This window comes from Thunnus maccoyii, chromosome 14 (genome assembly GCF_910596095.1).
Source record: "Thunnus maccoyii chromosome 14, fThuMac1.1, whole genome shotgun sequence".
NCBI lineage: Eukaryota > Metazoa > Chordata > Actinopteri > Scombriformes > Scombridae > Thunnus > Thunnus maccoyii.
In genome coordinates, this window is record NC_056546.1 from 20912417 (window position 1) to 22004976 (window position 1092560).

Genomic DNA, 1092560 nt, shown 5'->3' on the forward strand with positions numbered 1-1092560 from the left:
TGTACATGCATGGCCATAACAAAATGTCCCTACTGATATATCTTACAAAAATGTAATTTACAGCAAGTTGATAATGTCCTCAAATTAACGCGACACCTGAAAGCCATATGGACGGTTGCGTGGACACGCCCTCCCCAACCAGTCTGACCAATACCAGCTCAGTTGTTTGCAACGGTAGATGGCAATGTCTGTCTTTTGGATGGCCATTTTATACAGACATTCATGGTCCCTAGAGGATGAAGCCTTTGATGATCCCTTGACTTTTCCTCTAGCACTACCAGCAGGTTGACATTCTTGTTTTTTATTGAAATATCTCAACAACTATTGGATGGGTTGTCATAAAATTTGGTAGACATTCATGGTTCTGAGAATATATAGTGACTTTGATCCTCTGACATTTCATCTAGCACCATCATTAGGTCAAAGTTTGCAGGTATTTATGACCAAATACCTGCAAAACTCATGACATTCTCATGTGCCTCAGCTGTTGTGCTAATGAGCTGACTTATCTAGATTTCTTATTATTGACACCCTGCTTTGTTCACCTTCCGGTCTTTTTCTTTTTTTTTTCTTTTTCAGTAAGACAGTGTGAGCGATAAACAGATGACATCATGCGTGAATCCAAATGATGCATTTGAAAAAGCCCGCGAACTGTTTATACTATCTCGTAATGTACTTCCTGGTGTCTAACTGCTTCACTGTAACCACTGATGCAATCTAAACCTTTGTGTATAGTTTTAAGCAATGCAATGCCAAATGTTTAACAGGATAGGATAAATAGGTTGGAGCTTGTATAGAGTTTGAAATGTATAACCCTCCATTTTGTTGTCTGAGGATATAGTGTGAGAAAGTTGATGTGTAGTAATGCTTCCTGTCAGAAACCAAGAATGGCCTCTGAACAGTTAAGTTGTAACAGTTTTTTTTGCGAAGAGTTTTTTTTTTTACCCCTAACAGGAACAAAACTACTGCATAGTCATCACAAGACAGTCTTTGAAATGTTGTGTGGCAGATGTATAGTGCACATACTTGCAGATTTCCTGTTTAACATCAAATCTGAAACTAAGTTAAATATAACATACAATAAACAGCGTTTATCTTGTTTCCTGCCTGCATTCATTGCACATTTACAGAAACTACGACACAGACACAGACCAAGAATGACATAGAGCTACACTGTAGTTTATTCATTCATACAAATTCTAATTCGATGTGTGTTATTGGCAGCCAGCTATAGAGGGAAGCAGGCCCTAAAGGTACTGCATCGTTGAACCATAAAATGTTCCCATCATTCAACCACATAAAAAAACATACAAAGTAATTGCACAGGTTGATGTACGTTAGACGTACAATCGGTTTCCCTTTTAACACTGAACTATGGGGAAATGTTTGGAATATAAGGCAGGGGGATAAATATCTTCTGACATAGCCAGAATTGTTGATGGAATGTGGGTTTCAATAAAGACTGCAGCAGGATTTTCTCCTCTAATCTTTGAAATGTTCATAATATCAAACATTTGATTCCTACAGTTGCAGTAAATGCAATCAACTACAGTACAAGAAAGAAATAGTTTTGGAATGCATAACTATGGTAATCATAAGGCATATTTGGCAGTTTTGTGTAGTGTCCGCAGTAAACTTCCTCTTAGACGGACGTTCCCTCCTTCAGTTCCACGTATTCTCCCTTGACAACAGAAATAAGAAAAAGATCAGAGTCAAAATATACAAAAACAATGTGTGCTTAGAGGTGCATGTAAAGTCTTAGCAGTGTCAGTTGTCTCACCTTGCCGTCCAGGTGCTCCTGTAGTGTTCTCACTGTGTCTCTCTCTTTGGTCAGCTGCTCCTGAGTGGCTTTGAGAAGTTGCTGGAGCTTGGTAGCTGCCTGGCCCAGGTCTTTGGACAACTTCTTCTCCTTCTCCAGGCGCTCCTGTTCCGACAGCAGTAGCAAACATTACTTCAGAGCAGCTATATCTTTTGATAAATGAGCCCTAATCAGTATGGAGTCCCAAAAGGTTCAATATTAGATAAGTAAAACATAAAATAAATAATCATATGAATAAATACAAACTGACAACATAATTTAATCATTAAATTGTGAAATAATTCAGCTCATCATCATCATCATCATTTAACATCACTTCATTCTGATCCTCTTTTCACAATAGCTCATTACAGGGTCTTTTTTATTTCACGGCACCATTTCCCCCAACTGATTCATTTCATAATGCCACTTTTCATCACAGCCTTTGTCTGCAATCATGACAAACTCCGCTGAGCAAGTTATTTGATTGGTTGTTCACTGCTTCAGACCAAAGCAACAGCCAAGTGGCATTAGGAAATCAAACTGCCGTTGTAAGTAAAAATAGACTTTGAGAAAAAAGGTAATTTTGAAATAAAAACTGATAGTTTTAAATTAACCTGAAAGAAAATCTTATTGTAAAAAGAAGCAAGGTGAAATTACATTTATTCTATTGGGTTATTTCTCAAATTGTCTGTATATATTCATATAATTCTTTACTAATTTCTACTAATTTAATATTGAACGTTTTGGATCTCCATAAATCACATGAGGACAAGTGCTTCAGAGACTTTAAAGACTGCTGGTGAAGAAAATGAAAGCTGTGTTCTATGACATAGTTGAAATGAAGCTTTCAAGGTTGTCAATACAATTTAAAATATAATACTGAACCAAAATGATAAACTATGATGTTGATATGCATGTTTGATTCATGTTAGGAGTCTGTCTGCAACATTCTGCACCACATGTCACTTTAAGATACTCAGCAGTGTTATATATTCACAATAATCCAGGACTGAGACAAAAATTGATCTTTGGATTCAGCACGTTTGATTGTTATCACACCTTGAGCTGAGCAACATCTTCTGTGTCAGCTTGTGGTGACTCTGCAGAATCCTTCAGAAGATCCAGCTGAGCCTGAAGTTCTGTTATAGTCTTCTGAGCCTAGGGGTGGACAACACACACTGATGTTATTATCAGTACCACTCTAGTGTTGAAAAGCCTGAAAAGAACGAGTCGACGATGGCTGCTACCTGCTCAAACTCTTCAGAGAGCTGCAGTCTCTGAGCCGCCTCCCCGTGCAGCTGCTCGGTTGTCTGACTCAACTCGTGCTGGACCTAATGGCAGACACACACACACACACAAAAACAAACATTTAACACATGCATGTGTATGTAAACATTCTTGTTACCAAAGCAGCACTACGCATCCACACACAAAAGCTGCTCGACCTGTGTGCCAAGTTAGTTTCCTCTTAGACTATTTCATGTGAGAGGCTCAAGTCAAACAAAATATCTGTTGCTGTTAGGAATCAAACAAATATCTGGAAACAAAGGAGGAGAAGAAAGCATGCCGAAAAAAGGTGAGAAACAGCAGGGGTTAGTTATGTGCACTCAATAAACGCAAACAGTGGTTAGCATAAACAGCTGCTGTGTCGGAGGAGTACTGGACAGACTGGAAATACAGCACTTCCCTAGCAGAGTCATCTGTTGCTCAGTATCTGTGCACTGAAGCAACATCCTTGATTTAGGAAATAGGTTTGACAACAGTAATCAATAACACTAATTTTATTTAAGATTTTCTATTTAATTGAAACGTGCTCATCTGAGAATTTAGAACAACAAGGAAGATCGTTTGAGTTTGAAGCCTAGTCACTGTCCAGTACTCTCTGACAAGAAGTGAAGGGTGCCCTGTGACCTTTGCACCCTGACCTGACTGGGTTGAGCCTCAGTTGGGCCATTCTGTTCTCGCTGAGCCCGCATCGTGATCTCGCCCAGCTGCTCTGTGACCTGAAACAGGAAGCCGTCGCTTGTCACTGGTTACATAACCTCCATCCTTGAATTCCCTTTGCCTTACATTTTACTGACACCTAGCTGGCTGCAAAGGTTAAAGAGGGATTTCCACAAATTCCTCGCCATGTCATGTCTCATAAATAGCATGTATGTCTGTCACATCGCTTACACTGTCAAATGAATATGTAACTATTATTATGTGAAGGGCAGGAGAGCAGGTTAGTCAGGAACCTCACCTGTGCAAGCTCCTCCTTGTGTGCCTGCGCCTCCTTCTGGGCCAAATCCAGCTGGCTCTGACACTCTGACAGCTGCTGCTTCAGCTGAATACAAAGCACAATGTAGAGATGAACGGATCACATAGATATTTGTAAAATACAAGTAAATGCACCACAAGAGGTTGTTAGATTAAATATAGGAAATACCTTTCTAGTATTTCACAGAAAAGTACACACTGTTGTATTTCCAATTATCTATATTTAGCACAAGTTCTAAAATTAGAGCTGCAACGATTAACTGATCAACAGAAAATTAATCACCAACTGTTTTGATAATTGATTAATCACTTCGAGTTGTTTAGGAAAAAAAAAAAAGTATAAATTCCATAATTCCAGCATCTCAAATGTGAATATTTTCTGTTTTATTTTATCTTCTATGGTAGTAAACTAAACTTCTTTGGGTTGTGGACTGTTGGTTAGGACAAAACAAGACATTTGAGGTCACCTCAGGCTTTGGGAAACACTATTGGGCATTTTCCAGACATTTTTTAGACCAAACAATTGATGGAGAAAATAATCAAACAGATTAATCAATAATGAAAATAATCGTGAGTTGAGCCCCATCTAGAATATTGGACTGAATCTCAATATTTATGCCAGTAACCTGCTTACGTACCTGCTCCATCTCCTCAGAGTTCCCCTGGTTGTCTGACTGCTTCTCCAGCTGTGCCTCCAGAAGCATCATCTGCTCCTTCAACTACAGAAAAATCCAAAGAATCAGTTTCACATAGCAGAACACATCCCCCAACCTACCAAAACTACCTCAAGGGAAAATTTATACAGTGTGTAGAAAAATTCCCCACCTGCTCTACACTTTGGTTTTCTGCCTCCAGCTTGCGGGCCTTCTCCAAAGCCTGGTTGTGTGTGAGAGGGACTGTTGTTAGGTTTTAAAAAAAACAAACAATAGGGACCCATACACAGTGTTATGGATGATGGTGAAGAAGTGTCAAAGTCATAGGCTTTATTCAGACTGCAGGCAAATCAGATCTTTAAGACAGACTGTCCGTGCTGTTATTTACAGTTTGAAATCCGATTTGAGCTTCCAGAGTGTCTAGACTGAGATGCATCTGTAGAAATCCGATTGGAATCGCATTTCAATCCACCTCCAAGTTTTTTGCCGTCCAATATTTCTAAAATCAATCTGAATATAATCTGGATATGCCAAAAAACAGATTTGGGCTGGCAGTCTGAGCTAGGCCATAGTGATTTCACATGGGTATTACTTACTTCCCTCAGCTGTTCCTCTGAGTTAGCCATCTTGGACTTCCATACCAGCTCCTCCTCCTCCACACTCTTCTGCAGATGTTTCAGCATTCCTTCCTAAAGGGAAAGGGAAACAGGATAAAATGTACCTCGTATTCACACATGCACGTACAAATTCATACATGTATTCCACGCTATTCAGAGCAAGATTTGTTGAATGTATACTATGATTTCATAGCAGTCTGAACAGCCTTTACCGTTTCAGCCAAGACTGTCCTGTACTGTTCACATTCAGCTTGCAGGGTGCCATGGCTCTCCTCAGCCTCCTTCAGTTTCTCAAGCAACTCCTGAAATAAACAAACAAACAAACAATAAAAAATCAGAACTTCTGCCAGACTAAATCAAACCAGAATATGGTAACAGTATTAAATTTTGGCTTACAGGTGACGCTGTGCTTGACTGAGATTCCTGGCTCTGCTGGGTGAGAGCCTCCTGAGCTTTCTGTGTAAAAACTTGTGACCAGTTTGGCTAGATGACAACAAAAGCAGACACGAATGAGTCAGGGGACCAAAATCATCAGAATAAAAGCTCATTCAGCAACTGCTTTCTTGAAATCTCCTTTTCCTACCTGCTCTGTCTCTAAGGTAATCTGTGGAAAGAGTGCCTGGAGAGTTTCTTTGGCTTCAGTTTGAAAAGCTGTCAATTGTCCCATTACGCTCTGCAAAAAAAAAAAAGAAAAGAAAAAGGATGTCATGATCAGGAAGGTAATTAAAAGCAAAGCAAAATCTTAGTTGATAAACCACTAGAATGTAAAGAGTCTTACTCCATCAGCGGTTGCTTTTTCCCTCGCTTCTCTCAGCTCCTCTTGTAGTGATGTGACAAGGGCATCCTTCTCAGTCAGACTAGCCACACAACCAAAACAGAAAAAAGACAAGACTTAAATACCATATCTAACAATGCATGAGAGTGATCTTTTCATGCCAGACTCATTTACCTGTTCTGTAGTAGTCCGAGCTCTGCAGAGCTATCTGGCTTCTGAAACAGAGAGAGCATGCAAATGAGTCACTGAGATACGTTTTTGTACTGCAGGGCAGCTCTAGAAGAAGGTGCATGCAAAGCATAGAGAAGTATGCTTACTGGTGTGCTCTGAAGTTGCACCATCTCTTCTTTGAGGTTTTTAAGTTCATCCTGAAGGGACGTGATAAGGCTGGCATCCTCACTAAGAGACAAAAAAATTTTGGAGAAAGTCTAAATAATCAGAAAACAAACAAAAGGTGTGGCATAAACCTGAGCCAAATAGACAGCTAGTAAAAAGCACCTCACCTATTATTTCTTTGCTCAGCCTCAGCAATAGTGTTCTCCTGTTAGAACAGCGGTTTGTTTGTGATTAGTAGTTCCACTATTCACATCTTTGCGTGATAAAAAATTGTTTCCCCTGAATTACCGAGAAGTGATACTATGGTAACAGATTTAACAACATGTGTTTGCAACACTTACGGCAGCTTCCTGCTTCATCTGCAGTTGCTTCAGTTCCTCATGGAGAGTGTTCAACTGGCTGTCCCTCTCCTGAAGGCTGCAGAGAGAACATACATTTAATAAATGGGAGGCGCAGTATTTAAAGCAATAAGAGGAACAGCTATGGATATGATGTGGACTCTGATAAAAGGAGGATCAAAACACTTACCTGAGCTTTAGTTGTTCCAGCTCTTCAGCATTCACCTGCTGAATCAAAGATGATAAACATCATTAGGGGTGACTACGGGTGGTCTGGCCATTTCAGAGAAGTCAAACTGGCAAAGAATGTCTGACCTGATTGTTATCCTCCTCCTTTTTGTTCTGACTGGCCTCCAGCAGTGAGTTTATGGAGGCCACCTGCTGTACAAGCTGGCTTTTCTCTGCCTGTGTCTCCTCCAGCTGGGCAGTGAGGGCATCTACCTGAACAGAGCGCTCCTTGATTTCAGCCTCCAATTTACCCATACACACCTGAAATTCTGCAGGGAGAAAGAACACTGTCAATACACACCACTCAAAACTTGTTTAATATTCTGCAATGCACTCATTGTTTCTACAAAGATCCCATAGACATTTATGGCATTCTTGAGCTAAGATGTCATTTCTATTTCCCATTTTCATTCCTTCTTACTCTCATTTTCTGACCTGAGAGTGCGCTGCTATCCTGCTGGGCCTTGTCCAAAGTGGCCTGCAGGCTGCTGTTTTTACTCTGTGTTGTTCTGAGCTCCTCGCACACCTCTTCCAATTTCCTCTGTAACGCCTGCTCGCTCTCCTTTTGGCTGGCCTGATAAAGAAATTGGTGAAATGAGTTTAACAGCAGGGGGCAGCAAAGATTCACCATATTATCCTTCCTGGCAACATTGATTCACAAGGAAATATCAGTGCATGTACACTACATACGATTTCTGTGAAGTATACTTAAAACATAATCTTCAGATTCAGAGAAAGAGACATGATGGTATATTAATAGATGTACAAAAAGAATGAGGTTGAGGTTATGAAACAAAAAAAAGGGAAAAGAAATTTTAAATGGCATGCTGAGCAGTTTGTTTAGATTTTTTAAGGAAGTGTTTTGAAGGAAGTGCTTTGAACTTGAGGAGGTTTTGAGATGATTAGTCTGCCTACAGCTCTGAAAGTATGTGGTGCTAATGATTCTATGTTGATTATCACAGTCCAGCAACACATACACACGCAACAAGTCAAACTCATCTCAAGTAAAAGAAATTAGTTATGGGGGAAAAAACTCTGTCATTTCAACATATACGCTGTATATGGACTAGCTGTGTGAGCCATTGCATAACATGTTTAAAGGCCGTAAACTGCGGGAGTGGGTGTTAGTAGATGATTAAACAAACGGAACACTTGACGATCAGGAAGTGCTGACTCACTTGCTCCACATAACCCGTAATACTTCACACCAACAGCACTCCATCAGTAAATGAGTGTGCAGGCCAACAGTGTATAATTGAGTACCATAAATGAACAGATAACATTCTTCTTCATGTCTGAAGGTCACATGTGTTTGAAACAGCATAAGACTGTTCCTGCTTTTTTTTTTTTTTTTTCTTCTTCTTACAGCCAGGTACAGAAAACTAGAGCGGAGAGATGCTCGGACACGCACACATTCCAGCTGGTGCTGAGAAGCATTTTCCCTGCAGCCCCATTATTGTATGGCTGCATTCCAGCCCAGCCCTGGGCTCTGTGATTACAAGGCAATTAAACTTCACATAACATTACAGGATCGGGGGATAGGTGGGAAAGGTCTAGGCTTGCAGTTTGTAGATACTCTGTAACTAACTGGCTGTTCAAACAAGAAACTAAAACTTTTTAAAAAAAAAAAAAAAAGGCTAGAATAAATTTGTTTCCAAATGTCTATAATAATTTATAATAGAGATGATGTGGTGTTCCCACAGACTAGGCCAACCTGCAGCAGGGAGAGCTGCTTCTCAGTAGCGGAAACCTTGGCCTCCAGCCCTTTCCTGACGTGCTCATCAGCAAGCAGACTTTCTGTCTTCTCTCCAAGCTCCTTGGTTAGCTTTGTGCATTCCTGACGCAGTTTAGCCAGCTCCGCATTTTGTCTGAGGACAGAATGAAAGAGAGACAAGAGTCAGGACACATGCCTTACAAAAATAATAGCCAACCTTCAAGTCTGGTACTCCACATACCCTTAAAATTTGCACGCACTGTACTCAAATTGCACTTAAATCTTGGGATTAAGAGGTAAAATACTTATTATGGCTCACTGCTTCTCAGTTACCGTTAAAAACACTTACTTGCTCTCAGCCTGACTAGTGGCTTGATTGAGGGCGTCGCGGAGAATGGAGTTCTCCTGCTGTAGACGGGCCAGCTGAGCATTGGGACCTTTTTCCAACTGGTCCTGCAGGCTGAGGATCTGGAGGAGCGGTTTACAGTTTTCTTTTTAATAATAAACCAGCCATGTTGGACAATTGAAATCTTGAAAGCTGCTTAGCATTAAATCTATCTCAAGACCTCTGAATTTCAAAAGAGCTAAAACTTCTTAAAATGTACTAATCTCAACTGTACAATGAGAAACTGTAATACTTGTGTATAAGGACTGACCTTTGCATTGAGCCTCTGGGTCTGGGCTACATGGTCCTGGTAACTGGCCTGCATGCGAGCTTGCAGAGCAATCATTTCCTGCTCCCTCTTACTTAGCTGGGAACTCAGCCTAGTCTCCACGCTGGTCACCTTGGACTTCTCAGCAGAAAGCTCCTGATAAACAGACATCACAGTCAGATTCATTGCAATGCGTCTCTGGCCAAAGAGCAAAGAGCCCTTTCAGATGGTTTGAATATAGGGATGTCCCGATCAAGTTTCTTTTGGCCTCAATCCTGATCCGAGTCCTTTAATAACGGGTATCTGCAGATACCAAACTTATATTAACTTAAATGTTGATATAATGTGTGTGACATATTGAAATAACTGGAGCCAACTAAATCTGGCACACCTTATTTTTCACAAGCAACATTATCCGAATACTGGAGGTCCTACATCAAAACTATTACATGTATGAGCTTAAATAATAGATATGAATGAAAGTTTAAATGTGAAATTGATGTGATGCCATCGGCTCGTCGTTTTACTACAGAAGACACACTACATTTTGTTGGAGCAATGGGAACTATAAAAAACACTAAAGCCACTCGCAATAGTACAGTGGTTTTACAGAGTGGAATTTCTTCCCTCACAAACAATTTTTGGTCGAGTACAGACACCAGCTCGCAGAGAGCACTTTAACCATACCACAGCTAAATTTAATTTTGGTCAGAAGTTACTCGCATTGTAGAACCTAGCTATCATAAAGGCTTTGCAGCTTTGAAACACTGGCAGACTGAGGTGATTAAATCATAGTCTCTGTGAGTGTGTCGGTCTCACTACAGGGCCAATATTTCAGTGCAGAGTGAAATATCTCCACAAGTATTGTCATGAAATTTGGTACAGACAGACAGTCACCGTTCCCAAGGGGATACGTTTCCATTTTCTGAGGATTGCTTGGCTCTTCCTCTTGTGAAACAATGATGCTACAACACTTAGTTCAGGACAAGACATTATGAAAAACAACAAATGGGTTCCCGTGGAATTTGCTGATCATGGTCATCAGCAGATCTAACTTTAAGGATTTGATAACCTTGCGGCCTTTCCTTCAGCCCCACCCTTAGTGTCAACTTTGTATTTTGAGATAACATGTGTACAAAAGGACAATGCGATGGCATTTGCTGAACAAAATCATGCTACTCAGCGGATGGACTTTTCATGTACTGCCACTCATAGGCTGATAAATATTACATGAGATTTGTAGGATAACTCATGTAATATTCAAAAGTAATGGTTGGCTGAAATTATGTGAGCCATGTATGTTTCCTGAAGGATGTGGTCTCTGTATTGTGGTCACCTTATTACTCTTCCTCTAGTGCCACCTTGAGGACAAAAGATAAAAGAAGTCTGCAACTTTCATGCTCACTAGAGAATAAACCCTTTTAAACTTATGTAACATTGCTTTGTCCTCTAGTGCCACCCTAAGGCCAAACTTTTTAACTTTTAAGGCCACATTTCATCCTAATAAGAATTTTGTTTTCTGATGTAATGAGCATTAGTGTCGACAGGGATGCTTGCGTGATAATTGACACTTGAACAACTGACCTTGGTGAGTTCTCTCAGACGGTTCTTAGCTGCAGAGGCATCCTCTTGTTCTGCTGCCAGCTGTTTCTCCCTCTCCTCCAGTTGCTTCTTCAGCATGGCCACTGGGTCTCCTTTCTGAGTGGCCTGAACATGCACACAAACACAGAAAGAATAAATATAGTGAATCTTCTCTCATACATCTCACAAGTGTCACAAGTATCTTTCCCTTCATTGCTGACTGCTGTGTGTCATACCGTGTGCCAGGTGTCCTGAATGATGCCGGCTTTCTCAGACAGGATCTCGATGAGTCTATGAGCCTCTCCCTCACTGAACACCATGCTACTGATGGAGGACACCAGAGCCTTGTAGGGCAGGTACAGAGGAGCGTCGGCCGAATCCACCGCCACCACTGGAGAGGAAAACAACATTTAAATGAAACACATAATAACAAAGTAATACACAGTAAGAGAAAATATGAAATTCAGAATTTATTTCATGTTTAAAACCAAAAAGCCAGACACTTTTGAAGGCCTCATTAGACTGTCGCAGCTAAGACTGAATTCATACACTGCCTCAGGTAAAGGATAAGGTTGCTACTTCTCCTTTGGGTCTGGGGCCCTGGGCAGCTTCAAATGGCAAATGATGGGGCACTGTGGCACCAGGCAGAGACAAGCTTCAGGCAAGGGAGAACCCCACCCCCCTCCCTACCCATTGTCAGGGCACTGAGAGTCTTTGTTAGCTAACAAAACAGGGCAGCGGTGTTTGGACAAGCTGGCGTGCTCTATGCCCTCCCGAGCTGAGTGCCAGACATTACCCACCACTGCCCATTGGCAATACTTTCCACAGCTACACAGCTAGAGGTTCATCTGTACTGACAGGGCATTACTGCCTTAGATGTGTATGTGTGTGTGTGTGTGTCTCAAATGTACTGACATGCTCCCACTCCCACCTCCAAACACTCAGAGTCTGAGTACTATCACCAGTGTTATGGCTAATGTAGTTCCTGCCTAAACAACCATTTCCATCAATTCAGAGGAGAAGGCTAATTTTAACATTCATGGTTCTGGTGTAGCAACAATATTGATAGACTACATCTTTGATATGCAGAGAAGGGCAGAGGACACCATCAAGGTCCAAACTACACATCAAGCTTAACAGCAAACAACTGAAGACTGATGAACTATGTGTATTAATCTAATTCCAATGCTGAGATTTTCTGTAGATTCAAACATTTTGGAAACTGCATTATTTTAAATCACCAACTAAGAACTACAAAAATAAAAGATACAGTAACATTTGCCATTTTTTAACATAACATCATAAATTGCAGAGCTACAACTGCAAATTTTCTTGTAGATATCTCTCTTCTTACCAGTCTCAGTTTTCTTCTTAGAGGCCTTCTTCTTGGGCTCCTGTGATTTTGGTGCAGCAGCTGGAGTCTGCTGAGATCCCACAGGGGGCACTGCCATAACTGGGACTTCTTTAGTGACAGCCTCAAGCACCGGGGCAGACTTGGATGTGGCTGGTGACGACTTGGCTGGGGCAGCAGCAGACTTGGCTTGGACTGAGACGGCCTTAGCTGGGGCAGGAGCAGATTTGGCTGAGGCAGGGGCAGACTTAGCTGATGCGGGAGCAGTGGAAGGGGCAGATTTGGCTGATGCAGTAGACTTTGCTGATGCAGGGGCAGGGGCAGACTTAGTTGTTGCAGGGGAACCCTTTGCTGGGGCAGGTGCAGAGGCTGTGGTTACTGCTTTGGCAGGGGCAGACACAGGGGCCTGGGTTGGTGGGGGGGCAGCAGAGGACTTGACTGGTGCAGAGGCAGCCACAACTGGAGCTGACTGGGTAGAGGCTGGCTCCACCTTAGCCACCTTCTTCTTCTTTTTCTCTTTAGGTGAGGGTGCAGGTGAGGGATCAGCCAGAGCAGGGCTTGGTTCAGCAGCAGCTTTGGGTTGGGTGTCTGCTGGTGCTGGGGTTGCAGTTGGCACAACCTCAGAAGCAGGGGCAGGCTCGGGGGCAGGAGCAGCAGCTACAACAGGGGCAGCAGCGGGCTCAGCGACTGGATTAACTTCAGCGGCCTCTTCATCTTTTTCTGGCTCTGGGATCTTTCCATTGGGCTTTTCATCTTTCTTCTTTCCGCGGCTTTTCTTCTCAGATGTTTTGTCCTTCTTCTTTTTGTCAGAGCGAGACGACTGTATCTTACCTAACTCCCTGCGCTGTTTAGCCAAGGCCTCCTCATAAGAGGTCTCCTTCATGGAGAAGGTGGAGACAAGAGCAATCCCAAGAGCTGAGATCACCATGAATCCACCAAACACCATTATCCCAAGGGTCTGGGGGTCGTAGATATCCATTGTTCAATTTCAGTTCACCTATTAAAAAAAAAAAAAAAAAAAAAAGAGAGAGAGAGAGGCAGAGTTGTAAATACAAGTTAAATAAAAATATTAAAGCTTACTGCAGACAACCAAAGATCTCAGAGTAAAGGGGAGAAAGAAGTTCTTATACTGAAAGGGTAGTAAAAGTCTCTGTTCCTGAGCTTGTCCTAGTGTGCTTCTTAAACGCACACAAAATCAAAATAATCCATAGGAAACCGAAACCGTAATAATTTCTCTGTGCCTAGGCACAATGAAAGTGACTGCAGCTGTATTAACAGCAACTGATGAGGTAGACTTGTGATTAAAACTGTATGGAGAACTCCTCCAGCCTTTTACCCTCAACAGCCTCAAGATGTCAGTGTTATCCCCTTTCATAAACTCATTGCCTGAGGCTATCTACTTTGAGCAGAATTGCAATTCTTGTCAGATCACTGTATGGCAAAAAACAGCTGGTCAAAACCCACTAGTCATATAGCCATCCACCTTGAGTTTAACATATACATGTTTATTATACAGCTCAAATTCACCCTCATGATACCATCTAATATACTGAAGTGCAGCACTGAGCTTTCTGAGTAAGTGCAAGCACTGACACATACAAAGACAAACAAAGTAAAAACAAATAAATATCAGCACCAGGCAAAGACCCCCAACCCTGACACATTCAATAAAGAAAATATTCTAGGGAACATTTCCTTAAAATAATATGGTTTACAACTTGAAATGGTCAAATTCACAGTGTTTTAATAATTTAATAATTCTGGATTATTACACTGATGCAATGCTAGTCTCAGATGAAAAAAAGTTATTTTACTCATCAACAGAGAGACACATTATTTTTGGTTAGCTTGTATAACCAGCAATGCACAGAAAAACACTTTAGAAACAAAGTAAAACACTTGTTGAAACTTTTTTGTTTGTGTAAGGAGCAACATTACAGTTAACATAAAGATATTTTAATGTTTACACAAACATCATATTTCTGAGAATGTTGCTGCTATAATGTACATTCAACTATAGGTGGAGAGTTATGTAATTCCTGAGTAGGCAAATTGCCAGAGCATCTATTAGACAAAAATGTGACTTTTTCACATGTGTTTTAGATGCTCAAATTATCAGAGCAATTTTAAAGTTAAGACCATGTGTGACTGGGGCATAAGATAAATCAAACCCTTACACTGTTTCAAAACCTGAATATGAATTTACAACAGGGAAAGAACCCCAGGACCACAGATGCAAAAGTGGGTTACAGTCAAAAGTGGATAAATAGCACAAGAAGTTACCAGCAACTGCCAACATTTCCAGCAGTTGGCTGCTGCTTAGTGTTAATTTCCTGTCCTGTAAAAACTATCCCTTGAAGGGTCTTTTAACTCTCTTGTCACAAACCAGAATATTTAGCCTGCAGGGAAAGAAAGCTGACTGAGGGTAAGTAAAAGCGAACAGAGACACTTACACACCACTCTTTCATTTATTTTTGCAGCACTTATCAATCATATCTTACTTTACATTACAGATGGGGACAATACTGTTTTAGAAAATATAGAAATGCAAAAAAGAAAATAGGACAATGTGGGTCTTTATTGTTTTTAAATAAACCAACATTGTATGACAGGAGAGGAAAACTTCAGAACTACTTCGCTTGAATCGAAACAAGAGTCCAGAGTCCCAGATCATTACAGGCTCTTAAAGCTAGAGGTGAAAGGGGAGAGTTTGTACTGCCTCCTAATCTGAGATGTCACACGTCACTGCATCTCCACTCACAAAGAACTGAAAAAGATTGTAGGGAACTGGCTGAAGCTGAAAGTGCATCTCAAGGTCTAAAAGAGATATAACTACTATATAAGTGCATAAGATGAAGCTTACTAGGGTGTAAATGGTCTCAAAATATATAACTTTTAAGTCTAAAATATCTCTTTCAGTCATGTAAGTAGGGGGTGTATTAAGACATCGACTAATGTCTTCGGCTAGAAATGATACTTTACAAGAAGAAAACTATGTAAAGGCATTTTATTTATTCATCTAAAGACAGCGCTTGTCTTGCATTACGTTTGGTTTCGCGCACATTGTAACGATAAGACTTATTAAATCACACACTTTTTATTCGACACTTAACTCCAAGAACTTCCAAGATTTTTTATGAAGCAGTACACTTATTGTACTGACACCACAGAAAAGTCATCCAAGATTTATGAGCCATTACCATTCACTCAAACACGCCTTTCGATCAATAAAGAGTTCATGATTCGTTAATTATTCTTATGCGATATGCATTTAATGATTACTAGCTTTATGGCTAACACTGTGAATCAATGGACTTGGCCAGCGACCTGAACATTTATAGCTCTTAGAGTAAAGTCGGTTCACGTTACAAAAACATACACCGAAAGCTTTAATAAAAGTCTTAATAGCCACTGAGGAACACATCTACAATAAATGAAGTTTAATTGGCTCTCTTTCTGTAGCAGTACTTCGCTTAAAGAGTTAGCAGCAGATAGCTTTCCGAGCTAGCTAACGCTGGCTTTATGAATTAAAAAATGTCCAGTTCCCCTACTCACCTCCTGCTATGTCGATACGTCTGCTTGCTTCAAATGGACTGGAGAGAGGGCAGAAATCTGTGAATTGCAGAAGAAGTGACTTCTGTGTAAAGCTTATTTATCCAGCTATCTAGCTAACTTGATTTTTTTTCCAGAGCTCTCCCCCTCACTCACTCCGCTGGAGAATCCGTGGTCCGCTGTGAAGTCGTGGCACTCCGAGCTGGCTAGACGTGTTGGCCCCGTGCCCCAGATAGCTGCTGCGTCTTCTTCGTTGGTTTTAATTTCGGGCTACAATCCAACTTTAAAGGTACATACCGCCACCTAGAATACCGGAGTGTGTACATTCATGGCATTAGATCATCTGAATACTGACTTTTTCTCGTCAAGGACCCCTACACTGACACAAATTAGACCACGGACCCCCATCTGATAAGAGTTTTGCTTTTAGATGTTTTATAACAGAAAGTTTATGAAACACACATTCTGTCATTGTATTACTTATGAATGGAATTATAGTGAAAATAAATTATTCCCCTTTTTTGCTGGGGACCTCCAGGGGTCGTTGAGGTGGTTCCAGGGGGGTCACTACCTATTTCCTAACCCTGCCTGCATTATATAATCTATGAACCCCCTCCTAGTTTTCCTGAAGTCCTGTCCTATGCTCAGTAGTGATTTTAAACTCCATCCTGCCCTGCCTCATGGCAAGGCAAGTTTATTTGTATAGCACATTTCAACAACAAGGCAACTCAAAGTGCTCTACATAAAACATAAAAAGTGTCAAGACAAAATGTAAAAGCAACATGAGGCAATATAAAAAGACATTTAAATACAATTAAAAAGAGTTCAATTGAAAGTAAAAATAAGCTAAAATAGAATAAAACATATAAAACAGGAAAGAAAAAGTTACAGTGCAGCGTAAGATATAAATCAAAAGCCTCAAATTTGATTTAATAAAAGGCAGCTGCAAAATGAGAAGTCTTCTGCCTTGATTTAAAGGAACTGAGAGTTGCAGCAGACCTGCAGTTTTCTGGGAATTTGTTCCAGATGTGTGGTGCATAAAAACTGAACGCTGCTTCTCTGTATTTAGCTTTGACTTTGGGGACAGAAAGCAGACCAGTCCCAGATGATCTGAAAGGTCCGGAGGGTTCATAATGTAACAGAATATCATAAATGTATTTTGTCCCTAAACCATTCACTGCTTTATAAACCAACAGTAATATTTTAAAGTCAATTCTTTGACAGACAGGAAGCCAGTGTAAAGACCTCAGAACTTGAGTGATGTAATCTAAAGTCTCATGTACTATATTTCTTAATGTCTCCCTCTCTGAATATTTCCTACAATACATGATAATGTGTTCTGCATCTTCCAGAGTGTTACACCCCTGACACAGATTTGATTGAGTTTTCCCCATTAAATATAATGTGGAGTGAAAACCAGCATGCCTGAACCTTAATTATGTAATGATTACCTCTTCTACGATATCCTCCTTTTAACTGCGTAGCATGAACTGACTTTTGTATATCCCATTCCGTCTGCCAGGCGTTAATTATGCTGTTCCAATTAATGATTTTGCCTCTCTCCTACCTTTTATCACTTTGTTGTCATATACTTTAAGAGCCCTCTTTGCCAGTTTATCTGCTTGTTCATTATCTTTAAAGCCCATTTGAGCAGGGACCCAACAAAACTGCACTTCTATACCCATCCTTTGTAATCTTAAAAGCATAATGTGAATCTCTGTCATGAGATCTTCTCTGACTGTTTGCCGCCCCAGATAGCTAGCATTAAAGCCAGAAGGCCTCCGGATGGCTGGAACACATTCATGCCGGAAATGAGCATGCTGGGAGTTGTAGTCTTTTACTTAAATGAAAAGGCTCTTTGTTTAGTTGGGCCATTTTCTGTCAAACAAAGGTGGTTTGTTTGAAATGAAAAGTAACTAAGTACTCAAGTAAAGTGCAGAGTAAATGTTTCAAAGCAGGCGACCAGCGCTTTTCTTGAGTACTTATGTATATATATTCATACATTTCAGAGGGAACACTGTGTTTTAAAAAAAAAACAAAACTCAAAATTTAAGTGTCACAACAGCATCGTCCAACACATATCACACACAACAATAGAATAAATAATAAAAAATAAAAGGTTGTTGTTATATATGATGCAGTATTAAAAGTAATAAAGTCTGTGTAGTGAGATAGATAAAAAGTAGTATTATCCATGGTGCAATGATTATATACATACTATTTAATGAAATAGGAAAAATAAATAACGGTATAATTATTATTATTATACCGTGTGCAATGTGCATTAGAAAGATTGTTATTACTATGAATTGCGCAGATTTACACAAAACAAAGTTATGAGATATTTGTGAGAAGCCTAGAGGTATCTGAAAGCTACAGTTAATACAGTTTCTGGTTTCTTTAGTTTTCCCTGAATTGGCTTTAAAGCTGTTAAAACCACATTATTCCAAACCTTCTAGTATGTGTATCATAATGGCTACTTATAGTCTCTATTAGCTTGTTCTAGCTCTTCTTTGGAGCTATATGATGTTTACACTGAGTGAAATATTGAAACCTATAGCTGCACCACTTCATCAAATGGAAATATTTGAGACATCTTGGGCATCATTTTATACACACAAAATTCAGCCTAACATATCTGGTGTGTTTGGAAACTTTGGGATCTCCACTAGAATTATAAATAGAGTTCTGTGGGTTTGAACAATCCTTTGCTGCATGGCATGAGTAATAACTGGCCCACTATTGCATGTTAAGGGTTTGAGGGGGCATTCTTTGCAATGAGTAATTATACCTTTGATGCATCTTTGATGCCTAAGTGCATTGTAGTAAATATGAAAGCAACACTTCCATTTTTATTAGAGTTTTTTTCCCCATTATGGTGTCACTACTTGTTTCTGTTTCTGTTTTGCTGCTACCTGACAGACCAGAGTATCAGGATCCTTTTATATCCAAAAGTACTGAGGAATTATTATCATTAGCCACACCTGTTGAATGTGCAGGATAACATTGTTAGCACTTGTGACATTCAGGTTCTGGTAGTGCTTCCTGGAAGATTTGTTTACCACACCTTCCATTATTTTAACGCTCGAAAAAACTAATACAAAGAGCTCATAATTATATTGTATTAGTTAAAGCATTTATAATGTCAAGGCTTCAATTGTTACAGCATATATCTGTTTAAGTGTGTGACGTGTGGGACAACTGTCAATAAAACATGTAGCTTTCCTGCTCTATTACTGGAACATTTCCCTGTCCACACCCCATTTATAAATGGTTTAAGGCATCCTTGACACAACCTCTTCTAAAACTGCTCACTTAAACAGTTTTTAAAGGGCACACTTGTAACTCAAGTTTACAGATTGTTCAGCTTTCAATAAACTATAACAGTATTATAAAAAGCTGTATGAATCTCACAATGCATAACAAACACAAAATGTGACCTCAGATTACACTAATTTCTTTGTTTAAAAAAAAAGACTTATTTTCCATTTAAGATCTGTTTCCCATCACAAAAACAGAACATCTTATGGAGCGTTAAAATTTCACTGTGAATATTTTATTTAAATAAAAAAAATTTTAATTTTAGTGAAACATGGTGCAGTATACACAACGGTAAGGTTCACTGTTGTACCAAGTATGTGCGCCTGACAGCATGTACATCACAGTTCTACCTACTCATGCTCCTCAACACGTCAGACTGCTGCTTTTCTATTCCACAACATAACTAAAAACATTCACTTGGTGTCACAGATCAAATTATTTCTTGTTAGATGAAAACTGCTTGCACTCTAGGTTGAAACAGCCTTAGTTACAAACCAGTTTTATAACCATACAACCCTGTCTCGGCCCACTGATCTCTCAAAACCTACAGTCAGAGTTCCTCACTTGATGCACAAGAACCACAGTCAGTGATTTTATTTTAAGTTTGCATTGCTGTAACTCAGTGATGTGTGACATTTTCACTCCCTTTTCTCACACTGACTCTGTATTCTGCCCTTAGCAACACTCTCATTGCTGCAAGACGTTTAGCATTGGCCAAATTTGCTCTAGAGTTTATATAATGTAAGATTGGGACGATAACCTTTTACTCATATAAATGAGTATAAAACAGCTGTGAAATATAAACAATCAATTATTCTCAAAGTATATATGTTGTGTGATGAGATGAAAGTACTTGTCTTGTTGTTGTATGCATATCAATTATTGAGAATTTGAGATGACGTGTTTGTATTGTGTGCATATGATGACGAATGCATGATGACAGTCTGGGCAGGGCAGGGCAAACTAACCTAGAAAATGTTTGGCCAAAACATACAATTCACAAAACGCTTTGATCCATTAAACTTTTCAGTGTTGTGTTACTGACTGAAGTGAATTATTGCAGAAAGAAAACAAATTGTCCTTCAGACTGTTAATAACTCCTGAATGCAACAAGATTTAGTTTTGGAATGAATTCGCTGTGAAATTCACTGAGTATCTAAGAATGAAAGTGAGTTCCCTCAGTATTACATTCATTCTCATTAACTCTGTTCCCACATGTAATAGATCATAACTCACAGCTGTTCGGAAGCTGCTCTTTGGTCCCTTGATTGCTGAACCCTGAATACTGAAACTGCCAAACTACCCCAGTGGAAGCTGCTTAGTGATTAGTTTTCCTTAAGCTCAAACTTGCCTCTCTAATGTATCATACTGAAGAAGAAAAATGTTGTAAGAAACATGTGTGTTGTGTCTTTAGGCAGGAAACATGATGAAAAATATACTGCTGGTGCTGGTGGCCTGTCCTTGCATTTACTGTATAGTATGCAACTCAGGAGGTAGAAAGGCAAGTTTTTTTTTTTTAAAAATCTGTAGCTGTGTGCAAATTTGACCTGATGGGAGCCCGGAAGAAGCATCTTGTTCTGTTTCACTGAGGAAGAGCAGATAGTTCAGATACGTCATCAGGCCCTGCAGGTGCACCTTTTTTGAGTCCATTCAGAGGACACGGTTTCTATTTGAGAAGGCCTGTATGCTTCGTGCCTCCAGTCCTCCTCAAAGGCTTCTGAGTGCATTTTTTTATCTTGACTCAACAGCTGGACAGTGTAAAGCTGTGGGGTGTGAGACAGGTACTTCCCAGTGTAAGTATGTTGGTTCTTTGCAGTTTCACCTGTCCACAACCTCAACCAAAGTGGTAAAAACTCAAAAACACATATCTCATGACATGACACAGCAGGAAAAGTACATCTGAACTGATCTCATTTTTTACAGCCTACCATTACACATTCTCAAATTCCTGGGCCTAATTGTCTCAGAGCAGTGTGTCTGTGCGTGTGTGAGTGATTGAGGATTTTGACAAGATAGTGGAAAAAAACGATCACAAAGACGGTGTTGAATTCATCATTAATGGCCAATCACTGATAATGGCTCCAAAAGCTCTGAAACTGTGCATAATATTACTTCTTATCATACACTTACAGCCTGCAAATTATTCGAGTGTGCCTAATGGGAGATAAGGAAATAAGTCTTTGAAGATCAGTTTGTACAACCAAGTTTCACTGAGCATTGTTACCTCAGAAATTTTATTTGTGTGGTCAGAGCAACAACTGAGGAAATTCTTCATCATAGCATCACAGCAGCAGCAAAGCGAACATGAAGAAGACTAAATTTAGTGCTGATACTTCAGATCAGTGAAGTAAGCTCTTCACAGTAGAAGACACCTCAGGTCAATGTCTGGGCCTTATATCACATATTTGTTCTCTAGATCCACCACAGCAATATATCTTTAATGCCACCCTTTCAAATACTGTTTGCTTTGATCCCAGTTGGCAAACTAATCTGTTTGTACTGATAATGTGTTACAGTCTCATTGGCTCTAGCCTGTGGATTCAACCAATCGGTGAATCAACAAAAACCCTAGAGGTCACTGTGACAACATGGCTGGTGATGTCAATATTGACAAATCCGTCATGTACAGGTACAGTAGTGTCTACACACATGATCTTTACAACCTCTCCACTTCTCATTTAAGTACGATCTTTCACAGCTGTGTGTGTGTTGTGAAGAATTAAGCACTGTTCTTTTAAGGCCAATAATATTCCAGTAATCAACATGTAGAGTTAAAGTAAGTATTTTAAAGTATTTGCATGTACAGTCTATATGTCTTTAATAGTATAGATAAATATATATTAACAATAATGTGAACCCAAGCAGAAAGTGTTGCCCCAACAGAAGTACTACCATAAAAGAAATATTTAGAAATTCCACATGGGTGGCCACTTGTTTTTTTGTTTTTTTTACTGCAGATTATTTGTTTAGGTCATGTTGCTTAGTGCTGCTCAAAAAGCAGGACATGAAATGTGCATTTTGATGGTGGTGATTCCCATGAGCACTCTGGCATTTCCTCAAAGCTTACCCAATACACCACTGTACCATTCCAGGATCCACTGTGGTCAATAGATTTAACAGAAACATGCGTACAGCTGTGTTTAAAGTCAAGGGCCAACATACTAAAACTTAGTGTAAACAAGATGCAGTGGATAGATGGATACCACCACCTAGTGGCGTGATGGGTAGCTCTTTAAAATACAGATTCAGTATATTGTTCTTACATAACAAAAAACATGAACGGACTAAGGAGTAAGTTCCACAGACTCCATATGTGGAAAATATGCTACTAACCCTCAGAACAAATATGGAAAGGCACAGACCAATCTTGGGAAAGTAGGATTTATTCAATGCCATTATTACAAATTTATAAAATGCTAATGTTCTGTTAGAAAAGCATCATGTAAAGGAATTCACACAGTTGGAATCCATTAGAAATACATTCAATTTTTAAAAAAAAAACTATAATGCATTTTAACACTCCACTGAGCCTGGTCATGATTGTAAAGTATTTTTCATCTTCTTAGTGCATATCTTTTTTTTTTTTTTTAACTGTTTTAAATAAACAAACTCTTAAGATGTCAGGTAAATATATCAGGTCTGTTACATGAGACCTCATCAATAACAAAAGGAAATTCAGGGCAAAATAAAGAATAACACCAATAATTACACTCTGAATGGGAAAGAGTGAATCTGCAGAGTAGCTTGGGGGTTATGGAGCTGGTGAGGGCATAATACATGTAGTGCAGAGGTACTATGAGTGCAAATAAAACCAAAATGCAAACTCATGATCATTACTTAAGTCTATTTTTCTCTGATAAAAATGCTAGATGTTGAATAATCAATAGTTTGACGTATCTTATATCTTATAGGAATCTCTTAGGAATCATCTATATTTGCAAAACTTGTGTGAATATTTGAGAATTGTCGTATCTGACGCCGCTTCTTACAAACAAGAACGTGGACCACCAATCCAACTGTCCACTCCTGAGGTGAAGTGTGGCTATTTTTGAACACTCAAACATGTCAACTATGTCAGTGATAAGTTTCCTTACTAGAGCATTGTAGAAGTCTGGTTTTCTTGTACACTAACCTCAGAGTCCAGGAATGCAGAGCATGAGGATGTTTTTCCAGGCACAGATCTTGCCTCAACTGTTCCATTACCAAAACAAAAAAGCCCCAGCAGAATAAGCATATGAGTCATAAAACTTAGGTTATGGCTATGCGAAAAACATTCCCTAAACCTTAAAAAAAAAAGTATTTAAAACATACTTAAGGAAGCAAATTCTGATGGGTTAGGCTCTATGGCACCAGTATTTTGTGCTTGAGTGTACATGAGGAAGGAGTCAGGATTTGTGGAGCAAAAAAGTATGATCAAAGATGCAAGATTTCTATTGTGTGCATAATGCGAAAAGAAGAAATTACCAAAAAAAGAGAAAAGCCACCTCAACTGGTGCAGCAAAAATAAGGAAGACCTTAATGTTGGCAGCCTCATTCTCTGGAGGCAATCACATTGAATTAGACTTCAATCTAATGGATGGACCACGGACCAGAGCACAGGGACTGTGTAAACATGAAAACATTGTGCTTACAAGACAGTTGGTCTTTTGCAGGTAATTAAAGTAGCATCAGACCCATGGGTGGGGGCAGAGATTGGGCCTGAATTCATGTCCATGCAAGGCCGCAGGGATGCCAGGATTTCATTTACTATGACTGGTCACTTGGTGATGGTAGGACAGGAATACTTGAAAGCATGTCAGTTGCTCTTGAGCAGGTCAATGCATCCCTGCAATAGAGTCACATTGTTCTGTGGAGAAAGAAGAAAACAGCATTGTTATTCCTGAAGAATAGAGGCTGTTCTGTTATAAATCATGTGGGCTTTATGCATCTGTCTGCTAGTATATGCTGTTTATCCCTCGCCTGTAAACAAGTGCAAGTCCAGCCTGTCATTAATGTATCGCCTTTCAAATCAATTGTCAATCTTTCCTCATTTTAAAACGGGAAGAAACAAAAATCCTCTATTAACAACTCCTAACAATGTTCTTGGCATTGTGTGTCCATTTTGTTACCTCATGGTATCAAAAAATCCAACAAATAACTGAACAAACAGGACATTTAAATGCACACTTGTATCCCAGTTAAAATAGTGTTTCTGAGAATTCCATCTAATGTGTTTGCACATATAAACAACATATCTTACTCATGGAAACCTGGATGAACTGTTATCCTGATTTTGAGTGACCTGAGTGTGCTTTCTGGGTGATTTAAAAAAAGAAACAGGGATGGCGTGGCATGTAAACACAATGTCCAGGTTTCTGTTCACTATCTGGCATCTATCTACACAGAGTAAGTCTTCATCTCATGTGTGTTTCCCTCATTGTCAGCAGAAATTCATTCTTGAATATCAAAATGACTCACACTTCCTGAGACACAGAAGATTCGGAAAAAATGGGAAAATTGCAGTGACACAGAACATGCAAAAACATCTTGGACCAGATGTATAAACACATAAAACTGTGCATACACCATTTCCCACGCATAAACTGGAATTTATTTTTAAAAACATGTGGTGAGTATGTTAGCACCTCATGCAAACTTGAGGTCATTTGTACAAATGTTTTTGTAGAGCGAGATAAGTGTGAAGTGTGATATGGGTATGTGAAACAAGGTGACAGCATCTAATATGCAACATTTTTCTTTTAGTTTGGTAGCTAGTTTTGCTACTTTTTGCAGTATAAACGTATCTATAATGTGCCAATTAGGCACCGGCACATTTATAAACTTTGTTTTAATAAATTAATTTTGTGTGCTCAATTGTACATTTCTTTTTATCTTAAAAATAATATATATATTCTTATTTTTATAAATTATGTATATTATTTACCTTTCTGACATTTAATGATGATGATGATTGAGATATATAGTAATGACACACATGAAGTAATGACACTATGGTAGCTATAAATATGCACAGCCAGGCATAATGATCATTGATAATTATAATACTACATACACATTGTGTATGTTCCCATAAGAATGTTATTTTCCATTATTATTCATTATTTTCCGTTATTTTCCATATGCAGAAGTTGGCTGTGTTGTGCTACTCACCTTGGCATGTTTAATCTCAAGCTCAGCCATCTCTATGAGATTCTTCCTGAAGGCCACAACACGCCTGCCCTTGAAACTGACGAGTTCTACAAGGAAAACAGTTTAAAAAGTGTTTTACACACAAAGAAACTAGTACAGAATGGGCTTGAATCCATTATGCACGGCTGCACAAACCTTTCTTCCCAGACTCTGAGAGTTTGTCAAATTTCTGCAGGCACTGCTGCTGGTGTTCCTCTGCCTGAGGAATGTCCTTGCTCTTCAGCCGAGCCTTATCCAAAGCCTTGTTAGAGTTCTCATAGTCGACTAATGCCCGAGCTCGCCTGTACAGAAGGTCCTAAAAGACATATGGCAGTGGAACAGGAGAAATAAAAGAATGAATAGGGACTCTTAAGAAACTACACTTACAACATTTTTATTCCTTGGGTCCATTTAGTGCTTTATTTCACAAATAAACACATGCACTTCTGTGTAACAGTGTTCCTTACTGCTCCAAGTAAAGCAGATTACTTTAATATTTTACATCCAAGTCCTCATTTAAATTTACTTATAAAAAAGGAGAATGATGACTAATATTAAGCCTTGATCTATGATTAATAGAGTTTTACTATGATGAGCTTTGCTCTGTCTAATTGGGAAAAATGTCATTAAGTGTTTGAACTACAACAGTGTGCGTTTTGCATCATCAAGACACATAGTTGTGAATCTGTTAATCTTGTATGAAGGCAGAAGATAAACATGACTCACCTTGGCGGCCTGGATGTCTCTCATGTAATATCTTAGCAACTCTGTGAGTTTCAGCTCCTGGTCAGATGCTACTCTTCCCTCCACTTTCTGCAGAGGAATAAATAGATACCACAATGTATTTATAAGTCGGGATAGCAGTGTTTCCCCTGTATTCGGCGCACCGCCGCTGCAAAATTATGAACGCCGCTGCTAAAATTTCAGACGATCATTAATATCAACGGGCTACTTATGATTTTCACTCGCACACTGTACGAGCACAATAACACCCTTCGTTATTGTGGATTTTTTTGTCATCCTCCCTCCACGTGAAAGGTACAAGAGGAGCGTAGCTCCGTTAAGGCATAAGGCAGTGCGTGTGTGTGTGAATGTGCATGTGTGTAGTTGCGCGAGCGGCAGAAACGTGACGTGAACGCGAGTGGAGCAGAGGAAAAGTTTAGCAGTGACCCCTGGGACACACTGGATGCGTGAGCAGCGCGTGTGCGTCGCGGAACCTCAACCCCATGTTAACAGATAGGAGCGGCCACACTGCCCGCGTGAGACGCGCGAGGCTACTGCGTCGCTTCATCTAGAGATTCGAGGTCTCGTCTATTTTCTCCGCGTGACGCGCGCGGTTCTCAGCAGAAATAGACGGGGAAAACGAGAGAGGTAGGGCTGCCAGTGGCAGAAGCGCCGCAGCGGACACGCTTCCAGTGTGGACGCTACAAGCGTAAGAGACGCAGCAGTTCAGCGACGCACACGCACTGCTGAGGTTCACGCATCCAGTGTGTCCCAGGCGTAAGTTGTCGATCTGGCAGTAAATGTACAGTACAGGCTGTGTGTCAGTTAACAAATGCTGCAGCTCCTCAAGGCAAAGAAAATGTTCATCTATCGAAGGGGGGTAGCCCCGAAGTTAGCAACAACGCGTTAGCTTAACTTGACCAGGCTCACTTAAAGTGGACTGACTTTTAAGGTGGACCAGCATGGGGAAACACTGGACAGATATATAAAGGTTGTCTCAGTCTGTTGGTAGATACTTACTCTGAGCTTCTCAAACAGGTCTGACAACTTATCCAGGTGCCTGAAAAACATAACATGGAAAACTCTGGAATTACTGTGTGTCTTTGATAGAGATGTGAATTAATATAATTCGCATCTAACTGCCATTACAACGTAGCATCTTGAAAATGACTCATGCACGGACTGATTTGTTGCATTCCACAACAAGATACGCCAACAGAAAGAATCAATTAATCTTCAACACTCACTTCTTACTTGCTGTACTATCATCAGCAGAGATACTGTTCAGAGTGGCAGAGATGTGAATGTAATCATCCGCAATATCTGTAATGACAGAAATTAGCATGTAAAACTTAACAAATTAGATTAATTCCCATAGTGCAGATCCCATTTGAGTTAAGATTGGTTTGAAGAGTTCTGTAACACAATTTGATAATTCAAAAAACCCTCAATTACTTTTGTGCGAACGGGTCATTTTCTCTGCTTTGGCAGTAGAATCTTTTATCTTGCTGTAGTAATCGAGCAGGAACGTTTTCTCCTGCTCGAAAAAGTCGTCAACTTCCTGTGAAGGGAACAAAGGTAATTCAGGAAGTGGCTACAACAATGTGGCTGTAGCGCTGTCATCGATATAGGTAGATCATGCAGAAGCCCCACCTTTATTCCTGAGATAAGGACCTCATCGGCTGACTTCACCATGTTTTTAAAGAATCCTCCGAACATCTCCTTGGCATTCTTTCTTCTGACACTGAGCTAAAATGACAAAATTTAGAGAGGAAGTATATTAAATCTATGTGAGCAAATCTATTTGTTAGGGCACATTATATGATGTCGTGGGAACTAAGTAAGGAAGTAGTAATGTTTGTGATTGTATCAATATTTGACTGTATCAGAATTGAGTTTTCTGTGTCATTATGTGGCACAAAGACTGTCCAATACATGTAGCCATGCTGTTTTATCACACTTGTACCAAATTACTGTATATAAAGTGTTTCACTGCTCAGTTCTGTTAACAAACACCACTGCCACTGAGTACATAGATAAGCATAACTGCTGATGACAGCAGGATGTAAGCCATGTGTCACACGTCTCCAGTACACTCTACTTCCTCTCTGTCCAACTGACAACTCGGGAAGGGAAGTCAGCATTATGTGGAACTCACATCCTGGTCATACTCTAAGAAAATCTGAAAGTTTCTGTCTTTGCTTAAAATGGGATGGGAGGACAGTCTCTGCAGGAAGACTTCGTGCACTTGGACAGTTTTCTTGAACACAGCCAGGTACTCACTGAGAGAAAAGAAAAGAAAATGCATTACACTGACAATAGATACAGAAAGAACAACTTTAGTGCAACAATATTTCACTGCACTTTTGAAACATAATAAAAAGGATACAATTAATTCATGCAGTGTGTCACACTCACGCTTCCAACTCCTGCTTCATTTTAGTGTACTCTTCCTTGGTCATAGTGGCTTCACCTTCCCCTAATTTGTGCATCTTCTCTCTTGGGCTCTCAAAGTCAGGCTTTGGGGGCGCTGGAGGAATCTATAAATGATAAAGCAGGAAAGAAATGAATACCTTTGTTTTGAATTTCTTATTTTTTCACTGAATAAATAAACTCTAAAGGGAAATATACTGGTAATATTACAGCTTATGCGAGTCATGTCTGCAAATAGTTCAACTCACAATAAGGCCAGCGTAGTCCTCCGTCTCTACCAGAGTGTCATGTAGCCAGATGAAATCTTCATGCTGCCTGGGAACGGAGAATTCTGGCTTCTGGAAAGAGCTAAGTGTGGTCTGGGAATAGAGTTAATTAAATAGTATTTCATGCTGAAAATTTTCAACATATCAACAAATAGCGTCACTGAAAATCTTTCCTAATCTCAGAGGAATAGGAAAAGGTGTATTAACATCCAGGTACAAACAAGTTTTTACCTTTGTATGGACAGTAAACTTGACTTTGTCTCTTTCACAGAGTGCATCAGGAATGTCAATGAGAAGAGAGGCGTCATTGTTTAGGTCCACTGACACAGAGCGCATCTAAGGAGAAAGAATACACAAGTCATCGAACACATCTAGTTAGCTAATCTGTGATTATTCACCTTTGCATCTTATGTGTACTTGATTTACTTCATTTTGAAGCTTTTACCAAGCTTCAAAGTTAAGACTATTGACTACTTGACTATTTAAACTCTTGCTGGTGAAGGAATACTTAAGCACCTTACACTCAGCTGCCAATTTATTTTGTATATCCATCTAAATTTTCATGAAGATTATAATGCTCATTTTTTTGTAACTGTTTTAGTGAAGTGTGGATTCAACGTTAGGCTTAGAGGTTGTAGTTTGTGGTGCTGATGAATTGTATTGCGTTGTACTCTACTGTTGTACTATATTTTCTCTTACCGCATTGATGAAATTAATGATAAAAGGGATGCACAAAGTATTGGAATCTCATTTGACTATAACACAACATAATTTAATAGTACCACAAACTGCAGCCTACAAAAGGACCATAAAGTCGAAGCGCCTCTAAACACTTCTCAAATATGATAACGTACCTGCTCAATTAAAGTTATCTTGCCACCTGTCAGAATGCTAAATAATTTTAGCTCATTAAAGTTCACTGAGTTGTCACAGTAGGCCAGTGTGCTGCATTAGCTCCGCAATACCGTAGTTTAATATGGTAAAACGTAATGAAATAAACACTATAACGCCCTACAGGCCGTGTCACTTGACTGTAACGTTATATATTGCAGTCTACTAGCCTTTGCATGTTTTAACATGTTAACTAAGTTAGGTAACGTTAGCCAACGAGCTCATTCTTCCTGCATACATGCAGTCTAGCATGTTCACTCATTAAATGTTACTCAGTTAGATAAAACGTTAGCTGGCATTAGCCGGTGGCTCGTTTTGAGTACAGAGGACAACAAGTTAGCGGTAATAACTTCGCCAGACAACAACCGTTAACAGTTCATGTTAGCCACCTTCGTGCTACCGGGGCTGACTTTTGGTGCAATTTACATGCCACAACCCATTTAACTTACCTTTTCTTTACTGTTTTCGTCTATGGATGTCATAATATGACTGAAGTCGACGAAAAGACTAAACCAACAATCAAAATAATAAATCTATAACGTTATGCAGGAAGCGCTCTTTCTCTTTCTCTCTGTTGACTGGTTAGCAGCCTGACGAGCTGTCAGTTCGTTTTTTTCTTCCACATACTGATGATGAACGATTAAATCCCGCCTTAAAGTGAATTTAACTGGACAGCGTCAAGTTTACAAACATAACGATTGGCTTTTAACCTAATCAATCATATCACATATCTGTACCTGTAGTTTGACACAGGAATATGTCTGGTAATAACTTCTCTTTGAACAGCACTCGTCTGCTCGTTAACACACTGAGTAAGAACAACTGACGCGTAATGTATGAAAGTGGGAAAAAGTCAAAGAAAGTAACTGAAATGACAGTACCGCTGCGCATTGTGGGTAATGTAGTTTCTACCATTACAACTAAATACTAAAAATGGCTACGAAACTTTACCCGGAACTTCAATTCCCAGCGACGGAAGCTTGTGTAACCTAAAAGGCGCGTCGTTTGGAAACAACTGAGTGTTTGGACCATTCGGACAAGTTACTCTACGACATGTTGGGGCAAGTACCATCACTAAACGGACGACAGCTGTAAACATCTTAAATGTATTGTAAAAATATTGGAACCACATAAGTTATTGTCTTCAAAGCCAGTTTGAAAGTCGCCAAAATGTTCATTCTTAAACGTGTGGCGTCCGGTGGGGGTATAATCCCTCGATATACCTCCCTCTCTGTTAGCAATTTCTCTGCTTGTCATTGCTTAAACTCCCCAAAGAGACGCAGCCCATACAGCTCAGTGGACAGTGAGCGCTACTCTTCTCTTGTGAGGTCTGTCCTGTCCTCTAGGGTCAGCTCCCAAACGCCCGAGACCCTCCTAGCGGAGGACGAGCACGTTTATGGACCTGTTGTCAAATCTCAAACGCCATCCACAAAACCGGAGATGAAGGTGCCTAAAACCCTTCATCCCTTCTTACACTGTGAAGACCCTAGAGAAACAGAGGAGCCTGAGTCAGGACCCCCAGCCCGGATTTTGTTAAATCGGGGCCAAGGCAGGTCTGTTCTACCGAGTGTGACCCGCATTCTTCAGCAGACACTTTCCCCAGAGCAGATCTTTTACCTGGAGAGATGGAAGAGGAGGATGATCGCAGAGCTCGGAGAAGAAGGCTTTAAAGAATACAGTCAAAGTAGGTTTTGTAACATGCTATTTAATTATACTTCAAATTGTAAGTTATTTATTTGGTTAATGTACTGAAAAGTGACCCAAAGTTGTTGTTGTCATTCAGATTTATTTAGGCAAGGGAAGCTTTTCCATTCAGCTTTGGAGGATGTTCTGACATCAGGTGAAACACAGACAGACAAAAATCTTTCATCAGAGACACCAGAGCATCCACCTGATGTGCAGGGATACATGCAGAGCGTCTCTCACATACTGGAGGATGTGAGTGCCGTGAGAGCTATTGAGAGCGTTGTGAAACATGACACTCTGAGCTATCTGGGAATTGTGGACTGTGTTGCCCGCTACAGGTAAATATCCTGATTTGCAGACATGGGTTCACTGAACTTTTTCCACACCAGACTTTACTTTTCTATCCACCTTTACGTCCACTAACAGTCCAGTTTTGTCTGCAGGGGCGTTCTATGCGTTATTGACTGGAAGACTTCAGAGAAACCCAAACCATTCCTGGGCAACACATACGACAACCCTGTCCAGGTGGCTGCCTATGCAGGAGCTTTGAACAACGATGACAACTACAAATATCAGGTACTCTGTTGAGATAAGTGATGTGATGATCTTTTAATTCCCAGATACTCACCTACATTCTTTAACAGTCTCTCTGCTTGAAGTCAAATTCCCTATAAGATCATTTATAGAATCATAAAATCTTTATGATGGAAGCTGATCATTAATATCTGCACAGTCCAGAGTTGATGCAATGATGAAGTACACAATAATACCTTCTCAGAGTCTGTTTACTGTATGATGCCACAGTGACGCACACAGCAAACCTCATGCCCCACTGATTTCTTGTTATTTCTTCTCATTGCAGGTTGAAAGTGGACTGATTGTAATAGCCTACAAGGACGGCACACCTGCCCATGCTCACCAGCTGAGCCCAGAGCTAATGTTGGAGTACTGGAACAAGTGGCTGGTTCGCTTTGAAAAGTTCACAGAGCAGAGGTGAAGCAGTTGGAACATTTTTTTTTATTCCTGTAAAAATCGATTCCATTTAGAGTTTTATAAATAATTGATTTTATTCCAAAATAAATGCATAAATACCTTTTTGATTATGTATTTATTAGCTTGATCTCACCACTTGTATGTTAAGATATTTGCTTGCTTTTCTAAATTTCATTTAATTGTAAACTGAATACTTCAGGAGTCTGTCAAAAGCAGTGTTCTTAAGACATTACTTTGGGCTGTGGTTACTTGTGATAGGCATTTCTCATTATATTTGACATTTTTACTTGAAAGCCAACCACAGTTCTTGAACAAATTTACATCTAGCACTAAAAAATAAGTGAATATCAGGTGATTGACTAGAATTTGCCACGATTTCCTCTATTTCAAATAAATGCTCATGACTTAAATCAATATTTTTATCTTTTCATTTCAGATCCAGTCAAGCATCGAGTGCTTTTTCAGAAAAGAGATGAGATTTGGAGCTCTGTATTTCAGTCAAAGGCAACTTAACCTGACTAGCATTTTCAATTTATCTCACTTGTTTTCCATGCTACAAAAACAAAGTTCACATTCTGAAAGAAACTTATTTTAGTAGACTCAACAGTTCAATTGTAATATGTTACACTTGTATGTTACCCTTCGACCCTACCATCACTGAATCCAATCCAGGCTTCCCTGTATGAGGGATCTTCAGTAAAGCCCAGGTTTTTAAAGAGCTTGTAGGAGACCACATTCTCCTCCTCTATGAAGCAGTACACTGGGAAGCCTTGAGCGTGGAATCTCTTGGCCATGGTGCTGACCAGCACTTTGGCGTAGCCTTTTCCTCTGTGCTCTGGCAGAGTGTACAACATCCCCATGGCACACGAGGCATAGGTCAAGATCCAGGACACAGGCTGTCCCTCTGCATCCAGCACGCAACAGGAGGGGAAGTTCACGATCATGTTACGGATCATCCTGACAGAACCCTCGTCATTACCAAACTTCCATGTCTGATTCACCAAGCCGACGTGTGATTCATCCAGAGAGCTTAGTGAGATCCCTGAACTGATGCAGAACAGAGTAGAATCATGATTCTTCAATAGACAACTGAACCCAACATAAAGTTTTTGTTTCACCCTAGATATCACTGTATGGAAAGATTATACCTCTCTGTACTGGGAAGGTTGGTTACATCCTCCAGTATCATCATGTGACACACAGCCAGTTTCCTGTAGGGTTTATCCTTCTCTGCTGCAACTGCTTTGAATATCTCCACATGGTGACGACTGATTCCTGAAACAGATGTGATGAAGTTTTAATAACAGAAAAGTTCTTAAATGTATGAAACTTCATTTTGTATTTGTATTTATTTTGATATACTGAAAATAATCTTGGTTTTTCAACCATAAATGTGCAAATGTTGATGTTTTTGAAAGATGTCAAAAGGTTGCTGTGATCCTCTGCCTTTTTTCTGCCTTGTTTGGTTTTATTTTCTTTTGTAAAGCACTTCGTAACATTGTTAAGCAATGTGCTATTTAATTAAAGTTTATTATTGCTCTGACATTGTTGAGCAGGTTGTTCATAAGAAATGTGTTTAGTCACTTTAAAATGTATGAGATCTGTTCTCTTTTAAAACAATATGGTCCCTAATTTCTCTCTGCTATTACTTTTCTCTTACAGGATAGCACTACAGTAATGGCACTACTGATCTTTGCTTGCCTAGCGTTTTGTGGTGTAGGAATATGACATAAAATGGAGACATATCTTTTTCTGAACAGCAAAAATGCTAGAACAATGGGAGGACTTTGAACTCAACAAAGGCAATGATTATCAAATTCAAAATGAAGCCAATTTTGTAGAGGCACAAAAAGGTAGCACTGCAAAAATCATGTTTTACTAAATATCAGGTGTCTGGGTTTTGTTATTACATTACAAAACCAGCTGAATAACTGTAGCGCTAACATTACTGCGTTAATGCCATGATGTGAGAACAATGTGCTAGAAAAAGAAACAGAAGAAGAGATGACATTTATGGGAAAGAAAAGAGCAGAAGTGCTTATTATCGTTACCTAAACAAAGATACCTGGTCCAATCAAAAACAGAAGACTTCCTCACGGTTTCCTCTAGAAGACCTTCATCATTTGCAAAAACCAGTGTGTCTCTGAAGAGGTCTCCTTTCTGTAAGAATAAATATTTGTGAAGATATTGCATATGCAGAGATCGAATCGATTTCATAATCTGAATACACACACCTGTTCATAGTGTGGTTTGCAGACAATGACGGAGAACTTTGGCCATCTATCCACTAAAACCTTTACAGGGTCTGATCTGATTCTGTTTCTGAGGACCAAACACCCGTAAACCTTGAAATGAAACAAATGTTTACACTGTAATCCGAAGAAAAGTTTGAACAATTATTAATGAGTCATTGGGACGTCAAAAATGAAATGAGCAAATAAAACAGGCTGATATCGATCATGAACTTGCAACATGTTATAGAATTAACTGTAGCCTGTTAAACAGCGTTACAGCAGATCTGTCTGAACACACCTGATGTGATCGAGGTAAATATTTTTTCAGCTGAGTCTCAGCCATTTTCAGCTGCTCTCCGGTCAATTCCATGGCCACTTATTAATTTTATTATTATTATTATGATTATTACTCCAGTAACGTTACCGAAGACCAGACCAGCGTGTAGCCTGGAGGTCTATACAGTTGCTCAAGTACTGAATGGGCGTGTTTTTCCGGCTGGAGGTGGTTTCCGATCCGTACTTTCGACACACAAACTTATAGGGAGAGAAAAAAAATCTACCATATTCAGTATATGGGCTATTTGTTTTAATAACTTTTAAAACCCGGTATCCCACTTTTTGTTATTATATCTTTAAACAGCCAACAACATAATACACAGTGACAAACAAAACATAATAAAGCACATAAGGGGGGAAATCATACAAAGCTAAAGTAACAAGAATAAGTACAAATACCTACATACATACCCATATACTGACATATACATACATGCACTCGTACATACTGTATACTCTATATGGACAGTGCACATTGTAAGAAATACACACGATGGCCAGTATAACACAAGGATGCAGACAGATAAACAGATTTAAAATGCACAAAGGAACAAATACAAATACAATTCATTATGTTTGTATCTTGAGTTGTTTAATGAAAGTGTCCCACCTATTGATTATATCTTTATCTTGCTCTGTCTTTTTGCTGGCATTATTTCATAGGATGTAATCTAAATGAAGGCCTTTCACCAAGAGAGATAAAAATTTACTTAAAAATGTAACATGTACAAGCAAAGTAAAATGCTACAGCAATGGCAGCAGATGTTATTTATCATTTCAAACTTGGTTTAAAGCTATAAATAACAACTTGGTTCCTTTACATTTTAATCATATTCTATCCACAAGGAAACTTTACAAGTCATTTTTACCTGATAATAGGTCAACTATGCATTAATGAGATGTTAGAAATCACACTGGTTACAAAATCAAAAGTTGAACTCCAACCACCCTGCCCTGTATGAGGGATCCTCCGTGAAGCCCAGGTTTTTAAAAAATCCATAGGAGACTGTGTTATCTTCCTCTATGTAGCAGTACACCGGGTGTCCCTGAGCGTGCAGTCTCTTGGCCATGGTGCTGACCAACAATTTGGCGTAGCCTTTCCCTCTGTGCTCTGGCAGGGTGTACAACACCCCCAATGCATAGTAGTCATACACCAGAACCCAGGATACCGGCTGACCCTGCTCATCAGTGATGCAGCATGAAGGGAAGTTGCTGATGAGGTTCTTAACGATCCTGTACCCTAGCTCATTCCCTCCAAACTTCCAGGTTTTATTCACTAAGTCAACATGGGAAAGGTCAAGAGATGAAATCCTTGATTCCAGCTCACTGTAAAAACAAAGATTAAATATACAAGTCATCTTATTGGTGAAAAGCACTCGATTCACTCTTAGTCGATACTGAGGGACATTTAAGTGTGATGCAAATGCAAGTGAAACATAGCCTTTCAACTAAAGTTATATGACTATACCTGTCAAATGCTGGTGAAAGCAGATGGCTGCAGTCTGGCAAATACAGGAGATGCACCAAAGTATAGCATCTGTAGTCTACTTGTCTGTCAGAGGACACCTCTTTGAGCATGGAGTCGTGGGAATAGTCAAATCCTGTAGTGATTCACATGTTAAAACCACTCTGTTATTTCTCTTTCACTGCAACAACTGCAACAACATGGGGTGACAGAGCCTTCTCCATAGCTGCACCCTCCATCCGGAAGTCTCTCCCCAAACACATTTGAGACTGCACTGATCTGTCCATGTTAAAATCACTTATGTAAAGTGGCTTTGAGTACCCTGAAAAGCACTCTATGAATAAAATGGATTATTACTATTTATTAACTGACCTGCGTTGAGAAGAAGTCCATTCATGACTGCATAATAAAGCAATTTTTTACAAGACACCTTATCTTCAGTGCCCTGAACTCACCTCCAATTAGGAAGTAGGTGCTCCAGTCAATTGCATTCTCCTCTGTCAGCATTTTCCTTAAAATCTGCTCATCCATGCTGTAGTATGTCACCTTTTTCATGAACTCCAAAGCGCGCTTGTTCTGTGAAATAAACACAAAATGTTGCAGTCATGTGGCATAAAATAAATATGGTAAAGAAAATATGGTAAAAAAAAAATAAAAATGGTAAAGCTTTCAAGTATCAAATTCATCAGTTTGATGGGAACTCACCTTGGGGTCAGGTCGGCAAATTATTACCTTAAAATCAGGCCATGTATCAACAAGTACCTCCAGTGTGTTTGGTTTGTTCCTGTTAATACCATGAAGGAAACCATAGACCTGCAAACACAAACAATTGGACTTGAAACACCGCGTTTTATATGCTGACTCAACCAGGAGTGTGTTTTAAAGCTTTTGCAGCAGTCTGGTCTAAGTTACCTTAAAACTCTTGGGTAAGTGTTTTAGCAGAACTCCTTCAGCGATCAGCAGTTCGTCTTTATTCAGGACCTTCATGTTTGAGGAGTGGAGCTTCCTTACTGGTGCGGAATGTTGGTTTAAACTGCTCTTTTCAAATGGTTTCAAGAGTTCAGCTTTCGCTAATCATTAATAGCCAGTCATCACCGTTAGATTTTTTTCCTAGGACGGCGAAGTCACGACCCGCCCTACTTTGTCTCTGATTGGCTTACCCTGATATTTTTACCCTAGCTCTAACCAATAACACTCCTCATGTCTAAACTTAACCAACCCAACCAACGAAGGCAACGCGTACTAGCCAATCGGAAGTACAGTAGGGCGGGTCATGACTTCCCCTTCCTAGGAAAAATAAAACCTGGTTTACCGTTATATCACTCATGTCTCATACCGACAGCGTCTGCACCATGGCTGTATGTAAGATTGTAAGATGTATGTGTTTAATGTATGTATGTATTTAAAATGCACCAATAGTAGACTACTTGCTGTTTGAAATTTAGAAATGAAGGCCTTTCTTCTTTGTTTATTTATTTATTTATTGTCTGAATCTTATTTCATTTTATTCCGTTTTGTTTGTATAATTATTACAGACCGAGATAAACGTCAGTGCTAAAAAAAAAATCAAAGCGGTGAACACTGTACACTATGTATTGCTGTGGCAGTAACATCTGGATTCCAGATCTCGCCTGTCTATAAAGACTTACCACACATTTGGCTATTCAAAGGGCCACAGCTAACATCAGCATACTAGATGCTGCAGCTGTGTCACCCTGGATTTCCATTGATGCCATTATTCTGTTGGTGAACCTGCAATTTCAGCATGAAATATTTCTGCTCCAAGTTTATCTTACATACAAATAAATCAGTCTATTCACCATAAAGTATGTCAATGTTTTAGTATTAGTGAAGGAATAATTGGAATAATTATTGCAAGACGATTTTTCATATTATAAAATGAATAAAACATATTGGGAGCAGGGTTTTATAAATAAATTAAATAGTGCACAATATAGAATCTTAATATAATAGTGTAGAAAATAATACAAACACCATGGCCTTCAAGTATCACTAATATACTTGGATGGACTGTGTGGACAGCCATATTGAGTATTTTGTGGGCCCGCACCAACAAACAGGGCTCAGTCTGAGCAGGTTAGCACCATCACTGGCCTATGCTAAAGATTTCTACCTTATGACCAGCATTGTGTGATCTTTGCTGCTCGCTATCAGGACAGGCTGACTGCAGGGAGATTCATGTCTTCACGAAAGAAAAAAGTTCCCCCCATGTGTGGAGAGCCTGATGTGTCTCCCCTGCTCAATGGGCAGTTATTTTAGTTAGGCTCTGTGGGATTCATAAGAGTCCCAAGAATAAAGGAAAGGAGTCCCTGTCAAAGATGGTCTCTAATCCTGCAGGATCATAGAAGAATTTGACAGTTGGTTCACTGTAATGAGGAGATAATGCACCACAGTGCAACTATTGGAGCTAAACTCAGCTTGATTTATGCAGTGGTACAACAAGCAGGTGGCTGGAGGCTCTCGCACTGGTCTTGTAGGGGATTCAGTTGCCTCCTTCTTTCCCTGTGGCTGCTGCTAGGCTTCCTCCACATGTTAAAGTCAGCCCTGCTGTTGCCCATCAACCAGCAGGCATTCAGCATGTATATCAATGGCTACAGATTGGGCCAGGCAAAGACCAAAAAGAGAGCCATCACTGTGGGATTCGGTATCACATCAGCTGTGCCCGAGAAGCTGTCTGCCAAGAGGCAGCTCATCCAAAAGCCTAAAGCTGCAGGACTCATCTTTGTCCATCCTCATCTCTCAACTAGTATCCCAACAGCCCCATCCACATTCATCTCTCCCCAAGCACATTCCTCTGTCTCCCCTTCAACAGGAAATAGTTCATTTAAGATATAAAAAAAAACAACAGTTTGATTGCAAGTACTAAGATTTCCAGGCTGTCAGTGAACATATCAGTTTAGAAGCTGTGAAGCCTGTCAGTCACTCCCACTATGACAGTGATTTGTGTGAGATAACATACCTGTGACTGTGACAGTTATTCAACTGCTGCTACCAGGTGATATTATTATACTGAACAAAAAGCTCTCAGGATTTTTTTTTAAATATTTCAAACCATCTAGGAAGAACAGCTACATAAGTGATGAATATTTGAATTTGTTTGGTGACTACAGCAGGTCTTGAGACATTAGATCAAGCATGTGCTTATCTGAAATATGACTAACCACATATTTGACTGATGAAAAGGATAAAGCCAACAACTTTGTCAGCAAGCTATATATTTCCAGTGTGTGTCATCCTTGAATTTCCATTTGCTGCCATCTGTTAAGACTTGTTGACAGAGACCATTAAACTGTTGCTGAACCTGCAATTACAACATCGACCATTTGTAAGATTCATCTTCAAGTTTATCTGAAAGACGATAAATAAAACTAAACCATTAAACTAAAAGTAATTTAACTATAGAAGCATGACAATTTTTCAAAGAAGACCAATTAATCCAAAAATTTTTAGACTTAAAGCGGATAAGATTTGTTTCTTCCTCCTGCTCCTTTTCGATCATGGGAATGTGTATCTTTTTTTTTTTTTTTTTTTTTTTACAGACTGCCGGATATATTTTACATAAAAGTCTGTGTTGGTAGTGTTCACTGAGCAAAAAAATATACAAAATGTGAGTGAAATGAAACTTTGTTGATCCCCAGCAGGGAAATTCACGTTGACATTCACAAAGAAAGTATAAAAAAAAACAAAAAAACTTTGAATTTTATATTGAATTGAATATATATAGTTTTTCTTTCCTCTTTACTTTCATATCCTTATTGGCCAATGTCAGGTGACAAATACGAACACTGGAAAAAAAACCCTACAAAACAACCTTGCTGAACAACTTTTCTGTACTTCTCCCAAAATAATAGAATATAAAACTGAAGTGTACCTCTATACTGTATGTTTACCAGTGGAAGGTCTGAATGACTAATTCACACATGGACACAATTAATTAAGTTCAGGTGTTACTTTAATTTCAAATTAAAACAGAATGTGATTTTCAATAAGCTAAAATGCAGTACACAATTATTTGTTATTGGCAAGGTTCAATGATTATGTATTAAAAGTAGTTCCCGCTAATAGTTCCTCTAAAAGTTGATGTACGGTTGCCTCTACATTGTTATACTGCATAGCTTGACTGGAAGTCTGAAACCCTGACTTTCAATTCAGCATAAGCAGAAAATGCAAACCTTAATACTTGTGGGGTTAATCTAAAGAAAAATACACATCAAAGTATTGTGTGTGTGAAGGTTAATCTGCAAAGAAAGCCATCACTGAAGATCTCAGACGCTGCATTTCTCATCCAGCACACTGATATCGTTAATCCATGGGCGGCTCCACACTGTAAAGGTGCACAGGTAAGGCTGTGGGGAAAAAAAAGTTAAGAATACACATTATATATCTGAAATAAAACAGCATATATCAGTGAATCTTTGAGATTCTAACATTGTCAAAAAAATGACATTTTTGGTTTTTAATATGGTATAATGAAGTCTTCTCATGAAGCACTGTAAAAGATGCAACTCCCCATGCCCCACGTTCAATGAGAAAACAGTGATTCTAGCTTAAATATGTTACACATGATCATGGTTTTTTCATGATCAAATTTCATGACAGCAATTAAATATTTTCTCCTTTCACAGGAATATCATTATTTAAGGGCTATTGTCTCTTTATTTTGTTTAAATGAGTCATCTGGGTATGTTGGGATGGTGTTATTAGCACAGGGTGGTAGCTGATTCCTCTTGCTTCAGCCTGTCTAGCTCTAACTTCTCTTTATGGCAACAAAAACCAACAAAGCTCAGTGGATTAAAGAGGGGAAGTGTTTCACAATCTGATAGTTTGCTGTCTACTGTTAAACTTCAAGTCAACTGTACGCCATTTAAACATTGTGTTTAGTAAGTCCCACAGGCAAGAATAAATAGTATTTTATCCCCAGAAGCTGAGGTTGTCATTACCCGAGCCTTTGCAAGGTCTTGGTGGATGGCACACACTTCATTTACACTGTCCTTCCTGCAGGAGGTCTTTCCCATTCTCACAGTTATGACATACTTGGTGCCAGCAACAACCTGTAAAGAGAAATAGGTGAGACATGGTTATACAGATCAAGGTAAACCTTTATAATAAAGAACTGTAGCAGTCCTGCAAACGATTTCAGGACGCTACAAAATTAAAGAGAAACTGACAGGACTCATTGTCCGTCATGAAGTTTGTTTGGTGTCTTGGAAAAAGCCAGAGAGGACCTGCAGTTGAATCACTGTGATTTCAGGACACAGGAAATGATTTGATTGGATTATGGTGGCTGTCAAAGAGCCAGATTTTATTTCACTGATCCTATGCTACACGGTAAATAGGTAAACAGGCAGATTACTTCACATAGGAAAATTGTAGAGATTTCTCCCGGTTTGATGAGTAAAAACGAAACCTTTAACAGGCCTGTTCACAGCTGGTGATATCTCATATCACACCGCGGCCTATTTATAAACTGGATTGTTGATCATCAGTTTAGAAAAATCGTCTGTAGACATTGACAAATGCAAATCAGATGTTACTGACCTGACTCTGAACCTTCACCACTTCTGCCACTTGGCTGAGGTACAGATCGTTGGTGCCTCTGTTGTGTTTGACGACGGCGAAGTTGAGAGCATTTCGTGCCCCCTCGTCATTCACATCTATGTCTCTCAGCCCCCCCACCAAAGCTCCTAAACCGGCGGTGAAAACCGCAGCAAGAACAGGAACGACAAGTTTCCACATCATGTTTTTGAGGCTGTTGGAGACTCAAGACAACAAAACAACTCCCAATGTTTCTGCCCTATTATATAAATAGCGACGTCATAGCGGGGCAGTGCAAGGTGATTGGCACATCTCGCAGCCAATCAACAATCTGTGTCATTCAAACCCCGCCTCACCAAAAGAGCCAGTCGCGAGTGTGTTCGTTTTGCACACCAGTGAATCCCGCAATTGCTTCCTCCATTTGTGGACTTGGAAAAACTATTTGTCAATGTATATTTAAAGGGAAGCAAACAAGGTATGTTGAGACGCATGGTGGTTGCATTTTAGTATATTTGTACACAAGTCTGGAACCGCAGTGCGCATGATTAACAATTATTGAACTCTGTCCTGGTGCAGACCTAAAAAAAAAAAAAAAGCATCTGTGGACTTTCACCTTTGGAACAGTGACAATGCAAAGACTGCAGGTTTTGAAGTAAGTAGCCTTTTACTATTAATAACTGCTCTAATTTTTATAGAGGTATAAATATATGTAATGAGCTCATTGCTTTCTCTTTATATTTCCACACTTTGCAGGGAGGCTTTCTTTGGCTTGGATGCTGCCCAGCAGCAGCAGCTTCTGATAGGATCAGCTGTGGCAGCAGGGGGAGCACTGGCATACATGGTGCACAGGAGAAGACAAGTCAAAAGTATTCCTCTGGGTGAGGGATGGTGGGGTGCAGGGGAGAAGCCACTGTCAGAGGATGAGAACATCTATCCCTTTAAAGTACAAACCTCGGATGAAGAGATTAGGGTAATTTTTGGGCTATTGATTAACATGTTCATCACATTGAAGGAGACACAATAAACCGGTAACATGTTTATGTGAAGTAATCAACAATGTCCCCATTCAACAGGACCTTCATGAGCGAATTGACAGAACCCGCTACACTGATCCTTTAGAAGATAGCGGCTTTCAGTATGGATTCAACTGCACTTATCTCAAGAAAGTGGTTTCCTATTGGAGACATGAATTTGACTGGAAAAAGCAGGTGGAAGTGCTTAACAAGTATCCACACTTCAAAACTAAAATTGAAGGTACTCACAGCTAGGCATGGGATGATATGAAAATTTCACATCATGATTATCCGGGCCAAAATAATTGCGATTCATGATATCCCGATAATTATCAAAATATAGTTAAAACTCTTAAAATGGCACTAAAACATACTGTAATCACTTTACCTTACATTTCATTAAGAAACAAATATTTTTATTGCATCACAGTGACACTGACACTTTTTTTTTTAGTGAACATCCTTTTTAGTGAAAAACAAGCAATCAAACAATAACTGGAAAGATACATCTCTCTCTTGTAGCAATTCAAAATAAATCAGGAAATCAAGATAGGACTGTACATTAACAAGCTAGACAGCTTTTCCAAGTCACTTGTGGGGATTTTCACGATTATCCCGATAATGTAAATTCACCACAATCAACTTATCTTGAGTGTTTTTTTTTTTTTTATCGTGATCTGTGACAAAGTCTTTTATCGTCCCATCCCTACTGAATGGTTTGCTTTGCTTTACAGTCCCTAAAAATGTGTCTTTTTGGCCCAGAGTTAAGTACACCCACCATTTTTACTTTTCACACCAATGATTTGATACAGGACTGGACGTGCATTTCATCCATGTGCGGCCACCACATCGTGAGAACCAGAAGGTTCTGCCTCTTATGCTTGTTCACGGCTGGCCTGGCTCCTTCTTTGAGTTCTACAAGATTCTGCCACTTCTCACAGAGAACCAGAGTGGTCTTGTGTTCGAGGTCATATGCCCATCTATACCTGGCTACGGTTTCTCAGAAGCCCCTCATAAACAAGGTGGGTGTTGCTAAATAAAATCATACATTTCATCTTGAGCAGCAGATGTTTACAGATGTGCTTTACTGTATCTCTCCTGTTCAGGATTTGACAGTCTTGCCGCTGCCAGAATTTTCCTGACACTGATGGAGCGTTTAGGATTTTCCCAGTTCTATCTGCAGGGAGGAGACTGGGGCTCCCTCATCACCACCAACATGGCACAGATGAAGCCTCAGTAAGACAGTCAGCAAAACAAGCCCTTCCAGAAAACACGTGATGTGTTTTCACTGCACTGGAATTTCCACCTCCCACTTGTTGTTTTTTTTTTTAAATGGAGCATTGTGACATTTCTTAACAAAAGTGTGATACAGTGTTTGCGGTGTGCAAAGTGCAGAATTTACCAAAAAAACACTGACACTACACATTCCTAGATTAAGGATACTTTTACCAATACCCAAACATGATGAAACTAGCATTTATAGCTATAAACTGACACAGGTTACAATGTGTCAAGACCTTTTAATCTTAAGTGAAATTGTTAATTTTTATTTTTGCATGCTTTCTTTGTAATCTGTCTTCCAGGTGCGTGAAAGGTCTCCACTTAAACATGTTTACATCAAAAAATGGGCTCAATGTTCTGTTGTCCCTCCTGATTGGTCCTTATCTGCCCTTCTTGGTGGGCTTCAGTCGGGAAGATGTCCGCCGGCTGTTCCCTTACTTTGAGAAGAATGTCTGGGAGATCTTGAGGGAAACAGGCTACTTTCACATTCAGGCCACTAAACCTGACACTGCAGGTGGGAACACACACAAACAGGCTCGCTGATGATCACATTGACTCTGTTCACAGGTCAAAGACAAACTTAGATCAAAAAGCTAATTGTTCCACATGTTTTGTGATCTCAGTATACTAGTATTTCAGCTCCTAATATAGCTTACGTCATGTTAACAGGGTGTGGAGTGAATGACTCCCCTGTAGGCTTGGCTGCCTACATTCTAGAGAAGTTCTCCTCCTGGACTGATCTGAAGAACAGAGACCTGGTGGATGGTGGGCTGGAGAGGTACAAGAGGGCTCACCTTTTGACCTTTTTAGTATTTTCAGCAGTGGAATTATATGGAGATATGTTCAACAAAGTTTATGATTGTTGCTTGCTGTAAATATATATATATATATGTATTGGCTCTGTTTGTACAGAAAATTCAGCCTGAACGACCTCTTGACAAACGTCATGATCTACTGGACCACAGGGTCCATTGTCTCCTCCATGCGCTTCTACAAAGAGAACTTAAAGGGTAATCCTAATAAAAGAGTGGATTCAAGGTATGTAGCTCATAGCTCAAGTGCTCAAACTCTTAAAACTATGACGTTGCAGATTTGGCAAGTACACATATTAGTATCCTTTCATGTGATGACCCTTGCTTTGGTAGGCCTCTGATAAGTTTCCTTTTTTGTTTTAGGACAGCGATATTTGTGCCTACTGGACTGGCTGCCTTCCCAGGGGAGCTGATGCACTGCCCTCAATCATGGGCACAAATTCGCTATAAAAACATCTACTCCTACACTTTCATGCCTCGAGGTGGTCACTTTGCTGCCTTTGAGGAGCCCCAGCTGCTGGCCGACGATCTTGTCCAGTTTGTTAAAAAGGTGGAGAAGTTGTGAACCCATTGACGCACTCAGACCAACATAATTATCATGCATCCGTCCTTTATTATTGCTGTTGTGTTAGATTTTGATCATTCCAAATGAGACCTATATGCACATCTTTGTAATTAAGATGCTTCTCACACTACAATGCCTCTAATTGTTTGATTTGCATACAAAACTGCAGCACTGTTGAAATCGTATTCAGGTTTTAATAAATGTAAACATATACACAGATGATACTGGCACTCCTACGTGTTCAAGGATTGGTTTAAAGAGCAATATGATGCATTATACCTTTCAAGTTATGCTCATTAAAACTATATAGCACCAATGTTATGTGTGTTGTTGTGTTAAACATAAATATAAACAATAATACACATTGCCATAAAGAAGATTTCAAGACATGCCAACAAATCCTCTTGAGAAAACATTTTCTCAGTATTTCAGAAAACTATACAAATGATAACTATACTGATTGTGACAATAAACCCACTATTGTGTTAAACAACATAGTTTTAATCACAGGTAGAAACTCATCATTCTTTAAAATATGTACAGCTCAATTAAAGTTCAAAATTCACTTGAACCACCATTAAAATGTAAATGTAATATACAGGCTCCTCAAAGAGAGCCTCTCCTATCTCAGACTACACACTCCTCTTTTTGGGTCAGTTACTAAAGCCCTTAATAGTCATGGGTGCCTGGAACCACACATAATCCTGCCAGTCTGACCCCTCTGCCCTTGTTTCCGCACAGACGCTTGGATCAGTAGACAGAGCAATAATTTGGTTCTTTACACGAGTTGGCACTTTAAATTGTAGTTTAGGGCGGAACCAACCTACACCGCAATCCCTGTGAGCCAGCACTAAGACTGTGGTGGGCATTAAGCGAACAGGTCTGGTGTCAGACAAAAGGTCAGCCACAAAAAGAGTGCGGAAGAGCTGCCTTAAGCACGATGATACCCGAAGACATTGATCTCCAGCGGTCAGTATCAGTGTCTCCATGTTGATCTCATACAGCTCTTTGGGGAGGACGACGGAGCCACCCATTAGCAGCAGCACTCGGGGCACCTTGCTAAGAGAAAATAGCACCTCCAGCTGCTGCAGCACCTCCTCTAACTCCTGCAGGGTCTGCTGACACTTGCGCCAGTCCATGTCTGCAGACTGCACCGGCCTCCGGCTCACTACATCTTTATCCTAGAAAAGAAAACACTATCTTACTTAGTCTCAACAAACTCACAACTTTTCTTCATTTGTGAACATTTGATGTGCGCTACAATCATTTCTGTTATTCACCTGCATTGAAGCTTGCTGTTTCTTCTGGGAGTACACCAGCTGGTCGTACGTCATGGGTAGCTGCTGTCTCTGATACAGAATACACTTGAGGATTTCGCTGACAAAACGGCAGCAGCCTTCTTGTGTTACAGTGCCAGGGAAGACAACGTTCACACGGCCTTCCTCCTGCGCTCTTCTCATCGCTTCAACATCATTGTCCTCGGTGTTACTATGTTGTTTACTGGCAGGCAAGTTGGAATCCTGCAAACTTTTCTGACCCGAAGTATCCTCTTCTTGGGTGTTTTCTGTCCAAATAAGGAGGAGAATAATGTAATTAGGGTGAGCAATAGACCTGTCTTGCTCAATTTTAGCTTGTTAAATGTTAATGAAATCCAGCAAGACCAGTATTCTAATAAAGCCATTGTCCCCATTTTACCTACAATTCACACAGCTTCTGTCTGGCAGTGTTAGAGGAAATAGTCAGACCCATTGTTTAAGTATAAATAGCAAACAGTCAGTCAGAGGTAAAAGTCCTGCATTCAAAATTTAGATAAAGTAAAGAAGTATTATCAGCAAAAGCATCAAAATAAAAATACTGAAATCAGAATTGCCCCTTTCAGAGTGTTATATCAAGTTATACATATTACTGGATTATAAATATTTTAATGCAGCTGGTCAAGTTGGGGTTAATTTTGACTACTTTATATACTGCTGGATAGTTTCATGTAGAACGAGGAATCTGATTTTCTTTGTTGATCTTGTGTTTTGTAAGCAAAATTGGTATATGCAAAGTAATTGGAAAATACAAAAAAAACCAAAACAAAAAAACAAACAGTCCAACCATTAGTCCCAAACACAAAGACATTCAGCTTACAATTATATAAAACAGAAAAGCTGCAAAGACTTACAATTAAGACACTCAAACCAGAGGATGGTTGAGGTTTTTTTGCTACATAAATGACTTAAAATGATTAATCAATCATTAAAATAGTAGCTGATTAATTGATTGACAATTAATCAGCTACTATTGTAATGATGAGCTACTTGTTTCAGCTGTAGCTGTGTAAGGAATGTGGGAGGCAGTGGAGCAGAATAGTATGAAATAGCACAACATGAAAATGCTCAATTAAAGCACCACAAAAGTTTAGTACTGAAGTAAATATACTTAGTTACTCCACCACTGCTGAGTTAGAATATCATGTTCATGTCATATGAAGTGTCTGTTGCTAAACAGTTAAGTGAATTGTAATACAGTGTCAACATGTGAACTAGACTCCACCCAATAACTTAACATTGAGAGACCAGAGGCCTTTAAAGCCCTGTGATTTGTTCAATTCAATTCAACTCAATTCAGTGAGCTTTATTGCCATGAAAGTTTTGAGAACAATGTTGCCAAAGCATCAAAATATGATTTGTCCAAATATTTGGTCAAATAACAATAATATGAACATTGTAACAACATTAAGATATATAGATATATATAAAGTAAATTATATCCTATGCATGTACTTGTGTGAAATTAAATGAAGGTGTTAATATTTTGACAAGCTGTCACTTTTACACTGTTGGATGTCAGAAACGTTTGTTACCAGTGACTTTACGTTACTGTAATAATAATAATAGTAATAGTAATAATGATGATGATGCTCAGCATTGGGGAACATCGGGACACGTTACTTACCAGGAGTGGAGCTTGAGGACATGGCGGTGTTTTCCTTGTCTTCAGCACTATTCACACTATTTTGGTTGGCATTTAACTTTAATCGATGTTCAGAGGAGGCATCTATCAATTCAATGGCATTTCTCGCCTTTAGACCTGTGTTTACAGCCTGCGGGGCGAGTTTTCCGGCGATTTCCGCAGAAAGTCTGTATGAGTTGGAGTCGTCGGAAACAATCTGTAACGTTAAGACTTTACATGTCTTATTCGGTTCTTCGGCTGTGTTAATATCTTTTTCTGTCTCATTGTCTCCGCTGTTAACCGCCGCGGACGTGTTTTCCGTGTCCGTGTCTGATGTTAGTTTAATTAAATTTAAATCTGTTAGCTTAATTATATTTGAATCTTCTGCCATAGTTTTGAACGTCCGCGCCGGGTCTCTTCCGCACTGCATCATGGGAAACGTGGCTAGGCCTGAATGCTGCGTTCACGCGCATAGAAAATTTTCCACTTCCCTTTTGAAAATATTGCTCACTGGACTATTATGTGCTATTTAAATCAAAATTAATTGTTTCATGAATGTAACAAGTCGCTATTTAGGCCATTAAGTCGTTCTTTGACAGCATAAAATCAGTTTGAGTATTAGACCAAACATCATTAGTTTGGCGATTGATGCGTAGTCTTCGGTTTTCCGAATGTCACGAATGCAGCACTTTGACTCATGCATTCAAAATAAATGGTGGGTATATTATGAATTTTAATATCCTTATATTAATGAAAAATGTATAGTATTTCGGATACATATACTATTTGGAATACTAGAAGATAACTGAATTGAATTATCAGCTACATATTACAGATTTTATTGGCTAAATTTAATATTCATAAATGCAAAGTAAAAAGCCAAACTTCTTGTCTTTTTTTTTTTACAAAGGAGGTCAAACAGTACATTGATTCATCATTACATCACTACATCATTACATCATTACATTTTCCTCTAATCCAAAGGCTGTAAAAACTACAAATGCCTGTTTTTGTTTAAAATCTTTATATGAACTGTAACTCCCCCTAGGTCAGAGTTTGTTTGTTTGTTTATTTTTTTACTTTTCTTCTGCAAACCGTAAGATGAATATTTTGATATTATATATGACATATTTTTATGTCAATAAAGAAGAAAATGGAAAAAAACAAAAACAAAACATGAATGTTAATGTAATTAAACTGATTTATTGATTAGGATATAGAAGGAAGTAATGATAAGTAAAGTGTGTAAAGTCTGGCTGAGTCCATTTGCATGTGTTGATATATTTACCAAGTGACATATTTAAATTCATTAAACCAGCAACTTATTTTTGTAATTTATTCTAGTAGAAAGGAAAAACTGAGAATTTTAAAAACACAGATATCTCCTATTTTAAGAGATAGTCTGCCAAGTCTGTATAGGCTATCATCCAGCATAAGACATGAGTGAAAAAAGATGAACAGTTTCATCCACATTGGTACAAAATGTACAAGGAGTAGGATCAAAATTAAAGCAGAGTATTTATGGAAACTTTTAAAGATTTCTGTCACAGGACAAACAGTAGAAAGCTTTTTTGGTGTGGAGTTTAATTCCTTAAACCCCAGTGGCCAGTTTGTGTAGTGTGTTGAGAAAGTGAGAACAGGTCACAGGTGAGATAATTGGATGTGAAATATGCTGCAGGAGGGCAGCCTTCTTTCTAAACCAACAAAGAATTGAGGAGAAAACAGGCTCGGGGACTGCTGGGGAATACAGGCTGTTAGGTGTGCTCTGTTTGATTTTGATCAAGCAATGGCTTCAGTCCGTGTAGCTGTCCGAGTCCGTCCATTGAACAAAAGGTATGGGAGTTACAACAATTAGTTTTTGGTTTTAAAAATTTAATTGTCTCTAAGATGTCAAATATTCCACTACTTTTCCACAGAGAAAAGCAGTTATCATCGAAGGTCATAACCCACATAAAAGGGAACAGCTTATCTATTCATAAGGTATTTTTGCCCAAAATGAGATGCACTGTATTGAAGTAAATTATTTTTTTATTAAGATTGGGCTGTTCTTTTGATATTCTAGCCTTCACCTGTTCAAGAGGATGAGCTGAAGGACAGAGGGAAGATCTTTTCTTATGACTTCTCATATGATTCAACTGACAGAGGAAGCCCCACATTTGCATCCCAGGAGAAGGTATCTCAATTCTTCTCTTTACACCTTTTGCATAACTTTTTTGTATTGTAGTGTACAACAATGAATTGGTTCATGGTTTGAGTTATCTCTTCTTTTTTACCTCCTATTTTAACTAACTTTATCTGTTCTACTTCAGATTTTCCATGACTTGGGGTCTGATGTCCTGAAAGCTGCATTTGAGGGTTTCAATGCCTGTGTGTTAGCCTATGGCCAAACAGGCTCAGGAAAATCTTACACCATGATGGGTCATAAAGTAAGGCTTTCTTTCAGCTTTCTCAGCACTTTTACTAAGGTTTAAATGCATTTTTATCTTAAAAGGTAGCTCTCGTATGAACATTCCTAGATTAAACTGAATATTTCCAACTTGCATGCCTAATGTGCCCTATAATCAGCCCTTCAATCACCAGGGACGCCCCCAATGTCACATATTCTCACCACTGTGAGCTTACATTGCAAAAATCCCAGTAACGCTAACCTAGTGTGAACACAGCACTGACTCTTCACCACATTAGATACTGACTGATGGCAGCCTCAACAGACGTCCCTCCCAGTCTCTCCATTTATCTCCATGTTTCTCCCCACTAATCAGAAAATGTGATGAGGGCAGCAGCCTGCAGCTTTTCTCTCCTCACCTTGCACAGCAATGGAAATTTCACATTACCACTGAGGTTTCTGCTTGTCTACCAGGAGACGTGTGCAAGGTCATCGGCAGAGCTGCTGTCAACATCCTAGATAATTATATATGGCTCTTAATGCTTACTATCTGTTACTTTGTAATTAAAACAAGGGCATGCAGCTCAGAGTGGAATTGCTTTTATGCTTCAGTAACTCCATATCAGATGAGCTGTTGTTGTGTTGCTCAGCAGTCTTCACATGTGCTAAGTTGTGTTCACAGCATAGCGTAGACATCCAAATTAAGAGAACATATTGTAATGGGAGTGTGTATAACTAGCGTTTTGTGATAAGAGTTCTAAATGCAACATTTTCTCCCTTTTAATGTGCCAGGAAGATAAAGGTTTAATCCCACGGATCTGTGAAGGCTTGTTCTGTGAAATATCTCAGAGAAGCACGACTGATGCCGTGTCATTCCGTACAGAGGTCAGGTGAGTGGCTATCATACATACAGTGATGCTCCTCCTTATCTTAAAGTGATAGTGCATGACTGTTTGGATTGAACTGTTTGAACATGCTAAAAGTTTCCAGTTTACAGCATTTTTTTTTACTCATGAAAGTCTTAGAAATTGTCAGCAGGTGGTCATATTTGTTGCTCATAAGCTTTGAATTTGTAAGGAAAAATGGTGTTCTAGTAACAGCATTGAATCCATGTTGTATATGTTGTGGGGACTGTGCATCAGGATATTTGTTATTTGCAGCTTTAGTACAAAATAGTAAAAACAAAATCATGATACCATAGTAAAAAAGAATAAAGCAACACATGTTGATGATTGTATTGCCAACCCAGATCTTTTAATGTAAGGATTAAGAGCCTGCTACTGCAAGCCTTTTTTCAGTGCCTCTATTATTTTTGAGTGCATTTTTCCAAACTATTTTTAATGTAATGGTAAACCCTAAATGCATAGTAGTAGTAGTAGTAGTAGTTTCAGGTATATCTTGACTGAACCCATGCGGAGTCAGTTGTTCAAACAGGTTTGTTTCTTGCCGTTCGAGACCAAACAAATTCAAACTCAAAACATTTGTTTTAATGTGACAAGTTTTAAGGGACAATGTAACTTGAGATACCATATAGAGATGGTACATCACAAGTATTGTCACTTCAGTTGCATTAAGGCCTCAGTTTATCCCTCATATCCATGATGCTATAATAACAAAGCCTCAAGAAAAAAAAGTTGCAAAAATATTCAGAAACAAAAACGTCTTATTCTCATTATCTCAAAATCAAGCAGATAATCACAGCACTTTACACATAAAACCCAAAACCTCTTGAGTACAACCAAAGGCATTGTGGCCATCAAAAAGGAGTGTACACAAGTAAAAAACAAGTGTACCCTGCTCTACTTTCTGCTTCCTCAAGCTGACAGTGATGTAGACATCCAGTCAGAACTAAGAATGACAAAGCATGACAAAGCTAGTACACATGTCTTCCAGTTGATGCAATAATGTTCCCATTTCTAAATGTGTTTTTCACCTCATAGCTTCTGTTTTGTTTGTTTCTGTGGTGTTGATATATCACCCAAAAAACTTGAGCCCAATACCTCTATTGACTATTTGTTGGTTATGTTGTTTAAACTGTTTGTACTTTGATACAATATTTAACCTTTTGGTTATGGCCATCTCTCACTTCTCCCTTAAAACCTCTAACTGTTTTTTTTTTTGGTTTTTTTTGTCTTTGTTGTCCATCCCCACAATGTAAAAATACATTTTGTATACTGTTAGGAGATGGTGGTAGTTGGAATCATATGTAACTGGCTTAATGACCCTCCATGTTTTGTTATTATAATAATGGCAGCTATGCCTTTAGCCATTTATCTAATTTTGTGACATGTCTGAGTTCTCAACACTATGCCAGAAAACAACCTGCATGGCTATATCCAGAGGATATGGTCTCTGCCATTTCATTACTGTCACGCTCTCGTAAAGCCTAATTGCTCCATGCCTTGTATTGTTTTTGAATCAGCCACTTAGACTATTCCTTTTGCTTCTTGCAAACACCCACCACAGTAGTGATTGAAGTGTTCTGCCAAAGCCTACTTTGCATACCAGTATGTTTGTTTATTCACTGCTAATGTGAGCAGAACAATGCAAGCACAATAATTTGGCTTTAAACCTACTGTGTATTTATTTTCATGGTAGACTGTGAATAGCAACTTGTTTTGTTCTCATTTGGTGTTGTGCCTTCACATATCAACACTAAAACTCTTTATTAATTTGTACCTTTGTGGCCCTGTGTGCAATCTGTGATTAAATTTGAATTTTGTGTTTGTGACTTGGCACCAGCTTTTTGGAGATCTACAATGAACGTGTGCAGGATCTCCTTAAGAACAGAACAACACCCACAGATAATGGAGGCTTGAGAGTGAGAGAGCACCCCAGGGATGGGCCCTATGTCGAGAGTAAGGGTTTAATTCTGTATACCACATCCATCTCAGTTGAGTTGAAATGCAGAATATTTTATACAGAAAACTGTTGTTTTTAGATCTGTCCAAGCACTTGGTGCACACCCACAGTGACATAGAGGAGCAGATCATTCTTGGAAATGCCAACCGCACCACAGCCAGTACGGGGATGAATGACGTCAGCAGCCGCTCTCATGCAATCTTCACCATCAACTTCACTCAGGTTAACTGCAGTGTTTAGTATCCTTGCTGCCATGTCTCATGTTGTCAGTATGAAGTATTGGGTTAAACATTTCAAAGTTTCCCTAAAATCTATTTGGATGTCAGTAAAGTCCATCCCTCAAGAGCTTTAATTACCCCCGTTTATTCGTTTTTGTGTTCTGAACATTTTTAACATGTTTTTTTCATCTTCAAAGGATTTTTTCCATCTTGAGTAGCACTTTTGTCGTGATACCGCCTATATGCCCAAGTATTCCTCTGTGATCTGTGAATTGCCTCTTTTGAACTAAACGAGGATTGCTCAGTTATGTTTTTTTCATGCCACAGGCGTGGTTTGATGCAGAGTTGCCATGTGAAACGCTGAGTAAGATCCACCTGGTAGACCTGGCAGGCAGCGAGAGAGCTGATGCCACACGCACCACAGGCACCAGGCTGAAGGAAGGTGCCAACATCAACAAATCCCTGGTCACCCTTGGCAGTGTGATCTCAGCTTTGGGTAAATGCTGTTAACAGCATGACTGACACACCATGACATAACATCTCCATCTATTATTGAGCTGACTGGCTCAATAATAGACGAGGAGGAATAACAATGGCATTCTATACGGGAACAGTAATTTTGTTTGCTGTAATCACTCCAATTATTTCAAAATGAATCATAGTGCGGGATTACTTTCCTAGTTTGTTTTACCACTCAGAATTTTTTTTATCATAGATTTTGCTATTTTTTTAGGAAAAAATAACTTTTGCTCTGATTGTGGCTGGAATTAAACTAGCTATTAATTCTATTGAGGGTATTAGCAAACTCAAGATCGTTAGTGCAAAGTAGTTTTACACTTTTTGAGGATTAACATTTGGCAATGACCCTTTTTATCTCCAAAATAGATCTATAGAGCTCTGGGATGAAACACTACATATCTTATTGGAACCCTCATGTCTCTGAGTCAGTGTTGTTTTTCTGTGTGACCTCCCAGCTGACCTCAGCGTGAGAGGACAGAAAACAAAAAAGAAGAGGCAGATCTTCATTCCTTACCGAAACTCTGTGCTGACTTGGCTACTTAAAGATAGCCTGGGTGGGAACTCAAAGACCGCTATGATAGCAAGTATGTACTGTTAATCTGAACTCTTGACACCAAAACATTTCAGGAAATTTCCCTAAAGTTTTTGTGGCCTCTTTTTTTCTGCTCTTGAAGTTGTATTTAAAAAATGAACAATATAATGTTAACCACATAATACTCTTTTTGTTTTTCATGTTTTAACTCACTCCTGTGTACATTTCTCCCGGGTGATCTCTCACGACAGCCATTTCTCCTGCTGATGTGAACTATGGGGAGACCCTGAGCACATTGCGCTATGCCAGCCGCGCTAAAAACATAGTGAACTCTCCCACAGTGAATGAAGACAGCAGCGTGAAGGTGATCAGAGAGCTGCAAGAAGAGGTTACCAGGCTCAGGATGCTGCTAGAGGAAGCCAATCAGGTCCATGCTTATGTTCAATCTTGCATAAAAGACCATCAAGAATACTACAATATGTTAAATTGACGGATATTATTCAAAGGTTACGTTGAAGGTTTGGCTGTTTTTTCACTACTACTCCAGGTTTCCCGCGGGGAGCTGTCTTCCTCTGTGAACGTAGAGGAGGAGCTGCATCAGAATGAGGCAAAGGTGAGTCATCTGCCAAAAGGAGAACAGAGGTGTTTTGATGTGTTCCTCTGTAAATAATGCACATGCTGTTCCTGCAATGTCCCCCAGGTGCGAACACTGACCAAGGAGTGGACCAACAAATGGGGGGAAACTCAGAGTATTCTGCAGGTACAGAAATGATTCATGCATGTATTAATGTTTTTTTTTAAATGTAGTACTGAATGAAAATTTGAAAATCTTTTATATATCTGTGAAGTCTTTATGGCTTTTTCTTTGTCACATGCATGTATGACTAAGTCCAACAGATGGTCTAGGCTCGTGGCCTCAATCAGCCACCTCCACAGCAATTTTAGAGAATAATAGGGGCTTGAATCATCACTTTGTCAGTATCAGTCTGTTGTAAGAAAAGTGTATTTTCCCAGAGGCTAAGTGAGGCTTTGTGTAAATTTCCCAGTGCCAATACAAATTGTTAGTTTGATTCACAAAAACTTGGAATGTTTGACTTTTGGACATGAGCTAGAAGACAGTAACTGGAGATAATTGCCTGATGAACAGCTTTGTTCCAGCAATCCAGTTTTTTTTTTTTTTCATCTAATCAATAGTATCATAGAAGCATCTTAAGACTTACAGTAAGCCCCAATGTTTTGCCATCTGAAAGTTTTCTTTTTTCAGTTCTGCAAAGTTGGGATGAAGTGTTTTTTTTTTTAAAAAGAAAAAAAAAAAAAGTAAGGCACCCGATGTTCAAAGTTATATTTTTTGATCTTAGTTGTTTATAGACAGACAGTAGTTTGTTAGGTGCTCTTGTTGCTTATGATTTTTTTCCTACGTTGTTTTCTCAGCCTCCTTTTTCAACTTTGTAATATGTCATAACACATTTGTATCTCACTTTCAATCCCAAAATCCAAAGGTGTATTCAGTGAAATATTATGTAAAAATGACACTATTTTAAGCTTGGCGCAGAATGATATATGCAGGCAAAAGACAAGGCCACTGAGTACATAAAGTACGATGGTTTGCTTTATTAATTTTAACACTAACAATCATCAACCCAGGAAGCCTCCAGCAGCAGTTTTGACAGACATTACTGTTTGCAGTAAAGTCATCCTACCAGCTGGTGTCACTGCAAGTCTTGTGAACAGCCAGAGCCACTTATTGGACAGCAAAGGGTAATGAGAGTGGAGTCAACCTGGCATTTAAATTTAATTTTCCATCTATTTAGATTCAAATGGCACGCAAAAGCTGAGTTCTTATAATGATGCTGAAGTTAGTGTGTGACGGCATTCAGGGAGTCTTGAGAGAAACAGAACAGACATGCCTTCTCTGTAAGTGGCAGCATCCCCACAAAACCCCAAGCTGCCTCCAAAAAAGCCAGGGTTTGCCAACCTAGAGTTTACACCCAACGCTTTTCCTCTGTTGAATTTGTGCCCAACCTCCCAAATAACACCAAATGTCATCTGTTTGGGACTCATCGTATTCAGCCAAGTAGCCTGTTGCATTATGCATTGAACTGTGAAGCATGCCAGTCGTGAGAATTATGGATTGACTTCCTGTCTCTATCATACACACTAGAAGTATATTCTCTCTAGCAACTTTTGCATGGATTTAAGCTGTTGTGTTGATCTGGCTGTGCTGATTATTTTTTTTGAAAAATGTCTCAGAAAACATTTGTGTATTCTTGAGTTGTAGTAGCAACTAGTGATCCTGTACCAGAGTATATTTCCCACAATCTGACGGCTTTTTGTGAAGCTTTACATTTAAGAAGACTTTATGTAAGGACGTTGAATACCGGACACGTGAATGTCGTCTACCTGTGTGTGCTGAGTAATTAACATTCTATCTTGTATGGTGGTTAGCAGGTGACATTTAGTGGCTTGACAGCCCTTTATTCATGACAGTGTATTGAAACTCATTAGCAGCTGTCACTGCTCCTAATTAAGAGGTCTTGATTATTGACATATGGCACTTTCGTCTCTGACTGTCCGGCATATTAATTAAAGTTACAGTGTTGTAAATCTGTTTGCATGTTGAAGCGGTGATGACTTTATGCTCAGAGGCAAAATCGTCTGTTTACTGTCAGAGCTGAAAAATATGGCTTATTTACTGCAGGACTGTGCCCATCCATGTAAACACCTGTTATGATGCATGATACAACGTGACACCTAGGCGAAAAGGCCACTGTACTGGTGACCAGCAGGCACACGGATGTTGCTGAAGCTCTAAGTGTTTGATGAATGACTTTATGGATTTGACATTTGTCTTCCTGTGCATTTGCATTCTGCCCGGGTGAAAAATGGTAAGTGAGATTCCTGCATGGATTGCTGCACAGACATTAGAGAGGGTGTCTTTCCTCAGCTTAGTATAGAGAAGCACTTTCGCACCCTGTTTGAAGTCTGCCATTTCAAAATTCTGCACACGTACTTGACAAACAAAAGCTTAATCACTTTTGTGGAATTTAGTGAAAGTTTTTTTTTTTTTTTAAACTAATGCCTTCAACTTGATTTGTTTTAAGTAAACCGGATATGCTGATATAATCCAGCCTCCATGTTAAAGTTTAAAGTGCTGTATATGCTCACTTCATAAATTCAGAACAGTCTTCTCAGACTCTTCAAGTCTCATATATTTTTTGTGTTAATTTGCTGAGCGTTAGATGGAATTTCTGCTTGGGCCATTAGGAGACAAGTTGACCAAGAGCGGTGTAAACAGAGTTTTGAATTCTGTATTCAAAGCAGATTTAGAATGCAAAGTTATTCATCGTCAGCTTCCCAGATTGGTTACAGGGCATGTGGGAATGAGAAAGTAATTAATATAAGATGGATTCCAGAGCAGCCTCTTACCAGACAGAGACGGCAACAGATTGAGAGAACAAAAAAAAGCAGGAAGAGGGTAAAGTGAAATGTTGTCTACTGCAGGGGTGTGTATATATATACACACACACGCACGCACACACACAGATTTGTGAGTACTCCTACTGCACGAGTTGAGTTGCATTCTGCTCCCCCAGCCACCCTCTCAGGTCCCCTTGTAACACAGTGTGGTGGGAGGAACCTCCATTTCAGTAAGATAAAATGAACCACAATGTTTCTTTTGATCCTGGTAGTCTTTGTATTTCCCAAACATGCAACAATCAGCACAAAGACATAACTTAAGCCTTCAAATGCTCTGAGCCTTGCTCTGTTTAATGTCAGTTTACTTCATACTGTCAGCAGTTGTACATCATATTTTGTCATTATAGCTTTTCATGACCTCTACATATTCTTATCAGCAGCTTTCTTTTAATCCTTCACATTCTTTTCTTAATTTAATAAAAACCAATTACGCTGTTTGAAACATATGATGAATACATGTTTTGTAGGTGTCTTTCCTGCCTACAATGACAATCTTACTACTAAAAATCTTACTGCTAAAATCAGTTCACAAAGCACACATTAACCAATGTAAGTGGCAGTGAGATGCGTAGCAGGAGAATTTTTTTTGACTGATTAGGGGCCCAGAAGAGCTTTTCTCAGGATGATTCCCTCTTTAGTTAAGTTTTAAGTACATGCATGGCAACATGATGGCTGGAGCACATATCAGTCTAATTACACAACACATTTATATTACAACCAGAACAAGTTTCTGGTTGAGATTCTGCTTTTACATGTAGCACACACAGATAACATCAAGGGAAGGTTAAGAACCGGAAAGGCTTGCTAAAAAGATGCCAGTTCTTTTCTGTGAGTTAACATACTGGAATATAACCAATCACTGCAAACAAAGGGTGTCATGCCATTTTGAAAACTGTCCATGTAATTGCCTTTCCTTTTATGCGTCACTCATTGTAACTTTGTAAAGAATAGGGACATAAATACAGCTCATTTCCAGAAAATTAACCTTTATAATGTAACAGCAATTCAAATTTCTCTCTTGTTCTGACTTCAGTGCCTACTTATCTGTTCTGTTGGCAAGTTGCTCCACTTGACGAGTCTGATGGGAAGTCAGGAAAGAATGATTGGTTGGCCTGGTATGACAGTGTTTTGAAATGCATATTAACCAAGTCGGGAACCTGAACTGTCAAAGCACTGAGAAAAAATCCATTAAAAATTCAGCCCAACCACAGATGATGGATTTTAATGGAAGCCTAAATGCTGCCCGAGCCTGGCTGCTGGTCTAGGCCACAGTTAATTACAGTATGTTCACCAGCTGCCTCAGTCTGAAAGACTTTTTTTTTTTTTTTTTTTTTTTTTGTCCTCATAGCACACAGACAGACTGACTGACTGACTGACTGGGTGTGGTGTGAGGAGCAACTTTCTCTGGCATGTGTGCGAATGTGAGGAGAAAATAAGAGTATCTCTTCGGCTCTTGATGTCTAAGGAAAGTGACACAGTGCATTAATCTGCTGGGCTGCTCCTCACCTCTAATGAAGTCTGTGAAGAATCCCTTTTAATTAAGTACAGGGGCTGGGGTCGATGCCTCTCCTTCTTCATTAGAGAAAAGGATTTCTCCCATCTCACAACTGCCAATGAGTGAGGTGGTGGTGGACACGTCTCTCTCTTCATGGTCCAATCTATACGAAACAGAGTAGGAGGAGGTTGAAAGAGAGGAGAACTAGTTTATGCAGAGTGTTGCCTCTGAATCCTTCATATGTGAGATTTTCTGCTCTGCCTCTTGGGGAGGTACTTATGATAATCCATGGCAATGTGAGGCATTAGTCCACCAGCTTAACAGAAGAAGACTTCTGATAGGGCCACTCATACTTTGGTAGACTCTGGGTTATTGAACCACAGCCACTTCCCTGGGAGGAAAAGGTTATTGGCCTTAAACACTTGCTCAGAGAGTTAAGTTTCTCTTTATAGCTTAATTCAGTGTGTCTTTTGAACCTAGCAGGTCATCCGAGGCTAAACGTTTCATTTCTTGTTGAATAATTGCCAAATTAACTGCTCAACAAACTCACTCCGTCTGCAGCCTGTCTGGTCTTTTCTTAACTCCTTTTGTACCTCTTTAGTCAAGTTAGAAATTAAATAATACCAAATGACATTTCAAGTTAAATGAATATCACCCCTTGACAGACACATATGCTGTAAGGTGGTGTGACTCATGCTTTTACATTTCCTCAGCAACAATTGTTGGAGGCAGTGAAGCGATGTATGGAACAGATCAGAGGTTTAAGTGTAGCTGTCGTGTGCTCTAGAAATGGCTTTCAAGGATTAAATCAATTTCTCTACTACTTATCACGTTTCTGTAGAGAGGTGCTGTACTGCCATTAAATCCATATTTAGCAGGGATTTCTGGACAAGCTGAATGGATTTTTTTTTTTTTCATGTGGACATTAATTTCTGATTTTTGAATTGTGTAACTGTAATGTTGCTATATGTGTGAAATATGGACATTTAAGTGTTTCTTTTTTTTTCATTTGCATCCTGAGATCTGGCATTTATGCAAACACAGAACATGTCATACAGGGAAAAAAATTGAAAATGCCCCTATGAAATAATCTCTTATAATGATTCATTTTACCCCAGTTATTCACTTTGCTCAACAAGTAATGCACTATTGATGGCTGTGTAGCTTGATGCTTAAGCTACCGCATGGCAGGCTTCCACTTCACGTGAAGCTATAAGCCACATGAACTCACTTTGGTTTGACCTTTTCATACAATACTCCTTCAGACACATTGTAAATGACATGGAACTAGTTTGAAGAAGTTTGTTGCTGCTGCTATCTAAAGTTGATATACTTTACAAGCTTGGGAGTGTTTTTAGTAGCAACATACAGTGTTGATAGCCATGTGTCAATAAAGGCAACGATGCATGTTATACATCCCACCTGTGTGTATGTGTGCGTGGGCGGTGGCAGTGCGTCTGTTTCGCTCGGTGAGCACAATGTACAGTTTGACTCTCGCCATGATAATCTGAATGATTTATGGTGTCTCTCTTGCCGTTAGCCACTCTACTGCTTCATGGCGACACATGGTTGGAACGCCGCTATTCTGCTCGGCCTTCAGGCAAGGAAGAGCAGTCATAAAGAATTCAGTTTTCTGCTGGTTGCCATTAAATGTCTGTCAGCATTTTTTATTTTATATTGTGTGCCATTCCTGCTACAGGCTATTGAAAGAGGTTTTTTCACCCCCTCACAGAATATTTTCTTGTGTCCCGTAGGAGGAGACGGTGGCTCTGAGGAAGGAGGGGAGTGGAGTGGTCCTTGACTGCCAGTTACCTCATCTGATAGGCATCGATGAAGACCTGCTGAGCACTGGCATCATCCTCTATTATTTGAAAGTGAATAGAGCATTTAGACTTAGCATAATACACATTAATCTGTATTTTTCTTAGAAATCATTACCAGCCAAGGTCCACTGCTTACACTAATTGCCTCCAATTTCCAAACAAACATCTTACTTACTGTATCATGACCTTTGAATCTCCACGGTAGGATGGCAGAACCTTGATCGGGAGCAACAAAACATCATGCAGTCAGGATATTGGTGAGTCGGGGTCACTATAGTATAGTTACTATAGTACAGTTTCCATTTTATCCATTGGACTGAACATAAGCAGTATTTCTTTGTATGCTTTTATATTAAATTGTATTGCAGTCCTTCGTGGGCCTGGACTCTGCAGTGAACACTGTGTGTTTGAGAACCGTGCTGGGAGCGTGACTCTGATCCCTCAGGATGGTGCACTGTGTTCAGTGAATGGCTCTGTGGTAACTGAACCCTGCCAGCTGACTCAGGGTAAGCGTTCTGCAAAGCTAATATGCTCCTGATTATTCTTTAATGAACATAAAGGGGGTGGGGGGCTACCAAAAAAGATTTTGTTCTCAGATGTACAATTATTAAACTAGTGGGAGCCAATAATGCTTTCATCCATTTTGAATGCAGTGATATTAGATCACTGCATCACATCTGCAAATGAAAAAAACACTTTATGTCCCTGGCTCCCCTATGGCAGCACACTCAGGGCATGAGTGGATTGTGAACACAGCTCTCTACAGGGCAGATGCCATTTCTCTTACTAAACATTTTGAAGGGCGAGAGGCCCCGGACAAAGCTCCAGACAAAGCCCCAGGCCCTCCATTTAATTGGCAGATGGAGTTGATAGGGCCGACAGGTTTGAAGTGGGCCAGAGCATTAACCTTTCAAAGGACAGAGCCAAGCCAAGCTGAAACTCCTGCCCCCCTGAGCAGACCCTGCTTGCCGGGGCTGGGAGCTTTCACTGCTTACTGCCTCCTCATCCACACTGCTTTGCTTTTGAGAGATAAAAACTGCACACAGAATCAGGCAGCGCAGGGCCTGGCTATGCTAGTCTCTTTTTATAACCATTTCAAGTTATCCAATATCCCCTTCAGAAACGGCTGCATCTGAAGCTATTTTCTTGAACAAATGATAGTAATTTTCAGTCCAACAGCAGCTGGAATCCATCACAGGCTGCCCTCTCAGGTGCTTTGTCACTCGTCAGAAGTCATTAGTAGTAGCAAGATTAGTATTTTCTGTGCCGAGAGAGGAGGGGGAAAATGGGGAGGAGACCTCGAGAAAATCTGTGGATGTGGCCATATGAGCTTGAGTCTGATATATAAACCTTAATATCACTTCAATTCTATAGCTTTACAAGACTTCTCAAGTTTTCCTGGACCATTTTTCTCAAGTAAATCATCCCCCCTGGTCTAGGTCACTGCCAGTCATATTGGGAATTGTGTTCTTCATGGCAATTCATTCACACAACCACAGCAGAGAAAAATGTAGGCTAACTTTTGTGCCGTTTGTCAAGTTTTCCCCAAGTTCAGTGCAGAGACAGTTCACTGCAATCCCACAATAACAGGAAGATTCCCATGGCCAAAGTCTTTTGCTCCTTGTATGCATTATAGATGCTGTGCCACACCTCCAAAGGTTTTCTTGCAGACTCTCAGCACCATTGCTGTCACTGGCATCTCTTTTGAAATGCATCACATTTTCCTTGAACTGGTCTGTCTCAAATTGTAACGTCTGTCTCAGTGGATGGTACAGCCTTTGTACCAAGTAGTTTGAGCTTGTAAGTGAGTTGATGATTTTTCACTTTTCTCATGCTTTACCCCTTTGTTTTCCCCTCAGGTGCCATCATACATCTAGGGAGAGGAACCATATTTCGCTTTAACCACCCCACAGAAGCTGCCCAGCTCAGAGAAGAACGCCAGGTACAGACGGTACCCAAAACCGCTGCAGACATACTCTCTTATTGTGTTTTTAATATTCTGCTGTTTTTTATAAAGCTGAAGGAGCATCTTTTCTAAAAAGACGCTGCCTCGACTGCATTGTCTGCTGTTAATTTTGTAAAAGCAAGTCAGCATCATGCACAAGTTTGTTTCCATAACTACCAGCTGTGATACCTGCTACCTTCAGCAAACACAGCTCATGTTGAACTCTGATTCACACTGAACTCAGAAACTTGACAACAGCACCAGATTCTTTCTGATCAGAATAAAAACTACTGCTGCCACTGCTTTTTTCTGTCTATTTAGCATGAAACTCTACTCCTTTTGTTCTGATTAATTGGCGCTCAAAAAAGCGGCAGACCGGCACATCATCAACAATCTCTCCACAGTGCTAAATTAGAAAACCTCTTTGCTGACCCTAAGAGAAGGCCAGGTGCAGCGTCTTTCAAAACTGGCTGCTTTTCGTCCATCTCGCAATAGCTCCCACTTGGCTTTCATGCCTTTTTTTTTTTTTTTTTTTTTTTAAAGTAGCATTGTGTGAATTCACCCTTGTCTACCTAAGAAATTGCAACCAGTGTTTTCTCACCAATAATTTGTTGGTGTTAAAGTATTCTTGAGAAGTTTGGCTTTTGTAAGTTTGAGCGCTGAGTGGGTGTAAGAATAAAAACCCAGAAATGTGCTGGACCAATTAAATTATTTTAAATTTACTAAACAATCATGAAAAATGTCCTTTTATGAATGCATTAATACATAAACTTTGACAACATAACTTTGAGATTGGAAAGTCTTCTGCAAATTGCTCTGGAAAGGTATAACTGTTCTATTAATAGGAATAAATGTCAACAATTTGTGTAATTGTTCATTGTTACAGTTGTCTACCGCAATTGTAAATCATCACAGCCATTTGTCTTGTTGTTTAGATCATGTGTGTGCAATTGAAACATGATGTGTGATATTAGGATAAATACAGTTTAAGGAACATTCCAAACAAAATCTTACCAAATTTATTGAAAACTACCAATTAGTGGAAGGATGCAAGAAAAGTACATTTCGGTCAGTCATATAAAACAGAAGACATTTTTAGTGAAGTTGTAAGTCTGCTTTGAGCAAGTTGTTCTCACAAAACTGTCAGCACTAGTGAGGGAGGTCAGAAAGAGGCCTTTGGACACTCAGAGGGAGCTACAGGCTGCTGTGCTGTAGCTGAGACAGGGGACACTGTGCATACAAATACGGTTGCCTGGATGATTCACTACTCAAAGCTTTATGGCAGAGTAGCAAAGAGAAAGAAAGAAACCATAACATGCAACATACTTTTTACAGGCACTGTATATGTAGATTACAGATGATCAAGCCTGTTGCTTTTAGACCTTATGTTAATGAAGTGACTAGAATATGTTGAGGTTACAGGCCTCTCTCTGGAAACGAGCATTGATATTATGAAACTATGACAATTTTACTGTGATATTCACTCATAATGAATCTCAAAAAATGAGGTTCTGGTCTTTCTTCTCAGTTCAGTATTATCATTATACTGAAAATTACTTTTAGTATAATTATATTTAATTATACTTTTTAAGCATTCCCTCCTGTGTTTTAAACCATGTTATGGTGCAAAATGATTCATATGCCATTTTATACACACAGCTGTACTTCTAGTTTTTGACAGCTTTCTACTCGCTGCATTATTGAAAATTGCACACTATTACAGCCAAGTAAAGCACAGACATCCAGGTCCCACTGGGGTTCCAAGAGGAGTCTTTGCCATTCATTTTTAACATTGATTCCAAACGAGATGGTCTCAAGAGTTCCGCATTCGCTCAGTCTGAAATGTGCTAGCACACCCATAATGACGTGTGTGACTTGCTTTAAAATAGTCTACTTCAATAATAGCAAATTGTATAACATTCCCCTTTATTTCAGACAGTGTTTTTAACAGTGCTCAAGATAAACTGTAAAACAATATGGAATCACAAGGAGGAACCTGGTTGAACATTACAGCTGTTCTCTTGCCAGTCAAAATGTATGGCCCTTTCTTTTTAGGGGTACATGATCGTTTTAATCTTGTTTACCCTCATTTCGGATTAGATTTTAATATTTCTCCAAATACTGAATACATACGGTGTATACACTGCTCTAATTACACCACTGTATAATTGCAAATCTGCTGTAGGCTGCTCATTTCTCACAGATTTTCATTTCACAGTATTGTCTCATTCTGTTGTCCGCAGAGCAAGCTGCTGTCTGCCTCCAGCCTGTCCTTGACTGACATGTCCGAATCTACCGAGAGTCTGACCAAGGTGATGCTGCAAAATCCAGGGTGAGGCACGTGTAATAGCCCTCTACACTCTGTGACCCAGGCCTAACTGAACCCACTCCACCTCAATCTCTGCTATGTGCCTATTTATTGAACAGCATTCATCGGGCGCATAGACCAAATCAAAGCCATAAATTATGGCAGGATTGCTGTAAAGAGAAGAGGGACCATGCAAAAATCTACCCTGTAGTGTTTCATGCTGAGCCAGTGGAAATCACGGCAGGTGAACTGCTCTGTGTCCCATTTCTAAAATCATTGTAGTACACTGGAAGTTCAGCTTCCCAGCAAATTCCCAGAATGTAATGAAAAAAATAACAACAGGCTTTTCTTAATCTGTGTTCTCATCTGTACTTATTTTCTCGTGGACATGTGAAATGTCATCAGTCATGGCCCAAGTATTGTCCACATTTAGGAAAGCATGATCCAAATGCCTGGAAGTGTTCTTTCCCTTCCTGTTTTATCAATTATCCTGTGGGAGCTGACTTGTGTGAACTTGTGGTAAACGAGTATCCCAGCATGCATTTGCATCAACCTGAGGCAATGATGAAGGATATGAGCCTGTCTCAATGCTGTTTTCATTTTTGTTCTCTTCAGAAATAGATGTGAATATTTTATATACAAAATGTATACTAAACAGTTGGTAGAGTTTATTCTTATTTTTCACTTTTTTTACATATAGCCTACCAAACTCTGGAAGACATGTTAATGTGACATCTTTATCCCCCAAAATCCAATTCACTGTCTAGTGATTCACTTCCTGCTGAAGTAGTGAGCAATTTGAGACACTCCCCTTGTCTCTCATGATCTGATAACCTTGATGTTTTACAGCATGTGGAGCTGTTTGACATGTAATTTCCCTCACAGTGCAGTATCCTCAGAAAGCAGCGCTTCTGTGCAGGTGATTCATAGCTCGTTTAGTCTGATACTTGCACCCCCTTCTTGATCTTCTGGTTTTGCACTGCTTGGTTTGGATATGAAAGGGTGAACATGCATGTGCATACTAAATAGAGGATTACTTCAGGGCGACTATCAATTGACTACACAGCTAGAGTTTTCATTATCCTACGTCAGGAAAACTGGGTTTGTGCATGAAACTGGTAATATAGTGTGCAGAATATCAAGAATGGAAGTCAGTAGGAGTGAGTTGTGGACTGAGACATCTGTAAGTGTTGATTACGGATCAGCAGTAGGACTGTCAACTGTTTTTTCCAGCATAGAAAACATACAATACACACAGGCAAACGAGGGCGAACAGAACTTTAATTATTTGATTCCTCTCTTGCTCTCAATTTTCACTGACAATGCAGCATAAATATTAAATGTGCATACACCAGATATTTTTCAAGTGTTTTTCTCCCTCTCATTTGGCTTACTAAACCATCATCTGTTCAAGCTCTGAAGATGGGCATTAAGGGAAATGACCTTTTTCACCTGTTGCTAAGATATGTATGCCATCCTTATTCCACTTGCTGTTCGCATAACTCAAATTCCCTCACAGCAAGGACAGAAATGATTTTTCAGTTTGCCCAATCATCTTGGAAATAACCCTCAGTGGTAAATAAGAGAAAATTATTTGAATTCAGACAGTGGCTGTGGATATCCACGCAACTCAGGGTGACATGGGATATTAATGCAGTGACCTGCAGTTGCTTTAGGGGGTGCTCCATTCCACCAAAAGAAACCTGTCTATCATCAGATACATCTGTTGGATCACAGACTTTCTCACTTGAGAGTCCAGACAGGAAGAGGGTAAATGCATTAGTAAAAAGTCTCACCTGCTCCTACAGCACAGGGAATGCTTCACATTTTTGTATTTATTTAGATCTTTGGTTCATTTATCTATCTATATATATGGATTCATGATGTCATGATGAATGCTATTTTTTTCAAGTATGCACAAGTTGTAGAAATCCTCTTGCCATCTGCAAGTAACGTGGATGCAACATATCTGCATAATGTTGCAATAACATTTCATTTCAAATCATTTGTTCCCTCTGCATTTATCAGATGCATTTGGAGAAGTCTCTGAAATGTTGCGGTTTTACTAACTAGTTATGTAAGTATTGAGTCAAGAATTTCAGATTTTGGAGCTGTGTGTTCAGAGAAGCTTAGAAATTGGAATGGTGTGGTCACTGAAAGTGGCATTGTAGCTTCCCATAAGCTTGCTAATTGGTAGACTGACAGTCATTTTTTCTAATGGATTTGTTTATTTAGTTGATCATATAAACATTTGGGATATTTGGTTGGGGAAACATTAAAATAATGAATGTTCAAACCCTGTGCCTAGTTTGGAAACTTCCAAGATACAAAGGAAAGAAAGTGCTATGCTTGTCTGTTAGCATGGATACATGCTTTTTGTACTTCATATGAATTCATGACAGGACCCACTTCTTACCTTCTAGTCCAAGTAAAAGGTGGCCCACTGTGTTTGATTCAGTCTTTATTAAATGGACTGTGTAACAGAGACACTATGTCGTAGCCAAGCCCAAATTCAGTTCTTTCAAGCCAAACAAGTCTGGACTCTCAGTGATGGAACAGGCCAGCTGGTGTTTGACCCTCATGGCTTTTAATGGCCACCTTTAGCTCTGAAAGCCCCTCATCTGACAACCCTCTCAGTATCCTCCATCTCTAGCCAGAAGGCCAAGTGCCAGCTTTAATGTTTGCCTTCTCTGACCACCAACAGGCTGTTAGCAGCTTGCATCTCCTGAAATGGTGTTTTTACACTGGTTAACATCCATCACTCTAGGAGTTACTGTGCCACTTACCACCTCCTGCCACCAGCTTTAGTGCAGCTAGAACGATCTTACCTACAAACCTATCTATCTCTAAAGGTTGTGATTTTTCTTTTCTTTTTTTTGTTTGCCACTTTACTTTCATTTTAGTCAAAATTCTCTGTGCTTCTTTCAAATATCTGGGTTTGAGTTTCATCACAGTTCACAGCTATTAAATGAATTGGAAAAGTACAAGAAATGTGGTATGAGTGTGTTAAAGGGTGCATATGAAAGCATATAGGACTTTTGAATATCATGTGGACTGCTTACCTCACGAAAAAAAAAACTTTGTGGGTGTGCATGTATGATTGATGACTAGGCGGATGGAAGAGAAGCTCAACCAGCAGGAGGTGGAATGGCAGCAGGTCCAAGACAGCCTGAACAGACGCAACCGGGACATCAAAAGACTTTCAAAGGAAAACAGTGGGGCTCCCCATAAACACAGAGCAGATGAGAAGACAAAAGGAGATGAGATAGAAGTGACTGGCAATGGGTAAGTTGGGAGGGAGGTGAACTGTGCTCTCCCTGGGTTTGATAATGAATCTGTTGTTGTGTACCAATTTTGTTCAGTCATTCCACAGCAAGAAGACTGTAAACCTCAGCATATGAGAGGTGTGCGTGACAGGAAAAAAAAGTGTATGAACAAAATTTTGTCTGCTTCTTACACTGGGCATCCCTGATAAGTGTTTCTCAATTTACTCATGTGAGTAGACAAATATTACTGAGTACAGGACATCCTCTGTACTGATCCTCAGGATCTGCAAAAATCCTTTAATCATCACAAGGACCTGCACTGTGTCCCTCTTGTTGATGCTGTCAATGCATTAATGCTCCCACTTTTCCCCCTCGACAACCTGCCGCAACACACAAAGCTCCACCAAAGCCGCTGTTTACTGTCAGAAATCATTCTGAGCTGTATATTTGGTTTCTGCTCCCCCCTCTGGAGTGCTCAGTATTGTATGTAAATCCTCAAATCAACATGCACAAATTCTATTTAATTTCACAGTTAGTAGAGTGGCTCTAATCTCATCCAGCCATTTGGGCTGTTTGCTTTTCAAATCTAATGGATGGTTTTTCTCTGTGTGTGTGTGGAGGGGGGTTTATTGCAGTCTTGTCTTTTGCCTGCAAACTGTTTGAAGTCTCCAGTGTCACCCCACAGCAAATAATTAAATTTTCTATTGAAAACAAAGAGCCTGGCAGCATGTATACGAATATAAACACAGCTGTATTGTGCATACGCCTCCTCATATCAAGATGCAATTTTAGTTTTCTAAAATGTATTATTTTGTTCTTGTATCTTAACTGTGTCCCTTTTCAGCCAGATGGATGTGCTGGCTGCTGGGACACATGAATCCAAACTGCCAAGCAGCTCTCCTACATCTGTCACAACAGACAAGCTCACCACTACAGTATGTATTCATATTTTTGTGTACAGTTACAACAAATCACATTATTTATTAAATGTAATAGAAATAAGGATTTAAACAATAAACTATAGGTTGTTTCTGAATGGAGGAAATTGCTTTTAATAGTTTTTAAGGAATTTAATAGAGCTAAAGCACAATATGCAAATAGTGACTTTGTTCTGCAGTTTCTGTTTATCGAGACATTATACCGCCACTGTGCAGCTCAAGTACAAGTCCCTTTTTTCTTTGCAAAACAGAGCAAATGTCAATACCTATCCCCTCGCCAGCCAGGCCCAATACAGATTTTTATGAGGCATGAAATGCTTTTTTCCCTTGGCTTGTTCTGTTTGTTTATTATGCACATATTTAAACCCTATTACACTTTCCTGCAGGGGTTTCAAAGAAAATGACACTCATTTTGTGAAAGCACATTGCAATGAGAGCACTTTTGAAATATTTCTGCTTATACATGTACCTTGTTGTTCATCACTCCATTTTCCCCTGCATATCTTTATGTATTCATATATAATTGAATACATAAAGATGTTTGTGGGGGGCTAGGGGGAATTTTTTTTAATTTCTCAATATTGGCAGTAATTGTTTGTAGTAAATTGCATGCAACAAACATGATTCATGAATGACTGTACAGAATCTTTTAAAGTTTTATTTCTTCTCGTTTCTCCTCTTCTCATCTGCCTACACAATGTAAACTAGGCCATACCTGGAAAATATCCTGTTCCTCACACTAGTTTTGAGTTGGATGGAGACACACTACAGGGTGGGGTGACCACCAGAGATGGCCAGGAGCAGGAGAGGGACTTGTGTCATAAATCAGGGCCAGAGCTCATGTCTGAGCAGCTGCAGAGGAAAGCTGGGAGTGGGGCTGGAGTCGCATGTTATAAGGGAGAGGAGCTGTGGTCAGGGGATGCCAGCCTCCAGCAGACAAGTGTCCTGGGCCCGGGTGATGGATGTGGCATGAAGCCAGAGGGGAATGCTAACGAGATCCAAGGTGTTGTGACTGACTGGTACAAGGGGGGACCTGGCTCTGCTGGGAGCTCATTAGGCAGCATGTCCCACCTGCAGAGAATAGGAGGAACTCGCTCCACATCTGTCCTCCCACAGATCAGCACTCATTCTCAGCTCGACAAAAAGCCTCCCAGCAGTCAGGCAGCCCGCTGTCCACCTGACGAAACTGCTTTCGAGGGCCAGTTTGGCTGTGAAGAGATGGATGAATCTGCAGGTTTGGAGGAGATCCCGGACATGTGTGTGACAGAGACTGCAAGAGTTGCAGTTCAAAGCTCAGGGCTGGGTTCTTTGCTCAACAGAGTTTCTCGGATTGTCCAGGATGCAGGGCGTCACCTTTGGAGTTCTCCACAATCACAGCAAGTCAGAGAGGAGGGAAAATTGCCTGTTGGGGCCTGCTGGTCCAGTCATGTTGTCTCCCTAGTCAGGGAAAGCAAGGTCCTGTCTGTAGTGAAGAACAGCCCTGTCTTCTCCCTGGTTAAAGGGAGCTATGTCTTTTCACTGTTCAAGGATAGTCACATTTTTTCCATGGTGAAAGACCTACCACTCATACAGCACATCCAGACAGAGATAAATCAACACCTTCAGGCTGAGGAGGCAGCTAGAATTATTCAGGGCTGCATTAGTCCTCACGCCACACAACTCCCGGTCCTGTCCCCAACTCATTATTTTATCAAAGCAGAAGAATTGCCAGATGACCTGCAGCTAATCCCAGAAGGTATCTTGACAATGAATATGAGTATTGGGGATCTGCAGTTACCAAAAGAGCAGAGCATGGCTGATATTGACATAAAACAAGGAGACAAAACAGTTACAGTGCTGTCACCAGTGAAACACACTAGTGCACCTGCAGACAAGGATCAGGCATTGGAGAATTCAGTGACTGTGCAGAACAAAGATGACATCCAAATCTTCTGTCTAACATTGATAGAATTTCCTGATGACCTTGTGAACCTGCAAAATCTTCCGATGCAAGACCTGATGGTCTCTCTGCAGTCTGTTATTTCTACCTCAGTGCTCACTTCCCAGAAGATTGTAGCTCTCTCTTGGCTGAATGTCGCTAAATGTAGCCAACCTGAACCCTGTCCTGCGCTCTTGATCCTGATGGAGACAGGCCTTTATACGCTGACTACTGACTCTGGGCTCCTGGTGCTGTTCCATCATCTCCCCTTGTTGCAGCTGAAGGAGGTGCAGATAGGCTTAGCAGGTCACAGTCTGCGTTTGACGGGGACTACAGAGGAGAGCATCTTGGGTCTGTACACCAACAGCCAGGAGCATACCAAAGAGCTGTGTTGGGCCATACTTGGTGTCATCTGCCCCGATGACAAGAGGGTCTCTCAGCACCCACTGCTCTGCGGAGACTTAACGAGGATCTCTCTAGACTGGCAGGCTTATTTACCTGACCTGCTGCTGGATGCTGGTTTAAGGGTGTGCTGCCAGTTTCAGAAAAGTCTTACAGATCTGGTTTACCTCCTTCATTGTAACATGGATCAACAAACAGTCGCTCTGGGAGAGGTGCAGCTGCTACTGTACACAAGTGTAGGGGTGTGTGTTAGTTCCAGTAACCGCACTGCGGCTTTGGCCCAGCTTTTACTTACTGATACCCATCTCGGTCTGGTGCAGGAGGATATTGTCTTTCACCCGACCCCATGCTCTGTGATCATAGAGCCCTGCCGTCCCCAGTTCCACGATTTAACTCTTCGTCAGCGCTCAGATGTGCGCTGCGTGCTGGTGCATGATGAAGACAAGCGTGGAGCTGTCAGACTGGATGTAATCCTTGCAAATGTGAGGGCCAGGGGTCACCCTGAAAGTGCAGCTATCCCACCTGCACATGCTTCAAATTCATCTCTGCATGCAGAAGTGTGGAAATTAACTTTCAGTTGCTCCGCTGAGGCCACCTGCCTGATTAATCACTTGTCAAATGTCTGATCAAGGACTGAACAGCCGGTAATGAACAGCCCAGCTTGAAAACTCTGACTCACAGGGAGCAATGGCAAAAGTGCATCCCAACCAGACAGTGTTGTCACAGTTCACTGTGACCAATTTAGAAGTTTTTGTATTGATTTGTTTTTATATTAAATGACTTAAGTACTTGAGAATTTGTCTTTAAAACACTTTAATTTCTATGTTTTCACAATGTTAATGTTCTTTACCCAATACCTCACCAGTAATATTGTCATAGATGTTCTTAGTTTAATGTGGGATGTTTTAAATTAGGGGTTGAAGGTTCAACATTGAGGATTAAAATCATGTTTGTAACTTTGTTTCATGGGCATTATAATATATATTTTTAAAGATTTTACATTATGATCTCAATGTCATGGTTAAGTTGTATATATGTATGTCAAGTTGTGGTCAATATCAAATATATTTTATGTAAGAAAATAGATCTATTGAGGTGGATATGTGTGAATATGTTTTGTAAAAATAAACGGAAGGTAAATCCACTGCTCCTCTGGAGTTTGTTTACCACTTAGAATGCAGATAAGCTCTGATAGTTGAGCTTTTAACATGGGAAAACAAAGAATTCAGACTCTGATGCATTCCACTGCCTTCTCTAATGTCTAATATTTTGTCTTCCTTTCATCTCTGTCAGGCTTTCTTTTCCTCTCCTCTCTGATGTTAGCTTTAAGCCTCTTTCTTACTCTCTAGGACTGCACATGAATCAGTATTCCATTCTTAGTACTGAACTCACTATTATAAAGATATATTCTCAATATCTGGGGTCAAGATGAACCTCTGCTACAATTAAAACCTGCACAAATTTACCCCTGCCAGTCAACATTGTCCACTCCAGGACAATACTTGTTTATTGTATGAGAGCTGCTTTAAATTTTGGATAGTTTAAACATGCTCCATCACTGAGAAAGAAGAGCGTGAGAGAGAGAGAGAGAGAGAGAGAGAGAGAGTCTGATTCACATCTTGAGAGTTGGAGGCAAAGACTGTCTGCTCCTTTTCTTGGCTGAGTGACCCCATCCAGCATGGAAAATTACGGGGGCAATATAGTGCAATCAGTCCTCTTGTCTGCTCCAGCATGAAGGATGGAGATTTGGCCTCGAATGAAGAACCACATTGCACCTCATAGCGGTGAGGTTTGAGCCAGGATGAGCCTTTAGGGATGTGAAAGGGTTGTTTTTCTCTCTTTGCTCCAGACAGTTAATTAGCATTCAAGCCATCCACTGTGTATCATGCCTTCCTGTGAATAAAACACAAAAGGTAGACAAATCATAACCTGACGTATTGAAAATGAGGCTGGGAGTCTGGGAGTGAAGATTAGAATTGTGGGTTTAATTTTCCACAGGTTAATTTCCACATTTTCAGATTACATCAAAGCTAATGTTTTGCAAATATTTTTGCAAGTAAAAGTTCAATACAAACAGACAAAATGAGACACCGACTATTAGCGATTGAGAAGTTGTAATTGTTCGAGCTATTGCCATGTGCAGTGTGGGCTGGTGAGTTTGTTCCTTCTTGAGGCAGTTGGCTAACATCTCAACCTTTCTGCCTCTCCTGTACCATATGTGACGCCTTCAGTGTGTCGTTTTTTTGATGAAACTATACTTTGGGAATGTAAATTGAGGGGGAGTCTATAATCCTTAATGCCACCGGCATTAAATTGTATCTCAGTGAAAATAAGAATAATTAGTGGTTGTAAATCAAAGTTTAGGAATGTATCTCTCTGCTGAATTAGAAAAACACTGCTCATCTGCTATCCCATATCGTGTTAAGCTCACTGACTGGTTTGTGTCTGAAATAGACAAGAACTCTTGTTGGGCACAGACTGGTTAAGAGGAAGTGCTCATTCTCTGACACAGACACACAGACACACATACCCACTGGTAGGCTTTGAATCTCTAATCATTACTCTGTGTGATTTCCCACTGGGTTCTCCGGCCCTAATACGCACCGTCATTGACAGCACATAACAGGATAATTTGTTTACCTCCTCCTTTGGAAGCATGTGAACGTGACCTAGTCAGTTCTCTCATTGCTTAGCCGGTGATGGGCTAAATCTTTTTTTTTGCGCCTATCTTGATCATTCTGCCTGCCCGTAGTAGCCACAGAAATTTAATGATTCACTTTTTCTTCAGAGGTTTTGAGGGCTAATCCACGACCTTCTGTGTAGCTGTAAATTGGTCCTGATGATGTTTATATAATATTTTATAATTAAATCTGTTTTAGGCTGGCAAACATAAAACTTCCCCGTCTCCTGTAGTTTCTTTTGCCTGAAGAGTCAGTTTCCTGGATACAAATTAAGCTTTGCTCTAAAATAAAAACATCTTGTTAAACCAAGACTTCATCTTTCAGAGAGGCTTGCTTCCCAATTTAACCTGTCATACAGGGCCTTTGGAAAAGAGGCCAACAGATCAGCACAGATCATTTATAATGCTGGTGGTGAGTTTGCCCTATATTGCACACCCATGTGTGGATATAGGTAATCTGTAAAGCATTGGACTGAATATTTAAGTGCAAATGTCAGCCCGCAGCTTTACTGGTTTGGTTCATACTCAACCACTGTATATTACAAGTAAAGTCAAGTCAATTTTTACTTACATTATACTCAGCATTAGCATCTTGGAAAATGAAAAATCTACATAGTTTAATGGAGGGCAGTGTATACAAGCTAGTTCAGATAAACTACCCAAGTGCAATGCTCACGCCTGACTTTATTTTCTGCTACACCCCCTTCATAATCGGGCGGTGCATTCAAGCCGCTCTTCTCACTCAGACATTCCTGTTGTTGTGCATTATCTGCAAACAGCTAAAACAAACAAACCTGCCACTACCATATGCACACTTGGCTGTCAACAGCCCAATCAGAATACTTACCTAGATTGCTTTGTGGAGGAGATAATAGACCCTCACAGCAGACAGTTTGACTTGTCAAAGCAGAAAGAACACAGGTGGAATTAATAAAAATTAATCATGACTGCATTAGGTGAGTCAGTCTCATTACTGACATGGCTTTCTGGGACATTTAAATGAATGGAGCCATCATTACTGTTATTATTTACATCTGTACTGCTTTCCAAAATGTCTGCTGTGAAAAGGATCTATTGTGTTTGCTTACCTAGTCCACCTGCTGCTCCAGGTGTTATTTGCAGCCATTTGTCAAATCACATGCAGGCCACAAATGCCTGCATGTGATTAGGGAGGAAGCTGGAGTTGTCCTGTTCTTGATGTGGTGACAGGACAGATTTATTCTCCACTGAGATGTCAAACCACTGCATTACTTAAACAGGCTAAGTATTTTCTGCTTTTGCTAACATGTACTGTATGTTGCGAGGCAATGCCTTAGCCCGATTTAGGTAGTTGTGCTTAGCAGTGACTGTTGGTTTGAGTTGCTTGTAACCAGATTACATACAGGATGATGTCTTTATGGTGACTTTAAGCCATTTTAAAGGGGACATATTTTAGAAAGGGAGACTTCCATTTCTTTGTTGATTATAAAGCAGGTCTAGGTGCTAAATAAATACTGTGAAAGTATCAAAACGCTCGGTCCTTATTCAGAGACTTCCTTTAAAAAAAGTTGTTTGGCCTTCCTTATGTAGGAGTATTAATACTTTATTAATGAATTACTTCGTCATTAGGGCACCGCCTCCTTTTTGGTTAGGATTTGTTAGTGCCAGGAGGGAGCACTAACCCTTGTTCAGTTTAATCAATGAATCAGTCCCATAATCGTAAATTCTTGTCCCAAATAGTGACCTCTGTTTACTGCAGCTCAAAGAAACAACTAAACACTTTTTGGATAAATGAAGACATTTATTAATAGCTAAACGTCTTGAGGATACATGATAAGGCATAGATAATATAATATATACAGATAATATACAGAAAATTATAAATAAAAAGAGAGTAAAATAAATAAATAAGGCCTAAGAATGATAAAAAATTTAATAAAGAAAATTATTCCGCAAGAGTGGCTCGAAGTGCGTGACTCGAGGCTTAATGCTAAGGGAAAAGCTAATTCAATTTCTCTAAATAATTTTTTTAATTTTAACGTTATTCGACATCAACCCTTGATCACAAAGCCATGTTATGCCTTACTGTTGAGGTGTCTTGTTGTGGTAGAGGCGTCATCTTGGCAGGTCCAGCGTTGTTTGACGCAGCATCACCAGCGGTGTTGAAGTGGAAGAGCCCGGATCAGCTGTGGGCTGTAGCGCATCTCAGTGGATGCAGAGGCGTTGAATATCGGTGAAGAATCAAGCCGTCTCAGGCTGCTCTGGCAGAGTCTTCAGGCCGGCTTCACTTCTGGGTTGCAGTCTTGCTCTCAGAGAGCAGTTTCAAGCGCTCCTCTTTTTCTTCTTCTTCTTCTTCTTTTTCTTCTTCAAGGGTTTAAGTTGCAGATTCAGGCTTTTGGTTGGCTTGTAGTAACTTAAGTTGAGTGTCGAATAAAGTTTAGTCTGACTACGATCAAGTCTTCAGCGGCGTCTACTTCAAAATAAAATACTGTACGTGTTTACTTCAAATTAAATTACTGTACGTGGAAATACTTAAGACTAAATGTTACTAATGAAACAAATTAACTTGTTGCAATAAAAGATTCAATACGGATATATTTGGGTGAAAAACAAAAGAGACGTCTTAAGGGCTTTCTTGAGTTCTTGGAGGCCAGCTCTAAGAGGAATCTCTTTGAGGCTGTTTTTATAAGTTAGAATAAAACGGGAGGAGTTTGGGTGTCTTCTAAAGGGTCCCGCGCCGAATTATTGATGAATGTTCAGTTTCTTTGCTCTAGGGGCTTTAGGTGTGGCTGGTGGTTTGCAGCCTGCGTCTCCTGAAGTAAAGGAATTTGGTGAAATCTAATTCTGAGTTTTTACATGCAAAAACTCACCCTTCAAGTCAATGTTGCCTATTATTTCACATTAAAGCTGTAAACACATTCTTTTCATAGAGTCCAAGCATTCGTGATATTTCTGATTAATAACGGTCCTGTCAGCTTGTATCATATTTATAAAACCATTCAAAAACAGTTAAGCAATTTACATGATTCATGATAAGTCAATTCTTCTAATAACAAACATTAACCTTCATATTAACACTTCACGATGTCTAAGCATACAACCTTCATTAGTTCAACTTTCTCGAACTATTTACACAACTTAAACCATATTCACTTTCAGAAACATATTTAAATATAAGTTGACATAACTTACTTCATAATATAAAAGCATTCGACGTGACTATTGTTTAACAATAAAAGAAACTTTAAACTCAAATCCTTCAAATATTATCTTCACATTCCTATTATTTTAGAAGCTTCATTCTTTCAACCAAACTACTTGTCTAATTTAACTACTAAAATATGATTGTTTATGAAGCAAATGGATCACAAGTTAAACACTTAAAATACAGATACATGGTTATTAAACATTCATTAACTCTTCACATAAGGGAATTTAACTCTTGTCAATAGAGGAGCAGTATTGTTACCTGTTAGCATAAAAGGATAATACAATCTAAGTCTTCTATCTCTTTAGTAGATAGTCATACACCTATGAAAGTTATACTGTTTTTCATGTATTTACATGACAAATAACATGATATAAGTTACATGATGGTTAGACATTTAATTTACATGAATTTCAGGTTTGTCTCAGATTTGAAAGGGGCTTCATGAAGTCCTCAGGAATGTGGATTAGTTTATGGCTTTGGTGATAAGAGCCTGTCTTCCATCTATAAGGTGGGAGTTGTTTTCCTCTGGTCCAAGTGGCCTTTGGGGTCATTTCATGCTTTTCATGCTATTGTAATTCAACTTATCAAAATGGTTTATTAGGAGGTCTTTCTGAGTCTGTTGAGTCCGATCAAACCCCCACTTGGAGGGTTGCAAAGGTCAGTTCTGCAGGCTGAGGGTTTGCTCTTACAAACTTAGGAATCCAGGGAGTCTGTCTCTTATTTTCCTTAAGAATCAAAGATTAGTTAACAGAATTAAAGAACAAGCGGTTGTCCTCCTACACTTAAGATTGTGATGAACTATACATTCCTTGCCTTACCTTGGTGGGGCAGCCTGCCCCTCCAACGGGACCCCCTGCCCCTGAAAGAAACTAAATATGCACTTATGTGCACGTGTATCATTTCTGCTGTCATTTTGCTGTCATTTATGGTCATGCTAGTTTCTCTCTTCTCTTCTGCTCTGTGTGCTACAATCTGTTACCTGTGGTTGGCCTGGGTGTATGTCACTCATAAAACATTCAGCCAATCAGAAGAGAGGGGCAATGAGCAGACACAAAACAGCCTGTTTCAGGCTGAGTGAGACAGAGGGGCTGCATCCATGGCTTGTACAATTGTAACTAGGTGCCTTTGGACCATAAAAACATGCAAATGTTTGTAAATAGACAATTTAGTTAAGTATCCCTGCAAGTCATGCCAGTGAGCCAGCACAGTACACACACACAGTAGCACAGTAGCAGAGCTAGAACTGATAGTCGTTAGTGAAGGTGTTACTCACACCTGTGCGGCTCCTTCTCTGACATGTCAAAGTGTCTGCCATGAAGAAGCTCTGTTGATGTCTGGAATATAGTACCCTGTTGGCTACAATTCTCAGCTTGGTTATTTTAATCAGACACCTGTTATGAAAGGTGTCACAGGCATACATTTCTGTGCATTTAGACAGTATTATGCTCCAACTATATGCTGCTGTCTGTTTTATTGCTGCCCTGAATATTTGCTTGTGGGTAATGTCAAGGCGTATGCTGAGTGCTAGTTTCTTCTCTTATGCTGCTACTACTATACACATTTAGCTATGTGCAATATTTGCAATGGTATTAATTGTGAATTATCGTGTTTCTTCTGGTTAGGGTTAAGCATGTGCTTTGTGATGCCCTTTATGCTGTTAATTTATGTAGTGATTAAATATGTGCACTCATGATTGAGCGTCATGGCCTTCTGAATTGGTTTTGTGGCATGTTCCCTCTGAAGGTTGCTGCTGTTTTAAAGGGCATGATGCAATCTGAGGTCTCTAGTAAAGAATGATATTGTTTGTTGGCTTAAGAGACACCATTCAAATAAATATGTTTCTGTAATAGAGAGCTACGTGGTGGTTCACATACTTTAGTTTCATCTAAACTGCTGAGCTCCTGTTGCATTATGCTGCTACACTCAACTGCACTCATTGCCAGTTAAAGCTCATACCCATGCACTAATGGCCATCTGCTTATCACAGCACATAACCTTTCATAAAATGAGATTATCTTCTCCAACCCATAAATTTGTGATTTTAATATGTATAAGTAAATACTGTATCTGCTTCATGGCTAAATGCATATCAGGTGGATTGTTGGTTTTGGATTTAGCCTCAGTTAACTAGATAGCATACTTCTGTTGTGGTTGGTGGTGCTTAGGAGGGCAATGGTCACGAGACGTAGAGTCCACATATTGTTTGTCATTGGGCTCTACATCAATGCTATCAACTCCGCACATAGTCACATTATAATCTGTTCGTTGTTTGGTGACATTGGGTTTACAGTGAACACACTCGAGCGTGTGAGTTCAACATTGATGTTTACATGATTCAATAAACCATTCTGCATAGAGCTGAAACCTTGAACTGGTGACTGAAACATTGGTGCTAATTATGAATAAAGAGTGCAATATGTGTATGAGAAGCAGTAGGGTACCGAATATGTTAATTTGTAGATAAAACCAAAGTCACATCAGTACTCTTTTTGAAGGCTTTATGTCAAGGGCACTTTTTCAAGTTCAATTCCAGCTGAGTGCTGGTCTTTTGAACGTCCAGTATGTGCATCCCCACTGCTTTAAATTCATTTCAGTCAAAAGCAGCTCAATGTAATTAACTTCATCACTATACTCCCATCTAATGAGGGCTTGTGTTTGCCAGCAATGGCAGGTTTTTATCCAGGCCTCTGATGGAACGTGTTGGGGGTGAGTCTCAATGGAGACGGACACAATGGCGACCTGAATGTCACTGGCATCTTTGAGCCTCGCTCATTTGTGAATGTCTGTCCGCAGGCCAGAAAAAAACTCTCTGCCCTCTAGAAGGATGAGTTTGTCACACAGTGTCATTTTTAAATTGGACTCCATTTCTCCCTGCCCACCCCTGCTCAGTTTTGGATCTCACATGAGCTTCATTAGCATTTGCAGGAACTGCGAGACATTTACCACCATGGATTGTGACAGATTTCACAAGCTCAATTTTACTGTTGCCCTGGGGGGGGAGAGGCAGTATTCACCATCTGTTGATTGTGACTGTATCCGGCACTTCCATAAGAGGCTGCCTTTCCGCCAATGTTAACAGCCCTATGATAATTCTGGTATCTACACATGAACTGGAAAAATACTTTAAAGGTCCAGTGTGTAGAATTTAGTGTTATCTAGCAGAACAGACTTGGCAGAAATGGAATATAATATTCATAAGTATGTTTTAATAGTGTATAATCTCCTGAAAATAAGAATCGTTGTGTTTTGTTACCTTAGAATGAGCCCTTTATATCTACATAGGGAGTGGGTCCTCTTCCATGGAGGCCACCATGTTGCACTGCCATGTTTCTACATAGCCCAGAATGGACAAACCAAACACTGGCTCTAGAGAGGGCCTTTTGAGTTTTTCACGAGTTTCGTGGCTACCATAGGTTTTCCTACACACTGGTAAGGGGAGAGAGACGGGAGGGCTATTCATTTGGTTGCAATCTGCAACCTCACCACTAGATGCCACTAAATCTTACACATTGGTCCTTTGATTGTCCTGGAAGTTGAGGCTAATTAGGTTAATTATTTTTATTAATCTGTGTTTTCTTGAGCATATATTATAAAGTTATTAGATGTCAAAGTTTTAAAGTTCATTAGTTTTTAACAATTTGTCAGTATCCTTTCACTTTCAGATTAGCTTTAGTCCTCACTGGATTGCATAAACCTTGTTGTTAAAGTACTGTTATTTTAAGATTGGCAGGTACGTGAAGGTCTGTTCAATTTGTTTAGCAGTGTGTAAGGGGGCAATATTGTGGGAGTTGTGCTGTAGACTGATTATGCTAGCTGTCTTCTTTGCATGTAACCACCACCAACACGTCAATCAGTGGAATAGTGTGAAAGTCACTGCGGGAATATGATCTGCACTGTGTTGCAGTGATTGGGTGTTGTCCTCAGTCTCACCTCAGTGGAACTTGAGATGATGCAGCAATGGATCTTATTGGTTAAATAAAGAGCACATTGATAAATGATAAATGGTTCCTGCAGAAGTGAGAGTTTTTGGCTCACTAGATTTGCTGATATGAACCAAGATGTTTCTTAAATTTTATGTAATGGTATAAGAGAGAGAGATGGAAAAAGTATATAAAGCCAATAAGGGAATAGTTGGGTATTTGATCTGTAAACAGGACATCCACAGATTATAAAAACACACTTTTACATACACAAGGAACACTTGTGCAGGAGAGGTAGGAAGCTGAAAGCTTATGCAAAGACCTCTCCTAAAACCCCAAGACAGGATAAACAGAATTACATTAAATAAGAATGAGGGGTTGAAAGGCTACTACAAAATAAAGAAAAAAAGAAGACGAGGAGAAAAATGTTTACATGTATGTAAATATGAAGCTACAGCCAGTAACCTAGTTTAGCACAAAGACTGGAAACAGCTAGCCACTGTCCAAAGATTTTAAAAAAGTGCCAGTACCTCTAAAGCTCATTAATTAACATGTTATATCTCTCTATTTGTTTAAGCTGTGCAAAAGTGTTAAATACGATGTGGTTTTATGGGGTTTGCATGCAAGGCACAGTTTCGGGATTCTGACACATAACTCCCATAACATCGCAACTTACTGTTTTACACTTTGATTTCCCCCTCCTTTCTTCCATCCCTCCTCTCTAAGTTTAAACAAGTTATTCAGTTCCTTTCTTACATTGCTTGAGGGCTCATGTCTTTAGTTAACTTATTTTGTTTTAAAAACTCATGTAAAAGTTTGTTTCAGTGACATTCACTGGCAATTAGCTTTCAACTTAATGACTCACCTTGTGTGGCTTCCTTTGTGAAATACTTTTAATCATAAATTCAGTGCAGAGCTGACAAGCTAACACCTTGAAAAAGCATTTCATATTTGTGCGGCTGGCAGGGCACTGCAGCCCTTTGAGACCGCAAGTATTTCTGATTATGTTCTAATAAGAGGAGATAGAGGTGCTGTGCAGCAGGTTGCACAGATGAGTAGCTACTCTGAGTGGATGTGCTTTTACATGATTTTCTTTAGACTCCTGTGAAAGTTGGAGAAAGAGATGGAACTTCAAATATTCATGAATAGTGCTCAACCAAAAAGCTTTCCACATATTCCACAAAGTAAACTTGTAAAGGAGATAAGGACAGCATGTTCTCTAATTCAGGAACATACAGTGTGTTGGTTCAATGAATTTCACTGGTTTACAATAATCATAAAATGCATTACAAAAAAACACTTTTATATGTTAATGTGCTTGACTTCTTTGAGGGTTTTTTTTTCAAGAACATCACAAAACAATTTAAGAAAAAAGCGCAATTAATAAGGACACACGTGCAGACACATGCCCAAGATAAAAAAAAATTACCAGTGAATTAGTACAAAAACCATTCACTCTATTAAAAAACTGAAGTTCTAAGGCAAAAACATCTCAAACATACCCACCTTAGTAAATAAATCAAAAACAGACACATCTCACTATATGCTTACAAACAAGCATTGCTCGCATATACAAGTTGTTACTTGTATATACACCTCATGTCTGCATGGTTAGATCAGAAAGACTGGCACATTTCTATTTTAGTATCAGCTGTGTTTAAACTTCTTACTTTTTGAAGCAAATGATTGTGCCATGTAGTGCTGATTCAATCTGGGCTCAAGTCAGTGGAGTGCTGTTAAGTTAGATTAGTATATTGTCTGCAAGATTCTCAGAGGTTCCACTGTTGCGTCACATCTGAGGCTGGAAGCATGAAGTTAACATATGACATGGGGAATATAAATTGTGCACACAACACTGGATGTGGAGGGTTCACAGTGACTGCCAGTTGGAAGTGAACACAGAAAAAATTTCTCACATGGTAACAAGTGAGTAACCTGTACTAATGTGATTCAATACTGAAAAACATGTGAAAAACATTAATTACATATATGTGCACTGATGGAGAGAAAACATCTGTAACATGTTGGGAGCAACAACTGTAGTGTTATTGTATGGTCTCATATTCCAACAGTATACAAGATGTATTTCTGGAAAAATCAATGAGGGTCATCAAACACCAACCAACAAATTGCACCAGCACTGATAAATCTCTGCCACGCCTTATAGAGGCCTGTAATTGAAACAAATAATAAAGCCATATATTCACAATAGAGATGAGTAAGTACTTAATTAGTGATCCAACAGAAATAGAGGTAATGTATCACAAATGCAATATTCTGTAACAATAGTGCTTTATCATTCAGCTTCACACAATGCTGATTGTTTGCTTGTACTATAGCACTGTCCTCCATCGCTGAGCAGGTGAATTAGTTGGAATTTTTGTACCAAATCTAGAATCACAAAGTGAGTTATGAAAGCGTGAAATCCTAGAATCTAAAGTGATCATTCATAATTGCTATTACAATCCTATTAAAGCTCTGCTTATATACAGTATGGTCATTCGTGCAGTAGAACTGGAAAAAACAAACAAACTCATTGAAGCTTTAAGTAAATGCTTATCACCTTTCACTGCAGCGAATTAGCGCTATCTGAAACAATCCTTCGCACTAAGTGTGGCTGGCACCAGCAGATGAAGTGCTATGGTGGTGATGAGTGCTATCACCAAAGCTTTCTCTTCTGAGGCTTGACAAACACAATATTTACGACAAGCCCTCTGACAAACAGGACAAGGCTGTTTTCCAAACCTGCTGCATTTTACTTTTATGAGAGGCGGGTGAGAGCGGTGACAGAAGGAGCGAGTCCAGACTGCTGATGCTGGTGATGTTGAGCTCCTTCTCCACACCTCCTATTTCTAGGCTTCCAGCATGGTGCCATTAATCAAGCTCCAGAAGTTAAGTGTTACTGGAGGCATTGCTGTGTTATAAATTGCATGGGAAATGCATAATTAGTTAGCAACAAATCTATTTTACAGTCATACTATATTCAGTTGGGGATGCGTTTTGTTCTGATTGCTTTTCTGCAGGGATGATGATCACTGCTTATGGAACAGAAATAGTGCTGGCTCACCTGATGCAAGTGAGACCAAAGAATACTTTGGACACCTTGAGAATCACTGAAGAGCAGAGAGGAATCTTGTGAACATATCTGACTGTCCAGCATGTCATTGCCCTCTCAGGTGTCCGCCACGCGTGAAAATTACAGTAGAATAGAACAGGAAGGATGTTTACACCCAGTAAATCCCACTTGACAGGATACTGTAGGGATGTCTGTTCCTGCTCTCTTCCTCAGTGTCACAAAGCCATACTCAACTCCAACAAAAGCAATTTTCTCTAGGTCACGCACACACTCCGAGTTTCTCAATAACCTTCTGATTCCCTTCATAACTTGACAAGCTATGTCCACTTTTGCGAAGTTTTCATATATCCATGCTGGTTCACAAAGTTCTGGGTTCCATTTTTCATTCGCGTGCTACGAGATGCCTGTTCCGCTTAAAGCAAAAAGAAGGGAAAACAAAGAGTATTCGCTCATTATTCCCTGTATCTTTAGCCTATCCTCAGGACCTTAACCCAGATGGGGACTATTTCCATGTAATTGGTGCTGATGTTGCTCCTGTTGCCATTTAGTATTTTGATATGGCCCCACTTTCCGTGCGAAAGGAACAGGGTGCAAAGTGTCCCTCACTACAGGCGGCAAATTACTCCTCAGAACTCCACTAACACCCCTGTGCAGCGCAGAGCTGCTGTAAAGGCAAAACAATTTGTCCAACATGAATAGGCTCCCTGGAGACTGTCTTTAAGTGTTAAATGACCTGGGTGAACTCAATACTAATCCGCGCCTGGGAGTTTTTCAGGCTCGGATGGCTAGCACTTATACCCTCTGCGCAGCCATTTGAAGACTGTTTATGCAAATTCAAGGTGATCTGATTTTTCTCATGGCTTAGTTTACTGTCTCTCTCAGCCCCCTGGAGACTCCTGCAGTCACTCCAATCACTCTAACACCCCCCCATCCCCGCCTGTACAGTCGTCAGAAGTGGGCATGACTATATTGTAATACAGGTATTTTACATATAATTAAGCTTCATGAGTAATAGTTTAAATTTTGGGGGATTTATTGTCATTTATAAAATTCCAATGAAAATGTCAAACTGTTCAGCATCAGCTGCAGGATGTAGACAAAACAAACACCAAACCAGTGAGTGTTAAAGTTCAGTTAAAGCACTACTCTTAACAATGTATACTCTCTGAATGTGTGTTGATCTTCACACACACAGAAATTTAGGCCCCAGGCTATAAGAAAATATAAAGAAAACAACACTTTTTATTCTGGTTACAATATTAAACTTCTCTCTGTATATTGGATAACGTGTAGAATACTATTGTTAGTACAGTAGGGGGCAGCAGTGAGCCATGTGTTGTAGCTACATCAGGTTTGACTTCCTACCTTTCTCTTCTCCCTCTCTCTTTTCTCATAAACAGGATTGTGGTCTGCCCTCCAGACATCTGCTCGGTTGTAAAGGGAATGAATAAATAAAAACAAAGGCCTATGAATGACGCTCCAAGAATTTATGTTCCATGCAAACATATATTCTGCTTCAATATTATAATCCTTATTGGTACATTTATTGTTTGTGTCAGCGTTTATGTTTAAGCACATCCGTGTTGTTCTGTTATGTCTTTGTAAAATGAAAAGAGGACACGCGGGGAGGAAAGGAGAGGACTCAGGAGAGTTAGGCAAGTAAGGATGGAGTGAAGTTAGGAAAGAAAGTACTGCGTGACAGCCAGTCACTGTACAATACAGAGAACAGATCATTAATTAATGCTGCTGAGAGTGTGAAGTGAATCAATTCTCCCCCTGAGCACGACACGCACTAACACCCCCATCTAACAGGCATGGTGGGGGGTAGCTGGGGGGTTGGTGGTGATGGTGGTGGTGGTGGGGTAGTTGGATCACGCACTCCCCTTGTCAATTCACCTCCATTTTAATCACTTCTAATTGTTTCCAATGCTGTGCGGTAAATACCCGGCGGGTATGCAGTGTACTCCTACCCCCTGGTTCTCCTCATCAGGCCCCTTTCTGTCTTTCATGTTTTTTTTTTTTTTTGTTTTTTGGCCGATTCATTCCCTCCCTCAGTGAGTGCAGGATGCCTTGATTAAAGTAGTTGTTTCATAAGTGGCTTTTTGTTATGCTTCTGTTTTTGTGTGTTCACTGAGCCTGTGTTATCTGTACACATGGAGGAGTGTGTGTGCTCCTGTCAGGGGGTGACAGCTGGCTCTCTCTGCCCCCTGTCACAAAGAGGCTGTGACTGCTGGAGTGTGACCAGCTTCTAGCCCGCCTGCCCGCCTTACACCCCTCCCTTCACCCCCCCCCCCCCCCCCCCCCCCGCATCCTGGCCTACCCTGCTACTTTGCTTGTGGCCCTCTCTCTCTTTAGATCCACACTGCATATGGGTCTGGTCAGCCTTGGAAACCTGCTCAGCCCAATTAGAAGCAGCCGCCAGCTGGGCTTCCCCTCCATTCTTCTATCCCTCTTCTCTGGCCCTGCCACGTCCCCCTGTTCTCCTCCAGCAGCTTCACGCTCCAGCATCCCACAATCAGAGCCTCTCTCACGCCCATAATCATGCCAAAGCTGATGGGCACGCTGTCCCTGGCGTGTGGATGGAAGCAGCGATTTGTGACTCTTCTCCTCTCTGCGGACGCCATTGCACGCACATCCATGCTATTGCATCTGCACATACCAAGACAGAAAGACGCACATATGCATGCTGTGGCAAAGGGTCCACAGTATCCCCCGCCAGATGCTTTGTTTTGTCTCTGGCCCCACCAGCTGGTTTGGACCAAATGGCTGGAGAAAAGTGTATGTTATTAAGTTCATATCTCAGGGGCTGAACTGTAGTGGTGACAGCTTCGTTTAACTCTCACCCCTCAAAGCACATTCTGTCTTTATAGACAAGAAGATGGGAGGAATTTGTTATCATTCAAAATGTCTGGAGCAATCAGGGCTCGCCGGTAGCTGTGGATAAGAGTATTCACTTTTTCAATATGTATTTTTTGTTGTATTATTGAAATACTGCTGCATTCTGGCTTCATATCCAGTCACTTAGCATTCACCATCACTCATGGCAATATGATAGGGAAAAGTCTCTCAGTAAATACTGACAGCTGAGTCATTTCATGAGTCTGAGAGATTCTTTTCACTGAGAGATTAGTTATTTGAAGTGATCATTATTATTATTATTTTATTTTTCTCTTTAATGGCTTTTTATTTAAGGTCAACCTGCTTCACCTGTAGTTGAGGGGCTTGCAGAGACATATGGTTTTATATAATGCCAATAGAGAATCACTGATGACAATTTCCATACCATATGAAAAAGCACTCTCTGACTGACAAATAAAATGTCAAACCTCGCTCTAGAAGTTTGACTATATGTCATTACCGCTGAAACTAAACTGAATTATTGGCTCTCAGAAAGAGAAACAGGCCAAGGTTGTGACAGATATCATTGTATTGTAGCTTAAATAATTACACATAAGCTTGGTCATGTCAGAGAGGTCATGCACTCTATTCACACACACACCCATATGAGTTTCTCTCATGTCAGCATATTACTTTTATACCACAGTAGTTGTTGCAGTTTATTGTTCCACTCAACTGTATCAGAAAAAGTTTTGATGTTCACTGTTGTACTATCAGGCATCCTGAACTATAAGGGCTTTGTAAAGCTCACTACTTCAAATGGTTTCACTTTTTTTTGACTTGGCTGCTTCTCTGCTGTCTCTCCTCATATTCCTCTTTGTGGTCATCAATCACTGATGTAGGCCAGATTGCACATGAAGTGGCTGGATCCCATTTTGAGGTGTGACAGGGGCCTATTTTGTGCTGGTGGCAGTGATGGCTGCGTGTCAGAGCTCGTGACAGGATGCTCTCCGCCCCGTCTCCTGAGGTTTGAGAGTTTGAGGGGCCACCAGCCCCTTTTGTCCTCCCTTTGTAGATGGTCTCCGACATGGCTTGTTTTTGGCAGAGGCAAAGGCAGTAATTGATTTCTCTCTCCTCTGCCGATTCTGCCCGTGGCTCCCAGGCGCTGGCTGCATCTCTCCTCAGAGAAACAGATGAATAAAAAGACAGAGCGTGAAGTTTATAGCCAACAGTCACAGCGCTGACAGATGGTCAAACCTCACGTTATCAGGGCCTGATAGAAGTCCGGAATGTGGTGGTTAGCTTCTGAATTGGCTTCTGAAAGGATCGGTCATATATATTAGAGCATAGAGTATTGAGCCATGAAAAGCTGGAGAGATGGGAGATATTGAGGCGCACAGACGCTGAAGGTGAGAAGAACCTAAGCTTAGATCTGACAGGCTACATTAATAGATGGTGAACTGATAGATGCACAATGAAATGATGGGATGAATAACTGATTCAGCCCCAGAAACTGAATTTTCATTCCTTTTGCTACAGCCAGAGAAAAATGGATTATTGCTTGTTGATTGACCAATCTAATTATAAGCTCAACAAAAGAATATTAAGTCTTTTTTTTCCCTTTTCCCTCCATAATATCAAAAGAATCAACAGAGCATTCATCATAATTGTGACCTTGTGTCTTCCTGTCAGCAAGACTGACTTAATCAATTGCAGAAGTTGTCAGCTGTGACAAGAGGCGTTTAGCCTGGAGACAAGAGAGACGGGTGGCATGGACTGTCTGCAGACGCTCTAGCCTCTCTCCATTAATGTCAGTGTCTGTTCCAATCCAGACAGCTTGCCTCAGACATGCTCCAAAACTTTGTCAGCCAAGTTTGTTTAATTTCTGCTCTTTTTTTTTCTCCCTGCACAGAGGAATAAATGAGCCAATTAACAGTGAATAAGAAAATCTCTCAGTATATTGCAGTTTGAGGTGTTTTGTGAGTTGCATCTCGCAGGGAAGCTGTGGCGTTCTGTGACAGGGAAGCTTAAAAAGTGGTGTTTGGTGTAATTTTAATCATCTCTATCAGCTCGTTTGTATTGTTAGCACCTCACCACCAGGCTCAGGCAATTTGACAATGATGCTAAATGAATCATATATTTATTAATGGAGCTCATACTGCTATGAGAATGAATCAACACTAATGTTATGGATTCCTACTTACTGTCAAAGCCAACCAGAGTGAACATTTTCTGGTTTAATGAGTTGTGAGGAATATTCTGTGAGCTATTCAGCTTAATGAGGATGAAGGGTATAAGGAGGACAAAGTAAAAGGACTGATGACAGTCAAACAAGGAGAGGGACACTGACAAGTCTCCTTACACGTTGTCCTTTACCCTACACCAGCGCTACACTGGCTTGCAGGTATGATTAGTGTGCCTATCTGTAACCATCCACACTTCATCTCTGAATGATTGGTTGCGAAATGGCACATTTAAATTGCCTGCTGTGTTGAAGTGATTTTCCTGCCTACCTTGATGCCTATTTTGTTATGGAAATTCATGATACATTAACATAACCAGCAGGAGTTCGGAATAGAAAATAATGAATCCTGGTGGGAAGGAGCAGCGCTCTCCACCCTTATCTGTGAATTAATAAATACACATACAGTATGTATCTATGGTTCACACCGTGTGCACTCTAACATTATGCTTACCACACTAGATGGCTGCTCCTCATTGTTAACTGAAGGCTGTCCTCAGTGAGAAATGAATGCAATGGCACATATGTAATTGAGAAAGGTGGTTTGTGGGCAGATGCTTCTGAAACGAGCATGTCACCTTAACCACCTAATGGTCTCATATCCCTATTTTGCCTTTCGCAACGGGAGGACCAGCATATTTTAAGTAAAAAGACCACCAACCAGCAGCTACCATTACCGGGATCAGTTGGAGGAGTCATAACTACACTGTAGCTCACCTGTGAAATGCTTGTAGTGCATTGTAATGCATCGCAACAGTGTTTGCCTTTTTATCTTACGCTCTAAAATGTTTTATCATTAAATCAACTCATAACCTAACCTTTTGTACATTTCCTCAGCAAATGGGCCGAGCTAAATTGGACACAGAGGTTGCGACGGCCCATTCACTTTTCTGTGTTCAATAGCTAAACTCTGATTCTGAATGCAAACAGGGCCTCACTTACTACAGCCTGTTGCTACGGCAACAGATCTCAGAAACACTGGAGGACCCCAAAGGCTCCGTCAGTGCTGACAGGCAGGATGCCGAAATGCAAAAGCAATCAAGCTTATCTGTTTTCTTGTGATGTGATCTCAAATTTGTTGGGGAAAATAATCAACTTAATGTAATTCTTCACAGCGTTGTCAACAATCAAACAACAATAAAAAAAAGTAAACCTACCCGTAGATTATATGTGACAGACAGAAATCTCTGCAGATTTTTCACTTTTTAAGTTTGTGGCAACTTTTTTGGCAGCAGTGATCAGCGACGGTGGCCAAGAAGTTGCCCGGAGTGGTTAGGTTAATCACACGGGGAGAGGCTGCTGCCAGGACTCATTTGAATAGCTCTTAAGACAGTGACTCATTCTGTTGATTAGTGCTGTGAGTTTGCATATCAGCAGCAAAACACATCAAATCAACACAATAAACACACATAATTAGTGATATTTTTTAAAAAACTTTTTTTGGACAAACTATTTCAATGTAACACAGCCACTCTGCTGTGCATTACAGGGTGTTTAGGAATCATTACATCAGATTAATGCTGTATATAAAATACACGGATGTTTCTGTAAACACCAATTTAATCAAAAATACTGCAGGCTCAATTTCATGGAGCTCAGGAAAATATAAGCCATTCCTGGAAGGTTCCTGGCAAATTGTGCAGGTTTGTCAACTATATGATCCATTAAAATCCCATTTTTAAACTTGTGACAGATGAGAAACGCTAAGTGGAACACAGTGTTGCCAACATGATGGCATTAAATTCTCATGATGCCTGAGGTTCCTCTTTATCAAAGACTAGAGGTCACAATTATATTAATTAAATACACAAATAATTACAAAGATGAATTAACTTTCAATTGAATAAGTGAAATAAATTAAGAAATTGAATGAATAATTAAGTAAATCTCTCCCTAACTTAAACTAAAACGTAGGCAATTGAATAAATAAATAAGCAATTGAATATATACCCAATAAATCCGTATCCACGGAAATAAATAAATATCTGTTTATTATTTTAAAATTTCATCCCAATTTTAATGAATTCCCAGTATCTATTTGCAGACTGGCTTTTCATTTTCTTTTCTTTTTCTCCATCAAATGCCTCTTTTATTTCATGGAGTGTTAATTTCAGGATGACTCTTGCTTGTCAATCAACCTCTGGGGGACGGGATCAACAATTATGATTGTTGCTCTGTTGCTCAGCAGAGATTCGAACAAAAGCTATCGAGTCAGTCAGTCAGAAACCGAGTGAGAAACACTTTATCTCAGTGTCAATCTGAAATAAATGAATGCACACTGTGAAAATTTAACTTAAACTCAGCACAGATTTGGTATCTATAATGGAACCCAGTGTTGAACTGCCTCTGTGAATTATGTAACTGCAGTATCATTTATTTAGATTCTACTTTTATGATATGTTTATTCTGCAGGAAGGAAGGTCAAACTCCTCCTCAGGCTCAGAAGAGAGCAAATAGCTCAATTGAATACTAGTCGTACTTGAAACTTCTTTTCCCCTAAAGATGGGCAAATGCTGAGCAGATGTGCTGACAGTAGTCAGGTTGTTTTGTCTGATTGTTATAGAAAAGTCATCTGGACTCACCCTCTAAGATTACATCTCCTATCAAGGAGAGAAGCCTGTAACAAGGAATAATGATGGTTTCATATTTTACTTCCAGCTCTGCCATCACACACAGGTGAAGCTGATGCCAGAGTGGATGAGGATGAGGTGTTATTGCTGCCCTTTGACAGGTATGAGCTTGTGAAAGTACTGCACATGCAAATATCAGTGTGTTAAGAGGCAGAGATGAGTAGCGAAGTCGACAGAGTCCTTTCAGAGGGTCCTCTGTCTGTGATAATAGAACAAATTATATGAAAATTCACTCTAGCTCTCATTCACTTTCTCTGACACTGTGTGGCTGATGTGTTGATCTTTCCAGCTCAGGCAGATTCACCTTTAAACTCTCCAATGTCCAGACAATTAGTAAGAGTACCCTAACCCCTAACAGTTTATGATGTTTATATAACTGCATGGTGAGCATAGACAAGCAGCAGAGCAGGGAGGACGCTGGATGGCTGCAGTGAGCACTTGCACAGGGATAGACAAGTGTTTGATATAAAGGTGCAAGATTGTCAACTTGTCGATTGTTATACTTGGCCTGCTTATCAAATGAGTTTCAGCAGCTTGTGCTTACAATGCTGTCCACAATATTTCTGGTCCACTACTTTTTGTCACCACCAGCTTGTATGAACTGCAGTGATTGTCAGTCCTTGTCATTAAGACACAGAGTTAAGTAAGAGCAGGTGTCTGTTATAACATCTTAATTTACTCATATCAAAAAGTTCAAATGATGCCTGTCAGTTCTGCTCTGCATATCTCATTTGCACACCAAGAAGCATTTTTGACTTAAAATTTCAAGTCAAAAGGGTGTTTTTGAAGTACATTTTGTAATTTTTAAAATATTTTAAAAACTCACTGCAATTCTTGTCACAGCATTAACACTATTAGCTCATTATTAAACTGATGTGGTTAATGTGTTTTGGTTAGCTATAACACATGGACGTCCATGGCTGACACTGCGATGCGAGACAAAACTGAACCTGCTTAGAGAGAAGAAGAAGCTTCATCACAGGAGTGCAAACGGAGGTATTAGAGAGCAGTTTGTCTCTTTGATAACTAATTAATAAACTTGTTAATGAACATGTTCTCAAGTGGTAACTTACCAAAACTGTTGGCATGTCTTTCAACAACATATCATCATGTTGAGAGAAACACTGCAGACTCCCAGTAGGGAAAGTGTACTGTTCAGGCTTTAATTGTAAGTTTGTAAAACACAATTAAACATAATTTGACAGCTAATTGGGATCTAGTTAAAATAGCAGCAATTTAAAATGTTGATTAAAAATGTTGATAAAACAAATATACTGTATATTCCATACTGAAATGACAACTATTTGCATATATAAAAAACATATCATTGTGTCATTTATTAACAACTAAACTGACTTTTGAAATATTGGGAAACTGAAAAACAAGACTGACCCCAGCTCCCCTACTGCTCTGTTAGTTTTCTATCCTGTAAGTATTTGTTGTTAAGTGCATTCACAGCAGCTGGCTGGAGTGAAAAGCAGCACGGCTCCAGGAGGAGAAACCCCCCTACGCCTCCCCTCAGCTCGACATGTAACTTCCTGATCTTTAAATGCAGTGTTGAATCATTCCCAGAATCCCTGGAAACTCAGAGAAAGGTGACATTTAGCTTAAATGAGTTAGAGGACATCAACATAACCATGCTGCTTACAAAGTTACAGCTAAATAAGCCTGATGCATTTATTAATGTCCAGTTTAATTACTGTGCATTTCAGAGCCATTGCTTTTCATTTCCTTTCATTACGCTTTCTGAGTGTTTTTTTTTTGCCTGTTGAAAAAAACCTTGTGGAAGAAAAAAAATTAATGACTTCTGAAGTAAATTCATTAATAAGGGGAACAACACGTTGAGTCACTCCTTTCCTTTATTGGTGCTCTATAAAGAGATGTTATCATTTAAATCTCTTGTTTCAATTTATTTCTGTAAAAAGGAAGCATATTGCACACAAACATTTTTTTTATTTAGATGTAATCCAAAATGAAGCTTGTTCACTAACATAAAAGCTTTGACCTATCGGATAATGAGGACAGTTCTGAGCTAATGATGCCAATTTAACCGAGGATTATCAACAGATATTGTTAATGGGTCTTCAATTAAATTAAATACAGGACCTTATATTGGTCCCGGCTGCTCCTTATCAGTCATGCTTGTAAGCAGTTTAACCCGTAGAGTAGATAAATAACTTTACGGCTACACAGCCACTGCACACATATTTTGAATCAACAATGTTTTGTTTTGAGAACAGCAGTAAAATGAATTCAGGCGTGGATGTCACTCTTGTAGATTATCACTAAATTGTTATTCTAAGCAAGCTGGTCGGAAAAAAATCATCTCAGAAAACTCCAATGATTCCAGGGGCCAGATGCATAAAACTGTGTAGATTCATGACTAAAACTGTGCAGCACAAAGCCAGAAATGTACATACACATCCTTATTGTCAGATTTATAAAGCCGTGCATACGCATGGTTGTGTTTTACAAATCTCAGTCTATAGGTGCTTTCGGACCAGAGGAACTTTTTCATTGCTCTAAGAACTGTTGGAGGAACTATTCCCCTTTTATTGTGTCCGCACAGCAGGAACTGGGAATGATCGTAGTTCTTAGAACGCAGCTTTGAGGGAATTTTTACTACTACTTCAGGCTAAGTACTCCCCCAGCACAAGACGAACCTTGAGTGACGGTGTACAGTGATTGGTCCAGACATAAGTGTATGTTGATTGGTTGAACACATGAGCCAATGCAGCATTGGCAACTGCCATTTTTAAAAATGAAACCCACAACACACAACAAACACACAGCTCCGATCACGTCGTCCTCTATCTTGTTGTTGTTGTTGTTGTATCACACGCAGAAGTGACGTTGCTATACCAACCACTGGCCAGCTTATTTATTGATGGTGTGGGGAGGGGAACTACCCAGTGGATAGTTCCTCTCAGGGAGTCATCAGAACTGTTTGGTCCGAAAGTGCCTATTGTGGAACTGGGCACATGTGCACAAGCCTCATTTCCATTCCCACAATTATCCATAAATAGATGAAGACCCACCCTTAACCAGCTGTTTTCATATCAACATGCTGTCTGCTCCACCTGTCTGTACACCTGTCAATGAAACAAACAAGAAAGAAGACGTGAAGTTTCACAGATTGCACCAGTGAGGTTCTGCAACAGCAAAACAGCTGTCATTACACACAGCTGTGCAGTTCTTTATAGAGTCCATATCATTAATTCATCACATGGACCTGTAAACTATCATCAGCAGTGATATCTCAGAAATGAAATCAATGATTAGTTTGTAGTGCTCATATCTTAACTGACTTTACAAGGTGTGACACAACTAAGGATAAAATAAAGAGAATATTAACAGCAAACAACACTCCGGTGTAAACTAAAAGAATTATAAAAATTAATCACACAGAAATTATTAATCAGCATTACGTTTGTAAATATGTCTTTGATTGGCATTTTACAGATCTCTGTGTAAACGCAAAAAATCACACAATCAGTGCAGCTGATTATCAACCTAAACAAACAATGTTTTACTAAAAGATTGCATCTCTCACCTTATACTTCATCTCCACCTCATCACATCACCCTCAGATCGCTTTAGAAAAACATGTGTACTTGAAGTACGCACATTCTGTGCTTATAAATACTAGCCAGGGAATGGCATATGCATGGTTTTTGTGTACACGCATCATAATGGGCCCATGTCTTGTTAACCTTAAATTACTGCTCAGTGATTACAAAAGTAGGCTTTATAAAACTAAGAATACTGTGTGTTAGAGACACAATAGTTTCAGTCTGGCTTTATCTGTACAATAGCGACAATAATAGTGAGAATATGCCATATCACCTGAATAAGCACATTATCAAGTTGATAATTAAAGCAACAACAGAGAGCAGGGGAGAGATAAAAATTAGTTTATTTAATCCTCTTTCTCTTCAGTTCTCTTGTCATTAGGGGGCCATCAGCATGAGACAAACGTGCTCTTTCAGTCAGACAACAAATGTAATCTGCATAACCGTCTTGTGCTGGTGGAGTCTAATCGACGTATTCTCACTTGTTCAAAGCAAACTAGCAACGCGGCAAGTCAATTTCCTTTCAACATTTCAGTGGCTCTCCTTGCCTTTGAAGACAGGCATCCATAATGAATGGCGTCAATTTTCATCCCAATTAGAGTGTTTATCTCAGCTTAGTTCACCTATAGTGTTGCCTTTGCCTCTTGTGGGGGTGATGAATTTTCATGAAGGACAAACACTGTACTTCAGATAAAAAAACAGCTTATCTTGTGCTGGGATTTAAAGCTTTAGAGCTGGAATTATTTTTCTCCAATTTGTTTGCGCTGCGTTAACAGCCAGCGTGGCGCCGGGTCGCTGTAGTGTGGCGGGAAGGTGGGAGAAAGTGGGAGGAGTTAGCAGTGGGAGAGCAGTGGGGGAAGCTGAAAGAAGGAGAGAGAACATGTTAATGCATGTTTATATAAGAAGAGGTCCACCGTGCTTTCATCTGGAAAATGGAATAAACGGAGCACATCACATCATATCAGCTCACAGCACCTTGATAAGACCTGTCAAGATAGACGCTGACAAAAACATGGCTGCTACATAGGTCAATCAAAGCTACTACATGAATTCTCTATCATGTGCTCATGGTTTATTTTAATGTGTAGATACAGGTTAAGTGTCTGTGAGGTGTTTTGGCAGTGCTGATATGCAGTAAAAGATGAGAATGAACAATCTCAGCCTCACAATTCTAATGAAAGACTGAAAATCCAACATTTTTAGGCATAAACTAGGGCGGCAGCTTGTTTTTGTGGAATAGGCGGATTGTTATTTTAGCACTGAAGTGTTTTGTATGCTAAGGAGCCGGTGCGTAGCAGCAAGCCTGTGCGATGAAGCCGTTTCCCCTGACATTACCTACTGCTCAAGTCCAGGGAGCCCTCTGCTGTGACATGCAACATTTAAATGAAGTCATTAAAATTTAAACTGTCTCCGTTCCAGGGACAATCGCTCCTGACATCCCCTTGGCATGCGACAAGTTAATGGAACATAAACATGGTAGCTGCTAATGCGAGGTGAAACGTTTTTTTTCCATCAGCTTTTCACACCAACAGATGAGAAACCTGTTGTTAATCATTTTTCTGCTATTAATGTATATCATCCGATAACAATGGCTGAATATTGAAAGGCAAAAACCCGAGTCTGTATTGTTGTTTTTAACCCAATAATAAACAATTCTCTGAACAGGATAATGGTTAAAATACTATGTTCCTGTATCTGTGGTATAAAAACATGAGACATGTTTCTATGCCTTTGTTGGCATGCTTTTTGTTTATCTTGTCTGTGTTTGGCTGTATTTGCAGAGATCTAAATGGTTTTACTCCTGGATTGGCTCTGCAGAAGGCTCAGGAAAAAAGAAACTGACAGCATCTTTGAAGTTAAAGTGGAGACACTGATTGAACCAGGTTGGATCGAGTCTGTTCCAGTCTGTGCCAGTTGGTGTTGACAGTCTGGAAATAAAATCATACACTGACACTGACACTGTGACACAGACACTGGCCAGACATTTGATATGTGTTTCTGGCTGTGAAGTCTAAAAGAATCTGCGAATGTTGGTGGAAAAAGTTATTATATGCGGTTTGTCCAGTCTTTGTAGGTTTCATCAGGTCTGTCTCTATTTTTTATTTGGAGAATGATGAGACAAACCTGGTGGAAATTGGTGTTGGTCTGTTGTTTAACACTGGGGCACCAAAGTCAGGATTTTTCATGTACGTCACAGTGGTTATAATGACTAATACTTTAAGTCCTCTTCCACTTAAAAATGTGTTTTTGTTCCTGTTCCTTCAGTTGGATGTTTGAGCTTCACTGTGCAGAATGATGTATGTGCAGAGTTTGACACTAGAAGGCTGTTTTCACATTCATCTGCTGAAAGTGGAAAGTTTCTCTGTGCTCATTGAAAATCTGAGTTTAAGGTGTGTACCTATGAGCAGGATTTGTGACATCACAAATGGTTTGAAGCCAATTCTGGACCAGTAGCAATTTAAACAAATGCGATGTGGAAACTTGAAGTCTGCGGTGCACAAACACTGAGAATGGACTTTACAGTGGAGGCATCTAGGAGACATCTTGTGTCCAGCGGTTAAACATCTGAATTTATGTAATATTTGTGGGAAAACCACATTAGACACACATTATAATTATAACACTAGAGTGTTTTTACATGTCTAGGGATCTTTAAAATATGTAGTTTTATGACATGTGGGAGTTCCACCCATGAATTGTGAACTTTGGAATTGCATACTTCAGTGAACATTTATGAAAGATTTGAAAAATTACTAAGATAACATTTTCTTTTTATAGATACAGAGATTTTGCTCTGGAGAGCTGCTGAATCTTCGATAACAAACTCCTTGTGAGGTCTCTGGCCATTAGTGAGTTTCTCAGAGAGAGGGGGAGGGCTCTGGGGTGAGAGGGTCTGCCAGATATGTCTTCTCATTTGATACATGAGAGAGCCAAAGGGCCAGAGAGGCAGCATGCTGGAGATCACAGGACAGACTAATTGTTTCTGTCTACCCAGAGACAAACGACTGATCACTCTGTTACCGTTGTTCAATTTCATACGTATGAGCTGAGGAGGAAACCAACTGTACCAGCTGCAGTTGGAGTTAAATAAATATTAGCAACGATCATAAAGACACACAAGGTACACATAAAGCTGAGACATGGCTTCCACCTTAAACTTTATTAGTTGTTTCTGTTATAGTTTAGCAAAGCAAACATCAAAGTATGAAGGCATCATTTCATAGAACTGTAATTCATCTGATCTTTATTATGGCACCACTGAGAGTAATTCATGAATTATACCAACATTTAAAAGAAACCAAATTTTTTTTTTTTTTTTAAATCAACTGAGGAAAGAAAAAAACAAGAAACCATTTAACAACAGGTATTAGCCATTACATGATGTACTTAAAATTACAAATCATCTGCAAGCGTTACACAACCAAGAATTCATACTTGGACCACCTCCTTTAAGTCTGTGATTGTGATTTTTATAGTTTGATATGAAATAAGGCAGATTCCTTCGATACAATTAGACAATCTGGTAAGGAGACAAGCAAAAGCGAAGAGGACTGTAATTCCTGTTAATGTTGGTGAAGTTCAAAAGCAATTTTCTGGCATGCACTGGGAACGGCAAAGAAAAAGAGGCGTGGGCGGGGGCGGGGGGGTAGAGGGGGGGGAGAATAACTAATCGATTTGTTAAAAGACACTCACATCCTCTTTAGTGTGCGTGGGCGTTGATGAACAGTTTCCTGGTAAAACATGTTAAGCTGCAGTTACAGCGGTGGCGGAGATCAGACACTATCAGTGATGTTCATAGATGAAAGGCGTGGGAGTGGTTAACATCGCCTCAGAGACCTTGGTCTGAATCAAGGTATTGGCTGATTTGACTAAACAAGGGAGCTAGAGCTTGCAGTAGTGTGTGAGGAGACATGGCAGGTGTCTGTGTGTTGCACTCCAAAGAGGCTTACAAATGCAGGGATGTGTTGTCAGGTGTTCTGCTGTTGAATGTCATCATGACTGTGGTGGTGGTGGTATTTGAGTTGTAAGAAACAAAAAGATGGGTTGATGTTAAGCATCACCCAACCTGGAGTGTCAACATGTAGGAGCTGTGGCGGTTGTCCTCTGACAGCTTCACCATGCTCTCACAGTGGGTACAGATCAAATAAAGAGACTTGAACCTGATTTATCTCGTCGCACGCAGCTGGCAAAATGATGTATGACTCTAACACACAGTGAGGTATGGCTCATCTTTTCTGGTTGATATGTTCAAGTCCTATAGTAAGGTTTTGTACATACATACATATACATACATACATACATACTTCAGGAATGAAGGATTTCTTAACAAATAGAGGAAAAGGCTAAATAAAGTTGGGAATGTGAGCATCTTGTGAGTTACTGGTTGTCCTGGGCCAGTGTCAGAGCCCATACTGCCATGGGACAGTCTGACACCAGTGAAGTTGGCCTTCGCACAGTTTGCTGGCTGTCAGATGAGGTTGATTGTCCTTCCCTCAGCTGGTCATTCTTTCTTTTCAACAGTGTCTGGACAGAAAACAAATTTAAAGTCTGAATTTAGATTTTGCATTCACATTTAATATTCAATACAGTGTCTTCAATATTACTGTGTGATGCTGGACTTCATGTTTTATATCAGAGATGCAGAAAAGCAGCAGAAGAGGCGACTGTGAAACTAAGATTGGACACTTTCATTGAGAACAGTCTCTGCTAGGCTGAAATGATCATTGCACCGCACAAAATGGAAGAAAAAATCTAGAGCTGAAACAATTAGTCCGTTGTATGCATTAGTCTATCAACTGAAAATTAATAGGCAGCTTATTCATAATTGTTTAATGGTTTGAGACAGAAATGCCAAATATTCTTTAGTTACAGCTTCTCAGTCATGAGGAGTTACTGCTTTTCTTTGCCTTATCTGATAGTAAACTGAATAATAATTATTAATTACAGACCTAGAAGATGATCTTGCTATTCTTAGAGCCTTACTAGTAGTAAAGGTAAAATGTAGTTTATCCTAAAGTTGGCTTTAGAAGAAAGACCATGAGGTCATTAAAATCAAATGTTTTTTCCCCCCATTGAAAGCATGAATATGCTATAGATCAGAGGATAAGCTGTATTGTATGCAATAGAGTACAAGTGGACATTTTTTGTGTGAATAATTTACTGCAAATTTAATCAAAAGCCGGTAATTGCTTTTGTAGGATAGTCATGGATATGGACCAAAAAGATAAAGAGGAACATTTGACTTGATATTCCCACTAGACCAGAGGTCATGAGGTCACCCAAAATCATTAGATGTCTCCCTCTGGGGACCTGAAATATCTATACCAGATTTAATGGCAATCCGATCAGTTGTCTTTAAGATATCTTACTCTGGACCATAATACTGTTCAGACTATGAATGATGCAGCACCTCTTAGTAAATATCTAACAATAAACAAAAGCATCAAGCATCAATCTGTAAAAGCCAATAAAGAGCAATGACACTGATCATCACTCAAAGTTTTATCCAACTTCGATCTGTGATGTCCATGAAACAGTGTGTGACAGACAGAAGGAGAAACAGTCACTTGGACACTGAAGCTGATACATTGTCTCTGTGCTGTTTTCACTGTGAGGGATCACATGAATCCTCAGTAGAGATAAAATAACCCAGCAGCTTTGTTCAGAAAACAGCGCAGTCTGTTGTGATTGACCAGTGTCATCTGTTTTGATACTGTACTCTAATTTTAACTGCACACTATGTGCTACGCAGCTCCCTTATACGCCATCCCACCCTGATCCACACGGTTGTTCGACAACAAGCTTTTTTTTTCTCTGGTGCTGTGTCTGGCATTGTTTGAGCTGTCTCCTTTCTGCACCAACCCGTTTGTCTCTGCCAAGTTATTTCATATGCTGCTAGTCTGTCCTATTTATTCAACCCCGACAATCTGTTCACAACAGTTGCTTAATGATTTTTTTTCTACCTGGGAACTGTTCGATGCCTAAATCTGAATCCCATTCTTTGGCTCAACAACTATTTAGAGCCACACACAGTACAAATGCAGAAATTCACAGCACTCTCTACAGATGTCTAGATTCAAATTACATGCCGTCTTATTACCCCCGAATCTCAATGGAGACCTGAGAATAACAACAGTGTGGTATCCTTATCAAATATGATTTATTGGCATGATTATTGCCCCTATAGTCCGTGTTGGCTGCATGTTAAAATAATATGCATTGCACACTTGATTTATTAAATGTCTGAAAGTTGAGTTTGCGGGTAATTCATCACACTCAATCTCCAAAGACGTGCTGACACGTTTATACCAAAATATCAGGGTCATAGCTGTGGACCTGAAATGGGAAGAGAGGATTTACAAATGCATTTGGCCCTGGAGGAGCACGTACAAACTGCCTGGCTGACGCCTACCCCTACAGAGACAAGGAGATGGAGACAGACGGGGAGGAGTTGATGGGGTTTGCAGGAGGAAAAAAAAAAAAAAAGAAGAAACTGAGACAAGGAGGGTGAAGCTGGGTAACACTCGGCTGCACAGCGCTGAGGCTTCTCGGGATGAAGTGAATTTTAATTCAGCAGCTGTGGCCACTAATAAGAATCCGCTTATAAATAGAGACGTGAGCAAGTGTGAGTGCTTCCTCCGCGCCCTTACCTTTGGACTGAATGCTGTCAGTTAAAACTGAGTCAGGTTCCTCTGAGATCTCGACATGATCTTTTATCTCCTCTAGACATGAGAAGCGGAATGAAAAGAGAAGAATAGAGAGGGGAAGAGGGAAAATATGAAAGCCAATGATAAACAAGCAATATGTTGCCCTTCATTCTCTGCAGGCAAGCACCAATTTACCTAAACAATCTCTCAGTCAAGTTGTTTATAGGTACATTGTTGCTAACAGGAACTTTGTGACATCAGTACTGGACTGGATGTGAGCAACTCAGAGTCTAATAACAGTGTTTTTTGTTTTCAATCTCAACAAGAATCTACATTACAGCTCTGACTCTGACTCTGATGCTGGCTGGAACTGCTTACCACTGAAATTTCAGTGCATCCAACATATAATCACAGCACTAATTCGTTCTGTGATAATTTATGATTGTAGGCAGGTATGTTGACAGAAATATCCACCCGCAAGTAGCAGAAGCAGAAAAGCAGGAAATAGAGGAAGGGATGTGGGCAGCAGACAGCAGGGAGGTTTCTGTTAAGTGGCAGGATTTCTGTGATGCGTCACAGCACCGATAGGGGGTAGCTCAGTGGGTAAAAAAAAAGAATATTTACTCACCTCCATTGCTGGTGCCAGTCTTGTCAATCTCAGAGACATCTGTAATGTGGAGACACATAGATATTGACATGTTAGTCTTGATAAAAGGTTAAAGTATCAGTATATCATTTGTGCGGGAATATTAAGCCTTTTTTAAAGTCTACTAGTTGTTAATCAAAATACTTTTTTGCTCAAAAAAGTAGATCCTCAAACTAGTCCAAGAATTTAAGAGTGACCTCATACTCTTGGCCTCACATTTACATCATACAGATTGTACTCAACAGTCTCTCATGCCTGGAAATTCAGCACTTTCCTAAAGAGTTCTACTTTGAAAAAGAACAAAACAAATGCGAGAAGGGAGCGAGATGCATGCAAAATTAATTACAGACTGCCATCCCTGTAAGGCAGCCCGAGACCCCCTCCCCGCATCCTTCTCTCCCCCCCTCTGTCCCCCCTTCTATCCCCCCTGTTACCTCTGTAGTCACACAACTCCTTCTTCCTCACTCCCTGAGCAAACCTTGCCACTTCCTCCCTTTGCAACAACAATCAACCAAACAAAGCATGCCATAAAAATAGCCGTTCTCCCCAGGCAGTCTGGCGATGATGTAAACAAATACAACTGCTTAGGCCTGATAGAAGAGAATGTGTAGAATTCAAAGTGTTCTGTATGTTTACAGCAACAAGTCTGCAGTCAAGGTCATTTAATCTCTTATAGAAACGCAGGTTCCTTGGTTGTAATTGAAGATTTAGATATATGTGCCAGGTTGCAGAGTAAGTAGACAGCTTAAGCGTTCCATACTTCTTTTTCTTCTCTGGCAACCTGGACCAGTAGTGCTGCCCCCTACGGAGAACATACGATATAAAGGTTTTCCGACATAAAACTGATTTAATCTGATGCAACAATTTAGACTGAGGTTTCTCTTCCCTGACAGAGTAACGGTTCCCAAGGACCGATAAAAAGCAGGAAAGGATGAGGCAACAACAATCTCACCCTCATCTTTTTCTTCGTGTTCTGAGGCATGGAACCACCCAGGGAGTAAAAATAACATTATCAGCAATCAGCAATAATAGCATGATACACCCCAAGTTAATTGCTGAGATTTTAGGAATGTGACATCATTGCTAAAACAAAGAGTTAGATGGACCAAGAAATACAAGAACTGTCATCAATCACAGCAGTTGTACATCATTTTTCTGGGATGTGGGATTACTACCAGCATTTTGCAGGTACTCACATTGGGTTTTACCTCCAAATGAAAACCTGTGTAGATCATCTGTCTTACTTTTTGGCGTGTTGATAAACTCTGTGAACCTTGTGTTTCTTGCCCGTCTGTTGTAGCACTGTATTCCCAGATCTCAGCAATTATTTTGGTGAGTATAATGCTATTATAACCAATAGAAATAAAGGCCAAAACCATGAAAATCAAGACCAAGTGGTGATTATCTGGATTATCGTCTTCTGCTTTGTTATAAATTAATCAAAGAATAGATTCAAATCTTCAGTGTAATGGAATAAATTAACAGGAAATGTGCACACAGACATTGTACCACATATGTACGGAAGGAGCAGGCATATGGCGTCAATCGTGATGCAATAAATTATGCATAGTACACATGAAATTATATTCCATGCATTAACACTTCTTCACAGAATTGCGTTAAGGATATCAAGGATGATGTTGGAACATGTGTTGGAACAGAGTCTCCATCATAGCCAACCTAGCATAGCAATAGCCTCGCTCTCTAATTTGACTCTTGTGTGCTGACAGCAGAGGGGCTATCATTTAGGGGAGGATGTGAGTGTGCTGTGGTAAACACATAAACAAGATGGGGGGGAAGGAGAGAAAAATGGCCCTCTGTCAAGGTTCTGTTGAAGGAGAGGCACACAGGGCTGATAAGGAAAAGAGGAGAAAAACAGTAGACCGAACTGACTCCCTCAGCAGGAAACTAGACAGCTTACACCAGTGGTTCTTGAAGCCGGGACCAAAGACCCTGAGGGGTCCTTGACAATGTCTCCTGCTCTCCATTTTGTTTTGTAAATTACCAGTACGCACAGTAACTGAATTTGTGTATGGGTTATCGTGGGGGGTTTACAGAGAAAGGGCATAAAATATTTTGGGGATCTCACCATAACAACACCAATATGTGCATGAAATTGTGATTGCTAATGAAGGGTCTGATCTGCATTTTTCACACATATGAACTACAATCTGTTCATCATTTCATCATCTGTTCTGACATCTTGCTATATCAGTGAAGGTTCCACAAGACTGATTTACCAGTGAACGGAGGTCACCACAAGAGCCCAGAAACATTTCAAATTTGTCACTTGAGCCTTTCACAAGTTCAGTGAAAAACATGGAGAGAAAAAACCATCACCAGCTCAAAAGGGAGGATGTGAAAATTTGTGTGCGTGTGTGTGTGTGTGTGTGTGTGTGTGTGTGCTCACATTTGCACACACAAGGGAAGGGAGAGGAAGGAAGAGAATTGGGCATAAGTCACCCTCGTATGCAGACAAGCAGAAAATTACATCCCCCCACCTTCCATTCATTTATTAGACAAGAGGTAGTTAGCGTTTTGTTGGTCAGCATTAGTTGTACTGCACCACAATATTCAACCATGATAGACAATGTGTTTAAACTGGACAGCAATGGCGAGTGCATATTTTAAAATTTCCTATACATGAATTAGATATTTGACCAGCTGCAGCTATTAGGATACGTTTTCTCATTATTTTACATCATCCTCGAAATGCATTTGTCACGATCAGCAGTGGTTCTGCTTCCACACCACTTTTAATGTTCTTGTCATTCCAGCTCAGTCAGCCCACAGGGGAGACAGTCCCTGTGGGTCACCCACATGGCAGTATGGGAACCGTCTCTGCTTAATGTTCCAGACAGGAGCCTTGGGCAGAACAGGAGGTTCCTTTTGTCCCACAGCCACAGGACATCTCACTGTCTTTTATTCAACTCCTCTTTCTTGTGCAGTGGTAGAATAAAAATCGATGAGGAGGTGTGGAGGTGTAGAAGTGTCTTTGCCCTACAGTGTCAGTCCCCCAGGAGAATTTCTTCTGTTTATTTGATCCCCAAAGCGTGGTTTGGTGAGTCGGTCTGCTGTGTCTGCTGTGTCTGAACAGGTGCTGGAGCTTTGATCCCAGCCAGCTCACACAGGTGTCCAGCTGCTCCCAGTCAAACAATGGACATGACCCATCACAATCTCAGTGTAGGAGCTTCTGCAACCTATGAAAACCCTTTCATGTACAATAGTTGCTCAGTATCTTCTTCTAAAAGCATACTAAAGGACTGGATTAAATATATCACAAATGAAAAACATTTACTGACTGAATCTCTTTCATGGATTGCACAAAGTATTTCTATATTGTTTGAGTTGGTAAAATATCTGGGAGAGGTCTTCTGGTTTCTGCAGCTTTTATGAAGCAGACAGAGGGCTGCTGCTTGCTCAATAGCACTTCATCTTGAGAGAGTAAGATAGGAAAATGTCAAGGTCAATACCAGTATCCAATGAGAAGCTCCATTCCTTTCAGTGGATGAGAGCAGAATTGATTTCAGAACGCAAACTTGGTGGTCTGTGAGGGACTCAGGCCTGGTCTGCACTGGGCCATGTATATTAAACAAAAATCCAAGAGCCCCTCATTGAACTTTACATGGACTAATAGCTTTGGGCCTGATATGCCTACTGCAAAGATAATTAAAGACATCTCCCTGCTCAAGCAAAACAAGAGCGGGTGGACCTCAACAAGTGCCTGACCAAAAGAACTAATGAGCTGGTAAATGTGGAAAGCAGCCCATTTTCATATGTTAATGTTAAGTTTGTAGTGCAGGCTTGTGGAAATAGCTTAGCTGCATGAGCTGCCACACTCAAAACAGGAAAAAAAGGATTTTGTGCGGAAGGGGGGTCAGCATTTGATAGCCGGAATTTTCTTTGCTATGAGATGGAACACTGTTGGACAATCTGAGCCAATTAAAGAGCACTGAGCTGTGACCTGCAGGCTAGGGAGAAGAAAACAAGCCTGCTTGGTAAACACTTGACCGCCCCTCTCTACTGCTATCCTCCTGAAAAGCCAAGAGTCTTCATTAATATTCCGCCTTTCTTCTCCCTAAGAAAAGGCTGAGGGGTTGTGGACACTAAGTAGCATTGTGCTCCCCTGTGGGTTTGGGTAACCTTGCAGTGGTGGCTGTGGTGGGGCAGCTCCAAGTTGGGTCAGGGTCCTCTAAACAGACTGAAAAGGCCCAAGCTCATTACACAGGCTTGGGCCATGCTTGACAAGATGAGAAAACACAAAGTACTCTGAATGACTGAAAAGAGAACAGGACACCATCTGCTTTGGGGTTAAGCTACAACACAGAAAAAGAGAAGATGATTAGAAGGCAGCAGAGAGAGAGATGGCGAGAGAAAAGAGAAGGCGCAGTTGACAACATATGTTGCAAAAAAAATGAAGGAAAAATGACCACTGGCGACCCTTTGATAACACACAGCGTTGAAAGAAACAGAAAAGTCAGTAAAAATGTGGTCTCCACTGGCTATGTCTCTCACTCTTGATCTCTCTTTTTAGTCTTTTTCTATCCTCACTGCGTCCAGCGTAGTCTGAGACAGTCACAGCGGTCTGTCACGAGACAAAAAAGGAAATAAAAAGAGAGAGAGAGCGAGAACACGGAGATACACAGAGATGAAAGGAGTAAGTGAATAACTGATTAAGTGAAGAAGTGAGAGAGGGAGACAACACAAAAATAGACATGGAAGGGAAAAATGCAAAAGAGGCCTCCCCCTGTGCGACCTACATACCTGCTAAACCTGCTGTCAGGGTTGGCCTGCTCCTCTCTCATCACTTGGTGAATTACTTTACATAATCTTTAGACTCTCCCTGCACTGTTTAGTGGGCCTGCAGCAGGAAGCCGCCTGCTTCTGTCTTCAATACCTATTGTGGTTTACTATATCAAGGCACAGGCAGACAATCTTGCAGGGAACTGGTTAATTTGACACAAAGGCGATGTGGTGAACCCCTGCGATACATTAAAATGGGGACACATCATAGTTGAGGAATGTATAGAAGCAGCATGCTTATAGAGGAGGAGCCTGAATGTTTGCGTGTCACAGAGGACACGGCTCAGGCCAGTTGACTGATTTGCAGTTATGAAGTGATTCCTCTTCTGGACAGCTCAACGTTTTCCGCAGGAGATCATGGATCGGACTGGTCAATATAATCAAAGCGCTCGTCTAGACTGAAGTAAAAGTCAGGAGCCCTCGCAGAGCAGCTGTCTATCACTGAAAGGTCAGCAAGAGAGCAGCTTGATTGGTAAGCTTCAGTAGAGGAACTAAGTATGTGTGTCAGCAGAGCATAGAGGGACTGACAGAAGTATAAATAAAGACGGAGAGAATGTTGCATCAGATTATTGTGACACTCATTACATATGCTGCATTATTTCACTTCACCTCCGGTCGCTGTTTTTGTTCTGCACAGTATTTTCTGTGATTACTTATTATTGCTATGTTTCATTTAATAACCATAGCATATTATCATACAGTGAATTATATCATATCGTATCACACTGTGTCATACCCTGAGTGAATTTAGACTGAGAGACAGGGGTCAGTATGAGAAATACACTGTGGCATTTAAAATCCAAAGGGTTTAAGACTTTAAATCCCAACTGTCGTGTCTGTGTCCCAAAGACCATTGTTGTCAGTCAGTGTCTCAGTTGGGTTTACTTCTGTCTTTAACGAAAGTAGAGCTACCATCAAATCTTCCTCACTGCCTCCAGGAGACAGGCAACTCATACAGAGATCACTCATCACTCAGTGCTGTGTGTGTGTGTGTGTGTCTGACAGAAACTAAAATGTGTTCAAGACTTTTCACAAACACACATTTGTTGCATCTCTGCTGGCTGACAAATTCTCATTCTGCTCAGAGTTTATTCATTTGCCGTTTTTTGTGAACCAAACAGAGGGGTGGAGACAGGATAAGAGAAGCTGATCAAAAGAGAAGCCTCAAAGGAAAACAGAAAAAAGCGTGTCCATCGTAGCCTATTAGACGAGGCCCCCTCTCTTTGAAGCGGGCTTCTGGTCCAGAGGTGACCAACATAATGGACATCGTGCACATTGTTAGCCTATTCTACATCTCCAGCTAAATGACCAGTGTACTATGTTTCTCATCAACAAGAAGACAAAATGATGGAGGGCGATGCCATGCTGAAGAATGAAGGTGAAAAAACCAAATTCGATCACAATCACATTTGAAGTCATCAGGAAACAAGGTTTGATTTGATATCCAGTCCGCTAAAATTAACAAAGCAAGTCAAAACAAGGAGTCAAATGGAGTTTAAAAACGAGGAGCGAAGCCAAATGGAATTCAGTGATAAAAGCTGCATTAATACGAGTAAAGATAAGACTGCGGGTAGTCTCCTTACAGCGCTCACACACAATGCCTCAGCAGGGCTGTGAATGGTGTAGCTGCTGTTCCTGGACTTTCACAGTCAGTGCAAAAAGCTATAAAACACAAGCAAAGCCTAATGTCTTCAGCCAGTGGCAGCTTGTTCCCTGAGGAGTCACTCAGTGTTACAGTATACAATGTTATGCCAAAAGTTAATTGTGTGCTGACAACTCTAAGCCACAGGAAAGACCACATTGCTCTCCAGATTTAGATTTACATCACCAGTGTCCCATTATTCACGAAACACTAAGACAAAGGGGCACAAAACAACCACTTAAGCAAAGCTTTAATTTCTTTTTGCTGTTGTAGATGAAGGAATATAAATGCAAAGTGCACTTCAGCTACAACAAATTCTGAGAGGAATATAACGACAACTTCTGGGATAAATTATTCAAGCTGCTAAAAAGAGAGGAAGAGAAAAGCTCTTTTGATTTGCAATGGATTACTAAGAAATTTCAGTCTTTGCACTTGATGCTTTAACATAAAAGAGCGACCACACAGGGTCACTGTGCTCTGATAGTTTTGTGTATACCTTCACATTGCCCATGGCAAGTCTGCTGGATTTCAAATGAGTCATTTGTGTCGGCTTGTTGTTCCGTTACACTCAAGCTGTAACACTAGGGAAGTAAAATACATAGAAATCAATAACGTCCCCCAAATAACACTGGCAAACGAGAGTAAAACCAATTCTCATGACAGTTGTTAAAAGGGGATTCGTTGCGCCTCCGTTTTTGATGCATTTTTTATTGTTTGGATCTTACAAGGGAGAGACGTGGGTACAAGATGTGCATGTGGTTTTTGGGCACCATATGGCACTTGTGGATACAGCTGGGCTTTCTGCTCAGAGCTCCACGAACAGTTAGCTGTGAGCTGCTGTGGCAGAATCACAGCGCTAAATAAAGCAGTCGCAGTCATCGATACTTAACGCAGCTTGGCCACCAGGGGAAAAACATGGAGATGGAAAGCTGGGACAATATAGTAACCATAAACAAGTGAAAATGTCTGGATAATAAGAATGAAATGGAGTCTACTTGAGTTGCTGTGATGTTTTTTTTTTTAACAACACAACAGGTCTATGGAGAGAAAAGGAAATCAAGGGAGAGATGAGCAGTGGTAATGTCAGCTCCAGCAGCCTCTGGGCTGATGTAATGGTGCCTTGTATCTCTGCTGTGTTGAGACTGAGATTGTTGTGATGGCCTGCTGTGTCTGTCTGTCTCTCCATCCTCTCCCCTGCAGGGTCCCTCCTGCCTGGTTTTAGTATGCCATTACAGTCTGTCCCTTACTTGCCCAGCTGGCCTGCACCCAGCCACACTCAGGTAGAGGCCATTTCTCCATAGTGTTCTCTCATTCATAGTCTGGGAGCTGCTTTCAACCCACAGTCAGCCTCCAGCAGAGGCCAACTTTATCAAAGGCATAAAAACATTGATATACTGAAGATTCAGATCGCAAGGTTGTGGTTATATTCAGGTGTATATGAGGAGAGCAGGAAGAGCAGAATTTTAAAAACAGCAATGTTTTTTGGCCGCATTAAAAAAAAGGCTGTGTCCATAACAGGCATTAAACTGACTGGCAGCATAGAAGGAAACACTATCACACAACAGTCTAGCACACCACAAACCTTGTATACAGGTTTGTGTCAGTGCACTGTATAAGATGCAAATGCTTTACTTGCTCCAAGTTTGATTGGAAAGAAGGATGAGCCGCTGTGTACTCAGTGGCATTGAATCTGTGCATCCATTAAATCTTACCTTTGGAGCTAAGACAATAGCTATCGACTCCTGTAGGAGAATCACGCTGCATGAAGGAAAAACAATTTCTGTTCACAACTCAGATTTATTTATTCCTAGCTTTAGGCAAAGACAGTCTTATTTTAATTTATGGGTGTTCCACGAGCTTACTGAAGCGGCTGCCCACTCTCACAAGTCACCAGAACAAGGCTTGCTGGATAGATATTTCAAACACAATAACAATATAGCCTCCATTTCCATTTTAAAGTATGTTATGAATATTTATAAGGAGAGGACGCCTGAATTCTGATTCAATTTGGTGAGCCTTTATAACATTCCAAATATCAGACTGAGAATATCATTGCCTGTGCTGGGAGATATCTAATACATATAATTCATATGGTGGAGCATGCTGCCTTATTTAAAATACAAAATCTTCCCTCTGCCTAGCACCTAACACATCTCTACTCCACATGGATATTCCAGAGCGATAGATAAAATCCCCAGAATATAATATTTGTTGTATGTATTGTCTGGGTGTTATGGCTCTTTGGTTACTTATATTGTCTGGAAAAATTGAAGGTCTTTCTACTGTTGTCCTTTTGTAGAGCTATGAACAACAAGACTACATGCTTTAACATTTCTATTTACATGAACTGATAAGACGTCAGCGAAGAGCTGTGCCCTACATCTCTATAATATAAGCAAATATTTTATTAGAAATGGTTACATTAACAAGTTATAATGACGACTGGAGTGAAAATGAATAACACAGAGGGCTGTTTTCTTTAGCTTTGTATTATTTAGTGTGGGTGAACCGAGACTGAGATGCTTAGCTGCTATACACACTTCCAAATATGTGCAATACTGAGTTATGTGAGAACAGTGGGGTGTCAACAGACAGTGGTGACGACTGGGAGAATGCAGATATGAATGTGTAAATGCAAAGGATGATATTTGAGAACACTGTAGAGAAATGTCTGTTACACATCCAGCGATGTGGGATCACTAATGTGTACAGTGTGACCTGTTCATTACAAGGTAGATGAGTGAAGCCTCCTGCTATGACGATATTCAAACGACTAGAAGGTACCAAGCTGGTAATTTTGAGATCAAATGCATCCACAGCCAGTGGATAGTATAGCTGCTTGATGTCAGCTACAGTAGATTTTGCTCAAAGGCCTGTGAATCAATGTACACAACTAGACAATAAACCTAACAACAAATTAGAAAGCAATAGAATGGCAACTAATACTCTAATTGCATTAACTGTATGATCAAATATAAACAAGAGGCAGCACAATCCAGATTTATATTTCTTTTTGGCTACAGTTAGCAAGTTGGCAAAGGTGACTCATGTGTAGATGGTCAAGTCTGAGGTGACACTCTCACCTCGACACAGAAGGGACTGAGTTGAATAATTACATAAAAGTGTGGTTTATCCTCATGAGGAAATTCAGTTGCCAGAGCAGGAAATGTCAGTCAGGCTGCTGCAATATTTGTCTATTTATTGGCAACATTTTGCTCAAATATATGTATTTGTTTTATAAATTTGCCTTTGTTTTTCTGTCTAAACACAACATCAGGGAGCCAAGAGGGTTTGAGGGTGAACACAATTAAAGTACGAATTCAAAATAATATTGGTTATTTGTGCTGGCAAATTACTACTTGATCGTGAATATTAACGAGTGTCAAAAACATAAAATTCAGGTAGTAGGTAAGAGACACACACAAACACACACACACACACACAGTCTGACTCACATGAGTAGGTGTTTGCACATGTGTGTGTAGCAATATTCTGCTGTCCTCAAATTGTTTGATTCATTACTCATTCCTCCCATCATTATGAGCTATTTTATTACTCCTTTCAATGAAGCAATGAAGCAGATTTAACCTCTATGGCCATGAGCAGGCAGCCTGATTACAGTTATTATTTTTAATAAAGGGTATTGGCTCGGGAATCATTTGGTCTTGTCCTGTGAATAGCTGGTTACGCGTGGGTAAGCCGGGCTGCGTTGGCCTGCATGAGATTCAATATCTGAGACAGTTTGGGTCTGCGCTCTGTCCAAGGCCCTGCTCCTCCACACAAAATGCAATCTGCCTGCAATCAGGAGTGACACCACTGTTTACTGCTTGACAGTGCCACCACACAGCCAACCCACAGTAACCCCAGACAGTGACAGACACCGGCGGGCTCGGGCACGACACAATCAACAGGCTGGAGTGAAGCTTTCCAGTGATGGAAAACCTGTAGTGTTTGCAGGACGTATTCCAATGGCTTTTCAGAGAGGATGGAGAAGGCTATCTCAGATAGATCTATCTGGAATGCTCATTCTCACCCTAAATTAATTGAATGTCAGTCAAAGAGAAAGTGAAATGGAGGTGAGAGTGACTCAGACCTTTGTGTTAGTGCAGAGGTGAGAGAGGCTGGGGTTCACCATTCTATCCTCACACTTCTCCAGAGAATACGCTTAATCAGTTACTATGTCAGCCAAAGAAAAAGACTACTGCACTGAGAGAGCAGAGGTCCTAACAAAATGGCTGGTTTCACCATGGAGCTAAATTGGAACGAGTGAATGCAAATAAATGCTAAATATATGACAACCTGGCTACAACAGAGAGAAATGAGAAAAGATCTGGACACAATATTTTCATTTAAAGTAGACTGTCTTTAAAAAGTGTTTTTTCCTCCAAAATATGGTCTTTGCTTTTGTGCTTCTTTAGTTAAAATTTCAAGGAGAAGGCTGGCAGTGTTCTATATTTTTCTTACTATCAATAAATCCCATGACAAGACCAAAAACCACCAACAAATTAGTTAGTCTAAATTAGTCTCTAAATGTTTTCTGTCTTCCCTAACCTGTCTGTGGCATTGAGCTACAAGCTGTACTGCACTATTTAACAAACATCACTCAAAAAGGAGTAAATACTGCCTTTGATGGGACTACTATCACCTGCAGATTAACATTTGATGCTCTAGTGAGTATGTACTGCACTACGATAGTATATTCACGATAAACTACATTGATCATGAAGGAACATGTCAGCCAGTCCAACAGCATGGCTCATAACTGTTTTTGGACAACTATGGAGCTTTGTGGCACAGAGGAACAGGCTACATATACATACAGCATTTAATAGTAGGATTAATCATTGTTGATTTGGTCTTTCTATGGGATTTGTTGACAATATAAAAAAAGAATATTGCCAGCCTATTCCTTTAACAAAGCTACTGTTGTTCCTTTTTAGGCACACTACTAATGTTAGCTGCTAGCTATATTATTATTTTATCTTATTTTCTATGTTACAGTATTTTACCAACATGGCTTCCAAAGATGCCACCTAAGCATCTCTGCCATGAGTATTCCTTGTATAAAGTGATGTTACACAGTGATGTGACACAGTAGATATTGGTAGGCAGAGACTGATGCCAGCGGAAAAATAGTTTGACGTACAGCAAAACAAATCAAAACATATGCTGACCATACTAATTCGATACACAAGTATACAAATACAACAAACTGGACAGGCAAAAACACTTTGATGGAGAGTCGGTCAGTCAGTCAGACTCTTGATCTGATTAAATCAAATCAAATCCAAAAAAAAAAAAAAAAAAAAAAAAAAAATTGATCTTACCTTCCATCTCCACAGTGGACTTTCCTGTGTCATCCTCTTCTATCTTTGCAGCAGGCTGCTCTTCCTCTGCTGGAAAAAAGGAAGTACAGCTCTGACGTTTGTTACACTTCATTCACATTACATCAGTGTCTTTGCAGACAAGCGATCGCACCCACGTGCCTGCGAAAAGAGGCTTGACCTGTCATGTCTTCAATCAGATCAGCTTTGTGAGTGTGGTTTGCTTCGTGTGTGTGTGTGTGTATATATGTGTGTACTGTGAGGCTCCAGTGACAGAATATTCTATGTCCAATCTGTAATCCTCCTCACTTGGTTCTGCTTATTCTGTGTTGAGCGATACATTTGCATAGATTCATATGCTGACAGAAAGAAATAAAAAAAAACACTCTTATTGTGCATTTGTAGTGTTCCATCTCCCAACCATGTAATTTTAGACTGCTGGTAAACCAAAAATGTAAACATCTATGTTTTCATTTTGTTATGCTGTCATTATGTCAACCATCATAGTTTCATGTATTGAGCTGACTTCTTCATATATATCTGTCTGCCTCAGTGCCTCCATATTTTGCTACATACAGAGAAAATAGATTAACTCTCATGAAATCAGGCAATCAACAAAACCATTTTTTTCAATTTGGTGACTGACAACTTTTGCACCAAGTTTTTGACGTAAAAGGAAACAAACGCGTGTACCCTTATGTACATACGTACCTTTGTCTTCATCATTATCCTTTTCGACACCTTTGTCTTCATCTTTGTTGTTGTCCATGCCTATATCTTCATCTTTGTCTCGGTTTTCATTTTCATCTTTATCCTTTTCTTGATTTGGCTCCTCGTGGCCTGAATCGTCATCTGGAGGGAAACCAAGATCAAAATACAAAAAAAAAGTTTTGAAGGATTAATTTCCGGCTTGGCGAGTCAAAGTCTTCACATTAAAGCCTGTAAGACGTGGAAGAAAACAAGCCCGTACTTCATTATTGCTGACAGAAATCTTACAGAAACATTTTCACACCAACAGGTTGCTCTTTTCCAGTTTGAAGGCACGGCGGTTGACAGGTAAGAAGGAAAAACTGTCAGAAACTAAAAAAGACATTTTCTAAAGAAGCAGGTGTTAGCTTTAGGCAAAATAAGCTAGTTTTAATGTGGATTTCTAAAACAACTAATTTATGATTCTTGTGTTTGAAGCAGTTCGGGTCATAAAAGGAGTTTGCTAGGTTGTAGTTTTTAAAGTCTGGAGGGCAAGTATAGTTCTAGTCTTAAAATATGTGTATTATTAGTAGTTAAAAGACAAAATCTGAATGTAAAATGAAGATATGATACTCTCTCTAAGTGAGCTTGCTAATAAGATCTGTGCACAAAGGTTACTTTTTTACAAAGTAACCAAGACCACATAATTGAACAACATATTGATTTGTGGTCTCTGGCTGTCATCTGCAACACACACACTTACACACACAAACAAGAATGATGCAACTGCTCCATTTTTGGCTCAATTAGACTGCAGGTGTTATTTTAAACTGTATATCTTTGCTCATCCCAGCTTCTACCTCTCTGTTTGTGTCTCATGAGAAAGTAATTATATATCTCAGGTCTTGGAAAGTGTCCCAGGGCTGCATTTGCCATAACTCTCTCACAGAATATCTACAAAATTCATGTTCAGAGAGGCTCTATCTGTCAAATCTTTGTCAATGGGATGGGATTTGAATAAAACAAAAACAGACGAGAGGCGAGGCGCTGCTCACTGCCAGTATGCAAATGCAGAATGTTAATTATATACCAGCAGCACAGAGGATACGCAGAGAAAGAGAAATGGTTGTAGCTCAAAGTTAATGGTCGCTCCATTGTAACATGCACACACGCTAGCGCACACACTCTCTCAAGGCTCTCTCCCTGTCAGCACAACAAAGCACATCTGAGTCTCAGGGTCTGTTGGTCCAACCTATACACATGTGTTTAGAGCTGTGTGTATACTCCTCTGCTTCTAACAAGACTGATCAGGTTGGATCTTCAATCAAACGCTATTCATAAACAGACACAAGCCATAGTGAAAAACAGAGCAATGAGGTGCACGTCGGTCAGCTCGTACAATCCCCATCTCCTCTAGAGATAAGAGACAGATCAATGTGTGCTCCTTGCTTCTCAGTGAGTGATGTGTAGACAGAGTGTAGAGGCAACCTGACAATAACACATAATCTCACACCTCTTGTGAATGCTGAAGCCTAGATTATAACTGTACTGTACCTTGGTTTTGACTCTCCATCTCCACATCTTCATTTCCCACAGCATCTATAAAACAGAGGAATTCAAAGCGGAAAACATTTTGAGTTCAGTGCTAGTGCCTGGAGTTGAACTGACTTAGCTTTCGATATCACCTCAAACAGCCTTTTCATTCCATCTCTTTGTGTAGCTTTGTCTTTGTACTGCTGTATGAGAGCAATGGAACCACAAAGACATGCATAAATTAAGTGACAAAAAAGAAGGGAAAAAGAATGTCACTTCTAAAGCCATACATAATTGAGGGATTTCTTTGTTCCATGCGTCTGTGATAAGAGAACTTTTTTTTTTTTGTAAGAGTGGTGGCACACAGGATGGAAAGACTGAACTGGAGTGAATAGAAAATTCAATTTTTGATGACAAATGACATCAAGAAGCACTGGTAGAGCCGAAGGGGCTCAGAACATGTTAATGGTGCGTAGAGCTACATTACCATTGTCACCCTCCTCTTCATCGCCTGTTTCCTCTTTACCTGAAAAGGGAGCGAGAGGACTCATCAGCCAAACACAAACATGCAGGGGAATGATGCCAGTCATTCACTCTGGATAACAAAGCTACCAGTCACACTGATGATCACAAACTGTTCGTCCTCTCTAGGCAAAGGAGTCATATCGTACTTTTTACACCATTACATTTATCTGACAGCTGTAGTTAGTTTGATGATTAACAATGTGACACAAGAAACCTAAGATTGGCTTATAAAAAAATGACGCACTAAGAATAATATAATACAATGAACAACCCACAGCTCCAACATTAAAACACCACATACACATTAATTTTATAACATATGAGTTCTTTTGCTTTTGATGCTTTTTCTCAAGATTTAAATGCAATACTTCTACTTGTAATGGAGTATTTTTGCTACTTTTACTTAAGTAAAGGATCTCAATATTCGACTTATTTGATCACTGCCACCACTAGATTAAATGATGATTACAGAATACCAAAGTATCATGTTTAATCTTTTTATAAAGAGCCACGAAAAAAGAATTTGTATAAAAATACTTTCCAGAGGGGATACTAGTGCAACAGCCTGGAATGACACTCATCATATTGTTCATATAGACGTCATACTTGCTCATAAACCTCAAATTTAGAGTCATGAGAGCATTTTTTTCCCCAAAAAACTATGTGACTATCTTCAACACCATTGCAGATTACAGCCAATTTATGCCAAAAGTCAGATTTTAGTATTAACATAAAACAACTTAAATCCCTGCATCCACACCCTTTTCTCCCACACACACAGACCAGACACACACACACACACACACACACACACACACACACACACACACACACACACACACACACACACACACACAAACCAATGACATTTGGGACAAATTGAGTAAATGAAAGCCATGACACCAATAAGAGAACATGCTCCACAATGGCTATTGTGCAGCTTCTATAATTGCTTTTTTAACAAGCTGCAGAGAGAAACCATTTTTCCATATCTATGCAATTTTGCCCTGCACTCAGAACAATAAAAATGCCAGCCTCTATTAAATGGGGAAAAGGCCAGTTCTACCAGTGCTGCATGTTTGTCTCATGTGTCTCTGCCCATCATGTAGAATGCTGGTGACACACAGTAGATGGCAATCCTTTCTATTAATCATGACTGGCATTTTTGAGATGGAGCCTCAGACAGGGGTCTGGAAAGAATACTTCATTGGGAGAGCAGGTTAAGATGAATGCTTCATTGGCCATGAGGTCACTCTAAGCCTTTCTTTTGTATTTAAAAATTTTTTGCATGACTGTTCTGTATCTGTCTAAAGTGATCCCAAACAACAATATATCAGATATGACAAAAGGCTGAATGCAATTTCCTCCCTGTTATTTGATCATTCCTATTTGACTTATCGAATGGAACAGTATTCAATTTGTGATAAAGGATGCTAAGGGACAGATTGTGAATAAACATGCACATGCACACACAAACCAGACAACAAAAGATTCTATGTGGGGCAGATGTGATTTATAATGGCTCCAAGTTAAGTTCAATTAGAACACTGTCTCCCAACACAGTAAAAACCAAACCAGCACCTCCACCGCGCTGCTCACTCATCTAGTCCAAGCAGCAGGTGGCAGCATTGTCACAGCTTTCCTGCCTAATACTCACTATACTAAACTGTCTTCACTGTGAATCAGAGTCTGACATAGTACTTCACACAAAAGGGCTCCAGCCCAAGTCCACACCTCAAGACTCAAGTGTCAATTCTCTCCCGAGAATTCCACTTTAAGAAATATAGCGACTAAAAGGCAATTTTAGGCCTGCACTTGTGTTGAGTGTGCAACAGCACCGTGGCATTTTGTTGAAAAAAATATAGTCTCACAAACACTTAAATGATTTATTTATGTCAACAACAGATCCAGGGGTACAGTATCACAAGGATATAAACAATTTAGATGCTGATATGCCACCTTCCCTCAGTGTCCTACTTGCATGACCGTTGAGTAAACAACAACAACAACAACAACAACTAGGACGTAAAATCAGCATCTTATAATCAGGAATGAACAGAAATGTGACCAAGTTAACTCACATACATACTCACACACCCTAGCTATGCTCTATCTCTTCCCCCCAGCCCTGTCTTCTACTCCTTCCATTAAAGCCAACTGGAGCAAAGGACAAAAAAGATTAAAAAAAAAAAAAAAAAAAAAAACCTTGAAAAATTCATGAGACATGTGTAAAAAGGAAAAAAGGGCTCCGAGATGACCAAAAGCTATAATTCAAAGACCTTTTTTCATGTGGAATGAGTGTGCGTTTGTGGGCGATGCTTGACGGCTGCCACAGTGTAAAAGGCATCCCATGGAGAGGCTCGCTGTCTGTCCACGCAGATTTATTAATCTCCGTGTCCACACTCGGTGCCATCTCTCACCATCTCTCCTTCTCTTGCTCTGGTCTTTCCCAGAAGCTCAAGCATGCCAGGCAAACCATATCCAGCCAGGAATTGATTTCTGGCTCAATGTTCACATTTTACTGTGCCCTGTGACATCCACTAATCTCACTAATACCAATCTGATATCAAATAATAGATGCTGTGGGGCTGCTTGCCAACTCAGGTGTCCTCTAAAGAGACTCCTTTATACTCCGGTCTTGGACCTCTGTGCCAGCGTTCGCCTCTGTGTCTCCCCCTCCCACCTACCCTTCCCCTCTGCGTCTCTTTTTCTTTCTATAGCTCGCAGCCTCTGCATGCTGTGCTTCTGTTTCATGTGGATTACATCACAACATAGCTCATAACACGCACATACACACATAGTTAATCTGTGACCCTTTTTCACAAATACACTTCGGGGTTATTTGCAGTTGACGAGGGATTGTGTGTTCGATCCGTTTGAAGAGGAGCTGAAATACTGTTCAAATCTAAAAAAAATGTTCACCAGTTGGGTTGGTCTTTAAGTAAATATGATTTTAACTTAATTTATGTAGAGCTTAAACATAGACAGGAATGTATTGTCAATGGGAAATATTCATTAGACAGTCTTAGAAAAATATCACAATAACAAAGTAATAAAAGGAAAATGTAGTAAAAAAACATTAAACAACTAATAAGATAAAATAAGTGTAACATCATAATACATAGCAAGATACAATATAATATGTGTTTCGATGTTCAACAGAAAATGGAGAAGCTGCTGTGCTGAGTTTGAACAGTGGGTTGTTTCACAGTTTATGTGCTCTTTCATACAGTTCGGTGTTTGTGTTAATTGCATGCTTTTTACCGTTTTCTTCCCTCACTCCACCCAGGCTCAAGAAGCATTGTAAGTGTAGCAGTTGGGACAGAGCAGCCCTATAATTACCCTCAGTCCACTAACCAGTGTATTTATCATGGAACAACATTGGGAAAAGCCTTAATGTTTTCTCTTCATCAGTACTGTGGCTAAAAGCCCCTCATGCCTGACCCATGGACTGGGGAGAGTGAATCCCCCGAGGTGTGTGATGGATGTGATGGATCACACTGAGGCATATTGACAGGCACGCACTCCACCAACACTGCTGCAGAGTGTAATTTATTCTAAAAAGTGCTCCACATATCGACTGTACCAAATATGTGACCTGTTTTGCTGGCTCTATAGACAATATGGTGAATTTTTGTTTGTAAGAACATCTTACACAGGTGTGCAGACGTGGTATGAGATTCTCAAGCATCTTAAAACGTCTGTCTCACATAGCTGACACTCTGTTTTTGCAGCAAGCGTTTCCTCTGCTCTGTGCTATCTTGACATCTGAGTGTTTTCTATGATTAATCCTTCCTATGTGCTACATCGAACCAGACCTAACCTTTACAGTGCAGGCAGTACAAAATCATTTCAATCCCTTCCTGTGAGAGAGGTTGTCTCAAGGACTGAGTGTTCCCATGCTAGAAAGCTGTGCCAAGGCCTTTTGTGAATGGATTAGTTACTATTAAGCTGCCGGGCCTGATAAATTAGGATTTATAAAGATTATTACAAAATACTTATGCCCTCCTAATGCTGGTGATTGAATTTGTGAATCATATTGAATTACTGCTGTGGATTATGGAAAGGTATGTTGAATAGGCGGGAAGAAATTAGTTATTTTGCTTTGTTTAAAGACATAGAATGTATTGACGCCCTTGAAGTGACAGCGCTATCTAGTCCAGCCTCTCACAATCAGCGGAGAGGAATCGTTTCCCCAAAGAAAACAACCATGACTGCTATCTTCAAAAATTCCCTGCAACGTTAAGGCTTGAAGACAAATGGATGGTGTACCATTTTAATTGCCTACTAACACCCTCCAGTGTAAGAATCTAATTATCTTTGGTCCATCGTATCGGAGAAGCCTATAATTGTTTCAATATTACACATCCAAAGGGGCTGAAACTGCAGAATAGCCAGATAATGGCTTCTTAAACAAGTTTGCCTCTAAGAAAACATTCTTTTAAAAAAGACAAAGCTTCATCTTGTATTCATTTCCCCAAAGAGGAACCTTGCACCAGAGAGCAAGAGATTACTGACCAAAAATACACTCTATTACTCCACTGGCCCTGTTCACACCTGGCATTAAAATGTGTCTTGAGTGATCCACAAGTTGACAGCTCTAAGTACAGGTGTGAATGCACCCAAAACGCACTGAGGACGCATTGAGATCGCAGGAGGTAGAGTGGGTCGTCTAATCAGTAGGTTGGTGGTTCGATCCCTGGTTCTTCCGGTCAACATGTCGAAGTGTCCTTGGGCAAGATATTGAACCCCAAATATGTGTGTGTGAATGGGTAAGTGAGCATTAGAAACACTGTAAAGCCCTATATCACTCCTGATGAGCAGGTTGGCACCTTACATGGCAGCCTCTGCCATCAGTGTATGAATGTGTGTGTGAAAACGTGAATGTTGGCATGTGTTGTAAAGCATGTTGAGTGGCTGGTAGACTAGAAAAGTGCTATATTTGGTATATTTACCATGCTGCATATGGCCATATTCTGGACCACACTGAAGGACCGCCTACTCAACTGACGTCCTCTGCATAAGCAGAAGTACGTACTCATTCACACCCCAATGGTGTCATATCGAAGTGCAAAATAACAAGAATAAGCCACAACAATAGCGTGTTTCCTGTGTACCCCATCCACGAGAATCCATTTTGCCTGTTTGATTTCCATTGGGGCCAAAGAGTTTTGATTTTGCCCACGTGCCAAGATCTTTGCAAGCCTCTTCTTTTAATTTCTGGCAGACTAGGCACTTCCCCTGCCTATTCTGCCGGAAACCCCGCTGGTTAGAAACAGCAACACATTTGGTCTTTGCAAACAGAAATTATGTGATTATATGCATATAAAGCGGGGGAGTGAGATCTGATCACAAGTGGTCACTTGAGACGTATGCGGAGATGCATTCTAATGCCAGGTGTGAACTGACATACTTAGAGCTGTCCACTTGTGATTGGATCACCCAAGACGCATATTAATGCCAGGTGTGAACAGGGTGATACACACAAAATACATTTTTCTGTAAACATATATTAATGTTCTTTGTTTCCAATAATGCTACCTGGCATGTCCAAAACAAGCAACAACATTACAATACAAAATCAAGCATACCTCTGTTACTGTCTTCACTTTCTTCCTTGGTTGTGGATTTTGTAGATGGTGGTGTGGTATCTATAAATAAACAAAAATAAATGGCAATTCAGTGACGCAAGAGTGACACATTGTTATTATCCCCAACCATCAGGATCTTGTCAATTTTGGACTGTTGGATGAGAGATGGTGTGAGTAAGGATGACATTTGGCAAGCCAAGCTCCTCGCAACAATGATTATTCTAACTTGGCCATTCTGTCTCGGCTCACCACGCTACAAGAGCCTGAGGGAGAATGGCTCTTATGCTGTTTTGTTTTATACCTGCCTGACAAAAAAACGACTCCTGTGGGAGAAGAGGGAAGAATGTGAGGCTTTGAGACCAACTCCAGAGTATAGTCTTGGACAAAAGCACCATTCCATGTGAGAATGGCAGTCATTCGAACCTTTGAATAGGCTCCAGGCAGCACTGATTCAAACTCTGGCTGATGGAGCAGAATAAAAGGCCAGTCCTTGGCACCAGCGCAGAGGCCTATCAGACAAGGCCAAACTGGACCAGGGCAGGGCTGGCATGATGATACAACAGAGCTAGGAATTATCAGGGGTTATTTCAGTTGGCTTGATTTGGTCTGGTGCTGTGTTATTACACTGTATGCGGTGTTAAATAGCTGGTGAGGAACGCAACAGAAAACAACAGAGTCGCTCAGGCACTAACAATAGGACAAACTCTAAAATGCAGTTCCTCTCAGCCAAGTCTTTATGATTTAGCCATTACGTGCACATTGTTTCACTCTGGAATATCACATTTTACAGTGCACTTATAAAGCAGCCCTTTTATGTTCACCCAAAATGGAATCTCATTGAAAACACAGATGCGTGTAATTGGCAAATCATGAGGGTGACTTTGGGAGGAAAAACATTTTGATAGCACCCTGGGTCCTACATTACATCTACGGTAATCTGAACATTTCCTTTGACAGACACTAAAACTAACATTGTTCTCTGCTTAGTTGGTTGCACACATGCTATGACGTTGACAACAGAAACAGCAGTTAGACCTGGCAAGCCCCTGCCCTGAATCCCCTTGTACACTGAAAGAAAACTTGCCATCAGGTGCTTTCTAAGACCTACTTTACCTTGGAGAAAACTGCTTGAGGCTGTACATTTCATCAAACTTTTCATAAAAATTACTTTTTTTGTCTACCAAGAAGAAAAAAAACCAACTGCTGCTAAACTCTATTGGATCCATTGTTCCTGCTATTCAAAAAATATACACACCTCCATGAGGCTTTCTGTTGGTGCCATTGCTTATTTAGGACATCAGTACACAGACAAATGTCAATAGTTTATCCTGATAAGCAGTATCTGGGAGTTTCAGGCCGTGTGCCAAGATGGTGTGGTGATAAAAGTATTATGCGCTGACAGTTGTGTTTGTGCTATTGCCTGGCGCATGCTGCGGAGGGATGTTGCTCTGCTGTTTCTTTGTCATTCGTTGAGGTGGTCTGAAGGCATTGTGCCCGTAAGCTGGATGAAAAGAATGGTGTCGGGAATTAGCTGTGGATATAAGCTCTTGTAATGTAATGTACCTGACATGAAGTATTTTTAACTGCAATGTGTCAGGCCCGGGATTCAACTTGTCATCAAATGAATAAACATTCAATTTCATCTGCTGCATAAAACCTAGCAAATCACTGTCACGAGTTGAAGCTACGCCACTCACTCAGCCTCTGTGTGCTTTAATGGAGATGTTAAGGTGAAAAGGCAACCATGAAATATTCTGTCACTCACCTCCCTTCTGCTGCTCCTCCGTACCCTCCAAGTCATTGTCTGGCAGAGGGGGAAAAAAGAAAGCGTGTCAAACCATGCTATTTTATAATGTACGATACAGCAAGTCATCACAACTCGTCTCCTTGATTATAATGTTAGAGCACAGCATTTCAATGCCACACTGCTTTGTACTTTATGTCTGCTTGAACCAGTCAAACAATGAAACTATAATCTGCAGTGTTTTCCTCAGAATGTGATTGAAATATGATAGCTTTTCTATCCAACCCATTCACATGTCCAACAGCCGGCTGTTGAAACATTTTCACGTCCTCCTTCTTCATCACACCAGCTGCCATGCTGGGAAATCTTACCAGCAACCCCTCACAGCCTCCCTCAATTCCAGCACCAGACGGCCTTGGATCTAGTGAGTTATTACATTAAATGACTGTGTATGTGTGTGTGAGGGGGTCAAATTCATGAGACATTCTTTTTCAATTAAATCTATACCGGTAGGCTCAGCATTAATGACACAAAACCTCCTGTTTCCTCAAATTACAAGGATTGCAGGGTGGGGTGGACAACTGCGCCTTAAAAAAAACCTTTTGATTTTCTCTTCTTTTCTCCATGAGTCCATTGTGTGAGACAGACTGAGTGAACTAGAGGTGTTTCTGGGTGGATCAGTTGAGTTGCACAGTGGGAGATGAGAAGAAGGCTTTGGATGCTGCTTCAGGAGGGACTGCAGCGTGAGAGACAGAGAGAGAGTAAGTGTGGATGCCTGCTCACGGCTCCTGACTTCCATCATACAAACACACACACTCATACACACTCAGATCTCGCTCAGCTCAGCATGCCTCAAGATGCTTTGAGTCATGCCACTGTATGTATACAGTATGTGTGTGCTTGCCTTTCAATATGCGCGTGAATGGATACACAGTATGTGCGAGGGCACGTGTACAGTATGACTACATACAGTCTGTATGGCTGTGCGTGAATCTGTGCAACGATTGCACCGTGGTTAACAAGCAAAAGCAAGCATTAGCTTTGATGAAAGGCTGTTGTCATCTGTTCTGTAGAAGTGTAACCATCAGAGCTCCCTGTGGATCCAGCGACAGGCTTTTCTTTTGTATAACACTGAATAAAAGGGTACAGTGCATTAATCTAACCCTGCTTGGGGAAACAAAGGAAGGCCCAGTGATACAGTATAACAATGGTGCAAAAATGGAAACATGCTACTGCCACATACTACAATATAACCACTGCTCAACACTGCTGTCAACACTGGAACTTTATGTGTCATAGTCTACAATAACAATATATGACACCTTTCTTCATTTCCTTCTGTCTGGGGTGAAGACAAAACAATTGGACAGATTCACACTAGATGGCTTGCTTGATCTTCGAATGAATAGAAACTATTATGATATGAAACTGATGAGAATCAGCTGTTCAGTAATTAGACATTTTGGTAAATACATTAATTTGCTTTCTTTCCAAGACTTAATTGAGAAGTTTGACACATAAGATAGTTAACATGTCAATTAGTGAGATTTTAGAGGTGCTTGTAGAGAGTTTTTTTATCTACTTTTTGAACAGAGCCACACTAGCTGTGTCCCCCTGCTTCGAGTCTTTGTGCTAAGCTAAGCCAAGCTAACTGACTACTGGCTCTGGCTGTTGGATTTTAAGTTTTAAACTGATTGTATTACAACCAAGAAACCTCTGAGTTATCTAAAAGCACCCATGTCTAGCCAATACTGTACATGCTGATAAGCAGCTAGTCAGTATACGGATTTGTACCTTTTCTACATGTCTGTGATTCATGCACAAACATGGGAACTTTTTCACATATGATGAGCTAAAACTGAATCCTCATATCTGCCAAAGCTGACTGAGAAACTCTGAGCCAATGTGCTTTCTGGCAGTCATATCACTAACACACCATGGTCTCCTCATTTCCCTGCCCCGAGGGATAGCCTCATGAAACCAACGCAGTTCATTTTCAAACTTCACAGGGTTCCTGTAGCCCTCTGTATCCTCTGTCAACAAATTACATGTGTGTGATAGTAGTGTTTGCATACCACAGCTTTACCTCTTTCAAAGCAGTGGGGGGTTGAAGGGAAGCTTCGATTATGAACATTTGGGTGAAGGTGTGTGGGTTGTGGGATTGGGAGTATGGACTGTATCAAGAGCCATGTAAATAAATGTCAATTGGAAAGTCAGTGAAACAGTTGGAGAGAATGCAGCAGCCCCTGCAGATCTGTGGGCTGTGTTAATATTGTCAGCACTGTGGCTGATTGAGAAGAAGAAGAGATGGAGCCCAGCTTGTGGGCAGCCACCCGGATCATATTAGTGAAGGAGTGTAACCAGAATCAATTTCAACATGCTTTTACCCTCTACAACCAGAGCTGCCTCACGGCCTCAATGCTTGCAAATAATATGTGCCAAAGCAAGCATGTGGTCAATCAGGATCTATGAACTAATCTGAATATGTGATAGAATCATGTCATATGATTAATTGCTTTGATTACGCCCTGAATGTTAATCAATTAATGGTTTCACTTATTCATATTTTTAGCTTTAAGATTACAGATTTTTCTTCTAATGGAAGCATGGTACTTCTCTGAAATTTTCTGGTAACTCTAGGCAGAAGCATAGTGCCCATTCAACATGAGATTGGATTAGAAATCAGTGGTGAAAGTAGACACCACAATGGAAAAAACACTCAATTACAAGTACAGGTACATAAGTTTTGTCAGCAAAATGTACTTAAAATATCAAAAGTAAAAGTACTCACTATGCAAAATGGCCCAAATTAGAATGTTATATTTATCATACATGTATATACACTTACCAAGCACTTTATTAGGAACACCTGTACAGTTTATTGCAATCTAATACAACAGCACTACCATAAATTTTACTTTTACAAAGCTTACACAATTTCAGCTTTTTGTCGTAATGTTTATTACTGAGGTTGTAGTGGGTGGTGGTGTACCGGAGTGCAATAAATTGAAAAGTGTTCCTAATATTTTGCCCACCTCATGTATGTTAATGGGGTGGACAAAATATTAGGAATACTTTTTGAAAATGTATAAGCTTTGTATAAGTAGAATTTATGGGAGAGTTGTTGTATTGGATTGCATTAGATTGCTCAGTTGTTCCTAATAAAGTGCTTGATGAGTGTATTTTATTAGAATATTAAAATTGATTAATTGGTGTGTAGATGTAGGCAGCATTTTAATGTTGTCAAGGTAGAGCAAATTTAAACACATTATACTGTTAAATAGTCTAATCTGTAACGTATACATAAACTGATCATATGTCATACGTATAAAATATTGGTCTGAAAAGTAACTCGTGACTATAACTGTGAAATAAATGTAGTTAAGTAAAAAGTAGTCCCTCTGAAATGTAGTGGAGTAGAAGTATTAAGTCGCACAAAATGGAAATACTCAAGTAAAGTACAATTACCTCAAAACTGTACTTAAGGACAGTACTTCAGTAAATACACATGTACTGTGCATGTCCAAAATTTACTGCATGACACCCCTGACTCTTGGTGTGTGTATTCTCTCGAACAATATAAACACTGATTGTCCTTTTAGCCTCGCTGTGAGGCAGCACCTTTGAGATGTTTACAGTTTATGGCTTTTTGAAGTAATGAATAGGTCATTACATCATCGATTATGAGCTCAGTTGGCATAGTAGGTAATGGATGGTGAATGGTACTACAGAGGCAAAACTGTATATGTAGTTTCTGTGTTTATCAGCTTGTTTGTCTACTTGCATATTTCAGTATTTGTGTGTTTGAGAGGCCTCTTTTGCAAAAGGTATGACTCTAAACTTTAATGTAGCACCTTAAGCTGGTGCTACATTAAAAGGCCTTTGTCTGTTTGTGAGAACTCCATCATTTCTCATCAATCAGCTGTTCCATTGGTGGACCTGCTTGAACACTGGGCACATACCACTGCCAAAAAAAAAAAAAAAATCTGTAGTCATGTGTGCTGATCTTAATGTTCAAATATTCAATGTGTGACTAGGTCAATCCTGCTGTTTTATATATATATTTATATATATGTGCACAGGCTATTTCTCAGTTTCCTCCTTCTGCAGAGATGTAACCATATTTTAGCTCTCACATAATGACAGCTTGTGGGAATGCACATTGTAATAAAGCAATTTCCTGTATGCAAATGTCCTGTTTACACGTTCCTGCTCCAGTCATTGTCACTTGACAGATTGCTTGAATATGAGGAGAACAGCTATACGATGAAAAATGAGAATAGTAAGACTTCAATAAAAAATCTATTGTGCCTACTCTCAGCCCTAGACATGCTTGAGACTGATGTCACAGGGAAGTTTCACTTACACACGACCACACACACACACACATATACAAATTACAGAAAGATCAAGGCCACCATTCACAACCGCTTCATAACAGCTTGCTGATCGAGGAGGTGGCGGAGAAGCTCCTCCTCGATATAATGAGGAGGAATGACAGAAAGTGAAAGAATGAGGTATTGGGCGAGTGGCATGGGAACAAGGAGAGGTGCAAGTGAGAATGAGTGAGGGAGAGAGGGTGAGAGAACAGGGAGGGCCGATTTCACAGACGGTTATCGAAAGTGAGAGGATGTTGCGGGAGACAGTATGGTCTCAGGCTTCTGTATGATGCGTTCGGTGTTGCCGCGAGATCTACTGGACTGTCTGTCTCTAGCAGTGAGGATGATGAGATGTTCTGAAAGCCCTTCAGCACACCTGCAGAGCTAATTCACAGTCTCTGATTCACTACTGCCATTCTGCGCGGGCTAAATGCAAGTCTTTTCACACAACAAGGTTTTACATTCCCTACATGATACCAATCAGCATTTCTTTCTTTAAAGCACACCTATCAACTACTTCTAAACTCATTAACATGGTGCAGTCTGGCTGAAAGAAAAAACAAAACAACATATGAATTCACTCCCTTACACTCAACAAGAGTGTCTAGTCCACAATCACAGCACCAGTTATGATGTTATCTTTGAGTTTTTCCATAGCTAACATCTTAAAAGAGAGTATGGTGAAAGCTCTGCACATGCACACAAGGTGAAAGATCAGAGCAGGAGTAGACAAGTGTGTTGTAAAAAGCTTGCCTGCCTCACTCCAGACAGTGACCCTAAGTGGGAATGTCACACTGATTTAGCCACTTGGTCTATGATGAAATTAATGTCCTCTCCAGCCCTCACATGCACAGAGAGCAGTGATAAAGCTGGCCCTGACCCTAGAGGTCAAAGGGCATGTGACAGGCGAGATGCTGTGATGAGAAAGAGCACTTGGGCTGGCATCATATGTGCTGTGGTATCCTTTTGGAACAAACCCACATTTAATCAAAGACGGACCTCTGCCAGCCTCATTAGCAACTCAATGCATGTAGGTAAACAGTAGTTTTTAAGAGTTATCTTCTAATAATGTAACCCTAAAACTTTTCTGATTTCCCTTTGTGACACACACACACACAGAGTCTGTTGTTTTGTTTCTTCCCTGTTCCCAGTCATGGAGAGATATAGGGCATTTATCCACTGACAGCACTTGTAAATGGCGAGAGTGATAACTGGAGAACAACAACTCCAGATTCTCATCTCAGAGCACTAATATGATGAGACGGGTGCAGGGTGCATGGGGGCAGGCAATATAATTAAGGTCTCTCCCCAGAATGTAATCTTTCAGGAAAAAGCCTGGGCGGAGAGCAGGACAGATGACAGGAGCGCACGGGGAACAAAACACTCTCCATCTGGGAGCAGCGAGATGAAGGCCTGAGAGCTGGTATTCCATTGGGGAGGTGGGAAGGGAAAAGCGAGGTAAATGGGAGGTAATGCTAAGGCTGGTGAAGCCAGTCAGCCTCTTTCAGCTCCCCAGCTATTCAACTCAATCCTCAGTGGAGCCCCCATCAGGGCTGGTGACTGCTGCTGGCCCCCGAAAAAAAGATGATGGCGTGAAAGGGGGGAATTGAGAGAGAGACAGAGAAGAGAGTAGGGGTAGAAGATAATGGATGTTTGTTTATTTCACAGGACTGAGGAGCAGTAACCAAGGACTATCACTGGTTGCTATGCACCCCTGAATTTTTTAGTTCTCGAAGAAGACGTTCACTGCCGAGGATCATTATTACAGTCAATCAAATCTGACATTAAAGTGACATTAGAATATCAACAATTATGTAAAATATCAGCTTATGGCTTCATTGACAAGTAGTTGAATTTTTCTGATCCTATTAAGGCAATCTTTAGAGAACCAGATGCTTGTTTTACCAACTGTCAGCACAAATATTCACTATTAATCTTCTAAAAGGACGTGTGGGTGCATTGAATTTGTTTATATTTGAAGGTGTCACCCATGTGAAGGAATTTTTATATATATGTCATATATGAAAACACTATTTTCATATGTGTTGTGTATGAATTGCTCCTTAGACAAGCAGACAGTGAGGGGCAGACAGCTGTTTTATTCCTGGTCGAGCTGACCCATCTTTAAGATTGTTGCCATAGAAACAGTGCTAAAGTAAACAATCTTATAGAGATGTTGTGACTAGGGACAAGGTCGACTGGGCGCTGCCTGAATAACAGAGTGGTTCAGCTCTTTTTTTCAGACTTGATGTGGCACTTCACTGTGTCAACACCAGCACTTTGATATGTTTTTGTTTTTTTTTACTCCTTCAGGTTTGTGTTTGTCAATAAATCTCTTTGCTTAAAACATCCATATCTCCTGGAGTTTCTGTATTTATGAGTTATCCAGTTTTCAATATTTTCATTAACAAATTGGCGTTGTTGGCAGGATTCAGGATTCAGTTGCCACCATTATTGAGAGATCTTCTCCCATTGTACTAGGTCAAGACTGTATGGTGCACGGTCCTCATTCAGTATTGAAATTTTGTGGGGTTTTTTGTTTGTTTGTTTGTTTGTTTGTTTTACAATAAACACTTGGAATGATGAAGGCACTTGCAAATGACAGGGTGAAAGAAAATGTAAACCAGACTTTGGGGTTTCATTTGAATTCTTTAAGATGCTCTGCTACTCAGCATATGACAGCAGCACATCGCTCAGGATACGAGATGATCATTCTTTCCAGTTCCCACATATCTTTAAAGCGCTCACCTCCCTTAAATTCAGCCACTCTCCTTCTGCTGATTGAGGCAGAGAGTGAGCATGATTGCCTTGCTATTATTGAGACGAGCATGTGTCCAAGACCAGATTGGTTGCAGACACTGATACCTAATTCTGATCTGATTCTCTACACTGACCTTTCAGCATGTAGACCATCTGGTAACAAACACCTTGCTGGCTATGCCATAGTGAATGAAAGGGTAGTGATAGAAGCTTGAGTATTACCTAATGGTATCTCGGCATAGGCAGCTAAACTGTACGCACTTACAAGAGTGCGTATTCTAGCCAAAGATAAAGTTGCAATCTTGTGATCCTGTGACACTTGGAAATGGATTCACTGATTCTGCAGCCAAACAAGCTGACATTTTCTCTTGCTTCATGGTACGTCAATGTACCTCCTCACAACCCTCAAATCTAATGTGTACATTTGGTTGTGTTTCTTTTCTCTGTCTATCCACCATGTGCTGGTACATGTTGATCATGGGTGCACATATGTAGGAAAAGGGGGGGATAAATGGTTTGGACACAAAATAATTTAAAAAAAGAAAGAAAATAGAAGTAAATGAACAACACTATAAGTCTCCATAGACGATAGTGGATAGTTTATTGAAGCAATAAAACTTCTTCCAATGATGATTTTGTTTTCTTTCTCCATTTTAGTAGTTTTTGGAAGCATTAGGATTATGAAATCGAATAATTAACTGAAAGTTTTAAATTTCTCTTTTAATTTCTTCTACAAAATCCTACATTAGTGAGATTTCTCTATCCAATTTGCATTCCCTTTGTTCATGTCATTAAACTTGCACTTTTTAAACTTCAAATATTTCTTCCTGTTTTATTTTGGTTGAATTGACTAAACCAGGAGAGAGGATAGTGCAGGGAACTATGACGAACAGGAGGGAATAAACTTCGCAGGGAATAAACAGTAACTGCCTTTGTGGCCAAGATGACTCAGAGTCTTGTAACAGTGCTGGGATTTCAGTGTACTATAAAAGAGAGATTGCCCAAAACAATGAAGACAACAGGACTAAAATGGCCATTTTAAATTTTAAACTGATGCAATTGAGCCCGAGATGCTCTGAAAATAAAGTGTGACAATATTGTAAAGAGATTTTTGTCTTGTTCCTCTTTGTCAGAGTGATATTGCAAAATTGCCACGACAATCTGGGTTTGTTTTCGGGATCCTAACTTATACTGTTCTTCATCCAGCTTCTACACAAGTCTGCGCACAGCTGGCAAGGGTTAAAAAAACTGCCTAAAGACCTAAAAGTCTACCTCCCCTGGGCTGAGAAGAGGCTGCTTGTGGGATTGTGGGGGGGAGACTGTGTCAGACGGCATTCCCATGGGAACAGGACATAATACTGAAGAACATGAAAGATACTGTAGGGTAAAGATAAATATCAACAAAGGAAAAATAGATAAATTGATAAATGAATAATACCAACAAATGCCATATCTGGGAGACTGGAGAGTGTCTGCAGAATAACAAAATGGGAAGAGGTCATAGCAAACCTTTAATTGACAAGTCTGATATAATGAGATGTACAAATTGCATCCTCATGAAGTACTAGTGTGGAGTACCCCCCACAAAACAGCTCTGCTTTGGACTGATGAATACTTGACTGCGTATGTTAACTAACTACTAACTGAACTAATACTAACAGAAATGTTGAGAGAGTGTCATTCAAAGGGGCTTATTCATTTATTGCAGATTGCTGATTTTGTTTTAATCAAGTCTGTCTTAAAGTCTTTGTCTCTTAGATGGAACGGACCATTCCAGGTGCTGTTGACAAAAGCAGCTGCTGGGAGGGCACAGAGAGAGCCATGTGGGTCCATGCCATGCCAGCCATTGCTAGCGGGTGCTAGAACCAAGAAGAGGGATTTCCACACACTAAAACAGACCATAGCTGAGTAGTTTCACCTGGCCAAGCCCAAGCCTGGGAGAGACTCCACCATCCCCAAAATTCCCCAGATTTCTGAGAAAGAAGACATTGTGTGGAGGGAAGGCTACACTCAGGGCTGAGTGTGGCCCCCAGACTATGCAAAAGAAGAAGACCGATGAGCCACTGAAGTGCGTAGCAGGAAATCAGTGGTTTGAGAGCCCAGGGCAGAGTAGATATTTTTACCCAGGAGTACCAGTAACACTGAAAACATAAGAGGCGATGGGGTCATTACCACTCACTCTCCAAAGAACTGTGTTCCTGTCTGGTAACAGTGATTAAACGGATTTTTCGTAGAACGACAAAAGCTGCTACTCAAGCACTTCAATTGGTTGTAAGCAATAAAGACAATAATGTGAAGTTGATGTATTGTGACAACCAAGGTTTTGAAGAATGGATTCCACCAGGTCTACAGTTTGATGAAAAAAATGTCTGAAGATGAATGTGTTTGACAATCATGTTCTGATAAAGAAACCAGAGAGCCGGAAAGGGATTCAAAAGTATGTCTTTACTCAGTGGAATTAAGAGATACATGTCAGTTCCTATCCGCAGATGGAGATCTAACATGCTGCCACTTCTGTGTCTCTGCTTTATTTTACAGTTAGTTATAGTGTATGGTTAATGTGGCTTGCTAATGCAATAATCATTTAGTTAATCATATGTTTTACTAGACTGCAGGTAGTCTTAGGAATGCATATTGTTTGATTTTTATTTTGGGTCTTTACTATATATTCCATTCAATCTTATACAATCAGGTATTCGAATATGTTTTCAATTCATATGCATAGTAGTATGTACTCACATGGATGTACCTAACTTTTTGTGTCTCTAGTACTTATTTCAGACGATCACTACATATTCCAATTGCTAGAATCACTAGAATCATTAAATACTTTTGAATCTTATATGCTAAGTAAGCATGCATTTTTCCACACGGTTATTTTTGATTGATCATTCACTGCAACATATTTGATTTATGTGAATTATTTTAACTTTAATTGGCTATTCTCTGAGTCACGCAAAATGGGTGAGTTGAGATGTTTAATTTTATTCCTATGGTTTTTATTAAGATTAATTTTTCTTCTGTTTTGATTTGGTGAATTAAGAAAATATCTTCATGTCTGATTAGATGTGTATGGATTGGTGTTAACACATCTAAGGGTCAGATATTTGAGATTCACTATATTACACTACACTACATTCATTACATTTTTACATTACATTATTAATTCTTGATTGTTTTATAATCTATTCATATTAATCATTGTACATTTTGATTCACATGAAGTTTGACAAATGATGTTTGATTGATTGAGGCAGGTATATGTTAATCCAACTCTGAAGGATAATGTGGTTGGTCATTTTTGTTGATCTTTTTGGATCAAAAAGGAGGGAACTATGAAGGAATTTATATATATGTGTCATATATGAAAATGCTCCTATTTTCATATATGTGCCATGTATGAAATGCTCCTTAAACAAGCAGACAGTGAGGGACAGACAGCTGACAGCAGCCAACCTGGCTTTGTGATTGTTGCCATAGAGACAGTGCTTAAGTAAACAATCTTATAGCCATGTTGTGACTATGGATAAGGTTGCCTGAGTGCTGCCTGAATAACTGAGAGTGGTTCAACTCTTTTCCTTCACTTCACTGTGTCAACACCGGCACTTTGATATGTAACTGCTCCCTACTTGATCGATCAAGTTTGTGTTTGTCAATAAATCTCTTTGCTTAAGACATCCATATCTCCTAGAGTTTCTGTATTTACGAGTTAACCAGTTCTCAGTATTTTCATTCACAACCCAAGCCTGACAAATCCTTCTACTACTGCTTCCAGTCACAAGATATCTCTTGCTGCAGATTTTTCCTTGGCCACACAAGGTAGCAAAGCTGCCTAGCTCAACACAAATGGTCAATTAGGTAGATGGTGACATCACATGATACACAACATCTTTGAAAGGAGTCCTTGGAGAAAAATAGCGTATTAATTATTTATTAATCCATTTGCAAGTTAAAGTCAAAGCAGCAATGGGCAACAGAGGAGATGTAATTATATGGTATTAATGATATGCAGTCGTGTCAAGTGGTAATTAACACACATACCTTGAAAAATGACAGACATTTTCTTCTTGTAGATGGCAAAGTCAGTCTCAAGGAAGACGCAGAAAATGACCCGTGTGATCTGCACAAAAAGAATAACAGATGGAAAATCAATTAGTTGTAGATGCTCATTTCAAAAGGTCTCTGGTGAACTACATGACAGAAAAAACTAACTGGACAGGTTTAGATATGATGATAATAGTCAGCAGGACACAAATCCATTCAGAAATCTAATTTATTACCCTTCCAATCAAGACCACCCAACCTAGACCCTCTGAGACAGCTTTTAGCAAATATTACAGCGCATTACATCAGAATAAGTATTACTGAATGGGTGCATTGGTTAGAGCAGAGCAATATGCCTCAGTATCAGAGAAAGTGCAACGACATGAAATTGCAACATTAAAGATGAGCAATTGAGAAAGCTTTCAGTCAGAATGAAAATCACAAGAGAAAATGGCAAATAAATTATTCCACTCTACTCGTAAGGATAATAAAGCCTTAATTAAATATTGAAAAGAAAAACATTTGTTAAGTAAATCTGATATTGAAATCTCAAGCAAATATGAAAAGAGGCTATATATATATATATATATAGGCAGACAACAATAACTGATAATGTATAAGCTTTGTAAAAGTAGAATTTATGGCAGAGCTGTTGTATTGGATTGCATTAGATTACACAGGTGTTCCCAATAAGGTGCTCAGTGAGTGTATATATACAGTAGTTTTCAATGTATATGCTGGTGACAACTGTGGAACTCAAATTTGGCCAAAGACATCACAGAGGTGGAAGTTACAAAAGTTCACTTCTTAATAATGTTGAAAATAAATCTATGTACTGCAGTAGTGTAAACATTGGCTGCTAAGATGAATTAAAAGTCTGTTTGCTATGTGAAAAAGGTCCATTAGACAGACTCAAAAGGTGAAATCAGTCATATTACAGAGGCTTTGTACAAAGTAACCATAACAGATCAGAGGGTTTTGATGATCAATACCAGTCACTCCTTTGTGACCTCCCTATCTAGTCAGTTTCTAAGCTTTCTGGCCTGGCTTTTGGTATTTTGTGGAAAGGTGGAACCCAAACCCACTCCACTACCCACTGTCTGCACTGCACTTGGTTTAGTTTCTCAAAACCTGAGTAATCTTTGGCACATCATTTGAAAGCTGTAAGGAACTTCGAACTCAGAATTGACATGATATATTGAAAACCTACAGTATGATGTGGCTCACGTTAACCACAACTTTAGCTATGGTTTGCGGTTGACGTAGTACAGCGAAGGTTGTTATAAGATGTTAAGAGCCAAAGTTTACACGTCTGACCAACATGGCAAAGATTTAGAAACCAGAGAGGTTCCTCTCTATTTGATGAACAGAACAAACAGTGATGTAGAAGTAAAATAAAACTCAAAATCTATTAGACATGACAAGGAGTTTATAATGACAAACTACTACCTATTAATTAACCTCAAGCATATTTGAGTTATTTTACTTCTATTTGCTGGCTGTAAAAAATCGGATAAATATTTTGTCTGGGAAAATAAATCTCTTGCATACTAAACTGAATAATGGAATTTTTTTGGCCCCAATGCACACAAGGATTATAAAGTTGGATCACAAAACATAGTTGCTGGTGCTTTCAGTCATCAAGACATACATATGCTAAATAATTGAACATGTACATGATGCACAAACATGTCACTTATGCAATCACCAATTGAACAAATTCATCACATTCATGAAACTGTCCATTAACTTTGTATATTGTAATTCATCCTGTAAGTAGGTTTAAATAAACCTTTGGTTTTTGGTTTGTGATAATGTGTCTAAAAAGAATCGTACACTGAACTGTTGAAAGATTGCAGGGAAAGAGGTCACCCCTTTCACTTTCACCCTTCTCCATTGGAGTCTTAGATGTGCAGGCATCAGTCACAGTCACAGAGATGCATTACACACCGCGGCAGCAGGTAATCGCTTGACTGAATAATGGCAATTTTACACAACAGCCATAATGGTAGCTATCCGCCCCGCCTATCCTCCTTCATGTAGGATAGTGATGTTATGGGGGAATAAAAGGAGCTCACTAGCTTTAACCCCATTCCTGACCCTGCCCGACACAAGGATCTGATTCAAAGAGGCACCCTTCTGGTGTTCATACAGACATATATCTATTAATAGTTTATGATGCGTGCTTTGGAGTAAATGTTAGGGGCTGAATCCAGGATGGTAACATTTTATTTTGCTGGATGCCTGGGGGGGAGGGGGGGTGGGCTTTGTTCATAAAATGTAGACTCACTCTCTCAACCCCTCAACCCCGACAGAAAATGAAAGAAAGCTTTAAGTCTCCTTTGAAGTTGTGGGCTCACTGACAAACAGATTGTGCGAAAAGTGATAATACACCAAGATAGTGCATACCACTGGGTGCTGGAAGGCCACAGGACAGCAGCTCCCCAGGAGTTTCCATTACTCTTTTATGGAGCGCCATTCTTAAACTGACTGCCCACTGTGAAACAGGATGAATCATAAATTGACTCATAAATTCATGCCTTGCATTGAAACACACAGAAATGCACACACGTACGCATACAGACACACACACACACATGTTGTCCTAGGTCACTTTTGGGGACATGGCATAGACTTACATTAATTTACTGTAGACTCCCCCCCAAACACACACGCACTCACACTGAGTGCTGAGTGTATTTTGTATTCAATGAGATAAATATAAATATTGCTCTGAGTTAACTACCAACTTGTGCTAATACAAAAGCAAGCAGAAACTATTTGTATCCATGTCATGCAGACTCTTCTCCCTGGTTCTCTCTGCCTCTCTGTCAATCTCTTTGTCTAGTTTCTGTTACAGCATGTCCACATTCTGCAGAGGGCTTGTGCAAGCTCTTTTATTCTACAGATCAGAAACACATCGTATGGTCTTTGACAGACATCAGCCGGACCAAGATGCCAAATGAAACCAGAAATGCTGGTGTAGAGCATTGACATTCTGTCTGTATCCAAACAAACACTGTTGGCTGAGGCTTCTTAACAGTGTAAAATGAAACAAATACAACAAAGAAGTTGATCTAGGACTTTTTCTTTGTAGAAGTAAATTCCGCTAGCACGAGTGGGTAAACAGCCTGTTCTTTCAAAGTCAACTAGCTTATCCCCTGCATGCACACATACTGTATGGTCATAGAGGAGGAAACTATGAGTAATTGGAGAGCATATTCCTGGATACTCGCCTGAACCAAGATCACATGCAAAAACACTTTTAATTATATACATTTTACAATTTTACTTTTAATTATGCAGACTGGTGATGACATACAAAATCATCACTCTCTCTACAAACTGCTTTGATTTGTCACTGTTTGGTTAAGTGTGATATTGAGTCTTTTTTGGAGAGATTAGTTGATGAAACAAAATGTCATTACATGAGTGTAAATGTTCTTGAGGGTGGAATATATACAGAAGGAGAGCTTTTTCCTATATTGGCACTGGTATAAGTGAGCACTGTGGAGTAGAAAATGTTACTAAATACTTAATTTTAGATTTTCAATTTTGGAAAACAGGAACCAATACTTTGCTCAGAGGCTATGTGGTGTATGTGTATGTACTGTATGTGTGTGTGTGAGAATGTGTGTGTGTGTTGAGCGTGCACCCCGCAGCCGTCAAGGTTGAAAAAGTTAATGGAAGACTAATTAGAAAGCTGGGATCACTGCATGCTAGCCTGCCTAGTCATTACTCATCCCTGATTGGAGGGCCTTTGCCAAAGGGTGAGCACAATATGATTGGGTCCCCTGGTTGCATATGGGAGGGATGGTCATCCTGACAGAAATGTGTTCCTCACAGTGAGGTGTTGAGACTGTGTAGTTGGCTTGACCTGTAGGTCTTTGTGCTGTGCTTGGTGAAAACATCAGCCACCTCTGACATAAGCTGGGACGTCAATGGACTCAGATGTTTGATGAAAACAGTGCATTTCCTCAGAACAGCACATCAAATTGTTTAAACAACATCGTTTTGACATTGTGAATGAGTTTATTAATGTGAATTTTAGAAGAAAATTGCTAATTGCCTTAATTATAAAGTACAACTCACAGTAATATTACGTGAGCTTCATTGTTGAAAATATGTAAAAACCTGAGAGGAAGTTGAGCTTCTAGGTGACCAGCAGTACATTGAGGGCATACTTGGTTTTCTATTACACTGTACAAATGTTTATTTATGCTGCAGACATTACCTGTCAACACTGATACAGTATTGTGAAATATTTAATGATGCAGGTTAAAGATCTCATTTTAATTATTTCATTAAAATCCTCCGCAGAACACTTTATTCATGTACCCTAATCAATTCAAAACCAATGCCTCTTAGTTGTAATTGAGTTCTGAATATATGATAAGATGAGACTAATTAATATGATAATGCAAGAAGTTCAACCTACGCCTTTGTAACTCATTAGCATGGCACATGAAATGCAAAGAAAAAAAGATTCGTGAGTGGCTAGCTCTGTCATTTTGTGGCAGATGCATGTGCCTGTGTGTTAATGAGCAACATGAAATGACATGAAAGTGTCTTTTATTCACATTCCTTGTTTCATGAAACATTGTATGTGATTTTTAATTTGTGTGTATCTGCAGCTCATCATTCTGGCGCAGGGCTCACCAGGTGCCCCACACTCCTACTGGCTGGCTAACAGATGAGCTGTCATAGCTGGCCACCCATGCCCATAATTACATTGGGGGCACTGCCAGCAGAATCTGACGTGCAGGCACAACGGACGCACTTTTGCTACTTGCATTTCCTTCTTGATTCTGTCACAAACAATAATAGGGACAGGTTGCCCTAGCATGTCTGCTCCAGCTGGAGCCCCAACCCCAGGGAGAACTGTGTCTATGTCTCCTGTGCTGCCTCGTTACTGAGGTACCGGCTGATGCAGAATCCTGAATGGCTGCATCCAGATGGACAACAGCTACCAGAGACTGATACACAATATTAACACTGGCTGAAATAATTCATTCATTTGCTTTATTTGCTTATGTTCAAGGTCGTAGCGAGCAGGCATCAGCATGCACTGGATGGAAGAGAACCTGGGCAGGTCACCAATTCATCACAGTGGCTGGGCATAATGAACTGTGTACATCACACACTCACATATACACACAGTAACTGTATGTTATGTTTGTTTATGATTTACTCATCTTTGACATGATATATATATGACATGTGTTGAGTGTTGCGCAATAGTTGCGTGTGTGATCATACACAGATAGTACATGTCATTGTTTGAGATAGATTGAATAATTCCAGTGAATTATACCTGAGCCAGAAATATCTCTCCATAAAACACAGCCTTCTAGCTGCATCATCAAAGCCATAATCAGCGAGCTCTAGTCTCCTTTGTTGTCAGCAGCGCTGGATTGGATAGACGGTTCACTTTGAGGCAGGTGGACCATATCCAGGCCTTATTACTGATGTAATTACACACACCTGCGTCCCCCTTACCACTAGTACAGAGAGTGTGCAGCTTGAAAAAGCAGGGGAAAAACTCTGCTTGGTTCTGACAGGCATCTATAGTCGGAGCTGTGTAAACACTCAAACATACATAAACATTTCCATCTCCTTCATGACCATGACAGCACCGCTACTCAGTCCACGTTTTGCTGCTTAAAATCTGCTCATCACTGTAACATCCCTCATGTCCACTCGCTTTACCAGAGGTTGAGATTATGTCGGTGGCAGGGCTGACAGCGGCAGCCAAGCACTGGCACCGACTTCTCGGGTGAAGCGGTGAGCAGCACCTCCATTTGACTTTGATTGACCCTGTCTGCTGAGAGAGCTGCAGCTCCACCTGCAGCAAGCTGGTGAATTATCATTTCAAAGAAGTGCCCAGAAAAGGTTATCCCTTTGAACAAAACGCCTCCATCCATACATCAAAGGAGAAGCCTGACATTGGGCTTTGAGAAGCTATGGTTACGACCAAAGCCTGGAAGAAAGTGCTGAGCTCAAATTCCTACTTTCTAAAGCCGGTCGATGTTAGATGCCCACTTTATCACGATAAGGGCAATAGGATAGTCAATGGAGTCAGCTTAATATTGCTAAACAGACGATAGATTTTGGTAAATGCTTATGTACACAATTATGCATGAGTGCTCAGCACAGTGTGACTAAATAGAAGTGATAACATTCTGGTAGCTGTCTGGTTATTTCATCAGTGTAAAACATCACTATGCTGCTTCTAAAGCTGTATGCAGTGCAGAATATAAAACATTTTGACAGGAAAATGCTGTCTTGCTAGATTTGGAAAAATCCATAAGATAATATATCAGCAATTTGTATGTTAATTCAACAAATGCTGCATGTGCCTCACATTTTTTCTACATTAGAGCCGAACAAATAGTTCCTACTGTATTATTCAAGCCTCATTGCTGCACGGCACCGTAGACAAAAATTGGAGTACAGCATGCTTGAGGCCTCTAGCATTTTAGCTCACATTTTCAAAAATTGTTCTCTCAAACTGAAAGAGACAGCATTTGACTTTCACAGGCTTTGAGCAGTTTCTGCCAGCTCCCGCTGCCAACAGCAGTAGCACTGTGCTATCTGATTTAAGGAAAAAAAAAAAAATGACAGACATGATTTCAGACGGAAAAATACACAGTTCATCCACCATATTTTATTCTATAACATTTTCATATTTAATCTTTCTGAAAGAGCAGGGCAGTCTTTATGGATTTTAAATTCTCCAGTAAATGTTGCCAATAAGAACACAAAACATCATGCTGGAAATATTCTAAGGTGGCTGTTTTATCTCAGCAAGCCTTGTCCCACCAGAGTTAAAGAAAATGTCAATAGCCTCCCACAGTGACTGCAACAACTGTAACTGCCATCACTGAGCAGCAACTAAATGTTTAGTAGGACATTAGCAATGATAGTAATGAAAATCTTTCACCACCAGCAAAAGGACTTGTACATATCCTGGACAATCTAAGGGTCCTCCCGGGATTCACAATACTACAACATCTTTTGGAACTGTGCAATAGATTTCCGTGACAAAATTGTCAATTAATATGGATGGTCAAATAATTATAATGATGGAGTACTTGTGTTGAGTCTATGGGGAATAGTGTGAGTGTGAAGTAGAGGGATCGAGCCATTTTCAAATCATAAAGATGAGAGGTAGTGCAGCTGTGGACGAGGTCAGAGGGGAATGATGAAGGAAGGACTAATATGAGGGCTGTATCTATGATCCATGGCTGCATTGGTAATGATCTGACCCCTGGACAGCCACTGGCCTATAACAACCTCTGCTGATGAGGCAGAGTATGTGTGTGTGTGTGTGTGTGTGTGTGTGTGTGTGTGTGTGTGTGTGTGTGTGTGTGTGAAGGTGGAAGGAGGGTTCTTGTGATAACTTGTCTATATGTAAAAGCAGTGTATAAGGTCTAAGCCTTTCTATTGGGCCGAATAAGAGAAATGTAGTATTTTTCTCCTTACCTAGAGTTGGACAAACTCATTAATGCCTTTCGTGGGTGTGAGCAGTTTGAAAGAATACTGAACGCTGAGCTTAATGAGCTTATTATTCAACAGGTCAGTTCGTGGATGTCTGTAGAGCATGCAGCTCCTCTAAAAAAGCTGAGAAATACAACCTCTTCAATAATAATAGTATAATATGTTCCAATCTTAGCCTTGGCCCATATGAGGGACACAAACTTTCCTGAGCATGTGGTTAATCTACAAGTCTACAAGTTTGTCTGACTCTGGTTAAGGGAATCCTGTGAAGTTTTCAACAAACATGATTTTGTTTACATTCAACATATTTCTCACCAAAATGCATTATTGCCCTGAGGCAACAAACACGTTGAATGAATTTCTTGCCTCATACAACCTTTGTAAAACCTTTGTTTGAATGTTTTGAAACTTGCTTGTTTACATCAGCTTGCAGTCCTTTTCTGCTTTTATTGGTTCATTGCTAGCTTTTATGGCCCACCAACTGTTAATATATATGACATTACTGCCCACTGCATTTGGCAGAAATGTCATACTACATCCCCTCTGTGCTTATGGTGTGCATGTGCATCCTCGTGATACAAACAAATCGGGGACCCATAAAGCAAAAATAATGGTCTCTTTAGCACCACACACCACCATTCACTTCACAGGGTGATTTTAAGAAGGAAATAGCACAGTACAATATCCCACAAACTGAGCTAAGCCTTGAAGTTTATCTTCAAAATAAATTCTAATCAAAGCAAAAGTGCTATATGGTATTGCCCCACAATATTATCTGCTAGCTAGGATCTCGCAATGTTCCTCTGCATGAGTTCATCCCTCCTGCTGAGCTCCTTTAAAGCAATGACTGGTCTCTGATGCCTTTGCTGTGCTCCCAATCCCCATATTGACCACCAATAGGCAGTATTACATGTCAAGTTGAAGGATTGGTGCTTCATAGGGATGTGTCAGGCTCTGTGTCTGCTCATCTGCTCTCTAGCATCACGCAGGGGTTATCCTGCTCAGTTGTCAAATCCACTAAAGTTTTCATTTTTCCTGTTTCTATTTAGTCAATATCTGCTCCGTCTCTGAGAGAAGACCAATAAGAGCCAACTCAGCCTCTCTCTAAGGGAGCCTAGTGTGCAGCCAGGTATAGACATCCTCTAAGCTGAACCTGTTACGCCCAGCTCCTGTTGATAAAGTCATTACGTAATGTGTGTTTCTTGTCAGATAGAAACACTTCACACAACAAGTGCAAACCCTTCTGGGTCCAGCAGGGGAAATTGCAGGGAAAACACAGTCTCTTACAAATTAAATCTACTGATGTGCACTAAGGAAAAAAAAACAATACAAATATGTCTTTTCTCTTTCTCAGATAAATCATTTTTGATGTTTCCCCCTGGTGTATGCAGGATTTGGAGTAGACAGTATTTCTATGTGTGCTTGTCTGGCATGTCCAGCTTCTCCTTTCTGCTGCATGTTTGTCCTGTCTGGGCGCCACTGGTTCTGAGGGGGTTTCCTGGGAGGAAATATGTGGTGTGATTCAGCCAGGTCCTCTCCAGTTTGAGCATTATACAAAAGCTGCCAGACGAATGGGAATCCAATCACAGCTCCCCACGGCAAAATCAGCTGAACTGCATACAAGCCTGGATCTGACTGCCATATACGTATGTGGAGAAAGGAGCACAGGAACAGAATACCACTGGCAGAGTCATGGAGAGGCACATAGGTGGCACCAGTGACCTGCAATTTATCTAACAAAGATGTCCACCTTTTCTTCAGGAAATCGGATGTGCTACAGCCACCGGCAGTCAAACAGCGTCTCTGTCCTGTGCATTCTTATTAACCGTACTCTCTCCAGCCTTGAACATGATAATGCAGATGAGTGAGAGAGCGTGTGGGCTGTGCTATCCCTCGCTACATAGAAATGCTAATAACTTTGTCAGTTCTCTAAGGCTTTACCCACAGGTGGTGTTTTTTTTTCTCTTCCTGTAGAGTTTAATGCCATAAGGTCAGGAGGAACACTCATTAGAAAGTACTCCGCTTCACATACACTTTATCTAGCTAGAGCTATTACCCCTTTGTTACCATTATAACAGAGTCTATACAAGATGCCAACACAATATTCAGGCAGAAATATTAATATTTTTTCCTTTTGTTCCTGCTCATCCACCGTCTGTATTGGAGCTGGCACTGAACCCTCAAAGAAAAGGTTCATTAAAGCCCTTTTTGCTTTCTAACTAAACACTGACACAATGAGCTGAGTAGTACTCATTATTTTGTCTCAAGTTTAGAGATGAGCTTACTTTTTCAAACATTTGCCACCTATATGCAGACAGACTCACAAATCTAAATCCTCTCATTATGTTGGTAAAGCCATCCTGTGATACCAAGAATATACAACAGGTTTTAGGTCTCTAGAGATACCTTACAGGACGATACAAAAGATAATGAAATACGCCTAAATCTAAAGAAAATATTAACAAACATGTTTTACGACAAAAAGGTGATCTTTTCACATTAAATGCAATGCAATGATAGCCACTGTGGGGTTATGACAGATTTATACACTGCTGAATGGAACACAGGGTGAGTGTAATGGCAGGAAATAAAGAACAGAAAAACTGGTCCTGAGAGCGATACCATATGGCTGTGTGGGCGACATCAAACGGGGTAGTAAGCCTTAAAGCAGAGGTGCTGTTTGACACAACTTACAAAGTGGAATGAAGATCTGATCTGGACTTTGTCAGATGCATCAAGCAAATTTACAACCTCTCGTTCAATGTGAATTGCAGAGCGTGTCAGGGCAATGTATTTACAGTGACAGACTGGCAGAAGGTAAAATGCTTTTTGAGAGGCAGGCAGATTGGGATTACCATGAAAGTAGAGAAAACAGTTAAACATTACAAGATACAAAGGGGGCACTCCTGAGCAGCGACATGTGAAGATGCGTTAGCCCGATGCTCTGCAGAGAGTAACCATTTTCTACATAAGTAATGTACATTCCCCTCCTAATAACTACATGTCAACAGTTACAACACTAAAGTTGGCTGTGGAGAAATTTATCACCGTTTTCCCGTAATGTCTGTCTAGAGACCCAAGTGCTCCAGCGAAAGGACAAAGTGACCAAGCTCAACCAGAAAACTGAAGACCTGGAAGGAAGACAACGCCAGTGCAACATCCAAATTCAAGAGATAAAGGAAAAATTCGAGGCAGGTTCTCGCCCTACCCCCTCGGTGGCCAAGCTACTTCAAGAAACCCTGGGTCTGGACACAACACCGACACTAGACCAGGCAGATTGTAGTCTGCAACCAGAACCTGCGAGAGGACATCAGCCCATCTGAAAAATTTTATTACTACCAAGAGAAGCTGGAGGTTCTATGGAGAGCGGCGAGGGTCAGTCCACTGACCTACAATGACAATGATCTACCACCCACTGTTGTGAAACACAGAGCCACTTTCAAAGAAGAAAAGGAGCTTCTGCACCACGGCCAGGACGTGACATTCGGAATGCTTTATCCAGCATGAAATAAGGTCTCCTCTTCTCATGGAGAAACAATATTCACTGACCCAGATGCCACCAAAGACTATGTTATGAAAAACCTACTTCCAGACCAGAATCGTTTGGCTGACAGATAAGTGCTCTGTTAACTAACCCAATGCTAATCATAACATGAACCAGCACAGGCTGTGAGTCGTTGTGACTCATAATTATGAGGTTCAGGCCGGAAAATAGCGCAAACCTAAAACCACAATTCAATATACTGTATATGTTATGTACTATGTTTCCTTTGCAATCAGTATTACTAGAGGCAACTTTTGATTCTTCCTTTTGCATATAGGCCTATTTTATGTTTCCCTTCCCTTGTGGTAAACAATAGAGTTTCTAAGAAATTTAGAAGAGGGAGGGAAGGCTCTGATGTTTTCTATTATTTGTTTTCACCCTTGAAATGATATATAGGGTAAAACCTAAATAATACAAAGCAGGGGGTGGTGGTACATTTAAAACAATATACAGTAAAGACTGAATATATTTTCTTTCTTTTTTTTTTTCTTTATCGCTACATTGCACTAGATTCAGTGCTTTTTTCTTTTGTTTTTTTCTCTTTTTCTTTTGCCTCTCAACTGGCAACCAAATATGTGATTGCTTACAAACCTTTATATTTTCTACTCCTAAATGCTGTTTCTCTTCTGCAGCTATGTTAAAATTGTTAAAGTTGACATAATGCATGTCAACATTAATGTTTAGGGTCAAGACTTTGCTTTGACCCTACTTTGCTGCTCTCTGCGAGGAGCAGTGCAGAAAGTCAAGTTCAGTAAGGTTAGGTGTGAAGTTGCAAACCTTCATTCTGCATGTTAGGTTATAGCTCATTTAAAGGGTGAGTGGGGCCAGTGGGTACATGTTATACATATAGTCTATTTATGTCACTTTTTGTCCTTTTTTTTTCTCATGCTATGTTATGAATGAACGAATGAATGAAATTTTTATTATTGTGTCATGCATACAACTGTATGCCCAGCCTGCATGGGCTTACAAGTCACCATGAATTCCAACAAGCCAGGACGAAAATACAACATATATATTGTAAAAAGAAAATCTTTCATCTTCAGATCTAGAGGTCATCAGTAAATAGTACAGACATTCTGAATTACAGTTGGAAGCTTGCCATATATTACTGAAAAGTCTAAGTAAACACTAATTAAACAATCTATCTTGCCTTCTTTTCCAGGCTTTTGAGATAAAGTTAGCAAACTTACATCAAATCAATACATCAAAATTAAACAGCCATTCCAGTTTTTGCTCATCTGAACAACAAAATATTTCAGGGTTTAGTCGAGCAATTTCATGAAACAGTAACTCTCTTAAGTCATCATAATTTGTACAGTACAATAGAAAATGGGACTCACTTTCCACTTCACCCAAATCACAATTCCCACACAATCTATTTTCCTCTGGAATATTTTTGAATCGACCAATCTCAATGGCTAGAGGAAGAATACCAACTCTCAACTGTGCAATCAAAGATCTTTGGCCTCTAGATAAACGAGATGTTACATATAATTCAGGGCCAAAATTCTGTTTGATATGCATATATGTTCTTAATTTTGGCTTTAACAGAACATTTTCAAACCATTTTTCTTCAAATTTCAATAGAAGCTTGTTTTTAATAAAGTTAACATTACAGCACAGGTTATTCCTATAGATATACAGCATATCCACCTCCTCAAAGATTGAGTGAAGCTCTTTTGCCCATGGAGAACTATATAATTTACTCCACATAAATACTTTCTTATTTATTCTGTCCTCTGCCATTTTGATTAGACGGTTCCACAATCGGATCATTTCACATTTTCGTTGTATAGACCCTGGTACCCAGCCCATGTCTCCCTGAACTGCTGGGATCGGAGCAAATCTATGAGCCCCCAAAAAACATAGTATAGCTCTATTCTGTATAGAGTCTATAGTTTTAGATTATTTTAAACCCCGCACCCCTGCAGCATAATTCAATAAGGGGGAGACACATGCATCATAGAGTTTGGTATATGTACAATAACCAAGATCATTACATACTTTCAATTTGTTAATAACTGATCCCAAAGCTCTCCCAGCTGAGTGAGCAAGAGACCGAATTCCAGCCTCATGAGTCATAAATTCATCAAAAAAGAAACTCTAAGGTGACTGAACCAAAACTAATTATTTGTGTACTTCTTTCCATACCTTTCTTTCTGAAATGTATTATTTGTGTTTTACTCTTGTTTATTGCTAATCTCCATTTATTGATAAGTTCAACCAAAGCAAGGCAACACATATTAGAAGAAAGAAAATTTTCTGGAAATAATCTAGATCGTCTTTTAGTTGGAGAGACCCTAGTATTAACTTCCAAAAAGGACATCTCAGTAGTAGCAATCATTTTAAATTTAAGCATTAACAAAGAATGGTCTGGTAACCTGCACCTCTCCTCTATAAGGTCAATACATGCAGGGTTATTGTTCAAAAGCTCAGATGAGGTGATCACTTTAAAGTCAATACAAGTGTCCAGACAATCATGGGGGGTTATTATATAGTCCACAACAGCTTTTCCTTTTGATGATATAGATGTAAAGTTGTCATCAGCAGGATTTATTCTGCCATTTAGAACACAGCATTTTGCAGTCCCTGTGAAATTCAAGGAGTGATTCCCCATGGCTGTTTATGCTTAGGTATATGGCCACTCGAGATGGAACATCATCAACATCACTTAAACAATCATCTTTTTCTGAGATGTGACTATTAAAGTCTCCACATAAGTAAATAACATCAGCATCCAAAGAATAAACCTGAGCCAGCAAGTGACTGAAGAAAGTAACTGAGTCCCCTCCTCTTGTAGATCCCTCTGGTGGTAAATAGCAGGAAAAAATAATTAACCTATACTGCAGCTCCCGATGTTCCAGACGTATTCATATTATATCATCCATAGTTTTATCCATCACTTTATTCTAAAATGTTCCAACAAATAGTTTTTAATCAGGATACCAACTCCTCCTGAGGTTTTTTTGGCTCATACATGTAACTTCCTATTGTTAATGAACCAGGAGTAGCCTGATACATTATACATAGTACATAGTACATTATTACTACTCTCACTTATTTAGCAGTCACTCTCTTTTATGTGACTTATTTCCACCAAGTGACTGGTTATGGCTCCCAGTAATCTGACATCTTAGACTAAGACCTCCTCCACTACTTTCATTACCTGGAATGTTAAAGGGCTCAATAATGCAATGAAGTGCGACAGGGTGCTTACACATCTCCAAACCTTTAAACCAGATATTATATTCCTACAAAAAACACACCTTCGTATGACAGAACATTGCAAATTAAAGAAGAACTGGATAACCCAAATATATCATTCTATCATCATAATCATCATTCTATTCCGACTATAAACAAGCACTTCGCTTCGCTCCTATAACATTAAACCCTTTTTTCACCCCGGCCCAGAAAGAGCCAGCATTTAAATTGTGGTTCAGAAATGGTATAATTTTCTTGAAAGACCTCTTTGTAAATAACTCATTTATCTCATCTGATACCTAAAAATTATATCACTCAATCCCATTTTTTAAATACTCACAAGCTCGACGCTTTGTCATGAAACATTATACAATATTTCCACTTCTCCCACCAAACTGCCCTTTAGAGAACTGTTTAAGCCCTGACGTAAACCTTATTAAAGTAAACCATATTTCAAGGCTCTATGACACAATTCAACACATCAATCCTCCAACACTGACCAGTACAAAAGATGCTTGGGAACAAGACCTTAATGTGACTATCCCTGACACCATCAGGGATCTCATTATTAGTGGCATTTACTCCTCATTCATTTGCATTCGCCACTGTTTGCTACAGTTTAAAGTTACTCATCATCTCTACTTTACTAGAGATAAATAGTCAAAAATGTTCTCAAACTCTGATGCCAGCTGTCCTAGATATCACCAGTCACCGGCAACAATGGGTCATATGTTCTGGTCATGAAACTCATTAAACAATTTCTGGACCTCAATATTTGAAGCATACCCATATATCTGCAACAAAACAATAGATTCTAATCCATATAGGAGGATATTTGGTGATCCTTCAACAGAACATAGCATCAATTCATATCAGTCAAATGCTATAGCATTTACTTCACTGTTAGTGCGAGGGTTAGTTCTAATTAGATGGAAGGTTTCCTGTCCCCTCTCTTTTATAAAATGGATCAAGGACGTCATGAGGTTCAGATAGAGAAGCTGAGCTCCCTTCTGAATGGATCACTTAAAAAATATAACAGAACCTGGTTTCCCTTTATTGATTATGTGGAGAACCTATCCTTTCCAGCAGTCTGATGGCAAATTTTATACATGAGTTGATACTCGGATCTGATTCTAATTTCTGTTTGTTTTTTTTCTCAAGTGCTAATAACGTGTACACATTTCCTGTACTGTACAGCTGTTGCTGTTGTCCAACATTTATTCTTTCAATCTTTGCTCATGGATCCTGCCTTAGCGTCATTTTCTGTATGTTTATCTTGGCCTTGAGTTGTTTTTTTCCTGCCATACATTCCCATTACCTACTGTATGTATCTGTGACAGAAACAGTCCACTGCTATATGACAGGCTCGCTCTGTCATTAAAATATTCAAATGGACTTTATTCTGCCGGTAGCATGAGGGGGTTTCTTGTATTTATCTCTGTTTTTATTTTGGGGGTTTTTTTCAGCTTTTTAGTTTGTTTTGTTTTTTGCCTTTTTGTCTGTTGTTATTACTGTTAATGTTGTTTTATTTTATTGTATGGGGAAAATGAATAAAGTGTTCTCAAAAAATAAAATAAAAAATATTACAAGATGCATAATTTATTCATAAATTAAAGTAAATAGTAGAATATGTTAGATTGCTGTGACACTACTCAGGTTAAATGTAAATCAGCAAAACTATGTAAAAACCATGTCAACAGACATACAGGCACAGATGTTGATGTTGGTACTGGAATGGAAACAAAATACAGTTCTCACAGAGCGTGCCCCAAACAGTGTCTTTGAAAGTAGTGATTAAGATAAAATTGTCTGGTTTTGGTTTCCTTTGTGTTGCAGTAACTGGCAGCAGCGGACTGATAGGAGGTGCCAGAGGGTGTTTGCTCTGGAGATGGGAGGCTGATTATATATTGTACATGTAAGTGGCTCACAAGGTTTATAGCAGGTCAATCAACTAAAGGAGAGTCACACCATGGAGGTTTGTCTAAATGAGTGTCATCCACTGTAGCCTTTACTTTTTTGATGACAAACAGCTGTGTAATACTAGATCTAGTCACACAAAATCCCAGTTATGGGCTTTTATATTTTGATGGCAGAACCTTTACGACTGGCCTTAACATGCATCTTACATCTGGATATCTCGGCTATATTTGATGTACATCTTAAATAAAAAGTCTATTCCAGCATACGCATTGAAATCTGATATAGCTTTCCCTTAGTCTGCTGAAGGCTGATTTCTTCTGATATGTATTCCCTATGTCCTTTTTTCTTCTCTTCTTCTCCTCTTCTAGCATTACTGTCCAAGCTACCTGCCACCTTATTTATAAGTAAAACATAAGTGTGTTTACATAGGCACTTTTAAAAATCAATTAGAGATTACTGTCATGTATACTCAGGTGTTCATGTAACCAAATGTATCCCAGGTATAGGATTTATTGCATCTGTGCTCTGCTCAAATATAATCTGATTACTCTTTATGGTGTTCATTCTAGGTGCAACAAGGGTCAAAAATCTCACATTGGGAAGATCGTCTACAGTAAATCGAATCGGGATTTGGGTCTGTAGTGGGAGGAAGAAGACTTCTAGTTAGCCAAGCCCAGCTATGAGAGCAGTTATATTATATGCTGGGAGAAGACCAGAGTGCTGTCATGCTGAATTCCTAACAACTTATAAAAGAAGACCATGGGAATCACAAAGCTATTGGTTTAATGGGAGAAGAGGAACATGGAATTGGATGACCTTAGATTCAGATGAGTTTAACACAAAGTTTAATGTGAAGAAAACCTTACAGAGAATCTATGACTTAATCTGTGAGGAAGCCAAATGAAAGCAAGATTTTGTCATCATTGACACTCCAGCACAGTCATATCAATGCAGTGGGGGAAAGGGGGAAAAAGGTAATTCTCCCCAGACCCCCTGATTTGCATGATTTCTCTCAGAGCGAAAGTAATATATCTATATTAGTGTCAGTGTCCTTATGCAGGTTTGCTGTGCTGCACCTCAGGGTAGAGCCACATGCTACTAACCTACAGCTACTTAAAAACAAGAAGGGATCCTTCCAGGCCATTCATGCTAGACACACAATTCAGTCTGACTGATCAGAGAGCTCTAACTCTAAGTGTGGAGTGTTACTAAAATAGGCGGCACTGCGCTTTTCAAACACCACAACAAAATTCAAAAGACCCCCTGAGTAACAATAAAATAGATAAAGTGGGTCTAATTAGCATGGTTAGTGGAAGAAAGTGCTGTGCTCAACTCTTGAATATGAATCAAAACGTTTCACTTGTTGGCAGATTAAAAAAAAAACAACACACACATCAAAAAATGTAAAAATATCTAATGACTTGTTGACTTTAGCGGGATATCTGCAGGGTAATATGACATAAATAAACAAAGAGATCTGAACTGTTGCAGATATGTGCTGTGAGAGAGTGGGCAACAATATTAGCTAATATTGAAAGACTGCAGTCAGTTTGGTAGTTTTCAGCAGTTTCTCTTTGCTAAGGCCCCAATCAGACAGAGCTCTTTTTGCAGGTTGAAAAACATGAGGAGCACGGCACTGCCTTTTTGTTTATGCCTACAATTTAAAAAAAGAGCAGCTTCCTGCGTCTTTTTTTAATTGTTGCTAAGCAACCACAGAATCGCCTGTCCTAAACTCATTCCAGGTCTGCTGTTTTCTTTTCAGATCATGGTTGTTAAAGTCATATAGCTCTGGGTATCCAGCAACAGCCCCCACTAGTTTGTCCCAGACTGGTCTGGTTATCTCCACTTGTTGTCATCATCACCACAGTAGGCCCATCTCTCAATTCATCCGATTGGACAATGAGCACTTCTCCGCTCTATGTTTTCAACTCGAGGCATTCAGGGCGCTCCTGCAAAAACGCAAGGTACATAGAGTGGCAAAACGTGAGGTACTCAGCAACGCAAAAGCAGTGAGTAAAAAGCTTCACTTTCATTGAAAACAAAACAAAAAGCCACCCCAGGCTGCTAAAAAGCACTCTGTCTGATCAGGGCCTAAAGAGAAAAGATGGTCATTTGCAAAATTTACATGAACTGTAGCGAGGTGCTTTTATTGGAAGAAAAAGAGCTGTAGAGCAGAAGATGCTATATTTCTATGTGGCAACCACATTAGCCCAAGGTGCTGAGGTAGTCTGTGCCACGCATGATGGACGGTCATACAGCGCAGCTCCACAGACTAGTGTTTCCCAGCTCATGCACTCTCTCCAGCTTTTGACAACTATCCCAAGGAACTCTCCAATCAATACAGTATCTGTTTCGGACTGGTTGTCGCTTAGAAAATCAATGACCTCCACATTTCTTACACTGTTTTCTACACTGTCTCTTGTAAGCTCCCTTAAACCTGACTGAAAGCAAAGCAAAAGCTAGTTATCTCCCAGCCTCATACCTCAGAGATGAGATGGGTGACACTTTGTTAATACGACAACTGTGTAACACAGGCCACAGAGTGCTGCTGTAGTTAATAATGCTAATAAAACATCACTTTGTATATGCTCTTAGAAAAAGACAAACAAGGATAAGTAGGAGAAGAAAACACACTGCAGAAAATGTATGATGAATGAGCAGGGTCACTAAGTGACTAATACCCGGGGATAAGAGAGAGTATTTCCCCCCTGTTGTTAATACTTTAATAAACAAGGACATCCACTATTTTCAAAGTAATATATCCAGTTTAGGTACTAATTAATGTTCCTGATAAATATGGACCGTTAAAGATGTTTCGAGGGACTAATTAGATCAGTGGAGGAAGAGCCGCTAAGCATGCTGTGATATCACATGGGACTGTGGAGTAAAGAGGGAGAGTACTCATTTTGTCATGTGGCGGAGACCCGGTCGGCTCAGTCTTAAGGAAATCCTCCCTGCTCCATCAAGGGGGAATCATGCTCTAACATAATGGCTCAAGATTCATGAGTAACATCCAGTGGATAAACCGCTGGCAAAATAATAAATGTGATTCATCTTTTTGTGGCAAACGGCCACTTAAGACAGCATCTGAGCTGTAAAGAGGAGCATTGACGGGGCCTTTGAGAGAGTGATGAAAAACAACAGGGTGGTGTGTTGGGACAGACGAGCCCCCAGTAAGCCTGTCTTAACCACACCTCTAACCAGGTCCAGGTGGACACTCTCACTCTCTCTTCACTGCCAAGTCCTCCAAAATGGGTCAGCACAGCCACAGAGAGGAAAAAAAAAAAAAAAAAAAAGTTTTTAAGGAGATATGGTTTCATGCAATCGCTGAAAATGCTGTTATGTTTTTGACCATGTAACGCAGCACAAAAATTAAAGTCTTAACATACCCCATAAAGCCATCTCTCCAGGATCAGAGGACCAGGGAGGAATAAAGCCCATATTGACCCTGTAACCTCTGGAAGCGCACTCCTATATTACCATTCTGCATGCCTGTGCTTTGACCTTTTCAAATCCCTCTTTAAAGGTTGCATGTTCCTGTGTCTGTGGGCTGCGCAGGCTCTGCAGGAGCAGCCGGCTGAGTGAGCGCACCTCGCCTCTCCACAGAATGACCTACAAAGCTATTGTATTAAAAGAACTGTATTTATCACTGCTCTCCACACCACTCTGTTCTACCTGCTGCATGGAGAACATAACCCTTCCTCAAACTCAAGTGCTCCTCCACTCTGCACTTTGAAAAGCTTTTTAGGCACGATTGGTTAGAGGGATCTCTGAAAAGGAAGCCTATCGCTTGGCTGCTTTGAGAGGTGAAAATGGTATTCAGGAGCCACTGAAAGTTTAATCAGTCTGTGATATGTCTGTGCAGGGCCGTCTGAAACACAGGGCTTAGCTAGCGCAGGCCAAGACTGGTAAATGAATACAATGGGGCTGTGTCAGTTTTTTGTGCTGTCCCTGTTGATTCTATCTCCATTGGTAATAACTTTTCTCTACCAATTCTCTTGAATCTCTAAAATTAACGCACATTTAACTGATACTTGGCATTAAGACTTCTATATTCAAATGTCTGGTATAAATCACACTCCTCCGCTCCACATGTCAAGATCTTAAAACCTGTGTTGAAAAAATACTGACAAGTGCTGACAGCAAGGTATTTATTCAAGCCAGAGGGAAGGCCTGCGTACAAAGGGTTAACCTGAGGGTCCAAACTAGGAGCTTGGCCTTTCAGCTTTCAGTTTTTTCAGCTTTTCAGATTACAAGTGAAGCTGTCAAGATAGCAGATGATGAGGGTCTTTGGAATAACAGGTGCTTCAGGGAAGACTGTAAAGTAGAGGCAAAAATGAACTGTTAGCCATACGGACTAGAATTGTCTATCCTTACATGTGTAGTAATCATCACAAGTGACACCTCTGTGTCAGCTGTCAGCCCAATTTCCTGTGATGAACAAATATGGTCTTCTGCCAGTTTTTGATCCAATGCAACGGAGCACCAGTCTCTATGTTCTATATAACCTCATTCAATTTGAGTAGCAATTTAATGTGAGCAAAAAAGACTGTTAAAATACAAAAGCAATTTTGTTTTCAAGCTATATTTGACCAGAGACTGGGCCGCATCATATCAGGCAGCTCAGATTTAGTAACAAAACAAAACAATTAGCTGGAAATACACTGTAACCAAGAGTAAAGAACCCCAAGGCAAACAGAGCCACAAGTTCCCCATAATTCCTCCAATAATCTAATTAAGATACTTACTGGAACCATGGCAAGCTAATGAAAGGGCTATGACACATTTGTACTCTAAACACTCTCTTGCTTTATCTTGGTGCACTGGGAAAATGGAATTATTTCCACAAATGCATCTGCAGTCTGATATCCTTTCTCTCCTGGAATGGTTTTGTTTTGCCTGCCTTATCTCATCTGCTGATCTCCACTCCAATCTTATTGTTAATTCTTCCAAGACGGGAACACAACACAATTCCATTTTAATGATTAAAAATAGAGGTTTCTAGAAAACCTAAGTAGGTTAAATAAACAGTGGAACTCCGACGGGCATAACATGACAGCAGCACAGCTCTTTATCAGATATTTATAGCTTAGAGTAACAGTGGTATACTGTGATATGGCTCTCTCCACAGGGATGTGGCTGTGGCTCTGACATACAGTGTATCAGTGTCCTACTGTCTTTGTGACCTAAACATACAGAGGCACGTGTTGACAATAGTGAACACACACCGGTAACGTGCTGTCCTGTGAGCTAAAACTGAATATTTAAAGGTGGAATCAGCGATTCTGGAGAAAGATTGTTCAATACACTTTTTGTGAAAAAGCGAATATCTCCTCATGTCCATTCTGTGTATGTGCTGAAAAAAAATCCGGTGCTCATTCACATCCTTGGCTCTGTAAATAGGAAACAAACCAAAGTGGCTCGGACTGAGCCACACAACATTATTCCAGCCAATCAGCAGGGGGCATTCGTGCTCGAGCACAGGACGGGGGGAAGTCATCAGGGCAGCTGTCTGTGATGATATGACAGTCTCCCGTCTCCAGCACCCGTTGAGACGGGGAGAGCTGGCGAAGCGTTTTTAGAAGGGCAGCACGTCCATCACTCATGCGTCTCACAGAACATTTTATGAAATGTATCAGTCCACACTGAATCCAAGACACATGTGAGTGACGTCTCATGGAGACCATCTGCGTCTTTTTATGCTCCGACTCTGTTTCTGTCGCGTTTAGTGAAGCATAATCTAAGCAGGCAGCTGTTTAAATCACACAAATATCCTGCTATATATGTGATTTGAACTTATTAACCGTATCTACATTGATTGATCAAGGCTCCCAGTCTGTCAGTAAGCTTGCCTGTTTCACTACAGGCAGAGTTCCTTCACTCGCTACTGTGGGCAGGGGAATAAAATTAATGAATCAATAAATACAAACAATGTCAATTTCTTCCTGTGGAGCAGACATGTAAACTATTTTGGTTCAGTAAATTTCTGCTGTCAGTCAGCCTGTATGTCTGGCCGCTGTCCTCTCAGCTCCCCAGGAGCTGCCACTGACAGACGGCTGCTTCTGTGGACAGAGACACTGAACGCAGGTCGAGTGAGAAGTGGGGAGGCCACAGAGAGGGAGAGCGTGGATGGCCTGTTGTGCTCACATGAGAAGAATTTTTTTTTCCACTCGTGATAAAGTGCTATTTAGTACACTAAAACAGTATGTGAGATTTTTTAGTATGTCCGAAACTACATATATATACATAATACTGTTTATGGGGAAATATTACAGTATGCAAGCAGTGGACACTATGTCAGCATAAATATCCCACAATGCATTGCAGTAGTGACAAAAGCAACAAGACCATAACAGACAATGGTGGACAGCAACTGAGGCAGCTCTGGCGTAATGTTAATAACACTTCAATGTAAGTAAGGTTTCCCTTTCTAGGCATAATATATTTTTTAAATTAGTTCAGACTTTATGATTGGCACAAGCTACCATGGTTACGCGTCTCCAACCAGCAAGAAGGCTCTCAGGAAATGACGTGATACAGCTCAGTGCATCCGAAAAGATACATACTATACATGTTTATTCACACAAAAGTATGTTGAACGATAGTACACATATTGGGTATGTAGTACATAGTATGTGATTTCAGATGCAGCGTGACTCTAATTTAATTCATGTGCTGTGTCTGTGCCGAGTCCTCGCCATGTTTCAACCGATGGCTGCCTGTCTTGACAGGGGGATGGGGGTGTGGAGGTGCTGATATGGATGTGTAAGATGGTCGGGTGGGGGTAGGTGCATTTAAACATCGAGGCAGATGGCAGGATGTGAGAATTTCAAATGGAGACTTTACTTTCTACTTTGCGGTGACCGCAGGTCGGCAGGGTCGACAGACAGCTTTGCCGTTGCAGCCCATGCTGTGCACACAGGAAGAGAGTGGGTCACTCTTTTATCACTAAGACATATTGAAAAAGCAGCTGAGAAAAGATCACAGCAGCACAGGGGGAACACAGACCCGAGAGGTATATCTCTCCTGCTTTCACTTACCCAGATAAGGGGCTGAGAGCCTGACAGCACTTTCATTTCTGCCACTTGCTTATTTCATTTGATTGAGCTTTAATGGGTTTTTGTGGATAACATCCCTTTGTTTTTCACTGTATTTTTTTCTAATTAAGATTCAGTATGACATGTTGAAGCCCTCTTGTTTTTGTAGCACCAGTCTATTGTAAAATGAAACTGAGCTTTTTTGTGAACAGGAGGGCAACCATCAGGAAGGAATTTAGTTTCTCATTGATCTCGCAATGTCTCACTTCTACCTCTGTGCTTCTCAGCAGAGATTCAAAAAAAAACTTGTTTTCCTTAGAATATCCAGTTACCACTTTGAAGAGGTAAAACACAAAAAGTTGACAAAGAAATGGGTAAAAGGGTATTTGCATAACCAAGAAAAAAAGAAGGATAAAAGTAACCTCTTCAATGTTCTATAGAGTAGGCGCTGTGGGGGGCTGTGTGTGTAATCTGAACAGTGAGAGAGAGACAAACTGGAGTATGTCATTAACATGAAAATGCATTAGTGGTGAAGCAGTATAAATTGTCACTACCTAGAACACAGATTTACATTTCTTTACTTATTGAAATTCATCTTTCCTCAGTGTTATGCTATAATTGGCACAGTTTAGTAATCTGTGGCAACGGTATGAATATGAATGAACAAATCTAGCATAGGATATACTATATTTCAAATCAGCAGGCATATCTATCTTTTCAGCTCACTCCAATTAAATTTGACATTTTGTATGAGGCAGCTTTGAGCAGTCAGTGGTGTGTGTTTATGAATATGTATTCCTTTTCAATGTCAATTAAGCATTGGATAAATGTCCATGATATGCTTTTCATGAGCTTAAGCGTAGTCAAACTAATTCTAATTAGCTGGTTTATATGAGAGGCTCAGATTAAGTGTAAAGAGTTGTGGTTGTCCCATCGGCACAAGGCTACGAGCCCATATGTGAGACTGTGTGTGTTTTGTTGGAATAATAAATCGTCTCACATGTCTTACGCTTCAGAGTTGTTCAGCCTTGGCGCTTAGTGGATTCGCTTGCCAACATTCCCGAGAAAAAACACACATCTGTAAGACATTTCCAAAGTCGACGGTTGATGTGCTTTGGACAGTGTCATTAAAACATCCCAGGTTACGGCCTGTTATAGAAATGCCCAGCTCGCCAGGTGTCAGGAGACATTTACTGGACTCCCAGAGGCTTTGTGAGGGAAAAGAGGATTTAGAAGTTTCATGAAAAGACAAGAAAAACGTGCATAAAAACCTCTCCGCCTAAAACTGCAGGAAAGCATCCAAAATGAGGATTAAGGTTCAACTTCCATCTGTGTGACGGACAGACGAGTACTTAGCAGACAATTATAATCCGTTAAAAGCTAATAAAAGCACCATCATGCTGTTTCAGCATGAGGTGAAGCCAGACAGGGGCTGATGCCGACTCTTTCCCTCTGATTGGCTGTCTGCTGATGAAAGGTACACATCCTATCTACAGCCTCAGTCCACACAACAGCCTCAGGCTTAGAGGGTCAGAGGTCAGACCTGGGATCACATCAATCAGACGTCCACTGTGAACCTTACATGAGTTAATTTGGTAACTAATTTATTTGGGATGGACTTCTGCTTCATATCAGTTTATATGTCTCATGGATGTAACACAGGTCTTTATTGCTCTGTTGAAGAGAGACCAACTCCCTAGTGCCTGCTTCAACGACTTGCTGAAGTAGGCGTGAGATCAAAATGGGATTACTTTTTGATGTTTCTCAACAATCTGAGAAAAAAATACTAATAAGCTGAACATCCCCCCCCTCCTTCCAATATACAGAGAGCACCGAAAAATAAAACTCAAACTGTCAGTGTCAGTGTCAATTTGGGTATGTGTTACTCACTGCAGGACATCCCGCGGTGTCACCACTTTCATCTGCTTGGACACGAGTACATCAGGGAACTCATTAGGGTGCCAGTCTTTCAAACCAAAAACTCTGCATCCCTGTTATCCAGTCAGGGAAACATCTGTTTGATGCCCATCCCTCAAGCACCACCCATGCCTCGCCCACCAACCCGGGTTACTGGGCTAATTGGTATCCATGACACTCTAATGACAATGACGTCTCGTGTAATTAGTTGATGTATTAATTTAAGTGGTGTGTTTTGTAACATCCTGCTCTTTGTATGATTTAAGTAAGCAGCTATAATTCAAATTTCTATCTGTATAATTCAAGACAGAGTTGCAGAAAAACAGTATTTACTAGAGAATGTTTGAGTTTCGTGTTTATAAAGGCCCATGTGGCTCTAAAGCCTTTAGCACAGACCTGAGGATGCATTGGGAACAAAACCACAAAACACCTCCATAACCATGAATAATGTTAAAAGGTAAACGGAAATGAGACATCTTATCGCTACTCTCCAGTGAGGGAGGTAGGGAGAGCGGCTACAATGAGTCAAAGGTTCAAGATGCATTTAGAACATGCCAAATGTAAGTTTGTTTTATTATCAGTTTTAGTCTGAAGCTCTATAAACCTATCACAAATGTTATGACTTTATCTCTACTCTTTGAATACACACGTGAGCCCAGAGGATGAAAATATTTATTCTCTTGCTAGCAAAGGATAATAGGTTGTACCCTCGAGCCAATGGGATTTCAGGAGGAGTACAAAGACACACATTGGAGATGAATCAATACTGATGATAACATGAGCTGGATGCAGTGAATCGCCCTTGGTCCAGGCTTTGTGACCTGTCACATTCAGACATAAACCAGTGACTCTGAAGATTAGGGGGAGAATCTGGCTCTGCCTCTGTTCTGTAACTGAAATGTTTAATTTGTCCTTTAGATCCCTCTTGTATGGCACGAATCACAAACCGGTTCCTTGAGAGATGGCCGCAAGCGCAGTCCTTAGAAGTGGGGAAACCTGATGTAAATATGTGCAGCTGGCAGCTCATGTGGTTTTGTTCATTCTGCTGGGCTCGCGAGTCCTGTGCTGAGAGGTACAGTATGGATTTCTGTGAAAATAACCTTGCGTTACAGTTTTTTTTCCTCCCTCAGTTTGAAGGTTAACCTCTTGAAAAGTGCATTCACCATCTGAAAAACATTTAAACAAGTGCTCTTTATATGAACTCATAAGTGCTCTTCAACAAAACGAAGTGATTGGAATGGTGCAGGGTGTCGCTACATAAGACTTAATAATTACAACTTGTGTTTGGAATAAATTCATTTTCCTGAATGTAACAGTTAATGCTGTGTGATGGGTCGCGCCATATCTGCAATTCTAGACTACTTGAAGACTGATTGACATTCTTGACATCATTCAATCTGCCAACATTTGCAAATACTGTAGAGTATGAAATGAGCTGCAAAAGAAAATAATAAACGCCTTTCTTCATGAAAGCTGAATCCATGGTCTCTCCAGGCTAAAGCAGCCGTGCCAATTTTAAAATAACAAATACAGACATGGAGCCTGTAAGGACCTGAAACTTTTTACTGTAAACTCTAATACCTATAGCACGGATATCACACAGTGGATGGATACTTCCAAACAAGATATGAGACATGGTTTCTCTCCTGTGTTGCCTCATAACCTTTCATTTATCTATCCTGATAACATTCCGACTTTTATTGTCAGATATGATGCTGATAAATGTCAAATAAACTGCGAAGAGCATAATGGCTGCAGTCGTTCAGGCTCTGCTGAAACAACAGAACATTCTGACAAGATGAAGAAATGGTGCCAGTTAACTGAAGCGCTGCTACATGCATTTTTACAATCCACAGTTTAAATCCATATTTTTTAAATTGCCACACCACTGTCTCACTGCATATAAATTATGCATAGAGCAAATGCTATCTAGTTCAACTTTGACGCCTTCAATGCCTGTTTTCAATCAGATTCCAGCCTGGGATACTTAATGTGGAGATGAACTCTAATGAGCAAGACACACTTACATCCAGGCTATTCCATCCACTTTATGCTTTTGAAATTACATTAACCTTTTTAGATACAATTTTCTGAGGATTTTGAAGGCAGCGAAGTATTGCATCACTAACTGACTGCTTAGTAGAGGAAATGTGGTGGAAAATGACAAGATTATTAGATACAGAGTGAGAATGTAATGGAGTGCCAAAGAAAGGGCTTGCTGATAACACCTTCAAAATTGCCAACAAATAACAAGAACACTGCACTGGAAAGCCTTCTGTGTGAGGGCGAAAAAAAAACTTTGCTAACATAAAGTATGTTCACGCACGTTCAGACAAAAGGCAAAGTCGTAAACGCACAAGCAAACCCACATGAGGTAAGTCACGTTTCGCATGAAAATGTTAACAAAGATGACTATCTCAGAGGTTTGGCTAAATCCACGCTCGCACAAGCCGTTTATGTTGCCCCTACCATAAACATGTTAAATTCAATAAAAGCTTGATACTATTTTAATAAGAGGAAAGGCTTGCGGCTTAAATAACTTTGTTTTTCTTCCACAGAGCCCCCCGTATCACATTTCTCAATTTCAGGCTTTTTCTAATATCCCCCATCCCCTGCAGGAACACTTGTATGTTTCAGTCAGTGTTCAGTAGGCTGCATGGGTTCACTCCCTTTAACTCTTACCACATGTTCGCTGACTGGGGCAATCCTGCACGCCAGATAAAGCCTCTGAAAAACACGGCCATGCTTATCTCCCCGTTCAATTTTCCCAATTATTACTAAATAAAAGATCAATCCAAAAAGTATTACTGACATGCTGTATGACAGGCTTGACACAACACACTCTCACAACTTTAAAGAAAAATATAAATCAATTTAGATGTAGTACTGATAAGGATTGGGTTCTGGAAAAAAAAAGAGGTGACTGATACAGAGAGGGCCTAAGTATCACAGTAGATGACGAAGGAGAGATGTTTTTCATCCTCTGACACAAAGGAATCTATGAAAGTCTGCCGAGCCGCGTGACTGCCAGACGGAAAGATGCTGCATATGAATTCTTCATGAAGAAATTAATTGTTTTTGTCTATGGGATCTGGGTGTGCTAGATAGCCATACATTTCTCTCTATGCTTTACTATTATCGTTCACTATGTATCAAAAATAATTTCAGTGAAATCTGTTGGTCATGTTCTGACTTAAAAACTCTGCTGCTAATTTATACTTTATTCTCATTCTATTTCCTCTCATAGAATAGTGAGCCACCCAAATGTGACACACTAAAACGGCAAGGAACAAGTGTGATTACAAGTGCTCACAGCTCCAGCCTTATTGTTTTACATGGTACACTGCACAAAAACAGAAGGGCAACGCTTATTACACAGTGCAAACACTGCTGCAAGTGTAGATTGGCTTGAACATATAAAGATGCACTAATTCTGAAATGGGCCATGAAATACACAGGACTGCAGATTATTGCTGGTCACAGAGAGGAGCTAATCAGCTCGCCAAATGAATGATGAGGAGAGCAGGAGAGAGGACTCCCCCCTCGCTCTCCCCATTATCCGGCGGCGTGCAGAGAGGCTACCTGGTGTGAACACACAGACTTCATGCCTGTGCAGTGGGCAGTGGTTCACGCTGGGCGTCCCGCGCGCATCAGATAATTGGTAGAGCACCGCCACGTGAAGCAGTGTGCCAAGGGGACGGCGTGCGGAGAAAAACACACAACTTCAGCAGATGGTTTGTCTGATGAACAAACAGCATGCGGACAAACACGGAGCGGGAGGAGGAATCGAGAGAATCTCAAAATCTAAAAGGAAAAGTGAGGAAAAGTGAGGAGAAAGAGAGGAGGAGCGAATGTGTGTTTGTGCGTTTGTGTGTCTGCACGCATCATGACTGACATACAATACAACAAAAGTGGGAAGATCTAACACTGACTGACAGCAGATTCGTTCATTATCACACAACATTGGTTTCTATCAGTATTTCCTAACAATCCCAGGTGTCAGAAAATCAAAAGGCAGTTGAGCAGCCATGCAGGGAGGAGAAAATCAAATATGGCACAGTAATAACAAAACACCATATATTGGGCTTTTTACGACACAATAAACAAGCACGCTGAGCAAAATAGTGTGTAGAGACTGCAACAATACCAAAAAGGATATCATTACAGCCTTTCAGTCGCTTTTTTTCCACAGTATGGGTCAGAAAAAACAAGCTAAGAGAGCTGAATCAGTGTGACAGGGTTAATGACTGTTTCTCTCTTCTAAACACCGGCTGTGGAGCAGCTGGGCCTGAGGGACTCCAGGTGACAGTTAGACTTCCTGTCATATCCGCCCAGTCACACTCCATTTCTTCACCTCTCTTTACCACCATGATGCCATGACACTCCCTCCCCTGACACCAGCACTCAACCGCAACGCTTCAGCTCCTAACCTGCAGGCCTCGTAGGACCTCGGCATGCTTAAATAAAAAAAAACCCTGGTTAATTATTTACACCCACATCACTTTGTTGATGAAGAGACAATCAGGCTTGGATAAACTGTTTGGTTTGTTTAATCCTAATTATGTGCCAGATGGGTGAGGCTCGACACACAGAGAGGAATTTTTGGCTCATAATTCACATGTGAAAGATAATTTAGTATGTCTCTATGTGATTCACAGATGATCTGTCACTACCTGTATCCCGTGGTAAAGCTGTAGTCCATGAAAGTTTAACACTGTTCTATTTTACCCTATTAAGAAAAGGGGAAGGTGTATTACAGCAGTATATTAGTTCATACAGTAAGTAGTTTCAAGTCTTCATAGTATTTGAATATTCTTACTGATTTCAATACAGTACATAACCTACAGTCATGTGTTTCACTGGTTGATGTGCAGACACTATGTTTGAAGTGCCCTGATTTTAATTTCATTTCAGTGTTTACAGTTTTAATGCACCTTCCAACTAATCCGGATTATCTGTGTCCATAGTTGAGAATTTTGTTGAAAATTTATTTTTCAAGAAATTGGAGCCTGAAATTCACCTGGCAATATTCATAAAAGTATGAATAATCCAATTTCCAGAAAATAACTTAAAAATGTAAAGCAAATGTAACTTGTACTGTCAGTATTAACCTATAATGAGCAGCATTTTTAAATGCTGGGTATCTTATATAAAAATTAAACTCTCCAAATGTTGTCCAATAAAAAAAATGTCACTGTGTTTGTGATTATGAAAACATGATGAGATTCAGAAAGCCGAAGGCTGTAAGTCTGTGACTATGTGAGTGCATGCGTGAGCGTGTTGTTCAGGGGCACTTGATGTATGTGTATGGCTGTACATGATGTTGGGGGAACAAAGTGGAAGTGCGTTAGTGTGTGAATCAACTCCATGCGTGAGTATTTGACCACACTTTGGAAAAGTTGCTGATTTAGTGCAAAAGGCCATCTGTGCCATTTTCCCTGACCTTCATAGGGATGTGACTGTGACTGCGAGCGATTCCCTCTCTGTAGGATGGCTGTTTTTTTAATGTTCTGTATCTGACGTTTGTTTGTGAGTGTGTATACTGTATATTTGGGTGTGTGTGTGAAAGACAGTGAGGATCAGAAAGCTCTGTTTCGAGTGTACACATTTCATAATGATATGTTTCACTGTGGTTTGTTTGATTTTCTATTTATTTGCAAGCTGTGATCTTTACTCTGCTTTGTACAAGAGGCCACATTCATTGAATACCAGAAATAAACTGACTATATCAAAAAAAGGCTCATCAGATTGTGTTTCTCCCCAATAGGCAGAGGACTAGAATCCCCACACAGTGAGGGTGACCTCCTGATTTACTCCCTTTTGCCCTGGTCACAGCGCTTTGTCAATACAGCTTCCACCATTCAGGAACACATCAACACCCAAGGACGGTCCATAGGTCTGGCTGGTCAGCCTGAACCAAATCCAAACAAATAACCTTCCCTGCTGTCACAGATTTACAACCCTCTGACAGGACTGCCGCCAGAGGACGACAATAACACGGCACAACAGGAATGAATCATCTCTACCTTCTCCTCCTCACCTTTGAATCAGTGACGTGGTGAGGAGAGTATTGTGATTTCACAGAGCTTGAGCTATGGGAGATTGGCCCGATGTCTCTGAATTTTCTTTTCAAATTGGTACTGAATACCTGCCGTTTTATTCATTCCGTTTGACTTATCGTCCTGATACTGAGCTGCAATCAGCACTGCAGGAGAGGATAAACATGAGACATTAGCAGGCAGAGTGACTCTTGCAGATGTGACCAAGTTGCCCCACTTTCTACCACATGCTCCACAGAGCTTGTCCTGCCTGAGGAGCCTCTCTCTTCTCTCCTTCCCTTTTGAGGGTGAGGGCAGTGGCAGTCACTAGTTTAGGTTGTCCAGGGGATGTTGAGCAGACTGGTTCCCAGCTGGACTGCTGCTGAAGGGGCTGTAACCACTGCCATCTTGCCCTGAGCGCCGCAGCAGGACCAAGTTGCCGGTCTCTTGATCGCTGTGGTAAAAGCTCATCCGTAACTGTGCCGGGGCCATAGAAGTCACTCATATCTAACTGCCAACATGTAAACTGGATAGAGAAGACGGTTTAACTCTGCAGCCAGTAAAAAAGTAAAGAAAAAGAATATTTAAACATCTGTTGTTCATATACTGTATGACTTTTCACAGTATATTACTTGAAAAAGGTGCCTACAGCTTGGCTTGTTTATTCACCACGGTCACCTTACAGTATCTACTGGTATATTGTGCTGGTGTAATCAGGTGGAGTGTGGGACTTTTGTCTCTGCCTTCTGGCAGTGCGAGTAATTACAAAAACACTGTCGACACGTGCTTACGTCATAGGCTCCACAGTAGCCTACTCTGTCGCTACTGTTGCGGCTGTAAAATAGTGGATAAATTGTTTTGAGCGTCACACAAATGACTCGTTTCACTATCAGAATTTGATCCATTCAGTCCGATAATATTTGGATAGTCTAGAAGAGCCGCACGATTAAATTATTTTATCCCCATTCAAGATAACAGAGAGCTAACAGGAAGTTAGCCAGCTTGGTCAGCGCAAGTCTCTAGTATGCATTCATACAGCCAGCGCAGAAATGTCAAACTCGACATCAGATTAAAATCTGGTGGTGAAAGGCTTAATCAGCATTGTGTGAACTCGTTTGGCAAGGGCTTGAATGTAACGGATGTAGATTTAAGGCAGCCAAAAATGTTAGGAAGATTTGCACATTATTTGAACAAAGCCCCTAAAATTGTTGTTGTCCGAGCATTCATTTAGTGACTGAAAAACAGCTAAGTAAACATTTAGAGACACTGACAACACTTAAGAAAATGTTCGCATCTATTGTTACATAACAGCTCACAGTTACAAAGCTTATTCTCTTTATATTTTCTAATATTTGGATGCTTTATGTAGATTGATCAATCTCTAAACAGTGGTCATATATTATGTTTTTGCAAGACAATTACATTGTCCAGCAAAATTTACATTTGAGATTTTCTGTATCTAGAGATCCTTTTCCTTTTTCTCTGTAAGTGCAATTTACATAACAACTCCTTCTTTTCACAAAACTGACCTTCGAAAAACTCAAATTCCTCAAATACCTCCTCCACTAACATTTTTTGGTCAAGGTTAGTTCAGCATAGCCCACTTCTACATTTTATCACGACTATTTGAGACAGAAAAAAAGCATCTTAATGCACTGGGTTTTTCCAGGTTGCACATGGAGGACAATGTTCTTTGAAAATGTCATCAAGAACCAAAAAGTTTTGACGGATGTTTTTTGGAAGCTATAATTTCATATCTATCTATACAGAAATGGAAAAAACAACTGTATCCTGTCAGCTACAGCAGATGAGACTTGTCTATTCTATATCAGACATTCTGTCACTATAAAGCGGGGCAGTGAAAGATGTCATCTGTCACTCTATCTGATATTGCCGTGATTAAGCAGTTCTTGCAGCACTGATACAGTTATCAGCAGTAATACCGGAAGCTGACTGAACACACTCTCCAGCTAAGGGAGGAGTGTACTGACTGATGGAGTGGCTCGGCTCTCAAGGCAGTTGAACTGACATTACATTAACACTCTGTGCCAGGGCACGGAGTTACAGAGAAGAAAACAACAACAGTGCAAAATCAATTGCTTTGGTCAAGTCACACTAAGCGAAAGGCAAACTTTGGGAATAAAATGACATTCACAGGAAAAAGCACTTACTGTGATGAGGGCAGGAGATGATATTTCAAATCACATTTGTCACTCTTGACATTCAACTCAGTGACTGACTTTTATATGCATTCCATTTTGTCCATTAAATGGGGTGAAGGTAGAATAAAAATCAGGGTGCCTTTTTGCTAAAGTGACATCATTGTGAAGACATGTCTAAAGGCATGTTCAATTCATGTTCAAAGAGAAATGATTGGTAGAGCAGCACACATCTCAAGAATGCATGTTCAAGAGCATGTGTAGGTTGTACTCTAAACATAACATTGAATGTCACACACTCCATGCTTGGCTGGAAAACATGACTGCAAATCAAATGAATCATATAATGTATATCATATCATCAACTAAAGTTAACACAATAACTGCAAGAGAACTAACACTTTGCCCATTTAAGAACATTGATGAATACATCAAATCAAATTGTTTTCTGAAATGAAAACTTATTTCCAAAAAATAAATATTGCCAGCATTTGTCAGCTTTTGCTTTTATCTTTGTTATATACTCATAATATTCTACAACTTTTTATTTCAAGTAGTGATGCTAACTGCTTGTGCTCTATTTCTCATTAACGCTTTTACACTACCTTATTTTGTTTTATTTCAGATGTATATAAATGATTCATAACAGCCACAACATGTTAGATCTCTACGGTCAATAACAATACGGTTGTAAGGCTATTTTGGATGAGGCACAAAGGTTGGATGCTAACTGATTGGATCTCAGTCAGGACGGAGGGAAAGCTTTTACCAAACAGAAGGTTTCGTGAGAGATTCTTATAGTCTGTGCAGTACTGGTTTACCTGCCCAGGTCTATTCTGCACACTGTGTAAAATAACAGCATTCAAGTAGCATTATTCTGTACTCTGTCCTGAAGACAGTGCAAGTAAGAGTAAAGGACAAGACGAGCAGGCCTGCAGGTCCCACTGTCATGGTAGCCATCCTCTCTTTATCTCAGTCTCACCTGTGTCCTGGACAGTTTAATCCATCCAGCACCTTGTGGCTTTCCAGAGTGACATTCGATTAGTGGCCCAATTAGAAACAGCATTGCTTTAAGGTTTCTTTTCCCTCCTCTCATGTCAGGGTGAGAAATCAAGATGTAGTTTGAAGTTTAAGGCTTGTGAAAAGGAAACATGTAATCATGACCCCATTGCTAGGTTGATAAAGTACATTTGTTCTACGTGCACATGTACTCAAACACCCTGACTCTATACACTTAAAAACACACATGGGAATGACCTTGGTCAGAGCTTATTGTTTGGCTTACATTCACATTAAAAAGATGGATGTTTTTCACACCCAACACTCAGAAGAATCAGCGGTAAATGAGTCATTAGTAGATGTCCTTGGAGAGTCCATACACAGATGCTTCTGCTAGAACACAGAGAAAAAAAAAAGCTGATGCCACTCTATTGATGAAAGACATGTTTGCTTTAACCTGTTTCCTCTGATAGTTGTATAGATTTTCTTCAAAGAGGGGTTAATGCTTATGTTGGCTGGATCCTTGCCTTTTAACAATGCAATTAGCAAGGCAAAGGTAGCAACAAATCACTTTCATTTATGCTAATTGATTTCTAGTCGTTGTAATTATGACTATCAATTGTGAGACACATCAAGGAGGGCACTCCACCCTGGCTCCAGTTTTAATTTAGTCACGCTGATTGGGTGGGCGTCATGGTGGAAGAAGTGCCAACCCAAGATCTCTCTCACACTTACACACACACACATTTACCCAGACATACCTCCTGATTGGTTCAGTTTCTCACCAAATTTGCAGGGATGTGATTTGGCATATGTTCCTGCTACGGCCGGGTGTGTGAACAGGTGGAGGAGAAGATGGTGTGAATGGCTACATACACGGCAAGGTAGAGGCAGCACCTTCTGTCACCATCTTGGGACTTGAGTCTGATCAGCCCCGGGGCCACCGCTGACTTCTCGGTCATGTTGATGAGAAGCTGGGATTGGTTAATCACACAGCTTTCACTGACAGCTTGAGCTTCCACCGGCTCTTTCTCCTGCGACAGCTTTGTCTTTGAGGTGAAAAAAAAAGCAGAGCGCTGAGAGCTGCTAATATCATGCTAATGCAGTGATTCAACTCGGAAAGACAGGTTGGTTGATGCCAACTTTCCCTTGACTTTTTTCTTCTGCTAGAAAGATTTAATTGTGCAGTTGCCCTCTGCAGTTAGCTTCATTTCTAATATAAAATAGACCCTAAATTAGCATTAGCATGTGGAAATCCCTTCTTATGATGAGTGAAAATAGAAAAGAAAGCAGTGCTGAGGGCAGGATTCACCCATGAGTGTTCTCCTCCATCCAACATTTCAATGGCATGGTGAAGGACCTGTAAGAAGCAGGGGAATTGATCCTTTCCTTCCACGGCCAACACTAGCCGTCTCTAATTGTCTACCAGAGTGGAGGCAGGCCCTGGTGGAGGCTCTGCATGAGGAGGCTCCTGTGGACTGTAGGAGAGCACCTTGGGCTTTCATAGAGTGACAGGAGCTAACACACACTTATGCAGCATGCTCTGAATAATGGAAATTATGTCAGCCCTCACACAACTCTACCTAACAAGACTCTGGTGGTTTCACACGGCATCATCTGTAACAGTGACAAATCCCAGCATGATGCAAATTAATACAGCGTAAGAGATTATTTTCACTATAGTGTACCACCTTCATTGAATTATGAAGCAATAAATTTAGCTTAACAGAAATGGCTCCGAGCTACTGTACTGATAGATGCTTGGTGAGACGTCTATTAATAGGATTGTTGGTCTAATAGCAAACATTAGCACACGCTCTCTGACACTCCATCACAAATAAGTGACATCCTGATTTGAATTTGCAAACAGAGACACACACTCATACAAATGCATTTTATGCATTTTCTGGGCAGTCCCAGAATCCCAGCAGCAGGTCCAGAGCAACGTCTCTGGTCACTACTGAGGTCTGGGCACCCAGGCCTCATTCATCACAGCTGCTCCTGTCTGGAGCTCTGGATCAAAGCAGGGCTCTTTTTCTGCAGACTTTGCATTTTAAGTTGTCTGCAGGGAGGGGAGGCGATGATGGACGCACCAGTCAGGGCATCTACGGCAAACACACCGAGAGCACTGACAGCACCTCCTCTGACACACAAACTCCGTCGAATACATAGTGCAGCGGAGCGGTGCCAGAGGGGCCAGTAACACTCCTATCCCAAGACTGATGTATGTGAACAACTGATATTGTTCCTGCTAGAGAAAAGATTGGCCTGGCAAAAGACTGTCAAATAAATACCGAAGTGTAATTCCATCTCGTACAGCTACCTTTAAAAGAACTCCATGCCATAAATTCTTTGCGGTGACAGATATGTCCACGAATTTCCCATTATACTCCTGAATGTAGTGCTGGCTCGTCCCTAAAACTATACGCAGTGGTTGTGGGTGATACGTAAACATAACAAGATGATGTATTGTGTTGGACAGTAATTCTACTTCCTCTCCATCTCTCCTGGGGTAAATGGGAAGTCTAAACCACACTGCTGTGACTCACCCATGGCCATTTTTACACCTCGACACCTTGGCCTGATGAGACAAACCATGCATGATAATTACGTGTGACTCAACAAGCAGCAGGGACACTGTTAAGTAAGCACGGCTCTTACGCATGCCTATTGGTGCCTCCATGTTGATGCTTCTGTCATTACTCAATTCCCATTTAGCTGGCCGCTGACATCTTTGACCCCTGAAATAAGCATAGCAATGACAAACTGGGTGCTACTGGTATTAATAAAGTATGAAAAAAGGCAGCGTTTGAATCTAATTATTAGTCTAATGCATTAGATGTGATCACACGGGCTCTTCAGTGATGAGGAAATCATCTCCCGTAAGGCTCCACACTGATAATTACAATAACATTAACCTTTGCCTTGTTAATTCAGGCCCTCATAGCAATTCATCGCAGGTCACAGACCTCTTAGAGAATTTCTTCACACTAGTTTTGCAGGGTGCTGAAAACACTGATGTAGTGTGGACAGAAATCAAGCTGTAACAAGCATACGCTATTTCTTTAAAATGAATAAATGAAGAGTGGTGTATTTGCTGCCTGCTAGAGTTAATTTCTTTGTTACCCTGTCAACTGCGGATGAGTGCACGCGCGCACGCATGTGAAAAGAGTTTTGAGCGAGGACAGGTTTCAAACCGACACAATAATTAGAATACCTCAATGGCAAGTAAAAATGACTCATTAATCCATTCATGTCTCGCACTTAATGACTGTCTTTTCGGCACTCATGTTGTGCTATTTGGATGCTTCTAATGATGTGTGTGCCGTGAACAGACAGAACTTGATATGCGACCTACGCTTTCAAACACACACACACACACACACACCTGCACCTCTTCTCCTGCCACACACTCAATCTCAAATGAGCAGCAATAACAGCTACCAAAAGTTAATATGGATATGGCAGACAGTAAACACTTGATAAGGCAGACACTCACAAATAAAAATATGAAAAGATGCACGAACACAAATACACACCAGGGAAGATACAGATCACACAAACTCTAATATTCAGGTAACACAGTGACTATATTGGACTGTGAACACTGGTGAAGTTTCAAAGGTTCTAGGTTTTTGTTCCCCAGACTGAATTACAAGCAGGAAAATCAGTTACTTTTTTCTAGTGCTGTCAAAATTAACAAGTTGAATTTTGAATTAATTTGAGTTATTTAACATGTTAAAAAAATTAACGCGAGTAACGCATTACTGTCTCTCAGAGGCTGTATCGAGTTTTAAATCTAGAGTGAAGATTCTGGTATCATATCAAAATAGACAACCTAAGGCATCCATTGGCACCAACCTTGTCATGCTAGCTTGTCAGGAATGGGGATAGATAAAGCTCCAAATTTAGGCAAAATTTTGCAAGGGGTCCCTGTAAACTCTCTCTCTCTCTGTGTCTTCCATGTGCGAATCAGAATCTTTCCTTTTTTTTCATATTTGTATGGACTACTGTGGACCTTGTTGAAATTCAACTGGCACTAGAACACTGAACACATTTATTTTTGTTACTTATCATTTCATTAGTGCATATAAAGAAATCATTGCCTTCTAAGCTGATGTCTTATTTTAATGGCCTTGATGGTTTTGAAATTCATCTGGCACTTTAAACGCCTGGGTTTTGTTATTATTTCCATTAGTGCATATAAGAAATATGCCTTTCAAGCTGACAGTCAGAGGCCTTGATGGTTTTATTGGAAAACTGTAGTTCATAGAAGAGAGTCTGTGTTCAGAGGTAAAAAAAAAAGGCTATTAAACAAGAGCATTTGAATTTAAATATACTTCCTTAGTGTTGATTCTACATAATTCCATGATTTTACATTTTAATATCCATTATTACAAGCTTAAATATTAAGAAAAAAAGAAATTAATCACAATTAATCACAGCAAATTGCGTGATTAATTAGTTATTTTTTTTAATTGACTGACAGCCCTATTTTTTTTCTTTGTTACAAGATTAGCTTTCACATAAAAACATTAAACTAATCAAATTAGTTTGGTATTTTAAAATAGTATAAGTAGCCTTCTTAAATTTCTATGATGTGAGTGCTATAGGTTTGCATTGTTTGATACTGCTGTTTCCCATCAACATGTTGGTTGAGCATACATTGTTTTTCACTCATGTGGAAGCAGAAAACGGGGCTGTCACTTCACAAGGTGTAACATGACTGAAATGGCATATGCTTTCATGTGGGAAAAATACATTGAAATGGAGCTTGTGTTTGAAAGCTGAAGTGTGCAGCATGGCAATGTCTTATTATCCATTAGGCAGCCAGATAAAATTCTGGAAACGGTGTGAAACAGTGCGAAAGAGATGCACTTGTCAAAATAATCAATCACATTTGGGATTGACACAATTGCATGATTTGGCATGTGAGGTTATTACTTGCCAATCACACTTGGTTGACTTGTGGATTTTCGTTCATACTTCAGTGCACTGCACAATCTTGCATCTATAAACCAATGATGTAAGCTCTGCTACCAGCAAGAATGAATGTAGTGTCTTTTAAGCACGGAAAAACCTGATGTAACCCCCTGAGTATCAGAGAGTGCAGTACTTTCAAACATTTTAAACTTAGTTTGAAAACATAGTTGAAGGACACTCAGGTCTGTAGTCATTGAGCTAAGAGACCCTGGCCAGCACAGGTACTGAGTGTCTGGTTGGAAATTTCTTGTACTGTCTGTCTGTTTTTAATGGTATTGGGATTGCTGATGATGTGCTCCCTAGTGGGGATCTAGTGTTGTTTTTCTGTTTGTTGTTTTGAGGTAGTTATCATTTTTTGTTTGGGTCTTGGTTTTCGTATGCTGTCTCTTTTATTATTTTTACAAAGTGTAAGTTCATGATTTATTATAACTGATCTTTTATCTTTGTAACTTGCGCATCACAAGTGGCCTCCGCCCAGGGACCACAGATGAAAATGAGCTTTTAGCTATATCTGGTGCAATATATGTATTGTGCATTGTCCCTGCCAAATAAACGATAAACAACAATGTTTCTTTTACTTACTGTGCCTGTCTGTTCACATATACACCTGCTGAATTTGAGACCTTTTAGATGGCGGTGTCTAAACATTGACTAGCTGATATTGCAGTTTCCATTATATGTTATCTAATGTCAGTATAATCAGAATCAGAATCAGATTTATTGCCAAGTAAGTTTTCACATACAAGGAATTTGTATCAGTGTGGTGGTGCATAACAATAAAAAAAACAAGTATAAAGTTGGTATAAATATATAAATAAAATTTTACAATAAAGAATAAATAAAAAATATTTTCTATGTGAGTAGAGCTGTTAATATAAATAATAAAAATATAATGTACAAGATGTTGACTGGGAATGTGCAAATGTTCACAGTGTAAACAGAATGTGTAATGTGGAAGTGTAATAATACAAAGAATACAAACAGTTGCGTTAATGTAACGCGCCGTGTTAGATGTGATGAGTTCACAGTTGTGCAATATAAGATTATAGATCTCACATTAATAAGACGTGTAGTGACTACGCTTGGGATCGGTCTGTGTCAGTGGGGCCCTGGGCTTTGTTGATGAAGCCAGCTGCAGTCGGGTAGAAACTGTTTTTGTTGCGTGAGGTTTTGGTCAAGATAGATCTCAGCCTCTTGCCAGAGGGGAGTGTTCAAAAAGTTTATGTCTAGGGTGGGAGGGTTCAGCCAAGATCTTTCCTGCTTGCCTCAGTGTCCTTGAGGCGTGCAGGTCCTGGAGGGATGGCAGGTTGCAGCCAACCACCCTCTCAGTGGAGATATAAAAGTCTTATATAAAGTATGCATATAACAATAATGGAAACTTAAGAGCCACTGAATACTGTGTTGAGATTAGCTTCTTCTTCTACGTGTGATTTTGGTTGGAACTTATGCAGATGTTACATCTCTTGGGTTTCTTAGATGTTTTTTGGAGTTGACAAGCTGAATCTAATTCAACACAATTTTTAACTACAGATCACTAGAGGTGAACTTAGATTCATGAGGTAAATTCATTATCATTACCAGACACTCGAGAGGGACAAAAACTTAGTTAACACTTATAATATTTACCATTATGGAGCTGTGGGTTGATTACTGACAGGATGTTTAAATGAATACTATTTACCATGGAAATGGGCAAGAAAAATAGAACATTAACATTAAAAAATAATCACATTAACATTTGCAATTTACATTAAGATTCAATCAGTGAAATGATTGTTTAAACTCTTGACAATGAGCTAAATGGGTTTTGCGTGCGTGTGTGTGTGCATGTGCATGTTTTATTAGTAAGTATTTGCAACAAAAATTTTTAAAAATGATGCATCTTTGGATAGCAAGACTTGATATGCATATAGCACAATATGCCCTCTGACTTTCCCTGATTTGCATCTAGATAGCTTTAATTATGAATAAAAGTCAAGTTACCCGATTGGATGGTATAGTGGAGAATCGATTGGCAAGCGTGAATAATGACAAAAGGCACAGCACCACTTCTTATCACAGCTGGAAAACCATATCAATTTCAATATGTGGCACAGCAAATAACCACTCCAGTTCACCACATGCCGGAACACTGTACACACGGTTATATTTAAACATTTATAGCAATTTAATGACCCTGTCAAAAGCAGATAATCAGAGATAATTTTGAATCCAGAAATGAATTCTCCTACATAATGTGAACCTGAGTCCTTTTACTCATGAGGAAAAGAGATGTTAATGAGGAGCAGTAGTTATGAGTTGTAAGATATGGGTGACTCAAGTACCTAAGTCCACTAATCTTTGACAGTAAAAGGTTTTCTGATGTATTTTTTTTGCATTCAAGGCCACTTGCTATGGATATATGTTGCCCATTGTGCTACCACCATTAGTTGCCCTCAAATGTCCATTTTAGTAAGATAATTTCAACTTTTACAGCCTCCTTCAGGTCAGCATAGGCAAAGTAAATGCAAATTATAAATTTGCGTCAAAGTGCTCTGAACACAGACCTATACATGGTGGCTGTGGAAAAGTCGATTTTGCTTAACACATACACAAATACAAATTGTTTATTGTTATAAAGTTAGTTAATCAAAAGCATTTGATTATTTTGTTTCCACGCACTCAAACAGCATTATCTGAAAATCCTTGCAACAGTGAAAAGGCCAAAGAGGTTAAAGAACACCTCTTAAGAACACATTTAACCATCCCCACTAAGTACTGGAGTTCAGAGACTTTAGTTGATAAGCCAGAGAAAATATAATGGAAGAAAATTGCAACTTCTCTCGACAGCCTTGACCAGAATCTCATAATTGAAGGCATTTTTCTTTTTCAATTATTTATAACTTAAAATAAAATGGAACAAGGTTCAGAATATGTCCTTTTGATTTACTTAGTTAATGGCAAATTAACAGAATACCTTCCCTTATACATATCAAGCATGTACAATTAAATGCATATTTAATAAAGCAGCTGCCATAAATGAATATGTTACAGTGGCTATATGTAGTCCACACATGAATATACACACCCAGTTTATTGAAATAGTTGCTACATGTTCATGAGGTGAGAACATTTGCTTTGAGTCACCACATGCAGTGCTTCAGCTTTTTCTGTATGACCTGAATAAAACACCTCCTTAATTATTGAGGCCTAAAACCAAAAAGGAACGAACGTGTGTCCTTGCTCACGCTGGCAAGACAGTGTGCATCATCTAAAGCCTTTTGAAGTTTGCCACACTTATATATTGAAATCAGAGGAGGGAATCAAAAGTGTTGAATGCACATCCGCAACATGCACCAGAGAAATTCACACACAGGCAGTCTGCTGAGACAATACAGTGGATGAATAAAACAAAGAATGCATTTTGCTTGTTACTGCAGGCAGAAGGCTGAAGTGTGCTTGTCCACAGAGCAGCACAGAGCTCCAGATGAGAGCAGTAGATCAGATCGTGCTCAGAGGTGGAGGAAGCTGAATTGCAGCACTGTGTTCATCATCAGCATTTACAGTACAAGACTCATCCTCTTTCTCCTTAAAAGCAGACACTCCTTTCCATTTCTGTTGTTCAGCACTATTATTTTCCACTGTTGGGTTCTTATCCATATGACACAATAAACATTTAGGAGCTGGGTTGCAGTGAAGGCTGCTTGTAGTTGGGAGTTTCTCTTTGTGTTTCTGAGCTTCTGTCTTATAGTTATGTCTTTTTCACTTAGATATTTCACCACAGTCTCTCTAGCACTGACAGCCTTCCAGTAACAATATTGTAATCTTCCTAACAGCTTGACATATCTGACTCTAAGGCCGAGCCTTCCATCACAGGCAAATAAACTGTATAGAGTTCTCTAAGCGGAGTATTTATTTTTTCTGTCCTGACTGCAGGCTTTTTGACCTCCCAAAAGCCGCTATGGGCATTTCTCGTGAAATTTTTCTCTGTCTCTAACTGGGCTGTAGCATCATCACAAGGGCCTGATTGTACTTTGATTGTTTCCAGCCCACTTCATGAGCGTATGGTGTGCCTGCCTGTCCTGGTGGACTGAATCAGGACATAATGGGTTCATTAAAAATCGCCAAGACTGCTGGCATTGGGAGGAATGATTAGTGAGATAAGCAGGGGATATGAGCTTAATGAAACAAGAGGTGGCTCACCAAGATTAAAAGCCTTTTCCACATCACTGCCATTTTCCCTCCAATTCAGCAAATCACTTAATTGAAATTCTTTTAATTTTCTTTTTAATTTTCTCCTCAAAACCCCTCCTGGAATTGCAACCCCAAGATGACTGGTAGACTGTGGTATGACTGAAAGGAATTTTATTACTCTTAAGTCACTCAATCTGTCATCTTAGTGCCTTTTTGTGGCACGATTATTAGTGGACTATGGAATGGTTTTAAAAGATCCAGTGTTTTGTCTGAAATTGTACTTTGATACTCAAAGCAATTAGCCAGTACTTACTGTAAAAAACAGAGACTCATACCTTGTGGCAGTAAAATACTTTGATGCAGCGGAAAAATACAATGAATGTTACCGTCTCCTTGCTGTGAAGTCAACATTAGAAAAAAAATAAGATTAGAGAGCACACCTTCCGAGTCAAATTAGAGAAAAATATCCTGTGTTGATCTGTAGAGCCATTACTAAATTCAAGGGCACAGGCTGTTGTATTATGAGTCAGTAAAGCTCATAATATAACCATAAAATCCCTACATCAAACATGTCAAAAACCTGTTAAGAGCCAGATTTCATGGCGGCAGAACTCGGAAATCGAAGGTTGGCTGCTGCCAGTCAAAAATGAGTGTGAGGGCTTTGTAGTGTGATACCCTGTCAAGAGCTGTGCAGTCTCTGTGGTTTGTAGCATGAGCCTTCAGAGAGGCTGCACAGAGGATGAGAGACATAAATAAGTCTACTCTGTCAGAAGAAACCACAAAGCTGTCAGATGACACAGCCCTCTCAGGCCTACAATACGAGGCCCAGCATGCACCCAGAAAAAAAAACAATTTGTTTGTATGACTCAAATTGACGCCATGCCAGCTTGAACGAATTTAGAATCGACTCTTATAGCAAATGGAGATCGATAAATGCCATGTAATGTAATACAGCAGTATCCTGCTGTACTGTGAATAAACAAGCACAGACACACAAACACGCAGGCATGTACACACATACGCATACATGAAGGCACAGATCATACTTAAATGTAACCTTGAAAGATGCTATTTAGCTCCATTAAGAAATCATCTTCCTGCTAAACCCAGGCCATGAGCTGCCACTGAACAGTCTGTCAGCAGCACATTTAGACAATGGCACGTCTGAAGTCTCAGTGATGATGTGACAGGCTGAATCTGGTTATGGTCCAACCCCTGGCTGGCTGATGAAGGGAGAAAGGATGAATGGGGTCTTATCAGGTCGTGTTGAGAGAACTCAAACGGCAAAAAAGCTCAAAGCCCTCCAGAGATCTCTCTCAATCTGTCTGTCAGATGAGGATGAAAAGTGCCTATGCTGAAGCTACACAGTGCTCATACTTTAATGTCATTCAGTTTGCCTTGACAGCGGCAGACACAAAGTGGGTAATTATTTTGCATTGTAGTTTTTTAAACGAGGCTTGTGTAAATTATATACAGAACAATATCTTAGACCAAGAGCCCGGTTCTGAGTGTGAGAGCCAAGCTGACAGCATATTTAATAATTCTTACGCTTTGAACTACAGCACAAGCAGCATTCAGTCTCCTTCCTGCTTCTGTTTCCCTGCCAGAAACCAAACCAAACTAAACCTCATACAGTATTTCATCATTTTGCAGTAAAAAGTCATTGAATCCAGATGCTCATGAACAACAGTACAGGTGGTGATAGGGATCTTCAGTACACTTCAATAATAATATTAGACATAGACATGTGGGTTATTATACATCTCTACCATGCAGCATTGATAACCAGTGGTGTTACGGTATCAGCATACCAGCTTGACAATAGGTTTTTACCTGCTGACTGCGAGTATTACAGACACTTCTAATGAATTAATAATTTAAATTCTCAGTATCAGGATGATAAATCCAAGATAACTCATTATCCAATTTGGCTCAGTGGAGTTTATTATTTCAACTGCCTTTGTCTGTCACGATAAACCTGCTTTATCTGAAGCTTGTTATTCTACACCTGCAGTGCAGTACAATCCTCTCTTGTACCAGGGCAACAATATACAGCAGAACAATAATCACAGGATATGTCATTTTTGACCTTACTCCTTTGACCACTCTTCAAAAAGGTGGTGAAATTTACCCAGGCTTTTTCAAAACTTTTTTTTTTCTTCAAAACTCTTTTCCCACATTGTTAACAGTAGTTTCACAAATTATTTCAACATATTTTTTAGACATACAAACAAGAAAATAATGTCGTAAAAACAGTAGATGAGTATATATATATAAAAAGTGTTTATAATTTCAGAAAGTCTGAGATTTGTCCAGTAAGTGCGGTGTATGATTGCACATTGGATTAGACCATGTTTGGCACATATAAATGAAGAGTGGACCCAAAGAAGACTATCATCCCACAGATCACAGTTCATTTCTTTGCATATATCCTGCTCCCATGAGGTTTTTACATCTTCCAATCATGAACTCTGAGGAGAGAAAATTCTCTCATATCCACATAAAATGATACCTTTTGACATAGGGTTTGGTAATAAAAAAGCATTGATGGAGGGGCTTACAGGCTGAGAGGGAAATTGGGAGCTTGTGTTCTGGACAAAGCTAGAAACTTGTAGATATCTAGAAAGAAATGACTTTTTGGAAACCTAAATTTAGCTGAAATCTGTTGGTAGGATGCAAAGATGCCCTCATTATACAAATCATTAAAAAACTTTATGCCAAGATTAGACCACATGGAAAAAGCTCCATCTGCTAAAGATGGATGAAAAGCATGATTTTTAAATATAGGAGCCTGTAGTGAGAAGGTTTGCAATCTAAAATGGCGTCTAAATTGATTCCAGATTTTGAGAGTCGTGTTTACTAAAATGTTTTTGCAGTATTCTGAGCAGGCTGAACCACTAGCGGTGTAAACCAATGAGCCAGAGAAGACGGCATACAGGAAGATGCTTCCAACCTCAACCAAGCTGGGACATTATGAAAGCTATCTGCACGCAACCAATACTGAAATATGTGGAAGTTGGCCGCCCAATAATAGAAGTTAAAATTTTGGCAGGGCCATGCCCCTCAACCTCTTTGGTCTCTGCAGGTATTCTTTGTGGATTCTTGGATTCTTTTTACCCCAAATGAGCCCTGAGATAATCCCATCAAGTTTTTAAAAAAAATTATTTGGGATAAAGATAGGAATGCATTTAAATAAGAAGGAACATTTTGGCAGGATATCCATTTGAGAGTAATTATTTACGGTTCTCATTATATTAAAAATAAGATCCTAATGCACAATAACTAGAAAGTGTCTGTAAAAATTCTGATGGGACATACTGTAACATTCAAAAGTTTGGACACACTTTCTCATTCAAGTGAATTGCAAGGTGTGTCTAAACTTTTGACTGGTACTGTATGTAAATTAGTACACATCCAAACGACATTAAAAGCTTTCCCAATGCAATTAATAGAATACTTTCTTCAAAGACTTCTTCTTCACATGGTTGCGATTTTCTGATATTTAAGGGGCCTATTTATTCTCTTTAACGCAGCTGAGGGGAATTAATCTCATTTACATTTTATTTTTTGTGACATTTCCGAAATTTATGAGACAGTTGGATAAAAATATGGCATTGTGCCATCTCGCAATAAAGGCTCCCAGCAACAAGGAAAAGGCAATCGACGTTCAGCTTACAACATGAACTTTCTGGGTTTTATGAGTAAGGACAAATATCTGGCAGAAAACTCTGCCATGAAAGTGCTGAAAAATCCCAGAGCCAGACAGACATGAGATAATCAATAGAGTTCCCATTGGAGAATGAATGTCTGCAGTATAACCTCATTCTTTGAGAAAATCGTGTCTGCTCAGTTTGAGGTTTGCCCTCTTCAGATGCGAATGCAGAATTACTATGCATCAAAGGCAGAAAATCGTACCAGATTTGCCAGAAAACTTTGGCTCTGTATCCTTCAGATTAGATTTGATGTCCATCAAAGCTTTTATGAAAAACTCTATCTGTGGTGTTCCCATTACAGACTGAGAGTGCTTTTTATCCCATAACTGTGAACAAATCTAATCCGATGACTTCATGAAGGGGTTCATTTTCATTTTAGCACTCAGGAGAGACTGTTAACAGCGATTAAAAAATGGGCACAAATCTCATTGATTTGTTTTGCTTGAAGAATTTATACTGGACACCAGATTCAAAAATCATCAAAAAACAGAAAAGGGATTTGGAAGGTGTATCAAAAATAGATCATTTTTTGTCTCCGTTGTGCAGTGTCTGCAAGACACAGACTCTGATACACTTTACTTTACACCACTCCTGTCCACTCCATCTTTTGCTTAGCCAAGAGGAAGTCATAGAAGCAGAAGACAAGTAAAACTTCATAGCAACACTGCTTTAGCTATGCTGGTTGAGCAGGGACAGATTCTGGTGTACTGTCAAAGTTCAGCACATAAATAGTAATTCAGTGCTCCAGGCGAGGAGAACACAGGAGCGTACTGGGGACCACTCTACAGGACGACAGCTCTTTAACGGCCTCCGCTGAATAAAAAATAGGAAACACAGAGAATACAGAGTGATAGGAAACGGTTTGGCACATCAACTGCTCTCTTTAATATGTTTGGGATAAGGAGGAAGAAACCTTTGTTAGCCCATTAAATGAGAAAGAGGAATTTGGGCAGATCGAAGAACCTTGAGCCCTGCACAGCAGTCTGCCTGTAATGAGAAAGCAGGTGAGTGTGCACAATTTATGTGGCCTGTTTATTGATTTAAAATTGAAATACAGTTTATTACTCCATTAAAATATTTCACACTGTGAAATATAGGCTTAACAATAAATAAAGTACATAGGTTTGGGTCAGCTATTTGGAAAAAAAATGAACGGAGCAGCTCTCCGCTCCTCAATGCAATACTGACATAGTAATGCTCAAATTCAGTTAGGTTCACACTGATTAGTGCCCAGAGAGCGAAACCCGGCAATATGGAATACACCAGTGCAAACAACTGAAATAAACAGCATTACAGAGGAGCAGAGAGGCAATATCAGAGATTGCCTTGAGAGAGTGTAATGGAAAAGGACTTGTTCTGTCACAGCCCCTCATGGTGATAGAATGCCACATGCTCCCTTCTGACAGTGTGATATTGGCTTGGCATGAGCTTGATGAATGTATCAGCCATAAGTCAGACAAACCCCTGCCCTTCCTGGAACAGCACCTTCTAAGATGTTTATGCCGGGGTATGGAGACAGACATTGTGTAGTGTAATAGGAAAGGGACCATTGTCTGAAATAGGTTTATGGAAAGCGGGCAGACCCAATTCCAATCCCAGCTATTATTTCAAATGGAATGTTATTGCTCTTTGAAGTTAGATGCATTGCCACTTGGCAATTAAGCGTGAGCATTTGGCTGAGGTGACTTTGCAGCACCCCTCGAGAGAATGGACCGTAACTTCCTGGTGCTTGGTCGTGGCAGAAGGTGAAGGGAAAGAAAGAAGGGAAGGGCTGGGCGATGAGAGGATGAGGGGCGCCCTTTCCCCAGGCAGGTGATGACCCATCCTAGACCACCTGCCTTCTTGCCAGGGTCAAGCAATTAATGCTGCCCTCCTTTGATTACCTCAGACAGCCTGGGGATACAGCAGGCCAGCAGATAGTGTCCAGCCCCAGCAACGTTGCACAAGGCAAAGAGGAGACAGCTCTGATAAAAGTTCAAGTTTGGGTCACGCTGTTAACACACACAGCCGTTATAAACATCAGAAAAAGTAAGCCGCTTTGCTTAATTTTTTTTTGCATTTGCATAGTAATGCGGCATAAACACACTTGGTTGTCTCTACGCCCTGTCACACCTGCCCACAACTTTACCGTCCTCACCTCCTCTGTACAGTTAATATTACAATTCACAGAGATGAAAGGGTCTCTTTTTTCAATGATCTTATCTTTATGTCCTCAGACAAGATATTTATTCTCAAGACTAGAGAAAACTTAGCGGAGGTGTTACGCACAGAAGCATCTGATGTCCAAATTCTAACCCTACAGCCTCCTCACAGCAAATGCCTCCTGTTGTGTCCATCATCTTTCTCTACCATGTAGCTGACCTCAGTGCCCAGGCTTATCTCCGAAGCCCTGTTGAGTTACAACATGTACCACTCCTACTGTGCTGGCTGTGCCCCACAGAGACAGACGCCCTTGTCAATCAGCACTACGGAGATCATTTATCAGTGAAGTAAAAGGTAACAGTCAAACAATGACATAATTAAGGGGCTTTGCTAGACAGAGGGGGTGGCTGTGAGAGATAGTCTTGCCAATATCCTTCCATGATCACACCTGGTAACACACATTGACCCACAGCTTTAAACATCTCTCTTCCTGCAGCTCTAAAGAAAACTCTCATAGAAAAGACAAACTGCATGGGGGATTAGCTCTTCAGAACTCAGCATGATTCGAATGGAACCACGGCTTCAACCTTTAACACAACTTTGAAGAGCATTTACACCCTTTCATGGTTCACTGGATCAATTGGGCATCACTGGAAATATGAGCATCTTCCTCTTGAAGAGTTTTCACACTGCTGGTTTTTACAAACACTATGGCAAAGGTTAATAGCAAATGATGTAGTTCAGTGTGGACTTATGGGTGGTATTTCTAGTGAACAGCAAGATGACAAAGAGCACAGTCAACAGTGTTTGTTCAGCCAGTTGTGTAATTCTGGGCAGTTTTGAAATTCATGCAGGAATACGACCTATTGACTTGAAGTATGACATGACATATGCTAACATTACACCCTCTATCAACCTCTCTAACTGTGGCAGACCTTAATTCTGAATACAACCTTGGGCAAAAAAGTGCCCCGATCAAGTAATTTATGCTTAGAAATAAAACATTGACTTTCAAATGCACCACTGCCTGAAGCCAGGCTTTGAGGCTGATTTGATCCCCCTTTGAGATGGTGAGAGATACGACCCATTCCCCCTAATCACATGCCAGAGACCGTGCAATCACACAGCAACAGCTAAAGTAATCACTGCGGTGGTCTCCTCCCCTCCTCCCTGAACCGAGCCTCAACCCTACAACATCAGTAGCACCGGGAAGTCTTGCATATGTACTAATACTCACAATATTCACACTGTAAGCAAGTTTGCTCATGGGGTGGCCGATAATGACCCCTGGCCAATAGTGCAAGAGGCAACTACAGATTTCAGAACAGGAAGGTCAAGCATTTCTGGCTGCTTAGATACAGTATTGCCTTTTGTTATGTTACAGTACATTACCCCACATGTAGCCCAAACAGTACACACTACACTAATAATCCTCAGCTTTATATTTGAAATATTTCTTCTTCGTAATCTTGTAAATAAATGCTCAAGAGAACTGGAAAGCTGGGACTGCATTCAACCTCTCATCCATTCTGCAGATGCCGGTTAGATACCACTTTTTTTGTGCGTGAAAAAACAAGAAAGCATTGACATGAGATGACTGATGCAGCAAACCTTTTATCTAACAAGCTTGCTGAATACTACTATGTCAAACATGTTTTCCTGGTCACTAAGCTGTAAATTTCATGGATTTCTGGTAATTTGTTGCTCACAGTGTGAATGAAAGGTAAAACCTGTGACTTATCTGCCTATTTAGCTGTTGCTCTGCTAAATGCCAAAACATTTCAGATACTCCCACCTTGCAGAATGCATCAGCCAGGATGAAATGTAACTACTCTACATGCTGAGATTTGCAGCCTAATGTTAAGTTTACCTATCGTACAGAGAATACAAATAATGCCAATCTCTGACTTAAGTTCTTCAATATTAGGTTATTTATAACATTTATTCCTTACAATTGTGGAGAGCTAGTAATACCTTTGATAAAGAATTCAATACAAAATTCAATAAGCAGCTCATTACAATGCTGATGCTAACCAAGGTTATTTGTGCGTCCCAGACTTTATGGCTCAGCACAAGTGAGTGAGAGGGTAGTGGAGTGGTCATAATGTTTTTCATTCACTATCTGTTCCTGCAGGCCATAGATAGACTACATAATTAATGGCCGTGATGAGCATTCTTGTGACAACACAGCAGAGGGGTTTTTTTTTTTTTTTTGGTGTTGTCTAAACGCGTCTTTAAAATGGCTTCCTGGGTCACTTACTGTATTTACAAGACCAGACATTACACAGTTTGAACACACAAAACCCACACACCTTCACAGTTAAGGTCTCTATGCTTCAGCATGGGGTACTGCACTGTAAAATTGTGTTCAAATAGAGTGAATGAGCTGGTTGGAGTTTGATGAGTCTCCTGTCCTCTTCTGAACCAATAGCTCGACCCGCTCTTGCTTTATCACGGTGTGCCAGCCTACCGCTATCTGTGCTACACTAAATCAATTAGCATGTCATTAAGATAGCTTGTTCCAGCACAGTAAGCATGGAGGTGGGACTACAGTATCTGTATGAACGGGGAGAGCTGAACTCAGAGGGCATCATATCTCAGTGTCCATGTGTTAGTGTGTGGTGGGCCGTATTTATTGGTGGGCTCAGTGCATGTGTACAACTGAACATCAAGGTCTTTCTCACCACGAAAAAGTGTTTTACATAGTCCTAAACAAATGCCAGTGATCTCTATTACCCATACAGACAAATTATGCATACCCCTAATATCTCATAAGGCAGTATTTGTTTCTTGTTAGCTGGCACTGTAATCCTCAATAACAGCCATAGCAATTACATTTACAACTTCATTTGTTGTTATCACAAACAACTTTTCAATAATTTATCCCCTTTCCGAGAGAGAGATGTAATCAATCCCACAAGCAGAATTTCATGTATTCAATTCTTTACTCTTCTCACTCCACATGGGTACCGAGCATTAACCAAACATTCAATTCATTCTCCTCAGAACCGAAAATTCAAAGTCACCTTACATCACAGAATAGGGTGATCATTCTGCAATTACCAGGAGTAAAGCAGCACCTTGGTCTTTGGACAAGATAGAGAGATGATAGGCTTAATCCCCGTTCGTGTGGAGAGGATTTCTCTCTGAAGGCAAGAGCTCAATCAAACCGTTTAGATAAACATTGAAAATACTGTAGCATTTGCTGCTTATGATAAACTTTTCTTTATCTTTGACAGCACAAGCACTTAATCAAAACCTCTTTGCCTCTGCAGATAACGTAAATTGCGAAAAGTTAAACATTTAAGAAATAACTTCCACTAGTGCCAATTCAGAAATTGGATCCATATCATCTAAATCTATTTAAACACTGAAACTAGTAGTATTTAACTACACCAACCTGAGGTCAAGGGAATCAAAGAGCACACATCATATTATCCAGAGTGAGGCAGATAATAAAATCCTCAGATCATAAAAGCCATAAAATCCCCATTCTACTGCCTTGGGCCAAATGGCTGCCACTAATGTATTAGACTACATGCCATGCATTAGCATTGGTGCCAGAAAAGTAATTCTCTGACAGAGAAAACTAATAAGGCATTCACACACTCTCTCTAAAGCATTTCTGCAGCCAAATCTGCAGGTGTCTGACAGAGGGGTTTGGAGAGAGAATAGTTCTCTCAGGTCAAACTGTACATCTCCATCCACACGAGACAGTACAGTATGTGGAAGCAGAGCCGAGTGTTTAGTCATGCTCTCAGCTCCTGATCAGGCCATATCTCCCTGATGCTCTCAGTCACAGCAAACGATTCAAAGGGGCTAGACACTGACTTCAAAAGACCAGTGCTGGCTTTGAACACCATGCCAGTTGCACAAACCATCAGCGGCACATCAGCGTCCTTGAGGCATGCACGGAGCAAATTTGTGCCTCTCTCGGCTGCAGATGCAACACTTGGCAAAGTCTTTTCACTGGATACTAGACAATGAAAACAGCACGAGGAGGCAATGCAGCCACAGAGAGCTGGAATACCGCTCCACTCTATTCCAGTAACTTTTGGCGCTCAAAGTATTTTCCCACAAAGGTTTTCTTTGATCGCTTTGAACTAAGATGTGTTACTGGGGTTTTCTGTTCATATTCTAACTAAACAGGGATCCATTGGATGGTAAAATTTAAAGCCCTTGTTATTTTACTGAAGATAAAGTAATGATCATTTTATTTGCCTTTTGTCATATTTTTTGAGTGGTTGCAAAGAGGGAATTTATAAATGTATAAAAGAAAAATAATAACACTACTACTAATAAAATACATAAGGAAAGGAAGGAGCTTCTTGTCATCCGAACATTGAATTACTATTACATTACAATTCATATTTGAATGTATATACAGTATTCAAGTATTCAAGTCCCTACAGGTGAAAGGATTAATCAATTGATTTATAAATCATAAGAGGTTTAATCAGCAAGTATTTTGATCATAAATTATTATTATTAAGTCATTTCTAAACAACAACACCAAACATTCTTGCTTCTCAGATGTGAATATTTGAAGATTTTGTTGTAATCTATGGTCTTAAATTTAACATCTTTTGGTTTTGCACCATTGGTCAGACAGAACAAGTGATTTGAATATATCAACTTGGGCTTTAGGAAATTGTGATGGGTATTTTTTTTTTTTACTATTTTCTGACATCTTATGGAACAATCAGTTAATAAAGAAAACAATCTACAGATTCATCAATAATAAAAATAATCCGTAGTTGCAGCTCTATAGCTCCCAATGACATACACCAGATATTATGGTTTCTACAGATTCAAGTCTTTTTGCCAGGCTTGATCCCTTTGCTCAAAAATCAGTCACTGGGTCCTCTCAGTGCTCATGGAGTCCCAGTGCGAGTCCTAGACTTCTGATGTAAGAAAGGTTTGTCCTTCAGAGCTGATGAAAAAGCCCGAAATTGATCTGTAATCCAGAGACTCAATATACATTTTTGGGTGTACTGCAATACAATATGCAGTAAATCAGTGCCCCAGATTTCCATGGTAACTCATCATTAATGCCCAGCACGTCTTAGCACACAGCTGAAAGGAGCATTTAAAGATTTTGTCTAACTGCGTAAGAGCCTCGGACCAGAACTGCTGTATATAAGGATGTGCTGGAACATGAGTGGGCTGTTTGCATACATCTTTCCAGTCTGCTAAAAGTATTGTAGCTCTCAACTTCCATGAGTTGCTATCAAAACCTTATGAGAAATATTGCTGAATACTAACAAATCACTATCATATAACACTTTTTCTTTGGTTAAAATGAGGAGATGTGCTTAAATTTTTACTGTCTAAAGTAGAAGATACCACTTTAACATGCACAATCATGTTTAAACCTTTTAGAAATTAAAGAAATATTCTAGAGGCAAATACTCTGGATGGGGCTAATGGACAGAGGCTAACTTGAAAAAATGGTGGGACTTTGGCTCTCTATTCTCTTTGTGTCCTCTGAGGCAATTCATCATCATTTTAACCACTGTGTATCGTAGGTGATAAACAAGCAGAGGTAAGCAAATATGTGGTTTACCATACACTTAGCATGGCTGAGATCACAATGCACAAAAATGTAATTCACATTTTCTAAAGGTGAAGTGCACAATATACCCATGATAACGGCAACCATCCATCTTATTCAGCTGAATGACAATGAATGCCTCAATGTTGTCATATTATAGCTCCATCTGCCAAGACCCAGACAGCCACCTAAAATGATATCCATTCACACAGAAAAACACATTCATACAAAACATACTGTACACCATACTGTATTTATTCCTAATAGCCACTTGACATTTGTCACAAATCACTGTTAAGTCTCCGGCACTGGTCTGAAATGGAATTATTATCAGGCGTCTTAAATGACAAACGCTGGTAAGGTAAACAGATCATTCACAGAACAGGAAAAGGGATGTAAACACCTGTTTTGGGAGCATCATGGGCACGGTGGAGTGCTTAATACTAAAGCCCAAACCAGAGTGATGGTGAAAGGTGAAATCTCTACACATCAATTTTGTCCTGAGCAGCACAGCGCAGCAGAGCTTATTACAGACTCGCAATCTGTCTCAAGTGTTCAGACTGTGGCAGTGATGCCGGGCTGCTGGGCCCTCGAAACGCTTCATTAAAAAGCTTGGCCATCCAGAGCACATCCGTGGCAGCCAAATAAAGTGCCAGACCACATTTTTCATCTGCAGATTAAACCTATGTAAGCCTGAATTAAACCAAATTAGATCTGAAAATGAGAAATAAACCAAAGCCAGATGAGTGGAGGGGCGAGTGTGCAGTGAGCAGGGGGGAAAACTGCTCCAATACCATATGGAGAACGGGTTGTGTTGGGTTGACATTGCCTCTGTATCTGCAAACCCTTATGCATTTTTGAAGAGATTAGAGCCTTCTGGTCTGTTGTTTACACATAGCCCCATATTCTATTTCATTTATTCGTGTGGAGGATACAGGGAAGCAGAGGCTGACCTCCCTTACTCTTTCATCTATTGTGATCTGAAGGATCATTCCTGCACTCAAGTCTCTCTAGATTAAAGGATCTGCTCTCCCTGGCCACAGTGAGGCTGTTTATTCTACCACAATGGAAGCCTAGGTACTTTTAAAGAGTGAATTTCACGCTGACATTGGTGCCCTTTGTGTGCTGGTGAGTGCATCAGGGCTACAGTGTGCTGGCCCTGGAGATAAACTCACTGCTAATCAATCACATAGTGTCCCCCCCCCTTTTTTTTTTCAAATTCTATCCTCTCTCCCCGTCTTGCACACACACATTCACACTGTACTGTATGCACACAAAGTCCTCTGCTATTTGATGCGAGTGCCCTCAGACCTCAGGCCCCCTTGTCTGCACATTTCAATCAGTAGACAATAGCAGTCCAATTGCCGTGCGTGTGACTACAACCTACCAGATTCACATGTAACTCAACAACGCAGAAGCAGCTGGACATACACAGACAATACTATCATGTTAGAACTTGTGTGTCCATGGAGGGGGTTGCCGTGGGGGGCTGTAGCCTGCGCTCTGCCACTCCAGTGTGTTAGATCCTCAGCCAGGCCATTGTGCTGAAATTCAGCCACAAAAGCACAGTATCTTCCCCAAAGCAGAGCCCTTATCATGGCCCTGAAATGACTCGTCTCTGCGGACACCCACAACACTGGCTCTTCAGGACCAAGTGCACAGAGCTGGAGGTGAACGAGCGGAGCAATCTAGTCCTATTGTTCCATGCATGATAAACTGGGCTTCAGTCCTCTCATTCTCGCTCTTTCTTTGGAGTCTGCAAAACTGTGTGCAATCTGTGATATGAACTACTGTAGCAAAGCTGAACTTATGCTAGCCTTTTGATGGTATAGCAAACAATATCTCATTACTTTGAGATTGACTGTGAAGTGAGGTTGAGAAAATGAAAAAAAAAGAAAAGCAAAAAGCAATGTGTCCAAAAACCTGCAACCTTTTATTTAGAATGTCTTTATTGACTGTAAGTCAACTCTAAGAGCAGAAGAACAATTCTCTGCTAACAATTTGACACAGAGCCTGAAATAGACACATGTCAGTTATCAATCATGTTGACACTGTCAATCGAGAAAATGCTGCAAGGATAAATTGCATGTCTAAGCACACCAAACAGAGCAGGGGGGGGCTTACATCTTCACATTTAATCTGCAACAAAATACTAACACAGCTAACAGGGAGGACATCATGCCGCTCCTTCATTCATTATGAAATTCTATTAGACATATGAATTTGAATTCTGCTAGAATCCTTCATGTCTGTCTGGCAAAAACTAAACTGACATGACTTATCAAATAATATTTTTTACATCATGTACCCTTTTAGAAAAAACTGTTTCTGAATGCACCACGAGTAACTAAGCACTAATTGGGGGGGAGACCTCCTGCAACAGAGAGTGTTGTTTTGTGGTTTGATTGGAAGACTTTCTAGTGTAAGGGAAATACTGCTGTGCTTCTGGGTAAAATGTATCACTTTATTCTCTCTGATCTCGTTAAAAGCTTACTCACTCTTGGTCTAGTTAGAGTTTAGGATCCACTGCTTGTGCTCACAGAGCTTTGCCAAAAAGTGTTTAGGGAAGCCTCCGTAGATGTCAACCCCTCTCCATGAATTGTAATCTTCTCTACTTAATCTGCCTACACTAGAGATTGCTATCAGCCAGTTCATCACAAAATTGTCTCTTTATGTGCAACAGTGCAGCCTCCATAAGGCAGGTAGCAATCCTGGATGTGGAACAACACAACCACAAAAGTCAGCTTTGCACATTAGCTTCTTATTTACAGTCAGCAATAAGCTACATAAAACCTTCTTTATGTCAGAGTGTTGATGGATTCCCCAAGAACATGTTACAGCAATCATCAGGCAGAGAACAAGTCCCGCAAACATAGCACATCAGCTGCAAAGTAATCCAGCAGCTCGGTATCATTTGGCTGCCTGTTCACAACATCCATAACACCAGCTAAGGGATGTTGTGGCACATCAAGCTGTGAGCTTTATAAAACACCTCAATCTACGGTGACAGATATAAACAGTGCCACAGTAAACAGAGATGACCCCCAGAGGTTACCATCACTCACTGACTCACAGACTGATAAATGCCCTATACAGTCTGAAACAGCCTCCTGACAACTGGACAAAATTTCATCACGTTGAACTTATATTGAAAATATATTGAGGTGATGAATATCTATTTTAATGAATGTCATACATAATAATGCTGCTAAGCAGCAACTAAGTCATAATTACTTGTATAACAGTTCCAAATGGCTTTAATTTGGTCATCACAAGAGGTTTATATGGAGTTTCACTTGGTTAATTAGTGCTGACACACTGTAAGACAGTCATAAAGGCACTGACACACTGGGTGAAACGCAAAACAGTATCTTAACAGCCTCAGAGTAATACTTGATAATCAGTTCATGGCCATATAGAAATCAATGTGAAGTAGTAGCTTAAGAAGCACACCACTGTTTGTTTTCCTCACTGCCTGGGTAATACGGTGGTAATGCTGGCTTCTCTGTGGTCAAGACCTTTACAACAGCATAAGGTTCAATCTTCAGTAAAAGTGGCTTTGAAATTAAAATGTCCACATCCATTTTAGTTTCCCACAGGGGAGATGGATATACAATATTATGCCTCTTTGTGATGGTCATTTCAAATAATTACTATTTTGCTACTAACCTAATAACTGAAATTGAAGATGATCGTCTGTTTGTCAGATTATGCAATTCCTCATGCTTTTCACTTAAGATGACTGAGTTTTACATGTTTTTCACCAAATAAATTGTAGCGGTACAACAGATTATCAAGCATGAATGACTGGGCATTTCCAGACTATTTGAGCCATCAGTCCATGGAAGGCATAATTATAATTGATCTAATACAAAAACCAATTTCTGATTATTTCATCTGATGTGTTTATGTTCTTCTGGGTTTAATAGCTCTCCCCAGCATAGACCAATTAAACAGTCAACAGACCATTTAAGGCCTGATTAGTCTCAGACTGGCTTTTAATTTGATATGCATGCAGACCACAAACTAAATGGTTGATCAAGTGATGCAGGTGGATAAGATGTCTGTCAGAGGCGGAGATGCATGAGAATTAGTGTTCTGTGTGTCTGCGGTGCTCCAATCTTCTCCACTCACAGCAAATCAACAAAAGCAAAAAAAACAAAACAAAACAAAAAAAAGACAGTGCCTCCACAAATGGATAAGTGGATTCAGATTGACATCTATTTGTTTTGAACATGCATTATCCCGGCATGTCCTACCTTATCAGGATTGTCTTCGATCCAGTTCTTTACTGTGTTCAGAGCAATTTCAGCTGCAGGCTCATTGGGAAAGCCTAGGAAAGGAAAAAAAAAGTGTCAATATCAGTTGTATCCAACATGCAGATACAAGAAGGAGACAAAAACAGACAGGCAGACAGACAGACAAACCGATATCTCCACAGATAACAGCATTTCTCCTAAATCAATGGAAAGCAGCACAAGCTGCTTGTCTCCGGTAGATGAGACCAGCTGTCTGATAAACTGCTGTAGATGCATGTTGCCAGATGCACAGTGATAGGAAAACATATACACATACAGACACATTTCCAGGGTTACTAAGTGTAGATACAAGCTACATACACCTTACAAGACATTTTATATATACAGTATATAATATATGTAATCACACCCTCACTCATTATGACCTCAAGTATAAAAGATGAATACTATTTTACCTTCATGGGAAAAATTACACTTAAATGTGTGACCATTTCACACTGCCCTATTTCATCAGGTGAACATGATGTAAAGCTTATAGTGTAGCTACGAAGCAGTGTGGTTAACTACCGTATTAATCACAACAGTTGTGCCAGCTCAGGAACCTTAACACTGCATTAACACAGTGTATCGATCGCAAACACATAGATTGTAATTAGATTAATTTTTAATAAGGCCAGCTAAGGGAAGGCTCTGTTGGATGCTGATCTCAAGATCATTTGCTACCACTCTAGAGAACTTCCCAAGACCCAACACTTAGAGTGAGCTATTGACTATAAAAGCCCTTGAGCCAGCCTTACTACAGCTGGAGAGTATATATGCCATTACCAAAAGCGCTGACAATCTGCTACTCTGCCACAGAGTCGTGTTTCAGTTGTCTTCATTTCAAAGTAATTATCATTGACTCTGGTCTTCTGTGCCTTTCACAAAACTTGACGGAAGCATTTTACTTACAAGGCTTTGCACGAATCCTAGAGCAAGTCTGAAGTTGCTTTGCAGATACAACCTTAATTGTGTATACCCTATGCAAAGTTTAGACCAGCAGCCAACAAACACACATAGCTCATTTTTTTTTCACTCCTGAGTGGCCCTGCCCAGGAATTAAAACTAGACCTTCTTCCATATTATAACCCCTGACCTGCATAAGGGACCACAAGTTGCAGCAGGCACTGTCTCCCTGTAACGACAGGGGTCAAGACCTCAATTTCAACCCACATCAAGTGATACAAGGGCCATGCCACAGTTGTAACCTGTTGGTTATTGCGTGGGTCACATTCTAGAAATATTTTTCTTTTCCTGGGTCAGTGCCACAACTATAACATTCTATGACCTAAGAAACAGGCTTACAAGTACTGCAGCGACCTTTGCCCTTTAAGACGGATGTAAAGGAAAAGATGGAAAGCCAGAGAGATCAACCCTTACATTTTCTGAATTCTCTCATCTCACACTCAGACCGCTTGCTGTCAAAGCCTCTCAATAACTATTCTGTAAATGCTAAAAATCAACTGCCTTGACAGTCAAGATGTACTGTATACTTCATCCCCACCACTCTCACCCATCTGACTACTGTTGATGTCTCATTCTTTCTGTTTTTCTTCTTCCTCCCCCTCCACTGCCTGACAGAAGTGGCTGAGTTACAATGAGGAGTAGAGATGGGCTGAAGTACTGCTGAGCCCTAGCTGAGCTCCTCTATGAGCCCTGGGTGGAGCGGGATGTGAGCTGCATACCAGCCAGTAGTGACAGCCAGTCTGCTCTGTATGGCTGTGTTAGGCAGTGTCTGCAGACAGTGCATGGCCCGTTCACAGCTCCTGCCCTTCAAAAGATGCCCCAAGAGCTGTGTGCTCAGAACCTAATCCAGCATGCCAAATCAGTTTGCAGGTCACCTGACTCCTCTCGTCTCCCAAACACACTTAACCTTTTCAGCGATATCACTTTGTCTGGTGATGTTTCCTTTTTGAAATCCATTTCCACACATGTGCAGGTGTACCGACACTCTAACTCACACATCAAGTAACGTAGGCAAACAGATGTGTGGAAGATGAGAAAGCTGAGAAAAATAGATCCATGGAGATAGGACCAGCTGTTTAGGAAGAGCAAACACAACGGGTGAGGTGTCAGAGAAGTAGGCATATAAACAAATGAAATAAATGAGTAAATTATTAGAGGGAGTAAAGGCCTATATTTGCGCTCTCTCGACGCCACCTTAAGAGAGATAAAGTGAGGCTTGAGACATATTAGGTTAGAACTGAAAAGGAAAGAGAGAGGTGGAAATAGGTGAGCTACAGAACTAGTGAAAAAGATAACAGGAGAGTAGAATGATAGATGTAAATATATGGGGGAAGTGAGATGACAGAGAGAGTTAGATAGAAATCTGATAAAAGGAGTCAGTGCAGCTGGGGACAGCCTGCCAGAAGAACTCTGCTCGGCAGCAACATCAACAGCTCAAGGTCAACAGCAGCAGTTCAAGTGCATCTGCAGCTCTCTCTCATCATTTGTCTCCTTTAGAATATCCACTACATTTACCTCACCTCACCTCACCTCGCTTTGCCTCTCCTGTCTGTATGAAGCTGGCAAAGTATGTTTAAAAAGATACAATAAAATACCCTCAATCATAACTTCCCATCACCTCTCTTGGAGACAGGAGTCACAGCACTGTTTGTAGTACGGTTGACACAGTCCACTTACAGGTGTTTTAAAAATTGATGTTCAGAAAAAGATTGATTGAGCTGACTCTTTTATATGCTCAACTACACACACAATAAAAAAAGTTCAGTGTTTTACTTCTACATCTTCTCCCCTCAAACCCTCCTTCTCATTCTCTTTTGCTCCATTTGCTGTGTGGAGGGTTCAGTGAAAGCTAATCTGTCAGAAGGTGGAGAGCTGGCGTCAGGCGCAGTGATGGTGGGCCCTCCAGGGTCCCTGCGCTGCTTGGCTCGGCTCTCTCCTATGCTGGGAATATGGCCGGCTCAGGGAGATTTGTCTTAGTGAGGCACACTGATGGGATATGTGCAGCGCACCACCGCTGATGAGGACTCAGGTGGTGCAGTGTTATTTCTGCTGAAGGCTCCTCTACTTCATCACCAAGCAGAGCACAGCATCCACAGAGAGAGAGGGATGGGGGGGAATTTGGTGGGGGAGGGAGGTAGAGGGGGATGTCAGGGAGTATAGCACATGTCATGTGAACAAAGGGTTACAATGGCACAATGCAATTACATAACGTTTGCATAGTACATCCAGTTTTGTTGACTGCAACAGTACTTATGGGTTCAGTGACCACAATAAATTTGGACTGTAACCACGAAGAATTAAGTTGGATAATCACAATCTGACATGAGAAGACTGCAAGGCAGGTCTTTTCAGTTAGTGCTCTCCCAATCGTTTCACACCGCGGACTTATTCTAGGCAACAATTAAATGCATGATCAAATTATATTAGAAAGAAATGTTGGTGTAATTTCCGTCTAAATGAAAGGTACGTTTTCATCCATGTCTCCATGTCAGCCTAGTGAGTTATGCCAAAGGGAATATTCATCTTAAAACAGAATTCACATATTTTATTCCTATGATCTTGGGCATGTAGGACCTTTGTTAATGTGAAGAAAAAGAGAGCCCACTCTAATCTCTGATGCAACCAAGAGACAGAGTGTCTGGCCCCTCTCTTAGGCATATGTAAAACACCTTTATGAGCACTTGCACAAGACCCTGGGTGACTTTTAAGGAATATGGTTTTATGTTTTTGTTTTATATGAAGCTAGAAAAGCCATTTCTTTGGATGTTAGAGCTCAAAAATGCATGTCGTTATTCAGTTCATAATGAAACAACTTCCAGGTTACATCACAGACAATTCTATCTTGACACTGTGAAAGTTGGAAGAGTAGTTCATGTTCAAAAATATCCACTGAACAGGAACGTAGGAAATATAATATAAATGTGCACTCTGCCTTAGGGGGAATTTTTGCTTTAAGAACAAGCAAGCCTATTGCTCTCTCTTTTGCCAGCATGGCAACTCTTTCATATCCTAAATTTACTGAGTTAACTTTCACAACAAACTTGTATAGCTAAGGTGTTTTTCCCTGATGAGAAGGAGTGAGAAGTAGCTGCATAACCTGATAAAGTGAGTGGAAGTAAATCAACAAGTTGAATACATGTCTGTAGTATAATACATTCGCATTCTTTGCTTGCAAATATATGGGTAGGCTATATGCGCATACTGCAGACCACACCAGTTTTGTTTTTTTCCTGAGAGGGCTTATATTGTGAGAAGGATACCTCAACCTGCTGCTATTTTAGGGCTTTATAATATCTAGTATTTTTTCTTTCTTTGGAGCACTTACTGATTTTTGTAAGGGTATGTGGTCTTGGTTTGATAAACATATGCTGACTGAATTCTACAAAAATACAAAGTACAGCTTTTCTCCCCTTGAGGAAGAAATTGTATTATTTGTCCTGCATCCATCCTTTCAATTGTAGTTGGCCAAGTTCACATCTCAACACTCGTCATTCATTTTGATGAGCTGTCTTCTTTGAAGCAACGTATAGCCTAAGGCCTATAAGGTATCTGACGCTTGCAAATTCAACACAGGTATTAAAAAGGCTAACGGTAAACATGGGAAATCTGCTACAGAAAAGAAGCAACAACAAAAAGATCCCACAAAATGTCAATTTTTATCTGTTTTTGAAAGGTCTTTACTGAATATTTAGACACACTATTTGCTAAATACATATTGCTTTTTACAATTGTTGCTACTAAACATCTTTAAAATCTTTTTCTTTTAAATAAATGTTATGTATCTAACTTTTTTTTTTATCTGTGACATTTTGACTACTGTCTCTGAGGAACCTTGTTATAACACACAGGCATATCATTAAAGTACTTTATATTACAAAGTAGATTAGTTGATTGTGGCTTGGGCAGCAAGCGGAAACCATTAAGTGCAGCACAGTTGAGGGCTGCTCTAGTTGAGGGCAGCAGTGCTGTGTGTTCATCTGGAAAGGGAGGGGGGGAGGGCTGTCACCCCATCAGGGCCCAGAGGAGAGGTGAGGTGACCCGGGGTGGAGGACAGAGTAGCGCCCCAGGACTCTAGACGCCAAAGCGTGGGTGTCAAATGGCCTGGAGCTCCTCTCTATACCAACACTGGGACACGGCAGGGCTGTGACCATGACCGACTTTGCAGCCCACAGAAGGAGACAGAGACAAAGAGGGATGGGAGGGTACTATGTGAGGAAGACGGGCAGAAAAAGAGGTAGGAAGAAAGAGAGCAGCCTCTGTGGCACAACAGATGATGACCTTCCTTGGAAACATTCAATATAGGTGATGCCATGCTTTGTCCTACATGCTAAAATTAACACCTGACATTTCACTTTTTAAAAAAAACATTCGGAAGACTGCATGATATGCAAAAGTTTAATGCTCAACCAAGTTTTTCAAAGGCCTAAATCTATTGTCCTGTGGGTGGTTAGTATTTTTACATTTGGCTTATCATCCATGAAAACGGCAGAGCAAGGCTAGTGTTGAGTACAATGCACACTGTGTGACTCAGTAAATGGGCTACGAAGCTCCTGTTCCCTGTGAGCACACACTCTGCTACCCACTGATACAGCATGTTGCTCCTGTGTACCTTGAAATTCCCAACCCAGCTGGACTAAGCTCCCTGTAGTAAACCCCTAGGTTTTAAGAGAAGGGGGAACTTGCCCAGGCCATCGCTGGCAAGCTAGCAGCAAGCCATCACTGTCGAAAGATAAGGTACCATGAATGTCTCCAACCTTCCTAATCCTAGACAGGGATGAAGAGAGCCAGAGCATGATGCTGGCTGGAGGAAAAAAATCTTAGCTGCTTGACACCTTTGATCTGGACAGTAGAGTAGAATGGCAGCATGGACATACCAGTAGAGCTTGGGTGGATTACATCCGCATATCTCCTACAGCCACCAGTCAGTGCTGAAACTCCTCTGTCAACAATCCTCAGATCCGTCACAGAGACAGATGAGCCAAAGGTGGAGGGTGAGCAGTAAACAGGTAGATATTTGTCCTAAGACGAACAGCGGTACAGCTGTGTTGAGGGCCTCTGATTGTTTTGATAGGGTTATAAATGCATGTGTGCCATGGCATCTGTCACGTAAACAGTAGACTTAATGTTCATGTCCTTGCTTTTGCATCGTACCAGTGATCCCTCTGCGCCGTACTAAGATTGATCTTAGCAGACGCTTCCTAAACTGTACAGCTCATTACAAGGCTGTTGGAAAATGCTCTTTCAGCAACAACTGATGTGATCTCCACAAGGCTAAATTATCCACAATGCATCTTGAAATGGGATTTTTATGTATGTGGCTTTGCTTGAGCAAGTATCCCTGTCTGCGTGTGACCATGCCTGTGTTTCTATGTGTAAGAAAGACTAATGAGGGAGAAAAAGGACTACAAGAGACAAAATTATGTATGAGAGGAAAGACAGGAGAGAAAGGGATAAAAAAAAAAGAGAACATGACCTCTCTAAGTCTAGGTAGTTGGACTCTTGGCACTGATCTTGTGAGACATTGAGAGGTGTCTCCTCCTTGGAAGGAATAATCCATTTAAACCTGGGTCGCATGGCTGTGATTGATGTGCGAACAGGAGCAGCACTTAATAACCTCTATCATGCTGGGTGACCCTGTGGCCCACGGTGGGCACCAGTTTGTTTATGGGTGGTACCTCCGACACACTATCCGTGCAGAAATTCTGTTGTGGCTAATGGGCCGGACTGAGGGATTGGACTGTCAGCGCAGTGTGAGCCCTCATTTTTCTTTCCAAGCGTCGAAGGTACCCCCTGCGCACCCCTGCTACACCCAACCTCCCTGTTCTGCCATCATCTGTCAATGGTGACTGAGTCTCCTGGAATATGGGGGTGTGAGAGAGAGTGTCAATTAGCATTAGCTTTCCTGACAAATCTGTTTTTCTCACTACAAAGGCCTTGGATAACTTGTTCCTGATTTCTCTCTGTCACAATGTTGGGAGCACAGGATTTGTTTCCCAACTACAATTCAAGTGTGGAAATGGGTCAAGCACATGTGCATAAGTACAGTACCTGCGTGCATGGCCATGTGAATATATATAAAACTATTGCTAGCTATATGTATTCTACAGAGACGGAGAGAGATAGAGAGTCACACAGAAAGACAGAGGGTGAAAGAGAGAGATCGGAAAGATGTGCCTTTCACACTGAAAAGCTTTTGTTTACATTGCTGAAATGGGCGTTGACCTTAAAGGTTATCTAAAATGTACAAAAAAAGTCAAAAGGCCTGACAAGAGAGCAGGACCGCTTTGAGAACATGGCAGTACTCAGGGGGCATTGGGAGGAGCAGTAGAGAATAACATCACAGCACCGTTCTATACTGTACTTCCTTTGAAAATCCCTCCTCTATTTGCCCTCTGCTGTGTGAAGATCTTCAGTCTTAATCAGCTGTATTGTTCTGTGGAGATGCAGTTATGGGAAGCGCTAAGCTGTTTATTTATTGAACAGGCTTTAATTCCTCCCCTCTGCTGCATGCTTGGCTCTGCACAGTCTATCCCTTTGATGTAAGGGGCTGCTGGTGGAGTGGTATGACTGGCTCCCACTGGCAATGCAGCACACAGCACCACAGTGAACAGCAATAAGCACTGCCCTCGTCAGCAGCGCACAGTACAGTGACCCCCATCTTTCATGCATGCATTTGGGCTGCCTTTGTTCAGTATCTCTAAAACAGAGCTATTTTATTCCAAAATGCCACATATCCACTCTGAAAATGGACCATTATGTGAAATTTATAGATTTAATTCTTTAATTTCAGCCTGTAAAAGTGTTATCACCGTCAACATAATCAAATCCATTTTTATGTTTTAAAATAGATTTTACTGGGATTTCATCCTGTGCGTCATCTGAGTTAATTTCCTGAGGATTTGCAATAGTCTTTAAGACACTAATGAATCAGACACTAACGAGTCAGGCACAACACACATATAGAGTCAGAAACCAATGGGTTTACTAAGAATTTGTGGTGGTTTTTAAGGCACTAACAACTGCTCATAATTACTATAAGGCCCCATCAAACTTTTGTGCTGGCAAAAAGTGGTAACGCAACATAATGCATGTTCCGATTATTGCAGTATGTGCTGCAGGAATTTCATATGCAAGACTGGAAAATACAGAAAAGAGTAAGAGAGAGATACAACTTTAGCCCTTCTTATCATTAGCACTTCAGTAATTGCCATTTTAAGATGCGTGCATAGACAGGTGGCAGAAAACAAGACAATTATTGCAGAGAGAGATGATGAGACGAGATGATGAGGAGTTGTTGTGCAGTAAACTGTGTGAATCACAGAACTGATGGGTGGAAAATGTTCAATATCCCAAGAGGGAAGTTTTCTATCCAGCAAAGAGTGCATAATTATAAACATCTAGTGTTTCATAAGTGTGAATACTCTCTTTAGTGCACACACTGGGCTTCAGTAACAAGTGTATGAAATGCTGTATATCGGCCACTTGGACTATCTGGTATCCATGTACATGAAAGTTTGACAGTGCCCATTGGGCCACTGCCTGTGGACCTGCAGCTGCATGGTTTTCAAATTCTGCTGGAAAAAAGAAGAAATCACCTCCCCTTTGAAATTTACATTGAAATATTGTTAGTGACAACTACTGTATACTTGCAATTCAGATGAAAATGACTGTGTTCACAGTTAAACAGCCCAGCATCACCTGACTGGATATTGAAGCTTTGCTAAGTGTCCTCCCCCAAATTTACTCTTTCTAGGTAATCTGAAATCAGTCAAAGATTGTTGCAATAACCCAATATATTTAATACAGTTAAGGCTTGGAGGACAGCACAGCGTATTGAAGGACGATCTGAGTTAATATCCACATTTACTCCAGTTGTTAATGACCCTGACTTTCTGCCAGGTGTCTTACATTCAAACATTGGGATTCGAAGAGTATCTTTTACGTCTGGGACCTCTTTGAGGATGTAGTCCTCATGACCTTTAACCAGACAGTACAGAAATATGATGAATCCAGAAATGACTGCTTTTGTTTTTTTCAGATAATAGATTATATTAAGAAAAAAAATCCTTATTAACTGATTTTAATGTCTCGGGTATTGAAAAGCTGGTGCATATAATTGTAAATGCTAAATGGACTGCATTTATATAACGCCTCTCTAGTCTTCCGACCACTCAAAGTGCTTTACAATACATGTCAACATTCACCCATTCACACACATATTCATACACTGATGGTAGAGGCTGCCATGCAAGGTGCCAACTTGCCCATAAGGTACCTAACATAACATAACATAACATAACCTGCTCAAATTCACACACACACACACACCCACACACTGCTGGTGCAGCCATCAGGAGCGATTTGGGGTTCAGTATCTTGCCAAAGGACACTTCGACATGTGGACTGGAGGAGCTGGGGGTCAAACTGCTGATCTTCCCATTAGTGGACGACCCGCTCTACCTGCTGAGCCACAGCTGCCCCAATAATGTACATCATATAAAACTATTTAATGTCCTGACATTCTGTGCAAGGAAAAACATATGACTTCAGTGGATTTCCTGTAAGGCTCCCACAATCTCTGGTTGGCATAGGATAATAATGGAGCTGGACGTCCTGACTTGTCTCGTACACTCCAAGACAGCTAACTTCATCAAAATGTGGAAACTTTTTCTTGAATTTGTAAAAGTGAATATATCTGCCATCTTATCTAGGGTGTTCATATGAAGCATATGGGATGCTAAGGTCCAACTGTGGTGGTTGTTGTGATATTGTGACAGCTGACTCTAAATGCCTTTTTGTTTTCTTCTTTTTTCTTTGATTGTCTGTGCTGAGCTGAACAATGTTACATTTTAAGTTTTAGATTTGTTGTTATCCTTTTCTGTGCTTCAATAATGGAAAATTCAATAAAACATTAACAAAAAAAAAACAACAGCCCAGCATTGGGTCTTAATTAGCAGCAGAGAATTTAAATAACTGCGGCTGTGCTCATTTACACTACCAGTGTTAGAAAGTACCCTGCTAAATTGAAAACATGCAGTGATGCAAAATTATTTTGCAGCCATGACAGTAATTTGTAGTAGGTGTAGTAAATTAACCCCAAGGTATTATATTTTTTAAAAGGTTGGCAACTCTATTTAGAACAAAGCCTCAACACAGTTACACAAGTGTAGAATATCACAGAATATGATGTCTGAGGTGAACCTCATCATCAAGTATCTACAGCACCTAAAATATAGCTCAGAAAGCTACATAAAGTGGTTAAAACAAAAGAAACATCTAAAATTATATGAACTGTCAAGCATCTGAACAAAAGACCTTTTGGCTTCAGAACAGTTCCAGTACTCCTTGGTTTTCTGTCCTGACATGTTTTAGAGGTAGGTTACATCATTCTTTAAAAAGGAAAGCCTCTAGCTCTTTCAGTGATGGAGATATGAACCCCATAAAGGTTTAATGCTTAGTTCTGTTGACTGGGGAGGCCATGGAAGTGTTACAAGTTCACACTGATGTTTAAGAAACCACTTCTGAATTAGTTTTACATTGTACACTGGGGCACTATCATCTTTGTACATGTACTGTTTGTGGAAACATCTTGAGGGAACAGTGTTTGCACCATAGAGAGCACCTGGTCTTGTAAAATGGTCTTTATTTCCTTGGCTGTTATATGATTATAGAGAGTGATCAGAGCACCTAACAACTCTCATGAGATGACTGCCCAAACAATTATAGGTCCCTGATCATATTTAAAAGTTTCTGGCTCACACTGGCCTTTATTTAAATAGTTGGAAAAGCATTTTAGTGTGCAGAATTGCCATCTTGGCAATTTGACGTTATTCTTAAGGTTACCAGAGTTGTATTTGATATTATGGAAACACATTGCTGCTGACTTATTGTTAGTGACAGCCAATATGAATCTGCTTGCTAATTAATACTTACATATATGGCCTTACTGTCATTATTAGAGCTTGTGTGCAAATTCAAAGGAGAACATATACTATACAGTATGTAAGAATAGTGAAAAAATAATTATTAGTTGTCAGCAGAGGCAATTCACTACATTCCATAAACTTCAGTAGTTTCCCTGCATCAAACATCTTCTGCCATTATAACTTCAAAGTCTGTTCATATCAACAAGTTTGGCATGTTTTCCATGTGACTTTGTTTAATGAGCACACTAGCTCTTTGCCAGCGATGCCTTTCTGCATATCAGGCCTGGTCCCATGAGGGAGCACAAACATTGTTCAGGGTCTCCATTTTGTTCACCTTACACTAGGCTATGTCTTTGTGCAATATGCTGTAAGGTGAACTTGTTGGTATGTTTGAACATTCTGTTTTCTCCTTCAAAGACAAGGTCTCTTCAATATTTTATTTACATTATTTCGTGTATTCCCTTAATCCAGAATTATGAATATACAGCCACCGAGATAAGATTTGCAACATGAGGCATGTACGCAGTGGTAATGTGTGCAGGTTGTTATGGTAAAACATGTATGTAAAGCACAAAATACAAAGTCAATTAAAGAAAATAGGAGAGATTAGGCTTACCATAGATGCCTGTGGATATACATGGGAAGGCCTGTGCAAAAAAGAAAGAGAAATAACAGTCAAAGCATGTTCACACAGGCTGAGTAAATTAGACAAAACAACTGTAGCTTTTATCAATCCCATTAAGCACTAAATAACAAACAACCAAGGTAAAATGCCACCCAGGATGTCGAAATCCAATCAGCTTTTTTGTCAGTCTTTAATTTCATTTCCCTTTGTAGTAAAACACACTGAGCATATTATTTCTGTTCAATTAGCTATTACTGTATAAAAACCACAGCAGAAGAATTCAGTCTTCAACTACTTTAAGTAAATGTTGCATGATTGTTTATATCTGGATTAAACTGCACCTACTGTTGACCTCATTCCCAAAAGGAGCAATTTACTATTATATGTGCCTAAATTCATGGATCCAGAGAAGTCCATTGTGAACCACACTCCAGCTCCCATACACAACACATAAACACACACACACATGCACACATACTTTTCTGTTGACCTCCAAAAAAAAAGGCACATTACACACATCCTGGATTTGAACACACTTTCATACACATCTATCACAATCACAAAACAGGCTGCTGGAGAAAATTCTATCATGTACAGTTGCAACCAATGAATGTGACGACCTATTAGTGCTTAATGCCTGCACTTGATGCCCATAACAGTCATAGTTTGCATATGTTGCCTGAGGGAAGAGTGGAACAGACTCATGTGAATTCATAGGTACATGTAGAGCTCACTGCTTAATATTCTCCAGCACATGAATATCCAAACGATGGTGGATTGATCAGGGCTGCCCTTCCATTGATGTTTATGGAACTTTCCCAAGAACTGAAGCTACTCCACACATCACATTTTGTTTCAGACTATGAATCTGTATTCTGTCAAAAGCATTGAATTATTTAAGCTTGACGACTGTTTACAACATGATACCAGTGATTTAGGTAGGAAGTTGCAAAATATGGACTTATTCTGGTCATTCTGTGTAAAGTTGGAGCACACTGTGACTCGGCTGTGTCTGAACGAGGACAACTCAGAATGAAGGTTTTCAGCGCGTTTGATTTAATTATGACAAAACCAAACACAGAATTGCAAAGTCATTGCTGCCACATTTGGATCAATAGCAGGGATCAATAATATCCCACCAACCATTGAAATGCAGGGACACATACACACACACACACACAACACAAAACAGACATGCAGAGAAACAGGATAAATATTCTGAATATTAACGCTTTCATGAGCTTACCAGCAAATACCTACATATATTTATGGCTGTCTTTTCCAAAAACATTATAAAAAGTAACCACCTTGTAATAGTTCTTGCTTTGTAGCACTTTGCAACAGACATATTATTCAAGCATGGCTTTATAGCTTAAAATAGTTCCATTATTCTTTACTTCTGTGAGCAAATATATTATGATACATAGGCCTTGCTGTAAGCTTTCCTATTTCACATTCATCTTTTTAAGTATATTAATAAACAGTAAAGAGAAAGGATTTTTTCAAAGGTCTCATTTGTCCTCAAAAGCAGCTGAATACGTGCTTTAGTTCCTTCATTCATCAAAAGGCCAGCCGCAACATTAATATAATAAGATGACAAATGAAAAAAAAGAGGAAAACATTTCACTACCAGCTCACAACTGGATTAATTTAGAGCAACAAAACACTACAGATATTCATCAAAGAATAGCACCCATATGTGAAATTATTCCAGTGCCAAAACTAAGCCCAACAGTTTGTTTTGCCACACTGACCCTGTCAAGTTGTATTTAGAAACATGCTGTTGCTAGCAGCCGTGCCAAGATCATTTCATTTTGGAGCTGAAAAAACAACTCACAAATGTGGAAGAGTAAGATAGTAAATACAAGTCTGTATGATGATTACACAAACAGGTAGTCAGGGTCTTTTCTTCAGTCTTTTCAACTGAGGAAACATAATTCACATGTAGAGAAAGTAAATATTTGATTAAAAACATTAAAAGAATAAAATATGCAGATTTGTCTCTCTGAAGCATCATAACCTATGGCATCAGCTTTGAAATGCAATGGTCCCTCTGTCCTTGCTTTAAGCAAAGAGGAATGGGTCTCTGTTTGTATTCTTATTTACCAGTTTTCAGGTTCTGCCTGTCAAGGTGAATCTTTCTTCTGTGGGGTGATTTAAATCTTTTACCGAAGCGTTGACCTTTCCAGATGACTGTCTGGGTCTGACACAAACCACAGATGATGAAGCGTGGAAAAAGCATGGCCATTTTTAGTCCTGTGCCAAGCTCTGCCCGTGGCACATACTGAAGTATATTGAGATCGAGGGCACATAATGGTTAAATAAAAACAGATAAATTATATCAGAAAGAAATAATAACTGTTCATAATTTTGATGTCAGCCAAAATTGGTGTTTCACATCAGGAAAGATGACTAATAAATGCGCAAATGAGGTGCAGTGCTTCCGATATGTGTACTTAAAATGCATGGACTCATTAGCAACATCTTGGCGTTTAGACCAGTGAAATCCCAATACTTTTAGCTACTCTTTAAATGATGCCATTACATTTGGCAACAGTCAATACAAATATGAATCAAGATTTACCCCAGCAAGAGGAATCTGTGTGAAGCTGTGTAATAATAAGGAGAGAGAGGAAAATGAATTTAATCCTCAGCCAAGATGAACATTATTTCCTGTCATTGCCTCCAGCCAGTCTCACCTGCCAAACTGATCCTGAGCCAGCAGCCTTGTTATCCTCTCTTACAGGTAGCTGAAAGGCCATGATGTCAGTCTCTTCAACTTGAACTCCTGCTCTGAGTGCAACTAAACTTTGACACATTTGCAGGCTGGTGCAATGACATACCATCAGCGTAATCAATTAAAATCTTTTTTTATTAGTTCCCTGGCTGATCCATTAAAGAGTATTGATCCACCTGGTGTGAAAATGCATTGGGTAATCACTTAACTGGATGCTGTAAAGATCTGACACCTTTGTGGCACATGCAGATGTCAGTTACTTGTTTAAAGGACAGTTACTGCCAGAAGTGAAAAGATGTACCGTATATTTCCAATAAAACTGCAAAGACTAGAGTGCATCATGGCAGAGGTGTCTCCATTTCTCAATAAATCAGCCACACAGCAAGCATCCAATAAACAAGATGTGCACAAATTATAAATATTACAGCTAATCAATATCTGTAAATATCAAAAGGCTCAGTAGTATTCATAAGCTTCAAGTTTCATAAAAAAAAAAACAACGTAAATATACAACTTTCCCAATTTCAAGGTGAGCAAGGGAGGAACAACAGTACCTGTTGACTGCAGCAGTATCTGCTTTACTACTGCATATTTACATGCAGAGTAGATACAGACGTGACAGTCAATCCTAATGGAGCTGTTCATTATCAAATAGAGCTGTAGCCTTCACAGAGACAGACAACAAATGACTGCTGGTGTCCTATAGCATGCAAATGCAATAAAACAGCTACAGCAGATTTCAGAAGTAGCCACAGTGTGCTACATAGTAAGCTTAGTTAAGCATAGCCCATTTTTCTTTCCCATCAACACTGGGCCACCGTAGAAGCTATTTTGATAGTTGTTAGCGTACATATATGTACATATGCTTACCTTGTATAAGGCCCAGTGTTAATTAGGACAGCCAGCAGTATATATGCAGTCATGACCTATGATTCTTGCTTTAGGTTATTATTTCTTTCTCTGGCTGCTCATTAGAAGTGAGTCAGCATGTCTGCCTGCACCTTGGCATGGGGCTGTGCCTGACATGTTGGCTTGTTGCTGATTTTCTTTGCTTAGGGAGTGTTCGGAAATTGGTCACCAGGGAAATTATTCTGTTGCTGGGTCTCCTCCCTAATCTATCACATCACTTTAAAGTGGAGCACCTCTCCTCTCAGCATCTCAGCACACTTATTCAGCTCACAGTATATTAAGTACGACACGGGGTGGCTACAGTGATTATTGTTGGCAAAGCTATACTTGTGTTACTTTAATGCTTATTTTTTTTCATGGAAATGATGTTAATTATCATTCCCATTTACTGTAATATTGACAGAAGAAATTGGATTTTAAATGTTTTAACTGTCACTCCCACAGCTTATTAAAACAATGATTTATTGACTTCAAAGTGTGACTTGAGTTTTGCAAAGACAGTGCTCATAAAACCAAGTCACTGTTATTCCACTGAGAGCATGATAGCCTGCAGCTTTCAGTCATTTGTTAAGCAGCAGGAAATGACACAGTGAAGATGGCTCAACCTGTGGCAAAATGCGGCTGTCCTGCTGTAGCTGTCACCTTCCCATGCTGCAGGCACTGTCGACTAGCCATGAGCAGACAGGTAAAGGGGAGAAAACCATGCATGGGCACAGTGACTGCAGGATCCTGCCGGGGGGAGCACCTCGTCTCGGCTGGCTGAGTAAATAGCACTGGACCCGGGGTGCTGCCCCTGTAGCTTGAAGCCTCCTAGCCTGTTTGCAGACGGAAGCTATGCTTATAAATCACAGAAGCAAGGGGAGACCTTGTGCAAATGCAACCACAAGTATGTTATTATTTGTTGCCACAGTGTGGGCTTACATCAGAGTATCAGAACATGAATCCAAGAGAATCCTCTTTGTTGACTGCTGTAATTCTTTAAGCATGTAGGTCATGCCTGGTTTCTGGTGTCTGAATCAGCTACCTGCTGCCGCGGCTGCTGCTGCTGGGAAGAGCGTCACGGTTACAGATCAGGATATTCAAATATGACACATTAACACCCTTTTATTCTGCATAATACCACACTCCATATTCTAATGTGAGCACTGATTGTTTGAGTGTCATTATGCTAAATGGAGGATGGAGGAATGCAGAGGGTGAGAAACCTGGAACCTAATGGCCCGAGTCCCACTACCGGTTTTTATATCTGCCATGACCAAGTGTAACTATTATTACAAAAATATCTGAGCATCCATTAAGGGCTCTGTCTCAGCATCACTGGCTGTGTTTACATGCAGGGACTAACTAACTGCCTATGATACTCTGGAAAACAGCTTATTTAGGATAAGCTGTTTGCATGCACTTTTGCTACCCTGTGATGGAGAATCCTTGTTATAATGAATAAACCAGAACAGAAGATTCTTGTCCTCCTCTAGGGTCTTGCCAACAATAAAATATGAAAATGTGTAGCCACAAAGTAAATCCTTTCCCTGAGCAATGGAAGGTAATGTCTAATAGAGAGGAGAGAAATGACAATCCAAACTATAGAACTTGTAAATACTGCTTACCGCAATGTTTTTGTTGGCATCAATATGTATCTATCATGCTGTGCGAGTGTGAGTCTGTAGCGGCAAGGAAAACAAACACTGAAAGGGGAGAGATTTTCCCACCTCCAAGTAAAACATTTAATACTGATATATACCAGCCATCTTAACTAGGTCTTCTATAATCACAGTGTGAGAATTGTCCAGTTATTCTGATCTAAATATAACGTTAAAACATGTAACGAGGGCTGACATTTGGACTGAACCAAATATCGATGCAGTAAATGGACATAACAAACTCTCTTTGGACATAATGAAGCTCTGGGGTGCTCTATGATTGCCGTCATCACACTCAGTTCCACAGCACGCATCCCATCTGCACATGCAAAGGATGCAATGATTGCAGAGGAAGAAAGACAGGCTGTAGCATGTCTGTTAGCTAAATGTATGACAGGGGTGAGATGAATTGGCAGAAAAAAAAAGGTTTTAGCGCTACAGCTAGTGGATAAGGCAGAGCAGTAGAGCACATACAAGCAGATACTGAACTGATGGCTGCTTGATTCATTGGTCCATGACCAACTGTATGGTTGATCAACCACAGTTCACCCTAAAGCCCACAGCGACAGTGAACAGGTACTCTGAGAAGCCTTTTTAATACAACTTGGTGTTCACATTAGGAATTGTAATGCAACTTTAAACATAAAAACTTACATACTGCCAACCAATACACTGAATATACAAATACAATCCAGAGTTGGCTGGGAATTGTTCTCTTTCTTATTATTCACATCACCATGATTTCCCACAGAGGTCCGCTGGTGACATTGATTCTCTCAATGTTAAAGAGGGAGCATTTAGAGCAGCATAAAAATGATACTACTCTGAACTGAGAGCACATGCAGAACCAACGTCTGCTCATATTTATGTATGAGGACTCTTGCTCAGTATCAGTTGAAATTATATCACTGACCACTCAGCAACAGAGAGGCAGAGACAAAAGAAAGAAATTCACATCGATGAGACAAACTGACTGACCTCTACCTGACCCGCGCATGATTGACAGAATTCAAATGAGTGGGCGAGGAACATGTCAGGTAAATTCAATAACAAAATCTATTCCTACCATTGCACTGTAGTGGACCACTCCGCTATACAGCTGCAGGCAGACTTCTTGTCAGATATTTTCTGTTTTTTAAAATATAACTTATTGATTAAATTAGCATGCTTGTGGTGGGTGAAATCAAGGCTCCCGTGTGGGCTGATCTAAGAGGCTGTGGAGTGCAAAGAGCAATAGACTGACAGTTGGGGTAATAGACCTGTGGCTTTGTTGTCTCATCATGAATCATCATAAAATACAGTGAATTGTCAAACAGTAGATTTATTTGAGAACCAGGACTTTGAGACTATTATTAAAGAAAGATCTTTATTACTCTTTATATTCTATCATATTTTTTTGACCTCTGTCCTGTTGCCATTATAATTTGCTGTTAATTCAAACATTTTTATCTGTTTTCACAAGAACTGCAAATGAGAATGTATCTGTATTAATAGATTAGTGAGCATAAACAATATTTCTGCTGCCAAGAGAAAAGAGGTGGAGAATGGCATAACTAGGTTGCACTGTTGGAAATAATGTCACAGATAAAGGTGTCTTTTTTCCCACCTTCATTGGCAAATAGACTTTATTTGTTCCAACAGACCACAGCCTTGGCTATTATTTGAATACCGGCTTTATTTGACAATTTATGGAATCTAACATCCGCTACCTTTAAAGCTTTGAACTTTACTTTGATTAAGATCCTCACCCTGACATGATTATAATAGTCTTATGAAATTTTTATTGTATTTATCACAAGAGCCATGGCATTATAAACTGAGGAAGGCATTTTGATTGGATCCTGAGATGGAAGTGTGAAGCAAAGAAAGCAGAAAATAAAGGACAAGATGTATCTCTGGTAATTCTGTGCAAAATGTTTGATTTGAATATTTGAACCTCAACGCTCACCAGTGTAGAAGACATCATTCAATATGCCTCAGGGCATTTAAAGCCTGTGACTATTCCAATGAGTGCTTAAGAAATGTAGAGCATGTGTGCATGGTGTGTAGCGTTAGAAGTAATTTGCATTTTGGAAGCCTAAATTACAGGTGGGCATAAAGAAAATGATCAAAGCAGGGAATAGCAGGATTCTGTCTGAAACTATCAAACTGCTGTTTCATAAGGTAACTCAAAGTGAGAAAGTCTGAAATAAAAGATAAAATGGAGCCTAGAGAGAAGCCAAGCCAAATATCCCTCTGTGGAACATAAAGCCAGGGCATATGTGAATTCTCAAACATCCATACTCCGTGTCAAACTGTTTCAGTAGATATTAGCAGCATATGGAGCTGAGAGGTTCGGATTATAAGTAATCCTAAAATATAGCTTATGATTTGTACCGCAATAAAAGATGATTCCCAAGTGGTTGATCTAAATGAATAGTAAAATAATAATTATGGAGTATTTTTCATGAGACATTACTTTAATTTCCATTCATAAATCAACAACAGCACATTTAATTAGAGAAAGAGGAAAAAAGGGTTTCTGGTCTTGCAATGTGGTATGGTACCCTTCTAACGTAAGGCCACTAATTAAACATTTTTTTTCCTTTCAAGGCATCCTTCAACATTTCAAAAGCACCATATCAAAGGGGCTTCAAAGTCAAAACCCCGTTCTAAAAACCTCATGAAGTGACAGAACAGCATACATATGAAGACAAGTGACCTGCTGCATGGACTCTGTCTTTGTGGCAAGACCAGTATGAGACAAAATTCATGTGTGCTGCATATTGCATACTAATGACTGTCACTGGAAAACCTGGATATAAAAGCCTGGCTATGCTCAGGCAGTATTCAATGACAAAAGCCTTGTTAGCATCCCCAAGCTGACCAAAGTGGTTTGAATCAAACTACCGAGCTCACCACTGTCATCTGCAGAGAAGATAGATGATTGATGATTTAAATCAACCTTTTGTCTCCATGCATTATTTATAGCATCAAAGGTTTATTGATGAGCTACAGTGACTACGTTTACATGCTCAAAATATTCTGGTTTTTGCCCTTATTTTAAAAAAGACAATATTCCTACTAAGGCTAATATAAATGAATATTCCACTAATATTCCCGTTTACATGAAGGGTTTTCCTCTGCTACAGTGTGAATGGGAATCACAAGATCTCTGCAGGCAGTGAAGTAAACCAGATAGGTGAAAAACATTTGTGAGCTGCTGCCTGATATTTTTAAGTGATATTGATATGACTGATATAATAAATGTATAGTTAAGGGAACATCCAGTACCTAGATTGTTGTTTACCACACTGCTGAGTGTTTTTGGTGCATCACACCGAGTTGTCACCATCAGTCCATGGCTGCATGTCAGGATAATAACCAATCCCCTCCGTCCCCATCGCTATCCTGAAAAGCTCTCCTCTCATTCCTCTCCTCTGTTTGCCATTCTGCTCCAGCATATGTCATTTTGCACAACCAGTTACACAACCAGTCCGTCATGCATCTCTATCCCAGCCTTTCAAACTGTTGGCTAGCTGGTTTATTTACAATGCACAGAGCTGACTGTAAACAGGCAAGAGGCCATGTGTCGCAAACTGCGGTAAAAACTCCAATTGATATGCATATTCCTAATGCGTATACATGTCCAAAGAATGCTTCTAAAACCCTAATAATATTGGCATATCCCACATGTATTCGGAAAATGCTACATTGGGAGTAAGGCCAATTCAGAATATCCAAACGGGATATGCTGTTTAATTGACCCGTACCAAATTTGGAATATTGTCATATTTGGAATAATAGTCAGTATGGTTAGGGGTATGTTAATAAGCATCATTGAAGGATATTTCTCACTGTCATCAGGACTTTGGATATGAACGCCTGAGTCCCAGTAGATATGGACTCCCTACAGCCTGCAGGCCATTTCCACTGTATACAGCCTTTGAAGGATGACTGATTGCATAGTGACAAAGTCATATTTTGTCAGCGTAACAACCATAAATGACAGATACATAGAAAGACAGGCAAACAGTTACACTGAAATATTTCACCATTTCCTCCACCTTGTTTATACAGAATATACACAGTAATTACACAATGTTGCTAACTTAACATTACAGCTACTGTATGGGACTCCAAAGCTTATTTTTGTTTGTTTGTTTTTTTTGTTTTTTTTTAGTGTCTGATTGTATAAATCGGAAAAGCTAAGGAAAATATTACCCAGATGAATTTAGATGGGAGATCTGTATAGAATCATAACAGATGATAAAATAGGCCATAACCACATTTCCCAAAGCACTACATACAAAATAAAAACCAACATTCGTTAAGAGGCCCACCCTCATTAACTGCAAATCGAATTGCTCTCTCTGCACTACAGTAGCAGTGACCCCTTGGAAGCATGGTAAGTACATAATTATTATTGAATCATGGGGACACAAATTTTCCAATTAGAAGAGTGAATGTTTGTGTTTTTTTCCTGTATAGTGTAAGGCAAAACATACAGTATACCACTGGGTAAGTCTGTTTCTTCTGATTTCTTCATTGGCCTTGTGTTTTAGGAATAATTACTCCAAGACTTGAAGCCTGGGATGTTTTTGTCAACTGGGAATTTAATGGACTTAATGAACTCTCTTTGTTAACGGAAGCTCAGGGTGCTCTGTGATTGCCTTCATCGCACTCAGTTCCGCAACACTGCTGATAGCTCATCCCATTTGCACAGCTCCAGTGATACACAGCCTGTGTGAACTCCTGTGATGCAATGTTAGGGGGAATAAAAGGCAGGCTGCAGCATGTCTCTGAGCCAAGGTAGGCTGGGGTGAGATGAATGGGCTTGAGAAAATAAAAACAGTGCTGCTAGGCAGACAGATAACTAGAACCCCATATAACTGGAGGGCTTTTTTCACTTCTGTTGGAGGCTATCTATTTCCCCCGTTTTCCAGTCTTTGTGCTAAGCTAGGCTAAACATGTCTCTGAGGTATCTCTGTACTAAATGTGCAGAGATGAAACTGATATTGATCTTCTTATGTAACGCTTAGTAAGTCAGCAAATATTCCTAAAATGTAAAAGTATTCCTTTAAAGTTTGAATAAATCACTCTATAGATTATATTGATATATACAGGGCCTTGGATTGCAAAGTACAGCACAAAAACCTCCACAATAGCAACAATACTGCCTTATTTATAAACTCTATACTAGACTACAACACCTATACATGATCTAATTGTTAATGTCAAAATTCATCAGCTTATTTGAGACCTCCTCGCTAAACTGTGGGTGGATTTCAGTATCTCACAGCACACTCATATGCATACTCTTGTGCAGTTAAGGAATCTGCATGTATACCAGAGCTTTTGTTCAGAGTATGAAAGCCTGTTTATCCATGTAGTCTGTGGGCAGACTAGGTCTCAGCAGCACACTTACACCTTAAATCTCCCCACAACATAAAGCCATAAATCTGAGCTTGCCCAGAGGTAAGAGCAACTACCACTAATTAACTGTAGCAGGATGAGAGGTCAAGGCCTGTGTCGCATTAGCGTGAGAAAACACTATTTTTCAATTTACAGTATATTGGTCTGGTGCGTTTTAAGTAATAAAGATTTAAGCTTGCAGTACAATGGGCATGAATACAAATACACATGCTGTGTACACAGTAATTCATGTTTCCACCCTCACTGCAGCTATATGAACACAAGGGCTTTCAAATGAGATGACTAAATTGTCTTTATACAGCTGACACTTTAGATATGATGTCTGCCTTAGGGAATGTCCACAAAGCAAGATCACTGATCCAAAGTAAAGCTCAATTTAGGCACACAGCACAGAATTGGTTTTCAATGAATATGTCTAGCCCTTAAAGGACTCTGGTCCAAGGACACAGTAAGCTCTGAGGAGGTCAGCTCTCCCTCGGTGCAGACCTGTGGGCCATTCTCTCACACTTTGATCTGAGCTCTGATGATGGTGTGGCAGGCACAGACTCAGGAGTGGAAGGATTAGGGACAGGAGGGACATGGGGAGTGACAGCTTCCTTTGTATTCATTTTATCCTCATTTTGAGCATAACGGCAGGCAGCATGCAAACCAGTGGCTTCTCTAAGGTGTTTCTTTTTCAGGGTGTAAAATCCTCAACTCTTAAAAGAGAGATCAAAGGCGAAGCAGGCTCATTGATAACTGTATAATGGCTCACTTTGAGAGAACAGGCGTTTTGCTGAGATGGGCGCGTGGTTCAAACTGCGAGCTATTAGTCATGCTGTCGGCTCATTTCCATATGTGTTTTATTGTCTCATGGGCAAAGGCTACTGCACCTATTCGGATTTATTGCACTCAGAGTAGATCTAATGATATTTACACCTACGGCAAAAACAAAGGACCTTGTATCTCTTTGTCTCCATATGAAAAGGCTCTTGAAAGGTGACATTGTGAATGTGCATTTCAGAAGTGCGCGCTTTTCTTTGATGAGCTTTTAACCTTGCTTGTCTGGAACCATATGAAGAAACATAAAAGCACAGCTGTCTCAGAAAGCATTGTTTTTACAGATTGAATATGAATTCAGCAATGCAGACATATTTTATGTAAGGTGACAAGGGATATGACAAGAACAAATGCTTGGTGAAAAAAATAAAGAACAACATGCTTGTTTGGGTGCTTTTTTTACAGCCACAACAGTACTGACATATGCTGCTCCTCAGCATCTCTGAAGTTCATTATTAAACTAATCATTAAAATTAAATACCATATGAAATGGCTGGTTAGCCATTATTGTAGTATTAATGTTACATATGGCACTGGCTACATAGCAATTAGCCATGTAGGCTATACCTTTATTGGTGTCAATTTTATCATTAGCTCTTAGCCATAGCTGTAGTGTGAATTCGAACAGCTAATATAATATTACTAATAGTCCAATGTAATATCAGCTGCAGTCCAGTGTTGCTTTCCACAGTGAGTAAGTTTACACTACTACGGGGTTTGATCATATTCTGGATATGTGATTTACATTGAAGAGAAACCTGGTTATTCATCTCCCTGTACACTTGATCATAAAGGCATCAGGTTTCTGATCGTCAGCCTGCAGGTGCGTCTTTGATTCCTAAACATCTGAGTCACACATTTCTGTACAGACTGAGTTACCTTTACAGTAGAAAATGAACATAGTTTCTGGCTGACTGAACTCTGCTGCATTTACTACTGAGGTGGATTTAGCTTCTCTACCTGATCACCAGTAATGTCAAACAAGAGCAACAATACAGTTCATGATCTGCATTACTGACGTTAGACCTTCCCTTTATTTGGTGTTGATCATCAATTACCATTATATTATATTATAATCAGTTGATGACTTCAGGCATGGCAGAGATAGTGAGAAACCTGGATAAGGTGTTTACATGCCACAATATCCCTCTTTCTATTAGCATACTCCAGCTAGCATCCAGCTTTCTCCAAACTGGTGGTGTTTACATGTGAAACACATAACTGATATACTCCAAAAACCTGATCACATCCAGGATACTTGTGCTCATATAAACAGACTCAGTGTTTTACAACCATTACTATCTGGATGTATCTATGCCAGTTTCTACTTTGTGACAATGCAATTTCAATTAGATAATCCATTGGGGTTTTCAATGGTTTACTTAGCTTAATGAGACTCTTCTCCACCCATGAAATAATTTCTTTAAATTACCAAGGAGAAGACATGTTTTTTACAGGACAGAAACATAATGTATGTTAGAAAAATATAAAGCCAATAATGTTGTACAACAACAGGTTCCTCCGTGAAATTTCATAGAAATGCACAACTGCTGTCACAGAAGATAGAGTACCAAAAAATCCTGAATATGTTTGTTTATGCAGTACATACAGTACGAATTCACTGTCACTGCTTCACTGTAGTAATGAAATGTGTATGAGGAGACACAGAATTTCTCTGCTCATGGTCTTAATATTAAAATTTCTGGAAGTACAACATCACTAAGGGTGTTGTTGTTGCCCTGTTCCCTCCTGCTTCTAATCCACTCTGTTTGAGAATCATGAGAACACAGACTCCCGGTGGTCACCGGACGTAAACACTGCATGAAGGTAATTACAATGGGATGAACTGCGGCTAGGATGCCCTGGGAGGCCTAATCTGATCCCCTGTCCCCACACTTTAACTGATCTGAAAATGTACACACACCAAGCCTGGCAGCAGCCATCTGAATCTCATGGTCTCTTCTTGCCAACCTCAAGGGGAAAGTACATAATATACCTGCCTTGTCACGTAGCAGACTTCCTTTATTCATGGCAGGTACAGGGATATGGGGGATCAACAGATGTGAAAGTGTTGGTAGGAGTGTTCCCCAAGGCTGGTTGCCATCTTCAAGTAGTCCTGTCACTTTTACACTACAGTGAGGGATATAGATATAAAGTATGAGGGTATAAAATCAGTGTTTTGAAACATTGGGGCGTTAGTGGATTTATTGAGTGTAAAAGTCTTCTGAAGGATTGCCTGATCAAAGTATCCACCTTTAAATCCCAAAGGAGATTTATTCACCAAGCTTCCAGGTCTAATCAGAATCTCCCTGCAGACACCAGCACAAGTTAGAATCCTTTGCACAGGGATGGTGGTACAGAAAAAAAATATAGCTCATATACTAAAATAGATTCAGCATTGCAAATATAGACAGATATATGAAGGAGTAAGGGTCTACTGCGTGAATGCATGGGGCTGTGGTCATCATTAAAGTGCTTAATAGACCATGTCGGCCGTAGGACCTGACAGGCAAGCTGGGCAGAGTGGAGGATCCAGAGAGAGGGTCACCTTCATGTAGAGACAGCTCTGTCACACTGGGGCCATGAAGGGAGCCACTCTGCCACCCTGGTCTGGCCTAGACAATGCATGTCTATGGTCAACCAAGCAGAACAACAAATCCCCCACCTCCTCCAGACTTAAAAAAAAAAGAGAAAAGAAACAAACTCTGAGGGAATTTAGACACTAGATCAAAATGGTACTTTCAGGCTGCCGCTTGAGGTTACTGTACAATTCCTTGAAAGAGACATTATCTAAATAATCATTATTATTACAAATATAATTGCTTGAACACAATTATGTTTTTAGACTGCAACATGTAACCATGGACTGCAAAAACAATTAGAATAGTGCATTCAGTATAGTGCAGATGTACACCAGGTGTGTACAGTCAAGATGGCGGCGAACATAACAGAAACGGGGATTTATTCATGTCATATCGTGCCTCACTTTAGTGGATCATAACAATCAGGTATGGAATTAATCAGCAGATACTGATGTCAGTTTTTCAGCCACTACAGAGGCCAAAATGTGGCCTGCAGTAGACTAGGTAAACCTTGTTTTTAGCCTAGCTGATTGCCAGAAATGCCTTTTGCTATGTCGTAATGCATATTGTAAAATGGCGAGGACTGTTGAAAAGATGAAAGTCTGAGCTTTACGATAGGCTCATAAAGAATGGTGTTATAAAATAGGCTTTTCAAAAATTGTGAATCACTGCAACCATGAGAGGTCCTTGAACATACAGTCATAAATGTGCACAAAAGATATTGGAATGATGGGTCCAGATTAGCTACAGACAGATACACACACACATGACACACACATGGAGATAAAAACCATGCTGTAACAAAAAAACTGAGAGGAACTGCCAAAACATATAGATGATCTCTTTTTACTCTTTTACTCTCACAGTATAGAGAGGCAATTTGGACAATTGCTGAAAATGGTACAAAAAATATATGCAACAGAAGGCAGAGGTGACTGAAAGAGCAGACCAGGGCCAACCGGCTACTATCTGTGTATGTGGGATTGTCGTTAAATGCAGTCAAATCCCAGAGACGCCTTGTAAAGTGGTGCCATCTTGGTCTGAGCACAGGTGCATCTCTAAATGAGGAGGAATGAGGAGAGACCCAAAGCCCACTAACATCCCAACGAAAGAGAGGGGGCATGCCATTCAAGGTCACAGTGAATTGCAGCAGCACCGACTGCAGATTGATTGGGAGTACAGGGAGCAGCTGGCTGAGAGGAAACAGGAAGGTGACTGAGGGAATCACCAGGTGGCTCCCGTGAATTATGATGCCGTCTATCCAGGGCTTTCTATTTCTCATGCAAACTAAAAAGTGCAGAATTGAAGTGTCCCTGTCATGTGCTGTTTGCCTCTGGAGTGATTTGCATGTAGGTGCTGCAGAAGTATACGTTTGGTCAGAAACTAGAGTTGTTGCTGTAGTTTGATTTGAACTATATGGATAACTTTTCACAAATGGCCAGAGGATAATACAGCTAATTACAGTTTTCTAAATGTGGAGTTCATCATGAATATTGATAAAGCATTAATTAGTTACTAAAACTGGAAACCATTTTCTCTGCACCAAATACATCACGTGTTTTTGGAGCAAAAATGTACTGCATCAAGTTAGAGGAGGGAGGAATTATATTTGACAGCAATAAATAATGTTACCAAACAACTCTGTCACTTAGAAATGTCTTCTCTTTGGACAAGAAAACACTGGATCAGGCTACAGTATGTTTTTCTATAACATCTCTTTATCAATAATGTAACACAAGCACAACATAACCCAGAGAAGCCTGATTAGTATTTAGTGTGGATCATAATTACGCATTATGCCTGACGGAGCTCTATGCCAAACACATACACATTTCACTATGGCTCAGCCTCCTTCTGGAAAAGCCAAGGACTCTTGCAGGACGGGGCTCAGGTGGGGAGCCAATAATTCCCTGCATTAGGTAACTGGAGCCATGATGGCCTTGATTACGCCACAGCAATCTGATGTGTGTACTTACCTCAAAACTCTTCTTTACAGTTTCATAACAGAGCCTCTGCACCGCATCACTGAATGGCAAATACTGTAGTGTGCCTGTTCTTTTAATTGCTCAGTGACTTTGCTTTGCTGAGTCCAGATAAAAAGAAAACTTCCTGTAAGGGAAATTATCAGATGAAGTGCTTTCTCAATATCCAAATTGATTGGTGTCCTCTGGCGTTGCTCCAGAGAGTTCAGCGCTCTCCAGATCAAAAAGTGCATTCCACCCTCTAAACACGGCGCGCTGCTACAAACACAGAGACACACAAACACCCGCAAACATCACAGGCGTGAAGTGGTAATTATGCGAGTCTGGATTTCAGACACAAATTGGTCTTTTTACACCTAATAAAGTAAATCGTTTGTAACATTTGCTTTTGGCAGTCTAGTAGACATATCTAAAAATTATCGGATATTATTTTGTCCCATGTACTCCATCTCACGCTCTTTGCTCGCCTGCAAGGGGGCTGAGACCTAAACGATACAGATCCCCAGATTTTATTCCATGCATATTGTCATTACCAGGGGTTTATGGATGTGACATTAGATATTAAGCTGAGTGAGATTTGTAGGTTATCTGGCATTCCAGGCTGTGTGCAAAAAGTCAAACCATGAAACAGGATTCACCCCTGTGCTTGCTCCAGCAGGCACTTCCTTCAGCATATGGCATGGTGACTAAATCTTTAGGCTCTCTGGATTCATCTGTATGTGAAATGAAAAAGGTGGATAAAGGTACAGTAACACCTGATTTAAATTTAAATATGTTCTATGGTCCTGACAGTAGCGGCATCATTCATAAAAGGCGAGTGTGACATTTACGATATTAAGGTCACCGGATGACAATGAAAGAAATGTTTAATCTACTAAATTACCCCATGAAATGATTACTTCAGTAGGCCTACTTCATAATGATTTAATGCTAACATGTCGTATAATTTTTAATTAACTTGGAACAGGAGAGAATGTGGAAGCCGGGGGTTTAGCTCAAGGACTTGCTGCACATTCAAAATCATGCGTCTGATATTCATATGCTTAACAGTTTCTCTATCACAAATTAAGTCACAGAAATAAAACAAATACATGTCCAGAGACAAATGGTTTGTTTCTTGCACAATACAGAACAGGCTTTTTACTAACAACCAGTAAAATAATCTTTAAGTAAATTTGAATTGTCACTCTGAACTCTGAACTCTGAAAGTGTGCACCGGATACAATTTGGGATGAACCTGCAATGCATCATTTCTAACATCTTTGCATTGGTAAAATCCGATTTATTTATATATAATTATTAGTAGAGGCCCTATGCCTTTATTATTTAGAAATGTGACCAATTATTTGTGACCAATTATTTGATATATAGATTGATTCCACCTCTCTAAACTATTTTTCAAGCATGCTAGCAGGCTACAGCTAAGTGGTGCGCTGCCAAAATGTTCTGGATGAAACTCATACTCCACAATTATTGTTCTGCAGGTCTGAGTAAGTGGATTATTAAACTATTTTGACAGTAATTGGGTCATGGAGCATATGCATGTAAACTGGAGACAGAAAACACTTCACCACAAAGGAAAGTGTGAAAGGTCTAAGTGTTTTTTTAGAGGTCAAAAAGAAACAGCATAAATGAGATGCTTTCTGAGTCGCAGTACCAGAGATATGTAAAGTAAAAATAGCTCTTTTTTAAATTAATTTATGATTTACTGTATGCTTAAGAAATAAAATAAGAAGAAGAAATAAAATCAAACTCTCTGCATCATATTGAATTGCATACCATCATTCTTTTGCATTGTGTCAAATTGCATTGTGTTGAATCAAATAATGGGCACTGCATCACAATAGGGCTGAATCGCATCGTATCACATTGGTAGTTGCTTCATATGTATCTTTCATGTATTATATTGTTGGCAATGCATCGAGGTCGTATTGGACTCAGCGATGGAGATACACATCCCCACTCTGAAAACAAATGTCACTGCCAGTAGACGGGATAAGACATTTGCTGGGCCAGGAACAAGCATCCTACAGCTCAGTGGCAATCTCCAGCATCAAAGCAAGGCAGTCCTGTAGTGTTGGGGCTAATATATCTCCTCATAAACCCGCACAAGGTGCTGCATTGCCTCTTGAATTGCTGAGTAGGCCTGAATTGAGCCAGTTTCAAATTGTGAGTCAATCAGTTCAGGCCAGGCATAGTGCGTCAGCCCTCGTTAGCTGTGACCTTGGGAGATAATAATGGCACTAAACCGGGTGTATGTGTGGGGTAATAGCGCCGTGATTAAAGAATTATGTAGGAGAGCATAAACATTGGCGTGTCTGCCAATGCACACAATCATTCACCTGAGCCTGCAGGAAGACTGCTGTGGTTTTGATAACAAAATGATGAGAGGGGCCAGCCTTGTAACTTGTGTACATTTGTGGATACAACTTAAGTCTTGCGAATTTTGAATGGAGTCTCATAGCTGTCTTGATATTCTCAAACTGTAAATAAATATGCCTGAATATAGGCTGGCTGACTGGTCAGCATAACATGCATCGTCCCCAGTTTCCTGTCAGTTAAGTCGTAAGACCAAACAATACGGAGTGTAAATGTGTGTCATGCAGATGGGGACTATTATAAATATTCATTTCTGGCTGTATACATATCCTGGATGTAGACATGCAGTTGTGCACTTCTGAACCACAAACAGATCTACAAACATTCCCAAGGCTCCCAATACCTGTCAGCTCTCTTCCTCATGCATTCTCTTTGATAAAACACACGGGAACCAACGCATTAACAAAACACAGGAAATAGCTCCGCTCAGTGTGTTTTAAGGTTAGGAAAAGGCTTTCTATGAGAAATCAGAAGGGTACCGGCAGTGAAAAACTGTAAATAATCTCAGAGCAGAGAGGAGAGCTAGCTGTATGGCATTAGGATTCAAGTCCCAATGTGTACTCAACAAAAAATAAGTCACGAAAAGGAAAGAAAATAACAAAACAGAGCCAAAAGAGGTTACAAAGAACAAAATGTCAACTTCAAGATAAAGTTTGAAAAGATTTAAAATTATTTAAGACAAGAAAACAGAACAAAATGCTACCTATTCTTTTTCCAGTGGGGAACAGCGAGGGGTCTTTGTTCCCGAACTTTTTATTAATACATTTTCCTATCACTCAACACTAACAAAATGTCATTCATGACAAAGATTTCACATGCTGTATATTATCATTTCTGTTCATCTTAAGACTTTTTCTTTGATTGTGTGTAAAAGCAATAATTACCTAGTTGTTATTTAAAGAATGGGTAGCACTTGATATCAGTGCATAGGGGAGTCTAATAGAGAGCTGAAATTGCTGTTTCTATTCCCCTGTATCTACATTGTACATAAACAAAATAGTAGGAGAAACCTTTAATGATGGTGGAACAGTTAGCAAGCCCTTAAGTAGCCTGACAGGCTACTAATTTGTATGTCTAAAGGTGTTAATGTTAACTGTGCTGTGGTACTGCACTCATTTTGCCTACTTATTCAGTGTGAAAGCTTCATACAACCACATAAATCATTCTTTGGATGACATTCATCTTAATCTGGGATGCCATCTGATTTCTTCCCTTGAAAACATTTCATGTGTACAGCCAAAGTGAGAGAGAATGTCCCCTGTGTGTCAAACCACAATAGAGAGACCTTGTACTCCGACCAAACACATCTGTAAGACCGGGGACTATGATTGAAGGATAATTGGGTGCAAGCTTGTTGAAATGGAACCCTGTGATAGACCAGGAAATTCCAGTTTCATGGACATGGCCCTGGCAAGGTCAATAGACACGACACTGAGTTCAACACCTGGCTTCATAAAAGCCACAAATGAACGACTGGAAGAAAGAGCTATGAGGCCAACGAACTAGATCTAACACAGGAGCAAAAGTAAGAGTCATGCCTCAAACTGATTAGTGCTAATACATCACATGTTCGTGGCTTTATCATGATGTTTTTTACTTCATACATAACCTGCCGAGAAGCTTATTTTTTGATGCGCAGCCATGTTAAACGTCTCGCCTTGTAACTTTAATTAAGTGCATTAAGAGGAACGCACAGATTCAGCACTCTCATTACTATTCACTCAATAATAATTAAAATATCCATCTGTGAGTGTTAAATTGAAAATGTTGCCATGCGTATCACAATTGCAGCATAATGTGTCACCAAGATTTGTGGACCAGTTGGAGGTAGAAGATGACTGGATGTTTTGTACATGACTAGATAAAAAGGGTTTCCCTGGTTATTCATTCAAATATGCTGTTTGGTTAGTCCTGCCCACTGGCACAGACTCAAAAGGACCTCGAAGATGGACCAAACACACTTGAGGAGACAGTGCTGCATTAGTAATGAGATGACTGAGAGTGTGACAGCTCTGTCTAACACACACACACACGCACACACACATTACAGGCAGTATTGGCTGGACTGATTCTGCATGGTAATTAACCATAATGATGTAAACAAGAACTCATTCCACCAAGGTCCGCCGCCGATGAACAGCAATCTGTTACACTATCTGTGAGATTGCCGAGATTTACTCAGTTGAGGAGCAACTGTCAGGCTAAGAGAGAGACCTGCTTTGCATGGAAGGTATCTCACCCCCTTCATTCCAGCTCAGCTCCTTTGATCAAAGAAGAAGCATTTATAAGGTGGCGGAAAAAATGTGTGACGACACCAGTGTTTTAGGCTTAAGCACAACTCTAAACAGATGGGAGGAAACCAGGCTTTCAGGTGTACAGAAAGGACTAGATTATTTTTGTTGAAGTTTTTGTATGTGTTGGTTTAACTGAGGAAGCTTCAAAGCATACAAGATACCACTGTCCACGTACCGTCTCTACTCGAGTTTTTCTCTTGTCATAAACAATATGATTCAAAAGTAGCCTCCCTCAGGTATAAGACTTGAGCCTTACTTTGAAAATAGGAGCATTGCTGCAAATGACTCATTCCAACACTGAAGTTTATCTGAATGCGATGTAGTTAATTAAAACTAATTGTCACTAACTATTCTTTCCTTGGGTAAATCCCCAAGCTTTCCTCCTGTTTTAATTCGTGAGAAGTCAAACCAAAGGTAAGAAAAGAGTCACTCTGTCATTCCTGTTGTGAAGCAGAGAGAAAGATAGACAGAAATGCCTTTTGTTCTCCTGTGTTGCCCACATTCTTCAGGTATGTTTAATTAATGCATGCTTATTGTGGCGTTCTTGTCTCATGGCGTATGGCGGGAACAACATCTGTTTAATCAACAACTTCCTCTGACAGTCCCTCAGTTGGGTGCGAGCTGTCGCTTCTATTCTCAGATGGTACCGCAGAGGGATATGAGCCTCATAGAAATTCAGAAGATCGTCTCCAGGAGCTTCTCACAGCCAGGTACAGCAGCAGAGGAAAAAGATGAAGTGAAAGCAGTCTGAGTGCTGAGCCTGAGTCTTATACTGCTTGACTGTGCTTTAGTACTTAAATTATTTGAAGAGCCTTTATTATTGTCAGAGCACATTAATCTAGAACGGAACTGCTGCCATTTCCCTCGCAGAAGATCTAGGTGGAGTAGCCTTTGTAGGAGATAGGGTTTAGTCTTGCTGATGATTGCTGTGGGCTTCCCGTGCTTGTAATCAAGACACTAGCATGCTCACATCAGCCCACTCCACATAGACACTCAGGAGATTACCTCTTCAGTCCCCATCAACTGTGATTACCCCTCTTGAGGTGTGTGGAAATGTCATATTTTACATATCCTAATATTTCACCTCACATAAAGTTCTGCAGTCTTCCCTGGAGTGAAGAAAATGTCAGGGGAAGGTGATGTGGCAGGGCAGTCTCCTTCACCCAGACCGGAAGCTCCGCCTCTTGCTGTGGTTGCTTCCTTCTAAATCAGGGCACTGGGGTAATTGGGGTTCCAACGGTCATTAACTTAGACTAGGTGGCAGATCACCACAACTACTATCAGTGTACTGTAATTGGATCTAATTGGCCCAGTGTTGCCAATGATTTGGATCAGACAAATAGCAATGACTAATTTAAATGGCGGCATGACCTTTAAAAAGCTTCAGTCTAATTAACCTTTGACGATGCACGCAGGTACTGTATGCGGAGCTGGGCCACAAGCAATGACTGGCTGACAAGCCACAGAGGAGGCTGGGTTATAATCACATATTGTAGCTAAGCGTTGATTGGGGGATGACACCCTGTGAAACCATCCGTGGCAAACACTGCACTACATTTTTTTCCACTTTTGTGCAAGGCATCTGGTTCTTCTGTAGCTCTTAACGGGTGAATAAACAATGCTAAAAATTCTTACATTTGTTCCAAAAGAACCAAAACAAACATACGCACTATAGCACAATCTCAAATTTTGCAAAGCTAAATTTCAAAAAACAAATACACTATATCTGCTGGCACAGATAAATTCAGAGACATTTTCTTGCCAATATGCTTACTTTTAGATGTAACACAAAAATGAAACATATATACATTTCAGTATTGTCTCTTTCTCACACAGCACTTAGCCTTTGCACTCTTCTGTGACATATGGGGCTCTGTCTTCATAAAGCACAGATACATGCTGCATGGTGCATGGCAGAAGTGTGCAGACAGCTAAAAACTGACATTTAGTTGAATCTCGGAAATACATGAACAATTTGTTTAGTCTGTGGGAAGCCTCAATAAAATCACCTCATTTCCTTCACAGTAAAAACAGTAATTGCTACAGCCTACCATATAGAGTCCGCAGTTCATTAGCAAATAAAGTCTGGCAAATATTATCATTAAGAAAATAATTGAGTGATGTCATGGAGGAAATATGAACAAAACAGAATACTGGGTGACAACGACAACAAAGACTAACCACGTTGTATAAGCAGATCAGCAGTAAACCTCTCATTCTTCTATCCCAATTAACAGCACAGTTTACTTTGCTATGATCAGAAGCCAAGTATGAGCACAATCAAGCCTCTATATTTCTCTAAGCCATTATATAATTAAATCTGGAGTCGCTTGCACTCCCGGACAATAATTTACGAGAGAGGGGAGAGAAGCAGACAGAGGAAAAGTTTGCGCGCGATCTGTTCAGTGCATAAATGGAAGTTAATTAATCACTTGGGGAGTCAGCACACCAACATGGAATAGGGTGGAGTACAAAGTCGTTAAGTTTGATACAGTGGTATTTGGAAACATAAATAATGACAAAGACCCTCCAGTACACTTAAAAGCAGCAGTAAAAACACATTTTCAAGCATCACCAGTGACCTACATTAATACAGGTGGAACAATAAAAGTTATTTACTGCATATTTCACATTATTCCCCAGAACAGAGGAGACGCTTTTACAACTGGTCGGCAAAAACAGAATAGACGACTAGGTCAGAGTCAACATGCACCCAAACCCAAGTGTGTTCCTATCTCGCAGACACCTTGGAGACACGGTCCCTTGTCCCAATGATGCATTGTTTGTTTGTTCTTCACTTGCTGCCCCAGTCATGTTAAACAGATTATCTAGCAGGGGCTATCGACTGTCATCTTCAAGCAGAGCGTGCATGCTGATGTGTCACTATAAGATATCATTTGTGGCAATGCATTTTGTGAACACATGTCGGTCAAAATGAATGGGAGCTAATGCTCCTAGCAGCCTTGGAATGAGCCCACAGAGAAGGGTGGCTAATCCTATCATTCTACACCATTCATCTCCAATCCACTTGGCTTTCAGCATTTTTTTCTCAACGGGCAATTTGTGGCTTCCCTGCTGGATCTCCTTGAAGCCAGTATGTTATGACTACAAAACACTTCCAGGACTGCCTGGGAGTCAGATAGAAGGCCACTAAATGCAGTCTGCGACCCTGTCACTGTCTACACTGACAGCTGCCAGCCCACTGCACAATGCCAGAAATAGCTTAATGACAGATACTTTCGGAAAAGCATCAAATTGTGGCCTGTCAACGTCAAATTAGGAACAAAAAGGAGGCTCAGTTACCCACAAGATCATTAGTCAACAACTAAAATGCTCACTGTATCTTTCTCCCACATACCCTCGAGACTGAAATCCTTGTTATTTTGTCTAAACAGAATGCTCCCTAAAGACTCAAGAGGAAGGCTAAATTAAATGAAACAATAATGATGTTTTGGGTAAACATGACTATTTTTTTATTCTAAAGGTCACAGTCTAAGGGGTGTTTAATGTGGTCTCTAAAATGAACCAGAGTCTAAGGCTGAATGGCTTCCAGATGGTGGCGTCCCCCTCCACACAGACTGTCTGTTCCTGCCTGACAGATGCTACGCTTGCTTCCAGGGAAGAATCTGAGCAGCCTTCCATGACTAACCAAGACAGGGGACCTGCATTAACCGTCTCCTCAGTCCCATGTACTGTATGACTTCCCAGCTCTTGGGAGAGGAGGTCCCCCGGGGTCTGACCGTACTCAGTTACAGTACACAGAGTACCCCAGAGTGCACTGTAATAATGCACATGCACACTGGTGAATTACTTGGGACTAAAAACCTAAACTTGGATGCAGGTTAAATTATTCTTTGAGTAGGAAGATAATGTGAATGGCAGGTCTCTGTCAGTGGTTCAAAATCTGCTTATCTTACCCACTGTATGGCACTTTAAGTCACACATCACAGAAAATCTTTTTTTATATCTGTTGTCCTCTGAATATTCTGTCAATTCAGTAGTGTGGTAATGCTGAGTAGTGAGTTTCCCCAACAATCTCATCTGTTTCCAAATAGACCATAATAACACGGCATGCTCAGTATACCAGAGCAACCATGATGATGCCTTGTTAATATGGTCTGGCTCAGGCAAATATTGATAGTCTGCTGGAGCTCTTCACTCCAATCGACCAGCGAGGCAGTGTTATTATCACAATTTATGTCTAGAATCAATCCACCAAAAATCCATATTTCTAGCTATATTTCCACTTTGGCTCCTCACCTGAGCCTCCTTTGGAAGCAAACAACATAGTGTAACAAGCACTGAGCAGAGGAGGGGGCTGTTTGACAACACGGAGCTCATCAGCCCAGAGCTGCAGCTCTACTCACAGCCTGCACAGCTCCCACGACTCCCCTGTGTGATGTTGCAGAGCCCAGCCGGCAACGCAGGCATCCTGGCTGTGGGCTGTGGTCAGTCAGAGCCCAGGGAGCTGTGACAGCCTGCTGCTCTTTCAGCCGCAGACAAAAATAAATAAATATATATATAAAAAAAAAGCACTGAAGCATAAGAGTCCTCTAGGCAGGGAAGAAATTAACAAAGAACGTCACTAACAGACACATTCAAACGTGCCTCAGGAAAATGCATGTAAAAGACATAGTGTACATATGCACATGCACACAAATACACGCTATCACTTTCCAGCATGCACTGCAGCCAAATGATTTGGAAAACACTACTCAATAGGCCGTCCAGCCATCTGATATTTATCCAGAGACCGAGGCAGAGTGAAAGCCTGGACCGTTCCAGATAGCTTTCAACTTCAGTGTGGGGGTTAAACGGCAGGTTTCTTGGCTCAGGTTGATCGTCATTTTTCATCTGAAGGCCATCCCTCAGTAAGGCCTAGAATTGCATCCTACTGTACACTTACAGTGTGCCCTATGGGCCAGGGGTAGTGCTATAAACAAAATGGGCACATCTGCCTTTACATTTCAGCCAGTATGGTGTTGGCAAAGTATCAAGTGTGAGTGAGAAGCCTTTAGAGAAAAAAATAAGCCACTGCAACTTTGTGTAGAGATTTTTTCTTATGCAGCACCTAATGGTTATTGCTTAACACCTGGAACATTTTCAAAAAGAAAAAGAAATCTATAAAAATGTACTTTTCTAACCTAGGACTGTTTACATAACATTGCAAATAAAGCCAATTATCTCTCAACACTAAAACAAAGAAGCAATAATCTAATTTTAATGCCATCATGATCCACTACGTGAGCTGCTCCACAAGTATAACTTTGAGACTTTATAGACTTAGGGATATATATTCAAGCTGTTTCTTCCAACTGAATTTCATTTTATAGTAATGGTAAGAATACAACCTAGAAAATGCATCCCTAAAGTCAGACCGGAATTGCCTTGGGTTGCCTAAAAGTCACATTTTCCATCTTCCCCAGTTCCTTCCCAGTAGAGCTGTAAATCAGTGCAAAATCACTTCAGGACAGGAAAACCCCTTCTATCTAATTTCTGACTTCTGGGGATACTAGTAAATGTTCAGTCGTACACACTGAGCTGCCCTACGGTAGAGGAAATGCATTTTCAGTTCTGAAATCCAGTGGTATTTCTCAACTCCCTGTCTTAACTTGCTACAGTCACGAGGAGATTTTGATGTGCAGATGATGACTGTGGTAGCTGTTCTGTTTCATAGCCTGAAGGGTGGCTTTGAGCTCTAAGAAAAAGGGATTAACTACCAAGCCCTGCTTCTTTTTAATTTTTCATGCTCAAGTTTATTTTGTATTAGGCTTTGTTTTGACTCCTATTCCTTTGTAATGCCCTGGAATCCCCATTAGGGAGCCAGTCGTCTAGGATTCCCAAAACCCCCCCTCTCTTTTACCCACTTTGTAGACCCATTTGGCGGGGTGCCCGTCTTCGGTGGGATCTCTTGTTTCTCTCACATTGCAAAGCTCATAGTGAGACCCTTTCAGATGACTCAAAATGAGCTTAGTGCTGATCGGCTAACCAAAAACTTGGACCTATTGTGCTCCGTACCAAGAGACTGGAAGACTGTTAACAAAGAATTAGGAATAGAAAACCCTTAGAGCTTCTCTTCAAGTACAGTAAGTCTTGCATATCAAGGCTCATTCTAGAGTAAAACTAAATCAAGGCCACATCCTTGCTTGAAGAAACAAACAGCCATTTCCATTTTGCTTTTGGTGAAAAAGGCTCTCTGGTGTCCTTGCAGCAAGGAGAGACAAAATGGACTGTGGCTAAAATAATGTAATGACTAGGCTCATCCTACAAGGCCAGTCAATCACAGAACACCACTGTTTTCACTGAAGGCATGCTCAACACAGAACAGCTGTATAAATACATTAGACAGAATCCAGACAGCTCCCAGTAAAAACAATAACTTTGTTTCTTATAGCTATATGGATTAGTAGATAAATAAATCAAGAGATAGGCCTAAAGTAAATAAATCTTTGGAATGTGCAGATGATTGGGATGTTTGTGGATGAAAGCAGGCAAGCTGGTGGTGTGTTCCTGCGATGAGGCCTGAGGGGCCCCGGAGCTGTAGAGTAGTCCTTCCCTGTGTCCATGAAGCCTAAAGTCCTTCAAAGTAAATTATTCTACAGTACAAATGACATTCTAATGAAATGTCATGCTGTTATTAGAGTTTAAAGATAAGCACGCATGCAGCTGATTTCAATATAACTTCAAAACACTTACCATAACTACTTCACTCATTTGGCTTCACAATCCATTTAATTACTACCTAGAGGTGTCTGTCGCACTAACAATAAGTCATCAACAGAGAAGGAATTTGCCACAATCATCTTTAATGAAACTGGCACTCATCTATGTCTCCTGTCTGTGTTGGTAAGTACTACCATTGATTGGCCACTGATGAGGCAGCAGGGCAGTGGGTTGGTGCCGAAAATGTGATTTGTGGCTATTTGGTGTGATACTGATTTGTTTATCCTCTGTGGGCAGGGCAAATCCATATATCATGTGGACCAGACTGAAACATACGGTGCAGAGCAAGCTAGAAAACTGGGATAGTGTGTGAATGATCAGCTGCTGCCAGCTGTGGATTGTGTGGGTATTGTCTCATCTAAAGCTCTTATGATTCAGCTCCACTCACTAAACCTTGGGCTTTTCTGGTGTTTTAAATGAGAGAGTGTTTCTTGAAGAGGTGGCACAGACATACGCAAGAATCAAGATGTCTGAAATGACTCGGAAACATAATGAATCACAAATAAATTACAAATCTATATCAAAGGCTTTGAAGAATTTGTGAAAGGTCATGGTTTTTAACCTAGAATTGGCTTACCAAACAATGACAAAGGAAAAACTGCATAGTTATACTGGTGACTTCAATATGGAGAGGTGGATACAAAGGCTTCCCTTTCATTTAATCACAAGCCAAAGTAGTCTACATGAAACGCCTTCATTTGACAAACATGAAACATTACCATTTTGTTGTGTTCTTTGTTGCTTTTGTTTAAATAAAGGAGGTTAAGGCTTTTCAGAACTGTATCGAAAATAAAAGATGCTAAATCCTTTTGTTCTTGTAGCTTTTCCAAATTTCCTAAAAAATTTCAAACACAGCCTTTCTCAATGAAGGCTTACTTACTGTCAAACAAAAACACAAAAGCATATAATTTATTTCTTTCAAGCCGCATAGAACAGAGAGCCATTTCTCCTCAGATGAGTGTGAGAGTGGAGGCAGACTGTACTCACCACAGTGCTCAAGCCATGCTCCTTCATCAGCCTGAGGGAGTTCTGGTAGCAGGAGGTGAGGTCATTGGTCTCAGTTGGGCCCACATGACCTCTGGCCACTGGCCCCACGGTGTGGATCACATCTGTCGGGAAGGGACAACACACAAAGCTCATTTTAACACAACCTACTTCTAGCAAGGTTACGTGGCTGACAGTATTTCTGGTAGTACCATGTAGGGTGAGGATAAGTACAACACTGTAGAACCAGCTGACCGTACAGCTGAGCAGCCGAGCCGAAGTTTTTTAGAAAAACACAATAGAATAAAGTCTGTCTTCACAATGAGACAATGGGGACGGCATGGACATCCCACTGTCTGAAATGAATGCATTTATTCAGTAAATGAAATGGCAGCTTAGATAGAAAATCAATTACAAGATTCTTTTATGCTATCTGCTCAAATATTCATATCTCTCCCTGTACTCTCCTTCTCTTCGCATAGTAATGTCTTTACCTGTCAATCACTGGTTTCATGTCTGGCCTGGACTGAGGAATGCGGCTTCTTAATTGAATCATAGATGTGATGACAGGAAAATAAGACAATCTAAGCAGTGACTTAGCAGAAACTTAATGTTCCACATTCTGCCTGACTACCCTTAGCATTCTCAATGTTGGACAGGATCAGGTCAACATCAGTATACAAAAAGTAACTCTGCATCACCCATTGACACAGACTAACAGCAAAGATTTCAGTGACACTGTAAAAAGTGATTTTACTGCACAAGACTTAACTGTGTATATAAAACATGATATATATACCTGATAATTCCTCAAAAAGGTCATCATGGTTTGTATGCAATATAATGTCATTGTAAATTATACTGTAATTTGTGAAACCATGATTGATGGAATATTTTTCTGTTCATTCAAAAGCAGGCTGTTTCAGAGAGCAAAATAACAGTCTTTTACTTCATTCAGCAGTATTGGGTGGTGGGTCTGAATTCATGGCCCATTAAATATAGATCAGCTACGACTCATACATTTGCAATTTAACGCATCAAGTCCCCATTTCTGTGCACTAAAATATTAAACCCTCTTGAAGTATGAATACTGAAAATTCAGACCTGGTTCAGGTGAGGGCATGCAGGGAAAACACAGCAGCCTGTGCTGTAAAATGCAGGCACCTCAAGTGTTTTCTTACACCTAATCTCACCATTTATTTATAATATAAAACACTTATCCTCACTTTCCCGCAGAATAAATGTAAGCTATATTACTGCTCTGCTTGACCATAAATCATTTATAGATTAAATTTAGTTCTCAGTTGTATGTTTGGTTGCTTAATAGGTCAGGGTGATAAAAAGCATGGGGAATAATCAAATGGGTCTCACTAGTGTTGCTTAAAGGATGAGATCTTGTGTTTGGAAGAGCTAAGAAACAAGGGTTTTGGGTGATCTTCAGCTAAGCTGAGGTTGGGCTGTAATGAGAACGGAGCTGTATGTAAGTATTGTCTTTTTCCAGAATAGCACCCTGAAAATTGCATAGCACAATGTGGTTATAATGGGACACGTGGTAAGTTGTTTTTTGTGCATAATTCATGAAGTTCCTCACTACAAGAACGGTAACATGCCAACTAGATTGTGGGCAAGCGCCAAAAACCAGACTGCTGGTGAATTCATGAAAATTTAAACAGTTCTTATCTCACCAGAACCGATGTCTCCGCTCGTATCGTCAACACTTCCACATCAAATAAATATTTATACAGCTGTGTTTCTGTAAGGTGAGAGACATATTTCACTTTGTAAATAAGGAGGGACATTACAGGAAGGACAGTGAGTTGTTGAAGAGCTCCAAAACGCTCTGGCAGCTGCTTTGGTATCTCTGAAAGACTAAACACAAATGACCTCTCTACCCTTGGTCTTGGAGAAGCTGTGGTCATTTATTTTGTTCAAAGGAAAAAGTACAGTTGTTCTCTAAATCTAACGAAATCCAATGATGATTTGACTGGGGTGTTACAGTCAATTAATTTATTGAATCTTAATTTTCTAAAGAATTGAAAAAAGTCCTGTCTTCTGCATGAACACTAAAATACAAATAATAATTAGTTCAGCGATAATAAGAATTATAGCCTTGTCAGTGTAGTACATTAGCTATGGGCAATTTAACCTTGAAGATACACTTGCCTAAAGGTTAGGGCTTACAAAAATACTTTTTTTCAATCTGTCTGAAGACTCAGGAAATAGTTATTTATGACTACACTGTTTTTTTCATTACATACATTATACAAAGATGCTCTTTATAGTAAGAATTTGGAAAGCAGATTTAGATGGCAGATAATCCATCCAACATGGTTCTTTACCATCATTGTTCTGTGTCTCCTGGTAGAGCCCTCAGCTTTTATCATTATTTTCATCCATTAGCTGACAGACACATTTCAGTGTATCAGTGTTTCTTCGCTGGTGAGAAGCATATACCGACACATGCATACCATTATCGCTGTGCAACCAAGAGACACATAAATCCATCTTAGCAGGGTTGAAGAGATTACTAGCAGTGCTAATGCACTTTGGGGGTGGGGGTGGCTTGATTGCTGGGTTGATAACAAATGCAGGAAACATCAAGAGAAATGTCCGGATGAAATATATTAAAGGGAAGCTCTTGTTTAGTATGTTGAAAAGGAAATGAATCGGTCGATATCAGAAATTTCAAATCTTCACACCAAAAGTAATATTCTCTGGTCCTGAACTGTTATAAAACAGGAATCCACTTAAAAATATGCCAGTGACTGGGAAATAAAAGGCCAATCATTTCAAAATTAACCAGTGTAGAAACAGAGCAGGACTACCGTGTATTACTAGAAACAGGCGAGCATAGTTTGCTCTGAGCATACAGAATAAGTCATTAAGGAATTGAAAGAACTCTTCTTTATCACACATCCTACAAAATCCCCACTGCACACACCTCCTTCAAGACTCATGCCTTGCCAATTCCACCAGTAGTTAATTAGCTTCCATTTCCTGCAATGTTTTTTAGCATTCCCCCCCCCCCGTGATATCTCCACTGGATTTGTTCATTGTGGTCTCTTGCTGCAGGCTACAAGGTCAGTAACACAACTGAACCAGCAAAGACTGATGATTGCCATTCAAACCACGCTTTCTTTCCCCCATGAGTCTATAGGCTCCATGAAGAAAATACAGCAAAACAAAACAAAAATAATCCCACAGGTTGACTCTTTTTATATGAGTCAAAGGATAATCACGTGTTGGTGTAAGGACTTCATTAAATACCATAAACAGACTGATACTGACTGATATTGTTATGCTGTGTTGCATCCTACAACTCGAAATACTGGGTGAAACATGAAAAATATATTTTCTTCATATTCCTGTCTGAATATTTATCCTCTCCCTAACTTCGATCTCTCAGCAATGTATAACATCGACCTTCCCAGGGACTGTAGATGGAAATTAGCCTTTTGGTTTAAATCAGACATCATATTGATTTTAATAAATGTGTGTTGTCTCTGATAAACAAATGAATAAAGTAAAGTAAAGTAAAGAACTGGCTATCTTTAAAACTTTTGACAATCTGGTCACTTGAAAATATTACATTAAAAACTGTTTTTTGGATACAATTATAAGGAAGAGAATACAGAACCACCTGAATGCACATAGTGTTTGTCTGAAAACCCTCAGCAGCAGAGTGTGTGAAATTTCTTTTTCTTTAGTTTGTTTGGGGGGATTTTCACAGCAAGGGACACTGGCAAATAACTGGGCCAGTATAAAGGCAAACATGCTCTTAAATGTTTACCCATCAAGTTAGGAGTACAATAATAAGAAAGGAAAGGCTACACAACAAGTGTAAAACATAATTCTCAGGTGCACTTTTCAAGTCAGACTGAAAATAATCCTCAAACAAGAAATAATTTGATTTGAAGGTGTGATCGTGTTGTTCTCCAAACCCTAATGCAGTAAACTACTGTATCACTATTGTAAGTTAGTAACTAGCACTCGTGGATGTCACAGATCTGCATTAATCAGTTGTATTGGGACTGATCAAGGCATATTTGAACAGTTTCTCATTGTGTAGTATAAAGCCTGTTCCATTTTGAATGAGCAGTCATCAGTTTAAGTTAAAGGACCAGTGTGTAGGATTTAATGGCATTTAGCAGTGAGGTTGCAGATTGCAATCAACTAAATACCCCTCCCCTCTCCCTGCCCTTCCAAGCATGTAGGAGAACCTATGGTGGCTGTGAAACTTGTGAAAAATGTGAAAGGCCCTCTCTAGAGCCAGTGTTTGGTTTGTCCGTTCTGGGCTACTGTAGAAACATGGTGGTGCAACATGGTGGGTTCAATGGAAGAGGACCCGCTTTCTATGTAGATATAAATCAATCAATTTCTATTTATATAGGGCTCATTCTAAGGTAACAAAAACACAATTCTTATTTTCATGGGATTAGACACTGATTAAAACATACTTATGAATCTTATATTTCATTTTTGTCATGTCTGTTCCACTAGATGGATTAAATTCTACACACTGGACTTTTGATATATTCAAATTATAATGCACCAACAAGTGAGGCAAGCAGATCTGTTTTGGTAGAGAAAAATGCTTGCACTGCCTCTGTTTCTGACAGTTTGCAGGTGTAACACACCTCTGAAGTGCTGCTGTTGGTTTACAACTGCACTTAAACCTAAGTATTCATTCTGTTCATGCTGGATATGAAGACAGGCTGTCCAAATCCTGTTCAAACCAGTTCTCTTTCAGATGGAAAACACTAAAGACACATGACAGTAAACAAACTGCTGCAGGAAACCATTAAAAATCAAAGTATAACGATGTCTATATTTTCTTAATGCAGATCTATTCAGCTGTCAAACATATCTCAACATATTCATCTCAATTGCATCGGCCTCAGTGTGAATCATACAGCTGTATTATGTAGGAAAACAGAAATATCAGATGGGGACATGATATCAGCACATTCCTGATAATAAGGCTAATATCATGGGGACAAAACAATCCTGATTGAGTCATGGCATCCCTATCCCATCCCTGGCAAGTGATTTTTGGTAAGTGTGGACAGTTCAGGATGGACTGGACATGAATTGACCCCTTCAGGCACCAACTGTGGAGCATGTGTGTGAAATCTTAGACAAGCCTACTAAAATATTCCTTAGCTCGGGGAGAGCTGAGGAATAACTACCAAGGGGACATGCACACTTCAAAGATGCCACTTTCTTAGCAACTAAAAAATCTTTTGAAATATCTAGACTTCATTTAGAAGAGAAGTGCTTTTTCAGAGCGGGACCAGCACTTCGCAGCCTAATCAATCTTTCATTTTTACTCGCCTGTACTGACTTTGAGGCTGCTTTACCATTCCACATAATAACAATTTCACCAGGCAGAAATACTTGAACACGTCTACTGTAGTGTGGCTGCTCCTGAATGGTCCCATTCTTGCCAACAACCCCTAAACACTGATAGTACCAACGAGATATGTGGATATGGGATCCTCATTTAGATCTATTATATTTCACATGAGCCAGCAGACAATAATCAAACCACTTTCGTGCTGCCCATGGCAATTATCCTCCACACTTAAGAATCAACAAAGCACATAATGACTTACAGTCCATTAAGAAATTCAGCCAAAATTGAATTTAAATGCAGTCATTATTTTTATTGATGAAGTCAGATTTTGCATGGAGAGTGGACTGTATTAGTTTGTGAGAGCCTTGCGAACAGAATTAAGCGTCTCTATAAATTTCCATGACGGATGCTGAAAATCATCAACTGCATTTTATTCACTGCACTTTTGATTTGACTGTGGTGGCTGAGCTCAGTTTTCAAATCATTTTTAATGTCAAGAGGTAGCTCATTCACTACTAACTCTCTTTGTTGAAGGTGGATGAGCACATTGAAAACACTATGGTAAGTTAGTTTTGTTGTTATATATAGTTTCCTAATTAAGAAAAGAAAAACCGAAAAGAATTCTATATGGGTCTATTCTGAAAGTTGTCCCAGAGGAACAGGAATGGCAGCTGGCTGTAGCGTGAACCCATGGGGTTTCTTAAAACCAGCAGGAGATGCCTGGTGTTGTGCAACAACTGCCTGTCTTTTTTTTTTTTATAAGACTTGATTTAGAAAGACTTTACAGTGTAATGCATCAGAGCAAATTGAAGAGAGAAGATCAATAAAGTAACACAGCACTCCCAGAAATCTCTCATCTCTGTGCCATTAATATTGAATTTTTTTTGTTGTTTTTTTTCTCGAAAACATAAACAAAACAAAAGGGAAAACGAAACACAGGAGCAGAAGAAGGATTATCATTTAAAGGGTAATTCAACACTGAAGCACAGGGAACAAATCTATTACTATACAGCTCTCTGTTGGTTGAAACTTTCAACCACATCCTAATCAGTAATGTTGAAGAAAGTATTTTGCCTTTAAAAAGAGTTTTCTGTCCCGTTTAAATATAAAAAAGCATAAATTAGAGTTAATATTTTATGTACTACTGTAAATGTATGACTGTAGTAGTGATAGTAGTAGCAAACTTTCATTATTGACATGTACTAAACTCAGTGCTCCATAATTTCATATTCTTTAGTATTGCCAAGCAGTCAAAAATAAAATCCTCTAACTTGGACATGCTCATGTTTTAATTAATGGCTGCTTCCATACATCCTAACATGACAGCAAATAAGTGCCAGTCATTGTGAATTGAGAGGAAACTTTTGTCAGTCATGAAGCTGTCTCTTCAAAGTGTTCAATGGCCCATGATAAAAAAAAAAGAAAAAGAAGAATCTGAGAGATGGCATCTTGCTTCAAAGGGCTCTCTATCGTTTCCCATTCCTTCATCTCTATATGTAACTCACTGTCAGTATGTCAGAGCATCACACGGCATGTTACCTTGTTTGGCAGGTGAGCCTCCACCGTAAACACAGGGGCTACAACCGTGATGTAAATATGCAAAGAAATTCTGCACCCAGTTTACCCTGCAACTTAAAAATGCAAGACAATGAGTGTGGGTAGTCAGAGAGAGAATGAAGGTACAGGGTTGGGCTGGGTAAAATGAGAGGTAACAGGTTGTTTATAGTGTTTAACCACTGGAGGGAGTGAGTCAAGTTCAAGAAGACGAATACACCAGTGGCAAACTTGATCTTAAATGTTGACAAAAAGATCAGGATTGTGTGAATTTCATAACTTCACAGTAAAACATATCTGTTTACAACTCAAACAAGTGCACGGAGGGAAGGTACACTTCACAATCAAACTGTAAGACTGGGGGGTGGCTGGGTCTTCCGGGAAAGAGTGTGTGTGTGTGTGTGTGTGTTGTGTGAGTTACAGAGATAACGTCAGGGCACTTAAGACAGGTCAATGCCCCTCCCTGATGGTTCCTTGATGGCTCAGTTGTAATAGAATTCAACATTAATGAGGTGAATGTATTTGTATTTCTCATCTACTATGTACGTACAGTGAACATACTGTTCCCACAAAGTGTACAGAGCAACAAGAAGAAAAACACAACCCGCACTACTGTACCAATTCAGATAAAGGTGAAAACCATTAGAATAGCATGTACTGTATACAGTAGATGCCAGCCACCGCCACTCGAATTCTAATTCCATAATACCCACAAGAGGACCACATTTCCAGTAATTAAGTGTATTTTGGCGTGATTGCTGGCCTGGACCCTCTCAGCATGCACACAGCTGTTCCCATGTTGGTCGATGAGGATTACTAAATGAAGTGTGTACACCCACTCGGACATGGAACTGGTGTTGTCATGGTGACAGAGAGTGCAGAGTGATCCCCTAACGCTCGCTGAGGCTCCATTCTGAAAGAGGGGCTTTTTGCAGACCTGGAATCATCTGCCGCATGCCGAGCAGATACAGTTGTTAGTGCATTAATATTCCCTTCTTTAAAAATGGATTAGGGGTGTCTTAGTGATTATTCATACACTTGCGCTTTCAAAGAGCTTTTCCATTGTGAGTGTCATTGAGATTCTGTCACACTTAAACAGGCTAAGGGGTAAAGAGTAAGAGAGGAAGGGTTACAAAGGATGATGACAGAGCATCACGCATGCATGCAATATCACAAGCATGTTTTTGCTGATTGAGACCAATAATTATTTAATACAGGGAATCACACAGACCGTAAATAGCTCAAATGTCACTTACATTATCACATTTATTTACAGCTGGTGGTAAACCTCTTTCTAATGACTTATGGCAAAATAAAAATATTGCTGAGCTGCGTCAGTTACTGAAGGATGGAGATATAATAAATTTTAATGAACTAGAGATAAATTTTGGTTTAAATAATTCAAACTTCTTCCAATATTTGCAGCTGAAATCTATTCTGCCCAATTACACCCTTAAAAACATTACTCTTGGTAATAGTGAAACTATTGATATTCGCTTAAGAGATGCAGCCACTGGCAGAGGAACTGTCTCCAAACTGTATAGATTGTTATGTCTACCTTTTTTGACACTATACCATAAAAAGCATAATGGGAGAAAGATCTGAGTGTATACTGAGCCATTCAAACTACTGTGTCTTTGGAACTGTGTGAGGTATAAAGTTAGTCAAATGAAGATTTAGTTCAGGTCATATATCACCCCACACAAACTGAAGAAAATGAGCTGTAATATTTCAGATAAATGCTGGCATGGCTGTGGGATGACTGGCACTTTTATGCATCAACTGTGGCACTGCCCAGAGGTAAGAAGATTTTGGGTAAATGTGAAAGATTTTTTTGTACAAAACCTTGGATATAAATTTCCTATTATGTCCAACAGTGGGTCTACTGGGAAGTAAGATAGATGGAGTAACCTCAGAAGAATAAGAACACTTGATTGGATTCTCAGTGAAACGGACAATATTTAATAATTGGAAGGTGAGGAAACTGAATTGTTTCAATATAGGTAGCTGACTTATAGATGATTTGAATTTGGTATCTATGGAACAAGCAGCATTGGCTCTTCAACATCTGGGCAGAGGCCACACAGGCTCTTTGAGTCTAATCATGTCAGTGTTGAACAAAAATGAAGTAAATTAGGATGCAAATTCAAGAGACTAGGAGTCTCTCTTTTGTTATCATCTCTTATTTTTATACATTTATTACATTACATTATTATTTTTTTGTTTTGACTTTTACTAACATACACGTGTATGTGGTACAAACATACATGATGCAGGTTGCTGGTCCATGAGGCCTTGATGGCAATTATGTAGGCCTATGCTGGTGTATAGCACCCTGAATAGATTTGTGTTTACATAGAGTTTTTTGATATCCCTATTCTGAACCCAGGTGGTGAGAGGTAATCATCAAGACACAAGGGGCTTGATGGTTTCCTTCTCACCCGCCAAGATATGAAAATGTTTTTGTTTTATTGTAAACATGCTTTCAAATAGCTGTAAGATAGGTATTCTGCACTCTCCGCAGGTCTGAGCCTGGCCCTGATGGAGGGAAGCTGGGCACCTGACCTGTTGTAGTATAAATGTGGAAAATAAAAAGTCTATCTAGACAAAAAAAATCACTTACATGTTCTATGCATAGATTATACATTACATAAAATAACAAGTTTTGACACTGGCTCCTTAAGTACCATATTTCCACTGTGAGAGTAGGTGACCCTTTGAGTGACTCATGAAGCATGACATTTTCATGAAGCACAGATCGGCACTTCTCCATACTGTCAATCATTGCACCTACCGGCAACTTACAATGAGATGTTTCAATCTTCCAGAGTCACAAATGCAACACACACACACACACACACACACACACACACACACACACAAGCATAAAGTACAGTACAATACAGTCCACGCCGCATTCAAATGTCAAGAAAGTCTTCGAGTGAAAGAAAAGACCACTTAATTGGAGAGCCATCTCTCAGCCTGCTGGCACACATTCTTTTACTGTTTTACTGTACCACAAAAGAAAGGTGAGGTGAATATGTGTGTGTGTGTGTGTGTGTGTGTGTGTGTGTGTGTGTGACTGAGTATCCATTGGCCCTATACTGAAGGACAAGAACATTGCGGGTTAGATGATTGTTTTGCTGTACACACGCTGTAAGAATGGCCCTGGCATAGTCTACAGGGACGACGGCCCCAAGTAAAGACAGAGGGAGAAAGTCACTGAGCAGCACCGCCAGCTGTTTCCACTGCTCTGGGCTTTCTATAACATCCCTCTAAGCTTGAATGAGCTGCCAGGTGACACTGCTGTCAACAGCCCTTGCTAGTTTTTGGCGGCTTGCTCTTTTCCCAGTTTAACCAGCGTTTTTTGAACATTTTGAAGAAAAACACGGATATGAGAAGCAGTTTTTGCCATGCGTGAGACGAGACAAGGGGAGTTACAAATCAATTCATACTGTACACACACACAGTTTGTCAACTTAAAGGCTGAGCCAAGACCATGCAACATGTAGCAATGTATACATGTATTAAGTGAATATATTCAGTTTGCATGTGTAGATACGGTCTAAATTATGAATGTGAATGAAATTTGTAAAAATACATTCTGTGTTTTAAAGGAAAAATACACACACAGCATGCAATCTACATATGTAACATTACAGGAGAACGGACGGATATTTTACCAACCAACATGTAATCATAGGCCACTTAAGCTATGCAGTCACATCAAATAACCACAGCATCTCGCTTACTCCGCATCTGCAGGTCTCAGTTTGTTTGAAGTGTTTTTGCAGGCGTGACATGGCTATGTTGGGATGTAGTCACAACCAGCGTGCAATGACACTATTGCGTGTAAAAGGAAAGCAGCCTGCTGGGTAACATCACATTCATGTTGTGAGGAAAATACAATTTTGATTTTCCCTGTACAACATGGATCCCCTTTGAGACGTGCTGTTGATGAACCTGACGGGGCTGACATACTACAGGCTGGTTGACTACATTTGAATTCAACAGGCAGATGTGATCTGCACAATCACATACAGTTGGGATCTACAATATCTATTTACCAGCTCCCCTGCAGCAAGGTGCCCTGTTACGGCAGAGCTCTAAAAGCACCCTGCTTTTAAAGCCCAGTTTTTTTTATATTATACGTACACAACAAACCATGTACAGTTTCAATATAGCCTTTCATCTGTACCACTGAGCATTAGGCTGTGATGTTGTTGCCTGACTTCAACTGCATCATTTCCCTGATTAGGGCACCAAACAGCCGGGGCACTACATCATAATTCTACAGGGGTCTGTGCATGCAGGTCCTTGAGCTGGTGAGTTGAGCTTCATGAATCTTTCAAATTTCAGTAAGGTTTACACACAGACACACACACACACACACACACAAACATACACACAGTTGTGGAGGCACAGCTGCGGGGAGACCGAAAGTGATGTGGCCTTCAGAGATGCTATTATCCGTCATTTCAATTAAGACATATGCGTCCGATGTGGATTTGATGGAGAAAGACACTGCGGGTGGAGAGATTAAGCACGCTCTCATTCCAGCACCATGTGCCATGTGCTCCCCGAATTATCCTAATGACAGTAATTACGAAGGCACATTCAAGTCTGTGTTTGGGTAAGTAAGGGTTAGGAAATGGGAATAAATGGTATTGTGTGATTCTACTGTATTTCACTGTCATTGATAGACCTGGAGCCAGTTCAACAATCAAGCTGCGAGTTTTGTAAATTCATAAAGGAGTTTGGCACTAAACTTGAATCCTCCACTGGATTTGCAAAAAGCCATAAAGTCATAATTAGCCTCCCTGTGAATCGATGGGCAGTGCTATGTATAATTCATTTCAGTCATCAGTGATCCATATAAACTTACATTGACCTTGTGTTTTATTTGATATTACATTATTGTGTTTGTTCATGTTTTCTTCTTGTTGATGAAAAGTAAAATGATGTATCATTGCAAGTGTCTTAACTTAGATTAAATGTTAACCTGACTGTTAAAATGATCAAATGATAACAATAACAGTTTGTAGTTGAGCAGTAGTGGCAAGAAAATGTAAAAAAAAAATGTAAAATTCCTTAATGAATGCTCAAATCGTGCATTCTGAATTGCAGGGAAATAAAATCCTCTCTTTTCTGTCAATCTTCATCAAATGTATACATCATGCTGGTCATCAACAAAGAAAACATCTGCGGGACACGGTGAAAACACAAGTAAGTTTTTATATAACTCAGTTTAATAGATTGCATCATAACAACAATGTCATGTTTTCTAGCATTAACAATGAAAGGCTAAAGCAAACTTATGGATGTTATTCAGTGTCAGCAATGAAAAATTAAGTAAAAATACAATCTAGACTAGAATGTGTATCCACACTGTTTAATAACATCTTCAAAATGTGCCAGTGTCTTTGTCTAATGACAAGTTTGTCTGTTTATACATGAAGAGTCAAGCTGAAGAATTATCAAAATGATCCACTGGCTTTTGCTGTCTATTATTGTGCTTTCAACTTTTTCAACTTTTGGCTTCTGTGCTCCTATTTTCTCTTGAAACACTTGAAAAGTGGGTTGCTTTATGTTATAGCCCGGAGCAAATAAATATTTTTGTTAATCAGATAATAACTTTTGACCTTCTGCTCTTTCAAATGAATGATGAACTCTACAGTGTTGGGAAGTGCAGACCTAAGTGTGGCCCCGAAGCACTGAAAGGAAGGACTTTTTTTTTTTTTTGGTCTTGTTTTTGGAGTTCAAAGCAATATGATAATGCCACAAGGCCTTTGAAAATCTTGTTACTACATATCAAAAAAATTGTCAGACAGTTGCTAACATGCTGACATTCAAGGCTGCAATAAGAAAAAACTGCAGGGGGCATCATCTCATGCTGAAAGAGCTGCTCTCTCCCTCGGGCTGGACTGAAGCCTGTCCTCATGTGAATGTGAAATGGTTATTTAATCTGGCCAAGTTCTGGAAAGCACTTGTGCATCTTCTCTGTACAAATAACAATGCTTTTTATACATTAGTTTGGTAAGAATCACAAAGAAAAGGGCACATTACAAATATGGGCGCACTCTTTTAGAAGATGCTTTATTTACTTATTAATAGATGAATTCATGTTTAGATTTATAAATCCATCTATTAATTAGAGTTGTTCTCTGTCCCTTGTGCTGTGGACTAACTTACAAGGCTCTCTACGTTTTTTGAAACATGTCCTTTCCAGGATAAAAAAAAAACCACACACACACACACAAACACAAACACACACAAGCAGTGTGGATAAAATGGAAGTTTTGGGCAGTGACCTTAGGAAGCAACTTTTGAGGCAAAAAAAACACAGGTCAGCCCATTTCCTATTTCCTGCACTCTTTCTGGCGGTGACGGTTGACACATTAGGTTCCTCTCAGCCCAAAGCGCCACCAAATAGACAGCCCACTTATCAACTCCTTTCACATCCAGGGTGCCACTCATTACTCATGTATTCATAGCCTCTGCAGTTTAATTACAAGACTAATCACAACAAACTATCTCCTTCTATACTGAACCAGTTGCCCGGGTAATGTGGGCCTGAGGGATTCAATGTAGCTAATCAGTTTAATGTTTGCCGTTTTCTCCAAGATTACCACTGCAGCTACTGATTCTACACATTGTCTAATTTTGACCAAAACACATTATGAGAGGCAGTACAGTTCATGCATCTTCATCTCTGTGTATTAGGCAGACAAAAAAATCTGAGCATGTTGTAATCCTGTACCTCCCTTTCACTGCATTGTTTAATTTACCTGGAAACAGCAAAAGCCAGAAGAATGCAAAGCAAACACAGACAACACTGTAAACTCCATACTGATAGGATTGGTAATCAAACCTGGGTTCATTTTGCAGTAAGGTGACAAACCACCAAGCCAGTATGCCAGCCCATAACAATAGCATTCAGAAAAAATCTTTTTCTGCATCACCTGTGGGCACTTTGCTAGCTCACAGTATGACCTCTTTGAAATGATAGAAGAATGACTATTTTTCCCAGAGACTTTAGTCAGTGGAACTGGGGTATGGCCCCATTACTGTTCCATCTGTGAGGCTCACCAGAGCAGCCTCTTATCTGTGCCTGTTTCAGGTCCCTTCACCGAAGAAGCTGTAACAAGGACCCATCCAACCAGCGCGGTCTCACAGGACCTTGGTCTCATAAGGTGCACTCACAGACAAACAAGGACGGATTATCTACAGCAGTGTCAAAACTCGCCCATCAGTGTGAGGCAGTGCTGACAACATCTGTGAGAGAGCCCTATTGAAATAAATAGAGGTCATTCTCACTCTCCTCTCTTCTCTCAACCCTCCTCACCCCTGCCTCCAAACACCCACAGAGACAGTTTCAGGGCCCCGTGTGAGTGAAGAAGAACTGTAACCAAACTCCTCCAGGGAGACTCGACAAAAAGAATACACCTACCTAGCAGTGGTACACCTGCCACATAGTACTTCAAAGGACAGAGAACACACATACACGGTGTGCTGAATGCCTGCTCGAGCAATGCCGCCAGACGCTATGAGAAACATGCTCTTATGGGAATACACTACTCACAGTATAAGGCATGGCCACATGGCGCAGTGCAGATCAAACATCTTAGAACCACAGTTGAAGTTACCACACGGTGAGTACATGTGCACTGGGTGCTGATGCCTTGAATGTATGGTACAGTAAAAAGGTGCTGGGTTGATGTTGGAATCTGACCCAGTGCTGTCTCTTATCCAATTCTCCGTCCTTTTAGTCTTTTTTTGTTTGCCTCTGCCAATCTCTATTTTCCTTCAATTCTTCCTGTATCTCTCTCTCTCTCAGCAGTATTGTAAATTAAATTTGTTGAACTACTGAATTTAGCAAAGGTTTTTCTTGCCTAGAAAACACAAGGTCATGCGTAAGATCAGTCAGCTTGCCACCTGCTTTACTGCAATTCGTTTGCCGGGTGTATTTATCACAGGTGCAGCCATTTTTGCACTGAGGGCTATGCCACGCCGTGCATAAGCTCACTTTGTTACCCCCGACAGAAATGCCTCACCAGGGAGAAGCCTTTAGTAGAGCACATATAAACTCTTGCCTTTTAGTGGCATGGGAAATGCTGAAATACATACATTTATGGGGTCTGTTTCTGAGCGCTATACTAAACTCAAGAGTTTGACCTTGCCACTGCTTTGCACAGGCTTTTCAAAAGTGCTGAAGTGACTGTTTTAAACAATGGATAATTAATGTTCTTTTCCCCAACCGTAGGAGTGGTTTAGATATCTGGTCATGTCATCAGACAGGGTACATTAACAAAGGGAAAAAATAAACTTTTACATAACATAAAAAAGGGGGTTATGGTGGGAAATTTAAATGTTTAAGTGAAACATTTGCTGGAGTGGTCTTATCTTTAGTTGAGAGAAGCGGAGCAGCAACTTGTTGGCCTTCCAGCTGCACCGGTCACAGCCATCAGATAAGGAAAGCAAACAGGAGATAACAGAGTGCCGCTGGATCTCTCAGCAGGCCTGCATTAATGCTACTAATGGCACAGTGCACTTTAGGGTGAGCTTTTGATGACACAGGCAGCCAGGTGATGTTTCCATATGTTCAACAAAAACACGGGTGGCCCCCCGTATAGCTGGGTCACACACAAGTACTTTGAGCAGCGTTGGCCCGAGTGTAGCAACAGCATGATGGACGGGAGTCTATCCTTGCTCCTTCCCCCAGCCCCCATAATTCATAGCAGTTGAGTCTTTTGCACAACAGTCTCTTGTTCTTGAAAGTATTTTGGCAATCAGAGCCACATGCTGCACGAACATTTATCTTACTTTCGCAAAAATGTGGACTTAATGAGATAATTTGGGGTACTATGCTAGATTGACATGGCAGAAGAGCTTCAATGTGTGGTCTCTATACAAGCAGAGTCCAGGTCAGGGGTATGAGAACTGGCTAGTTGGATGCAGTAAATGGCAATGGCTGGCTATTTTAGCTGACTTTCACACTGGAGAGCAAAAGAAATTACCACGGGACCTCAGTGCTGGATGGAAGACACAGTAGGACTAACAGGAAATGTTTTTTACCTCTAAGTTGCACAAGGTGAACTGAGCAATCAGCCATCAGTTTCACCCCAGCTGAGAGAAATCATTTAGCCCGGAGCCTGGAAGCGCACAAGCAGGTCTCCATTCCTGCCAGATCCAGCAGATGCCTACTACTACCATAGTGACCTTTAAAATATGCCTCGCCATCTGATTTCAGTTTTAAGCACAACATAAGGAGCCACCAACAGAGAAAAGTAGAGCGAAATGAAAAGTAGAGAGAATATACAAAGAAGAGAGTGAGAGAAATGCTTCAAATGTACAAAAATAATCCAGTTATACAGTTATACATAGTAGTCACTGCTTTTCTTATACAGTGAGAATCAATTGAGATACATGTCATCAAAAACTTTTCCTTACGCACAGTACAATAGCAGTTTATAAAAATCATTATATTTTAGGTATCAGAGCACAGACACACAAACGCTGTTCTCCATTCATGTACGCCTGGGCAGTCTGGCCCAGTGTGAAACAGAAGCCTTGTAAAAGCCGAGAGGATTCTCTTTTAGCAGAGAGGCAAAAAGTAAAAACAACCTCTTAAATCCACCCTAAAGCAGCCAAAAAAACACACAGACACATCAGCCAGATAGCACTTCTTCAAAGTAAAACTGCTCAGGATATGAAATGAAATGATGAAGAGCAGGTGAAAAACATTGCACACATCAGTGATGCCGCTCAGACAGAGCTGAAAATAGTTCTCCACACCTGAGTGGAGAGACAGAGAGAATCTAAAGGATGGACAGCAATTCGAGGCTGCTGTCGGCCTGCCTGTACACTTCAGGATAAATGATAGAAGCAGATGAGTTTTACACTCCAAAGCCCCACAGCTGACAATTACATAACTCGGTAAGGTGAGGCAAAGATGATGCAAGTAGTAAGATATAGATACATTTGTAACTTCATTAAACTCTAAGAGTTACTGACAGTGTAAATTGTCTGTGGGATATCTGAAGCATACCTCAAAGCTCAGTCTGTCGAAGCATCTGTCTACCTATGAGGCATGTTATGGGCTTCCAGGGGTTTTTACTATCTTTGCTTTACCATGTTTCACTGCTCTGTGTATGGAACGCACAAATTCTTTTTGCCATGCATGATGACCCACTGTTACTAGCTTGAAGGGGTAGCTCAATGTTTGCTTTTATACAGCAGACCTCCAAAGACACATGTAGATGCTTTTGAAAAGATCCTATACCATATGCTTCACTTAGAATACTGTGGAAGTTGGCCTAAGGCACTTTAATAGTAATGCGGAATATGTTTGACACAGTATAGCCTTAAAAATATAAACATAACAATGAAGATAAATCTGCAAGCTCGAGGCAGCGCCCCATTGTTCGTTACAGCAGCAGCCGCAGAGGCAGGAGCTGTTTCCTGTTTTACTTTGCTGCCATTACTTATTTCAACCAAGGAAAGTTATTATTGTGGATCTGTAAATCAAGAAAAATATTATATGTCAGTGTATACCTGCTTAGAATTAAATTGCATGATCTATCCCGCACTGATTACCATGTTGTCATAGAAACAGTGGCTACAGAAATCACAGTCTGCAAACATACAGCAAAGAATGAGATTCATCCCTCATGTGGGTTGCTGCACAATACAGTGTCATAATTAATTTAGAGCTGTACGCAGATGCAAAGATGCAACTGTTATCATGTGTACTGTACATTATTATGAATTGTGCTGTATGTTCAGTGCTTACAGGTTGCACAAGTATAAACATAATTTCTATTATTATGCAGCAGCTGATAGAGTATACAATAACAAATGAGGAATTACGACCCTATGAGGATTTAATCTTATTGGTTGTGTACAAAGTGCTGTTCCTCTGAGACACTTGATCAAAGACTACCTCCTCTGCACTGGCACTGACATCATGTGTAAACAGTGAGTGCTGCAGCGTGTGTGTGTGTGGGTGTTTGTGTATGTGAGTCTCTGGAAAAGAAAAGACTGGAGGCAGGGGCCTTCTCCCATGTTGAGACTTGGATGAAAATTTTGTGCGAATACAGCAAAAAGCCCTTGACAGCGTGCTTAATTATTTTTGGCTGTAGCAGGCCTTGCCACTGCCTGGTGGTGCCCAGCGGTGCCTGCCTCTCAGGGGGGCAGAGACATTCCGCCATCTGGGGGTGTGTCTACCCCGGCCTTGTTAGCATAAACCTAACTACAGATTCATGAAATTACCTCTGAGACGTCTTGAAAACACACAGAGATCTGTGAATATGGTAAATACATTGCCCTTACTGCGGTTCTCATAAATAAACAGATAACATACCATTTTCACCTTGCAGTATCTGCAGTGGAGAAGAAAATGGAAAGGTAACCTCAGTGGACGTGAAAATGAAATATGAGAGTGTGAAATGGGGGTAAATGCGGTTGCTGGTGTTTTCTTTAAGCATCTGCTAAGGTGGGGTGTGACATTGCTGAGGTAGGCTACTGGAAGGGCACAATGTCTCCCAGATGACTGAAGGAGGAAGTTTCTCTCACTTGCACATTGCTCTCCACACACCAGGAAAAGAGCAGTGGGAAATATTACACTTCCTAGAACTTTCAACACCTCTCAAGATGTATCTCAAGACAAAGATTGTTTGTTTTCCTAAGTTAGTCCTCACTGGAAATCGCAGCCCCAAATTAGAAAATGGGAAAACAAAGGTTATTACTTCAGGTTTTCTTGCCATACAGTAAGTACCCCCCTTTCTTCCACCCCTCCTCTACTGATCTCCCTCTGTGCCAAGCGAAAAAGCAGGTTGCCTGATGATGGCAGGAGCCCACCACTGACCTGGGAAATAAAACCTATTACAGGTGGCCGGCATAGAGGGGAAGGGCTAAATCAGCAGCACACCTTCCTGCTGCCGGCAAGGCTGGCTGTTTTATGTGCCTTAATTACACAGTCCTCCAAAACCTTCACCCCCATCCTCTCTTCCCCTGCACCCACTGCCCTTCATTCACCCTCTGACTCCAAGGAGCAACCCGCCAACACACATACACAAATGCAATCAAGCGCATGCTACCTTTCCACCGTCTATATAATCATTTCAATTCAAATGTCAGGTGTTGGGTTGGCACACTGTAACATGAAGATGTGAGAGAGTTGGTAGCATATCTAAAGAGAATATCAAACATGATGTCTGAAATATCCGCACTGACATTTCAGAGACAGCCAGAGAATGGTGTGTTGTGACATCTATTCCAGTGCGCTTCTATTCATTGATCCAGTTTCTGAATGATACCACCGGTTTTTGGCCGTTGACTCCATGGGGAGATCAGCCATGTGTAGTTTTGTCAGTCTCTGTAGCTAAGCAACTGAGCATTACAGTGAAAGAGACCAGCGCTTGCGGCGGTTGCTAGGGAACTGCTGGAGAGTGTTACCACTTGTGAACGGCGCTTCGATAGATCAGCCTCTAATGGTTCAGGTCTGATGGAGCTTCGCCTAGAAGGAGATGAGGGATCGCCAAGCAGGCAGCGTGCTCCATCTCACCAGCTATACCATATGTCATAGCCGACAAGTCCCTGGAGTCCCACGCATCAGCACACATAACAACCAGATGAAAATGATGGCAGGTTTTTCCTCAATAGGAAACCATTTGCATAGAAGTGGTGACTGAATAATTGAGAGGTGTGGGAGAGAGCAGGGTGGCTGAATTGGGATGAAGGGATGTATGCCTGCCAGCCAAATCCATTAGCCAGGCCTTGCTTGGCTGAGGCAGGCAGCTGATGGGAAGGCTCTGTTATCGGACACTAAAGGACACTAGGGCCGGCCATCACCACGCCTGCCCTCTCTACTCTTTGCCGCAGGGGTAGAGAGAGAGTGAGAGAGAGACAGAGCCGGAAAGGAAAGGAGGCAAAATGACAGAGACAAAAAGAGAAACTGAGGGAGAGACCAAAGAGGTTCAATAACAGAAAGACTGAGGAGGTGTTGCCCTGTTACAGCTTTATAATTGGCCTGCAAGGGCGGTCAAATGAGAGGCTACTAATCGCACATTGCAGTTCCACAAGAATTCTTGTCCAGCTCTATAGCTCATGGAGCCCATTTAAAAGAGCATTAGGACAAATGAAGCATTGAAAAAGAGGACACCATCTCCCTATTTAAGCTAGGATAAAAAAAAAAAGTGTTAGACAATTGTATCCCATGCAAAAAAGTAGCTCTGTTGAGTTCTGTTGGGAGCACAATTGCCCAGAAGAATATCTTTAGTGGACAAGCCCAGAGTAGCCATCACAGAGGACAAAATGTGCTATAGTGACTATAGCTCACATAATCGAGGGTCTAAAGATAGAATGTCAAACATAGTACAGATTGTAAAGCCTTTGAGAATGCTATACAAGTCAGGCAGACTTAACTTTTGTCTGATGCAGTGTAGATCAATGAAGTGCAAAACAATTGCTATAATAAGTAATAATATAATAATAATAAATAAATGACATATTACTTAAACATTTCAATTTCTGTGGGGTGAATGAAAGGTTCAGAATGAAGGACAGAATGAATGAGTCAGAGATATTTGTATGGCTGATACTAAAATAAAGATTTTAATATCTAAATAAATCTCCATTATGTGTTATTTGAGATTTTAAGTTTGAATGAAATGACTCAAATGTGGAAGGATTTCTAATAATGTGGCTGCAACAGAGAATCAATCATCTTGACAGCACCTCTGCAGCTTTTCATCACTTTCATCTAGTTCTGGTTAGCCAAAGAGATACGTTAATGCTGGACTTATATTCATCACTCGGCAAGGAAGAGGGCTACAGCAGGACATCCAAATTGCTCTGTATCTGCTGTGTGGAAGTAGGCAAGCATGTAATGCAGCTTTAAACTAGAGATAACTTTGTTAAACTGTCTTAATAGCAAAGACAATGTCGATCAAAGAAAAAAAGGGGCATAGTGGAATCAATGCTCACTTCTGATCATGAGGTCCTAGAGCTGGCTTCCTGGGTATTGGCTTAGTATCTTGTAGTGGCAGAGGCTAATGAGGCATGGAAAAAAAAGCTAATATTCCATATTTGATTTGAGTGAATGGAGGAACTGTTCTCAAAGAACCCCCACATATTCCAACATCTCTTTCCACTTCTTTTCTACTTCCTCTTTGTTAGCAGTTTACACTTAGTATCTCTGTGTGAAGGAAAAACACATTGCAGCAGTGATGCATTGCCAATCAGATTTATGCTGCACAGTCTGGTGATCCTGGAGAGGGAGAAGTCCAAACAAAGAGAAAGAGATAGAGAGGAACGCTACCCGAAGACTGAAGCCGCTTGTACAGAATCCAGTACAGCATGACAAAGTCCTGGCTTTGAATAAACACAAAGAGACACGAGTGAAAATAATGAGCATCAAACAATATCCACTGACTGGGAATTTCAATATAACGCGTTTATTTGTGGGTCGTGGTCTATTCTTTGCCCTTGAAGCACAATGAATTTAAGGAACAACAAAATATACTGAATGAAAACAAACCAAAGAAGAAACTAATCATACTGAGCCCAAGATGATGGTGTATAAAAGATGTTTCCAAGTCACCCAAACAAATAGAGAAAATAGGGAGCAGCGAGGAAACAGGAGGAGACAGAAAGAGAGGGCAAGAGAGAGAAAGAAAGAGAGAGAGAGAGAGAGAGAAAGGGAGGAAACTGTGGAACATAACTAATAATTGCCGTCGGAGCCCTGAGTTTCAATGCCCCTTATCATGACAGAAGTACATGATAGCTTACACACACAGAAGAAGTGGGGACAGCCACGGGGTCTGCTTTAAAAGGATACAGCTGTATGTGTTTACAAAGCTCGCGTCTCCTAAATCTCTCTCTCTCTCACTCCCACTCCTTCTCTTTTTTTCTCAAACACACATTGAAAAGCAAGCATGAGCAGATATGCACAATTAAATTAGCTCCGAGCTCTGTTTAACCACATCTGCCAAATAAAAGACATTACGAAAAACACAACCCATAAAATTTCAACTTTACATCTTCCTGTCCCCATAAGATCACTGCATAGAAAATAAGGCTTGAAAACACAATGTTCTATAATGTTAAGAATCATATTTGAGGGTTAATACTAGTAATTCATCTGTGGGAAAGATTACACTGTTAATACTCAGTAGTGGATAGCCTCCCCTAATGTGCATGAATAATTAACATGTATGGCAGCAGGAACCATTCACCTATATTAAACGTACTGAATTGCTGACACTCATCTCAGTAAACTTACAATGGAAAATGGTGTTTCTTCAAACTCAAACCTCATAAGACTTCAAATAATTGCTCCGACTTAAATCTTTTTCCTGCTTTAACACCGTTTTCTCACCTCAGTGTAAACAGGTCTGGAAATCTCAGTCCATAATAAAATAGGCATTTTGCAAGAATAAATAGCAGGTATCACATCCTAGTGGCGCTGAATCTCAATGAGCTTGTTATTGCAGTGCTACAGGAAGTGCATCGCTGCAAAGTGTTGAAGCCTCATTTGCATGTTTTCATATTTAATTCTGGACAGCAGAGACAGGTCTTGATGTGGCCTTAATGTGACGCCTGACATTGCCTAAGCCCTGTAATTATTTTCCTGACCTGCCTAACAATCATCTTTCCTCCAGTTAATTGCTAACATAAACAAATCCTCAGGTGGTCCAAGTTCATAGTGAATGTTTTGCATGCATAACGGCAGTCTCATAGCCAAGACTGCACAACTATCAAATTCTCCCAAGACTCATCACAACTCGTTTCATTGCTGCTTTATGAAGTGCTAAATTACAGTTTCTCTGAAACAGCATGACTGAGAGACTGGTTGATAATGATAATTGTTTGAGATGATATGTACGATCCCACAACCAATACAAACTATTTTGAAAGGAAAAAAAAATTAACCAATAAGTTCAGAATGAATTATTAATATAATTCTGACATGTATTATCACACTTGCTGAGCTACGGAAGCCATTGTTGCTGACTGTTCAATATTTCAAGAGGCATAGGCACGAGGTAAATGTCTTTTTTCCTTGGATATGGCTCTATGTCCTGTTCAGATATCTGCACAGTAGCACTTTTATTGTGGTTCATTTGTGTCTTGTCTGTGTGCGCTTAATGTTTGGTGTGTTGTCGCTGTGAGTGAATATTTAATGAAGCCATGGCAAGCTCTCCACTGCTGTTCATCTGGGCATCGAGTCAGCGGAAAAACTCTCTCTCTGGTTCTGCCATCTGTTGGAATCAATAAGGGGGGCTTGAAACCCCCAGCCACCATTCAGGGCTGTAGCATGTTGACGATTAAAGCTAACCCCTTGCTCTGTTCCTGCAAGTCCTGCACACCACCAGCAAGGTTAAATGGCAGGTGCTGAAAGAAGTATATTATACCCTGCACAGTAATGCTAATCCCTCAATTAAATTATAGCTCCTAAGCAGACAGGCCTTTCCTGGCGCTGCAGCTCCGAAACCAAAGCCCTGCGACATGTTTGCACACTACAGTCCGCACTTCATGCTGGGGCTTTGGATGGATTTATGGAGGGAATGATACTCTGCAGAAAGACAACAGTACACAATGTGTTTGTGCAGCGTAACTAGACATTAAAAAGCTTTTGGGATGTGTTTGTTTAGCATGGCAGAAGCATTATGAAGCCTTCAAACAACAGGAACACTCAAAAATCCTCTTTGTCCTGTTTGTCTTCGTCTGATGTTTACAGTATACAGCTGTCATGAGTGCACAGTAATAATGTCTGTCTGCAGCAGATGGGGAAAGACTGAGGCAATGTCCTTCTTCTTTAGCCCAGAGGGGTGCTCCTCCTCTAATGGGGAAAAATAATGTTGTTTAATTGTAGTTTATTTCAGAGCCTGATTGCTTTTATTGAGCTCCATTATTCTTGTTAATGAGCCTGTAATGTGAATGCTGATAATGTGAAAGCAGGTCTTTTCTTCACAATGTGAGATCCCAGCGTTTTCTGGCCACTAAATCCTTGGCTATTTTTCTTAGCCAAGCATCTGTTTGCTGCTCCCTGCATCGTTGTCACTGACCTAGCAATCTGTCAGGAGTGAAACTTTATATCCTATGGTTAACATTTCTTACTCTGGAAACTGCCCAAGATATGAGTGAAAGTCAGTGCTCGGTACTCTGACTCTGACATCAAGGAATGCATAAAGATAAATTATGCTGGACAATCAGCAGAAGAGATGTCACAGAAATTCACATGAAGATAGTGAAGAATGTTTACTCCTTCGGGAGAGTTTATCATGTACGGATATTTACTTAGAAGTTTTTTTGGTGTTTTTCTCCCAGATACACAAAGAAGAGTGCAGACACACACGCACACACATTAATGTTATATACAACAATCTCTTTTGTGGGAGAGCAACAATATTTTGACTGCCATTCAGTGTTGGGCATGTAGACTGGCATTAAATTGTGTTATGCGGTGACAAGTATGCTAAAATATCATTGCATTTAGAACAGGGAGAAGGCATTAGCATTACACAAAGAGTGCATTATGAGTGAATAATGCACTGTGCTACCAGTTTGGACATGCAGCAAAGTGAATGTCAAAACTCATTTTAACACACATTCTTCAGCCCATGCTGCCGCATATCATGCTTAAACAAGGATACAAGGAATCCTATCTTCTGCTCATTCGTTCATTATGATAACCACAGAAACAGCACCAGAGGAGGGAGACACCAATGCCAGAAATGCAGATGTAGATGATAGCAGCCAGTCAGCATGGCAGCAACTCGCTCATCACGGGTCATAGGAGGACTGGCACATACCTCAACATGAATTAGATGAGAGGCAGGAAAATACCCCGTTCATCACATGGCAAGCAGACAGACAAAGACACATACAGTGTACACTAGTTTCTGGGTGATTTATAGTTTTCAGTTCACCTGAGACAAATGTCTTTGGATGATGTTAATACACAACTGAGATTCTACAGCCATGCTAGCAGCTCTGTGAGGCTATATTTAGGCACAGTGATGCTTTGAGCTAAATGTTTAACATCAGCATGCCAACATCCTTGCAATGATAATGCTAGCATGATGTTAAGCATGTAAGCGTGTTTATCATGTTCACCATCTTAGTTTAGCATGTTAATATGCTAACATTTGCTAATTAGCACTAAACACAAAGTACAGCTGAGGGTGATGGGAAGGTCTTGTGAAATTTTGACCAGATGATGGTGCTAGATGAGTGTTCAGGGGATCGAAGTTATTACAATTCATCCCCTGGGAACAATGGACGACTGTATGAAATTTCATGACAATCAATCTAATAGTTGAGACAGTAGAGATATTTCACTACCAACCAAAAATGTAAACTTGCTGGTGGTGCTAGAGGAAAAATCAGGGTATCACCAGTCAATAGAATTCATCCTCAAGGAACATTGAAAATACGTAGCAAATTTAATGACAATCAATCCAATAATGGTCAAATATTTCACTCTAAACCACAAATGTGAACATCATGGTGGCGTTAGAGCAAAAGTCAGGAGATCACCACAGTCAATGGGATTCATCCTCTGGGGATCATGAATGTCTGTACAACATTTCATGGTAATCCATCAGGCTTTTTAGTTATTTCAGTCTGGACAGTGGTGGACCATGCTGCTTGCCTAGCTAAACACACAGAAAACTCAACAACAAAAGGACCAAATTCAAACCCAGAACATTTTTGCAGCAATCCACACCACAAACACAAACTCTGATACACACTGCACAAGCTTTTCATTTTACACATCATGCCACTACTTCCGGTATGCAGAGGCATTCACTGATATAGTTAGTGCAAAGGGAAAAGTGCTTCAAGGATAACTAACAACATTAGATCCATTCTCCAAAGAGAATGCAACACGTCAGTGCAGTTCAGTGATGTAATGTTTGCCACCCTGTATTTCATTAAGCACAGTGTTGTGCGCAGTGAAATACAGGACAACAAAGTGGATCGTATCATTGGACAGTTGCTTAGGAAACCTGCCAACTGGTAATGGCTTCATAATGTAATTACAGTACTATCAGAGCAGTTATTTCACAGACTTATGAAATATATTTTGCTTCAAATAGATCCTATTCCATTCTTTGAATAAGCCATTAAACAGGCTTCGGACTGTCAGCCCCATCAAGCTTAAATCCTCAAAATTATAATGATTAACTTGTCCTTGCAAACTATCATAAAACACATAACACTAATACTACACTGATACATTTAGAGTGAAAGAGGATAAATGAAAGACACAGAAATTTACTATTAAGAAACTAAAAGAATTACTAAACTATTTTAAATCCTGTCACTTCCATATAAACCAAATCTTTTCATGCAGCCTTCCCATCAGCTATTACTTCTGCTGTGAAGACCAGGACTGCACAATAACACCCTTACAGACACACTCACAGCTTGCAAAAAGGAGGCACTTTTCTTTGTGCAGAGCCCTCTATGACTTCTGAGAAAATGTAATAGCTGATATTATCTCACATTGCCTCTGTAGCAAGAAATAATGGGGTCCTCTCCATTAAAGACCACATCCACATGCTACAGCATTTCTTGTTAATATATGTTTTAGAAACACATGAGAAGAGAAAAGTAATCAGTGCCAGCACATGAAAACGCTCTAAATCTGAGCCTTTTCTCTGATCTTGCCTCCACCACATTATCTGTTTTTCCTGTGAACTAGACTGTATGCGTTTTCACAGAGGGTTTATCAGTGATGACATGCTGCGTACTCATGTTGACAGAGGAGAGAATTGTTGCTCTGCGTGAGGCCAACAGGGTATGGCCATGCCCAGGCTGGCTGCTTCGAAGCCCAGGAGAGACAAACTTTTCTTTCCCTTTTTCTTACCCCTTTCTTCACTCCCTGTTTCTCAACTGTACATGGTTAATGAGCTGGCATCTTTTCTTTCAGTTTTTATATCATTCCCCCCCCCCCCCCACTCCTCTACTCCATCACTTTCCCTCCATGCCCGCACTTGTTTTTTTCTTCCTCATCCAATGTTCTTCCAGCTGGCATTCACAAAGCTCCAGAAGGGACTGAGGAACAGTACCACCCTTTGCTATCAAGAAACATTTTCTACCATAGTACTTCACATTCTTGGTGCTAACATTCACTGTCCCATATTCTATGCCAAGGGTATGAGGTATGCAAGAAAAAAAAAAAATTACATCTAAGTGGGAGTAGCAATGAAGTGAATAAAAGCTTAAGAACTTTGCCAGAGTTGGGGTTCACAGACCTGCACGCTTGTAAAAAAAGAAGATAATTATATAAAATGGCATATCTTGCATTTCAATTTAAGTACAAGAATAGTTCTAATCAGGACCCATCATCATTTTTGTACCGTAAAAAATTAAAATGAATTCCCTGTGTTGGAGAATTATAAGGCAGATGGAGAGAAAGGCATTAATAAAAAAGCCTATCTCTCCTGGACGATTGGGTTTTTCCATTTTGCTACTTCCTGTCAAAAGCATCACTCTATAAAACAGGACAAATGAGATTCCATGAATAGATGAATGGTTTCTTCATACATGTTCAATCTAAATCAATCATTAATGAGTTAATTTGTCGAGGGGATAGGATAAAGCTTCATCACAGAGACCACAACGACTCCATTTCTCTGACAGCAAGAGTAGACTTCTGGGGATGGCTGAATGCCTCTTCATGAGTGTAAGAGCAATCGGAAGCCCTAGCATTTGAGAAGCCCATGTGTAGCACTTCAGGGGACATGCTGATACCAGAAGTGTGAACTTTGTGCAGTAATTAACTGCATACTGCTTTCCTTGCATAGTCCAAAGAAAAGATGCCTGAGTAACTTTATGTTCTCATTCCTCTCCTCATTGAAATGATGGTGCCACAATAAGCTAATCATGCTGATGATATACACACTTGTTTTAGCAAACCGTTTACAAATGTAGATATGCCTAAATTAAGGATAAAGTCAAAGGACATTTTTTTAATGAATGAGTCTTTTCAAAAGACCGAGCTGTGGCAACCTCTTATGTTAGCACCTGCGTGCCAAACAGAGGGCAAAGCAAAAACTCTTAAGCAGTGGACTTTAATCATGAACTATGGGAAAATAAAAATCTGCCAGTCAGAAGAGATGAAGAGAGGAGATAAACAAGAGGGGAGGAAAAGGAATGAAAGTTGTTGAGGAGAGGGATCTGATTTATCTGTGGGGGTTCAAATGTGAGTACTGACTGTTCCAACAGGCTGGGACTGTCTATGGAGGCCTTGGACAGTGATTTATGGGTCAGTGGTGGATGTGTTAATGGACTGGGCCTATGGAGCATATCCATCCCAGGTATGCAGCCTCATACCTAGGATGGATTTGCTCCATAGCAGTCTCTCTGAGCAGCACAAAAACATCATCATAGTGACTGGCAGTCTTTTTGAATGTATATAAACACAGGGCCTCATGTCAGCCTCTGTAAAAGCATGAATAGAGTGGTAACTCACTTCACAAACAGACACATTAATACAGCAAGAGAGAGCAGAGATCAAGACGGGTGAAAAAGTTTAAGAACAGCATGTGTACATTTACCTTTTAAAAAAAAAAAAAAAACAGACACTCCAGCTCTCACACAATGGTTAACAGTGCAACATGTAAACGTCTGGTCAAAAAAGCTAGCAGGTGGCCCAGGCATAACAAAATGTTGTCTCAAAATACGAGACTATGTATTGATGTCACTTCATGTGATACCATCCCTCTTATCACCACTGAGTGTCCCAACAGGTGGCCGGTAAGAATTAGGAGAGCTGTAAAACTAGGAGGAATAAATATCTTGAAAGGTTAAAGGCTATTAGAATTGACCAGTACATCATACTGAGCCATCAGTGCTCTGTGAACATTAAAATGTTTGCCTGTAGGTGTAATTAACAGACACCTATTGGGACAATACTGTATGTGTAAGCTGGAAACTGGGGAAGTGACACTACACTAAAGAAAGCCTGAAGGCATAAAAACGACTGGCTTTATTTTAAAGCAGGACTGGTCTGCCTGACCAAATCACAAGGACATCAAAGGACATGCGGATTGTCTGTGGACAGGTTTGTACTATTGATTGCAGAGCTCTTAACCATTTTATCAGTGTTTTTGATGTTTTCTTCAAAGTGAAGGCACAATTAAAGATGCAGGCTGACCGTGGTAACTTTCATAACATCATTTACATATCCTCTGCTGATAAAAAACATCAGAAAAGAATTTTATTCCTTGTATATTTTTAAATGGCCAAGAAGTGATTAGTTTGGCCCCCAAACAGGCCTAGGAACCACTTGAAGAAACATCTCAACAGTTGGCTACATCTCACTCTGATGATGAGAGCACAACACTGACCACAGATTCCATCTTGTCACTTTTCTCAGGTGTGTGAATACATGAATACAAACATATGCACAACTTTAACTGTCATCTTGTTTAATAGCCACCTCATTTGTATAACTGTAATTGTCTATGCATTCCATACATGTGTCTCAATCAGTTGATTAAAGTAAATTCCATATAAAAGATTATATTATGACCTGTGCTCATGTGTGAAGCTTGTGTGAACATGAGGTGAGAATAAGTGTAATAAGTATATTATCTGCCCTACAGGAGCACCAGATCCAGCCTCCTCTGCTCACTTGCTGCTGCTGAGACAGATGAGCCATTTCAGCTGATCCTACTGACTGGTCTTCACATCTGATAGACATATTTATGTCTATCAGACACTGTACATTGTAAATTTTTGTAAATAACTGACAGTAAACTGCTAATTGACAGAAAACTGGCTTTACTTTAACACTGTCAATTCTAAAATTGCCTACAAAACTAAACATTCTAAAACTTGCTTCAAATGTGTAAATCTTTAAATGAAATGAAGTCTTTTTCACATTTAGCCAAAGTAGCAAGGGGATCCTCATGCATGGTGGGTTCGAGAAGCTCTGCCTGTTGAATTGGTGTTATCTATATCACTGCCTTGGAGCCTGCGAATCAGATTCTTTCTGCTTTAAGCAGACACAATGAAGTAAGTACAAATAAAGCTCTATCTGTTTGGCTTGTCTTTTTTAAAATAGTAACATAGCTGGTTACATAACCATTGTTAAAGGTCAATAATATTCAAAGAAATGCTTGCACAAAATCGATTGTGCAGCCCTACTTTCTTATGAAAACTCACAACATGAGCATTTCAGGCAGACTTCCTTATTAGTTACATTTTTTTTTTTTTTTTAAGTTTTTATTAATGCATGTGCAAAGTTCAACAAAAAGTATACCATGCAAAGATAAGATTTGTTTTCAAAGCTTAGCATGTTAGAAAACAAACAAAGAAAAATAACTTAATTAATGATAATTATTGCCTTACAAATACAACACACATTACACAGGGTGGAATTCCAAAGGGAGACTGAAACCTTTTTTGCCATCAGTTTAACAAGCAAATAACACGCCTCCATGGAACACAAATGAGAATGGATTGTGGAAGAAGATATTTTAATTCATCACACCCCCACCTCACCATACCACAGCTTCCTAACTGCTCCGTCTTGGCTGCAATCTCTCTCAAATGGCGCAAAATGTGAATAATTGCTATGTTTTATCAAGGCATAAAACTGCTTTGAAGAAAGTTAAATGCGAGACTGCAATGGCTCAGCAGCACCGGTCATGTGTCTCTGACAGAAAGCTTCCGTTAATCCAAACCTTGTAAACACCATTAAAACATCAGGGCCTATAAAACACTTTTATGAAGTAAAGAGGCAACTTTACGTGTTTTGCACTATGGCTCCTAAAATGTATGCTGTTCCTACTGCTGCTGCCTGCATGACAACAACTGGAGGGAAACATTGGAGCAACCTACAGTTAGAGTGTATATAGAGTGCACTCCAAATAGAAAACTGTCTGCAGTGGATGAAAATGATTCTGTATCTCAACACTGATTAATGATCATTGTCATTGTGTGTGTGTGTGTGCTCTGGATAATTTCTGTTCAGGCTGCATTTAGTTATCATTCTGTTCACTGTGAGTTGGAGCAAGAGTTTAACAAAGTGTCTCTACACTCTACTTCTTCCATGTAATAACCCTGGAGGAGTTTGCCAGGTGGTGCAGAGGGTCACTGTTTACACTTTACCAATGCTGTTAGAGGCCCTTTGATGGAAGCCAATATCCATTTCTAAAAGAGGCGTGTGTCCTTCGCTGCAGCTCTTTCCCCTCCTCTCCTTTCCCACACTGTAGCCTCCTTATCAGATTGGTCAAAAACGACCCCAATTTCAGTCTGTATATAAATAAATAAAGTGGAAGAAATCACTTATACTGTATTTTGGAGCCAACATTCATCATTGTCAGCAGGCATATACAGTTCATATGCCCCTAACACGTCCCATTTCCCCACCAGCGGCCATCCCGCCGTTTGATAGGACAGCGTACTTGCTCATTTATAGAAGAGCCTGTCAGTTTTGTGCTATTTACTAATGTAAATGTCCCTTGGATGAAGCCATCCTCAGGCATACCCTTGCTGTGACAGGAAAACAGGCAAGCACAGCCATTTCGAGTCATATTTGTAGTCCATGCTGCATAGATTTGAATACCTACTCTGCAAAAAGTAGTTGAAGGTCATTACAATCTCCAGACAATATGTGTTGCAGTGCTTACCTAACCTCAGGAGAAAAACTCTATGTCAAAGTTCAGGAGGAGCAGTGCAAAGGTAGGCTTAATTGCAGATGAGTTGACACAAGCCCAAAAGCACTGAAGTCTCGTTACAGTCAAAGTAAAGTCTAACATTTCATTTATGGATAATCTAATAAACTGAGTTAAGTCAAATATTCTTGTGTTGCCTTATACGTTTTAGACTCCTCAGACTGGAAATTGTACTGTATACACAAACTATAAAACATTAGTTCAATAACAGCAGTCTAATGGTTTACATACATACACAGAGTACCTATCCAGTAGCGTAAAGCACGCAGAAGAAGAACGGACTGGTGATCCAAGCAGCTGAGGTTACCACACAAATCCCCACTGAGAAAGGACTTTCCTTTTGTTTACAATGACATTCTCTAAAAGCCATCATATCTGCTGCGTTCCTATTGAGTTACAGCACAAATGAATTACTGGTCATTTAGTGTGGCAAAAAGCAGCGTCTCTTAAAGCCGGGGGGATCTTAGGACTGAGCCGGAGAGAAATGCCACTGCTGAGATCCATTTCCAGCTACGTAGGAGGGGAACTAAACAGTCCTCTTTCCCTCTCTGCTGCTCCTTCAATTTATTTTCTGTTTGAATGTTCACTGTGGTCTACCCACTTGTTTCTGAAGCTGATAATCAGCTCAGGAAAATTAGCTTATCTACATTTAGCATTCAGGACGACAGAGGAGTCTCGTAAACATACAGAAATAAAATACTGCACTGTATAATATTGTGTGTGTCTTTGTGTTTGTGTGTCAAAGAAAGGCAGAGATAGCGTGCTCTGTATTACAGCAAACAAGAAAGGGGGCTCCAAAGGCTTTTTTTTTTCATACTGGGGATTTTTAAAATTACATGATTGACATTCATTCCTCTGTATGAGGAAACAGCCATGTCCTGAGGGCAGGAAAGCACTGTATGGTTTCAAGTGAGCTGTGCCTGTTTATTCTGGCTGTAACCCCGCATCAGTACATCTCTCTGTCAGTCAAAGTTCTGCAGCTATGACGGTCTTTGCTGGGCCTCTGCAGGTGAATTACAGGGAGGGCAGGGCACTACCTGGCTCTGCACCCACTCATAAAAGTCTGTTATTAGTGACCCATGCAGTTATAGCATCAAACACTATTTAGGAACATGTTTCCTTCAGTTTGATTGGCAGGGTGCGAGAAGACGCCACAGGCACATACAATGAAACCTTTTTCAATGTTAGAGCCTTCAACAGCATCTGGTTTCTACCTGCGGCAGAAAACAGTTTGAGCCACACTTGCACCATTCGGGATTATGTGTGGGAGGCAGGCATCGTACCTTATTTGGGTTTTTAGAGCTTACCATTAGGTTTTTTTTTCTACCCTGAGAGCATGCTGTGCTTTCATATTAGGTTCTTCACTAGAAAGCGAATGTCACTTCACATTCAGGATGGACGAACATCTGACAAAGAGGCCGGTGGTGCTACGATAAAGACAGGCATGGGCAGTCAGCAGGCACTAACCTCCCCAGGCCGAATCACCATCACATACAGAGACAGATCCAAGCTGTCACAACTAATAAGATGTTTTTATGACAACAAACAGTATCAGCCCGTCCCTGTCTGCAAAAACGCAACAACGCTGCCCAGACAGAAATAAAACAAGAAAGACTGGGGAGAATTGACGAGTGAGAGAGTTAACTATTATCTTAACTCTTCCAGGCAGCTCTCTAATAAGGCAGAGTAACCCTTTGGTTAAAATTAGGTTGACCATACTTATCAAATACCAACTATATAAATCCCTCATGACAGCTAATGCACAAAATCCATTTAGGTGATTTCCACACCAGGCGAATGAATTCCACTGACATAATAACAGCCAATAATCTCTGATGAGCTCTTAAACAAACACAGTTTTATGTTGCCAGGCAAATTGCCACCTCTGTAAAGGGCTATCTGACATCACTGAGCTATGTGTGACCAAAATTAATTCTGCCTTGCTAGGTACAGTAAGAGTCATTAATGCACTTAACTTCTACTCTGCACTTCATACTTGCAATGTCCACCTGAAAAGGACAACCACAGTGAGGTCAAGACACTACAAAATATTGGCTCCAATGAAAAAAATTTCATGGGTGTTTTATGAATCTTGTTGAGAAGCGCTATTAAAGCCATGGGCTTGACAGCAGGAAGGTTTAAGAGGGGAGCCTTGAGGGGCTATTACCTCACCTGTGGGTGATATCTCAATAAGAAGCATGTCCTACACAGTAGAGGAGGGTACATAAGTGTCTTGACCTATACAGCTTCTTGGCTTGGATTAAGACCTCGGCAGTGAATCAAAACAGCCACTACGGGTGATTTTCATTCTAAAAGAGATCAAAGAAAGGACACCCTGCACCTTATCCCAAATGTATCAGGTAGGAGTGGTATAAATACAAAGCACCATTCTTATTTTCATCAAGAGGGGAATGGGCCATTTCTGGGTACTTTCTGTGTCTGCCTTCAATTATAATGTTAGAGAGGCACAAGTTCTGTATCAAATGGAAAAATAATGTGCAAAAGTGTTTTTAAGCAGCAGTGCTGCAGATGTAACACTTTCAGCTGCATTATACCGTCAGCATGTGACTATGGTAATACTAAATATTGTTATGTACAGTAGGTGAGAAGTCCTGATGGAGTGAGAAAGAAAACAGACTGTCTCAGTTTACCAAGATGATTGAAATTACACACTGAGAGCCATCCAATACCTTCAGATTAAACAAATACACAATCACACCCTCTGGACACAATTATACTGTATCTCCAGCTGATACTAAGCCCCTTTAGAAATTCTGGATATTTGTGAGAATCCCTCTGTGGTAAAATGGCTAAGACATCCACTCAGAATAGGATTTTATAATATAAGTGAGTCAATAAAAGGTTTTTCTCAGAAAATGAATAACGAGTTTGCCACAATCACATTTTACCAAAACTCCAATTTTAATTTAAAAAATGTGATACACTGTACGTGTATCTCTTTTTCCCATCTTTACTGAAAAAGATGTATTCACTTACTATAGCCTACGCCTTACTGTACATAGTATGCTTTCTGACAAAAACTCAAGAGTTTCAAGTTCCATATTTTTACTTACTGTAGTGAAAGATGAGACTTTCATAGGCGTCTTACATTTCAATATCACTTGAAATACGATTTTTCTGTTATAAAATTGCTACTGCATTTTCAATGGCACCTTGGCACCCTCTTAAACAAAGTCTGCATGAGTGTTTTTGAGTACTATGCAGTGCAATAGCCTTACATGTATACAGTATAATGCTTCATTGATAGTCACACATCTTATGATTTGATGATCTGAGTGCATTCAGAACACAGACAACCAGACACTGTATTACTTGCAATTCCACTCGTGATTGAGAATCAGTAGACGTGCAACTGTTACGCTCATATTGGCTGAGAACTGTATGGTATAGAAATCTTTTGAATCCATAGAAATTGTTTTCCACTACAATGGTTTAAAAGTAGAGGTGTAAAGACGATATGGAGGAAGATGTACTGACAGGGTTAAGGCGAGGTTGATCTGTGTTAAGACTGACATGAGGTGTGCAGGCTCCACACTTGATGGTTCTGATCCTGCACCTTGGACCGACCCTTTAGATGTCTCGTCAGATAGATTCAGACTCAGTTCACTGTTTCAGCAGTTTTTCACTCCACAACGCAAGAGTGCCAATAACCTGCATAACCGATCCTCTGGCTGGGATACAAGAATGATGACGATGAGACCCCCACACGTTTAGCAGATGACCGATTTTTCACAGCATTTACACAAGACAACCTACCACTGCACTTGAGTCAAAAATGACATTGCAATAGACAGACATGAAGATAACCACAACTCAATAAGAAAATAATCAACACTGGCATAACAGCGTGGGGTGCATGAGTCATGTGGATTTGTGTATGTTAGTGTGCGCTTGTTTGCATGGGAGACAAACAGAGGATACAAAAGGCTTCTTGCTCAGCATTTAACCTATATGAAGATATTTTTCACATCACTAGAGCAGCGTCATGTTGTTTACTCTTCTTCGTGTGTGAGAATGGACAAATCATAAAAGCAATTTCCTTCCTTCTTTGGGATGAAACATTTAAATTCTCCTAAGCATGTATCATGCAATTAACTTTCGTTAAAATGAAACCATAAGCAATTAAAATAAACAGACAGAGTAAGAGCAATTTATGCAATCTTTGGTGGTTTGTCTGCACAAGCCAATTATAGCAAAATGTGTGTTACAGTCACAGAATGAAAACTCCTTACTGGTACAGGAATAAATTGCAGTTCAAAATAGACCCATTTAAACCCAGCAAAATATTGAATTCCTTGTTTCAGGGAACACTTGGTTAGTTACTAGGAAGCATCTGACAATCCACTGTGACCTCGGCAGTTACCAAGCAGACAATGAAAACAACCACATAGGGTGTGAATGTGTGTAGAGACATACTGGTGCCTAGGGGCCTGAGTTTTTTCTGTACACCACATTATATCACCTCCTCACATATAGAGGTAAGGTGATCTGGAAACCTGAGGTCAAACCTTATAACGGGATAGTAATGCTTCAAATGCTGGAGAGGATATATGATATACAGTATATACTGTAATATATGCAGCATAGACAGCTGGGGCCCATTTTGTCTAGAAAAAAAAAGCACATCAAAGTCATCCTTCATTGTGCATGCTGTACAAGAATAACAGCGGGAAACAGATGAGTCCCAAAAGGGAAAAAAAATCCTGTCCCTTAACATCCTAGAAACTATCTCTAATTAGTGACAAGGCTGCTCCCAGGGAGCTGATGAGAAATATTTGTGATTATTTTGGCATGAAAATTAATGGTAGGAAAAAGAAGAAGAAGAAGTGGTTTAAATGTGGTTTTAAAATCAAGGAGGACAGAGCCACTTGGGTGAGTTGGGAAAAGATTTTGAAGGTGCCGCTATGGGTCCTCTCACTCTTTCTGTCATGGTTTTATTGCTTTTGGAATGAATCCTGGTTTCTCAGGCCAAACTAGTAGAACACCTACCTGAAAATGGAATAAACAGATGCTAGTCCTGACTAAGCAATTCTTCACACTCATGCCTCTGAATCCAAAAGTTATGGAAAGAAAAAATAAAAAAAGGTTTATAGTCTCTGCATCCCTTTAAAAACCCTTCTAAGGCATTGTCAGATTTAATATCATTAAACCTTTTTATTTCTTTTCATTTCTCTTTTCTTCTGTCGACAGCTAGTTGTCATAAACCGCCATCGAACCCCCACGAGGCCCCCTAGTGCAGTCAGACGGAGTACAAAGCAATCATATCTGCTGATTAAAGCTCTAATGCATTCTGCTGCGTGGGGCTGGGCCCTGCATCATTAATGAAGAGCAGATATTATATCCTGTTTACAGGGAGAAGGGAGGCAGCTCATATTAAGCATTAGCGCTCCCCTTGCATTACTTCCACCCACACGCAGAGAGGGCAGCATGCCCCTGGCTCAGCATCGACCTGCAGATTTTGGCTTACAGTAGGCTGTGGTAGGTGGAACAAGGATGACGCATACTAAGGAGGCTGTATCTCGGAGGCTGCATCCTGACATCAGTGAGTAAATGCTGCTGGGTAAAAATCTGCAGCTTGTTAAACTGTGAATGTGTGTGTGTGTGTGTATGTCTGCATATGTTTGTGTGTATGGACAGAGAGGTCTCCCACAAGTTTATCTGACTTAGCTAAGGTCTGAGGTCCCCTTTCATCTTACGTCCACATTATTTGCCCCTTGCTCCCGTTCTCTCCCCCTCTTTCTGTCTCTCTTGGCATCGGCCCAGTGGACATAGGGCCAATTGGTCAGTCTCTGAGGAGGGACACCCGCTCGGCATGGTGTTCGGGACAAACTCTGCAGCAACGTTTCCTCTGCTCTACCCATCTGTTGGTTTTGGCCCACTCCTCTGGACCACAGCACAGATCTGGCCAGGCTTTAGCAAACACGCTTGAACAGCAGCCAGACCACTTTACACAGGACTTTTCTGTAAGTACTGTCGACAGCAATTAAATGTGGGAATGGAACCGACATTCTGGGCTTTGGACAGTGGTATGGTTAAGACACTGAGTAAAGGCCATTCCCACGATATTTACTACCCAGAAACTCCATTTATGACCTGCCTCTGGAGAATTGTGCTTCTGATGTCCTTCTAAAATAATATGAGATGAGCATGGCTGTACAAGTAAGGACATTTGAGTATGCATGAAAGAAGGAAAGTTGACCTATACTTCCACATAATGTTTCATGCAATTGCATGTAATTTATATCACAGTGATATGTTACAAGTTCCACTGGAAATCAATTCAGGAATTGGAGTACCATTGTGTCAACAACTGATTAATATACAGTGAGTTAATCATTATTGGATACTCTATTGGATTATCTTCCAAGAACATAGAAATGACTAATTATTCATCAGGAGCACTCCTGTGCAAACACTGTTTATTTTTCTCTGATTTGCACTTCCCCTAAGCCTTTCTTACCTCCTGAGCCACAACACTGTCACATCAACATAGTCAAAGTCAAGTAAACAGTGACAATGAAATCATGAGACAAATCATTTGAGTCATCTGCATATAAAACAGTAGCAAGCCCAAAAGCAGTCTGTGCTATGACAATCTAATTACAAAACTTCACTGGAGCAGTAAAGAGGGGAAAGAAGAGGAGAAGGAGAAGGAGAAGGAGAAGGAGAAGGAGAAGGAGAAGGAGAGGAGAGAGGAGAGAGGAGAGAGGAGAGAGGAGAGGAGAGGAGAGGAGGACTCTTTCAGATCCCGAGTAGCTCTTTTTAACCTGCAATTGCATTACTTTAAAATGTCTGGCCTTTAATTTATCTCTATCTTCTAGCACAGGTAATTTTTGAGTGCAGAGCAGGGAATCATACAGACACTCAATCGATAAAAAGGAGTCACAAGGAGGCAACAGAAGTGATTGCTTCAGCCCACTAAAGACAGCTACAGGATATGAGCTGTTCCTCAGATAATTTCCATGTGAAATCAAAGACACAGTAACAGACAGAAACATAGCACCTAGTGCATGACTTACCTGTATGATGATAAACCAGGCAGAGGATGGCCAGGGTGACAGCATGAAAGAAAAGAGAAGGACAGATATTAGTGAATCTGAGGAAGAACGTGAGGGAGAGTATTTTCTCCTGGTCCTTTGTTGTCTCTGTGTTTATTATACAGCAAGGAAAGGTGGGCTGCGAGAGCTTATTAGGAGAATGTGTGAACCATGCTGAACATTAGGGCAATGTTTTTAACGAGCTCAGGGGCAGAACATGGCAGAATTAACTGTATAAGTTGTTGGGGGTTTTTTTTGGACAGATAAGTGCACTGAATGATGATTCACATTCCAGCCACAATTTAGTCCAAAACCTTCTGAAAATTGGCACCAGATGCCCAAGGGAGGAAAAACAAATCCCAAAATGAGCCTATCTGATTGAGTACCATGTACCCAACAGTGTCTGGCCTGCACAGGCACGGAGATCAACGACCACTGTGATAAGCGTTAAATTCAACACAGATGGAGAAATAATCAGACTTTTTGCCCTTAATTTCCAATAGTTTCCTGTCACCTGAAACCAGCCTTGGTTTTAAATAGGAACTTATTTTCCATACAGGCTGTGTTCCAAGGGGAGGCGCATTCAATAGGCAAAAACAATAAATTTAAGTGTGATCAGTCAAAATGTAACAGTCAATAAGTAGAGGACATAATTATTCATTCAACAGTAGTGAGTGAGTAGTGAATATTTATTGGATCAAAACCTGTGCTGCATGATGCACACAATACATATAGCTCTCTATTTTAGTCAATAAATAAATAAGACATAATGCCCTCCATTTAAGACTATATAAAAAAGCCACTGCTGTGGTCATGTATTTCATCGGCTTTGAAGATGTACACCCACGTCGTACATGCTTGTACTGTAGCAGGCCAGTCTCGAAAGCTTTCTCAGTTACTATTACATGTATATTAGATTGTTTTTTTCATTCCCTGTCATAGATGATCAAAAAACCACTGAGTGGGAGACACCACAAAACAGTATTTCATTTATAAAAGCCTTCCTAACAACAAAAATGTGTTTCTGTGGTTCTCACAGGAACAAGAAGGATGAATTTAGTGTTGAACCCATTCTGCAGGCAAACTAGAAGACTCAAGGAAAAACGTCCTGTTTATTTAGCTCTCCCTCCTGGAAACACGCAAGAACAGAGACCATAGACAGGTGTGAGCTACCCCTCAGCTCTGGCCAAGGGCAAGTTTTGTTTTCCTAGGATGTAGTGGTTACGCTTTGGAATGGATTAGGACAACGTGATCCAAGACTACAGTAGAGCTCAGAGGCATCTTTTCTCAAGAGTGTGGTCTCACAGCCTGAGGAGAGGTAGATACTGTTCCTTGTGATAAAGTATGGTTGGTGCACACATTGTAACTGGATTAGGCCCTCTGGCCACACAGTATTCTCGGGAGGTCAGCATGCAGATAATCCATTGCCTCAGAATTATGAGTCAAAGCTGAGAAATACTGGCATGGTATTGCCAAGAATGTTTTACACCTTTAAAGAAAACTTCTGAAGGTGGCGACTAGAAAGTTTAGCACTAATTATTTTAAGTCAGACACTCCTGTACTTGGCACAACAGATGAGCCTTAGAAACAGATGTAAATGCATCAGCCACCAATTAACACAGGCACTCTATTTTAAAGTCTTGCCTTTGTCAAACAATATGGTAGCTATTAACAGCTGTTAGTAATTTACATCCGGGTGGTGTCAACACATGCTAAAAGAGATACAAACTGCAGCATATTTGTGCTCAAATTATTGTCATAGTTATGTATGACGTTTACAGGAATGTGTTTTTGCGGTCTTATCTACATTAGCACTTGTCTGTTTCTTTTAGAGGTGGCGTTGTTGTTTGGGGACACATTGAGGGAGTGCTTATCGGTGAATGGTTCCAATTGGTCAAACAGCAGGAAAGGAATACAAGCATTAGAGCACACAATGTAGCAGAACAGCTGCATAGCGGGTTTTTAGCTCTGCTGGACAATACACAAATCTGCTGTTGCTGTTTCCACTTATTGTACAGTGAAAAGGCTGACTCCTTAACATTATTCATCTGGTAAGTCCCATTCAAATGCTATCTTAATTGGATATCAAGAGTTGGAGAGATCATCCATTTAATAAATGTGAGGGATGTTGATAAGAGCTGGACTAATTGTCAGGGCTGGCTCTAAAATTGTGAAGGTGAGAATAATGGACACGCGGAGACGCTCTGTCAGAATGACTTCACTTAACACAAAAATATATTATTAACAGGATAAAAAAAAAGAAAGTCTGAAATGTCAAAGAAAAATCACACTTAAAAAGCAGGAATAAAAATCTTTCACTTTGTTACAGTTTACCACAGGACTGACACTTGCCTGCAGAAATAAAACAGCACATGTGCTACTAGTTGGTCGGGCTAAATCTATTCTTTCTAATGACCACGCAGGCAGCAGCTCAAGAGATGCAAGCCCTGTCCGTTCCTGGGAGAGATAGTGAAATGCCAGAGGTAATTAACAGCGGCGGAGGTGCTGAAGGGCTTCATGACATCCAGCACCAGATAGTATGTTCCTCTCCTCTGTCTTTTGTTAATTAGTAGCAATAAACTAATCCTAGCCTCATCCTCTCTTTTCCGCCATCAAAGTCCACCAGGGTAATGCAATGGCACAGTGAAGCAGAGCAGACTAAAATGAGGAACCGTAACAATACCAATTTGCCACAGCTCTGAACACTGCAGCATTTCCTAAATATATGTGCATGTGCTCGTCTCCTTTTTTTTTTTTTTGTGGCTGATGCTTTGATAGTGTCCTCTGTGTAAGCCTGAGTGCTGCGGGGTAGAGGTTTGGAGTGAAATGAAAGAGATCATAGAGAGCTGGGGCTCGCTACATAGGTGTGTCTGTATCAACACTGGTGTTGTTATACCCCTGCCTGTGGCACAACGCTGTAGACTGCTATGTGATTTATTAGCCTGCACAGATAGTAGCAAGAAAGCATGGGAATAACAGATGCCACTAATGTAGACTAAAGCTGCCTAATAATAGCCTTCAAAAGACTTTCTGCAACATTCTAACAAACCGACAGTGTGTTCATTAAATCTGTACAGCTAAAGTAACTACCCGGATAATGGACACATCAGTACTTTTGCATCATTAGGAAACTGGATGCAGCATACAAAAAAGCTGAACATCATTTAGTGTGAAAGCTTTTCTCTCTTCTAGATAACACTTACGTGCCACACCAGAGTGCTTGAAAATATGAACTTGGACGTCAAATTTAAATCTAACTTCAATCTGACGGTCATACAAACATGATCAATGCTGATCAATCCGGTCAAGAATTGGACGATCTAGAAGTTAAAAAATCTGTTGTGTATGTGAATTTGTGCCTGCGAGAAGTAATTGGAAGTCTATATATCTCAGAGAAATATAGAAGTATGCAGCCTGCCCACAGCACAAACAGAGCCTATAGAATCCTCCAATGTATCTGGAGCCATGATCCTTTACTCCCTGTCTAGTTAAATTATTTACAGGTGCTCTCCTCCTGACAAACCTCTTACTGTCCTCACCTCCTGACACAGAGGCACTCAGCCACTCAACTGAATATAAACCAGCACCATGCAAGCCTGAGATGGTCAGACAGTATTCAAGCTGGACAGTATGTTAAATCAGGTGTGTGGCACTCACATCTATATCACTATATATCACATACGGTTCCATTTAATTAAATACAATTTTATCAACCATATCCAAGATCAAAATTCAGACTATGGCTCTGGTACAAATCCACATTTTTTTCCTCCACACCGGCAGATGAGAAGCAAGAGTAGCTTTGTGATGAAAAGTGAACTTGCAATGACCACAAAGAGAGTGAACTTGCACAAGCTAACAAAGAGAAAGGATTGGAGCTTGAAAAAGAGGGGGAAATCACTCCCTTATCTTTTCCCAACCTCTGTGTTTTATGCTTTGAATCCAACATCAAAGCAATGTGGGGCTGAAAGTCACCCTGTTGTGTGGGTGGGAAGCTTTTACTTTCTTTGTTGGTAACACTGCAGTGCACTGCACACCTGTTAGAACAAGACAAAAATGATAATCAGTCTGAGCATTTTGGCTCTTGTTGTGTCATTTGTCTGGGACACAAACATCTGTAAACGCGGCTAAGCACTGAAGCAGTGAATGATATGGATGTTATCACGTTCACTGAATGTTGACAGAAGCATGTATGGAAAGCATAATCTAGTTGTCAAAGTGTCATTGTTCTTGTCGTGCAAATGTACTTGCAGTGTTGTAGTGTTTTTAAAGCACTGCATTTCTTTTATTACATCTGAAATATAATCAATTACTATTTGACATAGATGTTATTGATGAGCTGTGATTGATCCAGACACTGTGATTGGCCAAATGAGACTTGTTCCTCCAAAAAGCAAATGAAAAACTGCTACTTTATTAACCAAAGCTATTCTGACAACTGGCACTTTTACAGATGTGCATAAGTTTGGGTGTTTCATGTCACTGTCAAAACACAGTGTTTTCTTCATTGATTTTCCTGTCTGGTCTCGTCTCAGCAAGAGAGGTACGGAGGCAGTGCGGACACATTAGAAAGAAAACATCAGAATACATTTATGTAATACTGGAAGTGTTGAGGCTCAACAGGAGCAATTCTGTTAGTGTCTAAAGTAGAATGATTGCTTCATAAAGCCCTCTTATCCATGTCAGCTCTGTCAGTATGTTAATGAAGGTGCTGCAGCAGTAGGAGGCAGCGTTGGCTGGCATCTGGCTGAGAAGCAGCCTCCCTTGGGGACTCGTATCCCTCTACCAGGACGTGTGGCAGAGGACTGGGAGGGGGGTCTGTTTGTGAGCTTCAGTGGGTGCCAGAAAGATCACAGTGACCTGCAGCAGGAGTGTGCGTCCCACTGACAGAACTCCTGAAGCCAAAATAGACTCTTCAATCAGCGTTTGGAGCGGACTGCGGGCGATGTCATTACTATCACCAGTCTTGTATTTTTCTCAAAAGAAAACCACATCAAAAGTGCATCTTGTATGTGCCTGGCAGGAAGCACAGGAGTCCTCTGATGAAACATACTTCTATTAGGCAGACTCTGACTGCAGACTGTTACAGAGACTGACCTTCAGAAGACATAAAGGTTTTCTACATGATCATGATTAAAGAAAGAACAAGGTGAACGCTGAAGAAAAGCATGTGTAGAGTCGGAATGAGAATAAATAACATGACCCTCCTGTCTAAAATGAGCCTGCACACGACCGTGTTCTTTTTCACTGCTGACGCCATTTGTTAGCAAACTATGCTATCGCTAAAAAGGAAGAACAAATACAATTGCGTTCGAACTGGAAGAGAAAAAATAGAATAAATGAATAAAGCCATGGTTAGATTAATAATATACTATTTACAAAACCCTAATTTCATATTGAGAAAAGTTCTGGTGTTTGTCTTGTCTAAACAGAAGATGTACACTTTGCTGCAAAAATGAAATAGCTTTATTAAACACAGTGACATTTATTCAGTAGCTTGCTCCCTTTTGTACATACACTACTGTATGTTGAAAACTGTTTAACATCAATTTCTTAACATTTAGTCATTAAAAACACAACCTTTTTGTCTTAACAACGGCTTATTATCATGCTAATCAGTGTACAGTGCAAAACAACAACTTAATGAAATATTCTGCCATTCAACTACATTTTCCCTATAATAAGAGAACATTTTGGTGTGAGTAAATTCCAATAGTTCCCAGGTTTTTTTATCGAATGAGAGTCAATATCTTGAAATAATACAGAATAAGACACGTTGTTGCATGCGCATCAAGAAAATGATATGTCATTCTGCAGAATTCACAAAACTGCCTAATTTATGTTGAAAACAGATAAGATTATTATTTCATCCCAATAGCAGAGATTTATTTTTGCTGAGGAAAATATATTTTTGGAAGACAAAAGTATTCTGACTGTATATGACTTGTTAGAGTAGAGATTTTTGCAGTGTGCCAGGCAAACGTTCACATTAACTGCATCCCCTGAAAATCAGCACAACACAAATGTTACTATTTATTCTGTCTGAGTAAGTGCTTTTTACGCATGCTTTGAAAAGTAGTGCATTTCTATTCTCAGTCTCTTTTCAAAGCACAATTTTAACATGAATGAACAATGTGAGGAGCCTCAGGACAGTTTAGTGATTTGAATATTAAAATAGAACTTTATATCTGGACTACAGGGCTCAATTAGTTCACACAGGTTTTTTAGGGGACTTACAATAATTGAAAGCTTTTGATCCTAGAGCCTAAACTGCCAAGGACGACAGTAAAGAACTAATGAATGACAGTACGTATACAACATTGTAAGCAGCATTTTTGCTTGCGGATTTTTTTCTAAATAGTAAAAGAAAGTAAAAGAGAAAAACTCAAGGATTTTTCTTTCTCTACCGTATATATTATTTCCCGCACAGTAGTTCCTTTTTCATGTGGATGTTGCTCATTCCCCACCTGCACCTCACTGCAACTCTATCAAGAAATATGATTAATATGTTGGGCCAGAACCCAGGTCCATGGCACAGGCAGATAATTGAGTTCTAATCTTCACACTGTGGTGATATCATTAACTAACTCACCCCTACAGCTCCATAAAGACGCAGAAACCAATTGACAGTTTGGTAGGCATAGGTGCAAAAGCCACATTAAAATGAGACCCGGGGAAAGCAGGTTTTCATACGGCTATTGCCTGAATCGATAAAGGCTATTAGGTCCAAGTCCCTAAGGCACATCTGACAGAACTCAGGCCAGGAAAGACTAAAGAGGCCGAAAAAATGTTCAGATACTTCATTCAGAGTCAGCACTGGATAAATAACAATAGACACGTTGTGGTACTGTCATAGTGCTATCTCCTCCATTGCAGCAGTGCCTGTTTCTCTTCATTCTCTTTTACTTTGGTGCGTCCTGCTGATAGCAGCCAAACACGTAAACGTGTATATGCTGTCATGATGGTAACAAATATTTGGATATTTATTTCGTAATGGTTTAGAACAAAACAGATACAGCATATACATATATATGTATATATATATACAGCATATACATATATATGTATATACAGCATATACATATATATGTGTATATATATATATGTGTGTGTGTGTGTATATATATATATAAATATATATATATATATATATATATATATATATATATATATATATATATATGTCTTATATATGAACTTCCCTTTTTCTTTTCTAACATATCATGTTAGACACAAGATGGTGCACTGTGTTATACCACTGCTCATCTCCTACACTATTTATAAATCCTGTCAAATAATATATTCTGATCAGAGGTGTTTCTATAATCATCTGCACCTCAATCCTCTGCTGTCTCACCATCACAAGGTGATTTGTTTTGCAGTGGTTTGAGATTGACAGCTTCTTAATGTTGACAGCTAATGCCAACAGCCTTGGCAGGCTGTGAAACAAGGCAGTCAGCGATGAAATATCTTCAATGACAATCCCTCAGCCTATCTACTTTATGGTAATTCATTTTCTGTTCTAAAGCACGGAAAAGACATTCATATAGCCGAGACGAACACAATATATGTCCAGATACACAGGATGTAATGGTATTAAGCATCGAACACAGCACCAAGGCAAATTTTACACAACTTGCAAGTTCATGAAACAAGTCTAAATATTCTTTATTTCAAAGACACATCAAAATCTAATCTGCAGTCTCAGTCAGTCCTCAGGCTATTCATTGCGCCTCAGGCTACGTAAAGAGAACTTAGGATGAAAAAACACATACCCACCGAAGAACAACATAGACACACATCTCAAAGACGCATATTCGGTATGCACACACATTCAGTGTTAAAGTCAACACAAGAAAAATATATTAGAGGACTACAAAACACATTTTAAATTCAGGTAAAAGACTCCACCTTGGTTTAATTTGATTAAGCTGACACATGGTGCTAATAAACATTCATCCGTTCTGTCTGCTCTAAATGGGGCCAGGTGTTCACTTGTGCAACTTGTCAAACTACCTTTTAAACAGAACAGGAACTTCAATTAAGTGTCCAACACCACTTAATGAAGTGCTGATTGTGAGAACAGAACAGTGTCCAGAAACATAATGAAGTCATTAATGCTAATTTATACAAAGTCTAACATTTGAGCCCTTTGTTTATTTGTGAGAAGCCAGAAAACATCCTATGGGTTCATTATGATCTGGAGAGCCTCCACTAGTTGTGTGTTGGACATGGGGGTCAGGACAGGCATGCAATCAGCCAAGTGCTTCATCTAGCGAATGCAGAGCCATTCCTGTTCTATGCTAATGTCATCTCAGTGGGCAGAAATGAGAAAGTAGTGATGCAAGATAATTACCAGGGCACACCAGAGACAGGTGGTGCCCTAACTGTGGCGATTTAGCATTTTGAATTCCTCATTCTCATTAGGCCTGTACTATTCCTCAGACAGGAGGTAAAGTTTGCAGCACGAGGCACTAAATCTTCACACGGAGCCTCGGAGGAATGCCGGTCCCAAAATGCCTTCAGAACATTCTAATGGCCGTGGCTATTACAAAGAGTCACAAACAAACCTGGTGTTTACCAGCAGTCAAGGTCAGTTTACAGGTTATCAGTGGTTCTGGATGGCAGACTCATTTCTCAGGGCTATCCCTGTACACAGTTTCAAAAGGTCAGTCATTAACCATGCCATAAGAACAGAACACCGCTTAAGTGCCCCCTCTTCACTGTTGGGTAAAGACCTATTTATGTCACTTCCAGTGGTGAAGCTCCTAAAAAGCTAAAGCGCACAATGGAAGCACTGCTATTAAACCGGCTTCTTAAGGGGTTAATTTTGTACTGCCCAGGTAGAAGGTTGACATGATGCTACTTCATGATTCATGACCCCTGCCGATGCTTAGTCGAATCACTAATTGTCTGCTTATCACCCGAACAATGTGGGAACAATGGGTGGCCCTTGCATCAAGGCGGAAACACTCGCTTTGGTTTCAGGCTGAAGTTTCTCTAATGACTCACTATTAGCCGCCTGACTTATACCATTGAGTTATACCTGTTTAGCTCAATAGGAACTGTCTGGAGCGGAAGACAAAATGGTCTGTCGCGGGGCAGAGAGAGCTTTGGTTCCTGCTTTGAAACAAATGGATTTCACACTCCACCTGCAGGGATGCTGAGGAAAGGTGTGAATGGGAACTGAAGAACAGCCACAGGACAGGACTCGGCAAACTATGGAGCAAGCCAATTAGACGTGGCTCTGCAGGGTAGCTCGCACTCTCTCCTCTGCACCAGAAAGGCAATATTGACACCACATGGCATTACATATTGTAAGCTATATTCAAAATACCATTCCTGAACCATCAGTGATGATACACCTGCAGTGCCAGAGGAAGGAAGCAAGGCGCTGAGCTTTTAATGATGGACAGAAAAAGTGTCAGCGGCAGAACCAAGCTGAGTTGAAAAGAGGGAGCGGCAGAATATTTTCTCACCATTACACATCACCAGCAGTGGCCGTTTGTTTCTGGTGCCAAGCGAATCCCTTTTGTGCGAACACAATACTAACAGCCACAGCCTATATTAAGACTCCAGTCCACAGATAGGCAGGACAGTCTGAGTAAAGGCTTTAATCATAATAATGCTTCCACGCCTGCCATCCTCTAAATCCTGCTTTGTCCCTTCTTGGTGACAGAAGAAACTTGAACTTTTTCCAGTATGCAGTGGGAATTAGATAAAATGACACTAAAAACTGAAAGTGACTCAACATTTTCTGACATGCCCATCAAATGCCATTTAATATAATTGACTGTGGAATACAGAAAAGGCATAACTATGCAACAGAGGAAAAGGAAAGTGAAGAGTGAAGCGGTGGGCAGGAGAAAATTCCTGTTGTCACATGCGGAATGGATGAATTTAAGCTGTCAAGAAATGGAGGTATTGTCAGCTAAGATGGTTAAAAGCCAGGGACTCTCGAAATCTTGACACTAAGATGCTGTCAAGCTGCCCTGAGGAATACGAGTGACAGTGATGTGAAACAAAGAATTATTGCCTGTTTGAGCCTGTTAGCGAGAACAAACTCAACACAGAGAAAAAGTAGCGCTCAATTTAATAATTGGAAAATTAGGATAACTTCTGAAACATTACATATACTTGAATTTTGGTATTATAACAACAATGGTAACCAATGATAATGGTTTTTTTTTTAAATTTAATACAAGAGCTCAGTCAACATGAAAAAAAGAAACCTACACATGCAGCCCACATATGCCACATAGGTAAAGCGTAAACCCTGAGAGGGTTGGCGAAATGCCTTATAAAATTTTATTATATACTGTATGAATACACTGTGCTTCTTAGCAACACAAGATTAACATACAAATTACTCTGAGTGTGCTATATTACTACAGTATCCCATGTGAAACAGCCTGTAGCCTAACCTTTACTATCAAGTGACTAAATAAATGTTAAAGACATGAATGATGTTTTGTGTTTCTTGCTGTTGCTTCATTTTGAGGGGAATATACTCTTCATACCCTGCTTGGAACAAAAACATGGTAGTTGAAGATTTCTATGTTGTGATTAGCCTTTTTTTCCCAAATTTTGAGTTATTGTGTTATAAAATATAAATCTTAAAGATTTCAAGAAAGATAGAAATGAACAATATACTTGACGGATAGATCTGTCGGATTGTTTAGATAGCATAAATTGGGCAACATATAAAAACTGGCCACACAGAAGAAGTTTCATTCAAAAATTCTCTCTGTTAATACGAGACTGTCCTCCCAAGACAAACGACACCATCAGTCTTTTCAACAAATGTCCACAAAGGACATATAACTGCAACAGCCACTAGAGGGCTTTGTCACTTTGTCCATCAGGAGCAAAGGATGAAGTAATGTGATGCTGTTATGAAGCCACGAACTCCACAGATGGAGGCTGCTGGGAACCATGACAACAAAGGTCCTCTAACCTTAATGAAATACAGTAGATACTGTAACAGCAACAATGATATGATGTCATCCTGCAAGTATGGAGTGCCAGATCAGAGGATGCTTACATGTGTCGTTCTGGGGCCCACTTCACAAAAAAGTTGTGCAAGCCCTGCTTACATGCAGATCGCAAATGCTGCCAGAGCCCCATTTCACAACTCATTGCCACTCGCAAATTTGCAGATACATTTGTGAGTCCTACAGATCCCTTGCATGTTCATGCATGTGTCGCAAGTATGGTGTTTCTTTTGATTAGTTAAACAAGTCAAAATGAATGTTTTTAAATATATTCTTGGTTAATATATTGTGTACCTTGATGGTTTAAAGAATAACATCCTGAAAACTTCCATAAAAATCCCAAAATTTACAATTCTGTGTAAAGTACATTAAAAAATATTTAAAGGCTATTATTATAGGTACATTTTCAGTACCTTGTGCCAGTATTTTAATATACAGTTGTTTAAATTTACTGTTTATGCATAATGTTGATTAGGTGGTGGCAGAAATATTGCCTGACTAACTACAGTATAAAGATTGCTCACTCTGGCTGTGTCAAAATCAAACAATGGTGGTCGCTTGTGGTTTTTATGATCACAAGCTGATTAATAGAACTGTGTTATTTGGCAAAATCTCACAATATTGGATATTGGTCATTCCTCTATGTTAAGTCTATGCTGTTTGTAAACACTCAGTGCATGGTGACAGATAGCTGTTGGTTAGTTGCTTAGTTTCAGATGCAATGTGCAGTGGAATCATTTAGATCCATTTTATGTGGTGTAGTAATCTTAACAAGACGTTATGATAAAACTGTAAAATGGTGGAAATGTAATTTTTGACTACTGTATACATCGAGCATGCGTCATGAGTGAGACTGCTGCCGCCATGTTGACCTGTATACAATATCCATGGCCTCCATAGACTTCAGAGACAACTGGGTTGACACTCCAGGGCCTTCCCACTGTCACCGTGCTGCTACACAGAAATGTGTGTGTTATAGGGGGCGGGGGGGGGTAGGGTTGATACTGCTGGCCACAAATCCCCTCCTCTCATCATTAGGCCTCGCTGCCTGCTTCCCCTCCAGGCCCCATGCTCCTGACTGGACTCCTTTGTGGCAAAATCAAATCTAAGGGACAGCCTGGGTATCGCTTCAGGCTCCAGAAAACAGGGTCACTGCAAGAGGCAAACGACAACACAGTTGTATACCTGACACGTAGCTGAGCAATAAAAGCTACACAAACTTCCCCTAAACAGAAGCGTGATTTGCACTAAATAAAGCAGAACTCAGTCAACACGCTGTACATACAGCATATCAAATCACCTAGCATGCAGCTGGAAGAATCACAGAGTCACAAGCACATACAGTAATGGTTCAGCCAGAGGGGAAAGTCTTCTTTCAGGGCACATTGAGTCTGCGTGTTGTGCTGAATTAGTAAATTAAGAAATAACTGTGCTGTTCTGTGCAGATGTGAAGAGTCCTGTGTTGTTTCTTTCTTCTGGTAATTGCACAGCTTGAGCCCTCTTGCTCTCCCCCTCTCCAGGATTATTGCTGAATACACACTCAATCCCCTCTCTGCCCATGTATCTTGTTGCAAAGTGTTACGTCCAATTGCAAATGGTATTACCCAGCTCTTTCATTGTGTGCACAGCTTTTCTTTTCTCCACATGCCTGAACCATATGCTGGTCCAACAGTGAGCTTTAGAAAAGTGTACCCCTTGGTCCAATGATGCCCTTGGCCCAGGGGGGCACTTAAGTATATTTACCTTTAATCATGCTTCTGTAGAGAAAAGGTCCACATGTGAATTGTTGATAATCAAGCTTCTTTGTTAAATAAGTGGTAGACTCCACAAGTATATTAGAGACATTAAAGACTCAGTTTCCTCTGCATTGATATCAACACTTCAAAATAGCGACATTACTGTAATCTGTTTTCACCAGGTAATAACTACACTTAATACCTTTTTCCTTACAGGGACCCTTTAAGATAGCAGAAATACTGCAGTGCCACTCAGTCTCACTCCCCTTATACTTAACATTTGGGCTCTCTGACTCATAACTAACATGAGGGAGTAAGCATTCAGGTCCCAGCAGACGTTCAGCCACGGTGAAATGGTTACACCAGAGCAGGAATCCAGGAGGAAAATCGCAGGGGAGACACATTCAAATCATGTCTGTGCAAAACCAACTTCATATGGCCGGTGCATGACATCGCCGTTGATTTGATTTAGCTCAGCCATGTCCAAATATGCTCTACGGCTATGACTCTGGAAGGACCTCTAGCAATATATTCAAGGTCCACCCATGTTTTCATTAACACCATAGTGTGTGATTTTCCTTATGGAATTCAATGGTCAATAAAACAAAATGAATGACTTTAAGCCAGCACCCCGCTACTCATTACAGAAGCCACCAAGATGGATTTGACATTTCCAATACGCTGAGTGATTCCAGAAAAAGACCTCATTGACTGAGGCCAGGACACGGCACTGAGACAAAATATTCATTTTTCTAATAGCATTGTGTTTTTGCTACAGTGGAGGCAAGCGGGTTCATGTAAAAAGGCCACATTAAGCTAAACATTTCTGTTCTGATTTAGCAATATGATATACAGTACTGTCAGCACTGTTTTTATTTTATAGTATAAAGATGGCGCAGTCAATATAGACAAAGAGTGAAAATGAACAGTCTACTGTTTGTCACCGGAGACAAGCCTAATAATATATTTCGTCAGATGTCAGCTACTACAAATTATTTACAAAATGACAGCCCTCTCAAGCTGCAGCCCGAAAGCCCCACTCGTTCTGCTGGCACTCTGCGACTCAATATCTACTCATGATGAAGAAGATTCTTGAGAGAACTCATAAATCTTAAACAGCCACCTGCAAAGGGCACAGAGGTACTCATTCAAAGGTTAGACTATATATTGCAGCTTCTCAGAATCCTTGTATTTGCTCTGCAACACAGTGATTACAAGTGAAATTTAATTGATACATAAATGTATTTGTATGGTTACTCTGACTGTGAGATGCTTAAAAAAAAAACAAGCTTTTCCATTAAAGCCAGATCCATAAATTGACAGAGCGTTAGCTCATACTGCCAGTCTATCCTCCTTTCTCTGTTTCTCTGACAGCATTCAATCACCCCCCCAATTCATCCCTTTCACTTAAGAGCATTTTCAGCTTGCCCCCAAGGGTCTCTGCTACTGTCACATGACTACAATGTTGCTTCAAAGATGCTCTCTGTTGTCCGTGTTGATGTGTCTTTTGAGCAAAAGCAGTTGCTCTCCATCAGTCACACATATGTTGTTTGTAATGATGTCTTTGTGATGCTGCTTAGTGCTGAGTGCTGTGGTCAGCAGTGTCCCACAGGGTAAGCAATGGGAGGTCGATCATTTCCTGTTCCTGCTAAACTGAGCCAGAGGTAAGTGGGATGTACAAATTAGCGCATGAATAGGAAACACGACCACAGCAGAGCCGATCAGACAATGGGTTATCCTTCATCCTCATTGTTTAGCAGCAGGATACAAGTGAAACTAATATTAACTGTGAAACTTTAACTTCCACCTGCTGTTCTCTTTCTTCCCATTTTACCAAATCTGTCATGTGTGATATTCAGTGTGACACCACATAGATTTAAACCACGTGGAGAAAGGGATAGAGAGTTTAAACAAATGGAAACCTGTTCTATCCGGTTTTTGAAGACCACAGACATTATAATGTTGTACAGTTGGAGACACAGTAGGAGGTATAGCTAAGGTTATGTAGCATGACCAAATGGCTTGACTCCGAGGTGATTGATTCAGGGAAGGAGAGAATGATAAGCCTCTGGGAGAGACCAGCTGAGGAAGATGTCCTCCGTCATCAGTTACACTAGATTAGGAAGTTCCACGCCAATGTAGCAACAAAGAGCAATCTGTGGATCTCCACCCCACTGGTCCACTACTGTACTGAAGACCCATCTGTTCCAGCAGCTTCACTAGTGCTATACATCACCACCTTTCAGGCCCATCACACCAGGAGTCAGCAGGGTTAGGAAAGAAGCAAGAAAAGAACATCTATGGTCAGCAAAAAGCAAAGTCCAACTGTGTTTTAAACACATTACTGGTGGGGATCATTAGTGCACAAAATATGTGAATATTCACGGGGTGCAAACAGAAATACATTTTATAACTGACCATATTTTAAAACTGACTACAGCTTTATATGACGACCAAACTAGAAAAGAAAAGCTTTCACTGTATTTCCTTCCACATGTCTAGTGTCTGTGGGTGTATAGTTTCACCTGTGCAACAAAAACTACAACACGCTCAACTATCAATGTACCTAGACCACTCTAGAAATAGATGACAGCAACTCTTATACAGTTATGAACAGGGTTACTTTAATTATCTTGCCATAGAATTCAACAACAACATAATGGAAATGTCTGCACTAACCAAGTTTTGCTTTTGTTTTTTTTAATATCCTGACCTTGTTTAATGTACAATGTCACAACAATAAAAAAAAGTTCACAACTAGACTATGGTAAAAATCCAGAGGACCAAAACAACACTTATTTGATTTGAATCACATTACTAATGTCACTGATATTCATTACATTTTCAGATCATTTTCATGGCATTTTGCCTTGGCTAGCTGACAGTGAAGAGGGACAGGAAATGTGGAGAAAGAGAGAGCGGGACGACATATGCCAAAGGGTTATGGCCTGATTCGAACCCTCCACCTCACTGCTACATGGCAATCACCTCAGACTGTGAGGCTCGCAGTATGTCCCTTGATTCATACCATTTGACAGATGGAGTAAACCATCCTTTCTGAAAAATACACATATTGTAACTGGCATTGCTCCATATCTGATGTATTTCCAACCATGATGTACACCATGTGCTGAGTGCAGAATGAAATCAGCCAAAGTGAGAGAACTAAAGAAAACTTAAAGTATAACTTCTCTTTTTCTAACAAATTCCCTATCAGATATCAGCATGAATAATGTTAGGAGTTGTTTGCCATTTATGGCATAAAATGCTTCAGCAACAATAAAAAAAAACCAACATACAATATCTCCTGAATACATCTACTGTTAGCTGTCACTTAAGAAATATAAAACCACAACTTATTACTATAATAAATTGCAGTGATTTGTCCTGAATGCAACAATTAAGCAGATCATTCTTGGTGACTATCACAATTAAACACATATATAGAAGAAAAATGAACCAACTTGCAGCTAAATTAATTTATAAAGGATTAAAATGCAGGCCTCGGGTATTGCAAATTTGAGTTTCACCAACCAGGCTACCAACATCAAATGCCACATATACTGCAAATGTCTGTCAATAGCAAATGTGTAACTACTGACAGAGAGACTTACTCTAGCTGCTGGCCATGGCAACAAAGACTGAGACATACAAGTTGTGTGCAAAAGTTTGGAAGGCTGCAAGAAGATAGCAAAGCGTTGTCGGCTTGCAGTTTCCACAGTGCAAAATGTAATTAAGAGATGGCAATTTAGGGCAACTGTGGAGGTCAAGATGAGATCTGGAAGACCAAGGAAACTCTCTGCTGATCAGAAAGGCAAATCAAAACCCTCCACTTGACTGCAAAAAGCCTGCAGGAAGATTTAACAGACTCAGGAGTGGCAGTGCACTGATCCAATGTGCAGCAATGCTCGCACAAACAAGACCTTCATGGAAGATTCAGTAGAAGAAAACCTTATCTGCGTCCTCATAATAAAATGTCAGAATGTCTGAAGTGTGTAATGTGCAACTGTGGTTACATCTTTTCAATTAAAAAATCACCACAATATGTTATTTATCAGGGGGTGCCCAAACTTTTGTATACGACTCTATGTACCTGGATGTTTGTAGTGTTTGTGCAGAGTGAAAAGACTTAGGGAAGTTGCATCTTCAGGCTGATGTAATGAGGCTGTAATGGTCTTTGTTTGATGAGAGAATGATATTCCTCCTGCATGCATGTACAGGTGAGTCACTGTAAACAGAATACATGTACAGAGGCATATTATTTGACAAAAAGAAGGAGGAGACGGTTGCTGTAAATTGTGGATTTTCACAAAGTTATATCCTCAAACCAACAACCCTGATCTTGGTTCTGTGAGTTGGAAAAATATTTATTGGTTCACCTTGGTAACGTTTCCAATGTAATTTCGAAAAAAAAAAAAAAAGAAGGGAAAGACAAAAAAAGCAGGATGTTGGTATTTTGATTCAAAGCCCTGCGGGTCTGTGTTGTGTTTATAACATAAGAGGAGACAACCCTGTTAAGCTTGCCAAAACTGTGAATTAGCTGTCCACTACATTTCTGTGTAGACATTCGATAGCAGCAAATGCTGAATATGGTTTGGGAGCTTATAACAAACCAGTCACAACAAAGATGAGATGTGGGTTTCAAAGGCTTATCCCATTTATAACACATGAAGATACATTATGCATTAACACTTCTAAAATGCATGATTATTACTATTGAGACTATTCATGCTTTTAAATGAAAAACCTTTAATTGCAATTGGAAAAATACTAAGAGCTATTTTAGCTTTTACCTGCATGATCATTTATATTTCATGAGCTACTAATTGACTTCTTCATAGTATCTGTGTCTTCCGTCATGCTAATCCTTAGGAGAGATCAGCACAGATGCATAGGGGTGGGTATGCATGAATCACCACGGTCTGCTATTGATCCCTGCTTCTCATTGAAAAACAACTTAATGAACATTTGCCAAGGCGTCACACAATGCATCAGCGTGTTCCAGCAGATATGTGTTCTCTGGGATTGACAAGAGGAAAAATAGGAGGCGGGTGGAGACCAGAGTCCAGTCAGGGCAGGATCCATAGATTTATTGATCCCATCTCTAGATAAGAGATGCGAGAATAATGATGCTCTGAACGCTTGAGCTGGGATGGCCCGAATCCTGGGAGATTGGGCAGGGAAAGCAATGCAAGAGGGGGAGTTCAGCAGGAGGACTAGGCTAGAAGTTGAAAAGCCAATTTGTGGACTCCTCTCCTGATGCCAGGACGTCATTAGTATTGAACACTGTTGACATCCACCGAGACCCTATGCAGCATCTCGAGAAGGGTCTCCGCATCTCAACCCAGAGATATGTAAAGTCACAGTACTCCTCACAGTGTAAGCATTCATTTACTAGTGAAAGGGAAACTTAAATTGATGACCTTTGCAACCACGCAAATGCAATTTCCCGAAGGAATATCTAAAAATAAAAAATAAAAAAGAATGAAAAAATAAGCATCTTTACCTAACTATTTCAGAGCACTTGGCTCTCCCCAGCTCCAGCCTTAAAGGCCAGGAGAGTTATCCTCTGTTCACTCTAAAGTACACTTTGTCCCAGTTTCCTCACCAGATGGGCACACTTTTTAACTACCGAGGCTTCTTTGCAATGATTATCATGGGCACAGCAAAAATGAGTGCAAAAGAAGTTTGCTACATCTTCTCTCTCTCCCTCTCTCTTTATCCGTAAAATTTAAAAGGCAGGAAAATAGGAGTATCTTGTACGAAGGGTAAGATGACCATGAGTAACTGACGGCAGTAAAGGGTCAAGGTGAAAGATGGAAGTGAGGCTCCATCATATTAAGAATTATTTACTTGTTGGTAAGTTCAAAGGACCTTGACATGACTGTAATGAGAGCTTTTCAGATCCCCACATATCTTGCTGTCTGCACAAGGCTATATTAATCATGATAACCCAACTGACTTGTCAAACTGTTGGAATTGATCCCCTCATTCAGTAATCCTTGTGAAGGTCACATTCACTTGTGGTCAGTATAATCTTCCCGCAAAAACAGACATGAGAACTATAACAACATGATCCACAACGCTGCAATAATCCATGCTATGCTCTGCACATTTGCAAAGAATCTATATCTCATTTGCTGTGACGTGCCCTTTCTCTTTGTGTGCGCCTGAGTTGTCCAAAGGTCACATGGTGCAAAGCAGAGGGAACACAAGGAAGTCATCAATAGAAATCAATAGAGTGTAATGCCCTGTGAGTAACTAGGTGAAATGGTTGTCATATTCAAATAACAGTAGACTGTAGACAGCAATAAAATCAACCAGTCAGGACTTTATCCCTCGAAGCCTCCAAAAAAACATCCACATTGAGCTTTGTGAGCTCCTATTGTCTGTGTCAATGTGTCTCTGTGTGCCCACTAAGAAGCATTCTTGTACATTCACTGGCATATCAAATGACTTTTTCTCAAAACCATTAATTCCTGCTCTAGTTTTACAATTTGTCAATTACTTCACATCAAGAATATGAAGCTATATAAAACAACAAATGCATTACTTTATACATAATTATGGAAATCAGTTTATAAATAGATATTAATTAATATCCTGTGTATGTGTGTCTGCTTTTAAAGTTCACTGACCGCAATCCTTGCAGAACCTGCTGCTAAAGGCTCATCACTTTTTAATTACTGAGGGGCATAACTCTGCATTGAATCATTTTATTCACATGATGTGCCTGCCTGCTTTTAAAGCCTTCTCTTTAAAGAGAACAAGCTAGTCGACAGAATTTGAAGACATGCTTGAAAAGGGCTAACCATAGTACAGCAGCACACAGAGCCGCTCCACGTGGAGTACGCAGGGGGGCGATATCTAAGCTCAACAGTAAACACCGGCATCTCCCCGCTAAACCGTCAACATCTTCTCCGGTAGGGCAGATCAAAGACGCATGCACTCACAAACTCTTATCGACACACAAAAGCACTAGTGCTGCACTGTGGAGAACTAGGCTGTAAAGGGGATTGCTGCTTTTCAGAAGCAAGTGTTTTGAGAGAGGAAAAAAAAAATCCGAATCATTTTCAATACAAACATGTGGCTGTTAGAGATATCAGAACACGGGAAAAGGCTTGCATTACATTTGCCTTTCCTCTCCTCAGAAATCCACAAGGGTGAAAGGATACTTTGCTTCCCCCACCAAACTCAACTGCTGAGCACTTTAAGTGCGTGAATGTTGACAGTTGGTGTAAGCATATAAACAACCTGCAGCAGACACGGCGCTGTCTTTCTATAAATCTGTGAAAATACACCTGAAACAAGGTAATTCTTCCCCAATCTCGGAACCCATCGGCTAACTGTCTGATGACGATTTAGCCTCTGGTGGCAACGGCCAATATTTCATGGTTCCGGTGTAGTCAGCAGATATCTGGATAACGGATAACGGATAACTGATTTCTAGGGCAAGACTTCCTCTTCCGTGCACAGGTCGTTGTTTACAGTTCGATTAGCAACTTGAGACGGCTAATTTCTATAAAAAGATATATGCATAAGAATGCAGAAACGTTTTTAAAAAAGCTAATAAAAAGTTATATCATCGTCAGACGATAGCCAATGGGTTCCAAGATTGCATTTTGGCCAATGGTTTCTGCCTCTTTTGCGCTCCACACAGACTCTTTACCTGCATGCAACCAAAGCCCACTCAAATGTGATTGGTCAATACTACCTGGACTACAAACGAACTACAAATGTATGAATGCTTCTGGTGCTGAAATCTTGTCCTGTTGCCTACAGATTTTGCATTCATATGCAGATACCTGTTTATAGAGATTAATTATTCCCTAACAGCCCTGATGTAAACTTCAAAAGGATAGTCAGCTTGAGCAGCCCTGGTGTCCAAACGGTTAAGGCACATACCACATAACCACATTGTCCACGGTTCGACTCCCGGCCGGGGGACCTGCACTGCACGTCATACCCCCCTCTCTCTCCACATTTCTTGTCTCTGTACTGTCTGTCAAATAAAGGCAAAAGCCTGAAAAAGTAGTCAGCTTGAGCACAGATAAATCAAATAATACTGTTCACCATGCAATAATCAATAGGTCATAAAATGTACAATATCATGAAACAGGCATTACTTAACCAATCCTCTAGTGGAAAGTTATTCTGGGCATAGAAAAAAAAAGTGTCAAATAACAAGAACAAATATAAATGCCCCGTATTTCAGACGCTGAGGTATTAAGCCCTTTTCTTTTTAACAGTTTCAGAGAGAGTCCAAGTATCCGTTTAGTTGTTAACTCTGAAGACTGCTGCTGCTTCTTGGCACACAGAGCCTTTATTTGGATAGTGTCGCTTCAAGGATCCCATTCCTATTTTAATTGACTGTCACTCATAGCATGCGGTCAACAGTAACACTAGGATTTTACAGATTCCTTTATAATATTCTTGACAACAAATCAATAAACAAGAGCCTGAGCAGTAGGAGAGATTTCCTGTCATTAACTATAGCTGTCAGTCTGTCTCTTCTTAGAATAAACCCTGTTCACGGTTGGCAGTAGCAACAAGACACATTTTGTTGTATATTTTTTTAGTCTTTCAACTTTCTGCTTGAACTTCTTAACATGCAATAAATAACGATGAGGTTGTCAAAAGTTAGTTCACAACATGTTTCTCACATATATTATTCTACTAAAAATATCTTTCTATCTGATTAATATACTGTGTTTCAACTACCCACAGTCAGGGCACCAAGGTTGGGTATCTTTGTTTTGTTTTTTTTTTCAGAGAGACACAGTAAAACTTCCACACTAATCCTATCCAATCCAGTGCTGATGTCTCACCCTAATATTGATGAAAATACAATTTGCATTGAAAATAAACAACAGCCTCTGGACCACAAATAACCAGAAAATTGGTGGTGTTTGGGGAAAAAAAGATATACCTTGAACATTTTTTCTCAATTCCAAAGCTCAAATAAGGACACTTCAAACTTAAAAAGAGTTGAGACGATGCTACTGTGTCTATGTATCCATCAGGTCAACATAAGAATGTCAAGTCAAGTCAAGTCAATTTTATTTGTATAGCCACATATCACAAATCATACATATATCATATAAATGTCACAGAAGAGATTGCTGTCAATACCTCTATATTCATCACTGTATAGTGTTCTGCTGTTATATGTTTTGAAACTACTTTACATTTTAAAAAAATCTGTGTTCTGCACAGCATAACATCAGGTTGGATGCCAAGAAGTATGCCAACAGACACAGAGTACACACACACACATACAACTACACACTGCGCTGTCACAGATTTAGCACAGTGTCTTAATATCAGTTTTACTATGAAATGTGATGGACAAGAACCACTCAAGATGATCAAATAAATACCTCCAGGCGGTTTCCCTCTAATGATAAGCTGTTGCCAATGTTAACTATGGTTCCTTCCTTTCTGTGCGGAGCTGCTGTGTGCAAAGCAGCAGCAGCATAAAAAACATGTCCACAGGCACCCTATGTCAGCCGGCTGACCTACTTTATTCTCTGTAAGGTCTCGCAGCTCCCTCAAGAACCCCTCCACAACAAAGACACCATTTTGTCTTCATTAGATCCAGAAAATGTCATCGCATGCAGTTTGCCTCCAAATGATATTAGCTTTGTTTACAATGTGTTTACCACCTTAATTCCAAATCAGCTACACAAATAAGCAAATGAGGAATGATGAAATGAGCTTCAGCTAATGAGTATCGCAGTCTCTGAAACAGACGTAATGCCATGTGCGGGGCTACCTGCACGTGTAATTGGAATAGTCTGCAAGCAACAGAGAGGGGTGAGCCCTATGAGATGTTTCCACTGACACTTTGTATCCCTCTGTTGGTCCCAGTCCCTATTAGCATTCACACCATGTAGCTGCAGCTTTTAATCATTAATACATTTCAAATTAAATACAATTACAAACCATGATCAATGATGGAGTTTTAATTACTGCTAATAACTGACCATCTGCCTGGCAGCCGAGGGGTAAGAAAGATGCACCCTGAACAGTGCACCCAAAATGTTAAACAGAGCCATGAAACGCCTGTGTTAATTAAAAAGTCACATTAAACTGGCCCACCCATGCCAAGGGGCTAGAGGCGTGTTAGAATGGTAATTGTGACCCACAGACAGAAGAATATCTTCAGCTGGCCCGGGGAGAGATGTTCGAGATCAGTTGCATCTGCCTCAACGTTTCCTGGTGACACAGTAGGTTACATTACCACAGCTGTAAAACAACATACTATTAAAACAATACTAGGTCAATGATTTTGACTTTTTTTGTATGATATTTGTTTTATCAGTCATTTCTCATGGTTGCTTTGTGGCTATAACTGAGAAATAACTTCTGACAAAGACACCAAAGCCTTCTTGCTCCGAGGGCATAGCTCTGCACTCTAACCTCTCTAAGGGTTGTTGTCATTTTTGTGTTTTCACGAGCCCCACTTCTGTCTGTGATATTTAAAAGCACGTATTTCTCTGTGGCTGAAAGCTATGTACTCACCCTTTCCTATTTATTTCCGTGTCTATGTATACAGTATGTAGTCTGCAGACTTGTGTTGAAGATAAACGACAGATAAAGAAAGTACAAAAACTGGAGCAGCGCAGCAGGAGAAGAAATCGTTATGTTTTAGCCACCAAATCACTGCTGATGACGGCTGTGTGCTGAAACGTGTTAATTTGTACCATCATTCCGCTCAAGCATTAAACATGATTGTACACTACAACATCCGTGAATGCTGCCATCTCCCTCTACCTCTGCCTTCATCAAGGCCTCACACTACTGCATGTGGGAGACTGCTCGACTAAGTTTGTAGCTGTGTGCCGTAATTACCTTGTCTAAACACTACAGCAACAGCAACAACAACCATCTGCACAAATGCTTTGGACCAGTTCACACACAAGGCCAGAGCCCAGGGACTCATAATGATGTTGTTTACTTCAACTCTTTCTCTGTCTCTGACTGCTGCTCATTTTATCTTTCTTTTCCACTCCTTCTCGCATACACAGTCATTCCGTTTGCATTTTCCTCCCTTATTTTCAAATGTTCAAGTGGAAGACAGCGGCTACGGCTCCATCAAGATAGCAGGGGGGCTGAAGCAGCAGGGGACATGCCAGAGGGTATGCTGCTGAAACATGTCTTGACGACTAAGGCCAGATTGGGCTCAGGGGGGGGAAAGGGGATGGTTGCTCTTTGAAAGCCTCCACAGTGTCTGGAGATGTGGTCCTCACGGCTGTGGAGCTTGTTATCCGTGGAAAAAAACACAACTCAGATGGGGCTACATGCCTCTTTCTAAACCCACGCACACTTCTGCTTGAATGGGCTCTGTTCATACTCCCATGTCACTTACACTGGAAACATGGCAAGAAACTCACATTAAAAACATAGCTGCCATTCATTAGTTCACCCTCATTTAGACATACAGTGTTTTTCAAAGTTTGGTACCGTGTTAACAGCTTTTAAAGGCTGAAATCTAATTCTGGAAGGTGATTAATTAATATCACATCGTGGAAATAAATCATTTAAGTGATTCACCAAACAGGCATGAAAATGCAAAAAAATGTCAATTTCGATTTAATTCTGTGTGAATGCTGGAACTTTTTTGTTGATACATGATATTAGCAGCTATTCATTTAAACTCATCCCGCTCAAACACCTTTAATTCCACAGAGCGCTGGCTTAGAGTTTTCTACAGTAATGAATTACAGATGATACTGGGAAACATCATGAATTTTGGTTGACTTGTGCACCTTACCTTGCCAAGTCATTAGTACTTGCGACACAAGAGCATGCAAATATGCCAGGAAAATGGTTTTGTGATGATGATGATGCTGATGAGGATAATAAATTCTTGAGTGAATATGCAGCCCCTGACATTTAACTGTGGTGCATACTTTTTTTCCTAAATTATCTAGTGCTTACATATTTAGGACGCTATTTTTCAGTTTCATTCTTCTATACAAAGAAGGACCAGTGAATGACGGAGACGATCATATGATAATGCTGACCTGGCACAAATGATTCAGTCTATTAGCGTCAGCGATTTTGACGATTCTTTCGCAGATAATTGTCTTTCTGTCCATCAAACAAATGACTGCAGTGGTGGGGAATCTAGGACACCTCCTGAGAAAACCTACAGCAAGAATCCTCTCGTGCACAACACACAGACATTTATCCCTTTGCCACCTTCACATTGAAATATGGCTTCAGAGACAAATGTACATTCCTGGAGGTCCCATTGATATGACATAGAAAATCACACATTGCTGAGGTGATATTTTTAGACCTCTGCTCCTCTGCTGGGCCAAACACAGAGGGATTTCTGAGTGATTGCCCATCTAAATAATGCAAAATGTGTTCTCCTGTGAACCCAAGAGGCCCAAGATGCAAAATGACTTGGATGACAGGCAACAGCTGATGAGATGTTTTGCCACAAAAGTCTTTCCATGTTTCCTTCACCACATTGTGTCTAAGTTGTCTCTGAGTGAAGTGGTGAGGTCTGTGCGAGAGACGCAGAGGATAAAAAAAAAAAGTCACTTATTCTTTGTGTAGCTGTTGGAAAACAAATTTAATTAAATGAATCAGTTTCAAGTACATTTAAATTAATTGTCGCATGCAGAAAAGCAGATTCTGCTGTACAATAAAACTTTGAAACATGAAAGTTGAAATGTATTATCTACGAGAGGGACAAAATGAGAAGAAAAGGCAAGCAAAGGCTTTGAAAAAAAAATAGGATGAAAAAGCTTTATCTGCACAGAAGGTAAACAGGCTGGAGATCGAAAACACTGCCGGCAAAATTTAAAAAAAAAACAAAAAAAAAACAGCTCTCTGAATCCAAATCCTCATTTGTCTGAATAATGAGAAGATCCTGACTGTAGCTGTTGCATGAATCAAAAAGAAAGTTCTCATCTGTGATTAAAAGCAGGGGCTTATGCATGCTTTGAATTTCTAAATAACTTTTGAAGGACATGAGACTATGAAGATGCAACAACAGAAATATTTTGTTTTCCAAAAACTCCGATCAAAGAGATCCTCTTATCCAAATGCACAGGTATTTGACTGCTCTAGTGTGGTTACCCAGTGCATTTAAACCATCACAAAGACGAAAGCAAAAAAAAAAGCATTATTACATGAACCATATCTGTATGAACAATATAAATGGACTACACGGGAATACATTTTGGTTGATTAGTGTTTTATCACACTGGAGAATGTAGTGGATGTTGTTTTTAGTCTGATAATACTGTGCGGTATATGTTTCAATCCATGAAACTGATGAACAAAAGGAGAATATGAATTTATTTCAGGATGAAGCTGTATTGAGAGACATCATAGTGCCACTAAAATAAGCTGTGAGTTGACAGCAGTTAATGAATCTTTAATGTTTCTGCTTAAGTTGCCAGGAAAAGAGAAGATGACTTCACTTATACTCCTGCTGCTGAAGCAGTAATACAGAGTTCTCCTCTCTCATAACTCTGCAGGAAGCTGTGCCCAAAATGATGTCCGAGGCAGCCATCTTATTATCCTCACCTTGAGCCCCTCTACCAAGCAGAGACTTGCCTAAAAATCCTGAAGGACACTGTGAACACACAGCCAATATGCTTTCTGGCTGAGTGCAAGCACTGATCTTTTTCTGCTGCTGAAGTTCTTATTAATCATGACCCAATGACGCGGTTATGCAGAAAATGGGCAGCGTTTGCTGGGTAAAGTTCCCATTTAAATAGCGCTAAGTTAAATAAAACAAATCATATCCATGGGAAAACTATTATTATTTACATAATTTCATAGGTCACATGCAAAATAAATAGAGAGACAGAAACAAACAGTAACACAATCAGGACTGCAGATTGCCTGCTTTCAACAAAAATGCAGATCCAAGGAAAACCTGAAAATTCCCCTCATAGTTTTCCCAAGGGAGGCAGCATGTGCTTGCAAGAGGAACATTTCACCAGGGACCGGGGAAAGGATTGAGTTCGGCCATGAGGGGAAGTGGAGTGAGAGTCTGTCTCTGAGCTGCCACAAACAATGTAGTCTGACATGACAGACCTGATACAAGGCTTGCCTAACTGGAGTGCCCATTACAGAGTTGTCAGGAAATTTAGTATCTAAAAACAAACCATCACATCAAGACTAACTGACCAACTTATCATATTTCTAAACTATGCATATGATTAGATAAATACTGTTTGAAATTGTTGAACACAAGTAATCCCACAGGCATGAGTCAAGTAGGGACAAATAAAGAAAACATTCTGTTTTACACTACATATTAGGCATTTGGGGAAAAAAAACAAAAAACAAATGTGCTTCATTGAAAAATGTCACTCACAAATTATTATACTATACCGTTTCACAGTAAAGCAGAGCATTAGTCTCTCTCTTGGGAGACAGTATTTTTGTTAAAATGGAAATATATTTTACCTTCTCTGTACAACTCTGATTTTCTGCTATAAAACTGTGAACAAGAATTTAAGCAACTTAAATTGTAAAGAATAAAAGACAGTTGACAGGATGTGAAAATCTTTGGGAACTAAAACTGAAATCATAAAGTGATTTCTAATATGATTGTTTTATGTAGCAGAAATTGATGTGTTCCTAGTGTTGGTTCAATTATGCTTGTTTTTTACTCATTAGTTAAGTGTAAAGATTGATCACATCACCACACAGGCAGCCGGCAAAAATCATAAATTGGCTTGTTGTGATTAGAGTTTGCTGCAATTATTGAAAACACTGAGCTGAATGCAACACACTGTGAACTGAGTATCAACAGGAAAGTGAAGTAATCAAAATAAACCTAAAATTTAAACCCACTTTACATGTCTCACCGCTATTGTGTAATCATTACTGTGTATCATTGTGTTTACCTGGTTATCATGAACTTTGTTTTCTACAACAATATGTTTTTTGTATACTACTGTATGTGTGTTTTCTGTACTGTATATGCATGTGTGCTACAAATGTGCATGTCTTGGTGGTGAGAATTAAATTCAGCTCCATTTAAGGACATGACTGTTTTATATTTTACCAACAATTCACCTGAGAAGTCCAAAACCAGCAATGAACCTATCCTACAACAAGTATTATTTGTGTTGCCAGCCTGACACACAGTAACTTATGTATTTGTGTGAGAGAACTCTTACTACTTTTGGCCAAAAACTATTGAAAACACATAAAAGTACCATTGCAGCTACTCCACAGACTGCTCATTAAAGCTGCTGGACCTTTCTCCACTCTGCTGTATCAGTGAGCTCCAACTACTCCGGCCAAAATTTCAGAGATAAATAGTGGCAGAGCTGTTCCAGGATTGGTTAAAGCAGTGGTTCCAAACCTTTTTGGCCTGTAACCCCTTAAAATTAAGCAAAGTCTACTTGGGAGCTTTCATTGCAAGTTGCATTGTCTACCAGTTAAATGAAAGAGGACTTATTTTGTTTTATTTGAATAACTTTTAGAAATTTAAGGAGATGAAATACAGCAATTCACAAAAAAATAAAGCAAAATATGGAGAAAAGCTTGAAAAAGTAAATTTATCCTGCCCTACTTGACACCTGAAGTTGGCTTACATTTAATCACATTTAGAAATTCATATGATAGTAAGCCATTAAGCTACTAACCATCATGTGTAACCATAACAACATGGTAATGCAGTAACAAACCCATTACACTAAACTGAATGGGAACTTGGGGATGGGAGTCAAAAATGTTGAACAAAAATAAGTGAGGATGCAAATTTTTTGGTTTTGGCCAAGTGACCAGGGTGTAAGCGGGATAATCCATTCTGAGAAGTGTGTTTAAGGATTTAATACTGCACTCAAAGATGCAACATAACACACTCTGCTTCTTTGCTTTCAATGTAAACCTTGTCATGGATTATCCCTTCCTTACCTCAGTAATGCACATCCTAAGCTCCAGTCAAAACCAGACCAACAAACAACAGCACAAAATAAATAAATAAAAACAGATGTGAAAAATCAACTGTACTGTTGCTCCAAACAGTGTCTGCAGTTCACCTGCAGTTGAGCCTCTACATGCACGCCAGCTGGAGAGACAGGAAATGAGCGAAAACAGAACATGTCAAAGAGCAAGCTGTGTGTGTTCCGTCGACGGTACACCATGCTTCGTCCTGTTAGCCAGGTGAACACAACATGCTAATGCCCTGAGGAAAACACTTAAGAGAGGGACGCATGTGTCGAAGAATGAAAAAGTGAATATCTGGGAGCCTCATTGTAAAACAACACAACTGCACGCGGCCATGGGCATGCGAACAATGGATAGACATGAAAGATGAAGCACAAAGTAATTAAAATTCTGTGCAAATATAAATATCAAAAGCGGAGCTGTCAGAACAGGCTCTGATAACTGCCTGCTGAGGGAAAAAAAAAAAAAATAGGGCCATGTTGGCAATAGTTGACAACCCCGGTAGAGCTTCACATTTGGACGTGTGGAAAAGGAGGTGGTAGTATGAGTGTGTGTGTGTGTGTGTGTGTTTTAGTGTGGAGTGGGGGTGCTTTGTGCTGTCAAAGCTGTGGAAGCTTGGGATGAAAATAAAAAGGAATATAACCTCTGCCAGCAGATAATGTCACTCAGTCTTTGTATTTAGGAACGGGTGTTTCAGCGCTGGCTAAAATATATGAATATGGTGCATAAAAGCACTGCAGTCTAGAGTGAGGGAATAATGTCCACGAGTTGTCCATTATGTGTCCTTCCCATAATAAGTAGGAACAATAAAAGCAGTCACTGCTGTGCACTGAAGAGACACTGTCCATTAGAGGCTTCTAGATGAGCGTTTTCTGTACCAGACAAAGCTTTTGATTCTTTTATTATTCCTTTGATCTAAATCAAAGATCTAGATGAAGGGCAGCAGACGATCTCTCAAAAACCATGACAATCATTCTTATATTAAACAGACATGAGGCGTATTACTGTGATGACAACCTTAAGAGAGGTAATGGTCAGGGCTGAATTCCACTGAGAATTTACAATTTGAAATGCAATTTCACAGCGAGACCTGGGTCAATCTACGTTTCTCAGCTTTGATTCAGCCTCTGTGTTGTTTGACATAGAGGGCACTACAGTTTAAAGAACAACAAGAACTTATAAGAAAATACATTTACAGTCGCTTACTTCCTGGCAACTAAAAAAAAAATGTGGTGGAAAAACTTATTTGTCTTAAATGACACAACCATCTGGCATATGTGGGTTGAAAGAAAGTGTAAATGTCATTATAATGAGAAACAGTCACTATCACACTAACATGATAGGATGCACGAAAATACCAAGCGGATGTCCGGAAGGTTTTAGGATTTTCTCTTTTGTTTTTTCACCAATAAGCGGATAAAGATGTTCACGAAGGTAAGAAGTCATATTTGCCTTATTTTCACCTGTTATTGACATTAAGAACAAACCACCAAATGACTGACACAACTGGTAATCCTCTTATTCATAATAGTGGTTAAAGTCATTGGGATACTTTTGCTTTGTTTGTTTGTTTCTTTGTTACTTTCTAAAAGAACAAAAACAAGCAATGACAATAGAAAACTTATTTTTTTTTAGAAATGTATCATCTAATAACACATGGTAGTTTTTTGGGGTACAAATTGAACAGGCGGCACATACTGTGTAGGAGAGGTCTCATGCTTAAAATTAAACTCATAGAAATCATTCGAATTCTTTTGAAAGTGAAGTTGTTGAAGAGTATTTGATGTTATGATTACACAAAAAATTGTTTGTTAATTATGTTTGTCTTCATTTATTATTTATTGTCATTAAAAATAATTGACTGAGTATGTGACATAATGTTTAACTTGACAAGAAATCTATTTACCAGCAGAAAAGGTTGAATGTTTGTAATATATGATACAAAAAACATAATAACAGTTGACTATTAATAGAAAAATCAATAGATATTTATTTTTTCCAACTATTTGTTTGATGTTCATATATTAAAAAAACAGAGTCATAACTCTGTCAGCCATGGCAACTACATAAACAGACACATTAAAGCAAATATGCATGAGACATCCCATGGGGCAGCGTGTCCATGTTCTTTTTGTATGTGGGTGATCACCACAGTATCATATGACACACTAAGGTGCCAAATGAAAAAGCAATAGCACAGGTGCTACCATAGATGCAGTTTTCCATGTATTTAACCACAGGGGTCGCTCACAGAGAGGATTCCCATCACCCAAATAAAACAGAAAACGAATGTTGAGAACGTAATTGAGCTGCCATGTACGCTTATCATCACTGTCAAAACACAACCAGGTGCCCCAAGTACCTAAGAGATGGCCATTTCTTTCCTTCTTTATGAAAATTAATCGTTTCATGGCCACAGTAAATGACATGCCACATTTGTTTATGGGCTTGGAGTGAATTGATAGTGAAGAAAACAGGTATGAGGAGGAGGGAGTGTGCCTACTGACCCATGCTAGTCTCGCACTGCATTTGCATTCATTAGCTCAATCAGGGAGCCTTCCTAACTCTCTCCATCATAAATGATAGATGACGGAGGAGGCCGAATAGCCACCGAGATCACTGAGACCCACAGAATAGATATATTTTACTGATATAAATTATTCATGTGACTTTCACGCTGGAAAATAACACCTGATTGGTTCTTAAGGAGTAGCTGGGATAAAGATTATGCAAATGTTGATCATCCATAATTGAGCATAATTGCAATGCATATGTTTGTGAAGCTCTTAACAGCCATTATCCCCCCCCCCCCCCCCCCGCTCAAAATTTGTTCTAGCACACAAGAGGGGTGACTGACTCAGATGCACCTGTTCGAGGGACAAGAGGAGAAGCCTCTCTGGAGGCAGCAGCCAGGTTCAACTTGGGGATTAAATAAATACAGTGGAGAGTTTTTAAGCTTCTTCAGAAAACAATAAGGATCATAAATATTTCAGAGGAGCCTAATTGGAGCTCTTTGATGTGCCACTGTGGTTGCTCTGTCCTTTCTGTCAGCTGTCACACCCCCCCCACCCCCCTTCCACCCGCCCAAGGTTCTCTGACAGAGGCGGGCTCCAGTCAGGCTGTGAAGTTCGGCACTTGCACAACAGTGTGACAGCAACTCAATTACTATGATACCAGTCATAATCAACGGGGCTGCAGGGAATATCGGCATCTGTTCAGCACAGGCGGACAAGGCATCGCTGTCAATGCACAATATTCCGTGCAGGTTACAGCACTTACACCAAATGTTGGAGTAATTTGGCTCATTCGTGGTGAATTGAGAGGGAAAGACTGCAGACAACTGTGTTATATTATTGTATATTTGTAGTCAATAAATTCACACAAATGTCACACTTCTAGAAAGCTGGAATGCTACAGATGGTTGGGATTTACTTTTGCCCACCAGACTGATAACAACTATATCCCCCCCCCCCAAAAAATACCACCAGCCTGTCACTGACTTCGGCCTCACTGCCTCAGTTACAGTGTAATCAATAGTCTTAATATAGAACGAAATAATGACACTAAGCCTGGGCTGCTGAATCCCACAGCACAAGAGGAGAGACATGGCCTGAGGTGCCACAACACTGAATAAAACACAGCACAAATCAATCTCTGTGCTTCCAAATCAGACATGCCCGATTATCCCTACTGCTCTAATGCTCGTGTATGAGCAAGAGAATGACATAAGAGTTAACAAGGTCATATGACATTTAACATATAACATTTAACAAAGTCACATGCAGTTTGTCTCTGCCAGATCCTCATGAAGCTATGAAAAAATAAGCCCAAAATCCAATCACTGAATTGTTCACACAATGGAACATTTCTACCATTGAAAATGCTAATAAGCCATTCTTTGAAGTGTCCCTATTTGCATTACAAACATTGTTCCCGAACTCTCTGAAAAAGAGTGAGGAAGCAATAGAGAAATCCAACCTTCTGTTCTCCATCCATCAAAGATGTTCAGCAGTTGTAAGTGTGTTTGCCAAGAACCACGACGCAAGATACCTGCTAGAAAAGAAAATGCTGCATTATTGTCAGAACTCACCTCTCCGTTCAGTGTCACGTTCAAGATGCTGGTTCTGATCATGAAAAGACAGATCCCCTGTGGTGAATGTTTCTGCGGTTGTACAAACGATAAGAGTAATCCCAAAAGGCCAACCATACATATTCAGAAAGTCCTTGTTCTGTTGGCTTTATTGAGCTGTGTGGTATACCCACAAGATCTCTGAACCTCACAGAATCACCAGAAGTTCACAAAACAATCCCTGTTTTACAATATGTTTAACTCAATGTGAACAAGGAAGTGTTCGCTATAATAGAGACATAGCAAGGTAGGTTGAAGAAGGATGGGTCCCAAGACAAAATGAATTCAAACTGCTGCCTAACTAGGCTATCTACAAGCCCGAGGAGATTTATGATTTTATCATTAGGGGTATGCTGGATACATTTGATATACATAGCCTGTCTGCTGTGATTTTGATGCAGCAGAGCTTTTTGCAATGAGAGGTATAAAGAGATAAAAATGCAGACTGCATGCCACAGTGGATTGCTGTGGTGAAAAGCTTCTTGTTAAAACCCAAACACATTCATTCTTTGCTCCTTCGAATGGAAGAGATGCCTGGTAATAAGAAATAGAAGAATACTCCTTCCAAATAAACAAGCAGGATTTCGGATTTTGAACAATCGTTGCTCTGCTAACTTTTCATCATAAATTTAAATGTCTATTTAAATCATGTCAAATAAATGAAAGATATGTGAGAAAACAGCAAAACAACGGCATGTAATTTATTCAAACGTATTATAAGATGTAGTCAAGTATGATACAGCATGACATTTACAGCCCGCTGTCTAGTTATACAATGACCAGGACCAGATGTGTGGAAAATTAGAGTAGTGTGATATTTTTTTGTAACATTGTGTGGATTTTTGTAACAGTGTGTAATCATGTATAGAGGGAGCAGCACACTCAAAATACAATGTCCCCTCTGTGCCAAAATGTTCTTGCCAAAATTAATATGAGAGGTTTGAACGCAAGCCTGCATTTTGATCATTCTTTCTTTTCAATATCAATCCTTTGTACCACGGACAACCTGTTAAGCATTTACAATGGTGCAGCCGCTTTTTGTTGAATGGGGGAAAAAAGAAAGTTATCATGTCCATATGAGAGCGTATTACTCACTTTCTTGAGTGTCGAGCCATAAAGCTGAAAAATGATCCGTCTGGAAAAGGCTCACATTCTCTTCCAATCAGAGATGAAGACATAACATTTTTAGGTAGAGCAAAGAGGTCAAGTCTGACCACCTGCCACAGCAAAGAGAGCAACTAATGAAACTTTAAGCCGGTTTTACCTCAACTGCCTGAAAAAGCTTTAATATCACAATCAAGAAGAATAAGTTTAACTACTAAATCATGGCAAACAACTGAGAACTGTTGTAAAAAAGCACAATTACATGTAAGAATGCCCAAGGACGAATACAATAAAGAAACACTTCCAAGCAATGACACTGGAATTTTATCTGTGAGACTTCACGCTGACAGGAGCTGTCAGATCACTATGACACAGAAGCACACAGAAGTACACTCGTATTCTTGGAGACACATTCAGTGCAGTCGTTCTTGTTTGGATGTTGAATGTGGGTTTTTTTTTTTTTTAAAGGCTTTCTCTGAAGTGCTGGTACTGAGGACTTTCTCATGCATTGATAATCCAATGGCCCCTCAATGATTCAGCAAGCAGTGTGGGGAGAGTCAGCCAAGAGCCTGAGCTCTTTGGGCCTTTTTAAAATTTCAGTGAATTACAACAGGATTTGGAGCAGCGGGGCCTTTGCAGACACACACAATCTGAACATCTTTAACCTGAAAAGCGTTGCTATATGCAAAGTCATTCAAAGCACTGATAAAGTAGCGCGACACAGACGTTCGGGTGGAATATGTGAGTTTACCAACTGCTGGGTATGTGCGAGCATTTGTGTTCTTGTGTGTTTTCATGCATATGCACACATGGCGAGGGGTGTAGGAAAAGACTGGATTTTTTTTGGCAAAAAGATGGTTACATAACATCTTTCATGAGATGAAAAATCAAAAGATAATTTAATAAATCATGATCCACAGAGTTTTCTGACAGCAAAGACATCTGATGTGGCTCATCTTTTGATCATTCTGTCAACTGTTTCAAAGTTGCCGCGCTTGACTGATATACTAAATAATTGCAGTGGACATTTCAGGGTTCAAATATTCCTTCAATGCTAAATTTAGTAACAAGTGCTGCCTGTGGGAAAAAAAAAGGCTGGCACTGATTAAAAGAGTCCTGATAAATGAACTACTGTAAAATCAATTGGCTGTTTTCTGAGATTGCCTATTTTTCTAAATGGGGTAAGTTTCATATGGCTTAAAATGCCAAGGCTGTTTTTGTAATGTAATTGAGTGGCAATAGTTGGAGTGTATTTTCCATTCTTCTCAGTAGGACAGAGCGTACTGGGACATGCTATTCTCCACAAAGAGGCCACCAGCATCTCCATGGGAGAACGGCAGATACAGAAAATAACAAAAAACTGAAAACTGATCAGAAACATTCCATTGTAGGACATTTTGTATTCCTCTGCTAAAATAATGGAAGCAGAGGACCAATTAATCAGGCACTTGTTTACCATTCTCAAGGCTCTCTGTGTTCATTAGTCTGCCGAAGCTGCGCTCTATGGGGCTGGAGACAACCACAGGAGAGGAGATCCATCTACACGCCGCGGGTGACATCCAGAGATTTACGAGGCAGCGCGTGCCACACGCCACATTTCCCATCCCCATAAGACAATAAACGCTTCATTATCATTTTAAATTGCTCCTTTTGTTGCTGGTAACGAACAGCAGCTGAGCAGCCACATAACTGAAAAGTAAACCGCGGTTCCATAATGCCCTCAACACCTCTGTCCAATCACTTGGTTCTAAATATGATGGAGCAGATGTGTGCTCGTGTGGAATTTTTCATAAAGACCTGGAGGGAAAAAATCCAGCTGAGCAACAGAGTGCATGATTTATGCCAAGGTAATCAAACAGTTAGTATATTTTCCCTGATTCATGAAACTATTAATGCATAGAACATTTCTGTGAATAAGAAATGAAACATAATAACTATTACAGCCTAGAGAGTGAATAAAAAGAACATGCGCAGAGTGACCAAAAAAACGCAGTGAAAAAACATCAAATCTTTAGAAACCTAAACAATTGCAGAGAGAAGCACATAATGAATAAAGAGTGCAATGAATCGTACGGGGCTTGAATGGATGTTCCTTTTCTTGAGAGCAGGGGAGAAAATGCTCCTTTCTTGTCACCGGGCCAGCTGCATTGATGATCATTTTCCACAGCCCATTTCCCCACTTAGTCATCTGAACAACACAAAGGAGCAGCAGAAGGTGTGACTTATCAAAGAGAAGTAAAGAAGTGCAGTGAGACAGGAGGGCAGCCGAAATAGCTAACTCACACTTAAGTAAGCCTTCCTGTTTGTCTTGTAGAACAGGACATTTTCCTCTGACTAAATAGAGTTCAGTGTGGGCTAAAAGTCTGTGTGTGAATAATGAATAATTCAGGTTGGAGGTGAGTGGGATCAGTTCCTAGCATGCAGGGGGAGATTAGCCACTGGTGGCCCCTGACAGATGGAGACCTTACAGCCCGATGCAACACAGGCCCAAGAGAATATCAGGTGTCACCTCATTACACACTTCATAGACTTTTTCAACTTCCAATGTTACCTTCTCTGATTGGAATAACAAAGGCAACTTGGAAAACATTGCTTTTGTAGAATTTCATCAGAAAGCAATCCATTTGTCTCTTCTGCCAATACATTAGTAATTGTTTGGATATATGATTTTATTGCTAATGTTGATGCACCAATGTTTTTTAATCATTTCTTTTTTTATGGTTTCTTTTCTCCACAAGGGAACAGTGAGCATACCCTGAAAATAATTCCTGAATAAACCATTTTTTAAAATACTTTTTTTTTTTCCTTTTTTTTTTGAGGATCAGATATCATCAACAGGGCTCCACTCAATTTCCACAGAGCTGCAGTGAATACAGAATCAGTTTGAAGGGCTTGGCTTTATTATACGCTATTAAATGGGTTGCCTTTTCCACTAAAAACAGTTGGTGGAATTGCTTAGTTTAAAAGGGGAGTAATTTACTCAATATGAAATGTGAAGGAGATTTCATTCAGAGAGGAAACCGTGATTCTCTCTTTTCATCAGGCTCAACTGACATCTAATGGACAATTGGAACCAATGAATAGGGTAAGCTTCATATTTTCTTCCTTGCCACAGAGCAGGACGATTCCTTCAAAGTGCATCACTAAATTTTTCATAGATTTTTAGCTGGATTTTTTTTTTCTTATCAAATATGCACTGGTTAAATAGATATTTTTTTTTAAAAATAGTGATGAGTTTGCAAACTATCTTTCTCTCTCACGCTATCTCTCTCTGCCTATCATTATCTCTCTCTACGCCCTCCTCTTTGCTGAGCTTCAGGCTAGATTTGCTGTGCCCTAGTAACCCAAAAAAATCTAAGTGTAAAGGATTAGTTTTAGTCTGTCACTAGTGACAATACATAGATTAGTTTACTGACTCCTTATATGCAATGCAGTGTTATTCTCAGTCTGTGCCTTATTCTCCTTTTTTGCCATCATGTTCATTGCAGTCGGAATTTTGTCACTACTTTTAACATAGAAAGACAAAGCTGCAAATCTTAATAGTTAACTAACTGGCTGCATTTTAATACTTTTAGCATGACTATAAAAACAAGGATAGTAAAACGCAGGCTGGAAACACCAAGATTTATTCTTTATTAGCTACATTGTGTGACTATTATTGTGTCCGTATGACAGATACTTGTAACTTCAGTGTTGTAATGTTTATTACAAGTTGCTATCTGTGCAACTTTGTGCTTTAATTTAAAACATTTTGTACATGTTTAACTTGGATGTCTATGGCACTGGAATTACCTAGAAAATCTCAACAATGTAAAAAAAATGTCAGTCTTACAATCATTGCTTTTGCAGATTGCAACGGAAATTTTCAAACAATGACAAATGTCGCAGTCATTTGCTGTTTCATTTTTATGTTTGAAAAATCAAAGACAGCATCCAGTCAGTCTTGATTCTTGCCTGATAATTGACGCTGACTGCCATAAATTGTCAACAGACCAATTAAGTGTCACTTTAACTTCCACATTTATTGTTTCAGTGGGATAAGAAAAGCCCTGAGTGATCAACAGCCAGTGTGACAGGCTGTCTGTATTAAACTAAGAGAGAGGATGTGCTACAAGTGAGAATTACCTTGCATCAGCAGAATAACATCTTCTGGTGAGACACTCTGGGGGGCTTCAGCTGATGTGAAAAGGACATTCTGCTTTATGCTACCATCTTATCACTATAAATGGGACACATCTCAAGTGGATATAGGATGCATTAAGAGACTAAAATGTCTGATCTGGCAGAAGATTGAGCCTGATCTTTTAATTGTAGTTTGGTGTATATCACTCAAACATCCAGTGTTCATTACAGGGCCAAATTTAGCTTAAGTAATGACCAGACGACTGGAAACCAGCCCATTAATTCCGAAGGTCATGCCGTACAACTGAAAACAGCAAATATATCCCCATGTAGACAGACACATGGGGATATATGTTGAGAGGGTTTCTCTCACTCCTTAGTGGTTGTATCCTTGTGCCAACATCACCTGATAAATAATAAGCCTATTAAATCCTTTATGCAATGTACTTAAACTTTTTTGCCATGTTATATCATAAAGTTAACTTGTCTCTTGCATTTCCTCTGTTATGACTTTTGGATCAACAAAAGGACTACTTCAAATTCTGCTGTACTTTCAGGTCTCCATGAAATGCTGGCAGGCCCACAGCCTCTAGCATGGAGAGACTACTAGAAAATTAATGTGAGCTGCCTCACCTGTCCATATGAACTGCTGCCACACATTTCACTTTCTACTACTGCTCTCTCAAGCCGTGATAGGAAACAAAAACACTCTCTAAATGTAACATAAGGAGGCTGGGGGAGACTTACAATTATATGGCGGGTACTGCTCTCACAGGTATCAAATTGTGATACAAATTAAGTAGTACAGTCTGGATTATACCTGATATTTACATATAAATGCATGCACATTTGTTAGAAAAACAGAGGACAGGGTGGAAAACATGGAGAAAACATGCAAACTCCAAACAGAAAGGACAAGGACTGAGATTCATTCCACGTGAGATAATAGTGAACAATACCTCTCATGTTCATGAGTGTCAATGTAATTTACACTGATAGGCAGGCTTAAAGATAGCAGCTATTGTATCAAAGTTCCTCTTAGCCACAGTCTGTGAAAAAAAAAACACAAATGTGTTGCTACAAACATGTGATAGCTGCTGGTCTTTTCCAATTCCAATGGAAATCACCCACTTCAACAAACTTATCAGCCCCACTGGTAGCACTTAATTGCTACAGGTTTGTTTCATCAAGGCCTCTCTCTTTGTGTTTTGCCTTTTCAGACTTTCCTGATGGAAACTGAAACAAGCCAAATCAATTTACCATCTGGCATGGTTTCAAGTTAGTAGACAAAAGTGTTTGATGTGTTACTGGGTGGGTTATGGTTAGAGAAAAGAGATGAGAGAGAGAAAAAAAAGCTTGGTCCTAATAGGACTGATGTTAGGACTGAGCTCAGTTTAAATAATTAAGGGCACCACAAGGGCAGAAGACCTCAGATGCACTATGAAATTCATTAAGCCCTCTGCTATCTAAACATGGCATTAATCAGAGCCATATTATAAAACTAATAGAAATCCTTTCAAGAGTCTTATCTTTAAGTTAATGAAAGATACGCATGAGAATAGAGAAGTAAAAACTACATCCTTCACCAGGCATCTGCAATCCTCTGTCTGAACCTGCTGGTAAACTGTAAATGACCTCCAAGGGATGACAGCGGGTAAGCCAAGAACAATATGGCTGCGGTGTTTACCTGTCTGTCTTTTCTTTTTTTTTTTTTTTTCTCTTTGCCGTGTCAAGCCGTGAGCTGCCACCAGAGGCCTGACTGACAAAAGGCCCTGCCGGTTGGAGGGAGGGGGGGGCAGGGGGGATGGGCTAGGCTGAGCGAAGGATGCCCTATCCATCATGGCGGCCCTTGCTGGTGGGCTAAAGAGCCGACATGTGGTGGTGAGGGAGAGGTGGTCAGTGAAGAGTCAGCACTCTTTGACTACTCCAGATCCATCATCCAGACAAGAGCAACACAGAATCTGTCTGTGCTGTGACAGCCAGCAAAATGGCTTCTTCCACTCTGGGCAAAGAGCAATGTGCTGACCAGGACAAAAAGGTTGTAAGAAGGTTGGTCAGGATGATATCATTTAGAGGATTTGGGGAATCAACACTATCAAAGCGGGGTTTTGGAGCAGGACCCTGAGCTGTCAGATAGAAAGAAGAAGCCAGCTTAGGAGATATAAGTCAAGACTGATTTAGCTGTTATTTGGGGAGTTTAGAAGCATCCATATAACAATGGACTATAAAAAGATCATGAAATTGTAGCTGAGAAATGGGAACAAAAAGCTCAAATAAAAGATAATACGTTTATACTTTCATTAGAAGATTAAAAGGGTGTTGATGTATCTGCAACGCATCTATAGGCAAAGTGTGATGGAGCAAGAGGAAAGTGGAACAAAATATAGGTTAAGAGAAAGATCGAGTTTAAGAGATGGAGAGAGAGAGAGAGAGAGGGGAGAGGAAGGCACAGGACACATGTGAGAGAAAGTTCACATGCATGAGAGTTCACAGTGGGTACCAACCTCCTGTAGATCAGAAGAATTAGAGTCATAGGGAAAAATCAGCAGGGGCACAAATTCTGGTCTCATTGTATAATACATCACCACTTGGTAAAAGAAAAAAGAAAAAAAGTTTGTTCTTGCCAGTTCAGGTGGAGTATGACAACTCAAGTCATACTGTTGTTGTACTACAGATCAGTAAGGGAATGATGCTTTACTCCCAAACAGCCGAAGCTGGCATTTCACAAAGCCGCTGTGCAGATTAACTCATAACTCTGTTAGACTACGTGCAAAAACTCTAAAGAGTTGTCTCTCAGTCTTTATACCTTACTTGTCAGCGGCGATGTCTTGTCAAGCAGCTGTTTTCAGAGTAATCTGCAAGCGTCTAATCTCTGAGCACCGAAGTAGTCACTGACCCTTCAGCGCTTCGACAGAGCGCTCTGTCTTTTTAAATGCACTGCCTTTTTTGGCTCTGTAGATGGATTTGTTCCCCAGCATGCAGAGAATGCTAAACACACTAAAAACTCTAAGGTCAAGTCACAGCGAGGACCCATCAGGACATGAGCTAGTTAAACTCTAACACCCTGTCCCTCAGCCCTGACCTCCGCTGGCAGGATGCTTCTGATAAAGCCCTCCACGCATTGTTGGAGCAGGGAGCAGGGAAGGAGAAAAAAAAAGGTATATTAAGACCTTGACTTGAGTTTTAGAGATATACCAACATAACATATTTGTGGCATTGTTGTTATCCGTTATCCATCCAACATTCACACACTGTTTAACTCTATATTTTTACTAAAAGAGACGCAATTAGTCTGTTACTGAGATTTCTGCTTTGCTAAAACGTCACCTAGCCAAGAACAACACTGGCATTGGCTCATTAGAAGGCGTGAGCAGCTGGCACAGACAGGTATTTTATAGGCAATCCTCCTGCAAAAGAACAGAGACCACAGAGAATACAATCCTAATTGCATCACTCCAACATGACAAGAGGCAGATACAGAAGCCCGCAGTCATACAACTCATCAGAGGAGTAAGAGAGAGAAAGGGAGAAGAAAAATGGAGAATGAAATCATTTTTATGCACATGACGCAAGGGGATCTAGAATTCATGAACAGGGATTACCTTGCTCTGTCATTGTGGAGTGATGGCAGAGAGATGTATTTTTTAGTGCAAAGAGAGCACAGGGATAAGACGACCAGCGGGATGCTGCTTGTGTTTTGCAGAGGCACAGATACGGGTTGTACACTGCACCCCTTTGACAAAATGAATCACCAAAAACACCCCCCAAAACACACCTGTATTCAATACAGAAAAACATGGCTGGATGCCAGGTTCACAAATCCAAGGTAAATAATGCATGTTGTTTCCCACACGTAATACATATAAAGAGCACTGAGTCTGAGTCCAAAAAAACACAAAGAAGAGGAAGCTTCTGGAAAAGCAGTTCGATGAAACAGGATGAGAGCGGACCAAAAGAATGTCGAGCTGAAAATGTCGGTCATATTGTACCGTTTAATTTTCACATGAATCACACTGGAATACACAGGGTGGAGCTGTGTGTGCGTAATCTGAATCATAGTATTAGTCTAATCTAAATCAAAAGATCCAATCAAGCTGCAGGTATCATTTAGAAATGTGGGCATTGTGCCTTTGTGCTGTGCAATCTTCTGTTGATTGGAGCGCTATGAAAAGCGAGTGCTAAGCTCATATAGTCTTAAAACTCACTCACAGTACTGCCTTAACCAAAATAAAGCACAGATACGCTGCTACTGTTAATGGCTTTTTCCACCGCTGAACAAAAGATTAGTTGCTTTGCAAAACAGATGAAATCACATCAGACTGTGACTGACTGCCTATGAACTGAGACATTTGTCCTTACAGGACAATTAAGATATGATTTATTCCATATTAGTCTGCTATTATAGTATAGTGTTTTATACTGTTTACTAATAGCAAACTATGTTTTGAGGTTAAAATGCACCAACAAAATGATAAAAGAAGGTAAATGTTACAATGCCAACGTGCTTTCTCAATTTGCAAGATTTTTGTTCTTTGATTTTTGTCCCACACTGTAACACATTTGAAAATGATTTTTTAACCAAGAGTTTTTGACCACTTGTCTCAGGATAAATAATTAACGTGGTAATATTTTAATAAAATCTGTGTTTTGTTTGCTAAGTCCAACAAATCATTTCAGGATGATCTAGATTAATTTCTTGGATACTAACTGCCAAAATAGAGATTTGTACAAATTACAATGTACTTTATAGTATTAGTTTATAGCATGGAGTAGGGACACACTCACTGTCTTCTTAAGCAAGAATTGTAGCCTTTTGTTCTTTCTCTTATTTCTAATAAGCGTCTTAGACGAAGAAGAGAACCTCAGGCTAAACCTGAAAATAAATGAGTTGGCTCCCGCTAATTGAGCAGTAATCGTGATGTGCCGTTTGTTTCTGTTGAAGAAACATCATTTGCTAATAAACATTTTTGGAATCACAGCTGCTGCAGGCACTGCTTCCCTGTTTAGTGCCAAGGTGACCCGAACAAAACACGAAATAATGTGACATGAAATAGGGACGCTGCCAGCAGCAAAATAGCCTGTCAGGCTTCCTCAATATGAGGAAATGATGAGTGCTATTTTGCTAATAAATCTGGCACCACGACTATTAAAAAGGTGGAAAACAATCAATAGCACAATACACAATACACTTGTGTCACTGCTAACTAGCAACTGGTCTATGAATAGATGAGCGGGCGGATGCAAACTGTTTCCCGTTGTGGTGATTATGAGGTGAGCATATCTCATAAAACTTGTCTTGACAACCTAATTGATCACAGCAGGAGGCATAATAAATGCTTTACACAAACTGAGAAGTATATCAAGGGACCTTTGCATTATAGCTTAATTTAATTACAAAGCATAATCAAATTAGACCTGAAAAAGTAACCCATCTTATTACAATCTCTCCCCTCTGTTTTTTTGGTCATGCAACTTGGCTAATGAAGTCACACTTCTCAAAGCGTCCCTGTGGATCAAAATAAACTTGACTCCACAGTCAAGCAGGTTGACTTTACTTAATAAGCGAAAACAGATTGCTACAAAGCAAAGGAAACAACATATAAAGATTTTCTGCTCCCACATGTAAAGATTTTAAAGTAAGCAGCACATCTGTATATCCACCACACAGACTCACTCTCTACACTTCCACCTGCTGTATATACAATTTTGACTCATGGTTTTATTCATGTGAGTGAAGGGGAGATTATTGACTGAATTCCTGTTTATATAAGTAAGAGAAAAAGCCAGTCAGAACTCAGTCATCAGGCGTCTCATTTACAGAAGTGATCTGGGCCTCCAGATCCCCAGAGTCTGAGCAGTCATGGCTTTGGTAGAAACCAAATGAGAAATGTCATTAAGTGGGTCTCATCATCAAGTGATGCCATTCTCTCTCTCCTACACTCACACAAGCATGGCACATATACACACACACTCATGCATGCACAAGCACACACACACACACACACACACACACACAGACATCCATAGACTTTACTGCCCCTAACAGGATGCACTTCGACAGACAGTAATGAAAGTGTCTCATTCGCGATTCCAATCAAAAGCTCATCAATCACGACTTGCATCTAAAAAAGCCTCACGCGCTCTGCAGCTCTTGATGAGAAAGGTGAAAGGAGGGAGCCTCGGTGCAAATCTAAACTAAATTTAATCATGTGCCATCAAAAACAAACAGGCTGCCTGGATAAAGACAGAGCTCCGCAGAACAACTACAGTTTACTAAGCCTCATCATTGCAATCACTGGAAGCTGTTTGGTTGATAGCGGATCAAGGCAAGCTATTGGATAAAGAGAACATAAAGGAAATGAGCATATGAATCACATATTTCTACATTTCTAATAAACTTTCATTCCTAGTTTATCTGCTGTGATAAAGCACTGAAGCAAAGAGATAAAAAGTGCATGCACTGATGAAACGCAAAGAAAAAGAACGTGCATGTAGACGAAAAAATGAACCAAAACAAACAAACAAAAATAAGCTAATCTATATTAAATGACTAGCTGAGACCAAACAGCAGTGGATAAGATTTGGTGTACTAAACATGGATACGTATAAAAGAAAAAAGAATGTTAATAAGACCCACAAAAAAACATAAAATGTATAAAAATCTATTACTTATTATTAAAAAAAAAAATCAACTGAAAAATACAGAATGTGTGTGTATTTGTGTTGCTAATCACACTCTCAACCGACCGTACAATACACATACTACATGCTGCCACATATAACTTTGCATACTGAAAGCAGCTTTGCTTTGTTTATTCCTTCAGATTACGAAGGAGGCAACTGTAATTAACTAAACATGGCGATGACTAAAGCAAACAACAATATTAGCTGCAGTGATTGAGACACAGAAATGGCTGAGGGATATTCAGGATCTAGAAGCCACTTCACAGAATGCAGTGAACCTGAAGATGAAAGGGGAAGCTTCTCTGTAAGACATCACACCTAGTCATATCACATTTTTGACTGGTCGCAGACGGTCACACGGTGTAGGCTGGTGTGTGAAAAAATGTGGCTAGTTCAGCCAGCACATGTGATGGCAAGCACATAGTGGAACTTGAATACTTGATTTTTTTTTTTTTTTTTTCATAAAAAAAAAAAAAAAAAAATCAAAATTCAGTTTTTTGTTTTGTGTCTGTCTGTGCACAAACGCAACAGGTGGATGATGCACAAGCCTGTACATGGAATTCTGAGAGCATTTTATGTCGCTTTGGATAAGCGTCTGCTAAATGAAAATGAATGAAATGTAAATAGCTGATGTGGATCCACTGGCGGCAGCAATAAGCTCCTTGTTATGTTATTATCTGGTATACAGTATATGGATGAGGATGGTGAATTCCAATAGAAGCTGATTTTAGAGAAATGGAACAGAATCCAAATTATTTTCTGCATGTACAGTATGACTTGGGATTTCCATTTATCAGTAGTTCTCAATGTTCAATACTACTGTTGCTCAAAGTGGCTATTACAACAATTACCCTCTCTAAAACTCCAATCTGAGGGAGACTGGAGGCAAATCCATGCAAAAGTCTGCAAAAATGGTTTAGACAAGAGCACTGTATGATTTCCCTTCTGCCCTTCTTACTCCCCACGTGTGAAAACATGTATCGCGGGCAGCACTTTCTCTATTTTGACTTCTGTTCTTTTACAATAGAAGTAAAAAAAAAAAAAACAGCGGGCTGTAAAAAGGAACTGAAAAGTCCACTCATCCACTCACACTGGGCGATGGAGAGAGGATAATGTATATTGCTTGCTTTGAAAGCTCAGGAGCTGGAAACAAACATTATCTATAAGTAAGATCACTATTCCACAGAACCCTGAAGCCAAGTGAAGTCTACACCAGTAAATCCCTTAGTGAAGAAATCTGGCATAAGAACAACTTCTGAGGGTAAAGGGCCAAAGTTTGCCTAATATATCAGTGCTGGATGTGTCAGGCCTTATTTTACTCAAACAGTTAAAACAGGAGGTAAACATTCATTTCAGTACAACTAAGTACTCTAGTACTTTAAGACTACTAGACTTAATGATAATTAATAATGACTGATGAAACGCAATGATAAAGAACAAAGCTGTTCAGATGAGAAAAATATTGTGCACATGCAAAGAGATAGCAAAAGCAGCTGATTTTTGTGGATTTTTTGTTATACTTTCCTTTTTTTATACTTTAACAGCTTACACAAAATACGTAGAAATTATATTATTTGATTTAATGAGTAGATTCAGACTTTTTTCACAAAAATATACATACAGAATAAATATACAGACTACAGAATATTCTGTCGAGGGGCTGTGTATTGAGCCTCAGTACTTTTTAAGTAATGAATGAATGAATGTCCATAACAGAGAATATTAGAAACGGTATTGATTTAGCGCTACATGCTTGGTTAGTCTTGTTTATTTATTCTGTGATCAGATATTGCCTGATTTACCTAGTAATTTTCTTATTTTTTATATAATTTATTTAGGCACCGCTAACCAGCCCTAATCCTATGATAAAACAGAAAGTCCATATTGGTTATAAAGTCCTATCATGCATAGGGACCCACACCTTGCCTTTCAGGACATCCATTATGCAAGGCTTATGCAGGCGAACTAAGGCTGAAAGGTTAAAGGCATGAATGTCTTACTGTAAAAACCTTTTAACTTACTTTTCCAGCACAGGAATAAAGAAATTGCATTATAGAAGATGCGAAAGGGGGGGGAGAGGACAAGGGGAGGAGGGGAGAATGGCAGCTGGTACTGCACTTGTGAGGGATAAGGTCAGTGGCAGAAATACCCACACTGAGTCTCAAGGGACAACCATAGAAACATTCAAATCCTCAAATCTCAAATAAACACCTCTCTAGGGGAGGGGGGTTATTTTTTTCCCCCTTTTTTTTTCCATCTCATTGCATTCAGTAGGCCTACACCCATGGTTATTATTCACTGCTCATTATCACTGCTCTGATTAATAAGAGCAATTTCAGGGTCCCCTGGTATTAGAGGGGGAAAAAAAAGAAGTGGTGTGTTTTCTGTTATAAACACAGTGAGTGTGCTACTTAGAATAGAAAGAAGGAGGGAAAGCAGCAGGTGATATTTGCCTAAGCTCCTTATCCAAGTGCCTGCAGCTTAAGGGTGGCAAGGATTTCACGATCGTTTCTCAATAAATAAGAAAACATATCTCAGTGGTCAAGAGCTGGTCAAGACCAACCTGTACTTAACAATAAATTCAACCAGGTATGTGGCTACATTTCTTCGCAGCGTCCCTGAGTATGACAATTTATTCGCATTTTTAAGACTATCTTTGGAAATGGTGTAACTAAAATGTATAAATAGAAGCACCAGTGTGACTCTCACATAGGCCTTCCTTTTATATATTCATATATCCCTTTAATTTTCCGATTATTTCTTAACAACAGCTTTTTCTGTTTGCGAGTGTGTATATGTGAGAGAGAGAGAGAGAAAATCAGTAAGACAAGATTGTGGTGCTACAGTATCACAGCAATCAGGTCTTAACAACATAACAGCACCTACTGTACCGTGCAGGCAGCCTTCTACCTGTTACCAGTGACTGTAAATGTTCTCAGACACACTCTCTCTCACACATGGTCCTGTGGTGACAATAAAATGAACTGTGGACTCTCACACACACACGCAAAAAAAAAAGAAACAAGTCTCCTGTGCTAAAGCGGTCTCAAAATTCTGATGAGCGAGACAGTTCAGGTCAGCAGTCAGCAGCAGATGATCCCCATGAAAAGGGCAAAAGACCAAACGTTATCCTTTCCAACAGGAATAGCTCACACAGTTGATGTTACTGTAAGCTGCAGTGTTCTAACTGTGGTCAAACACTCATGCTATAAAATGATGTTTTCTGATTTGGCCTAACACTGAACACAGAACACAGCACATTGACCGATAATATAAAGTATAAAATATGAAGGAACATTTGCGTGGATTGTGATGCAGCACTAGCTATGGTCAGAAACAGTAAACTTCAAACTACAAGTGAATCTGATTTCCAGCAATCTATAACAAATTAATGTGTTTAATTGTCACTGATCAGTAGCACAGTTAAGATGGCAAAAAACCAGTAAACCTTAAATGATGAACAAATGACAATCTCAAAGCATGTGTCTTTTTAAACCTTATATCTCTGGATCTTTTCCTGCACCTTTTAGTAGAATGAAGTCTGGGTAAGATAGCATGAAATGAAGGTGTTGAAGCACGCAGGTTACTGAGAGACAAATATCAAGTTTAATAGTGATGAAAGCATCACAGAGATGCAGAACTCCTCGGTGTGCCCCTCGCAGCCCTCCGTGTCGACACAACTCATTTTCTCCACAGACTCATTCTCATAGCTTGATGTAGCGACAAAAGCATCAATGCTCACACTGCCCTTGTTTAAGGGAGCATTTGATTTTTCTTATAGGCATTTGTGAGGTGTAAAAAGAAAACTTGCTGTGAAGTCACCTTCAAAGAAATGCCCCGGTGCCAAGGAATTACAAAGCTAAAATAGTTTCTCAGGGAGGAGGCAGCGATTCTATTATTCTTTAAAATGCAGCGCAATGGCTTTTATGAGAGTGTGGAAAAGCCATTTGAGAAGCAGGTCATGGGAGTGAGCGGCTTGGCCCTGAGCACATTGTGTCTTATCCCTCTCCATTTCCACCACCTTGTCCCTGAATAATGGGCAGACCTCGTTGCTGCCCCCGGAGGCTAATGGCTTCTCATGGAGGAGAAATCAACACAGAAATACCTCCATGGGTAATCCGCCTCTTTAACCAGCAACATGCCACGTATCCAATCCGGTGTTCAAAATAGCATCAGAGAAATAAGAAATTCCACCCTTCTGGGACACCGGCTTAATATGCTCCATGAGAGCTGCTGATGAAAAATATATAATCTTCATGGCAATCTACTCGCAAAGATAGCTAGCTGAATACCTTTTTTCTGTTGGTGATGATATCCTGTGCCTGACAATGATGACCGGTTATGTAACTTCAAAGGTGATGCAGATGAAAACTCTGGAGTTGAGAATTTTGATAAAATTACACATAAACTTTAAAAAAAGCCATGAAGAATATGGAAAATGAAGAGCAGGTAGAGCAGATTAGTTTCAGACAGGTTGAAAATGTGACAAAAGTTTTCATCTATGTTCACACTGTAATGAAAAGCTACAGCAGATATTCATTCAATATTGTAAGAAGCTTGTTGAGTCAGAGCAGATACCGAACTGGGTGAGGAGTGTGTAATATGGACCTGAGAGGAAAACACATCTGAAACACTTGTGCATAAATACATTAACACATAAATCAAATGAAATGGGAATGCAATGCAAGTTTTAAAATTCGCACAGCCCTACATCTGTATTGTTTGCTTAATATTTGTGCGCAGGCACACACAAACACATGCATGCATGCAGATACATACAAATAAATATAAAGTGAACCTGAATACACTCTAAATGAGAATACAACACTGCTTCAGGCACATTCCAGATGATGAATTATTGAATCGCTCTCTAAAAGTGTTGGTGAAACTCTTCCTCACGTAACAAAGTTGTGTGTGTGTGTGTGTGAGCTTCCCACCTCAGTATAACTCCTCTATAACAGCAGCTTCACTTTAAATTATTAAATTAACATTAAAAGTGCAATGATTCAGTTAAGGCCACACCAACCACTTAAGGTACAATGTTTAATTTCAGTGATTAATTAAAGGTCAATACTATCTCATTAACAGTCGATATATATCACATGCAATCAACACTGTGGAAACAGATACTTAACGTATCTCAACAGAATGACTTGACTGTACAAATTTCACATTAATATACACATGCTAGTTCTTGACACACTGATACTACCTCAATTTACAGAGCTTGTCTCATCTAAAAGAAAGAGTGCGTGTACAACAGCAATACATGTCAACAACAATAATTAGTGACAAAAGACATTTGACTGCAGTGCATTGATCACGCGGACCCGCTTCAAAGACCTCTAAACCGGAGACCTTTAGCGTAGGAAGGACAAGTCACGGATGAGACAGTATTCCTTTAATTCCACTTACAAAGTCCTTCAAACGTGTAATCAAGCCATCTGCCATCTGTCAATCCAGATTGAGGCTATCTGTTCATACATGAAAGAAATCCATTTGATGTCAGTTTTGTCTGCAGTAGATAAAGTAGTTCTACCTTGAGCCAGTGCAAAATGGCAAGAAAGCAAAGGCAAACAGGGCAGGGTCAATAAGCATCTGTTTCTTCTACATGTCTTGCGAGGCATGAACAGCTATTTTGTACAAGGACATTTCTGCTTGCAGCATGCCCGGCTCTTTATTCATCTATATGGGATTTGTTCTGTTTATGAGTAAGCGTATACTGTGGGAGTGAGTGGGCAAATTAATTATTATTCACACTTCAAACTCTCCACTCCTGCTCTTTTGGATACAGTTTTAGAAGCTTACAATTGTCTAATTAATGGAAGTAGTTGAGAAACAATGCATTAAAGATGCGAGAGGGGAGAGGTAGGAAAAAAAAAAAAAGCAATCCGAAAATACACACACGAAAAAAATAAAGTCTAAACAAACAGCCCCTACTGACAAAAGCAATCCCAAAACAATGATAAGGTAAGAGTAAAGTGGATGTGTTGTGTCAGAGACTGAAACTTAACAGCGAATTTTGTTGTCGACTAAATACACACACTGAAGCTGGCTGATACTACATAGGTGGTCACTCCATCTCTCTAGGGGCAAATAATCCACTGAGCTCCCTGTGGCTGAGGTCAATTTCACACTCATGCCTGCTCTGATGTCTACTAACACATACAAATAGACACGCATGGACTTGTGTGTTCACGGAGACACCCACACCGCCAGCTCGCTGACTTGAGGCGAAACAGGTGGGTTTAATGCCAGAATCTCATCTTTCACAAAGACTGCACAAGGAGTCTGGGGAGAGATATTGCTTTCATATAATTCCATCGATAACGTGATAAAACTAAACGAAAATGAAATAAAAGTTCTTGAGAAGTGCTCCGACCAGCAATAATGTTCATCTCCATCCACCGGCTTTACTAACGGGGGGTAATGTTGTCACTACTAAATACGTGACAAGCTGAAGGCCATCAGGAGGATTTCACCTTGGAATGATTCCTCGACTGTGGTCAGTTCGGTGACACAAAATGTCCAATTGGATGACAAGATGATACAAGTAAAATGCTCTTTATTTTGAAATCCATACTCACTCCATCCATATCACTTTTCTATTTACCATCTGTCTTTTAAAAAGCTCATTTTAATATGAAGCTCTTACTGAAAACATGCCTGAAATGACTCTCATTGATTGGGAACATATAGATGTGTTCTCAGTGGGCATTTGCACAGGACTGCGAGCTAACAGCAAAATGCATAGATCATTATAACTGATATGCTTCATACAGTGCATTATGATCTTTTTATATGCATTTTTTTTTTTTTCTTTTTTATTTTATCTGTGTGTTCTTTGGTGTTTCAATTACTTTTCTCGTAAAACTCAGGATCATCATAAGGCATCACCGAGTCACAGGAACTGTAGAACTACAACCTGAATATTTTATGGCCTGATTTGTTACATTTATTTTATCCGGAGGTGCCTGGAAATGAGCAGCCCTGCCTGTAAATACACACTGATACAGCGAGACTAATTGCATGCAGTGTGCACATCTATTCTCTGGCTATGAGTTACTTCTTCTCTCAGTGAAAAAGAAGGTATGATCCGTCGGAATGAGGTAGTTACAGTAAGGGGGCCCTGGTGCATTTCACATCAGTAGATTCATTGAAATGACATAGCTAGTCAGAGACCAGACATCATCTAACATCAAAGTGTCTGGTTGCTAAGGGACCATCTGTTTCATAATGTACTCCACTGAATTGGAATTCTGTTGCATATGCAACAGAATTATAAAGCTGCCCGGATCTGGGCGCTCAGCTTTAAATATTTCAAGTGTTAATCAAAAATAATGCACTGGGGTTTTGTCAAATGCAAAAATGAGACAAAAATAAGCAAATATATTGTGAATGTGATGAACCTCCTTCCAATTACAGTGATTATTTTGTCCTCCTAACACATGTACCATCAATGCCTCTTCATTGTCTGGTACTTTTCCTACAGCAGATGGTTCTCATGGAATGGCTTACAGTGAAGAGGAAGTGGATTACTTCCTTTAAAATATAACAAAAAAGAGCTCAGGTGCTGATTCATCATCTGATGCACATTATCTTTGCCTGCATTTCACATGTGTTATATCCTATTTACTGTATAAGCGCCATTGTATAACTGTGCAGTCATATGGGCTAGACCAACTTCTGCATTCCCTAAGACTTCTCTGGTACGTACAATACAAACAAGCATCCTACATGTTTAAGCGACCATATTGAGTGAAGTGACTTTATATATTGTGACTTCCATGGGCAGTGTGAATGGCAGAAAGGACATACACACAGAGCCAAGCTTTCATTAAGGTTTTTGATCAGCGCAAAACACAAAAACATTCTCTCCTAAATTTCCTTCACTGTCTTGCAATCAGTCCAAGTAGGCATGCACAACAAGACTGCCTTGATTACCGTCAAAGAATCAATATAAACACCTCTAGGAACTTCTTCAAGAATACATGTCTGACAAACCCCTCAGATCTTTTCATTTTATCTCCTCTTCATCCCACACACCAGAATCAGAACTGCAGGCACTCGTCTCATGAGTGCAAAGGCAGGAAAACAAATATTATTATGTTTTTTAGATGCTATGCAATAAATATACAGTTAAAAATGCTGAATTTATCTTGGAGTTCAAGGTTGAGGCAACATGAATCTGTTGAGTGTGATTATGACTGGCACCAATCATGATGTAGGACTAGACGAAAAGATTGAGTTCAACAAACATATTTTTGCAGCATTTTCTCACTTCGGACATTTTAGTCATCATCTTTGGGTTTTTGGCAGGATATGTGAAAGTGAGAATTTAGTTGTTGAAAAAAATCAAACATGATCTCATACAAATACTGTATTTAGACTTCTGTGGTGCATAATTTGTATTTACTGGGGAAAAAAACAAGCAAGTCGTGGCAAAAACTCTGCCACAACTTGAACCCTGGAATGATGCTTTGTGCTTTTGTGGCGTGTCTATGAATCATGATGTAAAATGGCTGTTTAAGCATCAATAATTATATCCTAGGTAATAGTGTGTGCAGAGAGATCGTACAGAACTTCAGGTCATTTGTCATTCTGTTATTATTGGGTATTTAAGTATGTTGATAGTTTATTCAGGAAAATTCATACCGCTCAATCTAAAAGTATGTTTATATGATAGGATTTGAACAACTGGTTTGTATTTTTTGCTTTTTGTGTTTCTGTTTCTATCTTCTTACATGTTTAATAATTGCTTTATATCACTTTATGGAAACCTAGCTCAATTTTATGCACCTGGTGTTAGGTTGTATCCACTGCTTGGCTGAAAATGCTAATGGAGTCATTACTTGCAGTCTGACAGAAACAATGTTCCAGGGATGATGAATTAAACAATGTCTTCTCTTGTAGCGGGACTTAAGATGACCTCTGAAGCATCAGAACACAGCCAGGGGTCAAATGTTCATCTAAGTTAAAATTTACCATTTTATTTCACTGAGCAGACTGAGAGAACTGCTGAAAGGTCTTGTGTCTCAATCTGAATTTAACAGGGGGTGGTTAGTGTAGCTTTGTGAATGTCTTTGTGGTTGGTTTTAATTGCAGTTTCTGAAAGACAACCTTGTCATTATTGGCTGTCATTTCCCATAGAATTCTCATCGCTTTGTTTCAAGGGCTTACACTGACTTTTTTGTATTCAATTGATCTTGGAATATCATTCATTTCAATGTAATCTCATTCTGTGATTTAATCACTTTTCCTGTCATTATAAATTCAGACTGTCCTGCCGAGAAAAACGGAGTGTGACAAGTGACCGAGCCCTCTAGTGGCCGTTTGTGACAGGAGCAGACCATGAAAAGTAGCGGCGCGCACAGCTCCAAATATTGAACAAAGTATCGGGTGCAAACAAATAAAACACCGACACTCACAGATCTATAGGCTTTTTATTTATTGTGGACAAAAATGAACACATTTCAGCTAGAAGCCATCATCAGCGTAATGAAATGGCAATTTATATAAACAAGTGAGGTTCAAACACCAATCAGTAAAGAGAATACATGTAAAAGTAAACTAATTAAAAGCTACTTTAAGCTTTTAGTTTCGCTTTACATGTTATTTATCCTTACTATATTCTGTAGATGTATTTTGTCTTCAAATTTTTTCCATGAAATTTTTCTATATGCTCTTGGGTTCAAACTATTTAATGGGGTCATACAGCTCTTTATTAAATTTTACATGCTATATGTCCTTGCTATATTTGGATTCTTCATATGTATTTTGTGAATGTATTTATTCTTTACATTTGTCTATGCTCTCTTGAAAAATACAAATTATTGGGCTAACAGTGTCACATAGTTCTTAATCTATTTCCTTTTACATGCTATGTGTCCCCATTATAGACATATCCTGTTTCAGAGATTTTTCAGAGATTTCTATTTACATATTACTCAGTAGTGAATTTTGGACAGTTTTAAGCATAGACTAATTTATTATCATTTTCCTCTATAGAGATCATATACAATGTGAATGTATGTATATTATGAAAGTTATTTCTTTATTATGTTTTGTGGGAATTGTTTTTTCATTTATATACATCTCCATTTCTTAATCTGGATTGTTTTGCTCTCTATATATAGTCTCTTGCTTTATGTTTCTGGTCTTGGGCATTCAGTTTTATATATTAATTACCTTTCAGCTATTTTTACTGATTATTGTGGTCACACCTCCTTCATTAGAAGAGGCCGTATCTGGGTGGGTCATTCACAGATGGATCCTATTATACAATTATGTATTGTCTTTGCTGATTGGTGTTTGAACCTCACCTGTTTATATAAATTGCCATTTCATTATGCTGATGATGGCTTCTAGCTGAAATGTGTTCATTTTTGTCCACAATAAATAAAAAGCCTATAGATCTGTGAGTGTCAGTGTTTTGTTTATTGACCATGATCTTCTCCTAACCTTCACCACATAGTTAATATTGTAACCATGGCAACACAGGTCCCCCAACCTTAACAGAGAACTAATTTTAGCTCAACCATAATGTTTCCCTAAACCTACCCAAGTGGTTTCTGTGACTAACCTGATCCAACTCTCAACCATATTTATCTGAAACAGTGATTTGTAACATTGACATTATTACATGGATATTACCATGTCTATGGTGTATTTCACTAGCAGGTCAAAATCTAGGAATTCTGTGTGGATTCTAAAATTAAAGCTTGTTTACCAATTATAAAGTGTCTATTCTTCTCATGTTTCTAAAATAAATGAATAACTGAAGATGTCATTTTAAGATTTGCAGAAGTGGTAACTAGAGATAAAAAGGTGGCATCAAACCCTAAGCACAATGTCCCGCTATGATCAATGTGTAATTAGATCAAAATTAATATTTGAGTGGCAAAAGCTTTGCCAAATAACTGAAATCCCAGCATTGCTTACATTTAACCCATTAGTCTTTAACCCAGCTTACAATGAACAGTTTTATTTCCCCACTGCCGCCTCTCCACCACCACCAACACCAACGCATTATTCAGTGCTTGTGTGGTATGCGGTGTGTGTGTTTCTGAGAAAGAGACTGGGGCTGAAAAGGAGTATCCAATGACAGATAGGAGCATTTGTGAACCTGCTGCAGCTGTTCAACAACTGTCACCATCAGGTAAGCACACCAACATGGCTCCAGACAGAAGACGTATATGAAAAGGGGGGGGGGGGGGAAATGACACAGGTCTAAAACAAACAAGGTGGCCTGTGCTCTCATTGTACAGTTTAATGTGCATCTTAACTGCTACAAAATTATGCTACTAAAAAAGTAAAGGTTCCAAGCAAGCAATACCCCTCTTTCATAACAGTATTCTACATTTCACTTATACAGCTTTTACAAACCATTAAGCCAAATCTTGAGCTAAGCTCAGTATATAAATAATAATGTAAAAAGAAAAGTAATCTACATTTTCAGGCATATATGGTATATGAAAAGATAAGTGAAGTGTGTGTGTTTTAAAAAAATAGACAATAGTGACAAAATGAAGATAACAAGACCAGAGGATAGTAGCACTAGTGGCAGTGTCTCTGTGTCTCGGGTCTTTGGATCTCGGCTTGGAGAACCATTACCCATTCCTTGTCCATCCTCTGAGGCTCTGAGGGCCAACCAGGCACACCAGGGTGACAGAATCAGGAGGAAAATGAGAAAAATAATTGGAAGGTCAGATTTGATAATGGCCACTCCAGTGAAAAACAAGCTCTTAATTGGTATAAGGGCCGTTTGGTGAGTTTTCAAGGTAAAATGTGAAAGCACTCATTATCCTTTCCTTCTCGCGGAGACTGTCGCTGCCTCACAGGCCATGGCAGCGATAGCTTCCGCCTTCGTTCACAGTGTTGAGTTGTGACACAAGGCTTCCTGGCTTTTTGTTGGACCCAAGCTCGACTCTAATGAGCCATTGAAAAATCATTACAACATGTTGGAAGGAAATATTTCAGGGGAGAAGTGAAGTTGTGTTTGAGAATAGCAGGTGTCAGAGTAATTGCGCTCCTTTTTTTTTTGCATTCTCTTTTTGCTTTTCAAGTAACAAGTTGAAATGTCACCTTCTTGAGTTAACTTTTCTTTGTCTTGCTGTATCTTTCTGCTAAACTCATCAGGTTGCAGCACGGGTACATGGCTGTACACCCGGATTGAGAACATGAAGCTCTATTTCTCTCTGACTGTGAATCCCACTAAAGCCCTAGTATCACCTGTGAGAGCTGGGAACTTGGCTTCGGGAGTCGTAGCGAGTGTTGCACGGCAGAATGAGTGTCACCCTGCAGGACGAGTCCTTTCATCAAGCTTCCCTCTTACCCTGACCCTGCCATCTGGGAAAACAGATGATACTAATGAGGGATGGCTCCTTGTCTCCTGGCACCAAACACACACACACTGCTCCCATTGTGCTACTCTGTCCCTGCTGCCCCCTGGGAGTCACAGACACCGCTCATTACGCAAACATACACACAGTGATGGACACAGACAGGTACGCAATGACATGGGACTGGTTTGCCACCGCGATAAGGGCATTAGATGCTTAATCGGGGAAAAACAGGCATCCGAAACGTTCGACTTTCAACAAGTCGTAATGCAGCACACAAGAGAGGGGTTGCTGCACTATATTCTTAAGACAGTGATGGTAAATATGTGTTGGGTGGGTGGTGGTGATCGTTGGGGGGGGGGGGGGGGGGGGGTTACTTGGCTTTGGATTGCTTCTGCAGGAACTGGAAAGGAGCGACCTCTCTGAGACACAAGGGTCAGACAGGGCTAATTAGTCTGTAGCGGCCCCTCAAATTTCTGCCTTGGGATATTAATGAAGTGATCCATAGGAAAGCAGCTGCTCGCCACACAAGACACCCACTGCACTCCCCTCCCCAACCCACTGCAACCTCCATTCCCCTAGCCCCCCTGCTGCTCTGTGACTCCACCTAGGAAGGGCAGTGCTGTGCCAGGGAAGGAGTCCATACAGCTCCCCCTGAGAGCATGACAGCTCCCGATCGATGGCCCCGGAGCAGGAGGCGGATGAGCGGAGGGGTGGGGTGTGCAGCTGTGCGTGTGTCGCCATGCCAGGAGAGGGTGACAACTGCCGGGCTTTGTGTCCTACATCAACAGAAAATAATGTTTCCACAGGAGTGAGCACAATGGTTTGAGGAATGGTTGTCTTGTCTCCATATTTCTACCTATTTCTCCCTTCCAGTAGTGCGTCTGAGCCTCGCTGTCATGAGTAACTGAGGTAAAGCTTATTAGAGTCTTTCGCTGGTGGATCTACTCAGAAGCTCAAGTAAGGATGTTTTCCTGTCATTTCTTCCTTGTACACACAGCCCATGCAGTAAATGTCACACTGAATAAAGTATGTGTCTTTCACGTATCTATGAAAAAAACCTGGCTGGAGACATTCTTAATATCACAGAGAAAATTTCTGACATTGACAAAGATAAAAATAAGTCTCCCTTGTTACAATTCCTACACCATGCTACCTCAAATTCATACAGGACAAACATTTGAGACAGAACACAAACCGATTGACAGTTTGTGATTTTGAAAAAAAAAACACTTATCAGCTCTTTCCCACATCAAAACTTAAATACGTCAATGAGTATGACTCAAAAGACAAAGCCTTGATCTTAATTTTCCACAAAACAACAAGTAATGTCAAAAGAGGAGAAAAACATTATTTTGTTTGGGTTGTCAGATGTTGAAAGTGAGATTCCATCCAATGATTTTTACTTGTAGAGTATGTCTAATCTGGACAATACAACAGTGAAAAATGTATTAATTTTTTCATACTTAGATCAAATTAAAGACCACCTTTTCTGTCCAACTGTTAAGAATCATGAGACATGATCTATGTGTTGAATGCCATCTACACAAAGACCTACTGTATCTACAAAGACACACTTCAGTTCTGTGAGTTGCTGAGAAGCTTAAAAACAAAGCAACCATGAACAATTTGACCTTAACCCATTTCCTCATCATAGCACTGTTTCTTGGGCAGTACAATACACTACACAAAGCACTTTTGCCCAGAGTTAGACCTCTCAGGTAGCACTTCTCAGGCTGTGTGCCACCTCACCAAGCAAACAGTTTGGGTGTTAAAGCTATTGGAGAGGTTTCACTCTGAGTAACAAGGTCCTTGGCATGGCAGTAGAACAGCAGCCACAAAGGCCCACAAGCTGAGATTGGCAGCTAGCGTGACCAACAGCAAAACAACTGATGAGATTATCCATTTTAATTGAATACATTGCATTAATGCAAAGCATTAGCATTATTAATAATATAATTGCTGTGAACTGGTATCTGCTGTTACAGAAAATAAGAACTCGCTGTTTTTTAAAATCTCACAATTGTTGTCTTTCAAAACAGCAGGACCCTTTTAATGTAGGGTGAAATACATTCATTTGCATCCCTTATTTCCATTATCACCGATACTAATGTCTGATGATGTCCACATACTAGAAAATGGAATTTTTCGCTTAAACAAATGTCCTTGAATGAGGTGCAGGGGGTTAATATTACCAGTATGGAGCTTTCCCCTAAAGGCAGAGGCGTCATTTAGCTCTTGCAGGCTGGGGTCTTCAGAGATGCATTTAGCAGAGTGAAATCTCTGTCTTGTTATGACTCTGACAGCTTATTCTGCGCACATCCACTGTGACTGCAGGGGGACCAGAGACAGAGCTGAAGGCCAGTAGGCCAGTGTGAATGAGAGCACCTCTGCAATTGAAGGTGAGTTGTTGTGAGAGGTCACTGTATGAATACTAAATGAGTCACATGGGTCCACAAGAATCTGAATCAATGAGTCCTTTTTTTCATGACCATGATGAAGGAAATGAAAAATGGATATGCAAAGAAACCTCAGGTTCAACTGGGGAAGATGAGGAAAAAAGAAAAAACACCTTAAAATTCTAAGCTTTTAAACAATATTTGAGAGCAATACAGATGGTGTTGGTAGTCTTGAGCACTCATGCAGACTGCATAAATGTGAAGTTTTCCTACGTCTCATGTGTCATAACAATATGTCTTGTCGGAAGACAGTGTTGGATAAACCGGCTTCTGTGAACAATACGGAGTTCTTTTGATCATCTGCTGAGCTCCAATCTGTGGGTAAACAATTGCCAGTGGCATCCAGTAATGACACATTTTACAGATGTCATATACCGTTTTCCCAGAAGCACCTCCATTACAGCAGGGTGTCAAAACTGTGACCCCTTCTTCCTTTCATCTTCACACCTCTTAATGAACAGTCACACTCCTTGAACCTTTTCCTCTTGATTGCCTTTTACCTTTTCGCAGCCTCCGAACAGTACCGTGATGGAAGTGGTGGTTTTGGGCACTGGAGTCAAATCCCTGATGGGCGAGTTAACCCTTGGTTAGCTCTGATTTCCTAGTAAACAGTGCTGCGGCTGTGGTTCATGAGTAATTGAACATTATTGATTCTAAGGTCTGGGGGTGACAATAATGAGGTCAGATATCAGGCAACTGCAAACACGAGCTGCGAAGACAGCTTACTTCCCAATGACATACATACACACAGAAAATTCTTCTCACCTATACGCTCTATGATAGCATCACTATCCACAGTCTTTGGCAGCACTTGCTTTTGCTCCCCTTATCTTCCTTGCTGTCAATACAGACAACCCACTGCTCCACTGGGGGCATGAGGCGGTATTGACATTCAGCTCAAACCCACAGCTCTGAGTGGAGTCCAGGATGTTGCGCATGAATTATGCATGCCTTGACGCCAGGGTGCTGAGCAACACCAGTGCCATCATAATTGAAACAATTGAAAAGACAATACCAGATGGGTCAATAATTAGACAGCAGGAGGGGGAAACTTGATCCGGACGCTCCCTGCTTGCCCTGCCAACCTAACCACCACACACATGGAGGGGACCTTTAATGGCACGTCCCGGTCCCCTACAGTGCACAGCCACGTGCTGCACGGCATGCCGGATATGTATGTGTATGTGCAATAATTCAGAAAAAAGGAATGCAAACTATTATAGGGATATCAATTCTCAGACAATGCTGCAATTCGACGTCCTATGTTTTAGACTTTTAAAAGTTCCTGGAAGTGTAGGATAAGTAAACTTTGTGGATCAGTAACAACTGCCAAAAACAGTCCCTGTGCATTGTTTGTCAAAAGCTTTTTGCCTTGGATTGGCTCTCTGATGTTATTCATTGGTGTCTCCTGGTCTGTGGAAAACAGTGGCAGGTGACTGATCCTTCCCTCCAGCCTTGCACTTTCATAAATCCATACTAAGGGCTCCCAGCAGATCCATTACATTCACTGGTCTCCTGGCCGGAGCAACGACTCAAGGTGATCACCATAAAACTGCTTGCCGGAGAACCATTTCTCACCTTGCAATGCCTTTAAAACAACCTGGGAAACAGAGGCAGCATGACGGCACACCAGCACCTCGGGCCAACATGTGTCATAAAATCTTATAAGTAAACATGTCCTGGTTTACTGCAGTCAATAGTCAATTTAAAGTCATTGCAAAATAAATCTTTGATATATGTGATTACATAAAAAAAAACCACAACATGTTTAATTGCTAAAGGCAATTTCAAAAATGGACTATTCTCACCATTATCCCTTAACTGTTAAGTGTGATTAAACAGCCGACATAAAGTCATTCTGAAGATCAGTTAAAATTGCTGGATATCGAAATTTAATTTATTATTTATTATTATATGGATGTAAAACTTTGTTTTATTTCAAGGTGGTGTAAAAATAACAGAAGAAATGAATTAAAGGTTAGAAATACAAAATAGCCCTGGGCCATTAAATCTACACACAGGTATACAAACTACAATTTCCTGGAAACACATCGATTGAGACGGCACTTAAGCCAAGGTAGACGCACATCTGGGAAACCCCCCAACACCATAAAGTTATCAAAAAGAATTTTTATTTGCCTTTTTATAGTCTCATTTCCATATTTCTTAAAAGTGCTGTCCCCCAAAGCACACTTAGGCTCCTGTGTATAGGTCCCGGTCCACATTAGGGTTTATAGAGAGACATATGCACTTTTATGGGAAGGTTAATGGTTTTTAAGGACCACAGCACAGGTCTAAATCCACAGCATTAAAACCAAGAATGGCAACCTGGGATATACACACAGGTCATATGACTATATTTAAAAATGAAGCAGCTTTACTCTACTAACTGGCTACCAATGTCTCCATCCCCTCGTCTCTTCAGTAGAGGGATTCTGGGATGTGAAGTAGAAGGAAAGAAAAAGACAAAACCTGTCAACGTTTACAATCTTAAAAGCGTAATGAGCGGAAGTAACCACAGCAATTTAGTGAAAAGAACATCAAAGACTAGGGAGCAACTATTTAGGCAGGCTGTATTCATGCATAATTAGCTGTGAAAATGGCACTACAGGAGTCTGTTACTCCCTGTTCTTAATTAGTTTTTATCCTGAGTCTTGGATGAGAGGTAAACAAAGCCATCAGATTAAAACTTTTGCTTTTCTTCCCGAGACAACAACACTGTCAACAGAGAAGACATGCTAGTGTTACCCATAAACTGTGCACTATTGTCCCTGGGGAATGAGTGGCAGTGTTCTGCATAGGTCTTAGTCACAGCATCAGGAAGCCTGAAGCCCTGCTTAACACCACGCTGTTGTTGTAGCAAGACAGTCAATCTCTAAAATAGAGCATATAATTAAATTTGAATAAAGACAGCAAGATATTGGGGGGAATGAGGAGTGGAGTGGGGTGGGGTGGGTGGGGGGGTCAGTGTAAATGATACACAGAAATAAACAAACACAAAAAACTCTCCTAACCTAAGCAAGAACAATCCTTCTTTCTCCCCACACCAATATATGTTTCCTTACTCAGCAGCCTTTTGTGAGACTTCACTATTGATCAATTTAAGATCAAATTGCTCAGAATTGCCTGTGAGGCTATAACTAGTGACAAAAATGTCAAATAAAATTGAAATACTACTTTAAGGTCAAAGTTCACAAAACATGTTTGTCTTAGGTGACATAGAATACAACAACATTCACAACAGTGATTCATTTAGTGACATGAAATACAAAAAGAACAAATTAAATGTTTTGGTAAATTTGGATTTGGTCCTATTGATAATAAATATTCTACATTCCTTCACTTTGGCAAATTACCAAAAATATCTCAAACAAATGAATAGCAGGAGAACAGATGTTCAAAAACTTTGAGGTCGTCTGAGTTTTGGTCGTGAAAACCTTATTTTATTGAGTACAACCACATTTACAAAGCTTTATTTTGTTAGTTAAGTTCTCAGTTGCATGTGTTTAATGTCTTCACATCAACAGCTGTTTGAATGTGCTGTCATTGATCCACATGCCTAGAGCATTGCACTTGTCAAAACTCTGAATTTCATAGGAAGGTTCTTTTCGGTACCCCTGGTAACCCCAAAATCCTACGACTAATGATGCAAGCATAGGCAGCAGGAGGAAAGAGCCTTTCTTACTCTCTTTACAAAACTAAATCTGTGAAACTTTGAATGCAGCGAGACTTAAGTTAGAATTCAAAACAAGAAAAGCTATCTAGACAAAAAAAAAAAAAAAAAAAAACTCCCTCTGCATTTCTCAGACACTCAAGCCAAGTAGGGAACAACTATGTTATTTCTTCTGCTCTGTTTCTCAACTGTGCATGTAGTTCTGGTGTTTCTACAACATTTTGTGCCTGAATGACTAACAAACTCTTTAAATACAGGAAGACAATTTTTTTCTGTCTCTATTTGGACTATGACTGCATCATTAGTTGTGTGATATAAGGTAGTAAAGTTGATTTCAATACTCCCACAAGGGCTTATAATAAGATGCTACTTACATCACACTAATGGTGTCCTGTTGCTGTGTCATGCAAAAAAAAAAAAAATGATTCAACATCATATCAAAATTTAAAAATGTAAAAGACTTTGGCAGCCACAACAGAGATGGTTCTGTGTGTGTGTGTGTGTGTGTGTGTGTGTGTGTGTGCGCGCGCGCACGCAAATGTGCCACCACTGAGCCCTTTATACCGACAGCCTTCATTAGGCCCGGCTTACTCATGGACAGATGGGAGCTGTGTGTGATGGGAAGGCAGGACTACATTAGAGCTGCTGCCACATTCCACTTCAAACCTGACCTTCCAGTGGTCCCACTTCATCTGCCACCCACAAGCCCCCTCCTGATGTATCACTGTCATTCTGGGGCTCAGGCATGCCTTGTTGCACCCCTATCTCAGCCAAACAACCAGCCTGCCACACAGGCTGTAGCTGCTCCTGCATCCCATTACTCCAAAGGCCTCTCACCTCCTATTTTCAGCCATTTTTGGGGGTGAGACCACCACACTTTCTTTCTTTCTGCTAGTGTTTATCCGATCAGTCACAATGCCCCACCCCCCCCCCACCCCAAAACACAACCCCCCCCCTTCTAGTTTCCTGGTGATGAATGACCGTTGGCCGTCTCGCTGACAGCTAGGCAGCTGATGCCACATAATTACAGTATCACCGTTTAGGCAAAATTACCAAATTACTCCAGTCCTCATGAGGCTTGGAAGACTGACAGGCCAGCCAACAAAGGAAACACAAATATCTGAAAAGAGAGGGACATAGAGGACTGCTTGGGCCTTTACAGACGAGCAGTGAAAATTAGGTTTGTTCTGTTCCTTGAGAGTGCACCCATTACAGCCAATGAGAAGCCAGAAAGTGAGCTGATTAGTCCGGAGAAGCAGAAGCAGTTTTTCTCTCATAAATAATGCTAAAAAAACATCTGGCCTCTCCTTGATATCCGATCTTCCTTTTCACGCTCAATTTATTCAATCATTAATTCATCTTGAAATGCTGGTGAGTATAATCACAAACAGCCTAATATTTCATGCTCACAGCAAGGTCTGACCATTATCTTTTATGCATCAAAGGTTTATCACTTTTCTAAGTTTATTTGAGAAATTTGCTCGCCTTTCCTTGATTTAATTCTTCGTCTGATTTATTTTGCAATTTAAATAATAGATTTTAAAGATTACCTTTGAAAATAGTACTTCTGCAACTATTACAACAAAAAAGTACAACTTTTATATTTAAAACTATTACTGCTTAATCGTATAAAAGTAAGACAGATGAAATACCAGACAAAAACAATGAAAACTGTCTGAGAAAGGTAGAAGGTAGACCCTGTCTGGAAATGGAGTGTGAATGAAGTAATGAAGTGACATTTATGATGTGAGTGCTAACAGTGAGCAGTAGAGAAGATGTTGACTTAGCACTGTGTGTGTGGTTGGCGCTACGATGGCCACCATGGTTGAGTTAAGCCACACTAATTTATCTACTATTACAAAGGATTTCTTTCACTCAAGCCTTGAATCCAAAATGAGAAAAAAAAAAACACCTTGTAAAAGTCACACTGTGTCTATTTGATCCATTACGTAGAGATAAAGTACAGTCTGTTCAGCCGTCTGCCGTGTTAGCTCTTTCATTTGTGGAAAGCAAGACTAACAATGTTAACAAGGCTGCTGTTGCATGATAATCTCATAAAATGTGTTATTTTCTTTTTTTTTTTTTTGCTTTGAGGGATTACAGTTCTTTTGTGGGCTGAGGAAATTCAGTGAGCCCCTGGGATTATGGGACTATTTGGTAAAGTTTAAAAAAACAGTGGTCAGTCTAAAAACAAGTTTTTTTCTCGCTTCACTAAAATAATGACGTCAGAGGTATTTCACCCGACACTGATAAACAAGAGAATGATTGACTCCCTTATCTCAGTCACTTACTTTTAAGACTATTTAAGCCAGAAGTTGTACTATTGATTTGTTTCTATTGCGAATGCTGCTGGAAACACAATGACAAACACTTCAAACACAATGACGTCCAAACTTGAAGCAAATATGGAGAAACATCCTTGTCAAAGCAGCTCTGTAACAAGACTAAATCCTTCCTTGTAAACACTTGTACACAAATAAATAAATTATGGGCTGTCCGATGGCCCACTGAAAGTGTCAGCCTGGCTGTATGTGATGGGGCGGAGACTGCTTTGATAAACAAGCTCGGCAGAATGATAATGTTCTAGGGGGTAATTTAATCAGAATGAGCTATATGTCACTTACTAATAGTGGGTACTTTGCTGTGATTTATCTGTGTTTGCTGAGTGGAGAGAGACGGAACAGACGGCCTGGTCTTCCAGATTAAATAGGGCATGGGAAAGATTCCACACGCTATCATGGAGGAAAATTTATCACATGTTGATGATTAGTATTATTAGCACAGGTGCAGTTACAGTAAACACCTGAGACTCCCATTTTGCACTGGAAGAGCAGGAGATAAAGAAGGAGGTGAATTGAACTGGAGTGCGTCTCCCAAAGGTGTTTTGTCAAACTACCTTTAAGTTCCACAGGAACCAAAAATACTGTTTTGAAAATCTGACGCTGAAACAAAGTTTGCTGCAACAACACCTCTGGATCTATGGCTGTTTTGTTTTGTGTGTATAAAATTGGCACTTCTCATTGAGCTATTCCACTTTATCATAAAGCCAATATTATCTTCCTTTGTGGAGATAATTCATACAAGCAGGACTAGGATTATTAAAAAAGTACTTGTCCTGTGCTTGTTCATGAGTTTAGGTTAAATAGTTATGATGTCATGATGTCTGAAGAGTCATATCCTAAAGAATATTACACAACCAGTTGCTTAATTAAATTATGAAAATGAACCTGGAAAATCTAATTACATAAAGCCTCATGATACATGATAATGCTACATCATTCACTTTGAGGGAATTAGCATGACCTTGATTGAATACACAGATAGTCTTCATTTTATCTTAGTAGGGCCAACACTGTAGTCATAAAACATGTCACTGTTTTAGCAGCTTAAGTAAAATATCTCAATAAAACATAGACTATAGTCTATAGCAATGATATATACAGTACCAGTCAAAAGTTTGGACACACCTTCCTATTCCATTGAAAGGGAAAGTGTGTCCAAACTTTTGGTTGGTTTTGACCGATTGATTTATTGATTTATTTAAGTGTCCTGCACCTTTCTGGTGCCCAGCCCATATGGGCTTACAAGACACTAAACAATAACCAGGATGGCCACATGACGAATCTTAATGTACAGTTCCACACATTGAAAAAGAGAACATTTCAGTGCATTCAGTTTTCATGGCAGACATGTCTTGTTATGATGGATACAATGTTCTGTGTCTTAGCTGCCAAGCATCTCCTATAAATATCGCCAAAACAAAAATCCTCACATTCAAAAGCCAACTCAATATATCAGCATCAGACAGCCAAAACAAATCAGGATTCTTCAATTGGATCTTTTCAAACAAATAATTCCTCAAGTCACTCTACAAAGGGCAATGAAATACAAAATGAAATGCATCCTCGACAATACCAAGATCACAAAAAACACATAAACTTTGCTCTTCAGGAGTATCTGTATATCTGCCAACCTCAATCGCCAGCAGCAAAGTACCAGTTCCTTACTGAGCACCTCTGCCTTCTCTACTTTTAATTTTATATATGGTTCTCTGTAGTAATAGTCTTTGATTTGAATGTAGTTTCTAAGCTTTGGCTTCTTACAAATTTCCTCCTTCCATTGTTCCTAACAGATCTTACTAGTGTGACTGTATTTTTATTACACTGCAAGTTAGTTAGAGAGCAAACCATGAACAAAAACAGGAGAGATTCTTGAGCAATGGGATGGCAAAATACAACTTTATCTGTCTATTCAATGACACAAAATGAGTTTAGAAATCTCCCACTGTAACCACACTGCTGCAAACTACAATAAACAATGTCTTGTACACATGGTTAGGCAGAGATGTCAGATGTTATTAAAGGGAACACGCCCTGATTGTAATAACATACTAGCTATAGACAACATATGGATTCACTGAATACAGGAGGCCAGCAGGCTTGTGTGGCAGCAGCAAGCAAAAAATAAATAAATCGCAGAGCTGTGTGTTGTTCTAGAAAAGCTTGAGTGCACATTGGAGAAGTGCGGAGGAGTGCCCAGTCAGTGGAGAGACAGAGCTGGCTGAGTGTGCTCAAAACAGTTAGCATCCAGTTTTAGATTAGAGAGTAATCAAAGGTCTGCCAGCCTCTCGATGCTGCATGGATAAGGTTGTGTCTCCACACTATCAGAGTGGGTTGGGTGGAAGCAATACTCCAAAGGCTGAAATCTATAACCTTACAACTGATAAGTCAGAGCGAAAAGCAGTTCCATTTGAATCCCAATGAGCATTATTTCTCTGGAGGTACCAGTTAGGAAAATAGCAGACCAAACTATTTGCTCTGTTCAGTGAGATTAGACACAATTTAGAGATACAGAATGAATGAATACAGTATTCATACAGAACATGTTGTAGAAATTGTTCCATACATGTAAAAGTATATATGATGTTTTATCATGGTTGAAGCTCATGAAACGGTTATATATAAAATATAATTAACAAAGATTAGAGAGGCTACCGTTTTGACAGCAGCATGATAAAATAAAATGTTGGCCCTCCTTTTTTGTATCCAAATATGATTAATTATTGAAAGCATAAACTTACAGCTAAAATAATGGGATGGGGGAGAAAAGCAAAACAATAAACAGCACAAACGTTTTGAACTGTCAATCTAAAGTAGCCCTAGGGAGGAAAACAAAACTGGGTAAAAGATTTCAGATGAAACCGGAGAAACAAAACACTCAACGTCTATCTAAAAGTTCCTTTGGGACATTAACTTTCTCAAGCAGACCTCTAGTTTGAACTCTAAATACCTTCTAGGTCTACAGTGACAGCTAGGGCTGAAATGTGCAAGTGCAGATTAACCTGCAAGGTCTTTGCTAAACCTTATTAGCGCAGACCTGTGGACCAGCATAATAACAATATGATTCAGACAACTTTATTATAGAGTTCAGTCGCTGCAGATCATCCTCAGATATGTGACACATTTAAATTATAACCACACATTGTCACAAACAGCAAAGAGGATGCTTTACTATGTACAATAAACAATACAAATACAGGTCATTATTATTCAGTCACTTATATTTTATTTCTAAGAAAAGAGAAACATTAAATTATTAAGGTACTGTTTAGTTTTGATAAATTCAAATTGGCTTCTGTTTAAGATGCAGCCATTTGTCATAAACAATGAGCTATTTAATGGTGCTTTTTCATTGAAAGGTAACATTAAGACAAATAGTAAAAGATCAGAGCTTTAGATTTTAGTATCATCCAAAGTTTCAAGTATATTATCCACCAAATCTATGTTGATACTCATAATGATAGTGTGAAAAATCCCTCCAAAGGGTTCTTTTGATTCTACTTTTCCTGTCATTTCAGAAAACTGTTGGATGCAGTTATGTCCCACAACCAACAAAAGCACAAACTTGAAATAATGCCACAAATAAAAACACCACAGTTTTTTGGCTCTGTCAGACAGAGGACCTGAGCCAGCAAACGCACCACGTTAGACAGTTCTAGCAGCGAGCCACTCAAACCACTGCTTCATTGCATCCAGTCATGTGAGATTTATACAGACACCTTTTTTTGAACCATTGGAAATCTTCTTTACAGATGCAGCACTACTGACGTGCTTCTCAAAACTAGCTTATAGCAAATGTCCACAAGTGACTTAATGATGTCTGCATCTACAAAGGACAAAAATCACTGTATACACACACTGTATAATGAACATCATTATAAGGATTTCAGCAGTTGAAGTGGCACAAAACAACTACAGGTGGTAAAGAAACAAGCACGAGTACTTCAGAAAGTCTCAGACATTTGGAGGAAATACTGTAAACTCTTGGATGGAAAATCTACTTTAATACCCATGACTAAGTCAGGCTGCAACAACAGTAGACCTTCTGAATTACCAAACTGCATACAATCCAAAAGGTTTCTATTGCAGTTCAGCCTTGACATATTTATATCTACAGTATCCTTATCTATGTGGCCCAGTCTACAGCCTTATCTGCTATTTGGAGTGTGGTGGGCAAACCGTCTAAGCCCATCATTTAGTCACTTTATAGGCATAGTGCATACTTACACTGGAATGTCTATAATGAAACAATCATGGACAATGTTGCATCATATCCTCCAATAGTGTAATAATAAATATGTGACTTGGCTTGTTACACTTGACATCATATTTTCATTTGATCATTAATCTATGAACAGATGAGTAACTTGTCTAACACGAGGGCAAATAGACAATTTCCTTGTCAGATTGATGTAACAGACAGTTTTTTTGGAGTCTTTCCGCTATGGTAGGTGGATAATTACTGTCATTGATTAATAATCCTGGGCCAGCCCCATAGTAATCAGTCCCACATGTGCTTGGCCTTCTTAAAGGAAAGGCTCATTTGCCACTGGGATTCACAACCTAAACTGCTTAGTGGGATGTAATGGAGAGCAATTTTCTTGTCTTGAGAAAGAAAAAAAAAAGGCTGCGATGGGGCGGGTTAACCCGGTCATTTTCCATTGCCTCAGCACATCAAATCTCCAAACAAGGACAACTCTGATTTCAGATCGACTGCTCTTCTCCCTGTGGGCACTAAGTAGTTTTCCAGGACACAAGGAAGTATTTTATTGCTTTACCAGTTGTTTTGAGTATCGTGTTTGAATTGTAATTTCTTGCATTTCTTACAAAAATAAGAAAATTGACCAACGTAATCCTTTGTTGAATAAAATACAACACACCGTGGGTGATACAGTATCTTCAAATAACACTTAAGACTCCAAAAACGCTGTAAGATCAAGGGAAATGGCTGAGTTTATGTTATGACGGATGGTATTCCCATGCATTGTTGGCAAAGTCATGAGATGACTGCTGGAGGTACAGTGTGAAGCCAAGCCTAAATCCCTGAAAACTTAATTAAAAGCAAAGTGATTACATACAGTTTGCTCTGCATTATTCAGGGTTTAGACTTACTTATTTCCAATTATATGCAGTGGAATGGATTCTAGAGAGGGGGTCCCCAAAGAAGAGTGCAATCCTCTGAGAGATTTATGTGTTTATAGAAAATTGTGAGAAGCAGCCTAATGTTCAGGCAAAACTGGAAAGAGAATGCCCACGTTGGAAATATCGGGCTTTGCCAATATGTAAACGGTAAATGGTCCATCTGTCTGTGTTCTTCTCGCTCTTGGAAGACTAGATGAGCCACCATCTGCAGATCTGCGTCAGCGGAAGAAATTTTGCATGCAATGAAAATCTGAGTCTTGCATACATGGAGCCCTGCAGACATGCGTTCATTAAATTTTGTAGATACATGTAAAAAAAAAACCCAATATATTATGTTGACAGTGATGTAAAAATGTATGTATAAAGGTTCAAGAGTTTTACTAATAATGTGAACATCAGAACAAATGGAAAAGGGTGTGTTCTTGCTCTTACAGGATGAAAAAGTAGTGCCAACATTTCTTGTACAAAATCAGTCTGTCCTCCTGTGGTGTTTGTCTCACCAATTGAATCCAAACACTTTATTTACTCCTTGCATTTGATGCCTGGCAGCCTAGAGAAATCAATCTGTGAGTGCATTAACAATACTGCATTATTTTCCAAACACCCACTATGACCATAATAATATTTCAGTTGTCTAACTCTTCCGACAGACAAGACAATGAGATGTGAAAACAAACAGCTCTCATTCTAGCTCTCATTTGAACTGCGATTTTCTCTCAAAACATGTTTAGTTCCTGTTTATGTAGAAAAGCCGCTGTGTAGCTTTTTAATTGCTTATTATAAATATAATGCTACTTTTGGGAAGTTTCAATAGGCACCTCTGACAATTACTGTGATGATCCATCTACTCTAAATAATGACACAAGGCTATTTGCTGAGGTTAATAATTTGATTTTAATTGTTAATATTCATTTTATGTCAATTTTAATCATTTTATGCATTTAGCTTTAGCCACAGCAGAGGGCCATTAACATAAAATTAACTTAACTTAATTTATCTAATATACACTGACATTTCACTGCAAGTCTTTACCCTTTCTTGCTACGCCTACATGATACATCCCAGAATTTAGAGAAATTAAAGAATGTGAAATATCTGTGTTGTCTTGTTTGTTTGCTTTACTCAGCGGTGAGGGGGTGGACAGACTATTATTTGAGATTTCATAAACCGAATAGATTGTTGTTTGCAGTCAATGCGGCTTTATAATGTGTGTGTAGGTGGAACAAATAAGTCAGAGACGGAAATTAATGGAAAAAGAACAAAATCCAAACAGTGGATAGACTTTGGGAACGAGTGAGATCTCTTGCCAGAGCTGAGCACTCACAAAGGAAAAGTCAAGCGCCTGTCAATTTCCAAGAGCAGACAAGAGAGACGACACTGATGATGACAGTGATCAGGGTTGGGAGATAAGAAGATGATACCGGCTGGGAGTAAAGATAGCTCGAAAATGAAATAACATCACGTTCGAAAAAGAACTGACTGTTCCCGGTAAAGAACTACACAATCTATAACGAGTTATCAGCGCAGAGAAAGTGTTTTGCCCAGAGATAATTACAATAACATTACCCAGTGGCAGTGTGATTGCTCCCAGGTGACATTGCAGCTTATTAAATTGTCATGGTGCACCCTGTTTTGGCGCTGCAGACGCTTGAACTGGCTGCCCACAAGACTGACTCACAGTTTATCTGCTCCATTTGTTTGACATCTTTACGACATACTGTATTAACACAACCTAATTTCACCTGGGCCTCAATGTCTTCTCTTGGCTGTCTCATGGAAATCCTTCAGGGTTAGGTCAGGACTGCTGGGACGTTTGTCTCGACCGAATTACACCGAGTGACATTTCTTCCATCCCATCATGTTTTTCCCCTTTGCAAGGAAATAAGCTCGTACGCATTATTAACAATTAACAAAAGAAATTAGCTCAGAAATTTGTATCAGAAAGTTGCTCAATGCGGAGCGGGGAGACACACATATCAAACTTTCTTAGACTTGATTACAAAACATTACATCCGTGGTAGAGATAAAAACAAGAAAACGGCGCAGTCCCTCTTCTGATCATTTATTGCGTGACAGTAAGAGTTATGTGATCCGTTAACAGAATAAATCAGGGATGAAAAATCAATCAAATTAAGCAACTAATAGCTCCCTTAATGTCTTTGTTTGTGTGCAGATGACACTCCCATCCAGCCATACAACAAGCACCAATCATATTAATTATCCTCCGAATAACAACTCCCCACTTATTACAAATGAGTTTTCAAAACTAATAAATTATGATTGAAATGTTTTTATTGTGGACATTAAAAGCATCCCACTCTGTTTTTGGATTGGACACTAATGACCCCAGTCATTATGAGCAGGTATGCTAGTGTGTATACAGTTTATGTGTGTGCATGTATACGCTTTCATTTGCAATACAGTCATGTTTATCCAAATGTCACCGAAAAAGAATGATGAAACTTTTAGTGTTATTCCACCACCACACTATGAGTTCAATTCAAAATATGAAGCATGTGCACACATGAATTGCAAAATCATCTGTGCCAGCGCTGTCGGCCAGCTGGATCAGGAGCCTTAGGTTTCAATAAATTCGGCTCTTTTTATAAAAACAATAGATACATGCTGGATTGTACAATGTTTCACTGCTCGGATGTGTCCCACTGAATCCTAATGTTCCCTAACTGTCAGGTGATGTAGCCCTCGATGGCAGCAGTTTTGATTAGAGAATATCCCTGCAGGGCACCGGTGCACACATTACACAACAAACAAAAAGCATATTAATTACTGATACTCACATCTTGCAGGGAGATCATAGCCGCAGGTGATCTTGGCTTTGCCGGTTTCGCAGCCATTTAGTGAGTGGCACTCATCATACAGACAGGACCCCGCCGCTTTGTGTATGCAGCCGTCAACTGAAACGCAAACAGACAAACAAAGAGAGGTGAGGCCTACCTGAGGAGAAACATACAAGAGCAAGCGTTCGACATATCTCGGAACCAGCGGGGCTAATTAGCGGTTTGTGTGCTTTATCGTGTCAAAGCAAACAATTGTTTACAGAAACAGGACCAAGAACAAGAAGGCAAAGTGACAATTATGTTCATGAGTTTGATTCTGGTTACTAAATCTCTATGTTTTCAAATTATCTCCCTTGCTCTGTATCTAATCTCTGTAGGGAGAGCGGGGTCTGCCATGGTGCGCTGTGCCTGTTGCTGGTAAATACTGACGAGCTTAGGAATGAAATTAGCCCGGGCTAGGATCTAATAACGCCTCCATACACAGTGAAAATGAGACTGTTCTTCCTGTAATCCCTCTCCACTGTCAACAGCCATATACAGTCAGATCATTAACTGTATTTTCTGCCCCGTGGTGGGAATCTTATAACTGTCCTGTTCTCTGCGGTGAGCCTGTTATGATGTGGATCTGTGTTCCGATTCTGTCGTGCTCGCTGTTGATGTGTGTGTGTGTCCTGGTTCTACAGAGACACCCCCACCCCCCGCCCCCCTAAGGTTTTAATTTTACCGGGTTAAGGCTGCGATACACTTGATTGATGGCACGTCTTATACAAGAAGGCAGAGAGATAGAAATCCACATTATCCATCTCTGAAAGCCTGACATCCCTCCAAGAGCATGTTATCAATCACACTGAAACATCATAAAATCCTCCTCAAGTTGTCCTGTAAAAATCCTCACAAGCCATTAGAGGATAACAGAGCCAGGAGGAGGAACAGAAGCAGTTGGACAAACAGACGTGTCTTTTCTTTGGTGTCTCTTTGTAAAGACTCGGCCAATGGAGAGAACGAGTCTCTCAGACTGGCTTTGTCCGTCAAAGCTAAAACGGTTGGAGTTAAGATATTCTGTAGGATAACTAATGTTTCCGTATGTTTAAAGCACTGATGAAACAAAAAAAAAAAGAGAACTGAGGAACTGATAAAAATATAATCGGAATTTATATTCATGATAAAAGACAAAATGTGACTCTAATCACCATCTCCATCTGAAATGTAATAATTATTCACGTACAGTACCAGGAAAAAAACTGTGAAAAGGGCTGACGATTAGTTATACACTATCTTCAAAAATGTACTTCGCTTCACATCGTCAATACAGACAAAAGGTCTTTTGATGAGGGATGGTCCTTTTCTGAGCTCCTTTCAATTTCTCAGGGATGAGTCAACGACAACAGCTGGGCGGAAGATTTTCTAGCTCTATCAATCATCTTTAATGGACTTGGGGACAGGCAGTAGACAGAGACGAATTCTGATGGCTTTTCGAAAAAGTAACATGAGTCTGACAGTGATGTGGATATGAGGAGGGATCGCTCTGGTGACAATGAAAGCTACTTAACACAACACGGAGCAGATGTAGTGCTTGGCTACAGGCTTGGCATTTTTATAATATCCACTGTGCAAACAAGATTGTCCATGATCACCACACACACTTATTTGCATCATAATTGGCTTCTTAACACCTAGTAAACATGAACGACCAAATGCGCAGGCTGTATTGAAAGCTCAGGGTCCATAAGGATGCTTCTCATTTATGTACACATAAAGTTGCAAAACACAAAACACTGTCTTTTTACATTGTGTTCAGTTACAGCACGGCAAGATTTAAGCACATAAATGTGTTCACCTGACTTCACATCTATATCACAGCAGTGACAGGGAAGTCAATGTTTCAGAATGTCTCCATTCCTACAGACAGGCTCCATATTAAGTGTTTGCCTATTAAAGTGAATTGATCACACACCCCCGTGGTTTCAGTGTTATTAAAGTTTTATTACCCTTCATATGAAGTTCTAATATGGCCTAACATCTCATTAATACTTCCTTTTCTTGCTTCCTTGTTTGATATACTGTATGATTGCATAACATACAGCATAAATCTCTGTTATAATATAATTTATGCATTAAAAGACAATTCATTTTTTGGTGTCTGAATATGTAATCTAAATGCAGTTTTCCCCTTTTCCAAATGTGATATGGAACATAAAAAAAGCATCCCAAGGCATGAAAATAAAGTTCACATAAGGACTGTAATGAAGCCCTAATATGTATTGGGGCTTTTAGCAGTTTTTAAACATTTCCCACGCTATTTTGCAGCAGCTTTCTTCTGTGAGTATATTCTATACCTTATATTCACTGGCTCGCTGACCAGTAAACTGGAGCAAAACCAGACAGATGCTTATGAAAATGAGACACTGAAGGCTGTATATCAGATGAACAATACAGATGAAAACTTGGCCATTTTCAGGTGCAAATTACTCAACAAGGCTCAGTCATTTTATTGGCTAATCTAGCTGACTCATCTGCTTGTTAAATGAGCCAAGTGGATTCAATCTTTGAACAAAGCTGGCGGTCATGGTATGTATAAGAATATGTATAAGTACATGTGCTGGCTAAGCAGAAAAAGATCATCTCTGTGCACTGAGCACTAAAAAGAATATTAATATCTATATTTATTTATTAGTTAGAATGTAAAATAATTGAGCTGTTTACTCTGAAAAAATGCTTTGTTACGACCTGAAATCAGGCAGGGAGGGAGCAGGTAATTCTACTTAATTCTCCCCTGGAGCTGCTGTAAAGTAAACTCAGACTTTTTTCATGGTCATCTAAAGTCAGCCAGGTTAGACAAATTTAACAATGCCCTCCTCCAGTCTGCAGCGTTCATGCAGGAGTCCATCCTTCCCGAGACAATTCCTCTCATCACCACCAAGCATGGCTGATCTCTTACCTATGAGCACCTTGGGAAACCAGAGAGCAAAAGCATATGGGGCTCTGTGTTTCATCTCAGTAGCTGAATAATGAGATTGCAGATAATAGTTTCAACTTCCATTCCACTGCTCCTCCTGTTCATGGTTGCATAAGCCGCTGTGAATGTGAAACTGCTTTTTTTTCTGATGCTACTGCTGTGTGTCACTGTGCATCTAGTGTCAGCGACTCCCTACAAGCCTCGAAATTTTTTGTTCACAGTGCCCGTAAATAGAGAAGATGCTGAACTGATCTGGCTGATTGCCAGAATCTTGGATGCTACTGCTACAGATTTAATTTACCTGCTTTACTTAGACCGCTTCACGGAATGGGTGGAGTGCCACGGATGCATTGTGGGTAATATGTGTGTATGTGTGTGTTTGCAAAAGAGAGATAGAGAGAGGTAGGGGAGCATTGCGACAGACAGAGGTTTCAAAATGTACTTTGTAATTTTAAATTCAATTGCAGAGTGGGTTGTAAGGCAATCAAAACTTGATTGTGAGCACATTTTTTCCGTGTACATTACTTATTCAGCTGAAGGAAGATCTGAGTTTTTTCGCAAGTGCAGATATGACCCACATGCAATTTGGCCATCAATTTATTTTCTCATTTAAGTGGGATTTCAGCATTATTCCCTGCAGATTCCAACGTTATGAATGCCTGCAACATTACAAAGGCAGCCTCAGATTCTCATTAACTAAGAATGGCATTTACATTCATTTCAGAAAGGAGGACATGTCAGCTCACTCTCCTGTTGCTAACAATGAAACATCATGACTTCCGTATAAACAATTCTGTTTTTAGTGCATTTTGATTACAAGTTTCACAGTTAATTCTGATTATCTGCTGATTTAATTCAATCAGGTGAACATTATTAAACTGACATTTTTGCAGTTATACGGTCTATCTTAGAGGAAGTCAATTTAAGTTGTGAAATCTAAGTTTTGTTATCATTCATAGCCTCATGTGTTGGAGTAGTTTCTGAAAGCCCTTAAGCCTGCATCCCTGTTCCGTTCTACTTAGACACATAATCAGATTCAAGTGCAAAAAAAAAAAAAATCACAGTGTACCCATCCTGGTGATGCACCTGCATCACAGCAGAAAAAGGCGATCAAAGCGACCTCCCTCTCTCTCATCTCCCAGCTTTCAGCCTGAGTCACATGTCAAGTAGAAGCCCGAAGATGAACATGTGCTCGGCTATTTGATGCACAATCAGTGGTGCCCAGTGCTATAATTCAACTCCTGTTAAGACTACTTTACAGAGGACATTTCATTTAACTGGCTTAATATTCAGACTGCAGCATCTGCTTCTGTCCACGACACTACTGGGCTTCCTTAGCCACTGTTGAAAAATACAACAGTTAATACCTCATCTATCTCTCCTTGCAGCCTGCCACCGCTTTAGGCTGAGCCAATGTGCGACAAAACATTTATTCATCTTCTCTGAGTGCCTTGCTCAGAGAACGCTTCCCCGAGCAGCCACTTCAGCAAGTCCACGCAGCTAATGAAGATAACTTTGAGCGGTGGCTGGACGGCATCCCTCTGAACTCATAATGGGAACAAGGAGAGAGAGCAAGAGACAGAGGGAGAGACATATTGAGAGAGACAAAGAAGACGAGTATGCGTGCGTGTGAGGGGGTGTGTGTGTGTGTGTGTGTGTGTGTGTGTCAGTCTGGAGCGGTTTGAATTAGTTACTCAGCTGTAACCTTGGCTCCTGCCATTGTTGAAGACACCTCTGCCTCGTCCTCTCAAGGCTCCGTTCCCACATGCATTAAGGGACTCAGCAAAGCTCTGCTTACTCTCCCTGGGCTTCTCTCAGGCAGCCTGAAAAACCAAGGGCTTTCAATCGCTCCCTCAGACACAATGAATACCTGCTCTGCTCTCATTACAATACCCTGCTTTTCAGAAATAGTGTCAGCTGCAATTTTCTCTCCTAATTATTTTCTGCTCCTCTGAGGGTTAGGTTCAGGACTGGAGCCAGAGGAGGCTGCATGGGGTGGGCAGGAGGGAGCGAGGGGGGTTGGGGGTAGGGGGGGGTGCTGAGCTGGATTCTACCTGGCAGGATATGGAGAAGTCTGAATATCAGTCAGTAATCTAACAGAGGGGAATAGATAGTCATTCATATCAAGGGAGGCCTAAACCTCACCTTCTTGCCTATTTGGGCATTACCTCCTGGTCCACTGATGCATCTCCAACACCGACACTTGTTGGCAGGTCAGGAGATGCAAAACCTTTTATCAATACTCTCTCACATTGAGAGCTGCAAACATATTCCTCAAACTATTAAGCCATATACTCCCTCTCACCTATTTTTTTGTAGTATCCATGGCAACAACATAGTTCCTCTCTCCTCACAGCACTTTCAGAGCTGTACACTGATCAAAGCCCCTCCACAATTCCACCTCTGTGATTTACGACACCATTTTCTACTCAGCTAATTTCACTGAAGGAGATAATGACATGGATTAGTTGCTAATCAAGTGCCAATCAGAGATCTGGCTGAACTAAATGTCAGGTGGAATATGTTCAAGCCATTGTGGTTATTCCCTTGTGATACTGGATTATGTGTCCTAATCACGGCAATTTTGGATGCAACAGGAGCCAGAGCTCGCTCTCTACTGTAACCAAGTTCCCAGGAAAGAGAAAGGGATAATAATCTCCATTCTACCTATAATACCCGGGTAAACAGGGGATTTGGACTAATAGAATACCAGGCAGATAGTCACAGATGTTACTCTCCAAAGTGACATAAAATACCCAAGGCTTACATGACTCACAACTCCCCTGAGACCGCTATGCAAGCAGGAACCAGAATAAATGACACAACAATCACAGGTTCCACTACGACGCAGTAGAAACCGTGTTGTTATTATTGCTACGTTTCAGCCCTAACTGACAAATATGTCAGCAAAGACTGGAGGTATTTTCTCTAAAATGGCATAAAGACACTTGGTCGACTACAGTTTCAGGTGTAATTATTATGACATACTGTAGGTCACATCAATAACAGAGCAGCTTCAGTTAAGACAATCGGACATATGATCAGTTTAAATACACAGACTAACAGAAAGAAATCTCTTCTGAGGTGCCCTGAAGCACCACGCTTGATGTTCAGTTGCTAAGTGGAGCAGTGGTGGCCAACAGTGAACAAGACTGTACTGCACACTTCCCAGCAGTGAATGTGTTTAACTTTATGGGAGACAAGCAAGTCCCTACTAAAAGAGGAATATGTGTGCTTTAAAATTGATGAAGAGAAAAATACTGAATTATTCAATTACCTTAAATCTACTCTCAATTAATGTAAATTTAATTAGATGACATTTCAACACTAGCAAAGTACAAAAAACAATTTTGCTATGTTCACTGAACAGAGCCTCGTGGAGAGATGTAACAATGTCATGGCTTTAATGTCATGTCATGACTCACTCTTATTCCCATTTATAACTTTCTACTATATTATACAATTGATATATTAGATTAATATGGCTAGTATTATTGTACTTGGTTAAAAATAGAGCTTCTGGTAGCATTCACAGCACTTTCCCACCTCCTGCTAATACTCTTATTTAACTGTAAAATGTGTAAGTCAGATTTTATTAGTCAGAATTTATTTCTGTGCATTATAATACAGATACACTTCTGTTAGTTTTCAGTATAGTTAGATAGTTGGGTTGATGTTACCACGGTACCCAATTAACCTTTCTGTCGATCATACTGAGACTATTGTGTTACAAAGACAGCACACTGCAGCAGGATTTAGTCAATAAACGTAAATATTTTACCATATAAGAAAACAAAAAAGTCAAAACCAAAGTTGTATAGTAGTACTTCTGTTGTGTATGTGTAAGATTACTGTATTCATTCTAATATATACTTGAACCCGGAAAAGTAGAGTTTGATTTGTGGGGCGCGGGGCTAAAGTTGGACATATTAAGAAACACATACGCCTCACGCTGCTGTTCCCAAGGCCGTAAAGGAATGCCAGGTTAGGTTACCACAGCTCATGTGACACTGTTGTTGGAAACCTGGAGTCCCGACAGCTGCGGACGACTCGGTGCCGAACCCCAGCCGTGCTGAACTCTCTGGGACAATTGTCACGGCCCCTGCACTCACATTTAAAGATGTTGTTTTAACTGCTCTGCCTTGTTGTTGCAGCATTCCCTGTCTGGGATAGCGGAGTCACTCTGTCCAAGACAACCTGAACTACACCGTCTGCATTCTGTACATGACACCGGCACCTCTTCTTCTTCTTTACAGCAATTCCAGGCGACTTGGCAACACTTTATTTGGATAGTCTGATTCTCTTGGACTGTAGCTATTGAATAAAAGCAAGTAAAATGTTTTTTTTTTTCCTAGTGTAACTTATAAACTTGACCCCATTTTGAATCCTAAATCCGACCCGAAAAAATGAGCCCAGACATTGACTATCTACAGACACAATTATGAGTTTCACTTTAAACTCTGCAGACATTTTAGTGACAAATTGTAGTCAGTTGATAAGACATGGAGTATCAACAAAGGATTATCCAAATGAAGTCTGACAAGCTTCCCAGTGTGGCTTCCAGGTCACTTTGGTCGTTTGCACGCTTTAGCCATAATGATTTACACTTCCTCACAGCAGAGGGAAACTGTAAAGACCCACACTGACTGCCTTAAGCTAAGCTGCATTGTTGTTACAGTGAACTGATTGGCTCACTATTTGTGGACATGCAGGTGACCAGAAAAAGGGTGCCTGCATATCATCAAAGTGCTACCTGTATGCAGCGTCTTTGAGGATACTCTTCCTGTCATATGGAAACATTATCATCACCGTCCTCTTATCGCAGACTGTGATCACACCTGCTTACCCAATGATATCCTGCCTGATGGAAATCCACCATTTGTGTCTTCTATTACACTGTGTCTGAAACCTTCTTTCATTTCTGGGTGTGAGGTGCCCTAATAATCACGGATAAACACAAACCTCCTCTTACAGTTTCCTCTCCTTCCTTCAATATCACACTCATTTTTCACCTTTGACTCCTCATCCAGTCTCTTATTACAAACAAGCACTCTGTCAATGTGGCTATTATCGCCTCGTCTCCTAGGTTAGATTACCTTTGGCACCCCAGCTTTACTATTACTGCCAGAGGAAAGGGAGGGAGTGAATGAGAGTGTCAGTAGACAGTATGGTATGAGAGACTCTCAGATATTTCTCCTGCAGCAAAACCAATCTGAAGTGAAGTGTATGTGTGTGTACGCAGGAGTGTGTGTTGTAGTGTACATATGTATGTGTCTGTGCTTTATAGACATATGTGCGTGTCTATAAAGCTTTAATTATGTTCTGGTGTGTTTTATTTTTGCTTGCAGAGTACCTGTATTCGCTTCTGGATTTATGGCTTGACACCAGCATGTAAATAAAAAATTGCCATTTCTTATTCATGTCTTTCATGTCATAACTGTATATACGTTGAATTGTTTGTAAAATTACACACATTTTCATTGGGTCTTTTGGGTTCCTGGGGGGGGAATCAAAGTATTTCTGAACAACCTGAAACATTATTAACAAGAACAACATGACATGCAGTTAATTCCTCCCTGTAAGGGATTCAGACATCAAAGAGCTCTCATAGTGGGGGTTTACCAGAGCTGTACATCTCTGGTACAAAGGTAGTCAACATGTAACTCACCACCACCAGGAAGCATCTCCTATCAATAAGCTTAGCACCTAGCTCAGTGGGTAAGGAACAAATCAGCTGCCAGAAAAGATTAAATTAAATTTGCTTTTCCTTATTTCAAAGTATAATCCCACTGCTGACCAGTAAGGGTTTTCCCTAAGACTAGATCAAGAGTCAGACCCAGAATTATTGACTAGACACATCATGCTTTTAGTTAACATTAATGGAGACCTACAGCTTCCATCGATTCCATGTCTTGGAGTCTTTCATGTTTTCTGTGTGTTTATAGCATTTTAATAATGCTAGAAAGCTGCATCAGTCAGGCACATCTTTATGTTCCTTAATAACATATGGCCGGCTCTCCTCAGATGAGGGATTTTGAATCAATAGAACACACACACATTTTCATCCAGGCATAATTAAATGTCGCCTCCTGAAGAACTTGCCCTCTTTGAGAAGTTAGGCTAATAAGGGACACACTAATGTTGAGAAAACACGGCTTGAAAACACAACCCCCACAGCGGATCCTGGCCAATTTCATCATAAATTACTTCCCTGCACAAAGTTCATCTTTGAGTCACCCAGGAGAGCCTGATGCTTGATGGTAAAGGATGGTTTTTCTAAGAACAACCTAGCTAGAGGTGAAAGTTGGAACAGAAGCAGTTTGTTCGACGCATACAGTGCTCTAAGAAGCAACAACAGTAGACAGGACTAGACAAATGCATGTAATTATTGAGTAATCTGAATAGCGAGCTTTAAGGCTGGTGAGGAGAGAAAGCAAGCATGGCTGCTGCTTCACGCTCGTGGATCTTCAGGCCAAACTCTCTGGCAAGTCCGTAATTGCGGAAATGAAGAAAGATGGAGCCATTCAATGAAAGGCCACTGCTTTGGATTAAAATGCATGAACAGCTGTTGCTATTATGCACGGTTCTTTGGGTTTGCTGGTGCAAGGCACTTCTTCAGCAAAGCCTACAGCCTGGTACAATACATTAGCATTTGCAAAGCAGCACACAAGGCATGTCAACACCACGGAGAGCTATGGAATTAAAAGGTCATCATAGTTTTGTTTTTCTTGGTCAATAACCTTATTTAACCTGTTGAAACAAAGGCAGATGTTTGAATTCATGTTCAAGCAGCAAACAGATAAAGGACTGTGAAAACATGGCAACTATGAAAACGTGGGAACACGTTTCAAAGCAGTCACAGTTGAAAATGTGTGGAAGACACTTAAGTTTATGATCCATATTTGCTCTGTTCATGTTTACATTAAGTTTTTCTTTAATGTATGGTATTGCTTTGCATTGGACTAATTTGCCAAATATGTTCTTCTGTTGTGCTCAGACAATGGATCAGTTGGCTGCCTCTTCTGAATTTATAAATTGATGAGATACCTGTGGCTCAAGTGTTTATTGTAATAAGACATCGCAAATTCAGACCAATAAACCTGTCTGTGATAAGAGCTGATGCCAGAGCTATCTTAATTAAGGAGCCTTCAATTTGATATCTTGTTTCTTCCAGAGTAAATAACAATATCAACTATATACATTTTTTAGGATATTGAATAGGCACATAAAGCATACATTACAACATAATGTAATAAATAATATTATTAAAAGAAAAATAAACACTTTGAGTCACACTTTGTGGCTTACAAATCTCATCATGTCTTGACAACTAAAAAAATAAGTCACGCTGAAAAGTATTGAAGACCATAAACACTGGCAATCTAACGGTAGAATATGCAAGATACTCTACAAGCAGTTGACAAGTATGTTTCCTGACATGCCTTTTAATATATAGATAGAAGGGGATGGGGATAGAAGCTGGATTGCAGGACTGGCAAAAGTTACATTTATGTGAGTCATAACCATCAATGTGATGTCTGCCTGAAAAAGAAAGAAGCCTGAATGAATTTAAGGTTAAGCCTCAAAATCAATACAATCTTAGGTAAGTGTTTTTCTTTTCTTTCAAAAGGAGATTACCAGAATTCTCCAGATGATTATCCATTTTCTATTATGGTGAAACAGTAAACAAGTGATTAAAAGGAGTGGAAATTGAATAAAATCAGTGAAAACTGCTGGTGCGTACAAAATGATTATTTGTCTTTTATAATCATTTTAGGAGTGAGTGGATTTTGTGATCTCGACAGATTCATATGTTGACTTCAGAGGTAGAAAAGTCTGCATTGAAGTTATTAAGTTCAAAATGTATTAAGTTCTCAAGTGTTACTCAACATTACTGATTGCTTTTGCATCAAAAACAAAAACATAAATACAGAGATTCCCTTAATTGTAGCCTTTAGTTCAGAGTGATCAAAGTACCTGTGAAAAAAAAGCCCCAGTGTGCATTGCTGCTATAAAATCATTACCTTTCTTTAACTCAAAGTAAGCAAACAAAGAGGAGCGGGCCACAGGGGCCAGAGCTTGTGATAGCCAGCGTGGAATCCTCTCCAGTGATTTATCTGACGGCGCCCTGACAACTTTCTTGCAGAATCCCAAAGTGTGCTATCTATTAATTGAGCCTGTGTCAGCACAGGGGAGATTAAGCGTCCACAGCTGCCCCACTGAAACGTCTTCCCCGGTCCCAGCTGTGATACACAAATCAAAGGCCCCCAGTACTGAGATGAACCAGCACAACATAGAGCCCACCTCCACACAAACACGAAGCTCAGCACTAATGTCCTTCCCTGAGTATTTATTTAATAAATATCTCCATTATGATTTTGTCACATAATTGATAATTCAGATCAATTCTAATGAGTTGCGTGTTATAAAATAATATTTGCTTTGCTATAATATAAGATCTACAGCTACCACAGCTGCAGTACTACAGCTTTGTTCCCCTATGGGTCAAACAATGCATCAGTGCTTGGCAGACAATTCATAGACTTGACTTATAAACATGCCTATGATTTGCCTCTTGACTCCCTGTCCTTCATAAATGATCTTGCTGTGCTTTTCTCCCTAGGCTCCGTTGCAGTAAAAAGCCTCTAGGAGACCTCTGGGCTCGCTCACAGCTCCCCACATCCTCAGTTAAAGCCCTGTCGTCCTCCAACTGCCTCGACTTGTAAAAGCCCTGTGTGGTCTTAGTACTTAACTAGTGGCCATGGCCTGGCTCCACTATGTGAGGATCCCTGCTTCAGAGTCAAGGATTAACAGAAATGGGGCTTTTATAATTATACCGTCATGATTCCAGGCCTTTCCTGCTGGTCCTTTTAATTAAGTAGATAATTTTTCTCTGGGGAAGACCAGCTTTAACATACTTACCGGCTATTTCAAAAGCGGACTTTTCTCAGAACAGTGGCAAAGATCTTCTTAATCAAAACTATTATCTTTGTTCTGAATATTCTTTTTTTTTTTTTTTTTTTTAAATCACCCTTGTGATGATGCCAGGACTGAATGTGATAGGGGGGGAAAGCATTTATTGGGGGGGATATGTTAATGTGATTGTTGAAGCGTTTTCTTTGTCCCCCCCCCCCCACCTCGGTGATGTCTGTAAAAGCTGCCCTATCGCTGAAGGATGGAGGTGAATCTTGGAGGGTAATAGGGTCTTCTGTCACTCACGACTTTGTGAGTGACAGTGACAAGTCTAATAACGAGGGAGATGCCTGGTCACCCATTCAACCATTTTACTTAAGGGACCTATCTCTGCTATCTGGTGGGCAGTCACGCACCCATGCAGCACCCGTTTTACTCTGTAGAGGCTTCATAATTCAAACGGAATGCTATAATGGCCTCTACAGTGACAGCATTCAGATAGCTGCTTGTTCACAGCTTGGCTTACTGCCCATGAATTTAAAACCCCCACATATGACATCCAAAATGTTTTTTATGATGTACACCAGGAAAGGAATAGAAACTGCAGTGGATATGGTCATTTGGAAATAAAAGATATTCTCCTGGCCAAACATTTTGTTAACAAAAATGTGTATGAATATTTATTTACAATCAACCTTGAGAAATGCTAAAAATCGTACAATACATAACATTCTGGTGTTGAGACTTGACGGTTTTTCAGATTAGCATGAGTAAAAACCAATGATAACAGCTGAGGAGTTATTGCTACGTTGAAACATTACACACTTCACTGACAAAATACCATCATACACCATTGTCTGTATCACAAACTAGCAGCGCTGGATATCAGTTATTGGGGACTATGATGGAAGCCATTGACCTTCCTGAGATGATATGTAGACTTACAATACAGTGCACTGTCACCTCTGAGAATATTAGTTATCAATTCTGACATTAAATCTCTCAGGTCAGCATATATGTCACGGTGCGGCAGTGGTGATGGATGTTAAAGGAATAGCAGGCTACATTCTTTGTTTTGGAGCTAATCTGATCATCTCCTTACAGCCTCTTAAGCAGGTTATGATCCATTTTTCATGTCTTATACTAAGACAGGATATATTAAATCCATTTATGGCATAATTGCTGATGCCATTAAAGAAGAGATTAAGATATTATTAAAATCAGATTATTTTGCATATCAAAGCTGACTGTGACTCAAAAATAAGACACACACAAGGGACTGAAAAAAGCTGCAGCACCTCAGTGTTGCTATAGAAGCAGTGTTTGCATCAAGAATTTTTTTTTGCAATAAACGGTGTATTTCTATAATCCATATGTTTGTTAGGAATGATGACAGAGTGAAATGGCTTTGCAAATAGAAGCCAGAATTCAAGATTGCCAATGTACAGCATTTCCTTAATGTCTGGGGGACATAAAAGATAAGTTTGGTGCATGACACTGAAATACAATCTGTATCGAAATATGGGCAATGATAAACTTGTAATCACCGCTCAGCATTAATATCTGATATTTTGTATCTGCTCCTGTGGGCAGCGTGATCTGACGCCCATTCTGAGCCGGATCCCATTGAACTAAAATGAACACATGGGAGGAGGAACACAGACAGATAAGGTGAGCACAAAGACACTAGACACAATACTGTCTAGCTTGTACCTACTTTGAAAACAAAAGGCAGAGCCTGGCATTAATTGCATTTTTCATTGTAGGAAAGCACAAACACAGCACAACAATAAGAGCTAGTGGGAGAGAATAGTGTTGAATTCAGTCTGTACACAGTAGCTAAGTGAATGGCATACTTGAGTGAGTCATATTTTCCCTTCGTGGATGAGATTTTCTGCACAAAGACACTATAGTCAACTGAATTAACACCTGGCAGGGATCCTAGTGCAAAGTAAACCAGACTTCCCCTGGAAGGGATCTTGCAGATTGTCAAATTCAATCATATTCACATCACAAAGGCTTTGCATTAACAATAATGTTTCCTTTCAGAAATATAATATAAACTAACAGATTACATTTTATTACCCAAATCAAGCCAGTGCGCACTCTCTAATGCACTGCACGCACCATATGTAATACTGAACAAAGATGTGAGACTGCTACATATCTCCATTTGCAACCCTAAGCATCAAATTTGAAGCAAACAATGGTAATGTGCCCAGCTGTAGTATGTAAACCGTTGAATTATTAACAGTTTCAGTGAAATGAAATCCATGTGTAGCGCTCTGCTTCTTCTTATAGCAAAGGCAACACGCCTTTTCCGTGCACGATCTTGGCATTTAGCATCACAACTGGGGATTTTGTCAATAGAGAAAGGGGCAAACACAAAGCTGGCCAGCACAAAGACCTGGCACAGCCTTGGTAAACACCAATCAGACTGGAAGTGCCAGTGCAGCTAACAGACAGAACAGAGGTTTGGCTCTTTTCTCTTTCTCTGGGGATGTTAACCAGAGGATGCAGCTATTTATCAGTTATTATTATTCAATTTATTCAGTGTAGTATTTAAGGAAAATACTGAGAGTTGTGAACTGAATACCGCTGGCTATATTAACTATTGTTCAGACAAAATAAGCACTTGGGAGACGACACCTTGGGCTGAAAGGTCATTTACTGTTGACATTACGGGTCCTATTTTTCACAATGGCTGAGATGAGGGAAAGTAAACCTGTTATCTAGCAGGGCACAAGTGTTTTTTTTTTTTCATCTTTGTCCATTTAACATTTTCTTGGAACCCCATGACTCTATGCGAAAATAGGTGGTTAGAGCAGCAGAGTGGTGTGTTAATACAAATCAGTCAGCATGGAGGTGAGTGCCCTGCTTTTGAGAGGAATGACAGGATGTAATTTGATTGGTTATAATTGATGGCAGGCACTATGTCACCAACTGATACTTTATTCCTCCTTATCAAACCTCTCCTACAACTGTGCTGCAGGCGCACCTGGGCTGCAAAACACTTCTGATCACTAAATCACAAAAACAAAAATACCTAAATAAGCTTGCAATATGTGATTCTTCCAAATTGGGCCTCATGTCAAACACAATGAGGTGACACTGTTCATAAGATATACCTCACAATGAACAAAATTCTGAATTTAAAAATAATTCCTGACTGGGCTTTGTGCAAGATGTGGATAGATAGACAGACATACTGTAGATTAAGTTTGACCTCCTGCAAGGGCATTAGAGGTGGATCTGCTTGTATTATTTCCACACATCATGGGCTGTCTCAGTCTCATTCAGTCAAACATGACACAGACTACAGATAAGTCAGCTGTAAAGGTAATTAGTCAGTGTGAATGAGAGCCCAACATAGCACTTTGCAGTAGCACCAGAATGCTGATATCAAGCTTCTGTGTTGTTATGTGAGGACTTGCCTTCTGGTAATCACAGCCTATTCAAGCCAGCGTGCAAACCAAAGCAAGACACTTCGGCCGGCTTTAGTCCGTGAAATTAGACTGAAAATAAACCTCAATTTTACACCGTTATGGCTCATAATTGGTGCAGTTTTCATTACTGGGAGCAATTTCTAATATTAAAACAGTGGTGTTTCAAAATATGTATTGTGTAAAACAACAAAGAAGATTAGAAAATAGTAAATACATCTTCAGATAATAAGAAAAGAGAAACCTCAGTGATCCCTAACCGGCAAAACAGTAAGGAAACTCAAGTAGCAGACACATTTATACATCAGGTTACTTATGATCTTCTGATATGTGGGCACATTTATGCTGCTGAATACATGGCCAGCATAATAAAAAATCACTATAAATGACTGTATTTCAATATTGTTCTTTTTATACCTACAGGGTGAATAAACAGCCAGACCTGCACATCAGTTGAATACATTTGAAATTGATCTTAAAGCTTTATTGACAATAATACATAATGCAAATGAGGCATTTGAGGCTTCACCATCTTCTTTGTTTTCTTACAAAACACACCATAACAAATGAGGCTCAGAGTATTTATTATGACTATTACATACTAATAAGATTTCTGTTGCAGTTGGAAGAATCTCTTTAAATGCAGGCTCTCTTTAAGTTGTGATATTTGATTGCTTTTAATCAAGTGTAATGGAGAACACTGACACAAAAATATCCATTACACACTGTATATCGTGTGCTTTACATCTCACTGCAGCTCCATCTATAGCACTGCCTAATAAAAACTAGTAGATCACACTTTCTGGGTCAGTTTGTCTCTTAAACCAAATAGACTGTCAGCAGTTCCACACCAGAATACAGACAATACAATGTTTAAAACTGCTCAGTTAATAACTGTAACATACAGAACAATGTGATTAAACACAGATAAACATCCTGTATCATATCTTATTGAAACCTGTATTGTGTTTTCCTCCCCTACCCTCTGTAATCTGCATCTTATTGTGTTGTGTTTCTACACTGTTGGTGTGTCTCAAGTTGTTTTTGATCCTTAAATAATTCAATAAGGCTGTACAGTGTAGAATTATTCTAAATATTGTGAATGTTACTTGTATTTGTACAAACGTCATCAGCTGGTCACAGATACCAGTGAGATGCCATGACTGATTTCTTCATTTGAGGCTGCCTAAAATGTTTGTCTGGTGGCAAGGTGTACTGGCACTCCCATATTAATGAAAGGGTGAGCAACATGCTGGGCCGCTAGCCAGGGATTACGCTGGGTTTAAGACAGCGACAGCCTGGAAAGCTAGCCAGGTCCTCTCCAAGTCTATACAATCTGCAATGCAAATCAATCAACAATGTGTGGCTGGTGCAGCAGTACTGCAGAACAGCCTGACTGTGAGCAGTCAGTGTTGAAATTATCTCTTTTTTCCTGAGTAGCCATCCTTCTCTGTCAGGTGCCATGGCCATCTCATCGCCAACGCTCTAATTAGATGGGGATCCCCGGAGCAGGCAGTGTGATGGAAGACAGGAACACCACCAGCTCATCTCAATCACAGAAAGAGGGGGAGTTGTAAACCATGACCATTCTTTTTAGTAGTTTTTCCTCTAAAACGTACAATATAATCAATGCCCAATATGGTATAGACTGCATAGGCAATATCCATGAAGGTAGTGCCTTTACCATACAGTTAATGATACATTCTACCTAACAACAGATACAACATTTATGTGTCTACAACATTCAGATGTGACTGCAATGGATTTTATAATGTGTGGAATTACAATAAAACATTTATAGGCTTGAATTAATTTGAATTGTACACTGTTCAATACAAAGATTTATAGACACTGTTGCCACACTGTGGTGTGGAGGGGTCTGACCAGCAAATTCTTGACTGTGGCTTTTGGTTCTTCAAGACTAAACAATCTTGGTATTTCCACTCTTCAGGGAGATAAAAGAAATAACTGTGCATGATCAGTTAATGTTAAGCTTTCTGTTCTTTGGAGAATCTACCCGACATCCTCTCATGAACATCTCATTCATTGCATCATGAGAGATCACAGTGTCTTCCAGTCAAACACTGGCAATATGCACCTGCCTCTGAACCCTGCTGTGGTATTTTCATCCTGTGAAATGTGCGTATACCTCTCCATCTCAGCAGAGCAAAAGATGAGCCAGGCATCCTGGTTACAGACTAAATGGTAATCATTTCTATTTCCATTCACGTTGCGTTTACTAAAACCAGGTATGAGGCAAGCGACTCATTTTTCTTTTTCGCCTATCTGTCTCTCAGATCATTTCAGCTGAAGCTTGGCAGAGGGGAAAAGGGAGGAATAGAGCAAGGCAGATGATCAAATCCAAGGGTGATTCTTGTGTCGTTTCACTAAATAGTAGATTTATCCTGGTGCTGTTGCTATGGTTTCATTTCATTTCATTTTATTTTATTTTTAGCAGGAAAACACAGCAGAGCAATGTAGAATCATTTCCAGCTGTGGGCCTGACTCAGTTTAGAAACTGTTTTCCAGCAGGTTTCCTGCTGTCCCACAGTGAGGACAAGAGCAATAAAAATATAAATCAATACAGGCAGATAATAAAAGTTAACAAGTTAGACAAAGAATATTATATATATGGCTGAAACATACCTATTTTAAGAGTGGATTGTCAATAGAAGAATACAGCATTATCAAAAAATAACAAGCGTAAATAAATTTTACATGTATGTAAATGTACAGAATTCAAAGGGAACAATAATGTCTCAGAGCAGCAGAAAAAAATGAGAGGTAAAGTGTAAATCCTGTCACTTGGTTATACTTTCATCATATCTGGTGGTTAAGGTGAAACGCGTTATTGAATCGGTGGCCTCACAACAAGCTAGATTAAAAGGTTTGATAAAAATGGTGACATCAAGAGTGAGTTTCCTCTTCCCATGTGCTTGTAAGTGCTGAAATATATTCAGTGCACTAAAGCACGCCCAGGAGAAGTCAACAAAAAAAGAACAATATTTAGTAACCTATTTGTTAAATAAATGTAATATTGGAGTATATTTGTGACAGGACTGGAGGGCAGGCGTAATGAATGGGTTCTCTGAAGTCATTTAGAACAGATAAAAACTAGTTTAGTTTAATTAGATTTTCAAACGGGTGGGGGTGTTGTCCCAGTTCTGAAAGAGAGCAGTCTTTGTGAAGTTGCATTTAAAAGCTTGGGTGCATAGGCTACTCTAAAATACATGATTATTGTACATTTTAATAAGCTTAAGAAGCATGAGGCAAAATGAGCTGAAATCCATCTGCATGAATAATGAGATACACTAGTCATATCGCTTAATGTCATGCTATAACTGCTAAACCTCACACATCACAGTGTAGTAAAAACTATCTTGGTTATTTAATCAAGGTTTTAGTAGTTTTACAATTAACTTTTTTTTACAATTAAAAATCCAAAACAGTGCTGTCTCATGTTTTAACTTCTTGAGGAAAAAGTAGACCAACATCTACAGTATATGCTTTACCACTCAGATGTTTGGAGGTGTTGGTTTACCTACTCTGCACACTATTCTTCTACACTTGGCAGCTCATGATATAATGGAATTCATTTGAGAAGTGACAAAAAAAATACATTTAGTGGATTGGTAGGGACATCTTAAATTTCTACATTCAAATGCATAGAAAACAATGGTCAGAAATCCATAAATCAGTCAGTATTTTTGCATTGTTGATTTTCAAAAATGACTGGTTTAAATGCAAGCAAAAAGTACAGACTATGTTTCCTGTTTTGTTTTTTTTTAAAAAGAAGCTCCACTGAAGGACACAATAACAGGTTATACCTCCCCCATAGCCTGTAAATCGAGTGGATGATTGGAAATCACTCCAAAGTGTTGCCAGACAACCCCTCACCTGCACTGAAGAAAGTATTGCAGCCAGTATATGGGACCTAATAGTAGGCTAAAGGCACACAGAAAAGCTGAGTGTGTCCTTGTATTTTGCCGTTGGAGACGCCCACCTGATTTAGAGCACACTTTTATCAAGCACCGATATTACAAGCCTTTACGTCAGAGTGGACAACAGGAGGACTGTCGGTTGAGATGAGAAAACAACCCTGTCATTGTGTGCTGCTCAAAGGACACTTAGTTGAACTACATGCCAATCAATGAGCACAATTAATGTTCCAATGAACATCAGGCACTGATTCAGCTGCTGATGCTTTAATTGGATAGAACTAAAGAGGTAGAGAGGATGACCCCTTCAACGACCCTTATCAATGGAGCCGTGCCTGGAGCGCAACCTTATGAATGACCCTGGTGTCAGAGGTTGATCGGGACAACCCTGCTTCACCCCCTGGACACGTCAGCCCATGAGGCCATTTAGCATCATTTGAAATCATGTGTCAAAAGACTGCTAGCATCTGGCAAGCATTTTTTCAATAAGATTACAATTGGGGAAATATTAGCCATGACAAGTAGATTGGTGGTTCCCTCGCAGACAAGGGCTTTCTGAAAAACCTAAAGCCCGATAGCCTAAAACATGGATAATCAGGACAGGACGGGTGAAAAATAAAATGTTCTGGTCCTTGAAACCAGAATCTTGAATCTTCACGTAAAGGGAGCGGTGAAATGTTATGAGAAGATAATGCATTCAATTATGTTAATATGTAGTATTTATGCATTTACGGGATTGTATAATATGAAATATTGTTTGGACCTAATGTTTTATTTGATCATGTAGAGTTATTTTATATATTAATATTGGGGAATTTAAGTTAATAAACTAACAAACTAACTAACTAACTGCTGTTTTGGCACACTTAACTACCTGCCCAGTATTCCATGATAGAGCATGATAAAGCATGACAATAAAACCCTAAAATTAAGTTCAGATCCTACAGACCCTATGTTTTACAAATGTCACCACAATAATGTAAGGCACCATAAAAAGCATATCTTATCATTTTTTTAATTGATGGAGAGGCTGATTTGACTGCAGAGAGGCTGATGTTCCGCTACAATACTGCAAAAGGAGCTATGTAATTAAAAGATAACAGAAAACAGGTCTACACAACATCTTAGCTGGCCTGTTAAATCCCTCACACAGTGTATGTTTAAACAAATATAAGCTGTAATTTCAGTAGATACCCTACCACAGAAAAATACATGTTATCAAACACTGAATTTAATTGTATGTATGGAGTAACTACAGTACAAAATCACTAGTGGTGTAGGCAAGTCTGAGGCATTGTTTCAATTGAATGGGTTTGCTAATGAATGAGAGAGTAACTTAAGTCAGTAATCTTCTATGACCCAGTCAATTGCCTTTATGGGGAATAAGAGGTCTTTGGGTTTAACCAGCAAGAGAGAAAGAGTAATTACATGCACAGAGTCGGACTGGCATCAAAAAGTTTCAGGTCGAGTTAGCAGGTGCTAATGGGATGTTTGAGAGCTTAGGCTTTGTGGAGTGGAAGCAGCCATCTCAGACAGTGAGCTGACTGGAGCACGAAAAGACACCCAGCCACTCACTGCTGCTACGACTGACACGAGCTGACAGTCAGCTACAGACTGGACACTCGGTCTGCCGACAAAACACTGCTCTAGAAGTTAAATAGCAAACAAGCAACTGGGCCAGAAAGACAGAATTTCCTTTTTTTTAAAGACAAGGGGTGTCTAGTATGTGTCATCCTCCTGCAGTTCTTTTGTGCAATAGCTGTAATTTCAGAGTTGTTAATTACTATCCAGAGAACTGAAATTGATGCCAGCATGCTGGTAATATCTCATGATTTCTTTCAGTTACAGGATGTCGATGGCACAAGTAATTATCACAATGCCATTGTAGGATTTTGACAGGATAAGATTAGAAAAAGTGCTGTACATCAAACTGTGCACAAACCTATCAAAGGAAATGAATCTTTTCTGACGTCCAGGACCACAGAGCTTCCTGTGCTGATATGTCCCGATATGGCATTCTTTGTAGTGTTTTGATTATTCAACCAGCTATGAGTAGCTGTGACTCATGATGTCTCTCTGTGTTCTTTAAAACACATTTTTAGTCATCGTGTGGTCAATCTACATCAATACTGTTAGTACAAAGCTAGTCCAGATACTGTGAAAAATGTTCTGAATGACTGTAGAGTAATGAAGGCTCCAATATCCGCTTGTCGCACGCCATTTGCAAAAGTGTAGCATAAGAAAACAGGGGGAAACGGGTTCTGTAGCAACTCTAACAAGCTATTGCTGTGATCATTATGCATTCCTAACAGAGGAAACCTGAGTGCTTAGATGAGGGAACAAATTGCCTGTATCAATATGCACTGGGCATAGTGAAAGGGAGAATGGCGATGTTAATTATTTACTGATGAAAATGTTGCCCTGTTGCTTTCACTGACAGGTCAGACTTCAAATGCTGAGACACTTAACGTATGCTGCTGAAAAAACCATTAGCGCTTCATCCCTGCTGTTCAATTAAAACTGGTATAAAAAAAACCCTTAATAAAAAAGAAGACACCTTACTTTTGGATGGGAGACATTTTTTTTTTGTAACACACATGATCACTTAGCTAAACAGGTGAAGTCAGATGCTGCTAATTTTCAGCAAAACATGTACTGATGCTGGCATTAGTGGTAGACTCATAAAAACTAGTGCACGTGATTTATTGGGGACTTAAAAGCACTGGAATGCACCTTTTCTAGCATGGCAAGACGCCACAAGGTTAGAGGAGCAACATTTGTGACTGGAAGATCACCAATTCGTATTTCCTAACTGGCTGGGAAAATATGGTAACATAAATGAATCATAGTCTGCCCTCTGTCAGCAATTACCATCAAGTTGCCTTTGACCAAGACATCTAGCACAAACTGATTCGCAGGGCTGTACAGAGGCCAACAGCAGAACAAGTGCATTGTATAGGTTGGTTACAAGTATGCTGTTGGGTGGATGCTTTTATAAGAAAGTTAATCACACTTCTGTGACTTCACACAGTATATTTACTTAGCATAACACCTTGGAGTGTGGAAACCTAAAACCAAATCCTGGATGTGATTCTGGTTTTTCTGTCTTAGCCGCTCCTCCGTTACAAAATACCTCAGATATTCTGATGACACAGCCATTCTCCTCACAGACAGGGACTCAGTCACAGCCTGCCACTGCCCATTTCACCCAGTGGTGCACAGACAGCCACCTCCTCCTCAAAAGACGAAGGAGCTCATCTTTGACACCTGCAATAAACTCACCACCCCTCATTGCCCCACTTCCATCAACGGCCGGCCAGTGGAGATGGTGGAAAGCTTTAAGTACCTCGGCATCATCCTGGACTATAAACTGAGCTTTGATCACCACATCACAGACATCCATAAACGCTGCCGACAAAGACTCTCTGTCATCCGCAAACTTAAGGCTCTCTCAGTCAAACCCCACCTCCTGCTCCTTCTGTACCAAAGTATTATCAAACCTATCCTCCTGTACTGTGCCACCTGCTATTTCATCACACTCACCCTCACCAACAAAAACAAGCTCCTGAAAATCACTAATATATCTTTGAAAATAATTGGCCTCCCCACTCCCAACCTGCCAGGCCTCATTGACACTGCCACCACTCGCAGGGCACTGACCATAGCACATGACCCCTGCCACCTCCTCAACCCACGCTTCACTCTCCTGCCCTCTGACCACAGATACAGACAACTACCCTGCAAAAAAACACACTTTGGGAGGAGTTTTGTGCCTTCAGAAATCACTGCCTTAAATAACCTGGGCACACTATAACAGACTTGTGTTGTTGTGAAGTTCTTGCTTGTTTATACCCTGTTTTGAGTGTTACTTGTTTTCGGTGTTTGATTGTGTACATACTGTGAAAGCAAATTTCCTCTATAGAGGACAATAAAGAATTAATCTGAATCTGAAACACATCACTAATCCTCAAATAAAGCTTTACAGGGCGGGTCCTTTTTTTTTAGCTTCACATTAGTGTTTCATATGTATTCAGATCCAAAAATTCAAATTTTGGACAAAATACGCATGTTTTAGCATCAAAATGCCATTTTCCCAAGTCCTTCTAAAAACCTCTTCCCATGTGACTGATGTAGGTTTCTGCATGATGACATCACTACATATAAACCAATATAAACCCCCTAGCCCACCCAGCCAGTAGCCACAGAGACGGACTGAGTACTCAGTGTTGCTGCTGCTCTGCTAAACGTGCTAACAGACATACAGGCTCATGCTCTAACATACAGCGAGCAAGTCTGTTAGGCAAACACAGTGGCTGAGTGGACGTTTCCATTTGAACAACCCGGAAAAAAATGTGGATGAAGTCTTCCTTTAAAGTAAAAAGTCTCTTTCCAAACCTAAATATTTACTATGGACATATTGATGTCGCTTTTAGTCTGCTATAAATTGTGATATTGTCCTATACTCATTAATAAATACTATTTATTTACCTAAACTGTGACTGAAATTCAAGTTAAGAGGCAGATCAGGCTGAACTTTTTGTCTCACTTATAGATAAACTTTTTTTCATGAGGATACTTCTGCTCGGTGAAAAGCAACTAAGCTGACATGTAGCTTGAAATTGTTACCTCGGGAATCACAATGTCTCCTACATCAAACCACCCTAGCCAACCTCCCTCCAGTTTCGACTATCTGACTATCTTATGGTTGTTGTTGAAACCTTTGTGAAGGATTTAGAAAGACATGGTGTAATGGTTTTTGTATTGGCTCCTGCAAATTGCCGTATGTTCAGGAGGGGCTGAATTGCATAGTTTTTGTCCGTTTCTTTTTTCACTTTGGTGTAACCCAGTGTGTGTTCCCAAACTTGTTCCAATAAATAGCCTCCACAAGGAGTGGAGAAATCATTTATTTTATAGATTTCCTGCTTTACTATCAAGGATTACCCTCTTAACCTTAGCCTCTTGCTTCCTTATTGGCTTAGCTATTGATTGCCCTCCATCCACTCTTCTGCCTTCAAGGTGACCCATAACTAATAAACACTCCTGGAAAAGTGTGCCATGCAGCAACCTAAAACTAAGCCTCTGTTTGCTGTTGCCCATTCCATGGCTGTTTATGTTTATACTATGTTATTGCACATTCATTGAGCTGTGGGGACACCTTTCATTTACTGTGCCAAACAAAGGTTGATTGATTTAAGCAAATTAGTGTGGTCAACATAATCAACAGGCAGTCTTACATCATTCAGGCCAACCGATCCTTCAGAAAATGTAAACAACCATGTCAGATTAAAGTTCTCACATATAAACACCTAATTTTAATGCAAAGGGATTGGGGGCTGCATAGCTGGTTTAAGTGATCTTGTGTTTTTTTCCCCTTCTGTGCTTCCTAAGAGGGTCACAGTGAGGAGTGTGATGAAGAGGGAACATCTGTGTCTAAAGTGTTTCTCCATTATCCACCCATTGTGAAGGATCAGCACCTGAGCAAACAAAGAGCTTCCATTATGCCATATTCACCAAAATCTCGACAGCACCTTTACACGCTAAGAGTGTGAGACAGAGAGAAGGGAAGAGAGTGAAAGAGAAAAAGGAAAATATTGTATGGAAGCTCTAGATGTTTCAGTCTAGTGTGCTTCTTAAACAAAACTAACAATGACCATTAGTTACAAGGAACCTTTGCTCACCATCATTCCAGCCAAAATGTCTCGCTCTTAAATGGCTGTTTAAGTGGAGAGTAAGGAAGACATGGCTGTTTGTGTTGTATTGTACAACTCTACAGATTCCCCCTTTTAAAATGAGCACTTGACCTGCTTCCACACATTGGAGTGTCCTTTCCAGGGTAATGGTATTTTGCATAATGCCATTACTAAGCTGAAAGCATGAAATCGCTCTGCTTCAGTCCAGTTTTGTAAAGGCACACAAAAAATGTATGTGTGTGTGTGTGTGTGTGTGTGTGTGTGTGTGTTTGAGCTCATGTGGGGGATGGGCCTGGGGTGGCCATTTAAAATGCCCCAGCAAAAACAGATTCTCCAATTTCATCTCCTCTGACTACATAGATAGTTAATGAGAAGAGGATGGGAACATCAGAGTGTTGTATTTTGGGGACTACCCAACATAAGCACAAAAAGAAATACATGAATCTTTATATTAACTAGATTATATGCAATGCAAGACAGCATGGCTGGTCAAGGTAAAAGGTCATCTGAGCTGCTCCTGAGCCAATGATTATACCAAATAGTTGATAGCAAGAAAGATTCTAAAAATATCAACCAGGGTAGTTGGCCTTATCAAGTCCTGGCCGAAGATTAAACCTCGGCTGTCAGTGAAAAGAGTGATTCCAGAGTATCCTATCTTTCCCAAAACACACCACGGGGAGCCTGGGAGAAGACACTGACCTCACCCCCTTCTGGCCCTCTGTGCCCTGAACCGGGATCTCTCAGGGCAGCTGCAACATTGATCTTCCAGGCTAAAATTTCAAGGGCTGAAAAACAATCTCTCTGTTGGCAAATGGATGGCATAGCACGCTAGCTCTGGGGTCGTCAGTTCAGTGGGAGCCCAAAGGATGTGTGGACAAGTGGTGAAGGGCAGGAATGCTGGACAGGCAGAGATAGAGATGTGTCCAGCAAGCCTTCCCTAAAGACATCTGATAGCTCTGTCTGACCAGGTGAAGAGGTCATCGTCATTCTCATGCCCTCTAACACTCCCTCGCTGTGTACACATTATATATAGTAATGTGGGACAAGTACAATTAAACATTTAACAGCTAATGCACAGCATAGCATACTCTGATGATGTTCTGACAAATTTATTAGCCTAGAGGTCTTCAAACTTTTTTTTTCCCTGGAGATTTACAACAGTGTGTGTATAACACTCTGCTGACCAGGAGGCAGAAAGGGGGAAGAGAACAAAACATCACTCAGTACAAGCCATGTCAGTCACAGTTCTAAAGTTTAGTTTTAGGATAGCGTTTCAGCAAAACTTTTAAATAATTCCCTTTAAATGCATCCATACGCCCACTATATTTTTTAGATTCCAGCAGAAAATGAAGTGATGGGTTTGTAAACCTTATTTCCTTCATTTGCCGATCATCTCTCTCAACTTTGTACCTCTTTTTCTTCCTGCTCTGTCTGAATGTCCTTTCAAAATGATTACCTGTTGTTAAATGAGTAGTCTGAATTTGTTGTATAACATCTCTGCAGCCTAGCAGCCAACTTTTCACCAACGAGTACAGAGTTAAGGTTTTGAAAACCACTGTCCTTGGCCATTACATTTTTCACCCCATTTCATGTTATATAAGTGCTTCCCAGCATTTTAATAGTCTTGCGGCCCACCTATAAATACTCCTACTATAATATTCATAGGATCAGATTCAGAAGTTGTTAAACAGAGACCTCAATGAGAGACGCACTTACTAAATGGAAATTTATTTGATAATGGCTACTCCCAGGCATTGGGTTGTGTATTGTGTATACTGGAGTTTTAACACCACAGTAAAATCAGGACATTTCAAAATATGTTAGATTATATGTGTCCATGTGAGGAAATGCTAGGTTACTATATATTTTAGTATTGGTAATCTTGTTTTTCTTGTTGTTCTTTTTCTGTCTCCAACAACCAGTGACTACCAGGAACAGACTGGTTGACTGCCAAGAACAGAGTAGTGACAGCTGGAGAGACAGCGGACAGCCCGGAAAGCGACGGGGCAGTGATGGTTCTACATCTTCTAAGAGGAAGAACCCACAGCAAGCATCTGAAGCTGATCCACCAGCACAGGCAAGAGCTGAAGAGCATAAGGTGGCGGTTCAGGGAGACGAGGGAGGACGACCTCATTTTGGATGACGACAACAGCTTCAGTTTGAGAGTTTCTTCTGGGTCTACAACTTCACACTGGATGTACCATTTCAGTGATCCTTTTGAATATACTGGCGAAGGCTTTTGAGGTTCAGTGCAGAGGGTCCCTCACCAACTCCAGTGTCTGACAACTGCCCATTAGGGCCTTTATGGATGACCTGAAATGTGACAGTAACATCTGTCCCACTGAGCAGGTGGATCCTGAGGGGCCTTGAGGTGTTGATCACCTTGGCTCACATGAACTTCAAGCCTGTGAAGTCCAGGTCTCTGGTGCTGAAAAAAGAAAAGACCATCAACAAGTTCTGCTTCACACTTGGCAGCACCCAGATACCATCCATCATTGAGAAACCAGTGAAGAGGCTGGGAAAGGTGTGCAGCCTGAGAGACACAGCATCCATCTGAGTGACCAACCAAGAGCTGGAAGCCTGGCTAGCTGCAGTGGACAAGTCAGGCCTACCTGGCAAGTGTAAGGCCTGTATATACCAACATGGCATCCTCCCACGGATTCTCTGGTCCCTCTTAGTCATAGAAGTAGAGGGCAGCAGAGGCCGTAGATTTTACAGCTACTGGTGGACACAGTTTCTCATGGAAGGGCTGGCTTGGGTAGTGGCACACCTCCGAGCAGCTCATTCTTTTGGAACTTTTGGAACCATGGGAGGACCGCATTGAGGTGGCCAACAAGAGGTAGAGGGGAAAATATGCTGAACTAGTGGAAGAATGCCAAAGCAACGGGTGGCGAGCAAGGTGCGAGCCCATTAAGGTGGGATGCAGATGGTTCGCAGGCCAGTCCCTCTGCAGGGCCTACACCATGCTGGGCATCACAGGGGCTGAGGATCAGAAGAGAAGAGCCATGGGTGGGGTAGTCCTACCTAGACACAAGCTGGGGCTTGATCAACCCTGGCTGGGTCGCCCTTGTGAGAGTGTCATTTTGTTGAAAGACCAAGAAACACCCAATGACCCCAGGTAACACCACTGATGATGTATCCAGGTGCATCACAAGATGATGTATGTCACAAGTAATCTCCAGGTACATTTACAATTGAAAATGGGTGCTAACAATATGTTACAATGAAATTATGGAGAGCTATTTGACAGAGATTTAGTGCACCAATACATGAGAAGGTGTTCTTGCAGGGATTGCAGTGATACAACGGTGATGTTTAGTGAGAAGCTGCACATTACACACAGTAACCTATTATCAAACCATCTTCAATTACAACAGTTAGAATATGTTCATGACCAAATTCTACTGTGAACTGTATAACTGGTTAAATAATTCAGAATTTTGAATGTATTATGTATTAACATAACACAGTTAAGTAAACTCCAAATGAACCTGTCACGCACAAAACAACAACACACAAAGACAACTAACAAAACCAGTCAGTCACAAACGTTTTAACCATCCACAAGAAAACAGAACGTCTTTGGTGTGTTTCACATGCTTTATTTTCATGTCAGGTCTCACTATCAAGCATGAGCAAGAGGGCTGCAGGACATGATAAGAAACTGGTATACTCAGAAATACAGAGAGGTCTGAGAGGGGAATAAAGATTCACAGGTTAAAACTTTTGAGTTTGTTGTCTCTCTTGGTCAGGTGCTCCATCAAACACATTTGGGAGTGTTTGTCAGTGGGAAGCCAGCAGGGGATCATGTCCTTGGCACTGCATTATCATCTCTTACATGTAGGTCAGGACGCCTGTGTAGAGGGCAGTGGAATCTTGAGAGGATAGTGTGAACGTCTGGACATGTTACGCCTTCCTGGTGAAGCAAAAGCAGCTGGCTGCTCCATAAACCAGAGGAAACGTGCAGTGGTCTACACACTGCCTTGGCCAACAGTGGGATTTAGTAGCAACAAGGACTGTAATCATAGCCATCCCAAAAACATGTTGTGGCTTTTGTGGCTGATTTTTGTGGCTTTCGTGGCTGATTTTTAATACATGTCCAGCATAAGCTTGTGTAAAAGGAAAACAGCAGTATTATTATGATTATTAAAGGATCCCTATGCAGTTAGCCATAGAGGGCATTCAAGGGGGCTACTTTCTGTGTTTACTTTCAGTCAAACTTAGAGACAAGTATTTGAAATTATCCATGTAAACTTTATGTTAAGGCTCACGCAGCTTGTCATTTTGCGTAAGTGCTAGTTTCCAAAGTTGGGGCATGGAGCATGGAGTCACAACAGCCACAATTTTCCTTTAATGAATTGAGATAACCATCAGTCAGTCACCAATATCACATTAAGTCAAAAACAATTGCTTTAGCCTTTATAAATATATGTCCTTTGACCATGGGCTATAGTGGCTATGCCTAAAATACAAGTATGTCCACTAAAGATGTTATAGTGTCTCGCAAATAAAATGTAGCACAATAAAAAATGCAGGTGATTTAAAAAACCGAGATGATGCACAATGTTTGACTCAAATAATACAAGAGTAGGCTAGACTAGTACCTGAGAAATTGAAGAGCACTAAAATCTCATTTGTGGTGTCTATCAGTATAACTGAAGCGCACACGACTGAAAGCACCGCCAGCTGCAACAGTGCTGATCTCTAGGTGAACCTTGGGTTAACGCATATGCATAGGGGACTTTGTGTGTACTGGGGGGGATGTACAATGCAAAACAAAAATCCATTATTCAACAATGAAGAGTGTTTTATAACTCTCACTTATTTTACATGGTGTTGTGTTTTGGAAGCCACTCACTGACCACAGCCAAGAGCAAAGAGAAAAACAGATCATCAGGTCAGCATTCCAATCACTGTGGAGAATCAACAATGCCAAAAAATAATAGGCCACAGAGATTCATTATTTTGGGCAGCCGAGACTATTTTAAGTGCTCTTATTTCGGATAATTCTTTTATATTTTCCATCCATGACCTTTTCTTGCAACCTTCTCTCTCTAATGCTTTTTCTGTCCATCTCCTCTCACTCGATTTCTCTTTGCTCTCTCTGAAAGACAGATCTATGGAGCAAGAGAGTTCTTGTCTGAGGCTGTCTTATCGCCTGTCTCAACCCTGCAGAGAGAAATTCCTCGCTATTTGTTGAATACAAGCGTGATGGTGTGCGTTAGTGGCTCATCTGTGGCTGCACTTTCTCACCTGGCACTCATGTGATTAGATTTCATATCCCAGCCTGCAGCAGATAAACTCTATCTCCATCAGCCAGGCCCCTGAACATCAATCTGCCTTGCTGATGGCCTGTGTTGTGGCAGCAGTCTCATATCACATCCCTACCACCCTGCTTATGCATAATAATAAAAAAACATCAATGTTGTAAGCAGTATGCCGTGGTCGATAAAAGAAACAAAACATTTAATTCTAATATTTTGTGTTCCTGTTTTCCAAAGGAGACAATCAAGTCCTCTTAAGATTGGGCACCCTGCTGTGCTGTCTGAATGCAAGTACTTAGGGGTTCAGTGATTTGCAGGTCTCTCTGCATGGAGCACATCCACCATGTGGTTGGATGCAGGTATGGTGGAGGAAGAAGAGGGGGGGAAGGAACAGAGCTGGACAGAGCAAGTCTGTTTATTTATTGTTCTCCTCTGCTTTAACGGCTCGTGACCGGCTAGCTTTATTAAACTGGGCTTTGAGCACACACATAGCAGCACTAAAACTTCCTGATGGCTGAGAGGGGATCAATTCGAGCTGCTGCCTGCAGGAATTACTGCAAAGTAATGGTACTATCACACAGGTAGGCCTTGCCTGTGTTAGGGGTTAAATGGACCATTTAAATTCTTTAATCAACTTCAGTATTAGCTGCATGAGGGGAGTGCTGTTCTTTACAGATATGTGCAGGTGTAGACATTTCCATGAATACCAAATAAGGAGTTAACGTAAAGCCCTTGTCAAAATGGATACAATGAAAAAGACAAAAACAGACATAATCTGTTCTACTTCTGATATCATCTTCTGATAGCATGTTGATTATCTGTTGCCAGCATAATAGCAAAACCTAGAACATGAACATCTTTTTCTTTAATATATTATTTATTATTTGATACATATTTATATGCATTGACAGCAACAAGAAGTAAAACTAATCTAATACACAGGACACAGGAGTGTCATCACAGTTTTCTTTTTTTATTTACTCATATTTGCAATGACACTACTCGCTCCATCAATTTCTGATTATATATTCATTTCTTATTTTACTTCACAAGGATTTTTACTATAAAGGTTTTTTCAAGTTGTTTCTAGTGGGGTTTTTTTGTCCACCCCTTTGCATACATGGATGGAGAGAATATTAGAGACATCTTACAATATAATGTAATAATACAACCTCAAAAATGAAAAATGACCACAGAGGCGAATCAACATATTTATGCCAGTTAAATAACAACTGCACAAACAAAACTGGACAAGATTTACAAATAAGTGTTCATTGCAATTCCATGTTACATCCTAATTTATAATACTTCCTAATGAATTCAGTCATTTACACAGACATTCCTATATTTCTGAAATCAGACTACTCTTGAAAGCAGGATATCATCAGATTGCTACAGTGCATGTAAATGCACTGACTGAGTGTTGTGTACACTCTGAAAACCCTCCCCCGTTTGCTTGTTGACATCGTGGTCCTCTCGACCCCCCGCCACCTCTGTAAATTGTGTTTCACGGCTTGAAGGTTACAGAGAAAGGGTTGTGTTTGCCAAGGAGGCCAGATTAGTGCTCATCAGTTGTGCTGTTTGAGATCCCGCGCTGACCCTAAGGGCAAAAAGCCAAGCCGCTTTCACACTGCAGTACACGGGGACTCGAATGAGCCTACAGCGGCCTATTGTCACCAGTCACCCAAAAGAAAAGACAGCAAATTGCCATGTCAGGAACTTTGGCCCCCATGCCAATATAATACACAGCCTTTGTCCCTCATCTAGCCTGTTAATATAAAAGAAGTAGCAAAGGGTATATGGTGCAGCTCAATTCTTGCTCCAAAATAACAACAATATGATTTGATGTTGGAGTTTGTGGGGGTGTTTGCTCCAGAGGATTTCATTTGCAACAATTTTGAACTGTAATTAGGATTTACATTTGAAGCAAATGAATGCATATTCATACTGGAGCAGGTTATGGCACACATGTATCTTTAGATATATGAGAATATAAGATAAATGCTGAGATAAACAGCCATGTTGAAGAAACCCAGTTTTGACCCAATACAGTGAGCAGCAACATCCCACCAAACCACAAACTAGCCGGCACAGTTCGCAGAATGAAGAACACATTGTTACAAAAAAAATTTCTATATCAACATTTTTCATTATTTACTTCAATTGAGTTGTACTCTCAAGCTTTCTACTTCTATGCCTACAGACCCAAGCCATAATCAATTTGAGAAGATTTGATCATTTGTTTCTTGCCTTACTGAGGTAGCCGGCGGAGGTCAGCGATTTAAATGCCTACCAGATGACATACATCATTAGGGTGGATTTCCTATTCTGCTCAGTAGCCAATCATGCAAAGGTAATTAGGCATTTCAGTCTCCATGACGCTGACTGACACTAAGATTAACAAGCTTCTGGACCACAGTTGACTGGAGGAGAGAAATCTGCCATTATCACCCAGATGATGAACTAGGTTCTGTAGGATCTGATGGCATAGAAACTGTAGTTTCCCTATACGAGACCACACTACACTTCACAGTACTTACATTATGTGTAGACCTTTCCATGCATACTGAAGAAAAATAAATGTTAAGAACTCATACTAAAGTACTTAGAGCACCTCCGGTAATCAATAAAAATTCACAGGCTAATCCAGTCTAACACTCACGCTTCTGTGTGCTCTGAGAGTAAAATAAACCCTGCAAAGGAGAAAGACTGTTGAGTTAGAATTAATGCAATGTTAGTATGCACATTGTTTTTCCATCAGGTCCATTGGCATACTCACAAAAAGCCTCTGCATGTTTCTAATCAGCATGGTAGCCATCCTAAATGGTAGCAATAAAAGCACACAGATCTTGCAGGAATTTAAAAAGCCCCAGTAAAATAAAACGCATGATTTAATGACCATCTGCTGGGTGCCGGTGCAGACCTTGCTGCGACATGCTTTGTGAATGATCAAAGGCAGCGTCCGCATCGAGAGCAATTCACCTCAGGAGGCACACCAGGGAATTAACAAGCCACCCAGCACAGATCCATTTTCCATGCAGTTTGGCTCTTTTGATTCCTTAGCTGGGCTGCCTAAGTCAAATGCGGAGGAAGGGAGGAAGTAAAACAATGTAATATACACAACAGTCCAGCCCTTCAAAACATAAACCTCCGAGCTAAACAGTAATACACTTAAAAGTTTGAAAATCCAATTGTAGAATAGCCCAGTGGAACGATTCAAAAGAGTTGTGTATTATTAGGATTTTTTCCCCCTCTCAGACCAACCAAGCCATCGGCTGCTTATGTTTATGACCTTCCTGAGTTGCTCTAACAGTCCATTTAGGTGTTGGGGGACGGATGCCAAATGACCAATCAGCACTTAAAAGAAGGATACACACACAGAGACGCATGCTGATGTCCTCAGACGGACATTCCAAAACACATGGCTCTTATCTCATCAAGGCTGAGTAAATAAAACATTTAACAGTGTGGGCAGCCTGCCTGGTCTGGGAAAAACACATAGATCACATAGAAACAGAGACACCCAAAGATAAGTATGACACAAACTTAAAAATACAGTTATAAACAGACCAAAAAAAGATAAGATTCTCAAGGGGACGACAAAACGGAACAATCATTCCACTGGTGTAGCTCACGCTTCAAAAATTTACCACAAGGCATGACAAATCTCAGGTGGGATCCAGACAAATAGCGTACTCACACAAACACTCTCAAACACTGCAGCGCAAGAATGATTAACATACACATCCTTGAGCTGACATCGTCATTACTGCTTTGTTTGCTCTCTTTACCTTCTGTCTTTCTGTCTTGTCCTTTATCTCTCCATAATTATTCTTCCCTTTTCTCTTCCTGCCTGTTCGTCAGTAAGACTGTGTGCAATATTTAACGTGCGGAGGGGACACATGTCCACCCCGAACGCCACAGAACAAATCCGCTACTTTGTTTGCGTTCACAGCTCATTTGGCCCTATCCGTGTTTTGGCATTCTGTTATTGTCATTGCTGAGGTTTTCTCCGCTGCCCACTGAGGGGGGAGAAACACCTTCCAGGGGCTGTCAGCTGAGGCTCCTGTTCACGGTTTATCCTTTACTTTTTATGTAGTACACAGAACACAGTGTCTGAGAACAGCAACTGTGGAAAAGTGTGTGCCTAATCTTTGGAGCATTGCCAAGGAATTTTCAAAATGCTAATATAACATTTCAAACAATTGGCAAGAGAGGAAGTGAACTTGGAGGTGACGGTATAGTTGTTGGAGAAATGCCATCAAGGTCAACTGCTTTCTCTGCCTGACCCCTAACACACCCACATCTTGATCTTTGGGTCAAACACACACACACTTAAGATCAGTACTACAGCTGTGTGTGCCTTGTTGTACCACCACCAAGAGAGTCACACACTCACGTGTATACAGGCTCCCCCCCCTCCAATACTGAGATGACTGAAGAGCCTTGGGAAAACATCAGTGTGGTGTTGATCACCCCAATGGCTGTGGAGGTTGAGGGGAAGGGACAGGGTCTTCTTTGCAATTTCACAGGTGGAGCTGACTGGTGGTGGGAATGTCCCAGCTGGTCTCAAAGGTCTAATCTCCCTGAGCTAGCAGCAGTCTATCCACCCACCGACTGTAAACACAATGGCTCCCTATGGTACTGAGCTGATTGCTGTTTCATCAGGGCCAGGACTAGAGTCAGTGGAGAGGAGCTCTGTCTCTCACTGTTTGATGAACTTGTTTATTTTCCCTGCGCATGGGAGGCCCAGAACAAACTGATTGGCAAGCAGTGTGTTTATCAGAAGCGTAGAAAGCCTTCCTGATGATACTGGACAGTCAATGCTTCGCCAAAGCCACAGCAAAAAGCTTAATTAGAGCTTTCTGAAAATAATGTCTTGATACCACCCCCTATAATGCCCATTATTACTGCTAAGTATGCTCCTCCATCAATTATGGCATGTGCTAATGCGAGTCTCACAGTAGAGAGCCAACATGTTTCAGTGGGCTCAAATAGCTTTGCTGCACTCTCCCACTCAGAAATTAATCTTCTTCCCAGCAGACACCTCTCTGCACATGCCTAACACAGAAAGGAACAAATATACCAGTATTAAGTGGTTTGTGTAAACTGCAAACTCAATTCCTATCTGAAACCTCTCTATCTGCAGATTTGCACCCAGAATGGATGCTACGCATGGAATGGCACGTTTAATAAAATTATAATTTTAATAAAGTGTTTTACCTCAAATTGACTTTTTTTCCCAAATATAAACATGTTGATCAATATTAAGTTAGTTAATTGACAAAACACTCTGTATTATATTTGATAAATTGGGGTGTTTGATGAAGAGAGGACCTGTTTTCCCCTGACTCCTTTTCAGTTTTGCCTGCTTCTTGCTTCTGTAGTGAAAATACATGAATATGCAAAGGAAAATGAGAAGACATTACACAAACTGTTTTCTTCTCACTATAACCTACTACATCTGACATCTGTTCTCTACCACCACTGCACTTTTTTACTCTGTGTATCCTTCTGTCATTCTTCATACCACCTTTCTCCCCCCTCATTTTTTCCTCACCTTTTTCACTCTTCTTCCTCTCTCTCTCTCTCTCTCTCTCCACCTTTACGTGAGATTCTGTGGCTCTCCTCAGAGATCTGTCTGTGCACACACACTGCGGCTGCAGTGTGCAAGTGATAATGAAGTGTCTGGGAAAAGAGGATTAGGTGGAGTGGTGGGCATCATCCCTGCGGTATAAACGCTCATCTCTCCCTCAGGAAGGACACATGGAGCGTCTTTCACCTCGTCCAACTGGCTGTCTCTGTGTCACTCTCAGCTAGCATACTGGGATGGCTGCTGTTGCCCTCAGGAGGAAACAGTGAGGGGGTTAACGCAACAACGGACCCAGCTCCTGGGGGACGCTTGACGTTTCATCCTCTGACACCCGCCTGTTTATTCTGCACAGCCAGGCTGAGAGGAGCATAACAGGCACTTGGAAAGTGAAGATCTTCACCAGGGGAACAGGCCAATACAGTGCAAAAGATAGATAGAGGGTGAGAGAGAGAGAGAGAGACAGAGAGACAGAGGGAGAGAGGAGAGAGAAACTCCTCCTCTTCCTTGTGGTCTGACAAAAAGATGACAGCTTTTCTCTGGAGCTTGCTCTGCCCTCCCTGGGCTGAAACCTCACTTGTAGGCAAGCGGCTTGTCAGACAGAGCTAACTAGGCTGCCCCATGAGAGATGCAGAAAGCTTGACAGTTTGTTACTAGTTGGCAAAAGGCCACCATAGCAGGTCAGTCTTTGCACAGGAAGTGTCAAAGAAGTGCCACTAATCAGCCACCAACCAGCTGCGATGCTCACATGAATATGCTCCTTCTTCTACACCCACAGATACAGAAGTTCAGACTACTTAAACCACTATTATCAGTGCACTCAAGCCTCAGATCCATAAACCACCCCAACGCTAGTGTAAACACTGGGTACTCGAGAGCAATCAGCGCTCTGTGTGTTTTTTCATTTATGCTTTTGTCATGCACAGTGGTTAGTGGAATTATGGCATGCACTGTTTAAGCAGTACAGTCCTCAGTCCTGCAGTGTGCATGTGTACCTTTACTGTAAAGCAGGTAGTATGAGCCAGCTCTAGTTAACATACCAGAATGGTACACGGTACATTCACATCTAGGAATGGATCTCATAATGTTATAACTATAGTGTTTAAACAAAACACGTGCTACCACACCTATTTGGTGGTAACAGTTATTGTAGCTTCCCTCCCTCCAATCGTGTGTGGTCTCATGTTCCAAATTGCAACCGGAAATAGAAAGAGAACAATTGTATTTAATCATACTTAACCAAACCACACCCGGGCTCAGCACACGTACAGCAGAGTGCTTGTATACTGCAAACAACATAGGAAATACAGACTTAATTTAAGAAAATAATATGTGTATGTATACTATATATAGTATGTATATGTATAAATCAGTAATACTATTATTATGTCCAAAGAAAAATGGATGTAATTTACATTACATAGGACAAGGTAATTCTGCCTGGCCTGGTGGCTGTTTATTGATTTAATGGCTCGGTGTAATAGCAATGTCCCGCTAATTTCTTCCATTGATCTCCACTGGTTCCTCAATTACCCTCTCTGCTGTTAGATATAGAGAGTGGATGGCATGGAAGGAACCCCTGGGTTAAGAAATTAATTTTCATTCAACTTCAAAAGAAAACAAACAAAGACTATATTTTTGATACTAGACCTCTTTCATATTTCAAAGTGCGTCAGCATCCAGTTCAGGTTGTGCATCAATAAAACTGAATTTGTTAAATGGTGATATGTATATTTTTCCATTTCTGTTTACCTTTCGTCCCACCTGTTATTATTATTATTATTTTTATTGGAAGTGTCCTGTCTTCCAAATATACACTTTGCAACAATCTCAGCATCACATTTCATGCAATCCCAGTAAACATTTTGAAAATAATAGGGTTCATATGATTGGTATATTGGCAAGTCAAATGTCTCTGAATCATTTGTGAGCATGTGGCTAAGCTCTCAGAGCCTCTTATGATGTCCTTGTAGTAGCCTTGCTATGATTGGTGAGACTATGGGATGGGGTAGTGCCCTGCTAAGAACTGTCCCCGTCTGTCAGATCTCATCACTCCATCCTGCATTGCTGGGGGCAGCGGGACCAAAACTGACCACTGAGTCAACTGACAAGACAGCTCAGCGTCCAGTTATCCCAGAATAAGAATCACACACACACGCACACACTTGCAAATTCAGACGGACACACAGACATGCCATCACGCAAGCAAATGTGCGCACAGTCACATTCACACTCACACACACACACTGTCATGGGAACGCACACAGACACATGCATGCAAAAGAAAATGGACAGACCGAATGCAGGATCAACCCCCAAAACAGCCACAGTGAAGCCTGTGCAGGACACAAATATGCTCTGACATTGGGGCTGGTAATGCTTTGAATTGTCTAAATTCTCAACAACTGACCCAGAAATTCTGGTGCATGGGAGGGGAGTTGGGGGGGACGCAATGTCGAAGAGAACTAAATTGACATTTTCTTACCCACTTCTCAAGCCCTGTGGTGGTATTTTCACTTTGTGTACAATGAGGGGAGACAGAATAAGGTGGACGATCCTTAAACTGCTGTCTGAGACCTTTGTTGAACAAAAGCATGTGAAATAGTAAGTGGTTGAAATATACAAAATGGACGCAATATGCTGTGAGAGTGAAGAATATCACTCTTCCTATCCCGTGATTGAAGTCAAAGGCCACCTTTCCTCTCTGAGAGAGCGAGAGAGAAAGCGAGAGCAAAAGAGGCTGCAGAGGTCAAACACAAAGGAAAACAAGCAGCTGCAATATGGTTACAGCAGCAGCCCGGAGGGAAGGAGAGGACCCGACTGCAATATCACATATATTTATTTTCAACTAAATGATTCTAAGAAGTCGAGTTGGCCTACTGTATGCTTGTGCTGTTTCCTTGCAGGCATACTTGAAAGCACGCAAAAGCAGAAAAATGCATGCCAAAACGTACATATCAATGCTTTCAAAACATAAACATAAATGCTCATATAACAGTTCTATAAACAAATTGAAAAAAAAAATTAATTGAAAATTTGTTCTTTACCAGCACTGTAAGCCAAAATGTAACAGTACTCAGAGATGTCCCTAACCTCAGCTGCCTTGAGGCTTGGCTACTGCTCCAAGGTTTTGAGCTTCAGCCGGCAGAGCTAGCCACTCAAACTGATAAGGCGCCACACTTTCTCAGTCCTCTGGTACAATATACGATGTGAAAGATTCTAAAAGAGTGAAGTCCTCCACCTCAAATGACCCCCTCAGTGGTGAAAGGCAGTACTGGCAGGCAGACCTGGTGTCAGTGTGACAATTATACTGAAAATAGGTGGGTAGAGTACTAAGAATCTCTGGTGCTATTCTCCATCACAAATACCACTCCATTTCTCCCCCTAGTATCTGCTGGAGTATTAAATGCATTGAAAGCTATAACAGGTTGAAAACCACAGGTATTGATACTCTTTAATGCTTGAGAAAAATAAAAAACATATATTTCCATGTCAACAAGGGCCATGTAGTCAACTTATGACATATTTTCAAACACTTGGAACGCATGTCATCATTAATTCATTCAATCTGTTGTGTAAATCTGTTTACACATGCAGGAAAATCCAGCTGTCAAGTGCAATCAACAATACACTAAAATATAACTTATATTACACACTTTCTGAAAGTTCTGCATTACACATACACGCACTCTAGAGTGGTTTTCATGAAACTGTCAGTTTGATAGCGAAGTGCAACTGTGAGTGTCAGAGGAGAAACGTCTCTTTGAGTAAGCCTGTCTCTGTGTGGTCCTAGTAAGCTCCACAAAGCTTGCTACACCACCGCCAGACACTGAAAGCTCCATACAGTTTGATATGCTGATATGTGTGCTGTTTAAAGTTAGGCCCTTTCCCTCGCCCGCACTGCGGTGCCAGAGATCAAGTGATGCCGTCAACTAGCTAATGACATGACTGCCGCAGGCGACGGTCGGCAGCTTGATTTATACATGGGGACAGAGATGAATGATTCATGGGCTAAGAGAGGGATACCAGGACAAGTGGCAGCTATATGCCCCTCTCTCTTGCTCTCATTCGCAGATACACACCTCTCCATAAATCCCTTGGAACACTCTCTTATGTCTCATAAGCTTAGCATTACACAACTGACCAGTCCTGTTACCGGCACTCATAATAGCCCTGCGTCTTTCTCTACCCATTCCTTTTATCTCTAATTTTCTTATATCTCTTCCTCAAGCTGTCCCTCTTTCCCTGTAGTGTTCATTGACTCCCTGACCATTTCCTCTTCCCTTCCCATTATAATGCAACGCTAATCCTAAATATGGAACCCACTGTTGTAGGTTAAAATGAATGGCCCAATCATTCTGCATCAATTAGTCCATCCATCACCGGTGTTTGGAGGAGGAGGGAGTGTTCATGGTGACTGTTCTCTGTGAGGGTAGGAGGGAGACAGTGACGGCATTAGAGAGAACTTTCATGCTAAAATGCTATTTCCATCATGGGTACTTCAAACTGCAGTCCACACGATGACCTTGTTAATTGCTAAATTCAATGTAATGCCCTCTAAAATACGTCATCTCTGTTATAATTGGATGGAATGATCTTACAGCATGGAGGTACTCCTTACATTATACTTTTCCAATTTAATGACTGATGTTTCCCTTAAGTTGTCCGGTGAGATGGCACTGTAATTAATACACACTTTCAGCACCTTCCATAAAAATACATAAAGGTATGAGACTACCATACAGATGTTATAGATCATACTCTGTCTTGCCAATGAGGCTGAGTGGAGTAATAAGGTTTTCTTGCATATCGTGCAGTCAGTATACTGGGTTATGCATTTAAAAAAAAGCAACATTTGAATGGTAGCATTCAGTACAGTGTTAATGCATAAACTCACTTAGACGTGCATTACACTTGGGATGTGTAATGTTAAGTTGTTATATAATTTTACTAAGTGCCTGCAATTTACAAAATTACTTCTCTGCTTATGCAAGAACAGGGCCAATTCAAATAAGATTTTTTTTTTTTTTTAAATTCTAATTATTTAAATGAATGTCACTGGCTCAAGCCATTGTAAGAAGGCGCTTCATATCTGGATGACACTATGAAAGGCAAGCATGAAGAGTGTGAAAGCAATACCTTGTCCTGAACACAACATATTGAAAAGAGAGGTAAAAACACTCACATTAGGCAGAAAGAGAGAGTACAAATGTGTTTATGTTGTGAGTTTATTTCAACACACATTTATATTGGTGCTGTCACAAACACACTTTAAAAAGCACAGGGACCATTTTAGCACAAATACAAGGTGGACCTAGATCACAGTGTAACTAACTGCCCAATAAATATGAGAAGATAAGTAAATCCCGAGGGTGTTGCATTGACTGAGGAATCTTTGCATTCAATTTATCACTTTATTTATTATTATTTAGGCTACTCCATGGGGAAATACACTATCTCTGTCATAAGTTATGCTAATGGCTGTTACTACCATCTGTGAACTGAGGACCATCAGTCAAGCATAGTGTGCAATCTATGAGCTATGAGAATAATGTGTCATCTTTGAATGATTAATCATATAGGGAGGTTCTGGGAGCCCCCGGAGAGCTTATGTGACTCCGACAGTGACACAGGGCCATCCAACCCATCCCGTCACACAACACCATCCTATATCTCGACCCCTCCCTCCCCCTGCACAGAGCACCATGCCCTGGTCCCCTCCAATCTACTCAATAAACAAGCCTCGGGCAGGACCCAGACAGAGGATAATGGTTCACCTGGAGGTGACAGCAAAAGAAAACAGAGCTCTTTGCATAACAAATGGAGACAGAGATAAGCACAGTGAAGCACTTAGGAATCTTGATAAAGGATTATCCAAACATGTCTGAAACTGTATACATTTTCTTTTTTAGGCATGCTTGAGCACTCTGTTGTAGTACGAGCCGGTTCTGCAGTTACTGCGCAGTTCTGCTGAAATTGCAATGCTGATGTTGTGCTTCTGTGGTCAGATAAACTTACTATAAGCACATCTTCTCACATTTCATCCAAAGGTCAGAGCTAGGACATTACACTCCTTCAGTTAATTAGATTTGTAATTTACAGCCTTTTGTATTCACATCATTTTCTCAGTAGAGCCACTAAGCATTGCCTTGTCATGTCATTGTGACTCTACATCCGATGACAGCTTTACTTACAGAGGAGAGCAAAGAACCATATGAGCACCACCGCAGCCAGACATAATCACAGCAAGCATAATTAATCCCATATATTAGACTGTGTTGGAACTTGCTATGACTCACACCACTGTTTAGGAAAACTTATGAGGGAGGGGAGCTGGGGGCACGCAGCGCTACAGCCTATGTTATGTAAGCAATGACAAAGGCTGGTGAGTTCAGTGAGCGTTAGCAGCCCGTGGCTAAATTAGCCCGAGTCAGGCCATACAAAACAACCATGCATGTGCCCCGCTGCTTGACTGGAGCAGAGAAAACGAGGCCCAACCTGAGAAGAACGATTTGTTTGGGTGGTCTAGTTAAAGCCTATTGCTAAATGGGCAACGGTTCTGGTTAGAATGCTAATGAGCCAATTCCCCTCCTGGATGGAGACATCAAAGGCAAGTGAAGCTCCCTCTCGCTGGCTACACAGGGCTTCGTGGTATCATTACATGGCTCAGTGTGCGCTTGCATGCTTGTGTGTGTGTGTGTGTGTGTGTGTGTGTGTGTGTGTGTGTTTGTGTGTGTGTGTGTGTGTGTGTGTGGGTGGGTGGGTGAGATAGAGACAACTGGTGGAGAAAGGACAGATAGACAACATGATGTTTACATTAGGTCTATTCTTTTGGGACTGTGCCAGCATCCAGCCATGCTGTGACACACATCACACGAGCAACCTGGTACCATTCATAATTACCCTCTATTCACAGAGGCCTCATTTAGCATGCTATTATCAGAGATCATTGTTATTTCCCTCTATGAATGTATGGAATCCCAGTGAGACCAACATGTCTAACGTAGATAACGGTGCTATTTTGGTTAACCCCATTGTGTACATAATACTGAAGACATACAACCCAGAGAGAATTCCCATCAGCGATTTCTAAGGATTTAATAGAGCATCGGGGCATAAGAATCTTTTCTAGAGTTTTTTTTTGTCTCCGTAACTTAATGCTTGGAATATAATAATGTGTTTTTGGGTACAGGAAACATCTCACCCAGGGCCTTATCTCCACTCTATTCACACTGCTTAGAGTAACCGCACATCACACTTGAATTAATGATAAAATATACAGATAGGTGAAACTTTTTTCTCAAAACATACCTACACCTACTATATAGAGGAATAACAAATATTCCTTAAAGCCATGTCACCCCAACTCATAAAAGTGTGTAGGTGGTAAACTAACTTTCAATATATGAAGTTAGGACTTTGTCCAGCTTTCACATACTGGCAGGATGCCCACCTCCTGAGCTGAGAGAACTAAACATGGCTCAGGTGTGTGAGGCCAGCATGATGGATCATCCTGTTGTGAAGTTTCCCCTCTGCAGAGCCCTGAGTAGACAGCTGGGAGATAAGGAGGGCCGTATATGAGAGCACATCTCCTCTTCACATCGATCCCCGCCGCCATCAAGGCAGGAGGTCCTCACATGCCAAACCACAGATAGAGGTGGAGGGAGAGCCGGGGTGAGAACAGAAAGAACAGTTTCGCAGGTTTAGCAGCCACCTTCAAGCGATAAAGACACTGGAAGATAAAAACCTCTCTTGGCCTTGTGCAGATAAAAGACTAACACTGTAGGGCTTTGTTTTAGGGTGAAAATAACATTTTCAGCTCTCTGGTAGATAATGGCAATCTCTCGCTGGTTATAATCATCTCCTCATTCTTTAGCATGACTTTAAGAAAAACAAAAACTAGCTACACCAGAATGCACACATAAGAAGTTAGAAAATAACGCAGATTTGCTGTGGTCATTATGAACACGAGAAAATGTGAGTCTTAGCATTTTAGAGTTAATTGACCTTGTATCTTGTGCCAGTATACTTGGCAGGAATAGCATCGCTGGAAGTCAATTAAGAATGAAAGGAGGCTTTGCTCTCAAAAAAATGGCACTAGCTACAATTAGAATTCCTCTGGAGTTAATAAGCACAGCTGTAGGTCACAATCAACTGAAATGTTTTCCTCCAAAGTATGACATTAATTGACACGTAAGATCTCACGTTCCAGTGTTGACAGCCGCAAAATGCGACTTGATTTTTGTTGGTGCTGTGTTGAAACGAAGCGACCTGTATTACCGTAACACCTATTATCTAGTTGAAGAAGAATCTGGATCAATCAAAAAGGCTGTGTGTTCTAAGATTCAGAGAACTGTAAAAAGATGATTTGCCACAAAATAACAATAATGAAAACATAATAGCAAAGAAAATTGCTTCTTGTATTTTTCTGTACGTGGCAAATCAATACCGAGAGTCGACTGCAGTGGAGACAGACACCAATCAGGAGGACAGTATACCCTGCTTTACAGGGCCTGGGTTGGTTATGGAGACGCATGCTCGTGACCTCTGATCTCAATCACAGAAGTTCTCCAAATCGCTGTGCGCTGAGGGCCTCTCTATGTCGCTGATACAGATTGGGATGCTGCACTGCTATGCAACGACGGCTGGAAAGTTTGCAGTCTTAACCACGTATCAGGCGAGATGAGGGCCACTCCAGGCAGCATGATTAAATGTGAATAAGATTTCAACAGCTCTGTGTACACTCTAATGGACACCATGTGGACCGCGCAGTTAACTATGCTGCAGCTTTGATGCTGCTTTATGCTTCCCCCTTGTCTCTGATGACTCACATTTCATGCAAGGCATTCCAATACTAATAAATAAATAAATAAACAAATACAGAAAGAAGAGTCATCCTGCATAATTTTGTCCTAATGCTGTTTTTTGTTTTTTCAAAAATGACTATATAGAAGATCTCTGTGATTTGCATGAATTTGCATATATATAAGGAACAAGTTACCTACATATTTCTATATTCTCTCATCATCTATCCTTTGGTTCAACGGTTACAAAAAACACAACTATGGCAAAATTAATACTAATATAGATAGACAGATAGATAGATAGATAGATAGATAGATAGATAGATAGATAGATAGATAGATAGACCAATGTCTAACTTATCGGTTGGGATCATCCTGTACAACTGAGTGCTGTCAGGAGACAATGACACATCCAAAGTGACAGCTAACACAGATGGATAAACAGATAAGGCCGGAGCACTGACCTTCTTTCATTGTTATACCATTCCAACATATCATCAAAAATTCCCCCTCAGAACCAAACTTAACATTCTACATGTAACTGGGTGCATTTTGGCCCAACCTTGTCTTACTGGGGTGAAGAATGATTATCTCAATCATGTCACTATAAAAGTCACATTTCAGAAAAGAACAGTGGGATTGGGCAGTAGCATTCTACTGGAGTTCCCTACCCATTATTCCCACACCACGGTTGGCTGCCTCAGATTTCCTCCGTTGCTTTGATGATAATGTTCTTCGGCAGGCTGCTAAAGTAATGACCATTTCTCAGTGTGGCACAGTGCATGGTTGCTCTGCACACTACACTCTCATGTTTTGGCCTTATCATTCAGCCACATTTAACACAGACACTTGGAGCGAAGTAGACACTAAAGTCTGCCACACAGAAGAATATAGATGTACCATATGCCAGATCTGATAAGTGCAACTTTAATTGCTTTAATACCACAGGAACAAACAATGAGATGATACAATGAAAAACAAAGGCGTTCACTCACCTCCCCCTCCTCCCAGAAGACTTGAGTTTGCTGAAAAGAGAGGAAAAAAACAAGTCAGTAAACTTCAAAGAGTAAGCAAATCTTCATCAGCCAATAGAGTCAGCATTATTTGGATGTTTTAGTTTGGATTCTTTAACTGCACAAGTGTGGTTTTTCACAAATGCACCTATGTGACTGTCTAAACTCTTACATACAATTTATCAAGCGTGTCATTTATATCATCTAATGAACTGAACTGAGACTGAGAGCAGAATACAAAGATTCATCAAAATGTGGAGTATATTTCAACAGCACTGAAAACTAAATTTGAGGAGTTTCTTTCTTGTCTTGCTTTGTTTTGTTGTGATCATGGCAGTAGCTGGTAGGGAAGGTCAGAGAGAAAAAAAAGAGTGGAGGATAGTGCTACAGTATAGAGCGCCAAGAAGAGCCTGTAATTGGCTTGAATAATTATGCCGTTATATTACAGCATTTTTGTCTCTATCTCATTTAAACCTGTAATCACATTCCATTTGCATACCTGAATCTAACAATACATTTAGCATTTTGATGGTAGCCTCCAACAACACCACTGTCATCCAAATGTGACAATAAGAAGAGACAAGAAAGTGATACCATAATTTGTTTATCTCCGATAGACAAAAGAGATCATTGTGGCAAGTATGTGGCAGTGTTTTTCTTTGAATATTAAATTTGAGAGTTGGCAACACATGTGTGATTCAGTCAGGTTCTGATTTCAAGATACACTCCATAGCAGGTTTTTTTTTCTTCCTAACCTCCTGACAGAGGTTATGCTCAATAAAACATAGGGTTCATTAAAATAAACTAACAGTGGTCTGTAGTCTGAGACAGTTGTATCTACTGTTGTACAAGAGAGAAATCCAGATTTCACCACAGCTCTGCAGGGTCTGGTCATTTGTTATGGAAACATATCATACAAACTGTTTGACATGAGCTGAGAGGAGCTCTTCAGTGCAAGGTTTGTGATCTTAAAGAGTTCTCATGTTCTCATTCTCACATGTGACATAGATATGTAGAACTCCACTGTTGTCAGCTTTAAGATGGTTTAGTGCAGAAACGCTGGTAGTATGACCTAGCCCTGTATTCACGTCAATCTCAAACATTAGTCGTGACTTACTGGTTCATCGGAAGGTGATGTCAGCGAGCTATTTAAATGGAGAGCGTATCATTAAAAATGAACCTATTTTCATTTTGCTCTACCTGTCAGTTGGAGACATCCGTTGCACATGACAAGAGAGAGATTAGAGGGGATTTAAAGTACATCTGTTAATTTGGATGCTACTGAAAGTAGGTAGCCTATGTGTTTGAAGTGTAGTTCAGACAGCGGGCATTGGAAGAATCATACACTGCAACATGCCTTTAATGATCTTCAGTTCCAGCTGCAGCTTCGGCTATCATTAGCAGTCAACGCTAGCCCATTAAAAGCTTATTATTTCTCAAAAATGTTTTAGTGCACAAGCATAAGATAATGAACATGTGGTATCAGAGAGAGCTCTCCAATCACAGCACAGTCCTTTGGCAGGTTTTTTTTTTTTAAAAATTTTCCCTGATTACATGAGGAAGGGGACTTCTGGAGTTCACTCAGCTTCCACACCTTTCTGTGGCACCATTATGGCTTTGCATTGTTTTCATTTGAGCACCTCACATATGAGTGGGCATCGGGACAAAGAAAGCTCTCCCACTGCAGAATTCATTTCATCAAAGGGCTTTTGTTATGTGTGTGTGAGTGCACATACAGTATGAGCATAACATACACAAACACAAAAACAGCAACTCAAACAGGGATGTACTGACAATCCACTGTCATGTTTACAATAGCACCTCTCCAGGTTTTTCTGTGATGAAAAAGATGCTTGTGCTCTCCCAGCCTTTGTTTAGCTGTGGAATCTGTCAGCTATCAACAGCAACCACACAACTCAAATGTGCATCATTTCCACAACAGCCTTTTATTACCAGTATGGGAAATTTTCTGTTCACATTTCTAAAGCATGGATAAATGTAGTAAAGACAAAAGTATGACTTTATTGGTAAATGTATAGATATGAGTTGTAAGAAATGCTTGTATGTTTCTTTTTCAATGATGTAAATGTGTTTAGCTTGTTGTCATTTATCTATCATCAGTGCAATGAAAGTAATAGTTTCAGTGCCAGTTCAAAACAAGCTAATAGTAAGCTGGTTTTCAGCAAAGTCTATCATCATTGTCTAGTCTCCTGGGGAGTCTTCCTATTCCTGAGCTATTAAAACACTGGGGTTTAATTACATGACATTATGGAAATGCATACCTGAGAGGGGCGCTTCATTTACTCCACACCTAATCAGAGATTGCAGATGTGGTTGCCAATCAGTCTGACACAACTCTCTCTTATGCGTGTGTGTGCGTGTGTGTGTGTATTGGGGGGGTGGGGGGGTGGGGGGGTGGGGGGGGGGTGGGAGTGCTCCCAATTGCTAAAACGCTGATCTTGGGGTCAGTGGTTAAGGTTTAGGCAACTAGCAGTAAGTCACCAGAAAGTCCCCAAAAGTGACCTAGGACAACATGTGTGTGTGTGTGTGTGTGCATGGAGGGGTAAGAATGGAGTAGTTAAGATGTTAGATGCTTTCTAACCACATGTGACTTGGTGTGATCACGGCAATGGTTGCGAGATGAAGAGCATTCAAAAGCCATCACATCTCTGTGGTGGGTTTGATAAATATGGAAGTAGGGTGGGGTAAAAATGCTGCTTTATGCCTTTTCATTTCCTCTCTCCCTGCATCCTCTCCTTTAATGATCAGAATGTCATGAAACATGTTTTGGCAGTTTATCTTAACACATACACCGCTGCATATGCACCAAGTGGCAACCTCTAGGGCTGAAAAAATGAAGCCAACATGCAAGTGCCACAAACTGCAATTTCTCAAATGGCCACTTGATGTTGGCTCCAAAAGCGTGTAAATCCCCATAGACCTCCATGTTTAAATGCCCAGCTTTACAGCAGCAGAAATAAACATGTTTACAGCCTTTTACAAAAAACGGTTTTGATTTCTTTAGCTAATTTCCCCGTTTATGACAACTGTACAGGGGGTGAATTTTTATATAGCTCACCCGTTTAAATTTTATTAAGGCTTAAAGTTATGCATAATTAAGGGCATGGCCGCTTTGAGTGACAGGCAAGTCTCCACCTCAGCAAAAAAGTTGGTTAGGTAATGTAACCGTGGAGTAACCCCAGATTCACAGAGTAGTGCAGCCATAGCCGTCTGTATTTCAGTGTGTTTTCAGTTCATGAAAGTTAACTAACATTTTGGTTGCCCAAAAAGATCTTGTTCAGCATTTGGTTGTACTAAAAGACCATGTAAGGAGTTGGGTGTTCAATTATTTTTGCAGTAAGTACATTTTGTTTTAATGGTTTTAGGATTAGCATTAGTATTTCCACAGTTAACCACTGTAAATGCAGTGTGCTAACCAAGCCAGCAGCTAGCAGATAGCATTAGGGTGAGTTCCACCCTCTTGACCAAATATGGTCACTTCTGGCTCCAAAAATCCAAGATAGCAACATTCAAAATGCCAAACTCAAGGCTTCAGAACAGCAGTCCACAAACTAATGGGTGATGTCATGGTAGCAATGTCCATTAATTTTTACAGTCTATGGTATGCACACAAAATTTTTGTAACCTACAGTGTCGGAGAACTCAGCCCACAGTGATACATATCAAGGGAGACATTAAAATCACAAAATGGATTGGATGGACTTGCTTTAACAAATTGTCTGCAAGCATGAGACAAATAAGAAACAGCTGGTACAGAACACAGAGCAGCTCCTAACTCTTAGCACTACAGGCTACAAGCTTGTGCCTTATTCAGTATGATTTGCCTGAGAAGTGCTTCAATTATCCTGAGCGAAAATCAAAACAGAAATCCATATTTGGCCACATCCACCCCATAATGCATATTTTATAGTGTGTGTATTAATTATAAACTAGCTCTCCTTGCTGTTTGTGCCTGCCCTGGGCTCAGTCTGGCTATCTTGTGGTAGATCAACACATTTCTGCCTTTAGGGAAGCAGTGGGAGAGCCAATAATTAGAATTATCAGAAGACCATTATGTGTTTCTCCTACAGTGGCTGAGCGCCTACATGTGGAATTATCTCTTTGAATGTATGTTTAATGGCTTTTTCACTTTGCCACAACAGCCTCATTCTCTATTTAGTGTCTGCCCATGTGTGCCCCATGGGGAATTTCATGAATCAATATTTCTTCAAGGACAGAATGGACCACATCTCCACCTCTATAACAACCACATCAGATCATATTAGACAAAATGCTGCAGTGATCTTTAAGCTTTAATATTTTAGGGAATTAAATATCTCTGAATATCTCTTGTAGCAGTAAAGATAAGCATTGGAGATTTGCAATGACCCAGGTTATGAGAGGAAAGAGTAAAGCCACAGAGTAGGTTATGCTTTGGTGTTTGTCAGGGGGGAGTGTCATCCAAGTAGTAACCACAACGTGGGTCATAAATCTCAGTGGAAGACCTTCCCAGACTGCCTGGAGATGGCAGCTCATTAGGAACTGCTTGTCCACAGCATTCGGATGACCCATCAAACACATGCTTGCCCTGTCACTGTGGGAACACCCACTTCCTGTCTGCCCTTTGAACTCTTAACCCCCAACAGCAACCTCATATATCTCTCAGCCAATGACAACACAGAGCGGCTGCTGCTGTGTATTTTCACAGCAAGAAAATATTGATAACAGAGCCCGAGCCAGAGAGTGTGACAGCCACCGTTTATGAATCGTGGCACTGCATCAAGAAAACCAGCACAGACGGAAAAGAATTGTGAAACCACACTCTTGTCTCAGTGTGCCCATATATTTGCAATGCATTCATAAAAACGGCTTGTGTGCACTTCAGTCTGTGTGCAGAAGGGCAGTGAGGCATGGATCTGGGTTGTGTGTTTGGTGTCGTCAGCAGAGCCCTAGATCATGCAGTTAAATGGGAAGTGCTGGTGCATAACAACAAAACCTCAAGGCGGTAACCAGATCCACTGTCCACCTTCTGGTCCCTGCCACCTTAACTGAACCTTTTAAATATGCTCCATCGAATTCACGCTCACCTCATCCTTCCAGCCTCTCACACCCTTCTCAATAAGCTCAGAGGTTAATAGTGTACTCCGCTGTGACTCAGATAAAAGGTGAGGTACAGAAACTAATAAAAAAAAAAAGTTTTACAGTTCAGGCCTGCTCTGTTGCAAACAGATAGGGTGCTGAGTCAAAAAAAAATGGTGCAATTTGTTCTTTAGCGACTGTATGGTGCTTTATATCAGCAGTTTTCAATATCTCTCACTGCTGCTTTTGAGGCGTGTCTTACCTGTCCACAAGGAAGGAATTCTGAGAGATATTTGCAAATGTGACTGTGCACACACTAACTGTCCCAAATAAAAGCATAAACTAGGTCAACGGAGCTGCTCTTTGTAACCGGGAGTCACATCATTTTTTTCTGTATTCTTCTGCTTTAATTAGAAATTATATTCACAGCTAATTAGCATCTATTACACAATGAACTGCAAATGGAAGACCTGAAATAATGACAAATACAGGCCTAGCTCGGGAAAACAAAAAGTCGATCATTTATAGGCTTGGCTGACACTTAGATGGTCATTAGATGCTCCTCCCATAGTGTTCTGATGTCTAACATGTCAGCTCTGAATGTCGATGTTCAAAGAATCAGTGAAGTGAAGGACTTTGGAAATTCTTTTTGAGTGGAATAATGTGTTGCTCCACACACACACACACATACACTCTTTCCACTCCACCAGCCTTCCTAACAAGCACTGCTACTGGGCCTGTACACACACACACACACACACACACACACGCCAATCACGTGCACAGTACACACATGCATGTGCATGCACGTATACACTAACACAACCCAACACAACTGGAAATATCCAGGCTTGGATTTGATATCTAGAGCAACACATCTCATATCTGTTCAGCTCTGTGTTAAATTGAGGCGATTCCAATCTTTAATGGTGGGGGCTCTTTTTTCTTTTAGTAGATGCCGAAATTCCCACAAATAGAAATAAAACTTAAACGAGCCACCAGTTGTGGGATAAGAGAAGAAAGGCAACAGTGGTATTTCTTATTTGTGGCACATTAAAAATGCATGATACACCACACATGCTGCCTCTCCCGATGATACTGGTTCCCATTTTTGTTCTTTATAGCTTCTAGTGGTCCCCGAGGAGCCTGACTGAGCCAGACAAACTTGTGGTAGAGGTGGCACAATCCCAGCAACACATTCACACACACATACAAAAAAAAAAAAACCCTAAAGCTTGGCTCATGCTTCATGTGGAATAAAATGCAATGGAGTCCATATGATGCAACTGTGGCTGCAACAAGTAAGCAAGGGTATGCTCCACCTGAGAGTGTGAAAAAACGGACACGTTTCACATCAGAGCATTATCTTCATATCAATATGTCACAATATTTACTGATATTAATCACATGCCATTGACAGTGCTGAAGTTTGGAGCACCATGTTATTATGCAGCTTGTGTACATCAGTTTAGAGAAAGCGTGAAAGCACAAATCTTAAAGCATAGTCCAGTATATGGAATTTGGCATTTCAGCAAAGGAAAAATGATATGTTTGCAACCAAAAAGAAGCCTTGCATTTGGCATTAATACCTGCTGTGTGTGCAGGTTTTGAGTAGCTGAAATTTCCACTCACTCCTCGCTTCCTAAAACACCATTGCCTTCCACTGGTCAACTGTAACATTTAAAATGGGTTTGGTTTCTTATTTAGATCTGGTTGCATAGTGTTATGCTGGGTTTAATCTATTTTAACTTCTTAATTTAATTTAGAATAGACTGCCAGCCTTGTATCTCCTGTCTTCCATTACAAGTTATAGAAAGTTACAGGGGTTTTCTGCTTTGTAAAAGTTTGGGAGGACCTTGTTAATGTTAAATTGGTTTGGTGCAGGTAACGTAAAGCAGGTCTCATTTCACATATGTACTGATATCCTGTCAGCATTAAGCACAAATACAATTTCCATTAAGTTACATGATGTTTTGAACCTCCAGGCTGCTCTGTAGTATTTTCAATTCAGCCTTTTAAAAGCTCACATGGCTCATAAAAGCAGACGATTACTGTGGGATTCACATCTGCATGCAGTGGTTCATGTGTTACTATTCCAACCTCAGCCATGTGGATGTGCTGTTGTGTGAAGCAGCGTTTGACTTGTGGTAGCATCATCTGTCACTAGTTATGGAAGACACTTGTTTGTGTGTCCAAAATCAGGGTTTAACTGTGCAAAATCACTTCAATAACAATGATATGAATTCTATTTTAGGTTGGATTCTCCTTTGAAATTCTCATTACAATATCAGGAGACCGTGGGTTGCGTCTTAAACCGATTCATATTCTTAACAGTACTTGTCATACACTCTTGATGGTTGAAATTGTTGTTTTTGCAGCTTCTTTCAAGAACTACAGTAGTAGTGTTATGATGTCTGAATGTATCAATGTGACAACAGGCTGGTGTCACAGTGATTAATCCCTTTCCTCCGCAGGCTTGTCACCTTCATAACAAAGCAACAATACCAGATGCCAAAGCCAGCCCACACGTCTATTGTTATAATTACCTGACCTTCAAATCCACATTAATGAGCACAGGATGATCCCATTCTCTTTCATCATTTGGCTTCCGAGCCCTCCTTTTATCTAACAAGGTCACCTTTCACAACACTGCTTCTCCCTGAAACACACATCCCCTTCATAAATATACATCTACCTGCATCTGCTCAACCCCCAATCCTAAGAAGGCAGCTTGGAGAAATTACAAGAAAATAAAGCTGTAGGTGGGCTCTGCAAAGCGCAAGTTTGTATCTCTTCTTAAGTTGACACCAAGAGAAAGTCAATGCCACCAAGTTAGACACAGAAAAACAACTTTCCAACGATTGAAGTGTTACTTAATAATTGTTTTCAACAGTAAAGACACAGCCTATTAACATGAACCAGAGAGACTCACTGCAAGGGCTCTGAAGGCACAGTGCAGGGGCAGCAGAGAGAGCAGGGTTCATTAGATGAAGTTGTTTCGATCCGTTCCCACTATTTTAAATCACAAATGCACTGTGGTTGTCACAACAACATAAAAATGTCTGCGGTTTGTGAGGAACCACAAGCGTAGTCTCAGAAAAACAACACATTCAATTATTCATTTGCTGTATTATATTTCCACCGATGTTTTACAGTATGATTATAGCTGAGTTTAGAGAAGATAAAACAAGAGTTCCACATGATATTAATGAGAAAAGCCTGTTGAGCATCCTGCAAAGCAATCTTTAACTTCAAACCCTAATATTAAATAATGTCTAGTGTCACAAACGGTCACATAAATACTCAGATTAAAATACGCAGATTAAACCAGTTAATGATACATGTCAATGTTTACAGTATTTATATTAGCATACTCACATATTTTAATATGTCTTGACATCTCAGCACACCTCATTGCTCACAGGCTTTGGGCGATATGAGAAAATACTAACAACTGGATACTGCAGACTGAAAAGATCCTTGCAGAAATTAAGCTAGACTAAGCATTGTTCACTGGACAAAATGCAGTTTCAGTATGCAAAAAAATACTGCAAGATATTTTTAATGATATTCACCACCCCTGTGCAAGTGTGCCAACTTTGAAGAAGCACCGTCATTTTCTGGTTGAGATGAAATAGGTTATCTACAAACTTCACAGGGCCCTGTGTCACTGTGGAGCTCTGGCAGGATTTGGGCCAGCAGCTGCATATTATGGATTTATCCAGTCACATTTCTGGATTTCTCAGCCTCACGTTAATGCAGTCTCTTCCTTACTGGTGATCTGGCCTGTTGGTATGGTAAAGACCTGCATGGCTCCTCAGGGCCTTCACAGTCCACTACCCCCAGTTAGGTACCCGCCAGGCAGTCAGACATTTCCCCTCACAATATCCAAAATAACATGGCTGGGATTTCTCCAGACGGAAGAGCTAGGGCAGCATTAAATTGGAGATCCTCAGCTACTGAAGTGTGGTTTCTGAATCGACTTCATTTTTACATATCGCTGACTTTTCTTTGCGGGAAACAGAAGTGTGGAAATGAGGGCCTTGCCCTTGATAGCAAGGTCAAGCATACACACTCAGAATTAGAGTCCATATGTCCAATGTTAAGTGCAGAACATTGCATTAAGGAAGAGTGCATTGTCTTTTTTAACTCTAAATGTATTTTAACTTCTCTTACTTCCTTTGCAAAATGCACTTAACCGGCACTTAAGAGATTCCTTTCCCACCAGCGTCTATTTGATCACGGCAGTATACATGTTGAGGTGATGTGTGAAGTGAGCCCTGGCTCCAGAAGTACTCCGTTTATGTCACAGAGACTCATCTCCCTCGAGCGCCAGTAGCAATAAGGCTGGAGCAACTCAGTCTTAAGTCCAATAGATACATTGTGTTATTTATGTTGACATGGTGCAAAAACATGTCCATTAAGGCATTTTATTTTGCTGCTTATGAAGTATGGAGGCTAAATCAGGTTGTGTGTTAATTTAAGGAGACAGTTTATCATTAACAGTAAAAAAAAATATTGTATTTCTACAGCACATATGTATATTTTCTGCAGTAGAACATGACATTATTGACAGAAGCAATTAGAGGAGACCAAATGACTCATTATTGTACAATGACAACAAATTTACAGTATCTAACAGAGAAACTGCCGATAGGCGTTGAATACAGTAAGATTTTGCGACTGAAAGCATTTGCAGTAATATTAAACATTTCTTTGCCTAAATGCAGAGCACTTGTATAAAACTGGTGCTCCTAAATCATGTCCCCAACTCTGACAGAGTCTAAATGAAGACATGTCAGTCCAGTCCACTGAAGTGCATGATGAAAGCTCTTACAAAGATAGGCTAATCCTTCTTGGATCAGAGATGATCTCATAAATAATCATACTTGAATTAACATTAATAGCGACAGCTGTATGGTTTGATCATGATCAGTTATTTTTTTAATTTTATTTCCCATATGAGAAAAAGGGCTTCATGCAAACCTCATATGAACAGATTTGTTCTTAAATGGCACGATCGAATGATTTAAGAACATTTGTGGAATTCACTTGATGTATTTAGACTATTCTGTTCATCGTGTTATCATCATCTTCATCATCATGGTTTGCCAGTTTACTAAGAGATTTTTTTTACATTGTGTGATTACTCTTGGCATACTTTGGCACAGCAACGTATATATTCTAGAGGTTGTTAGGGAAATTACCTCACTCTAACAGCTGTTTCATGCTCCTGCACCTGAAGGTGTAACATCAGCTGCAATACGCATCGTTGAAAGTTGTATAAGTGCTTTCTGATTTTTTTGGGCCCCATACTACTGACACTCCTAAATTTTGGTTTTTGTCTGCTTATTTCAAAAAGCAGGACTAAAAGCTCTGCAGTGTGAAATTCTTCTTTTTATTCTGGCCACAAACAGAGCAGAACAGGTCACCTTGTATGGCCATTTGAAAGGTGTAATCACTCTCACAAACGTGAGCGATTCACAAGTTTTTGCAGTTATGAGGACGTGGTGAATCCGAGATGGAAAAGTTGCATAGGGAAACCTCACAGAGAAAATAAGAATTTTAGGATAAGAATACGAAATGTTCTTGCATGACGCCGAATGAACATCCATCAAACACTCAACAGGTGATTTACTGTGGAGACAGACACTCCTAGTTTCTGTTTCATTTTCCTCCTCTGCATTTCTCCTCATGTTTAGACTACTACACTACTACTTCCTCCCGCAATGTAAAACATTCAATGAAATATGGAACAGTTACGTTAACAAGTGCTGCCCCACATGTATCAACATGCACAACCTGAATGACGTAGACACACACACAGCACAAGCATGCATTCACACACACACACACACACACACACACATAGGATATAGCCTACTGTATACATAATTAATATAAATATTAACATTGTTCTTGAAACTTTCATGCTGATAAAGCCCATTGAATTGAAAAGAGAGAGAGAGAGAGAGATGGAAAGCTTTCTCTGAAACAGAAAGCCCATAAATGAGATAAATGACCAATCAGTAGTAGAAGTGCAATGTTTTCATGTCACCTTTTAGTATCAGCTGAGCTTGAGAACATTTTTTTTTACAATGCATGCTCTAAAAAACGAAAAGCAGGCAGCGAAGACAGAGCTTTTAATCAAGACTGAACAGACTCATAAGCTACTTCCCACAGCCAGTTTAAAACCAGAATGTCTCATAAAGGGACAAATCTTTTGAGCAAACATACCCACTCAACTGATCTGAACTCAAGCCACAGAAAATAAACCATGTAAGAGCCCGATATGATCGATCCACTTTAATTTAGGATGCACATTTTTTTAAATGTATTTTTTTATTTTTTAAAAGCAGTCCTCATTATATTTGAAATGAGAAAAGATTCACTATTACAGTACTTAACAGAATGTTAGTTTCTTCCATGTTGTTGGTGTATATACTCATTCAAACATCCGATCAACAGTATTCATTTTTAAATGCTTTGAAGCAGCGATACCAGAGGCCAAGCAATCGGCCTGCTCTGAACAGGCGTGTTTTGAACGGGCACTGTGATAGTAGTCATTAAAGCTAAAAAAAAAAAAAAAAAAGAAGAGATTCAACTGACAACTGCTCATTGAAGTTACACTCTGTTATCTCCCTGTTAGATGGTGCAGCTTATAAATACTATAGCTCTAACAGCACAATGGGATCTTCACATACCTCACAGACCTGCAACAATAATAGTGTAATATTGTTTTGAGCTCCTTTCATTTGTATCGCCTATGGATCACACCATGTTCACTTCAGTGAATCTTCAAACGAGCATCTGTTTTTTTTTTCCCCCACCACACAAATGCATTCACACAGAATCCCAACGGATAATATCCAGCTCACCGGAATCTGTGCCCTTTTGTTACATGAAAACAAAAAGACAACCTGTTTCACTTGCTTATTCGAGGAGATTTAAAAATGCAGCCTATGAAATAGTAAAACACAGTGCTGACATAATGAGAACTATACAATCAGACAGGCAGAGTGTTTTCCTCTTGGCAGTTTCACCAACTAAATCTGAGCCTGAATAAAACATTGAATTGGCAAGATGAGGAGCGAAAAAAAATAAGACTTAAATCTGTGTTTCTCCCCAGTCTTGAGCACTGTGGTCCTTGGTATTGTTCTGCTTTGAGAGTCATTTGTTTATGTCAACTGAATTGATACAATCCATCAGTCTGCTCAAATCATGTTTACAATATCAAAGCAGCTCTCTTACCGCTCTGAAGACATCCTGCCTGGCTGATTCTCATCCTGTATTACAATCTCTCTTTACTTCATCATCCAGTCTGAAGCCATCCAGTGACTAGCTTTTAATTATATTTAAACAGAGGACATGGTATGACTTAATAGAACTTCTGAATAATGTGAAGACACTCTTTCTCCACATTTGCCTGAACAATGGAAAACATCCATTGTAAGTACCAGTGTTCATCAGACTCCCAAATCACCTACATATAAAAAAAAACTAGGCATGACAAGAAAATTGATAATTACACATAATATTCACAGGGTAGCACAGCCAAGTCTACAATGTCCTTTTTACACACACATTACATTTTCCTTTAGAAGATGACTCTGTATCTGTTTTTCTATCAGAGAATGTTCCTTTAACGGACACACAGGAGGATGGGACACATAATCAACCACATCAAACTAAATAATTGACAGACGTGTTGCAAGCTGAGAGACTAAAATAGTTATCTTGGGGACACTTAACTAGGAGAATAGATTGACAATGGTTATATCTCCCTAAATGATATTGCCGTCCTCCTGCTGAACTTTGCAGTGCTGCTTAATTGCAGCCGTTAATTGGCTTCCCCCCGAGCTCTTTATTTCATTGCTGAACCCCAACACACACTCACTGTAACCATCTTAACGTTAAGGTTATGCACTAAGGCCAAGATTTACATAAGGTTTTCTCCCACTGATGTATTGATGAAAAAGATGCAAGTAGACTGTTGTGAGAAAATAAATTAACTAGCATTAGACTTTAGGGATTCCTGCTATTTATTAAAACGCCTGTGAGAGCCCCTGGCTTTCCCACCAGGATGGTTTAAGTGAGAGTGCCATCACCACCAGATGACAGGAATTTTGCCAGAAAGGTGCAGTACAGGACTCCAATGTGTGCTATTCAAATAGCACTCACTCAGTGATTCACATCTACTATTAGAATTGAGCAGCTGCAAAATGTGGGTAGTAACGAGAAGCAAACCCTGTGGTACTTCTAGCCAAACCAGGACCAGTTTTACATGAGACCGTCAGCTTTAGTGTTCCTGTGTTAGAGCCTCTACAATAGGAGGTGGAGCAGTGAACAGAGAGCTGCTTCACTTTGGCAGCTCCAAAACACCAATCAAACACTAAATCACACTAGCACACGAGTTACATTGTGAGGGGCCTGTCACTTCTGGAGAGCCAATTTATGTGGCTTTTACACTTGCTGAAGAAGATTAAGGTTTTTGAGGCACACATACTGAGACTAACTGTGAGGCTGACTGTGGAGCTGAATGTTAAAGGAGAGGAAAACACAGGGGGAGGCACTCCTCAAAGATTTATTTAACTCACTACTAGTTGCAATTCTTCTTCCATGCACTGCACTGTGTAAAAGATGGAAAAATGTCATAAGTATGCAATGTGAAATCGGTATGAATAACTCAACATTAACACCCAATTCTAATGACCTTGACCGGACATTTCCTGAAGATATCCAGTATCGTACCCTCACACTAGACTAACTGAAATCTCTGGTGCCTGGAAACGGAAAAATATCTGAATCCGGCCTGAAAAAGCTGCATGAAATGACAGAGCCAGACAGTCTGTAAAAGAATTCTGTATAAAATCAAACAAGAAGAGATAAAATAAAAGCGGAGGTGTGCAGGATTTGTTTGTAATTCAGATTGGAAGGCCAAAAAACGAAAGGAGAGAAACTAACAGAAGCAGAGGATTAATTCTCCTGTTTTTCTGGCAAGAACTACTCTGTGAGAATAAAATAAACTGTGCAAAGTCTTTTTCTCTAACAACTTACATAGTTAAAAAAAAAAAAAAAAAACTTGCAACACTTATCCAATGTAACACACCATAGTCATTTTAATACTGGAAGATCAAAAAAGGCAGTGACATTTCACAGGCAGGTAAAACCGTCTTTAAGAGAGCTGGAGTGAAATGAAAAGGTGACATGAAACAGACAGGGATATGATTATGTAATCTGGAAACTAACTTTTTGTTGGGCTGAGAGACATGCCAAGGATATAAAGGTAATATTATTGCTACAATCATAATACTCAACATCAATCATGTCAGTAACTACTACACTACACTATCATTTCGCGGTATCCAATATGGCCAAAGGAGCAGTCGGATCCTCGGTTTGATTTGTCACTAAATAAAGCAGCTGTCTGTAAGACTACTGCTCTGGAAGCTTTTTATAGACAACATGAATGCTGTTATGATGGCAGTCTTAATACAGTGAATCCCTATGAAGAAATGAGCTTTGGAAAATTCATCCCAACCATAATGTCAAAGGGCAGACAGACCTTCTGAGTAACCAAACACTCTGCACAAGTCAACGAGACCTTTTCATTGTCAGGCCCATTCAATAATACCTATAGTTACACAGCCTGTTTCTAGCGAGAGGAGAAGGACTCGGCGGTAACCTTGCATCCCAAGGACACATCATTTGAAATGCATTGGGTGCCACGGTGCTGTGATATATCCTTTTTCCAGAATTAACCTCAGCTAGTCTTTCCTGTCACCAACCAATCAGGGAGTATGAGTGGAGACAGGTCCCAAGTCCCCACACACAACCCCCAAGCACTTCTCGCCCCGCCTTTTGTGTGTTTACCAGCTCGTAGGGCAAGAGGCAAACATGACAAATTGCTTGAAAGATCTCACAGGTCAGTCAACCACATGTTTGACAAATACAATCTAATTGTGAAACATTTGTTTGAAAAATCTTTTTCAGATACGTGAAGGATGGAAATGTCTCCGTGACCTCTATTAGTGGCACGGTTCTATCTGTATTCCAAGGTTATCTTAACCATGTGGCAGTCCAGTCAGTGAGCAAGAGGGCTCCTGTCTATGTGTCTCCAAATAGTAAATGTGAGTGCATTGTGGACAAGAGAGAAAACTGAAGCCACAGATGGCTAAAAGCATACATGATTAAAATGCAATTCAGTTAGGAGCTCGAGATGGATGAATGACCTAAATGGAATCGGCAGCTGCACAGGTAGACTGACCCTGACTAAACTGGTGTACATCATTGGGTTTCGATTTGTCTAGCAGTAACATGGTTGCCAACAGCTAAAAATCTGAAAAAAGTTAAGCAGATGATTAGACCAAAAAATGCAATTACTTAGCACAGATTTCACATTGTACATGGAGAATTCGGTCACAAACGGAAACCAGAAAATATTAACAAACTCTGATAAGATTATTGAACGCAGAGGCAAATTCTTTCAGTCTTTTTAATTAAATGCCAAGACGGAGGCATCTCTTTACAGCATAATAACCGTCACACTGCTAAATTCAGATTTGGCATCAGATTAGCGTCTTTGAGCTTTCTTTCCGAATACACTGCAAGAATGTGACACTGTCTGGATTAAAGCGCCACTTCAAAGAAGAAGGACTTTGTGATCATTAATGGAAGGTCTAATTACTGAGGAGCCACCAGTAAAGGACCAGTGCTAGCTCTCGCAGCGTTCATCATTTATGAAGCCGGACTACAGTTTCAACTCTCCAAAGCGTTTAATTGGCTTATATCTCCTTCTGCTACACAGAAACACAAAAGGGACACAGCCTCGGACCCATTCAGAGGAACGCTGTCTGACAAACCCGCATTAGTCTGTGTCACACAGTAAAGTCACATACTTAATTAGTCAGCACAGAACAGCTGACATTATGTGAGTTTTTTTTTTTTTTTTTTAACTGAAAGAAGGCAGGATTTACCAAAACATAAGGCAGCAGACAGCAAAAAATCTTAATTAGGGCCAGTCTGGTATAATTTTGTGAGGTGGTACAATATGTATGAAAACCCTGTAAATGCATTCTTCATACACAAGCTTCTATCCTGCTACAATTCATACTAGGTCTCTGCAAAATCTACTGTATTTCTTGGCTTTAAGAGTAATGTCCTGATAATATAATCCACAGCATCTGTCAGCTTGTCTGATTAAATAAACCTTTCATTGGTGTGGCAAACGAGCATTATTTTTGCCACTGCAGGAACTGCCTGTTCAATCTTATTTATGAGTAATACAAGGGAAGTGGATGCCTCCTGCCCAGTGCCGCAGTGTGCAAAAGAGGATGTGGTTTAATCTTCACTTCCATCTTTAATGAGATCGGATGCAGGATGAAGCAGGATCCTGTGGTAGCTGCTAAAACACAATGCAGGCCCGCCAAGATGTACGTAGTAACGCAATAGATGCTGCGTGATAGAGTGATATACAAAAACCATTAGGACGGTAACAATTTTTTTTTTTTGTGGTTAGCTGTGTCAGTCCCTCACGAGAGAGAAAGAGAGGGAGCGCTAACACAAGTAGAAACAGACCACAGACAGAAGAGGAGGAGGCTTAGGAGCAATACATGTAGTGCAGGATTAACCTCTCCAAGCACCTTTTGCTTAAATGAAATGGATCAGCCCAAATTCATTGCCCTCTGGTCAGTATTCCCTGTTGTGTTAGTATGGCTGTTAGTTGGGTCATGTGTGTGTGTGTGTGTGCACCTCTCTCTGGTGCCATGTATAAGAGGAAGGGGAAAGACACAATCTTGACTGATGGGGATTGGATATGACATGTTTTTAGTTTCTTTTTTTATCTAACAGGGAGTACAAGCATTCGCTCTACAACCTCTGTGGATATACTGTGTGTTTGAAGCCGTTTGAGGTATAAAAACATATCCTTGAAGCTATGTGGCCTGCTCAGGGAGCACTGATACCCTGTCAATACCTCTCTTTGCCTTTCCTCCCCCCATCTAACTCAAAGAGAGGGAGCATTCATTCTTCAATTTGGCCTAATCAAGTTAGAATCAAGTTAACAGCCGTGTGTCAATCTTTTCTAGCACTCCGTTTGCAGATATGTAATCTCCAGTGGTGTCTCCTGGGCATATTTAACTCATATATAAATACAGGGATTGTCTCCTGCAAATATGATATGTCACTGCTGGCCAGACGGCAGGTATTGGTTACAGTCACCCAGTCTAGACAGGCAGCATACTAGCATTGAGAAAACTGATATGTATTTTATGTATTTTCTCTTTTAGGGTGATATTTTGCAGCAGAAGTACAGAAGAAATAAAAAATGGATTCTGAAAAAAATAACATGTACTTTTCACTCATCAACATCCCCACCTGAGGAGCTAAGAGACGGACTCTCCCTGCAAAAATCTTCCTGTACAGTTGTTTCTCGCATGCTCATCGTTAGGTCGGTCTGTAAGGGCCAATGCTCCATACGGGAGGCTTATTAAGCAGGAGGCTACATTGTTGCTAGCGGCCCAGAGGACAAGTAAAAAGGAGGGGGGTATCCCATAGTGGGAACCCATTGGCCCACAGTGTCTTCTGTTCGATTAATGTAATCTATGATCTCTCCCATCCCAATTAAAAGACGAAATGGCCTCAGAACAGCTGTAAAGGGAGGCCTCATAGGAGCGCGCTAACCACTGTTAATGTCAGAAGTCTCATTTAAAGAGCAGCATCTGTTTAGGCTCCATGCAGGCCTCATGCCTCCGAGCCCACTAACAGCAGATACAACCCTGCCCATCTGGAGGGTTGTAGCAACACTTTGTTCCCAACTGTCTGACACTCGTATTATTGCGTTCAAGTCTAGACACCTTTGACTTTATATGTTTGTTTAACTTTCTTTGAGGTCAATGATATATTTGTTTGAGGTCAATTTATCGGCTTACCTTTTGATTTCACTATTAAAAGTTGCTCGTTGAAATGATGTGATATATTAAGTATCAAACTGAAAGTGGAGATGTTTAACTCTAAATACACAGGAGGTGCAAAGGGTTCAGTAAATATCAATATCTGCATGAAAAAACAGCCACTATTCTAAAAACATTTCTAAAAAACATCAATTAGATAATTACAGTATTTTTGATACCTTTGGTTGGTAATAACATACTGCATGATGTTTATCATTCATTGATTTTCACACGCTAATAGTACATGCTGAGGTTGTAAAAATGCTGTCAAACGCAAACCAATGAAACATGTAGGAACGACCACACAGAAAGCCTGAGCTGATTATGTATGTGGTTCCTAAGGCTATTAAAATGAGCAAAGCCATGATTTGATTTTACTTGTTTAACTTCTCCGAACCAGCAGCCTGCGTTTCCTTTAGATCCCTCTACAGCCTGTCCAACAGAAACACTCCACTGTTTGTTCTGATTCAGGGAACAGGAAACAGCGGTGCATGCAGCCAGGAAATGGACTGCCAAGTGAGAGAACAGGAGGTCCAGTAAAAAATGAAATGACAGTTATTTGTTTAGAAAGACAGCGGAAGGATGTTCACTTCAGCAAATCTGATCAAATAATCCCATAGTTCAGTGGCTTTCAACGGGAAGTATGCCCATGCATGTTCATCACTCCTGTCAAAACCAGCTGTAAACACTGATTATGTCATGTCTACATGATGTCATAGTCTAATCAAGTATCCAGCCATGTTGCTTACGTGTGTAGGAAATACTACTATTAAAGAATAATGGTGTAGGATTTCTATTTATATGTATGAGTGCAATAAAAGAGAATTTTCTAATGCACCTTATATCTGATAATATATTGAGGGGTTTCATGGAGGTGCTAATCAATATGACAAATGATCACTGACAGCTGCAGAGACTATTGTGGCTTTTTAAAACTCACTTTCCAGCACTGTTTTGGCACAAACACTGCCTACAAATTGTCTTTTCAAGACACTCCCGATTCCCCATCTACTCCCCCAAAAACTCTTCCCCATAAACACTTCCAGCTACTCTTTGATGGAGTGTGGTGCTACAAGTTAGTGTCCCTACTCACACAATCTCAACACAACTGAGAACACAATATGTTCTCAAGCCAAAAAACAACAACAAATGATACAGAAATATCATCATTGATATATTATGTGATATATTACCCTTTAATATCTACCTGTTCACTGGACTCGCCGAGGATATGTCCTCTAATTAGCTACCGTATTAGTCTATACTAGTCCAAAATGGTGTGCTCTCATAGGTAAGATGGTTGTGATTACAAAAGCTCTGCTATGAGCTTCAGTCGTCATACAAAGACATCCACTGAAAACCTCTTCAAATGTTTGCCTTGTCATTCATTGCCTCCTAATGCACCGTTGCCTGCAATTGGTGAACAATTTCATGTGATTAGTTGCACTTTTTGATTGTGGGCTCGGGCTGCATTCTCTCCATTTAACAGTTTCTTATATTATCTCCACCTCGGGTAGATGGAACAGCTGTGACACCAAAATGAATCAATTTCAGGTGACGTGAAAAGAAATCCATCTTTTGAATCTGCTTCTTGAATGCACAGGAGTCTACCGAATCTGTTATGTTGTACAGCTTCAGTTTAATTCACAGCAACCCAAAAATATTTTAGCAATGCACATTCCACTTTTTTGTATATGCTAAACTTAACTGTAAATAATATTCTTTATAACTGCCTGTGATGTGCTTTGTATTTTGTATGGTGTGTTCTGTGTGGTTTTTTGTTGGGGTTTGCTTTTTACCGTTTGTTGTTGTGCTGTTGTATGTTTTCTGTCAGGGACTACAGATGCAAATTAGCTTCAAGCTAACTCTGATGCAGTGCATCTTTAATGTTTCAAGCTGCACACTGTCTCATTCAATAAATAAATAAATCAAATCAATAAATCACTCTAAGTAAATGGGTAAAGATGATTATCAAATGGATGGGCTTGATTTATCATGGTTGTACATATGCACTGACTCATCAAAAAACACCAGCAGAAAGCAGCTGGTCAGTACACATACTCAGCACCTTTCAGATTAGAGAAGAAGTATTGGTAAAGTTGATAGTGTACAGAAACCTGACCATATGCCTGGGCCTGATTCATGGCCTGTATTTTAAATATACACCAAAATGTGGCATTTAAAATGCATTTCTTACGCAATGAAATAAATAATGCTAAGTTAAGTATTTTAGAGGTGGAAGGAGTGAAAGAGTTGGGTTCAACATTAGAAACCTGTCAGTGTTGCAACGGTGTTGGTTAGTATAATGTCTAGAAACATGAATCCTGAAGATCAGCATACAATTGTCTTTCTGCTAAACATTTCTACAGATTTATAAAACTGTGTTCATTAACAGAGGTAATAAGTGAGTAACTATTTACTATTACATTATACCAACTCTGTTGAGCTGTATACATGCACACTGAATAGCTAACTCCAGATTTTTCATGCCTTACAGGCTTACAGTGTGACTCTAACACATTTGGCAGAAAACCAAGGGTCACATCTATGTGGTTAACATGATAAGATCACACCTCTAAACAGCATTTTACAGTTTCCTCTGCCCCTATCTTGCTCACAGTAGGGCACAGGTTAACAGTATGCATAATTTCCCATTCGATGCATAGAAAACAGCCCTGAGCTATGTAATGCAGTCTTAATACATTTATGTATGACATTGTAGCAAAAGATAAGGTGGTCTCACAATTCATGTTAACCTGTTTGTCACTTGCTCATTTGTTTATTGTTTTTGCACTTATGAGATGGTGACTATCAGATGTCAAAATCAAACATCTTACAAGTCATTTCGCTTTATTATCTCCACCAGGCGTGAGGGGCTCTTGCGTTGGTCATGTGTGTGTGTGTGTCCGTGTGTATCTGTCAACAGCTAATCTTGCATACTACTCAGCCTAATATTTTTTGTGCACATTTATGACTGTATGCTCAAGGACCTCTTGTGGTTGCTGTGATTCACAATTTTTGAAAAACCTATTTTATAACGCCATTGACTGCTGACTCCTTGCTCCTCTTTAACAGCTGGTAGGGGCTGAAGTGATCAATCAGATCACTTGCAGCAGAGCCCTGCATGTTTCAAATTTCTGTACCTTGAGAGCGGGTTGTGTTGTGAATTCAAATAAATATTGATAAGATTCCTTATGAGCCTATCGTAAAGCTTAGTCTTTCGTCTTATCAGCAGTCTTCGCAATTTTATGATATGTGTTACAACATAGCAAAAGGCCTTTCCGGCAATCAGCTAGGCTAAAAACAAGGCTTACTAGTCTGTTGCAAGCAACATTTTGACCTTTGTCATGGCTAAAACACTGACATCCATTGAAAGGTTTGGCCTCATCTTGAACCAGAGCATCTGCAGATTAATTCCATACCTAATATGTTATGATTCACTAAAGTTAGGGCACAATAGAAGATAAATAAATCCCTGTTTTTGTTATCTTTGCTGTCATCTTGACTGTACACTCTGCACTCTTCTGAGTGCACTCTTCTAGTTTGAAAATGATTTGAGATCAACATCTGTGACATGCCCTCTACTTTTGAAAAATAATAATGCTTTGCCTAATTAATGACTGTACAAACCATCGGCTTCCATGTTTACCCAACTCTGTGCAGCATTATCTCCAGCAAGCTGTGTCATCTTTCAAATCCTACTTGAGTATTTTTGGCAGAACACGCTCAATTATTTCCTTTGAGATTAATTACCTCCTAAAATCATGAAGGAATTTTGACAAAGTGAGGCAACAGTGGAGGTATTTTCACTCTCCTTCCTGTTCCCCTTGTCTGACTGCATCCGGCTCAATTTTTTAAACAGACACAGGCTCAAGGTTTGTTTGGAGAAGGAGCAAGGTTTGTGCTATAAAGCGCCAATGTAAATTCCAACGCGTAAATTGTTTTCCATCACAAGCAGAGAAGTTACATGGACAAGTGAGGTGCATCAGTGAGGGAAACTTAACTACTGAATCATATTTTTGCAGCTGTGTGGGATTCTGTTGAGTAGATTTTGGGAGTTGGGTCTTACAGGATCCTCAATACTAAGCAGGGAGAAAATTGAGTGTGGCATGGTTGTTTATTTTATGTAATTTTTATATTATAGAAAGGCAGAAGGGTGGCTACACTGACAATACAATTTTGAATGAACAGTCCACATCAGCTTTCTGTATGCATAAGGGCATATTTGCTGTGGTAAATTGTAGTATTGTACAATCTATCAACTTTGTTATATCAGTAGTAGTGTTGTTATTAGCAGTGTTTCTATATGCAGATGGTTCCATTTAGATGGAAGTGATACCATGGAGCCAACACTTCCCATCCAGTAATAAACATATCAGCTCTTGGATAAACAGTTGATTGCATTGCGTTTCCTATTGCTTTTAGGTGAATGGGGATAAAGCTTTGTTCATACTTCAGTACAGACAGCCACAGACACACATACCCCTGACCAACCCCCCCAATATATACTGTCGCATATAGTATAATTCACTGTTTCACAAACCGTATACTAGTGGTAGGCAAATATTTTAATCTAAACTTTCATAGTCTAGATTCACAGTTTTACATTTTCATAAAGTCTACTGTAAATAATAGCAAAAGGTGAAGTTAATAAACTTACCAGATGAGTAACACAGATAAATAATATTATCCACTTCATTTAAATGTACCCCGTTATTTGACTATAGATTTGTTCTCACAAACATGCCACTTTTTGTCATATGTGCATAACCTATCAATTACATCTCCAGCCTCAAAGTGCAAAACAGAATATACATTTGCATATACAACATCATTTTTTACCAAAGGAGTATCAAGCTGCTGTTATTCTTCAATGAAATGAAAGAAATAAACAAGCAAAATATACTGAAAATATACAGGGCTGAGTTTTCACCAAGCCTGTAATGAAATAAGGAATAATGCGGCACAAAACTGTTGAATCTTTTTGTTGATCCATGCCATATATATGCAGAACAATACATCAGACTGCATCAATTTAGATTCATCTTATGATTAAAAGAAATGGAATATAAAAATTGGATTCTTCATCAATCAATATGAGGCTGTTTGCTGGCTAATTTCCTGTCTGGTGCTAATGCATTTGCCACATCTCAAGCACATTCTTAAAACATATCTTTGATTTTTCAAAATGATCAGTCAATGACTGAATAACTTCTGCCATGTTGTTTTGATTATTTCCAGCTAACAGTTGTGCAGTCCCCCCACCCCCATGGTCCATGTCCTTGCTTCCCAAATGACATTACATAAATAATGCTTGAGGCCAGATTGTGAATTAGTACAACAGGACATTTGTTCCACCTCCAATATGAGTAGGCTATTTACAGCACAGCTCACTGTAAATGCATCACCTTCACTGTTTAAGTCCTTAACAGATGTGAAAATGTGACCAATACCCAGTAACACCCATCACCACATGAAGACTACTGGTGTTTTAACCATAATATTGAAATAAGAGATCTCTACTACCACTTATATTTAAGATTAGACTCCACACAGATTTTACTGAAAAAGTTCTCAGAGGAAAGAGGAACAAATCTGAACAAAACCAGGAGGATAATAATAACCATTAAAGAATAAATGAGTCCTTTTTTATATCAAATCAAAATATCTCATCACCGCTCTTAGTATCACTTTGCAAAGTGCCTTAAATCTGATAAGTGAATTCAAGAGAAGCGTCTCTAAACTCTGAGGAGCCATTATGTGTTCTGGATTGCAGTTTTCATTTCCACTCTCACGCCATCCTCCTTAATGACCACACTTCTCAGTGAAGGAAGAGATATTCCAAAAAACACTCTGGGAGAGGAAGTGAACGTGAATGTGCAGCTTCTGAGTGGCTTAATCTGGCTCTAAACAGGCAAGTGTAGAAGGACACAATGCCTGGCCGCAGCCCTAATCGTCCTGAAAGAACATCTATGTGTTGCTGTTCCAATTTCTATTTAGCATTAATGCCCTCTTAGAGCTTTTGCCTTTCTGCTGTAAAGAACATCATAGCCAAACAGACAAATCCTAAGTAGACCAACAGTGTTTCAAGATTCTGTGCATGTTTATTCTATCCAAACATTACATTTGAATTTTCCCATCAGTCTAAATTTAATAGTAATCATTAGTATCATGCAACCAGATACATTGTATATTTTAGTAATTGGTTTTTTTTGGCAAACTAAACTCTGCTTTGTTTCTACATTAACAGCATCATTCCTTAATCTTTACGTGATGCTACAAATGGCCTATAACAATAAGAAAATGACAATTTCTTACATGTAAAAAATAAATAAAGCATGTAAAGGTTTTTATTCCTTCCAAATAATGCTGCTGCTACAGTAGTATATGTAGGCAATTGTGTGAGACATATGCATGGGCTGTCTCATCACCATGTTTTATGGGTCTTTGCTCAAGAGGATTAAAAACTCCTTAAGATGCTGGTATTAGAGTTTTACAGTCCAACAGCCAAAGACTTAATGCTATTGGAAATGGTGACCACTCCTAAAAAGAGCAATAGGGACTTCATAGGGGGCTAAAGACGGGGTAGGGCTGAGCCTCAGCTAATGATGCTATGCAAGCGCAAGTGTCCACAGGAAAAAAAGAGAGGACCTGATGGCTGACTGAGCGAGAGCTAGACTGGGAAAAGGGGGATTAGGCCCTTGGATCAGGGAAATTCAACTGTGGGTTGGGGCAAAAGGAGTTAGAATAGTCACCCATGCCTGCTTTGTCTTTAGAGACAATAGGCTTAGCTTCTCTGATCCACGGCTCTCGAGTTACGATCACAACCCATTACTAATGTATTTCCATTGCACTTAAGACAGCAATTTACTGATTGCCATCAATTTTAGATGCAGAGACAGTACCTTGAGTCGTCCATTTTTCAGAAATTTGTTATGATGTGATTGGTGTGGGGGTCTCCAGCTGAAAGCACAGACTGCTGCTGATCCACACAGATGAAAACCACATAGTGAGATGAAGTGAGGAGGGAAATAAATGAAGGTGGCTGAGGCCATTTCGTGCGGGGAATGAAAAGATATTGCGCCGCATTCTAACTGCTTCGGCTGCTGCTCTAAATGAAACGCTCGGCTTAAACGCTCTTTCTGGTATGGAACTTCATGCAAATCTCCAAGCTGCCCTCTGACCTGCAGACAATCGTGGGGCAGTACTTAGAGAGCGCTCCCAGAGATTCTCCCCTGGACTCCAATTAGGGGGGCTTCACATCACTATACACAACAGGCTAAATATGGGCCAAAGCATCTTAAGCTGCTCTGCATGTGCTGCTTAGCCTGCTGGTGCCATGGCAAACACAATGAGAAAGGTGATTAAGTATTGCAAAATGAGCCTTCTGGTGTTATTTGAAACAATTCACTATTACCAGGACCAGGGAAAGCACAGATAAAAGGAATAGTAATGGTCCAGGAAGACAGGGACAGCATTGTTTATTAGACGTGTGGTTGTTTGAGTACATACACTACAGCACATTACACTTCAAAGATTAAAACTGGGGTGCCAATAAGTAAATGTGTATTGTTGGGTTTTTTTTATCCAGAGAAAGTGTTATCTTAACTGACCACTGTTCCAGCAGAGGTGTAAAATTTGGCAGGTGCTCTGCATGCTAATGAAAAGGATTCAGCAGTTACGATAAAAGGCAGCCTGTTCCACAACATAATCCTGAGACAGAGTGTGAAACATACTGTATAGTGTATGTTCAAGCAGGAAAGCTCTACCACTACAATGATAAAGGACTGCATTTACCCCTTACACAAAATACAAGCCAGGACATCTACACATTAAGGTTGGTTCCAGAGGAGTAATATGTCAATTGAGAGAAGGGGAAAAAAAGGTTTGTTCTTACATGATGACAAGTACAAGTGATACTAAAGGTATCAGATTATTAAATTATTAGCAGGGTAGTGTTGACAGCACATTGCCTCTTATATTCACCTTTGGTACCAAGACTACAACTTTGACTTTGCAGGCAATCCAAATGTAGTTTACTATTTTCATTCAGCCTGGCAACAACTGCGTGATAAAGCCTTTGATTGGAATTATCATCTTTGCATGAAAAGTACAAAGCAATTTCAACTAGAAATTATCATCCGGAGCCAGTAAGGTCAGTGCTAATGAAGTACCAGAAGTAGTGGAGTTGCTTATTTCATTTCTCTATACGCCACCTTGTGAAGCAGACAGTTGTGAAGTAGTCACTTAAATAAACAGAGCACTTCATCTCAAAGGTCACAGGTGCTTATAAAACTGTGAGGGCTGCTTGCTCTATGTCTGACAAAATGCTCTGAGCAGCACTGCAATCGAGAGGGACCATATGAAAGATGGGCAGTGACAGCACGGCTACATACAGCAAGACATGCATAAAGATTTCACTTAAAGCTTGCCAAAGCACTTATCACCTGTCACTTTGACCGAGCATCTGCTTGCCAATCCATTTGAGTGCTCAGGTAGGTTGTCTTTTTTTCCCCCATCTCATCAGAGATGCATTGAAATTCAATCGCTTGCATGGAATCAATGGGTTTGAGGAGAATTACCTGAGCAGATTAGAGCTGGAGGCAGCTGGAGAGAGCTATCGTCAGATCATTCCAGCTTTTCCTGCTCTGTTTGTTTTCGTCGCACTTTAGCTAAATTAGTAATTACAGTCACACAGCCAATCTAACCATAGCTGCCGCTAAGCCAAAGACACACCTGCACAAAAAAACAGCTAGTTTAGTGGTGAACAAACTCCGACAAGCTAATGAGAAAAACTGTCTCTTGTGCAATTTCCATGTGAAACCTGGTGGAATTAAAGCGGACAACCAACACAATCAAAGGTGGAAAATTGGATAGATTGTTGAACACTAAATGGCTGTCGGCATAGTTAGGCTGTATATCTCAAAACACATCATGAAAAATCAGTTTATTATGGCAGAAGTCATTATAGTGTCAACTGATTCAGTACATTTGAAAGCAATAAAAGGAAGTATTAGGGTAGGGGTTCAACAGCATCTTATCACATCTGAATCCAGTGTTGAATCTGCTTATCAAATCTAAATCTTTTTAAATCTTCTACCAAATCTATTTAGATTCATCTTTAAACTTTGTTAGATAACAAAGTTATGAATGATTTCATATTAAAGTACAGAAAACCCTTCAGCTGAGATCTTTAATCAGCTTTGGGTGACAGAAAAGGAAGAAACACTACACTTTTGAAGGGTAGCTTATGATTAAACCTGTAGATTAAAACTAAAAAAAAAAAAGATCAGCATTGAATCTATAATGTTGATTATCATATATCTGACAAATCTGAACAACAATGTTAGTTTGTTATTTATTAGTTTAATGATTTCATGTTAACTTTATTTTGTTACACTGAGTACATTCAATTTCACCTATTACCTCAGTTATTAGTTATGACATTTATTACTTTATTTATACAGTTATTTATACATTTATTAACAGCACTCAAGTTAAACTTTACAAGTTAAAAGCAGTTAATAATTACAGGATGCTAGGTTGTGGCTTTGAGTGATTATATTTGCTCATATATTGTATGCAAAGTGCTTTGCTATATTTAGACAAATTATTTATTTATTTATATTAGACAAATGTTTGAAATTTAAGGAGACTTGATTAAAGATTAATGTGAGGATTTTGGGAAAAAATGACTGAGACACATTTTTAAAAAACAGGTTCACAAGAGTTTCTCCTCTACAACTTAAAATTGATAACAAATGAGAACTTTATCAAAGTGATGTAGCAAGAAAAGAAAAAAAAACACTTTTTTAATAGCTCTCTCTATTATGTGTATTTAACCTTGTATGCTGTAGCCTTTCTGTCAATGTGACTGCATTCAGTTCTGGCCTGAGCTGTGCTGAAGCGGAAATGTTGCAAGGTCCTTGCAAGTCAGACTGTTTCCCAGACTTTTACAGAAAACTGTCTCAAGGTCTTTTTTGAACATGATGCAGACATGTACTCCAAAATTGCCACTGCATTTATGGAGTGAAATGCCTGTTTCAAAGGGGCATTAAGTCTAAATTATGCTTTCTGTGTTTGCATAGTTGCAAGGATATGTGTGACTTAAATTTCGCCATCTGCTCATGTTTGCAAAGGTCTCCAGCACAAAATTTATGACTGCATGAAACCGTACTCACTGACTGAACATGTGTGTGTACGTACACCGATGCAGGCTGCCAAAGTAGTATAAAAAGAATCGAGTGCACATCCCCTGTCATTGTGTTTTGGAGTATATTAAGGCCTTTACAGTGACAATGTGTGATCAATAATAGAATTCAATTTACAGCCTCAGATATAAAATCAGACCCAAATGGAAGATACATCATTGTGACAGGAACCTTACTTCAAACTCCAGTTTTATTAGTTAACGTTTATGTTCCCAACTTGGATGATATTGAATTCATGAACAGACCTCTGTCTTGTCTTCCAGATTTAAACACCCATAAACTTATTTTTGGCGGGGATCTAAACTTTGTTCTTAATCCATTACTGAATCGTTCCAATCCCAAAAATGTAACTGTATCGAAAATGTCCAAGTCTTTGTCAGCTTTTATGGAAGATAATGGGTGTGTTGACCCTTGGAGATCATTGAATCCATTATCTAAAAGCTTTTCTTTTTATTCACATGTCCACCAAGCATTTTCTTGTATAAATTATTTTTTTATAAATAGATACTTTCTCAGTTCTGTTGTATCAGTGGAATATCTGGCCATAATAATTTCTGATCACGCACCACTTCAATTAGATATTTCATTCTCTCCTAATATTAAGAAACACCCCCCCGGGCACTTGGATGCTTTGTTGCTCAGAGACAAGGAGTTTTGCAACAAAATCTCTAAATCTATAGACACTTTCTTGGTTGAGAATAAATCCGATTCTGTCTCCTATTCACTGCTATGGGAAACCCTAAAGGCTGTTTTATGAGGTGAAGTAATATCTTTTGCATCCCATGATAAAAGAAAGAGCAACAAACTTCTCACAGACTTTACTGATGAAATATCTACACTTGATAGGCAATACGCCTCAGATTCATCCCCACACTTTTCAAAAAAAGGGTTGGTTTACAATTGGAAATTAAAATTCTCTCCACAAAAAATGCAGAAAGTATGCTATTACAGTCTCGTGGTCTCACATTCGAATATGGAGACAAAGGCAGCAGGTTACTTGCCCATTAGCTTAAGCATCAAGCTGCCTCACACTTAATCCTTCAAATTAAAGTTAAATCCAATCAAATTGTATCCAACCCTCACGAAATAAATGAGGTGTTTAAATCATACTATTCTTCTTTGTACAAATCACAACCAACTAATGAAAATAACATTGGAGTCTTTTTTAATAACCTTATCTTCCCAATTATTGATCTTGAGGAAAAAATTAAACTTGAAAAACCTATAGAACTTCAAGAAATTTTCACAGCTATCAGATCTTGATGTAACGTTAAAGTGCCAGGTCCGGATGGCTTCGTGGCTGACTTTAATAAGAAATTCAGTGACGAATTAGCCCAATTTTGTTAAAGGTTTTTAATGAGTTGTTAGAAAACAGTTCCTTATCACTGCCTCTCACACAAGCAACTATAAGACTCCTTTTAAAGAACCCACTGATTGTCGATCTTACTGCCCCATTTCAATTCTAAATCAAGAACCAAAAATTTTAGCCAAAGTTTTAGCGCAACGCCTTGAATCTGTCCTTCCATAGATAATTTCAGTACACCAGACAGGCTTTATTAAAGGTCGACATTTGTTAGGAAACTTTTAGACATCATTCATACGGCGAATCTACTTCTCCCTCCAGAAGTAGTTGTCCTTGGATGCAGAGAGGGCGTTCGACCAAATAGAGTGGGCTTACCTTTTCTCGGCTTTACAGAGATTCTTTGGTTTTAGAGCAAGTTTTGGAGATACTTTTGTAAGTTGGATTTAACTGCTATATTCAAATCAGCTTGCCAATGTAAATACAAACTCATTGCACTCTTCTTTTTTTCACCTTTCCAGAGGGGACACGCCAAAGATGACCATTGTCTCCATTGCTCTTTGCTATAACTGAACCTTTGTCTATTGTTCTTAAAGCATCACCCATGGGGCATTACTCGGCATGGTAGGAGTACAAGGCTTCCCTATACACGGACGACCTTTTGCTTTATATAGATGATCCAAAGCATTCTGTTCCTGCCACCGAAACAATCTTAAAAGATTTTGGTTCTTTCTCTGGCTACAAGTTAAATTTTATAAAAAGTGAATGTTGTCCTCTCAATACCCCAGCTCTACAGACTCAGCAAAAGGATATTCCCTTTCATTTATCTCTCTCTGGTTTCAAATACTTGGGCGTTAAGATTTCTTGGAAATCATACTCTCCTTATAAAGCCAATTTTGTACCATTAATAAAAAATATGAAGTCTGATTTTCAGTGATGGAATAACCTGCCCTTATCATTGGCTGGAAGTGTTACCCAAAAGTTTTTTAAAACTATAGACCTTGGGGTAATAACTTCCTAGAATTAGCAAAACCATTTTACAGAAAAAAAGACTGGAAGAGGTCTTGCTCTTCCTAATTTCCTGTACTATTATTGGGGAGCTAATATCCATAAAATAAATTACTGGTTACACGCCCCTGATACAAATTGGTGCATCCTGGAAGCTCAATCTTGTCGATCGTCCTCTCTACCTGCTTTAGTCTTCTCTTTCCCTCCTCTATCTCCTTCTCGCTACACATCCAATCCAACAGTGTTGTCAACTTTAAAAAGTCTGAATTCAGTTTCAACGGCATTTTAAATTCTCTTTACGATCCACACAAGCTCCCATTAGAAACAACCACCTATTTACACCCTCAACCCTAGACTCAACATTTACTAAATGGTTCAGTATAAGACTCGAGTGCTTTAAAGATCTATATGAGGGCAGTATATTTCATGGTCTTTCCTCTCTTTGTGATTAATTCAGTCTAGCCCGCAATAATATTTTCAGGTACCTCCAAATCTATCAGTTTGTAAAAAAAACCCATTTGATTCTTTCCCACATCTCCTTAATAATCTAAAGTGGGAAAAACTTCTTTCGCTGTCTCCAAATGAGAATGGCTTCATTTCAAATATTCATGCAGATATTATGCATTTGACTGATGACAAAATACATAGAGTTAGGTCTAAATGGGAAGAGGAGCTGCAGAGTTGACAAATGATTGGTGGAAAAATGTTCTGAACGGAGTTAACTCATCTTCCTCATGTGCAATGGTACACAGAGTCCACCTTAAGCCAGATTGGAAATATATCCTGAACCTGATCCAAAATTGTTGTGGTGAGCCCCAAGCACATCTCACGCATATGTATTGGTCCTGTCCACATCTGTAATGATTCTGGTCTTCAGTGTTTGATACGTTATATACTGTATTACATATGTGTGTATATATATATATATATATATATATACACACACACACACACACACATATATATATATATATATATATATATATACACACACACACACACATATATATATATATACATACATACATACATACATACATATACATATATATACATATACAACCATGTACTACAACCATGGCCACTGCTAGCCATATTTGGCGTGCCATCAGAATCCAATCCAATGCACAGCCTGAAATGGAGATATAATTGAATACACTCGTTCTTTATAAACACTCTTATCAAGAAAAAGGCTATTACTATCTTGGAAATCTCCAAAACCACCCTCCTTTTCAATCTGTTTGAATGATGTGATGTTTTTTTCTAAGCTTGAAAAAAAATAAAATTCTCTCTTAGGGTGATGATGGTTTCTTCAAGTTATGAAAGAAACCTGTCAACCATTCCTCCAGATGAAGAAACAATGTATACATGTATAATCTGTCCTTCTTAACTTGATCTATTAAGTATGCTGGTACCCCTGTAACCTGTCAGTCTATCCAATTTACTCCACTAAATAACAAGTCCCCATCCCCCTTTTCTCTTTTTTTTCTCTTAATGTTGTTGGTTGGTTTTGTTTTCTTTTTTCTTTTTTTTCTTTTATAATGTCTTGGTTTGTGGTGGTATACTTATAGTAAAAGTAAAATATGGTGATATGTAAATGACTATGTTGTAATTACCGCTTTCACTAATAATGATAGTTTTCAAAAATGAATACAGTGACAGTGTGCTCCCCTGACAGGTCACCAGTCTCAGCTAACACCTCATTTGGGACTGGGAGCTCCAGCTCAAGAAAAAACAGACTTCTGTGTGTTCCAATATGATTAAAAGAGCCCACTGGCAATGTGTAAATGGCAGAGCCACGGGGTTTTAAATTCATAGCGCAACCTGTTTCATATTCCATAAGGCCCCATTTAAATGACCAAAGAAAACATGGATTAGACAGAAGTAGCCACATTTCTAAGCAAACAGCTTGGCTATTGCTCACTGGGTGAACAATAAACATAGCTGAAAACAACACAACTTTCGCTATTCATTCTCTCACAACAAAGCTGACCATCATATTGGTCTCGAGACAACAATCAAAAGCACCAGAATATCTCAAAGAGTGCTTGGTACTGTTAGATTGTGCTATAAGGCTTTGATATGTTTCATCTTCAGTGTATTAATACCATGTCCCAAGAATATTGTGAAGCAGTGAATATTAGACTTCTGCTAGGCCAGCTAGGCCTTCTGAGGCTATGTGTCAATGCTGTTTGGGGTGACTCAGCCCGATCACCATGGAAACATGGCTGAATGAACAAAGGCAGAGAGTTTGTTAAACATGGAGGGGGCAAGGTCAGTTGACCATGTGATGTGGGTGGTAGTGGCATCAATCAGAGGTGGCGGGTGGGAAGGCCAGACTGGTTGCATAAATCTAATAAAAGAACTTATTTGACTTGATGACTTTATGTTGCTGCTACTGAATTTGAGCTGGAGAGCTACAGTAAGAAAACTTTTCTTTTGTTGTAGCTAACTGACATCATGAGCGGAGCACCTACCAGACCTTAAGTTGCGTAAACTGAGGCCAGGCACGTGTATTCCCACAAGTCTAACACTGATAAAAACAGATATAAAGAATGGCTCAGGTAAACTGACAGCTAGATATGTGAGAACCAGCAAATGCCTTCAGACTGTGAGAAAAATCACACACTGAATCTCTATGAAGGATTCTGTGTCACTCCATTCAGAGGAACTAGGCAGGGGTTCAGCAGCCTTCGCCCCAATTATAACCCAGCAGATGACTGCACATCATACAGAGCGCTGTTGCAATACAGTAAGGGGGGAAATAAACACTTTTCTATTACTTCTCACACATTCAACCACAGATCTGACTGAGATGTGACTGATCCCCGCCAACCCGCTGACAGATCTGGTGACAGAAAAGAACTGGTTCCCTCTGCACTCGTGCTAAGAATCTCCTGCTGGCACGGCAAACAACAGTGAAAGCAGACTGACTATGAAAGTGTAACTCACTTATGCCAAGCATTAATTACCAACTCAATAATGAGTCTTACATCAGGGTCTTGACAAGAAAAGTAAGATTAAGGGGAAAAATGCAGATATATTCACACTGAATCAATTTTAACAATAGATCAGGAGATCAGTAAAGGACTGTTGAGTCTGTAAAGCTAACTTGGAAGTGAGTAAGCTGCTGTGGATAAACAGAGAGGAGGAAAAAGAGGCTTTCTCCAGGGAGTGCTAGATAATTCCCAATTGTGCCCATCGGCTCCCACCCACACACACATCCATACACACAAACACAGAAGAGACAAGAGTGAGAATATTCATTAGTAGGATACTGAACTCTAATTAAGCAAGGTGGAAGTTACACACGCAGGTGTGGGTTGCACCTGGTATGCGAAACCCTCGCTTTTCCATGTCCCAACCACATTGGGATGATTACACTCTCCCTTCCTTCGTCTATGACGTCACTCTCAGCCCACACCCCCTACTGCTACCGACCCAACACCCTGCGTTCCTCTGCACCTCCTACTGCACCTCTGAAGTGCCTGTACAGGCGTAAAATTTGGCAGGCTGGGAAGCCATCCACACAAGAGAATAGACGGCAATCCACACCAGGAGAAGACACTCTTCCTGCTTGACTGGCAGATAAATTGCTGTCGGTTGGCTCCAACTCTTCAATTCAGACAGAAAAATGTACAGGGCAGAGTAACAGGGCCAAATGTAAAAACACAGCTGTTTTTTTTCCTCCTTGAGAATGAAAGACATAACCAGGCGTCTGATATTTTACTCCAATACTCTCCAGAATCAACTTCCCAAGCATAAACATCTAGCTACTGTATTGTGGCAGCAGGAGACGCCACTGGAGACAGATATCATTCCACATTATGAACAGCTGTTACTGCAATCAAACTTAAAAGTCATTTTTACTAGAACTGTCCTGGAAACACACAATACAGCTGCTATGGATATGACTCCGTTTTGAAGAATCACCTGTTGCTATGAAGCAAAACTGAACTCTGTCCATGTGTCACTTTGTGCATGTGTGTGTGTGTGTGCTTCACTGTGAGTTAGTGAGAGCATGTGTTTTATCAGTTGCTGGCGCTTGTTTGAACGGAGTCATGATGAAAGCCTAGACAAACACAAGGGAATGTCAACGGAGGACTAAAGTCAACAGACAGAGCCTCGGCTCTGCCAGGGACCCCTGTGAAAGAGGCCGTGCCCTCCCACACCGCACCGGACTGTCTCTCCACACTGCTCCTCACTGGCAAGACAGAAAGATACTCTACACAGGGACTATGTTCTCTGATATAATATAAAGACATGTGAGGAGAATGTAAATTATAAGACAGAGAGGGGGAGGAAGACAGAGAGAGAAGGAGACAAAAACAAGCTCATAAAGAAACACCGCCAGGCTGTTTTCCTTTTCCGAGCAGAGGCGAGTCGTCTCAGCATAAAGGATTAAAGAAGGCCGGGGGTAAACACTGTCCAAACACACCAGTGAACAAGTACAACTATAATATGTCCATTTCTATACACTGCTAGTATGAAAAAACAATACACAATTAGAAATCTTCCTTCCGTTTAAAGTGGACCTACTGATGCAGCCAAAATATTCAAGGCAAGCTCCAGGTACCTGCTTTGAATATATTGTTGAGATTACAGCCTCGTATTTTTGGTCTGGTAATGTACTGTGAAGGCAGCGGAAGGGCAAATGCTAAAGCAGGCTGGGCAAACATCTAGCCCTATTCAAGTCCGAGCTGTAGCTTCACTTTTTTTTTTCTTTGTTCGTTTTTGTGTGGGAAGCCAGTAGAGCGAGCCTGAATCCCTATTGACTCAATGTGCTGAGACGTTTTCCCTTTTACCAATGCTAAAGTAGGCATGAGCACTAATCCTTGGGGGTTAAATGGAGCCTCCTCTGGGGTTTCCCTATCCTGAGAGAGCTGGGGGCGGCTGCTGCTGCAGCGAACACAGAACTTTAATGCATTTGGCAGAATTTTGACTCAACTTTTACAAACTACTCAAAGGAATTCCATCTCATAAACGCAGTAATGCAACATATAAGCAGTGTTTAAGCAGTCCATGTGGGGTACGGATCTGCTTACATTCAAGGCGTCTCATAGAAGACACTCAGGTGGTAGGTATGAAAAAGAGAAATGCTGCAGCTGATGACAATTCTAATGAAATTCTAATGATCACAGTTGGGAAATTGGGTCAGTGGAGCAGCAAAGAGAAAGTTAAGGATATAAAACATAAAAGGTACAGTAAATGCAAAACAATTCAGAAGAATGAGAACATAGTTTCAGTACTGCAGTAGATAAAAATAATAATTCAGCATCTATATTGCAGGTTGGAAATTGTAACATAGTCAAAGAATATATGATAATATAGACTACAGTTATGTTTGCAGCTGTTCATACTACCGGTGCCAGAATTATTGGTGACGGTATATGAAAGAACATAAAATTTTGTGTGCAGATGTGCAAAAACACATTATAAGCTATACACATGATCATAAAAGAAAGATTTGGAAATGGGACTGTAAATTGCTTAAATGGATATAGAAAGAATAGCATGTGCAAATGATACAGTCACAGTGATGAATGTTTCCATATATGAAATGCTGGCATTTTACGCATTAACGGTGACCTTTATAAAAAGAAGAATGCTTTTTTGAGAGCCTGTTTCAATGTTATGCAGAAACTTGATGCAGGCAGCTACGATTCAATCAACAGAAAGACTGTTCACCAATAACACCCGCTAGAGAAAGGGACCATTTCCATTTCAAATCGCAGCCATTTTCACACCAACACTGAGACAGCATCCGTGGCTGCCAAAGTCTGGCAGCTCCTGCCGCAGTGTTTTTCCCCTATCACTACGAATAAATTCACATCTCTGTTATTGCCTGTGTGATTGATGTGAGTTATAATGACACTACTTCTATTTACCCAACACATCTACTCATCTCCTCTATCGGTGATTTGCTGGTTGACTTCCTCTACCTCTTACTAGTTGTCTTTGATGGGTAAGCTTAAAGGAGTTCTTATTGGCCTGTGAAATGTCACAGCTTTGTCTTTATTGTCCGTTTGTGAAATTGGAGCACAGAAAGGTATATTTTAAGGCTATGATCTGTAAGAAGAAAAGCACTGCTTCTGGGCCAAGAGCCCTTATTAAAAAAAAAAAACAAAACACTAAAAATCTTTTTCTACTTTTGTCTGTCTGTTTGCACAGACATACTTCAAAGACTAAAGAATTTCTACATGTGCATACGACTCTGTATTCAGAAGCAATAAAAATTCTTAATGGCAATCATTGCTAAATGATAGGGGTAAGCAGCAAAACACTATAACTATGTCCATACAAGCGCACCTTTTTGTCATGTTTAATTTATATCAACTATCTGATTTTCGTCATGCTGTTGCAACAGGCACTGCCCTGGAGGAAGGTAAGTCCTTGTGCAATCCTTTCCCGAGGATTCTTCCATTTCTTCTGAAGGGCTTTGGGGGAACTTTTTTTGTTCCTTTTAGAGGAGGGGGTACCTTTATCACTTTCTCCATATGTATGTATGAATTCTGTCCTAAAAAAAATTGAAATATTAAATAAAATGTACTTATTATACTTTGAATGAAGCCATTTGCATGGCAGTAATTGGGAGAGTAGTGAAGTTCCATCCATTGTATTTATGCCATTGACAAAAATAAGCAAAGCCTTAATTATTTAAACAAGGAGCATGTCACAGTGAATGTTAACACTCAAATGAGACCCCCCCCCATGCCTTGTCCCCATCGCTGCCATTGTAATAAACACCTACACACACATACACCCCTTCCTCCTGAGGGTTAACCTCAGAAACACCCCGACAACAGAGTGTGGGATAAAGAGGGTCTACTCCAGTTACTCCTAGTTTTACCTAAAACATGTCATTCACAACTCCACTACAAGCACCTTACACTCTTGCACTAATAGGTGGGCGGGCAGTATACGAACGCTTCTTTCAGGAAAGTCATAAATGTTCCCTCATCTCAACTTGTACTTTTATTCTCCCATCATCACTTTCTTTAGGCTTCTTTTGAATGTGGCTCCTGGCTGCAGAGGAATAAGACATTCGATATCCGAGTCACTCAAGATGAGTGCCGAAGCACTGGAGTCAGACGCTGAGCGGTAGGCACCTCCTTGTTGTCGGGATGGTTGGAGGTGTTACCTGAAAACACCTTCAGGTAGAGTTTAATTCCAATTAGGCAGCTCCGGTTACTCCGGTTTTCACAATAGCTTAAATTGAATATGCTTCTCACCATCAGAGTGACAAAATGTCAACATAACTCTACTGAACTTCGACACATAACATAATGATGGAGACAGAATTATATCAATCCAGAAAACCATATTCAAGCGAGGAACTGGATGATGAGAATGTATTTCAAGCAAGTGATTGAAGCATTAGCTTCAAGTTGAGAGCACTGATGGTACCAAGTTTGCTTTAAAGCGCATGAACATGTGAAAATCTCTTCTTTTTCCAAGCCAGTTATTCATTGTGTTCAGCAGTGGAAAAAAACAAAGAGTTGAGAAATCATTAAAAAGAGTAATTTTTAGATATGACTCATGAGAGTAAACAAAGTCATCCAGATCATAGGGAAAACAAAGTCAGAGTTAGTGTTTGGCACAGATAAGTGAACACTTTGATCACAATGATGGCAGCTCTGTGCGACGAGACCTCCCTCCTTTAATACTCCCCCTTCTCTTTACTCAAAATACTGTTGCCTAACATGCCTACTTCCTGTATGTGTTCCAATCAACGGGGCAAAATACAGACCTTGAGGTTTTGTATAATCTATGTTATCTTATCTAGAGCAGCAAAGACTTGGTTTGTTTCACTAGATAACATAAGTCCTGACTTCCTCTCCTTACAGCTCTAAACCCTGACTGACCCTTTCATGAGACACTCAAAATCCTACATTCAAAGGACTAAAGCTCTAGATTCAACCATATACTGTAGGAATGTGCAGCTGAGTTAAATAATCAGAAAGCTGTATGTTTGTCTTTTGGGGTTCTGTCTGTGCTTACAGAAGCACATCGATCCTATTGTAAAGATAAATGCTACCATTTAACTAAGGCTGGAGAAAAGATGCTAAGTTGGCTAATTACAGATTTAGTACAGGAATAGTAAACTAGTTACAAAGCAAAAGAGAAGGGCTTCAATTAGTCGCATTGGAGATGTATGCTGATCTGTGAAAACACTGTATGGTAATTCTATCTTTTATCTCCTTTATTGTGCTGATTAGTGCAGTGGGGGGAGAGTGCTCTATCTAATCTGATCACAGAGCATTGTGTTTGGGGTCATTAACCTATGGGAGGTCCTAAGGTTGACAAGTCAGCTCCTACCCCCCTCTACCTTTTTTTATGGAATTCGCTCATCCCAGAGTTCCTCTGTCTCTGCAGACAACACAACAGCAACCACAAAAACAACCAAAGAAAACAAAAGATGAGGGGAAAAACAGCCGACAGAGCTTTTTGCATGGCTTGTCATTCTTCCACAAACACACGGCCTAAATGACTACTGACCGAGGCCCCTGGGCTCGCCTGAGCAGCAGGATGTCGGCCCCTTTAGTCTCTGTTGTTGTTGGCTCTTTTCTTTCTCTGGGCTGCATCCTAGTCCCAAGAGATGAAGGGGTCGACCCATCCCTCAACATCTGGAATCACCATCAGAAAAGACTAGTACTTTACTGCATGGCCTAATAGCAATCGTGCCCATGGTGTGGCCCTGCTCCATGTCCCTGACATCTACATTCATATGCATAAAGATCCAACAAGCTCTTTCAATCAAAGCTCTTGCTTACTAACCACATTGAGCAATACTAAGATGCCTACATTTACTTTCATACAAACCAACCCTATTGAAATCCAACACCCATCTACATATTTATTCATTCACTGATTTATATTTTTTCCATAAACCCTCTTTCTATCCCTGTCACACGCATTACATCCTCTGCAAATCAAAAATGTGAATACACTAGCATAACCAACAGTACCTTTCATCCACAAACCCTAGTTAAACTGTTGTGATACTGAAAAGCTGCCTGTCAGGATGGCAGAGAGGAGATGAAAGGCCCACAGCAAAAGATGGCTGCTGATTGCCTGTAGAGGATGAATATGCAAATAAAGCAAAAGGTAAATGAAAAACAAAGCGGGGGTTTTGGCAGCAGCCTTTTACATGTTCCCCTTAATTTGGCATTGGTTAAGAACACAGAAAGTCTATCAATAATGAATTCCAGTCAGAGCAAGGAAGGAGACATGAGGGGAAATCAGTCTGCATTTTTCCCCTGTGAGCCCTTGAGCAGTTTTGGGGCCTATTGTATTTCACACACACTTTTCAGTGAACACACACTAAGCTTAAGTGACAGAAAAACAGAACATTGAGGGAGGTAAAATAATATCCATAACACCTAGCTTACACAGCTCCAATCATACTAGGTCTATGTGTTTTGTCAGACAGTCCAGAAAGTAGGGCAGCACAGCCTTCCAACTGCAAGCCCCATCTATTGACCACAGCAAGAGCAAAAAGTAAATCAATTATCTGGTCGAATGTCTGTCATGAGAGACAAAAACTGGGCTAAGGACAGTCTGATATAGAACAAGACCAAGTGCACATTTAACAGTTGTTTTGTTGCCACCAGAGCCAAAGGGCACTTTAGCCAGCACTTAGCAAAATCAAGTGGCTTAATATATTTAGCTATACTGTCCCTCATTGCAAACACAGACAATTGGGGTAAACAGTGAAATTGGCCAGACAGACTAGAGTGCATCCTTGGGAAAGGAAAGCATCTATCCCCTTGAACAAAAGATGAGCAGGGCAACAGATTTTCCCAGGTCTTGAGATAACTGAAATCCAACACCCTCGTCCTCCAGTGGGGCTCTTTGTATGTCTGAGAGAGGGTCAATCAGCAGCCGCTGACAGATGTGTCTGCAGTCGATTTAAGAGAGGAAGCCAGGGTGAGGTCAGCTACAGGTTTCTCTCCTTTGTCCCCCTTGGAGAGAAGACAGGGATCAAGTCAGGATGTCCGAGACTGACCTTTTCTCACCTCGCAGTCTTTGTTTTATGACACCTGGACCAATATGATAACATGGTTAAGCTCATTAATAAACTAGAAATAAGCATGACGCAATAGAAAAATTTATTTCATACCAGTTTGCCTCAAAATGAACAGCATACAGACAGACAATTTATATTTGTCTAGAAATCCCATTGTGTTTCGAACAAAAGTGAGAGCCACTCCAGCTGGAAAGCAAACAAATTCTGAAAAACTCCACTGGAGGTCTAAGTAGTTTTGGCAGATGCTCTAGGCTTAAGTGTCTGTTCAATTAGGCACTCCAGTTAAGATGGCAATCATGGTTTAACCGTATGCGGATGTGTTGAGGCTGAAGTTGGAACGCGCTCCTCTGTCCTGGCAAAACAACTCATGAGATGTCAGCGCTGGTCACACACCTAGACAGTCACTCCTGTCAAGTATGCACCATCCTAATGAGGCCAGAACAATTGCGTGGAGTACAGGTCCACATCAGCTCATGAGCGGACAATGGTAGGGGGGGGGGGGGGTGGGCGCAGAATAAAGAAACAGTAGTAGTGGGATATTAAATGAGCTGTGCTGTTGAGTGTATGTCAGGAGGTTGCCTCGTGAACAGCGTTTTTCTCACTGAAAACATGTGAGAGTACATCACTTTGTGTGAACTGTGGATCATTTGTAAAATTACATGGTTCCATTGAGCTGTTGAGCTGTGTAAAATGTTATTGGGTCTAGTTTCTTACTAGTCATCTAGTTTACTGTCAAAATGTGTTATTTCGCTTTTCTAACTTGTATTAATTTTCACATGGCAGCTTCTTTCTCTTGACAGATGAAAAAGCATGATAAATTTCAGCTGGGCATTTTAGAATCCCCAGAACAAAAGAACAACACCTCTCTAACAAACCTGTTTGTTTATCAAAAATGAATGCAGACCCTCCAGGCATTTACAACTGAACGGCATGATAGGCTTGCAGTAAATAAACTAAAAGTAGTATTGGCAGTAGTGAGTGACATGTAAGAGAGCAGTCTCCACGTTACACAGACAGCTGCATATGTTTCACAGATCTGATTGTTGATATTCAACGACAGATGAGCAGAGCTGCTCCGTTGCAGCTCAGAGTGCCTGGGCCTTGTCAGGTAGCCGGAGGGGGAGACGCTGGAGATGACGCAGGGCAGGAGAGTGTCGGCTGGGTCAACTCCGTTGTACAACCCTTTGGCTAACAGGGTGACTCACTGTTGCTGTGGGCTTCGGAGGGAGTAAAACCCGCTGTTTGGCTTCATTTAAACATGAAACCAAAAAAGGGTCAAACAGACAGCAGGAGGGGGCTAAAAGTCAGTACGGTTCAGGTATGTCATAGTGACTCACATGTCTCTCCTGTATCAACACACAGACATGAATGCATTACACAATCGCAGCCACACACACACACACACACACACAGAAACACATATTAAGAATTAGCACAAGTCTAAATTCTCGTGATAAATTATTCTGGTTCTCTGTGAAAACATCATCAAATATGTATTACCTGTTAAAGCTTAAAATGACTGTCTGGTATGTGCTTCACACATAAAGAGGCAAAGTTTTTATTAGCATATTAGATGGTTGGACAAAACAGTTTGGGTTTAAAACTGTGACACACTGGGTTTCTTTCTCTCTTTCAGAAAAAGAAAACATTTATGAGGTCTTCATAAAAACCAACACCTGCAACAGACATAATTGATAAATGAAAATATTAGTAAAAAGGGAAAAAAAAGCCCCTGATGCCAAATCCTGACACGTCTCAAACAAATACACCAGTGATAATTCCACTAACAAAACCACATGCCGACTTAAAACAAACCACTACAAATAAAATCCTCTGTGCATCTCTCATTCTCACCGACATGCACACACACACACACATACAGTGTATTTCCTTTTTTTTTGTATCCTCTCCCTCTTTTTCAGCTAGTGAGCATTGCTTTCCAACTAGTGACTACTCGCTCCTCTTCAGTGCACACATCTGACAAGGATGTGAATGCCTTTCCCCTTTCCTCCACTCCCCCTAGTGTATCCACCCAACACTGCACCTTTCCTATGCATCTCCCAAATAGAGAGGGAGAGCAGAAAGAGAGAGAGAGACGGGGAGAGAGATAGAGAGAGAGAGAGAGAGAGAGAGAGAGAGAGAGAGAGAGGCCCCTCCTCCAGATGACATCAGTGCTCTATTGAAGCAAAGCTAGAGGCAAACACAACTCCACATTTGTATTGGGATCTACCCGTGCACCTATGTCCTTGCACAGCCTACAGATTGTGTATGTGTGTGAGGGGGGGCACCAGTAAACATAGCAGTGCTGCTACAGATAAACTCCAAATAGCTCTAGCACTGTGAGTGAGAGGAGCTTTTTTGGATCTGAATTGAAATCCGCACAACCTGGATTGGATTATTAATTTTTTTTCCCCCCGTTGTGAACCCCAATTTAAGAGGATACCTGTTACTTTTCATTTTTTTTGGTTGATTATAGAGGTAAGTGTGTTTTTTGCTGGTTGGGAGTGCATCCTTTTCAATCTTTTTTGGATCTTCTTTCTGGCAGAAGGAATTTAAAGTCATGCGGGATCGCCAAGTGTTGCTCGTAGCTAATTAGTTCTCTTTTTTTTCCCACTCTTTCTTTATTTTTACATCCCGGCCTTAGCCTTAAATATAGGATTTCTCTGAGGTGCTTGTCTCACAGGCTTAGAACCGCTTTAAGCGATAGTAACAAAAAATCGTGAGTGCACTTTTCTTCCAAATAACCAAAATGAAGCTCTTCCGTTTACGCACTGAAAATCATTCTGCTCAACTTGGAGAATATAAAAAGCAGACTTAAACAGGTTATTCATCCATCTCTCTCATCTCAAACCCCTCTCACGCCTGCAACTTGCTGCTTCGATCCTGTGCTGCATCCCTCTTTTATTCTGCGTGTATCTAACAGAGACCACCAAACACCACATCTCTGTTTTTTCCTCCACTCTGAGGAGATGGTCTCGAAGCGCTAAATCTGCGGCTCTATCACTCAGTACACCGGTCAAAGCGTGTGAAAAGCACTCAGGGAGCAACAGGGACTTGTCAAATCTTTTCGTTCCCTTTTTCAGCTTTTGATATCTCCAGCCAGTGGGGGGAATAAACAGTGGTGAATACGCAAACTTGATAGGATTAAGGGGAGAGGGGAGGGGAGGGGGGGCTGTGTGATTTAGACTCGGCGTCGCAGCCCGAGAAGACACCCCGGTGTGCATCTGAAACTGCAGCGCAGATCCCGCAGAGTTGGACATGAAGGGGCAGCTGGAGAAACTCCGCTAAATGCGTCTCCGGCGTCACTGTCTGGACGTCTCGGTCCAGCTCCTATTCATGTGCATCTCCATTGAACTTTACAGTGTGCAACTGTGAGCTTGTCTACAGATAATAAACAGATTTAAAAAAAAAAAAAAAAAAAAAAGCATCATACGTTATGAGAGGTTTGTGCTGCAGGGGCGCAGTCATGAAGCTCCCCTGAAAATGCACAAAATGCGTGGAAGTTTCATACGCACCATTTCGCACATCAGCAGCGGCTCATTTAACGCACATCACATATTGTAACGTTGCATTAACAAAGCTTCAAATAAATACACGACATTTCTGTGCAGTCGCAGCTCGGGAAATGATTGTCTTATTAATAAGCATTCAGAAATAAAGGTTTACAGTAAGATAATACTTTCTGCTCATATGGTCGGCTGACAGCAGATTCTACACTCTTAATGTCAACCTATGGTGCCAATGATTCAAGCGAGGCTTGATTTATCCCATTTGATCAATGCAATAAAGTGGACGCCTTCAATTCCTATGCACGGTATTTAAGCTGTATGTCTTATTGGCAACACCAGGGCAGAGACAGTGGTTAATCCAATTTAACATAGCCTTTTATCTTCGTGAGACATTAAGGTCATCCAGGCTTAAAACAGTGACAGATATATATATGCTACAGACTGATTTCAGTTAATCACCAAATAGTGCGCACAAACATGACTCCAATTGTCAAGTAATGTAATGGTGGGTCTTTGTTGGTCAGTGTGTTTGATAGACAAAGAAATAAATTGCCTGTTAAACACGGTAGACATGAGGACAGACCCAGTTGTCTTCACTGATGACTGCCTGAGGCAAAAGTCCCCAGTCAATTGCTTTCAGAGGGAATTCACATTTCAGATTACCAACTAACCAGGTCACTACAGACAGAATCTTCTATTGTCAGACAAGTTAAAGCATCAAATATGGATGCCTGCGTTAGGAGAAAATAACAGTAAGACCTTCATAACTGCCAAGACGTATTTCAGATGTACTCTGAGGAGGCCTAATTCAGTTCTTTTCATCATTTATTTAGCCACTAAGCGCTATCTGTTTACCATCTATTCTGAGCTTAAACAGACAAATCATTTCAGATTAGTAAAGGTGTAAACATGGCTGCGAATCATAAATACTGCAGGAAAAAACATTTGGAAGCAATATGACTCAGGAAAAAAACTGCAGATGGGCCAAGAGGGAGGGTAACAAATCCCTGTAATGTTGGTAGGTGTCTGGCTTGTGCTGAGCCGGGCCCCTGTGTGCAGCTTAAACATGAGTATTCAGTGTTTCTGGTGTTTGCTTGTCACATACAGACACACACACACATTTCATCTTGCAGTGCCTACCACCCCCATGTGGGGAAAAACCATTGCAGCTGCTGCAGATCTCTCCTTTCAGTCTGTTACAAAAGAGAGACCCCCGTCTGTCCCAGGCCTCTCTGTGCTCTTAATGGGCCAGCGAAAGTATCATCTGCTCAGCCCATCTAAAGACAGCAACAGGAGGCCACATACGGAATGTGTGCAACTATCAGGAGATTTTGGCCCGTTTTCTCTTCAGCTAAAACATGTGTGTCCCTGTGAATTTAGATGTGACCGTTAACGTTCTATTGTGTCTCGGCACCACAGCAGGCCGATGCCCGGTGTGCTGACATACAACTTACTAATACAGCAATCAATGGCGCAAGGTTTCATGGAACACACAAGGTGACAAAAACTCATGTTGGTTTCTCAGATATGAAAGTTTAGAGCAGAAAATCATTAAAAAAAACCCAAAAAAATTAAAAACACATGGACACTAAATTTTCGCAACCCTAAACAATTAATGTTTTCCAGTATTAATATTAGTGTTTGCTTCAAATCTACTAACTTGCCAAGCAACTTTGCAGCCAAAACACATTTTCAAGAAAAAAAAAATATAGCCCACAATAACTACATTGTGTGCAATCAATCATATTTCAAAAACTATATTATGAATTAGAATGAATAATCAACAGCAGATACAAACAACATTGATTTCCCAATGGAGTGCTCTAGTGTGGTTCAAAATTAATTTCAGGGCTCATGAATAATTTAACAGTCAGCCATTACTACTTCTACAGCTCTTTCCCCCTAAATGCAGCCCATGTAATATTATTCTTTATTTTATGGAACTAAAAGTCATTCCAATCTGTAATACTTTTGACAGGCATGAAATTGTTTCTATTTGAGTTTTTTTTTCCAAAGCCTTTCTTGTGCAGTGTATGACTAGGGGGCACAAAGTCTTGGGCTCTGTTATTGCAGACTAATGTGCATTTATGCGTGTTGAGCTCACAATGGCTATCAGTGTCCAGCTTTGTGTGAGCTTCCTACGCTCTCCACTGAAAGGTAACTAGCTGTACACACACACACAATTTTACCAGGATGCTCAATTTAACTTTGCCAGTTCAGATTAAATGAAGCAGAAGCCACTTTGACTGCTGGAGGAATCTCCTGTCGGCCGGCAGAGCTTATTAGAACGATGGAGAAAGACATCCATCACTAAAAATGTTTGACATAGCCCCCGTTGCTCCCAGAATGATTGTGCGCATGTGAACACGGCCTCTGTGGTTGGGTGGGTTCGTACATTTGCGTGAGTGTACGTTCTTAGTAAATACAATAGGAAAAGCTTGTAAAATATACTGTGTAAAGTAGAGGAATTTTTTAATTGCCTGAATAAAATGTTTTAATACCTAAACCCCCTCTGTTGAGGCTACAAGGTCCACATGCTTGCCTTGTAGCAAACAATGGAGAGGGGCCACTCCACCGAAATCCGATGAGCGTGGAAAAAAGAAAAGGAGAAAAAACAGCCCAGCATCAAGGCCCTACTATGCTCCTTGTAAACTAAGCATGATGTGCTTGGTTCAAAGCAGAAATCTGATAAAATACCCACAATATAATCCAAGAAACAGAAGCCTAGATATTACGCTACAATATGTTTTTATTCTTCCTGAGTATATCCACACCAGATCAGAAATGACTAATCATGCCCCCTTGCCCCTCTGGACTTCAATTTTGTCTTCAAACCAACAGGCAACAGAGTTGTAGTTGTCAAAGAAGAGCAACCAACTAGAAATGTTGCACCATATCATATGTGGGGCTCTTTATGCAGAGAATCATCCTGTTTCACAACCCTAAAAGCCTATTATACTGAGTGCAAATAGGTCTTGCTGGGTCCTCTTGATAAGACAGGAATGCAGAGACAATTACTTTCTTTTATGTAATGCTAAGAATTCAAGGATTCAAATCAAGACTACATATACTTAACAATATTCAGAGGATGGAGAACCTTACGAAATGAGGCGAAAAGGGCTATTTAAAATTGAAATAGCTTGACTAAGTGCTGCATTAAAAGTTCATTCCAACAGACAGGAAGCACATATCCCTCTATCATCCCGCCATTTTCTAAAACTCTATCACAGAATTTCATCTTCTTTTCCCTTGTCAGACTCTTTTATTCCAGAAGTTAGTAGAGGTCACATCTGGTGCTTTCCCCCAGACTCTAATCTACTACTAATGTAATACTGGACTCAGGGCCCGTATTTAGATGGAAGAGAAGGAAGGGGGGGTGTTATTATTAGACAGCATCTCTGGAGTTGTAATCGAGTTACAAGCCTCTCAATTCCCTAATCTTCTCCTTGTCATGGGCTACAACTGTTAAATGGCTGGGGCCCTTGTTCGTAATTTACCTTTACATGTTTTACAGCACAGAGTGGCTGCCAGCAGGTCACATGGATTGTTACATGTAAGGATACAAAGCTATTGTGTAGTGAGAGGAAACAGAACATTTGCTTTGGCGAAGGAAAGTCTATTTTTATAAACAGAAACAGCATTCACAGAATGTGAAGAGAGGATAAGGTAGGGGGGGTAAGGGGTCACAAGGAGGAGCTGGGAGTGACAGGGATGGATGTAACAGCCATCCTCTTCTCCATGCGAAATTCAAATGGGCCTCATTTGTCATGAGTGTTTTTTAACAATGTGAGTAATTCAGTAAGCACCCACTCGATCCGCTTTTCCTCTCATCTGTGGAATCTGGTCTAGCCCTGTTTTTAAAATAGCATAGACTGCCTTTTTTTTTTAATCGCAGGACTAGTTCTCTTGTAAAACAGCAAAACCTCAGATAAGCAGTGAACTGGGCTGACAAGGTCAGAGGGGCAGAAGGGCTCCACCCTCAGCCATTGTGTTGGGGTCTAGATCACTGTTGTCTTTCGTATGCATAGACATTCTTTCTTGTATCACCATAGAAAAGAAATGTGGTATGTTAGAATAACGGCCAGTAAAAGGTCAACAGGCACAGTCATGGCCAAGAAAAAGGGTATTTTAAAATAAGAATTCACCTTGTAAGAAATGTCAGATTTCCGTATCAAACACATTCCTAAACTTAATTAGGTTTTCTCAGTATCAGCATCCATGTCACTGTCGTGGAAATAAGCAGTGAATTATATATTATTAGATTATTCCCGAATCTAAAAAACAAAACAAAACAATGAAAAAACGAAATTGTTACTTGTACAAACATTTCATTTTACTTGGCAAAATAAATGTTTTTTGTTAATTCTGAAAGATTCCTCTCTCATGACCTGATCACCTAAACATTATTTTGTGACAACTGCATGTGGGCCCTAAATATGTCGTCTCCTGTTATTTTTCAGAACACTATTCCAGGTGTGAGGAGGGCACAGCATGAGTCAAGTTGCGGATGCGTGAGGAAGGCTGGGCCCAGAAGGATAAGTACCCTGCTCTGAGAGGAGAACATTGGCTATCTGCTTCAGGAAAAGCAACCAGAGCCCTGGATTAATGTGTATATTCTGGATTCTGGTTACCTGAAGACCTGGAGTACACAAGTGAACAGGCCTGGATTGAGCCTGTGGCACAGGGGATTGGCATGGCTCAGACCAGCTTTGTGTCAACTCATCATGCCTGCCGGGCCTGATTGCAGAAAGGAGCCTTTGCTGAAGCTCACAAGCGGATCACTATACAACACCCAAAAAATCTAATTTACGGTTATGGCTGTTGAGCTCGACAATTTCAACACCCATTAGGATTTTTTAATATTACCTGAGATCGCATGCTTTGTCAATGAGAAGGGATGCTTTTTCTACAGGCTTATCTGCCATGGTAAAGGCATTGAAAGCATGAGCCTCTGACAACACAGAGGAGGTCATCGTCCAAACAAGGATCAGCTCAGCAAACACTGACCAGGTCAGGATATCACCAGAAACCCCTCAGACAAACGTTTCCTTTCAGAAAGGATAATAGCAAATTCAAGAGGAAATCTTGATTGGATTTTTGGTGTCTGGAAAGGATTTACCACGTCGTATAAATCAGGTATGACAAATACAGATGGCTTTGCTTCTTTCCACTTCACTGACCAGACAACAATTTCTAATGAGACGTGCAGGAAGAGAGGTCATGGCAGGAATGTATAATTAAAGCAATAAATCAGTATTAGCCTAATTAAAAAGGAGCTACACATCGATTGTGAAAAAAGAGACAGACGACCAGTTAGCACCTTCTGCTTTATACCACAGTTCATTTCATGTTCATTTCAAGGCTGTATCTGCCGTACGTTTGTGAATTGTGAAATTTAATATATTATTATTTAAAAATTTTTAAGACATACATTACAATTTTTAACATACCACGGTTACAGCAAAGATCAATAATAAAATGCTGAGCAAGGATGAAGGAAGCTTACAAATTTAATCTTATAACCAGGAGACTTGAATACATAGACTGCCTCAGAAAACACATTTCTTCTTGGATCTTAATGTGCTTAAGACATTTATCAAACCTATCTGTGAGGAGAGAGTTTTTTTTCCCTACCTTGTTAGAGGCCAGTTAAACCCCAGAATTTGAATGGCGAAAGGCATGGGTACTGATTTAACAGGGCTTAAGAGTATGTCGGTTCCACAACAGTTCATCAACAAAGCCTGACTTTGTTCACCCTCGTGGTCTGTAGCGATGAAAGGCAGCCTTGAGATACAGAAACATGTAAAACAACGAGGGAGTGCTATTACATTTCACAAATCCAGGCCAGAAAGCTGAGGCACAGAAATTCAATTCACAGAGCTCAGATGTTGGAACATTTCTTATGAAAAAGAATAAAATAAAAAAACTGTTTTATCTCTAAAGCAAATTACTTTTTAACTTCTAATCCATAGGAAAATATATATTCCTTTGTATGATGTAAAGGCAGTTCAAAAGCAAACACCTTATTGTAAAAACAATCACTTTATTTTCACTGCCTGGCAATTCTAATGATCAATTCATATCAATTCAATAGGAGGAATTCAAACTGACTCTTTCAGCAGTTATTTAATCTAGAAAGTGCTGTAGGCAGCATTTCAAACACCCAGCAATTATGAGAACAGGAATTTGGCTCTCCTTTTAAGGCCTTGTGCATTAAATGTACCCTTGTGTCTTCTCCCCAGGGGCTCTTGAGTGATTAGACTGCCAGGCAACACAGCATCAAGATGGTGCGTCAATGCAAGGCCTTTATCCTCTTCCTCATCAGGATCGGACTGCTGCTGGGTCTTGCTAACCCCCTGGTGACCTCCGCCTCATGTCCCTCAGCCTGCCGCTGTGATGGGACCTTCATCTACTGTAATGACCGTGGCCTGACTTCCATCCCTACTGGTATGCCCCAGGATGCTACAGTGCTCTTTCTGCAAAACAATCGCATTAAGAGTTCGGGCATTCCTGCGGAGCTCCGTAGGCTCACAAACGTGGAGAAGATCTACCTTTACTGCAACAATCTGGATGAATTTCCCACTAACCTTCCTCTTGGGCTCAAAGAGCTTCACCTTCAGGAGAACAACATTCGGATGATTACCCATGCCTCTTTAGCTCAAATTCCCTACATTGAGGAACTGCACCTGGATGATAACTCTGTATCAGCAGTCAGCATAGAGGAGGGGGCCTTCAGGGACAGTAATCACCTCAGACTGCTTTTTCTCTCCAGAAACCACCTCAGCACCATCCCTGCAGGCCTACCCATGAGCATTGAGGAGCTGCGCTTTGATGACAACCGCATCTCCTCCATCTCAGAGCAGTCTCTGCAAGATCTCATCAACCTGAAGCGACTAATCCTCGATGGTAATCTGCTCAACAACCGTGGGATTGGGGAGATGGCTCTCATCAACCTGATCAACTTGACTGAGCTCTCGCTAGTGAGGAACTCCCTGACATCGCCGCCAGCCAACCTGCCAGGCACCAGTTTGGAGAAGCTGCAGCTACAAGATAATCACATTAATCGGGTCCCGCCTGGGGCCTTTGCCTTCCTGAGGCAGCTGTATCGCCTGGACCTGTCTGGTAACAACCTAAGCAGCCTCCCACAAGGTGTATTTGAAGATCTGGACAATCTCACACAGCTCCTGCTGCGCAACAACCCTTGGCAATGCACTTGCAGGATGAAATGGGTGCGTGACTGGCTGCGGTCATTGCCGTCTAAAGTGAATGTACGTGGCTTCATGTGCCAAGGTCCTGATAAGGTCAAAGGCATGGCGATTAAAGACCTAACTACAGACATGTTTGACTGCACAGATTCAGAACTCATCCCCATGTACGAGACAAGCACAGTCTCCAACACTGTACGCCCTTCACAGCCCCAGTGGCCCTCGTTTGTGACTAGAAGGCCTGTAGTAAAAGGGCCTGACATGGGTAAGAATTACCACAGCACTACCACCACTTCAGGCAGAAAGATCATCACCATAAGTGTGAAGTCAAGTAGTGCAGATACAATACACATATCATGGACGGTGTCACAGCCCATGACCGCCCTACGGCTCAGCTGGCTAAAGCTGGGACACAGCCCTGCCTTTGGCTCCATCACCGAGACAATTGTGCAGGGGGAGAGGACGGAGTACCTTCTCACTGCGCTCGAGCCAGAGTCTTCCTACAGGATATGCTTGGTTCCCATGGAGACCAGCAACATTTACCTGTCAGACGAGACCCCCGTTTGCATAGAGACAGAGACTGGTTCTCACAAATCATACAACCCGACCACAACTTTAAACAGAGAGCAGGAGAAAGAGCCTTACAAAAATTCCAGTCTGCCTTTGGCTGCTATCATTGGAGGGGCTGTGGCACTTTTGGCAATAATCATGTTGGCACTGGTGTGCTGGTATGTCCACAGGAACGGTTCACTTTTTTCCAGGAACTGCACCTACAACAAAGGCCGTCGGAGAAAGGATGACTATGCTGAGGCTGGCACTAAGAAGGACAACTCCATCCTAGAAATACGAGAGACTTCTTTTCAAATGATACCTATAAATCACCTGCCTGTGTCCAAGGAGGAGTTTGTGATACATACGATTTTCCCACCTAATGGCCTGAGTTTATACAAAACCCCACATAGCGACAACAGTATTAACAACAGGAGCTACAGAGACAGTGGAATACCAGATTCAGACCATTCCCATTCATGATGTTGCGCATGGACATTGATGATGAGTGCGTGACTTAAACAGAGTGGCAAGACTTTTACAAAACACTGGATCTATATGACTAAGGAAGCAATGTTCTGTACATTTGCCATATAATTTATATTTAAGGACATTTTATGAAGACGGAGAACGTTCCAGTTGCAGGCCATCACTGTACCGTCAGTGGGTATTGTAACTAACTGCAATTCTATATTTTAGGGATTTGTAGTAATTTGTACTGTATTTCCTTTGCTTAAGGTTATCGACCAACTAAAAGAAACTCTGTGTTCTACTGAGATATGATGACTTGTCAACTGTGAAAGTGGGTTTTCATTGCTGTGTTGAACAATCAGACTTTAGAAAACCTTGTAGTATAAGCACAGGTCATTCTTTTAACTTTGTGGCTGTCTGAAAAACAAAAAGGCAAAAAAATGTCATGACATAAACTAAGGCACAGCTGATCAACTAATTTGCAAAGCAGGCATGTTGCCCTCTCAAAGAATGAGCAGCCATTTGCTGTCTCCACGAACTACAGACCAAGAGTCTTTCTCTAGTATTCATCTGATATGGAGTACAAATAACTAAAGATGAGGTGCCATGCTTTATTTCTCTGCTTTGTTCAGTGTGATTTTTTTTTCTGTTTGCAAGAAGAAGAAGAAAGACACAGCAGAGCAACCCAAGCAGGGTTCCAGTGTTTCCGATAGGATTGTAGGCCTCAGCACAGGGCAGATAAAGCACACCGACCTTAAGGAGCTCTCTGCTCCTCAAAACAAGTAGACTGGACAGGCTGACACAGAGGACCCCCCACTATCTCTATTTGTACAAGCCAACAATGGCCGAACGACAATGGCGGCATTCTTTAGTACCATGTACCATACGTCATTCTAGTCACCAGGCCAAAAAAGACGGTGCAAGACATGTTGGCTTTCATTAGAATTACCACAGTGTCAGCAACTCCTTGTTATGAGTATTAGTTTGTATTATTTTCCAAATGAACACACTTTTATGTTGCCACAATTTAAAGTTAACTGTTCTTTACAATTGAAAACCAAAGTGCATTGTATGCCCTTTGGCCAGTCTTGTATGTGCCTTGATCCAATGCTTATTGTATTTAGCTTTTTAAGAAACCAGTGACTTTTTTTCATACACACTTGAATATGAGAAATATTGGTCATATTACAGAATAAAAGTGGACAAAAATAACTTTGCTTTTTCTTACCTTGAGTACAACAACCCCCCTCAAAGTAATACTTATATGGATTTGTTCAACTACTATTATCACACTTTGCTGTGACTTCTCAATTTATTTTTTATCTACTCAAGAGAACTTTATTTGTGTACGAATGTAAACTGCCCTGAAGTTAAAAAGTTGGCTATTGGGGACCCGTTTTATTCATTCATATCTAAAATTACTATCTAGCCAAATAATCTAAAAATGCTTGGAGATGAAAAACATAACCTACAGCATTTCCATCCTTAACAAAGATGTCAGGATCAGAAAAACTTCCCTGATCCCTGCAGGAAATTGCTTTGTTACAATTGCTCAACACGCAGTTAAGAAAGAGGGGTAAATAAGTAGTAATAGTAGTAGTAAAAAGTAAGTAAAAAGGTAAAAACTACTATAAAATAAAATAGTCATAATAATAAATACACAGTAAGTAAACAGAAAAATGTACAAATGCAAATGTGCAAAAAGTAATGTGCGAGGTAGAATTGCAGTATGGACAAAAGTGCAAAAATGGAAACCTGCAAAGTGGATTAACAGTAAATTAACCATAATGTGTGAAGGTAAACTAAATGAAAAGTGTAACATGGGTCAACAGTAACTCTGAAGTTTTAGATCATAGCCTTAAAACCACGTCTCCCCCTTCCAAGGCATAGCGAACTCTTTAACAATAACTGATACTGTTCTTGAAACCCAGTTTTCCACTCCATGGGCAGTCTGCAGAGCAACATCTGCTTGAGGCTGCTGTTGTTCTTTCGTGCGGTGAAGCCATGTGTGACTTATCCGATTGGCCAGAGAGAGAAATATCACAGTAGAGTGGAATTGGGGCTGTGGAGAGATTGGACTCTAGGGTTTGATGAAACTCCCAGGCACCAGGGCAACAGAAAACGAATGACGAGCCACCATATGGAGGGTGGTACAGGCAGACCCTGCTGGGGATGCCCGTCCCTGCAGAGGACAGAGTATATATACACTGCTCCAGGCTCCAGGCACTTAATGACATGGTTTCAGCTCACTCAGGCAAGGGCCCATGAAAATGTTCATGTGCAAAAGCAGTAAAATAGCCTATTAAACCATTTCACAAATACATACGACAGAATATCTATACAGTTATACAGTTAATGCATTTCAGATTATACTCACTAGACTCGAGCACTGACCATGCTCTTATACAAAAGCACATGAGCATTCAGTTTGTGTGACAAAAAATATCGCATACCCACATTCACACACCCACAAGCTCTTAACACAGTGAAAGCTTTAATTACAGTAAGGGGAGCCACTAAAAGCTGCAAAAGTGATCCAAACCTTAAGTATACACTAACCCTGCCCTGTACACTAAATATATATCACGTTAAATTGGAATTTAAGTAAACAGATGGTTTACTTTTAGAATACCGAATATTAATAGTTTCCAAATGAATGCTGGCCATATTTTTTTGTCTCCTTTACTGTTTAGCCTTAGTCTTATCTTATTTGAGTAAAGAATCTCGGGGAAGAAAGCAAACAAAATGATAAAACATAGAAATGTTGTTAATTTTTCTTTTCATGCTAAAGTGAGCAGAGCATCTTCTTTAGAGAAAACATTTATCACACATTTGATGATGGTTTTCTACAGAAACGTAAAAGGAACTAGGCTATATAATATGCTATAAACTTGTATGATTTACTCATTGCTATTTTTCAACCTTGCTGAAAAATGTGTATGCAGAAATCTCAGCTGGCTTCACAGCATCAGCTTCTCACTGATGGATGGGGTGGCTCTACAAATATTGAGAAATGGAAAAATCTCTGTATTGCTTGAGCAAGCGTCCATATGTCTAGTAATTGCAAGACCCTCTGAAAATGTTATTTTTGAGCCAGAAAGACTCCAAACAGTGTATTGATGAGATCACTGCAATTTCTCTAGCTAGCTAACAGCAATCTTTTATGTGTTATTGATGGGCTTTTGGGTTTAAGTAAATTACTCATAGGAGTTAATAGTGACTGATGTACGCTGACCACTTTAAAGCTCTGAGAATGAGCAAGCCGTTCATTCTTATTGTTTCACCTTTGTGATAAATAACAGTGTAGCCAAGTGATGAAAGGAGCATGCTATTGTTGTGACTTTCACTAAAAATAATACATTAAACAGAGTAGCTTTGTGCAATTTGGCTGATCCAAGTATAAAACTAAATTGATGAACCGGACTGCTGACGACCCTGTGTGACCTCACTTATCACTCATGACCCTTGACCCATCTGTCGCTTTAAACAATTCCTTAATCACTCTCATGTTCTCACTGAGGTCAGACAAGTCTTTAAACAGCACAAGATGCCACATACATTTGTCTCCTGTGTGACACACACAAAAACTAATTATGTTTGTCTTTTATGTAACCCAGAGATTAGGACTAATGGGGGCAGCTGCACTGTCTGCCCCAGGCTGCTGTTATTCCTTTTGTAATGTACTGGTCAGGCAGCCGGTCACATTTGCATTCCTATAGATGCTCGTATCAAAGCAACCCTGGATGACCTCATCACGGTCAGTAGCCGAGCATGGTTTTTCTCCGTCAGCACCATTAGTAGGATCAAAAAACACAGGCCATGTGAACCTATGACTGATTAGAGGTCGGTGAGGTCAGGTCAGACTTAGTTCAAGGATCTCAAAAGGTGAAAAATGGAAGCACATCAGTGCCCACAAATCAGTCATCGAGGACTCCAAAAGGATGTCCCCCTAAAGGATGCTCTGCTCAGGTGAGATCCTGGCATTTATTACAGAACATTCTTAGCAGGGGTGCCAGAAATTATGGGGGGGGACTATGAAAAAAGGTCAGATTTTACGCTAATGGCTTAATTGATTTCATAACAATACAAAGACTCACAGCACAAGGTTAAGCCAATGAGTTCATTAAGCTCATTTTTTGTTTGCTTTTACTCGTGATTTACAAGTGAAACGATTTATCAACTTGATTAGGCACGCTCAGCCAGGGCACCTTAATAAACTGTATAAAATGAGAGAAATGGCTTGGTTTGGACACATGAATGACAAAACACTGCAATGTGTCAGTGTTATGGAATTAATCAAGGTTCAGGCAAAGTTAAATGGCCTCCTCACATACTTCTTAATGGACATAATGTACACTCAAAGGGGACGTCTTACAAAAGCTAAGCATATTAATCATTTCGTTCTAGAAAGAGTTAAACACAGAATAAAATCCCCTTGCTTCTAAACTCCTGCAAAAAAAAGTGTGCCTCATCAACACATAGATGAATATGCCAAAAACAACCACACATTCAAAACCAAAATGAAATGCGTGCTTGGTGTTCCCTTTTTCCTTATACTGTTGGACACAGCTTGCACATCAAACAGACCCATGATTTAATGGCCTCTAAATGCTGAGCGGTGCTGAGGGCGGAAGCCAAACGAAGGCTCAGGGCCTCACACAGTCTGCACTTTTGCAAATGTGTAAATTGTGTGTGTGTGTGTGTGTGTTCATGTGTATGGAGGGAAAATTAACTGCGACTGTTGATGCTCTGACGTGAAGTACTATACATTAGTCTACTATACATTAGTTACATTAGTCACAGACTTATTGATGCCAACATGCTTGTGTATGTCTAGGTGTGGTCTACATAAAAACACAGCTAAATGCCAGACTAGAGAGGGATACTAAAAACAAGATAGCATAACCTAACAACTACTTTTCACTGTCATTTGACTGTTCTGTACATTTTTCAATCGACAACAAGAGGAGGTGAAAACTGACAGCCTGAGTCTTAAACTAAAGGGACAGGATGTTTTTGATTTTCAGGCAATCTTCATCACTCCTTCATGATCGCATCTGACAACGTGAGCCTCACGCTAACCCATACAGATGTCTATATGTGAGTGTGCTTTATCTACACATGTAAAAGAGTACTCATGGTTACTTGTGTGCTTTCATGTGAACGAGTGCACATTGTTCACACATCTAATTAACGCAGACAGACAATCATACTGATTTACATGCATGCAAGCAGAATAACCTAAAGCCATCACCTTCCTCACAGTTGTCATGTGACTTTGTCGGTCTCAGTCACAAGCACAGTCTGTTCTAGCTGTAAAAGAGCGGAGGGGCAAAAACAGCGTGTCCTGTGAGAGACGTGTCAGTGTGAGTGATGTGCTCCTGTGTGGGGGTGTTGTCCTGCCTCTGACGAACCCCCCCCCCACCACCACCACCCCCCATCCTCCGGGCCAGGACCCTCTCCATCTCTTCACATTACTCAGTGACCTGAAACCACAGGGCCAAAAAACCTAACCAGCTCCTCCGTCTTCTTAATGAATCCAATTTTTTGCCTGAGAGCACAAGGCGTGCACATACATCCATCGCAACTCTAAATTATCTGACATTAATACAAATTAACAAGAGCCACCGTCATCAAGATTGTCCCCACCCCACAATGGCAGGCAATGACATTGCATCTATATCACTGTGTGAAGACAGCGCCTTACCCTACACCCCAAAAATACAAGAGTCAATAATTTCATTTAACAGGCTATAACCAAAACAAAAGCAGAGGGGGTGATTGGTGTCGGTGCCATTACACTATGAATTATACACAATATGTTATGAAAATATCCATATAATTGACTCTGCACTATAGCAGCCATTAATTCCTGTCCTCCATTAAGTGGTTTAAATGATCTTGTAAGAGGCCATACATCTTCTGATGCCCTTTATGAGATCAACACCACATCCCCCTTAGAACTTAATCGACCCTCAGTCCCATTTGTCCATGAAGTCTGATGCAAGGGGATAATTGTTTCATTCCTAAAGGTTCTGAGGGGTCCAACTTGTCCATTACCCCAGCAGATCTGCAGCTCTGCAGTGGGAGGCCAAAGCTCCTCTTCGATCCATTCTCTTCTCTCATTTATGTTAAGCCAGCTTTAAATGTCAGTACAGTATTTGCATGCCAATGTGACTCTGTCTGCAGCTCATTATTTTCAGATGTTGACAGCCTAAGCGCATGCAAGTTTAGCCCACTGTGCTAACCTAATGCTTGCTACAGCCAAGTCATACAGAACAGTGAGCCAAGGTTTGTACCCGCAGTGTTCGTCTGCAGCTGCCTTATTCACTTTGCCTTTCAGGGGTAAAACACGGAAAATGCAGCAATCTGGCGTGATGAGCTCGTTAGTAATGACAGGAAATGTTCAATGCTGACCATCAATCAGCACTGTCTTAACTAAGTTCACTAAATAACGCTAATGTTACAAGAAGGCCAATATAAATTATATCAATTACATGCTGAGGCCTCGATTCTCCCGCTCATATGTCTGACTTTGTTGTCTCAAGATGTTTCGAGGATGAAGACTGAGCAGGGCAGAACTCTGCTTCAGCAGTACTGATATTACCCTTTTGACAGTCCGACCTTCAGGCGAGAGCTAAGTCCATCTCTCCAGAGAAGTCCATCATGCTCCTCATTCACTCAGACAAGAGCTTCTCCACACCTCAGCCGGGGCTAACACATAGACATTTGCTCAAGGGTAGCAATGTTTTGGTACTTTTCCAAGAGGCGCAGAATTCAGCAGTGTCAGCACCTTTTAGGATTGTAAATACAACCTGTCACCATTCATCAGAGCACCAGAAGGAGAACGCAGACACTTCGAGGCCTCATTATTTCGCTGTCCTCAAGCACCTCGACATAAGATCACTGCAGTGCAGCAAAGGGGTAACATCCTTGACCCACTGTAGGCCTACCACCACAAACGGTTATTAACAATTCATGTGAACTTCATGTACTCACATAGTTTAAGTCAGTTACCAAAGTCTTGGAGACAGAGTTGGTGGAGCTGACATGGGAGGGTTTAAACACGTGAACGCAGTTAGCGGGCTGTCTCCCGCTTTCACGAGTGTCGAAAAGTGACAGCAATGTCAGCCTGTAACTATACAAGTTATGCACACAGCGCTGCAGCGGGCTGAGAGTCTGCAGTTAGAGAACCCACACCCCCCCCCCCCCCCCCCCTGCACCATACAAACACACACAGTGAAATACACAGGAAAAAGTTAAGAGGGAAAAGTTTAGGGGAGAAGCCACCAATGGTCAGGGCAGGGTGGTGGGATGTGGGATTAATTAAAAGCTGCTGTTACTGTGGTGTGCTGGTGACACGCAGCCACACGATTACTGAGATCTCTGTGTGAGAGGAATCTGCTCCCACAACTCATTTCCTCCCCATTGAGGGGGGAGCAAAATGAGACTGTCTGTTGTACAAAATACCAAGAAAGAGAGAATAATTTTTCATTTAGAGGAATTTGAGAATCCAAAAGGAAGGAAAGGGCAGGGTGGAAGAAGAAGGATGAGGAAGAAATTCTTTTGTTTTTGAATAAAAGTCGGTTGAATCTATTTCAATTGAGGGATACACTGGGCTGCTGGGAGGGGGAGGTCAAAGGATCTAAGCCACTGTAATCCTAAGCTTGCTGCTGCTTAAAACCTGCTCAAGTTAACAGGGTGATATGTGTGTGTCTACAGACTCTATAACACACACACGGCTTAAACTAACATCTGGCAATGCTACCATATCTGACTTTCCACTTCTTTCTTAGGATGCCTGGTAATCCCTTTGTGCTGACCAATATACTGTAGCAATTATCAAATCCATATACATATGAGACAACATTACTTGAATGTAACCATTCATCTAGTGCTGCAACGATTGGCAAAAGAAATTAGTCAACAGAAACTTAATCAAGAAGAGTTTTGATAACTGACAAATAATTTAATGTCATTTTTCAGGTATTTGGCAGATGAAGTGTCAGGAAATCATCAATCTGAGGGGAACATGAATGTCTGTATCAAATTTCATGGCTATCCATACAATAACTGTCAAGACATATCACTTAAAACCACAAATGTAACCCTCGTGGTGGTGCCACAGGGAATGTCAGGAGACCACCAAAGTCCCATTGGGAACCCCAATGTACACAATTTTGTGCCAATCCATACAGTACTGTAGATTCTTCTCCTCTGCATACCATGGATATCTGTACCAAAGTTTATGGCAATCCATACAATTGTTGTTGAGATATTTCAATAAAAGCCAATAGTGTCAACCTGCTGGTGGCACCAGACAAAAAGTCAGGGGATCATCAAAGTCAGTACTGAGGACGAAGAATGTGAAAAAAATCATCTATATCAGTCCAGTAGTTATTGAAATATTTCAGTCTGGATCAAAGTAGTGGACCAACTGACCAATAGACCGACATCACCACCCTCAGCTCCATGCTGCTAGCAAGGCTAAAAATGTCAAACATTCTCTGGTTCCAACTTCTCAAATGTGAGGAGAAAATGCTTTTCTTTCTTTCACACCATCATAACTTGACTATCTTTAGATTCTGTACTGTTGGTCTGACAAAATGTGATTTGAAGATGTCACTTTAGTCTCTGGTGAATTGAGCATTTTTCACAATTTATTGACATTTTATAGACTAAATCATCAATCAATTAATCAAAAAAATAATCAACAGATAATTGATAATGACAACAATCATTTTCAGCCCTATATTCACCCACAACATAATAAAAGCTACATGTTTAGCAATTCTACTCACTCCCTATAAAGCCATGCAACCATGACAATTCAAAATAAAATCAAAACATTGTGGATCAACAAGATGAAAACAGCAATGGTTTCATTTTTAGCTCCCTTGTTTCCTTTCTACCTTTGCCAGTTACCTATGAATTATTTGAAAGAATACAGGAATATATGTAGCAACGCTTATTAGCATTGATCCTACTTCTCAAGCGTTTTACAGTTGCTACCAATCTAGCTGGCAAAATCTTCATTACATGTAATAATACAAGAGGAGACTCTACAGTATTGAAAAATACAAGACTTTTGTGTTGAAGTCTTTGTAGCAGCGCATTATTATTATTATGCAACCAGAGTTTGGTTGCTTTTGTAATGTTTGTAATCTGTTATCAGCCTGCAGACATCTTTATGCATCAGCCATTTGCAGTGTTGTCAAATTCTAGCACTTGTGTCTGCACTGTTTCAAGGATTTTAATTGTGGATTCAGTGAATATAACAAGGTTGAAAAGTAAAATAAACATATCTGAAAATAAATTTTGAAAGACATCCCACCTGTTCTTAGTGTTGTGAGAGTGAGACCTGCAGAAATCGGGTTGGAGTGCTAAAGGTTACACCCCAGCCACAGATGTCATTAACAACAATTCTTATTAAAGGTGATAGCTTTGGTGGAAACAGGAAGAAAGCAATAGGGTTTATTAATTCTCACTTCATCCTTCCTGTAGAAGGCAGATAGATCTGAAAACACTGGAAGTTTGGAAAATAGACAGCATATACATGTATTCAATCTAAGTTTGGTAGTTAAAAATAATCAGCTCACTGAATGATACCTGCTTTGTTCTCTTTTGAGACTACCACCTAATAAACCAAAGATTGTGAGCGGTACCTCACAAATTACAGATCTTCAGGAGACAGATGAAAATTTAATATAACCAGGAGCTTTAAGGCTGCTAATTATTCATTTCCTTTAATATGCAGACATTTCATTTAAACAAAAACTTAGGCAGAAGAGGAAAGTTTCCAGTTTCAAAAAACACTGCTGGGAATGCTGGCAGGCCCATTTTTCATTTTCTAATTATGCTGGATTATTATTAGCTAGAGACACAACTGACGAAGAAGACATACATTGATGGAAGTGGTGTGCTAATGAAATCAGGAGATGCCAGGAAATGCATGCTGAGCGGATGATGTTATTATAAAGGCATTCTGCTGTATATGGTGCATAGGCCAACTGAAAAGCTTTGCAAGAAAATACAAGAAAATGGAAATAACAGAAAAAATGCACCATGTTTTTTTTTTTTTGTTTTTTTTTATTTTGACAATGCTGAGCTTGAGGCAGGCATACTTTGTATACATACATCTGTCTACCACATATTACCTCTGTTGCAGGCTAGCAGCATACGGCCAAATGTTCCCAGACTGGTGCTAATGTGACAAGGGTGATGGCTTTTGTGTAGAGTCACCAGAAGTTGTCAATGCCACCACGAGCTCGGTCATTAATCAACTAGTCGTCCGGTTGTGTGATACATGACACAAGGGCAGGGTCCCAATGGAAGGGGGTTGAGCCCCGTAGCATGGACTCTTGCCCCTGGAGCTCCAATGGACTTGTATGAAGAGGTCCCACACATTCATAGTTACCAGGTCACTAATCAAATTATGTTGATAGCCAGGGATAGCGAAAAGGACAACAGAATTCATTTAGTATCCCTCACTTCTATTGTCTCTTTGCCACGGCATCACTGGGGTCTGGGATAAATAAGTAACCCCCTTTTCTTCTCAATTTATTTGAATGAATAGCATGCCCTGTGAGCGAGGCATGAATTAAACACAATGAGAGTAGGTAATTTGGAACTTCTGACGACATAGTTGTCACTGCAAGAAAAACTATGCAAATGCAAATGCAAATCATCAGCATGAGCCAGATGGTCATAGTTTTGGGCAAATTCACTTAGTCAGGCATAAGTAATGTTTCACATTATAAATATGGCCAATGCATTATTGGACAAAACATGAAAAAAAAACAAAAAAAAAAAAACAGGAATGCTGAGGTGAGACTTGCACGTGTGTATGTCATTCATGCATATACCACAGCCCCAAAGGGAACCAGTGCCTTTGCTGTGTAGCATTTTAATTAATCCTGCGTTGACAGAGTGGATCTGGCAGGTTATGTATGTCTTAGGGCTGGGGTGAAGGGGTAGTGAGGAGAGAGGAACATGACAGTGGGGTTAATGCCAAACCCACCCAAAGGCATAACACAGCTAGCAGCAGGTCCACTCTTGGACAGGTGCTCCTTCTGGGGTCACCCGCCAACTCCCTAACCACACAAAGCCACCGTCTGTCACCACAAATCCGACCCGCGTGGCCAGAGACAGAGGAACACATGGCCTTGGTTGACTCTGGTAAATGTTATGATTTTTAATGAGTACAATAAAACTAAACATTTACTTACAGTATGTTTGAACCTCTTCTATTACGGGCTAAAAATGTACCGGTTGGCGGTGTGCTTATATTGCCTGCTAATTTCCCTGACTCCTGGTCTTGTCCTGGGGTATAGTTAATTTGAGCAGCTTTAATGTGTATTTGACAGAGCGTAGAAGATGTATTATCACCATTGGTTTCTTTGCTTTGTGAAATTTGTCATTTCAATGACCACTTGAGCACACATTTCACAGTAAATGTGATTTGAATGTAAAGTTGGGCATATATTTAACCTATCTGTAGAAATCCTTGAGAAATTCAAATCTTCTTTGAGGTTGATTAATTGAAACCTTTAATGTGGCGGCCATTGTTTCATGCCCTGGAGTGGGCCATGGTGGTTGACTGCACAAGTCGGCTGTGAAACTCATTCAGGGCTGGCTTGTCCATGCTTAATCATGTCCAGCCAGAATACTAAAAACTGTGAAGGTGAACAGTATGACCATGTCCCGACGAGAAAATTGTATTTCAGAGTCAAAATGAGAATCCCTTTAATCGATAAGTGCAATAAATGCAGAAGAATTTGTCTTGGTGACAAATTCCTTGGTGTGGAGAAATGAGAAATTGCAAAGTTACACAGTACGCAGACACACAAGAGTGTAAGGTCACATGCCGTGCTAAAAGGCAGAGAAAGACCTACATAACGACCTATGGACATCATTATAAATCTACACTTTTCTTATGCCTTCTCTGCCCAGTAGTAGCATGATTACAATTGAATTCACAATTGCCATTACTGTTTTTCTCTTAAACACAGTGGGTTAAAGAGAAATGTACAACATCTGACCCTCCAGTCTCCAGGGCTGCAGTCCATCTGTCTTTCTTTCTTAGATTAAAATATACACAGGTCATGTGCAATAAGGCTATAAGGCAAGTGATTATAACAGAAAAATACATCAATATTGCAGGGCACATGGCAACATGGCCAGAGACTGCCAATCAGCAGGACAAATGTCTGAAGTATTGACTGGATACTTGACCAAGACAATGGGCTTCATTGGATGCCTGTCATTTAAGAGACAGCAATTAGCAGGTTTTATAGCAGATCGCAGAGGCTGAAAAGGAGCAAGGTTTCTCACTAGGCTGTTGTGAAATGAGAGAGACACGGAGGAATGTCTGTGGCAAAGGCATCTTTTGTTCAGAGGCTCAAGTGCTTGAGTGTACAATACAGTCAGAGTGCTTCTTTCATACTACCAGCACACGATCATGGTGGTATTATAAGCTACAGAAGAATAGAAAAAGAGAGAAACCAAGCAAAGGATGGGGAGACAGGAGATTAGAAAAGAAAAGAAATAATTGTCCGAAAGGGAAACAAAGGCAGACAGAGTGACAGACTGTCAACCAGAAAGACAGAGAAAACCAAAGAGGCTAAGCTAACTCGTGCATAAGTGGCATGGGCCAAAGGACTAAATGAGTCGAGGAAAACATCTAAATCACAATTTGTCCAATACCAGTATTGGGATTTAAAATTCCTTTTATTTCCTATAAATTAAACTTCAGGCCTGTATTAATGGTTTACGTAGAATTATTCAAGATCAGTGGGTACCATGTAACAAAGAGTCACATAAAATGATTGAGTAGTTTGGTGCTGAAGTTTCTTTTTTTGAGTCAGTCAGCCCATACTGTAAGTAATAAGCAGTTATTGTAATATGTTTGTGAAAGTGTTTGAAAAGCTGACCAATTTTGCCCAAATTTTGAGACATTACATTAGTTGACTTGGTATTTCTGACAGCAACATACAGTAATTCATGATGATAAATAGGTAAGTCACAACTACCTAGAAAGCTGCTTACTAATCCATCTGATAATGATATGATGCCAAAAGCTAGATCATGAAGAGTCACCACTCTGTGAGTCATGTTGCTCAGCATCAAAGCACAGCCCACTCTCCATCTATTTAAACATCAAAATGATATGGGGTGGTGTTTCTTTCTCAAGGAAATCTTTGGCTGACCGTCAAAGGTACGGATGCAAGCATGCAAGCAGCATACTAAGAATGAAAAGGGGAAAAAAACAACAGAGAGAGGAAAAGTATTAAAATAGAGACAATTTAGTGCTACAATCATGCACAGCCTGCCTTCCTGACTCTGTCAATGAGAGAGACAATGCACAACCTACCTAGGCACGTTTTGCATGCGCGGGTGTGTTTGTGCGAAACACACTAGTGAGCACACACTCAGCTAGAGTGAGAGGATGACAAAAGATGTTAACGGATGGAACAGACATAGAAGCCTCCACACACAGGAAGGCAAGGAACAATATGGATACTATTACAAACATAGGCGCTAGTGACAAAAAACAAATGCTGCAATACAGCATTAATATAAACCTGTGAATGTACCCAAGAAGCAAAGTGTGACACTCCAGGGATAATGGAAACAAGACCACATCTCTCTTGTGATGGTCATTCTGGTTTCACCCTCCAGGCAAGAAGACTTCAAAATGTTGAGCTAGTAATACATTAAACTCCAGGGGTTTATCTTACCACTAGGAGTTCTCCTAAATGGCAAGTCCCTAGCAAAGAGTTTCCTCTTTTATCCCTCTATTATTCCTCTATGTTCTGACCTATTCTAGAAGCCGCTGAGATCAACTTTTTGTGACTCGGCCACCACGTTGAAAACAGATGAGCCAAACCCAAGCACCTCCAAACTCGCATTACGTCACCCACTACGCCACCACCAACTGGAGCGTTTGGTGGTGATTGAATCGAATCCCCCTCCCTCACGGAAATCAGTAAGAGTGGAGGTAATGTCAGAATGAAGATGGAAACTGAGTGTAATGAGTTGGCAATTCTGTCTGAGATCAGGCAATTTGAACGTAGCAGTGCAGTGTGTGCACAGTTCAGGCTATTTGTCAGTGAATAAATGCTACAACCAAGTTCCCATGTCTTGCTTGCCACCCAGTTGAAGAGAGGGGGTTAGCCCCGAAGTTAGCAACTTCATCCCAGGCTCACTAAAGGTGGACTGACCTTTAAGGTGGACCAGCTATTCTCATTTTAGTGACAAGCCATTCCTCGTCAACCCCCCCAAAAAACGTTTCTGGCAGAAATCCTGCATAACTATACCAGAGACCTATACTATTGTTTAATTTTGAGGATGTGTTGCCTCTATTAAGTGTCTTTTGTATTTTTTGTGGTGATGATTTGTGAGCATTGGTGCCTGTAATGTTACTTTATTAAACACCCGTGATTTAAGTTTTTTAAAAGTTGCCTACTTTTGTAAAAAAAAAAAAATGGTGTTGGAGGTAGGCCCATCTGATTTTCTCTGTGCTCACTCACAGTATGATTTCTGGCTATGTTACTGGTCCACAGTACATTTCTGGATGATACATTATGCAATTTTCATTTTGATGTCTTTCTATTCTCATTATCAATTTTGTGTCGTTCGATTTTGATGGCATTAAAAAAACGACAGTGAAAATGTGTCCAAATGAAGGTGCTAATGCTCTGATTGTGTTAAGATAATGTACCTGATGAGGCCATTTCACAGTCTGGCTTCATTTTAGCCGACAAGCTTCATTAGTCTCAGCCTCCAAAATGGCACTCAAACTGCATGGCCAAACGGTTATCAAGTGCTAATAGCCATGCCGGGACCTGTACCACACACCATAAACCTCTGATATTAATTAACATCAGTTGTTCACAGATTTTATTGGGTGATGCCTTTTTAATTGACACGTGCAATGACTGACGAATTCAGAAGATACCCTACACTTTAGGAGGGCAAAAAAGACAAATTAAAGTCAATTAGTTTGAGGCGGATTGAAGGAGGAGATGGCTGTGCAGATGAGAGAGGAACAGCCAGGCCACAGGAGCGCTTAAATCCAGACTATGGGGGGACCCAGTGTCTGCCAATGTGAGATAAGGGCAGCACAGAGACTATGGCGCACTGCCCTGTACTGTTGCTTTAGAAAATGGAGCGGAGAGAAATGGACGGGGTCAGGCCTGCAGCAGGATCAGTTTTAAGAAAGCTCTATTCCCAAAGAGGCCCTCAGATATGTGTAGAACAGGCAACTTTTGTTCTTTATTTACATTCTTCTTGGATTGGCTGGCATGAATTATGGAGTCTATTTTGGTTTGCAAAAGGGTTGATGAGGAGGTGGGCCAAGATGCAAGTGAAACCCCAGATGCCTTAAGCCCCAGAAGCCATAGTCCATGAGTGTGTTCTCCTGAAAGAGCCAAGAAGACCCTGCCAACATGAAACCCGGGTGAGAGTGTGCACGGCCACATCAAGAGCATTGAGGCCAGCTGGAGAGAGGAGAATGAAAGGATCCAGAGCAAAGCTTTACAGGTGGCTTCTTAAATGCATAACACTTGAGTGTGTGGGAATAGCATTCCTGCAGTATCAGCAGTTACCTGTTTAATGGTTAAATCCCCACTGCAAAAACTATACTAACAAATAGAAAGAAGAGACTGTGATGAAATCTCTGGCTTGAAACTCTTGTCCTCAAAGGGCTCTTTGATGGGCTCATAAACCCTGGAATCATCTCTTCATCTAAAGAGTGTACTCCTCATCTAAAGTATTACTGTCACATCAGGCTATGAAACAATATCCACAGTAGTAAAGGCAAAGTCTACAATAAGAATCTATCCACATCAGACTCACATCAACAAAGAAACCAGGCTCAGGTTTATAAGCTGCCAAAATGAAGATTTCAAAAATTCTTTACATGGATGAAATCCAAATGAGGCTTTGGCAGTAAGATGTGAAACAAGACAAAATTTGTAAAATAGCAGTAAAGGACTAATCTGTCAACAGGGGATTATGAGAATGGGCAAGAATGTCTTGTAGTGACATCTGTTAAATTGAAATATTTGGGCCTGCTGGTAAATGCACAGTAAAAAAACAGCAACAACAGTGATTGTGCTATCAGGGTAAATTACAGAAACATCCTATGTTATGTCATAAGAATCTGTAATGCAGGCTACAGGATTTTTCAAAAGAATTTCTTCTTAAATTATTTTTTAGTACTACATCAAGCCCTAACCATGATTACTAAATAGATGAAGACAGGATTTAAGTTTTAGGATGTTTTAGTACTGCCCCCCGGCACCAAATTCACCATCAATATTTGTTGACAGTTACAACTTAAACTAAATAATGTCCTACATTTTCCATACAATTAAGAAAGTATTTAAATATTCAATGAGTTATAGTTTAGGAAAAGTGCATTAGATGGATAATAACATTATATAGTCATTCTAATATAGTGCATCATTGTGCAACTTGCCCATAACAACCCTTAGGGATGAGATAATGTCCTTAATGTGTTATCATAGCTGGTTATTTACATAAACCATTGTGTGTCAAGGTAAATTAGTGAAATATGCAAAAATCTTGGACATGTTGAACTAAAACATCTCTTACGTCTGTGGCACCTGGCCTTAATCAATCACCGCTGTGATGAAAAATACACTCTAGTGGCTCTACATATTGTTTGAAATGAAGGATGAAAATTCAATACTTTGTCTGTGTTCAGCTTCATCTCCAAGTCAGGGACAATTAAAATCAGTCCGCATGACTTCAGACAGATTGGTGGAGTCAACGAGCAAAGTTTTGACAGTGAGCGTTCATTAGAAACAGTGACTGTAACAACTCAATAAGTAATATAGAATTAATGCACTGGAAGGTGAACAGGTTGAAGAATGAGCCATGATGTCATTTCTTATATACATGGTAATTGTAGCACATAGCTTGCCATCAGCAAAGCAACATAAAGTCTTAGCATAAAAGTGGTCCCTTGTTTCCCTTTCTAGTCACTAAATTAGTCTCTCCTGGTGACAGTGAAAAACATCACTTACAAGGCCAATATTCATATGCAGCTCCAAATCTAAACATCCCCTGGGTCTTACCAACACTTTAAATGATCTGATTTTCTTTTTCTTTTTTCCTTTTACATTCTCATATAAGCAGTCCAAGTATTAGAAGGAGGCAACAAATGGGGAACAGTGGTGTAACTACAGTTTGCCTCATGCAGTGTTCTGTCGTGACAGAACACTGTTTTTATATCTGCAAGGACCATTAAGTAATTCATTTATGATGCTGGTATTATTCACAAGCTTTCCTTTCATATTTCTGAAAACCCAGATTTACCTAATAACAATTTGTTATACGCTATAATGTGCATAATGAACTCAAGGGAATGAGAGTGGATCAAATCATTCTTGCATCATTAGGCAGAACTGATATTGTGATGTGTATGGGAGTATGTCAAAAGCTGGAAACAGTCTTACAGAGTCACAGGTATAGATCTCTCTCGTATTTCAATTTTTATCAGAAGTTCATAAACAAAAAAAGAGTCTACAGCCAAGCTAGGCATTCTGTTAAGCTGTACAGCATCATCTTGTACCAATTTAAATGGCAATCTGTCCAATAGTTGTCAAGACATTTCGCTAAAAAACAAAAATATCAGCAGCATGGTGTCACTAGAGGAAAGGTCAGGCGATCACCAAAGTCAGTTGAAATCATCCAGAATTTCATGGCAAACCATCCAAAAGTTAAGATATTATGGGTCCACACTGATAGCATGACTTTAAGGTTCTGCTTGACACGAGAAATTTCACTCCACCACATTTACTTGACATCATTAGTTACTACTTTCTTTATAGATTTAGATTTTAGATTTTTAAAAAAACATGATGAGCTTATAGTATATGATCTATAGGATGCACTGTTAAAATTAAACTACCCAACATAAAATAGTTAACACCTCGATCAACTACAAGGGTAAATGTTCCACATATCTATGGCTATTTTTAGGTAGGTATATGGTAAATTTACCTGCCCGGAGGTGATAATGGGCATGCAAACATATATGTGCATGCCCTTTATATATAGTACTGCATGTTGAGTGTAGAAACTTGCAATGCAAGCATGCCAGGATATCACTTTGAGCACTGTATGACCCTGTTAGCCAGTGAAATGCATATAAAAACTGATAGCTCAACAAACAGATAATTTAACAATGAAGCCATATCATCAATACTAAGGTGACAGTATCTGGACATCATGGGTTGTTTTGAAGTTATGCTGTTTGCAGAACAAAGGTCCAACAAGAAGGGAAACCCTGAGGATCAGGACCCAGAGCACAGTGAGAGGAGACACTCGTGGTCGGCTCCATACACTCATTAACCTTTCTCCAGCAGGGAAGGCTGCGTGCCTTCTTTCATTCTATTCACACATTTCATTAACAAGCTCCCTTTCATAGACTAATTCCCGTTTCAAATTCACTCTTTGTTAATTAGAAGCAGGTTTAACCTCACAAAGATCTTCTATTGTGTTCACGTTTTAATAATATTGCCCCATGTAAATGAATTAGCACAAAAACAAACTGTCCAAGGCAAGCACTTCAGAAATGTATTGGGAAGTAATTGAGTGTGGATGCAAACACATTTGTGCTTTTTCAGTCTAAAATAAAAGCTAGTGTCTTGCCTTGGATTTCTCTTCTGTTGGGGTTCCTAATTAACTCCTGTTTTCAGGGGGGATTTAAAATAGGCCAATGAAGAGACATGCTAAAGGGAGGGTTATAACGGCCTCCTCATCCAGCAAATTAACCTTGGCTGCCTTTTGCACCCAAAATGTAACAGGTTTCTAATCAATTTTGGCTTTGGAACCCTCATCACAAGCTGAATAAAGAGGCTCAACATAAATTGTACCTGTATAACAAAAAAGTTGGACTGTTATCTCCAAACCACAGACACTTTTTTCAGACACTGTCAGGATACACATCCCATGGGATCAAACGAACTGATGGTCAAACCACAGTTGCCATGCAGCCTTATATCAGAGGAACTGGACACAGTTGTGAAAGAGAGAATCCACAATATAAAATGTGTCCCATCTTAAGGGATGCCCACAGTAAGTGGATCCCACTCATTTATCTACAGGCATTCATCATCAATCGGGGGTCTCTTCCAGCAGCTGCACCCCCATTCAACTCAACACCTCTGTCAACTCTCTCTGCAGTGTCCATTTGCACCATGAGCACACAAAATGAAGACAATCATACAAACAAATACAAACTTTCATGCTCCTCAGAGGTGCTGACTGCAGCCTTGTCTCTGTCCATAAATGCAGATTTAGGAGGACAGTAACCTTGAAAACATAGGCTTTGACTTTGAGGATGGATACATTATACAGATTCAGCAACAGGGATTTCACTTCCCCCCTTCTCTAATCACTAAGGTGTAATTAAACAAGACAATTAATCTCCAATCCAGAGAATCTCCTGTCTTGTAATAATCAAGAGTGAAAGAATCATGTAACAACCATGGCTGTGAACTTGTTTACCTCTGCTGCAGCGCATTCAATGTCATTACTCTCCGTAGGATTTTGGTATAAATGTACATAGATGAAGTATAGATCTTTGATTGTGTCTTTAACATGGAGGAGAAATTGCTCATAGCTGCTTCCCTCCACATATAACCATGAAATGCCACGCTACTGGCACTGGAGATATCTGGAGATATCTGCTCTCCTGTCACAGTGATAGAAATTATAATTTTAAACACTATCCTTCTATTCAACAGTCTAAATTAGTCAGTCTCATTTTGATGAGGGGGGCAGGAATATGTGCCATTTCCACCACTGCTTAATTGGCAGTGTTTGACTAGCACCGCTGACACCATGGGAGAACAGTCAGTGCTGAGACACATAAGTTGGACTGTCAAGGAGACAGGGTGAGTCTGGACATGAGTCGCTCATCTTTTTGTCTGATATACTAGATAGATAGGACTGTCTTTAGTGCATGCGTGCATTTCTTGCATATCATTGTCATATTGAATTCAGTGAGATGAGCCAGAATTGAAGGTTCTCCATAGGTTAAATTGTCCTTACTGCTCTACCACCTAAAGAACAAGAGTCCATAATAAAATTCAATGAAAAGGCAAAATAATAATTTTCTTAAAACTGCAGAAAGTACTACAAAAGACTCTTCATGGGAAAAGAAAGAAAGAAAAAAGCTTCTTGGGGGAAAAAAAAACCCACTAAAGCAGGTTTGGTTTAAAAATATGCAGAAAAAGGTTGAAGTAAAGATTATGTAAATCAATATAATTCAGTATTACATGAGCAAGAAATGCCAAATGACTGAAATCATACAAATAGAATAAATACACTGAATCAAGAACATGGCCTGCTTCCTCCCAAATTCTGCTACAGTATTAAGGAGATGGTGTTTGATTTCTAACATGTCCTCCAAACTCAACAACAAAATACGTTGTTGGTCCATGCACTCCAGAATGACACACAAGAAGTGCTGCCGCCCATATGAGCAGGACAACATCATTTGCCTGTGCCTTCCAAAACCATTACAAACAGTGTTGAAAAATAAATATGTTTTATGATGTTACACACTGTGGTTAAGGTTTGATTAGGTTTAGGCACAAATACGAATCTTTGTTGTCATGGTTACAATAAAAACCACATGGTTAAAAGTCTGATGTTCTGGTGACCCATCCATCAACCCTGATCTCCTCCAACGCAGACTTAGTCACTCTATTATAGCGCCATCTGGTTTTCTCCTGTTCTCCCGTCATAATTACTACAGTGACTAAAGGGACATGAATGTGCACAGCGTCATTTCGGGGCACTTCCTGAAATTTTTCTAATTTTTCTTGGGAGGATAGTCTCTTGATTTCAGTGGATCCTGGGAACTACTTAAAACCAGACCAGCTAATCACACCCTCAAACACAAGTGATAATATATACATGGCCTGAATCTACATAAAAAACGTGTCAATTGATAAGAAGCAACTGGCATGACTCCATGTGTGTCAGACGAGGAACATGGCTGTGTAAATCTTCCCCAGGCAAACAGCAGGACTTACATGTAGCAGTGACAAGGACTTGCATGTTGAAATAGCCATTACTAAAAGAGAAAAGTGGAAAAATGCAGAAAAAACACATTTACATCAATATGCTAGATTATTTTTATTTTTTAATGCTAAGTAACATTGCAGTTGCTATATCGACCCTATTTATGAAGCTAAAGAAAACCCAAACTCAGTTGGTATAGTATGAGATGTTGATACTGGGGAATCTATTTTAAGAGTCATAATTCATGTGGCCACTGAGCATGAAAACCAAACCTATCAACAGCACCACAACTGGAGCACTTTGTTTGTGTAGTATTGTTTTTTAAATTGGCTTCTTTACTTTCAATAAGCAAGATAATGATATTAGAGAAAATGAAGACAAAGTATGTGTGTGTGTGTGTGTGTGTGTGTGTGTGTGTGTGTGTGTGTGTGTAAAAGCAACAGTGAGAGCGAGATTGAAAAGAGATAGGTTTAAAGACTGCGTACAGTAAGTTGAGAAGCATGCAGCCAGACAAACATTTCCCAATTACCTTCCATGCAGGGTTTTCATTAAGTACTTCCACATAAGAGTCTGACTGGCTGCTCTTTGTCTCCACAGCCGTCTGGAGCTAATCAAATTCACAGGCCGTCTCAGAAGCCATCTCAGCCTCCCATTATCATTAATCTGGATGGCCATCTCATCGGCACCGTGGTTAACGAACAATGTTAGGGCTAGAAATTCAATTTTCTACAGTTAGCAATTGAATTGGTGATCAATTGTAGCATCTCAGAGATGAGGGATTGTCAAAGAGGGGTCCTCCATTGTTCCATTATCAGAGCGCTCAGATGAGCTCCTGAATCCCATTAATAAAGCGGCAGTACGGCATCTGTGCATCATGGACCAGCCAACACTGAAGCTAGCCCTCTCAGTTATTTCTGCTGTGGGAGGAACGATAGGAATGACAAACCAAAACTACTTTTAGAAGATGAAATGTAGCATATGATATGATGCTGCCCACAATATGTACTCACCAAAGGGAGGAGGCCTACTCCAAGTATTAGTTGGAAATATATTATGTGCGGAAGTGATATGAATAATAAAATATGAAATCTCATGCAGTGGGAGTGAGGGAGGGATAAGATATATGTTTATAGCGGTGATGAGGGTTATTATCAGTGTAGCAGGGGTAACATGACACAAGGTAGAACATGTAATTGCATTACTTTTTCTGGAGTTGAGTGATGAGAATTCCTACTGTTTGAATTTCACTTGCATAATCACATTACAGTTACGGAATAACTAACATCAAGGTCCTATCTCTTGTTCTACAGATTACTTTTTTTTTTTTAAATTTCTCAACATTATATGGAAGAAATACTTTCATGTAGCCTGTCCCTTCCTTTGATTGTATGGCTCTTTACATGCATGTACAACAGAGAGCAAAGAGGATGCACACAAGACATGAGAGGCAATGAGATGAAAAGGACGAGAAATGGCTGAGACAGGAGTGATAACAATTGAAGGGTGGGACATATTTTGCTACATGCAGGAACAACAGCATATTTTTTCATTTGGGTGTAACAAAAAAATAAAGAAACGAGTGCTTTTCCCAGAGAGCAAATGCTAATGTAATTTAATTTATTCACTGTTTAAGAGAAGTAATACATTATACATGTAATGTTTCACTTTAATGACCTTGGCAGTGTTGTTTATCATGAAATTACACAAAAGTATGAAAAAGTACCGCATTTAAAAACTTGCCGTGCTCTGAGTTGTGAGTCTGACAACATCCAGTAAGTGGGTCTGGTCTTGTGAGCAGAGGGAATAGATGTTGTGTGTTGAGGGGAGCACCAACCCTTTTCTCAATGCTGCATAAGCTACACTGTCTGACTGCAGTGGGGTCTATTGAGACAGAGTGCCTGCCAGAAGAGCATAAGACTAATAGCATGCTGCCATTTCTGCTTATATTGTTACACCTGCCCCAAAGGATAGCTATACTGCTATGAAATTACACCACAAGATGTGCTGTTGCGACACTTTGGCACAGTATGCAGTGCAAACTGACTTTAGCAACAAGTAGTGCACTTGCATGATGTAGTGTAGCTATATTACAAATAGACAGAATATCTTATTTCTTTATTGCGTTTAGTTACATAGTTTTAGACATTGATATATGAATACTTATATATATATTTAGATGCTGACACAGATTTATTCTGCTTAAGCCAGTATGTGATTTGAAAATTCCTCAATGCATCAATATTAACTCGTATCACTTTGCTACAAACTAAAACTTGTGTCTTGAAAATAATTTGTTTATATCACATAAACATTCTCTACACTTGGGTTTCTGGTAAAAAACAACAATAAAAACAACATCAATACATAACTATGAAGGATGAAGAAAAAACACATTTGAGTATAGAGACGTTAACTTCTTGAGTCTTGAAACATGACAATTAGCACTGATTAATGCAAGCAATTGAATGCTGACAAAGATGCAGAACAGATAAACAAGATTTAACAGACTACGTGATTTCATCAAGACAGACATGAGCACAGAGCCATGAAATCCAACAACACAATGTTCCTAACACTGGTTTTCCTATACTACCCAGTGACCCCCCACACCCCCAACCCTGCTTTCCATTCAACCCCTCAACTGTCCCAAAGATGAGGGGGAGGGTAGATATGAAAGCGCTTATTTGTTGGCCTTTGTGCTGCGAGCTGCTCTGTCTGTGCGCGTGCTGGAGTTGCTCACCAGCTCGCCTGCATATTTGCGGTTGTTAGCGGTCGTATCTTAGTAACAGCACAAGGCAGGCAACCTTTGCGGAGGGTCTTACTGTAGATATGTTTGAGAACGACAGATTAAAAGAACAGAGCCTGCTTCCCCTCTCAGAGAAAATAATACTGTCGAAAAAATGTTACAGAACGCTGCTGAAAATATGAGGTGTTTGGGTTGGGTGTGTTTAAGCCTTAGGTTAGAACAAAAAACAATGGTGCTATATTAAAAGGTGTATTTTCCTGCTTTACTTCTAGATGTATGTGCTACATGAAGGGAGAATGGTTGCACCACCTGGGTATCCGTTTGCGTCAGCGTTCCCTTCATTGTACATGCTTGGTCACTGTCTTGTTCAGTTCCACCCATATCCTGGGCTTTTGTTTGGGGAGAGTTTGTCACAGAGGATATACAAAAGTGTGGATAAATATGAAAAGCAGATGTGGCTGCCTAAAAGATGGCATCATTTACTGTTACAGCTTCTCTTTTACACTACACACTGCACAAAAGTTCTAGTGAACATATGACAATGACAATCAAAAGGGAGGACAGGATGCCCAATTACAAACTTACAAAACTACATTTATCTCAATGCATGACATGAATTTCGTTTTCCTTTCCTACGTATATAACAGGGCAAAATTCTGTAGAGGAAAGTTTTATATTTAAATCGTGTGAAAAGAGTGGAACGAAAGAAAAGACAATTATCCATCTTTAAAATATTTTATCACAAGATTTTGTCTAATTCACTGCAAGAAATGACTAATATTAATTAAAAAGCAGACCAGATTTGATTTCACGCAGAATCTGAATAGGTGTCATGGGTGCAGTGCGTAGAGGAGAGGAGAGAGGAGCAGATGTCACTGGGGTACGAGGGGGATGTGGGCAGAGCCAGCAGCTACACAGGACAGTGGCGTCCCTTCTCCTACTCTGTTGGACATAGACTAAGACCCCCTTCGAGGACACTGTGAACTGATCCTGATTATCCCAGTGGGCCTAATCCTCAGAGGCCGGCACTGCCTGGCTGTTTCCCCCCAAAAAAGACTCACTTCAGTGGACAGAGAATCCCAGACACTGTGCCCCTAAACTGTGAAAACTCTCCTCACAATGGGGACTGAGGAGAGAAAGAGAGCCCAAATCCACCCTCTTCCCTCATCCCCCCGTTGCACTCCCCCCATCGTCACACTTGGGAAAGCAAAGGAGCGCAGCCTCATCCTAGGAATCCTGCTCAATATCCTGGGATTAGCTGCGGCCCCTCTCAGTGCCCCTTCTCTCCCTCCTGCTAAGGCTAATTCAGACTGAACTCGTCTGGCCGGACCCATTGTAAAAGCCCCACCACACAAGAGAAACAATCAAATATACTAAACTTTAATCTCTTATGAGCTCATATCTCAGTCTCCCCTGCCTGCACTCAAATCCCATTGAAGGAGAGAGCCTGGGAGTTTGTTAAATACAACAGGCCACATCCAGGTATACACCCACGCTCAGATATCAGGAAACACACAGAGCCTGATGCAGCATAATTATTCAGGGGAATCAATGAGCGAGTCCAAGCTCAAATATGTCCTTCCAAGTTGCAGTGCTAAGCAATTTGAAATGTAACTAAATAAAATAGCCTGTAGTCAGTTGCTTAAGCATTTGTTTTGCATATGAGACTCGTGCAGACTTAAATTCAGCCAATGGACAGGATTTCTTTGTATGGTCCATATACGGCAATGAAATGTGAAAATAATATTTTAAAATACACATTCAGGTGCAGTTTGTAGGGTGGCTTTGGCAAAAGATGTCCTTTGAGTGAAACATGCGATCATGTCCTCAACGGAGGCTTTGAACAATTCTTTGAAGCATCTGTGGAAGCCGTGGGATGTGCGTCCAGCTGTAAAAATATGAGTGCGCCTGGGACTGCCACCCATGCAGCGTGCATTGTGTGTTTGTGTGTCTGTCTGTGAGTTAGTCAAAGACTGATCCCATTGCTACCATCTCCATGTCCTTCCACTACCCCCCTCTCCTCTCTACCGCTGCATACAGATATACATTCACTCTGTGAGGTCTAACACCGAGGCAAGAAAAAACATCGCTCATGTGCTCATCTGGATACTCAATGCTTCCCACGGATACTCTGCTCTGTCACAAATACAATATGTGCATTTTTATTCAGAGATCTCTGCTTCACCCACTGAAAGGGTGCTCAAAGCTTACCAGCAAACCAAAGAGATGAACAAAATTGATAGCTCCTTAGCGGAAATCACATTACCCTTTATGCTCTATCAAATTTTATTTTGCCTCAAAGGATGCCTCTTTGCCTCTTGGCAAGTCGTCCTCCTTTTGAAATTATATTAGACACGTGCGATAGAGGTGACAGGATCAAAACAACAATCAAGTGCTTACGCCTTTACAAGGAACTGGCAACAGAAAAGCTGTCTAATGTTGGTCATCTCCTACCCATTAAAACCTTATCAAAACAGACTTGACTGTAATGATCCATAGAGATTAAACTGAGCTGTTCAGCTTTGGCTGCCAGATCAGCTCCACAGTGTATGCAGCTTGGACTTACAAGCGCTGCAGTTAAGGCAATCAGTGTAAGTCTGTGAGATTGCTTTTGGTAGTGACCGGGCTGTCTTTTGTTCCATAAAAGACCTGTCGACTTTAGCTACTTTGAGGTAAACACAAAGCATACAGTAGCTGTTAATTGGGGCTTTCCCAGGCAACGGGCCAGCAGACATTCTCAGTGTAATGCGGCACCTGCAAAAACTGTTTACTCATATTGGCTTACATCCTGTTTTGCTGTTTGCGTGCCAGTCTCCTTCCTGCTAGGGTGGCCATTGCAATGCAGTGGTGGATTGGTTATCAGATACAAACACTTATAAATGCAAGTTCACATACAATCTGCCACCCATAAGAATAATCTGTATGATGTGGGAAACGAAGGAGGAAAGGAGACAGCTTAGTGGAATGAGAGAAGCAGAGGTACAGGCCTCTGAAACGACTCTAAGAAGGAGTGGATTTTTGTACAGTGTGGCACGTATGCAAATCTGGCCATTGGGAATACACTCTGGCTCTACTGCGCCCTATTCTGATGATGCAGTTCGAGGCAGTGGAGGGGGAAATTGAGTTTAGTCAGATAGAGGAGCTGAGTTAACGTGGCCTGGAGGAAAAGGAGAAGGAGTCACCTCGGTCCCGTGGGTAGAGAGGCAAAGTCCTCAAGAACCTCGGCTCAGGCATATAGCCCCTAGGAGACGGGGATGCAGAGCTCAGTGGATCGGTCCATAATGACATTCAAATGTATAGTCCACTGGGTTGGAGGTGGTAGGAGAAATCTGGGATTCAAAGCTTGAAGTATTGAAACTCTGGGGGTCAAAGCGTTTAAAATGAACAATTCTATTTTTCCTGATCGCCAACGCCACCCTTCTAATGAGAGCCCAGAATGGACTTTTCACACTTTTACCTGATGGATGGCTATCCTTGGAGGCCTTTATCTGCTAAACCTTACTTTAATAGCCGCTAAAGGCAGACTGTCAGCTCCCTCTGACCTGAATCTGTGGACTTTGTGAGAGCAAGCAACCAGAGAGGAGAAGAGGTGGAGTGGGTGAGAAAAATGCAGAAGAAAGACAGCCAGGGAGAAAGAGAGGGAGGGAGGATATGAAGAGAGGCCGGGAACTTCACTTCACTCTGAGTGTCTGAAATCTCCCCTTGGGCATGGAGTTTTAACTGAGGACCGGCACATACTAATGTAGCTCTACACTCTATTCATTTTCTCTGCTTGATTCATTACTATGTCACCTTGACATACAGAGTAGGTAAGAGCTTCTCTGCCACTGAAACGTCTCCAAGATTTGGAAACAAGACCTGACAGTTTGAGAGAAAGGGAAGTCTCAGTAGTGATGAGCGGGATACGACAGGTTTATGGGTTAGTTAAAGAAAAATCCGACAGCCTTTCCTCCTCTGAATAAGTTAATAGTAACTGCCAGAGTAAAACCGTCAAAGCTGATTGCTTCACCCACTTAGATCTTTTTTTTATATTTCAGTAATTGTAACAATTAAATTTGGTTGTGTTTGAATAACAGTGGCACACTGAATAACCGATTAAACATGATGATATTTCCATCAAGGGTAAGTAAGAAATTAAACTGTCATCGGATTAATAGCAAATATATTAGTCTGACACTGACCTGAACATTAACACCCACCACCACCCACAAAAAAAAAAAAAAAAAAACATGTAGCTGACAGTTTGTGGACCTAATCAGTAATGAGAGGGCTGCCTCTGCTCTGATTGGAGTACGCCTCCTCGGAGCTGAGTAATGCCACTTTGGTTGATATCATTCATTTGTGTCGCTCCCTCTGATGAATGAATGGACACCAACTGTCACCGTCCAAATGTAAATTTGCCTACCAATTACTCACTCAGCTCTAGTGCAGTTCCCTGTATGATAGGAGATACGATCCTCCTTGTTCACTGACACTTTACGGTCGGCTTTAAGATGTGTCTTGCTTGTTAGGTTAACAACAAGAGGCATGAGGTGAGAAACAAAGAAAAGAGTCGACTACACCTGAATAACACCTTGTGGAGAATAATACTATACATAAGATGGAGAAAAATGTCAAAAAATGACCTTTCCCCAGGTCTATAAATCCTATTTTCATCAAAGGGAGTTTGACTTTCTTGCTTGTTGGTTCTATCAAGAAGCACAAAATAAAACTTTACATTTGCATGATAACAGAATGCTAAAAAGCACGTTGCATGAGTGAGGGAGTCAGAACTCTTAAACATGTTCTGAACGTACAGTGAGAGACCGAACCTGAGGTGAGACCTTAGCAACAACTTGTCTTCAGACTTGTATTTGGCCAATATGCATGGTAGAAGGTTTTCTTTTTTGTGCTTCTTGTTTGTGTCTCCAAGTTTCTGTAAATAGGAGTATTTCCTGTGTCTCCAGATTCCTCAGAGAGAGAAATATGAGTCCAAAACTGTTGTGGCAGCAGGAAGGTTTCGACCAAGGATGGATTATGACCAGTTAGGAGAAGGAATGAGGGTACACACGTGGGACATGTTCCCTGTTTCCACAGAGCATTGGGCAATCTGATTAAGGGTAGCGGAAGCCATGAAATATTCACTTGTTTAATTGCTTACATCACAGTATGTTTGGATTTTACTTTCATTTATTTTTCTAAAGGCTGTTGTTAGACGCTATGGCACAAACCACCTTGTTGAACTGAACACACACACACACACACACACACACACACACACACACACACAAACACACCACTCATGGGCAAGGCACATATTGGCAGAGGTGGCCATGCCATGCCATAGCAGAACAAACCACTGTCCTTTTTTCCAGTGACAACCACCCAATCACCATTCCTTTCCAACCTGCCAACTTTCCACAACCCCACCATTCTCATACTTCTTCTCTTGTCGACAAAACATGTCTTCTCCTGTGGTCCTGTAGCTGTCACAATGTACAAGGAGAAACTTTGAGGTAGAAAAATACCCAGACCTCTACAACCCAGATTCCCAGCATTATGAATACAATCTTACCAAAGATGTTATCTTGTAAGATGTAGGTGGACAGGTTTGCTTTTCTTCATGTGAAAAATCAAGCAAAAATAAGAAAAAAAAAGACTCCAGTGCTATGACAGTTGTTATTTGTGCTATGGGCACCACGCTGATGCACTGAGCTAAATAATTGTAGTTTTTTCAGTGTCAGAGGAAGTATCCTTACCTAAACTTTGGCAAAATCATAAAAGCCCAAGGAGAAATGGGCTCTTAAAAAAAGGCCATATTTCTCCACCTCTCAGAAAGCTTTCCTATTATGATATGATGTCTTATTATGATATGGTGGCTGAAGTCTTCCAACAACACAGCCACCCTGCCACAAAGATTAAGAGAGGATGTGCTAGTCTTTCGTGTCATGTTACTTAGAGGCTACACTGGTGTTGGCCGCTTGACTCAGCTCGACCTAAACACTCAAACCAAGACTGTGGTTCCGCTTTATGGTTTGTGTGAAGGCAGAGAACCAAAACAACTCTGCCCCAATGAAAAAAGGCCAGCAAACGTGAAAAGCAAAATATCTTTTTGCCTGAAAGCGTGTGATTTATTCATGGCCTTTAGATTCACCCTTTCAGATGCTGGATCATGTGAAGCAGAGCATTAACATCACATGTGCAGGTGCTTTTATGGGCCCTCATCCATTACTCCTGATTTACATTCCTCAGCTAACATAGCGCTGTAACCAGAGCTGTGCTGATGTCTGTTCTTCACTAGCAGCAAATAATATGTGTGGGAAGGGGTTACTCAACATAGAGCAGAGAGGACTTGCAGGTTTGCGCAAGGTCATTTGCCACTGCCGCCAAACTTCTCTACATTCTTTTCCTGGATGTGAAAAAATCCTTTGATAATACAACACAAGTGATTTTGCAGCTGGGCACCAAGATGGATGAAGTGGAAACACAGCAACTAAATAAAATATGATTAACAGAGGAGAAAAAAAAAATTCATATTTCAGCACCCAGTCTGTGATGAATTCTAACAGGCCTGAAACTTGAAACTTGTCCGCACTTTCCTAAATTTCTACTGCATGGTTAAGTTGATATTTCATGCTTGTATGAGGTCCATTTATGCATGTTTACTTATAAGAAACACTGGGGAGTAGGTGTTTTTGTGAGCAAAGTGTGGGTGGGGAAGCATCAAAAAGGCCAAATGAAGCACTTCCAGTACCACTGAAAGATTAGATGGCAGACTCTTGCTTCAAGATATCACTATTGATTTCCCTTTCTTTCTCCCATTTCTCACTCTGTGGAAAAATAACTTCATTACTGTTCTAACCGACTCATCGCTGCACAGAGAAAGAAGCCATATATTTCCAAGACAGCCCATCTGAGAAATGCATTTGCACATGACATACAGCACACCATCTAGCTAATAACCGCAACAGAGCTATTTGTTTCGTGGCTGACTAGGCCTTTGCATGCGTACACATGATCCACAGACAGCAGATTATTAACAATATGTATAAAAAGAGATGTGTTAGATCTAACAGGTTATCTGGGATATAAAAAAAATCAGTTAATCACATTGCTATTATTATCATCACTTTTTCAAATATTTAATAGGATAAGAAGAAAAATGCCCCTTTACACTCCTTACAGTTGTATTCGAATTTGCCTTTGGTCATTGAGAAGAAATTGAGTTTTTATTTTTACTCCACTCATTCTTCATGCTAACCTTGGATTTAAACTTCTTATCAGGCCAAGTCAAATTTAATTAGAGCTCACTCTTTCACTCTCTGAGATTCATGGCTGATTACTTGGCCTCCCTCTTGGTCCATTTGTCTTCAACCATCTCGGACGTCAGTGCGTAGAAAGCACTAGATAACAAAGGACAGGACCCAAGGAAAGACGGGAAGTTCTGCTCCAACACTCACAACTACATCCAGATTTAATATTTCATAGAAGGGGGTTCATTATTAATGGAGGGATTTTGGAAGAGTCACGAGGAGGGACATTTAACCCTCAGAGACCCGCGGGGGCATCTGCGACCTCGGCCGACATTACTGTCTTTCAGAGGTTGTATTAGGCTCAGTTTTAAAGCTATAGTGAAGATACTGGTATCATATGAAACTAGACAAGAAGGCATCCATTGGTACCAACCACTGTCGTGCTTGTTGGGAAGGGGGCTAAGTAACACAACAAAAAGTTAGGCTAAATTTTGGCGAGGGAAAAACTGGCATGGCCATTTTCAAAGGGGTCCCTTGACCTTTCACCTCAAGATATCTGAATGAAAATGAGTTCTATGGTTACCCACGAGTCTCTCCTTTACAGACATGCTTGCTTTATGCTAATCCCATGCAGTTTGGGGCAAAAACCATGCAGTTTTTTGCATGTAGTATAAATGTGTTATTTTCATCTATTCTAAAAACGGTGTATTTGAATATTTCTGCATACTGGGGTCCTTAAGCAGTCTTGGAATTGCATGAATTGGGTATGACTGGAAAGCTAAGACTCTCGTGGATTCAATTAGCCCAAATGTATTCATGTGTGATGATGTTAGTCCCCATAGTAGCCATTTCATCGTAGTGTGACATTTTTTTGAAAATGACCTCACTCTATAAAATGACCTATTGTGACCTCTAGGATAATCACAGCCTCACAAAACTTGACAACCACAAACTAGAGACCGAGGTCATTCAGAAGATGTATGGCTTTCCTAAGTATATTGACAATTAGGGGGGTTTCTGAGCAATTTCAAGAACAGAAGTGCTCACCATCCAATCGCCACAAAATGCAGTTCTTACAGAAATCTCCAAATTTCAAAAGTTTTTGATACCAAATCACAGCATGAATTTTCCTATGGTGTTCCTCAAGGTCTTGGTGTCTTAATGTGGTATTTTGGAGGGATTTATGACCATTTTCATCAATTCTCGAGTGGTCAAAAATGGTTAAATGTTTAACAAATAGTATCAACCTGAAAATTGCTGCAAGAACTTGTACTTGACACATAATTAAGATTGAGGATAGCCATCGTATACTTCCATTATAATGTTCTAAGCCCTTTTACATTCTAAACTTTCAAAATTTGAATAGGCACCTAACCAAAACACAATGTTTGATACAGATTTATGACTAGAAAAACCTCACAAAATGAAAACCTGATGTATACCACTTCTATGTGGCATATACTGTTGACCTGTTATCTCCCCCTCAAGATCACCTGTCCCCCCTTAAAAAAGACAAAAATGGGTCTATAGTGGGTCTCTAAGGGTTAAATTGTTCCCTATCCCAAAGCAGAGTCACCTACTCAGAAGAGCCTCTTCCATCCTTCTATTATATAAGCTTTACATAACGTGAGTGAGAGAGTTTTTTGAGGTTGTTTTTTTTTTTTTTCTTGAGTATTCTGACAAATCAAATGTGGCAGCTTGGGGAAGAAAATGAGGCAAAACTGTCATCTAACTCACAGTTATTCAGTCCTGCAACTAAGTAACTTTTTTAACTTTCCGATCCAAGAGATCTGAAGTACACACAGAGGCATATATTCAGAAAATAGGATCATCAACAGTGTCATCTGTAACTACAAAGAGCTGGTAATTTTCAGGAAAAAAAATTAATTCATTTTTGCATGAAGAAATGTATCTTCCTATCCTGGTTATTATTAATAATTAATTCTTTCTTATGAAAAGCTACATCAAGCAGCTTTATAGTTGGCTGATCTTCTAATGGGAAGCTGAAAAGTTTTAGCTTCAGTATCAAGATATCAAGTACACTCTAACACATCAATAACCAGCATTTAAATTCAAGCATGGTGCAAATATTTTCAAACAGTATGTTACCATTTGTATTTAAAAATCTTTTTGTTATTTTGCCATTAATATTTAATGCATACACTTGGAAAATATTAGCAAGAGGATCATATCATGGGTTGGGAAAATACATTAATTATCACCTGAAAACTAGAAACTCATGAGGTCTGATGGTGTAAAACTTACAGGGGTCTGTAGGTTGTATTCTAACAGCAGGGTATTATTATTCCTCTGCTCAGAATATCAGACCCCAGCTGATACCGGCCGATCCTTTCAGACAAAAGAGCAGTAGAATAAGAGGAGTGTGCGGTAGTGTTCTACCTGCTGATTGAAGCTGATGTTAGCATGGAGTCAGGTAATAGGATCAGACTGCCCAGGCGTCAGAGAGTGCCTGCAATTTTCCTCCAGGGATTGTCAACAAAAGGCCTCCTACAATTACAGTGCTGAGAGCCAGAAAAGACAAGACACATTTCTGTCTCATTAACACCTGCTGTCTCTTGCCTTTATTACCTGTGCCTTAAAAACACATTCTCCTGTCATACCGGTTCTTATAGAGAAAAACTCTTTTCATACTGTGCTAAAGGTGGTCATATACAACAATGCATGTGCTACCCATGCTAAAGAGTACTTTCAGATGTCTACAATCTTCCTAGCCATTCACTTTCCTCACATTTTTTTGTGAAATTCAAGGCATCTTAAACATGGAAATTAAGTTTGAAGTTTTTGGATATCTCTCCCCTACTAGTGTATGATTGTATGATTAATGGTTGATTTCTTTTAATGCCTCTTAGAAATAAGAAATAAAGTATGTTGGGGAATAAAAAAGGAACAGCAATAAGTCTTGTAAACTGACCAGTCTATAAAACAGATGAAATGAGCAAAACATGTGGTGAATAAAGAGAAAACTATTTCCATGAATCTGTGCATATGTTGATATTGTCTTTGCCACTGATACCTGCAGCATGATACAAAGCATTTAAACTGAAAATGTGACTGCACAGGTCATTTGAGAATTTTATATTATTCTGGTGCTTGGGGCACTTCATTTTTGTACAGTTGGGTTCATATTTTATATTATGAACCCGACCCACTGGTGAGCGTGGCTCCAAGTTAATAAGGCCACTGTGTAATGTGAGCAATGCTGCACAGTGATGTACATACAAAAGGAGGCCATATCACGTGGAAATCCTGAAAAAAACTTGTTTTCAACTTGTCCAGATACGTGTTTCAGAAAGCATCCACTTCAATTAAAGTAATTGGGCGTTCAGCCTTGGTGTGATGCACTAGAAGTGAGAAAGTAATGTCAGAAATATGTAAAACTGAGGTTAGTAGCTTATCAGCCTTACTAGCACTACAGCAGATATTATTGAATTGTTTGGTTGTAATCCCTCTGCCTCCTCTGCCCTATTTGGCAGTCTCTACACAGACACACCAACACTTGCACTCCACTGTAATCTTCTCTCACATCTGTGATGTTTCTATACCATAAGCCCCAGAAAGTCTTTTTACTTTCAACTTTGGCACCTCCTTGAACTAAATAAAAGGTCTACTCTTCTGCAAAGGAACATATTTTCAGTTTTAAAATGTTGAATGAACTGATGAAGCCAGGGGCATGTCCTATTTTCTATTTTAGCGACACTGGAATAATGCAATCAAAATGACAAATGGGATTACGTGTCAGCACTAAAGTGATAAATAAAATTTAAAGTTGAAGAGCCAGATTTGTTGTAAACATAATTAAATACATGTGCAATTATATTCCTTTGCTGAGTGATGTTGACACTAATCATTACACCAAATGTATGGTGTTGTTGCCTCTCTACTGTGTAATTTAAAAGCTGAACAGACACACATGGACAATAACAACATTGATGGATAGTAAATTAGTTTGCTCACTATTTTGGCCATAACAGTTCCTGTAATAACTGGGCATTGAACTCCACTGGTGCAGACTGTAATGTTGTCCTCTGTGTGATGCACAGACTCTGGAGAGAGCCAATTTGACAGTGGAATCATTTGAAAAACAGCATGTGAGTGCGGATTGCTCTGGTTGCCTATGACGCCTTTAACTAGGGTTGGGTACTCCTATACAACGAGTACCTACTGGACTGAATTGCAACACAGATTTTGGTGCCACTTAAATGCCTGAACTGTCAATTGAAATATTCGCCCTCTAGTGCTCCGAAATGGACCTTACAGGCAACAGAAGCATCACCATGCATGCCTTCACAAGCTAACATTACACTTGTTCTGATGGCAGCCGGTAGCCTACCGTTAGCTAGTAGCTACCTTAAACACGGTTAAAATGCATAAAAGTTGTAACGGTCTGAAGTGTGGCTGTATTTCACTCGAAAAGATTCCAACACAGGGACGTGCAACAAATGTTTAAAAACAACTGCATGTAAAGGGGGGAACACATCAAATTTAATGGAGCATCTGGTGATGCATGCAATACAATGTTCACCTGCTTGCGTGACCCGATACCAAGCACATCAGCCGGCAGTGTGGGTGTCCCCAGCCCCGGCGTTAGGGACACAATTGTTGATCCCCACTCAAAATTTATTTTGTTGTTATTAGTACTGTAACGGTTATTTAGTGTTAAATTATTACAGTTGGGTTAGGTTTTATTTATTATGTGAATTTGTTATATAAATTTGTTGATAGTGTTTTTTCTTACTTATATTTAAGTATACTTTAAGCTGATACAAGTTAATATATTGTTCAATTTCAAGTTCAAATTTGCCTTTGCAATTAAAAAAAAGCCGTTCTTTAATGTCGTTGACCGTCATTTTGTGCTTTATTTTTTAAAAATATCAGTTCAGTCACTGGTACCGTTTTAAAAGTATCGTTTTAGCACTGGTTTTGGAAAAAAAAACAAAAGATACCCAACCCTACCTTTAACTAAATGATGTTGCAATGTATCACATCATGTTTTATCACATTTCTCTGAGCAATAGCTGAATTAAACCTTATTTAGTCCTGACAAGTTTGCCTTTCTAGGTGTCCTTTAGCGAATACATACTGAACACAAACTGAGTCAATCTATTAATATGAGGCATACACCAGAATTTATGTGGTCAAAAGACCAACAAAGAATGGTTAAGTACTTCCTGTGCTACTACAATATTAATTCTTGTAGACTGGCTTTACAACATATTCAGTCTTAAGGTCATCAGCAGACACAGGTCCTTTTAGGTCCTGTCAACAATTGGCTGCTGAATTAACCCCTGGCTCAATAAAGCAATGTTATTTCCCTTCAAATAGTTATTACGAAAATGTCTCTCAAATAGAGATCGAGTCCCAGCTAATATAAGAGACCTTTTAGTAAGCTGGAAGGTTTATAATGAAAACCTTGTGGAGCTACATCAGTCAGGTAGGTCAATATCGCCTGTCTCAAGCCATTACCCAATAAGAGGAAGATGTGTCAGGGTTCAATGTGGCCGACTCAGACTTAGCCATTGTCCCTTGGGTAGAGAAAAAGACATGGATAAGAAAAAGAGATTAAATCCAGTGCAAAAGCCAAACTATGAGCTCACATGAAGCAATTTTAGTTTCAATTTTATTTCACTATAAAGCCAAATTAATGTTTTATTTCATCTGATGAATGAACTCAGGAAAGGGCAGAAGGTCAATTTAAGGATGCCATGCACATGAATGTTTCAGAGGCATTATGACTATGACTGGAAACCTAAAATTGCTGTACTTCTTTTACCACACTGCAGGAACTGCTTTGTCATGTTAAACTTGACTTCCCCTTTTGCATAAAATTATTTCCTTGCCATGAATACATTTCACTTAATCACTACCGTCTTTTGTGAAGCTCTTCTGAGCAATCTGTCGTATTGTAAATGTAATAATATAATAATTGCAATGTTCACAAGTCACACTAAATGTAGCGCAGAGGAAAGTCAGGTTTCTTTACCAGGTTTCTCATCATTAGGGTATATTCTATAGTAGGTACATGATAATATTAACACAAACAAAACATATTCCTTCAACTAAAATCAAATCACCGCATTTAAACGTTTTCATGTGTAGACCCAAAGGCATGTTACTAAAGTAACATATTCAAGATGAGAATTCTCTGTGCATGTAAATATAGCAATTAGGGATTAAAACATTTTCTGGGAAGATTCATGTAAGCAGAAAATGAGAACTCTCATCTGCACCTGCCACAGAACTTATAATCAAGGAGCAATCAGTATAAACCCTCCTCCCTGCTGTCACCACGGTCATGCCCATCCATCTGACTACTAGGGAACAGAAAAAAGATGACTAGAGCTGTTGGTGTCCAGCACCAAACTACATTCTGACTTTGCATATATGATGATATGACTTCTCATGCATTTATTATCTGAATTTATTGAGTTTGTTTAGCTATCTGTGTTTATTCACAATGATAATGATGATGAGTGAAAGGTGAGCTTCAAAACAGCATCCCTGCGGCCTAGGAAGATTTGGTGTCTTGCTCAAGGACACTTTAACAGGGCAAACACTTGCTAACATAAATCCAGGTCTCCCTATCCAACTGTTCTAAATTAACACAGTATTTTTACAACAGTCAGGAAAATCATCTAATCAGCTCTCATCATTAAATGAATGATTAAACCATGTATCAAAGAACAGGGCCTCCAAATTAAGGGGGAAATAACATAATACAGACAGCCAATGTCTCAAACTAAATTAGGTCGCAGAACAAAAATTCCTCAGTAAAGGTGTTATGGCAAGTTCCTCAGAAGCAATATTCAGTTAAAAAAAAAAAACAGGATGAGCAAGATGGAGGAGGCTATGAGTATGAGCACAGGGTGTAAAGTTCAGTGGCATCTTTTTCTTTGTCATATAATGAGTCGCCAGTCTGTATGGTACCTCAAGGAACATTGCTTGCAGTAGGTATTTACAAGACCGTGATTATTTAATAATATAATCATCTGCAATTATCAGTTAATTTCTTACACAAGGCGAAACTGATATTACAAGACATAGTAAAAAAAGCAATTATAAAGAATGAGAGAGAGAATAGCACTTAATGAATGAGAACTAGAGGCTGCACACCTCTTCCATGACCAAACCAGGATTTCACCTTGACTGCAAGAGAAAACCATATTTTTGAAAACAGACAAATAAAAGACGAAGTAAAGAGATTTCATTTTGTCGGCATATTAAAAGATCGGAGATTAAGGGAAGAAAATGACATGCTAGAAAGACTATTTTGTTCCGATATAGAGGCACTGTGGAGAACCAAGCACAAGACACACAGACACTGTAAATGCGCTTCTAAGAGAAGGAGGCAAATTAACGTGTTGCAAAATGAATGCAAATATATGCAGATTCCTTCCATCAGCCTGTACTCTGTTTTTTTCTAAACCTTTTGGTCTTTTAAAACTGCAGGCAGACAAACAGCAAGCTGTTTAAAATTCATGAAACATTTATTTAATTCACCGGGCAGGGACCTTTCCTGACAACCTTTTACTTTTTCCACTCGAGCTCTGCAGTCTGACATTCGTCAGGACCACATTGGACATGATGTATGTTCCATGACAGATTACCCTCCTGCATCATTCACATCGCTCTCTTGGGTCTGCTTTGATCAGTGGGATAAGAATTAGCATCACCCATATCACACACACTTCCACTGAACACTACTGACATAAGTGATGGACAAATTGTGACAGAGGAGTACCACCAACACAAGTGTAGAAACCCACAGATATAGCCACGCATACACACACTCAAACACAAATCACAGGGAGCTTTATGATTTTTTATGATGGTTTATGATACACAAAGCAAGCAGAATTTTCAAACATGCTAAGAAGAAACCCAGTGGTGCAGGCTTGGGGCCAAAAGGTAACTGGTTTGATCCCAGACTGAAAGGATAAATCCGGGCAGGGATCACCACTATTGTTCACTCAACCCCCAAGCTGCTCAGTAGCAAACCATCATTGTAGTTGTACTGGGCTGTTTCCAGTTGTTAATATGTGCAGCTGTGTGAATGTAAAGCAAGAGCACTCAGCAAACCTACCTAGTGCCTAGTGAACATAAGGCCGTCAATCGGCAACATTTACAGAGATTTAGTGCGGGTGTGACCTGGATACCTGGAACGGGCACGCGCAGGAATGAAGAGAACAGAGAGTGAAAAGAGAAGAGATTTATGTCTGCCGTCTAGAGACTACATTAGTCAGTTAACATCATGTGCATGTGTCCTTGAGACCTGTAAGTCATATCATTTATGTTATCAGTTAATTTAATGCTATTGTTGTAGTAGTTCTTGCAACCTTATGGTAACATTGGTGATTTAGCTTCAGTTAGTTAGCATACTTTGCTAGACTCTACACCTGCTAGCTAGAATACACATGGTTGTTGATTAGATAGTAGGGATTATCTGAATGCTCTTGTTCCATGTTTGTATTATTGAGTGCATTGTTTACATGCCAAAGTAGTTACACTGCATAAGGATTATGCAATTAATAGTGGTTTAAGATTTTAAGATTTAGTGTGTGTGTGTGTACATATATATAAATATATATAAAATACTCTATGCATTGTGTATGATGGCTTGAACAATGTCATTGATTTCTCTTTGCAGAACTACACACACACAAACACGTCCATGTTTTTATACTTTTGCTCGATCTCATTAAAGTCTTGAAAGGAGAGAAGTCTTCTGTTTCCATGTTTGGCCGAAGTTTGGAATCAGAACCAGCCAGACAGAATAAGTTTCATACAGTCACCAACACCTAAGTTAAATATGAGGAAAAAAATAAATTAATATGTTTATAGATTGTTGAATTAAAACATAATATCTTACTGAAAACACACATAGAGAATCTAATGTTTCACTTTATAAATACATGCTGTAAGATATACAGTATGTTAATGCAACAAGTCAAAAAAGCATTTTGTAACTTGCATTCCTGAGTGTTTTCTTCTGATGCCATTCATGGTAGTCAGGGAGTTAGAGCGGGTCATGGCCCTGTCAGTCCACATGCTTGAGGGTCTGGCCAGTAATCACAGTTATTGACAAACTAAAGGTTCAACTGGAGTTAATGACCACTCTGACAAAGACTCTGATTCTTCTACTCATCTTCCTTTTCTTCCCTGTGCCGCAGTATGACTCGGACTCAGCCCATCGCTTTCACAGCCCATCTCATTCCCAGCTACGGGTTCAGCCGAAGCCCAGCTGTCCGGCGAGTTGCTCTGCTGCGTGAGTGACAAGGAGATGCAGTGAGAGGCACTGAACCGCTCAATATGGAGGAGCTTCTTTGAAATCCTTGAGGTTCTTTTCTTTAAGCCCAGCCTGTGTAAAAGTCCATCCACGCCCTCTGTGACTTCCCTCCTCCCTTGCGCACTAACACCCTTAACTGTTTCCCATTCTGGTTCTCTGAGCTGCTCAACCTTCCATGTTGCCCTCCACTACAGAGAGGAGATGCTTTCCCAGAATTTCCTGATAATGTGGTCAGTGCTTTCCACTTCTACAAGACTATGAATGGCATTTAGTCAGGCATTGTCACACTTCTTTTGCAGATTTGGTTCAGATGCTTCTCCCTGACCATATGGCTCCGGGAACAAGAAGATGTGGTGATAAATGCCCAGATTAACTTGAAGCAGCAAAACACTTACAAACACCCAACTCATCTACAGTTTGACCCGTATGTCACAAGCTTTCTGTAAAACACAATACCACTTAGGGTACCTGAGGAAATAAAGAGGGTATTTAACCCCCGAGAGTTGAGCAGATTTCAGCCATCTGTTTTGAAGAGCTTAACCTCAGAAAGTCTTCCACTGTCTGGATGTGTTTGGTGACAAGAAGAAAACCAAACAAGTGCACTCGCCCAGGGAACAATCAGGCAGATCCAGCTTCAATCTTTGCTTAGTGCATTTACTACAGATGAGCCATATGTCTCAAAATTCCTGTTTCATTTTGTACTGAATAGGGGTGGACTGGCCATCTGGAGTAGTGGGAGTTTCCCTGGTAAGCCAGTCAACCTGTGGGATTTTCCAGTGAGTCTAGCAAAACTTAACTCAGCATCAAGGCCCACGTATAGCCCTAAATGGACACGGACAGTAGACACTCCTTCGATTTTATTTATACTGCATTGGGTGTCTGCACTGATGATTCACACGTTTGTCAGCACATACGTTTTTTGGGGGCTGTGCATGTACCAATGTGGAGCTACTGAACAGTCAGTATGTATCATGTATGTGTCATCCCTTGGATAATATCCCAGTTTCATTGAATGTGTCATGTTATTTTTCTTATCTTGCTGACAATGGGAAAATGACTAGAGGAAAGTAATTTCACTGTTTCTTTACACTTTCACACCTTCCCTTCATACCTGTCCTGAAACTGAAAAGGCTTTGTGGTTATAAAACATACCAAACTCACATCAGTCATTACTGCTTTCTGTCTTTTTATGCCAATCTTAAGCCACCACCCACACACCATCCACCTTTAAAGTTGCATTCTGTGCAATGCTGCCATGTTTTGGCGACTGTTGACAGGTGTCAAAGGGATTTTGTGCCATGAATGGGAAATGTCACGGTGAAGTGAGGGATTACAATGTATTACTCTCTGAATAATTCTTCAGAGCCAATAGCAGTCTAGTGAAGGGGTGGTAATCTGCTGTGGCCAGACCCCATCTGGACTGACAGAGGCTTAGTTCCACAGTTCAGACCCTGCGCTGCCCAAAAGGAAAACTTGGCCTACCGTGTCACAGTCCATCAGAGACCTGAAATTTGGCTATGCACCCCAGCTAATGAAACCGGCTCCCAATCCACGCCACACCACCTCTGGCCCATGACCAAAGCAGACAGCCGTGTTCATTATGAGGGAGTAGAAGCACCCCAATGTCAAGACCTGCCATGCGAAAAGACAGCTGAGCCTTGCTATCAGAGGAGGGGAGCCTGCTATTTTTCCTCAATTTCAGAACTGTCTTCAGCCTCAGGAACATAATAGCTATGTGTTTGATGTCCTGTGCCACTTTTCTCTCCAACAGCACAGATAAAAGAAAAGAAATAACATCACCTTTCTGAACGGCTCGTATTTATTCACCCTGTACTTCTCTATTATACATGAATATTGCGACACAGATATATTTCTTAGATCCATAGTTTGTGGGATGTCACTCTGACCGTTGCTCTCTCACAAACCTGCACTGCTCATAATGTTGGCAAAAAAGACATTTGAGCTTAAGCTGTTGTTTTCCTCATTGTATGTTTCTGTATAAACTGTAAATGTTCATTCTGTCTCTTATCCACAATAGATTATACTGATCCTCAGGGGTATATGGTAGCCAGATAGGGAATTCTGTCAATTTTTACACACTGTCCATTTTCCAAATCGGTCACATAATGACAATTATCTGTTTAGCAGGCATAGCTAGACTAAAGTGAACTGATCATGTACTTAGGATAGATAGTATAAAGGCTGTTCTATTGAGCTACATGTCAGATCAGGCAGATAAATGGAAACCTAAATTGTCAGCTTTGGAAGGTAGGATATTGACTCTGGTCAAACGGCTCATTGATTATTTGATTATAGCACTCTGTTGTGATTAGTTGATAAGCAGAGTGCAGATTGGGCACACGATCTGTGAGCTTGGCTGATTGACTAGAGGACTGTGGATTTATCTGACTAGGTGAGTGGTTGTGAACAGGAATGAAAAAAAAGAGCTCACTCTGACCTTACAATGAGCCACTATTTGACAATCTTAGGAATTTATTATCTATTCATACTTACGTTTTGGTACATTATGTAAAAAAAGAAATACATGAATGACCTTATACTGAGGCTTAAGAATAACTGCAATAAAAACAGTGTCTCTAAAAGGAGTTCTCAGTGGTTTGTAATGAGGTTGCCTGGGTCTTAGACGTCTACTCTGTCCAGGCTTTCGATGCATGTTGACAGCCACAATACGAGTTGTAATAGCTACGCATTCAGGGATCAAATTAATTCACCCCTCATGAAAACTTTATGAATTCACTCTGAGGGACTGAATATAAATGTGCATATTCTTCTGTAGAGTAGTGCACAGTGGAAGCAAACAGATGCATCAGAGTACAAATATTGTGCGATAATATGCTACTCATTTTTGCATATTATCCTACTATTAACATGATTACATCTTCTGCATTACTGTAGGAGCAAAAACTGAAATTTTAATTGGTGCGAGATGATGAAAGTGTGTACTAGCTGTTAAAACAAAGACAGTGAAATGTGCATGTCCATGGCGAATTTTATATATAGTTAACAACAAATTTTGCATTTTGTTTTACAACTGATGCAAACGATTGTCCCCACTAAAATGGACCTTACCCATCCATTTTTTTCAATTCCACCAGAATAGCAGTCATACTTATAACTCTATCATCATTAGGAGAACTTTTATATCCACACGTATTCTTCTTTGTCATGTAAAACAATATTCCAAGAGAAATCATTTCAGCGGAGTGGCATCACAGGGGAAAACTCCTCGTAAATATGCAATTTAATTGAGGCCTTGGTGGATACATTTACATGCACAGCAGACGTTCCCTAATATTTTGGGTGCTCACGTATGCCAACCATCATGTCCTGTTTATAATAACCCAGTTAAGATCATATCCCAGTTAGAAGCCTGAATATAAGAGCTAGGTGATTATCTGGTATACTGAGCTGTGTAAACACTTTTGCCCAATTATTGTTGGGTTTTATGATCAGTGCAATTTGATTTCCATGGTAATATCCCTTTGTAATATTCTAACAACTTTGTTTACTCGCACATAGAAATACAGGAATACTGTATGTTCCATAGATTGACTATTCTAGGTACTGTGAGCAAGAAAAGCCATCAACACTGACATGGGGCCTGCAGTTTTTTACAAAACACAAGGGGAATATACAGTATTTTACCCAATTTATTTTGGAAAAACTATATAGAAAATGTGTATTTTTTTGCTTTAAAAAGAGAGTGGGGAAGGGTAAGCATTACACTAAAAATGCAATCAGTTTCAAAGGGAAACATAATGGATTGAGCAGTAGGGCAGCTTGTAATTTCTCCCTGCTGTTGAATTACTGGCGGGAGAAAAGAGTTATGGGGCATTAACCTCTTCATTCACAATTATCTCTCTTTTTCCCTCTCTCCCTCTCTCTCTCTGTCTGCCTGTCTCTCTCTCAGTCTTGTATTACACACTGCTTAATGGCACCAAACTGACCAACACTCCCTAGAGGCGCCCTCCGTCAGCCAAGTGCCTGATGGTATTTTTTTTCACAGCACCCCACTCAATCCTAAGAGAGGAGTAAAGAAGCACCTTGATGATATCACTGATATTAAGTTTCAGAAAAGTCATCGCTCACTGTGTGAGGGGCAGGGGATGGAGGTGGGCGAGGAGAGGGTGACCGGACTGATAAGAATCTCTTTGTCTCAGAGTGATGACCTGCACTGCTGGGTCAAAATCCTGGGGAGCTAACTGCTGTGAAGCATTTTTCAACCTTTGAAAGGTGTTGAGACATTGAAGGGTGGTGTAGAGATGGCTATTGAGTTACTGTGATGGGGAGGGCTGGGGTGCATGCTTGCTTGATGGCCTGAGGCATTTGTAAGGCAATAGGAAGGCCAGCAGCTCTCGTCTTTCTCCCATCGGTGCCTCGTCTGTAACACAGGCCTGTGACACCTGCCCTCTCACACCTGACTCTGAGACGACGGTTAAAGAATGACGCTGATCTAAATCTCAGTCTTCACACGCAACACTCCCACTGGCATTAAGACAGAGATGCTGAGCTGTGCTGCCTTAAAGGTTGGTAATTAATAATAATAACTGTAAGGCCTGAAAAAAAAGCCCTGAAATGAAAACTTGGGCTTATGATGATATTAGCAAATTAGACGACTCCAATTTCATATGCAAGCGTATGGAATGTTAGACACAGCCATACTATCAAACAGATTACTGATTATGCTTTTATTATATCAGAATCCAATAATATAGGAATCATAAAGACTCCGCCTTCTTGGCCATCCGTTCCAAGTAACTGTAATAAAGCCTCTTTGCCAAAGTCGTTTCAGTGGTCGTCTCCTAGCAGCCAACTAATTGAGAAAACTGATAAGCCCTGTTAGCTTCCAAGTGAGCCCTTTTGTTCTACCTGCTTGCTGATTCCTTGGGAGTCTCCATCTTTGTCCACTCAAAGCTAATTCAGCACTTCTCAGGCATATGAGCTCCTGATGACCTCCCAGTGGTGGGAAGACAAATGTAGTGAAACCTTGCAATTTGGCCGGAAACTTCTGACCACGTATCCTGCAACCTTTGGAGACTTCCTGCCTTGTTTCCAAGACTGATTTATAGGGTCATAGGCATTGTTAGTCTCTGGTGGTAGATTATGAAAAGATGCTTTTATCAGCAATTTTTCATATCCAGTTTCATATTACCATCTTAAAAACCAAAAGTCATATTTTATTTATTTTTACATTTTATTCATTGGTGTAATTGCTTTACAGTTATTTTTTAAGCCACTCTACCTTAAGAAGCAGCTCACTATAAAAGAATTTCATTAGTTTGGATTGACAGGGCTCTTCAGGGTTTTGTCCCAAGGTTTAATGCTATTTCCGTTTTTTCCACTCTGACAAGAAAACAGCTCAGGGACAAAATTTGCATATTTGACATGCAAATAGTCAAATTAAAAGATTTCAATTACCGACACAAAACTCTAGCCGTCTTTGAATTCGGTCTAAAAACACTTTGATTAGCATCACCATTTAAAAAGTGAGCTGTTTAGACCCCAAAATCATCATTTATCATCACCAGTAATGCAAAGTAAAGTCATGTGAGGGGTGACAGGGTTGATAAACACAATATAAATAGAAAGGCAGCAAGGCTCCCCATCATGTACATGTAAATAGCACACAAAACAAGCATAGCGTTAAGAGTCATGTGGGGAATGCAGCAGTTAGTAGACACACACACACACAGGTATTTACTTGATCTTTTTACAGTAGTGCTTTCACTTTAATTGCTGTCTGAATAATAATGCACTGGAACATTCCTTGCGCTCTCTGATCAATCTGAAATATTGGGTAATGAAATAAAAGCTCCGACGTTCTAGCAAGCTTTGTTGCCATCTCCTTTTGGCCCGTAAAAGAAAGTTGGTGAAATGTGCAATGATAAACACCCATAAAGCCCTGTCTCATTTTACTGAGAGGCCATTATGGTACCATCCTGAGAGGTGCTTTCATTCTCTGACAGTTAGTGAGATTCTTCTCATCTATAAAACATGCAGGTTACATTTAGAGGTAGCTGTAAACTGCCAGTTTGCTCATTTAGTAATGTCTGGGGAGTGTAGCTATCAGGTATTCATCTTCCGCCTCCTGGCCTCTTGCTGTGGCCCGGACTGGGAGGACAGTGTCTCACAGTCATAAATGTACAAATAAATGGGTAAAATCTCCACCAGTACTCCAACAAATGCTTTTATTAGCACTGCCACAGCTGAAAATGCTTTATACTGAATGTTTTTTTTTTTTCCTTCTCATGCTCTGAAAGATTAAATAATTATGTCACATTTGTCACAGACTGTCAGATTTTCCACTTTGCTGCAGTCCCTTTAAGGATCAGTCTGTATATTAAATTATTCTGACCTTTAGGCTGATTATACAGCACGTTGTTGAATTTGGCATTAAAAAGACTATGGGAAATCACAAAATCCTACATTTGTACTATCCAATCTCAATTTGTAGCATCCAGTGTGCTCTTAGTTAGGCTAATTGTTAATGAATTCAAACCTAACTTTGCTCTATTCAGGCTGTCTGCTTCATGTACTATGCCCGTGGGACACATAGCCACAGACCCAGAAAACTTTGCTAATTGAAAAAGTATACGCCGTCAAATATACAGCCATCTATCTTGCCTTTGTGCAATAACAATGCAATCAAATGGTAAGTGCACGGAAGAATATGTATACCACTAATTGCAATTGAGTGCATTTCCCTAATGAAGCCCAGGCCTGACCCTAATGTTTTGCCTACGCACAAAACATTGTGTGGGCATGTGTGAATGTGTGCTTCTTGGCCTCTTTAACTATCGGCGTGAGATGCCAACATATTTCTTTGTTTTGATTATTAACATAACTTTCAACCCACAAAGCCGTTTTGCTAGGGAAAAGGAAAGGAAGTGAATGAGACACGCAGCCAAAGAATGCAGGCATGAGTGGTACATTCTCCCATACACCATTTAGCATTATGAAGCACAGGCCTGTTGTCTTTTATTATGATTAATCTCCAAGCACACAGGTTTTCGAGACCCCTACATCAAATCTCTGGTTGCAGGAACTCGAGAATGAGCCTGAAAAACAACGAGTACACATGCATCTTAGCCTTCCTTATACCTTACGCCCTAGAAGATCATGTCTCAGACAAGGACAATGTTTGTTAGTACATTCTTTACATCGGAGAAAAGTAAACACAGATTTGAGAGAAGGGGTAAATGTAAAAAAAACTAAACACCGTCTAAGCTACTCATACATGAAACACTGCCTTACCTCTTAAACGATCCCTGTTCCCTTTAAGAAACAAAAAAAGAGGGAAATATACAAACCAGTACCTAAGTTTTAGAACATTTGGTGAGAAACATTTTAATTTTAAATTTCCTTAAATTATAAAACTCTCACCAAAGGTAGCAACTATCAAAATTCTGTAGGATTTCACCAGTACTTGTTGGAGCCTTCAAAAAAAAAAAAAAAAAAAAAAAAAAAAAAAAAGCAGGTTACGAGACGGAAGAGAAGTTTTGAATCCGACAAGAGCGTTACTGTACTCAGCAGCTGTACTCAACAACATTAAATGACTTCTTTCACGATTGCTCATTCCATTGACTGCCTGCAACTGTACAGCTTTGGGTCAAATGAAAATGAACAGGCCAATGTTAGACGGTGCTGTAGCAGAGGTCTGTCTGACCTTAACTGGCAGAAAAGCCATGCATAATAACATCAGTAATATTGTCAATATTGTCAACGGTGCTGTCTGGAGTTTTGAGAAAACTCAATAGTAACTCATGAGCTGAGGTTGTAGAGACATAAACAATTATTCATCCTTGTCCATGCTCCGTTGACATTGACTGGGAAGCTAAATAATCTAACAATACACAAAACATCCTCTACCAAAATGCAAATTTAAAATACCTGTAAAGCTGATTAAATTTCAAACACTGTAGCAAGCAGTCCTTGTCTCAACCACAGAACAGGAAAGGAACTGTCATAAAAAAAAGTGTTAACATCTAAATATGTTGACATACCACAGCAGACGGTTGTGATTGAGACGCCAGCTGGTGTTTAGAGTGAAAGCCTAAACCTAGTTTACCATAATGAAGCTCTCAGGGGGGAGGCAATGCACTCCTCATTCCATGCTGCTTTACTTGGCTTCTTAACACCTCCAAACTTGAAACATACACACATGGATTTTTGGGACAAACACAAGATCTCCCTGGTTGCTACTAAAAAGTGGCACTGGGTGTGTTTGCACAGCTTGAGAGAGAGCTCCACTAAACAAATGATTGACTATTTGATGCCAACTTGCATGAGTCTAACAAAACAACAAAAAATAATCTTCATTTCAGGGTGCCAAATTGTCTGAGTATGGGTAAACATAATTTTGCCCTCTCTCTCTGTTGGACATAGTTTATTTGTTTGTTTATAGTTTGCTTCTTCAGGAGAGAAAGTCTCTTCCAAGACAGTTAAAATAAAAACTTTGAATTAAGATGTGCTTATTATGGCTAACAGCGAGCATTACAGTATCGGTTCCAAAATGATGGTGCCCTGCTCCCCTTTCTAATCAGCCCTTAATGACTACTTAATGGCAACTTTCTTTCACATTTTGAATGTAGGCTGTGCTCTCTTACCACTAAGAGACTGTGAACTTTACTCACTGTTATGAATCACATCGACCTGCTGCCAGCTGACGGCCAGCCGATGTACCTCTCAACTCTGACTGTTGTGTTTTGGCCACTTCAGGTCCACTTCATCATAAAAAGAGTTCCACCTACCCGAAGCCAGGCCTCTCTTTTGGGAGAAAGCGCGCCAGTCAATCAAAACTAGCTTTTTTTTTTTCAGTGAGAAATCAGCAAAATGCCTAAAAGTTGTTGTGTCCCAGGACACAAAATCCAGATCTCTGCTTTTATATACTTACAAATCCCAAAACAGAAATCCATAGAAGAGTGCTCTGTCTTTAGGCTATCAGCTGCCTGAAGGCAAACTGTGGAATCCTGCTTAAAAGTATAAAGCTTCAAGTTATCATTTATTACTGGTGAAAAGAAGTGGTGTTTAAGTTTTATGTTGTTCTTATCCTTCTTTCCCTTATGAAAGGAAAAGAAGGATAAGAACAGCAACTTTCCCTTATGTTGTCAGTCAGCTTGATTTGAAAAGTGAGTACAGTCTGCCTCTTTGCTTACAACATGTCACGTTTCTTTCAGAGTCAATGTGGGCTGATACATTTAGAAGCGCATCAGCTATGAATACACCCCAGAAATTAGGAGCAGGCTGTAGCAGGGCCTATTCAGAATACAGATTATCTGAACACTAAGCTACTGTTACTTTACTGAATCACATACATATTGACCACGCTTGGTCCTTTTATAAGGCAAATAATCATTGACATTTCATTCTTAGGTGAAGCATCACGTAAGATAAAATCATCAATGAAAATACTGCCTGACCTTCTACTTCTCCTTCCATCCTGCTGGCCTGCTCTGACATGCCTCTTCATTAATTTCAGCCACACAGACAGCATTAATTGGCCCGCAGTTAATTGAGTTGTCTTCTAAATGGAAATCATTGTGTAGCTGTTTTCAGGACTTTACTACGTTGGTATACTAGTGTAACCGTGTAATGTCAAACACACTTACAGAAACAATTATCACGCCTTACAATGTCACCTTGCCAAGGAAAATCAAATGTCAGATGAATAATCTCTTCACATACTTTAGACATCTCTTTGGGTGCATTTTAACAATATATTGTAGTCCAATAAAATAGCTGTGCATTATTGCAGTATTAATGTATTAGATTTAATACAATTAGACGCTGGATATTTAGTGCTTCAGCATTGTGCTACACGATTGTATTTAGTGACCAATATCCCTACGAATAAGAAGCAAAAAGACCTCTTGAAATGTGATGACTCACTTACACCAGTAACCTATATGTTGATTCAAGGCACTATGATTTTCTTACTAACACTCACACTCACACACACACACACACACACACACACACACACACACACACACACACCAAGATTGCCTTTTATGTTGCAGGGATTTTCAGTATGTGAAGACTACAGCCATTCTCTTTGTGTGAGAAGGGATCACCTCACGAAGGATAAAGGAAGAAAAGGAAGAGAGATGTCAGAGTTAGTATTTTGCAATATTCAAGCTCAAAGGGCAGTCAAGTTTGATATCCCTCTCAAATATGTTCACCTGCTCTGTGACTATGTGCAATGCCTTGCATCAGATGGTAAGCTCTGCGGAGTAATTTTGCAAAACAAAGGGAAGGTGGAATGTTTTACACTGTTTTTTTTTTTTTTTCATTATTTCAGCTGTTACATTTAAATTTGCAATTCATGAGTGATTCAGAGAGTATAGTGTGATGACAATTAGTGAGCTTAACCGAGACAGTTAATAAAATAAGATATTTTTAAAAGCTTTTTGTTATGAACACATGACATTGTGCTGGTGTGATATGATGTGGTATGATTTGCTCTCCTGGGCGTTAAATGTGATAAGTTGTTTTAGTAGTCTTAGTTCAATTATAATTTGGTGCAGTGTGGATTATGGATGCAGTGTTGACTAATTGTATGACTAATACAACGCCCATGACATAACCTACAGCTATAAATGTGGAGATAGCTGAGTGCTAGCAGTGACTGTATCTGATTACCTACCCAAAATTAGATTAATCTTGCATTAAAAAAATGTCTGTTGGATAAATTGTTTAAAAACTTGCATTCTGACAAACAATTAGATACCAAACACAATGTTATACAATTTATTCCATTTATTACAGGACAGGAGCCCATACATCAGCCTCTCAACCCTGCAATTCCCTTAAGCTACAGTGGTCTGCAATAGACATAAACAATGAAGACGCATTTAAAACAACAGAGACAAACAAGGAAGCTCATTAGAGCAGAGATCCAACAAAAATGTTTACTGAGGCAATAGCCTATATCATGATGCTAAATGCTGAAATAATAAAACTACTTTGTCATTTTCTTTTTAGGCCTGACAAGAAGGCTTTTTAGCCATGACTGAATAGCTTTGTGATGGCAGTCGATCGCTCATAACTCTGCCCTCCACTGTTGCGCTGTACAAGAAGAAGGAAGGAAGAAATAGGGACTGTCTTAAAATACCTGCAGTGTGTTTTCGTTGTACGCTTGATAGTACGTTTTAAAAGCTATTGGAAACAGATGGCACTATCACTGAGTCACTTCTGTTAATCAAAAGCATTACTAACCTGCAGATATACTTATATATAATCTGAATTTGTCTACATATGTGATTGAGTTTTGTGCAATGAGGCTGGAAAAGCCAAACTTATTTCTCCTTTAACAAGAAAGCAAAAATATACATATTAGCCAAGTAAATCTGAACATCTGTGCTTTTGCCTTGTGTCCATTTGGACTTATATATTGAAGAGATATCACATGATTAAAGGGGTAATTAAAAGGGGTAATTGTGTCTACTGGCCAAATGTTTTTTCCGAGCCTTTGGCCATGCAGTATGGAGCTAACTTATGCCGCCTTTTCCACCAATTATCAAGATACCCAGTATGACATGATAAACGCACTTATATCAACTGTAATGTGATGTGTTTCATCAACAACGCGGCGCAGCCTCTGGGGAACCGTGGTGGCTGGAGGATGGCCATGTGGTGCCTGATTATCGAGAGAACATGGGAAATTAAATCTGCTGAGAGTAGACAACATCCTCCTCTGAGTTCCCTGCCTGTCATAATTTACTCCCATCTTCCTTTCTTCTTCTTCTTCTTCTTCTTCTTCCTTCCCCTCACCTGGCAGTTTTTCAAAGTATACCTATAAATATACAGTGTCTCTGCACCTTGTCTTCATGTTTGTCTAAGTGGCACAACCCATGAATGATAGAAAAAAAAAAAAAAAACAGATGACAAACACAAGATTTTCTTCTTTACTCTACTTTTACCTCTTCCACATTCATCCGCAGCAAATTATATTCTTACATATCAATCAACACCTGCTCATGGCAGGAGAGGCAAGAAAAAAGATGAGCAGTTGCTTCCTTAGTGCTCATATCAAAGAGGAGTGCGTGGAAGCTGCTTAGGAGCTGACTATTTACAACAGCCTGAGTTTCAGCCACTCGAGATATAATTAGCTTCACCGTCATGCTGAAGCACAACACAATAATGCAGTAACCTAGATAAAGCTTATAGTACAGAGAGATTTCACTGCTCTGCCGACAAGGTAATATGCCTTATTTTAGCAGTATGTAAATCTATTGTATGTTTTTCATAATCAATCTTTTGTTGTATCCATATATCTGTCTATTGTTCTCTCTGTAGCTTAATGTGTTATGTAATGTGCTGTTGTTGCCTTGGTGGGGTCTCCCTCATAAAAGAAATCCAAGATTTTAACCCTGGTTAAATAACAAGTAAATAAAGTGAATAAAGTAAGATAAGTACAATTGAACAGAATTAGAGCATTAGCTCTATGTGCAGGGAGAGCTTCCGGCCAGTATCTGCACCTAGCAGACAAAAAACCAAATGCCACCCACAGTATTGGGAATTCGGTTCCATCACAAAGACTGCGTGGTCTTCGCCTTATATTGAACCTTAATCTGCTTTGTTTGGGTGTGGAGGGGGGACCAAGATTCTATTAAAGAGATTAAATTGTTTCCATAGCCTACTGAGGCATCAAAGGCCAACCAAATTGCAGCCCGTTACTTGAGTGGGTTTCGCTAAAGTCACTTATTTGTCCATTTCATCATGCTAATAGCAGAAGCCATCATCCCATTATAGCTCCACAGCTGAGCGAGGTTAAACAAATGCAGTTTGTTTGAGGTCGCACTACCTCCAAGTCAGGTCCCACTGCTCTCCCCCTGTACATCACAACAAATCATCAGCTTGTCTATAACTGCTTTATATAAGGAACCTTCTGAACCCCGGTGCATTAACCACCTCTTCACTCACTGGCACTAAGGCCCAAGAGTCCTCTTTTCAGTCTCCTCTTGTTCTCCTCTTATCGAAGATTCCTCCACATGTCGCACTCTGTTATGGAAATAAAATCCAATCTAACTTCATGGTCAAGTTAAAATTGCTTTGTTCTTCTGGGGAGTTTGTTACACAGTATGACATGTCAAGCATCTGACTGAATATTCTCTGTATGCAAGGCACAGTTACCCTAATGACTATTTTAAATGACCAACTGAAGAAATAAAATCCTGCAGTATCTGCTCCTAACAAAGTCTGCAAGAAACACTGTTGAGATCATTTTGTCATAAATGAGCCTAAATGGGCTCTGGTTTTGGAAAACTGATGGAGTTCATTAGTACTCATTGTTTGCAGGGTAGTTACATCAAACACTGACTTGTAAGCCCTAAGACCTCGGAAAATAATAACTCCATCAAGCCTAATAGAATCATATCACCCAGACATTTCACATAAAACTCACCGTTCATCATAGCCACCAGAACCTAGCCTCATTTCTATTACCATTCCGCTGAACGAAGGTCTTTGTCTATAATGAGTCCACATTCCCTAAGCCCTACAGTAACCACACAATCACTTGTGTCAACAGAAGGGAAATCCATTTCATCAGGACGTCCAGTCAGTACTTCATTACCATACACGAGGGCAACAACTGTGCAGCCATGTACCCCCAGAGAGCTGCTGCTGATTGCCGGTGTTCAGTGCATTTGCCAAGAGTTTTTCATTATGACTGTACAACAGATAGAGCTCCTTCGATTAAAACATCAACGCATGTCGGTTCATCAAGATGACATATTGCATCCTTCCGATTCTCCGAAACCAGCACATGTTTCAGGGGAATGGTGAAGACGATACAAAGTACAGAGTGAGTGAGATAACTTTTCTCTTTCTGTAACTCATCTTAATTTCTGCCACTAATGTGGAGATTTAGAGACGTAATAAGCTCAACTTTTTTTTTTAATTTCCTGTGTACATATACATATAAAAACCACTGACAGTCAGCATGTTTTCCTGCAATGTTTTCCTTGGGTCAGTCTAATTTGTATTAGTAAGCATTCAGCAGTGTTCTTTAAGGTCAACACCATTACAGTTTTTTGTCATCGTCAACTAGCTGATTCTTTCCCAAAAAACTCCTAACAAAGTCTGCAATAAACAGTGTTGACATCAATTACAAATTACATTTTTTTCTCACGTTTATTGTATTTTTTTTTGTTGCAAGGTTTCAAAGATATGTTGTTCTGAATTCATACCTTATTTGTTTTCCTCTAGAAAAAGGCTGCTGTTGTTATGAACCAGGTTCATTATAAAAGATGGAAAAGGTCTCTCTGATAGTGCCTTGGGATGATTTTCTAGGGTAAGGAGTATGTTTCCTGGTTCACTTCTGCCACGGTTGCTATAAAACATAATTTGGGTATAAACAGTCTAAAAATATTCAGCGTCTATAAACTTCTCCGGCACAACGGGCTGCACACTTTAACAGACTGCTGATGGCTGTGTGATATCATATTATGTTAAGCAGCAGACACCTACAGTATGTCTAGTTTAGTGTTTGTTTAGAGTTTGTTTTTATGCTACTCAGTCTATTTTTTAGGAGGCTCAAAAACATTCAAGGATTACCCAATGTTTAAAAATCCACCCACATATTTGACAGAAAAGGACCAAAAATAATATATATAAACATAGTATAAAGTTCAATGTGGGGACAAAAACAAAATACAAATAGAAATATTATCTTACTACTGTATATTTCTAAAATAATGATATATTTTTGTCAATGTTAATATTTGTTTAAAAGTGATTATTTAAAAACAGCTAACTTACAAGAAAATAGATTTAAATAAGTATTCAGATATATATGATATATTCAATATATATTATAATGGATATTTTTTTGAAAAAAAGTCTAATTTGTTTCTCTCTGTTTTTTTAAATTAATAATTAATTACCCTTTAAGATTTAGACAGTAAGTAAACATCTAAAATACCTACTGAGAAAAGAAAAAACATACACAAAAGAATATATATTTGAAAAGTGGATGCAAAGAAAATGCCTTCCAGCAGTAACAGTAGTGGTGGTTATGAAAAATGTTCAATTTACTCTTTTCCTTATTCTGTATATAGTTTTATTTTACACATGCAGGTGTTCAGGGTAAGCATGAGCAGTCTTCCAATGACAAGCATAAAAGTAGCAACTGATACAAGCCTGAAGGTGAAAGCTGATAAACGCTCCGTCTATGTGTATCCGTAGACACTGTGTGAGTAACTATGCTTTACGATTTAAACAAAATTACCTGTTACATAAAAGATAATAATCGGATGGACATTGGAGCTCTTAAACTCCTTAATTCAGTTTAAAAACACAGGAAAAACAGCTGCACTCTTATTAACTGAAAAATGTTACTAATTTAGATTTATGTAAGGCTACAAATGAATCTCTGATTTAAGAAAACAAATATTAAAATTGGCATGATTCTCTACAGTTAATCATATCAACTTACGGTTTACAAGTGTTCAAATAAATAATTGCCTGAGTAATTCCAGCTAAGTCTTTTTTTTTTTTAATTAGAGTGTTTCAGAGACTTTTAGAAATATTTTGAAGTTTGGATTGAAATAGTGTCTCCTTTTAGTGTTGACTCCTTAATTGGCTAGAAGCAAACATTCAACTTAGCAAGACTTATAAATAAGCATCTGGAAATGTAACAGTGACAGATTCTTTTGAGAATTACTCTACAGTCAAACTTTTAAGGAGAGAAGCATACGTTATTTTAAAATGCATTCAAAATGGCCAGTTGAGAGCTCATTTTGAGAACACGGCCCCTGGTTCCTCAGCTTTAAGAGAAACTTGTACATGCTCACAAATATTGAATGAACTGCCCTGGGTTATAGGAATTGTATTCTCATTTAAAGCTTCTCAGCAAACATCACAGTCTTTCATTTCAGTTGCTTAGAGGCCCTCTTATATGGAGTGATTTTTCTTTTTAGCAAACAGAGAAATAGTAGGGAGGACACAATTTCATATCTCCATAAAGCACTGATGTTCTAGGTAGAATTTTGACAGAGACTTAGTCACAGTAACGCTACATTGGATTATTTTATTTCTGCTACAACACGACTACATTTTCTAGATAGCATGAATTTATTCTAACCACTGCAACTCCTCTGAAGAAACCAGGACTGTGAAGCTAAAACATAAAATTATCAAATGCAGTGAAAATTACATCCTTCAAAGAAAATACCATGACCAAAATGTGTGCTTTATATTCCTTTACTTACATGTAACATTATGTTGCTCATTACCTGGACCATTACCATAACCTAGCTATTATACATACTGTAGGAAGCCATTATAGAAAACCTTGCCACTGCAGGCCTGTAACCAAGTAGCTCATCAGTATTTCTGCTAAGGTGCACACTTTTCTGGGCTCTCTGTGTGCACGGCTTTCATTTGTTTGTTTCCTCAAAGGTTTACAGTATTCGCAGGACTAAAGATTAACTGGGATGAACTGAAGCTGAAATGAGGGAACTGAGGAAAACATGGGGGGGGGGGGGGGGGCGGGACAGAACTGGAGAGAATGAACTGATGTTCAAAGAGGGGTATTGTGAAGACCAGTGAATCGCCTGCTGACGACCACGCAGAGCGCACTGCTTGGGGATTGTGCAGAGAAACAGTCAGCAGTCAGGGGTTGATTTCTACAACCCTCTCTTTTCACCCGTGCTTCACTCTGCCAGTAAAGAGCTAGTTTCACCCTGCATCTCCCCACATTCTCTCACAGATAAAAGAACTCACTCCTTCTTTTGTTCTTATAACCACACAACTTCGCACGTGCTCTATCTCTACAGCATCTCCAACCAAAAAGACCAAAAAGTGAACATGCCACAGTCTCACTTCTTATGGTGTAATATGTGAAACCTTGTACTGAGCTCCAAAATCAGCATCTCTGTTTCATTTTGTTCCAAAAATGTGTTTCAATTTATATATATAAAAAAAAAAAAAAACAGCACAACATTGGACATTTTCCAGACTGCTGGAGGAGCAGATGCTGAAAATCTGTAAGATGCCTCCGAATTTCCAGTTGTCACCTCAAACAGTTCTAAAGAAACATCTGTGAAAGGGAAGCAGAAAAAAAGGATTTATCCATCTGAAATGCAGAACCAGCTCAGTCATCCTACTTCTCAAACTAACTGCTGTTGGAGGTGTCAGTGATGCTTAAGTGGAGCCACAGTGCCCCCTACAGGCAACTAGATAAATAAACAAGCTTTATGACCACTGAATTTATTCATGCGTTGGTCTGCTGCTGTATTACCCATTTAAAGAAAGCTTTACCTGCTTCATGCTGCTACAAAAAAACATTTTATCCATCTGCTTGAGAGGACTGAACCCTTACCCCCCCCCCCACACACACACACACACACACACACACACACACACACACAGGCAGGCCGTTTCATAGTATATGCAGAGGGGTAAGTTATGAGTCATATTTTTTGCAACCACCATCTCCAAGTACCCACTCAGAAAGCATTATGTTGTTATTTTCTTTTAGTTATGGCCATCTTTAAAAATCACTAAAATAGGGTTAAGGTTAGAAAGGACAAGGATGTTAAACACCAAAAATTGTTAAATCAAGGTTAAATTTAACTCACTAAAGAGAAGTTAATGCTCCTCTATTACTTTTTTCCTGTTTATTTTTCATTCCACACTCTATAAATGACCTTTACAGGTTGTGTGAGACAAAGGAAAAGAGAAACAGAAGGTGCTGAGAGACTCTTTCCTCCTTTTAGACAGACCCTGTGTCCCCAGTCTGAATACCCTCTCAATTACTCACAGGCCTGATGGATGGGATCTGGCGTGTGTGCAGCATAAGGCAGGGTGTTTCGCAATGTTTGTTTCAGGACAAGGAGGAGGTGCTGGAACAGAGGCGAGAGGGAGGAGGGTAGGAAGAAAAACAAGGATGCAAACAGCGGCTTTCTGACCTTGACAACGATGACTTAAGTTCTCTGTCTACCGGGAACAACAAGTGAAGACCTGACCTGATTGACGGGCCTCTTCATGAGCGCTGGCAACGGTCTCCAAAGACAGCGTTAGTTTCAATGCCTAAATATCACTTTGTGTGGGTTTGTGTGTGTGTTTCAAATGTGAGTGTCTTAGAGAGAGAGAGGTGTGGGTTCGGTCACAAAATGCGTGACCGGGAAGGAAGGTGAGGCTCATTCTCCAAACACTCAATACGGTCATAGACCATTAGCAGTCCAAGCAATGGGAGACATTTCTCTAAGTGCCAGCCGGATACACACTGACAGCAAAGACTCCCATGATTACTTTCCATTAGCCACACCTCGTGAAAGATTATTTCTATTTGGCTATGTTGGCACTACGTGGGCAGCGGAGATTAGGTAAACAACGATGACCAAACACATCGAGGCGGGCTGCGGGGCTGTTCATATTCTGGACGCTGGGGGGAGAGAAATCGAGCTGAAATCGGAAGGAGGGGGAAGCGCGCCAGCTGGTTTGTCACCTCGACTCGCATTTACACCTTGATGGCAGGGAAAACCCTGTCCTTGTGCTGTATCTCTCTCAGACCTGATACGATTAACTGGACCTTTTAGCGCGGGACCCAATGCAGCCCACTCACCGGAGTCATTTCACTGTTCAACAGAGCAGCAAGTTCTCTCAGGCAGGGGCATTGATTTTCATTCTTGGTGTGACAGTGCAACAATCACAAGTTTGCTCAAGAAGTTACCAGTCCTCTGTCATGGTATCTAATGTACTCTGTGTGTGTGTGTGTGAGTGTGCGTGTGTGTGTGTGCGCGCAAGTGTTAATGTGTACCTGCATGTATGCGCAACCGGCAACAGAGTGAAGGAAAGAGAAGAGAGAGAACGTGAGAGACCCTGAATTGTCGTCATATTGCTCGGAGCATGGCTGCATCACTCAAGGAGTTTATGGCACAGGGTGTGAATCTGCAGAGAGACAGATAGACCCGTCGAGCCCGACTCTCTAGGGGCTGAGTGTGTTGTGCAGCACATCCATGGCCTGACAGAAAATCTAATGAAGGGTCTACACTGACAAGATCCCCAAACAGTGGGAAGCAAAACCAAAAGTCATAGATTTTATCAATCACAAGGGGAAATAGAAAAGCAAAAAGTCAATTGTAAATCTGATACTATTCTTTGCAACGTCATACCACAGTCTGGTGTTAGTCTGTGAGAGCTTATTGGTGAGACAACCTATTCAGTGACAGCTAAAAAAATTAAAAAAAACAGCCCTGGTCCATAACAGTATCACTGTGTCCCAACGACATTGTAGACAGATGCAGTAAAATAAGGATTTGGACAGCAAATCAATTTTGCGAGAGAGTATTGGCTTTCACAAAGTAGAAAAGGAGAATATGTTGTCATATATAACAACCAGAACTTTAAAAGCCCCCTAAAGTTGGGAAGCGTGACAGTGAAAAGTCTGTCTTTGAAGAGTCTGTCTATAGAACAAGAGCTTAGCAAGAGAATAAAAATGCCACATCTACTTTTCATTCTGGAAAGCCTTCTGCTTTGCAGGCTAAAATATTACCAGAGCACTCAGAGAGTCATTCCCTAATAAATAAGGCAGTGCTCTCCATTAAGGCCTGTGACTCAGAGAAGCACATAATATTCTCTGGACATTACATGCTATTATCCAGGACTGTTGCTGTGCTGCCACAACTACTGAGGTTTTCAATAAAGATGAACCGCAACCACAGAAGCAAAAAGAGTTTTCTTCCTTCAATAAAAAATCTACCACATTGCTAACAATGTGCATTTTTTTTTGCTTGCCTGTGGCTGTTGTTTTGACAACAAATGAATATTTGTGGATGATTCAAATTTAGTTTTTTTATGGTTATTTTAATCTGTTATTCTTATTCAAACTGTGCTACAAATAACCTAATAACCAAACCCATGTCAAGTCCTGGCTACTCTTATAATTAAACAGTCTGCAGTTCAAGAGCAATTTAAATAATATCGACAAAGTGATTTAGAAGCCAATTTTGTTTTGCCCAACTCTCACCTGGCATAACATGCGGTAATGCTTTATGCATTTATTGGCTAATAAATTTGTTAGGATTTAATTTAGAATTATATGATGACTGACATCACCCTCAAAAAACAGCTGCACTACTACATGCTACCTTGCCCTAACCACAGAACAACATTGTATTCTATTCAGTATTGACCAGATCAGGGCATGTTGTCTTCTGCCGTACATTATGCATGAATGACCATGAAGGTAAACAATGCTGTCTGTGTGCCAGGCAACCTCTGCAGGCAAACGCTGTTTGAAACGACTGCATATCCAAAAAAAAACATATAAAAGTCAATCTCCGGTTGATCAAGGTATTTTGCCCTCCGAGGGTCACCGCTCTCACCAAACCTGTGATGACAGCAGTACCAGCGGCTCCATACAAGTGAATACCAATTGCCTTTCTCGCACTCATTTCCACCCCTTCACGTTCTTTATAGCATTCATAACTAGATTCCCTGTGCACACTAAATTGGCTCCTGTAAAAAATGATCTAATATAGAACGATGGGAAAGGTTTACAGCGGGTAATGGATTAGGAGTCAACCCCTGTGCATAATTACCACAGTCATCATGATAAGAGAAGTCCTCTCCACTTCACACCGCTATCTTTACGACCTCATTCTGATCTGAGAGGGATGGTGACACTAGCATGAACTCCATGCACAAAGAAAAGGAGAAAAATGGAAGACATTATCTTGTGTTTGCCATGTAGAGGCAACATTAATGATATACATTAATTTAAAACCCAGTTTGAGTATCCTTTCAACTTTTAGTGAACCCTGCAATTTCCAATGAAACATGCCTTGATTAACTGTGATTCTCTTCTCATTCCATCTATCATTGTCTGATACCAATCCAAAGATATATGCCAAAAACATGGGCTACTAGAGTTGATGAATTAGCAATCAAGGAAATTGCTGGGTATTCGTCAAAATTACAGAACACAGTATCGCCACTAGCACTTACTGAACATACTACAGCTTTTATACAAAAGAAGAAAAATGCATCCTTTACAAGAATCTGGGCAAAAAGTGTTCCATTCTCAGGGAATCAATAACCAGGACAAAACAGTTGACAGTCCTGAGATGCTATCTAGACAATGTGCCGAGTAAAAAATGAGATCCACTACTTGGAGGTGTGTCACACATATCCCTCTGTGTCGCTTTCATCCTCTGGAAGAGAGTTATAGTGAGAGTGAGTGTGGATCTAACAACATTTGATGCAGAGTGGTGGCAGACCCATGCAGGCTCATTCTAAATAGCAGGCTGAGTTGATCCATCTGCCCGGGGTTGGATGCAGCAGCCCCAGCCACCTTGTCATGCTATGGCCATCCTGCCCACAACCCCCTGCAGCTTACCGATTGTCACCACATGCCTTCTTGTCCGGTTCCCGCCAGGCTCTCACTCGGGTGACAGTTTGAGCACCTTCTGTCCAAACTCCAGCCAAACAGAATTAAGGAAGAATTAAAAACTCAATGAGCCCAATAATTAAACTTTAATGGAGGACATAAAGCAACTTGACGCCCTTTAAAACCTATAGGCAGCCACCATAACAGCAGTAAGAAGCGGGCCTGTAAAATTACAGACATTTCTCCTTCGCAACCCACATATTGCCTCTGTTATGACAAAACCTTGGGCACAGACCTTTGATACACCTTTGGCTTATAAAATACATTTGAAACATGGAAAACTAAAGGACACGTCAGCTGCAATCAAGCTAGACACAGAAAGTTTAACAATGATTGTTTTGAGAGTTAGTCATCATGTCCATATCATGACCAACAGGGCAGAGGTTTTCATTGTTCATTTCCATGAGCTACAGCAGTTATTGTGTTTAGAAAAATTATATTTATAAAGCAGCCTTTAAGATAAGAAATCAACAGGAAAGTTGAGTCATCATACATAATTACCAAAACACAATACTCCATATCACAGTATAGCATTACATCAATGTACCTCCAAGTATTACATACTAGAAGGAAGGCTGTCACAAGACTATACAGAAACTGCTCCTGTGGTTGCTCTTGTCAGTTCATGACTAAACTAAATATCTAACAGTAGAAAATGTATTCCTGGAAGCTTTTACACACCAAATTTCATCTTTACCTATACAATTTTACATAATTAGTATCTCTGCACTTCATTGTTTGACTCAGGTTGGGAAAAAAGATTGTGTTTATTAAGCTTTAGACTAATCCTTTCACGCTGCTCAAAAAGTCCCACACTTCATACACAGCAGTCTACTGGTGCCAAGCCTAAATGAAAAACAGCATGAGAAAATGGAAGTACTGCAGGCTGGAGATTGGAAGCAGTGAATAGATGAAAGGCAAGAAGTTTAACAAACTATCCAAAGATCTTATCTGCGCACCTTGTACAACATCCGCAAAGTTTGTTCACATGGAGCTCAGAGCTGTGTTACTCACTTAAATTTGGATGTGAGCCACCGCAGCTAGAGCATGCCCAGCCTATTCAGCTAATAAGCAGTCTGTAACCATTATTTTGGAAATGTTGTGTATTGTTGTTAACCATCAGCTACAGAAAATGAATAATGTTTTTTTAAGTTATTTTGGGAACACATAAAAATAATAGTGTTTTGTCACCATAGGAACAAAAAACATGGCCTGGATCGTTCCATTTGCATTACAATTAGATAAGATCACAATCACAACATACTAATGTTATTGAACAGCGCTGTCACAGATAGTAAACAAAGCTGAACCACAAAGTCCACCACTACATGTTTTTAACAGTCCAGCCACCTGTACAAAGACAGCTGGTCCAACAGTATAAATAGAGTAGCAGTGTGCCAACTGCTGAGACCTTCTGAAAATTATAAAAAGGTTTCAGCAATTCCTTCAACCTTTCAGACCCTCTGACAGCCTGCTAAAAAGAATGAATTGCCTCATGGCCAACATGTAGCTCAATCAGAGCCTGGGCATCCAGCAGGATTTATTGCTGCAGAGGACTGCCTGAGCTACAGTAGTATTCAACAGTTTAAAACAAAAACCTGCAATGTTCCGTCTTGAACCACATTCCCGTTCTAATAACCTCTATTTATCTTAATTTAACTTAATAGAATCTTTGCTCGGTGAACAGAACTCCTCATGCACAGCCAGTGCTTTCAATCAGGTGCTGGTCGGTCGCAGAAACATCTTAGGTGAAGATCAGAAGTAGAGTACAATCATTGCTCAGTCTTATCGACTGCCTTCCCTTTGATTTGTTTAAGATCCTGATTGTAAAGGACAAACACTTAATATATTTCTACCAAAGAATTAGATAAAAGTGCAGTGAAAGGATTCACACTCCTCTGTCTATACTACATTACCAGCATGTAGTCTCACAGACTCTTAACATAAATAACATAAAAATCCTAATTGAATCTCTATCTATATAGAGCTTAAATACATTTAAAGACATATAGCAGTTATTACCAAACTCAGTACAAACAACATTCTATGTGAATTGTGTAACAACTGCTACAAGTGCAACATTTCTAAAGGTTAAAATGTTGATAAAGCAAGACAACTACCATGACATTTAGGCATGTGTCAGGTGTCTGTTAGGTGTACACATCTTTGTCCTTTACATGATACTGACAGTGATTCAGAATGTCATGTCACCCTGTCCTCGTCACGATGGGTATTTACATAGGCTAATAAATTAAATTCATTAGCCTTATCCAACAGAGCAGTCTGTTTTTCACATCTATTAATCTTGCATAAATTATAGAGCATTAATTTGACACAACATGCACACTGCTTAGTTAATATGTGTGTGCTTGTACGTGTGTTGGTGAGTTTGCAAATACCGCATGAGGAAATAGGAGTTATGAAACACAACTCCAGAAAGCCAAAGCAGACCTTGTTAATATCCTGTTATACAGCTATGGTGTGAGAATATCAGCCCCTATAGCTGAAAAATGGTCATAAGCATCAGCAGCAGAGGCAACAGGTAGTCTTTTAGCACCTCTGACTATGTGTGTAGGTTGTGAGCAGACTGCAGAACTTACATAACAGTGGCACAAATCTCTGAAAAAGGCATTTCTGTTAATGCTCTCTGATTCTACATCCTCTCGTTCACTCACTGTAACAGATCTTTACTGTGTTTTCCCCACCAGCAGTCTTGAAAATGTGACCACTAATCACTGCAGCACACACGCCACATTAATGACAGATGAGATGAACACAACTGCCGACCAAATCAAAATTAATTCAGTCATCAACCTTGTGTTTCACTGTCACAAGGTAGGAAAAGAGCTGGAATTTCCAGACACCTTTAAAGGTTAAGTAAGAAAATGTCATAATATAAACTTAACAGTCAATGTATTTCAGCCTAGGAGAAGACAGATCAACAAGAGTCCTGTTTAGCATTTGTCTTAAATGCAGTGGTCATGTTGTGTAATGCTTCATGAACCAGCACTTCTGGACTCTTAACAGTAGAGGGCAGCCAAGGACAATTTAACAGCTGAGCTGTCCCAGAGCAACAAACACCACCAACAGCTCCCAAAGGTCAAAGGGCAGAGTTCTTACCTGCATTGACTATGGCATCCACCTCCAAGACGGTGATATCTCCTTTGTAGAGAGACACTTTATCACTCAGACCTCCTCCACCTGTCAACTCCTTCCCTTCCTCTTTGTCATTGGCTGAAATAGAAAAAAAAATAGATAACTTCAACTCATTAAGAAGATATGAATTCATGAATATGATGTCACTCAATAAACATACATATTCAGAAACATAGTCCATAAACATATCATTATAGTCCTCAAATGCACTTAAAAAGAAAAAAATCTTAAGTTAAATGTCATTATGACAATGATCATTTCATCCATTATTCCAATGTGCAGTAATACTTTTAAGTAATAATACAATTTAAGTAGACAATGCTGAACTTACTTTGCTGTCAAGTCTTTACATGGCTAGTGTGAACTGCAAATCTGCATACCCTTAACCATACTTAGTGGTATATCTTTCTTATTTCATACAGTGCAAAAGGATTAATTGCATGTTGCAACATGTGGTAAAGAAAAAATCTACAGCGATAGTGGGTACTGTGGATAACAAGTCAGACAAGTTTAGCCAGATTAGCCAGATTAGCCATCGCTATTTTGTACAATATATTTCCTCTACGAGTTGAACCAAGGGATGAAAATAGCAAAGGAGCCGTGATAAGCACTCTGTTTCATACTGGTGCTGAAGGATAATACATCAGCAAGACCTTCCCAAACTTTCACACAGTACATCTAGACTAGCTGTGATAAAGAGTTATTATACCTTGTTTAATTTAATGTAGAGAAAAATACCACAACAGATGTGAACACATCACCAGGTTTTCCTTGTCCTTGTTTTCCTGTCAATCTACTTCCCTTCACTGAACATCAATTGTTGTTTGTGTCGGCTGTTTTGTCAAATCGTCACAACCATAAACTATGTTTTAAAGCTCTATAGAGCTTCCTACTTGCATATATTGTCTAGTTTCCTCATCCCTTTGGTACAAAAGGCTCAGCTCTGTCTCTGCTGTCTGCTGTGTCCCGGCCATGTCCAGCCCCAGGTGCAGAGGGGTACACTTTCTGTACTCAATTAGCTCTGATTGAGAATCATTAGCCCTAAAACTGCAGTCAACACAGACAAACAGGTTGGTCAAACTAAGCCAAACCATGCTGCTTTGTCTTTCTTTCCTGAATTCCTGATTAGCATGGATGAAGAACGAAATGTGAGTACAGTTATCACCTTATTTATGTATAAATCCTAATACCCTCTGAACCTTTTGCTTTTAGTTAAGGGCCATGATCTTTGTTTCATGTAGGCTGCACAGTGTGGCTGTGGCCTCATGTTTAGTTTGATACTTTGGCATTCTATCCATTATTAGCCTGTGGCTTGTGTAGTTGTGTGCTGGCTGTCTGTCTGGACTGCAAGGGACCTTCGCTACTAACTAATATATATCTAGCACCACTTATACACGGCTGGTAGTCAGTCAGTGAAATTATTAGTTTAATTAATTCCCTTTCTACATTACATTGTTTGACAACTTATCGTTTATTTCCTATTGGCTGTTTTTTGTCATTACCCATCTAGCTTATATGCCTTGTCTAATGTCTGCTTTCCTTTCATCCCTTTCTGCAGCACACTGCCACATCTGCTGTTCAACAGCCAATCATAAACCTGCCCCCTCCTACATCCACAACCTCAACCTCAACCTCAGTGTCTCTCTCTGCACCTCCAGCAGTCATCTGACCGTGACCGCCAGCCTGTATCACATCCTCCTCACTCTATCCAGTTACATATTCACCAGAGGCCCCCAGACCTTGTTCACCCCTTTCTATACATGAACTATACATGTACTGTAAGCAATACTTTCCCTAAAATCACTTGCAAGACGTGTCTTGATTGGTTCATGACTGGACTGTTTTTAAAGTTTACTGCTGGCTGACAAGTAGGCTCTTTAGGTTTCTTTCTTTATAACAACACTTATTTTTTCAATTTAACTTTGGATATACACAGTTCAGCTAATGTGCTCCAATACATTTTGAGAACACAAAAAACATCAACAGTGTGTGGTGATAAATACTGTATATGGTTGTGGTCTAGGTCTATTTGTCATGCAATGGGTTTCTTAAGAATCAGATTAAAGGTGCTTTCTGTTTGCTTAGCCTATCAAGCAAAATTCACTAACACAAGGTAAGAGTATCTACTGGCAAAAAGAAATGATGAAAAGAAAATAATAAATTATTTGATGTTTCCTCTGAATGTTTGATAAAATGCACTTTAAGTTAGTAGCAACTTACATCATCAGTGTTATGCAAGTACTGTAGTAGTACTCATGCATACAGGTGAATATAACACCTATGTGCAGAATTGTAGTGCTTTCTATACATTACTTCATATAAATCTTTTAATAGTGTTTCTTATTTGGAAAGTGTTTGTTATTTGGACAGTATTTAACTTTGATTTTACTAACATTCCGAAAACAACTTAAATGGGTATGTCATTTAGCTAACCCAGACTTACACTGTAAGTCTTCTGAGCTCAATTGTAATGAATCAACATAACCAATGTCCTTGATATAATCACCAAACTAGAGTGTGTGTCACATTTTTAGAAAGTTGTTTTGTGGGATACTTGAAATTGTCTGCTGCCTCCACTTGATATGTTTTGAAGTTACATTGACTATACTTTGAAGCTATACTGAAGTGTTTCAAAGAGTTGTTGATTGCATGGGTTTATATCTGGATTATGGTGTCCTGTCACGCTTCTCTATCTTCTTTCCTCTGTGTTGTGTCTTATTTACTGTGTAACTGAGGGAATTAGCTCCTTGTTCATGTAAGAATGATATGACTTTAATGCAGTGGTGGAAAGTAATTTAGTATATTTAATCAAGTACTGTACTTTGAGGTACTTCACTTGAGTATTACATGCTGCCTGATATGTCTACTCAATATTTCAGAGAAAAATGTTGCACTTAATTACTCCACTACCTTTATTTCACAGTTGAACTAGTTAATACTAGTTATTTTTCAGATTAAGATTCAACACACAAAACATATGATCATTTTATAAAATACGACTCATTGTTATGGATTAAAATACCAAACAATATATAAACTGATTAAAATTAGCTCTACTGCAATCATCTACAACACTGAGGTACTGCTCATATATTCATACATCAATAATGTTGATCCAATAATTTAATAATATAACACTGACAGGGACCACTCTGCAATGCATAATAGGTACTGATAGTACACGAGCACTTTTACTTAACTAAAATTTTGAATGCAGACCTTTAACTTGTAATGGAGTATTCTAATAGTTCAGCATCTACTAAAGTAAATTATCTAAATGCTTCCTTCACCACTGACTTAATGTAAGCATCATTAATCTGCTCTGACTCCCCAGTGAAGGTTACAATATTGTAATCCTAGTTCTATAAGCACAGGCAGAGCCCTCTACTGGATTTTATGGGTAATACTGTCCTCCAATCATATGCACGCAATCCCCCACTGAAATTTGCATGTACGTAGCCAGCTAGTTAGCATGCACCTACCGATTACATATGTCTCACACACAGTATATGATACAGTAAGTCAAGCACAGTATATAAGGCAGCGTCTTGCTGCCACTCTCATTTAGAAACTACTTCAGCAAACGACGTAGGAGCGGCAGGGTCCATAGGTAGAGGGCTACACATGTTATAGAACGAGGGTTACAATATCGTAACCCTCGTTCTATCTCACACAGGCTCCACCCCCTACTGGACTCTAAGGGTACAACAGGCTGAATATTCACCCTGCCACGACATGTCATTAGACTGTCTCACTGAGCCCAACTGGCTATAGGTTAGTCGCTGCAGCCCACCTACTACTTTATAATCCAAGCCACTTGAGCAGAGCAGTAGGGGGCCAACCCAGCCCAGATAGCATGAACATGAAACTGGGTGTAACCATGGCCTAACCTCGCAGGGATCAAAATCATATAACAGATACCCTGCACACCTCAGTCCCTGAGTCATCTTGGATCACGGGAGAATGCAGGCATATATTACCAAGGGGGGGTCAGGTGTACCTCAGTTGACACTCCTGACCACCCTTTTCACAAGTCCTGAGTCGCTCCTACAAGCACAGACCTTGAAAAGGACCCCGTCATGTATTAGAGATAGTACTTTATGAATGGGCAAGGCATAGGCCAAGATGCTGCCGTGCATGTGTCCTCGACCCTCACCCCACTGAACTAGGCTAGTGATGCTGCTACACCATGTGTGAAACATGCTCGGACCACGGTGGGGGGGTCCTTACCCACATGCCTGTAGACTTGGGAGATGCACTCACAAAGCCAACTAGCTAACTTCTTGGACAGGGCTTTACCGGTGTCTCCCTCTCCATAGCACACAAACAGTGCACCAAAACGGGGCCGTGTGTTCAACATAACATGCCAACGCACATACTGGGCACAACAGATGCAGTTTTGCTTCCCTGACATCTCCATGGGATGGAGGACAAGATGCCTCTAGCTGAATAGTTCTCAACCAAAATGAACTCCTTATGTTCTTGGGAACAAAGGAGGGGTTTGGTCTGAGAGTACCACTGTGGTCACCATGAAACAGCAAACAGCTGGGGTGAACCAACAGGGCACACAACTCACTCACTCTCTTAGCTGAGGTCAGCCCAAGCAGCAAAGCTGTCTTGAGTGACAACACCTCCAGAGAGGAGTGCTCCAGAGGCTTTTAGGAATCATTCACTAGGGCCTCGAGCACAAAAGGTAATTCCCACTGGGGGGCCGAGACATGCATCACCGGGTGTTGTCTCCTAATCCCCTGTATGAAACATTTCACTAGGGGGTGGGCAAAGACAGGTCTGTTGCCAAAGGCCATGACAGGAGGAAATCGCTGCCGCATACACTAACATTGGCATGAGACAGCCCCTTTTCTACCAGACACTGTAGAAAGGAGAAAACTTCTCCCACTGCATATATCAGGGGGTCTAATCTCCTTTCCTCACACCAGCATTGGAATCCCAACCACTTTGCTTTGTAGCAAGCAATAGTGGATCCTGCCCTTCCACCTGGATGGTCTGCACCACTTGTGCAGACAGACCAGCCTGCATCAGCCTGTCCCTCTCAGGAGTCAAGCCTGGAGAGGTTGGCCCAACATGGGCAGCACGCCTATCGAACCTGCCTCCTGAGACAAGGCCCGCAAAACGGGGAATGGACCAGGGCTGGGCCGCCAACATCTGGGTCATATCTGCATACCACAGTGGTGGACAGCATTCTGGGGCTATCAGGATGACCGACAACCACTCTTGTCTCACTCTCTCCAGCAGAAGGAATGAGTTGAAGAGGGGGAAAGGCGTAAAACAGCCTCCTTGACCACAGCACATGCGCAAACGCGTCCACCCCAGGGGTGGATTGTCTTGCGACATCAGGGAGAACCAGAGTGGGCAGTGGGTGTTGTTAAGGCTGGCGAACAGGTCCACTTCCACTCCCCCAGACTCGTTCCAAATCTGCTGCACCACCACAGGGTGCAGCACCTACTTGTCCGCCTCTTGACATGAGGTCAGCGCCCCTGTTTTCCGGAACCAAAATATGAGACAGGAGGTGTCAGCATCTCCGCCATCTTCAACAGGGCTGCAGATCGGACTCCACCCTGCTTGCTGATGTAGGCAACTGTGGTTCAATTGTCTGTTCTCACCAACACATGTCTCACCCAAACCAGAGTCAGGAAGTGTTGGAGAACCAAGAGCACCGCATGAAGTTTGAGAAGGTTGATGTGTTGGTTTTCTGCTGAAGGCCACACACCACCTATCGCTCTCCCCAGGCAGGTGTCCCCCCAACCCATCAGGGACACATCTGTGAACATCACTATGTAGGAGGTTCACTCAACCCAGCAGTGTCCCCATCAACAGATGCTGTGGGGACCCCCAATAGCATGGATTCTCCTGCAATGATGGGGGAACGTTCATCATGCAGTGCTTGTGCCTCTTGGGATCCAAGTGCAGGCTGGCGAACCACCATTGCAGGTGGCACATGTGCAGGAGCCCCATGGGATGGCCTACTGCCATGAGCCCCAACACCGCATGACTGCAGGGCCATTCGTCTGGGTTCCGACAGAACGGCCTGAAGACTGACCGAGTCAAGCACAACTCCCAGATACTCCATCTGTTGACGTGGCTGGGGGGGGCGCTCTTCTTACAGTCATCTCGTTGAACTAGTTCCAGCAATCCAGAATGTCTTTCAGCGATGGACAGGTTCAGGATGCTGAGATCCAAAATGGGTCTGAAACCTGCCGTCTTCTGGGGAACCAGGAAGTATGCAGAGTAAAACCCCTTCTGTCTATGAGTGGGAACGATCGAGACAACCTGTTTCAGCAACAGGTCCTGGATCTCTTCGGAGAGAGAATCTATCTCCTCTTGGGAGGATAGCCTCCACACAGCGTTTGATGTGTCAGTGCGTCTGTTCCCCTCTATATTTCCAACAGAAATAACCAGAGGGGAGTGGAGCAGACTTGATGTCTCCTCTCCTCCATTCATGTGCTGGCCTGGGGCATTACTCTCAAAGGAGGAAGTAATGCTGCTGGCCGTGCTATCATTAGCCCGAGAGATGAGCTGTGTATGCCAGTCCTGTGAAGGATAGCAGCGAAAACAGCAGGAGACAGTGCTAACACTAAGCAGACATGAAGTGTCCTCTCCCCGGTCAATGTGTGGGTGCGAAGCGTTATTCCTCAGTGAGGATAAAATGCCTCTCGCCGCATCACTGTTCACCAGGGAGACGAGCCATGCTGGCTGGTCCAATAGATAATGGCACCAGCAAGCACAGCGACAGACAGATCCGCTTCTGTGTGTCATCATGTCAGGCGGGACGTGTTTCTTTCTCACAACATTGCGCCTAACATAGCACTCGTGAATAGGCTCAGCACTGAGCTTTTTCCAACTAGCACATTCTGCAGCTGAATGAGGCTGCCCATCGTCTGCTTCCCTAACTGAGGGAAGATAGGCAGGGGCGCCAGCTGAGTGAGTGCTTTCTGCATTACACAGCCTCTGTGATCAGCTGGGTGAAGCAGTCTGGGCCGCTATCATCACAGCATCATGGCGGGCTGGCGAGGTGTAAGACGGGAGGTTGGAGGATTTTGCTCTTTGGTGGAAAATGTTATTTGTTTTTATTAAAACATTTTCAACACACGGCAAACATGAACATGAACTGTGGTGGGAGCCAGTGCTGCAGTGGCTCTGTCGTGGTGGTCTGAAAGGTGGCTGATGTGGCAGGGGGCTGGCGGTGCTCCGCCCTGCCTGCACGCTCTCCTCCTCACTATGGTGTTGCAGTGATGCACCTCGTCTCCTCTCTGGCCAAAGGAAGGTGCAAGCTGGAGATGGTGGGTCAGCTGTGCCTTCTCCTCTTCCAGGGGGGCACACCAGGACAGCCTGTCTCCGTGTGGGCCTGCACTGTCAGGAAGGAAATCAGTTACGTGACTGGTGACTTTGTTTTCAGCAGCTCCTTCAAGGACACTTTGACACACTGCCAAATGTCTGGAAGAGGAGGTGAAACAAAGGCAGGTTGAGCCTGGTGTGCCGGCCATAAAAGCCTTCACATAGCCAGCTAACCGGGCTCTACACGTTCCACCACCATGGCCATAACCTTTGGAAAATCATTGCGATCTGAAGTCAGAGGTGGATTTAGGAAGGTCAGCGATGTTGCAGATACTGACGAGAGGTAGTCGTCATCGTCCATCAGCAAAGCCACTGGACAGCCTCGGAGGCGTCCAGGGGCAGACTCTTCATCAACACATGGATCTATCAGTCCCACTGTTGTCGGCATTGAATTGTAAGAGGTCCTCAGCAGTGAACACAAGGTTGTGGATGCATCATGCCTCTGCGTGGTCCCGTATGAGCACTCAAAGCAGAGGAGATGCCCATCGGTGGCAGCTATGAGGCCGGGGCATGACGGGCAGGAATGAGCTTGGAGCAGTGACTCCATCCGTAGAGAGGTAAGATCAGTGAGCAGAATTCACTGTTGCTGAAGTGAGAAGGATGAGAGCGGCAGCGAGACACTATCTTATATACTGTATGAGATACACATAATCGGTAGACGTATCCTGATTGGCCGGCTATGTACATGCAAATTTCAGTGGGCAATTGTGTGCGTGATTGGGGAGGGTATTACCCATAGAGTCCAGTAGAGGGTGGAGCCTGTGTGAGACAGAACTTCTATCTCACAGATCAGACAGACTCTAGAGGTCTTTAGCATGGTTTGCACTTTTACATAGTATGAAAGAGTGGCTAAATGTACAAGAATGGGCTAAATGCTTAAGACACTAGAATTGTTAAATAACTATATTACGGCTGGGTTGTGTAAACACTGACATAATTTGTCAATTTATCAGACATTCCCAACTCGAGAGACGTTCCAAGACTCAGAAAATGAGTTATCTCTCTTACATTTATTCTCCTCTCTCCAGGTTAGAATCTTCTCCAGACATACAAACTCTTGACGACGATACTCCTTGCGTCTCTCCTCTCGATCTAGACGGAGCAGTCTCTCTATGGAAGAAAAGTAATGATACAGTTTAGAGCGATTAAAGTTGGTTCTATTGAAGAAGAAGAAGAAATAATAAGAAGATGATGATGATGGAAGAGGAGCAAAGTCATTTCCATTAAAAGTCACAAAGTTTTTTCTTCCTTTTTCTTTACTTCATGTCAAACTAACCCCAGTGTCCTTTTCTAGTTTACCTGTTCACCACCCATAAAAACAACTGTTGCTGGTCATACACTGATTGAGGATGTTCTCTGATCAGACTCCTCCACCACTCAGCCGCCATCATCATTGCCAGTCATGTCCTGCTCCTCTCTGCACCTGCTCCACCTCTCCCTGGCTCTCTAAATTTACTTTATGAAAAATGTGATGTTTAATAATATGATCCTGAATAATGTGATCCTGCTTCATGCGTTTAAATCCTATTTTAGCTTGCAGGGTCAAAGTGCAGGATCAGCAATAAAAGAGCACCCCTAGAACTGGTGGGGATTGTGAGTCTTGCTCAAACACACGTCAGCGGGGTAGTTGATTGACATCCAACATATCTGAACACAAGTACTCTGGTTGAATGGCAGTCTCCCCCACTTACTATTCAGCTATGTCCCACGGAGACCCAAAAAATGCATGTTGGTGCCCAATCAGACACCTCACCACCAGTTGATTTCCCTCATTAGTCCCTCTTTTTTGGTTGTGGTTGAGGTAATTAGTGAAACTGGTTGTCATTGTCTGGAATGAAAACATTCATACTCTTGTGTCTCCATGGCTCTCAGTTGAGAACCTCTGTGCTATGTCACCCTGTTGCCTAAACTTCATTGCACTCTGGACTGTTGGTCCTCTTTGCTCTTGCTCTGTGCTGGTCTACCCCTGTGCTAACTTTTATGTGACAGTATTATAAATAGTTTTTTTTTTTTTTTTTTAGTTTTTTTTAAAACAACTTCAACTGATTTGCTTGAAATCATAGTACCTACAGTATGTTGAAGCTCCTCCTACCCACCTAGGTATTGTGTGAGTATTTCACAACAAACTCCAGGATAATTGGTTAACATTAGTACATCACACAACTGCTGCTTAACCTCTGCATTGTTGTATCACTCTTTACTCCTCACAGCTTGTGACCTCATGTCCATCTCCACTGCCTGTAAAGCAGCCATAAGTTGCTACTGTTTCTCCAGACAGCTCTGGGCTGTTCTGCAACACAACATTCACCCTAATTATGCGCTTCACTGGGAAATCTTCACCAGACAACAGTCCACAGAATGTGAACTTTGGTCAATTAAAACATCCCTTCTGTAAAACAGTTTTAATAAACTGCATGTGATATAGACACTACAGAAAAGCACAATTTTGTTTACCATATTATGCTCTTTCTACCTCCGTCATAAGAACTCAGCACTATTTTGTTAAAGAGACTGTGAGTTATGAGACTTGTCTCTAACACAAGGGAAGCCTAAAATATTGAGGCAGTAGGGGCTGACTATATTTTAGTGAGAACTACAAGCTTCCTCAGGTCACCCTCTGGGAACATCCTGCGGTAGGTCAGGCTTACATTAAAGGTATTTCTGCAGTGGGGAATATCCTTCTTGTCCCTTATGTATTTTCTTTCCCTCATGCCCACTCCTGTTGTTCCCAAGGCTGCTTTTATTCTACATGGATGACTAAAAAAGGCAGTTTTGAGGTGGAACATAGCAAAGCTCTCTGGACTACACTAAAGCGGTTCATCACTCTGCTGAACTTTAAGTCTTCGAAGACTCCCAAAGCTTGGCTTAGCTGTCATGAGAACATACTGGACTCAAAATGCATTTTATCAAATATGGAATGTCTGCATACAAGTTTGTGTTACAGGAGCCAAATCATTACTTATACTAAGACCCATATCATGTTTTGGTACTTGATGAGTTCTGCATGGGAAGGCCCATCACTGATAAGCTGCAGACATCCTTGAACCAAATTCTGGTAAAATCTAGTAATAACAAACCCAGGAGATATGACTGCCTGTCACATAACACCTCATTTATGTCGTCTTTTTTTAGAGATATTCCCGTTTCATGTTTCCTTGTTTTGTTCATTTTATTTTACTTTAAGAAAGTTCTTCGCCTTCAGAATTGACTGCATCCTGGTAAAATTCTGCATGTTTTACACATTTTGAAATCAGACTGGCAAATAACAAATCATAGATGCCAACATGGCTTGCATCCATTTATCTTTGGGGGTATTACTTATTACAGTTTCACCCATCCTACAGACTATCCCTAGGCCCACACCACTATTTAAAAAAAAAGTCATATTAAATTCATCCTTAAGTTTCAGAATTTCTTTCACATTCTGACATTCCTTGATCTCCTCTTAAAGCAATTTGAGCTAGCGGGGTATATGCTCAGAATATGAAATCTGAATTACTTTGATGTTCATTCCAGTGCTGCTACCTGCTCAAACTGGAAATGGCTGGCTAAGATTAATTATTACCTTTGCACCAAGAATTTTAATTGCTATTATAAGATTTTCCCATATACACTTAAAAAAAAGAAAAATGGTGAGTCAGCGGGCTTGATGACAAGATAGTGACTGAACCTCAGTATTTCCCAAGAAAAATGAAGCATTTATGTCAGCTCGCCAACAATGTCACCAATCATTGCAAACAATCTTGTTTCATTAATTAAGTGAAGCTACATCCTCGTTAAAGAGATGAGGAATACAGTTTAATCATATACAAGCCTGTGTCTCAGACCTAAAGTAGTACAGACTTTTTGAGTGACTGATTTTTGATATTTTTTGACAAAACCACAGGTGTAATGAATAACATTACTAATGACTGCATCCCATTTAGGTCTACTAGTTCCAAGGCTTTTGTATTGTGCATGCTCAGACAGTGACATAAAGGGACATGGTGGCATAAATGAGCTAATTAGTGTGATGAATTACACCTGTGCTGTACTAAACCTGCTGTGACAGGTTCAAACGTCTACTGTGAAAAAACTCGACTATGTCAAGAAATGCATAACTCTATAACCACACTATGGATAAGGTTAACATTTCTTTCTTGGCATTTGTGTGCACAACAGGTCTATACTGCACATGTCTCTGACACCAAAAGCACTTGGAGTCAAATGAATACGTTGGATAGCTTGCATGTAAGTAACTATCACTGCGTGCTTGAAACCGAGAAGCAGTCCTTCTTGTTGTCCAATTAATAATAAAAACAATCTTGTTTTTTTACTATTAGACGCCCCGTTCCTTTGTGTGAGTGCTATTTGGCTGCAGGAATATTTACAGTAGTTGCTGAGAGGGTTTTTTGCAACTCAGCAAGCTAACTGTGAATGTATCACACAGGTGTTAGGACATGTTAGTTAGCGGCATTCTGACAGGCAAATGACTCAGTGAGCAGCTTCAATGGAAGCTAATAACCAAGCAAGAGCCACTATGTGAACAGTGTTGTTGCGAATGTGAAACAACAGGCGCAACATCTTTCTAACATCTGTACAGTCACCGTATGGGCTCACCGAATAGTCTAGACAGTGAGTAGTTTCACGGCAATACGAGGAAGACCAGAAGAGCAGCTGTCAGTCTTCTGGCATGGTATGGATTCATGCTGTCTGCCATGAAGATGATGATAGCCTCATTTCCCCCCCCCCAAAAAAAACAAGCCTTACCTTTTTCAATCTTCCAGTCCTTTTTCTTTTTGCTCATGCTGCCGGAATGATTAGACTTCGAGTGGTTGTTTTTTGACTGTGGCAACCCCAGGCTCACAGTGAATTGTGTTCCGGGGGAAAAAAAAACTGAAATGTAAAAGTGAAACAGCCTCTGGACGGTTGTCTCACCTGTGAAGCTGTCAAATTTCTATGGACCTCAGTCGGCTCAACCTACCGTGATTGCGCCGTAAATTATGTGTACGATTCCTGGCTAAATGATTGGCTGGTGAAAACGGGGAAGTGGGTTTATGATTGGTTCCTTTATGAGTCAATCATTTATGGTTCACGCCACTTGAAAAGCAAGGTAGGTTGTTTCCGGCGGTTCATCCTCCTGGCGTGTGAGGTTGTAGGCTGCAGGCTGCAGTCTGCTCTGAGGCATTGCGAGGACACTTGGCGAGGAAATAGTCAAGTCATTTTGAGAGAGAAATAATAATAATAATAATAATAATAATAATAATAATAATAATAATAATAATAATAATAATAATAATAATTTTGAGAGGGAATTTACCTTTTGAGTAGGTGTATTTTAGGATACGACAATGTGTTTTGAAATATTTTAAAAGGTAAATTTCGATCCGATTGCAGAGAAAAGTGTAGGTGCAGTTGTACCTATATTTGTATTGCTGGATGATAATAAAATAAGAAGAAAAAGAAGAATACAGTTTATTTATACAGCAAGTGCTTTACAAGGCAGATATTAAAAGTGTAGTTTATGCCTCTGAGTATTTCCATCATTAAATCCACGTGTTCCATCTACCATCTAAAATATAACAAGGACAAGAATTACAGTAGTATGGCCACACATTTTAGTTGCCAACTAATGTGGTGATCACACATACACACATACACACACACACACACACATACACACACACACACACACACACACATACACACACACACACACACACACATACACACACACACACACACACACACTTTTGGACTAAACTTTCTATATTTTATTGACACTCTAGTGGTGAAAACATGATTCCATTAGTTGCACATGTTCAGAATTTTGGTATACTTTCATGCAACTGACTTGCTTTGACCCTGGCCCATAATTGTATTTGTGTGCATGATGAGGTTTTAATGATCATTTGGCCGGCAGTATCTAAGATAATTATGTGACTTTTGTAAGTGTGATTAAATGCATGCATTGTAACCTGTCCTTGTTCATGGCAGAAGACAGTATTTCCTAGGACAGACCAGATCAGACCAGTAAGTCAGGCTGTCATATGTGAGAGGCTGGTTCCAGAGACCACCGTCTGTCATCTGCTGTGTTAGCACTGCTCTGGTCCAGACCCATCTGCTCCTAAAACCGCTGACATCATCTCAGAGGAAAATATCTTTCATCCAAGCTGCACTCACAGATTGGGTTTTTTAATCCATGTTTATTTTTTTTCTTGAATACACTCAGTTAAGTATATTCATTCATTATATCTAAAACTCATATCACAAAGCACAAAAAGATTTAACATTCCCAGGACCAAGGTGACAAAATTCTCTCACAGTGTTCTCTTGACTTCTCGTACTGTATTACAGTCAAATTAAAGATTTTTATCTTGTTGAGCTGCAGCCTGCCGCCCTTTTTTAGGAAATTAAGCCAATAAATCAGCTCTCACATCTGGCGCAGAAGTTCATAATATCTTAATTACTTTCCACTTTAACTACTTAATATGGATTCACAAAATATTATAATATTGTATCAGTGCCTGTTCTAATTAAAAACCACAATGGGACATCTCCAGTAATTTTCTCCTGATAGCCAGTGCCCCTAATGCTCACTAACAAACTCTAAAGTATCTTCTCCTGACCTACATTAGATCTAAACAAAGGTGGGATTTTGAATGAAGTGGCCGGTGCATTTTTCCCTCTCTGTACTATTCAAAGCAAACCACTAGATGTCAGTCTTGCAACATAATAGGCAGCAGTGCCTTAAAAAGTGATTCTGTTAAGAGACAGAGTGAAGTCATATGTAATGGTCAGAGTTGGCATCACACAGCATCTTGCAAGAGGCATGTGGTTGTAAACTAATCTTATAAACATTGGCAGACATTTCACTGAGGCATGCAAAGATTGATGTTTTTAGCCAAATTGGTAAATAATCAAATTTGCTTTCTAACTGGACTTCAACCAGAGGACACTCTCCTACTTCTGACCTTTCAATAAAGCATCATTTATTTCATATAGGCATTCTTTAGGCATATAAAAACTTTAAGCACACCTGGTTACAGCAACTACTTGTTGTGAAAAATACTGAAATACAGTCAACTATACTACTACTATAGTTTTATTTATGAGATTAAAGACCCTACCAACCCGTAGTCTACTCACACAGGTGTTCTCACTTATGTTGTCTGATTAGACCTCTCCTTGCACTGTGTGACACTTGTTAGGGCAGGACAACATACCCTTGCTACCCCTTCTTATTGGTTCATAGACTTTGTTGACATCACCTTATTCTAAGCATAGCTCTACCAAACTTTAACCTGACTTGAGGTCCAATCACTTGGAGTAATTGGAAGTATGTGTGTGCAGGATCCTAAAGTGTCATAAAATGTTGTATTGTAGATTTCCAGCTTCAATCACTATTATGATAAATGGGCTTTTTTCCACAACTTACAAATCAACTAACAATGACATCATGTTGTCTGGAGTGCCCTATGTTGTGCTATACAGTAAAATAGCTGTTTCATAGTTTTAATTAAGGGTTACCAGATATTGTCACATGCATGAACAGTATCTAGAGGGACATACCATGTCTTTTATGTCATGCATCATTTATCACAATTATTTGATCACTGTGGTTCTTGTCATTGCTCAACAGGTATAATACAGACAGCGTGATGTCTGATGAGCAGCAAAAAAAAAAAAAAATACAACGTGAAGACAGGCACTGCAGGGCAATCTGTATACTCCAAACAGAGGAGGATCTATTTGTGTAAGACTGCGTAGGCAATTGTAATTGTCATGGTTACAGCACAAGGAGATTAAGCCAGTGTCTGTACCTACAAGTCACTAGCAAGAACATTGCATCATTTCATCTGTTGTTGGCTTGATACGTTGTATGTTTTTCATATCCAACTTATGATCATAGCAACGTAATTATAGCAAGCAACGTAGGCTAATTATCTACAGAGAAGTGCACAAAATTATCCCTAATTCAAAGTGAGCCCACAGGCCGTAGGAATTATAATTATAACTTTTGTTTATAGGTGTTCCTATGTCAATATCCATAAGCCTTTTGATGGGTTTTAAGTGACTATTTTGTTTGGTACGTTTCAGTGAAGGAATTATATCATCATGTCTGTTCTCAGTCAGTGTCTAATGATAAAACACATAATTTGTTTAGTACAATAATTGGTGGTTTTACAGATATTGCTCAAGCCTATAGATGTAGGCTAAATGACTCTACTCAGTGGGGATCTCCAGTGAAAAACCAAACTTAAGCCATCAGTGCAACTGGCCCTTGAGGCGTTCAGTGGATGCCTTAAATGGTTTAATTCTTACATCATTTTTCATATCTTGCCAACAACAATAAAAGGGTTACAGGAAACATTGCTTATTGAAGGCCTCTGATGAGGTTTGACAGTGTGCATGAAACCTCATCTGAGGCCTGTTAAAGCCTGTAGAGGGTTTATAAAGGTAATTATTGTGTAAAAACACAATTCCTCAGCCAAGTTTGATACACACAGATGTTAACATGTTACTGTTTTTCACATAAATCTGTAAACATATTAAACCAAATAGTTCTAATCTACAGTCATTGGAGGTGGAAATAGTTTTGTATAGGATACTGTGTGTCTTTGACCCAATTCTTATCCTGAACATAACAACACTTTGCAGTCTAGTGGTTTGTGTGGGTTCTTTTCAACCTTCTCAATCAAACATTTGTATGCCCAAATCATCCATGGTGTCCTGTCATATATGTAGCTCATCTGTTTCACAGATGTGAGCAGCAGCTTGCTATTCTGATTGAGGACCTCATTTGTGCACAGGCTTAAACTGAGACACACCTCTTTATATCCATATGTGTTTAATATCTTCTTGAAAACCACTGATAACCCTTTAACTTCAGAATACATTTAAATCAAACGATCTTTCTGTATGACCAAACAAAAACCACGTTCAAGTGTCTTTTAAGAAAATGATAAATAAGCTTAATGGTGATGTTCTACAAAATGCATCTCCTGTTATGAGACTAATAAAAATTTCAGTAACAGCTAATTTACAGTACGTATATCAGGTGGGTAAATATCCTGGAAACATTTAAATATATAAGGGTGTTAAGCCTGTTTTTAATATGATGATATTTATTTGTGCACAACAGCTTAAGACTGGATAGGAGGCTACTGCTTGCATCAGTATTGGAGATTTTAGTTCATTTGTAATTTCCTATTTCTTATAGTCTTTCTTTAGCAACTATTTTATTCATGATTGCAAGCACTTTTGTTGTTGTTGATCAATTTGCTTCACGTAGAATTGATTGGCATTTACTGTGCTTGCCCTCAATAGTCTGTAATTCAACTGCAAGAGCAATTTGTCATGGGATGCACTGTAGTGTATTGATGTGAATATAGTGGTGTACTGAGTGGTACTTTGTTTAGTCTACATACTCAAAATGGGTTTGGGGTTGGATTAAAAAAGCATCACACTGTGAGTATTCTTTTCCTGCAGGATTCCTGTGGGTTGTAGCTTTGGCAAAATGTGTTGCAATGACTCCCTCTGTTTATTTACTCTATTTAATAAAGACCCTATCCAGTATCTGTCTTCCAGCCTGTCCTCACAAGAAAAACGATAGTATAGGCCATAAATTCAGCCCGCAAATATGACCTATAGTTATGTTTGAGTTACAGACACCATCTAGCGGCCGTAGTAATTATGACCGGGAGAAGTGACGCAGTTCAGATGACATAGACTATAAAGTGACAAATTTCCATAATTTTGAAGTGGCAGGTTGGGTGAATGGCTAGATAGATAGATAGATAGATAGATAGATAGATAGATAGATAGATAGATAGATAGATAGATAGATAGATAGATAGATAGATAGATAGATGGACCTAGTTGCAGGAGACCGCTGTTCTCTTCCCGCTTCCAACTGCAAGTCAGGACAGTTTTTAAGAAAACGATTGTCATGGTGTTTGCTGTTGCCACGACGGCGGTCGCCAAACTTTGAGGAAGTAGTAACTTTGACCCACACCATGTTTCAAGTGATCATTTAAACTCAAACCATGATCTTTCTCTAACCCTAACCTAGTGGTTTTTGTGCCTAAAACTAACCAGGCTCCCAGACTGTAACCACAGCATTGTCACACCATAAAACATAATTATTTTTTGACAGCGATTTTTAACAGTTTTGGAAAGCACAGACAGAGGTGGCATATTAGAAAACACACTTTTGGGTTGTTCTGGTGTGCGTTAACAATCGACCTATGTGGTTGTTTAATTATGAGGATGTGTTGGACTCTTCACACCAGAGCGTGCCTGCTTTCTGTCCGCTCAAAGCAGCAGGAATTCCTTCCTGATCGCTAGCTAAGGCAAGTTGAATAGATTTACTGTGGATAGATGTTCAAAGTATATGCACTAGGGATGTGCAGAGGGCCCAGTATTTGTATTTGTATCTGTATTTGTTGAAGCAGCAAGATTATCTGTATTTGTATTTGTATTTGTATTTGTATTTGTATTTGTATTTGTATTTGAATAAAAGTGGAAAGAGGCTTAAAAATCCTCTTTTTGTTTTTATTACACTTTTAATTTTAGAAAATTAAAGTGTTACAATAAGTGTTCATGAATAAACTACCTTACGAAGGAGGTCCCCTCACTGGGTCTTGAACTGGAGTCTCCCAGATCATAGACCACTGTGCTGACTACTGAGCTAAAACTTTACTCATTGCCTTATTGCAGACAGACCTTTACCTATTTATACAACCATAACACAGAGACACAGACTGTGTAACATGTAGGGAAGGATTTCAAAGGCGATTATTGCTTTGCACTTTTCATTTATTGCCTATTTTTTACAACCTAACTTTGTGGAAAGAAGGGGAACAACAGGTTATGGAGAGTCCCTTGAGAGCACTTCACATGTGTCAGTAGCGCAGCTTTATCTCTGGGGAACACCCCCAACTCTGAGAGTGATGTCCAAATTAGGAAATGCGCGTCATGTAGCAGGTGGGCATGACTCCCCTCGTTGAGACCTGCTGATAGACGTAACAGCGGAGAAGAGAGACTGAGATAGCGATGTAACCGACCTGTGTGCTGGTATTTGACTTTTTTTTTTCTTCTCGAATACAAATAATTTAAAAAATATTTGTATGAAACAGATATTTGTACCAAACCCACTATTTGTGCTTTGCCAAATAACGTATTTGCATTCGGGCACACCCCTAATATGCACATAAGTGATCCAAATTGTTAACTGTTATCTTGTTAAGGATATAATTTTCTTTGCAGGATAATTCTGACCGTACAATGTTGAACTGTTTCTCTTCATTTACTTTTTTTCAAGAACAATAATTCCTTTATATACAGAATAACTATATAGTGTGTTTAACTATGATTTCCCCCCCTTTTATATAATTACACAAATGACTAAGACATGACCAGAAACGTGGAAATTTCTTTATTTCAAGTGCTCTAAAACAAATCAAATTATCACATGATCTACTATGTCTACCAGATGCCCAAGCATAATATCTGAGGAGAGATGAAATTCCACTGGAAAATGCTATCACAGAAACTCTATTACAAACAATATTGCTCACTCTCATCAATGCAACAGACATCTTGAATCCTGTAACCAGTTGTATAACACCTCATTTGTTTCATTAACCAGCAAGTAAAATAAATTTTCAAGGAATACATCCTAGTTCCATGTTTTCAGTATAATGGTGGAAGGCTTTAGAGTGTTTTTTTTCTCATATCTTAAAATAATGTCATGTAGGGCACACACGTAGAAATAAAACGTTAAGATTTCTTATTTTATCAGAAGGTATGGAGCAACTTCATAGCAACAATGTAGCTCATTTAAACTCTCAAATAGCTTGAGTGAGTGTGAATTTGTCTCATGAAAAACTGGAGAAGGCTTCAGACGGATCATGTCTGCAGTCTGTGTGGTCAACACAGATAACACATCTATTAAAACGGGACTGGCAGTTTTCCTCTGCACACCATTAACAACAGCAAGAACAAGTTTCCACAGAGATTTGATGGCATGCGATACTAAAGCCACCCCCTAAAGGCTAGCTGGCCCCTCTTCAGAGCTCTGCACCCTGGCCCCAACCCTCTCTCCATTAATTGCTTAACGGCACTCTTTCATCTCTGTTGACTTGATCCAAAGCAAACAACATTACCCTGCACATTATGATTAAAGAATGTCCTTGTTCTGGTCCACCCATACAACTTCTGCTTGGACCATAGACATAACAGAGCTTTTTTCAGAGCTTGTTGATTTGTGATCATCAGGGGTTATGCTGCATATATATTTTTATATTAGTTGGCATAATTTAGTTGTAATAAATGTGGTACAGTATAGACCAATAGTAACTTTACTGGCACAATACTTAAAAGTTTTGAAATAATAAAGCTGCCTTTTTTATTACAGCCAGATAAGAAATATGATAACCTATAGTAGCTATTAGTATTATAGTACTATTGGATGTCCGTGAAATACTTTCCATTTATTCAAACACTATTTTTATGTCTTAGCAGAGCTTCATAAAATCTATACTTATGTCCAACAATGTTGAGGATTTCTTTAAATCATATCTTTTATGGTTCACTTCTCTTTAACAGGCTGTAACGATGAAACATCTTCAGGTAAAAAGTTCCCTAACTGCATGATTATGACTGGCATTAAACCTCTGAAATTTAAGAGCAAATTGTAGTCATGCAGGCTATGTCCTTGTCTCTGTCCATTGCAATACTGAGTCATTCTTCACAGTGAGGCAAGGACTGAATGTTTTTCTTCAGGGTTTAATTATCAGCTGCCTGACAGGCTCACAATTTTTTTTTGGAATGGCCATATCTTGGGAAAAGCACATCCCATCTTTTCCCTACCTCCCCATTATTGTCCTGGAGAAAGCAAAGTGATTATTGTGAACTTAGATTTGCAGCTATGGGACCAAAACTAGCGCTAAAAATATCTGGATGGATGGCCTCTGATTAAAAGTTCTCAGTTGTCTAACCTGACACACAACTCGCATTTTATCCAGGACTGTGCAGCAAAACACAGCTAAAAAACACCATTGTCATAAAGTCAGAAGTAACAATAACATAAACTGGTGCAAATGAAATTGTTTTGTTTTTGTATATTTGTATACATATATATATATTTCAAACATAGCTACAATAGAGTTTGGTGGGAGACCACTTTTTGGCATTTGTTTTTATTTGACCGTTTGTCAATGTACAAGGACAAAAAACATGGGAAAGAAAGAGAAGGATGGCATGCATTAAAGATCCATAGCTGGACTCAAATAAGGAACTTCACAGTTACATGGTACAAGTCTCAGACTGCAGGATTCAAGGATACTCTGATAGAAGAACAGTTTTTGATTTAAAACATCAACAGTCACAGCTGTTGGTGTTATCGCATCAGAATCTGTTTTTTGTTTGTTTTTGTTTTTTTAGCACACAACCAATTGTTTTTGTAATATAGCCTATTGCAGACAAACCCTTTGATAATGTATTAGTTTAGTTCACATTAAAGCATGAAACTTTGATCAACAATCTCCTGAATAATGATAAGATTGTGAAATCTGGAGAGCCCGTTCTCTTTATTGAATTCACCAAATGAGCACATGAGTATACAGCAGACCTCAGATCATCTGAGCATCTTTCTTTTTAAAATCTTTTTATTGAAATTTTCAACAAAAGTTCCCAGGGTTGGGCAAACATATTCCACATTGTTAAAAAATATACACCAATGTAGTATAAATAACAATGACAATAGACAACCCTACCCCCCTTGATTATCTAGAAATAAAGAAATAAAACTAAAGATGTAGCTATTTCCATGAAGCCAGGGGTTATTTTTTGTGTCAAGGGCATAGTTAGAATGCATATCATGCTATGTCATTTGGGCGTTATGAAAGTATGTCAAAAAGGGTCTCCATGTCTTCGAGGTTGCATCTTGAATAATCAAAAAGAAATTTTAAAAAAGTCATCAGTATTTGGAATACATCAATTGTTGTAAATTTGTCTCTACCTAACTATTCAAGAGACGCATTTTCCGCTCTAGTTCGTAATATTAACTAAGCCTACAAAAATCCAGATTTCTTTTTGGTGATTTCAAACTCTAATGAATAAGAATTTGTTTTTACCTACGGTAGCCGATTTGTATTTTGAGTGTATTTTCTTACATGCACTGTACGTGTCAGCAGGATACAAACTAACAACACTATAAAAACATTATTTTATTTTGTTTTTTCCTTTCATCAACATCTGAGTCTTTATTGTATCAGTAAATAGTTTTGTACAGCATTCAAGCCATCAAATGAAGTGTGCATTTCAGCCACGTGGGCCAATGTTTGGGCTGAACTCACTTCCTTAGCAACGTGTATCTGAACCAGGAAGTACTTTTGGACGCTTCAGCTAGCTCTTCGTAGCGCAGTGGAGTGAGAGTGTTGTGGCTGCAAAGTTTGTCTCAGTTACATTTATCAGTGAAACTACTGTCCTTGTGTATTAAACACATGTCAGGTAACGTCGTGGTTAGCATACAGTCTTGTCGCTAAAAGGGGAGAAGGAGTGAAATTTGTAAGTCGAGATTTGTTTTGTTTTTGTGTTAGCGAGCTGTTAGCTAACAAGCTAACGAAAACACAGTACTCCAAGCTTGCTTTGCCAGTTATTTTGTCTGTAATATGTTGTCTGTTTTCCACTTTAATTCGTTAATTAGACACGTAATATAAAGTAATCAACGTGTGTTCAATAGTGCAAACTTTAAACTGACAGACGTAAGGATATATGAACAACAGAAATTGTGAGGAGAGTTAATAACGTCTAAACGATACCGCAGATGGGTGATGATGTCCTCATGTTATGTGCAAGCTTTCAAACTTTGGCTTCAAGTCTTATCGATCACAGCTAATAGCAGATATTTAGATATCGTTAGGCACAAGGTAGATGTTACTGACATGATGATCCACCGCTGACAGATCACTGACAGTGGTGAGCAATAGCGCCAATAGATTAGTGATTCATATTTTGTACAGATGGAGAATGATCCATTACTTCAACCAAAGAAGTCATTGTCAGTGCTGGTTCAGAGAGCCACCACACTCTTTGTATCTGCATGTCCAATCAAAAATGGTAAATCACCTTGTCTTGTATCATCCCTGAATTTGTATTTCTTTTTTCTTTCACAGGTGTGTCCTGAAAATGACTTTCTCACCTCTGTGTGATAGGCCATGATAGGCTTGTCAAGTTATGCAGGGGTTATGGAAAGTCTAATCAATTCTGCTGAAGAGCAGCAACCATCCTCTCCCCTGGACAATTCATGGTCCAATAAACAGGAACCAAGCAAGAATCAGAAGCCAGGTGTCGGTGGATTTGTTCTGGTGCATGCAGGTAAGCGTACACACCATCATTTACCTGCATAATTAAGAAGTCAAAAGAGGAATATTGTGAGATGCTACCCATGATGAATCAACACTCTGTAACACCAAAAAATGGGGATAGGGAGCTGTAGGGTCATTAAAATTGAACGTGATATTAACTGAGCTTGTAATGGGTTATGAAGATGTCTATTGCACTCTTTTGATTGAGACATGTACACTACACTTGTATATATTTTGTCTGTTGTTTTCCATGTCTTTTTTTATTCATTTAGAAGTCAACTCCTCCTGCAAGAGTTTACAAACCCTTCTAAAGTTTATTACTGAAATCTGTAATACCCACAAATACATTAGTTATTTATACAGATATGGTGAATGTCATTGAACATACTGTAGCCACGTCATTAATAAGACTGACCATTGACCTGCATGTTTTGCATAATGAGCTGCTGCCTCATTAAACCAGAAACAAATTACAGGTAGATTGCAGATACAGACTCAGTGACAGTTGACAGACACACATGTGCCCAGTGTTTTCATGGATGTGCCCTCCATTTGAGATGCATATGGAGAAAGAGAAACAGCGCTGTACAATAGATTAGAACATTAGTTTCGGCCTTGACCCAGACCATACAGCGAGGACATCACTCCCCATCTTCCTCAGCTGATTAAGATGTGAATTCGCGCTACAGCATTGTGACAAAGTTTTCTGTTGTTTTTAGGTTGCTCAGAATGTGACTCTTGTTTTTACTTGCTACTGCTGTTATTGGTGTGTCCATGATGCACTGAAAAACTACATCTCCTTATATATTTTCCTGCTTTGAAGCAGTCAGTTATCATCTAATGGATGGTCAAGTCTTTCTTATCATTTGCTTTCACATTATGTGCTTTCAGGAGCAGGATACCATTCTGAATCCAAGGCCAAGGAGTACAAGCATGTGTGCAAAAGAGCCTGCCAGCGAGTAAGTTTACTTTATAGGTTTTACCATAGATTTTACAGTATGTGTGCAGACAGGCCTGAACACTTGAAATCTTACTATGTTTGTACTCAACTGGCCTGTTTTAGTATGAAATGTTTGTAAAAGTGTTGCTATTTGGGACCTTACAGGATTCAGTCTCTTAAGTACTTTCTAATTAGAGAGCAACAGAATAGATCAACACATTATCATCCATTAAACAGCATCTCTGGGTTTTCCTTAAATAGTCAAAGAATGATGCTGCACCATCATATCTAAATGCAATTTTAGCTTACAGCATACAAAATACAGTATATGTGCTGCATTGATGACCAATAAATGTTTGTTTCTTTACATTATGTTAATGTGATAATTTCAGAATAAGTACACTTTTATTAATACAATGAAGTTGACCTATTATAGTCATTCTAATAGTTGACAGTTTGCCTGCTCTGACTGTGTAAACGTTGGTTGGGTATAACAACAAATCAGGTAGTAAGTCAAGATCCTAAATATCCAAATGTGCACAAACCTCCTCTACTACATTATTGCACACAACTTTGTTCTGAATAATTAATTGTCTTGTAAAAAACCATACTATATAATTCCTTTGCAATGATTTAAAAAATGGGGAATGTTTTTCCACATTTTTTTTAGAAAAATACTCTATGATGGAAAAACATTTCTATCTTAACATTCACTTTTTTGCAGTTATTTACAATTGAAACACCCAACATAGTACATATGTAGAACTTTTTGCAAGCTTTATTTCTCTTTTTTTATTCATCAGCTTGAAAAATCATAATATTGGAATTTTCTCTTACGTTTTATTTGAAGTTTGGTCAGGTTGGATAGAAACTATCTGTGAGCAGCTGTCTTTAAATCATTCCATTTTTCAGTGGTATTCCAATCTTTTCTTTGGCTGTACCACTGACGCACTTCAGTGTTCTTGTTTTGAAGTCATTCCAGTTTTCATTTGGCTGTATTAAGCACATTATGTTGTTGGAATGGAAGTCTTAGTTCTTTGGCACTCAAAAACAGGTTCCTCTCAAGAATTTCTCTGTATTTTGTTTCATTCATTGCTTCATAGATCTTCTCTCAATTTGCTGCCGCTGAAAAACAAGTCCATGGTGCCATCATTCTTGCTTTACAATAGAGATGGTGTTAGAAAGATGATGAGCTGTGTTCACTTTCTGCCGGAAGTAGTGCTTTGCATTAAGGTCAAAATAGTTCAATTTCAAAAGGGGTCAGTTGCGTTCATGTGTCCCAGTCATTCACATACCTTATTCCAACCTATTAGCTTGCTGCCGTTTGTCTACACACACATGAACTCACAGCCAGCCTTTGTCAGCCTCTATTTTCTTACTCACAGAGGGAGCTTACATGCAGTCAGTGGCAGTAAAGTGCAAAAAAAAAACCTAGGCAGATAACTGGAAAAGAGGAGATAATGTACCTGAATGTTCATATATCACAGTAAATGCACTGTAGCATTATTAAGAGGGAGAAAGGAAACCAAACATGAACTAAATAAAATGATTTATTTCTGTACATATCTTATCATAATGGACTTTAATGAGGTATTGTACAAATAGTGGAATGAGCGGTGGCTGTATTTGGTGGTTTTACTGGAAACCTGTTGCTCTTTTTACAAGGTGTCCCTGTTTGTCTTTTCCAGGCTGTGGACCGGCTCAAAGCTGGGGCTCTTGCAGTGGAAGCAGTGGCTGCAGCACTGGTTGAGCTTGAGGTTGGTTGATTATGATCCAGGTTTGATAATGTAAATTCAGTACTCAACCATTATAAAGTCAATATTTATTAACACATTGCATACAACAATTATTTGTATGTCCAGATTGGAGTTAAATAAAAAAAACAACATCCAAAAAACTTTCAGTGCAGATAAGAAACATAATTTGACATGTGTGTGTGTTTATCCAAAATGACTTTACTCTGTTCCAACCTCTGATGCATGTACGCACATCCTGTTGGATGACGTAAGGGATGATTTTCCTCAGGGCCAGGTTGGAAGAAAGAATGATTTTGATGAACTCCGCAGCTGCAAAAATGTACAGAGATGTGCTGTGTCACAGGCATAAGCTTTGATTATAAAATAACCTTATTCTGTGTATAGTTTTTCCTGTGACAAGAGAGGTATTTTTACTGTAACTCCTTTTGAAAGTGTAGTTTCAAATGTATTGTTGTGATTTTAATGCAGGTAGTCTTCATTTGGGTAGCAACAGAGAAACTTGCTCAAGCATGAAGCAGAAGACAAGAAATGACAAACAAAAGAGGTTATTAACAGCTCCTATCTATTGAATAAGAAATTAAAGAAAAGTCAGCAACAAACCTTCAACGCACATAAAATATTACTTACCATTTACTGGCTTTGACAAAATATGTAAAGAAGGGCATACCATTTGTGTTTGGAAGTGAAAATGTGCCAAAAGCAAAGCTATTTTGAATGTAAATCTGCTTATACACAAATAAATCAGCAAATTTCCTTATGAGGAAGGCCGTTAAGCACAAAAAACAGAATGAAAACTTAAAAAACAATTAGGAACCAACATAATAAAATCAGTATCAGAGCACAGAGTGGCAGAAGCTACCCTGCCATTTTGTCAAATCAGTGTCAAGATCATTATCTTCGGTGTACAGATTATAAAGATCTGCAGTCAGGCAGATTGACATCAATCTGATTTACAGAGCTTTTTGTTTTTGGTTCATAATGTTGTAAAATATTTTTAATTATCTTGCTTTGATCCTAATTCTGTATTTGATTTTCAATCTATGATTATATTATTTTTTCTTTCATAAAGCTGTTTCTGCATTAAGAAGTGTTTTCAGGTATTTAAGCAGTGACGCATACTCAGCAGGGTCATCATATTAGTTGTATAATAAAACATATAACTGCAGTACATATGGACGCTTCATTGTCTGAAAATATTGCTGTTACAGTAGGACTTAGAACCATAATAAGAGGTTCCCTTTTTATCTTGGTTTAACTATCTACAAAAGAATTCAAAAGCTTCTTTCAACTTATTAACATTGACAGTATGGCTCATGGTTGATATTTTTTTATTCTAGACTCTGTTGTTTTAATTGTTCTCAGGACTCTCCTTTTACAAACGCTGGCATGGGCTCCAACCTTAACTTGTCAGGGCAAATTGAATGTGATGCAAGCATCATGGATGGGAAGTCGTTGCATTATGGAGCTGTAGGCGCCATTAGTGGTGAGTTACTACACGTGTGTTGATATTTATGTAATATTGCTATGTTGTTGTGGAACTAAAGTTCAGTCACCTGGAAGTATTGCAACACATCAAGCCTCTTTTGCTGATTTAGTTTCTACCATCTCAGAGTTTTCAGAGATTACTGGAGAGAATTGGCATCATAAATTCTTACAATGGGGGACCACCCACATTTTAACTGGAGGACAACCAAGAAATGCTGTTGATATGTATACATCAGCAATCTGACAAACAGTTTTCCTTGAAGGCTTTCAACAAAAGCAATTTTTTTTTTCAAGAACTCAAGATTTATTCCAAACAACAGCCCAGGGGTGAAAGCTGGCACTTTTTAGTCCAAAAAACAGCAGATTGTTTTTATTACCATGTCTGCATGAGGTAACAGTTAGGCATATAATTTGTACATGATGAATGAAATTTTCTTGGCTTTGATATAAAATATATACTTGCCAACCTGTGCTTTTCGAAAGGTCGCAGAATTCAGTAAGCTGTTTTTAAAAGGCTGAATGTTTAAAAAGCAACGTAGCATTCATAAGTGTGCTTGTGTAACAAAAGCAAAAAAGGAAAACATCCAATCCTGCACAATTAAGTTAGTGAATATATTGCCTGTGAAAAGAAACAAAGATAATACTGAAAGCATGGAAAATCAACAGAGATATTACAGAAATCCAAACCATATTCACCTGTACTGCGAACCATGGCCTGCAGAGAAAGACTGACCATTCAGTCTTTTGATGACACTTCCATTTCTATTACTTCAAGGGATAACAAATCACTTATAGGTTTCCTCAATTTGTGAAGATCAAAATTAGTTGTCTTTAAATTGTGAGGATAACATTTAAATATTATCCAGAGCTGAAAGAAGAAAAATTGCACATTTACTTACAGCTATGTATTTGAACTATTTTGGATTTAAAGGTGCAGTGTGTAGAATTTAGTGGCATCTAGCTGAATGGACTTGGCAGAAATAGAACAAATATTCATAAGTATGTTTTCATTAGTGTATAATCACCTGAAAATAAGAATCATTGTGTTTTCGTTACCTTAGAATGAGCCCTTTATAGCCACACAGGGAGCGGGTCCTCTTCTATGGAGGCTGCCATGTTGCGCAGCCTTGTTTCTACAGTAGCCCAGAACGGACAAACCAAACACTGGTTCTAGAGAGGGCTTTTCATGTTATTTGTGAGTTCTGCAGCCACCATAGGTAGCTACATGCTTGGAAGGGCAGGGAGAGGGGACAGTTATTTAGTTGATTGCAATCTGCAACCTCACTGCTAGATGCCACAAAGTCCTACACACTGCACCTTTAAGATGGTAGCCATTACAGTGTCTGGAGTGCATCAGCAACTGCTTTTGTATGTCCAACTGGGCACTTAACTATACAGTAAGGAGTTGGTTAAAACTCCTTTCCAGTTCAGGCTATTTATCCAAGAGGAGTTGTTTTTTTATTGATTTGACTAAAGAATTATGTGTTTTCAAAATCTAACCATGATTTGCTTATACCATAATGAAATCAAGTAGTGTGAATTACTAGCCCTGTGATAATTCTGCCTTTTCCTTCAGGTATTAAGAACCCAGTCTTAGTTGCAAATCGTCTACTGAATGAAGCACAGAAAGGGAAACTATCAGCTGGCAGAATACCCCCCTGGTGATTATCATGGTTATCAATTAATGTCTTATTAATGTGACTATATCTCTACTCGTTAATGTTTTGTTTTTTTTCCATTTGTCAGCTTTTTAGTGGGGCGAGGAGCACATGATTGGGCCGTCAGCCATGGTATACCACCATGCCCCTCGGAGAAAATGGCTACCAGTGAGTATTTGAGTGAGGAGATTTGAAGGAGAAGTGCATCAACTTGTGTGGATTCAGTCGAATGAGAATATTGTGTCACACACAGAGTTCAGTTTATCTGCCTACAAGAGAAACAAGAGAAAGATGGAGCTGGCAGAGAAAATGGACACAGGACATAATCAGACAAAGAAAAGACGACAATCAAGTGAAAATGTGAGTAGTATTATATCAGTAAATGTTAGATAAATTATTTCAATAGCTTTATGTGTAATTTTACTCAACTACACCAGTTGAGTTAAAATGGGCCCTCAGTCCCTACTGATTTTATGGCGGTATTCCATGCAGCAAATATGAGAGGTTTAGACCTGACTGTCCAACCAGGGGCATCATTTGCGCAAAAACAAAATGTTCTACGCTAGGGGTCGGCAAATAGTGGCCTATGAGCAAAATCTGGCCCTCTACCAAAACTTTTTGGCCACACTAATGAGATCCGAAATTTTCATTTATTGGGCCACATCAAAACTTGAAGACAAGTTTCAGAAATCTATTGTAGAAAAAACAATAAAAATCCAAAGAGCTCTATTAAAAGTAATAAAATAACCACTTCACTTTAATTAAGCAGTACCACTGCAAAAACACAAATACAATTTCTCAGAATTATTAAACCAAAAGGGATTTAGGTCTCACCAACACAAATGATAAGATTATATTGTTTTCTCACAGCAACAGGTGTTGACAAATGACCTATTAAATGCAAAGCACTGAATACACTTGCCACTATGTGTAGAGAGAAACAGAACAAACAGACAACAGTGAAGACAATGCAGCAAACACCATAAAACAAACACAAGGGGTAATGTTCTTGGAAGAGACCAAAAGTATTATAGGTACCCTCTGGAGTTTCTAGTAGCGCTATGGAGCTTTTTTATTTTTTATGAGTGGGTTCTTGTTTTGTTTTAACATGACTGTGGCTGCATCACTTGGTCTATTGTGGCTTCTATTAGTGAGGAAAATTGCATTTATTCCTTCCTCTTCTGTTAAATATTGTTGTGCTTCTTATTCTAACAAGAATCTTAAAAGTTTTTAAAAAATGCAGTATATGTAGCTTGCACTCAGTTTCTGGACACAAGAAAACTGAATGAAAAAGGCCAAAAATATCAAGTAGAATATGTTACTTTATACAAGGAAGAAATTAATAATTCTCCTTAACTATATCCTGCCAGTTTTGATCTCAGGTTCTTCCAGGGTCATTGAAGGAAATGGCATTACCAGGTTGCAAAGACTGTTTCAATGAATTATTTAAGAAACTAACGAGAGTAAGGGCAAAGTTTCAGTGCCCTGAGCAGCAGCACTAGAGAGCGGCTTGATGATGAGTAGAAAGCAGCTGAGAGCAAATTAATTCTGCTCCCTGCTCACCAGCAGTGGTGCCTGCACAGAGGAGGGTGGGAGAGTTTATCTTGGTTCGGATGTTAATTGTGTTAAATGGACTAAAACGTGTAAACGCCGACAGCCCGATGTGCTCCATTGGACCTGTTTTTTTTACAGTGTTATTGTTTATTTAGTTCAGTCACATCAATCCTCAATATTAATGATACTGTATATCCATGAAAAGAAAGACTAACATCCAGGTTGGACTGTTTGTTGACATATGATCAAAAGATTGATTTAAGTGTCAAATGGCTAATTGTCCGAATGAGAGTTAAAGGTTTGAGTTGCCCTCTGTTGTCATCTATCTCTTACATGTTTACACAAACCTGCTAGACCTATTAAAAGATGAATATGTGACCATTTGGTGCAGTCCAGCTACCACAGACCTGGACATAATGGACACTCAGACTGCGACTGCTCACATGCAAGTCATGTCTACAGTTTTAGGGTATTTTACAGTAATTTGGCATCAGCCTTATCTTAAATTTTGCTCCTGCCATTGTCATACAAAGTTAATTACTATATCATAACCTCTTTTTGTATCAAGAATGGTGACCATAAGAGACTATTTAATAAAAAACATTTATGCAGCAGGCTTTCATTTTCCTATGCAGTGTTCTTTCTATGTCTCTGTTTTTCTGCCAAGCAATAAAATCTTTCCATTCTTTTTTCAGAGCAATATAGGCACCTGTCTCTTGATGGTGTATAGTTGCAGTGCAATCAAAAGCATATTGATGTAATTCCAAAAATGCCCTTAAGTCTACCCTATTTACTGTGGATTTTTTTCCTCATTTAAGGATCCTGATAAGGAATGACAAGATGCTCTTTGTAGCATTTCGAAATAGCTGGCTCTGGTTCTTTTTGGCCTCAAAAGCCTGGAGACGGGGCTGATTTAGGAGTGCATAAGAAAGATGAGACAGGCTTTTTTTTACTCTGCCATTTCATGGGTTCAGTGAATACTTTGGTTTCTGGTAAGAGTGGGCAGGGTTGGAATACACTTCCAAAATGCCATTTAGCACATTCACACTGTAAAACTTTATTTATCTTGCAGTCTGACTCATGATGGTTCACAAACAAGTCACATCCAAAGCAAACTGCAATCAGGGAAGGAAAACAGCTGAGTGAAATCACAATACATTTTTGATGAAATTTGAAGGGCATAAAAGAATGATTCATAAATTTGTCATGCAGTACGTTCTTAATTTTGTAAATCTCCTTTGTCAAAGATGATGGTTCTACTTGAAAATGTGGAAGTTTGCACAGAACTTCCTCCATAATCTCTCCTCCTTTAAGTTGACTAAAATTCTCACTTGATAACAATTGTCACTTGAAAATGTCAGTTTGTGTATATACATTACCAGTCCAAATTTTGGACACATCTACTTATTCAAGGGTTTACTGTTTTCTACATTGTAGAACAATACTGAAGACTTCAGAACTATAAAATAACACATATGGAATCATGTAGTAACCAAAAAGTGTTAAACCAAAATATGTTTCATATTTTAGATTCGTCTAAAGTGGCCACCTTTTGATTTGATGACTGTTTTGCACACTCTTGGCATTCTCTCAACCTTTCAACTTTTGCAACAGTCTTGAATGAATTCCCACATATGCTGAGCACTTGTTGACTGCCTTTCCTTCACTCTGCAGTCCAACTCATCCCAAACCATCTCAATTAGGTTTAGGTCAGGTGATTGTGGAGGCCATGTCATCTGACGCAGCACTCCATCACTCTCCTTCGTGATCAAATAGCCCTTACATAGGTCATTGTCCTGTTGAAAAATAAATTGTCTGCATAAGCGCAAACCAGATTGGATGGTGTGTTGCTGCAGAATGTTGTGGTAGTCATACTGGTTAAGTGTGCCCTGAGTTCTGAATTATCGCCAGCAGTGTCACCAGCAAAGCCCCCCCCCACACCATCACACCTCCTGCTGCATGCTTCATGGTGGGAACCACACATGCAGATACCATCCGTTCACCCTCTCTGCATCTCACAAAGACACGCCTGTGGGAACCAAAAATCTCAAACTTGGAATCATCAGACCAAAGCACAGATTTCCACTGGTCTAATATCCATTCTTTGTGTTTCTTGGCCCAGGCAATTCTCTTCAGTAGTGGTTTCTTTGCAGCAATTTGATCATGAAGGCCTGATTCACGCAGTCTCCTCCCAACATAAATGTGTCTGCCTCTTGAACTTTTGGACGCATTGATGTGGGCTCTAATCTGAGGTGCCATTAATCGGCGATTTCTGAGGCTGGTAACTCTAATGAATTTATTCTCTGCAGCCTCTTGGTCTTCCTTTCCTGGGGTGGTCCCCATGAGAGCCAGTTTCATCATAGCATTTGATGGTTTTTGCAACTGCACTTGAAGAAACTTCTTGTTCCTTCTTGCTTCTTTCTTCTTGTTGCTTCTTCTTGTTTGTTTTGAAAGTTCTTGAAATTTTCCGGATTGACTGACCATCATGTCTTAAAGTAATGATGGACAGTCGTTTCTCTTTACTTAGTTGAGCAGTTCTTGCCATAATTTGGATGGCTACAGTAGTTGAATAGGGCTATTTGCTGTATACCAACACTACCTCAGCACAACACAACTGATAGTCTTAAATGAATTAAGAAGGCTAGAAATTCCATCGGTTAACTTTTGACAAGGCACACCTGTTAATTGAAAACCATTCCAGGTGACGACCTCATGAAGCTGGTTGGGGGAACGCCTGGAGTGTGCAAAACTGTCATCAAAGCAAAAGGTGGTTTGTTTAACACTTTTTTGTTTACTAGATGATTCCATATGTGTTATTCTATAGTTTTGATGTCTTCAGTGTTGTTCTACAATATAGAAAATAGTAAAAAATAAAGAAAAACCCTTGAATGAATAGGTGTGTCCAAACTTTTGACTGGCACTGTGTATTTTTTTCTGTTCACTTGACTCTTGTCCTTATGGTGATGTAGGAAAATGGTTCAGGGTGCCTCGACACAGTGGGAGCCGTTGTGGTTGACCTGGAAGGGAATGTAGCTGCAGCAGTGTCCAGTGGAGGCTTGGCCATGAAACATCCCGGCAGGGTTGGCCAGGTAGTCAGGCCCTCTTCTCTTTTTTTCTGTGTCCATGTCTTAATCCACGTTACACCTTCAATATCATGAACCACAATGTGCTATACATTTTCAAGTAATAGCCAGAGCCTTTATTTTACTCAATGAAAGACTGAACCAGGCTTTTATTTGAGACAGACTACTATTACATGCAGTCATTTCAGTGTGTTCTTTTTAGTTAAATGTTTTAGTACCATAATATCTCACTTCTAATTTATCCTTACACATAGCCGAGACAGTACTATATTTAGAGAACAAAATTATCAGTGTAGTGTCACATTATAATACAGTGCTGAGAATAATTGCAGCTAAAAAAACATCAGGGGTTTTCCTACCTATTCTGTCTGAAGCCAAGTCTTTAATTAGCTAATGCAACTTCTCATTGTAGCCTTAAAAAGACTGAAAGCAGGAGTGCCCCAGTAACCGAATGGTTACCACGCATGCCACATAACTGCAATGTCCCTGGCTTGATTCCAGCCAGGGCCCCTTGTTGCATGTCATAGCCATCCCTCTCTCCCCTTGTTTCCTGTCTGACTCTTCACTGCCCACTATCCAATAAAAAAAGGGAGTTATGTGTTTGAATTAATGGAAACTTAATAGCAAAAAAAAAAAAACCTACATTAAAAAATAAAATACTCCATACCAACCGAATTAATGAATCGGTATGATTTATTGTCTTATTGCCTCATTAACACCATTACTGTGCAAACATCATAACTCTTTTGCCTCTAAAATGTCTACATTTCCTCTCTTTTCTCAGGCTGCTCATTATGGATGTGGCTGCTGGGCTGAAAATGCCTGTAATATGAACCCTTATTCTACAGCAGTGAGTACCTCAGGTATACCAAAGCGCACTTTATACAGCCTACTTTGCAGTTGTGTGTGTGTGTAACTTTTCCTCTTATATTTAATGTTTACCATTAGCTTATGTTTTGTTTTGGAGATGATATGAATCAGACACAGATATTTGATATGAGCCCCGGGGAGTCAAGCTTCAAAAAGCCCGATAATACTTTCCGATGACCTCCAACCATTCCCGCTGAGTGATTCTCATCTGTCACTTCCTCAGTTGATTGAGTCATCATTCTCCGCTCTTTGTTAGTCAGCTGCATGCCAGGTGCATTGCAAAGCTCTTTGGATTTGCAGTGACATTTGACATGGGACACCTGCTATGGACGTGCTAGAAAGAGAATCACTGCAGTGCAGTGGAAAGCTTTAGTTTGCAAACTTCAAGTACAGTTTTCTAAATTCAAATCATCATTTTGTTGGTATAAATGAGTAGTATTATACCTGCAATTAAATCAGTCAAATACAGTTTTCTATAAAGTTATTTTTAAATACTGAAGTTTATGTTACAACATCTCATGCGAGAGGGATCAAGTGGTGATGGTATCAGGTTTCATTTTGCCTGAAGCTATTTATTCACCTTATTTCGCACTGTTAAAGTTTCTTTCTGATTTAAACTGAAAACAAAGTGCAGCAGCATCAAAATTTTGTGCAAGTTCACAATAAACAGATACCTCCAGGTGATATGACAGTTCATGATATGCACCTGCTAATACAATATGAAGAAAGAAAGAGAAAAACTTTTATTAGACTTTGTAGAAAATCTGTTATACATCTTAGAAGTGCATCAGAGATGATCAGCTTTAATGCTTTCAAGTTCTACACACACTTAGGACTGCAAACATAATTTGCCTGAACTCATAACTCATTTGTAGACAGCCTCCATCACTCACCCTACTACCCCCCCACCCCCCACCCCACACTACACTCCGTGCCATGGGAATAATTTATAGTCGTCACCTGTCAAGCACTGCTTGTCCCTCTCCCTCTTCTCTCTTTACTGTGCCTGCAGTGTCAGCATCAGGGGGAGGAGTGGGAGGAAGTAGGTGGTTTCTATTGTTTCTCGTAATACAGACTTGGAAAGTTGAACTATGCCAACTGGCAACCCTGCTGGGTTTCCATTGTGGATAATGGTGGTCATCAAGGTTTAAGGTCTGACAGTTTGTTAAAGGTTGTCAATAATTTATCAGAGGAAATCAGAGCTATTGAAACAGCTCTGGTTATTTCAGATACTGTCATAACACATTTACCACATAGAACAAAGCTGTTGAAATAGGTGTGCAATGATATAAAGATTGCAAAGAGTGCAGTAGATAATTAAGTCCCCTCGAGTATAAGCTCATATATAGCAGACAAGATTTTAATTTTAATGCAACAAGACCAATCTCTGTCTATTGTGTTCTTTATTTTTATATAAACGTAAACAATTCCTGTGCAGAACAACTTCAACTGAAGTGGTTGGATGGATGGTTTGATTGAAAGCATCTGACACTGCTGGGAAGTATTTTTGTCTTTGGATTACCCAGAGTAACTTGCCCTTTAAAAGAGACTTTGTTGTTCAGTTTTTCAAATGTAAATTTTTAATGCTCTGAGCACTGTACATGAAATTCCATTTACCACCATTACACTGGGATGGCAGGAGAAAACTCAGCAGCAGATATCTGCATTCCCACCTCCTCTCTCTCTCAGTCTCCGGAGTGTGGAAGGACAAGTATAAGGAATATGGAGGTCAGAGTTGAGAGATGGTGAAGGGTACTCACATACTCAACACTTCCATATAAAAAAGACAAATGTTTGTATTGACTGAACCCTGGCCGTCACTGCACCAACCTGTCTGGTGAAAGTGAACTTCTTTTGGCAATAGAAGGGAAGTTTGTGATTAAAAATGCGTCCGCCTTTACAGCTCTGCACGTAGAGAAACAATATCGACTTCCTTCCTGCTTCCGTCCATCTTCTGCTGACACGGCAAACACAGGAGCAGAGAGGCAATCTCCTGAAGCTCTTTTAGGGTATAAATTAATACAGAGTAGTCATTGGAACAAAGACATCCTTCCATTTTATTCTTCTGCCATTTTAAAAAGGAGTTGCATTTTTCCTTGACATATTTAACATATACAACCATACTAGGAGAGTGCATGCCTCTTGTAGTTGAAAGAAAAATTTCTGGTTGTGAGATGTATGGTTTTGAATGTGAGGAAGAGAGGCTATATCAGCCCACTTCTTTAAGATGCATAGACATTTGTCTGCAACATAGCTTCTGGGGAGCATTAAAATCTTTTGATGTGGATCTGTAGCCTAATGCATCTCAGTGCAGAGAGCTGATTTGATCAGACAGGCTGAAGCCGGAGTCATATGTACTTGGACCACTGAGATTGCCGGCATTTTCCACCCTTAAAGCTTGCTTGAATGAATGATCACCAGCTATACATGTTATGTTATATAATTCTATACACTATACACACCTTATACTCATAGGCACAGTTTTAAATGATCCAAATATAGTGTACAGAAAAATTGTTGCAGTTGTTGAAAATCAGATATTTCTTTGAAGCCAAAAATTTTCTGAGGTGAAGTTTTATTACTTTATCTGTGTTTGACATAGCCGCAGAGGAAAATGCTGCCATAAATTTAGATCCTGTAGATTTATATCTATGATCGCACAAGATGCCAGTTTGGTGAGGAAGTCCTGTCACTTACTCGTGGTCTGCTACTTAAAGGTGATTTCTTCCTTTTTCAAATTAAATTACAAGCAGTATAAGACGATCTTGGTTAATCTATTATTCCAGTAGATGAGGTGTAGATGTTTTGCTCTGTATATATTTTCATCTCATCCTCCGTCTTCCTACAGTATATTGTGGCTATGCCTTTGATGTTAGCAAAAAAAAATCTTTCCTTATGGGGATGGAGAGCATAATGTGTGTTCCAGTACGACACCTGTTTTTAATTTCCTTACATGAAAGGCATTCCCATCAAAAGAAACAGAAAAAACAATAATTTTCATCCTGACACGAGGACTATGATCCTCACCCTATATGTCACTCTTCCTTCCCGTCACCCCACCACCCCTTAACCCATCCACCCACCCACCCACCACCTCCTCTTCTCTAATTTGTTTTGCAATATGCGGCTCATGTGGGTCTCTTGTTTTATATGCGTTGGCTGCTTCGTCTGGCCTTTACTTTGCTGTGGCCAGTTAGAGTACAGCTCACAAACGTCACTGTTTACTCTCGCTGTTGTTGGCTGTCACGTACTGTGTCTCAGTTTGTCGGCCTTTTTCTTTTTACATTTCTCTTCCATGGAGTTGTTGCTGTAGTGTGGGCTTCTTGCTGCAGCTCTACTTCAACTGTGTAAGTGCTGCCATAATATCCAGTTCCCCTGGGACTGAGCGGTTTACGGTAAACTCAGTACAAAAGGCACAGTACCTGGCCAATCCGACATTCTGCTCTCGTTAAAAAAGAACTTCAAATTGCTCCAGGCATCTGGTCTCCACAGTTACCGACCTGCATTCAGTTTTGTTGTAGTTACCTGATATTTTATGGGGACTTCATTTGTGTTTACAGAAACAACAAGGCTATATTCTTAAGTCTTTATGGGGTTTTACTGGAGCTTTTGCCAAATGTGTTTTGTTTTCACATTTAGATTTCTTGTGTTTTTCCTGAGTACAGGTAGACTACATTTGAGAAATACCATATGTAAGAATTCAATGTGCGCTCAATAACTGTCTTTTTCTTGGCAATTATAAGATAATAGTGTTAGTTTTAGTCCTTTAAGCAATAAGTAGCATTTTATTTAAGATATAAAAAAAGCACACCTGCTATGTTTTGACTTGAAATTTGTAGAGGGGAAGGTGAGACATTCGCTCAGGCTGCCCATGCTTTTTATGGCTCCTGGTTTGCTTAAATGCCTAACAAAACACTTTGTTTCTCTCCTTGGACTTCTCTTAACACTACATGTGGTATGACTGACGAGCATTGAATAAATTCAGAGGAATAGGTTTGGCCATGAATAAAATGTTCTCACACAGTTCAACACACAACTTCTATGTATACTGCAGTTTTGTTTCTGTGGACTGAAAGAAAAGATACAGTGTGTCAAAGCCTTTGCAAATAAGTTTGTTAGTTTTGTATTTGGCATGCAGTCACTTATGACAACTGTTTCATAAGTCCCTATAATAATAATATTAATAATAATATTTTTTTTTACCCTTCACATTACCCTTCACAATGAATAATATTTTTGATGTTTCACCATTTAAACTGGGAAAATAATGTTTCTAAAATGTATATGATGGTAATATGTAAATTGATCACTAAGTAATATAAAATTGATTCACAAATTTATTTTACAAGTATGCATGCATGTACTGCCATACGCAGCCCGCTAGAGTACACAGTTTATAGAAGTGGAATTAATACTGGATGGTTGCAGTTTCAAATTCCCAGACCAGCTGTGAATCTGGGCAGGGAAAACTGAGGGAGAAACACGTTCTCCTTCAGTAATTACTGTCAGTGTGCCCTTGAGCAAGGCATCTGTACTTGGCAGCCTCCAGGTGCTGTCATCTTTACCTGAAATAATACAGCTTAAAGGCATCACACCGAGGAGTACATGCCAAAATGACTGCAGTAGCGCTAAATCTTTTGTACGGGCTGAAAAAGCTAATCCTTTAATTCTGCAATATTTTCCATTACGTCACTTAATAACCAGATATATTGGCAAAATGTGATCTTCTTAACAAATTTTGAATATCAAAGCATAGTATTACAAATGGTAATCAAGAAGTGCTCTTACGTACTGATCTCAAAATTCACTTCAACATCAAGACATGATTAATACCATACACAACTGATGTTTTAACGGTCCAATTTTTTATTTGCCGTAGATACTTGGGCGTAAGTTTGTGCTGCATGTGCTACTACTCTCTCAAAGTCGACTCACTGGAGACTTTGTGCAATTCTGATTGGAGACTTGCAACAAAGGATAGAGTTGATACAAGCTTACGATACATTTTTAGCTGTGTCTGTCTGTCTTTTGCCAGGCTGTGGAGAGCATCTGATTCGCACCATGCTGGCACAGGAATGCTCTGCTGCCATGCAGTCTGAAGATGCCCACCAAGCACTGCTGGAGGCTATGCAAAACAAGTTCATCAGTGAGTCCCCCTCATGTAGCCTGATTCACACTCCTTTCCACACCCACTGATTTGTCAGCTAACAATGTGTTTGTGAAAAACCCAATTAGGCACAGAGAGAATTAAACTAACAGACAGATGTTGCATAACATAAGGAAGAAACTAACAACTGGAAACCTTGGAAATAATAGAATCAGAGGAGAAGTCTTTTGATTTATGGTTAGTTTTCACTGTTTAAACAGGGCTCTCAAATGTTCCACACATTATAGTTGAAAGCCACAGATAATTTTAGAAGACATAATTGTTTTGTTGAAAGTTCATGTGGAGATGTAATTTTTTTTTTTTTGCCATATTCTCAGAAGTGGGCAATTTTAGAAAAAGTCTTGTTAACTGTGTTTGCTGCGCCTGTGAATGACCACTGGGACAGCTCCGAGAAGACAGAGCAGAGGAAGAAAGGACATGTGGAAACATGTGGTGGTTTCTGCCTTGTTCTGGCCTCCTTTAGAAGTCCGTCCCAGTTTGGCTTTGTCATAGACATCTGTAATACCAAGACGTTTTGGACAGGCTGGATGAAGTCAATTTGAAGTTAATTCTTCTGTTGTTTCCTTTCAAGGCGCACATTAAGTTAAACAAAGCTCCATAAATCCTACTTTAGGAGGAGCAAAGATAACAGTGTCTCAACTTAAGTCACATGATACATTTAAGGCAGGTTCTCTATATTCAATATCTATGTATTACCATCAGTTTTTTACATCTGCTTGTGTAATACAGTGAGTCTCATGGTATGGTAAACCTGTCACACACACACACACAAATACTCAAAAATGGTTTAAACCCATACATTTAGGGCCCTTTCACACCTACCTCATTTGGTCCAGACTTTCAGACTTTTCAGTTTGATCCAAACCAAAATTACAGGTGTGAAACCTTCCCCAGACCACAGTCCATACCAAACAGCCGAACCTCGGTTGGATCAAACTGAACAATGGTACGGTTGGTTTCTAGTGTGAAAACATTTTTTGGATGGTTCGGACTTTTGGACCAATTACAGGAAGTTCCAGTAGGGTATCCTCATGGATAAAGAAAAAAAAAAAGAGCTGCGTTAGCAGAATGGGAAATATGGTCCGACGATGTTAAAAAAAAGTCAACTGGAACAAAATGCCAACACTTTCCAGATATTTTCGGAGAGGATGAGAAAGAGAGGATATGAGAGGACTGGAGAGCAGTGCCACCTGAAGATAAAGAAACTGTAGTATGTATAGTATAATGATATAATATAGTCACAACAAAAACTGTTCATTCATTTATCTCCACTAATCCAAACAGTGATAAAAGGCTACCCACTGAATTGACAACACACCTACGTCAGACACACACCTGTGTACAAACCAATCTATGTCAAGTATAGGGAGACACAGCCCACATAGGTGATGATGACAGGACGTAGGTATGTCAGGTAAAGTTCTTTAGTGCATCCACATAATTGCAATGTGAAACCAAAGCTAACCAGATCAAAAGTATACAATATAACAAAAACATTAACCTTGGTTCAGACTTTCAGGTGTGAAAAGGCCCCTAATCTTTTAGTTGTTATACAGTAACAGCCAAAAATTTGGATAAGCAAGTGTGTCCAAACATTTGATTGGTACTATAGGTTAAATACTGGTGAACATTAAAGCAATAATTGATTTGTTCTCACATTTATAACATGTAGAAATGTCAGTGTTTAACATGATAAATTTAAAAGCCTTTTAAATTGTACAACAAATACCAGGATTTTGTGTGAATGTTTCCTAGCTATATACTAAAAAAAGTTTTTTTTTTATTAGAGTGAAGGGAACATTACAGCATGGAACTAAAATCAGTGTGAAATGCAACAAAGAAACAATGGCACGCAGACACAACAATATATTCATCAAAGGCACCAATTGGTCCTGTTTTCCTTCAACTTGTTGCTGTCTTGACATGCTGTAGCTGTTCTTAGTCTGCTCTTTTCCAAACCGAGCCCTCTTTTCTTTTATTGCCTCACATTTATCTGCCAAGTTTTTTTTTGTCTACATGACATCTCATTCAAGCGTACCTGTGCTAAGTCAAGAAGCAAGAAGTTCTCATACCACACAATTATGTTTTCTGTTTCTGTTTTTAAAAATATGCTTTAAGGTCTTTGAGGGTTATTTAGCCGGATGTTTTTCTTTACATTAAATATTGTGTTACAGAGAATGGGGAGTTAAAAATTACAATACCTGTCATTGACCTATTATGTACTAAAACATGCCCATACAAATGGGCTGAAATGTTTTTTTTATTTAACAGTCTGCTAAATAAAAAAAATACATCAGGACAGAATAATTGCTTTCAGTTGTTTAACTTGGCCAGACAGGCAACTAGAACAGAGGGATTTTCTTCTCATAGATCACCACGATTTGATTAAATGGGCTGTGTTTTGTCTCGTCCATACATGTGTTATTCTTGGTTCGATGTGTCGGAGTGGAGAGACTTTATTGACTGAGGTAAAACTTGTCATTTTGTACCATGTTTATGCCATGTTCAGTCATCTCAAGTGTACTGTTTTCTTTGCATGTCCAGGCTCACCCTTTCTGGCCAGCGAAGATCGTGTTTTGGGTGGAGTAATTGTCTTGCGGTGCTGTAGATGTGTGGAAGCTCAGCCATCTCAAAATATTCAGGGTATACTGGGTAAGACATTAATCATTTCAAGCCAGATCATACCCCACACCACAGCTGATGGTAGGCAAAAAATTTGGCTGCTAATATTGAAAAATCTATCATCAGATAGTCAGGAGGAGGGGGGAGGCACCGTGGATTTCCTGGCGGGTGGTCTGTGTTTTAACTTGCACAATCAGGCTCTGGTTTCACACCCTTCATCTCAGATTCAAACAGAGACCTCCCACAACGGAATCAACCGCTAATCTTCAGACAAGTGGAGGCCTTCTGAATACTGCCCAGTTTGGCTGATTGTGTTGGTGGATCTGGTTTCTCTACCTGGAGCTTCTGAGAAAGCTCCTTTCTTTTTTGCAAAGCTACCGTCATGGAATGTGATTTAATCTGAGTTCTGAAAGAGAAAGTCAGAATCTGACAATTCACCGGGGGGAAAAACAAGACATCTGGGTTTTATCTTTGCCATTTGCCCTTTGTGTTGATGACATGATGTATATTGAACCCTCAGTTCCAAACATACCAAAACCTGTAGATGAGTTTAACTTCACTTAAGTTCTTGATTTGAAATTGAAAATGACGGCAGATGACCAGTGAAGTGCCATTAATGAAATATGTCAGCTTAATTGATAACATGTTTCAAAGTACCACTTGAACATAGTCTCTTTTCTCCCCACACCCTTACTCTGCCCCCTTTATATTATTAAAATAATATACTTTTGATGTGTATTTATGTTGCTCTGTTTTTAACATTTTTATCTGTGTATTTCCACAGTGGAGTTCCTATGGAGTCACACCACAGAGAGCATGTGTGTTGGCTACATGTCTGCCCAAGATAGCAAAGCAAAGGTAAGTTCACCAATCAGCTTGACAAGCAACATTAACAAATCTTTAACAATGTACCAGTATGGGTGCTTGTTCGTATTACTGTTCATAAGATTTAGAGTATCACGGTCCAGTGGCTTGAAGATAAATCAGGCATGTTTTTTCATAATTTATGCACTACCTTGTCTCCTGTCTTGACTTCCAGTTTGAGACATAGACTTCAACTTGAGCACATGTCAGAGTCTAAGTTGATTTGACAAATAGTCCCTGATAATGTGTTGCGCCTGATTTGAATTCTGGATACTTGGAAAGCCTTTTCCATGTGTTTTTCCTTTACCTGCTGGTGGGAGACCATCTTGTTCATTTTTGCAATTCTTCCCCATTTTTCTAACCTGACGCGCCAGATGGTTTGTTACACAGAACCATCTGAGAAGTCGTCCTTGGAAACTGTTTAGAAAAGGGCAGGCACTTCAAAAAATTACTTGGCAGGTGATTGGATGAACCATCTGTCTATCATCGTCTATCACCATCTTACCTTGCGAGGCAGCTGGTTTTGCAAGATCACAAGATCACGCGAGCATCCTCATAGGACGCTGATTGGTGGGAACCACTGGTGGTTCGAACACAGGCATATAACTTGAAGCCTAACAAGATCGATTCTCGTATGATTCGAATGCCAAATTCCCTATCAACTGCAGGCCTTGTCACTGCTTCCTCACTTCCTATTATATACCAATGTTTGTCACTGTTTGCACTTGCCTGTGATGGGCTTGATCCAAAGGGTTTAATACGTAGGTTTGTGCTATTTTCCCCAAATCCCACTCCCAGTTGAATTCCCAACCAGTAGCGCTTGCTAGTCCAGTGATGACTACATAATCCTTCCCCAACTTCCCTCCTGCAACAAGCCAGAACCCAGGTCCCCGTGGTTGTAGACAAGAATTTTTCCCCTGCACCACCTGTGCATGCTGCCTTGTTTGGTATGTAGTCTGCTGATGACCTTGGCTGTTGGGTTATGGGACTTAAAATCTTTGCAGAACTCTTTTAAATACTCTTTTTACATTTACAATTTTGAGGAAAGAAATTACTACATCAATAAAGTTTGAGATTAGCTTAATTTAATAAAAATCATTAGCATCATTCACAAATGCATATATTGTGTAATTTGAATCAGTGTGGCTTCATAAGCAACAGTGATTAATGCTCTGGTCTCCTGGCTCTGAGTGGAGTGCCAGCTCAGACTGATTTGTTTGGCTAATGTATCTCTGTCACTCTGTATGAAGAGGGGGCACTGTTGTTCAAGCCTGGTTCAGATTTCAAAGTGTTTGTTCTCCGTCCCGCCTCCCTGCCCCCTCAGCCGTTGTCTTTTGGTCTATCTCATGTCACGCCCCCTCTCTGGCCCTACCTGAACCTAAAGTACCATAAAGTTTACTGAAAGTCATGCACCACCGGGGATATCAGTATCAATCTGCATATTTGTGCTCTGTGTATTGGGCTTTGTTGTGGAATGTGAGCATGCAAGCTCTCCTTTCACGCCTGTGCCAACGTAAAGAGGTGAGCAGAACACAGTGAACCCTGTATTGTTCAGGGGCCCTTCAAATCACCAAACTCTGCTGTTGTTTGTAGTTTTCTGTTTTATTTGCATAATACATAATGTGTATAGTTGGAAGTTTAGCAGGCATTTGAGGAGGGCTGTATTACTGGTGGCATATATAACTAGAACCAGTCACCCAGAATCACTTCATTAATATATGCATGAAAGATGTTTCTAAAATGAATGTGTTCAGTGGGCTCAGATCCGGGAATGTTGTCTGTCAGTAGTGGTTTCTGGATCTCTTGGGAGAGGGTATCCACTTCCTCTTGAGGAGCCATTGGTGACATAGTGATATTGTAGAGTGCAGCTCAGAACACAGCTGCTCCACCAAACCTGCCTCTGCTCCATCGGAGACAGAGCAGCTAGTAGCGGGGCAGAGGCTACGAAGCTCCCATGTGCCTCTGTGGCTCTCACCATCTGCATACCAGAGTAGCTGGCTGTTCTGTCCTTCAAGCCTCCAGTCTGGGTGCAAAGCTAAATTTTACCCCATTTTTCCTCCCAGAGTTGCTTCCCAGCTGAACCCAGAATTGGCCTCCTTTCACTGCTAACACATCGTCCATTGAGCGGATGGCATAGCGTAGGGCATCTGTTTTCCCTTCCGTCTTTATAGTTCAAAAAGGCCACGATGGGAACGTTAATGCGATCAGGCTCCAGTTATGATGCCTGCTGTCTGTAGACTCTGTCTAGAGAGTGATTGGTATGCCACAGAGGCCCAGGAGGTGGCACCTGGTCTTGATGTCAGACATCAGATCTGCGGGGAAGTCCTACTTCATAGACGGAGCAAAGAGGAATGGAAGAAGTGCACAATGCAGAGTCTAGAGAATTATACTACAGTGCCAACCCTAACAGATGAGGGTTGATGATAGTAACAAAGCTGGGGCCTGACGGGCAGTACTTGAATGACTGTGTTGTCATAGGTACTTGCTGAGGAAAAGTTGATGTGGACTGGTGTTCTGCTGCACTTAGATGGGTTAACTGAATAATTAATTCTGATTTAAGCATTTACACATTTTGTTGCAAAGATAAGTGGATAAATGTATAAAGCCACAGACATCCGCAGCCTCAGCTGCTATTCTACTGACATTCCTCCCATTCCTATTAGCATCCCACTGGGCATTGCTAACCATCCAGTCAGAGTCCATATTCCGTTGACCTTCTGTGATAAGAACATGAAAGGGCTGATGCACAGGAGTATTTAGTACAGAGGTCAGACTGGATTTGTATTGTAGCAGATTTACTTCTCTTACACTGTTTTTTATACACTCAGATCCATATGTGTATATTTTTTCTGACAAATGACAGCTTCGTAAACCCAGGAGAGCAGTGAAGCATGCTATAGCTCAGTAAAAAATGTGTTTGACGTCAGGCCAACTTCACAGACATCGGGCTGGCAGCTCCTCTCAGGTTTTTCTTACTTTTCAATCAGATGTTTGTTTCTGGGGAAAGTTGAGTCTGTATCCTAATCATTTTGACATTGGACTGTAAAATAGCTATAAAACAGCAGCGCTACACAGGGAGAGCATCTGGTTTCATTCAAACACTCACCTGTGTTTGCACTGGAGAGGACATCAAAACATCAGGCCGTGTTTTAAAGAGCTCCACAAAGCTGCATGGACAGGCCGGTGGCGGCGCTTCTGAAACAGTTAGACTATTGTTTTATTGTTTGTCATGATTGGACAGATGAAAGAGAAGTGTAGGATCCACAGCACCACCAGCATGGCTCGGTTCCCTCCTCCTGGACGTCATTACCACTATAAAGCTTTCACTGCTCAAATTGTGTAAGGCCAGAGAAAATCAAATGGCATGCAATTCGGGCACCCTGGATATTGTCTGCTTTGTATATTACACGACAAATGTCTTTTATTATGGTACATTTTGTTTTTATTATCCATCTCACATGGAGAATAAATAGCATATGTTTGTTTTTTTTATTTTTTTACTCCGAAAGAGAAGAATGTGAAAACCACAACACAAACACAGCGGCATAGTCATAGAGCTAAATTTATCCTTTGGCGTACACTGTGGTGTTAATGTGTGGCTTCTCTAGCTCCTAAACACATTCATATCACCAAAGAATGTTGTTTTTCTCCGACAGATACAATGAAACTGTGTTTTTCGCGTTGTGTTTTGACTCAGCCGTCGTCCTGTCATGTGGTCACTTCAGTCACTGGGTGACAAGCTGACAACAGGCTGACTGTAGGTTTGCGTGTCTTCATTTTCTTTTTTCTGTCCATCTAGTATAGCTATCCTGTAATTCCACATTTGACACTGACTGGATAATTGTTACTCTGCCTTTGTAAACACGGATTCATTAAAAAAGTACGTCAAAACATACGTCATGATACAGTACCTTGTAAAGTTCTTGAGATCGATGTCACTCCCACCAACAGACAAGATTAAAATCACTATAAATCGGTGCTTTCAAATAGTGTCTGATCCTGAAACATCCTCACTGCTGTGGCCGTGTAACCTGGAGTTCTGTACTGGCACCATGGCTTTGGGAAGACACGTGTTGCTTTCAGTACTATGTACTGAATCACTTGTTTGGCTTAGTAAGCTTTTGACTCTTCCTGCTTATTCACTCATGTTGACCATTGTCAGATTGAATCAATATGTGGTACAAAGGCTGCATGTCGGGATGAGGTTTAGGAAGCATTGGTATCATTGTCATACACAGCTTTCCTGCAAATTATATGATGTCATACTGCTAATTCTCAGCTATGTGTTCAAGCTGGTTAGAATTTAAAAGAACATGGCAAAGCTCTTTTCTACTGACGTGCAAACATCAAAAGGAGAACATTCATCATGTCACCATTAGTTGATTATGACTCAGTTATGGACCTTCACTTGAAAACAGTTTTTAAAAGTCCTTTCTTTAACCCCACCCCCAGAAGATGAAGGGAAGAAGATGAACATAGAAAGGGGTATTGGAAGCATAATAGCCCCTGAGAGTGTTGCCATGTGTGCGTGGCCTTGTCTGGCTGTTGTCCCATTGTAGTGACAGTTGCCCTCAGGGTGCCAGGGGCCATAGTTCAGGCCTACACAAAAAAAAGAGTCTTCTAGAGATGGGTGCTCCCTGGGACTGGAGGAGTGATGTCAGGCCCATTCAGTGGCCTGCTCAACAAGTGGAGGGACTCTTCCCCCAGGGCTGGAGCCAGTGTTAACCTCTGTGGAGAGAGAGGAAGGCGGATGACAGTCATTATTGGCACAGGGAGAGTCAAATCACCTTTGATCCTCCAGTGGAAGTATCACTCCCGTCTTCACAGCTGTGTTTGCCCCGTACCTCCTCCTCTTACTCCTCTCTGTTTCTGCTCAAACACATAACACTAAGAGTCTGTTCCCTTTCTCCACTTACTCCGTCTCTCTATAAATACTCACTTCGCATCCTCAGACTTCAGGGGTACTCACTGATGATGCAACACTAGTAGTCATATGTTCTTGGAACACTGGAAATTACTGGTTGTTCAAATTGTTTTCACTAATAGTATGCTTTAATCCCTTCTCAGCAAAATAACATAGCTCTTCACCAAGCAATAAAATAAGGATTTTTAGTGTAATATAGAAGGTTCCTGACTGATATTTAGCATTTTTACTCCAAATTCCACTCCATGAATTGTAACCTGATGTGATGTGATTGTTTGGGTGCCCCCATAACCCTGAGCTGTGGTGTCCTGGTACTGTCTCCCAAAGAGAATTGGCCACAGTCTTGGTCTTGGAGTCTCTGGGTGAGGTCCAGGAGCATAGTCCTGCAGGGGACCTCAATTTTTGGGTTGAAATGTGAAGAAACCTGAAGGTGGTTGTTGGGAAGAAGAGTCTGTCTGATCTGGATCGTAGCGGTACTTTGTTATCAGACTTTCTGGTCTAGCCATGGACGTTGCGATACAAACGCCATGTTTGAGCGTAAGGATGTTCAGAAGTGTAGTTTGTTTCACAACACCATAGACCAACGAATAATGGTCAACTTTGAAGTTGATAGTATGTCTTGGACACTCAAGTGAAGAGAGACACAAAGCTGTTAAGAGTTGGATTAGGTGGCGTGTTGGCCCACCCTACAGACCCACTAAACACAAACGTTTAGTGAAGGGAACATCTGGCACAGACGCTTGTATGCAAGGTCTTCAAATCCTATTCCTGAAGAATCTCCTGCATCCACTGACTGTGGCAGCTGCTTAGAATTGTGGCAAGAAGGTCATCAACGTGAAAAATGCCTTCGGGCACCAGCGGTGGAGGCAGGGCAATAACACTGTATCAAAAAACAAGATGATCAATCCTGTCTCATGGTATTATAATGAAATAATAAACCCTGCAACTCATATATATATATATATATCATGGATCATATTTTCACCAGTACCTGGTAACTCTTTATATTTAAGCGCTATTTTTGGTTTAAGTGCCTGCTAACAAAATTAATCAAATTTTATGTCAAATAATATCTTACATCATCTACATCAAATGATCAAGACTCCATTAATGTGTCCTTTTCCCCAAGTAGCCTTGCCCTGTATGTATATCTTTGCTTGGTTGTTTTTCTCATTGTGTGTGTATCCTCTTTTGTTGCCTACAGACGCACATATCCAGACTACCACCTGGTACCGTTCCTGGCCAGTCTCTGGCCATCGAGGGAGGTGTGTGTCGACTGATGAGTGTAGCGGAGTGAGCCGTATTCGCCTTTCTCCAGGGCTTCTTCAGCAATACTCCAATACAAACCCTTCCAACCACGCACACACAGACACAGACACACACACACACACACACACACACACACACACACACACACACACAGAGACATACCTTTGTGATGCTAGAAGTAATAAGCTTTAGCTGTTTTAACAGGTTTCCAGGAGGGAGGGGTGTTAGCTTCTAGTTAGTGCACTTACAGGACTTCCTGTTGCCACTGTCTGCCTACAGCATGTACTCTATGCCAATTTACACCCCCCTAAACTCTCCAGTGTCACCTGGATTAGACTTGATGCACCATTGCCTTGATGCACCATTTTTTCTTTGTTACTCTTTTCCAACTAAAAGTGTTGTCCTTCCTTTTGTATATAAGCTATGATTTAGGTAAACAGGGTGGATGTTCATGTTATTTTGTATTGCTGAACAGATGTGACTATTTTCAAACTTTTAGGAATATAAAATGCAAGACCTTATTTTGTCGTTAAAATACTTTTCAAGTATAAAGGATGTCATTATGCACCTTGTGGAATACCTGCTACTCAAGATAACTGTTGTGAATGAAGCATTTATAGCTGTGAGAGTTTGAACAGTGATGATGAAAGCAATTTATAATGTTAAACATGTACAGACCAACTTCCATGTACTCACACATATTAATCCTCCAGCATACTGTATAATGTAGCATTTATGTGCATCTTAGATCATGATGAGTTTTATAAATATTACAGCCATAGAATTTGCTTTGCTATGATTGTTTTTAAAATGTGAACACACAGCTATTGCATGTACAAAAAAAAACCTCCAGTAAGCCACTTTCTGTTCTCTAACAGGCGTAGAGTCATCAAGAAGCAGGAAGCTATGCACTTCCAGAGTGATGCTGATACTATAGCGCTCAGGTAGCAGTAATTGATCCCACCGCCAAACATGACTGTTAGTCATCATTTAAAAACACAATTTATATTTGTAGAGTCACATTGACAGACATGTATTTTCTTGTTTAGAGAGAAAAAGGACCGCTAAAAACTAATTTATGCATTTTTAAGCCCATCAAATGGTGCTGTTGAGAACTGTACTTGAAAAGAGTAAAGGTCTAACTAAATTGTTACTTTTGTCGGGATAATCAGTTTCTCTGATTTTGCTGTTTAACTCAGTTACTAATAAGAATTCCAACAAAACCATAATAGAGCTTGTCTAATCTTTACTTGAAAATGCAACTAATATAAAATGTTATAAGCTATGGAAATGATTGCACAGCTCTCTACAGTGCTTGAAAAGTAAATAAAATCTATGTTGCTACATTTCTGTGTCTAACTGTCTTTAGTCTCTTAAACTTCATGACATGAGACAATTTCTTTGAATTGTACTGTTTCTTCTCCAAAAAAGACATACATTGCTACTGGGAGAGCAGTTTGTGTAAACCATAACAGACAGCATAAATATCATAATCTGAACTGTGGACTGCCAAAAATGTATAGTCTGGGAATAAATTACATGCTAGACAGTAACTGATGTGGAAAAAAGAATTCTGCAGAAGGAGTCCTGAGCATTGAAACTTCTCAGCATGTGAAAAAAAATATTGAAGTCTATGTTTGTTGAGGAACTTTAATGACTATTACAAATGTGTGCCATGCTCCCACAAACACACAAGATATTCCTTTTCTTAGCCACTGTTGGATTACATAACCAAGCTGCTATTCTCCAAAGGTTCTCAAAATGTTTCATTTGATTCCTCTTAAATGTATACAAATTATGAATATATATATATGCTGTATATAATAAGTATATACTGTAGGTTAATTCAGTGGTCCTGGCAATAACTAAAGAATGACATGTATTTATAACAGTTGTATCAGTCTCTAGGCATGAGTTGGTCCAGTTGCTGACTCTGGATCGTGGCCACTGCAGTGTCTGAGAGGAATGTGCAATAGAGATGTTCGAGAAGATAAATATATTCACAGTATGAGGTGAGAGATGCCTGCCTGTCCATGTGCAGGGCCTGGTTGTGGGATAAGACCACATATTGATTACATCCACAGCCAGTTTGCCTTTCAGGTGTAAGATGTCACAGTCTTTGGACATCACCAAAATGTAGCTGACGGGTCAGGAGGAGCAGCAGAAGGTTGGTGCTGTGCTGCGCATGTTTGTTTTTGTTCCACAGCCTCCTGACCCTGGTTTGATCTTGAGGGTCCATCTAAAAGGAGACGTATGTTACCTTGCCCCTCACCCACACTCACACCTCCATTAGCTTGATTATGTGTTATTACAGAGCACCCTCTTTTCATCAGAGCTAATCTGTGTTGCTGGGAGACCCTCAGCCCTATTCAAGCACAGAACCTTCCCCTTCAAACATCATCCCTCTCTGTCCTGGATCCCCTTTTGCTTTGAAAAAGGATCCTAGGTCTTTAAAAAGTGGACGGGTCCCTGAGCCATTCAAGGTGTATCCAATGCCTCGCGCTCAGCAAGGCTCTTAAATGCAAAACAGACGGTGGAGCAAATAAAGATCAAAGGCAGCAGCCTTGCCTGCCTGGCCCGCTGTCCTCACATGCCAAGCGGTGCTGTCACAGTGAATCACAGCCATGCAGCTTCCGTGCTCATGCTGCCCCCCCTCACTCACCACCTCAGGGCCACCAACCCCCTTAACACTGTTACAGCCCCTGTGTGCCAGTGTCTAACATTGACACACACACACACAGGGTTAAAATCAGACAGTGTATAGGCTGCCTGCTTTTATCAGATGAAGCCAGAAGTGAGGGGGGTCAGACATCTCTCACCTTTATTCACATCAAGATCCTCTCATAGCGTGTTAAGTGTAAACAGTTGAGCATCGCAAATATGCCATAGTGCTTTATTCACTCTGCCAATGTTGTGTGTGTGCGTGGTGACTCAAAATTAATATTGTTTTTCTATGCAATGACCCGTTGGATTCAAAATAAAGTCTGCCTCTTAAAAGTCTGCCTCTTAAAAGTCAGTTTGCATTAGATTGAAACTTACTTCCCCTCACTTCTACTAGCATGTGATGCAAGCATGAGCATATAAAATGTGTGGTGGTACATTAATCATAAGTTTAACCCAATGAAAGGCATGGCTGAATATAATAACTCTTTTATAAGAGGGCAAAGCAGATTTCTTTTCCTCTGTTGTCCTCATTTATCCAACAGCGTTGTTTGTTTGAATTTATGAGCAGGCTCATGTTGCAGTATATTAGCTTTAGTTTGAGCTGGTATAGAAGACATGGGCCAGGGTCAGGTGACACTCAAGCCACTCAGCCCATCTACCATGATGATGTTCAGTGCACGGTGATACTACTGTATATGTCCAAGTGAATTAGAACGTTTAGTTATTTGCTCTGCCATTGTTCTGCCATAGACGGTGCGGCTGCAGCATCTCAGCGATGTCCTGGCAAGCAGGGGTTAAGTAAGGCACCCCACCCTCTCAGATGCTCAACAGCTACTTGACCTGTTTGTTCAGCTGTACACCCAGGCGCATGTTCACCCCCCCCTCCCCACCCCCCCCAAACCCTCACCCACTCCTCCCCTGGCTTGCTGTGCCAGAGATGCAAGCCTATGGCAGGCAGAGTGCCAGCAGCCCCACCTCTGTTTTGCTGCTAGGACAGAGGGGGTGAAGGTTGAGAGGGAAGGATACAGCGGCTAGATAAGTAACCTCCTGGTGCAGGTCAGCTATTCCAGATTAGAAGACCAAAGACAAACCTTTTAATTAGGTTTGCTGTGCAGTTAGGGCCCTGCGGTATTGTGGCCCAGACACTTCCTGCATTGTGCTACACCACCCATAAAGTAGCAGCACGAGGGAGCGAGTGAAAGAAAGTGAGGGCGAGAGGCTAAAAATGACTCTGCCACATCTGCGCCACACCACAAAACAAAGAGATGCCTGATTGCCACCGTGCAACCCCATCTTTTACGTTGTGGTTATTTACCTAGAGTACAAGAACCCCTACAGTGAGCGCTTGCATGCACAACAAAGCACATGAACCTGTTGTAATGGGAGATATTTCTGCAAAAACAGTGAGTTCTTCATTTATTAAACATTAACCCATCCAACTTTCTGCTGCTTTCCTCCTCTTTTTAACTCTTCTTGTTTTCTTATTCCCACAGTTAGCTCTTGAGTGGAGACCTATTGAGAAATCCCAGAGCCAACCCTGTCAAACTCGGTCTAAAACGGTGTAAGTACGTTGGACATAATTTCTTTCTCATAACAAAAATAGAGGCAAAATACCAACAATCATATCTTGGTAATGCTTAATGAGCCCTTTCGGATCCTTGACAATATACCACTAATATGGTGCTTTGCATCCTTTGAAACATACCAGAGTCCTGGAAATAGTAACACAAAAGCGAGGCCTCACTGACGCCCCACAGCCAACGCAACAAGTTCTCTCTGTACTCTCTGTACTCAGTGGTCTATATCTGCACTTGCACACATTTTGACACCAATTACAATGAGACGTCAAATCCCTCTAGGCTATTCCTACCTGCACCTTGGCGCAGGAATCACAGTGCAAGTTGTGCTAGTGTTTGCAGGGCGGGGGAGAAGAAATGGAAGATGAAAAGTGAGGAGGGTGTACGAGTAATTGCCTGCTCTCGAGACGCGTGGAGCCTGTCTGGAGAAGAGATACTGGGGGAGGAGGAGGGGGGCGGAGGTATGTCATCAATTTGAGCTTGGCCCTAATATTTCAAAATACAGACCAACACCTCGCTTTGATCTTCGTGGCCTGTGCAGCAGACGGTCTGTTAAGATGATCATCCATGCTGGTTACTGTAATCTTAGCCTGGAACCTTGCTTTTACTGAGGAGGGGGACAGAAGACGGAAAAAAGAAAGGTTCAAATACTACGGGTCTGATAATACAGAGAGAGAAGTTTGTCTGCATTGTAAAAGAATGCATCTGAGTCATTTACAGCGAGTATTTAAAGGTGGGTTGTTGATAAAAGGCTGTGTTTGGGATAAATGGGTCGAAGGACGCGTGCGGAGGAATTTTGTATGAAAAGTGAAGCAACTAGGCGGTTGCAAGTAGCGCCTCAGGGGTGTGGAACGTGCTGAGGCCTGCTGCATTATAAAGACAAGCCCTGCACCCGGCCAGCTGTGCCGTACACAAGACTGGAGGAATGAGGGCACCATGAATGGCTTTCTCTGTGTGACAATGACTGCAGCACTCAGAGGAGAGAATGGTCAGAGGTCCCTGCTACGGACAGGCAACGTTGAGTGTGTGTGTGTGTGTGCGTGTGTGCGTGCGTGTGTATGTACACTGAGAAATTACTCAGGAATGTGAGGATACATGCCAAAGACAAAGAATTTGAGTCGCATTCAAGGGAACCTTACCCTCCTCACCCTCTGAAGAAATATCACAATCCCATCAAAAGGCCTGGCCTGAGAGCCACACTGGATGGAACTAATGGAAGTCTTGTGCACTGGCTTAAGCCTGTTGGACGAGTTTAATTGTTAAGATGAAATGAGTTTGTTTTTTTTCTCGCAGATGAATTTCCTCTGACAGGAGGAAAAATCTAATAGCAGCTGATCCAATTTCTCTCGCAATATTGTTAATTTACCACCTCTGGAGATCATACATGCAAGGTGATGTTGGCAAATCAGAGCAAAAGTTTTTGTTTTCTAGCAACACATTTATTGGCTTTTTAAAAATTTATTTATAGATTTATATCTCAAAAATCTTTCCGTACAATTGTATTCACACATTCTTTACGCTCTACTATGGTTTAATCCTAACTTGAGACTGGGACACGCACTTTGATGGCAAAGTTTGAGCAAGAGAGGAGTCTCAAGTTAGCATTCAGCCATATGTGAATCAGAAACCACAGTCATAGGCACCCAACTCAGACACAGCTACAACTTAATAAATACTTTACAAAAATAATGCAGGCTTTTTACAAGGAAGATCCGCCTCAGAGAGACAGGGGACATGGTTGTAAATTATTGGTAAAAAAAAAAAAAAAAAATTAAATGTGCATGCTAAATAAACATACTCACAAGCTTACATGAGAACCTGGATATTGCAAATGGGAGACAAAATGGGAGAAAATGGTCAAAGTTTTGTACCCTGTCCTCTGTCCCCCCCCACCCCCCCCCCCAACCCCCAACACATTCCTGAAGGATCTCATTATTCTATTACCACAGGCCTCTCAGATTCAACAGACATGAACAATCTATGGAGACAAACATGTACACAATCTAAAAGGACATACCTACGATAATAATTTTCCCTTTTTAAGAATAGGTTCTCCCTTTAGTGACCAAATCTGAAAGAGTTATAACTGGCGAGACAAATTACCGGCAAATATTTTCATTAATTTTTTTCATATTTTATAAAAAACATTTAAAAAACAAAGCATCATTTTGTGCCTGGTTTTGGTGGAGTCAAGAGAAGTTCCTTGTGTCCAAGTAAGGGTTCTGACTCTGTTGGATTTTAAATCCTCTTGGTTCAAAAGAGCAGTAAGTCTTCTTCCTCAGAGCCTAAAAGTTCATGTGTTATTTGACCTAAAAGAGAATAAAAAATGGTTTCAGCACCATTTTTGAGGTTAAGCTGAATATCTAAGTGTTTTTTTTTCCATTCACTTTAAAGTGGGCTAGAATTCCCTTGCTTCTTCAAACTGTTTGTAGTAGTCTTCATCCTGAGGGTTGTCAGGACACTTTTGTCCATTGTTTGGTGGCCTGGCCTGGTTGTAGCGGCTCCAGTCTCCCTTGCAGATGATCCAAGGCAAGATGTCCACCTTATAGTGCAGGTCAGCTGAGAACTCTGTACTGATGAGGTTGGGTGTGCCGGCCCCTTTGCCGCGAGTGATGAGCTTCATGTTGTCGTCATAGCAGCAGTGTTGTGCAGCCAGTGTGGTGGACTCCAGCGTCAGCATGGAGCGGATGCAGTAACGCGCCGTAGGCTTGTAGATCTCCAGCTTCTCTTTTGGCCCACTGGCGTCTTTCCAACGGAAATCTCTGCGTGTAGGCGCATCGTGTACATCAGCCGTGCTGTACGCCACCTCAGTCGGATAAGAGCAAGGGCAGCTGGGAAGGTCGTTCGCCACCTTGCTCATGTATTTCTTCAAGAAGTCGCTCTTGCAGTTCATCCATCGCTCGCAGCTGTCTGTGTCTGGAAGACATGAAGACACTTTTAAATGCTACATCTCCCTCCTAATATTCAAAGACGAAACCATAAGTGTGAGAAGGTGTAACATATGACATGAAGGTGTGTTTTCTCCGGGTTGATTGAGAACAGACAGACACACAGAGAGCAAGAAGGAGCAGTGGCGCACTGTGCTCTTCCTGCCCTGCTGCACATTTCCATCTCCACGCTGTAATGGAGCGCAGCCCGAGCATGAGGAATGCCAAGTGTGTGCAGGAACGCTGCTGCCAGATGGATGAACTGCCTTTGATAGTGTAAGAACATCTAAATGAGGGATAGTCTGGACTATGACAAGAGAAGACAAAATCTTACCAACACCAAAGAGCTCCGTGGCATTGAACTCATCTGTTCCAGCGAGCAGGCTCACTTCAGTAGCTGCTGTCTTGAAGGCATCTTCAATACCTTTAAAAAGATGAATGCACAGTGAAGGGTGGTCAGAAGATGAAAGCTCTACACTGACAAAGCATCTTCTAATATCCTTAAACACTGTTTTTACTATTGGATTATTATGCTCTATGATCCAAAATCAAGACCTCACCTGGACAGTTGGGCATATCACAGGTCCTGGACTCAGTGGCTGTACAGGCGTAACCACATGACCTGGTTCTCTTCTGGTTTCCATTTCCACAAGTGATACTGCACGCTGACCAGTTACTCCAGTCCCCCTCTCCGTCCATGTAGTCTGGATCAGAGAGAAAGAGAAGAGAGAGATCCTCAGCTCTGATGCAGGCCACATGCTGAACTTACTCAGGCCTGTTAGCATGCCTCACTAATAATAAGTGGGGGGAGGACATGAAGGGGGAAGTGTGTGTGTGTGGGGTGGGGGGCTCAAAGTTCCCTTTGACTTTGCCCCTCAAAGCAGATACCAGGCAAGCCTGTCTGCACGCACACACACACACACTCACATACACTGTGCTATACATGCAAACACAGAGTTGGTGAACAAATAACTCCAAGGCAATAGGAACAGCATGTGTGTGCTCAGTCAGTATGCAAAGTAACAGAGAAGCTTTTTTGCAAATTCCAACAAAGCTACAAGACATCCGGCAGGCAATTTACAAATAGAAATTTTCTCCGCTGCCTGAATATCTTTGGCACGGTGGCACTGGACACCGTTCAGTTGTTCTATCTGTGATTCATTGGTTTGAAAATGGGAAGTGAAATGGCAAGAAATCCTCTTTAACTCCAATTATCATTGAGCAGATCACTGTAATGGGTATACATGGAAACAGTTACACTAGGCTCTACAAGCACCTCACCCCACCGCACGCAAACACACACACACACACACACACATCTTGAAAGCAGTACTCTATCAATGAGGAGAATTAATGTGGGCATGTTGGGATGGAAGTATTTCTGGCGGGGGTCCAAACCTTCCTATACACCCCACCACCCCCTCCCACTGCCATCTGCCCCTCATTATGACCATTTTGTATGAATACAGGCCAGATAGCCATCTAGGGCTGCTTCCCTCCCCCATCCATAGATTATTAAGGCCAAAGAGCTGGTGGCAGCTCAGACCAAATTTTGAATTCAGAAAACGTGATAATAACCGGCCCTCAGACCACAGAGGAGATGACTGAATGCATTATCAATGGTCTGTGATGGATGGCGCTCACTGCCCGTCCACAATTATGATGCTTAGGTTTAAAACCAGGACAGTAATGAAGATAAAACATTTCCTTGTCCATTAGTGTGGTATGAAATAAAGGATGAATGAGAGCTGACCACAGTGATAAGCCAGAAACATTAAACATGGGCTATGGTTTGACAGAAAAAGATTATAAAATCGCGTTCCTAACCGCCGTAGTGCAAGTGCAAGTGGATAAAATGACATTTTCCACAGCGCACGCATTCCTGTTCACCCACGTTGGTTTGGGCATGCTACAACTCGGTCCGGTCGCATACTGTATGACAGCGAGTGTAAATTCTTCCACGGCAGATTTATCTGTGGGGTTACTTTTGGAGAGTGTTGTGAGAATGGTGTGGCAGCCGAACAGTGCTCCTGGCCCCATTCCTGCTGCTGAACTTTGATGTTGCGAGGCGTTTAAACTGTGTTACATAGCTAGCCCCACACCACAGAGGAATCCATCTCATAAAAGAGTGTTAAAGGCTTCAATCAGGGGCTCCCAAAGGCTCGCCTGGGATGACTGCACTTATTATGGTGACAGCTTAAATCAGCAAATCTGCAAATTACAGATTCCACATCAGAGTATGGCCATCTGTGGAAATGCTGAAGACCAGCGCTCTAATAAGAGACTATGAATCCTGCTACATATTCTAGTGTGCATTGTGCGCTCATTTCCCTGTAAACACACACTCTTGTCATTCTCACCATATTCAGTTTGAGCTTTGCCTCCTCCTCCGGTGCCTCCTCTTCTGTCCCAGTCTACCGGCGGCCTGAGGAAGTTACTGTCCTCACTTTTGCTTCCGTAGGAGCGATCGTCCTCTGTCTGATGAGTGGTGGAAGATGAGGTGGAGGAGGAAGAGGAGGAGGAAGTGTGAGGCCACCAGTTTCTCCAGTTAGGAGAAGCCCAGTTGGGTTTACTCTCTTTACGGAGTCCTTTTTCTGGCTCATGGCCCTCCAACCCATCCACCACTTCAATGGTCACCTGTATTAAAGAAACGCAGAGAGGATAGTTTTTATTTTGGACAGAATGGGTCAATCGGGTGTAGAGAGGTGACACTTTCTGATACCCCTCCACACAATATTACCCCCCTCCCCCTTTCTGTCCTAACACATGTGCTTCCCAGATGAGGGGGGACCACCACCCCTGCCCCACAGCCACCCTCCCACCTCTAGGGCTCTCTCCACCTAAACACAAAGTTCAAAGGGCTACTCAGCCTCCTCCAGACCATGAAAGCCAGATGAATCCCAGGATCAAAGACACCCCCCCCCCTCCTCCTCCTCCTCCTCCTCCTCTTCTCCCACAGCCTCACGCCCTTGCTCAATTGGTTGCTCCGCTCTCTTCCCACATCTTGAGATGTTAATACACTTTGTTCGTGCTCGGATTTAGCAGTGATGCTCTCAGAGATGGAAAGACCCCCTTGCTGGATTAGACAGGAGAATGATTTAAACATGGCAGCGGTTACCCGGCCATCTGCACGCTGAGGGACTTATGGGCAATGGCTTGCCACACATTTACATAAGCTGCCGTCTGTCTTCCTGCACATGGGTTCGTAGCGAGGCATTGCCGGTTAGTGTCTGCCTTTCAGCTGTCATTATGATGGACGTGAGACCTCAGCGTCTATCTTAAGCTTCACTACGAGACAGGATGTGTGAAAGGGGACAGAGGGAGAAGGAAGGAGGAAAGGGGGAGAAAAAAGGGGGTAGTGATGTGCACCAAACTATTCTCCCTCTTCCTGTTTGCTCTTCCTGTGCTGTGTGCTTGAGTAGCCATGTCTTACAAGTGGGTGAAAGCATGAAAGCATGCTGGCAGGTGCACAGACACACATGATCACCTGTATGTTGGGATTCTGTCCATTGATATCTGCTTTGGAGAGGTCGGGGAAATTGTGCAGATCTAGGAGGAAAGCTCCGGGGCCGTCCCTGTGTACGTTGCTGCCCGTGCCTTGTGCCCAGGGGAGGGTGGCAGGACGGTGGGCCAACCGATGTTCAGGACCAGATCTCCGATCTTCAGGAGCCAGTTGGGCTGATGAGCTACTTTTTGCATTTATATTGTTCTGCTGTGGAGAGAAAGAAACATGATATTAATTTATTGTTAGTTTGTGCAACCATGATATAAGATTATTAAAATGTTTTTTAATCATAAGTAAAACACTTATTTTCTTGTCCTCTTAATTCACACAACTGTGAATGTGAAGAATAAGAGCCCTGTAGTTACTTGGCATTTACAGAGACTGTGCACTCAGGAACATTATATTGATCTCTCATGTTGACAAGGGGTTCACGTGGCCGTGACCTCTGTCATAAATCCTGCAGACAGTGGATTCTTGACTGCTGGGAGTCCAGAGAAAAAGCCATTGAAACAGTGGGACAAGCAGAGTTCTGTGTGTCTGTCTGCTTTAACCAAAATATAATCCATCTAAAGTCTGTACTCAGAGGCAGTGTCACAGTTGGACTGTATATTTTTCCATTTTTAACTGACAGACTACGCTGCCGCTTTACCATAGTAATATGATGTGGACATATATAGCATGTTCTGGTGCTGGCTGGGAGAAAAGAACTATGTGAGACTGATGGTTTTCCAGCAGTGGGGCTATACAGAGAAAGCTAAGCAAACATTGCAAAAATAATTATGTCTGCCTCCTTGTAGACAGAAAAACATTTGGTCTTCTGACAGGGGGGTTGTAAATTTGCCCCAAAAGGACAGTTGAAGCATATGTCCCCTGTCAGGTATGCACAGAAGGAACAATTATTCCTCAATTGGACAGACAGCCGTAAGTAGTCGGCAATCATCCATTCTGGGGTGGCAGAAAATAAGATCAAAGAAAGCCATCAATCATGTTCCTTGTTTTCTTTTTTCATGTCCCATTTCTTCCTCCCTAGTGTTTTTGTGGCCGGGCTGAGGCCTGAGAATATGGCAGCAGTGCTGTACGGTTGCGGTAGCCAGTCGCAGACAAAGTGTCAGCTCAGCCACATTGTGGTGGGCATAAAAGCCCCCAGTGGAGCTGTTTGTGTCCAGCCAAGGTGCACCCTGGCACAATATAGGTGCTGTAAATGGAGCTGCACAGCATGGTAGGAAGGATTACTAATGTACATGTAACTTAAATTCAACTGCAGAGGAGATAGTGGCTGCACAGATAGAATTTCAAATCCATTTAACTTTACTTTTCTTAATTCAGTCCCAGGGCCAGATGGAGTAAATATGATAATATGATCAAAGAATTCAAAAACCTTCACAGCACATTTCTTAATGTGAGCTACTGCCATAATTACAATGATTATACAATTGGCCATAATTTAGAGGGGAGGAAGAGTAGATAGTTCTGCATTTTGCCTGTGACCACCAAATATAAAGAGGGAGAGGTCTTAGATAAGATGATGTGATTTGATGAGAATTTATGTTCAAAATCATAAAATTTGAGGACGGATGATTCTGAGAATACAGATTCCAATTAAAACCGCACTTTTCTTTTCCATGACCAAACAATTATGGCTGAGAGTTCGGAACAGAAAAAGGTCAATTCACTAGTGTAGATTGTGCATTGGCTATCTGCCCTTTGTGTTAACATCACAGGATCCTCTTTGGTTCTATCACAAGTACTTTGGGCTTTGAGATGCCCATGTGATAACCCTGCCTTTCAAGTTCCCAGTCTTCAGAAGTCACTCACTGGCTGTAATTGAGCTCCACCGAGGGAGCAGCCCCAACACAACACTTACAGGTTCAGTCACGATTGTTACTACATATGTAAAATAGAAAGTAAACTAAAAAGCTGTGGTTGATCTCTTCCCGGTGGATAGCGTTTAACTGCAGACCACACAAGTGGCTCCTGAGTTTAGACATTATTGCTTTATGATACAGATACTGTAAACAATCATTTAAATCCACTGCCAGAAAAAACCTGACTACCACACATTTCACAGCCGCTGAGCAAAGACAATTACTCTTTCACCATTATAAGTCTGTTAGCAAATTCACCCCGAACATTTTTAATGCTCAGCCTACTGTTTAAAAACATCAAATTTACCATTTCCCCATGAGGCTTGCTATCTTAGTCTATTAAAAGAGAGAAAACGCCAACACAACTGCTTCAAAATACACAAAGTGTTGGGTCATGAAACCAAGTGACAGTGTTTGCAGGCATATTAATCCTCCATTACCCAGTATAATCCTATCTGGATCTTCTGTTGTGTCATATTATGCTGTATTACACATGGCAGGCAGATTATCTAATCCTGACACAAATTTGGTTTATTTAAAGTCAAACTTCAAAGTACTCTGATTAATCCCATGGCAACACTCGTGATGATGTTTCACTCAGTATGGGAGGCCTTAGAGTTTAAGCCTCCTTGTAAATATACAGTTTGTCTGTTTAAGGGCAAATATTGGTAGCTTAACTCTAATACGATTTGAGTTATGTTTAGTCCATATAGATTATCCTGCAGACAGTAGGTTAACGACGACTAATGTTGAAGAATTGCTGGTTGTGATTGGAGGAGTGCTAGGTGGTAAGACTATTTGCTATCAAACTAATTAGGATCCAAAAAAATGAATAGGAAAGCTACCTAGTTACCTGCAAGCCACTGTCACCACATTTAACTTAGTTTTTTTTAATAGCATGTTGCTCAATCCTGATATTAAAGGATATTTTCTGATGTGGTATTTTGACAAAATGTTGGTTCATTCGACAATATTAGGTCAGTGTCTGTTTTATCACCATGAAGTATCACTTTGCTAAGAGAAAATTCTTATCTATCAGCTGTGAAAAGCTCTGAAATGAGCCACAATGAGTCCAGGTAATATCTGCTGATATTCATGAAAATGCCCAAGAAACAACTGCAATCATCAGATGTCACTTGATAATATGTCACATTGCTTTTTTTTTCTTTCTTTTTTTGTAAATCCTAACTTAGAATTTCCCGGCTGATTTCAAACCAGCAACATTCCAGTTAAAAACCCTTTTCTCCCATCTATAAATTACTGTCATCCAAAAAGACCAAGAAAGAACCATTTCAATTTGACTCCATTTACACAATTATTTTCCCTTTAATTTAATTTAACTTAACTGTCATGTTCAATTTTCATTTTTTGCCTTTGAACACTCCTCTTAAGACAATAGATGCCACTGGAATGTGTACACAGTGTTGACATTCAGTTTATTCTCACTCAAGTCTCACTTTCTTTGGTGCCAAGAGGACAAATGCTGATTTTCTCAACATAGTAAAATACAAGTCTTACATATAATGCAGCGGAATTAAGTCTTGAGGTGTAATGTAAATAAGGAAACTGTGAGATAATACTGCTGAAAACAGGAGGAAATCTAAGCTGCTTTTTCCTGCAATCACTGTAATTTTCACTAAATCTGTATTTCCATCCGAGGGCTCAGCAGTGTGAAGGACAAACCAATGAAATTTTATATGTCAAAATTACAGGATTTTTTCTGACTAAATCGGTATTTTAGCAAAATGATCAGTAGAGCTGAAAATCATGGAAAAAATGAATAATAAGGGCATTAGTCATCAGAAAAGAATTGCAGTTGTGTAAAGTCCATCAATTCCTGATAATGTCGACATAAACACCTCTCAATCTTTTCCGGATGACTCTCAATGGAACTTAATGAGAAAAACATGCTGTTTTCTCATTTTTCTTTCATACAGTCCAGACTGTGACAGTGCACAAGAGTAACTGCTAAAAATGCTGTCAGCAGTGTTCCTCTTTTGATGGGCTGCTTTACAGCTCCTATCACTCATCTGTTAGCAACGAGCAACATGCTTTAATTTGGAGATCAAAAGTGACACACCATTCCTCAGTTCATCTGGGGCCTCCCAGGATGTCACCCCCTACTCTCAAAAGCCATGAATGAACACTTGCACACACAAGCCACCCCCTCTCCCTCCTCACAGTGTCTCCTCTTCTTTTCCCGCTTCCCCCTTTTTCACTTTGTGAGGGCTGCTTAAAGGGGCATGACTCCATTTTCAATTGGAAGCAACTCAGGGGTCCTTCCCCCAGGGAGGCTGGCAGGAAATGAAGGCAGTGCACATTGTGCCAGATGCTTTTCAGCACTACACTTATGGAGGTGGAAGAGAAAACTATCCTTCCCCTGTCACTCGCCTTATACTGGGTGCACCAATGTGTTTATTTACATGATCAAGACTTCTTGAAAATAAAAGAAAAAAAAACAAATTCAAGGGTAGAAGTCCAACATTAATTATTCAGCACATTATTCATCACACATTCTCACATCTGCCTTTGAATCGATGTATGTTCTTAGCTGACAAATACTGTTTTTACATCTGATATCACACTAACTTCACCCTGCTCCAGTGGATGAATCTGCCTTCGTGGGTCAGTGATGATAATGTGCCTTGGACCAAAGAGCTTTCTCTCTCCACTACAGGTGCACGGAGCCGCATCCTGTCATTTGTGTTTCTGTGAATGCCATTTTAAATATGACACCTAAGAGCGACAATACACCCCCTGGGCCGTGACAAGCCCGGCCGAAAGATGACATCACCGTCTTCAGTGGCGGACCAGTGAGGCATATCCGCACATAGTCGGAGCATTCATGAGTCAAAAAAAAACCATTCAGCTTGTCTCAACATGGGGTATGAGTGGCGATGTTGGGCTCTTTCATCACAGGCCAGAGTCTCTATGTAAATGTGGACAAATGACAAAAGGGATGTTGAGGTTTTGCTGGTTGGAATGGGTGGCATGTGTTTAGTATTTTTTACTGTGATTCCTCAGGAGGGTCCTGGTCCTGCCTGTCCAGTCCAGCATTTGGCTGTGTGTCAAATATTCAATAAATTCTTGGAATATTTCCTCAGCTTTGCATGCTCTAATATCCGACTGAACACAGGCTTGCTGTTGCATATACACAGGTCGGTCTAAAGTGATGGCAATGAGAGTGGATATAAGAGGAATTAACCTAACCTACCTTTAGTCAAAGTAAAAATTCTTTCCATTCATTTCTCCCAAGCCCTAATAAAGCATTTATGAAGGGACACCATTCCAGTGGGCATAAATACCCATTTATCACTGGAACATGAAGAAAATAACTCAGTAGCAGGCTAAATATACATCAAAAGGCAGCTGAAGGATGCTTAACACTCTCTAAAAAAGCCTGTTGATCCCAGACCCGTCTTAACCCTCAGGTCAGGATTTGGGGCTCTACTGGATTCTGTGTGCTTTTTTGCTGATGTTAAAATAGGCAGTAAAACTATTAAACCTGTCTTAAGTGGTGTCATGTTGACAAATGTCCCCCTTGTGAAATTTTGTTGAGGCACCACGTTCTAAACTAGACCACAACCCAAATAGGTGTCAGGATTGCTCGTGTGTCATCGGAAACTGTATTTTAACCAGACGGAGACCAAACTTCAAACCTTATGAAGAGAAAAGAAAGGGAAAGTTTTTTTTGTTTTTTAAATTTTTCCTTCAACAGTGAACCTTTATCTGATCTTCTCATGTGGCCTTACACACATGTGAGTATAGCTAGTGCAGAATAAAACAATCAAGTTTGGCTTAAGGTTTGATCTGCTGCAAGCTAGAAGTCAATTTGATGCCAGGCTAGGTGGTGGTGGTGGGGGTGTTGAGGGTAGGGGGTTCAGCTCTGAGCCCTCTGCCTCATCAACCGAACGCTTGGATGACAGTGATGAGTCCATGATGACAGAGAAGTGCCTGCAGCTAGCATTTAACCCCCGACAATAGGGCGGTGTGTCTGGTGTGGGGGGCTGATCTCTGACCCTGCATCATCTTCCATCCCTCCGCTGGCTGACTGACACTCCCGGGAGACACCCTGAGGAGACCACATCCGTGTGTATGTCAACAATTCCCAAAGAGTCACGGGAACCCCCGGGGGAGAGAGGGCTTTATTTTACCTGGGACATGTGAGCATTTCATCAAACCCATCTGTGACCAAATGAAACCCCTCACCCGTTTTTTTTTTTTTATAAGTTTTTGCATCAACCCCCTCCCCCCCAGGAAAGCACCACACTACTAGATTCCCAAACTCACCTCTCTAAGTGCTGCGTCCAGGCTCAGAGTTGCATTTCCCTGCTGCAGCGGACTGCTCCGCAACACCGTGATGTGCAAGGTAAGGAGAAGAAGTCCCAGGAGCAGCAGCAGTTCCGCCGCCAGTCGCACCATCCTTTTGACGCGGCCGCTCTTGGGAGCCTGCGGTGTGGCCGGAGCTCCGACTCCGCCTCCTCCCGGTGCAGAGACTCCAATCTCCGGATCCGCCGGGGACGAGGAGCCGCAACACCACTTCGGAGCCACTTCGGGAATCAGAATTGCAAAATTGAAGGGAAAAGGGATCGGAGGGGGGGCAGTCCAATAATTTGGGGAAAAAAAGTATTGTAGATGAATTTGGATGCAGTGGTTTTCTTTGGAAGCCGCGGGTTTGTCCCTAAATTAAGATTGATCCTCTTTTACTGATTGTTCATATAGTTTGATTTAAAGCCAAGTATTTCAAGAGCTAATGCTTTTGATCAGCCAATTAACAAAGTGTATACTGGATACTGCAGGACTGATCCAGCGCGCAGCTTTAACACTTTCTGCGCTTGTTGCGCTCTAGTCAGATCTCCAAGCTCAGGAAACTTGCAGCCCAGTTGCCCCGTGGTGTCCCCGCCACATTCTCAGCCTCACACTTCAGTTTTCCTCACTTCCACTTCAGCCTCTTTACGCATCTCTTGTTTTGTCCACATTCTGCGCTATCCAGAGCGTTAATCGACGAGAGTACCTTAAGATAAAAAAGTACAGGTAGTTCAGAATTTATCTTCCTTGTTAAGACTTCTCGGTGGAGTTCTGTGTACTTCAAAAAGAATATTCATCCATTATGGTGCGGATAGTGAGCCCACAGGCTGGCGTGCGTCTCCAACGAGTCCTGCTGGAGGAAAACAAGTCAAACCATGTCAAACTACGGTTTACAGAGACACACACGCTGTTCTTGTTGTGCGCTCTTGAGGTGGTTTTATACTATACGCCCCTGTGCGGGCGCCCTCCCCCTGGTTAACTCTTTCGTCCCTCTCAACCGGTCCTCCCCAAACTGGAGTCTTGCCGGGTGTAACACCAAACACTCTTGAGGACGTGAAAAAGTTTATTTATGCTCCACTTCCCATGGCAGATTAGATACATTTAAGTCCTTACTAGTCACAATGACAGAAATATATCTTAAATAACCACAAAATATATTTTGGATCATTTAGGCAGATTCCATAAAATATCCCGTTTCAGCAGGCATTAAACAACGGAAATGTATGCTGATTAAGTCATCCCCACATACTTTATTATTAAGAAACTTCCACTATACTGGCACAGTAAGGAGTCCCTGAAACAGCCTCAAGTAACCTTGGTGGTCCCCGGAGGCGCACTGGGCACACAGCCGCGCCTTTGCGCAGAGGAAGACACCCGGAGGCGCTTTACAGGAGGTCTGAACTCTCCTGCTGTCATCTGTACAGCAGCAGCTTCGTCTCAGTCTGCGATTAACACGCTGCTACGGAAGGTGCTGTAACACTTCACTTAAGCAAGACAAATGGTGCGTAATGTGATTAGCCTTTGTGAGACTTTGTTTTATTGTCCACTTCAAAGGACGGTTCGCAGTGTCAAATTATGCACCAAGCAGGGATGCTTCTGCTTCAACATAGGTGACAGTTCACTGAACCACAAGGCACCGCAGAGACCTTGTGTCTAATAGCATTTGTCATCTTTGAAGTCAACTTATTTACATTCAGTTTGGGCACCAGTGGAACAATAATGTTAGAGGACGACCCGGATCAAATTATGGTCAATGTGATAGATTATCTGTCAGTGTTTTTACTGCTCGCATAAAATCATAAATTAAGACATTTTCCAATCGACCCACATATTGATTATTGCGCATGCAGAATACTTGATGTTGAGGGCAAATGGCGCGTGACGCACAAATCCGGCTGTACTATGATAACTGACCAACAGCTCAGTCAAAGGATCACTTAAATCAGACCATTCTTGTAACCAAGACACGTTCACATTTAAAAAAATGTAAATACAAAAATGATACAAGAAGGTTGTCATACAAGTTGTGTTATTGTCTGTATTTTATTTCATTTTCCCTGCAACACATAAACTGTAGCAGCCACACAGTCTCCGTAAATATGTTGAACCGAAACCCAGACCAAGAAAAACAACAAGACGTCATCATTAATTACAATTTATCGCTCTGACTACGTCATTCGCTCTCAAGGGAGGGCATCTGCTACCTGCAGTAGCAGAGCACATGTGTGATGTTTCATAAATAACTGTCAACCTTTCAGCATGATTCCCAGGAATAAATCAAAGATATTTGATAAACACAGACCCTGCTCTTACTTGAGCTAAGATATAACTAACTTGATCAAAGTGGCAGCTTACTTTTTGAACACATGACACAAAATCCAGTGACGATGGGACTGAACAAGATGGAGTAATTCATATAAATAAATCTCCCTGTTTCCAAATTATCTCACCAATACCTCATGAAAGTGATCATATGTCTGAATTAGGCTAACAATATATACATAAACACACTTCAAGTTCCCCTCTGTCCTACTGAAATACACCACCTTGGCCTACTTCATTGTGCTCTCTGTTAACAAGTGCCTCCCAGTATGCAGCTTTACAACAATCTTCAGTTACAGTCTTACTTACTCCGGGCACAGCCTAGCTGTCTGAACCATGTAAATCTGTCCTTTGTCTGCTTCACTTCAAAAAAAATCCCTTTCCAGAATAGAAAAATCTCTTTCCAAATGGAAAACAGAGAGCAGCGAGAATGCCTCGCCTGCTTTGGACACAGTGGTGGACATCAAAGGCGTAGCAGAGGATCCCCCCTTCAGAATAGCAGCTACATGCCATTCCAATAAGTGCAGTGTATTTGGATCTGCAGTTCAAAAGAGGCTGGTGCAGGCAGGTCTCTGGGGCCTTGCCACCAGTAGTCTGGCTGCACAGATGTTTTGAATGCCAGCGCAGACCATTTGCCACTTCGGCTGACGCTGAGGGCAGTTAGAAGTGACTGCGGGGAAATTTGGCAGGACACCTTACCTAACAGACACACTCAGAAATCTGAAATTGATGTCTTTAGTGTTGACTGTAATGATTTTATGACAACAGGTCTTATGGAGTACCTGAAGAACATTTTCTTTTCAATGCCCGAACAGGATTGATCATTTTGATTTTTTTTTGCCAGGAAAAAGACTAAAAAAATGTGTTAACTGTCATTGTAATGGCTGTGATATGAAGGGTCTGCACTTGTATGTAACCAAGCTTGTCAGCGTTGTATCTGCTGACAACCACAGTTTGCTTTCATTTCTTGCTATATCCAAAGAGGAACAATTACACACTGAACAATGTATTGCTATAAATCTCTTTCTCACAGACACTCATACATTACCATATTTTTTCAGGTTTAGTGTTATATACAGTAAGACTTCCATCAGATGCTCCATATAAATGTGTCTTCCAGAAGTTACTGTGATTCAGTTACTTACATGATAACTCTGAGTATTGTCCAAAGCAAAATACTGTTCAGTAAAAAAAAAACATATAAAACAATGTCTTCTTTGAGCTTAGCTTCATTATCAAATATGAGTTTCATACAAGCATTTTCCCTGCTGTGCAAATGTTATGTGCAAAAATGTGACTGGTAAGTCTCTGCAAGTTAGAGTTTGCCTTTCTGCATAATCACAATAGAGCTCAGTGTTTGAACGCTCCATGTCTGTGACGAGTTATTTTTTGAGAGAATTCAAGCTTTAAATGTCTCTTTACACACACCTGTTTTCTGCTGTAAATCCTCAATAAATTTAACAACGGTCACATTTAGACTAAAGGTGAAAGTAAATACAAATTAATAACAGATATCCCGGTGTAAAATCTGAGGCCCATCTCTTCCAGATCTTTATGAAACAGTACACTGGTATGACATCACAGATTTGAGGATTAAAGAAACTGTTTTCTATTGTTTCTGGCTATAGGAGCCAGATGTGAATATTTACTTACAGAACAAAGTGATCCAGTATAGAGCAGATTTCAATTGCTTTCTCCTTTAGGGGGAAAAGTGTTTTTTTTCTTTACTTTAACTTCTCTAAACTTTCTTTCTGCTGTGTCTGTTTGCAGTTCATGTTTTTTTCCCCAAGGACTGAATATTGTATTTTTATTCCATCTTGTAAAAGGTTATCACTATGTTGTTTATATGGAGGAAAAAACATAAACACAGTGATGCCCCGAGGGTAAACAAGTGTCGACTAGACCCAATTTTGACACATTGTGAAAACACATTTATCATCCATCTATAATCCTTCCTGTGTTAATCAAATGATTACCCCATACCACGGGAATTTTGAGTTCAGTGCTAATTGCTGGGTTTGGTTTCTGTTGGCTCAGGTGCTGCATACTCTGCATGCTTACCTTCACAACTGTTATGCAGTTTGTGCGTGAAAGAGAACAGCAGGTCTTTAAAACATCAATAATTGAGCTGTTAAGACTTGGTGAATATGAGCTAGTCTCACCACAAAACAAGCCATAACACCTTTTTTATACTGCACGGGGGTTGTTGAGATTTAATTGCATGTCAAAGAAGTAATTGCTGCGTGATCTATTATTTACAGGAAGGTTATCATTTACTGTGGAGATGAAAGCGCTATTAGACTGAGAAGATTTTTATAAGAACAGCTCATGATGGAACGCAATCAAGGCATCTTTGTCATTTTTTGCTCAATCAGTTCAGCCATGAATATAGTGTAAATAATCATGTGTCAGTTTCAAAGGAAAGCTTCAGGAGCTTTAGAAGCCTACTCTTTGGATAATTAATGACCCTTCCTAATCCAAAACACATTCAGGAAGCTTCCATGTGCTGTATATGTGTTTTATTTGAAAAATAATATAGATATAAATCAGCACTCAAAATATTAGCAATGCATGTTATATGTTATATTCTCTTTAAAATTACTACAACCATTTTTATAAATAAGTGGTGTCAATTTATGAGGCAAAAAATGCTTTCATAAAAAAGGTTTTGCATATCCAAATATAGACAGTACTTAGAATAAAAGTGTGAAATGATATGACCCCTTTTTTAAATCTAAATTTAAAAAGATGTCTTCAAAAGAGTGCAGAGAAACTGAACTTTCTAACTGAACTAACACTATGTGACTTGTCTCACAATAAAAACTCGTCTGACTCAATATATTGTATTTTACAGCATACTTGAGTTTGAGACCAATCCAGCCAGGCATGTGCAATAACTCCATTTATGTATTCACAAATAAATTTATTTAGAAATAAAGTATTTCATACTCTCATGAGTTCATATAATTTACCTTGTTAAGAAGCACAAGTAAGTGTTCTATTAAATCACAATGTTTTACAAACATATAAAAAAAGCAGCTGCCAAACATTTGGCCCTTCTTCTGCTGTGAGACGTGGGTGTTACTCAACATTGTGCGTTTATGGGTCTGCTGTGGCGTGGACACTTAGACTTAGTTTTGACACTGTGAAGTGAAGGTGTCAAGGGTCATATCAGCTGTCCAGCTCAAAGTCTGTCTCATCATAGAGGTCAGGACAGGAGGAATATTTCTGTCGTGAGAACTTCAGACAGAGAGCGTCTCCCACTTCGTTCAGATGGTGCAGCACCTGAGGACAAAAGAATAGTCTCAGAATGTGTGTTTGATTTAAATGAAAAAATACTCTGCAAAGACTTAGAGAGGAATATGAAAAAAGTGAATGTTGGTAAATTTGTGTATCTGTACTGTGTGTGTGTACCTGGTCCAGCATGGCTCTGGTGTGTGCTGCAGACACACAGAAACGAGCTCGGGCTTCTGTAATCGGCGTGGCTGGAAAGCCGACTACAACTACACCAATTTTCCTCTCCAGCATTTCTCGAGAAAAAGCCCTGGATAGTGACAGAAAAACAAACACGACTACCATTTTTTTACACAGAAGACAAAAGACTGTAGTTTTTACAAGTTTTAAATAAGGGTTTCTCTGACTCAAGGAAATGCAGTGTAATGTTTGTTATCAGATGATACTCCTTGAAATAACTGAATTTAAATTTCCTGAACATCAACTTCTAATAATATGTGGCACTATGATTATTTACTTCTGTTGTTATCTTTTCACAATTACAAAACTTTAGGACAAAATTTCATCTCTCACCAACAACAGTGAAACTATGAGCCTGTAAAGTTGCTGGTGTGAATCATTGCACCAGCGTCTGTACAGTGTCACTGTTTCACTGTCTAGAGAATGGAATCAGGACAGAGATGGACAAATTATCTATGAAATACAAAACTTTTTTTTTTTTTTTTTACATTTTAAGGTTTGAATTCTCCAAAATGTGCAAAAGCCACATCAGAATGAGAAAAAATTTGCTGCTTATCCTCAGCAGTAAGTCATGAGAAATGTTGCTGCTTCTGGCCCTTTCAAACCTTTAATTATGTAGTTTGAATGTGTTGTGGTATGAATGACGTGTGATAATTTCTACAAAATATGATGAATTAAAAAGAACACATAACTCACAATTTGAGAACAATAAAAACATGTCTGATGACTTTAACATTGATGAGGCCAAGCAGTAAATGATCCCCAATTTTGTGGGGAAGTGGACGGTTGGGAGAGTTCAGACCATAAACATATGTTCTGGAAAAGGTTTGGTGACTCTGACACAGCATCGCAAAGAAGAAAAAACTTTTGTATATATGAAGTGTTTTGCATGTGTTAAATTATATTGATGCATCCATTTAGCCCTATATCATAGCACAGTGTGTACATTTTTTCACACCGATGATGCTGCTGCAAAAACTTAAGCCAGCACCAGCATCTTTAATGTCACAAGGACAAACAAGAAAGTAAGTATATGGACATATGTAATTTTAATACATATTTCATTACAATATTTAATAATAGTACAGTGGGTACCAGACTGTTACTCCTCATGAAATTGTCTTTAAAATGTATCTTGAAAAGAAAAGAAAATGAACCCTGGAATTAGGTTAGAAATGCCTGTTTTGAAAAATGCCCATTAAAATAATTACATATAACTAATTATGTATTATTTTATTGAACCCATCATTCCTACTGCACTACTGTAATCATATACTAGAGTCACTTCTGATTGTGGCAATTGCTGAATGGTTTGGACTTTTCATGCGTATTAATAGTGATGAGCATTGAAAGACACTTAATACCCAATTGATTATACCTGAGTGGCTGAAACAGTCCTGGGTTATGCGTAACCAGTACCTGATGTTTTCTCTTAAGTAGTCACAGATACCAGTCTACATGGACACAGTCTACACCACTGATTCATGTAAACTTTGGAGTGTGTAATATTATCGGCCATTCAAATCACTTAGACATGATACCATGGTGACCTGGCCTGAAATTGCTTGTGATAACGAGGGACAATGAAGTTAAAATTTATTGTTTCAAAATTTGGTTATGCACAATTAATATGACAATATTCATACTCTCCTCCAAAAGAGGCAAATGTATCTGTCAATCCTGTGCCAGTGTGGTGAGAGTTTAAGCGTACTTACACCACTTTGCCTGGCATGTAGAGCAGGATTGGAACCACAGGTGAGTCATCATTGCCGTAGATGATGAAGCCCATCTCCTTCAGTCTGGCCCTGAAGTATCTGGTGTTCTCTGCCAGTTGGCGGATCCGTCTAATACCTACAATTAAAACAAGGACACCACCAGATGTACATAAGTGAAGCACCAAGTCACTGCTCTTTTGCATATTTCCACTGCCCCCTGCAGAGGGGGACATCACCTGTTGGTAGTAGCTAATGTAGTGTGAGTTCTTTGGAGGGCCATCTCATCCTGAGTCCTGCACCTCCATCTGGGCCATTCCAGCCTCCACTATGAGCTTGCGTATGATTACAACTCAGCTGCAGCAGCAGATGGTTCAGTTTTGTCCGCCTGACGGCATGGCGTACGCACTTGCATGTTGCCAAAATGAGGGCTCGCAAATTGGATACGATGGATTTCGCACAAAATGAGTGACTCTAGGTTGCCACTGGAGCGTAGCCATGACTGAAACTGAATACAAATCATACTTAAGTATTGCATGTATTTCAGATAAACGTATTAGAAAACTAATCAAAGGCAGCAGAGGCGGAGCACTCTGCTAACCCCCTGTGTGCCCTAACGATGTGAATCGCTGGGGAGCCAGGTTGCTCCGTGGCTGCAGCAGAGTTTGGCATGGCCTGGCCTTGGAACACAGCTCTGTTTCCCTCTGATTACCTGGGAACAGATTGGCAGTTCTTTCAAAGGGATGTAAGAGAGCACTTTAAATCCCCTTATCTCAGCAGAGAGAGCCAGTGAAGGAAAAAAAAACCCATAACATTCGGGCATCTGCCAAAAAGCACAGGCCCCATTTTGTAAATTGTTCCTCTCTGCAAAGAGAGAGGGCATGGAGGTCAAAAACATGCTGCCAGACACAGGAATCATAAGTGTAGGTGAGAATGTGTGGATGTTGCTGTCTGTCAGAGGTTTTCCCTATTTCAGAGCTGTTGCCACCAGTTTGCCTTAAAGTGTGAAATTCTACATTAGAGAGAAAGATGAGGGAGGCAGAGCAAGACGGAGAGGAAGAGGAATAAAAACAAATATGGCATATACACTAAGATCATTTGACGTTTCTTGCCACAGCGTGCGTTAATAGTGTTCTGATGGACACTGGAGCTGATGTTTTGAAAGACTGCAGTGTTCCCTTCCCTCTATAAGACAGGTCAAAACTCATTTCTCCACAACACCTATTTCATTGGGCTACGTCAGACGCAAAGCATGTCTGGTTCAGAGCCAGATGAGGAAGTTACTCATCTCTGCATGAAAGTACAATATACCTCAACCGCCAACACAACAACACACCAGGCTTTAGACCTTGGAGTGATTATACCATTACAGCGCTCTAAGATAGACATGTTCTGTAATTTTGTATAATGCCACATGTTTTACTGACAGTTTTTTTGCGTGTTTTCCTGTTGCATAGGCCTGTTTTTGCTCCTTAACTGTGACCTTTGCCCTTAGTGTGAATTTTCAGAGTCACTACTACTACAACCACCACTATGTGTACTAACTCCCACTACCACCACAGCTACAAGTACAATAACTCAACAAGAATTGCATTGGCGGTAGTGCAACTGGTCTGGTAATGACTACTTCCCTGCCCTAGTGTCTGATGCCATTAAAGCAGAAACTTCTCAGAGGTACACGGTTCCTCACAACACACATGAAAATGATTTCCTCCACGTTAGGGTCACGTGTGCTCAGGGACTGCACGTCCCCCCTCTTTCTACCGCTGCAGACCCCAGTAATTGCTACCATATTTTCTGACCAAGCAGCTGTTTGTCTTTCCCTGCAGGTCTGGAGTTACTCCTAATGTTAACATTGGTACTGTCCTCTGGATTTGGTTTGCTATTGTTTCCATAAAAATTATAAAAAGGTGTAAAATTTTTTATAAGACAGACATAATATTTGTCTAAGCAGAGAACATCAGGTTTGACGAGTATATGGATAATGAGATTGAGATTGAGAATGACATTCACTTGGAAGGAGACCCCGTGCGCTGACATACTCACCCTCTGAGCTCCCGTCTTTTCCCATGATGCACTTCATGGCACGTATGATCTGCTCAGTGACAGGAGGAGACATGGCCGAGGCGTATACTCCACTATGAGAATGGCTGCGCAGGTAGTCTACCAGCCCCTGTAACATAGGACACAGATAATCAACACAGATACTGTACACAATATGTCTACTGTCATTTTTTTTTCATAAATAGAAAAACAATATAACAATAAACTTTTGATTTCATATTTTCTAGGAAAGACGTGAGGCCCTGCACTTTTCTTCTAGGACCACTAGAGAGAGCTCATGTATAGTCAACACCTGAGAATCAATTAAAATACCTCAAGTCATTTCTCTGTCACTATGACTATTTGGCATTGACTTTAGAATAGCTTTGGATCCTTTCCTGCTCTCTGCTCTGAGGGAGCCAGCGCACTAATTTGAGAAAGAACCCATACTGCAATGAGCCATAATGAGGACTGTCATGCTCATTATTCCTAAATGTCAGCGGGAGATTAATTCTGCTAGTGGTAGTCAAGAGAAGAGCAAGATTTCAAGAAATTGATTCAGTCATGGGTCCCTAGAGCATGTGTGTGTGTGTGTGTAAGTGGTCTGAGGTTGGAGCGGGCCTGGAGCTTTGATGGGCTGCTGCTCGGTGGCTGAGTGGTGGCCAGCGGGTGTGGGGTGATGATACGTAGCTGGAGATGCTGTCTGGCCACCATTTCCACTCACCGCCATCTGTCCCTACTGGGCGGTGGCTGTGGCTTCCTCACACACATACTGTAAGGGGAAGGGATTTTAGGAGAAATGCTTAAACGTAAGAGCCCTGAAACAACCTGACATCTGTTTTCACTTAAGGCGGGGGATTTTCACCGCTTTAGGGCCCCGCAGGATTTTGGTGCGACCAAGATAAACCAGTTAAGAGAACATGTCCGAAATCCATCTCACGTCTGGGGCGTGGAGTGACAGCTCAGAGTGTTTCCGCAGCCACATGGCGGCCGCAGTACTGATGTGGCGATACATGTCCACAATGCCACAGAGTAGGAGCAGTGCCAGGGCAGCACACACACACACATGGTCCTTAAACGGATATATATGATAACCTAATTTGAATGCCATCCAAGTTTTTGGATAAATGGTTAATGAACAAAACTTCCTTCATGCAAGGTTGAAGTGAATTAGAAGGAGCTTGGAGTGTATTTATTTTTGGTACACTCATAAAATAGCTATAACATGACTGTTTTCCAGAACACATCTGCAGTCTTTTGTCGGGCAACGCAAATCCATTTAATGTAGGATTTGGGGGCTTTCACCACAACAACAAATACATCAAATCTAAAGGCTTTCTCTCTTTTCCTGCCTGTTTCTTTCAGGAGTTTACTACAGCCAGCTGTCAAATCAGGCAGAGTGTTCATACTTCAAACATTATCATGCTTGTTAAAGGCCATCCTGTTAAATCTGGAGCACAGTTCCGACGCCTGCCACAAGAAGGGGCTGGCCCTCTGCCAGCTTTACCTTCTTATTATGGCAGAGCAGGGCCGAGCCAACATAAGGCAGGAAGGGTCCCTCTCTGAATACCTAATTCAAACAACATGGCCGTTTCCTCTGTTGCTTTCTAATCAACTGCTGCAAAACCGGTGTGGTTATGTACTAAAGTGTACTTTTTAATGGAGTAAAAAGGAATTACAAAGGCCCAGAGTCACAGCCTAGTGAACATTTGTTGGACATGTGAGAGCTTCAAGGAAGACATGTGATGGAGTGTGTATGGCTAAATCGCATATGTCTTGAAAAACAGACCTGGGTTAATTAGTTTTTAAACATACTTTTCATGATGTGTTTTAACCTGCTTTCGAGCAAAATGGCTTAATGTTGTTACACAGACAATCGTTGCCAGATTGTTTGAACAATGACCGGAAAGTATCAAAGTCATCTTTTTTATTTGGTTTCCTGAGACTGACAACTTACCCAAGGCTATTAGAATTGATTCAGTGGGATTAATCCCATCTACACACAGCATATCTTGACATTTATCTTGACCCAGTTCAGGTCCAGGAGAATTACTTTTAATGAACCGCATAGCAACCAGACTAGTTTCTGCCTGACAGGAGAATCAACAGGTTGACAGCAGTGTTTGTAAGTTAAGTCTCTTATGTGTATACTATGACCTGGTGATATGAAGGGAAATGAAAACAGTGATGATGGATGGTATTATAATTTAAAACAGGCAGAGTTGTTAAGTGTAACAGCGCACTGCTGTTATAGTTGAAAAAAAAAACCCCAAAGCAAATACACTGCCTCTTCTATCAGCTGTTGTGCTGTTGCATCAAGACAGTGTATCCGGTGTGTTAAGTCATGCTGTGACTTTCCCAGTAGTGTTCCGGTTAAGGACCTTTATTGCCTGTTAAACCCACGTATGTTTTATTTGATTTTAGAAGAAAATTAAGTACAGAAAGAAATTCTTTGATCAAAAACAACAAACTAATAAAAAAGGGATTTGGATATGTTCAGTAAGACAAAATTGTTATATTAGTGTATTAATATTGATTACAAATGAAAACGAATGCAGAGAAAACTGAAACAGAGAATTCAAAGATCGACAGCAACCTTTTTCCCTGCGATGTAGCCTCCAGCAGCCCCAAAGCTCTTGGTGAAGGTGCCCATCATCACATCCACATCAGCTGGGTTCACATCAAACAGCTCGGTCACGCCCCTCCCTGTAGGTCCCACTGCTCCAATGCTGTGGGCCTCATCCAAGTACAGATATGCTTTATACTTTTTCTTCAGAGCGATGATCTCAGGAAGTCGCACCACTGAGCCCTCCATGCTAATGACAAAGAATCACACAAAGAAAGAATAAAGTTACAACAAGAACAACATGAACACACACATTAAATCAATTATAAACTAAACTCTTAAAATGATTACTGAAAAGAAAAATAATCTGACCTCAACCTCACTTCATCCACTGCAGAGCATCTGTACATCTGTAATTGCATATTACATAATTTCACATATCCCAACCTTCCAAGAATCTTTTTGCAGGCCTCTTTCATTTTACCCCCACCTCTCTCCAATCTCTTCCTCCCTTCTGATGCAAGCCTTTTAAGGTTACAAATAGACAGCATGAGTGAGTATATGGCGGGAGGAATGGAGCAATCCCAGACCTGCTATCCTTGCTATGGATGAGAATGTCTGCAGTCCAAATGACATAAGACAGGGTTTCACCAGGACTGATGTGGACATCAAAGGCAGGCCCAGGATAATGCTAAAGCATGCTTACTCTTTATCCGAGCCTTTTGATGTTACCGGGGAGGCGATAGATGGAGCATTAGTTCTTTCAGTGTTGTACTGAAAAGCGGCATCTCGCTAATGTCTGAGCCTGACATTAGACATTATTGCCTGATAAAGCCTGTTTGATGATGTGCAATTAAGTTGTCTCTCACATTACCAGGATGGATGTGGAACTAATTATTATATTAATACCAACTGATGGCCATGTTCAAGGTTTTCCTCCTTGTTCAATAAGACGGTTGTCATAAAACAATTAAGTAATTGAATAAATATGTTGAGGAAAAACAACATGTTTACTAAAAGCACTAAGAATATGTTATGTTTTAGTTCTGAAATGCAACTGAGGGCAAAAAGAGGCAAGAGAGGAGAAAAGAAAATGGCTGTGATAAACAGTTGGAGCTGGGGGTGTAGCCAAGTCAATCTCTGTGGCTCCATTTGGCCTTGATTTGGAGCTAATGAGCAGATGGAGAGGGTCACTAAGACTCAGGATAGCTCACTGCCAGGAGAGACACACAATACCTTTCTCCTCTCTCCAGTAATCAAACGGTACCCAACCACACACACACACACACACATATACACACAAGCACACACACACACTATCCAATATTCAAGGGTAGAAAGGGAAGCAATTGAAACAGAGACCCTTATAGGGATTGCTTAACACAGAGAAAGCTCTCAGGTTACAAATTAAGATTCCTACCTGAGCAGAGTCTGAATCTGGCTGTGCAAACCTCTGCTAAAGACCACCTGGAAGCCTGTACTTAAAAAGATTGATACAATATATCTTCTGACCCCAGATATGTGTGTGAGTTATGTGTGCGTGTTGTGTAATGACAGCTGACCTATAGATGCCTTCCACCATGATGAGGATCTTCTTCCAGGGTCTGTGAGTCCGAGGCTGCCCTGAGCAAACCGCCTCTCTTAGCATCTTCTCCAGACTGTGCATGTCTGACACACATACATACAGACACAGATACAAAAAGAGAAAGACAGCAAGGGCGAGAGATGAAGAAACTCAACAATCCAACCCCAAAACCTTATGAAAAGACAGATAAAGCTCATAGCACACTGATGTTTATAATATTTTAGGTTTGCGTTATAAAAGCACACAACACTTACCATTTATATGTACATAGACAGTATACAGACTGTGGCAATAATCAAATCATGACTTGCAAAATCACTGGCTAAAAGCAAACAACAGTGAATAGAATCATTTCCACAGGGCAGGGCAATTCACAGAGTACACAAGGTACTATTTTATCTGCCAGAAACACCTTTCACAAACTACAGACTCTGCTGCCTGATGCTAATGAACACCTGCAAAGTCTGTATCAGAGGGGATTACTAACTGAGCTAAATATGAGTTTGGCCAAAGGTCTCTTCATTGCAGTCTGCATAGTTGCTTAGAATTCTTACTGAAATTTTGGCTTCAGTAAAGTCATATCCCAGTAGCATTTATAGTTTTTAACGGGTTAAATGTGATACTATTAATGATCATTACCTTCTGCTGCACACCAGATGGCAGTATTGAATAGCTTTAGTTAATGTGGAGCGTTATTCAAAGTATGACTGCAATCCAACCATTTTCAGCTGAGCAGCGAGTAAACCTGTCATAGCCAATAATGTGTCATAGATGATTGATATCTCTGCCGCAGCACAAAAACAGGTTTAGTTAAGAGGCAGCAGATGCTCATCTGATAAAAATCACTTCCTGGAGCTCAACAGTGCAGAGTACATCTAATGTTACCAGTCTCAACAATAAGGAAAGCAGATGAATTTACAGTGGCTTGCTCTGAGCACAGACAAGAATGGGGGAAAAAATTATTTCACAGTTAAGCGCTGATTTAAGATAAGCCACAGCCTGATATGAGATACTGTATGACCGTGATGAGGAGGATGGTAGTCTTTGCTTCCTCAAGTGAAGCGTGCATGGTGGATATTCATACAATTATCTTATCTTTGCACTGACCTCCAGTATGCAAAAATGTTACTAGCTTATAAACAAAAACCTAACCTTCCAACTCAGACATTTTATTATTTGAACGAATAAGAATGCAAACTTTCAAACAGAGCACCCTTTAGCTATGACTATTTGAAATATTTTCACCAGACAAGCCTGACAATGCCAGACTGGACAGACCAGTTTATCTACTCTCTGGTATGGTAATTCCACCTCTATGCAAGATGAGCCACTTAACACCTCAAGCATGTCAAATATATACAAGGGATCTTAGAAATTTTAGATGGAGGTTACATCGATAAATATCACTATAAAACATCACTTTACTTTTTAAAAAAAATATCTATTGTTGTGGCTAGGCTAACTGGTATAACCCTCTTTGTAAATATTGGCCCTCTACCAATAAAGGAGTGTTTGAGCTGTCAGAGTGTCTGGTGCAGGAGGTATAGAGGCAGGGAGGGGTCAGCTGCTCAGGTGCCTGAGGGCTCTTTGCCTTTAGACTAGCCTCTGGGATTTGCTTGGAGGACCCATAACTGACTCTGCTTGTACCTGTCAGGACACATTTGCTGCCAGAGGACTGGCTCATTTGTCCTGTCTCCTGAAAGAACAGGGGATAATCCTAATGTAAGCAAAATGAACATTGTATCACTCATGCTTAGTAATTCTCCCTTATTGACAGTATGTAATTTGACAGTGTAATAGAGGACAGATAGTTTAAATAAGATGACATTTTCATACAAATAAACTTCTGTTTTGCTGCTCTGCTGCTGATGGATAAACACAGTCATGACAGTAAACTGAACTCATTGCATTAAAGCTTTTACATTTGCTGCTCTAAACACAGAATGTTAAGTAGGTCGTTCCTAAGGCAAATCCTGTACCGCACAGAAAGTAGTGTGTTTTTCACAGCACCGATAGTTTGGAATGAATAGAAGAAAAACTGGGTAGGGTGAGCAGTGGTGGCTGTACACACAGAAAACCAAACCTAGGTTTAGGTAATGCTTTATTGCTTTATTTGTATTGTTATCAGGCAGAATCGCTATGGCTCATGCTCAGATAAAATAGCAACTGGACTCACTGTTGTGTTTGAACACACGGATGGTCGCTCCTGAGAGTCTAGCCCCTAAGATGAGAGAGGTGTGATTGAGCTCGTCACTCAGTATCAAACAGCCCTGGAAATCAGCAAAGAGAAAAGACATTATTCAAATTTTTAAATTCCAGTGTAATAGCTGACACACATGTACCTGCATTTAAAAAAAACCTCAAAACAAGCAAAAACAAAACAGCAAAAAACAAACAAAAAAAAACTTAAAAGAGACTTCCACCAATTTAGCATTGTCCTCCTGTAACATTGTTGGACCACGATGGACAAAAAAGGATCAAAATCAAAGCAGCAGAACCAAGCTTGTAGTTCCAGGCCTGAAAAGTGAAGCCAATGCCAAGTGCCTTCAACCTGTATTCTCTCTAATGGCCAGCGGGGGCGACTCCACTGGCTCAAAAAAGAAATCCGATTGCATGAAAGTCTAAGGGGAAATGACCCTACTTTTCACTTGATTTATTACTTCAGTAAACATTTTCTTGATGAGTTTATGGTTTCAAATCACTAGTTTCAAGTCCTCTTCAATACAGCAAGATGCTCATTTTGTAAATTATGGTCCCTTATAATTTAAATTTGACGATAAAGCAGGGCATGCTTTAGGGCTTGGCTACGTTGTGATTGACAAGTCGCTGCCACAGCGACAACGTTGGTTAGGTAACGTAACCATGGCAAGTATAGGCATTGCCGTCACTATTTCAGTGTGTTTTCAGTTCATGAAAGAAAATTGTAATATTTTGGTGGCCTAAAAAAGTCTTGCTCAGCGTTCTGTTGTGCTAACAGACCCTCTAAGGAATTGAATGTTTTTCCAGTAAGTACATTTTGTTTTAATGATAGCTGCATCCATTATTTCTTACAGTCTATGAGCAGAACCAGAGATATTGTCTTTTTATCCCATGCATTCTTCTTCCTTGTCAAAACCTGGAACCTACATCACCTAGTGCAACTCGACTTGATTCACTTGACTGTACAGATTCAGGTGTTATGCTAGTAGTGGCTAGTGTAGCCTTGGGATGCTATCCACAAGCAGAAATGAAGAGCGACAGAGATCTGGTAACTTCACTTCTTTCTAACTTTACAAACCCAGAATTTGTCATTTTCATATGTGTAGACTTCAGCCCCAACCCACGCTGACTCACGTGACAACACTTGAGGCAGTTCATCAGATTTCGTGCAGCTCCCTCTGGAGCACATGCAGCAGTACTGCCAAAAACCTGTAAGCACTGATGTGTAAAACTGGTGGAATTCCTCTTTAAAATATGAATACATACAGTATATTAATATGATAATGAAATCTACATAGATGGTATATGATCATGTTCCAAATTGAGTGGACCAATCAGATGCTACCTTGGGATTGAATAAAATAATTAGCTTCTAAAGTGAACACTTTATAGTGTTCACAATATATAGATGAGAATTGGAACAGTGCCTGCTACCAACTTACTTTATCATTTGAGAGATTGCTGTTTTTTAATGTATTTCAACATATCTTTGTGCTTTTTGTACTGTGGCCTTGTAGAATATACTGTATCCTAGTTGCCACTCTAAAATGGATCCACCTGGCCAATTATATGTCACCCCACACCTTTTCCCGCCCCCATCCATGGCTCAGTCATAATCACCTATATCTAGGTCCTCTTTGCGTTAAATTGGTTGTATTTACTGTATATGTAAATCCCCTTTCATCTGTTTCATGTCCAACGAAGTTTCGACCAACGCAAAAATCACAATTTTCTTAATGGAGAGCAGAGTCCTTCATATTCCATACAAATCAGAATGCAAATTAATTCAGCCGTTCCATGAAATTCTCTCCCGTACATTAGCATATTTAACATGGAAGCTCTAAGCGTTTGACTGCATTAGTTTGAATGAACTCTTGTAGAGGGTATGTTGACACCCTCTCACTGACAGATACCCTCGGTTTGGCCTGGGGTCCAGCTGGCCTGGTCCCTGGTCTACCAGCAGCTGTCACTCTAATGTAGCTCTGCCTTCACAGCAAGGCCTATCCTGGCACTGCCTGTCCCTGTAGGATAGAGTTGGCAGTGTGGGTTGACCCCCAGCCCCTACAGGGTTACTGTGGGGGCTGCAGCCTAAAGGGTTGCTGCACCTCTTGAGCTGCATAAACGACCCCAGTCTCATCACTTAAACAGTCAACCTCCCCTCCTTCCTGTCCAGTCCAATCACAGATATTCATGCTGTGTGTTGCCCCTGGTAACCCATGGCCGTCTGTGTGAGCTAGGCTGGTGTGCCGACAGGCCAGAGCAATCATACCCTTGAGTAGCGCTCTTAACAAAACCTGCCCTTCCTTGTCTATGTGTCTGAAAGCAGCTATATATGCCCAGAGTCTCAACCTCCTGGCTACTGTAATGTTTAATTATGATTTTAATTAACAGGGGTGGATCGGGAGTTGTTCGCAGCTGAGTTTACTTGACTGTTACTCATTAATTTAGGCCATATGCAAGAGAAGAACAAAAGCTAGGCTAATTAAATTAATTTCTTCTGCGCTGTGAAACACGCTCCCTTATAAAGTCGGGTTTCCTTTGTATGCTGTGTGGCATTTAGTGTGTTAAATCACGTACCTTCCCAACAAGTGCTGGAATGTTCATCGAGTTGGTGGCAAAACCCATCCCAAAAGTCATAGAAGACTCTACTCTCAGGAAACTGGCCACTAGTTGCTCCAGCTCTTCATGGATGTTAAGGTTACCTACATGACAAAAATCACAAAAGGTAACTCACCCTGACAAAAACACTGTACCTTTAGTTGATCTAATAGTCCTTGAGTCTCTGGGTTTTCTGGTCTTAGTAACCCAGTCACAAGTTTTGACAGACATTAATGCGTCCTGATATAATGCATACAGGGGGGGTTGGACCACCAGCACTCACAGTATCAGTGCCTCTCACTCTCTGGGGATTTGAAGAGATTTATAAAGATTCAAGATATGATAAATGTGTAATTCTGTGCAACTACTCTTTTTCATCTCAGGTAATATCAAGGCAGATCCTGCAAGGTCTAAAATGCCTCTGCAGCACATTTTGGGACAGAGGCAGTTGGTTATAACACAATGTGACAGGCGGGGACCAGAATTCATTTAGAAAATTGATCAGATTGTAATCGGCCACCTGACATGGTGTTTTTCTATTTTGTGCAATAAAAGTGGGATTTTCGGGTATCTCTAGGGTGCTTTCGGTACTGCCCTTGTGGTTAGCTGATAAAAAAAAAAGAATTACTGGTATAATTGTGAGCTACAGCGAGAGAGGCAGGCAGTGAAAGGTTCATATATATAATGTATTTTATTTCTGCTGGCTCTGGGTGAGGTTATATGGTAGTGATATATCATAACATGAGTTCAATAAATTTTAATAAACTGTTGGGCAAAAGTCACTCTATACTTACTATAGAGTAAGTATTCTATACTTTCAACTCACCAGTGATGCAATTAATGACTGCTAACAACTGTTTTATTCATACAGTATATCACTCCCCTTCATTCTTAATATTCTACAAACTGTTACTGTAAAGATAAAATTGCCAACACCATGGCAGGAATACAAAACAGGTCAGGAAAAAGATTTTTACTTACTTCTATTCCTAGCTAGTTATTTTAAAAAAAGGCTGAAAAGAAACATTAATTAATTTACCATTAACCCTGACACTAACCCATTAACAATGTAAACAAAAATAAAAATGTGGTTTTGAGATGTGACAAAAAGTCATCCACATAAGGAAATGGTGCATTAATTGCCTATACACTGCATACTAATCATTACAATCAAATTCAATAACAATCAGTAACCACAGCGAGCAGGCATTAGAAAGTTCAAACAGACTGAATGTTTCAGGAAGGACTGGGAAATGGATATTGAGTGATGTGTATAAAAACCTAATGCAGTGAAGCAGCTCTGTCTTTATGGTGTTTCTCATTCGGTGCTTTCCATCAGGCCTTGCACCAAGTCAAATCGATTCATACATTTCCTCAACCACCCAGGCTCGCAGCCCCTGCTGGCATGTGCAGCTTTTCTAATCAGACTGCATTGGCGTCTGCACTCTTTAAAGAACATTTTACTTTGCCGTGGCTTCATAGGCATGTCCTGCCTCCTTATTGATATGCTAACCTCATAGGGCCGTTCTCCTCTGGGTCTGGATACTCTTCAGGTAAGAGAGATCAGAGTCTTTATTAGATTTCAACCACTTTGCTTACTTGAGTTAACTGAAATAAAATATACCTACACTGTCATATGCATCTCATAAAACCTGCTCAACTGTCTTCTGAATTACCAAGGTCACCTTCTTTCTACCACAATTATCAAAGCTTGCTGTCAAAAAAGCTATATGACTATTCCCAAGGTTGGAAAGTCTTATAATGGTGAGAAGATAAAAACTGTCTCTGCAAATCACCAAGCTAATTCAGTTCTTTCATTGTAAACCTATGACTGAGGTTTTTCTTCAAAGCTTTTACAACAAGAAAAGAAAATAAAACAGCCTAGAAGAGTTAATAATTTCTATCACTAACCTCGACTGTGGTCTCAACAGACAAGTACAGCATTTATGGCTTAGCTTTAACATGTAAACATGCCAAAGAGCCCTATTACATTATTATATTACTATACACATAGCAGTGAAATACCCACTGCTGTGTGCTTGGTAGCCACACATTTCTTGGTAATTTGTCATTCATTTGAATGCTTAACATCATTATCTAATTTACTGTATGTTAATGATTGCAAGGAAAGCGGTAACGGTGAGCTATCCATTAATACAAATCCATGAATGTTTGACATGTCTGTTTATTCACAGGGCGTGCTTTCAGTGCACTTTGTATCTACTTTCACATGCCCATTCAATGAAATAATATATGGAAAAACACCTCAAATTGCACTCTGTGCACTTAAATACATGTAGTAGTTATGGGAGAATGTTTTACAATTTCAGGTCATTTTATGAACTGAACTTTTAACTTTTTAACTGAAACATTTTAAAAGGAACTGTGCATCACAAATAGATAACTTTAATCTTAAGAGAACTTAAGAGGCACGGACAAGAGTGAAGTATGAAAGACAAAGATTTTTGTTTTGAATAAACTGAGTGCTTCAAGTAAATTCAATAAAAACAAAAAGGAAATTTTGATTTTGAAGATTTAAATGAAAATTCTGTGTATGACCAATACAAATGCCTGAATGTGAACTAAAACGTTTGTGATAATGGCGTCACTGCTCCTACAGACACACTGGGGTTTTTAATAATTGATGCTTGATAAGGTCTCATGGGAGAAATGCTTGTTATTCCTTAACCCTCTTAGTGAGCCATCTGAAACACAGATTACAAACTCAGTGAAAAACAGTCCCATTTTAAAAGAGAAATAAACATATAAATAAATCACATAAATGAATAATGGATAGTGTGGAGGAGCATGGGGTGTGTACTTGCACTTTGACAAACATACATATTACTAATAATCACATGCCCTTTAATTCCTCTGGTTTTCTTTGGTCTTGTCAAACTGCTGATATCATGCAACACTATGCAGCGACTAAGCCTGCTCAGAACCTGCTCACCTTAGCCTGCTCTCAGTAGATATACAGCACGGTGCTGTCAGAAGTGCCATAAACTAAACATCACTGATAGAGAGAAAATAAACTACTTTTCTCAAGAAGACTTGGTGTAGCACGTGACCTGCTTGGTGAGTTCTGACATGTTTACCCATCAGCAGAAGGCTGATGGCCAATCATCAGATTTCACTAAAGCAACACTGGGATGCTGGAACATGAGATCCTGGTACACATAGTCCACTTTGACACCATCAGAAACAGGGTTGAAGTTCAGAAGATAAAACAGCATTCAAAATTCATCTGAAGCCAGGGATCCACTTTCTGATCCTTGCTGTTCTGACACTTCCATCACACATATTCCTTTTGCATCCAGCCTAATGTCCAGGGTGTTTCATAATGTTACATTTCACTATGATATCATTTCCCCACTGCTCAGTGTGGACCAGTGTGTAATGATCTCAGCTTATGCTCAGATTTTACATAATTTAACAAAGGGTGAATAATTCATATTACATTGCAGCCACTGAAAGATAATTAAACATGCAGGCAGTATAATTCACGAGAAAGATAATAAATGATGGCATATGTGATGAGGGAGATGGAAAGTTTCCTTTCCAGTTTGATATTCGACCTATACAAGGTCCGACACAGACTTAAAATAGGTGTACATATAAGAAATGTGAAACTAGCTCAATAGGACAAGTGGCACACATTTTCTTTTTATATCTGTACAACCGAAACATTGACCACAAACTTACCAATTTCCTGCCTTGTGCTGCAAACCCCAACCCCATACTGGTGCATTTTGTCTGCCACAGTTTTCAGGAAATCAGCGTTGTTCTCAGCAAAACCGAGGTAGTTGTAGGAGCCCATGTTGATGACACTATGTATCGTCTTCCCAGTTAATCTGCAAGCATGTAAACATTAGGAATCCCTTAGCCTTTCTATTTTTTTCTGCATGCACTGACAGAATTAATTACATGGTATAAAAAGCCATCAACATTCAATTAAATACAATAGCTAATTATAAACTTGTTAAGTCATCAGTGGAGTTCTATTCATGAGAAGTGCAATTATAACAATGTTTATTTAAAGGGAACACCAGTGAGTGACTGCAGTAGAGTTTGTTATTCTTATTTCCTTGGATCGTTTGAAGAACATAATCAAATATTCACAACTCATTTTAGCCAGAATCAATAGATTATGCTGCCTTCTAATACGCAAGCACATACATAACGTAACTCCATAGAGAATAAACTGGAGAAAAAAATATGTAGTGAATATAGCAGCATCCAAAACAAATTTCTCAGGATAATACAAGTTCAGGTAAAGTCAAGAGTCTACATCCTCCCTGTACATCAGTATCAATGTTTTAATTGTTTTTCCATTTCATCAACTGACCTAGTTCTCCTCACAACTCATGCAAACCTGTAAACCACAACAAAATCTATCTGCATGTCTCTTCACCCATTCACCACACTTTGACACAAAAGACAAGCTGACTGCCCCATTTCTACTTTTTTTTCCAGTCACATTAAACCTCTTTAAACATGTAATCCATGCTTACCCCTCTTCCCTGATTCATTATGCCATATCCCCTCCCAATGGCTCTGTTCATATTCCTATTCATGTTATATTCCATGGCCCTGCTGTGCAGCACAGAGGAATCTCAACTGTGGTCCAAAAACTGACATGTCCTTGTTGATGACACATACTCACAGGCTGAAGTTTCAATCTTTGTCCATTAGCTGACAGAGATGGATCAAGTCAATTAAGTAACAGAGTCTAGCGGTCTAAATATACTTTCTGGATTCAAAAACATTTTAAAATTAATTAAATTCTCAACTTTACTCTTATATATGAACATAAGCCTACAGTATGGCTCGCCCAATCTATCAAAGCTGGTATTACCTGAATGTCCAGTTGTAGTCATCAGAAACTCTCTCCATCAGGTCAAAGACAGGTCCTGGCAGGCTGCATATGGGACGGTTCCAGTTGTCTCGTACCCTCATGTACAAGTTTCGAGTGTAGAAGTTCTCAAAATCTTGATAAAGTGGTACGAAATCCTGAAAGCAGAGACAAACATATTCAACACACACAATAAGCCAGTAGAAGGACATTAAAGAGTGTTTGTAAAGTGGGTTGCTGATGAAACCTTGGAGACAATAAAAAGCAGGAAATGGGACTGTCTGGTTGCATTAAAAGGTCTCCAAGGACTAGAGCAAAGCAACATCCCCGATTAGATGATGACAGATTTCACAGGTACAGCACATTAAAATGGAATTAAATGTAATGGCAAAAACATAACGGTGATATCATATAATATTCTCCAAGACGGCATCTTTCAAGCACAATGATATGAATTCTTTTTCGCTAATGGACTAGTGTCAAGTATATCTTATAAATCAGATTTTTATATTGAGATGAAATTCACCAACAGATGATTGTGGTTTTAAAAATCAAATGACTCTGCACATCCTTTATAGTAAAAGATGGCTTTGTCTGCTCTGGCTCCAATATAAATATGTAAAATAAATCTTGTTCCATGTTGAACCTGAAGTAATAGAGATTTAAAGGTACTTGTTTTCTCTCCAACCTTCTCAAAGTAGTTTTCAGTTAGGAGCTCTTGCATAAAAAAACAGACCATATTGTAAAGTATATGATATGTGTTTGCTCAAACTCTTCAAGACTGTACATGTGTTCATTTTATTGTGTCCCCCTCTGAACTAAAGTATAGAATAGGTGACTTCAAACCACATTTACTGTTATCTTGATAGGAGAATTATATCTACTGTAGCCTTTATACATACTATATGTTAGTTAATATTAATATGATAATTATTGAAAGAATTATTCCCTAACAACAATGTTAACAATGCTGTTAACAATGCTGTCTGATCCAGTGAAGCCACCACCATGACCGAGCCCTCATACAGTAAAACTTTCCATCCCTTGACTTCATATTGACTATTCTCAAACACAGGAAGAAAACTGCCTCCCTGCTAGATACTGCTTTATTGTTTTCTGCCTGTACCGCTTTACCAAAATGGCAACAAAAACATGCTCACAGCATTACTTATTTTAATTCAAGCAGTGCAGAACAAATCATTACCACAAACTTACAATATCTTAAGTGCAATTTTTTGGATTTAAGCACTATGGCAACACAATGGCTCTTATGTTGCAGTGCTCAGGCCTTGTCTAGAATCTGAAGCACAGTAACAAAGAAGGAACTTGAATCCTCGGAGATTTAATTAGGTCTTCAACAGATATTCTCTGTGGTGTCCTGTCTCACCCATGGCAACATTAAAGTGCAGAGGAGCACGAATGAAGAAGGCAGAGGGAGCGCTTAAGAGCAAAAATTGAAATAATTAGGGGAAAACAAAATGTGTTGACACCCAAGGCATGCATGCTCCTCTATTCCAACTGTCTGTGTGTGCATGTGTGTGTCTGCAGTATGTGCGTATGCCCACAGTATGCCTAGGACTGTGATGATTGGATGTTTTACCAACCTTCTGTTCCTCTCTTTCCTGGGCGACATGGCACTTCTCTAAGCCCACAGCTCTGAGGAAGTCTCTGAGGTAGCCAAACAGGGTGACAATACCAAAGCCCAGGTATGTCATGACAGCCACGTACATGGGCGCCTGTTCAAAGGACTCCTGCCTGTGCTGCCTGGAGGCGACTCCAGTCCCTGGGCCATTTTTCTATACAACAAGAAGCCCACATAAGCTGTCTTACATTGCAAACGAGACAAGAGAAAACAATACCATTTGAATAAAAGTGGCTCGATTTCAAACAAATAGCTGTAATAGCACCAATTAACCTGGATTAAAAGGAGACATTCTACTGGTGTACTGACTTGACTTAAAACTGAAGTAAAAACAAACAGTACACATATTATAGTTAGTAGTTATGTTAAGTTAAATGAATGCTGCAAAAATGTTGTCATATGATACTGTAAACATTCACATAATAAGCCCATTTCACAGGAGACATTTTGGCTTGTCAGAGCAGAAAAAGCACAAGTGTTAGTATTACATAATGATGACTCTGTTCTATTTGAGTGTCCCAGTAAGTCATGATATTGTGACAGAGAGCCGGGATGCGCAATATCAAGACCCTCAAAACCAAATCAGGTGATTTAGCAATTGCCAATTTCATTATTTACACCTGTGTTATTCCTTCTGTCACATGTTAAAATGCCTTCTAGGAAAAATATTAGAAAACAATTCACACTTAATTTATGTATGTGAACCTGATAATTGTTTATGGGAAGTTGTTTTCTATACAGAACTGTATGTAAAATTGTGGCCAGTTAGAGCAATAACTTAAATGAAAAAATAAAATAAAATAGGTTTTTCTTGCCATAATCATCCTGTTCATACTGGCTATTAGAAGATCCCTTCATGATGCACTTACAGTGTCCCCCATCAAGTGATAGGGAACAAAATCCACAAGCCTTCTTCTGTGCAAAAATGTATTTAAAAGTTTATCTGAAGCTAATATGAAGCTTCAGCCAAACAAGTCAAATAAAGTAGATATCTTTCAACGTTACAGTCTTCTTAGTGCCAAAGTCCCTCTTTTTGTTTCTATACTTCCACCACAGCTCAACAGGGAGACACTGTCTGAGAAAACACGAAGAGGGACTTTGATGCTAAAAAGACTGAAATGTGGCAGATATCCACTTGATATGACTAACTCAGATTGCTAAAGCTTCAGATAAACTTTTAAATATATTTTTGCACATAATGACTGTGTGTACATTGTATGCCCCCACCACTTACACTGAAAGCGCCTTTGAAGGGGATCTTTTAATAGTCAGTATGAACAGAAGGAATGATTACAGTGAGGAAAATCTCTTTCAGTGTTCATTTGGACACCTGACTATTGTTTTAAGACACACTTGAAAAATTGGGTATCCTTTAAGAAATGATGTTTCTTGTGAAAGGTGTTTCCCTGGCTGTCATTGCAGTTGATGGGGACATTTTTAACCAAACTGATGGATGGATGCAACAGTCAGTTGTTACACAAGAAATTACAGCAATGTTAAGTATTCATCTGAGCCTCAGTTCCTCACAAGGGCTAAGCAGATTTTTGTACTGGTGTCAACGAGCTAACGCTACACATCTGTTTTTATGAAAGATTAATTGCTGCATGTTTCAATTATACTTATGGTTCTTATGAAGGTATTTCCACAATTCACAGTAATTTCTGTCCATCTAGAGCAACAAAAATACAAATATACACTGCTGCTTGCACAATAACGAATATTTTAATCAATTCTCAAGATAGGACTGTTTATTGCTGGAATTGACATTTTGTTTTGTACAACTCAAGAAAATTATGAATTACTAAATATGGAAATAAATGTTTGACCAGTAAAGAGATGTCACTTCCGGCTGCCATTTTTGTTTGGTTTTTGGTTTTTCAGGCAGCATTAAAGTTGCAGCTTCGATAGCGGATTAAAAAAGCATATAAAATGCAGCAGACGGAACATGTATTGATCCAGTTGTACAGAAAATGCCTTTTAGATATGTGAAAAAGCAACGGTGAGTGTTGTTGAACCACCCAACGGCTGTGATTTAACGGTTAGCTTCATGGATGTAAACTAGCTAACCCATCTGAACGTAACAATATCTTTAAAAAGCACTTAATTTGTTGGACTAACTCAAGGAGAAACAGATATAAATAGTTATTACAGCTTTTTATGTGGTGTAGTAAAATTGTGATTGATTTTACTACAAAATGAAATTACCATACAAACAAACAAACAAGAACTGGCGTCGTAGCCTCAAGTCAGAACAAGCCAGGTGAACAAACATACTACATCTAACGCATTCAAACAAAATTACGCAACGTACAGAGAAAAAGATAAACAAAATCGCAAAACACACGACAGCAATTTCCTCACCTGACCAAGAAAACCTGCTTTCAGGGCGGGGTCGCTCATATATGGCTGTTTACATACATTCTCCCTTTTGAAGGAAATGTAAATGAACTAATCTCCAAACAACGACAATAGGCTAAAAAAAATCGTATATTTGAAATATTTATAACTTGCAACTTTGCCGAAATAGCACTACAAAACAACTTCAATATTAAGTGCTAAAATTAGTGCAAAACATAGGAGATGACAAATTACATATTTACGTACCTATACGCTTAGACAGTGTAACTTAAGTAAGTTAATTTATTGATTGTGTTGATTTTTCTCGGTTCATATATAGTCTGTGAAACCGTCTCCATGGGTTACAAAGTTTGCCTACGTCACGGAGGTCGTTTCAGGTAAAGACCCCTGATAAAATACATGTGCACAGATTCAAGGCTATCTCTCTGGGAAAGTGATAAAACAAGCTACCTGACTCCAGCACCGTAAAGCAGGCGCACTCACGGTGCATGATTTGGTGCACAGTGTTTTTTTGTAAATAAATCTTAAACCCTCCAGTCGCTGTCAGACATACCTCTCTCATGTAGTGATAGCCATTTTTCTTGATATCCTCACATCTCAGTCCATTCTGGTTTAAATGTGATTTTAAGTTGCCGTCAGCAGCTATTCTTGCCATATTTCTTAAGGCACAGCAGCGACTGTCTCCTCTGTTTGACTGTCAGGTAATATAACCGCTGTGCTTTACTGAACTCACAAAGGTGACTTCCTCCTTTCTGTTCGGTTCAGCCTCTTCTGAATTGTTGCCGTGTTTGAACATTGCTCGTGTTAAACGCTTCTCCAACAAGTGACACTTCAGTTATCTCATTGTTTCGGTATTGTGTAGATGTGCCGACTCACTTCTTCTTTATCCCATAAACGAAACTTTGCTTGGAGCATTGTAAACAAAAACAGCTCCATTTCACATCCTACACCTTACATCTAGACTGAGTCCTAAAATATAATTTTCCTTTGCATCTCTTTTCCACTTTGTCTTATGATATTCTCACCTTTCCACTAGTGGAGAATATACAAAATATACCTACTCAAGTACTTTACTTAAATAGAGTTTTGAGTACTTTACCTGAGTAAATGCTACTTTATACTTTTACTCCACTTTATTTCAGAGGAAATTGTCCTTTTTATTCCACTACATTTTAGACTACTTGTTACTTTGTAGAGCTCAACTACTACAACAGTAAAATGCTACTTATAAACTAACACATTAACAATCCAATAATATAATACATAATAATAAAGCACTCACAGGAGTCATTTTCCTGCATAACAGCTTCTTTTACTATTGATATATCATGCATTTTGTTAATATGTCTGTGCTTTTACTTAAGTGGGATTTTGAATGTAGGACTTTTACTTCTCATGGAGTATTTTTACACTGATGTATTGCTGCTTTTACCCTTCCACCGCCACAGCTTTCTAGAAGCTACAGTGAAACTTACTCCAATTAGTTTGATTCACAGTATAATTTTCCCATGTAGGTTTGAATTAGTCAAAACATAAAAAGTGCAAATGAAAAAATGCAGATGACCGGTCAGTCCCGTGGAGAAACATTAGTAGCACTACACACTACAGTGCGTCAGCAGCAGCACCATATATGGTTTGATACCTTCAGTAATCTGATTACAGAGTGGCACTAATGATCCTTACAGTCACATTACAGATGGTTTAAACTTATGCAGTGACATTCAGATCACAAGGTTAAGACAGGAATTATCTTAAGTATATATACCTAATTTGACATATAATTACTCAAAATTGAGCTATATAATAACTAGGATCCCCAATCAAGGTATAAATATGTTTTATGACATTTCAGTATTGATATAGTGATAAAGAAAAATCTCTTGAAATTCAATTGAGAAAAAAACCCAGACAGGAATGTCTGTTGTTGGCAAATGCAGCAAATTATATGCCTGATAGGTACTCATTTAAAAATCCAATATTGTCATAAAGCGTTCCTGGTCATTGATTTGCAATATTGCCCACAATGGCTGGAGATAGATATTAAAGGAAATGATACCTTTGTTTCTATGTCTCTGAAAGTTGCCAATTTTATATTGTCTCACACTACATATTGTCATATTGCCCAGCCCTTATATTAATAATGATAATGTGGTACTTGTCTTGTTCTTGATACAAAACCTGTCCTCATGCTTTCACAGGTTAGAGGTCAGTCTCGGCTACATCTGGAGATGAGGGTGTGAGTATCTTGCTCAGGGACTCCAATGGAAGACAGATGCTACTAACATAGGGGCTTGAACTCCTGCTCACTCTGCTATACTGCCCCAAATGTACAGTAAGTAATAAGGAACTTTTATTCAGTACATGTGGCCAAATAGATAATGTCTTGGATTATAGCTTTAAGCAGTAAAGCCCAACCCAGCTCAGCCTAATGATACACATTACATCCCCTACAGCTACTGTGACATTGCTTTTGCAGGCACATAGACAACCCAGTAATTTGCAGTCACTGCAGTTCATCTTTTGAGCTGATGATTAACTGAAGTGTCATAAATCAGACACATTGTTATCGGCATAGGTCAAATCAAAAAAGCCTTGTAAACTTACTTCTGTATGCAGGCTGCTGACAATTCGGTGTCCGCCTGCATTGTTGAGATTTTCCCTTCTGGGGAAAAACAAAGAGATTGTTTGTTAGTAAAAGGTCAACGCCTATTCAGTGGTCCGGTGGTGCACTTAGTTTGTGGGTGCACAGTAAATCAGAACATGCTTGGTGTTGTGACAGTAAGTGTAATGTAAGTTTTTCTACATAACAACATTGAACTGTTGCTGTTTTGAAGAGGTTGTCTCTTTGGGGATATGCACAAGCAGAATATGAGAAGCAGCAGACAGTCCAACTGGTAATGTTAAGGGAGACTTGGAATGCAAGTGTATGTCTGAACATTATGCCTTGAGATTAAATGACAATATCTGCTATACACTCTTACTTTATGTTGCAATATTCTATTGCTATGTGTTTAGACATGGTGCACATTTGATTAAGAACTGCAATATGGGATATTTTACAGCCTGTCTGAAATCTTCCATTTCTGTGTCAGTTAAACACACATCATTTATCACTATAGGTACGAGACTCTATCCTTCATTCACCATTTGACAGACATCATTTCCTCCTTTCCCAACCCACTACAGTCGGAAATTGTGCTGTCTCTTTGACATGTGTCTAGAGTTCTTAAAGGTGCAGTGCGTAGAATTTAGTGGCATCTAGCAGGGGGGACTTGGCAGAAATGGAATGTAATATTCATATGCATGTTTTAATTAGTGTATAATCACCTGAAAATAAGAACTGTGTTTTCATTACCTTAGAATGAGCCCTTTATATCTACATAAGGAGTGGCTCCTCTTCCACAGAGGCCATCATTTTGCACCGCCATGTTTCTACAGTAGCCCAGAACAGACAAACCAAACACTGGCTCTAAAGTAAAGTGTTTTTTGCCAGTTTTGCGGCCACTGCAAGTTCTGCTACATGTTTGGAAGGGGAGGGTCTTCATTTAAATTGCAAAGCTGTAAGAATCAGGCCTTCTTTGAATGCACTGTGTGATGTTTTGGCTGAAAGCACTCAGGCCCTGTGGGATAACACGTGTCATCCACCATCACTTCAGAGCTGCCTTCACTTCACACTAACAGATGAGGGTTGGTGTTGTCTCATAACTCAAGACCCTTGTCAGAGAGTGGGGTGGGGGGGGGGGTGTGACACAGGCTGATACTTGCATGAGGGTAAACTGGAAAGGCTGACAGAAAAGTACTGGGAGATCATGGGTATTATTAGTTTGAGTGAAACAGAGACAAAAGGACATATAGTTGGTATTCTGCCATTACAGAGAGTGATTAAATGGAGGGTAGCAGACCACAGTCTTAGTAAATTAAAGGTATCCACCGCTCTCACCTCCTTGGAGTCTTGAATGGAGCTGTCACAGCGGCTGGTGCCTCCCTGCCTTCACTACAGGATTGCTTTCTACCAGTGGGACCAGATGTAACCTACATCTGTCAGGCTTCATTAGCTATGTCAATCTGGATAGCACTGTTCATTTTGGCTTCACAAACGCTCTTTTTTTTTTTTTTTTTTAAACTCAGTTTGCACATTTAGGCGATTTGCAATGTGAAGTTTGCAGCACTGAACTTTTAATCATACTTCATTTTGTTGCTGAACACACTGTCATTGTGAGTTTAACTAAAGTTAGTCAGTCTTAAAAGAGGATCATAAAATTAGGCTCATCTCCGCAGGGAAATTCTCAATTTTACATTTCAACAAGCATCTTTCATGTTTCTAAGTGCGACTGAAGATTGGACTTCATTTCTTCACATGAAATGTATCCTGTTTTATATTGATTGATGTTTTAATTTCCTAATAGGATTGATCCTTGTATTTCTAACCTCAGCTTCTCTTCTCCACATTTAGATTATTAGGTGCAGTTTTCCTTTTTAAGATGTGATGGGGGAAATTATTTTGAAGCTGCCATGAAAGAGATTCCCTACCTTGAATACTGATGAATGGTGAAATGGTGTATATAGGGAATGAGCTGCCCATAGCACAGTGGGATGTCTCACTCTACATTGCTTTCATGTGAGTGACATGTAAAATGGGTTATCCTTAAATACATAATGAATACTAATCCATATTTGACCTGCTTGCATGTATTTAATAGACATATACACAATGTTGCCAGCTTGACTAATTATTTATTATTCTTATGGATTTTAATTTTAATATGCTTTGTGAATTTATGTCTGTGTTGATGTTTGTGGTTTGGATGAAAAACAAGCTATTTGTGATTATCAAACACTCCTTAGAGTTCAGTATGCTCTCACTATTAAAAGGTTTTTGATGAGCTATGGAGAGTTCCTCCACCTAGTGGCAGTGCAGGGGACAGCAGTCCAGCCTACAATCACACACACAACCCCACTCAATACACTTCACCTGTGTTTTCCCTATAATGAAATATTTAATTATAATCATATGTGTTTGCATAACAGATGCACATGTCTTTAGTGACATGCAGTATTTGCTCACTGTAATGCTTGTGCTCAAAGCAAGACCTATCCATGATTTTTTTTTAAACAGAATGTTTATTCTTTTCACATTAAATGCTACAAGAAGTGCACTACATCAACAGTAGCATGAATTCTTCTAAATCCTCTTGTTTTCCCAACCTCTTTGCTTGTAACAAGTACATTAGCAAAACATAAAAATATAAAAAATAAATAAATAAATATGCATGCTTATAAATACAATATACATATAGTTTAACAATGAATAATATATAATAAAGTAAAAAAGGTGCCTGCAATAAATCCAAAGGTATTTCACAAGCTCAGACAAACTTCACAATCTGTCATAAATCATCCAAGTGGTCTCCTCGTATCAGTACATTCCTCAAGTCACCATGTTTCACAAAATATATGAAAGGTCCCCAAATCTATTCATACAAATTCAGTTTACCTCTGAGTATATGCAATTTGTTCCATCGACATACAATGAATCGTATTCTTTATGCAAGCCCCCATACTAGGTTCTTGTTAGGACTTTATTGGAAGAAAACAAAAAGCGATTTGCTTGCAGATTGCACATATTAATGAATTTGAATTCCTCCATCCTCCAAGGAAGATCAAGGAGGATACAGCCTCAAAATAATAACCTTAGGTTCCAAGGGTACCCTTACAGACATAATTTTACCAGTTATACAAATCACCTCCCCCCAAAAAGTTCTTATCTTGTTGCATTCCCATATGCACTGTATAAACGTTCCTTGTAGAAGGTTACACTTCAAACAAAGGTCTGGGATATTATCATTGACTGGGTATTTCGACTGCTGTCAAGTAAGTGCGCATCAACCAGTTGTACTGAAGAAGTTTTGGGCTAGTATTGGCTGATTGTGCTTGGGCTTCTGTACAGTTGATATTTCTACATTTAGATCCCCCTTCCAAATCTCAAGTGTTGATTCTGAGGTTACTGTGGAACCTGATGCAAGCCAATTATACATCAATGAAATGAAACCCTTGCCATTACAATTCCTATTCATTAACTTCTCCAAAGGTGAAAGTTCTGGTTTCAACAATGAGTGCTGCTTAGAGGAAATAAAACTTCTTAGTTGTAAATACTTGAAAAAGGGTTTCCTTGGGATGCTGTGTTGCTGCTAGTTGATAATTCCTCAAATGTCATTAAGATGTCCCCTGTGTAAAGATCCTGAATTTTCCCGGGTCCATTTTTTGCCCACAGTTGGAAGCCTGTATCAGATTTACTTGGTGCAAATGAAACATTTCTGCAGATTTGATTGAAACCAGATGGAGGGCCTGATATACACATGTATTTTTTCACATCAAACCACACCTTGATCATGTTGTTTAACATAGGGTTAAGGGTATGTTTCCTTAAATATTTCAGCCCAGCTGAGTGTAGATACAGATGTAAAGGGATGTTGACAGTACATGATTCCATATCCATCCAAACTGCGAAATCCGTTGAAAAGTAAAACATTATTGTTCTCAGATGTGCTGCCCAGTAATACCATTGGACGTTTGGGCATTTAATCCCCCCTCTATCAAATGGGAGATATATAAGTGAGAGACGAATTATAGGGTGCCTAGCATTCCATATGAACTTCGTGAAAAGTTTTCTCATCCTTGTAAATATATAGGTAGGTGGCAGCAGGGGAATCCAACAGTCTATAGACTGTGATATAGACTCCATGACAGATACATAATTAATGGATCCAATTTTGTCTAATCATCGGGCAATGTTAATGCCAAGATAAGTGAAATTCTCTGAAAGTATTTAATTTAAGGGCATGTACACTTGGATTCTGTTCCTCTTCCTCATTGAGTATCATAATTTAAGATTTTGAAGCATTTATTTTATAACCTGAGATCTTCCTAAAAAGTCTAATGAGTTAAAATAGAGAAGGGATAGAGGAATCTAATCTTTTTAAAAACAAAATGACATCATCTGCAAAAAGTGAGATTTTGTTGTCTGTGGTTCACATCTGAACTCCATGAATATGTTTGTGCATTCTGACTGCTATTGCCAGGATAAATAAAAGTGGTGATAAAGGGAGCCTTGAGGGCAACCCCTGCTTATTTTAAAAGCCTTAGATACCACATTGTTTGTTAGCACCTCTGCTGACAGTTGTGCATAATATACCTTTGTCTAATTTCAAAACTTCTCTCCAAAACAGGTGATGATGTTAAACAGATATGGCCATTTGACTCTATTAAAGGCCTTCTCTGCATCAATTGAAAGAAGTGCTGTGTCTGGTGCCCCTTGCTGGCTATATAATATATTTAGTACCCTTCTGACACTGTGGGAGCCTTGTGTTCCAAATATAAAACTGTTCTGGTCTTTCCCCACCATAGAAGGGAGTATACCCTCCAATCTTCTCACTATAACTTTGCAGTGGATCATTGTATCAGAATTCAGTAAGCTGATATGGTGCAAATTTATTAAGGCCTCTCTCATTGAGGGTGGAAGAACCCCATAAGATTCTTTAAACATTTCATTTAGAAGGTTGATTGTATGTCTAAATTGTTAGTGTCTTCTGAGCAGTAAAGATTTTCATAATAATGTCTAAATGCTCCATTAATATCCACTGGGTCCGCTATCTTTTTTCCTTCATCATCCTCAATGTAAGTTATTACTCTCTCTGCTTTTTGCTGTTTAATTCACCAAACAAGAAGTTTACCAGGTTTGTCTCCTTGGTCATAGTACAGATATTTGAGTCTCAGCATATTGGCAATGGCCTCATTGGCAGATAGCCTGTTATACTCAGAACAAAGTGATAGCAGTTCCCTATTTGCATCTGTCGTATCCTGGCTGGAATATTTTTCTCTGCAATGTTTTAATCTTTGACTCTAACAAGATTATTCTTTCCTTGGCTTGTTTAGTCTGTTTGCTTGTAAAACTGAGAATTTATCCTCTAATATATGCTTTGAATGCATCCTACCTGTTACATGTGGAAGTCTGAGTGGTGTTTATCTTAAAATATAGGTCAATTTATTGGCCTAGATATTCTTCAAACTTTGGATCCTTGAGCCAGAAAGTTTGGAATCTCCATTTAGGAGGAACATGTACCAGCTTTCTTTCTATGTAAATTAACTACACAGCCCCATGGTCTGAGAGAACTATGTTATTATAATGACATCCTTCAATTTTTGAAAGAAGTTCAGCAGAGATTAAAAAATAGTTGATCCTTGAATAGGTTTGATGTGTGCCAGAGAGCAGAGAGTATTCACTAGTGTTTGGGTTTAGATGCTGCGAAATGTCTTAGATGAAGCACTATGTGATTTTCCTGGTTTGCACATTAGTAACATCCAGACCAGAAGATCTGCATATGCACTAGCATTTAGACATATATTCAAGCTGCGAAGAGGGAATAACTTGGAACTATTTAACCCCTCCCTGAACCTGTCCAGCGTGAATGTGCTTGGACTACCTCTAATCTGTAAAGTATAAATCCCTTCAGCTATCAGTGAAGTAAGTCAGTTTGAGTTTCCTTAACCACTGCTTATGTTGCTCTTATATAGATGTCAATCCACTCCATACTTATCTTAGTCATCAAATTTCCTCTTCCTCTAATAATAATAATAATAATAATAATGATAATAATAATAATAATAATAATAATAATAATGAAGACAGATAAGCCCAAAACATGAAATAAAAATAGCATGTTATGTGACAACTCAGTAATTACAGGACAGACTGTTTTTCAAGTGAAGATGTCATGTGATAAACAGAGTAGTACTCTCAATATATGTCAACTGAAAATTCTTAGGTTACCTACATCACTGTTATCACATTGATTACTGGCATACCTTACTGTAAGGATATTAGCAATGGGCGAGAAAAGGTCCCTCTAGCAAAAAAGAGAGCAAAAAGAAAGTCCTTCTCCTGTGTCTAGTCTCCTATTCCAGCGACATAGTTGCTGACTGCTACTGGCGAGTCGAAGGTCTAAGTGGTCTCTCCGTAAGTCAAGAAAAGTCTGGCTGGAAATAGGATCCGATGCTTGGCGATGCCTTTCTCTTTTAGTTTTTGCCGTATGCCGTCAAAGCCCCTTTGTTGTTTGTAGACTTCAGCCGACAGGTCTTGGTGGAATCTGATAACACTGTCCTTGTACATTACCTGGCCTTTCAATCTTGCTGCCCTCAAGACCCTTTCTTTATCTCTGTAGATGAGAAACTTCACAATAAAGGTCTGCAGTGATTTAGAGGTGCGTTTTTGGCCGGTGATACGGTGAGCTTGCTCCACTGCAGGCACGGATATGTTGAGAGTTTCTGAGACCCATTTTTCAATAAAGGCACTGTAGTCTGTCCTCTCTTACTTTTCTGGTATGGCTGTTATTCTCAAGTTGTTACGCCTCATTCTATACTCTAGGTCATCTGTTTTGGACACCAATAACTTTATCTTGGCCTCCAAGTCTTTAACATTTGTCTGCAGATTGTTGATCGTATCCTCTGAGGAGGAAATGCGTTCTTCAGCCTTGTTCAAGTGGCCAGTGTGTTCCCTCATATTGACCTCAATAGCTTTAAGTACCCCATCAATTTTCTGATAAATGTCCTGTTTGAGGGACTTGATAGCTTTCATGATGTCTGTATCTGGCACTTCCTGTTTGTGTTCATTATGCGCGTCGTTAGCTAGCATGCTGCCTCTATCATCTAGTACCAAGTCTTGCAAATTTTCATCATTAGCTATTAGTAGCTCTGTCCTTTTTTCCAGTCTTCGGCATATTTGTTTCCTCAAAACTTGAAATTAGTTTAGTACAACGATTCAGGGTGGTTAAATACGAATTATCAGATAGTTAGCGATGGAGCAGGAGAGTACGGCCCTGATCAGACAGAGCGCTTTTTGCAGGTTGCAAAACATGAAGCACACTGCCTTTTTTTGTTAAAGCCTACAATTTTAAAAGAGCAGCTTGCTGCATCTTTGCAAACATTGTTGCTAGGCAACCTCTGAATCACCTGTCCTTGTCCTAACCTGCTCATTTTGTCGTGAAGTAAACTCACAGATCTGTACCTTTTATTTGTTTAGTTATGGATCATGGTAACTACGGTTGGTAAAATCATATAGCTTCAGGTATCCAGCAACAGCCACCACTAGTTTAGTCCTCCATGATTGTTGTCTCCACTTGTTATCGTCACCACCACCACAGAGGGCCCACCTCTCAATTAATCCCATTGGACAATGGAAAAAACGCAAATGATGTCAACTCAAGGTGTTCAGGGTGCTCCTGCGAAAACATGAGGTGTATAGAGAAAAATGTGAAACGCAAAAGCAGCGAGCAAAAGGCTTCACTCTCATTGAAAACAATTACAAATACACCCCAGAAATAATACACCCCAGGCCGCTAAAAAGCGCTCTGTCTGATCGGGGCCTATGTTTGTTCATTCACACCACCATCCAGAAGTCTCGTCCAAAATGGGCAGTTCCATATCCAGGATTTAAGTGTTTATAGATGAACTCATGTCATGCTGTGCTGTTGGAGGCCAGTTGTAATGCAGAGCTATATTTAAACTTCCCCTGGGGTGCCATTAAATCATGTAATTTCTTCGTCAGGCCTGGCTGACCTCATTTTAATACCCACATCAGACGGCATTAAGAAAAAACATTAAAAAGAGGAATATTGAATTTTGTATCTACTGTGCTATCTTACACTTACATTTTACATTTCATCCCTTTCTCAGACATGCTTGTCATGTTAGACTTTAAGTAAGCATGCCAGCAGAATAAGCTCAGATTCCTTACATCTGGGTAGTGGAATGGCAGGAGCGGGATATTACAGTATGTATGATTGAGTGCATATGATTGTGTCTTTGTTTGCATCAGCTGCTGGGAGGGAGACTTGAAAGCGTCGTTATATAGTTCTGCAAAATGCTCAATCCATTTGGACCACCAGGAGAAATGGGAACATCATAAAAGGTTGATGCATAAAATGGCTGAATTGTTCTTTTTTTGCTATGCCGGGGATAAGAATACAGAATGTGTTTTTCACTCAGCTAAATAGGGTATAAAAGTTTAATTGTGTTTCTCTGTATTTTTTGGATGGAAGGAGGAACAGACTGAAATATCACTTTGTATTAGAGGTTTATAGACCATAAAATTCAATTTAGCTTTAGTTTTTGTTGCAGAGAAGTGAGGTTATGTTTGACAGCATGGGCTATTAATGCTGTGGACTCACTATACAAATTTCTTCAATTAGTCCCATGTGACCGTAGAAACCCTAGTCTGTTAGACTCCTGCAGCTGCAGCACTCCTAACCTTGAGTGGGTGTTCACATCCACAGGGGATGGAAGACTCCCCTGTTCTCTTCAGAAGCAAGCGGGAGAGAGGGGAAAAGACAGATTCAGAGACAGATATTTATAGAGAGAGTGGGAGAAAGTGAGATTGTGGCTTGAAAGGTTAAAGTAAGAGGGAGCTGCAGAATGACAGAGAAGGGGAATGACAGAGTTGTCGGGTGAAACAGGGAGATGGTAAAGAATAAAGATGAAGCAAGAAGATTAAGAAATGGATGATGCTTCAGACATCACCAGAGGCTGCGTGGACCCGGCTGTAAATTTCTGAGTCTCTGTAGATCAGGCAGGCACTTTACTGTCTGTGTTGACCCTAATTAAGTCCTGCAGATATTGTAAATGAGTCATTGAAAGGCTAGAGGGAATATCTTGGTAGGGTATGTCATGTATTTACGTCCACTGTTTCCCCACTGTCTCATCCCCTCCTCCAAGCTCCCCTGTTTTCAGTCTATAATCTTTACTTTGCTATGCCTATCCTAAAAGCAGATTGTTAATGCCATGAGAGACTTTGAAATATTTATATACTGCAGAAATAATATAGGTAGCTGAATTTATTAGCATTGTCAGCTGAAGTGAATTGCACTTTGCTGAAGTGTTGTGAATTAATGTTGAATAGCTCATACATAAGTCAGAATGTGAACTCAAAGCCTTAATATTCCCATCTGGGTAGAATTATGTCACTAAGCAAACAGCTAAACCAGTAAATCACCTCCTCTGAAGTCAAATTTACCCAAATCTCTTTTTTTACTACTCTGACAACTGAAGCAACCATTTGTTCCAGGCACCCAGGAAGCTACTGGCCTTATGACATCGAATCTCTGCAAGGCTCCAGACTCCCAGTGTGCCGCCCTCCCAGCTGTAATTACTGTTTCCTATCTGCCGGGATTGTCCCGACCAGGCCCACCGAGACTCTGCACTAAATCTCCTTCATGTCGTCAGTCAGCATCCAGATAGGTAAGCTGGACAGCCCCAAAATGCAGGGCCTCCTTGAAGTGAGGTCCTCTCCAGGGTGGTTGATGTATGTTCTGACATGGGCTTATTTTAACGGACGGTCTCTCCTCCCACACCGGGCTGTTCTAAAGTCATTGTCACATCGGGCAAATGTGTCTGGGAGGATAGATGAGAGTCTGCCGTGTTCAGGATAGGGAGGAGAAAATGTTGTCTTGTCGACACGCTGATGAGACACACAGTGTGCTGCTATTTTCCTGCTGTAAAAGGAAGGAGTAGTTTATATGGCCTGGGCTGTCAAGAAACGAAATAAATGAGGATATATGGAGGGAGGTGTTAGTTACAACTCAGATGTTCAGCATTGTACTTTTCTATGTGTGTTTTGTGAGAGAAGGCACTGAACATATATTAAAATTAGTTTGACCAATAATTCATTTGTTGAGAAGACATGGTGGAAACAGCAACAGTTCATTTAGTTTCAGGAAGAACAATAAAACCCTTTCCTGAAAAATTATAATAATTCATGGGAGTCTTGGAAAAAGTGAGAAATAAGAACAAAGGAGAAAAGAGAGCTCAGAGCATCAACACAATGTCTATGATTGATGGGTATGTGGATGTTTCACTTTCCATTTGTTGCCAGTTACTTAATATAACAAGCGTTCAATCTGGTTTTGATGTACAGGGCTGATTGACTGAGAGCACTGCGGAATTTTAGTAGCATATGTTTCAGTTGATTGTTATGAGGATGTTTCGGGGCTTTGTTCTTCCTGTATGTTGAAAAAATCTTTTTACCGGACATGAATTAGACTGAGATGTAAAACATTTCATTGAGCTTTGTTGCAGGCTGAGAGGGCCTAATGATGAAAGGAGTGGCTTTAGATTAAAATATTGATTTGTTTTTATGTTGTTGTCCAAAAATAAATTAAACACTTTTTCAATCAATGCATGGCTTTTGGAACTAAGATTACATAATCAGACTCAGTGGAACAAGTTGGAAGGCAGCTTTGCAACACACCACAATTATATGTATAGATAATGAAAGTGACACTGCACATAATAGGCAAAACATATCAACAATGACAAAGAATGTACAGTAAAAACTTATTATACTCAGTCATTCACAACCCTGCATATCAGCATGTCAGTTCAGAAGAAAAGGGGGACCAGTTGTGCTTTGAGCTGGTCTTCCATGCCATCAAATTTGCATTGGTACGAAAAGTGAAACAGAAATAAAAAGAGCAAGAGAGACAGATAGCTGAAGGGGCTTTTTTTTTTGAAAGCCTGCTTAGTTGAGCACAGTTATTATGAGAGTATCAATCCACATTACGACACACTGCTGTTCCACTCATTTACAACACGCTGCCAGTCCTCAAATGGGAATATCACAGTTACTGTATTTAAAAGTCACATTCAATATTTGTTATTCTTTTAGCTTCTGCTGGAGATGAATGTTAATAAGCCTTATAAGCCATGCAGAGCTTTGACTCCTTGTCACTGCACTGCAGGTTTTATCCTGGCTTCTGTGAACACATGGCGAGAGCCTGACACTCATGCCTCTTATTTTCTTAAAACTGGTTGCAAATGCAGTGGGTAGTGCAAACTGGGGGTACATTTGCACAAACAAATAATTACTGCAATTTCTGAAATGTGGAGCAGGATGAATGTATTATCAGCAGGTGGAGTTCTGGAGGATTTCAATAATGACCAATCACATCAGCTTCTCATTTTCTTTAAAAAGCACAGATTTTTTTTCTTTCTTCGAGGCTTGTGCTCTTGTGTCTACAGTTTGCCTCACTCTCTCACTTTGGAAACGTCCCAGAGAAGAACGGGTCGATAGAGGAAACTCCCAGAGCAAAGAAGGAAGTTAATGGTTCACTTTCACCCCATGAAAGAGGGATCAATAAAACAAACGGATGCATTTAACACAGTATTTGTCAAATGTATGGCATGTCCTTTGAAAATAAAACATCATGGTTAGTGTAGTAAGTGTTGGCTTGTTGCTATTAATTTATGATGTAACTTCACCTGTTAATGTTTTCTGCACAGCTTCAACTTTCAGACACACCATGGACAAAAAACCCCATAACACTCAGCTCCCACTGATCACGTCACTCCTCAGTGGTTTACAATGGTTCATGTCACAGCTACAGTAGAACAAACTCACACCATTAGGTGACTTTTTCGAAATCTTGACTCTGATTTGGTGCTAAAAGCTGGAGTGCTAAAACCTCACAATTTTATTGTGTATTGGCCCACTTCATGCTCAGACTTGAGAAATTGCATTCCTGCAGTGTGTCTCCTCATGTTACCATCACTCTGGGTAGCCACCAGACAGCCACACACATATTTTGTGGTTGAAGGTGCTGGTGGCCAATATTGTGTACTGATACTCCATATATGATGCACTTATTTAGCCATTTTAATGCCAAAAACAGTATTATAGACTACAACTCCCTTATTAAAACCATACAAATGAAATTCATTTAAGATTAGAGCCTATTTCGAACTGTCCCCACCTATTCAGTGGTAAGAAAAAAACTGTGACCGAGAAGTATGATTGGCTTGTCTTTGATGTTAAATTAATTTAGCAAAAACATTACTGAACAATCTAATGAATTTTCCAGTAATGAAAAGCCTGCAGCCTGCAAGTCTCAGCCTGCAGTTGAAAAGGAAAAAGAGACATGAGAATGATGGCGGCTGGCTGTGACACTGGTGGCAACAGGCCTGTGAGTCTGGAGGCAATGAGGGGAGGTTGCGTGCAGGCGGAGGGTGGGGAAAAGAGGAGGTGAGTGACTGATGGGCAATTGTCAACCCTCCTCCTATAGTAAATGTTGTGGGGGGACAAGTATGGCTCGCTAATTGGGGCGAGATGTAAAAGTCCCTGTCACTCATCATCATCTTCACTAATATGTTTGGAGGCAAAAGCCAGCTGAAGCACTGAAGTGAATGATTAGTCACAAAACAGAAAACATCTTTTCTGGACGTAACTCTTGTACTGATAAGATTGGTACCACACTGTGCCGCTGAACACAAAGCTGTCCGCTTTAATTATTGAACATCTGTACATTTAATTTGCAAGGCAATTTCGGAGAGAGACCCTGGGAGACAAAGCCTTGGACTGATATTTTCTTCCTCTTTTGCACAATCCATCTAACTGTGAATCACTCCTGTATAGCAATATCATGGATTATCATGATGGTCGTAATAGAGTACAGGTCTTGGCCTTCCAGCATCTATTTTTCTCTGACCTTGATTTGTTCCTTTCTTTCAGAACTCTTCATGTGACATCCTGAGGGAAATAACGCCAAAGAGATGGGGAGCGGGATGCGGCCTCTGGAATTTACTGTGAAATTAATGGAAGACACGTTATTCCAGTGAGCTGCTTAGCCAGTGTGAAAAACAGATAGTGACAGCGATAACAAAGCAGGTAATGAAATAGTGAGTGTCTTCTTACTGTTGTATGTTATTACCATTTTCTTTACTTTACTGTAATCATCCCTGACCAGAAGAGTGTGGCTGTTTCAGTTGATAGTAATAATTGTATACATGTTAAAAGGCTTCTGTTGATTTAATTTTCCATAATATATTATTTTAGTTCTCCCACAAATTAAACATTGATTTTAATTTGTTCCAAAACTGAACTCTAACAGGTATAATTGAGCTTAATTCACTATATAATTAGATTAATATGCTACCAAAATTTCCCAGTCTCTTTTTAAATGTCTGTTAAATACTAGTAGTTGGCAGTGTCTCTTCTTGGTAATTCCCTCTCTTGAATCTAACGATCCGAACAAAGTGAACCAGTATTATGGTCTAATTTGAGTGGCTTTTAAAACCTGCTAAGATCTCATTTCCATAACCCTCTAACTGGGAAAACAACAGCAATTAGGGGACTGGTATTAGCATGAAGTGACACCCCTGAGCTGCAGTCATGCAGCAGGTGGGTAATTGGCCCTGAGCTGTACAGTGAACACTCTGTGGGACTGTCCTTGTCTCGTGATGGGGACACCATCCGCTCCACGGGGTGGACTTATCAGCTCGCTGCCCTCTGAGCCAGATGCAGCATTTCATAATTAACCAAGTGAGACGAGCAGGGTCAGAGAGAGACGCCGCAGTTCTGTACAGTAACTAGCTCTGCAGAAGTTTTCTCTTGCTCTCTTTTATGAGATGTATAGTATGTAGATTATTTGCATGCAGACAGTGTGTTACTGACAAAGCCAGAGAATGAAACTGGACTCCAGAGGCCTCCCTGGTGTTAATTGAGGTGTAATGTGATTTGTTTTGCCGGCCCTTCCAGCAGCCCTTCCCAGTCCATTGAATCAGATCCCCTGTGATTACTCTCTAATGGCCTCAGTTACATCTGGGTGCTTTAAACAACCCACAACTGCAAATGATAAGGTTAATGTCGCAATGACACTATGCAAAGTGAATAACCATTTAACCACTCTGTCTTTGCAGCACCGCTGTGGTGTATTTAAGAGAACTGTCCTTAAACACAAAGACTGTGTTTGAGCAGATGCAAAGCCAAAAGGGCTCATGCTGGTGCAATACCACTGAGGTGGGTGGGGTGTTTTAGGTGAATTTATATATATGCAGATCAAGTTGCACAATGGATTTTTCTAGTTGGTTTGGCATGAAACGCTGCTTTTGTTTTCACCTGCCCTAACCATCTCTTGTTATCACAAATGCATAATGGAAAGAGAAAATGAGCAACCAACAAAGAGATACAGTTAGCAGAAGCGCACACACAGACCTTTACTTGTAGAACATACACTGTAAGAATCTTGTCTTTCCGTTAATTAAATGCTGGTAGCCATCATTCAGCACTATATGCTGAAAATAATTACGCAATTTAGCAAAGTGACTTGGAAGAGTCTGTAGATATCAGGAGGACTTAAGTCTAGTATAATGTGCCTTTTGATACTCAAAGCACTGAAGAAATTAGTCAGAAAAAGTCAATATTCATGTCTCTTTGCAAAGGTAAGGACACATTTTTTGTTAATCTACAAACATCATTGTGTTCATTTGATTTGGAACTACTTCTTACCAAATCCCACCTGCCATATCTAGATCTGTGACTTATTTTGAGTAACTTTGTCATTGTATCTGGAAAGGCACATTGCTATTGAAATTTTCAAATGTATATTTTTGGATCTTTCATAGCCACAAAAAAAAAGCCTCTGAGCCATGCTAAACAGTGAGCAACAGTCAATATCTTCATACCTCAGCAAATCATACTAAAACCATCAAGGTGGATAGATCACACTCTGCTTACAGTGAGCACAAAACAGAAATTCTATAGTGTTTTTGTGAACTGCCCCTTTAATGGTGTAATCAGTAACCTCGTCATTCAAAGACACAGGTGTTAGAATGGAGAGCGTGACTTATATTTGACTGTGTCAAATAATTTGCTTCAGTATCATACTCAGTAGTGAAAACATGCAACAATGGGATTTTCTTTTCTATTATGAAAGGAAAGGGGCTAGCAGGTGCAGGTCTGTGGGGAACATATTTATTTATTATAGGCAGCCGTGTGTTGATGTGCGGCGCTATACCCGACTAAACCGATCATTCTTGAGTGACCTTTCTGCATTGGTGCCACTGCACTGCAGTTCATGAATGTTTAATGGAAATGCTGGCTGTTTTGGGCCTGCCAAGCCGGGTTTGCTGCCTGACAGAAACATACTAACTCAAAGGCAGAGTGGAGGTTAAAAACGGTGGGTGCTACAAACAAAGGACACCAGACACCACCTTTGACAAGTAAACAACACCCCTCAGACCCACAGAAAGCAGGTGAGTATCAAATGAGGGAGCTATGCAATTATGCAAACAAAGACACACACGCACACAAATATCGACTCCCTCACACACTCACACATTTTGATCTCTCTTTATATTGGATGTCTGGTCCTGTTCAGCCCTTACAGACATTGTGACCCACATCTTTTGTTGCAGCAACCAGAGATTAATTAATGCTTATTAAATTTGATAGATAGATAGATAGATAGATAGATAGATAGATAGATAGATAGATAGATAGATAGATAGACTGATAAATAATAAGCTCAGGCACATTGAAAAAGCGTGGTTGGGGACTAAGTAGAGGATGAAAGGAGAAGTTGGTAAAGAGAACAGTAACAACAAGATGTACTGCTGCTGAGGTGTCGTTGCGACAATGTCTTCTTTACAGTCTTGCCCACAACCTGCATCCCCTGACACCTCTTCTGTCTCTTCGAATTTTCTATCTACCACCATGTACTCTCTCTAGTCACGAAACACTTTGAAATAAGTAAAAAAAGAAGACAATAGCAAGAAGCAGTGTGCAGAAAGAAGCCATAATATTAAAAGAAGACGGAAGAGATAATTGGGTTCAAGAGTGAAATGAGATTGTACATGAAATAGTGGGGAAATGTGTAGAGGAGAGATGCCGATTTGGCAGGCAGGCAGTAATGCAGATAGCAATTACCTAATTTATTTTTTAAAAAGCCCACACCATGTCCCTGAAACAAAACCTCCACTGGTTTGCTGATGCCATGTTTGACTATAAAGGCACAAACAACATCAAATCAAATCAAAGTCTTTTACTCTCTGTTTGCAAGATAAACACAATCAGCTTCTTATATCTGTCTGACAGCATCCCACTCTTCCAGCTTTATGGAGGAGACAGCACAAAGGGAATACTAGTCAAATGTGTCATGAAGTGTGAGTGTGTGTATGTGTGTGAGAGAGAGAGAGAGAGACTAAGACTTCCTTCAGCACCATCGAAGTGTCGGGAAACTTTTTACTCCAGCAAAGTCTTAACATTTTACCGCCAGGGTGGCAGATAATCAGCTGTGAGTTGAAATCTTAGGAAAAGAACAAGCAGATGAGTCAGCTGCACTAACAGAGTGGACGGCATATGAATATGATTTCAATAAAAACTCTCTACTTTAGAACTCCTACATATTCAGTGAGTCCAACTTTGGTCACTCAGTTTGACAAGCTTGCCACCACATGCATATTATATATCTAATTAAATAATGGGAAACAATGAAAAGAGGAATACGATTCACAAGGTCGGGTGCAGCTCTCTTTGTGTTTTTCAATCAGTTTTTTTTCCTTGATTATATAAATTATGCACATTGTGAAAAGTATTGTTCTCTAATTATTATTTCTACTTTTAAACTTGCATAAACCTTAAATCACCTCAATGACACCTCACTACTTAAAGATTCCCACTTCACCTTGAGGCGTCTCTTTAAATTTCCATTGGTTGGTAGTTGAGAGAAGCACTGAAGAGGGAAATAGATGATAGAGGCCTTTCTGTCTGGGCCAGGGCTGTGATGCAGAGAGCTGGTCTCATTGATAATGCATCAGGAGAAGAAATCCATCAGGACCACATCCATTTAATGCATGAAGCAGACATTTATGTATGAAAGTGCACGTGGCCTCTTGCTCTGAACCTGTGGCCAGGCTAAGTGGGGGCTGTCCTCTCCAGGTTGTCACCGAGTACAGTAGCTCAGGTCTCAGGGACACAGCGGCTCCCCCAGAGATCACTCCTGCCCAGTTCCAGACAAAAGGATGAAACATTCATGAGGTTTCCTTTTCGACAATGCCAGATCCAACATTGGTTACGGTGGCCTCCACACCTCTTCTTCCTCACTCCTCTTCACCCCCCCCCCCCCCCCCCCCCACCCTCGCACACATCATCATATCTGTCGTACCACTTGATAGAGCTTTCAGGTGAAAACATAAACCCGGTGTGGAGTGATTACCAAATGTGCTCTTGCGGAGGAAGGACTGGCATTTCTCTCTCTTTGTTGTGCATCTGACCTTTGAAAATATCACAGATTAAATCTTTAATTATTTATGAAGGCTAGTGGTGGTGATGGGGGAAGGGGGGGGGGGGGGGGGGGGGGGTGTTGCCACATGTGATGGGGCATTCTTAATGTAAGAGAAAAGACCAATGTTTTGGTTGTTGTAGTAATCAGACCAGCACGTATAAGATGTCCAGTTTGCTATTTGTCCTCATCAGATATTTTTGTTTGAGGACAGTCTCTTTTGTGTGATCTGCACTTTCAGTGTGTAATCTGTCCTTTCAGATATTGTGATGTAGAGTTTAAATTTTAATATTGGACTCAAGTAGGAACCTCTTCGCAACATGTGTTTCAGACTGTTTAGTGAACTTCAAAACAGCACCCCTCAGATCTTCCCAGCTCCACACATCACCTACCCTCCTGCTGTAAACATCCCTGACACATTCATTTTGAAATAATCAAATAATCATGATTCAAAAATATAATAGATAAACAAACAACAAAGAAAATAACTATGCTATATGGGAAAAAAGTAGTTCCCGGGAGAATGGTTTAACCAGTGTTTGATATGCAAATTCTCCTTTTCATTGGAACCAACAGTAAATGTCAGGAGGGGACACCAGGGAGGGGCTGAACATCTCAATTAAAGAGCGCTAACATGCATCATTCCAAACAACCCATGAAATGAAAGGCATCATTTAGATTGATCTACGGCATCAGTGAGAATAAATCAGAGCAGCAACCTAATAATGCAACACTCCAGGGTGCGTCTGAAAATTGCAGATAGGAATTCAGAACAGTATCTGCATAATGATGTTCCCCTCGATGAAATTGTTGATCAGTGTTTGGGAAATGGGTACTGTCGCTGTAAAATTGCTAAAGCTAAAATGTTTCTGTGGTGTACCACTGTAGGTGCTGTAATGGCTGAATCATGCTAAAAGTTTGTTTTCTTTGGTTCAAACTGTGGTTAAAGACAATGAAATGATTTGTGTGCACTCCCAATTAACCTTCTCCGGTGTTGGTGCCAGTTAAGCACTTTCAAGGAATTTGTAAATGTGCTCCTTGGCATACTCGGCCTATACTGTATATTGAGAAGGCATTTCAAGGTGGCTCTTGGCAAATTTTGTAATTCTGTGTTTTCCAAGTGTAGGAAACTGCTGACTGTCTGTCTATTGTTTTAGATTATCCATAACAACCTGTGGTTAAAGTGATCACCTAATTAGCTAATATCCTAATGGTTCTGATTATGTTCAGACTTCTAACAAACTGCACCACAGATATTTTGGTGTCTTTGAGACCTCTTTTTTGAGGCATTAGAAAGCTACTTAGTTAAAAGAATGTACACTGGTTAGTAGTAGCGCTTACTTTCCTCATCAATTATGTTTTGTGTCTCAAAGTTAACACACAACCTCTCCCTTTCCCTCCATCAGCAAATGAATGTATGTTGGCATGGTCCCCTCACACAATTTGATGGGTGAAGGCTTTTCATGTCAGCTCAAGTTTTATAGATGGTTTCTATTTTGATCAGGTGCAGTCCAGAATAATTTGTCTTGCTACCCTAAAGGACACATCTTTGTACTCATTACTCTTGTGTCTAAAAATTGCCCACTTACAAGTAGGGAGACATTCTTTAAAAATTACTCAAGTGAACATAAATGTACTAACTTTCATCAATCAGAATCTGAATGTATTTGCCCGGTATGAAAAATGTACTGGGATTTATCTCTGTGACATCAATGCAGGAACATAGCAATATCTCACAGTTTAATAAGACATATTTGTTTTTATTGTGTAGCAACAACAGGACCACAATTTTTCTAAAGCAGACAGTGCAAGTTACACAGAATCGACCATACATGTTTTTATCCAGTTTGTTCAGAAAGGCAGCATGTTTACTACAAATGTGGGAGAATACGTCTCACATCTAGATTTACATGTTCAACACAGAATTAATGTTGATAGCTAAGTGTTAGGCACACAGTATATGACAGTATCAAGGGGTTATATTAACAACCCCCACTGAGAATGACCTAATTAGCTGACCAAGGAGGGGGTGAGATGTTAGAAGGCCACGCCATGAGGGGTCATACCACTAATGTCACCTCAGATTGTTCTGTTTGCCTTGTTTTATGGACTGAGTACTCATGTAGAAATATTCTACATATTTTTGCGTCATTAGATGCTTTTTATTTTCCACTAGATCTACTGTACATTGTGAACCACCCTTTACTGGTAACATTTTGATCAGACTTTTGCCTGGTCAGAACATTCTGTCTCACAGTACGATGCTGTTGTGGGGCATGACCACCAGTTCTGCTCAGACTGTAATCTGGGACAGTCTTGCTTGTTAAACTGCTCAACATATTCTCCAGCATCCAATGCAAATGCAAACGCAAGATGTTGAAGATTAAAAGAATTACTTGGAATTTGAAAAAAAAAGACTGCATTTAAGGCTTTAGATGACCCAGTTTCCAGGCATCCATCCAGTGGCTTAGTTGCTCTGGAGGCTTCTGAATATAGTGTTTGTGAATTCACTATGCAGTATGCAGTGTGTGTGTGTTTGTGCACATGTTTGAGAGTGTGTGTCAGTAGTCCTGCGCATGCACACATACATGCAAATGTTTTTGTGTGTGTGTGTGTTTCTTTTCTTGCTTATATGCAGTGTTTTATTTCGCTTGTGTTGTTTGGAACACATTCTTAGATCTCATCAAAAAACAGTGACCTAGATATAATTAACCCCCTCAAACCAGCAGAAAATTGTATTTAAAAGTAGCACAGCACCCATCAATCTGCTCTGCATGTCAGCACGGAGCAGCTCCCCATGTTAAAGTCGAGTTCCTAATAGAGGGAGATATCGTGGACTCCCTGCAGCATGTCGGGCTGGCAGTACACAAGGCAAGGGCTCAGAGAAATGTAGTAGACAGGTGATGGAATGAATAAGCTTGTCTTAAGGCAGTCTCCTGGCTGACAGGTACTCCACATGAAACACATGAATTCTAGAAAATAAGGGCTTCTGTTATTGCTAAAATGAGTATCACTCACTGAATAGCAGAGAAACAATTAATGCCCTAAACCATGGCGTTCGCTTCTGTGGCAGCATGACACAGAAATGCTTGAGCGGGATTCGATTTTCATTTATTCTTGCTGAGATAGAGGAATAACATAGCCACTTTCTAGGACATTATAAGGTGCAATTTTCCATTGGCTAAACAGTTCCCCTCGTCTCCTTTGAGCTAAATGAACCTACACGTCACACATGTCCCCTTAAAGAATCTTCACCAGTGCATAAGATCCTGATTACACTCTGCTATTAATCTAATAATCTGATTTAATTTGACTGTTCATTGTTCATGCATATCAATGTGGGAATACAGTTCATGTTCACAACCGTTTTCTTCAAAATGGAAGGGTGACTTATGGATGCTTTAGTTATTATGATGATAAGCAGACGTTAACCCATGTGTATTCTATCTGATCAGATCAGTCATTTTTAGTGTTCACTTTCTTCACACTCTCATGAGATTGATTTCCTCTGAAGACCTCTTAGAAGATCAAGATCCTCTTAGTAGCTCACGCATGTATCTGATTGCATAAATTACAAGTTAGATCAACTGTTTCTCACATGCTCACAGCATGTCATGAAGTGAATGCGTAGTCGTAAAAGGGAAAATTAATTCAAGGATATGAAATGTGGATTGATATGATTACAGGCAGAGATGTAATGCTACTTTGAAAAGGAAATTATCCACTGCACATAATGATTAATCATACTTAAGAAGGTTAAATTCACAGGATTTCAAGCAGCACTCTCAGTTGCCATTAGGCATCTCAAAATCTCACTTATAGTTTTACACAACAAGGTTCAAATGATTACAGGCTGGGGGCTGATTGGCTGAATTTTAAGTATATTCTTGTCTTAACAGTAGGTGGAATAATACAGTTTTTTTTATAAGTACACTAATACAATCAGGTCTTCTAGCAGGCTTTGTTTCAAGAATTGAAATTAATTATACATTTTTTGTCACTGTACATAAAATGTAGCATAAATTGCATGGCATATACTCAACAAGAAAGTTTTGTCTGAGTTATTTTTGATATGGGCATCCATGCTATTACTTGATCCTGGAGCTGATATTTTCTTAAAACCAAGTTTAACAATGACACTAAGGAGCAGATTTGTCCTTTTTGTCACGGATTCTGCACAACATAATGACTAACTCTTACAATGCTTATGTTTTACAAGACAGCAATATTCTGCACAGAGTCTTTTTCCTCTTGCTTTTTTCCTGCACACTGCGGCAGTGCTGCTGATGCGTGGTTTCCACAACCTCCCTCTGGGAGGTGTGAACCAGGGGAAGGGAAAGGTAGAGACAGGAGAAAGAGGAGGCGGGGAACACAGAACGCAGTAAACTTCAATAAGCACAATGTCCTCATCTTCTTGTTCTGGAGATCAGAGCTTCCAGTTTTTGTAGAGGAAATGAAGCATTGGTAATCCAATACCCCTGATATTCTGAAAAGTATGTCTAGTAAGTTGATTAGATGACGGGGTTATCATGCATAGCTGCACACTGTGATTATGGTAGGATCTGCACATGCAGTCATCAAACCTGCTGATTTTGTTTGATGAAACAAAGCAAACCCACTTGTAGGTTGAGATGCAAGCAGACAAACTGTGCCTCCATCCTCTAGGGGTATTTTATGATAGAGCTAGAAGATAAACGTCAGAACCCTGTGTCTTTTGGACTTTGTTGTAGACTGGTGCATCCCAGAATGTGAAGAATTAAATAAGTGAATATGTGTATGATAAAATATCTTTTCTCAGTCCTCGTCAGAATGGCAAGCACTACTGAGAATCCTACTGGCACACAGTCCTACCCCGGGGCTTGGGGATTACATGTGCTGCGTACACGTTAAAGCCTCTAAACCCTCGCCTCCGTAGAGCTGATCTGACTGCACAATCCCCCTCACTCTCAGCTCCACTCCACCGACCATTAGTCCTCCGTTCTCCCAGGATGCTGGCTGCTTACTTCCAGATCAGCAGAGCTCTGCAGTGCCCGCGAAGGTCGGACCATGAGTAAATTTGTCAGCTTGCCTCCGTGTACACTGGATCACCGGGGAGTTGACCCTCTAGCTCACCATCAGTTCACTATGGACAGAGTCGGGCATTCTGACTAGAGAGAGGATTTTTCAAAATGAATGTATCTATCTATTTATATACCAGTCTATTTTTGGAGGAAAAACAGGTCAGAAGAGTCGGAGGTAGTGTTTTGCTCATTGCACTTGAACTCCAACACACTTAGACAGGCACACATGCAAACACACACTTATTTATGATCACGTGTCTGCACAACAGCACACACACACACACACCTACACCCACCCACCCACACATACACTAACACACAAAACATATGCAATTTCAAGGGGTGAATTGAGGACCTAGAGCCAAGGAATACCTTGCAGAGCAGAGCATATTCAATTAGCCGCCGGCAGTTCTTCACCCTTACCTATCGTCGTTACATCACATTTCAATATTGCACAGAGGTGTGCCGCCAACGCACTGCTGACACATCAAAGAGCTGCAGCAAATCCACACTACTCCTCGGAGCCTCACAGCTATGTCACAGCCGTTCTTGGGGTAGGTCAGACAGGCGCAGGGAGAGGCCAGGCATGACTAAAGACCTTAGTAGACATATTAAAAAATGGATTCTCTATTTCCCACTTCGATGAGTTAAAGTTATCCGGCCAGCCTGTGGGCAGAGCTTGATGGTTTCCTGGTCCATCATGCCATGGTTAACTCTGAGGGTTAAGGAGAGATGATCTGGATCATAGGATGTGCATGACATGGTAGATGTGATGAATGAATTTTAAGTACAGCACTTTCTCAGACTCTTTTTTTTTTAACTTACTTTTTCTTACTTTGCTGAAAAAGATGCTTAACCATGTCCTCTATCAATGAACTTGAAGTTAATACCCAAGTACATCAGGGCAAGCCTAGTGCACAGCAGGTAGTCAGTCCATTTAGCACAGTAATAAAAGTGATATCCTCAGTTCTTACAAATAAAGAGGGGCAAGGGCATATGGGAGCCAAGAAATTTGTAATAACATTCCTTCAGTCTGTCTTCCATCCCTCTTCAGGCTACTGTAGACTGAGATCTTCATCAAGATGTAGCAGATACAACTATATTTGCAGAAGCAGCATTAACACAGCGAATTAAAGTTAAAACAGTGTGCTCATTTGTTGCCTCTGGGTTTGCCTCCTTACCTCTTCCATGTCTCTTCCCCTCTCTCTGCTCCTCTACTGTTGGCCAAATGAGTTAGGGCTCCAAATTGAATTCTATCTTCATGTATTTCTTCCAGAGGGTTCGCTAATGAAGAATTTAATTATGGCTGAGAGCAAAACACAGGCAACAAAACCCCCTCATGTTTAAAACATATTTGGACTCACTATCTCTCTCTCTTTCTCTCACTCTCTATCTGTGCCTACCTCTGTAAGTTTGTTTTCTGAAAGTTTTGAGGTGAACTGAAGGTAAAACGTACGTTAATATGGTAATCAGAAAGGACTACACCAGAAAATCTCAAGAGTGAGCATACGATGCATGCATGATCTTGATCAAAGTCAGGAGGTTCGACTATGTTACAGGCTTGTTTGCTCAATAAAAAAAATCAGTGCCTAAATCCCCCAAAATAAGATTAAAATTTGATGACTGTAGCAATTGAAATAAAAGCACAACTTCATTAGTGCTCTGTGTCTTTTTACTTCGACTCTCTCTGAACATTACTTACCATGATATTCTACAATTATGTCTCTTTTAGCACTTTGTCCAGGGGCTTCCTCGAATATCGTTCTGCTGCCTGGGGGTTTCTCCCTTCTGCAGCCTGTTCTGCTCACACACAGTACCTTTTCCCCCTCTCTCCATCATGCAGACCTTCTCATCTTGTCTCCGTTGGCCAACCCTCCAGCAGCTATTTGTCACAAGCAGATGTTTCCGAGAACCATGACCTCCAAGTGTGGTTGCTGGGGAATGGGAGTTTGGCGCCAGCTCTGATTGGAAACCTGCAGAGCAGAGAGTGCATGGTCAAGGTGAGTAATACTAGCTCTTCGCAGGTCCTGAGGTCAGCTAATCTCCCATGGCAATCAAGAAGGTAACAGAACAAGTGAGAGGTCCCTGAGTGGGGCCGACCAGGCCCTGACATAGAAGTGATGGGGCCAGACTGAGACAGACTTTCAGGGACGCTATTTAATGTCTCCTCTCTAACTGTCTTGCACATTGCTGTTATGTGATATGTTGATATGTCTACATAATGGCATCAAAGGTGGCTACAGAAATCTACTCATGGTAAAAATATGCAGATGCATGTTATTATGGCTGTAGCCTGTAAGTAACTGGGAAACAGGGAAACTGTGGACTGTGTTGGATACATAACATAATAATAATATTATACATAATATTTAATAATCTAAGTTTGAGTAGGATGAGTTCATTGTTGTTTTGGCTCTGCACATGAGATTCATTGACAATAAGAAAATATTGAAAATCGCCAGCCTTATCCTTTAATGTTTGTATCACGTCTGCTACCATTGTGTTTACAAGGAAGCACGTGCACGCCATGCTATGCACGCTATGATGTGATATACGTTTTTGCCAGCTGCAGAGGGTGTTGGTGGTAACGTGCTCTACAAGTAACAATAGAAGAAGGCCGCCAGCCAATGTAAACAGTGCAGGTCTCAGAACATTCAAAAACAAAGGCTTTCTTTTATGGGGTAGGAAATACATTCAGCATGTTTGTTTGGCATTAAAGATACAGATAGATTTTTTTTTTTTTTTTTGAAAAACAACAAAATCCAGTGTTGTTACAATTAAAACTCCACGTGGTACCTTTAAAATGACAGTCAGACTCTCTTGATCTCTCACTTTCACTCTCTCTCTCTTTATCTCTCCCTCATTCCTTTTCACACACACACACACACACACACACACACACAAACGCACCTGCTGATTTGGCTGAGGCTGGTCATCTTTGGCAACGGTTTTTGCTGTCACCTCACACCTTGCAGGTCATGTGTTATTACAGGCCATTGTTGTGCTCCCACCGCCACAAGTGAAATGATTTCCCAGCGGCCTGTTGCATATAATAATTTTTAAATTGGAGAGAGGTAGAGAGAGACAGGAAAGATATGAGGAAGTACTGTGGGCCAAAGAACTGTCATACAGTACATAATGAGCCATGTTCAAGCCAGTGTTCCTTGTGCTCGGTAGGCATCTTAGTCCACTTATTTAATGTGTGCACTGTGAAAGTACTTCTGCCAGTAAATCTTGTCTGTTTACAGTGAAACCGTGTTTGTTTCCAATTAAAAATACTGAATTTACCTTTGAAAATAAAAGCGTTAATACAAGCTACAGATGTAAGTGCACTGAGGATAGACATTTACAGCCTCAGCTGCTATTCTACTGACGTACCTTGATAATATGATCACACATACTATATACCCAGAGATTTTACCAGGTAGTTCAAATATTAAAGCATTAAATGTATGTAGGGGAAGCAAATGAAACAAAATCGTTATTGTCAGTGTTAAAGGATTACATGCTCCAGAAGAAAGAGTGTAGCGCTAAACGTTTATGAAGAGCATTTTCAGCATGTACAGTATAAAACAGTTGTTGTTGGGTATAAATGTAATCCAGTGAACTCAGTCATACAGAATGTAGTTACATGCTAATGCCTGAGGATTAGGGCTGTACATGCATGTGCTGAATATATTCCAAAATATGTCCACTTAATCTTGTCCATTATGAATATGACATTATATGTGATTTCTAACCACATGCAGTGTCATAGTGATATGAAATATATGATAGATGATAGATGCTAACTCTGTAGTAATACCTCATTTAATTTTAATTCTCTTCTTGTGTCCTACTTTTCAGTCATTGGTATTCGTGTATAAGCTATAATATATTTAATAGTACCTGTCTGCATTACATACCTTTTGCATCACCTTTCTGTTAATAATAGCCAGTCAGCAGCTGGAAAATAGCAGGATCAAATAAATTACAGTTAAGACACAACATTACACATCTTAAGAAAGTGTTTGATTTTTTATTACAAATAAAACTAAATGGGAATATGTACATATATTGACAAAAAATTAAGTTGCTGAGGATTTAAATCAATTTACTAAAACAAAACTTTCCAATAGATGATGAGCCTCTCATAAGAAAATTACTGCCACCTCTGTGGCTAAAACATCGTCGTCTATATTCCCAAAGAGGCGAGAGGGAATGTGGTGTGACAAATGCTCCTTATGATGATATACAGTACATACTGTAATTCATTAAAGGATGCATGTTGAATAATATCCTAACGTAATGAAGATGATAAAGAGCACTCATCCCTTTCTCCTCGAATTACTGCACAAGCATGGACTGTGGTTGCATAATTAATATGTTCTGAAATCAGTAATTAATAGAAAGGTTGGCATGCACATAATTCTGTGATTTAATCTATTAAGCCATGGATTTCAGAGTCAAGTCACTCTGCCATGAAACCACTTGGAATTTAAATTTGTGCTTTCATGAGCTGTTGTTAGCCTTTACGTCTTCCCTTCTCCCTCACTTTATCTGTCTCACTTTGGTTAGGTTTTTAATGAAGATTTCGAGGCTGGAGCTGATGACGAGTCTATTTCCCTGGACTTGATTCAGCTGTTTCTCCATCTGGCGTTTGAGCACCTGGGGTAAGCCTTCCTCTACAAACTGCTTTTCCCCGCCTTTCCAACGTTTCCCCCTGTTAACCAACTCTTCATTTTTGTATGCTTTGTTTTTCTTCGCTCTTCTTCTGCGCCTCTACTATCTTGTAGTTCCCAACTCTCCTGTTTGCATTTTAAGCAAAACATTAACATTTTCAAAATAAAAAATGACAATTCTAGTTAACATATGCACCTTTTTCCTGAAAGAAGTTGATGATTATACAGGCACAACATAATTCTCACATTCAGGGAGATCTGAATTACACAATATCTTTTGACTTCATGCATTTACATCATTGTGCATTTCCAACTCTTAATTTCACTTAAATTTTTGAGTTCCCCAACATGAATGTGAGCACTAAGCAATATGTGGTGAATCAGTCTTGCAATTTGCAAAGTGAACAGCCTGAGAGGCCAGATTTGATAACATAGTGTAGCACAGAGCTCCTCAACCCTAATGAACACTACAGATGTGTCAAGAAGTGGAGGAGGGGTATGCCAACGGCAATGTAAACAGCAGCCAATTACCTGCCTGGATGACGATTCTTTACTCCTGCTTAGTGCATACACGTGAGGAGGCCAGCACATCTGCTGCAAGGACTTGCACCGGTGTACTACACACACCAATATCAACCAAGCAACTGCCATTAGACACACTGCATGTCGAGCATGTCTTTTTCACCTTCAGTTTGTGTATTCCGTAGATTTTGTAATGAATATAAATATGAGAATACATATAGAGTATGAGATGCAACTATGGTCATACATATAGTAGGTAGTTGCTTTGTAATTGATATGTTTGAGTTTTGACCAATGTTTAAAAAAAAAACTTTCGTTGCACCAATTTACTATTTATTCATTTTTTGCCACAGCATACGTAAACGTTCTAGTTCACATTAGCATTACAGTTATTCTTGTGGAATTGTTATTAAGCAAGACAGACAAAGTAGGATTCAAACAGCAGTAGAGAAGGAGAAGGAGAGAGAAAGAAAGAGTGAGAGAGGAAGACTTGCCATCTGGATGTTTCCTGATCTCAGCCTCAGGCAAGACTGGCCGATGTGAAGGGCTGTAATCTAGATGCTGTATAGTTTAGTTTTGTTCTTTATGTAAGAGTTATATAACAGATGCACTCAAGGTGCTCATTGCCCCCACATTTTGGAACCAACTTCTTTAACATATTTTCTTTCACCTTTTAAGAGTAGGTCTTTCTCCTAAACAGACATATATGCTCTCTTGTGTACCAAATTATGTTCTTAAAAAATAAGATTTAAAAAGCTGGCTTCTCTTGCTTCAGTGACTTGCTTATGGATAAATATTTTTAGGCTGCATTTATTTAGTCCTTTAGCTCTCATACTGAAAGTTCATCATTCAAGTCTTTGAGAAAAGAAAGGGCAATTATGCCCACTCACTAAAGAGAGAGGAGCTAAAATTTTAAAAAATGAATCACTGAATCAGATGTTTTTTTTTAAGAATTTAATGTATTCAGTTCTGCCAAGTTTAATGCTGTTGCAGAACGCTTCACTGTGTTCAGTGAAAAGGCTCTGTCCTTCAAAATGTTGTGATATACTGTTACAAAAAAAGACATCAGCATACATCTTACCCTCAGGTGATCCTTTAGCTCTGGTTTCTCTCAAAATAGCTCCTTATTCGTTACGTATGGACCAAATAAAATTGAATAAACATTAGATCTTGATCCCAAATGCAAAACATTTGCACACACGGAGCTTGTTTTCCAGCCTGTCTGCCTATAGTCATGTAGCCGATGCATTTAAGAGTGCCTGAAAGGCAGCATAGCTTTCATTTGGTGTGGTTGGACAGTAATGCATGGTGACAAGTCTTGACTGAAAGTATCTCATTATACTGCACTATAAAATAAAAGAAATCAATGTTAGTGATGCCTGGCTTCCCACCAAAAGAGATACAGTGCAGCATAAGTCGTCTTGCTTCCACATCCACAGTGCAATACCTTTAAAAATAGAGAATGTGACTATTTTTATTAAGAGATATTGCTGATGCATGCTTCTGAATTGAGTAAATAAGAACATCCTTATCAGAGAGGGCAGGGTGTTTGCAGAGATTCATTTCTTTGAATTCAGCGAGCTGTAAAAGTGGTATTCCTGCCCGCAAGTGGAAGAAGAGCTAGTAAATGCACTGTTGAGAGATATACTGTGGGACAGCTACAATATCACTGACAGAAGGAACATGACTCTCTCGAGTCCATAATCATATTTCACTGTGGAATGTGGTGATTCTGATACGATGTAAGTCTGTTTTGTGCTCCGAGGCAGAACACAGGCACTATTGTCTCAAGGGTTTCACAAGGCCTAAATCTCATTACCTTTAAGTGCTATAATGCTGACATGCAAGTCGACAGTGCCATTGCCGTTGTGAAGCACAACGCACCCAAAACTAAAGTGGCCTGACTTAATTCTATCGGGACAAAAGCCAGTGCCCATCCAGGCCTCCCATGGGTGTAAATTAGTTACACCCCTTTCTCTCTGAGGCCTCTGAAGCCCCCTCACTTCTACTGCATAGGGTTACAGCATGTCTCTAGTGGCAGGGCTTACTTAAAGGTGCAGTGTGTAAGATTTAGTGGCATCTAGCATGAGAGCTGAATACCCCTCCTCTGCTTCCAAGCGTGTAGAAGAACCTACGGTAGACGCGAAACTCGTGAAAAACATGAAGGCCCCCCTCTAGAGACAGTGTTTGGTTTGTCCTTTCTGGGCTACTGTAGAAACATGGCGGTGCAACATGGCGGCTCCGTGGAAGAGGACCAATTTCCCATGTAGATATAAAGGGCTCATTCTAAGGTAACGAAACACTAATTACACACTAAGTAAAACATACTTATGAATGTTATATTCCATTTCTGCCAACAATAGATGCCACTAAATTTTACACACTGCACCTTTAAAGCCCAACCCACATACTGTACCAAGACATGAGCTATCTTTGAAAATAACCTTGAGAAAGTAGGGCTGGAGGGGAGGGTTTTGGTACACTTGATTTGTCTCCTCTATAATAAGACTACATGATTTGGCCTCTCCAGAGAGCCTGTCACAGTGCAGTCAATGCTGAGTGTTGCCCTCTAAAACTATTGGAAGGCCAACAATGCATTTAATGGTTTGGCTTAATGCGGTGCAGTTATGTAAGCTCTGTGTTTAAACAAAAATGAAAATGTGTGGGTGACAATGAAATAGTACATAACCAAGCACCTTATTAACCAGATAAATATGGCACAATTTTGTGTTACACAACATTTTAACTGTATGTTCTGCCTTCAAAACCCCGCAAGAGCAGCCGTTTTTTTTCAAGAGAAGCTTTTTAATAGGCCTATTGGGGAATTTTATTTATGGGTAAGTCACTGTTCTCTGTCTCAGCTGCCTTGTAAAGCCAGGAGAGAAACTAAGCTATCTGATATTGTTTGTACAATGCTAGATAGGTGAATATGTCTACTATATTTTGTACACACTGTTCATGTGTGTTTTCATATACAGTACAGACCCATCCCTATGAATACTAATACACCAACACCCTGCGATACACACTTTCTTCTTTCAGAGCTGCCCTGTGGCCAGCACTACTGTCAGCTCTGTGACGCCTTCCATGAAATATTCACAATACCACGAGTCATGTTCAGACATCAGGGAGATCTGTGCTTGACTATCCTGTTCCCAGATCAGACCTGGCTAAGAGGAGTCACTGTTCACTTTGATCCTCTGCTGGGCCTCTTGACTAAAAGCTGTCTCTCCCCATGCCAAGCCAGCGCCATATACTATACACTGCTCCTTGTTTTCTTGTTCTACTGGCCTCGTCTTTCTGTCTTACTTCAACACTGACTAGTTGCTACCTAGTGTTAGATAAGTCCTGAATGGATAAGAGATACTGGATGAAAGAGAAAGACAGATAAAAAAGAGGGGGAAAAACAGCTTTGAGCACCTTTACTTTCATTGAAGCAACAGTGTATTAGCCCTGATATCTTGTTTATGTACAACTCATTTTGTTGTCACTGTGAACATTTGCTAAAGAGGTGCCTCAGGAGCTGTCGATTAGTGGCAGAGTACGTACAGTATGTGATGTTGGTTCAGGGTCTCAGTTGTAGAGACCATAAATTAACAGAAACAAAGAATATTATCTCTCTCAGCAGCAGTGATTAATCTCACTTTGGGCTTTTAACTCTGTACCCAGGTAGCAGCATGTTCCTAAATCAGGCAGCATTTGCCTGGCCATTTATTTATTAGAGAGCCCTCAAGAACATCCGCGGACACTTCAATTGCTGCTGAAAAAAATGTGTCTCTTATGTTTTGCTACTCATTAAATCCAGTACCAAATGGCACTTGAGTTGTATCACATACTTGGCATTCACAGTGGAACCATTATATAGACAAACACAAGCCGTTTTGAATGACAGTGCAATTTGATTTTGTTCTCAGTAAAAGGCCATACATTATTTGTCGATGATTCTCATAAAGCCTCTAAACTTATTGTGCACACTTGCACTACAGCAACAGTTCATTTACTGTTGTGCCCTAAAAGGCATTTTCTCTATCTGTAGGGGAAATTAAGTGATTTCTCTTTGTTCTCAGTCACTACAACAGCATAAATGGGCTTTACACATCTGCTCTTTTACTCATTATGTCCAAACTATGTCCTGTTTTCTCAGACAAAAGTTCTCTCAAAGGTTTAGATTCATGTGACTTTCCTCAGAACCAGGAGCCAACTGTCAAAAAAAGCCATGCTTTGATTTTGTTCCACCTCAAGTCAGTGTGGTCATTAGTGTATATGCCTGCTTAGAGTATTAAGAGGTTACAGTTCATCCCTCCTAACTAAAGGTATTCAGTACTTTTAAAAACAATGTGAGGGGAAAGTCCTTCAAGGTCAAATAGGGCTTCCCGAAGGCATCACAAACAGTACATTTGTTGTGCAAAATAGTAGACTAATAACATCCTGTACATTAAAGTGTCCTTCAGCATCTGATACCAGAACATGTCCTCTGCCCTGTCAGTCCCCAATGGTGAACCCCAAACTGATCAATAGAAGTAGGGTCTGTCTAAAGATAAGCAGCTGTGTGTGCAGATATACTTTCTCACTTGGCATCACTATTCTGTTGGTCTGTTATTTCTGCAGTTGCAGAGCGTGGACTGTCTGTTGTAGAGTGCAATGAAACTGACATTTCTTTTGTAGAAAGCACCAGTATCTTCTATTTTTTACCCTAGATTGTTAGGCAAGAGAAATCTTTAATGACAAGCACTGTTCAACAGCCTTAAAAGGCAAAACTTTTCAAGAACATTGTGTCCTTGCTTTTTTTCTTTTTACCCACTAGACCTATTCTGTACTTACGACTGAGTGAATAAGTGGCTGATATTGACTTTGGTACACAAATGTCAATGAAGACTGAAAGACAATGCTTTGCATAGTTGTGACAAGCAAAAAGTCACTCTGGCTATGAGAGCAGAGGGTGGTTATTGAACCTGGCACTCATCTCACCAGAGAATTGAAATGTTAGTGCATGCTGTTAACAGACCTCCTAATCAATGATGGACAAACACCAAGAATTCTCAGCGGGGACTTTGCTCTGCTTCACACAAAGGACTAAACAAGGACATCCTGTAGCCCCTCTCTGAAAAGAAATAAAAATATACCACCAATGTTTTAAAGCTTATTGATGAATACAAATCGGAAATGTTGCTTTGTCATCCAAGGGACAAATTAAAATCTTTCCTCAGCTTGAGAGTGCAATTAAAACTCTATAGTGGCAGTGACTTGACTTGGTCCTTTTTTAAACCAATCTCAAACTTGTTTGAGTCCGTTAATGGCACATAATTATGTAAGTGTCCTTATATTTGAATTGCCTTAATGAGTGTAATTTGGAGCGGTGTTTCCAGGATCTAGAGGCTGCAGTGTTGTTCTTTTGACACCTGCTGCCCTTCGGAGAAGCAGGAAGCCCTTTCAAGAAAATGTCTACTAATAGAACCAATTAACCAGTCTGACAAGTTCCCATAGTAATCACCATTGAAAGGAGATTGGGTTGCACTTAAGGCCAATCAAAGAGACAGGCAATCAGAAATTAAAAGACCATTAGGTTTTTAGCTTTCACTGTGACTTATGGCCATTGCAGAGTGGATAGGAGAAATTGAATGGCCATTATTTCCTATTGGAAATGTTGCTAAATGTATGTGAGAAAAATAAATTATTCATTGAAAATTTTGATTTGGAATTACCACATGCCACATAGCTTTGATGATGTTTGTTGCTGATGTTTGATGGCAAACATCAGTTGGTGTTGTAAGCATACAACAACATACTGTAGAGGCCCTCTATTACTGAAAACAAGGCATTCAAAAAAAAATCAGATTCGGGAAGAGTTGAATGAGGACACATCAAACAACAAAGCATAAAACAAGAAATGATATGGCAGCTCTAACTGGATGCGATATAGATGATCAGGAATTGTCCTGATTGCAATTGGAGGTGATCTCTAATCAAAAAGATTCAGTCTGACTCACCAGATGTGGACAGCTGTGCCTTACATCCATGTCTGGTGTACTCTGTTACCTTCGACCTTCCCCTCTGATATTTTATAAGGCATATTCAAACTGTTTTTATGTATGAAATAATAGAATTACCATTTTCATTGGTCTAATGAATTCAAACACACCGCAATGTTATTTTCACCTTTTACAGAATGATTGCCAGTTCTACCAGACCTTTCTCCTGTAATGGCAAAGTGCAAGTGTTGTGTGAATATGGGTTTGGCAATGGAAGAGTGGATATCAGTATTATTTGCTGAATGAGGCTGGCAGGAAGTAGGAGCCAGGGTTTACATTAGCTGGCATATGCCAGCTTTTTGCAGGTATCACATATAGTATTCCAGATGAAAATATCAATGGCCACAATGTCTGGTGGGAAATCCGATAATAGCCTAATAGCCTAATATTGTGTGACCTATAGTATGTTGCCAAGACAACTTTAATATAAACATATTATGCAAAAGTTTGCTTTTGTTAAGGCATTAAAATAGTCACTGACTGTTTGGTCATGTGACTAAGTATGGCACAAGATTCAAAAGCCAGCACACAATCCAGCAACAGTCCTGCAGCTGACACAACTCTGAACCATTTTCTCTCAAGTAACGTTACATCTAGCGTTGGCAAAGTGACACAAATGGATCAGCCCGGAACTCCACGGTTAAATATCCCCGGCCCTTGTGAGAGGTGGGCTTGGGGAGAGGCTTGGGGAGAGGCTTACTGTTTTATTTCTGTTTAAATGTAGGACATTATATGGCTATTTAAAACATACCTCTGGTAGTTGTTATATATGGCCATAATTCTGAATATTAACAACCATATTGACCATCAAAAAAAAAGTCTACCTTAAACTCTGGTAGGAGCAGAGATGTAGTATAACATAGCAGCACTTAAGATTCCTCATCATTTGAGTGGCATGAAAAAACATTTAGAGCGTCTCTCATGACATACTAGAAATGTCATTTATATTGATTTTTATGAAATACAGCACAAATAAAGCAGGAGTGGTAGTCCAGAGAAAGAACTATGGCAGAGATATCAGTATAGAAGAAAGATGTATGGTGTGAATATCTGTCAATTAATTTCCCTCAATATTTTTTTCCCTACATAGTTAAACAATTCTCCATAAAAGCATTCTCATGTCATCAAGTGCTAAAAGAAAACTGTGGCAAACTCATGAAATCTCATGCTTCTTTTGGCTAGTGTGCAGTCTCAGCACAGTATCACAGTTGCTGTGATCAAGGTCAGCTTTCATCCTCCAGACCTGATTTTCCTTGTCAGTATTCCAAGCACCTCAAAAGACACTGGCAACAGTTTTTACTTGGCAGATACCTCCCCGACCTGATAGGGCACATGGAAGAGACGCACTCTGAATAGTCGATTCTTCCAACCTGTGGTCAGCATTCCACATGCGTCCCTTGGAGCTAAACGCTCTTCCTCTGCTCCCCTTTTAAGCCCTCTGACAGGAAGGATGCGATATTGCACCTGGCCTCTTTCATGGCTCCCTCCCCCCTTCACCTCTGCCTCATGGTGGAACTGTTCCACCACTCCACACTAATTGTTCATTCCTTCTCTCCCTCTTATTTCGCTCTGACACCTCCTCCCGGTAGAGCTCCAGTGCTCACGCCTTGAGAAAAGAGGACAAGTCGTTATTCAAACTGTTGTCAAACTGAGTTCATAAGCAAGGACAGCTCTGCACCCCAGAATACAGACACAGTGAATACAGACACAGTGAAATCCGTTTTGATCTGGGCAGAGTTTCAGCACAGCAGATCTTTCTGATGCCAGAATGGTAAACATAACATCCTCCTGCTCAGCGTCAATAAGTCTGTGCTGTTTAATGAAGCCCAATCAGCGGGAACAACCTGGCAAAAGATCTCAATCAAACTTCATCTTCTTATCTAATGACTCCCTGTGGGACTTTCAGGTCCTGGCCTGATGCACCTCTGAGTCCAGCTCCAAGTCCAGCTTGTCTAATAAGAATCCTGGTCCCAAATGTGAACTGGCAATCTGTTCTCATTAAAGTGCACAAAATTAGAAAAAAACACACAAGCATAATGAAATGCACAAAAATAAACTTAATTTGGTTACATGGTTCATACTTAAGGGATGATTTCAAATTTGTCTTTTGACCTCAAGGCTATGCTTATTTCAGTTTATCTTCAAATAGTGTAGGTCATGCCAATATTTACACTTACATTACAGTACAGACTGTTCTTTTAATGCTATTGTAGTGTAAATTATGTTTTTTGCACATTATATTACTCAAGGGTCATGGATATTGAACATCATAGTCCAACAATATTCCAGATACAGTACAGTCAAGTATGCAAGGTCAATGAACCAAAAGAAGTGTTATGTTAAAGGGTTTGGTTGGTGATATTCCAATTTTTCTATTGTGTTCCTCTGTGCTGTAGACCTCTGATTTTGTCCAAAAACTATTAAAAACATGTCAATGAGTGACACAGCCAAACTGTCTGACATGTTCCTTCAACCCTGAAGAGAGCAGCTACTGTAGCTTGTTTAGAAATGGCTCCATAGAGTAATAACAGCGATAAGATTGTAACTTTCAGGAGAGCGGTTTCCTGTACAGCAGATGCCATTGCGTATGCACGTTTACAGAGCTTCGCTAACTTCTTGTGCTACATATCACAACCTCTTGACTTTGTGCTACATTATACATTTCTCAAAAATCTTCAAGAGGTTTTGACATGTAGCAAAACAAACTAGCAAAGCTTTGTAAACAGAACCACATGTGCAGTGGCATCTGCTGTACAAGGAAGTTCTCTCCTGAGAGTTACAATCTTATTGCAGTTATTAGTCTCTGGAGCCGTTTCTAAACAAGGTACCGTAATTACACTCATCAGTGGCGAAGAAACATGTGACCCAGTGCAGCGGTGTGGCTCATTGATGTGTTTTGGACAACAACGAACGGAGGTCTACCGCACCGAGAAATAAGATATATCAGGCTTTGGATACTCACATGATACTTCTTTATGTTACTCCACTTATTTACTGTGGTTTTCCATTAATATCTAATCTGCATATCAGATGGCATTGGCCATTCCCCCAGAAGCTAATCTGAGCTGTGCTAATCTAATTTTGACTAGGATGAGTTCATTATTGGTTTGGCTCTTATTTGGCTCTTGATTGACAGTAAGAAAAATATAGAAAATTGGCAGCCATAGTTATATGTTGATTAGTTTTTAAATCATTATTCATATATGCCATGGCCACATTACCACAAGCATTGTTAAAGTGGTACATGACTCTAGCTTCCTAGTTCCATATGCAACATTTGTGATATTAGGTGGAACCTTTTAAATGTAAATTTCAAATGATTTTCAATATTTGTGTCTATTTATTGTATACAGCAGATGGAAAATTAATTCAGAGTTTAGTTCACAATATGTATCGTACTTACTTCTTTCCTTCTTGCTTTCTTCGTTTTTTGTCAATACTTATATAATCTGTCACCTCCATCAGTTTCTCCATCTCTTGAACTAGATGCATACATATAATTTGCAGAAAAATAATTAATTCAACAGCCAGCAAAACTTATATTGCAATTATAGGATCATTTTAAAAACAGTATTTGTATTCATTGTCCGTGAGCCTCTTGTCATATGTGAGAGTGATTAGGGATTCATTATAACATAGCCTGACAGTGCTTAGCCTGTGTAATGTGTGCAGTGGATCAATGGTGATTCTCCAGCATGGAGCCTGGCCTTGTCGTGTGGAGAGGGGGTGTGCAGGGAAGGAGCGGGCAGATTAAAGCAGCTTTGTCTGTACGTAAGTGGATTATCAGCAGGTAGAGTGCTCCCTGTGTTTCTGCAGCGATTGTGTTAGTGCACTTCCTGCCTGGCCACAGAGAGGACCATCTGCCATTTAGCTCTGATGGATGGTCCCAAGCAGACGTCAGTCTCCTTTATGCAGAACACCTGCTGAATCCTGATCAGACTGTTGGCTCATATTAGTAAAGCCCATCAGTTTGTCACAATAGCATCCGTGTCTTGCTCCTGAGGTTCAAACAGGAACACCCATGCATATACACACACACACACACATTCCAAACTGTAAAACATGGTGAACAGATATGGGTGCTTAACCAATGTGGCATTGTTCCAATACATACTGCTCCATGTAGACATATAAACAAGCCTCATTATGGGCTGTATTATGCCCACTGCTCATTATATCGGTGAACAGACTGTAATATTTTGACTGGCATCAAATGGATATAGCTGTGCCAATTCCTAACAGGATTGTGTGTCTTGAAGCGTAAGCTCACCCAGTGACAAAGTACAGTATGTCTACTTCATGTACACGAGAGAGAAAAGAGAAACAGAGGGACACACAAGAAAAGAAAACCAGAAGGAGGAAGAGGAGAATGAATATAAGCTGCAGTATATATAGAAAATCATAGCACATATATCAGATTGTACAAAGGATATCAAAGTTCTTCTATAACCTCACGGATCAGACCAGTGGATCATTTAGACATTAGACAGTAGAAACTTTAGAAGAGGAAGAAATAACAGCCTTTTATGTGACACGTTGGGAGATGTAAATCAAGAGAGAAAATTTCTCTGTACATTATAATAGAAGAGAGAAATTCTTTGTGCAAAGAAAGCGGAATCCTTTGACAAATGACAAAAAGATATCTCAGGGTGTCAAGTGACCATCAACTACAGGGAGAGAATTCACAAATGGAAATTTTATCCAGTAAAACAAGTGTACTTCAGTATATCTGAATATTGAAATACAGTATGTGACAGAAGCTACCGCATGACAGCTTATTTAACATTTGAACATCCAAAAAGATAAAAAAAAACACATGCTGACACGTTTTGCTTTTGCAAACTCACTAGTATTTGCACAAATCTATCAATTCCACCGGTATAGCAGTGTAGATTTTTTGATGATATCTAATACATAAGCCTTGTACATAAGCCTTATTTAAGGGCCTGTCATACATGTACATGTGTGCCAGTAGATAAGAAATACTGGTGTATGTTTTATTTGACCTTTTTAACATTGATTACCATCTCTTATTTCACATCATATACAGTATAATACATTTCCAATTCATTGCACTCTTAAAGTACTTTATTTATTTCTTCTATGTCTCCACTAAGTGAAAGCGTTTTTTTGTTATTAAGACATCTATACACTCAACAGCAACAATATGTGTGTGTGTGTGTGTGTGTGTGTGTGTGTGTGTCAGTCACAGAACAAAAACATGTTTTGTTGCAGTGTGAAGGCTATTGACCCTCTCAGTGTGGCAGGAATGCTCTCAGCCAGATCAGAAGCCCTGATAGCCACCAAACGACAGCCAGAAGAAAGACCCTGTCTCCTCCTGACAACCATCTCCTACCACTCGTCACTTTATCTCATCAAGCCTGTCAAGAAATAAATTAGAATACAGCGAATGCAGGGTAAACAGAAGCGGTGTCCTCTGTGACACATATGACATTGGCTGACAATCTTGTTTTGCCATTAGTGCCCATGTAATTTCATGCATGTGCATTTTGAGATTGATTACAGTTTGGTGCACAGCTCTGGTTTGATAATATATGCCGTTGAAATTCAGAGTATGAAAAATAAAATTCCATCATGTCGATGTGATGCACATTATAAATGTAATTGCCACTAAAATTTTAATTCTCAGAGTAATAGAACTTTAATTTATAGGAACAAATTTTTTTTTTTTTTTGAAATAATATTTCAAATTTTATAGTATTAATTTTAGGAAGTATAGTTGTACAGTGTATGTTAAGGAAACTATCCTTGTATAAATGGATTTAAGTATGGATTTTTAAACATGAGTTTTGTGAAAATAGTCCAGGTGTGGTAAAATTGAAGACAAAAACAAGCATTTCTTACCAGCATTTTAAGGTCTAGTGGTCCTCTATTTGTAACACTTACAAATCAGACTCTGGAGTTAGAACAAGTGTGGTTAAAAGTCTTGATCAGAAAAAAAGGCCAGAGTCAGCAATGAGATGGTAGGCAGTTGTCAGAAGGCAATGGGTCATTAGAAACCGACACCAGGTAATGAGCTTAGTAGTAGTAAAGGCTTATGGACAGGTATAGTATAACAGATCCACCAGGTCAAATTTCATGGAAAATGTGCCATTGGAGTGCTTCATATCAGAGGGAAAGACATTCATTGCAGTTTACACCACACATAGGTCTTCGGTTAGCCCAACCTTTGTGTCCTTAGATGTAGGAGTGAAAAAGATGCCTACAAATAAGGATCAAGGATAACGTTCTCAGCTGGTATTTAGTATTCATTTTCAGAAAACAGGGTGCTTCATAAGTTAGAATATTTGCTCACATAAAAATGTTGATCTTTTCTTGTCAGAAACTTGAATTTCTCTATTACAGATTTCAAGAAGGTGAGAGTGCAGATTCCATGATCTTTCACTGCTGTGGCTTCCAGTTGTTTCTGCAGCTCTGCAAACCTGGTCACCCACACTGTTGAACTCTTTAGCGCACAGTGATGAACTCTCTTTTTCCAAATCCTGATTATTCAGGCACTCTGTGCAAGAGATGTGTTTTGTACAGTTCTCCAGAAAAACAAACAAAACAAGATCTTTTATCCATGAGGACACAAACATCCAGACATTGACTTGAGCTTTCTAAGCATCAGCTAGTGATTGCCGTCATCCAGCATGTGTGAAATGAATGAAACTGTCCTGATGGGAGTGTGAGCAGTAAACAGTACCATCAATCAAACTAAATAAGACAGGCAATGCAACAGCTGATGGTGTAATAAGGCATGCAGATGAGAGGGCACTTCAGCATAATCAAAAACTCACTTGCCACTGTGCCTGTGACTACATGACCATGCCAGTGTTTGCATGCATGCCAAATTACCAATAATTTCTTATCATGCCAATAATTCATGCTCATCTGCTTACAGCAAAGCAAGAGTGAACAAACATATTCATTTTTCTGCATTAATTGTATAAAAAAATTATGTTAAGCACCTTTAATCTCAGTGTAGGCTAGATTTTTTACCATGCTCTATGCTGCACTCATCCATTGCATGCTTTATGGTCCTCCAGACAAAGTAATCAGTCCTGGAGGGGAGGATTCCTATCTCACCAATCTGATAAAGATATCAAGCCCATGCCTGTGTTCATCTTGGAGGGCTACACCATGCCTGCCTCTCAATAATAACCCTAAATCTTCACTATAGCCCTCCATCTACTGCTCACTGCCTCAGGCCACTTATATTCTATCAAAACAACCAGCATGGCCATCTCAGTCTCACTACCTGCAGTGCCTTTTACTGCCCTTCCTGTGAGCGCCGGGGCGCTGATGTAACTAAAATACACACCCACTCACCTAACTGCCGACAGGTGGATTGGTTTCCCCTGCAGCACTGAACACACTCCAGAGGGACGAACGGAAAAAACACTGTTTTGCTTTGGTGCCCCAGGTTTCTCATTTCAAATCATCACAGAGAATCAGAGCAACTTTTAAAGTCAGTATTTAATCTTTGAGTGCTTGCTTAACCCAGAGAGTTCTCGGCACATGGTAACAGTCACACCCAGCCGGCATCCGACTGTCTGTCAAATAACCCCCCCCGCCCCCCCTCCCACCCTGCATCTGCCTTTCCTCCTCCTCCCCTTCCATCCCTATTTGACCCAGCACTGCTTTCATCTTCCTCCTCTGAGTACAAAGTGAATGCTGTGCTGCTGCTGGGACCCAGCCAGCCAAGGAAGGAGTCTACCACTTAGACACTGACAACAACCTATAAAATCACCCTCCCTCAACTCTCTCTCACTCTCTCTTCTTTCATTCTCTGCCTCTCTCTCTCTCTCTCCAAGCCCATAAACGCCCAGGCTTCCATTTTGCAGAAAAGACATTTTGCTGTAACTGCTGTGCTGTTCGTTTTCTGGGCTGCAGGATTACAGGTTATTTCCAGGCCTTCAGATATACACTGGCAGACCAGTGTCCCACTGACCCTCCAAAGCCTGCAATTTAGCAGGGTTATTTATGGAGCGAGGAGAACACATCCTCCCTCCTGCTCTCCTCTGCTTTCATGATGCTGGACAGCCACAGAGGCCCCTTCACACTTGTGCCTCAGCCCTCCCCTGCTTGGTGAGCATGGCACTTTCTCTGTGAGTCACAATCCTATTACCCCTCTACGGCCTCGTGGTGGGGCGATAAGAGCAGCCTGGCGCCCTGCAAGAGGGGTAACGCTGAGCCTCCTTTAGCTGCGGTAGGTGGCTTAACTGTAGGAAGAATGCTCCACAGAGCTTTTGGACTCATTTCAGTGGGAATTAACTTTTGCAAAGAGGTGTGTATGTTTGTTAAAGATGAAATTGCCTGCGGAAAAATAAACCAGAATATGGCTGTCCAATCATTTGTAGCATAATAGACACTGAAATAGACATAAGATAAAATTGAGCTGGAAATGGACTTGTGACATCCGTAGAGAAAACAGGACTGTGTTTTAAATATGAGAACAAAAACAATGCATTTTCATACTGAAGAACGAGGGCTTGGATTGAAGCATATTTGTATTTATCTCTCAGTCAGCAGGGTGTCATCTCCTATACGTTTTCACTTTCAGGGACACTGCGCACCCAATAGAAATACTGTCTTTACAAAACATCGTTTGGGTTATTTATGCCCACAATTCAAATTGGTGTCTCTGCTTTTATGTACAATCAGAAGTGGAATTGCTTCTCCTCCTGACTCACTGAATTGTAGCAACAATTGGTACATGCTGGTTGACTCATACGGCAAAAGAAAATTTACACCCTGAATGTAATATTTGTCCACATTGTACTGTATGTAGATGCAAATAGCAACCGTTTCTGTGCAGTGCTCTGACAAATACAGCACACATGACTACAGTGCAGTATATCTCTCTATGTACTTGCCTCTGCTGTGTGCTACTAGGAGCTCTGACACCGTTAGATATATTAAAAAGCAGACAGCCTTTCTTATCCTCCTCCTCCTCACCACCTGAAAGGAAATGAATGTCACCTCATTGAAATGAGGTTTCTTTCATTGGAAAGGAATAATTTTATTTCAGATGTCTATTTGCTATTTGGGACTGCCTTTTCTTTTTCCCAGTCTGATACTGCACTGGCCTTTTAATACTTTTATGTCGGTTTAAATGCAGAAATGCATCTGATGTCAAGACCGGTAGTTGGTAGTATGCTCCATGTTTAGCGTACACATTTCATTTGTAGCTGTGTATCCAAGTTTCATGTAAGGCAGCTTGGGTGTCAGCTGAAAGATTGTTTCATTGTAACATGTGTAAGAGTGAGTGTGCTGACAGTGCTCTTAACCCTCTCATCAAAGCCCCAGCTTTCCTCTGAACCCCCTCCTCACTCAGGCCTTTATGTGAGCGTCAATCCCTGTTCAGCCCTGTACACTGCGCCTAATTATGCCGAAGCCAGCATGAGAAGTAGAAGGAGCATCCACTGTACGACTGGAACCCTGTCAGAGCAAGAAAGAGGGAACAGGAGAAAAGGGGCGGATAATTAGGAATCTGGTCCGTTTTCCTTTAACAGTTTTCACTCCTCTCCTTCTCACCCTGCTTCATCTGCATGTTTCAGAAGGTTTCTCCAATTACCGAGGCAGTACCCCCGACCGCTTCTCCATCCGCCACCAGGGGGGAAAATAGGAGGGTGTGTGAGGAGATGGGAAAATGGAAAGGATTCTGAGAACAGTGTGAGTTTGAATTAATGGTTTAAATTAGCAGTACTACAGGATAGACTAAAATTGAAGGTGAGGGATATCTGCATTGTAGTTGCTGCTAGAAAGAGAGCTCACTGTTATTTAGCCGTGTTCTTACTGGCAGCCTGAATCAAATGGACACACAGATGCTACGTATTTCCCAAAAGGGACCTCTCACATGTACTGTACTCCTTAGTAATGGCCGTGTGACGTCAGCCAGGATACGGTGTGAATCAGTAGCCTTGAGGGAACATATAGATGTCATACATTCAAACAGGATTTACACTACTCTATATGAGTCATTGACTGCCTCATGGATTATCAGTCATCAGTAGGACAGCAGCCTTTAAACGACAAAGCACTAAGATCAATCTTATTGAAATATTGACTGATTAGTGACATCTGAGTTTGTAACCTCCAATGCAACCTACACACAGTGTGGATTACAGCCACATGCACGCACACACACATGCAGTAAAACCACCCTCTCACCCTATCTCATTTCTCAGTTTTGCAGAATCAGCTGTAGCAGAGGTGACAATATGATGGTGCTGAGGGAAGGATGGTGAAGGTGAAAATGACTGAAACCAGGCAGGGAGAGTGGACTAGTGATTTGGATTTACTGTCACCTTCTCACATTGATTGGAGTGGAGGTTAATGTTCTGGAGAAAAAAAAACATGATAGTATATGTATATTATATATTTGAGTAGCACATAGGGTAGCAGCTCTGCTAGTAAGCAATATTGTCACCTCTGTATGAGGCAGACAGTTGACTACTGAAGGTGTATTTTTGAGCAGAATGAGAGAGTACAAATAGCCATACCATGGTAACTGTAAAAACGAGGCTTTTAAGAGTAAAAAAAAGTGATCGCTATTATAATAGATTTTCCATCAGGCCAAATTTTTTCATTATTTCCCTGCTTACGTGGCTAGCATGGAAGCTCTGGATGATTGTGGCCTCTGCACAGCTGCCGCGTGAAACCCTTTCACTGTGCCTGAACAGAGAAAAAGAGTCTTAAAACAGCCAATTATTACTCTCTATTAGTCCTGACTGCTTAAAATATCAGCTTTGATGGAAAAGGGCTCTTTGATGGAAAAGTTAGATGTTCTTGGCGTAATTCGAATAATGCTTCCAGAGCAAGAATTATAGAGAGGAGCATTTGTAACAGTAACTACATGCATTATCTTACATTTTCACCTGGAAAGGTATTGAAAGAGGGACTTTTACCCTCCAGGTTCGCTTCAGCTACTTTTACTCCAGATCTGGAGTCATTGTTTCCCTTTTCACTTTCCATTAGTTTCCCCCCTAAAATAGCAGACAGCAGCAAAAACCTCTGTAGCTAATCTCCTCTTTCCTGGTTGGTCAGTATCGGCCCCTTCCTCGCTCTGCCGCTCACTTTCAGCAGAAATTAGGATGTATGAATTCATTGGGCTGGCTGTGGCTGTAGTCGTATAAAATGAACACATGTGAGCCCCGTGTCAAGCCATGTGTGCATGCTACACATCCACGGATATACTATCACTTTATATTTCTGTTGACCCCATAATTCTCAGTTGTCCATGATTTATAACCGAAAATTGCTACAAAATCCCCCCCTACTGCTCTGCATTCATACACAGAAACCAATGAGAGGCATGTCATAGCTTCTTATGAATAAAAATGGATAATATTATAGGGGTGGGTCATTTCAACCATGTAATGTTGCTGTCATTTCTACTTTTCAGAGCCCAATGTATGCCACACTAGAGAAATATCCCCAGATCCCATGAGAGAAGTTTCATTCTCATACAGCCATAAGTCCTGCAACATCCTCAGAATATGAAATCAGCCAGCAGAAATGGATGGAAACAAAATTGCCAGGGGGTATAATAGGCAGCCCTATTAAAAACATACTGCGGTCATAAGAGAAGTTAGTGTGGTTACAAGGTCATAGTGGGGAGCAACCTAATTTACTGAGGATGGTAATGTTGCCTAGAAATGATCTACAGTACTCACCTAGCAGTATTAAGGTAGAAAGCCTCTCCTCTAATGCATTAGTGTCACGGCTTTACTAATTAGTAAATGACCTCTCTGATACCAGTTTGGATAGCACCTTGCCAGAGATTTGACCCTTTCAGCCAAATAGACTGGCACCGGAATATGCAGTGAAAAAAAAAAAAAAACAGAGAGAGAGTTAGTTTTAGCCAACACAACACTCAACAGATTAACAAAGCACCATATTAACCTTCAGGTGCATCTAATTGTTGGGAAATTGAATGCAGCTCTCTGTGAGGGGGGGATCAATATATCGAGCTGGCCTGGCTTACAACCTCTAATCCTGCAAATCTTCTTGAGGTCCTGAAGTGCTGTATTGAATATCTGAATGACTCGGATAGCACTGCTTAAGCATAATTTATGTAATGCGTCTGCCTGTGTCCAGATTCATTCCCGCTCGAGCCCGCTGATTTTTCAAGATCAGTCGACCTTTGTCTCATCAAGATATATTTAGCTGCAGTGCCCGTTGAAGCCTTGGCACAAAAACTTTGAACCTGCGCTGCTTTATCTGCAGCTTGCCAAGACTATCGTGTCCATGGCCTCTATGATCTGTTCAAACTTTATCGGGCTTTTGCTTGATCTAAATAGTAAAGATACACAACTACAGATAGAGAAACATCTGAAGCTATTGATCACAGTATAGCTGGTTCATCCTCTGACAAATCTAGTATGGCACAGGGAAAGTGAAATATCTCCTTTGTCGAGAGCTGAGTGAAGGCTATCTCCCAAATTCATAATGTTCATCACAAAAACAAACTGCCACTTGTCTTTGTTTAGAAGCTGCACTCTGCATATGCTAATTTCAAGGGAAATAACAAATGCACTTACTTGCTACATTTTTTCAAGTGCAAATCTGTTCCTCTTAATCAGATTTTTATTTGTTATTTCTAATTATCCATATAAAAACACATTTAGTGTCTTTGGACTCTTTAATCCAGTGAGTCCTGTCATTTGTGCAGGGTGAGTCTGCCCTAAAGCCTCCTCTCTGTCCCCTCAATCACAGGTTACTGTGCCACTTGTCATCTGCAGTCAGGCCTGTTATTGAGAGGCTTCCCTCAGGCCGCTTCTTTGTCTTTAGTGGCTCGATTAAATTAGAGTGACACCTGGCATGGATCCTCAGCTGTAATGGCCCTTTCATCCCATCCCTTTTATCAGCATAATAGACCTCTGATGAAATATTACAAACCCACAGATCCTTCTCTGTGCTTCACTGAACTCTCTGTGGGGTCGGAGGAAACAAGCCATTGGTTCATGAGACTTTAATGATACAGCAAATTAAAAGGATGTATTCAAATAGGAATGAATAACATCAGGAAACAGCCAACCGTTTGCATTTCTCAAATATTGTAGTTATTGGATAAATTACTTTTGAAATTACATGAGCACTCTAATCACATTAAACGTATGGTTAGTGACTCGTGCACACTTGTCTTGTTGAAGTGGTGGTGGGCGGTGATATTTTTAACCTCTTCAAGTCAATGGCTGAGATTGTGCACGAGAGTTTGCTACTATTCCTGGAAATAGAAGACTGCGTTGGAAAGACAGCCTTCTTGTGTTGGTTTACAGCTACACATTGCCATATATAATACATTTTATGCACCTTTGTTATGCAAAAGAGGCATGATGAAAAGAATTTCATCATTGAGAAATGGAATTCTAGCTGCCCCTCCTCCTCCCAATGGTCATGAATGTTGCTGGAGGTGCAGCAGGAAAATCCCTTCCACTCCAATCTTGTTGAGCGCTGACGTACTTGGCCTTTTGATATTTCATGTGCCTCCTCTGTGCCACAGAGGGATCTGCAAGGAGATGTGGGGTGGGGGGGTGGGGGGGTGCGCACAGAGCAGTCAAACCTGTATCAGACACTCTCAGATTCATAGTAGACAGAGAACTCTGTGGATGTGTAAGCTAGTGCAGAAACTACGGGCTGCGCCTTTTCAGTGAACCCTGTGTCGGCACTCTGATGAAAGATATTAATTATTCACATAGTATCTTGCTTACAGTATCAGTGCATATTTCCTGACTTTGCACATTTTGAGCATATTTAACTACATTCTATTGTCCCACCGTTAGTCGCAAATGCAAATGCTGCAGAAAATTGCAAACAGTTGTATTTTAGCGGAGGATGCTCATGAATGTTCCGTTCTTGCTCTACTTGCTCCTCATGCTGCCTTGGGTGACAACATAATAATTGATAGTGAAAGAAATTATGTCGGAATTAGATGCGCTACTGGTTGGTTAATATTACATCTCTCTGTTGAGTCTTTGTTGCCTTGGGGTGGTCAAAATCTTCCACAACACAAGTTATCTGTCAGAGAATCCAAAGATTCATCCTGTTTTTTTCTCGAATTTTTTGCCGTCAGTAATTAACTCACAAATTGTTTAAATATTAATCCAATTAAAGTTAAAATCTTAATATGTCAGCAGCATATATATCAAGCCAAGTTTTCATTATAGTTGAATTTTGAAAAAACATTACAGCTGAAATCTAATTCCCACATTTATGCTGTGCTTCATAAACATGATTGTACATTTTCTTATTTTTTCCTTTGATCCCTCTACTATTATTAACTGCATAAACATGACAGCTGTGACGTCTGCCCACACATTGACAACAATGGACATGTATGTATAGTGCACTCCCTCCTTTACCACCATGTGAGGAAACACATGAGGCATATATTCCACCTCCTCTGAATGAATTCATAATGCTCATCCCACGCCTGTGTACGTGTGTGACTGCCTGCCAGTATAAACACATATTACTCACAGTCATGCAGAGAATGGGGTCTGTTTGGGATGAGTGCTTCAAATAAAGGTCTGGTGCTCTCTTTATCTATCATTCACACATAATTTCATTATTTTCATAGGACCTACAGTATAGGAGGCTGCATTCATCAGAGCTGTCACGTGTCAAAGCATGTATAATATGTTAATTCAGAGATACACGGCCTGCAGAAGAACATAAAACACACAAAGTCGAACAAGGAAAACTTCCACAAAATGCTACACTTTTATTCATCTCATGTCCTGTGATTATTTCCAGCAGCTCAGAGCGAGAACAGCTTTGGTATCTCAAAGGGAAGTGGAAATAAGGGGAAGGTAAGGCACAGTAAAGCTTAAATTGAGGCCATTATTGAGGGCAGTGAGGGAATAGTTTGGGGCTCGACTCAAAAAAGCATAAGCAGGGAGAGTTTTAGGTAGGTCAGATGAACACTAATGGAAACTCCTCTAAATCTCTCAAATAATCTAAAGGTGCAGCACATTGAATACTCACCCCTATCCTGACAATTAGAAAAGATATCTCTCTTACGTTTTACTGTTTAAAGCCAAATAATCTGATGTAACACTGAATTTAAACTTTGACTTCCTTTATCTGATTCTTCATAAATAAATAACTCCTGACATTTTCTAGCAACTTTGAAACCGGGTTTCTTTCTGACAGCGGAGGCAGCTGCAGCTAATTATCTGAGTTAATGGTAAGATGAGAAAGGATTCTTTGCTTCGCCAACATCAGATTCATCATCAGCTTGACAATTAGGCCGGGATTGTGCAGCTGTGAAGATGTTTGTGTAGGCAGATGATAGAAATGTGATGGTGCTGTGAATGCAGGAGTATTACTCTCAGTCCTTCTTTGACTGAACATTGAATCTCTGCTTCCCAAGATATAATGAATTGTGTGACACTTGCTTTTACTGTTCGTATTAAACTAGAATTGCCAAGATAATGCCTTTTTGAACGGTGCTAATTGCCTAGACTTTTAGATACAGTAACTAGCTTTCCCTGTGGTAAGCAGGACATAAAAAGGGCAGAGGAACAGGAGATAGCGCTCTACTTTTTAAATTGGGCCACAAAAGCAGGCTGGTAGAGCTCAGTTGGATTTCAAAGAACTCGGGCACAATATCACTGCACAGTAGATGTTATTATACTCCTTGCAATAATTCTGACAGAAATTGCCGGTGTGGGAAAATGTCCGGTCACTTTTAGGTTAAACGGGGGGGAAATGGGCATTCAGCAAATAAAATTCTCATTTTGAAATGTGTATTCAGGGATGGGAAATGTATGCCTCTAGTTGTAAAATTGTGCTGACTCCCAGTCTAGTTGATTTGTTTGACAAAAGAAATACCTTGTTTCCAGTATAATGTCTCTGTTGATTACCAGACTCCCCGCTGCCAAGTGATAAGATTCTATAGCAGATAATGACTGAATATGAGAAATGGCGCTGTTAAACCATTCTTCTGGCAATAACTATAGGCCCACAGTACATTTCTATTCATATTTGTACAAACTCGAACCATGAATGCAATCGTTTAAAATCTGTCACTTCACATTTTCTTTGTGCTTACCAGGAAATAATTAAACTGGAAAGCCAGATTTCCTGGGTTTCGAGTTCTGAATGAATACACACAAAGCTAGGCTCCTGTGCCTCTCTGTGCTCTTTCTCTACCTCTGTATCACTCTCTATCATACATTAAAACACATTAGCCACCCTCTATACGGTGCAGGAAGAGAGAGAGAGAGAGAAAGAGAGAGAGGGAAAGAGAGCATGTGTACAAATGAATCAGTGCTGTTTGTTGTTCTTTTTCAGGCTCGAGCTGTTTCAAGTAGCTTTTTTGAGAGAGCCGCAGATCATGTTTAGTAAGCTCACTCTCATTATATCAGACCCTGGGGAGGGAAGGGCCCTCTCACTCCATACTATCAAAGCCATGGAGCTGCCTTAGAGGACATGCTTCAGTATGAATAGAGGCTCTAGAGTACATACAAAAAGTAGCATGCTCAGCCCTCATCACCTCTCTCAGCGGGAAGCTGCCAACATTCAAGGTTTTGATCAAGCCTTGCCGTAATGGCTGTGGGTGACAGGTATACGAGACCATAGTTGTGGGAATAAATAGCTTGATTAGCATAATGCATCACCAACAAATTCAGCTTTCAGGGCATGTGAAAGAACTACTTTTTGCCTGAGTGCAGCATTCATATACCTTCTGGGATCGTATTTCATAGGACAAACACAATTATGTAAACAGCATATTTACCTCTGCACCATTGGAAGGTAATATAATTTACTTCCAGTGTGTGCCTGATACTCCTTCACTATGTTGTCTGTATTTTTGGCTGCTTTGAATAGGCTCTGAATCTCCCATTGTCCACCGAAAGCGTATTTCCCCTCTTCTCAGCAATCATAATTCACCTGATACACGACGCGCTTACCTCCAGAAATCCTAGCCATATTGATCCATCTGGAGCCGAGCGACATCGCTATAAACAGGCTAATCTAACATAAAAGCTGGCCTCTCAATGCCCCAGCCTGTTGAAACGATTTAGCTCTGCCTGGTAGCAATGAATAAATAAATAGATAAATGAGACACACAATTGCAGGGCCGATCCTGCAGTGAACCCCAACCACATGCGACTGGAGGCAACGGCTCAGAGATAGGAGATTATTTGAAATAATATCCCTAACATTTTGCAGCTCTTTAGCACCGAGGGGTCGGGGATGTGGGATGACAAAGAAGCGATGGTGGCCTATCATCAGTCAAACCCCTGTCTTGTTCCTGTCTCCACCTGTACCTTGTGCAAACTTTGTGACCTTTTACCATTCTCACACATGATTAATTGCTACTTTGACTGTCCACTAATAATCTATGTGATAATTATCAAGGGAATGACTACCTCACCTGAATACTAGTCAGGTCAGACTTGCCACCTACCTCTGTCCCTCTCTTTCAATTCTCCTCTCACCCCCTGCCTTGTTCCTCCTTGACTGGCTGCTACAGTATGCTGAGGTTAGTGCAATAAGGTTAGCGGGGGGCTCAAATACCCTTACATCTGTCAGGATTACAGCAATTCATAGTAACCTTCAGCAGCCCTTGCCAGATGCTCTCATAACACTTACGGGGCAGTTTTTGCACTTAGAATTCACCAGTATAACCTGTGCTCCAAACACTGTTGCACAGATACATGTGTACCTCTGGAGAAAACATATGGTTTAGGGGGGCTGTAGGGGAAAAGAGCTTTGAGATTTCCTTTGTGATTTGCTGAATTAAAAAACATATTTTTAAATTATTTTCTTTGATGAATTCTTTAAGCCCACAGCTGTGTTTCCCCCCTCTCTTCAGCCATTACTAATTCATTGACATTTTGCTAGGATGGAAATTACCAGGATGTTGAGGGTTGGATATGTGATTGCCGGCAGTATGCAGACTGATGTTTGAAACAGTCAAACAACAGGCCACGGTTCTTTTGAGCTGGAGCCCTTCCACTCACCGGTTTGTTTGCTGTTATTTTGCTATAGCGGTGAATTGTGGTGGGAGGGGTTTTTACGCAGATTTAGGAGACATTTCTATCCTCCACACCACATTAATATGCCCAGTAGTCAGTGATATGATTGTTTGTGCAGCATGTTAACCACGGTATAAAGAAACATCACTATCCTTCTTAGATACCAAAGGACCTTTTTTGTTCTGTTCACAGACTGATCTGCACTTGAAACAATCAATCTTAGAGAGCATGAAGAATGTTGATCAGTGGTAATCCACAGTCCTCCCTCAAGTCTCAAGTCAGATTGAATCTTTTCATCCTTAATTCGTATTGAACAGTAATTAAACCCTTAATAAGACTTTCCTGGGTAATATGTGCCCAGTCTGTGTCAGTATCCACCAAGTGTGTTTTCCCTTTTCCCTCCCCCTGCTGAACCATATGTTTATTCCAAAGCCTTTGAGCAGAATTCCCAGTAACATTTATAGTTACAGATATAATAAACAGATATAAGACTGTAAACACGTTGAATTATTAAAATATCTTTGATAAAGTCATGCACAGGATGCATGCACTCTATGTGCGAGTAAGCAATCCTCACAATTGAGATTTTTATCCTTTACTGTTACTATTTGGAGGAAAATATTGTATCGCCACAGTGACTTCCTCATCAGTAATACATGGTGACTCTTTCATTTCCTTTACTGACAAACTAATTATAATTAGACGCCTAACCATGCATTTTATTCTTAGCCCTGTGGGATTTAATTGCATTTCATTCATAGTATTAAAATGGTTACCCACAAAAATTGTCATCTCTCATTGAATAAAAAATATTCTGTTTTCACCAAGTATGGCCTGATCACATAATGAGTTTATGATAGATTTATATCTTAGAGGGTTTTGGAAGACTAATATCTACTTTGCAATAGCAAATAATTAGAGCTGCCAACACAACTGCTAATTGAAGTCTTGCTATTGATCAGTCGTTTTTGGGACTGTGGGACTTTTTTACAGAGCAGCACTGGTCCCACCACAGCTCTGGCAGTGAAATAGTTGCTTCTGGCAGCATGTCTGCCTTTTGAACTTGCTGTTACCAACACTTTAAAAATAGCAGATCAAGAAACACTGTACCTGTACTGTACCTGAACTGTAATTTTAGATCATTTACATTTGCAAAATAAAAACGTGAGCATGTCTGTGTGTCTGTGGAAAGCAGGCCTGCTTCTGACTCCTGGCACATTCTAGTCCCCTGCCACCTCCAGTGCAATTAATGATCTTGCTTACAACATTAGCGCCACAATCATGAAAAATCACACTGAAGCACCGAGTCCCCCAACATATTGAGTTCAATTCATCAAGGGCTTCATGCTCATTGGCGATGTCAAACTTAGTCTCAGCGTTATTGAGTGCATTGGTAATCAAGTACCTGCCATAAGCTCCCAGGAGTGATTATCTTTTTGAACATACAGTTCACGAAGAGATATAATGCATCTTGAGATTCAGTAAATGACTCATCTTGTTTTTGAGTTTTACAGCAAATCAGGTACTGAAAAAAAGTGAAACTCAATAATCTATAAAGGGTCTTTGTTAATCCATTGTTTTGTCAGTGTACCGGAAATTGTACCTGTGATTGGGATTTTCAACTTCACATAAAACACAAGCGCAACACTTCTGAAAAGTGTTTCTAAGACAAAGATTTGTACAAGAGAAGAAATCCCCTTTTGAGACTTGCTGTCTTTTTTTTTATCAGCACACAGACACATCAACATCAACTGTGGGTCAAACAGCCAGGATGGTATGCTGGGAATTCAACACTTTGGAGTTTTTCAAAGGTTTGAGATTGTTATATCATTCATTCTCTATCTCCTGACACTTGAAAACATGTGATGGCCATATCAAGGAGGCATTCTGTGACAAGACTGTAACCTGTAAAAATCTGAGATTGTTAAGATGCCTTTGCAGAAGTGATTGCGTATTAAAAAGCCATATTTAAGAGTTGTTCTCATTAAAATTCATATTAAGGTGGGGTGGTGTAATGTTGTGTTGTTCAGTACGATGCAAAATAGAGTTAGACTTTGAGGGAAAGTGGCATAAAGACAGGAATCATCAATCAACAGACAGCTCTCCTTGGCATTGTAAATCACTGCAGTGCTGAAGGGCATCATCTGTCCCCATCTCCTAATTTCAGACAAAGTATGAAGCATTATCAATTTGATAGCATCTCTTTTTACAGATGGGATGCACAGCCAATATGTACCACTCGTGTTGTTTATTTGCATCATCAACAATCATACACATTCGTTGGTCTCCCAGCGCTGTAGCACGTAAACACAGGACATGAACACCAGTTTGCCCATCCATTGTCCTCACCAGACAAGCCCGTGAATGTTTATCCGACACCAGAAAAAAATATCCAGTAGCACAGGAAATCAAAAGAATTTGCCTCATTAAAAAGAACAAGTAACACATTTGATTACAAACCAACATCAGTACAATTCTGAAGCATATAACATGCTTCTCCAAATACTGACACTGTATGATCACATTTGGAGGGAGTGCTCAGCAGTTCAGAGTGCACAGATTTTCAACAAAGAGAAGTCCATAAGATAAACAGTTTCTAACACAGAATCAATCATTGATCTTTTTGCTGTAAACAAAACCAAGGTGCCAGAACAATTAGTAGTACACATTAGATGAAATGGAACCAGTCTGACCATACTGTGAGTACTGCAATGCAGACAGTTTTAGATAGAAAACCAAAGACATCTTTCACTCTACCATGTAGTGGTGAATGGTGATCACTTCAAGTCCTAATTTTCACTGTAAACATAATGTCACTGATCTAACTGAATTATCACTGTAGTGACTGAGATGAGTGTAGGTGCAGAGCAACATGCTACAGAGAGATAGGGGTTATGTGTCTCATTATATCTAGTGTTCCCTAATCTAAGACCCCTCAAGCCCTCTCTAAGTGCCCCTTTACTAGATTCAAAGTATCAAAAAGCTGCAGATACAATTTCAACCACTCAAATACAAATGCCTAATGGGTTTTACACACTACAATAGGACAAACAGTGTTTTTTGACCGTAATTTTATGTTGGTATTGAGTATCATACAGCCTTTTTCACTTCCATTATAATGCCAATGATCCAGACTGAGTAATGACATGAAATACTCATCATAGAATAGAGAATGTGAAGTATTGCTGCTATATATGTATGTGCATTCTATGCAAGCATAGAAATAATAAACATACTGTAGCATATTCATCATATAAGATATCTCTGTGGTCAGCATTGGCCACAAATGTGGCATCATATACATTTCAGAATTTACATATATTCATATATACAGGCACATCTAGTGCGAGATATTTTTTTTTTTATCTTTTAGGACTTTTGTTCATCTGCATATTTGTACAATCCAACATCTGGACACATATTTCTGGTCCTACTCAAGTGGACCATTTACTAAAATCAAAACCACATAAGACCTTTTCTGAGGTCTGAGATCAGAATTTTTTTGAATAATGCTGACAAAAATAAATAACAGAAAGTGACACTTTGCACAAAGTGATAATTTTCTCTTTTACATAGGTGCACTGAAAATCAGTCAGCTGTGTGCGCAGGGGTTGTCAAGCATAGAAGATAAGCTCAGGAATCTGACCCCCCTGAACCCCTGTGCCATTAGTGCTGTCTGAGGAGCACTGGAATTGAAATGTCACTTTCCCACACTGCACCTCTGTCATCCCTTCCTGTCCGAAGTAGCTCAGCTCATTCCCATCCAGAACCACACTGGCAGTGTAGAAGGTATCGGGCTCAATCTGGACTGGATACTCAAACCACACCGGGAAAGTGTTGCTGGAACCGTCAGAGAAGTATTTGCTGAGGTTTTGTCCCAGCAGAACTCCTTGACGTTTGAGCTCAATCTTGGCACTGTACTCTGCTGAGCCACAGCTAGATCCATACAGTCCAAACCCAGCGATAAAAACTCTTTTATCCACTGCAAACTGTATACTGTCACAGCGGCCTCGATAACGCCACTGATTGCTTCGGTAGGCACAGGACTGGAATCTGTGGCAGCGCTGGGGTGTCAGGCCCTTCCTGGGCTGGCTGACAAACTGCAGCTCAGGCTTCTTGGCTGCTGTGTACCACAGGAAGATGTCATTGGTCTCATTAAGAGTCAACACGCCCGACTGGGCTGCTCCATTGGCAAAATCATCCAGAGCCATTGTAGGGATACGTATCAGGTACATGGCCTTGCCCAAAACCTTGCGCTTGTTATCAGTCGATGAGGTGAGCTCCTGTCTCTGGCACTCAGCGTCAGCCCAGCTGAGCGCAGCCTCAAATACCACTATCTCTTTAGCGTTGAGTGTCTCACGCTGTAGGATGCTCTCAAGGGTCTGGGCGTCGATGTCGCAGAAGCCCTCAGAGCGTAATGCCAGCTCAGCCTGGGCATCAATCACCTCCCAGCAGCGCTGTGTCAGCTCTGGCTCCTCAAACAGGCAGCTCTGGGAGAGTAACACGCAGGCATTCTTGGCACTCAGGCTGGTCTCCAGGAAGTTGACGCAGGCACGTGCCAGGTGAGGGACAATGTACTTCTTGGCAGCATAAAGAGTGGCCAACACTGTGTCAGCACTAAGGTCAATCTCATCGCAGTAAATGTACCTGTTGACACAAAAATGTGACTTTCAGCTATATAGACATAAAAAAAACTGGGAAAGCCGCACACTCATAACTGATGAGTTTATTTCAACAAATGAAGTTCCAACATTTCAGCAAATGCCTTGATGTCTATGAACATTAAACAGGACAATGATGTGAGGGTGTAATATTAGTGTGTGTGTGTGTGTGTGTGTGTGTGTGTGTGTGTGTGTGTGTGTGTGTGTATATATATATATACCACTGAAATAGCCAGAAGAGTGCACTCAGTAGTGCAGATCTCTGCCAGGTGTGTACAGTCAAGATGGCGGCGAAGATAATAGAAACGGTGATTTATTCATGTCATATTGTGCCTAACTTTAGTGCACCTGGCAGAGATAACTAGAAATTTTTAGACAATTATGGTTTAAACTGACTGACAGTATTACAGTATTGAAAGCAATGGCATTGCGGCATCTGTTCAAAAACAGTGGGGGAAAATGATGAAATGGGATTCTAAACAGAGTGAAATCATTGTGCAAACCAATCAAACCAGGCAACAAAATAGTTTTCTGTGGGCAGAAATATGTGTCACCAGAAACTGCATTTGAATCATTTATATTTGAATTTGAATTGCTCGACTTAAGATAAGATAAAATGTACTTTAATGTCCCCGTAGGGAAATTTGTTCTGGACTCTATCCTGTAGTTCCACAGAAGATAAAATCATACATATTGCATAGTGAAAGAAAAAACAACAGCACATGGCTTCCATACACATACACAGTTTACACATACACTTGAATAATTGCATTAAAAACCTGAATTTGAATCATATAATTTGACTTTGTAGTGTTTAACTTGAGTAATTGCATTGAAAAACTGGATCTGAATAACATAATTTGAAACTGAATTAATTAAGTCTGGAACTGAATTCCAATAAACTTAAAATTGAAGGTTATATTATGAAATTGAATTCAGTTGCTTTGAAACTGTATTTAAAACTGTATTTGATCTTCACTGAAAATTCAACTTTCTATCGACTTCCACATTCAGTTCTCACAATTCACATTCAGTTTACTGAGACTCACATCCGGTTGTTGAGGAAGAGCAATTGAGTGCAGATTCACAGACCTCCTAAGTTCAAGTACCAAGTACTGTAATGACAGGTGCTTTTCATTTAGCTAATGTGTCTCCTTGCTCCCTTTACTCATGTCTCATCCTCACATCTCAGCTCCTCCCAATGAGGATGCGAGAAAGAGATGCGAGGAAGGGACGTGAGGATGGAGGAATTAAATTCATCCAATGGGACGTCCTCGCTCACTCTAGTATCATGATGCACATCACCTCAACTCTCAAATATGTAGAAGTCAGCTATCACTATGTAGAAAATATTAAGTAACAGTTTGAACTCTAAAGTTTAAACTTAAAACTTAATAATTACTTAATAATTTCTGGGCCAGCCTAAATATTGAGAGCTGGAAGGAAAACACCTGATAACTGCTCCAGTGTTTAATTATTTGATTATAGATCTACAGTAGTATCTGGCTGTCACAGAATATGACACAAATAGACAAGTTAAATCCATTAATTAACACCGACGGAAAGGAGCAAGAAAAACAGCTGCAGCCTGCAGAATATGTTTAAATAAAATATTGCTTGTTTAGTTTGTGAAAGTCCTTTTCAGGCTCAGGATGATTTTATAGGAGACATGCAGCTGTGTGACATCATATTTTCCTGAAGGAGCTGAGACATACTGGAAATGGAAAAGAAGAAAGGAGAAGCCTTCTGGCTTATGAAGAAAAATAATAAACTTACAAGAGTCTTTTATGATTGATTCATGATTCAATAATTTTTATTTTATGAATAAATATGAAAAGCTGCTGTTGGTGCCGTCATTCCTGTTCCACCGGTACTTTTCCTGATCTGCTGTATTAAAACAACAGCCTGACTGTTTACTGTCCCATCAGATCAGCTGATCAGTCAATAAACACATTTGATCAAAGGGGTGTTGTTGGTAAAAAAAAAAAACTTCCATAGAGGATACACCTCGCGAGCGGTTCCTCGCTCTAAGCTCCTCCAGGAGCCTCCTCTCTCCTCACTCCTCTTCTCCTTGAGGTGCATTTAAGGGATTCGATGATCCTCAATGATGGTGGAGGGACAGCCGGAGGATGGAGGAGAAAGGATGCAAGGGAGCATAAATTGGCCAAATGAAAAGCACCCCATGGATCAATGGGAGTGAAGGAAATGGTTAAAAATAGATACTGTTGCAGAGGGAATAGGTGCTGATTGGCCGAAAAGGAGTTCTGTGAATTTGCACTTGATTGCTCTTTCTCACCAACCATATGTGTGTCTCAGTAAACTGAAATTAAATTGCAAGAACTGAATTTGAATTGTGAGAACTGAAAATGGAAGTATATAGAGAGTTGAATTTTCAGTGAGGATCAAATACAGTTTCAGAGCAACTGAATTCAATCTCATAATATTACATTCAGTTTCAAGTTTTATTGGAATTCAGTTCCAAACTAATGAATTCAATTTCAAATGATAATATTCAGATTCAGTTTTTCAATGCAATTACTCAAGTTAAACAATGCAAATTCAAATTATGTGATTTAAATTCAGTTTTTTTAATGCAATTATCCAAGTTGAGCAACTCAAATTCAAATATAAATGATTCAAATTCAGTGTCTAGTGACATATTTCTGCACATAGTTTTCCTCCTACAAACTTGTCTACCACCTACTGTAGCTCGCCTTGCAAAGACAGAGAAAACAAAACTGAAATAAAAGTGATGGAGGAACAGCAGGAAGGAAGTATAGAGAATAATATGGAGTGAACCAGCATGAAAAGTGGAAAGTATAATGGAATGAATGAAACGAAAATAGACATATAGATTCTGTCTCTGAGACAGAGGAAGAAAACACTTCATTTCAGCGATTATGTACGTAAAGATGACATTAAGAAAAGAAAGTGCTGCAAGAGCACAAAGAGCAAGGCCAGTCACAGGAAGTGCTGTATGTTGCAGAGTTTAGACAGAGGAGAATCACTTACTTCAACATTGCCAGAAAGGCAGCTGGTTCCACATCTGGAATGTGGATTTCATCCTTGTTTTCAGCCAGTTCACCATAAAACATGGCATGGAACACTGAGCTGCCCACAGCCAAAACATACTGTTGGAGGAAGAGAAAACACAGTGCGAGAGGCAAAAAAGAAATGAAAACATGTCCTAGTTAATCTGGAATTTCACTGGAAACTACAGTACATCATGTGTAGTAACTTTTGGGAAAAAAAAGAGAAAGATTAGTTGTAATGGTAAATTTACTGAATCCAGCAACACATGTAACTCTTCTTTACATAAAAACACAAATCTCCTCATGGATATTGAACAATGCCTCAATTCTAATCACTGAAGATTGAACCTGTTGAGTTTCTCACATAATGAGCAATGCTCAGCCAGATAGTATTTCCCCTGAGGACAGAGAGGCAGATTTCTAATGAACAAGATTGCCTCTGATAAAAAAAAAAGGAATTCCTAACACAACTGAACTGAGTGCAACAAAAGTTCAATTTACTGAAATTAATAACTTATGATGAAATCAGATGCAACACAATGTAGCTAATAATTTCAAGAATAAGCACAGTATGTAAGGGTATGAATCCTGTAATTATACTTAAGCACATTCATGTTTTAGGTCTGTGTGTGCACGCGTGTGTTAGGTGCGTGTGAGTGTGCAGCACAAGTATATGTAGGTGGGTAAGTGGGTGGTATAAATTTCCCAAAAAAGGCACACAGTCTTGCTCTGAAGTGATTAAATTACAGTGAGCCCAATCTAAAATAAACCTTGCAAATAAGGGCTTTTTAAAAACAATGATGTTACACACTGAAGTGTATGTTTCTTTTTCACAAAGACAGGTCAGCTGACACACAGTTGCTCTGTCATATGGATTTAGAGACCAGTATACGAATACTGCATATAGGGAATATGATTAGTCCTACCTCTTGACCTGTTGTATTTTACAGATGTTCATTTGAAAGATATAGCTTTGTAAATAAAATCATACTGCATGTCTGAATTCCTGCCAAATGGACACAATAAAGATCACTGTGCTGAACGTCATAATGTTCCATTTGCATAATGTCTCAGCATAAAGTGCAGCCCAGTCATCCTCAATGTCCTTCCGTAACTGCTTTCGCAAAATGCACAAAGTGCACTGCAGCTACCAATCATAGATAATCCATTTGGGTCCCATATAAAGTCCAGAAAAGATGACCCTTGCTGGACTAACAGTGTTGATGTGGGATGGACAGCAATGCCAAATTCATGGTTCTAAAACCCCTTAACAGACTTAATGTGAATTTTATAATCATATTCAAATGGAGTCAGAATGATTATGTGCTTTTAGATTATGCTCATAGTCAATCATTCATGTGAACATCTTGAAAAAACAATGAGGTCAGAGGGCGGATTGAACAAAGAAGTCAGAGGATGTCGACCTGCAGCTTTCAACTCGCATAAACAGGATGAATATATAGGCCTAATTATGATAATCATAATCATAGCTATTTAAAGTACATTTCATTGTACTGCCATTCCAAAATCCAAAAGCTAATCAAGTAAATGAGTACAAAAGTGTTTATAGGATGTGAGGTGCAGAGTTGAATGCACCTAATTCTATGTCTTATCATTGTAACTGCGTGCTGTTGAATGTATTTGATTAAAAGTTGAGTAATTGCGGAGCTGTTTCTGAAAAGCTGAGCTAAAGAAGAGACAAAGGCGATCCATTCTGTGTTGAGATGACTGCTGGAGAGGATATCCCTTCCTCCTTCGCTCACTCACAGCTTCTATCCTTCAGCCTCATTTACATAAATAATTGAGGACTGTCTCGAAGACACATGGTGCGGAAGTGAGAATGGAGCACAAAGGATTTCAGTTAAATTACTGCTGGCAGCGAGGAAGATTATTTTTATGCTGATATGATGTGAACAACATTGGGTCGGCTGATTGCTTGTTTGTTTATTTCCTCTCTGCTAACTGTGATTTTACTGGTTAGGGAAATTCTTACTCTGTGTCCTGGCAGCCGCTGCGTCCTTCCAGGCTGACCCACCACAAAGTGAACATCTGCCATCAGCTCATTGTTGAACATTACTGAATTTCTGAAAAGGGAAAGAAAGAAAAATACAGAAGAAAACAAATTTTATATACTTTATTACTTGTATATTTGTTCTAGGAGCGAGGAATAGGAGATATTAAATGATGATCAGTCCATATAAACTCACATATACTGTATGTATTTTATGAGAATAATAAAACTCATACCAACTAGTTGCCAGAGTCTTTAGCAGAAGTTCAAACAAAGTTGTAAATTACACGTATTTTTATCTTTCCTGCTACTCCTCTATAAACAAGACTTTTATGATTGTATGGAATGTACCTACTGATCAGGCAAGACTGAAGATTAATTTAAAAGTCTTACACATCAAACTAAAAATTATTCAATGTCTCAATCATTTTTGAACTTAAACCTATGCAAAGAGGTAACTGAGACAATCAACTGAATGGAAAATCCCCATTTTGAAAGAATGAGATCAACAATAAAGCTGTGTTCATATATTATTGAGTAGTGGAACATGTCACAGGGGTGGATAAACAGCCCCATGATGTTCTGGAGAGACAACAAAGCCAGGTCGGAAAGCACACATTTTGCTCTGGACCAGCTGGGGTCTTTTACTGATAGGCCAAGGTAAATATTTAGATTTTAGTACAGAGCAACCTCTGCCTGTTGTGCATATCAAACGCACCTGCTGTCTGTCCACCCTCTGTTATGTCAGAGCGACAAAGTCTGCAAGAGCAGAGAGGGTGTAAACAGAGATACCCCCAGCAGATTGAGGGCAGGGCGGAGGGAACACCCACTCACACTTGAACCCATACATACACACACACACACACACACACACACACACACACACAGAGGAACACAGCAGTATACATTCAAGACTAGTTTTTAGGACACATTTAATTTTTATTAATTATATTGAGTTTCTGTTTATTCTTTCAGAAAACTAGCATTACAAATTCAGTTAAAACATGCCATTCTAATCTAACTTTCTTAGAAAATTTCAAATTAATTCATTTTGACTTCATCTCCTCTGTTTGTAATGTTTATGAGACATGTTGGGAGCAGCAGTAATGGTCCCTGGCTCAAGAAGAGGCTGGCTGGTTGTACCTACCTTTCTCTTATAGTGGAGTACAGTCCCTGCCAGTTACAGTTCTGAATGGTGTTGTTGTTGTTGAGGTTCTGCTGCTGGTACTGTTGCACTGTGGTGGTGGAAGCCGGCTTTTTGGTGGGAAAAATGTCAGCTGCCATTTTCTTCTTCTTCTTGCTCCTCAGAGTGATGATCTCATAACAGACTGGGGGCAGCTTGGAGCTGCCACTGGCATTCCCTTTCTTGGAGCTTTTACTTGACTTGCTTTTTACTGACTCAGGAAGCATTAAGAAGAAAGTCAGACATTTCATGTTCCTTCCCTTGGCATCGACCATGAGTGTGTTCAACTGCCGAGCAGTGGGAGTGCATGCAGAGAAGACATTCACCAGGAGTGGGCAGGTGCGAGGGAGGACTCGGGAAGAGGACAGCAGAGACTTGAGCTGTACTCAGCAGCACGGTAGTCAGAGATCCTGTCTGAGGTTTCACCTTTCGGGAACTACCAGGATAACTCTCTTGTTTTGCCCGTATTCTTCACTCCTCTGAAGAGTCAGGCTCAGACTGGTGATCCAAAGGCACTTTTCTTCTGTGTGAAGTTTGATCTGCTGACGAAGAGGCTCCTGGGGTTCCCATGCCTGCTTGTCCAGAGTGATGAGATCAGCTCTTCAAATCACTTCTTTTTCTCCTCTGTTCCCTCGCCTCTCTCACTCACTGCTCTGCTGAGGGTTGGCCTGACAGCCCCAGATTTAGTACAGCTGCAGTGGTCCTCAGGCAGGCAGCGATGTTTACTCAATTCCTTTCATTTCCCACTTACTCCTTGTGTGCTTCTCTTCCCCTCTCAGTCTCTCTTCCTCTGTGGTTCTACCTTTTTCCTCTTCAACACTTTCTTTTTTTTCCTCCCTCTCCTCCACGGAGCACAGTCATCTGCAGGATGCTGTAGCCGTGGATGCTGTGTCGCTCTGCTCAGCCACTCGTTCTGCTGACTACAGAGGTTGAATGGGAGAGCGCAGAAGAGATAGAGAGGCCCCCCCCTCCCCTCCCCCGGACCCTCTCAGCACAGTACACGGCTCTCTTCACAGCACAGCCAATGGCAGCGCACGGCATTCATGATTGGCTAATGCAGCCTAGTGCAGCGCATACTTGAATATGCAATAGTCAACGTCTCTATTAAAGAGACAGCCATCCCCCATAAGAATGATATATTCATCCACAGATTTACTTCCTCTGTTTGCTTCACCTGGAGTCACTGCATTCAGTTTGCACCACAGCAAATATAGACTCCATGTTATAATTTAAAAGGGCAATGCAAATGCACAGGGATCTTTTTAAGGGCAGAATTTGCTTAATTCATGCATTCTCTGACAGTCATATTTCTTTTTTTAATAAGCTTTTCATAAATGTATACAAAGACTTGAATTTGCAATTCATTGTTCCCTTTGCTGCTTTAACTAGACTTATGACCTTAACAGATTTGTACATGCAAAACCTCTTTAGATTCAAGTCCATATAAGACTTACAGACACAATATCAAAATGCACAAGCAATGCTCATGCTACCGTAATTAGATCTTGTACTGTAACAGATTGCAGTGTGCTAATATTCCTGTGTCTTTAAATATGTCTGATTTGAATTAGTATCCTGTTTTTGCCTTTTAAATACGTGAAGTCAGCATGTAACACTACAGACGTTCTCTCAGAGCCTGTCTTGTGAAAAGCTTACCGCTTCCAGTCCCAAACCTAGAAAGTGTTCTTGTGCTTAAGCTTTCTTGTTAAGTCATCTCTTCAGAAGAGTACATGGGGCTTTAAACGTAATGCAGTCTTTGCACAATGTATAATGCATACAGTTCTTTTGCTCTTCTTGTGTAGTTTGGCTTTTGCACAGTGGGTATTCTATTTAAAGCACTGAGATGATTTAGCTTTTTGGTGGTAGTGGTGTAAAATATTATGAAATGCTGACATATTTAATACAATAATAATTTAGTATTTAATTTATTTTATTTTATAGCTCATTGGTAATATTAATAGTGTTGTTATTTACCTCCCATTAATACTAGTTTTGTCTTTAGTAGCACTATTACCACCAATAGTTGCTCATTTACTGCGTCATATCATATTTCATTTGTAAGAATGGAAAATAAAACTAACAAAAAGAGCAGGAAGATGTGAATAAATTTAATTGAGAAAGCCTTGAAACACTGTCACAATAATGATTTTTCCATAAACCCTAATTAACTGTCTTAGTATCTGCTGCTCAGAGGAGAATTAGCCCACAAAGCTCCCTTATACACTGTGTGGTGTCGAACAGAGAAATTTGCTATGGTAACATCGAACCAACATTACAGGGCACCATGCTCTCAAATTGCAGGCCACTAGAGATGTTACCTTGGTAACCACATCCACAAGCAACAGCGGGACAGACATGTAGTATACAGACAGAAAAACAATGGCTATGGTAAAGGTAAAGTGCTTATGTAATTCTGCATCTTTCTACTTAACAAAAAACCTTAAATTAGATAATATTTGTGCTGTGATTTTTTCCCCCACTATTTTAGTCAAATAGAATAGAATATTTAAGAAGCAACCCCGATAACTGGTGACAGAATACACATGTTAAACCAACAGTTTTGTGATTTATCTGGCACCATGTCATAGTAGCCTATGTGACAAATATGATGTCATTATACGCATATCACCCTAAATGGCTTCCTGCTTTCTTTAATTGCATTTTCTCTCCATTCATCAGCAGAAAATGTAATCCTGTTATTCACACATTCAGGTCGGAGTGAGAGGAGGAAGTAATGGTGTTATCACAGCATCAACATCACCTTTGTCTCACACTATGTCATCACGTAGTCACACATTTTCACGGAAAAGGAAAACATTAGTAGTGGCACAGCAATCAGCATTGTGGCTGACAAAGACTGCTGGTCCTCATTTAATCATTTATGGTTAAATAATGTAAAAATTAATATAACACAGGCTAAAGTAAGTGTGCACAAAAATAGATGAATTCTGTGTTCATCATATAGCCAGTGCTCAACATATCTCAACTATCATTCTTTTATGATTTTGAGATAAAATGTTCGAAGCAAGTACCCAGTTTAAACTTGTGCCTTGTATTTCAGTGCTTGGAAGAAGTCCAGCCTCAGTGTATTAACTTCAAAAGGTGAAGTTAAAAAGCATCAGAAGTCCAGCTGTGCCTTTGTTGATTGCGTCTTGATGACAATACTGAATGCAACACCCTTATCTTCAAAATAGTCCTTCTAAGACACTTTCATCTCTTAAGAAGTAACCAGTGCAGCCGGTGTGAAATCCAGACAAGGTGGAGAAAGTAGAAGTAGTCAGGTACTTTAAACATTTCGATGATGCATCAATAAATTAGGTTGCTCTCCATCTCTGCTGTTGTTTCCACCAGCTCATATTCTATTTTATCCTTCATAAACAGGCTCAAGAAGTTTCCATGAAGTAAATGACTGTACTATTCATCAGTATTGTGACCAAAAAGATTACACATCTTATTAATACATAACAGCTTATCTGCAGTGTTTTGTAATCAGAATGAAAAATATGCTTTAGTTGCTTTCTGATTAAAAAATGAAGTGCTGGGGGGTAGTTTTTCTGTATAAAAGTCCTATTAGTAATCAAATGAGGTGCTATCTTTATAGGGTTTCGTAGGAACATCTGAAAGCATAATTGCTCCAAAACCCACTGAATTATGAGGTCATTAGTTATGTCGTGGAGGGTGACTGCTTGCTAGTCTGAGTTTGAGCACAGAGATGCGGCCCTTGGTAGTGGCAGGACTCTTCTGCAGAGAGACACCTGCTGCGAGGCTTGGCTGAGCACAGCGGAGGAGAGAGGAGGCTGGGAAATGAACTGTGATGCTGGCCTGGCACACGGAGGCAGGGACAGGATCCAGCAGCTCGTCCTGTGTTCACCCCCGCACCCCCCCATCACCACCACCACCGCCTGCCCTCTCCGTCGCCACCGTTAAAGCAGGCAAGGGCACCTGACAGGTGGAAGGGGCGGAAGTGATGGCGTCTGCCCAGAGACTGAGCTTAGAACTCCTGAAAAAGAGAACTGTTAGTCAGTGGGAGAGAGACGGCAGTCATGCAGAAGAACAGTGTGAGTGTTTGTTAGTTATGCATGTGTGTGTGTGTGTGTGTATGTGTGTGTGTATGTGTATGTGTATGTGTATGTGTGTGTGTGTGTTGAAAGTGTCCATATGTGAGTTAATGTGTATTTATGAAACCGAAACTTGAGGTTTATCCAAACTCCCCTTCTGACACTGCTCTGTTTCTCCATTTTTCTTTTCTCCTCGTTCACATCGTCTCATAATCAGCTTGTCAAAATTTGAGTAATACGTTTACAATCACAGGATAAACATATAATTAGATTATGCAATCATGTATTTTCCAAGATGAATTTTTCAACCATTTCTTGTCCAACAAATGGCCTAACACACACTGACCAGAGAACACAATAACACCATAGATAAGATGATAGCTTCTCCTTCGGCTCACAATTAATATGTCACAGTCAGAAGATGTATGGGGGTAATTTTATGTGCCTGGAGAGCACAGAAAAGCCACAGACTGTAGGAGGGCCACAAGATCCCCAAGCCTCTCTGGATCGCATGTGCATGAGCAACTATTTTCACATAGGCACACTTTCACCACACATACAGTAGCTATCTATCTTTCTGTCTTGTCTGTCTTTCTTTCAGCTGTGTGCGTGTGTGTGTGTGTGTGTGTGTGTGTGCTGCTGAGTGCGTGGACACAGTAATGACAGTGTAGAGATCACCTTATAACCCCGGCCCACCGCGTGTTCACACGCTGACTCCCACACACTTTCTACAGCTGCTCACTCATCGCCTCTCTGCACTGTCATATAAAACTTGACAGCCATAATTTTCATTCTGATTAAATGTTTTGCTCGTGGTACGGAGTAGTCTTCGCTGATCTATAATGTATTCTGCCCTGCGGTTAATTCTGTTTATTTGTTTGAGTGTTGTCTGCTGCCCCCCTCAAGGAATTACAGTTCTTTTTTAATGGAAGGGTGGATGCACCAGTGACTGTGGGTGTTACATTGTCTGTTCTTGGTTTTTATGTAGCTATATTGGCAAATAGGAAAATTGAAAGAGTATGATGCGGAGGAGCTGTACCTAGTAGGTAGTGTTTTAAAGATGATCCATAACAAATACCATGTTCAGATTCAAAGAGGTTCTTGACTTTGAAATTTAGCTTTTTGGGCTCAAGGTTGAGGATTCAACCTTTTTCATCAAAACTGAGCCTCCATTTTCTCAACCCTCATCCAGTATGCGAGTACTGGAGGACATGACTCTGAATGAGCTCATCCTGTATCTTGACATTGGGTCAGAATGACTCTTTCCAAACTATCTGCCCTCGAAGTCTTCTATTATGGAGGCTTTCCAGGTCTGGTTTGCATTGATTAAACACAGAGGCACAGGCAGGTTACAGAGACCGGAGCACCTGCTGTTAAAGAAGTGACAGCTCAGCTGTGGGAGGAGTTCAGGGGTAATGGAAAATGATTTTTAGAGTCTGATTTCTAAACCTCAAAGAGGTTCTGGTAAACCATTGTAGGAGGCAGGATGTTGCTCAGTGGGGATAGGGAAGTGCTGGAATTTGTCAGGGGGGCATTGTTGTAAGGTGAAATGAAAACTTTGAGCAAATCCTGACAAGCAGAGCTGTAGTCTAGAGTCCTAAAAAGCCCCTTCTAAATGGCATTTAGTACTACCATTTTATTTTACTTTTTACATGTGTGATTCAGAAAATTAATTGTGATTAATACAAATTGCCTGTCCAATGCAGGATATACACTACAGTTGCTAGGAAGTCTCTTATCCTCTGTCTAATTCTACTACCATCCAGATCAATATGTGATTCATAAATTACAAATATTTTTGGCAATAGAAGTGCTCTGGAGTCTGACTGGAAGGATATGCTTCTTCACTAATTTATGAGAGTAATAAAGTACTACTTTATGAGCCCATATCGTTCATTAAAATCACTGACGTAGAATGTACTAAATTACATAACCAACATTGATTTTCCCGCAATACTAATCCAGTCTGGACACAGTTTATCTCCTTTGCATAGATCACTGAGGCAGTTACAGAGCTCTGCAGTGGAAACGTTTAATGTTCTGTTATTTGAGTTTAGAAATCAGGCGAGGACTGTGTTCCCTGAGATCTCCTGCAGGAGATGCGATGGAAGTGTGGGTGCTAGGGCAGCCACAGGGACCTTCCCAATTCTTACACTCGAAGTTAGAGCTGCTTTGACATATTAAGCTTTCAGTAAAGCTTATTCAGATTTGGTGCCAGTTTCAGGACATAATATTCACAAACAGAAATCCAGGTGCAGCTATGGTTCAGGAAGCATCCAATTTCCTGCAAACTCATTTGAATGTGATCTCAAATGTGCATAGGAGTGTTGCAACAGTCGGGTGGGGGGTTGGGGTCAGCTCTGGGGTCTGTTACCTGTAAAGCACTTAAAATCAATATTAAAAAAGAGCTATGCAGGTTGTTATTACTAATACATACTAAGGATGAAACTACTATCAGTTATTTTTAAATTAGTCACCATTCTTCCTTCTCTCTATGGCTATAACACATATGTCCAATCAATGCAGTCCCAACGTTTCTTACTCTCAAATAATCCGATTGCTTTTCACGCTATTATGAGAACACTGAAAACCAATCATAACCTACCTGTCAAATATTTATATACTGTATCCAATACCTCCATCTCCCCACCCCCACCAGGGTCCAGGACGTCTACTGGTACAGCATCAGGTTTTACAGACTCATAGTCCATCATCTCACATATATAAACTCACCTGCACCATCACTCAGTTGTTAAATGTAAAATGTTTGAGTCAGTGACAGGGTTCAAATCACCCTGTGTTGTAAAATATACAGGTTTTCATTCCAACCACAGCATTATAATTTGCATAATGTCAGACAGGAGACACCTATCAGTGAAATCAGCTGCTGTACTGTTAGCGTATGTAGGTGCTAAAACCTACATGCTTGTCACCCACACATGGGACATGGTTGCCTATTCCTGCAGCACAGCACCATGCTCTGCAAAAAGTAAAATATGGAAAGCAAGGTGTTGACGAAGCTGTTTCAGTGTTGGCAGGAGTCCCACCGATGCTGGAAAGGCTGACCATATGGTTCCTTCTGTGATGTGATTTAACATGTCTGCATCTCATGCAGATGCAGGAACTGATGTATGAACACAAGAAGCCCAGTCATAATGTGCACTTTATCTTTGCAGTAGCTTATACATTTTCAAATCACATATTACCGTAGGAGTTGTGCTGTCTTGGATTGTGATAAATATGTACATGATTATCTAAACAAACTCCTGATGTGTTCAAGCTGCGTCAAAGGAGCCCCAAAGGAGCAGAGTGCTGACCAGGCACATACAGGCATGGAGAAAACAAAGACAGCGAGAGAAAAAGAGAGAGAGCAGACAGATGGAAAAGAGATATAGAGATAGTTTGTGATGAGGGTCCTTTTGTCGAGGAGGAGGGGATATCTCCTTACTGTGTTAATAAAGGAGGAGAATGGCAGTGGGATAACAGTAATGATGTGCTCAGCTGTCTAGATCATATCTATGACATTTATACAGACGGAAAAGATAAGTGACAGAGAACAACAACATTTGAATATACAATGAACGTGTTAAGTAAAAGAAGACTTATTATGTAGTTTATATAATATTAAGGATTAATATATTGGATATACTTCACACTGAGATTCTGCCATTAAGATGCCATAACGTTGTGGTCAGATGCTATAGCTTGTTAAAATACGGATTCTGTCAGATGACCCCATGTTCTATATTGCAACATGAAATTGTATATGTGTGTGAGAGAATGTGTGTGTGTGTGTGTGTGTGTTTATCAACAGAAACCGCTTGGCAAGAGAAGGTCAGAGAGGAGATTGGGTTTTCTGAACTGAAAGTGAAAACAGTCCCTATAGAAAGCCATGGAAAAGCAAAAAAGTGAGATATGGTTCTGTGGAGCACATGGGAAAAGCCCTTCAAAGCTGATTCTTAATCCTTTTCTACCCCAGACCTCCTCCCTTCTCCTTCCCTCAGTTTAATCTCTGACACTGCATTAACATTTAAATTTTTCACAGCAATTTGAATCCAGTGTATGCCACGACCACCTAGATTTATTCATTTACACTAATTACCTAGTGCTGCAATGGGAGTGGATGGTTTAACCTTCTCACTGCTAATTTCTCATGATTTCTCCACAGCCCCACAGGGGTAAAATATGACCTTTTCCAATTTTATTATCAGCAACACAAACAAGTGACACTAATCAGAATAATGTAGTGGCACCTTTAAAAAGCATTTCATTCCATTTCAATTTGTAGAAAATTGACCATATGTAGAATGTTTTATCTTATTTGGCTTTACTTTCAGTACATGATTCGTGGTTCTGCTTTGTAGTAGAGATTTCTGTCCCAAACATATTCTCTGGCAGCCGGCCAGTTTGTTATATTCACTGGAGTTGAACAACTAAAGAGCTAAACCTGTTGCAAAGATTGCTATGAAAGATTGTGAGGTTTTGCTGATTTGTCTGTCTGTCCAGCCCCACACAGTGTTATCTTAGAGACAGCTTTTGGTTTGTTGCCCCTGGCGAAGACGAAATAATGGCTTTTTGAGACAAAAGGACTTGTGCGCCCTTGAGAAAATGTGACTTTAACAATTTCACAAACCTGCCCAGAGTAGGTGACAAAAAGAGAAGCCACAAAGGTCCACATACATTCATGAATTTGACTATTACCTGTAGTTAAAATACAATAGTTATCATCCATGATTGCAGTGTATGAATAAGTGAAAAATAAAATTAAGCAAAATAGTAGGTGGAGGCCAGGAAGAAGTAAGTAAAGACACTCAAACAGAGCCAACAAAAAAGCATTTTTCTGCTGAGGAAAGTCTCATCCTTGCTCTTTTCTGTATATTATTTCCTGAGCCAGTAAGTCAAACCACCCACAATTTCAGAGGGAGGGATGTCGCTATGGACAATATCGGACTAACCTTCACATTCATGCAAATCAAACATATGCACAGTGCCAATTAGACTGCCAACTGAAAGATTCTGTTTTGTCTCCTTTGTTGTGAGTACTAAGCCCCCAGGCATCTGGTAATTTCTCAGCACAATTAATTTGGGTAAAATTTATTAAAAGGTCAGCAGTGAATGATTGATTATGGCTTGTTGTAATTTGAATATTCTTTCCTGTGATGTGATTGGAAATGAGATAGTGAGTCAATACAAATGCAAAGCATCTTTCTCTATCTTTTTTACCTAGCAGGACATATAAAACAGTTTTGATCTATAGTAGTTTGCAGCTACACATACCTCTCACTGAGGTATGTGTAGCTGCACTGATACACATTTAACACTCCTGTATACTCCTGACTGCAGAAAGATTTAGGCACAGTGGATAACATACTGATGTTACCCTGAAGCAATGTCATATTCATGGTTTCAGAAACGTTCCTATTCTCAAAGGTACTCATGCCAATCAAATGTAATGTCAGTAAAAGCCACCAAAGCTCACTATTTAAAACTTTCATATCTTAATTTCCTTCGAATGAAGAGCTAAAGCTGACTAATTAGAATGATGCTACTTTTGGAGCTGCATGCTACACTTATGCTCTCTAATTTCAGATTTGTCTGACAGTGGTGCAGCCCATGTGGGTGGTGTAAAGCCTGGCAGCTCACCTCCAACATGCCAGGAGAAAAGACTGCACATACTTATTATAAGAGAAGAACATCGTTGTCACAGTATAAGGTGGTAGAAGATTTAGTTTTTGGCATTTCGTAGATGAAATCCTTCAAGATGAGCTTCACATTTCTTTTGCATGGCAGTCTAAAATGGTGCACATCCAGTAAAAAAAAGGACAGGATCATGTAGGATTAGCACACAATAGTTTTAATTATAGAATAATTATAGAATATGTATTTACTGTTTTGGGCATGGTTTTTAACAAAGGACAATTTAATGTGTTTAATTTAATTCAAAAAGCATCTAACAGGAAAGCACTTTTTAGTCAATCTAGTGTATTTTAACGGTCAAATTATGATAACATCTGAACTACCCTGATGCAGTAAAACCAGCATTTGCACACACTGTTTGCTGCAGGGTTTCTTGTACCGTATAGTAGGTGTGGTGCAGCCTGTCGCTGCTGTATTCCACCCCTGAGTGCTGTGAAGCTGATTTATAAGAGGGAGGGGCCCGTGAGCTGCAATCAGCCCATTTCCATCAGCGTTATGGCTGCCTGACAACATCCAGCTGTCCCTGATGTGCCACCGTGGGCCAATGGTGCGCTTGTCAGCTCTGCTGTTTTACTGCGGTGCTCACACAGACGAAAACATATACACACATGCATACTTGGCCACACAGTCACACATGCTGACATGCATGCTCCCACACACGTGAAATCACTAAATGAGATACATCGTAGTCTTCCCCAGCTTTGTCATAGAAATGAGATCTGTAGTCATGATGCATAAATATAGGATTTTATATGTGACAAATACTGAATACATGTTAATTACTAATGGTTACTGTATGTCACAGCCAGATATAGAAAAATACAGATACGTGTGAAATACAGCTCAACCCGCAACATGCGGAATCACTGGATAAATTAGTTTCCACAAATAGGCTTACATGATGGCTATAAACATTAAATTAATAATTATTGTATTGGTATAATTTCAAAGTGACAATTATAGCTTTGATAAAGCCAGGATGAAAATGAAAATAATTATAATTTGTTTAAGCTTTTACAGTAATTCCCACAATCCCTGCCTTCAGACTCTTTATACTGTCAGTACCATATCTAGTCTGTATGGACATCACACTTACATATGAATCCCAAATTTTAAATAGCAATTGGTTTGATCCTGTGTTATGTTTATGTCACACCTTTCCTAACTATTCCTAACTATGACTTTCCTCCAATTCACTTTTGATACTTTGCGAGTTGTACGCAAAAGTTACAAGCAGTTTGTGGCGAGCGAAGAAGCTTCTCTAGTGAATGAGTTTTACAAGATGATGCTCTGTTCCACTTTCAGACTGAGAGCACAGATAATCAGAGCACTGACTCACAAAAGCATCAGTGTTGTGCTTCATCAGTGCAATCGCTCTCTACCCTTTTCCTGATGTCGCCTCTCCAGCTGCTCTCACTAACTTATGATATAATGACATTATACTGTAACTCGATGAATTGTGAACCCAGCTGGCAAAACCTCATTTTGCTTTTTACAACAGCTGGGATGCAACGCGCACTGGGCACCCACCATGCTGCAGGGGCAAAGTATGAAAACAGAAAAAAATCTGCCTAACTATCATTATTCTTGTCTGAGCTAATCACCTAAATTAAAACCAGAACAACGTGATTAAATGACTAAATAACGCTGTTTGTCTTGAAGAAAAAAAAATGTTCTTGATTGAATAACACACTCTATCAGAACACTGAATACTATTTCTGACTGCTGATCTCTGTGATACATGCTGCTCTCTGTCAGAGCTGCAGAAGTACAAAATATGCCTTAATAGTTGCCACCATCTTCATGCTGTTCAGCTGCTATAACAATGAAAGGGGCTATTTCTGCTTAATACTGACTGTATTTTTATCATATGGTAAAGCATGATACTGATACCCCTGGTGTTTGGTTGGCAGTGGCCTCATTTTGTTAAAATATCATGACATGCATCCATAGTACTGGAAGGAGTTGTAGATACATATGTCAAAGAATTGGACAAGACTAAAAGTCTAGTCATGGTATCAGCCTTGAGACACTGTGATGAATTCTTATCTCACAAAAGAAAATTTTTGGCTCAATTAAAAATGTGAACAGCTTTACTATTTTTAGCTATTTTTCACTAATATGAAGTCATATGAAGATGTAAAGTTTGTGCTGAATAATGACAGAGGAGAAAGATCCTGTTTTAATCTAAATCGAAGGGGTTCATATTCTGTGTAGTGGACGTTTACTGTATAAGGTAGGTTATATCTCAGAGCTTGTCAGGATACATTTTCAGACTTGGCACAAATTTTTCAGTCTAAGGCCACCAGTTCACCAGAGGATACCGTATCAGTGTCACGCTTTGCCTCGCCTAGGCATGAAAAGTACAGTACAGTACCAGCAGGGTTCGATGGTTTTATGGCATGACAATGCTGTGGTTAAGGTCTAGTTAGGTTTAGGCACAAAAACCTCTTGGTTAGGGTTAGGGAAAGATCATGGTTTGGGTTAAAATGATCACTTGAAACGTGGTGTGGGTTAATTTTACCACTTCCTTAAAGTTAGGCAACCTTCATCATCATGGCAACAGTTAACACCACGACAATTGTAGTTACAGTTTTTAAAAAACTTTCCCTACACTGGCTGTTGGAAGCGAACAGCGGTCTCCTGCAGCAAAGTCCACTAAGTCCACTTTTTGCAAGTTGATACCGGGCTGCAAGGTGAGCAGCATTTAAACAGTTTTAGATGTACCTTCTGCTGTGCTCTGTCAACCAATTTAAAAATGTAATGTACTACTAATAGATTACAAGTACATTTACATAAATATATGTATACATATTGCTTGAGCATTTCCAGTACACTTTAAATGTAACTTAATATTCCCAAAATATATTATAGGTGAGACTGTACTAACATGTATTTAAATGTTCTCCGCTAATATGTGAAGTATGTTATAAATATACTTGCAATGTAAACTATGATATTTCAAATGTGTTTTAAGTACACTTGTTACACAGGGTGGAACAGGTGAACCCAAGTGCAGACACTCACACGTGAGGAGACAGGGATATAGTAGGAGCAATATATTTATTTTAAAAGGCGAGGGGAAAGGGAAATGCATGTCTGGGGAAGCTTGGGCTCGAAGCTGGGAACCAGAGGCTGGGAAGAGCCGGGGTCCAGAGCAGGGAAGCAAGGCTGACAAGACAAGGGGACAGGAGACAGGGACTGGAGCCAGAGCAGACAGGACTGCAGGACACAGGGTTAGGTGAGGGAAAACAGGGAACAACAAGAAAACAAGATAAATGCGTGAAGTGTGAAGTGGCTTGAAGCGTAGTAGCACTGACAGGTAGCAGAGTCTACGATCTGGCAGAGTGGAAGTGGCAGGGCTGAGTATTTGTAGAGGGCTTGATTACTGAGATGAAGTGCGTCTGGTGTGTCTTACACACACATACACACAGGGAGAGAGAGAGGGAGAGAGCTACTTAGGGAGTGGCAACAGGTAAGAGACAAAGGATCGTGATAACACTCCTGTAATCTCATATTATGTATAAAGGTCTACTCTGTATTTAATGTTAGTACATACCAGAGACAGAAATTAGATTTAATTCTTTTTATATTACAAATACAGTTAAGTAATACTGTTAAAATACATTGTTAATATACGTTGAATTGAGTCCAACTTATGAATAATAGATTTTAATGAACACTGTGTCATCAGTTTTATTGTGTAAAATGCGATTACAAATAAACATTCAAATTTTACAACTTTAAGAAGTATTGTTTAACATAAACAAGTATTTCCTCTCTTTACAAATTAGGGTAAATAAAACAGAATACTCTCACCATCCAAACAGCATCCCACTGCACATTATTGTAACACAATGCAGTGCATTGAAAAAAGGTTCCTGCGGGTTTACAGTAAAAGTCTACTGGAAATGCTCAAGCAGTAAATAAATATTCTACATTACAAGTGCAACGTAGTGGAGTATATTTAAGCACATTGATAGCACACTGCAGAGTCTCCCTTATAATACATTTGAAGGAGTTTTCAAGAACACTTAAAGTGTACTGGACATGCTAAAGCAGTATGTAAAAATACACTAGTAGACTAATGTAGATGCAAGGAGTTTTTCCTTGCCGCTGTCGCCAAGTGCTGCTCATGGGGGAATTGTTGGGTTTCTATAAATTAAAGAGTACAGTCTAGACCTGCTCTATGTGAAAAGTGCCCTGAGATAACTTTGTTATTATTTGGTGCCTTATAATTAAAATTGAATTGAATGTATTTGTAATCTATTAATGTTAGATTTTATGTACACTCAAAGCAGCGCCGCCGCTACACACACATGCATCACGCGCTGTGCGTAGGACACCAAGTGCCGGAGGGGGTACCAAACAGCACCTCGGTAAAGTTGGAAATATATTCACAGATTTGAACTTCCTGGATCAATATCTCATAAGCGAAATGCTGTTAAAACATGAACGACGCCTCTTTCCTACCATAGTGAGGTAGACAACAAGCTACAATCTAATTTTCACCAAAATGAGCCATCGTCTGAGCTGGATTAATAACGTTGCTCTATATGTACAGCCGGCTGGGAGAGGAGTGCACAGGGACTGTCTAAAAAGTGCAACACTGAAAAGAGATACTACAAAAATATTCAATAACTTCACTCTTATACAGTGTAGTTATTGCGATATCTTGAACCGGAGAAACTGTTACCTGCTGGTAGTGTTACAGTACATGTAAATTCAGGCCAGTCAAATCAAACTTTATGGAAATTCACCAGATGGTTGCCAAGATATTTTATTCTGGACCAAGGAGATGAAGTGAGGGCAAGTGATGCTAAGAAGCACAAATAATCTTATATATAGGAGTGGATGATTTCATTATTTCATCATGTCACATGATGACACTGTCACACTAAACTGAAGGTCAGTTCTATTCAAGATTTTATCTTTCTTCCTTAGTATCATTTGATTGAAAGTCAGTGACCTCCTGACTTTTGGTCACTGTGGAAAAAATATGTTAGTGCTCTAATAATATTTTCACCCATATGATAAAATTATAGGATACAGCATCTATTATGATATACATTTGCAATGCAGAATTAATCAGTTGAAATTCTGATGTTTTGTGATAAAATTTTCTCCTCATTTCTCCTTCTAAGTGGAGGTTGTGATCAGAGGATTGGTGGGCAAAGATTGTGGCCACACAGAGAAAGTAACCATTTCTAATGTCTTAACTTAACCATGGTTAAATTCTGTCTTCACAGCAATTTCATTTTTAGACAGAGCGTGAAATAAAAAATTTGTTTTTTCTGTTCTGGCAGATTGACATTGCAGTGTTGCTGGTGTTGCTGACATTGCATTACAGTGCAGACATGTATTGATTTTGCCCACTTAATGCATTCAAGATACAATACTACAGCTCCACTCAGCTAAGGAACTAGTCTATCTTTCTCTTATCAAGTGTAACTAACAACTTACATTTCATTTGGAGGATGTCTTTACTGCATAAAGATGCTAAAGAACCTGTTGGATTGTAAATGTGAGTGCTGCAGCCACATACTGTATATTAGATTACATATCACTTAAAACCTTGCATGCATTTCCTTATTTGCATTCCTGTATTTGCAATTAAATATGATTAATACTATTAGGATAGTAACTAAAGTGCACAGGTTTTAAACACATGCAATTCAAAAGCAACAAACAGAGAGCTGTATAATTTGGCAGACATTTAAAGCAATGGGTTTTAACCATAGGGGGGAAAATGGTTGTAATTGAAATGCAGTGTCATTTGGCAAACTGCTGATGTGAGAAAAGTAATAAATGAAATAGTTCTTAACATCTTCCTCTCACTGTTATTTTATCTCCTGTTATATCATCCAAGAGGCAGTTATCGCTTTGTTGCCTCCCAGAAGAAACCTTGTTTAAAAGTGAAGACATTCGTCCCAAGTGAGATCACGGTCTAATCAGATTTAAATGGATGTAAAATATAACAATGGAACCATAATATCAATCCTATCCCTTTCTTTCCACTAAAATACCATAGAAATGTTACTCTGGTAGAAGCAATCCAGTGCTAGTAAAACATCCAGACCCTTCAAATTCTACACAATTTTAGCTGTTATCATGCCTGATTTCCAGATGAAATTGGTTTGTGCATTCTACTTATTGCTCCCGCCCATCTCTCATGGTTGAAGCAGACAATAAATCAAACGTCTCGGTGACTTTCAGGATTTTTGCAACCACGTTAAATTTTGAAAGTCACACTCAAAGATAAAACGTCCTCTACACCATCTTTACATTTGTTTTAGCTTGTCTGTTTCAGGGTGCTCATTTGACTGAGCCTCTATGTTAATCTCATATAAACATCACAGTGGTGATGATGGGTACTGAAGACACAGACAGAGTGCCCTTTCTCCATTTCTCTTCAGTGATAGATAGAAGAGTGGAAATGATAGAGCATGCTGTGGGAGGGAAAAGGCCAGTTACAGCCTCTGGGCTCCCTTATGCCTCCTAGAAATGGAGCTAGACTGATCAACATAAACACGGATCAAATAATCTGCAGATGTGTCTCAAAATTGTGACAGCTCTGTAGAATTTAGCTGCATATACTGTGGCTTAGATTTAACCTGTTTGGCTTTTGGCAGATGCCGTTTATAGACCAACATGTCCACCATGGAATAAGAATCCTGGCTTTGCTAATCAGCCACAGTTGTAAAGCAAAAGTTTCTGTCCTCTCTTCACCTTGAATATCATAGCATGCACTTTGAAAAGAGGATGTTTTTAATCATGCCACAGCCGTATTAGCAGGGGTATTTCTAAATACCTCAGGCTTCTGAAAAGACAGCCTGCTCTGCTGTGCATTGTGTGTGTTGTTTATGCTTGATTCATACTCAGCGTCTGCGGCAGATTGGCTCACAGGGGCTGCTTGCAGACATTTGAATTAAAGCTGCAAAACTATTAAAAATGTATGGTCTGTATGAATGCGTGACCTATATTTTTCCATGCAAATAAATAAATAAACAGGGGTTTAGGGAGGATGAGGCAAATCTTCAGAAGTGGGACACAGGATGAGCTAATGACATTATAACAATAAAGACTTTGGATTTCACACTGAGAGCGTAATGGAGAGCAATTCTATCTTACTCATTCCCTCACCACCACCCCCCTTCGCCTCTGCTTCCCCCATAGTCTATCCCACAATGCCGCCTGCAATATCTGAACCAGCATGACTGTGTTGTGAATTGGCCTCTCCTAGTTCAATTGTATATTGTGACTCACCTCTCTTTGCACGCTTCAGGAGGGCACAGAGAACGCCTTGGCTTTCATGTTTTGGTGTATTTTTCTAGAGCCAGGACATTGACAAAAGGTGTTTTTTGGGGTCTTTGTCTTATTAACGGTGATGTGGCCTGTCTCCTTCATTCTGTCCCTGGACTATGTCTGTCTATCTTCTTTTTTTCCCGCTTCTCTCTGTGTTCCTTTCCCCTCCACCGTGTCTGCATCCCTCTGTTGTCTCAGTAGATTTCTTCTTCACTCTGCCATTCAGACAATGTCAGGGACCATGGCAGTGAGAATAAAGGCCACTGGTTTCTCTCGCTGCATGATGAACTGTTGTTGTCTGACTGAAGCAGCCTCTAAAATTCACTGAGAGAGAAAAAAAAAGTGGAAAACAAACCCATCAACTATCAACAGCCCCTGATTTGTGTGGAACCTTCGCAGTCATTCTGCAGTCGTTTTTGTGAAGAGAAATGAAACCGAAGTCTGATTAGAAGAAGACTAAAGGGGCTTTGAGTCAAGGCATTAACATCACTTTGTCATTTAGATCCTGTGCATGAAAAGGTCACCTTGTTATCTCGCACATGGTCTCATGTGGCATTAGTTTTCAGCCTGAAATCTGTCTATAGACCACTGAACCAGGGACATAACACTGACCCTCACTCTGTGACAGGAGAGTAACCTTTTACCTCTTGTTTTCTGCAAAGGCCATCCTGTCTCTGATGCAGCTCATAAACCAGTGTTTTTTACCCTCTGTGTGTGTATATGCCTCTGTGTATCCATTTATGTGTGTGTCTAAGTTCAGGCAAGGCTGTTGGCTGCTTATATGAAGCAGAAGAGTGTATCCATGCTGAAATGACTAATTGGGAAATATAGTGTACAAGCTCATTTGATGCACTAAGCAACTTATTCCCTTTGCATGAATAACTGCAGGTTTATGCCCTAAATACAGTGCTCATGTGAAGCTTCTTACACCACTGCAGCCAGAATATTCTTGATTATAAACCCAGTGCTTGATTATGAGAATCTCTAAACATCATTATGCTGTTTTTGCCCTCATGTGTGTATTATGTCGTCTCCCCTGAGGGACTTCTTCCCCCTCCTTCTGCACCTCTGCTGTGACCGCTGCCACAAGCTTGGCATCAAAGGGCCATTAAAGAGGCTTCTTCTAAATGAACTTGACAGCAAAGCCAAGGCGTGGTGATATGGGTGGACATGCAAATCAATATTTCACATCATCAACCACTGGTTGGTGGAGCATAGGGACAGGATGACGAGGTGCGGCCAATACTGTCAGTGATTTGGACCGCAAGAGAAGTCAAGTAAGGGCTGCATCTTATACTTGTGCAATAGGTACTGTAGAGGTAATTAAAAGCCAGATATCTTTCTGTTTTATTGCCAAAGCCACATTCAGTTATTCTGCTCTGCAGCAGTTAAGCTCTCAATTTACAGGAAGATGAGTTGGAGGCGGTTGATCACACTGAAACGGCATCTGCGTTTGTTTATCCCCCCATACATGCCATAACTGTTTGCAGTCTCAATGTAGAAAGAAAGGATCAGTGTAAGCAAGGCAGATGGAAGGCATATGGAAGCAAAGACAATTCCCCCTCATTGAATTGTACCGTTTAGTGCTACAAACCGGCTAAGCAATGTGTCACAACACTAGCACTGTTGATGCAGCTTGGCAGCACTATGAACAGCAAACATGTCATTCAGTTGTAAATGATGTTACACGCAAGGTCACCTTGTGTAAAGGTTGGGAAGGAGGAAGAAATGAGCTGAGGGTGTAATTCATCTCTTCATGTCAGAGATATATATATCACGGTGCAAATCGAAACACATGCAGTTAAACTCCCAGATAACACAAACACAAACATAGCACAGATGTCTATATTTATGAGCTCATTAAACCATGCATCTAAAAACTGTCAATTCTGTGTTTATTGCTGTAAATCATGTATTGTCGTAAATGTTGCTGCATCACTATAGAAAGTATCATTTGGTATTGATTTGTTAATAAGGTGAAGCAATATCAACCTATTTAAATATCGCTATTCAAACCAATATATGCAGATGCAGCGCTGTAAGTCATGCTGTATCTTCTTATTGGCCATGCTAAATCTCCGTCCTTGTGTGACTTTCAACTCCAAGCCGTGCTCCCTCAAGGATACATGTCTTAGCATAATACAGACGTCTTAGGAGTCATTGAGATGGTCCCTCTACTCTGACAGACAGACACTGCCAGGCAAGGAATCCCCCTCCCCCATACTAGCTCCTTGCCAGCACAATGCCAACTCTGTGCCTCACTAGCTTTGGCACCCTTGACCGTTGACTCTCTCATTCACACCTCCCCTCCCCCAGACACACAGGATACAGTGAGGCACTGTATGGTTCACATCTACTTTAACCGTCCTGTCTGCTAACATTACATTTGGTGTCAGTAGAGGAGGGCTGTGCAAGGGGACATCTCACATTCTCAAATTGAGTTAGTCACATTTTTTTTCTTTTTTCCAATAAACCATATTTTTATCATAATCTAATATCAACCTTTTCCTGGGTACCGTGCCAGATATGGGGAGACTGGCAAGGTCAGATCCATCCCTACAGTCCCCAGCTGGCACTAACCCCAGTGACAAGGGTGTCTGGGAGAGGGAGACATTTTCATGCTGGATGCACAATTTGTCCAGTGTTTACTCTCCTGTCCATTTGCATCACTGACAGTAGACCTGAGTGACATCAACATGAAGTCACAAAATGCTATTGCTTTTTTTTCTTGGTTAGCTTGGAAATCCTCCAAATTTTGCACATTATGCATGAATGATTTAACAAAATATTTGTACTGTGCAAACATATATACACAGTATTTATTAAATTATAAATTTATTGTCACGACTTGCTGACTTACTGGAATGTATTTTTTTCCTTTTGACTCTTGAATTGATTTATGCATTTCATTTTTGTGAGCAATCAGTTTTGGATCAATCATGGTTAATTAGAGGAGGATGATGACCTGTGATAGAAGGAAGTGGTGGGACGTGTGAATCAAGAAGCAGAGCCCTGTTAAGGTGGCAGAGTTCACCCTCTCTCTAATTTTAAAGCATAGGTTAAGGTTTTCTCAAGTCTGTCTTAATACAATACTGACATGCCAGTATGTACGTTGAAATGGATCTTGGTTGCTGTAACCATTTCTACTCTCCATACTGACCCTGAAGCTCTTCTGTCTGAACGTGACTACACTGTAAGAAATGAGGGACAGAATCCAGAGCCTTTGTTCTGTGCAAATATGTATTCCAAAGTTCGACTGAAGCTAAGCTGAGGTTTCCGCAGTCTGAGTTAGCTAAATCGAGTCAATATATTCCAAAGTTACCACCAGTTTAATACAAAATTCCCTCTTTTTGCTTCTGTGGACTGAAATTCAGTTGCGGCTGGTCAGTAGAGGGCACTAGGACACCACCCTACCACTCCCTACTTGAAGAAGGATCACATAGACCTTCATTGAATAAGACTTTACAAAATGACTTTGAAATATATATATTTTTTAAATAAATTATTATATAGTTAGTGAGTAAAATGTATAATCTGCAATTAAAATGTTGATTTAAAATGTTGTACATCGTCTAGGTGATGTATTTCCAGCCGGGGGCACAAGATTCTTTGCCAGTTGACATGCGCAGTTTGCTCCTCTTCAATATAAGAGATACAAGCTTGTTGGGCACATTTGTCCAGCGCCCAAATGGCTTTTATCTAAATGCATCTGATTTACACACCACCACCCAACGGGTGGCAGGAGAGAGCGAGTTGCACATCATGGTACATCCGGGTATATTTGTGATAAAATATGTCTGTATCTCAGCAGCAGCTGGCCAAGAAACGCCACATACTGGGCCCACGAGAACTTCAGAGGGTAGCTACAGAGGTGAGAGAGAAGCTAAATGTGTGGTGTTGGTCTTGGTTTTAGCCGTGGTAGTGCTGTATTGTGTAGAAAAGTGGACAACACGCCTTAAAGTAGGCCCTATTTAATATAATAGTCTAGTTTTATAGTGGTGCTATTTTGCGTTGTCCCTATTAAATAAACGCATACATTGATAAAATGATAACACTGCCCCCAACCTCCGAAAAAAGTGCGCCCTCCCAAATAAAAATTTCACCAGCCGCCACTGCTGAAATTCCTGGCTGAGCTGTGGCGGAAGGTAAAAACTATTCCTTTAATATTAAAAACCAAGTCCTAAACCCACAGAATGCCCTCACTTTACAAACCTATTTTCACGCTGAAATACAAATCAGGAGATGAAAGTGCATGTATAAATGCTAGTTATTATCTTTTCTCTCGCCAAATACGTCAATCCATCACAGCATTTTAGTACAGGATTGTTATCTGTGTACTCTGTGCTCCTACGTCACTTCGCATTGTTCCGCTCCTCACAGGCATCTTTGAAATAAACCCGTTAAATGTCAGTGAAATTAGCCAAGACTTACTATATGTAACCCATCTGAGCAGATTATCGAGATACAAAACTGTGAAATTAGCTCTCTGAAGATGCAGTTTTTCACACTAAATGCTTCCAAGAAAAGCCCTAATCTGATGATTTCAATCAGTTGGTGTACTGGGTTATAGTGTTTCAACATTTTATGTTACACCAAGGCATTTATTTTCATTTTTTTACAAGATCAGCTCAACAGAAAACAACAATTTGTGTGTATAGCTTGGATGTGCTTATTGAATATTCAGGTACGCGACTGGAAATGTGGTCCTATATCACATATTACATAAGCATAACAGGGTTCCTCAGCCCTGCTCGCAAATGTATAGTCACACCTGATCATGAACAGAATGACCTGATTTCCTGTATCTCTAGAGACATCTGTGCAGATGAAGAAGCACGGTGCATCAGGCCTCCGTTTCCCTTCTTCCACAACCTGTCATGGAATCAATCCTTGCCTTTAGATGTGCTCTCCATAGGGAATGAATCAGAGAAGGTGCTGTGGTTTAACCTTCTCTGTCTTCCTCTCTCTCCCTGTTTCTATCTGTGAACGTATCCATCCATTCACCCATCCTTATATTTTGTCATCCTCTCTCTTCTTTTCCCGTGGAGATTAGCTCTCTCTTTCTCTTCTCTTCCTCTCATGCTGACTTTCTTTCCGCCTCTTCCTCTCTCTCTCTCTCTTTTTTTAATCTCTCCTTGTCTTCTCTCCTCCCCCCTCTCTCTCTCTCTCTTTCTCTCCTGTCTTGGTAGCGCGGCAGCTCTTGGAGCTGAGGGACTATGATTAGGACAGAAGAGAACTGGCTGTAAGACAGAGACAAACCCAGAACTGGGTCATCATTGTTTCTGTGTGAGGGCCCGCTCTGCAGATGAAAAGCTCAAAGACAAGAGGAGCAAACGATGCTCAATACAGCACCGGGAGCCCTAGACATTTCTGGGCTACAGAAATACTCATACAACTGAGGAATCGGAACTGCAACACAGATTTTATGTAATAAGAGCTGAATAAAACATGCTACTGGCCCGGTTTTCTATCTCTGAACCCTTCGAGTTAGTAATCATCCGCTGGTCGACTATAGCTACACGGCAGAGATGAAGCGCAATCACAGTGAAGTTCAGTGATCATGAAGCACAAGACAGGAAAAACCTTGGTTGTCACAGGGTAATAGTATTTTGACATTGATCATCATTTTTCTCCTGTTCTTCCATGCTCTTCCTCTCTTTCTTGTCCTCTGCAGTCATCTCTCTCTCTGTCTTCCACCCCTTTAGCAAACAGTCTGACAGGGTCTGTCCCACTGGCCAACCATTCAGCACTCATCATGCGCATCATTTCCTCTCATCATTCCCCCTGGTGTGCTTCTTCCATCTCCTCTGGCCTGTTCACTTGCCATCAACCACTCCCCATAAACCCTTTCATTTGTGTGTGTGTGCCTCAGTGTGTAGTGTACAGGAGTAGGTGTAGTACATGTATATCTAAGGATGCAAACTATTGCATGTAATCTGCTTCTACATGTCTTTTAAGTGTGTTGTCGTGACTATTTCCACAAACAAAATATGTCATTGTGTGAAATGGGTTGTGATATCAGTTTGAAGCAACCACAGCTGGATAATACTGTAAAATCTACACGGTCACAACATTTATGTCAAAACAAGCAGCAGATGATGGTTTTGTTTATATTTTCACGCGTCGTATGTTGAAAGCAACAAGTTCTTCATAAATTTCCATGACAACTTTGTGGCCACGTCTCTAAATTGAGCTGAGCGGGAGGGTGAAGACTCTTTATTCTTCACGTGACAGACATCCTTGTTGATTTCTCAATTCCCCACAAATGTGACATCAAATGGTAAATTCTGCCTTTGTATTTCGTTCTTTTCGTCTTTTCCTCGGCACGGTATGTGTGATGTCTGTTTCTTGTGTCAAATCTTTATTGCAAATCAGAATCAATGGTGCCTTGGCCTACTTTCCCAAACCATCGAGGAGCAAATAATCAGCCCAAGCTGCGGATTTGCCTGGCAGTCTCTCAAACGTGGATGCTTGTGAAGCATCCTTTTCTGCAAGTGTTGGGTTTCACCGAGAGACTGTCAAGAGCATTGAGTGTATTTCTTGTAGGTGACAGGAAGAATACTGAGGCTTCTACTGCCATCTAGAGTGTTATTATAGGTGGTTCATGGGTGAAAGCTGTGTGGTCAGAAAGGATTTCCAAATATGTTTAAACTGATCTGCGTGCAGTACATCAAATAGCTTTACTGTATTTGAGCACACGTCACAAGTCATTACTTAGACGTGCTACTTTTCCCCATGTGTCTAACTATTCAAAATCTTAAGTAGCTTGATTATTTACTCCAATAGACAATATAATACTGGACTTTTCATTTGTGGATTGTCCTCCTTCTCTGCTCTTGCCCCTTCGCCTCTTTCACAGACAAGCCTACTCCTCACAGCACAGAAGTAATGCAAGATCAGTTCCCACTGCCAGAAATTGCCTGGAGGTTTATAAATGAACTACTTGTTGTTCAGAGTGTGGGAAGATTTTTCTTTTTATTAGCCCAACCACTTTTTGCTGATTTATTTTCCATGCTGATTTTTTCCAATCATCATTTTCATCTTGCTTTAATTAAACCTTTTACTGGACAGAAGCACGGGCCATTATACTCTCTATATTTCAGAGAGAATAGATTGGAAAATGACTAATACCTTATGCTGACCTTTCTCAATCACTGTCTGCTGGCAAGGCTATGGAAAGCAATTTCACCAACATATTTATCTCATCCAAAGCACACCTTAGACTTAATCCTAATGGCCTTTTCATTAGCCTTTTAATTGAGTAACACGTAGACTGTTAAAATGCATCTCAGCAGCTTCTGAAAAGTAGCCCGACGTCTGATCCAGCCTATACACATTAATTTGGGGTAGTTAAACCCTCACTAACCTCCAAGTGTATTCATCAATCCCGCATGTTCCCCCTATTTTATTCCTCATCTGACTATGTGACCTAATAAATTACCTGCTGAATGGAAAAAGAGCCTGACTCACCATTTACATATCAGCCAAGTGTGTATCACAGTGTTGGGGGAAAATGAATATAATTACATTAATAACAGGATTGTAATAATCCCATTAGAAAATACGAATGGTGATTTATTAACTACTATAAAATGTGTTTTATAGTCATATGCAATAATTACAGTCCCGTACCTGTTCAGACATACAGTACATTGTTTTAAACAAAGATTTATTCATTTTGGTTGATGTAATTTTTAATGACATTAACATTTCGAATTACCATCAATAAAATAGATATGAATGAATATGAATGAATATCAGTATGAATATTTGATTTGTTTATTGATAACTGCATTTTGTATGGGTATAAAAAATCAACTTAATCAAGAATAATCAGCTGTATCTGATTCCTCTGTACCTGTTAAAAAAAAAGTCATTATTTTCCTAATGTAATAAAAAGGGTTGTGTTTAACATTGTTGTGAGTCCTTGTGTAGCAGAAATTACAGTTACAGTTTGTACCAAGCACCTGGACAAAAAAGGTGTGCATGTGTTTTGCACACTAATCAGATCAATCCACCAGAGGGTTACATCACTGATTACAGTTTGGAGGATGTGATTTTTCCAACATGGGTATTCATCCACACATGGTAGATAATTGTTATACACAGCCTGCTCTGTATGAATAATAAGATCTAATCAGAATCACTTCATAATCAACCCCAAGAGGTCTTCTCATCTGTACACTAATTCTGACATTAGCGTGAAGTTTGTGACACTGCCAGTAGATGGCAGTACTTCCTAAGCTTGTCTGGACTGGCAGTGTATGTAGTGAGAATATCCCAGGGACAAAGGTCAAATAACACAGCACTGTTGACCAAGAATGGGTCAACACATAAATATCTCCAGGGACTTTCTCAAGTGCCTAGTGCAGCTACTTAGTGTGAGATTTGCCACAGGAAAAGGCAAAAGTCCCATTTCCACCTCGGCAAAATGAAATCAGAAGCCCTTGGGATTTGACTCTGACCTTCCGAGCCCTCACTGCTGCTGAGTGATTACTGGAATATAAGAGGCTAGAAGGTGTAGGGCTGTATTAACTACATAATGCTATAAAACACAAAGCTACACAAAAATCCAAATGTGAGACAATGTACATACAGTATATTAATAATGATTATCCTCTAATTAACTTCATCAATCATTAAGTGGAATTTAGAGTCTCATGGAGCAGACAGACAGTCACATACAAGCAATAAAAACAAGAAGAACAATAGCGTCTGCAACAAGCAGTAGTACAGTATATACTCTAATTTAAGGCATAATGCCCATCTTGTTTGTTTAAACCTGCAGTGCAGAACTCTTGTATCCCCCCTCTGGCAATGAAAGTAAATAGAATAGTTAGTAAATATTTAGTGGAGGGTTAAACCAGAAGTTAGCCGGCTTGGCTGGTGGAAGTTTCTGGTGCCCGTGCTCTATGGGCGCCCTTCAGCTCTGGCAAAGCAATCATTGTTGGTTGACGTAAAACGCATCACTACCGGTATGCCAGCGTGGGAAAGTCGCCACACCACAAACACCAGATAAACTTTGTATACTGTTAAATACAGAGAGATTTATCTGACATTGATGTGGCGGTGATAATCTGGTGGTGATAAGCTCAATCAGCATTGTGTAAACTCATTTGGAAAGGGCTTGAATGTAATGGATGTTCATTTAATATGTAAAAGTCTCGCACTCCACCTTTAACGTTTAGTGGACAGGAATTCCTTTGGTTCTCCTCAGACCTGCATGCATTTTATTGGCTTGTGTGGGATTTGGGCAGGAAACCAGAGCTAATGCCCCCTCTCCCACTTCAAACAGATGCCAGGCACCCTTAAATGTCATGGGGTGGTTAGAGAGTTGAAGGAGGTGGGAGGGAGGGGGATTGAGGAGCGAGAAGCTGGGGCTGAGCGAAAGAGAGAAATCCAGTCACACCGAGCTCTCTTCAGAGCTTATCAGTGTATGCTGGATGTAGTCTTACTCAGGCTGCTAAGGCAAACCAGATGCAGTTAAGGTTGCTCTGTGCCACTATGTGTCAGGTACAGCCTGGGTCAACCTGAGGCGCCTTGGCTGTATAGGAGGAGGCCACTGTACAGTTCAAACGTGCTGCAGATGTTCCTGACTAGCGTACAGTACAGTCTTAGGTCCTGTGGTTCATCCTCCTGACTTGACAGCATCCCAAAAAAGTTTTGAAGTTTTCATGGTGTCACTTCAATTACTCACCCCGATGGATTTCTTCTGCTTTTTAGATTGACAGCTTGCAGCGGTTTATAGCTAGAGTATCAAAGCCTTGCGAGTGTGTGTTTTGGGGTGTGTTGGTCACTGGGAATCCCACGGTGTCTTTCTACTCTTGCCAGCAGCAGTGTTTATAGGATTTTGTCTCATTTTCTCCAGTGTTAATTTATTTCCATAAAGGCAGCCATGACACATTCTCTCCTTTGCTTTCTGTCTCTGTGTGGCTTTACTTTACAGAGCTATGAATTTTTCTCCCCGTCTCTGTGCTGAATGAAAGAATAGACCGGATTGACCTCTGCTGCATGGTTATTTTGACAATGAGCATCATCATCATTGTCAATTTCTCTCTGTCTCTTCCTCATTTTGTCTCTCCTCTCTATCTTCCCCCCAGTCTACATGTCTATGGACTGCTATTGCATTGTTTTGCGGTTTTGGATAACTTCTCACCATATTGTTACGCTTCCAGAGGTATGTCATTATGGTTCATCTGTGTCAGAGGGTAAATGAACATGTTGTGGCACGGTCGACTTCAATTTCCCATGTCTGTGACTAAGTCTCTCAAATCTCCAGCCTGCCAGATTCATACTCCTCCCTCCTTGTGGGTCTGTTTGGCAACCAGCAAATGCCATCTCTCTCATCATTGGATTATACTAGTGCAGCGCCTGTTCAAAACACGCCTATTCGGAACCTTCCGATTGCTTGGCCTCCGTTATTGCTGCCTCAACGCATATAAAAATGAATACTGTTGATGTGAGGTGTGAATGAGTATCAACAACATGAAAGAAACTAGCAGGGAGCTTTTGAAAAAATGTGCATCCTAAAATAAAGTGGATAGATCATATTGGGTTCTTAGATGGTTTATTTTCTGTGGCTTCAGTTCGGATCATTTGAGTGGGTATGTTTGCTCAAAAGATTTGTGCTTGTATGAGACATACTGGTTTTGAACTGCCCGTGGGAAGTAGCCTAAGAGTCTGTTCAGTCTTGATTAAAAGCTCTGTTGTTGCTGTCTTCATTTTTCAGAACACGCCATGTGAAATTAATTTTCTCGAGCTGAGCTGATACTAAAAGGTGACGTGAAAACACAGCAGATCACCGATTGGTCAGTCATTCATGGGCTTTCTGGTTCAGAGAAAGCTTTCCACCACTCCCTCTCTTCGCTTCGCCGCTCGCTCGCTCTCTCTCTTTCTCTCTCTCTTTCTCTCTCACTCTCTTTTCAATTCAATGGGTTTTTATTGGCATGAAAGTTTCAAGAACAATCTTATTATTTATATTAATTATGTATATACAGTATATCCTATGCATGTGTGTGTGTGTGCGTGAATTCATGCTTGTGTTGTGTGTGTCTAGGTCATTCACTGTCCCTCAGGTTGTGGCATATTGATACGTACTGGGCAGCAAGATATGTCCTCCTTCTCCTCGGAGTATTTTCAATTTTGAGAGGTCATTAAGTTCTTTGAAATCTGAAATTACAGAGGTGAACTTGTTAAAGTTAATGTTCCTTATTTCGTTGACTGTTTTACATTGTAGGAGGAAATAGAAGTCTAGTAATCTCTCTTTCTCTCTCTCTCTCTCTCTCTGTCTCTCTCTCCGCTGCTGTGCTTGAAACATGGCATTCACACATGAGGAAAAAACAACACAGATTTGTCCTGTTGTTCTTTACTGCTGCATTAGTTGGACGTAATGAATGAATGAAAAGGAGAAATGCAGAGGTGGAAATGAAACAGAATCTGAGAGCATCTGTCTCCACAGTAAATCATCTGTTGAGTGTTTGATGGTTGTTTATTTGTGCTTTAGAACATAACTGCCGTGTAACAATCAGAAAATAAGGTATTTCTGTCTTTCACGGGCTTTCTCTCTCTCAGAGAAAGCTAACTCATGCTGTCAGTTCACTCAACCTCTCTCTCTTTTTCTTGTCTTTTGTAAAATGAGTTGGGAAGCTGACAACAAAGCCTAACTTTTAACATTATCAAACGAAGAGAGATGTCCTCCCCTTGTCTCTCTCATGGCAGGGCTGTACTGCTCTGATCTCCGCCTGTGCTCATGATTATGACGTGCAGTTGCAGAACCCAGAAGCCCGACCTTGCTGCTGCAGAGCGGAGCGGCTCTCTGATCGCTTGTTTACTCAAGGTTTATTAATATTGATCATGTCCTAATTGCACCAAATTTGACAGTGCACTTCCTTAGGTCCACGGCCATGTACCCGTCAAGTGTGGAGTAGATCGGATGAATGGTTTTTGAGATATGAAAAGGACAACCATACAAACAGGCAGACAGACAGACAGGCAGACAGACAGAGATTCTTTCCTTTGGTAGTGAGATAGAGCTCATTTGCCTTTGATTGCAAAACCATTAACATGCAAATGTATTGGTGACTGACCTGTGACCTTTCTCATCAACTGACAAGCAAAACCGGTCTCATCACTTTGCCTCTCAGGCTCTTTGGACCCCAGGGGCCTGGTTCAGGGTTTGGTAGTGTTTGCGCTGTCTCTCTGTCAGACTTGCATGATCCACTGCCACTTAAGGAGGGAGAACAAGGCTGAGAAATGAGGCATTTCCGGGCCCAAGGGTTTATTCCTACAGCACAGTGGATTACATTACAACAGACACAGTGGAGACGCAACCCATTTTTTAAAGAAATCTTCTGCTCTGAACACTGAACACCAGATCATCTTAGTGTCTAATCTGCATAGAGAAAGCTTGCAAACAGAATACAAAGCTTCTACATGTCTTCTACATCAAATGTTTTCTACCCAGTTTCGGTACTTTGAAAAGGTGAATCATACAGTGTCCTCATCAGGCTTGCATTGTTGTACCCTCAGGATTTACACTGCTGGATGCTAAAAAAAGAAATGCTTATCACATATCCAGTGGAGCAAACGCTCTATCTGCCTTTGTGTTTCTTTATTTGTACTTTCCAGCTCTCCCTCATCCCACAAATATGATGTAGAACAAGGAGGGAACCAAATTGAAAAAAAACAATACTATAGGCTTTGTGTTCATTGTTTTTGTTGGAAATATGTTTTTCATAGGGAGTGTTCTGCACATACACTGAAAGAGTATGGATTATACATTTCTCTCTTAAGAACAAAGTTAAGTAAATATAGTAAACCTTTTTTTTTTAAAGTAGGAAAAAGTCAAATAAAAACAAAAAATACCACTTGAGTTCCGATAGCGAGGAATTAGGCAACTAAGAAAATTTCATCAATACAATAACAATGTTCAGTTATGTGGGTAAATAACTAGCAAAAGATTACATGTCATTTCACATTAGGGGGAATTCTATGGATGGACATCGATCTAATAAAATGAAAAAACACTTTGCATCATCTTCATCAGCGTTGTTTATCTCAGTCAGTCTGTATTTGTCTTTATTTCTCTCTCTCTACCCCTTCTCATCAGATGGCCATCAACTTCCGCTGTGGTGGGGTTTCCGTGGTGACACCATCCTTCTCTGGGCAGATTGTTTGCTGGGGATCAGGGTTAACCATGTGCTGCAGGAGCAGAGGGTGCTGTTGGGAGGTGGGGGTGGTTGGGGGCTGGCGCAGGACAACAATCTGAGCACTTGGTCCCTGGAGCAGGAGGTCACTCAGCTCCTCCTCTGTAGAGTTGACCACCATTACACCATTCAACTCCACCAGCCTATGGGGGGGAAAAACAAAGAAATGTATTATATATTAATGTGATTAGATCTGATTTATAAATTAAGAAAAAGAAAATAGAAAAGTTTTTGATTAAATACAGAATGTAATGTACTTATCGCTGATCAACTAAAGGAGACATTCTGCCTCAACTCCTTGAAAATATCAAAATAACAAGAAACAAATAATATCAAACACTTCAAAAGTAACTTAGCATGAAATATTGAAAAACATCACCTTTACACAGAGCTCATGAAAAAAATCCCCTTCATTAGTTTTTATTTATAGCCACCAGGATAAAACTGACAGGGAAATAGCAGCCCCTTGTATTTTTTCATTGGCTGTGTAAAGAGCATTGGCACAGATGCTGTGATCAGTGAGCACACACGGTGAGGCTCAAAGGCTTTTCGGCTTCTGTGGTTTTGTCTCTGCACTGTCATGCAGACTTCTGTTTCTTTGGCTGTACAGTCTCAAAGGGGGATGTAAACAGCACGGTGTGTGTGTGTGTGTGTGTGTGTTTGTGTGTGTGGTTGGTGCTCATGCTCGTGCGGTAGATCGAAGTATGTGCTTATTGTAATGCAGTAATCACTTAATTATATGAAATACTTTTATCTGCTCCTTTTCACTCTCTTCTGCATCCAAGATATTACATTACAGTGTTTTTTTGTTTTGGGGCCAATATCTGTTGGGTTTCCATAGCTACCAAGCATAGAAAAATAGAGCGATGAAAGAAATGGGTGGGATGAGTGAGATACTAAATACTACTCTGACTAAATAGGTGGCCTCTGTGAACATCAACCAAGTATGTGTCATTAATTCTGGCTAAATAACATTGAAATTCTTTAGTGTGCGTTACCTGTCACCCACGCATAGGTGCGAGTTGTCCACCTTGGCCACCACTAGGCCACAGCCCTCTTTGTAGTGACATGTAAAGCCATAGCAGCCATCAGGTCCCTGGGTCTCCTGGACAACCAGCAGTATGGCTGGAGACTGTGGCGACACCAGCTGGCTCAGGCTACTGATGGCCAAACTCTTTTTCCGAGCTTTCTCCTGAATGCAGAAACAACATATTTACAGCAAAAACACGTATAAACATGCACAAAAGCATGGCAGAAATATGCTTAAATGCAAATGGTTCAGGGTTTGAGATATTCCCCGTACACAGGTTTGCTGTAAATTAATGCTAAATGTACTGCAAGTGACACAAGAAGTAGTATGTCTCATGTCTTCATTTAGTCCGAGTTCAATCAGATAAACCTATAAAATGATATCACACTTGCAGTATATTTGCAGGAAATAAAGTTATTGAATAGTTGGGCATTTTTAGGAAATAAGCTCTATTGCTTTATTGCTTAGAATTTGATGAGGAGATGGATAGCACTGTTATGTATGTCCATTAAATATGAAGCTAAAACCAGCAGTTACCTCAGTTTAGCATAAAGACTGGAAGCTGGAGGAGACAGCTAGCCTAGCTCCGACACATAATACCTGTAAAACTGCTACTTGTTTGTTACATTTAGGTTTTTGTACGGATTAAACAAACAAGCTATAACATGTGAGCTCTAGAGGTGCTGGTAGGCAGATTTTTTTTTTTTTTTACCTTTTGACAGAGACAGGCTAGTTGTTTCCCCCTGATTCAAATCTTTATGCTAAGCTAAGCCAACCGTCTCCTGGCTGTTTTTACTGACATGAGAGTGAGATTGATCTTCTCATCTAACTCTTAGCAAGAAAATGAAAATGAAAAGCATTTTACAAAATGTTGAACTATTATGCACATAAGTTCAATCTCTTATCATTATCTTTATCACAACCCAATTACGCAAAAGAATCTTTAAAAGTTTTGCCTCTGGATATAAAACTAACTTAGTAATGATTTTCTTGAAATGAATACACAACTGTATTTCTTAGAATTAAGCTTTTAAGATTTCAAATACCACTAAGTGGAGGTCCCTAAGTGATAAGACTGGAGACCACCAAGATGCAATGATTAGCTGTGTAAGAGATCACACCACAAGTAGCTTGCAGGGATCAGAAATAACTTGTGAGTCTGACCACTGAATTCCAATGCTCCCTTATCCAGCCTCTTGGCATACTCCCCCCTCCCCCCGTATGGCGTGTGAATGCCTTGCAGCAATAGATGTCGCCTTGCCAGGGTCAAGGGTCAAAGCTAAGGCTTCTCTCTCCTCAGACAAGTGAGCCAGACAGGATATATCCACGGAAACGCAGCCGAAGCCCCTTGAGAAGCACACTCTAATGCGCATCATTTTCCCTTTTCCCTGAATGTTGGACATACACCAAGAGACCAAGGAATTTTCTCTTCATATTCTTCTTGTTTATCCACAAGATTTGATCAAATCCTAACCTACCTAGGCCAGACACAGGCCATTCCACACTACCCATATACACTCCAGATACAACCAATGTCTAGTTAGGCAATTAAAACACTATCCTCCGAGATCACAAAGCTGGCACAAAAGAGAAATAATAGCTCGTTTCACCCACCCACTTACAAATTTCATAAAGACAATAATTTGCCTCCATCATCAGAAGCTACAACATGAACTGCTGAAGGACTTTGTTCCCCTTGTGTGAGAAGTGATTCTCTGACAGGCCAGGCAATACTGTAGATGATAAGTGGAAAGGATTGCATATCATTTATAATGATGGGTGTAGTAGTAGTTCTAAATTCAGTCCTGTCATTCTGAATGTGGATGCCTTGGCTGCTCCAACAGCAGAGATCTTTAGCACAATCAACCTTGGGGTTGAAAACGGAGGACAGAGTAATGAGAGACAATCTGACCACTTTGAGCAACCACAACTTGTAATATGGCTTTTTCTATATAAAAACTGGAGACAAACTAACCCTTTCTTAAATTCAGAGGTATGCCAGAGCAAAGAGGTGGCAGATTTTTCTCAAAACTCAATCTATCCTCAAAGACCATGTGAGACTAAAGAGCGCGGGAATCAGTAATTCTCCCAATTTCCCCTCTTTAATAGTCTGTCTGAAGTTTTTTGAGTTGTCCAAGCTAAACTGCTTATTTAAAATCATTTCCCCCATTTGTTTTCCTTCCTATCCTCCCTTCACTCTCTCCCTCTGTTTCTCTTTGTCCTTCCCTCTCGGCTGCTTTATTGATGCTCTCCAGTTGCAATAGATCCTGGAGATTAGACTGCCGATGATGAAATATTTCCTTATTGTCTGTAATGCAGGGCAGCCTACAAGACCAAACACGGGGCGGTCTGCTCCTTATTAGAGCAGCGGCTCCATCAGTTCCCAGGCTGCTCCTCAGCTCTGACCTGTGTGTTAACTCTGATTAGGTCATATGATAAACATTAGCGCTGCTGCTTTTCCCACAAACTCAGCACCTAAAAAAGCGTGGCCCCGGGGCGGCAACGTGACACGGGGCACCTTTCAAAGCCAAAGCCGCGTGTGTCCTTTCATGGCACCTCGTTAGGGCTTCTCCAACGGGATAAAAGACCCACATTAAAAAAGAAGTGGGCTCCTCCGGGGATAGATGAAGATAGTTTTACACATGCTGGCCCATTTCTCCATTGCACTCTCCCAGTGGCTTTTGTCAGACACATTCCTTTGTTGGTATGGTCACAGGCTCTCGGATGTCAGCGCTAAACATCGTTTTCTCAGAAAAAGTGCATGTTCATCCAAAGGACTTCACTCTGCCTTGTATACCCACTCTGAAATTGGGACTAACTGCACAGCTTAACGAAACAGAGTAGGTTGAATGCAGCATTGTGCTGTCACTCAGGAGAACAGTGACAAGAAGATCAAAGATGGTGGACATAATAGTGTCAAGTATAGGGCCTATTACATCAGGAAGCTGTTAACACCTTTTCTGGTCTCAGATCTAATCATTTGTTAGCTAATGAAATGAGATGACACTTATACTGCGTTTACTGTGTATATTGCAAAAAATGTTCTGATATGACCAAAGACGGAGAGAGTAGACAGCCTTCACTGCATTATTGTCCATAAAACACCAAATTTGACTCTGTTTTTTCTTAAGCCAAAGTTTGATTTTAGTACCCCATTCCACAAATGCTTCTCCCAGTAACTATTATTGTTTTGGTACAAATCTCAGTTGCTCATTGTTTATTTTTAGCAATCAAAACATTCTCTGACTCAAACCATGCAACTCTCCCACATATCCATGTAAGCATGTTTCACATGCTGTCAATTAAAGTTCCTCGAATGAGCTCCAGACTTTCAACTTTCACTTTCGCAGTAGTGTTAATGCATGAAAGGTGCTAGTAATCTTTATTTGATCAATAGTACCTTAATATAGCTTTCTTGTAGAGCATTTTGGAGGTGAGCCACCTGTCGGTTCAGATGTACCATGGAAATTTCCTCCTTAAACACCTGGCAGTTCAGCTTCATCTTTTCCAAAAGGCGAACATCGAACTGTCTGGACAGCAAGACATAAAGTACTGTTATAACAAACAAGGTCACATTGTACTATCACAGAAATACACATACATGTCTTATGAGGTTTATTGTGACATGTTTAAGTTTTTAAATCTACTGTAACAGAGTTAAGCAAACATAGCAGATGGTTTATTTTATGTGGAGTAGCAGTGCTTTTCAATTGTGACCTTTGCAGTATGTGAAAGTGTAGTTGCTGTCTCTCTGCCATGTAACCCATCCATCCTGCTGGACATGGTTAAGATTTGCAGGTAGGACTATTTCAAGAACCATTTGCCCTACAAGTCTCTTAAGATTTGATTACTGTTATCTATGTATTCACTTTTTAATTCTTTCTGACACCTGATTTTGACTTTACAGTACCATCACATAGAGTTTATTGGACAGATTGCAGTCAAACACTCTAGTTCAGTAACACAAACAACTAGATCGTAGACAGACAGTCGCTCTCTTTTATATTCACAACAGTGGACTTTTTTGGAGTCTCTAACTGCATTTTCTGTATTTGAATTGTTGGTGGAAAGTTTAGTTTATGGATTGTTGAATAAGCTACTACTGTAATGAACGAGGACAGTCCACTTACTTCTTCTTGTGAGCAGCAGCGTTGTTAATGTTGTCTCTAAGGGTCTGCAGGCTCTGCCTCTTGTCGTTCAGTCGGCTTTTGACCAACTCCAGCTTCTGTTTCAGCTCAGCAGAGCCAAGTCTGTCTACATTCACATCTCCATCCATGTTCTTTAACTCTGAGCAGAATTCCACCAGGCCGTGGTGGAGCTCCTGGACCTTGGGGTCAAAAAAGTTCAGCTTTCAATGGTGATTGTGATTATACTCAGTGCTCGGTGAATTAATTCATTATGTTCTCCACTAATATTGCACCATTAGTTGTAGAGAACATGTTAATCTGTTACATATTTTCACAGATATAGCTGAACAGAGATAGTGACCTGAAGGATGACATTTTGTAACGAGTCCACCTGTTGCTTTAACTCCCTGATCCTCTCCTCTTTAGCTGCCTGGACATTTTTGTTGGCGTTGCTGTTCTCATCAGAGCTGTTGACTTCTGGGCTGTTTTGGGAAGCAGGACTCGGTGGTTTCTCCTATGATGCAAAAACATAGAGGAGACGTCTTTGGTATAGGGGTTCATAGCTGACATATAAATGTTGAGAAAATGACCAGCATTACCATTTTACACAAGTGCAGTTCCAGTTGCCTGTTCCCTGATGTTGACATCAGCAGATTCTTAATCTGCTGATCTGGTGAGAGCTCCTTGGGTGAATCTTGAAATCAAAGCATATGGAAAGTGTATGTATATGGTATTTCTTTGTTTTTTTGTGATAACATATGTTATGTAGTGTGCATCATGTACTGTATTGTGCACCTGGCTTATCTTTCATTATGAATAGGCTTCTATCTTCTGTCATTCCCAGCGTTTTGATACACGAATCCATGATTTTTCCAACTGTTGTTTCCTTTGGGGTTCTGAGATGAACTATCCGATCTGTTGCTGCAACACAACATGACACTGCAATCAGATGTAATAAAGAGGCCTTGTTTATCCTTATATAAGTGTGCATCATAGATATGACAGCCACACAGTGCCCAACAGGCTGGACGCTGCATCATGTGACCATAAGTGAATATTTTTAATTTATTTTGAACATAGTCCCATTCAGGTTTTTCTGATATCTTCTCAGTTATCACACCCTGTGTATATTTAACCTCTTAACCTATTCAATTACTCACCATTAATAGTGATCTCTATCAGATGAGAATTCCTCTGTACCATGTAGTGTTGGCTATTGTTTCTACAATGGAAAAAAACCAACAGATTAAAATTTGTTTGCTTTGTTTCAAACAAGCTGTGAAGTGTTCAGTATAGGTGTTGTGAGCAGTATAAGTTATATAACGGCAGACTGTACCTTAGCTTGAGGGAACGCCGATTCTTGGTCAGGCAGCTCACATGAGGAGAGGACTTTGACTTACTCATCGACACTAATGCTGCAGTGAATGTCTCAACATTATTAGGCCCTACAGATTCTGTAGAAAAGAGAAACATTAGTCTACTTGACATACTTGATTTGCAAACTGCTGAGTTAAGAGTTTATTTGTCATGTTTTAATGGTAAAAGTGTACCAAGTAGAGAGTCAAGTCTCTGGGTCATGGCGTTTGGAGGATGCAGCTCATTATAAATGGCAGACAGTAACTGCTCCCTATCTTCCAGTGTGGCAATATGGAGGATGTCCAGAGTCTTCATATCTACTGAAGCTAAGTCTGCTCCACACAGTTTTGCTTCTGCAAGAGGAACATTTAGTAATACACCTATATTATACAACAAATCTGGGAGATGTACTGCAGTCAATATATAATCCACAACAATTACACTTGAAAAAGAACTGACAAACACAAAGAAGACATTTTTGTCTATGCTATCTCTTATTTAAAACTTTTTTTTTTTGTTAAAGGGGAACTATTATGCTCATTTTCAGCTCTATATTTTTATTTTTGGACTCCACTAGAGTAGCTTTGCATGATTCAGAGTTCAAAAAACTCCTTATTTATCTTATCCTGTCCCTTTATGCAGCCCGTCAGTTCAGCCTCTGTCTCTAACAGGCAGTCTTAGCTCCTGTCTCTTTAAGGCCCCCCTCCTGATGAACCCACTCTGTTCTGATTGGCCAGCTTTCAGGAAGCCTGCCAAGGGGCCGCCGTATCAGAGTTGTTTTAAGGTACTGCAGATGCAGAGCCAATATTTCCTGCTTTACTGCTTCAAATTAAAAGCTTTTAAATGACTAAGGAACGGGAGACTTTTATTGTGAGGAATTTACATGAAATGAAACATGTTCCTCACCAAATTAGCAGCACTTCATTGGCGGAGCTAAAAAACAGTCGACACAACAATATATGGAGATATTTGGAGCTCTTTGTTCAGTGGATCAGTTAGAAATAATTCAGGGAGGAATAGTACAAGCAGAAACAGCCACAGTGATGATGATGTTTGATGAAGAGCTGCAGACAAACAGCACACCTCCAACAGGTAAACAACTTATTTTACTTCATCATGCTGCGTAATGGAAAAACACTCACAGCGTACCAGCTCAACTTGAGTCATGGCCTTGTGGGACTACCCCCAAACAATGGGAAAACAGCATAGTGTTAGCAGAGCGGAGCAGTGAACTTGGTGCTCTGTGTGGAGCAGATGACCATATAAAGAAATCCATCACGAGCCGACATCGACTCTGGCTGAAAGTAGAAAAAATTGTTGGAAGCAGTCTGAAGCCAGTGGTTTTTGCTCAGGGATTACTTCTACATACGTTTACCTCATTATTTGACACTTTGTCCATGTTTAATATAAAAATCCAATGATGTAACATCATAAATATGTGACTGAAAATAAGAAAAAACATAATAGGTCCCCTCTAAGGAAAATCTGGAAATCAAACATTACTCTGTAGTAAGTGACATCTTTATGAAAAGTAGAACAAATGTGAACATTAAGATGTGGCTGTTAAAAAATTAAGTTTTACAGGTTGATATTAGCTTTCAGCTACTGGCAGCTTTACAAAATAATCTCAGTTTGTTACATTTGTACAGTGACGGACTACCTTTATCATCCAATTTAGACATCTCGGATTTGGTCTTTGAAGCCATGTAAGAAATTACGAGGAGTGAATTTATTTCTGATCATAAATTTTTGCATCTGCTTGTGTCAGAATTAATATTAAGGGGATGTAAGACAATAAATATCAGAAATGCATCATGCCTGTAACTGAAGAGAGTTATAGACAAATAGAGTTACATATAGAGTTTTCTTTAGGTAGAAAGGAAACTCTAATGACACAAATACCCATTTTTTAACCCGAAGCATAGATTGTATGAGATATTAAGGATAGTAAGACAAGTATATTCGCATACAGCTCTCTAGCCACTTTAACATGATTTGTAGAGTAATGGTGTCAGGTTTAATCTAGTCTTATCCTTATCTCCTTTTCCTCTTAATTTATTGATGTTCATAAAAAACTATTTATTTGTTCTTCAGTAAAGATAAAACTAATTTATTATGGAGCTACAGGGCTGGGAGAGGAGACAGTCAGAAGAATGTGTTTCACCTCTGATGAAAGGGAGACATTTCTGCAGTCCAATACTGGTAAACCACTGGCAGACTTCATCTGTGTTCAGCTCCTTGAGGGATTTGGCCACTTGCCTGTCCATGTCCTGGGGAGAAGGAGAAGTTACTACATACTACATACCTGCTGCTCATAGAGCTATGTGGAAAACTGCTTTTATAAACACCTCATTGCAAAAAACCAAACCTGTATGTAATGCAATAGATAGTTATATATATATAGATAGATATAGATATAGATATATACAACATGATGCACAAAGATGAGGCAAGACAAGAAAAAAGGAAGGCAAGATAAGAAGACAAAATATGGTTGAACTCCAAGGCACTTTGTCATTGTCTGTCACTGATTCATGGAGTGTGTTGGAATCCATGTTTCAACATATTACAGCAAATAAACACAGTTGTGTGTTTAACCATAAACAATTGTTTGAAAAGGACAAAGAAATGTTTACTTAGCGGGGAACCTAAACACAGGTTTCTATGTAATTGCTGCCTTAGTCACAGATTCGCTGTTTATGGTGTTCCTGGGAAGAAAACTACAGTGTTCCCTGCTGCCAGTAGAGGCTTTACAAGGTAACTGTGGGGAGATTTGATAAATTGAGGTGAGAGGTCTGCCTTGTCTTAGGGATATCACTATTATGTTGTAAGACAGAGAGACTTTTAGTAAAAAAGAACCCTATTAGATCATAATTTACCAAAACCAGTTATTTTCTATAATTTGGGGTCCCAGTGTGAGGCTCTAGTGTGAGACGTGGCTGCTTAAGAGACATGTTGCATACTGTAAATGACTCATATGAAATTGATGAGGCACCAGAGGAAAATTAAACAGCTGATAATGCATGTAGATAATAAGTTCAGGACACGAGCAATTTGCTTTAAAAAAAAAAAAAAGACTTTCTTTTTTCTGTCCGTTTTGTGTTTTAGCTAACACACGGATTGCTAAGGATACAAGCAATCTTGCTTGGCAAATCCTGGACACAAAGAATAAAATCCTGAGACTATTTGCAGAGTCATTGCTTTGACAGATCAAGGGAGCTGGGAAATATAAACAGAGCATATTCTGTAATTGCAGCAGCTCTGGGCTGTGTGCTGATGCCACCCTGAAGGCCTTGCTTTGATGGTTTACAGTACCTTCTCAGGGAAGTTTCCATTCTGATCCTTAGACAGAGGCATATATGATGCTGCATGAAAGGCATGGAGAAAAAAAAGAGAGTTGTAAGGTTGTATTTGAATTTATATCAGTTGGAACAATAAGGTTGTCCATAATATAACAACACCAGACTCACCAACAGTTATGCGTCGTTGCCGTGGCGACCCCTCCTCTTCCTGTTGTTGGTTTGTGGCCTGGGTTAAAGTGTGGAAAGTGGTGCTGCTGGTAAGTGTGTCCCCAAGACTGCAGGAGCGAGTTAACGGTTTCTGTCACGTAATACAGATTGCAGTTAACAGTGGACTGAAAATCCAGCCCTCTCTAATCAATTTACCATCAGTAAGTATTTTTAACTTCACGAGTAGTAATACACAGTCACAGTCTAAATCAGATAAAGCACATTTCTCCCAGGAATGTGTAGTGACTCTCTGTACATACCTTTAAATACATTAAAGGTGCATGTGTGGGCCTTGTTGGCTGCAGATAGAGCATGTGATATACAGGACGAAGAGATCATGAGAAGAACTTTTAAGTAAGAGGTTCACTGCATGGCCTTCATACCTTTTGATGAGTAAATGTGTCCATCGTGCCGGCGTGAGGAAGAAGACAAAGTTCAGCCTTCAGCATGTCAGAGCAGCTCACATCTCTATTGCTCAGGACATCTACGTAGAAATATAGACAACATGTCAATAAATGCTTACAGTATGAACACATCCTAGTTAGTTACCATATTGGAAACAAACTTTGTCCTTGTTTTCCCTTTTTCAAGTCATTCTGTTCTCGTGGGCCTGCTCAGACTTTTATTATTGTACAGGTCACCAAGTCCATTTGCAGTGCATTAGCCGGTGCTGATACTGGACACAGCTAGATGGGGTTGCTTAGCAACCTGTCAGACACACTAACGTCTGTCTGCTTGATGACATACTTTTCTGACAACTCAAGTTCTTTCCCACAGAAAGCACATATTCTTACATTTTCCAAATGTCACTTGGTCAGCGAGCAGATATCTTTTTTTTCTGCTATCATAACAAGCAAGACGAATGAGGCTGAGAATATGGCATCCAGGCTAGGCCCAGCTTTCTCAGGCAAACACAACGCTGTGATGTGATTGTGATAGATGTTGGAATGTTTACAGTTCAAACTTGTAACTACTTTAACTTTTATACCTTCGCTGATTGAAACGTCAAGAACCCTTTACCATTTAAAAAACAGTAGTCTTTTCAAATAGTTCACCCATCAAAAAATTCAGCCTAATTTCTTAAACACATGTTTTTCATTTCAGGGGCCTTCTTCTGAAAGGCTGGTTTGACATGGACAGGAGTTTAGATGGAGTCAGAATCAGATAAGACAGTGTAATTGGTTTATGTGTGTCAGCAGTGGAATCTTGTCTGGGTCCTGGTGAGACAGTGGAGTACAGGGAAGGGGGGCAACTAGCAAGCACTCTCTCCATCACCTGGCTGACCTGTGAGTCACTCTGAAGAGGATCATAATGTCTGGCCCACAGCTAAGCAAAATCAGAAGACTGTCCACGCAAAACAGAACTGTCCTGACTAGTACAGCTAAGGAAGAACAGCGAGGAGCACCCTCTTTTAGCTGACCTCAGACATAACAGTGTGTCTTTGAAATTCTGACTTCCATTCTTGTACTGTGACTTCTTTTCACCGAAGGGACTCAAGGTGGCGAGCTGTCTGAGAATGCTAATGGAGGGTAGTAGTACACCCACCCTACCACAGTCATACTCAGACATACAGCCTGCGTCTTCCAGGAAAAGTCTAATCAAAACAAAGAAGGACAGGAAATTTTGGGCAGACTCAAGGACACAGCCTGATGCTGGCTAAGTCAGGACAAGTAAAAGCATGAGTGAGCTCCCGCACCCTTGACTGGTTAGCATAGACAAACACATTGCATCCTTGCACGCACACACAGACACAATGAGCAATCAGGTGCGTGACAAAGTTTGACAACCACTCACACACAGACACACACAGGATTAATCATGAAGTAAAGCTCTAGAGTCAGAACTTTTCAGCACATTTGTGTAATGGATAGGCAAAAAGCGATGCTTATCGTTTCAAGTATTATTGTCCTCTTGGTTTGAAAAGAAAGTAAGCTCTTTGAGAGACGACTGAGGGAGGAGAGTATGCTGAGTCACAGGAACCCAAAACCTGGGAACCGCCTGCCCAGCCATGCACTGGGAATACACACACAATGGCTAAAAAGGGAGTTCCAACAAAGGGGAACTTCTGCAACTCCCAAAGGACGCGTTGGAGGTACTGTAGCCATGTCACATAATGACTGCAATTTCATCTGAATGGGGAGCTGAGATCAAAACGAAGAGGCAACACATGAGCTCAACAGCTGGATGAAGCGAACCATCATCTGGTGCCATTTACCTCTCACCTATAGTTCCCCTAAATGGAAACAGAAAGATTTAAATACAAACACTTATTAACCCAAATTCACCTCAAGTAAACTCACCCAAGTTGTGCTCAGTAAATGTCAAAAGATTTATTCCAGTGTTGAAGCTTCCTATGACAGAAGCAGAAAGCAAGAGAACCATTCTGACAAAAATATTAATGGAACTTTTTTTGTTGCTATGTCAAGTTTATCGTTCAGTAACGAGTTAGCTCCTTTGCACAGCAGATATTTTGACTTGTCATAGTAGGAAAAGCACAGTTGTTACCAGTAACATTAACGATGATTCCGCTCTATTCAAGTGTCCCAGTAAACCATGATAGTGAGCCAGTATGCACAATACCAGGAAACTGAAGCAGCTAAATATAATTCAGGCATCATTAATTTTATTATTTACACCTATGCTTTTCCCACTGTGACACCCGTATTCAGACCAAATCGCCGCACCACCGCACCACCTGATTTGGTCTGAATATGGCCTTAAAGCCCTGTTGTTCCAGGGTGTGGTTAGCCTAGCTTAGCAGTTAGTATCCTTAAGAAGAAGAAAACAAAAAAAAATCTCATTGATATTTTGTCAGTTCACAAGCTAGACAGCAATACAGAATAACCTGGGTTATGTTCAGCATTAGAAAAATGTATCATTAATTGGTTAGGACAGGAGTTGCCATCGGCAATGCTTTCTGCTCGTTAATTGTTTGTTAAACCACAGTCTCTTTTTCGATTTCTATCAGAGTTAAAGATAAAACTTGTACATAAGAGACTTTTTTACTGCTTCCAGTCTTTGTGCCTATGTAGCAAAACTAAACGTCTCGCTACCTTGCTACTGAACACAGAGATTAAATTGATATTGATCTTTCTATCTATCTTCTCACAAGAAAGCAAACAACCATATTTCCCAAAATATCAGAGCTTTGCTTTAAGTGTGAATTGCAGTGTAAAAGCACTGGAGATGTTATCACTGTTGGACTCACTTTTCTGCGGGTACTCAGGGATAGGAGCCACCTGGTAGGCACTACGTAAGAACCTGGGCTTTGATTTTTCTTTATCCCCTTCTTTGGTTGCCACAGCATCCCTTTCTTCTCTGAGCTGATCATTTATGCCCTCCTCAGGCTTAGCTGTTCTATCAGCACCAAACTGATTCTCAGAGAACCCCCCCTCCTTTGACTCCTCTGGCTCCACACTGTCCATCTTCTCCTCATAGCTCTCCTGATCCTGAGTAGCAAAGCTTCCCTCACTTCCCGAAGTATGTTCCACACTTTCCTCTGAATTAATGTCAAAGAACTGATCATCGTCAACGACATCAGAGGGAGTGGGTGGAATCAAGTTGATGACTGGTGGTGTCAGGAGGCTCCCTGAAGCTGGTGTGCTATCAGTACCACTCTCAAACAGCAATGGGTCTTCCTCCTCTTCTTCATCATCTTCCCCACTGGTAGAAGTGATGGCCTGTTCGGATTGGGGCTGAATAGGCAGTGAAGACAGAGGCTTCAGTCGTTTCTCTTTCAGAGCTCTCCGGCAGGCGGACACAGAGCTGGCTGAGCGAGCCATGTTGCTCCTCGAGGTCATGGGGTCTTCCTCAAACAGGCTGAAGCTGGCGTTAACTATCCCCAGATCCTCCACTGTAATCTGGATAGCCTCCTTCTCACCTGATCCCTGTTGATCCATGTGTGGATGCTGAGGGCCCCCATTTATCTTCTTTTCCTGCTCCTGCAGAGGATCCTTCTCCTCGCCTTGCAAACATGAGCAGCAGAACAGTCTGCATGAAAAACGCGAAGTGGTCTTTCTCCAGGGGCGCCTACGAGGCCGCAGTTTCTCTGAGTCTGTATTTTTGCTTGCCATGGCAGCAGCCACCTCACTATAAACTGGCTACACTGCTAAACAGGCCATCCTTCAGTTTCATCAGATAATCCTCTGCAGACTGAAGAGAAGACAAACAACCATCCACACCTCTAGGATAAAATACTGCCCTGTGATAGAAGCCACAGCATCTGCACACAACACAAACACTCATCTGCAACATGTGTTGCTAAGGAGAGGATACAAAAAATAGTCCAATTCATGCTCTCAGGGTCAGGTGAGCACTTGAAATGAATGCTGGGTTTCATCAGCGTGCTTTGATATGTTAAGCAGCAACATTGTAGATACAGCTCTTGCTTTAAAGAACTCTAACAGGACAACAATACCCGGCGAAAATAAAATCTTGGCATCAAATATATGTAATGTAGATAATAACAAGAAATGTAAATTACAAAAATATAATCAGCCATGCATTTGTATGTTTATACAGGGTGTGTGCGTGTTATAGCACATGTGCATGACTGATTGTGCATGTGTCAGGACACGTGATTATATTATTACAAGTCTGTGTTCAATTTCTCAGTGGGTCATCTGTTGGGGGCTTAAAGCATGTTTGGAAACAGGTGAGAATATGGGTTAGCGGATGCTTGGCTCGTACAACCCTTATGGCATCAGATGACATTTCCTTCAATCCACAGGCCCAGTCCTGTTCTCTGCTACAAGATAAGTCTTCCAGCATCAGCATAAACCCATTTTGCCACACCACCCACATTGAAGGCTTGTATGAGAAGATGATATCAGTGTTTTTTTCTCACGCCCATGAAGTGACAGTAGAGTGATGGGAATAATTACTCTTCTCCAGTATCCACCTCTCACTGCATTCTCGCTTTGTAGTGAAAGGAATCTGCTACTGTTTGTTTCTTAAATCTGCTACTTCATTTCTATTCAGTTTCTTCTGTTTCTACCCCCAACAATGTTTATTTCTCCCCTTACAGAAATTGAGCTCCTGTGTAAAAAGTTTTGTTTTTCTATCTTTAAGTTTACCATCCTATAGTGTATATAATCCAGATTAACTTCTGTAATTATTCTACATATCTTTCTTCTGTCATAAAAGTGCCAGTGCATTACATTAATCACGTTCATATGGAAAACTCAGCCCCATGTTTAAATTAAAATTTACCACCCCAATTAAGGTTGCCTTAATTAGGGTTTTAACAACACTGACATTTTCCCTCAAATAAAAGCTGACCTCAGACACAGTAACTATTCTCAAATTAGACTAAACAATTTGTTGGCATGCAGGAGTATAATTTCTGCATGCTGGCATGAGATATCAGCAACAGTTATTTGTTCTGTTTTTCTAGATACCCTGAGCTTTTCAGGTAGTGAAGTTCCAGAGATAGGCCAGCTGGCTATTAATGGACTTAGTCCAGGGCTGGAGACTGCAAGTCTTTTATACTCATGTCACTCAGAGGCCCGCATGAGAGTTTCTGCTGCGAGTGAAGGTGATCTGAAGCCTTTTCTTCAACAACATAACTTCAGAGCGAGTGACAGATGAGAAACTATTTGGGTTCAGTTTACCTCAGATTTGAATATGACACAGCAAAGGTAAAAGGTCAAGAAACAAACAGAGAGTTAATGTACACTTGGAGAAATGAGGAGGACATGCCTTAGCAAAAGGAAACATGCCCTCCACTTAAAAACAGCTGCAAACCATTTTAGGAACTGAGCATTCAAGAGAAAAAAGTCTATAATATATGTAAATATTAGGTCAGAGCAAGCTTGTGCAATGTTGAGAACAAGCGTGCATTGTTAAGACATTGTACAGTATATGGGGGAATTTGAATGTAGGGGTCTGTGACATAATCCTGGTCAATGCTGCGTGCCCAACAAAGGGGGGCAGTATAGAGCAGATGCACAATACTGACAGGACATAAAACAGAACCCACCACTTCTTAGAACGACCTCCTCTGGTATTCACAAGTCTGGATAAAGTTAAACCACACAAGTGCTTTTCATTCGCAGCACAGTGAGGCCGCCTTTCATGATATCTTGATCTGGTATTTGCAAGAATATCAAGTTTTGTCATAATCCTTTTTACATGTTGTTTGAATATACATAAGCGGCAGGGGAACGAAAAGATATATGTAAGATTAATGTTCCGTCTCCTTTATACGGGTTGTGTTTGAAATTAGCTGAAAATCTGCAACCATACTGGCAGATTTATGAAAAATTAGTTCCTTATGATAAAGGTTGAGAGACAGTGTAAGTGACAGAGCAGACAAAGATAAATGCCTCACAGCTGCCATCGCCTGGGGCCATTTCTGGGAGAAATGACTGAGAAAGACATGGAAAGCCACTGGTCTGCACTCTCCAAGTGACGCTGTAAATTTTAAACTATTCAAATTAATTGTCTTTGACTTAGCCTCTTGGATTTGTTTGACTTTCTCTGTGCATTCATGAAGTGACATCACTGGACGTCATTGCATTAGGAGAGCTAGTCTACATGTCCAGACATAGATCCGTGAGTATCTGAGCATGCTCTGAGAGTGTTTTTACTGGTCTCACAACCAGAGAGTGGTAGATTCTGGACAGCCCTCAGACGTCCACGCAGCCAACATCAACACCAGCCCTCAGCTCTGTGAGGGCTCCTCTTTAAGACGCCCTCACCTCTTGTTCGGTTGCAGTACTGTGAAACATGTTGAACATTTCCTGTGACAGTCATGTTTCCAAAGGCATCAAGACTCTGGGTCCTCAGTTAGTTAAGAGTAGTCAGGGGCCGGTTCTGTGGTGAACATGACCCTGTTTGGCCTTACAGAGAACTCACACAGGCACTCGCACACACAAAAAGAAAGAAATAGAGGGTTTTTCTCCGCTCCAATTCACAGAAGAGACGAATGCTTCAACCAGTCTGTAATTGCATTCTACTTCAGAATAACATCTACAACCTTTTTATGTTGTCGAGGATGTTGAGCAACCCAGCGCGGCCAAACAACGAGGCGGCATTCTTAGAGCATCGAGGGGGGTCTGCAAAAATAAGCATATTCAACCGAGGATGTTGAGCTCCCGATTCAACAGATAAATCAACACACCACGAGCGGAGCCTTTTCACCACTGAGTTTCTCTTAAACAGATGCATCCATTTTGCTTACACAGATCTTCCTGTTTGTTCTTGCCACCACCAAGCCTCTTGGAAGTCAGACCAAGTGTGCCAAATATTTGCAGTTTCCCTTGTGGCTGATACCTAATAGCATGAGAAAAGGAGTTCGGCAGGGGGAAGGAGAGGGCAGTGACCTTGAGAACTTCTGGGTTGAACCCCCACCCCCATCCCCACCCCACCCCTTACTCACCCGCCAGTACTCCGCTGCTCCCTAATCAATTACTGTTGGCAGTCAGGAGACCACCAATGATTAGCAGCAGCAAGGCAGACGTGGTTTGGGGGTTGGAGTGTGGGAGGCTGGGCGGGGGAGTGTGGGGGAAAAGGAGAGGAAAGAGGTCCTACAAACGGCTTTGATCAAAACGCTGCCTCGAGAAAAGTGGAATGCAACAGGACCCCCCTGGTTTAAATGACCCTTGAACAGTTTTATTTATCTATGAAAATGAAAGATTGCATCCTTTTGCGTTTCGTCTCTCAGACTGTTGCACGTGAGCAGACAGCTGTAGATGCCAAATATTGTTTACACTCGCACATGCACAGTAAAAACCATCCGAGACTGACAGGCTCAAAGACAACAACACAGAAACCCCGCACATAAACACAAACCTTTTTGTTGTGCAGGTCTTTGAAGCAGGAAGGGAAATAACTTACAGGCTCTTTTTTTTTTATGAGAATCTGTGCTGTTCCCACGCCCAGTGTGGCAAGAAAGCTCAACAAAATCATTTGTCTTAGATTGGCTGATTGGCTGGCTGGAATTCGGGTATGTCTTTAACTGTGATGGAAGTTTAATTTGATGAGAGGAACTCTCCCACCACACCCACCCACAATTGCCCTCCTCTCTATTTTCTTCTTTTTCTCTTCATCTCTGATTCTTCCTTCTCTCACCTTTAGGTTTATAGGTTTATCTTTTTTATAGAGTGAGAGTGAGGCTGACAGAGAAAAGAGGCCCACACTCCTGCAGACGTCAGAAATGTTTGTGTCAGTAATTCTCCCCTCTTGTTTTATGGTCGGGGGCAAGACGGCAAGAGACAGTTAGTGTGTTTGGGGGAGAGAGTGAGAGAGATATACACAGAGAGAAAGATTAAATAAAGAAAGATAAAAGAAGAAGACAGAAGATATGAGACAGAGAAACAGGGAAACAGCTTTTGACTCCATACTATACAGCAAATACAGCAGAAACCTGCTTTACAAGACGTGGCTTCCTCCAGGGCTCTCCGTGGCTAGCTCTTTATCCAACTCTCCCAGCACACAATTAATGGCATTATGAGCACCACTGGAAAACTTCAGCTACACAGTTGTGTCTACAATTTTCCCATGGGAACACCATTTTGTGTAGATGCCAGGCACTCTGATACGGTTATCTCTTTTCACTGATGTTCTCCTTCGGGACTTGCACTGTTGAGATAGCTTTGAGGAAATAAAGTAAAATCAAATTAGGTTTTATCTGTAATTTCAGAGCCATCAAGGATTATCATGATACATCACTGAGCAATGCAGGCTGGACTCTAACTCGGGCAGTTTTGGAATTTAGTCTGTGGTATTGTTTGCTGTGCTGGGTTTGTCTTTGTCATGAGATGTTTTTCACAGCCAGACAAGTATGGTCACTGTGATGTCCGCAGCCAGAGCATCTGAGCCTCATCAGCCAGGCATTTCAAAGCTGCTGTCATGGGTATTTAGAAAGGGGCAGACGAAGGACAAAGGCCCACTATTGGCAACTTGTCCATTTTGTAGCCCCTTTGAGGTTTCCTAACGATGCCTGTGCCCTCATAGAAATCACTGCAAATTAATTTTAACACTCAGTGAAAAGACAGATTAGTGCCGAGAGGATGGCACAAAGGGTGTTAAATATGGCGAGCAGCATGCTGGACCACAGGCCAGGCCTGGGACACATTACCCACAGCTGCCAACATTGACCTATTTTCACCAAACCAGCTTAAAGATTTTTAGCATCCTCTATTGTGCAAAGACCCTGCAAAGCACACCATTGAAGTCTTATCTGCAAGACCCCCTTTGGGCACGGTGCCCTTTGATGCCTCTCATAAAGGCAGTGATTGGGTTTTAATTAAGTGTGGCAGGTGATTAGATGGTCCTTATTGATCTGAAGGACTAGGGGCAGATGTTGCAAGAGGCAACTAGAGGAAATAGCTCTATAAAGACTACAAACAAGGGCCCAAACTATTGTGGTGGAGGCTTCACTGACAGACATGACCCTCACTCTTAAACCAAGAGAGAAAAGTGATTTCAGATTCAATTATCTTCTTTGCTGGAGGAACTAGTGAGCAGATGGTAACAATAGTCTCGGGCCTCAGCACGATCAGCACTGTTCACGGACATCTTTTCTTTGGGACAAATTTACCGTGACTTCATGAGGTTTTCATTGAAGTGTTAGCACTAGGAGGTGAAGCTTGCCAACAGGTCAATGGCATTAGAGACATGACAGAGGTCCCAAGCACCAGATATATTTATGTAAACTCCTTTTGACACCATACCTCTTTCACAAAAAAACTTTTGCTTTGTTTGCTTGCATTTTGTCAGTTCAATTCCCTGGGGGGGAGATTGATTTTTTTTTTGTACAGAAAAGGTGCCTAATGTCCTTTAACTTCCTTTTTCATACGCGTATTATTTTATGTAAGACAGCATGTACGTCAGTCGGGAAAAATGATCTTCTCTCGTGTCATAAATCATGAGCTGAAAGAATGTAAATACAGCCCAACCAGTTACAAGTCACACAGCTTTGTGATTGTTTTTGATTGGGTCATGAGATTACTAATTTGTAGTTTATGCAGTTCATGGGAGAAATTTATGAAGACAAAGATTTGGAGGAAAGTCTGAGTTTGTCTGCTGGCTGCCATCATGGGAGCAGAGTGAGAATCATATTTGAATGACTACCAAGTTTTTTTTAACACAAATAAATTACCACCATTTAAGGGTACATAAATCTGATCTTTTGGAAGGGCAGTGACCCTTTGGAGGGAGCACTGGCTGAGCTTTTGATCAGATTCATACCATGGCTGAATGAGAAGGGAATGTGTTTACTTTTTGGAAATAGCCATGGATAAAACAAATGGGACCTGGGAATTATCGACGAAGAAGTAAAGAAAGATTCAGAGGGTTCAAAACAAACAAGTCGTCTAAAAGACTTTAGAATTAGTTACACAGCTTTTTAAATAAGCTATTATGTTGTGTTTACCCATTCTGTAACACTGTAGCTGTCTTTAACATGAAAACTTCAATTAATATACAATGGCTAAAATATAAACAGTAGCCCTTGCAATAGTCTTTGCGTCATCTTGTGCTTATTGTGGATTATCATTCAATATTTGGCAATGTATCTGCCCCGCCATATGTCCATAGATTGGTGGTGAGAGGTTTGAGATGTAAGGGCTACCTAAGGAAAAGCCTAAAGTACTTGCTGGGTTCTGCTCTGTGCCTGCAGTTATTGGCAGTTGCCGTAATGGAGAGGGCTTTGTATCTGTGGGAAAAACTGTGGTTTTGAAGATATAATTAAATATGATTTAATATTTGTGTTATGCGGGTAAGTTTTGTAAATATAAAGAACACTGTTAAAATGTGTGTGCGTGTGGAACACAACAGTGTAAGAAAGGAGTGATTACAGTTGAAATGAGGAGTGGAGTATGGCTGATTTCTCTTTGTCACTGTTTAGTTCACATGTAAGGGCAATCAGACAAGATCTAAAAATAAATTCACCATGTCATGAAAGACGTTTGAGCCTGTTTATCCACCTCACTGTACCAACTTAGTCTGGTTGGTGCTATATGCTACAAACACTAAATACAGTGTGTGCTGTGACATATGATGTGCTTTTCTTCTTTCTGAAACACTAATAGATTCAAATTATTTAAAAATGACCAAAATATTTATTTGATTTGTGAAGTTGTTGATTTGATCTGGTGACTATGGTACTGCTTTTAAAGTGTAGCCTAGTCTTTTAAATCCAACAGATGAAAAATGTACCTTTTTGTTGCAGTATGTGCATGTTTGCATGGTTATTTGCATATGTCTCGGGGGGAGGGAAGCCCATTCATAACGTACAAAAACCCGAAATACTGGACAAAATCTGTGTCTGAAAGGACACACACAAATGTCTCCCTCTCTCCTCCCTCCATCTCTCACTGAAAACTATTTATGAAGGTCTGGCAATGCCTATGCAGGATGGCACAAAGGCCCCCTTTGAGAGCATAATATCACTAGTAATCAACACCTAGAGTGGCTTCAACAAAACCTGGAAACACAATGATATCAAATGTACTGTACCCTCATTGATCACCTGTGGCATTAGTCAGTGTTCATGCAGATCGCCAACATTTGAGGATTCAAAGCAATGATCCTTTAATTTCGAGGCAATAATCCTTTAATTTCAAGGCAATGATCCTTTAATTTCAAGGCAATGATCCTTTAATTTCACAGAATGAAGTGTTGACAGAAACCTGAGTCTTCTCAGCAGCTAAATTAGAGAAAGCCAGCGCAATAGTTGCTCATTTCCTGAGCTGAAAAGACTTGTGAAATGACCACAAGCTTATTCATCCTCTTACTATCATCAGAATTTGAATGACTCAAAGTGGAACTTGTAATGTCCTTTTTTGTAGAAATGACACTCGTGTCCCTCTGCACAGGAAATTACTGTCCCCACAAACACATTGTCCAATTTAAAAATACCATGAACTCATCGGGTTTATCTTTTGTGTTAGCAACCATGTAAATCATACCACGAGATACAATACACACTAAATCTTCCATCGCCATCTGAAAAAAGTGTTCCTAAAGTGTTAGAGTGGAGCATCCAGGCCAGTGATCAACTGGGGACACACTGATCATTTGTTTAATCTAATTTAGTTTAGTCTAATTTAAATAACGCATTGACCAGTATCCTAAAACCTTGGTATAATCCTTTAAACAACATGCTTGTGGTGTGACATCACTTACATATAATTTCCTCTGTGCTGCTGGGGTGTGAGTGAGGAGTATTTGTGTTCTTTTCCTCCTGTACCGAGGGCCCTCTCAGGAGGCCATTAATGCCAAATGTCTAGTCACGCTAGGCAGCAGTAGGCTGTTTTAGCGCTCAGGTTGCTGAAGGTTGCTGTTGCTCTCTCACCTTGACCCCATTGAAACAGGAGAGCTTCAATGCTTTCTTCCCCCATTTCTTCAAATAGCAACATCAGGGTGTTTTTTTACACCAGCGGAGTATGGTCAAAGCAGCTGGAACTTGAATACCTTTAAGAAAGCAACAGTTTTGGTGTATTCAATGTAACTGTTAATCACAGTATATAAGCTTTTGTATCATTTTCCGTTATTTGTTGTTCTTTCCTTTTTTATCCTATGCCTCCTCTCTCTGTTTTCCCTCGATGTTATTGAGAGCAATATGGGGTTAAGCCTTTTGCTCGGTGCAGCCGTCTTATATTCCACTGTTTGTTGTATCAGCGATATACTAAAGGGTCATTAGGACCTACTAGGAGCATGTGCTCATTGCCACCCACACATTTTTGCATCACAACTGGAAAAAAAGCTCATATACTGTCATTGTATCCTCACAACAAAAATCTTATGAACAAATAATTTTGTTTTGTTTTGTTTTACTAATTTGAGTATCCATTAAAATAAATCTAAATATATTAATATGAACATGAATATAACATTAACTAATATGAACATTCATTTGTGTACAATATATGTACATCTGTGATTCAGATGTACATTTACATGAAGTTTTATTTAGTCTTACTATAAATACCATTATGCTGTACAGTAACAACCATTTTGCAACATAACCGAGTGCACGGCCTTTATAGAAATGCTGGTCTCAGCGCTGTGAAACGGGGTGTTGACAGTCAGGTCCAGCCTTTCCCTAAGGCCGTCTCTTCGCATCTGTTAAAGCACAGGAAACCAACCTCGCTACAGCTTCAGCAAATCACAGCCTGTTGCAGCTCCCTGTTAGATGGCAGCTCGGGCTGAGGGTTGAAAGAAGGGAACTGGCCCATATTGTCAGTTTGATTAGGACTTGTACTCTTTCACAAAACCACATCCCCAGCAGCCCCCTCGCCTCATCCCCGGCCTGGATGGAATGCAGGGGAATCTGGTGGCAGACAGGAAGTCCTTATTGTACTGGTACAGAGATCCCGGAGCCAGACAGCATACGGGAGCGATGTCATCCCTGGCCGGGCCAGGCATATCTTTGTGCTTGCTCACCGCGTAACAAAGACGTAAATAAACACTGTTACCCCCACTGGTCTTCAACTGTCATTTCAATTAGGCAGAGTAGTGATCGAAAGCCACGGCCTGTGTTTTTCCCAGCCATGCTGTTACCTCTGACCCCTGCGGCTCGTGCCTGAGGTGATTTTCTTTATTAGTCCACAGGGTCAGTATTTAGCCCCATAGCCATCAGTAGCTGGCTTAAATCTGCAGAGTCAACACTCTGCCTTCCTGGCTGTTAGCTGCATTAGCACACTGAAGCCCCAGAGCCCTTCCACTCCCACTCCCCAAACATCCTCCCTAAGGCCAGATAACATCTCTGTCCCGTCCATTCATGAGCCAGCCAAAAGCCCGTGTTCTGAAGCCGGGAAAGGCTTTCTAGGAAGTCTATTCAATTTAAATATGTGACCCCAGCATACAGTTTCATGTATAGTAACAAGTTTATAGTTGTGAAACCATTAGTGATAAAAACAACAACCTTGACAGCTTGTGATGAACTCTGCCGGCTGTTTCAACTGGTCTTGGCTGCCTTTGGTTACTGATTGATTTCTTTGCCTTGAATTGTTTTTTGACATCTAAACACAGTCTAAGGATAAACAAAAAGTTATTAATAGACAAGGGCAAAAGTGTACCTGAAGGCCATAATTTATCACATGTTCTGTGTTCTGCTTAAATAAATATATGTAGGTGCCCTGACACAAGCCCTGTAATATCGGAGGCCTTTTACTTTTTTTTCAAAACCCTCGGTTACAACCAGAAGTGAAGCGAAAAAGTTTACTTAGCTATGACCCAATGATACGTTTTCCAAGAAGTCAAGCCTTTGGACTGAAACAGTAAATGTTTTGTTACTGACAATAAATCATGACATTGTTTAATTAGCATCCTCAAATTCTCATTCATTGTGGTGCGCCTCTGAGTTGTTTTCCCCTTTGGCCTTTCCTTGCATATTTCCCAAGATATTCCACCCATCAGTTTTGCCACAGAGAGAGATAGAGGCAAATGGTAATTACACAGGAGGGAAATCTGGTGAAGAAATAAATGGGCCATTGTGATAATCCTCTGAGAGGGATTTACTGTCCCTATCAGATAAAGAAACAGCCATTTGCTTATCTGGCTTTTTCCGATTACACACATTTTTTTTTACTGTCTAACAAAACAGTAATTACGACTCTTGTTGCAGACACTATAAAACTCAAAATCCATCATTTAAACTAGTCCAGCTTCCCTAAACCATCTTCTATTCTTGCAGAAACAATGATGCGATACCGTTCCTCCCACTCTGCTCTAACCCTGGGCTACCTAAACCTAATCTCACAGGGCATCTTGGCTATACAAAACCCTGTCAACCTGAGTAAGATGATGCCTTGTTGGTGGTGGTCTCTAAAGACCAGCAGGGACAATGGATCAAATACAAACGGCGAGGCTTTGAACTATTGTTGTTACTCTCTTTTCCCTCTATTGCTCATGCCCACCATGACCTTCCTCTGCTCCTCCTTTGCTCCTGATATCAGGCTTTGCTATCCGACCGAGTGAAAGTGCCTCATTTTAGAGGAGGAGAGAATTTCTGATTTGCCTATCTCATCTGCCTATGACCCAGATAATAGTGTCTATTCAATGAATACATGTAGCTTCAACAGCCTTCATACTGGCTCACTATTGTTTTTAATCTGATAAACTCTACTTGGAATTCCCCTACATCTGACTGTCGTAAAACAAATGCAGTTTGGAAACCATGGGTGGGTAGGTAGATCATATTCACTTCAGGGGAAGAGGCAGGATTTGAGAATAACAGATGACATGATACAGGCTTACATGTAATCCAAATTATTATCAATTACAATGTAAAGAAAATCCTATACATTTATCTTTTTCTGCATACATGGCTTTTGTAGTTCAGTTGTCTTTTCTCCTTCCTTCTCATCACCCATTAAGCATGAGCCATGAAACATGAGACAGTTAGTCATCCACACACAGCTTAAATACAAGTGTACTCAGGAGAAAATCTTGGCAAATATAATTGCAATATTTAACAATAACTGCATGGTCACAAAAAAAAGGCATACAAATTTCATTATGCATTTTCAGAAGTAAGACATGCACTGACAGCTGTTGAAATGAAAAGCAACTTGGATAAGCGGGAGCTTGTTTGTGTGTAGATATTGCAGAGTTCTGCCAGCTTTCATGAATAACACAATAAAACAGTCAGACAAACGCTACAGAAGTCTTTCAAGTTTCCAAATGTTTGAAAAATGGGACGTTCTTTCGCAAGAGGAATCCAGAGGAATCTGATCCTCGGATATCAATCTCTGTCTGCGTGATAAAGACACTGATGACAGAGGAGTTGATCACTAGCCGAGGGTGGGGTCCATGCATATTTGTCTGCAGTTCTACAGTAAATGCTGCTGTCTCCACCCAAACTCAAACCACTCCACAGACTTGTCTCTCTTCCCGAGCTGTCTGCAGACATCAAGTCTAACATATTGTACAGACTGCGTTTACCTTCATTCCATCAACCATTTCCACAAGACAGGACCACGAGGAGCCTCGGCTAATGAGAAAACAACATGTATGTAATCAGCTAGAGAGAACGGGGGGAATTCTGCAAACCTCAGTAAAGCTATCGCTGGCAGAGGCTGCTTATGATACAGACTTGTCCGTTTCTGCCAGCTGGCACAGGCGCCCTGGCAAAACCATGCCTGGTGGGTAATGGATCATAAAGGTTTGCTGGGAGCCGCTTCACAGCTCGAGTTGATTTAGCAATGTAACACAAACCCATTAGTGTGTTGAGTTTCTGTGTAAGCAAGCATGGCATTCAAACTTCATGCACCATGCAGGCTCCATGCAGCAAAACACAGACTTATAGCCCTCGTAAATCATCAGGTCTGGGCAACTCTCACAAAAGGCAGTTACACATTTCATCAAAAGAAATGATACAGCTTATCACATAATCACTGTAAAATTATTGGCATGCCCAAGGCAATTATTTTCAACTGCTTCATGTTAAACTGTAGGAGCAATTTCCTAACAATTCTGTCCACAAAAACGATCCATTAAACTCAAAATTATGCAAGTTTTTGTAACTTATTATAAGGAGAAGTGTTTTGCCTTCACCCCTCTTTAGAAAGCTGGCTTCGTTGTTTAGCCTCCGGTTCTACAAGCACTCGACATTGAGTCATTATGAATCTTAAGGCTGGATTACAGCGTAATTACAGCATGAATTTGTAATTAAAATGTGAAAAAGAAGGATCACTCTTACCTTAACACAAGAGGGCCCATCCAGGAGCACTAGAAAATAATTATTCCACAAGTATACGGTTAAACTGAAGTCATTATTTGACGCTCACTTTCTCTGTTTGAAGATAAGTGACACTGTATAGTGCATTGGTGTGAGGACAAGCCTGGCTGGCTGACAGAAAGGGATTAAACAGTATTAAGAGTGTCCAGATGCAAGGCCACATGCACATTCATTCAAACTAATACTTCGACATACTGATACACTGTGCTAGAGGATAAACAGTGATCAAAACCATTTCCATCATCTCAACACCATCCTCCTACTGTATCATATCAAGTGTTTGCACATTGGAGCTTCACAAGCCAAAGTGTGTAAATAAAGGGAGTTAGTTAGATGCTTGCAGTGTGATTCTGTTTTTACACATGCGCCTTGTTTTGTTTCATTGTCTTTAGCTCTGTTGTTTAAAGCTGATTATAGTGGACCAGATGGACCCCAGTGCCCACGCCTAGTCCGTCTGTGCTACAGCTCCTCCTCCTCAGTGAAAGATACACATCTGTATGACAAAGAGACACAAACTGGGTCACCCAACTGTGTCTATATTCAAAGATAGATTCAATTTTGTTAGTACACTGTAGTATTTGTATTATTTTGATCAATGCTGTAGCATTATTAGAATCAATTCAGAACTATAAACAGGGACAAACACAGGATGATTTAAGTTTCCTCTATGTGCTGTTTAAATGTCAGATTTTCTATATAATGTCTATTTCCTCTGAGGTCATTACAGAAAGGCAGAGTTTATGAACCTGTAGTAACAAAGGCCAGAAATTCCCTAGCTGCAGCTCTGGGGCAGGCCCTGCTCCCTGGACGGCCTCCCCTGGAAGTCTCCTGTGACCCCTCAGACTTTCCATAAATCTGTTGAGTGATTGCGGTGGTCAATTAACACTGTGAATTGCTCCCGGTGGAGAGAACGGTCACATCCGTAACAGCAAGAAACCAAAGCCGTGGGTTCACTCTGAGTTCTGCTATAATAATATGGTGGACCTGGTACAATGAAAAATGGGTTGAGGGCCCAAAACTATAATAGCAGCTATTGTGCTGGTGGTCACACAGTCACTCAAGTGCAATATTCAGGAAGGCCATTTCATTACATCCAATAGAACCTCAATCATGTGTAAAATTTGCAGATTGAATGGGCTTGCTATCATATCAATCATCAGTGGCTACAGTGAAGGCTAATGGAGGCCCTTTCTTCCTGCTCACTCTTTGTGTTTTTCGTTCCCATTCACAGTATCAGAATTTGGCTTAATTTAGTCTTTTTTTAATCAAGACAGGCCATTCAGAGATTATCGTTGTGCCGAACAGGGTGTTCACACCAAAATGTTTCCTCAAGATTGGGACAAAATAGAATTCGTGTTTCTAAAGGAAATGAATCAGTCAAAGCACACAGTGTAGTTGATGTAGCAAACGATCTGTTTCAAGTTCTAAGTTTGGACAACAATGGTCGGACCTGCTAAACATAGAAAAAGCAAAAATTTAAAAAAACAAACAAGTTTTTAGTTATTTGAGAGAATGAAGAACTAAAAAACAATTTTCAAAAAAATGTGGAACAAAGTTTTTTTTTTTAATTTAACCACAAAACGTCCTGTAAAAAATGAAGAGAGGAAGTGCTACTTAGATTTGAGACTGATGTAACTCAATTGCACAATGGTTGGCTTTTTTACTTAATGTGTACCAAGAAAAAAGTATACAGTTCATGTTTTAATTTGCATTTATGTTACCATTGAAATGCTCACATCTGTGATTGAAGCTTGTGATGATGGTATTCACTTGTTCATATGTGTGATTGTTTGACCCCGAGGGAGATTGGTGTGTGGTTGATACATGTTGGTCTTGTTTTCTAGCCAGGTTAGCGGCATGCCACTAGTGATGGCAATATAAGTTAGTTGGTGAGTCAGTCCACCACTTTGGTCCAAACTAAAATATCTCAGCAACTCTTGTAAGAATTGCCATGAAATCTTGTACACACATTTGTGGTACCAAGAGGATGAAGCCTACTGACATTGGTAATCCCTGGACTTTTCCTCTAGTGCCACCAGCATGGTCAGAATTTTCACTTATCCTCTAAAATATCTCAACAACTATTGGATGGATTGCTATGAAACTAGCTACAGACACTCATGTCCCCCTCAGGAAGACTTTTCATCTATCTTCATCACCAGGTCAAAATTTCAAAATCACTTTGTTCACTATTTTGGTTTTTGACCAAATGCCTGCAAAACTAACAACATTCCAATCAGCCTCAACTGCTCTTTGTGTTTACTGCTAATTTACAAATAATAGCATGTTAACTCACTAAATTAAAATTGTGAACATGGTAAACATCTCTACTAAACATCAGCAGGTTAACATTGTTATTGTGAGCATATTAGCATGTTGATGTTAGCATTTAGCTCATGGCCTCACAAAGAAACTAGCGTGGCTCGTCTTAGTCTTATTATCATGTAGCTGTGATAATAATACACTGTAAATAATTGTATTTTAATGAAGTAGGGTATTTTAATGAAGTAGGGTGCCTTGACATTTTTCTGGTAAGCAGTGCCAAACGTACATGCCCCATGCCCCTCCTTTCTTTAATGGGCATCAGGCATGAATGGTACCACTTACATGAGGAAGTCTACAGTAGAACATCAGAGGATGTTGACGTTTGAGATTCACTCCACAGCTGCAGGATGCCGAAAGGGAAGTGATGCAGTCGGAAATAATCGCAATGATGCTTCACAAAGACTGTTGAAAAAAAGCACCAGAATACAGTATCTCATCTTCACTGAGAGATTAACTTTTAATTGCGTAGATCAGTTTTTAAAAATAGTTGTTTGCCGCTCATTGTCATCCTGCCAGTTCAGGTGTTAATTAGAAGAGTTACAGTTGGAGTTTGTTTGTGTATCACAATTATGAAGCATTGCGTGCATCCCAAAATCCCATATACACTACAATTACAAGTTAAATGACTGTTGTTACCCTCAAGACATCTTGAGGGGACAAAAGTTTTATATGAAACTAATAAGCAACCTCATTTTTAATAAAATGCACAGCTTGTTTCTCGACTCTGAATGTTCATTACCCGGGAATGACATCATCTGTGGTGACACTTTTGGGTGTGTGTTGACAGTTGAACACATTTTCTTTGTTTACAGATGTTGTGACTTGGAGTGTGGAAAATAGGTGGTCAGTACCCCCACAAACCCATTAATTTGCACTTTGTCGGTCTTGTTTTTTATAATGCTGTGAACAATTATGTATACAAGGAACATCCCATAAAAGACACTAATATAAACATTTTATGACTGCAGACAATCTTTTCTCCAGCACAAAGACATTATAGGATGTAAACGCATGACTTCATCAACTATATTTTATCTCTGGAGTTAAAATATACACCCTGCAAGGTGCTTGGCAGGAAATCAATAACAGACACTTGCTTTGTCCCAACATGTAGCTCTGCGTTTTCTGGCAGTCGTGTCTAGGCCGGTCCAAGTCAAGTCCAGCTTTGCATAACCCAAATGTGGCTTTTGGTCCCTTGTAAAATGTTTTTATGTCTAGACTTCTCACCAAAATAGACACACTGAGAGGATTTAGCTGTGTGTCAACTCTGCCCTACCCACAGGATCAGCGTACTTTCTCATGAGTGAAAAAAAAGGTCTCTTCCGTTCTGTTATTTAACTTCACAGTCCACTAGACCCGTCAGCTGGAATAGGAATGTTGATATAGCAATAAGAATGGGCGAGATAACCGTGATATCTGATCTAGATTTGAAAACTTGCATGGAACACTGAACTGAGATATTAATGGATGCAAATAGATTGTTGTTGTTTTAAATTGAAACATTTAAGCAAAGAAAAAGCGACATTTTTCTTGCATAATTAAAGTCAAATGGTATGTCACCACAAAATTTTGAAATAAACATGTGGTGACTTTCAGATGACTTTGTAATTTTTACACACACACACACACGAAAAAACTAACTCCCTAAATTGTTAGGGAACAGTAGTTTGAAACTGAACAACTAATTTCATAAACAAGTGAAAGAAGCAAACTGAAGTGAGCGTTCTCCTTTGCTTCTCCTGGTGATGAAAAGCAGGGAGTGCGTGCATTTGAAAAACTGCCCAAAATCTATTATTTTATTGGTCCTTCAACAGTCTATTTCTTTTAACTGCTGACACATTGTTTGCCCAAAATGCCTCTGGCTTTTGTTTTTCACTCAAACTTTGGAAAAAATATCAAACATTCTAAATGGGTGTACAATTTACATTTCCAGTCGACTGTTCCTTGCTAAATTTTATTTGAAAGGTGCTTGCCCAGGCAGCTTACATGAGTCAGGGTTCAGGAATCCCCTCACTCATCGCTAATGCACAGCGACAAACAGGGAGGATGGATCGGGATCTCCAAACATTCTCCACAGGCTTCATAGAGCAATCAATTTATCACAGGCCTGGTAAAGCAGTGCCAAGGCTTTTAACTGCAACACAAGACGCGGTCTGTGCTGCTCGCAAGGGGAGAGCATGAAGATTGATGGCCAGATGAAGCTCTATTATGACTAACCCCAATTGGTGGTTTTCAGACGGTGCCGCCGGGCCGCTTAAGGAGTGCCAGTGGTGCTGGGGGAGCAGCGTGACCCTGCCAGTACGAGTGACAGGGAAGACTTGTGAGTGGCATATCGACTCACATACTGTGGATGTTTTGTGGAGTCTGAATTATCTGATCTGTATTGTGTTGATCTGCAGTCAACAGACAGTGGCCCAGCTCTGGCAGTGATCCACGCTAACAAATACCAGCTTTAACTGTGGAGAGCAGATAGTCTCCAGTCTTATTCTGAGTAATGTCTGCCTCTCATTCATTGGGGCGGCGCATGAAAAGTTTTCAGACACCAGGGCTGTGCCAGAGGTGACATCACACCATATTTTCTCCTCCTATGAGGGAGACTGCAGCAGGATGTTGAAGGAGGGTGACATGACAAAACCACCTCTGCTTACGAACATGTACGTGTCACTGCCCTTTTTATGTGTGTGGTGTGAGAGTGTGTGTGTGTGCGTGCCATTACTTGTGCCAGATTATAAGTGTTTATGATCATGTGTGTTCGCCGTTTGATGATGGTGCAGGTCTGTAAAGACATTTTCCTCTGTAGTGAAGTTAAATGGGGTAGGGGTGAATTGCTTGAATAAAAAAGAGATTTATTGGACCACTGAGGCATTATTCTATTTTCTCTGAACTCTTTTAAAGAGGTAGAATAACTCATATTTCTGAGATCTATGTCCAAGAAAGAGCCATGGACGGTTAGGGTTATGCCTGATGTGCTTGCAAATTACATACATTCAATATTAGTGGATAAAATTCGCCCCCCTTTTAAGATAATATCCTTCACCCCCTGTCTTTGGGATGCTCAATTAATCTTGTTGAAACTGAAGAATGCACTGGTCTCGGCCATTAAAGAATACTATTATATCCTTATCGTTTTTTAAGGCCTTTGTAGACCACATGTTTTCTTAACTCAGTATTGGCAGGGATTTTGATTACACACTTTTATGTTCCATCCATTGTAAGCTTACTTTTGCCTGAGCCACTCCACAGTCTAATTTATATTTCAGCGCTGACTGCAGATAAAGACAAGGGTCTTTTTGTCTGTGACAGATGGAATGTAACTAGGAATTAACCGAGCTTCAAATGGCCTAATACAGCTAAATAATTACCCACGATGATTGCAGTTTGTTTAAGCACTAGATAGAGAGCGCTTCAGAGGTCTCATGTTACAAAACACTGTTTTGCATCACGTGTTCTTGTTCAGATCATCACTTCGGCTAGACTTGTGGTAGTCCCTGTGGCTGATATATGGAAACATAAAACAGGCATCACACCTACAACTTCCCCCTGCGCAATCAGGGCTCGTCTCTGTGGTCGTCACGGTGGTTGACTTTCAAGTTCATTGTTTTAAATTCCCCTCCTCACTGCACATCATTTAGTTATTAGAGGGAGAAACACAGAGGGAGGGAGAGAGTGATGTAGGAAGAGAGACTGTGGGGAAGGAGGAGAGGTTTTTTTTCCCTCTCAACTTAGCCTCTCTCCCTTGCTTTTCTGCTGCATTCTCCTGTCCTCACTCTGCAGTCTTCTAACAGAAGAGGGCTTCAAGGAGAGGCTGGTCGAAGTCAGACAGGGATGGGCCTGAAAGAGGCGTATTGTGAGGTCACATTCTTCCCAAACGCAAGCAGGAGCCAAGTCAGTAGCTGGCGGAATTACCCCCATGAATCATGCCCATTGTGATGCCTACCCAGGATGAGAACATGGAAAGGAATTAGGTATGGCAGAGTCTTATCAGCTTCCCATTCGGAACCGGCCGGCAGCTCAGCGCAAGCAACCCGGACAGCCCTTCCATCCCATCCTCGCTCATGTAGAGTGTCCATGAATGTGGAATTCCTCCACTGCCATGTGTTGTTACTTAAGGGTGTGCTGCAGCCAAGTTACTGCGCACTTTTCCATCCACGCCCGTCCTCCTGTCTGTGCACTTCCTTCCCTCCCATTTACCCAGAGATCTTTGTGGTAGGTCCTGGAGTTCAGGCAATATTAGGTTGCACCTCTTAAAACATGTCAGGCTTTGTGGTGAAAATTAAAGAATGGAAAAATGATGAAATGTAACATTTTGCTTAAGGCTTTTTCACATTCAAGCTGTTAGAGAAGGGAGAGAAGATGAGACCGATGGAAACACATTTGACAACTTTTATCATACCGGGTTTATTTTTCATGTACAGCCCCATTTTTCCTTCTTAAACAGCTCAATGCAGTTTACGGTGATAAGTGGTATGTCTTGGGTGGCAACTTCGGTTTTCAGATCAACCAGTTGTCTTACGAGTAAAGCGAAGCAGACGTGAGAAACAAAATATTTTTACAGCACAATCTTGGGGGATTTAATATATCATTATTTCAACCCAACTTTCCATGTGAATCCATTCACAAGAGGCTGTGTACAAAGACCAGAAATCCCCCTTGCCTTCACTCTTTGTGTCTTGGGGTGAGAGATTCTTACATGATATGACAAATGTAGTGAATTTCACGGTGAACAAGGAAATGTGTTTGTCATTTTTGTCAAGGAGGATGAAAGAGATCTTGAATGAAACACTAATAGAAGACACTCCACAGTGGAAGCGTACGTTCCTACTCAAAAATAACCCACTGGTGATTCCAAAAAAAAAAAAAAAAAAAAAAGTCAGCAGAGGATAAATGAGTCTGCTGCATGATAAACTATGCTATGTGGCTATTGAGCCTTACGTGACTTCAGCTAAAGGTTTTAGCCCTTCGGGACTTTGTGATGGATGGTAAACAATCCCGAACCATTCTGAAGTTTGTATGAATGAGGTAATAGCAGCGAGACAGGAAAATGGACTGTGCCAGGAAGTCTCATGTCAGCATTTTCAACTGTCCATAAGAACAAAAGAGAATGAAAAAAATCATCTTACTGCGTGAATCTATAAGCTATACTTTATTGTGCGGTTGTGTGTGTGAAATTTCTATCAACGCTAGTCAGGACAGGACAGGGTGTGGGCAGGAGTCACCCCCTCCACCCTACTCCAGCCCCTCCTCCCAGCCTTCTCTGCCTAGGAAAGGGCAGGACGGGTGGGGCTGGCAGAGCTGTGAGGGCCCCCATACCTCATAAGGGCATGACACAAGCACTGACTGCATACATCCGGGGAGTGAAGTCTTTGTCATAACACAGCTCTCCGCAAAATAAAATAAACACACGAGAGGGAGAAAGGCGGGGGGTTGGGGAGAGATAAGGACAGGGTGGGAGCCAGGAAGAGCAGGTAAGAGGGAAAAGTGGAAAAGAGGGCGAAAAGTTGTGAAAGACAAAGAAAGGGAGTGCTGGAGGAAGGTGGTGCAGGAAACAAAGCGACAAGCCCCCCCAAGTTGATTACTATTGAGTAAGCCCCGAGTCCATTAGCCTAAATAACATCCAGGTGCTGCTGTGGCTATGGTGGCTTTTTTCACTGGGGTGTAAACGACCTGCTTCTTTTCATGCTCCAACACGGGAGGCCGGGAAACAGGCCAGACAAGCGCCATGTCTCCTTGGGCTATTCCTCTCTCCTTCTCCCCTCCATCACCTGAGTCCCATCAGGAGTCCCGCTGCTCCTCGAAACATGTTCTGTTCATCTGCCGCCTTTGACATCACCCGAAAACATTGTTGCTCTCTGATCTGTGTGTGTGTGTTTGTTGAATGTGGGTGTCTCCTCTCTCCTCGGGTGAGACCTCCCTCCATTAACCGTTACAGTTCCCTTCCCACAACTGAGCCGGGGGGCCCCTGAGCTCACACTAAACATGCTTTCTTCTTCGTGAGTTTAATGAGGAATAGGAGAAAGAGAGGGAGAAAGAATGTTTGGCAGAAAAAAAAGGTGAAGGGATTTTTCAAAACAGCCGCAGAGGATTTATTTGACAGAGGGAGAAAGGAGAGAGAAAAGGAAAGTCAAGAGACGTTCTGGATGTGTAGACAAATATGTGCGCATGGAGCCGCATTACACCCATGTTACCTCTCATTACCTCCAGATAAGCAACAGTACACCACAGCTGGCTGCTGTCTCTCAGTAATGACCACTACACTACAAATTAGTGGCTGTAGCCGAGCCAGTCTCTTTGGTTATTAGCCCTGGACTCTGCATCCCAGTCTGGGACTGTGTTTCAAAACTGGGAGTGTTTGTCATCACATCCCATTTCAGGCCGCTAATCATTCAGGCCCCTTTAATTCTTATTCTCAGAGTTGTGGAGTTAAAGTAACTGGATTAAAGTAACCTAGTTATCAAACATAATAACTGCAATCTTTTAGCTACAGAGTCTGAATCACATTTAAGTGAAAAGGGCTTCTCTGCACATATCCCAGCAATGTGCAGCTGAATCAGGTGCTACTCAACAGCTAACTTAATTTTTTTGTCAAGTGCACTTTTATAAGCAATGTGACTTAGTGACATTAGTGCTAAGTAGACAACTACACACACATTTACATATATAACAGCAGATGCATATAGAACAGGACAGGACCCAAGTGCTAAGGGAGCAGTGTGGCCTGTATGCATATATGTATAATATACAGATATAACTCTATACATTCTGTATTATCAAAAGCGTAATGGTAACTGTGTTGTTGTTGCAGTGTATATAACAACAGACAGTTACTACAGCACAGACATTTGGCAGATACAGATGGGTGACAAATGAAAAGAAAGCCAACATGAAGTGTCTTAGTGATGTTTTGGGCCAACATGAGCCTCCAGAGCAGCTTCAGTGCTGCTTGTTATAGATTTTCCAAGTATCTGAACTCTACTGGAAGCAAGAACGCTATTTTTATAAAAGATATTCCCTCATTCTGTGTTTTATGGTAGTGGTAGAGAGCACTGTCGAACACAACACTCCAAAAATCTCCCATAGGTGTTCAACTGGGTTGAGATTTTGATGACTGCGAAGGCTTTAGCATATGATTCACATTATTCATGTACTCGTCAAACCCTTCAGTGCTCTGTATGGAAGCATCTGCACGCATTGTTTCTACATTCATTTATTCAGGTTTTTCCTTTACCCCTCAACATACATTTTTTCCCTCTTGTACTCCAACTCCTTCCCCTCAAGTAGCTCTAAGGTTGGAAAAATCATCTAATTCCTCACTGTTTGACTGTGTCATATATATTCAGTTTCAGCTCATTCCAGCTTTTCGTTGAAGCTTTGTGATGTTTACACAAGAATGCACCGTTCCATCAAATAGATTTTTCTAGATGTCTTGTGCATCATTTTATACATATTTCCCCAAAATTCATCCTGACATAATTGGCATGTTTGAACACTTTGTGATCTCCATTAGAATTTAAAATTAAAGTTGTGTACGTTTGAATGACGTTTGGCTGCACTGCATAAGTTTGTAAGTTTGTAAGTTTGTAATGTCCAACCCGCCTGTGGGTCTGAGAGGTTTTCATATGTCACCAGTTTGAATGTACAGTTCACACATTTTATGCTGTATAGGCGACACTGTTGACCTTACATGATGATGCTTCTCTGTATAATTTAAAGTGAGTATTAAGTCATGTTTAACACACATGGATAAAATGTCTCTTTCAACACTTTACCTACTTTGTCCTAAATAATGACCTAAGATGTTTTAGCCTTTCTTTTTGTGTTTTTTAAACAGATAAAGAATCGTAGATAAAATCAACCTCTTCACTAATAATGCACACAAATGTACACATACATCCTATCTTACTTTTCATCATAGCACAGAACCTTCACTTGAACAATTGGTCTACAAAGTACAAGACAGACAATTGACAGCAAATAGATGACTCCTCTATACTCTGCATGAGGCTTTGCATGTATGCTCAGGTGACTGTACTCGGTATGGAGGCGCTCAATCACTCCAGCCTTCACCACTGCCCTCATGTCTCCAGTATTCCTTTCTGGGGTATGTATTTTCATGCATGTCAAAACAAGAATTTCAATCCTTGCAGGTAATGATCCTGCGAGCCTCCTCTCCTTCTCACAGCAATATTTGTACTGCTAGCTGCTGCTTTGTGTCCTCTATTTACCCCTATTGCTTTGAGCTGCACTTCACCTCTGGTTCGCCCTTTCTTGTAAAACAGTTTGCGTTGTGGTGCAGGCTCTGTGTCAACTCCCCGTGAGGATGTCTGTGAAACATTCACTCAGCGGGGATACAAGCAGTTACAGGAGGCTGCATTGGGGACAAACCAGGCAGAAAATCCACTCATCCTTGGGGTGACCATTAGATGTGGTATGTTGACATGATATGGGACTGGGTGACGTTTGAGGTGAGGAGGCCTCGACCGAAGATTCAGCTCACAGTCTTGAAGATTTCAACCTTAAAACACCATGACAAGGGAACAAAGCCGAAGCTCTGATCCTTAAGCTACATAATGACTGGGTGCATGTCATCCATAGGGACTGATCTCACTTATGTTCGCAGTGTTTAGGTCTGTGATCCTCATGCTCTCAACTGCTCTCTATAGTAGTGCTGAGTACAATATCAAGCATTGTTGAAGGAGTGTCTGGAATCTTTCCAGCTTCATTATCGCTACTATGCAGACACAAGAAGAAGGGTGTAGCTAGATTTGTGAGCACACTGAGTGAAATGTGCACATTGAACAGGTGAAAGTAAAGTACATATGTGTGTCCATACCATATGTGTGTGCTTATGTTTGTGTTTGTACATGCTCATTGTTTGAGTCGTACGTTTATGTAAGGTATTTAACAAAACCTCCAAGAGGAAAAGCCATTTCAGCGCTGAATAAATGTTATTTATGGCTAGTTTGACAGATACTCATACAGGAACTGTGCACACGGAAGCCAGCGCCAAGTACTTGGCATAAACATACCAAGAGGATAAATCCTAGTTCAAAAAGCTGCTTAACATTGCAGTGAGAGAGGATTTTTCTTTTGCAGAGATATTGAGAAACATAGTTTGGAATATTTCAAGGAACTCTGAATGTTCGCTCTAACAAAAGGTTTGTGAATGAGCAGTTTGTTGAAGACATGCAGTAATGGAAAAAGTAGACAGAAGGATTTCAAAACTAAGAACAAATTCAGTATGTACAGAAATATCAGAGGTGACAATGAGCACCCCTGAACCAAAATCTCCCCAGTTCTCACTGCCATCCTGCTGCCTATGAGGCAATGAGAGTAAACCCACTGATTCAGTGGAAAGCATGTATTGACAGGTCAGAAATGATTGCATATCAAGTTTTGCCAAAACCAAGAGTCACTACTGGCATGACAATATTACCCCAGGGACAGGACTGAATACCAGATGATCATTATATTATGTGATTAATTTCCTTCTGCGTCCTTTTTATTGTAGCGTTTACGTCATATGCTCAGTGTCATGCTTCTCATACAACATAATTGGAGGTTTTGAGAAGTGTTCTCACAGAGCTGATTACTTTCACAGTGCAAGATTTCAATATAAATGCAACTGAATAGCGAGTTGGTTGTGCTCATGTTTAGGCAGGTGTCACACCTACAGTGTTATGCAAACGGCTTTTTAAATTAATAGAAATTTTTCAACTTGTCAGTTACTGATAATAATGTTAAGAGCCCTCATCTTGGAGTGAGGTCACTGTGACTATACACTAAAATGCTATTGGCTGTCTTTGCCCCCTGTCTGCCCTGTTCTGCTGCACTCTGGTCTGCCGCAATACTGTACATTTGTATTACCCCACTTTATTATACTTTATTATGTTTGATTTGCACAGTAAAACACACAGTTCCCATGGCAATGGAGAGGCTCTACAGTGAAAGCCTTATTTGTTTGCCGGATGGTTTCAGTGGTTCACTGCTTTGGGTTGGACTCACATGTTTGGAGGATTTGATGAGCGAACAGCAAATGTTCACTGCGTTTTGGAAATGGTCCATTTCTGACCCAATTCTCCGCTCTACAGTGTAAGCTAAAATGGCATATTAAAAACAACATATTGTAGCTGGTGTGGCAGGGTCATTGGAGACAAATGGAAAAAAAAAGAAGTGTGTGACATTTTTGCGTTCACTGAGTGCATTCCATTTAATTTCCAAGATGCTAAATTCCCCAGCCTTGAGCACATAGCAATGATAGGTACTGTAATATACTGATGCATGTTCTGAGTACCACGCAGCCCATAATTAAGGCCATATGTGCCATTGTGCACTGGATATTGAAAAAAAAAATGCAGAACAACAATTCAAGGTATCAGATCTGATGCCCAAAATTACAGTACATTCAAAAATCCAACATAGGTGACCAGCAGATTCCTCATGGGAGTTTTTTTTGTCATTACAGTCATTGAAAATGCATCATCCTGTTTAACTGCTCCGAAGAAATACATCATTAGCTGGAGGTTCTCGACCAAACTACAGGGCATTTTTACAGTGGGATTGGCTGAATAAATCAGCTCTCTTGGAGTTCTCAAACTAAGTAGGTTTTACTTCACCTCTTTGATCTCGGTGGAGCACCTGCATCCGATGTCTCAGGGAAAATCCTTTAAAAAGTCAGAGGCATGTTTATGTGGCTGCCACAGAGACCTGCTTTCTCATCACTTTATTATCAAGTCTTTTAACTCTGTCTGTAAGAAACCAGACTGAAGCTCCTGAGTATGAGCATGAGGAAATACCTAAAGACATAATAATCATTAAATGATTAAACCGGGAAAGCGGGCACTGAGTCATCTCATGTGTATTTGGCGTAAGTGTTCCACGGCTGCAACTCTCAGGAGGCACCTGTGTTCCATCAGGATGCCATTAGAGTCTAAAAAGATCACGTCCAGGATCCTGCTCAAACATCCTGTTTCTCCTGACTGTGTGTGTGTGTGGAGGGAGTTTGGGGGACAGTGGGGTGGGAGTCCACAGTCCATGTGTACTGTATATGTGTGTAGGAGAAAAGGGGGGGGGGGGGGGGGTTACTCAGCTAAGTTGTTTTGTTTTAATCAGTTTCGCCTGTAATCACACTACTCAAAGTTGGCAGGCGATGAGACTGGAGATGGGCCCGATGCGGGTAAAATGACTTCCTGTCTCTCGCTCTCCCTCTCGCTCTCTCACTCTCCATGGGCTGACTCATAGCTGGGGAGCGGCCGTGCATGTGAGTGTGAAGACGAGGGGAAGTGAGCTCACTGGTGGGCCGACTTGGCCCTCTTGGGGCCAAATCACTGCCCGCTAATTAACCACAGAGTGGCCCCTTCCCAACAGCACCCAGCAGGGAGTCCGCTCACCACAGCCACAGAGCTAACAGTCTCGGCAGTGGCTACAATATGCAACTGTGCAGTAATTTCATGCTTTCACTGTATGAGTGTGTGGCAGATAACACTGTTCACAAGTGTTGATCCTCTCATTCAGTCACTCGCCAATCTAAAATGTATCTGGCATCTCCACTCGACACTTTGAGTGACATCAGTTGTTTTCTTTGAGACCTAAATGATCTGGCTGTGGACCTGGGACCCTGTTGCCCATGTTGCCATGACAGTGTGTACCCTGTGTTGTGTAATGTGTTCCAGATGGATAGGTAAAGCCAAACATACTACATTACACCAGCGTCTGGTAGAATAATCTCCTGCCACCTCCAAACTGCTTTACTTGGATAAAGAAAGGAAGTGATGATCACGATTTACAACAATCTGCTTTGATTTCTGGAAATCTAGACCACCACCTTGTCTTGGCTGGCTGTGACTTATAAACTGGCAAGGTTGTTCAGTCTGTGGCTTGAAGCTAATAGGCTGAAGACCAGCCAAGCCCACCCACACCTGACAATCCAGAGTAATATCCAATAAAAAGGGAGGCATTAAGCGAACAGGGATTTGCTTTTTGATTTTTACTCACTCTTGAAAAGTCAGGGTAACTATTTAACAACTCGCAGCCGAGTTTGAGGGATATTTTTGCTCTAACAATAGTAAACAATCTATGGCGGTCTGGCTCACAAGGGGAAGCAAAATGCTGATCAACAGATAGTTTCCAGGAGAATAAAGCCAACAAGGGCTCAAACATGATTAATGTGGTCAAGTAAATAGAATCATCTTCTTTTTTCATAGATCTTCTGGGGTGGGACAAGACCTTGAATAAACTCTCGTCAAGACTGATCCTGTTTACCAGCATTACAGCAGTACAGTTACTGTACAAAAAAGGAGCAAAGGATGTTTTCTGTTTGCTTGTTTTTTTTTTTTATCTACGAAGGCTACAAGTATTTTAAAATTGGTCAACGCAAGTTGAGATGCAGTTCAGAGGAGGTAGTTTGGCATGTAGCCACAGAAATCAAATATACATCATCTTATACTAAAACCATAAAGTGGGACTATGAAAAACAGGAAATTTCTCAGACTGATATTTTAATATTGATACATGCTTTAATAAAGATAAATATACATAAAATGTATAATAATGTCTCTATGGTCCATTTTGAGCTCCCTCTGTGCACTCATCATTGTGTAACTATCTGTTACAACATGCGACACCGCTTGAGAAATAACTAATATTGAGGGCCGTATGACAACCATTGACGGGAAGCACATTAAAGCTTTGCATCATGGGATGTGTCATCATTTGAGCAGTTGGCATGGCACTATGTTGATGTAATATGGCAGTCATTATCTTCCACAGTCCCTGCCAAAGGAGGAATACCCTCTCAAATGTCAAGTCAGATCAGCTCTGTGGAAAACCGCACTGACTACGAGAGCCAATTTGTCACATTCGCTGCATGTGGCACCACACCAGTAACATTCATTATTGCCCTGATTGGCCCTTATTAGGAGAGCAATAAAAATGAACAGACTCCCTACAATCCCACTAATCATACAGATATTGCATTTTAGTTTCATTATCAAATTCAATTGTTGGCCAGAGGATTATTTCCATTTTTGGCCTGCACCGCAATGACTTTCACTTTCTGAATAAGGGAGCAAACGCGCTTTAATTGCCAAGACAAATAAATGTACATGAATTTATCTTGGCACTATTAGTGCAGACTCAGATGGACAATATACAGAGTTATATACAGAACATACTGACAGACATACAGTAGAACAAGGACAACAGGACCTCACATACTGTGTACAGGGATATGGAAGACATACTACGCACCACATTCTACATAAACAGTATACATGTGTGTGTGTGTATATATATATATATATATATATATATATATACATATATATATATTCATATATATACACAATGCTTAAAAATAATATTATACAGATAACCGCCTGCACTGAAGTTTGTTTTTAATTTGAATGCAAATGGCATGACTTCCTTCCATGTGTGCAGCATTCATAAAACCCCCTGCTACTCAAAACATTCTGTACATTGTTTTCTTTAACATAAAGACATTATCCCTGTGCCATATGGATACTTTTTCAGTTTGCAAACCATAACTGCTCTCAAGTTGTCATCTTTGTGTTTTAAACAATTTCATATTTCAGTGTTCTGCTTTGCTCACATGCAAAAACAGTGTAAGAGTTTTTGTGTGTGTGTGTGTGTGTGTGTGTGTGTGTGTGTGTGTGTTTTCACGGCGATGGGTGCTGATGATTATGCTGTGTCGGACTGAGTAATGCTATATAATGCATAGACATGTGAGAATATAGCTAGTCTCTTATATCCAGAGGGCAGGGATGGGATCACTCTCAGACGCATCCGGAACATACCTTTCTGTTGTGATTGGGCTGAGATTAAACTTCTGAGGCTACAAACACAAATGTGGACCACATATGAATTAATGCAAACTACAACCATATGAAGCTGATGGCAGACAAATGAAAGAAAGAGAAAATAGACAATGACTGCAAGGTCTATTGTAATTAGAAGCAGTGGGCTTGCTGGAAATACCCCACTGAATTGATGAGATTGATTTTGTCTCTGTCTGCACACACACATGTATAAGTACACACTTCTGCATGTGCAGACATACACGCACACACTTACATGTGCATGCACAGAGCTCTGGAGGATTTACTTTTCCTGGCATGACTACCATACTAATACTTTTATACACTGAAGTGAAAAAAAGCTTGTAGTCAGGCTCTTTTGCCAATAACTGTTGCAATACTTCTCTCATGCAGAGTGAAAATTTGGGGTTGGGAATATGAATCCACAGTGTTACAGATATACACTTAAGTAGGCAAGCCAAAAGTTTTCTGCAAAACCACGTCTCCATTTCTGGTCTTATTTAACTCACTGAGCAGCTTTAAGCATTGATACATATTTTGTGGAAAAGTATAACACAATTGGATCAATTTTCGGGAGAAACTGCTTGAATGAATTGAAACTATGATCACTTGTGTCTCTCCTGTGAATATTTTGGAGGCAGCCTGTGCTCAGTCTCCTACAGTGAGACCAAAAGGACTGTAACTCCTTCTGTAACATACATATCTAAATCATCTCAACTGCGGAAAATTTTCTTTACTGAGATAAGGAAAGGTAGGATTATGGGAAAGCAGAGCAGGGGTTGTAAGTAAAGTGTGTTTCAGAGGCAGACCTCAGCCTTTATTTGCCTTCAAAAAATAATAAACCGTAAGCATTGCCGGGAAAAATTTGGTCCTATTATATCTCACTCTATCCAAACATGGCAGCAGGCTGAAAAATTGGGAAATTGGGATGTGAATTGGCATACACATATACCCATTTTCAAAAATAAGTTACTTTGTTTAGGGCGTAAACCAGGGCTATTCAATTACAAATTCAATTGGGCCAGATTTTAAAAGCAGGAAATGTAGAAGGGCTAGACAATGTCAGCAGCCTATTTAAAAACCTGTTTATTAGCTTTTTGGTAATGACAAATTTTTAACAAATGCAAATGAATGTAGTAAAAACTAGCAATGTCTATTGTTTCACTTTTGAAATAAAAAAATATTTTTGGTCACATATCTGAATATCACAAAGTGCAGAAACAGAATAAAAAAGAGCTAACATTATCAATACACAGAATTATATCAATCATAACAAGTAACAGTAACCAATAACACACTCTATCTCTCTCTACCAGTATCTCCATGTATGTCCAAGTGCTTGTTTTTGCTACTGAGCAATTTTTGCAACAATAGGAAGCCTGTCAGTGGCAAAAACAAGCACTTTTAGTGGACGTACATGGAGATACTGGTAGAGAGAGATAGAGTGTGTTATTGGTTACTGTTACTGCCACTTGTTATGATTGATATAATTCTGTGTATTTATAATGTTAGCTCTTTTTTATTCTGTTTCTGCACTTTGTGATATGTCTGGTTCAGATATTTGACCAAAAATATTTTTCTATTTCAAAAATGAAACAATAAACATTGCTATTTTTTACTACATCCATTTGCCATCCATTTGTTTGTTTAAAATTTGTCATCACCAAAAGCTAAAAAAAAAGTTTTTTAAATAGGCTGTTAAAAATCTCTGGCCCATCTACATTTCCTGGTTTTAAAATCTGTCCCAATTGAATATATAATTGAATATCCCTGCTCTACAGCTTGAACCAGCGGTGTGAAGGGAAATACAATTGGCACTGGAGAAAGTTAAATTAAGTTACATAAGCCAGGTTGTGAAATAACATCTGTATACAAATGATTATACTATTACCAAGATATGGTCTACAGTGTTTTCTTGTGGCAGTTTTTGACATTTATAACTGATGTTTCATTTATTTATTTATTGCCGTTTATATGATTTTTATTTATTTTTTTTATTTTTTATTTTATTTATTTATTTTTCAGTCTTGTTGTTTTTGGGTTGTCTTACCCACGTGCCATCCAGGGTGGGGGAAGGGAGGGAAACTTTACAGACTGGAGGGGCCCTTTGTCAGGCAGTTGATGAATATCATAATATACATAGATAAACAAAGCACCATGTTTGTATGCTTATGTTAAAATGATCCATGTCCAGTATTACAGATGTATGTAGAGGCTGATGGTTTGCTGTTATATTCAACCTAGCCTCCAGTACTTAACAATAAAAACTTGATCACAAAAAAAAATAAAATAATAATAAACCAAGTCATTTTTATAAAGAACACACTCTTCTTGCTCAGGTTTGTACATACAGCTAAGCTTTCAGTCTGCTTTCAATATTGTTCCACAGCAGCTGGCAAGCTACAACACACACCTGGGTAAACACACTTTGCTCTAGCTCTTGTCCTGTCCGCTCTCTTTATAACAGATGAAGATCAGTGGCTGTTGTAGGGGCCTTCGTTTGTCTTCATTCAGACACAGGGCTCGGCTCCAACCGCAGATCAATCTCACTTCAATGGCACTGTCCATCTAGACACCAGAGGGACGCCACTGCGAAAGGCCCACCCAAAATCCCTCCAAATCCTCCTGGTGCAGAGCAAGCAGGACTCACAGCAATGCGCATTACCTCAGGAGGCTGACATAGCCCAGCCCCTCCGCTCTGGACTGGAGGGCCCGTTTACAACCAGAACTTTGATTGTATCAGCTCTGATGATGTCAGCCTGCTCTGCTGCTAACAGCTTTTTGCCACTCTCTCCCAATTCCGCCTCTCACTCTCTATGTCAACTCTGCCAGCAGATTAATCCATGGCTCCCCACCACACACTCATCACTTGCTCTGCAACAGGCACAACCTCAAACTGCCAAGAGCAGGATATAAGCTATTAATGTCTCACCTAGATGAAATTTACATTGTGTAAGCTGCCCAACATCCCTGTTTGGTTCAGCAATTTATTTCACAGTATTGAAAAGGCCTGCTCCTGCGCTGACCTTCCCTCAATTGCAGCATGGGCATCCAGATGCTGGTGACTTAACCCCTCGCCTGTAAAACAAGAGTAAGAAAAACACCCTGGTTATGATGACTATAATGGTCTCGTTCTCCGAGGGAGCAGAGGCTTGGCTGAGGCTCTGTGTGACTACAGTGGGCCAGCGGGTATTAGCGGTTACTGTAAAGTTTTTTTGGGGGCCATTTAGTTTGGTATCAGACCAGTACGCCTACACTGACCCTTCCTTCTCTGTCGCACCCCTTGTGGTCCCCCCTGCTGTTCCCCCTCAGAGTGGGGAACTCCATGTTAGGGGTTTGTAGATCTCACCGTTATTTATTTATGAGTGTTTAAATGCCACAGCACCCTGGCAGGGACTTTAATGGAGGTGAGACACTCCCATGTTGCACTACTCCCCTCAGTAAAGTTTTACAGCGTCCCACCACACTCTCCAGAGAGTCCAGGGGAAAGTGACGCCATAGCCTAAGAAAATACTCTGTACTTATGCCTGGGCTGACACTGGTGTAGCTGAGTTGGGGGCTGTTAGGTATCTTGAAACTGTGAAAGTGTGCTTTTTGATATTGCTTTTCTTTCAAGCAGCTCCGAATGCTGCTGCAGTCAGATATCACACCTTAAAAGCAAAAGTAAGCTGCTAAAATGCAGTCAAAACAAAGGATTGCACCCCCTTTTGATAGCAATTATCACAACATAATGTCACTCGTGTAAAGTCGCTCCCTAAACTTGTGCTAATCAGCCCAGCAAGCCAGTTGTATCTGTCAGGCTTCACCACCACTGCAGCTAATGGATCCACACTTTATCACATTGATTCTCCATGTAAAGCCGTCCCCCTGTCAACCCACCCACCTTTCCCCCTTTCCTCATATGGTCTTGATGAGATCCAGACCCAGTGTGGAAGCATATTAAAGTGGCCCAACAGTGTCAGCAGGAGAGCTAAATGGAAGGTAGTGAAATCTTTTGAACCTCTGTTACATTATAACAGTTCTAAACACATCCAGCTGGGTCCAAAGTTCAGGGAAGACATAAAAGCACCGTTGCATGTTACCTTGGAGGATGATAATAGCCGAGCACCACTAAAACTACTAAGACAGTCCACAATCAAAGGGCCCAGAGGAAGGACTCCCCGCACTTCTTACTGGCTGCTAATGGTCTGTGTGTGTCAGAGACAACTGATCTGACAGTCGTTATATCTCCTATAACACACACTCCGTGCATTGTAAAGAGAGGGAACTTTTTCGGTGTTAGTGATTAAACTCCATTAACTTTGGGTTAATTAAAATACAAAAGACTTAGAGGAGCAGTAATTACCCTGTACCAGCCTGGTAGGTCACCCTTAAAGCAAGTTACAGCACACTGATCTTGATGGGAGGCTTGTTGTATCGTGACTTCATGGCTGCCAGACGTCTTTGCAGACTTGTTTTACAGGAGTTGGACTGCTGACATTGACAATATTGCTGATTCTGTCTATATTACGGAGGAGAGGAGCAACAGAGCTGGACAGATATAGTAGAGCAGGGCCAGACAGTATACACTGTGTGTGTGTGTGTGTGTGTGTGTGTGTGTGTGTGTGTGTGTGTGTGTGTGTGGGCTCCTCTGTGGCGTTTCAACCACACACGATAAATATGAGCTTGTGGCGAGGCCGTGGTGCCCCAGGAATGCTCACATGTGGTCGAGCGGCTCTCACCACCATTGACAAGAGAGTTAGATGGCTTTTGGTCATCAAGATTCCTGGTGGGGAGAGCTACATAGGAGGCCATTTGACTTCAAGACTTGAGGCCGTGGTTGCCGATGCCAGTTTCCTTTCTGGCTCAAGTCTCTTACTGAAGCGTGTTATTTGTTTACTCCAAACTCTGACGAAGAAACCAATCACACTATTGTTTACTGGCTGACTGATCTCGGTCAAGGCCAAAAATGCACTTAATCACCAGTTACCAGCATCTGAAACAAACATGGAATGACATGGCAGACAGCAACATTTCCCAGATCAAGTGTAATTCTATGAACGTCTTTTCAGATTTATTTATACAACTCCGAAATGCTCTCACAGAATCCACGAGGCTGAAGTTAGCTCTTACATAGCTATCTTGGCCTGAAATGTAGGATTTAAGCAAAAAATGAACAAGTAAGGAAATTTTGGAATCTGAGTGAGATGCCAAACAAAATATGAGCCCTGATAAGATCAGTCAAAGCAGTAAGAGCATTAATCAATAAGACATTCAAACCCAGAACCAGCTAGACTCACCACGCCAGCTATCTGTAGACACTCCTCAGTAGTTTGCTGGTATTTTGATGTAACTGGACAGGACATGACCTGTCCCTCCCAAGCCATAAATGGATTGAACATGTCCAAACCCATCTACTCCATCAAACCAGCCAAGCCAGACAATACTAACAATATGTACAATGTGCGAATTGATGCACAGCAGAAATTGTTTCATAGCTGTCGTCCTTCAAAAAAAGAGAAACATTCATCCTGATTGATGTTGTAGTGATTGTGCCGTCTGTTATTTTAATATCAATGGTCTAGAGAGATAAAGGCAAAGTAATTTGTTACCCTCAGCAATTGTGCCAAAAGATTTATGTAGATCTATTATTCATACTGTAAGCGGACATTTTCAAAATGATGCCTGCTCCTTAAATAGCTATTTGAATCAGAGCTCATAAATAATACACCGACTGGAATTTGAAAATTGCTCCACAGTTTTTCACAAGCAGCAACAAGAAAATAATTACCAACTAATTGAGTCACTTATGCTGTGTTCAAGCTATTAAACCCTTTTCTACCGAACTGCAATACTTTAAGGAAGGAGTCAATGTAAATCATGAGACTATGAAACGCTCTCTCCTTCCACACATCCGTCATCGGAGACCAATCTGTTGTCTCCTATAACTTCATGGCTGACAAGGGTCATTCGCCTGAGGCCGCGACAGAGACTATATCCCCTCTCTGGACAGATGCAGTGGCATAAGGGGGGCCCGGATGCCCCCCTCTCCTCCTGCTGACCTCTCCCTCTCTTCCAGAGTCTGAGAAAGGGTCCCGAGGTTGAGAAGGTCCTGGGGACTGGACACATTGCGGCATTAATTACACACTCAGTTACCATTGAGCCTAATGTTTGGCCTCCCCCCCTGGGGTTAACTCCTTCCTGACAAGCGGGGAAAGTAATGGGGCCTCCGTGGCTCGTTTGCCAGCAGTCAGCCAAGACAGCTCCTCTATGTCCTCTTCCGCGCCCCTGTTCTCGCTGACTGACAGCAGCTAAATGCTTCAGTCCTGCGTCGCTGTGCGCGGGGATCACACACACACAGGGAGGAGGAGACGGAGATAATGGGAGGTGTGAGGCGGTGGGTGACAGGCGGGGACACTTCATCCCATCAAAGGCTTTTGCTGGTTGTCTTGTGCAAACAAAGAGGCTTTTTTGGAGCGTTATCTATCAGAGGCTTCTCCTGCTGACATCCTTACTGCACTCGTCACTGTGATTGGCTGAGGAGACAGAGAAAGAAGAAAGAGAGCGTGCAGCGACAGGATATCCCCCCAGTTAACAGCAAAGTAAACACAGTAGAAAGAGAGAGAAGGAAGTCTACCTCTGTCACACAGACTCGAGGTGAGCTGCTCGCAGATGTCCTTCGATGTATAAAAGATTACTTCCCCTGAACTTTGGCAGGGCTCGTGTTCTTCTCCAAAGCGCTGCTGGCTACAACTATAATCACAAGTGTCTCTGCCTATTGCTGAAGTAATCCGATTTCTGTTGACAGGGGCTGTAGTCGGTAATCTGATAGGAGAGTACTTACAATATCAAGGCTTGTGTTTCGTTTGATTAATTCATAGCCTACAGGATCTGTGAGATAGAGGGAGAGCGCAGCATGAGATCATGACCCTGGAATCCTAAACAATAACCATCTGTGGTGAACCGTGTTGAGCTCGATCCGACTCTCGCTTTTTCCTCTCTCACTTCCTTTTACTCTTCCCTTGTTCTGTCTTGCAAGCTAACACATTAAAACCCACACACACTCACACACCTGCAACAGCAGTTTTGCATGTACAACCAACCAGCCATGTACTAAAAATATGTCGTGACATGCACACTGTTGAAAATAGCATGCTTCTGGGCCTGAGGCACATATCACCATAACACCTGAGCTAAAACAGAACCTCCCTGAAACTCCTGTGTACACAGTCCTCTGCCTGAATCATCCTACAAGCAAAGTCAAGGACAAAAATGGTCCTGATTCACTTTTCCTTTTAGAATATCATCTAATTTAACAGTTACTTAAGTATAATCAGCTTGGCAGCAGTGGTTTACCCTGCGAGCTATTAGTGTTAACAGCAAAGAAAAATAATCCCAGTCCCATGTCGGATTTAATGAATGCGCTCACTGTACTGGGAAAATGTTTCTACATTCTACAAGCTTGAATCTGACATTTTAAAAGAAAGATGGTCTGAATTAGGCGTTTGAAGAATTTCTCTTCTTTGCTCCACACAAAGAAAAACAACATCTCTGTAAATGTCAGAGTTCCTCCAGCATCTCCTTCATTGTTGAGAAAAAGTGACGTGGTTTGTTCTCTTTCAGCTGGTTGCCACAGGGCCGAGAATGATATATGAAGTGTTACTTTGCGGACTATTTTTAACTTTTCCGAACTAATGTTCAGACGTCCCATCTGGACAGGGTTAGGGGCAAGGCAGTACAAGTTCTTTGCCATTAGTTACAGTAACAGACACCGTGATCTCTCCTCGAAGGTCAGAAAACAAACATTTTACTTGTTTATGTGCCATGGCAGGATGAGCACAGCTCGGTTAACAATTTTCAAGAGGTGACGCATGACTGTTTAATAAGCTTGGTCAAAGTTATGTTAAATGTAGAAGATAGTTTCAAAAGCCACAAACAGCACTTTCTGTCCATAAAAATGTAGTGGAGCTTCAGCAAGCCAAGACTGTCTGTTAGATTATCAGCTGAGAATATACCATATTGTGTTTATGTCCAAGAAACAGTACATCTGGCTGTGCGACAGGTCTGCCAAAATGTGTCACACTTACATGCTTAATGCTATAACTTAATATTTGAGCCAGGGATTTTGTATTTACAGTATGTAAACTGTATGCCAATGAATTATCATCAAAAATAAGTAGACAAGGATTAATTATACTTTATAGCAGTTTCAAAATGTAGCGCCCTTTTTAATAAAACAGTAGAAAAGAGAATGACACGGTTCAGAGAAGGATTAGGGTCAATGTATAAAGTCAATGTTTACACCATTAGGGACAAGAGTATTCAAAGGATACACCCAGCATGTTTTTCTGTTTAACAGTAACACATTTGGTGATTACTCCACATCTTGGCAAAATAATTCTGTTTGCGCAGGAATGAGATGGCTTGGTCAGTATTAATGTCGTGATGTCAAAGGCCAGGTGACATTTTTACATGGAGCTGTTGTATGTCTTTAGAGCACGCTTCCGTTTGCCTACATGGTAATTGTTACATGGTCGTACAGTAATATAAATGATATGGTCAGTGTAGCTTGAAGCAGGGTTTAGATGGTATGGAGAGGAAAGTTTGAATGGACCGGGAGGTGACTACATTTTTGCTCAAGAAGAAATACACTAGGATCACCATAGATGGATAATGCAGATTATAAAATGTGCCACTGTTTGTGCAGAATAGTCTTTTTTACATAAAGGAACATTTTACATACCTTTAAGTAAAGTCTTAGTCCCGTAGTTCTTATATATTTTCCCAAAAGCAAGATTTTCTACACTGAATATCTCTGAATTTGGCTGCCATAAGCGCATTGTCAGTGAAATCAGAGGGATCTTTTTGTGTGTATATGTTAAGGTTATTTCACTAGACAGGGGTGGCAACTGGGCTGTTGTCCTCCATGGCTTTAATAAATATTGTAGCTCAGTGAATAAAATGTAATTTTTGCTAATAATAACGAAAATATGTTTTTTGACTGATAAGAATTAATATTTTGATGTCCAGAGACTGAATTGGAAAAGCAATGAAAGACCATAATTGATCAACAGTAATATACCTTCTACAAGCCTCTGGTACAGTTAATATTTGACAAAAAGAGATTAAATGAGAAATCAAGCGTCTTTTTCTCTCCCAAGCACCTCACATACAGGTTTCTAAAATTATGTGACCTTCAGCTGACGTCCAAAAGCTTTGCGTTGGCCTTTGACTGAACAGGATGAATGACCCATAAAGGATGGCCTTTACATAGAGGGACTGTCCGGCTATCAGCCTGGGATCTCCAAATGTTTATGCTTTAAGGGGTGTGTCAGGATGAGAGTGCATGGCGGAGATTCCTTGAGAGAAAGGGAGGTACACCCTGCCTTATGGCAAGAGTTGAATGCATATGTCAAGCGAAGATACACCGCTGAACAATGCAGCAGCAACACCGGCTCTAATGAAAAATGTCCTCCTGTCTGCAGCTGGAGCAGAAGTGGCCCCTCAGAACTGCTCTAATACACTAGATTTCCATTCTGTTTTTTTTGTTTCCAGACTAACCACAAAGTCCACAAATAACTCTATATTGCACGTAATGCATTTTATCAGCACAATATTCTCACTTCATACCTCTATTTTTGACTTTATAGTGAGAAAGGGTGTTCCCTTGATTATGGTTATACAGCGAACAATAACTGGAGTTAAGTTTCCCTCTGTGCCCTTTGAGTCTCAAATACCGTGTCCACCGCAGAGAAAGCCTTAGGTTTTCAATTACACTCTCAAAGTGGTCCCTGATCGCTCCCCCTGACACAGGTGGTGGGATGTAGTATGTGGAGGGGCAAACCTGGTGTTCCATTTAAGAAATATGTGGGAAAAACTCACTCTGAGCCCTATTTGTTTGGAATGTTTTATGGTTACAGATGTGACTCATACTGCACCAACGTCACTCCAAACTAACAATGTCTCTGCTCCTCTAAACCACTAATTACAGCAGCTAAGCTCCGCGTCAGAAGTAGGACTAATTAACATGTAGCATAACCAGTTGGCTGTCATTATACTGCGCCTCACACATTATATTGTAAATATAGAACTTGATGCAAAGGCTGGGGCTTATTTTCACGATGTGTCTCAAGTGTAAAGGCTTTACAGTATCTCAAATGTTGAGACAATTAATAAATAGTTTTCAATTTTTCTTTTTCTGTCCCCTTGTGGTTGGCACTTGCCCGGGTGGCCCCACATTACTTTGGGGGGTCTCAGGGTACACAATATTATAATGTCCCACCCACCCTTCTCTCGCTCCAAACTCATCTGTATTACATGTGTTATTTAGGGGTGCAGCGAGCCACCAAAGTAGAATATGAACCTCCCTCTCAAGGAGCTTTGTGTTGAGTAGAAAAAGAGTAAGAGACACAGAGAGAGAGAGAGAGCATTGTGTCTGGACTCCTAAACCAGAGAACCATGCTGCTCCACCAGGGGACTCTGAAGGGGAAGCCCACACAGCAGGAACAACAGTGCAGTACAGCGTGATGGGAAAACATCCACGGATTGATTTTCATCAGTTATAACAGACACCCAGAAAAAAAAGAAGAAGAAAAACACTGACATGCATATCATGCTTAAATCTGGCTGGCTTCCTTTGCGATATGTCATGTGTAAAGCTATATCCTGTGGTTCTGCCTGGTGGTCAGGCTGAGTGTCTGTGGGGGCCCCCCAAGTCCCTCACCAAGACTTGGAAGCAGACTACACACTTTACCTTGGACAAGCAAAGGTCAGTGGACAGAGAAGGGATCGTCCCTTTGGCTGAGACATCATTTCCGCACTTGAAGCCTTGATCTACTTTTCACAACATGAGGGAATGTGTGAAGTTATGGCTCACTACCAATTTTGTGGTGAAATCTTCTTTTTTTTGTCAACATTTGAATATCCTCCTTCACATGCAGATAAGATTTTAATCCAAAGATATATATGTGTGATCACGAATAAACCCATAAATGTAACACTTTTGTCCAAATGAACAGCATATCGTATAAAAACAGAGAAAACTGCCTCAGAAACTGACCCCTTAAATGGCAGCGGCGCCCTTTGACCCCTTCCATCCTGACACAGGAACACACTTCTAGATGCACACAGAAACGCTCACTTCTTAGTCTCGTTAGTAATTAGGATTCATTAGAAATTGGAAATTTAATTAGTGGTTTAAGTTTGTCATCGGCGAGCATTTCCTCTGTTTGGAAGCCAATTGCACAGCCAATGTGGTGTCTTGACGCCTGTTAGCAGAAAGGAGTTTGAAATGGAAATGCTGCTATGGCCATCCTCCACACCCTTCTGTCATTTGTCTAAACCAAACCCGCCCAGAAATAAAATTACTCAAATGCAAGGGGATTTTCTTTTTTTTTTTTTTTTTACCTTTTCTCTTATACTCTTGTACTTCTTTTTTGCAAGTGGAAAAGCAGCACGCTTTGCGGAATTCAGTCGCCCACGCACTCTGTCAGGACACTTAATTCCAATTAGATATTTTTCTTTGCTTTCTTGTTCTAGCCTGTCTGGGCCTCCTGCTTTTATCCCTCCCTCTGCCCTCCCCACTAACTCCCTCACTGTTGAACTCTCCCCTCCTCTCTCCCGTTTCCTCGCTCGTGTCCTCATTCTCTCAATCTCTATCACAATATGTAGTTTTGTGGACCACAGTTCCACTGCTTTGCTTTTATGTGTTCTCTCATACGCAGATTTCTCACAGCCAGACATCCTGTGGCCGATTTTAAACTTTGACACTGTCACACACAACACATCAGGGCTGTAAAACACTGTGGCAAAAACTATTACCGCAGACAAAGCCAAACTGTGTCCATAATGATAAAGCAGGGATTTAGAGATAGCTTTAGAAGTTTGCAAACCGCCTTTGTTTTGCTCCTAGGGAATGAATATTTATTAACCTATGGATCCATTTGATTACAGTGTAAGGTCAGCACCGTGCTGTGAAGGTCCTCCTACGCATTCACTAATAATAGCCCAGCCATGAAGTACATACAATACATTTCACCCAGAGCGCAGTAGCCACATGTAATTCTTCATCCAAATTACTGTAATTAAAACATTCCACAATCCTTTATGTGTTATTTCTTCCTTTATGTGCTGTTATTTCTTGTCTCTGCTTTCTTTTCATTCAACAAATCAAATAGAGGCTATTAGTGTCACGTATTTGCATTCTGTTTTTGGAAATACTTGCACAGTCTAGCGACATGAATATTTATGCTGACTCATACAGACTACACACAGCCTTATGACAGTCCAAAAACAGGAAAGCAAAATCCCTCTGTGTTATTATTAGCTTAAGACAGAAAGTCAGTCACATTTCAGCAGAGACGAGAGGGTTAGTTCCCTGAAAGGCTATCACTGCTAATGCCGAATCCATTTCTCTTTTGTTGCAGGCCCTGGACAGATGATTTAGAGTGCATCTCTTCAGCCTAAATTGCTTCCAAGCAGGGGGTTCCTCTGCAGCGTCCAGCCCATCACTTCACAACTGAGGCCTCAAGTTTCTGCTCCATGTTGCATGGAAGTTTCCAAGAGCCAAGCTATTGTATGTGTCAGCCACATTTATCATGTAGTTGTAGAATTCTGGAAACTTCTGTGTTACAGTTGGCAATTTCACGGCTAACCAATAGAAAATAGAATAACGACAAAATCTAGTAGATGTATCTTTTGGAGATGGAGAGCTTGCAATTGAATTTGTTATTGAGCTGGCAAGGTTGTGTTTCTTACTATGCAATTGCCTGATGGTGAGCTAAATTAATTTCTATTGGAAAAGCTGAGCACTTCTGGTCAAACACCATCAATTAATCATGTTTCTGGATGGGATTATGTTACTGATGGGCCAGCTGAGGTAGTGAGCTCTGATTAGGACTGATACTCTGGGGACAGATTAGTTCTGAAAATGCATGAGGGTAAAGGTATATTTACGCTTGTTCATCCTCCAGCTTCAGCTCTACATACAGACTGCCAAATAGCTGTTCTTGAGCAATAGCAGCTACGTCGTGCTGTAGGTACCGTGCACCGCCTTCAGCTATGAAAACTACTTACTGCTCACTCGGGGCCAAACCATTCATCGCAGGGAAAAGAGGGATGGATGAAAACATACCCCCTGGTCAAGGAGAGAATACATTCAGTAAGTCAAAAAATCATCAGATTGCCTCCAAACACAAAACACATCCAGCTCATCCGGAAGATAAAATCTAATGTCGTGCATAGACTGAATGTAGATAGCAGATGGACCTACAGATGGACCTCTATTATGAACTTTCCAGATGACAAGATTTAACATACAGATTCAAAACTCTCATTTTCCCTGTAAAGCAACCTATGTTTAGTGAAATTGCATTTGGAAGATGCATGTATGATATCAAACAAATTAATTTAATCCAAGAACATTCATAACAAACATATGCAGGGAAACTTGAACTAGAAATTAAAGTAACCTATGCAAAAAATTTTTTTTCAGCGTGTTAAAAAGAAAAGAAAATTCATAACAAACTAGAACTAGGAACGATTAAATAAAAATGTCCTCCTGCAGCTCTTTATGTAAATAAATGAAGCTAAAAAGGAAATAAGAATGTTTCCAAGGTCTTCTAAGATGTCTTTCAGGATTTCGGAAGTGCCAGCAGGTGGGATTTTGACTATCATCTCATCTAAATGAGGAACACATGCCTTTATCCAACCATTAGTCTAAAGTTGTTTTTAAAAAATGCACCAAAGAAACTTGTCTCAATGCACTTCACGGAACCGAGAGGAAATGTTGCATTGACAGACGTGTCATCGGAGAAAGTTGGGACCACACAGAATAATCCTTCATGGCTCTTCAAGGACAAAACCATGCGGGCAGGAAAGATCTACAACTGGAAGAGAAGCCTAGCCTTGCCCCCTGCCTTTTAAAAAGCACTCGCTCTCCTTGAGTGTCTCCAGAGTGGGACAGATGCAACAAGGCAAGGCGACCTCTTAGAAGGGTCAAGGAAAAACACAGGGACGCTTACGGGGGGTGAGTGTTGACCTTACTGGAGGCATCTATCATTCACTGAAGATGTTGGCACTTTACCAGACACACGAATACACATGCCCGAACATGCATAAAGAAATTACACACACACACACACTTGTCTATCCTCTTCATGACAGGAGATCTCTAATGAATGTGGCTCTCAGAAGACCCTTGAGAGGAAGCAAGGCCACTCTCACTCCTACCAGTGACTCTGCAGGGCACAGAGAGGCCCTCGCATGTCTGCATTTCACAAGATAACCAGATTGAAAAGTCGTCCCCAGACAAGTGTGCTCTGTCAAGGGCTGAGGGCCGTTTTTATGTCTCCCTGTCGCTGTCTGACGGAAGACGCGGAAGGTCGGCTCTGAAGGAGCGCTTGTTCGCGGCTATTACAGTCGCTGGTACAGTGATGGGGCCCTTCAACTCGACAATACCCACATTATCCTTCTCTCCCTTTCTCTGCCTCTACTGATGTGCACCAGGCACTCTGTCTTGATATCCAACACACACTGTCAGCGTGTTATGGCCCCACTCAAGTGACTGTATAAATTCAGATTATGGAAGAATTATTCTGGTCTGTCTGGCAATTAAATACGCTCATGTGTGGCTTTCCAGGGCAGCCAGCCAAGCTCTCATCGGCACCAGTCCCAGTCCGATCTAATTCTACAAGCTCCTCCCTTTGTCTGTGGTAATAAAATTTTATCAGAAGGGAATGTGTCTCATAGGATTGAAACATCTCTTTCCATTCATGCTTCCTGCAACCTTCAGCACAACAGCAAAGGCAGCGAGGATCTCTTTTGGTCTGTGTGGCTGTGTTGGTAAATGCAAACAAGATGAGACCATCTCACAATCACACAAAAAATTATGTCCAATTCATATAATTGTTATTTAATACTCATAGTGGTTTATTCCCCTTAGAGATATAACGTTAAATTCTCTGTCCTGACTCCTCTCTTAGAGAGAACTGTCTGGTGAGTGTAATGAGCGGCTGGCGGTGGATGAAACACAGTAAGAATCTATTAAAGGGCCAAGTGGATATTCTGAGACATGGTGCAGGTTACCCATGGTCTCTGGGTGTGTAGAAGACACATGTTTATTTTGGAGTTGAGTGACAGTGAGCACAGCACAAGGCCGAGACTTCAGAGACGGGAGACATCACGTCAGAGCTCTCCTCACCACAGTGGGAGCCACTAACGAAGGCTTGCCCCCGCCGACACCAACTGCTCGCAACGCGCACACCCACACACACACTCTCACACCGTTGCCTTCAGAGGGGACCCACCACCCTACAGCGGAGCCTGGCACCTCGCCAGCGGAGAGGGAAAAGAGGGTTTTAAGTGCGGAGCCTGGCCCGGCCTCATCCAAAACGCAGAGACCACTTAAAACACATTCCTCCAGCTCTTTAACACAGCGGCTCAACAGCTGAGGTCCTCCAAACTCTGTTGAGATGGTTGGGGTCGGTGTGCTGAAGGCTGATACAGCATGGGGGGCTGTGGGAATAAGCTATTACCTTAACCACAGGAAGTAGGTGAAATATGATACTCAGTCATTTCACTAAACCTCCTGATGTACGTGTTCATGCAGAAGATTTGTTTTTTTTCTTGCTAAAACCACATTTACACTTTTATTTATCACTGTCATCTCATTAACAAAGCTGGCAACGAATCATCAGAAGAGTAAAATTTGACAGATAATTAACAGTAGGACACAGAGAGTGACTTGTAATCAGAACAAAGTGATTACAAAGCAAGAAGCCGCCCCTCTGGCACACAGTGTCTTCATGCTTTTTATTTATGTACATGACAAGTAGAAGCTTGATCTATATGTACTTACCTTGCAGCCATACACATTGATACACCGACAGAAAAACATCACGCAAGCATTTATACTGTAGGTGTCTCTCTGTTACACGTGATATTCAGTCTTGTGTTGTACAAATGAAATGTTTTGTACGTCATTCATTCCACAATGAAAATGTGGATGATGATTATTGTAGGCTATTTAGTTAGCAATAAAAAAGTAATACATGTCACTTGAAAGACTGAAAGTTGGATAATGTTTTAGTTCTTAGTTTCTGTGCTTCCGCTGTGATGATAATAAATGTCTAGAGAGGACATTTTTTTAGGTTCAACATCTAATGAGCTATTACTTTTGGCCAGATAGATTCCTTCAAGACTAAATCCTTCCTCTGAATGTTTTTTTTTTCTTCAGTAAAGACACCAATGCTCCATTTGTAAAGTAAAGTACACAACGTACACATAGTTACAGCAAGTTTGGACTGTAAATGATTGTGATCATAAAAGAAAGCGCCCTTTGAAAACTCACATGAAGGCTTCAAATAGAACATTCCAGTAAAACACCTCTATTGCCACTGTTATTTTACTTCCTTATAAAACATCTGGTCTCACTTTGCGGTTGATTATTACAGAGCCTTACTTGTAGTGTCATGTCAGACCATTTAGTCACATGAGGACAAACAGAGAGGACAGCAAATTTCCATCTTGTTAGGGAACCAATCTAATGATCTGAGGTGACCATGGGGTATAAATAGCCTCTTCCATCGCTCACATGAACTCATAGTACATTGGCTATATGAAGGAACCGTTTCAACGAGAGCACATTGATGTTTGGTGAAAAAAAGGAGTAACTGAGGTCGCTATCTAAAAGAAAAAAAAAAGAGAGAGAAAGTCCCTCTGGTTAATCTGACAGAGGTGGTGGTTATTATGAGGAGGACAGATAACACATGGGAGCATGTGGAAAGAATCACAATCACAGACTCATACACACGCAAGCACAGGCACACAAACTTCCTGTCACAAACACTTATTCCACACACTTAAACACATGCATTATGAAATTTAACTCATCCAAACACATCAGCACTTTTATATCCAGCTTTACCGCACAACTCGCCTCTTATACAAACAAACTCTGTTAACTCTTTCTCCAAGATACATACTGTATGGTCATTTGCGGGCACACACACTGACACACTGGCCAGTTTTTGTTTTTTTTTCCTCCTGCACTAGAGCATGGACAGGCCAAAGCTCACTTTTCAAGAGGGGATGCTTTGAGTTCCAGAGGGGTGCACATGAAAGAGCAGCAGAATATAAAGGAGTGCCCAAGGATACACTGCAGCGCTCAATGTGAGGACAATTTAGCCCTGATGGAAAACCTGGATCAAAGGCCTGGCCTCCATAATTGCACATTCCCCAACAAACACTGTGCCATTTGAAGAGTGGGCCAGACCTCCGGACTCCTGAGACCTGTTCCTGTGCACAGACACAGGCAGCCCCATTCCTTTCACCTTGCTATGTTCTCTATCTCAATGTCTCGCTAAAAGATTAGAGAAATGCTTTCATTCCAAAAGTGCTCACGATTTCTCTTTGAATGTCAAGATACTGACCGAGGCTGAGGCAAACAGCCCTCCACGTTTCTTCACTGTTTTGTTAAAGGTCACCAAGTCATGGTTACCATTGTGGTGAGTCATGGTGAAAAATGACAAGATTCATACTTATTTTTACTTGATGCACTTTTACTTGGTGTACAACCTCTTTGCTCTTTTGTGGGGTGAACCTTAGGTTGTAATGTGTATCACCAAAAAGGACACCTAAGTGTTTTGGTTACATAAGAAGCTTAAATTAATGACTGCTCTCCTCTGCTGAGTCTCCGAAATAAGTTCCTGCTTTCCGGACTAATTCTAATGATATTAGGATGATCTGTTTAAAATCATGGGTTTATCTTTATGAAGGAATCCGTTGTGTGGAGGATATAGCTCTCCTAGCTCCCTGTCCTTACCTGTAGGAGACGGCGGGACAGGAAATTGTTTTAAAACCAAAAGTTTCTTCCTCCCTTGAGCCCTGTCCACACGTTTATTTTCTTCCGCATGCAGGTTCAGCCACCAGAATGCAGTTTCAGAGCTTGTAAATCTAACTTGGATATCTTCACTCTGCTGCAGGTGGGAGACCTCTGGATATTGTGGAATGTCTTGGCCCTGCTGCGAAGGAAACCATCGGTAAAAAAAAGCTATCTCTTAGAGTTGTAAATATTACAAGTCAGCTTGGGTAATATTCAAGAAAAAATGACAAGTTTTCATGCTTAAGGACTAATAGATTTTGTATTGTTTCTTAAACCCTTTTGGTGTAGGACATTTTCAGTATGTTTATCACCACAAATGGTAGAGAAGTCATTGACCTGGGTTTTTGTTTGGTCTATTGTTGTCCCACTGTGATGCATTCAGTAAGGAACTTCCTTTTGCGCTGTCACCATCCATTAGGATGGATGCGCTGATGTATGCACCAAATCTCTCCTAACACTGCACAGACAGCGGCAGAAAACCAGCGTGGTTGAGCAGACACTGACAGTTCTGTACAAGAGAGCCTGTGAGTGCTTACTCCAGGACTTCTGATGGTTTTATGTTGCGTCTAGACTTTAATAAGTGGTTGTGTTTTCCTGAAAGCACACCCCAAATCTCCCCTGAAAGTCCTATGGCGATGCTTTAGTAATAAAATACTATATGCATGTGTTGTTGAGCTGGACTCAAATAAACATGCTCCTAATAGACCCAACTGTGGTCAACCTACAGAAAGAGCCTTGTCATCACAAATATCACTCTATTCGTGTGCTTTTTTTCTGTGTTTTTCTGTCTGTCACTACATTCTTGTGCATACTTTGAAGAGGTTTCTATTAAGTGGGTGTCACATTTGGAAATACTAAATGTAGAAAACATATAGAACATAACTGCTTTCATCCAAACCTATGTTTTTGACTTTTCAAGCCTGATTTGGACCACATGACTGTATACAAACCTGCAATTAATATTGGGCAACTGAAATCTGACCATAGTAGCTCTGGTCTGTTGTTTTTTAGCTTTAAAGGGAGTCAGTGTAATTTTTGAAAGAAGAAACAACACTTTCTTCTTCTTATAGATGAAAAGTTGAACTTATAAACAATAAAACTCACCCTTTGCTCAGTTGAATTCACTCAGGTGTTGGTTTTGTTGGCACAGCCTTCTTTGGTCTGGTGTGACCAGTAGCTTATGGTGGCTAACATTAACAAACTTTTGATAGATGTTACTGTTACTGTTTGCCACTCTTATGCACTTGTGCTATTGTTACATCAGGTTTAGCATTTATTATCATCCCAAAATTGTCACTTGTATCCATCATGGCCACTGTTCAGCTGGCTTTAATGATCATTTCAATAGTGTTCAGCTTTGGAAGAAGAATTATACAGATTTTTGACAAGTAGGATAAAGGTCAGAATACAGCTTTTTCTGTCAAAGTTCTTGTAAAACACAAATGTGATTAGGTGTTTTCGTCTCTCCTATTGTACAAGGACGACAAATGCTGTTTTTATTTAAAATTGTGTATGTAGAAAAAGCTAGTAAAATACTACCTGCCTGTTCCATTGAATTATAACCCTCCAACAGTAGTTTATGAATCACTTGGGCCATTAAGATCTAGACACACTGATACACATACATTTACCATCTGTGACTCACCTGTGATCCGGTCCGATTATACCTGCTAACCAGATGGACCATCAGATAGCTCCTCTCCCGGGACTCTGTAAGCATATAGGCCTAAGTCCCCCATTCAGTATTGACCTATTGTTAACCCGAGAGGATTTTCTCCAGTTGTCAGTGAAAAGCATTCGAGTGGGTCAGATTGAATTTCTCCTTTGCTGACATTCAAGTTCAAAGCAATCATGTCAAGTATGAAGAAAGGTCCAAGAAAATAACCAAATTTAAGAGCTGGTTTGAGCATTTTTCAAAAGAACCATGATGGGGATATGATGAAGCATAATGATCATTTCCTTGCCGCTGTCTGCTTTGAGGAGAAAAGGAAAAAAAACACAGACGACTAAGCATGTCCAAGTTTTATTCCTTCTTGGCTTTGGTAAAACCTGTTGAGGTGCTAATAATAAGACACAGACTGTCCACAGACTCGGTTTTGACAAGTTCACAGTCTCCATTTCACTCAGAGGGTAGATCACTGTGGAGATGAAAGCAGGGAGGGGAAAGGGGAGGCCTTTGGTGTTAATCAGGTGCTGATTGGCAGCATGGGAGCCTTTAAGAGGTTGGAAAACCAGTGGAAAGGATTATTATCCCTGAACACCACTGCATTTCCTCCTGATTGTTCAGTGATGGCACTAAGATCAGGTCAAAGATCTGGTTTCACCTTTATTCTCATTTGTTCAGGGGTGTACTGGGAAGGAAATTCAGCCCTGGTCTTATCCGTTGGGACTGGGTTGGCTCGGATTGGTTGTGATTGGCTGGTATGCAGCACACTCTCTGCACACCCTGAATGACAGGCACACAGAGAGGGCTGGTCAAGAGACAGACAGTTGTGGTAAAAATTGATTTTTTGACAGTCCACTGGCCCAAATACAGATTTTTTGATGGCCCACCGGAATTTGTCCTGGTATGCCCAATGGCCAGTACACCACTGCCTTCATTGAGAGAGTGAAGGTGCATCACTCTTTCTACATTTCTTTACAGTCAGACTGAAGTTAAAATTAATTTTTGCTAAGAAATCAATGAATATAGATTAATTGTTTGTTTTGACTTGCAACTTATTTAGTCGAATTTTTAACTCACAAAAAGAGGAAATTTTAATTTTATTTATTCTTCAGCAGTGATAGCCCTCCTATTTTAGCATTCTCCATGGGACAGGAACTTTTGGCTTCAACTGACAGTGATGCTACTGGTAATTTTGGTGGTGCGTATCTGTGTGGGTAGGCTCTAATACTTTCTTATCTCTTCAGTTAATGACCACATAAGCAGTTAACCTTTGGGGCCAACATTGCCGTCCATTGCTTAGCCCCAGCTGTGATTTTAGTTTTACTACCTATGTTACTCCATGATTCTATATGTTACTCAGTGTCGTTATATGAATCACGGGCTACACCCATCACACCTGAACCCATCAAAGAGAGACAGCTAACACTAGCTAAATCCCCGCCATTGTATGATTTGGAAATAACAACACTGAGTGTGCAGAAACTGTCAATGACAGGTGTTGAAAAAACATGAACGAAGAGTAACGTCTGGCAATCAGTCAATACAGGCTTAACAATACAATGGGTCCTCTCAAATGTTGAATGTTATAAAGGAACAGATGGTTAAGTCCAACTGAAATCAAGTGTAGTCATTCCTTTTTGCAGTCAAAAATAATGTCAATGTATTTTTTAAATTTATTAAATTTTTTTTTTTTAATCATGAATAGGAAGTAAAAAGGACTCAGAGGAAAAGTCATAAATGTTCTTTTTTGACTGCTGTGTGTTGATAGCAGGCTGAGTCGTGATGAAGGAGACAAAAAGTAAACAAACTAGCACTGTAGCTTACAAGCAATGGGCAGACAGTGTGTTGTTAGCAATGGCACAGAGTAAGGACCACATCAGCATCTAAACAGACGAAAGTGACATTTGCAGGTTTCTTTACATACTGTTTAATGTACTGATGCTAACAGCTAATTAGCTATCTAGCCTGAAAACTGACATCAATAGTGCACCTTTCTTCAGTGAATTTTTGTTTGGTGGCATGTGTCTGGTGAGACATTATGAAAGCTAATGTGTTTTTTTGTTCAAAGTCTGTGGCCCATGCGTTGTGTGCCCTGCCTATGATAGAACGGTGATGTTACTGCTAGTACGATTTGATTGGCTACCTGGTTCAATTCTGATGAATTAATGCAAAGAAAGGAATCATGAAACCGAAAAATGTTAAATATAAATTCTCCCTTTTGGGTTCTGATTTTTTTTCTTAAAGGAGAAATCCAGACATGATTTACAGAGCATACATGAATGCTGTAGCTTAAAAAACATGCAATTCAATTTCAGATGGACTTTAACAGTTAATAGCCACTGCTATGTGGGCTTGTTGAAAAGGGGGGAAAATGTCTTGTATCAGCGTTTGTAGGATACACAGTTTAACAGGCCACAAAACAGTGCATCTCCTTGCAACGCTGGCTCTCAGTTGTCACTTAACTGCTGCCATGGGAAACACTGACCCAGAGGCTTGAAGCTTAGACACTGTTTCCACAAATATGTTTTATCCTCTTTTGGAAAATCATGTACAACAGCTCATTATTTCCAGCACAAAAAGTAAGGAGAATTCTTCAGTGTGACTTTAAAATCCCGTCTTCAATACCTGCTGGTAAACAAATTTTAATCTTTACTAACATAAACCTACTGTAAAGACTTAAAAATATATCTTCCTCTGCTAAATCTCAGTGGGGAGGACAGGAGGATCTCACTCTTTCATACTCAGTCAAAGCCCCTCTCCAATAAATGTGTTCTCAAGATCTTTTAGGAAATGGGACACAAGTTGGCTAATTGGAGGGGCTGTAGGGGTTAAACACTTCCCTCAACATTACAATCTGTCAGTCCACACCACTGCATGCTGGGACTAAAGCCTGGGCGTGAATGTGGGAGTCCAGCTGAGCCTTCCCAAGGACACTAAACTGTAGACACCCCAGAGAGGCTGCCCCTGCCGCCTCAGAAACTCACAAACCAGCTGTGTGCTGTTAGCCACACACACATCCATCTTCACACTCCTGTGGCTCTCACTGATGCCTTTTGAATTCATTGTGACATTACTACACTAAAATCTTATATAAAAACATGATTTCTCAATCACAACACCTCTCAAATGTAAAATTCCACAAATTGTAGTAAACACATTTCCTCAATAATCGCTGCTCCATTTCCATCTAAACTAATGTCATTCAAGATAGACTGCCAGCAGTGAATTTTCCTCTTCCTCCTGTTGGGGCCTCACAGTGATTGAACTCTCATTCGTGTAGCTTAAGTCTGCCTGTTTAACCCCAGGCCCTTACAGGATATGGCATGAATTACATGCACACACCACACTGCTTAGATAGTAATCTTCTGATAATATACAGCCAATTTCCACCCTGTTACATACAGCTGATTGGTGCAGAGTTAGTGGAGTAGTCCACGCCTCTCTCAGTCCCAATGGTACAATATATACAACTATACCCTTTCATCAAGACACTCTGCATAGTTCTCTCCTCCCCGCTAATCTATTTCCCAGCCTAATCATTGTTTCTTTTTTAATTAGGCAAACACAGTCCTTTGTATACACAACTGGTTCATTTGTAAATTACACTTTGATTAGTTTACCATTTAGATGTTGCAAGATAGCAATGAAGATGGCTAAGCAGGGAGGGGGCTGTTACATATTTGCTGCTGTCTTTCAACACAAAATGAGGGGTGTTTTCTGCTTTTGGCAGTTTGTGTAACCACTTATATGATTGGATTGCTCATTAATTCAAATTCTGTCACATCCCAACATTAATCTTGTTTTAACTGGGCTTTTAAACTGCCACCCTCAACATCTGTCTAATGATTTAATGTTGACATATTACACAGTGAGTTGTTTTTCTACCACTGATATATTCTGATACTTTGATGCAATGAATCGTTGTTATTCATTTAAACCAAATTAGTGCTACATGTCATATTAAATTTGATATGGGAAGGCTTGGGCACATTCAGTGAGGAGCATGTCTGGGAAGTCAGTCCATAAAAATATGCATATACTATTTTTTGTGTCTTTTTGAGACCTCAAATTATGGGAGTAAAATACTTTTTATGTGTAGGAAACCCCGATGATAAGCCAGACTGTTGAGTAAGCCCAACTTTTCACTGTCAGTCAGCAAGATCCTTATCGTTATTATCATTAGTTCCCCCCTGCCCTCTTCCCACCCTAACACACCACTCATCTTGATAAGCTGTCAACTTTGAATCAGCATCCAGCATCAGGCTGATGTAAAGAAACGTCAATCTTTGCTGCTTTTTTGCTTCACACTGCTTTCTGTGTATGTTATCGTGCTATGATTTTGCAACGCTGCGACCACTAGCCTCAATAGCCACAACCCAGCTGACTGCCGGTCACCACACCTTTAGGACACACACCCACAGGACATGGTTTATGCCACAAAATATTGCAAACATTATCCACATCCGTGTGTTGGGCAAACAAATATTTCAGTGGCCAAAAAAATCCATCAACTATACAGTTAAATATTCAGAGGTTGCAACAAAATTGCAAAAGAGCGCCACTAGTTTTTCTGAAACTCTGGTTCCTCATGATATACTGTTGCTTTTCTCCATTTGTCTATATGTTACCCTCATGAAATCATTTCTAATTTTAGTACTTTCTGGTAATACACCAGGACAAAACAAGACAGAGAATGTCTTGCCAATCTGCAAATCTTAGAGAAAGTAAAAAAAAAAAAAATGCACATAGAAACAGGTGGAAACTCCCTCATTCAAAAGAGATTTTATGGCCGACAGGGGAGTTAGAAATATACACACAGAGTCACAGAGGCACAGATCGTTAATGTCAACTTAAAATTATGTTCATAATCAACTAACTTGCATTGACGTTTTGTGGGAAGCTTAACGCTATGATTACATGTTTTATTGTCATGCTGAATTCTCAGTTGTTTAAGAATGTAACTTTTCCTGCATCGGAACAAAACATAGCCAATAAATATAAATCAGATAGCAAATACATGTCATCTCATACATATTTGGCAATGGAAACAAGGGAATTAAAAATAATTCTTCCTTGAGAGTTGATGTAATATAATGTGTAGTAGTCCTGTTTATTTCTTTTACTTTTTCATTCTTTTATGGTCGTCTTTCTTTGAGTATATGAATAGTTTGACACAGTGGAAGGATGTAGGCCAGCTGTGGTTCTGATCCAGTCGTTCACTTGTGTGGGTCCAGACAGATCAGTGTGAGGGAGGCTTTGCTGCTGAAAGGCTACTCCACCTAATCCCAGGCTGCATTACTCAACCGGTCCAGTCAAACAGCACACAGACGTGGGGACTTCCCCTTTCCTCTAAAGACGTAGAGGAATACTGTATTGCCTCATACACCACTGAGGTAATATCATTACTTCAACCAAATGCTGCAAAATCTAACCTGAATATTGTCTTAAGAGTCCAAACCACATGGTGTGAGAGTATATGTAAAGTCAAATTTCTCCTAAGAAATTTTAAAGCATTACCATAATACTTGGACTATTGTAGCATCTGAATTAATCTCACGGTGCAATGTAACAATGTTTTCCCTGATTGTAACATTAGTCACCAACAGAGCATACTATCTTGATTCTTGCAAAGAGTATTGAACAATGCTTTAAGTCATCTTCATGTTTTTCACCCTGATAGATACCAATCAAACTTTCTTGAGGGGAATGCATCCATCCATCCATCCATCCATCCATCACATGGGTGTGCAGCAGCTCCATGAGGTATTGTCTCTTGCACGCAACTCTAAAATTACTGCTATCCACAGTTATTGGCACTCTTTCAACAGCTTCAGGGTGTTGAGGGGTGTCATTTCTAAAAGGCTCAGAACATTGTGGGTAGCAATCTCCATATCTGTTGAAACATGGCTCGGAAAATGCAACACCTGTCATCGTATGCAATTCACAGACGGTTAATTGAATGTAAGTGCGGTTCATTTACTCTATTTTTAGGTTAGTAACTTGAGAAAAGAGGTGAGAAGTCACAGTTCGAACACTAATTTTGATGATTTGGACATATCCTTTTCTTTAAGAAGTGTGATTGGATGAGGCTGTATGTACAAAAATAAGGACACATGCAGGTTAATTGTACTTCAGTAGCTCTATGAGGAGAAGTGAGTGTGTAAAAGTACAAACTGGATCTGCGTTGACATATTTCCCTCGATAGATAAATATGAACTTGAAGCAAAGCGTTGGGTCTATCTCTGAAAACAAACAGGGCCATATATTTCACTTGGAATAACAGAGATCAGCTGTATCAACACTGGTCCTCCTACTGCAGCCAGCCACCTCAAGTGAGAAACCATCGAGTCTGAGAACCGTCCTCTGACCGCCTTTGAACAGACATGAGGCAAAGCCATTGTCATTCAGCTGAGTGGAATATTGAACTAATCAGGTTTTGATACCAAGTACTGCAATCTAATCTAATCACCATGATCTCAACAAAATACTGTTTACTGGAGGAAAATGTTCTGACAAAATAAAAAAAAAACAAATCTACAAACAGACACAGCTGAAAAACACTTTATGGCTGCTGTGATTTGATGGCAGTATTATGTTAGCAAGGCCTGCCTAACTTTGCACTCACAAATAATCTAACTGCCTGTTTGCACTGGCACAGCTGTTTGTATTGCCTTTGTTCAGCTGTCTGTGCACTCCCTCCCTTTCCCCAGTCTGATAACATAATACTCTGGGTATGTTTCTAAAGGGTCATAAAATGAGAAGGAGCCGCTATCTACTCTTTGATTGAGCAACACCAGATTTAAACACATCCCATGAACCTGGAACATTTTACTATCCAGTGTTTTCTCTCTCTCATACATCCTGAAGACGTGGAGTGTGCAGCAGAGTTGAAAGGCTCAGAGAATTATTTTCTTTTTAAGGCAAAACTCACCCATAAAGACATTCAGATTTGTTGAGCCTTTGATGTTTAACATTTGTCACTGAATAACAGTGAGTAGAGACAGCAGGCATGTCAGAGAGCTATAATCTAAAAAAGCTACAGCTCACACCTGAAGAATGTTGTCCATAAAATTAATTTACATTATCAAACACACTTTGGAGGAAACATAAGGATGCCCAGATTATGTTTTTTGTAACCTTATCTCTAGACAAGAACACTGATGTTGAACAATTTGCTTTTTTTCCCCTTTAAATCCATTGCAGTGTTTTAAAAGTTCTTGCTTTATCCAAAATCTATGCATGGGAACGATAGTCTTAGGAAAGATCCAAAATATAAAAATAAGGTTGAGGTATGGTTAACGTTAGGCAACTAAAACACTTTTAAAGATTAAGCAAAGGAAAAGACCAACCCAACTGCACGTACTATCCACCTCTCTATGCTTCTTCCACTGTTGCCACTGGATGTTTGCAATTGATGTAAAGCATGAGGTGTGGTATCGTCCAATATGGATGTATTTTTTAGGGATACTGGGCTGTTTTTTTTAATCCTTCAAACATGTTGAGTAGATGTTTATATTGGGCGTATTGTTCAAATGTTCACTGCCAATGCAAAAATAGTTCATGCTGAACATGTCTGCAAAACATTAATTGTCAAAGTGTTTTGTTTTCCTTACAATATCCAATAAAATTATGTCAACTAGGGTATGATTAACCTTTTTATGGTAACGTTTAGGCAACTCAAAGCACTTGGATGTGAGCACAGGTGGGTCCATCTGCTGGGCATTTCCACCTGATGCACCTCCGACGGTGCCATTGTGCCAGCTGCACGGTCGTCAGCCGAGAGCCACCCTTCACTGATGTTTCGTTCCTTAATCCCCAAACATCTCAAGGTGGTGGAGCAGCGTCAAGGATGTCTCCCTACCACCCCCTGCACCCAGTCCTAGGATCCTTGCTTTCCCCACACCTTGTCCTTTCTACAGAGCCAAAGCCAGAAGCTCCCTTGTTCTGCCTCCTCTTTGAGAGCCTTCCTCAGCTTGGAGCCAGTAATCTCAAGAGACTTCAGGAACCACTGGCTGGATGTTCCAGTGTAGCCTCTGCAACCAACTTCCACTGGATTGGTGAACATCCTCCACCCTGCTTGTGAGCACACAGCTTCCAGCTCTGTGTACTTTTCCTTCTTTCTCTTGAAGGCAGCCTCCCTTCCTTCTTCCCTTTGAACAGTCAATTCAGCCATAATGACTGTCCTAGTAGAGGTGGACCAGAGCATGATCTCTGGCCATAGACAGGTTGTGGTGATCTCTTGTGGGAACTTCAACTGGTGGTCAAGGTCTCCTCTCATGTTCCCCTCGCCTCTGGGTGATAGGAGAGACCACTCCCTCATGCTGCTGCTCTTAGCCTCACCCCCTTGCCTGACAAACTGGATCAGCCACTGCGATGTTACTGGGTTGGCCCTGTTTGCCTCCAGCCTGCGTGCATCCTGGATTTCAGCAAGCTTACACAGGACCTGGTCATGGCGCCATCCATACCAGCCCTGCGTCAACGCTTCCTTGCAGCCAGAAAGAATGTGCTGCAAGCTCAGGTTCTGGGAGTTTCAGAGTTGGCAGGTCTTCTCTGAGCCATACCAGAGGTGCAGGTTCCAGGACTGAGAAAGGTATTGTATGTGACCCTGATAAGGAAGCTCAGCCTTGCTTGTAGCATCCTCCTCATATCCGCCCACGTAATGGCCTTGTTGATCACAGCCTCCCAGGTTGTCCAGCTCCCTTGTTGCTGTTGGCTCACAGTTCTGATTTTATAGCTCTCCCCTTCCATCTTCACAACTTCAGAGATTACAAGGTCTTTCCTTTCCTTCTTTGTGGCTTTGGACTACATCTTGGGTACTGTTCCCCATCCAAAACCAGCCCTGCCTGGCTACAGCAATCCAACAATCTCCTGGTGTTTCAGTCGGATAAGGTTAAGGTTAGGGAGAGATCATGGTCTTGGTTAAAAATTTAATAAGTCAAAGCTGACTTGAAGCACAAGAGAAGCAGTGACTTTTTCTATTTTTAACCAAACCTAACAACATGTGTAAAACAGAGAGCAAACTCCAGTCTCTGTTGTCTGTGTTTTGTACCAGCCCCTATGATTTCTGCTCAGTACCTGGATTGGAAAAAACATTGCCAGAGAATGGAATCTTGGCAACAATTACTTTTCCTACAAAACATGTTTGGAAAAGTAAATTAGCAGTATGCATTAGAGTTTTTAGATTCACAAAAATGTCTTTATATTTCATGAAAGGTCAAAGAATTGTGACCCAGCAGATGCACCTTTGACTTCACAAAATCACTGTCATTGTCAAGACTGTCTGGTCATCTGTGTGCCATCAGTGAAGCAACTGCATCAAGTGTTGATTGATGACAGTAAACTCTATATTAGAGCCTGTCTTGTTTCAAGCTTTTGGAGCGAGTTGATAATGTACACAAATCTAGACTAAACACATACAGTAAGGGTACAGATACTCAAACTTAAGGAGCTGTAACCCTCATGCAAGCATTACAGCGTGCTTAGTCACAGACCTGCAGGCTGTCGTCTGGGGGGGCTCTGTGTTTTGTTTCCATCATCAAAGCTATTGGGTTTGGGGTCTCCTCTCTCCGCCTATCACTCAGCAACACTCATGGCCACTCGGACCCTGAAATTTTACCCCGGGGTGCTGAGAGGAGCGGGCGGAGGGGCTAAAGAAACGCACGTCTCCCTGGCCTTGCTCTGCACTGCCGGGGGTCACTTCGCCATTCTTCTGTTACACAAAAGACTTCTTCAAGTGCCTGTGTGACAATGGCCTTTAGATCACTGGAGCGTAATGATTACTGGTTAACGTGAATGCACTCTGTATTAATTGAGCCAGAATTAATATGAAGTTTTTAGTATTTTTTATAAGTTGGCAAGGAAACTTGTTAGTAATGGCCAGTAACCATGACTTAACGTTCATGTTGTCCTTTATTAATTCATTTTTTACAGAGCAGATATTATTGCAGAGAAGTATAGCTAAGACTGAAAAGACTAGGACTCATTCTGAGCCCGTTAATGAGCACAACCTCTCACTTTCAACCCTAAGAGCTAACATAATGTCATTTGCAAGCTCCTCATAATGAACGTGCACAAACCACATGTCCACAATAGCACTGAAGCCTGATTTCACAAGACAAGCCTTTAACTTAGCACAAAGGAATGTCAGATGTGCTGACACAAAAGATCTCCCTTTTTTCTCCTTGATTTACATAAAGCATAATGCACTGAGGGAGATGGGACATTCAAGTATTTGCACACCACATTAAAATGCATTCAGGAATTCTGATTAGGCCAGAATGAAAAATGTTATTTATCAAATAAAAAGAATTAAAACAAGGTTTGGATTCTATGGTTTCCAGACTGTTTTTGTTTAGCCTTCATCATAAACAGAGTTAGCTGTGTCTGTCAGTGAATTAAGAAAACACTGGGCCCCTTCTGCTGTGCCGACCCCGTTTCACAGATCCTGTGAGACTTGCCAGCGGTTCGCTCTCTTTCAGCACAAGTCGACTCGGCCAGTGACAGACAGGCACCCTCATGTCAAAACACTGTCTGCTGCTGCCAGCCTATAGCCAGCCCCAAGACAGCATGCAGCAAGGCGCAGTTACACCGTCACCCTCAACATCAGCAACGTATTTAAGCGCACTTCTCATGTATCACAACACATGCAATTTATTAAAAGAACATGATGTCTCATAAATGTTAGCAACAGTCCAGTTAATGGTTTCACATTTATACTGTTAAATGCTTCGTGAAGATCCTCCTTGCACTTTCATACAATACCTTCTACTACCCTTTCCAAAAAATACTTTCACTTTGTGCATTTTAAAACATTAAGTCATTTTATCAACAGGTCTGACCATGTTTTTCTTTTGCTGACTATTAACTTTGCTAATCAATATTTTAATCTGATCCGCCCACCTCCCCCCCCTCCCCATTTTCTGCTAGACTTTGCATTGGTGTTTTGGACCATTTAGTATGGTGTAACCACAAAAGGACAGGACCAGGCAGAGATGCCAGTTTGTCGCAAACGGACACCTCTTCAAAGGGCCGCGAGTCTGCCAACCATGCAGAGGTATCTTCTTTCTGAGCTGAGTTCAAAAAGAAAGACTCCCTCTCACACTTAAAGCTGATCAGACATTTTGCCTGACAGTGCTATATATAATGAAATAGCAAGATGTTTTAGGCCTGTAGACACTTTCAAGAGTTGATGCTTTGCATAATTTAAGATAAATTAATAAAGCAGGATACTGCTGACCATTTGCAGCTCTTCTCCTGGCATTTTCTTTGTACCTGTGTACTTTGAAAGCAACAAAATAGATGCAACTTTTTCCCTGAGTGTCTGTTTTATTCCCACTTAAACCACTGGAATGCTCTGAGGTAGAAAGAAGGAAATTATGTGCCTGAACGTTCCCATTTCTCACTTTTCATGATGTCTTGGATGCAGCGTGGTGGTGCACAGAATTTTCCTGCCTTCACAGGATGTAGGAAACAAAATTTAAGAAGCCAACATGTACAACTGCAGAAACATGAAAGATTTCGAGAATATAAAGAAGTTCGCCATTTTTTATCTTGAAAAAACTTCAACAGTGAGAATAAAAAGCAGCTATAAAAAAGTCAAAAACTATGTCAACCAAGTTATGTTAAGGTATTATTTGTTCTTTGAATGAGGGCCTCTTTCAGCGAATGTCTATGATTAAATGACATTTAAATGCATTTAGGTTTAGCTCAGCCAATAAGATTAACAAGAACAAGAACAAGAAAGCAACACCAAAAAAACTCAAGTAATCTAATATTCCAGATAGTCTAACCAGTTAATTGTTTGTTATTTTCTGCCACAAAAACAAAACAAGCAGCATTCAGACTACAACCCAATGAACAAAATTGATAATTTGAAAAAAAAAAATTAAATTACATATTAAAGTATGTTGTCTGTATGACACCCACGCATGCATTGCCTACATGCTATTTGTCATCATGCTGTGTGGAAAATATTGCTCTACTGACAGCTTTATGACTACTTCACACAGCATATTGAGAGTCATGGCCAAGAAAAAAAGAGAGAGAAAGATGGCAATAAAACCCTCCTGTTGCATATTAAGCCATAGTGAAACTTAACCATACTGAGGTTTACCATTGATCGTGTGTCACTGCTCTTATTGTACAGACTGAAGAAGCATGACTGTTTTTTTTTTTTTTGTCTTCACAAACTGTCTGAAAAATATCTAATTTGTCTACAGATCAGATGGTAATAACATATAAAGTTTAGGTCTGTCAGCTCAAGTCAAAAAAAATTAACAGTCAGATGTTGGTATTGCAGCTTCCAAACTTGGCTGGGGAAGCACATTATTCAGTTGCAAGTTTGTTTAATAGCCTTCTTCAGTCTGCAAACAGTTTAAAATAAATTTCCTTACTGGCCTGTTTATCGTGTCTAGCTGTCAGAAGTATATTAAAAGCAGATTATTATTGTATGAATAGTTTTATCAATACATTGACTATGGTCACTGTATCCTGTGTAAGTGTTTAAGTGAGACTGTAAACAGCTTATTTAGTGTACAGACATCTTCTCATCTAACTAAAAAAGCACGTATTTCCCAAAATGGCAAACTATTTCTTCAAAGTTACGATGATACAAAGTAAACTGAGGATCCAACACATACAGCTACAGTCAAGTCTGCTCTACCGTTACACTTGTACACAGTGATTTACATCATGAGTCAGACTTTTTAATCTAGCAGCCTGATCAGAATGGGAAAGAAAGTAGGCTCATTAGTTTAACATTAACAGGTTGACGTGCTCCAATGGAGTGGACCCGTCCAGTGTTCAGCTTTGGCGTGTTTCTTGTAAGTGAGTTGTTCCCACATATTTCCATGTTCTTTGTGACCGCTCCACTTCTCCTGCAGCGCAGTCACACACACACACGCACACACACATCAATAAACAAACTGAATATTGTCCTTCCCTTGTTAGTTGACACTGTATAATCTAATTGTCAGTATATTGACTCACTAAATGTTGGCATTGGGTCTGAGCCCAGCACTAAATATGACAAAAAATGAGTTTATTGTCATATAAAATTAACAAAGCCCACTTGGACAGATATTTTAATTTATTACTGTGAGGAAAAGTGTAAAGTAAACACTCTGACAGGCATCCTCTATTAAAATTAAAATCTCTGATTTTTAAATTTTTTTTTTTACTTCCTAACACCACCCAGTCATTTTTAATGTCATATCATGGACTCACATCCAGTTTCCTAAAATAACATTGCGGCTTTCAATCTGCAAACTTACAAAAACAACATCAGTTCATACTGGCTCACTCAAGAGTGAGAAGATTGAACATGAAAACATATTTCAGCTCGCAAATGCCTGTTCTATCTCAAGACCCATTCCTAGTGTGTGATCACACTTTTTGTACGTGTGTGTGTGTGTGTGTGTGTGTGTGTGTGTGTGTGTGTGTGTGTGTGTGTGTGTGTGGGAGAGCCGGTGGATTTTGTTTACTTTAGAGGAAAGTGAAATGCCGGTGTCGCCTGTATTAAAACTGACAGGCCCATTTGGAAGCAATCATCAAATGTGTCATGGAAAAACCGCTACGTCATGGTGCAAGGGACGTCAAGATGTTGCCAGCATCAATATTTTCCTCCAAGGCTGGCAATGGCTGTCGTTTTGACTGGGCTTATGTACTTGTGTCAAGTTCCTCTCGACAAGTCTATATGTCATTATTTTGAGAGTTTACAATAAGAAGAATAACTGTGTGTCTCTAGTTCCCCTCTCTCTCTTTGACGCACACGATCCATAGTGAACTGTGATCGGCAAACATGGACAAAAGAGAGGAAGGGTTTTATCAGTGTCACCTCCTCCAGATAGGAAGTTCAGGTAATTAGCCGCACTCACCTCAAGCGAGGCCCAATATCCTGTTTGAAGAGAGCACTGTTCTGACTCACTGATCCTCAAGCCAACACACACAGGCCCTCCTAACTCTGGGAGACCACCTTGGATGGTGTGACAAGCATAGGATCTAATCTCCCTGCCTGAATAGTTTGCATCCTCCCACCTGAGACATTGTCACATTGATCAATGATTTAAGCCATAAAGATTCCTCTGCATTCCAGCTTATTCTACAACCAGCTTTTACACCGCAGGGACAAATCCAATCACTCACTTGACTCTTCACAGTGAAACAACTGTGCCATAACATAGTACGCACAAACAAATCGCTTAATCACATGATCACAAGGGTCAGCACAGCAGTATGAGACCTGGTATTGTTAGCCAGGTGGAAATGCTACGATGGTGAGTAGTAGGCTACTAGCCTAAGCAGGGATAATCTGATTTGTTTCACTGACTGCGGCCCTCTGGCCTCCCCTCCCCTCCGAGGATCAAACACCTCCCTGACCATTAAGGATGTGCGAGGACACACACAGACTGATGGTCCATTCACAGGTTCTTAACCTGACACGTGTGCTCACGCAGTGCTGATCCAGTCGTCTCTCTTATGAAGCATTGTATGCTGACGTGCATGCTCAAAAAGTAACCATCTGAGGCCTTGTAGTTTCTAAGTATCACTGACATAAACACCAACCTTTTGAGAAGAAAAAAAAATAAAGGAAAGACAAGAGTAAACACGACATAAATGAGTCACCCGCAGCATCACCACAGCAATTAAGAGCAGTTTGTACCAATGAAAATCAAAACCTCTGCTCTCAACCTAACCCTCTATAATGCAATTTTTTCTAAACCTCCACATAGCAGCTGGACTCCCTGTGCACCAACCGCATGAAGGTACTTAAAGACTCAGACGTCAAAATACCATCACCTCACAGAATAGCCTTTTTGGATAAACATTGAAAATAACAAAGCAGCCACCTTTAACGGTGGAAAATAATATTTATCTGAGCGTCGATTGCTGATACCATCTGTAACACGTTCTGTAAAAGCAGCTCCCATAAACACACCATGTAAACACTGCAGTACTTTTAAATGGGCTGAACACTAAACTACAGAGAGACCCTCTCTTTTTCGCTCAGATGTGCTGCTTCAACCCGCACATCTTTAACTCACACACAGATAAACTAACATCACTAAGTAAATTCACTATTTAACTACATGTTTTTATGCTTACATGTCTCGGGTTTTCCCACTATGATTCTTTGAATTCAATTATAGATAAGTGAGTCTGCCGTTGACTGTTTTAGCAGCTAGATGAGTGTTGTGCAATCTCTACAAAACCTGAATAGAACTAAAATGATTAATTGATTAGCTTAGAAAATCAATTGGGAACTATTTTGATAATCCCATTAATTTTTCAAGCAAAATTACCAAATATTCTGCGGTTCCAGCTGCAATATGAGTATTTTCTGTTTTCTTTGTGTTAAGTGATATTTTATTTCACATCTTTGTGTTTTGGACTGTTGGTCGGACAAAACAAGCAATTTCAAGAAGTCACCTTTAGGTTTTTGGACACAAAAACATTTTCCACCATTTTCTGACATATAATAGACCAAAGGATTGATTGAAGAAAAAAAAAAACAGCCCTAAACCAGAAGTTATCATGTTTGTATTATTTCATTCACTTTTCTGATAGAGAGTGACAATCCATGTAAGGAAAGAGTTTGCGCTGAAACGGCTTGGTGAGATTTGTCAGGCATTACCAAGAAGTAGAAGACTATTAAACCTTTTTTTTTTTTAACTTGCGTCACCTTGTCTTCATTATAAACAGTCTCTACTGGAGGCAGAGAGATGTAGGAGAAAAAACAAGCTGCTCCAGCTGACCTATCACAGTTCTTATGACCTAAATGTAGTATCACGCTAGCTCATGATGTTAAGGTACATTTTTGAGGAGGTGTGGCGTTCCCTCCGGCAGAGCTGATGTGCTCGTCACTTCAGCTACGCCCTGATGAATAAGAGTAAATTTGCATATACTGTGCAACATTGCTGTGTCACTTTTGGCCATACGAGAATTCGAGGGGAAATTATTCTGATCTTTGTCTTTTAGAGCTGGACAATAATGACATTAAAATAAATAGGATAAAATTTAGCAGAGAGGCCTGTTAGCTCTAAATCTTTTTAGGAGAGAGTGCACTGCAGATTTTGGTAAAGGTAGGGGGGAAGGGAATGCTCACTAAGCACCTAATCCACCACATTCTTGTTAGGGGTCCGAGGCTGAATTCAGGCAGGCTTCAATGCCATGCACTGCGACAGGAGGGTTTGCAAAAGGCTGAGGTAATTGGATTGGAATACGGCATTGAGTGTCAGACAACAAAAGATATCCATCTCTCTCATGGCCGTTCAGCTCTTTTGTTGCTGGCTGGAATTTATTTGGTCATTCACTCTACTCTTCCAAGCTCAGCAAGGACAGAGGAACAGGAGCAGGCCACCGGGTCTGGCTCAGTCTGGTGGTCTCCTATGCGGGCCAGTGGAGTCACAGCGCCTGTGCAGCCTGTGTGAGGATGTGTGAACCACGGATCCCCCAAAGCCCAGGGGTCATTTGTGTGATCATTACCATAATCACATTAAGGCTGCAGGAGATTAGCACCATGGCCTCAGAGGAGAAACCCTGTCTGTGCTCCATGACGACTACAGACCATGCTTAGGGAACAGTGAATGTGCTGCCTAGATACCTATTAGCTGTGTGATAGATGAGCAATGTCATTAAAGTGGAAGAGATGGATAAAGCAAGGAAGCATCCTTCCTTCTTTATCCTAGATAACAGATGATCATACTTATCAGATAAGTATATTTTTATAGGACGTCTTTCTCAGGAACACCTGTGTGTGAGCACATTTTGGACATCTTGTAAATGTGTGACATGAAAACAACATGACACATTTTGATCCTGAAACTAACTCCTATCTGACTACTGAATACTCATGTTCTTTTTTTTATAGTTCAGTACCACCACCACTCTCCCGCACCCCTGTCATCATCCCAACACAAGCATCACCTCTGGGCAGGTCACGGGTGCACGACAGACATCCCCCTCCCAAAACCCTCTACATTTTCTAGACTCAATTTAGCTTTTGCCTTCAAGGAGAAAAAAAAGCTCCCTAGGGTTAAAAAATTCTCCAATTAACCCTAATTACTCAGAGAGAGCATTTCAATGAGGCCTGTAACCTGAGATGTCTATCAGTCTGGTGACTGAGGCAGGCGGGGAGGAAGCCGTACCTTTCATCTTGAAGTTCAACCACAGGAAATGTGACATTTGAATATTGACAGCAGTGATGCAAGATGGTGGAAAAGACACTTAAATTATAAATCCATATTACACCAATATTACGCCTACTTATTAATAATAAAGAAGGTATTTCAAGACATTTGGTGCCCTCCCTACAGAAGCTACTGTCCACATCTGTGTGTCACTGAGGCATCTAAACTGAAGATAAGGTGTTTGCTTTGCTGCTTCAGTGATAACAGTGAACTCGACCTTGTCTACTCGTAGGATTTCTTTCTAAAATAGTGAGAAAATTCCAGACCTTTCTGCTTATCAGGTCCAAACACATACAGGTGAGACATATGACAGCCTCATAAACGGTTGTAAAGTGTGATGGTGAAACATTGTATAGTTACTGATTGATACGCTCCTCTCTCTGCATCGCCACAGTTCCCAACAGTGTTTCCTTGATTGTGACCCATTGAGTGACCTGTGTAATTGGTCCACACAAATCACTAACCACAGAGGCAGAGGGGGGTTCCCATCCTCTCATATGAATGTGTGTATTGGTGTGTGTATATGTGTAGTCTTAGTCACTGATCCACTTCACAGATTACCTTCTTCTAGAGATACACCTGGCGGCAATTGCCCTTCGACACCAGAGCGGGCAGAAAAGGAGAAAAGGATACGGGGGCAATAATATCTTTCAGCAATCTGTCAACCTTTTCCTCTCTTGCAACTTTGGTTTAAGTTTAACTGACAGTTGAAGCTATAAATCTGACTAATATCTAGCTTTATGTTTGGGTCATAAACTAGAGGTTGATTGTTGGAAACAACCAGAGATTATAAGTCATTTCAAGTGGGTGACATTCCACAGCACGGGCATAAAACCTGCAGGTCTGCCACTCTGGGGCACTGTTGTGTGCCGTCCTGATACCATCATGTTGTAAGCAATCACATTCTGAAAATACTCAAATAAAAAAAACAAGAAGAAAATGTGAAGATATGGAACATTTTTTCGTCTATGGAATCTAATGCTCTTTCTCCAAGGCTTCCATTGACTGAGGAAAGCGCCCTTACATACCATGCATTTATCGAAATGCCCTTGACTCAGCTACTGGCCTTGATGCAAGCTCATTTTGCAATCCGGATGATTTAGTGTGTTACCTAATGGTGCAAATGTAGAGGAGAGTAAAACCAGCTAAACTCTGCCTACCCACCTTTTAAGCGGACATAAATCTTCATGAGGTAAAATAATAGTATAAATTGCGGCGAGTATAGTATGCAACTAATGCAGGATGCAGGAAGATAAGGCCTCTTAAAGGAGCAGAGGGGTATGAATTGATGCTTGTCTGAAACTGTAATTCATTTATGTTTAGGTTTGCGGTTGTGATGAGTTATGATTATCAATATGGCTGCAGGTCACAGTTTATTTCCACTTTTATTTTCCACCACATCACTGCCAGAGAGTCCTCAGAAGCAGTCTTGAGTGCATGATTATCCTCATGATGTGAAAGGGGCGGGCTCTCTGTGCGCTCTGCTCATGAATATGGAGGCATCGGGCTCCAGAGACACTCCCTCCCTGTTGAACTTGTGCAGCCAGCTCCACTTCGGACCAGCAGTCAGTCAGTCAGTCAGTCAGCAGTGGGCTCGACTGCCGCATGGCTACTGTGTAAACTTTCTTCAACAACAAAGTGGAAACTGTCTGATAACGAAGACGAGCAGACGCCTGGGCAGGGACATACGAGGAAAGAGGTCTTCTGCGAATCGGGAATCCTGAGCTCTGCTGATCAGAAAGTGTTGTTTCCCCCCACTCGTGCATGTTTAAACCAGAGGATAGCTCTGGTGCCGTGTGTCGGCCAGACGACTAGTAACAAACGAGTGGCAACAGCAGTCCGGAGGCATGATTTTGAGACGGGGCTCAGTCGTTGCTGCCTTTTTGCTCTGCTTTCTCGCGAAGGTATGTGGACTACTTCAGGGGGAAACTGTGGAAGAAAAAAAAAGGGGGTCACTCAGTTCAGCTGTGTAGATGTGATTGCATGTGTGTCGCCTTTTTAAAAAAAAAAAAATTGAGCACGGCTATGCTAACATTACATACCCTCACGCAGACAGACAGTCCCGCTGCAAGAATAACACATGCAGGGAAACTTAAAAAAAAAAGCAAAGTTTAGTTAGTGTTGCATTTCTCGCGCAGTTATTCCAACTTTTTTTCTTTATATAATGAGGATAAAGTTTTCCATTGCATTCACTGTTCTGTCTTCAACAGGTGTCAGAGGGATCGGGACAATTCGAGTTGCAAATCTTATCGATGCACAATGTGAACGGAGAGTTGCTGAACGGCATGTGTTGCGACGGCACACGGAACACGGCGGATAGAAAATGCACACGGGACGAGTGCGATGCGTTTTTTAAAGTTTGCCTGAAGGAATACCAGTCGAGAGTTTCTGCTGCAGGGCCCTGCAGCTTCGGAATGGGATCTACGCCTGTCCTCGGAGGGAATACCTTTTCTTTCAAGAGCTCTGTCAGGAATGACAAATCCAGGATAGTTTTGCCCTTCAGTTTTGCCTGGCCGGTGAGTTGGAGACTTAAAAAAAAAAAACCTTCTGTGCTTCCCGCCGCGCTTCTTCAAACGAAAATAAAGGGGGGGAGAAAATGTGTGTTTGCAGGGCAATTCTGTGCAATTACTGTCCGTCAGTCATTCACCCTCCTCCTAAAAAGTTGGATAGAAAGCACAACACAGGCTGAATTTCTCTTTTGGTAATTAGCTCTCTGTGAATTATCCTTTTGAGGAGGTCTCCTCATTATCTGCGCCAATTAACCAGGTGCAGGTATTTTTCTCCCATCAAGGGTTAGAGTTTTAAAACTAGTTTGCATGACAGGTAATCATAAACACCTCAATTCTCAGAATTTGGCTCAAGGGCACACCCATACCGTGGGAAGTGAAGAAAAGTAGGTAAACTATGACCTACTGATCAGTTAAACCTGCAGATAGTCATCAACATGAACAAACATCAAAGATTTCAAGAGCAATGTTGATCTTTACTTTATTCCTTTCACCATCTAGCATAATTTACATTGGTTAGTAGTTGGGTTTTTTTTTCTACAACGCCTTCTCAGATGTTCCTCATAAATATTTTCCCCAGCCTGGTTGAATTCTACAAATAAAAGCTTCAGAACTACAGATTTCCCCTCCCCTGCCTCTCTGGCAGCTGGTCCTGTTGCTCAGTACAGTGAAAACCCACTTTCTGGTTTCCTCAAGTGTCAGCTCTTCTTCATAGAGTAAATAAATGGGCCTGACAGGCCTGTGGGAGTGTTGTAGGTCTGTGTGAGAGATGATTTGCCATGCTGGAGCACATTTCGATGTAGTGAAAAAAAAAAACAAAAAAAACAAGGTCTCCGCACAGACTGACTGGCCCCACAGCTTGGCCCGCAAACTCCTCCACTGTGCCTGATGGGTGAAAGGCACTGTCCTGTTGGTATGTGTGTGTCCAATTACACTGAGGCTATTTTTATCTCAATCTTGATGGAAGTTTGTAATTTCAAGCATTGTGCGGCTCCACACAAGCAGAAGAAGTGAAAGAATCGGAAGATCATACGTTGATTCCCTTTCATGTCGTACATTTTTTAAGTGCTTTTCACCTAGTGGTTACCTGCAGGGCAGGATAGATAATTTAGGTTTGTGTTTTCTATGATCTGATAGCCAGTTAAACAATGTTCTCAGCAGGGTAGCATGCTATTTGATATGCTCTGTATTTTTTATGTGCTCTCCACTTAGAAACTGGTGTATCACCTTTTTTTTCTTCTTTTTTTTTTTTTTGCTTTTAAAGACAAAGGTTTCTGTTTATGCTCACGCTATAGCAACACTAAGTTGGCATGGACGCTCAGTGCCAGATTAGTTTCATCTTACTGGTTGAAAACATTCCTTTTTGAAAACAGCACTTGTTGACATTGAAATGAAACCTGGTACCATTTCAAGTTTCAGGACTCTCTTTGCTCTGCTCATATTGCTTTTTAGAGAACAGAGGCCTACATGTCGTACATTTGTTTCCCTAAACACCTAATGGAGGATGTTCTTGTTATGTTCGCAGCATGTTGTCTGTGAATTGTGTAGAGAATGGATTTTAATGGTTTTGCAGCGTTGCCGTTTTTGTTGTTTTTAATTTCTGTGCAGTTAATGATTCAGTGAAGCGATCTCAGGTTTTGATAAATGTGTTATAACACAACTCTGCTGTAGAAAAGAGGAGTTCTGAGCTCACCGGCTGAGATTTGGGAAAGCACAGAGCCGCTCGTTAGATTCTCTCATCCTTCACTTCAAGTGCTTTACTTCAGTGCACATTAACAATCGTCAGGTTAGGTATGATATCACTCTTTGTCCTTTTCATCAGTTGATTGGCTGCTGTGGACAGATGGCAGTGTGGTGCAATTGGGTTGTTGGGTACTCTGAGTTCATGAAGCTTTTTTTTTTCTCTCTCTCTCCCCCCCCCCCCCCCCTTCATCCTCTCTTGTGAGCTGCATGAAGTTGGCCTCTTGTCCAGGCCAAGGGCTTTGTTTAAGTCACGCTCGGTTGGACCACAGGCATTTCATCGCTTTAACCTTGCCACCCACAGTAACTGCTGCACTTAATGAGGCTACACACATGTGCTTAGATCAGGTAGGGCGAGAGCCTGGCGTCCAGCTGAATGCCGTCGGCTGGACATCTTTAACATGAAGCGCATCTGTGCTTTAGAGCCCTGTATGGATTCACCGTTTGCTTCACGCTTTTATTCCAAGTGTGGCCCCAGCTACCCGGGCCCTCACAGTGTATCAAGCAGGGACAATAGTGTGCCCTCAGTGACTACAGTGAGGATTACAGAGAATAATAGAGGCAGTGCAGCTGTAATGCCAGTGCAGGGCAAGCAACAGGAAGCAGTTGTGGTAGACTCAGCAGTGATGAAGTTGGCTCTCAGGCAAACTGTGACCTTGCCTCTGTGGCCATTTCAGCACATTGACCCATGTTACACCTAAGCCCCGTAGATACAATAGAAGAGAAGACCTTTTTTAATTGGATTGGTTCTGATGGTTAGATTGGGCTTGTTCCAAGCAACTCCTTCAAGCTATCCTTCTTGAACAATCTCTCGCCTTTCATCTCAAGTCCTAATTGGTCTGGCGCCTTAATTACGCTCAGATTTGATGTAATTATGCCTGTATAGTATAATTCTTTCACTAAACTCAATGCCTCTCAAGACTATGACATGCTGATCGCTATGATTGATTTGTTGACAAATCAGAGAGGTCTGAAAACCGGAATCAGGAGAGTCGTAGAACAACAGTCAGCTCAGCCTTGAGGGTAAGCGCTGCCGGCAGCTGTGAGAGTAATGACATGTTTGCTTTATACAGTCTGCTCTGATGTGGCAGTTAAGTGCAAATTACTCAAGTAAAAGAGTGAAAAGAAATGTGTTTGTTCTTTTTTTTTTTCCTCTTCTCTCTCTCTCCACCTGACCCCGTTCTCTGTTTAACGAGGACTTTTTTTTTTAAGCATACTTGCGGTGTTGTGTCAGTACGTCGTTACATAATCTTATCAGAGTCGCTTCAAGCTGTATGGAATCATGACATGCATCGACAACAACATGTAATTGGGATCACCTGTTGCCCCTGTTTTTGTTTCTGCAAATACTTAGTGACCCATCCAAAAGACAGATGACTGGCTGCTTGTTTAGTTAAACGGTTGATATGACTTTCATTCCCAGTCCCAGCTTCATGTTTTGATCTTGTTTAACTTGCCAGAGATCCAAAATCTGTTTGCTGTGTCTTTGTTTTAGTTGGCAGGTTGGAGGTCCTGTCGTATCCCGGCTGACGTACCTTTTCAGGATATTTAATAAGCTGTTGATTGTACAACAGTCTTTCCCCAACTCTTGTTTTGATAAAAAAAAAAAAAAAAACCTCATGGCAAACAATGCATTCCTTCCTCCCAGTTCATCAGTGCAGTCTTTTGGCTTTGAAGGTGATAAGTGGAGGTGTGTTTCCATGACTGAGCGTCGAGTTTAATGGCAAACAGGGTGTGTTGCTTAGCAGTCCCAATCATTGGTTAGATCTCAGGTTGATACTCTTGAAGTGATTGACTCAGGAAAACTGATACAGAAGGTCAACATCTCTTTGACTAGGCTGTTTACATTTCCTCTGTGCCGAGTGTAGGCCGAGACCAGCCTCATCTGTTGTGCCTTGCCTTTATTTAGACCTTTGGCTGTTGCTTTTGTGAGACATACCTTTTTTATTTTGTTAGATTACCTTGGAATGGTACATTAGATGGCTCCATTTTCAGTCATGGGCAGGATGTAAGCCTTGTCTCGGTGTGTGTGTGTGTGTGAGCGCGTGTGTGTTTGGAAAATTCCCCTAGTGAGAGGATTCAGTAGTGTTCTTTGGCAAGTCAGTGTGATCCGAACTGGAATGATCTTTATCACTTATGTTGCTTGTCTGTTGGACAGTGTCTGCTTGGCCAGGAAAGATAAGAAGACATATGGCCACACTTATTGCACTTGGACGTGTGTGTGTGTGTGTGTGTCTGTGTCTGTGTGTGCGTGTGTGTGTGTGTGTGTGAGAGAGAGTGCTCTGTAGTTCAAAGAGAAGTTGTGAGTCAGCTGGGAGCCTGGGAAAAGTGAACCTGGCAGTGGCAGACGGTTCCAAGCTGATAACCGCCGAGGAGTTATGGAGTGTTAGTGAATGAGGAGTCAGGCGGTATCTCACTTTTCTGGAAGCAGTTATTTGCTCTGGAGCTAAACATTTCAATAATGGTGAGGCTGCTTGTTAGATCAAGGCGCTAGGGGTGTGCCATATCGTATCGTTCACAATAATATTGGTATAATTTTTAATATTATGAAAAAAAATTCATATTGTGATGATGGCAGCGTCCCGACTTGTTGACGTAATGATGTCGTACCCTTATGCAGAGCAACAACAAGCATGGCTGAAAGCCAAAGTAACACTGCTACCGGCTCCATGGTGGAGGAGTTAGACCCAGGAAGGGGGTTGAAGTTGTTTGGTTATAAAAGATCAGATGTACAACAAACCACGGTAATATGTAAGAAATGCAAGAAGACTGTAACAACAAAAGGGGGCAATACAACAAGCAGAAGCACCCAGTTGACTATGAGGAGAGCCAAAAATCCCGCCAGGAGTATTTTGTCATATCATCAAGAATATCATTATTGCAGAAATACCCTGACACATCGTGATATTATTTTAGGGTTGCATCACCCACCCCTTCAAAGTGCTACAACACTGTTGTTGGATGACACAAATCCTCTTGGATCTTCAGCTGTAGTTTAGTAGATGTGACCTCAGTGATACTGCAACATTATGAGTGAGTCAAAACATTAAGACCAGTAGATGAATAGTGAGTTTTACCAACACTGATCCCATTTTTATGGTGGATTAATCAGCGGTGATAATGATCACAATGCTGCAATAACTCCCGTGTTGAGGCAAGTCAAAATCGCACAAGATATGGGTGTGTTGCCATGTTGTAGATCTGCCAATTATCCATAAAACCTAAGATTTCTTAACAACAGGCCACCTCAAAGGGGATAATGATTTTTGGACACAATGAGAGGTTTCGGCATGCGGCAGGTGAACCGAGCTCGGGGATGTTTTCGGTTGGCAGGGATTCATTGTTGCTCCTAATGTAACCGCCTGTAAAATAATAATGGGCCTCCAAAGCCAGGGTGACTTTAACTGTAGTAAATACAACTTCTCATGCAAGGTTTTTCCCCCTACTTCCAGTTTCTCGTATACCTACGTCAATTTCATTTTGCAATCATGACTAATATGAATATTTTAGGAGACGGATGATATTCTCAGGATACGCCTGTCTAGTGACGGTGCAGTTCCCGTTTTAGCATGAATCATCACATGTACTGCATTGTCACATTCGTGGGATTTATCATGGATAATAATAGCCCTAACTTTATTTATATAGCCCCTTTCATACAAAAAAAAAAATGCAGCTCAAAGTGCTCGACTCTCCCAAACATATTAACCCCAATGCAAACTATTTTAAAAGTCCGTGTGGATAGAGAAGACGAGTGAGAGGTCTATCGGAATGATGTATTCATGTGCAGTTGTACAGACTGGAAAATTACTCCTCTAATGGGGAAATGAATGCAAAAGCTCTTCTCAAGTGTAGGATAAGTGTGAACACATGAGGTGAAAGCAATAACATGATACCGCTTAACGCTTGAAGAGGAGCCAGAGGACTCTTGTTAGTGTTAATATAGCTAGCTGTAGGTTTGGTAGTAGTATTGGATGATTAGGTATCACATTACCACTGAGTCACTTTACTCGAGTTCTGTGTCAAGTGATTGCAACCATTTGTGAGTCAGTATATACTGTACGGCCCGTGTCGCTGATGAGCACAGCATTGCAAATAATCGCTGCTCTGATTACAGTGAAAATCTGGCGCAGGATGAGACAAATGTGTCCCTGGGAAGATGGAAAGTTGAATGTCTGTCTGACAAAACAAGGTAAAGCCATGAAAAAAAAAAACAAAAAAAAAACCCCTCAGGAGTGAGTCATACCCTATTCTTTTTGTGGAACGACAACAGGGGTTTTCCTTCAAGCAGGTTTGTTTACCATGAAGTCATCGCAGCAAAAAAAAAAAAGGGCCACACTGGCAATGTAGAATTTCTGAAATGCCTCCGAGCAGCGCCGTTAGGGGTAAGCGTGTGTGTGAATATAACAAGTAGGTGTTTCTAGTGGATGCTCGAGCACTGTAAGTGGATTACACTTTCTCACAACCGCATACTTTCTCTCTGACTCCGTTGTGCACGCTTGCAGGCACATTGTTCGTTCCCCCATGACTGTGGCACAGGGCAGTGTGAATGTGTAAGCTGATATTGGTGTGAGCGCTACCGACCCCGAATCAGACAAAGCGTTTCGGGAGTGCTGAAATCAAGACAGGCCCTCCAGAGTGTAGCAGTCTTTCAGTCTCTCTCTCTCGCTCTCTCTCTCTCTCTCTACCCCCGCTGTCTCTCCTTTCCTGCAATTTTTTTTCCCCCCCTGTCTCACCATCCGTCACTTACACTTCTTTTTTTTTTTTTTTTTTTTTTGTCCCTGCATTTTTTTCTCCCTGTCTTGAATTTGCCTAAAAAGCAGTCAAATCTGGATCATTCACAGCATTCATAGCACTCTGTTAGAGGTCTATAAATTAGCATGAAATTGAAAATCCCATATACATTGCAAAACAGGACTGACTGTGTGCTTTCTCAGAACTTTGGAACTCATCCACTGACTTCTCTCGCCACATTTTATAAACATGTGGAGAACTGTGTTTTGGGAAAAAACGGTTTCTAAAGTGAGCAAGGTTACCGTGGCTGAGATGAAGACATATTTTTGGCATTGCAGGGTGAAGTATCCTTTTCTGCGTGCTTTTTTTTTTTTTTTTTTTCCTCTGACTTATTCTAATCATTACTCACGAGTCTGTCCTGCGCAGCCCAGCTCGATGCTGGGTTTGTTTTCGGTGCATCAGACACCCTCCTGCTGGGTGGGTGTCCAGCTAGACCAGACCACTTGCCCGTTTGTCTGTCATCCTAATCGTTGCAACGCAGAGATCTCCACCACTGCAAGCTTATCCTCTCTTAATCAGATCAACGAGACTGTTGTTACATGTCTCAGTAGTAGTAATAGTAGTAGATCTCATCCTAAGTCAACCAGAGGGGAGATGAAGCTACGTAGTTTGCTTGGCAAAGTTCCTGAAGTCATGAGAAACCTGAAGAAGTCATGGATGTGATTTATTTTTTTCTCCCTAAGGCTTCAAATACAGAAACCAATACATGAAAATATAATGAAAGGAAAATAAACTGGTAAATGTTGTTTATGCTTTTGTTAATTTTAATGTCAAACTTGACTACTGGTATGGTTTTTTACCTAATGATGACAAGTGAATAGGTGTATGTATAAAAACTGTGTGGAAAAATAGTTTGCATGGTTACTAACAGACAGACAACAAGGCTGTGTGTGTGGCTGCATGGCCAGTAGGTTTATGGTAATGTTATGATTTTTTTTTTATGATACAGTTAATGCTTGATGATCCTGATCTTGGCTAACACTCGTCATATCTCTGTCTTGTCTTCCTCAGAGATCCTACACTTTGATAGTGGAAGCCTTGGACTTCAACAATGAAACCGGTGGTGAGTATTTGTTCTCGTCTGGTATCTCCATCTTGCCTCCCCCCTCTCTCTTTTTGCCTCTTCCTCCCCCTCCTCCCTCACGGCAGCGTCTGGGAGGAGTAGTGTTGAAGGTCAGAAAAGGAAGTTTATTCTTCCTGAACCCCCTGCCCTCTTTCCACATGGTCCACTGGGTGTGCGTGTGTGTCTCAAAGAAGAAAGTGTGTTGACAGGTGCCTGTAAGGAGGGAGAGCAGGGCACGGGAGCGAGGGGGGAAAAGGAGAAGAAGAAGAAGCAGGGATAGGGCAGACAGGGGGGCTTCAGACAGACAGACAGACAGACAGACAGAGAGAGAGAGAGAGGGATGTGTGGCGAGGTAGAGAGGGGGGCCACGCTGCCCCCCTATGAAAATGTTTTCATTTGGCCGATGACTGATGGCAGGTGCTGCCAGCCAGGGTCGGGGTCACACTGTCTCACTGTCACTGAGGCGTGAAACACAGAGTTCATCCGGCCGCTCAGCTCCGCCGCTGCGACCAGCCGGCAGTCACAACACGGGGGGGCTGAGGCCTCTGATATGTGCTGTGGTACTGTAGTTTAAAGTTACCTCTGGCAAAGGTGCACTACAGACTCAGAGCTCAAGCCTTTTTAGTGTACAACTTAAAAACCGTGGGGTGTACTTCTCATGAATGTGGCGAGGACACTGTGGTAGCAAGCTGAATATAAATTCTGGTTGCCAGGTTCGGTTTCTGTCATTAACTATCCTGGCATTTCAGCTGATTGGTGGTCAGATCGGGGACGGCATGGTGATTCCAGCCGAGGGCGGGCCTTATCCCATGCTTGTTTATGCAGGTCTGTCCGAGGTCAACAAGGTTTCGGTCTTTTCTGCTGTATTTGCCGCTCCCCAGAGAGCTATTAGGGCATCGGTGTGAAAAGCCCCCTGAATGTACACACTCAATGCTGGTTAAGCCCCTCTGAGCTTCACCAGGCTAGCTCGCAGCTCTGTTAGCTTCATGTGCTGTGACTAGCCAAACTGATATGTTTTAAATGCCAACTAATTCCTATTCAAAATAAAAAGATTCATTTTAGTTTGACGCTTCTAGGATTATGTGCAATGTTTTTTTTCTCATTTCAAATTCCTACTTTAGAGGATTTTATACAGATTTTCTATCAAGTATGTGAAAAAACAAACCTCTTTTCCCCTTAAAAGTTTGGATTTTCTGTATATGAAATTAATTTCATGCTTGAGTATGGCCTTTATATGCTCTATAAAGCTCATCTGATTTATGTTTAACTCCAAGCCAGGCAGCAGGTAGTGAGGATGTGCTACTCCTGACACTGCAGGCCAGCGGTCGGTAGAGAAATGCCACACAGCTGAGCTCTGGATTCCAGACTGCTGCGAAATGTTACCGGGCACTGTGATTTCAGTACCCACCCCACCCCGCCCTCCTCCCCCCCACCCCCACCCCCCCTATACACACCACAGCACAGTAAATAAATGACAGCGGGCCATCCCCCTACTCAGTGGCATTGCATCATACTACACAGAGGAGCGATTCACCCAGCGGTCAGCCACCTCTGCTCGTGTGAGCGCAGTAAATAACAACTGTGACACATTTTTCATTCTCTCCCTGGTGGAAGATTTAGATATCAAGTAGCGAGGGCTACTTATGTGAGCGAGCGGAGTGCAAGTTTGTATGCATGTGTACAGTGTCGTGTCTGGAGACTCAGGCTGAGCATGTTTGCTCAATTCGAGTGTGTTTGCTCTGTGTGTGAAGCTCATTACAGCCTTGGCTCCCAGGTTAGTCCTTGCCCGTTTGACAGAGCCGTGACCCCATCTTGTTTGACATGAAAAAAAAAAAAAAAAGTGTGTTCCTCTAGGTCTATCTCTGATAACAACATAAACCGTGCCTCTCCATCTGAAGAGTAGATAGATACTTGTAAGTGTGTGAAAAAGAGTTGGATCAAGACCTCTCTGACTGCTGTTTACAAGAATGTATGTGAGAAAGGCAGCCTGGAAAAAGTGCTGATGGCACACTGGCAGGCTTCGCAACAGTGACTGTGGCATTGGTGTCCTAACGCTGTAATTTATGGCGGCTGCGGTTCTGTCTTCGCCTGAGCAGATGCAGAGGGCAGCATCTGAGAGCAGTCATATCCTCAAGCTGTAAACCTGAGAATCAGAAACCAACTGGGGAGAGTTGGAGAGGGAGCGTGAGAAAAAAAGCAGTTAAGAGTGCTCATTAAAGGCAGCCTTTTCCTTTTTTCTACATTTCCTCCTTGTATTTTCCTCCTCCCCAGCACACATAGTTGCTTTAATTACATATAATCTGCTATCTAAGAGATCTTCTGCAATTTGTGTCAGGATTTTTAGGCCTTTTTTTTTTTTTTTTTCTTTTTTTTCATGGTTCCCACTGTATGATGACGGTAAACATCGCAACTCAACGTTGTGCGCTGCATTCCATTATTCTCTCCCTGGCTCAAACATTTAATGAACACTGACTGAAATTCAATTTTGAACAAGAATCTCGCAGTCAGTCTTAATGGTGTTGAACTTGTTTAGGTGCAGACGGGAGGTTGATAGAGAAAGCCTCTCACTCCGGCATGATCAACCCCAGCCCGCATTGGCAGAAGCTGACTCACAACGGCAACGTAGCCCAGTTCGAATACCAGATCAGAGTCAGCTGTGATGAGCACTACTACGGCTTCGGCTGCAACAAGTTTTGTCGGCCCAGGGATGAGTTCTTCGGGCATTACACGTGCGACTACAACGGAAACAAGACCTGTCTGGAAGGCTGGTCCGGACCTGACTGCAACACAGGTAAGCTGAAATGGCAGTCTGAACTAATGGGTTACATCACTGTAAAATGGAAAGACTTCTCAAGGCAGAAGCCCGAGACAGTCCGGTTAGTATTTAGACTATGAATGACTCCTCTAAAACTAGCAGCCAGACTGTAATCTGTGATTCATGCTGATACACTGTCTGCTGCATTGTTGGCGTTGAATGGGGGACTTTGTTTCTGAACTCTTACTCTGTTTTCCCCTTTCCCTCTTCACTTCAAATGAGCTTTTCATTGCCTCCATGACCAGGAATAAACTTTAACCCCCCGGAAATCAGAATGCGTAGTAGTCCATTTGTGAATCATATCTTATGATGTAGTGCAAGCCTTGGTTGTTTGTCGACAGCAGTGTTTATTCTCACAGGCTGAAATGCCATAGCAGGTTGTAATTATATAATTTACTGCTATAATTAAAATGTGCAAAAAAAAAAAAATTGAGCTAAGTTTGAATCTAGTATCCAGGCAGTTAAATGTTTTTTCTTCTTCCTCTTCCAGCTATATGCCGACAAGGCTGCAGCACTGAACACGGATCATGTAAGGAGCCAGGTGGATGCAAGTAAGTGACCGAGGCTGCTCCGTATGATTTATTATCAATGATTTGACTACATTTTTACTATGTGAAATGTCAAACATGGTTTGTTCAAGTGCCTGTACTTATTATGGAGGCCCGTGCCAGAAGCCTGTGGTGTGGATCATTCAGATATGTAGGGATTTTGTTCAAGCACCAGTTCTGTCATGGCATGGATTTTTCTTGTACGTGCTTCGTTTTTCGGCCAAGAGACTATCTGTACCAGGGCTTTAGCAAAGATACAGACTGAGCTGCTTGTAAATCTCTCGTGGAGCTTTTGACCGGAGCTGCCAGTCTGAGGAAACTGCCAAGACTCCATGTTGGAAACGTAGCCTATGTGTTTCCCTCTAATGAGGCAAAGTGTTATCAGTCAAATCGTGTGTAACATTCGGATGAGCTTTAAAGTGTATTGTTTGTGTAGCTAATGGCTTCCTAATGCTGTTTATGCACACAGCTAGAGGAAAAGCCAGGCGCAGATGGATATCAGAGCAAGGGCATTGTGTGCAGTAACGGTTGTATCTCATCCTCATCCTGGAGGAGGCCCTGCACTGCCTGACTCTTCCCAGAGCTCAGGCATTGGTTGCTTTCTTAGTTGTCTGATTTGGCCATAAATCAAGCACAAGGACGATCAGGTTTGTTCATTTTCTGCAGGAGCTTTGTTGTTTTTCCCATGCTTTTGACATCATCAGGTTTCTTGTAAGTGCTTGTGTGGCCACTGGCAGAACAAGAGGTTGAATTGCTTTAGTCTCCACACAGGTGTGGCTATATATAAAGCTCTGGGTTTAACTTTGTTTATATGCTCTCTGCCAACAAACTCTCTAAGCAAGCTCTACTACTGTTGTAGAGAGTAAGTAGTTTCCCATCGTTGGGCTGTTGAGTGTTATACAACAGCAGTACATAGCAACACTGGCTGCAGGCTAGGGCAGCCTCCTTGTCACTAACTTTATGTCAGCACAGTCACAGCTAATGACGCTCCGTGGGATTTTCTTTTAGGCTGGAATTTTTAATGATAGCCTCAGTCAGCTTTCATTGTTACTAATAGAGTAATAACAGTGCACCTGTGGGACAGTAGAGCCACAGTAGAGAACCGGTTTGAAAAGCATTAACTGCAAAGCCACAACATACCGATTCTTAAAAGAGGTCTGTGTTCATGTTGAGGGTTAAAATCTTAATGTGCATCAGCAGTGCTGCACAATGTAATGTCACATTCCCCAGTAATTTGGCTGTGTAATAACTGTAAATAATTTGGGATCCTGCTGAGGAATCCTGCTCCGCTTCTCATGGAGAGGATTAGCACACTTTTAAGAATAGCCTCTTTAATCATAGACTGAGGTTTACTTAACCACCGCGTTTATTTTTACAGTCCGTCCGTTTCTCGGGGCTAATCAGCGCGCCGCTCCCCCAGAGGGACACTCTGTTTCCTGTCGCTAGACTCCACAGCAGCAACTGTATCGCCACTTCGCCACCTTTTAAAGAGCGGACTTATCAGTCAGGCTGAATTGCGGTCTTAATTATGGAGCCCAGGAGGAAAAAGGCAGCATTATCAGTGTAATTATGGACATGGACATTTCAGTGGTCAACAAGCTGAATTCCCCTCCTTGGTCCTGGGGCACAAGCCTGACTCCTGACTCATGGGAACCAGGATGAGCAGCACTGTAACAGCAGAGAGGAGGGCTGAACACTCCTCTCTGCAAGGATGTCGCTACTGCCAAGCCACAGGCACAGTGTTGTTAAAGAGAGCGTCTGGCCGCATGCTAATGTTAGCCATGCTAAAGGTCCCATTGGAACTGTAATTTAGTGTTTTTGGGGGTTTTTCTCTGTTTGGTAAAATGCTAAATACTCCTCTTTTTCCCTGTCCCCAAGTACTGTTTAAAAGCTGTTGCATAAACACTCTGCTACTTAAGATTAATTTGTGGTCTTTTAAGACGCAGCCCAGTTGTGAGGGTGGGAATACTGCCTCTTTGTTTGTTTCATTTGTGCAGCTCCGTGCTGTATATGCTAATGTGTAGTTCATTAAGTTCAGATTATCGCTGTATTGCTTGTGAAGGAATTCGGGATAAACAAAAGATTAAGATATTAACATTTTCAGATACCGCAGGGATTATCTGACCGTGCTGTGATTATTTTTTTGAATTTTCCTGAATGTCCTGCATGTGTCGCTGTGGTGTGTGAATGTGTGTGTGTGTGTGTGTGTGTGTGTGTGTGTGTGTTTGTTTGTGTGGGCTGATTTTTATTTTATGTCCCTCTTCTCAGGCTGATTGCATGGCTCTGTGTGTGTCTTGCAGGTGTCTGTATGGCTGGCAGGGTCAGTACTGTGACAAGTGCATCCCCCACCCTGGCTGTGTACATGGCACCTGTGTAGAGCCCTGGCAGTGCCTGTGCGACACCAACTGGGGCGGCCATCTTTGCGATAAAGGTTAATTACCTCCTCTTATTTCAGTTGCAGTCGCTGCAGGAGCGGCCCGTGTTGTGTCAAAACAAACTAAAGCCCTGTGAAACACTCCTTTTTTTTCCCCCAGATCTGAACTACTGTGGCACTCACCAGCCATGCCTGAACGGAGGGACGTGTATCAACACAGGACCTGACAAGTACCAGTGCACTTGTGCTGAGGGCTACTCTGGAGCCAACTGTGAGAGAGGTGAGTAATGATGGTCAGCACATAACATTAACCGTCTTTTTCTTGCTAAATTATTGCTAGTATGCGTAAAAGAGCACTCAGCTGACTGACAGATAAAGTTCAGTCTATTCATCACGAGGAATAGTACTCAGCCTGTGGAAAACAGTTGGATAATGTCTCGTGTGGCTCTGGAGGGAGCTCTCTAAAGTCTGAGAAAATAACTGTGATGATGTCATCGGGGTAATCTTGAGCTTCAAACTTTATTCATTATTATGATTAATTTTTACCATAAAGCCTGTGTTATGAACTGTGGTTGTGGCGTTTTAAAGACATGGGACTTAACCAGAAGTGAAGGGTCCAATGGAAGATGCTATCAAGTTGCATTGTGGGAAATTTAGTGTTTTTAAAGCTTGACTCATAAGAGGGACTAAAAGTCAGGATATCTCAGCGTCCGCTGCTTCAAATTTAGATCTTTTTTTTTTTAGAAACTGTCTTTGACAAGTCCCTAAATACTCCGAATCCTAAAGCCTGACTGTCCCTTAAGACTACATTAATTAGAAGAGGAAGAAGAGAGTCATACTGCTGTGGCTAAATCTTATAATATTTTTGGCAAACAGAATGGATCAAAGCAACTTCAAAATTCCAGCTTTTTTATTACAAGTATAAGACAGTCTACATTTGGAAATTAAAATTAAAATAAAAGATTTCATCTCATGGGGTTTCAAACTCCTGCTTGCAGTTATAATAAGTTGGAAAGTTCTGTGTTCACTGAGCCTGCAGACTAAAGGTCAAAGGTGCCTTGAGTTTGTAATCAGAGGAGGTGGTAACTCGGCAATAATCTGTTTCCACTCCAGCATAAGTGGCCCCCAAGTCAGGTAATCCGCCAGTTTGATGTTCAGGGGGCCGGTCATCCCTTCGCTCCTCAGGCCCTCCAGACAGATGGGTGTGGTGCTAAGGTTCAGCTGCTGTGAACACTTACCATGGAGATGATGGTTTTTTCCTCATTAAATCTGAGACTCTCGGGGTGCTGACAGCTTAACTGCAGAGATGTCAGGAAACCGTGCCCTTCGTAACAGGAGGTCCGCAGACGAGGGGATACGTCAGGCTATTGTAGCAGAGAGGCCCCAGGGTGCAGCGCCGCATCCTCTCCCCTCCTCCCTACGGCATACCAAGAGCCGTCCACTGATCACCTCCAACCGTCTAGTTATTCCCTGAGTGAATCATTCATTTTTGATTCATTTGGGACTCACTCATCCTTAATTCACCAATAAAGGAGAAACTACAGGGCCGAGGCTTCCCCCTTTCCCACTCTCCCCCTTGCCCTCCCACCACTCTCTCATCTTGTGCCGCCGCTCAGAAGAAGAATGGCGGGGAGTCAGAGGGAAGTCACGGTGCGTTGGTCAGGTCAACTTAGCATGAAAGATGATTTCCTGGTGGTGGGCTCTGCCGGGCGGGTAATGAGAGTGAGATGGGGGGGGTGGGGGGGGTGGGGGGGGTGGGGGGGGGGTTGGATTTGAGCGGGCTTTTGGGGCAGGGGTGGAGGAGGGTAGGTGATGGGTGACGGAAGGAGTCGACCCCTGGGTGCGTTCTGCTGACAGAGTGGTCTCGGGTGGGAGGGATGACAGTCAGAAGCTGAAATGCATTTTTACATCTGATTTGTTTCCTTGTGGATAGCGAAGAAAATGTCGACCACATGATGTCACAGTGAAATATTTTCATGGCAGCTACAACAGCAGCAAAATGTCAATGTATATGTCAGGTTTTGGCACCCGCCAAAGAAGGCGGGTTTGCACAAAACAGTATAAATTCAAGAGTGTCATAAATTGAGGATAAGATTATCCAAGGGTGGAATTTCCCTTTCGAAATGAGTCACAGGGGTGTGTGCGTAACCTGTCTGCACCACTGTCCTTCTCTCTCTAGCGGAACATGCCTGTCTGTCCAATCCATGCTCTAATGGAGGGAGCTGCTCAGAGACCAGTCAAGGCTACGAATGTCAGTGTGCATCAGGCTGGAGCGGCCCCTCCTGCACCATCAGTAAGATAACACTCAACCTGCACCCTTTACACTTCAACACCACTCGTAAAAAATATCTTGTTGAATAACCAGAATTGACATCTCTCCCACGCAGATATTGACGATTGCTCTCCAAACCCCTGTAATCACGGGGGTACCTGTCAGGATCTGGTCAACGGCTACAAGTGTCACTGTCCGTCACAGTGGACGGGGAAGACATGTTTGATAGGTGAGCCACCTGGCCTCTTTTGCTCTTTCCACCACTTCAAGGCTGTCAACCGCACATGCAAATGCCACCAACCGCCCCCCCTCCACCATTCTCTCCCTCTCTAGATGCCAACGAATGCGACAGCAAGCCTTGTTTCAATGCCAACTCATGCCGCAACCTGATTGGTGGATACTTCTGCGAGTGCGTCCCTGGTTGGACGGGGCAGAACTGCGACATCAGTGAGTTGAAGGCTGTCAGCTGCAGCTGTGGAACGGGACACCTGTCCAGCTTCTGCCTCCTTTTATTTCCTTCTGTTCACTCAGCACAGGCTGAATTAAAAATTATTCACTGCTATAATATGAAGGCATAAAGCAAACAGTTGGACAAGTGCTATGTAAATGAATATGCTGTATCATTATAAGCCCTGTGTGTGGCCGAGGCTGTGGTGATTAGAGGTGGCTCAAAACAATCCCAGGACTAGTTTCACTTGGCAGCAGACAGGATTGCTCAATGCCGTGTTGCACTGGTTCTGCAGCCACGTTATCCAACACTTGCAGAGCTCTGTCTAGCCTCTACAGTGTTTTTAAAGGCCCCTAGCATGGGAAACATAAAGCACAAACTTGTTTTCAAAGACAGACTATTTAGTTGAGTCGTGCAGAATAAATCCTCACATTTGTTTTTCTCGTGCAGATATCAACGACTGCAAGGACCAGTGCCAGAATGGGGGAACTTGCAAGGTACGTGTTGTGTCAGAAACCCATCTACTTTTATCTGGTATCACCGCTTTATTCGCCAGCTTGTGTTTGTTTTAGTGTCTTTTTTGTCGAAGCCCAGGACATTTACAGCGGTTATATAAATAGCTGCTGTAAATTGTTCTCTCCAAACCGACTGTGGAATTGTTGTGGAATTCCTCTCCGAAATCAAATCTGAGGGGAGTGGGTTCAGAGGGGTTTCTAAGGGAGGGACACACAAGTTCCTTGACCACACTAGATTGAATTACCATAAACATTATTGTGTTGAACCCGTGCCAGGAAAATGTGTTGAAATAATTGCGGAGCTGTGATAATGTTCCTCCAAACTTGTCGCTGCCCGCTGCCCCCTCCCCCCTCCCCCCTCCCCTCCCCCCCCTTCAACCCCGCTCTCAGCCTCACTCTTCATTCTGTTCCCTGGTTTGACAGTTTTTGTTTGGACCCCACCCTGTCAAAGCAGCTAATCAAATCTGTGGCTACATGAGGGTTTAACCCTGGTTTTCTCTCCCTCTCAGGACTTGGTAAACAGCTATCGTTGCGTGTGCCCCCCTGGCTTCACCGGCGAGCACTGCGAGAGGGACATCGACGAGTGCTCGAGCTCGCCGTGTCTGAACGGCGGGCGCTGTCAGGACGAAGTGAACGGCTTCCAGTGCCTGTGTCTGGCTGGCTTCTCAGGAAATCTCTGCCAGGTGAGATACGACTCCCACCGCTGTCCCTCGCACAATTAAGCACACATGCGTGAAATCCTCCCTGCTATCATTTAGCATCTTAAGCCTCTTCTCTCCCCCCCGCCCCCTTCTGCCCCCTTTCTGCCAGCATTGCTGTATCTTTGAGTTCGTTGTAAAGTTTTCCTGCCCCACCCTCTTAAATGGCTGTTGTTCCACAGTCCTCCTTTTTAAAAGGGAGTGCTTTGTTGAAGCTGCTCCTGGCTACAGCGGGATACATTCCTCAGCGCTGAAGCCCAGACTCAGAGGACGGCTCCTATGTCTCTGCCTTGTTTTTCCCCTTCCTCCAAGTGCTGTGCGTGTGTTGTTTCCTGGCACAGCCTGTAGGGAGGATGCTGTGGGTTTTGCTCTGTTTAGTGTAGCAGAAACTATGTCAGCTATCAGGTTCACCGCTCTCTATTCAATACCTTTCTACCCTAGCTGGATATCGATTACTGCTCGCCCAACCCGTGTCAGAATGGAGCGCCCTGTTTCAACCTGGCCACAGACTACTACTGCGCTTGCCCGGAGGACTACGAGGGCAAAAACTGCTCTCACCTCAAAGACCACTGTCGCACCACCACGTGTAAAGGTACGTCTCCAGCCTCCAACAACCACAAACTTTTCGCTCTTTGTCTTTTTCCAGAACGTTTCTGAAAGGTGATCTGCGTAGCGTGCTGTAGTGAAATGCTGAATAAGACCAGGTCTTTGCCATTTGCCTGAACACTTTGCCCACATTATTCCCATGAGGGCAATACCTATATTTTAGTTTTCGTGCACTTAAGTTTCTTGGCCAAGGTGAGCAATTTTGTTTTGAGTATAGCTCCCTTGATGAATGCCCCCCTCCATCTCCTCAGCAAAGCTTTTCCAATCATTCTCCCCTCCTCTGAGTTCCCTGAAAATCTGGCAAAAGGCTGATAGCACTGTGTGTGTTCCTGGTAACGACTTGGTGGGCTACCTCTTCTTTTTCCCCCTCAATGAATGTGCACATTTTTCTGTGTGTGCGCGCAAGTGTGCGTGTGTAATTGAGTGAGTGGACCAACCACGGAGTCAGATAGCAGACGGTGAGATTCTCTCAGCTCTTGGCAAGAATCAAGTGATTACTGGGGAGCAAATTCACCCTGCTCTCCTAACCTGATCAGACAGGGGGAAAGGAAGGGATTTCAGTGCAAAGTGAACAGGATCACTCTGAATTGCTTATGAAAGCATAACAGCTTATCACTGTTTCTCCTATCATTCAATTTTTTTTTTTCACATTATTGCAGAGATATACTGTTTTTCACAGGGGAAGGGAATTTTTAACAGACTAGTCAGCATTATTATCTGTCAGAGGCCATTACCCTGATGATCTCTTGCTTAATCTCTACTCACTCTTTTTCTGGGTCACTTGTTGGCTCTCTTAGCATAGACTAGTAGACAGCTGCATACCTCATTTAAATATCAGCAATAAACTAAATTCCCTTCCCTCCATATCACTCGCAAGACACAACCCACATTTTATGATTTGGAATGAACAGTTTGTACAAACAGGCTGCATCAGTTGTTTCTGTCTAACAGCAAGTGTCCCTGTTTCACCTCCTCTGCAGTGATTGACAGCTGCACTGTCGCCGTGGCGTCCAACAGCACGCCAGGAGGAGAGCGCTACATTTCGTCGAATGTGTGTGGACCTCACGGCCGCTGCCGGAGCCAGGCTGGGGGCCAGTTCAGCTGTGAGTGCCAGGAGGGCTTCAGAGGCACCTACTGCCACGAGAGTAAGACCAGCTCACACACACACACAGACAAACAAACAAGATGTTTCAGACCAAAATACAATGCAAAACTAATCATGATACGTCAAAAAAAATCCCAGTCTTACATCTTCTCTGGTCTTTTTGTTTTTCGTAGACATCAATGACTGCGAGAGCAACCCATGCCGCAATGGAGGCACCTGCATCGACAAAGTCAGCGTGTACCAATGCATCTGCGGTGACGGCTGGGAGGGCGATCACTGCGAGATCAGTAAGTAGGACTGCTTGTCCCATGACTTCAAAACAATCCCACACCTCACCCACCTGACTGCTCAACACATGTTTCGACATTTAAAGCCTGTTTGATGATCCGCTTAATATGCCGCGCATAAATCACACCCCTGTCCGACGTCTCCACCAGACATCGACGACTGCAGCACCAACCCCTGTCATAATGGAGGGACATGTCGAGACCTGGTGACTGATTTCTTCTGCGAGTGCAAGAATGGCTGGAAGGGAAAGACTTGCCACTCCCGTAAGATCCATTCTTTGTTTTTTCCACAACCGTGCAGTCTGTCTGTGCAGGCTTATGGTATGTGCTTATGGCTGTATATAATTACCCAATATTCTATACAGTGTGCTTGTTTATTCAGGCTCGTGTGAGCGCACAGCTTAAGCAACTCTAAGATTTAAATACTCCCTCCAGGCGAAAGTCAGTGCGATGAAGCCACTTGCAACAACGGTGGCACCTGCCATGACGAAGGCGACACGTTCCAGTGCAAGTGTTCACCAGGGTGGGAAGGGACAACATGTAACATAGGTGAGTCACACGGTCACGGCGGTTTGGATTATTATTACTTCATATTTACACTCACACACACACATACAAAGAAGAATGCTCTGTGGGAGAGCTCCGTCTTGTCTCAGATATTAATCAGATCTGTCAGGTCCGTGAGGTCCACAAACAGTTTTTATCCCTTCACTCTGTCAACGTTCCCTCTCTTCCCATCTCCCTCGCCCATTTCTCCCTCTCCTCTGAGTGCCGACAGACATCCGCTTAAAATCCCTGATTGCACTGACAATACACTTCAAAGTCGTGGAATGTAGATTCCCTCAGAGAAAAACGGAAACCCGACCAAAAAAAGCCAAAATAACAGCAGTCTCCTGTGACTCTTTAAGGTTTTGGAGCTCTGATTGCACTGATAGTCCTCTTCTTCTTCTTTTTTTTTTTTTTTTTTAAAGTTGGGGCATGTTTACTGACAAAACTAAACTTCTCTGTTAAATTTTTCCTCACAGCCAAGAACTCGAGTTGTCTTCCGAACCCGTGTGAGAACGGAGGTACCTGTGTGGTGACGGGGGAGTCGTTCACCTGCGTCTGCAAGGAAGGCTGGGAAGGTCCCACATGCACACAGAGTAAGTGCTCTTTAAGGGGGAGTGGTGGATGCGATAAAGGTGGACAGTTATTACTATTTAATGATGATAAACCTCCAGCTACCTAGTGCAGAGGTGCAGTCCTGCATCTGATTAAATCTGACTTTTGTTCCTCTCCCATCCCCTCTTGATCTATACCTTTTAAAAAAAAAAAAAAAAAATCTCTTTCCTCTCTCCCTGGCTGCTGCCTGCCATGAGAGGAGAAAGAGGAGTAGGAGGAGGAGGGAGAAAGGGGCTCAAACTCAGGAAAGTGGAGACAGATGTTTCTCCCCCTCGTCCAACACACACCCCTCTCTCCCCTCTCGTCGTTGCATTCCTGTCCGAACAGTGACATGTCGGCTTGTTCTACAGCCCTCCTCCATTTCCCTGGCTTCCCTGCCCTGAGCGCATGTACTCTAAAACATAAATTCCCCGACATTTGTAAAGGGAGGGAGAAACAGCCGGGGTGGGAATCTGGGTGTGGAGGTGTTGTCGGTGGCAGTGGGGAGGGGAGGAGGGGGGTGGGGGGGTGGGGGGGGAGCTGGAACTCATTTTGACGGCGAGAGCCTACTCGCTTGTTTGCTCTGTGTTGTTAATAAGGCGGAGTAACCAGGCGGCGCGGCGTCCAGGGCCAGGCCCGACCGGCCCAACACGCCTCTGCACACACAAGCTCAGACGTGCTCTTTGCTGTCATGTACACAAAACACTCACATACATGAGAGAGAAAGAGAAAAGGAAAACACCACGCTCACTACTTTCTGTCTCTATCTCCCTCCCTCCCTTTCTTTTTTTTTTTTTTCTCTTTCAGATACCAACGACTGCAGTCCCCACCCATGGTAAGTGGAAGCCAAACATTTCCTGTATATTTAGACAGATGTAAACAGGGTGCTCCTTCTGTATCGTAGTTTCTCACCTGCAGGCTTTCTCTCTCGCCGCCTCTCTGCTGAGAACCAGGCATACACCCTTTCCCTGTCATTCCTGGGATGCAATCAGCTAACCCTCTCTTTGTGAACTCCCAGGCGCGACTGTATTTAACCACACACCACTGGAGCTCACTCCCAAACCCATGCGCACTTGTCCAATAAAAAGAACAAGTCTGACTGCCTAAATTGCCTATGAAAAATGGTTATCATAAGTTTAATGTTGAGAAAATGTCAGCCTGAAATAGATAGATGTCCGGCTGTAAAAATAGCCTGGGGGTATCCAAGGGGGCAAGTCTCACCCCCCCCTTTTTTTTTTTCTGCAGCTACAACAGCGGAACCTGCGTCGACGGGGATAACTGGTACCGCTGCGAGTGCGCCCCGGGCTTCGCGGGTCCAGACTGTCGGATCAGTGAGTATTAACCCTGACTCCCGCTCCTCCCTGATCCCTGGTTGAGCCGTCGGTTAGAGCAGGCCCGGGCCGCGGGAAGGTCTAGCCAGCCAATTATCTGTGCGTTGGGCTGTAGGCCAGGCTGAGCCATGTCGGTGTCACTCCACCGGGCCCTGCTGCTGTCCCCGGGGGAAACCGGCTTAGCAGGCCAACAGCTAATCAGCCATGCTCTCTGACACTGATTACACAGATTGTTTTCCCTCTTAAAGGCTTTCAGATGGCCACATTCTTTCCCATTGCGAACCCTTTGTTCTGCTAAGTCCAGCCTTTAGCTCCTGCATACCTGCTAATGATGCTGCTTTTAATAAAGCTGCATGGGGCAAAAGTGTCCAGGGTTGATTTAAAGCAAGTTTGCTTGTTTTTTATTAACTGCTGTGTATGTGTATGTACTGTTCAAATGACACATGACCTCAGTGAATTTAGCCTAGGAATTATATTTGTGTGCAGACTGCTTAATCCAATATTTGTGTGCTGTCTGGCTGTGCTCTTTATTATGTAAGGGAGCCATTTCTTACCTCTTGCTCATCCCTCTGTGCCAGATATTAATGAGTGCCAGTCCTCTCCATGTGCCTTTGGCTCAACCTGTGTAGATGAGATCAATGGATATCGCTGCCTGTGCCCACCAGACAGAACTGGACCCCACTGTCAAGAAGGTATTAGTCTTCACTAGAAGATAAAGGATACATCCACGTAACAAACACACTATTTGTGACATATATCTAATGCTGTGGTTGTATTTAACACAGTGACAAGAAAACCTTGCTCTGTTAACGGACACGTCACCCCTGACGGAGTCAAATGGGACGAAGACTGCAACACTTGCCACTGTTCCAATGGGAAAGTTGTGTGTACAAAGGTATGTCAGGAAATTTAAACTAAATGTAAGCATGTATTTCTGTACAGCTGCTTAGCACGTTATTTACCAATGGTAGATGGGCTACGAAGAATAACCGTGCAGTAGTTACAGACTCAAAGATTGTGTGGGTGGTTGAGTCTTGAGAGAATTCAGGTAGGGCCATGTCGGGCCACAACAACACTCATGTGTGTCATGGGGTGGAGTTTGCTTGGGAGTGTCAAATTCTATACAGAGATGATGCAATTTGTTTTGAAAAGAAACACAATGGCACTGTTAGAAATGGGTGTCAGATGCCAGTTTGAATCTCCCAAAGTCACACTTGGTGAAGATTCAGTTAATATACAGTAGAGGCCTGAAGTGCCGCTATCATAATCATGCTTGTCTAACCGTTGGTTGGTGAACAATGGTGCTTCTCTGATACTGCTCCCCTCAGGAGGAAAATGCATCATTGGATGAAAATGATCTAGGGATGTGAGGTATAGACTACTATGTTCATATATAGCCTGATGATGTCTGAAACATAGTCTGATGGGAAAAGGTGTGTGTTTTTACTGTACTTTTGCTAACATTAGCTTGTGTATTATATGTTTATTACAGAAGTATATGGCTAAAGTGCACATGGGATAGAAATGAACCAATACAAAGCTACTAATAACAAAAAATGGGATCTTAATTTGCTCACAACCTAGGTACCAACCAAAATGCTGGTGCCTGAGTAGAGCTGCAATGATTAGCCGATTAGTCAATCAACAGAAATTAAACAACTGTTTTGATCGATGATTAATCATTTTCATTTTTAAAGAAAACAAATCCAAATTCTCTGATTCCAGCTTCTCAAATATGAATATTTTCTGGTTTATTTAGTCGTTTTTGATAGTGAACTAAATATCTTTGGGTTAGAGTTGTTTATGTGGACAAAAGAAGACATTTGAGGATGTCACCTTGGGCTTTGAGATAGTGATCAACATTTCTCACTATTTTCAGCCATTTTATAGACCAATCAATTGATTGATAATGAAAATAATCATTAGTTGCAGCCCTATACAAGAGCACTGTCAAGTACCAAAAGCTTGCATTTAATTTTTGGTCATCAAAATGATTATAATTCATCTTGACTGAGACATGAATGTCTGTACTAAATTTCATGGCAGTGCATTCAGTAGTTATCAAGACATTTCACTCGAAACCACACAATGTCGATAGGAAAGTTGGGATCACCAAATTACATGGTAATCCATCCAATAGTTGTTGAGACATTTCAGCCTGGACCAAAGTGGTAGACCGACCGACCAACAGACATTGCCATCCATAAAGCCACGCCATGGGTTTTGTAGAAAGTCATGATCAAAGTAAAGTATTTAAAAAAGCTTTGTTTTGGTATTGGTACCCAATAATCATACCCAGCCTAGTCCTATTAACATATATTCCATGGTATATAAATATCTTTGTAATCATACATGAACATCTCAATGAAAGAAATATGACATGATCTCAAAACTGTTTCCATTTTCATATTTTTCTCTCCAGATGTGGTGTGGCCCTATGTCGTGCCACCTGGGTGCTAAAGGTCGAGGCGGGTGCCCTTCAGGCCAGAGCTGCATCCCCATCAAGGAGAGCCACTGCTTTGTGAAGCCCTGTCTCGGCCTCGGAGAGTGCTGGCGCTCCAACCCTCCCCCGACTCCTACCAAATGCCACCCCAGCTCCAGTTACCAGGACAACAGCTGCGCCAACATCACCTTCACCTTCAACAAGGAGACCATGCCTCAAGTGAGTTACCTAGGCACTGAGAGATTGAATTAAAGGGTTTTGGGGTCATTTTTCATGCCTCTCCTCCTTCACCGCCCTTAATTGAATAGGAGCAGCAAACTGTGAAAGATCAGGTTTTCAAAAGTGCTCAACCATCCCTCCCGGGCAAAAAGATTCCCAGTCAAGAACCCTGAACAATTCAGTCATGTATTAAAATGTGTTCCAGGAAGAAAATTGTGGGGATATTTCTCTCTCTCCTCATTGTATCCAAGTTTTGGTGTTCCTGAGAATCAGGCACTTGCGAGTCATGCCAGTCCCCTCTTAACCCGACCGCACTGTAAGATTAATTTCAGGATCATATGGATTTGAGCTAAACAGGACCACTGGCGACTCTGTCACCACACAGGATCATCACTCGCCAGTTGCCTAACAAGCATGACAGCAGATAGTGACAAGCATATGGTTTTTAATCTAAATGAGGGGGATCCCACCCAGATAGCATGTAGAACCTTCTGCCAAAATGGAGGTCTAGCTCCCTTTTTTATTTTTTTTTCCCTTCTTGATTGCCCTCTATTTTCCATGTGCATTAACATTTGCTTCATTTCTTTCCCCCTCGTCTAGAGCTTGACTGTAGAGGATGTTTGTAAGCAGCTGAGGCGCTTGTACGTAGTGAAGAATTTCTCCTTGGAGCATTCTGTGTCCATAACCTGTGACCCCTCATACTCAGCCAGCAACGAGATCCACGCCTGCATCGTAAGTACCTCATCCCACTGTCATCCAAGTCTGCCATATGTTTGTCTGCCTCTGCTAATGCATACTCAAAAAACCCTCTTTGATTTATAGCTGGCAGCATGCACTCCTAGCAGCATTAAGACATGCTCTAATGGGATATGTGGTGTATATATATTTACATATACTGAGCAAGTAAACACAACCAGTGGCAGACAAACTTAAACCTGAACCGACAGAGTCAAACCTCACTTTCTTTTTGGTACCTCTAGTCTACTGAGGACCATCGTTTGGACCGGAGCCCCATTAAAGAGATCACAGACCGAATAATCGACCTGGTTAGCAAACGCAACGGCAACAACACCATCATCACCGCCATCGCAGAAGTGCGCGTGCCAAGCCCCAGCAAAACTGGTATGAACCGCCTCCAATATCTTGCAATGCTTTCCAGACTTGCACACACTTGCATGTGAAAAAAATGGGTGGGAGGAGGGTTTTTTTTGTGTGAAGAGATCAGATGAGATAGAGCCAAGCCCTGACTATGACAGCGGTACGGTGTACCAAAGAATGCATGTACATGTATGAAAAATAATTCCTAAACCTCCCACACAACTTGGGCCGCCCATGTCTGCCATCTGATGGCAGTTGTAATGGAGCTTAAAGAGAATCTAGCCAGGATTTCAATGGAAAGAGCAGAGCTGCTTGGCTACGTGGCTTTAGATTGGCTCGTACTGTGACTGGCTGGACCCGTAGTAAGACTCCTGCATGTGTCTACCATTCATCAACACGGTGACAGCAGACTGCCGCCACAGCCAAATAGAAGCCTTCTCCTCCCCTGTGTAAGGGCTCAGAGGTCAGGTTGCACTGGCAAAAGCATGCTAATGATTTAGCAAGCTTGGCGTGGTAATATAATAAAACCTGTTTATTATTTAACTGGGACTTCATTTTTTTTAATATCTGTGGCACCTCATTTACCCTTTTAACTGTCTTGTTTTCTTTCCTCAGACTACCTAGTGCCCCTCCTCAGCTCCATCTTCATTGTCATCTGGGTCCTCGTGCTGGTCTCCATCTTGCTGTGGTGCATGCGTCGCCGGCGGAAACAGAGCAACCACAACGGCACGACGGCCGCCGGCTCCGAGGACAACACGACCAACAACGTGCGGGAGCAGCTGAACCAGATCAAGAACCCTATAGAGAAGCACGTGGGCCTCACGGTGGCCATCAAAGACTACGAAAACAAGAACTCCATCATTGCCAAAATAAGGACAAATCATCCCGAGGGGGATGAGGACGACAAGGAGAGGCACTTACAGAAGGGCCGCTTTGCCAAACAGCCAGCATACACACTGGTGGAGAGGGACGAGAAGACGCCCATCTCCAACCCCAACTCCACATCCAAACATCCAAATTGGACTAATAAACAGGACAACAGAGACTTGGAGACAGCAAACAGCATAAACAGGATGGACTACATTGTATAGCAGACAGCTGTGTTGCTGTGCAACCAAGCCTTATGCCTTCACACCCCGGTGGTGGGTGAAACGGGGGAGCTTTGGCATGTGTAGTTAGTAAACTGTCGTGTCAGTCGTGACCCCACAGTATTTTCAGATATTCCCCGTGTTAATTTAAGTTTTGACAAGCTGGCTTACACTGGCAGTGACAGTTGCTTTGGTTGGCTGGAAACACAAGGCACTGGTATACATTTCACTGTAGAACTAGTTGCAAAAGTGTCCTATGCATTTCACTTCCCTTTTTTTTTTTATTTAGTGGACACATGGAAGGGGCTCCTGGTGTAATTGTTGTACAATGACTAAAACTACCCGACGTGTTCAGCACTAGAGCTAATTATTTTTAGTATGTGTTTGAATTCTTTCTAGTTCTGTTTGGAGAAAGTGCCTTTTCAGTTTTAGACTTCAGCAACTGTCAAATAAGAAAAAAAGATCAACTTTATTATTTATTTTTATTTTTGGGGAGGGGGGGGGGTTGGAGAGGGGGAGGGATGGGTTCAATGTCAGCAGTTGCTGCCAATATGAAGAATTTATGTGTCGATTTAGAACATGTAGATATGTACATTTTTTTTATTAATCATTGTGTATATTTGATTTATTAACTTAATAATCAAGAGCCTTAAGATATCATTCCTTTTTATTTATATGTTCTGTCTAGTTTGAAGGTTTTGATAGCTGTGGAAGCCTACCATTTCTTTCAATGACTTAATTTTTTTTTCTCTCCAACGCATTCTATAAAGCCAAATTTCAAAGAAGACAAAGGATGGGCACTTTTGGCCTGAAAGAAATTTTTTGTTTGTTTGTTTTTCCTCACATTTGACATTTCATTATTTGTTGCCAGGACCTTGATTGAAGGCAAGTGAGGTTAGGACAACAAAAGATCACGGCTGCTTTTAGGGATGGACATGGTGGCAGACATATTGCTTGCCACTAATGGATTAAGGGAACAAAATCCTTTAGCAGCTTCAGTTTAACCCATTGACATATTTCAAAGGCTGTCAAAATCCACCAACGTGCAAGGCGAGTCACATCAAAACGACACGCCAGAATTCCCATCTGCTTTAGTCAGCATAATATCATAAGCTAGACCACGAGTACTTGAACAGTAGGGGGGCAATGGGAACACTGTAGAATCAGATAAAATACACTGCCTTGCTCCGCAAGAGTCTGCTTTGTTTCTGTGCACATTTGTTTCTTTTTAAAATAAGGCTCTTAAAGACAAACATGTTTTATCTCATTTGTTAACCCTTTGAGATCATGGCAACATTTTGTCCTATTTTTGACTTGTTATGAACTTGAGAATTATGTGTTGATCTGGCAATATATTTTTGAAAGTCATATTTATTAAATATTTTGTATGAAAAGAGAATTAAAGTTGTCTTTGTTCTGGAGAGCGAGTGAAGAGTCTCTGTGATGCATCAAGCCAAACATGTCGGAGCACTATGAAAGGTTTCTCAGCAGCTGGCGTGGGAACCGCTGCTGGAAAGACATCATAGACTTCAAAAAGGTCCCTGTCCAAATGTGTTTACAGATGATTACGTTGTAGCAAGCCATCCTTGTATTAAGTCAATCCTGAAGACAAAAATACCCTCCCTCCCTCATGATCCTCAGACAATGTTGTCCTTGTTGGTCTGGTTTAAGAAGCAGACTTAACTAAAAACCTTTCAAACTAGCAGGCTTGAGAAGCCTTGTGGAGTAGAGTTGAGCTGATCTTAAATCGTACTTTTGAACAGAATCTGTTTAAAAGGATTAACGCCGAGGCAAAAGATTATCAACACCTCTTGAGAACGACCTTAAACATGTTAGGACTTAAAACACTTGGGTCACTTTCACTATTGTCTCCTCCTTGATAAGAACGGAATTGGCTGCTGCGAGTGACTCATCTCAGATTACACCCGCTAATACTGAGGGAGAATGGGAACAGAGAAGCAGGCACTGGTTTATTAGTAACATCACTGTTGTTGGACAGAATTTCACTGTCAAATTGCCATGACCATCATTCAGTCTGGACTGTGTGAGAGCAAAACATTGTGCAGAGATCTACTTGGTATTTCATGCTGGTTGCTTCCCCAAAATTATCAGCCTATTTACATATTTCCACAGAGATTCGGAGATTTTTTTCCCTGGGAAAAACAAATTTATTTATATCATAAAATGTCTTTCCAGTAGAATAAAAATAAATCAAGAGTAATGTAATGAGACAACATTAAATCATCAAGTAAAACATCTTGGACTTTGAATGGGGGCACAGTATGAGTGACTGTTGGCCCCTGGTTACCCCACACTCTCTCTGGGCCTGGGCCAATGGGGTGAAAACTCTCACAGAGACTCTCTGAATCCTAACAGTGTCAGGGTGTCGACAGAAGCTACAATTTAACCTGTGTAACTGTAGATGTCCTGCTATTCCCAAATAAAACCACTAATATTTCAATACTGATCATGTACCAACACATACTTGGTTCAGGTTCAACATACAAGCTCTATAATATGCTCAAATTTAGAGATACATTTCAGGTGCTTAGCATTTAAGTACTGAGAAAATTGTCTATGAATGAAATCTAACTACGAAAATACATTTTTGAAAACAGGGTGATGAAATAAATCTGGAAACAGCAATCAATCAGACCAGAGCTTCAGCAGGGAAACTGGACAGTTTTCAGACATGTAGGAGCCAGTGTTTCAGACTGAAAGCCATGACGTACTGCATGGCTCCTGCCTGTCTGAAATCCCCAATCTTTAACACAAAACCAAATCTAAACTCCAATTAAAGGTTTTTGACTTTCATTTGCAAGCCTCTCTTGACCACCACTACTTATGGGTGGAGGCAAAGTCTGTTTCAAGTATTTGACAAAGCGTAACTCAAACGCTCATGTATCAGTTGCCATAATGTGTTCAGCATTTGAGCTGTGTCTGTGTGTGCTCCATGTACAGCATATGTGAGAAGAATACATATTAAAATGTGACGTGTGTACAAATACAAGGCATCTGAGGAGACTGCGAGGGGTAAACATGTAGCCTGACACAATATCATCTGTATCTCTGTGGCGTCAGGCATCTTTACTGTAGCTTGTCTCTCCCCCTCAGGACCTCTTCAGTCGTCGTAATCTGGAGGTTCTGGGCACATTTTCACTCCCCTCCTCTCCGAGTGTGGATCTGGAACTAATAGAGGAGCCTGAGGATGCAGGCTTGACAGATAGGCCCCTCAGACTTGCGGCCAGCCTGTTTTGGTTTGTCTGTGCCGTGTTATTGCTTGTGAGGGGGAGCCTCTGGGCCCGTTTCCCTGGAGTAAGCAGCTCTACTTCCAGTGTGGTTTTCTTGCACTCGGAGACTGGGAAAGCCTTGGACTCTGCCTTGGCTTCGACTGGAGGAAGGGGCGGCAGAAGAAGAAGGTCATGCTTGGATGTTTGTGTGGAGCACTCAGTGGAGTGAGTTTGCATTGTGGCTGGAGGACTTCCAAGGCATGTCCTCTTGGACCTCTGTGGGTGAGGGTCTTCCCCTGCATCGCTCGGCTTATACCTCTTGCTCTTACTGGTCTCCTGACTGATTTCATGTTGGCAGAAAACTACTGAGGCTCCATTTGGACTGATGCTGTCTGGAAGACAATTCTCAGCCTGCTGCTGCTGGGTCAGACCCTGCTTTCGAGTTGTCCCAATCTGAGCCACGGCCTCACTGGCACTGGAGCAAGGCACCTGGTGCTCTGCCTCTGGGAGGAACTTCTGTCCAGAGCTGGAAACAGTCTCTTTTGGACTTGATTCCGATTCTCCAGCTCTATGTTCCCCTCTTTGGTCTTTGGGAAAGGCTCTCTGGTCAATTTGCTGCTCCCCCAAACTGGAACCATAGAGCTCTCGCTGGACACCAGCTTGTTTGGCTCTGAAAAAGTTAAAAGGATGAGAGGATATGAACAGATACTTGAGTGTCCTGTCTGACTGGCGGGGTTGGAAAGTTCTGCATTAGATCATACTTACATCTTTTGAAGCACAGTCTTCTTTGTTTTTGTGGGGCTGTTTAAAGGCTCTTGGGTTTCTCCCACTCTGGAAAAATATTCAGATCGGCTTTGTTCACTCAGCTCAGTCTAGAGAGGACAAACAGAATCGGTGTAAACAAAAAATATTATTCCTGGCATCCCGTGGAAAGGTTTGGCTGCACAGCAGACTGCTGTCATCATCTGGCATTGTCGGACATTAACAAACATTCACTAGACTGCTGTAAAAATGATAATATAATGAGTACAATTAGAACACAAAACAACCCAATATGATAAAGGGGATTTTGCAGCAAGTTTATACAAATGTATTGTCTTTTGACTCTCCTGAATTCCAGATACGCTGTCCTCTATTCATGCACCTCACTATTTAATCATCTAACTTCAGGCAAACCGTTACAATGAACTATGATATAGTCGAATAAGAATGTTTGCTATTATGCCTTTAGAGACACTTACTAACACCCCAGCTGGCACAAAGAATTAGTCCCCCACTTAAATCTGTCCAAAGGAACCACCTCAAAGGCTTCAGAAAATAATCACCAGGTTGTCATAGTGTGACGTGCGTTTCATAGGCTCCACTGTCTGAGGCTCATAGTGATGCTTAGTGCCTAAGGCAGAAATGCTAGAGTGAAACCATGTTGACAAGTTAAAACGGCGATTAAATAAGGCTCATTATTAGGATGATGGAGCAAGGCAGAGGAAAAATACAAGGGAAACAGAGCGATGGAAAAATGCAAATATTGGGTAAAAAGCATCTAAGAGGCCAGAGGATAATAGTTAAAAATGTTAGAAGTACCCTCATGGTTAGTAGACTGTAGCAGCACTTTGACTTGTGGGTTCACTGGATTTAATGCAAACAGGCTGGAAAAATCTGGACAGGAAGGGGCTCTTTACTCTCAATAACTCCTATTTTTGAAACTGTCGTTGAACAAGGCAGTATGACTGTGGAAGGCTTCACGTAGGAATCCTTATTTGTGTAAAACCCTTACTCCATATGCCACTATACACATGAGCTCTTGCAAAAAATCATATTTTTAGTGGGTTAAAATGGTTAACTATGGGTTAAAAGTTCAATATAACCACATATTTTGAAGTCTTCAGTATCAATGATGTGCAAGGCACTCTCTGAGGCAGAACACGGAGTGAGCCAAAGATTGGATCTCACCAACGTATGCCCTCAACAGGCCACTAATTAAGGGTAATCACTGGTCTTTTCCTTGGCTGAGCCAGAACAGACTGTGGATTTATGGGTGGACAAGAGACGCTGGTGGTAAATTGAGCAGAACTTAAAGGTTGAGAGCCTGTCAATTTATTGTAAAAAAAAAAAAAAAAAAAAAAAAAGTTGGTGGGAGAGAGTAGCTCTGGTTTAGAAAATGAGCCAATATATACATGTTTCATCAGAATAAGCATTGAGTTTCAAGATTTGAGTGACATTACTACTAAAAATACTAAGTTTACAGCCATGCTAGTTCTATGAAACTATGTTTAGGAACAGTTTAGCTTTGAGCTAAATGCTAACACCAGCATGCTAACATGCTCACAATGACAATGCTAACATGCTGGTGTTTAGTAAGTAATGATTACCTTGTATCATCATAGTTTAACATGGTAGCATTAGCAGTAAAAACAAAGTACTGTGGCTGATGTGAATGTGAGCTCTTGAGGCATTTAGTTATGTAAGTTTTGTGGAAATCCATCCCATAGTTGTCGAGACATTTCACTCAAAAGCACAAATGTCAACCTCATGATGGTGCTAGAGGAAAAAGTCAGGGATCACAAAGTCAGTAGGATTCATTCTTTGGGGACAGTTAATGTCTGTACAAAACCTTGTGCCAAGCCATAAAGTACATGTTTACATATTTCAGTGGATAAGTTACAACAACAACCTGCTGGTGGCACTAGGTGTAAGTCAGTGAATCACCGACAAACATTTAACTAAAAAACAAAAATGTCAACTTCATGGTGGCACAAGAGGGAAAGTCTGGGAAAACCAAAGCCAGATGGCTTCATACAGTGGGGAACATGCATGTCTGTACAATTTCATGGCAATGCATCCAATTTTTGAGATATTTCAGTCTGGACCAAAGTGGTGGATCGATGACCAACTAACAAACCGGCATTGCCATCCCTAAAGCCACACTGCTAGCATGGCTAAAAACACTCTATAGACTATAGCAGTGGGAAAATACTACCAGACAGAAGTTAAATCTGGGAAAATTCTAGGTTGTGGCCGCTATGTTTATTTAATATCAGCCATTTTTCAGATCATTACTATTCCATAAACTGGTTGGTAAAATGATCAATGTGCACTCTAAGAAGGGGGAAAGCCAATGCGGTGAGCTCTGGCATGCACCAGTCGCCGTATACACAGAGAAAAAAATCATTAATGTCCTCTCCCACATGTCACGATACCAGTGACAAAATATGACCCGATACACAAGGGGAAAAAGTAATTGTCCCAAGCTGCAGGCGCAAGCTGGGGCATTGTGGCTTTGCACTGGCTGTTGAGACCTAGCAACTGCACTATGGTGTGTGGTGTGGTGTGGTGGACAGAATAAAGAGGCCAGACTGAGGGAGGGGAGTGAATGGAGGGGCTGGACAACAGGAAAGTAGGCGGAGACGACAAGAAACAAGGGACAAGATACTACAGAATGAATAAGAAAAAGAGAGAGCGTTCACAGGGGAACACAACAAAGGAAGAGGCACCCCCCAGAGTCCTATCGCCTGACCTCAACAGTCTCTCCAGCATGCCCACAAACGCAAGAATCCTCACACAGGAAGTTCTCCACAGGCTGCCCTTTGTGTATAGATGGAGTCATGCTAGAGTGTGGGTAGAAATTCAGTCTTTACGCTCTGTTGTATGCAGAGCTACAGCTAGCCTCGGATTTGGGACAGTGGCACACATACAAACACATCCACACACAAACTTGCATTTGCCCACACACTCGCACACCCACTCCAACAACAACAATTCTGAGAAAGATGTGGGTGCCATCATTTGCATTGTAATGCCTTGATATGTATTCTCATCTGTTTAATATGAATAAATGCTGCTGTTTGAAAATGAACTTGAAAGAAAAATCAACAAGAAGCCAATGGGAGGCTCTCTGGGAAAGTTTAGTGCCTTTCTGTTCCTGTCGGCATGACTTCAAAAGAGTATGAGAGAGAGTGAAAGAACAGAGTGATGGAGAGGAAGGAGGAAGAAGAGAGGAAGAAGTTGGATATACATAGAAAGTAGAAAGAGAGAGAGAGAGAGATGGGGATAGATAGAAACTCAGGCAGTGAGAGGAATGGCGGATGAATGATTACCACCAGGGGTCCAGGGGTCTGTATATAGCAACAGGAGAAGAAAGTTGTGGGATTTCAGATGGAGAGGGGGTGAGAAAATGAGAGAGAGAGTGAAAGAGATGGTGCATGAACAACATTATAATTATCACAAGCTATGTGGATAAAACAGTAAGTATTGTGTGGGAACCGAGGTGGCCTAATCTTGTACGGAATGATGCAAACTCCCAGTAAGCTGGAGAGCGTCCCATGAAAAAGGAGGGAGGGATGGTGGTAAATAAGAACATCTACCCGCCGCCACCAGCAACAAGGATTTAACCCCCCCACTGCCAGCCAGTCTGCTCACCCGCACACAAAGCTGCAAAATACTTCTCGTGATGCAACACTGAGAGTAGACCAACAGTGCCCTCCCCGGCCCCGGAGCCTCCAAAACAACGCGGCTCTATCTCAGGAGCAGCTACAAGACAGCACATCTGGATGTCAGATTATAGAGATAAGCCTGGCAAAAGGGCATGGAAAGCAGAGAGCATGAATCACTTGGTTTAAAAGGATACCAGTCCAGATTCTCATAGCTTGTCCTGACTCCTGGAAACAACTTCAAAAAGATAACCAACTACAGGCTCCATAAAATACGGGGAATGAACAGTTTCTCCTCTGCCATCTATGATAAGGCAGGAACACAGATAGGAAGATTATGCTGGTTATCTTTTAATGCAGCTGCACTTAAAAGTAAAACACTGATCCAGCCAAATAGTCTTTGAATGGTCTAAAATACTCCACTGCTGCATAGAATGACAAAATGCCTCTTGGTAGACAAAGACATTGCTTATTTAGTGTTCCCAAGCGACAGTCCTCTATAATTGTCCTATATAATCTACCTAAATGTCCATGTGCATCTGTACAATGCATGAAGAAAAAACAGGCTCAGCTACGTCTATGCATTTTCAGTTCATCCAGTGGGTTTTGCAAGGATTTTTAAAAGCACAAGAGGTCAGAGACATTTCTCAACCCATCGTGGAGTACTGCAAACTTTTAGTTGCAGTTAAAATGTGAAAAATACCAGAAAAAACAAGATAACTGGTCAGAACACAAGGACAAGTAAGCATGGAAAGCTCAAACCAACCATCAACTCATATTTACTTGAGATAAGAGCAATGCAGTGGAAACCAGATTGTTTGTTCTTGGATTACCCTAATGTCTCTGTATCTTACCTAACACACACACAAAGTCATAAAAAGCCAGTTCTACACTCGTCTCTCACAATGCAATGATTTGTACTACTTTGAAACGCTTGAATCCCTCAAACTACTGGAGTTATAAAAATGGAATAATTCTTTACAATGGAAAGCCTTTGAACAGCTTTATGGTGGCAAGACTAAGTATACAAAAATCCCTATACTGGCACCAGGAAACAACAACACTATTTAACTGTCAGGGCAGAAATACCTCCTGCAGAGATGTTCGTGAAACTAGTCCACAAATTTCATCCCTCACCCTCCACCCACCCTGCTCCCACTGAGGAAACATGCTCTGTTTGTCTAAGCTCACCACATCTTCCCTGCAACAAAGTCAACAAACATGCATGGGCACATACTTGACTAAAATAGAGGACAGTTCTTATCCCTTAACAATGACAAACGTTTATGGATCCACCCATCTTGTAAGGATAAAGATGAGCTGTTAACTGTCCTGCAAATCAAGGAAAGCAGACGATAGGGTGAAATGAAGGGACATGACCATGTATCATCGTAACAGATTTGGCTCGGGTGGAGAGAAGATCTGCAGACACTGGACGCTTGGGAAAGCTCTGCTGCTAGCTGTTGCGAGCTGTGAAGAACAGAGGCGTGCTGAGGTCATGAGTAAACACACAGGCTCTTCCAGAGCTCAGAAGAGGGGGGGACTGGAAACACATCTGCTCTGCCTTTGATCCAAACTTCTGCGGCCCAGCACGCCACTCACCTCGGCTGCCCACTCTGTGCCTGACTAGAAAACAACGGCCACAATCCTAAACACTAAGCTCTTCCTTCCCATGCTGCCCTCCTCACTGCTGGTGCTGACTCACAATGGGAGCAACTTTTTATAAAATACTTGAATCTTGAAATGTCAAGGGGGAAAAAAATTGCAATGTCGCAAGAGATGGCTTTTGTTGCTTCCCACGGTTTATGCAAACGAAGCAGTTTCAATAGCTGTACCTCTGTAGTGCAGCAGTCGGTTCTAGGTTTCTAGGTTGTAACAGACCAAAAAGGTCAGGCCTTTTAATAGATCAAACATCAGTTATGGTTCCCTCCACAAATGTGAAATGTGGTAGAAGGATTCATTTTATTCAACAACTCCAGTCATGACAGTAATGCCATCAATCTGCTCAAACCAAGGTTTGTAACTTTCAGTCAGTGTCAATCTGACTCTGACTGTTGCTCTGTGAGAAAGTAAACAGGGTTGGAACTTCTCTCTCAAGCTCTCTTGTTTCCATCTTTACGCAACTCTTGCTGTCACTTTTCATGTGAACAAGTCAAGTCAAGTCCAGTTGTATTTGTATAGCCCAATATCACAAATCACAAATTTGCCTGTAGAGCATACAACATCCTCTGTCCTTGATTCAGGATATATAAGGAAAAACTCCCTAAAAAAAAACATTAATGGGTAAAAAAAATGGAAGAAACCTCAGGAAGAGCAACAGAGGAAGGATCCCTCTCCCAGAACGGACAGACATGCAATAGATGTTGTGTGTACAGAATAGACCAAGAAAGCTAAATTACAGAAATACAGCATGGAAAAACAGGATGACAAAATTATCTCCATTTGAATCATAATCGTGTCTCGGCCCTCTATGTGACCACAAGCTTTTCACTCCACCTTCGCGTGTGGCTGTCCAATATTCAGTCACTTTTTTAGCTCTGTTTTGCTCCCCACCAACTCCTGAGGGAAACATCTGGCTTTTTAGCTGCTACTAGATGCTCCACTATGTTCACAAGCTAGTCGCTAACTTTTTCTGTCTGCCGTTTCAGAGCTGTTTGCTGGAAACAGCTGCCTGCTGCTGGAAACGTCACTGATCAGAGCGTTGAGAGTGAAACCAAACAGAAAAATTGTGGGCTGTAAAACCAACATTGAACTGAAAGACGCAGAAACGCTTAGCAAAGCTGATGGGAACTGCAGAGTTGGATGATAATTATGTATGGGTTTGTCACTATGAGCGACCGCATTCACATGCATATAGTCAGTTGATCCACTGTTAATATAAAATTATTGATTATGGCAGCTTTAGTTTTACTGTCTCTTTATGGTCCTAAATGCTTCGATAATACGATGTGGTGATTCTGCACACAACATTTCAAACGGTAGCCAAGTCTTAAAAAAAGTTTCAGTATTGACCTCGAGTACCAAAAATCAATAACAACTGGTATCCCACGGTAATAATTGATATTCTACACTACTGGAAATGACTAAAGCTCACCATTCGCTCCTTGAACCGAACCACAGCTGAGAATATGACTAATAGGGGAGCACAGTATACAAGAAACATACTGCATGCTCAAGTGTGGGAGTGAGTTGCTGGCTTTCACAGGACAAAAGGCCAACAATGATGTCACCTTAGTTCCCTCACAACATAACCCCCTGACCTTATGAGAAGTGCTAATTTGATGAGTCTACATTTCCACTGTGGTCAAGGATTTTTTGTTCAACAAGTCACACAAACTGAATCCCAACAACAAAACCGAAACCTCCCTAAATACAGGGAAACGTGGCATTTTTTTGGGACCAGCAGAGCTCATGCTGTCAAAAGTTGCGGGATAAAAGACCCCCTCTTAAACATATGACTAACTTTGACATAGAACTCCAAAGGTCTCATTATTTTTAGACAGCAACATTACGATGCCTTACATCAGTTGTGACTCACTGTGTAAACTTTTTTCATGTAAATTTTCAACTTTCTTGGCAATGTCGAAATTCCAAAAACTCTGACAAATTAGAACAGAGCAAAGGACGTAAACAAATAATTGTTTTTGTCATGTGAAAAACTTCAGCCTTGCTGTCTGGTATCTTTCCCTAGCAAACCACGCTTGAGGTTGGGCTAGTGAGAGCTCTACCACAAGACTCCCACCCTCCAATTCCCTCTGCTTGTACTGTATGAGCCCAGAGAACCACATCCTGAGGAGAGGAACGCAATCGACAGCAATGCCTCCTTGAACTGGAAAATTGGTTACACAATCTGAACTTTTCACTGACGACTGTGTTGCTCCACTAAAAATATTACAATCGCTGCTTTCATTGGAAGCCAAACTGTGGAGAGTGCAGAGACGTTTCAAAGGGAAACAATAGCAAAAAGCACATAGAAAAACAGCGGGCCACTGATCATGGGATGTGATGGGAGAGATGTCTGTCCTTGATGTGAGTGCCAAGGTGAGAGGCTCCACCACGATTTCCCAGAATACTCTGGGGAGTTTGGGATCAAATGAGCACAGGCCAACGGATAGTTGCCTGCAATATGAATGGACAAGAAAGAACTGCAGTAGTAGGGCTTATGACATGGGCAAGAGTGCAACATGATACATATAGCATGGAGTCTTACAGGGAAATACCCACTTTAACCAACTTTATCTGAGTCTAATCAATCAGGGCACATGATATCTCACTGCGGGCAATCATGTTAACTGAATTCTCCCTTAAGACCAAAACAATGTATGTGTAACAGAAAGAGTGTTGCTATAGTTCCAGTAACCTTTACAGTGTACCATAAATAAAATGCTGCATAATGGATATTAAGATTTTGAATATTAAGTGTTTACACTATGAGCAAGGTGGTAAGAGGTAGATGGAAATCTTCATATTTACATCAGATGTTCTTACAATGTCAACATGGACTCAAGTCCCACAAAGATAAAAAATAATGTTCTCTGCCACAATTTTCCACAACAGATCAAAAGTTTGAGAAAATTCTAGACACATATAAACTTTCTCAGGAAATGTTGAAATGTGCAAAATTCATTTTGGCTTCATTTTTTGACTACCCGATAATGTTGAGGTTTTCAACAACCCCATGTCTGACTTTGACGAAAATGAATTAAACTGTACAGCTGGGTTGAATTGGCACGATGTGGAACCGAACCGATGTGGAACTTTTTAAAGACAGGGTGGCTCTGCAGCTTTGGTCCCCATCTCGTTCCCCCTCAGTACGTCTCCTCACAGCCCCTGCAGGTTCAGAGCCCCACATCCCCCACGTGAAGAGGCTCAGCATATATAAAGCGAGAGCACAATTTGGCAACACATCTCTATAATAACACACAGACCCTTGCAGGATTTTTTGCCAGGCGACTGGAAGAGGAAATAGAGGAGTATAAACAGTTCTCACCGCGGCCAGGCTCGGGTTTCCATGGTGCGCTGAGGCATCCTCTGGACAGCTTACACACACAACATAGCGCTCAGGAAACACACGCAAATCTGAAAGCAGGCAAAGAAACAATACAGACCATGTGAGTTAATAACGTGGGCTCACCTCTAATTATGAGTCAAAGTCAGACAGTGGGAATTGTGGTGGAAGCTTGTAAGGACATTTACAAACACCAAGTATTTATTATCCCTCAAACCAAGTAGAAAATGGCAGTGTACACATAATTGCTAAGCTTTATGAACCACGTAAACTACATGAAATATTAGGAAAGTTTATATTAACAGTGGCTCTTGGGAGTAATATCAGTAATATTACATTTACATCAGCTTCAGAGAAAAAGACCACAGACAACAACAATACTATTGCATTCATTATATTATTTATTATACTATTAAAATAAATCTAATTGTCCTTTAGTATTTTTACAGATGACACAAACTCATTGTACCATCTCAACTGGACAGCCAATGTCTGACCTACTGCCTGTTACATAACCTACAATATGTGAAGAACCTGTAAAGCAAATCCAAAATTTGTTACACAACTCTAACTCTGCCATCTTCTGTTCAAATGTCTCTTTTTGCAGCAGTGGTGAATTTAGTACATAAAAACTCATATTCCTCCTTAGTGGCCATTTCTAAATACATTGGTTTTGCTTCACTTGTGTGGATTAGTGGTTTATAAACATAAACTAGTTCCTGGGAAGCCAGTGCACACACATGTTAAGCAGGCAGAGAACTTCTACCACATCCTGCATTAGTGTAAGCATATTTTGTTTATGCTCTGTGTTGAGGTTCTAACACGACTAAGGAGGACTATGTCAGTCAGTAGGTCAGTTGATCAAACAACACTTTAGAGGATAAGTGGAGTTTACTGTGGATGTTCATGGCCTTTGAAGATTAATTCTCCAAAAAATTCACTAGTACACTTTAAAGATTAAAAAAAATCTTATTGAAAGATTGCGATGAAATTTACAGAACAAATTCATGCTTCAGAGAGGATTTGGATATTACATCAGTTCTTCCTATTGAACCAGCTTCAAATTAAACGATTGCCATGACAAAACTTGCTATTTTTCAATATGTAATTAGCCAGAATAACAGATGTTTGTGTTTTTAAACATCTGTTTTATAACTATTGGACATTTTTACATGACCACTATGTACTGCTAACACAGTGGACTGAATTACACAACCTTTGACCCCAGGAGACTGGGTCTAATTTGATGTGTAACGGACCTGCTGAGAGAAGCAGTCATCTCAGTCTGCAGCAGGTCAGTGCTGCTTTAACATCCAGGCCCCTAGGGAGCAGATATTAACTTTACTGACAGGAAGAGAGCCATGTTGGTCCCATGAAAAGGTGGCCAAGGGTCACAGGCACTAGATGGGCCATGGAGATAGATCCTCACTGCCCTCCATAGACAGCCCTCCAATCTTTCTCTCCCACTCTCAGTAGCCTCTCAAGGGAAACACTTAATGGCTGCCTGTTCTCAACAACACCCCAAGCAGGTAGGGACAGGACATAAAAACAAGTGAGGGGGAGCAAAATCAACATGCAGAGCACAGATGACTTGATGTTTCTGTGGGAAATTTGGCTGAGTATGAGTCATTGAGATGTCTATTTCTGATTCATTTAACTGGGAATTGATTCTTGAAAACATGTAGGTTACATACCCCCATAGAGCTGCTTGACAATACATCTGAGGCTGGAGTGGCGCTTCAGAAAATTGGCAACTAGGTTGAAGTTTTTCCCTATAAAGACAAACAAACAAACAAAATTACAATTAACAGCAAAAAGGAGCAACCAGACACAAAGCTATTTTACAAATATATGGCACCATTTCCAAGGCTGGAAAAGTGCCACTACTGAGACCAGCGAGTTACTTCTGGATGGGACTTTCTGGAAGGATGCGTGCTAGCATTGTTGTCCTTCCCTGATACGCTGATAACTTTTATTCAATTTACCATCATGACACAAAACAACCTCAGTTGGCATTCAAATCATTCTGCTGGTCAGACAAATGTTCATGACAATGAGTGCTTAATCAAAGGACACACTATGCAAATAGTTTTGATCCAATATGAAGCCCTGCATATGATGAGTTTCACAACCACTCCTACTACAGTAGAAGCAGGCTAGGCTTACTGGTTGCTGAAATAAACCCATGACATTTAACTTAAAGTGAATACAGAACAAGACATTACATTTCTAGGAAATTGGAAGCTCTACTTCCTCAATGCAAAGTGTTATACCCATTTTCAGCACACTGTTGTACTGTTAGCTCTACATGCAGCAGACCAAGTCTGGATGGCATTCTCTTGCTCTTCAATTCCCCACTAACTTTAATCTTATGCTCAGTCAGAGGCCCAGAATACTCCCAAACGAGCTAATCTATTAATGGAGAGAGACCCTATTCATTCTGTTGTAATTTAACTGACCTCCCAGTCTGGCAGGAGCAGAGAAACCATGTCCTGGGCCTCTGCTCTATTTGTCATGGAATGTTTGTCATGGTATGTAAGATGTGCTAGGCAGAAACAGTGGCCTGTTGCCTAATCTGGTAGGAATTTGTTGACTAAAAGCAAGGGTCTGGCTAACACGCTATCCAGTTGTTCTTTGTAAACAAGACAACAGTGCTGAGAAGCTGACGGAGGCTGCTAATACTTCGGTACATCCACACAATCTAACCTGACTCTACACTTTTATACTTTTCTTTACATGCTGACTGTAAAGCTACACCCTGCTTGACGTCACCACCACCTTTCTATTCCGCCTACTCTTATTCGTATCTTACATTACAGTTGCCGTGTGAAAACCTAATTAACAGCTAACTTTGGGACTTTAGTACTTTCACTTCAATTAAAGGATTACATGTCCTCCATAGTTTGAGAAAATTCTGACCTCTTGCACTCAGAGCTCTTTCAGAGCTCCCTGGATAATGTCAAATGTGCACTGTCATCAAGCTAAAAACGAGGCTGTCTTTGTCTCTGAAAAGCTGACATTTGGAAGTGGGGAGGTTTTTACCCGTCGGCAAAAACACTGACAGTCATTCACCAACAAAAGCAGTCCCTACACTTCGTAAAAAAAACTTGGACAAGTCTCCTCGAGAAGTTGACCAACAACAAGGGGGAATAATTTCCCACATGGTGCATTGGCATGAACATATAACACAAAGAGCAGACAGCATATTAACAGCACTGGCCCACACGCAAGTGTGCAGGCGCCAGTGTGAACATTTCCCCTTTCTCTGTTTGCTGATGTCATCTCAGCTCCAGCTCAAAGCATCTACTTATCGTCTTCAAAAAGAAACTGTCTTACAGTTCTTTAGATAATGACATGCAATTACAGAGACAGTTTGCCACAAAACTGTCACAGGTATACGGTTAAGTCGACCGGCCAGTGATTAATGGCACCACCTCTGCTTTCTTTTTTTTTTGCTTTTTTGCTTGTGTCTGAATTTGCCACCAGGATAAATACTGTATATAAGTGAGCACAATTCATATGCAAACACAAATAAATGAAGGATTGAATGAAACAGTCAATCTAATCTGTTTCAACGAAGCTCAGCCTGTCATCTAAAGATAAATATTTACCATTCCAAACTCCAATTAAAATGAAGCTATTAAGGCTTTTGAAATATGGATGTTTACCACTATGATACTGAGCAATTACAATCAATATTTTTCAAAAGATAAAAGGGTAAAATTATTACTTAGGTGACAGGCTATAACACTTGTCAGGTTAGCTCCTATAGGAATGTGTCTGCTCCTCCAAAGCTCTTAAGGAGAAATTTAGCCTACAGCAAAATTCACGTGTAGGCAGTTTAGTCATGATTTGTGAACATACATTAGAAACTCTCAGACACAGAACAATCTCTAACCTGCACAAAAAATAGATTTCTGGTAACACCTTTGTAGACAGCAGGAGGGAAGATTTATCAGAAACTAGCATTCATTGAAGAATCGGGATTTCCTTTTATGTGACTTTGGGCAGATGAGTTGAAAGAAGCTCATCTTACCAGCTTTTCTTGGGTCAGCGTCAGTGATCATTACTCTTGCTCTTTGGTCCCAATTATTTTTCATTCTAGCCATCTAATCGGTTGATATAAATCGCATACTGTATATGGGATACCAACTCAAAGCATTTGCCTAACTGTGAGGATAGAAAAACCATTAGGGCTCTAGGACCTGCACACTAGGATTGAGAAAACATCATCATGAATCGAGGGTCATAGAGAGGGGCCATGTGACAGCTTTAGGTGTGAATTTATAGGAATCATTTTACAACTTGTTTTTTTTAATCCAAGGCTCAGGTAGCCCTATAACTCTCATATACAGCAGTCTGTAATTTTTGTTTTATTGGATCTGTACCTCACAACATTAGATTTGCAAGAAAACAATGACTGAGGTCAAATTTCCAACTTTCAGCTTTAATTTAAAGGTTGTGTACATGTTTGAATAGTTGTGAAATTGTAGCCATATTTATGTACAGTATAGTGTCCCAATTTTAGAGAACCTATGCAATTGGACAAATAAACATAAACTGACATTTCAGCCAGGACAGTCACATCAAGGTTTTTACCATTTATTTCAACCATATGCATTTTATTATGGTTATGTGTCTCTGCTCATGTGATGCCCTGGAACAAATCTTGGCAAGCTTGACACATACTGTCCTTGAGCTCAAAAACCCCCCTGACAGAGCCTGAGACACACAACATTTGATGACCATGAACACATAAAATATTAAAATCTTGTTTGATTAATATTAGCTGACAGGCTCTCAGCGTTACACTGTACAGAGTGGAAGTAAACAAACAGCTGTAGCTACAAGTCATGGACAAACAGTGTGTTGCTAACAGGGATTTTGAAGAGCAATGACCAAACCAGCATCTAACATTTGTGACATTTCCAGGTATGTTTACATGCTGTTTAGTGGGGCTGCAGCTGAACTAATTACCTAACTAGCATGCTGAATGATGTAAGCAGTGCACTTTTCCCCAGTAAATGTTTGTTTGGTGGCTTGTCCAACAAGTTAAAGGTGCAGGATAAGACGCGTGTTCATGTTTGTGAGTTAGATAAAACGGAGACTTCAGCAGGAAAGCTAATGTGGGTTATTGTTCAGTGTCTGTGGCTCTTGTGTTGTATAGCAGGATGCCAGCAGGCACAATCATGAAATCAAAGAATTTAAAATATAAATATCTCCCTTTTGGTTTCAGATTTTTCTCATAGGAGAACATAGGACAAGTGAGTAGATGTATGCTGTTGTGGACCCAAAACATTCAAAATTCATGAACAACTAAATGCTAATCCAGGAGGTACAGTATGTGACTATACAATGACCTCAGTGCCTGCCAGAACTACCACAAGGCTCCATAAAGTAAAATGTTTAGTATTTTGGTTTCAAATCCTTTGCAGTCAATGGCTGCCTGAAGTGTATTAGCCATCAACATGGCGGTCACCCAGGCCTCTAATGCAGCCCTCCTCAGGTTGTGGTTGTTTAGGGGGCTTGTGGGGCTTAAATCTGAGCTTCAACAAGTGAAACACATGCTAAAGTTGGACTGAGGTCAGGTGATTAACATGGCCACTCAAAAACATTCCTCTGTTAAGCCCTAAAAAACCCCATGGTTGTTTGGCTGTAAGTTTAGGATCATTGTCCTGCAGCAGCAGCAACAACAGACTCCAAAATGAATCAAGACCTGTGTGCATAAACAATGAAATGAAACACACCTATTCAAGACACATTGGAGCAGCCAATTATGAAATAAGTTTGATCTCCTAAAACCGAGGGAGACTATGTATAAAGCAGCTACAATTCCTACACAGTTCATCTGATGTGGATTTAAACTCAATTTAAAGCTGTAAGTTGGTACTTTAACCTTCAAGTCATTTTTCATTTCAAATATGATTACAGAGACTAAACAAAACATGAGTCACGGTCCAAATTCCTATGGACTGTGGTAATATATATACGAGACGGACATCTTTGCAAGGCACACATGTTAATGTTAGATGCTGTTGTAGTCCCTCCCTCACTAAATTGTCTCTAGAGTTGGGGTCCCTGTAAGTCTGCCCCTTTAATACTGGATGCACATAAAGTATGTAATAATACTAGATAAGCCGACAAGATCTAAATAGATAGAATACTTTATAAATCCCAAAGGGAAATTGCATAAACACTCTGTATGGTATGTTGTATGTGTTTGTAGTTAACAATAGCAACATTCCTTTATAGGAAAAAAATTTGATATTCTGTTATTCTTTAAATAGCAAACCATTGGTCATCTATTGCCCATTCTGGATGTCTAACCGGAGAGGAATGCAGATCTGTATCTCTGTTTTGTTGTTTCTGCCCATTCTGGGTCCAGGACGGACCAGGAAGCAAGCATCTTTCATTGCACATTCAAGGCCTTCTATGTTTTTAGAAGCTTTGATTTAGTCCGTTAGACTCTTTAGCCTCATGTCTAGCTCTACAACTATTCTCATTGCTTTCCCTGGTGGGTTGAGCTTGCCAATTCCCAGGGCAAGCTTGACAGGGACGTCTGGACACAGAGTTGGGAACCAGTGAAACGGCATGGCCCGAGACATCAGCTGTTGCTCCAACTTTATAACGTCCTGCACAGCGCAGAGTTGCTCTTGGCCCTCTGCCCGGGTTCTCTCGTGCTAAGCTTACATTCATGTTTCTCTCTCACAAACAGTTTGCTGGTGCCTCCTCTGGGAATGAGTGGCCCCTTTCTGTGGCAACTGTGGCCCACAGTGGTGCAATACACAAATCTGCAGAGCAGAAACTTTAAAGGGTTTCATTTGTACTTCCTTCAAGAGAAGATGGTCTTGCTTAATTGTTTTGAAACCCAGTGCACAACAATATTATGACAGGTCAAATCAAACAGTAAACAAGCCAGCACGCCATGTTTTCAGAAATGTGGTAGATAATATCGTAACCGCTTGTATGGAGAGACTCCTACATCTTGTAATATACCACAGGACAACTGCAGAAAAAAAGACACAGACTCCACAAGGCTGGTGCCAAGGCTAGAAAACTGTACTTTCGAGTCACACACACACACACACACACACATGCACACACACACACATGCACACACACATCCCTGCAGCTTTCACCGCTTCCTGGGAAAACAATGAGAGGAAAGAAAAGTCAACAAACCAAAAGGCAACCAGAGTGACTGGGACTGTAAAATGGAACAGACAGGGGTGAGAGGCATTCGTACCGGGGTCAAAGGTAAGCCCCCATGGAACAGACTTCATTAACTTCAGTCATATCCTGAGGAGATCATTAAAACAGCCATAGAAAACATAGCCTACTTCTCCTCACCATCCGCATTCCTGGCAGCCCATGTTGTTGTGACTCATGCAGGAATCCATAAGCATTTCTGCTCTGATATGGAGGATTTTCTGGGGTAGCTTGCAAGTTCTGGCCATGCATCAGCCTGACCACAGTGAGTCCAAGGCCTTTAACGAAATACATCAGTGGGTGTCAGTGCATTTCCGTGCACTTAAGTAAGAGTTTTGCAGTAACCTGATTTCTTTGACGTCATGTAAACATGAAACCGCGCTTTCATAATTAAGTTATTGAGAGAAATCTGATTAGCGCAGCTTAATTTCTGTCGGAGGAAACCGATTTCTTGGCTATGTATATGCTTAACTGGGTTTCTAACAGGATTTTTTACAAGAGCAGATGTCCATGACAATACTTCTGACTTTTCAGTAGACTATCAACGCAGCAGCAGTGCTAAGGGATGGAAGGAAAGACGATAACTTGTAGAGATGCACTCTTATATGCAAAATAATTCAAACCAAAGTCTGAATAAAATTTAAACTGAAATAAATAAGTCAAATTTATTTTCCACGGGTGAACATATTTATATATGCATATAATAAAGAAGGGGCTCCAAGACAGTCTAAATGTCCCCGTCAAAAAACGAAAAAACTTTTCAGGCTGCAACATTTTTATCATTAATAGAATTAAATTATGCCAGCCTTGCTTCACAAACATGGCAGTGAGAAGGAGAGAAATCTGATTACCCACCAGCTGCATATAAACGCAGGTTTTACAGTAACCTGGTTACTGCAGTGCATGTAAACGCATTCTCCGATTTCTTCCCGTAACCTGATTTCTCCCATTAACCGTGTTTCTAGTGTGCATGTACAGTAAATGTAATGACTGTATGTCAGGAAAACTGCAATTCCCACGCAATCCCTTTATGAACAGGAGTTGGATCAGCAGGACAGTCAGACATCAGTGCCTGAGAATCCTGCTCTTTTGACATCTCTGCTTTGATGTGGACCCCCTCCCTCTGTCCTCAAGTGTGGGTGGACTGTTGGGGCTTAGAGAGAGAGAGAGGGGTGGAGTGGTGAAGGATGAGAGAGCATGAGGAAGTTACCCATATGTAAGTGGGGGCTTTCCTGGAAGGACATCACTCTCTGTGTGTAACTGTAACTACGGCTGTAGCAGAGCACTGTGCCTTATCATCCTGCACAACGTCCACCTGAAACAATATTTGCACATGAGTGTTCAATTTAACATTTGGGTGACCCCTTCATCGCAGTTACAAAATACGCCGCAGCATGGTAGCTCAGGCCAACCCATAATGCAGCATGTGACTAAAGTGGTGGGGAGCATTTTGGAGCACAGAACAATTATCAAGGGAAGAAAATCTATTTCTCAGAAACAATCTGATGAGAGAAATGCAGTCACAATACAAAATGTCATATTCAATCATCATTATATCTTAATTAGCCTGCGAGGCCACAAATCTCTCAAAGTTCTGCCACTGTTTATATTAAAGAGCATTCAGAATGAGGAGGATGCAAACTGCTTATTTTGCATTTATGTTGTGCAAAGCAGTTTGTGGACTTGAGTTATGCACTGTGCTGGCCCTTTAAAACTCAGATCAAGGTCTCATTGGAAGCAGACTCCCTGCTTGCTTGGTCGTCTGTAAATCTGCAAGCCTGTGTTTATAAATCCAAATAGATGAACCATGACACACATGGTTGGGTGCCGTTTGAATTTTATCGATTCTGCTTATAGATTGATTCCGGTTCTGAACGATTGCCAGTTTAAAATAAGTAAATTCAAAGTCTATTTAACTGAACATTTACAAAGTAAATACATAGAATAAAAAAAGTATGACCCAGTCAGTACATATATTTTCTTGTGGATGCTGTGGTATTCGCACACTTCTGTGAAAAAGAACTGAAAAGGGTAGCAGTAGGGTTCCTATTGTAGCAATCAGCTCAAGTTTTGTCATTCTATAAAGCATGAAGTGAAATTGAAATAAATTAATCATGTCTGTCAGTCACCACGGCCCTTAAGAACACTCCAGAAAAATAGGGCTGTAGAAGAACATTGTGCTTCTTTTTTCCTGGCTAGTGTATCCTTGCAATGAAACACGAAAAGTGCAAAATACATAGCGGCTGGTTGCTGTGTGTTCCACATGAAATACTAAGTAATGAAATACTAAAGCAGTGTTAGAAATGGTCCAAGCAATAGGGGCAAAATGCTAGAACTAAAGTGCATTCAGTGCACAACACCTAGCTGCAAACAAATAAGCAAAGTCAATACATAAAAACAGATTGTATGTTACGGTGTGTCGTGGCTAGGGATCCCTGGCTCTACTGGAGGTGCTAGCACTAGCTGAAGACACACTCAGGCTAGAAGACCACAAAACATCAAACACTGAACATTCTTTCAGATCAACGCCGTGCTGCCTTAAATGTCAAAATTTAATGTGTAACCTGACTTACAGCTAATTAGCTTCCCACATGCATTGCACTTTGCCTTGTCGTTTTCTTTAATAAACTGAAGCCACACTTTTGTCACACTAAACACATTAAAGCACATTAAACAGCATGTAGTCACACTTTTTACTGCGGTCCATCTTTCACTTTTGTTGTGTAGCCATGCATGCTCATATCTAAACAAATCGACATGCTGTTGCACTAATCCATGACATAAACAGGTCCTGGCAGATAGCCACGTCCTTGCAGATATGTAGCCTTTGTTTGCAATAATAAAGGGTTATTGCACTTAGGAACCAATAAGCAGAACTGAAATTAATTTTTTTTTAATGGTCACCTGGTTCTTGGTCTAAGGATAACAGATGGGTAAGGCCAAAGCGAAAAGAAGAAAATTCTTTGTTGAATAGACTGAAGTTCTAAATTTTAATGTCACTTTAAAATAAATATAATACACTAACTTTTAACATGATCAAAAATCCCTATGGTCTACAAGTAAATTGTGTTATAGTGCACTTTGTGCTGCTGCCATAATGCCTTTCCTGGCAACACAAGGCAAATTTAGCACACTGCACCACCATGACACCTGTCCACAGGAAAAACCACAGAGCTAACAAGAGCACATGACACAGGCCCATTTTTCTCAAAGTGAAGCATGGTGCAGAGAAAAACAACAAGATCTTCTGAAATGAATTCCTGAAACAAGGCGCTCTGGTCAGGCTGAACACTTAGCATGAGTTCAAGAGAGTGTGTGCCGTCTCCCAGACCAGATTGTGGTAAAGGGGAACAGTCACATGAATGTGATCCGTGCTTAGGCTCAGGCCCTAATTATATGGGAAAAGAGTGTGGTGTGACAGCTATGGCAGGGATTGCGGTTGTGTCCTAAGAGACTGCAGATGACCCTGCGGAGAGGGAAAAGAGGAGAAAGTGAGAAAACATAAAGTGCAGACATTAGAGGAGCATGGAAGAGTAGTGGTGAGAGGAGAGGAGAGGAGAGGAGAGGAGAGGAGAGGAGAGGAGAGGAGAGGAGAGGAGAGGAGAGAGGAGAGGAGAGGAGAGGAGAAGAGAGGAGAGGAGAAGAAAGGAGATGAGAAGAGAGATGTGGAGTGGAGAGGAAAGGAAAGGAACGTGTAAAAATGCAAAAGACAGGAAAGGAAAAAAGTATGTGTATGTTTGTGTGCAATACTGGGGGGGGGGGGGGTATGTAACAGTGGAGTCAGACTGTCCTATGCATTGCTGCTGAGTAAGGCCGGGGGCTTACAGGAGGGATTTAAAGAGCCACAGCAACACCACAAAGCACCAGAGGGAGGGGGGTTGCCCAGCAGGGGCCAGAGGAGGGAGGGTGAGAGGGGAGAGGGGCAGGCTGGCTGGAGCGGCTACTCTGATCGGGATCCGTTTCCAGCCTGGGCCTTGGAATTCCTTTGTTCCTGTCACAGGTCTCCGTTTCCCCCTAGCCTTAATCCCAGCCTGCCTCACGCCCAGTAACACAGAGCAGGGCAGGTAACTCTGCCACAGGCATGCCTCTCTATTTACAGACCAGTCCCTCACATGGCAGCCACTCATATAAATAGTAATAGCTGTGGTTGCACCGTGAAGAAACAAGGTTGGTTAAGACAGGTTGTGTGTGTTTTCAGAGAACTGCTTTGATCTGTCACAGTAGAAGGCTGAATGGTTGACGTGTATTGATACTCCCAACAATGGACATCCAACACACAAGTAACGGTTTACATGTTGGTGCATTTTGCTCGCTCACATTTTGGCTGAACGGTTTCGCCTAATTTGATAACTGTTCCGGCGTGGGGCTGTAGGCCTTCAAAGGGCCAGAGAAGCCAAGCAAAGTTAAATCTATGACAGGGCAGGGCAAAAAGTTAACCGTCTCCCTTTTAGTGTCTACACATCCTCCGCATTCTTCATTGGGAGGGAGATGGTCATTCGTAAACACATTCTCCAACAGTAAAGCTATCCAGCAACACTTGTGCTTTTCCCGCAATGGCTGTGGCCAGGCTGCCTTAAGCCCCCTTCATAGGGCTGCCAAGAGGAGTCAGTGGTACACTGTGCAGCACTCGCAAAGCCCTCTCCCACGGCTATTAGTGACCATTCATCTGGGGAGCCTGGGAAAATGCCTCTCCAGCCTGCTGTGGCCATGGGGAAACAGGCTGGCAGGTGTTCCCTCCCCCTAAGCCCTGGCACCTGTGCAGGGAGAGGAAGAGGGACCCAGTTCTGCCATGGGCTAAAAAGGTACCACTAGGCTTTGCCAGGGCTACTCTACCTCTTCTCACTGATAGGAAGACTCTCAAACACAAGGCTAACCTATAGAAAGGCGCTCTGCCTCACATAGAGAGATCAATGTGCCTCTATCAATACTAATAGTAGACAAAAGACATCTGGTAATGAGCTTTGGCAGTTTGAAATGGCATGTTAACTAAATCCGTGTAAAATGGGACTTCTCAGTTTACACTCGACATATACACACAAATACATACACCATTACAAACTACAAAATCAATTTCCCCTGGAGGTGCTAACCTTAGACCCAGTGAAAATCAAGATAGCACATAAGTCAACAGTGTGGGTAAACAAAATCTAATCTGATGCAAAAAGTGAAAGTATGTTGGTGAAGCCCGGAAAACAATCTCTTGGAAAGTCTGTACAGCAAGCAAGCTGTATTGTCCAAGAGTGCCATGTCTGATATAAATAGGTTTTCTACAGAGCAGTGGCATCTGCACAAAGGTAACTGTGACACTCTTACTGTCATACAGAATAACCACCAGTTTCCTCACTCAAATATCATATCAAATGACAAAAATGTATTCCTCAAAGCACAGAGAACCTATTATCCACTCATTTTCAATCTGTAATTACTCTGAGAAATGTGGGTGTGTTCAACACGGTCTACCAGGGAGAATGCGAGAGGCCTCTCCCAAACTCCCCTTTCCCTGGGCTTCTAAAGTCTAGCATGTCCATTCCGCTTGTCCAGAGCCAAAATGTTTGGTGGGAAAAGTTCCCTCTGTTCATCTCTCTAAAAACATAAATAAATCACATCACTATGAGCTAATCATGAAGTCTCAAGTAGCCTGGGTAAAAAAAAAAAGGAAAATGAGGGGAATGGTGGGGGTTGACAGTTGGAAATTGGCCTCTGCAGCTGAGATTTGAAGAAATGGCTTGGATTTATGTTGGCAGAAGACATGGGATAAGCTCCTTTCTGACATATTCACTGGGTGCTATACTCACACATATACACCCAACACAGCATATAGCACATACATAAATACAATAACCCATAGAGATAACTCAGATACAAACACTTGCACTGAAGGGCCTTGGAATGTTAAAAGCTGTTGATGGCTCATTTGAAGTGCCAACAGCTGAGGCTGTTACGCTGTCCTTATTGCTGTCTGTTGGCGGAAGCCCCTGCGATTTCACACTGGCACCAGCTCAAACACCGCCTCATACAAGACTCATAGTCCCCCTCCCACACCATCCCACACATAGCACCACACTCCATCTGCCTATTCTTGGCCCAGACATCAGTGCAGCCCCGCCCGACACCTTTTCCTATATGCAACAACACACATGTGCACATGTTCCAGCACATCCACATGACTCACTCCAGGATACCCAGCTTAATTCTGCTCTTAAATAAGATAATGCTGCACACAGAGACACATGGATGCAAATAGGTCAAACAGATACACGCAGAAAACCAACTTCCACTCCCTGCTACAGACAGTCTGAAAGTCCTGTGAAGATTAGCAGGTTAGCGTTTGACCTGCCTGCAGAATAGACGACCCCTATACTTAATACCCGCCCTGAGGTTTGCTGGGCTTCCCTCCCTAAGCCTATAGTCTGTCCTCCCCTTTTATTGGCTCCTGCCTGCCTGCTCACTTCTCATAGTCACAGTCTCCACCTTTACTGTTCTGCCGCCTCCCGCGCATGGGACAATGAAAAGACCAAGAATCTCATTACACTCACTTAAGACCTATAATAGGACTAGAGCACATGAACTGTGCAGGCCTGTTTGAGGCACTGTACCTTTTCATGTTCTGAGAGGGGAAAATTCTCCGATATGGTATGGAGTCATGTTCCACTGGTTACATTCTTCTTGGCAAAGCTGCAAGGAGCTTAATCATTTTTACATGCATATTTCACTGCTGAAATACTGATAGTCCCCTTGTTCACACAGTGGAGTGAGTGCGTGCGCGTAAGTGTGTGTGTGTGGAACCTCAGTCTGTGATCTCCATCATTAGAGATGTCTGTCTCTCCTCAGTCTGTCATGGGGAATATGAGTCAGGCTCTTCAGAAACTTTACACTGTCAGCCTGTTCACACCTAGCCCAGGGGGAGGATACAGTATATCTCTCCAACACACTGTCGCTCCTTCTGATTCTCACTGGTTCTGACGTGTGTGTGTGTGTGTGTGTGTGTGAGAGTGCCTGTGTGCTCCCATACATGCACACATGCATGCAAATCCACATTAACCAGTATACCTACAGATATTTACTGCCTGTATACCAACAAAATGCCAAAAGTTGAGTAACGTACACCCTTCTACAAAAGCAAACGCACACACAGATGCGTGCACACAAATGAATATACAGTTTTAGTGGGGGAGAGGACTAAACTAGTGGGGAGTCGCGTGAGAGGCAGAGCTACAGCCACAGGACAAACTTTATGGGGCCGACTGCCCTGTAATCCCACTCTCACAGTCAGGCCTGCCCTGCTGAGTGAGCCCAGTTTAACTGCTACCTGTGACAAACCTGTCTGCCTTACAACACGCAGCTGGGGGTTCCTCTGAAGCTAGGCTTACAGTGCTTCAAAGGCATGTGTGTGGGTGGCTGGGGGAATGTGCTCACATTGGATAAACAGGGATGAATTGAATTGGCTTATTCACATTGACACATAATTTATATATTTCTCACTCTGTGTGTATATGGTTGTATGTATACTGTGTATGTGTCAGGGCAACTGTCTTTGTTGTCATCCGGTTAACTACATCTACAGATAAACACAGGTGTGCCAACACCATACTAAACAGAAGGGTAACAAACATTAGCCATTTTAATGGATTTATGTTTTCATGTACATATATGGCTGAGACATGCCAAGTTAAACAGTGCAACATAAGAACTCCTATCAGCTCTTGCCTCCACAGGTCACACCCTGGGCGTAGAAAGCCACCATGTCCCAACTAGTTCTGTTGAATTTCCACCCACACTCAACTAAAAAAGGTAGCCATGAAATATTTTTTAGAATGTTTTGCAACTCCATTCCCACCTAAATGGCCCACCTCCATGCGCAGAGCCATATCTCTGCACTCTGAGATCCAAGTGAATAAATAATGGTTTTGAGTTCATAGCCAAAGTAAACCCTCTCACTTATTCAATAGTTGATGATAGACACACCTAAGACAAGGAAAGGGAAGACAAAGATGACTAAATTCCAGAGGAATGAGCAACAGTGAAATCAAAACAATATAAATAGAACTTTTGCTCATTATCGTGAAACGATTAAAACAAATGCTCTGAGTAAACACATAAAGAAGCCAATGATATGAACAATAATGGGTTGTAAAGCAATAAATCATAAACACAGGCTATTTGGCTGTACTGCAGTGTAATGAGGGTCACAAGATGGTGTGTTACCTTTCACAACAAAGGCTGAAGCAGGTGCCAGCTCCTTTTTCTGTTTGGGCTGTCTTCTATTGTGGAGGGACTCTGTGTACTGCTTAACCCTTTGGTCCACAGAATCTCGAACCAGAGTTGTAACATCCTATAAACAACATGAAGATAATTCAAAATGGCAACATGTTATTGAACTAGTGAGACATAGTAGGTTGTGATTGCTCTTTCAAAGTAAAGATTAGAGCACAGTCAAACAACAGGACAGTAACGGTTTCCAGTGGAAGGCCAGCAAGGCAACTCCACAGGTGGCTAGGTGAAGAGATGGGAACAGTTAACATTCTGCAACAATGAAAACCCCCAGGAAGAAAAGACAGAGGGCTCAAAGTCATTTTAGATTCCACGCTGTTGCTTTCTTTTGAAAAGGCCCCCAGCAGAACAGAAGCCATATATTCACTCGCACACTTATTCACACGCATGCCCTTCTCACTGTGTCTGTACCTCGATGTGGTTCGTAGTAAACCAGCTGGTGTCCTCTTGGCCGCCCAGGGGCAGAACGTGGAGATCCACCAGCACAGCAAAGTTCCCACACTGTAACACAAAGAGGAAGGACAGCCACAGGTTGCTGAGGGGCATTGAGCTCACAGACAACAAAGGAAATCAGAGTGTGGGTGATTGACAGCGAGACAAACCACAACGACCCCCTATGTCCTCAAACATCACCCCAGGCCTCTCACAGCAGTCCCCTCCCTCCTGTTTCTCTGTCTAGCCATCTCACTACCAATCTCCTCACAAAAAAACTACGGTCCTGTCTGTCTCCTCATATTTCCCCTCTCACAGCGTAAAAAGTATCTTCCTGTTCTATAAGTTTTGCTATACAGTCATTGTCTCAGGTCACAATAGGCTGCACATAAAGCCTTAAGATGTACCATATGAATGAGGATTATCCTAAACTGTTGCAAAGTGGTGATAAAACTCCACAGATCTAACCTAAAGCACTCCGTGTTTCTGCACTTTTGCACTACAACTTCTGAGTGCTGTAGAAAGCTAAGTACAGGGCTGCAGAGTGGATTCCTGAAGCAATACGTCATTGTGTCAATGACAATAAGCTACAAGGGACAGGGAGGCCAGAAACGCCGCGGCTGGTTAAGTTGCTGTTACATCTTTCTCAAGCCAGCCTGATTATGGTTTACACATGAGTGCAAAAGCTGCCCACTGCAGAGAGCAAATGGATGTGGGTCTCGTGTGAACTTCGCCTCTCCCTGGACGAGGAAGTAATGGATGGACTGAGACCACCCACAACATGACAAAGAGGAGCAACAAGTACTGCCCTAAAATCCAAAGTGATGATGATGCACTAGAAAGCATTGAACTGAACAGGGCAGCAAAAACATAGAGTCATATAAAGACAAAACCAGGCACAGATTTTAGGCACACAGTGTATAACTGGAAAAGACTGTGTACAGAAGAGGTTACTCATTTAGTAACAGGGAATACTAATGCACACTAAAAGCTTTGTAGTGAGCCAGGCTTGTCCCTTGGGCTGAAGAATCACAGACAGGATGACTAAACTCTACAACTCAGACTTGAGGGATCTTCCTATGGCCTTGTTCTCAGGATGATGTGAGAAAATGAATTAACAGGGTGTGTAGGGGAAGGCCCCTGCCACTTAGGTCCTAATTCTGGACACAAGCCTGCACTCCACAACTCCAAACTCTGTCCAGTTTTCCCCTCCTTTTCTTTAAAATGAACTAGGTTAGCTCCTTCCTCAAAGAGGGAAACTGAGACTTTCACTCGCAGTTCAAAAGTGAGGTTAGAATCTTTTGTCAAGAGACATTAAAAGGCTAAATACCAGAAATTTGGTTCTTCAAATCAAATCAAAGTGCCAATATTTTTCATATTTTTTTCCCCATGAGCGCTTTTCCTTTTTAGTTGTCTCTGTAGAAGCCGCTTTACTTCTGCTTGCAGGTCAACTAGAGGAGAGGGCGCCCCCATATGACTAATAGGTGAATTTTTCTGGTAGTGCTTAATATCAACTGTCTTCTGGCACTTTGCTTCTGCAAAGTGTGAAGTTCTAAAGCCCTAAAGTGCACCAACCTGTACTAAAGTGTGTCATCATTAGTGTTGCCAAGACTGATGCAAGATTACTGTAGATTTAAGTTTCTTATAAAGACAGATAATTAATCTGTAATCCTCTGACTCAGAACATTAAAGAATACCAAAATCCAAACACCAAGATGTGGTAGCCACAAATGAGAAATTGTGAAATACTAAATAGTCTCTGTGCAAACACATTATTTTGCAAAGATACACAAAAGTTGTTCAACAAAAACAAGCTTTCACAAAGACAAGAATACCGTGGACCAGAACAGAGCCACCTTTATGTGCCAGCTCTTCTTGTATAAAATGTGTGCATGTTTCCTGTCAGTATGAGCTCTTCCCTACAGATCAGTATTCTCTCCATCCCCTGCCTTTTGTCTCGCGGCGGTCCACGGATGACTGGTGGCCTCAGCTGACTGCCTCCAACAATTACCAGTGCGTGGGAAAGCCTGGCAACCGAGGGTCAGACCTTGTCAATCAAAACAGAGGGACAGACAAGTGGCCGAGTCCCATAGTGGTTTCTTGAGCTGGACTTGACACACGTTGGACTGGTTTTTATAGCCTGCCTTTAGTTTCTGTCTTTCGAGACCTAAGAACGACTTCACAGATGAGTGTAGAAACTCCGTTTTTATACACCAGTTTCCAGTTTATCAGGTATGACCCTGCAATAAATCATGTGAAACTTGTGTTCCGTTTTTGCTCACACTGTGTCAGAGAGATGTTAATTGTGATGTTACGGTCATAGTTAATGGTGCCGCAATGGACTGCATTATATTGAAAAGGTGTTTCTAATATTCTGTCCCCCTCATGCATGTAAATACTGACTGGGACGACAAGATCAATCTTCTAGGATGCATGGCTTAAAATTAGTTAATTTGATCAATATCTTGGAAGGAAGAGAGCAGTACAGGGTTTAGAGTGCAGTCTTTATGGAGAGGCACAGCAGGGTGAATCCCCTAAAGTGGTTTCTGAGCTTCTGATTGAGTCTGTGTTTTGGGCTGAAAGCCAGACATCTAGCAAGCCTTAGACTAACTTCCTTTTATCACATTAGAGCGGCAGACAAGGCTCGACTGAGAACTGGACATTAATGATAAACATTGGTCTGCCCCTCACACAAAAACAGCATGTGATTCGTGGGGTTTCTCAGAAATGGGGGATGTTAGGAATGCAAACTAATGCAATCACACTAATGAGAAAACAATTAATTTGCCCAGCAAAACTGGAGGTTTAGCAGAGGGCCCAAAATTCCCCATAAAGTGTCAATGTTTGAGTCCAGGCTGCAATGTTTAGGTGCGGCTAGCACAGCTGTTACAAAGGATATTTGTGTTGAATGTGGCAGATAGTGTCAGACGAGATGAAGAAGGACAAAAAAGGGTCAGAATCTAATTTTACACAAAGGATCTGACTACAATCACATCATGTGGCCTAAATTTGTCAACTCCAAGCACAAAGAGTGACCAGTGGATCGCTAAGGTGAACTCTGCCATGAACTATGACCTCCATGTCCCCCCTGCCCCCCCCCCAAAGCCCGGCTATAGCCCCTCTTTAGAGAGATCTCTGCAAGTAGCATAAGACTTTGAGGATGCAGTAATACCGACCACAAGGACCTTGTCTTCTTGAGTAAAGCTGGAATCTATTCTCAATCAGTCTGGAACACCATTAAAAAAGTCAGTATGCTCGTTAAAACAGCCCTCTCAGCAAATACTACCACATGCCTTTCTCTACTGTATCATAAGCAAGGCCCTGAAGAATTCTATTAACCTGACATATTCATTTATCAAATTCATGTACTTTGCTTTGACACATTTAAGGCAATACTGAGCAACTGTTACCGTTGTTGGAAAGAAGGGTTTGATAAAGGGCCAAGTTCTAGAGGAAGTTACTCTTTTCATACGTACTAAAATGGGCCAGCAGTGTTTTGTTCTCTGTCTTGCACAGGCTTTTTAGAGTTATGAACAGAGGCCGAGGGCTGAATAAGAAGCAGCAAGGAGTGCTACTTAATACCAAATCCTTTATTGTGCCATCTTTTGTGTGCTGTCACACAGTGAATGAATAGGACTCTTCCTGCAGGCTAAGCTCAACTTCTTCTATCCTAATTCTCCCCACTGGCAATCTGATAACCTGCAGAAAAAAAAGGGTTAGGCAAAGACAAAAACTAAATAAACATTTGAGACATAAGCTGCCCACCATCCACAGCACAACATGAGACAACTCCATTATACTTTCTGTCTGTAAACAAACAAATCCTGCCTCAAACTCCCTGACTGCTCCTTTCCCTTTTCTGGTCTTCAAGGGCTCTGGTCTATATCACTCTCAGTTCCCAAAACACTCTCTACCTTCCCTTATCTCTCTCCCAGACCCGGCTCTCCATCCTCCCGCCTGTGCTGCTCCAAGTTGGGCACAGGGCCCAAACTCTATGAGCAGCTTCACCCGCCTCCCCACCTCGCTGCCCTTTGCCATTGCTATCGCACCGTATAAGAACCAGACCTTCTCGGACTGCACTTAGCTCAGAGGCTAACACTAACCAGCCACAGATGTTTACATTGGGAGAGAAGGGGCAGCAGATGCGGTCTCACTCAATAAAACTTGCATCTCTCCCACTCTCCCTTTGTCTCTCTCTTTTTAGGACTTTCTCTCTCTTTCTGCAGTCTGCAAAGAACCCAGGGGAGCTCTTTAGATCTGTGGGTGTGACAACTTTGCTCTCAGGCTTTATTTGCCTCATTCCCAGCTCTTTCTCTGCTGTGAGTTACCTGGGTTTCCCCTTACGGAAAAAAAAGAGAAAATTCTCTATTCCAATTTTTCAGACTGCCAGATACTTAGCAGTGAGGCTTGAGACTTGATGATTACTGAGGTGACTGTTATTTACAGATAGTGTGTGGAAGTGTGTTCTGTGCAAAGCTCCCTTCATTCAGGTGAATGTTAGCACACCTGAGTCCTCTATTTGATGATAAAAAGAGACACAACCCAGCAGTGGAATTCCAGCAGCAAGAACAGACAGGAATATCTCCAGGTAACACTCAGCAAACAAAACTCAGGCAGACACATCCTTGAGAAATTGGTAGATAGACAGAAATAGCAGTTTGAGAAGTGTTTGGCCTCATTAAGAAATTTGAATTTTGTTTGGCAATGTAAGACAATGCTGAGATGAAAGGGTTTTTTTTAAAACCCATGTTTTAAACCCTCCTTTTCTGAGAGATTCGCCATGTTGGAAAGTGTCAAAATGTTTCTAATCAGACTGCAATGATTTTGTACAGAGGCATGATGTGTGGTCTGATATGAGCTCATCTACAGAGTGACAACATTAAACAGCACATAAACCTCTGACATTAAACTGCTCTGTGGTACCTCAAACTTTTTATTCTTAAAAAACACTTTGGTCTCTGTCTCGACCTACTACATTAGATGGTTAGAAGTCAGCAGTGCATATTGCTAATAGAAGGCAGATTGCAAGGCTCTGGAGCGGTAATGTCCTGGCAGACAGCAATCGCTTCAGTGGATTGGTGTTTTAGCCTGCAGGCCCTTTTCAGGAGGTCTGAGAAGTGGCAGGTCACTATATAGTCTAAGCCTATTTAAGAGGGAGCATACCAGCACCTCCTGCAGCTCCACAGACCAGGGAGGGAGCCGCTTTGAAAACATTTGAGGAGAAAGGATCGTAAAACACACTGCTGAACAGCTTACTAAACATGGCATGGTGAATCCAAGAACATAACTCGTAATTACTTCAATAATCCTTGCACTGTGCAACTGGCAAACACTGTTTGCAACATGCCTTTGTGAAAACAATGATTCATTCATTAAAAAACATGGCGGTAGTGGTGTTTGTTTTGCGAAAGAGGAGCCCAGTGCAGCGCCTTGAATGCTATTGTTTGACCTGATCCTTTCTAACATACTTGTTTGTGGTTAGTTGGTTAAGCATGGTAGAGGCTCTGTGCATTTTCTCAGGCAGAGTAACACAACAGTATCATTATGTGCCCAGTGGGAAGGAACCTTTCGTGAACCTCCAGGGTTTTACTCTCCCACAACCAGCTAAGGGGGGTGGTGGGGTGGCCTGTATGCAGGCATGCATATGAAACAAATAAAGGGAGCCAATGCAATATCTGGTCAACTAGGCACACATGGCATTATGGAGGATGTGAGAGATCAGTGCAAATTTCTGAAGCCCTCATTCAAAACTCTCAATAAATGAAACATCAACAAAAGAGAGATCAGCGGCTTTCCCTGCACTTAACAAAAACATCTGATGTGCATTATTCCTGACAGAGCATCAGACTGAGGATGAACAGCTTGGCTTTTTAATAGAATGAGTTTCCTCTGTCCTGTATCGCTGCGTCCATTAACAAACGGCTCTCAGGGAGGCAGTCCGTTTTGAGATTTGCAAAAGGTAACCAGGAACTGTTCTGAAGGATGAGCAACAACATCAGACAGTTGAAATATGTATCTTTACTTCCCTCTAGTGGCCAAAGAATTATCTACTGGTGAAGGGCAAACTCATTAAAAAGGCAACATAAAAGGCATTGCAACAGAATATTAATACTGTGTTCATTCTATAAATGTCAGAAAAGCAAAAATATATCCCCGTGTTGCTTTATAAAACTTAGGAACAGCTTCCCACTGCTGAACAACAGCTTTTCGGTGGTTTAACATAGACCATAATAACTAAAGCTGTTTGCTGGAAGTTGTGTCTGTAGTAGGTTCCACTGTTTGGCAATGACGCGAACATAGTCGTTTTATCATGAAAGCTGGCAATAAAAACTGAAAGGCTTTAATCAAATGCAGATTTGTTTTATTCTTTAGTACCTTGTGTGCACTTTATGTGGGAAAACATTTCACTTCTGGGAAGAAATGACAGTAAGAATGAGGCTTTGTGGTCAGTGAGAAGCAAAAGCAGAACCCAAAAGCTCCTTTGCTTAAAAACAATAGATTTTCCAATATCTAACATACAGTAAGTAAATGTTCACAAGATACTAAAGAATATGATTGTGTTTAGATGATGACCTTTTACTTTTAGTCACCAGTTCTTTCATGATCGGACCTTAGATCTTACTTTGTTAAATTTGTTTATGCCAAACTGGACACACACAATCATAAATAAGTTATAAACTTTTACTTAGTACCAGTTAACATGGGTACAACATGAAATAGTTAGAAAGGTTTGCTTTGCTGACAAAGGCTCTGAGCAAATGTAATTCTGAGCAAATGCAAATGAAAATGAAATTCAAAAATCCAAAAGCGTGCCAGTTATATTTGTGATTCATCTGTATACAATATTTCAAATACTGTTTGTATGTACTGTTACACACACACACACACACACACACACACACACACACACATATATATACATACATACATACATACATACATATATATGTACTTTGTGTAATTATTCATGTTTCAACTGTACACTTACTTCTAACATCCATGGACAATTATACACTTTGCCATAGAAATATCCACCTGACTTGCACTAATGTACAGTGTATTATAGCATATTAACATCATTGAACAGTGTATACTCAGCACACAGTATATTATAGTTATGGTTATATCTCTATCTCTAGTCTCTATTCTATGTTTATTTATTCTTTAAATTTGTCTATTTAGTTATTGTATATAATTTACCCTTAGTTGTACACTGTATTTGTTTCCTTTACCTACCTCATTGTTTTTGTATTTTGATTTATGTCAACTGGCTGCTGTGACACTTTCATTTCTCTTTGGGATTAATTAAATACTCTAAGTAATCTATCTGAACTTAACAGTTATACAGAACTTGCCCAAAACATTTTGAACAGAGAAATACATAAAATATAACTGTTGAGTTAAACATAAACACTTCTTGTAATGGCTTGAAAATTAAAGATTTCTTTGAAATTATTGTCAGCTTTTTTGCATGTCCTTTATGAATGTTATGTAGGCTTTATACTGTATTTTCAGTCACTGCTTCATTTAAATGGTAGGCTCACAAAAAAGGTCAACCTTTTTAAAATTGTTTCGTTTTTAAGAAGTTGCTGCACACAAATGTTGAACATTTTAATATAAAACGATATTATTTAACATAATATAATATACAGTATGTTACTTTAAAACAGAAGTGTACTACAAGGGTCTGTGTATGCTGATTATTTCACTTTCACTTACCTTAATGACAAATTTGAGAGGAGCCATTGCAGTGAACACAGCAGTCAGTCAGTGTCACCTGAAACAAGTGTATTGTCATGGATTACAGCATAGACTGCATATATATTATTATTGTTTACATATTTAATATATTTTTTTATATACAGTCTATGGATTACACGTGGTAACGTTAGCCTAATAACACGCTCCAATGATCATGCATTGTGGACAACATGTAATACCAGCAGGCTATAATTTAACCACCTTCCTAAAAAAATAATACCAACTATCTTATGATTGACACTTGAGTGTCTATGATGAGCCAATTAGTATTCTTGTGCTCGGTTTCTTACACAGATATGTATTTGGCTTCTCCTAAACGTAATACACCGTAATGTTAATCCTAAATCCCCCCAAAAAACGACTTTTGACGGTCTAACAGTGAAAAGCTCCCAAAACGAATAATTATTGCTAAAAGCAGCATTGCTATAACGTTAAACTATCAGTATACAATGACGCTACAAACACATAATAACAAAATGTGTTTGGAACAACGCTGTGTAACAACATTAACAGATCTCATACCGCCAACAGTTTTTGAATGCTTGTCAAACGACGACCAGGCTGCGGAAAGATGACGTCACACTTAATTTGTAGTCCTATTTGTAGTCCTGCAACCTCGAAGCCAGTGTGAGTGGGAGCTTTTCAGCGGATTTCTTTTGGCAAAATATTCCTCGAAAATACTGAGTAAGGTAGGAAAAGCGACTGTCTGTCTCTGTTATCAAGCGGGGTGGCGGAGCCATGGAGTTTTAAATTAACAGCAATAATTTCTACGTACTTTTTATCGAATAGGATCCAACGCTGTGGCCGCTACCATGGAAACGAGTGAATATTTTAAAAAAGCCTGTATTAATATCGAAATTATACGTCGTCGAGTTGTATCCATATATTTTTAATTTACCATATAGTAGTCTCTATCACATGAAATCAACATCGTTTGCTTTTTTAAGTATACTATAACAAAGAGGTCACCCAAATATAGTTGAATTATGATCAGGCAATGCGATAAGCTTCACTATCTTTGTCGTGGCAGACAACAGTGCCTAAAAACGAATTTTTCGTTCAACAGACAGTTTTAAAGGACATTTCTAACCTACCTTATCTTCACTACTCAAAGTAAAGTTACTGTCTAAGCGTACTTCAGTACCGTAAGGCTGTCAACAATGGTCCTAAGGTGAAATAACTGCTGAAGTGATGTCTCGAGTCGCCAAGAAAGCTCCATCTCTTTGCACGGATTTACCACTGGACAACACTGACATTTGTGACAAGCTTCATATTCTGGGGCAGCTTCTGAGATCTTGTTTTGGTCCCACAGGTAGACTGAAACAAGTTCATAACAACATTGGAGGGCACGTTGTAACCACCTCATCTTCCTCAGTTCTGCTTCCAGCAATTTCTTCGCCACAACCTTTTATTAATCTGATAATAACCTCCATTCGCAACCACGTTTCTCGTTACAGTGACTGTGGATTGTTTGCTGCCATTCTTTGTTTGGCTCTTATTCAACAAGCAAAGCAGTCTGGTGTCAAAAGAAATGTGGCTATCAGACTGAACAAGCACTTTCTGGGTTTGTGCACCAGTTATCTTCATCAAGAAGACTGTGCATGTAAAGTGAAGCTCGACTTCTGCAGCAGCCACATCTTGATCACATTAGCTCACAGTGTTATTTCCAGCAAACCAGCCAGTGTGCTAACAAAGCCAGAGGCACTTCACGTCAGCAAGCTGGCAGTGCAAGCCTTTTTGCTGACTGTGCCTTGTAAGAGCCCAGGTATAGTCAGTCTTGGCAGGATAGTGACTGTCTCTGTTGAAGGCCAATCTGTGCTGGATTCTGCAGTGTTTCCGGGCTTACTGGTGGACATACCTGATGTCTTTGGCATCTTCAAGGTGGAGAATCTTCCTCCTAATCCACTGCGTATGGTACTGTTTAGTGTATCTCTTGCTGGGGATCTTTCTGAACTAGGAAACGGGACAATTGAGGTGCATCATGGTGCAAACACAGACTCTCAAATTCTGGATCAGCTCCTGGAGATTGGCAAACAGGTGGTTAAAGACGAGGTGAAGCTCTTTGTGTGCCAGAAGGTCATCCACCCAGTCCTGCAGCAATACCTGAGGAGTCATGGTATCATAGTGATGGAGAGACTGGGGATCACTCTTATGGAGCCACTTATTCAGCTGACAGGTAGGCCTCTAAATGTACGCACAGAGCCTTTGGCAGAACCATAATGGCAAATTCATGTTCTGTAGCTAAGCACAATTTAAACTCACAGAACATAATTTTAAATAACATGAAATTTAATTATAGGGAAATTAGTATAAAATGATGCACAACATATCTGTGTGTGTGTGTAATGCACAGTAGCTCCAGCTCCAGGGATGAAACTAACTTTTTTTTTTCATTATTGATTAGTCATCCCATTATTTTCTCAATTTAATGGTGAGTCATCTTGTCTACACAATGTAAGAAAATAGTGAAAAATGGCCATTATATTTTCCAACAGCCCAAAGTGATATATTCAAATAGCTTGTTTTATTCCACCAACAGTCTAAAACGAAAAGATATTCAGTTTAGTATTGTAAGTGTTTACATTAAAGAAGCTGGGACAAGGGAATGTTTGGTATTTATGCTTGAAAAATTACTAAAATAAACTAGCAGCTTTAGTTATATCAATGTAAAAATAAATACATTTTGAAGCTACTGCTAAAGCATTGACATTTCTTCATTCTTTTGGGTGTGAAATTGTAAATGTACATATGTATACTGCCTCTACTGCCCAGCCAGAGTATATCCCGTGCTATAACTCTGCTCTGTCTATCTAAGCTCCTGTTTCATCTCTGTCTCCTTTAACAACTAGGTGCTCAACCTGTGGCCACATTACATACCACAATCCCACGCAAGGCCTATGGAAACGTGAGGGATCTCAGTTTTAGGCAGTTTGGATCCAAGACATTGCTGCATTTACACCCTCCTGGGGAGTCAGTGATCTGCACGATGGTCCTCTGCCACAGGAATGAAACAATGTTAAATGAGTTGAAGGTAAGATAGAGTTAAAAGTGTTGGAACTATACTGTTGGCCTCAGTTTTAGTTGGCTTTGGTTTTAGAGATGTGTCAGCCTGAAACCTCCATTAATAGGAGGCAAATGTGACAGATGGACTGATGTATTAATTTCCATCTGTGCGACTATTAAAGGTGGCGTGCCAGAAGACAGAACATGTGTTGAGGCTCACCCTGAGGGAACCATCTGCCTTACTTGGAGCTGGGTGCACTGAGACCCACTTAGCTGCTTACATCAGACACAAGGTGAGATCCAGTATTTAGTCTTGAACCAGTGAGCTGTACAAAACATTTGATTTATTTCACATATTTTAAGGAGAGCATGTCTTATTCATGTTATATTTCATCCTAGAGCATGAATGATGTCATTGAGACAGCGTCAGTGTTGGGATGCTCACAGACAGAGTACCTGCTTGGCATGGAGGCATTCTGCCGCTCTCTGGAGTCTGTGGCTGCAGCGCTGGAGCACAATGGTGGGAATTCTCTTATTGATCTGACTTGTGCTCACCACTGGACTCTCCCTGCGGATGTGATGCAAGAACACATGGAGGATAGCTTGGGCCTTTGTGGCTGTGGACTAGTGGAAAGTAGCCCAAGAATGAAGTGGAGTTATCTTAACACTAAATATCCAGAGTTCTCACCTGCACCCTTGTCTAGAGACACGACTCTCCAGCCACATGTACTGGACTCCTTCACAGCTAAGCTCAATGCGTTGCAGGTTGCTGTAGAAACTGCTAATATTGCTCTGGATGTGCAATATATCATTCAAGATATGAACTAGCGGATGGATGAATATATTCTATTCAGTGAGGGATTCTGGTTTGTGGCGACCACAATGAGGAATAAATGCTCTTTTTATTTTTCGAAAGTAATATTTACTTTCTATGTTAGCACTCACTTTAATGAAAATCTGAATGAACCCTGGAGCCAGTCAGAGGGATTGTTGACCCTCTGTCCTGTTGTTTCCATCTTTTGAAAGTATTGTGTTTAGTCATTGTCTTATTATCATATTTGTCCATATTTTCCTTTATAGATATAAACTGTCACTCTTTTTCTTAATTTTGTGGGCTACTGGCTATAATCTACCAGCCTTGTTTTCAGCTCACATATGGTGTATGTGTTTACTCTTAGTTTAGTGTTTGAGCTGGTAGGAAGCAACCTTTTGTCCACATTGTCCAAAATTTAAAATTTACAAGCTATATCAGCCACATTTCCAGCCAATAAAACGTAGAATTTAAATGATGCACAGTTAGAAGTGTTTGTAAGATTGACATGAATCAAAAAATTCAGCTTATTTATGAGACCTTTACGATTACAAACTGGCATTTTTCTGTTGCAATTGTCTTTGGTCAGCACTAGGAGGAGCTGCAAGGACGCTGTAGATTTTGTTTTTTACCAGCATAGTACCAAAAGAAAAAAAACCTACCAGCTCTGGGCTTGTGGTAATTTTCCACCCTATTTCATGACACTGTGTTACATTCAAAATGTTACCAGTCTTAACCTGCTGACTGGTGTTGGTGCCGTTCCTTGACTCTGTCTACTGTTCAGTGTTTCATGCCATGTTGCAGACAGTCATAACCATCTCATGTGATAGGACAATGAGCCCAGATTATGACAAATGAACGTTTATTTCTTGTCACAAAATCTCTTCCAATCTGAAACTGTTCATTTCATGAAGTTTCACTTATTAATGTCTTTGAGTTTCATTCATAGCAGTGTGTACAGAAAGAGTTGAACAGAGTTTTGTATATGGGTTAACATTAAAATGTACCAGAAGTTGGATGAGCATTCTAGTTAATATTAAATTATGTGTAAATATTAAATGACTGTCACTAGGTCCTGCAGTGGATATCAGGCTTTGCCATCATAAATCTACTGAGCCAGGTGACACTATCGTCCTGACCTAACTTAAAGTTGCCTCTGATCCTTCCCTCACCAAACAAAGAGTAGATACTTGGCAGCTTGACCCAGCTTTATGTATCTACCCTGCATCTGCTCAGGCTAACCTACAATGACTGGCTCAACTGGCTTCATAGGCAGTTTCATCCGAATGCCATGATCCGCTCAGTTGTACACTAGCAACCCTCCTGGTATGAGTAATTTTTCCATGCATGAATCATGTTCCTTGACCTGTCTTACCAAAGAAAAAATAACATGGTTTTAATGTGAAGTTGAGTGTAAGAGCATATGAAAGTCTACACAGTAATGACAAGCAAAATCATAACAGATTCTTGTGCAGTAAAATGAGTGTGATGTCTGATTAAAAATACAACAATAGGAGTGTCAAAACTGCACTAGTCTTCTGCTATTAGGTCCACAGGGTACACAGTTGTTGTCTGTCCTTATAAGATGATGGCGAGGTGCTTTTTCTCAGAGGATGAATGGAATCAACGCCTTTCGTAACTTGGGATAGTCTTTGAATTTCTCCTGATAAAACCTGCAACAGTGAAACAAAGGATAATAGCTATCAGTCAGAAATGGCATATGGTAATGCCAGTGGTTTCACATTGTGCCTGTACTGCCTAGTTATGCTTTTTCATAAATGTCAGAGGCACCTGTGATGGTAATAGGCTCTTGGTCCAATGAAACAGAGGCTAAACACAGCAAATGAGAGTGCTGGAAGGGCCCAGGTGGCTACTGCATAGCCAAACCACTCCACAATCTCTCCTAAGTAGTTGGCACCAGACACATATTCAAAAAGACCTCCTGCAGGAGAGTAAAAAGACCGCAGGTCACCACAAACACAGGATGGATGTGAGTTAATGAATGTGTAATCTTTGTGTCTTACCTGTAGGAATCTTGTATATTACTTCTCCTGGTTTCCTCAGGTTACGTAGAATATAGTCACTGTGTATATTGATGGCCATTCCGACGTAAAACAGTACTAAACCTAGGAGAAATTTTTACTTGTGCACTATTGACTTCTCAAGAGATACAATTCATGAAGCTTTTCATATTTTAGATAAATAAATGAAAGAATAAAGATTGCACCTACCAGTTTTAAAGCGATAGTCAGCTGACCACTCATCATTGAACTGAGCACAGTGCAGCAGGTAGTGTCCCTGCAGGAAACCATTCAGAGAGCAGAAGAAACCTGCTGTCATCATCACACCCAGTGGGAAAGGCTTTCCTCTGGTCCGTAGCGAATAGACAAATGTCCTGTGGTTGGTGAAGAAATAGATACAGCAGGTAAAAAGATGAAGGGATAATCTTTTTATCCATGCTGCAAAAAACCTTTTATAATCAGATGGAAAAAGGCCCCGTTCTTCACGGGAGGTTACTAAAGCATTCCTCACACTGCTTTAGCCTTCAGATTATAACAGCAGGAAATCTCATTTTCAAAGCTCCTTTTTTCGCTTTCTCCATCTGAAAATGTGTTTGTAATATTCATCTTGCATAAAGTGACTGATTACATGCATCTAGCATAGTACAATATAAAAGTACAATGACAAAATATGCTTTTTAATAAGATGCTAATACCATTTTTTGTGAGTAATAGGATTCAAACATTATTATTGTATATTAAGAATGGGAGTTTAACCTTTTGAGTGATACAAAGAAAATCTTGAATTCGGTTTAGTTTTTGTAAAATTTGCTCCACACGATCTTACTGTCATTAATAGAACAAGATCCATGATGAATACAAAGTACTCCTATAAGGACTCATTTTCTGTTCATACCATATACAAAAAGCAAACAGCATATCCCTACAGACATAACTGAAATACTAAAGATGTATATGACAAAATAAACATGAGGAAAACTACAAACTGCATCAAATCAGTGACAAATAACAGAAATTAAAATGAGTCATTAGTAAAATGAATCTGAAAATAGTCCTGCAGGCAGTTTTGTAGTTATGTGTATCTTGAATGAATGGGAGTGTGTGCGCCTACCTCCAAAGACACTGATCACAGCTGCACATCTTAAAGTACATCTTCACAATTCCCTTCACAGACAGATCAAAGGGCCACCACCAGCATCTGTCTCTGCTTTTACCTTTGAAAGTAGTGCATGCAAAAGGTCCCAAGCAGTAGTGTCTTCCCCATGCTGGAGGGTTTGTCCGAGGTGAGTGTCAGAAGTAGGGGGATCAGGAGAGCCGGCATCTCCTGAAGGAACCAGGCTAGTCTGGCTGGGACCATCCTAGTCAGAGGAGAGAGTCTCATATGGCGCCCATAGGAAGTCTGGGTTTTCCTGTGATGGACCAGATGCCCCAGTCCTGTCAGGATCAACCCACAGCTGAGATAGTTGATTAGTTCCCCATAGCAGTGCATCTTGCAGCAGTATTGGTGAGTGTTGCAATAATCTGCGTCTCTAATCGAAGGCGTCTGTGTAAAGTTAAGGGGATGTAAACAGCAACTCTGACTCCTCCCAAAGGCAAATAAAGAGGTGTCAACCAGCTGAAACACGAGTGTGCTCCCTTTTTTCACAGCGTGGGTACAAACATTGCTAGAGGTGAGGTTATTATTATCCTTTCCAGCTTGGAACGGGCTCGGAAAGTGCTGACGTTAAAATGCTGAATTTCCCATAGCTACAACAGAATTGCATGGAGTATTAAAATCACCATGCAAGTCAGCTGCTAGAAATCTGTTTTGGTCTGAAGTCAACCAAAGTCCCTTGCTAACAACTTCCTCTGTCTGTCCATCCTGTTTACAAACTCACACAGCAACATCTGCACCAATCTGAAATGATTTAGTTCTGTTTATAGTCAGAAGTTTGTTAGTAAATTTGTTACGGATCACTTGTATTTATATGAAGCTTTCCCGTTCCTAATCATGGGAATAAGTGTGAAGTTTAGTGATGAGGTGCTCAAACAGGACGACTGACTAGTCTGGAGCAGACAGGGAGGAACGTGGCACAACACACACAGTTAAGGCAAAATATTTTTACTACTGTGAATCATAATAAATCCATTTCTGTGCCAGAGACAGCCTCACTAAGGATAACCTGTTCTTCCTGATCTGAGCACTGACTTACTTTAATGCCTGATGACATTATAGGGCAACTGAATATTGACAAAAGATACATTTTACCTCATGTTCTGGTATTTCTGCTATTACCTGTCAGTGACATTTGAGTGGCCTTAATGTATAACCCCAAGCACGCTTTCCCTGCATCTAAATCAACTGATCAAGTGTCAGTTGTAGTATTTTCTTAAAGTTACACAAAATCAACTATTCTGGTTGTAATTTGATGTCAGTGGTTAGAACATAAGTGATAAATGATTTTAAAAAATGCTGGAAATGAACTAGGTCAAATTCACACCATCTGTAGTCACCTTGTGTGAATATATAAATGTATTATACATTTTATTAGATTTATATTCGTGTGGATCCTGCACTGTAAGAACAGTGTTGTTACGAAATTCCTCCAAACATCTGGCTCCCCCTGCTGGTGACATTTGCCTAAACAGCTCTACTGTAAAATGACAATGAATAAACACAGTGGATATTTATATTACCCAGGATGCAGCATTGCACTGAGAAGCTGTTACCATACATGTTTGACAGTTGGAAAACCGGATTGAAAAGTACACAATTTACAACCACAGTAACACTAACTGTTGCAGTGCTGGAAATATAAGACTGTTAATTCATTGCAATTTTGGCAAATGGCTGCATTTATAGTGTGTGTGTGTGTGTGTGTGTGTGTGTGTGTGTGTGTGTGTGTGTGTGTGTGTGTGTGTGTGTGTGTATATATATATATATTTTTTTTTTTTTTTTTTTTTTGGAGGAATATACAACATGTTTATTAAAGTCAGAGATTCATCAGTGTAATGCATATACCAAGTAAATTGTTTTCTGTGTGATTGTAAATACTTGAAGAACAAGACACCAGAGCAGACATGCTTTTCAGTATATTTTACTTGTTTTGTAACATGAATCCGCGGCCTTATCTGAAGAGCCTTTTGGGATGCTTTGTCAGTGGAACCTGAGATCAAAAAAACTCCATTTCAGGGAGTAGTTAAGTAGTATATTTTAGGTTTATGACGTGTAAGTTCCCATTCTCTAAGCAAGAACAAAAAAAAAATAATAATAATAATACAAAAACCATTTCTAAAAGACAAAGATCCATAAAAAGAAAATGAACAGTGTTGAGGTTCAGCCTTTGTCTCTCTCTACAGGAATGAGGTGAGGTGGAGAAAACAAAACACCACTCCCTGCTGGAGAAAGGAGATAACAGTTGGTGCCATTTTAGACCAACAGATGGGGGGGGGGGGACAGGTCACATACTCCTGGAGTGCTCGGTGAGCTGGAGACATTGCTGGGCACTAGGCAAGGGAGGGGGGGTACATGTGGAAAAACAAAACCTTAAAGTACACATTCTAAAATAAGACCAAAAGTGAGAATACGCTTTATATGTATATGTGCAACAGTGATAAAAAGGCACAATAGCACAGTGTGTCATGCTTTACTAGTTTCCCTTAAAATTAACCTTAGAAGTCAAGAGAGTCTGGGGATTCATGTACCCACTTGGTGCGACCACATATTGTAGCACAATGTTAAAACTGCATCATCTAAAAGGGGAATACTTGACTTCAGCAACAAGAGTCTCTCAGTAAAAAAGTAGTAATCAAAGGTCAAACAGCAGGATGGCAGACATTGTGCGCTGCCTGTATAATATCATCATTGAGCCTACAGTGTACTGCCACTATGAATCATCAGGATTTGGATCCAGCTTTTGTGGTTAGTTTGTTCGTTTTCGAGGGACAGTAGGACTACATGGCAAATTACTTTAATTTTGTTTTCTTAATAATTATGATCCTCCTGCTTAACATTTCATAATGCAGATATTCAATTTTTGTTGAAGAGATCAGATCCAGTAAATCCACAGCAGGGAACAGCAATTATCAGTTGTTGTTTTTTTTTTTGCACAAATTATTCAACCTTACAACAAAAGCATTGTGGCTTTGTTCTGGTCTTAAAACTCCCATCTGTTACTGGTTTCAGCCAACCCCTTCCAATTGTTACTCCTACTGCCTCAAGAGCAATTCTGAAGTGAAATCATAAGTGATTTCTCATCGTCATACACTGAAAGGCAACAAAGCTGGAAAGCAAAATGAAGACTTGAAACTTCCCAATAACTTTTGGCTTTCTTAAATCAAAACGTATTAACAAAAACAGTTGTAAATTGCTACCTATTAAGCTAATATAATAACAGTTCCTACAACTTAAGCAGACCATCTAGGCCTTTATATTTGTGTTATTTTGCTCAGAGCAAAACAAAAGCTCTGACAGAGCTCAATGTGTAAGAAAAGACATTTTCTACAAGTCTAGTAAAAGAAAAACTCACTCCAAGTCTGACAATTCAATAACTACAGAGATTCAAGGTGGCAGTGTAAACAAAAACTAGAGGTGTCAGTGTTTATATCCAGCTTTGATTACATTTTTTGTAGCACCCACAACTGCAGCCTGGCCCTAGCAAAACATATCTATAATGCTACAAGCGTATAGTTGGAATCTGGGAGCAGTGTTGCACAAACTAATTTATTGGGCAAACTATGTTGATGACTTTAAAGCATAAATGACAACACTACTTGAGTAAATACCATCACGTCTAATAAAAGTACTAAAATAGGGAGAAATAAAGGAATGAAATATGAATAAAAGATAATATTTAATAAACTATTATAAGAGTAATAACGTTTTTGGTTTTGTACAGTAGGGGGTTAGTGAACTTTGTTGGATGCAGCCCTTTGTTAGCAACTAGAACATACTGTAATGTTGAGCAACGGTAGTAATTACCTATGACACTGGGTTCAAAGTTTAAGTTGCATGTAGCTTGAAGCAGTCAGTCAGAACACTCATTTCATTTTCATCTGGCAACATTTCAATATTCTTGATTTCCATTAACATCTGCAGTTTTATTTTTGTTCCTTTTTCTGAGGCAAATTACATGAGCACACACCGCCAAGAGTCCAAATGTAAAGATTGCATTAGTACAACTCAATTCCATCGTTTTCTCATGAAAATAAAAAAGGACTAAGAGGACGACTACAGTCCTTGTAAGAACCCAAATAAGATTTCCACCTCCCCACGCTTCCTCCGATAATACGTAACCCTCCCATCCCCTCTGATCCTTTGCTCCTTCATATTCTCAAAACTGCACTTCAACACAAAAAGTTTCAACCTAAAGCTCTGAGACACACTTCAAACTGAGAGGAAGGTGGAGAAAGGTGGGAGAGTTGAGTGGGAGAAAGGGGGCGGGGAGGAGGAGACTGTATTGGCTTGGAGTGTCTAGGTCCATCCTGCAAATAGTGGGTGTGACTGGGGGGTGGAGGGGGGTGAGAGGGAGGGTGTGTGGGTCAGGTTATGGCGATAGATAATAACGGCAGGGCGGCGGCGCTGCTGTGGCCCCTGCGAAAGTTGACCTCAATGAACGATGAGTCCCCCGGCAGCGTAACTCACGGAGCTGTCTTGCCAGTTCCTGCACTCACTTGACTGGGCGTAGTTCAGGAAAGTGAAATTCATTTCTAAACCAGTCTTCCTCAGCTCAGCCACAGCCTGCAAAACACACACATAAGTTTAAGTGTCTCATCATGACAGGACATATATTACTGTTATTTACTGTCAAGCGTTTGCTAAGCCCCTCCCTCAAACAGCAATTGTCCAATCATACCTTAGTAACCACAACTAGGTGCCTGTCAATGCTTGTCAATCGTTAGATTTTTCAACATGGGGCTCTAATACTTGGTGTTTAAAGAGTTTGTAGGGTAGTGTATCCAAAAGCAAAAAGTGTAAGGAATGGATTAAACTGTGTATTTATCTGCTCTATCATAAGTTGCAACTGTTAGCACGTCCAGCTTTTCAACCAATTCACCTTATTAAACATTTCAATGGTGAATCTGTTCCCATTATGATTGCAAACTGCATATATTGACAACAGTAACTAAGGGAGGAGGTGGGGCTTAGCGAACAGTCAACTGAACCGCCATCAAAACCTCTACAGAGAATGACAGGTGACTCTTTGTTTTGTAGTACTCACATTTAGCAGCACTCCAATAGGGTGACGTCCACAGATGGTGTTGCGGTACTTCTTCAAGTAGTTGGTGAAAGACATGGGATCCAGCTGCTCTATAATGCCCATCCCCTTCACATGCAGAAAGAAAAGAAGTGAAACAAAAGCAATGAAATTTCTATGTGCCCTCATGTCTTTGCGTTTTTTTAAAAAAATCCTAAGAGTACAATACTGTTGATTTTTGTGAGCAGGTTTTTTTTTTTTTAGAGAAGTGATAAATTCTTTTTCAACATTTTCAACCTACTTTCCCATAACATGGTGAATACATACAGATAATTATGGGTAGTTTTGTTTGGGTTTGTGTCAAATTTCAGTTTATACTTATCTTCGTTATCTCTAGAAATGTTTCTCATCTTAAAACGTCAGAAACTCCTGTATGCTGAGCTAAAGAAAACAAGCTTCCTTATCAAGAAAACAAAAGACAAATCTATATCCATGACCTCTCTGCACTTCAGTATTTTTAACTTTCTGAAACGCAGGCCATGTATTTCCTTTAATATGATGAGTTTCACTGTGACATTACTGTGTATTTAATATGTGCTTCGTTACCATTACAGCTGTGTATGTGGCTGATGACAAAAATGTTTCTTTACATATTTAATTCCACACACATTTGAATCAAATATATCTCAGTGGTTACCATTTTATCAAGATGCTCAATAGACCTGTAGATCTCCCCTTGAGATTCATCGTAGTATGTGTAACGGAACCGTTGACCTTCATAAAAGAAATGGACAACAATACAAAGCTGAATACAGTCATGTCACATTTTAGAACAGTTTTTATTGGTAAAACACAATACAAATGCTGAACATTAACACAGAACACAACATAACACATACACGTTAACACAATAACAGATACATTGCTAAAACTACACCTTTTAAAGGCAGAATAATTGCACAGAATGAATGTAGTGCCTTGGTTATGTCGGTACCTACCCCAGTGGCAGAAGTCAGATGAGATGATGAAAAGGTTGGAAGGATCTGCCAGGTACTTGCTGAGCAGCTTCCCATACTCCTGTTCCTTAGACTCACTCAGGGCACCCACAAGCACAGGGACGATGCTAAACTCATCTTTGTGGCTGTAAAATCAAATTATGGAATTTAAAAAAAAAATCAAGTACAATAACTGCACCTCAATGTCAAATTTCAAGGAGATAGGGTGGATAAATGAGCGCCCGTCAGTGAAAGCTCCACACATACTTTTTTTAATTGTGGCAGCCTACTGCATGATAAACTGACACTGGTGAGTGTTGAGTCCCTTTAATACCCTATATGAAACTAATATTTCTAATTTTTCTTGTGTGCTCAACACCACAGGTTTTAGGTAAACTTGTATGGATGATATGCATTGATCTAATGTGCTTGATTCTCTCCATACTAGACTCCTGCCAACCTAACAGAAGGCCGTATCAATTATGCATGTCATACTTTCCATCTATCACTGCACCAATGTGATTCTTGTTTACAGTACGTATAGAAAATCAAAGAATAAACAGAACTGAAAGAGACCTTGTACTGTCTTCTTGTTTCATCGATAATAGTTCAGAAAAGGCTTCATTCTGTTAGACATTTCCCTCTGAAAGTCTATAATATTGATTCTTTTGTTTACTGAATGCCACTCAGATGTGCATTACCTCTCCATGGCTTTAGCAGTGTAAGGCAAGTGCATCTCGATACTGTGCTCATCTTCGTCTGTCTGCATACTCATCCGCTCAAACAACCCAGTTTTCCAGAGGTCAGCATAAACTGTAAAACAGAGGTGAGTTTCACTTTAATTTGTGTATTTTATCATGACCATAATACCTACTTATTAAGTAGTTTCTGGAGCTGAACGCTCATTTAAATTGGCTGTGCAAAACCTCATCATTAAGAAAGCCTTTATCCTTCAGAGTCAGGGAACTATCTGGTCCCTGGAGGATGATTAAAAGTGTATCACCTCCCGAGACTGCTTGAGGTCTGCATGTTGGAGCTCTTTTCTGGCTAGACTAAAGCAATTACAATAGCAAAAAGCCTCATTTAACTGTATTTTAACCCACAGTTTGTTTTTTTTCTACAAGTAAAATGATCCTGAATGACTGGAAGCAAATTTGTTTATTTAATTTATTTTGTGGCATGAAACATGCACTACATTCAACATATCTAAACTGCAATTCAAACAGTAGTTATGCTATTCCTTTACCTAAATCATTTACCAGTTAGCACGTGTGAACATGTGAGACTGAGTGACAAACACCCGAAAAAGGCGACAGAATCATAATGTCATGAGTAAGAACAGTGAATACCCTTCTGGTCGATTCTCAGGTCATAGAGGGGTGTTCTATAGATGTCTGCAGGTGACAGGGCACAGCGGGAGAGGGGCACGTGGTGTGAAGGTCCCAGGATGAACACCCTACGACTGAAGGGCAACAGGACTTTATCTCACTCACTCTGTTCAGCAAAGGCATACCACCAGCGCTATATTCTACTATCTAAACTAACATCTGTTCACTCTATGGGGGGAAATTCAAGATAAAAAAAAAAATCATACAAAGCATTTTCTTAAATAAGGAATGGAGACTGAAAACTGAATGACTTACGTAATAGAGGGATCAACCTGCTTGTAGGCATGTGCTGCACAAGCACCACAGTAGGTATACCCAGCATGCCTGAAAACAAATGAAAATGACATGGCACCATTTGACATGTTCAGATGATATTTTTTTTTCTTCCATTTGTCATTGTGTGCTTACGGCGCTATGATGGCTCTAGCAGGTCTGATTGTGGATTGTGCTTGGGACAGCCAGCCTTCTAGTTGTGCGTTCAGCTGGGATCCTGAAAAAGCAGAAATTAAAAAATATATTTCTTTCATGCCAAATCGCTGGATTCCTCCTCATGCAAGGTATTTTTTTGATATCACTATAATGATCCCCAAGGGGTGACAGCAGCTTATTTAGATTACTCAAGTGTATGCTATTTTGGGTGAAAAATAGTAGTGACTTTGACATATCCACCTAGTATTATATACAAATAGTAACCCATCTCTGATGATGACACCTAATATCTTTTAGACCCTGGACCTTTGAGGTGAAGCAGCAGACCATACTGTCTTCTGGTCTTGGTTAGACAATAAAAATATGCTGTTAACGTTATGTCAACGTCAATCAAACATTAGCTGACTGAGTTATATAATTAAGTTCGCACGAAGAACAAACACACCAGTATAATTTATTTGTAAAAACGGACAAGGACATCTGGATCTGGGTGGATTAACGTCAGATCTTTGGACACATTATTGTTTACATGCAATGTAAATGGGGGGAGGGTTTTTGTGTTTAGCTACTGTATACGCTCTGTGGAAAACGGGTATTACTACAATGCAGTAAGGCAGGCTTTAAAAGGATAAACAGGCAGCAGCTAGCTGGTGAAATGGGGGAAGGGGTGCAACATGAACCTTCATTTTTCTGCCCTGCCCTGCCCAGTCCTTTGTTTCACGGCAGGGAGTATTTTTGCACTTTACTTAGTCAGGGTCAGACACCAACAAGACCACAACAACACCAGAAGCTTGGCCTAAGTGAAATAGTTGCTAACAGTCTGTTTCGGGAAATGTCTAATCTAGCCAGATGGTTGGTAGGCCAGGAAGTTCTGCAATACTAGCCAAGTTAGCCTTTCTTTAACATTAATAACTTTGATTAATCGATAAAAAAAATATGAGCAGCAGATGTCTGTTTATTTTTTAAGTACTTCCATCGACTATCCGAGAAAGAAAAGTGCTGAATAAGCTCAAACCAACCATGCACCAAAATGTGATAGCGGAGACGAGGTTGTCAATATCAGCTAAGTGTTAGCTCGCCGACTTTTCATCAGCTGGATTTACAACCCTGGCGTTAGCTGTCATCGTCTGCTTTGACAAGCAATGTATTCGACAGTTTTTGATGTCAAGATATTAAAAGCCAACCAAACTAATAAAACGCTGCCATGACAGAAGAAAAACAACAACAGCCAGCTACCACGCAGAGGGCTAACGGTGGTGTGTTGACAGTTACCCGAAGCAGAGTACCAGCTCCCGGCGTGACTTGCTTCTCTGCACACCACTCGGTTCGACATCTTGGTTCCCAAGCCGCCTATCTTGGTTTACTTAACTCTTGTCAGGCGAAAAAAATAAAATAAAATAGCAAATGCCGGTGTTAGTTAACCCAGAGGAGAAACAACGGCTACTAGAGTAGAGTAGAGACAAAGGGTAGAGACAGCTGGGTTAGCTGCTAACAAGCTGCTGGCCGCTGTGTTGTTACCCGGAGACAGCAGCTAACGACAACTAGTTAGCCAGTCTGGGGATATTACTGAGCAAATTCGGAAAGGCACAAAGTATAAAATCTTTGTGATGTGTCAAGCTGAGGCAGCCAGCAGGGGAATACCGACACCAGGATCTGTCCCAGCCGAAATCTGAGGATTAACTGTTACTGAGTATGTCTGTCGGCTCAGGTGAGGGGAGTCACTGGAACGCTTCTCACGATGACGTCGGAGCACGTTGATTGGCTGCTTGGTAAGACAGGATACAAATCACTGGTGGAAAACTCTACTAGGCGTGGCCTTTGCTTCTATGCTTGTTTGATTATGAAGTTGTTCTGTCCGTCAGGTGAGCGGGTACAGTGTGTCAATGCTAGCAGCAACTGACATTCCTACCAGAAGAGAATATGCAGGACTGGTTGTCTGAGATGCACTTAACTCATAACTGCTTAAGAATTGCACTATATGATTATTATCGTTCTGCACAATGTATAATAATAACAATGTTTCTATCGCACATTACATACTGTATAATAATTCTAATTCTACTCTTTATTTTATTTATAGCATTAGCATTGAACAATGGATAAAAACTTTTTTCCCACCTATCTTACTTTCATTTTATTGTATACTATGTATATAATTACTGCACAATATATAATGTTAACCTTTTCTATTTTACTATTTTATTTTATTCTATTCTTGTGTGTGATATGGGCTGAGTGTTGCTGTTGTGACACTAAAATTTCCCTTGGGATTAATTTAGTATTTTTTTATTCTTATTTGCTTGAGAAAATGTGGTGTTCAGAATCAGAAACATCTTCATTAGAATCAGAATCATCTTTATTGGCCCCTTATGTTTACACATACGAGGAATTTGACTCCAGTTTAATTGCTTTCAATGTACTTAGACAGAATAACAACACAACAATCTTCAGAAAAATATACAAGGAATGACTATATACAGGTGACATAATTTCTGTGAACTGTAAACAGGATACAAGGAAATGATTTCATCCCAATGATTAAGAAGAATTAGAAGACATGTTTTACCTATGAATTTATCAACGTGAATGTGACATTTTTACCGGTTTATTTTCCTATATTTGCTTATTTTGCCTGTTTTTTTTTTTTTTACTATTTACTTTATCTATTTGCCAGTTTTAGTGTAGTTACTTGACTTTTGTATGATGCACACACAGCCTTATAGATAGTACAAAACTCTGTTCTTTACCATGAGATTTGATTGGGTGAGAAATATTGTGCCAAGCCGTAGTGATCAAACACGTTTAAAATGACATATTGATAAAGGTTAATGCACTTGTTTGGGTTAATATTAGTCGTTAGTGGTTTGAGACATTTCCCCTCTAAACTTCTCAAACAGTTTCATTTACATGAAACCACAGATGCAAAGAATTAAAATTATTCAACATTTGACAAAAAAAATTGTGACCCTTTGGAGGGGGCCTGGCCCCTAGGCCGGGGACCACTGGACCAAACTAACTGACTGTATAAAGTAGTTAAAGATAGCTTCACTAAAGCATTAAAATGCCACTTACACATTGATGCATGGGTATTATCAATCTAATAATGTCATATATAATAATATATCAGTCACCATGAATATTATTCTGCAGAGTGAGTACTTTCGCCTTTGATACTTTAACTACATTTTGCAAACTGCATGTCAGTGCTTGAGACTTGTACTGACTTACAATAATTATAAACCCCTGTCTTCAGAAAAATCAAGCCTCGATATCAGCTGTTTTAAAACAGCAACATTAGGTCTAAACTTGGGACTTAAACTGCAACTGCCATACATGGATACATTGTCAATATTATTCCTGCTGTGTCTTCTATTTTTATTTATGTGTTGCACAACATTTATCATCTAGTTTTATTTTTGTTGAAGAATCATTGAGGAAAGATCTAGTCATGTAGCAATTAAAAAGGAACTGTGCAACTGACAAATGACAAAACAGTCTTAGTGTAGCTGACTTTGGGGGACCAACATGACTTTTCGAATGAGTTTGTGTTTGTGTGTTATAAAAATAGTGATTTGATGGTGGGGACACTCTCAAATTGTAACAGTTGAGCATATTGCATCGTTAAATTTGCACAGGACTGCATCAAATATAATATCATGTGATGACTTCTCAGCAGCATACATTGTTGTGAATGTCGTTTCAGCTAGTATTGGGAGAGGTCACATATTGCTCTGATTAATCTAAGGCGGCGGTTCTAAAAGTGGGGTCCGGGGACCACCAGGGGTCCTTGAGGGGGTTCCAGGCCTTTTGCTGGGTCCCTAGCAAAAGGAGGAAATCGTTTATTCTCACTATAATTCCATCCATAAATAACACAATGACTGAATGTTTGACTATTTTGGTCATGGTTTTATACACTTTCTGTAATAAAACATCTAAAAGAAAAAATCTTGTCAGATGGGGGACCTTGGGGCAAAATCTTATTCAATTTGCATCAGAATGGATAATACCTATTGTCTGTGCACTTATCAAGCGCAATGTGTTCACATTATTATATTGTATTTGAATTATATCTTTGTTTCTCTTTATTTTCTCTCTATCTCTATTTATTGTCATGCTTCATCACCCCAATAAGTTACAAAGACAGTAGCCTACAATATGGGCAATGTGGCTAAAACCATTTGCCATGATTTTTATGCAACGGGTCTAAATGCTAAACAAGTGGTCTAAACTATATATCATTGCTGAACCACATGGCTGAAAAGATTGTTCCTTTTTAAGAGAGCAAATCTGATCACATAATAAAATTTAAACAACATATCTTTGCATTTTTAGGCTAAGTATTTGTTTTTTTTTGCAAACAGTATAGGTTTCTGGAAATTTACAGAGATTACGGTTTCATTCTGAAAATCTACCGGAAGTCATTCTCTTTGTTTTAGTCATTGGGACGGAACAGGAGGGCGGGGACTGCTGTGTAGCCTAGCGTGCAGCACACGCGAAAGCGGAAGTTAGCGGTAGAAATGTTTGTGTTGTGATGAGGCACCACAATTTCTGTCACATATGTAGCAAAACTGTTGTTTTACAAACCTCAAACTGAGGCTCGACCGGATTATAAAAGCGACTGAAGGGCTTAATTTCACTGTAACGTATTTCATAACTAGGCTAACTCTTAGCTGCAACTAACGTTACTAACGTTAGGAGCAACGAGACAAACGAAAGAGCAATGTCGGTGAAAACAAACGCAAGTAAAGGCAAAGACAGTAGCGAAGTTATTAAAAACCACCATAAACTGGCGTTTGAGCATATATCCAAGGCACTGAAGATCGACGAAGATGATACAGGTTTGTTTCTTGTGCATATGAGTAATAACGTGTGTGTGTGACAGCTGGTCATAGTAACCCCGTTCCTCTCTGCGGTGACAGGAGACAAGGAGGCGGCTGCGCAGTGGTACAAGAAAGGGATTGCTGAGCTTGAAAGGGGAATAGCAGTGGAGATCACGGGACAAGGTAACATCTAAACAAACAGTCACATGAACATGGAGTGCAGTGTTGACATACTGTAGTCTAACTCCCATGTTTTGTTAACAGGAGAGCAACATGACCGGGCAAAGAGACTTCGAGATAAAATGGTCAACAATCTCACCATGGCAAAAGACAGGCTGGCTCTTTTAGGTAAGTGACACCTTCGTCGTCTGAGTCCGACATAACTGGTGGCCCATCCATATTATGGATGTAATATGCCTGGGGCCAGTAAAAGTTTATGCAGGGCAAGTTGATTGGCCAGTCAGAGTGATGGGTAAGTCCCCTTTAAATACGGTCATCCATCGTATTTGTCTTAACCACCCTCCAGGACAACTTCCGCGTGCGTCACGTGATGCACACTGACCCCAAAAGACCTTTTCCCATACACTTACTTTGTGAAAGAGACATCTGTAAATCAGTGGCTAAATTTTTTTTAGCGTCACAACCCCCGTGAAATGACTCATTTCATTCTCAGAATTTGATACATTTGGTCCAATAACATTTGGAAAGTCTAGAAGAGCCGCACAATTGAATTACTTTATCCCCGTTCAAGTTAGCAGAAGGCTAAACTGGAAGTTAGACAGTTTGGCCGGTAGAAGTATCTGGCACGCCTGCTCTATGGGCCACATGATCCTGGAAGATCCAGGTAATTTTATAACTGGAAGATGAACTATTTTGGCTTCATGCGTCACTGAGCAACTTTCATTAGAATGAACGGAGCTCCGCCTCCAACGTTGTATCCAGTTCAAGAAACATACAAGGCTACGAAAAGAAAGAGGAGCTTTCTATGCGTGGAAAACAGCGACTGTGGTATGTTTTGTACAGTTTGCCAGCGATTCCCTGCAAAGTCCGATCGAGGGGGTTCGTTTTTAAAGAGACTGACAATTATCGAAAACATGCTCATGACACACATGACAAAAGTAGAAACCACTTGCAGTGTAAGCTAGCCAAGTGGATGGCGGATAACCCGTCATCAGGCCCACTTAATATACATATCCCTAACTAAAGGAAAACATCCAAATCTAAAGGGAACTTCACTGTTGTACATGTTATATGTATAATGAATAAATCACAAAAATTATGGAAAAAAGAATTATTTTCACTTTTTGGCTGCTGGGCCAGTGAAAATATACAAGGGGCCAGTAAAACTCTGATCTACTGGCCAAGTGGGCCAGCGGGGAAAAAATGTAACATTACTAGTTTTACCAAAATAAATATGATTTCCTCAGAGAAACTCGATACTGAAGATCAACACTGCTCTTGTTTTACAGAGGCAACATTGGCATCTAAAAGGAGGAGTGATCCCCAGAAGGCATCACATCACGTCCCCCCTCAGCCAAAGCCTGTTCCCAAAAGCCAGCCTGCAGTGCGAGGTGTGCCCGGTAACATCAGGCCCTCCACTGCTGTCAGACCGCCGTCTAGGCCCACTGATCTGAGGGTGATTTGTTTAATTAAGTTCAGTTGTCCAGTTGCTATTTCAAGACCTCTGATGATGATTAAGGGTGTAATGTTTTCTGCATGTTTTGGTTGCTGCATAGGTGACCCCACGGGTGGGAAAAGCCCAAAATGGAAAACAGCCCAAAAAGACAGATATGAGAAATTTTAAGAATGTGGACAGCAAGCTAGCCAACTTGATCCTGAATGAAATTGTTGACAGGTACGTCGAGGCAAAGCTACAATACTTTTTGTGTCAGTTAGATGTACATGAAAAACAAACCTGCGCTGCATTTAAAGGATCTTGCTCTGTTCATTGCAGTGGAGCGTCTGTGTCCTTTGAAGACATTGCGGGACAGAATCTGGCTAAGCAAGCACTCCAAGAAATCGTCATCCTTCCCGCCTTAAGACCAGAGGTGATCACTTAAAAACATTTGGTTTCTGGTTTCAGTGCTTCATGCTCACCATAACTGTGATGTTACAGATTTGTTACAGATTTACATTTAGTTCTTTTTCACATTTTTAGCTCTTTACTGGCCTGAGAGCTCCGGCACGTGGTTTGCTCTTATTTGGCCCTCCTGGTAATGGGAAAACCATGCTGGTGAGTTAAATGTTCTCTCCAACACAAAAAGCAGATGAATTCAGATCAAACTCTGCTTCATAATTTGCATTTAGCTGTTGATAGTCATAGCTCAGTTATTATCAGTTGAGTCACAGCCTTTGCTTCCTCTTACAGGCCAAAGCAGTCGCAGCGGAGTCAAATGCCACATTTTTCAACATCAGCGCTGCCAGTTTGACCTCAAAATATGTAAGTTGATCCCGTAACACTGAATGTACACAGCCTCCAGCTATGCTCTGGCTCAGTCAAGGCTCTATCGCGGTTTCAGTTTCCACTGGAAACATTTCCGAATGGGATATATTATACGATATTGTTGTTTTCTTGACATTTTTGTATTTTACAAGCATAAATACATGTTTGCAGCTCATCTAGATGTGGTAACAGATGCTTTGTGGCTAAACTTGAATGATGACCTTTTGTTGCTTCTAACCTTCTCAGTCATCACTCATTTTAAATGTCATGTTCCTGTGTACATTAGCTGTAACTTTAAGTGCTGTCTTTGTTGGTGTAGGTCTCCACAATGCACCAAATGTAGTGTGTAGGTGAACTTGGCCTTTTTTTACCTTCTGTTAGAGATGCACCGATTGCAATTTTCTTGACCAATTCTGATTTCCGATATTTTAAAAGTCTGACCTGCCGATTCTGATTTTCTTTCTTTCTTTATATATTTCCTTTCTTTCTAAGAACTATAGTTGACAGCATACACCAACATTTTATGGAACTGACATTTATTGAAATTCAATTGTATGTTCATTAACTATTTAAATAACTTACATTTCTCTTCTTGAATTTGGGCCTGTTCCCCAGGGTGATGTTTGTCTGATTAAGTTAGTTGTTCCAAATGTTTTCAAGCCTGCTCTTCTACGCCTTATTTCGGACCCAAAGGTATCACATATTGCGAGCTTTGTGTCTTCTTCCTTCATGCTGAAGTCCTTCCACACCAGCGACGTTTGTGTGTGGCTACACTGCCTGTGAGCTGTGTGCGCAGTGTGCATGTTGTGTGTGTGTGTGTGTGTGTGTGTGTGTGTGTGTGTGTGTGTGTGTGTGTGTGTGTGTGTGTGTGGCTACGCTGTCTGTGAGCTGCGTGCGCAACATGCATGTTGTGTGTGTGTGTGTGTTTACACTGCCTCTGCTGTAGCTGCTGCTGTGTGCTTGATATGAACCATACTGCAGCTATGTGCAGAAAATATGACTGGCAAAAGACACGGTCATGGCCGATCAGCTGAAAACTGTCCGATTTCGATCGGTGGCTGATTGATCGGTGCATCTCTACTTTCTGTCATCTCCATTCCAGGTGGGAGAGGGTGAGAAGCTTGTCCGAGCGTTGTTTGCAGTCGCCAGAGAGTTGCAGCCCTCCGTCATCTTCATTGGTTTGTATTACTCTATTTATAGACCAGATGTGTTCCAAACACCACATTTGAGCCCATAACTAACCTTTATCAAATTAATTTAGAGTAAATATTTGTCATGTTGTTTTCATTTTGCATTCAGATGAAGTTGACAGTTTGCTTTGTGAACGGAGGGAGGGAGAACACGATGCCTCCCGTCGATTAAAAACCGAGTTCCTCATTGAATTCGACGGGGTAAGAGCAGCAGTGCTGTCGCTCTAATAAGGCCTCTGAAATTTGATCAGGAGCCATCTTCATGCTGCTTACGTCACCACTATCTCAGAGTGCACTGGTGTTATTTCCACAACTGTGCTTTTTGGTTTCAGGTGCAGTCAGGAGGGGATGACAGGGTACTTGTAATGGGAGCGACCAACAGGCCTCAGGAACTTGATGAAGCAGTTCTGAGGTATATTATGTAACCCGACATGCTGTACAACTATTATGTTTGGGTTTTTTTTGGTACAAGGTCAACACCATTTTTCTCTTGTGTTTATCTTACAGGCGCTTTGCAAAAAGAGTCTATGTGGCATTGCCTGATGAGGAGGTATTTGCTGTGTAAACTTTATCACAGTTCATTGCTATGATCAGTGTCTTTTGTCAGCTTTGAGATTTGAATGGTGTAGGATTTATTTTTTTGGTTCACTGAGTTATAGATGCAACTCTCATCCCTCTAGACAAGATTCACGCTGCTGAAAAATCTTTTGGGAAAACACGGGAATCCACTGAATAAAAATGAGCTGACCTATCTTGCAAAGTGAGTTTCATATGTACACGACATGCAGCCATTTCACCTCAATTTTTATGTTGACTTGCATTAATTTCCAAATGTGTAACTTGACAGAGCGTCTGCAGGATATTCAGGAAGTGATCTGACATCATTAGCCAAAGATGCTGCACTCGGGCCGATTAGAGGTAAGACCCCTTGATCACGTTTTATTTATGTACTTATATTTTAGCTTCATGGTGGGCTTGATCGGCTTCATTTTAATATGAAATCTGTCTCTTGTACAGAGTTGGGACCAGACCAAGTCCGAAGTATGGCTGCTAGTGAGGTGAGACAATGCTGTTAAAATACTCACAATGTTGCAGATATCTTCTTTACACTTTTTTGCCATAATGTATTAGTACTTACCTATGAAAATATACTTTTGTGTGTATTCACAGATGCGCAACATCAAGAAGAAAGACTTTGAGGATTCCCTGAAGCGCATTAAGCCCAGTGTTAGCCCAGCGACTCTTAATATGTATGCCAAATGGAACAAAGATTTTGGTGACACAACAGCTTTTTGAACCTAGTAGTTCATTTTCACTCCTAAAAAAAAAAAAAACTGGAAAGAGAGCAACAGTAGATTCCTTTGTTTTACTCTACGGGTATAAGATGTCATTAACATTATGGCACACAGATCTCTTACTGTACTTAACTTCCCTGTTTTAATAATGCTAATAATAATAATTAATAATAAAAGAAATGCTTTAAGATTTTTATGAGTTTCTCTACTGTATTATTACACTCCTCAAACATTTTCTTACTACATAATTCTCAAGAATGCCTTGCAAAATGACAAGTGATCTTTCTCTTGCCGCAAGTTTCTGTAAATCCTGACAAATTCTGACATAGCCTGACTTAATTGGATGATTTTTTTGCATCCATTAATTGCCTGATGTACTGACTTGTTGATGGTATAGATTATCAAGTGCTCTCTGTATTTATGCACATGCAAGAATGATAATAATTGGAAAAAAGTTTCCATAATGGGTGCTTTTGTATAATAAGACTTGTGAAAAAGCATTTTCAGCTTGTAGATACAAAAACTTGTACTTGAAAATAGAAGATCTAATGAATTGTGTTGTCCCAAAAACATTTATGATATTTAGCTGAAAAGTATCAGAACTGTAATGGCTTCCTACTTTTTGTCATGCATGAATAAATCCATTCAAGAAGTTTCTCCAGCTTTATTTTTCCTCTGATCATACCATTCACAGATTAGTCCAGTGCTGCAGTCTTGTAGGTAGATGGTGCTGCGGTTCTGCTTTTGCCTTTTCCACGACTCCTCTCTGTGGTCTGAAAGCTGCGTCTAGAATCGGCAGATATTTTGCCTGCAAGCACTGATGTGTGGAATGCAGTAAATTGCTATTAATGAAAATAAAGACCTTGTTCTGCTGTGTTGACTGTCAGGTTGAATGACAGATTGGATCAAGTTTGCAGTTTTGAATGTCAGGTAGTTACAGCTCTTAAAGTAGGAAACTCGGTGTCTTCACACACATGTAGGTTGAGGTGATTCCTAGAGAAAGTAAAAGTGTTAATACATGACGTTACATTATGCAGCTCCGTAGTCAAGACCCTGTAACTAGCTGACAGCTAATAATAAGGCTAGAGACTGAGCACGAACAGGGGTCACCAGCTGTCTGGCAATAGCTGACTTAGATTTAGTAAATGCGTGTGGCCAGTGAAATCTTTCAGTGCACTCCAAACTCTTCCGCTAAAAATTCAACTTAAATACAACCTCTTTCCCAACGGGCCTCCTATGGTCAGCTGGTGGTGTTGCCTGTGGTCTATGCGGCACAGCAGCTGCATAATCTGTTCCTGCAGATGTTTACAGACTCTGCAAATGCAAACATTTTATGCAATTAATTTAGTTTTTCAAGGTTGTCCTCAGACCTTTATTTTTTCCACGCTGCTCCAGGCCATCAAAAGAAGGAATAAGGCATGCAAAACACTCATTTCCAGAGCTGCACACCACACCTAGGACTACTCTCTTTCCCCCAGGGGAGAGATATGGATGGAGTGTGTTTTTTTTAACTTGTCATGACTGAAGAGCTTCTTTCATGACGCCAGACAGGAATGGAGAGTGTTGGGAGTTAAGGTTTAGTCATCACCTTTTTTTTCTGTTTACTCTTCACTGAGAGCATCCTGCACAGTAAACAAATGGTCTTTATGACAGACTAGTTGCTCCTGTTATTTCCCCCACCTTTCAGCTTACATATGTGAGTATAACATAAATGCCTACAGGTGGTGAAATTAGCTAATCCTCTCATATCAACATTCTTACAAGTGATTACTTTTTGATCTGTAATTACAGTAGAAAGCAGTTATCAGATGTACATAATGTGTATTAAATATATTTTCTAACTGACAGAAGACATTGAGGTATTTTAAATCTTGCAGATGATTGACAGCTTCCCTTTTTGGTTGCGTGTCAGAGGCTCGCACCTCCACAGTGGCTCATTGATGCTTTGACCACTACATCCACTCAAGGGAAAACAGAATAGGTGATCATTTGATACCTCCAGTAAAATAGCCCACCCTGTAGAGAGCTCAATAATAGTCAACACAGGGAGGACCTCTCACTGACTGAGCAAACAGTCTGTGAGTGTTTCTTCAAGTGGCCCATTATGAAAACAGTATGTGGATGGGAGGGTTTTGTTATAGTGTGCGCACGTGTCTCGCTTTAAGGTGTCTGGAGCTGCAGGGATTATTCTTTGAGTTTGTGGAGATATTAATTAAAACCCAGACATGATTTGTCAATAGTCCTGCCTTAGGGTAGTACATTAGACAGTAAAAAGTCAAAAGACAGTGCACTGACTGTGTGCAGCACTATTCTGGAGAGTGGCTGAGAGTATTTTTAAGAAAAGCCTGATTGTAAATTGTTGAGCTGGTGGAACGGGATTTCCTTCAAAATTTGGGATTTGGCCCTTTCATCACCCTTGGTTTAAAGATGTGATTCAGGGCTTTGCACAGTGGAAAGCCTTCAGGACTGAGTTGTGTCCACTTTCCAGCACTGGCTGCTACTGTTCCAGTGGCCTGCACACCCAATACATAACTTCATTTACCATAGGAGTGTTATCTTTCTGTCTCATGGGAGGCTAGAAGCCGAGTCTAATCTTGTATCCAATGGCAACATCTGTCTTTTATGAGGAAATTTATTTTTCTTGCTCTCTGTTTATTTATGGTATGTGTGTATCTGTGGGTGTGTGGGAGTGGAAAAATGAGGTGTTGGTATATTTTCAGATCAGCTTTAGCTTGGAGAAAAAAGGAAAACTATCTCATGTAAAGTTTATAAACTTTACATGAGATAGCCCAGTATAAATACTTCAAAATACTTCAAGGATTATTTCAATATTTTGGGAAATATGCATATTCATTTTCTTGCTGAGAGTTAGGTAAGACTGATAGCACTCTCATGTCTATGATAACATTAAGCTACCACCAACAGCTGGTTAGCTTAGCTTAGCTTAGCATGTGTAAACAGGGGGAAACAGCTAGCCAGGCTCTGTGCAAAGTGAACAAAATCCGCCTATCAGCAGCCCTAAAGCTCACTATATCATAATATCTTGTTTGTTTAATCCGTACAAAAACTGAAATGAAAAAATACGCATGGTTTTACAGTGGGTTACATCCCAGACTATGTCTGGCCAGGACCAGTTGCCACTTATATTCAACAGAGACTGACCAGCACATAATCTTGTAAAACCGTAACATGTCATTTCCACACTTCCGTTTTTGGGCTTCCAATCCTTTTTCCAAGCTAAGGTAACCAGCTAACAGTACAGACATCGCTCTTCTCATCTAACTCTGGGCAAGAAAGCAAATCAGCATATTTCCCAAAATGTCGAACTATTATGTTATTATGTCTCAATCTGAAATCACAGACATCATCATTATATTCCTAAGGAAGCACTTTGATTGTAACCCTTCAAATACAGACAACTTATTCACTAAATTAGTGGTTTTAGTGGTGCGTTGGTTGCACTCACGGCAGGCTATGCTTTTTTAAATCTGCATGATGGTCAGATATGACAGATATGAGCGCTGGGAATTGTTTCAAATAAAGTTAACATATATAATAACTGTGAAACCCATCGACTCTAAGTTCAAGTTCCCATTGCACTACAACCAAAATAAGACACGTGGTCTTCGGGAGTCATGGAGACTTTAGTTTGTTTATGCTCCCTGATTTGTACTTTACAGTAACCACTGACTGTGTGTCTGTTAAATTTTCACTCCAGCAGAGTGATAGGTCTGTGGTGAGGTCAGTAATAGCTGGTCTTACACCCTCACTATCTAATTGTAGAGGGGAAACAGCTTATGCAACAACGTTTTTTAATGTTTGTAGATGACTCATCAGAAGAGGGAGGAGATATTGTTTAAGGTCACTGGACTGTGTTTCATTCTTTGAGTGACTATATCCCATGTCTAGATGCCTTGAAGTGAAATAATCTAAGTTCATGTATTTTCTTTCCCATTGCAGCCTGCAGCCACAAAGCTGTAAAAGATTGTGGTGGACAGAGGGGAGTGAACTCTTTGTCATGCCTGCACATGACCTGCAAGCCATTAATCTCAGTAACCTCTGTGAGGCCATTAGGAGCCAAACCATTACTTTTGACTTCATAGAACCTGTGCAGATGTATATCATGCATCACTGATGACTTAAAGTCAGTCAGTGTGGCTTGTCAACACATCGCTACAAAGGTCTGTTTTCAGTCTCCCATCCGAATGGTTCTCTGTCAAATAGGATACCATTTTGCAAAAGCTAAATAAGGCTACACGACTGTATTCCTGGAGGAGAATAGTGATTTCTTTCCTTGGTGTCCCCTCCTTCCTAGATGATGCTCAGTATACATACTGGACTTGGACTGAAGTGGACATGTCGAGACGTGGGTTTGATGCAGGGAGGGGAGGGGGGACGATGCTGAGGGGAACGGTGCACTCTCAGGGTGAGCTGCAGGCTGCCCTGCGGTGCATTCCTTCAGCTCGTGTGCAGCCAAAACACTTGATGAAAAGTGAAAGTGCAGAGCATTTTCACAAGAATAATTCTCTGTTTGTCTGTCATTCTGCTTTTCCCACTCCCCTTGTCCTCCCCTTTTTATCTCTTTGTTGCCCTTCCCTTGGGTCATTCATGTGAGGACAGGAGTGGTGAGTTCAGTTTCACCTCTGACCCCGGTCAGGTTCACTGTGCAGCTATTACACTATCAGTCCATTCCCATCTCACACTTCAGTGTGGATCATACTCTCCAGCTCAGGAATTAAATACACATAATGTTTTTAAAAAGGTGATATGATGATGGTGATCATATTATATCATATTACAGGTGATGGCAATCATATATTATAGTCACTTAACAGATTGACAGTGATGATGAACATCAGCTGCATTTTTAGTGAACACACACAGGACAAGGCAGAGGGTCCTCTAAATTTTTACAGCTACATCCATTTAGGGCACTGGAAGACCTGACTGGACGACTAAAAGACTTAATTTATCTGAGCTCATATTGTGACACTGGTCAGTCATAACTTTACTTAAAGGACCAGTGTGTAAGATTTAGTGGCATCTAGTGGTGATGATGCAGATTGCAACCAACTGAATACCCCTCCTCTCCCCTTCTAAAGCTTTATTATTAATCTCCCGAGCGGACGCACACATAGACAGCTGCGGACACTACGGACGGTTAGTTGATGTGTTTATACTACCTTCTGGGGTCCGCTTGGAGGATGTGTTCCACACATGCGCAGTAGATCGCCATCTACAGGAACACAGCGTTGTGTCTGCACGGACTGGTGCGGACAAGTCCGCACGGACACAACAAATTACAGGTAGGTGGATGTCAGCACAGAGCCTACGCGCACACCCTCTGATGACGAAATTTACATCACACGGACCCTAGTGGACTCTCATGGACGCGGAAACTATAATTTCAACTTAAGGGTGTAGGAGAACCATGTGGCCGTGAAAAACACGAAAGGCCGTCTCTGCAGCGAACAGAGTGAGTTGACACAGAGACAGAATATCAATCAGCAAAGAAGTTCTTCTTCTTGATAAAATAAATTATTGCGCTTCTTGCTAATTTATTTTTTTTATTTTACCTTTATTTTACCTAGTAGTCCCATTGAGATCAAAAATCTCTTTTACAAGAGAGACCTGAGCAAGGTAGCAGCCGTACAAAATCAACATAATGGCTTTCTAAAAGTCTTTAAAATCTGGATCACAAACCTCACACAGCTGCTCTTTTTCAAACACTCTTTTGTATGTGGTGGAATTGGCATGTACAAAGATTAAAGCAATTAAATGTAGGTCTTTTGAATATGATTTGCTTTGGCAGGTTTTGAGAGAGTTACGCAAAACACACATTCCTGCACTGGCATTAGCAACAGACCTGAAAGGACTGGAGCAGTTTGCAGAGTCACAGGTTTGCAGATCTGAACATGTTGGCATGCTCTGCCTGCTGGTTACCACACTGTAAGCCTCCCATGATATGAATAAAATATACCAAGAGAGCTTATTTATTGATGTGAAATGTGATGAAAAATATGTCCTTAGTTCAATGAAACAAAAAAGAAAAAAGTGGATATAGAAGCTCAAACATTTTGCTGTCTGCATCCCCTCATGATAGAGACCTATCATTTGGTATATTCCATGTGTATCTATTTATCACGATGCATGCAACATACTGTGTTCTGACCTATTTGATCACACATTCCTGTCCATTCGTGCAGGACATCAAAATCTATCTAAGACGTCCCGGTGAAACAAGCCTACGGTGAGGTTTAGTGTCATCAGGATGTTTCAAAGCAGACTGTCTTGGCCACATGCCCAGGAACAGGCCTGAAGCTCTTTCATCTCTCCATGTCCTACAGCATCTCACAGGGTCTCACAGCGCCACTCACAACACGACACACTTGTCACACAGTCTTGTGGTATTTTGTGGATATTTACTTTGTGGTAGTTTGTGGTACAATGTGTCGCTTTGTGGCTCTGTGGGGTAGCTTGACATGATTAGGAAGATTCCCTTAGGGTCAAAATCCTGGAAATTTTCAACAACAGCAACAATGGTTTGTGGAACAAAGAACTCTGTATTTTGTATTACCAGAAATGGCTCATTTTCTGCTTTCTTGCAGCAAGCAGCAGACACAGTATCTGTGTCTAGATCAGACTCTGCAATGTAACCTGGACCTTGAAACTGGAACTGCTGTCCAGGAGTACTCAGCCATGGAGCAGACCTTGACCTCTGTCACGTGACCTCTCTAACAGATGTCTCCCTATCCACAGCATAGGACCATGAGGTGCAGTCTGCTGGGGGATGGGACAGGGGGAATGAGGTCACTCTGAGGATGTTGTTTTTCAAATATATCACACTGGCTTTCACAGTGATTCCCTAGGAAACCTGAACTTTACAGCACAGTAAACATTGTCTGAAAGTGTCGAGGAGCAAATTGAACTTTAAATTAGACGTCACTGAGGAGGAATACATTAGGACTGAGTCAAAGAAGAAGCTGCATCTGCTAAGTACTTTTAAACTGATGCTGTTTGAGACACTCCCTCACATGGAACAGGAAGAAAACCTGAGCCAGTGAATGACTGCAGTGATTATTAGATGTATCATAGGGTAGCACAGCACCAAAGGTTAGAAAGTTTAATGTGCACTATTGTAGCATCCTCTGTAAATCACTGTATAATTATAATAAAGTGTGAATTAACCTCTAGTGGTAATACCCATAACTGGCATCACACTGTATATATAGCCACAGAGCTTATTACCACAGTCAAACCCATATTTAAACACCTTGAAAGAACATTAATGAGCATGAAGCAAAGAGCATTTGAGTCATATGTGGCTGTTTTATATAATTTTGAGGATATTTATCCCATGCAGTTAAGAAACTGCTGCAGCTGCTTGGTTTCTATTTGCTCTAGCTGTTAGCATGCTGCTAGCTTTCATATGCTGGGAGCGAGAAAGAGATTACTGTGATCAAATTATTAACTAAGCTGATGTAATATCAGGAGGCATTATTTATGGAACATATGCCACTGGGATCCTTCGAGGTCGAGTAAATTTATTGTATCCTCTCTCACTCTTCCTTTCATCACTCGGATTTTCAGTAGTAGTAGATTTTCTGAGTAGATTTAATTGAGACACTGTTAACATACAATTCCATGTGGCTGGTATTTTAAGTGGAAGCCCAGATCTTACCAGGTGTTCTACAGCTGGGCGTTGAAGGCTTAAGTGAGTCACTCCGTGGACTGTCTGGTATGTTATCCAGGTGGTCAGGAAAATGCTCCCTTTTAAGTGAGGCCAGGCTTCGGAAGGTTGAGCCTTCACATATGGAAATTAGTTGAAGAAAAGTAGCTGAAAAGACTTTCAGGAACTTGTTTATCTACTTCCGCCATGTAGGGTGTGCATCTATACGTCTCTATACATTGATGACGTGTCTTCATGCACCTGATCTGAACACATTTCTGCACAAATTATTATGAGCCAGTGCATACACTACTCAGGAATGAAAATTTATCTGATAACAAGAGCTAACGATGTACCCTTGCATACCATCTTACAAAGAGCACATTTAAACATATTATATTCATATATACATATATGTCTCATGCTGTACAAAATCCCATAGAATTAACTGTATGATCTTTTATAATTATACTTCACAATATAAACTACATTTGAGTTTCTACTAGCCTCAGTGTGTCCATTTGTTGAAATAATTTTTACATTGTTGTCACTACTCTATTTTTCTATCTGTCTCTGTCACTACAGTGACCTAATTTCTTTCACAGGCATCGGTAGAGCTTTGTGTAATCAATTAACAGTATGCAAAATGTATTGGGATTTCCATGACGTAGCACAAAAGCCTTGTTGTTTGCATGTTCTGCCAGATTCCTAAAATGCACAAATCGGGAGAGATTAGACACTTTGAATTACTCGATACACTTAAGAACGTTTCACCGCCTTCTATTCTTGTCCTGTGTGGCCTCAAATATAAATAATACAATGTGTCAATGAATAGATTTCCCATTAGCATGCAGATAATACTTTAGATTGTATAGTAAATGTATGGTACTATAATTTTCTACATCCTCTGAGTCGCTTAGAGCATCTCAACCTTTAGAACTACATCTGAAACTCAGTAATTGATTACTTGACCAGAGGCTTAAAAGGGGCCTTTAAGGGGCCACATTCACCCAGCGGTCAGCGGGTCAGTTTGAAACTTGTCTTGTTCCTTCTTAATTAGGCCCAAACAGGCATGTGTCATGGGTCATCAGGTGTAGCAAGAGTGTCATCTTTAAGCATAACAAGTTTTTGCCGAGGGAGAGGATAATGACCCAGTAACCTGTTGTCACACACGGGTCAACTCATCGACCCCGATGGGGCATCAGGACAGCTAAGAACATCTATGTTGTTAATGGGGTCATGCTTTTTTAAGGAGATTTGAAATGCTTGTTTGATGTGACTTTGATCCTGACTGACAGTTTCAAGCTTGTTGACTTCTTTCCACCATCGACCGAGGCGCCCATGTGTTGCAACACATCAGGCTGGGGGACAGGTAGGCTACCCTCAAGATGTCCATAGAGATCTGTGAGGTGATAGGTTGTCAGTTTGTCAGGCTTCTGCAGCTGTAGCTCCTCTGAGGGGCAAGGTCACTAATCTCCTCAATCCTCAGACGGCCCAAGGAGAGTATCCAGGGTCCAGTGACAGAGCACAAACCTTTCATTCAGACCAGGCAGGAGGCTGAAGCAAAGAGCCATCCCCAGTCTCTCCACAGTGCCAAGCAGGGCTGCAACACTGCCAGCTTCTCCAGGTAAGCTTCAGTGGAGGCAGAGGGCTCAGTCTGCCAGACATCAGGCAGAAAGGGTGTCAATTAAGATTTCCTGGAAATTATTACTTTTTTGTGTGTAAAAAATGCTGCATCTGGTCGTGCCCATATCCCAGCAGGATGTAAAGTTTCATTTGCGGATTCACATTTCCACATGGAAATCGCTCCATATTTTGGCAAAATATCCCCTCATGTCAAAAGTGATGTGTAGATTGTGTCCGGAGAGACGTGTATTCAACCCTAAATCAGACCTACTTACTTACATAAGTTACCTGCTTAAACAAACAGACTCAGGAGGAGAAATTGCAAACTGGACCCTGTGCCCAAATAAATGTTTGCATGTGGCTCAGAGCCAAAGTTCTTGAGCCACAAAACCAATCCACATTGCCCCATGGGCTCAACACAGAGGCTGTTTTCACACGCTTTCAACTGCATACTGAACAATTAATATATTCTTTTCCTATGGTGTTTATTACAAGGTATTATACAATAAGTACTTTAAACAACAGTGCAGCCCTATTCTCTTGAATATAATTATTTCAGATAAGACCAATAATACAAAGTGCTCTTTTCCTGTATGCAATTACATGAAACTCAACTGGACAGCAAAACTAAAGATCTGTAACACCGTGCACATGTTTTTAAGTAATTGTATTTTAAGGAGCAACCTCTACCTCTGCTCCCCTGCCTCGTCAAGGCAGGGAACTGTTTTGGTGCAGGGGGAAAAGGAAAAACAGTCCAGCCTTTGTACCTGTGGTAAAGTCACCGCACGAACTGTGGGCTTCACTGAGGGATTTCAGAAACTAACCTTATGAGAGTAACTCTTCCCTCATGTATCATGTTTAATATCCATATTTTGTCCTGATAATGTCAGCGGGCCCAGTGATGGGAGCATGGATTTTTCACACGAATATTGAAAGAAACACCATGTGTAGTATTGCTTTAAAGTATCAAATTTACAATAACTTGAAAAATACGATGAAGACGCCCACTTCTGCGATCCAGTGTTACTCCTGAGAGACTGGAGGTGTGAACATATAGTGGGCAGGCAGTAGTGGTTTATAGGTTTTTGTTACTGGACTTGTGCCATCTTCACCTGTAGGCCAGCTGGATGTTCCTTTAAATTAGTCGTTCTGTCTCTGATAGACAGTGTGAGAGAAGAATTTTTCCACATTTTCAAATTATTACCATGTTTGTTTGTTTTTTCTCATCTAGATCATCTTATGTCCCTGCATTGAGCTGAAATGAAAGGCTTATTGTTAGAAGCTCTGTCCTGGTTCCTTGAGCAACAATGTCTTAAAAAAGGCCAGACTCTGACAAACCTTCTTGAGCAGACATACATCGCAAATTTCCTCCTTACTGGCTAAAAATGTGTGTCTATACATAGCTGTAACTTAAATGACTTAAATAAAGTCCAGGATATTTTATTGCTGTGAAGGATCCAATAATACTTCACCAATATCATGCACAGACTGACCCAAAAAAATGACAGGCAAGCCATTTACCTCCATACCGTGTGGAGCCTTCATACAAGCAGTCCCTGTGTCGGAGCGCTCTGGTTTAGTGACATGGAGAGAGAAAGTGTGTGGACCTTTTTAAGGAGATCCTGTATTGGTCTCTTGACCTGGTGTATGTCCTCTGTGAAGAGAGGCTTTGTTGCCCTCAGACAGCTCGTACCCTTTAACACACGCCTCCATAATAGTATCTGTGTCTGTGATTTTCCATTTGGAAAATTGTGAGCTTTTAACCTCACATCCCAGGCTTCACTCGACAGAGAGAGCGAGAGAGAGCGTAATCATCATAAGCCTAATGATACAGTGGCCCACTGTGGCTCCACTGTGATCGCCAAGCTTCACACACACACGGGCCAAAGCATACAGGCAAGAGTTAAGCTGATTTTGATGTCTTTAACATGCTAATACCTGAGCATTGTGCAGTGTACAGTGCATGTCACCATTTTGTGCTTAGCTTTGCAAACCTGACATAAATGCATAAATGCCTGAATGTCAATGGACTGATTGCAAGATTGTACATGCAAACACTTGTCTCATGTCTGCTGATGACAGTAACAGGTTTTTGTTCTTAGCACTTGCTGAATGCAGGTTCTTCCTTGACCTTTAACCTTATCTTAGCAACAGTGTAATCTCTGTAGCAGCTGTCCTCAACACTGACAGCACGACAAGTGTTGCTCACTTGCTGCCAGACGGTCCAATCTCCTCACTTTCACTGTAAGAGGATGGCATTCCTGACTACTGTAGGTCTGAGGATCATTCATGAAAATTATGTAAACAATAATGCCTTGACCTCTCGTTGGAAACACTAAACCTGTCATGCAGTGAGCATATTTCTGTAATGTAGAGAACAAAACCTAGCACATTAGCATCTGGTAGTATCAGTTATGAGCTGCTAGGTGACATGACGTTTCTGTATGATGCCTCCCACAGCCATTATCACATTATCCACTTTAACCAGTAGACTCATACCACAGAGGCATCAGAAAACCTCTATGACTCTATGGGCTGCACACACAGGGATCACTGCAGAGCTTGTCGTGCTATGTCTCTGGGGGAAGGTGGGGGTGAGCGATGACTGGGTTCAGTGTTTGCTGCTGGATGGGTGACAGTTGGGGTCAGAGGTTCACTTTCCCTTCAGCTCCGTCTCTCTCTCCAGACTGGCTTTCAGAGGCTCAAAGAAAGGGTTTGATGAGGAGGACTCGGAAGCACCGAGGCATCTGGCAGCAGCAGCCCTTCCCTCCACATCCTGAGGGCCAGCAGAACTGCACTGTGGCGGCCAGAGGAGGGAAACAAGGTGCACACTGTGATCTAAACACAGACTGAGGAGGGGGGGTGGTTCAGGTTACCCCTTCGGTAGGTGTTTCGCCACAGAGAAGCTCACTGTGAAGAGGAGAAGGGTGGAGGTGGGTAGATGTGGTGCAATTGTAAGTTTACACAGAACAAAAGGATTTTAATTGATGAAATTGCACCAGCATGTTAGAGCAATCCCCAAATGCTCCCTCTCCCTGATAGACAGCTTTTTCTTTCTGACTGCGATACTGTAAAAGTACCAGATGCTCTCACACTGACATCAGAGTCTGTGAATTTGTCAGGTATACATTATCTCACTCTAACTCAATTATACTTCATATGATACTTCTGGCCTTAGTGTACATTTAGTTGAATGTACTGTACATTTTAGTTAAGTGCAGTCATGCAGACAGGACTGAAGCAATCACCTACATGACCCTTCCTAAATGGAAATGATTAGTGAAAACTAGAGCATGCCTCCGGAGATAAGGCAGTGACTTGTAGTCATTGTAGCATGAGTTATGTACAGCACACAGAGGTTTTTTTTAATGGTTAGAGTGATGTAAATTGTTGCCAGACCATACAGTACAGTACAGCACCTTGTTCACCAATTCTGTTACACACTGTCTCCATAATAAGTCGATATAAAGTGATGATAATGACCTAATGCTTGTGTGTAGGGTGTTTATTATTGTATTACAACATACAATGTTGGTGAAGTTAAAGGAACTGTTCTACATTTGGGTAAATATGCTTATTTGCTTTCTTACATCTAACTCTTAGCAAGAAATGTTGAACTATTCCTCCAATATTAGGACAACTTGGACAATGTGTATTGTATAATCAAAAACATATCTTCATTGTGTTTACATTTCAAATCAATCTTTCATGAAGTGTATCTATTAAAAGCTTAGCTAAAGCATTTGGACATTTCACTTGCCACAAATGGATTATGGGGTACTTAGAGGTTGATGATTAATTAAATTGAAGGAATGTTTTTATCAACATTTTGTGTGTTTGGTAATTTCTAAGATCTCTTAAGATGTTACTGAAAGTTGGACCTACCATATAATTTTAATGTTGCATTGATGTGTTGGTGGAAAAGTCCAACATCATGGACTTCGGAATTGGCTGCTAAACAGGTTTGCATTCACGTAAGATTTTCTAAGAAAACAGCAACAGGAAGATAAATAATAAACACATATAACCAGATGCAGAAGTGGCAGTGTGTAATTTGGAGAGTTGTGAAGCACTGGTGAAGGTTTGGACTCTCTTGAGGGCCTTAGGGTGTCTTCACGGGAGATGAGTATTAGGACTTCAAATTAGTTTAAGACAAATGAAACCCCTCCAAATATTTTTTCATTTAGTAGACAACTGACTAGACATTTCCCTGTTGGCTAGGATTTCCCCCAAAAATCTCTATCTGCTTAGTTGTTAAGAAATAGATAGGATTACAGCTGCAATCATTTGGACAGTAAGTGGTGAGGAATTAGTGACTACGTCTAAGCTGGATTTAAAATGAACATACCAGTCATCCTCACTGGTGTAAGGCAGGAGTGTCTACTGAAAGCGGAAGAGAGAGCACAGCTACTGTAGAGGACAGGAAGAATTCATGCCTTGGCATCAACACTCAGGTCATGGAAATAACGCTGAAGGGTTTTCCTCTGAAGGTTGTCAATATTCCATGGAGGAATAATAACCTCAGCAGTCTGCATACAGACCCTCCTCTGTCCGAACAAGGAGAGACTATCATTGGAGTCTACCTGTTAGTGTTAGGTAAGTCTAAAGTATCTACTATATATATCTACTAGTATCTTTTATATATGACCTACTGACAAAGTGTTTACATTTTGCCTGTCAGTCTTATGCTTATTGTCATGAAGTTTACAGATCAGATTTATTTCATTCTGGGTAACAAAAGTTATAACCACACAGATATTGTTTTGTCCTTTAATGTTTTGTCAGTCAGAGTATTAGAAAGAGAAAGTCATGTGTTATTATAAGTGTCAACAACAAAAATTGTTTCATGTCTCCAAAGGCCAGTCCACCATTGACACAGTTGCTGAGACAGTCTGACTTGCGTTGGTGGCACTGTGTGTCTGTTGGTCCATGCCAACTAATGCAGTCGAAGGATTTAGCGTAACACACAGACTGAGTTATAAAAAGACAAGGGATTCTCACCACTGTTATCTAACTGTGGAGTAAAATGAATTAACTCTGAACTTCCACTATTCTGTCTGCTATTCTAGTCTCTGTTATATAAAATTTAAGTTTAAGTTACAGAGTAGTGATACAGTAGTGAACAGAGTAGTGAACAGTGATATAGATCAGGAACTATAAACAGCAAAATTCAACACATTATCTCTTCCATGCTATGCTTTACTTTACTGCACTCTACTACACTATGCACTACTCCACTCTACTGTGCTCTACTATGCTATTTTGTACTGTACTCTCCTCTACTATATCTCCACTACTTAACTCTATTATGCTATACTATCCACTCTATTGTACTCTAATCTATTCTATACTCTATTATTATTACACTATACTATGCTATGTTATATTATACTATATACTTCTCAACTCAGTTAATAATGTGGTTCACTCTGCTACACTGTACTCTGGACTCTACTGCACTATAATATACTGTACTATACTATATTATAGACTTCTCCAGTCTGTTGTACTTTACTGTACTCTATTCAGCTATGCAATGCTATGCTATGCTATGCTATGCTATACTATACACTTCTCTACTCTACTTTACTTAACTGTACTATACAGCAATATACCATACTATATTATACTATAATATACTATAACATACACTTCTCAACTCAGCTATACTAAACTTTAAAATACTCTGCTACACTATACTGTACTGTACTGTAATGTAGTCTACTCTACTCTACTATTATACTATAGACTTTTCTGCTCAGCTATACTAACATTTTACATCATGCTGTAGTTTCTCCTACACTCTGCTAAGATTACTCTACTGCACTCTATTGTATGTGAAATTCGTGTTCCCCTCAGTATGCACTGAATATACTGTATGTTTGTCTTTCCCTAGGATGGCTGTCCTGGTTTGGAAACAGTTTAGTGATATTTGTCCTGTACAGACAAAGGGCCTCGCTTCAGCCAACAGATTTCCTCACTTTAAATCTCGCCATCTCTGATGCCAGCATCTCAGTATTTGGCTACTCCAGAGGGATTCTAGAAATATTCAATATCTTCAAGGACAATGGGTATCTGATCACCTGGATTTGGACCTGCCAGGTAAAAGCCACACAAAGACAAAGCATTACATTTAAAAGAGTAGGCTAATCTGTTTTCTTATTAATTCTATGCTACATCTGATCAAATTTGACAACAAATCTTATATTGATGTGCAAGTTACACCCTTAAGAATGATTCAAATCCCAGGAACATTGGTTTGAAATGTCCTTCAACCTATTAAAGTGATGACTGTGCACAGCTTGCAAAAAAACCCCACATGTGTTTGCATCTGCTTTCTTGGCCAATCCCAATTAATGAAGTACATTAAAGGCATCTGTCTATTAGTGTGTTAATGTGTGAATGTGTGTAAGTGTGTGTGTATGTGTCTGTGTGTATGTATGTGTGTGTGTATGTAGAGGGAATTATGCTAGTAGCCATGTGGGCTGGAGGTTAAATCTGTAATGAGATTACCTCTGTGGAGGCCTTTAAATGGGGGAAACTCTTCGAGCAGCGTGGCACCTGTCAACAACTAAACAGGAAACCAATTCAGTCAAAGCTGCAGGGTGGATATATGTTGTACAATTTAATTATGTGCTTTTATGCTACTGATTTATGACAAGTAATTTGTATTAAATTAAAAGATATGTTGTTGTTTGTAATGTAAGTTGCACCAATCATTCATGTTTGCCTCCTCCACACAGCCTCTGCTTGAAATGAAATAGTTGTCATACTTTAGGTTGGAATTCATCCAGGGTATTTTTCTTGCTCAAGGCTAGCTGTGGTGGAAACCGTGATATCCGTGCTGCAGAGAGTGAACTCTCAAAGGAATCATACAAAAACAGGCTGGTGTAACAAGAACACCTTCAGTCTCAGAGGCACAAACCCCAAAATTTGACTGAGAGAGATACTGTAAATAGAGGGCTGCTGCTCTTAGCCACTGAGGTGATCTCATCTCTCGGACATCCAATCGCAGGTTTTCACGTGAAGGAGAAATATTGGGATAGGAGTACGCCCCTCTCCATTTCACCTTCCCCTGAGAGTGGTGGGCTGAGAGGGGGAGCGTCAGGAGTAAACAAGGGAAAAGTAAGAAGTGACAGAAATAGAGGAGGGAAGGAACAGGAAGGTGAAGGAGACAGGCATGTGAGAAGCATTAGCAGATTACTGCATGGAGCATGATGGGACATGAACAGTTGCAAGCTGAGCCAGATCCCTGTGTTTTGCACCCTATGGGACAGGACATTTTTGAATAGGATGGAGCCTTACGGGACTCTTTGATGTTGAAAAAGGAAAATTTGGAGAAAAGTTTGTTCAAGCAGTGAATATGAACATAAAACATTTAGCCAAGTCATAACTTTTCGAATACTTGTCCTATGATGCAAAATGTCCAGATTCACAACATCTTTTCTTGTCAGTCAGGACAGAGACTGAGGTGAAACACTTTACTCTGAGATGAGCAGGGAACACCAGGCCACCATCTTAATGTACCTGGTCCTGAATTCTTTAAAAATATTTAATGTACAATAGCCCAGTTTCAAGGTAAAATCGAAACAGGCAAGAGGCTGACAGTCCAGTAATCTGCAGAATGTGAGGGTGAAAAAACGTGATGACGGACAGTAATAGGATTAGAAGTAAGGAAGATCAAGAACCTAATCAGTGAGAGACCTTAACTGATCCATGTCACCTGGAAATGGCACAGCAGGGAGTTCGTGCCAGACTGAAACACAGTAGCATAATTCCCTTTAAGAAGAGCTGTGATTAAAAGATTAGCCTTATCATTTGTCTTTCCAAACAATGGACTGAATCTTATAATTCTTTATTCTTTGCTTTATTGAGTGGTCATTCAAGCTAGTTCTCGTACCTGTTTTTTTTTTTTTTTTTATAGAAATCAAGATGAATTTCATAGATGTCTTATAGTGAAGGTTTTCATTTTAATTTCCCAGTGCTGCATGTTAAAAAAGCCTGCAGTGGACATCAGAGGAAATGCTCAGCGTCTGGAACATATTGGCCAACAGGCCGGAAAAGATCTTCGACTGTAGAGTCTCAATCTGATAACATCCAATGAAAACAAACTCAACAGACAAAGGTCTGGAACAATTACACAGGCAATGGATCCACACCCTGAGGCTCAAGTGACCAACCAAAGATGTTTTGAAGATGCGATGTCATGATTCACCAACCTCTCTTTCTTTCTCCTTCCAGGTAGACGGCTTCTTCACGTTGCTCTTTGGCCTTGCGAGCATCAACACCTTGACCGTGATCAGTGTCACCAGATACATCAAGGGATGCCACCCAAACAAAGGTTAGACCCCGAATTCACATGAGAAATCATAAAAAAGCCTCTTGCAAGCATCTCTCACATTCCTGTAGTTCTTATCTGACAGAAAGCGTGTTTTTCAGTTTTAATGAAACCTTATTACCATCAGCTGTGCAAACCGCTACCACTTGTCTCCAGCAATTCCATTTACATTTTGCCAACATGTCATTAAGTTAATTTGAGGTGACATTTTCTATTTTTGGGTGTAATTGATGCTGAAGAATGTCTTAATTATGTCTGTGTTTGGGGTTGTTCATAAAACACAAGACATAAAAACTTGTGTGCGTGTGTGTGTGTGTGTGTGTGTGTTTTTTTTTACATTGGTGGTTAAACTGTCAACATTGGTGGTACATGTGGGATAACATCTACTGAATAATGTTTTTTATGTGCCAGACTACAGCCTGAGCATTTTCTTTCTTTGATAGTGAAAGTGCAACTAAATCAAATGAATGCAATGTGGTTTTAAGTGAAAGTGAAAAGAATTAAGGCCAGTAAAACATGTAGGTATCTAGCAGTACATGCAGTAACATAAGCTAATACAGCAGGTAACCCATAGCAACAAAGGTATTGTGTGTTGCACACTGTATTGCTCAACATATGGTGTATTGTCATAAGATATGTGAGCACTGTTTGGAAACAGAGCAGACTGATTGATTTTTTTTTTTTGCTTCCCCTGAATACAAAGCTATGTGTACTTTTACAACAGAGGTCCTTTTCAGCCGCAGATGTTTGCAAAGGCTAATATAAGAAAAGACTTCATTGTTCAATAAATGTCACAATCTGACATTCATAACAAGGCAAGAATGCTGCATCTTTAAGTGCCTCTCACTTTTTCTGACCTATGTTCGCCAAAGTCGGAACATAACCTTTCTAAACTGCACACAAATAAACAATTGTTCAACTATTTGGGGATTTCTGGCAGACAGGGTTGCATATTATAGTGTTTTCATTGTTTTGTATTGCTTTGTTCTGTGTTTTTGCAGGTTACTGCATCAGCATAAACACCATCGCAGTATCACTCATCTGCATTTGGACCGGAGCAATGTTTTGGTCTGTTGCTCCACTGTTGGGCTGGGGCAGTTACACAGGTCTGGTCATGCACCCGTCTCGTAAAAAGAAGCAGGCAATATAAGACTTTTGTGTCAAGTGCCATAATGATCTCCATGTCTTATGTTCCATAGATCGAGGATATGGTACCTGTGAGGTGGACTGGTCAAAAGCCAATTACTCCACCATCTACAAGTCCTACATCATCTCCATCCTCATCTTCTGCTTTTTCATTCCTGTGATGATCATGCTCTTCTCCTACATCTCCATCATCAACACAGTGAAAAGCACTAATGCCATGTCAGCTGATGGTTTCCTCACCACCCGCCAAAGGAAGGTGGAGAGAGATGTCACAAGGGTAGGTGAATATAGCAAAGAGTTTGTTGGAAAGACTTGATTGCTACAGTAGAATGAGACTCTTTAAAGTGCCCTCTCAGTAATAAACCTCATCTCACGTTATTCCAGTCCTGACAATTGTTCCCTCATGTTCCTCCCTAGATTTCCATTGTAATCTGCACTGCTTTCATCATGGCCTGGTCGCCATATGCAGTGGTGTCTATGTGGTCAGCCTGGGGCTTCCATGTGCCAAGCACAACCAGCATCATCACCCGTCTCTTTGCCAAGTCTGCCAGCTTCTACAACCCGCTCATCTACTTTGGCATGAGCTCCAAGTTTCGCAAGGATGTCTCTGTTCTGCTGCCATGCGCGCGAGAGCACCGAGAGGTCGTCCGTCTGCAACAGTTCAAAAACATCAAGCCCAAGGCTGACGCCCCGCCCCTACCCGCATCACTTCCTGTCCAGAAATTGGAGGCGAAATACACACTTAAACAGTCCAATCCTGACAGCGACTCAGGGGTCAACAGCCCTCCTCAGACTCCTCCGTCTGACCCACAGGAGGTCTTCCACATAGATGTGCCCTCGCACATTGAAACATCAGAGTACTGGTGTGACAGGCTCTGAAGACTGTTCCCATTTTACTTGAACCAATACTTGAATTATAAGGGGAGACTGAGAGTATTTTTGTATTTTTTGGTCTTACCCATGTTAATAAACTGTGAAAAATGTCTAACTATTGTCAATAAATTATTTTCTGAATCTCAAGTAGGATCTCACACCTGTTTGTTTTGTTTTTTTTAGCAATCATCCAGTCCAAACTGGTAATGGCAACATACAGTGTGGATCAATATTTACTGGTTTTCCTGATTCTCCTCATAATGTATTCAACTCATGAAATGTGCAGTCAGAGATGCACGATAACATCTGGAAACATTGAACTGTCCTAAACTCAATTGAAGCGTGTGATGGCAAAGTATTCTGCATTTTCCCCTGCTGCCCCCAGGGGCCCTCATGCCATCAGATCCATATACCCCACATTCCCCAGCTTGGAGATGCTAGACTACATTCTCTTAAGTAGCATCTGCAATTTGGAGAATAAGCTCTCATTAAAGGAACCAGGGTGGCTCTATTTTTACAGAAAAAACCCTTCAGTGGTCCATGGTGATGCAGTGAATTAGGACAACTTGTTTTCTGCTGACAAGCTTCCAAACTAATGGCACCATTGAAAGAAATAGTGGAATAGCACCTGGTCTTTTTCTTTTCTACAGTAGCAGCATCAATAAGCAATTATTTACTTGCGCCATGAAGGTTTGATATTTAAAAAAAAGTTCCTGAGGTGGTTTCTGCATTTCTGCAAAGACCATAATCACATGCACAATGAAGTCTTTTACAGCAGCCCTTAAGACCTTTAAATCAAAATGGGAGGCAGCTTCAGCATAACTATCCATATAGCAGAACTGCATAAACTAACAGGCTTTCACTGTTAGTGCAGCACCCCTCTTTGTGGTTTACATAGGACTGTGTGTGTGTGTGTGTGTGTGTGTGTGTGTGTGTGTGTGTGTGTGTGTGTGTGTGTTGGGGGGGGGGGAGCTCTCAAACCCCAAAGTGACAGTAGATGTGACTTGAAGTGTCTCTGTTTCCCAAACAGGTGTTGATTGGTTTGTTCAGTGGAGGAGGAGTGATTGCTCTGGTGAGAGTTTACACACTCCTCTTGGTTGTTTTATTTCGCAGTCAGAGGATGAGTTGGTTACAGAACAGATGATCAGAATCATCAGTAGATCGTTTCCCATTACAGAAAAGATGCAGCTTGAGGTGCCAATGTAAAACAAATCCTCAATATGTGTGTGTCAAACAAACCTGTCCAACAAACAAAAAGATGCTTGCACTGATCTGCTGCAGGGTGTCAGCTCCTCGCATCCTCTCCTGATGGTTAAAGCTCTTCTTCTGCCTGGGTGAAGAGCTGAGAGCCTGAAGTGGGACGGGCAAAGGGGTGGAGGGGGGGTGACTCTGGCCCCATCCCGTTCTCCACTTTTAATGAGCGCTCCGATCATGCAGGAGTAAAAGTCCAGGTGGAACAGTTCAGCGCTTGCATACACCAAACCCGCCTCTAAATGAACGCGTAAGGATTAGGGAAAAGTGCGCAGGGAATTACGTTTTTAACTCCTAGAGGATTATTGGACCTTCACAGGTAAGTTTTTCCTTCATTGATCTGTGGATATGAGTGAATTTTGAACAGAGAGCCAACAAGCAGCTCCACATATGAAATGGAGATTTTGTGTTTGCTGTTTCGTGGCGTGAATCAATTATCCACTTTCCTAATGACGCGTGGCCAAAATGTGCGCAATTTATGTGCATTGCGTTCAAGATCATTTTAATACTTATAATAATCAGGTCTGAGAGGAATTTTATCAACATTACATGAGGTTTTGACTTGTTTTCACTTTTTTATGGACTTTATTCCTCTGTAATTTATGGGTCTGGTTTATTTTAACAAACCTGTAGACTTGACAGGCTGCTCGAATTAAATTCAGTTTTTGTTCAGTTTGTTTATTTCTGTTTTTTTTCTTGTTTTTTTTTTGTTTTTTTGTTTGTTTTGTTGTTGTTTTTTAAAGTAAACACCCCTTTGCTCTTTTCTAGTGAGGTTTTTAGCTGAATGAATTCAGGCATGTCATAATCATTCACACTGCACTGCCTCTCATGGCTGATGATAAAAAATGATATGTGGAAAATCAGTGAGCCTCATGTTTATCTCATAAGCAGCAAGCCTGAAAGGTAAATTCCTCAACTATTGTTTTAATTTATCATACATGATGTTTGACATTTCTTTGTTTACTCTTCTTTACATGTCTGTAAAATTTGAAGGAGCCTGATTAAGCACAGGTGGTCTCTATACAATATGTCCAGCAGCAGACTGCAGGCTCTGGCTTGCACTGAAGCTGGTGCCAAGAATTAAAGTAATTCAGCCTGTGCTGTGCTCGATAAACAAATAGTGCCCAGCAGCAGCCCAAAAGGCTACAGAAATGACCTTGTAGAGACATGTTGGCTTTCCTGTGTGTCTGATCTCTCTTATGTTTCTCAGTCTGCTTGTTGCTACAACACTTGGCACATCTAACATGCTTACAGTACAGATCTGACACCTTTGAATGCTGGGATTTAACACTCCCTGGCACTGGGTGTGTAAATACTGCCTCTCTTTAGGCATGCCATCACTCAGGAACAGTGTGAAACCAGATTCACAGCCGGTCATCATACTCAAATAAACCTCAGTCCCATCCGCTGCTTATCCTCGTTGTATTTACAGCTCATCCACCTCAGACAAGGAGTGTGGGTGCTGCTGAAATGGAGGAAGTTAAAAATACAGTCTTTGTGTTTGGGCACGAAGCTGCATAGCACGTTAGTTCACCATTACTGATGGAAAGAGAGTATTTTAGGGGTGAAAATGTGAAAATAAAAGTCATTTTTTAGCATGTTATCAGTGCTTATCAACAACTGCCTTCAAGCACTTCTGAGGCTGTGGTGCACCACTCACAGGTGTGTGTGGTCTGCCCATGCTTTGAGAACCTATTGTGTGCTGGCTTTTGAAATATGCACACATGGCTACTGTACATCCTGTTTGCATTATAGACACTGTATATGTGACACTCCTGCCAGGTGTGATTTTCATCCTACATTGTCAGATTTAGGGCGTTTATGCATCAAAAATCACTGGAAATGTGCCCCGCAGGAACTGAAAATGTTCACTTCACTGCCGCAGGCTTTGTGCAAAACAGCTTGGCCTTGTCTAATCTTGGTGAAGGTTGTGCATGTAATCCACATTGTAGTGAGAATGTTGAGTGAATTGCGCTGTAATTCCTCAAACTATGTGACCTGTCTGAGCTGTTGAGGTTTTCTACAAATGGACTGTGGCCCCTGCACAGAACCTTTCATCTTCTGCAGCGGATGTGAAAATCAGTTTGTGTATTTTTTTGTACACTTTTTCATAGTTAATTGTCAGCATGTTGATAGACTGTTTAATTTGTGTCCCCACCCAGAAGAAATTAGATTAGAGTGTTTAAAGAATAACAGAATAATAGCATTGCAGGAGCAAGCCAAAGCTGTGTCATAGGTCCGTCCATGCCTTATCTAGAGTTTAACACAGGTGTAAGATCACCTACACAGTATGTTTGTGATTTATGGTGGTGGTAAGTGTTGAGTCTGAAAGCCCTCACATACCGTGACATTCTCCAAAACGATCAGGGTGTTTGATAAGTTATCCCAGATCTCATTTTCTGTTTGTGTATTTTTGATCCTTCGGTTGAATGTGTGTGTGTGTGTGTCTCTGCAAGTCCCCTCAGGATCTATTATCTGCTGTACAGGAAACTCCCCACAGTGTTTGTCAAAGCATATCATTTGCGCTCTGTTTCATTGCTTGGAGAAGGAGCCATTTAGAGGCTCACGCTGAGAACACAAATTAAGAGGTCTCAAATTATTGTCATTTTTTGCACATTTCGGGGTTTTTTTCCAACAGTGATGTCATGCATGCATGAGTCACAAAACGGAGGCTTCTTTTGAAGTGTGTAGAGCTGTGCTTTAGGGAATATGGAGCTCACAGTTTAGATGTCCTCGCAGGTGTACAGACAGATCAGTCCTGGAGTTTGCTTTATCCAGTGAAGCGCGCTGACTCACCTCTCCCGTGCTGCAGGTCTTCTGTGCTGTTGATGTACATATCTGTCCCGGCTTGTTCCCAGCCTCAGCTTTCTTCCCCCGCAAGGACAAATTGTAGTCCTGACTGTGCAGCGGTGATCTACCTGCCTGTCAAAGCACAACACTGTGGAAAAATCATGTCAGTGCTCATGAATGTCAGATAAAAATCCAGCAACGCATTAGGGAAAATCCTATTACTGCCACATGCAGTAATAGGATTTTATTTTATGCTTTAACAAAATATGTTTCCAATGTGTATTTGCTTTAAAGTTATTATGGATGATAAATCATGAGCTTCAGCCCACAACAAGTACATCATGCACACTTTAGGTTAAAGCTACAATACAGAATTATGCACAGAAATAGCTGATAGAGGTAACTGTGAAAATTATGAACTCCAACACCCCAAAATCTTGCAAAGTTACAACGCAACACTATTATGTTTATCAAAGCAATATGTGTATTTCTGAAAATGTTGCATTATTCATAAGTCTGATTCTGTGTTTGAGAGAGACAACAGAATTACATTTTTTAAAGCTTATGGCTTTTTGGCATTTATTCATTTAAGAAAGTATTTCTTGGAGGTTTGGATGTTTTCTATTTTTGAAACGTACACACTTACACACATTCAAATCTGGAAGCTGCCCAGTACAACAACTGATCTGATCTGCTGGCCACTGAGCAGCTCTACTGGAGCACTTTAAGGTTAAGGGTCTTGCAGTGGTGGTAATGTTTCCACACCTAGATGTATCCTCCAGGGATCCAATCTGTGATCTTCTGGCCATAAAACCATCTCTCTGACAAGACAAGTGTATTTTTATGAAGCGTTTTCACTACTACATATTGCTAACAGTATCTGAACAGCATCACATTTGACCTTGCCTCAGAGGTCGCTGTATGATTACATGTTCCCACTTGATCACATTGAACCCGTCGATGTGTGGCGGCAGTAACAGACATGATGCCGCCCTCGTGGGAGGTACAGCATTCCTCTGTTAACAGGGAGACCTCAGTCATCACCTCCCCAGTAAGGAGGTCAGTCCCGCTGCTTCGGCACACAGCAGGGACTGAGGTGGCTCTCATATTTAATTCCTCCTCCAGCCTAAGTATAAATGATACTGAGGACAAGAGAAAGTAGCTCTGAGGCTCTCCTTGGCTAGTCATCACTAGCGCAATCATTACTACAACAGGTCTGTAGTCTGTAGTCCCACTTCTGTTCTTGTTCTCACAGGCTTTGACTTTGATTGATGTCTCTAGTATGGGTATCACGTTTGAATCTGAATGAAAGACAGAGAGAGATGTTTTGTGTCTGTCTGTGTTTCAAACTTGGATCCAGCTTTATGTGGTTTTCGGTGTCAAACAAAGAAAGGCAGCTGATTGAACACAGTTCCTCATTCCATAAACATGAACGTATGTCTCTGTGTGTTCTGTAATTGAGTCTGACTCCATAGATATTAATGGGAGGAATCTTACAAAGAGTTTTGTCTCAGAGCCCAGATGTTCGCTGTAGAGCTTCTGATTGGCAAATTCTTTCAGCCCTCTGTAACTTAAATTGAAGCAACTTAAAGCAAACTGAAACAAGAAACATTGACCCAAGCTGAAATACAATCCTTATTTGATGTGACTGATCTTAGGAGTAGGTGTGCCTACTTGTGTTATCATAATTGTTTTCAGTATGTTTGATTGACCCCATTTCCTTAACTGATGGTAGATGAGTCATCCAGCTTTTTGTGTAGTTACAGTTCACAGAGTCTGCCGGATATTTATCCAAAAAGCTCTGGAAAGTGTAGCTCAGTGGCACAAGTTTACTCTGCCTTGTTTCCAGCTGACACAAACCAACACTCAGAAATGTTGACCAAAGTGTCCAAAGTTACTCTCAGTGTGTGAGCAAGAAACAGGAAATGGGTTGCAGAAGATTACAGTAAAATGCTGCTTCTTCTCGTCTCTCTATATAAGGTTGGGAGGTTATACAAGGACACCCGGCTGCCCTGCTGAACCAGCACACCACCCATCATGATCAGAGCATCACTCACTGCCATCTGCCTCGGTGAGCAACCCATCTATGTCTCCGCAGGAGTACGCTGGTTTTAAATATATCATCCTTGACTACAATGTTTTATATTTCCAAATATGATGTGGTTTCTCTCTCCATCAGCATCTGGTTTCTGCACAGTAATATCTTCAAACAGCATCCTCTGTCATAAAAGTCGTCTGTGTACAGTAAACACACTGATGATTATGTTACTTTGTCTGCCATTATGTGAAAGTCCCTCTGCTTCACCCGCAGCGCTCCTCCTGTCCTGCGCTTGCTGGGCCAAGCCTAACGGATCAAAGAACAAGAAACCAAAGCAAGGTAAACATCATCAACAAGCAAGCCTGTAATCTCTGTGTCAGTCCCAGTATTACTGTCTCCACTGCAGTCGACTGTCTTTCAGACGTTGAAATGTACTCACAATGATTATTGTCACTATCAATCTATCTGTCTATAAAATTCCAGTAAATAGTGAAAAATGGCCATCACATTTTCTTCTCTGATGTAATCAAATTGCTTGTTTTTTCAGACCAGTTTTCCAAAGGCTTTACATAAAACAACAAATACTCACATTTGTTTGTATTTTTGTTTGAAAAAAGAACAGTTAATCGACTGTCAAAATAGTTATTGATTATTTTTCTGACAATCTACTAATTGATTAATAAACCATTTTATTTCATTTTATTTTTAGTAACTGGAATTCTGTGAAAACAATATATGTAACCCCAATGTCCAAAAAACGATTTCCTCTTCCCTCAACAGTTGTTCCAGCCATAGAGTGCGATGTCAGAGCGGGAAAGATCAACCTCCCAGAATTCATAGTCAAATGTCCGGCGCACTGTAAGGAGACCAAGCAGCAAGTTTATGGGACAGGCGTGTTTGCCTCCATCTCCAGCATCTGCAACGCAGCCATCCACAGGTAGACAGTGAACTGCAGTGATAAATGGGAAATAAATCTCACGTGGGATGTCTTTTTGGTTCTTTTTGTTCACTGCAATTGCTGCTGTATAATATTTATAACTGTGCTTCACTCTAAATTGTCTTCTAACTAAAAAATGTGTATCCACCAACAGTGGCGTCATCACCAACTCAGGAGGAAAGGTGATTGTGAGGAAAATGGCTGGGCAGAACATTTACAAAGGCAGCAACTCCTACGGCGTGCGCTCTCTGTCTCTTCCTAAATGGAGGGAGTCGTTTGTTGTCTCAGGTATTAATATTGTGGAAAACAATATGAAGCACAGTGCCTCAGAGTTAGCCCACAACCATCAACTGGCTTTGTTGTATTTCAGTGGGCAAGCCCAAGAAAGGAGTGATCTACCCATCTACCCTCGACTACGTCCCTTCAAGACCAACCTATGTGAAAACAAGTGAGAGGAGGGTTATTTTTACAGTCACATCTTGTATGTGATTATGAATTTTAGAGCATTAAATTTAGCTTTGTCATCTGGTGGTTTGACAGATACTTAGTGTTTCACAATGATAGAACAGTCTAAGGAGGACCTAAGCATTGATTTGATTATTTGCAAACCAAAAACGTCAAGGCGTCTAGGACTAAACTGGGCTGAATTTGGTTGAAAAGATCACGTTTTTTTTTTTTTTTTTAGACATCTAGGTGACATATAATCGTTGTTTCAACTGCATTTACCTAGGCTTACAAAAACCTTCACCATCCATCCAAATGTAGCCCAGTTTAAACCTAGAAATCTAGATACATTTTGGCCCACAAATCACAAAAGCAGTGCTTACTGGGGACAAAAGGTTACTAGGTAGATGTCCTGCGCTTGACTCCAGCGTGTTGAACTTCATTCAGGTTGAATGAGGAGTCGGAGCACCGCAGTCTAGCGAAGAATGCCAAGAATGCATTACAACACAGTAACTGTAGACGCTCTTCCTCCCCATCCATCCATCTTGTACACGACCGCCTTCACCTATCGTCTCCTTTTAGGCCAAAAGGACAAATTCCCTGCGGCTACCACGGCACTGCCTACAACAGCGGCACCTGAACCCACAACTACAGCACCTGAACCTGCCACCACAACCACAACCACACTGGCTCCCACTACCACCACGACCACCACTACACCTCCACCACCACCCACTACTGCCAAGGCTCGCGCTGCTATCCACAAAGTCAGGGACGCAGGTGAATTTAAACATATAAATTATGTTTAACTTTTGCATACAAAAGCTGTTTATTTCCTCTAAATCTATGGATCCATGTACTTTATGTTATGTGGAGGATTGCGTATTTACTTGGATGCATAATCCATTAAAACCAATCCACACAGAACATCCACTGCGGCTGGAGTGCTGCCTATAGCTGACGTCTAACTAACAACTGTAGCAGCTTGTGACTATACTTGCTTTTTTTGCCAGAACAAGCTTTCATTTGTGCGAAACTGAGTGATGAAGACGAATGATTGCAGCTGGTAATTGCAAGTCACAACTGCAATTATGACAAATTACAGCAGGTCTATGATGAAGTTAGTACGGCGCTGCTCAGTCGCTTGACTGACTGCCTTAACTGTACATTTGATCACCAGACCTTTCATCACTCTTATTACATGAAAACATTATCAGATGGTAATCACTGTGAGTCGTCTTCTCCATTTGGACAGAAATGCAGCTACAGTGAGTAGACAATGCTGCAGTATCTTAAGGTATGTGTGTAAATGAGACGGGCGGTGTGCCAGAAAACCTCCCAACCATTTCTCTTTCCTTCATCTTCTGTAACATTATCTCTCTCTTCTCCATATTGCAACCCCATGTCTCTTTCTTCTATCTAGGCAGCAGTCACCCGTACCTTGCCTCTGTGGCAGCTGCAAATTCGAGTAAGTAAAAAAAAGGCTAAGAGAGGTTGACGCTGTTTTTCTGGTGGCATGAGGGGGTGCAGTGGTGTTGCTTAACACAGGGGTGTGCAGGAACATGTGTTTATATGAAGCATGGGGTCCTCTGGGAATTTGTGTGCATTAGGATTCATTATGTATTCTGTATTCAGGGTATCAGCCCTGTTAACAAAGCAAGTTTGTCATAATCAACGGCATAACTTGTGTATGTAAGGTGAAATCAGCTTAGATCATTTGTTTTAAGCTAGAAAACTTAAAACAGTAGGGCTGTAGGCTTATGCTAAAACCAGAACTACCTTGATTTTGCAACTTTTGCAGATAACTTATGTTAAAAAATTACAGAGATTTTTGTCTAAATTTGCCCACATTGTGTTATTCTCAACACTGGTGTAGGACAGTCACAGAATGGTCAAGGAAAGGGCCCCGGCCAAGGTACAGTATGTCAATACTCTCACTGATTCTGCAGCTCTTGGAAAGTCTTTTTACTGTACGCCAAATACAACAATTCAAGTTTGACTAAATCATGACATTTCTTCAAAGTATTCAGAGGAAGTGGCTATCCGAATAGATTCCCACAGCGTGCCAGTGCAGGTAAACCAAGCATTTGTTGTCCTGATGTGTCTGTTTTTCATTTTACATTTGGAAAGACAGAAATTATCCCCACATTTGCTCTTTCTTCCTTTTCTTCTGTACTGATATACATAAACTCTGCATGGCATCTCTGTTCTGTATGTGGACTGCTTTTAAGACAACGAGTGTGCTAACACAGGGCCGGACCAGAATGTTCTGCTGCAGCCCTGCCTCTTGTTCTGCTATCTTTCGAGTAAAAAAACAACTGTTATACAGTTTTCAACTATGTTCATGCTGTATGAGTGAATGTTTAGCATTCATATCCACTGTAATGTGATGTAATGTTTGAGTGACTATGGGAAATCTGAGAATCTAACACAATTTTCTGTATATATACTGTACATATATGAGAATATTTCTGTCTGTTCAACTACAGATGCAAAAGTTGAGCCTTTTTTGTCACAGCTGTTGTTTCTAGTTTTTGTCCAGAAATTTTCATATTTACAAGTTAGTGAATCATCTTGCCTGCCCACCATGAAAAGATAGTTTCCTTTTTTCTTTTCTCCATTACAAAATGAACATAATATGTCACAGTGTTATACATTTAAAATTGTTTAGAAAAAGCAAATTGTGTATTACATTTTTATTTGCAGGTGCAACAGATTAATAGTATTTCACTTGAGATCTCATTATATTTGTCTTGCATTCTTGGTCGCAGGTCTGCGCCGACCAGAGGCAGGGTCAGCTATCAGGAGACAGCCATCCTCTCCAGTTGGCCCAGGTCAGCCTTATCACACACACACACACACACAGAAACAAACAGGTAGACACAGCAGGACTAACAGTGATTGCAGGTCAAGGACAGCTGGGGGGACAGATGTCTTTGTTGGAACAAGAATCCTGGAGACGTAGACTGCCGTAAGTCTGACCCTCCTGTCCACACCCATAAGCCGCTGTGATCTTCACCCCGGGGTCATCGTTAATCCACTCCATCAAGCATCTCAGCTAACATTCCTTTTCATGATAGCTGCTGTTCTCTGTCATTGGGCACATCCTCTTATTGGTGTTTTCATTTTCTCAGATGAAAAGAGACATATAAAGCCGAGTTAAGGCCTGTAAATACACCCAGCATATATCTTTTTGTTTTCGATATCATGCTGCGGAGAAAATGCCTTCAACTATACTCAAACCAAAACAGCTGGGCTGCATTTGTGGATGGAGCCCCAGACCTGACGCTGTCTTCCCTTCCTTTTTCCACTCTTATTCTATCTGCCTGTTTCTCATTGCTACAAACAGCTTTTAACAGGGTTCAGCCGGCCCCACCCGAGCGGACTCCAACCATGAGCCAGTCCAACCCTCGTAAGTATCTCCAGACCCCGAGCGGGAGTACTCAAAACTGCACAAGCAGACACACTCATTGACGTAGAGACACAGACAGGCCTGATCAAACAGGGGAATAACTGGGGTAATAAAAGCTGTGTTGAAATGTTTTATAAAGCAGCACTAATGTTTACCCTCTGTGGGATGCTGTGGTTCAATGCGTGGCCAGTCTTCTATAAACAACGGGTGAAAGTACAAGCACGTCCTCGACTGTTACAGTGGCCAACATGAAAAAATGAGCAGTGAGTATGATATACCACATAGATGAGCGACGATGTGATAGCATTGTTCTGAACTCATCTTGTGCCATATCTCTGCTGTATCTGAGACAGCAGTGAACTTTCACTTTTAGATAAGACCACGATGAGAAATGCACTCTGTCAGTACTCTAATAACATCTTATGACAGATCCCATCCGGTCTGGCCTCTTCACCTCTCTTGTAAATGCTTGCAGAGAGGGAGAGAAACATGAAAGCAGCAGCACCAAGTGGCCCAGTGGTGCTCCCAGGGAGACGTATGACCCAATTCATAGCCCTGCAGGATCTGGGTCCACTCTCTGGCTTGTCAAGAATAGAAAGCTCTTGCCATTCAAACCAGGCTAGGTTTGGCTCATGGAGGAATGTGCTCCTGTTTTTGCTTCTGTGGAATGCAAAACCATGGATCCCTACAATTAGACAGAACTATATCCGTTTAAATGACAGTTGATCATACGATACGATTTCTAAAATGCAGTGTTGGATGTTTCAAACCAGTGCATCATACACTGTATCTGACCACCATGCTGCTTTTGAGAAGTTTCTCAAGTACCAGAAATGTCTGATCAGTGCAAAGAACAGCTACTGACATTGTCAGCTCGTGTATAATAACGTAATACTTTATTGATACCCTTAGGGAAATTCTTTATGCTTGAGGTCAGGGGTCAGAGGTCAGGATCAGCCGCTGGAGCCGGCAGGAATTCACTGTCTTTCTCAAGGACACTCCAGCAGGGTGGATGCTTGCAGACGCTGCAGCTTTGAACTGTGATTTATGAGTTGAAGGGTTTTCTCCCCAGTCGCTTTGCCACCCGGCTGCCCCTAACAGATGTGCGAATTTATTGCTCAGCTTTCTGGAAGTGTTACGATTCAGTTCAGAGTAGCATTTGTAATGAGATATGCCCACGTGACAAACACAGTGATGCAGGAAAAACCTCTGCAAAAGATGTCAAAGTCAGATTTAATAACACTTTACTACAAATCACACTATTTAGCATTTGTAAGCAGTATATAAACACCTAATAAATGATGATATAGTAACACTCAGTTGTAATAATTTATAGGAGAATTGTCCTTATATCTGCTAATTATAATGTCTTATAAACCAGTTATTCAATGTTTATGTGCTGCTTATAAAAATAGGAAGACAAAGGAAAGTGTTGCCAATCCCCTCTGATATGCTTTCTGACCTTCTCGCTGCAGTGATCAGTGAAGTGGCGATGATCGGGAGAGTTAAACTCAATCCTTTTAAAGCACCTGTTTCCCCAGAAAAAATAACAGTACTGTCTGCTGTATAGCGCCGTGCCTTTGAACAGCAGCAGATTAAGCTAATCTCGGGCGTCCTACTATCTACACTGTCCCTGGTTTGACACCAACTTTAGAATAATACTCCCACGTTTTGCTGGGCTGCTGGCTGGGCTCTCCCAGCCCGTCCCCGTCAACAAAGACCCTGCTCACTAGCTGTCACTGGATGGGAACCCAGAGCCCAGGCTGTGTGTTTGTGTAAGCTACCCATCACAGTGAGGGGTAAACTGAAGTGTGTTGTCACGACTAAGTCAGGTTAGACAGATGCCATGTCATTGTTGTGGTTTTGCTCAGCTGTTTGGGCTTCTAGTGTTCAATCACATTTCAATTAACCTCCACTTTGCCATGCAGGAGTCAAGTCTGCCTGGTTAAACTGCCTGTCTGTGCCACGTTATGAGTTGAAACTCTCAGTCTGTGTGAAGAAATTGTGATGCCAAGAGCAGCAGGTAGAAAACAGAAAAATGAGAAACACATTTTCTCAGGCAAGTTGGTCTTCCCCTGTCTCTCTAGCCTGCAGGTGAAAGAGAAAGGCTAAACATCATGGAAACAACCTTTAGTTGCTCAGTAACTGTCTGTCTGAGTGACTACTGTATGTTTAGTGTCTGACTCAAGGCTGAACATCTTGTGCATACCCCACTAATAACGTAGAAGCCTTAGTGGAGGTCACAAGTATGCTCCTCCTTGCAATGACACCGTCTGATGCTTGTCCTGAACGCAGCTTTCTAATCTTCCCTGCACAGCTTTTCCCAGAAGGGATTGGGCGCCCCCGTCCTTCCCTCGTCCTGATTGGTTCCCTGGGGTTAGACGACCAGCAGGTATCAGAAAATAGCTCATCCTTTTTTTTTTTTTTTTTAGCAAATCATAAACACATCCTATTTTAAATGTAAATGTTTTAATTCATGTTTAAACTAACTAAGGTAAGGCTGGTATTGGTGCAGGTAGGTGTGTGTCCATGCTCTAAAAGCTTTTTATATTTCACAGAATCTCAGCTTTTAATATATTAATCCCGTGCTAAATATGTAGCCTTATAAATTCAGCGCATTTTTAGAATTTTCTTACTTATTGTCAGCGACAATTTTGCTCTGTCATATAGCCTACTTCATGATAATCAATAGATGTTGGCTCCCCTCCAAACACGCTTACAATGTAAGTGATGGGCGCCAAAATCCACCGTCCTCATTTTGTGCAAAAATATATTTAACAGTTTATCTGAAGCTAATATGAAGCTTGCAGCTATATAAAATATATAATAGAATTCCCTTTTTGTGTTTCCTCGGACAGTGTTTCCCTGTTGAGCTGCGGTGGAAGTATAATAACAAAAAGAGGGACTTTGGCACTTGAAGCTTCATATTAGCTTTAGAGAAACTTTTAAATACATTTTTGCACAGAAGGAGGACTGTGGCTTTTGGCCTCCATCACTTACATTGTAAGTACATCATCTGGGGACCACGATGTCTGTACAAAATTTTATGCCAAACATTCCAATAGCTGTTGAGATATTTCAGTCATGAACAAAGCGGTGGACAGACTGACATTGTCATTGTTACAGCTAAGCCACTAGCACTGCTAAAAACATAGACCTCACCACTGACTAACAAACTATTTCTTCTCTGCCTCACATAGTGTAGTCGCTCAAGATGTGATGTACTGTTCTGCAGATATAAATGTGTTACTTACTGTGATTGTTGTGTCTTTTTCCACAATAATCACCAAGGATTTAATATTTATAGCAATAATCTATATGTAGATTTTTACATACTGGAGCTTTAAAGCAACATTAAGCGCCCTTCATTGTAACCCTTGTAGTTGCTGATGCCTCCACCTTCTCTGCTGTACATTCAGATGTTAGTTATGCAGTTCCAGACTCTGGATACACATGGAGTGAGACGGACACACCTGAGATGACAGGTAAGTCAACCTCCCTCTGGCAGACAACATATCAGTTTGGTGTGTGCTGCCCCCCCTTCACAGCAGCAGGTCACTACATCTTGTACCCATATATGTTGCATGTGCATGACTGATACAGTTAAGTATCTGCTGACCATGAACAGTATGTGTTGAATTGGTTCCATGTGTAAGTACATGCCAGTGTCTCTCAGGACATTGTGTTTACATGTTTACATCTGCCTGCCATATGAGAGATTCCTGTGATGTGTGGAAGAGAGACCAATGGGCAGGTGTAATGTTGGTGCATGTGAAAGAGAGAAAGAGACACTGTGAGGTGATAATTCTGCACAAAGCAGTTGTTTTCATTGGTCTGGGATTGGTTGAGAAGAATATGTGACCAATCACAACCATGGGTATTACTAACTAGTACTAATACTAACGGGTCTCATAACATCCTCCTCTAGCTCGGGATCACAGGCCTGATATCTCAGACTTTGAGCGCTGGTATTATAACTTTGGACCGTACCGTAAGTGTTTTTCTATTCTATTTACTGGGAACTAACTGATCTTTGGGTTCAGGTTTTATATTGTCATATGTACAGATTGTGATTCTGTAAATGTAAAACCTGTTTGTTTGCCAGACATGAACACACTCTCATGTTCTCTACGATTTGATTTTGAAACAAAGCTACTTTAATTTCTTGTGTTTCATATAGTGTCTACATGAAATACTGTATGTTGTCTGTACCATTTTGACTTTTAAGGTGAGATATCCATAGCATTTCTGTAACTAACTTGTCTTGTCTTCACTAAGTTACATGGATGTCCTAAGGTAAAACATCTGTCATGTCATAATTATATTAATAACATTAATTAATCCATACAAGCTAGCTGAGAATGGGGCCATGACACTTTAAGCAATACTTTGACATTTTGGGAAACAGGCTGGCTCACTTTTTTGCTGAGAGTTAACTAAATGAGAAGATAGAAACCACTTGCATGTATGTCTGTTAAATATGAAGCTAACGTTACAGGCAGGAAGTGATTAACTTAGCTTAGCATAAAGACTGGCGGCAGGAGGAAACAGCTAACCTGGATTTGTTTGCACACAAAATCTACCTAATAGAACAGGTTAATCTTCCTAATTAACAAGTAATATTTTATTTCTTTAGTCTGTACAAAAAACAAATCGTAAAAATGATAAATATGGTGATATCGTGGATTTCCAAATGTTTAGACAAACCTGTTCCCATCCTTTATGGTAACATACTTGTCATTCTTAAAATTTGGTGTTTAAATGCATTATACAAACAAGATAATTAGTGAGCTTTAGAGGTGCTGGTAGGTGGATTTTGTTCACTTTTGGGCAGAGCCAGGCTAGCTTTTCCCTTAACTTTTCTAGTTTTATGCTAAGCTAAGCTAACCGGCTGCTGGCTGTAGCTTCATATTTAATGAACAGATATTTTATCAATACATATCCTCTCTAACCCTCGGCAAGAAAGCAAACAAGAGTATTTCCCCAAATGCAAAACTATTCCTTTGAGTGCTTCGAAAACAAACTCATTTCATTTGTTTTTAGTCACAGCCTTCACACCAAAAAATACAAACCATTTACAATGTGGCCCAATGACAAGACACAAAAAGCCCTCACTTTCAGATTACAGGCCACGGTTCCATCTGTTTGATGACACAGCCGAGCATCTAAATCTAAGTACAAGGGCCATGGTTTGGAAAACTGAATGCCTGAGCCATTTCCAGTGCGCACCACAAAAATGCCACCACACTTCCTACCAAATGAAACATGGAGTCGATGGGAGTAGGCCGACTTGCCACAGCGTGTTTACAGTTGTTTCACATGTGTCGCGTGTCACAGTCTGTCATGACTGATAATGTCTTTAATTTTAGTGTCCCGTTCCACTGACTCAGATGGCAACCGTAAAGCACCATTGGATACAACCCATACTAGAGGTGAGCTGTGGTTACCATGGCTACAAACACCTGTTGGTATCCAGTAAGGCACCAGCTTGGACACAACATGCAGCTTCTATAAAGGATTCTTATTTTTTTCTGTCTTTTGCTGTGCTGTTCAGTAAATAATAGTTTTCTCTAACTTCTGCTGCTTTAGCTTTAGCTAACTATTAGTAGACCTGACATAAAGAGATGCAATATTTTTCATTCATGAAGAAGAAACCAACCTTTTTGTACAGCTAAGATGGTGAGTGATGTTAATTAGCTGCTTTGTGGTAGAAATGTGCTAACGCTGAGCTTGTATGATATCATCTATGCAGTGGAGCCAGTGGACGCCTGGAAACCAGAAGCAAACCTTTATGAATCAGGTGAGATAGTTTGCAATGCTCGTTTCTGCGTCCCAAAAGAGTCGCTTTGCCAGTAAGTTCTCAGTGCTGACTGTAAGTACAAACCAAACCAAGGATAACCAAGGAAAAGCATCTGGGTTTCTGCTCAGCCTGTAATTGAAGGGATTTGGAGTCAAATGGTATGGTTGCTTGAGGATAAAATCAGTTCCTGTTTGGTGTCATTTTTGCCACAACAAATACTAGGACTAAGGTTCTGGATTTCTGGAAAATGGACAGCTCCAAATATGCCGTGTTTAAGGGAAATGCCACCAAAACTGACTTTTAGGTTGATTTAGGTTGCGATTCTGAAGTAAACTTGCTCTTTCACTTTGTATGAGTGTTCAAGATTGAGGAAGGTGTATTTTTATGACAAAACATGTTTGAATTGTATTAGCTAGTAAAAAAGTAATGACTGTCAACTGAATTTTCTTTCAGTCATCTAAAATAAATGCTACGATTTGCTAAGACGTCTACTCAATATTATGAAGCCAAGAGAGTAAATTTTAGCAGAATTCTCCTTTTAAAGACCTTTGTGTTTTTTTCATTTTCAGGCTTCAATGTGAGAGAGCAAGAACCTGGACCCAGAGCACCTGAGCCTGTGTCACAAGGAGACCCAAGTATGTCCCTATACATCTTTAAAGCTACTATGTGTAGGATTAATATTTGATTAGAGCATCTTTGAAATTATTCTGAAGGAATAAGATTTTGACATGTATTATTTTCAGTGTTTCCACATCAAAATCACGTGATGTCCATTAAAGGCACCCCGTAGAGTTTTTTTTTATGGACAAACATAGTAATGTTAACATTCAGTGTCTCTCACTAAAACACACTGTATGTATCCTTTAGGCCTAATGAGTTGAATGGATTTCTTTACTCATAAAACATTTGCAATGTCAGTTTTTTCAAATGCATTGTTTACATCCTGTTTGCTAGCTAGCAGCCTTCTTCCTTCCTACCTTTGTTAGCTCATTGCTATGTGTCTTGGTGCATTACCTGCACTAACTTGCTATCACTAGAAAAGCATGAAACCAATGGGAGGTATTTGTATCACGTCACCCGTTGGCTGTTGTGCATCCTTGTAAAAACAATGCTCCATAGCACTACTAGTGGTCAAAAACTCAACATGGTACCTTTAAAATCTGCCACATTGTTTTTTTTCTTTGCTACCACTGCTGGGAGGTATTGAAGTTGGAAGTTTTCAAATTCCACACGTAGTGGCTTTAACTAATACAAAATGTATTACTAAACACAGCATCGAATCTTCTGTAACTGTGCATTTCCTGTTCCTGCAGATTGTAAGGTGGACCTGGCCTTCTTGATGGATGGGAGCTGGAGCATTGGGAAGCGGCGCTTTAAGATCCAGAAGGACTTCCTGGCTGAGGTGGCTCAGACCATCAACGTGGGTGTGATCGGACCCATGATGGGCATCATCCAATACGGGTAATCTCACCACTCTTGTCGCATCATTATGAACAATTTTTAGATAAGAAAACATAACATGATTGCCTCTGTGTTATTGATTTGTCTGAAGGGATGACCCTGTGACAGAGATCAGTCTGAAGAGTTACTCCAACTCCAGAGATGTGAAGTCTGGCATAGATAAGATTGTGCAGAAGGGAGGCCTCTCCAATGTGGGTGAGTGACTTGCTGCTCGCTGCCAGCTACAGTAAATGCCTACAAACACAAGTGTGAAAATGAAAGAGGGTGCAATTATCGCATGGTTTACTACCCAGGCACATTTTCACATGCAAGGATAGAATTAAATCTAAATTTGCTGCGAGACACTGTTAGCTAAATTACAGTCCTGTTTCTGTAAGTTGTGTTTTTCTTCTGCTCTGACCAGAAAACATTTGGTTTTTACCAGCACATGGGGGTCAGTACTCAGCAAGCAAGTGCTGTTTTTCTGCTTTGGTTAGTGCGTCAGCATGAGTCCACTGCCACATGGGTCTTTATGACTTGCTAAATATTGCATACTGATACAAATAGTGTTGTTTGTGTTTGCCGACTCTTTAATCATAGAAAAGTGCGAGTGGTAGTAAAAGCTTCTATAGTCCCCAACAGAGCTTCTTCTGTTCTGACCACCAAACAGCCTATGACAGCTAAATGATAGAATATCACCATTTTTGTGAACATATACAGTTAAAGCAATGAACTTTATAGAAAGTCTTTATGTGGCATACAGTATGCATGTTGTTTTTTTTAGAAGGTTGCTTCTGTACATATCCATAACATGCAGTTCCCAAAATGTCTCAGCCTTAGAAATAGATGCATCTGGTCCATATAATGTACATAATGAGCACTTTTGAAAGTAGTTTTTCAGGTTTCATTTTGTTTAATTTCATATTCTACAACTCGTGTGTATTTTTGTTCCTATGTTGAACAACAACCTCGTGAACAACAGATGAGTATTTTCCCAAATCCATGCCTGTATTTTGACCTCTGACTGTGTGTAGATGTGGCAACACTTTGACTGTTTCCCTGCTGCCCCCTGGTGCCCTGACAGGGAAGGCCCTCTCCTACATCAACAAGCAATACTACAGTGATGCCAATGGAAACCGAGGAGGAGCTCCTAACGTGGCCGTGGTGCTGGTGGACGGCTGGCCCACAGACAAGGTGGAGGAGGCCTCTCGGCTGGCTCGGGAGTCTGGCATCAACATATTTTTTGTCACCATTGAGGGCCCTGATGACAGCGAGAAGCATCAACTGGTTGAGGCCAACTTTGTAGACAAGGTAGGGTGCTGTCAGCAAAGGTGTATCACTTCATTAAAACATGCCACTTTGAAACACTGTGTCATGTCATCCCACAGGCTGTGTGTCGGACAAACGGTTACTACTCCTTGCCGGTGTCCAGCTGGTTTTCCCTGAGGAAAGCCGTGCAGCCTCTGGTGAAGCGAGTGTGTGATACAGACCGGCTGATGTGCAGCAAAACCTGCCTCAATGCCAATGACATCGCCTTTGTCATTGACGGGTCCAGCAGCGTAGGGACTGGCAACTTCCGCACGGTGCTGCAGTTTGTGGCCAACGTCACACGTGAGTTTGAGATCTCTGACACAGACACACGGGTCGGGGCTGTGCAGTACACCTACGAGCAGAGGCTGGAGTTTAACCTCGGACAGTACAACAACAAGGCTGAGCTGCTGAACGCCATCAAACGCATCAACTACTGGAGCGGCGGGACCAGCACCGGTGCTGCCATCACCTACACTGCAGAGCAGCTCTTCAGCAAATCCAAACCCAACAAACGCAAGATCATGATTGTTATTACAGATGGGCGCTCCTATGATGATGTCAGAGCACCTGCACTGGCTGTCCATCGCCAAGGTGAGGGGTCAGAATCTGAAAAATAGGAGATCTTGGGCAGTTAAGGTCAAGTCAAGTAATAATTATGTCCTTGCATCTATAAAACCTTTTCAAAATTCACTGAATAAATAAAGAAAAACACCCTCCAAAAACATAACTACCTAAAAACTTAGTTAAAAGTTTGGAGAATCAAGCTTTCACAGTCCATAATATAATTACACAAAAAGCCATTTCCTCTGGTGTGTGTCAGTCCACAGCGAGGTGACATGCAGTGTGTGTTTGATGTGTCAGGCATGTGTTAGGCCTGCGTGTGATAATCTGCTGTCCCCCCCTGTCTTCCAGGTGTGATCGCCTACTCCATTGGCATCGCCTGGGCAGCCCAGGACGAGCTGGAGTACATCGCCACGGACCCCGATAAGGAGCACTCCTTCTTCGTGGACGAGTTTGACAACCTCTACAAATTTGTGCCCAAGATCATCCACAACATCTGCCACGAGTTCAACTCCCAGCCCAGAAACTGAGGACTCGTGGATGGAGGGGAGGAGGGAGGTGCAGAGCGGGACATCTTCATCCTGGGCTGTCTTTAACGGAACACTGATTGTAAATTTACTCTTTCTGTTGCCCAGATGGTGCTGGATTTGGCTGCAGTGCCCCATATTTGAACAGGGAGAGTGGTTAATTTAGGTGAGGATTGTGGGTTTGGACAAAACAAATGAATCAGCATTCGGTCCCAAATATACAGATGGTGCTAATGGTAAAGGGTCTGCATACACAGTGCCATACTGACACCTGATGTACACTGTGGTGCCATGAAGAGAGAGCAGCGTATTCCTAATGAAAATGATGGCACCACTTTCTAATTACTTCCCCGTTATAAAGGGTTTATAAGCTGTAACTAAGAGCTTTTGTTAGTGTTAATAAACCATTTAGTAACGCTTTATAGAGCTGTTATAAGCCATTAATAAGAACAAAATTTGGGTTGATGGGTTGTGGAAAATTCCCTGAACTTTATCCTCCTCTACCATAAAACTTGATTTGTCTTTTTAGCTGTTTTAGTTATTGAGTTAATCATCAAACAACTTCTTTTGGAAAAGAACATAATTTGTCACTGCCAGTCTGTAAAAGCAAGTGTCATGGATCATCACCAGCCAAAGGGATTTTTCACAACCTGGTAACCCATAAGTTGTTGTTATTAATGTTTTCATTAGTAAATCATCTATAGAGCATCAGTAAATGATTTAGTAACTATTAATAAAGCTGTCAGGAGAACTTATAGAGCATTTATAAAGGGCGCCTTATTAGGAAGCGGCACAAAAATGATTAACAAACATAAAGCTACCTTATCGGGATATGGTGCTTGCAGAAAGAAAAGGTAGATTTTAAGCATGCTTAGCACTTCCTCTTATGGCTTAACATTCTTCATAAACTTAACACGGTGGTTTTTTTTTTAATACAATTCTCTGTAAAGAGGACATACTTTCTTAGAATTGGTGCATTTTGATCTTCCTAATAGGAGAGATTTGATAGTAGGGACATTGTTAAAGTTCCTCTCAGAGACTTTGGTGCTGACATTGCCGTGTTGGTACTTGTGCAACCAACACTACATGTTTAACACGTGGACACGAAAGTTAAATCAACAGCATGGAAAAAAGAAGTGGACTTGTGTGAGTGTGTGTGAGAAGTGAGGAAAGAGGAGCTTGTATATCTTTGTATGAAGTGATGGCAGATCATTAATTTGCTTCTCAGGAATGAAAGCAATTCATCTCATCGCTCTTACTTTCTAAATAGTGTGGTTGCTTCTAACATAGCAGGCATTTCTCAGATTTGTTGAAAGAGTATTTATGATTTTCTCCCTGTTATGTCCTGTTTGTACATATGCATATTAAAAGCCTTTGGCTAATTATGTTCAAATTATTGATCCATATTTTTTGCAATTTTTAATAAAATAAAGAAAATGAAGAGAACTTAAAGTGGCTGTTTTCTACTGAATCTTTTTTTTTTCCTCACACTTTCAGAAAATGATAAACATCGGAGCCCGTTTAACAGTTTACAGCAGGTTTTATTTTGAACATACTTTGATATACAAACCAGTGACTGAGAAAATGGCTCATTTGACGCTGTACTCAACATGTACAACATCTTGATTGATTTATTTTTACCCAGGATCGTTTCCTCCTCACGCAGTTTACAGTAAACTGGAAATTGCAGGACATTCCTCCTCCCTCAGTGTTGGATGGTTAATTCATTATTTCAAATAGTCCTACAGTACTGCACTAATTTCCTGCTAAAACACTGGACTACTGTAAATATCTGGACATGATACATCACATTGTAGTCAAGCATGTCCACACAATTGGGGAAAACTACATACAGTACAAGCCATTCAATTCAAACAAGAGCAAACTGGCCAAAATCAGTTAGTTATTCCTAAAATGGACATCTATAACCAAGTTTGAATTGTAATTATAGAACCAAAATGGTTTACTTTGGACACACGTTTGTAAATCTTACTTCTGAAGTGTACAGTTACTTGTATCTAACAAACAGGCAATATATTTAATGGTCTGTATCACTCTACCAGCTTTGCCTTGAAATGCACAAAATTGATTCCCCAACCACACTTATCAAAAAGGAGCACTCAAACTCACGCTGCACAGTAAATTTTAAGACTGAATATATATTTTGTTTATTATAAGCATTTGTAATTTTACATCCAATGTTAAAATCGACAACATTGCGACAACCAGCTCCGTTTTCTCTGCCGTCCCCTCCCTCCCGTTCCCCGAAACAAGCTTGTTAAAATAACATTTTTCAAGACCTTTTTAAAGCAAAGGCACGTTTGTCAATAAGTGTTTTAAAAAGGAAAATAAAGGCAGGCCAGCAAGCAGAGTCAGTCTGGGAAGCGAAGGAGGAGTGAGAGGCTTCCACGACAGCTCCAGCGAGCCTTCAGTACCCCACGTTTCTGGAACAACACAACACAAAACCTGACTTGGAGTAAAGGGCCTGGACCTCGTATGTCTGAGAGGGAAGGTCGTGGGCCCGAGGGATTTGGGGTGAGCATGAAGTCACAGGAGCAGAACTTCTCATTTCTCCACTCTGTACTCTTTAATACTTGTCCTGAGCCTCCTAGCTTTGGAGGTTAACTTTTAGTCTGTCTGTGTAGGTGCTGGGGGGGGCGCTGTGGCCGGTCACACCCAGGCCTGCCTGGATGGTAGATGGGGGACTAGAGAGCAGTTCTCCTCCTGACTGGCCTCCCTGCCGGCCCTTTCTGTGGAAAGTCATGGCCTGTTTGAGGCTTGCGGCTACATAGTCTGCCGGTCCGACAGGAAACCAGTGGGCTGTGTGAGGTGGGACTGGACCCATGCCTGAAGGTCCTTCCCCTCCTGTGTCTCTATTGGTCCCTGATCATGGGAGGCTGAGTCAGAGAGCGGGGCTGCAGGGAGAGACGCAGCTCCGCGTCATACGAACACCTTGGCGAGAGCGTCTGCTCCGGCGCTGGCGATGTAGCATTTAGACGGGTGAAACGCCACATCGTGGATCGACTCCTCAGACTTCTTTCGGTGAGCTGTGAACTCCTGGATGCAGGTTTTACTCTCCAGGTTCCACAGACGGATGGAGCAGTCATGACCTGCAAAGGAGAGAATGTGTTAAAAAAGGACAAGCTGAGAGTTGAAGCGGTTTGATGTAATTTTTTTTTACTAAGTTTTTACTTTACTTTTTTATGTAAAACAGTGGTAGTTTGTAGTAATAGCGTTCAGGAGATAGATGCACAAGTGGACCTCAACACTGGTATTAAAGACTCAGTTTGGACAAAACCTGCTTTAACAGATCAGTGCAGCGCATGAAAGTACTACAGTTATACAAGTGTTTAAATTCATTGACATTGTCCTTTACAAAGAATGCCCCATCACATTTAGATGATCTGTGACTCTGTTAGTTGTCTCTCTCACACACCTGCTGCAAAAACAAATTGCTACTGTCACACAAACTCTGTACACATATTGTGCTTCCACATATGTGTGTATGTGTATATATATATATATATATATATATATACATATATATATATGTACACTTGGAAAATAACAATAACATTCATAAGAAAATAATTACAGTGATACCAATCTATCAACAAACTAAAATATGAGCGACAACCATTATGTTAGATGTAACACTGGGAGCCACTGGTGAAGAGACACTTACTGCCTGACATGAGATAAAGTCCATTAGGGTCCACAGCTAAACTGGTGACAGCATCCAGGTGGGCCACCATGGAGTGAATCAGCTTCCCGCTGTTGTTGTCAAAGAACTTGATGTGTCTGTCCTCCTGTGCAGTGATGGTGATGGGAAGGGTGGGGTGGCTGAGGACCTTATTGATCTGACAGGGAGTACCTAGTTTAAAAACACACAAGCACATTAGACTTCACGCAGCAGGAGAGGGAATTTAGACGAAATGAACTGATGGTCAAACAGCAGCAATCATTAGTAAAAAAAAAAACAGCTTTAAAAAAGTAAGGAAATATGAAGTATGAAGAAAAAGTTTAATGTGCCAACAACTGCATTAAGTCACTTTTACACAGGGATGAAATACATAAGTGAAGCTTTGTATGTATCTTGAGCAGTGCGGCATCACTGAACCTGAGTCAGTTTAACCTTGATAGAGACATGAAAAATTGGGTAACATTGGATGTACATTTCTAAACTTATCTAACTTAATCAGTTACCTCACAGGCAGAAAGCTTGATTTTTATACACTGGTGATTGTAGAGAACATGTGTTTGTTGATGTTTTACTTTCCTACAGCTGCCACTAGATGTTAGTAAAGAGCTGTACTTCTGATGCCCCCTTTATGTGAGCAGATTCAACAGGCAGTGAATGTGTTTCATTATCAAAAGACTATTCTGTGATCTAAATGATAGGTCAGTTGCTCGTCAGCTCAAGCAGCTTTCCAGTGCTTTAAAAACCCTCTTAAAACCACTGTTGGTGATAAAGTTATTGTTTCCATCCCCATCACAAAATGCTTTATGTCCAAACTCATACAATCATCATTAGTGACCCATATCTCAAAACCCACCTGGCTCCAAATTGGACTCCAGATTGAGGACTAGCTGACGGGTCTCCATGTTGAAGAGGCCGATCTCCCCGCTGGTGAAGGATGTGACCAAATGAGCTGGTTCACTGCACACCAGGTCAACTGAGGAGGGAACTCCCAGCTCTGATGCAGAGACAAACACAGAAATGTAACTACTGTTTCAAATGAAAAAACTAATAGTAGAAAAATAAAAAGTCATGATACAAGAGTCAAGTGAGTACTTTTATTTTCGTTGAATACTGCGAGGGCGGGGGAGGTGCTGTTGGCGTCCCACAGTCTAACAGTCCCGTCCGCAGAGCAGGAGAGGAGGCGCTGGTGTGCGCTGCTGTACACCAAACCCCAAACAGAGTCGGTGTGTCCACACAACTCTCCACGCAGCACCGATGGGTCTGTAACAGAAGGACGAACCAAGTAAGTCACCTAGTTCTGATTATAAAATACTCATATTCAAAAAAAAAAAAAAAACACATGACATCGTTACCGTAAGAGTCATAGGGGTCGATGTTGGGATTGGGGGTGTTCCAGCACTGGATGGTCCCGTCAACCCCTCCGCTGAAACACTGCTCCCCTGTGCTGCTCATCACCACACTCAGTACAGCCCCCCTGTGGGATGAATAATGATGATGCTTAAAACTTCTTGGCTATGAAAACAACACTAAAAACGGAAAAACTGTATTTATGCGCTTTTCTTTTTTACCTGTGGGCCCTGAAAGTGTAGATCGGTTCCACATCTAAAGACGCACTCCTGTGGACAAATTTATTATCAGTGTAACGTATAAAAAAGCCAAACAGCAGTACCTACTTATTGTGTGTTAATAATTACATATGAAATCATTGGCATTAAGTTCTATAAAGCCATAAATGGACATACAATTTGATGCTGTACCAGTAATCCAATACCCTCGACTCTATAATGACTTCAGCCTCTAAAAATAAACATCACATCACTATAGAGTGTGTGTGGGCTGCTGAGTTGTGACATAATGAGCCTCAGTTCTTTGTCACATGGGGACCGTTTCCTGTAGCTGCATTGTGTAACAGTGTATCAACAGAGGTGGGCTATCCCCCGTATGGGAGTGTAATCACACAGTAGAGCCTTTTCTTTATATTGCTGTCACGCTCACTCTGCTTATTCAGGTAAAAGGAGACTGAGCCGAACAGCATGAAATTGGTCCTTTTGTAAGATGACAGGAAAAAAGTTGAACTGACGGTAGGATTCAACGAGAAATCATTCTTAGTCAGACATTCTTACTTTTTGGCGGGAGTGGTCTTTTGAAGGTTCCACATCTTGAGTGTGTGGTCCTCTGAGGCGGTGACCAGGACGGGCTCCACAGGGTGGAAGGTCAGAGCTCGAATCCCATCAAAATGGCTCCGCAGAGTGAATTTGGGGTTCCATGTCTTTCTCATAGCATCCTTATTGTTACCAATCTGAGGAGAGAGCATCTAATCAGAACTCGACATCCAATTAATGCCGTTATTACATGTATCAGTAGGTCTAAACTGAGCTACAGGTGCAGCGGATTTGTGGAATTTCGGTTGATTTATATTTTAGACAGTGTAGAGTAGCAGAATAACATATTTCTGTATTTTTAAGAGTAGTCAGCTACTGTAAATTTAAAAAAAAACATGATTAAAAAGAAAAACTTTTAAATGCCACTCTGCGTGTCTCAGTAAAACATCCATTAACCACTTTATTCTTTGCAAAGCCTGTGAATAACCCAATATGGCACTAAATTGCTCACCAACTACTCAGAGTTCTTTTTTCGTAGCCATGAAACTGACATTACTGTAAATGTGATCTCAACTTCTGCCAGTGAGACAAACAAACTGACAGCTTCCAACACTACACTTTGAAAGCAGCTTCTCTGACACAATCTATAAAAATAGCTGTTTGAGACACAAATGCTGAGTTTTCAGCATGTGATGTGACTTGCAAATTAGGAGGTAGCAGGTAAGGAGGCTGTTTCTCTTAAGGCTGCAATGATGACATGAACAGAAATAGTTTCCTCCCAGAGAGATGGTCTCATGGCTCTTGAAATCCATTTCGCTCCTTCCTACTCACATCATATGCCAGACTGTCGGCCTCGTTGGCCACGGTGAGCCCGGCCAGCTCCCCGAGGCCCAGCTCGCTCTCCATGGCCTCGTCTGTGCCCATTATGAACGACTTCCCTGAGGTGGGCGGGAAGGTCAGCGCCTCAACTACGGGGAAAATAAATAAATAAATATAAAACTACTGTCTACTATTAAGAGAGAGTTAGGAGTGCTATAATCTGCTGGTATTTTTGTTTAAAATTAGACACATAATGATTAAATCTCTGTCAGTGCTAATCTACTCTTACGCACCTTCATCTGTTCGGTTCCCTTCGTGCTCGTTGAACCGGGCCACGTTGGGCCGTGACTGAGGGGTGGATGGAGGCTGCATGTGGGACATGTCCTCTGCATCTCTCAGATTAGCCAGCATGTCCTGCAGCTTGGACCGGTTGGGCCCTGTTTAACGAGTCAGGTCAACAGTGTTACCAAAGAGACACGTGTAATAACGGGGAGCGGAGAAAAAAAACACAAAAACAATAAAATATTTAATTAAAAAACTGTGAGTACAAGCTGAAAAAAGAATGAATATGGAAGGAAAGCAGCACTGAAAAGGAAGAAAAAGAAATTAATAAATTATAAAGAAGAGAAAATGAAGGGAAGTCAGCAGCAGAGTCCTTGTTAGATGAATTGAAGAGGCAGAAAAGGGGTTAAAGCACATTTATCTTTAAATGTGGGCTGTGTGGATGGAATAATATAACATATAGCTGGATGTGGTGAGATCAATTTTGAATGTTTATTGTTTTCATTGCAAACATTTAGCATGAGTAAAACCTTATCCCTAATGCCAAACGAGTAAATACAGTATATATGAGGTTAAAAATCTACTTATAATCTCCTCCACACTCCCACAAAAGTGATAAATCACTGACACAGTGTGAAGAAAAAAAAATAAAACTGTGCTAAAACCAGAGGAGGAGAAAGCTAAGTGTGAAAAGTGATGTTGCGATCAAATGTAGAAGAAAGTGAGCTAAAGTGCGAGTTGTCGATCTCATGATTTAATCACAGTAAAAGAAACGGAGCTCGGGTCTTGTCCATGTAAAATCTAAAAGGGCTCTCAGCAACTGAATGGGTCTGAAGTGGGCTGTTATTCTCAGAGCAGTAGTATTCAGCTGAGTCACTTCACCGAGTCACTGAAAAAGCTTTTAATTGCTATCAATTTACAAAAGCAACAACATGACTGTACAGTATCAACACGGCCCGACAGATGAGGATGATGATGGTGATAATCATGTTATTATGACTGTAGATTCTGGTATAGGAAACAGATGACTGTGGAGACGAGTGAGAGCCCAGATGGGACGCAGATGGACTAACTTTCACATCAATCTCTGATATTTGAGCGTGCGGACGAGATGATGACGTGGATATAAATCAAAACATTTAAAACGGGACAGAAAAACATGCGTCAGGCATTGCAGTTTATATGAGTAGGAAAATAATAGTGACAGTACAGAAGACAGAGGAAACATTCAGTATGAAATGACAGAAAGGAGGACATAGCAATGCCAAATAGAAGGCATACATAAGAAGGAGCAGCTAGAGAAGGAGATGAGAAAAAACAGTGAAGATGTTTATTTTTGATTTGAGGCTTCTTGGCTGAACTCAGGAGGAAAGTCAGGCTCTACAAAGAGAGGAGAGGGAGGGAGGCAGCAACGCCTGACAGGACTTACTCTTCACCCCCTTTTTCCCCTTGCGTTCCTTTCTGTACTGCTCCTTGAGTTTGGTTATCAGGCCCGGGTCCACGTCCCAGGCCTCAGAAATGGGACCTTGCTCGTCCTTCTCTACACAGGGGGACAAAACCAGACCGAGAGGCTGTTGAGGAACTGCCCTGGTCGAGGCCCGAGCGGCCTGGCAGGGTGGGTGAGGCACAGAGCGCTTTCTCATACTCTCCTGGAGGTTTCTCAAGCCTCGAGTAGAGTAGTAGGCCTATAGGACCTGAGGGGAGCCTATTTTCTTTAAATGAGGCCACTACCACTACCAGAGTTACTATATGTGGGAGCAGCATTGGCAGCTATCTTGTTTAATCTTTTTAGTATTTCTTTTCTACTGAAAGACGGGAGAGTGGTGGGAAGGAATTAATGCCCTGTGTGGAATTCTTTCATTTGGACATTTGGATTCAGAGTCATGACAAATCGAATCATAAAATCCTCGCCCTGAAGCCTTTGTGATAATCAAATTGTCTATAGGCATGACTCTAATACTCCAACCCACGTCCAAATACAAAGAAACGCCTCAGCATGACATCAAGCCTATTTTTTTTTTCTAGCTTTAATCTAAGGACCAGTGGGACACGTGTCACAGACTTGAGGGAAATCAGGTTGACTTGTCGATACACACAGGAGTGGAAGAGACATTGTGGTCACAGGCTGGCTATGGGAACACACAGTGGAAGAGATCACACACTATGGGTTAAACAGGGAAACTCCAAACATTATGATTTATGACCACAGCATGAAATATGAATGACGAGTACTCTGTGAACAATCACCGCACTATGAGCAAGAGTCAAATCTAGAGAAATAGGCAAATTATACAATTAAAACATAAAATAACTAGCAATCTTTTCAGTGCCTCTGAAACTTCTGTATTATATTTCTATATTTTTCCTCCAGTTTCAACTCTGCACTTCATAGACCATCACTCACCCCAGTCTGTGCCGTCCCCGGTGCCTCTGGACTCCGGTGAGGTGTCCATCTCGTCAGGGCTGGACAGGAAATCAAAGCCTTTCAGCGCCTCCTCTGTGTCTGGGTCCTCACTGGTGTCCATACTGGCTGGTGACGGTGACGATGACGATGCAGGCTTCTTCCTCAGGATCTGCAGGGGGAGAATACAGGAACATTATTAATAGTATAAGATGACAACTTTTATTTAACTTTATGTAAGTGAAGAAAGTGAAGGAAGACTTGTTTTCTTACCGTCCGGGACTCCACATTGGTCCTGTCCTTTCCCTCACTATCATCTTCCTCATCTTCATCACTGAACTCAGCTGCTGCATTCTCGATGAACTTGAAGGCCTCTAGGACAGCGCTCGTGTCAGCGAGTTCAGCCTTCCTGTTGAAGCATATTGAAGCGTGCGTTAACACACAGTTGTATTAACAATGTTTAACTTATCTGACATTTTCAGGCTTATGCACAGTATGTGTTCAGAATATTGCATGTGGGCTTTTTGTTTGCACAGTCACATTAGCATAATACGTAACCACACCAAGTAAAAAAAAACCCTGAAAATACTGAATTATACAGTAGGTACACAGATTCAGACCATCACTTTTATGAGCAACACATACCAAATGATGGTGTTTAAAAAATTTAGGGCAAAAAACCCACAATTTAACTGCTTCTATGACCCGTGTTTACAAACCAACTAATCACAGTGGTGAGCTGGAATAAAGCTACTGTTACAAAACAGATTTACCTAAATCTCACTTTGCCAAATCAGCTTTTCACGTTGCCCTCTTTTCCCTGGCTGCGACTGACTTCACAATCTCATCGTCAGACCTTGATTATTGTTTAGCTACATTTACAAAACACGAGAGCAACACAGAAGTGATGCGAGTTGATGACATGTGTCTTGCATCTTTTTTTTGTATATACATCTTAATGCAACGATTCACCGGGCACTTATCGCATCGTCTGACATACCTCGAACAAGACTATCTTTTAAATAACTTTAAAAAACCAAGCATTATAATAACGCGAGGGGCTGCATTGGTGGGTCGTGTTGTGTCTGCTGTGCAGATGCTAAAATGCCGCACAGCCGTTTAATACACTCTGAAACAGGATTTTACAACTCTGGAAAACTATCATGGTGCCAATTATTTCATCTTTTGTTGTGGTGACAGTAAAAATATGGCATTCACATTACAAATTGATCAGCCAGGAATGTACATTTGCATGTATTTGATTGCCCAACACAACCCCTTGCCACGCAGTCTTAGACAGAATGTGACATGCTTTTAGAGGAGAGTACTCACCCTCTGGTACCCATGCCCTTTGTTGATGTGTCCGTTCCATTGACCAGAGGCTCAGTACTAGTTCGTTCACCTGTTCTCCCGCTTCCATCCCCAGCTAATCCTAGCAGCGCTCGCACTCGCTGGGACTTCACATCTAAGATGGTGTCTGTGTAGCCCACCTCCTGCAGGTACCTAGAACAAGGTAAATGATTGGTTAACTGGTTGCAATCGGTGCAGAGACATTGTAAATTATTTTCATAATGCTGAAAACAACATCTTCTTGTACAACAGAGCTGACAATAAGCTCATTTACTGCAAAGACGTCAGTATGATCAGAGATGAGGAAGACTCAAGTACTTGTTACTGTCAAATGTGTCATGTCCTCTGGCACTGGTCTAGTTAACAGTATCAAGCTCTGCGGAGGCAAGATGAGCTACTCATCAAATATTACACCTACCCTGTAGGGATGCAGAAGACGCTCTAGCAGTTTGAGCGGGCGACTGACTGAAGGGGAAGGGTGTCTTAGCACATTATTGATCTGTCCCTTGACACAGACTCGAGAATAAATTGGCTGCCTCATCAGGCAGCATGTTGGGGCAGATGATGTGTGAGGCTGCCTGATGGTGTCTGGGATAAAGGCCGGAGCCTGCTTTATTTACACAGACCGACTGGGGAGAAGGATGATATGATAACTACATTTTCCTGAGCCAGTGGGGTACACTGAAGAAAAAACAAAAAAACAGCAGGTAATGGCTACTGCTGCCCATGTGAGGGAGCTCTTCTCCACAGTTTTTTGGGGTCTGCTGGCACTGTAGCACACTAAGTTCATAAACACCTTTATGTCTGACACAAGTGACACTACTCATGCAGACAAATGCAGCTAGGAACGTCTGAACATCCAGGTCTTTCAATCTTTCGTACAGTTAATCTTAGTACAGTGATTCTGTTTTCTAGGTTGAACACCGTCACAGAAGGATAAAATCATGTGCACTTACTGTCTGAGGAGCTGACGGCCTTGTTTCCAGGACAGCTGATTGTTGAACGATCCAGAAATCTCGTTCTCGTTGGCCTCATCTGGAGGAGAGGAGAAGGACACAAATCAGGGCTCCACAAACACAGCCTCTGACATTATTTCCACTCGGTAAACACGACCAGAACATTCCTGCATCACAGCGTCCTGGCAACTACACACATCCAGCGCTCAGCTGCTTTCAGTAAGTCAACAGTGGATTAGAGTTAAGTAGATAGGGTATTTGAAAAATAGATGCAGGGTCTGCTGCTTCTCTTTAAGTTGTAACAAACGTGCTTGCAACAGCTGTCTTGAAGAACAGAAGCTGTCACCTTTTATTGTAGTTCACCATGAGTTGTCACTTGGTACAATGCAAATATTAACATACCAATGGCTAATTATTGCCTTATAAAAACTGTATACATAACTTCACTAGCAGAAGAAACAGAGAGGAGATTTAAACTAGCAACAGCTTGTTCTCGATGCTAAAACAAAAACATTTGATATTTAATGATGTATTTCAACACCTTCAAAATGGCCGGTCTCCGCTCTAACCATGTCCCATGACTTACTAGAAAGAGAAATGACGTGTGTCTGTGCCTGCAGCATCCAGAACAACACACACTCTTTATGACTGTCTACGGCTGTGACAAAACAAATCATGATGGGATTCAAAGCACACTTTGATATTCAACAACGTCAGCACTACGTTCACGAGTCAGCTGGGAATTTTGCATGGGGCAGAGAGATGTGTTAATAAGATTTAGATGTGGTGAGTGTGTGTGTGTGTCAAGGGCTTGATTTGGCCGGGCAGAGAGACGAGGGGTGCTTCAAAAAAGTGGGTCATGCCTTATTCGGGAGGGTGAGCGGCGGGCAGGTGTGCCACCATACGAGCAACACCTCCCACTCCTCGTCTCCCCCCCTTGCCATCCCATCCACCTAACACCTCTCCCCCCCTCACCTCCCTCATTCATCAACACTTCAAGGGCTCGGGTGCTTTGAACAGCCCTCATGAATAGAGATGAGGAGAGGGGAGAGAAAATATCGCAATCTGACTTAATGATGGCAGAGGACTTGAACATGAGAGGCCAATTAAACAACAATATTACAACAAGAGACAGAGTGCGCTGATACAGGAGGGATACTGCAGAAAATCAAGGTACTGTAGTAGAGAGGGTGAACACTGAAAAGTGAAAGAGTTAAATGGATAATATAGTTTAAACTTAATTCATGAAGTGTAATCAAGCCACGCAGAGAGTTTTGGTTTCATTGGTCCGAGTTTCAGGATATACGATGAGGAGCATTGTGTTCGAAAACATAGCATGTGGTGATGATCTTTTTTTCTGTACTGGGAGAATTCAGAGTGCAGACTTAATTGTTTTAATTTTTCCCCAGTTTTGAGGAATCCGTCTCTGATATTCCTGCTGCCATCACAATACGAACAGAGGGTAATTCTTTTTTTCATGCTCACATTAAAGAATTACATTAAAAAAAATTCAACAGCGACATTTTGAGACAATAATCCCAGTAACTCTGAATGACAGCAAATACTTCCTACTGACAAAATGTTTCTGGAAAATATCTCAAAATATCTCTGGAATAATTTTTCCACAATGCTTTAAACACCACAAACAAAGTTTTATTGACCTCAATTATATTAGAGTGAAGGTCTGAAATCTCAGAGGCAGATTTACCCAAACCTGGACAAATAAAATAAAAACTATCTGCATGGTTAAAAGCCACTAAATTCAAGTGAAAAATGGGTATGATTGCTCCAAATAAAGAGTTTTTCATACATATACCCCTAAGGAATTCTTTCAACCTATATTTCTGTTATAACAAATTGATCAAATTTGTTATTCACTAACACCTTAAGTAGCTAATATTTGTACATTACCTCTAGAACAACAATGGCACTCTTTGACTATTCAGGAAAGGACACTGTGACGAAAGCTATCAAGGCAAACAAGATTCAACATGAATGCAGCCTTCACATGCGTAACAGTCCTGTCACTGGAGGTATGTGAACACAACGATCACTGTGATTTAGTATGAAGAGGTGGAGTTGGATGTTTGAGCTTCCATAGACTTACCAGAGTCGTAGCTTGGAGGCTTCATGTCACCTTGATTTAACTCTGTCCCATATTTTAACTTGTGGTATTTTGCTCTGGAAGTAAAAAGAAAAAAAAAAAGAATACAAATAAGCAAACAGGGCTGATCAAAAAGGTCTGAGAACAAGCTATTTAAAAAACTCATTATGCATGGCATCTGCATAAGCTTTGAAAGTCATCGCTCTACTTCTCACAGACACGTTCGCTTGTTAGACAGATGCTTTCGTATGTAGGGTCAATATCACAACATTAAAAAGAACATTTTTCAGATAGCGATATAGTATGTACAGTATTATGATAGAATAAATATGGCTGCAATTAATAATTATTTTCATCATCATTTAATCTGCAGATTATTTTCTTGATTAAACTGTTAGAAAAATGTGAAAAATGCCGATCGTAATTTTTCCCTGAGCCCATGCTGACATATTTAAGTTGCTTGTCTTGATATTGATATGAGCTCTGATTAGCCAAATTTACTCTCATAAAAGGTTTTAAAAAAATAAAATCACATTTGAGAAGCTGGAACCTTTGATTTTTTGCATTTTTGTGCATAATTGACTTAAAAGACTATGAGAGTTGTTGCAGATTAATTTTCTGATGATTGAATAATCAATAAATTATTTCAACAGATATCGTCTGCAAAATCACATATGACAATCAAAGTGATGTTCATGCAATAAACTACGTAAGTATAGTATACTAACAAAACAGTGTAACTGTGATGCATTACATCAAACTCTTCACGCATAAAATAAAAACTTTACTTATTTGTTATCACAATTTGGTTGGAATTATTAATTTGGACAAAAATGTGTAAAACAAAAATACAATAATGCACATATAATCACAATACGATTTCATTGAAAGGTGATCATTAAAGAAAACATACTACACATAGAAGATAGCAATGAATGGATTTCATCTTTTGTGGTACTGAGATGCAGGTTCCTCCAGTGACGACACACATCTGTATAGAGTTAATAGGAGGAGAACTCTCACACCTTTCAGTGCACACAGCACTGCCACACTAATCCCCCCCCCCCCATCCAGAGGAAGCACCCGCACATCAAAATCAAATTAATTTTAAATTGGGTACATCCTACATTCAGAGAGCCATTTCTGATGCTTTCAGATACCCTCGGAGACATAACCTGTTGCTTAGCAACCAGGGAAAGTGGTAAAAGTGGTGGTAGTAATTCTGGGTTAAGTGTTGCTCCTGAGACAAAGTCTATGGTGACCTCACTGGAGAAAAGTAGATAAATATACACTACAAACAGCCAGAGGATGATTTCACGCTTAACAAACCTAATAATGATGTTCCTCACAGAGCAAATGTACGCAAAAATGTATCTAACCTCAGAGCTGACTGGAGGAATGAGGGCACGGACCCATTTTGACAGCTGCTGTCTCACTCAGACATGTTATGGCTCTCATTACATTCTCCTGGCTGAGCTAAGATACCTGCAGTGAGTCTTTTCAATTGTTACCGTCTGAACTAGCCATTCCAGTTTCCATTTGTCTATTTTTAACCTTTTCTTTTGCAGAGAGGGCTTTGTTACTAGGGCTGACACCTTCTGGTTGATGGGTTGGTCGATATGCTCTTGTCCGACCAAATTCTCACTAGTCAGAAAATCGCTGGTTTTACTTTCATAAAGGAGAAAAGTGCTATATCAATAGCCCTTGTGGCAGCATCAGAATTGGCATATTTCAATATGTTTAGTCTAATAAATAGCCTTATCGTTTTGTTTGAAATATAACTGCGACAGCTTTGACAGCTCCAGGGTCGGCCAGTAGCAGCAGTGGAACCTGGATATACAGTGCCAGCACGCAAGACAATAATGTACACACTAACCACAAAATATGATGGACTAAAATATGACAGATTAAAAAAGAAGGTTCTGGAGTTAATAAAATGCAGTGAGGCACTGAGCTTGACCACAGATATGTGGACATCTTTTTGAATGGAGTCATACATGACTGTGACTGCCCATTTTATTGACGAAGAGTGGAAACTACAGTCTTGTTCTTGAGACAGACCAAATGGAAGAGGCACACATGGGCTGAAACATTGCTACACAACTCAGTGAAGTTGGCGATACCTTTGGAATTCCAGGAGCAAAGAGTTTCCGTTGTAAGTGACAACATGGCTAATATGGCACTCTGTATGGAGACCAAATGAATGACCAGATGTGCAGAGAGTCAGTTGTGCTGCGGACACCTTGCAGTTCTGTATCAACTCTGAACTCAAACAAGACCTGATTTGTCGCACCGTGGCTGCTGCGCGTCATCTAGTGGGACATTTTAGAAAGGGACACAAAGCAAAAACTAGGCTAAAAGAGAAGCAGGAACAGCAACATGTCCCTCAAAATTAACTGATTCAGGATGTCTCTACATGTTGGAACTCAACCTATTCAATGTTGGAGCGACTGCTGGAGCAATGCTAACGCTGGCCCATTACCACAGTGCTTCTGATCCAAACCTTACCAAGAAGAACGAGTGCAGTACACTGAATCTTACTACAGCACAGTGGAATGCAGCTGAGATTATTACAAATGTGCTGAAACCCAATGAGCTACTGTCTGAAGAGGACAACACTTCCCTGTCTGCAACAACACCTATGCTGGCAAACTTGAAAAAATGACACCTAGCCATTACGGATGATGACAGACCCATTACCAAAAAAAAAGAAAAGCAAGCTGGTCAAAGAAACTGACAGTAGGTGGGAACTTAAAGACCGAAGACTGAAGATGACTAGCAGTGTGTACATTACAGCTGCAGTAATAGACCCTCGTTTCAAGCAACTCTCTTTTCTGGACGATGAAAATCCAGACGCAGCCTATACAGTAGTTGAGGAGGAGGAGGAACATGTATCCAAAAAACCCCCAAAACTGATAAGAGAAGGAGACTGCTATGCTGCTTTGTGGGGATGAAGAAGATCTGGTTTCCACAGAATCAGGCAGGATATGCTGCAGCACAGAAGAGATGAAAGAATCTTCAGGACAGAACCAAAGTTGACTCCGGGTCTGTTGTTATCATTTCAGTATAAAGTAATTAGGTTAAAATGATTTAATATACTGCAAATAGCTTTCATGTTTATTTATAACTCGTTTAGGCTAGTAAGGCTACCAGTTCTAGTGCACTGTGGCCGATTTAGTTAATCTAGAGATAATGTGCACATTCCCTCCCTCCATCGACCAATTGATTGGTTGAAGAGTAGGTAGAATTTCAGTCGACCAAGATTTTCTTTGGTTGGCTACAGCCCTACATGTTACCAGCACTCATTTCAGCAATGCTTTGCTTTGCATTCACAGAATTCCACACATTCCCAGTGAATAGTTGGCTAATACAACCAGAGTTGTATTAGGGATATCTCCTCATTCCCAGATCTCAGCATTTATCTTTGTGAACACAATGTCCGTACCACAAATATCTTAATCTGGAAATTACATTAGAAAAAGTGGGGGGCGTCTTATATTCGAGGACTAGACCATTACATGTTCACAAGATCAGATATTCTTTTTGAACAGAGAGTTTACCAGTGCACACCAGCTCCTACAGAGAGTGTTGCATTATGGATTGTTTGTAGTCTCGCATAGCCAGACCTTTCTCCAGTGCTGGCAGTGCTGCACCCACTAAGGTCTGGCTGCACCCACTATCATTCTGCTATAAGGGAAAAAAACCCTCTGGCTTGTTTGCATTTCTTTTAAACCAATCACAGTCGTGTTAGGCGGTGCTAAGCCCAGGATGTAGCGACAGTGCCCTTGCTACAATAGTGTCGGGGGGGAACTTCCCCACAAAAGAAAAGACCACATAAAACAGTGATGTATGTTGACTATGTGATACAAGTTTCACTGATAAAAAAGACAAACATAAGTTGCCGTTTTCAGCGTGTAGGTTTCTAGCTCTGAGGTTTGTTGGTTTTTCAAGTAGTGATGGGGATTTTGAAAACAGTAACACTTAGATAGCGAAAGGGTGGGAGAATGTCTGAAATAGTCGACTATCAGCAGGCTTATACACAAAGCGTACAACCGGTGAGTCAGACTACGTTGTTTGCAGCATTGATGCTGCTAAGCTAAAGAGTGCATTCAAGTCTCAGCCCTAAAAGTGTTTTGTTACCTGTAGGAGTTTCTGAAGTGTTGTGTAACATGTTTTTCTCCAAATGTTGAAAGTAGAAATGTGGGATTTACATTCTGTTTTAATGGAAGTATTTCACTTTTATGGGAGAAAACGTTTCAAGGATGAGGACTTTCTTTCTCCTTGCATTGCTAGTATCTCAGGGACACTTTCCTAACAGGACAAGCATGTGTTGTATCTTCAACACATATTTTTCCAAAAACAGGCATTGGAAAATAATTATAATCAGGGTTATCTTATATTCGGGCCAATGCAGTATTACTGATAGGAATGATGGTCAAAACTACGAAATTAAGACCTAAGTTATAAAAAAAAAACTGGAATTACCCTTTAATACACTGAGTTAGTCCTGAGCTATGATGATAGAAAGATGTTACATGTGTCTAAAATAAACAAGGACTATTTGTTTATTTTTGTGGAGGGCTACTGTTTCAGAGTCTCTTTGAATGATATGCTTGATGGTTTAAAGTCACATTGGTATAGACGTGGTGACACCGCCAATATATCTCTGTTCCAGAGTGCAGCCATGCATCAAGGAGGAAGGGAAAAGCAAAGTGTATCACCACCGCTACCACAGGGTCCTTTTGTGTGACGGGTTGGTACACGGGAGAATGAGAACAAACTAATTCTTCTGGTTTAATGGAGAAAGAAAGCTGCGACTGTGACCTTGTCTTAGCTGGAGACAGAATTCTCCTTTCCCGTCCTGTCCTTCTACTGAGGACGCTGCAGAGTCATCAGCATCAGACAGCAAACAAAGCCTCCCTGCCAACACATGCTCTCGTCCAGAGACATCACACCAGCTGGACTCGGGGGGAATCTCTCTGGCACCCATTACCGCTACTGCTGACAGCAGCTGAGACATCGGACTAGTACATGTAGAATACAAACAAGCAGAGACTGGATTTTCTTTTTACACACTATCAAATAAATCTTTCTGAAAAGATGCACAGAGCTGCAGTCTAGAGTGTACTAGCTGTGCGCAGGTGCAGCAGATGTTGATTTGTTGACCGGTGAGAATCTCACACTGCCATGTACTCCTTTTCCACATTTCTCAGAGGCAGGGGATTTATTTTTAGGGAGCAAACAAAACATGAAAACACTGCAGTTGTTACAGACAAGCTGAGGTATTTGTGTGTATGGTGGGTGGGCTGTAGGCATTCACCTCTCTTGCTTCAGCGCGTACTCCAGCATTTTGATCCTCCTCACAAGGTCTTTCTTCAAATTCTCCTGGCCTTTCCTCTCCCCCTGCAGGAAGGCGATTTGGGCCTGAAAACACAAAAATAGGATTGTCAGGTCACATTTTAAAGTAGTAAGAGATATACAGTAGTCGCTTTTATAAATATAGTCAATGTTTCTGGTTTCTTGGCATCTTCATCCAAGATATGAGCTTCCTTGCAACAAACACTTCAAAGACAACCTCCACGAGGCAACATCTGACAGCAACTACTTCTGTTGAGACAGAAATAGGATGGTGTCAAATCAATATGCGTGGCATGATGGGAAATAAAAAGCCAATCTGTACTTTTCTATTTTAATCTAACCTACTCGCTCTCCCACACAACTATCAGCCCCCCTCCCCCAAAATCCTCTCCCTCTGCACACCACTGTCTCTCTTCAGTAACAGGCAGCAGCTGTTGACGCACTCAGTCTGAGTCAGCATTACATTACATTACATTACATTGCTGGGTACCCCCCCACCACCACACACACACACTCTCACATGCTCGCGTGCACATATTCATACACATTTGTAATGAGCGTGCTGGGGCTTGCTCACTATATAAATCACACTGAGCAGATGACACATTGAGTAAAACTTCAACTATCTTACAGCAGGATCAGATAAGATTGTCATCACCACAAAATATTACAGGCAAAACTACAAAGGAGGGAAAAAAAGACAGATAAGATCAAATACTCTGTGGAAAATCTAACGGCCAACTAAGCTAGACTAGTTAGCTTTCAACAGGACTAGTTTATCAGGTTTCTCTTTTCTCCATTAATTACATTTAACTACAGCTTTATGCTTAATGTGGTATAACAAACTCAATAACTATGAGTACCATGATGGAGCATCAAAATTGGTCAGAGAAAGTCGGTAAATTAGCTTTTGCTACATCTAGCTGCGACTGCACTCCAGCTACCCTCAACTAGCTAAAGCTGCTTATTTTTCACAATTACGACTTTATAGTGAGGTATAAAGAAATACTGAAATGTTGGCCCGCTTGTAATAGTCTGAAGAACAGAGATAAATCAAAACTGAACTCAACAAAATCTGTCTGCACAGTCTGTTCAGTAATTTAGAGGTTACAGAAAGGTGAAGACTGCCAAAAGGCTCTGGAAGCGGCTGAAGTCTCTAAAGGCTGCGCTGTTTACAGAAAGGAGGATAAGCATGCTGTTATTTCCATTTCAACACTACTTTAGAGTCCGTCTCAGTTGTTGTAAATCACCAACAAGACAATGAGCATAAGTGGTGGGCTTCAGTACTCTGCTTTTAAAACAGAGATGACAGTTGAATGCAGTGCGATACTTATTTTGGATTAACACATAACAAACAAACCAGCACAGAGGAGCAAAGATGGGATGACACAGATCCACTGGAAAAATGATGAAATGAGAATAGCACCATCAGCCAAAAATCTCCTTTCTAACATCAAAAAGGAAATTGAAACTTTCTCTTTTAAATTATTTGAATTCTACAAACTACATGTTAACATCCCCAAGAGAATGAAAACAGACTTGATTCTCTGTGTTTCACTCTACATGCAGAGGATGGTGCGAGTTTGAGTGGGCTGGATCACAGTTTCACACAGATAGCAAGTAGCGCTGCTGCTGCTGCTGCCTGCAACAATGAGTCACGACAGCACTTCAATCTGCCTCATATTAACAACAGCATTTCTTATCATCCGCAGTTCTCCGCACAAGAACTCAGATCGACCTGCCTGCTCCGACTCCACACTGACACGGTCCTCGCTCGGACCTTAGACCCAGGCTAGTTATGTGTAGAAAGAAATAATACTAAATAACAGCACTGAGTTAAGTTGGCAACAGTCTGCACGCATAGGGGCCAACAACTGACGCTCTTGAAAAGGTACGTCAGCACAGCACGTATATCACAATTGGATCTACAATTCCTTATTCATCCTGTTTCATGTGCGTCTACTTTCAGCTGGATCCATACTAATGCATTTTGGATTGACAGCACTGTTAACAACGTTTAGTATGCATCTGACTTCCCACATCCTTGAGCCCGTATTACTGAGCGTTGACACAGAAAGAACAAACAAGAATGAAAGGTTGTGCCCAAAAAAACAATCATCCGTAAAAAGGCCTCTGGTACGTTTATAAGCTCAGTTTCAGTGACTTTTAGCAGGGCAGATAATAAATAGAGAAAATGTCAGCAAAGCCACAGAACACAAGGAACAGTGTGTAAGCTGTTAATTTTTTACCTGATGAAAAATATTGATTTAAACAGCGAGGTAGATTACAGAAGTTTTTTTTTATTTACTTCCCAATATGATAGGAGTAAAGGGCGCTGTAGATAACTAACAACTTGCTCACATGCAATGACACATGGATAGCTTTGTGCTTTTCGAAGGATAGCAGAGGAGGCACATAGTTAAAGGGGCACAAATAAGGCATTAGGAAAATATTGCATATGGAAAATTATCAGTGTTTGAATAGGGCCAGACTGAGTGGCTCCCAAAATAACTTACTCTGGCTAAAGTGGCTCTGATCCAAATATCAGGAAATGTCAGGACCACTGCCTCTGGGTGTTCAAATTGTATCACATGCAACTGGGTGACCGAATCTTCAAATACCTCACTATGCTAATTGCAGAGCTATTTTCCATTAATCGTCTCTTGATGTCCGACTGAACACAGTCAATCTTTCTGGCTCAACTGTTAAATAATGCAGAGCAGAAAAAACAACAAATTTCCAACAAAAGGGCACCGAAAAAGTACCGAGGTTTCTTCTTCATCTCACTTATTTTGACAATGAGAGCTGCACATTCAAGTCATACCTCAAGAATGACAAAAAAAAACAACCAAGTGAAAGAAGAGCCGCATTCAACAGATTACCTCACATATCAAACACAGAGATTGCACAGTTTTCACAGTAGATGAAACTGTACATGTGTGTTGATTGAGATAGCGAGGACCGTTCACTTCCTTATCCACATGAAGCGCTGGCCCAGGGACCCATGGCATTCTGCCGTGCCAGAGATAGAGAAGAGTGCAGCTCTGTGAATCTCTGGCTCGCCATCTCTCCTCCATCAAACATTAACCTTGGGAGGAATGCAATGAGTCAACTCGGTCCATAAAGAGACACAGGAAGCATTTAATTCCAGGCCTCACACTGACTGCATTATTGGGCTGCTGGATAAGGGCTCCTTAGTCTGTCTGAGTAAGAGACATGCAGAATGGGGCATCCATCTACAGCGCAGAGCTTTTCAGAGACAGGAAAAGGAGGCAGCAGAGATAGGCTAATGGCTAGGGAGGAAAATAACCAGCCACTCGCTAAATTCTGGTAAGCCGAGGTAAGAAAATTGGTCTCAATATCTGCTGCTTTGGCATATAGTCTGTCCAAGTTTGAAAGTCAATTTTCCACTCTTAATTAAATTAGTAGAACAAGGCAAAATGGATAAGGCAGCAGCTTCCAGCTGTTTAATTACAATCTGAGACGCTTTTAAAGACAGAAACACATAAAACTGCATAAACAAACAGATATTCAAACGACATAGTTCAGCTCTTTTCAATAAAAAAAGGCAATTACTAAAAAGAGATATACATTTTATGCCCCTTCTCAGCGCCATTTAGCTTGACGTGAGATGAATTGGCAACAAACAATTGTATTAAGCAGGAGAGCAGTTTTATTTCTTAATTTTTATAGTTGTGTGTCTCTGGCGTGACTTTGTTATAGTGTCAATCATCATTATTTAAACACGCTGTTGGCAGTGGATTACACAGAGCACAGGAGCGAGATGAGAGTAATTCCACTAAATTACGATGTCAACGTTTATTTTCTTTTTCAACACGATTTTCAGCTAAAGTATGATTGACTATTTATATCTTAAAATGACCTCAAAGGTTGATAAGTATGAGTTCCAGACATGTTTTCTTCCAGACTTGGTCTGCGTCATCGAAAAAGACATCTACAACACAATGAGGCCATTTAATCTCAACAGAGTGAACACTGAAAAATCTTACAGCAGCAAGACTGAGCTCACTCCATTTGTACAAAGAAATTCAGCGGATACAACCTCAGGGCTCGCACACAAACAAAATGGTCACACACGCTGGCCCTTCGGCTCCGGTCCGGACAGAACAAGGAAAAGGGGGCTGGTGTAAATCTCACATTTACAATGCAAACAACCTTCCTTTCAATGAACACCGGGTTTACCCTCACAGTTACCGCAAACCAATGAGCACCGTGATGGCCGACCTGATAACTAGCCAAGTACATTCCATGCATGCCATTACACTAGTAGCAACAGAAAAAAAAGAGCAGCAAAACAACACAAGCACGGCAGAGGTGCTGGGCTGTATGCACTACTGTAAAGTAGTACAGCTTGTACTTTCTATTTGTTAATAGAAAACATCATCACAGATCAATTTAACTCCTTTACAGTCAAAACAACAGTAATCCAGATACGTTTAATCTTGGATCTTTAATCACCAATCAGTCATAAACGCTGGTCAATTTATGTTCTGATCACCTTAAAGATTATATTTACTCATACCTGTATTTTAAAAGGCTTTTGTCCATGGTCAGAAAATCAATGATATATATATAAGTGAAAATCCAAATGTAAACATGGTAGTTTGTCCGTCCTCGTAAGGACAACAAACATTATTATTATTGTTTAGACTGTCTGTATCCAGTTTGCTGTTTATACATTGGTCTGGCTGATTCATCCCATAAAATACAATCACATTTTTTAAGGTATTTGGAATAAGCTTCCAAAAATACTTACACATATTAAATATCCCACATTCAGACAGTAAAGCAGTGTAAGAGATTGCTGCTTCTGTTAGATTTCCTTTCACTTGCAGGATTTATAGAGAGCAGTGTTAGTAAGGTTGGGCCAAATAGATAAAATACTCCATCACAATATACATTTTTATCACAATATGGATATACTGTGTATCATAATATAATACAGCTTCTGGAAGATCACTTGATAGACTGTTTTGGATAAAATAACCACTCAGGAATATCAGATTTCAGGTAATCTGGCATATTAAATACCTAACAAATGTTCATCATTGCATTGATGAAAGAAATCATAAAATCCAATATATTCATAGAGCAATATGTAACATTTCCTACAATGATCAAATATATCCAGAGACGATACTAACGCTCTGGAAAAATCTCTGATGGTAGACAAATTTGTATCATCTCATGCTATACACTGTCAATGACCCCTGGTAAGGCTGAGTTTAGGTGGATTATCCTTACTCTCCTGAAGGAATTTCAACAATTATTAACTCCAGTTTCTCATCCAGCTATCCCTTCACCTCCCTCTTAGCTCAAGGTGGTGAGGGCAATTCAAGTGTCAGCACAAAAACTAATGGTCCTTCCACAACCGCATTCTGTCTCAGAGGAAACCTGGAAGGTGCCAAAGATAGCGATCGTATCTACAAATATTACACAATCATCTGACTGACTGTCGGGTGTGGATTTCAAACAAACTGCTGTGTTTAATCCACTGCTCAATTTTGCTCTTCCTGATCCCTGACAGCAATGTGAAATACTGAGAAATACTGTGATCATGGCTGGAGCTCACCCCCTTAAATGCAGACACTGCACATCGATCCACACTGATGTCTGTGAGCGTGGATTAAGGGTGAGCTGCTCAAACTGTGATTTAATAAAGATTTCTGCTCTATTATCGAGAACGAGCAGAGCCGTATCTTTTACCTCATACGCATAAAACAGAACAAAAAGCCTTATAATGCGAAGAAATGCTGACAAAAACACATCACTGTTTTTCTAAGCCTTTACAGAGACACAGATTTGCTGTTTTCATCTCATCATGACTTTCCACTTGAGCTTCACTTTGCACTTTGCCATCACAATGCTCATGTCAAGTTCACACTGCAGTGTTACGAGGGGGTGCAAACAAAGGCAGTATGTTGGGCTTCTTTGGGACTAGGGTGCTGCATCCCATGTTGCCGCATCAATATTACATAAGGCTCATGGCATGCGCACACACACTCACGCATGCAAGCGAAGAGCTAAATTTTTCAACATCAGCATTTTCTCTGACAACTAGGTTGTGTGACTGTAAGGTGTGGTCTTGGCAGAACCATGTTGAAAATAACCTTAAATAATTGTATAAATGTCTCCTGTAGATACTTTAGCTTTCAACAACTTGGCGATGTAGCTGAGAGGATTTGAAATAAAAATAATTTAGTAAAAAATTTGTAGGTCTGACTATATTTCTTATATATGTGATCTTCTGTTCAATAACAAGCCAGCATCCACAACAATGTGTATATGTATAGTTTGTTACAGGAGTGATCTTACATTGATGTGGGTAAGCATCTCTGGCAGAGCTAGAGGTGCTCCATTTCAGAATATGAAATGAGTGAAATAGGACAGGCCCAGCAGACAGAGACTGGTTTTCTTCCAATAAAAGGCGGTCAACACCCAAGAGTGGCAGCAAGGAGGCAGCTGGTGCCCTTTGGCCTCTTCAGTGTGTGTGTGTGGCACCGCAAGATAGAAAAGCTCAGTACCATCTCCATTTTCAATACTTATCTGGCATGTAAGGGATGTCAGACAAGCTCTCTAGCTTTAGGTGACTATTATTTCTTACAGGCTTCTTAAAGAGCATTTTCACTTTCTAATACGCATGCATCCACAGATCAGCAAGAATGATTATTCTTTAGCATTAAGAGACGTGGGGTTTTGAAGTTGATACTGGTAACTCTAGACAAGAAAGTACCTGCTCAATTTTCATACGACACAGAATGATGCAGGTGGGGCAATTCTGCTCTATGACTTTGAAATCAGTTTTTTTCAAATGAAAAAACCCCCCCAGAAAACCCATCATCAGCTGTTCCTGTTTTAACAGTTTAACCATTTAAACATGTCAAAGTAAAAATAAAGAAACATAGAAGAAATAAGAGAAAAACAGAGAAACAAGTTGCACCAAAACAATAAAATTATATACACAGAGGAGGACATACAATGTCTACACAACTCTACACAAAAAAACCTAATTCTCTTACCATGTACTTTAAAGGGAAACTTGAGGATTTTTCAACCTGGACCCTATTTTCCCATCTTTTTGTGTCTAACTGACTATTGGGAATGACAATTTTTGAAATTGGTCCAGTATTGAGCAAGAGTACTTCAGCCAGCAGCCATGAAACGGGCTGCAATGTAATCGGACAGGGCTATAGCACACAGTCAATGTACGTCCACTAAAAGTACTTGTTTTTGTCACCGACAGGCTCAGATTGTTATTATAAGTGTCTGACAACATTATGGAAAGGGCCATACAGAGAAATAAAACGTTTTTATTTACCTTCCACTTAATCCCATCTGTTTGTCATTGTGTCTAACCAAGTCTCACTCAAGGAGAGGTCTCATTCTGAAATCTTGCAAGAGTTGAGTTGTTGTTGGACAGCTAACTAATCAGCTAAATATTAAGCCATGACTTTGAAAATCCTTTAGATAACACTAAGCAAGGCTATCTGTACTCCAACACAACAAACTCCTCCCAACACTCCTCTCTCCGACTCTCACTCATGTTTCCACCGTCTGGACTCCTGATGAGCAGGCTGGCACCTTGTATGGCAGCCTCTGCGTATGAATGTGTGAATGTTGGCATGTAGTGTAAAGCGCTTTGAGTGGTCAGAAGACTAAAGAGGCGATATATAAAAATACAGCCCATTTACCCATTTACATCACATCATATCACCACATCAAATTAGGACAACAGCAATTTGATCTGGTGAGCAGGGTTAAAATTAACTTTTTTGTCCACTGGCCAAATGGCTAGTGCATGTTCAAATTTTACCAGCCACTCAATAGATTACCATTGTTTTTTGGCTAGTGAGTGTGGCAAATCTACCAGCCACTTGCATATTTTATCAGCATTTGGCTGGTGGCTGGTGCTAATTTTGTGCCCCGATGGTGAGTGCACAAATTTACAACTCTGACAGACTGGTGACCTCAGATTTACTGTAAAACCAGGGAAGGAAGGGAACTTTGCGGCACAATCAGGCAGCTGTCCCACACACCCACGTAGACAGATGAAGGCTGTAAGTGTGAATGAAGGAAGGAGAAGGGGAATTAACAGGCCAACAAGTCAGCTCTGCAGCCAGGAGAAAGGCTCTATGTGCTGCATGAGTCCAACAGGGATAGTTCACCAAAGGACCACTCTTTACTTAATAAACATGGCTGCTTTTAGGCACACAGGAAAGCAAGGAAAACACAAACCCTTTTAACTACTCACTATTATCTGTACACAGTGAATATTTGATTGTACTGCTATAACTGTCTTTGTGTCTCTGTGGAATATTACTGCAGTCTGTCAAACCTATGACTTAGGATGGGGTTTTCTTTGTGGTCTACACCACAGTTACATGAGAAAGAATGTGAGCAGTCGTGAAGCTTTAGTTTCTATGTGAACACGTACAGCTCTTAACATTTGCGACCTCTAAAATTTCTGTGTCAATATCTGAGAGCAACATTACTGACAACAGTGCATATATTCTTTCTGAGGAAGCGTGTCCTCTGCTTTTTTTTGTGCTTTCCCACTCTGAGGCGCACACTGAGAAGGCAAGCAAAAATAACTGCAGCTTGGGGGTGGACGAAGTATCGACTGAGGAATGACGGTGACACCCATTTCTGAATTTCTGAATGCCACGGTATGAGCGTGCATGTGTACAGTATGTTTGTGCATGGCTCAGTCCTTCTTAGTCCTGCACCATTAAGCTAAATATGCCCCAGACTTTGCTATTAGTAAAAATAAACATGAGATCACAATTATAAATCATCTAACTGAAGCAGGGTAATTCTAGGCTGCTCCACGTCGTTTCTGACATGCAGAGAAATAGTCGAATAACATGAACCACACAATAGTATTGCTCATGTTAAAAGGTTTTCCATTAGAAATAAGAGGGTTTCTATCTGGTGAGCTGGCCCACTTTTCAGTGTGCAGCCACAGGGAGCCACCTTACACCCTGCGTCACCTTCAACCTTCTCTTGGTGTCAAATTATGGCCTCTGACAGATACTTCTGGCAAGGAGATACCCCATGGAGCAGGGATTTCCCCATAACTGGAGGACTGATGAAGCACACTGGAGCACTGCCTGGCCCATACATGGTGTAACTAGACTCAACCTCGGCCATGAGGCCTGGAGACGACCTGTGTGGCTGGGTGATATCATTTAAATCAATACCACAATATTAATAAGAATATTCTTTCTAATAGATATACATTTCAATATGGCAGGGGTATGCAAAAATGATCACATTTCAGTAAAATACAATGAACTTCCCTCCACTGTTATGTATTACATCAGAAATCTCTGCAGAAGTGTGTTTTTAAATTATAATTTGCTTGAAATCTTTTGGTCAACAGAATATTTTTAATTAACAACTTATCAGCATAATGCAATTCCAGTAATAACTGCTACACAATAATATTAAATTATCTCCCAGCCCTACAAAACAATGCTTTAAAGTCAACAACAGCATGCTGTGTATACACCCCTAATCAAAAATAAATACACTTGACTGGTGTGTGCCACTAATCTGACTTGAAACCAATACAACAAATCCACCTGTTTCAGTTCCACTGAGTGCTAAAACAATTAGTCTATTAATTGTTCAGGCATCTGACAGGAAAATAAATCAACAACCATTTTCATAATCGAATTAATGTCTGAGTCATTTATCAAGAAAAAATGCCAAACATTCGCTGATTGTAGCTTCTGAAATGTGGGGATTTGCTGTCTTCCTTTGTTTTATATCATTGTAAACAAATATCTTTTGAGTTTTGGTCGGATAAAACAAGCAATTTCAAGATGTCACCTTGGGCTCTAAAAACTTGTGATGGGCATTTTTGCTATTTTCTTGACAATTGACAATTTAAATGGACTAGATTTACATTGTGCTTTACAGTGTGCCTCTCATTCACCTGTTCACATGCATACTTACGCATCAATGTGAGCTGCCACACAAGATGCTGGCCTAACCATCAGGAGCAATTTGGAGTTCAGCGTCTTTCCCAAGGACACTTCGAACCGTCAACCCTGTGATTAGTGGACGACCTACTCTAAACCACAGCTGCCCTAGAATAATCTAATTCTTAAAAATTAATGCATTAATCGAAAAAATATTCAATAAATAAAACAGATCATGAAAATAACTGTAAAATAACATACCACATAGTCTGTGGTATGTTATTTTACAGTTATTTTCAGCTAGAGCTGTAACCTTTCACCATCACAAGTAAGCAAATCAGATTGATTGAGTCAATCAATTGATTATCAATGACCACTCAGCTGGAGTCTAATCATGAATGACAGCGGCCTATGCATTACACAGTATCGCCACGGCAGCGGCAGGAGTACACAGCATGTACAGTACTGTTTCTGTGCTGCTCCACTAGAGAGGAGTGGCTCTGAGCATGACCTAACAGGCTGGCTGGACGACATTCCTACAAGCCCTGGGGTTTGCCTTCCTCCCAAAAACAGCGACATAACACACAGCTTCAATTGTCTTCCATGCAATGTCTACGCAACCAACAAGAAAAATAAAAAATAAAAAAAATCCTAGTGTTCACTGGGTTGTGAAATCGCTTTAAGTGCATTCTTAATGGGCTTTTATCTGAAACCATGACTGTAACCTTCCTTAAACATGCAAGATGAAATGCCAGCTTGATTCTGTGATTGAAACAAAAGTGTGTGACCACGATGATGATGAAGACTATGAACCGTATGTTGCAGAAAGGATTAAAAAAAGAACACGCTGCAGATGCTTCATGGTGTCTTCCATAAAGGCTCTTAGCTCCACTGGAACTTTTCATTATTCATACATGCCTTTTTACATTCATTTAAATGACTCTCTAACTTTCCCTCCTCACTGTGGTCCCTTCACTGGAAGCTACTCCATCCATCAATATCTTCTATAAGTAAGAGTGCCGTATATGTTTGCAATAAGTATACATCCCCCGAGGACACTACAAGGTTACAATTCCATCTGGATTATTTAAGCTTTTCAATACTCATCATTATTGTTCCAGTATGGTGCAGGACTAGCACAGGAAGATATTAAAAAACAGTTAATGTTCACAGCTTAGAAAACAAAGCATTAGTTCTTGAAAATTCTATTCGGATTCACAGGCAACAAGAAAAACAACGACTCAAATTGAGCGCGCACCATTTTGCCGCCACAAACAAACCAGCCAATAAGCCATTTAGCAACCTAACTGTGCTTTGCCGCAGTTGCTGCTGCTTCGCTGATAAGCTTGCTTCATGACAGCAGACAGGAAGCTTAATACATGGGCCAGACGCAGAGAGCTGCAAGAGCTGATGAGTCAAAACCCTACTACAATGATCGGTGTATACGTCACCAATGTAGAAACAATGCAGTGTCTCCCTCTCCTCTCTTTGTTAGCTGAGGTCAGTGTGTGGATGGAGCTGCCTGCTGTCAAAAGTCAGCGTTGGGTTCTTGTCTAAAACCCAAAAACTGGCCCCCCAAAAACATTTTCAACTCAACATTAGACATAAGGACTCAAGCTAAATAGTAATGACAATGCCAACTCAAAGCCTGGCCAAAAAAATGGTCTGGCATAAGGTTTCAGAAGTCATTTTCCCTGTGTGCAGATTATTAAGAGTCCAACATGTAGACTGCTGCAGACAGTTTCTACTCAGCTAAAGCCACACACATACCAGTTATAGGGCCATAACTATTAACCATTACTTGAATCAACTGGAAAAAGAAAACAGCCAACAGGGGTCGGCACCTTCACCTGAAAATATAGTGAGCTTCCATAAAGTGAAATCAAACATGGCAAAAGAATAAAGAGTTATACAAAACAAAACTTGACAGAAAGGGAGTTAAGATTCTGGATTCAGGAAACCCCAACAAAACAAGGTTTACAGAGTGAACTTGGGTCTTTCACATCTAGTTCAGCTGGTCTCCTCCATGGAAAATCCTCATTCACAGCAGGAAAACCTTCTACCACCTTACAATTTATCAGTAGCTGAATTTTTAAAATTGCTTGACAGTTGAAAAAAGACCCATTAAAGCACTGTGACCTTTACCAAAGACAGCATTTTTTATTTTCCCCATCATGAGTGGCAGTGACATGGCATCTAGTATATTATGATAGCATTCATAAACAAGACATACTGACTCCATAGTCTCTTATATGGTGTATGCTGTCTATCAGAAGTGACAGCTATAAAGAGATACAAGCATTTAATAACAGTACTACCTTTCCTCCAGCTCACTGTCATTTTTTCTGGATTAGAGATAAAATGCAATGAAAATTGCAAAGCTAAATGTTACACATACAATGTGGCTAGCGCTACACTCACAACTCTATAGATTTTGCTAATAAATATAGCTGTTAGTAAGTCGTTTAATTAAGCCTACACTCTAACATATTACCACACTCTCAAGCCTTCTCAGAAAGCCAGCAAGCAAGTTTAGTGGTTTCAGTCGGAGTAAAAAGGTCGCTATACCGTCGTGCAGCGCCTTTAGCTCCTAAGCTAAAGCTAACAAGCTAGCATGGTAACAAGAACAATCAAACACAGAAACTGAAAGCGAGTTGCTAGAAAGGAGCAGTATCGTGCCCCGGTAGTGTCACTAATGTGCGGTCGTGTGGTGTTTTTCACCTGTAATTCGGCCCGCTCCACCTCCCATTGTGCCCTCTCTACTTCGAAACGGGCCCATTCGTGCTGCAGGAAGTGCAAGATCCCCGGGATACTGTATTGCGCCCTGGCCGCCTCCCCAGCGTCGCCATCGGGCAACGGTCCTTTCCCAGCGCCGGGTAAAACCGAGTTGTTATTGTTGTTGAAGAACACGCCGGGCCCCGCCTGTTCGTCCATGGCCGGGCTCGGTGGAAAGCTTTGTCCGTTGTCTCGCTGACTCTGGGTGCTGGATACAAACGGAAAAAGCAAAAGGCTGTCGACGGCGGTCCGTCTGCTCGGCTCGGAGGAATGAACTCACTTTCTGACAGCTAGCTGTCATTGGATGACGTCACTAACCGCGGCCACGCCCACTGCATGTCGCTAAACTATGTTGGGTTTTTTCTTTTTTTATTGGAAAAATTCTTTACTCATAAACTGAAGTTTTTAGATTCACAGCCCTCTTTTCCTCTTTTTTTTATTTGAATTTAACTCAATGCTTGACTCTCTTGCTCTTACAAACATTTAAAAAAAGCAACAGGTTCTGAGAATATTACAGGAACATATTTGGTGAAACCCCCTCAAGTCAAATTAATTGCTCTTATCTAGTGTCTGTCCTTATTCATTTAAAGATTTTTATTTATTATTCATAATAATTATTTTCCAACTTATTTAGAATATTTGTATCTCATTGCATTGATTTTTCATCCCTTATTCTTTAATATTTATACACTAGTTTTTGTTATCAGTACTCCTGTATTGTGTTGTGTACTTTTTTGTGCCTGACCTAATATGTAAATTTTTTTGTGCTGAAAAAAGATCTATATTTTTAAAGAAAATGTTGGCTGGGGGCGCTGGATTCGCTTCCCCTGAGGTCCAGACTCACCTTGTCTATTTTACCCATTACACCCATTCAATATTTAATCCCCAAACTAGGTTAAACCATCAGCTTAAAATGTGTAACCAAATGCAGGCAACAGAAGTCAAGTCAAAGCAACTTTATTCAAATCTCTTAATACCCCCATAACAGATCTGCCAATTTAGCATGGCAGCTGATGCGCGCCTGTTCTTGTATCGATTGCACAAAGACAGATGGATCAAAACTAAATTATAGGCAAAACAAAATCTGTATGATATGCAGCACTTACATTAAATAATGCAGTATTCCAACACTTAACAGCAGACTAGACTGCCTCTGAGATAATTCAAATTTCTGCCACAAATTTGAAAGCTTAATGCATTTAATTTTCAACAGGTTATAAAATATCATTCTGAGCTCAAAATAATAATCAAAAGTAATTTCTCAGTTATGTTTTACAGCATGTCATAGGAATGTTTATAACATAATTTAAGAGCAAAACATATTTTCAATAAAAAGAAAAAGAAACATCTGTAACAATCAGCAGACCCTAAGGTCATGTACTAAATCAAATTCATTAAACAGACACGCATGATTGTAATCTAAAGGAAAAAAAAACTTGCCACGGTCATGGTGATGCAAATGCAAAAATGGCACAGTGAACATCAACTTTTGGATAGTGAGGGATGATGACCAGGCAAAAAGGAGATGATCAGGAAAAAATAAACTACTAGAAATAAAGTAAATTGTGTCCCTTTACAAATGTGCATCTGAAAATGATACATTCACACAATCAAAATTTACTACATATTGTAAAGTGAGACTCTTTTAAAGTGAACATTCAAAGGCTTTGTAATGATATTTACATAATTGCCTTCTTGACTTCATTCTTGAGTTCTCATCCGTCAAAAACAAAGATGAGATGTAGAATAAATAAATACATTTAAGAAACTGTTCATACAGACATGACATGTGCTACTCTGTTGACAGACAACAAACCAAACCAAAAAAAGACAACATGATGTTAGGCTGTGAGAGTGTGCAGTACATTTCTGGAGTGTTCAGAAAAAGCTTGTCTTGAGTTTGATGGTTGGTGCAGCTTGAACAGTTGGCTGAGCTTGCCTGGCTGCAGCTTTGGCTTTGCTGCTGGCCTGGTTGGCCCGTATAGCAGATTCCAGGCGGGTTTTAAGCTCAGGTGCTGCACCAATTACTATCTTGAAGGCAGCTGGATAGAGGGGGCCAATCCGCATTAAGTTCTGAAGAGCAAAATCATGCAGGCTTTTGGAGACTTGGGGCGCAGACGAGATGGCATTTTCATCCAGAAGGTAGGAGATGAGAGTTGGAACAAGAAGAGCCAGCAACTGCACCCCTGTTGAACACATAAGAACAATAAGCCATTGGAAAAAAAATACAGAAAAAAAAGTAATTAGAACAGCTCAGCAAATCTGAAGAGGGCTGGGAGCGTTTCAAGCCACAAACCCAAACCAATACTCCCAGCCCAGATATACAAGGCACCACTGAAAATGATGCAGTGGTTACCAAAAGGGCTCTGGCAGTTCAATTCACCACAGTGGTAAGAAAAAAAAAAGCTGAAAAGGAACTCATTAGATCCTAATCATTAATCCAATAACAAAGATTATGCATACACCTGAAAATAAATGAATACCATCAATATGTGAGGCATAACACAAACTGCATCATCATCACAATACAAAAGGTGGTGTGAACTACGTTTAATTTAAGGAATAGAGTATGAAATCACTTTTTTTGTGCAGCTATGCAATGTAGCTTGCTTTGCGGAGGACATAAAAAAACAAGGAGAAGAATGAACAAGATAAGAAGGAAAACAAAATACAAAATTTATAAATTAAAATACACATCATAGAATTATGTTGAAACCAATAATAAAATCGACAGTAAATAAGTGCAGGGATTCTAAATTTAGCATTTAATGCTCTCTTCTGCTGATCTTTGACAGCACACATCCAAAAGCACTGAGCTAAATACTTTAATAGATCTACTTTAATGGAGCTAAACATTTTAATGGAAAAAACATGGTACTTTAGTGGTCCATTAAGCAAAGGGATACTAACGGTTCTGCTCTTCACCCATGCCGACCAGATTTTCCAGGACCCTGATGCCCTCCTGCACAGCCTGCAGCTCAGCAGCAGTCCCTGGCCTACTGCGCTCCACTGCCTTCAGCTTCTCTACCATGAGTGGAGCCAGAGCGTGAATGTATGGAGTAGACAGGGCACGGCTGGAGTGCTGAAACACTGACAACAACAGCTGGTAACACCGAGCCTGAACCTGTGGCAAAAAGAATGAAATCACTCACTTAAATGTGAAACGTGCCTATTACACCTTTTTTTAGGTTATTAAGATTTGTCCAGCTGTGCGTCAGCTGTGTCTGTTCAAGCACTTACCCAGGGATCACTAGAGTTGAGGGCATTTCGGAAGCGGTCCATGCAGCCCTTCTGCAGGACCGTCACTCCTACAAGTTCACTGCTGGCAGACAGCAGGAAGAGTGTAATTGCTGTCAACATACTGACCTCATCCATGTCAGGCCTGGACTCATCTAAAGAAAAACACAAAGAAAGACCTCCAAATGAATAATAATGTCAAACTTATTGGTTGCCTTCTTCATAGAAAGGTCAGGGGTCATGGTTAAATATGTATTCGCGTACCTGGCTGTGAGTACTCAAGTACAGAAGCCAGGCTGCTCCTCACAAGCCCGGTCCACTGTGTCTGCAGGCTCTCCACCCGAGCCAGTGGGGAGGTGATGATGGTTTTGATGCCCTGCAGGGCAGCGGACACAGGAACAGGCACCGAGTTGTCAGCTGTCTTAACTGCAGTTTCCCTCAGTACCCCAGTGATTAGGAAGAGCACAGTAGGTAGGATGGTCATGCCTCCTGCAAGGGAAAAAGGAAAAAGCAAGAAGTGGGGCATCATTTGATAGTGAATACCATATTGCTATGCTAATAATATTCATACATACTCTTAATCTCACACAAAAGCAAACAGCAGTTTATAATACCATCTGAAAAGCCCAAAGAAACCAGAGCAGAGCCAGCTTTGTCAGTGAGTTTACGAGCATGATTTCTCATTAGCATACACAAATCTGAGCAGTGCAGAACAGACAGACTCGTTCAGAATCGTTCTAAAAATGATCCATGTTAGGAGAGAGATTTTGGTATCTACAGAAAAGATGACAAGACACTGCTTTTGTGTGTGTGCCTCCGGCCTCACCAGCAGGGGAGCAGAGCGAGGGCAGTTCTGCCAGGATGGAAACTGTGTTTGCCACCAGACGCGCACTCTCTTCAGGCAGTCGCTGAGGCCTGAGTGGCACATGGCTGGGTGACTCCTTCACACGTGTATTAAGCTGTGGTAAGTGGCGAACCAGGATGAACACGAGCAGCTCCATGGCTGCAAAGACCAGAGATTTGCCAGGGACGAGTTCCCCTGTGTCTCCTCCCTCCCCCAGGCTGGGCTGGGAGTCTTTCTCGCCGTCTTCCTCTTTGCCTGAGCAAAATAGCATAGTGACCTAGATTACTCAAACAGCAACATCATTGCAACCACTTTACCGTGACTATAAAACTTGCTCAGTCACCCTCCAGGAAACAGCTGGGTGAGTCTGTGTTTTCAAAGTATAACAGTGTTAGTGTTAGTTCCTGACCCTTGCTCGTCTTCTGTCGCTGAAGATGGTCCTGTGCAGCCCTGATGGTCTCCTGTACTACAGCAGTGACCTGAAGCTGGACGGCAGAGGGGTCCCGGGTCAACAGCAGCCTGTGGAGTACGTTCAGGAGCTCCACTGCCAAAAGCTAGAACAGAAATAACAATTCCAGTGACGCCACTGTGAGACACCAAAAATCCTGCCTCGAAATTCAGATGCATTTTCAGAGTGAAGATCTATTAAGCTTCTGTAGTGTTATGACTTGCACTCCATACCCATCTGTTCTGGCCTACTGCCAACAGGTCCACAAGCAACTTATATAACAGCAGTGGGAAAATGCATACAGAGAGATGTCAGGCAGCATGATCTTGAGGTAGTTGTTGTAGTTTAGATATTTAGATTTCTATTAGAATATGGGAAGACTGAATTCCAGAAATTACCCAATTCTAAATAAATAGGAAATAAAAGTGCAACATTTTTTGCTTATCAAAGAAAACAAAAGCCGGTGACAATAATCAACAACAATCAATCATGCGTATTATGTACACAAAACTGCAACATGGTGAGATATAAAATAGGCTAAAGCCAAAAGAACCACAAGAAAAAAAATCACCTCCCTCCCTCCATCCATCCCTCCCACACACACACACACACACACACACACACACACACACACACACACACACACAGGGTCAGTTTGTGGTTCCAGTCTGTGACAGGAGACTGTACTGACAGCGTGGCAGCAGCAGAGAGACACATGCTGTGGCCCAATTTAAGAGCTGGATCCTCTGAAGTCCACATTTTTAGACTGAATATGTCATAAAGGGACAACCTTTTCAAAGGCTCCAACAAATGCAAGTGTCCCGTTATCCACTGTGCGTAGATCCATTGTTTAATGGAGTACTCAAGTGATCTTTGCCACCTCGTAAAGTCAGTAAATATCACGTGACTATGTTGTATTTACCAGATATTCACACTAAGGTGGTCCTCAGTCACTGGTAAACATATCACTTGAACTAGACCCATGAAACAGCCACTGCAATGTGCAAACAACCATGCTCCGCTGTTTGTAACTTGATATTTTGTTGAAGGTCAATTATATCTGCAATCAACTGCAATCTGTTAACGCCAAGATGTTGCCACACACTGGAAACTCTCTCAGCCAGTAGAATTTGAAATTTCAAAACAGTTTTTTTCTTATTAATCTCAAACTGAAAGTTTTGAAAAACAGCTACAAAGTTCCAAATAAGCAAATTTTGTTTCCTACACTGCAGACAAAAATTATGCCACATGGTTTCAATATTGCATTTACCTTCATTTCTGCACTCTGACTTGTGCCCTTACCTGGTCCTCTGCAATGTGGGTCTTGGCACATGGAGATTCTAGCATGGTGCACAAGGCTTGCAGGCAGGACATCACATATTCAATGGGTTCCTCAGGCCGGGGGAAACAAAGGAACTCTATACTGACACCTGAGAGACAGAACACAAAAATGCACTTAGGGTGTGTTCATGCTTTTCTCTTTTTCCCCCATCTGCCACCACCCCTTTCACTGTCAGTAGATGCATGGTGGATCTGTGGCTGTAAGGTAAACAAAATACACTTCCACCTTGCTTTTTTTAAAATAAATCTCACCTCTGTATAGTAATAGGTCTTCCTTCTGAGTACCAAATAACCAAAACCAAAAGTACATGAGAGAAATCAGCAAAAACTACAGATGATGCCTGTGTGTCTCTTTACCCAACATTAGATGCATCCTGTCTTTCAGCGACTCCTCAAAGGTCTTAGTGGTGGAGGAGGCTCCTGGAGGGATGCCAGGAGTCTTGGAGGGAGCTGAGGGAACCTCGTCCTTCTCTCCACCAACTCCGAACCCGGTGCTGCTCAGCCACAGAGCCACAGCGTGCAGGACGGGGGCCCAGGAGCTGCGGTAATGGAGCCGTGCTGTGTCTATAGTCTCTGGCGTATAAAAGGCTCCACCTGAACACAGACACAAGAGTGGGAAATAACTTGTTTTGACCATATTGCTTTGAATTTTGTATATATTAATTAAAGTAGACTCACAGATTTCCAAATACATGCTCCTACATAGTATATTTAAGTTTAGGCCACTTGAAATGTTCGTTAAATTTCACCCACTGGTGAACAAATGTCAAATTCTAATTTAAGGGCAAGTGTCCCAAAACTCCAACAATGTGTTTGGAATGTCTAATCCTATCTAAACTTATTTGTCAGTACTGTAGGAGATGGTTTTGCTGAAATTTTATCAAAAACAGTGACATAAATCAGGTTATTTTTTTATAATGCCAAGAGCTCTCTGGAGAATAGAATTACAGCTTTTAGAGGACCAAAAGTAGAACAAAGAGCTCAAAAAGTAGAGCTTAAAGTGGGCTAAATCTCCATGTTCCATTACAAACACTGCAGGTCTAAATTAAGTTATAAACTTGTGTATGCAAATGAAGAGGGAAAAGTAGAAGAAAACCAAACATTTTTTGATTATATTCATTATTCAGTAGACAAGACTCTGTGTTATACCATCAGGGGGTAGCTGACTGGAGAACTCAGCAGGCAGAGTGAGCAGAGCGTAGTCTCGGAGCATGGCCAACCACAGGCGGCTGAGAGAGGGCAGCTCTGGCTGCACCAACATGATGAGGCTGTCAGGTGGAAGCACATCTGCACCCAGATCGTCCTCGTCCTCATCCTCATCATCATCTCCACTTCGGACTGGCTTGGCAGGCTTAGACTCGGCCTCTTTCTTGATCTTCATCGCCACCACATACACCTGAGCAAGAAAGCCCACATGTAGTCAGATTTATCCTGTACATCATTTGCAGCATAACAAATATGGGACAGTGCTATGGTCAGAGCAGCAGTGTCTTCATTCTCACCTCAGCCCATGCCTTGAGCACAGCCAGTTTCTCCATCGTGGTCGCGCTCTCACTGTACAACTGACTGGATGAACCCTTCCCAGCCTGCACCTTGTCCAGCGATGACACAAGCAAGTTGTGGACTCGCCGCAGATCATTGAGGTCACTGACTACGCCACTGCCAATCCATGTACTACACACCTGTGGTCACATACAGGGGTGTAAGTGATAAATCGCTAAATCAATTGACCATTTACAGCATCAACAGTCTTTAGTTTTTTCTGGTCTTACATCTGTTGAGAAAAATTAATAACCTACACACACAGTGTTAAAGGTTGATAAGCCATCAAAAATGCCATTAGAGGGGAGCGGGCCTGTCAAAGAACATTTATTATTAAATAATGTTAAGGGCTGTATAAGTGGAGCAGACACTTATTAAGATTATTTTCCTCTGAGAAGAATTATTATTAGAGTGTCAGACACCCCATGGCAGGGATCTGAGGTGTTTTTCTTTTAAGGGAGTCAGAAGGCACCTTGCTACCTGTTTGCTTATTCAAAACTTCAGTCATATTTCTCTCTTGGTCATGTCGCATGACCATGCAGTTCTAAAGATATGTGTTCAATGCTCTCTTAGACATGTATGTTTGCTTTTACAACCCTGTGGATACAAAGCGTCATGGATATTTGTTATTGTTTTCTATGCGGTTACAAATGAATCATTCTCTTTAGAAAAGAGAAACCCTAAGATCAAGTTTTAGGCCTTCCAAAAGAACAGAAATAGTTTCTGCGTACAAAAACGCTCAGCCAAAGACACAGAGGGGAATGTCAAAGAGAGGGAGGTTTTTTTTAATAATACTGCTGACAGTCATGTTTGTTATTTTCCACTGTCACTCATTCTTCACATCAGTCAAACAAGTCAAAGAGCATTAAGCCAGAAAATCTGACACCGCTGGGTTTAAGGGGATGATGACTCACTATGCAGTGGTAATTAACTGCTATTGCAGTGGCAATGCTATAAAGGGCTCTAACATCATCAAAATATATTAATATATGAAGGGGCCGGTCAGTAGGATGAATGATAGAGTACAAACAGAGCTGGTTGCTTGGTGCTAATAGCATCTCTCCATTTCTGCAGTGCACACCTCAAACAGGGTTAAAAAGCCCTTTGAATGGACATTACTTCTAGAGGATCATGAATACAGCAGGGAGTCTTACCTGGCATGCTTTAGCTGTTATGTCAGACGGCGTATCGGGTGAAAATGCAGGTCTGAGGGCAGCTCCGACCTAAATGCATTCATGATTGGCACAAAGTTTACTTCAACAATTTGTTTTACATTTGCTGTGTCACTGTTAATTTTTCAACTTTTGCAGCATAATTCAATTCCACTAAGTTCTTGACTCACATTGGCCTGGTATTGCTCCAAGATTACATGGCCTGGGAACTCAGGCTCTGGTACAGAGGCAAACTTTTTAATGATGTCCTCCAGGGCCTGCAGGCCAGCCATCCTCAGCTGGTTACTGTGGTCTGTGGCCGCCATGAAGGCCATGCGGATGAGGTCAGACAAATGGAGCACCAACAGATCCCCTGGACAGAGAGAGATGGGATAGAAATCAAGAGGGATTGTGTGAGGAATGCCTACATGCATTTATAACCACTGTAAGCAATGTGTCCCACACTGATCAGTTAGAAAATAAACAGAATTTGTGACAAATTGCTGTCTATTTAAACATTTTGTCATTTATTGTTTAATATTTGCTCTAGTAATGCTTTGATGATGGGTTGTATGCCAGCAGGGAGGTACAATTATTGCCTCCATCAAGGTCTCTGTGTTTGCGGTCTAAACACCTTCCTTATTGTGAAAATGAATTGAAAATAACACACGCACACACACACACATCAGTTTTTAGCGTTTCAGCGTGTACTTGCAGCGACTGAAAAGGAACTGGATATTGACCTTGAGGCTGAGATTTAAATGAGTTTTAGCTGAAGTGCACCTTTCAAGGGATTAGTCTGACACACCAGCGTTGCAGACCGACCATCCACTCAATCCAAGTCACTAAATTTGGCTTAGCTGCTTTCAGAGCTGCAGAATCACTACACTGTGCTCTTACTGTCTAGTCTGTAGAATGGTCCCTTATTTCAGAGGAGCTTATATAAATACTGGCTCCTCTATCTGTCATAGTGAAAAAAAAAAAAAATATCCCTCCCACTTTTGCTTACTCATCTCTGGCTTTGTTCCATCTTTACATAAAAGCACATGAATGAGTTTCTTCAGCAGCTGAGAGTAGAGCTGCCTGGTTGTAAAAAACACATAAACTCGGCCAAAAAATAAACTAAGATTTAAAGCAAATGCAGCAGTCAGTGCCAACCAAACAGCTGCACTCTAGGTTAGAAGGAAACTCCCAATGCTCCATGTAATCAATAGTTTTAATATTGGTACATGGCTTAAAAAATCTATTTGAAGTGCAGGATTTTTGATAACCTCAGCCCTCAGTCCTTGTTCCTTGTGATTGGACAAGAGATCCCAGGTGGTGTAAATCAATCACAGATCCTTAAGTGAACTATGAGCAACTCTGTTTGGCAGTGTGTTGTACCTTTGGGGTTCTTGGCTTGTGCAGAGCGGGCAGCTGCCAGGTCAAAATGCGTTTTGTCTGCATTTTCACACAGCAGGATGATGCGGCATAAGCAGTCCGCGGCAAACACCCGTGTCACCCAGCGTGGTGCCACAGAGGGCTTGGACTTATCGTCTTCGCCCAGACCTGTAAACATGGTGTCATCGTCCATCTCGTCTTTTTTCTCAGAGTCCTCCTCGTCCTTTTCCACCTCGAATGTAACAGCTCCTCCTACGTCTGAAAGAGGAGATGGACACACAAGAGCAGACTTATCCCACCATGTCAAAAACGATTTTGCCTTACTAGACAGGATTGACTGATAGTGTGAATGCTGTCAACATGCATTATCCTGCAGATGCCTCTAGAGCTCACTAAACAGTGAAAGCAATACTGGGCTACTATCTTGACTTGACTTATCTTACCCGCTTCTGTGTGATACCTTAATTAACTTAGAGATAGAAAATGGTAATGTGTCATATTTAGTTGTATAGTAGAGTCACCTGTAGTTGCTGCCAGGACATCCTTGCAGAGTTTCAACCAATGAGAAAGCTTTTCCACGGCAAGAGACGACAGCATGTGGCCCAATGTGTCATGAATATCAGAACACAGTTTCCTGTCTGTCTCCCGATCCAGCATGCCGAACAGAACCCCCTCCAGACCCGTCTCTGTGATGTTAAGCTCTGAACCAGGGACGAAGTCGAAACAATTAGAGTGCCAGTGTCTCACTGATAAATCCCGACCACACAAAATGTTCTCATTAGCTTCATGGTTTGTACTCACTTATTGTGTTGTTGTCTCCTGCCCTCTTTGCCAGGCTCATGGCATACTCACAGACCTCTGCGGCCTCTCTCTGAGCGAGCTGTCTCAAGCAGGCCACAGCAGCACGACGCAGCAACAGGTGAGAGCTGCATAGGTGTACCTGCAGGGTTTCCGATTAGACAGTAGAAAATTATGATTGTGACAAATATTTGTAGTCTGAAACTCTTTTGCATATATCAGCCACACAAAAATATATTATCTTATAATATATATGAGGAGTGATAAATAAATTTTAGATTCCCATACACAGAGACAGGGCACCAAGCTGGACAGGTTGACGTGACGGGGAGCAAACATGTGCAGCTGCTGCAGACATGAGATAGCAGCTGCCTGAACCAGGGAGTCAGAGTGGTCCTGCATTATGGCGCAACCGACCAGGCAGGACGAGCGGATAGTGGAGATAGTGGCACCGTTTCCTAGCAAACCCAATGTCATAGATTAGGAAGCGAGACAAAAAGAAATTGCATTTTAACAGTTGGTGAATACACAGTATGTCTCCAGGTCTGTGTTAGAGGCCTGTAGTGGATTAAAATCGCTGACACTGCCACCTGCTGGCATGAGGTGGGTATATTACAGTTAAAAGGCTTTTAAAGACAAGAGAGTCAAATGAGACGGTCACAGTGACACAAGGAGGTTTTTGATTTTGTTTCTGCCAGTTACCCTGTAATTCTGGTCCGACAGTGGTGATGAGGGCTCCCAGGCAGCGGCCCAAACACTGGTGCACCTCTGTGTGAGAAGGGGGCACAGTGAGGAGCAGTGTGAGCACCAGGGAGAGGGTGGGCTCCACATAGCCTCTGTACATGGGACCACTGGAGTCCACGATCAGAGCAAGAGAGTGCAGAGCCCAGGTCTGAAAAAAATGAATAGAATATAAATATATATAGTATATATTATAGTATCAAAGCCGTGATGCAGGGATAACAGAAACAAAGCTTGATGTTTTAGGATTTACATACAAAAGGAAAAACATCATATATGAGAAGTAAACCAAAATATGATCCAATATAGAGGAAAGAAGCTACAGGAAATTAAACCACTCTCAACCCTCTGGGTGAATTTCGAAATCCATTCCTCCCGAGTAATTCATCATACCTGGACCTCGTGAGAGGATCCATCCTGGGCCAGAGCCAATAGGATGCTGACACTGGTCTTTAAGTGCTGGCCTGAGCCAATTCCTCCAACATATCGATGCAGACAGCCAAGAGCCAGTGAATGACCCGTCCTTGACACTACATCACGGGCCGACTTTAGCCTGGAAATGGAGGAGGAGGGAAGATATGGATCACTTGATTAAAGTCAAGGATAGGGAGGTAAGATAGATTCAGTTCAAAATTGATTTAGGACAATCAAAGACTGAAACTATTATCTTATAAACTCTCCTGAAAACATCTTTGACCTATTATAAAATGTAAAAAATGATTATTCTGCTTATGTGTTGACTAAGTCTCCCTCAATCTTAACAGGAAAAATATTAGAATAAATAACTAGAAATACCGCCTTGCGGATGTTTGCCTCCACTGACCAGTCAAGTTGCAGTTTACATCCATGTCCAGACTCATAATATTTGTAGTGAAGACTTTGACGAAATTTAATAAAAGGTATTAAGTGTATTTTCATTGTAGTGTTTACATGTTTGGCCAATAAAGCTGATTCTGATAAAACACAAAGTTGTAGCCATGACAGTAGACAAAGCATCATATATGGACAATTCTGCAAAGCTACACATTCTAAAACGTGGAAGCTTCCTGCACATCTTCAACCTGGCAGCACAGAAGATCTATACAATCACAACAGTTTCAAGATAGGCACCCAAAATTAGTGTCACCAATTCAGTATCCAACTGAATGTGAAATATAGTCGCAATCTCCCCTTCTGTTCCTGAGTTAGTGGTGAATAATGGCCAGAAAAGTGTTCTTGCAGAACATTATGTCACAGTGAAGTTGACCTTTGACCTTTTGGATATAAAATGTCATCACTTCATCATCCTATTATCCATATCCTATTAGACATTTGTCTGAAACTTTGAGTCATGGCCAAAAAACATGTCTTATGAGGTCACATTGACTTTCACCTTTAATCTTTGACCAAATTCTCATTAGTGTCATAATTATCACATGAATTCTTGAGTTGTGGCCAAAAACGTGTTTTGTGAGGTCACAGTGACCTTGACCTTTGACCACCAAATTCTAATCAGTTTATCCTTGAGTCCAAGGGGACGTTTGTGCCAAATTTGAAGAAACTCCCTCCAGGCATTCCTGAGATATCGCATTCACGAAATTAGGACAGATGGATGTCCGTATGAACGGACGTACAACCCGAAAACATAATGCCTCCGGCCATGGTTGTCGCTGACACTGAGGCACAAAAATCACAAATACAGCAAAGATGATAAGATATAGAAAGCTTACTTGTCGAAACTGGTCTGTGCCATTCTGGCAATGAAAGTAGCCTCTCCCACCACCTGAGCCATCCTACCGAGGGCCTCTCCAGCAGCACAGCGCAAGATGGGATTGGGATTATCCAGTGCTCCCATCACCAGGGCCAGGGCCGACTTACGCACCTCCTCAGGGCCCAGAGTACTCTTGTTTTCGGCCAAACCCTTCAGTCAGGCAGGAAGGATGAGATATATTATTTTTCACTACATATTAGCTAAATAATGAAACGTGATACTCTTATGAGGGTATGATGCAAGTTTTCTCACCTTGAGGGCACTAAGCACTGCAGTAAAGATGTTCAGTTGGACGGCCTGCTGTCGTACTCCTTTAGCCTGCTTTATACACTCTGCAAAATGGTCTAGCATCTGCAGCCTGAATCATATACATCAGGTTGAATTTATTCTGTAAATGCTTTCAACAAACACTTTTGCAGTGGACAGTGGACACAAGTGTGGATTAAACCAACAACAGATGTTGACGTTCTCAAAGTATTATTATTATATTTTCAGTATTTCTACAGAAACCACTTAATTGCTCACCTGTGTTTGAAGGAGACATGGGGAAAAACCACACCGAACAGAGCCACTGAAGCGTCAATGACTGACACACCCAAAGGCAGAGGCCCTGGGATGGCCTCACCTACAGGGACACGCAGGTATATGGAGGAGGGATCATGCTCCAGAGCTCCACTGCCAGACGCACTGTTGGGCTGTAGCTGTTCAGAAACAATCATACAGTGGTGACCCAGAGATCAGAAAATAGCCAAACAATACAGTATGGGTTTGTTCTGTAGAAACACACACATCATCTACAGTTATTAAGAGAATACATAGCATTATTGCATGTTGGATTATTCATATGACAGGTGATTTTACCTGATCCTCTATGGACTTGTGGTCAGTCTCCTGAAGCCAGGAACCCATGAGCACACTATCGTCATAGTGACAGAGCGAGCGCAGCAAGGAGGTGGTGGTGTTGGCTGAGTTGTCAGTCAAAGTGAATTCTGCCACCAGCTCTCTGAGGAGGGCGTTGAAGCTGCCTACACAAGCAGATTACAGGTTTTAAAACACCTTTCCTTGTTTTTGCCACTATCTTAATAAAGAAATACCTGTCTTACCTTCATATGTCTTGGGAGGCAATAGAGCCAGGATGTCGTACAACCTCAGTCTCACCATCGCTGCGCTTGCTTTCAGATGAGCACCATGGACTTTAATGATGGCAGGGACACTGATAACAGCAGAAAACATAACAATCACTAGATACATAATCAGAAAAGTCCTGCAACAAAGACAAAATGCATTCCTATCTTTACTATATATCTCTATTAATCACACAGTCTTACTTAAAACATCATACTCACTGAGACATCATAGTCATGGCACATTCAATGGGAGTCATCAGCCTACGGATTACATCCTCAGTAAGCAGGTCAGGACAGTGGGCCACAAAACTACGCATGGCTGTAGAAGGAAGGAGCAGGACTATGATCAGAATTGAGTGTGGTGACATTACAGACCATGTATAAGTAAACAGGAAGGTGTTTCTTTACCACACAGTGCTCCAGCTCGGCCCTCCAGGGTGACCTGCCAGGTGAAGGAGTCTCCTCTGGCCTTTTCTGCCTCCAGTTCCTTCTGGGAGCGAGGAAACACGTTCCTCCACAGCAGCAGCATCTTGGGAAGATGGTAGCGTACGAGGGAGGGACCTGGACACGCACACAAACACGAAGTTATGGCAATGTTGTCAGTAAGAGGGAGAGGGGATTTCTGACATATCACAGCTAAAGGATAAGTAGCATCTGATAGACTTACCGAGAGTCATGAGGGCCCCCAGCAGCAGCCATCCAGCCTGTGTACGCTGCAGGGAGAGTCGACTGTTCTGAGCAGCTGTCCGCAGGAGGTCCTCAGCTATACTCACCACCAACTACAGGGAAGGAACACCGAAATTTCAATCTTTACATCTAACCAGGGGAATCAATTAGGCTGAAACAGAAGGAACCAATAAGACTGAATCATTGATTGACTGGTCTGGGCTTATATTCTGGGGCCACACACCTTGCCCTTGGAGTGGGGGATACCCAGCGGGCACTGGTGTACGCCTCCCAGTAGAGCAGCCATCGCAAAACTGTAGCCGCTCACAGCCTCGGGTGAACTTTTCAGGTTATTGATTCTCTCTGCACAGCGGTCCAGCAGTGGGGTCAACTGATAGGGCAGCGCCACAGCAACACAGCGCAGGCACCATGCAGCAGCCAAACGAGCTGCCATGCTTGGGTGCAGCAGCACTGAGGTCACAGTTTCAAGGAGTCCTGGGAAAGAGGACAAGGAATGCGGTTTAATTTGTGAAAGAATTCAATCTGAATTCATTTCTTCTGACTGTAGATTCCAATGTAATGAATCACATTGAGACTAACATGCAATAAGTACATGTACAGTGATCTAACTAAACTCCTGAAAGTGGAAGAGCTTGTTCAATAATATATTATAACATGATATATTCCAGTCAATAGAAGAGGTAGCTGAAAGGAGCTATTATTCTGTCAATTCCATGTAAAAGTGCTCAGTTGTTGATGATACTGTTATGTACGTAAAGGCCAGTTGTGTTTATTGAAAATGAAGTGGACTAAAACACACATATGTTTGTTTTTATATATGCCATGTGTGTGTCTCACCTATGGAAGGCTCCTGGATGAGCGGTGAAGCTGTGGCACTCAAGCTCTGAACTAGACTGCCCAGTTCTTTGAGGGCGCAAACCATAACATGCTGACTGGCAGAGACATCAGATGCCCCCGCCTTGTTCTCTCCACTGATGTCATTCACAACTGCCTCTGGAAAAACGTGGCAGAAAAAGAGAAACGGAAAAGAAGGATTTATTATTATAAAATTCAAAAATGTATCAGTTGAGCAGAATAAAAACTTCTGGCAACAAATGAAATCATTACTAAACTTCACACAGTAAAAATATAACAATATGCTACTAATTTTAATGTGTGCAGCATTGATGGATAAGATGTCCTGCAATAAATTGCAACTCAGATTAAAGATTTTTTTTTTTAAAAATAAGGCACTTTGTAGTTAATTGTACATAAAAACAGGTTGTAGTAACCTAACTGGCTGGCCACATTAGTCCATGTTTTGCTGTTACACATTTTAAATCGACTCAGTTCTGCAAATACAGCGCTGGAATCCTTCAAAATACTGAAGAGCACACTGCTATATACCAAACTCAGAGCTCTGAGGATTTTACTCAAACAAATAAAAAAAAAGGTAAAATGTTGCATTGAAAACTTCAGGAAACAATGGTTATTGTTGTAATTAAGGATAAATATGACAAAACAACACAAACAGTAATATTTTATCTGAATGCTCCAGTATAAGAGCTTATATCCTCAGAGCTCTGAATAGGCAACAGTTATAAGAAAGCCAAGACAGATCACACTTATGGAAAACATCAATAACAGATAGAATAGATTTAAAGCTGCTTCTTGAACTGTTGCAGTCATGTTTTTTGATAAAATTTGGGATACAGGGAACGGACTGTAGAATACGTGGCCCCAGGAAACATTTACTTTTCGTATATATATTTCACAAAGTCTCATTTCAAGAAGTCTCACAATAAGCAGCAAGTACAGTGATGAGCCCAGGAGCGCAGAGTCTTGAGAGACATCAACATCTTTTTCAAAGTCTATTTTAACATCAATAAGAACACTGTAAGTTTGACATAGTTTACAGAAGTTTGAAGGTTGCAAAGCAAATCAGAGTAAGAATCATCCTTTTTGAATGAGATAAAGGTGATTATAAAAATGATCAATGTGTTGTTGTGAAGCAGAAAACAAAAATGAAAATTTGGAGGAAATGAAATCAATAAGACTAAATGATGGACAAACGTGCAAATATTATGTCTTGTTGCTGTGGTGGGAAATGGCTTGTTCCTAGTCTGTGAATTTAGTGGCACATGCTGCTTTTTCTGCTTGTGTAAGCTGGGTGTCAGCAGTCAGAGAGAGTAATGTTATCTGCTCCTTAGGGATTGTAATGCAATAACAGAATGTGAATTCACAGGCAAACAGTCATGAAGGGTATGCAACAATGCAAGCATGAGTAAATTTAATGCTGAGTTGGCGATGGATAATGTTAGATTTAAAGGGAGAGGAAAGTAATCAAAAGGAAGCAAAAGTGGAGAGAAAGAGGAAAAGCAGAAATAGGGAAAGCCATCTCCGCACACAACACAAGACAGAAAAGAAAAACCATCTCCGTATGCAAGACATGCTCAAACCATGCAAAACTTTTAGAAACTGAATGAATGGTGAATTAAAAATGATAATAATGGATGAGTACTTACTCTGTAATGCTCTGAACCGTGATATTTCCCCCCCATCCTCCTTACCCACAGCCCTCATTTGCTTGCTGATGGCTTGGCAGATTTCTTTGCCGGCTGCAATTTGCGCTTTCTCGCCAAGTAAGCCCCCCAGGGTGGCGCGTAGCATGAAGGAGACACAGCGCCGTGAGTACACAGCCTCGACGTGAGTCTGCGTGGCCCGCGGGTGAGACACTAAGTCCAAAACGTGGGACAGGAACGTAGCAAAGTTGCGCTCCAGCCACTGACCGCCGAGTGTGGTCACAAACACAACGTAGGCCTGAGGAAGATGGAGAGGGATTATATGTGAGCTGGCTGAATAAGACAACAAAGCTCCGATTCTTGTTACGTTTGAGGATTCAGCTCACCTGTGTGACTCCCACCCGCACCTCCCTGCTGACAGAGCCGCCCCCCTTCAACATCTCCCCTCCGCTCTTCAGGAAGCCAGATCCACCACGCAGAAAGCCTGTGGCCATGAGCTCCAGCACCTCCTCCAGAGTGGCTCGCTTCACATTCTGACGCATCACTGAGGAAAAGAGATTTCAGACCATTTAGAAAAAAAGTGATGAGCTAAAGTCCTAAACATAAACTATACAAATCAACTCTTTAACTTACCTGCTGCTTGTTTGGGCATCAGGGCAGTGGCCATGACTGTTCCCAGCAGTTTGGCCACCGCTACCCGAACGCCATAGTTAGATCCCTCCAGGGCCTTGAAACACAACGTGGCCATGTTCTCCAGTTCTGTGGTCCACATGAATACTGCCTCATTCTGCAGCTCCAACAGGCACTGATCAGACAAGAGGAACAAAGATGGAGTCCTTTTAGTAACATTTAAATATGAACAGGAAACATCTCTTGTGTTTTGTTTTTCTGTGCTGGAAAACCAAATGCCCTTTTGGAACAAATAAAGTGACTGATATATATTATTACATATATATTATACGCATGCAAACAATATGGATGCTCGGTTTATATATATATGGCAAAATATACAGGCCACATAACTTGTACCACATGTACAGCTGATTGCCTTTTTGTTTTTTTTTAAACAGGAAGTCATCTTTCACAATAGGGAGGGGATTTACACAATATATCAGATCGGAGTTTGGTCAACACAGTGACATAGCAAAAAGATGCGCTTGTGCTTGTTGATTTCTTCATTACGATTTCATTCACATGTTTTTGTGTCAGGCCCTCTTTGGACATACCTTTGCTACTGCACAGCGCACAGCCATGGACCTGTCTGTGAGTAAAGAGCGGGCATTCTTGTAGATATCTCTGTGACATGAAGCTGCAGCTCCACCCAGTCCACTGAGCACCTTCTGCAGGCTGAGGAGGATTTCTCCTCTGCCTTGAGACTAGACAAATAAAGTAAAGGTGGAAATAGGAGGATTGAAATAAATGTCACAACCATTTCTGTTGTGTACTGTTCCTATAGTCCCAATACATTCCTGCAATAAGACAATTGTAAAATGTCCGTGTCATTTTCCAGTGTCATACTTTAAAAGTCATACCTCTGCACTCTTTAATGCCTTCAAAAGATTATTAATGGTGTCTGGAAAGGAGCTTCCGAGCATCCTGCCCATCTTCTCATAAAAAGCTCCGACACATGCCACTGCAGCACTGCAAAAAGAAGTTACTGTGTGTGTTAAAATTAAACTATACATGATGGATCAATTTAAATTATTTGCAATATAATCATCAGATGAGGCTTCAGAAACATATAAATTGTATCATCTCATTTCATAGAACTGTTTTGTGCCATTCTAACATTCATTACATGTGTCTCCTCTTGAGACTGATGATAATACAAGATAGTAAGTGGCATCATGAGAAAGATTTAACCTCAAAGCTTCAAACATATCATTATGTATACTAAAACACTGCAGGAGTGTCACAATGGCTCAGTGATTAGCAGGGGGGTCCAGACCCCTGTGTATACCCCACACCCCCCTCTCAGTCCACCTCACTCTGTATGGAAACAAGTGGGCATGTCAAATGATATGCAACCACAGTTAGATTCCATTAATGCCTGCAAGAAATACAGCATAATATCTGCTCATGTACACTTAATCCCTCATTTAAAAGATGAAACATCATTCTGCAGATTAACATTTGGCTTAACTGCTAATACCCTTGAATATGGACACACTGTGTATCATTGAAAGTCTAGAAGCAGTGCTGAGCAGCTTCTATCTTAATGCAAATATATATAGTGCCAGTCAAAAATTTGGACACACTTCCTCATTCAAGTAAATGGGAAGGTGTGTTCAAACTTTTGACTGGTACTGTATATAGTCACAAATATAGTGCAAACTGGACATAAAGAAAAAAATATGCAGGATCTGTTCTTAAAAATGTCCTATGAAAATACAAACTGCTGTGATTAAATGGGGTCTCACAGTTTAGTTGGTAAGTACGCAGGTGTGTCGTCCTTGCTTTTGATGATCTCATTGCATTTATCCAACGTCTGGAAAACAGTGAAGGTGTCGCCAATGCTGTAGAGGGTAGCGAGGTTTTTGGCCAGCAGTTTTCTTGTTGGTGGACCAGGAGCGCTGCTGATCAGTCCTGTCAGCTGTTCCACCAGCTTCTTTTGCTTCTCCTTCACATCCACCTGACATTCAAGCACAAAATAAAGTCACAAACTGCGTAGCACCTAATGAAAACTACAGCGTAAACAACGCCAAAATGTGAACGGTCACCTTATTTGCTGCCACAAGCACTTTATCCAAGAAGCGGAGCCATTCGAAGATGAAGACAGGCCTCTTGGCTTCAGTGATCTGGGCCAAAGCATCTTCATTGAGCAGCAGACTGTGAGCCAGCTCCATGGCGAGGACCTTTGTATCACAGTGGTGCCCTCGCCTCTGCAATCAATCAATCAAACTTCATTTGTGTACATTTCACATAGCTTAGTGCAATACAAAGTGCTTCACAGATGAGAGTGAAAGAGGTTAAGAAGTAGATAAAATAGATTTTAAAAAACAAAGACAAATAAAATTGATGGGGGGAAAAAATAATAATAAATGAATGAAACAAAATTTTACAATATGAATACAATACAATAGGTGAATAAGATAAAGTAAATAATGTCTTTAAATCATTCTTAGTCAAAAGTCAGGCTAAAGAGGTAGGTTTAAGACTTCCAGCTGCTCTCTCAATGTTATATTAGGAGGTGTACTTTGTCTGTAGATGTTACATCTCATATTTCTGCCCTTTCATCCAATCACAATATTAGCTAGAAAACAAGACAATAATTATTCGAGTTACCAAAGATTTGTAGACATTTTACAGTATTACTATGACTTTATTTGGTTTATGCCAAAGACAGCAGTAATTATTAGGTTCAATCAGCTGTCAGCGCTATAGCAGCTTTTAAATCCTCTCTTACTTATCGTATAAAATGTGTCAATCTAAAATCTTAAAGCTGTGTAGCGTTAACACTTTGCTGTTTCGTGTTGACAGCTACATCCAGCTGTTGACAGGCGAGCTGGTTAACTTAGCAACCTAAGCTAGCTACGAGGAACAAGCCAAACTCCGACTACACACCCAAACTGAACCTTACCTATATACCGTCGTATTTTTTTCTTAAATTTCAGCTGTTCACATACACCTCAGCGACAACATATTACTGAAACATGTGCTATATGTAAGCAAATTGTTCATCCTACCTGTGTTTCGATAACCGAGGATGAATGACGACGAGGACCGACGGTGTCGCATTAAAGATAGTCCGATGTGAAACTACGGGAAGTAATGTACAGAAAATACAGCTTTAAAATAATCAACAAAAAAGTGCCATATTATGTGTATCATTTTTTCCAGTTGTCTTAATGCACAAAAAATAAGAACCTTCCTCTGAATGATTTATCAAAAGCGCCGGAACTTTATAATTGTTTAGTACCTTGTAGCTAGTCGGAACATATCGTTGAACGAACCAAACATTAGCAAAGCAAACATAAACCCACAACCGGAATAGTTTATAAGTCGCTGTAACTGTTCTTTGATACATTCTTGCCCTTTTGTGCGGTCAAAATGTCTGATGAGGAAGAGGACTATATGTCTGACGCATTTCTCAGCAAAATGTAAGCATTATTTGTGGCTAGTGTTTGTATTAAAAGCTCGAAGCATCGAGGTTGCTACATTGGGAACCATTTTGGTACTTTTGTATGTTGTATGAAGTTAAAAGCTAATTCAGACCAATTCAAAAGAGCCCTTTGATGCTATTTTGTTGGCTTTTTAATGTATAATATCACCCTACCCATGGCCTGCACTTAAAAATGAGTCATTTGGCTAAATCTGAGACATTATCATATCACTGATAACAAATAAAGTAAGTTGTGTCAGCTATGAAGATGTAGAAGTGGGAGTTAACAATCATTGCTCTCGCATTAACTGAATATCATTGTTTTCTTATCCCAAAATAACATTTTCTATGTTGTTCTGTCTGCCAGACAAGATGTGAAACCAGGTGTCAGCATGGTGAGGCGAGTAAAAGAAGCAATGAAGAAGGAGGCAGAGCAAAAGGAGAAGAACATCAGGAATCGCCAGAAGACCTACAAAGAGCAAGAGAAAGACAGCCGAGAAGCAGCTTTACAGAGCTCCATCAGTAATGAGAACAAGGGCTTTGCACTTCTGCAGAAAATGGGTTACAAAGCTGGTCAAGGCCTCGGAAAGCAGGGCAAGTTTTCTTCTTTTACTCTTCGATTTACTGATTTTTCAACTGTTACTGTATTTATTTCATGTATTCATGATCCTCTCTGTTACCTCTGCAGGAGCAGGAAGAGTTGATCCAATTCCATTAAATATCAAAACTGGTAAGGAATACATTTTAAAATTTAAAGTGTATTTGGAAACAACCTGCGTAATTCGACTGATTGCTTACCTTTTCTTTCTGTAATGATTCAGACAGAGGTGGCATTGGAATGGAGGAGGTGAAGAAGAGAAAAGCGGAGGAGGAACTTGAACATTACCGACAGAAAGTACGAGCCAAACAACAGAATGAGACCAAATCACTGGAAGATTTTAGGTGAAGTTTGCAGATTTCTAAGAGATGCCCTATGCCCCTGAGCATTGTCCCATACTATAAACACTACTCTTAAAATAGACCTAAAATCTTTCTATTCAGGAAGGCTTTTTCATCTTAACTCTTTATTATTAATTTCTTTATGTTGTATGTTCTATTTATAAATACCGTAGCACTTTGAGTTTCACTATGAATGAAAAGTGTGGTGTATTATTATGAAAAGTGTATATGTATTATTATTAATATCATCATTTTTATTATAATGCAAGTGTTTCACAGTCTCTGTGTGTGGGCTATCATGTTTCCTTCATTCCAGGTCAAGAGTAAGGACAGAGAGAGAAGAGCGTAAGATTGAAGGAGATCTCAGAAGGAGTCAGTCAGCCTGTGAGCAGCTTGACAGTCAGAAGGTTGGAGAAATTATGGCTATAGCAGAGGCTCATCAGAAAACATATTTTGATATTTCACTGCTGGTCAGTATAGAGTGTGAATCCTTTGGCTGAGTTGTTTTTTTTTAAATTTCAGGGTATCACAGTCCCTAGGGAAGACTGGTACTGGCCTAAAGCAGAGGCTGATGATGAGGAAGAAGAAGTTGAGGAGGAGGAGGAGGAGGAAGAGGAGATTGTGGAATTAACCGTCAGTATCAAGTTGAACTTGTTTTTTCAGTGATGTAATGTGTAATCCTATTATATGAACCAATCAGTTTTGTTGTTGGGGATAGTTAATATACTTGCGTATGCTGCAATAAATGCATCTTGTAGGATTTTGTGGTGATTAATTCAGATTAATCTTACAATGTATTTGTTATATTCTTTTCTCTTACAGTCCTTTGACAAACTGCAAATTCTGACATCCTATTTACGTGGAGTCCATTTTTACTGCATATGGTGTGGGACCACCTATAATGGTAAGAGTGTTGACAACATGGCTACTTCATGTTGCTTTTATTGCATTTGCTGACATACAGTTTTCTTGTTTGACAGATGAAGAGGATTTGTGCTCTAACTGTCCCGGGGATACAGCAGCAGACCACGAATGAACTTGATAAAAAATATATGTGTGCAGTAGTTCTGAGTGAAAAAGCAGTAACAAGTGTTTGACAGTGGAAACATTATACATGTTAAGTGAGTGCATATTACAGCATGAAACAGGTTCATCACACTATCATTATCATCACACCCAACAGCCTGTAATAAGCAGTTAAGGCAGTACAGTGATCAGATTTTGAGCATCATCCCATTTGAATCTGCTCTCCATCTCTGGAAGGACATTGTTGATGCTGTTTGGTGGAGGACTTTCTTAATTTTTTTTTTTCATTTGGAAATCCTGTGGAAAATTTAGGATGCTTTGTATTATTTATATTTTGAATAGATGTACAATGATTTGTTACATTTTTTTAGAATTCTACGTTAACCATTGTTTTTTTTTTTAGCGACTTATATTACATTAAATGATGTTGGGTTTGATTTACCTAACAAATGTAAATAATGTAATGTAAATATGATACTGCCATTTTGCCTTTCTGTGTATGTGGTGCTCAGTTGTGACTTTCTAGGTCTAAAAATTATTATATTAAAAGAGACTAATAGATTATAGACTCAATAGGATTTTGACAAAAGTTACCAAAAATGGTAACAACAACCCGTTTAGATAGGGTCACATACTATAATAGTTAACTTTTACCTAAAACTGTGACCCCCATAGTATTTTGAGATAGGGTCACATATTTCAGTAGCTGTGATGGAGGTAACTAGTGGCCAGTGGTGGAGGAAATACTCAGATCCTTTTCTTAACTGAAAGTCAATCAATACCACAATGTAAAAATACTTCCAAGTAAAAGTTCTACATTTAAGCATAGAAGTATTACCAGTTAAGTTTACTAAACTATTAAAATAAAAGTACTTGTTTTGCAGAAAAACGAACTGTGACTGATATATTAAATACAAACAAAGTGCATTGTTAATACTGATGAGTCAATGCATAAACAGCATTTTATTGGTGTAGATGCTTGAGGTGGAGCTAGTTTAAACTGCCTTGTGAGGAGCATAAGACAAATCTGAGGGGTCTTGAGATGATAGATTGGGTTGGAAAGAAGAGAAGGCAAAGTTCTGCTTCATACATGTGGGTTAAAGTTTCAGAACCTTTCTTCAATCTTTGCATTTTTGTGAAATATTGGAGAGTTTGACCTCTCTGGGTCTCAAATAGTTATTTATTTGAAACCATGTGAGGGGAAAAGTCTCTTTGCTGGAACTGCAAACAACTCATAGACATCTGAAATATCACAAAGAGACACAACTACATTTATTTTTTACAAGAGGTCACAAGCCAAAACATTTGGGAACCACTGGTTTAATCTTTAATAATGCAGCTTAATTTATAAGCTTAACATTATGTTATTTTATATAAAAAATTTGATCTATAAAAGTAACTAGTAATTAAATCTGTCGAATAAATGTAGTGGAGTACAAAGTACAATATTTTTTCTCTGAAATGTAGTGGAGTAGAACTATAAAGCAGCATAAAATGAAAATACTCAAGTACAGTATAAGTACCTTAAAATTGACGGTACTTGTAATAAACAGTAGTTGAGTAAATGTACTTAGTTACTACTGCTAATGGCCAACGTGGATATCTACTACTTTACAATAACATTTCGAGCGTCTACTTAACGATTATTAGCATTGAACAACTACAGCTCCCATGAGTCTTAGCTGCAGTTGCGATACTCAAACCTTATAGGAACTGTAGTTATTTAACAAGCTAATAAAATAACGATTTAGTTCAGGTGAAAAACAGGTAGACACGTTTTAAAGTTAACTGCAGCTGCTTTTAATGAAATTCAAGCAAATGTTAATTCAAATCTAAGAATCCATCAAAATGATTATTTACAGAATATGGATGTTAGCTAAAACAAACACATCACTTTTACTTCACTGAGACTTTTTCCACACTTTCCAAGGTGAGTTACATTTTCGCTTCCACTTGTCAGCTGGTTCATGTTTGCTGAACCAGTTTTGATATTTCGGACGCCATTTGAAGGCGCCACCACTCTGGAGCATGACGTTTTACCGAGAAAACGAAACTTGCGGAGGGGCACGGCTGAATCGAAAGTCTTCAGACATTGACGCAGAGTAAAGATGAAAATGGAAAAGATGCACTATATTGAGATTTGTACCTTGTTTTCCCATTTTTATGTGATTTGAGTCGGCATTCCGGCCGCTGTGTTGTTTATGATGGAAACGGGAAACTACGTAGCTAAACTAAACGAGTATGCACAGAGGACGCGGTCGCAGCTGAAATATGAGGACGTCGGATCTGTTGGCCCTGATCACATTAAAACGTGAGTTTAATACATTCTCTGGTGGGTCTTAAGACCTGCAAAGTCAAGCGTGATTAAAGGATTTGAACACATTTTGGAGTTTTAACAGCAGTCTCTTTTTGAACTGGAGGATGTGGTATTTCCATGGGTGTCAATCCGGGATCTTTCCAGTTAAGATGCAAACATAAACGCACATTGAACCTTAAAGCTCCCATGTGTATATTTGCAAAATTGCAACCGTTTTGTGTGTAGAAAAATAAGAAAATGTGTGCATTCTGCATGGTCCTTCAGTTCATTCAATGTCTCTAGGAATGTTTACATTCCCAGTGTGATTTTTCCACATAGCAATGCACTTTGTCACCACATTTAAACCACACACGCATTTCTCTTAATATTAAGTTAACATTGTAGACCTGAAATAATTTGTTGAGATATTCAATTTGAGATTTCCCCCCTCTGGTCTATATATCCCTGCCTCTGCTGAATTATTTGTATCCCTCCATAGTGATTCATGCTGCTTCACGCATAGACCATATAACATATATAAAATAAAAAAAAGGCTATTTAATAAAATCTATGTAAAGTGCTGCAGCGTGAGAACATCAGTGCAAACAATAATAAAGTCAGGAATGGACATTCACTGTCACTACGCGTGAAAACGTGTAACACGGCGTCTGGGCTACGTGATGACGCAGTAAATGGACGGGGGGGGGGGGGGGGGGGGGGGGTAAATGATGGGCGACACACTATGGATGACCACTCCACAGGACAGCAGAAAAAGAAGACTGAAGTCCGTAATCAAAATAGACTGTTTTCTTAGTCTGACAAGTAGGCATTTATTGTAGCCCAGTGGTTCTCAAGTGGGGTCCGGGGAACCTCAGGGGTCCTTGGGGGGGATCCAAGGGGTCCCCTGCACAAAGATGAATAATTTATTTTCACTTTAAATCCATCCATGTAATTAAAACACCTAAAAGCAAAAATCTTATCAGAAGGGGGACAAAATCTAAAAACAAATCAAAAAATTTAAAGTTTGAGAACCACTGTTGTAGCCTATTTATTTTTATGATGACAGCATGTTATGCATGCTGTGATTATTTTCTACTCAATATTGACGTTTGCTGCGCATAAAGCTGAATTAAACAGTGACTTGCAAGAATGACATGAAGTGTATTGGCACATCTAGCTGAGTATCCACATTACTGAAAGGAGCGTTTGGAGATTTAATTCTGGCAGATTTTTTCACAAACCACACCCTGGAGATATTATTGTTTCCTGCATACAGTGTTGGGAAAAAACTGAGGAATATGGAATAAATTTGTCCCATCAATGAAAAAGTAAGAACGCCTGCACACTTACTCCAGTCTGATTAAAATTTAATTAGATAGGACAATGTTTCGATCCTACTCAGATCATCAATTGATGCTGTTTTTTATAGCCTTGCACCTACATGATGTGCATATTTACTCTCCTTCAACTGATTAACTTGTCCCATGTCATAGCTGCAGTGCCCTGCTTTGACTCATAGGACAAAATTTACAGTCCAGGAAGCCTTTCTGGGACTGTTTTCATGAGGAAAGTTGGAATTCAACTATAGCTCAGTCACAGTGAAGGAATGGTTATAGCATTCAGTATCAGTATTGTTATGGAATTTTCCATCTTTAGGGGTTACAAATTGGGTTACACTGGGTCAAGTCTGGGCCTTGAGGTCACACTGTAATTCTTAAGCAGGAAGGGGACATTCTCTCCTCTCCTTGAGACTCCAGCTGTCTGTGATGTTTGGGGAAAGCAGAAACCTCTCTCATAGAGGGTAAATCAGCATTGATTCAATAGAATCAGTAGATTCTATCGACACAGTCAGACATTCAAACCAAATATCTGCTGAAGTTCCATGCAACGTGACCTGAACTGACACAGGTAAACTGCAGTTCCTTGTTTAGAAACTAGTGAATCAATTAGACTAATTTTTCATATTGTAGGCTGATCTGCTTGGGTTAAAGACTAAGACTCAGACCTCCAAGGGGCAGAACAAAAAGAGACCGCATTCGAGTTGCAGATGACTTCGATGCTCGCTATTTCAGTTCTCCTTGGCCAAGTACTTCAATAAACATTTTCAGCTTTAAGACATCAAAGGCTTGTGCGCGCTTTTCTCCACTGAGGTGCTGACCATCGCTCAAAATATCCACAACAAGTATCTGTTGATATTTGTAAGCACAAAGAGGCAGGTGTATACCTTCTGTTGCAACTGTTTAAGGACAGTTCACAATTTTTTGGGTCTGTCTTAAAACAACAGTGAGGTGCCCAAATGAAAATTGAAACAGGTTTTTCTTGTCATAATCGTTCCTCCTGTTTATACTGGCCAGTGTTTCCCCTATAGTAGTACAGGTCTGGTGGGCCGCTAGGCCAACAAGAACCCCCACCAGACCAAAAGAATATTTTTTGTAATGCCAAAAATAATGCCAAATATCCATTAATTTGGAAATCAATAGCATTGGGGGGGGGGGCTCTGTGCAGCGCTGCTCTGAAACATGAGTCAACGTCTGTGTTGTTGTCTGTGAAACTCTTGGAAGCGTAGCTCTTTTTAAGGAATAGTACAGGGCATAAGGAGTGTGCGTAGCAAGTGAGTGGGTGAGTGAGAGACTGGGTGGCAGAAAAGTGACGGTGAATGCGAGCGGAGCAGAGGAAAAGGTTAGCAGTAAGTTGTCAATCTGGCAGTAAATGTATAGTACAGATATCCACTTGACATGACCACTTCAAAAACGATTTTGAGTATTGACTGTCCTGTTTTTCTTTATAATTTCTTAGATTTACCCTAAGAGCAGTCCTGAATGGTAAGGCGTATCCTGATGGTGTGGGGAAGAACAAGAAGGAAGCCAAACACAATGCAGCAAAAAATGCTCTAAAAGGCTTGTTGGAGGAACCGGTTGACTCTGTAAGATTAGCTTTCTTGACTTACTGCCTGTGTGAATTTTTGTATTTCTGTAATATGTAAAATCCCAATTCACAACACACTGTATGTCTTCTTGATGTATATTTGTTATTTTCCTGACAGACAGAAACTGTAGCAGAAGTGTCTGCAGCACCAGTTCATCAGGCAAGTGTCACTACCATCAACTATATATGTTGGCTCAATGAATATGGCCAGAGGAAAAGGGTGCTGATAAAGGCTGTGGAGTCAACAAGACCAGGGCCTCATGATGCCACGCAGTAAGTCTTAACAGTGTATCCAAATGTATGTGTAGCTGTTTAGTCACCATTGGAAAATACTTTAAATAAAAGTTTTTATGGTTTTAGATGTTGTAGGTTCATGGTTGACGATAAGGAGTACCCAGCTGCCTATGGGAAGACAAAGAGGGAAGCTAAGGAGGAAGCAGCCAAGCTTGTATATCATGAGATATGTGGTAGTAAAACTACAGATGTGAGTAGTAATACACACTAGTTTGTCTCTATTAAAGGCCAACAAATTAGTAAAAATTCATGGAAAGAATTGAAATTCTTCTCCTTGATTGTAATAATATTGTCACAAATGTGCAAGTAGCTTTTCCAAATGTCCCACAGGCCACACTCCAATCATTTCATTGTTATAAAATCATACTTTTTTGTTTTCAAGACTGGAGATGAGAAATCAAGCAGCACAACATGTAATCAAAAGGAGGATCTGAATCAAAATGTGTCTGAGATCTGGTGAGCACAAGTTCATTGACAACGTGTTGTTTCATTTTTGTTTCATTCTTCACCACCGTGAAACATTGCACAAAGTAACATTTTGTTTTTGCTCTGTTTGGTTATTAAAAGGTTTTAATTAGTATCTGTTTTGTCTTTGTATTACAGTGATAAGATAAAGAACTTGAGCGTGAAGACAGAGGACAAAAGCTTTATAGAGACAAATTTCATCGGAATGGTCAACCACTATTGTCAGAAAACAGCTCGCTCCCATACATTCATTGAAGAGAAGAGATGCGGCCCCCCTCATAACCCTCAGTGAGTATGACCAAACCTCTGGGACCTGAATAGACACTGCATGATAGATATGAGAGGGAAATCTGAAAATATTTTCTCCCTGCCTACACAGATTTTTCTACAAGTTGGTGATCAACGACAAGGACTACCCTGTGGGTGAGGGTAAGACTATCAAGGACGCCAAACAAAAAGCATCTCAGCTGGCCTGGTCTGCTCTTCAAGAACAGTCAGACTGGGATAGCAAGGTATTCAATATTTTCTGTTGTTTTAATATAATAAAATATAGTTTTAATTAGGGCTGGGCGCTATGACCAAAGTCTCATATCCCAAAATAGGTAATTTCATATCATGATAACGATACCTATCCCGATACAGCACATTTTAATTCAATGAATAAATAGTTGGTCTGTGCACCTGGCACCCCTGCAGAGATCCTGCCCTCTACTTGTATTTTATTATTATTTTGCTGTGTTCAGGACGTTTTTGGGCATCAACCTTTGGGCAGTGGGTGTGTAGCCCTCAGCCAATAACAGCATGCAGGGTGTGAGGTCGGGGCTCGTCGGGACTCCGCTCTGCTCTCTGTCTGTGTGTCATGGATGTATAAAGAGCTGCAGGTCTGTGTGTCCGCTTGACCGAGGGGGGCTGAGCTACACACACGCAGAGCAGAGAGGCAACAGCGGACAGGATGAAGCTCTTCATTCACACCAAATCCAGCAATGCGACACCTTCCCCTCTCTCTCTCTCTCTCTCACTGTAGTTAAGCTGGGGAGGAGGGGCCAACTTGAAATGCTGTGTGTTTACAAACACTAACTGACAAATCCTGCATAGCATACCTTTTTAAAAAGAGATTTATACATTTCTGGCTACAGTCACACTGTGGTAACAGCAGGTTACCAAGTGAGGTTCTTTTGAACATCTTTTGTTTCAGAAAACATGAAAATGGTTCCCTTTAAGTAAAAAAAAAAAAAAAATCACATTGATGTTGCACCCCATGCCAGGGAAAATCAATTAATACAAAACATGCTACTATGTAACAGCAAACATTTCCTTTGTGCTTTCAGGTATCTTTCTTCTTAGCTGATGATGGTGCGCTAGCGAAGCTGCCCACAACACCAAGCACTCAGTAAGGCACTGACCTAGTAGCATAACAGATGGTTAAGTTTGATGTTGAGAATATTCTACTAATGTGTCTCATTGTATTCTCTAAGAAAGTCCCGTGATGCAAAATCAGAAAGCTTGCCAGCGACTACAAGTAACCCAGTTGTTTTCGCCAATTCATCAAACTCTCCCAAGATTCAGGTCTGTTATTTTGTATGTAATCCTTTTATACCGTCATGGTTCCTCTGTTTGTGATGCTCTGTCTATTGCAGCTAGTTATATCAAGTTCCTTTAATTTACCTTTTAAGGTAAAACCAGAATTACTCAACTGGTCGTGATTACTGAAATATGACTTACAGAATGTGAAAGTGACTTAATATATTACCAGAATGTTTTTTAGTAATCCCTGTGAGTTGCACATGTTTTTGGAGAGAGTAAACAAGTCAGCAATAGTATTACAAGAGCAAGAGTTTGTCAGTAATTCCTGAGAAATTGCTGAGAAGTCAAGGGGGACTGTATGTATGTATGTTTAAATATGTTTTCCTACTTTCCATTACAAAGGATCAAAGTCCTGATGTGAAGCCCAAAAGAAAGTAAGCCATCTTTTGAGACCCACTGTAAAGCTACAGTACATAATTTTTCACATGTTATTGCTGATTATAATTTTTCTTGTCTTGTTAGAATTGCAGCAATTTTCCAAAATGCCCACAGAAACAGCAAAGAGGTAAAGTAAGCCTGTGGATGATCATGTAACTTAACATGATTTTTCATTTGCTTTTGTTAAACTTTTTAATCTTGATATCATGACTTTGTTTTATTCATTAAGGATATAATGGCCAATTCCGATGACAAGAATATAGGAAATAGTCCGAGTGCGAAAACATCAACCCCGTCAGTAATTTCAAGGTATGGAAAATTATAACATTTAATAACATTAGTTGCATGTTTTAAGTACTTCTGCAGGCTTTAGTTTGTGTGTTGTCTATTTATACACAACCACAGATGCATTTTCATATTTTCAACTATTTGATTCAACAATACTTTCAACAGGTTTACAGCAGAATTTGAGTCCATAGATTGTCTGGGCAAAGGAGCCTTTGGTCGTGTTTTCAAGGCAAAACAGAAACTACTAGGGAAGTATTTTGCAATAAAGATTGTCCGCTGCAAAGAGTAAGTCAAGTATTAAATTATGTTTTATTTTTTTAAATGAGGACTGTATAATGTTTTTATTTATTCATTTTCTTAAACTTCTTTTGATCAGAAAAGCTTTACGAGAGGTGGGGGCATTATCAGACCTCCACCATAGTAACATTGTTCGATACTACACATGTTGGATGGAAGACACAGGATACCAGTGGGACACTGCAGCTGAGAATTGCAGCACTTCCCAGTAAGTCTCATCCACTTAATAAAATCCTAACTTAACTATATTTATTTACTAAAAATGAAGGTATGTCATTTCACTATTTTATTTTTTCTTACTTCCCTAGGTCTACTGGTAATTCACCTGCAAAGTTCCTCTATATTCAGATGGAGTTATGTGACACCAAAACACTCAGAGTGTGGATAGATGAGAAGAATACACAGAATGTGAGGAAATCTCTGCGAGACTCCAAGAGAAGAGAAGACAGTCTAACTATTGCACTGCAGATAGTCAGTGGAGTTGAGTACATTCACTCCAAGATGCTCATCCACAGAGACCTGAAGGTGAGACGATGAAGTAGACAAGATTGTCATTTATTACTACACATCTGTCATGGAGTTACATGTTTGTGTTTCTTTCCTCTGGTTAGCCTGCCAATATCATGTTTGGGCGCGATGGAGAAGTGAAGATTGGGGACTTTGGTCTGGTCACTGCCGAGAATGATGACGATGCTGAAAACCTGCTGGAGAGAACAGTGTACAAAGGAACCCCATCGTACATGGCTCCTGAGCAGGTTAGACCCTCCATTGTTTACATTTACTTCAGATGCTTCTGTATTATTGAATATTGGTTATCAAAGAAAGCCATTAAAAAGGTACCTGGAGATTTCAACCACTAATGATGCTGTAGGGCTGAAGTGCCCTTTGTTAATATAATTTTTTTTTTTATAACAGAAGACCAGGAACACTTACGACCGGAAAGTGGACATATTTGCTCTGGGTTTGATATATTTTGAACTCCTCTGGAACCTCCCTGCTGACCAACAAAGAAAAGCAGTGAGTTCAGACACACATCATATTACATCAATAATTGTTTACTAATAAATTGCTTCAAGTTTGTTTCAAAAATAGGTAAAGTTCCAGCCAGTTTATCAGATATTACTTGCATATTTCAACAGAGCATTTTGACTTTTCATAGCAGGAAAAGCACAAGTGTTTGTAATAACATTAACGTCTAATGTCTTCCATGCTAAAGGCCAATCGGACAGCTTGTTAATAGTATCATGCTAATTACATGTTCTTCCACCCTTTTATCACTGCTTGAATTCCAGATCTGGGATGGTGCCAGAAACCAGAACTTTCCTCAAGGGTTTTCACACAATTTTCCCCATGAGGTACATCAGCATCTTCTCAATGCACTTGACACATGAAACAGTATTTTACGTAGGGTGGCAGTCACTTGTGATGGTCACCAACAGGGCAGTAGTGAGGCTGAGGTACAGGAGTTTGCACTGTTAGAACAGTTCATCTGTGAAGCCACAAAGGCTGAGGAGCCAAAACAGGACCGTTGATGTTTGCATGTGAATGATAAAAGAAATATCAATTTCAAACAATCACAACAGATGGCAGGGGAAAATATTTAGTCTGTTAGGTAATGTAATGTAGACAAGGGCTTCAGAAACACTGACATGACTTATTTATATTACAGAGATCTCAATGGCTGTTCTTTTTGTTGTTATGTTGCAGAGACAAATTATAAAGTCAGCGCTGTGTGTGAAGCCAGAAGATCGACCTGAAGCAACTAAATTAAAGACTGATTTGGAGGAGTACACTCATACATTTATGATGCTAAAAAACACGAGTCGCGACAGTAGGACTGTTTGATTATTACAAGAAAATATTCAAACAAAAGGAAAAAAAATGTCAGTCGTCACATGCATGACTGTTTATTCAGCACCATATTCCACTTTACATGTACTTGGATGTTATTGAATGCTAAGGAGAGTGTCTTTTTTAATAACTGTTTTTTATGAACTGATGTGACATAATTTATTATGATCATGATGAACAAGAAACCTCACTCATTTTATATAACTGAAAGCAACATTAAATTAAAATTGTGTCATTATTCACTTTTAACAAACAATTATGTCATGGGAAATTACTTTGTCAACTGGTATTGAAATTATGATGGAAATTGTTTAATGAATTCAAAGTGATGTGCCATTACAGCCTTAGCTTCATAATGAAGAGGCTTATTTGGAAAATAAAACAATTGTCAACTAGGGTGTAATGATCATTCAACTGCTGTGCAGTTCATTGATGTACTGTGGTTGTATTCTGTACAATTTGTTCATTGTAGTGGGTGCTGCTGGATACTTTGGAGTGCTCTACTGGTGATCTGCTTCATTTTTACGTTCAAATTAGTCTGTATTGGAATGTTATCAACTCTGAGTCAGGGGATGTGCCATAATTCCAGAAAATTACTTTTATGTACTTAATATTTGTACTTAATGGTTTTGTTATTAATTCCTAAAGTGCAAGACAACTGTGTTCATATACAATATGAAGATTTGTATTTGTGAGGAATCGCACTTGAGTATTTTCTTTCAAGGTCAAGGTGGATGAAGAAGTATTTTATGTCATATGCAAAATGTAATGTTTACTTGTAGGTTTGGCATCAACCTTAGTAGCCACTAAGGAGGTCAGAAACAGACATATTAATATTCAAGTAGATTGAAAGGACCGCCCTACAAATTCAGTTTTACATGAATGTCAGGAGCTAAGAAGAGGGCAAAATCAAATCTTATGTGGGTTGGCAACAGTTATGTAAACATCAATGGAAACTATCACAGATGCAAGGAGCTCCTGCCATCTTCCCAGTGATAGCAATAGGTATATTGTGATTTATAATATTAGAGTAGCTGCATTTGCAGTTTATGGCAGAAGTGTTCTGTCTAACTACATCAAATTTTCTGTGTGCTCTGTGGAGATGCTGGCAGTGTTGTTGGCACTGTAGTGGGCTTAAGAGAATAAAAAACAGAAAATTCTCAGGAATTACTTTATTGATTACAGTAGTTAAGATATTGTATTCAATCAGTGTTGAGGGTTCTGAGTAATACAGCATGGTACAGTGCATCCCAGTGGGTTTTCGCCGCGTGACGCGCGCGGTTCTCAGCAGAAATAGACAGGGAACACGATAGAAAGATAGGGCTGCCAATAGCAGAAGCACCGCAGCAGACACGCTTCCAGTGGTGTACGCTGCAGTTTAGCGACGCACACGTACTGCTGAGGTTCACACATCCGGTGTATCCCAGGCGTTATGCCTAAATCCCAGCCAACCCAACCAATGAAGGCAACGAGTACCAGCCAATCAGAGGCAGAGTAGGGCGGGTCATGACTGCCATCCTGGAAAAAAAAAATGGCTCGGCGTATCTACACAGGAGGCGTTCAGGCACAGTCTTGAGCGTAGGTCACCCGCGTTTTGGAAGCGCTCAGAGCCCCAATACAGAAATGTGACTGTAGGCTTTCCTTGTAAACTTGACAACACTGTGAAAAAACATAGGAAAACCCTGAAGTCTAATGATAAAATTGTGAAAATGCGCATTCGCATGTAGGATGAAACTGGCACTAATAACAGACACACACAAATGCCCCCCCGACGTTCTCTGAATGCCGCCTGGGAAGCGTTTGGAGAGAGTGTAGCCAACAAGGAGAGAAACATGTCGCGAGGGTCCCTGTCTGGAACCGAACCAGGTAATTTTGCGGTTGTCTGACATGCGCAGTAACGACCCGGCTACCAATGCGTTTGAGTTGTTTTCAGTTTCGATAGTGTGGACGTGAATGACTTACGGGGAAATCGAGACTTATTGGTATTACTCAGCGGAATGGGAAGAGAGCACAGCAGAGTGAAGCTGGAAGAGGAAAAGAGAGAACCACTGCGAACTTTGTGCCATTTTTATCACAGTTGTATGTAATTTGAGCTCAAATTCCGACTGATTGGACATATTTGATGGCGTCTGGAAACTACGTAGCTATTTTACACAACTATGCACAGAAATCAAGCTCAGTGCTGCGATTTGAGGACCTCGGTTCTGTTGGCCCTCCCCATGACAGCGTGTGAGTTATGTTATTTTCTAATTACCTTTGGATTTACATTTCCAATGTATTGTGTCGTATTCGTACTCGACTAAAATTGAATAACATTAAAAAAACAGCAAGTCATTATGGCATAACTTAATGTCAGAAAACGCCTAGAATACCACGAAACTACTTGTAGGTTAGAGACAACCAACTTACTGTTATGACAGTCTAAGTGTAACCACAAACATTGTTGATTACTGGAGGATATCTATCCACCTCTTTAATTTATACAATGTTCAACTCATCAGGTGTTCATCAGTGTTACATTATTGGTTAAGGTATCTCAAAATGTGTTATTTCCGTATCAGCATGATTAGTCTATCATTATTAACACCACAAGCATATCCAAAATGTTTGGAAATATAAAAGCAATTTGTTAATTCAGTGGATTTTGTAAACCAGTAAAATCCCTCTGTCACAGAATTAACATGTCAAATATTCAAAATAAGGAAGTGTTCAAGTTAAACACAGATGCTAACACGTAAAAAAAATCTCAAATATGTAAACAATAAAAGGAATCGTAGTACTGGTAAACTGAAATTATCATTGCAGGAAAATGCAGAATTACATATCCTTCAAATTCATTGGATGATGCAAAGAAAAAGCTGAGCCTGGTGACAGACAGGTTGAACTGGGGAAATAATTCTTACCTTTTCAGATTAAGAAAAAAAGACAAAGTAGGAAAAGTAAAATTAAACAGAGAGAAAGAAGCTTGTTAACTAAATCTGAGGGTATATCAAAACAAGTGTATCCATGTCACATGTTGCTCCTTAAACAATTTAAAAGGCCAACTCAATAATTTGTTATTTTATGTGGTGAAACAGACCTCATTACCCTAAGAAATCCCAGCTGGTCAAAGAATATAACAAAAGGAAGTCTGAGTTTTAGTCTATGGTTGGGGTGTTTAAACTAAATAGGATAAAATCCTTTATTTCACAGTCTGAGTCTAAATGATGTTATATCCAAAGAAACATATTTAAGAAAATTGGAGAGCTGGATCTTTTGTTAAGATTCTATTTTACAATTCAAAACTGCCCATTAAGTTTTCAGAATTTCCTAAACAAGTACTACACTGCTAGAAGTTATTTTACGTGTAACTTTACTCCACATGACTTGTGGAACAACAGAACTATTACAACCAAACAAACTTTGATTTAAAAAAAAAAAAAAAACAACAACCTCAAAACTGTACTTAAGTAAAGGGTTTGAATAAATGTACTCTGTAACATTTTCTATGATTTATAATCACTATTCAAAAAGTTCATGTATTACATCCTAGAGGCTGAATATGGTAGTGTGCAGATTCATGTCATTATATGCACTCCACTACCAACATCATCTCAAATCAATTCATATACATATACACACATACATATATATAAGAAAGTTTTGACTATTCCTCTACAGATTTACCCAGAGGGTAGTCCTTAATGACACAGTCTATCCTGAGGGTGTGGGGAAGACCAAGAAGGAAGCCAAACAAAATGCAGCTGAAAATGCGCTGAAATCCTTGAACAAACAACAGGATCCAGTTGACTCAGTAAGATTATGGTTTCTTTTTGCTTAACTCGAGCATGCTGGTTTGTAGATATATAAAAGTAAAAGACCAATTTTTGGCACATGTGTCCTTGATGTATATTTACTTTTTTCTATTTTCCAGACTGCAGATGCAAATTACAACTGTGCATCAGGTCAACAAAAGGAGGATCTAAATCAACATGTTTTGGACATGTGGTGAGTAAATCACACTGGGAATGCATTGTTTAATTTTGATGTTTTCTTCAGTTTGTAATGTTATTTGTTTATTACAGTAATAAGACAAGAGGCCTGAGTGTGAACTCTGAAGATAAAAGCTTTCAAGAGACAAATTTCATAGGAATTATCAACAACTACTGTCAGAAAACAAACCGCTCCCATACATTCACTGCGAAGGGGAGATCTGGCCCACCTCATAAGCCTCGGTGAGTATGGCCAAACCTCTGTGACCTGAGTAGACAGCACAAATACTCTATGCTGTCAATTGATATTCAGTTGTAAACAATATTAAAATCTTAACACAATGATCTTAACAATTTCCTCCTTTTCAAAACATCACTCAGATTTTTCTACAACTTGATGATTGACAAAAAGGAATACCCTGTGGGTGAGGGTAAGACTGCCAAGGAAGCCAAACAAAAGGCAGCTCAGTTGGCCTGGACTGCTCTTCAAGAACAGTCCGACTATGACAGCAAGGTATTTAATTTTTTCTACTCCCGTTATGTTATCAAATATAGTTCAGTAGAATAGTTTAACTGCAGATTTTTCCTGATGCCTCTGCCTCAAAATTTACTGCTCACGGGGACCATATTCACCACTGCTTACCTGCTTTAGCCCTTATCATAAAACATTCAAATAAGGTGTTTTCTTCTCCTCTTTTCTTTTGTCTTTTTGTTCCAGGCAATCCTATTTTGTTTGTTTGTGTTGTGTTTGTTGTTTTTTGGGGGACTGGAGCCACCATGTTGAGAAAAGACATTATATTAAACATTTTTGTTCTGTGCATTTTAGGTGTCTGTCAAGTCAACGGTGTCCGAGGATGAGTTTTCAACACCATCATCTACAATGTAAGGCAATTTTTGTCATTAGTAGGAGAGCAGATCATAGAGTTAAATACTAAGAAAGCGATACTCATGTCTCTCATTGTATTCCCCCAGGGAATCCCAGGAACCATCATCACAAAGCATGCCAATGAGTACAAGTGACTCAATAATATTCTTCAATTCATCAAGCCCTTCCAATGCTCAGGTCTGTTCTCTCATAATCATAAAAAATCTGTAATAGTTAAAGCAAAGATCTGTACTCATAAGGGATAATATTTAAACAGTGCAACTCACTAGCAGTAGAATTGTTAGAGCAAGAAAGTTTTGTTTAGGTCTGTGTTGCCAAATTTCTATGCATTTCCGAAACCATCAATCTAACAGCCACACAGGCTTTCTACAGCAATTGGTCAGGTGTAAATAATCGGGTTCTTGCATGGGCCCTGGTCGGTCCACTTTAGCTGCACCATGCCAAGCCAGACCATGACATAGTTTGGAGCTCAGTGTCACTCCTACATTTTGATACAGTATCTGCCTTATTTTACCATTTACTGGTCGCTTTCAGTTGTATCACAGCTGTGTTAAGTTACTGCTGTGACAAACCAAACATGTCCTGCTGCTGCTTTGCATTAAAAGCTTTCCACTGGGGAACTGGCAGGATGATTTTTTGGACAAAAATTATAGGAGAGCCAATGTGTTTCTTTCATTATTGGTGCTGTTCTTCAATAAAAACTATACAACAACATATGGACATACTGTATTCAGCACTATTTGGCCAGCGAATGAGTTTTGAATATTGCAGGGAGGAAACAGCCAACAAGGCTTCATAATTTTCTTTAGAACATGCCACATTTTAACAACTAAATTATTACTTTTTTGCATTTTAGATGTCCTCCAGGTCAACTGCTTCTGAAAGTGATGCATCAAGCAAGTGGTCAACACCAACTTCATTGTAAGGCACTTAATGATACTAGTGTCAAAGCAGATTGTAGAGCTCAATTCTGAAAAAGGTGGACTCATGCCTCTATATTCTCCTCTCTTGCATCACCACAAAGCATGTCAACGGGTACAAGTGACTCCATATCATCTAGTGATTCATCAAACCCTTCCAAGGATCAGGTCTGTTACATTTCTCACAATCTTAAAAAACTGTGATAGTTAAGAGAAAAATTCACCTTTTATATTCTGCTTGTTCTGCACGTGGGTAGTGGCATATTTGTTGTATACCAGTGACAACTTTACCCCACCTATGGAGGTAGTCAATATCAACAATATATACTACATGACTGTTTTGACGAGGCGTACTACTCATATGTCTTAGAACGTAAAGAGTACACAATTTAATAATCAGAGCAGGGTTCAGCACTTAAATCTGTAATCTGTTTTATTTGCTAAGGTCAAAGACAAGAACAGTGGAGGAAGTCTGAATGAGACATCAATCCAGCCAAGGTATGGCTGCTATGGTCTTATATCTGTGCCCCAATAAATTATGTGTAATCAAGAACATTTTTTGTTGTTTCTTTTGTTTTTTACCTTTCGCCTAAACAATAACTTTAATCTCAACAGGTTTAAACCAGATTTTGATATCATAAAATGTCTTGGCCATGGGGCCTTTGGTTGTGTGTTCAAAGCAAGACATAAACTGCCGAAAAAGGATTATGCTGTAAAAGTTGTCCAATGGGAAGCGTAAGTATGCAGTGACAAAGTTCCAGTCTAAATTGTATCATGAACAGTGTTTATGCAAGTACTTTGTTTATTGATGGATGTTGTTGTTATTCTTTGGATCAGAAAATGTCTTCGAGAGGTGGCGGCATTATCAGACCTCCACCACCCAAATATTGTTCGATACCACACAGTTTGGGTGGAGAAGTCTGGATACAAATGGGATGACGACACTGATCATTACAGACCTGTTGAGTAAGTTGCATGAACTTACCTTACATCTTAACTTTTTATTCAAGTTAAAGGTTAGTAATTAAAACGCTTTCTCTCTTCTTTCTTTTCTAGAAAAGTTAATTCATTGTTCCTCTATATTCAAATGGAGATATGTGATGACAAAACACTAAAGCACTGGATTGATGAGAAGAACACTCAGTCCCTGCAAGACTCCAAGAGAAGAGAAGAAAGTCTAAGCATTACTCAGCAAATAGTCAGTGGTGTTGGATACATTCACTCCAAGATGCTCATCCACAGGGACCTCAAGGTGAGACGAAACAGGAGCTATCTGGATGTAACTTTAGGTCTAAAGCACTAGATACTAGACTTTTGTCCCACACCACCATTTACTAATGAACACATGTTGAGGTTATTTTAAGTATCAGGATAGATCCATCCCCACCAAGAACCCAAGAGGAGGTGGCAATGTGCTGCCGCTTTCGTAGTTCAATTCAACTTAGACTTTTGCTGTTGTGACCAAAGTTCTCTGTTAGTTAATTGTCTGCCATTGCAGCACAGTACTAATGTGGAGACCGCAGACAGTCAGGCAGATGGTTTTAAACCCACAAGAATTTGCTGAAGTCATATTTTCAAACTGTCAACCTGTATATCTTTGTGACATAAATCCAAAGTCTGAAATGGCCATGACACTTTCTAGACTTATCATCCTCAAGTCTGGTCATTTTTAAGGCCACTATTTAATAATAGTCAGGATATTATTCCGGGTAGGATGGAGAGAGCTTCCAACAGAATTTAGACCATCAGGACTTGAAACTCTAGGACATACTATTACCTGTAAGTGGATGAGATTTACATTAGATTTAGAGTAGAGTCATAATAAAATGAACAAATTACACACTGACATACCATTTTACGCATTGCTCTTTGGGTCTGCAGTAAAAAAGAGATGCAGGAATATCTAAAAACAGAAAATTTCATAAGACATTAAAAAGTGGCACTGAAAGAGGATAATGTGACATTAATTAAGTATTTTTACCTGTAAATGATCAACTAGATAAACATAAGCCAGTTGACTGATCATTTATCTAATCAAATTGAACAAAACAGCCCTTCCCCCAAAAAGCCACATGTAGTTTAGATTTGATGCTGGTTTCAACCTCAAGCACATTTTCAAAATCCATTTGAAGCTCAAAGTTTACTATTTCATCTATCACTGCCCATCACACAAGGAGCTAGATGTTAATTTGTTTTCATTTCTGTTTTTCCTTTTCAATGGTTAGCCTGCAAACATCATGTTTGGACCCGATGGAGAAGTGAAGATTGGGGACTTTGGTCTGGTCACCAAAGATAATGATGACGATGCTATGATAGAGAGAACAGCGTACAGAGGAACTCCACCTTACATGGCTCCTGAACAAGTGAGATGGTCGATAATGACAATAAATTTTCATTACTCTGTGTAATTGTTTTAACTAACTACGGTAGACCACTTGTACGCCTGCCACACTTAACAATTCCCCCAAATATCCTGAAGCTTAGCCTCACCTGTCTTAACTGTTGGCAGTGAGAGTTGTAAAATCAAACAGTATACATCAAAATTTCAGATATCCTGGAGGGAAGAGCATTTTCTAACCGACAGAATTACCATGTAAAATATGCTGGGTGATGATATAACCCATTTTCAACAGTAGTGACATATTTTTCCATCATCTTTATCTTTGTAATTATTTTAGTGTTGCTTACAGACAACAGGTTACAGCTTTTATGCCAATAGAACATTATTTTTAAATTTAATTGTAAATTTAAGCAGTAAAAACGGAAGCTTCATTTACCTGATGAGCATAACTAGTTAAACTATCATGATGGTTAAGGGGAAACATTGGGCTGCTGAAGTGCCTTTCATCAATACTGTGTTTTTATTCACATCACAGAGGAAGGAGACAACCTATGACCGAAAAGTGGACATATTTGCTTTGGGGTTGATTTACTTTGAACTCCTTTGGAAATTCTCTACTGGCTCTGAAAGAGCAGCGGTGAGTTTTTCATGGACAAAATGTCACATTATGCTGTATATTTAATTTAAGATTTACCTGTTACTTGCCATAGTAATGTTAACACAATATACTGTATGGGGCCATATCTATTACATAGAAATAGGAAACCTGCTAAGTGCCAGTAGTTGATTTCTTTTCGGTATACTGTAATATGAATCAAAAGTGTAGATAGCAGTTAAGATGGCACTTTATTGTTCATCTTTTAATGTGACTTGTTTAATCTTTCTTGTATTTATTTGCAAAGTTTGCATAATACAAATTATTAGTTTATTTCAGGATAACTAACATGTTCTTTCATCCTTTCATCACTGCATGAATACCAGATTTGGCCCAAAATCAGAAGTCAGAAGTTCCCCACGGAGTTTTCACGGGCTTTTCACGTGGAGGTAGATTGCCATATTTTTATGTTATATTCATATTATTACAGGATGCTAACTGATTTACTTACTACATGAAACAGTACTGTTTTATATTCCATCTGTGAAGCCTCAAAAAATGAGGAGTCAAAATCAGGGCTGCAACTATTTGCATGTGAATAATGTCAAATATCAAGCAATAGAGATGAGATTATGAGAAGATATCAATGTCACTTTCAAAAGACTTTCATTGGTCAGTTGCCTGAATAAAGTTCATGTGTGGAAACTGCAGAGTGGAGCTTTCGGAACATTGCAGTATGACAGCATATATTATTATTAGTAAAGAGATTTCTGTAACAGTTATTTTTGTTGTTTTTTGCAGAATCAAATAATTACGTCAATGCTCTGTGAGAAGCCAGAGGACCGACCTGAAGTGAGTACACTGAAGGCAGAGCTGGAGAAGTGGGCTCAGATATTGAACACACAAAAGAATGTGCATCGGGAAAACAAAACCATCTGATTATCACAAGGACAAGTCATAGGAGTGTGTGGGAATCTGTCTCTTCAGATTTCTGGAATTTAATGAAATTATTTGATATACAGTTATTATTATGATTATGTAGGAAAACAGTGATGAACTGCACTTATAAAGCGCTCTCACTTGAGATCTGTACAAAGCACTTCACAAGGCCTCACATTCGTGCACAATAGGGGTGAAAAGGTCATCAACAGGGCAGCCCCTTTGTATGTGGTGCATAATGGAAAAATGAACCTAACATTATGTGTTTAATAATCATGGAATAAAACATAAAATGTAATTATATCATGAATTTAAAAATTGTTGTGTGTATTCACATCTGTTGAACTTTTGTCACAAGTGATCATGAACCAAGTAATTTCTGGAGTACAGTATATGACATTTTATTCGAGGGTGGAAATTGTTACATGTGTTTAAAGTGATGTCACATTACATCTTTTGACTTGTATTAAATATGTTGGGTTGGAAAATAAATCAGTGGTTATCTGGGGTAAAATTGTATTTTCTTTCAGTCTATACTGTATATGTAGACAACGCTGAAGCCCTCTCATGCAGCTGCAATTAGTACAAGCATTACCTGAGTTCCTGCTGAAGGTATTCATAGCCCAGGGATGATGGACATCTGTCAGAGCCATCCTCTGGGTGAGGAGGAACCAAGCAAGAGTCGCAGATGCTAAGCATAATGGCAGGATGGTTAACTGTCACAAGTTAATAAGATGTAGTGAATATGTAGTGAATATGTTTGAATACTTGCACTGATCCTGGGTCAGTTTTGGAATTCATGGTAGCTATAATGTTCTCTACAAACCTTTAAGAGCCTTTTAGAGACTACATGGGATGATTATTTGATACTTTAAAGTTAGATTTTTGGTGGAGCAGACCTTTAATCTTAAATTAAATAAATTGCAAAGTACCACTTCGCGGTAGACCAATTACATGTTGCATGCCAGTGATAGAAGGGGTACCAGATCTGGGACAATGCCAGAAACTAGACATTTACCCAACAATTGTCACTCAATTTTTACCCCAAGAAATACTTAAATTTGCTTGCAGTAGGAATGAGACGGTTACACATGTAACATGAATTAAAAATGTACAATGTACATATATTGTAAAAATGTTTTCTAGCAGTAACTCATACCTGTGATTTTTGACATGAATTGGCTTTCAGGCATACACTTCATAGTCTACTATTAGAAATTATAATTTTAGTATACATAAGTATTTCCATTTTATGCTACTTTGCATTTCAAGAGGGAAATATTGTACTTTTGTATTAACCTGTATTTGTTTGACAGCTAGTTACTTATATTTTGCATTTTTTTCCTTTTATCGAGTCATTTTAGTTTATTTTATTATTAAAAATGGGAGCTTTAGGACTCAATGGTACACATAAATGTCTTTGCATTGAAGTTTTTGATTAAAGATTAAACTGCCAAATACTAACAGGTAGGGTGAATAAGGGTAATGTGGGACAATTTCAGCAATAGGCACTTCATAGATATATATTTTGATATGAAGCCAATACATCTGCACCCAATACCATTCTGAAATCCTTGAGTTGTTTTCTAATCATATCAGAAAAGAGAATGCAAATATCACACTCAGAGAAGAAATTGCAAATATAAAAGTGTTCCTTGTGCTAATTGTCCCAGATTATGTGCTTTTCCTAATGTGGAAATCTGGAGACACTGGGAGGCTGAAAGGTCTAAATCACCTTAATTCATAAAATAAAAACTTCTCCGGTCAGTAACGCTCAAGTGCATTCCCACATTTGGTCTTTTCAGTAATTACAATGGTTTTGCAGTTACAGATAGTACAGTAATGTATTATATTATATATTAGTTATAATATAGTTTGCAACCTACCTAAAAATAAGTTAAAATTAAGCATTATAACACTGAATAACTATTGGTATTACACATTTAATGTACATAAGCATATTTCACCAATTTCACAACATATATTACTGCCCCATAATAGTAAAACCAGCTGTCCCACATTTCAACCCACATTTTGGGCAATGAAAAATTGAGTGGAATAAAAAATATGAAACATATTTTCATAATATTGTAGCATGTTTTGAGGCATGTACAGTATATATCATAAACACAATCTGATAACAAATGGCAACATTTCTTCATTTATGACAGATTTATATCCTTAACATGAAATTACTCTAGATCCTTTATCACTGACCTTTGACTAGACTTCATAGCAAGTACTTCCTGTTGGAAGATTGCTCTGATTTCAATAACGTGACACCCCAGGTTTAATTTGACAGCACTCCTAATTATTAGCATTTGGCAGAAAAACAGATGCATTTTAGCTTGGGTTTCCCATATTTGTTGGCAGTTAATTCACCCTAAGTATAGGGCTATATAAGATCAGAGTACTTCTTCCACCACTGTTCATCAGCGACTCATAGATGTACTTTCCTGTCAGCTACAGTTGGTGGTGGTAATGCACCTTCTCGTTTGAAACCATCGAGGAGAAGAAGAAGCCACTTCATCACTCCCATAAGCGTACAGCGTCAGCACGGAGGGAAATTTAAATCTCTTCGATGCAGCACTTTAACTACTGCATGCTACTGTGAAAAGCACGCATAGCTTTATGATTCGAGATGGGAAAGAAAAAGTACGTTTCTAAACTAAGCGAGTATGCATGGAGAACACGGTTGGAGGTTAAATATGAGGACGTCGTCTGTGACAGACCAGACCACAATAAAAAGTGAGTTGAAACTATTGTATGACAGCACTTATCGGTTGATTGCACATAAAATGACATAAAACAGTTTGTGTTATCACAGGCCGAAATAAGTATCTGTACCTTGGTGTACATAGTTTGACGTTTGAGTGACATCATAAATTCCCTCTGAATGTGTTGTGCATTATAGAATGGAGCTTGACTGATGCTGCACAGGTGATATTTTTCCCTTTTTCTCGATTAAAACGCGTCTCGGACAAACAATTGTGCAAAGTATTGAGCAAAAGCAGGCCGTAATGGCTCATTGGGCCACACTGCATGATAAGCCGTGTTTCCGCTACATGGTACCGACTCGGTTCAACTGCACTGGCTTTACTTTTTTGAGTTTCGGTTTCCATTACCGGTAGTAACGTATTATAAGGAATGTATGCAGGGATGGCGAGTTAGACACAACTCGGAAATGCACTTTCTCGTTTGAAAATGTGAAACCATCGCGAAGAAGAAGCCAATCAGCGTGCACTTTCTGCACAGACAATTTAAATCTCTTAAATACAGTGCTATAACTAGTGCATGTGGCTGTCAAAAGCACGCAACAGGATTAACCCTAACCCTAGGACTGCAGGATTATCATGATACTAACCAAACAGAAGATTTTTTAAATGAAAAACACTCTATAGAATTAAGACATGGCAGCCTTGGATATGCGTGGTCCTATAATAAGATAAGACTTAATTGTCCCAGAGGGAAATTTGCCTTGGACACACAGTGCGGCTGCTGTACAGTATCAAATAATTCAACATTACTACACATCATACATCTCATAAATACCATGATAGAAAGTACAATAATTGCGTGAAATTACTCTGGATAAAAACTAAAACTAAATACATACTACTGTGGTCACCCTGCCTGAATGTAATAAATAAGGTAACGATTAATTTGCTGCTAGTTTTATTTTGTAATGTATCTAGATATATAAGATTTTATAACCAGAACATACACATATTGTTAACTTGCAAACCAAACACAAAATGTGACCCCATCACAGTATGTAACAGTAATGACCAAACAGAGCTGAGTACTGGGACACATTTAACCCTATGAACACATCACATCCATATGAGATTGTCTCCATCTAAAACCATGTGCATTAATATATATGTATCAATGTGATGCTCATAAATTCATTGTTTACATATATTTTCCCATCCCAGATTCTTCCAGAGGGCCGTGGTCAATGGTGAAGGCTTTCCCATTGGTGAGGGGAGGAACAAATGGGAAGCCAGGCAGAATGCAGCTAAAAATGCCCTGAGAGTTTTGAGTGATAAGGAAAATCAGGGACTAGTGGTAAGATTATTATCCGTCTTTGTTAAGATGGTGCATGTTGGATTGTGTGTTCAAATTTGAAAGACAATATACAAAGCATGTTGCATTTATTTCTACTTTTACAGCTCAATGGTAGTGATGGCCAAAAAGTGTTTCTTCATGTTTCTTTCAGGCAGAAAAGGCAGCAAAAAATCCTACTGTACCAGTTCATTCGAAATGTGCCACTAAATTAAACTTGGGAAGCAGTGATTATGGTCAGCAGAAGAGGGCCCCTTTACAGCTTGTGGGGTCAACAAGACTGAGACTAAACAATGCTGCTCCGTAAGTTTCTGCACTGCATCCCTATTCATCTGTAATTGTTTAGCCATCATGTAAAATGTAATTAATCAAAGTTTTAATGGTATTCGATGTTGTAGGTTAGTGGCTGGTGATAAAGAGCACCCAGCTGCCTCTGGGAAAACAAAGAGGGAAGCTAAGGAGGAAGCAACTGGGCTTGTATATCAGGAGGTATGTGGCAGTAAAACCAAAGAACTTACATAGATAAGAAGTGAAAGCTAATTTGTCGTCCAATTGCAACATCAGCACGTAGCAGCAGAGCTAAGCCTCCACCATTTTGGTCTGAAGGCGACTATAACGTCCTGCCTGCAAAGTGCTGTACAAAACTAAAACAAAATTCTTTCTATTTTACATATATATATATATATATATATATATATATATATATATATATATGCGTGTGTGTGTGTGTGTGTGTGTGTGTATGTATATATAGATATAGATATAGATATGTGTGTGTGTGTGTGTGTGTGTGTGTATGTATAGTGGTAGAGTGCCTCTACCAAAATAGCCTGTTGTTTTTTTTGATCAATTTTTTATTGTATATCAGTATATCACACCAGTGTAAACTAGGGCTGTTGACTGGTTGATTAGTTGGTCGATATGCTCTCGTCCAACTAAGTTCTCATTGGTCGAATAATCTCTGTGTTATTTTCATGAGGAGAAAAGTGCTACATCAACAGCTTTCCAGGAGTAATCCATTATTTCCTGTGGCAGGAGGGACAGACTAACAAATTACCTGGGTGTATTCAAAACACCCCCGTTGTTTTCAAAACTTTGAACTCGTCCAAACTAATGGAGACTGCTGGGTCTAACTGTACTCAACGTTTATTGAATGTACTGAACGTTTACTGAATCTGTGTTTCTCCATAATGACACAACGAGAACCCCCACCAGGCCAAAAAAAATATTTTTTAATATTTGATATTATCGACAGCGTTTGGGAGTCTCTGTGCAGCGCTGTTCCGGTACGTGAGTCAACCTCTGTCGTTGCCTGGGAAACCACTGGTCGCGTGGCTCCGTTAAGGAGTATGTTTGCGTAGTGAGCGGGAAAGAGCGAGGGGTAAAGGAGGAAAAGGTCAGTAGTAAGTTGTCAGTCTGGCAGTAAATGTACAGTACAGACTACAGTGTGTCAGTTAATAAATGCTAAAAAAAGTCACGTCATGTTTTCTCCTCTCTTCCACTCCCCCCATAATGTCACATATGTACAATCTTAAACTTTACGAGATCTACTATGGAAAAGGTTACAATTGTGTCATCATAAACAATTAACAGTCATAATAACCGAACTCTCCCCCACCCCTTTACCCCAGTGACGATCCCCCCCCCCCCCCCCCCCCCAAAAAAAAAAGAAATTGAATAATAATTAATGTCTGTCACACTGCATCATCTCCTTAACTAAATTATAAGCCTCCTCCCACATTTTAAATGTCGAGTGCACGATTTCAAGAAGCGAGTTGACCCACTGTTGCCGAGGTAAATCACATGGTGGTTGCCACCTCAAAGCTAACATTTTCTTGGCTGCGGTGAGGCCAGCCCATAGAAGGCGTCTCTGTTGCAAAGACAGATTCAGAGAAGGGTCGTCATTAAGCAGAAGCACTTTTTTTGGGAATTGGGTGGAGCAGATATTGCCCGTTCAGACCATTGCTGAGGAACTTGCATATAAAACTTTGGTCATGTTAATAAATTGTTTACCCAAATTAAATTTATCCAAGGTAGTCCAAAGCATCCAGTGATAGAACCGAGCACGGAGAATCAATACTGCTAGCTGAATGGATAATGTGCAATAGGCGACGCATGTTGTCTGATGCTTGACGAGTCTTAATAAAGCCAGTCTGATCATTATGAATTAATTTTGTGAGATTTACTTTTAGTCGGTTTGCGAGCACTTTGGCATATAATGTAACATCACTATTCAAAAGAGAAAGGGGTCTATAATTACTGCATTGAGACAGGTCTTTATTTGGTTTTGGAAGTACAGAGATTATGGCCATTGAATGCACCCTTATCAATTGCTGCATTAATCATTTCCAGCAGCGGTTTTCCCAATACATCCCAGAAGGCGAGGTATAACTCTGGCGGAATTCCATCCCATCCTGGTGACTTACCCTTCTTCATACTAACAAGAGCCATCCTTAACTCTTCTAAGGATATAGGGGCATTGAGCAACTCTGCTTCATCGTTTGATAGGGAGGACAGATCTAACCCCTGAAAGAAACGGGTACATTTGCCAGGGTCAAGTGGGATTCCAGAGGTCTTGAATTCAGTATTAATGTTGCGGGGGTTGCTCAAAGTACCAGTAGGAGTTTTTATGACCAATATTTGAGTATTTCTCATTATTTTTCAATCTCAAAGACAGAAGGTGGCTAGGCCTGGCCCCATTAAAGTAGTATGTCCTTCTTGTCCTATGCATCAAAAACTCTGCCCTGCATCTTAACAGAGAATTCAACTCAGTTCTCGTTATGGTTATTCTTTGTTGTAGCGCCTCAGAGTATGAGGCCTATTGTTGGGCCTCTAGTTGGGTGAGAGTAGTCTCCAGCTCAGTTATTTTCTTAATTCTGTTTTTGTTTAGATGAGAGGAATAAGTGATGGAGGAGTCTCTGATGCAGCCCTTAATCGCATCCCACACAAATCTGGGGTCATCTACAGAGCCTACATTTATATTTATTAAGATATTTAAATTCTCTCTAAGAAAGAGAAGTATTGAACCGCCACCGCGGTGCTCTGGTGGGCGTATCCTGAAGTGTGAAACGTGCTGCAACAATGCTATGATCAGATAGAGAGCAGGGTGAAGCCAGTATAAAAAGTATACTGTTTAGATGTGGGATTGACAGCACGGTACAGGTCTGTTAGACCAAGCACAGACAGAAATTTTTGAAAATCTGTGGATGCACGTGATTGATTGTATGTGAGACGTTGCACTGATTTATCCAGTGTCATGTTCGCAAAGCAATTCATGTATTACTTCTCGTCAAGCCAATTCCAGCATGGGCAGACATCAAATCACAAATTAACTCCGTAATATCCTGTTTTAGTCCAATTTGGGGAAATGATCAATTTTAACCAGTAAGAGTGGACCAAGGTGTCCGTCTTTGGTCCGTCTAACTAAAATAGGAGATAATGATGGCAATACATGAAAGATCTTATTTACAATTAGGAGACTACACATGATCACTGCTTGGCTCTTTGTTCATCGCCAGATATGGCACGTATGTCTAAACGTCTTTTAATGCAATATTAAAATAAATAAATAAATAGATAGATAAATAGCACAGAGCCATTTTCCCCTAGATCATCTGTGGTCCACTTCAAAGTACCTCTGATACCGATGTGACTATGTACACTTGGTAGGCTCCTGACAATTAAAACAAAACAAAACAAAACAAAACAAACAAAAAAAAAAAATATATATATATTTAATGTGAGTGTGTGTGTGTGTGTGTGTGTGTGTGTGTGTGTGTGTATGATGATTATTATTATTTTTCTTTTTTTAATGTTTTGTCTTTTATTTACGGCAGGTTTAGATACTTTTGTAGTAAATTTGTGTAAGGTATGTCTTGTCTTATAATTAGGAAAGAATAAATACAAATGGGCACAAAGTGGATAAAATTAGGGATGTCACAAGAATTAATACATAGATATCAAATCAATACCAGCATTTAGAAAATGATACTAATACCAGCCTTTTTAGTTATCAGTAGTATCGAATTTACTCTATAACTCAGTGTTGTTATTCTAATATAGAGTGAGTGTGTTTGTTTAAAAGCTGAAATATTTAAAGTTTTAGTCATACTTACAAGATTGCAAACCAAATTGAGAGCACATGATCACAGTTGTATTTATTGTTACAACATGACATTTCATACAGTTCCTCTGATTTTAATATTTTTGGGCTGCTTTGATTTGTACTTGAAGGCTACAGGCCAATATTTAATTTGTAATGCAGCCTGTATGCTTAAATAATGAAACACATAAAGTTTCTGTTCAATTTCTAATGTTTATAAAAAGTTTTTAAATACAGGAGTGTGTTCTGAATGGGATTTCTGGTTTTGCCATGGTATCAAATCAGGTATTGAGGGTAGTGGTACTTAAGTGGTAATTCTAGTATGGTGACATCATACATATACTATAAGTGTCATACAATTTACTGATGACTTGTTTTGAGAATTTTTCTTTTGCGCTTCTGATTATGCTGTGAGATTCACCGATTTTGAGTGAGTAAGATGTGATGAATTTGAATGAATGATGGTGTTTTCAGTCCAAAATGGCAGCAGTGCTACAGCAGCACCATCCAGTGGCGTTTGTCAAAGAAGCACCTGAGTTTCATCTCATGCTTAAGTGAAACTACTGAGTTTAGTAGTAATACACGCGAGTTTCTTCTGGCTTAATGGATGGTCTAGAACATTGCAGCTCAGCTGGCCTGGTCTGCTCTCCAAAAACAGTCAGATTGGGACAACAAGGTATTGGATATTTTCTGTTGTTTTTAACATATCACCTTAGAAGTTTGTCAGTGTGCTCATTGCACACTTTTTCTAAAGCTTGAAGAGGGTTATCAGTTTTTTTGCTGTAGAGACCTATACTCATAACTGCTGAAACCAAAATTCCTTCTATAAAATATGCAAACTAAGTTATTATTCTTTCTTTTTCTGAAAACTCAATCAATTACTCAAAAAATTACTATGAAAAGATGATACACTATAGCAGTTAAAGACGTTGTGCTTTCAGGTACCTTTCGGGTCAGCTTTGTCCGATGATGGTGCACCAGCCAGGCTGTCCACATCACGAAACACACCGTAAGTCACTGACTGATGGTACGGTCTGATATGTGACTGTTTTTATTAATGTCACTCATTGTGTTCTTCAAGGGAGTCCATTGATGCAAAATCAAAAAGTGTGCCATCAACTACAAGTGACCTAGATGTTTTCATTGATTCATCAGAGGATCAGGTCTGTTAATGTCTTTCTAATTTTCTATCATTGGATACTGAAAGTAAGCACCCACCCTCCGATACTCAGCATCTAATCAAATCAAGTCTCCCAAGAACTCTGTCAAGTCAAATATAAACATTTCAGTAAACTTTGGGAAATCCCTTGATCTGTAACTCTGTGAGTTTTTGAGAATTTTTCATGCAATGGGACTGATTGTTTAGAAAAAAGACATTTTCATTTTTCTATCAATGGTTAAACACTTTCTTTCTTCAATGTGTAGAGCAATGTTTGTTGGTTCCTAAAAAATAGTGAATATTACTGAAATTTAATTGGCCTTATTTTCCATTTTTGTCTCCTATTACAAAATCAAATTTCTGATGTGAAGCCCAAAAGCAGGTAAGTTACCTTTTAGGCCCACTGTGAACCTACAATACATAGTGTTTGACCTGACATTATTGCCCATTATCATTTTTCTTGTCATGTTAGAACTGCAGCAAATATCCAAAAGGCCAGTCAAAACAGCAGTGAGGTAAATTAGCCTTCTGGAGAGTTTAATCATTTCAATCATGTAGTTGTTTGTTCTACAGTGTGAGCCCTGTCATAATTTCTTTGGTTCAATTAGGATGCAATGATTCCTGGAGAAAAGAATATGGAAAACAGTTCTGGTGACAAAACATCAATCCAGTCAGAGATCATCAGGTACGGAAAAGTAAAACATTTAAGTGCAATATTGGCATGTATTTTCTGTGGCATTTAGTTTGTCTGATGTCTATTTCAAAACAACTGTTGTACAATAAAAAAGACTCTCATCTTTTCTCTCAACAGTAAGTTTACAGCAGAATTTGACTCCATAGAGTGCCTTGGCAAAGGAGCCTTTGGTCATGTTTTCAAGGCAAAAAAAAAATTGCCGGAGAGAGATTATGCTATAAAGATCGTACCCTACAAAGAGTGAGTGAAGTATCTGATCATGTTTCATATTTTGAATAGGTATTTCATAGAATAATGAATCAGTTACAGATGCAATAAAAGACAAGATTTATTTAAAGAGTCCTTTTCTTATTAGAAAAGCTGTGCGAGAGGTGCGGGCATTGTCAGACCTCCATCACGACAACATTGTTAGATACTACACATGTTGGATGGAGGATTCATCATACCAGTGGGACAGCACAGATGACAGTTACAGCACTTCCCTGTACGTCTCATCCTCTTTCTAAAGTCTTAACTTAACTGAAGGTGTGTAATTTCACCATTTGTCTTCTCCTACCTTCCTAGGTCTACTGGTAATTCACCTGCAAAGTTCCTCTATATTCAGATGGAGCTGTGCAACACCAAAACACTCAGAGTGTGGATAGATGAGAGGAATACACAGAATGTGCGAGACTCCAAGAGAAGAAAAGACAGTCTAACTATTGCAACACAGATAGTCAGTGGAGTTGAGTACATTCACTCCAATAAACTCATCCACAGAGACCTGAAGGTGAGGCAAAGTAGACAAGGTTATCATTTATTACTACACATCTGTAATGGACTTACATGTTACATGATGTTTCTTTCCTCTGGTTAGCCTGCCAACATCATGTTTGGGCAAGATAAAAAAGTGAAGATTGGAGACTTTGGTCTGGTCACTGGTGAGAATGATGACGACGCTGAAAACCCAATTGACAGAACAGCTTACAAAGGAACCCCATCGTACATGGCTCCTGAGCAGGTTAGATTGTCTAAACTGACAAACTTTAGATTCTAATGCAGTTTTGTTTTTAAGAGTTGTTTGAAGTAACACACAGAGACTTTTTTTGAGAATAACTGGTTATGTTTAATATATCAGAGTCATGCCTCGTGATTTTTGTTAATACTGTCGTCTTGTGTTATGACAGAAAAGTGAGCAGACTTACGATCGAAAGGTTGATGTATTTCCTATTGGACTGATATTCTTCGAACTGCTTTGGAGAATCGGCACTGTTCATGAAAGAGAAAAGGTGAGGTGTTCAGTCACAATCCAAAATCATGCATAGTGTGTCATTATCAATAGTTGATAACCTGATATGTTTTTTTTATTAAGTTCATGTCAAAGGCACCAGACATGAATCTCAGATATCTCAAAATTAAGTTCAACAAAATGTTATTGTGTAACTTATCAGGTGTTTCAGGCCAATTACATGTTACCTTCTTCTTTTATCATTGTATTATTTCCAGGTTTGGGGCGACGCCAGAAGACAGAAACTTCCTCAAGGGTTTTCATGCAATTTTCCGGAAGAGGTACATCAACATTTTGTCAAAGTAGTGTACTTGCAATATGAATCAGCTTTCCCATAGAGTTCCAGTTTTCTCACAATGTTCACCAACAGGGCAGGTAGGAGGTTGACAACCTGGTGTTTGCATTGATTAGGAGCCAAGACAGGACTGTTGATTTGTGCATATAAATAATGAAAAATATCCAACAGGACAGATTGCTAGTCCAAAAATGTTCTGTAGCATTTTAGTGAAGTATAGATCTTAGTAGCTGTTCTTTTTGTTATGTTGCAGTGCATCATAATCAAGCCAATGCTGTGTGAGAATCCAGAGGGCCGACCCGAAGCAAGTAAAGTGAAGGCAGACCTGGAAGAGATCACTCTCAGACTCAACAAAAAAAGAATTATGCGTCAGGGCAGCTGGACTGTCTGATGATAAAAATCCTCAAATCATGGTCATCTATTTCAGATCCTATCTCATACGTGCACTTTGAAGATGGTCTGTTTTAATATCTGACAAGGAGTAGGGCTGGGCAATATATCAATATATATTGATATTGTGATATGAAACTAGATTTCATCTTAGATATCGGATATTGTAATGGCATAAGTGTTGTTTTCCTGGTTTTAAAGGCTGCATTACATGCAGGCTGCATTACATTATGATGCAATTTTCTGAACTTACCAGACTCTTCTAGCTGTACTATTATTTTCTTTTACACACTTAATCATTATATCCACATTACCAATGATTATTTATCAAAATTCTCATTGTGTTAATATTTTGTGAATGCACCAATAGTCATCCCTACAATTTTGTTGCAATATTGATATCGAGTTATTTGGTCAAAAATATTGTGATGTTCCTTTTAAAACAGGAATAAAGATTGTGTCCAAGTCTTGCTTGTAGGTCTCTCAATAAGTTTATACTTTTAAGATCTTGGTTACAATACTTGAATGCATTTTTTAAAAATCGTAATTTTTAGATTACTGCAGGGATCTCAGAGCGTTGCAGACAATCAAAAAGCAATAAATTGCACTAATTAACATGCCTGCCAATGTTTTTACTGAACAAGTCTTTTACTGGGATTGTTCAAATAACTATGTATGGGCAAGTTGGCCTGTTGGAAATAGATGAAATGTGTTGTGTATTCTACTGTCCATTTTATCTTAATCTCTTGATTTTAAGATTTTCCTGATTATTGCAGACAGACATTCCTCATTTCTGTTTGACATGACAGATGAATGTACAGTGCCATGCCCTTCACTTGCTTTGTTTTTTTTCTCTTGCACCTATGTAATATAAGAAGTTTATGCTTAATTTTTATAAAACTCTCATGTTTATAAGGTAAACCAAAAAAATGACCAAAAAATTGTATGTCTTTCCTTTTTTTTCATTGTCAAACTCGGTCTTTACATGCAATAAATCTCTTCACTTTTGTCTTAATAACTGATTTCTTGGTGACTTATTTGAACTTAGACATGATATCAGTCCTTATGTTGTATACAGACAGGTGACAAATTAAAGGAAATACTGGTACAGGTCTGAATGCTTGACCCTTACAGTGAGGGGTTCTGTAGCTTCCTGTCTTATTTACATGCAGCACAACACAAGTCTTAGGTACTTCATAACATAATATTGTTTGCATTTTCTGACAGTCCCAGAATACCAGAGTACTATCTGCATTCTTGGGTCCACGTAGTCTTCAAAATCAATTACAAAAAGAGTAGATTACTAAAACATGTCTTATCGTCATAATAAAAATGTTTCTTCAACAGAACTCCTTTCATTGCCTGTAGAGCAAATGGTTATGTGTTGTACCTTAGAAGAATTATAAGTCGTAATTGTTTATTCTGATATTGAATTCTGTTTCTCATTTATCTCAAAGTGACACAACAGTAAAGATGAGCGCAGTGCTCTTTGTTTCTGTGCTCCTTGTCATCGTGTCAACTTGGGTCCAAGTGTGGGTGATTTTTCCTCTTTATTAGGAGTGCTGGGAATGAACAAATACTGCAAGATGCAACATGACATCTAAACAATGTTGAAGTATCAAATAGGACCCCAGCCAGGTCCTGTATTTTGTAGGAAGATGATGAAAATAACATGTATTTTCTTGAAAAAAAGAAAAAAGTTGTTTATCAGATGGATTATGCTACTTGGTTTGTGCAAGCAACATAATAGCCTCCATCTGATGGAAATATTATTTTAAAGCCCTTAAGATTGGTTGTCTGCCTTGTTGTGTCTTTAATTTCTTTCATTATATATATTTTTCAGTGCATACAACATGCTTTAAAACATTAGCCAATGTCGTGTTAGGCCAAGTAACAGTTCGACTCTGACATATGTTCACATTACAGCAGTAATGAGGGACCGCTGGGACATTTTCTTGCAAGGTCAACATTTTCACCAAAAGCATATCAACCATGGTAGTATGGTCTTTTAAAAAATGTTTTATGGTTTAAAATGGGCTGTCCCCATTCACTGACTGTTAGTTGACCTTTATTTATACAGGGAGGGTAGGATGAGCACACATGCTCTTTTTACGTTACCTGTTCACACTTTAATAGAATAATAGAAACAAAATAACAAGAACAGACAGAGTCAACAAATAAAACAGAAAACTGACAAAATACAAGATGCAATCTCGGTGAGAGATATCACAGGCAGGCAGAGGACAGTTATTGAGAGTGGTGTAGAGATACAAGTGTTTTAACTTTTAGGTGACATTGCAGATTATTTATGAGGCCGCTACACTAACAGCAAAGGTAATTTGTCCTAGATCAGTTCTGGTTAAGGGCTCCTGGACTGGAGCATCAACCAATCACTGGAGCTGGTTAAGTATGGGCCACAGTGCCAGAGCCGCAAGGAGGAGATATAAAATGGTACCAATGGTTACTATGTCTCTCAGTCAGGGAAGGAATAAAGTTGTGAATGTACATTAATATTCACATCCACATGCCCACATGTAATATACTATACTACAGTTAGACTAGATGCTAGGTTAACTTGTAAGCAAACTATGGTATATATTTCATACATATGATTGCTCAAGAACATTTCAATGAAGCTTATTTTCCATCAGTCGGGCCTTCACTCAGTCCTCCCTGCTTGATTTCACTAACTTAATTTCTTAAGAGACTGAGGATTATCTAGTTGGATTTGGGTGGATGAGGATTTATGCAACACTGGCAGAGCAGAACGGAGAGAAACTGAAGTTTGGAGACAATGCAGAACATTTAGGATACTGGGTAACTGGTCTAAGCCTAAGTGTAATTCTTACAGGGGTGGTAGGCTGTCACTCTTAAATATCCAGTACAATAAAAAGTGTAACAGTGAGAGTTAAATGCACATGTTACAGAATTATGGTTGTAATAAAGGTGATTGGGTACCAGGCATGCACAGCACATATGTCCAGGTGAAAATGTACGTATTTTGACTTAAAGTACTATGAAAAGTATAAGTTGGCTCTTTTGAGATAACATTACTGGCAGTTTTCTCATGAGCCAGATGTCCATGTGACTTACAGTTGAATACACCACATGAGGGCAGCCTTGCCTTCTTATTTTTTTTATGTTTTATGACTATCACACTATGAGAAAACTATTACATAATTTGGTGAAACAACAATTCAATTACCATTGCATCTTCTGTGTATAATAACTCAGTTTGGGATGATGTAAAACAACTGGGTGTGCCCACTGACCTGATTGTTGTTGTCTTTTGTTGAATGACCTGCAGGGGGAGCTGTGGCTCTGTAGCTCAAGTTGTTCAGAGTGTGGCTGCAGACTCCTCCTCAGCCTATGGGTGAGAAAGGTTTATTCACAGTGAGAGGGCCAAAACCGAGGGAGCTGTGTGACATTTAATCATGCCTCTGGCGCATGCTGGATGATTAGCATCTCTGTGGAAAACAACAGTAACAAGTGCCAAATGCAGGATCCCACACAATCACCTAGCCGTGGAGCACACAGTCACATAGACCTGGGTAATCAGCACAAATCAGCTCCTGTGGCTCAGTATGTTAACTCAACAATCACCAGACTGCAAAGCGCCCTAACATTTGTTCAGTGCCCATGTACAGGTGCCATAGGTGGATCCATACATGTAGATTAAATAACTAAGTTCATTTCTGTTTGCTATCAGCCATGCCCCCCCCCCCCCCCCCCCCCCCCCCCTCACAGACTGTAAAAATCTGGTGGTGACAAAAGGTATAAGGAGGGGGGGAAAAAATCTGCTGAAAAAAAAAAGAAGTAAATCCAGGATCCTCCCTGTTCAGAAGGAAAGTAGAGAACTCAGGATGTTATATGTGGACAGTTTTATTAGGAGCCACAGTCCTTCTACATTAAAGCTTTTATTTGTAGCCTTCCTCGAGTCAAAATATTCAATAATATTTTAAGTAAAATCCCTGCATTAATAAATTTGGCCACTTTGGTGGCAGCACAACCAGTTGTAATTATCACCTGAGGAAGTCAATATGGCAGTCTGGCATGTTAGCAAACATGCTTATTTACACATTGAGAAGATATGAAGAAACATTAGCTTTTTTTTTTCTTGAGTCATGTTTTTTGTCAATAGCTAGTTTTGCAGGTAGCACCAAACAGCTACTTTCAGTCAGTTTATTGCAGCTTTTAGATGAAAACAATTTCCTGCAACAGCTGGATGCAGCAGCTGGTGAGAGCAGTGAGAGTGAATCAATACAATAAAAATGGCGTTCTGTAAAGTCAAGGCAATGAGTTTAAAGATGCTGAAATGCTCCATAGAGCTGAAAACTGCACGTCTGTGGATTTGTTCACTATGAGCGACATCTTTCACACTACACATAGTAGTATCTCCATTGTTAATATTGCTTAGAGCAGCTTTAAACAAGCATCACTAGAACCACGTTACTGGTATTCCATCTGATGCCCAAGACAGATAAAGTGCACCCAGTGCAAATACAAGACTGGCTGAGTGAATAAGTTATTCTTGTTGCTATGTCTATGCGTCAAGAAGTCAAAACTCAGTTCATTGTGATTAAATAAAATTTCACTTCCACAATAATTACCAATAGAGTTACCAGCTTTTTCGCATTTGCAGATGTCATTTAGATATCAGCTGCATGAGAAAACTTGGAATCATTCCTTGACATTTACACCACCAAATCAATGTACTCTCTCATTTTAGCAGTATCTAAGATAAGAAACCTGGTATGTTTCCAATCTTCCACAGCTGTCGCGCTTGTGTGAGCAGGGTTATTGGATGTATTGAGGTCACTTCCTCTGAGAGTGGTGTGGGCACTGAAGCAGTGCTCTAGTCAGTGGCCTGGACCATGTAGCCTGGGGTAAAATGGACTCACCAGTCGGGAACACGGCAACTGAGTGTCTCCCTAAAGTCCCAGAGGTCAGAGCAAACGATTACTCCGTGCGTAGCCTCATTGCAGAAGCAGCAACCAGAGTTTGCTCTGCTCTGTGTGTTTTAGGAATCAGCCTTGCTGCAAAGACAAAACTATCGCCCACCAGCAGACATCAAAATCAACATGACAGTTGAGGACACACATGAGTTGTCAGATAGTGTTGTCATCTTCCCTGCCTGTACATGCACTGTATTCCAGAAGTTTTTGTTGTAAAGTTATAGCCCACTTAACCTCTTGTGAACTCAGTTAACTGGAGCATGACCACATGTTGTGCCTCACCGGAGGCCCCACTTGGCTTTTACTCTGGACTTTCCACCTCTCCAGAACTGCATCCCGCCGCTGTCCACTCTACTTCAGGAGCACTGCCAGTGTTGTTTAAAGGGTCACACCGGTGATTTTGCATGTTTTAACCTACTCGCTACAACTTGTGAAAACTTGCATTTTCCAAATCTGTAGTTTCAGATTTTAAAAGCCTCTTTCTCCTACTTTCTAGGTGTGGTATCCATTAACTATTAAAAGCTTCATAATCATTGTGTGGTAATGCAGTTAAAGTCTGCATTGTGCTACATCATGAACATAAGATGAGTTTGATAGAACTTTATGCTGACATGTCAAGTTAAGTCAAATGTATTCATATGGTCCAAATCTCAAGATTGTGTCGGGAGCTTTACAATCAAGAAATGATACCTTGTCTCTGAGAGTTTGCATTTATATATTGCTAAAGTGTTGCTGGCAAAACATAGTTGTAGAATATAAATGTAATTTCTATGACACAAGACCCTAAGACTCATAGGTATTGGAGCAGACATGTCAACTCAAGTCAATTTCACTTAAATAGTATTGCCCAAAACCACAAATTTGTGACAGGAAGCTTTACAATCTGAGTAACATATGACACGTAAATGGTTAAAAAAGCAAAGTCCCTGCTGTGGTCCATTAAAGTTACAGTATACGCCATTTAACTATATGTCAAAAGGGACATTACTGATGTCTGAAGTCTTCTGTATTTTTTCTAGGAATTTAGGGGTTGGAAAGGGTTTAGGAGTTTACATTCAGAAAAAACTAAGATATGGGGAGTATTTTGGGGTGATTCAAATATTTTTAGACTCAGTATATTCAGTATATTATGCTGGGTTAAACCAGAGAATCTTTCACCTGTTTCAGTCTGCACTTTCTTCCCCCAGAGATGATGTCGAATGCAGCACAAAAAGACCTGCTCTCACTTTTCCTTTCAAGCCATGACAATCAAGTTCGACCTGTGTGCCTTGTGTTCACTCTGAGCCACCTGCTTCAGCTCCAGTCAGCAGAGGAGATCAGAGCCTCTCCAGAACACCTACAGTACATCCTCCCCCAAGCTCTTGTACTCTAGTTACATAAAGCTCATTTCATATGAGAACTCCCAACTGCTCTACATTAAATGAACTGTAAATCAGAGACAACAGACTTGGTGAACACTGCTCCACCAAATATTCAGTGCAGATATCATTCATTCATTCTCACTTTTTATATTTACTCCTCAAAAAATACCACCCTGCTGCCCCCTGAGAGGAGGCCTGTCAGATAGAAAAAATAATATTTTCACATCATGGTATTTCTTTGGTTATCTGTTGTTGTTTAGCACTGCTGGATAGACTTTGGCAGTGGCTGCTTCTCTGCTTCTTCCTCTCCTTCTCACATTGCTGTCTTGGTTTGTTTTGTTGATTCCATTCATCTGCAAATCTGTCACGCTATATACAATTCTAAAAAAGAGATTTACTTGTGCATAATGGATGTAATATTACTCTGATGTATCTTAAATTCTGATGTAATTTTCATGAAACTAGGGAAGATGCTCCAGCTGCTGCACAGCTGATTCAAGACATTAAACATTCCCACCCCAAAAGGTTTTCACTTTATTAAATAAAATGTTACAAGTCAGCATATGCTAATGTTAAAATGTTGCATAATTTTAATCTAAATTCAGTTGCCCAGCTATTATTACAGAAAGAAATATTCTGTCAAATTGAACCTGAAGCGCCACTTTTCTCCTGAACAAATAGTATTTTAATTATGTAGGCTTTCTTGTATTTAGGGACATCTGTTGGAGTTCATGTAAAATTCATCTGACCATGTTGCCACATGTGTTTTGTTTTGTTATGGTTGCATTAGCACATGTGGGTAAAAGCGTGGTATGTGTCTGAGTGTGTGTGCAGTTTTTTGGCAGATGTGTGTTCTATATGACAGCTGAAGGAGCTGTCGGAACAACTTGACTTACGGAGCCTTGTGTCACTTTGTGTAGGCTGGTAATTTACTACAAATGATATTGCATTCTCTCCGCTGACAGCCTGCCAACGCTGTTGACTGGCAAAGCCAGCAAAGTCGTTTGTCAACTTCCTGCCCCCTCAAATCCCCACACACTCCCTGTCTTCATGCAGTCGCAGCCCCGCCTCGCAGCTCTGAAGGTCAAGGGCACGCCAGCAGACTCACCTGGTAAATCTTTAATAAGTCAAAGAGCCGGCCCCATCTGGAGTTCAGTAGTTCATAGCAGAGCAGCAGGGGAGGCGGCAGTGTGTCAGGAGGATCCTCTGAAAGCTCCTGCAGCCAGTTACTCCCCTGTTTTCTTTTGCAAAAATGACACCTTCTGACAGCCCAGCTGTTGTGCCAATTTCATGCCCAGAGGAAAGACATGTGAGGTGATGCAATCATGATGTTAGGGTGGATTTCTCAGGAGGCACATGGAAAGGAAAAAGAAGAAAGAGACAAAAAAAAGGTTTCTCTGTAAAGAAATATAAACTGCACACTCTGTGTCAAAGTTTGTGCCTTTATCTGTGACAGGTGTTGGAGCTAAAGGTTACAATATATGTACCCACTGCAACCACCAACGCTTATGTTGTTTACTTCCAGACAGATCCTTCCAAATCAAAGACAGAGACAGCCGAACATCCTCCTCATTGCTGTCATAAATATATTATAACCGTGGTAAATACCAGCCAACAGGCACTTCTCAAAGAGACTGTGAAGTAACGATTTTATTTGCTCTTAAACGATTCAGAAGGAGGCGTGTCCTTCTACACCTGCACCTGCAGACTGAAGCTATGAGATATGATTCATATACCATGTGCTATTCAAAGCCACATATTGACGTGTTTATCAGAAATTAGAATATTAGACACTGGCAGAATCAAGCAAGGTGGCTACAGAGCGTAATTTAAATGATAAGTGGTGATTAATGGAACCCAAAGCACTCTGGTTGCAGAGAAATAAGACAGAAACAGTCCAGCTCACCAAACTGGCAGATGAATTGAAAGATAGAGTGAATCAACAGGAATTTAATTACTTTTGTAATGTTTGCAGATTCATGGTTGCCTCTTCCTCTTTGTGTCAGTAGTAATTACGCAGGCACCTAGGGGAGAGGCAGGGAGGGAGATGAAAGCGCTGTGAAACCAGGACATAAGCAAAGCCAGATACAGAAAGAGGGGGCCAATGCTTGAACACCATGCCATGACAGACAGCCTTTGGGGCTGTTTTATTCAGCTGCCAGGAGCTTTTTAGGATTCGTTTTATCTGCTCTGCCTTCCCACCCACCCACACGCCCACCCCTCTGGATGGTGCTCCAGATGATTTGTGTCCAGTTTGGCTTCACTCGAGCCAACACAGCCTCTAAAAGCAGACACACTCTGCCTCCTTCTCCACAATCAGCCCGCCTGTCTTGTGTTTGAGAGCTGTTAAACCTCTTTTCTGCCTGAGTGGGTTTGTTCGCGTTAAGTGAAAGGTCAATCCATGCAGGTTGTTCTTTTCAAAGAGAAATTTAATATATATTTTAATTCTTACATTTTGATCTTTTTATCTGGATTTTCCTTTTTTCATGGAAGGGGGTCTCATATCAAATAATTCTGTGACTGTTGAGGGCAGCAATCGTGCCTTGCTTCAACATATTATGCATTCATGAATAAAAGAGCCAGATTAGGTGGAGGATGGAGAATGCAAAACCATCATACAGGCACATACTCCTCTTTTTGTCATAAAGATCTTTTTTTCATCCTCAGCAATGGAGTTGATCTTCCCATTTTGTGGATCTTTCTTATAAATTCAAGCAAAATGTCTGTGAATTAGTCTGAGGTTGGGGACTGATCATAGCTCATTCACAGAAGATGCTGTTCCAGACACCTGTATTGATCCTTATTGGAAAGAAGCCTATTTTATCTGGTGCCTCCAAAAAAAAATCAATACTGGTCAAAATCAGTGAATCCTTTGTGAGGTCAACAGATAAGAAACTGTATTTCACATTTTCATTCTTAATATATTGTCAGTGATTCCTTTTGACATTATATATAGTCTATGTAATGAATATTTAGCTGTCTTCAAAGTTTGTATTCATGCTGCTGGTGCACTGAGGCTGTACAATCACTGCAAACATCTCTGTTTATAAAACTCTATATACTGTATATAACCTGATAAGACAGCCTTTTAAAAGCCCCTGTAGGGATGAACAGAGTTTAATCAAATTCAATGCACGGCACATCTGGACTCTCAAAAATCCTTTTAGGGATGGTTGAAAGTCCCCGTTGCTGGCACTCGGCTTCTGTGTTCTTCATCAGACCCAAATTAGTGGCATTACACTCAGAGAGCCATCTCATAAATGGATTTCTTGTTGTGTGTGAAGCCTCATAGGGGAATCGGTGCACCATGTGGCCTTCTGTCTTTGAACTTCCAGCCTTCTGAGCCACTTTCCCAGAAATCAACACCCTGTGGTCTGAATCACACTCGCCATGCTGTCGTCTGCATTCTCTCTTTTTTTCCAATCGAGGTCTGTAAGCACTATCAACTGTTTTTCCCCTCTGAGCGCATGCTGTGCTTTGTCATTACAGGCATGTCATTCTGCAGAGAACATTACAGATAATGCCACCCCTAAGAGTGCTGTACATTATTTCCAGTGAATGACATATAGCAGTACAAGGGGGAAATGCATGCACCTTCTTTCAAGGCTGGGAGATGCTGTTATCAATGGCAGCCTGTTGGTTATCGCATCCATTTCTTTGTATCATTTTAAGGACCGGTGTATCTTTTAGCATGTCAACTCAGCATCCTCTCCTCTTATGCTTTTATGACAGCACTGTGCATTATAAAATCTCAAGGCTCTTAAGGTGTGGGTGGCAGATGTACATTAGGTGGCTGAAGCTGTGAAAAACTGATGCTTCGCTCCATTTGATAGTGGCATACTTTGTGTTGTTTCATTTCACCTTAGATGACCGATACTAGATTTTTGAAGTTGATATGGATGTCAGCTTTTGAGAGTTTAAAGAAAACCTGATAATGATATCCGATATACATTTTTTAACATAAACACATTACATAAGCAAAAATATTGTTTGCTTTTGTTCCCTTAATTTGGATTATTAAAGTATATAAGTAGCATAAAGTGACCAAAATACAGTATGTTCAAAAAAACTTCAAAAAAATTACTTGCCAGTGATCAAATTATTCTTTGGCATTTCTGTACTGCAAATTCTTATTAATGTCAGATAATATCAGACATATCATATTAGAATATGGATAATTTAAAAGGAAACTGTGACTCTGGTGTAGCTTTCTGAAGTCTGAGAAAATCATCCTGATGACGTCAGTGTTTGGAGACAGATTTTTACTGCAAAGCCTGAGCTACAACCTGATGATACAGTTTGATAGACGTAGGTGTTAACCAGACATGGAGGGTGAAAGACTAGTGACTGATGTTATTGGAAGTGTAGGATCCAATATTTTGTGCCTGCAGTTGAGGCTAAAAGTGAGGAAATCTTGCCCTCAGCCACATCGTTTTTGACCATAAGACTTTATACTGTCGTTTGTGTGTCCCCCAGCTTGTTGGAAGTTCAGAAATACATTGCTGTAATACCCCTTTAAAAATTTAACTGCCTAATTATTGTATCTTAGTTATGGAGAATCTGTTGAAGAACAAAACGAAAAAATTGCCCAAAGACTGTCTATCACACAGCAATGAAGGAGCATGCTAAACTATACCATATTCAATTGGCTCATTAGCAGAATACCGCAGTTGTCACTCTTTTATTTTTTTTGTAAAACAACTGGACCCTCATTTGCAAAATTGTAAAATTAGGATGAAACATACCTTCACAAAGACATGACACATTCTGTAACAAAACATAAGCTGTCACGGTCCACTGCACAGCAATAACACTGCAGCTGGATCTCATCAGATGTTGTAATTTACAATCATGAATAAATAGTAATACTGATATTATGATATTATCACTCCATCAGTGACTGTCCTTCTCAGCACCTGGCCGCGTTTCTCTCCCATCTGCCGGCTGCCTGGGAAGACAATGACTGGCCTCGCACACCAATGAAGTTGCCGGCCAAATTGGCCAACTCCATTTGGAGCCACAGGCCAAGTTGGCCTCCCTGTGGAGTGGCACTTGGATATTTGGTGTACCCACTGTTCTGCTACTAATTGCGTGGCAGCAAAGGCCGCACTGGCAAATGAGTGCCTCCATCACTCTATTGTGTTTTCCTGTTTAGCCAGTGACAGCGCCAGCCTGATGGGACATGGCCGGGGCATGCAAAAGCATATTTTGATTTCATGGCTTTTCCAACTCTTTTGTGCTCCTTTTCTTTTTTGGCTTGGTTATATGTCACTTTAACACATTTAGCATTCAGTAAAGCATCTGGTAATTAGACAAATGTTCAAGTAAGTGCACCATGCTAATTACACTACAGAAACATATTCTGAATAATAGTCTGTAAAAACACCTGGATTAGCCCCTGGTTGTTTTATATTTACAGATACTTTGACTGGTTACAGTGGGTCCTCCAGGGGGCACTGTTGTATCAGGCTAAATCACGCTGTAAGAGCTGAAGAAGGAGGGAAGTAGCAGTGGTAGTCTACCACCCTATCTGTGTTTGTGTCCTCACTTTGTAAGACAATGGCACTATATTCTTATCCAATCTAACCTCTACCTGGAGAAAGAGACGGATTACACGGCACTTTCCCTCTTGCAGCAAATTAAATCAGAATCCCATTATAGAAAAACAGATAACACTCCCACAGTTCAATACCACCACTGTTTGACCAAAACAGGAAATATGGTACATGTTGACTGTAGGATATATATCATTTCAGAGTGGAGTAATTGAACGGGTCTCAATGAGGAGAGTCCATTAATCGATACCATGCATGGTTCTGAATGATAGCCGCTCTGTTAATAGAACTGACAAGCTCATTTGAATTATGGCTGAATTATCAGAGGAATGTTGATCCCCAGCGAGAACAATAGGTCTGATCCTGGTCCAAGGAACATACCAGTTTTATAAGCAAGTATAATTAGTTATAGATCACATTGTCTATGTTTTAGAAGCAGAGCTAGAAGCATTCAGATAATACATAATGTGCTGTATAATTTCTGTGACCTTGCCCTGACTATTTTATTGCATCGTTCTCCTCAAAATCTTTGATTGGCCTGCCCCTCACATCTCACCTCGCTCTTTTCACTACCAGTTAAACCCACTCGCTCCTCAGGTATTTGAATATGGATACCATCTTTCACAGTGTTATTGGCCTCCTTCTCCCCCCGTCCTTTGTTACAAATGATCTCTCAGCACTAATGAGTACATGTCTAAAAATACCCTCCTTGTCCAGAGAGCTGGATGTGTCGTGGTGCATACTGGGCTTTAACAGATGTTAATGGTTATGGAACATCAGAGTAGTGTAATGAATAGAGGCACGACTACTCCGACTTCATTTGGAGAGAATATTTTAATATTCAACATGCATCCGCACCCACCCACTGAATTCCGCAGCCATGGATTCAGTTGCGACCCCCCCTACCAACCCCCACACCCCTCCTGGCTACCTTTTTAACATACCGGTGGTGTTCCCTGTTGCCATGGTAACACCACATGACCTTTCCTGGGAGGTCGAGCTCATGTCAGTGTGTTGCTCGAAAGATTTCATTCCCCTTAAAAGGCTCAGTTCTACACTCATCGGTGGTCTTTGCAGTTGGAAATGTTCCCTGGGTTTGACAGATGAGGGAAAGACTCCAACTGGACTTGGTCTCAGGGTGAAAGAAAACGTAAGGTGATGGATGGAGCCGTCACCACCCTCGACTAATTAACTGACAGGGTCCTCTCATTGCCTGCATGAAGTTCCATTGACCCGGTCCATGGAGAAATGTGTGGGCACGGCCATATTTGCTTATGCCAACCCTCTCCACAAGGGAAAAAAGAAGCACACATGAATCAAGTTTTGAGATAGATTGGCAAATAATATTGGAGAGGCGACGGCCAGACAAATATTAAAAGCAAGTCATTACTGTAGTATTTATTAAGCAGCTTTTTTAGCTGTTGTTGCTGCCATGAATTTGCATATAATGAATGTTAGAGGCTCGACATGAAATGCTTATTCATTAAAGAAACTAAAAATATTTTTGTACCAAGGTTTATTGTCCCTTCGAATAGTGTTGCCTGTTGTGCTGCCTGCAGTATTACGACTTGATTTAGGTTAGCGGCAGGTTATGGTTAGATGTTAAGATCAGGGTTAGGACTATGGTTTGGTTCAGTTTGAGATAAAGGGAAACACATATCGTTGGGGACACACTTTGACACAACAACACTTATTCACTGTCTTTCAGAGAGTTAGATAAGAAGATTGAGACAACTCATGTCTGTTCATAAAGTACAGAGCTGGAGCCAGGAGGTGATTAACTTAGCTTTGTAGCATGAAGAATGAAAATGGGGGGAAACAGCTACATTTCTCTTTGTGTATGGATTAAACATACATTGTGTTAATTAGCAAGCTTTAGAGGTGCCCATAGGCATATTTTTCAAGTTTGGATAGAGCCAGGCTAGCTATGCTTCTAGTCTGTGCTGAGCTAAGTTAATTGCCTGCTGGCTCTAGCTTCATAAGAACAAACAAATTAGAGTGGTATTGATTTCATTTGCAGGGAATACAGCTAGCCTCTGTCCAAAGTTTAAAAAATAAATGCCAGCACCTCCAAAGTGCACTAATAAAGATGTTATCTTGATTATTTTATCTGTACATACACAGAAATGTAAAAATGTCTATTTGACAATGCACTTGGCTAACAACAGCCAGGCACAGTAACGTCCCGGAGTCTTGTTGTCAGCCAGCTAGCGGAGACGCTGCACAGAGGTACTAGCTGGATCGATAAACTGTTAAAATAGTTAGAACATGCAACTATAAATTGGCATTTTTACATTTCTGTTTGGTGGACAAAATAAATGAGATACAATGTGTTCATTGGAGTGTAGAGTTGCTGGCAGGGTTTTTGTTTAGCTAGGCAGGTTGTTTCCCTTTGCTTTCAGTTATGCTAAGGTAGGCCAAGATGAAAATGGTATTGGTCTTATCATCTAACATGCAGCAATAAATGATTCAATATTTCTCACAATTTTTATTCTTCAGTTTACATTCAGTTTTTTTTCTACAGGTACCAGAGTCAGTATGTGGAGGATTTGGAAAAATCCACCAAACACCTGTTTCTGTGTCATGTTTCTCTGAATCAGGCTAAGTTGATGAGTCTGTAGACTTTCCACGGGCAGAGAGCAATAATACCACTTAAGAAACCTGGGCATTACACAGTGATACATGATGACTGTGTAGCCATGTGGTGAAAAAGACTCTGGGTGATTTCATCAGGCCCATGAGTTCATTATGACCATATTAGAAGTGCCGACCCAGCAAAATGTTTGCAGAATGAGAGTCAGCTGAAAGCAGGACCCCACACCCTTTCCTCCCTCCGTGAGAAACCGAGGGGAGACATAGAGAGCAGGCCTCCCCCCGTTCCTGCCCAAGGGTTCGAGTCTAATTCAGACAAGATGTTGGATGTTCAACAGCCTCCTTTTCTCATTTGTGGTGCAGATCTAGATGAAAAGGTGGCGAGCGGCAGGAGCAGACCTCTCTGGAGGGGTTTCATTAGATATTACAATCTAAGCTTCCTCCAAGGCCAGGGTCAAAGATGGCTCCTATTTGCACCTTATTTCATGGCCAGGAAGATAATCGACCCACACAGAGTCCATCTGGTTCACATGGAGGTCTTGTTTAGGAATAGCCTTTGTAGCACGCAATGCAGCACAGCTCCCTAAATGAGAGGCAAATAAGGACTGTGAGAGTGGAAACAAAGAAAGATTTGTTTTCCTTTATAAAAAAATGACTTCAGCTTCAACATTATAACCAGATGAAATCAGAACTTTATTCCTCTCAGCGTAGTGGGTTCAGGTTGGCAGACTGCAACATGTGACAATCTCATGAGTTTCCCGGCCCTGGCTATCAGTGAGTCTGTTGTCTTTGTACAGTCAGTCTTGCTGAGCGTGATAATGCCGGTGTAACCTCCCCGTCTGTCCTCATGGTCTGCTTTGTGTCCTTCACAGGCGGTAATCAGATACAGTGGACTGATTGTGGAACAAACGACCCGGGGCAGTCTGCACAGGAGTACAGTTTCACCCTTAAAAGATGATGTCACTGCTCCCATGTGACAGGGCTCGGTTTCACTGTCAGATCAATTATTCACAGCGTTTAATTGGATCAGCTGAATCCAGATCGCTCCAGGGATCCATTTCCAGTAACCGCAGCTGCAAATAAACCCTGAGCCAGCACACAAGACATAAGGCTCCAGATCAATATCCACAGTCTACAGCGCACCTCTCTGACTTTATAAAAACTACCCAAATGACGAGCAAGTTTGCCTCAGTGGGAGGAAATTATCCATATGTTAAAATATGCGTTTCCTTTTTAGATTAATCTGGGATGCTCCACACTGTAAGCTAAGAGGAGGGAGAGGTGGTGATGATCTCAGAGCGTTGGGTGAAGGCCAATCTGTGATGATGCTGCATTCATTAATCACACAGTCGCGTACAGTGGCGTTCGCAGCCTCTTAGTCATCAGATATTCCCCTGGCCTCTGCTCCCCTCCCACCTCCAACTCATTACGGGCCTCCCAGTCAAAGGTGGCCTTTGTGTGGGGGTCAGAGCTGCCCAGGACAGTGCTACTCCCCCTATTAGTGCTGGGTTTCAGGATACAGAGTATAGTGCAGAGAGCCTTCTGTTCACAAGTTGGGGAGTGTAACACAAGGCCTATATCTCTGTGGAAATGGAGAGAGCAGCCCATTCATCTTTGGTCTAAGGATGGCGGTCACACATGCGAAGGTCTCGGGAAAGTTGCTTTTCCAATTAAACACAGTCATCTCTGTTTTCACAGGAAACCCACAGTGTTTATCTTGTCTTTTTTTCAAATGTTCACCGACTTTTGATCACCTTGCAAACTATTTATAAAGCATATGTTTCATTCAGTTTATATCGAATGCAGTCTTATCAATGAGAATGTTTGAATGAAAGAAAAAAAAACTGTTAGATAATCCAATGTACAGACCAGTGAATGGCCATGTTAGTCATTGAAAGCCCATTAGTTGCTGAAAAGATTTATAAGGCCCCAGGTACCCATGATCACGAAATTACCCTGAAGGCATGAATACATCTCTTTCATTCCATCCATGTATGCAGTCTTACACCACCTGAAGAGACAGAACTCACAAAGTCCTGAGTGTCTTTTGGCAAGTTTTCAGACATGGTATTGAGTAAAAAGGTAACAAAAATGACCCCAGCTGTGACTCCATTCATGTAGTAGTCTTTGACTGGAGAACATTACCTTCTTTGACTGTCAGACTCACCATCAACTCGCACCTCACTGCTTGGCTTCAGGCGTCCGCAGAAATAGTCTCAAATGAAGGCTTATTGCACTCATTGACCTTTAAAGCACTGGCAGGAAATTTTTGACAGAAAGCAAGATGTGAAAGTCTTTTTGAGCATGTTTTTATAACTACAAATCTGGGAGGATTATTAAAACATTTGCATTAGCAGCAGTGCAAGCATTGTTCCAAATGAGAGCTAAACATGATTAAAAATCAATGGGATTTCTGCATGGATCAGAGCAAGCACAGAGACTTCTGATCAATGTCTAATTCTATTAATCATATGTGCTGAGGGCCGCCTCAGTATGTACAACCAGCAGCTCCACAGGACACAATGACCTTGTGACTGGTGACCTTTTCTGTGTTCCTCTTCAACCTGAGGGGACATGCTGTGGAGACGCAGCTAATCGGCTTTGTTCACCACTCAACTCCAGCTCTAATAAGACTATTGATCTGGAAATGCATTGATCTAGTGTTCAGGCAGGAGCCAGCCTGGGTTAGCAGGTTTTGTGGGTAAATGGTGAGGGGAGACAGGTCTGGATTTGCCACTTTACAATCAGGCCTCTCCTTTTTCTTCGAAATGCTATTATGGTTATTTTTAGGGAACAAAGCACAGACATGACATGGGGATTAGCTTAGCCTTAGTCTTTGCTAGCTTGAAACAAGAAAGAAATGGATTCGATTATCCATAAAACTGCTTAATGTCACAGACAGTGCCTTTATATGATGAGCCTCGTATTTGTGTTATTGTACCTGTCTATCTGTGTGCAAGTGACGACATCCCAGTGATTAACAGCTCACAGTGTATGGCTTTCACATTATTGAAGATGCTGAAGATGGTAGGTGTGAGACAGTTTACATATTCAATATATGTATATGATGAAAAGGGCATTATGTTAGGTCAGCAGACACCCCTGTGGAATTTACTGGCTGGCTCTGCAATAATAAAACAGCGTGTGAAATGTTGCGTTTGTCAGTAGCTGCTGTTCATTCATGTTATGAAATACTGTATGTGATTCAATTTTGCGCTTGACTTGCCACAGTATATGCCATAATGTTTAATAAGTCACATGGGGACATCATATATATAATGGTGGCCTTGTACTGGTGTTGCAACATTGCAGCGTGAACATTTTCCTGATTGCATGAGTACATGCCCTGATTTACTTATATTTTTAGTCATGCTAGCAGCAAGGCTTTATAGGGATTGCAGTCTCTGTTTGTTGGTTGGTCTGCTACTTTGAACCAGACTGAACTGTTTCAACAACTATTGGCTGGATTGCCATGAATTTTCATGCATGCACACTTCCCCATCAGGATGGCCCGTAATAGCTTTGGTGGTCCCTTAAAATCCCCCTCCACTTAAAAATGTGTCTATGGTTTATTATTACTTCACTTGGATGTTTGAGCTTCACTGTGCAGAATGATGTATGTACAGAGTTTGACACTAGAAGGCTGTTTTCAAATTCATCTGCTGAAAATGGAAACCTTCTCTGTGCTCACTGAAAATCTGAGTTAAAGGTGCATACCTATGAGCATGATTTGTGACATCACAACTAGTTTGGAGCGAATCCTTGTCCAGTATTCAACTTATACACTAAGAATGGACTTTACAGTGAAGTAGGAGACATCTTTTGTCTGGCAGTTAAACTTCTGAAATGAAATATATTTGCATATTTATAGATGGAATTTTAATGAGGGAGAAGGAGAAGATACAATTTTAAGGATTTTAAAGTGGTAATTATACTTTTTTGAAAGAACCATATCAGCCACACATTTCCATTCCATTTCCATCTCACCATTTTTCTTAATAATTTCATCTAGCCCCATCATCAGGTAAATTTTTGAATTTTCTCCACTAAGATGATGGTAAACATGGTAAATGCCCTACAAAACATCAGCAAGTCAGTATTGTCAACTGGGAGCATGTTAGCATATTGATGTTAGCATTTAGCTCCAAGCCCCACTATGCCTCATCTTGCTGTTCAGTAAATAAAAAGTAGAGGCAACATTGGATAGTTGCGTGATGTTGTGCTTTACAGTTGGTGAATTCATGACTACCGTTAAACATGACGAAATGTGCTGCCTGCTTTTGACCACTTACATAAACATTCTCTGTTGTGCCCTGAGCCCTGACAAGTCTATTTCAGAGTATCCTGCCAGAAATAGGCCCTGAGACTGGGCTGCTGTCAGCACCGCATAGGTACAAATCCTGCTAGAATCAAAAACAGAATGACTCAGAGACTGATTGGTGAGGGAAATGAATTTCCTCTGTAAGTCATCTCAAGAGAGCCACACCTTATTTGCTCATGGCTGTGCTCCCATCTCCTGACTGGCATTCAGAGAGGGGATGATTGCTACCTCACATACTGTAACTCAGTCATCATCAGATCTCTGGTGTTAACAGCATTTCCCAGACAAAAAAAAAAAAAAAAGCCCAACTCAACTCTTTCGTAACAAACATGACCTGACAGGAGAAAAGGCTTAGAAACGAGAGCGAGGATAGTCAGAGCTGACATTGGGTTAAATACATTCGAGTTGCAGAAGTGAATTAGGGCAAAAAGGGAGCTCAAATGGAACAGACAAGCCTCGGTTCCTTCAGGGCGATTGTGAAAATAGCCTTTACAGTGAAATGACTCTCTATTCTGATGTTTTCATGAAACATTTCTATTTCTGGACTATCCTCCCCTCACCCTCGCTAACCAGGCACACAAACATCAGAACATACTCAACCTATTGGACGTCACTTCGAGGGTTATTGTGGATGGCAGATGTAGTCATCCAAACATGTAAAGAGTACATAAGAGTGTGTTCCTCTGATAAGGGACATGCACTCTTGTATGAACATGCATGCATGCACAAAGTGAGAGTACAAAACAGAGGAGGCACTTTCTCTTTTCACGAGGTGATTTTTTTTAAATCAATGAGATTTAGGGAAGCAGATTTTTTGTATAAGTGTGCATAAGCAGATGTCTTTTATATTTTGTATATTCAGTGTACATGTACACACACACACACACACACACACACACACACCCAGGCACAGTGTACAATCCCTTTCCCTTTTGTTCACATGAAAAACTGTAATCAGGGTTGAGTAACATTAACATTGTGTAATTCTTCTTTGTTTTACCCAGGACTGATGTGGAAACTGTACTGAACAAAAAGTCATACAACAGCTATGTCTAATTCTAATTCCCATCTCCCACAAAGCAAAACAAATCCCACCCCCTCATGCTGATGTCCCACACACACACTCATTTGGCCCTCTGGCAACAAATACTTCATGTTCGCCTACTCTTACAGAGTGAGATCACCAGTCTGTGTGTGTATGTGTTGCAAATATTCTCTGCTCCCCCAGCCAAGTCTGCCCTGCCCCCGTCTGACAGCAAAATGCTTGCATGTGTAATTTTTGGCCCGCAGGGTTGACGAATGAAAAAGTAACAGTTGGTCTGCATGTGTGCGTCGTCTACTTGTGCCAACATGTTTTTTGTTTCTCTTATTTGTAGATGTGCCTGAGCCTGGAATGCTTTTCTGAATAGCGAATCTCCGAGTGCTCTCTATCCGCCGCCTCTGAGAAGGGTCAGAGGTCAGAGCACATATTGTCCCAATATGGAAACCGCTCTTCCAGCTCTGCAGCACAAAGACTAGCCACACTGAGGTCTTTGTCATGACTGCCAAAGACTCAAGTCAGGTCAACAACACTGCCTCTGAAGCAATTAACAAAGGATTTTTCTTTTGTGCCCCAAATACACACATATAAGCATTCATTTTCTACCCTGGTTTCCTCTTTTTGCAGTGAAAACATCTAAAAATAGCAGAATATTTCACTCTTTTCTCTGCATGTAATCTTTAAAATAGCATCAGAACCATCTGGCTCCGCTCCAGCTGTTATGAGAGGATGGAGAGGAAGAGATGGAGTTGCTAGGAAGAGGGTGGGGGGAGTGCATAAAAGGATGGAAATGGAGGGAGAGCCACAGAGGAGGAGGGGTATCTGCTGTAAAATCCTGTTATGCAACCTCTTTTCTGTGGCTGGCGTATTGCATCTGTTAAAAAACGGAGGAGAAAAACAGCTTTGCAATTAGTGCTCGGTGTCCTGAGGGTCCTGGTCTCTCCCAATCACGTTGCTCTGTCCTGCTCTCGCCAGCGTGCGTGTTGCTAAGCAGATGATGTGACTCAGGAACACACACTGCTATTCTTATAGTGTCAGCGTGGAGCAGACACACTGATAGCAATACTCTGCCTGCATGCGGGCTGATGTTTACTGGAACAGACCAGTCTTGCAAATTAAACCAGGCTGGGTTGTTGTTTTCTCTGCAGTTTTGGCCGTCTCTGCCTCAGCTGCTCCCATGAGTGCTGTGAGAGTCTGAGATTTGGACGTAGCTTTAAGTGATTTCTTTTTCTTTTATTTTGGGCACATGCAAGGTTTACAGCAACTTGGGGTGTGGTCTCCATACACAGGGGCTTCCTCTGTGGTGAGCGGGGTGTTTATGGGTCTGGCCCTGTTTCCTGACTCTCAGATAAGGACCACCCACCAAGGCCTCATCACTCCAAATCCGTCAGCAGTTAATGATCCTCAGGGAGGCTCCAACATTCTTATAGTGAGGCAGTGATGTAATTACTCAGCATTTATCAAAGTCTCCAGTAACATGATCTCTAAACAGTAATATATGATAGATGAGAAATGTTTCCTTTTACTAAACGCCTTGTTAACATACTATTTTATATACTCTGGTAAGCGTTTTCATAAATACAACATGGAAGCATGTGCCCCCTCAGGGCATACTATTAAGAGGGGCAAAATATGTCAGGTTCAGACAACCTCGCTCAGGCAAGGCCTTTTATCTTCATTGTTCCACTAATTGTTATAGAGTTCTTTTCAGAGGTTAATCCGAGCTGAAACTAGGCGGGTGTGTAATCTGAGCCTGAAAAGATTGGATGTTGAGGTTGTTCAATTAGGTCAGGCAGCACTAAAATGATGCCTCGCAGAAGCACTCAAGAGGGAGAAAATGCTCTATCTGCTGGTTGTATAAAAAGAAAGAGGGTGCAGAGGCTGTGTTTCATTGTTGTTCCACATGGCCATGGCTAATGTTCCCCATCCTAGTGTGAATGGAAAGTATTTGGGTAACACTTTATAATAAGGTTACAAAACATCTACTTAAGTAATGCTTAACTAATACATCACTCATGATGATTTAATGAAGGATGTATCATGAATTCCTGTTGCTCACTGTGGTATTTTTGACACATTTACAACATAGTGGGTGGAACATGAGTTGTTGTTTTTTTTTTTATTGCATTTGTGTTGTTGTTGGAAGCAGTGGAGTGTAGCATGATAGAGAAGGATGCACTAAAACCAAAATCATCTAGCAGGTACCAACTGATGAACTAATCACATACAGTCATGGTGCCTTATCATTTAATCATTTGTTAATGGTGAGCAACAGAAATTCATGATACATCCTGCATTAATTCATGCATTAAATCACCATGATTCATGCATTAGGTAAGCATTACTTAAGTATATGATTAATACCCTTATTTTAAAGTGTTACCTGTATTTGTGTGAGAGTGTGATGCATTATTTAAGTGTAAACACGGTGGAGACAGAGAGGCCCAGCGGTGGTGAGGTAGTATTGATTGTGACAGGCCAGAGGAGACATGCACACCTCTCTTAAGTGTCTGGGGCTTCTCACAATGCCCCCACAAATCAACTTTTATTGCTCCAGCTTTGGAGTCTCCACAGTCAGCAGCCTATCAGGCAAAGCAGCTTAGCAGAGATAGCCTGCGGCAGTCCCACAGTGGGCCTTAACGCTATCAATCGATCATTCATCACTAGTCCCTAAGAAACAAAAACAAGCAGCCAAAAGACAACCATGGGAGGGAGGCAGCTGAACTGGACTGTGTCACACAGCTCTTGGCTGGGTGGAAAAACCCTGTCAGGTTTTATTTGGGAACAGTCCACAGCCTGTTCTGTGCAGTAGAAATTGAAACATTTGAGGAGGAGAGGGAGAAGAAAAGTAATGAGAAAAACTTTCTGAAAGAGGTCGAATGAAATGTGGCCCCCCCGGTGCTCCCTCCCTCCTCCAGCCCTCCTGCACATTCCTCTCCCCTCAGCAGATCTGGCATGCCCCACAGGAGGCGGCGGCAGCAGCAGCACAGTAATCTTTTCAAAAGGGCGGATTTGAGCGGCCGCCAGGGCAGCCGGCCAACTATTTCTCATTTGGAGCTGGCCTGGAGATGACCCTCCTGTTGGAGCCCCACTCTCAGGAAAAACAAAAACGCCAGCACCGAGTAAGGGAGCGCCTTGGCAACGCTGGAGAGCCGGGAACAGACTAGCAAAAGGAAAACAGGGAAACCGCAGGGCTGCTCTGAGGAACATCTGCACTGCCTTCCTGTGTAAAAAGAAAAAAAAATTAAACTTAATACTGTCTGCATGAGCCCAGGGGACTTAACAAAAACATGGGAGGGCTGTGTTTCATTCTTTTTTTTCTTGGAACTGTGTCTGCCTGTCTTTTTTTCCCTTTGTCCATTTCCCTCTCTGTCTAACAATTTCCCGAGCCCAACACCCCCCCGTCCTCTCTTCCCTCTTCCACTGAGCCCTGGCCTCTTGCACTCTCAGTGGAAGCCCACCCTTAGCTCGGGAGGAACTGGTCTAGGCCCCTGTTATGCTTGCTCAATGATGGATGGACAGGAAAACTAAGAATCCAAGTCCAGCATTCCTGCTTTTACAGTGGGGTGAGAGGGCGGAGGGAAAAGGGGGAATTCCTGAGCGTCTTTGTAATCACTATATGTTTGACAGCAACTGCACTGACCTTCATCCAAACTTGTGGTCAACCCCCAGACAAGAGTGCTCAGTAATTATCTGGGTGTTTCTTGCAAAAGTAACAGCAAAAAAAAGGCAGCTTCCAGAAAAAAGTGAAACAGTGAAAAAGAAGGACAGGACATGTGGAAATGTTTGGAGGCTTAAAGGCTTTGTGAGTCAGACCTAAGACATCAAATTCCACATGTTGGGTTCAGATATCGTGTCTGTATGCGATGTTTACTGCCACACTCAGCCCTTACTTGGCCACAGGGCCAACAAGACGCCCCTGTGGCCAGCTTTAGGGAGGGAGCAGGGGACGGCAACAAAGAAAACCCTTATGTTTTCCCTCTAAAACCGGTCTCTCACCCCCCAACACACACATACACACATACGAATACACTCCCCCTCCGAAAAAACAACGCTCCAGTAAAAACTCATCACACATCTGCCAGATTCGCTGAGGCCTGCCTCCAATTATCCGCCCACCACGCTGGAATCCCAGGAAGGCTCTGTCCGGCAGAGCGTTTGATGTTGCCACGCAACATTTGACAGAGAACAGGGCGGCTTTGAAAATCAGAGTGTAAACTTGCCTGCCAAGTTTGACGTGAAGAAAGAGGGGATAGTGGTGGTGGTGGTGGTAGAGGGGGTAGACAAGGAAAATGCCACTAGATGGAAAGCAGCTGCTGACGGCTGGGAAACATTGCTTTAAATGGGCCCAAATGTGGTGGAGGCCTACCAAACCTCAGCCAAGTGGTCAGCATTTTACTCTTCTGGGGCCTTTTGCTGATGTGTACAGAGGAGAACTGCAGAGCAAGTTGCGAAAGCACCATTTGAATTTCGGGGTCAAGCTCTTCAAAGGGGATGTTTAGCAATTCATTCTTTGTGACATATTTATATATGCACCAACTGAAATGCAGGAAATGGCTGTAAAAGCGCAGTTGACATGCATCAATTTCATGGACTAAGTTTGATTGTTTCACGTTGGGCACAGTGGAAAAAACAAAATCATTAAATAATGACTTGTAATAAGGTTTTAGCAATAAGATCCTAATCATTTCTATTACCGAGAGAGAAGCTGGACCGGCTCCGTTTGAGTCATCTTTCACACTAATTACCGTTTCGGAGCACAGTGATGAATGTAAAGTGAAACCACGGCTGTATGCTGTGAACCTCCCGAGGCAAATGAGGTCACTGCAGCTCCAGTTTGTTTGGAGTCTTTCCCCATTACAGTATCAACATGATCATCTGGAAAGGTGACACCTGGAAGCCAGGGTTGTCATGAGAAGCGGTGGCAGCGCTGCACATAAAGACCCAGCCACACCTCTGACACAAAGGAAAACAAGTACAGTAGAGGAGCTGCATTCTTTCCCACGATTACTGGTAGAGCGAGGTAAGGCAAGCCGGATTAGTTGCAGTGCAAACAAACGCCATCATGCACATATGAACCCACGCCCACCTCAACCTTTCGCTGTTGTCAGGTTAGAACGTCAGACCTCCAGAATGTTGTTTTTTCAGGCCATGCAGTGGCCACACATTTTGAATTTTTGGATATTTAATCAGGAAATGAAACATTGCTCTAAGCATGCCGTTAACCTTTATTTCAATCTAAAAGACATAAAATCACAAAAGTCTCACACAGACACGCCTCTTCCCCCGGCTGTTTGAAGAGTGCACACTTATGTTGGCAGATAATGTATCTCACCTTCACTGACCTGAATTTCATCACCTATAAGCAAGCGAGGATTACTTGAGTCAACATTCAAACAAGCTCGGCAAGATTTTGTTTATTAGAATCACCTGCAGTAATGACGCGAGTGCTGAAACCATGCTGGAGGCTGTTCTAGCTATGACTGACTAGTCTTTAAAAGAAACGCTAAGGCTGCATAACATCGGCCTTATCTCGGTTGTAGCGTGATATTCTCTAATAATCAGGCGAGCTCAGATCACACGGCATAAGAAAATCATTCATGATGACTTGCACAAAACAGCAACTGGAAACTGAGCAATGACATCCACCCACTGTTGTCTCCTGCAGGATAGTGGCGGTAGTGATACATGACGATCCCCTGACTCTTTGTCTCACTCCATTTAAGCTGCAGATAGTGTTACACACGCTGCTTCCGGACCAGAAAAGATCACATTGTCCTCTTTGACATGCTGGGCCGTATTATCCGTTCAAACAGGTCCAATTCACCACCCCTCACACAGACATTGGCCTATTCTGGAGACGGCACGTAAAACACATGCAACATGTGACTCACATGCTGAATACATTAACATGGAGTGTAACACAAGGAAATCAGCTTGGAAACAGAAGGCCTCTTTTTCCAGGAGCAAGAAGAGTCCAACTGATTGTTTTCATTATTTTATGTTTCTATAAAATGTCAGAAAATTGTGAACATGCCCATCACAGTTTGGAAGAGCCCAAGGTCACATCTTCCAATGTGTTGTTTTGTTTGATCCACACTGCAAAACCAAAAGATATTCATTTTATAATGATATAAAACAGTGAAAAGCTGAAAATACTCATCTTTATAAAGCTGCACTGGCAAAAGTTTGGCCTTTTTGCTAGAAATAGACGGTTGCTGATTAACTTTCTTGGTTGACTAATTGATTAATCGACTAATTTAGTGTTTAGTTTTAATAGAGTTTCACCTCTATAGTGATGTTCTGTCATTTGGAATTTCAATACATTTTTATATATTACTCACCAGTGAGGGCATGTTGCTTTCCAACTGCATGCCCTCACTGGATACAAAATGGCGGAGGCAATTTGTCTGTGTGTCGTGAGGGGCTTTCTCTGAGCTGAGAGAGAAATAAATAAATAAAGAAGTAAGCAAATCATATTTGAAAGGATTTACCCAAAGGGCATCAGCTGACTGTCTACAGCTGCTTTTGGCCCTTCGAGTGGTCTCCATGGCAACAGTCCTTCCAAATCTGGCCACTGCCAGCCTCGCTCCATCATAACAACAAATCCCATTGATGCATCTCTGGAATGCGTTGGCCTGTTTCTAGGGAAAACCTGAGGCCATTTGCGCAGCTGCTCGGCACTGAGTGAATGTACAGTTTTAGTGTTGACTTCAACGCACTCTGCTGAGAGTAAACCACACAGAAAACACAAAGGTGAGCCTCCGACAGGCTCAGAGCTGGCACATATAAAAACCACTGAAATATCTTTAAAGATTTTACCCTACCTGCTCTCCTAAAGGCTTCAGGTTTTAAATATCGCTCTTCAATCATTTATAAAATGCATAACTCACTGAGCACAGACTCCAGTGCCCCCACATAAATCACACATATGTTTGAAGATGAAAATGTATATAAGCCAGCACATGTTGTCACGATTGGCTTTTCTGAGGGCTTAAAAGCTATTTAGCACCAATCCAGCTGCATCTCAATCATTTGACACTTTCACTCATTAAGATGTAATTGCTGTTGTCAAGCAACTGGCACATCATTAGTCAAAAATTAATTACTTCTCTGTGTAAAGCAGCCTCTCAATAATAAGTTAATGTGTAAATAAAGACTGAAGGGGGCCTTAAAGTCAGACTAGCTGGGGCGAGGTACATACTGTGGATCTACAAAAGGATGAGTGACAAATTAGTGAGCCTAATGAGAGAAAACTTACACCAAAGCAAATCACAGATGTTTTTTTTGTTTTGTTTTTTGTGACGGCTATGACATATAGTAATTTCTGTGTGTACATTTAATGAAAACTGCTTCAGATCTCTGGGGGGAGCACATTAAACTCCGTTGCTCTCTTTCAGTGTGAGCTATGTGAGGATAAAGTAAATATGTGTCTGTAGGATTCCCATAGAATTCATTGATGGTGTGTGGAGCGTAGCAATGATTCAGTATGCTTGTGTATTCTCGCATGAGAGACAGACAGAGAGATCCTGCTCTAAAAGCATCTCTGGAAACTTAAGTTGTAATATTGAGTTACTCTAATCAACTACTTCATGCTATTGATCTTGTTTCCCTCACTGGCTGCTCCAGCAGTGAATGGACGTGCAGAGAACAGTATAGTCTTTGTGTGAAGTCCCCCTTCCCCCCATGCAACCTCTCTTCATCCAACGTGGCTAGTAACCCAAGCTCGAAGTCACGAGCTCCAGTCCTTCCCCCTCTAAGCAGGTAACAAGACCAGCTGTCGCCATGGTTACAGGCCACAACTGTGCTCATGACGAGAGGTGGGGGTGGTCGAGTGAAGGGGAGGCTTGGTCCCAATCACAAGGACGACTCAATCACATCCCGCATCAGCTGCACACAGGCAACCTCTTTCTCTCTGTGCACATTTCTGCAACACAAGATTTAATCATCTCCCTGCCACTCTGCTAAACGCTGTAAATCAGGGGAAAGGGAGAAACGCCTGACTGCTGCTCAGAATAGCATGATTAACAGCCTGTAGTGGAGAGCAAAGCCTCTGCTACCTACTGTGAGTCAGCTGTAGATGCACACAGGCCATCTGGCTGCTAACTCACTAGCGATGCTATCTGCCAAAAAAAGAGAAAATATGTAAAAGCCGTCATTACGTGATGAGTGTGCAGCAGTTCCACGAGATTTTTAGCTTTGGTTCAATGATATTTAACCTTTCTGATTTTTCCCTGTTTAACCTTTTCCCCCTATTGCCTCTGTGTCTGCATATATGTTGATATCCAGCTAATTCAATTAGAATGCAAGAAAATACTGTAAAAACCATAAACCATCTGAGTAACATTTTATTTTAATACTTAAGCATTTTAAAACAGTATATAATATATCAATAAATGGTTTATAACACACACCACTGTAATTGTAATCACACAATCATCAGTTTTGGATGCTTCATGAGAAACACTTTAATAAACCCTAAAAAATGTCTAAAAAAGAAATAATCTCATCTTAAAATATCCTCATATTTACTTACAACCACATTATAGTGTGTCATGAACCATTTACACCTTGTAAATTTTAAATATATGGGGTCAAAATGATGTGGTACCATATTCTGCAGTATAGATAAATGTTCCCTGCATTAGTCTGTCCGCCTACCCATCCATTCATCTAACCCTAGCTCTGTTAGATTGTTGCCATGGCAACTGAGAGAGTGAGCCAGCTTTGAAATGTGATTCTTCCATAAAATCACAATGAATCCTATTCATATGGATTCTTGGTCACCACCACAGTGTGTGACGAGAATACACATCCGCCTGTTTACATTATCTATATTGAGGGTGTAATATAAGAGGTGGGGTTGTATGAATTCCTTAAGCTAATTATCCGTGTTTATGTTTTACTCAGTCACCGCTGGAGCATCTGCCATCCACCTACAGTACAGCCAGCGGTCCTTCCCCAGATGTTACCATCTCCTTAACATTTAAAATAGAATATAATAGAGCAGAAATAGATTAGGCATTATGAAAGATTAATCAACTTTAAGGAGCCGCCCATCTGATTTTAATTTATTCAATCACACAATTAGCATTGGTTAATTAGCATTGGTAACATACCTCCATCAATCCTAATAACAACAATACCACAGATTCTCTTTGAAATGCAAAACCACTGGAAATGCTTTGTCCTGAACATGAAAGACATTTAGACAGCAAAATAATAAATTCCCCACAATGCTTGTCTCATCAGTATTATCATTATTCTTGTGAATAAGGAGCTCTTGCTGACGTGTATGAGGGATGAATCACTTCCAGTCCCTACCCACGCTTCCTCATGCATAAATTCTAATTTTTTCCTACATTAGGGTCATTCTCCAGTAATTGTTTGTTTTACTTCTGATGATTGAATAACAATCTCACGGCGGTGCCATGCTGTGTTTACCACATGTTGCTATGGTTCACGGGCTCCTTTAATTGGATTTTGTTGTTTCCTGGGAAACTGGGTAACCCACTGTATTGCTCAGCAACCTTGCCAATTTACCCAGTGTGTGTTAAGATGCATTCTGTCGGGTTTATATTTCAGATCCGTCTAGCTGATCCTAAATATAACTAAACAAGGCACTGGAGTGCAGAAAATCAGAATTTCAGAGCGAAAATGGAGCCCGACATTTGTGAGACTGACAAGGCCACATCCGTGCAAATATAGCTGTGCAGTGGGTGAATTCGTGCAAGAGCACGGGGTGAGTGTTTGTGTGCAGGGAGACAGGAGAGTGCTGTGTCCATGTGAAATGATGGGTGAATCATGATGAAGATAACACACAAGCTGTTAGCTTTTTGCTTGCGATGGTCAGGGCAGAGAGAGAAAGCACTGTGACGAGTGGCATGTAATTACCATGGCTCACTGCCTCGACTCGGCCCCCAGGAGCTGGACTCTCTCATGTAGCCTTCCACATAAACAACTGCAACAAACACCAACAAAAACACTAAAACGTCCTTGAGTTTGTCACCCGGGCTGCGAGCGGTCCTCTATCAGAAGCTTCCAGACTCTTGGTCCACTTGATGCCTGAGTGACTAATCGCTTTAGAGGAGCGGGGAACCAGCAAAGCCCAGGGGCACAGGGCAAAACTACTGCTTCACTGCAGTCCTCACGTTTGAGGGGGGAAAACACAAGGATAGTGTGGAGCATGAGTGACAGAAAGGCTCTGAGAAATGAAGGGTTGGCAGGAAGATGGGGGAGATGAGTAGGATATGAAAGGAGGGACTGTTGGGGGTGCCAGCAGCATATCAACACCCACCTGACTGCAGGAGGTGATATCTACCCGTGTAGGCGTTCACTTCCTCCCCACTTTTTTCTCTTTTCCAATAGTGTGCAGGTGCCTGGATTTGAAATTGGTGAGCCCCTCTAAGGAAAGAACAAGAGTCTGTGCACGTTGTGAATCATGCAGGATGAACAGCATGCAAAATTGATGCCACTGCCTGTAAGACTCCTCAATTATATAAGTTTGCCTGCATGTATGAATCTATTAATGTGTCTGCAGTGCTCTGTTTACAGCTCTGTGTGCATGTGTGGATGTCTCACGGCTCTGCACAGCTGGTGTTTTGAGAGATGAAGAGGAGTCTGTCTCTCCCCCTTTATCTGATACAGGAGATGATTGGAATATTAATGGACTACGCAGAGCAGAGCAGAGCAGAGCACAAGCAATGCCCAGGCAGATTTATTCAGCAATCAAGAGGATGTGATGAAGCAACGAATTAATGTGAATAAAGTCAAACAGTGTTGTCAGTGATGTTCAAATTAGTAAAACTGGGTTTGTTGTTTTTGTTTGAGCATCTTTCCGGAGCTTTTACTCTAAGTTTGTAAAAACGTTAGTGGTAAAGGACCAAATGAGAAAACCCACTTGTTCCTGTGGGTTCCACACCATTTGAAGATTGTTTTTGCCCTCAGTGGAAACACAAAAAGACTAAATAATGAACTCTTGAGGTAGGGAACAGAAATAGTTTCCCTTCAAAGGCCTTGTTTCATCACCTATTCGTTTATCATATGCCACCTCTATCATCTTGCGGCGCCTGCATGCTCACTGCTCCGTACTGTAGCAGAGCTGTTGGCCCGCCGGTATCAATCATCCAGCCTCCCACACTCCACTCGTTCCTGTGAACCCGCCCTGCATGGAAACACAGGGACAGGAGCACCGCTGTCATGACGAGCGAGATTAAATGAAGGGGGATGAAAGAGTAAAACCTTCAAAAGAATAGACGCGGACAAGTCGGACGAATGACACTACTGACAAGAATAGCAGGCTAAAGCACGGCCACGCTGACAGGATTTCATTTGTTACCTTCAGTCAAAGAGCAAGGTGTGATACCAGTGTGATGATTGAACACACAACATATTGTTAAAATGTCGTCTGTTTCTGCTTGTTTTGGTCATTCTTTGCTTCACAGTCACCCAGCTGTTCCACACACAAGCAGTGGATATACAGTATAGCCTAGATACATGCAGTAAGTGTGTACATCATGCTCACATACTGTACATATGTGTGTGTTTATGACTGTGTGTCTGTTTGTTTATATTTGCATATCTTTTATTGTTCCTAACAAGAAAATTAATGAAGGCAATTATGTCACAAGTCCTGCACACAAAACATTCTTACTCCTGCAAGTGTGTTTACCATGGCAACCGTCTCCTGATCCTGCTGCATCATTGCCGGCAAGTGACCACTAATAACAAGAGTTGAGAAAACAAACCAGAGAACATTTTCAGGCAAATTAGATTCAGGATTTTCGGGAGGAAAAAAAAATCAAACAAGTGAGCCCAGCTTGTTTTACAGAATATTCAAGGTGCAGACCTTATCAAGTTAACATTTGAAGTGTACTTGTCCAATTTCATAGCACCAATCTATGAAGCAATCAGCTCATATTACTTGACAAGTTCAGCTTCACATTTGACATCAATTAGTGAGCTCTTGTCGGGGGTATTTTTAGCAATGACAGACAGTGACCGCTTCGGAACATTAACAGCTGTGAAATGATACTGAATGGCAGCATTTAACCATAACACAGTATTAAACTGCAGACAGTTGAGCGTCACCGTGTGTGTGTGTGCGATGCAGGGTGAGCCAGCTTCAGGGATGCTAGCCACTGCAGTGGTCTTTTCTGGAGCCATGCCAATGTCATTTCACAGCACTAAGCCTTGTAAGATAAGATGGGGGACATCAGACCCTGACCAGCTCAAATGAATGGGATGTCACTTCTGCTTAGAAGCACTAGCCTTGTCCTTTACACCGGTGAGCGTGTGTGTGTGCATGTGTGTGTCCGTGTGTGTGTGTGTGTTTGTGTGTGTGTGTGTGTGTGTAAGTGTAGACTCTAAACAGAGAGGACATATCCAATCCTAAGGAAAGGGTTCCACTGTCCTTACCAAGCCTGGTGAGATGTAATAAGATTTCGCCCCCGTGCTGGGAGAAAGAGCCCAGACATCTGCTCAATGATAGTTGATTTTTAATCTGGCCTGGGTAATTGCCCTGAAACAATGGTCCTGTTTGAGTCCTGCAGGATTTCTGCATTGCCTCGGGCAGGCACAGGAACAGGTGGGTTTACTCCTTTGCCTTCTGAATTTGTGCACATCTAATTTGATGAAATCCACTTTCCACAAACAGGTATTTACACATAAAACAGGTACAATGTGAACCTGGCAGAGGGGGTAATTAGTCATGTCGACTGTGCCAGCCTGGCCACAGATTATCTAAAGGTTACAGTCCTCAGATGAGGTTGAAAGGTTGTTTATTTCAGACTATGGGCCGGGGGTGTTGCCACGGCAACCTTTCATGGGTCTGGCACCAGTGGGCACTTGGGCGGAGTTTGGCGTCGGCCTGGGAGGCAGCAGGCACACAGGTGCCCCAGCCCGAGCAGCTGCCTCCCCTGTCAGATAAAGAGCGGTTTGTTGTTTTCTCCCTTTTCCCCCCAACACGCACGTCAATCTCCCTCGCCCTTTTCACTTCTCTGTCTCCTCTCTCTTCTCTTTCCCTTTTTTCTCCTTGGCCTTTGATCATGGATTGGATTTGCTGGTAGAATGACAGAGGCAGGAAGTGCTCGGAGGCACAGGAGGGGCTGGTGGGGGCCCCAGGGCCGGGGCCAAGGCTGTCCACAGTGCTCTCTGTTTCCCTGGGCCTGCGTCATCCATGGCCTGGCCTGGCCCTGCAGTCACAGAGCCTGGCTTTCAGCCTTGACTCTCATCATGGTCTATCTCTCAGACTGGCCCAGTCACAACAGCCCAGGCCGACTGATCACAGAGGGGGAGGGACGGCTGCAGATTGAAGTCCTGCCTGGATAAAGCCCAGGGCACAATGGCATCATGTATTTATCCACAAATCAAAAGGTGACCTCCTCTGTGCCCTCTGGCTGGATCATGACCTCTGACCCCTTCCATTCATGTCCAGTAGGATCACAGGATTTCACTTCTCTTCACTTCTCCAACCTCATATTAAATACTCTTCAGCAGCTGGCACCTCAGAAACAACAGTAAGGAGCTCCATATTCAAGTCTAACAGGGATTAGACTTGACTCAAACTATCAGTAGTTGCATTTAAAATATTTGCCAAATATTTCAAAGAACTGTCTATAACTTGGAGCAGAATATACTGTAATTAGCTCAAGTGGAGCTCAACATCCACCTTGACAGTCCTTTTAAAAGTTGTTTATGGGATAAACTGTAAACAGGAATCTGAAAATGGGCAGCTAATGATGATATGATATCATCATTACCAACTGAAAACAACTGAAATGAGCCAAACTAAACTACAATATGGACAAATATTAGCACCTACTGTAAACCAGAGGTGTTGTTAGGATCTTGAAAAATTGGGGGCTTAGCTCAGCCCAGAAATCTTAAGATTTTCACCCAATTATTGCATCATTTTCAAGTTATTTTAGAGTAAGGGTTCCGGTCAGCTGCGTAGGCTGGCTTTCACAACTTGAAATCAAAATAAACAGAATGAGTACAATCTGAGCTCTCATTCAACTTCGTTATTATTTTTATTTTCAGCAGCAGGAGTAAAACCCTGAGAAAAAATAAGAGCCTTGACGTTGATGAAGCAGTCATATGCTAGATTGTATGTTGCCAATGCTTTGTTCAGTTTTGGAAATTGACCAGACTGATCTCATAGCTTCTGCTTCTATTTTGTGACAAGGGGTCCTTTTGAACTGTGACAAATTAAACTGTGACAAACTGTGTTAACTTTGTGTCTTATCTGTCAATCTGATACTTTCCTCTTCTTTACCTCTCCAGCAGCTTTTGGTGTCTCATCTGTCTGTTGCACTCCTCATCTCCTCTGCTTTCTACTCCTGTTCTCTTCTCTTCTCTCCTGTCCTGGTCATAAAAAGGATGCAATCAGCATATACCAACCAAAATTTAATGGTCATCCCAATTTTTTTCTATGCTTAGCCCATGTTCCACATTAATATCACAATGAGTGCAGGCTAGCTAGACCAGTGGTTCTCAAACTGTGTTCCGTCGCACACTGGTGTGTCTTGGTAGCTGGCCAGGCATTATGATAATTTACATGCTATAGTCATTTGTAATGTTATGCCTGGGAACTGCTCTTTTTCTTTTTGAAAAAGCTTCTTATATCCATAGCCTTCAAGTCTTGCCTTAGTGAATTAGCTAGCTAGCTACCACCAGATGCCAACAATGACAAGCCCTGTAACCAGCATTCTCTCTCTCCTTCTCTCTCTTACTCATTCACACAAAATACATGTGTGCCAAGTAGGCCTAGTGTGAAGTAGATCTGCTGCTTCAATGATGCACAGAGGACCCAAAATATACTTGCGTTTTTGATCAACGATATATTATTTTCAAGGGCTTTAATGCATGATGGGAATGACAAATTAATAGATTTTGGGCTATTTCTTTATTATTTTTGTTTTCATAAAAAAAAAAAAAAAAAATTGAGATCCAGAGCTATTCATAAAACATTCGGGGACTGTAGCCTTGGATGCCCAGGCCTAACGAAACCACTGCTGTAAACTGTGACTGTACACTCACAAATGTGTTCTGGGTCATGTTGAAGGACCGCCTACTTCACTGACATCCTCTGCGTAAGCGGAAGAACATACTAATTTGAAAAAAACGGGTTTGAAAAACGGGTTAATCTAGCCTGGTCAGGTTAGGTTAACCCATTGTTGCTAACTTTGGGGCTTCACTTTAATGGACTGACCTTTAAGGTGGATCAGCTATTCTCATTTTAGTGACAATCTAAGCCCCTCCTAACCGAGAAATGTCTGACTGCTGAGCCTCTCCTGAGTTTTGCTCTCCTCTGCACCGCATTCGGTCTTTGCAAATGGAAATGATAGACATGTTTATTTGCATATAGAACGGGGAACACACTCATCACAAGTGGTTACTCGAGATGCATGTGGAGATACATTCTAATGCCAGGTGTGAACTGATGTACTAAGAGCAGTCAACTTGTGATCGGATCACTGTAAACGCATGTTGATGCCAGGTGTGAACAGCGTCTATGTTCAGAACTAGCGATCATACGTCACACAAAAAATCTGTGACATAATTCAAAGCACAAGTGTGAAAAAATATGGAAAAAATTAAAGTTAGGGTAATTTATATCAGGTTTACACATTATTCTTCTCTTACACATTTTTATTGATGTAACTGCCACAATTTAAAAGGCATTCTTGTCTCTCTGGTTTTAAAATTATTCCCTGAAGTAACACATTCACAGATATTTATATATAAATAATCAGAATAGTGCTGTACTTTTTACACAACATGTACTGTATTTCCAAGTATTTCACTGCTGCTTAAATCAGCACATGTGTGTATGAAAGTGTAACACTGTGCTGCTTGTTCAGCTTGTGTACATTACAGTATACATGTGCACAGGGGAGCAGACAGCGGGGAGGCTGACCTAAACAAACTTTCTGCCTCGACAACGTGGGAGGAGCAGCACCTGAGACGCCTGCGATCTCCTGCGACGCCCTGCCCTCCTTCCACTGTTTACTGGCCCGCTTATCCTGTTTATTTGATTCAATTACAAAACACACTCTGTGACTGATCTGTTTAACGTGGCTCACTGCCAGGGAAAATAGTCATGTTCCCAGCGATTCCAAGAAACCTGGCAAAGTGGTCATGGAGTCCATGATGATGACATGTCAGCGCAAGGCTAACACAGCACAGCCCTTATAGTCACAACTCAGCAGAAACCATAGCCTTGACAGTTTGCACAAGCTGTACGCACATGTGCTTTCACTGACTCAAGTCAATAAGAGATAATTGGCCAAATGTAAGTGGTGGATTAAGATGAAACGTGAATAAATGAGCGACCTGCAGGACAGTAATGTTTGACCATACAGCCTCACTTTGTCTAATTCTAAATTCATTTGAGCCTCACAGATTCTGGCAGCAGGAGCGTCTCTGTTTCTCTTCCCTTCCTCTGAGAGAGGGTAAAGTTCAGTTGATCTCCCCTCAAATCGCTCCAAATATCTTTGGAGCCTCTTCAAAATAAGCATGAAGCATTACCGCTCCAACATTGTAAAAATCCAAGACAGCTGTTTTGTGCTTCTAAGGCTTATCTTCCTCATGTAAAGACGTCTCCGGGCTCCCAGCGAACACAATAGCCAGCTGCGGCCAAGTTGGGATAAAAAAAGCAGCAATTTGAGCTCACGCAATTACTTTTCTGTCCCCTGAAAAACTCTCCAACAGAGTGTGAAGAGAACACTTTAGTTTATATGGACACAACACTATAACTGTGCAGTAATTTCTTTGGCAGCAGCCTGAGCTGGCATGTTTTTAAGGCCTTGTTCAGACTGCCAGCCCAAATCAGTTTTTTGGCATATCCAGATTGTATCCAGATTGATTTTAGAAAGTCTGGACAGAAAAAACCACATGAAATGCGATTTTTGCAAATCGGATCCAAACCACATTTGGAGGTGGTTTGAAATGCTATTCCAGTCGGGTTTCTACAGATGCGCTTCACTCTGGACGCTCTGTCTGCTCAAATCGGATTTCAAAGTGTTGTTTTCGTCACTCACAACACAAGCCCCCAGGAACAGTGCCAGGCTTTGAAGCAAATTTGACATAGTGGCCAAATCATGGACTTACAACTTCCAGGTCTGACAGGGGCCCAAAAAGCATTTTTCCTGCACACAATCATAGGATAAGGAGCGGCTGTAAAACCGACGATACATTTTTTTGAACAACACAACCCCTGTGAAATGACTTGTTTCACTATCAGAATTTGATTGATTTGGTCCAATCACATTTTGAAAGTCCAGAAGAGCCCCACAACTGAATTGTTTTATATCCATTCAAGTTAGCTGGAGGGCTAATCTGGAAGTTAGTGGTCTCAACCAGTGGAAGTCTTTAGTGAGCATGCTCTATGGGTGCATGGGGCCCATAGAGCATGGTATGTTTTCTTCTGGGTAATTCCTCCACAGTGGGAAGTGGCTTTTTTGGCTTCATGCACCACTGAGTAACTTTCATAGGAATGAATGGGGCCCGTCTCTGACGCTGTATCCAGTTCTCTTTATACATCCATGGGGATGATGGATCTCTGAAATACAGCGGCTGGACAAACTGCCTTTATCAGGCTGACTGACAGCAGAAATTTACTGAACCAAAATAGTTTGCATGTCAGCTCCATGGAAAGAAATCGATAATTTGTATTTATTGACTCATTGGTACGGTTACTAAGTTCAAAATACATATTCAGCAGGATATTTGTGTGATTTAAACAGCTGCCTGCTCAGATTACGCTTCACTAAACGTAATAGAAATAGACTCAGAGTGTAAGAAAACGCAGAAGGTCTCCGTGAGACTGTCTGGGATTTAGTGTGGATTGATACATTTAATAAAATGGAAGTGTATCTGTTCTGTGAGAAAACACTTCCTATGTGAATTGGCCACGACCTGTCTCTCCCGCCATTCAACAGGTGCTGGAGATGTGAGACTGTCATGTCCCCACATAGACAGCTACTCTGATGACTTCCCCCTGTCCTGTGCATGAGCATGAACACCCCCTGCTGATTGGCTGAAATAGTGTTTGTGTGGCTCGGTCCAAACCACTTTGTTTGTTTCCAATTTACAGAGCCAGGGTTGTGAATGGACACTCAGTGCACACACAGAACGGACAGCTAGCAGACCATGAGGAGATATTCACTGAATTTATCAAAAAAGTGTAGTGAACAATCTTTCTCCAGAATTACTGACTCTACCTTTAAGAGCCATCTAGCTGCTGAGGGATTACAAGCTGTTCAAAGCCTCTGAAGGTATGTGGGTTTGGACGGCTGATGTTTTTCCACAGCAGTAAATGGTATTGCAGTTAATTCTGTATTTTGGCACCGATCCGCAGCTGGAAAACAACTTCTCGGTGCCAGAAGCTGTTTATTATTGCAGAGAGCTTTTACCCAAAATGGCCATTCAGCTACTGTGGTGTCCATGTTGTTCTGACCTTGTTGCATGGTAACCAAGCAAGAACGTGGCAGACCAGGGGATAAACATGAGCATGAGCACGAGCAGTGGATAAACACGGCAGGTCATGTATGCATTTGAGAAAGTGTGAATCTTTACAGATATATAATAAGAGAAGGATATGAATTCCAGTTTTAGTGCCAGCAAGACACTGACACAGCATTTTTCCAATGAAGTCATACATGTATGAATATCCCAAGCTGCACATTAACTAGACCACAATTATTATCTTTAACCGTGGTGCAGCACTTCCACTGTGTATAGTATTTGGAGCAGGCTATATTTTTAGCTGAATCCTCTGTGCAAGGGTTTTTTTTGTTTTTTGTTTTTTTTGTTTTTTTTGCTAAACCATGCTAGAAAAGAACTAACATGCCTCCTGATATAGAAAGAAATCATCATCAAAGCCGAGAAACAATGCGGTGAAAAACAGCAGGAATGCACACAATAGTGGAGCACAGTCCCAGGAATGGGTTAACATTGGACTCAGAGCTTTCATTTCCTCTTCTGTTCCATCTGAACAAACAAGGCGGGTGACCTGACAGAGCACAGAGGGGCGGGGTGGGGTGGGGCGGGGAGGGGGAAGAGGGATGGTGGTGGTGGGGGGTGTTGCCGTGACTGGAATATAACCAAAGAGAGAGGGGGGAGGAAGGGGAGGTGAGGAGGAGGAGGAGGGGAGGGAAAGGACAAGCACACCACGTGATGGTGAAAAGCCTGCAGGCTGCTGTGCTGGGAAAGGCAGACAGAGACATCCCCCCATATTGACGCTGCCGTTTCACCACAACAACAGTTCTGGGAAATGGCCGCCGTCTGTACTGTAGCTACTATTTACATGGGACTGATTCAGCCCCGCTTATCGCTTTCATCATCAGCTGTGGTGGCTGGTCTGACCCCTCGTGCTTCACCTCTCCCATTGATTCCCTCCTCTCTTCCCTTTTCTTCATGCTCTCTTTCGAGGCTCACAAAGCTTTGTCTTGCATGAATGAAAGCATGGGTGCAGAAATACAGAGCAAATAATAAATAGAAGGAAGAAGGTGAGATAAATATGGAGTGAGTAACAGGGTAGAAAACAGAAGTGGTGCTGCAGGGATGGTGGAGGGGGGTGGGGGGTGTAGTCTGGACCAGAAGCACTGGAGACATGAGTCATGGCAAGCAATCTCCCAGGGGGCTCGTTGGTGCAGTCTATAAATGGAAATAGCAGAAAAACAGCGGCTTCCCTCGCCCACCCAGGACTAGGTTATGCCTTATTAGAATCTGATGGCTTATGACAGCGGCTGCTTTGTTTAGCCCCAGCCTGAACTTCACTATCTTTTTTTTTTTCTTGACCTGGCAAACGCGATGGAAAAGTGAATGTAAATGAATATAAGCTGCTTAGTGTCAGAAAAATCGTTCTGGGATGTGAGAGTGTGTCACTAAAAACAGGTCATTAAATGTTTTTAACTAGAAACTCTTCAAGGAAGAAGCTGTCTTATTTTCCTTTTTTCACAGTATATGCAACCTATATCTGTTAAAATAAGTCGATGAGTGACATGAACTAGTTAACTTGGCTCCTTGGTTTCCCCTTGGCTACCCTGCTGTGGAGCTGGCCTAGATCAAACATTGCCAGATATCTGGGACAACCTCCGTAAAAAAAAAAAATGTCTGGTAAAAGTGACCATGGGGAAAGCACTTTCTCTGAAAAAATATACAGTATTTGTTTTGAAATTTGCAAGAACACATATGAATATTAAAGCTGAGGGTACAGATGGCTGCACAAATGTTGCATATGTGTTTCTTTGAAAGACTCAAAAGAGAAACACACTATCCTGTAACACAGAGGAGCCGGTGATTATATTCAGAGTACCTCTGAAAGGGCGAATTTGGACAATGTCAGTCCTCCACATTCACGTAGCATGCCTTTGTCTCTCCTGCTGAAAAGGTGACTGGCTACACTACATGTCTGCATGATTTCATCAGCGGCGGTGTGTCACGTCAACCCGGCGCTCCATGGCTACTAGGGGTGAGCCAGTGGCACCACGCCACCTGCTCAGTCTCCCTCCCTCTTCCACCTCTGAGTGCAATCAGCCCACCTGCTTTCATGGTAAGCAGACACACCCTGCCCACCGTTCCTCCCCCCTAGCCTGCAGCTAAAGTGGAGCTAGTCTGCACAGGAGCACAGACGCAGACAGAGCTCCAGCATGCCTGGCCACCATACCAGAGGAGGGAGGGATCTACGTTGCTGTGGGCCTTTTGTTTAGCTGCCACCACTAAAAACTCCCTGCCAGGTTGTGTTTGCTCTTCTTTTTTTCACCTGTCGTCACACTGCTCTCTTTCATCTGTAGGGTTCATCCTAGAGATCATCCCTCGAGGCAGTGAAGACATTATCTCAGTGGAGTAAAAACGAGAGGTAAAGTGACAGAGGTAGTTTTAAGTGCCTTGCTGAAAACGCCACCAAGGCCCTTTGGCTGTTTTTTTTCTGTGAGGCACAGTAAAGTTTTCAGGTTGGATTAAGATGAACAGAAGGGGGGTGCAGTTGAGGGGCCGTGGCTCCCAGCTCAAGGCAACCCCTGTGTTTGTTGTTGGGGTTGTTGTTTTAGTCATAATACTGTGTGTTTATCTGGAGCTGATGCTGACGTTCCCTTGGTGATTGATATCAACTCTGCTGTTTCATCAGTGGCTGGTGTAATATTTTGGTCAGAAAATGAATAAATGGCTGGGACTCTTTGCCAATTCCTTGTGTGTTTGTGAGTGTGTATTCATTCATCCTGGTTTTTTCAATGAAAACTTTTAAAATTGAATCCATCAACCATCATCCATCACACATACATGGATTTGTAACTGCACCAATATTAGGCCTATTTAAACCTTAAATAACAGTAGAAATTAGTTCATTCAACACCACTGCAAAAATTCACCTTAACAAGTCATTTAGTCAGTTTTTCAGTCCTATTTCTTCTTAAAAGAAGTCAATATTGAGCAAGTGGCAATGGAGTAACACTGCACTAAACACAAAAAACAAAACAACAACAATTCAGATTTAAACATTTATTCACACGGCAAAACCTCTACCATGGTCTTAAAAAAGGCTTTGTATTGCACACACAAAATTACCTACATGTTGCTGCCTACTCTGTCCTGTCAGATTGCAGACACTTAAAACAAAGTGGCATGTAGTTTGTTTAGTATATGATGCAACTGACAGCAAGTCAGTAATGATACAGCAAGACAGCAGTAATAATGTGTTTTTTTAGTTTCGGTTTATAAGCTTTATTTGTTTTTCCTCCAGCTAGATGAGAGTAATGCTGGTTCAGCACGGCGTAAACAGCCCACAGGGGCTCATTCTTAAACATAGTCCTCCTCCATAAACTGATCTCACCGCAGGGCTTTGGCTCTCCATCCCAGCAGTCCTCTGGCCCACATGACAACGGGAGGCCTGTTTTTCCCCCGCAACATAGCAACACCGCCCAGAGCTAACTCTGACCCTTGACAGTCAAAACATATTATTGGCCCAGGTGACAGTAGCTTTACACTAAGCAATATAAATACTCCAGGGGGAAGGATGCTGTAAGTGTTCAGACCAGCTGGTGAACTCACAGATTTGAATACGGGAGGGGAGATACTACATATTTGATTTGTTAAAAAAAATTTGAACAAGAAATTGTAAACAAAAGAGAATGTGAGCTCAGGGCCATGAGAGCTGCAGAACCAAATGTTTGAGTCTCATATTTCAAAGCAAAGGAGATGGTGCAGGCCTCAGCTGGGCCACATCTACTGTAAGTCTGTTTCATCTTGACATCTTTGCAAGGTTAAAGACTCAGCAAAACAAATCTGCAGCCCCCTTACACCCGGGCTTTATCCAGCCAATCTATAGCCGCAGGAAGATGGAGTTGTTCTTTTTCATTATCGCTGCAGGGGTTTGAGTCATTGTGGAAGACTTCTGGCCCACTGTGGCGCCGCTGCGCCAGCATAAGTCACACAGAGATAGAAAAGAAAGCAGGATAGGTACTGTAATTCACCACCATGTCCTTACACCTCCTTCAACAGGGTCTGTTGTTTGTCCTCAAAGACAATGTGCCTGTGTTTATATGCCCTCATACATATCAATTACTTTACAACTTGGGCAGTGTCATCCTCAAGGTGCTTGAAAATTAGGTTTCAATGTCAGCTGAGAGGCACATTCCAGACCAAAATAACGGAGCTTTCACCTCCAGGCTATTCAGCCTCTCCGTCAGCACGCAGTGACTGAAACTGAAACCCTCCCATCTAAATAACAGTGAAATCCAGGCTTACACAAGCAACGTGTTCCTCTTGCATCAGCAAATGAACTTTTTCCACATAACAGTTCAGCTGTCAGCAACTATGGTGAGTGTTTATGAGGAAAAAGAGGAGGGGAAGCGAAACCTCTTGGTGCCTCTTTGTTGCTATAGAGCACATGGAGGATTGGATTCCTGAAAACTCGGACAGCAAAAATGGCGTCACCCTCACTCTGAGTCAGAGACACAGAGTGTGCCCTGGATGAACTTCCTGTTTCAGTCTGCCACAGATATAGGGTTTCTCCAGCCCAGCCACACACAGGAAGTGAGTCACACTTTATTCACCAGTCATCTGCAGGCTGCAGACTCTTCCAGCCCCAGAGTGACAGGCCGTGGAGGGAGCCAAATTAGCTTCTGAAACTTTAATCTCCTACAACTCAATTATTTAATATCTGAGCCACCCACTTCAAAGGAATACCTCAGCTCCCTCCTCCCTGGCTGCCTTGATGGAGACTTTCAATCCCGTCTCCTGAAGGACTCACCCATTTTATATCTCTACCCTGCGGTTTGAATGACGCTCTGCTGAAATCTTACAGTGCTCCCTGAAATCCGAGATATACTGCACTAATAAACCGCAGTGCATTAAGAGCTGTGGTAGCTGGAGGTGAAATCAGAGTATGAAACTTCATTTTTGTCACCACGTATTCACCCATCGTAATTTTGGATTCCCTGTCCAATTGCAAAACAAAATCATTTGCAGCTGCAGAGTGTAATCTCTTCAGACTCAAACAGGCAAGAGGAGGAAGCAATTATTGTGATTTGGAATGGAGCATGAACACAAAAAACCTAATGGAAATATGCAAAACAAGTTTATGTAATAAATAAGAGATGAATTTTAATGAAGGAAACAGAAGGAAATATATTCTGACAGACGACTGTATTTGTTATGTTTTCTGTAAAATAATAAATGTCCTCTGAAGATATAAATGGTGTTGGTGTACTGCATGATTTGAGATGAGGTCATCCAAATGAATAGGCAGCAAAGGTAAAGAACAGAAATAACCTTGAGATGGGGGTCATAAATTATTTTGGAATTGGCCTTGATTTTTGTCTCACCCAGCCACATAACACATTTCCAGACCTGCATAGCTATTGGCTCTGTAAAAAGTGGATCAGAGAAGTGGAAAGTTAATCCCCAAGACCCTCCCAGCCAGAGACGAGAGGGGGGGGGGCTGCTGGCAACTGCAAAGAGGCGCGGGGGTGCTCTCTGTCTCTGTGGATTCACACACACACATCCTGCTGCAGTGACACACTCACAGCCACAAAAATACTGAAAGAAAAATACAGTACAGATGACACTCAGACTCGTGGAGATGTATTCAAAACACCTATGGACACACCCACCAAACTCAATTTGACATTTGAGTCTCATGTAGTATTTTGTATTTTTGTGAAATTATAGAATATAAATGTAGAAGCCACACATAGATGGCGGAGTACAGTCTAGACCTGCTCTATGTGAAAAGTGCCCTGAGATGACTTTTGTTGTGATTTGGCGCTATATAAATAAAATTGAATTGAAATTGAATTCATAAAACCTTGTAAACCTCAGACCCCGGGAGTACTAGATACCACATTGTGGAGGCTAATGAGGATCCAATTGAATAAATAATTGAATGCTTTTAAGCAACATTAACCAAATACATTTAGCTTATTTCTTAACGTTATGTGTCTTCAATGAAGAAAAAAGAAGGGATATCCTGTGGCTAATGTTATCTAGCATCAATGTTAGCCAAGCTACTTTCTTGAAATATAAAATCTTTTATAAAAACTGAGATAAGGCAAGCTTGTGGAACTGTTTCTACATTGTTATACTGCTTGTGGACCCAAGTAGTTCATTAAAATCATATTAACATTACAGAGAGTTGAACATTTTTAATAAACAGTTAAATATAAGTTCAACTATTTGGCCAGCTAGCAGTTAGCCTTAACTGACATTTAACTAAATGACACATTAGAGCGTAATTTATGCTACATTGTCATGAATCCCACTAAATCTTAATTATTTTCATGTGGTTTTTGTTTGTGTACTATGTCATTAATTCTCCTGTCATTTCAGATCCTGCCACTCCCTTTTGCCATGCAATCACCTCATATCTTTCACCTGGTTTTCACTGCCCATCTCCTTACCTGCAGCTCATTCCTTCATTAGTCCCTCAGCATAAATACCAGTCCACTTCCCTTTTGTTCTGCCTGCCCCTTGTCAGATTTGTTTGCCTGAGTGACTAATCTCCCGTTTTGGCCTTGCCTGTTGCAACTTTGTCTATCTCCTTGTCATACTTTTGGGTTCAAACTTGCCAGTACTCGTGAACTTTACAGTACAATCTGGCCAAAATAAACCCAACCAACTCTGGTTCACTCCGGGAGGGGCTGTTGGCACAGGCCAGTCCCATACAGTGTCTTGACCAGCAACTTACCTCCATGGCAGGGGGACTGTAGAGATATGGGAAGCAACCAGGAACACATCTTGAGGCTCTTCATTTCGGACCATGGACCAGTTACTGCTCTGGCTCCCACTGCTCTCTGGCTTGATCTTCTCCAGCATCAGATGCACGCTTTCCTCCATCAGAATATTATTCTGGTGCTCCTGGTTCCTGCCGGCAATTCCTCATGCAGTGTTCACTCCCCTTTGAGCTCCAGCCTTCAGCCTTTCCTACAGAGAGATCCCGGGTGGCGTATATTGTCTCACTGCTCACGAGCTGAGCCAAACACTGGGGAACTGCCAAGTGAGAGAAGCTATCTTCCATTTGCTCATCGGTCAAGTTGTTCTCAGCTCCAGAGGGTCTTCAATCACATTACTCCTGGGAAGCAGGCAGCTCGAGGTTTGTTCAACCTGATGCAGGGAGGAAGGTCCGTGTCTAACTACTTCATCGAGTTTCATTTCATGGAGGCAGAGAGCAACTGGAATGCTCATTCACTCTTTGACACCTTCTACAATGGACTCTCTGACATTGTCCGAGATGTCCTAGTGGACCTTGATGCGATCTTCACTCTCACCATCCGCACTGCCATCTTTGGGAACATAGGAGAGAGAGAGAATCCTGTCAGCTGTTCCGCAGGCTCCACTTCACCAGTCATCCCATCCTCCAGAGTTCTCTCCTGAACTGGTCTCTGGCACCCTCAGCGACTTCTCAGAGCCCATGCAGCTCAGCCAGATCCATCTCTCCACAGTGGAATGACAGTGCTGTCTGCAAGAGAACAAGTGCCTGTACTGTGCAACCAAATTAAAACACTCACCCTTCACCTTATCCATGCACCACAACAGTCTGTCATCTTGGGGTACCCCTGGCTTAGGAAACATAACCCAAACATAGATTGGGCTTCGGTACTATTCTTTCCACTGCATCACCTGTATGGCTGTGCCGTCAACCTTCTCCCAAACACTGCCCCCCATAAAGGTTGGCTCTTCTCCTGTCTGCTCCTGAAACCAAGACTACGGAGAAGTATATCAATGATTCCCTGGCAACAAGGATCATTCGCCCTTCCTCGTCCCCTGCTGGAGCTGGGTTTTTCTTCGTGGGGAAGAAGGACAAATCCCTACACCTTTGCAATGACTACAGAGGACTCAATGACATCATCTTCAAAAACAGGTACCCTCTCCTACTGATCTCATCTGCTTTTGAACTGCTACAAGGAGTTACTATATTCTCCAAACTCAATCTGTGGAATGCTCATCATCTGGTGAGGAACAGGGAGGGGGACGAATGGAAGACATTATGAGTATACCTTTTGGTCTTACCAATTCCCCCACAGTTTTCCAAGGGTTGGTCTGTGATGTCCTCTGGGACTTGCTCTATGTTTGTGTTTTTGTGTACTTGGATGACCTACTCATTTTTTCAAGGTCCAAACAGGAATATGTGTTGCATGTACATCGAGTCATCCAGAGGCTGGAGAACCAGCTCTTTGTAAAGGCTTCAGAAGTGTCTTTCCTGTGATTTGTCATCAACACTGGCAACATCCAGATGGATCTGGCCAAGACTAGGGTGGTCAGAGACTGGTCTTCTCCCCCCACTCACAAGGAGCTTCACTGCTTTCTGGGCTTCGCTAACTACTATTGAAGATTCATCCATTCAGTGGCTTCCAGAATGTTCTATTCTGGTGGTTCTCCACCTCCATGGCTGAGAGGGCTTTTGGTGAGTTAAAGTCACATTTCACCTCTGCACCCATTCTCATCTTCCCAGATCACTCTTGCCAGTTCATTGTGGAGGTGGACACTTTGGACTGGAGTAGGGGCAGTCCTGTCTCAGGAGTCTGCTGAAGATCAGATGGTTTACCCGTGTGCCTTCTTCTCCCGGAAGCTGTCCTCAGCTTCCCCGCCCATCTCCTCACCTGCAGCTCATTCCCTCATTAGTCCCTCAGCATAAATACCAGTCCACTTCCCTTTGTTCTCTGCCAGATTGACTTTCCACCATTCTTCATTCCTGTCTTTTCCTGACCTGCCTGTTTTGACCCTGCTTGCATGCTTTCTGGACCTTGGATTCCCTGCCTGCCCCTTGTTGGATTTGTTTGCCTGAGTCAGTGTTTCCCACAGGTTGAGAATTTACTTGTGATGGTGGGTGGCATGGCATGTAACAGTGCAGTGTGTGACGGTTGGGTTCAGTAGCCTAATAAACTAGTCAAACAAAGGTTTATGAATAACTTTTTATTGCTATCTGAAATTATCTAATTTTGTTTCCCAACAGCCTATTGTCTGACACTTTCATTGTTATAAGAGTTTGCATCCTACCTGTGGTGCTCTTTGGCTCTCTTCATCTTCTTGGCACTTAGGGCTAGGAATCAATTTGATTCTGATTCAGAATCAATTCTCGATTCAAAATTAATTCACAATTGAATGAATAGAAAAGGGGTCTTGCTTCAATATACCAGGTGCAAAACCATTCACTTGTGTACTTAGTCCACTGAAATACAATATGAAATATAACTGGCAATTAATAATAAATAAATAAAAATAAATTGTCCACAGCCTTTTTTATTTTAAAAAGTTAACTGTATTAATGAATTAATCAATTAATTTGAAAGCATCTTACAGTCTCCTGTCTATATGAGAATAATAAAATGAGGGGGAGGTGGAGTCAGGCGCGGACTTTACTGTTAAGCAAGGTAGGCAACTGCTTGAGGCCTCCAGCTAAAAGCTATAGTTCGGGGCCCCAGCTATGGATTTATTATGATGTTTGGATATGTTGCTATTTTAACTCATTGTACCACAAAATAACTTACAGAAGACTTACTTCTACTTCGAAACATTGTACTACTACATTTACCTGACAGATACATGTTACTGGTTATGTTGCAGATTCAGATTTTACTCATGAAATATAACAAATAAAATATGATGCATTATTATTCATTAACTATCCAGCATTATATAAGAATTAAAAGCTCCACCTTGAACACAATTTAAGTACATGTAATAATGATAATGTCTCTGTTCCACTCTTCACTTTTAAGTAAAAATTTGAATACTTACTTTTACTGTGCGGTATTAATAGTTTTACTTCAGCGAAAAGTTTTGAGCACTTCTTCTACCACTGACAATACCAAAAATCCCAGTTAGAGAGAGAGTGAAAATAAAACAAGACAGAGTTTGCCTGGGGCCCTCAAAACACTAAATTTGCCTGTGGGTGGAGTGCTCTACTGTGTTATTAAAGTTATGTCTCCAGCAGTGGAGAGCAGCCTCTCTGCTGCACCGTTAGCTCCAGGGAAAGCCATCATTGTCCAAGGCGCTGAGTTATTTTCTTCTTCTCAGAGTTGGTTTAAGTTGTTTGATGCTGCGGTGTGTGTTGGTCAGCTGGTCTTGTTTGTTACTGCTGGAGTTCACTGCTCCGCTAATGATAGTCTCTGAGTGACGGCGTAGAAAGTTCACAGTATATTTCAAATTCGTCCTGCAAAGTTAATCATTTAGTCATTAAATCAAAATATATTTGCTACCTTGCCTTTTTTGAAGATGAACTCTAGCATGTGCACGCTGTAGAATGCCCAGGTGCTGCACTGCCTTCGCAGTTGAGTTTCGTCTTTTTTTTTCGTCTTTTTCTGTTAACATCACTTTATTAACAAATCAATTTTTGACATTTGTGATTCAGTTCAGAACTGTAGGAGATAAGAATCAAGATGCTTATGTAGGCTGAAGGTCCGCTGGTCTGTGTGCATCATTAAATGACAATTGCACGTTTGGGATTTTATCTACCAGGGCGGGTCTTAATCTACCTGGGCCAAAGTAGAGCCTATGTATGGGAAACACTGTGAGTGACTGATCTGCTGGTTTTGACCTTGCCTGTTGACTAAGTGAACTAAACTCTTTTTGCAACTTTGTCTATTTTTGGGTTCAAACCTGCCAGTACCAGTGAACTTTAAACACAACTTATTTTGAAATGCTCACGCTAAAAAAACAGGCATGGTTAAAGTGCAAAACAAATGTCTAAATAAAAAATGAATGCTGAGTCAACCTCGGCTAGTCAAAGTTGGGTCACAGTAGACCGCCTAGGCACAGTGCTGTTACATCCTTTCTATTAACCCCTTAAAAATGAACGGTTATTTTTTATACGAATCTAATATTAAACCTTTTTGTGGCAAAAGTTGTTTTTTTTTCTTCAGGTGATAGAACACCCAGCTTTCTCACTGAACCTGTTTATGAGGGGATTTTTAAAACTATAGTCTAGCCTTAGTACATAACAACCATCTTTCAAAATGGTAAACAGGAACAACCATGGCTGCCAGCATCACATCATATCTGGCACCATCCGCCTGGAACAGATGGCTTTCCAGGCAGACTATATTAAATGTACCTAATGAGCCAGAGCACGCATGATCTCATGCTAGCCTACTTCCATTCTTAATCTCTCTACATCATGCACGTGTGTAAGTGAAAAGTCCCGCCAGTATGTGTGCACTAATTCGGCGGGTGCATGCATACAAATGCAGATGTGTCTGTACGGGCGGAGGATGCAGGATATTCTGCGCTCTCTTAAAAGCCTTTTCTAAGTGGAATGACTCTATCAAGGGAACAATGGGTATTCTGAGCCCAGCAATGTGACAAAGGTTCACACTGACACGCTTTCCTAAATTAGGCTGTTCATGCACAGGAGGGAAGTGAGTCCTGCTCCTATTCTTCTCCTCTACTCGAGGGTCATTGTGTAGACAGGAAAGGCTACAGAGACATATGACTTGACATGCTCTCTAAAGTAGGTTAAGGGCACTCTACTTGCAAATGTAAAAAAAAAAAAAAAAAAAAAAAAAAAAAAGAGGAACACTATTTAAACGGTGCATCAAAGAAAAATGATGCTGTGGCATGTTTAAGTCAAACGATTCTTTTATTGTTATGAGTGACATTAAATCCTGAAGGGTCCGGATAAATTAGGGTTTATTGTCACAGAGGGATATATTGTCATGGTCAAGCATTAACAATTACGTTGACAGTTTAGACATTTAGTTGATGGTTTTATTCAGTGATAAGCTAATAATTCCCAGATCGCCAACAATGGAGGCGACCTAAAGTGTGCATCTCTCTGAGGAACAAGTCATCTATCTATGACAGCTGGTGAAAGAAACACTCCTTCCTCTGCTCCACCTTTTCACCTCCAAACATGGAGGGACCTTCATCTTGTGAAAACCGAGACCTTAACTGATGTCATTATGAGATAACCTGCATTACGTCAAACCCTGTTTTTCTACAATGCATGTTTTCCCTTCACATAAACACAGGCTACTCATGAAGACATTGCAACACCGCGGCACAGAGCTGCAGATTTGAACAGAGAGGCCTTTGAAGGAGCAGAGTTGGGGCCTCCTCAATTCCACCACCTTCCCTCCCCGGCCTGAACTCCCACCGCACAAGTCTGCTTCCAGGAAACCAGCTGTTGGACTGAGGAGAAGGGAGGAGGTGATATTCTATATCAGGGCTGTGAATCACAGTTCCATGCTCTGTATTTTTCCTATGGTGGTTTGGCTGCCTGGCTGGCTGGCTGGCTGAGCGGCTGGCAGGGCGCATGAGGAGGAATGTGTTATGGAGCGGGCCCCAGCCCTGAGGGACTGACTGGGAGACTGGGACAGGGGGTTGCTGGGTTATTACATGGCCCCGGGGGTGCTTATTTAAACCAAAGTCCTGTCTGGACTATTGCACTCAAACACTGTTATTGTACTGCAGCTGCAAGAGACACAAAAGCAGAGAGTTGGAAATAGGGAGGAGGAAGAAGAGAGGGAGACAGAAGGAGAAAGAGAGAGTTATCGTGGGAGGGGGAGAAGTGGGAAGAGGGAAGGGAGAGAGGAGGTCTGGACAATGTCATCCCTCCTTCCCAGGAAACGGCACAAACAATAAGTAAAAAAGGGAGCAAAAGAGGGAGCAGAGCAGGGACAAACCATAATTAGGAACTGGATGATGAAGGTGAAATGCGAGTGTATAGAGTTAAAACTGGAACTGGATCAAACCCACATTGTAAAAGTATCTGCAGGCTGTAGGTGCAGGATGTTGGAGGTAAAAACAAACACTGCAAGTGTGCATATTTAGGCATGACACACGTTTCAAATAGCATCTGGCCAGGAAAGATTTATCATTCAGATGCCCAACAAAGAACAACATCTAGGCAATCATTTTAATGGAAGGAGATGGATTAGTTTTAGGGATGGAAAGTTGCGCGTCATGCAAGACTGGGAGCTGCTAGCATCAGCGGGGATCAGAGCTGAGTATTCGTGCAAAGTGAGAGGAAAACTCGAAGAGCCTGGCCCACGCTGTGAAATGGCGGAAATCCTGGTCTGATTGTGCAGCCGTGTTTGCTTGTGCTCAGACAGCTCCTAGGAAAGGAATGTGTGGCCTACATTCCCTCTCAAGCCCCCGCCTCTGCTTCTCCAGCACCAACACTCACTGTCAGCACAGCAAAGTTTAAGAGGCTGCATACCAAAAACAACAAAGGACGGAAACACTCGAAGCACACGGTTCTGACTTACTGGCATTTTCGGGGGGGGTTGACAAGGACACAGTTTACAAAACAAAAACAAAAAAGCAACCAGTTGCTCTGCAGGTTTGAAAGCGCTGCTATGCAGTCATTTAAGTCTGGCAGAGGAGGCAGGAATGGGTTAAGTCTACTGCAGAGAGAGAGAAGAGGGAGAGGAGTGGAGGTATGGGGAGACAGAAGGGGTAGGGGTGGGGGCAGGCAGGGAGAGCGTGTGTGTGTGTGTGTGGAGGGGGGGGGGGGGGGGGTCAGCGCTGCATTCAGATGAAATTAAATGGAGGCTAAAGTGCTGACTCATTGCGTTCAGGCCCCTTATTACCTGCTCCGTCACCCAGGCTTTATGGGGTGGGCTGCCAGAAGAAGACTGGGGGGATGCAGTGGCAGGCAGGCAGGCAGCCCTCATTTACAGGAACCCTTCTGGAGGCAATAACACCGCAGTCAGCCAGCCAGCCCCGCGGCTCACCTGCACTCTGTACTCCCCAAAATCACACACACACACACACACACACACACACACACACACACACACACACACACACACACACACATCCCCCACCCCTCTCATTTTTGGCTAAACAGGAGGAAGCCTGCTTTTGCTACTAATGAGACATCAAGGGGAGCTGGGGAATCTGGGCTTGCTTTGTACAGGCTGGTCTGGTAGGCCAGTCTGTCATGCTTTGTGTGTGTGTGTGTGTGTGTGTGTGTGTGTGTGTGTGTGTGTGTGTGTGTGTGTGTGTGAGTAAAAAGCCTTTGTTTGCTTTTCTGTACTTCCTTGTGATGGAGTAGTGCTGTGGTTAACACCACAAGCAACGTGATAAATAATATGCTGAAAGTGCATTCATCTTATACACAGAGAAATGTTGTGTTTGTATAAAAAAAGTTGTCTACGGCTGAACTTGCGTGCATCATTGCCTTCAGCATCTGATCACATTCTCACACCATCGGATGTGTAAGTGATCGCAGCAACATCATTTGCATTGCAGCTCATGCTCACCTAGAGAGGTGATAGAGTTGTGAGAGGTGGTGTGAAAGAGAGGTGAAGTGGTGATATGAGGCACATTATAGGCAACAGGCAACGATTAATATTTTCCTAAATACAAGATGTTTCTATGGTGTAAAAGAAAACATGATTTCAACACTGTAGAAAACCTCCAGTGTTACATTTCCAGGTAGAATTTGATATTTATGGGTCATGTTTGAAAGTCTACATGTGTTCGTTTGCAGTCACAATGGATCACTGATGTTGATACTAGATAAACAGACATAATATGAGTGGTTTATATAATGTGCATGATGTATAGCTGTGGCCAGCCTTGAGCACTCACTGGCTGTGGAAAGCACTTATTGCTGCTGATCAGACGAAATGGACTCCAGCACTGTGTCAGGCTCCAGTTTGTCTCAAATGGTCTGGGCAATCAGAGCATACAGCCAATAAATGGATGCATTCTCTCTGTCCTGGCTCTGCTTCTCCATCTCCCTCATTACTCTCATTACTCTGCAGCTTGTGGGTTATCTAATGCTCTCCCCATGGCTTACGGTTTGGCTGGGGATTAGACTCATTTTTCCAAGGGCATTTTATAAACAACCCTGTGTGCTTCCCGTTCCCGTGGGCTGAGCTGATGTAGCAGCAGAATTTACGACCTCTGAGGCCTTGTGGCCTCACTCCCATTGCAATACATTATTCAAATTCATTCTCTCTCTCACACAGAGCGGAGGGCAATTATTTGAATATCCGCAGGAGTGCAGCTGGAGTGCCGCGGCTCATCTTCAACAGCAAAGACGGTGAAATTGCCTCACTCCGGCGGATCAAGGTTGTAGGCAATGAAGCACTATAATTTATGACACAGTTTGATATTTCAGTGAAGTCATTGATTCCCTCGTGTCAGACCTTGGCAAGGACGGCTGCAGAATTCACAGAATGTAATTCCAATTCTGCCTCGATGAAGTTTTTTTTTTTTTTTTTTTTTTTTTTTTACACAGCACTAATTGGACACTTGGCTAGCTGCACATGCTGTAAAATGAATTTTCCCCTGAATCAACAGAAACAGCCCTTAGAAATACAACATTGTGCCCATGCCCTGCAAATTATTTTCAAGGCTTCCGTATGGAGTGTAGCGAACGAGAAGTTTGTGCCCAAAACAAAATTTGTGTACTGCCTGAGGAAAAAAACACAGACTGATATCCTGCTTGCAGTAAGTTATTGAAGCTGTCCCACTTTCAGCAGTGAACAGATGCAGCGTCCTCATTTCTTGTACAGTGAATCTCTTCTCTGTCACACACCTACATCATGATGTAAGTGTTGTTCACACCACAACAACACATGCGTTTTTACCATTCACAGATTCCATTACAGCGCCTCACAGAGACTATAAATCACATTGGATTACACACCTCTTCCTGCATGAGGACTTACCGATACTGTACACTGTGATTATAAACAAAGAGGGAGGTGGTGTAAGTAGGAAGCCTTTTCCTTTCACAATTTGGCCTCACCCTCCCAAACCTCGCTCCTGTCATACCAGGTTTATTTCCTTTTTTTAAATCCCTTTACCACTACATTTTCCTTTACATTTTCATTTTCATTTACAACATTGTCATTATTTTTTGCTTTTCAGTGGGTTTTTTTTCTTTTTTTTCAGTTATCTCTGTGTGCGCACAGTGAAAAAACTCTACTAAAACACAAAACTTAAAGTTGCATTAATTGTCTCGGTTGTTTTGGCTGCTTGTGTTCAGTGGAACAAGCTGTAAACTCAACATTAACATATTATAAGCTTATAGTTTACATAGCAGTTCATATAGCAAACAGCTGCATACAATGAGCAACACTAGTATTCAGGAGTTGCTTCTGGAAACCTCACAAATGGTCAAATATTCACTCTTCATTTAGGTCTGTTTTCATCACTACCAAACCCTAAGTGAAGTATCTGGCACTTTAGCAGCTTTGTTCACCACATAGTTGTTTTCTCTGTTTGCTGGTAGCTTACAGAAGGTTTATCAGAGCTTTTTGGTTGAAAACAGCTTCCTGCTGCATCAGGAAGCAACACAGATGAGAGTGGTGAGACCGAACCAAAACCGTAACGTTGCGAGCTGTAAAACCAAAACAATAAGAGATGGTGCAACACTCTGTAGAGCTGAGTAGAACTGAAGAGTCAGGAGATAATTATCTGTGGGTTTGTCACTGCTAGCAACCCCTTTCACGTTACATTGTTATTATTGTTGTTGATGTAAAGATATTGATTAGTGCAGCTTTAAAAACTTTGCCATATAGGTGACAGACGAGAGGAAGAAAGAAATGTAACATCAAAAAATATTTGGTAACATTTCTTTTATTTCACTGGCACATGGACACGGAGTCATGTGTAAGAAATCTTATGAAAACAGCTTTGTCACTCAGTCCTGATAGTGTCTAATTGCTTCTTTATCCTTCCCTTTTGCTACCACAGATGTATCAGTACACATTAGGTTCAGAGGTCAAGTTTAGCACAGGAAGTGATACACTGTCCCGCCGTTGAGTCTTTTTTCATTAAGTGCTGACATTCCTTTTGTGTGTGAACTGGTGTGTGTGTCCTTGTATATGTTGGAAGCGGGGATAAGTTTCCAGTAGCACATCTGCCTCAGAAAATCTCATGTGGCTGTATCCATTTCCATTCATTGATACCATGAAAGCAATCGCAGAGATAACAAAACCTCATTCAAACCCTAAAAGCAGGACAAGGACAGGTAAGAGCCTGTTCATCGTCTTTCCCACAAGTGCAGTTTTTATATCCCTTTGGGTGTGCCTTTGGTGTTCACTGATGAAAACCTCTGTGATGCAACTGCGTCTTTATTCATGACAGTACACGGTGGGAGGGTTTAGCTGCAAACGCCCGCGGCTTCGTAAATAAATCATCTAAACTCACTGAAGAGAAAACCTCCAACAATAAAAGATTTTTCTTTCCCCGACGGGTGAGTCACCCTTTCAAAGGAAAAGGGGCCTATATTCTCTGCCACCGAGCATTCAGGCATCAATTTTGCTAGTATGAAAAGCCAGCTGACAATAGAGCTAATTGATGAGGATTATCTAGCAGAAAAGAGGAAGTAGTGTGACGTGACTCATCGCCTCCATCTGTGCAAGTGTACTGTATTTTCACAACCATGCCTTCGAGAGCAGAAACACTTCCTGTTTGGCACACCGCCCCAACAAACATCATGCTACCCTGACTGACTCTGCCTCTGTCTGCATGATACTTTCACTTGCACCTGCGCTTTGAACTCGCCCTCAGTGTCTGACTAGTTGTTACTGAGGGAAGGCACGATATATTGAGGGGAATGTGAGTCATACCGAGCATCAAAACACTTCCCTCAAAATGATAAGACCTGAAGTCACACATACACACACACACTTGCATGTATATATTCTGTGAAATTCCCAGTGAGTCGACTGGCTAATGACATTTCTCCATTACCAGCTAATCCAGACACAAAGGCATGAAAGTGGGCTCTCAGGAACCTTTTTTAATTATTAGAAAGTGTCTCGGCCTCACTATTAAAACTTCACAAGTTTACAATCATCTCAGAGCGCAGAGAAGCCAGACATCCTAAATATCAGTGACATATCAGTCGAGAGGGCAGAGTGGAGTGCTGCTACCAGACAGCGTTAATGAAAGTGGGATTGTGCAGTCAAGATATGCAGTAAAGTTTAAAACTCAGTCACATCATTGTCTAAATAAGTTAATGCTCCGGTTCTTACATGCTCACATTTGTTTTCTCTCTTTTTCTTTCTTTTCCTTTCATTCTCTCTCGGGGTTGTACATTCGATCTCCATCATGACGCATTACCAAACTAGCAATGTCTGTGTCACTAGACTTGAGTGAGCAATCACTAAATATGCCCCGGCTCGAGGTGAGACATGTAGTGACACAGCTGGCTCTCCTCACAAGGGGAAATTACAGTGTTCAGTGGGTGATTTTCTGATTCAGTCAAAGCGAAAATACCCTTTAACTTCAAAGTTACCTTACAGGAAGCTCACAATGAAACACTGTGGGAGGACTTCATGTGTCTAAACGCTTATATAGATGTAAATAGAAACACACACATGTCTTGATGAATAAGGGAAAGTGATTAAATAAAGAAGCATAAAGGTCTGCTACCACCCACCACCCACCCCCTCCCACACACACACACACACACACACACACACACAAACACACATGCAAACACACCCACACACAAACACACACGCAAACACACACACACACACCTCCCCTCCCTCCAGCTGGTTCCCTTCTGACTCATGGGGGATTACTTGTCTGATCACTTTGATCTGCTTGCCGGTGCCAAAGCTATTTTCTCTTCCCAGCGAGCTGCATGCAGGCTGCATTAGCCCACAGGCAGGAGACACAAATCCAGGTTAGAGTTTCATCTGCCCACTGACACCCAGTCTGCACCTACTGAACCCACGCCGCACAGTTTACAGCTAACAGGAGGCGGAGTCGATTCAGAGCCAATTTCAGTTAGGATTGCCAAGAACGGTATCTGGTTATTCGAGGATGTTGCACAACAGTGATGAATAACAGTCACTTCTAACCACAAACTGTTTGCTCCTGATGCAACAGGATCTCTCACACATGATATGTGCTCTGATATGGAAGGAAGGTCAAATAACTGCACTCAGATGCTGACACAGAAGAGTTGCAGTGGAAACTATGGGTTGTGTAGCCACCGCCAAATGATTGTAGAGTGAGCAGCCTGAATGCAAAGGAGAGGAGGGAAACTATTCTGACACATTCACACTTATCTGTTTGAAGAAGGAGATAAAAGAGTGCAGCAGATGGTGGTGCACGAACCTCTCTTGATACATTTCTCTTACCCTCACAGCCAAGACACAAACATTTGATGACACTTTTTTTTTTTTTATGACACATGAATCAACATGAAGTATGTGAATCATGCAAGCCCTGATGTGACTGAGAGCCGTCTCCACCTCATCTGGTGCACGGTGTTCCTGTCAATGCCTGCCTTGGTGCCAGGTAAACCACTCCAGCTGGGAAAGAGAGGCGAGCTGTGTGGTGGTGTACGTGACTCAGTTTCTGCAAGAAATAATTGTCCTTCACTTTCTCTTTCTCCATAATTTCCCCACCAACACCACCCACCCACCCTCCCGCCTATCCATCCATCCTCCCTCTCGGAGACTTGGAGGAGCCAGCGTTATCAGCGGGTGTCATTTCATGAGAGCCATCATCAAAGGCAGCTGCCTGGTTCCCATGGAAACAGCCCACTTCAGGGGAGGTAGATCGGAGGAGGCATGTGTTAGAATGCTGTGGGTTACTATGGAGACTGGAGCGACAGCTTACATAAGTATTCACTGTGTGCGTCTGTTGCACCAAGGCACATTCCACCATATAATTAATGCTCAGAGTGTTTGCTTGCTGCTGTCGAAAATTACAACAATGTCATTTCAAGTGGCAGGCAGCGACGCTCGTCGGCCGCGCCGCCGCAGTCAAGGTCAGGCTAATTTCCCCGCCAATTAAGCCCAGCTTGTGTGTGGAACAGCTGTCAACTGCCATCTCCAAGGTGACACATCAAATTATTCTTTTTTTACCATCCAATAGCCACTCATGAACACGTTAATATTCCCAGATGTGGTTTATGTTCATGTTAAAGACAAACAACCCTACTGAATAAGATGTGTTCCTTGAAACGCGATGGGAGAACATGAGCCATGAAAGGTGCTCGGACAGGAGAGGAAATGGGATGCAAAGGTGGAAGTCAATGTGTTTTATTGGCCCTGAGCTAGTTCTGCCAATAACTAATGGATCCCCTCTGAAGAGAAACACTGCAGTCAAATTGCCTTGAGTGCCTGGACTCCAAATGGAAGTAGACAAATGATGTCCATCTTATCTGAACTGTGCATAATGCATTTTCTGTATCTCTGATTTATGCACTCATCACATCATATATTCCGCCATCTCCACCCAGCTGCAGCCTTTTAAGTCCTGATTGCAATTAGATTCTGTATATATGTGCCTCACTTTCATCTCTGGTGTATATAACCAATGTTCTGCTGCAGCTGTCGTGACAGATCAACAAATCAGGAGGCTTATTTGAACAGCGAGGGATCACAACATACTGTATATAAAAATAGCTCTTTGTGTTTGTAGTATGAGAAATGAAAGTTACCCTTAATTGGTCTTGTGGTATGTTTATATTTATTCATTTTATATTTGAAATGTAAAGATGTAGGCTGTTTCAGTTTCAGTTTTCTATTACTGCAGTGGCATTTTTAAAAAATAAAGAAAAAATTAATGATTCTGTTGTAACTAAATTCTTAGCAATGGTATTGACACGGAATCTCACCTTTTACCCGCTTCCTGTGACTCACATAATCATCGTCGCATAAGCAGACACATCACCAAACAAAACCATGCATTTGCAAATGGAAACAGCACCCATGTGACACGTGGTATGCAAAATTGGCATAACAGAGGCAGGATTTTCATACCTTTCACCCCACTCATGCTTATAATCTGGCCTTTAAGAAGCTGTGTGTACAATGCTTCTCCAAAAACTAGGGTACAGCCTGGTTGTAACCGAAACCATGTGCTACACACAACTCACCATGTGGTGCCTTCTCAACAGCTTTTGAGACTGTTGGAAGGGGGGGTTGATGGGGTAGAAGCACATTGGTTAGGAAACCGCAACATGACAAATGTTGTACTAATAACACTGTCACACCAGCCAGTGCCAGGCGGGGAAGACTCACTTAGTGTGGGTCTAGTCGTTTGACACATAAACTACTATATAAGGACTTCCCCTTTGTCTACTCCAGTACTTTAACTGGAAACCATGATAAGTAGCCTGGGTTACTATTAGCTCAAAGTTAATAATAAAACAATACAATAGAGCAACAATAAAAATGAACTGATCACATTCATATTGTTATGAAGTTGGTTGTCAGCTGCTGGAGCCTGTTTGTGTTTCGTATTATGACTTCCAGCTGGCCTTTTTTCATCATAACCACATCAGGATGTTTAGTGGATTCAGTTCAAACCAGAGATATTTTGGACGCATGTCCACTACCTCCGCCCCAAATAATAATCTAGTTCTACACAAGATAATAAAAGAAAATTGGTGTTGTTTTTGTGGCATCAGTATGACACAGTAGAGCATGTAGCCACCTCAGAGAGTAGTTTGAACCAGGACGACTTGAATAACTATCGCATGCGACTATAATACCAGGGACAGATGGCAGGAGGGGAATGCCGTCTGACTACGGACAGGGACATGCTCTACTAAGTGAGAAGAATGTGTTGTGACACTCCTCCAGGGCACCTTGTGAACAGCGTGACAGTGGCATGAAAGCGTCAACATGCCAGTTTTCACAGTGCACTCCTCTCTGTGTAGGCCTGCCAAGACTACACACACTTCAGTTCAACTTCAGGAAAGACTTGTACTGATGCTGCTGGGAGGTGTTGCTGCAACATTTTACCATGAGGAAGTGGATTTTTTTTTTTTTTGCCTGGTCTTGAAGAAAGATACTTCTGGTACACCAGTGGGATGGTAGATAAGCTCATTAGTTGCCTGAGGTTGTTGTTGTCATTGGAGGCTGTAAATGGCTTTTATAATTCAATCAACTCCACCTTGGCTGTGCAGTGAGTCAACTCTCTGCTCTCCACCAAACTGTGTCAGAGCTGTTGCACCAGATCATATTCTGATGTTACACAAAGACCGCAGCAGCAATGTGACTAGCATACAATGGTATTTCTATGCTGTGCAACAACAAAACAAAGATGATTGTGTTGGGTTGGCCCAAAACCACCCCAATAGCATAATTCCATGAAGTGTGCTCAGTCACTGGTAGCTTCCCAAGCCAAACCCTCAAGAGTTCATGGATGATTGTTTTGGCACAGAGACATCATTTTGGCAGACAATGACAAAGCTGCTCACCTGTAATCAAACTAGAAAGGCCAACACCCTTTTCTCAAGCATCAGATTATCAGTTTCTGTCTTTCCTTCTCCGTATGTCTGTCTGTTTGTTATATAAGTATACGGATAGTGCAAACCATTTCCAGCTTTACCCAATAATTAGTCCTGCGCTGCCTATTTTAAGAAGGGAAACAAAATGACCATCAATGTCCTTCACAAAATAATGAGACTAGTAATTTCCTTGTCTTTCCTTCCAGGGGAGTGGCTCATGAAATAGGCTGCATTCACTCCAAATGAATTATTACCATTCATTCTGATGCCCTGCAGGCGGTTTACACATCATAGAGGCCCGTATTTCTTGGCAGCAAACATATTAGAGTTTGAACCCCTGTCATGCCTACTCTGCAACCTTACTGATACCCTGTAACCACCTCCAGTCATAATCAGAATGTGAGACCGGTGCAGGGAGGGTGAATAATTAATGCTGTGTCTTTTGGGTTTGCTTATTTCACTAAGCAAAAAAGAAGTTTCTTGCCTTCATCGCCTGCGGCCAAATACTTAGCTTTCCTGGCACTGCGTTCAGCTTCTAAAGGGATGATGCATTGCTCAGAGAGCTTTTTTTGCCAAACCATCATATAAGATTCGACACAGGAAAAACAAACTTGTGCAGAAATGAAACTCCGGATGAACTCCTATAGCATTGAAAACTGAAGGGAGACATCAAAGCATTTTTTACAACAAGCAAAAACACCGATATCTTTAAGGCAAAAACATGTCATTAGCATGTGTGATGACATTTTCCTGTCAGAAGAACACACAGTTTTAGTAGGTGGAGGTGGCTGTGAAGCTGAAGGGAGTTTGGCAGAGCTTTTCGTGCCATGACACGTGTTTATCCGGGCCACTAGACAGGCAGCAGATAGCAGTGCTGGGCTGAGAAGAGCGGGGGTGCCCGGTGGTTTCCATGCTGCCAGGAAACTCTGGAGTGTTCTGTGGTCCATCCCTATCACAATGTCCTGCAGTCTATCTCCTCCCACTGTGGAAAAAAAACATTATTCACACACACCATCTTACAGTGGCAAGATAAGAAGGAACGTTATCCATGACCTCAGCCTCCCTGATGATGGAAATGTTACAACTGACCATTCACTAAGCCTCCTTAGTAACTGTTGCTATGCATTTAATGCTTCCTGTTCCTGCATGGCGCATATGGAGTTTACAGCAACATCAGTGGCAGATTTACCATCATGATGAATGCACTTCCATCTCCTCAGAGCAGCTTTTTTCGAGTCAGATGCTAAAGTTAGCCTCTTATCTACAAACAGCACCACACCTGACTGCCTTTAGCTAGACCTATCTTCCTCTCTACATGATCTACAGCAACTGCTGCCCGTCACAGATAGACTCAGCCCATACTAAATCCAGCCGGGCTGTCCACATTAACGCAAACACACCAGGAAGTTCAGCAGCATTATATGTAGTGGCAAGGCAATCGATGGTGAATCTCAGTTTTCATAATGAAAAATGTTCAGGGAAGTGCTTATTGCAGAGCAATAATACTGAGGATGCGTTATTTATTTTCTCCATTGATCCTGTAGATTTATGCACCTACACTATGATTTGTTGACTGTTGCTGAGAACAAATAAAATGTGTCTGGAATAGTGAGATGTTTACACAGAGCCTCTTTAGTTCTCAGCGGGTTTGATATTAGCTCTTAAAATGAACCATAAATTCACACACATCATCATACTGCCGCTGTCCATCACACAGGATGATCCATGTGGTTATCTGTGTTTGCCTTACAGTCTCCAGTCAACATAAAAACATGGCCTCAGCACCAATTTGTCAGCTTGCCTGGATGGGTCTTAAAATGGTGTCATTATCACAGCAGGCGCAAATCCCCTCCCAGATTGCCTGAGGTTGCACTGCTTACCTAAGGCCACCCAGCGACTTCCAAAGCCATAAACTTATTACAAACATTCAACAGGTTCAGACTGCTGCATCCGCACATCAGTCAGCGGGCTTAGGGACGAGCTGTTGCTTGGGCTGATCAGGAATCTGTAGTAGTGTTTTACTTTGAAGGTCAACAGGTTACATGGCCCAGTCACACAGAGCTTATGCACAGTCATATGACCTGGTGGGGATGCTTTCAACCTACACGTTGAATAACCACAATTATGTCTGCAGTGTTTCCTGTGAGTTTAGAAAAGTCAACATCTAACTTGGGGGGGATGCTGTTGTGTAGTGAAGCCTGGTGGTGATTTCCTGTCACTGAGATAAGAATATAGCACTCAGCTGTATCCTCCAGAGCGTCAGTATTCCAGTAGCAAAAGAAAATTTATGGCGGTCCGAGCTCTCGTACTCAGGACTCTGGAAAAATACAACTGAATGACTGGAAATGAAACAAACTGGGCTTCATTCTGTAATTCCTCGCATTACATGACCAGCCACGGTGGAGTCAGCTCGGCGTCACATGACTGGTCATCTGTTGGAGATGACGCTCTGTGCAAGTTGTTCAAAACAGAAACTGAGTCATCAGACAAGACATCCACGCCTCACAAAACTCCCTAACTGACAAAACTTACTTTGAGTTTGAAAAGAAAAAAAAGTTAGAAATGAAGAAGTTTATTGTGTTAATGCTGAGCCACTTTTTTTTAAGATTATAGCCACTAGCAATACAGTCATATAATTGTCCACAATGAAGTAAATAATAAACAAACCTAATTCACGGCTGAAAAATCTATTGAAATCAATGAATAAAAGAGGCTGCAACTGAGTTATGAAGGGTTATAGTGGGGGAAATAAAATTGATTCAAAATATTTATTTACCTGCCAACTTCAATTATAACTTTTTTCTAACAAAAAAAATCATTTATTTTCAACAAAGAAGTTCACTTCTCTGAACTGCTGTTTTTGCATATTTTTTTAATGATTTTGTAAAATTCCTCTGCACGGTACACACCTCATTATGTGTGTTTTTTGACTCATCCTTACCAAAGCATGCCTGCATTTCTGGAGGGCACGGTACGGTTCAAGACAAGGGTAGGATGGGTAGCTTTGGTCTGTGTGTGGGTGGTTGGTTTGTGTCTGAATGAAACAGCATGGGAGAAAAAGGGGGAATGAATAACGTGTCAGGCTTTTTAGTTGAGAGACTTCTTGTGTTGATGAATAATTGAGCTGTAGTCAGGCGGAGAGCTGTTTCATGAGCCCCTCTGTCTCTAAGTTAAAATTAGACCCTTCTCTCTATGCAGACAGTCTCTTTGAACTGCTACTGTCTCAGAGCATCACTTAGCTCTCTCTGCAGCCCACTTGTGCCTTTCAGTGCAATATGCCTCAGTAGATATGAGGGGGGACATAAACACGCTTGGCGGACAAGCGGAGAATCTGCGTTATACAAGTCTGGGTACAGCGCTATCAACGTGATGAAGGAAATTTTGGATTCTGTTGCTTTTTTTATAGGTAAAATGTAAAATAAAAAAATATGAAAGCATGTACGTTTTTCTTGTGTTGATTGGGGACGCTAATTTCGTATTCAAAGCTCCTCTCTGCCGCAGTTATAATGAAGTTCTGTCCCTCCTCTGTCTACCTGTCATGCCAAGATCCCCCAGGCTTTCCTGTCTTCGCCTGGCCTCTGAGTACCAGCAGCCCATCTCAATCTGTCACTCCTGTCAGGCCCACAACGCCACCAAAGAACCCAGAAAGTAGGACACGGAGAACTCATTGCACACATACACACACACATACACACACACACACATACCGAGAGAGATGCTTCATGAATTGTGGCAAAAAATACACATTTTGCGACAGAGGCCTCAGAGTCCGTCAATGTAATATCTGCTGTTATCTATGGGCAGCCGGCTCTAAATGGGGCATTCAGTGACTCTTCAAAGCCCCTGTTTCTTCAGGGCAACTCGGGCTGCATTGTTACTGTTTTAATTAGAACTGCTTCTTGCCTGCTCCCTGAGATCCACCCAGCCTCAACATCAAAGAGCCGCTCTGAATAATGATGTACCCTACCATGCCTCAGGTACAGCCTGAATCTCAGAGCCCCCTCCACCCCCCCACCCCCCACCCCCCACCCCCCTCCTCCTCCTTACCTCCCTCCAACCCTCCATCCACACCTCTTTGTACCTCTCAGCTTCCCAATTTACTGCTATTTCTCTGCACGCTGACATAACACTATTTTGTCGTGTTCAGGGCACTAAGTTGACGGTAAGCTTTCTGTTTGTGTGCCTGGTTGTTACACCAGTCTCAGAGGACACTTTATTTTCATTTGTCCTGTAGTTTATGGTCAACATCAGTTTTACTATAAAAACGAACTAAAACTGGTTAAAAATGGAGTTTCTGCTGGACAGAACCTTGTATTTATTTATCCAGAGAAATAAAAAAACAATATTTCAGATATACAGTTGTGGGCTCCCTATGTTTAGAGCACAGGTGGAACATAAAATCTATTAATACATTTTAATGACAGAGAAAGCCCATAATATTGCAGTAGGCCCTTTATATCACAAATATATAGATGCAGAAGTATTCCCCAAAGGATTCAAGTATTAAGGTAAAAAAATAAAAAAGCATTAATAGATGACTAAATCATGATAATAATGAAAGAAGTTGCTAGAGGTCATACTTCATTGCTCTTTTTCAGAATTAAAGCAAAATATCACATGGAAGTTTCTTTCATAACATGGTCTTCATCAGTGATGCAGTTTGCGATGTTGTCATGGAGATGGGATCTGTTCACAAGCTAAGTTCAAGCTGTTCAAAGTCGTGATGAAGTTGTAACAGATACAAAACAACCCAGTTATAGGAACTGTACATATAATCAACCATTCAAACTGCTTACGGGGATAATATCAGGTCTGTTATTATGATAACTTTTATTTCTTGCTTCTTTTTATGTTTAATTAGCAAACAGACATGGATAAATTTATCAATCATGTTTACCTTCATGACAGGAGAACAAAGATACATAGTGGAAGCTGACAGGCTCCATGAAAAGTTTCAGTCACAATGAAAACTGACAAGAGTTAACCATTAGACGTTTTGTACAGCATACTGGATTGATGACGTTGACTCACCCTGCATAATCCGACCACAGTCTCTTTGTGACTTCCGCTTGCCATTCCTCAGTGCTGACTCACAGCTGCATTCCTCATGCGCTTCTTCTGTAAACACACACACACACACACACACACAAGTATGAGGCAATACCAAAGACATCTCATGAAATATAAAGGTTATGCAATCTCTTGAATCATGGTGTACTCAGCTGATTATGCGCTACACATGGCACCCATTACAGCATATCACATTTTAATAAGTTCAAAACATATGATTCTAGGAAACAATGCACACTTATGTAATTCTTATCTTCCCTTGCAATGAATTGTGTATTGTATTCAAAGCAGGTTATAGATCGTCCTCCAGTCAGACGGCAGCTCATTGTGCGAGCTCATTTAAAAATCTGATTTACATAAAACTGGAAGGGTTACTTAAAATGGCACAGCCTGCTTGAATAGATGTGACTTTTCAAAGTCATGAAATCCTTCGGCTGACGTGGCTTGACTTGGCCAGACACACACTGAAGTAAAGATATATTTTAGGACATGTCAGATTCAGCTGCCACTGTCATCCATAGAGGTCTAGGTCTTAGCCCGCCATTCCTCATGAGCAGCATTTGACCCTGTCAGGTAAAACATTTTACAATACGCTGTTACAATACTTCTTACTTCCTTCCTTTTTACTGTGATACTCACACTTCAGTTGCAAAAGTGCCAGGCAGGTCATATAAAGGATTGAATATTAGGTTACTACCTCACATGACAGACATATTCAGTGTATGTCACACTCAATGTTGGACGCACTAGCTAGTGAGTTATCTTACTAATGTGCTGAATTCATGCAGCTGTAGCTGCAGTCAAGAATGACTTGACTTCATCCAAATAGTTTAACATTATTGGAAAATACACTTATTCACTTTCTGAGAGTTAGATGAGAAGACTAATGCCACTTTTGTGTGCTAAATATTGTAAAGTTTTTTTTTAAATTTTAAACAGAGCCAGGCTAGCTTTTCCCTGCTGTTTCCAATCTTTATCCTAAGCTAACTATCTCCTGGCTGTAGCTTCATTTTTAACAGACAGATTAGTATGAAAGTAGTAATGATATTCTCATCTAAGTCTCAGCAAGAAAACAAAAAGGCACATTTCCCAAAATGTCTGACTATTCTTTAAGAAAATACATGTCAGTTTTATACTGTAAATGGGATGTTACAACCATTCCTCAGGCAGCTTTCACCACATGTTTGATGTAAATTAAACATGACGACCATGGTAATAAGGTCGACTAAAAAAACAACATCTTTTACTGCATGAATCACATTACCAAGCACTGCAAAAAGGGGTGAAAAAACATAATTTTTCCAGCATTCATATTCCACCTCTTCCTTTGTTACATCAGGCTTAGCAGAGTAATCCCACTTTGATCACACTGCATTTGAATTTTTAATCTCAGGTAAAGGCGGTGTGCAACCTCGCTTATTAGGATGATAATGGCAGAGCCATATAGCCAAATCTGGCCCCCGCCATCACAATTAGGCGGTAAAGTGAGTCTTTTGTTTGTTGTTTCGATTAAAGACCTGTCAACTTGTTACAAGTCCAAGATAAATTGCACCAGTTGAGGTGATCCAGAGCATTGCTTGGTCATGTATTGATGGGGGCTCTTTTGGCCCATTTAGCCTGAGAGGCCTTCAGGGAGTAGAACATTCAGAGCAGCCCAAGGCCAAACTCTGACACATCTATCAGGAGGATTACATCACTTACAGCATCAAAGGTCGCCTGCTTTAGGAGTTCAGTTTCCTGCGTGAAAGTACTGGTGTAGTCTTCAGGCATGCTGCATTTTTAAGAGTTAACTGTAAAATGTCAGAGTGCTTTCCTGCAGTATAATCAGTTTTATGTCTCTCAATTTATCTTCTGCCTCAGATAATGATGGCACTCAGACAATATAGCACAGATCATAGAGTTTTGTGCACCTCCAGCAAGCACAGAGCTTATGTAGCACAGCTTCCCACTGGGGGAAAAAAAAGACCAGATTCAGAGAACAGTGAACTCACTGATCTAATTTTGTGATATTGGATGAATACACGCATGTTTGTGTTCGTCTGAGTGGGAGGATGTGCGGGTGTGACGATGAAACAAAATCAAGCCTCTAATTGGTGTGCAACTCCTGATGAAGCTATTTGAGAATCATCGGCCCAGAGGTCACAGAGAGGATGAACCATGACGATGACATCACAGCCAAGAACGCAACAACAAATGGCGTCTTGTTTTAGCCAAAACAAAGGATGTTTGTTTGCGGCCCTTTTTTCTTTTTCAAGATTCGTCCTGTGAGTTGAAAATGTGACGACACAGTACACTGACCTTTGTTTCTCTGGTAACAGAGTCTCTCTGTGTTGGTCTGCAGAGGATTGGAGGGGGGTTGAGGCTGAGAGTGGCCCTTTAGTGTTGAGTGCTGATCACATGAGCGGCTAAAATAACAAAGCAGTCTGATTCAGGGTTTTGTCTACATACAATCACGTGATTCAGATATCCATAGAATTAAACCAATGTTGACTCATAATATAATAAGCAACATAGTAACCAGGGACTGAAAGCTTTGCCATGTGATTGGAAGAGAAAATGAAGCTATATTTCAAAGGTTCAAACGTTCAATTTATTCATCAATAGGAGCATGAAAATTCACTCCCAGCGAGATGTGTTGAAATCACTTGCATAATGCGCTTAATGCACACACAAACACACAGTTCCCATTTTATCATCTCAGGGAGACTCTTTCAACAGTTTATTCATTCATTTTATCAATCTTTTCAACCATTACTTTTAGCTATTTGTTACAACTGTTTAAATCCATTACTTTAAGCTGTTTTAACTGTAAATCCATTACTTCAAGCTAACTATTTCCACTGTTTATCCATCACTTCAAGCTAATTATTTCACCTTTTTAAGTTATTTCAAATGTTTATCCTTGACTTTAAGCTAACTATTTAAAATATTTATCCATTACTTTTAGCTAACTGTTTCAACTTCTCAGCTCACTTGCTAACTAGTTTTTAACACACCTCACGTGATGTTCAGGTGTTATAGCTGACTCAGTATATTCTGTTAATCAAATCATAAGTTCTATTCTATTAAAACAGGATTAGTTGAGAGAGTAATGTTACTCTTGGTTGGGAATTACTGCTCTAAAATATTTCTATATTAGTCATTAACAGCATTTCATTGAATTAAAACATCCTATACAGGCCTGCTGTGAAGATAATGTCAAGTGACTTTTCAGAATTTAGTTAGAGGCTGAAATCTGCATGATGACTTTCATTTTCAACCTGGCGTAACAGCCTCTTTAATGTCCCAGATGTCGAGGATAACAACATCAATGAGTCAGCACAGTTATCCATCTTTCTAAGGTTATAGTCTAACTCCTCTGAGGATAACATGACAATAAAGCTGTTGCCTTCAGAAGTCTTCTGTCTTCTTCCTCTTCACTGAGGTGCACACTGTTATGAGGGGAACAAGATGCAAATTGCAATGTTAGACCAAGCATGAAAATGTGAGCAAAAATGATTTATGAAGCAATCTGCGAGTATCCCTCTTAATTAATATAGTGTCATATTGTACATGGATGAGGTTTCTCTGATGAAGAACAGAATGAGAAGACACTGGGAATCCTGGACAACTTTCAGTAAGTGCCAACCAAATAAATCACATAGTTTTCAAGGTGTGAGATGTGGGGGGACGTGTAATCAAGTAAATGGCATGGCATCTTTCTCTCACGCGCCAGTGTAATATTATCACCACATGTGATTTGAATGGAAATGGGAGCGTTATGTCTGTGCAAAGATCTATGATAACATTTACAGCCGGCAGAGAGTGTTAATGGTAGCATGATGTTTGACATTAACATTTCAGGCATGCAGCAGCTGCCGTTATGTAGAGCGGTCTCCAACAGATGGAGAGTAACTTAGATTAGACTTAATTAAATAGAGTAAGTTGAAATTCATTTATCACCAACAATACAAGTCAATAATAGCCTGCCAAAAAATGTACGTGCTCCTAAAATATTTGTATATCATCAGTCATCAAGACATGTAAGGAGAGAATGAACGCCTTACAGAGTTTCCCAAAGATGATTTTTAATAACAGGAACAAGTTGAGGAGCCAGTAGAAGAAAGACGTAAGAAGGATTCACTTTGGCTGTCAATAACCCACAACAGGTCAGGGAAACTGCACACTGGATTTTAGTTTAAAATGAAAACTAATGAGAGAGAAGTTGCAGTTACAGTCTGTAACATACTTGAAGAAACACATACTGTATAATTCCATGAATAATTATACTAGGAATGCTGATACTACTGATTAATGACACTAACTCCCAGAGTTTGGGGCACAATGAAAAGGTCTTTACCTTTTTTATGAAATGGGCAATTAAGTTTCATCTTATCTATTAATATTGCCAGTAGTACTATTGGTAATTATTGTAAATTGTGCAATTGATTCCTTTACATAAAAGTGTTATTTTTATATCTCTGATTGGAGATGAAACTGCACTTTTGTTGTCAGAGACAATGACAAGAAAGCTCCTCTGAATCCTGAATCTGATAATCATAATGATAATCATATTAATTCAAATATTATTATAAAATTACAGTAATATTAATACAATGCTTGTAAACTATTGGAGAGTTGCATAGGCCTCTACTACTGCTCCTCATACCATTGACATAATATAGATAAATTGTATTATGCCTTATAAATAGAATATATTGACTAAATAACTAAACTGAATAAAATGACTAATATACATTTACCAAAAATATCTTGATAATATCATCAAAGTTTCACAGATAAAGTGCAGCTGACAAAATATCTCACCTCAAGGTCCATTTAGTAGCTGTTCTGGAGCTTTTGATCATGTCACATACTCTTAGTAAGTAGGTGGAGTTTTCCCAGTTGTCATGAAGATGTAGATGTTCAAATTTCCATTTTTTCTGAGCACTTAACTGACTTCTCCCTCATGTTGGCTTAAAAAGTTGAGTCTCAAAGTTGAAACTCCTATATAAAGGTCATGTGTAATGATCAAAAGCTACAAACAGCTACTAAATTGATCTAATTTGCTGTTTATAAGGTCAAAAATGAACTTTGAAACTCATGATCAAGTCTAGTTTGGACTGAACTATGTGTAAAACTTAAGATCATGGCAGGCCATCAACAACCCTCCCTTCAAGTACAAAAGCCATGAAGAAGACAGCCAGAAATACCGCCAATCATCTGAGACAGAGAGCACATCCAGTCTGTGTGCTCATGTCTGTGCCCATCGCTCAGCCTGGTACTGTCAGCAATTCCACACCCCCTCAGGATTCCCACAGCGCCATGTGGCAATGAGGGTCACATTGCATTCTGGGAGAATCTCTCAGTTAAGATCCCTGCTGGCCGCAGCCCCACCCCCCACCCCCCAACAATCTTGCCTGGTCTCCTCCAAAAATTCTTTGGCCCCCAGGGCACCACACAACCCAAAATAAGAGGACACATCAGCACTTTCATCTGCATCCCCAAGCAAGCTCAGACACTGCTGCAGCAGCTGTTAGACCACTCACAGGCACAGATAGAGTTCTGAAAAGTACTAAGGCGCTATAGTTGGCACACCCCCTTTCCCCTCCAGTGATACGAGCACAGACGGAGCCAGACTTGGATAAGAGTGCCAGGCTAGGTGTGGCTGACAGGGTTGTCCTTTAGCTGTCCTTCAGCTACTCAGAAATACTCAGCCGAATGGAAAAGACACTGTAATATGTACATATGACAACAATCTTCCTTCACTGTGTTGTATTATCAAGTCATCAGATTGTTAGCTAATCAATACAAGTTGCATTTAAGAGTTTATGTTCAAACATATTTACATTACAAGATACATAGTTAAATTAATCTTGTATTCATCCATTCATCTATAAATCATAGCTTATCAATAAACAACACAATACAGACAGAACTGAGAACAAGCAGAGAGATAAATGAGTTGCAATTTCTTGTTGGGGTCATTTTAGACAGCTTATGTTACAAAGTATAAGCTTTAAACAAAGGCCAATACATTCTGTTCCAGAGGGACAAATTGTGTCACAGCACAAAGGAAACACAGATTTCTTTCTTTTTTAACTTTATCACGATTAAATGGAAAAAGTATTATACTGTCAGCAAAGAGACAGAGAAGGCAGCTTTGATCAAGGTCACAGCTTGAGACTGATTAGTTTGCTGTGGCACTTTGTGGCTCAACAGACTCAAACACATGACTTATGTTGCAAGTTGTGACTTTGCAACAGAGCCACTGCACTGCCTGATGTATCTGAGGTCATTCTTTCACAACGCCTGATGGAGGAGTATAGACCTGCCGGTAATAACTCACAGCCAAGCTGTTTGCTGCAGGGTACAATCACCAACCTGATAACATGTGCAGTGAGGACGCGAAGATTCACACCCTGCAAACCCCATCAAGGACATCATAGTTTGATCATGAAAAAAGACACATTTAGTTTTTTTCTCTCTCTCTGTTTGGATTTTATTTTTAAATTAATATACATATGTGTGCCAACTTGCATTTCATATTTACTGATAAAAGCCATATTTTATTGGTTCATTGGTTTATTGGAGTGTCTCCAACATTAGCTGCAAGGTGGCTGGAAATGCAGTATCACTATAGCTCCTGTAACTGTGGATTTGTCCAGTTATTTTTAAAACACTGGAAAGTGCACGTGTATCAATGAAGAAGGGGTGCACAGGAGGCAAAAAACCCCTGCAGAGACCCAAATTCAACCCTGAGTTGTGATACTTACTGCCTGATCACTACTTCAATAAATATATGTATAATATATGAATATATCATGTGTGCTTTGGTGGGAAGCCGGTGATGGATCATGTCCTTGTAGTTGCACTACCAGCGACTCCTACTGATTGGTAGAGGCACCTGTGGAGGCGGTCTGGATCTGTGGATTAGTCTGAACCTCTGTATGCATTAAACCCTCCTGATGACGCTCTGATAGAGGAGCAGTACAATTTTATTGAGCATTTCAAACTGTGAAGAAAAGGGGGGGGAAGTGTAACATGAAGGTTTTCTATGGACTATGTTGCTGTGTGTGCTCTCCCTGTTTCCCTGGCAACGGACATATTGACATGCTGCAGTGCAGCTGCTGGAAGTTGGCAGGGAGCCAGGAAGCACCCTGCCTGCACACAATCTCACATTCTGTCTTTTGCCAGCATCGCTCTAGCTTCACGCAATTCCCGTTTCACTTTTTTGTTCTCCATCTTGGTAGGTTTCTGAGACCAGCTGAACGTCAATCTGAAGACTAATGACTTGGGTGGATTGTGTGGTGTGTGTGTGTGTGTTTGTTGGGGGGGTGTAGAAAGAGAAAGCGATGGAAAGACAGCAAGGCAGGGAGGGAGAGTGAGTAAGAGCCACAGAAAAACATGGAGGAGGGAGGGGCGAAGTCTGTGCCATGCAGTGCTTGCATGTTAAGATGAATAGAGGGAAAGGCGAGCCTCGTGTTATGTTACAAGAACATAGTAGTGGCTGGGGGGTTGGGCTCTACATCAACAGATGGATAAACCCGGGAGAAGAATGCATGCCAAGCGCCAAATGTATCAGCGGCTTGCTGGGGCATGAAAATGTCAGGTGTCAGCGGCGAGCCACGCGGTCGCTGCTATTTATACAATCCACCATGTGCTGGATGTACACATAAGGCCTTGTGAAAGAGGATGGCAGGGGTTAAGGGTAAGAGTATTGCCAGACAGAAGAGGAGGAGAGCAGGATAGATGAGTGGGTGACTCACCCCTTTATCAGCCTTGGATACAGACAGCCTGAGAGGAGCCTCCCTGGCCCTATGTGTTCAGACAGGTTGGGCAGGGAAATGTCAACACCAGGGAGGGTTGTGCATGGCTAACAGCCTCATGGACGGAGAAGAGCTAGCATTATCTCATCTAAGACCCGAGGCAAGTGTTGACTGGTCATGTTAGAAACATAGCAACGCATACCAGCTACGTGCCTTTTCAAGTGCCGGCTTTGTTTTGCTGCCGCTGTCTTAGCACGAGGACATAAATGACACATGCAGCTCGGAGAGGAAATTTGCAAAAGCTCCATGCTGACTGAAAGCAATTTAGTGGGTTCTTACTCTCCAATTAGTGACTGGCTGGTGAACAAGTAACCCCATCAAAACACATCAGTTGGCATTTTGTTACACGGCCTTTTCCAAAGCCCTCAGGGTCTGTGTCAACTGCGTCCTTGTCCAGACAAAGCCTTCTAAACCCTGGATTTCATTTCCACATTGTGCCCCGGTGTCCCCTTCATTGTTGATTTTTCCACTATGTGCAAGGCCAGGGCATTTGTACCAGTCTGTTAGGCCCACGTCAAAAGAAAAAGTATCCGCTGTTGACGGCTAGGCCATTCTTGTTATTCATGTCATGCCTGGTGGTTTAGTAGGGCAGGGTGCAGAATTTTCCAGAAGCAGCTGTGTGCTAGTGAAGCTGACAGTGTGCCAGCCCAAAAGGGTTTCTATCTCTCTCCTTTCTCTCTCCAAAACCTCCCCGCCCCTCCCTTCGCCTCCATCGGCATGCTTGGCTTAGTGCCCGGACTTACTCAAACTCACACTCAACCAGAAATATCCGCTCTCCCCCCTCCCTCCCCTGAACATATCTCTCTGGCTCAACAGAGAAGCTTCCATCACTCCGGATGACATTGGATCATTTTTCTCCCCCTGCACATTCCAGCCAAAGAGGAGGACAAGGGAGGGGAGCGGCTGCTGTTTCTGCTCTGTGATTATATCATTACAGAGCAGCAGACATGTATACAGTGTATCAAGCACAACCTGTCATTAGCATACTTTATTTGATGATGGCTAAATACAAGTGTGCTTTTGTTGGATCCAACCAACTGGATCGCCTTTGTGCCAGTGCCGCAGATTCAATTTGGGAATGCTTTCTCTGAGCGTTTCAAATTTGCGATCAACCTTGAACTATAAAAACCCTTCTCTTATTTACTGTACCATTATCCCCAGACACCTGTTGTGAAATGCTCTACCCGAGTTATCAGATACTCGGGGCAAGGCTCTGCTCGCGGTCTAAATAAACCTGTCCTAGCGACACAGTTGTGTAATACACTCGAAGTCACCGGCTCCAATAATAGAACACACCTGTCAAACACAGGCCCTGCTTGTTCTCTCTGTTGGCCTGACCTCCTCTCGCTCCTTAACTTCATCTCAAATGTTCCATGGCTGAGAGACAACGTAAACTCTTTTCAGAAAATTATTTCCAACAAACACAGACACAAAGAGAGGCAGGAAGGGTGAGGGTGAAGTAAAAGCAAGAGAATAGAAAATTTTGACTGGCAAGGGAGAGCGAACAAAGGCAATAAAAGCTTTATTCTGCCTCTGCAGAGATTGTGCAGTGGCTGCCACTATAAAACCTTGATTGACAACAACATTAGCACTCAGAGGAGAAATAGCTCCCACTCACAGTTATGTAACATACAAAGAAACTACAGCAAGGTTGTGGATGGGTATTAGTGTGCATGTGCTGCTGCTGTGTGTGTGGGCATGTACACACGACGCATTCCCAGATAAAAACAAAAGTGACAGAATATCTAAGAGTGTTTTTCTTATCTTCTGACAACTGTATGCCGTCAAGGAGATGAAAGGCGATGTACAACACACTGAGAATCTCTCAGGGATCCTGTATTTATGCAGCACATAAAAAGTTGTCTACATTTTTTGTGGCGCTTTGTTGTTTGGCAATGCGATGGTGAAAGTTTAATTGTGCGGTTGTGGTTGAGGCAGCTGATCTCATTGCATGCAGACACTGAGTGCTGTGTCCCAGCTTGAACTGGAAATAATTGTCCATGGCTGAGGCCCTACGGAGGAGCAAGCAAAGAACAGACAGGGACAGGAGGAAATGAGCTGCTATGAGCATCCCGTAATACATCACCACAGATCTGCTGACACACCCCAGAAACTGAGCCATTCATCAGCCCACCAGCCCGTCCCCTCATCAGGCTGTTCACAAATGCAGACCAGCAAAGTAAAGTTTGCACTCAGATGGTCAGCTAAAGCATTTTACTACATCAAATCAATGTAGCTGTTATGTTCCCTTTTCATCTTAACATGAATTTCTGTACCAAACCATTATTTGATCTGCTTAACCTCAATAGCGTGACTTCAGGCACATTTTCCCTCACATGGGCTTTGTGTCGTTCAGCTTACAAGGCTGTGCACAGATGGCCCTCAAGAGCCATCACATCCATTTGAATCTCAGCTCTCAGCTGACTAAACAGGCACCTCGGTGGTGCAGAAGGACAGAAAGTCACCTGCTACGCCCCACCCTTGCCTTCACACACACCACAACCACCACAAAGCAGCCACAAGCCTATTCACTATTCGGCCCTACAGACAAAGACAGCACATTTTTGAGCAACACACCAGCAGACAGTCAATCACTGTGATTGAATCAGTGTTTTTGAAAAGGTCTGGCTGACTGTCTTTCAGAATACACGCTGCATTTTGATGAACTGTAGTTCACTTGTGATTTGCCAAAGCACTGAAAGTCTATAGCAGAGCAGCTGGCTGAGGATCCTTTTAGAGGAAAGCTGTGCTAGCTGCTCACATGTTTACTTTTAGCGTGGCTCACATTGACAGCTAAATCTAACTTTAGCTTGGCATGTCAGAGGTGGCAACAAGTATCTTACTACTGTGACTGGCATGCCCCTCCCAGAGGCCCAAAATATACGCCTGGAAGGTAGTGTGCAGCTAGAGATAAAGGGAAGTCATGACTTTTATTTAACACAATGGGATAACTATAGCTGTTAGAATCTGTAGGGGTATTTTTACATTACAATTTTCACAAATGGAGTAAATTTAGATCTCCTTGTGGGCTATATTCTACAGCCATATTGTTATGTACCGAATATTCTCGATTGCAGTAGATAACACTCCCCTCTCTCGCCTTCTATTTTTCATTTGGCATAGTAGCAACATGCCATCTTATCAGCTGATCCTGAGCCAGAAGCCAGGAGTAGTTGCTCAGCAGAAAAAGGATGGATTGTGCTAGGCTCGGCTATAATATGAGAAAAAGCCCAAATGCTCTTGGATCAGTCCCATGCTTTGTCCTCATCTCTCACATTGCCTCTTTCCCTTGTTCATTTTTCATTCTCTCTCCTTTCATCTTTTGTCCTGCGCCCCCTCTCCTTCCTCTGCATTCTGCTCACTCTCTTCCTCCACCTCTTTCTCTCTCTCTCTCCCTCTCTCTCTCTCTCTCTCTCTGCTCCACTTACAAGATTTGGCAGCACTCCAAGATCTGAGAAAAACATTGGAGGCATAGCCTCGTTTTGATGTCTGGAAAGAGAGGGAGGCTAAGAGTGAGAAAGAGCGAGAGAGTCCTCATTTCCATTTCACAGACTTGATTCACAGCAACACCACAGCAGAAAGGAGGAATACAGGAATATCGAGAGTGTGAGCGTAACCGCCAGTCAGAGAGAAAAGGAAGGATGGAAAGATAAGGCAGACAGATCTAAGAACGTAAGAGAAAAAAAAAACAAATTTAGCTTCACAAAGTATTATGACTGTCTATGTCTAAGAAATGCAGAGAAGCAAACATGAAAGACAAAGTGAGTGAAAAAGGAAAAAAATCTGTCACCAGAATATCTTTAAAACAAAGTGAAACTATGCATTTGGTTTGTGTGACCTCTCAGAGACACTGTTTTAGTTTCTGGCTGATATTCTCCATGAAAATTTGAAAAACAGCAACACAAAAAGGATCTAAACTCACTGAACTCGCCTTGCAGTAATTGGGTCTCATACCAGTCTGAGAGAAAACAAATTTGGCTCTCAGCATTGTAATCATCTTAACTTTGTAGGCCTTCATGGTAAACAGGCCGGACCAAGCAGATGTAAACCCCCCTCTGTAGACCAAGCCAAGAATCAGAAGGGAAATTTTACACATCCTGCGGATTCAGCCGTGCTCCTCCTAATTGCTGGTTGCTTCTCCAGCCTCTCCCCCAGTGCTGAGAAGAGAAACCGTCATTACTAGTCTCACAGGAGCCCGAGCCAAACTCCAAAGGGAAACTTTGATTGATGAAAAAAAAAAAAAGAGGCAGATACGACTGTGTCCTCAATACAACATTTGCTGTGTGACCTTGTTTTCCCTGACAGGACTAAAATTAACCGAGCGGATCAGTTATACTGGGAGCGCAGAAATGTGGACCAGATTCTCCTTTTGGCGCGTCCCTGTCTCCGCTCGCTTTCAGGGGATTACAGCAGCACGAGCATGCCTTTTGATTTATTGTGCTAAACATAGATTCGTTAGTGAAACAGCTGTCTACATCTAGTGCTTCACTGTCTCCCACACAGGCCTTCCCTCCCTCCACCCACCCACTGGACCAGATTCAACATTTTAATGCAAAATAAAAATGTCTAGGGATTACAATTTATAATGTTCTTCAATGTAGATGTCAGCATTAGTGTTACGGTTAGCTGATGTTCCTGACTGACTGAATGTCTACAAATGTGATTATCATTTATAGACAGTGTTTTGTTTAATTTAGGGCTATTTCCTAAAATATTAAGGACACAAGGGAAACATCAAACGCTTGCTTATCTGAGCAGGAAAGAAAAAATTGACTGCATTCTGCAAAGACAACAAATATGAACTCTGACCAACCCAGTTACGGCTTTACTATCAACATCTTTGTGTAACACCGCATGCCGACCTACAGTTTAGTTAACCATTAAAAGGAGAGGCAGGAAGGCAACAGACTCTCTGCTTCACCTATCTATTATTGCCTTTCACTTAGCTTGATTAACAGGACCCTGTCAAATAAATCAATCACACAGTCAATGAGGGATTTTATGACCATTGATCACGCTATATGTTGTAGCAGTTTGATTAAGAATGCGATTGTCTGGGTTGGAGAGATATTTCGCAGCTAGAACATCAAATACTTGGCTCTAATCCTGTAAACTACATGACTGTGAGCTACACTGTACTCTAGCTTTAGACAAAAGCTACTATCATAAAGCAGCGGAAGGAGGGAAGAGGAGTCTAAATCAATCTTTGCCCACCAGGATTTCACCTGGCTCAGCCTCAGATGACACATCTTACTAGGTTTTCCATAAAGTAGTTTCAGAGTGAGAGCACATCAAAGTCAAACAATGTTTGTCTCATAAGCAGGAGCTTAAACATTAAAAATCCCTTAAGAGTCTTATAAGTAAGCACAATGAAAACCGATGACTCATTAACCACAAATGGCTTCTGCATGATTATACTGGAAACAGAAGAGATGCCTCACTTCACTACTAAGCAGTAGTATAAACAACAAAAATAATATATCATCATAATCATCAAAATTCAAGCTTAACTTATTGCCATCAACTCCATGTGACCTTGTCTTCACATGCTGCTTGTTTACTGAAATCTCTCCACAATGTTCCAGCATATAAATCGACAGGCTGCACCGGAGCATCTGCTGTGCACCGATTTCCTTGGTAACTATGCAACACCAGAGCATTGTGTTATGACAGAGCCACTTCCAGGGACACATTATCACTGTATTAGATACGGGGCAAGCTATTTTAGTGAGCACTGAACAAACGCGTATTGGCTCAGCTGTGATAAATCTTTACGGTGAGAGAGAGAGAGAAAGAGAGAGAGAGAGAGAGAGAGAGAGAGAGAGAGAGAGAGAGAAATGTTCCTTTGTGTCTCATTGCATCATATTTCATGCCAGGTTACGAAAACCTGGCTTTCATCTCCGATATTCTCGGATGTGGCAATTTCAATTTGGCTCCCAGTACGCTGTCATGAAGAACAAGTAGGTCAAAGTGCCGACTGATAAAAAGAAATCTCTAAGAGCAGTATGTAAGATGAATTATAGAGTGGGTGTGTTGTTGATGAACACAGTCAAATCCATTTTGCTAGTAAAGTGTTACCCTTTATCAAACCGGGCTGTGTTACTGGTTTTAAAGTCCAACTGATAAGTGACTGATAACTTTCCAAAGCACGCAAAAGCACTATACACAAACAGCTCTTCGAAATGCAAACTCAGTAAAAAAAAAAAACATGTTTCAAAGGCTACCGAGCTTCAAGTCATATTGTGAAAGCTTTGATTTGCTCTTAAGAGTTTTATTTTCTCTATGATTCCCTTTTAGTCTTCTCAGATAGGGGACAATAATGATCCATGCCCTTCTGAGTTGGCTAAACAGTCGGGTGCAAAGGCTATGTTTTCATTCAACATCATGAATCAATCAGTTTATCAGGACACCATGCAGCTTATTAGAAAGTGGATAAGACTTGGAGTAGCCTACCAAAATACCACCTTCGTTTAACTTCTGTCAGTAAAGTGAGCAGATTCATAGGCACAAAAAGAGAGCCAAGCTGTCTATGGGCCTTTAATTACAGAAAAACAAACTGCTTTTAGATGCGTGCTGTTGCTGAATTGTAGGGGCTGCACTGACAGCTCGATAAAACACGAGCAGGAAGCAGATTGTGTCTCAAATAATTACGAAACTGCCTGCTACGCCAAGCCCCCCTCTCCACCAGAAATGATCTTCCATGCCAGTGTCCGTTTGGTGCAGCGTCAGCTACATGGGAGTGAGAGTGAGCTCTTTGTCTGAAGGCACAAAAAAAAAAAAAAAAAAAAAAAAAAAACAGTCTCAAGATTGCTTCCCTCTCTCTCGCAGCCACAGTAACTGCAGTTTGTCACTTGACGACCCCATAAGCCGCTCATGGCTTGTGGAGATGAGTCTGGCTGCCTTCTTGCCATTACAGAGACAGAATTGCTGTTTTTATGGCTGTGCTGTCATGAATCTGCAACAATTAAATTTGCATCTGAAGAGGCGCAGGCTGAAGTTGGTTTGTAAGGCAGTAGCAGCATTATTGTTTACTCTGAAAGAGCACACGTTGCATACTGAGGCAGAAATCTGTTCTGAGCATGTGACTCAGTGGAAGAATGTAGCAGTATCAGGGATAGTGAATATTAGTGTGACATAATGTACCACACAAAATGCAAAAAAAAAAAAAAAAGAAAAAAAAAAGAAAGTGAAAAGTCTTCAAAAAGGGGTGTTGCTGCACTGCTAATGTACCTAATTCATGCTTGAAGAAAGTTTGTAATGTTGATTTTATTCATAATTTGATTTGTCAAGTTCTTGGAGAATCAAACATAGGATTCTCTGAAAATAAAAGATTGATCTAAAATTAAAAAAAAAAAAACTTAACACCTATATGGTGTCAGACACAGTTCGCATACAAACTAGAAAATATGTGGTGCCAGCATAAAAACTAAAAATATTAATATTCAGAGTGGTTAATTTCAGCAAAAGTCCTAATTTGTGGTTACACAACGTGGTTACGCTATAGTATCATGTTGACAATCGTGCACTTTCTCACATTACTGACTCAACAGATTCCAGCTGACTGAACATGACTTGGCACCTATTTCTGTACGCTGCAATCACCTACAGGGATGCACAAAACTGTAGCACATTTGGGACAATGTGTCTGTTTTTCCACCGACCATGCTTTTGCATCATGAAAAGGCATGTGTGCAAAAAAAGGTGCCGCCGCCGTGCAGCTCGAAACAGTAGCCTACTTAATGTTGTGCAGCGTAAATCAAGTCTCCTGAGCCGTCACAACAAGCCTGCGTATCAGAGCAGAGAGCCCTGTCTCATGATCTGTCCACAGCCCTGTTTAACTTAATCACTCAAATGAAGCAAGCTCAGACAATAAGTTCATACAAGATCAGAAATTGTATTTGGCAATTTTTAAACAAGTGCATACAAGTACAGCTAAAAGCATTTCAGTTTTGCCAAGTGCTCGTAGAGTAGCATTAGTCACATTCTACGTTAAACAGGAACTGCCACCAGACCTAGAAGTACATCAAGAATTTTGTTAAACATCAACAAAGAGGAACGTAGTCCATTATAATGAGTACATACCTTTATCTTCAAAAATATAGAAACACAATGTATTCAAAAATCAAAAATTATACAACCATGTTTACGAAGTATACTCTTCCCTTGGGTCCAATATGTACAAGTCCGTTAGTTTGTTTGAATGGTATGTATGTGATATTTATATATTTATACTCATATTTTTGCTTCCCCTCCCCAAAGAAGTTTTCAAATAAAATCAAGGGTCCCTCTCCTTTTTTACTTTGACATCTCCTGCAAGGATGGTGGCGATTTCTCCTTGCATGAAAGCCCATGGTACGTTCGAGCCAACCAGGGGACATTTCTCTCCACTTGGACAGTACACTTCACCCGTAGCACCTTGCTGCTTTATGCTTTCCCTCGAGCACGGGAAGCAGAACTTGTGAGAGGGCACAGACGGGCACTGAACAAAGTGTGTGTCCTCCAAACGCTCGTGGCACAGCGTGCAGCACAGGGGTATGCTGCCGGGTACCGAGGAGTCCGGAATGCTTTGGGGGTGCACTTGGTCCATGCCTGGCACGTGGGGGGTGCCTGCACCAGATGCATCTCTCTGCGCCAGCCTCCTCTGATTCATGGAGGACGGCGACAGGGGACTGCTGCTGTTCCTCCGGGTGGTAGAGTGGACTTGGTTTGCGTCCTTGGGAGAGCTGTTCCCACCTGCATTGTCTGCTGCCATGATGAGTGCCGCCATGGGGGACTGGCCATTCTGGGCCGCTTCAGGTGGGGTGGTGCGGGAGTGGGGGGATATTGTGGAAGGGGGAGAGGCGAAGCTTGGCGGGGGAACTGGTGGCATTTTCAGTCCGTCAGTAGGTGGTGGTAACCACTGCTGTCCTTCTCCATTGATCTTGGCAGCTGTCCCCTCTCCTTCTGGTTCAGGAGATGCTTTTCTCTTCATGCTTCGGGGGTGTTTTCCTCTGTCTGGAGGTGGGAAAGGGTTAAACAAAATAGTTGAGTTGCACAGCTCAGACAAGGATCAACAATTACACTGGAAGGGAGGCATGCATTTTTGCTGTTCCAGGCTGCACCACAGGCAACAAAACAATAATAACAAACACAACAAATGTGTCACATTTTCATTTAAACATGAGGAATTTTGCAGCCATGACTCTATAATTATCACTTGTTCATTATTAACCCATTCATCAGCTGAGATGGGTTAATATTGATAACATAATCATGACCACTGCACGAAATAAACATCATACGCTTGACATTAAAACACCTCTGGATTCTTACCTGACTTGGAAGCCGTGGCGCTGGCCTCATAGCCCATAACCCTTTGTTGCATGGCCGCATGGTCCTTCTTGAACCTGTTGTCGAAAGGGTGCAGAGCCATCAGGTCCCTCACCGTTTTGCCCTTGCTCATCCATTCCGGGTCTGCCCTGTTTTTGTGGCTCTCAGAGATCTCCGGCGTGAGACTGTCCGGTCTGTGCTTCTCCTTCACCTCTCTGTCGTGCTCGGTGCTTGAGACCGAGGCGGGTCTCTTTCCCAGGTCGGCGGGACTACCGCCCGCCAGTGCGGAGGGAAGCCCCATCTGGCCCGGTCTCCCGTTGACGGCGTGCACCGGGGGCATGCTCCCGTTAACCAAAGGCACTAGATTCGGGGGGACCGTGCTATTCCTGCGCGGGTTGGGGCTCTGGCGGTTCAGCTCTGGCGGCTCGTCGGGCTTAGGAAATCCATTGGGGACGGGGATGCCGTTCGCCTGCCTGCCAGACTGATATTCTGGACCCAGCCTGGGCGGGCGGTCGGAGGAGAGCGGGTAGCGGTCCAGCGGCTGCGGCGGCCGGGAGCCGGGGTCTCCCGCCGCAGCGTGGTTGATCGCCTGGATCTCTTTCCCGGAGAGCTGCGACTTCCCCGGCCCGGGAGACCTGCCCTCCTGAAACCCGTGAGCCCTCTTGAGCTGCCGGGCCGTCTCGATGACAAACTCAATGCGGTCTGCTCCTTCATAGTTGACACATCCCCTGCAGACGGGCTCGGTAAAATCCCAGATCATAGCCCAGGGCATGCGGGGCAAGTCGCATAAATAACACGACTGCCTCCTGGAAGAAGCAGCGACCGCCGCGGACGACATAGCGCTCGTCGTCGACCCCCCAAGAAAAGAAACCCAAAAAATGTGTCTTCTTGTCCCGTTTGTCGTCCGAGCTCCCTTTAAAAACGAAGAAAGAGCAAGTTCCGTTCGTCGAGAGAAAAAAAAGTGTAAACTCGTCCTCTCCCGACTTTCGCAGCAACAACGGTGAAGTTTCACAGGGAGAAGTTCATGTCGGTGTGTACTTTACTACGGCGCTCCTCTATCTATCTCCACTGACTCTACTACAGGCTCAATGTGGAGCAGTGACGTCACCACGGAGCTCTAAACGCCTGCTTCCACTTCAGTTTCTATTGACTTGATTTCTTCGACAGACCCCCCCACCTCCCCCCACCTCCAGCTTACTGCAGCCTCTGTCACTCACTGCTTTTTTTTATTTTTAATTTAATCACTTGAACCTCTGCCAAAACTGCACCCAGTTCAGCCTCTCTCCACCGCCGCCTCTGACTCAAGGGAATAACCCGCAGCTCTTATTATTATGATTATTATTATTATTCTGACCACCAAACCTGCAAATAAATATGACACCGGGTCCGGCGATACCAGCCTGTCTGCGATGAGACTTTTTTTTTAAATGCTGCTGCTGTAGGTTAGCAGTAGACCGCCAGGGGATAATAATAAAAAAGGCGACTCTCCAGCTCCTCCAGTTGACTGCTGCTTTGTCCTAAATTCAGAGCATTATCCGGTTCAGGCTGAAAAACGCTCGCTGCAGCTTGTTTTTCTCAATGCACAGCGCCTCGACGCCATGAGCTGAGCTACTACTACTGCTGTGCAATGAATGAGGTGGGTCGACCCTAAGAAAAAAAAAAAACAACAACCAGGCTACTGTAATGCAATTGCAATTTTTTAGAAAGATGTGTCTTGCAGCTAATAGAAATTCTTGGTTATAGCAGCAGAAATTAATTTATAGGGACTATATAAGGATTATTACAGAGGTTTTACTGCCCTCATTTCCCCCTACTGCTCATTTTTGTGTTATGATTTCAACATGTGCTGACCTGGGTTTTAGCAGTGGTTAGACAGTATTTTCCCTGCCTGTGTTAATGTAAAAAGACAGCTAGAAAAAGGCGCCTCCATTAGCCAGTAACCAGGAAGCCCTGTCATGAGGTGGGGATTTCCAGCCAGTGCGTTGTAAACTTGAATGGATCGGGGGTTACAGCATGAATATAGCTCTGCCCACATTTTTTATTCTAGTGTACTGAACAGTCAGTCATCCAAATCTGCCACCACTAAATGAAATTACACTGGGATGAATCAGCCATTCAGACATTTCTTTTTTAGTAAGTTAACCATCAAACAACTGAAAAGATAAAAGAAGTATGAGAGCTATAACAAGATTAATGACTACACTATTATGTTGTGTATGTTTTACATGATAGGGGGGAGGGGGGGAGAGAAAAAAAAAACCCTGTTACTAGAGACATGTCATATACCAAAACCCCAGCCAAAATCCCCTGAAGTAAAAGTGTAGGTTTGAGCTGGAGGAGTGTCTCAGTACTTCAGATTCCTCCCTCTCATCTGGGCTCATTCCAACTCATTGCAGCTTTTAGCCTCGGGCTTTGGGTGAGGCAATGCGTCTGAAACCTGCAGACACAAAGCAGGATATGTTTGTGCAAGTCCATGTGACGTTGGAAAGAGGAAGCAAGATGTTTAGTCACGTACCCTCATCCGCCTCACCCATCTAAGGGACATCAGGCCACTTGGCTCCCTGCCCTGCGGCCGCGATCACGCACTGTGGCATGAGGCTTTCTTCAAAGCGTATCCGCTAAACAAAATAAGGCAGTTGTGTTGCTGATTTCTTGCTGCCGAGCACATATAATTGTGGTGCTGTTGCCATGTGATTTTACATGATAGTTTTTGTAAAGCTGCCAACATATGAATGAGCACACCTATCAGTGTTACATGATAATATTCCCTTTAGCTCAAGCAATAAAAACATTCACAGACGTCACAAGCTTTTAGTGCCTTACTCTGACTGTAAACTACTGTATTAACACATTGTTTTCCATCCCCGCTTTCTCTCAATCTCTGCCCTTGCTGGGTGAACAACACTAGGAAGTGTTGTTAGGCTTTATGACACAGTTAGGAAATGACTGTTGCGAGGAGCAAAATAAACAAATTCTTTCCTTAAGATTGGTGGGAAACAGTTGCCTAATGCTTTGATCCTTCGCTTTCCAATCAGTAAATGTTTGTGCAAGCAAATAGCTACACACTATTATGCAAGACGGAGGCATGCTGTGATTCAATTAAATCCTAAATGACCTGATTCTATAATAGGAATGATCCATTGATTTAAAAAAAAAAAAACTGCAGTGGCTGCAAAGCAAAAGCAGAATTGCACTGAACAGAGGCAACAAAGGTCTGAGAGGAAGCCAGACATGCACAGATGGCTCTGATTGGCGATATGAACCATGTATACAGTAAAATCACCACAGTGTGACCCGGCTGACTGCTGTCTAATTTCAGTTTAGCTAAACCAGATGGAGTAGCTGTATATTGCTGTTCTGAACTTCTTTTTTTTTTTTTTTTAAAGCGGTATGTAAATTGAGACATGCAGTAGCTAAATAAAGAGTGAGAGGTAGGTGACGGCCAGGGGAATACCCAGCATGTGACACCATCACAGGCCTGATGAGATGACGTTATTTTTGTTCTATCGCTTTCTGAGCCTGTTGAATTTTATATTGACCATCTTTTATTCATGGGAACGAATCATTACAAATTCTCTCTGAAGTTTTATGCCTAAGCAGAGCACAACACTGGATGTTTTCTGAGTCTTTCTCCCCACCAACACTTGTTATATAACCCTTTCAGCTGCTGAGGTGAGCACCAAACTGTAACATGTTGCACAGACTTAAAAGGAGGTTATAACAGGACAGTGTGACGACATATTACTGAAGTTAAGCAGCTGTTGCAGTGACCTACCTCGTGGATTAATAGCTACACAGAGTGGCAGAGGCTGGAAATGTCAGGAGAGTAAATGTAAGGACTAATGTGAAAGCTTTTCAGAGTTGCTGTATATGTAACAGAGAGAAGTAACCATGGAGATTATCACGGTACCCCGACTACCATATATATCCCGTTTACGGTGCTATTTTTAGCCACAGATTTGTACAGCAAGGATTAGAGCGCAGATAATTTTTGGGGGGGAGCGTTGAAAGATAATGTCAAAACATCCATCTGTCATAGTAGCTGCATCCTGTTTTTTTTTTTTTAAATGAAATTCTAAAAGGAATATGTTTTCAATTTTCTGAATGGATTCTGTTAATTCTACGGTTACATACAGGGAAATCAACTGCGGCACATGCACAAAAACACAAATAAAAACATAAGCTTGGCGTTTTAAGGAGCCTACTTGGATATCAGTAGAAAATGGAGGAATTCAAATAAAATGGAGGGTCCACGGCGAAAGGGAAAAATGTGCCGGGCGACTGGAATCTGGGGGCTGGAGGCTGCAGAGGTGATGTCATTGGGCCAGAGCAAGAGGCGAGTGAAAAACAAGTCTCTCTCTTTATTCTGATCCTCTTTGCAGTCCCAGCAGGGGGGGGTTGGGGGGGGGGGGGGGGGGGGGAGGAGGGGGGCTGGCAGTCGGCCAAGGCAAGGGCTGCTGGGAAATGGCAAAGGATGCCAAGCAGGCCCCACCGCCAACATTAGAAGCTCACATCTTTGTTCTCAGAAACCTGGTGTGCTGCCAAAGGCCTCATTTCGGCTCCATGGCATGATTACACTGGATGTAGGCCAACTACTGAGAGCTTGCTCGCTCTCTCTCCCTCCCTCCCCTCTCCAGCTCTCCCTTTATGCTCCCTCCCTAGGCTCTCTCTCTCTCTCTCTCTCTCTCTTTTTCCACTGCCTTCAAAAGCTTTCTGCCAAACATGCAGCAGTTGCCATGGCTGCAGAGAATGGAACATAAAAAAGTGAGTAATGAGTCAGGCTTGGACCCAGATGTGCCACATGTGTATCCATTTAGAAAAAAAACAAGACGGTAACATATCCCCTTAATCTGCCCGGCTTGTCAGGAGACAGGCGATTTAGTAAACAGCAGAGGGCTTCAGAGGGGAAAGTGGAGGGAAAAAAATTCCCCACAGAAAAATGTAAACGAACAGCATTGTTTTCACATCCATTTTTGTACAGAAGTTACTTTCTGTGGCTTACAGTGCAGATGCAATTTTGGCAGCCAGGAACAGAAAGACCTGAACTTTGCTTCTGTAATGCTGTGTTTAAGTAAGCTTGCATGCTTTGTGAGCCGTCTACATCACTTCCTGTCCAGTGGAAACCCCCATATATTTTCAGTTACAGCCAGACGTTTATGTAAACAACCTGTCCCCTGGCCTCTTGTAGCAAAATCAGACATCAGCGCATACTTTGAAGTCACTGAGCCAGTTTTCAGAATGCATCTTTAGCAATTCTGCGGTCGATGTTAGGCGGCCCAAGTCATAACCTGCTATTAGAATGAGTAACATTACCTGCACACATTAATAGTTTCCTATTTATTGCCCTTAAAAGGCAGTTTCAAGTCTGACTCATAGTTGTGATGTTTAGCATATTGGAGTGATGTGTGTAATCATTCCAGCTTTGTGACAGCAGTGGAGACTCAGACAAAATGTCCAAAATGTCATTTTGCAGCATTCTCCCACACATACACACACATTCATAATTCCCAGAAGGACAATATCATGCAAAGCCACTCCTCATACTTTTTTTGTAAGGCTGGTTTGTTCTTACACCGTGAGTCAGTCCTCGTGCAAACTTCTGCTGGATTTGACACATCCAGCTTCATCATAAAGATTTTTGTTTGAATACGTATGTACAGTAAAAGTAGTAATGTGTGTAAATGTGTTAGAGGGACGTTTATATTTGGACACACAGCATTTTTTCCAGCATCAAATATTATATTTCTTTCTTTTTTCTAGTGGAACCAAAAAGAATGAGGAGTATTTCATGTGTTATGTAACCCTGTGCTCTGAGCCAAAATAAAACTTTCCCAAAGTAGGCTTATTTATTACAAGAGCTCCTGTCTATTTTTGAGCTGCCTTCCTATAAAATGGACTCTGACATCCCCGGTGAAGCAGTTAACTCTGCACTCTGGCTCAGTCTCCAGGTGCGGAGGATATCATTTATTCACAGCATTTTTATTTTCCCACTCTGCCGTCCTTTTCTGTCATTAGGTAGAGCACCCAAGTGATTTGTATTCACTCACTTTGCATATATTCATTTGTGTGAACGGTTGCATAAAACCCTGGTAAATAATACATAAAAATATGCGTGAACATGCATATTTATAACGCCTTTATTTAGAAGATATTTCAGGGTTGCTGTTGGAGAAAGATCAAAGTTACTCCTTTTCTAGTAACATTTGCCTTGAAAGCAAAAGGAATATAGAGAGAAATGTCTGCGATGTATAGAATACAAAATAACACAACCGTGAAAAGAGGAAAAACCGACAACAGCAAATGCTGACTTAATTTGGAAAAATTCTCCTAACTGTGGGGGAAATTTTTCATAGATAACATGTGGCTTATTCAAATCATGAAAGTAGGGAAGATCATGGATAAATGCAGCTGTAATGCATCGTTTACAGATGTGGTGGCTACATTTGGAAAGTGAATATTTTTTCAGTTTTTCCACAATTAAGCTCTAAACACATTAACTTGGAAACAGCCCTTTTTTGGTAGTGGTCATAAATCAGTTGAGGTTCCCGTTACAGATTCCACAGATGCTTCACTGCCCTTGCTTTGATTGTCTGGTTTATGGAGGATGTTTCATCGTACACTGCGAGCGTCCGTGCCAGAGATGTCCTTCCTGCCCTTCTCCATAAAAGTGCAAGTTGTCACGATGGTGTGGCATTCATTATCCGCATGTGGTTTTGCGGACCTGGCCCCTGAGCAGCTGGGGAGCATTGGTTGTCACATTCAGCCTCCCATCGTGGTGAAAGATGGGAGGGCAGGAGATGTGTGCCGTTCCCTGTCTGTGTGATAAAGCCCCCTCAACCACAGCGTCTGGGCATCTGGGCACACGCTCCCCCCCACCTCCCTCATTCACTTCAAAGCCCTGTCTCAGAAATCAGCTCGCTGTGAAGAGCTGAAATAGAAAATAGAGCTGGGATGACAAGCACAACCGTGTGTATGCGAATTCAAGGACAGTCAGCATAAGTTACAAGACAATCACAGTTTATTGCAACTTGGTCCCTAGTTTCATCATTTTTGGCCATCAGTTCTATTGGTTGTGATAAAACTGGACTCATCAAAGTAATTTCTGACATCTGGAAACACAGCAACATTATCTAAACGACTTTAGAGGTAAAAACAAACTGTGATTTATTGACATTTTGGGGAATAATTTCACCAATTGCCTTCATTTTCTCTTCCAAATTAGTTTGGCTAACCTAAGGGTTTGTGCAGAACCTGTCTGCATGTCTGGCTGCTTGTGTTTTTAGCCCCTTTTGACTTCTCTTTAATAAGCAGTTGGTGAGTAAAATGTTGTTATGTCTAATAGGAATAATGGCTAAAACTAGCCTGGTTTCCGACCTCTAAATTGCAGCCCACTTCCCAGATATGTTCAGTAATTTGAACAGGTCCAGTATGGTGTCCATTAACGTCTGTCTCCTCCAGTTAGAGAAACAACTGACCAATCAGAGGTTAGATTACTTAGTCGGTGGGATTCAAAATGGGGATTTCATCTTCCTGCATGGCTAACTAGATACCAAGCTACATTAATTAAACTAAGTGTATTTCCCTTTACATTGCCATATTTTGCTATACTTCTTTGTTTAATCCTACCGCTAGCATAGTTTATGTGTCAACTGAAAATGACAACAGCAGTCAGATGGTTGTTACTGGTTGGTTAGGGCCAAACAAAACAAGACGCCCACCTGAACAGATTTTGGTTAACATTAATACAATGTCGGGCTTAATGAAACAAGTGAAACTAAATGTCAATTCAGTCTCATTACTAGGGAAGGACAAAACCACAAATTGTAAAAAAACAAATTAACATGTCCTTTAAGACCTGAAAGCTATTTTTCCTTTCAGTGAAATGAAATGAAAGTGATCGCAGCCCTTATGTAGGAACTTACGGTCACATTACCTCACACTGTGAACTTCATCTTTGACAAACTAGTTTTGCAACAAAGGCAACGACAGATGTTGTCATACACTACATACAGTCATTATTCCTAACAGGCACATAGTGGATAGTTTAGTCATAGTCACTGCAGCAAGCTCAGCTAAAGTGGTACAGTAATACTGTGGGAAGCACATGGAGTGAATAGGAGAGCCTTGACGCAACAGTAAAGTCCCAAAGGGATACAAAAGGCCAGAGCGTAGGGAGCGCTGTGGGAAAGTTCAATGCCCTTGAAGGAGCCTGATAAGCCCAAGGTGATATGAACCTTCGTGTTTGTATTGTGCAAATTTGTAACGACTACAAGCATGCTGCTGATAGAGAGCCGTCTTACGCCATGTGTTTGCAGAAAACCTGCCTGTCCAAAGGGCACGTTGGACTGGGTGTGGTGAATGTTATCTGTGTGATTTCAGTTTGTGGTGGTCATGTAACACTGGGTGTATTGGGGTTGTTTTACACAGTGGACATACAGGTTTGGGTAGAGGCTGTTTTCAAACTGTTTTAACATATGAAAGATTGTAATTACTCCCCCCCCCCCCCCCCCATCCTTCTGTTAAGTGATGGGATCCACATTGTTCAGCAGGCTCACAGATGTGTAACTTGACCTTGTTCAATGCAAATCATTTGAAAGCTCTCTCTCCCTCAACAAAGAGGGATAAAGTTCACCTACACAGCATTGCCACACAATGGGAGGGAGGAGTCAGACAGCCTTGAAGAGGAAATGGTTTCACACTGACTGACAAGTCTGGCTACACCCAGGGTTGCCCTGAAGGACAACACACCGCCTTCTCCCAACTCTACACTTTTATTTTCACATGTACATTTCTACTTTGCTCATCAAGACATATCTTTGCAAAGAACTCATTTCTGTCTTCCTTCCTGGGGCTGTGTAATGTGCTCTGCTCTCTCCGTTTCTCTCCTCACATGATAAAATCACTCTGATAAAAAAATGCTGTTGCCTAACAACAAGGCGAGCAAAGTTCACCTCCCATGTAACAGCAAAAAAAAAAAAAAAATCCAGCTCTTGCATGATCCTTTCCGAGTTAACCATTTACAGTTGGGGGCGAAAAGGAGGGAGGTTTATTCTGGGTAAACAGGACGCTGTGTTTGCTGTTTGAACTAGTTAACCCAGCCATTCATGACCCAATCTCTCTGCTCATTAACACACAGCATGCAGAAACATGAAACTCATCAGGCTACAAGTCATCCTACACCAAGACAAAGCTCCTTCCTCCTGCCAGAAAACAATGCATGCGGGCAGTCAGAGAGCAGTACTCCCATTATGAAACAGCTCTGTCACAAGACAAACGCCTCACAGGAATGCTGTTGTGACACATGCGCACTGTTGACACAAGGGTTAAACATTGAACTGCTCACACACACTTTAGCTGCCAAAAGGGCGGGAGCTTTAACCGCTGCAGCACCGGTTGGTCGTCAGTTTTGTATTTATCTTTCCACTTTGCTTGGCTGTGTCCTCGCCGCCTCCCAACAGTTGTCAGGTTTATCAAAGGACAGTCCACTGCTGCCAGGTGCAGCACAGTGTAATGATTCACACAGCAGACAGACACAATACTCCACAACAGATTGCCTCGCATGTTTGGAGCTCGGCAGAGGTCACTGGGTGCGTGTGTGTGTGTTGGATGTCATGTGGTGCTGATCTCTGGCTCGGTGCTGGTGCAGAGGGTTCAGCAGGAGTTCAGCACAGATTCATTATTCATACATCTCTCTGTACCAAATGATGGCACAGGGGAGCTTTTTTTTCTCAGAAAAGGTTCAATTGCTTGCATGTACTCCCGCTACTTTCACTTTACTTTCTTTTTTAAATGTGGAGTAACAGAGGCCTTGTTCACACCTGGCATTAACATTCATCTCGGGTGATCCGATCACAAGTGGACAGCTCTAAGTATGACAGTTCACACCTGGCATTAGAATGCATCTCCACATGCATCTCGAGTGACCGCTTGTGATCAGATGTCACTTTCCCGCCCTATATGCAAATAAACATGTACATCATTTCTGTTTGCAAAGACCAAATGTGTTGTAGTTTGTAACCGGTGGGAGGCAGCAATACACGTCCTGTGCCAAGTCTGCTGAAAATTAGTCTCGCATAGCCAGACCTATCTCCACAGCACTGTGCCAGCACTGGAGAAAGGTCTGGCTGCACCTACTATCAATTCTGCTATAAGGGAAAAAACGCTCTTGTTTGTTTGTATTTTTTTTAACCAATCACAGTCGTCTTGAGGGGCGCTAAGCCCAGGATGCAGCGGGGGGACTTGTTTGAGACCTGGCATTAAAATGGCTAAATCCCTGCAACAGAAAACACCACATAAAACAGTAAAAGATGTATGTGGACTATATGATACGACTTTTCGTGATAAAAAATACAAACAAAACTTGCCATTTTCAGCGTGTAGGTTGCTAGCTTGGAGGTTGTTTTTGTTGTTTCATGTAGCGACAGGATTTTGAAAATGGTAACACGTAGATAGTGGAAGGGGAGGAGAATGCCGGCTGAAATAGTCGGCCAATGGCAGGCTTATGACCACAGTCTACATCTGCTGAGTCAGATTAGCTGGAAATTAAAAGACGACCCTGGTGTGTGGGAAAAATCAAAATTCTTGGGCCCAAAAGGGAAATCAGGCAGCGTGTTTCGTGTGTACTCCATCCATAAGAATCCATTTTGCCTTTTACTATGGCTTCTTGTTGTTTCGTACTTTAATATGACACCATTGGAGCGCAAATGAGTACGTACTTCCGCCAAAGCAGAGGACAACAGTTGAGTAGGCGGTCCTTCAATGTGGCCCAGGACACATTCGTGTACACACTGCTAAAAGAATGTGGTCATATGCGGCTCAGACCACCTCCAAATATGTTCTGAGTTATCGGATCTCAATGCGTCCTCAATGCATCATTCATACCTGTGCTTAGAGCTGTCAACTTGTGATCGGATCACCCAAGACGCATTTCAAGGTGTGAACAGGGCCAGAATTTGAGAGGAGGTTTATTTATTTATGTGCATACAGGGGCTGGATTTTAAAAAAGCGTTCAGTATTTGTTTCTTGGATTAAGACTTTGCCATGTGCACAGGAAACGTATCGGTGTAATTCCTTACAGAAGGGTGTCTTCGGTTTAATGTGTGTTGGCAACACTTTGAAAAATCCGTGCTTAACAATTCGAGGAAAGCCGAGCCACCTGGAAATCTCATGACTTCCTGAATCTAATTCCAGGCCGAGTTATCAGACTGCCTGATTAGCAGCTTTCATTGAGGGGTGTAAACACTGAATGTCAGGCATGTTTGCCAGAGCCACTGTTGAATCAGGAGTTAGTGCTCATGTAATGCCTGCAGTGGACTCAAATGCCCCTGCAAAGCCCTGCTTATATTTTTTCCCTGTCTAACAGATTTATAGTACATTGTGAACTCCCAAGAGAAAGCTGGCACTGGCTGGACTCATGAACAGGCCTCTACACGCTCTACATAGTCTATTCTTGTTGTTTTCAAATGCAGTCTGCACTTTTCTCCAACCATATAATAACAGACTTTAGCTAAGGCTTGCAGTTTTGATAACCTGCAATTGTAATCTAAAATGCTCACAGAGCAAACAGGGCGACAGCAGAAACAGAGCAAAGGTATGACACCACCAAGGGAGAATCCAGAACAAAATCCCCTCTCATGTCACAGCGTGCTGTGTTGGCGGACCGTGACCTCATCCAAAGTTTACACTCAGCCGCCTCATGCTGCTTTGTTATCTTCAAAACTTGCAAACCAGCACATTCCAGCCCTCAGCGGCAACAAAAAATGTCAGCGTGCAGATCCTGCTGCGCTGTGAGAAACACAGATAAGCAAATAAATGAATGCCTCACCTAGTGAGCCACACATTTCAGAAAGTCAAAAAAAAAAAAAAAAAATACACAGGCAGATACACACACACACACTTTCAAAAGCAGAAGGGGACAAGATGTATATAGGTCAGTTGTGAACTCTGGAGCTTTGCGTGTCTGTTTACTCAGCAGCCCGCACTGAGCTTAGCTCGCTTTCAGTCTTTTTTTAAACAGACCACAGGGTAGTAAATAGCTACGAGGAGGATCACAGCCTTCACAGCTGATTGGCTTGATGCTTGCCTGACATAAACAGGAAGCCGGCCGTGCAAGTCAGAGAGGGGAGTAAACAAAGACGGAAGGACAAGAGACAAGCAGAGTGCGGTGGCAAGACAAAGGGAGAATGTGTAAAGCCTGAGGGATTTGAGTTTGAGAGGGAGGAAAAAAAAAAAGGTCTTCTGTTTGTAACGTGCCATGTGACTCATGGAGGAATTCAGCCTGTGATTCAGTTCTCTGTATTGTCAGCAGGCAGTGTGCAGTGATAATGGTGATGATGTGTAAAGTATGGTCTGTTTTCATTGGTAGCAGTAGGCCAGGAGACCACAAAATTATGACACTCATAAACTGTAATCACATCATCACAATACTGATAATACAGTATTCACTCTGTCCTTGCAGTGGTTTTATATCGTCCCATGTTTACCTATCATTTGGTGAAACATAAACTAGACTTTTTTAAAAAAAAAAGAAAGTATCTTTATCTTTGTATCCAATTTGTTTAACCGTAATAATGTGAATGAGATCTTAGGAGCAACCTGAAATATCAGCCTGCAGCTGTGTAATTAGAAGCTCCTGCATTCATTTTCACCTTTCAGTTGCAGCAGTGTCGTCTTACAGAGGAGTGTTGCAGCTCTAATTGTAGACCTTTGTTTCAGGGGCGTGAGACTTCGGTTAAAGTGATTTAAATTAATTCCTGTTTATCAGGTTGCACAATTTATTACGTAGGCGAGGCACAGTGACTAAAATGATTTCACTTCCCTGTAATTCACCATTTTGGTAAATATTGTACAAGTTCCTTTTTTGACACCTGC

At 40.7% G+C, this 1092560-nt stretch overlaps 30 protein-coding genes and 3 long non-coding RNA genes across 61 annotated transcripts; 14 read left to right on the forward strand and 19 right to left on the reverse strand.

The window, feature by feature from the left end:
- Positions 1-1158: 1158 nt before the first annotated feature.
- Positions 1159-16116, reverse strand: rrbp1a (ribosome binding protein 1a). 4 transcript variants are annotated; one of them, XM_042434038.1, is made up of 28 exons: positions 16015-16116; positions 15862-15918; positions 12310-13303; positions 11192-11346; positions 10959-11081; positions 9378-9530; positions 9071-9189; positions 8722-8875; positions 7443-7581; positions 7095-7276; positions 6970-7007; positions 6783-6858; positions 6609-6646; positions 6423-6504; positions 6280-6320; positions 6109-6187; positions 5914-6003; positions 5727-5813; positions 5543-5632; positions 5310-5402; positions 4886-4936; positions 4699-4779; positions 4044-4127; positions 3727-3804; positions 3049-3132; positions 2861-2959; positions 1781-1924; positions 1159-1681 (listed from the first exon to the last, which is right to left on the reverse strand). In XM_042434038.1, exons 3-28 carry the CDS (start codon positions 13283-13285, stop codon positions 1643-1645), a joined length of 3375 nt encoding a protein of 1124 aa, XP_042289972.1. In that variant the 5' UTR covers positions 13286-13303; positions 15862-15918; positions 16015-16116; the 3' UTR covers positions 1159-1642. The 4 variants fall into 4 exon arrangements, with proteins under 4 accessions (XP_042289972.1, XP_042289973.1, XP_042289971.1 ...); XM_042434039.1 differs by having other exon boundaries at positions 6970-7004; positions 15862-16093; XM_042434037.1 differs by having other exon boundaries at positions 15862-16093.
- Positions 16117-22544: 6428 nt separating this feature from the next.
- On the reverse strand, positions 22545-30495 carry snx5 (sorting nexin 5). Of its 2 annotated transcripts, none has more exons than XM_042433422.1 (13): positions 30398-30495; positions 29001-29105; positions 28752-28862; positions 28489-28610; positions 28229-28352; positions 27724-27819; positions 27526-27631; positions 27318-27393; positions 27091-27130; positions 26074-26160; positions 25504-25663; positions 25330-25415; positions 22545-24025 (listed from the first exon to the last, which is right to left on the reverse strand). In XM_042433422.1, exons 2-13 carry the CDS (start codon positions 29103-29105, stop codon positions 23975-23977), a joined length of 1164 nt encoding a protein of 387 aa, XP_042289356.1. In that variant the 5' UTR covers positions 30398-30495; the 3' UTR covers positions 22545-23974. The 2 variants fall into 2 exon arrangements, with proteins under 2 accessions (XP_042289356.1, XP_042289355.1); XM_042433421.1 differs by lacking the exon at positions 30398-30495 and adding an exon at positions 30110-30391.
- Positions 30496-30686: 191 nt separating this feature from the next.
- Positions 30687-32973, forward strand: mgme1 (mitochondrial genome maintenance exonuclease 1). The gene is made up of 5 exons (XM_042433423.1): positions 30687-31344; positions 31444-31684; positions 31790-31922; positions 32209-32339; positions 32776-32973. The coding sequence occupies exons 1-5, from the start codon at positions 30831-30833 to the stop codon at positions 32813-32815; spliced, it is 1059 nt and encodes a 352-aa protein (XP_042289357.1). The 5' UTR covers positions 30687-30830; the 3' UTR covers positions 32816-32973.
- A 1-nt stretch (position 32974) lies between these two features.
- si:dkey-76k16.6 (uncharacterized protein LOC566817 homolog) lies at positions 32975-35017 on the reverse strand. The gene is made up of 5 exons (XM_042433426.1): positions 34872-35017; positions 34574-34684; positions 34391-34499; positions 33488-33614; positions 32975-33386 (listed from the first exon to the last, which is right to left on the reverse strand). Exons 1-5 carry the CDS (start codon positions 34941-34943, stop codon positions 32975-32977), a joined length of 831 nt encoding a protein of 276 aa, XP_042289360.1. The 5' UTR covers positions 34944-35017.
- A 67-nt stretch (positions 35018-35084) lies between these two features.
- On the reverse strand, positions 35085-37456 carry si:dkey-76k16.5 (uncharacterized protein LOC566887 homolog). Its single transcript, XM_042433424.1, has 5 exons — positions 37287-37456; positions 37080-37187; positions 36830-36950; positions 36378-36510; positions 35085-36235 (listed from the first exon to the last, which is right to left on the reverse strand). The coding sequence occupies exons 1-5, from the start codon at positions 37359-37361 to the stop codon at positions 35836-35838; spliced, it is 837 nt and encodes a 278-aa protein (XP_042289358.1). The 5' UTR covers positions 37362-37456; the 3' UTR covers positions 35085-35835.
- A 2873-nt stretch (positions 37457-40329) lies between these two features.
- Positions 40330-42205, reverse strand: cst3 (cystatin C (amyloid angiopathy and cerebral hemorrhage)). The gene is made up of 3 exons (XM_042434152.1): positions 41934-42205; positions 41336-41446; positions 40330-40741 (listed from the first exon to the last, which is right to left on the reverse strand). Exons 1-3 carry the CDS (start codon positions 42132-42134, stop codon positions 40661-40663), a joined length of 393 nt encoding a protein of 130 aa, XP_042290086.1. The 5' UTR covers positions 42135-42205; the 3' UTR covers positions 40330-40660.
- Positions 42206-42298: 93 nt separating this feature from the next.
- Positions 42299-45601, forward strand: ephx5 (epoxide hydrolase 5). Its single transcript, XM_042434150.1, has 10 exons — positions 42299-42405; positions 42507-42582; positions 42684-42900; positions 43004-43184; positions 43756-43965; positions 44050-44179; positions 44527-44738; positions 44894-45002; positions 45137-45262; positions 45400-45601. Exons 2-10 carry the CDS (start codon positions 42560-42562, stop codon positions 45599-45601), a joined length of 1410 nt encoding a protein of 469 aa, XP_042290084.1. The 5' UTR covers positions 42299-42405; positions 42507-42559.
- A 174-nt stretch (positions 45602-45775) lies between these two features.
- Positions 45776-49000, reverse strand: LOC121912085 (MAD2L1 binding protein). The gene is made up of 3 exons (XM_042434151.1): positions 48542-49000; positions 46882-47165; positions 45776-46782 (listed from the first exon to the last, which is right to left on the reverse strand). The coding sequence occupies exons 1-3, from the start codon at positions 48969-48971 to the stop codon at positions 46255-46257; spliced, it is 1242 nt and encodes a 413-aa protein (XP_042290085.1). The 5' UTR covers positions 48972-49000; the 3' UTR covers positions 45776-46254.
- Positions 49001-49800: 800 nt separating this feature from the next.
- On the forward strand, positions 49801-73771 carry kif16bb (kinesin family member 16Bb). Of its 3 annotated transcripts, none has more exons than XM_042434186.1 (20): positions 49801-50371; positions 50455-50518; positions 50601-50711; positions 50848-50964; positions 51717-51814; positions 53667-53782; positions 53866-54008; positions 54332-54500; positions 54979-55107; positions 55307-55482; positions 55603-55668; positions 55756-55815; positions 61782-61901; positions 62056-62107; positions 62219-62356; positions 63710-63792; positions 66039-66127; positions 69215-69388; positions 70218-70304; positions 71016-71170. In XM_042434186.1, exons 1-20 carry the CDS (start codon positions 50325-50327, stop codon positions 71086-71088), a joined length of 2112 nt encoding a protein of 703 aa, XP_042290120.1. In that variant the 5' UTR covers positions 49801-50324; the 3' UTR covers positions 71089-71170. The 3 variants fall into 3 exon arrangements, with proteins under 3 accessions (XP_042290120.1, XP_042290119.1, XP_042290118.1); XM_042434184.1 differs by having other exon boundaries at positions 49807-50371; positions 70214-70304; positions 71016-73771; XM_042434185.1 differs by lacking the exon at positions 54979-55107 and having other exon boundaries at positions 49806-50371; positions 70214-70304; positions 71016-73771.
- Positions 73772-73855: 84 nt separating this feature from the next.
- Positions 73856-76467, reverse strand: LOC121912103. The gene is made up of 3 exons (XR_006100015.1): positions 76396-76467; positions 76155-76204; positions 73856-74520 (listed from the first exon to the last, which is right to left on the reverse strand). It is a non-coding gene; the product is annotated as an uncharacterized LOC121912103 (long non-coding RNA).
- A 23449-nt stretch (positions 76468-99916) lies between these two features.
- On the reverse strand, positions 99917-523560 carry macrod2 (mono-ADP ribosylhydrolase 2). Of its 6 annotated transcripts, none has more exons than XM_042432916.1 (18): positions 523336-523559; positions 519595-519696; positions 511198-511311; positions 393982-394011; positions 348389-348505; positions 236269-236390; positions 207793-207823; positions 196246-196319; positions 137098-137176; positions 125939-125977; positions 124174-124233; positions 118545-118583; positions 118079-118123; positions 116579-116689; positions 115841-115906; positions 104051-104089; positions 103426-103497; positions 99917-101299 (listed from the first exon to the last, which is right to left on the reverse strand). In XM_042432916.1, the coding sequence occupies exons 1-18, from the start codon at positions 523370-523372 to the stop codon at positions 101277-101279; spliced, it is 1200 nt and encodes a 399-aa protein (XP_042288850.1). In that variant the 5' UTR covers positions 523373-523559; the 3' UTR covers positions 99917-101276. The 6 variants fall into 6 exon arrangements, with proteins under 6 accessions (XP_042288850.1, XP_042288849.1, XP_042288848.1 ...); XM_042432915.1 differs by having other exon boundaries at positions 115841-115909; XM_042432914.1 differs by having other exon boundaries at positions 116549-116689; positions 523336-523558.
- On the forward strand, positions 435836-447523 carry flrt3 (fibronectin leucine rich transmembrane 3). 2 transcript variants are annotated; one of them, XM_042432912.1, is made up of 3 exons: positions 435836-435895; positions 442547-443222; positions 444329-447523. In XM_042432912.1, the coding sequence occupies exon 3, from the start codon at positions 444371-444373 to the stop codon at positions 446321-446323; it is 1953 nt and encodes a 650-aa protein (XP_042288846.1). In that variant the 5' UTR covers positions 435836-435895; positions 442547-443222; positions 444329-444370; the 3' UTR covers positions 446324-447523. The 2 variants fall into 2 exon arrangements, with proteins under 2 accessions (XP_042288846.1, XP_042288844.1); XM_042432910.1 differs by lacking the exon at positions 435836-435895 and adding an exon at positions 436809-437055.
- A 9207-nt stretch (positions 523561-532767) lies between the features above and the next one.
- tasp1 (taspase, threonine aspartase, 1) lies at positions 532768-561478 on the forward strand. 2 transcript variants are annotated; one of them, XM_042433774.1, is made up of 15 exons: positions 532768-533139; positions 533748-533949; positions 534831-534898; positions 536568-536636; positions 537999-538119; positions 539698-539782; positions 539868-539947; positions 540033-540139; positions 544303-544422; positions 545201-545279; positions 550322-550432; positions 552998-553105; positions 553860-553933; positions 560068-560128; positions 561011-561478. In XM_042433774.1, the coding sequence occupies exons 2-15, from the start codon at positions 533790-533792 to the stop codon at positions 561067-561069; spliced, it is 1302 nt and encodes a 433-aa protein (XP_042289708.1). In that variant the 5' UTR covers positions 532768-533139; positions 533748-533789; the 3' UTR covers positions 561070-561478. The 2 variants fall into 2 exon arrangements, with proteins under 2 accessions (XP_042289708.1, XP_042289710.1); XM_042433776.1 differs by having other exon boundaries at positions 532770-533139; positions 560068-561478.
- Positions 561479-566297: 4819 nt separating this feature from the next.
- Positions 566298-577866, reverse strand: ism1 (isthmin 1). Its single transcript, XM_042433834.1, has 6 exons — positions 576961-577866; positions 570788-571012; positions 569661-569937; positions 567861-568004; positions 567635-567724; positions 566298-567289 (listed from the first exon to the last, which is right to left on the reverse strand). The coding sequence occupies exons 1-6, from the start codon at positions 577090-577092 to the stop codon at positions 566772-566774; spliced, it is 1386 nt and encodes a 461-aa protein (XP_042289768.1). The 5' UTR covers positions 577093-577866; the 3' UTR covers positions 566298-566771.
- Positions 577867-581850: 3984 nt separating this feature from the next.
- Positions 581851-605031, reverse strand: sptlc3 (serine palmitoyltransferase, long chain base subunit 3). Of its 4 annotated transcripts, XM_042433060.1 has the most exons (13): positions 604579-604662; positions 604336-604399; positions 601937-602128; positions 600336-600490; positions 599183-599331; positions 595457-595581; positions 592857-592950; positions 590658-590763; positions 589126-589345; positions 586533-586659; positions 584490-584625; positions 582715-582844; positions 581852-582585 (listed from the first exon to the last, which is right to left on the reverse strand). In XM_042433060.1, exons 2-13 carry the CDS (start codon positions 604372-604374, stop codon positions 582472-582474), a joined length of 1587 nt encoding a protein of 528 aa, XP_042288994.1. In that variant the 5' UTR covers positions 604375-604399; positions 604579-604662; the 3' UTR covers positions 581852-582471. The 4 variants fall into 4 exon arrangements, with proteins under 4 accessions (XP_042288992.1, XP_042288994.1, XP_042288995.1 ...); XM_042433058.1 differs by lacking the exons at positions 604336-604399; positions 604579-604662 and adding an exon at positions 604886-605031 and having other exon boundaries at positions 581851-582585; XM_042433061.1 differs by lacking the exon at positions 604336-604399 and having other exon boundaries at positions 604579-604655.
- On the forward strand, positions 603826-809019 carry jag1b (jagged canonical Notch ligand 1b). Of its 4 annotated transcripts, XM_042433053.1 has the most exons (36): positions 603826-603973; positions 606531-606664; positions 616448-616620; positions 619886-620041; positions 631338-631494; positions 634052-634146; positions 755128-755276; positions 755674-755861; positions 760684-760740; positions 767484-767642; positions 767930-768012; positions 781646-781951; positions 789488-789539; positions 792073-792330; positions 792845-792905; positions 795203-795333; positions 795437-795556; positions 797456-797569; positions 797664-797777; positions 797882-797995; positions 798447-798493; positions 799021-799194; positions 799651-799801; positions 800796-800960; positions 801094-801207; positions 801358-801471; positions 801643-801756; positions 802233-802349; positions 803155-803182; positions 803593-803678; positions 804257-804370; positions 804464-804573; positions 806101-806340; positions 806941-807072; positions 807321-807462; positions 808054-809019. In XM_042433053.1, exons 11-36 carry the CDS (start codon positions 767956-767958, stop codon positions 808527-808529), a joined length of 3651 nt encoding a protein of 1216 aa, XP_042288987.1. In that variant the 5' UTR covers positions 603826-603973; positions 606531-606664; positions 616448-616620; positions 619886-620041; positions 631338-631494; positions 634052-634146; positions 755128-755276; positions 755674-755861; positions 760684-760740; positions 767484-767642; positions 767930-767955; the 3' UTR covers positions 808530-809019. The 4 variants fall into 4 exon arrangements, with proteins under 4 accessions (XP_042288987.1, XP_042288988.1, XP_042288986.1 ...); XM_042433054.1 differs by lacking the exons at positions 603826-603973; positions 606531-606664; positions 616448-616620; ... (2 more) ...; positions 634052-634146; positions 781646-781951; XM_042433052.1 differs by lacking the exons at positions 603826-603973; positions 606531-606664; positions 616448-616620; ... (2 more) ...; positions 634052-634146; positions 755674-755861.
- Positions 660949-670499, reverse strand: btbd3b (BTB (POZ) domain containing 3b). The gene is made up of 4 exons (XM_042433062.1): positions 669554-670499; positions 668389-668479; positions 666376-666494; positions 660949-663349 (listed from the first exon to the last, which is right to left on the reverse strand). Exons 1-4 carry the CDS (start codon positions 669862-669864, stop codon positions 662317-662319), a joined length of 1554 nt encoding a protein of 517 aa, XP_042288996.1. The 5' UTR covers positions 669865-670499; the 3' UTR covers positions 660949-662316.
- Positions 698926-714065, reverse strand: LOC121911510. The gene is made up of 15 exons (XM_042433055.1): positions 713085-714065; positions 710260-710360; positions 709838-709967; positions 709683-709732; positions 708532-708637; positions 706562-706720; positions 706348-706465; positions 706172-706233; positions 705807-705932; positions 705611-705705; positions 705373-705525; positions 705015-705211; positions 704285-704414; positions 700853-701046; positions 698926-699997 (listed from the first exon to the last, which is right to left on the reverse strand). The coding sequence occupies exons 1-15, from the start codon at positions 713947-713949 to the stop codon at positions 699754-699756; spliced, it is 2730 nt and encodes a 909-aa protein (XP_042288989.1). The 5' UTR covers positions 713950-714065; the 3' UTR covers positions 698926-699753.
- LOC121911517 lies at positions 781275-781944 on the reverse strand. Its single transcript, XR_006099878.1, has 3 exons — positions 781882-781944; positions 781478-781526; positions 781275-781364 (listed from the first exon to the last, which is right to left on the reverse strand). It is a non-coding gene; the product is annotated as an uncharacterized LOC121911517 (long non-coding RNA).
- Positions 809020-809359: 340 nt separating the features above from the next.
- Positions 809360-845668, reverse strand: LOC121911514 (SLX4 interacting protein). Of its 5 annotated transcripts, none has more exons than XM_042433065.1 (8): positions 845640-845668; positions 844823-844880; positions 837083-837172; positions 836606-836732; positions 822886-822963; positions 821174-821262; positions 812522-812628; positions 809360-812426 (listed from the first exon to the last, which is right to left on the reverse strand). In XM_042433065.1, exons 2-8 carry the CDS (start codon positions 844847-844849, stop codon positions 811637-811639), a joined length of 1308 nt encoding a protein of 435 aa, XP_042288999.1. In that variant the 5' UTR covers positions 844850-844880; positions 845640-845668; the 3' UTR covers positions 809360-811636. The 5 variants fall into 5 exon arrangements, with proteins under 5 accessions (XP_042288999.1, XP_042288997.1, XP_042288998.1 ...); XM_042433063.1 differs by lacking the exon at positions 845640-845668 and adding an exon at positions 845387-845553; XM_042433064.1 differs by lacking the exon at positions 845640-845668 and adding an exon at positions 845155-845380.
- A 244-nt stretch (positions 845669-845912) lies between these two features.
- Positions 845913-849694, forward strand: mkks (MKKS centrosomal shuttling protein). The gene is made up of 4 exons (XM_042433057.1): positions 845913-847040; positions 847714-847895; positions 848050-848160; positions 848267-849694. The coding sequence occupies exons 1-4, from the start codon at positions 846056-846058 to the stop codon at positions 848693-848695; spliced, it is 1707 nt and encodes a 568-aa protein (XP_042288991.1). The 5' UTR covers positions 845913-846055; the 3' UTR covers positions 848696-849694.
- Positions 849695-849770: 76 nt separating this feature from the next.
- Positions 849771-852287, reverse strand: srd5a2b (steroid-5-alpha-reductase, alpha polypeptide 2b). Its single transcript, XM_042433068.1, has 5 exons — positions 851914-852287; positions 850910-851073; positions 850703-850804; positions 850470-850620; positions 849771-850351 (listed from the first exon to the last, which is right to left on the reverse strand). The coding sequence occupies exons 1-5, from the start codon at positions 852186-852188 to the stop codon at positions 850285-850287; spliced, it is 759 nt and encodes a 252-aa protein (XP_042289002.1). The 5' UTR covers positions 852189-852287; the 3' UTR covers positions 849771-850284.
- A 2425-nt stretch (positions 852288-854712) lies between these two features.
- Positions 854713-861414, reverse strand: memo1 (mediator of cell motility 1). Its single transcript, XM_042434199.1, has 9 exons — positions 860960-861414; positions 859667-859748; positions 859514-859582; positions 859220-859332; positions 858572-858683; positions 857874-858016; positions 857573-857649; positions 856900-857004; positions 854713-856418 (listed from the first exon to the last, which is right to left on the reverse strand). Exons 1-9 carry the CDS (start codon positions 861018-861020, stop codon positions 856287-856289), a joined length of 894 nt encoding a protein of 297 aa, XP_042290133.1. The 5' UTR covers positions 861021-861414; the 3' UTR covers positions 854713-856286.
- A 2716-nt stretch (positions 861415-864130) lies between these two features.
- LOC121912247 (spastin-like) lies at positions 864131-870092 on the forward strand. Of its 2 annotated transcripts, XM_042434416.1 has the most exons (16): positions 864131-864525; positions 864607-864690; positions 864772-864855; positions 865977-866143; positions 866244-866362; positions 866462-866555; positions 866666-866740; positions 866876-866947; positions 868053-868128; positions 868250-868341; positions 868473-868552; positions 868648-868690; positions 868821-868900; positions 868988-869058; positions 869158-869198; positions 869311-870092. In XM_042434416.1, the coding sequence occupies exons 1-16, from the start codon at positions 864408-864410 to the stop codon at positions 869434-869436; spliced, it is 1422 nt and encodes a 473-aa protein (XP_042290350.1). In that variant the 5' UTR covers positions 864131-864407; the 3' UTR covers positions 869437-870092. The 2 variants fall into 2 exon arrangements, with proteins under 2 accessions (XP_042290350.1, XP_042290352.1); XM_042434418.1 differs by lacking the exons at positions 864131-864525; positions 864607-864690; positions 864772-864855 and adding an exon at positions 865401-865515.
- An 8238-nt stretch (positions 870093-878330) lies between these two features.
- Positions 878331-882500, forward strand: LOC121911952. The gene is made up of 3 exons (XR_006099984.1): positions 878331-878476; positions 878594-878731; positions 881417-882500. It is a non-coding gene; the product is annotated as an uncharacterized LOC121911952 (long non-coding RNA).
- Positions 882501-883187: 687 nt separating this feature from the next.
- LOC121912149 (opsin-5-like) lies at positions 883188-889161 on the forward strand. Its single transcript, XM_042434240.1, has 7 exons — positions 883188-883326; positions 883589-883620; positions 884590-884832; positions 886972-887071; positions 888070-888174; positions 888268-888491; positions 888632-889161. The coding sequence occupies exons 1-7, from the start codon at positions 883188-883190 to the stop codon at positions 889091-889093; spliced, it is 1305 nt and encodes a 434-aa protein (XP_042290174.1). The 3' UTR covers positions 889094-889161.
- A 1136-nt stretch (positions 889162-890297) lies between these two features.
- vit (vitrin) lies at positions 890298-911050 on the forward strand. 3 transcript variants are annotated; one of them, XM_042433929.1, is made up of 23 exons: positions 890298-890657; positions 895109-895199; positions 895440-895505; positions 895947-896103; positions 896258-896391; positions 896474-896551; positions 897130-897327; positions 897971-898015; positions 898424-898462; positions 898571-898621; positions 899319-899381; positions 899897-899959; positions 902277-902351; positions 903343-903444; positions 903888-903950; positions 905329-905391; positions 905712-905759; positions 906329-906394; positions 907073-907220; positions 907312-907415; positions 908284-908510; positions 908588-909101; positions 909423-911050. In XM_042433929.1, the coding sequence occupies exons 2-23, from the start codon at positions 895166-895168 to the stop codon at positions 909599-909601; spliced, it is 2517 nt and encodes an 838-aa protein (XP_042289863.1). In that variant the 5' UTR covers positions 890298-890657; positions 895109-895165; the 3' UTR covers positions 909602-911050. The 3 variants fall into 3 exon arrangements, with proteins under 3 accessions (XP_042289863.1, XP_042289864.1, XP_042289865.1); XM_042433930.1 differs by having other exon boundaries at positions 903379-903444; XM_042433931.1 differs by lacking the exons at positions 897971-898015; positions 898424-898462; positions 898571-898621 and having other exon boundaries at positions 890299-890657.
- A 68-nt stretch (positions 911051-911118) lies between these two features.
- On the reverse strand, positions 911119-941698 carry LOC121911703 (striatin-like). Its single transcript, XM_042433477.1, has 17 exons — positions 941342-941698; positions 928636-928739; positions 923319-923392; positions 921212-921290; positions 920238-920408; positions 919179-919314; positions 918909-919077; positions 917934-918044; positions 916516-916659; positions 916235-916371; positions 915425-915600; positions 914870-914917; positions 914654-914775; positions 914394-914561; positions 914155-914295; positions 913284-913472; positions 911119-912708 (listed from the first exon to the last, which is right to left on the reverse strand). The coding sequence occupies exons 1-17, from the start codon at positions 941552-941554 to the stop codon at positions 912539-912541; spliced, it is 2352 nt and encodes a 783-aa protein (XP_042289411.1). The 5' UTR covers positions 941555-941698; the 3' UTR covers positions 911119-912538.
- Positions 941699-942336: 638 nt separating this feature from the next.
- Positions 942337-962724, reverse strand: heatr5b (HEAT repeat containing 5B). 3 transcript variants are annotated; one of them, XM_042433093.1, is made up of 36 exons: positions 962629-962724; positions 961663-961824; positions 961363-961574; positions 960475-960583; positions 960169-960318; positions 959576-959747; positions 959329-959486; positions 958991-959240; positions 957279-957434; positions 956665-956915; positions 956422-956533; positions 956163-956315; positions 955974-956073; positions 955731-955840; positions 955489-955652; positions 955153-955328; positions 954880-954985; positions 954587-954777; positions 953271-953430; positions 952839-953028; positions 952425-952594; positions 952140-952278; positions 951860-952039; positions 951342-951596; positions 950150-950331; positions 949962-950030; positions 948768-948947; positions 948415-948661; positions 947623-947859; positions 947227-947354; positions 945886-946030; positions 945459-945731; positions 944897-945121; positions 944636-944787; positions 944306-944519; positions 942337-943581 (listed from the first exon to the last, which is right to left on the reverse strand). In XM_042433093.1, the coding sequence occupies exons 2-36, from the start codon at positions 961786-961788 to the stop codon at positions 943274-943276; spliced, it is 6150 nt and encodes a 2049-aa protein (XP_042289027.1). In that variant the 5' UTR covers positions 961789-961824; positions 962629-962724; the 3' UTR covers positions 942337-943273. The 3 variants fall into 3 exon arrangements, with proteins under 3 accessions (XP_042289027.1, XP_042289026.1, XP_042289028.1); XM_042433092.1 differs by having other exon boundaries at positions 958946-959240; XM_042433094.1 differs by lacking the exons at positions 958991-959240; positions 959329-959486; positions 959576-959747; ... (3 more) ...; positions 961663-961824; positions 962629-962724 and adding an exon at positions 958221-958936.
- Positions 962725-962875: 151 nt separating this feature from the next.
- Positions 962876-965898, forward strand: gpatch11 (G patch domain containing 11). The gene is made up of 8 exons (XM_042433095.1): positions 962876-963042; positions 963412-963638; positions 963733-963774; positions 963866-963986; positions 964300-964390; positions 964506-964616; positions 964806-964887; positions 964964-965898. The coding sequence occupies exons 1-8, from the start codon at positions 962993-962995 to the stop codon at positions 965017-965019; spliced, it is 780 nt and encodes a 259-aa protein (XP_042289029.1). The 5' UTR covers positions 962876-962992; the 3' UTR covers positions 965020-965898.
- Positions 965899-966998: 1100 nt separating this feature from the next.
- eif2ak2 (eukaryotic translation initiation factor 2-alpha kinase 2) lies at positions 966999-975801 on the forward strand. The gene is made up of 19 exons (XM_042432982.1): positions 966999-967320; positions 970102-970228; positions 970349-970503; positions 970591-970714; positions 970907-970980; positions 971128-971277; positions 971369-971501; positions 972318-972379; positions 972465-972555; positions 972916-972947; positions 973036-973078; positions 973181-973260; positions 973405-973524; positions 973616-973744; positions 973845-974061; positions 974148-974291; positions 974452-974553; positions 974829-974891; positions 975244-975801. Exons 1-19 carry the CDS (start codon positions 967211-967213, stop codon positions 975379-975381), a joined length of 2094 nt encoding a protein of 697 aa, XP_042288916.1. The 5' UTR covers positions 966999-967210; the 3' UTR covers positions 975382-975801.
- Positions 975802-977248: 1447 nt separating this feature from the next.
- On the forward strand, positions 977249-997326 carry LOC121912150. Its single transcript, XM_042434241.1, has 33 exons — positions 977249-977616; positions 979048-979180; positions 979301-979374; positions 979452-979601; positions 979740-979872; positions 980185-980240; positions 980331-980421; positions 981101-981165; positions 981269-981332; positions 981610-981662; positions 981780-981899; positions 982002-982130; positions 982221-982416; positions 983390-983527; positions 984041-984142; positions 984487-984549; positions 984902-985036; positions 987681-987787; positions 988978-989110; positions 989262-989410; positions 989506-989596; positions 994151-994218; positions 994291-994372; positions 994740-994750; positions 994841-994883; positions 994977-995053; positions 995180-995302; positions 995418-995546; positions 995627-995831; positions 995919-996062; positions 996229-996330; positions 996548-996610; positions 996878-997326. Exons 1-33 carry the CDS (start codon positions 977510-977512, stop codon positions 997013-997015), a joined length of 3474 nt encoding a protein of 1157 aa, XP_042290175.1. The 5' UTR covers positions 977249-977509; the 3' UTR covers positions 997016-997326.
- Positions 997327-1078255: 80929 nt separating this feature from the next.
- On the reverse strand, positions 1078256-1081299 carry irf2bp2a (interferon regulatory factor 2 binding protein 2a). Its single transcript, XM_042434330.1, has 2 exons — positions 1079694-1081299; positions 1078256-1079375 (listed from the first exon to the last, which is right to left on the reverse strand). The coding sequence occupies exons 1-2, from the start codon at positions 1080526-1080528 to the stop codon at positions 1078657-1078659; spliced, it is 1554 nt and encodes a 517-aa protein (XP_042290264.1). The 5' UTR covers positions 1080529-1081299; the 3' UTR covers positions 1078256-1078656.
- Positions 1081300-1092560: the final 11261 nt, after the last annotated feature.

Excerpts from the sequence above, each read along its gene's own strand:
- tasp1 (XM_042433774.1), top strand. The coding sequence starts at position 533,790 with ATGATAGGCTTGTCAAGTTATGCAGGGGTTATGGAAAGTCTAATCAAT. Across the intron at positions 539,948-540,032 it reads CTCGGAGAAAATGGCTACCA|AGTTCAGTTTATCTGCCTAC; the intron begins GTGAGTATTTGA and ends TGTCACACACAG. Across the intron at positions 540,140-544,302 it reads GACGACAATCAAGTGAAAAT|GAAAATGGTTCAGGGTGCCT; the intron begins GTGAGTAGTATT and ends ATGGTGATGTAG.
- LOC121912150 (XM_042434241.1), top strand. The coding sequence starts at position 977,510 with ATGGCGTCTGGAAACTACGTAGCTATTTTACACAACTATGCACAGAAA. Across the intron at positions 981,166-981,268 it reads TGGTCAACACCAACTTCATT|CATGTCAACGGGTACAAGTG; the intron begins GTAAGGCACTTA and ends ATCACCACAAAG. Across the intron at positions 985,037-987,680 it reads ATCGGGAAAACAAAACCATC|ATGGGAAAGAAAAAGTACGT; the intron begins TGATTATCACAA and ends TTATGATTCGAG.
- sptlc3 (XM_042433058.1), bottom strand. The coding sequence starts at position 604,987 with ATGGCAAGAATAGCTGCTGACGGCAACTTAAAATCACATTTAAACCAG. Across the intron at positions 599,332-600,335 it reads GACTACAACTGGACATTCAG|ATTAACTGGGAAGACGATAC; the intron begins GTAATACCAGCT and ends ACATGCTTGCAG. Across the intron at positions 582,586-582,714 it reads CCAGAGCCATGCTGGACCAG|GTGCTGCACCATCTGAACGA; the intron begins GTACACACACAC and ends TTTTGTCCTCAG.
- irf2bp2a (XM_042434330.1), bottom strand. The coding sequence starts at position 1,080,528 with ATGTCGTCCGCGGCGGTCGCTGCTTCTTCCAGGAGGCAGTCGTGTTAT. Across the intron at positions 1,079,376-1,079,693 it reads CGCCACGGCTTCCAAGTCAG|ACAGAGGAAAACACCCCCGA; the intron begins GTAAGAATCCAG and ends TCCCACCTCCAG.
- jag1b (XM_042433053.1), top strand. The coding sequence starts at position 767,956 with ATGCATCCATCCATCCATCCATCCATCCATCACATGGGTGTGCAGCAG. Across the intron at positions 803,183-803,592 it reads GACTGCAGTCCCCACCCATG|CTACAACAGCGGAACCTGCG; the intron begins GTAAGTGGAAGC and ends TTTTTTCTGCAG. Across the intron at positions 804,371-804,463 it reads TGGACCCCACTGTCAAGAAG|TGACAAGAAAACCTTGCTCT; the intron begins GTATTAGTCTTC and ends TATTTAACACAG.
- macrod2 (XM_042432913.1), bottom strand. The coding sequence starts at position 523,372 with ATGAGCAAAAAGAAAAAGGACTGGAAGATTGAAAAAG. Across the intron at positions 207,824-236,268 it reads AGCATGGCTTGAGCACTGTG|GCCTTCCCATGTATATCCAC; the intron begins GTGAGTACAGTC and ends TTTTTTGCACAG. Across the intron at positions 124,234-125,938 it reads GGAGGAGCAGCAGAAGGGAG|ATACCACACCACCATCTACA; the intron begins GTGAGTGACAGA and ends GTTTATTTATAG.
- mkks (XM_042433057.1), top strand. The coding sequence starts at position 846,056 with ATGTCTCGAGTCGCCAAGAAAGCTCCATCTCTTTGCACGGATTTACCA. Across the intron at positions 847,896-848,049 it reads CAATGTTAAATGAGTTGAAG|GTGGCGTGCCAGAAGACAGA; the intron begins GTAAGATAGAGT and ends CGACTATTAAAG. Across the intron at positions 848,161-848,266 it reads CTGCTTACATCAGACACAAG|AGCATGAATGATGTCATTGA; the intron begins GTGAGATCCAGT and ends ATTTCATCCTAG.
- memo1 (XM_042434199.1), bottom strand. The coding sequence starts at position 861,020 with ATGTCGAACCGAGTGGTGTGCAGAGAAGCAAGTCACGCCGGGAGCTGG. Across the intron at positions 857,005-857,572 it reads TTGAGCATCTTGATAAAATG|GGGATGGGCATTATAGAGCA; the intron begins GTAACCACTGAG and ends CTGCATGTGAAG. Across the intron at positions 856,419-856,899 it reads CTATTGGAGTGCTGCTAAAT|GCTGTGGCTGAGCTGAGGAA; the intron begins GTGAGTACTACA and ends TGTGTTTTGCAG.
- mgme1 (XM_042433423.1), top strand. The coding sequence starts at position 30,831 with ATGTTCATTCTTAAACGTGTGGCGTCCGGTGGGGGTATAATCCCTCGA. Across the intron at positions 31,923-32,208 it reads ATGACAACTACAAATATCAG|GTTGAAAGTGGACTGATTGT; the intron begins GTACTCTGTTGA and ends TTCTCATTGCAG. Across the intron at positions 32,340-32,775 it reads GAAAAGTTCACAGAGCAGAG|ATCCAGTCAAGCATCGAGTG; the intron begins GTGAAGCAGTTG and ends TTTTCATTTCAG.
- gpatch11 (XM_042433095.1), top strand. The coding sequence starts at position 962,993 with ATGTCTGATGAGGAAGAGGACTATATGTCTGACGCATTTCTCAGCAAA. Across the intron at positions 963,043-963,411 it reads GACGCATTTCTCAGCAAAAT|ACAAGATGTGAAACCAGGTG; the intron begins GTAAGCATTATT and ends TCTGTCTGCCAG. Across the intron at positions 964,391-964,505 it reads AGCAGCTTGACAGTCAGAAG|GGTATCACAGTCCCTAGGGA; the intron begins GTTGGAGAAATT and ends TTTAAATTTCAG.
- vit (XM_042433929.1), top strand. The coding sequence starts at position 895,166 with ATGATCAGAGCATCACTCACTGCCATCTGCCTCG. Across the intron at positions 898,463-898,570 it reads AGGAAAGGGCCCCGGCCAAG|TATTCAGAGGAAGTGGCTAT; the intron begins GTACAGTATGTC and ends ATTTCTTCAAAG. Across the intron at positions 907,221-907,311 it reads ATGGGCATCATCCAATACGG|GGATGACCCTGTGACAGAGA; the intron begins GTAATCTCACCA and ends ATTTGTCTGAAG.
- LOC121912149 (XM_042434240.1), top strand. The coding sequence starts at position 883,188 with ATGGAAATAACGCTGAAGGGTTTTCCTCTGAAGGTTGTCAATATTCCA. Across the intron at positions 887,072-888,069 it reads GGGATGCCACCCAAACAAAG|GTTACTGCATCAGCATAAAC; the intron begins GTTAGACCCCGA and ends GTGTTTTTGCAG. Across the intron at positions 888,492-888,631 it reads TGGAGAGAGATGTCACAAGG|ATTTCCATTGTAATCTGCAC; the intron begins GTAGGTGAATAT and ends GTTCCTCCCTAG.
- ism1 (XM_042433834.1), bottom strand. The coding sequence starts at position 577,092 with ATGGTGCGACTGGCGGCGGAACTGCTGCTGCTCCTGGGACTTCTTCTC. Across the intron at positions 569,938-570,787 it reads GACAGAATCCCAACATACAG|GTGACCATTGAAGTGGTGGA; the intron begins GTGATCATGTGT and ends TCTTTAATACAG. Across the intron at positions 568,005-569,660 it reads CAAAGCTCAAACTGAATATG|ACTACATGGACGGAGAGGGG; the intron begins GTGAGAATGACA and ends TCTCTGATCCAG.
- si:dkey-76k16.5 (XM_042433424.1), bottom strand. The coding sequence starts at position 37,361 with ATGAAGGTCCTGAATAAAGACGAACTGCTGATCGCTGAAGGAGTTCTG. Across the intron at positions 37,188-37,286 it reads ACTTACCCAAGAGTTTTAAG|GTCTATGGTTTCCTTCATGG; the intron begins GTAACTTAGACC and ends TTGTGTTTGCAG. Across the intron at positions 36,236-36,377 it reads CTTTCACCAGCATTTGACAG|TGAGCTGGAATCAAGGATTT; the intron begins GTATAGTCATAT and ends TTGTTTTTACAG.
- ephx5 (XM_042434150.1), top strand. The coding sequence starts at position 42,560 with ATGCAAAGACTGCAGGTTTTGAA. Across the intron at positions 43,185-43,755 it reads CTTCAAAACTAAAATTGAAG|GACTGGACGTGCATTTCATC; the intron begins GTACTCACAGCT and ends GATTTGATACAG. Across the intron at positions 44,180-44,526 it reads ATGGCACAGATGAAGCCTCA|GTGCGTGAAAGGTCTCCACT; the intron begins GTAAGACAGTCA and ends TCTGTCTTCCAG.
- rrbp1a (XM_042434038.1), bottom strand. The coding sequence starts at position 13,285 with ATGGATATCTACGACCCCCAGACCCTTGGGATAATGGTGTTTGGTGGA. Across the intron at positions 11,347-12,309 it reads TAAGAAGAAAACTGAGACTG|TGGTGGCGGTGGATTCGGCC; the intron begins GTAAGAAGAGAG and ends TTTCCTCTCCAG. Across the intron at positions 9,531-10,958 it reads GTCTGAGAGAACTCACCAAG|GAGCTTTCTGCTGAGAAGTC; the intron begins GTCAGTTGTTCA and ends TCTGTTTATCAG.
- kif16bb (XM_042434184.1), top strand. The coding sequence starts at position 50,325 with ATGGCTTCAGTCCGTGTAGCTGTCCGAGTCCGTCCATTGAACAAAAG. Across the intron at positions 62,357-63,709 it reads ACCCTGCCAGCTGACTCAGG|GTGCCATCATACATCTAGGG; the intron begins GTAAGCGTTCTG and ends TTTTCCCCTCAG. Across the intron at positions 69,389-70,213 it reads ATAGAAGTGACTGGCAATGG|CCAGATGGATGTGCTGGCTG; the intron begins GTAAGTTGGGAG and ends GTCCCTTTTCAG.
- eif2ak2 (XM_042432982.1), top strand. The coding sequence starts at position 967,211 with ATGATGGAAACGGGAAACTACGTAGCTAAACTAAACGAGTATGCACAG. Across the intron at positions 967,321-970,101 it reads GGCCCTGATCACATTAAAAC|ATTTACCCTAAGAGCAGTCC; the intron begins GTGAGTTTAATA and ends ATAATTTCTTAG. Across the intron at positions 974,062-974,147 it reads TCATCCACAGAGACCTGAAG|CCTGCCAATATCATGTTTGG; the intron begins GTGAGACGATGA and ends TCCTCTGGTTAG.
- snx5 (XM_042433421.1), bottom strand. The coding sequence starts at position 30,142 with ATGACATCCATAGACGAAAACAGTAAAGAAAAG. Across the intron at positions 27,820-28,228 it reads TCTTAGAGTATGACCAGGAT|CTCAGTGTCAGAAGAAAGAA; the intron begins GTGAGTTCCACA and ends TTGTCATTTTAG. Across the intron at positions 27,394-27,525 it reads AATGACCCGTTCGCACAAAA|ATATTGCGGATGATTACATT; the intron begins GTAATTGAGGGT and ends CTGTCATTACAG.
- heatr5b (XM_042433092.1), bottom strand. The coding sequence starts at position 961,788 with ATGGAGCTGGCTCACAGTCTGCTGCTCAATGAAGATGCTTTGGCCCAG. Across the intron at positions 956,916-957,278 it reads CATCCAGGAGCCTTCCATAG|GACTCCTTGAAACTGTGACC; the intron begins GTGAGACACACA and ends CCTCTTTCCCAG. Across the intron at positions 956,074-956,162 it reads CCGAGCTGGAGCACTGTGTG|CCATGCGTAGTTTTGTGGCC; the intron begins GTAAAGAAACAC and ends TTCCTTCTACAG.
- si:dkey-76k16.6 (XM_042433426.1), bottom strand. The coding sequence starts at position 34,943 with ATGGAATTGACCGGAGAGCAGCTGAAAATGGCTGAGACTCAGCTGAAA. Across the intron at positions 34,500-34,573 it reads GCAAACCACACTATGAACAG|AAAGGAGACCTCTTCAGAGA; the intron begins GTGTGTGTATTC and ends TTATTCTTACAG. Across the intron at positions 33,387-33,487 it reads AACCTTCCCAGTACAGAGAG|TTCAGGGATCTCACTAAGCT; the intron begins GTATAATCTTTC and ends GTTCTGCATCAG.
- LOC121911510 (XM_042433055.1), bottom strand. The coding sequence starts at position 713,949 with ATGGCAAGCAAAAATACAGACTCAGAGAAACTGCGGCCTCGTAGGCGC. Across the intron at positions 708,638-709,682 it reads ATGGAAACTTCCCTGAGAAG|GACATGGACAGGCAAGTGGC; the intron begins GTACTGTAAACC and ends CCTTCTCCCCAG. Across the intron at positions 705,706-705,806 it reads CATAATGAAAGATAAGCCAG|ATTCACCCAAGGAGCTCTCA; the intron begins GTGCACAATACA and ends TTTGATTTCAAG.
- LOC121912085 (XM_042434151.1), bottom strand. The coding sequence starts at position 48,971 with ATGATGCAGTGCGGAAGAGACCCGGCGCGGACGTTCAAAACTATGGCA. Across the intron at positions 47,166-48,541 it reads GTCCTCAAGCTCCACTCCTG|AAAACACCCAAGAAGAGGAT; the intron begins GTAAGTAACGTG and ends TTATTTGGACAG. Across the intron at positions 46,783-46,881 it reads AACAGCAAGCTTCAATGCAG|GATAAAGATGTAGTGAGCCG; the intron begins GTGAATAACAGA and ends TTTCTTTTCTAG.
- LOC121912247 (XM_042434416.1), top strand. The coding sequence starts at position 864,408 with ATGTCGGTGAAAACAAACGCAAGTAAAGGCAAAGACAGTAGCGAAGTT. Across the intron at positions 864,856-865,976 it reads AGACAGGCTGGCTCTTTTAG|AGGCAACATTGGCATCTAAA; the intron begins GTAAGTGACACC and ends CTTGTTTTACAG. Across the intron at positions 866,948-868,052 it reads CCAGTTTGACCTCAAAATAT|GTGGGAGAGGGTGAGAAGCT; the intron begins GTAAGTTGATCC and ends TCTCCATTCCAG.
- LOC121911703 (XM_042433477.1), bottom strand. The coding sequence starts at position 941,554 with ATGGACGAACAGGCGGGGCCCGGCGTGTTCTTCAACAACAATAACAAC. Across the intron at positions 916,660-917,933 it reads GGGGAAAAAGGGGGTGAAGA|GGCCCAACCGGTCCAAGCTG; the intron begins GTAAGTCCTGTC and ends CTCGTTAAACAG. Across the intron at positions 916,372-916,515 it reads AGGGAACCGAACAGATGAAG|TTGAGGCGCTGACCTTCCCG; the intron begins GTGCGTAAGAGT and ends TTTTCCCCGTAG.
- cst3 (XM_042434152.1), bottom strand. The coding sequence starts at position 42,134 with ATGATGTGGAAACTTGTCGTTCCTGTTCTTGCTGCGGTTTTCACCGCC. Across the intron at positions 41,447-41,933 it reads TGGTGAAGGTTCAGAGTCAG|GTTGTTGCTGGCACCAAGTA; the intron begins GTCAGTAACATC and ends TTCTCTTTACAG. Across the intron at positions 40,742-41,335 it reads AAGACCTTGCAAAGGCTCGG|CCTTACCTGTGCACCTTTAC; the intron begins GTAATGACAACC and ends TTTTCCCCACAG.
- LOC121911514 (XM_042433065.1), bottom strand. The coding sequence starts at position 844,849 with ATGGCTCCTCTCAAATTTGTCATTAAG. Across the intron at positions 821,263-822,885 it reads TGTCAAGCAGCTCTATGGGG|ATTTGCGTGTGTTTCCTGAG; the intron begins GTATGTAACCTA and ends GCCTGCTTTCAG. Across the intron at positions 812,427-812,521 it reads AAGACTGTGCTTCAAAAGAT|AGCCAAACAAGCTGGTGTCC; the intron begins GTAAGTATGATC and ends TAACTTTTTCAG.
- srd5a2b (XM_042433068.1), bottom strand. The coding sequence starts at position 852,188 with ATGCACTGCTATGGGGAACTAATCAACTATCTCAGCTGTGGGTTGATC. Across the intron at positions 850,805-850,909 it reads TGACTATCGCTTTAAAACTG|GTTTAGTACTGTTTTACGTC; the intron begins GTAGGTGCAATC and ends AATTTCTCCTAG. Across the intron at positions 850,621-850,702 it reads AATATACAAGATTCCTACAG|GAGGTCTTTTTGAATATGTG; the intron begins GTAAGACACAAA and ends ACTCTCCTGCAG.
- flrt3 (XM_042432912.1), top strand. The coding sequence starts at position 444,371 with ATGGTGCGTCAATGCAAGGCCTTTATCCTCTTCCTCATCAGGATCGGA.
- btbd3b (XM_042433062.1), bottom strand. The coding sequence starts at position 669,864 with ATGGTCGATGCCAAGGGAAGGAACATGAAATGTCTGACTTTCTTCTTA. Across the intron at positions 668,480-669,553 it reads TACTCCACTATAAGAGAAAG|AAATTCAGTAATGTTCAACA; the intron begins GTAGGTACAACC and ends TTCCCTTTTCAG. Across the intron at positions 663,350-666,375 it reads GCCTTTCTGGCAATGTTGAA|GTACATTTACTGCGATGAGA; the intron begins GTAAGTGATTCT and ends TTGTGTCAACAG.